This window comes from Delphinus delphis, chromosome 13 (assembly GCF_949987515.2).
Source record: "Delphinus delphis chromosome 13, mDelDel1.2, whole genome shotgun sequence".
NCBI classification, from domain to species: Eukaryota; Metazoa; Chordata; class Mammalia; order Artiodactyla; family Delphinidae; genus Delphinus; species Delphinus delphis.
In genome coordinates this window covers 50,610,574-51,764,006 of record NC_082695.1, presented here as the reverse complement: position 1 = coordinate 51,764,006, position 1,153,433 = coordinate 50,610,574, and the positions used below count along the sequence as shown (strand labels likewise).

Here is a 1,153,433-nt window from a genome sequence, read left to right as displayed (position 1 = left end):
AGCAGTAATCACCTGCCCTATAGGATGCAGTTAACTGTATTTTGAATTAAGCCAGTGCTATTCACTAATTATTCCCTGCGGGTCTCACCTCCTCCGTGGAAGGGGAAACAGCTTCTCCTCTGTCTGTTCCCTCACCTCCACGTGTGTATTTTTGGAGCTAAAACTCAGGACATCTGGTCCAATAAGGAGGATGAGCTCCTAGACGGTAGGAGACATGAAATCAGGGCTGCCCGGGACTACAAGGTGAGCTGGGTTGCTGCCCCGCTGGGCTGGGGACAAACTGGGCACCCAGCCATGGCCAGCAGGGCCCACTGGGGCTGAACGGGAGGCAAGGACATACCTGCCCTTCCTCGGCGGTTCTCCAGGATGTCCTCAGAGCTCCAGGGGGAGCGCGCAACCCAGCATCCCCCCTCTTCACCTGGTTGTCAGTTCCAGCACGTTCCCCCTCGCAGAGGCCCCCCAGCCAAGGCTGCCTGAAAAACTCCACCGGGAGCATGTACAGGACACCTTGGGTCTAATGTAACATTTAATGGCCAAATCTCAGGCCCCTGCATTAATACAGAACGATCTTACTGGTTCTAACCAGAGTCACACTGCTAATGGCTCCAGGGCTGAGCCTGGGCAAGAAGGAGGGGACGAAGGAGGCAGTGGCCACAGACACCTTGCAATGGCCTTGAGAGGTGGAGGTGGGCCATTCCCAGGGCCCGAGGTCTGCCCGTGACCTCTGAGGGCTGGGCCCTGCAACGTTCATCTCTACATCCCGGGAGCCCGAGGCAGAGTCGTGTCCACTTCCGTGGACATCAAGGGGCAGGAAGAACTGTACCCTGGCCGGCCAAGTACTTCCAGGCCCCATCCATACCCCTCTGCCCCTCTCAGGGTAAAACAGAGCAACTCCCCTTTCTGGTGCTCTCTCCAGCCAGACCCCAGCCCAGCTCCAGCTCTGCCTCTGACCAGCTGCTCAACCTTGCACATGTCCCTTTGCTTCTCCGAGCCTCAGTTTTCTCGTCTGTAAAATGAAGGACGGCCCGAAAAGTCCCTGAGGCCCTCTGTAGCTCCAGCATCGGACTGCAGGGCTGCTGGCTCTCAGGTGGAAGCAATTTCCCAGATCACTGAGCCCCACCTGGCCACCATTGTGTGAGGGCCTCCCCTGGGCACCGGCCGTCTGGAAACACCGCCATCCATCTTTGTGAATATCTGGTTAAAACACTCACCTAATCCTTTCAATTTGGGGAGAGAATTGAAGGAAAAACACGCAAGCAGCCTGAAGCCTGAATGCTAACAGATGGGTAAAAAGTATGTATAAATTACACCCGCTGCTGTCAATTCAAGCTCTCCAGATAAAGTGATATGAAAGGTGTTTCATTTATAGGGGAAATTAATTACCAGCTGTATGCCTGGATGGTGTGAAGTAACCACAGCCACACGATGTGTCCCATATATTTTTCCTGGCTGGATTCAATACCTTCCGTGCCAAGGGTGCCCACTCAGCTCCAGACCTGCAGGGGGCACTAGGGTAAACATGACCCTAAACCAACTGTCCGCAAGTTAGGACGCAGCCAGGGGAGCTTCAGACTTGGTGGGCGCACATGGCATTCGGAGGCAGGTGCCTCCCTCCCCTCCACAAGCCATGACCTCATGTCGGTTTCCTCATCCCTCAGGACAGCTTCTTGAGCTGTGTCTATTCTATCTGTGAAGAAATGCCTTCTACTCTGTCAGTGCCCTGAGCACAGGACCACATGGCAGTCCTCTCGTGCCCCATCCCGCCTTGCCAAGCACCCCCAAGGTAGACACTTGCTCCTGTGTCAATGGGCAACACGTCACCTGGAACAACAGTAACATCATTTATTCTGTGACCACCCACCCACTCTGCAGCCCAAGGGCAACACTTGACCTCTCTGGCCTCAGTCTCCACATCTATGAAGTCAGGCTGTCTTAGTCAGCTCAGGCTGCTGTAATAAAATGTCACAGACTGGATGGCTCGAACTAAAGAAACTTACTTCTCATGGTTATAGAGGTTGAGAAGTCCAGGATCAAGGTGCTGGCAGATTCAGGTCCTGGTGAGAGCCCACTTCTGGGCTTGCAGACAGTCACCTTCACAGTTGGCAGAGAAGGACAAAGCTCTGGTCTCTTCCTGTTCTTACAACGGCACTAATCCCATCATAGGGCCCCACCCTCACGACCTCATCTAAACCTAACCACGTACCAAAGGCCCCTCCTCCTAATGCCATCACCTTGGGGGTTAGGGCTTCAATGTATGAATTTGGGGGGACACAAACATTCAGTCCATAACGGAGGTGCTCAGCCGGAAGGCCCACAGCTCCTGTCCCACGGCTGTGGGCTACTCCAGATGTTAAGGGTCTTATATCACTGTACATTCTGTGGAGATCGGGAGGCTGAGAGGATGTCTCTGCAGGAGATGGGAGCAGCAGGACGGGCCTGAATTCCCCTTCACCAGAGGTTGTTTACAGGGGAGGAGGTGGGCCTCGCAGGAAGGGGCTGCCCTCCTAGGCCTTGCCTTGGTCCCCTGGGACATGGGATGGGGCTGGGCGTGGGGAGGCAGAGTGCTGGCAAAGCCAAGGCAGTGTGTACCCCATGCCCCTTGTTTCTGTAGGCCCACACACACAGCCAACCCCACCGAAAGCACCTTCTGGATCATTTGGTGCAGAGGTCCTTATCCCAGAGCCATTTCTGAGGAGGGCAGGCCTAGCTGCTGAGAGACTTCCCAGCTCTCAGACCACAGTCCCCTCTGTGGATGCTCAGAACCGTCTCCAGTGCTCCCGCCCTGCCCCCTCACCCCACCCTGTCCAGATAGCTGGGGAAAGGCCTCCAGCTTGGGAAGTTGCTCCGTGGTTCCTGCTTTCCCCGCCTTCCCCTTCTCGCTTGGGCCGGAGGCCGGCCTGCAGTGCGAGATCCGATGAGTGAACACACAGGACCCCGTGCTCAAAGCTGCCTGTGCGCCCCGGGATCGGATCGGGAGCCGGCCCCCTAGCCCGCCAGCTGCTCACAGGCCCATGGGGTCTTTCCATTCTGATGAGGGGAAGGGGCGAGTGGGAGGATTTCCTTCAGGCACCTCCCCCCAATATTTATCAGAACTATTCAGACAATGAGCTAATATTCTATTCACATTTAAATAATAAATTAATCTGCATGATACTGAGGAGGCCTGAGAGAGACTTAATTATCTGGTGTACTTTAGGGTGGAAATGAACGTTGGGGATCGTGCTGGGAATAGACACAGTTACCAGTGATCACACTGTTGCAGGCGCTGCGATGCCGGCCCCTGGGCTGAGGTAGGGAAGTGCCCCGCTCTGTCTTGCCCCAGAAACTCCCTCCGGCAGAGGGGGAGGGTGCTTCCATTTCTGACCACTCCTCTAGGGAGAGCCAGGGACACGGTTCCTCACATCGCTTGTCTTCATGCTCAGGAAGCAGGCGGCGGCTGGGAGATAGGAACAGAAACTGGAGACCCTTTACAGCCGGAAGTGTTTGCTGAGGAAGTACTGGGGTCAGACGACCCCACCTCTGCGGCTGTGGGACCTCAGGCAGGCTGATTCACTTCTCTGAGTCTCAGTTTCCATCTGTAAAATGAGGCTGCTACCACCTGTTTCCAGAGCAGCTGGAGGGTTAGATGCCACCAGGTGTGCAGCTTTTAGCTCAGCGCCAAGGGCAGGAAGCCGTCAGGAGATGGGGAGGCACAGACGAGAGTCCCAGTGAGCTGTGTAGGGCTAGTGTGTGGTCCCCCCACCTTAACCAAACTTAACGGTAAGCAGGATGGCAGGGTTGACACTTGTGTTCCTCAGCTAAGCAAGCGCGCGCCAGACCTGTGGTTAATTTTTCTCTCCGGCTGGTTCCTGCTGCTCCCTGGGAGTGGAGCTTTTCACACCCTGAGCCAGCCTGCCCTAGAGAGGACTATTTTCAGCCCAGAAGCTACAGCAACAAAGATGTGAAGTCACTCCTGCTGCCTCCAGCTCACCCCGCCTGCCCTCCCCAGCCCCTGGGATGGTGAGGGCAGAGGTGGAGAGACCAGTCTGGGGGTCCCGGAGTGCTGCCCACCTGCCCTCTATCCCCTGCACTCTGCGACCGTCTGGGCCCATTTCCTCACATCCATTAGTTTTCTCCTCCCCTCCCCGAAGGCTTCCTCAAGGCTGGGGCGCGGCTCTGCCCGGGAGACTGGGGGTTCCTCCTGGGTTCTGTCCCTCGGGGAGACGTACTAGGATGGGCTAGTGGGCCAAGGACCAGGGTGTCAATCGAGGCTGAACCAAAGGGAGCAGCTTCCTCTGCTGGGAGTCGCCAGGGAGGTGGGACTTGGTAGGTGTGTGATGAGGTGGGGTAAGGGGGGAGGCTCCTGAGTGATGAATCACTGCAGAGAACCCAGGCGAGTGGGCGTTGCTGAGATCCTGAGCTGGGAAGGGCTTGATCGTTTGTTAAGTTCAAGACCTGTCAGTTGTCTCATTCAGCTCTGCAAGGAACACTGAGGATCGGAGACCTTCCTACCACAAGAGAGAGAAGCTTAGTGGCCAAGGGAGCAGAAATCAGACAAGAGGTGCAGGAGCTGCCGCTGGGTGTGGAGAGGGGAAGGCGTGGCAGCCTCACCAGCCTCACCAGCCTCACCACAACCAGACTAGAACCACCACAGCAGGGCAGTGACATGTCAGGCACGGCACACAAGCCAGAAGCACCCCCTCAAACGCGCACACACACCATCCAGGCCCAGGGAACAAGGCAGTGGGCTGAAACTGGTCAGCCAACCAAGCCCTGGGCCTCCTGCGAGATACGCAATCCCCAGTGGCTTCTAGATGCTCGTGTTGCTGTCTTGGAGAAAGTTCAGCTGGAAAAATCCCCCCTTGTCTCAGCTCAGCTGAAAACAGGTTTTGTTCACAAGCAACCGGTATGCTGAGGATCTAAGTCCTGAAACGTGGGATGTGCTGAGACCCCAAAGGGGGGCCGACGGAAGCCCCGACGGGGGCTGGGGGAGATGGGAACCCTTACAAGAGAGGGTGGGGCCTGCTCTGGACCCTCACCGCACCCCCTAGAGCTTCCCCTCAAGTGGACTTGTCATTCTTCCCACCCGGGGCTCCAGAGGAGATGGTCCAAAGATCTGGACCCGTACTGCCACCATCACCGAGCTGCCATCCTACCAGAAGCAGCAAAGGAAGACACACTCATTCTCCCTGCTCAGGGCTCCAGCCAGGATGTGAATGTGGGGCTGGGGACCGGGCCGGGGTGTTCGAGGGTGGGCTTACCACCTGCCTCCCAAACCAGGCATGGGGACACTTGGGGGGTTGGGTATAGGGACCAGAGTCCCCTCCCCACCCCTCCGCTGGGACAGGCTCTTGGCTGTAGGTGTTCGTTGATTGCTGCCGGGTCTCCTGCCATCAACAGACCAGCCCCTGCACGTCCAGCCTCTCCACTGCTTATTCAACCCCCTGGGGAGGAGAGGCACCAGCAGACCCCCAAGTCCATGCCACGCTCCCCGTACCTTGCTGGCGTAACGAGGCGGCAGACCTCACTCTCAGAGGCAGGAAGGGCAGGGAGAACAATGGCCAAGCCCCCTGTTTGTCAGCTCTGCCCTTGGGGACCGGAGCCACAGGCAGGCACTCCAGTGAAGAGGACGGGTGACACGCCCTGCCCCCCAGGGGAGCCGCAGGAGTGGCTCGGGGCTTCCGGACGATTGGCGGGCTCTGCTGCATGGTCCTTGCAAGTCAAATCCCAGTGGTCACAACAACAGTTAACAGACTGAAAATGCCCAAACCAGCCTTCAGAGCTTTCCATGAGCCCTGCAGCCGGAAGTAGATGCTCGCGCCTCCTCGGAGTAACCCCAGGCCTCGTTGTCTATGCCTGTCATTGGGCAGCTAATCGTGTATGGCCTTGCAACACAGTTTCTCTCTTTATTCCGAACTCTTTATTATTAATTTGCTTTTTATGGTTTATGGTTTATGTTTCATTTCTCTTCTCCCCAAGAAAACTATAAGCTCAGTGAAGTCAGACACCAGGCCTGATTTTTCTGTCTTACCCTTGGCAACGAGGACGCTAAATAACGCCCCCCATGTCGTGAAAGCTGAGATTTCTCTATTTAAAACCTTCCCAACTCTCACAGGCATTTCAAGTCCTGAAGGATCTAGCCAATTTCAAGGACTGGTTTCAACAGAGCAAGCCGTCTTCCGGGGCTCCAGACATGTGCCACCCAGTCAACTTCCATCTGTCCCTTCATCCTCAGAGGGACAAAATCATAAAACCTTAGGGAGAGAATGAAACTTTGAAACTCTGTGGTCTATCCCCATGCCCGCTCTGGGAATCCCCTCCTGGGCCATCTCTCACGCATGGTCACTGGTCTTTGCTTGTACCCACCTTCCAACAGGGACTCCACACTTGGCAGGTCGCCCATTCTGCTGTTGGCTACTGCTTACTAGATGTTCCCAGACAAAGATAGTCATGGCCAAGACATGGCATTTTGAGATTATGTCCAAAAACAATGGCTCTGATGTTACTATTCATTGCCTACTGTGTGCTCTGTGCTCTGCTGGAGACCCTGGGGACAGAGCAAAAGATGTGATCCTGGCCTCGAGCAGCATTCAGTCTAGTTGGGGACCAGACAATAGAAAAAGGATGGCCCCCGCAGGGGAGGAAACACCACCTGCTACACCGTGCTGGCAAGACCAGAGCCCGGGACTGCAGGCAGGCCACCTCTAACGGCCAGGTGGTGTGAAGCAGCTCCTTCCCTAGGCAGCCCCTAGTGTCCTTACCTGCAGAAGGAAGGAGGGGGCCCAGAGATTCTCTCAAGCCCACCCTGGCTCTCGCATTCCTGGGGGCACAGTCACTTCTCCGGGAGACTTCAGCTCGGTAGGCATTGAACCTGGAGGTGGAAGGGCAGCACCCCGCTGGGGCACACTTTACATCACTCCTCACCTCCAACGGCAGTTCATCCAGTTCACTCAGTCCATTCAAGCTCAGAAATACGTGTACGTGGCAATAGCATTCCCGTGTTGTATATCCCATGGATTAGGGCAGGAGCCGGACATTAGAAGGAAACTTGGCAGTACCTGCAAGCTCACTTCTAACCAAGAACAAATCAAAAGAGCATAAAATATAAAGAGTATGAAGGTGCTGAGAGGACACAGTAAGAAAATCATCAGAGGTAGGAGGTCAATCCAAGAAGGCTTCCTGCAAGAAGATGTTGAGGAGGGTGTGAAGCAGTAAGCGGGAGGCGCCGGCTACGGGTGTGGGACAGCAGAGCCAGTCTCTCCACGGGGGCCTCACCGAGGTACCCGGGCATGGATCCTGGGAGTGTCCTCTGGGGCTTCCAGGAGACACCCAGGACCCTGCCTTGAAAGGTACTGCTAACCCTGAAACAGTAAGTGTCGGTGGCCCCTCATTCTCAGTATGACATGGACATGTGGTCTTTGTATGGACACTTTTATCAAACTATGTGAGTGAGAATACGTTGTATTCTCCCCTGCACTTTCCACTCTAAAAATGCTTGTGTGGCATCTTACAACTCATCTCCATTCCTCTGCTGCTGGGATTTGCTTTGCCTGGTCCACACGCAGCCTTCATTGCACTTTGTTTCTTCTTGTTGTTTATATAGTTGGAGGACAGTGCCACCTGCCCTGAGTTCTCTTATTTTTGTTCCCTTCTTTCTCTAATTTAGTCTTTTCAAATAAGGGATAGGCGCGCAAATGCCCTGTTTCCCATCTCCCAGCTCCCTCTCTGGGCCCAAGTGGGATGCAGGGTGGGTGGGGGGCTCCTGGGATGGGGCCCGTCGGGGTGAGCTCTGGAGGCTGAGTCCCCATGCCGTCAGGTGACCCTCACAACAGCCCCCCACTGAGATGAGGTGCACAGATGAGAGGTGGGGTCCACTGCAGTGCTGGCTGTGCCTCAACCAGTGTACTGGGGACACAGCAAGAGTGGACCTAAAGAGATGACCAGGCAAGACCCAAGGCTAAGCCACCTGGTGTCCCAGCCTCCCTGCCCTGGCATAAATGGCAATGGACAGGCATCCTTTGTGCCCCTCAATCCTTGCAATCAGTGGAAAATTAAATGTTCAAGGCAGGGAGACCTATTTCATCCCTTTACAGCTTTTCCCCAGGACGGAAGTCTAGGACTCAGGAGGCCTAATTATGTGAGCACAGACAAGCCTCTTGGGACCTCAGTTTCCTCATCTGTAGACTGTGCATGATGGTGCCTGCCCCAGCAGCCTTGCAGATGTGTTAGGAAGATGAGAGAGTTAATGAGATAGCACTTTGAAAAGTATAAAGTACGATGCTCACCTGCCATGGAAATTTAATACTTTAATCTTAGTACGGTGACTGGTTTATGGAGGTTTCACGTAACTTAAGGGAGAGAGCAGCTGTGTAATGGAAAGGGAAGGGGACACAAAAATCAGAAGGGAACGATAGCCCACCATGAAGAAAAGCGCTAGTCCTTAGCTAGTCCTCAGCATAATGACTTTATAATCAATCAGTTGGCCAGTTCTCATTGGGTGCCCACTGTATGTGAGGGAGTGACTAGATGGTGGGCCGGCCGATGATGAACAAGGAGAGAGCTGTCCCCGGGCAGAGGGGAGTGAAGGGGGCTCCTGGCACACAGCTCACCATGACACCCAACCGGAATGGGGTCTGGAGTCCTTTCCTCCCTTTACTCATCCCCAGACCCAGGTCGGACCCAGTACCCAGGCCTCCAGCAGCTGAGCCCAGGGACGCCTGCCCCAGAACCAGGACTGAGGGGGAAGCTGACAATGGAGGGAGCATGGGGGAGGCGGCCCTGCCCAGAGACACCTGCAGCTAGAGAAAGTTCCCGCCCCTCCCCCTACAGCCCAAGTGAAAGCTGTCAATGCGAGCACCCTACCAAGTTCCCTAGGGTGCCCAAGAGGGGAGCAGCATGGACAGGGCATCCTGGGGGGTGGGGGTCACTGGTGGAGGCCAGGAGGCGATAACTGATATAGAGCCAGGAAAACAGGCCCCCTGACTCCCTGCTCATCACCCCTCCCATCACTCCACCTCCATCTCCGGGATTTGGTCCCCATCTGCCCAGCAGACTCAAGACATAGAAACCGTTTCTGCAGCCTTTTGTTTGCACACTAGGCCTTCAACCTTCGTTATCTGGGATCAGTTTCTTTCTGCACTGGGTTGGGTTTCACGCTTGGCTTTAGGTTCTGTTTAAAGCCCCAGCGGGCTTGAGCTCTTGGGCGCTCTGTGCCGTACACCATCCTCCCCGGCTCCGACCTTCCCCTCCCCAGGTGTGTGCGGGATGGGGGTGGGGACCCACTGCAGTGCTATTACAGTATTTACATTTATATGAGGCACAGACCCCAAGTCTCCCGTCTCTGGATGCTTTTACAACCCTGCGTATACATAATTTATTTTTGTTGCTATTTAATCAGTCTCTGTGTTGAGATGAAAAGTTTCCAAGGGGCCCCAGGTTATTATGCAACTTTCAATTCCAGCAGCATAGACTGAGTGCATGGGGCCCCCAGCCTCACTCAGCTGCAAAGATGGGGGCAGGGGATTGGGCAGGAGGTCGTGCGGTTCCCAGGCTCGAGGTGAGGCTGGGGTGGCTGGGGACAGGGTGCAGAGCCGAAGTCCACCTCCTGCGAGGGTCGGACAGGGGGAGAGAGAGCATTAAGCCACAGCCCCTGGGGCAAGATGCCGCCAGAGGAAGAATCTGAGAAAAGGGCACGATCTTCAGAGGAACGAGCCGGCCTGGACTTTTGGTTTCAGAGTCAGGAGACAGAGGGCCCGGGCAGGGAGGGATGCTGGAGGCTAAGTGGGAAACAGAAACTGCAGGTAGGTGCCTGACTCAGGAGGCAGAGGGAGGGAAGGATGAGGCCAAGTGTGTTGTCGTCAGCAGAGATCAGTCCGAAAAGGAGATGAGGTTGTTCTGTGTTCCTGAAGTAAGCCTTAGAGGACAGCCTCCATGCATGTCCAGAGGGGAGCCCCAGGCTGTCCAAGATCTCCACCTCCGATTATTTGTGGAACGTGGTAGCTTATAAATAAATAACCAAACAAAGGTGCTGTGGTGTGAGCTGAAGTTCTTGCCTCTGCTCTCTAGGGCTGAGGCCCTGGGAAGAGGGCAGTCCTGTGGGGGTGGCACTGCCCGCCTGGAAACTCCAGGACCCTTGACATACTAATGCACACACAGACACACACCAACATACATGTAGACACACAGAGATAGTCAATGACACAGGCACGAATACACACAGATCTGCGCACATAAACGCAGGTATAGACACACACAGACACAAAGGCACACATAAAGAGGCACACACAAATGCACACACACAGACTTATACACACACCTTTCCGCCCTCGGCGGGGAGGGCTGGGGGGTGGGGAGGCTTCTCCCAAGAGAAGGTTGGTTGGAGTGTGGGGAGAGGGAACTGTGAAAAAACGTGCTCTCCTGGAAAAGCATCCTGTCGGGAGTCCTAGGTGTCCGCTGGCAGGGTAGAGAGTGACCTTTCCAGCAGACCCTCTTGTCCCACGTAGCCCCACTGACAGCAGATCTTCTTCCTGGGGGTGCAGAGTTAAAGTCTGTACCAAGCTGAGATTTTAGGGAATTGCATGGTCCTGTTCAGGAAAACCCAAGTAGTGAGTCTTTCCAAAGGCTTATGTGTCCCATCAACTGTACTGTTGGCGAAGCTCTTCTGTCCCAGCTCCTGTGGGGTGACACCCCATAGACATCATCCTTGGAAACACAGCCACCCCCCAGTGGCTACGCTCACAGAATAGAACCTCTCTGCTCAGCTGCTGCCCCGCTACCCCCGACCCTGTGCCTCTGCCCTCACAGTCAAAAGTCTACTTGAGAACGGCCCTGGGGGCCCCTCTCGTTTTACAGATGAGAAGATTGAGACCCAGAGCAGAAATGTGGCATCACCTTCTCTATCCGACCCCTGCCCACCCTTGGCTCATCACCCAAGTGACGACTGGCCAGGTCCAAGCTCCATGTCCAAGCTGTCCTGCTCCTTCCCCTTTCTCTGCGTTCAGGAGGACGCAGTCACTGGCCACAGCTTTTATTTTCTTCTCATCACCCTGATTATTCCCTGTTTAATTAAAATTTGTTTCAGCTAATAGGCCTTAAATTAGTATTTTCAAATATTGACATCTACAGGACCCTCATTCATTATTTTCGAAAGCTCTGGGGCTAATTGCTTTATCACTCTCCAATTAATTACTCATCCACTGGACAGGTAGCCACTGCCCCCAGAACATGGATGGACATAGTCACAGGTAGGTGAGGCCACACACACAACAGATGCATGCAGACATGCGTGAGCACACACACACACACACACACACACACACACACACACACACACACACACACACACACACACTGTGGACACCTTCCCCAGTAGAAGTCAAGCCTGGTTGGTAGAGTGTGTCTGTGCAAAGCTGGGAGACCGCAAGGAAAGCAAAGCGTTGCACGGCAGGTCTTTGGTACCAGGCCAGTCTCTCTTGCTGTCACACTGAGGACGCTGCGGTTCTACAGGTCCCCTCCTCTTTGCGACTGTGTGAGGGACTCAGCTCCCCAGAGGGACCCAGCTGGGGACATCGGCAGATCCATCATGGTCTTACACTGTCCACAGAGCAGATGCCCCAGCAGCCCTGGGAGGAGCTGGGCATTGGCCTGCGGTCCCCCGTCACTCAACTGCTCGGCCCCCTGTGCAGTTTCCCACCTGTGCTACCGAGACCTTTAGAGAAAAACGGTAATGTGTTCTAAATGTCACCCCAGGACGCCCACCTCCTACCCGGGCCAGTGATCCCGCACAGTCGCTTTGGGTGGGACCAGGTGAGACCAGCTTCCAGCTAATGGAAGAAAGAGGCCTCAGCAGAAAAAGGATCTTCCCCAAATCCCCACCAGGATGTGCTCTAGGCTGCTGGGCCTGGGGGCTTCCCTTGGGATGCCCAGCTTCCGTGTCCGTACGTGTCCCTGCCAAGGCTGAGCCCCTGCCCTGCAGAGGGGACAGGACTGGGAGACGGGCACTTGGCTCCATGCGGGCAGGTTTTTTTTTTTTTTTTTTCCTCCTTGTAAACAGTCTGGAGTGATTGGGATTAAAGTCTCTGCAAGTTACTGGTATCGCTTTTCAGAAGAGCCAAGTAATCCATGGGGATTAAAGAAGCAGCCGTGCTCATCTCCCACAAATGAATATCTGTCAGAGGCACTGACCTGTTAAAATAATGAATTTAATGTGTAGCAAACCGCACAGGCGGTGACGCAACATGGCCAGGCAAATTGTTTTCCACATGTCCTAATGACACTTTGAAGGAAACAGGACCCCCATTAGGCTGCCCTGCCCTCAGCCCTCCACACCCTCCAACCCCCTTCCTCACCTCCCCAAGCCCAGCGGTTCTGCGGCTTTTCTGATGGAGGAAGGAGGTTGGTGCCCTAGAAACCATGAAGCCCGGCCTTGCTCAGCGCACTCAGGAAAGGCAATCATCCCTCTCGATTTACTGCAGGTTTGTTATTGTCTCTGTGGGCCGTCGTGGCTTCCTCTACGGGCTCTCCCACAGCTCAGCCCCCACGTGGTCACCAGTAAGGTCTCGTGTGGCCCTGTGCCCCGCCCTAAGGCCCTGTCACAGGACAGTCTGTCTCCCTCCAGACCCTGATCCTGTCCAGCCCTCAACCTGCCACCAAACCCTAGGACAAGAGCTGGGGCTGAAAAGACAGGCCCCTGGGGCCAGCACTGTCCATAAAGGGAAACTGAAGCCCAGAGAGGGGACCTGGCTTCCCCTCGAGTGTCCATGGCAGGCAGAGGACCAATGCCCCCATATTCCACCCCCTACCCAGTTCTCCGTCCAGCCCCACTCTTCTGAGGACACTGAAAATGGCAGTCTGGGCTGCCACCTGCCAGCACACATCACAGCTCTTACGGTGGCAGAATCACGGAGCTAAATCCAGGAGTGGGAGGACGTGGCCACGTAGCCGGGATGAGGGAGTGAGAGCCCGCCTCCCCCTCCCCACAGCCAGGACCCGTGCTTGGGGGCAGATCTAGCTGGGAGCTGAGGTGCCAGTCCTCTGCTGTTGGGGGCAGCCCCTAGCCAGAGTTGGGACCACACTCACCTGAGGGAAGGGGCTGTGTCCTTCTCCTACCCCCGTGGCCGCTGTCTATCACTGCCGACCTGTCTTCTGTCCCTCTAGCCGCTGTCAGCGGTAGAGGAGCCAGCTCTGCCCTTACCAGTGTCCTCTCTGAGTGATGGAGGCCCAGCACCTAACAGAGAACCAACGTATGGACAAAGGTCCCCTCAACAGGCAGCCCTGTTCTGAGCCCTGTGGTGTGCCCATCTTCCACCGTGTCCCCAAGCTGGCGAGGACAGTAGCCCTAGGGCTTTTCCAAACAACTTTAGCTTTTGCAGATGCAGATGGTCTGGCCTGTGTCAGGGGAGCTGGTTCTTGCCCCTAGAGCTCTCCCAGGGAACCCACTCTTTTCCTTCCTGAATCTCCATGAGGTTTCTTCCCCACGGACAACTGTTCGGTGACCGCTCTAATTAGGTAATTATGGACAAGTCGGTGGAAAGGAAATGCACTTTCTTTTTTTCTCCTGTCCTTTCTTTTTTTAAAAGAAATCATGTGATTATGAAGTTTCCAGGTCTCAGGTATTCTCATCTAGGAGGCACTAACAAAGCCAGGGGGCAATTAAATGAAGTTAGGTGGCAAGCTGAGAGGCAAGGCAGGGGGGTTTCTTGAGGTGGCTGCTCTCAGAGACCTCCTTAGTCAGCCTGGCTGAGGTACAGGGAGAGGGTTAGAACCCTGGAAGGGCCTTGTCTTTGCTGCAAAGCCAAGATATTTAGCTGTGTACACAGCTTCCCCATTTTAACCTGAGGGATTCTACCCATGTCACCAGCCCGCGAGGGACAGATGACATGGTCCAATGAACCATCTTTGCAGTCATGGGCAAAGCATGTCTAGGTGCCAGCCCTGGACTTGGCAGGATGGGAAACCCAGATCATTGGAATAAGTTGTCTCTTTCCTCGGGAGTCCCACATTCACGCCTGACAGGTCCCACGACAAGATGGGGCGAGACCAGATGTCCAAAGAGGAGCATAGCCTTTAAGAGACAGGAGTGTCGGGAACGGAGAGCCGGCCGTGTGGACCACAGTGGTCAGAGGACACTCCTGGAGAGGGCGCGGGGGGACCTGCGCAGGGTGGTGGCCAGATGTGGAGGGACAGAGGATGCACTTGGGTCTGAAAGGGCAGAGTGAGGGATGGCACGGAGGGGGTCAAGGTGATAGCAAGTCAAGGAGCGAGAGAGGAGTCTCTGGAGCCCAGGGCCCTGGACTTGAGAGCATGAGTGGGGAGTCTGGACCCCCTCTTCTAGCCAGAGTGGAGGAGGCGTGAGAAGGGGCAGGGACTGGAGACAGCAGGCGCTTGGTGGCGGGGTGGGGGCAGAATATCCTAATCACCTGGCTGGGAAGCTGGAGGGGAGGGCAGATGTGACCCTTCATCCACAGCCTCAGGGGACACAGGCCCCCACTGTGGCCACAGGCATTGCTGCCAAGCCGCTGGGAAGACTTAACTCCAGCCGCAGCAGGACTGCACAAGCCCTTAGTTAGTAACAGCACGGGCAGTGTTGCTTGTACATGCTCACGGACGCTCAGAGTGCCCAAGGCAAGAGCTGCTGGGTTCTGGAGCCAGGCCAGGACCCTCCAAGGTGGGAGACAGGGTCTCGGGTGGAAGGCCGGAGCTCTCTGCCCAGGAGGCATGTTTCCCTCTTCGGCTCCCTCTGGTGCTGACAAGCCCAGCACCCGTTCTGAGTCCTCTCTGCACCTCTTCCTCCTCGGCAGGCTGCTCCTTCTCCGTTCCTTCTAGATGCCCCTCCTCCCCAAAGCCTCCCATGATAGCCCCCTGCCCCGTGGAGCAGCACACCTGTGCACAAGCTGGGTTTTGTCTTAGATCTTGTCACTTTACCCTGTCTAGGCTTTCTAGGGATAAAGCCAAGAGCAGCTCATTCCTGGGGTGAGAGTACCAGCAAATCAGAGCCTTGTAGATGCCACAGTATTAGAGAAGAGGGCTAGACCATCCCAAGTTCATGGAAGAGGAAGTTGTCGCACTAGGCCAGGCCCCATGAGTCCTGGAGGGCTTCCCAGAGGAGAAGACTTAGGAGGGTGAAGGAGGGAGACGCTCAGAGAAGAGGAGGAGGTGGCCTGGCATATGACCAGTCTGGCATCTGGCCAAGGAGCTGCTCCTTGTTTGGGGTAGACCCGGTAGCACGATGAACCCCAGTGAAAGATCCGTGATGGTCTCAGCCATGGCCAGTCTCCCTGAGCCTCCCAAAGCCATTCTGCTGAAGGTTTTGAGTGGAGAGAAGCAGAAAGGAGGACAGGCAGGCTTCCTCCACTTTTTCAGAGGGCTTGGGGGGTGGCTTCAGTAGACCAAGGCCACGACCCTTGCCGGGACTATGGGTACCTCCACTATTTTGATTTCTCACTGCAATGGTTTCACCCCACCTCTCAGCCCTGGGTTTGGGCGGGGACCATAGACTAGTGACCCAAGGACACACGTGCCAACAACAGGGGGAGAGTAGGAAGGCAGGCATCCCGCTGTCTGCCAAGGCTGAATTCAAGGGCGCTGCACTCAGGCCCCACCTCTGCCAACAACGTTTCTTAACCCCACTGCAGACCCACCTCCAGCCCCACCCCCTCCAGGCAGCCTTTCCAGCCCATGTTGGTCCCACCGGGTCTCCCTTCCCTGTGAAAGCCTGTCCCCCCTGGAGTCAGCACCCCACAAGACTTGAGAAATTCCAGTCAAATCTTTAGTGCCATTTATCTCACCAGGAAGACCCTCACAGCCCAATCAGATGTGGAGGAGCCAAGGACAGGGCCCACCCTTGTCTGCTTCCTCTGCCTCCAGCCCACCTTCTAGAACTCTCGGCACTGCATTGGGGCATTACACGGGCTTGTCTTGAGCTGATGAGCAAGCTCATGTGTGCGGGAGGAGTGTCCATTCTAACAGGAAGACCTGCACACTGGGAGCACCAGCTGTTCCTGTATCCTTTCCAGCCTTACTGAGCATCAGAGAACGTGGCTTGGGAAAACGAGACAGAGGGATGGGTACTGTGTGTCCTCTGAAGAGCCCGGGAGAGGTTTGGGGGTGGGCTGTGCTCACTGCAGAAGCTAGGAGGAGCAGGAGCATTTGTGGGTCGTTTCTGCTGGAGAAGTAAAGCAAGGGAGTCTTTTCCATTGAGATAGGCGCAATGGGGGTGGTCTGTGGCCAGGTTCCTTGGCAAAACATGGCAGGGTACGGGCCATGAACGTCACCAGGGCAACCGTAAAAGGCGGCGTCCCCTAGTCACAGGACTCTCCCTCACCCCACCCATATGCAGGAACACACACATACACACTCACACACATTCACATACACACTCACATGCACTCACACACACATTCGCATACACACTCACAGGCTCCCACGCGCAATAATACACATTCAGTCTCATGTTTTGGGGTACAGCTGCTCCCTCCCCCAGGCTTCAGTCTCCTCTCCCGGTTCCCCCACTTATCCCTGACACTTGCAGGAATGACTTTGCCTTTTGAGTGGTGCACTTAATAAAGGCAGGGGTTTGGAGTCAAAGCTACAAGGAGTGTGAGGGAAGGGGGCCCTGGGAGCCAAGAGGCTCCTCCTTTCTCCCTGGTAAATATCCTGTTTGTTTCACTGGAGGCCTGTTGGAGCAGGGAAAACGCACTGTTTTTCTTAATGGGCCACAAGGGTTGCCACTGCACGGCCATCCCAGGGTGAGGCAGGCTGCCATCCCCTCCCGCCCTGCACTTGCAGATGAAAGAAGGGATGCTGAAAGTGCCTAATGAGGCCAGGAGTCTGGTCCCTGCTCAGGCACTAAACCCTTCTGTGATCTTGAGGGAATCACCTGCCCCCTAGACTCAGTCTCTTCTGAGAGAGAGAAGAGACTAACATCTACGTCTACGTCTAATGGACGTAGTAATTTGTTACCAGCAGCATAGTGGCGTCTCTTACAGCAAGAGGGATTTGAGTTCGACACAAAGGGCTGGCTTTTGGAAATGAGAGCTCTTAAGGGCAAGGACCCAGGAATATCCCCTCTCCATGTTTGCTCACACTCTGCTACGTTCGTTCTAAAAAGACACTAATGTGGGTGATGGGAGGGAGGCGTGAGGATTGCCTTCCACGGAGAGAATCAGGCCACACTAATCCACACGGACCGAGGGAGGCTTGAATTCACATCAGATGTTTACAGTGCACGTTTCATAGGCTTCACGTGGCTGTCCCCGGGTTGCTTGACCATCAGTTTGCTCCAGGAGCGCATTTTCTACGCATAGAGCAAAGGTTGACCTCAATCACCCTCACGCCTCAGACGCAGACTCACGCCCGAGTCTCCAGTCCATTTATCACTCAGTGGCAACCACTGAGTCCCCACTGGGCGCTCAGGCCCCCGGACTCTGGAGAAAGGAGCACGTGGCTGCAGCGGCAGGCGGCCAGGTCACTGTCTGGCTGGGGAGACATGACTCACACTCATGACACAAGCGAGAGCAGGGGCGGCCATCCATCAGAGCGGGAGGACTCCAAGAGCCTCCTCCATTGCAGGCAGAGGTGCGTGTGTGCTGACGTGGTTCAAGAAAAGCTTTGCAGGGCCCGGGGTGGCAGCGACGAGGTCCCCTGCATTTAAGAAGGTGGCAGAGACCCCATGGCATCTGCAGCCGGGCCAGCCAGAGCCCAGGAAGGTAGAGAAGGTCCCCGGCTCCCTGGCTCTGGCTACAGCCCCGCCTGTAATACTTCCTCAGAACCTTAGTTTCCACCTCTGCAAACTAGGGGTATGGGGAGATCCTGCCTCCAACCGTGGGCTGGGAGACTCTTGGCAGAATGCGGGCTGGCATGTGCCCTGAGAGGGCTGGGAGGGAGGTGATGGGGTCAGAGGTGGGAGGGTCAGGACTGAAGATCCAGCAGATCCTACAGGAAAGAGCGAGTTGGGGGAGGGGGAAAATTGGCCAAGGAGACTTGGACTGTCCCAGGCTCAAGCCAAGTCCTTACTTAAGCTGGACCAGAGCAGGGCAATCAGACATGGCATCAGGCTCTTACTGGGGAACGCTAGGCCCTACGGCCCCTCACAGGCATCCAGACAGTTGAGGCTCCCAGGGAGACCAGGAGGCAGGGCCCCAGGAGCTGGGAGGAACCTCTGATCTGCTGGGGGCACTGCACTTTTCCTAGTGCTGGCAACGCTCCAGGCCTGCAGCTTGTGCTCCGAAAATTCCCTTCATGAGGTTCAGGAAAACCGTCGCCCTGCCTGTTGGCTGAAGCAATCATACCTCTGGGCAGGCCCAGACCCCAAGCTCAGGGGACAAGCACTGCGCCCTCTTCTCTGCCAGGAGCTGGGCCATCCTGATGGCGCCCACGCCACCCGGACCCCTGCCCCGCTGTGCAGAGCATCCTCACAGGCAGGAGGGGGACACAGCGCCGCCCATGGGGCTCCCGGGGCCTGTCCCACCTCCACACTTGGCTCAGGCAGTTCCCTGCGCTTCCCTCTCTCGCCACCAGCTCAAGTCCCACCTCCTACACACAGCCTTCCCTGAGGATTCCGTCCGCAGGCCCGCAGTCCCATTCTCAGGTGCTTCATTCACTCCTCCTGACGGCCCTGTGAGCTAAGTGCTGTCGTCCCTTTTAGCAGATGGGGAAACTGAGGCACCAAGAAGTGCAGTCGCTGCACCCTCACGGTGAGGCCACACTGCTTCTCACAGCTGCTGCCGGCCATCAGGCACTGGACAAGAATCAGCCCCTGCAGCTCCTTCTGTGCAGAGGGCCAGTTTTCCCCTCACCGCATGGCCGTCTTCTTTCAGGCAAGATCAGGGCTGCGAAGTCCTCCGTCCTCGTCCCCACCCCCAGCCTCACAGCAGGGTTCCAAAAGCTGGTGGATCGATGTGCTGCTGGATTCGGATAGCAGATGGCTCACACGAGCACGAGATGCAGCTGCCAGAAGCCCGGAGTGGCCGTTTTGTGAGTCCTTCACAGAGGACACCCCTCCCACTGACCCTGTGCCACCACAGGGCTCCGTCCCTCCCCCAGATCCTTCTGTGAACTGGCCCTGCCAGAGGTCCGGGGACTTGCGAAGAGAAGCAGACAGACCAGGAACCTAGCAGGACTGTTGCTCTCTTTGTCCTTAAAAAAATCCTATAGGGACCCTCCCAGTGTAGAGTGGACCGTGTTGGCCCCTGGGTCCTATACTGTAGGTACCCGAGAGTTTTCCTGAGGGTTTTATTGTCTCCACTCTGCCAGGGAGAGGGCACTGAGCTGACTTCCTGACCAGCGGTCCAGGCTACACGGCCACGTCCCTCCCATCCTGGCCCTGACCACACGCTGAGGCAGCTCTTTGGGCCTCTCTCCAGTGGGAGCACCAAGGTCTCTCCCTGCCCCCTGCCCCTGGGAAGGATGGGATGGGGGCTCCACCCATCCAGAAATGCTGCGAATCCTCAGGCTTGGCCTCCGCTCTAGCTCCCAGCAGCCCTGAGGCCGGGGCCCTGGTGGGAGGTTTCTCTGGGGTCACAGACCTCAGCCCCAGCCCCTTCTCCCCTGCCTCTTGTCCTGATTCTCAGAGTGCCTGTGGTTCCCCAAGTAGAACACTGCCGAGAGATTAAACCCCTCCCCAGTACATCTTTCTTGAGTTGCAACCGCGAAGATAATTCTGGAATCATTTTAAAGAAATGCAGTTTCATCACTTAAATGTGCAATTCATTTGTAAACCTGTGTAATCAAACACAGAAAAGTAAAACCAATATTGATTAGCGATTAGCCTATACGTTCCATCACATTCATTGAGCCCCTCCTGGGTGTGAGGCCCCGCACTAGGCGTTGAGGAAATAAAGAAGAATAGGGCTCTGCCCGCCCTTGAGGACAGAGGGGACCTGCATCCCAGGTGCTCGCAGCTGGAGCCTGCAGCCTCGTCAAAGGAATCCAGTAGGTCCCTTCCATCCGGCCCCCCTTCCACCCTACTCTGTGCACCAGCTCCATGCCAGACACCAGATTAGCGTGAAAGTCAACTAAGTCTTCCAGAAAGGAATTGTCAAGTGCACCTAACCTTGGCTCAGGTGGACAGTCTGGCTCTCGGGGGACCCACACACTCCCCGACAGTGGGCACCCCGTCGATGATTCGAGAAGCTATGCGCCTTTGGCAAGTTACCAAATCTCTCTGGGCATTAGTTTCTCCTCTAAAAAGAATGTTCAGTGGTCTTCTTCCTGTCTGAGAGATGCTTTGCAGCATTTTTTGATTATCCTCACAGCAACCCTATGAGACAGTCAGGGATATGTTTTTATTCCACGTTAAATTTTGAAAATGAGGAAAACGTAGGTGAGACAAGGGACTCGACTTGGGCCACACAGCGGGGGGACTGGAGCTGAACCCAAACCTTCTGGTTCCTTCTTCATGGCTCTTTCGGTATTGGGTTAGGTGGTCTCTAAAGTCCCTTTCACTCTGAAAATTCTGTGACTCCAAGGGGTTGGGATACAAGCACAGCCCAAGTCTGGAAAAGCTGGAACTACGGTTGGAGGCTCGGAGGGGACAGTGGTTCTGAACAAAGGGAGCAGAGCCACCAAGAGTGACCAGCCAGGACGGCCTAAGTGCTCAGGGTTTAGGACTCCACAAAAAATCAGACCTGCCCGAACTTGACCGAGGTTGAAACCTCCCAGCCACATAGTAATTAGATTTTTCGACGATGTTCCCCCTCTGGTTTATTTATCCAGAGGTAATTACCGCCAGCGGAACTGGGCACTGGAGTTTCTGTCCTTCTCCAACCACATGCTTACTCTTCTGCATCCCCACTGTGTGGAGGGAGACAGATGGAGAGGCCGGGCGGGGACATGACTGGGGTCTTTGGTCAAACTGCTTTGCCTTGAAGGAGGGATGAGTTTCCAGGATGTCCCTAACCGGTGGCACTTCCAAGAGGTCAGACACACCAAGGGTGTGGACAGGTGCCAGCCGTTGAACGGAGGGAACTGAGGGGTTAAGAGGAAGGATTTAGGAACTTGGAGCTCAGTTGGCCCCAAAACATCCTTCAGACCATCCTTCAGATAAACTATCACCCACACGACTCATTATGAGCTGGTGACATTTCTTACCCGCCCCTCTGTGGGTCTGGTCTCTAAGTGGTCTTTGCAGAAAGACTGGGATGCCCAGAGGGTCTGACGGGACAACCAGGTGGGGTTGCCAGGGTCCAGAGATGGCCAAGATTAGGATCAGACTGGGCTCTGGGGTTCCTGTAACCCTGGTACCTGTAACTCTCTCCTCCTAGCTTTATCTCTCTCCTGATTTCCCGGTGGGCTCTGGGGCAGGGCATGCTTCTGAGAGAGGGTTCCAGCTACTGGTCAGACAGGCAAGAAGCACCCTGGGAGGTCACTGTGGGCCCCGCCCTCGGGCTGCCGAAGCGAGTCAGCACCACCTGGCCAATGGCAGGTGTTCACTGGGGCTGTTGTATTTCGCTGGCAGGGCCCTGGGAAGCTGTGGGGAAGGACCCTAAACCTGCGGAAAAGGAGATTGCCCACAGGTCAAGTCAGAGAAGCAGGGAGGAAGAGGGAAAATCTGGGGAAGTCCAGCGCTGTCTTTGGGCTGCTTGTGGGGAAGGGAACAGCTGGAGGTAGCGCCCACTCATCACGAGCCACCCCTGCAGATGGGCTTGTTCACACGTAGACCCGGCTCCCAGCCTCCTCCCCTCGGAGCCCAGGTTCCCTGTCCAGAAAGCTGCAACTGTGCCGGCTCACCAAAGGCTACAGGCAGCCTCACGTGACGGAGGCGGCTTCTTTACTTCCTATTTCTTTCTTTCCATCCTTCCTTCCTTCCTGCCTTTCTTCCTTTCCCCCGTTAATATTTTTCTCTACTCCTCCTTCTTCCATACTTTCTCCTTTCCTTTCCTCTCTCTCGCTCCTGTCTTGCCCTCCCTCCCTCTCCCCCTCTCAGTTCCCCAGGGAGACACTGCCGCCCCTAACATTTCCACCTGCCTTGCTTCCAAGCCTCCCTGATTTCAGAACTGTGCGTTTCTGCCCCTCAACACACGGCAGATGTGTTGCAACAACAGGGGATATGCAGAGTGAGGAAGAGCAGGAGGAAGCCCGCAGCCTGTTAACAAGGCCTGGACACTCGAGAGTCCTATAGCCCCTCCGCTGCCTGAAGGCCCAGCCCTGGGTGTGTGCCTGAGAAGACACACGGGCCTCCCAGGGTGGCCCAGCAGTGTGCCCGAGGATCCCCTGGGTCCTCTTTTAAAAGGCTGGTTCCCAGGCCTCAGCCCCAGACCTCAGGCTCGGTGTGTCCGGGATGGGGTTCCAGGATCTGCTTCCTTAAAGAACAGACCAGGTGATATGAAACAGGTCCCAACCGCCTGGAGGGGTGGGATAGGGAGATTGGGAGGGAGGGACACGCAAGAGGGAAGAGATATGGGAACATATGTACATGTATAACTGATTCACTTTGTTATAAAGCAGAAGCTAACACACCATTGTAAAGCAGTTATACTCCAATAAAGATGTAAAAAAAGAAAGAAAGAAAAAGAAACAGGTCCCAAGATCCTTTGAGGAATCTTGGGCTAAGGAGACAAGACATTCACGTGAAAACTGTGTTTGGTCAAGGGTGGATCCACCTCAAGCGAAGGGCTGAGGAATTCCTGGGATGGCAGCTGGAGAGCCGGCATACCGAGGGTGGGGGTGTGTCCTGGAGGCTGATCCCTTGAGTTGGGCTCTGAAAGTTGGGAGGATTTGCATGGGTTGTCAGAGAAGGGAGGATTACAGAGCAAATTATTTGAGTCAGATACTTCAAATGGCTAGCAATAAATTGGATGGATGGACAGACGGATGGACGGGTGATTAGATGGATGGATGGATGGATGACTGGATGGATGGATGGATGGATGTCCTCAGTTGGCCCCGACAGACCTCTGGGCTCTGCACTGCTCTGTTGTATTGGATGTCTGTGTTTTCAGGCCACAGCTCTGAGGGGCATGACACGCTCCCCCTAACCAGATGTCTCACTTGCCACCACCCTTGGCTGTCCTTCCGCGTTCTAGAAGAGCCGAAACCAAGGAATGAAGGTTAAATCTGGCTGTTTCCCCCTCCCTGCCCCACCCTGGGCCCAACATTCAGAGAAGAGTTAAGTGACAGAGCCTCGTTCTCCTGTATGAATTAATAATTGATTCGGTAACAAATCACTAATATTGCAGTCGTCGTGGTGAATAAGATAATGAATGTGATCTGTCCAGGGAGTGTCGTGTTGTGAGGATTCAGCTGAAATTATTCATAACTGTGATACTCTTCCTCATCTCCAACTGGTGCTAGTTTAGCTCCTCTTTTTAATCTTCCCAACCTGTCACATTCGATGGTGGAAATCGTCAGGCTGCATATACAGCAGAATATTAAGGGGGAGCTACCAAGGCATTATGTCAATTTTCAAGAGGTAATAGAAACAAAGTGCCCACAGACCCTCTCCCACTTCTCTTGAAGTTAAAAAATAAGGCTTTTTAAAAACTTTCTGGATGGGTTCTTTATCCCATCATTGAGAAGGAGACCCCAGGTCCAGAGACTTGGGTTGTGGTCCCTACTTTGTCACACACTTGCTATGTGACTTTGGGCTCGACACTCAACCCTCCTGGACCAAGTTTCCCATCTCTGAAAGAGAGGTGATCGGGCCTCTCTGCTTTTGTCCTAAGGGTAATGAAAGAACTGCACGGTGATGGGAAAGAAAGTGCTCTAGGCCATGGATGGGTAGGTGGGCTGAATTTTCTCCACTGCTGTCCCCTACTTGTTCATGCTCTTCTCTAAACATACCTTCCATGAGCCTACCAGGGAGGGCCCCTCCTTTTCTCCTTCCTTCCCCATCTGACCCATCCAGCCCTCTGGGCTCAGTTCTGCTCCCACCAGCTCCCTCATGAACACTTTCCTGATCCCACCTCTCAAACATGCTCTTTCTTCCTCTGAGCCCTCCCCAGTGCACGCTGGCCCTTTCTTACCCTGCTCTTGCCTACACACCATCACCCCTAGTAGGCTGAAAGAATCTCAGGAGTGGAAGCTGTCTTTTACATCTTTGAATATATCAATAGTAAGAAAGAAAGAAATGTTTGTAGAATGAATCCATTGCTCGGTGGATGGAGAGATGGATGAAAGAATAAGACACTTGAAACTGGCAGCATCCTTCTTTCAGTCAATGAGCAAGTGTTTGCTGAGCCCCTGCCATATGGCTAGTGTTGGTGTTTATCTCTGCTGCATCAGGTTGGAAATCAGAAAAAGTGTCAGTGACCCAACACTGAGTGTTCTTGGAACAGGATAACAGTGATCAGACTGGGTTTGAGAGTAGAAATCATAACACGACAGCTGACAGACCCTAGGTGGGCCTTTTGGAGGCCTTACTGTGGCGGCCCCACCCTACAAAGGAGACCTGGAGTACAGAGGATGCAGACACTTAGCTCAGCTACACAGCTGGTGGTACAGGGCCAGATCCTGGGCCTCCGGACCACCAGACTGTTGGTCTTCCTTCATAGCAGAGGGTGACACAGAGAGGGAGGAGGATGGGTCACTTGGCGAGGACGAATGGGGCTCTGGAAGGCGGCGGGGCTTCAGTGGGAAGGAAGCATTTGTGCCAAGGGGTAGATGCTGATTCTGCCAAGAGATGGAAGGGGTGAAGGGCTCTCTGAGCTCCCTGAGCACGTCCCAGTCAAATCAAACCTTTCGAACACATCCCACAACAGCCTCGCACAGCCTTAACCACAAAGTGAGACACACAGCGCTCCAGAGCAAATGCTGACACACACAGAGATGCTCACCGACACAGGTGAAAACACTACAGACACCCACATAAACAATGCAGAAAGGTACCCCATGAAACACACAAGCCCACACACTTGGGACACGCAGACATGAAGAATCATACGTGCTCATCCAAGCCTTCGTTCTGAGTAAGTTATTAAAAACATAGACATCGCTGGCTCCCAGGGTCAATATGTTGTTTTTAAATTTAAACATGAATTTCCATTTCATTGAGCCTCCAGGGCTAACAAGATGTGCTGTGACAGGAGCAGCTAGCTGGAAAAGGCATGACTGAGGAGCAAGCCAATAATGTGTGTGCACAGCCTGGGCTGGAAGGGGAGGCTCCTTTGCCCAGCCGCCACCTCCTGGGAGGAGCCAGGGGCAGGCAGCGAGCGTCGCTGCTACCACTTAGCACTGAGTTCTGACCTGGTCACACAATCCATGTTTCCAAAGCTAAGAGGTCAGAATGTGATAGAAGCAACATCCATCCATCCATCTTTCCATGCATCCATCCATCCATCCATCCATCCATCTCTTCATAGTCCAGGAAAACCCAGACAGACCTGGTATAAGGGCTGTGGAGGTGATGGTGAGAAGATAAATGCTGTCCTTGGCTCCTGGAAGTTTCCACTCTGATTGGGATAAGATGTGTGACTCAGTGAACTCCAGCCTGGAGACCTTCTGTGTGCTCCAAACCTCCGCTCTGTATTCCAAACAGCAACAGGCACTCCAGTTTATAACCACACCGTTAGCAATCTCCCCCACCAGGTTATAAATTCTGTGCAAGAAAGCATCATAGCTGTCTTGTCCAGCAGTGGACCCTCAGCACCTCACCCACAGTTGGCGCTCAATGAACGCTTCATGAACTTGTATGAGATTGAAGTTCGCCCTTTCTCACCCCCAGCACCTGGCTGGCAGCAGTGTGTATGGTTGATCAGTAGAATAGGAGTGAGTGAGTGGGAAAAAAACCAACACATAGCAAAGAAAGGGGTGCTCAGTGGGCACGACTTGCTCCTTGGACGAGGTAGACCGGGAGGGCAGGCGCCCACATGCCTGGCCACAAGAATGTGGAGAAATGGTGGCCGAGAGGGGCAGCTGTGGGCAGAGCTGGGAGGGAGACACGGTCAGACAGCTGAGCCCACCCCCGAGGGCCATGATCCAGGCACGCAGGGAGCTGTGCCAGCCCCCCAGTCCAGCCCCAGCCTTGTCTTCACCCCAGTCTGGCTGTCCCTCTGGATAAGAGGAGACCCTGAGGAGAGCTCTGCCTCAGTGGCGGCTATTCTCCCGGATTTCAGAGACCTTCAATTTGCTGGACCTGATGGACGCTCTAGGGCTTCACATATCTTACTTCTGACTGCCAATCAATTCCCAAAGATTTTCACTCACCGGAGAGTTTAGCGTGAGAAGGAAAGAGCAGTGACGCCCACAGACAAGTTGCCCCATAGCCTCATCTCCTGGAGAGGGTTTGACCAAAGCTGGCCCTCCAGTCTCCTCCTTCACACACACACACACACACACACACACACACACACACACACACACACACACACACACACACACACACACACACACACACAGAGAGGACCAGGAGCCAGTGGCTAACGCGGAATCAGTTTGGACCAAACTCACACAGTCTCACAGCTGCAGTCACGTGCACACACAGACAAGCACAGATCTCACATTTTGGGACACTCTCTCTCTTCTAGATTTCTGAACTCAGAATAAATCCCAAGACTCTCTCCTTAAAATCTGGGCAATTTGGTTTCTGTCTCTGGGAAAGCAGCCCCTCTCCCTGTCTCTGGATGTTACAGAAGCAGAATTCCAAGAACAAGGGGGTGGCACTCCCTGCAGGTCAGCTCCTGCCAGGCCACGGGGCCAGCCACTGCCCAGACCCTCCCTTCTCCGCTCACGTAAGGAAACATGCTCATTCACTTAGTTTTGCACACCCTGATTCATGCAGTCACACCTACACGCGTGCTCACAAAAGGTGATTGCTAGGCACACAATGGAGCCTTCACGTGCCACAGCCGTCCCTCCCAACACGTCCACAAAACTGTGTGCCCAAACTTTGTATGGGCCTGTGTGCTGAGACAGTGCCCGCCAGCACACACACGTGCAGGGTTGCCCACATGTGTACACGAGCACACCGGTGATGACAGGCCCCATCCTTGGGTCGTCACCCTGAGGTCCCGGCAGCACAGGGAGGGGTGGGCAGGGGGCAGGGCTGCCTACCCTCTCCTTCCTGCAGATCCAGACCTTCAGGCGCCCTGGAATGGAGGCCTGGGCCTCTGGCCCTTTAAACATCCATTTAAAGTCTCATCTCTCAAATAATTCAGCGGAGGTATCAGCCGAAAGGGCACGCTCTCCTTCCCTTGTCTTCAGGAGCTGGAGGGGGAGGGAGACAGGGGAGAGAGGAGATTAATTGGACCTGGAACACGGACCAGGGACTGTGTAAGCCCGGGCTGCCAGGGGAGCAGGGGCGGGGGCATCCACAGCTCACTTCTCTTATCTCCTCCTTCTGTCCTTTACTTGTCACACTCTCCCAAGTATCTCACGTGTGTCTTCACAGGGAGGGGCAGCCTCTGTTCGGTCAACACCTGAAAATCTCCCCGAGGCCGTCTCTGCCTCCGATAGCCTTTCTCATCCCCAGTTCTAACAACCAAAACGACTTTCAGGCCGGACCTAAGCAGCTCACTCTGCCCAGGGGTGTGCGTGGCCCTGACGCACTGTGAGTGAAGGGTGACTTCGTAAAGCAAAGTGTGTCTCGGTTGCCCAGAGGGAGCCAGGGAAGAATGGCAGTTAGGCCTGGGCAGGGTAACGCAAGAAACCATCTGTAAACTGCATCTCCGTCCCTGCGGTGCATCTCCGGTGTTGATCCTGAGTGTCCAGTATGTCTGTCGTCCCCAGCAGACCCTCAGATCCCCCCACTACTCCTGTCACCGGCTGTGAACTGCCCACGTGTTGAGAATCAGAAGGTTGGGAGGGCATCGCTGGCAGACTCGGTCGACCAGCCCCCTCCACATCCGGCCCCTTCCAGATGCAGCCCCCTCCCTAGGCTTTCCGAACCTCGATGGCAGGGTCAGGGTGGGGCCCCCCCACCTTATCAGGATATCCTAGAGTGGGCCGGGGTGTAGGAGGGATGAGCAGGCAGGTTTAGCTCAGCGTAAAGAGCTTGCTTAGGGCAGGGCTGTCCCATAGCACAGGCAGCCTCCCATGCAGGGACCAGCTGCCCCGGCCCGGAAGCAGCTCCGAGGGGGCCGTGATGCCCCCATGACTCCTCCCGACCCCAATGCTCTGCGCTGCCTGCAGGACCCAGTTTGCCGCTCAGTGGGAACCAGTGCATCACACCACCTGCCCCTCGTCAGCCAGCAGCCCAGGTTCTCAGAGGAGGGAGAAGCACCAACTGCATTCTGCGTCGGTCCAGTCATCTCTGAAAGTCCGTGGGAGCGTTTGTTCGCGTGGGAAGTCCCTGGGGACAGCCACACTCCCCAAGAAACGAGATAGGCAGGTCAGGCTCTGGCTTTCTCCTGCATGACCTCAGATATCTGAGGAGAGTCAGCAGGCCGGGCCCACCCCGGCCCCCCTGAGCCTTCACTTACAGTCAGTCAACCCATGTGTCCTGAGCACTGGGTGCAGGGGGTCCCGTGGGGAATCCACAGACTACTCTCGCCTGCTGTCTGGAGGGGCCCCTGCGGTACTAGATTACAGCTACTGCAGCTACCACGCTCTCTTCCTGACCCCCTCAGTTAGTCTCCTGTAGCCAAGAGACCAGAGCTGAGGACGAGGGGCGCAGAGAAGGGGACAGAGACAACCTCACACACCACAGAGCAGGAAGCAATGGGAACTTTGCACCAGGAAGACCACGGGATACCACCAGCAACGTCGGGTTGGGGGAGAGTGTGTGCACCTGAGTTTGGCCCAGGCCTGAATCCAGACTCTTGTACTTATTAGCCGTGGTCTGTGAACAAGTGACCTGGGTGTGGTGAGCCCAGGTCACCTCTGTCGCTTCAGTGGGGGTACTGATTACACCTGCCTGAAGCTTGTGGAGAGGCCTAGCCCTAAACACCTATCACACCCCCTCACGCATTGTTGGGACTCAGTAAAGGGGAGCCCCGGACATTGTGAGCTGGGTCCAGGAGAAAGCAGCCTGGAACCTGGGTCTTCCGAACTCTTCCTGCACAGCTAGAAAGCGGAAGGATCCAATAGCGAGGTGTGATGAGGTCTTCAGATTTACCAAGGCTTCTCCTCTCTTATCCACCTCCCGGGGGGGAAAAAATAGACAAAAAACTTGATTTTTCCATGAAGGACATGTATGTAGTCAGGGTGGATGACAAGCACCTGTGTCGGGGGAGGGGAGCATGTGGAAGAGTAAGATTCTCGTGCCCTGTGTTCCTGGGAATTTGAGCCCTGGGTCCCTTGCACAGCTCTCTCCTGAAAGGTAGGATGTGTCTCGGGGTCTTCCTAAGAGGAAGGCAAGTGGCCTCAAGTAAAAGAAGGAAGCTTCCAGAAGGATGGGTGCCTTACACATAGTTCTTATCATGCATGGGATAACATTTCAATGAACAGTCCTGCTTTCTAGCAAAAATAAGGGAGCCATGTGTCTCCCCAAGTCCCTTGGTCTAAGAGCAGAAGAATCTGGAAAAGAAGAGGAAAGGAGTGAGGTGGGGAGGAGGGAAGGTGGACGGAGCAGGGTCTTTTCCAGATCCCACTTGCTGCCCTCCAGCTGCACCCCTGCCCCTTCCCCTCACCGATGCCTGTGCCGGCCAAGTTTCATACACATTGGGATGTCAGTGTAACCGGGCCTTTTAAAAAAAATCCTTTTCTTTCAAATCAATGTAAAAATATTCTGCGATACAGAGCCAATTTGATTAAAAAGGGAAAAGGTTGCCTGAAATATGCCAAAAAAAAAATTCAGCTAATGGGAATCTCATTCATTATTTAATCTCCTGCTTATCAGAACAGGACCAAAATGGAATCTAATATGGCATATGCACGGTGTTGTCCTGGAGAGCAGACGGAAGGTAGGGAGTAAGACGAGGGAAAGACGGATACAGACTTGCCATTTCACTTAATATATTAAACCAGGCCGCAGGCTCTGAATCAGATTAATAACTGTAGTGGGCCTGAAAATCCCAATAAATGTGTGCATGCGTGTATACATAGATAGACACACGCACACACAGACCTATACCTTTATCTGGGATCCTCTCTTGTGCGTTACACTGTGATTCATATAGTGCCGCGTTACTGGACTTCATTAAATACGAATGAAATACACCTCCTCTGGCAGCGGCCGGCAAGACAGAGAGGCCATGGAAGGGCCGGGTGGCGCTGTGCCCTGCTCACTTACGGTATGCTGGCAAAACCTGCCTTGTTGTAGAGAAGGCCTGGAAGGGCCTGGAGCAGACGCCCTGCAGCGCCCTCCCTGGAGTGATGTTGGGGGCGGGGACAACTGCTGAGTCCCCGTGCGCCCAGTTTTAGGTGTGTGGGGTAGCTTCAGGGTGCCTCTAAGCTCCACAGCAACTCTGAAGACACTATCATCATCCTCGTTGTGCCGGCGAGGAAACTGAGGCACAAAGATGTAAGGAAACTGGCCCTGGTCCAAAGAACAGCGAGTGGCAGATCTGTTGAACCCTAAGATTCGTGTCCTTTGCCCTGAGGGGTGTCCATGTGGGGCCTGACGTCCACTCTGCGTGGACGGATGAACCGGAATGTGGACCAGCGGCAGCTCTCCCAGATGTTCATTTTGTTCAGACTGGTCTTCCTCCCCACCCCCCAGCCATGCGCCCCTCCACTCCCTGGCTCACCGCCTTCCCCCTCCCACCCCACGACACCTTTCCCAGCCTCTCTTCCAGAGGAACACCTTACACCTCCCTTCCCCCACCCGCTCAGCACTGCTGAACACAAGGCCTGGAGGGCCCTGCGCTCACAGGGCCGTATTCCATGTGCAACATCACTGGGTTTTCCTTTTCTTCAACCCTGACGCCCAGTGGAGCATTTGAGGAATATTCTCTCCTTTTAACCTGCTTTGTGGACTGGGTAACAAATGGGTCAGGTGTGTTGGGACAACTTCCCAGCGAACAGCTACCTTCCCCGTCGTCCATCTGTGGATCGTTTGTGATGTAGGTCCTTGGCTCCACCACCAAGGCTCCACCAGGCTCCCCAATGCCCAACATCCCATCCCCCTTCCCTCTCAGCCCCAAAGGGCCCACAGCACATGACGGTCAGCCTAGGCCAGAAGATAGGGACGGATATGGGAGGCAAAGGATTCTTTCTAACAGTAATGGGTGGGTTTTTTAATACTTCTTTTCTATTGAAGTATAGTTGATGTACAATGCTGTGTTAGTTTCAAGTATACAGCAAAGTGATTCAGTTATACATATGTATATAAGGAACGTGTGTTTTTAACGAGCTATATCACATAGGCTGGGTCCCACCGACCAAATCCGGAAGCGGTGTGGAAATACACATGGGATTCCTGGGGTGAGGAGGGACGGGCCTCGTCAGACCTGCTAACTTCTTTCCCTCCTTTAACGCCAACCAGGGACATCTCTCCTTTACTCTCATCTTCTTTGAAATTCAGCTTGAGCTGTAGGAGAGTTTAAAAAAAAAACAACAAAAAAAAACAGAGCAGGGCGCCAAACCACCTACAAAACAACTCAGCAAGGCAGTTTCTCCAGCAAACCTGCCTCTTATATCTCCTGTGACAAAGAGATTTATAGCAATTTTTTATTAAAAGAGAGAGAGAGAGAGAGCTGCAGATAATCAGATCTGAGACGCAGAAACGGGAACGTGGGGGTGTTTTGCGTGTAAGTTATTTTAAAATATATGTTAGGGGCGTGATGGATTCTCCCAGTCCCTGCTGGAGGGGGGCCAGACCAGCCCCCCCAACCCCACTCTTGACTAAAGTGATGGAAATGATGTGTGAAGGGAAGGACAGGAACGGAAGTGGGTCCAGGAAGGCAGGAGCTTGGCTTATACCGCCTCTGCTCTCAGGCTTCACCCCAGCCTCTGCCACAGCCCCGCTCTCTCAGCAGGTAGAGAGAGGGGCTCCTGCTGCTTCCCAGAGGGGAGGACACAGTCTGGGGCTCTGAACCAGGAAGCAATCTTAGGGTGCCCCCCTAGCCAGGGTTACACTCTTAACCTGTTTCATCGATGACGCAAACGATGGTTATAAAGAGAAAGGCTCATTCTGCATTTTGGAACACAGAGATAGGCATCACTGGCCTTACTGGTAAGATATACACCCCTCTCTCCTGGTTCTCAGGGCCTTCTGGGTCTCCTCGCCTTAGGGCAGAGCCCCCACCCTGGGCAGGGTAGAGGCAGGAACTGGTGTGCACGCCGCACGGAAAGGATGGGGGCCTGTCCCAGAGTGGGCAGCTTGGTCCTGAGGCTGTGGACCATTGGGCAGGCCTGTGTGCAGAGATCTGAACCAATGAGAGGGGTGTTAAGGGGGGATCGTCTCCATGGAACATGCCCCCACCTGAGGAAATCTCTGCCCCCGCCACCAGGAGGCACAATCCTGTGGGAACTCCAGACAACACTAAACTGACCAGACATTCAACTCTGAGTGAAAATGACTGGATGGTAAGGTGAAGGAAGTATCTGGAAAACAAGTCCTACGAGGAATAGCTGGAGGAACCAGAGATCTAAAGAAAAGGACCCTGGGGAGGTGTGAAACATGCCTTCAGACACTGGCCCAGTCAGTTAAGAGCAGGGAGCGATCCCCATAGACCAAAGGGCTGGGTGCAGGGGCTGGGGGCCTGGACAAGGAGGGTTTGTTTGGCGGGACAAATGGAAAAAATTTCAGAGGGTAGAGCAGAATGAATAAAAATACGGCAATACTGCTGCAAGAAGAAGCATGGCGTAACGGATAGGCAATGCTTAACCCCCAAATTAAGTGCTAATGGCAGCGTGTCAGCCACCAGGGCAGACTCACAGGGGAAATACTGGAAGGGCAAGGGCTTTCCAGGTACCTCAGATTGCACTGTTAAGGTCTCCTCATTGGCCTTGGCTGCCAGGTACACACCCTCCAACCTAGTTCTCTGAGCCTTCAGAGAACACCTCCAAGTCCTCTGTGAGCCCAGGGACACCTCCAAGTCCTCTGTGAGCCCAGAGTGTGGGGTGAGAGGGCTGGGTGGTAAGCAGGCATAACTCAGGTGTGGGCGGGCCCACGGTTCCTAGGCGTCCAGGTGCGCCCATGCTCCGTTGGGTGAAGCCAGGACCCCCGCTCTCCAAGTTTCCTCCCCTGTCTCCCATCTCAGACCACATCCAGCCTCTTTGTCAGCGAATTAAGAATCTGAAAACAAAAACTTAACTCCAGAAGTGGCCTGCTCAAAGGAAGCCCGGGTGAGTTATTCGGAAAAGGCGGCATCCTCCTCTGCAGGGTGAGGTCCAGAGAGCAGAGAAGTCCCCACAATGTGGCTGGGACCCTCTGCTTCTCCTTGGATAGGGAACTGGCCACGAGCTGGGCAGGAGCATGGCGGGTCCTCATGGTTGCCGCCAGGCGTGTGCCGTGGCCTCTCCGAGCTGAGTTGTCATTGTCTTGTCTATGAAGCACGGTCAGTTTTCACCTGGTGGTGGGGCTGTCGTGGGAGTAATGGAGGTGAGGCACGTGGAGGCCTGGCCAGGCCCTGGGAGGGAAAAAAGGACGAGTAGATGGTGGTCAAGATCCCACTTGGGGGGAAGATGTTGGCTGTGAACCATCCTGGCTTCCTGGACAGATGGCCTCACGGCAGGGGCAAGGCCAGCCATTGGCACTAAAGCCAAGGTGGGGGAGTGGCCTCTGGAAACAAGAAGGGAGAATTGGGGCCAAATCTGGGGGAGTCTCTAGCCAAGACCATCTCAGAAGAGGGGATGGTGGCCTGTTTCTTGAGGACAGTCCCAGCCCAGAAGATCTATGTGCTGCTTTCCCTGCCACGATGTCTGTCTGTCCATCTGTCTCACACACATGACCCATCACACATCATTTGAATGTGTACTTATGGAAACACCGACATGTATCACTCACGCATGTGCCCAGCGCCACCCCTCTGCCAGGCGGGAACACACAAGATAGCATCCATCACCTCCGCCTGCGCTGTCACACCCTGTTACAAGCCCCTCCCCTCAGCCCCACACAGGCAGGGCCAGGCCTCTCCCCGCTGCACCTTCACGCACTTGCACAGCAACACAGGCCATCCCAGCAGCACACGACCCCCGGTCCCGGGGTCACACGATGTCACATGCAAACACTGTGACCCGCTGCTCCACTCCAGTCATTTGTCCCCAGCCCTTCTCATGGGCCTTGCTGAACTGGGGGAGGGGTGTGGAGAGCAGCAGGAAAGGGGGTGGCCTCGCCTTCATGGAGGGTGACTCCTTGAGGTATTTTTAAGCCTTCCCCTCATTTGCTAAATGAGGCTTTCGCTCTAGCTCCCTTAGAAACGGCTGCTCCTTTCATGGCGGGGGGTGGGGAGGCAGTGGCCTGACAGATGCTTAAGAAATTATGGGTGAAATTTGCTGACTCAGGCCTGAATTACTTGCTGTCCCGGGACTGTGTTTAGTCCAATAAGCACTGCTGGCTGGCTCGTCCCTCCTCCCTCACCTTTCTCTTCCTCTTCTGTGCCTCCCCCACTTCTGCCCTTCTCCCCCTCCCTGTCTATCTGCCCTTACTCTGGCTGTCTCAGCCCAAGCATCTTTCTCCACCCGCCTCCTTCCCTTCCTGGGTACCCATCATGTCCCCATCCGCTGGAGCTGGCAAGCCTGCCCAGGAGGGAAAAACGCCACCCCACACCAGCCACAGGAAGGAGGGTGGGGGCCGGCTGTGCGTGGAGGGCAGGGAGGTCAGGACAATGTTGAGGTGAGGGCAGGAGCCGGCCAAGGCGCCACGGGAGGAGGGCACTTGAGTTCGGCCTGAAAGGGACCTTGAACTTGGTAGGTGATGGAAGGGCACAAGGCTGCCCAGACAAGGAGCAGCGTCACCGTCCCCGGGGTGGAATGAACTGGGCATGGAGGATAGGGGTGATTTCTGTGAAGTTGGAAGGAAGACCATTTTGAATTTTAGAAGTTCCCTTTGACTTGAACTTTGATTTATTTCTATACTTATTTGTTGTCTTTCCTCCTCACCTTTTCCCCACCCAGACCCTGGCTCTTCGCCAAAATAAAGAATGACAAAGAGCTTCTACCCTCACTCCATCCCATACCCACACCCCATCTGCCACTTCTGAGCTACAAAGATTGGGAAGGGGGCTCCTGCTGAGGCCACAAGGAGAGGAGGATCCAGTGGCACCTCAGGGCAGGAGGAGTCAGGGAAGGGGCAGCACGCACGACGGCGCCCGAAGGCGGTGGGCCGCCGGAGGTGGGAAGCCAGGCATACATCCCGAGCACTTACAGGGGAAGGAGGGCTTAGAAGCAGGAGCAGGCATCCAGGGGGCCCAAATGCCTCTTCTCCCAGGCTGGCAACCTGAAAGGAGACAGTAATCAAACTTGAACGCACATTAAAATGGTTCAAATCAAACACTTAAAGACTCCTCTTGGCAAACTCCTTGCTCATTCCCACTAAATCATGAGAAGGGACAGGCCCCTCCAGGCAGCCCTGCAAATAAAAAAGGAAGGAGGCCCAGAGACAAGGAGTCCAGATGCCCAGGGACTGAATGAGGGAGTCTGAGGCCCGGAGAGATGCAGGAATTTGTCTCAGGCCACAAGCAAACTGGTGGAATACTCATAGTGAGATTTTAAGGCCAGGGCAGGGCCAGGGAGTGACCTACCTGGACAAGCAGGAAGACCTGGGGTCTGGTTCTGCCTCCTTACAGGTCACTGAAGGCCCTGGCCAAGGCAACTCTGGGCTTGAAGCACAAAGTTCTCGTCTCTTTACTGGGCTGGGTGACAGCCTGCGGCGCCAGGGAGGTGGGAGTCGGCCCCTTGTGGGTGCAGTGGCTGGGAAGGATTCTGGATTCTTTCCTCCTCTATCTCCCCAATCATCTGCAAGCACTTTAAAGGCTGGGGGCTTTCTGGCCCTTGGCTGGTGCCAGGGAACCACCAGACCCATGTCACATGGGATCAGGAGCTGAGCCCAGTGTCTCACTGGCTGGGAGGTCTTGGACAAGCTCGTGAACTTTCCCTGGCCATGTTGTCTGTGGAACTGGCTCATAGGGCTGTTCTGAGGACTAAATGAGTTAATGCCTGGACAGCACCTGACCCGTGATCAGGGCTAGGTCAACGTGAGTTAGTATTAGTTCCTAAGATGGCCCAGGTCACACTGAAAGGTGCTTCTCTGAGGTCTTCCCCAATAAAAGCAAAGCCTGCTCTCACTTCCATGATGATGCTGTGCCCGACGGGAGCTGAGGATGAGGCCTTCGTAGTCGCTTGCTGAGCTGCCAGACACAGCCCCTGCATGGAAGGGTTCAATTTTAAAGGAAAGAATGGCCTGATGGGAGAAGGGAAATGGCCATGCCCATCTTTTCCATTTCCATCACTTTCTTTTCTGATTGGAGAAGACCCACCTGGGCCCACCTGCTGGGCTCCCATGAAGCCCAAGCATCCCAGTGGCTGGTCAAATCCCTAGGCAGGGCCCCTCCCACAGCCTCTGGAACCAGTGGAGTCCAGCAGCAACAGCTGCAGAAGGGTCCCCACCACCAGCCCCTGCCCGGAGCCAGCTCTGTGTCAAGAGTGCCCAGGACCTGCTGGGATCAAGCTGCTTCAACAATGAAACACAAATCAGCCACCCTCGGCCCTGCCGTTTGCCAGATCCTCTGATAAATAATTCAGGCTTCTCCATCTGTGGAAACGTTGGATTTGGCCTAATTTCTCTCATAAACAAAGGACATCATCAGCTCAGAACAGTAAAATTGATACCAGATTTTTTTAAAAATATAGCCCAGGGAACCTCACGCATTTGGGGTCTGGGATCATGGAATCCAGGTTGCCTCTAGGAATCTAGGCAGACAGTGTGGACCAAGAATTCCAAGTCTGGCCTGAGAAATGGGCTGGGCAAGTGGTCCATTGAAGAAGAAGAAGGGGACATACTTAAGACCAATGGGTGCACCCAATGACAAATGAGTCTCCACTACCGAAGTCCACCTGATTTGTTTTTCTGAGTATTGCTGAAAGAATGTGAAAGCAACAAGCGCATTTCTCTGAAGGGTTCTTGGGCATATCAGCAGGTATATCAGCAGAGTTCTCCAGAGAAACAGAACCAATAGGAAATACACACACACACAAACACATACACATATAATCTGTGTTAATATAGATTAAAAGTATATATACATACATAATATATATTAATATAGATTAAAAGATCTATTTCAAGGGATTGGCTCACGCGACTGCGATAAGTCAAGTCCGCGGTGCAGCAGCAGACAGAAGCTCTCAGGTGGGAGCTAGCGCTGCAGTCCTGAGGCAGAATTTCGTCCTCCTCAGGGAAACCTCCGCTTGCTGTTAAGTCCTTTCAACTGGTTGCATGAGGCCCACACAGATAATGGAGAACATGACTTTACTCAAAGTCAATCGATGAGGATGTTACCCACATCTTCAAGATTCCATCACTACACCACCTAGATTAGTGTGTGGGTGGCTAACTGGGTGCCGGAGCCTCGCCCAGCTGACCCATGAATGAACCGCCTCTCCGGGTCTGCTTTGAGGCTGCTCTTCCTTGGTGTCTCCGCCCCCAACCGGCATCAATCAGTGAGGCCCACCTACATGGGTGAGACGCAGCACACCAGGGAAGGAGGGTGTGACTGGGGAGACTAAAGCCAAGAGCCCCGAATCCGTTTGCCTGAGGTCACACGGCTACCTAGATGGGCAGGTGTGTTCAGAGGCCAGGACCGCAGTGTTCTCACTGGCCACCTGGACGAAGTACTTGCTCCTGCCTTCGGTCCTGGACAGGGTTGAGCATCTAGGAAGGCACGGGAAGTGCACGGGCTCCACATGTGTGGCTCTGTTACACACCAACCCTGGGCCAGCAGACAATGACTGGTGGGTCTCGGGTGCCCAGTGTTTCTGTTGTTTGGGGACTTCTTGACCGACAGTCATCCAGCTGTTACTAAAAGCCCCCTCAGCATGCCCATCGTGTTGGCGATCGAGTATTTCTGAATAAAAACGACTGCGAACTATTCTCTTTATGAATCAGCTCGGATGCCGTGTCGTCTGGCACAGCGCCTGGCATAGAACGCGGCCTCATAGATCCTGACCCAAAAGAGGGTCTCCTGGAGTGAAAGGAGGGGCAGGCCTACCACACAGGGGAGCCTTAACGGTTAGTCCTCTCAGCATCCCCCCCGAGGGTATGTGTTCACCCCACTGCACAGTTGAAGAGCACGGGACTGCCTAATGTGGCCCGGCTTATGGTGGCAGCTGGGTGGCTACAAGCACGGTGCTCTGCCCACCAAGCCCACCTCTCCGTGAGTCCCCACACCTTGGAGGCAAAGGCCGGGGACTGCAGGCAGTGTCCATGGTGGAGTTGTTCCTGCCCCTCTCCACCTACCTATCCTTCAGAGGACCCCCGTGGGCCAAGGAGGAGGGGAGATGGAGGCAACTGGCCGCAGCTCTTAGGGAGCCAGCCACCCCGCTCCTGGACCACAGCAAAAAGCCTCCTCCCACGGATCATGGGCCAGCTTCTTTCTCAAGACAGAAGCAGGTCCGCTCCCCACGGCCCCTCACGGTCCAGAGTCAGGCCATGGAGCAGCCCTGTGCGTGGTGCCACGGCCGAGCAGGAAGGATCCCTTCTCCGCAGAAGTCATCGACCGGAATAGAACAGCTCTCCTGGTGGAGATGCAGCAGCCCATCCTCCCAGGACAGGATCTTCACTGTCATCCCTGCGTGCTTTGGCTAACGTTTCCCAGCTCCACTCCCTTCTGACCTCCAAAATCCAGAACTTTAGAGGAGGAAGCAATTTGGCTGGACTATTATTAAAAGGGAAGGGGAGCCTGGCCTCCTGGGCCGTAAAAGCTCTCGCAGCAGCGGGGGCTGGCAGCTCCCGCCCCTCACCTGGCACACTCGTCCTCCCTGACGCGCCTGCCCTTCACACTCTGGATGGGCCCAGGGCCCCTTTACAGCCCTGCTGCCTGGCCCAAGCCTGGGCTGGGAGGGACAGGAGGGAGGACGCAGCCCATAATCAGGACAGAGGGCCAGAAAAGCCCCTGCTTCAAAGAGCAGAGCGACCTTGTGTCGGAACAAAGTACATCCAAGGTTACCGCCCCACCCCAGGGTTGGGGCACAGGATTCCCGGGAGACGCCGGGCTCAGAGACAGACCTGGGTTCTTGCATAGTCATTATTTACTATCAGGCAGTGTCTCCCCACGCTGGGTCCAGTTTCCGGTTCAGCGTGACCTGTGCAGCTCAACAGGAAGTAGCCAGAAGGGGCTCAGAGCCCAGATCCCACCTCCGTGGATTCCCCAGGGCCCCTCAAGGTACAGTGTACAGATCCCAACCAACACCTTCAATCTGCAGGTGAGGAAACGGAAGCCTAAAGAAGGCAGGAGATCCTCCCTGAGCTACCCAGCCAGTCCCACCCCTTCCCAGTTTAGACTGGAAACTCCCAGAGGGTAGGGACCATGCTTTGTCCAGCCCGGCACCAGGCACACCACAGGATCCTGCAAACCTCCTTGGAGGAATGCAGGGTCTGCCAAGACTCCCTGTGCATGGGTGCACCTCAGGCTCCTTGAATGAGGTGAGGGGCTGGGTGTGTCGGCACTGAGGGAGCTCAGAAAGTCAGGGCCACGGCCAGGCGTCCGCATCGCGGAGGGGAGAGCCCCGGGCCCTTTAAGGTTTGGGAGGGGTGAGGGTTTTCAGGAAGCTAGGGGTGATGGGGGCAGTGGGGAGGCCTGTGGGCCAAGCTGCAGTGGGTCAGGGCTCCTGCACTCACCTCCCCACCGGTCCCATGAGCCCCAGCGTCCAGCTGCCAGCGCAGGCGGGCATAGCAATGGCACAGCCAAAATGAAGACATCCAGACACGAGGCTGCACCTTCTGAGACGGAATCCTGGCTCGTGCTACTTTAATTAAGAAAAACAAAAGACATGAACAGGGCAAATGTGCCTGGGAGATGCCGGGGGAGGTGAAAAGGATGGGTTCTTGGCTTCCTCCAGGAGGGCTGTCTGTAAGGAACGCTTGGTGGTTTGGTCGTGCTGTCAGTGACACTGAAGTCACGTTTTACAACCCACAAGGCACAAATCCCCTGTCCGAGACTGACGCCAACCATGGCCTCCAAGGGACCCTCGTTCTGGCTGGCCACCGGCCTCATTCCTGCCGCCTCTCACAAGGGCCACTGCATTCCCTCCATCAGGGTTGGTTAAGCACGCACTAAGCTGAGCCCAGTGCAGGAGTTACAGCAGTGAGCCGTGCAAGCTCCCTGCCCTTCAGATGTGACTCACCCTTGTTTGTGTCTGTCTGTTTCTAGTCCTTTCAAAGCCTCTTCCCATCTACCATCTTCAGGCATATTCTCAACAGTCAAAATTTGCAGGTGGGAAAAGGGCAGCACAGCTACAGGACCAGAATTTGGGCTCCCGTCTTGTAACCACACATTCTTGGAGCCTCGCAGCACATACTGTGTGGCTGCACCCAGGACGCTGCACAAGGGAATCTGAGGCCAGGTGTCAGGGTGTGTGGGGTGGGGGAGAGTGGGGGGAGTAGAGGAGCTTCCAACCTCACGGGAGGCATCCCACGAGTTCACCCACATATACCTCGTGCAGAGGTAGAGGTCATGTGCTCATGGTCTGGATGGAGAGAAAGAACTTGCCCTCACAAACAATACAACAGGGTCCACACCCTGGCCTGGGACTGTGAGCTGGGCTTACCTAGACAGGCAAGAACAGGGAGAGGTAGCAGGTGGAACCGTGGTGAGCAAAGATTCCACGGAAGAGTGAGAGGCAACTGCTGGGGGTCCGTGAGGCGGCACTGCAGCAGGAGAGCAGGATGTGGCGTGGGGCTGGGGGCCTTGGCTCCCAGGCTGGCACCACGGGCTGTGGGGAGCACTGGAGGCAGAGCGCCCTGATGCCTGCTCCTTCCTCCTCTGGTGGGAGCATCGCCACCACGGGCAGGGGTATCGGAACTGGATCTGGTACTGGTGTGTGGTCCTTGGAGTCCTCTCACCCGGCAGGCAGAGCTGGCCCCCGCCAATCACGCAGGCTTGGATTGGCCTTCAGTACCCCCAGCAGCTGAAGGAGTCTTCCGCTCAGGCTGGAGACCTCCAGGTGACAGAGCCACACTTGGAGATGGGACCCTAGTGTTTGCCCCTCCCTGACCCGACCTCCCAGGGGGCTTGATATTCTACAAGGGGAGCCCAGAGAGGAGATCCCAATCCCAAAATGATGAGTTGCTAGTGGGGAAACCACTCGTTTTGTCGACACATCTCCACTGAGCACCTAGCATGCACCAAATGTGGGGCACAGTGACGGGAAGGACGCAGAGAAGCCACCATGGGCGTGCACCCCATCCTCAGCCTGCGGCTCGGCTCTGCTGGGAAGAAGAGTAGACATGCCACAGGGGAGGTGCCCCGGCGAGGGCATACTTAGACAGAGAAATAGTGGGCAACTGTGAGTCTGGGACGCCATTTTCCATTATGGAAGAACGTTCATCTGGACAGATTTGGGGGATTGGAGTTTGAGGATTATCCGGAAGCAGGAGTGGAGGCCCTGGGAGTTGTGGAGGGTGGGGCTCACGTAGGGTCATGCCTTGGGAAGGGCAGGGAGGCTGGGAAGAAGGCTGCAGGAGTCATGCTGGGAGCACCCACTCAGCCACAGGCTAGGAGGTGGCCCCAGTGGCCAGAGCGGGGGCAGGTCAGGAGCTCCCTTGTAGGGAAATGGGCCACACACATTTGGGGCCTGGAGGTGGCAACCCTGCTGGGCCGGCACCTCTGTGGGGGCGCGCTCCAGTCCTCCCATCCCTTAACCCCTCTGCACCCCGACCTCTGTGTGCAGTGGAGTGGAGTGGATCCTGGGAGGACACTGGCATAGCGGTATTAAGACATCTGTGTCTCTAATGAAAAGTTACCCTTTGCCGGCCAGGGGAGAGACACAAATCATTATGAATCAATTTAGCTCCGGCCAGCCGTCTGCCCGAGCCTCACGTGGTGGGAGCCAGACCATCGCAGGGAGGGGCCGCTGCGCTCTCCCTTCCCAGCCCAACCTTGGGGCTAGAGGAGCGGCCAGAGAGGATCCCGGGCCGCCCAAAGGCGGGGACGCTGGACTGAGGGCAGCCTGTCGTCGGGATTCCATCCTACAGCCGGCCTGGGGTGGACGCCTGCGGTGCGTCCGGGTATGCCGGGGTCGCAGGCCAGGTCCAGGGGCCAAGGCGATGGCCTGTGAACCGGAGGAGAACGGCGGACAATTCCGCGCCCCCTCGGGATCCACGCCGCCGCTCCTCAGCTCGCGCCCTCCGCCCCGCCCCTCGCGCCTGATCCCGGGGTGGTGGGCGGCCTTTGCGCAGCGCGCTGGGGCCACGGTCACGGCTGCGTTGGCAGCGAGGCCGGCCGCCTCCGGTCCCGAGCATCTGCCGCGGGCCCCTCCTGCGGGCCCGGGAGCCGATCGCCGCCCAGAGAGCGCGCCAGTTGTCTAGAGCGCCCCGCGGCCTCCGACAAGCTAGCAATTTGTTGTTGTTTGTCGAGTGCTTTTGTCATGCAAATCCCAGAGCCGGCCGCTGGCGCTACTCTCGGAGGAGGTGGGGTGTTTTTGCCTTTTTTTCCCCTTCCCTTGGCCTTTGCCGTCGCAATTGTTAGTGTCGTTCCAAAAATAAAGGAATATCACTTATTTAATTTTCTTTGCACTGAGCGTGTGTGGCTCCCCAGTGTGCAGCTCACCTTCAGAGGATGCCAAGGCTGGGGTGGGGGCTGCTGGTTAGGAGGTGAAGGAATGCGCCTAGAGGGGCACCCCCATCACAGAGACAGACTCAGACAGTGGGCTGGGGCACCGAATCCCAACTCCAAAAACCAGCTCCCCGGCAGGAAACGCCCTACCTCCCCGCCTCCAACCCCCACAGGCTTCTACTATAGTGGCTTGCATCCGTGATGAGGACCTCAGGGAGGGCGGGGCCTCGGGCTGCCAGCAAAGCCCTCCCTCCACGGCCACTGTGCTCCCCCCAGATCCCTGGCAGCCCAAGTCCAGTATTGTCCACACTGACCCGGGCCTGGGTGCCCAAGCACTGGTTCCTGCAGACCCGGGCCACCTCCTCCACATGTAGCTACACAGACCCTTCTGATGGTGAAAGTTTGGCCCCAAGAAGTCATTTTGTGTCAGATTCCCATGTAAGCAGGGAGACAGCTGATTCTCCAAAGGGATTTTTGGTGAATTCTTGGCAAGCCTGATAATCCCTGGAAAGCAAAGAATGTCCCCTTTGTGTAATATTTACATTGTCTAAGCTAAGCTAAGACCAGCTAAACTGGTTACCCCTTGACCAGAAGGTACTGGGAGGGCACCAGGGTCTTCCTGAGGGGATCAGAGCTGTTCCCCAAGCCTCTGTTCTGTTCCCCCAATCCAGGTGTTCATTTAACGCGTAGTGCCTGAATCAGTCAGCTCAGGCTGTGTAACAGACTACCACAGACTAGGCAGCTGAAACAACAGAAAGTTATCTGGAGGCTGAGAAATCCAAGATCAAGATGCTGACAGGGTTGGTTGCCTGATGAGGGCTCTTTTCCTGGGTTGCAGACAGCTGCCTTCTCACTGTGTCCTCACACAGCAGAGAGAGAGAGAGAAGCAAACCCTCTGGTGTCTCTTCTTATAAGGGCACTAATCCCATCATGAAGGCCCCTCCCTCATGACCTCATCTAAACCTAATTACCTCCCAAAGGCCCCACCTCCTAATACCATCACAAAGATTGAGGCAGGTGATGGTCAGAGAGGGAAGGGGCAGTTTGAGCTGGAGTGGCAGGGAAGTCCCCTCTAAAGAGACTTTAGGCTGAGACCTGATGGGGCCCCAACAGGGTCAGTAACACAACAGGCTGCTTCTCTTCTGCCTCTTCCTTCTTCCTCACCTCCTTGGACCCTACCCTTTGCTTCAACGCTCACTTTCTTCAGGAAGTTCTCTCGGATGTACCAAAACAGAGACCCCAGCTCCATCCAACCGCAGAAGATGCAGTGGGGTGTGTGTGTGTGTGTGTTGTGTGTGTGTCTGTGTACGTGTCTATGTGTGTGTGCCTGAACACATCACTGTAACACGAGAGTCTCCAACCCCCAGGCCACAGACTGGTACCGGTCCGAGGCCTGTTAGGAACTGGACTGCACAGCAGGAGGGGAGCAGCCAGTGAGCGAGTGAAGCTTCCTCTGCCACTCCCCACCACTCCCCATCACTCGCATTATTGCCTGAACCATCCCCACACCCACCCACCCACCCACCCCAGCCCCATCCGTGGAAAAATTGTCTTCCACGAAACCGGTCCCTGGTGCCAAAAAGGTTGGCGACTGCTGCTGTAACTGACAAAATGCATCTGAGTTTGTGAATTGCAGAATGGGTTTTTGCACATTCAGGTTCAGTGCTTTGGAGACCAAGAATTCCTGGGAAATGGCCCACTCGGGAGAGTTGCCAGGCCACACTGGGCAACATCTCATCTGCCTGTGAGCACAAAGAAATCTTCCAAGTGCAGGAAATAGCCTGCTGTTTTAAAGAAGGCAGACCCCAGCCTTGCAGTGGGCTCCCCTCTCTTCGCTCAGCTCAGCTGGGTTCTTAGGGGTCAGATTCAACAGGATGTGGGCCAGGCACCCCCTCTATCTCTCACAGGCTGTGCACATAAATAGAGGTTTTCAACAGCACATTGAGTGGTTGCCCTGTATGCAAAGCAGACAGCCCAGTGCAAACCCAGCAGTTAAAATGAGGATGGCTGAGGGTGATGTCCTAAGCACTTTCTTATGCGGCCCGAGCGTGGCTGGGTGGGCAACAGGGATCACGGTCCTGTCACGGTGATGGAGCCCCCACTGGACTCAGCTTCCAGCCTGTTCTCAGGGAGAACCTTTCTTTCTCCTGCTTCCCCCATCACAGCAACGAGCAGATCTGAGCAAGTGTAGCTGAATCATCGTCACAGAAGTAATTCTGGTTGAAGGGGAGCAGAGAGGCCCAGAGCCCCCGGGGTCCCCCGAATTCCGTTCCTGTGACCCAGTTGCAGGCAGCATCACTCACTCCTCCCCGTTCTTAACTCCACACACTAAAAGCCGCCCAGGGACCAGTTGTGCCCTGGATCTGGGTTCTCAGTGTGGGGTAGAGCAAGCAGAATAATGCAGCTGGAAAGGCTCCCCGCAACTGCCTGCATCCTGTCTGCCCGGCTCTGCCTCTCCCTCCCTGCTCCACCTCACCTGAGTCCTGTCCTCCCTCTGCTCCTCCCCTGACACTCAGGAAACCTGCCCTTCTCCAGCCTTTACTGTGTGCCTGGCCCCACGCAGAGCCCAGGGGGCTCCGGAGATAAGGACTCACTTCCAGTGCCAGCGTTGATTGGGCCACAGCTGGGTTCCTCTCCCTGTGCTGGGAGTCAGGGAAGCCGTGGTCTGGTGGGAGAGGCAGACACACCAGCAGATCCCAGCAATGACAGAAACATTCCTGGGCACCCGGACTGGAACACAGGACCACTCGTGCACAGAGATCGGGATGGCACAGGGGACTTGTCCAGTGTGACTTGGAGCCGGAAGACCGCCCTGAGTTCAGAGCAAGCAGGACAGACACTATTTTGGGGCTTCAGAGAGGAGAGAGGGACGCCAGGGAGGATTCCTGCAGGCATGGGCATGGGGGCTGCACCTTAAAGAGGAATGACTTGCCTGAGGATGTGTCCGTATGTCCCAATGGTTAAGGGAAGGTTTGGGGTCCCTGCCCCGCTGCCTCTTTTGGGAAACAGCTGTGAATTAGAGTATAGGGGACTTCTGCCTCTTCCTTAATGCTTTTGTCTCCGGCCACCTCTGGCTATGATTTGGGGCCCCATCCCAAGGTCGTCCATTCCCTGCCCTCTCCTCCTCACGTCCCCTGGCCGGTGGCAGCCCATGAGACCAGACATGACTGAGGCGGGCAGCCAGTGCATTCTGGGCCGCTGCAACAGCTGACAAAGTTACAAGGACGGGGACGTCAGGGAGGACGGGTGGCCCGCTCCCTCCGGCGGCTGCCCCTCTGCTCCATTCCATTAGGATTGATCAGGCTGGGTCAGGGGTCTGCTGGGCCTGCACCGGGCACCTGGAGCTTTCACAGTGACGGATGGCAGTACCGCCACCGCAGCCCCCGCTCCTCCCCCACCCCCACTTCCACCTCCCTCCTCTCCATAAGTCCACGTCCAGGTCCCCCTCAAGTGGCTCTGGTTCTGACTGCTCCTTCCTGCCTTCCCTCCTTCCTTCCTTCCACACTTCTGCCCCATCCCCCACCCCCGGCTGAGCCCGGCTCACCAGCGCCTTTTCCGGCCCCAGCACACTGCAGGAGCCCTCACTCACCCAGCAGCGGGATGGTCCCAGCCAACCAGCCTGACTTAGCCGGGCCCTGTGTGCCCAGCAGAGGAAAAGAGAGAACAACGTCCCCAGCAATGGCCCAGAAAGAGTTGCCCTCCAGGTGGGGTAAGAAGACCCATCTGCACAAAACTGTTAAAAATCAAGCCTAGCCTGGGAGGGCCCAGAGAGGGTGTGCATGCCAGGGCTGGGGGGGCAGCCACCAGTGTTTTCCAGTTGTCTCATTCGTGGGGCTCCAGGGGCCATCGGGGTGTCATGGAATGATGAAGAAAAAAAATCCAGTGGAGAAACTGCCTCACCGCCCGGGGCACCTCCACACACCACACTGCGGGCTCCCGCACAGCCATACCTGTAGACACGTGCCCCCGGCTCACGTGGAGGGGCAGGCAGGGGCACTTTGGAGGAGATCCTGGGCCAGAGTTGCTGGTTCCTCTGCCCTGAGTGGGACAGGGCAGGCTCAGGACACTGAGTCCTGTGCAGAAGCAAAGCTCTATCCCCAGAACACTCCAGGGGCCCACCCCAAGGGATCCAGGGGGCATGAGGGAGGGTGAGCGCCCCAGACCACGTCCCGACAGTGTCCTCTGCAAGACAGCCACGTGAGTCTCTCCAGGCGTGTACGAGTATTGGGGACCAGCGTGGATTCCCTGCACACGGCCTGGGTGACGGATTGGGTATGGGTGGGGCCCAGTGTTTTGCTGGTGTACTTGAGGTGATGTCTGTAAATATGTCTGAGCATGTGTGTGAGGGTGAGGGTCTGTGTGTGAGTGGCTGTGGGTGTGACTGTGGCTGCAGGATGCGGGTTTATGGGAGATGACCGTACTTAGCTGAGTGGGGAGTGGACATCTGCTCTCTGCTTTCTGCCGCCTTCCTCCTCCCCCGGGCACCCAGAGGTCTGGCCATAGTGAGCAAGTCACAGCCCAGCCCCCGTCCTACACACACTTTTAATCAATTTGGTGCTTTCTTGTCAAGAAGACAAGCTAGTTGCTTCCTGAGGATCAGATGGTGATGGATGAAATATAGGGAATAATTAAATTAGCAGTGTAATGGTGGTACAAACCTCAATTAAAAAAATATTTCCATTGTCATAAAGTCTAGCCATAAATTTTAGGAGCCCTGCATTCCTGTGGCCTGCCGTGCTCAGCAGCTAGACGTGCCGCCTGTGATTGTGGGTTCCCAGCAGGGAGCAGGGCTGGGCAGCTTGACAGAGGTTTGAAGCCCGCCCCACCCATACCCTCTTCTCTGTCCCTGTCACATCTGGGCATCTGGCTCCAGCCAGGTGTGTCCCCAGCGCTCACTCGTTGACCCCTCTCTCCCTCCACATTTCTTCTCACTTTATACTGACCATGAGGTATCTGGGAGGCCAGCTCCCACTCTATTTCATGTGCATAGGATCCCAGGCCTTTTCTTGAGGGGCTGACTCTGTCCCAGGTGTGGGGTGGGGGGCTGTGCGGGGAGCAGCAGCAGGAGCCTCAGGAAGTCTATGGAGAGGGAGCCACGTGCCTGTGCACGGCAGGCACCCAGGGAATCCCTGTCCACTGATGAACAGAGGTCACCCTCCCGGGCACTGGGGATGGTTTCCTGGACCAGAGGGGCCAGGATGGAGAGTACTGAGGTGCTCTGGGCAGAGCAGAGCATACAGGGTGGAGGGGTTGGAGAGGGAGAGGGACCCCAGGGGAGGGGGTGAGCCCGCTTGCTTAGGAGGGGCCCTCAGATGTCCTGTTATGCTAATGAATTCCAGCAACAGGCCAGAAAGGATGTAAGTGGGGGAGGGGAGGGGCTCCAGCCACAGGACCAATGGAGAGGGAAACTGCAGGGTCACCTCTGGGACCCAGGCACCGCTGGTACATCTGGGGGAGGGAGAGAAGGAAGAGAGGAGCAGAGGGGAGGAGGATGGGGGTAGAGGAAGCAGAGAGGAAGGAGGAGGAGGGGAAAGCGGAGCGGGAAGAGCCAGAGCAGCAGTCAGAGGCCAGTGGGTGACCCACTCGGTGAGGCGGACACTGTCCCCCACCCCCATCTCTGTACACAGCTTCTGGCACCACTAGGAGCAAGGCTGACAAAGGTGCTAAGGTTAGCCTGGACACCCTCATCCCCACCTTCCTTTTTTAAGAAGCCCCCGTTCCCACCTCAGACCATCCCTCCCCTTTCTAACATCTGCCCCAAAGAAAGTACCAACTAACTCACCGTAACCCCCAGGAGGTGTTGCATTAAGGCAGAGGCAAGGACAGTGAGTAGGGATGAAGAGCATCCTCACAGGATGGGGAAGAGGAGGGTCTGGGGAGAGAGGGCTCTGCTCAGCTGTAGGGTCAGTGCCCCTCCCTGCCCAGGGCTCCCTTTGGGGGGTTGGGGCGTGGCGGGGGCACAGATCTTTTGGGATGAGAGCTGGAAGGAGCAGAGGGCCGGGATGGAAAGCGGAACATGCTGGTAATCTGCTCAGGATACTGCAAAAATGAGGTCTAGCCCACAAGGAGCTGCCAGGGTACAAGAAGAAACGGGGGCTTCGGTCAGCCCTGGACTTTCCACCAGCCACTTGAGGCCAGAAAAGGCCCCAGTCCGGTGTCGTCAGGTTTCTAGCCAGTCTCTAGATTTTCCCAGAGAGGTTCAGCAGGAACAGCTGCATTCAGTCCCGTGGAGCGGAGACCTGGCTCAGACCTAGGTCTGGCACCAGCAAGGCTGCCAGGTCCTGAACCTCCAGAATTGAACGCAAGCATCTGAGTGGCAAGAGGGGACTTGGAGGTTAAGGAAGCAGTTGATTGGCTGTAGTTTTGGGCATCCGGGGCCCAGATCACAGAGGCAGAGGCCAGCCAGAGGCTGGTGGGTGGGGTGGGTTCTGAGGGTCCCTGCCCTGCTGCTGCTCAGTGGGGAGCAGGACCTGGCCCAGACGTGTGAGTTCAGCTTCGCTGAGGGGCTCAGCTAACCCAGACCACCCAGCTGCCAGCAAAGTAAAAATTAGTAGGAGGACAGGAAAGGAGGGCCTCCAGCTTTCTGCTAAAGAGTCTTGGGCACAAATAATGCCCAGTACAAGGGACCAGAGGAACTTGTGTTACTGAACCAAAACTTGGGTCCACTCACTCACATGCAGTAAAGCCAATCTACTGACACTGGGTTGTGGTGAAGGAAAGGGCAGCATTTATTGTAAGGCGCCAAGCAAGGAGGCCAGGTAGCTAGTGCTCAAAACACCTGAACTCCCCGATGGGTTTCGGCAAAGCATTTTTAGAGGCAAGGTGAGGGAGTGGCGTCCCAGGTTATGTGATCAGCTTGTGAGCAATTCTCTGATTGGTTGATGGTGAGATAACAGGGCAGTGTCAAAGGGCTTAGCATTATGAATCCTTAGACTCCAGTAGGTCTGGGGGCTACGTGCTCATCGTCATCAAGTAGTTAATTTCTTCCATTTGGTGGGGGTTTTAGCACCTGTGAAACAGCTCAGGAACTGTGCATCAGATACTATTATCTAGGTGCTCCGGAGTGGAGCTAAAGCAGAAGATGGGGAGAGGAGTACACCTGGGGAGGGCCCCATAGTGTCTTGCTCTGTTAGACTTGGAGTCATCTCTCTCCCTGAGCTGCTAGAATCTGTGCTTTGGGCAAGGGCCAAAGCAATATCTGCATATCCCCAAGTGAGGCCCCAAGGGCTGTGAGCCATGGATGCAGCCCTGAGGACCCCACCTCTCTGATGTCACCAGTTAAACTAAGAGCCGAGAAAGCTCCAGAACCAGATGAGAGGCACGTTTTTCATTTTCTTCTGCTGGTGGTTTCTTCTTCAGGTCACTGCAAGCGAGTGCAAACTTATTCCATCGGAGGCAATAAAACCTTTTTATTGCAAAAAGAATTCACAGAACCCAGCTCTGTACCCACCCTGAGGTGTGAGAGCAGAGTGAGGGGTGAGTGTGTAGTCAAGGGTTTCTTCGTGAAACCCTAGAAGGGAAACAATTTAGGAAAAAAGAAACTATTTAGGACCATAACAGTTAAAGATTATTGAGAAAGGAACTGAATTGTACCTAGGTGGTTTTTCCTATGTAGGCTTGTTTTATAAGGCTTTCCAATCTCCTGTTTAATGGCGCCATGTTCAAGTTAATTTAATTCAATCAAAAGTTCTATTTTGACTTTTTCTAAGGATAATTAGTGGGAAAGCGTGTGTTCTCTCTTGGTTAACGGTGTCGTCATCTGTCTCCAGATCAAGATAGCTCAGTGTCATCCGTGCTGATTCCGCCTCACCCATCCCTTCCTTCTTTGACCATCCAGTCCACCCCCCTTCCCCAGGCTTGCCTCTCTGCGTCTCTGCATCCCCTTCCTCCATCTCTCCCTGCAACCCTGCAGCTCCAGCTTGGCTCCCAACCACGGAAGGCCAGCATGCTTAGCTTACCCACTCTGCCCCAGAACTGCTTCTCTAGACATAAAACAATTACCATTTTCTTGATGCACTCCACGCTGCCCACAGGTAAAGGGAAGGTGTTTAAGGCTCGTGGTGGTCCAGCCCAGGAGCTGCTGAAGCCCCTCAGCTCCTGCTCTTCTTCCGGAAACTCTCTCCCTTCAGTCACATCACTTCACATCCCTCCTGTCATCACCTCTATTTCTTTGCACAGTTTGACTTCTCATTCTTGCCGAGAGCCCATCCCTTCCGATGGACACACACATTCCTGGCAAACTCTTGTTTTCTTCTTACTTGCCTCGCTCTGATGTTAACCTCCTCTGTGAAGACTTCCCCTTCTTTGAGCTGATTATCCCTTTCTCTAAGCTTCTAGAACCCTTGGTTTATTTCAACACACATCACATGATATTGTCATCCTCTGTCCATTTGTCAGTCCCACAGCAGACAGTCTTTTGGGGGTGGAGGTGATTATGCCTGGAACATAGAGGCAGGTAAATTAAAATTGTAGAAAAATAAGAAAGGGAAATACATTAATTCGTGGTCTCCAGAAAAATATGCTCAAAGCATGTACCAAAGGCACATATCACCACCTGGTGGCTATCTTCAGAATTGCAAGTTTAGTTTATTTTGATAAACTAAGTGAAGGAAATCTAAATTTGTGAAGTAACAATAAATATCACTCTTGAGCACTATGAGTTTAGTGTCTGAAAGTAACAGCCTGGCCATTTCACAGGCTTGAACAAAGGTGAAGGGTGTTAACTGACAAAAATGCTTTGGAAAATTGATAAGTGTATGTTGAACCAGGCCACATGTCTGGTCCCTGCCACATACTGTGGAGGAGAAAGCTCCCCATGTAGCTAGAAAAACAAGATTCACACATGAAACGATCAGAGAAACATTCAAAACTGCAGGTGGGTGACACAAGGTGACAGAAAAAATCATTCTGGACAGGACGTCAAGAGGGTTTGATAACACAGGGCAGGGTTTGAAGAATGAATCAAATCAGAACATAGCCAGTCAACAGGAAGATGTTGTAGGTTGGTGGAGTTGGAAGGGAAGGGGCACATCGATTCGGATGGCTACTGGCCTGTCTGATTATCCAAGGATGTGACCAGCTAAGGTAGAGGGGAGGCCACTGCACCCAGCTCCCACTTTTCTCTTGACATCCCATCACTGCCCAAACCACCATTGTTGAACCCATTACAAGTGATCACTATTTTCTTAACATAGAAGTCTGATGAGTCTGACAAATATAACTGTATTTACTGGGACAAATGGAGGGAGGGTTTTGGATGGAGGTTGACCCAGCACATCAGAGATGAATGGCTCTGTACTCATGGGTACAGAATGGGGGATAGGAGTCCACTGAGGAAGGCAGAGAGCGGAGGCCACCTCTCTGGGAATGGAGGATGGGCCATGGTCCAGGAAGGAACAAGTAAATCGGGAGGAGCTCCTTAGCCATTCCTCCACTCACAAGATGCCCATTACTGTGAGTGGGACAACAGTAGCCCTGTCCAGCCTGTGTCCTGTGATGTTCCCCACTTATTTCTCTTACCATCTTCACTCTGCTCTGTCAGCACCAGCATCCTCTCTGGGCTAAGGCTTCTGCAGCCTCCCTTTACTTGCACAAGTCCCAACATGGCCCTGAGGACTTCCAGGCACCAGAAAGGGCAAAAGGCCAGTGTCGCATCCTGCCTTGATCATGGACTGAACTTTCTGAACCGAGGTGCATCCCAGTTCTTCCACTGCAGACCCCTCTTTGTCAGGGCGGGCCACAGGCCCCCTACAGGCCCCCCTCCACCCTGCCCCACCTGCTCCCTTCCTCCCCACTCCCCATTCCCAGCCCCACTGGCTCCCTCTCCAGAGCTGAGGCCGGCCTGAAGACAGATATTAATGTGCAAATTAGCACAACCGACTGGGTCCAGATTGCCACTTAGAATTTGCATATTAATAAATGTTTTTGTGACAGCATTTAGCAGCTCAGGAAGGACAGGGAGTCTCCCCTCTCCCCTCCATAAGCGAGATAAACAGACTTGATAAGGCAAACTTGCCCCCTCCCATCCCCCAACCTGCACAACTTCCTCTCATCAATCCTTCTACCATCCGTCTATCTACCTATCTACCTATCTCTCTCACAGGTTGCTCCCCCCCACCGCCCACCCCCATCCCACCCTCCCAACCCCCCACCCCACCCTCCCGCCCTACGCCCAGCATTGGGCTTCTCAGCCCAGTCTCACAATTAGCTGGAAGAGGCAGGAGACCAGCTCAGAACCCTGGAAGAGCTGTGCAGAGCTGGTGGGGAGCAGTCAACATGGCCGGTGTGTCTGGAAGGTCTACCAGAGAAAGGGGGGCCATCTGGGCCCCCAGACAGGACAGGCGTGGTGTCCTGAGGGAGAATTCATTCTTTCTGGAGATCCTGAGGGTTCTGCCTTCCTGACCAGCAAGGAGAGGGACTCAGGAGGCAGCATGAGCCCTGGCTCTGCGTGGGTCTCAGTCATAACTCACACAAGACCTCTATTTCCTCTTCTGTAGAATAATAGGTTTCTCCCTGACTCCCCACATCACAGGACTATCATGGGAATCAAACGAGATAACGGATGTAGACATGCTTTGAAAAGAAAGGAGGGGTTTACAGATGCCACATGACATTTGGCTTGGGAGGAAGAAATCCTGGGGCTGTATATTACAGACTTCTGTATTATACATGACCCATCTGGAAATTAAGGATTATGTATAATAAAGTTCTCAGCTGGCTGAGGACTGCCACCTTCAAGCATCAAAACTTTTAAACTTTCATTTTAACTACTTGGAGGGTAGTAGTAAAAATGCATTTTAACTCTTTTAATTTAGGAATTAAAACTCATTTTAATTCCTAAAATGCATTCCAGTGCCCTGTTTTCTTATTCAGTATAAAAACATCACCTAAAGTTTTCCTCCTGACTCGAGTTTGTCTTCTGCAGGGTGCTGTTGTCAAAAGTGCTGGAGGGGGTGGGCCGGTCTCTGCAGGCAGTGGCCGCCCATGTGTTCTGGTGGTTCTTGCTTCTGCCAGTGGTGGTGGCTCTGCTCGGCCTCTTGGTCCTTCATTAAATCAGTTGCCCATCAGCTTTAGTGATGGAAACCAGAATCACTAGGCTTCACTCAGTTATCCAGGAGTATGTGTGCCAGGCTCCGTTCTGGCGCAGGAAATAGTAGTGACTCGATCAGGGTGCTCACATTTCTGGGGAGGGGACTGGGGAGCAGCTTGTCAGCATTGTTTGTAAACTAGCAGTTAATAGCCCTAGAGTAGGTTTTCTATGAGCAAAGCACACAAGAGTTTTAATACACGGACCATAAATATTTTACATTTGTCGAATCAATGAAGGGATTAATAAACCTTAGGGGCCTTTATGACCTACTTCCTGCTTCTCTTGTTTTCTGAAGAGTGGAAAGCTTGCTTGCTAGTTGCACTGCAGATGGAAAAGGCATTATACATGCATGAGTGTGCACATGTGATGTGTGTGTTGTGTGCGCGCACGCGTAAATTCACTGGCCTTTGCCCCATTGGAAGGAACAAACAGGACCTCTGGAAGCAGTGAACCTTCTTCTCCCAAGCCCAGGGTACAAGGCAGAGTGGGAGGAGCCCCAGTCTGCAGTTGCCATGCACAAGATGGAGCCTGGTTGGGTTATGGACCGACTGTGGAGGTGGGGAGACCCTGAACCCCCCGGATCCACGTTTCTCGTTTTCTACAAAGGGCTTCTACCAAGAGAGACAGACAAGAAGAGTGGTTCAGTGTTCGAGAGCCAGAGAGCTTGACTGCTGATACCAGCTCTGTGGGCCTGGGCAAGCTGTCTACCCTCTCTGTCTTGGCTTTCGCATCTTTTTTGTGTGTGTGTGGTATGCGGCCTCTCACTGGTGTGGCCTCTCCCCTTGCGGAGCACAGGCTCCAGACATGCAGGCTCACGGGCCCAGCCGCTCCGCGGCATGTGGGATCTTCCCAGACTGGGGCACGAACCCGTGTCCCCTGCATCGGCAGGCGGACTCCCAACCACTGCGCCACCAGGGAAGCCCTGGCTTTCCCATCTTTGAAATGGGATGGTAACAGTCCTCATCTCATCATTATCAGACTGTTCTCCATTAACAGATGCAAAGCACTTTTCAGTGTCAGCATGTAACTAGCTCTAAGTAAATATTTCCAGGTTTTTTTCACTTTAACTTCCTTAGCAGGTCATTTTAAGGACCACAAGATTTAATGTAAAGAGTGTTCTTTCAGCGCTAGTTATCACCCTTGGGCCGCCTCCCAAGCCTGAGGCTCCTACTCTCAGGGCTTAGAGCAGGTAGAGGCCTCCTTTATAAGCCCCTGGGTTGCCTCTTCTCTCCCCATCCTCGCCCCCACTGGGCCCATCAATAAATATTCAGTCAGTGTTGATGAGTGATAAAGAGCTCAGGCTGAGACTGGGACAGGGCAGGAGCTTGCTGTGAATTCTTTAGATGTAAAAAGTGGGTCAACCCGGAGGGAGGGTTTGGGGACAAACAAGAATGTGAGCCTTAATCCAGATGGCAGCTGGGGGTCAGCAACTCAGCCACGAGATATCCTGTGAGCTCAGTTAAGAAAAACTCTAGCATCTGAGTCCTGGCCTGGGAAGTGGGAAGAGATGTGGAGGAATAAATGGTACCACCCCTGTCATCGGCGAGATCCTATTCAAATGGCAGAGGCAGGGCTTTCCTTGACCTCCTGTTAAAGGAGTGCTAGCGTGATGGATGAGTCCGTCCCGACCTAGGGCACCTGCAAGGCTCCCACCTGAGGGAGCCTGCTTGCCTTATGGAGCCCCCATATGGTGTGATAAGAGCCTTCAGCATTCGGAGAGCTTGGAACCTGGAGCTTGGGGGCCTGAGTTGAGCCCAGACAGAGGGTGAGTTGTCCTTTAAAGCTCCCCTTCTCCAGCAGCCTTACCTGATTTTGTGACGTAATCACACAGTAAACTGTCTACAATCTCTACTCCAGTGTGGCCTCCTGAAGACCGGGACTGGACCTTATCCTAGCACCAGTGCAGGGCCCAGCATTAAGTATGCCCTCAATACTGGTTGTTGGATGGACAGATGGATGGGTGCATGGGTGCATAGATGCATGCATTCATGGATGGATGGGTGGATGGATGACAGAGGGATGGTTGGATGGGTGAATGGATGGATAGAGTAGATAGATGGGTGTTGATGGATGAATGATGGATGGATGCATGCATGGGTGCCTAGATGCATGGATGGATGCATGGATAGATGGATGGATGGATGGATGAATGGATGGATGGATGGGTGGGTGGATGGATGACAGAGTGATGGTTGGATGGGTGAATGGATGGATAGAGTAGATAGATGGGTGTTGATGGATGAATGATGGACGGATGCATGCATGGGTGCCTAAATGCATGGATGGATGCATGGATAGATGGATGGATGGGTGGATGGATGGCAGGTGGAGGGGTGCAGGATAGAGTACTTGTAGAATAATGTCAGGAGTAGTAAGGTAGAGAGGTGGATATGGGTGTGGAGTTGGGCAAGGACACTGGGTGATGTCTTGGTGGGAACAGTGGGGAGAGGGAACCTGCATGCAGACCTGAAACCCAAGGCCCAGGAGCAGAGACCTCAGCACCACAAGGGCACTGGGGAAAGCAGACGTTTCCCCAAAGGGACAGATGCAGTGGGGAGTGGGGAGTGGTGTTTGACAGGATGTGGGAGGGAGGGCAGCTGGTCTGAGAAGGAGATAAGGTCAGAGGAGTTTCTCTCTGCACCTCCAAAATCACAACAGTTTTGGGAGGGCCCACTCTGTCACCAGTGACTCACCCTTGGGTTCAGAACAAATACAGGACTGGGCAGAAGGGTGGGGCCCACAGCCCCAAACTGAAAGTAATGTCAAATTCTGGGCTCAGTGGAAAATGTAGACATGAAGTCTGGTCCCGAATCCACGGACATCAGGGACTCATCAACCCTCTGCATGAGTGTCTAGGGGTGAAGGCCCCAGAACAGAATGGCAGGTTAGCCTCCCACTGGGGCTCCTTGAGATCCTGACACTGAGTCCACCCCTGCTTCTCTTCAACATCATGTACCACACACAGGAAACGGGGAGAGGAAGGAGGGAGCATCAGGGGCCATGGGATCTCTCAAGCACTCTCTTGGGAGAAGCCTTTCCAGCTCTGCTCATCCCAGCCCCGGCAGAAAGTCCTCCCCTGAGTCTCAGCTCCATCCCTCTTGGTACACTTGTAAATGAAGAACAAAAGGGAGTCCGTTGGAGGTCCTAAAAGATGGTTCTCAGGATTTCCTAGAATTTGTCTAGGGCGAGGAGACATTGAAGGACTTTTCTGGCCTCAATGGGGCCCCAGATCTTGCCGGCTCATTCAGGAGCAAAGGACTGTACTTTTTTTTTTTTTTTCTCATTGTGATGCCAGACCTGGCCATTATGGAGGTGATTAAATTTAAAGACACTGCTGTAAGCTCCAGCCTACGATAGACAGCCAGCATCATTAACACATAATTGGAAGCTAAGTTTAATGAGGTAAGAGAGGAAAAAATAACCTCCAGTCCGTTTTAGGATGTCCACCGCACCTGCACTTCCGCCGCCCTTCCTCAGCAGCAGCGGTTGACGAAAGTCTGGCCGAGAGGTGTGTCTCCTGGCCAGGACAGGACACCAGGTGATGAAAAGCAGGGTGTCATGATCGGACACAAGGACAGGAAGACCAAGGAGGCTGAGAATGGAGAGCGGGAGGTTAGCTGGGGGAAGGACAGTGGAGGACTTTCTGGAGAAGGAGACACGTCAGCCTTGAAGGGTACAAAAGAACAAGCTTATGCCATGAAATCGGGCGCTCAGGAGGTACTGGCTGCCTGGGGCCGTCTGGCCTTCCCGGACCCCCATGTTGACGTGGGGGCCATGTACCCCCAGCTTCTCCTTCCCTATCAGGCCTGGGCACCCCCCACACTGTGTCCTTGAAGACCTGCTTTCCCAACATCTGTGGGTTTTCATAAGACTCTAAAAAGTAAAAGCAGGGCTGACCCCCGAGCACTATTTCCCTTTAATTTGGGGTTTATAATATATGTGTGTTTATTTCATGGCAATGAATGCTTCCAAGGGACTTGCTTATTGCAAGCGTTGTCTGATTTATTTCCTCTCGATGTTCCAAGAAGGATGTGGTTGTTAATAACAATAATGCTGCCCATCTCACAGCACTCTCTGCTTTTTGGAGCATTTTAAAATCCATTATCCTATTTAATAGAATTGTTGACTCTCAGGGAAATTGTAAAGTCTGGGGGATTTGTCCTCGGCCACTCCTATGGCCTACCAGTGCCCACCTCCCTCCCTGGGCTCCCCGCTCCCCCGTCTAGCTGCCCCACCCCCGCGGAGCCGCTGTGAGGCCAGACCCAACACCCTGTGACCCAAGCAAGGGGCGGCCCAGAATGCCTCCCTCCCCTCTGCCCTTCCTCTATCCCCCACCCCTGCCCAGGGGAATGAGTGTGCCTTCCTGGCTGGGCAGCCTGAGTCCCAGACCAGCCAGGCACCATCTCAGACAGGGGTCCCTCCTCTAACCCCAGAAGCATTTGGCTTGAAGAGCTCAAACCATTTCCCCCTGAGCACACCTGTCTTTTCCTGACAGCCCAGACCCAAGCCTTGGGTTATCATCCCATTTGTGTACATTCGTTTCATTTTCTCCATTTCCTCTCATGGCTATTTTCTCGCTGCCTCCCCCTCATTTCTAAAGCCTCCAGAAATGACCCTTCAGTGGGCATCTGCCCCGCCCGACCCTGCATCCTGCGTTAGCACGTGAGAAGCACCCGAGGAGCTGAAAGCATCCCAGGCCGGGGTCCCACATATAGATTCCAGTTGGGTTCGTCTGGGATGGGTGTTTTTCTTTTCTTTTATTGGAGTTCCTCTGGTAGCTCTCAGTGCAGCTGGGGCGGGGGCCCATGGAGGTAGTCCTTTGAGCTGTGTAGACCTCAGAGCCTCAGAGCAGCTCCTGGAGCTGCCGGAGCCTGTCCTCAGTCGGTCCACCGAGGGACCGTTGGAGGACGGGCACCCATGCCCACCTGGGTCACTAGACACCAGACCTTTGCCCTCCTGCCTGGACCCCTCTGCCTTCCTGCCTCTCAGGAAGCCTCTTGTCCATTCTCCCCCCACCCCCACCTCTAGCCTGGCCCTCCCTACTGCACACCCAGCTGAAAGCCAATACTCAGTATAGAACCCCAGGGGTACCCAAGAGGTAGGGAGGGACCCTCTGCTCTGCTTTCAAATTTCCACATCCACCCCTATAAACTGAACTACAGGTTAGGACCCCAGTTCTCGCCAGGCCAGAGGGAAGCTGGATCCGCCCTCCCCCTGCATCCCCGGAGGTGAGCCAGGCCAGCACTACCACCCGCTTTGTGGTGGCTCCAGGGACCTGACCCACTTTCAACCGAGGCAAGGCTAGACCCCAAGGCTCCTGTTCTCCTGCCCAGAGCCCCAGATTCCCGGGGACGGTGCATCATGGCAGGAGAGAAGTGGAGAGGGGCTCTTCTGCAGCCAGGTCTTCCTCAAGGCCTTCCTGGAATTCTTCAGCACCCAGCCCTCGGAAGCCTTGAAGGCCAGAGGAGGCCTGCGCTTTGGCCAGAGGGATAGGAGAAGGCAGGAGCACACCCGTGCAGGGCAGAGTTGCAGGAGACAGCAAGAGGAGGCATGGGTACAGCGTTTGCAGAGGTGCCCAGGATGGGCTGCAGAGGGGACACAGCTGGAAAGAGGATAACCAGGCCAGGAAGGGGCTTGGAGCACAGCACAGAGGAAGGAGGGCTGAGCTGACTCCATGGGGGTCAGGGAGCCATAGAAGCTCCTGAGAGGTAGGTGGCCCCAAGAGGGGACATGATCTGGAGCAGTGGGAGGCTGCCAGGTCAGGAAAGGGCTGGACGGGGGTTGTCCTTGCAGGAAGGGGTGAGGGCTGATGGGGAGGGGGGAGGCGGAGGCAGCCATGGGTGCACTGCAGAGCCCGCTGGACACTTCAGGGGCCCTCCTCATTAAGAACCCAGCTTCTGCTCCCGGCTAACCTGCCCCCAAGTCTGGGCTTAGTAAAGGAAATTGATTACTTTCCATTGCAATTAACATGTGGTCCTGGGTCACATCCTTAGGATAATTTGTTACAGGAAAAGCAAAGGAACTAGCTCCCAGGTAATAAAGTTCTTGTGGACCCAGTGAAAGAGACCTTCTCCAAACCATGGGGAGGGGCTGGGCTGGGGCAGGCAGAGCTGGTGACCTGGGAGACTCGGAGCGGGTGGGGAGAGGCCATCAGAAGCAGCTGTCTGGGGGTGAAAGCGTACAGGAGCTTGGCTCTGGCCTCAGCTCCAGCCAGGCCATGGGTGGCAGTCGGTATCGGGTGTTGGTAGGAGCCAGGTCTAGCCTCACGCAGACTCGGGTTTACGTCCTGCTCCACCGCCCAGGGAAGCCACTTCCCTCTCTGTGCCTCAGTTTCCTCTACCTCGTGGGGATGTGAAGGATTAAATGAGCACTTTGTACAGACAGGGCAGGCGGTCAGTGACAGCTAGTTCTGGTTGGGCAATTTGTGTGTCCACCCCATGCCACCAGGACAGTTCAGTTTGTGGCGGGCTCCACAGGGTGTGTCCCTCCCTCCTCGCTGAGGGGACCAGCCCTGAGGGGACCCAGCTGCCTGTCCCAGGACCGGGGACCGGACCCTGCAGCTTCAGCCTCCATCACCATGATGCTCCTTCGTTCTTCAACCCCTTCCCTGCCGAGCACTTTCATAAAAACTCCCAAAGTTACGTTTGCAATTCATTTGTTTGCCAGGCGGGCAGATTTATGGCAGTTATCTGTATAAATATTTATACTCTGCGGCAAGGAGGTTTTGGAGGTCACACACACACACACACACAGGTCCTCGGGTACCCCCTCCTTCCTCTCTGGCCAGCTGCAGCTAGTGGATGAGTGACGGCCACCCTGTGCACACACTCGACCTGAAAACACACGTCCAAGGCTGGCCAGGCCCACACCGCAGTCGTGCCCACCTGCACTGCCTCGTCCCGCCAGACTGGCCCTGTGCCACCAGCTCACTCCGTCTCTGTTCCACAGAGGAGGGGCCGCGGCTCGGAGAGACAGGGCTGGACCCAGAGCTCCAGGGCCAGTAAGAAGCAGGGGTGAAGTTTGAGGGCATCGCTGGACAAGGATAACATTTCTCTACTCTGTGCCTTCCCCGCATGGGGGGTTACCCTCTGTAGGAAAAGAAACTAGGCAGGAAGGGACACAATGGCCTTCCTGAGGCTTTTCTATCAGGATTAACTCAAAACAATCCCCCTGAGACTTTGGGGGCACCTGTGTACACCTGAGGGCGAGACCAGGGAGACCCCAGTTCTGCACACTAGCCTGAGGTGGTCAGCACTCAGACCTCGGGGCAGGGAGCCCCATGGTGGCCAGCGAGGGTGGAGATGAGAGAGGAGGCTTCCTGCAGGGGAGGGCTAAGGTGGTCTATTTTATGTTATGTGCTTCACCACAATTTCTTAGTTTTAAAAATAAAATTCTGCCATTGGGGAACTTAAAACAATAACTTAAGAAAAGAAAGAAAGAAAGAAATTTAGTCTTGTTGAGCCTGCAAAAGGCTGGGCTAGGGGCTGGGGGGGAGGGGTGGCAGTGGAGGCCTACAGGGAACTTCTGGGCCGGGCTGTGGCTGGGAGCTGCTGTCTTGGCAGTGGGAACAGTTGTCTCTCTAGCATGTAAATTGCTGTCGATTTGGGTAAAATGCACACTCCCAGTCCATCGCTCACCTCCCACGTTCTCCTCTCGAATTTTTCATTTGACGAGAGCTGATGTATGGTGGCTCATCACTCCCCAGTATTATTGTTCGATTAAAGCAGGCCTTTAACCCGGCAGCTGTATATCATATCCTCCATCAGGGAGCCCACGGGCAGCTTGCCTGAGGCTACAGTGTTGGGCGGGACCTGCCCACTTGGGCCTCTCACGTCCATCAGCAGCCTGGCAGGGGCACTTAGGCCTGGATACCCCCAGCCCTCTGTTCCCAGCTGGCACGATGCCCCACCTGGATGGCCTGCCCAGCTCCTCTCCGGCTCGCTGGTGCCCACCCATTCTCACATTTCAGCCTCCTCCGACTGACACCCGCATCCCTTGGAGGCAGGGAGGTGTTGGGACACAGTGGGCCCTGGGGCTGGGCGGCCTTGGGCACGCTACTGACCCTCTCTGTGCCTCAGTTTCCTCATCTGTCAAATGATGATTCTAAGTGCTGCTCGCACAGGATTGTGGTGAAAATCAAATGAGTAAATACTCAGATCTGCTGATCACCGGTAACTAATCATCACTGTTACTGTAACAACATTCTTTGTTCCAACTAAGTTCCTCCAGGAGCAAGAGGCTCTGCCTCGTGGGTGTTTATTCCCCTCACATGGCTCTTCGGTGTCCAGGCCAGGTCCAGGGCTGTTGCAGTCTCTGGTCAGTGGGTGGGTGGAGCGTATGAGGTACACTGAGGCTCTGCCACCACTTACCAGGTGGGGTCCAATCTGGCCTCAGTCTCTCAGGGCCACCAAGGCATCCCCGCCTATAAAATGGAGTCATCTTTTCCCCTGTCTTCCTGGCTTGCTGTGAGATGTAAGGAGACAGTGACGCACCTTAGACTGTCCAGTAAAGGGAGAGTAAAGTGTGTGTTGTCTGTTGAGTCTCCTTGGTTGAAACCTTCTGATACTCGGGGCTCTTGCTTTCGGCCTCAGCACATCCCTCACCCCAGCCCTCAACAGACCGTCCCGGTCAGTTGCCTAAGCAGGACCCTGCCACAGAGAGAACGCTTCTCTTTCTAAGGATCTACTGTTTATGCTCCAAGCTCCAACTGCACACTGGAAAAGAAAGAAGTAAAAGAAACGCGTGCTTCCAAGGGTCTGAACGGTGTCTGTCCCCAGGCCAGTCCTGTGACCTCTCTGGCCCCAGAGCCTTGTTCTCTCTGAGCCCTTGAATCGGGCGGATGTCTCAGTCACCCTCGATGCCACCCCCAGGGCCTGGCACTGCTTGAGGACTGCCCCAAGCCCTCCCTGGCTCTGTTCTTATTCCTTCCCAGGCCCGTGAGTGGTCACCCTCACTGGGGGTAGCAGAGGGCCTTGACTGCCCCCTCCCAGCTTCCAAGATCCCAGCTCCTGGTAGCAAGACCAGGCCTCTCCTCTCCTGTCCTCTCGACCCAGCAACAAACCAAGAAAACCCGTACTAGGATCCTGGCACTGCTCAAGGAGCTTTTCTGCATGCAGATCATGAGAGGTCTCTAGCTGTTCAGGGTGAGGACTGCACGGGAGAAGGGATCTTTCTATCAGGACAAGCGTGGCCACAGACCTCAAGAAATGGGGATGTTGGATGAGATGTCCACAAAAAGCCCTCCCCAGGAGGGGCCATACGCACCCTCAGAGGCCAGGGTCCCAGGGCTTCTGGTCAGTAATCAGGCCCCAAAGGACCTGCAGAGCACCCCAGGACGTTGGTACAACCAAGGCCTGGTACCATGAACTTTTCGGCTTTACACTGCCTGTTCCTAGCATGGGCAGTAAATGTTTGTTGACTGAATTCTTGGTTAATGATCTCTGAGAAATCATGGCAAGTGGGAAAGATGCCGAGAGGTGGAGCGAGGCGAATGTAAGTCTGATTTCCACCAAAGAGAAGGGTGGTTCCTCAAGCAACAAACCAGTGTGTACATGTCACCCCTCAGAAAGATTCTAGAAGAGGTGGCATCTGATAGCTTAGACGAATATGTGGTGGACCTTGGAGCTACCGAAGACCGCCCAAGAAGCCAGGCCAGACAATTTGTTTCCTTTGCAGACAAGTCAATTTGAGTTGGGGGAGCCTCAGCCAGTTTTCTCATGGGAATCTTGTGGGCAATTGACAAAGTATAGTCTGGAATTGGTTGAAGACCTGTCGCTAGGGCACCGTGACAATTAGGAGGGTAACAACCCAGGGAGAGGTCTCCAAGATCAAGCGGCTGCCTCTGGCCTTGGTCTTGGCCTGACCCGCATTGTCATCAATGACTTGGCTGTAGATGTACCGGTCAGACTGACCACATTTTCAGGTGGCTTAAAACTGAGAGGAAAGGTATTTCCATTAGATGACAGAATAAGAATGCAAAAATATCTCTGCAGATGAAAGTGATGGGTAGAGTCCAACAAAATCGAGTTCAATAGGGAGAAATTCGGGGCCTTTCACTTGGAGCTGACATTCTAACTAAAGACACACGGAAAGGAGCAGGTGCAGCTTCCAGCAGCTTTGGCAGCTCAGTGGGAATCTCCAGTATAACTCGGCTGCCCTGGAACCCGGGTGCCCCCGAGACTGTGTTGAGACAAGTGCAGTGTCTGGAAGGAGGAAGTCGTGGTCCAGCTCTGCTCTGTGCTGTTGAGCCAGGTCTGGGGCCCGGTGAGAGGCTGGTAAACACTGGGTGTGCTCAGAGGCATGAGGCAAGACATGGAAGAATTTACATGCGTGACACATGACATTGTTTAAGGAACCAGCACTGTTAGGCCGAGGGAGGACCAACTGGGAAAAATGGTCATGCAAGGGTAGTTCCACAGAAAAGGCTTGTTTCCTGGGGCTCCAAAGGATGAAATTAGGACCACTTATGGAAACTACTGGTAGTCAGATTTTGGGTAAACACTGAAAGCATGCTGACTTTCTCATTGCTATACAAGGGATGCGTGGCCACTGTGGTGGTGAAGTTACTGTACGTAGATGAACTGGACACTTCAGAGTTGGGGTCATTTAATGAGGACTTATGGTCAGGACACAGAGAGGCCAGATGGCCTCAAAGTGCATCTGGGTTCCGCAGTTCCTCCTGCGTGTGGAGAAATCCCAGATGTATGGCATCTCCACCCTGCCACACACCTTCTAAGTGTAATTGTTCCAATAACGTCCAAGACCAAGGTGGATGGTGCAGGTGGGAAGACTGGAACCCTCCGCCTCTGCTTCAGAGCAGCAGAATGAATCCATTAGCATATAACCCTGGGAAGACAGCCCCACCCGGGACAGAGAGAGACAGCCATCCTCTCCTGCTTCTCCTTGGGCTCAGGAAAGTGGGGTAGCTGGTCCCTCAGAAGGAGGAATGAAAGGGCTGTATGCCCAGAGAAGCTTTCTAGGATGGCAACTTTTGGGCAGGGAGCCGGGAACCTTAGTGGGCCCTCAACTTGTAAGCTTTGGGAGTTAGGGTCTGGGGGTCTCTCTTGTCTGCTCTCTCTCTCCATCCTTGTCTCTCTTGCTTCAGGAAGTAGTACTGTCTGCTTTGGAAGAACACTGACTGGGGATCGGGTGAGGGTCTGAGGAGAGAGATCAAAGGCTTTGCATATTCTCACCCAGAGGCTGGGATGAGGGGAGCTGAAGCTTCCTGCAGTTTGCACAGCCCAAGGCCCCAGGGCACAGAGGAGCTGAGCAAGGGACACAGTGCCCTGGTGCCTTCCCTGGGCAGCGTCTCTCAGAATATGCTGTGGTCTGTGGTGGTTGGGTCCCCAGAGAGTGTAAGGCCATGGCCCAGCCTGGCTGGAGCAGAAGGTATGAACAGGGTTAGAGGAAGCAGTCATTCTGGGAAAGTCACTGGGACCGGACCACAAAGGACCATGAATGCCAAGCTGGAGAATTTAGAGCTAATCCTCTGGCACTGGGGAGCCATAGCATGTCTTTGAGCAGTTGAGTGGTGGAATCAGGCATAGGTGTGGGGCAATAAGGAGCGAAACTCGGGCAGTGATGGTGAGACTAGAGAGGAAGGGGCAATTCCAGCAAGGAGAGGGAGAGGTCAGGATCCTGCCCTGAGACTTCAGAAAACCCAGGGTAAACACACACTCACACTGTCAGAAGGAGGGGTCACCCCTACATCTCTCTACCTCTCACATGGAGTCCCCAGAGCCAATCATAGATTCTTCCAGAGGCCCAGAGAGCCAGTCCTCCAGGAGGTCAGGGTGAGGAAGCATCTGAGGGTAGGCATGGCCCTTGAGCAATGGCTGGACGAGAGTTTGGGTCCCACCAGACCCTGGGACACAGCCCAGCCTCCTGTTGTCCCTCATACCCCACGGTGTCCTGGAGAGAGTTACACGTTCACAGATTTGGGTGCTGGGGACCCAGTGGTGGGGTCTGCAGGCCAGGGCAGAGGCTCAGCTTTGGAAAGGGCCTGGGGGGGCAGGAACTTTCTCATCCCTGTGGCAGCGTCTTTAAACGAGCCTCCCCCCAGCCTGCCCCCTCTCTCCTTAGCGCTGCTCAAACAAGCACCCGGCCCCCAGGAAGCAGACGCCTCTGAGGTTTGCTCGGGCTCCTGTGTGCAGGCCTGTGTGCTGAAGGGACCCGCGTGCCCGCCCACACAGGGGCACTCAGGGGTTCACCCAGGTCCTCGCAGCCCTGCACCTGCTCGCGCACAGATGGTGCTCGCCCACCTGCACCACGCAAGGGCCCAGCAGACAGGCAGGCCTGAGCTCACACGCTGGGGGCGGGGCACAGCGGCTTGCTCCCTCCATGCCAGGGTGGCCCCAAACCCTGGGGTCAGGTTGGAAAAATGACTTTGCTGGCTGAAAGTGACAGAGGCTGGCCACCGACACAGAGAAAGAGGAAGTTTGATGGCAGAAAATTGGATTTGAAATCAAACCAGGCCCCTGGGAGGAGGGCCAGTCCGAGGCCACAGCAGTCAGGACAAGCAGTGGACGGAGAGGCCAGCCAGAAGCCAGGGTGGGGGAGACAGTGCCCTCCGCGCCCCTCCCTGGGGAGCCAGGCCCTGCTGTCTCCCTGTTGGGGGCAAGGATCAAGACCCCAGGGCCAAACAGGCAGAAAGGGCTGAAAGAGACATTTGTGCACCATGAGTACGAGGGCAAAAGATCAAGAGGAGGGAAGCTGACAGGGAGGCAGAGGAGAGATGGGGTCACATGGTGGTTTCACCTGCATTGCACACAGGGGTGTGGGCACAGGGGAAGGTTGTGTTCTCGCCTGACGGATCGATGAATAATGAATGAAATCTATATCCTGAGACATACTGTATCTAGTGTCACTGCACCCAGGTCACAGATGGAGTCTCTGAGACCCAAATGACCCACAGGCTGTGTTAAGTGGGGGCTGGAACCTGGCTCTGAGAACCCCAGGGCCGGCACCCCTCCCACATCACCCAGCCTGTGTCCCTGGGTTTTAAGTGCCCACCCCACTGGCCCACCTCCTCACCAAGGCCACCCTCCCCTGACCCTGCTGGAAGGCTGGCTGGGTCTGGGGGGCTGTCAATGCAGCCAAACAATTAACTGGAATTGCACAAAGGGGCGGGGGAACTCTGGGCGATGCCACAGTTGGCGTAGGGAGAGGTGGATGAACTTTCCCAGTTCGTGGGCGCCACGGAGCTGACAGTAAATATCAGAGGTAATGATATTGACTTTAAGGTATTATGGCTCCAAATGTCACTTGTGCTCTCGTTCTCTTTCTCTCTCTTAAGGAAAAAAAGTCTCCCCGACTTGATTTACATTTTTACTTCCTCTGCTTCCCAGTTCCTAGAGCAGGGAGGATGGAAACAGTCCAGCACTTTGCACCTGGTGGGTACCCAACACCAGAGCTCGTTAGGAGAAAGTGGGATGTGGCTCCCGTGAGCCTTTTGTCCCAAGGGTCTCTTCCGGGACAAGGAAGACATCCCCAGAGCATCCTTTCCCTCCCTTCCAGCCTCGCCCCAGCTCAGGAACCCTTTGCAGCCTCCGAGGCTGGGAGAAGCAAGCTCGGGAGGCTGAAAGGCCCAGCCCCCAACTCTTTGCAGCGGCCTCTCTCCCCTCCCCACGTTTGTCTCCAGTCAGGCCCCATCATTCCCGCCCCTTTGAGTATGTAGCTTCCTTCCTGTCCACCTGCCCCATCCTCTCCATCTCTCAGGTCACACCTCCTCCAGGAAGCCCACCACCACCACTACCTGAGTCCCCTCTTCCTCACTTCCTCCTGCAAACACCCTGTGACAGCGCCTCCTCCAGTGACACTGGCCCCACAGCCTCCCAGGTTTCCTCCCCCAGATCTCATCTCTAAGGCAGCTTAAAGCTTCTGAGAGGCCAGGATCCCAGCTCCTCTATTTCTGGATCCGGCAGAGCTTAGCACTTTCATTTAGTAAATATCTCTTAAATGGGAAACCAGTAAGGAGCCATCCAGAAAAGCTCCACGGGGAATGGGGAGATGAGTGCGAGCAGAAGAAAAGAGGAGAGCAGAGTGAGAGTGGGGCACCAGATCCATCCCAGACAGGGAGGCTCCGGGCGTAGTGGGAAGAGCGGAAGCACGTGAAGTAGGCGGGTCTCGGATTCCAACCCAGGTGTTCTGGGACCCCAAGGACGCTACTTCCTTCTTCAAGCTCAGCCTCCTGGTCTTCCACTGGAAATATTGATGCCTGCTCTACTGGCTCCATCTCCATGGGAGCCGAGCTTCAGGTCCCTCTGAGCCAGGAGTGGACCAAGCAAGGGCCCCAGACAAGAGCGTAGGGAAGATGGGATGGGGCAGACTGCAGCCACCTCCACACGAGCTACCCACCTCTGAGCCTCAGTTCATTGTTTGCAAAGAAGGGATAGGGACCTATCCTGTGAGACTTGGGTGGGGTTTTGAGCTAGCAGGTAGAAGGCAGAAGCAGAGGGCCTGGGACACAGCAAAGCTGACATCTGGGCACGACTTGGGCATCGTTGTGGATGTGCTTAATAACCAGGATAATATAAAGGCTTGGCTAGGGGGTACTCTGCACTATAAGCGGTCTTCTGGGTCCACCCACCGCTGTTCCAGCCAAAGCCGTATTCTGATGAGCACCTCGAGGTCTGGCGTGGGGAGAACAGAGACCATCCCCCTCGGTAGGGTCTTCACAGGACTAAGAACTAGCGAACACTAGCGGTGATAGTTGTCGCCCACCCGAGTCCTCTCCTTCTCAAACATTTCCAGTGACCAAGAGCACATGGCCTTTTCACGATGTTCTATTCCATGGTCAGACAGTTTTAAGGGTTAGAAAGTTCTACTTTAGGCTGAGCTAAAGCCTGCCTCTCTCTAAATTCCGACTGGAAGCCCCTTGTCATGTTCACACAGACGACTGTCAAGAGGGAGCCCTCGTTCCTGATCACGCAGTTGACCACCTGGACGCTCGGTGGGATTTTACTATTGTGCCCGTGAACTGCCATTCTTCGAGTTAACCTGGTGCTCTGCCGTGGACTTAGTTTGCAGTGTGTCCTATCCCCCTGCAGGGAAAGTGAAGGAATCCTCTCTCCTCTGCTTTGCTCAAGACCCCTCCCCAGTCCTTGGCTCCCAACCTCAGTCAGAGGGTGGGGGACATGCTACCCCTTCTGATGAGGGTTTCTGCCCCCGATGGGGTGGGAGAGGGGTGGTCAAGAAGGGTTCTACCCACCCTCTGTGAAGAATTTCACAGAACAAAGGAACCTCCACCGGGCAAGGAGGCTGCTCTGTTTATCCCCTTTCTTCAGTCTCCTCACCCGGAGGGGCCTAGGTTTAAGAGTGGTGTGTGTTCCTAGAGACACAGTGACAGATGGGGGACCAAGTGGAGAAGAACAGAGAATGGGGAGGGTGCTGAGCATGAGGCTAGGGGGCCAGCGAAGTGCCCAGCGGTGGGAGGGGGCATGTTCCCAGAGACAGCTTTAGGGCCCCAAACTCCATTATCTAGAAGCTTCTGTAAGGAACTTGCTTTGAATAACTGAAGATAACCCAGATCACATCCTTCTCCCTATAAGGTGTTGACAGCCGACAGTTCCCGACAGTTCCCGCTTCTCCTAGGTTACTCTCGGGTAACACTTGCGGCCCCTCATAAGTCTTAATTCCAGGCTCTTGTATGCTGAGAGCTCTCGTATGGTAAGATTCTGCCTAAAGTAAGAGTTATAAAGCTCTAAGAGAAAGCCTGAGAAAATCTACAGTGTGAAAAATGTTTGTACTTCTTTTCTTTTTTCATAACCTGTAACTTACTTTCTTTATGTTGATTTTAGATACCTGGGAAAGTGTTTCCTCCTTTCCTATTTCTTGTCTGTGTCCTGGGAGGTGATAAATTTCTGTACATGGAAATACTGCCTGGGTAGGAAGTTCCCTTCCTTTGTCGTGAGGCTCCTAATGGCTTTTTCGAGGCACAAAAGCAATGCTCAGCATCTCCCAGCCTCACCCAGCCCTGCAGCCTCTTCCCACGAGCACGTGCACACACCTCCAAATGCAGGTCCAGGGCCCTCCTTGAAGGTCCCCACCCCCCACCCCGCAGCACCTGTGCCCAGGGGGCATTTCTGCTCCTGTGGCCTCCAGCCAGCGCTGGAGAGGTGGGATTCCACCTTGTGCAGGGTGTGTGCCTAGACGGACAAAAAGAAAGGACACAGTTTCAGAGAGAATCAGAGGAGAAGATGGAGGAAGAAACCAGCGGAGTCTAGGGGGGGACCTACTGTGTGCCAGGCTCTTCATCTCCTGGGGGATGGACCGTGCGCAAATATCACCTGCATCGTCCAGACAGGGAGGCTGCCCAGACCGCTCCTGAGCCCTCAGCCAGTGTGTGCACACGCAGAGAGATCTGTCAGAATGAGACGGGAGGGCCTGGGGAGGCAGGCAAACAGAGAGCCAGGAGGTGATGGACGAGTGATGGAGGGGGAAGGCTGCGGGAGACACAGGATGGGGAGCAAGGTTCAGAGAACTCAGGGAGGGCTGAAGAGGAAAGCAGGGAGATGGGGCCCTCAGATAAATCCAGGGTGAGTTCACTCAGGGCTGTGGCAGCTCCGCGGTCCTCCCTGTGTCCTGGCAGCAGAGTGCCCAGCAGGGCAGTCTGTACCTGCTCCCTGGCCGCACCCCTCCTTGCCCTGCCCCTTCCTGAGAGCCCGGAGTCTGGCCGGCCCCAGGTCCTGGGTGAAGGACCCGTGGAACTGCCAATCCCAGCCCAGGTGGGCAGGGGGGGCTGCCTCTCAGGCCGTCGGCTGCCGTAGGGGAACGGAGCAGCCACAATCCTGACTTGATTAACATTTAAATGCCATTTGGCGTGAGGAGGCAGGAGCAGCAGCAGGGCTGGAACAAACAAACCTCGGAGCTGGGATGCAGGGGGTCGTCTGGCCCGAGGAGCCCGCTCCGCGGACTCTGAAGTGAAGACCTTCTCTGGTCCTGGGGCGTAAGGTGTTGAGGAGGGCCAGAAGGGGTGTGGCCAGGCCTCTGTCCCTCCTCGCAGCCTCCTGGCTCAGCGCTGCCTTAAGGTCTTCGCTCGTTTCGCCAGGACTGAGACACTGCCCATCAGGCCCACCCGAAACGCAGAGTCTTTGCCTTTGCCGTCCTTTGTCAGACCACGAGTCCAGGTGGGAGTCTGACTGCGGGGCTTCTCTGATCCTCTGGCTTCCGCTCCTGCAGCATCACGGCCTGACCTGGCCTTTGTGCCCCCGGACGTCGGGGTGCACGCAGTCCACCCTCTGAAGCTCCCCTTGTCCTCCCCTCACCCGTCCTCCCCGGCAGGTGTCCCAGAGGCGAAGGGAAGGAGTCCTCCCCACTCTCCCCGGGCCCCTCCCCTGCCCTCCCCGGCAGGGGCTGCCACTAGAGCAGCTCTAATGGGCCAGGTTGCTCCCCGGCTGGGCATCTCCGAGGGAAGCCTTAACGTCAAGACACTAGCAAAGTCTTTAAAAGCCACTTAAAATGTCCTTGATGAGCAGGAGTGACCCCTCAGGAAGAAAAAAGGCCGGAACAGAGCGCGGAGCTGAGGGGAGCCACAGGGCAAGCCCGCCTCCCGAACGCCTCCCCCCTCGCCGCAAAGGGGTCTACCTGCGGGTGGGGCCCAGCCACCGCTCCAGGCCACGCCTCCGACTGTAAACTAGGCAGGCTGATTTTGTTAGCCCCCGGGGCTCGATTTGCACATCCAGGAGGAGGGCAGTCCTCGGAAGTCATTAACACAAAAGTCTAAATATCTTCGCTAATGGGCGGCCTGCCTTTCCGGGGTTTGCCAGACCTCAGAGCTCTGCCTGCGTCTCTGGATGAGCCCGAGTCACTGGGGCAGCTGCAATGGGGTGAGGGGGTCGAGTTCCCCGAAACCCCATTTAGCCATTTAAGGTCTGGTGCATCCCTTAACCCAATAGCCCAAGGCGAGTGCCTGCCCTCTGGGTAGATGAGTTTGCTGAGCCAACTCCAGGGCAGGAGTGCAGCACTTCCAAAGATCAACGCTCTTGTGGAAACGCAAACGCTCCTGTACAAACGACAGCCATTGTCCTATACGAACCGCTTCTCAAGCTGAATTTTTCAAGGCCTGGTCTGTGCCCAGCATTGCTGGGGGCTCCGTGAGGGCTGCTAATAATAGCTGGAACTGAGTGAGCCCCTGCGACGCGCCAGCCTGCGTGTGCCCTCACAGAGCCTCACCCCGCCACGAGGAAAGCGGTAACATTCTCACCTGCGATGACCTCACGGAGACCCATGGATTGGAGCTGAGAGTCAACTCCAGCCCATCTGGCTGCAAAGCCCAGGCGGTTCCCACGCCCTCCTGCTTGTGCTCCCCGAGAACTTATCCACAGATCCGGCCAGAACCCAGACATCAAGCCAGCAGGGAACCTTCCCTCCTCCGGAAGTACATCGTGGTCATTAAGAGCACGGGCTGGAGGTGGGCTGTCGCCTCCAGACAGCCTCCACCCTGACCAGCTGCATATCTTCTGGCAAGTGATTTCACCTGTCTGGGCCTCAGTTTCCTCATCTGTCCAATGGGGATGATATCAGTAGTCCCACCCTTGACTGGGGCTTAGTACACAGTAAGATCTCACTCACAGTGTTATTAACAAGAGACCACTTGGGGGTTTCTCCACTTGAAGGGCTCCACAGAAGGAAGTCTGGACTCTGCTCAGTGCAGGCTGGTTATTGTGTAGCTGGTGGCGCTGGTGCTGGGGTGAGGTCCCCGGCCCAGCAGTGATGACATGGTGCCAGCCTGGAGCCCCCAGGTCTCTGGCGTCCCTGAGGCTCCATCCCTGGGTCAGATGGTGAGGGCCTGGGTGGCAGTGGCTGGAGAGTGGAGAGGAGGCACTGGGCAGACCTGAGCGAGTGTAGCAGGCAGCCCCAGCCTCCAAGGCAATGACTGACGGTTGCACTGGGGTCCAGACGGCCCAGGGCTCCTTAGCCCCAGGCTCAGAAACGGCCACTGACCAGCCCTTCCCCAGGCATCGCTGAGAGCCTCCCACATGGGCCAAGGCTCCAGTGTACCTGACCTTTATCTTTCTCCTTGAGGCTCAGCGTGCCTTCACTCACTCACAGGTCTTTATTGAGTTTCTATTATGTGTCAGGCCACAGGCAACAAGTCAGGCGCACTGCGTGCACTCCTGGAGCCTGCGGTCTACCAGGCAACCAGGAGCTGACTGGGCACAGCCTACAAGCACGTGGGTCAGCCCTGGAGGGAGGGCCTGCCCCCCACCTCCGCCCTGCGCCTGTGTGGTCCAGCCAAGATTCACAGCCAGATGTAAAGTACACCTGCGCTCAGGAGAGCACAGACGAGGATAGTTTTGGGGGGCCGGTCTCCCTGCCAGGCTCCCCTTGTCCTGCCTCTGCCCTCGCCAGTCCTGCTCCAGCCACGTAGCCCACACTTTCACCCTCCTCACCTTTTCACTTGCTGTTCCCTCACCTGGATGCCCTCGGACCTCCATCTGCCTGCAGGCCCCAAGCTCAGACCTAAGCTCCTCTGGAAACTTCCTCTGACACCTCCACAACCTCGTCTAAGGGAGGCTGGGCCTGGCACAAAGCCCCATGGGCCCCTTGGGCATTTCAGGCCAAAAAGACGTTGGACCAAAAAAGCACACGGGTGACCCAGAGGGCGTGGCACGAGCTGGACCACCGGCTGGTGGGGAGATCTGGATCAGGGTCAGCAAGACCAAGGTCAGAACGTGGCTTAGCCGGAGGCTGGAGTGGGTTGCCAAAGCTCAAGGCCTCCACGCTTCTTTCCTAGAATGATGCCTTTCAGGACCATGGAGAGGATTCGGGTGGAACAGGCATGATATGCACAGCCATTCCTGGGCCTCAGGGGCCTTCATTGGTGGGGCCCCTCCAGACACTAGGGTTCCCCCGTGTGCCTAGGTCTGGGCTCTGTCTCCTCCACTCCCTTCTCTCTCTGCACCTCTGTCCTTCCCGTGCCTCCTTCCATAGCCATCTCTCTGTTTGAACCTCTCTCTGGGTCCCTGCTCCACAGGACCCCCCCACCCCTTTCTCTTTGCTGCCTCCCTCCCCTTTTGTCACTCTCCTTTCAATTACCATAACGCAGAACAGAAGAATATTTTATTATTTGGTGTCTTTATTAAATCAGGTTTTCTGTTCCCTGTTTCTCATTTGTAAAGTGGATGAGTGCCACACTGCATTTTCCTATTAAAAAGCAAAGACTGAACAACAGAGTGGCCAGGATGGCCCCAAGGTGGTGTTGCCCACAGGTCTGTGCTCCTCGATAGAAAACGAGAAGGTGAGGGTGTTCTCCTGGGCCACGGGGATGCCGCCTGAATCAGAAAATAAGGAGTCTCAGCACACCCGTGGCAACATTTCCAGAGAGGCCCTGGGACCAGGCCCTGCGCTGAGCCGGCCACCTGTAGCTGAAGGAGACAGAGTCGGTGGACTGAGGGGAAGGTCTGAGCAGGCCCTCTCCCCGCGGAGCCCCAGGCCTGGGCTTCGGCTCATCCTGTAAAGCGCCACCATCACAAGCCCCCCGCAGGCCACAGGGTGAGGAGTCAGGGATGCAGAAGCCTAAAGGTTCCTGCAGCCGCCAGTCTCCGAACCTGGCTCAAAACAGCCCAGGCGTTTGCTGAGAGAATAGGTGAATTTTTACCTACTCATGGGCACCAGGATGTTTTCCAGTTTACATTGTGTATAGCCACTCATGGGCCCATGGAAGAAACAGCCTCACGGAGGTGTCTCGAAGCTCCCCCAGATGAGGATGGAACTGTCCGGGTCCCCTGCACCCCCTCCAGCCTGATGCATCCACCCCTCATTCTGCACCCCATTTCCCCCGCGGTGAACTTGGAGCCAAGCTGCATCTGGCAAGGTTAGATTTGTTCTCCCTTACTTGGCGTGACCTTGGTAGACTACTCACCTAGACTCAGTTTGACTATCTATAAATGGGACAATAGTACCACTTCCTCCTACAGCTGTTGGGAGGGGAAGTGAGCGCCTGGTGCCCTGCCTGGAACACAGTAGGTGCTCAGCAAAGTTCAGATCCTACCCTAAGAGTCTAAGTCTTAAAAAAATAAAATTCCAAACCCACACCCCTGGTTCCAATCACCATCCTAAGGAAGGAGCAGGCTCCACCACCCCATGGGGCCATCTGACATCTGCACCTGGAGTCTTAGCATAGTTAAATGCAAGCTCATCACGTCCCCATCCTCCGCGCTCCCCCATCACCCGCCCTCCTGACGTCCTTATTACTGTCAAAGGCATCGCTGCTATCAAGCCTTTGAGTCCCCTTGGGTGGCTCCTGGGCCCCCCTGCTGCTGACCCATCCCAGTGGTCCTTCCCCCCTACCCTATTGCTGCCAGCCAGCTCCAAGCCCTTTCGGTTCTCCCACGTCCACACCCCATCACCTCAGACCCTTCCCCAGCAGCCAACCTCACTGCTCCACCGCTGTCCCCTGGGACTGCTCGATCTGGCCCCCTGGGAGTTTCACTCTATCTGTAAAACCGTATTCCCAATCAAGTTTACCTCTGGCCCCTTAGCCCCTTGAGAAAGGGTCCTTCCTGATGCCTTCTTGTAACCCCCGGCCCTGGCACAGAGTCACACCAACGGCGTTGTTCTGCCCAGCGCAACCTCTGTGCCATAGCCTCTGTCTTTCCCTGCCTTCCCAGCTGCCTGCCCTCGGCTGGCTGAGTCCCGCACGCACTCCCGGGAGTCTCGCCTACCTGAGGGTCCAAGTGGCAGCTTCCATCATCTGAGCCAGTTCCCCACCCTCCCCCACTGCTGATCCAACTCCCGGATTCTGACCTGAATTTGGCTGCTGAGAAGGGCAACCAAGGGTGCACCAGCTCAGGGGCCAGACTCCCTGGGCTCCACACCGGATACCTTTCTGTCCTGCAGAATGGGCAGGAGGTGATGTGGAGGATGGATGGAGTGGTGTGTGTTAGCTCTGAGGGTGGTCCAGGAGCTACATGAACACTCACAACTGGCAGCCGTCACGGTCACTCTGTCTGGTGGCTTTGCTTTGCTGTTCTTGCCCTGGCCCTGGCTCCTGCACTTCCAGCTACCAGGACCCTGGTGTGGAACACAGGATCACAGTTCACAGCTGGACATTTGAGCTAGAAGGGAGGGCTGCTGGCAGCATCCCACGGCACACACCCCTGGTTCAAACTGCGCCATTGGCTGAGCATTTAGAACATTGTTGTATGTCCAGTTTTCACTATCCTGACTTCACCTGCTGGCCACTCCTGTGGCCACCTGGAGCTTCACCTGAACAGTGAAAAGGTCTTCTTGAAAGAGCTTTTCTAGACACCTGCTCAATCTCAGGGTAAAACCAGCCGCTTCATATCACAGGCAACCCATTTCGGCAACCAGGCAGTGAGGACACAGGAGACCCTTTGGAGACCTGGGCAGGAGGTTTGGGGCAGGTGGAGCCACGTGGGGACCTACTGGGCTGGTGGCACAGGCAGGTGGAGAGGGGAGAGGTGCCGTTTCTTGGAGAGGAGGCCGCATGTCCTAATAATCCTTAGGACTTCCCTGGTGGTGCAGTGGGTAAGAATCCACCTGCCAATGCAGGGGACACGGGTTCGAGCCCTGGTCTGGGAAGATCCCACATGCCGCGGAGCAACTAAGCCCGTGCGCCACAACTACTGAGCCTGTGCTCTAGAGCCCGTGAGCCTCAACTACTGAAGCCTGCGCGCCTAGAGCCCGTGCTCCGCAACAAGAGAAGCCACCGCAATGAGAAGCCGGTGCACCGCAAGGAAGAGTAACCTCCGCTTGCTGCAGCTAGAGAAAGCCTGTGTGCAGCAATGAAGACCCAATGCAACCAAAAATAAATAAATAACTTTCTTAAAAAAAAAATCATTAGCAGCGATTCAGCTGTCTGCCACTGGTTTGCAAGATAAATTTCATTAATCAACACGATGCCTTCAGAACTTTTGGGGAGCCGTTTCTTATGCTAATTGGGCCACTTAAAGTAGACTTTCATTGCACCGGGATCTCCGGCTGTCAAGACAGTTACTGGCATGTGCGAGCCCCTCCCTCCCAACCCCCTCTCTCCCCCACCATCACCTTTTCTTGTTTAAGTATAAAATTAATGAGAAGAGCTATGCTAATTACCTGGCCAAAAATAAAACCTTGAAGGAAGAAGGGGGGAAATGGGTAAGGATGTGACCGATAGGAAGACTCAGGTCACCTTGAAGGCCTTAGGGAGGAGCCCTCTGGTTGGGGGCTCCCTGGAGGAGGTGGTACAGGCCTACAGCTTGCCGGGGTAGAATCCTGACCCATCCTCCTACCCCTGGGTAACCTGCAGGACTCAGGTCAGACACAGCATGAACCCTGGGAATGGGGATCCCCAAATCCTAGGGTCTTGGATGAGAAAAGCCCACAATCCCAGAACCAGACATTTCAAATCTTCTAGACTCTGAGATATCAAAGAATATTTGAAAAGCCATCTGATTTCAGCCTGTCTCCCTGAAAAGACCAGCAAAATAACCCACTGATCAAGCAATGCCAAGTCCATTGCCCACCATCTTGGCGGTCTTAGTGCTGTCTCAGAAGGGGGAAGTAGTTATAAGGTTGGGGGTCTGGTTGAAGATTAATCCCTACCTGATTGGGATTGGGGAGGGTTGTCAAAATAAAACCAGAGCCAGACAGTGGTTAAAGCAGTAAAAACAGATTTTATTCAGGGACTGTTGCAGTAGGAGACAAGAGACCTCAGTTGAGAACTGAGCTCAGTTCCAAATACGGTAGGGCAGGGGGTGCGGTTTATAGCCAAGGAGAAGGGTCGGGGGATGGGGGCAGTGGATGGAAAATTCCTAAGGGGAGACATCAGGGTTAAGGGGGATTCCTACTTGACAGGGCTTTTGATGCAGGCAGGCCAGGGCCGTCAGACATCACCTGGAGGGTGCGGGAAGTGAGGAATTCGGTCAGGTACGAGGGTGGGGAATTCTCTCTAAACTGACTTGACAGGATTCTTGCTAAAATTGGGTGATGAGCCTCGTAAGGACAGACACCAAGTGTGCCTAGTGGTCTTAGAGGCGCCTGGCTTAAGTTGAGTCAAGGAGCCAGTCCTTGCCGGCCCATGGTATGACGGCTTGGAACTGCCGCTGGTTTGCAAGATAAATTGCATTAATCAACGTGATGCCTTCCGCCAGGGGAGGGTTTTCAGCAGGTGAGGAGGAGGGAACAGCCACTCACAGGCAGGCGAGCAGGTTTGCCCAGGTGAGTGATGTGTTGTCCCAAGAAAAGGAGCTTGAGGGGTTTACTACCTACAAAAGTGGCTTTTTCAGGAAGTTCCTGGAACAAACCTCAAAGTTACTTGCAACTCTCTCTTCCTGGGTTGAGAAGTTTCTGGAATGGTCACGATTATGTGGACGGCATGGTCCCTGCCCATCCGGCGGTGCAGCTGCAGGCGTTGGTCAGGGTGGGAACACAGTTCTGCCCGTCATGTGCCTGGTCCTGGTTGCTAACGGCCCCCGTCCGCCCAGCCGGACGCTGAATTCTCTCAAGTCTTGCTCTGACTCAATCCCCAGCATGCTCCTCTCCTACATCCCACTACCTAGCCCCACCCCTGACTTCAGGAACTCGTTGGGCCCCTCCTCATGGAGGCCGCGAGAGTGGCCCTACAAACCCAGTCACAGCGACCAAGGCCCCTCCCCTGGCCTTGACACCCAGGGCTGCCTCACCCTGGTCCCTCCTGGCTTCTCCCCACCCACCTCCACCTCCTCTCTTCTCTCTGGGCCACGCCTCCCCTCCCCTTTCCGGCAGCCCCCCCCACCCCCGTGCAGTTTTCTGTCTCTGAGGCTTTGCACCTGCCACCGCTCTGCCCAAATGCCCTTCTCAGCCTGTGCTCCTGGCCAACTCCTGTCTGTCCTCAGGAGTCAGCTGCACCGCCCACCGGAGAGCAGGTCCTCCGTCACCTGCTGCCTCGTGGCCTCGTGCATCTCTGCCTGCATGATTCATGCCCATATGTGCTTGTGGAGCGAATGGGTACATCTTTCTATTGCCTTTTGGATAAAAAAAGGAATTCCTCCTGAGGCCCACTGTAACCCCTCCTGCTCTACTGTGAGCCCCGCGTCCTCTACCCGTTGCCTCCTTCCTCCATAAACCCACCCTGGAAAGGACCCAGTCCCCTCTGCAGCCGCATCTGCATGCTGACAGGCCACCCGGGGCCTCTGTGCCCGGGATCTGGAGGCATCCTAGTTTCTCCACCACCTCCGTCCTGCTCCTGTTAGACCCATCAGGGGAGGGGTGTGTGGGGCAGCGCGGCCAGCACTGTCGGGGGGCAGGGGCTAGGGTTGGGGGTTCATCCGACTGACTGCAGCTTCTCCCCGCCCAGCCCCGCTCCTCTCAGGGACAGTGGCTCTCAGGGCTGTACCACCCGAGAGCCACCCTGGGGGACTGCCCTCCGGCTTCCTGGAGCGGACGGTGGGCCTGTGCCTCACATTAGTATGCGGGATAATAAAGCTTCCTTGAAGAAGAGAAGGAAAGGAAGGAGGGGTGAGAAAAGAATGAACAAGAGGGAGCTGGGGGCCGGTCCTGGGGTCCTGGATCATTCTGGATGCTGAGAGAGTCCACAAAGGAATTCCACCCCAGACTTTCAAAGGCCCGGGTCCCATCCCTTGCGCTGCAGATCCAGGCAGAGGGAAAGGGGGAAGGAGATAGCCTTCGTGATGGGGGGCAGAGGGGGCTATAGAGTGAGATGGGCCTGTTGCACAGGCCCCTGCTGTGCGTGTGGACAGGGCTCCGCATCTGTGGGGAGCAAGTTGGGAGGACACACCCTAGTGGGAGGAATGACGACTCTGGACGATTTGGGGGCCCCACGTGTGTGTGTGTGATCTGACTTTCACGTCGCCCAGGTGAAGGACGTGTGACCCTGTCTAGCAGAGGAAGAAACTGAGGCTGAGAGGGGTTAAATGGTAGCTGATTTCTGTGCTCTTTCTGCAAAGCTGTTCAAAGGAGAGAAAAGGGGATCAAAAGCAAAAGGTAGAGGTAGATGGAGGCAGAGCAGGGAACTGGGGGTCCAGGGCGCTGGGCAACGGGCAGGGATGGGCAGGCCTGGAGGCCAGGCTGGGAAAGAAGCACCCGAGCCGACCTCGGGCACCCCCTCCACACCCATGCCAGGCCCGCAACCTCTCTCCTGGGCACCCCTCAGCCACCTGACTGGCCCCTATTTGAGCGGGGAGAGTTAGAATCAGCCGGGAGGACAAATGGAGCCCTCAGGGAGGGTGGACTGAGCCCTAATCGAGGCTCTGGGACCAACGCTTGCCCTGGCAGGCCAGGCAGCAACAGGTGAGCCCAGGAGGGTCAGACTCTGCTCTCTACCCTTCTCCTCCTCCAGGAAGCCCTCCCCCCTGCTCCCAGGACCCACTGGCTTCTCCACCACCAACCACCACCCCACCCTGGAGTCAGACCCTGTGCACCCTCGCACCCCAAATCCTCATACTTCCTGTTGAGCCTCCTCTCCCAGTGGGGCCAGGAAGGCCTGGCAGGTGTGGGCAGGTGTGGGGCAGGTGTGGGCAGGTGTAGGGCTGGCTCTGATGCCCCCAGAGTGGTGCTCAGGTGGGAATGAGGCAGGGGCTGGGCCGGGAGGAACCTCCAGCAGCGCGTGTGCAGCTGCTCTGTCCTCTGTGGGTGAGGAGAACCTGCCCAGGCGGAGCGGGCAGAGCGATCGTCTCTGGGACACTTTCCAGGATAAAAGCAGATACTCAGGCACAGAGAGGCTGGTGCAGGGCAGGGGAGGCTCCCCAGAACTCCTTATTAGTAAATGAACAATCGGCATCACGGTCCCCTGATTGATGAGCCCCAGCGGTGTGTCAGCATCTCCCACGTGAGGCCACACATAAAGCTTCCCTGTGTGGCCGCTGTCACCAACCCATCTGGCCAGGGAGGTGGAGACTCCTGGCGCACCCCTAGTGCTCTGGGCTCCCGCTTCTCTTCCCAGCGATGCCTCAGAGGCTGCAGGCTTCTCTGCAGGCCCCACCACGGGGCATCCTAGCGAGTCCCCTGAGGTCTCCTCCAAAGGCTCTTGCTGCGGCTGGGAACTGCTTCCTCAGGCAGGAACCACTCCATCAGTAGGTCCTAGAGGCCCATCTCCAGGTCACCTCTCCCCACCAGCCCCCATAGCGCTCCCATCCCCCTTCACCCTCCTCCCTCCTTCCCTCGTCTGCATTCTCCACAGCTCAGGTCAGGCGCCCCACTCCTTCACACGCATCAAGACTCCCCAGGGCTGCTGGAATACGGACTCACTGGGGTGGCATCCCGGGGCCCTGCTGATACCCCAGCCCAGGCTTCCTGAAGCCCCTCAGCCCTGCCTCCCTCCGCCCCACCCCACCTCTCGCTGACCCCAGAGCCTTTGCACAAGCAGCTCCTGTGGCCCCAAGAGTTTTTCCCACCTTCTGCTGTCCCCCATCTCCCTGTGCTCACCCTCAGTGTCACCATGGAGACAGACGCCTTCTCCAACTGCCCTAGCTAAACTGGACCCCCAACACTTTCTTCCGTCCTGCCCGGCAGCCCTTTTACAATCCATCATCATCCGTACACAGTTCTCTTGCATTCTGCCTCCTGCCCTGGGCTGAACGGTCACACAGCAGGTACCCACGGCACGGCGGCCACATGACGATAAAGCAAGTCAATTCCAGGAGGCCAGTTAGGAAGCTGACAGCTCTGTCACACCTGCGACCCACTCTGAGCTCATCTCCCGCCTCCTCCCTAGGGCCCAGAGCCCTGTCTTCCCTGGGCCTCCCCATGGGGGCGCCCTCCTTCTGACACACCTGCTTGGAGCGTGTCTCCTCCCTCGGGGTGTGCATTCAGAAGAGGACTTGTGGAGAAGGAGACTTGTGACTCATTCAGCAGGTGATGCTCAGATGGCGTGATGTCAGGTGCCGGGCAGGCCAGGTGGAGAAGGTGGGCGCTGTTCTGCACAGGAGGGGAACCCCTCCTTCCCCTCCCACACAGAGGAGGTGACTGTGGGACGTCCCTGCCCCACGCCCCAGGGATGGCGTCCACAGTGGGCCAGGAGGACAGGCACAGCAGGCCTCTCCTCAGGAAGGCACCATTTGGAGTAATCAGTTTTTTAATTACTAGTAATTAAATGTGTGTAACCTGCCCAGCTGCCACTCCAGGAACTGGGACAGAACTCCTGGGGGGGCAGCAGGTCCGGCACATGCTGGGAGGAGCAGGACCTGTCTTCAGCCCAGGCGCTGAGGAGGGTGAGTGGGTGAGCGGGAATAACTGCTAACCCCCAGGCACCAGAGAAGTCCCCGGGGTAGGTGGGGTGGGGGCGCAGCTGGAGAGACCTCAGCCTCAGGGCGGGCTTCCTGCGTTTCTGTCTCAGGGTCCCCAGCCTCCTTGGGGCCTCTTTCCATGTTCCCTTCAGCCCGGAGCAGCAGGATGCCTGCCTGAGCCCTGCCCAAAAGGCAGGTGCTTGCAGGGGGTCCCACCCTGCAGTTTCCTCCCTTCCAGCTTCCCAGGAGCCCAGCCACTCCCCAAGGAGTCCTCCGAGTGCTTCCCCAGGCACCACTCCACAGAGCAAAAAGCCCGTCCTTTCCTCTAACCAAAGCACTTGCTTAATTTAAACAGCTGTGAGCATCCTCCGTCTACCCTGTGCAGGCTGCCGCAGCCATCCCTCAGAGGATCCTCACCGCTCCCACCACGTTCAGATTGAGGCTGGCAGTGGCCAGGCCTTCCAGGCCACACCCTCTCGGGCTCCACTCTTTGCTCTGTCCTCGGCCCTCTGGCATCTCTGCCTCACTCTCCCGCTCACTTTCTCAGTCCCACCTCTCTCTCTCTCTCTCTCTCTCTCTCTGTCTCTCTCTCCTTCATCTCTCTCCTGCTCTGCTCCCCGACTTTATCTCCCATTTAGAGTCCTTTGCAGAACAATTAAAATCAGAGAAAGTCAACCAGTTTGCTTTCTTGCTTTCATCCCCCTTTTGGGGGGGGTGGGGGCAGCCCCTGCTGGGATGCAAACCTGGACCAGATCCTTATAGGTGCTCCAACTGCCCGCCGTCCTAGGACTCCAGCCCCGTTGGAGACGAGCTACCCCTGTCTCCCGAGGGGCTCACGCTCCATAGCCCCTCTCCACCTCCTTGCTTCAATCCTCCCCTTCTCACCCCACGTCCTACATCCTCCACACCTGGCCTTGTGCAGACTCTGGACAAACAGGAAGAGGGCTCCAGTGGGTGGAGTGGAATCTGGGGCTACAGGCACTGACAGGATCGGGAAGGGCACCTCCCCTCTCAGAGCCTTCAAAATGGGGGAAGGACCCCTGCGTGCACCCCTCGGGGAAGAAATCCAGGAGGCTGCAAGGCCACTTGCAGGCTGGGCTGCCAGGGCGAGTCCCGCTCTCCAGCCACGTGCCCCTCATCTGTCACACGGGAACAGTGACAGCTCCTGTCTTCAGGTTCACGAGTGGCTGTGCGCCTCTGTAAACCCTTTGCAAAAGTGTGACGCGGGGTCAGCGCATGGAGAGCAAACACATCAGAAACTACAGAAAGTCGTGCGAATGTACATGGCGATGCGGCCCTTGTTAGCTCCAAGGGCAAGAATTTTCATGCCTCACTCCAGAGCCTCTCCTTGTCGCAGCAAGGACCAGTTCTCCCAGAGTCTAACTGTAGTTCCTCCTGCTGCGGCCAAGGAATACTGCCATCTTTCCATACCTGCCTAGAAAGCAGACGGCCCACATTTGGGTCTTCAAAACAGCCCCAGGAGCCACTGTCCTCCACATTACCACTTTTTTCCTCTGCCCTTCAGCACCCCAGGGCTCAGCCACAGCTGAAGTCACTTGTCCTGCGTCCCAGGGGCTGCTTGCAGGGGATCCTCCAACAGTCTGTCCTTGGCACCAGCTTCCTGGGGCCCCATGGGGCAGGCAAGCTGGGGAAATGTGCCCCTTGATGATCTGGCTTTTACCTAGCACTTCCTCTGGGCGCCTGGTCCCGGGCTGGGCACCACCTGCCCTTGCAGGACTCAGCCTCTCTGGGGAGATTCAGGAATGAACTCTCTCGAGCAGGCAGTTGCTAAATAGTGTGGGCCCTACAGACAGTTCTGAGCAGTGGCCGGTTAGAGAAAGAGCAAAATGGGTGGGTGGCAGGGCCAAGGGGTGGATCTGGGGAGATCTAATGAGCTTCCCGGAGAAGGGCCTCTCAGGTAGAAGTCTTTGAAGGATGGGTAGGAGCTGAGGTGGAGGGAGACCATTCTCGGCAAGGGGAACGTTCTCAGTGCGGGTAAAGGAGGGAGGGACAAACCACGGTGAGGGGCAGCCTGGCAGGAGTGAAAGGTGAGGGTCTGGGGAGCGGGAGGCTGGATGGGATCTGCTTAACACACATGCAGCCACCAGCTTGTCACACACATTCCAGGGGAGCCAGAGTTTGCAGGGCATGGAGTGTGGGCTGTGCCCAGGGGGTCATGGCAGGAGGAGGATGCCGTGTGCAGGATAGCCACCCTTTGTACCCGCGCAGGTGCAGCCCTGCAGCCAGGCGGTGCCTTCTTGCCCCCCTGTCACACACACACACACACACACACACACACACACACACACACACACACACACACACACACACACACACACACACACACACACACACACACACACACACACACACGCGCGCGCGCGCGCGCGCGCGCGCGCCCTCCCCACCCCCATGGGCTGAACACAAAGCCCAGCCTGGCCCAAACCCACAGCGCTGAACCTTAGGCTGCACCTGGGCGCCATCTGGTGGCTGTGTGGAATTCTGCACCCTCTGAGGTTTCAGGCTTTTTGGAGCCTTTGGAACGTCACACAGAGAAGTGACATCCCTGGTCCTCACACAAAGAATTATCAATGGCCGTTCGTGACACAATGGCCCCACCCAAATGCACACAGGGCCTCACAATAAAACTCCAGCGGATACATATGGACACAGATACAGTCATTCCCATTCACACTTCTTTTTACTCTTGTCACCAAATAAAATTTTTAGGAGGTAAGGACAGAAAGCACTATTCATAGCCCAGCACAAACATAACGACAGCGAATATCTTCTGTGTGTTTCCACTCAGCCTTGGTCTGTTTTAAGCACATTGTTCATTCTCTCCTGTGGTCATACTGCACACGGTTTCAGTCTCTCACATCTAGCTGTGTCCACATGTTTCCAGGACCTCCTCCTTTGATGTGAGCCCTGGGATGCTTCCGCAGGCAGCCCCTAGCTGGCATGCGTGCTCACACAGACACACACCCTGGGGCCACATGGGAGACAGGACACTTGGTGCCCATCACGTAATCCATCACATGCTACAACCCAAAGGGCTTCCTCTCACTAATAGGAATGGTAAAATGAAACATACTCTCTTGCCTTGGTTTTGATTTTTTTTTTTGAAAAAATAATTTTATTTTTTTTAAACATCTTTATTGGTGTATAATTGCTTTACAATGGTGTGTTAGTTTCTGCTGTATAACAAAGTGAATCAGCTATACATATACATATATCCCCATATCCCCTCCTTCTTGTGTCTCCCTCCCACCCTCCCTATCCCACCCCTCTAGGTGGTCGCAAAGCACCGAGCTGATCTCCCTGTGCTATGTGGCTGCTTCCCACTGGCTATCTGTTTTATATTTGGTAGTGTATGTATGTCCATGCCACTCTCTCACTTCGTCCCAGCTTACCCTTCCCAATCCCACTGTCCTCAAGTCCATTCTCTACGTCAGCATCTTTATTCCTGTCCTGCCCCTGGGTTCTTCAGAACCATTTTTTTTTTTTTTAGATTCCATATGTATGTGTTAGCATATGGTATTTGTTTTTCTCTTTCTGACTTACTTCACTCTGTATGACTGACTCTAGGTTCATCCACCTCACTATAAATAGCTCAATTTTGTTTCTTTTTATGGCTGAGTAATATTCCATATGTGCCACATCCTCTTTATCCATTCATCTGTCGATGGACACTTAGGTTGCTTCCACGTCCTGGCTATTGTAAATAGTGCTCCTTGCTTTGGTTTTGTCCCATGAGACTCACCATGCATCTTTACATGCACTAGCTCAAACGCTAGTTATTACTTTCCCCCCATTATTTCCCAGATGAAGACACTGAGATTCAGAGAGATTAACTCGCTCACGGTTGCAAGATCAGGAGCTGGCAGCAGGGACCCCAGCCTCCCTTCCCTGGACTCTGGCCTGTGCTCCCTGGGGAGGGTGGAGGCCGAGGGACGTTTCCAGTGCAAGCAGGGTGGACAGAGTGCAGCTGCAGAGCGCAGGGGGTGTGGAGGCCAGCTCCTCACTCCTGCTCTGTGCTCCCTTCTGGAGGCCTCCCCACCCTGTGAGGCAGGGACCCTTCCCCACCAAGGCTGCCACAACAGAAAATAGAAGTGGTGACAGTTATTCTGCGAGAGGTGAAGGCTGCCCCTGGAACGACCAGGGCCCAACCCTTGCACTCTCTTAGCTGAAACTACTCAGAGAAGGTTGCTGTCCCTGAGGGCCCCCAGGGCCTGCTGGCAGGGAACAGGAGGACTCGGGAGGAGGTAGAGAGTCTGCCACGTGCTTCTGTGTGTGTGTGTGTGCACGCACACGTGCACACACACTACTATTTTCCCCCGGTCTAAATTCCTGTATGGATGTAAAATGGCCCCAACCCTCTCAGGACAGGATAACCAGGGATGGCTCTAGGCGGCTGGGTAGACGGGGATGAAGGAGGAAAGAAACTGGAGGTGGCACCTAGGATGAGCTGCAATGCTCCTCCATCCTCAGAGACTGGGACACACACACACACACACACACACACACACACACACACACCCCAAGCCCCACAGACAATGCAGCCTACAGATACCCATTTATGGGTAGACCACAAATAAGAAAAGTGTGTGGGGCTTCCCTGGTGGCGCAGTGGTTGAGAATCTGCCTGCTAATGCAGGGGATGCGGGTTCGAGCCCTGGTCTGGGAGGATCCCGCATGCCGCGGAGCAACTAGGCCCGTGAGCCACAGCTACTGAGCCTGTGCGTCTGGAGCCTGTGCTCCGCAACAGGAGAGGCCGCGATAGTGAGAGGCCCACGCATCGCAATGAAGAGTGGCCCCCACTTGCCACAGCTAGAGAAAGCCCTGGCACAGAAACGAAGACCCAACACAGCCAAAAAATAAATAAATAAATACATTAATTAATTTTAAAAAGTGCCTATAAGTGAATAAATCAAACAGAAAAATGTAACACCACTAAAAAAAGAAAAGAAAAGAAAAGAAAAGTGTGTGAATCCTAGCAGGGAGACCCAAATCAGTCAGAGAAGGGTGGGATTAATCAAGGCAGACTTCCTGGAGGAGGAGGATCTTGAGCCTAGTGGCCCCAGGAATCCATTAGAGAGATAAGTACCTGCTATGAAGCAAGCATCGTTAGCAGCTTGGTGTGGATATCTTATTTAATATTCACAGCAATCTTTACGTGTAGAAATTATCATTTCCCTTTTTATGGATGAGGAAACTGAGGCTCAGCAGAGTCAAGTAAGATATTTAAGGTCACACAGCCAGTAAGTGACAGAGCCGCTATGGAAACCTTAGCCTCTCTGGCTCCTGGGAGCAACTTTCTTTCATCATCATATAATCGTAGTGTCAGAAGGAACCGAAGTGGCGGTTGGGCCCAACTGAACATGTGTGCAGACGCAGCCCAGGATCCGCTGGAGTCCTCTCATGGGACAGGTGACAGTCCCCCAGCTGCAAAGTGGCCCAGCCCCTTGTTGGAGTTGGAGATGCTCCACCCACAACCTGACACCCTCCACCCACCACTTTCCAGCCCTTTGGAGACAGTGTGATGCCCCCACCCCTGCCGCTACCACCCTCATGTAAGGTGCTTCCAGACAATGTGGGTCCAAATGGATGTTCTTGTCCCCTGTCTGAGCACCACACAAATTTCCACCTGAATGTCTGCTTCCCATAACACAGACTTCCCTTCCTGTCGACAGTAGTTAGAACCTTGAGCTGGTGCCGTGAGGGGATGCTACCCCTTCTGCTCCTCTGGGACCACCAGGACTACTGATTTCCCAGGAACAGCCCAGCCTGCAAAACGCACAGCCACACCACAGATGGCCATTCACACGCGGATGGCTCAGTTTCCTGCATGTTACAGTCAGATCTGCTGACACGTAGCTTCCTAGCCCACCACATCCCACTGCGACCCCGCCCCAGGGCATCCCAAAGGCTGAGGCTGTTCCCTAGCCACCGAGGTGGTTCTCACCATCATCTCTACTTTGACCAATTATCCTCAAGAAGAGAAATTAGGCATTTCTTGTACGAAGGCAAGAGAGGCAAAGGAGTAGAAGCTTCCATTTGCTCAGGCTTCAGCTTGACATCCATGAAAGTGCGTCTAGTAGAGACAGCAGACTCACGGGTAGAGTGAGGTTGCCGTCATGGGAGGCATCCAAGCCGGGGCTGCATGAGCACTGGAGGATGCCGGGAGATTGCTGTCAGTGGCTCGTGGCTCGTGGGATTAGACACCCGTCATCTTCTGAGTCTATGATTCACTGTTACCGTCATCTCCATCAGCAGGGGCACTTTCTTCAAGAACCAGACATGTTTAGCACGACCGTCTGAGAAAACTCACCAGACCCCCACCCAGGGATCTCAGACAAGTAGGCCATGGTGTAGACAGTGGAGAGGGCACTGAGGTCCACCCTCAGGCCTGTGGGGCTGTGGACAGGAAAGGGCACTCAGCTCAAGAACACTTGTTGAATGAATGAATGAACGGGCAGCCACAAGACCACATCCCTGCCGAATCCTCTTTCAGCTCTGAGACAGGCCCCCAAGTCAGAGAGAACCAGTAGGCTCCCCTGGGACTCCCCACCCTATGGTGCACAGCCCAAAGCCTCGTGAGAAATGCTACAATGCTGCATCCAGGACCCAGTATCTTTGTCACCCTCTTAAGGGACCCCCAGCTCAGTCAGAGCTGAGCCCAGCCTAGCTGGCAGAGGCATAAGCCCCAAAACTCAGAGAGCCGTAAACCAACTTCGCCCTCCAAACAGATGTGGCATTTCTGAGGTCAGAAAGGATGCCCCAGCCTGAGAGTTGACTGGATTTCGCGATCGAGGGCTTTGTAGAAAAATGTGTGCTGACACCCACCTTGCAAGCCCAGATGTCAGCATGAGGGTTAACGTGAGATGCCTTGTACGCGGAAAACAATGGGACCCACAGAATCTCAAGTCACTGGGAATCCCGAGGCTGGGACAGCTGCACCTCGGGAAGCTCAGCGCAGACCTCCCCACAGCCTTCCCTCCCCGCTCCCTCCTGCCAAGTGTAACTGGCCCGAGCATCACCACGTGCCCACACAAAATACATCGAGGAAGAAAACTTCCCAGCCTGTGACTCGACTCACGGGCACTTTTGTGTCCGCATGTCCAGGTGCAAAGACCCTCACAGCCAAGCTCAGGTGAGCTCCCTCCCGAAGCCCAGCAGAAGTCCCCGCTTTCCAATAAAGGCATCCATCTGGGGGACAAACGCCCCCCTCCTCCACACAGAGGGAGTGGCTTGGCTGCAGGGTAAAATGTATCATCATTCTCCTAATATCTCCAAGCTCGACAGTGGCAGCAGCTAAAGAAAATACCAAGGCTTAACTGGGGGCACACGGGACAGCGAGGCAGAAGATAGAAAATATGATTTATGATGGAAATCAATGCAATCATAGTACTCTGTGCTTGTGAAATTGGGCTGTGCCTTCCGTGCCCAGAGGCCCACTTCAGTCCTGCCTCTCAGAAGGTGATGGGGACCCTGGGGACTGGACCAAGGCGGGTGGAGGGGCCCAAATGATTGGGACACTGTCCAGCTCCTTCCCCTGCCTTCTGTGGGGGGAGTAGGGGTGCAGGGCATTGTCTAAAGAAGAAGATGGAAGGAAGCAAATTAACCTATATCAAAGCCAGGTTTGGGGCACACACTTTTGCCCATAGGACTTGTTCTGCTCACAACATATCCTGTGAAGGTAGAGGATTCTATCCTGCATTTTCAAGTCCACGAAACTGGAGCACAGAGAGGTGAAGTGTCTAAGTTAAGGTCACACAGCTAGTCATGGCAGAGCCAGTTGTGCTGTTCCCATATCATCACACAAACAGAAAGGCTGTAGGGGGCTACCCATGCCATGTGGTGTGAGGGGCCCCAAGAAGGCTCCACCTCACCCAGAACGTCCCCTGCCTGTCCCAGCATTCAGAATTCCACCATTAGCAATATCCCTTTGAATTAAGCCATATCCTATTCATATTTATAAAATGCAGTGGTGGTGGTGGTGGTGACGGTGACAATAATAGAGGTGGTGACACTGGTGATGGTGACAGTTGTGACAGCGGTGATGGTGACAGTGATGGTTTTCAGACATGTTTGTCACTAACAAGGGCAGGGGGTCAGGGTAAAATACAGTCAGGCATTGCAGGGGATAAACATTTCTACTTCACAACTTTTCTAGAAGAACCGAACCAAGAATTCTGCACTGTGGCCTGGGAGATCCAGAAATGTGTGGAACAATCTTTCTTCCTGGCAGATCTGGACACGAGCATTCTTCTGTCACTGAGTGAAAAACCCCTTCACTTTGTGACAAGCCATTTGTGCTAAAGATGTGGCGGCGAGGGGCTGGGGGGGGGGCGGTGATGGAAAAACGACATCCAAGGATCCCACACGTCAGTTCCAACCGTCTTGAGGAGTTGGCCTGGGGAGGAGCAGTAACTGAGGTATTGTCCTAAAAGGGGCACTTTGTCCCTAGGTCCTCGGAGAACAAGGCAGGCTTTAAATCACATGGAGGGATGAAGGAATGAGTGAAGGAATGAAGGAACGCTGTCGGGAGCAGCTTCTTTCTGGCTGCACTTGTTGAATTCAGAGGCAGGGAATGAAGCTGGACCCTGATGAAGAGCAGCCTCAGGGGAGCCGGGTCTCTGGGGGAACAGGCTGCCGGAGAGGGGCTTTGCAGGACACAGAGAGTCCAGCCCCAGGGAAGCTCTGAGGCCAGGACATCTTAGGAAGGAGCCTTTCTTAAATCAGGCTCTAATGGTAGGGTGAGTCCCGAAGAGGGGGCGTGGGATTCAAGATGCGGGATGGTGGGTGTCCCCATCTCTCTACCACGTCCTCCTCTCTGGACACTGGGGCCCAGGCCAGCTCTGCATGCACCGTCAGCTCCCCGTCCACCAGACCAGGGGCCACTGCATTCCCCTTCCTAATCAGCACTCTGAGCCCCTGAGACCGAGGCGATGCTGCCGGGTGAGTGCAAAGGGATGCAGGGAGAAGGAAGATATCCGACGGGCGGACAGACACCGCCAGGCCAGAGAGCCAGGGGGAGCAGTGATGCAGCCAGGGCCAGGGAGACACAATAAGATGGAGAGAAATGAAGCGGGACTCCGCCCGAAGCCTGGGGTTGCGGGGCCGGTCCAGAGGGTCAGTCGTGGGGGTCAAAGGGTGACAGCTCTGGCATTTCGAAGGGCACCCGGGGGCCAGCGCCTGCCTTGATGAGTCCTCGGGAGCTCGATAGACTTTCCAAACCTAATTAGTGTTTAATGGTCTGGAGAGACGCCGCATCCGCCGTCACCATCCACACCACGCCGTCCGGCTTCAGATTCTTAATTAACCTTTAAGGAGATGATCCACTGTGGACACCTCGAGAGACCACGTCCATCCCCGTTCGCGCACGCCAGGGCCCACGGCTCTCTGGGCAGAGCGAAGTGCCCCACGCGCGAGTCTGAGGGTGACTCCAGCCCCCCGATTTGAATCAGGTTTTCGAAACTGCTCCGGAGCACTCATCCCACAGAGGGTACCAACTCAGAACCACCGCAAGTCTAGGGGAGGTAGCGCTGTGCACACTTAGGGTAAAGGAAAGAAGAGCCGCAGATATCTGCCGCGGCCGATAGGGGGCGCGCAACCTGGCAGGGAACCTCCCCCCTACCCCCACCCCAGTGAGGCATGTGACGTCGAGGCAGCCCGAGGGGTGGGGGGCCGTCAGACTAACAGGGACCTGTCCCCTTGTGAGGAGGTGGGCTTTAGCCTCTGGGCAGGGAGAGTCCCTGAGGTGTCCCCAGCGGCTCATGGTTCAGAATCATCCTGCTTCCTGCAAGGAATGTGGGACGAGGCAAAAGGAGGGGACAATCCAGTTAGAGGACAATCCAGTTAGAGGCGGTGCCTGGAATAGGGCTGGATTCCAACCTGCGGGTGCAGAAGGTATTGGAGGGTGTGAGCCTGGCCCCTGGGCGGCGGCAGTGATGTTCCTAAAGCCAGGCAACCCAGGGAGGGAAGTCAGGCTTTGGGCTGGAGGTCACGCGTACCTGTGGGACAGCCAAGGGCCAAAGACCGAGAGAATCCAGAATGCAAAGCGAAAGAGGATGGGGATGGTGAGGGGGATATGGGGATCGCCTCCACGGGGCGCAAGTTGAAGAGAAGGGGATGAGCAAAGTCTCCGAGGGGAGAGCAGGGGAGAGGTAAGGGCCCAGCGGCACCTGGGAGAACCCCGCCCCGCCCCCAGCAAGCAGAGGAGGGCACAGTGCAGGCAAGGAGGGGACAGCAGCGTGGAGAGCGAACTCGTGCACTCCAGCACCCCCCACACACACACCTCACCGCCCACACGGCACACACACACACACACACACACACACACACACTGACAACCACACACACACAGCACAGGCACCACACCCTCCCAGTCACCCGCTCCCTCCGCACCCCTGCCTCACACACGCACTCACGTGTCCGCCCCCGCCAAGCCCTTCAGCCCCCACGCACACACGATCACACTCACGCCTAAGCCTGACACACTCGTGGGCAGTGCCCGTGACCCAGAGACCCTGGCGTGTTCCAGGAGGAGGGCCATGATCGATGCTTATTAATGAAGCTGCCCCGGAGATGGCTAATTGATGGCGGTGCGCGGCTGTTGTCTGGAATTTAACCTGATTCATCATTTAGCCTGTTGGAGGCTGGAGAGCTGTGTTAATTAATGCCAGGAAAACAGACTTGGATGAGCTGGCGGTGCAGCCTCATATTAGAAAACCGGGAGCAAGGGGCAGAGGGAGGCGGTGGGGGGAGGGGGAGAGAGAAGGAATGATTAAATCTAAAGCCCAGAGACAAATTCCAAAAAGCCAATGTCGGTGCTGTTTCTAGGATGACTCAGACTTGCGCTTGGCTGGCATCGTCAGGCTATGGTGTGGGATTGAGAGCAATTTCCTTTAGATTTGTCATTTATGTGGTGTGGGCTTTGTTTTTTCCTTTCTCTTGTGTGGGGACTGTCCCTCCAGGCCTGAGACTGAGCCCTAAGAGACAGGGAGGAGGGGCCCCGGGTTGGGGGAGGGCAGTGGGAAAGGCCCCCTTCTGCTCATGGAGGGCGCTGAGCCTGGCAACAGGGTCCAGGGTCCAGGGCAGCCTGGTGGGGCAGGTGGTGGAGGAGGGCTCAGTGCATCTGACTCAGGGGCAGGCTGAAGGGAGACGGGGAGAAGCAGAAGGGAAGGTGGGCTGTGGGACACGTAGACGAGGGTCTCCATCCAGCCCCCCGGGGCCAGGGTGCCCACTCCCCTTCTCGGCTTGTTAGGAGGGTCAGAGTCTAAATGAAGAAGACAGTGGTTCCACTGTGGCCTGGGAAAGGTCACACCCAGCTGGAGAGCACCGCAGCCACCCCCAGGCGCAGAGCCCCACAGCCACGGGCCCTAGGGAGGCGTGAGCTCTCATGGTGGGATGGAAGAAACAGGTTCTCAGGTCCACGTAGCTGAGGGCAGCCTTGGAAGGTGGGCTTGCCTTGCCCTGTGGAGCTCTGGTACCGGAGCTGGTGAGAGGAAAGGGGAGGGGTTTTCGGGCTGGAAACACATCCTCTCTCGTCACTAGAGCTGGCCAGAGTGGAACTGGGACACCCGTGCAGGAGGAGCTCCCACTGTGGTGTGGGAGCAGGTACGGAAGAGCCAGCGCCCGAGACGAGGAAGGTAGTGGGTGGCTAGGCCCTGCCAGGTGCAGGGCTGTGGGGCTGGGTGTTTAGGGGATCGGTTCTGCTGCTGTGCTGAGAGCAGAAGGCACCCGGCGTGGCTGGGGTCCAGGAAGGGTGGGCTTGAACGCCTTTCGACCAGGCCCTTCTGCAGACTGGATGGTGCGCTCCCCCCAGGGAAGGTTTGCTGTGCCATCCTCGTGCCAGGGAACAGGGCACAGCGAGGGCAGAGCCGGGGCAGGTGGAGGAGAGGCTTTGGGGGAACGAGGAGCAGGGAGAGGAAGGGAGGGGAAAGGCCGGAGAGCATAGCTGCTGTTTGTTTCTTGAGCACTTACTAGGCGCCAGGCACTGTGCTAAGAGCATGACCCGAGCTATCACTCCCGCGGGGCTCGCCACACACCCTCTGGGATGTGATCCTAAGAGGTCAAGTAACTGCCCCACCTCACATGCACAAGGAGGTGGCAGAGCTAGGACTGAAATCCAGGCCTCCCAACTAAATCGGGACTCGTTTCATCCAGAATTATCTATCCACTGCTGTTTTTAAAAAAATCACACACCCCCACTCTGAAGAGGGTTAGCGACCCAGCCTGGCCGTGCAGGCTAATGAGCTTCGTTTCCACGGCAGCAGATCTTAATTAGGACCACAAGGGTCCGCCCACCCTTGCCAGGGCAGCTCTGGCACGTTGGTGGGAGCGGATGAGAAGGACATGGGGCTTGGAGACAAAGAGACAGGCTGCCCTTGGCCACGTGGATCTGGGAAGCCCTGACTGCCAGGTAGGGGCTGAGCCCAGCGGCACTATTCCATCTCCAGGATTCCATCTCCTTACCTGCCACAGCCCAGAGAAGCTTCCACCCACGCAGATGGGGCCCAATCCCAGCCCCATGGCAATGGGGGGACGAGGAAAACTAAAAGGCTGACTGGGGATCCCCTCCCTTCTGGAAACAAGCAGAAGAGACCTTTGACTGGCCCAGGGAAGGGGCACCTCCTTTGTTTGTACCCAGTGGGTGAGGGGAAAGCATTCTGTAAACTTAGATGCCAGAGAGCAGAGAGGGTGGAGGTTGGGAGAGGGATGGGAGCGAGAGAGGAGACAGAGAGAAGGGGAGGGGGCCACCCCAGGCAGTCCCACCAATAGGCTCCGTCAGCGCCGCCGCCCGTTGGCTGGACACTGCAGAGCAGAGCATCCTGTTGCATAGCAACTGCCTGGGGCCTTGTTTGTGGGGCTGGACCACGGACGATGTACGGGCTGCAGAGGCCCCCGTGCCCTGCTCCCCTCCCCGCACCGCGGGCGTCTAGCTCCCCACCCCACCTGCCTACAGGCTGGGAGGGGACCAGATGCCAAGATAGTACTGGCCATTCCTGATCTAAATGTTCACCCCCGACCAGGCTCCACTGCCCCAAGCCCTCTTGCTCTTTCTGAATGTGGCCCTAGTGGAATGCTAGGGGACACCACTGCCCACAGCACAGGCTCAGACCCTCCAGGAGCCACATCAGGCCCCCTGCTTCCACCCGACCTGCCTGCACATCACACTCTGAGACTTTCCTCACACTCTGTGACACCCTGCTGGCTCTTCCCTCAACTCACCTACGTCGTCCACGGTTCTGCCTGCCAGCCAACCCCCTCTACATCCTCCCCACCCCGTGAGTCTGCTCACCGGGCTCATCTGGTGTCAGAGAGGATGGAAGGACATAGCCAAGTCGTGTGGTCAGTGCAAGGTCTGGAGTTGCGAAGGACTCGATAACTGTCACCTGTCACGGTCACTCATGCCTCCCTGTCCTCCATCCAGGCACACGGCAGAGGCCATGCAGGTCCACCCACTGTCCTGTCTTGATGGTCATTAAGACAGTCAGGCCTCTGTGCTGCTTCTCAGCTGCCTTCCTTCATCCCCTTGAGGGCCACTTTTGACAGCAGCTGACTGAAGGAATCTAGAGGCCGTGACTGGCAGAGTGACAGGTGTGGCTGGCAGAGTGACAGGTGTGGCTGGGCCTCGCTGGAGGGGGGCGCAAGGGCTTGGGACTCTGCCCTTCAGACCAATGAGAGGAGGTGAGGATGAAGGGGAAGAAGGGGAAGGATGAGGGTGAGATGCCTCTGCGGGTGACCCAGAGGTGACCTCAAGTGTTTTACCAAGGGACCAACAGAGGGCCTCGGCTGGCAGGCACCCCCCTTCCACCGCTTCAGGGGCAGCTCCGAGCTGGACCATCTAAATGAGGAGAGGGGTGAAGAGCTGACAGGGCCTACATGCCTGACCCAACAAGCATCAGATGGCCTCCTGGATGCGGGGAATGGGAGCAGAACCAGATTTATTAAAAATCTTATCTGGAGGGTTTGCATTTCAATGGGCTGTGGATTTGCATATTTTAACAATAACCTCCAGGTTCTTCTGTCTGGTCTGCGCTCACTGGCTGTCTCTCTAAACCATGATCACTGGTTCAGTAAACCCTTCCTAATCCGGAGGTACAACATCACCACTTTGCTGGAGGAGGGAGGGTTAAAGGGCCTTTCTCTCTGGACCAGAAATAGGGCTGTTCAGCGGGTCACCACTTCTGGCCTCTGGACACTCCTGCCGCCAGACCGTGGCTGAGGCAGGAGGGAACGATGCCAGTGACAGGCACAATAGAGGATTCAGTCGTCCGTTTGGTCAGTGAGCATTTATTGAACACCTATGGTGTACCGGGTGCCACGCCCGACTCTGGGTGTGCAGTCGGAACAGGACAGGTGTGGACCTTCCCTCGTACAGAGGAGACAAATATTAAACAAATAAATCCACAACTTGAGAACCATAATGGCTTATCACTGTCCCAAATTGTGGCAAGGCAATGAAGGAAAGAACGGGGAGCTTGAAGAGACCCCTAATTTATTGCAAGGCCAGGGGGCTGCTGAGACCTGAGGGAGGCGTGGGTGGTGGCTGGGCCGAGAAGGGAGCAAGCGCGCTGCACCCACAGCCGGCTCGGGACCTGCCCTCGGGCCCTGGGAGCCGCACCACCAACTGGCCCGGCCAGGGTCACCTCGGAGTCTGGCCCGTGGTGGAGTGGGGGAGTGCCTCTAGCAGAGGCACATGTCACTCTGCAGTCACTGCTGGGGTGTCCTTAAGTCAACACTTTATGATGACAGCAAACGGGATTCCTTGAATCTCTAACCCCACACTGAACAATTTATTAAAGAGGTAATTAAAACGATATATTTACAACAAGCTACAAATGATGTGCGCTGTTTCTGCCAATCCCCTTCGATCCCGTCTCTCTGGGGGACTGGGGGGCCCCTGCAGCAAGGGTTCATCCTTTCCTTCCAAGGTTACTGAGGGCCCACTGTGCACAGCCAGGGGAATCCAGCGGGGCCCAGGATTCAGAATCTGTCCTCCTGGGGCTTTAAACAAGCAATTTCTCCATTAATTAATTTGTTCATTATGAATTGCTAAGTGCCATGAAGACAAAATCCTGGTGGAGGACAGGGTCGCTGTAGAGCCGCCTACCTGTGGTCCCCATGTTCTCATTAGTGAGTTCTCTTCTCTATCTGTATCAGATGGTTGCATCCTCACCACCAGCCTTTTACACCAAAGTCTGGAAATTCTCAGTCTATCCTCCCCAACTTGCCCAAAGTTCACCTTTAAAAGATAAATCTTGGGACTTCCCTGGTGGCGCAATGGTTAACGATCCTCCTGCCAATGCAGGGGACACGGGTTCCATCCCTGGTATGGGAAGATCCCACATGCTGCGGAGCAACTAAGCCTGTGCGCCACAACTACTGAGCCCCCGTGCTGCAACTACTGAAGCCCTAGCGCCTAGAGCCCGTGCTCTGCAACAAGACAAGCCACCGCAACGAGAAGTCCGCGCACCGCAACGAAGAGTAGCCCCTGCTCTCCACAACTAGAGAAAGCCTGCGTGCAGCAACGAAGACCCAACGTGGCCAAAAATAAATAAATAAATTTATTTTTAAAAAAGAATTTTTTTAAAGAGAAATCTTTGAGTACCGTTCTCTGTTTCAGAAGCTTGTGCACAGTTCCACCTGAAAACACCTGATGGTCAAGGATATGTCTGATGCCTGGAGCTGGTGGATAGAGATAAGCTTGCAGGATGATGGGGACCCAGAAGGGCATCGTGGTCAGGGCAAGTTCATGGGCAGGCTCCCTGTGCTGTCACACAGGGCGCCACACTCAGAAGGGTCCCATGCTTAGTGTTTAGTGCTCTGCAGCTGCCACCTTGAAATTCTTAAAATTTTATCTTTGAACTTGTGTTTCATAAGTGAAGTCTGTGGCACGAAGGAGCCCATGTAGGGGGCCTGGGGCCTCTGCTTGTGATCGGTTTTGCCTCCCACCGCCTGCCTGATCTATATACATCCTGGTCCCCACGTGAAATCACCCTGCCTTCTAGGCCAGCCAGCAACGGCCTGGGTGGGGTTTAGGGAAGATCGGGTGGGGCCCACTTTCCCTGTGGTACCCCAGGCTGGCAGCGCTGTGGCATGTCTGTCTGGTCAACAGAGGCATTGTCTTATCAGGGGCGAGCATCTTTCAGCTGACTAATGCATCCCTGGCACAGCACTTACAATACCCTTGAGGATCACCCGCCCACTGTGGGTTAGGTCAGCGGGTACCATGGGCACAAGTGAAGTCTGGCTGTACTTCCCATGGCCCACCCTTGGCTGGATTGTACCAGGTCAGTCTGCAGTCAGTGGAAGAGACAACCCAGCAGTCCTCAGGCCCAGCCTGCCCCCCATGGTGCAGGGCGGGGCTCTGGGTACCTGCGAGGGTCTCCATGCCTGAGGAGACCCTCTCTTTCTTCTTAACCTTCCTGAGTCTGGCTCGCCTTTCTCTCCTCTGGCCAGCTCAAGGCACCCTCCAGGCATGAGTCACAAAAACGAATTGTATAATTTTGGTGGTTCTGCATAGGCGTTAAATGTTCTGATGTTTGCACTTAAAACTGGCATCACACAAAATAAAGATGAATGGTAGAATCCATGCTAATAATTTAAAATTTATATTTTTCTTTACTTAAAACGACATCAAATAGCAGGTAAAAAAATACCATGACAAGTCAAGCAAGAGAGAGACCATGAAAGAAAGGGAAAGCTTTATATTTCAGTGCTTTAATGATGCTTTTTTCCTTGCTTTTTGAACAGGGGGCCCTGCAAATTAGGTCTCTCTTCCCAGAGCAGCAGTGCCACTGAAGATGGGGCACAGATGTCCCAACAGGTCCAGAACACAGGGTCTGCTGCTTCACCATTTCCATGACCGTCATGTGTGCTGGGGTGGGGGGCAGACAGCATAAAAGCTGAGTTCACTGGGGGGGATGAGAACAAACAGCAGGACAGATGAAGAGTAGGGGCCAGGCTCTGAGGAATGTGTGGGCGCACAGAGCTAAGAGCTGCTTCCAGCGCAGGCTGCAGGTTTGAACAGAAGAAGGATCAGCATTACCAGATTACTGCATGGTTTTGGGAGATGCGAGCCCTCCTGGTGAGCAGAAAACGGGGTATCACCAGACACCCACACATCCCAAAGGCAGCCAGAAAGGACCTCGGCTTTGAGGTTTGGACATCCACCCTGGAAGTGCGTCTGGGGGCTCAGCTGCCGGCTGGAGAGCACACGCTAGCCATCTCCATAGGCCACGCCAGTAACCCTGCCACCCCCCGTGTCCTCCCCCTCCCCCTCCCCAGCCCCGTGCAGGGCATTGGTCCAGACCTTCCTGAGGCATTTCTGGGTCACAGACTGGCAAACAACACGGAAGCTGACATTTGCTGGGAGCACCGCACTAGTTTCCTCCCTCATCTCGGTTAATCCCAACACCCAACCTGAATGAACTGTCTCATGATGTCTGTGATGTCACACAAGTACTACTCAAGCGTGAGCATGGGTGCACGTGTGCATACACACACACACACACACACACACACACACACACACACACACACACACTGAGAGAGAGAGAGAGAGAGTGGTATAGGGCCATGTGTGGCTGGGGGGCTGAGAGATAACCAAGGAAGTCTTATTGGAAGGGCAGGAAGTCTTTTGATGAAGAGGAGGGTTTGGATGGCCTTTGACGAGTGACAGGGAACTTCCCAGGCTCTTTCTGAGACAGATCTGGGTCAGCTCACTGGGGCCCGGTGTGAAGCAGGGGGCTTAGGGTCCTGAGAAGACAGGTGGAGGGGGACCCAGCTCCAGGAGGAAGGGCCCCAAGTGATCCTGCGGGCAGCAAGGGCTGTCCCCAGTGAAGCAGGGGCGAGTTCCGGACGTCCCCAGGGCTCACCCTGGCACTGGCTTAGGCAGGTGCCAGGCAGTGAGGGACAGAGGGAGCTCAGCCACCCCCCAAAACCTTCGTGCCAGCCCTTAGGAAGGTGATTGCAGCAGAAGGGAAGCCGAGTGAAGACAGTCCCTCTCTGGTCTGGTGGCAGAACACATGTGGGCACTCAGGGACCAGGGGCCCCCTCCGCAGGCTGGGCCTGCTCTGGTGGGGTTTCATTCCAGCCTCAGGGAGCCCCTCGCAGGGCCGGTGTGAAGAGACACAGACAAGAGAATGGCTCTCACACAGGAACAAGCCCAGGGGCACAGCCCAGTTTGTACCAGGAGGACAAGGAAAGCAGTAACTGGAACCACGAGGGTTAATCAGAGCCAGCTTCCCAGATGCCGAGGGACGGCCCTGCACCCGGGCCCACAGTGGGCAGCAGAGACCCGCGGACCACTGTGGGAGGGAGACGTGGCCCCCGGAGCAGAGATGGGAGGGGGTGTTGGGAGGGGCAGAGGGAGTCAAGAAAGAGCCAGCTGGCCTGTCCATCAATCTGTCTGTCTGCCCACTGGCCACAGGCCTCTCCTTACGCGGGAAGCCACGCTGGACGGACAGGTGAAGCCTTTGGACCAGATCAATCATTGTATTTATTCTAATTGTATCGTAATCGTCCCCAAGGAACCCAGTTCAAATGAGCTTGACATTATTAAAATTTTAATGCCCAGTTTTCATAGCTGAATGAATATTTAAAGGGTATGTCCCAGCTTAAGTTATGATGATGAAGAAATTAATGGAATGTCTTGTTTAATGCATGGGTATGTGTTGATGCAAAAAGTGGCAGAGACGGGGAGAAGAAGGGGAGGTGGGGCCAGGGCAGAGGGGCCTGGGAGGGAAGGAGGCCCTGCCACCCACCACTGGCTGCAGCAGGGAGCAGAGAGGACCCCAGACCTAGGCCAGGACCACTCGCTCCCCCTGAGGGGCCCCCGGGGCTGGAAGCCTGAACACGGTCGATGACAAAGGAAGTTAGTGATGTCCCCAGAGGGCTGACCCCAGAAGCCTGAGGGTGGCTTCAGGGAGCTGTTCCTGACCCAGGGAAGGCGGCCCAGCTCAGGCACCTGGAGGCACAACCGGGGCTGAAGGCCACAGGGGAACACGGGGATGCTGATGACGCAGCCCCGAGGCCCAGGCCCAGGCCCTCCCAGAAGGATAGTACAGTGGCTGAGAGGGACGGGATGGCTGGACAGAGGAGCTGGGACGGGTTAGAGGAAAGGCACCAAGAAATGGGCCCCAGCGCATCCTCGACATTCACCTGCAGGGGATGCCCTGGGGCTCATGTGGCCAAGAGGTCCTGAGGCCACAGTCAAAGTTAGAAGACGGGCAAGGAGATGGCAACTGCCCCTCCCGCCTTCCTACCAGTATCCTCTCTCCCCTGCTTCACAGTTCCTGCCTCACTGCCCATCTCTGCGGCATGGTCTGCCCTCTACTCCCCAGGATGTAAGCATGTCCGGGCGAGGCTAGATGGGGCTGGAGTCTGGAACAGGGAAGAGAAACACGGGCCGAAGGAGGGAGATCTCCCTTCAGGCCCGAGGCATCTGTACAGAGCCTGCTCTACCTATGAAATCTTCCCAGCTGAGCCTGACAGTTTATTTCTGCTGAGAATTAAGAAAGCACGGGATTTCTTTCTCTCCCCATCTATCCTGGCTCCACCCTGACAGCCCGGCAAAGGCTGTACGGACTCTGACCATCCCTAGATAATAATAGGACATGAAATATGACCCCAGGAGCCACAGGTCCATGGGAACCAGGGCAATGCTGCTCCATTGTGGGTGCCCAGGCCATGGCTGAGGGCAGGTGGGAGGCTAGATGAGCCCCTGGGTCCCCACTGCCAGGAGCCCAGTGATGGAGGAGGTCTGGGAGCACCGTCCAGGGCTGGCCTGGTCAGGGAGGGCTTGCTGGGGGCTGGGGGGTGGAACTGAGGGGAATCAGGCCTAAGTCCGTGAGCCTGGGGCACAGCATTCACGAGTGCCCGGGTGTCAAGGACAGCGGGACAGTGGCTGACTGCCTGAGGGTGACATGCCCCAGGCACATGCACAGGCAGATTCCGTTTGCCTTGTTTAATTTACCACGGAAAATGGGTCCCATTATCACAGAAACAGTTCTACCCCAGCCCTCGTCCGTCCGTAGGACTCACCCCCTCTGCTCTCCATAGAGAGTTGCTGTGGGACTCAGAAACGAGGTGCCAGGGGAGGTGTCCTCCCAGGGTCCCTGCCCTTCCTCCCAGCATTGCCTCTGAGCATTCGGGCTCGGCCTGGGCCTGCTCTGGCCCCAGGGATGGAGCCTCCTCTGCGGCCTCCTCCTTCCCTTGTCTCCACAGCAGCAGAGCCCAGCTGAGCCTGGTTCACACTCCTCTGCCTGCCCCTCCTCACGCCCCACTCCTTACTGGGGAAGCCTGAATCAGCTCACCACTCACCCCCTTCCCCACACTCTGTTTTGAACTTTCCTGGACCTTTCCTAAGCCTGTCACGTCTGGTTCCCAGAATCTCCCAAACATGTAGTCTGGTGTTAAGAGTCCTGGGTTCATCTTGATCACCGTTTACCACCTGTGTGACCTCAAGCTAGTTTCTTAACCTCTCTGAAACTCCATTTCCTTGGTTAAAGATGATCTATTTGCACGCATCCTAGGGGAAGTGATGATCATCCAACAATATAATTTTGTAGCAGCTGTTCATGTTCCTGCAGGTGTAGCAGTGCGGTGCCCCCTTTGCAACTCACTTCCCAACTTGACTGCACATTCCATACGGAAAAGGGAGAATTCCTGCAGGACTCTTCCCCCTGGAGTACCAGGAAGGCTTCAGGCCAGAGGCTGGTGGGGGTATGGGAACAGAGCTCACAGGCCGAAGGAACACTTGGGGGAGGAAAGTGTCCGGTCGTGAGGAATGGACTGACGCAAGAGGCGGTGGGGGCCAGATTTGGGGGACCAGGCGGAGGAGGTTGTATTCGATTTGGTGGCCCAATTGCCCCTTGCCAAATGGACATCTTCCCTTGACCCCCTCCTTTCAGAGCAGCTTTGGGGTCAAATGAGGTGAAACATAGGAAGTCCAACCCACCCCGTCATCATAACTTATCACGGTAGCACCGTGCCTGCCCACCCTGGCCGCAGTCTGGATCTGCAACTCCTCCGAGCTTGGCTTTTCATTGGCAAGAGAGAGATAATAACCCATCCGTGGAGCATTATAATAATTACATAAGCAAGAAAGCCATAGAAATATACCCAGGAGAATACAATGGCCAGAACTGGGTCCAGGTCAGCCGTGGGGCCTTTCTGCAGCTTTGGGGGAGACTAGGAGGAAGGGGTGTTCCAGAAAGGAGGGACAGCCTAGGGAAGCGCTGGATGTGGATTCTCCAAAGACACAGAACGGGAACCCGAGAGTACAGCCCTTCTCCCACAGCCAGAGGCAAGCTCAGCCTCCTGGACCCTTCGCTCAAGGACTGGAAAGGAGGTGGTCTATGGGGGAGCCAGAACCCCCGAAATGAAGCTGGGAATTTCCTATGTCCCTCTTCCTTCTCCCTGTTAATTGGAGGTTCCCGTAAACCCACACCTTCCTCCGCGGGCAGAGCGTACATACCAAGTACCTTCATTTCCCTCAACTCCATAAGGGGTGCCGAGTGGGGACCTCCTGGCAAACAATGGCACCCGGACCCCCTCTTAGGGGACCGGCCCCCCCAGAATCCTATCTTACCCTCCGGGCCACCTGTGCTTCCTTTTCCTCTGTTCTGTGCCCTGCCTCCCGCCTCTGTCCTTCCTTGCGTGGCTCTGCCCTTCCCCTGGCCTCATCTTCACCTTGCTGAGTCACGGGCACCCACGCTCCCCCACCCATCGTCTTGACGCAACCAAAGCTCACTTCGAATCCTAGACCAGAAGGAAGCTTGTGACTGGCTAGTCCAGCCTCCATACACAAGGGGAATTGGCAACGGAAAGTCACCTGGTGCAGGACAAAAGCCCAAAAATAGCCCTGGCGGACCCAGGTTCCCAGGCACATCTTGCCACAAGGGGGCCCCGCCTCAGCTTCTCCATCTACAAAATGGGGGCATTGAGTACGTGCGCTGCCTGCCTCTCAAGGTTTGTTTGTGAGAGAAATGCAAATAGAGTAAGGGATAAGAGAGGCACAGGACAAGCAAAAGCACTGGCAAAGACAAAAACACAATTCCATTTGCGTGATTCCTACCATTTTTATTGTGTGAAATATCCTCAGGGCCTGAGAGCCCACCTTATGCCTCCTCCGGCATCCGGAGGATGGAAAACAGGCTGCGGAGCCCCAGATCCTGGAGTTCAGAGCCCCCTAGTGGCCTGAATGAGGCATTGAAACGGATCCTCCAGAGAGGCCGGCGGCTAAAAGGCTGGGGGCGTCAGGCCGTGCCTGGTGTCGTCCTGGCACCCAGACACCACGTGAGACAAGTAGCTGTGCCCACTCCACATACACCCCGAGGGGACAGCCTGGCCGCAGTCAGGAGCCCCAGCCCTGAGCTCTGCTCCAACAAGGAGCTGAGTGGTCCAGAGCCTCAGGCACCCCTGGGACCCCCAGCCAGCGTCTGCAGGATACTGCGGGGATGGGGTGCAACTCACTGCCATGCCCCAAACTGGGCAGGAGTTAGTCTTCGGCCAGAGACCAGCTAGTTTCAGCAAAGCGATCTGTCTCCAGGGTGGGCCAGAGAGGGGACACCTCAGATTCTAGTATCACAGCAAGAGGTACTCAAAGCTGGGAGAGGGATCACTGGAGGTCCCTCTCAGGATTGGAGACCTCCAATCCTGAGAAACCCTCCTGAAATCGGGGGACCCTGGGGACCACGCTGGGGAGGGGAGATGGGTGGGGCTTTAGTGAAGACCCGCTCGTTTGCAGCTGCGCGGGTACGCGGGTGTATGTGTCGGTGGTGTGGTCCGTGCGCTATGTCCCCGTGAACACCTGCGTATCTTCGGGTGCAGACGTGTCTGCTCTAACACTGCCCCCCTGTGCTCTGTTGCAGATGAACCGGCCAATCCAGGTGAAGCCAGCGGACAGCGAGAGCCGAGGAGGTAGTAGCTGCCTGCGCCAGCCCCCTTCACGTGAGGGCCCACTTGTCTCTGCCCCTCCCCCTCCCTCCTTTCCTCCCCTCCCCCCTCCCCTCCCTCGATGCAGCGTTGCAGCAACTCCCTGCCACCTCCCCCTGCCCCCTGGGGACCTCATGGCCCAGGGTTGGAACAGGGCTTTGGAGCCCTGGGTGACGGATGTGGGGACAGAGTAAAGAGGATGGGGGAGAATTGGGGTCTGCCGTATGCTGGGGTTCCTTCCTTCCCATGAGTACACAAGTAGGATGTCCTGGGCACTCCACTGCCCCCTTTAAGACACCCAAAAGGGTAGGCCCACCTCTGTGTCACCAGGGAAATCCCCACTGGGATGGGACTGGACTAGTTGAAAGGGTGCCAGGATGGGAGGGAGGAAATGTGTTTCAGTCCTGCCCTGGGAAGGCTCAGGCCAGAGTGGGTGAATCTGAGGGGGGCTGCCCACTGCGGGGTGGGGCTGCCGAAGTCAAGACCCTGGACCTACATACAGGTGGACAGGCAGATGTCTGGAAGGGGACAGAGCAGGAGGACAGAGCCTCACCCCCAGACTCGGGCCTCTGTGCCCCAAGGGGAGGCTCTGTTCCGTCCACCAGCGGGGCCTCACCCCCGCTCCCCCACTGCACACAGAGGCTCGACCAGGTCAGGCTCTGGCTCCTCTGCCGAGAGGCCACCCTCCAGGCTTCTGGCCCGGGTGTCCGTGCCCACACCATGCCCCTGGGCTCTCCCTGGCTAGGCCTGGACACTCACTCTCATCTCAGCTCAACCGGGCGCTGAGGAACTTCTCTCTCCCTCCCCCTCTCCCCCACTCCCAATTTTCCAGGAAATTAAGAGCAAAAAATAGGCAAAAGCTATTTGCAAATTCAGAGTCAAGGTTCTTGTCCTGAGGAAACTGTAGTGTGGCCACAGGTGGCCTGCCCACCCCTGGGACCTGTGGTCCCTCCGGCACAGGCCTCTGCCCTCTGGGCCCCAACAGGGCCTCCACCCTGGCACAAGGCCTCTATGGCTCTGGGGCCCTCCTGACCCAGGCCTCGAATCCCACCCAACAAACCCAGCTGCCCGAAGGGGCCACGTGCCCCAGGGCACAGGTGCGCCTCCCTGTGGCCCTCTGAGAGCTCCCCATCCCGAGGACCCCGATCATGGGAGCGGGTTGGTTGAAGAGTAAAAATGGTTCAGGTGTGAAGGGCTCATGCTGCAGACCACACCTGGGTCACGCTGCTTGCTCCTGCCCCTCTCCTGGCAGTCCAGTTACTTGGTTTTCTCTGCACACAGAGGCTCCTCAAACACCCAGGGCCAGGCCCCCTGCCCTGGCGGAGAGAGGCGTGCAGTCTGGCCTCACGCAGGTGCCCTCGGTGACACGGGGCAGAGGCAGGGCCTCTCCCAGAGACTGTCTCCAGGAGAAAGGACCAGCAGGACCTGGCCCCCAGGCCACCTGTCAGGCAGTGACTCACCTGCAACACCCTGTCCGTGTGGCAGGGCCAGGAGGCAGCAGAGACCCCTGGCTTTGGTAGGGAGGGAGCTCGGACGGTAAGTGGCACCTGCGGTCCCAGAGGAGGGGTCCCCGAGATGGGGGCAGCCAGAGACCTCGGAGGACGAGGACGTGGCACTTGAGCTGCCTTGAAGGAGGGGATATTCCACACCTGGAGAAGTCGGGGTGGCATGAAGAAGGCCTAGTGTAATCCAGGACGGGAGCAGGGTGTCGGGAAGCCTGCTGCCAGCGAGGCCGCGCTGCGCTCTAATGCAAACCGTTTCTCCCCTCACTGGCCTTGGAGGCAGTAACTCTCCAACTTCAAGTTGCTAACCTCATCTCCTTTCTCCCATATATCTCCTGCGCTGACACTTGCCCCAAACCAGATTAATCAGCTCTTTTATTCTTCCTGCAGTAGAAAGGGGGGAAAAGAGAGCCAAACCTAAACATCTATCTATTAATTGCATATTCAGTATTAAACAAGGAGATGATCCTGAGTAAGCATCATCACCAAGCTATTTGAAAAGAAAAAGAAAGTTTAAAATAATTTAATATCCATTAAATACTTCTTCAGTGGGGGGAGGGGATGGGGGAGAGGTGAACATTAAAAAAGATGAAAGAAATGGGAACAGGAGAAAGGTATGGAAGGCAGGGGTGGGAGTGGAAGGGGCGGGGCAGGAACACGATGGGAAAGGAAGAGCCCAGAAAGGTGAAGGGAAAGGGGCAGAAGGAGGAGGGAGGCCTGGGAGAAAGTGGGTAGAGGGGAAGGTGGCAGGGAGCTGGGAAGACTTGGGGGCACAGCTGGGAGGAGAAAGGAGGGGCAGGAAGAGGAAGTGGCCCCAGAGGGAGAGGTGGGTCTGCACCACCCGGGCTCTCCTCATCCCGGATTAGTTAGGTGCTTGGCTGGAGCTCCCCAGGAAGAGTACAGGACGGCAGCTCTTGTTCTGGTCCTGGGTTCTATTCCCATCTTTGTCCAGAATGAGCTCTGGCCCGGACACTGCTTCTCTGGGCCTCCACCCCCTCACCCAGGGATGGGAGATCTCACTATCCAGGAAAGCTGCTGTTTACAGAGCACCCACTGAGGGCTGGGATTTGATCTGATTTGGCCACAGCACGCAGCCTGTGGGACCTTAGTTCCCCAACCAGGGATTGAACCCAGGCCCTCAGCAGTGAGAGCGCAGAGTCTTAACCACCAGACCGCCGTGGGCCAGGACTTTAAACAAATGCGTTTAATCCATACAAAAACGTTGGGAGGTGGAAGTTATTGGCCCCACTTAAAGGTACAAACCAAGGCACAGAGAGGCTAAGTAACTTGTTTCAGGTCACACAGCTAGGTGGTGGCAGAGCCAGAATTCAAAGCCCTGCCTGTCAGTAACCAGCACCCAGGTGCTCTGCATTCCTGCAAGACTCCTAGGATAGTCTTTCGGACTCAGGGGACAGTGGGAAGGTGCTGCAGGCGTTTGTCATACCTCTAGGGCTATTCTCAAGGTAAATGAGGGGAGAGGAACAGGGTCCCAGGTGAGGGAGGCAGGGCCAGTCTGGACGAGAAGCTCCCAGACGTACCCATAAGACATGAGAGACCAGGACTGCAGGGGTCAGAGAAGAGAGAACCCACTGTGGCCTGGAGCAAGCAGGGAGGGCTTCCTGGAGGAGGTGAAAACTGGACCAAGAGGTGTAGACTTGGCGGGAGACAGTGAGGGCCCAAAGTGAAAATGGAACCCTGAACACAAGGCCAAGGGGTTGCACTTGTCTCCATCAGAAGGAGGAGCCACTGACCCCATGGAGGACCAGGCAAAGAGAGGGCATCACAGCTGTAACATCCCTGGGCAGGAAGAGAGGAGACAGCCCCTGATACCACCACCAAGAGCTAGGGCTCCAGCTAGGTGGGGAAAGAAAACCAAAGGAGAAAGAGCTTCCCCAGGACCCATCCCGCTGCAAGGAGAATCCTGTTAACCCCACAGAACTTGCTGGAGCAAGTTATATATCAACTCAGATTCACCCCCAAATAAGCAAGCCAGTTCATTCACCAGGGGAGTGAGGCAGGCTGGGGACAGAGAGGAACCAGGTAGAGGGCACCCTCCCACCTGCCCTGGCCATCTCAGAGGCAAGGACGCTTTCTTGGGCGTGAACTGTTGTGTCCTTTGCCTCCTAGCAGACAGACACACCCGCCCCAAGAGCTGGTTCACGGTCCCCGTCTGAACTGGGTCTCCACAGCTGCAGGGGCCCTTCAGCCTCTCCGTTTCACTCTCAGCCTCTGGGTGGGTGCCCGCAGTGTGCTGCCCTGTAGCCCTGACACCCTCCCCATCCTCCCTGGTCTCAGTCCAAATGAGTGCTACGGCTGAAGACAGGACAAGCTCCCCCCACCCCGCCGCCCCACCCCACCCCCCGGCCCCAGGCAAGGCTCCTGCAGCCAGAATGCAGGGGATCCTTTCAGGACGTCAGGCTCTGAGCAGCCTGGCTTCAGGCAGCAAACCTGCTTGGGGGCTCCCTGGGCTGAACTGGAGGAGGCGGGGCTGGGGTCCACCACCCCCCCTCAAGGGGCTCAAGGGGGTCAGCAAACAGGTAGGAGCCCTTGAGGAGGGAAGGAGTGGCTGAGACCTGGGCCAGTACAGCAGGTGTAGGCCTAGTCCCACCCCACCTCCGCCAGTCCCAGCCACATAGCAGCAGATGTGAGCTGTGCCACAGGAAGCCACGCCCCTCTGACCCCATCACCAGAAACCACCCCCACCTCTTCCCAGTAGCCAGCTGCAGGTCAGAAGTTTCAGCTAATGCAGGCCTCATCCGGGGCCCAGATGAGGGAGGCACTCACACACCTTTCCCACCAACACGTTGTCCGCTCAGCGCTGACAAAGGCACCCACAGACACACACCCAATTCCACACTCGTGCCTGGTGAAGTGAAACCGAACGTCCCCACCAGGGATCCAGTGACTGGGGGCGGGGCACAGACTGGGGCCACCCGTTTATATCTCATCTACATAAAATGACAGAACAAAGCAGCAAGATGTCAGGCTGAGGCGCTGGAGAAGTTAGAAACCAAGACGGCTTGGCAGGGAGTCCTGGGAAAGAGGGGACTCAGGGTTCAAGGGGCTGCCCCCTCAGAGGGAGCAGGGAGGCACTGGGGAGCCCTTCCGAGGGAACAGGAGCAAGGGTGAAAGCAGCCCTCCCGGGTGGCCGCCACGCTCTCACCCCTCCAGGGACCCAGACTGGAAACCACATGAGCACAGACACACTCCAGCCTCCAGCAACGTGTGAGACGTGTGAGCCCGAGCTCAGGAAGCGGTCGTGCCCACCGTGGGGACCGATGGGGGGCTCCCACGGTCCCTCTCTGGCCCATCAGGCGTGTTTTCCTGAGGGGGCCTTGGTCAGGCCCAGGCTAGGGAGGCAAAGGGGCAGCTGAGACTGAACCTGATATGGGAGCCTGGACGGAGGCCCGATGATCGTGGAAGGAATGGTGTAGGGTGGACACAGCAGGAAGGCTGAGCTCCGCGTTATAAAGTCCTGTGGTTCCTCCACCCAACCCCGCCCCGGGCGGCATGGCCTGGAGGAGGCTCCGGCGATGTCAAGGGGAGTGGCCCTGAGCTGCAGCCATGGACTGTCCCCCCGCCCGCCCCTGCCCGCCCCGACACACGTGCACACACACACACGGAAGCTTCTAGAGGGTGACGGAACCTCTCTTATGTACCCCTCCAAGTCCTGCAGAACCACCTGGGGCTGAAGTCCCCCACCCCCGAGCTTCTACTGCCTCCCCGTCCTCCCTTTGCAGACCTGGGAGCCCATGTCTGCGTCTCTCCACCAGTTCAGTCTCCCCCTCCTGTCTCGGTCTCTCTCTGGCCGGAAGGGCAGGGCAGGAAGGCATGGAGGGCTGGGCGCAGGTGCGACAGTCCGTGAGTCATTCGTTTCCACCGAGGCAGGTGAGGGCCGGTCACTTAGCCAAGTGGCTCCTGCAGCCTCTCGCGGCTCCCTGTCCGTTTAACAGCATCTTCAGGGCGTCCGTCCCCCTCATCACAGCCGGCGCTCTCGTGGCAGCGGAGTCCCGCTGGGCCAGCAAATGAGGTTGGACACGATGCATGTGGACGTGGCTCTGAGGCCCTCCCCGAGGCCACATTCCCCACTATAAAACCGGGGCTGACTCCGTCTTCCCAGCCCCTCCACCATCTGTAGCCCCATCAGTTCCTGTGGCTTTTAAAATCCTATTAAGTTCCTCATTTCTCCTCTAAGCATTATTTTATTTCTAAACAGACCCAGACCATGTGCTGTCGGGAGGCCTTCAAGGGTCTGTTGGGGACCGGCTGAGGGGTGTGGGCCTCACCTTGCGGTCCTGGGGCCCACGAGACCCATGGCCACACTGGTGACCCGCCGATGCCGGGCTTCTCACGTCCAGACTTTTCTAGCTATTTAGTTCCATGCTCTAGGTAGGCAATTTCGTGAGCAGCAGATGAAATGGCCCTGCTTTCCTCAATATACAGAAGTTTCCATTTTCCAATCTTGAGAGGCAATAAATGACTCACTTGACAAAAGCTTCTGGGTGAACAGAAACCCCCCAAGGTTCTTCTAGGAAGCCCCTGTCCTAGGCAGGAGGGGGTACAAGAAACATAAGGCTAAAGGGCGGGGGGGAGGCACAGCACACTGAGGATTCATCTGAAATGATACCATGACAGTAAGAAACAAGGTTTTAAAAAACGGTGTTACTCTAGATGACCCCTGACCCGAGGTGCAGTTCAGGGGGAGGGGAGGGGGAAGGTGTAAGGAAAGGCTTGGAGGACAGGTGTGAACCCCTGCAGAAGGTCCTGGGGGTGGGGTGGACAGAGGCTCTGGCCCCAAGAACAGCCCCATTTCTGCCACAGCCAAGCCACCGTCTGGAAGTCAAGTCCCACAGCAAGAGCGCCCCCCACCTCTGCCCCAGCCTCTCCCCTTTGGGACCTCAGGAGCATCCCCCCGGGGTCCAGCACAACCTGACCTCTACTTTGGGGCTCCTGGTTTGTACCCTGCTGGAGAAACCTCAGAATGAGTGGAGCCAACCCCACCCCAACTAGAGGGTGCGACCTTGGGCTGAGAAGGGGTCCAGTGACTGAGGTCCCAAGCAGCCACCTAAAGGAGAGGGGTCTGCAGCTCAGAGCAGAAAATGCCCCACACTCCCCACCCCCCGATCTATCTGTGTCCCCACAGAAGCTCCTGGAAGCAGGCAGTGTGTGGACCCCCGGAAGTGTGTGTGATAGGGATGTGTTTCCTTTCTACACACACCCCTCCCAGACCCTGCAGACCCCCGTATCCTTAGATCCTCTGTCCTCCGGTTCAACATCGTGCTCCCTTCCTGCAGCTGTGTCTGCGCCCAGGGGCCTGGAGCGAGACGTCAAGGTGAACCTTTGGCTGGGGGAGAGCTAAGTGCCCTGTTGGCCAGGGCACAGCACCCCGTGGCCTGGAGGGGCCCAAGGAACCACTGTGTCCACCTTCCCCTGTGAGTCGGCCTCTCACCCAGCTCCCCCCGCTTCAAAAAGCATCAAGAAGAAGAGCAACCCCAGGGCCTCTCTCAGCCCATCAGAGCTCAGAAACCCTGTTCTGTCAGCCTGCCCTGCCCTATTCCCACTGGAATTCCTCAAGCTGTAGACTGTAATGTTTTCCCTTGAACACCAGCCCCAAAGCCAGTGTCCCAGCAGATCTTCCCTGTACTTGCATCCCTGATGTATTTTGGGCTGATGTTTAAGAAAAAGCAGTACAGTGTTCAGCTTGGGAAATTCATGTCAGACCTAAGACAGCACTTCCCCACTTCCCAGACAGTGGTGGCGCTCAGCCTCGCGCGGGACCCTCTGCTTTCTGGAAGGACTGAGGATTGGACATTTCATCACCAGGCCAAGTGGCCCACCCAGGGCTTGGCTTCTTTGATGGGCAGGAAGTTCTACCACATATCTGACCATAATCTCTCCTACTGTTTAAGCACTTCCAAGTTAGGCTCCCTAGATCATGGTGCAAGGTTCCCCTGCCCTGGGGTTTTATTCTCCATAACCCCTGTTCCTTCTGTCTTAAAAGGATCTTTGTCTCCTTTCTTTCCCAAGCTCCTTTTAAAAAGAAATTTTAAAACTCCAGAAAGGTCCTCTGGTTGACACAACTGAACCCAAATAGCAGCTGCATGAAGACAGGTCTCTGTGGTTGGGGAAGGAGGTGGCTGGTGGGAACGGTCCCTAGAGAGGGGTGGGGCAGGCACACATTATAGATACCTCGGTAACTCCTGCCATAAGTGTGAAATTATAATTAACTGCAAACCTGCCAGGCTTAAAGGGACTTTAGGTTTTCAGCTGGGGGAAAGGGTGTTGATTGATCTGCATTTTGTTTTTAAGGTTCTTTTAATCCATTCGGCAAGTTAAGTTGAGACTCACGGCTCCTCACCAAAATCCCTCTGGCCCCGGCTAATTTAGCAAAGGACTGTTTCAGGGGAAATGGGATATTAATTATTGCAAATGGGCTCCTGGATGATATATAGAAGCTGCCTCATGTGTGCCCAGGGTGAAGGGGCTGATGACAGGAATAGGAATGACAGAGAGAGGGACCCACGGGGCCCTGTCTCCCACTCCGTGCCGCTCCCACGGAGTCCTGTTGCGGGCATTGTGTGGGCAATGCAGGGGAAGATGCCCGCTTCCTCAGGAGACAGGCAGGACCAGCAAGAGGATGTCACAGGCAGTCCTTCCTGGACCAGGCGTTCCTCAGAGAGGCAGCCCTGACGTGGGCAAGATGTATCCAGTGCCCTCCTGGCCCCCAACACACACCCCTTGGAACAGCCTGAGAGCAATATGGGAGCAGTGAGGCTGTGCAGTGGGAGGATGGGATGGGAGGCAGAGAGAGACAGCACGGACCAGAGAGATCAGAAAGGGAAACACCTGGGACTCCCCTGGTGGCGCAGGGGTTAAGAATCCGCCTGCCAATGCAGGCGACACGGGTTCGAGCCCTGGTCCGGGAAGATCCCACATGCCGCGGAGCAACTAAGCCCGTGTGCCACAACTACTGAGCCCGCGTGCCCCAACTACCGAAGCCCATGCGCTTAGAGCCCGTGCTCCGCAACAAGCCAAACCACCACAGTAAGAAGTCCGCGCACTTCAACGAAGAGTAGCCCCCGCTAGCCGCAACTAGAGGAAGCCCTCACCCAGCAACGAAAACCCACCGCAGCCAAAAATAAATAAATAAATTTATTAAAAAAAAAAAAAAAGGGTAACACCTGATTGACCTTCAGAGGGGAGACGATTTGAGGGAGGAAAGGCAGAGTTTTCCAGGTGGGAAAATAACCCGGTCAAGGAAAGCTTGGAGGATCCCAAGAGGCCAGAATCAGGCGTCTACTGTCGGGGGAGGGCAAGATATGGGAACAGTGATTTCCAGAAGGTGCTGTAAATTGACGCCTTTAGGCAAAGGGAAGCCATCTAAGGCTTTGGGGCAGATATAAGTCGTGCTTTGGAAACCGTAGCTTGGGGAGACTCAGCCAGATGGGGGAAGGGAGCCAGAGCAGGGGAGAGAGAAGAGCCAATGCTGGCATCACACCCACATGTCCTGCCCTTCCCACAGTGATGTCTCACCACCTCATGTCACAAAGGGGATGGTGACAGCCCCTTGGAGCTGCCATAGGTGGAATACAGTTGGTGAGCTGTGGAATCTCCCCTGATGACAGCTGCTGCAGTTATTTTATTCTTGGTGTCCAGTCCATGGGAAATGAGAGGTGACGGGGGTGAGGACCTCTGACAAGGTGTGATCAACAAAGTGCAAAGAGAAATCATACTGCCCAGGGCCAGAGCTCTACTGTGCGTATGAATTTACCAGAATGGGGTGGGACAAGGAAGGCTTCCTGGAGGAGGTAATTATTGGAATGACAGGTTTACCAAGAGGTAGGATCTGGGCTGTGTCACAGGCAAAGACATGAAAACAGGGACAAGCAAGGCAAGTATGTGGCATCTTAGACTTTTTAAAAAATAATGTAGAAGAGTTGCTTTGGCTAAAGAAGAGAGAGTCCAGAAGACCAGATGTGATGCATTGTGGGTCTCACTGCTGCTTGCATTCCAGGGTGTGGACACCTATACCCGTGAATGGACAGTGTCTGAATCTGGGGGGGGCCTGTATCTTCTCACCCTTCAGTCCAAGTTCACCAGGCCCAGTCTTCCTGATCAGATGTGCCTGTCTGCTCTCCTTCCCCACCCAGCCCAGGACGATGCACAGGGGAACCAGGCAGGCAATGCCTGCAGCAGCTGCTGCTGCTAAAGCCAAGCCAGGGCTCTGGAAGGAAGATGGCTAGAGCCAGCAGGGCCTCGGTTCTCCCATTAGGTCCTCCAGAGCCTCCAGGAAGAGCCCCTCAAGCCCTGCACCAGCCCCGCAAGGTGGATCGAGCTGCACCCCCATTCTCCTCAGAGGGGAGAGGTGACTTGCCCAAGATCACACAGCCAGTAATCAGCCTTCACGCCTCAACCCTTCTGGGCAGGACCCATGCCTTGCTGCCTTCTCTCAGGTCTGGCTGGGGTGCTGAGACCCAGAGGAAGTTCTCCCAGCGTCAATGCCACCCATCAGAGGCACAAAGGATGAGGCTGGACCACAGCCTTAAGGAGGAGCTCTCCAGCTCCTCACTCCCCTCCCCCATGTCCTTTGGGAATGGGGGTGGGTGTAGGAGGAATCGGGGAGGGTCTGAAGCTGAACTACCCAAGGTGCAAACCCAGTCAGCAGCAGAATGAGCCCTTCTCAGTGTGGAGGCCCTTCTCAGGGAGAAACTCCACGTCTGCCCGGCAGAGGAGAGCCAGCCTGGGCACTCAGGGCTTTGTCTGTCCGGGCCTGATGAGGAGGAAGGCTTTGCAGAGGCTGGAGGTCAGCAGGGACCAGCCAGCACAGATTTTCTTTTTGATCATATCAGAGACAAACCCATGATCCTGACATCACGGATGCCATATCCCAACAGAGTAACAGGCCCTGGTGACTTAGGAGGTTTAAGGCTTGGACGTGAACGGCCAACGGCAAGTGACTCAAAAGTGCAGAGAGATGATCCCCGCCCCTGGAGAGCTGACCATGAAAGTCAGATGCCTGGTCAGGAAGGTGTCTTCAAGTCTTTGCCGAGCTTTGGGCCCTAGGGAAGCTCCCAGTCTGGTGAGGAGATCAGTTTATGGCCTCAAGAGCACCAGATGAGCAGTGGAGACAGCAGGAGGCACGGCCGGCAGAGGAGAGAGCTGTGCAGGCGGAAGCAGTCAGGGAAGGCTTTCTGGAGGAGGCTCCCTACTGGAGGGGATTCAGGCTGAGAAGACAGTGAGACAAGGATGCAGGGTAAGATGAGGAAACCAGCTGGCCCAAGGAGAGGATTCTAAGGAAGGCCCCGCTCAAGAGTTGGATATTTTCTGGAAGATGAGGGGAAGCGGTGATTGGTGGAAGCTGGATATGTGAAGACTGGCCACCTGCACGGCGGGAGTGGACAGGGTGTCAGGGAGACCAGGGAGAGACTCTTCCAGCCTCCAGCTGTGAGGGGAGGGGCAGGGGGCATGGGAATTAAAACCTAAGTTCAAGAGCCCTTTTGTCACCATGAAATACAAGCCCCAAAGCCACCTGTGTCCTAACCACTACCTGCTGCCTTGAGACCTCCAGGTACATGCCCACTTTCAGGCACATGGCCACCCTCGGACAGCCCTCTCTGACCCTTCCCAGCTGCCCAGCTCTACGTGGTCAGAGCCCTCGTCAGGGTCCACCCTGCTGGAATGCTTTCTCCAGCTGTTCCTCGCTGGTCTTTCCAGCTCAGAACCCCTTTCCTTCCCTCTGTCTGAGCCGTGAAGTCAGGCAGTGGTTGCTAGTTTCTCGTCTCTCCGTCGAGACTGTGCCCTCGGTGCGGGCAGGCGTGTCCAGCCCTGCACCAGAGGCCAGTCTCCCACTCATCTCGCTAAACAGCAACTTTCTCTACTATCCCAGCTCTCTGCTGGCCTAAAAGCTGCCCCCTCTTGCATCTCCCCACCCCCAGCCCCTCCAAAGCCAGGCCCACAAGCAGGGGGCAGATGTGGGCAGCGGGGTGGGTGCCGCTGACATTGGCATTCTCCTTGCAGTGCGTCTTAATAATTTAATGGCTATTAGCAGAGCCGCAGTGATGGGGGGCAGGGGGCGCAAAGGGAAGATTTATAGAGAGAATTCACTCCAGATTGGGGTTTTGTCTTCCTCTGTTTTCCTGGCATTTATCATGCATGTTTTAATTTGGATTGGAGAGTTGCTACCATCTGGCCATTATCGCAAAGAAATATTCATTTTCACTGAGTGACACAGGCTCCATTCATCACAGAGCGTGCTGATGGCCCCGTGAGTGTGGGGCTGCGCTTTCTCCTTCATTTGAAATGAACCTTGAGCTATGAGTAGGTCCAGTTCAAGGGGAGCAGAGGCACAGGGCCGGTGACCTCCCAGCCAGGTGGGCAGGGAGCACTTTGGGGGAGGGCGAGGGTGGGAGTGGGGGGAGCCCTCCCTGCCATCAGAGTCCTCCCACCTCCCCTCGCCTCCCCTGGGTGTGTGTGTGGGGTGGGGGGGGCGGGGGCTATTGGCGGCCTCCACAGTCTCCCCCAGGCATCTGACAATCCCCCACTCACCCTCATATCCAGGGCAGCCCTCAGGCCAGACCAGAGAGCTGGCAAAGGGTGGCCCCCTGCTGTGGCATCAGCATCTGCTAAAGGCACTGATGATGTCCTGCCAAGGGCAGAACTGCTTAAGCACTCTCTCCCTACCAGGACGTCGCTCTAGTGGTGTCATCTCAGGCCAGGGCTGTGTGAGGAGCAGAAGGGCCTCCTGGTTCTCCTCGCATCACGCTATGGTGGCACCATCGGGGCTGGGCCTGTGGGGAGAGACGTGTCTGTCTCCAATTGGGACATTTCTGGAGTGTCACCCTCGTACCCACGCGCTGCTCACTGCACAAGCCGTCAGGGGCCAGAAGCCCTCCTGTCAGCAATGGGAACCCAAGCACGACGCTGGACACCCAAGGGGAGGGTGACAGAGCACCCCTTGATTGAGCTGAGTCCCGCTCTAAGCCCACTCGATAAACAGGCATCCAGCTCTGCAAAACGGAGAAAATCATTTTTCATCCATTTTAGATAGTGAGTTTTCAGGGCACACAGAATTTGTTGGGCCCCTTCTGTATTCCCTGCCTGGTGGGGATCAGACTCCCCACCTCACCCTCCCACCCCCAGCGTTTAACACTCCCAGAGGGGAGCCAGCGAGAGTCTGAAACAGCTTCATAGGGGACATGTGTGCTTTGCCAGAAAGGCAAAATCGGGCAGGAGGGCTTTCAACTACAGAAGTTCCGTATCCCCGGGGCCCGCTGACTTTCCTGGTCTCTGTCCTGGAAACTGTGGCCAGACTCTGAGCCTGAGGCCCTGACACCCACCCACCCACCCGCCGCCACTAGGACCCACGTCTGACCAAGACCCAGGGGACGGTGCTGAAGGAATGGGAGCCCAAGGGGAGAACTGTGAGAACTTTGCTGCCTCTTCCCCCATCAGAGAAGAAAGGCGCAGACATCCTACTCCCGCAGTAGCCTGCCTTCACCTGGTCTCTGTTCTGTAAGCACTGAGTGATTGAGCCTTCATTGTGCGCACGCCACACCCATCCAGATGAGCCCAGCCAACGTGATTCTTGGCCACAGGCAGTTTACAGTCTAGCTGGGTCTCAGGTAAAAACAATGAGCCCATTAGGAAACCAGAAAAGACCTCTAATACACGAAGACCTCTAATAACCGCAAGTGAGGGCCATTGGGTACGGTGCAAGAAACCAACAGACCTTATCCCCTCCCCTCTGCCTTGGGCCAGGTCCTTCCTGTGGGTGACTGTTTCCCCGTCTTCCAGTTCTGTGACTTACGTAATACCAGGTAATAACATTGCTCCATTGTATAGATGAGGCAACTGAGGCCCACAGGTTTACTGGCTGGGGTCACCAGCTGGTGGGCGGCGCCTGCATCTTGAAAGGAACCCAGGTCCCTCTGATTCGCAGCACCGCGCCGTGGGTGTGGAAAAACCTAAAACAACTTTTAGTAGGAGGAGGCATTTCAGCTGGATAGGATAGGAGCAGCAACATTATAGGCAGGGAGACCTGCCAGCCTGTCCTTAACCCCTGGTTTTCTATCCTGGCACTTGTTGAGCTAAATTAGCTGTCCTCCGCGGGATCCCTCCTCCCCGCTTCCGGCAGCCTGGGGTGAGGTCCCCACCCCCTAGGAAGGCGGGGACTGTCGCTAATCTGTGAGAAGGGCCCCTCCCCGCGCCCCCCGCCTCCCCAGGAACGCGGCACCGCCCCCTCCTCCCTTGGAACTCATTCCGTGACACCAGCAGCTCTGAAACATCTGTTCCTCTATCCGGGACCCGCAGTTTGAATAAATTACCCCGACTTGGCGGCAGCCTGTTATTAATGGCCTGAGTTTTATAAGATGCTTTAGTTTAATAACACTGTAGCCCAGCGCTGCACTTCTCCCGGATATTTTTATATTTCGCCTCCTCCTGCCTCCCTCCACCCTCCGCCGCCTCCAGAGCTCCGGTCCCAGAGCCACGACCCCATCACCCCCCTCCCCGCGCCCCACTGGCTCCTCCCCAGGAACCCGGGACCACCAGCCCCCACCTCCATGCCACTGTCTCAAGCCTCGGAAGAGGGGACCACCACTTGGCTGGTTGCTCCTCCCCCAAGGGAAAACCACGGGGACGGAGAGGCTGAAGGCAGGGCGATGGGCAGAGAAGATGGCCGAGGCACATTCTGCGCTCCTCACCCCATAGCCAGGGCTCTGCTGCCTTTGGGGACCTGCAGAAATCTGGTGAGCGAACCTGCCTCTCCCCAGTTGGGCTGGCAGTGTCTGCAGCTTGCCAGGGGCCGAGGCCACAGCTTTTATCTTTATTCACTGTCCTTGGCTCTTCATTATTTTGTTGGTTTGTCCATGTGCTCATGCCTCACACACCTCCTACAGGAAGTCCTCCCAGGTTACCGCCCATGGCCCTTCCTGCTCTTCCTACAAGCCCAGACACACCCCTTCTCCACTGCCTTCTCTCTGTCCCCGTCTCTTCTCTCCACAGCCTACCGGCCAGTATTCTTCAAGAACCCTCTGGGGCCTGGCCAACCCTTCTAGAATTAACAATAGGCACTCAAACGTGTGTGTTGCTTCAACAAGCTTGTGCATCTGTGTGGGTGAGGCTTCCTGCAAAGAATGGGTGCAATCACTGAGAGGGAAAAAAGTGGGCCAAGGAGTGGGTGGGTTTGTTCGCTGGGGATATAGGATAGAAAGCGTTGAGGCTTAAATAAGTAGCCAGTGTAGTCATGTCCTCAATCTGTTCCCAAAAATGTAGACCACAGTCACGGTCTAGAAGTGCAGAGATGCAGGCTCCCTGCAGGCCCATCCCCCCAGCTCAGGAAGCCATGGATACACCTCACCATGAGGCTGCAGTGAGTTGGCCCTGGGATAGGTTTGGGAGCCTGCCACCAGGAGGCCCCCTGAGTGAGTGCTTGGAAGTAGAAAGAGAGGCTGTTCCTGGTTGGGGAGGGTGGGATGGGACAGGCAGGACAAAAGGAGGGACAGATCCACCAGTCTCTGTCCCCGTGAGGGTTCTGTGAGCCCCAGAAGCCCAGATGCCGTACTCCAAGGAGGTCTTGGAGGGAGCCCCAGGGCCAAATTTAACTGTGTAGTCCCCTGTTCCTGGGGAGCCGGTGGTGACCCAGCCAGCTCTAAAAGGGTGGGTACTGCACCCCCTTCTATCCCCCCACCCCCGCCCGCGCCCAGTTCCAAGGGCTCCAGCGGAACGGCTCTTCCTGCTTCCCATTTGGTCTCATACTCCTTTGGGACTCTGCCTTTTGCTAAGAGCCCCACCATTATAACATAATTACTGCTGAAAATGACCTTTAAAATATACTTTAAATTCAAAATGTCTTTAAACCCTTCACTGAGCACCATTTTTCAATTTCAACGACTATCTTCGTTTTTTGGGGGGAAGTGAGGGGTGGGGGGTGAAGGAAGGAGTCCTCCGCAAGGATTTCGAGTGTTAACGTCTCCTACAGAGAAGACCGAGCGGGCTCGGCACTGCCTGGCAGGGGCTCAGCGTGGGCAGGAGGAGAGGACAGGCCAGACCCAGACCAGAGCGCTCTGCCCCGCCTGCACTCCCCCACCCTCTGCCCCCAGCCTCCAGCCTAACAGGCTCTCACTCACCCCGGGGCATGTGAATAAGAGCCGGGGACGTGCCCTCCCCCTCCAGCTTTCTTCCTCATCTGTTCTCCTTCCAGAGGCCATCCACATGTGATATTCAGTTCCCTGCCTTCTCAGCACCCTCCAGGGGCCCGCAATTCCTGCAGGATGGCGCCCCTTCCCCACTCTGCACCCGTACAGCTCCATTTCATGCCCCCTTTGCCCTGACCTGGCTGGTAGCCCTGTCCTCACACAGCCTGTGCTCCTGGCTGCTTCTGGCCACTCCATGACAGCACCACGTGGAAGGAGAATGGAGAGGAAGCAAAGCTGGGAGAGGAGGGCCGTTTGCAAGCCCCGCCCCGGCTCTCCCGATGGCTCACACAGGCGGCTCTGGGAGAAGGGTCTCACCGGCTGGACCCACCGCACTCCCCTATACTGCTTCTACACACTGTCCTCCACCCCCGCAGCCCCCAGGAAACTCTGCTGTGCCCCACCCCCAGAATGTCCCCTTGCTTCTGTCCTCGCTAGTCCTGGCCCTTCCTCCCCTGAACCACCTCCAGGAAACCTGGGCTGGGAGTCCTGTGCTACCCGGTGTCTTCTCAGCACCTTCCGATGTGGTCCCCGACTTGCATCCTCCCTCCCGGGTGATCACAGGGCCGTCTGCCTGCTGTTCAGCCCGTCTCCACATCAGAAGGGGGCTCCCATAGGCCACAAGCTTTTCCCTGGCGGCTGGTATGAGTGCTAATGGAGGGCTGCCTGGCATGGTGACAGGCGATAGAGGCGTTGTGAGGCCTCTGGCCCCCTACATGGAGCGGGTACTTTCGGGGCTCAAGTCTTGCAGATACTGACAGAGCTCCACCTTCCCCATTCACTTCCAGCAGCAGGAGAGGGTAGAAGCAGCAGTGAGGGAGGGGACTCTGCTGTGGTGGGAGCGTTATGTGGGTAACTCCACAGATCTTTACCAGGAAGGCGTGGCCAATGGGCATCAGACAGTGTATTCTTAGGACTTTTTCTAAAATGGCCATATTCCCTTAGCATCCAACATGCTCAGCATGAAAGTCGACATATGTTCCGAAGTCCAACCAAAATGATGTGCATACTAGCCAACTCTTTGGATCACCTGAGTTTTTAGATCATCCTTAATTTTGAATTAAGGATGCCTTTGAGGGGGAAACTAGAGCTGCGAAGCTGAGAAGTCATTTCAGCTGCTGCCCCTCCTAGATTGAGCTTTGGGGGTGGGTGGCAGCTCTTTGACCTCCCACAAAGGAGCTCAGTGGATGAGGGAGAGAAGAGAGGTGACTCTCGGAGGTCAGAAGAGGGGCTTATGGGGTGGGTGAAATGGGATGACATCTATGACCTGACTTTGAGCCCAAGTCCAGTTCTTGGAATCCTTGCTGTGCCCGAGAGGGTCTTGAGAAAGGTGGATGGGGGGCAGGCGGGCATGAGACCAGTCTGAAATGATGCTGCTGCTACAGAGAGTAAGAGGCCAGAGGGATGGAGCGAAAAGCAGCGTTGGGGGTGGGACGCCAGCAACCATCCTGGCCAGGCATCTTGGCCTCCAACTCCTCTCACGATGATACCCTACGTACCTCCACCAGATGGGCATTCCTCAAATTAACCTGATACTCTATTCCCAAACTCAAGAATCTACAAAGTTTCCCTATTTCCTATTCCCTTTGAGTGACCTTCAAGAGCACCCCTCAATCATCCCCTCCAATGGGAGCACAGGGTGGGTGTGGCGTTACTTAGGGATAGCCAGCATGAAGAGCTCTATTGCGATTCACCTTGCAGTATGGCCATCCTAAGAGAAGTACGGTGTCCAGAACAGAGGAGGTGATGGCTCTGCTTTAATAACAAGATCACAGGTCCATCTTACAGATGAGGCATCTGTGATTCGGAAGAACTAAATTACTTGCCCAGAGCCACACAAAAATTAAATGGTAACGACTGGATTGGAATCCAGATGTGCGTGACTCCAAAGTCTTGGCTCTCAGCCCCTTGTCTCTTCATTATTTCTCCAAATCCTACCCAGGCACAAAGTCCAGTTCAAAGTCTCCTCACTCCAGAAAACCTTCCCTGCTTGCATCAGCTCTCCCTGACCTCTCCTAGTCTCTGTACAACCTTGATCACGTTGTGTGTATGTGTGTGTTTGTTCATCAATAAGGTCATAAGTTCCTGAAGGTCAGAGAGTAGCCCCAGCCCACACACCCTCCTGCAGGTCCTCCGCAAACCCAGGCCCAGGTGGAGGAAGGTGGAGGAAGGTGGAGGAAGGTGGAGGAAGGTGGAGGAAGGCCCACCCACCTTCCCGCACCAACAGCCCGCCTTTTCCTTTGCCTGCCCCGGCCCAGAGCAGGCAGGAGGTCTGCACAGTGGTGGTGAGGACAGCAGAGCAGGGAGAAGACCGATGGTGGAAGGTTTGCAGGTCAGAGAGACACCCGTGCTCTGTGATGTACAGTGACAAGAGAACGCATTGTTTCCCAGTATCACATTTATAACATCAATTAAATGCCTGCGACTTAAATCATTTTTAATAGAGATGTGGCCACTCAATGAACCATTAGCAGAGTTAGCACTTTCTTGATCTCAGCAGGGTCCGACACAGAGCGATGGTTCAGCCTGGGCTCAGGCTCCCAGTACCTCCCCAGAGGGGCTCCTGGGGCTCATGGAACGGGACGAGGGGCAGCATGGAGCAGGAGAGTCTGCTCTCCTGGGAGGCGCAGGCAGGCAAGGCTGAGCTGGGAGAAACCGTTTGGTTGCCTGAAGCAGCCATGGGTGCAATGAGATGGAGGAAGAACGCCTGTCCTCAGGACTTTCCTGGAACCCTCCGCCCATAAGCTTCACCGTTGGGCCGAGCGAGCACTGCTTTGGGGGCTGTGCGGGAGCGGATGGATGGCTCTGGTCTCTGAGAGTGCTGTGCTGGATACAGCGCTGGGGTACAGGAGCCAGTGCAACAGGCGATCAGTGAACGGCAGCAATGGCAGGGGCATGGTGCCCCTGCCTCTGCCCCCTTGCTGCGTCAGGTCTGGTGGAGGACAGGCAGGGACAAGGAATCAGGCAGAGACAAGAGGATATGAGGACACGCAGGCTGTGCAACCCTGGGGTGGCTTGTCACTCTAGCCGAGGCGCTTTTCCTTCATCCCCTGCCCGCTCGAGCCTCCCTTCCTTTCCATCTCCCTGCCTCCACCTTGGCCTCCACAGCCCATTCTCCACACTGATCCCACCAGAGCCTGTGTCTCTGCTGTGTAACTCTCCAGAGGCTTCTGTTTGTCTCACTCAGGTGGGAGTCCAAGGTCCTTACCTCCCATTGTCCTGCAGTCCTGCAGCCTCCATGACTCCGCCCCCAGCCTCCCTTACTCCCTGGCTCCAGCTCCCTGGCCTCCTGGCCCCTCAAACATCCCTGCTCCAGCCTTTGCAGCACCTCTTCCTTCTCCCCCATGATCGCAGCTTACCCGTCCCTCTCACCCGGGCCTGCCTGACTTGCCAACTGACGTAGCCCAGCTGCCCCAGCTGCCCCAGCTGCCACCTTGTTTTACTTTATTCATGGCACAGACCGCCATCCTGATCTCTTCTCATCCATCGTCCTCCTCTCCCCGCTCAAAGGTGAGCTCTGTGCAGGTAGGGACTCTATTTGTTCCTCTCTGTATCTTGGCACCTTGCCCTGTGCCTGACCCAGAGCAGGGGCCCAGGAATGGTTGTGTGGACGCCCAGGCTAAGAACCACACAGGCGGTGCTGTGAAAGTGCTGGGGTGCGGGACTCCACCTGGGGCGCGGTTAGTGACAGTCTACAGGCAGGGGTTACGTTTACCAGGCCCTGGGCCAGGTGCCAGGGGTCAGAAGTGAAGGGGGAAGGCCCTCCTTCAAGAAACCTAAAGGAGCTCAGAGGGCACCCCCAGGCTCAGGTCTCCCTAGGTGGTGGAAGGGAGCAGGCTCCAGGCTCAGGTCCTGAGACAGCCTGACAGCAGCTGGGGGAAGATGTGCCCCAAGCGAGTCCATTTAGAAGTAAGAAGTGGAGGCAAACCGCACAGGAATCTTGAGGTGGAGGGTCAAAGGCACAGAAGCCCAGGGCTGGAAATGCAACTCACTGGCCTGGCCAGCTTCCAGAAAACTCTGTGCAATCAACCAGAGAAACATATTTGAGAAAACAGAATTGTGAGAGTAACTTTGAAGCCTTGGTTGCCATGGGAACATATCTGTAAATAACTGCAAACATTAAGTGATGCTTGGGAGGGAGTGAGGGAGCTGGAGGCTGCAGCGCTAGCCGCAGGAGCCCTCCAAGTCCGGCGGTGTCTCAGTCCTCAGCCAGGCTGCCACGCCTCTCCTTCCTCCCAGGGTCTCCGTCCTGGATTCTCTTCCCTCCACCCTCTCACTCGCTCCTCCTGTCCCCATGCACCAGACACTCCACGAGGGATGCTTCCAAGTGGTCCCCGAGACTCCCTTTCTGTCCCAGGTCTTCTGCCTGGTCCCTGGTCCCCACACCAGACCCCAGGACCCTTGCTCTCAGGAGATTCCCAGCCTGGAGATGCCCGGGCCCCTGACCATTCCCTCCCCACCCCCTTCATCCATCTCAATTCTAAGGGATGGCACAGGAAAACAGCGTAAATCAAGGAAGTCTTTGCAACAAGTACATTTAAGAGACCCGGACGTTTTGCCTTCAGGTACTCTTGCTGATGAGGAGCCCCCCACTCTTTCTCTTCACTGTGCCTCCTCTGTCTGCCTGGTTGGGCCTCTCCCACCAGCCTCTTTGCCCCATGGGGGAGCCCTCTGTCCTTGGCCTGGCGCTGACCTGGCTGCTCTGCTCCTGCCTAGCGGTTCTTAACCTTTCTGGGTCACAGACTCCTTTGGGAAACTGAGAGAAGATTTTCATTCATCCATTCAATTGTGTGAGAAGTGCTGGGCTGCCCTTCCAGGACTCACGGTTAGGGGAGGGGGCAGACAGTAAGGAGAACCCCAATCAAACGCACGGCTCCTGCGTGTGTCAGCCAGCGCTCAAGGTCGGGACAGGGCCTGGCGTGGCTGCAGAGGGTCGAGTGAGGACACAGAAGGAACGGGTAGAGAGCACAGGGAGATCTAGCAGACCGTTTAAGAGGCTATGGACGTGATTCAGAGTGAAACAGGGAGCACTGCGCAGCTTTGAACAGAGGAGAAACATGCACTGCTTGATCTGACTGCTGCGTGGAGACAGACTGTAGAGGACGAGGTGGAAGCAGGGGACAGTTAGGAGGTCCCTGCAGTGACAAAGGAGAGATGGGCATGGCTCGAACCTGGGTGGTGGGTGTCATGGTGAGAAAAACTACAGTCCTTCTCCCTGGAAGAGGGGGCGTTTGTGCATCCTTGGGCTATTTTATGCACACTCTCAACATGCTAAAGGACCCCAGTTCTCAGCCATAGTCCCCCTAAGGTCTTGTGGCCCTGGGTTCAGAGCCCACGCCCCTGGGCCTCTCACCCTAACTGCACTGGAAATCTCTAATCCTTTGGCCATCTGTGGAGCTAAGGTGAGCCCGGTGTCAGCCAGGCTCCATTCCCAGCTCCCGCAAGAGCCGTTCACCACTGGTGGCAGCGCCCCTGCCCAATACCCAGCAGGCTCCACGGAGCACCTGGAGAGGGCAGGGGATGCCTGGATGGGCCAGACAACATTGATGAATCTCCCAGACTGAGGGAAAGGAGCCAGACACGCATCAGTACATCATGAATAAAGTTCTAGAACAGGCAAAACCCAACTGTGGTAAAAAAAATCAGAATACTGGGTGTCTTTGAGGAGGTCGGGATGCTGCCCGGAAACGGTCATGAGGGAACGTTCTGGGGAGAAAGAAATGTTTTATATCTTGATAGGAGTGTGGGGTACATCAGTATTTGTATATGTCAAAACATATTAAATTATATACTTAAGAAGTATACATTTCACTACTGGTAAATTTTATCTTTAAAAAAAAAAAGGAGACCTAAGAAGGATGGTGTGTCCCAGACAGAACAAGGAGGGGTCAGCTGCCTAAAAGGATGCCCGTCTCTGGGAAAAATGCCCCCTGCCCCCTGCGTCCCACCTCCTGTCAAGTGCTCTGAGGCAGCTGCCGCAGGAGGAACAGGCGATCTGATAAAGGAATCTGTGTTGAAGATTTAGAGGTTGACTACAGGTATAGCGCGATTTTGCACTTGAAAAGGGAAGCCTGAAGACAGCAATGCTTACCCCAAAGAGATGAGCCTAATGGTGGGATTCAAGACCCCTTGGCAGGCAGTGAGTAGGGGTCTCCCAAGTGCCTTCAGCCACATGTCACACCTCGCAGATGATCTGCCCTGTGAACACGATGGGCAAAAAGGAGAGAGACAGAGAGACAGGGAGAGCACTTTATAAGCATTCCTTTCCTTCCAGCTGACTTTCCATCGGCCTCCAGGCCCTGTCTGTCTAGCCTTTGATTTCCCCTGCTCTCCTCTTATCTCCCAGTTGCTGTCGCTATCGCCCTAATTGATTTCTGGTCCAGGTCAGAGCTCTTGCAGTTTGGTTTCAGCCTGTTGTGTTTCTCACCCTGCTCAGATGAGGCCTGTGGGTCCGTGGGAAAAGCCTGGAGGGAGATTTTGCTCCTTGATTTAGCCCTTGGTTGGCAGGGGGGGCGGGGAGGGCCTCTCCAGCTCACTGAGGACTTAGCCCCAGAGCCCACACCCTGCCCAGGCTGAAAGGAGAAAGACTCTTTAAGAAAATGATGCTGGGGACTTCCCTGGTGGTCCAGTGGGTAAGACTCTGTGCTCCCAATGCAGGGGGCCCGGGGTTCGATCCCTGGTCCAGGAACTAGACCCTGCACGAATGCCACAACTGAGTCCACATGTCGCAACTGAAGAGTACGCATGCCGCAAAAAAGACCCGGCGCAGCCAAAAATAAATTAATTAATTTAAAAAAAAAAAGAAAAGGATGCTGGACTGTGGGTGGGACCAGAGCCAGGGGCTGTCCCCTGGGTGGGGCATTGGTGTGGGCTGGAGAAGTCAGGGAGGAATTCCAGGGAGGGGTGTTACACAGGCTTTCAAGATGGGGAAAGACCAAAATCAGCAGGAGGAGGGAGACAGGGCGATACTAGGGTTCCCATGAGTCCCTGTGAGTCAGGACAGGTCCGGAGTTGCCATTGTCCAGGACTAATTATGAATAGTGTCAACTTTTCAACCTAACAAGAGTCCCAGTTTGAGCAATAAATTATATAGTCACCCAATACGTTAAAAACAAACAAACAAACAGGTAACAGAATGACAAAGCTGAGAGGCAGGTATGCCCGTAGGTGTGCCAAGTGGCTGGAATGAGGGGTCCTGTAGGAGGAGAGGAACACGGAAGGAGCAAGCACGGAGGACAGAGGTGGGGCTGGAGGCTTCAGAGCACCTTGCAGGGCCCCTCCCCAAGCCAGTGGGTCTCAGCAATCCTACACGCCTCTTTCCAAGGGAAGACAAAGACCCCGAGACGTGACTGCATTGAGCATAGACCACACAGCTCCAGCTTGTTGGTGACGGCCCAGGGTAGAGCCCGGGTTCCTCTCCCACACTCCAACACTAGCAGGGATCTACCTGGGAAAAGAGTGACAGCTGGGTGTCCCACTTCTGCTTCTGGGGGTGGAGGACGCCCCAGGCCCAACCTGGGATTTCCAGCCGGGGTGTGGGTACAGATCACAACATTCTACCCCTTCCTAAGTGTGCAGCTGTGGGTGAGCCTCTTAATCCCTTTACGTGCCTCCATTTCTTCATCTGTAGAGTAACCGTAACCATAAAAATGTCACTTCTGACGGCTGGTGCATTGTAGGAACTTCAAAAATAGACAATGTCCTTTCCCGGAGCCCCCAGGAGAGCACCCCTGCCCCCAGCTCTGCACGGAGCGTTCTCTTACCCATGCCAATATGTGTATCTTCATCACAACCCTCTGTGGGGTCACTGGCATTGAATTCATGCAGTGCCCCTCATTTGCCCCCAAAGTATAGTCCTTTCAGCTTATTAGCCAGTCCACCCCAAACTGCATTCAAGCTCCTTGAAAAGTTGCAAGTCTGGGCTTAGACATCATACATGCCTCAGACACCAGTGACCACTGGATGATGTCCTTGAGGAAAACAGGAGAAGGAGACTGGACCTTCGCAACCCTCCTCAATCACTGCCTCTAGGACAGAGATTGGAATGGTCCGAGCCAACATCCAGGGCAGACACCTGCTTCCACCTGCTCCCGGGGGAAGAGGAGGCACAGTGTGAGGAAACGCCTCCCCCCACGATGTCAAACCAGAGCCCCAGAGATGGCGAGAGAACTGCCCTTCACCCACATGGCTCAGAAAGATGGACACTGACAGGGCTGGTACGGTGCCTTTGCGGGGTGCCTTCCTGCCTGAGACTCGCCAATTCTATCTGCTTGGAGAACAAACTGTAAACTGTCTAAGAGAAAACGGAGTTTAACTTCTGCATCTCTCCTATCTTCTCCAGCAAAGAGATTGGACTCAGGATGAGAAATGTGGATAAACACTGTAAAAAGAGAATTAACATCCCAACAAGGCAAGGAGATCAAACCTAGCCCTGTAAATTAGATTGAATCTCCAGGCCAGAGCAAACTGTGATCCGTGGCCCTGGGAAAAGAGATGAAACAGGCAGACGGGATCTTGGAGCTGCTGGGGGACGTCTTTGAGGCATCGTAGAGCCTGGAAATAAACAACATTCAAGTTTTCAAAAGGCGCAGAGGCTGGATTCCAAAAACTGGCAGCTTGTCAATCTTGAAGACAACCTTTGGCAACCTTCTAGAATGAATTTGTCAAACTGGGAGAAAGTGATGGTGAGTTAGGAACCACGATGGTTCACCCAGAACGGGCTGGGTTGGGGGCTGGGCGTCTGTCTTAAGTGGGCACTGCTGGGCCTAACCTGGCATCGTGTCACCTAATGGGGGCAAATGACAAAGTTGCCCAGGGTCACTCAGAGCTGGGTGAAGGGAGGGAGGGAGGGAGGTCCCTGGAGACAACCGTGTCTCTCTGTCTTTGTGCCCTTCTGTTGAATGTTTTTATCTAGGACGTGGGGAGGGGCGGAGGGGAAGTCATACAAGCTGAATTTTAAATTACTCATGACTCACAGCTGGTTTGGGGGATGAGCTGCTAGATCATACATTCAAAACCCAAAGACATCTCCCCAGTGAAGGTCTCATTTCCAGATGCAGTGTTGTGTGAGTCGCTGTGCCTCCCCACTGCCTTTGCCACAATAATAGTACCGAGGTTCCAACGGCTTCCTTTCTGAGTTCCGAGAAGCTACACCCCTGTTGGGATGAAGAGTACTGGAAGATTCTGGAAACTGTAAAATTGTGTATTTGGGAGTTCTTTGTCGGTTGGCTGGCTGGTTGATTAGTTTCTATGATCCCTCCCTCCCTGACCCCTACATACTTCACATGGTAATGAGGCAAGAATCTTTTGGGGTCCTTTGAGAATCTGATGGAAGCTATGAACTCTTTCTCCAGGAGAAATACTCACAGATATGAAATGGTGCTGACCAATTCAGGGGGTCCACAGGCCCCCTTTAGCCTGTCAGAGAGCCTCCTAGGAAACCATGGATTTCCAATAACCGGCCCCCACCTCATCTGGCAGGTTCAGCCCCTCAGCCTGACTCTTCCTGGGAGAGGAGGGGCAATGATCATACAATCCCTTGGTGACTGTTGTGAGTTAAATAGTGTCCCTCCAAAATACACGTCCACCTGTAACCTCAGAATGTGACCTTATTCGGAAATAGGGTCTTTGCAGGTGTAATCAAGTGCAGATGAGGTCACACTGGATTAGGGTGGACCCTAGATCCAGTAGGACTGGTGCCCCTAGAAGAAGGAGGAAATTCAAGCACAGAGACACAGAACATACAGAGAGAACACCATGTGATGATGGAGGCAGAGACGGGAGTGATGCCACTGCAAGCTAAGGAAAGCCGAGGATTCCCGGCAAGCACCAGAAGCTGGGAAGAGGCAAGGAAGGATTCTCCCCTAGAGCCTACAGAGAAATCACAGCCCTGCCGACTTCTAGAATCCAGAGCTGTGAAAGAATAGATTTCTGCTGCTTTAGGACACCCAGTTTTGTGTACTCTGTTTTGGCCACCCTAGTGTAACTGAAAGTGGGGGCCGGCTGCTCGCCGCTCCAAAGCCATTAAAGAGGCAAAGTTGGTGGAAAGGAAAGTTTGCTTTATTTTGGATGTTGGCAAACAGCGGGGGTTGGGGGCTGGCGGTGAGGGCCGACTCCTGTCCAAAGGCCGACTCCCCGCCCCTGACTATCAGTGCGCAAGGGCTTTTATAGACAGAGGGAGGGGGGCTACATGCAGAAACAGCACAGTCAGCTCTGACAGTCACCTTGAAACTGGTCATGCGGTGGCCTGACCAGCGTCATCTTGATTGTTTTAAGTACAGTTAATCTTCAGTTCCAGGGACGATTTGTTCCCATTTCCTTGAGGCCAATTCTCGGAATTGTGGCAGCTTATGTCATGGCCACAATCTGGCCATCATGTAGTTAACTTCTTTCACCTGGTGTAAGTTTCAATATCTGCAAAACAGCTCACAGGATATGGCTCAGGATATTAACTACAGCCCATGCAGAGGAACTAAAGGTCCTTGACTATGTTTAATGACTATTATTATTTGGTCTCCTTTGACTGTTTTCCTTTGTTTCTGCATTTTCTCACTTCTCTGATTAAACTTATCCTTTGGCTAAGTTTTTTCCAGAGACAAAAGGCAGGCGAAGGACAGTGTTCGGGGCAGGGTTGTGGGGTTGGGGGGTCGGTCCTGCTCTGTTTCACTAGGAAACTAGTACAATGCCCGAAGGAAGCTGGGGCTGCCCTCACCCACCACACTGCATGGGTTTCTGTTGGTCCAGACTGTCCGTCTGAGCCACTGCCACCAGGTAGGCCCCGGGTTTGCCAAAGAGAAGGTTACAGGCCACTTGAAGAGACGTTAGCAATCCCAGCACATCCATCTTAATAAGTTTTATTATAGCCTGCCAGTTTAGACTAATGACTCATTTATTTCATAACATACCAGCAGTATATTTGTAAAATTTTTTTAAATTAATTGTCTCAAACAAAGGTGAAATTTATAATGTTCAGAAACGGTGCACATTATAAAATTGCCTTGCAGCAGGAGATGAAATTATTACTAATATGGGATCAAATTATTACTGTATTGACTTAGCTACTTTATGACTTTGTAATGGATTTCTTCATTATTTTCTTGTGATTGTGGCATCCATGATTGCATTAAAGTCTGTTAATCTATGCAAATGTCATTAGGCACCACTAATAACCAGGGAACTTTCCTGCATTTCAGGGACTGTGCTAAGTACGTGGCCTGCGTGGGTCACTTTCGGGTGGCAGGGAGCAGCCCAGGCAGGCAGCAGGCAGCTCTCCAGGAAGCCCTCTCCAAGCACAGCCCCGCCCAAGGCAGAATGGGTGGGTGCTTCCAAAGGGCGGTTTGAGGGTCTTAGGAAGGTCTCCTTGCCCAAGCCATCACACATCTTCCCCCTGCAGTCAGAGGGCCTGACTTGTCACCACAAACCTCCATTCCTTTGGATTAAGGCTTTCGAGGGCCTTGTTAAAATGCTTCTGTCCTAGAAAGAAAACCTCATCCTCTCAATGTCCACCATTATTGCTCTGAAAAGGGGAGCACAGGGCCTTACTGTGTTGGGACAAGAGACTGGACAGTTTTTTATGAAGTCAAAAAAGGGGGCTGGATCTAATCATGGGTGCCACCTGAATAGAGCTGGCCAAAAAAGGATGTTCTTGGGGACACCTGTGGACCTAGAGACCTGGGAGGGATGCCCCCAGTGTGGTGGCATAGGGGTGGACAGGGCAGATGAGTAGAGGTAAACACCCTGTGAGCAGTCCTTTATTCAAAGAGATTCTATTTTTTTTTATTTTTTCTTAGAGTATAGTTGCTTTACAACGTTGTGGTCGTTTCTGCTGTACAGCAAGACACATATGTGTATATATACATATATCCACTCTTTTTTAGATTCTTTTCCCATGTAGTCATTACAGAGTATTGAGTAGAGTTCCCTGTGCTTGACAGTAGGTCCATGTTGGTTATCTATTTTATATATAGTAGTGTGTATATGTCAATCCCAATCTCCCAATTGACCCCTCCCCCCCAACCATAAGTTTGTTTTCTACATCTGTGACTCTATTTCTGTTTTGTAAATAAGTTCATTTGTATCCTTTTTTTTAGATCAAAGGGATTCTAAATCCTGGTGGCCCCAGGTCTGCCCACAGCTGCAGGCCTAGTTATCCCATCACCCAGGAGAGGTGGTGAGACCAGAATGACTTCCCCAACCCCAATCACAGAGCTGATCCCAAGGGGTGGGAACCAAATCCAGGCCCCAGCCACTAAACCCAATGTGGGTTCCCATTTTACCTTTGCTGAAGGTAGACCCTGGTCACGCTGGGTGTGGGATAGAAAGAGATGGGTCTGTGGGCCCAGGCTCCCTTCCTAACCTTTAGTGCTCTCGGACTAAATCTCCTCATGAATACGTGGGTTACTGTTATTCACTCCAAGACCGTTTATCAAGCGAGCGTAAGCTAGGCACTCCCAGCAGCGAAAGACAGCAAGCTCCTTTCCTGACATCGACAGAATTAAACACCATCCACTCACGGTTTTATCTGAAAGCTGCTGTGGGGCTCAATCCTTCCAGCTCTTCCGGCTGCATCAAAGGATGAGCTTGAGTTGGAGGCTCAGAGAAGGGCAGACACCCGACCCAGCTGGCAGCTTTGGGGACTCAGGGCTAGAAGCGAGTTTCCTAACTGCAGGTCTGGGGTGCTCCCCGCGTCCACCGCGCTCCCCTTCCTGGGCAACAGCACTGCAGTCTTGCAGGTGAGATGGCGTCGGGCCTAGGATTCACTCGCCGCGCGTTCTGCTCCTTGAGCTCCAGCTGCCCTCCTTGGATCAGCATGCCCAGACTTTTCAAGGTTAAGAGCCATGTTTAACATCAAAAATTCATCAGCACCCCCCCCCCCACAGATATTCTACTTTGAGTATCCGTTGTGTGAGAGAATGCAAAATGGCAATAAGCTACCTTGAAGTCAGCAGTGCTTTTCAATGAATTGCTGCTTCTTAAACCACGACAGCATCTATATGCATTTGAAAAGTAGGCACATCTACCCAGGAGTGGAGTATTTCTGATGCATCAACAGACCAAGCTTGAGTGTCTGGGACCCCAAGGGCAAGTGGCACCACTGCCCTAGGCCATCTGGCTGCTGTGTGCTGGGAGGAGAGGAAGGAGGGCAGGGGCACGGGGCTGGCAGGGATCACTCCCAGCAGCCAGTAAGGGGGCATCTAGGCTGAGTCCTTGTCATCCCTTTCTTCTCCTTCTCCTGTTCCTCTCATCAGCCTCTTCAGCCTCCTCTTTCTCACCTTAAGCCCAGGGTTGGGGGGGGTGGGGGGGCCCTAGCTGGGGCTGCTGTAGCAAATGGGACACTTCCCACTGCCCGTACACACCCGTCCCCGTCGTCCTCACTGCATGTCCTGTTACATTACAGAGCCCCTCCCCTCCCCTCCCACCACGCCCACCCTCTGTGGCCACTCCCCCACACTCAGCACCATCATCGCCCTTCTCCCAGCCACCAGCCACCCCCTCCCCCGACCCCTCTGATCCTTTCCCAGCCCTATCCCTTCATGCTGCCTTCCCTGCATCGAATTTTCCACTCTCAGGCCTAAATGCTTATCTGGTCCCTTTGATCATAGGGGACATTTTTTTTTTTTTTTACATCTTTATTGGAGTATAATTGCTTTACAATGGTGTGTTAGTTTCTGCTTTATAACAAAGTGAATCAGTTATACATATACATCCTAACACATATATATGGAATTTAAGGAAAAAAAATGTCATGAAGAACCTAGGGGTAAGACACGAAAAAAGACACAGACCTACTAGAGAATGGACTTGAGGATATGGGGAGGGGGAAGGGTAAGCTGTGACAAAGCGAGAGAGAGGCATGGACATATATACATAGGGGACATTTTCTAGCAAAATCAGTCCTGTTGAGGTGACATAAGCCACCACATTTCAAACACCTCCCGGAAGAGGGCAATGCTGAATCCAAAGGCATAGAGCCCAAAAGACAGAGTTCCAGGCCCTGGGGCAGACACGTGGGAGTCATTTTCTATCGTGTGCACCAGAGCTGGCAGAGACACCTGGCTCTGGTCCCACCTATGCCACATACTGCCCCAGTGAGCTTGAGCCTGTCCCTCAGCTTCTCTGAGCCTCAGCTGACTGATCTGTCAGGTGGGGTTACGATCATGTTGTATTGCAGAGTGGCAGGGAGAAGTGGACAGAATGCTGGAAGCGCCCAGTCAGCGCCAGCCCTTGCGGAAGAGTCTGGCTGCGGCGGACTTAGGAGGACTGGGGGCGGGGCGGGGGGAGGTGCCCCAGCCAGCGAGCCGGGGTCTTCACCCGCCTCCACTTATGGACATGCCTGCTCCAGGCATAGTGGGCCCACAGCACTGTCACTTCCGGCCACACACGTTCCAGACCTGTTGGTGGGAGGGTAGTGTGGCTTTTCCAAACACAATTCTCCAGCAAACAGGCACTGGAGTTGAGTAAAAGTCTTTGCATTCTCTCCTCTGTGCTCCCATCCCAGGTTTCCTTCCTTATCCCCACCCCTTCCTGCCCATCTCTTCCCAGAAAAGGGAGGCAGACAGCCTGTCCTCAGTGCCTGTGGTCTCAATGGTCATGATGGTCCACCCCCGCAAAGTCTTCATGTTCTGCAATGTAACCCCCCCGCATCAGCCCCATCCTGCTCTGCCTTCCATAGCTAGGCCATTCCAGCCCCAATTTGGAAACACTTTTGCCCAAGGATCAGATCTACTCCTTACATCTCCCAGTAATATATACCTTGCACACAGTTTGTTGACTGACTGCATGACTGACCCAAGGATAATTGAAGGGGTCCAGGGCTGCCCCACAGCTGGCTTTCTGCCTTTCTGCAAACTGAACTTCATGGTCACCAAATACTGCCAACCTGAAGGCCTTGGAGGGCCGCTCTGAGTGACAAGAGCAGGGTCCTCTGTAGTTAGCAGTGCCAGCCACGCACCAATAGTTAATATGCTGCCACCCTTCAAAATAATTTGTTCTCTAGAGGAAACTGACACTCCCCTCACAATCTCATTAGTCATTAGAAATAATGACATCTTGCAAATCGTGCAGCCCTTTCCAGTTCCCAGAGCCACATGCTCTCCTGAGCTCACCAGAGCCTCGCAACCATCTGGTTGGGGGAGGGGGACCTTCTGCGTGGTGGATGAAAGCTCGGGAGCCAGACCACCTGGGTTCAAATCTGGGCCCTGCAGTTTTTAGCTCTGGGACGTCCGGAAAGTTGCCAAACCTCTCTGTGCCTCAGTTTCCTCATCTGTAAAGTGGGGGTGACAGTGGTACCCACCTCATAAAATTAAAGCGCTCGGAGCAGTGCTTGGCTCGTGGCGAGTGCTTCAGATGAGTCAGCCCTCATTGACCTCTCTGAGGGCATGGGTCCCAACGGAGGGAGTGAATGGATGAATCTCTGCATGTACCATATGGGCTGACACCTGCCATCTAACTGCAGGGGCCAGTCCAGCCTATCCGACTCCAAAAACCAACCTGCTCTGTGGGGTTGGAGGGCATGGCCTTGGGCTTTGAGGAACATGCATCTAGAGGGGAGACAGACAGGAAGGGAGGTCCTCCTTAGGTATCGCAGGGGCTCAGGAGGCAAAACATCAAAGAGAAGCTTCAGGTGTCTCCAGGAAACCAGCCCCACTGCAACCTATGTTAACCTCAAACCCATCAGACAAGTGGATGTTCAGGGGCCTGAGCCGAAAGAGAAGTTGCTTTAAGACAGGTCTTGAGCAGAACAGAGTTCCTTGTTTCTGAGAGCAGATACCCCAACAGGTGTGGGTGGCCGTGACTAGTTTTCTCACCTTTTACATTTTGAGCCCGTTATCTGAAGTCCTCAGAAACATCTTGGCCATCCATCCATCCATCTATCCATATTTACCTATCACTATTCACGTACCTCCGATCATAAATCTATCTGCTTTCTGCAATCATTTTTCTCTCACCTGTGTATCTATCATCCAACATTTAATCTGGATATCTAGCATCTATTAATAATGTCTGCCATCCGTCCATCTCTGTGTCTATCTGTAGTCCATTATCAGTCATGAGTTAATACAGTGAGTATTCGTGTACTTAAACGTGGACCATCTAGTTCCAAGGGGACGGGGGTGGGGTCGGGGTGACTCCAGGAGGGCTAGGGTGGCTGGAACAAAGATGGACGGGAAGGAAACTGGAGGGCTGATGAAAGCAGAGCTTGGGACCCTCCTCTCACAGCTAGCCTGGCCTGATGGATGGAGGGGAGAGGGGCATGAGAGAGGAGAGAAGAAGACGAGGGGGAGGGCTGCTAAGCCATTAGAGGGGTGGGCTTCGTGCTAACCTAGATAATCCCCCCTCAGTCTACCCCCCCAGATTAGTACAGTGTCTTTCCAGGACAACCCCGTGAGGGATGGGGGGATGCCCGGGCTCAGGTGTCAGGGCAGAGAAGGTGGGTGCTACCCTCCACCAGCACCAACACACACAGAATCCTGCAGTCTCAAGGGCTGAGCTTCTGCAGGCAGGCCGAGGGCAGAGATGGGGTGCCCAAGGAGAGATGGCCAGGAGCCGCCTGGAAAAGACCCATCCCAGCCCTTCCCGGCCCTGGCTGTGTGTTGGTATCACCTGAGTAGCTTTTGAAACAAACGAAAACCAACAACATAGAGGCCCGGACCAATCCATATCTCAGGGGCTAGCTGGGCACACCTGTATTTTGAAAGCCCCCAGGTGAATTTCATAGCATCCAGGGGTGAGAACCACCATCTTACAAGATCCAGGATTCCTGCTGTTATTCTCAGAAGTGTGTCTTGAGGAGGAAGGAGCAGACTTTGGTGCTCTAGGGGCAGGACTTGTGCTCTGGGCAGGGTTGAGCTCTCCAGGGTGCAAAAGAGGAAATATTCTTCTGGGCTGCCTCCATGGGGGCCAGGGAGACTTCTGCCAGGGTGTTCAGAAAGCATCATCCTCACCTTGGGTCATACTGGAGGAGGCTGGCCAGGTGACCTCTGAAGATTCCATCCCCACCCAGGGCCACCAGAAGTCCTTGTCACAGTTGCAGCCTCTGGTTCAGGTGTGACTCCTGCTGTGTTAGACTAGTCAGTTTGACCCTGAGCTGCGTGCACCTCCCAAGGAGGACAGTGGGCAGGCCATTAGAAGCTGGGGTGTCCCTCTCCTCCCTCGTCCCACAAGAAGCTGAGCCCCACCCTCGGTGTTAAAAATGAGCCATGGGTCAGAGGGGCAGGAGGTTTGCCGGGCACTGCATTCTGTCTCTGGCTGTGGCAGGGGGTGGGGAGGAAGGGGGTGGACCCATGAACACCATTCTCTTTGTGAGGCTGTGGGAAGATCTGCGGCCAAGGTAAGGGTCAGCCCGTGGCTAGGGTTAGAAGTTTGTCTATGGCCGGGTCATCTGCAGGCGGCGGACAACTGTGCAGCTCTACGGCTCAGCTAACAAGAGCCCCCTCCACGGTTAATAGTGTCAAGCACTCCAAGTGGGTACTGTTGCTTCTTCCCCGGTATCTGTGGCTGCCTCAGCTAGATTCTCACCCCGTCAATGAGATGTTCTTAAGGCGTTCCTTGGTCTCTCCTCCTGTTACCCCTGCTGCCTTGTGGACCACCCTGCCCTTACCCACCCCCTGCAGAAACCTCTTCCCTTTGCTGGAATGAAGGCCGGCTTTGTCTGTCTCCTTGAGAGCTGAGGACAAACTGGCCATAATTTATGCTCCCGCATGATATAAAGGAAAAAAATGCCCCATTATGCTATAAATTATCCTGTGATGGGTGAAATGCTGGAGACTGCGCCAGACGCCAGCGGAAACCCCATTAGACAACAGGGTTGGGCTGCAGAAGTCCCCATAGAACTCAGGGCCGTCTGTCGTGCGCCACGCGCCCGGGAAGGATAAGGTAGCAGATCTAATGTATAATCAGTTACCTGGAGAGCCGGCCACGTGCCGCAGCCCCAGTGAAAGGTGACTTCCATTTAGTGCCACCGCGTGCCCCAAGCGCCTTCTGGGAGGCCTGGCGCAGACTCACAGGCACGAGGGTCACGGGCTGAAGGCCAGAGAAGGAGGTCGCGAGGGATGTGGGTATGGCCTCCGGGCCCCTCACCCATGCTGCGCCTCCAGGGCTTAGCTCTTGCCTAACTCAGGGCTCCCACGCCTGCCCATCAACTCGAAAAGCACAAGAGAAGAGGGTGCAGGGACCATTCGTGGCGCCCCGGGGTGATGACAGTCTTCTGGTTCGGCCTCCCCGGTCATGCTGCAAGCCCCCGAGGGCACAGAGCCACACCTCTGCCCTGGGCAGGTACCCGGGGCTGGAGGGGTGTGGACTGTGAGTCCAGGGGATTCTGCCAGCAGGTCCGATTCTCTGTGTGGTGAGGGGAGAGGACTTTGCAGCCTAGATCCCAGGCAGAGGAAGGCCTGGGGACTCATCAGGACAGAGCTTAACATCTTTGGTCACCCAGAAGACTTCAAGCCAGCCGTGCTCTGGGCAGAAGGGCGAGTGAAACTGAGGAGGGGCTGTGAGGCACGTCTGCGGGTCGTCGGGCAGTCAGGAACCACCGGAGCCTGCTCCGTCTGAGCTAAGCAGGGCCCCACCAGGCCCCTCTTCCGGGCTCTGGACAGAAGCCCTGGCCCATGCAGAGCAATGGGGTTATTAGGCCTTTGTCAGCTGTCTGTGCAGACATGGAGGGGTGGAGAGTGAAGAGAGAGAGCAATCTCCAGGTAGCACTGTCTTCCACCAGGAAGGAGGGTGACCCGAGAGCTCAGCTCCATTCAGACCCCCTGGGTCTGAGTCCTGGCTTCCCCAGTGACTGGCTATGTCTTCTTGGGAAAGATAGTTAACTTCTCTGAGCCTCAGTTTCCTCATCTGTACGGTGGAAAGAATAAAATATCCGTTATACTTGCAAAGGGCTTATTTCAGTACGGGCGTCATGGTAAATATTTGATAAATGAGAACCATTCTGATTATTAGTATTGTGGTGGTTATAACCACCTCATGGAGGAGTGGGTGTGGTCAGAGCTGTGGTCTCCCTCGGGCAGGGGCACCACACAGCCCTGGAGAGGGAGCCAGTCTGACCAGAGCTGTCTGGGGGCAGCAGAGGCTCTGTGATGTGGGAGCTCGGTCCACTGGCTCTTGTCATGAAGAAGACACCAGGGTGACATTGAGGGGGGTGGGCCTGGGAGTCCAGTTGGACCACAGGAGAACCCCTGTGTGCTATGACTTAGGAGCCAGTCTGAGCCAAGAGAGGACATGGTAGGCAGTGAGTATGGACGCAGGGTCCGAGTCCCAAGCTAGGCTTCCAGTGGCCAGCGGTGAGGGTGCAGGCTGGGACCCTGAGGGAATTGTTGAGAATATGGTGGGTGGGGAAGAGGAAGGAGGGAGGGGGGGATGTGTCACTGTGACTCCATGTCCCACGTGCCTGTCACACTCCCTGCCTTTGCACATGCCATGCTCCCTGACCTGGGATGCCTGCCCTGTGCCTTTCTACCTGGCAAACCCTGCATGTGCAGCCCCTAGGGCCTGGCTCAAGACTTCTAGACACCCCACACTCCCAGAGCTCATCACGGCAGGCTCTGTGCCTGCAGCATGGCCGCTGCCCACTCATCTCCAGGAGACACTCACTTCCCAGTTTCTGAGGAATCCTGGAGTTCAGTGTCCTGCAGATGCCAAGGACATGATCTTGGAGACAAGAGGAGGAACGGCAGTGCACACGCAGTGCCCTGCCCTGGGGCAGGCCATGCATGGAGTATTCCTGAGACTTCACAAGACCTACGTTTCTGAGCAGAGGGATGGCGGGATCGGGGGAGTCAGAGTGTGGGGTGCCTGTGCAGCCCCTCACAAGGCTTGTGCTCAGCAAGACGGGAGCACCTGCGGGGTCTGAGCAGGAGATAGACAGGATGTGCCTCGGGTTGTAGCTGACTCCTGTGGCTGCCCTGTGGAGAGCAGCCAGCAGGGGCCTGGGTGGATGGCGGGAGACAATGAGGAAGGGACTCTCACGGCCTGGGCCCTACCCCGAAGCATTTAGAAGGCAGAGCTGGCTGAAAGAATGCGAGTGGGGGAGACTGGGTGTGCCCTGCATTCTCCCACCCCGACATCAAACAGAGACCGTCTGGAGGGAGCTGGCCAGATCAAGGCCTGGCACGGCCTGCCCTGGGGGCCGGAGCGGCTGAGGGGCCTCATTTTCATCCCCAGGGGAGCGGGAGCCCCATCTTGGCCCTTCTCACCGCCCCATCCCCAGCAGCCTTTAATCTGGTTTGATGTCTCCTTCAGTCTTCTTCCCAGGCAGGAAGGCTTTAACCTTGGGAGGCGGCTCCCGCCCAGCTGCTCCCCTGGCCCTGGCTCTGGCACAGTATGAGTTGTGGGGACAAAGGGGGGCCTCGCTCGGCTCCTTACTGGCGCACTTCACGTGGAGAGCTCTCCCAGGCCTGGCCCGTCTCAGGAGGGCAGTGACACGGGCACATGGCTGCAGAGGGACCCCAATCCAGGCCCTTAACCTTGTTGTGGATGGCGAGGCTGGAAACTCCCGCACCAGCAGGAGAGCGGGCAGTTGTGGGTCCCCAGGCAGGAGAAGAGGGGGTGCAGACCCCCAGCCCTACCCGCTGCTCCCCTGTTTGAAAGGCAGGTGTGGGACTGCGTGCTGCCCGCCTCAGGGCTGGCCGGGAGGGGGAAGAGGAGGCCTCTGGACTCAGGGTGGGGGGTCAGCGACCTTGAAAGTGGCACAGATTTCAGTTCAGATGACCAGTTTGACACCTTCTTGTCCCTTAGGAGCCAGGGTGCTTGGCGGGTCAGGACACGGAGAATGCATGGAAAGGGCACAGAGGGGTCTCAGTGTAACTTCGGGGGAAACGTCCCTCGTTGTGGATTAATCCAGGCAGACCACGTGGAGGGTGTTGGGGAGCATCTCAGAGGGCCCCCAAATGCTGCCATTTGGTCAGGGGAGGCAAAGGAAAGCCCAGCTTCCAGGCTGACCCCTGGCAGATGACTGTTCAGTGTCCCTGGGGTCCTCTCCACACCCAAGGGGTGGGGTGGGCATCCCCATCCCACCAGCTGCCACTGCTGCGGGTGAGCAGTAGTCCTGGCTGTAACTCGTGCAGAGCTGCATTTATTGAGCATTTGTGCCAGGCTCTGGGCTAAAATCCTCAGGTACCTTAACTAATTTCATCTCCCAGCAGCCCTATGAGGTGGGTGTGATTATTCTCCCCTCTTACAGATGAGGAACTGGAGGCCCAGGGAGGGTATGTGACTTGCCTAAGGGGGCCCAGTCAACCAGGATTTGACAAAGCGCCTCAGTTACTCTCTGCAAGACGCCCCGGCCCCGCCCCTCCTGTCAAGTCTGTGTGCCTTCGATTCAAGGTCCTTCCTCATCTATGGGTGAAGTTAGGGAGAAGGAACAGGTTTTTCCCCCTAAGACTCACTACCTGTGGCCCTTTGGGCATGAAATCACTCCCCAGGGAGAGCAGATGGTCCTGGGATCCAGAAGGCGGTCCGGCAAGTCCTCTGGTCCCACAGTAAAGAGGCCACGAGATGCTGAGGGTCTGGCATGGCCTCTGCCAGCAGCTGAGGGGCAGGTGTATGGGTACCCGGGGCTCTGGGTTCTGGCCCTGCTCTGCCCACTCCCGGGGCCAAAGGCTCAAGAGCAGGAGAGAGTCCTCTGGCTCAGTCACTGGGAGTGTCTGAAAGTTTCTTCTCACTCCCCAAACTGCTGCCCTTGAGCCTCCAGGGCCCTATCAGAGTGTCTCCTACAGGTCTGGCCCTACATACCCCCACCCCCCACCCCCAGCCAGGCCCTCCTGGTCTCCTAGCAACCCCTCTGGCTGCCCCACCAGCCACAGAACTCAAAACCATTTATTCCCCACCCCGGCCCCTGGCCCCCCCGGTTCTCCCCAGCTCAGGTCCCCCCACAAACCCTCCCTCGGCAGCTGGAGGGAAGAGAACAGTAAAAATCTACTGCGGCCATAAAGGCATCAGCCATCTGAACATTCATCCACGGCGCCCCAGCAGTCGTCTATCCTTAAGTGTGAAATATTGTTTAATGCCAATGGCAATGAGCGAATCAAGTTTTGTAAATTAAACCGGAATTTGAGCACTAGCGCCAGGGTGCTGGCATTTGGCAAGTCACGTGGTGCTGCTGCCACCCACCTCCTCCCCCCTCGGGGCCCCACTCATCCTGCACAGCCAGCAGAGTGCTCCCCGCACACACGTCTGGGGGCTCCGAGGTACCACCCTGATATACCCCAAGAGGGGCCTGTCCTCAACTAGCTGTCAGTGTGTTGCTTCTCTGTTTTCTGGGCTCTCCTTTTAAAATGCAAATCCTTCCAGCCAGAGTCCCGTTCTGCCCAGACGTTCCAAGTGAACAAGAGAGGAGTCTGTCTCCCAACTGGAGGGGCTGGAGGAAGCATGAGATTCTGGCAACTAGACTCCTCTGCCTTTTCATCTGCACTTAAATCTTCCCGGAGGTGTCCCCCAATGCTAATAGGTTGGGAAACTGAAACTCAGAATTAGATTGAGGTTCTGGGAGAATGAAGAATACTCCCGAGGTCAGAGGACTGGGAGATGTGTGTGTGTTGGTGGGGGTTACGGCAGGCAAGAGGGAGTTGGGAAAGCAAAGTCCAGCTCCCCCTGAACCCCCAGGCAGGGACCACTTGGGAGCAAGTGAAAAGAACAGCCCTCCCATCTCTTAGCTTTTGCTTAAATCCTGTTGTGGGTCTGGAGCCCCTGACCCTGACGCCAGGCCACCTCCTCCTGGAAGCCTTCAGAGTGTTGCCACTGCCCCCTTCCCCAACTGGCCCCTACAGACCTGCAGTCCAGAGCTATTGCCTGGCTGTCCTCTCTCATGGGGGGCTCCGTGGCAGAGGCTCTGGGGCCAAAGACTGGATTCTCCAGGGATCTGAGAGCCAAGCATCCCCCCCCCCACACACTTGCCCAAAGAGGAAAACCAGAAGGGCCCCCAAGACTCATCTCAGACTCTCTGATCAGCCGAGTCCCAGGCACACAGTCAGTGCTCAGTCAATGCTTGCTGCAGGAGTGACCAGAGGCGGGATGCCAGGGGCTCTGTTCCATTCCCTCCTCAGGTGGTTGTAAACACGTGCACCTGACAGAACTTGGTACTTTTCCCATCCGTTATTTTATTGGCTTCCCCCTCCCACAGCTCCCGGGGAGGGGGAGGAAGATAAACTGTGCCCACTCCCCCCACAGTGAGAGCATGACATCTGGGCACAGAGAGCTGAGTTGCCCGCTCTGGTTCAGGAAGGGCCGGGACTAGTGCCAACCTTCTGGGGTGTCACACCCCTGCCTCCTGGAACCCCAGGTGCTCCCTCACCCCTGCAGACACAGGCACTCATAGCTTAAAAGAGCAGGAAGGCAGCAGCAAGGGGGTCAGGATTAGTAATTCAAGAGACTCCAAGAACCTGGGTTTAGTCCCGGCCCCAGCTGCCCCGACCTCCTCATCTAAAAAAGGTGGGAGCCTTGGTGTTTTCCAGGGTCCAGCCCAGCTCTGCCATTCTGCCGCCTTGTTACTGCTGGGGAGGGCACACCAGCTCTGGGGGCCACTCTGTCGCAGCCCTGTGGGCCTTTGTCTTGTTCTGGAACTTATATATTGTGGACGGCCTCTGTCCCCATCCGGAAGTCAGCTCCAGTGAGCTGACTCACCTCTCTTGTTTCCTGCTGTAGAAGCAGTGCATGGAACAGTGTCTGGCACAGAGAAGTTGCTCAGCAAACAGTTGTTGAATCACTGCGGGAGCATGAGCCCCTTGATCGGCCCCTGGGCCAGGAGGAGCCCATGTGAAAACCCAAGGGCAGAGATTTGGGGTATTTGCCCATCCCCCAGCAGGTCAAAGCTTTCCTGTGCCAGCCACTGGGCTCAGCCCAGGAAGTCAGAAGTTGAGCTTAATGGAGCCGCCTGCCTGCCCCAAGCTGGGCTCCGTCAAGAGGCAGATACTGGGCTGCAGACTGGCCTCCTGCATCTCTGAGGGAGACTGCTCCCATGCGGTCTCAGCGACCTCCCACTCAGGGATGTCTTCAGCCCATTTTCCCCCTGACCCTGAGGTCTGTCCTTCACCTCCCATCAAGGTGGCCTGCGTGTCCCAGTCCCAGCAATACCTGCCTGAACATCTCCTCAGAGGAGCAGCGACAGCCCCACAGCCATAAAACGGGCTCAGGCTGAGGGTTCATGGGGGCCAGTGAGAGCATCATAGCCCCACCATCAGCCAGGGACCCTGCGTCACTCAGGCAGGAGGGCTGGGGGCAGGGACTGCTCAGCGTGTCCCAGGAAATCGGGGTCTGTGTCCATGATGGAGCGGGTGGGAAGTGGCTGGGGAAATGGAGTCATTCTCTGAGACTCTCGCTAGGTTGGCATAAGATCCAAGACACCAGCCAAATGGTGTCACTGGTCATCTGACACAGCTTGGGGACAGAGCCTTGGGAAAGTGGCCGGGGGAAGGAGGGCATGGGGGGTGGGAACACAAGGAGAGATTGTCCATCTCAGCTGAGCAGCTACAGCCTGAGTCCAGTCCAAACTGTCACTTCAAGTGCTCCTCCTCCAGATGTGGATCCTCTGGCCTCTCCCTCCCTGTGACCTCTGTCCCCTCCAGTCAGGGCAGGGAGCTCCATTTCCTCTTCCTCCTGGATAGAGAACCCCAGGTCATGGTCATCGCTGTTGTTGTTACTGCTGGCCAGGCTCTGTCCTGCAGCATCTCCTGGGAGCCTATTGTCCACCACATGAGGAGGGCTGAGTTATTCCCATTTTAGAGACCGAAAAACCTGAGGGGGCGAACAGGTATGCAGCTGGAAGGCAGCAGAGCTGGGGTGTGAGCCAGTGGGCCCGGGCCGAAGGAGGAGATCCACCCTCAGACTGAGTCCTTCCACTCCCTGGTCTGAAAGGCCTTAGAATCACTCACCCAGTACCAAAGCCAACTGGAAATAAAGAGCATCCTAGAAACAAATAAACCTTTGTGTTGGGTGGGGTCGATCCAGATCACCTGGACGAAGTGAGTCTGGAGCCAGGTTTATCTGGTTTCTGGCAGCCTTCCAGACAGGTAAGGCTAGTTGTAGTTTCCCTGGGGAAGTCCGGACAGGCAGGAAGAGCGGGAGCCTGGCCCCCTCCACATTGGGAAAGTCCTCAAACAGGAAGGGCCTAGAACGGAGAACTGAGAATTGGCAGTAAGGGGTGATTTCAGGGAGTGGAAGAAGGAATTAGAAAAAACAAACAAACAAAAAAACTCTGGCAAAAGGGAAGTGGCTGGATAGGAAGGCACGTGGGGATGAATTTTAATGTAATCAGAAAGCTGTCATAATGAAACGAGAGGAATATGTTCAGACGTCAGGAGAGAGGCAGGAGCTGCGGCTCCAGCATCTAAACCAGGCTCGGTGCAGGACCCGCCTTCTCTTCCTTTCCTAGTTCCTTCCTGGGAGGAGATGTTTGACCAGGAGCGTCAGGGATGAGCAGGGGGCAGGTTTTCACTTCTTTGTCTTCCTGGAAATCCCATTTAATTGGAGCCTTTAAAAGGGGCTGGGGGAGGGGGAGCACCTGGCCGACCTGGGGAGCAGAATTTCAAGGCTCTACTGAAGGCTTCCAAACTCGATTCACTTCATGTAAATGCTGCTGTGCTTCTGGGAGTTAAACATAAGCCCTCGGCCCTCTCGCCTCTGTCTCTGCCCTCTCCTTCTGCCTGGCTCTTCTCTCTGCTCTTTTTTTTTTTTTTTTGCGGTACTCGGGCCTCTCACTGCTGTGGCCCCTCCTGCTGCGGAGCACAGGCTCCAGACGCGCAGGCCCAGCATCCACGGCTCACGGTCCCAGCCACTCCGCGGCATCTGGGGTCCTCTCAGACCGGGGCACGAACCCGTATCCCCTGCATTGGCAGGCGGACTCTCAACCACTGCACCACCAGGGAAGCCCTCTCTCTTCTCTTTGTTTCTAGTTCTTTTCCCTCTGTCTCCGCCATTTCCCCTCCCTTTCTGCTTCGAACCCTATCTCCTCCTGTCCCTCCTCAGGAGGAAGTTTCACCCCTTCCACTCCCTCTGTCTTCCTTCCGCTTGCTCTCCCAGTCTCTGCTTCCCCCAGCCCAGAGCTTGGAGTTGGGGATGCCTGGAGATGGGGCAGGGGCGTGCCCAGCCCTGCCAGCGCCTGAGCCGTCAGGCGGAGCGCCCAGGCTAGGGCAGGCTCCGGGCCCAGAGCTTTGGCTGAAGCCCACCCATGTTGGAGGTCCAGGCTGGCGTGCCCTGACGCAACATTGGTCACAGGAACTGACAATGATACCCCGTGGGCATGGAAGGGGCACCTCATCGCTGAGAGCTTGCCCAGTGCTGAGTGCTCCAGGCTGGTGGTACCAGCAGGGCGGTGGTCAGGCCTTCCTGAGGAGGACTCTGCGGTGGCTTGTGAAGCAGGGCAGGGCCTGGAGGTTTCCTCCGCTTCGCTCCAGACCTCTGGTCAGCCCCTCGTCTCTATGTGAACTCTCCTGGCCGTGTGAGTGACGGGGGTGCTCTGGTGCAGGAGGTACCAACCACCCTGAATCCAGGAGGACACGGTCCTGGAGTGCCCTTGCATTCTGTGGAAACTGTGAACACAAGGCCATTTGCAATTTTGGGGTGGGTATTTCTGCAGTCTTGGCTGTGTGTGTCAGTTATTGAAGAGTCAACAAGCATCTAGAGGGTGTCTGCCACCACGGGGACCCTGTTCCAGCAGCTATGGCTGCCTAACAACTTAACCCCAAACGGAGTGGTATAAAACAACCATTTATTCTGCTCATGGATTCTGTGGTCAGGAATTCAGACGGGGCACAGCTTGGACAGAGACAGTTTGGCACAGCTTGGACAGTCGTCTCTGCTGCAGGATGTCTGGGCCTCAGCTGGAAGACTCACAGGCTGGGGCCTGGAATCATCTCAGGACTCATTTGCTCCATGTCTGGTGGCTGATGCTGGCTGTCAGCTGGAGGCCTGGGTTCCTTTCCGTGTGGACTCCTGGTATGAGCTAGTTGGGGTTCTTCACAGCATGGTGGCTGGCTTCCACAGAGCAACCATGCCCAAAAGAGAAAGCTGAGAGTGGAAGCTGATCCTTTTTTATGACCGAGCCTTTGAAAGCAGCTCGTGTCACTTCTGCCATTCTTTATTGGTTAGAGCAGTCACAGCCCCGCCCAGATTCAAGGGGAGGGAACTTAGACCCCACCTCCCTGGGAGGAGTGAAAGTCACACTGCAGTAAGAGCTTGTGGGATGGGAAATCTTTTTGCAGTCACAAGCTACTACAAATCCACACAGCCTAACGGGATCCCTGTCACCCTAAGCACACATCTGAGTGCTGTCAACAAACCATTTGGTACTCAACACAAGCGTTGGGGGGAGGCTACTGAGGGAGCCCAGTCTTCAGAAACAGGCCCTCCAAAGTGCCCAGGGCTGAATTTCGCAGCATGAATAGGAAGGGGCAAGAGGAGGGAGCACCAGATGGAGGTAAGAACATGTGAGGCAGAAAGGAGGTGTGCTCCTGGGACTGGCATAGGGCATTCATTCATTCATTCCGTAGCTCAGTCCTGCAGGCCTACTATGTGCCTGCTACCACTGCTCCAGCAGAGGCCTGGCCTCTTGCCTCAGGGAGCATAGATTGAGGGATGGGGAGCTAGACAGAAACCTACTACTCAGGCAAAGTAGTTAATACTTGTCCTTTGAATTTTGGACCATGGGAAAGGCTGAGACAGAGAATAAAGAAGTGGAAGGAGGGGCTTTGATGAGAAAGCAATATTTAAACTGAGACCTAGCATTAGAGGATTCAACTTTGTGATGTGGAGGACACTCCAGGCAGAGAGAACAGCATATGCAAAGGCCCTGTGGCAGACTTGCCAGTTGTAAATTAATTTTGGTATCTGGGGGTGAAAGTGGCTGAGGAAGATAGTTTGTGTCTAAGAGGAAGGAGGAAGAGAACGTAGGGCTGCCCATACGACCTGTGTGCCGGTGCCTGCCAGTGGCCCTGCCCCTCAGTGTGAGGTCTGCTCTCTAGGCAGGAAGGGGCAGAGTCGCTGCAATCCTGCCCCCTCTTAGACCCAACCCCTCCTACCTCCCCTCCCCCTCTGGCCTTGCCCTCCTCTCCCCGTAACCCCCTCACCCCGCGTCCTTCCTCCCCTTCTAGCGGTGCCCCACCCGCCTCCCTCTCTTTGTTTTCCCTCCCCCTCCTGCTGTGCGCCCCCTTCCCGCCCCCTACCCAGCTCCTACCCTTCCCCTCCGTAACCCTTCCACCTCCGGCCGTGCCCTCCCCCCGGCCCCGACCCCGCGCAGCCGGGCCCCCGGCCCGGGTAAGCATCTCCTAATTTTGTTCCAGAAGATAGAAAACTCTTTGTGGGCATGCTCAACAAGCAGCAGTCTGAGGACGATGTGCGCCGCCTCTTTGAGGCCTTCGGGAACATCGAGGAGTGTACCATTCTGCGCGGGCCAGACGGCAACAGCAAGGGTGCGTGGGGGCGGGGCGGGGAGTGGGTGGGGCGAGCAGGTGGGCGGGGCGGGGCGGGGCCGCGGGTCTCCTGCCCCCCTGACGGCAGAGTCCCGAGCCGTCTGGGGCTGGCCCCGTCGGGCAAGCGGGGTAAGGCTGCTTGGAAGGGGCGAGGCGCTTGGGCCTGCGGGGATGGAAAGGCCGCGATGCAAGTCGCGGGGGACGGGGCCACTTAAGGGTCCTTGGAAGACTCTGGCCGGTCCCGGTCTTTCTCTGCCTCCTTGTGTGGCTCTGAGTTTGTCGGTTCTCTCTCACTCTTTCTGTGTCTCACTCTGCTTTCTTCTGGGAGGCGCCCTCTCCCCTCGGCCCCTCCCGTGCCCCGTCTTTCAGTCCTCCGCTTCTCTGACCTTCCTCTGGGCCCTGGCGCCGTGGCTCAGCCTCTCCCGTCCCCCCAGGGTGCGCCTTTGTGAAGTACTCCTCCCACGCCGAGGCGCAAGCCGCCATCAACGCTCTGCACGGCAGCCAGACCATGCCGGTGAGTGCGGCCGCCCCGGGGGAGTTGGGAGCGGGGAGGGAACGGGGCAATGAGGGACAGAGACATCCCGGCCACCCCACGCATCCGCGGGGCCCCGACAGCCCTCGCGCGCTCGGCCACAGGATGCCAAACGCTTGCGGTGCTCACAGCCTCCCCATGAGACCGCAAGGCACTGCCAATATCCGCACTTCTAAGACAAGGACATTGAGGCCCAGAGATGTTAAGAAAGTGGCCCAAGGTCACCCAGATAGAAAAAGCCTGAGGTGGGGGTGGGGGGTTAAGACTCCAGACCCCTGGACGAAGGGTTCGTGCTTGTCACCGTGCCACCTACCCCGCCCCCATAGCACCCCGTGGAGAGGACTGGGTGGGCCCAGGCCAGGGAGCAGAGGCGGTTAGGGCTGGTGGGCCTCACGCACAGTCCTGGCTGCAGGGAGCCTCATCCAGTCTGGTGGTCAAGTTCGCCGACACCGACAAGGAGCGCACAATGCGGCGAATGCAGCAGATGGCTGGCCAAATGGGCATGTTCAACCCCATGGCCATCCCGTTCGGGGCCTACGGTGCCTACGCACAGGCAGTAAGTGAGGGCACAGCAGGGCGGGGCTGGGGGCCGCAGGTCTTCGCAAATCCTAGGAAGCACTGACTGGAACAGGGAGAGAGGTTCAGTGTCCTGCTGACACCACACCACCCCCGCCACCGATCATGGAAGGGTGTCCTCAGGCCTTCTGGTTACTCCTGGCAGGGGTCCTTCGAGGTGCCCCAAGCCCTCATCCCCTACACCTCCTCTGTAGTCCTCTCAGGCCCCAGCTCAGGCCCCGGCCCATCAACTTCTTTCTTCCACACTGGGGCGGGCTCTGCCAGCATCTCCCCTCAGCTGCCTCTCAGACCTGTAGCCCCACATGGGTGGCACTAAGGTAGGCCAGGGTTCTGCTTCTAAAAATACAAACTCCCCTCACTTGTTCAGCAGGGTCCAAACTTGGCCACTTTCAGCAACCTCCCCCATCCCCACTCAGCTCTGTGAGAACCTTGGGGTGCCTGAGGCTTTATTTGTGATTCTCCTGTAGCTTCTACCCTACAGACTCCAAGTTAGGACCATTTTGAACAGACACCCATTCCAACTTAGTTCTACAGAGGCTCATCCAACACATCTCTAGAGCCTTGGATGTCACATCTCCATGAACGACAGGACTGACTGGTGCCCATGGAGCCAGTCCCCTTCCCCCACCTTCTACAACTTTAGAGTGCCAAGGACCTTACTATTACTTTTGAACACAGTTTTCTCTTGGGGGGCGCGAGGGGGGTGGTCTCTAACAGCCACTGAGAGCTAGGGCAGGTATGGGGAAGGCATCAGGGCTCCCTGGGGGTGGGGGTCGGGAGATGTGTCTGAGCTCCCTGGGGTGCAGGGCCTAGGAGGCTGGTCTCTGGGAGCTGAACCCTTTGGTGGGGAGGGTCGCCCCCCCTGGAAGCGCATGATATTTTTTGCACTCCCTCTGCCCCAGCTGATGCAGCAGCAAGCGGCACTAATGGCGTCAGTCGCACAGGGTGGTTACCTGAACCCCATGGCTGCCTTCGCCGCCGCCCAGATGCAGCAGATGGCGGCCCTCAACATGAATGGCCTGGCGGCCGCACCCATGACCCCAACCTCAGGTAAGTGGGCAGGTACCAACACAGGGCCTGGCCTGGCAGGAAAGCAGCTGGACCCACATCGGTACCTTTTGTTTGGCCAATTTTGGCTACCAATGGACCATCCTGTGTCAAGTGCACATAGCGTCTGGGCCCAATGCAGGCCTTATCCTTGGGCAGTGTGTCTCAAAAGTGTTCTAATTCCTGAGGACCCATGGGAAGATGGGATGTGGACCCCTGATGTCTGTGATATGATTTCAGAGTGGTGAGAATTTCACTCAAATTGTTTAGCCATATCAGGAAGCAATTCATGTTGATCTCTGGTGTAGATATCTGGAAAGAAATTGACATGAACACATCTCCCTTTGAGGTTTGAAAGGGAAAGAGCCCTGCCCATCCTGTGACCCCTGGCCCTAGCACAGAAGGAACCCCATTTATTCATTTCCCTTTAACCCAACCTAGATTCACTGACTTTTTCCAAGACAGCTTCACAAGAAGCAAGAGAGAACTGTAAGAGTTACTAAAGGACAGAGGGGTTGGAAACAGCTCCGCTTACAAAGCATGTTTTTAATTGGATCCTGGCTATTGCCCAGTTCAATGATTCTCAACCAGGGCAATTTTGCCCCTCCCTCCCAAATATCTGGCAATGTCCTGGACATTTTTGGTTGTCACAGCTGAAGGGGGGCGGTGCTACTGTAATCTGGTGGGTAGAGACCAGGGGTGCTGCTAAACATCCTGCGATGCACAGGACAGCTCCCTACAAGGAATGTGTGGCTACAGATGCAGTAGTTTCCAAGTTAAGAATCCCTGTCTAGCCCCAAGGGCTGAGCGCTCATTCACCAAGTTCCCTTCGCTATCTGCACTCAGGCCATAGCAGCAGCCTTCCTGACATCCAGGAGCTATTCCTTTCCCAGCTGAAAGCTATAAAAGACTGTGCCATCTCTAGCCCCAACTTGAACGCCACCCCAAAGCTCTGATCCCCGATCTAGGGACACTCCTGATGGCCTCAGGTCCTTATCCACAGAGACACCCTGCTTCCTACATGAAGAAGAAGGCCTTTCCAGCCTCTGGGGCCTCAGTACAATCACCATGCCATCCACACCTTGGTTTCCATCCACCTGGTGTAGGGAGGGCACAACATATTGTCACCTGACCCCAGCTTTACCCCTGCCACAATGAGCATTACCACTGTCCTAAGAGGAGGAGGCCAGGCTGTCTACTTTCTGTGGGAATAGGGCTGAGTCTGGACTCTGCAAAGGCCTTTCTCCCTCAATGCAAGGGAACACCACAGTTAAGACCTCCTCCACCTGAGTATCAAGACTTACTCATAGGGAGGCAAATCAGCCCCTCAGTGATCCAATTAGGATAGCAGAGAGCAGAGCCATAGCTTAGAAACCCCTCGGTGGCTAGACAAAGACCAGTCCATCCTGACTTAACTGGGGTGAGCACGAATCATTGAAAAAGACTAAAGGAAGACCAAGTGTGGTCAAAGTCAAGGGCACTTAGAGGTCTATGTGCTGCTGGTCCAAGGTCAAGCAGTCAGTGGTAAGAGAAGTCTTTGTGGGGTACGTGAGATTTGGACTCTGACGTATAGATATAGTTGGGGTAAGTAGACTCATTACATATAGGGAGATGATAACCCAAGGCCTGATTCACAGATAGGATTGAGTTGATGTGTGAGGTCCAAGCCCATCCCCAGGTCCTTGGAGCCAGCAGGGTGGAGCTCCATGGGTTGGCCTTCATCACCTTTGTTCTGTTTGCCTCCCTTCTCCACCCATCTTCACCTCTGGAACCAGGTGGCAGCACCCCTCCGGGCATCACTGCACCAGCCGTGCCTAGCATCCCGTCCCCCATTGGGGTGAACGGCTTCACTGGCCTCCCCCCACAGGCCAATGGGCAACCTGCTGCAGAAGCTGTGTTTGCCAATGGCATTCACCCCTACCCAGGTAAGAACATGTGGCAGCCCTTCCTTCCCCATGCAACACACTCCTCATCGATTCTGTCCATGCCCTTGCCGTTATAACAGGGAATGTGTGGCTCCCTGCCCTCTGTTCCTTGGTGGAACCCCAAATGTGATCAGGGAAAGCCAGCCTCCTGCCTTCCTTCAGGGAGCTCCTGATGGAAGAGAAGACAGATCCCTGGGGGTTTGTCAGTCTGATGGGTGAGAAAAAACCCCATTCCTGGGGCTCCCTCAGGAGAAAGGAGAATAGATGAGTTGTCCAGCTCATCTAGAGAGAGGCTAATAGCTGCAAATTACTTGAGAGTGAATTTGACCCAAAAGAAGTGAGGGGATAGAAGCTAAAAGAATAATCATATTTAGTATTAAATAGGAAAAGCCTCTTTGGGGAAGGAAGTGGAGGTATATAGATTGGCAGTCTGACTAGTACATACCAGTTCGGTCCCTTGGTGCAGCCGCGGTCAGAACTTTGGACAGTTCCTGGGTCCTACCTTCATGAATTCTGGCACACAAGAAGATCCAGGAGGCCTGTTCCTGATTAACTTTGTTCCTCTAAAATTTAGCAGTTCTCCTGTGGTAAGAGTGTCCAGTTGACTTTAAGCAGCTCATCTCCCTGGTCTTGAGGACTGGAGCTGGGAAGCTGGGCCCAAAGCCCTAGAGTAGACTGGCAAGAGGCAGTGTAATAGCAACGAGGAGAATGCTGTCCTTGCTGGAGGGCAGGTGATGAGGTCACAGAGTCCCCATAAGTACTAGTAAGTGCCCAGTCTATGAAAGGTGAAAGGGGGGTGGCCCAGAAGGAGGGCAGGACATGGGCCTATCTCCTGGGAGGTCAAAATCCAGTCAGGAACATAACATGCATCAACAGAATAATGAGGCAATAAGGCAGAGTGGACTTTGGTCAAGAGTGAGTGTTCTCTGATTTGAGATGCCTAAGGATTCCAATGAAGGGAGAGTTCTTTCATTCTGTAGGCTGAGGAGGCCCAACAGAGCCTCCTGTGGAGGCGCTCAGATCAAACATTAAGTGCGGATGAGCAAGGAGCACGCTGCTGTGGAGGGGCTGTCCTGGCAGGGGCAGGGTGGGTAAGGAGGTTGGCCCAACTAGGGCAGAGGAGGTCAGCCTTGGGGGGCAGAGTAGTGCTTCCCACTCTGGTCGCCCATCAGAATCTACTGTGTGGCTTCGTAAAACCACAGAAGCCCAGAGATTCTGATTTCACTGGAGTGAGGCCCAGGCATCCATAGAATATAAAAGTTGTACCAGCAGCAGAGTAGAAGCTGAGTGTGCCAGAGAGAAATAGAGGAGAATTTCCTGACTTTGAACTTGGAGTTGTTCATGATCCCATCTCAGTGCTTTTCCCACAACTCACCCCTCACTGCATAGCGAACAGACCAGGGAAGCCTAGAGACTGAAGTGACAGGGCCTGGAGGGGGATCTGGAGTGTTGCTTAATGGTGAAGGCTCCAGGCTGGGAGGGGCTTGGCAAGCTGGAGGTGGGAGAGAGCCCCCCTATCTCAGGTTCTTGGGCTTCTCCTCGCTCAGGCTCATGGGCTGGGAGATACAGTCCCCAGCACATCTGGGTGGTTTCACCACCCCCTCCCTCGCCTGCCCACAAGCCCATCTGGGTCTCTGGATTTTGACAAACCTGGTCCTTCCCCACCCCTACCAGCATCTGTGAGCTATTTCCCTCGTGGAATTTGGAAATGTTTCTCTCCCCCATTTGTAACAATCTGTCACATCCCATAAACAGTCCCCTGCCAGAGCAGGAGGGAGGGATGGAGGGAAGGGAAGGAAAAAAGTAGTACATTAAAAAAATGAATTTCCCATCTTTAAATGCAGAGTTTGGAGCTGCTGTAACGAGCGAGATCCTTCAAAGTGCTCGTTCTTTGGCAGTTACTAATGAGGTCGTTAAGCAGCTAAGTAGAGAGGGGTCTCAGAAAGCCTTTCTCCACGTCCTAGCCCCAGGTAGCATCTCTGCTCTCCCCTTTACTCATCGGGATCATGCTGGAAGCACACAGTGTGGCTTTTACTGCCACAAAACGCCCCTGAAGGGGTGGCTCTCACAAATGGTAGGGACTGGTTATTTCTCGCCCATGTCACGGTGTTTGCTGAGCACTTGCTACGATCCTGGCGCTGTGCTGGGGGAGCTGCCACAGAAGTTGTGCAGGTTATATTCTGCACAGGGCACCGCAACTCTGCCCAGAGGAGAGACATCTTTTTTCTAATTGGCATAAAGGCGTTCTGTGGCTGAGCAGCTGGGTAGCCCAAGAGGACAAGCAAGATGTGGCTCTCCCTCCAGGGAGCTCAGGCTGGTGGAAGAGTCAGGCGGAGGGAGCAGTAGGCCACCTGCCAAACGCCACCACTACTGTTGCCTCACCACTGGGGGCTCCAGTGTCCACCGTGGGGGAAATCAAGGGATAGGGTTTTGTCCTGGGCAACCCCAGGCGGGAAGGAGCCCGCATCCTTACCCATCTTCAGCTCCCCACTCTGGGCAGTGCCCTCCTGGGCCCAGCTCACCTGCTACCATCCACATGATCTCTAAGGACCTCTGCCCCAGGACTTTCCCTTGTCCCTCAGAGACCCAGGAGCTATCGTTCTAGTGTAATGTTACTGAGAGGTTCAGGGAAGAGAGCTCAGAAGGGAAATTTGGGGATTCTTCTTGGTCTGCAGGCCCCAAAGCCTGGCACTGCCGTTTAGCTTCGCTGGCCTGGGTCACCAGGCCGATAAGCCTGGATGGTTTCCTTTCTGCCTCCCTGTGTTCACCAGCTTGCCTCAAATGTACTGAGGCTGGATCTGTCCCCACCCATCTCCCTGGGCCCCCAAGGCCAGCCCACTCCCACTTCAGTCATCACTGCCCTTGATCACCAAAGGCAGTGCCCACCACTGGTCCATGCTGCAGCCAGGCTTCTGCCCACCACATCTGCAGACACAACAAAGGCAACAGAAGTGAACCAAGAAGTCCAGCTTCTCTGGGTTGCTTGCCAAAGTGTCAGCCCAAGGGCCCCCGCGCACTGGGCAGCAGACGTCCCACTCATGAGATCAGGTGTTAGAAGGTCCTTGGTCTTCTTGTTCTTTGGTGTCTGTGGGCACCGTGGGGCAGATCTATTTGTGTGGTCAGTTCTACTAAGGGCAGGCCCAGGAATGAAAGACCTCTGTGCCTCGTGCAAACTCCCTAAGAATTTGGGAGGGGGTCCCTCTGTTTGAGTAGGCATGGGTGGCCCAGGAAGAATGGCAGGATGAGGCCTCCATGCCCTTTCTTTTGCCTAGCTGGGCTCTGCCCCTGAGTCCTGCTAGGGATAAGTGAGGAGGAAACCAGCCTCCTGATAGCCTCTAGCACCCTTGCCCGCTTTCCCACAGCCCTTCTCCAGGGCCAGGTCCCTCAGGTGTCTCCCCACAAGCCCCTCATGGTCAAGCCCTTCTCTGGTGTCTCCTTCCCTGCCCTTCCCAGCCTTCTGCATGAACCACACCTCTCACCCCTGACCCAAGCCAGCGGCAGGCTGCATCCCCCAGCCAGGGGAAACAGCTTTCCACCCTACTAAGGGCCCCAGGCTGAGGAAAGGGGAACCCCCTTTCAGGGTTCCTGCCTCAGATGCCCTGCCCCAGGACAGAGACCACAGTGGCTGGGGAGGCAGTGCAGCTACAGCCTCATCTCCAGGGGTGTGGTGGGAGAGGAGCTGGTTTGGGTAGGCATCGCTGACCTCTGCCCCCTTGGCTCCCCTGCAGCGCAGAGCCCCACCGCCGCGGACCCCCTGCAGCAGGCCTACGCCGGAGTGCAGCAGTATGCAGGTCGTTAGTATCCACGCGTCCCCTCGGTGGTCCCCCGGCTGTATGCACCTCCCCATGCCTGGGCACCAGTGCCCCCTACCCAGCCAGGCCTGGGCCTAGCACTGTGAGGGAGGGGGGAGCAGGGCAGGACTGGCCAGGAGCTGTGGTAGAAGGAGGGAGTGTTATACTGACAGAGACCCCCCCCCAACCCCCGCCAGGCTCCCTCCCCCTCTGCAGGTGCCCCTTGGCCTTCAGGCAGAGCTTACCTAACCCTAACCCAACACGGCAGTGGTGGGTGGTCCGAACGTGCGATGAGTTGGTGAGCCAGGCTAAGCTTTAACCTTGCTGTGAAGTGACTCATCTTTGAGGCCAGATTTCCCTCCTCCGTGGTGCTGCCAGGGCTGGCTTGTCCAGGAGCACCAAGCCTCCCAGCAGCACTGGGGTGAGGCCGGAGCTAGGTGTCACTGGCTCAGAAAGCACTGATGCCTGGGTTTGAGGGAAGGGAAGCAGTTTCCATCCCTGCCCCCCACCAGCCATACACAGGCAACAGGAGTGGGGCCCGAGCAAGGAGGACAGGGAACAAGGGAGGATAGGCAGCCAGAGGTAGAAAAGAGGAGAGGCGAGCAGATGGCCTTGGGTCACTGAATGGGAAGGTGATGAGCTACCGTAGGAAGCCCAAGGCCAGCTGTCAGCCACGCTTCTCTCCCTCCCCCAGGCTCAACAACACACAACACACAACACACACACAGACACACACACACACACACACACACACACACACACACACACACACACCACAGTCATCCCCGCCCAGCCAGTGTCCTGCTGTCTGGCCTGGTCAGGGTCCCTCCTTGCTGTGTTTAGGAGCCAGCAGTGTCTCCCCTGAGGGTGACGGAGCTTCCTGGCACCATGGGGACCTGGATAAAGCGGGCTTCTCACATCTGGAGTCCAGGGGAAGCTCTCTCCTTCACCTGCTGAGCGCCCCTGAGCCCCTTTGGGAGCCAGGCCAGGCGGAGGAGGGGGCTAGCCGCTCCTGTCCCACCTCTGGCCCTTTCCAGTTGAATATAGAAAGCATCAGATTTGTTCAACTTAGCCCTCTGCCCCTGGGGAACCACCCGCTGGCAGGGTCCCAGAGGCCAAGCTCACACCTAGGGGGGCTCCCGTCTCCCACACAGGCGCCATCTGAGCGAGACTGAGGGTATGTGGCCGGAGTCAGTCGTGGCTCAGAGAAGGGGGAACCTTGTGGGTTCCAGGCGGTGTGGGGCGATCCTCTCCAGGGCATTCTGATGTTTTTGATTATCCGTTATTATCCACACGTGGGTTGTCCATTGCAGATTAAACTCGCCTCCCCCATGCACACACCAGCGTGCGCGTGCACACACGTACACACACACACACACCAGCGCACATACACATCTTCTAGTCTTCCCTTTGCCGCTTCTCCTTCATTACTGCTGAAAACTGGCTTTATCTTAAAAATGCATTTTTTCGCTGGTCTGCTTTTACTGCTCAACACTGAAATTTCTCTCTTTCTTCCTGCCTCTCACCCTGTCTCTCTCCGTGTCACTGTCACCGTCTCTTGCTCTTGCCTCTTCTCTTTGGCCCTCCAGCAGCCGCCTACCCTGCTGCCTATGGTCAGATAAGCCAGGCCTTTCCTCAGCCACCTCCAATGATCCCCCAGCAACAGAGAGAAGGTGAGTCTGCCAGTGGGGCTCCTACGCCTCTTCCCCCCTTCTCTCCCCAAAGGGGCCTTTGGCAGGGGTGTTCCGTTGGCAAGGTGACCACATCTGCATTGTGTTGAGGGTGAGAGGAGCTGCGGGACGGTGAGAGGCAGCGCTCTCCAATCCAAGCGCGGAGGTGCACTGTCACGGGCAGCTCTGTAAACCCAGGTGGAGGGTGGTCAGGAAGGTGGGGTCCCGGAGCAGGCAGGGTCCAAGAATCTCCCCTCCCTCGATGGGCAGCATTTGTCCAGTGGCAAGGAAGGGGAGAAATATGAATGGTCGTGGCTGGGGTGGTGGGCGGGAGTGGGGATACCAGTTCATCAGGGACAGAGGTTGTACTTTCCAGGTGAGAAAGAGAGTCAGCTGGAGCTCCCAGGGCAGGACTCCATGGGCAGGTGAGGGGATGGAGTGCCCCAGTGTAGGCCTAGTGAAAGAAGGGGATCCTGGAAAGCCACATCTGGAGGCCCTGGTGTGAACAGGGCAGCAAGGCCAGTGGGCCTCGGGAGGCTGGAACCTCGTAAAGAATCTGGGTCCTCCCATTCCAGAGTCCGGAGCCCCGCAGGAGCTGGATAACAAATCCACGCCCGGGGATGCAGGGATGCTCACAGAGCTCGGTTTCATGGGGTCCTGTCTCTCTACCCCGTGAAAAGGGTCAGCCTGCCAGTGAGGCCACCACACCTGCCCATGTAGCCCACGTGGCCAGAGGGTTCCAGTGGTTTCCATATCCTGGCTCGTAGCCCCTGCGGCAGACTCTCCCAGACCTGTGGGATGCGGGCTAGTCCTGGAAAGGACCCGGGGGTCTGCTGGTCCAAAGCCCTGTGGTCAGACAGGCCCCGAACAGGCCCCAGAGCCTGGATGGTTGAAAGGCTGGTTTTTGAAGCAAACCCTTCTGGGTCTGACTCCCAGCTCAGCCCCTCGTCTCTCAGCCTTGGTGTCCTCACCTGTAAAGTGATGATCATTCCCTAGAGGGGTGTGAGGATCAGACTAGCTCAAGTCTGCCTTCCAGACTCCAGCAGTCACCTGCGGCTTTCTCACCGTGCACACAGCCCTCCCCTCACCAGTTTGTCACCCTCTCCAAAGTTGTATGTGAGGCATTATCTTAGTTCACATGCACCAGGCAGCTCCTGAGACCTGTGTCATCACCTCCCTGGGCCCATGAGGATGAAGCTGCAGGAACCCAGAGGGTGCACGGTGAGGCCCCCTGCTCACTCCTGCAGCCATGCTGCAGCTGCTGCAGCTCCAAGTCACGCCTGGGCCCATTGGTGAAGTGTGGGTGGACGATGGCCCATCAGCCTGCCTCTGCCAGATGGTCCCCTCACTGGGCTGTGGCCCTGGAGCCTGCCCTGCCCCCTCCCTCCTCCCCCCATTGATGCCTTCCAGCACCACATCAGTCAGGTCAGGGCCACAAGCAGTGGGTCCAAGAGTCCAGCATTGCCTGTCCCAGGCCCAGAGCAGAGAGCTGTGCCCAATGGCCCTTACTGCTCTGTCACCCCACTGGCTTCAGGCTGACCTGCCCTCACCTCGTAGTCAGTGCCCTGTATCACTCTGGCCTGTGGCTCAGAGGTCTCTAAACCCTGCTACACACACACACACACACACACACACACACACAGCTGCAGGTCATTGCTGGTCTGACCAACACATATGACAGCCCCTACCACTGGCCTTAAACACAGTCCCCACCATCTGCTTCCTGCCCCACCCCCTACCTCATACTTTGTACCAACCCATGAGTCTAGCTCTGAACTCTTTCACATACCTTCTCTCCATCTCCAAGCAGCTTCAGCTACCCCCACCCCTGTGCCCTGCTCTCTAGAGCTGACCCTGTGTGGCCAGTCCCCACTCCAGCCTCCCATCGGGCGGGAGGATCTCCCACTGTTGTCTCCATCCTCCCTGACCTCGGTGCGCTGTGCGAGCAGGCCATGGGAAGCAGTGAGATGTGAACCTAGATCCCTATAGAAGCGCGCTGCATATAAGGGCGAGCTCATGGTGCTGGAAGTGGGGTCCTCGGGGAAATCTGTGGGGTCCTGAAGGATGAGGACTCCCCTCCAGCATGTAGAGATGGGGAGATGGGCATTTGAGGCTGGGAGAACAGCAGGAGCAAAGGCATGGGTGCTGCAAAGTCTGCGGTGAGCCTGGAAATGGGGTGGAGACAGGCTGACAGTGGGTTGGAGCCAGACCAAAGCCATGTGCAGCATCGCATGAGGCACGAACAAGAAGGCTGTGTTCCTCCAGCCGTGCCAGTAGTTAGCCTCTTTTCACCGTGGTCACCTCCCCTTGTGTCATGCCATTGAAATACCAGGACACACTGGTTGCCGGGCAGGACCCTCCTTCCAGCTCCCTTGTCTTTGAGCTGAGCCTGAAAACAGATGCCTGAAGGCCCTGAGGCTGTCTGACCACAGTTCAGCCAAGGTTCCTGTGCCAGGGGCTGCAGTGTGGTCCAGGGCAGTCACTTTCTGTCTCTGGAGCTTCATTTCACCATTTGTCAGGAGTCTGGTTTGGACCAGATTGATCTCCAAAGTCCTGCAGTTATGCCATCTGGGTGCTCTGTAATCTGGGAATTCGGGTTCCGGGGTAGCCCCAGTAGGACAGTGTGTAGGCTCACTGTGGAGGGGTGAGGGGCAGGGGGCTGGGAGTCCCTGTGGGGCTCAGCCGCACACCATGCTGATGGGACTGAGCCTAGAGGGTCTACGCTCGAAGGCTCCTTGTGTCTTTAAGGAGAACAGAAATAACGTCCACACAAAGCAGCTTGCAGAACTTGAACTTGTAGGGAGGGCCCCAAGTTCAAGGCGGGTGTCAGCGTAGGTTGGAGGGGTGGGGGAAGTCTGGAAGAGTTGAGATGGGAGAGGAAGGGAGGCTCGTGCTGGGGGAGGGGAGTAGGAGGACGGGGGGGGGGGGGGGGGGAAGGCAAATGCCCCTGCCCCTAGAGAGCACCCCCTTCTGGCTGGAGAGAAAGCTTCCCAGACCTACCTGAGAAAGAGCCTCAGACTACAGAATATGGGCTCTGGACTCAGGGAGCCCCAGGAAGGGAGACAGTGTGGGGAGGATCTGGGTGCGACCCTGGAGGAGGTGTGGGTTAGATGAGGCCTTCAAGCTGGTTCCTGCTGCAAGGGGACTCACATCTAGCTGGGGACACATTCACAGAGTGTGAACCAGTGAGAACCTGCCATGGTTGGAGGGGAGGGGGTGGGGGCAGGGCCACCAGAGCTTGTGGAATCCGGCCCTGGGACCCCTGGCAGTGGGTGAAAGAGCTCGCTTGCGCCGGTTCTGAAAGCGCCGTCAGCTGGCAGAGCCAGCAGTCCAGGGAGGGGAAGCCGGAGGCCGGGGATGGGCAGATGGTGCAGGACAGGGACCGGGGCCGAGGAGGTCATTGGTTCAGAGGGAGGCTTTGGTGGTCAGAGGACTCTTAGCTATCAGCTGTGAACCTCAAGGGGGTGCAGATAGATGGAGGAAGTTAGGAGAGCGGGAGGGGAAAGGAGAGGAAGAGAAGGGCAGAGAGATTCCAGAGCTGATGATTTGCTCCAAAACCAGGTGATCTGGCAGCCTCACGCGTCCCAGAGAACCAGGGTGCTGGCTGTGAAAGCCACACAGCAGCCCACATCGGTGCCTTACAGTCTTCACTCTTAAGCTCCTGCCTAGTTTCTACCAGCCTCTGATCAGCACCTCGTTCTTATCCAACTCCTAGCAAGTGCAGCTGTTTCCTCTGCATGTCCTCCATAGGCTGGAAACAAACATTGGAATGTCCACACTTCAGAAGGTTAAGTTATCTGTGGCATGCTCTATTTTAGATGGCAGGAAAAAGACGAAGGAGCTTGGAGAGATTTCCCATTCAGAGTTAAAACTGAGCATTTTGGTCATTTAAAAAGAAACATGTGAATCTTCAGCTATCTGCAAATTTCAGAAATCCAAAGACCTCAGCGGGGTTCAGGGTTTCTGGGGCACTGAGATGAATGATAGGTAGGTAGAGAGAGAGGAGGGCACAGACTATGGAGGCAGACAGCCTGGGTCTGGGTTCATATCCTGGCTCCATTGCCTACTAGCTATGTGACTTGGCAGGTGACTTAACCTCTCTGGCCTCAGTTTTCTCTTCTGTGAAGTGAGAATGACAACAGCCTCAGGGCTGCTGTAAGGATTAAGTGAATTAACATCCACGTGAAGTGTGCAGAGCAGCCTGGGATGTAATTCGTGCTACAGAAGTGGCAGGGCTGTTACTGCTGTAATGAAACGGGAAGACTTGCACCATAAGGCTCGTGGTACCCTGGCTTGTGGGTATCCCATCACGGAGCCTTGCAGTGAAGCCCCTTCTGCTCACCTAGCTTGCTGGAGGAGGTGGGGTCAATCTTGGTTTCCACCTCCAAGATCAGGGCTGACTTTAAGGTTCGGGGTAGCAGAGGGTAGGGCCGTTGGGGACCAGATGGGAAGCAGGGGCTGCTGGCCACGAGGAGGATGGGGATTCCAGGCCCCAGAGTCCTGCCTCTGGGGGCTGAAGCGAGGCTTCCAGAGGCCCCAGCACCACAGGCATGGCTGCCCCCAGGGCAGCTCCCTCTGACGTCCCCTGAGCAGGGTCCCAGCAGGTCTCCCTACCCCTGCCTCTTCTCAGCATCTCCCCTCCATGACTGATCAGGCCTTGGCACGTTCACCCCATTCACTGGTTGACTCCACCCCTGGAGCCCTAGAGTTGCAAGGCACCCTGTTATGGACCCATTTTTCAGAAAAGGTCACTGAGGCGCAGAGAAGTTCCGTGACTTGCCCAAGGGCAGAGCGGAGACCAGAGTTCAGACCCGGGGCTCAGCAGCCCCCCGCTTTCCGTGGCCACTTTTGGATCTTGAATGAGACTCCCCCTCCTAACCTCGCCCCCACCCCTCCCTGCTGCCGCTGCCTAACTCGCTCACCTCTCCTCTGTCTCTCTCTTCCCCCACCCCGCCATCCCTCCTCCCCCGCCCCCCCCTCACCGCAGGGCCCGAGGGCTGTAACCTGTTCATCTACCATCTGCCCCAGGAGTTTGGGGACGCTGAGCTGATGCAGATGTTCCTCCCTTTCGGTAATGTCATCTCCTCGAAAGTGTTTGTGGATCGGGCGACTAACCAAAGTAAATGCTTTGGTGGGTAAAGATAACAAACCAACTTCACCTAGGACAGGGTGGTGCTCGCACCAATTTACCGGTGTCCAACTGCTTTTAACCTGCTCCTTCACATCGGCCCCACCCCCCAAGTGCTCCCTGTGCCCAGCCTCCAGCCTCCACCTCTCACCCCTCTTCTCTCTTCTGTTCTTTTGGCTTCTTGGCTTTCTCTGCCCACCCCCCCACCCCATCCAGCCCCCCTACCCCCTGTCCCAGTCCAAGAGATAGTCTCTCCTCCCAGGCAAAAAGTTCCATTCCCACCGACTGAGAAGGGGAAGGGACCCACCTTGGGCAGGGGTGGAAGGGCAGGGAGCAGAGCCTGGCGACAGCCATTCTCCCAGCGCCCCTCTCCTCTCAAGGCCACAGTGGCCCCGGGGTAAAAGCCAGGCATGATCCTTGGGGTGGGAGGTCCGCCCAGCCGAGGCCCCTACCCCGCCGGCCCCTTGGCCTCCTCTGTCCATCTCTCTGTCCTGCCCCTGACCCCGTTCTCTGTCTACCCTGCTCTTTGCTCCCCTCCTGCCATCCAATGAACCCTCCTCCCCCTACCCACCCCCTCAGGCCACGAGAGCCAAATTGTTGAGGAATCAGGAAGAGGAAACTGGTTCCTGCCCTCAGGAAGCCTCAGGTCTGAGCTTAGATGAAAATCACATCTATTCAACAGCAGTGAAATCAGCGAGGCACCAAGTAATGGAGGAAGGAGAAAGGCAGGTGGATGCAAACAGACAAAAAGGAAGGGGAGGAAATTCCAGGCAGGGGGAATGGAATGGATGAGGGCATGGGGGCTGGGATGAGAAGAGTCAAAGGTCAGTGAATGAGGAAGCAGGAGGCTTTGGGGAGAAAGGAGGGTTCAGGGGAGACCAGCTGTGAGGGTGGGCCTGTGCTGGCGAGGGTTTCAACCATTCAGGTGAAGATGCTTCAGGTGGTGTGATAGGTAGTGGAAGATGGTGGGAGTAACAGGATGAAGTACTTCTGGTAAATTCTCCTGGGCAGGGTGTTAGATAGGAGACGAAGGACTTGGGAGGATCTAGGAGTATGGTTATCATATAAAACACAGGATGCCCGGTTAAATCAGAACTTTGGATAAACAATGGATACATTTTTAGCATACGTATATCCCAAATATTACGTGTAATATGTCCCATGCAATATTGGGGATATACTTATACTAAAAAAGTAATTGATTGTTTATCTGAAATTCCAATTCATCTGGGCATCCTGAGTTTCAGTTTGCTTCCAACCTCCTGGAAACCCACCTCATCCCCCCACCTCTCCTCTCCACTCCTCCTTAGCCCCTCTCCCACCTCTTCTGCCTCCATGGGAGCTTCTTTCTGGGGCCAGACCCACTCATGATTCCCCAAGGATTGAGGAGTCCAGTCCCCAAGGATTGAGGAGTCCAGTCCCCAGAGCTGAGTCAGCCAGGGGCTCAGAATCTCCAGGCTGACCCCCAGATTCTGGGGCTGTGAGGACAGAATAGGATCCTGCTTTGGCCAGGGAACCTGGGTCCCCCCTTGGGTGTGGGGAGGGGGAGAAGGTACAGAAATGCAGAAGCACCAGGAAGCACATGTTAAGGAGATTCCAGTTTGGAGACCAGGAGGGGCTTCCAGGACCAGGAGGGGCTTCAGGGTGGAAAGCATGTTCCCCAAGGCAGTCAAGATCTTTGCACATTGTCCTTTCCCCTCTGGCAGCTGCCACTGAAAATCTGTGGCATATCAGTGGCACAGAGTTGCCCCAGCAGCTCATTTCTCTGGGGGATGGGAAAACAAGGCAAAAGGAAAAGACCAGGTTGCACCCCTCCACTGTTTGACTGGTGTTTCTTCTGACGAATTACATTATGTATGTAAAAACGACAAACTGGAGATCAGCTGCCTTTGCTCTCTAAGTAAGCCTCAGATGTTCCATAAATCAGAAGAAAACTGTGAAGAGCCCAGAACATGCTGGGCCCCGGGGCTGGAGTGCGTTTGACTCCCTGGAGTCAGCCCCGGACTACCCTTGCCATTAGCTCCTTCAAGTCCTCCAGCAAAGGCTTTCGCCCTGCTGCTTCTGGGAGTCCACGCCCACCTACCTCTACTCTGGCTCTTTCCTCTCTTCCTGAACAAACGGCTAGCGCTGAACATCCACTGGCCTTGAAAAAGGACAGGCTCCCGCCAAGCTGCCTGGCCCAGTGGCTCCTCCTTCAGGCTCTTGGGTTCCCTCCCTCGCTCTGGCCGCCGAGCCTGTGCAGCTCTCCCCAGCACGCACTCATGGGCAAGTTTACTCTCTGGGCCTCAGTGTCCTTATTTGTGGAATGGGGATTTCAGCAGTCAGCTCTCAGCAGTGCTGTGAAGGTCATACGAGATGGTGCATGTGAGGGACCTGGCCAGAGCGGACCCTCAGAAGGTGCTAGGGTCCCCTTTATTCCCCAAAGGAAGGGCCATTTTTCTGCACACGTGGTCCTCTGTTTAAGTGAACTCCTTAAAGGCCCCGCGTGCTCTTTATAAGCATAAACAGAATCTTTCAGAGGCCGTCGTGAACATATGTGCAGCACAGATGGTTTCTGCATTGGAAGACGGGCTGGAGGGCCACCAGGAGGGCATCCTACCTGCACAGCCTCCCACGGTCTGGAAGGCAGAAACCTCGGGAGTGGGAGGAATGGGGCAGGGGCTTCTGGGAGAAGGGACACAGCCCTGGAAACCGTGAACATGGGAGATGGTGCCTAGAGCCTTGCTGAGGGGGGGCCAGCAGGGGAGATGCTCCTTGCCCTGACTGCTAGCCAGTTAACAAAACTAGTTCAGGAAGAAAAGTTCCTTGAGCCCGGAATCCTTCCCAACCCCCAGGCTTCCAGAAACTCAACCCGAAGGCTGGGCTTCTTCCCTCCTCCAGGACCCTCTCTCTCCCTTTACACCTCCACCCTAGACAGCATCTCCAGCCGTTTTTATCTTTCTCCCATCTCTTCCCCACTTTGCTCGTATTTGTTCTTTTGTGGGGGGAACTGCCACCCACAGTTCGGCTATCTTGTCCCAGGAGGAAGAGAGGCGTTTAGTTTGCCCACCCTCTTTAATCTGGGGGAGAGCAGTATAACAGATGCACCATTCACGCATTTGAAAACTGCTCTGCTGACAGCTCGATTTAGTCATCAGTCAGAGAAGTTGGTAGGGAAGGGACGGGCCAGGAGGGCATGAGAGGGGGAGGTGGAAAGATGACTCACATTGATTTCCAACTACGGATAATCAGAAATCTCTCCTATGTGTTTTCGCCCATAGATTAATACATAGATGTAGGTTATGTTGCCCTGGGCCCATCTCTGACCAATCTCATCCGAGCTCACATGCTACCACTCTTGGGTACACTCACATGCGTGTACACACACCCCTCCCCCATCTTTGATGGTGCATGGCCTCCAGAGAAAATGCACACAAATGCAGGAAGGAGAAAGAGAAAAGAGGCCGGTGGAGGCAGTGTCTGGGGCGGAGGTAAAAGGGCCACCACACAGGGAGAGTAAGGGAGGGGTCACAGGCAGGCCCAAGGTACCACAGACAATTAACGGAGAAAGCAGCTTTCTACATCAACGGAGTCTGTCCACCTATCCCTTATATATCTAATGGCCGTTTGGAGATGAGCACCCCAAATGAAGTGCATTTGCAGGATTGCCTGGGAACTTCGCCAAGCTTAGTTTCATATATTTTGCAGGATCTAAGCCCATTTTACAGGAGAAAAGGCCTTTAAAGTCAAATAAATTCCAGGAAATACTAGGTTAAACAAAGACATAAAGAAGAGAGAAATTGGGGTGGTAGAGGGATGTTTTTATTTGTTAATGTGCCATGAACTGTCCCAGAGGGGCCTGGTTATAAATTTGCTTGACCACCAAAGGCCCTTTCTCAGGGAGCACCTTTTAGGGCCATTTTTGGGAAATGCTGATGTAGTGTAGTCTATAAGGAGATGCATTCGAAGTTCCAAAAGGTGACTTCTAAATCAGCTTTGGGAACCTAATCCATTCCCACCTGGGAACTGCTTGTTTCAGAAGGTGACTGGGAGCCATGGATGGTTCTATATCCTGTCCTGGGATATTGGGAGGAGTGAACACGTGAAAAGCACTTCTGCAGTCTGTAGTACACGAAGGCGCTTAGCTAACTTTCGCTAATAGGGTCAATTTGTACTATTATTGTTATACCATTAGTAGTGTTACGAGGGATTCACATCAATGGGTGCGTGCTTAGTCCGGGGCAAGAGCCCCTGCTCCCAGGGTGGAGTTTTACTAAATGAAAGGATGGTGCAGACGGCCCCTGGGAGCGAGGTGGCTGGTTAATGTGAGCCGGTGTGGACTGGCCCCGGTGGCGGTGGCCACCCGGAGCCTGGCTGGGGGCAGCCTCGGCAGGGACGGAGCGGGAGGAGGGGCGGCGGGGACCCTGCCTCTGCCCTGCCCCGCGGCCGGGCGGCACTCGCGAGGGGGGCGGCCGGAATCGGCGGCGGCGAAGTTCGCTCCGTGGCGCCTCCCCTCCCTCCCCTCGCACTCCTCTCTCTCCCCAGGCCGGCACCCCGTGCCCTCCCGCTGCCAGGCCCCCTCCTGTCAGGGAGGACAGTGTCCAATAAACTCCTCCACCCGCAGGTGTGTCCGCCCTCTCCCACCGCAGGCAGGGGCTGAGGTGCCGGGGCCGGCGCGGGTGGGGGGCGGGCGCCTCTCCGAGCCCCGCCGCGCCGCGGGCGCCCCGCCTGGGGGAGAGGGCGTGCGGGACAGCGGCGCCGCCCAGAGCCGAGGTGGAGCCGGGGCGGCCCGGCCCGGGGCCGCGCGGGTCGGGGAGCCGGGAGCCTCGGCAGCGCCCGCCGCCGGAGGGTCCGCAAGCACGCGGGCAGTGTGGGGGGGGCACTAGGCCGGGACGGGGGCGGGGGCCCCGAGGGGGAGGAGCCTTGAGCCCCGTCCCCGCCCGGAGGCGCGGCGGGAGCGGGGAGACACCGCCGCCCGCCCCGCCCCGCCCTCGGCCCCACGGACCTTCTCCGCCCCCGCCCCCTCCCGGCCGGGGCGGCCCCGTGGAAACCCAGGCCCTCGTCCCTCGTGTCTCGCCAGGCTTCGTGAGCTTCGACAACCCGGCCAGCGCGCAGACCGCCATCCAGGCCATGAACGGCTTCCAGATCGGCATGAAGAGGCTCAAGGTGCAGCTGAAGCGGCCCAAAGACGCCAATCGCCCGTACTGAGTGCAGGCGGGAGCGTCCCCCGGGGGAGACCAGGACTCGCACAGGTAACCGGGGTCGGCCGGGGCGCGGGGACGGGGGGTTGGGGAGGTTGATACCGGACGGACCCGCCGCCTCCCCTGGCCTCTGTGGGCCGGACGGAGCCTCGCTGTGCCTTGGACCCGCTGCGCCCGGCTCGACCTGCTCCTCGCCCGGTGCCTAGGGGGCAGGCGCAGAGCTGTGGTCACCCCGTCAGAAATGGGTATGACCATCCCCCTGCCGCAGAGCTAAGAGGAGCAGGAGTGAGGGAACCGGTCTGAGAAGGTCTACACCGGCAATTTTGTTTGCCAGAAAACCCTGGGGTGAGCAGATGGCAAGCTCAGGGCTGGGAGAGTTTGGGGGAGGAGTAGGCCCTGTGGGGAGCTGTAGGCCTGTGCTGGGGCCTTCTCCCAGACTCCCTGGCTCTCCCCTTCCCAGCTCTCTTGCCTGAAGGGCTGGTGGCTTTTAGACACTTGACCCCTTCACCCGTTCAATTCCCCGCAGCTCAGTCTGGAGAGGAGGGACAGGACTTTTCAAAGGGAACTTTACCAAAAAACAAAACAGGATGGGACAGAAGGTGAGGAGGGTGATGGTATGGGACTGGGGTCACTTACCCTGCCCTCTTTACAGAGGCCATGATGAGTGGGCAGGTGTCACCTTTCCCTCCTCTGTCTGGGTCCTGCCTTACAGCTGAAGGCACAGTCGGCCACTCCTCTTCCAGGCCACATGCTCCCCTGGGTGAAGCAGCTTCCTGGGGAAGGGGGGAGGGAGGAGATGTGCCTGGCCATCAAAGTCCACCCCCAGCCTGGTTTCTCCCATTGAGGTACGCTCCACCCGTCCCAGCTGGTTCATAGTCCAGGCGAGGCTGCCCAGTCCTCCGCTGCTTCAGCAGTACCGTGTGCCAGGTACTGTTAGGTACTCAGCATGAGTAAGACTAATGAGAATCCTTGTCATTAGCAGGGGAGGCAGACAACAAACAAGGACAGAGGATCAAAGAGTAAATTATATAGTGTGTCAAAATTGTTGGCTACAGTTAAATCAGGTAGTCAGGGTAGGCCTTGTTGAGGAAGTGACATCTGAGCAAAGGTTTGAAGAAGGGGAGGCAGGGAGCCACGCCAGGGTTTGGCTGTTTGCTCGGTCCTCGCGCCCAAGGAACAGGCAGTGCACAGGCTCCAAGGTGTGGGCAATGCGGTGTGTTCAAGGACCAGCAGGAGGCCAGGGTGACTGGAGGAGAGCGAGCACGGGGCGGGGGGGGGGGGGGGGGTGTAGTGGAAAAGGAGATCCCAGAGGTGAGGAGGGCCACCTCGTGTAGGACCTACACGTTGCATGGACTTCGGCCTCTCCTCAGAAATGGGGGGCTCGGGGGGAGCCACTGGAGAGCTCCGCACAGAAGAGTGATGTCATTAACTTGCATTTCAGGAGGCTCGCTGGCTGCCATGTTGATAGATCGTAGGGTCCAAAGCAGAGGCCTAGCGCTGGGACCGCTCAGTCCAGGGTGACAGCAGTCGACGTGGTGTGAGGGAGTTGGTGCCGTTTGTAAGGAATTAGAGGGGATGTGAGAGAAAGAGGCATCAAGGATGACGCTTAGCTTTTGGCCCGAGTAACTGGAAGAGCAGAGTTGTCGTGGTCTGAGACGGAGAGGGATTGGGAGAAAGGTGAGGCACGTGACAGTTACACATCCGAGTGGAGGGTCAGAGTCTGGAGTTTGGGAGGGAGGTCTCCAGCTTCCCAGTCTCCTCTCAAATCCCACCGCTGCCAGCAGGACCCCCTTCATCCACCCAGAAGCAGCCACACTCACCTTCTCTTGAAGAGGGTGCTTGAGCCTCTACTCGCTGCAGAGCTAGAAGAGCAGCGTCCGCCTCTCATGCTTCCTCAGTTCCGGCCCCTGTCCGTCTTTGGTCTGTGTGAAATGCACACGCACATGTTTGTTCAGAGCGTGGGCACTTTCCTGTGCCAGATGCTGGCTCAGTGCCGGGATGCCGAGACGCATGGTCACCGTGCTGCCCGCGTGGAGCTTCCAGCTCTGTGCTCACACCGACACGGTGGCAGCCAGCCAATGGGTACATTTCCATAGGAGGGGAGGGACAGTGCAGTGAAAGCAGCCCTTTCGCGACACGGAGCACTTTTCTTAAACAGGCTTAGCTCTGCCACTAAGGCATGACCTGGGTCAAGGTGCTTTCCCTCTTGGGCTTCCATTTCTTCAGTGATGAAACCCAGGCATTGGAGCCATCAGAGGACTTTTAAGGAGGCGGCATGCTCCAGTGTCATGCCCTGAGATTCTGAGGGGCCCCTGTGGGTGTGTTTTGTGGCTCCCCCCAAAACAGCTTGTCTTAGCCTCCTAGACCTTGATGCAACTAAAACCCCAAGAAAGGAGGGAACATCTAGGTCAGAGAAATTCCCAGATGAAGGGGTGAGGACGGCAGACTTGTGGTTTGGGACAGAAGGTAAGAAGTGGCCCTCAGGGTAGAACCAGTTAGCAGTCATGATTGGGGTGGGGGCTTGAGAGGAGTGGCCAAAAGAGCAGAGTGGTTCTTCCACCAGGGAATACAAAGGCCAGAAAGATGAGAACCACAGACTTTCACACTGCGCTTACCATGCAAGAGACAGTTCTTGTAGGTGACCACTCTAAGACATAACTGTATACTTGTAGCTGCCTATGAGGTAGGTAGTGTTATTATTCCCATTTTATAGATGGAGCACAGACAGATTAAGTCACTTGCTAATCAGCTCCTGAGCTGTAGAGTCATGATATGAAGGGGGAGTGGTTACTTCCAGAGGCTGAGCTCTTAACCCCTTCAAGTAAGGAGATGGATAAACCCCCCTCTGCTATCTTCACCTCACCCCTCCTACCCCAGAGTGTCCTGAATATCAGAGGGGACACATCAGGACCTCTCACTTCTCTGGGGTCAGCCATCTGACTAGCCCCCCACTAGGCAGTCTTCTAAAAAACTGTGAGCTCGCGTAGCTCCTACAGTAAAGTTGACCTTTCAGCTCCATTCACAGGATTTTAACAAATGGTGCATTCAGGTTCCCAACCCAAGACTGTTAGAGGGTGTAACAGAAGGCAGGTGTCATAGGGCCAGGCTCGGGGAGTGCCGTGGGCACTGGCTGCTGCCAGTAAGAGCGGGAGGAAACAGCACGCAAAAGCAGCTTAAAAACTGCATGATTTTACAGGCCAGCAAAGGATGTTTACAGATGATGGGTCCTAGTTGCTCGGAAGGGCGGGGCTCGCCTAAGCAGGGGCTCAGGGGCCATAGTTAGGTGTGACTAGGCACCGGGAGGGTGGTCTCATGGCCGGTGGTGAAGACATAAGGCAAATAGGTGGCCAGGTCAGAACTGGAGTGAGGGGGTTCTGGGGAAGGAGAGGGCCCCTGGCAGGGCAGCCGTGGGGAGGGGGAGCGTGGTTGGGCTTTGGTTCCGTAAAATGAGGCCTGGGTAGGGTGGGGTCTGCGCACCCTGATGGATGGGAGCGTGGGTTCCTAGCTTCATTGCTGCCCCTGCCCCTCATCTTGCGCTAAGATGGGAGTTTCTCCCAGAAATCTTTATGGGGAAACTAAGAGGAAGGAAACAAAGGCAGGGAATTGGGCAGAAACACGAACGTGGCCAGGTCCAGGCAGACACCCAAGTCCCTTGTTCCACCTCTGGGCCCAGGCTGAGGGCGGGCGCACGGGCATCCGGCTCTTTGGAGGGAGAACCGTCTGAGTGGCGTGTCTGACTCCCTGGGAGCCCCGTTTCTTCTGGCCCCGGGCTTTGGTTCTGAGTGTGCTTTTGCACAGCGTCTGCTCTGAGCTTTGCAGGCACGGGTGCTTCGGGTCAGACCTGCCCAGTGCTGGGCTGTGGCTTTGGGCCTGGGCCTTCTCTGGCTAGAGGCCAGCTGTGTTTAGGACCTGGCATCTGAATTGGCTCAGCTCGACCAGGTCATGAGGTGGGGCTTCCCGGTCCTGATTCAAGCTCCCCTACGCCGGTCAGTGACCCTGCTGTCACCTCTAGGGCTGTGCTCGGAGAGGCTCTTCCAGAGGGTGGCCAGGCAGGGGTCACTGTGCAGGCAGAGGTGCCACTGCTCCTTAATGAAGAAAGTGGTCAGCAGTGCGTGGGAAGAACCCCAGGGAGCCTCCTTAGCGGCTGAACGAGTTTGAGTGTTTGTGTGCTGGGGACCAAGTGTGTGTGAGAGGTGAGTGGGTACGAGAAGGTTCCCTAGATGGAGATTTGGGGCGGAGCTGTGTGAAATTCAGGCTCGAATCCCCAGCACTGGGCAGTGCCAGGCACTGAAGGGTGGCCGGAGGAAAGCTGGCAGCCGGCAAAGGAGCACAGTGGAGTGGGGAGGAGTGGGCGTCCCAGGACTGGGTGCAGGTGTCCCTGGGTTGCCGTGGCTGACACCTGAGGGCGCTGCCCTCCGCGCCGTGAGGCTTTCAGGATCTTAGTTCCCCCACCAGGGATTGAACCCGGGCCCTCGGCAGTGAGGGCACAGTCCTAACCACCGGACCGCTGGGGAATTCCCCCTCCTCAGTTCTTAGGCCTCTTCTCCCACCCCAGGGGCCCGCCAGTTGGCTCTCCTGGGTGGTGGGTCTAAGGGCTTGCTTTCCGGAGGGGCTGGAGATGCAGACGGGCCTTGCTGGGCCCTGGTCTTGGTGAGGGAGATCTGCTGTGGGAGGAGCAGGACGGGCAGGCAGGGCAGCAGGGCTCTGCGGAGGAAGAGGGGCGGGGGCTCTTCTGAGAACGCAGAGCTGGAGGCCGGGCTCAGGCTTAAAATAGTCACCTCTCAGCTGTTTTGCATCTTATCCACAGTGACATGTCATGACCTCAGGCTTCCCTTCCACACTCCCTGTAGGAAAACACAAAGCTGAGAGTGGAAGCCGCTGCGTGTAGAAGCCCGGTGCGTCGGAAACCCCTGCAGACTCTGCAAGCCTGGTGCACAGACCCGGGGGCTGCAGGGGAGCAGGGACTGGGAAGTGAGCTCAGGGGTAACCGTGAGGAGGGCGTAGGGCTGGGGGCCCCCAGTGCCCTGGGTGGGGGCAAAGGACCCCCAATGGTGAAGCGTGCTCAAGACAACTCAAAACGGAATAACTGGATGATGCTTGACAGAGAAGGGAGCTCAGCCTCCACCAGTTAGGGCTCCACTAGTGAAGAAGGCAGGTCGGGGCTTGTGAGATGGGTCAGTCTAGAAAGCTGTACGTGGAGGGGTATAGGGTGTGAAGGAATGGAGAAGGGGGAGGTGGAGTGGGGGAGGGCAGCAGAGCACAAGTGACAGCAGCAGAGAGACTGGGGAAACAGGGCCATAGCCCGCCCCTCTCCAGTGGAGTCTCCTGTTTCGTGTGACCAGCACTGCAGGGCACCCTAGTCTTCCACGTGACCATTTCCTGGGTCAGAGCTGCAGAGCCGTCTAAAGGCTTCACGTGCCAGGAAGCAGCCTTGCTTTGGCCACGTGGGCCACCTTGAGAGCAAAACAGAGAGAGTAAGGCGATCATGAAATGAAATCAGTTGTGCCAGGATGTGTCTGTAGAATTCTGAGAACGTTGATGTGATTTACTCTAAATCTCAGAACTACAAGTGTTCATTTTCTGAAGCTTCTGAGGAAAGAGGGTTGAGGCAGAGTGGACGGGGAGAGGCTCACGACCTCATGCAGCGGGTGCTCTTTTAGTGGGGACGCCCTTCTCTGGGGATGGCGGCCACGGCGGGACGGGACAGGGCGGGAGGGCTGAGTTGCTGTCTGCGTGCACTGTACTGGGCAGCAGGGTGTTTTGTGGATGGACCCCACGGATACAGCAGTCGCCTTAATCAGCCTCTGACCCACCCGGCAAATCGGGGCCACCCTGTCAGGCTCCCCCTGCTGGTCCACAGGCTGAAGCCACGGAAGGCTGGGGAGGCGAGGAGAGCTCGGCACTTGGGGGAGAGGGAAAGAATCAAGGGTGGTCAGAGGCAGAGAGCGTGCTCCCTGATCTGCTTGCCGGCCAAGGTGGTTTGAGGGGCTGTTTTAGTTTTTTCTGGCCCCCTCACCAAGCTGCCTACACCCTCCCTCCTCTTCCCAGCGCATGATGGATGCCCGTAGTGGCCCTGTGTGAGGTTCTGCTACTGTTCACGGTGTATCATGTGTCTGCACAAACAACCGTGTGTGCGTGTGCGTGTGCGTGAGTGTGTGTGTGTTGACGTGCCCATGTTGTTTGTCTGCCGGCTTCCTCCATCCTTTGAGTTTTTTTCAGTTCTCTTATGATTTGACTGCTGTTCTCTCATTAGAGCTTTTAGATTGATGCTGTGGTCTGGTGCTGTATAAATATTTTTCCTTTTAATTTTGTTTTAACTTCTTCCTTGCCCTTCTTCACCCTCAACCCGACTCTCCCTGTCCCACCCCCCACACTCCCCGACCCAACCCGCCCCCCCTCCTCCTCCCCCCTTGCCCACACTCTCTTGTCCTCTCTCTCTTTCTCTCTCTCTCTACATATATAAATATATATATAAATCTTTTCTTCTTTTGTCATTCAATCAAATTCCAACAACCCAACCAGGGCCAGTCAAATCCACCACAGTCTCGCGCTGAGCTAGGAATAAAGTTCACGTAATCACATGAGAGTGGAGAAAACAGTCCCCCATCCGTAAGTTCAAATCAACTCAAAGTTCACAGTGTGACATGATGGCGTCATGTAACAAGGCTAAGAATCGGTTGCATGACAATTGCCGTCAAGTTTCGTGGAGGTGCTGTGATTGGAGCGTTTTTCTTGGATGTTGTATCAGTTGATGATTGGCCAGTCATGATCACACGTGCATTTTCTTGACTTTTGTGCTGCCACAATCTTTTTTGCTGTGCTCATTTTCGTTTCGTTCTTGGTGCTTGCAGTGGTTTTACTTTCTGTTGTTTGGTTTTTCTTGTTCAGCGTTTTTTATGCTTCTCTAGATGTCACATAGAGAAAAAAAAACAAAAGAATAAAAAAACAGTAAAAATAAAGATGAATTCCCGAATTATCGGACATGGGATCATTAACTGTGCAAACCATTATTTTTTTTTTCTTAAAAATGAGGAAAACATCTTAAAAGTATCTATGCGTGGTTGATTTACTTGCACTTGAAAATATTGTGATTTTATTTTTTTCTAGAAATTTGGGGGCCTTTTTCAATTGACACTTTCCTAGGTCTGGTCTTTTTCCAGTTAGGCTATTTTAAATCTCACTTCAAAAGGAAAAACAAAAAGAAAAAAACAAAAACAAAATCTCTACAGTAACAGAATGATAAAAAAAAAAAAAAAAAAAAAAATTCTAAACCAAAAACCTAGAGTTCAAAGCCCGGGGCCTCTGAGAGAGAGCCCGGTAGCAATTGTAAGGTTTGTATTGTAGCCACTTCTGCTAAATTAAATGTGGGGAGGGAGGTGGGGGCCTGGGAGTTGGGAGGGCTTTTTGGTCGGTTTGGAAGAAACAGTACTAACAAAAGCAAAATGCACCTTTTTGTTTACAACTGAAAAAGGGTCCTTGACAAGTGTTTTTTAATTTTATTATTATTTTATTTGGTGTTGTAATTGTTTAGATTGCTGTGTACGGTTTGCTGTTTGTTGAATCAACAGTGTGAAAAACCTGCCAGCATGGATTGATATACGCATGACGTTGTCCCCTCAACTGGGGGCTTTGCAGTTCTAACTCTCTTGATGTAACCAGTCACCCCCATGTATAAGTGGAAGCTGCTTGCTAGAATGGAGACGAGTCTCATTTGTTAATTCACAATGATTAAGCATTTTCCTTCTGATTCTAGTCGGATCATGATTTTTTTTCTTTGAAATGCAAAACAAAACACCAAAAAGCCACCATTCAAAACAAAATCAAGAATTGTCTGAGTTAATTTAACTTTGATGATTAAATCCGTTCTAACTTCTTTTAGGTCCTCCCCATCCACTTCCTCGAAGTGCTGAATTTCCTCTAAATTCCCTGGCATGTATGAGAAAAATATTATGTGTGTGTGTGTGTGTATGTGTGTATCTATGCATATACACACACACATATCCATGTATATCCACATATGTGCAGGTGAATATATTCTACACATATATCCAGATATACATATATATACATAGCCTCGCAAATAGTGACCTTGGGAAAGAGGTGGTTGGCTTGGAAACTGGGCAAGAATTCTGCAAAATTCATGTCATGGATCTTGGGGGGGAGTGGGCTGGGCTGCTAGATTTTTGCTATCTTGTTTGCTAGGCTTCTGTATACATATTGTATCTGGGCTAGATCCCTTAGAGATCAGTTTAATGATGAATTCATATCCCACAGTCCCAAATTCTTCCCTTAGATCTAGCCGTCCCCCAATCCAGAACTCTAAAGGAACCCAAATCAAAAACCCTCTCCCAACAACCAAACCTCAGCTACAACCATCACCACTAGACCTCCCAGTGGTTTCTTACTCTGACTAGAAGAGTCGATTTCTTTTTTATGTATCATGATCATGACTAATTCTCATACTGGTCTCTTCCCCCTCTCCCGCTATCCCCCAGAGCTCCCGCCCTAACCCCCGAGGCAGGTTCCTTTTGGTGTTTGGATGCGTTTTGTGTTTCCTCTCTTGGCTTAATCAGCCCTGATTTTCTTCATTTTAGGGCAGGATGCTGAACGGGCTACATTAAAAAACAAACCTCTCTCTATATATATTTATAAATGAGAACTGTTGGATGACACCTTTGACATATCAGCCAATATCAATCAAGCTGAAGACTCCAGACACTCTGTGACTGTCACATTTCTTCAAGGAAAGTATAGCGTCTATGGAGTTCAGAGGGCACGTGTTTGGGGGAAAAATATATGTGACATAAAGAAGAAGAAGATGAAGAAAAATGAGAAAAAAAAAAAGGCAACTTTAAAACAAAATAACTTGAGACAAGGTGGGGAGGCTGCAGGGCTGGGAACCGGGAAGGGCCGCTGCTTCCCGATCCCTGGGGCTTTTCCAGCCCATGGGCGCCTGAGGCAGGCTGGGGCAAGCGGTGTGTCTGGTGGGGCCTGGTCCCCAGGGGGGCGGCTGGGAGGCCGCCACTGATCATCTCTATCTGTCATTCCTTTAGCTATTTAGGGACCAAAGGACCAAACTTTTTATTGCAGATGTGTAGCTCTAGGTCAAATAGAGGGGGAACGGAGGAGAACCTCCTTCCTGCCTCATGGCTGTTCTTGAAACAGCTTAGAGCGATTCTATGAAAAAATGTAATTAAAAAAAAAAAAACACAAAAAAACAAAAAAAAAAGAAAAATAATGCTTCAATGCTTTTAAAACAGCAAGATAATAGTTCTTTGATACTTTGAGAGGCGCTTTGATTACTGTCATTCAAGTCTATGACACTTTCCTATGGTTTTCTGTATTATATGTCTGGATGGAGCTGTTAAGACGAACAAATTGGTGGATATTCGGGGAAAGTAACAAAATATGAAAACTCGTTAACCGTGAAGTGTGAGAAAAGGAGGGGAAAACAAGGGACTGACGAGGCAAGATAATTGTTGTGAAAAGTCTGTAAATGCTTCTAACTCTTCCCCCTCTTAAAATCATAATAGTTGTACAGAATTTTAAAAAGGAGAAGTTTAAAATACCTATATAATAGAAGAAAAATTAGAGGAAAGCAAAAAAAAAAAAAAAAAACCTATAGAAGTTAGCGTTACTGCTAAAATCCCAGATGTTGTAGGACTGTACTTTTGTAGAGTTTAGACTGAGCATCAATCCCTTCTCCCCGCGAGTGCTGTTGGATGCCATTGACCCCGAGGGCCAGGCCGGACCCGCCCACACCTGTGGGCCCCTGGCTGCCCACCTCCGGTGGAGGCCGCGCCTCTGGCAGGAAGGCCCGCCGCCGCCTCCGCCCTCGCCTCGCTTCGCTCCGGGAGCTGCGCGCGCTCGCCCGCTCTCCGCAAGCCCTCGACACCTCTGCTTCACTCGCCTTCCATGCTTGCTCCAGAGACTTTCCGGGCAAGGGAGACCTGGGAACTTTCATCTTAAAACAACTAAACAACACACACACACACAAAAACCTTAAACAAGAGAGAGAAAAAAAAAAAAAAAAACAATCTTTGAAGAATTTCTGAAACTGTTTACAAGGAATTTTGAAAAACAGGGATGTTTAAATGATGCCGGCTCTGTTTTTCTGTAAATAAATTTGCATATTTTGTAGGACTTTTAATTGTAATGATAGAGAAAAAAAAACAAGGAAAACTATTTAATGAAAGCACGATATTTATCTTTGGTAAATGACTTTAGAGCAGTTAAAAAAGACATTGCTTAAAAAAACTCAGAATCAGAAAAAAAACACTGAATTATTTAAGAACACATATATTTTAAAGTATAACATATTTATTATAATTTATTTGCACCGTTGGGAGGACTTGCTTTGGCTTTCCGCCTTGACGCCCTCCTCACTGATGTCCTGTTCATCTGGAGGCTGGGGGGCCCTCGGACCTACCATGTTTTTTTCTTTTTTGCTTTAGAAGAACATCTATCTGGTTCCTCTCAGGCCTTCTGCCTTTCCTTTCTTTCTATTTTGTTGGTTAATTATTATTTTTAAAATTTTCTTTTTCTTGGCTCCTTTTAGGATGTCCAGATGTTGTAAAAAAAAAAAAATGAAAAAAACAAAACAGCTGCAGTTCAGTACAACTGCTCTTTTCACACTCAACTCCCTAAAACTCCTTGTAACCTTCTGTAACTATTGGATGACGCTTTCTCCAGCTTAGCCCTAAATAAAGCACAGTTTAAAAAAAAAAAAAAGCCTTGTCCGTGGTGCTCTGTGGTTCATGGAATCTGGCCAGCCGTGCCTCTGGGGCCTAGGGCTGGCCCACTGGAAGCAGCTTTGGTCCTTCCCTCCGTGGAAGCTGCCTGCTACCTGGACCCTCTAGGAAAATCTCTCGACCGGTGTGTGCCTCTGAAAGTCTCCACTGCAAGCCCATCCCTAGGTTCCTGGGCAGGGATGGCCACAGTGCCCAAATCTAACAAGAAGTCCCCCTTTCCTCTCTGCTAGGGGGAAAAGCAAGCCACCAGACTGGAGCTGGGGTGGGGACGAAGTGCTGCGAGGAGCTGGGGAAGCAGGCAGTGGAGGCAGGGCCCGCAGTAAAGGAAGGTGAGGACACAGCCCCAGACTTGCCAGCCAGCACTTTTGGTCCTGCACTTCCCACTGCATTGACAGTGTGCCTGGGTGGACAAGACCGTGCGTTCTAGATGATCCTCAGAGGCGGAGTTCTGGTGGGAGGAGCTTGGGGTGCCGCCTTCTCTGTATCGTGACACAGAGACAGAGGGAGATGTCCAAACCCTGAATGCCGCAGGAGGTTTGAGAGGAAGGTACTGGGGGGGGGGGGGGTCGGGGGGAGGGTTCCAAAGGAGGAAGAATGTGAAATAGGGCTTGGAGGAGGGGAGGTGGAGAGGAGGGAACAGGTCCTCCTGAGGTGAGAACCCAGACATGCACGCCAGCCTCAAGCCTTCATCAGACTCTGTCCTACGACAGCCCCTGCCCCAGCCTCGCAGCTTGGTCTAGGAATGGGCAGTTTCCACCAAGGGCTTTCACCTTGGAAAACCCTTGTGGTGGGGTGGGGAGAAGACGAGAGTCCTAGGACACCCGGGTGTTTGTCTGTCTGTCTGTGTCCTCCCGTGAGAAAGTGGGGAATGGCTCAGCCCCACCTGTCCTCTCTGCAGGAAGACTGGTGGAGAGCAGCGCGCAGAGCCCCAGCTACAGAGCAGCACCCGGACCCTGCTTCTATCCTCTCCTCCCATCTCGCTTCCCAGGGCCAAGGCCCAATCCCATGTTTCCCACACTAGCCTGTGGAATTGTTAGCCTGGGGAGAAAAGACCTTTATGCATCAGGACCCAGGGCAAGGCTTCAAGTCTTGGCTTCAGACTTGGAGACAGTACCAAGATGAGACCTTCCCTCATAAGTATGTGAAAATAACCCACACTTAAACTGCCAGTTCTGGGGAGCTTGTGAGGGGCTGGACTTCTTGGAGGAATTCACTGCAAGGGGTGGGTGTCACACTGGGGGTTATGCTGCACTGTGAGGAACAGAAAGGTGTTTTCTAAGGAGTTCTCTGGGTTTCGAGCCTCAGACTATTCAAAACCGTGGTTTCTGTTAGACATTTGCCGCCTAAAGGCACCGAGTCTGCCAGAGGACGACAGCCTCAACCATACTGCGTCCTGTCGCTCTCTCAGACCCCAGGGAGCCTCATGGGCCTCCCCAGACCTCCCCTGTGCCTTTGTCACCACTTCCCCACTGTGCTTCTCTCTGGCACAGCCCTCCTGCCACTTCCACCGCTCGGGCTCAGGGGCAGTAGGGGCCCAGGGAGCTGCCCCCAAGGAGCTGGGCTGTGCAGGGGGGTGACCTCTTTTCCTCTGTTCCAGGCACGGTTGACTGAGAGATGAAAACACAAGGCCCAGATGTGAATCCGCCAGTTCTATAAAAGAAACCTTCTATTGAAAACCACGCACCAAGTGACTAATATATGCACAGCGCGTTTAAGAGAGAATGTAATTTATTAGCCTCTGGGGGGAAGCCATAGGTTCCTTGAAAAGTTGCTGAAGACGCTCAGGTCACTTTGCACACGATTACAGGGAGTGCAGGGATCCCGCAGCTCGTCCGTCATCCCCTGGTTAAGAACCCCTGGTTTGCAGTGTTATTTAAGAAAACCCAAGACACAATTCTCATTAATTTCTGCTTATATTCTATGACTTCTGTTTCTCTCCTAGTACAGCCATCCCTTGGAATCTGCAGGGGATTCGTTCCAGGACCCCTGCGGATACCGAAATCTGTAGATGCTCAAAACGGCGCAGTGCAGTCGGGCCTCCGTAACCGTGGGTTCTTCATCCATGGATATGGAGGGCCGGATATGTTCTACCTAAAGTGTTTGATTCCGTCATAGCTCCCCTATTTTTAGTTATTTCTTTTTAATTTTTTAAAATTAAAAAAAATTTTTTTTTTTTTTTAATCTTTTGGCCATGCCGCGTGGCATGTGGGATCTTCGTTCCCTGAGCAGGGATCAAACCCATTCCCCCTGCATTGGAAACGTGGAGTCTTAACCACTGGACCACCAGGGAAGTCCCTCCCCTATTTTTAAAAGACTTTTTATTTATTATTATAAACCTTTTATTTCAAGCATAATGGAAAGTAGAGATACTTGCAAAACAAACCCCTGTGCACACACCACTTAACTTTAACGTACATCAACTCGTGAATTATTTTGAAGTTACCATTTCATTGGTAGATGCCTCAGTTTCCCCTCAACAGTTTCGATGCTGCATTGACGTGTTCAGCCTGGCTCTGGGCTGTCGGGCAGCTGCACCCTTGCTGTGGCAATTGCGGGGCTTTGTGGCCTCTCCCAGCCTCATCCATGGGTGGGCACCGGCGCCTGGTGTGAGGCCAGGCCTCCCTCCAGCCTCTGTTCCGGCAGCACTTTGAAAGGACTTTCAGCTCTTCATCTACCCCTTTGTACTCATATCTTCTCTCTTGCTTTTCTCTTTCTTTCTCTCCTTTTCCCCCTCCTTTCTGTTTGATGTTAATGTGAGAAAAGTGTTTCTGAGCTAGATCCCACCCTCTCCTGAACACAGAGCGCCAGTACAGTGACGCAGAATGTCCCAGAGCTCTCCCACCCACACGAGTGCCTCCAAGTCCAATATCCACCTTCCAAGTTCTAACGCCCCTGGGCTGGGCAAATACGCGTCTCCTCCTGGCACGGGGTCTGCAGGGTCAGTGTTTGAATTACACCTGGTTAAAGCCAAATGGACATTCCTCCCCCGGGTAAGGTGGGTAAGCAACACCTGGGCAGTGAGTTCAGAGGCCCAGCCCCACCCGAGGTGACAGCATCAGACGTGGTTGTGAGTGCCATTTGTCTCTCTCCCAAAATGGAATCCGCCCCCAAACAATTATTAGGCACCCCTGACATCCCACCTTCAACAGACTGTTCACTCCAGGCAGTCAGGTATTCAGTCCATGTTGATTCATTGCCTGCAGGAATGAATGAGTTAAGGAAGGAAGGAAATAAACTGCAGACAACTGAAAGCATGTTCCGAAGAGGTAGGTGTTCAGGAAATGCTTTTAAAGTAATAGCACATTTGGAATAAGTGGATAGCCAACACTCCCTTCCCCTCAGATAACTATTTGCAAGTATAAGTTTTTTACTTTCTGCTTTCCTTTCTCTGCTGCAGAGCTCTCCTTCCCCCATCAGTCTCTGGTCTTCAACTCTCCCAGATGCCCCAGGGCCTGCTTAGTGGACAGCCATCACCCCAGGCCCCTCCTTATCACCCCAACTTCTCTTCCCTCATGCTAGCCTAGCTCCTCATCTCTTCAGGGGCCTCTGCATGTCTCCATCCCTACTTGCACCCTCTGTGGACATCTAACCAGGATTTGCCCAGACCAGGAGGAGGGTTGGAGACTGTGTATCAGAGTGAAAAAGGCATGGGCTTTGACGTCAGGGATGCATATACCTTCTGTGTCACTTTGCAAAATGACCTAACCTCCCTGAGCCTCAATTTTCCTATCTCTAAAAGGGGGATAATAATACACCCCGCCCCCAAGAGTTGTGAGCAGTAAACAGAGACAGACACAGCCAGACCACATCCCAAGGGTCCTCTGAGTTGTAAACTCCTTAATAATGCAGATACTCAGAATGAGAAGGTCAGGCTCTGATCCCTTCTTCCTTCCCTTTCCTTAGTTCCATTCCCCTGACAATTCCCGTCCCAACAGAAACGAGCTTGAACTTGACACCAGACCACTTTCGGTAGTTTTCTCTTGAGTTCAGTCAGCCCGTGACACTCCCAGAGAATGCCTGTCATGCTGGGGTGCACACACCTCTGTCTCTCGCAGCTCACACTCCTTCCCAAGTACCCACACACCTCTGTCTCTCGCAGCTCACACTCCTTCCCAGGTACCCCGATTCGCGGATGCTCCTCTGCCCCTTCCCTTTCCTTTCCCCACACCACTGTGGCTGTCGTTGTCTGCAGCCATCCTGTCCCGGTTCATATGCCCTCAGGCTGCAAATTAGTTTGGTCTTTGCATTTAAAAAGAAGTGCTATCTATTGTGGGGGGGCTTCCCTGGTGGCGCAGTGGTTAAGAAGCCGCCCCAATGCAGGGGACACGGCTTCCATCCCTGGTCCGGGAAGATCCCACATGCTGCGGAGCAACTAAGCCCGTGCGCCACAACTACCGAGCCTGCGCTCTGCAACAAGAGAAGCCACCGCAATGAGAAGCCTGCGCACCGCAAAGAACAGTAGCCCCTGCTCGCCGCAACTAGAGAAAGCCCGCGCGCAGCAACGAAGACCCAACGCAGCGAAAAATAAATAATTTTTTAAAAAAGTGTTATCTATTTTTTGGAATAGGTAACATATTGATATATTTTAAAATTCAAAAAAATGTGAAAAAGCATATAATGAAAAGTCTTCTTCCCACCCCTGAATCCAGCCACCCATTCCTGTCTCCAGAGGCAGCCAGTGTTACCAGCTGCTCTTGTTTATCCTGGTCTTTAGTGTGTAGATGTGTGTGCCTTGGTGTAAGGAACTCAGCTATCACCCTCACTTTCGGGGGGCAGACCCAGAGCCAGGCAGTGCCATGCCCAGGCCTGAAGCTGGCCTGTGGGATTCCCAGGAGATGAGCCCAGGCCTGGGGCTGCTGAGGACCCCCTGGCTGAGTAGAGGAACTGGGGACTGTCCAGTCCACACTAATCAACTGGGTGCTTCCCTCTGAGGCCCGATGGAGCTGTCATTGCCGGGGTGCTTGCCCTGAGCTAGACACTAAGAGCTGCTTAATTATAATCTCATCTAATTCTCTGAGGTTGGTGTTATCATCCCTATTTGACAGATGAGGAAACAGGCTCAGAGAGGTTAAGTCCTGGCCAAGATGACCCAGCATCAGGGTTCCAGCCCAGGTCTGTCTGCAGAGCTCTGCTCTTAATGTCAGCATCTTGTCTCCCTCAGTTGTAAATTCTCTGCACAGTCGCTCCCCTCCAGCCCTTCTCTTGTGTCTCCCATCTCCTTTCCCTCCTTCTCACTTTTTTTCCTCAATAATATCAATTCTACCTTTAGGGAATGGCATCGCCTCTACTGACTTAGGTACCTGTCCTTTTCTTCCCTCCTCTCCTTGATTATCTGGGCTGGTCAGGAGCTCTTAAAGGTGAGGGAGTGCAGGTTACTGAACGTGACCCTCCCCGCCTGTTGGTGAGGACAGAGGGAGCACGTGGAGGGAGACAGAAAAAAGACCCGGTTAAGCTTTTATTATGAACAAGGAGAGGAAATTAAATTGAAATAGATGGAGAATTTGTTAACATTTTATGCAGCTACCTGAAGTTCAAAACCCTTTTGAGCTGTGTCAGCACGATTTTCCCCAGCACGGTAAACTCTGGAAAAAACTACAAGCACATTGTTAAGATCAGTGCAAACTCGTTCTCCATCACTAAAACTCAAGGGGAAATTGTAGCCAATCCTGAATGCCCCACACGCTCCACTAACTGAGGCATGAAGATTCCTCTCGTCTCCAGAATCTCCACGTGAATCATCTTTGCTGTTGCCCTTCTCTCCCCACCTCCTCCTGGGGCCTGGCTCCGGGAGCCGTGGGCATGCGGGTGGCAGGAAATCCAGCGCAGCCAGGTGCTGTCAACCTGCATCCCTTCCGCTCCCTGAAGAGGGGCTTCGGAAGCAAGGCTGCCATGGGGCATTTTCACTCTGCACAGGCAGCTCCTGGGAACTAACACGAGGGCCACCAGACAGACCCACCCCCTGCCCCACTGCACTCCAGCCCTGCTCAGGGCCTGGGATCCCATGCTTAGTTAGGCCTTTTTCTTTGGGTGAGACTTGGGCCTCAATTAGTTCTGCTTTTTTAATGAACATCACCTTGGGATGGGGGTGTACATGTTTCCGCACCTGCTCAACCAAGTGCACATACCAAGTGCCAGCTGGGGGGTGAGGATCCAGGGGTGGGGTGATGACGACATACACACGCAGCTGCCTTCTGGGCACAAGGCCGGGTGTGTCGTGGGTGAGCTCTCTACTCCCGGGAGCCGTCCTGCAGGGTGCTGCCAGATGGCCAATCAGAGGCTTGGGGAAGGTAAGTAACTTGCCCCAAGTCACACTGCAAAATCAGCTGCGCTCGGGCTTCCCCGGTGGCGCAGTGGTTGGGAGTCCGCCTGCCGATGCAGGGGACACGGGCTCGTGCCCCGGTCCGGGAGGATTCCACATGCCGCGGAGCGGCTGGGCCCGTGAGCCATAGCCGCTGAGCCTGCGCTTCCGGAGCCTGTGCTCCGCAACGGGAGAGGCCACAACAGTGAGAGGTCCGCGTACCGCAAAAAAAAAAAAAAAAAAAAAATCAGCTGCGCTCACCCCTCCCGTGGGGTTTTCTGACAGGTAGAAGGCAGCTTCAGGACGATGTGATAAATTGCGCAGGGGCCCCAGGGTAGCCCCGAGGAGGGAAGCCCAGTAGCCCAGGCTGGGGAGGAGGAGACCCTTGGGCCGAGTGTTGGAGGGTGTGCAGGGGTTAAACAGACCCCAAGGGAGGGGGACATGGAGGAGCAAAGGACCCCAGACCTGAAGGAGTGCAAGATGTCTCAGGTAGGTGGGGAATATGCTGGGGAAGACACAGGGCCTTGTCTAAAAAGACTCCATTACTGATTGCCCAGGCAGTGTCCCGGCTACTTCACCGACACCATCCCAGTTAACCCTCCCAAGAAGCCTTGACCCAAAACTAAAAATTGAACTACCATAGGACTCAGCAATCCCATTACTGGGCATATACCCTGAGAAAACCGTAATTCAGAAAGATTCATGTACCACAATATGCATTGCAGCACTATTTACAATAGCCAGGACACGGAAGCAACCTAAGTGTCCATCGACAGATGAATGGATAAAGAAGATGTGGCACATATATACAATGGAATATTACTCAGCCATAACAAGAAATGATATTGAGTTATTTGTGGTGAGGTGGATGGACCTAGAGTCTGTCATACAGAGTGAAGTAAGTCAGAAAGAGAAAAACAAATACCGTATGCTAACACATATACATGGAATCTAAAAAAAAAAAAAAAAAGGTCATGAAGCATCTAGGGGCAGGACGGGAATAAAGACGCAGACCTACTAGAGAATGGACTTGAGGACACGGGAAGGGGGAAGGGCAAGCTGTGACGAAGTGAGAGAGTGGCATGGACGTATATACACTACCAAACGTAAAATAGATAGCTAGTGGGAAGCAGCCGCATAGCAGAGGGAGATCAGTTCGGTACTTCGTGTCCACCTAGTGGGGTGGGATAGGGAGGGTGGGAGGGAGACACAAGAGGGAAGAGATATGGGAACATATGTATATGTATAACTGATTCACTTTGTTATAAAGCAGAAACTAATACACCATTGTAAAGCAATTATGCTCCAATAAAGTTTAAAAAAGAAAAAATAAAGAGAAGCCTTGACCCTGTATTATAGGCGGGCTTAGTGATGTGCTGGAAGTCACATGGTTTGGCAGAGCTGGGGTTTGAGCCCTGGTCCCCGATAGGAGGTTCCACGCTTGTAATCACTGTATTACTTTGGAGGGGGCACAAGTGTAAGAGCTCTTCGCTTGGAAGCCTCTTACTGGCTATATTTCCAAGCCTCAAACAAAGACGCACAGCCTAACTACAGGACAGGACAGTGGAGGCGGGACTGGCCTGGAAGCCTCAGACCCCTGTGCCTCAGTTTCCTCCTCTGCAAAGTGAGGTCTCAAGGATTCGGCACAGCGCCCACGTGCCCAGAGCTCTCTGCTAAGTGCCGGGAGGGAGAAGAGGGAGGGCAGAGGAGGGATGCCCCGAACGCCCTCAGTCAAGCTCTCGAGATGAGAGTCACCTGGATGAGGGAACTGAGCACCTGGGTGAGCAGTGCTTTACCCACCCCGCTGTTCCACTCTCGACTGGCAGATGACACGTGCTACCTTGTCCCGAGTGCAGGGTGACCTGGAGAGGCCTCTGGGCTTGAGGCATCCTCTTTAATCAAGAACCACCTGAGAGCATTTTGTACTTTTAGCACCGAACTCAGTGCCCAGCACAGAGCCGATGCCCGATGACGTTTGCTGAATGGACGAGAAGAGGTGCAGGGTTGGGAGACTGCCTCTCGTGAGCCCCTTCTGAAGCACCCAGCGCCTGCACCCTCTCGGCAAGGCCCCTCTGCCCTACCTTGCCCAAACTCTGACCAGAAATCAGAAGAAAGCCTGGTCTTCTCAGTACCCGGGGAGCTCCCGGGATGACAGGGGTCCTCCTGGGATGAGGGTCCTACCGGGGCCCTCAAAGATGGCTTAGGACACAGATTCTCCTGCTTTCCCAAGTTTCTGACCATTCAAATTCTCCTGCCCTTAGTTCAGGGACCGTCTGCTCCAGGGGGGCTCCAACTCAAACTGAGCACCTATTTTCTGACTTCCTGTTGCCCTCAGAGTGGGGACCACTTCACTGGGCCCTTGTTCACACTGTTCTCCGTTGCTCTGAGTGTGTAGCTCCCTCCTAGCTGAAGGCCCTGAGGATAAGCATTGTCTCCTTTTCCAACCTGTCTCCTAGTGCTGGGATGGTCAAAGAGGGCAGTGGGAACACAGCAGAAGACTACGGACTTAAATGGAATGTGCCCAGTCGTCCTCAATGCATGCTGAAACTCGTGGGTCAAAGGTAGATGAGACATGGTATTTACATAGTCTCAAGTAACCCCCTCCTGACACACACACAAGATTCTTATAAATTACACAGGGAAAGGTAGTGATTTTACAGTGGAGTGACCTGGCAGACATCGCTTTAACCTGGTGATCAAAGTTAATATCACCTGGAATGAAGGAAACAGCCATCATGGGCCTCCTGGTATAATCACTGAGAAGGACACAACATCACCTATTCTTGCTGAAAATGCACAGCTGAATTTGGCCATAAGAAAATAAACAAACCCAAATTGGGGAACATCCTACAAAATAAGTGGTTTGTACTCATCTAAAGAGACATGATGACTAAATACAACTTTTTTTCTTTAAGTTTTTATTTTATATTGGAGTATAGTTGATTAACAATGTGATAGTTTCAGGTGTACAGCAAAGCCACCCATACATATACATGTATCCATTCTCCCCCAGACTCCCCTCCCATCCAAGCTGCCACACGACATTGAGCAGAGTTCCCTGTGCTATGCAGTAGGTCCTTGTTGGTTATCCTTTTTAAATATAGCAGTGTGTACATGTCAATCCCAAACTCCCGGTAACTATCCCTTCCCTTCCCCCTTCCCCCTCGGTAACCATAAGTTCATTCTCTAAGTCTGTGAGTAAGTTTCTGTGTTGTAAATACGTTCATTTGTATCATTTCTTTTTAGATTCCGCATATAAGTGTTATTATACGATATTTCTTTCTCTTTCTGACTTACTTCGCTCAGTATGACAATCTCTAGGTCCATCCATGTTGCTACAAATGGCATTATTTCATTCTTTTTTATGGCTGAGTAATATTCCATTGTATATGTGTACCACATCTTCTTTATTCATTCCTCTGTCAATGGACATTTAGGTTGCTTCCAAGTCTTGGCTATTGTAAACAGTGCTGCAATGAACATTGGGGTGCGGTGCATGTATCCTTTTGAATTATGGTTTTCTCTGGATATATGCCCAGGAGTGGGATTACAGGGTCGTATGGTAGCTCTATGTTTAGTTCTCCATAGTGGCTGTACCAACTTACACTCCCATCAACAGTGTAGGAGGGTTGCCTTCTCTCCACACCCTTTCCAGCATTTATTGTTTGTGGATTTTTTGACGATAGCCATTTTGACGACTAATGCAATTTATGATCGCAGATTCGATCCTGGCTAGATTTTATTTTTCTTTTGTCGAAAAGGATATTTGAGGGAAGGAAATTAAAAAGTTAAAAAGGAAAGTTGGAAAAATTTAAATATGGTCTGTAGATTAGATACTAGTGCTCTATTAATGTTCATTTCCTGATTTCAATCATGGTCCTGTGGGTATGCAAGAGGATGTCCTTGTTTTTAGGAAATACATACTGAATTATTAGGAGAAAGAAGAGTATTATGTCTGCAATTTACTCTCAAATATTTCAGAAGAAAAGTAATAATATGTGTGTTCGTTTATATATGTGTGAGAAAGAGTGAATGATAAAGCAAATGAGTTAAAATGTTAACACCGGGGAATACGGGTGAAGGGTGTACAGGAGTTCTTTGTATTATTTCTAAAACTTTTCTGTAGGTCTGACTTCAAAATTAAATGTCTGAAAAAAAAAATGTGGCCAGTTTGAGCATTAGCTGGGCCAGCCTGGGGACAGTTGTCAGCCGTTTGGACAGGGTGCTCCAGGGACCAGCACCCCTCCCACCCCTTCTTCCCCTGGAAACGTCCCGGGGATCTGAAAGGAGAAGCCCTCCGACATGGACATGAGCAGCTGGTGTCACGGCCTGCCTGATGGGGCCACTGTGGCTCCTGCCTGTAGGTCACTGAGAAAACACTAGCCAGCCCTGGCTCCTGGCGGTGCCTACTCCCACCCTCATCCCCAGGAGCAGCCTGACTAGCAAAACAAGAAAACAACATCATCTTCAGTTCTGAAGGGAGACGGGACAGATTTGAAAATACTAGAGGTGGAGAGTGGAGACGGGTGGAGAGTGGAGACGGGCGGAGAGTGGAGACGGGCGGAGAGGGAAGGGCTGCGAGCCGCTCACAGGCGCCCTTATGGAGGCGGGCGGACCGCAGCCCCAGGGACCCCTCTAGAACAACTCTTGACTCTGTCTGTTCCAGACAGCTCTGAAGGCTGGGGTCTGGAGAGTCAGGGCTGTGGAAGCAGAGGTGGCCAGGACGCTGCATAGGGTATGAGGTGATGAGAGCACAGTCCCGACCCCCAGGCTGAGGGGAGAGATCGAGGTAAACAGTATTCTGAAGTAGGCAGGTGTGCAGTGTGCTGCCCTGCTGGAGACCAAGGAGGGGGGGCTGGGAGCATCAGTGAGGTGGGGACCTGCAGCAGGTAAACAAGACGGTGGGGGGCTGGCCATCCTAGGTTTGCCTGGCTGCCATGGAACCCGCAGTTCTCCGTGCTCCGAAGGGGCCCGCTGCCCCTTGCCAGCCTTCAGATAAATGACAAAAGCACCCGATATGTAGAAAGTGCTTCTCAGTGGTTTACTCAGCAGATGCCTGAGCATCCTTTCGCCGCATCCCCATGTCGTCTGTGGGTCAGCCGTGCACGAGTGTGCTGCCCTACATTTGGCAGGTAGAGGCACTGAGTTTGCACTGGTGAAGGGACTTGCACATGTCACACAGCTACGGTGGCACAGCAAGGACCTGAACCTCAGCCTCTGACGGAGCACTAGGTAAACTGGAAAACTGTTGCTGAGTAACGGAGTCTACACAGTTCTCTTTCCACTGGGCCCTGCTGCTCTCCAAGTTTAAACACTAGGCCTAGCAATGAGCTCATTCATCTTGGGGTCCCTGTCTCCATGCCTTTGACACAGTGTTCCTCTGTCCGGGGCACCTTCCTTCCTTCCTTCCTGCCCTGGCCCAGCAACAATATCTTATCTTCCAGGAAATTCTGATTGAAGTTCCCCTCCTAGGGGCTACTGTTCAGGCCTCTGGGGCTGCGCCGACTTCTGGGCACTTTAATTGCAGCTCGACACAGTTCCTGGGTGCTGCTGGAGGCCAGGAACCACATCACTGGACTTTGTCTTGTACCTAGTGGACAGTTCAAAGACGCTTTAGAGTTTCCTGAAGACCAGTGATTCCTGAACTCTTTGGATTACAGATTCCTTTGAGAATCTGATGAAAACTATGAATCCTCTGGTCCAGCCAAGTGAGGAGGGAAGGTGAGACAGGTAATGAGAGAGGGCTGTACGCAGGGCAGCTCTCTAGCCAGACTAATGCTTTTGGAAGGGATTTCACATCATGGGAAGAGAGAGTTTTCATTTCTAATAGAGCCCCACTCTAACACCGCCCCCTGGACAGGACAGAACAGAAGGCCGCTGGAGTCCCTGGCCGCATTTCTCCGTTCAGAGGCTCAGCTGGCAGATTTCAGGGAGGCGCCCCTAGCCAGGCCCTCTCGGGCTGCGGCCGCACGTGCTGCCCTTCCTGTCGGGTGAGAAGCAAGCAGAGAGGCGGGGAGAAGTTCTGCTTGGGGGTCACGCTCTCAAGTCCCTTCTCAGACTCATTGCTACTCAACTTTCTTTTTTCTCCAACTCAGTAAATCTTCTATTATTCTCCAAGTTGATATAGTAAGCTGTGTCATTTTGAGAAGAAATACACAATGGTATATTAGAGGAATCATGGATCTCCTCATTCATGCTTAGAAAAAATTTATTACAATGTAAGAAAGTCTGAATAGCATGAATTTATTATAATGATTTAACACTCCTGCACTTGAGTTAAAAATGCCCCTCCATAAATAACTTTCCCTGGAAAACAGCAAATTTACACAGTTTACCATTCCTCAGTGTTATATAAATCCAGCAAGCTTAAATCACTTCCAGCCGGTGGGTGAACACCACCCACTGGGGCCGAAGCTCATCCTGTCTCAACCGGCAGCCACAAGAGGCAGGAGAGCAAACTCCCCTTCCTGCAGCCCCTCCTCTCAGCACCAGACAAGCCCACCGCAGAGCTTAAAGTGGCTCAAGTATGGGGAAGAGAGGGACAACGAGGGGGAAAACCAGAGTTTATAACTGCTGCACAGGTGAAGGACAGTGGGCCCTGGGCATCCCCGCAGCCGTCAGGCCGTGGGCCGTGGTCTGCGTGCCGGTGCCAGGGCGGCGCCTGCCAAGGCCGCCAGCCGTCGGCTGCGGAGGAGGGGGCGGGAGAGGCCAGCGCCACACGCTGCCCAGACCTCAGACGGGGCCTGGTCTTCTGGCCAATCACCTCTTCAACTCCTCACAAACGCAGCCCTGCGCTTCCCTCCTGGGCCTCTGGTTCCTCCTGTTCCAAGGAGCCCCTCTCAGAGCCTCCTCTGGCCCCACTGGTCGCCCTGCCTGCCCTACTTTCCTGGACGCTTTGGCCTCGTCATTCTGGCTTTCCTCTGGGCTAGTTTCCAGGGCTAGGTCAGCATGCCAGGCCCCAAACTTGTAAGGTAGGGATATCATCTCCATTTTTGCAAATAATTTTCTAAGTTATTATACCTGAGGCTTAATGGGTATGAGTAACTTGCTTAAATGTACACAGCTCTCAAGTGGTAAGCCTGGGTTGATTCCAAGGTCAATATATGCTGTATTTAGACACTTAACATTCTAATAGGGAGGACAAACGGTGCACGAAACAGTGCAGCACGGTTTGAGGTGGGCTGTCACAGAAGGGCTCTACAGGGTATTGTTGGAGCCCAGAGAAGAGCTGATACTGATGTCTGGGGGAGGGGGGCGGAGAGGAGAACATGGCGGCGATGACACTGGAGCTGGCTCTGGGAAGATTCATCCCAAAGGAAGGGCCTGCAAAAGCCACGCAGGCAGGAAAGAGCGGCGCACCTTCCGGAGACACCAAAGGCTGTGAGGTGCCAGGGAAGCAGAACGAAGGGAGGGCGGTGCAGGGGAGGGGGATGTGGGCCAGGCGCGGGGAGCCTGGGACGTCCCTCTCAGGCGTGTGCTCCTTGCCCGAAAGCACTGCTGAGTCCTTGGATTTTAGCAGGGAAGTTACAAATCTCAGATTTGTTTCGGAAAGAAAAGCCTAGTCAGTGTGGGGACGCAGTGGAGGCGTCCCAAGCCCCACTCTCCCCGAGGCTTCTCAGCACGGTCCTCTCTTCCTCATGAGAGACTTGCAAGCAGCCTGGAATAGTGCCAAGAGTGCTGGACTTTGGAAACACAGCTCTGTTTCATTTCTTCCCTCCCTCCCTCCCTTCCTCCCATGCACCTTACCTATCCATCTGTCTGATAAACAATGAATGAGAGCCTGCAATGTGCCAGGAACCATGCTAAGCTCTGGGGAGTTAGTGATAAATGAGACCGACAACTTAGTCTGACTGTATAGTCTAAAGGAGGAATCAGATATATAGGTAACCCAGCACAGTAAATGTTACTGTGTGCAAAGGGATAAAGGATGCACAAAGGGCTAAAAGAGCTCATAAGACAGGAAACGAACATTACAGTGCCTTTAGGAACTAAGAGAAGTTCATGGTGGTTGGAGGACAGAAGTCAAGAGAAAGAAAGCAGGAAAAAGGGGCTGGAGGTCTCCAGACTGCAGTGGAGCCTGTGCACTGCGCTCGGAAATCCAAGCTCTCTCTTAAAGGCAATGGGAAACTACCTAACATGCTAAGCCGGGGTGTGACATAATGACGACCCTGGTAGTTTTCTGGAGAATGGTAATAACAGGTAACCCATATTGAACGCTGATTTATTCTCTGCTGAGCACTCTTCACACATTAGTTCATTTAACCTTCACAGTAACCCTGTGAGGTAGGTTCTGTTATGGTCTCCATTTAAAGCTAAGAGTGAGGCAGAGCGAGGTGAGGTCACATACTGAAGGATGAATCCAGGCCACCTGACAGGAAGGTCAGTGAAGAGACTGTTGTACTAGAGAAGCGTCAGCAGAGACAGAGAGAGAGCAGTGGGCAGGCTGAGAAGTAGGAGGACTTGGTGCTACTTGGAGGCTGAGGGGAGAACGGAAGGAGTGAGAAATGACCCTCCCAAACCCCCGTTTCTGAGTCTGAATTCCATTCATTTGGAATGGTCTAGCGGATGACCTTGGTTAAGTCTTGGTTAAGTCTTTCATTATTGGTGCCAAAGATATCACCCTCAGATTTTAGGTGTGCATCGATGTAGCCTAGCCTCATTCCATAAAGGATTTGAGGTGGCTCACAAGAAAAACCCCATATAATGAAATGATTTTTTTTTTTTAAGTATGAAAGGAGGCCCCGTCTCATAAGGATTGAATAAGACACACAGGGCCAGCCCAGGGTCTGGTGCCCAGTAAGTGCTTTGTGAGTTTCTGATGTTTTCCTGGCACCCATCGGCCTCTACTCACATGCCTGATGTTCTGTATTTATTCCTCCCTTTCTGGGGCAGGGTCTGGGTTTCCATCCGTCTTTCCTGGCTCATTCTGTTCCTCCCACGTCATCACCCTACAGTGACGTTATTTTTGTTCCCCATCTCTATTTCTTCCTATCCATGGCTTTGTTCTCCCCTTTGTTTGTTGAAAGTAGTCCCTGATTTTTGCATCTCCAAGGAGCCCCTTTGATGATACCCCCATGTACCCCACGTTGGGAAACGATCTGTTTCCTGAAACGCATATATAGATTTATCTGCCCGTTTTTATTAAGCACAGATTAACGTGTTGTGCATATAGATATGCCAACAAATCAGAGGTGACCCCCCCCGCCCCAATAACTGAGGTCATCACAACTTGATAGAGTGATTTCCAGTTGAACATAAAGAAGTAATGTTACAGTTGGCCTGTGCAGCTTTTCTCCACAGACATGCAAGGTTTCCATCAGTCTTTCTAAAATCATGAAAACTGCTCACGGATTACTGGTAACCCCTGTGGCGACCAGGCTGGGAATCAAGGGGAGGCCCCCACCAAGTTGGAAGAGTGCCCTGTAGCCAGCCCGAACTTTCACTTCCATCAACCATTCTGGTCTCGCCTTCCTTTCACAGGCTGATTTCTAAGATAAGCGGTCCTGGACTCACTCTCCCCTAACACCTTGCAAAATGGCTTCACCCAAGCTCAGTTCAGAGCCATAGTGATCAGGTGTTTACTCTTGACTTTCCAGCACTCCTTGGCTGGCCAGCAACCAATGCCCATAGACACTTCTTCTGTGATAGCTTGATGAGATCTAATTCACATACCATACAATGTACCAATTTGAAGGGTACAGTTCAGTGGTCTTTAGTATATTCACAGTTATGCAACCATCACCACAATCAATTTTTAGAACATTGTCATCACCCCAAAGAGAAACCCCATACTCTTTAGCAGTCACTCTCCATTACCCCTATTTACCCCTGCCCTAGGCAACCATTAATAGACTCTCTGTCCCTGTAGATGTGCCTATCTGGACATTTCATATAAATGAAATCATACCATGTGTGGTCTTTTGCGACTGGCTTCTTTCACTTAGCATGATTCATGTTGTAGGACATACTTCATTCCTTTTTATTGCCAAATATTCCACTGTGTCTATATGCTACATTTTGTTTATCCATTAATCAGCTAATAGACATTTGGGTTGTTTCCACCTTTTGGTTATTATGAGTAATGCTGCTATGAATATCCATGCAAAAGTTTTTGTGTGGACATATACTTTTATTTCTCTTGGGTATTCACCTGCGAGTGAAATTGCTGGTCATATGGTAACTTTTTTTTTTTTTTTTTTTTTGCGGTACACGGGCCTCTCACTGTTGTGGCCTCTCCCGTTGCGGAGCACAGGCTCTGGACGCGCAGGCTCAGCGGCCATGGCTCATGGGCCCAGCCGCTCCGCGGCACGTGGGATCTTCCCGGACCGGGGCATGAACCTGTGTCCCCTGGATCGGCAGGCGGACTCTCAACCACTGCGCCACCAGGGAAGCCCCTATGTGGTAACTTTATGTTTAACTTTTTGAGGAAATTACAGACTGTTTTCCAAGGCAGCTGTACCATTTCACATTCCCACCAGCAGGGTATGAGGGTTCATGGACATTTCTTACTTTCCTTTAAGATCTTCCCCTTTGACACTACTGGGGTTTAGCACCTTATCAACCCTCCTGTCTACTGCTTCCGTGAAGGGAGCTCCACTGGAGCAATTTCTGACTTCTTTCCGTATCTCCTGCTCATCGCTCCCTCCTCGATGCTCTATTATTTATCTTTTCAGCCAGTGGCAATCTGACATTTGGTGCACATTCTCAACTGAAGCAAGGCTGATCTAAGCGCTGCATTCGAGGTCTTTCTTTCCAACTCAGTCCCGGGCATGTGACGTGGATCCTAGGTTGTCTGATCTGCAGCCCCTACCTCTCCTTTGGGTGGGTCGTCACAAGGTCCACACTTGGGAGGAGGTATTAGCAAGCCTGATGGTAGCGGTGTATCAACTCTACACCCTTCTATCCAGTCCTGCGGACGAGGGGTGGCAATCTCTCAACACCTCACCTGACCTATGGCAACAGCTTTGTAACGATTGGTGTCTCTGCCTAAAGTGCCACCCGCTTAGGCTGGAGGAAGGCTTGTACAGTAGAAAGAGCACAGCTGTGGAACTGGACAGCTCCAGTCTCCAGGCCACTTACTAGCTCTGCCATTTAGCAGCTGAGGCCCAACACCTAGCCTCTCCAAGATCAGTTTCCTTACCTCTAACAGGGGGATACTGCCACCTATGTTTTGGGGTTGCTGTGTGGATTAAATGAAATAAGGTATCTATGGACCTTGCTCAACACTTAGTAGGCACACAGTAGATGTTTCCTTCCCAACCTTATCCCATCCCCTCTGATAGAGCCTGACACTACTGCAAGGTAGATATTTCTAAACAAGTAATTCCAAAATAGTTTACGGATTTTGTTGCTTGAAGGATGGAACTCCGCTGCCTGACATTTAACATTCTTCACAATTTGGGCCCAGCATATTTCTCTCGGTGTAGGTCGATGCCTTCTCTTCTGGAACCTCACCTACTAGCTGTGATCTCCTCACCTTTCTTTCAAAACACATCTTGATCGTTGTTGCCAATGAACACTCAACTTCTGCACTTTCCCACCCCCCAAGTCCTTCCCCACTCTCCATCCATCTTAGATACTCTAAGCTACTCCAAAGCCTAGGTCAAATCTCCCTCCTTTTACTCCTTCTCCCACAAATCCTAAGTAAACTCAGCCCAGCAATTTGCTCTCTGAAACCATAGTGTTTACAGCTTCCTACCTGTTGCTGGAAGACACACTGTAATGGCTTCTGTTTTATTATTGTTAAAAATTTGAAGTACAAAGCTTTGTCTTCTATCTAGTCTGTAAGTTAACTGAGACATAAATGATAATCATGATAGCTACCATTAGTGGAACACTTTGTATGTGCCAGGTACTATTCCTAGGCCCTTCACACACATTATCTCACTGAATCTCACCCTTACAACCATCCTATGATGTATGCATTATCATCCCAATTTTATAGATTAAGAAATTTAGGTTTAGTGTGGTTCATATATTGCCTAAGATTATTCAGCTAGGAAGCAGTGTAACTGAGATTTGTATAAGGTCTACTGAGTTCCACAGCTTGTGCTGTTAACCTCTTCCTTAGTGGGATCAACAACATCTAACACAATGCTGGGCCCAGGGGAGCCACTCAACTGGCCAACAGCACTGATGAAGACAAGGCTTGGGCTCTGGCAAGTCATGGTCAACGCGGTAGCCCCACTGGCAACATATGATATAGGTCATTCCTACTGGTTTTACTAGCCACCTCCCCTACCAGTTGAAGGTGTGCCTCACCCTAATTTTGGCCACTGTCTTAAGAAGAAGTCTTAACTAGGGCTGTAACAGCCTGTATTATTTAAGAAGACAGTGATGTCCATTATGCCACCTGGAGAGGTTTACCTTTTTCCCAGGGATGTTTCTTGAGACAGCCTTCCCATGGCCTCCGCCTCCACAAACGGAAAGCAGCTCCAGACGGTGGCACCTGAGGGTTACTGACCTAAACCCCCGAGGAATGGACACGCTGCATTTTTGCCCCCTTGGCCCGAGTGGTTTGTGAGAGCTCACTTCTAACAGATGGTGGTAGAATGTTCAGTCCTAGTTGAGATTCTTAAAAATGTTCATCTTGGAACACCAGATCAAGGTAGTGATGCCCTGCAGCGGGGAGGGTAACATCTTGGCAGCCAGACTGGCCACTGACAGGATGAGAGCTCACCTTTCTCTGAACTTTCTTCATCTGTAAAATGAAAGTGATGGATTCCATGGGCTCTAAGGTCCAATCCAGCCACAGAATTCTGTGACTCTGGAAGGTGATGGGATTATGGGCGGGGGGCAGTAAGGAGTGGAGGTAGAAAAGGCCCTGAGCATTTTCTAGGTGCTCACTCAATTCTGAGTGTGAATGTGGTGGAGGTGGATGGGAGGGAGAAAAGCTATGGAGCTGAAGCCTGAGAGGGTAGAAAGTCCCAGTCCTAAATGGAACAATGGAGCCCAAGAGGCTCAGGAACAATCCACTTTGAACAGCAACTCTGAGAAGCTCTGAGGAACTGTGTAGCTGGCTACTCATTTATGAACCTGGCTCTCTGGCTGCCAGGTTACTCTTCCTCTGAGGACCAGGGTGTCACCCTCACCCTACTCATCTCTAGCTTTGTTCCTAGACTGAAGGGTTATCTTATTACAATCGGGGCAACGATTACTTAGCTCATTTTCAGCTTGGGAGCCAGCTGAGTGATTTTGTCCTTGCCACCTCTGTCTCTGAGGGGAGCTGCAAACCTCCTGGCTCAGGGGAAGGTGTCAGGCTGACTGCGGGAGCAGGGGCAGGACAGGGTCTCTGGATGTCTTGGTTGAATCCACAGAACTGGCTGTCTCGGTGATCTCAGAACTGGGCATTTCAGGTACCCAAGCCCTCGCCTATGTTCTCCCAGCACTGAAAGCCAACTAGGCAGCACTATTTTTCCTGTGTCAAAGTGCCGAGACATTTCGTTGCTAAGCAGTTTTGGGGAAAAGCACAAAGAAGGGACTCAGAGGTGTGCAAAGATGGAACCTCCCATTCTAGTGACCACACAACCTAGAGGAGGCTTGGTGTTCGTGTGATGGGAGTGAACCGGACTCAGCCATGTAGGACGTGGCAAACTACTTCCTTTCTTTCAACTGACCATAGGTTCCTGTTGTTTTAACAAATACTGAGAGAAGTAACATTTTGATAACCTGAGGCTCTTCTCTTGCTTTCAAGCTATACTCCACTTATCCGATGGGGGATGTTCAAGGAACAATTCAATATCCAAACCACATGGGGAGGGCTTCCCTGGTGGCGCAGTGGTTGAGAGTCCGCCTGCCGATGCAGAGGACACGGGTTCGTGCCCTGGTCCGGGAAGATCCCACATGCCACAGAGCAGCTGGGCCCGTGAGCTGTGGCCGCTGAGCCTGCGCGTCCAGAGCCTGTGCTCCGCAACGGGAGAGGCCACAACAGTGAGAGGCCCGCGTACCGCAAAAAAAAAAAAAAACACATGGGGAAAACAGCCACTGAAACATTGGCTATGACGTCAGACTTCGTCCAGCTCTGCTCCTTTAGGCCTGTTCCCTCCCCAGAGTTTCTGACCAGCAAATCTCTCATGTGGACAATGGTGCTGAAAACAGCGCCAAGTGGAAGGAACGGCTCTGGGGGAGGAGAGAGTCCCTCCATCCCCATGACATTTGGGGAGCTCTGGACAATTCCCCTCACGGAGGTCAGGTTTGTAAACACAAATGTGCCTCCTGGAAGGGCGGCTGTCAGAGAAAGCGTCTCCTTGACTGACTTTGGTCTTCTAAATCAAGCACTTTGGGCCCTGCTTAAGGAGCTTCCATGGGCGTTTGTCCTGCCCCGTTTTGTAAACACTGATTGGTCTTTCTCTCCCAGAACAGTGGGAAGCAGGGTAGGCGATGTGGTAACACAACCTGCAGCATCGCCAACACGTGTCCCGTCTTGCTTTGGGGAAATGGCTGGAGGCTGGGCAAGCGCATTACAGCCATTCACTGTTGGGAGCGCTTAACAGGGAGGAAAGGCAGATTCCTGTGTGCCAGGCCCTCTCCCTTGGTAGGTTAGTCTTCAATTAGGTCAAGCCTCGAGGCTCCACAAAAGCCTCGAGGCTCTAAAACAACCTTTAATACATATATATAGATCTCAAAGTGAGACACAGATTAAAATGTTAACATATATTGTTCAATTCATAATGAAGATGTTAGACTAGACACAAATTCACATCCTATTGCCCTGACGACCAGAAAATGCCTACAGGATAGAGAAAGGCAACTGGCGGGGGCAGGGAATGTGGCATATGAAAAATAGGTTGATTGATGCTCTGCTGAAAATCCATCTTTGCTCTTCCAAATTGCTCATTCAGGAGAGGCAAAGAAGCAGTTAAACTCCATCTTGTGGCTTGTGACCCCCCAAAGCCTTTACTTTAGGTCCTGTTTATAATTGTTCTAAGGCAAACAAGCTTCTTGAAGAAATCACAATCCTTTTCTTGGTCTTTCTGGCATCCTCTTACTCCAGAGAGCAGTAAGAGCACTGGTGTCCAGAATAGGAAAGTGTGATTATGGATGATCCGAGGGAGCTGGGGGTACTTAAGGTGGTCATGACACGTGGGGCAAGGAAAAGGTAGCTCTGGAAACCTAACTTTAACTGAGAAAATGGTCAAGGGCTCTCCGTTTGTTTTCACCCAGTTTTTGGCCACACCAAAGAAAGCTCTATTTTCCAAAGGCTTCTGGAATGGGATGAAACTGATTCAGTTGCTTTCTTAGGGGTGAACTGTAAGAGGAAATTGTAATCTGCAATAATTTTCGACCCTTCAACTGAATGACTACAACTGGTTTGTCCTGACCTGATATCTACCTCAGATTAAGAATATAGCATGGACATATATACACTAACAAACGTAAGGTAGATAGCTAGTGGGAAGCAGCCACAAAGCACAGGAGGATCAGCTCGGTGCTTTGTGACCGCCTGGAGGGGTGGGATAGGGAGGGTGGGAGGGAGGGAGACGCAAGAGGGAAGAGATATGGGAACATATGTATATGTATAACTGATTCACTTTGTTATAAAGCAGAAACTAACATACCATTGTAAAGCAATTATACCCCAATAAAGATTAAAAAAAAAAAAAGAATATGGTATTGGTAGGCTATATTCTTCTCTCCTCCAAAGAACAAAAAGACCCAAGTGAAGGAAGGTTGGGCAGAGGTGACAGGGCCTCAGTCTGAAGAGACAATGAGATGTGGATTTACCCAGACAAGGAAGTTGCTCCAGAAGGCTCTTGCAGGCTGAAGTAATCTAGTTTTGATAAAGACTTCAGGGAAGCCGTGCAGTCTCACTAAGTGCCGGCTGCCCTGCATGGTCTGACGTTAGCTACCAATAATGACTGACAGGCCAGGGGTTGGTGAAAGGGAGAGAGAAAAAAGCAACCGCTCCACACCAAATAAAGTCATCAAGTGATGCATATCTTCCCCTGGCTTCCAATGACTGGCAAGTGTTAAACTCACTGGCTCTACCAGGCTCATCATACTGCCCACAAGCTTGAGACGCCTCTAGAGCCCACTGTAAGCTGAGGGACCCGTCTCAAGAGCCCTGCCGAACAGGAGAGCAGAGAGTACGTTTCGAGTGTACTTCTTCCACAGGCTTTCTCTGTGAGGCCTAGTGCGAGAAAGGGGGAGACTCTGCGTGGGGTGGTGGAACATTATCTGGCAAGTGGAGGTGGTTCTCTGGGGCCATGAGACAGTGGTCTTGAGCAGAGCATGCGCAAGGCCTGGTCAATCAGGGCCTTGACTCCACATGGGGAGAGAAGGGAGGCCAGGGGAAGTCTGTCAGCCTGTAGCAGCTGATGGGAAGTTCACCAGTAAAACAGACACTTGGGGCAAGAAAAAATACTGAGAGAGTGCTCTTATTTACCCTGGGAAATGGCCGACCATAGGACAAGCATTTCAGGCCAGTGCCTCCCCTAGGGCAGTACTCGCTTGTGCAATCTCATGCTGATTTCTAAGGGTTGGGAGGGCCTCCCTCTTGCTCATTAAGCCCTTTTGGTTATAGGGTGGGCAGCGGCCAGGCTGATGACTGCTGAGACTGACTCACAATTGGCCCTCAGTGTTGCTTGTGGTGGGAGAGGCACCACCAACTCTAACTTCTGAATTAACTGACTGACTTAGAAAGAGGTAGGTGGTAAGAGAACAGGGTGGAGAGGTAAAAGGGTCTATCTTTCTGAAATTGCTTATGTTACAAAGGGGCTACGTTTAAACTAGAGGGATCTCTCAATGGAAAGGTTTTCCTTGTGTACAAAAGAGAGCCAACCTTTTCCAGCAAAATATTGAGAAGGAAACACTCTTGAATGAGGCTGAGTATGCAAAGGCCTCTGCCATGCAGAAAGTGTCCCATGTTAATGTTCTAATCTCTGCTTGGCATAGAAAAGCTACTGTCCTCCACCCCCATCCATCCTTAATGTGTTGTCTACTGATTGGTCTGATCAGAAACACCCTGGGTTGTTAGAATGATTTCTATATTCGACACGTAACAGGATGCTAGTGAGATAGGTCCCTCCCTGTGAAAGGAGAGACACAATTACGTTGCAGTCAAATAATTAAAAATCCTGGATCAGTATATAAAAACACCCACTCATTTCTGACGGAAATTTTGCAGCATGTGCTTCAGTGTCAAATGAAAAAGATATCTTCCAGAATTTGATCCTCCTCCAGGTCTTCAGGGGTCCTGCCTGCCCCGGTCTTGTTCCAGGTTGATTTCAGAGGACTGAGTAGGCAAGTACTGTGATGCCATGACCCAGCTTCTCTGGAGCGATGGGGCCGCGGTTTGGAAGCAGTCTTGGGACTCAGAGATTGAACCAAATCCAGTAGAGATGTCTCATACCTGTTAACACATACAACCCAGACAGAAAATGATCAGATCAGTAAAACATTAAAATCCAAAAAGCCCACAGATGGGCTTCCCAGGGCAAGAATCAGACCACAGATCACATCATACGCAGGAGGGCCTTCTAGGGGAACTTTAGGGAAGTTCAGAGGGGCTCTGCTGTCTGTCTGTCTCTAAGCTCTTCTTTTCTGCTGACTACTAACATTCTTTTCTAACCTGTGAAGACAGACCGTGGGGTGGACAAAGTAATCATGATAACAATAACAGTATTAGTAGCAACATTTATCGCAGGCTTACTAAAGCATCAGGCACTGTTCTCAATGCTTTACATGTATTTCACTTTCATTTAACCGTCTACATAATCCTATGAGGTAGGTCCTGTAGTACTCTGATCCCCATTATATACACGAAGAAAGCAAGGTTCAGAGAAGTAACGTGCCTAGCAAGAAGAAGACACTACACGGCAGGGTCAGGATTTGAACCCAGGTCATTTGCTTCCAGCCCTTGTACACAGGACACTATGCTGCCTCTCAACTTCTTTGCAGCCAGACAGACTTGGCTGAAATCTCTGCTCTACCATGTGCAAGCTCTGTGACTTAGGGAAAGTTATTCAGTCTCTCAGTTCAGTTTGTCATGTGTAAGGGACCAACAGAAATCCTGTTAGGATTAAATTAATGAGTTGGTATAATTAACCTGTGATAAGTACTCAAATGAAATGAACCACCACCAACCACAACAAAGACCGGTTTTCACCCAAAGAAGGTGATGTTGTGTATATGGTGGGACTGGAAGGGAGTCCTCTATTATGAGCTCCTTCAGGAAATCCAAACAATTGATTCCAACAAGTACTGCTCCCACTTAGACCAACTGAAAGCAGCACTCGACAAAAAGTGTCCAGAATTAGTCAACAGAAGATGCATAATCTTCCATCAGGATAACGCAAGACTGCATGTTTCTTTGAAGACCAGGCAAAAACTGCTGCAGCTTGGCTGGGAAGTTCTGATTCATTCATCGTAATGGAAAATATTTCAATTCCCTGGAAGACTGTAAGAGGCACCTGGAACAGTTCTATGCTCAAAAAGATAAAAAGTTTTGGGAAGATGGAATTATGAAGTTGCCTGAAAAATGGCAGAAGGTAATGGAACAGAAGGGTAAATACGTTGTTCAATAAAGTTCTTGGTGAAAATGAAAAATGTGTCTTTTATCTTTACTTAAAAACCAAAGGCAGAGGAGAGGGGGAAGACGGCGGAAGAGTAAGATGCAGAGATCACCTTCCTCCCCACAGATACATCAGAAATACATCTACACGTGGAACAACTCCTACAGAACACCTACTGAATGCTGGCAGAAGACCTCAGACCTCCCAAAAGGCAAGAAACTCCCCACATACCTGGGGAGGGCAAAAGGAAATAGAATAAACAGAGACAAAACAATAGGGATGGGTTCTGCACCAGTGGGAGGGAGCTGTGAAGGAGGAAAGGTTTCCACACATTAGGAAGCCCCTTAGTGGGAAGAGACTGCGGGTGGCAGAGGGAGGAACTTAGGGGCCGCAGAGGAGAGCACAGCAACAGGGGTGCGGAGGGCAAAGCGGGGAGATTCCCGCACAAAGGATCGGTGCCGACCGGCACTCACCAGCCCGAAAGGCTTGTCTGCTCACCCACCAGGGCGGGCGGGGCTGGGAGCTGAAGCTCGAGCTTTGGTCGGAGCGCAGGGAGAGGACTGGGGCTGGCAGCGTGAAGGGGTTAGTGCGCCACGGCTGGCCGGGAGGGAGTCTGGGGAGAAGTCTGGACCTGCCGAAGAGGCAAGAGACTTTTTCTTCCCTCTTTGTTTCCTGGTTAACAGCTGATCTTTCAGCAGAAACTCTGCAAGCCAGAAGGGACTGGCAGGATATTTAAAGGGATGAAGGAGAAAAACCTACAACCAAGATAACTCTACCCAGCAAGGATCTCATTCAGATTTGATGGAGAAATTAAAACCTTTACAGACAAGCAAAAGCTGAGAGAGTTCAGCACCACCAAACCAGCTACAACAAATGCTAAAGGATCTTCTCTAGGCAAGAAACACAAGAGAAGGAAAAGACCTACAATAACAAACCCAAAACAATTAAGAAAATGGGAATAGGAACATACATATTGATAATTACCTTAAATGTAAATGGATTAAATGCTCTCACCAAAAGACACAGACTGGCTGAATGGATACAAAAACAAGACCCATATATATGTTGTCTACAAGAGACCCACTTCAGACCTAGAGACACATACAGACTGAAAGGGAGGGGATGGAAAAAGATATTCCATGCAAATGGAAACCAAAAGAAAGCTGGAGTAGGAATTCTCATATCAGACAAAATAGACTTTAAAATAAAGACTATTAAAAGAGACAAAGAAGGACACTACATAATGATCAAGGGATTGATCCAAGAAGAAGATATAACAATTGTAAACATTTATGCAACCAACATAGGAGCACCTCAATACATAAGGCAAATACTAACAGCCATAAAAGGGGAAATCGACAGTAACACATTCATAGTAGGGGACTTTAACACCCCACTTTCACCCATGGACAGATCATCCAAAATGAAAATAAATAAGGAAACACAAGCTTTAAATGATACATTAAACAAGTTGGACTTAATTGATATTTATAGGACATTCCATCCAAAAACAACAGAATACACATTTTTCTCAAGTGCTTATGGAACATTCTCCAGGATAGATCATATCTTGGGTCACAAATCAAGCCTTGGGAAATTTAAGAAAATTGAAATTGTATCAAGTATCTTTTCCAACCACAACGCTATGAGACTAGATATCAATTACAGGAAAAGATTTGTAAAAAATACAAACACATGGAGGCTAAATAATACACTACTTAATAACGAAGTGATCACTGAAGAAATCGAAGAGGAAATCAAAAAATACCTAGAAACAAATGACAATGGAGACACGATGACCCAAAACCTATGGGATGCAGCAAAAGCAGTTCTAAGAGGGAAGTTTATAGCAATACAATCCTACCTTAAGAAACAGGAAACATCTTGAGTAAACAACCTAACCTTGCACCTAAAGCAATTAGAGGAAGAAGAACAAAAAAACCCCAAAGTTAGCAGAAGGAAGGAAATCATAAAAATCAGATCAGAAATAAATGAAAAAGAAATGAAGGAAATGATAGCAAAGATCAATAAAACTAAAAGCTAGTTCTTTGAGAAGATAAACAAAATTGATAAACCATTAGCCAGACTCATCAAGAAAAAAAGGGAGAGGACTCAAATCAATAGAATTAGAAATGAAAAAGGAGAAGTAACAACTGACCCTGCAGAAATACCAGAGATCATGAGAGATTACTACAAGCAACTCTATGCCAATAAAATGGACAACCTGGAAGAAATGGACAAATTCTTAGAAATGCACAACCTGCCAAGACTGAATCAGGAAGAAATAGAAAATATGAAGAGACCAATCACAAGCACTGCAATTGAAACTGTTTTTAAAAATCTTCCAACAAACAAAAGCCCAGGATCAGATGGCTTCACAGAAGAGCTAACACCCATCCTCAAACTCTTCCAAAATACAGCAGAGGGAGGAACACTCCCAAACTCATTCTATGAGGCCACCACCACCCTGATACCAAGACCAGACAAGGATGTCACAAAGAAAGAAAACTACAGGCCAATATCACTGATGAACATAGATGCAAAAATCCTCAACAAAATACTAGCTAACAGAATCCAACAGCACATTAAAAGGATCATGCACCATGATCAAGTGGGGTTTATTCCAGGAATGCAAGGATTCTTCAATATATGCAAATCAATCAATGTGATACACCATATTAACAAATTGAAGGAGAAAAACCATATGGTCATCTCAATAGATGCAGAGAAAGCTTTCGACAAAATTCAACACCCATTTATGATAAAAACCCTGCAGAAAGTAGGCATAGAGGGAAATTTCCTCAACATAATAAAGGCCATATATGACAAACCCACAGCCAACATCGTCCTCAATGGTGAAAAACTGAAAGCATTTCCACTAAGATCAGGAACAAGACAAGGTTGCCCACTCTCACCACTCTTATTCAACATAGTTTTGGAAGTTTTAGCCACAGCAATCAGAGAAGAAAAGGAAATAAAAGCAATCCAAATCGGAAAAGAAGAAGTAAAGCTGTCACTGTTTGCAGATGACATGATACTACACATAGAGAATCCTAAAGATGCCACCAGAAAACTACTAGAGCTAATCAATGAATTTGGTAAAGTAGCAGGATACAGAATTAATGCACAGAAATCTCTGGCATTCCTATACACTAAGGATGAAAAATCTGAAAGTGAAATCAAGAAAACACTCCCATTTACCATTGCAACAAAAAGAAAAAAATATCTAGGAATAAACCTACCTAACGAGACAAAAGACCTGTATGCAGAAAATTATAAGACACTGATGAAATAAATTAAAGATGATAAAAATAGATGGAGAGATATACCATGTTCTTGGATTGTAAGAATCAACATTGTGAAAACGACTCTACTACCCAAAGCAAGCTACAGATTCAATGCAATCCCTATCAAACTACCACTGGCATTTTTCACAGAAGTAGAACAAAACATTTCACACTTTGTATGGAAACACAAAAGACTCTGAATAGCCAAAGCAAGCTTGAGAATGAAAAATGGAGCTGGAGGAATCAGGCTCCCTGACTTCAGACTATATTACAAAGCTACAATAATCAAGACAGTATGGTACTGGCACAAAAACAGAAAGATAGATCAATGGAACAGGATAGAAAGCCCAGAGATAAACCCATGCACATATGGTCACCTTATGTTTGATAAAGGAGGCAGGAACGTACAGTGGAGAAAGGACAGCCTCTTCAATGAGTGGTGCTGGGAACACTGGAACACATACTTTTACAGGTACATGTAAAAGTATGAGATTAGATCGCTCCCTAACACCATACACAAAAATAAGCTCAAAATGGATTGAAGACCTAAATGTAAGTCCAGAAACTATCAAACTGTTAGAGGAAAACATAGGCAGGACACTCTATGACATAAATCACAGCAAGGTCCTTTTTGACCCACCTCCTAGAGAAATGGAAATAAAAACAAAAATAAACAAATGGGACCTAATGAAACTTCAAAGCTTTTGCACAGCAAAGGAAACCATAAACAAGACCAGAAGACAACACTTAGAATGGGAGAAAATATTTGCAAATGAAGCAACGGACAAAGGATTAATCTCCAAAATTTAGAAGCAGCTCATGCAGCTCAATAACAAAAAAAACAAACAACCCAATCGAAAAATGGGCAGAGGACCGAAATAGACATTTCTCCAAAGAAGATATACAGACTGCCAACAACACATGAAAGAATGCTCAACATCATTAATCATTAGAGAAATGCAAGTCAAAACTACAATGAGATATCATCTCACACCAGTCAGAATGGCCATCATCAAAAAATCTAGAAACAATAAATGCTGCAGAGGGTGTGGAGAAAAGGGAACACTCTTGCACTGCTGGTGGGAATGTGAATTGGTACAGCCACTATGGAGAACAGTATGGAGGTTCCTTAAAAAACTAAAAATAGAATTACCATATGACCCAGCAATCCCACTACTGGGCATATACCCTGAGAAAACCAGAATTCAAAGAGTCATGTACCAAAATGTTCATTGCAGCCCTATTTACAATAGCCAGGAGATGGAAACAACCTAAGTGTCCATCAACAGATGGATGGATAAAGAAGATGTGGCACATATATACAACGGAATATTACTCAGCCATAAAAAGAAACGAAATTGAGCTATTTGTAATGAGGTGGATGGACCTAGAGTCTGTCATACAGAGTGAAGTAAGTCAGAAAGAGAAAGACAAATACCATATGCTAACACATATATATGGAATTTAAGAAAAAACAATGTCATGAAGAACCTAGGGGTAAGACAGGAATAAAGACACAGACCTACTAGAGAACGGACCTGAGGATATGGGGAGGGGGAAGGATAAGCTGTGACAAAGTGAGAGAGTGGCATGGACATATATACACTACCAAACGTAAAATAGATACCTAGTGGGAAGCAGCCGCATAGCACAGGGAGATCAGCTGGGTGCTTTGTTACCACCTAGAGGGGTGGGATAGGGAGGGTGGGAGGGACGGAGACGCAAGAGGGAAGAGATATGGGAACATATGTATATGTATAACTGATTCACTTTGTTATAAAGCAGAAACTAACACACCATTGTAAAGCAATTGTACTCCAATAAAGATGTTAAAAAAAAACAAACAAAAAAAAAACAAAGGCAGTTTTTGGCCAACCCAATAAAATCTGATGGGACAAGGGAGCATGTGCGTGAACAGAGGAGATATGCCAGGCATGTATATGTGGGTTCTGGCCCGCAGCACAGTGTGTATGCCAAACAGTTGGCTGCTTGCTTGGTATGCACATTCATGCCAGAAGCAGCCTGGTGTGGTGCAGGGCCCCAGATTAGTGATGGTGATGGTGGCAGAAGCAGCAGTGGTGGTGGCAGTCGTGGGAGGCTGGCTTGCCTATCTTCCCAGAGCTCATCCCCAAGGCAAAAATATTAGCTCTCTGGCCTGAGCACTGGGATAAGAACTGCTAGTGTTTAGGCAATAAACGTCAATAAATTATTACAAAATAAAAGCATACGCATGGACATTGTAATATAGCATATCAAAGAGATATCAGAAATCTTCAAAGAGTTTAGAATCTCTGGTTTTAAAAACTGCTGCAACATTGCAAAGCAAATATCCACAGGCTGAGAAACAGAAATTAAATATAAAGGTTGTTGCATTTGATGGAAAAGAACATTGTTTTTATATACAGCTTCAAATGAACCAATTAATGAGGAATACAGTTTTAAAATTATTTTTTTCTTTATAATTTAAGATACAGTAATAGAAAGCATAATAGGCATTTTGAATTACCTACAAACCATTAGGTGACTTTCGGTTTCTCATATGACCTCTACAAGTTACAGAAAATGCCAGAGAAAACATTAAAATGTCATTGTACAAATTTAAATTTATACACATACATGAAACTATGTGTATGAATAGTTAAATCTTTTAAAAAAATTGTTCCATAAGAACCATCAGTTCTAGATATACCAAAATATACTATTTATATTTGTATAATATACAAAATATACTATTATATTTTGAAATAATTTATCAGAAATCTCTCCGAATGTCACAGCTTATAAAATATCCTTAACAGTTCCAGTGTCAGTTGCCTCAGCAGAAAGATCTTTCTCAAAATTAAAAATTACCAAAATTTATGTGTGATCTTTCATTTGCCAAGAGCAACTAATCTGCTTTTAAATATATCACTTAAAATAAAGTTGCTAAAAGTATAAACTTTGATGATCTAATAAATGAATTTGAAAAAACAGGAACCAGAAAAATCTTATGATCAACCAAGTTATCACATTAATAAAGTATTACTATTTATTATATTATATAAAATTATAACATCAAAAATATTTTTTTTGCTGTCTGCAGGTTTATATTACTCATGTATCACCTGTTATTTTATAAATTTCTTCTTAAAGGAAAATGCTTTGTAGTTTAGTCCCTTTAACTGCATTTTTCATCCTACCTTTTGAACAAGGGATTTTCATTTTGCACTGGTCTTGTAAGTTATGTAACTGACCCTGCCCTTCAGTCCCAGGCAAGACCCTGAAATGAAACAATTTCAAGGTCCAGTGCATAAGCTGCACTGGATGAAAAGCTAAACATGATGCAGGAGCTTTCCCTTCCCACTCTCTTTTTTCACCTTTGGTGATTTCAGTAGACCTCTCCCGATTACCCTCCTCTTCTCTTACCTTTTAAATGATGGAATGTCCCAGGGCTTAATCTTTAGTTCTCACGTCTTAGGTAATTCCATTCATTCTCATGACTTTTAATAACAGCAATATGTCAATGACTCCTAAATGTACAGCTCTACCATCAGCCTCGCTCTCGAGCTCCAGACTCATACACCCAACTGTTGCCTGATACCTCCACTTGGATGTGCGATAGGTATCTCAAACTATCTAAAACAGAACTATTATTGTTTTTCTCTAAATCCCACGCCTCTCCATCAACGCAGCTGCTCAGGGTTGCCAAAAACCTGCTGGTATGCTTGATCCCTACCTCTGGGCCTGTGCGTGTGTTGAATCTTCTGCTTAGGATGCTCTTCTCTCAGATCTTACTTGCTTTTATCTTTCAACAGTTACAAGAGTAGGGTCATTATTTTGTTTATGTTATTATCTCCAGTGCCAAGAATGGTATCTGACCCAAGGTAGGAGCTAAATATTTGTTGAAAAAATGAATGGTTCTATGGTTCAAGTTTTAGCCCCTTCCTCCATAGGCAGCTTTTTAGATCTTTGGACAGCTAGTCTTTTAAAAAATTACAATATATTTCAAACAGTATGGAAGTATTACTCATCCAATTATTCTTCTTGTTCTTTTATATAAAAGGATAATATACATATGGATTGTATAAACTACTTTTTCACTTAATATATTGGGAATATTTTTTCCATATCAATTTTTTGTAACATTATTTTTAATGATTTCAGATTACTTTGTCTCCTGGAAGCACTCTTAATTTAGTTAACCAATCCACTATTGAAGAGCACTTAGGTTAGGTCCAAGGTCTTTTGAGACTAAATCAGCTATGTCTCTCATTCCTTTTTTCAATCAGTCAATGCCCAAAGGGTATTCTCTACCCCAATTCATCATAAATTAGCAAAGTACTGCTATCCCTATTACGTTCTATAGTTTTACTCTCTTTTTTTCCCAACACTTCCCATCTCCTATTTTAACTGAAACTTGATTTTCCTTCCTGAGGTCAATGTTTCCCTTACATCCTTCTCAGTGAGAATTGTTAATACTCAATATACCTTATATATTTCAGGGCCAAGAGGTAGTATTTGGATCATCACTGCTTCCATTTTTGCTTTTTGATCATTATTTTCCCTGTCTCTCATTAAACTCCCAGTGCTCTAAGGATTCTGTCATCTGCTCTACCACCTTCAACTTCTCTTCATCTGTAACATCTATTTACCCATTCACTCTCAATCACTGATGATAACACTTGATTCAGTCTTCTCCTTCAACTGTTACCATCATCCCTGCTAATGTCAACATTACATGAATGACACTCAACCAACACTCTGACTTAGTTCTTTGACCTCTCAAGTCAAATACTTTCTCAGTAAGTCTTTCTTTTTATATCTAGGAACTTGTGACCAATTAAACAGCATCTCTTCTGAATTCAGTAATTCAAACATCCTACTACTTCCTGATGCCCACATCTTACCCTCAAGCTTGTTTTTTCAACTATTGCCACTATCTCTGCCCATTGGTCTCAACAAACCATTAATTCAAACAATCATTGCTCTAAGAACTGGGAGTGAAGTGGTGAATAAGATAGCTCAGATCTCTGTCCTGTGGGACCATTAATAGCTTACCTTCTTCCCAACCCTTTACTTCTTATTGAACTTGAATTTCATGGTCCAGCATTCCAAACACTCGTTTAACAAAGCTCTTAAAAACATGTCCCTTGTATATTTGTCCCCTCCCCTAAATCTGGCAAAATCATAATACTGCATGAATCCAAATGTCTGCCTTTTCTGTGAATTGTAGTTGGGAAACTTAGTGTAAATAAAACAAAATCAAAGAAACAAGAAAGAAACAAAGAGCAGATCCAATATAGATTCCTAGTCACTAACCTTAAATGGGTGCTAAACATTTTCTTTTTTTTTTGCGGTACGCGGGCCTCTCACTGTTGTGGCCTCTCCCGTTGCAGGGCACAGGCTCCGAACGCGCAGGCTCAGCAGCCATGGCTCACGGGTCCAGCCGCTCCGCGGCATGTGGGATCTTCCCATACCCGGGGCATGAACCCGTGTCCCCTGCATCGGCAGGCAGACTCTCAACCACTGCGCACCAGGGAAGCCTGCTAAACGTTTTCTGACAGAGCTACTGTATTTCTCTAATCAGCTGTTCTGCTCTCTTCATTTCCCCTTCTCGCAATTTATGCTAAACAGATGGCCTTGCTTCCCACATCAGAGAAAGGAGGTCATTAACGAGAAACTGTCGTCACTTTGTCACAAGTCTTTCAGCACCTATCATTTCCTCCTTTTACACTGAAGGAAGTGATCCTTCTCTTAGACAAGGCTAATCACTCCATTTGTGCTTCTTAGGAACCTTTTAGTATTGACTATCCACTCTAGAACCTTCAATCTTTTCCTGTTTACTAGATAACTAAGAGCACTTAAGACATTCTTTCATTTCCATAACCACACCATTTCTCAATTTTTTTCAACCTGGCTTTCATCTTCTGTACTAAAATTGAACTCACCAAATTTCACCAGTGACTTCCATGCTGCTAAATCCAATGGACATTTTGTAGTCCTTGTTTTAATAATGTCTCGCCAGCATTCAATGTGGCTGATTGCTTCTTTATAAACTTTAAACTGTTTTATTGGGGTAAAATATGCATACATAAAAGTACACCTATTTAAAGCATTCAGCTCAGTGATTTTTAGTTTAACAGAGTTGAGCAACTACCATAATTTAATTTGAGAACATTTCATTCCCCGCCTCCCTCCCCCGCCCCGAGAAACTACCCATTAGCAGTCACTCCCTATTACATTCCTTTTTTTGCCAAATAATATGCCACAGTATGAATATACCACATTTTATTTACCTTTCATCACATGATAGACACTGGATTGTTTCTATCTTTTGGCTATTGTGAACAGTGCTGCTATGAACAGTCATGTATGTGTTTTTAGTAAACATATGTTTTCATTTCTCTTGGGTCGATACCTAAGGGTGGGATTGCAAATTCTATGTTTAACCTTTTAAGGAACTGCCAGACTGTTCTCTAAAGTGGATTTGTCACTTCATGTCGGTATTTGGAGGTCTTTTTTCTGGGACTATTAAGCTTCTTCAGAGAAGAATCTTTCAGTATTCTGGGAGGGAGATGTGGTCTACTTCTGGGACAGGGAAGGAGGTCGACTTTTTCCATTTTTATACTTTGAATTCATCCCATTTTCAGTGCTCATCTAATCTTCCAAAGTACATGACATTCCTGTGTCTTCTCTTCTCTGTTGAATTTCTCCAGAGAATTCATCTCCAGTCTTTTGTCTGGGACTAATATTCCATACATGGCACTGTGGCAGGAGTACTGGGTTTTTTGATTCTTGCTTCAAATGTCCACCTCATTTCTAGTTCTACCTCATATCACCACTCTTTACTGTTCATGTTGCTTCCAATTCCCAAACTTTTACAAAGTTCTGTGACATCAATCTCTTTTCATTTGAATACGCTTCTCAGTGCTTTCTATGTGGTAGCTTCCTCTGTCCTGTCTAGTAAGTTACTAACCCTACATTCATTTTCCATTTTCCAAAAATGTATATAAATCTCAGGTATATTGATGACTCTTCTCCCATTTATTCTTGTGGATTTACACCTTTAAAAACATTAATTTACTCTCATCTTACTGGTGTCTCAGGAAATAGAAGAGATAAATACAAGCTCTCAATCATCTTAGCTAGGAAATACATTTGCAGAAAGGTTCCATAAATTTCTAGGTTTATTATTAGAAATTTCTGAGTTTTTTCATTGCTATTACAAATGAGTTTCCCCCTCCCCACTTTATCTTTCAAATAGCTAATGTTGGTATCAAGATTTATAGTAATTGAGTTTTTTGGTTTTTTTTTTTTTGGCCACACCACACAGCATGTGGGATTTTAGCTCCCACGTCCTCTGTGCTGGAAAAGTGGAGTCTTAACCACTGGACCACCAAGGAAGTCCCTACAGTGATTGAGTTTTGTACATTATTGAACTCTCAGTTCTTTATTTTTTCAGTTGATTTTTATGGGTGAACAATTACAAACCTTATAATCATAAGGTTTATGTGTTCTCCCATATTTGTATTATTTTTTCTTATATTATTGTATTGGCTAGAACTTCCAGGGCAATACAAGTTTTATAGCCACCTTTGTATAATTCTGATCTAAACAGAAATTATTCTATTTTATCACTATTAAGTATTTCTCATCTAGATACTCTTTATTATATTAAAAAGTATTTTCTCTTTTGGCTTACTAAAAGCAGGAATGAAAAATTAATTTTACCAAGTAACTTTTAAGTATATACTGAGATGATAATACACTTTTTCTTTTTTGGCATATTGTTAAGAAATATTCTATTTTTGGCTTCCAAAATAGTAGGCATATTTTAATTATTAGAATACATTCTTCCTGGTTATATAGTATTATTCTTTATATTTACTCAGATTTTTATGATTATTTTAGGGTTTAAAACATCTATATTTATAGGAAATATTTGTTCATAATCCTTCTTATGGTTCTTTATATCCCTATATATTAGTCTTACCTCAGTGGGAGAAAAGGAATAGTACCAATTTAAGAAAGAATGAATTTATAAAGAAGGTAGAAGGATAACCAATTACCACACTGGACTAGGTGACCTAAAATAGGTCATCTCAGGAATCCTAAAACAGTTCCTCTCAAAAGTTTCCTACTTTTTAATCGCTAAAGCAAACCTAGACTGGCATTCAGGTTTCTGAAAAATAGAAGATATTGCATATTTTATAAGTGCTTCCCAATCATCTGTCAAACATCACCAATAGGTTAGTTAAGAAAAAAGGGTGGTCTTGAACCTGCCTATGAGGCTGCAGATCTCATAGAAGAACTACTCACATAGATGGAGAGAAAGTCAGATATGTGCAGACACAGAATTGAGGGTAATACTCAGAAAGTTACCTTTCTATTTCTTGTTCTCCATTCAACAGAGGCGCTGTCACAAAAGGACTCTGCTAATCCTAATTTAATATATTTCTTCTTGAAGCGCATATAAGCCACAGAGTGAATACTATGCAAAGTCAGTGCACCTTGGAGGGAGGCTAAAGAATTTACCAGAAAGTCGACGGGTATACGGGAGATCCTCTAATCAAGAACAATTTTAATATAACATATTAAAAGGCACAAATAACAGAGTAAAATCTTTTAGTCATGTTATTATTTTATATTTTTGTATAATATTTACATTTTATCTAAGACTCCGTTTCTTACAGGGAAGAAGAAGGAACCACAATAATTGTAGTATATTGTGTGTAGCCACAATAATTTTGAAGAAAAGAACAAAGCTGGAGGGCTCATATAACATGATTTTAAGACTTACTGTAAAGCTACATTAATCAAGACAATGTGGTATTAGTGAAGAATGGATAGACAGATCAATAGAAAAACAGACAGAATCCAGAAATATACCAACACAAATATGATCAACTGAGGTTTTTACAGATGTACAAAGTAAATTCAGTGGAGAAACGATAACCTTTTCAACAAATAGTGTTAGTGTCTAGTTTCAACAACTAGACATCATATGCAAAAACAAACTTTAGCATAAACCTCATAACTTATACAAAAATTAACTGTACATTCACCAAGACAGAACACATTCTGGGCCACAAAACACATCTTAACAAACAGAAAAAAATAGAAATCATATAAATCATACAATGTCTGCTATTAGACCACAATGGAATTAAATTAGAAATCAATAACAGTTATCTTTATAACTGGAAAATCCAAAAATACATGGAGAATAAACAGCACACTTCTAAATAACAAATGGGTCAAAGAAGAAATCTTAAGATAAACTTAAATATATTTTGAATTAAATAGAAATGAAAACATAATTTATCACAGTTTATGGGATGCAGTGAAAGCAGTGCTTAGAGGGAAATTTATAGCATTGAATGCATACATTAGAAAAAAAGAAAACTAAAATCAATCATCTAAGTGTCCACTTCAGGAAACCAGAAAAAGAAGAACAAATTAAATCCAAAAAGAGGGGATGTATGTATATGTACATCTGATTCACTTTGCTGTACAGCAGAAACTAACACAACATTGTAAAGCAATTATACTCCAATAAAAATTAACAAAAAAACCTAAGGTAAGCAGAAGAGAAGAAATAATAGGAAGTAGAGCAGAAATCAGTGGGACTGAAAACAGGAAATCAACAGAGAAAAATCAATGAAACCAAAAGCTAGTTTTTTGAAAAGATCAATAAAATCGATGTCTTTAGCCAGGCTAATTAAAAGCAAAACAAAGCAAAACAGATGGCACAAATAACTAACATTAGAAATGAAAGTATATCACTACAGATCCTATGGACATTAAAAGGATAATCAAAGAGTTCTATGAATAACTCTATGCTCATAAATGTAATAACCTAGATGAAAAGGAACAATTCCTTAAGACACAATTTGCCAAATCTCACACAAGAAGAAATAGACAATCTGAATAGGGCTTTATCTATTAAATAAATTGAATCAATAATTAATAACCTTCCAAAATAGAAAGCAGAGGCCCACATTGGTTCACTGGTGAACTCTAGCAAACATTTAAGGAAGAAATTATAAGAATTCTCTGCAAACTTTTTCAGAGGACAAAAGAGAGGGAATTCTTCCTAACACATTCTATGAGGCCAGATTACTGTAATACCAAAACCAGACAAAGAGATTACAAGAAAAGAAAACTACAGACCAATATCTTTTATGAGCACAGATGGAAAAATTCTCAACCAAGTGGGATTTATCTCAGTAATGCAAGGCTGATTCAACATTTTAAAAATCCACTAATGTAATCCATCACATCAACAGGTTAAAAAAAACCACATTATCATATCAATAAATGTAGAAAAAGTATTTGACAAATCCAACACCCATTCATGGTAAAAACTCTCAGTAAACTAGGAATACAGGGAACTTCCTCAACTTGATATGAACATCTACAAAAAACCTACAGGTAACATCATACTTAATGTTGAGAAACTTGTAGCTTTCCCACTAAGTTCAGATACAAGGCAAGAATATCCTTTCACCACTCCTTTCCAACATCATACTGGAAATGCTAGCTAATGACTAAGATCAGAAAAGGAAATAAAAGGTATACAGATTGGAAAGGAAGAAATAAAACTGTCTTTGTTCACAGATGACATGATTTTCTATGTAGAGATCCAAAAGGATCAACAAAACCCTCCTGGAACTAATAAGCAATTATAACCAATGTTGCAGTATACAAGGTTGACATACGAAAGTCAACTGCTTTGCTATATAGTAGAAATGAACAGATAGAATTTGAAATAAAATTAGCACCCCCCAATGAAATGCTTAGGTATAAATCTAACAAAATGTATAAGATTTATATGAGGAAAACTACAAAACTCTGATGAACAAAACCAAAGAAGAACTAAATAAATGAATAGGTATTCCACATTCATGGATAGGAAGACAATATTGTTGAGAAATCAGTTCTCCACAAGTTGACCTACAGACTCAACATAATCAATCCCAATCAAAGTCCCAGCATGTTATTTTGTGGATACTGACAAGCTGATTCTAAAGTTAATGTGGAGAGGCAAAAGATCCAGAATAGACAACACAAAAATGAAGGAGGAGAAAAAAGTTGAGGAGTGACTTTACCTGACTTCAAAACTTACTATAAAGCTACAGTAATCAAGACAGTGTGGTACTGGCAAAAAAAAAAATAGACAAATAGATCAACAAAACAGAATAGAGAGCCCACATAAGTATTGATATAATCAATTGATCTCTGAAAAAGGAGCAAAGGCAATGGAGCAAAGATAACCTTTTCAACAAATGCTCAAAGATGGCCTGGAACAACTAGATATCCATATGCAAAAAGATGAATCTGGACACAGACCCTACACTTTCCACAACAATTAACTCAAAATGTAAAATGCAAGACTATAAAACTCCTAGAAGATAAATAGGAGGAAACCTAGAAGACCTTGGGTATAATGATTACTTCATAAATACCACGCCAAAGGCACTATCCATGAAAGAAATAATTGATAAAATGGACTTCATTAAAATTAAAAACTTCTGCTCTGCAAAAGACAATCTCAAGAGAATGAGAAGACAAACCACGGACAGGGAGAAAATATTTGCAAACCCACATCTGATAAAATACTACTAACCAAAACATACAAAGAACACTTACAACTCAACAATAAGAAAACAAATGACCTGATTAAAAAATGGACCAAAGATCTTAACAGACACCTTTCTGAAGAAGATACACAGATGGCAAATAAGCATATGAAAAGATGCCCACATCTACGTCATCAGGAAATGCAAATTAAAACAACAATGAGATACTACTACACACTTATTAGAATGGCCTAAATCTATAACACTGACAACACTAAATACTGGGGAGGATGTGGAGCAGCAGAAACTCTCATTCATTGCTGGTGGAAATGCAAAATGGCACAGCCACTTTAGAACACAATTTGGCAGTTTCTTACCAGACTAAACATATTCTTACCCTATGATCCAGTAATCATGCTCCTTGACATTTACCCCGAAAAGCTGAAAACTTATGTCCACACAAAAACCCGCACGTAGATGTTTATAGCAGCTTTACTCATAATAGCCAAAACTTGGAAGCAGCCAAGATATCCTTTAGAAGGTGAATGGACAAATAATGATGTGAATGAATGTGGGACATAAAGACAATGGAATATTATTCAGCACTAAAAATAAATGAGCTATCAAGTCATGAAAAAACATGGAGGGGCTTTACATGCATATTACTAAGTAGCCAATCTGGAAAGGCTACATACCAAATGATTCCGTCTATATGACATTCTGGAAGAGGCAAAACTACAGAGACAGTAAAAACATCATTGGTTGCCAGGGGTTGGGGAAGTGGGATGAATAGGCAGAGCACAGAGGGGTTTTATGGCAGTGAGAACACTCTGTATGATACTATAATCATGGATACATGTCATTAGAAATTTGCCATAACTCATAGAATGTACAACACCCAGAGTGTACCATAATGTAAACTATGGACTTTAACTGATTATGATAGGTCAATGTAGGTTCATGCATCAGTTGTAACAAATGTACCTCTCAGGTAGGGCTTGTTGATAATGAGGGAAGTTATGCAGGTGTGGGGGCAGGAGATATATGAGAAATTCCTTTATCTTCCTCTTAGTTTTTCTGTGAACCCAAAACTGCTCTAAAAAAATAGTCTTTTTAAAAAGTTAATCTAAATGGATCATAGGTTTAAGTGTGAAACATAAATTGTAAAACTTTTAAAAGAAAATATAGGAAAAACATCTGTGACCTGAAGTTAGTCAAAGAAATTTTAAATACGACATCAAGAGCACAATGTATAAAATAAAAAATTAGATTTTATCAAAATTAAAAACATTTTATCTGTGAAAGATACATTAAGAGAATCAAAAGACAAGTTCTATATTGGAAGAAAATACTTGGAAATCACATATCAAACAAAAGACTTCTATCCAGAATATATAAAGAAGTCTCAAAATGATACTGGATAGAAATTTGGACGGACAGAAAGTGGTGTATACATATGAATAAATTAAATGTATAATAAAAATAGCACAAAAGCTGGGAGGGGGGAAAGTGAGAGTATACTGTTGTATGGGTCTTATACCATACATGAAATGCATGATGTTACTTAAAGGTAGACTGTTGCAATTATATGGAACTATCGTGAATGGCATTGTTGCATTAATTTCAGTTTCCAATTGCTCTTTGTTAGTAAATAGAAGTACTATTGAATTTTGTGTGTTGGCCTTTTATCCTGCAACCCTTAATAAAATCATTTAGTTCTAGGAACCTCTCTGTAGAGTACATGGGATTTTCTATTGGGATACTCTGTAGAGTACATGGGATTGTCTATTTTCTAGACATCATTTCATCTTTGAACAGGGACAGTTTTATTTATCTTTTCCCAATACTTCATCTGAAGTACTTTTAGCGTTTCTTTTAGAGCAGGTCTGCTGTTGATGAATTCTGTTCCCTTCATCTGAGAGCTTCTTCATCTCACCTTTATTCGTCAAAGATCTTTTCAATGGAGACAGAATTCTGAGTTGAGAGGTCTTTTCCCTCAGCATTTTATAACTTCTACTGTCCTTGATTTCTGATGAGAAATATATAGTCATTCGAATTGTTGTTCCCCTGTATGACATATGTCCATTTTCTCTGGCAATTTCCAGTATTCTTTCTATATAGTTTTCACAAGTCTAATTACGATGGGTCTAGGAGAGATTTCTTTGAATTGATCTTGCTTGGGTTTGCTGAGCTTTGTGAATCTTGTGTCTTTTACTGAAACTATTTTCTTCTAATATTTTTGTACTTTATGTTTTTTCTCTTTCTAGTATTCTCACACAATTTGATGAGGCTCTGTTTCTATATCTTTTTCAATCTTTTTTTTTTTCCTGTCTGTTGTCCAGACTAGATAACCTCCAGTGATTTATCCACAAGCTTACTGATTCTTTCCTCTGTCATTTCTATTCTGCTATTAAGCTCATCCAGTGGATTATAAATTTTCAGTTACTTTACTCTTTATTTATTTTTTTTCCAGTACGCAGGCCTCTCACTGTTGTGGCCTCTCCCGTTGCAGAGCACAGACTCCGGATGCGCAGGCTCAGCGGCCATGGCTCACGGGTAAAGCCACTCTGTGGCATGTGGGATCTTCCTGGACCGGGGCATGAACCCGCGTCCCCTGCATCGGCAGGTGGACTCTCAACCACTGTGCCACCAGGGAAGCGCCCAGTTACTTTACTCTTTTAGTTCTAAAATATGCATTTGGCTCTTTATATTTTCTATTTCTATGCTGATATTTTCTATCTTTCCATACGTTTGAAGTCTGTTGACCCTTACTTCATGAAGCATGGTTATAATAGTTGCTTTAAAGTTGTCTGATAAATGCTACATCTGTGTCATCCCAGGTTTGGCATCTATTGATTAAAAGACAATCAAACTCTTGGGAGAGGAGATTTTCAAGGTTCTTCATATGCTGAGTAATTTTAGACGGTATCCTGGACATTTTGAATATTTATGTCACCTAGGTATTGTTTAAATCCTAAGGAGATTGCTGATTTTGTTTTGTTTTGTTCTATTGTAGCAGGCATTAAACTAGGATTGGTTCAGGACACAGTTCCAAATGGTTTTCTTAGTGTTGCTATAATGTCAGTTAAGTTTTCAAAGTATTTGCAGTGTTATTTGGATAAGTCCTATCTGCATCCTACCCAGCAGACAGTGTGGGATCTGGGCAGTGGACAGTACTCTAGTCCAATGCCTGTGATTGGCTGTCCATGGGAGGGGTCAGACATGTTTTTCTGTAAAGGACCGATGTAAAGTAAATATTTTAGGCTTTGTTGCCAAGAAGCAAAATCCATGAGAAGCTTTTCTTACATAACAAGGGAGAAAACAAATTCCACGAAGTTTATATTGGCAAAATTAAAAATAGAATAATTGAGTATACTGGAAAAATCTTTCATTCAGGTCCACTAATGAGAAGACTAGAATTCTTCTTTTTTGGAGGGGGAGGGGAAATAATTTCACTTAATTAGGGTTCAAAGTTAATGTTCCCTATCATCCAAATTGAAAATGTTCATCTGTTAATGCTGATCTGTAATGAGATTTTTAACATTTTAATATACATATAAATATATATGAAATATATGTAATATATTTTATTAAATATGTTATATAATAAATATATAAAACATTAAATAATATTAATATTATATTTAATTATATAAGTATAATATAATTATACTATAGTTATATATAATTATAATATATAATACATAAAAAACGCATAATATATAAAATATAATACATATAATATATAATATTATAATATATAATTATTATAATTATATATAATCATAACAAAATTTGTAATTATAATAAAATTTATTATTAAATTATATACAGTTATAATTTATAATTGTATATAAAGTATAAAATATAAAATATAATACATAACATATAATAATATTATATATAATACTATATAACATATTATATATTATATATATTATAACATTCAAAATTACATATAATATATTATATTATATATTATACACTGCAATACATATATTATTAATATGATGCATATAATGTATTATATACATTATATTTACTATATTATAATATATAATATATTATGTTATATATACATTATATATATTACAGTATATATTAATATAATGTGTATAATATATAGCATTAATATTATTATCAATATATGTTATATAGTATTATATATAAATAATATATTTATATGAAATAACATAATTATTATATATTTATAGTAATATATTTATATATAATATATAAAGAATATATTTATAATATTGTTATATATGATATATATTATTATATTATATTAATATATATTAAAATGTATAATATATATTAGTATATTAATATTATACATTATGTGTTATATTATATAATATATAAACTTGAAAATATATAATATATTGTTATTAGTAATATATAATATAATACACCATATATTAATAATTATATAATACAAATAATCATTATATTATTAATTATACAATAATTAATAATTATCAGCAATATATTAATATATTATACAATTTAAATACTAATATTTACTATAATATATAAAATTATATTTATATGTTATATTTAATATATAATATATATTTAAAATATATGAAATATATTTTAAATATATTTCATATGTGAAAATGCAGACTGGTATTGTCAAATAGTGATATTAATCCACAAGCATATGATTTTAATTTAATATATATAGAATTCTATTAGATTCTTCTCTTAATATTTGCCTTTTAGCATGTCATTACGTTGAAGACTAATCACTCCAATTGATGGTTAGGCAGAATGGCACAGTTAAACGAATTTTGCAATGTAGAAATATCCTTTCTCTGCATTTGCATCCAAGTCACAAAAACGTTCCTAGAAGTGTAGGTTGAGCTCAGAAATCATATCCATGACAGATTTTTATGAGAATGAACGTCTCACTTCTTTAGGTTTTGACAGCATGAGAAGCCATAATTCAAAAAGAGTCATGTACCACAATGTTCATTGCAGCTCTATTTACAATAACCAGGACATGGAAGCAACCTAAGTGTCCATCAACATATGAATGGATAAAGAAGATGTGGCACATATATACAATGGTATATTACTCAGCCATAAAAAAAAACGAAATTGAGTTATTTGTAGTGAGGTGGATAGACCTACAGTCTGTCATACAGAGTGAAGTAAGTCAGAAAGAGAAAAACAAATACCATATGCTAACACATATATATGGAATCTAAAAAAAAAACAAAAAAAAGGTTCTGAAGAACCTAGGTGCAGGACAGGAAAAAGGATGCAGACGTAGAGAATCGACTTGAGGACACTGGGAGGGGGGAGGGTAAGCTGGGACTAAGTGAGAGAGTGGCATGGACATATATACACTACCAAATGTAAAATAGATAGCTAGTGGGAAGCAGCCACATGGCACAGGGAGATCAGCTGGGTGCTTTGTGACCACCTAGAGGGATGGGATAGGGAGGGTGGGAGAGAGATGCAAGAGGGAGGGGATATGGGGATATATGTATACGTATAGCTGATTCACTTTGTTATACAGCAGAAACTAACACAACATTGTAAAGCAATTATACTTTAATAAAGATGTTAAAAAAAACTGTGTAAAAACAACAAGAAAACAACAACTTGATATTACTTGTGATTCACAAAAGGTTAGTTCACTGAAATGACTATCACAGTACAAATTTCTATATAAGCATCTGTTTTGCCTTTTAAGTTTAGGTTGAATTCATTAAGAAACATTGTCAAACCTGCAGCAAAAGCTAATTTTCAAAGTGAATCTCAGTAATAGAAGTCAAAGGGGATTTTTCTCGTTCAGAAAAATTTCAATTTCAGTCCTCAAAAAAATCACAAAACTGGGCTTCCCTGGTGGCGCAGTGTTTGAGAGTCCGCCTGCCGATTCAGGGGACACGGGTTCGTGCCCTGGTCTGGGAAGATCCCACATGCCGCGGAGCGGCTGGGCCCGTGAGCCATGGCCGCTGAGCCTGCGCGTCCGGAGCCTGTGCTCCGCAATGGGAGAGGCCACAACAGTGAGAGGCCCGCGTACCGCAAAAAAACAAAAACAAAAACAAAAAAAACTCATGGAACTGATGATGGTTAAGACCATGAGGACAAATGAAGTTTGCCATTGACACTACTGATTTAATAACCTGTAATAAATTAAAATATGTTCCTCAAAGTAGCTGCTGATGAATAAGGTGATGAATAACAATAAGCTTTAAATACCTTACATTTTTCACAAGCTTTATAAATTGGGTTAATTAAACCTTTGTCTGCTCCATACATAATTTTGCCACCATCAGTTGTAATACTAGAGGATTCCACTTAAGGTTGTACTGAAAATATATTTTCTCAACTTCCTTGAAAATATTCTTGCCTGTAATTTTTCCACATAGACTATTCACAGAAGGTAATTCTTCAGTCACTGGTACAAACTTGGCACTTGGCACTGACTCCAACAGAACCCAATCTGTAATATGAGTCAACTCATTAAGAGTCAAGGAAAACCACCTGAAATCATTTGCCTTGTTTTTAAATTGACTATTGATGCTCCTTCTAATGTTAGCTTTTTAAGCAATTTTAGACACTACAGATATCTACAGCTCTCTCTTTTTGTAGCTCTCTCCTGTTCACTCCTCTGCCCTGCAAACACTAGCCATCTTGGTATCCTCAGACTCCCAGCTCTGCCTCCTCAAGTCAGTGAACTTGCTGGGCTCCACGGAGGTTCCTGATTTGTGGCCTAGAAATGTGATTGTAGAGCTAACCTCATTTATTTCTCCTCTTTCATGGATAACTGTCCTTGACGTACAATATCTGAAAACAGTTGTTTCATGTATTTTGTCTGTTTGTTTTCTTGTTCAGGTGGGGGAATAAATCCAATCCCTGTTACTCTATCTTGGCTGGAAAAGGAAGCACCTTGATAGGACCTAGACTTGAATTTTAAGAGCAAGCTTTAAGAATATGCTCTAAGTCACATCATAGACAAAAGTAAACTCAAAATGGATTAAAGCCTTAATGTTAACACCTGAAACCATAAAACTCCTAGAAGAAAACATAAGCAGTACACTTTTTGACATCATGCTTAGAAATTTTTTTTTAGGCAAGGGAAATAAAAACAGTTAAACATTTTTTTGATATTTTGATTGATTAATATAAATCAATGAATTAAAATTGCTTGTATATTAATTTAAAAAATAAAATCAATTGCAAGATTAAAAAAAGCAAATATAAACAAATGGCACTACATCGAAATAAGAAGCTTTTGTGCAACGAAGGAAACCACCTACAAAAGGAAAAGGCAGTCTCCTTAGTGGGAGAAGATATTGCAAACAATATATCCAATAAAGATTTAATATCCAAAATACACAAAGAGCTCATGTAACTCACCTAATTTATGACAAAGGAGGCAAGAACATACAGTGGAGAAAAGACAGCCTCTTCAATAAGTGGTCCTGGGAAAACCGGACAGCTACATGTAGAAGACTGGAATTAGAATACTCCCTAACACCATACACAAAAATAAACTCAAAATGGATTACAGACCTAAATGTAAGGCCAGACACTATAAAACTCTTACAGGAAAACACAGGAAAAACACTCTTTGACATAAACCACAGCAAGATCTTTTTTGACCCACCTCCTAGAGTAATGAAAATAAAAACAAAAATAAACAAATGGGACCTAATTAAACTTAAAAGCTTTTGCACAGCAAAGGAAACCATAAACCAGACAAAAAGACAACCCTCAGAATGGGAGAAAATATTTGCAAATGAAGCAACGGACAAAGGATTAATCTCCAAAATATACAAGCAGCTCATGCAGCTCAATATTAAAAACAACAAACAACACAATCCAAAAATGGGCAGAAGATCTAAAGAGACATTTCTCCAAAGAAGATACACAGATTGCCAACAAACACACGAAAGGATGCTCAACTTCACTAATCATTAGAGAAATGCAAATCAAAACTACAATGAGGTATCACCTCATGCCAGTCAGAATGACCATCATCAAAAAACCTACAAACAATAAATGCTGGAGAGGGTGTGGAGAAAAGGGAACACTCTTGCACTGTTGGTGGGAATGTAAATTGGTACAGCCACTATGGAGAACAGTATGGAGGTTCCTTAAAAAACTAAAAATAGAACTACCATATGACCCAGCAATCCTACTACTGGGCATATACCCAGAGAAAGCCATAATTCAAAAGGACACGTGTACCCCAATGTTCACTGCAGCACTATTTACAATAGCCAGGACATGGAAACAACCTACATGTCCAACAACAGATGAATGGATAAAGACAATGTGGTACATATATAAAATGGACTATTACTCAGCCATAAAAAGGAACAAAATTGGGTCATTTGTAGAGATGTGGATGGACCTAGAGTCTGTCATACACAGTGAAGTAAGCCAGAAAGAGAAAAACTAATATCATATATTAACGCATATATGTGGAATCTAGAAAAATGGTACAGATGAACTGGTTTGCAGGGCAGGAATAGAGACACAGGCATAGAGAATGGACATGTGGACACAGAGGGGAAGGAGAGGGTGGGACGAATTGGGAGATTAGGATTGACATATATACACTACCATGTGTAAAATAGACAGCTAGCAGGAACATGCTATACAGCACAGGAAGCTCAGCTCGGTGCTGTGATGACCTAGATGGGTGGGAGGGAGGTCCAAGAGGGAGGGGATATAGGTATACATATAGCTGATTCACTTCATTGTACAGCAGAAACTAACACAACATTGTAAAGCAATTATACTCCAATAAAAAAAAATAAAGGAAAAGGCAGCCTCCTTAATGGGAGAATATATCTGCAAACAATATATGCAATAAGGATTTAATATCCAAAATATACAAAGAACTCATATAACTCAACATTGAAAAAAACAAACAACCCAATTAAAAATGGGCAGAGGATATGAATAGACATTTTTCCAAAGAAGACAAGCGGATGGCCAACAGACACGTGAAACTATGCTCAACATCACTAATCATCAGAGAAATGCAAATCAAAACCTCACTGAGATACCACCTTACACCTGTCAGAACGACTATTACCAAAAAGACAACAAATAATAACTGTTGGCAAGGATGTGTAGAATGCTGTTGATGGGATTGTAAATTGGTGCGGCCACTATGGAAAACAGTATGAAGGCCCCTCAAATCATATGATCCAACAATTCCACTCCTGGGTATTTACCCAAAGAAAACAAAAATACTAATTTGAAAAGACATATGCACCTTAGTGTTCACTGCAGCATTATTTACAATAGCCAAGATGTGGAAGTGACCTAAGTGTCCACTAATAGATAAATGCATAAAGAAGATGTGGTATACATATACAATGGGATGTTACTTAGCCATTAAAAAAAATAATAAATTTGCCTCTAGCGACAACATGGATGATTCTAGAGGGTATCATGCTAAGTGAAATAAGTCAGACAGAGAAAGACAAATACTGTATGATCTCACTTATATTTGGAAACCAAAACCAAAACCAAAACAAAGAAAACAAAATGAAAACAGACTCAGAGATACAGAGCACAAATGGGTGGGTGCCTGATGGGAGGAAGATGGGAGGATGGATGAGATAGGTAAAGGGGATTAAGACGTACAAACCTTCAGTTATAAGATAAGCCACGGGGATGTAACATACAGCATGAGGGATATGGTCAATAATATTGCAGTAACTTTGTATGGGGACAAATGGTTATTAGACTCACCATGGTGATCATTTCATAATGCCAAATCACTATGTCCTACACCTGAAACTAACATGATATTATACATCAACTATATTTCAATTAAAAAAAATAATATGCTTTAAGAGGGTATCCTGCTTCCTTATGGTATTTAGGTTTTGCCACTGGAGGTATTTAACTGTGCCTGCGAATGTTAATTATTTTGCTTAAAATAATTACTATTTTACTATTTACTATGATTTTACTATTTCCAAGAGTAACACTTTTGGAAATATACTTAGCATTTGCATTCTAGAGGTGCCAGAACATAATGCAGTTATTTCCCAAAATACCCAGATTAAAGTTACAAGAAAAAAGCTGCATGAGTTCATGTAATGGCAATCCACACTTCCAGTTTCTCAGGGACCAAAAGGATAAGTAAGACATTCACAGGGTGAAACAGATCTCAGAGGCAAATAATCACGTTTTCAAAAATGTATATCAGTGTGATCCAAATCAACATCAAGAATTAACTAACAAGAAGAATCAGGCTAAGGTCTCAGGAAGGAATAGAGAAAACACAGACAGAACTGTATATTGGAACAAATTCTTGATTTCTTCTTCCATCAAAGAGATTAGACAGCTTTCAGGAATCCCTTTGAAAGGTAAGATTTCTAAGAAAAAGTAATTTTAGTTTGAGGGCTCCAATAAAGCCATTGGCATTACAGGAATTTTCACAGTTTTTTTTTTTTAAAGTTGTCACTAAACATAAAAGCAAAATTAAAACTTTTGCTCCCCTACTTCCTTCCCCCAATTTCTCCACCTCCTAGTCAATGACTTTGCTGTGTACTTCATTGAAAAAATATAACCACAGGGAACTAAGGAAACTACATTACTCTTCTGATCACCCAATTACCAACTTCCTTGCATCTGCATCTGTCTTGTTTCTTCCCTCCCTTACAATGGAAGAAGTGGACCATCTCCTAACAAAAGCTGACCCTTCCTTAACTGCTCTGAATCCCATCCCCTGTCACCTTCTTGGGGATCATCATCATTTGATCATCTCTTCTCTCTTCTTCAGTATCAGTTTTTCTCTCTCTACTAAATCATTGCCATCAGCATTACCTGGTACCTTCCAAAATTAAAAACATCCTTAAAGTCCTTCTTGTTTTAGAAAAATCGTAGCTTATAAATGAAGAGGGAATAACAATAGAAAAACTGTCATTTTGCAGCCCCTAATCTAGTTAGCAGTCATCAATGGCTGCTAAATTCCTAAGTGAAAGGTCAATACTGACCTTTATAATAGATGGATCAGGATGACATCATCTAAGCACACTGATACATCTTAACATCATGAAAATAGGACAACCAGTAATTATTTTCTTCCTAATATACTACAACAGGAAGTACACAGCATCACCTATGAAGTATTCTTACTATAGAACAATTAGACTTTAAACTAATCAAACCTCTCCATCTACTTTGTCAATTTGCATGAAATGCAAAGCACAGAGGAAGAGGCTAAATGATATAAGGATGTCATTATCTAAGTCTCAGAATATGTGAAATTCTACAAAACAAATGACTCAGCTACTTCAACAAATAAATGTCATTACAAAAGAAGGGAAACCTGTTATAGATTAAAAGGGATTTAAGAGATCCATCAGCCAAAAGCAGTATGTAGACTTTAATTGAATAGTGATTAAAAAAATCAATGATAGATATGTATGTTTGAAACAAATGGGGAAAAACTGAATATGGAGAGAGTACTAGATGATATTAAAGAACTTTTATTTTGTTGGGGGCGTTTTAGTGGTATTGTGGTTATGTTTTAAAAAATAATTATCTGTTAGAAATACATATTGAAGTATTTACTGGTAAAATGATATGATGCCTCGGATTAAGAGGGAATAGTGAACACTGAAGGTTGCTGAAACTCAGTAAAGCATATGGGTCCATTATATTCTCTCTATTTTTGTGTGCATTTGAAAACTTCCATAGTACAAAATTAAAAAGAAATCCTCCCTTAACTCATATTCCCTTCTGCTTCTTTCTATAACAAGCTTTTTGAAACAGTAGCACGCACTGTCACTTCTTCCTCACCTCTCATTTGGTCAGCAATCACTTCAACTTGGCTTTCTCCTGACCACTTTCTTGAAACCATTCTTCCCAAGGTCACTGAAAAACCTCCATTTTGTCAAATCCAGTGGACATTTCAGTTATAATATTTTGACCTCTTAGATTCATTCTACAGAATTGACCATATCCTCCTCCTTGAAATACTTTCCTCTCTGTTCTTGGTTTCTATGACATTACAAACTCCTGAATTTCTTCTGGCCTTTTGGGCCGCTTCTCAAAATAATTTGCTAGCTCTTTTTCTTCCATCCAACTTAAAAATACTGACATTCCTCAGGGCTTAGGTCAGAGGTCTCTTTTCTGCTTTTCTCCTTTTACTCTTCCTTTTGAGCCAACCTCAGTATTATATAACATCTCCGTGCCAATTCTTGAATTTATTATCTTTAGTCCAAGATCCAAAATCCAATCATTTACATGATTTCTCCACTGGACATCTCAAAGCATCTCGAACTTAACTTTCCCTAAACCAAAGTCTTCATCTTTGCCTCATACCTACCTTCTCCTCATGGCTAAATTTGCTTCCTCCTTTCCCCATTTTCTCATTTCAACAAAAGCTCTTTCATCCACTCCATTACTAAAGCCAAAACCTAAGAATCATCCTCGACACCTCCCTCTCTTTACTGCCCTCTCCCCTGTAAGGTCCTGTTGGTTCTGCTTCCTAAATATATTATGGCTTGATTGTTCTTATTCCATTTCAACCTTTGGGTCCCAGTTCCTATCATCTCCCATCTGTATTACTGCAACAGCCTCAATGGTTTCCCATTTTACTCCTGTTCTCTTCCACAGAGCAACCAGAGTGAACTTTTACAAAGTCACAATGGATCCTGTCAATCCCGTTCAGGGACAGCCCCTTGCACTTAAGTATAAAATAGCTAACAAGGGCAGTGTGATGGGTAAGTTATGTGTCAACTTGGCTAGGATGTGGTACTCAGTTGTTTGGTCAAACAGCAGTGCAGAAAATATTTTTTAGATGTAATTAACAATTACCAGTTGACTTTAAAGCAAATTATCTTTGCTTTAAAGCAAAAGATATCTTTTGCTTATCTTTGTGTGTGTGTTCTTAAGGGCGGCCTTAAGAGCAAGGATTGAGGTTTCCTAATGGAGAAGGAATTCTGTTTTCAGACTGCAGCATAGATATTCTGCAGGAGAAGGAATTGTCTTAAGACTGCAACATAGATATTCTGCCTGAATTTCCAGCCTGCTGACCTGCCTTACGGATTTCAGTGTTAAGACTGTAAACATCAACTCTTACTGAATTTCCTCACAACTCATGAATTCCTTACAATAACACCCTCTATATCTCTCCTAATTGGTTCCATTTCTTGGGAACAAGACCCTGAATGTCCTGTCTCCTGCCTGCTTCTCCTTTCTCATTTCACATATGACTTTCTGCTTCACTCATTACAATCCAGCTACAATGGCCTTCTTTCTATTTCTGGAATGGACAAGTTATTTCCTGCTTTAAGACCTGCATATTTGCTCTTTCATCTGTTAGGAATGTTTTCCCTCTCTCATTCTCTTTCCTTTCTCTCCCTTTTTTTTACTTTTTAATACAGAAGAGTGCATATAGTATTTTATGTATAGTTAAGAATAATAACAAGATAAACACTTGTATATCAACTATCTACCTATTTTTCTCCTGTAAAACTGTAATTCATCCTACTGGATATCAACTGAAATATCACTGCTTCAGAAAAGCCTTCCTTAACTCCACTATCTAAATTAGATTGCCCTAGTTATTTTTTTCTCATAATAATCTTTTTTTTTCTTCCTAGTATTTATCACAATTTGCAATTATTTATTTGTATGTGTTTATTTGTTTAATGTCTGTCTCCCTCATTACACTGGAAACGAGGGCAAGAAACATTGTATTCTTGGGCTTCCCTGGTGGCACAGTGGTTGAGAGTCCGCCTGCCGATGCAGGGGACACGGGTTCGTGCCCCGGTCCGGGAAGATCCCACATGCCGCGGAGCAGCTGGGTCCGTGAGCCATGGCCGCTGAGCCTGCGTGTCCGGAGCCTGTGCTCCGCAAAGGGAGAGGCCACAATAGTGAGAGGCCGCGTACCACAAAAAAAAAAAAAAAAAAAAAAGAAACACTGTATTCTTAATGTAAAGTATACAATAAATAACAAATGAAACTACCTTGTCACAATTGTTTTCTTAATTATAATTGCTCAAGTAATATGAGTATGTTTTCATTATAAAAATTCAAATATATAGAATTATACAGAGAAAAATAAAATTCCCTTCAACATGTTATCTCCTACCAAAATACAAATCCCATTCTGTTTCCCAGAAATCAGTGTAAATAGTTTAGTATATATCCTTCCAAATCTTTTTTATACAATTACATGCTTATATGTGCATACACAAATAAACATACATTGACACACATGTATTGATATTTAAAAACTTACATTGAGCCATGCTTATGTGTTATGATCTATGATCTGCTTTTTCACTTAACAGAATGTTTTGGAGATCATTCCACAATAATGCATATAGATCTACCTAATTCTTGTAAACTACAGCAGTATTATATTTTATGGAGATGCCATCGCTCTAATTTTATTAAAGAATCCCCATAGCTTTTATTATCTTACTCTAGCTATATTTTGTATTTATTCTGTTATCTGAAGAAAAAAAATCAGTATTTGGTCATTAGTGTTGATTTAAGGACAGTTTGCTTAAAAATATTTCCTTTAAAGTATGCTTTTCTTAAACTTCCTTTCTACTACCTTCATATAAGATAATGTCAACATAACTTGCTTTAATGAGCAGAAATAAGATGAAAAGACACAATGAAGGGTTCAGGAAATCTCAGCTAAAATAGTTCTAATTAGGTTTGTTTTACCATGCCATAATCTAGCCAGGTTCATAAAGATCTAGCTAGCATCTATCTTCCTTTCTGAGATAGTGAATTCAGACAGGCATCAGTGATCCGCATGAGATAAGTACTTTTTTCTCACATTCATGCCAACCAGTCCCCACAGTCTATAAGCAAGGTGTGCGGAGCCCAGGCATCATTCTGGTACAGGCACTGGAGAAGTTAAGAGTTCCTCCAGGTTCTCTTCTGCCTTCTTAATGCTGTTAGTTCTATAGTATCAGTTAAACTGAAATTATGTTGGCTGAAAAGTTTAACTCCTATTTCGTGATCTCAACCTCTAGATCTACAAAGTCAATATTATCTGTTGTGTTAGGGCTTTTAAAAGTGAATCCAGTTGATGAAACTGTTACTCTGATAAGTCATTACCACTTAAATAAAGTTGTAGCTAGAGACTTTCAGCAAAGTAGAAAAATTCAATGGGCTAAATTCATGAGTATATATACTTCTAATAGATGACAATTCTATTTTATCTATTTTAAATGGCATGGCTTTTCAGACACCAGTGGGAAACAGGCAATAACAAAGTGAATAAATATGGAAGAATTTGGAAATCTTCATGCCCAAGACTTTTCTATTCAAGGAGAATAATATCTTAGACCTCCTTATAGGGCTGAGCATAATCCTACTATAGCATTTCTGGTAATATCTCCAAATTTATATTCTTTATTAAAACACTTCATTCAAGGTAGTGGTAAGAGATCAGGCTCCAAAGTAAAGATGCTGTATTTGAATCCTGGTTCTACCAATTTCTAACTAAGTGATTTGGAGCAAGTTGCTTAGTTTTTCCAAGCTTCAGTTGCCTCACCTTTAAATTGGGGATAAAGACAATGTTTATCTTTGGAATTATGATAATGTATGTAAAGTGTTTAGCTCTATGCCTGGCATATAATAAGTGCTCAATTAATGAAAACTATTACTATTACTATTTTTTTTGAAGTATTGTTAGGAAGCAGGATATAGGCAGAGAAAGGGAGACTAGCTAGAAAGATTAGAAAAGAACTCTGGATAAATGTGCCATTAAAGCTATCATAACAAACTATTACATGAATGAATGCAGAGTGAAACGACTGAAGACAAATTAAAGGTAGAATCAGCTGAAAGGGTCGTGAAAAGTAATTTGTATGGGAGAGTTTTCTGCATGGGAAAAAATGCCATAGAACCCAAGTTAAAAGATGAAAGAGAAGCTGGGAAAAATGTTTGTAACATGTTACAAAAATAACTACATTTTTTCACATATAAAGAAAATGACTAACATATTAGTGGAAAAATAGATAAAAAATAGAACAATAGTTTGTAGAAAATACAAATGACTCAAATATAAAACTTCACTCATGACAAGAAAAATGTAAATTATAACTAAAAGATACCATTTTCATCTCTCAGATTGGCAAAGAACTAAACTTTTTGATTATACTCTTTAAAGTATAATAAAACAGGCACTTTCAAATATTGCAAGTGGGAACATAAGTTGTACAACCTCTATTAAAGCAATTTAGCAATATCTATCAAAATTTATAATGAATTTATCTTTGACCCACAATTACATTTCTAGGAATTTATCTTACAGATATCCTCACACATTTATAAATGACATGTATAGGAATATTCATTGCAGCATTATAGTCTGCAATCATGAAAGACTGAAAATAACTCAAATATTCATTCACTAGTGGGCTGGCTAAATGCACTGTGGTACATTCATACAATGGGACATCGTATGGATTTTAAAAACTGGGGTAGTTTTACAGTGCACAGATTCATATACATAGTCAATATTGTATATGTATAACTATCCCTGAAAAGACACACAGGAAACTGAGAGAGGTTACATCCAAGGAGGGCGCTTTGGCTGGCTGGGAAACTGGGGTGTGAGAAAGCCTATTTTCACTAAATATCCCTATGAATTTTTATTTCTTGAATATGACAATAATTATAAAAGCAATTTAGTTCAGTTCTCTGTCTCTGAAGGTGAATATTTAACCCAACTGGATTTGAAATTCCTTAATGGGTTCCTCCTGAAATCTGTATAGCCTTTATCTAGGAGAACAATATGAAGATATAAGTTAGAGAAAAGCAGAGACAATGCCTTTTATGGAGATTCCTGAACTAGGAATAAATAAAATAAAATGGTGATGTGGGCCCAGAATCCTTATCTGTAATTGTGAAATCTTTTTTTTTTTTTTAATTTATTTGGCTGCACCGGGTCTTAGTTGTGGCATGTGGGATCTTCACTGTGGCATGCGGGATCTTTAGTTGCAGCATTCAGGATCTTTAGTTGCAGCATGCTGGATCTTTAGTTGTGGCATGCAGGCTCTTAGTTACAGCACGTGGGATCTAGGATCTAGTTCCCTGAGCAGGCATTGAACACAGGCCCCCTGCATTGGGAGCACAGTGTCTTAACCATAGGGAAGTCCCGTGAAATCTTAAGAGTAATGAAAAGTGAAAGTTTTTTTCATAACCTTTTTGGTAGCAATATCTGACCTAACCCAAATCTATTTGGTTGTAAAATCTGACCTGAACTGATATGAGGCTATTTATTTACTGTTTATTACATTTAATGTGAATAATCGTACATCATGTTGTATCCCATATGGTATGTAAACCATGTTAGCTTAAAATTTTGTTAATTCTGAAATACGTTTGGCGCTAAGAATTTTGGATGAAGGACTGTGGACCTGTAGATTTTCTCTCCTGGCTGTCAGTCCTGAGTTAAATCTTCAAACAAAAATATTATCATTACCAGAAAGAGCCTTCTGACAGTTATCCAATCCTCTTCTTCAACAATACCCACCACTCAAGGTTTATGAGATGCCTACTTTTGGCTTTTTGTTCTTACTCTTTGGGAGTTTTGGTTAAAGACTATCACTATGCAAGCAACGTACCTGATCTCAGAGATTCTGATATGGAAAGAAAATTTGGGCAAATCTGATAATTTATGCAACTATAAAAATGAAATTCTTTAAGAAGAATTTATTTTCTTTCTGTCATTGTAGCAAGAGCTACACACAGGTTAAAAAGAAAATTACCACCCCCCTCCCCATGCCTGTACTTTTCAGTATTGGGAAACTTAAGATATCTTAATTATTTTCTAGTGTCTTAATCATTTTGTGAAATCATGAAGTTGGATAATGGTCATTTAATATAAAAATGTTCTATTTTCTGTGGAATTGTAGCTTCTTACTAATTATGAATTAAAGCCTTATATAATATGGCTGGAAGCCAGAATGACAAGTGAAATTTAGAGACCTCAACCTTGGTTATCTTGAGAGAAAAGCACTGTTAGATAGTTTGGAGTCAAAGAATGTTACCTTCTAGGCTCCAGTTGCAAAAGCAGTAAGCTGACTTCCGGAGAACACGATGCAGAAACCAAAACCGAGAGGAGAAATACCTGCTTGTGAACTCTACCAGGCTGAAGTGATGCAGGTTACCCTGTTTATTAGCCTGCAGTTTAGAAAATTCAGGGCACGTATGGATATGCATTTATTCCATTGTATGCTACACATTACTGAAAACACATTCTACAATATAACATAATTCATCCACGCGTTGTTTGAAATTTAAGATTACAAAACTAAATGGTAGTGTTTTGTTTTATGACTGCCTGTACTTTCAAAAAGAAAGACGATATGGGTAGATTGACTTTATAACTTTTATATGCACCTATTAGGGAGAACAACACAACAGAAAAGAAACAACCCCCAGCCCCCCCCCCCCACACAGTTTCCCTATGTGTGTGCCACAGGCTGTTACCTTTAGTTTAGGTAAAACCAGGTGTTCAGGGCTGTGTTAGTGGGGAGAGCATGAGCTGGAGATTAAGGTGTTCTGCTTGTTCTCTGTGCCACAGCTTGAAGCTGGGAGACTTGAACTGATTGGAAGCAAGTTGGAATGGAAGTTCTTTGGAAGGAAGGGACCTCAGATTCTTCCAGTTTAATATAGCAGATTATACCCTTTCATCCTTTGGTCACAAAGAAGGTGATACAGGTTTGGCAGAGGGCAAAGTCATGAAACAACAGAAACTGGAGGACATACAGTTAAAGAGCTCACGCACTTTGTTGATAAGTATAGGTAGCTTCCAGAAGAGTCACTACTTAAATGGTTTTTCAGGATTGTGGACTCAGACTATTTCCCTAATTCTGGACACAGCTGCATAAAGAGGCATGTATTGGTTAACATATGACCCCTAACTAGTCACAGTCTGTGACGGCTTGGATGAAAATTAGAGATGGGGGAACATCTAGCGTTTTGGGGTGACTAAGGGCAACAACAGAACACAGTATGTATCCTGAAAGAGGCAATTGCCCAACTCTCCTACTAAATGGAACACCACTGGTACAGCAGCTGATATGCTGTGAATGCAAGTCGTGTTGGACTGGCGTTACTGTAACCAGGATGTTCTCCTAATGAAGATGCCTGTGACCCAGACCACCATAAGAGATGTGATTAGAGTACACCTAATGTTCTTCCCATATTGCTTTGTTACTGGGGGGTGGTGGTGGGGAGGCAGGTATGGATAAGAAATAATGCAAGAAACTATGTCTGATTTACTGTTCTAACTTCTTTCAATGGGCTTTACTGATGCTAGGAAAATTAGAATGATTCAGTAGAAAGAGAGGAAAGGAAGGGGAGTCAACAGAGGAAAAAACAAAATAGGATGAAAATATTTCAGTTGCTGTAAACACATGGAATGGAAAAAGCAGAAACTGATGGGGAAGAAACCAGAGTTTTGACAGAGCATTAACAAGACTGGGGAAGCCACTGGCTCCAGCAGTAACAAGACCCAGACAGATCAACTATCTATCCCAGTTTGGAAGAATTTAGAAAATTGGATGACAAGGAAAAGCACAATAAATTTGATATTGAAATACAAGAGGTGTCAGTAAGAAAGACTGAAACTGATGAAGACTGATGGGAAGGCCAGGATCTCCTGGCTCATTAGAGCTGGCATGGAGCCAGTATAGTAACTGAACCTGACGTCCATTGTTTGGGTCAAAGTTAATGATAAAATGTAGGGAAGGAAGTAAGAGAATAAATAAATGGTGTATGCTAAGGTGAAATCCAACCTTACTTTGGTGTCTTAAGAGAGGCTAAGAGCAAGACAATAATATTCTTTCTTAGCTCAAACTCCAGATGCCTGGAAGGTAAAGCAATATGGCTTACCAAAGCTGCCTCTGCTTCTGAAAACTTGCAAAACAGCATGGCGACTGGCAAATAGGAATGGTATCCTCCAGCAAACACCTTTGTCTCGCATTACTCCTAACCAGGAAGATTACATTTAATCACTCTTTTTTCCTCTACAAAGAAATTCATTCTCACAGTGTGATTTAACTTTAATACATATTTTTCTCATCTAAAAGGTAGACATGGGAGTCATGTTTAGAATATACCATACGTTTATAGCAGTGATTTATACTTCTGATTAAATTTGTGTATAGATCCAACAAAGAAGAAAAAAGGTGGGCAGTTTTATTGGAAACACAATCACATTGTAGCACCCCTAAGGTAACTTATGAGAGAAACATGTACATTCTCATTCCAACAATCAACCTTGCTAACAGGTCTATCTATGCACTTTTATTTAGCACTGCTAATTCTCGCCTACCTCTTTCTTATTTATTCATGGAATGGTTAACACAAAGAAGAGTTTTTGCTTTTTAAACTTCCAGATATTTCGCAATTTAGAAATAGTCTAAAAAAAGGAGAGGTATATAAGAAGTGAAAGAAAAAAAAAGAATTAGAAGGAAATATACCAAATACTAAACTGTTAACAGTGGGTAGAAGGATTATAGGTGGTTTAAAATATCACTTTTAAAGATATATATTCCACCACAATTGTCCCAAGTAAGCACAGGTGCTTAAGCAATTATTGCCAATTCACTGGTGTCAGTTTCTTTAAAAACAAATTAGCAGAGAGCAACAGCCAGCACTACCCACCACCAGTCCCTCCCATCAGGAAACTTGAAGAGGTCTCTTAGATAGCCTCAAACACCAGAGGGCAGACAGCAGAAGCAAGAAGAACTACAATCCTGCAGCCTGTGGGAAAAAAACCACACTCACGAAAGATAGACAAGATGAAAAGGCAGAGGGCTATGTACCAGATGAAGGAACAAGATAAAACCCCAGAAAAACAATTCAGAATAATGATAGTGAAGATGATCCAGGACCTAGGAAAAAGAATGGAGGCAAAGACTGAGAAGATGCAAGAAATGTTTAACAAAGACCCAGCAGAATTAAAGAACAAACAAGTAGAGATGAACAATAAAATAACTGAAATGGGGCTTCCCTGGTGGCGCAGTGGTTGAGAGTCCGCCTGCCGATGCAGGGGACACGGGTTCATGCCCTGGTCCGGGAGGATTCCACATGCCGCGGAGTGGCTGGGCCCGTGAGCCATGGCCATTGAGCCTGCGCGTCCGGAGCCTGTGCTCCGCAACGTGAGAAGCCACAACAGTGAGAGGCCCGTGTACCCAAAAAAAAAAAAAAAAAAAAAACTGAAATGAAAACTACACTAGAAAGAATCAAAAGCAGAATAACTGAGGCAGAGGAATGGATAAGTGACCTGGAAGACAGAGTGGTGGAATTCACTGCTGTGGAAGAGAATAAAGAAAAAAGAATGAAAAGAAATGAAGACACCCTAAGAGAGCTTTGGGACAACATTAAATGCAACAACATTCGCATTATAGGGGTCCCAGAAGGAGAAGAGAGAGAGAAAGGACCCAAGAAAATATCTGAAGATATTCTAGTCAAAAACTTCTCCAACATGGGAAAGGAAATAACCACCCAAGTTTAGGAAGCGCAGAGAGTCCCATACAGGATAAACCCAAGGAGAAACATGCCAAGACACACAGTAATCAAATAGGCAAAAGTTAAAGACAAAGAAAAATTACTGAAAGCAGCAAGGGAAAAAAGACAAAAAACATACAAGTGGGGATTCCCTGGTGGCGCAGTGGTTGAGAGTCCACCTGCCGATGCAGGGGACACGGGTTCGTGCCCCGGCCCGGGAAGATCCCACATACCGCGGAGCGGCTGGGCCCATGAGCCATAGCCGCTGAGCCTGCAGCACGTCCGGAGCCTGTGCTCCACAACGGGAAAGGCCACAACAGTGAGAGGCCCGCGTACTGCAAAAAAAGGAAAAAAAAGAAAAAAAAATACATAAAAGGGAACTCCCATAAGGTTAACAGCTGATTTCTCAGCAGAAACTCTACAAGCCAGAAGGCAGTGGCATGATATACTTAAAGTAATGAAAGGGAAGAACCTACAACAAAGATTACTCCACCTGGAAAGGATCTCATTCAGCTTTGATGGAGGAATCAAAAGCTTTACAGACAAGCAAAAGCTAAGAGAATTCAGCACCACCAAACCAGCTCTACAACAAATGCTAAAGGAACTTCTCTAAGTGGGAAACACAAGAGAAGAAAAGGACCTACAAAAACAAACCCAAAACAATTAAGAAAATGGTCACAGGAACATACATATCAATTATTACCATAAACGTGAATGGATTAAATGCTCCAACCAAAAGACACAGGCTGCCTGAATGGATACAAAAACAAGACCCACATATATGCTGTCTACAAGAGACCCATTTCAGACCTAGGGACACATACAGACTGAAAGTGCGGGGATGGAAAAAGATATTCCATGCAAATGGAAATCAAAAGAAAGCTAGAGTAGCAATACTCATATCAGAAAAAATAGATGTTAAAATAAAGAATGTTACAAGAGACAAGGAAGGACACTACATAATGATCAAGGGATCAATCCAAGGAGAAGATATAACAATTATAAATATAAATACACCCAACACAGGAGCACCTCAGTACATAAGGCAACTGCTAACAGCTAGAAAAGAGGAAATCAACAGAAACACAATAATAATGGGGGACTTTAACACCTCACTCAATGGACAGATCATCCAGACAGAAAATTAATAAGGAAGCACAAGGTTTAAATGACACAATAGATCAAAGAGATTTAATTGATATTTATAGGACATTCCATCCAAAAACAGCAGATTACACTTTCTTCTCAAGTGTGCACAAAACGTTCTCCAGGATAGATTACATCTTGGGTCACAGATCAAGCCTCAGTAAATATAAGAAAATTAAAATCATATCAAGCATCTTTTCTGACTATAACGCTATGAGATTAGAAGTTAATTACAGGGAAAAAAACATAAATAAAACAAACACATGGAAGCTAAACAATACATTACTAAATAACCAAGAGATCACTGAAGATATCAAAGAAGAAAACAAAAAATACCTAGAGACAAATGACAATGAAAACACGAAATCCAAAACCTATGGGATGCAGCAAAGGCAGTTCTAAGGGCTTCCCTGGTGGTGCAGTGGTTGACAGTCTGCCTGCCGATGCAGGGGACACGGGTTCGTGCCCCGGTCCGGGAGGATCCCACATGCCGCGGAGCGGCTGGGCCCGTGAGCCATGGCCGCTGAGCCTGTGCGTCCGGAGCCTGTGCTCCGCAACGGGAGAGGCCACCACAACAGTGAGAGGCCCGCGTACCGCCAAAAAAAAAAAAAAAAAAAAAGCAGTTCTAAGAGGGAAGTTTATAGCAATACAAGCCTACCTCAAGAAACAAGAAAATCTCAAATAAACAACCTAACCTTACACCTAAAGGAACTAGAGAAAGAAGAACTAACAAAACCCAAATTTAGCAGAAGGAAAGAAATCATAAAGATCAGAGCAGAAATAAATGAAACAGAAACAAAGAAAAAAATAGCAAAGATCAATAAAACTAAAAGCTGGTTCTTTGAGAAGATAAACAAAATTGATAAACCATTAGCCAGACTCATCAAGAAAAAGAGGGAGAGGACTCAAATCAATAAAATTAGAAATGAAAAAGGAGAAGCTACAACAGACACTGCAGAAATACAAAGCATCCTAAGAGACTACTACAAGCAACTCTATGCCAATAAAATGGACAACCTGGAAGATATGGACAAATTCTTACAAAGGTATAACCTTCCAAGGCTGAACCAGGAAGAAATAGAAAATATGAACAGACCAATCACAAGTAATGAAATTGAAACTGTGATGAAAAATCTTCCAAACAAACAAAAGTCCAGGACCAGATGGCTTCACAGGTGAATTCTATCAAACATTTAGAGAAGAGCTAACACCTATCCTTCTGAAACTCTTCCAAAAAATTGCAGAGGAAGGAACACTCCCAAACTCATTCTATGCGGCCACCATCACCCTGATACCAAAACCAGACAAAGATACTACAAAAAAAGAAAATTACAGACCAATATCACTGATGAATATAGATGCAAAAATCCTCAACAAAATACTAGCAAACAGAATCCAAGAACACATTAAAAGGATCATACACCATGATCAAGTGGGATTTATCCCAGGGATACAAGCATTCCTCAATATATGCAAATCAATCAATGTGATACACCATTGAAGAATAAAAACCATATGATCATCTCAATAGATGCAGAAAAAGCTTTTGACAAAATTCACACCCATTTATGACAAAAACTCTCCAAAAAGTGGGCAGAGAGGGAACCTACCTCAGCATAATTAGGCCATATACGACAAACCCACAGCAAACATCATTCTCAATGGTGAAAAACTGAAAGCATGTCCTCTAAGATCAGGAACAAGATAAGGATGTCCACTCTCTCCACTATTATTCAACATAGCTTTGGAAGTCCTAGCCACAACAATCAGAGAAGAAAGAGAAATAAAATGAATACAAATTGGAAACAAAGAAGTAAAACTGTCACTGTTGGCAGATGACATGATACTATAGAGAACCCTAAAGATGCTACCAGAAAACTACTAAAGCTAATCAATGAATTTGGTAAAGCTGCAGGATACAAAATTAATGCACAGAAATTCTTGCATTCCGATACACTAATGATGTAAAATCTGAAAGAGAAATTAAGGAAGCACTCCCATTTACCACTGCAACAAAAGAATAAAATACCTAGGAATAAAACTACCAAGGGAGACAAAAGACCTGTATGCAGAAAACTATAAGACACTGATGAAAGAAATTAAAGATGATAAAACAGATGGAGAGATATACCATGTTCTTGGATTAGAAGAATCAATATTGTGAAAATGACTATACTACCCAAAGCAATCTACAGATTCAATGCAATCCCTATCAAATTGGCAATGGCATTTTTTACGGAACTAGAATAAAAAATCTTAAAATTTGTATGGAGACACAAAAGATCCCAAATAGCCAAAGCAGTCTTGAGGGAGAAAAATGGAGCGGGAGGAAGCAGACTCCCTGACTTCAGACTATAGTACAAAGCTACAGGAATCAAGACAATGTGGTACTGGCACAAAAACAGAAACATAGATCAATGGAACAAGATAGAAAGCCCAGAGTTAAACCCACGCACCTATGGTCAACTAATCTATGACAAAGGAGGCAAGGGTATACAATGGAGAAAAGACAGTCTCTTCAATAAGTTGTGCTGGGAAAACTGGATAGCTACATGTAAAAGGATGAAATTAGAACAACCCTAACACCATACACAAAAATAAACTCAAAATGGATTAGAGACCTAAATGTAAGACTGGACACTATAAAACTCTTAGAGGAAGAACACTCCTTGACATAAATCGCAGCAAGATCTTTTTTGATCCACCTCGTAGAGTAATGGAAATAAAAGCAAAAATTAACAAATGGGACCTAATGAAACTTCAAAATTTTTGCACAGAAAAGGAAACCATAATCAAGACGAAAAGACAACCCTCAGAACGGGAGAAAATATTTGCAAACAAATCAACGCACAAAGGATTAATTTCCTAAATATATAAACAGCACATGCTGCTCAATATTAAAATAACAAACAACCCAATCCAAAACTGGGCAGAAGACCGAAATAGACATTTCTCCAAAGAAGACATACAGATGACCAAGAAGCACATGAAAAAGCTGCTCAACATCACTAATTATTAGAGAAATGCAAATCAAAACTACAATGAGGTATCACCTCACACCAGTTAGAATGGGCATCCTCAGAAAATCTACAAAAAACAAGTGCTGGAGAGGGTGTGGGGAAAAGGAAATGCTCTTGCACTGTTGGTGGCAATGTAAATTGATACAGTCACTATGAAGAACAGTATGGAGGTTCCTTAAAAAAACTAAAAATAGAATTACCATATGATGGAGCAATCCCACTACTGGGCATATACCCAGAGAAAACCATTATTCAAAAAGACACATGTACCCCAATGTTCATGGCAGCACTATTTACAATAGCCAGGTCTTGGAAGCAACCTAAATGCCCATCGACAGATGAATGGATAAAGAAGATGTGGTACATATATACAATGGAATATTACTCAGCCATAAAAAGGAACGAAATTGGGTCATTTGTTGAGACGTGGATGGATCTAGAGACTGTCATACAGAGTGAAGTAAGTCAGAAAGAGAAAAACAAATATTGTATATTAACGCATATATGCGGAACCTAGAAAAATGGTACAGATGAACCAGTTTGCAGGGCAGAAATTGAGACACAGATGTAGAGAACAAACGTATGGACACCAAGGGAGGAAAGCAGCAGGGGGGTGGTGGTGGTGGTGGGATGAATTGGGCGATTGGGATTGACATGTATACACTGATGTGGATAAAACTGATGACTAATAAGAACCTGCTGTATAAAATATAAAATAAAATTCAAAAATTCAAAAAAAATACATTCTGGAGTAAATTTTATCATCTGTGAATTATATCTCAATAAAGCTGCTATTAAAAATCGAAACAAGGGCTTCCCTGGTAGCGCAGTGGTTAAGAATCTGCCTGCCAATGCAGGGGACGCGAGTTTGAGCACTGGTCTGGGAAGATCCCTCATGCTGCAGAGCAACTAAGCCTGTGCACCACAACTACTAAGCCCGCATGCCTAGAGCCCGTGCTCTGCAACAAGAGAAGCCACTGCAATGAGAAGCCCGTTGCACTGCTCCCGCTCGCCACAACTAGAGAAAGCCTGCATGCAGCAACAAAGACCCAATGCAGCCCAAAGTAAATAAATTAAATAAATAAATTTTTAAAAAAATTAAAAAAAACCCCAAAACAAAACAAAAAAAAAACAAATTAGCAAACATATCCTTGAATGGCTCTCCCCTCGCCCCTACCCAACAGCCCTCTAAAAGGTTACAAAAATAAATAAATAAATAAAAAGGATTAGAGTTGGCATGATGAGGGAGTGAGAGTTGGGTGCCTGTGTCATAGCCAATTGATCTCATTCAGTAGTTAAACCTGACTGGACTATAGGCTGCAGGTGGTGGCAAGAAGGTAAATTTGAAAGAGTTCATTGTAGGCCACACAGTATTTCATAATTTTTGTAAAGGCTAAATGAATATATCTCTTAGAAGTTAATGTTAAATAATCTATGATAGTAAGCTACAATTCTAATTCTGTGATATCTTTGATCTTCAACCTCTGATATGGAAAGCTTCAGGAGGTAAGCTTTTTATTTCATCTAAAAAATTCGTTTTAATCAAATATCCAATTTAAATAATAAGTTCCGATTTGTTTCCACCTGGTTTGCTATTAACTTATTCTAGACATTTCCTTATACTGACAGCTTCCTCTACTACAATGTTTCCTTTTCTCTTTCAAATAAATAGTTGTGTGAAGGAGAAATTTTGATTTCTTTGCCAGCAATGACTAGCTAAAAAAAGATCTTGGGGACTTCCCTGGTGGCGCAGTGGTTGAGAGTCCATCTGCCGATGCAGGGGATACGGGTTCGTGCCCTGGTCCGGGAAGATCCCACATGCCGCGGAGCGGCTGGGCCCGTAAGCCATGGCCGTTGAGCCTGTGCGTCCGGAGCCTGTGCTCCGCAACAGGAGAGGCCACAACAGTGAGAGGCCCGTGTACCGCCAAAAAAAAAATGTATAAAGGATGAATTCTCCATGTACGCTAAGAAACACAACTGCCCGCAAGGCTTTTACAAGACAAGCAATTGTATACAAGGTTGGTCTGCTTTCTAAATAACTTGCCATCCTGGTATGAGGCTGGAGCCTTCTCGGCTCTAATGATTGGCTCTGGTTTTCAAGTAGCCCATGTCCTGTGACAGGGAAATCCTGAAGCAGCGTCCCTATTCTAATACAAGTCACAATCCACCTCAGAATCTTCCAGCTTTCCCAAAGGAAGAAACAGCCTCTCATGTATAATAGTAATTACTCTCTCCTTGCTGGCCAAGAGGCTTACATTCCAGACAAGTTGATCATTTTATAGCATTTAAGGACAAGTACAAAGCAACGAGATGATGCGCTTTCAATCTCAGTAATAGTCTTACTTTAGTATGCACCCACGACAGAAAGAAAATCAATGAAATGCTTGGTAAGTAAACAGGTAATGCAATGGCCAATTACTCTTGAGCTTCAAGACCAACTTGGACTCTTTCTTTCATGGATAATGTTAGGATTTGTACAGCAAGTGGCTCATTCATATTCCCTATAAAGATATAGAAGACATATCCCAGAAGTCTTAAGGCTAATGAAAATAATTAGCCTTAATTACACATAAACACATAAATTAATTACACATAAATTATTAGCCTTAATTACATATAAATAAACACATAAATAAAATATTTAACACATAAATAAACACATAAATTAATTACACATAAATAATTAGCCTTAATTACACATAAATAAACACATAAATAAAATATTTATGTGTTTCCCTTTATTATTTACAAATAACTTTCATATGTACCTGTCTCTTAACCTGTCTCTTGTGGTTAAACTCACAAAAGTTTACAGGTAATACAAAATGTTAAAATGAATTTCTCCACAAGAAATAAAGAGAAGGTAGATTGAAAGAAAATAAAGGACTGTCATATCTTTTTGGGGGGGAGCTTATTAATATCAAAAGCAAATAATTTATGGGGAAAATATGAAAAGTGTTAAATATGTTAAAAGTGGTATATATACACATATCAATACATATATTTGAATATATAAACAGTGTACAAAAGTGTCCAACTGAGCTGAAAATGCATTATTAGTCAATGACCATTAACTACTACATTATTCTGTTCTCTTCACTGTAAGTATTCTCATTGATAATGTCTTTGATTTACTCAGTGGCATACTTGGCACTATCATGCACGATCTTGACCATTCTTTTCCTAAGGCAAAGCATGTAGCCTACACTAATATACAGTAACCTTTTTCAATATGACTAATGACCTCAATTTGGACTTCAAGGGGGACTAACTTCTTTCTGTTTTTCTCCTAGTGTCCTTCCTAAAGTAAAATCTAATGTTTTCCAGACACAGTTTCGTTTAAACCTAAAAATGAAAAAACCTTCAGTAAACGCATGTTCACAGAGCATAATCTCAGGAAACGTAAATTATACCTGGCCCCCTGTCAACTGGGAAGGCCAAAGATATCCGAGGAATGGCTCTTCCCTGTGCTATGAATGACGTGGTGCCAAGTTTGCTCATCTACTTAGCATTTCTAAACTACCGGCCAGCGGAAAACCCAGAGATTTCAAAGAGAAGTTTAAACCATGTTATTCTGAAATCAATTACTTAATTTTTTAAAATTAATTAATTGTTATTATTATTTTGGCTGTGTTGGGCCTTTGTTGCTGTGCATGGGCTTCCTCTAGTTGCAGCGAGCAGGGGCTACTCTTCATTGTGGTGTGTGGGCTTCTTATTGCAGTGGCTTCTCTTGTTGCGGAGCACGGGCTCTAACCCGTGTCCCCTGCATTGACAGGTGACTCAACCACTGTGCCACTAGGGAAGTCCATATTTAATTATTTTTGAAAATACTCATCTCTTTATTATTTTCTCCTCAAAATGTGTAAATTACTCTGAAATCGAGAGATAGATGTACATGTTTTCATTTTGATTTCATCTCTAAACAAAGGGTATGGTTCAGACATTGGATGGACAGCTGGAAAACTGAGGTTCCATGTAGTCAAGGGACTCTGCCAAGGCTTTGCTACTGCTAAGCTGTGAGGCAGGATGAATACAGGTCTTTGGACTTTAATTCTCAAGGCCTTTCCTGTAAGCCATGTTGCCTGTCTACATGCAAGGATTTTTAATTTGAGAAAACCAAAACAAAGAACTGGCCATAGGCCTAAGTAGAAGAAGCTCTATGATACGGCTGAACACAAGATAATGGAGTGGTATATATTCTATACTAAGTGAAAACAATTGTGAGATGTTATCTAAGCAATCAAATCCCAATGCGGGGACTTCCCTGGTGGCGCAGTGGTTGAGAATCCGCCTGGTTCAATTAATCTGGTTCAATGAATCCAGGTGAGGCCTAGAAACAGGTACTTTGTCAAAGGTTCCTAAGCGATTTCAATGTGCAGATAGAACCACTGCTCTGAAGGGAATTAAGCTCTTTCAGAATTTTTACAAAGAGCTAATTATGAGAAGAAATCCATTATCAATAACTTTGAATGCAGGGTTATTCAGTTTGCTTCTAAGCCACATTTCTGCACAACACTGTCACTCAGTGCATTTGGCAAGGGGGAGCCTGTGTCATTCACATGTACTGTGCTCCAGGTGCCCCCCAAAATCTTGTTGCCCAGAGCATAGAGAAAGAAGCTAACACTGAGGGCACACTGTGGCCCAGAACCAAGTTAAGGCTTTGGATACCTAGTCACGTTTAATCCTCTGAGCAAATTTGCAAGGCAGTTACTAATACTCTTATTTTCGCATGAGGAATCAGGTTCAGGCATGTTTGCAAGCATGTTTCCATGGTGAATATTAAAAAATACAACCCTATGGCCCACCTCTGAGATGAGTCTAACCCTATTCCTAACCTTTTGTCAGGGAATGCACATAGAGTTTAGAATTACAATAGCAAGGTCCAAATCTGAGCTCTGTTCCTTATTGCCTGTGCGGTCCTAGGAAGTTCTACAATGACAACTACTATTAGCCAGGTACCAAGACTCTGCTAAGTACTTTATATAAACTATGTTGCTTAACCATCATGACCAGACTATGAGGGAGATATTATTACCCCCATTTTATAGATTAAGTGATTTGTTCAAAACCACATAGGCTAGCATTCAAACCTAGGCCTATAAACCTAGGTGTTATAATTATTACCCCTGGGCTCTTAAATGTTCTATTGCCTCTCTGAGCTTTGTTTTCTCATGATTGTGAGGATCACATTAGGTAACATACATAAAAGAATTTTTTTTTTTTTTTTTTGCGGTACGTGGGCCTCTCACTGTTGTGGCCTCTCCCGTTGTGGAGCACAGGCTCCGGATGTGCAGGCTCAGCGGCCATGGCTCACGGGCCCAGCCGCTCCACAGCATGTGGGATCTTCCCAGACCGGGGCACAAACCCGTGTCCCCTGCATCGGCAGGTGGACTTCTAACCACTGCATCACCAGGGAAGCGCCCATAAAAGAATTTTTATAAAAGCATTTAAGTGCCTAGGACAGCAAGTGGCACTCAACAAATGTTTCTTAACATTGAAGTGAAGGGAATTTGCTAATCTTGGACCAAAGGCACAAGTCTAAAACAGCAGTTGACGAGGCCAAAAACTGAAATGATAGCAGGAACTGGCAATACTGAACAGATGTCACTAATTGCAGCATTTTCCAGAATTCAGTGCCCTGGAGAAGACCCACCAGGAAGCATAATCCTCACCTACTGCTGGCTCAACAAAGAAATAACATAATTATGTCTTATGTTCCAAGGGTAACCTTAGATTTTTTGCAACTACTTGGAACTACAGAGCATAAAATTTTGAAATGGGTTTACCTCCTATAAATGTGTGCCCTTTGTTTCTTTTTAAATATTGTTTTTAAAACTACGTAATACATTGTTGTTATAGAATATCTGGAAGATATAGAAAAGTGTGAGCAATAAAATAGCTCTTATAATCCCTTCCCCTAGAATTTAGAGAGATTTCCTGAAGCCAAGGACTAGAACTCTAAGTGGCTAGTAAGCATAAACTGTTGTAATGTACACTTTCCCTACTGTAAGTTCATCCTATGTCAAGAGTGTCTTGACAAGATTCCTCAAACTGAATTCATTTCTTGGAATTATACTGTGTCTTTATTATTTCTACTTAGCCTATTTGTTTCTGTTTTCTTAATTTACACACTCTATAAGCAGTGTTTGCAAGAGGAATGGATGATTATATTAACGGCTTTTAACAGTGGGAATTATTACAGTAACACCCCCAAATCATGGCTTAATTAAAAGGAACATCTTTTCATCAAACACCTAAAAATTTCCATGCATTCAGCTGTTCTTGGTAGTAATGCACCTGCCAGCAGGGAATTTCAATTTATCAACCTAGCTTCAATAAAAATCCTTTTGAATGGCTGGACTTTTCATCCTCCTGATATGGAAGACAGGTGTATTTATAACTTGATATTTTCTTTTACATATTCAACCAATTATTTTCTGAAGTTTTTGGATTATCCCTTTTTATTGTCATCATTTATGTGCAATATATCATTCAATTTTGTTTTTATTTTGTTATTTGCAATATACACAAAATGGAAAAGTTATAGTAAATAGCATTTTGATTGTGTGTAGTGTGTAAACTATTATTCGGAGGGCATATAAAGCTAAAATGATAGTTCTTGGCCTAGAAGCCCACACTTGTGGAAATCATTTTGAAAAAAATCTAAGAAGAAATTCTATCTAATACTTTGAAAATGAATTTTAATAGTCATTAAAAAGAGCTTTACAATGATACGTAATTTGTATAAACATATATTGTGAAAGGACATAGCTGAACTTGCCCAACACAAGATCTGATACATAATAGGCATTCAGTGAATAGTAGCCAGTATTGCCACATATGGTCACCACTCATGTGTTCTATTGTATAGCAGCAATGAGTTCTGCTATTCAAACCTACCACATAAACCCAAGTAGTGCCTGTAAGGCCCTAGTTTGAGGTTTGGGATTTTAATTTAGTTCCTCTTTCTCTACCTTGGAAGGATAGCACATTATGTGCTAGGCACATGAGGGGATCTGGTTAAGTTCTAAAAATATTTGTGTGAATGTACAGGTGAGAAAAAAGTCTGATTTTTTAAAAAAAGGATTTTGTTACAGTTAGGATTCTGGGCACAAGTGCAAGAAAGCGTTGCAATTTGGCTGTTGTGTGTAATAGAAACACAGCACTTCCCCTTCTGTGTAAGACTAAGTTTCTTCCTATCAAGTTATAAAAACAAATTCTAGGGCTTCCCTGGTGGCGCAGTGGTTGAGAGTCCACCTGCCGATGCAGGGGACGCGGGTTCGTGCCCCGGTCCGGGAAGATCCCACATGCCAAGGAGCGGCTGGGCCCGTGAGCCATGGCTGCTGAGTCTGCGCGTCCGGAGCCTGTGCTCCGCAACGGGAGAGGCCACAACAGTGAGAGGCCCGCCTACCGCAAAAAAGAAAGAAAGAAAAAAAAAAAAAAAACAAATTCTAACTCTTAAAGTAAGTTTGTCGGATTCCTACTCTAAATCAGAATTTTATAGGCTTAGTGCCTACACCTAAGAACAAAATTCAAGTTTCACACAGTGTGAGAAAATGAAAAAACAATGAAATTTGGGATGAGAAGAAAGAAAGAAGTAAAAGACATCCAAATAGTTAAGAAGTAAAATTATCTCTTTGAATGACATGGTTTTATATGTAGGAAACCCTAAAGACTCCACACACAAAAAAAACCTGTTAGAACTAATAAATGAATTTGGTGAAGCTGCAGGATACAAAATCAAGATACAAAAATTAGTTGTGTCTCTTTACACCAACAATGATCTATCAGAAAAGGAAATCAAGAAAAAAAATCTCATTTATGATAGCATAAGAAAGAATAAAATACTTGGGAATAAATTTAATCAAGGAGGTGAAAGATTTGTACACTGAAAACTATAAAACATTGAAGAAAAGAATTGAGAAAGACACAAGTAAATGGAAAGATATCCTGTGTTCATGGATTAAAATAATTAAAATTGTTAAAATAACCATACTAGCCAAAGTGATATACAGATTCAATGTAATCTCTAACAAAATTCCAATGAAATTTTTTGTAGAAATAGGAAAAACAACCTTAAAATTCATATGGAACCACAAAAGACTCCGAATAGCCAAAGCAATCTTGAGAAAGAAGAGCAAAGTTGGAGGAATCCCACTTCTTGATTTCAAATTATATTACAAACAGTATGGTACTGGCATAAAAAAAGACACATAGACTCACTGGAGAGAGTCAAGTGCCCAGAAATAAACCCAAGCATAAATGGTCAATTGATTTTCAACAAGGGTGTCAAGATATGCAACGGGGAAAGGATAACCTCTTCAATAAATAGGACAGCATGTGGGAAAACTGAATATCCACATGCAAAAGAATGAAACTGGACCCTCATCTTACACTATACACAAAAATCAACTCAAGGTGGATTAAAGACTGAAATGTAAGATCAGTGACTATAAAACTCCTAGAAGAAGACACAGGGAGAAAGCTCCTGACATTAGCCTTCAAAATGATTTTTTGCGTGTGACACCAAAGGCTCAAGCAACAAAAGCAAAAATAAACCAGTGGGACTACATCAAATAAAAAAGCTTCTGCACCGCAAAGGAAACATTCAACAAAGTGAAATGGCAACCTACAGATTGGGATTCAAATATCTGCAAGCTATACATCTGATAAGGGGTTAATATCCAAAATATATAAGGAACTCTTACAACTCAACAGCAAAAAGCAAAGAGTCTGATAAAAAATGGGCAAAGGACCTGAATAGACATTTTCCCAAAGAAGACATAGAAAAACACTGTCTTCAAGACAGAAGTTTAAGTTTTAGATTGCAGGGTACTTGGATCCTTCCAGCCTGGGTTGGCAGAGTGTGGTCTCAGGTTCCCAATATTCTGAGCCTGGGTCCCTCGATCTCAAACTCAGTGGGCAAGGAGTCTCCACAAGCCACCTTCAAGTCAGCCGTGTGTGAACAGTTGCCTGTGAGCATGACTGTGCACTGGGACTTGCTCTATAGAAAGCTCGGCAAGGTGGAAACTTACAGCAAAAATTTCAGAACACATAAAGCGTATGGTCTGACAGCAAAGGAACAAGGTCTTAAAAAAAAAAGAACAAATTAAGCTATTATTTTTTAAAAGTTCCCCAAATAAGCTATTAAGTCCTTCAAAGCACATACACAAATATTTTCCAACCTCCCTCAACAAAAAAAACAAGCTCTACAAAATCATCCCTCTTGACATAGCTCAAAAAACAAACCAAACAAGTAAAACAAAAAACATCAACTTGGTGTTGTGATAAAAACGAATCTTTCTGAAAAAACCTAGAGTAGTGAGGTGAACAGTGCTTCCTAGAAATAGGCTAACTACAGTTCCAGTTCCAAAAATTCACTAATTGGGCATGATTTGGTGAGATCAGTCTTTCTCTCTTCACATCTCACAGGGAAAAATAAAAAAAGAGGTCAAGAGTACCAGTCTTAACTCTTACGAGTCAGGAAAGAACAGAGAGAAGGAGCCTTAGTAACCTTTTACTTCAGGGGCTGAGCGTGTAAGCCTGCTGCTGCAGGCCTGGTATTTGCCTCTGTCTATCAGTTTGGAAGGAATCATTATTGCGCTGTCATTTGACTGAGAGATAGAAACTCCACCGGTATTTTAAAAAGTGACAAGATATCTGTTTCACTGAACAATCCCAGAAGATAGTCTTCATTTTAATATAAAATGTTCCAGATTTACATACCTGAATAGAAAAAAGACACCAACATAGAAAAAATATACTGCATGCAACAAACAGACTTTTCTCCTTGGTCAAATTTGAAATAAAAGATTTGAAGATCCAAAGCTACCTTAATGCAAATATCTGCCTGTTGCAAGTATACTGTTTGATGAAATTGGCATACATCAAGTACAATTAGAAAGCTTATTTATAATGAAGAAATACATAATTCTGCATCTTAATGGGGATGACAATTACAGCTGATGGCTGTTAATTAACGTTAACTTCTTTTGCTCTGGGTCTCAGAGATTTCTTATAAGGTCTGTATGCCGGCAATGGACACAACTAATTCTGCAAGGTACAAAAGGGGTAATTATCAGCAACATTTGTGCTCATAACAAATTCATTGGTAACTTGCCCAGCTCTGGCTCCACACTGGAGACCTGAGGATCAAGTAGAATTGGTAAACTCTGACTCAGTGTCATGGCAGGAAAGGTATTTGTTCAACTTTCTGAGCAAAGGCTCACCTACCCACCAGGTGTTCAGAATGACAGAGAAAAGCCCCTCCAGTTCTCTCTCCTGGTGGAATGGTCTGTGGGTGTTGCCTGTTCCAGGCAAGCAGAAATGCAAGGCATTGTTTAGTTCAGTGGTGCCACCCTCCTGTACCGAGATGCCCACTGTGCTTACTTTCTTGGACAGCTCAGGGGTGTGTGATCAGTATTGGAGGCCGGAAGTAAGATGGAAAGGGAGAAGCACTGCAGGTCTCAGCACAGAAAACTATTATAAAGCCCTCTTTGCTTGTGCTGTAAATTACATATTTATTTTGTTAGCATGAGATAGATGAATATTTCCACATACAAAGGTGCCCTGCTAAAATCAGGATAAGTGATATTAATGTCCTCTGGTCAGTATTATCGAACCTCGAAAGCAATAAACTTTATGCGTCAATAAATATTACATTTGCAACATAATTAACATTCCTTTACTGTCTCTAGCACTTATTACACATTGTAACCACAAGTCTACAATACATTATTCACATTTGGGGTGTCACCAAGTGATGGATTGCTGTAGGAGAGGCTGTCCTTTAAATAAATCAACAAATAAAAATGCAAATGTTAACATTTTCAGCCACAACTTCTCCCATCTTGAATGCAGAATGAAAATTTCACATTACATTGACACGCAGCAGAGAGAACAATTAACAACGTACACTGTGAATGAGAAAGATGACTTTGCCAAGCTAGGTTTTATCACCTGCACATGGACCCACATGGGACTCTTATAGATGCCAGCACTTTTCAGAGAACAAAGGAAACCTGTCGCCCACTGGCATCTGTCCCATCCCCATCCTTTTCTGCAGGTCTTGAAAATTCTTGGAATTTAGGGTGGACAGGGAAAGTACTTTTATTCTTGTTCTCCTCAGTACTTTCAAAGGTTTCTTGGAATGAAGAACAACAGGCTTTCCTCTTGTGTTAAGAGTTTATACGTAAAAGCAGTCTATAAAAAAATGCCTTTTCTACACTTTGAAATAAAAATAAATCAAATAATCTTGATTCTGAAGTCTGGAAAGCAACCACTGTGCCTTCCTGCTAACTGATTTTCATAGTACTGAATCTTATTCTTTCAACTCTGCACTTTGTATAATAGACCTAAAATAGGCCATCAAGCACTTCTAAGGATAAAATCTGGTGTGCTGCACATTGTTTTGTTTAGCCAAATGCTCATTATTTAAGAAGCTTCTGAGAATCTGTATTTAGCTGAACTGCAGCATTAAGAACTAATAGATAAAGAATCCTTTTTTTAAGGTTTGTAGATATGAGTCTTCACAGCAATTTTAACCTGGGCTTGTAAAACTCTACAAAGTTGATATGGCCATTTCAGAAAATGTGTGCTGAGGATGTACTATAAAACGCTTACTGGGGAAACATTTTATTCTTTTTCATGCTTTCCTCTAAACTGAAGTGCAATCATCAAAAACACATTAGAGTAGTGTTAAAGATCTCATTGAAGATCTTAGTGTCAAAGATAGGAAAATTCATTAAGTTTGAAAATCCAGATTGTCTTTCCTCTTTACCTATAACTCCTCCAAAGAAATCCCTCAAGATGAGCTAGGATGGATCCTGTCTGAGCACAAGCATTCATCCACAATGTTAAGTGGTCCAAGGTGGAAGCCCCATCAACCTTTCAGAGCCACAACTCACTGTAGGTCTTTGGCAAAATGCCATGCATGGTAGCATTAAAAATAAAGGAGTAATGGACAAAGAATGTGGTAAACTAGCTAAATTTTCTTTTGACTGTGGGTGGCTTCCAAAATAGGGACGTTGTCATTGTCAACTATTATAATATTTAAGATCATGGGCTTTGGAGTCTGAAATGCTGGCTCTACCTCTTACTAGCTATGTGACCTTAGGCAAGTCACTCAATCTCTCTGAACCTTAGTTTCCCGATTTTTAAAATGAGTATGATAGTAGTACCACCTCATAGGCTGTGATGAAGATTAAATCAGATAATGCGTACAAAGGGCTGGGCACATAGTAGATGCTTAATAGATGATAGCCATTATTATTATCCTCTGTGTTAAGAGTCATTTCCCAAAAGTTCTTAATTAAGTCTTAAAATCTGTATTTATTTGATAAGATGCTAGGAATTTAAGTGCTCAATCATATGCCCAAGGAAACATAAACCAAGCCCTTTTGGTGTTGATGTTTATATATTCAGCCTTAAATGTATAATATGGGAGTTGGCTTATTAGATATGAGAAATTTTAATAACGTAGTTCTTTTCCTGACTCCAGAAAAGGCTGGTCAAAGTATTAACTCCTCAAATGTCTCTGGTATAAGTAAATGTTGACAGTCACTTAACTGTAGTACAAAACCCACTACAGTTTTTAATATCAATGAATTCAGTTAGTTAAGCTTACAGTCCAAGTGTATAACCATTCCATGATAAGTTGGGAAGGACCTGCTGCTAAACAGATTTTTTGATGAAAGGCAGGATTAGCTTTGTGTTTCTGTGGAAATCCTTGTCAATTGCCATTATCAATTAAGGAAAAGCATGCATAAAGGAAAGGGCTCCATGAGTTCAACCTGGTCATATCTAGATGCTTCCAAATAAGGGCCTCTCTCTTGAGTAGGAGGCATTAACAATTTTCAAGATTTTTCAATACTTATTAAATAACTCAAAAAAAGTTCTTATCTGCAGAATATTAAAACAAAGAATCCCTGAAACTTACCGGGGAGTGTCATGTTGCAATGATGCTGTGGTTGTGATTACAAGCTCCTTTTGGCTTCCTGTTGTCATAGGAGATGTGGACGCATCTTTTCTTACTTCTGCCGTTGTCCCTGCATGAACAATAAAGGAAATAATTTGGGCACTTAATAAAAGGAAAAGTCTATTCTGAGTAATATATTCGTATAGGAATCCCCAAGCTTTAGAAGCAAGCCATTTTCCCCCATGAAATGAAACAATGGCAGATGGAAAACTCGGTGAGTTGTTTCGGTTTTGTAAACATCAGTGATACATAATATCTTGTTTTTAAAAAAGTGCATTTGTGCAATAACAGACTAACTAGAGATTTTGTTTTTAAACCTGATGGCCTATCAAAGTCCTGCTGATTTGGGTTTATTGTAAAAATGCCCAAGGAGGTAGACTGGTTTATTTTGTTCCTTTTAACTATCAATATCATAAGAAAAGTTCTTTCCTCTCTTTGACAAAATTGATAATTCCAGCACTTTGTACTTCTACACCCTCCAAATTAAATTGATCCTAACCCCAGAACTTTCAAGGTAGACATAAATCTTGAATAGTTCTTTTAAAGAACTCAACATGTAAGATGCTAAACAAGTAAGATGCAAAAACAAGTAAGATGTTAAAACAAGTAAGATGCTCAACTAACCATTCTAGGGTTGATTTGGCCTTTGTTCCTTTCTAGCAATAAATGTTTAGTTGATAATTACTTTCTTCTTCTGGAGTGCTCAAGACTAAGATGGCATGGACAGAAAGACCTTTTGTTTGTTTTATAATTATTATTATTTCTAATAATAAGAAATTTATCCTCCTTTTTAAAAAAAAATAACAAAATTGCCAACTTTTTATTCATTAAAAATACAATAAGGCTTTTTCACATATCAAATTCTCATGTTATAGCTGGAAGAGACCTTGGACATCATCTCATCCTGCTTCTTATTTGATAGATGCTTTTTGTAGGATGAGCTTCAGTAATGTTTTATTTTTTAAAAAAATTTTATTGGAGTATAGTTGATTTACAATGTTGTGTTAGTTTCTGCTGTACAGCAAAGTGAATTGGTTATACATATACATATATCGACTCTTTTTTAGATTCTTTTCCCATATAGGTCATTACAGAGTATTGAGAAGAGTTCCCTGTGTTATACAGTAGGTCCTTATTAGTTATCTATTTTATATATAGTAGTGTGTATATGTCAATCCCAATCTCCCAATTTATCTCTCTTCCCTGCCTCCCCACTTTCCCCCTTGTAACCATAAGTTTGTCTTCTACATCTGTGACTCTGTTTCTGTTTTGTAAGTTCATTTGTACCATTTTTTTAGATTCCACATATAAGTGACATCATATGATATTTGTCTTTATCTTTCCGACTTGCTTCACTCAGTATGACAATCTCTGGGTCCATCCATGTTGCTGCAAATGGCATTGTTTCGTTCTTTTCCATGGCTGAGTAATATTCCATTGTATATATGTACCACTTCTTCTTTATCCATTCCTCTGTAAATGGACATTTAGGTTGCTTCCATGTCCTGGCTATTGTAAACAGTGCTGCAATGAACACTGGGGTGCATGTATCCTTTTGAATTATGGTTTTCTCAAGGTATAAGCCCAGTAGTGGGATTGCTGGGTCGTATGGTAGTTCTATTTTTAGGTTTTTAAGGAACCTCCATAGTGTTCTCCACAGTGGCTGTATCAAGTTACATTCCCACCAATAGCACAAGAGGGTTCCCTTTTCTCCACATCCTCTCCAGCATTGGTTATTTGCAGACTTTTTGATGATGGCCATTCTGATTGGTGTGAGGTGAGGTATCATTGTAGTTTTGATTTGCATTTCTCTAATAATTAGCAGTGGTGAGAAGATTTTAATGCGCTTTTTGGCCATCTATATGTCTTCTTTGGAGAAATGTCTATTTAGGTCTTCTGCCCATTTTATGATTGGTTTATTTGTATTTTGATAACGAAGTGCATGAGCAGCTTGTATATTCTGGAGATTAATCCCTGGTCAGTTGCTTCATTTGCAAATGTTTTCTAACATGTTTTGGGTTGTCTTTTCTTTCTGTTGATGGTTTCCTTTGCTGTGCAAAAGTTTTAAGTTTCATCAGGTCCCATTCATTTATTTTTGTTTTTATTTTCATTACTCTAGGAGGTGGATCAAAAAAGATATTGCTGCGATTTATGTCAGAGAGTGTTCTGCCTATGTTTTCCTCTAAGAGTTTTATAGTATCTGGCCTTACATTTAGGTCTTTAATCCATTTTGAGTTTATTTTTGTGTATGGTGTTAGGGAGTGTTCTAATTTCATTCTTTTACATGTAGCTCTCCAGTTTTCCCAGCACCACTTACTGAAGAGACTATCTTTTCTCCATTGTATGTTCTTGCCTCCTTTGTCATAGACTAGGTGACCGAAGGTGCATGGGTTTACCTCTGGACTTTCTACCCTGTTCCATTGATCTGTATTTCTGCTTTTGTGCCAGTACCATACTGTTTTGATTACTGTAGCTTTGTAGTATAGTCTGAATTCAGGGAGCCTGATTCCTCCACCTCTGTTTTTCTTTCTCAAGATTGCTTTAACTATTCAGGGTCTTTTGTGTTTCCACACAAATGTAAAATTTTTTATTCTAATTCTGTGAAAAATGCCATTGGTAATTTGATAGGGATTACATTGAATCTGGAGATTGCTTTGGGTAGTCTAGTCATTTTCACAATATTGATTCTTCCAATCCAAGAACATGGTATATCTCTCCATCTGTTAGTGTCACCTTTAAGTTTTTTTTCATCAGTATCTTATAATTTTCTGAGTACAGGTCTTTTGCCTCTTTAGGTAGGTTTATTCCTAGGTATTTTATTCTTTTGGATGCAATGGTAAATGGGATTGTTTTCTTAATTTCTCTTTCTGATCTTTCATTGTTAGTGTATAGGAATGCAAGAGATTTCTGTGTATTAATTTTGTATCCTGCAATTTTACCAAATTCATTGATGAGTTCTAGTAGTTTTCTGGTGCCATCTTTAGGATTTTCTATGTAAAGTATCATGCCCTCTGCAAACAGTGACAGTTTCACTTCTTCTTTTCCAGTTTGTAGCCCTTTTATTTCTTTTTCTTCTCTGATTGCTGTGGCTAGGACATCCAGAACTATATATCTTCTTCATGGATTGATTCCTTGATCATTATGTAGTGTCCTTCACTGTCATTTCTAATTTAAAATTCTATTTTGTCAGATATGAGTATTGCTACTCCAGCTTTCTTTTCATTTCCATTTGCATGGAATATCTTTTTCTAACCCTTCACTTTCAGTCTATATGTGCCTCTAGGTCTGAAGTGGATCTCTTGTAGACAGCATATATATGGGTCTTGTTTTTGTATCCACTCAGCCAGTTTATGTCTTTTGGTTGGAGCATTTAATCCATTTACATTTAAGGTAATTATTGATATGTATGTTCCTATTGCCATTTTCTTAATTGCTTTGGGTTTGTTTTTGTAGGTCTTTTTTCTTCCCTTCCTCTTTTGTTCTCTTGTGGCTTGATGACCATCTTTAGTGTTGTGTTTGGGTTGCTTTTTCTTTTGTGTGTGTGTTATCTATTGTAGTTTTCTGGTTTGCATTCCCCATGAGCTTTTGAAATAGCAGTCTATATATATACAAGGTTGTTTTAAGTTGCTGGTCTCTTCATTTCAAATGCAATTCCCATTTCCTGCATTTGTACTCTCCTCTGCTCATGGCTGCTGATTTAGATATCATATTTGTGTGTGGATGATTTCCTCCTTTTACTGTATTTTTGCCTCTACCAGTGAGCTTTCCCATTTGTGATTTTCTTATTTCTAGATGTGGCCTCTTTATTTTCCTCCCTGCCTAGAGAAGTTCCTTTAGCATTTGTTGTAAAGCTGGTTTGGTGGTGCTGAATTCTCTTAGCTTTTGCTTCCCTGTAAAGCTTTTGATTTCTCTGTTGAATCTGAATGAGAGCCTTGCTGGGTAGAGTATTCTTGGCTGCAGGTTTTTCCCTTTCATCACTTTAAATATACTGTGCCACTCCCTTCTGGCCTGCAGAGTTCCTGCTGAAAAGTTAGCTGATAACCTTATGGGGATTCCCTTGTATGTTATTTGTTGCTTTTTCCTTGTTGCTTTTACTATTTTTCCTTTGTATTTAATTTTTGACAGTTTGATTAATATAATACAATATAATATTATAATTAATATATAATCTCAGGCCCTTTCTCTTTCTCTTCTTCTTCTGGGACCCCTATAATGTGAATAGTGGTGAGTTTAATGTTGTCCCAGAGGTCTTCATTTCTTTTCATTTGCTTTTCTTTATTCTGTTCTGCAGAAGTGATTTCCACCACTCTGTCTTCCAGCTCACTTATTCGTTCTTCTGCCTCAGATATTCTGCTATTGATTCCTTCTAGTATATTTTTCATTTCAGTTGTTCATCTCTGTTTGTTTGTTCTTTAGATCTTCTATCTCTTTGTTAAACATTTCTTGTATCTTCTCAGTCTGTCTCCATCCTTTTTCCGAGATTTTGGATCATCTTCACTATCATTACTCTGAATTCTTTTTCAGGTAGATTGCCTATCTCCTCTTCATTTAGTTGTTGTTGTAGGTTCTTTATCTTGCTTCTTCGTCTGCAACATATTTCTTTGTCATCTCATTTTGTCTAACTTACTGTGTTTGTAGTCTCCTTTCTGCAGGCTGCAGGACTGTAGTTCCTCTTGCTTCTAGTGTCTGCCCCCTGGTGGGTGAGGTTGGTCCAGGGTCTTGTGCAGGCTTCCTGGTGGGAGGGAATGGTGCTTGCCCTTTTGTGGGTGGAGTTGTGTCTTGTCCCTCTGGTGGGCAAGGCCATGTCGGGAGGTGTGTTTTGGGATGGCTGCAAACTTAGTACGACTTAGTACGACTTGGACAGGCAGCCTGTCTGCTGATGGGTGGGCTGTATTCCTGTCTTGCTGGTTGTTTGGCCTCAGGCATTCCAGCACTGGAACCTGCAGGCTGTTGGGTGGGGCTGGGCCTTGGTGCTGAAATGGGGACCTCTGGTAGAGCTCATGCCAATTAATATTCCCTGGGGCCTCTGATACTAGTGTCCTCACCCCCACGGTGAGCTACATCCAACCCCTGCCTCCCCACAAGACCCTCCAAGACCCCTAGGTAGGTTTAGCCAGGCTCCTGTGGAGGTACTGCTTTGTGCTGGGTCCCAGTGCATTTGAGACCTCGTGTGTGCCCTCCAAGAGTAGAGTCTCCATTTCTCCCAGCCCCGTGGAGCTCCTACACTCAAGCCCCACTGGCCTTCAAGGCTAAATGCTCTGCGGGTTCTTCCTCCCGATCCCAGACCCTTAGACTCTCTTGAAGGGCTATTTTTATATGGGAACATCCCTGTGTAGCCTGCATGGGTTTGAGATATATATATATATATATATATATATATATATATATATATATATTTATTTATTTATTTATTTTCGGTGCAAGGGCTATGTTTAGTATGGATGTCTGCTCCCTCTTTCCTCAGTGTATGCTGGACGTTATCCCCTTGATAGGGGTTTGACTGGTGTTGTGGTGACTAGAGCCTGCCCTGGGTATTGTGTGGGGCCTCCCCTTTGCTCTGTGGTTGTCGGGGTGGGGTCTGCTCCCTAGTTGGAGTAGAGACCCCAGATCTGTTTCTTAGCTGTGTTTCTGATCTGTGATGCGAGGTAGGTGGGATTGGAGCAGTCCCACTGGAAGAGAAGCCACTGAGTATTCCTCCTCTGGAGCTGTTCACCTGTGAGCATGCTATGTTGTGTCACCTTCCACCTGTTGTGTGAGCTCACAAGTTACTCTGTTATTGGCACTATTCTCAGCCCCATCTTAACTGTGGGTATGCTGGCAGTTGGCCCTGGAGTCTCTCAGGCGTTGTTTTTACCAGGCCACCAACATAGATACACTGAAGTCACGTCCCAAGATTGCGGTAATCCTGGATCTGGACCCACTGTGGCGCTATGGGCGCTATGGGGGCAGCTCTAACTCTGACCTGGACTAACCCCTGCATGTACGTGCCCACAAAGTTCACACCTGCTAAAGCCAGACCCACCTCAGTTGCAGGAGCACTTGTTGTCTGTTCAGATGTTCTGCAGGCACTGAGTTTACCAAGCCAGTTGCAGGGTTTTAATCTGTGGTTTGTGCCGGTAAAAGGAGAGATTTCAGCTCTTCTTCCTTAGTCACACAGCCCCTGGGGCTCAGCTTTGGTTTCAGCCCCACCTCTGCATGTGGGCCATCCATAGGCATCTGCTCCCTGCCCAGTCGAGAGTGGGTGGAGGCGGTGACGGGGGTGCACTGGCATGCTTTGGTGGGAGGGGGCAGAGGTGGCGACTGATGGGGACGTGCGAACCCGCTCCAGCAGGAACCCCTCCTACTGCCTCTGGGGGCGGGGGCCGGAGGGCGGGGAGAGAGACTGTCATGGTGACCCTGCCCTTCACATGTCATTTAACAATGGCGCTTCACTTCCATGGTGGTCTGGGCTTCCTCCAGGAGCATTCCCAGTTGTGGAGTTCCTCACTCCCATCCCTTCAGGCTGTCTCCACACAGCCCACAGCAATTCTCTCCCCAGTTCTGCTCTCCAAACCCCACATTCCAGCATCTAGCCCCTGTCCACACCAGCAGACACACAACTCAGGCTGGGGCATGCAGGGCTGTGTCATGGACCATCTGTGTAGGTCTCACTCTGTCCTGCCTGCCACAGACTGGCTGCTGTGCTCTCCTTCAGGCCCCTGACGCTCCCCTTCTGTCTCAGCTGATCTCCCCACTGGCAATGGGGGTTCCCTGGGTGCAGGGACCTCTCCTCTCCTTCAGCTCCTCCCAAAGCCCCCACAGGGTGCAGGTCCCGTCCTGCTTCCTCTTTTCTTTTTTTCCTTTTCTCTTTTCCGTCCCCCCGGTTATGCGGGGATCTTTTCTTATCCTTTTAGGTGTCCGAGGTCTTCTGCTAGTGTTCAGCAGGTGCTCTGTAAAAACTGTTCCATTTGTAGATGTATTCTTGATGCCCCTGTGGGAAGAGGTGAACTCTATGTCCTCCTACTCTGCCATCTTCTCCTTCTCCCCACTGCTTCTTAATATTATTTTCCACATAACACAAAACATTCCTGTCTTTTTCTTGGAAGACTATAAAAATCTCATTCACAATTTTCTTCTGGTTCCTAGGAAACTGTTGCCCAGGCTACTGAAAGAAGTTATTTGGGAAGAGTCACTATTTCTTTGAGAAAAGGGTGAATATTCAAATGACCTGAAATCAGCTTTGGCTCTGGAATACCAGACCAAGAATACCACGTGCTAACTCTGGGAGTGGCACAGTTTAAGTGTGACCAGAGAAAATCAGGTCTGGAGAAGGCAAGAGTCTTATATCTGCAGAGATTAGCATCAAAACAATCACCAAGATCCTTGGTATTCAAAAGTCACACTCAATATTGACTGTTCTCTATCATGTAGAGATATAAAAGACCAGTCATCCAAATGTACAATTCAGACTTATATACAAACCTGTGGGACCTTCAACCTAAACCAGTACTTTCTCATACTGGACACAAACTCCATTAGTTCATACAATGCATTCAGTCAGTAAATGTTTACCAAGTACCTAATGATTCACAGGGGCTGGTGCTAGGATTAATCTCAGGCTTAGTTTATGGAGAGGGGAAGGAAGATGTGAGAGTAAGAAATGAGATACTGTGAACAATCTGGTAAAGAATCATAAATAACTCAAGGCAGTACAAGGTAATAATAACCGCTAACAGATATAGTATGCTTAGTATGTGCCGGGTACTATTCTAAGCCTTTTCCATATACAATGTATTCTCTTAAAAAAAGTAGCTTTATTGAACTATAATTTGAATACCATAAAATTTACGCCTCTTAAGTGTACAGTTTGATAAATAGTAGTAAATTTATACAGCTATGAAAGCATGGCCACAACCCAGTCTTTAATATTTTTGTCATGAATTTACTTATTCACTTTTGTAATTCAGTTTTAGAATATTTCATCACTTCAAAAAGTTCCCTCATGCCCATTTGTAGTCAATCTCTTCTCCCTGTTTGGCCTGCTCCCATTACCCTCCAGCTCTATCTTTATAGTTTTGCCATTTCCAGAAATAGATACTATTTCTTAATATATAATTTACAGATAAGGAAAATAAGCTGTAGGGGACTTAAATGACCTGCCCAAGATCACAAAGCTAGTAAGTGACCAGCAGTCATATCCAGCCAATCTGATCCCAGGGTTTTTACCATTATGCTATACTGCTGTAAAAAATAATAGGAAAAGTCTGAGGAATTAAGAAGTGGGAGAGATCACATCTGGCTGTAGGATTAGGGAAGATCTGATGCAGGAGGTGAACTTTTGAAAGAAAGGAATAAGGAGCATGGAATTAGCAAAAGCATTAAATTAGAAAACCTTAAGGCTAAATAATGTATTCAGGAAATATTTATTAAGCATCACTATGTCCTTTTAGCTTGCTAATCACTTTAAATCACTTTACCTGCATTATCTCATTAATCTTTATAGCAGTCCATAAATTATATTATTGTCCTCAATTTACAGATAAGGAAGTGGAAACTGTGAAAAGGTCAAGCAGCCTGTCCAATATCACATAGGGGCTGGTCAGAACAAGGCTGGGCTTTGAATGCAGTCAAGGTCTATTTGCCTCTGAATTGCAAACTCTTAAACATTGTGTTAGTTGAGCTCTAAAATAAAACAAAGCAGCAACAACAATTAAAAAACCCAAACTGGGACTTCCCTGGCGGTCCAGTGGTTAAGACTCTGTGCTCCCAATGCAGGGGGCATGGGTTCGATCCCTGGTCAGGGAACTAAGATCCTGCGTGCCACATGGTGTGGCCTAAAAAATAAATAAATAAAAATTAAATTAAAAAACAAATAAATGAATAAATTAAAAAAACCCAAACTGATCTTTGGGGAGATTATTCTTGTGGCAGAACTTAGAATAGAGTGGAACAGAGACAATGGAGGCAGGCAAAGCAGTTCACTACGACTACAACTGCTGGGTGGAATCTTGGGTGACAGAAGGGGAAATTAAAATAGGTAATAGGAGGAGAAACAACTGGAAGGGATTTGTGGCTGAGGTGAGAGGGGAGAAGAAATGCCTGGTAGTGAGAAGAAGAGAAATATCTTTTTAGTCACTATCATGGAAAACCTGAACATTAGTCTTTTTTTTTTTTTTTCTGTTTTGATACTTCTGTCAAAAACTTGGTTGAGACAATTGATATTTGATGGGGAAAATTTTAAAAAGAAATTTTAACAGAGCGTGCAGGGACCTCTATGTACTTCAGGAGTACGTAGAATTATGAGGAATCCCTCATAATTGCAGGCACAATAATGTATGTATACATGCTAATTCATTTTTCTGGGTAAAGAGACCATAGTTTTCATTATATTCTGAAAGGAACCCCAAAAAGTTAAGAATGATTGCTCTAAGGCATAGGGCAAGTTTATTCCTTTTTCTTAATTCTATAAGCTCTATTCCTTATTAAGTTTCCAGAAAGCTATATATCAGCTTTTAATTATATTTGTTCCTTCTATAAAATTTGATTTAATATTAGGTATACCAACAATTACGTAGTTAATGCATATTCATAGAATGACATATCTCTCTATATTTATACACACACACACACACACACACACACACACACACAACCACACACACACAAACACAATGTACACATTTTAAAAATAAAAGTGCTGGTAAGACTATCATCCACTAAGCAGATAAATCTCATGTATAAATGCATATGTTTATATATATGTAAATATATGTGAATATATTTATGTAAATAAACACACATATATTTTTGCATACACAGATGGAATTGAACATAATGGATCATGTCCCATTTATATAGAGCTGGTGGTATGTCTGCTCATCCATCAATCGACATCTCATGCTAAGAGAACTTCTTAGAGTTAACATTGAAGAAAACTCTGTTTCTTGACCCTTTGTTTCATTTTGCATTTTTAAAATAGCTGAGCTATATTATAGCATTCAGTTTAGTTTAAAGAATAAATGATAAAGAAAATACCAGGGTGAGCCCTTTCTAGATCAAGAAATAAAATACTGGCAGCATACAACCTGGAAGCATCACCAATACCCATTCCTGATTACAATCTCTTCTCACATCCAAGAGCCAGCCACTATTCTCCTAAGTACTCCCTTTCTATTCTCTATAGTTTTACCACTTATGTGTGCATCCCAAAATGTGATTTAGTTTTGACACTTTTGAACTTTATACAAATAGAAATATACTGTATATATTCTTTTTGAGACTTTTTTTGCTCAGTATTATGTCTGTGAAATTGACCTGTGTTGATGATCTACGTAGCTGCAGTTTGTGTTCTTTGCTATACAGTATTCCACTGTATGCATTTATGACTTTTTATCCACCCTGTGATTGATGGACATTTGGAATATTTCTGGTTTGGGGCTAATGTGAATAATGCTGCTGTGACAGAGGCCGCTAGTTATCCACCAAAACACACTCTTCCCTTCTTCCGGGCTACACAGCTAGATTATATTCCTCAGTCTTCCCTGTAATTATGTATGGTCAGGTGGAAAACTAGTGGGCACTGCGTGGGCCATTTCAGGCCTGTCCTATAAAAACCTTGAAGCCTTTTACGTGCACTCTTCCATACCCTTCCTACTCTTTGTTGACCTGCTATGGCAGGGCCAACAGTTTCTTACACAAACTCTTTTAGAAAACAAAGGAGGAAAAAAAGACTTCCTGACTCATTAAAAAAGAAAACTGGTGAAATACACATTTACCATTTTAATCATTTTAATGTGTACAATTCACTGGCAATAGGTGCATTATAATGAATGTTGTAAAACCATTGCCACGCTCTAGTTCCATAACTTTTTCATCACTCTAAATGGAAACCCTGTACCAATTAAGCAGTCATTCTCCTTTTTCCCCTCCTCCTGAGCCCCTGTGAACCACTAATTTTTTTTGTCTATTCTGGATATTTCATGTAAGTAAAATCATACAACATGATTCCATCAACATGGCCTTTTGTATCTGGCTACTTTCACTTTGCAAAATGTTTTCAAGGTTCATCCACATTGTAGCATATATCAGAAGTTTATTCCTTCTTGTGGTTAAATTATATTCCACTGTATGTATATATTGCATTTTGTTTATACATTCATCTGTTCATGGACATTTCTGTTGTTCCCACCTTTTGGATATTATGAATAGAGTTGTTATGATCATTTCTGTACAAGATTTGCTTGAAAGCATTTTGTCAATTACTTTGGGTATAAACTTATGAGTGGAATTGATGAGTTATATGGTAATACTGTTTAATGTATTGAGGAATCACCAAAGTGTTTTCCACAATAGCTCCATAATTTTAAAGTTCTAGCAGCAATGTATGAGGGTTCTGCTTTCTCTGCATCCTCTCTAACTTATTTTACATTTTAAAAATTATAACAATCGTAGTGGGTGTTAAAGTGGGTATCTTATTTGATTGGATTTCCCTAACAATTAGGGATGTTGAACATCATTTCATGCTTGTTGGCCATTTGTACATCTTCTTCAGAGAAATGTCTTTTAATGTACTTTGCCCAGTTTTTAAATGGGTTGTCTTTTTGTTTTTGAGTTGTAATAGTTCTTTATATATTCTGGATACCAGACCCATGTAAGATACATGATTTTCAAATTTTTAACCCACTCTGTGGACTATCTTTTCATTCTCTTGATAGTGTTCTTTGGCACAAAAATTTTTAATTTTCATGAAATCAAATTAATCTATTTTTTCTTTTGGTTGCTTGTGTTTTTGGTGTCAAATCTAAGAAACCACTGCCTAATCCAAGGTCCCGAAGATCTGTACCTATGTGTTCTCTGAAGAGCTTTATAGTTTTAGCTCTTATACTTAGGTCTTTGATTCACTTTGAGTTAATTTTTATATATGGTATGAGGTATACAAATGAAGGATCCAGCTTCATTTTTTTCACATGTGGATAGCCAGTTGTCCCAGCATCACTTGTTGAAAAGACTATTCCTTCCCTATTGAATTGTCACACCACTCCTGTCAAAAATCAATTGTATCAACTATCTATCTATCTATCTACCTACCTACCTACCTATCTATCCATCTCTAGCTATCTCCTTATATCAGTACCACACTGTTTTGATTACTGTACCTTTGTAGTGAGTTTTGAAGTGACGAAGTTTGAATCCTCCAACTTTGTTCTTCTTTTTGTTTTTGCGATACATGGGCCTCTCACTGTTGTGGCCTCTCCCGTTGCAGAGCACAGACTCCGGATGCACAGGCTCAGCGGCCATGGCTCACAGGCCCAGCTGCTCCATGGCATGTGGGATCTTCCTGGACCGGGCACGAACCCGTGTCCCCTGCATCGGCAGGTGGGCTCCCAACCACTGCGCCACCAGGGAAGCCCTGTTCTTCTTTTTCAAGACTGTGTTAGCTATTGGGAACCCTTGCAATTCTTTATGAGTTTTAGGATCAGCTTTTCCATTTCTGCAAAAAAGTGTTGTTGGGATTTTGATAGGAATAGCACTGAATCTGTAGGCCAACTTGCGGAGTACTGCCATCTTAAGAATAGTAAGTCTTCAAATCCATGACCGTGGGATGTCTTTCCATTTACGTCTTCTTTAATTTGTTGCAGCAATGTTTTGTACTGTTCAGTGTACAAGTCTTGCACTCAGTTAAATTTATTGCTAGGTATTTTATTGTTTTGATGCTGTTATAAATGGAATTGTTTCCCTGTTCTTTTTCATTAGTTCATTACTAGTGTATAGAAATACAATGGATTTTTGTGTTAAATTCTTTGCTGAAACTTTGCTAAATTCATTTATTAGCTCTAAAAGTTTTTGTGCAATTAGCTGTAGTAGTTTTTGGTTTTCTTCTGCATTCTCTAGGATTTTCTATATATAAAATCATGTCATCTGCTAATGCAGTTTAACTTCTTCCTTTCCAACTTGAATATGTTTTATTTCTTTTTCTTGCCTAATTTTTCTGTCTAGAACGTCCAGTAAAATGTAGAATAGAATTGGCAAACGTGGGAATACTTAGCTTGTTCCTGATCTTAGAGGAAAAACTTGCAGTCTTTCACAATTGAAAATGACATTAGCTGTGGGTTTTTCATAGATGCCCTTCATCTAGTTGAAGAAGTCCCTGCTACTCCTATTTTATTATTGTTTCTATCATGGAGTGTTGAATTTTGTCAAATGTTTTTTCTGTGTTAAGATGATCATATTTTTTCTTTTTATTAATATGGTATATTGTATTGATTGATTTTCATATGTTGAAGTAGCTTTGAATTCCTGGGCTAAATCCTATTTGGTCATGATATATAATCCTTTTAATATGTTGCTGCATTCAGTTTGTTATCATTTTGTTGAGGATATTTTCATCTATATTCACAAGGGATTTTGGTCTGTAGTTTTCTTGTGATGTCTTTGGCTCTGGTATCAGACTAATGCTGGCCTCATTTTAATGATTGAGTAAGTGTTCCTTCCTCTTCTATTTTTTGGGAACAGTTTGAAAACAATTTGTGTTAATTCTTCTTTAATATTTGGTAGAATTCACCAGTGAAGCCATCTGGTCCTGGGCTTGCCTTGTTGGGAGTTTTTTGATTACTGATTTAATCTCTTTACTTGTTATAGGTCTATTCAGATGTTCTACTTTTCTTGAGTCAGTTTTGGTAGTTTGTGTATTTTTAGGAATGTTTCCATTTCATCTAGGTTTGTTGCCTTTTGGTTGTCTACTGTTTGTCTCAACTGTTATTTTTTACCCCAGGCGGCAGTGCTCATTTGGCTTTCAGTGTTTTCAAAGAATGTCCTACATGTAACTGCTTCTCTGTCCTGAAAAAGTCCAGAGGTAGGAAAAACAAAGGCAGTCTCCTTGTATCAGTCTTTTGGGAAATCCACAGACAGGTTGAAACAGACAAACACAACTCCTTGAGAACAAGGTCTGCTTCCTCTGGGACCAGGTACTCACACCTGGAACTTGGCTGCCATCTACAAGACTGCTGCCATGCTGTGGAAGGGGGCAGGGCAAGGATAAATTAAAACTTTATTAAGTTCTCCTATCATGTTTCAGTGACCTTTTTTTCCGGTTAAGAATTTGCTTGGTTTCCATAAATCATTCACCATCTTTCAGAGCTCTGATAATGTTGGTTCTGACAGTATGTGCCAGGTTTTTCAGTGTTTCTGGCAAGGGACAAGCCCCTGGAAGTCCCTACTCTGCCATTTTTGCTGACACACTCCTGACTCATTTATGACACTAGTATAACTCTGATACCAAACCTGACAAGGTCATTACAAAAAAAAGGATATTACACACCAATATCTCCCAATCAGTGTAATTCATCAAATTAACAGAATAAGGAAGAAAACACATGATCATCTCAATAGGTGCAGAAAGAAAAGATCTGATGAAATTTAACACTCATTACGACAAAGGCTCTCAGCAAATGAGGATGGAACTTTCTTAACCTGATAAAAGGCATTTACAAAAAGCCTACAGCTAAAATCATACTTAATGGTGAAAGACTGTCTGCCTTCCCTATGACAGTGGGAACAAGGCATGAAGTCCACTTTTACCATTTTATTCTACATTGTAACAGAAGTCCTAGAGAGTACAGTGAAATAAGAAGAAATAAAAGGCATAAAAAGATTGGAAAGAGAGTAACTGTTATGGACTGAATTGTGGTGTCACCCTCCATCCCCCCAGCAATTCATATGCAGTAGTCCTAACCCCCAGTACAGCTCAGAATGGGACTGTATTTGGAGACAGGGCCTTTAAAGAGGTAATTAAGGTCAAATTAAGTCATATGGGTGGCCCCTAATCCAACATGACTCTTTGTCCTTATAAGAAAAGGGAGACACACCAAGAATGCACATTCACAGCAAAAAGGGCAAATGAGGACACACTGAGAAGGCAGCCATCTGCAAACCAAGGAGAGAGGCCTCACGGGGAATGACTGGAAAGGAACGTGAGGAAGTTTTCATGAATAATGGAAATGTACTATTTCTTAATTATGTAGGTATATCCAATTGTCAAGGCTTATTAAACTGTACTATTAAGTCCTGTGCAATTTTATTGTATATAAATTAAACCTCAATTAGAATAAAAGAAAATGAAAAAAAACCCACACTTTTCTTGCCTCTCAAGCAGTGCTGTTTTTAAGACCCCACTCTACTCACTTTGACATTACCAATCAATCAGCATTAGGACTTTGAAGGGACCAGCACATACACTTCTTAAGCCACTAGATCATTGCAGGGACTGAGGTCAAAAGGTCTAATTGATTAGATCCTTGTTGTGGGAAAATGGGGCAAGGACACAAAAAGAAAAATTAATATTTATACAGTCAACCCTTGAACAACGTGAGGGTTAATGCGAGTGTAACTTAGAGTAGGCCCTCCGTATAGGCGGTTCCTCCACATCCGTGGATTCAATCAATCATGGACTGTTTAGAACTGCAGTATTTACTACTGAAAAAGCTCCGCATATCAGTGGACTCGGTAGTTCAACCCTGAGTTGTTCAAGGGTCAACTGTAATATATTAATTCATTAAACAAATACATTACAAAACAAAAACATTAATACCACATGTTAAGCAACATTCAAGGAAATGGGGAAACAAAAGTGAACATAAGGAGTTCTTATATTCTCATGGGAGAAGACACAAAACATACATAATAAGCAGGTAAATTATATAGTATTTTGAGATACTTGTATTGCAGAGGATAGGAAATGTAGAGCCTCTGGTTCAAGTTACTATTCGATATATAGCAACTTCAACTCTGAATTTTAGTCTCTTGCGTTTGAAGTTTTTTTTTGAGTGGGCTGGGCAGGACGATTTAATCTACATGTTTAGGTTTATTCATAGCTCTGTACTATGCTTGTCTGCTGTGTTTTAATGATAAAGGTATCAATTTTTAACAAATCTTTTAGCTCAGACTACTGGGAACCAGAAGTAATATATTGTGGTATCCTTTCTAATGATTAAACATATAATGATAATGCTAATGCTAATAATAAAAGAAACATAAATAAATGTTCCTTAGAGGCAAGATGGAAATGGTTTCTGTACTTTAGATACTCCTACTTGCTTATTTCTTTAATCAGGACTGCAATATTAATCCAACATGGGCTACAAATAACGCTCACATCATTGCAAGCACAGGCTCACGTAGAGGAACAACTAGGAGCTTCAGAGATTATTTCTCACTTCAGGTCATTCCTTCATTTCCAGTAAAAGAAAAATGTGTTTGGGAGTCTCTCAGGGAGTCTCAACCAGTGACAGCTGCTGTATGTTATATAACCTATAAAACCCCGAAAGACAAAATGAAGGGCATGGTCAATACCATCCGGTAAATCCAACTTACTCTAGGTTCAGCCTCTCTCATACCCTCTCAAAGTGTTAAGGGGAGTCAGAGATTGATGTCAGAGAAATAAACAGGAGGTAGCTCTAAATGTAGTATTGGGCTTTTAGTATTGGGTTAGTATTTTCCTAATTAATTCTGGAACATGCATGCTCAGTGGCCTCACAACCTCTGCCAGCCCATCAGCATAACAGGAAAAAATATTCTCCCAGCTTTGAGGGCTCTTATAAAAGAGAGTCAGTGATTGTTCAGGAAGGGGAGGTTCTAGGCAAGCTAGGAGAGAATAAAAATACTGCTGTGTAGGGAGGAAAAAAGAAGAATGAAGATTGGGTATTTTTAGATTTATGCCTTTGGCTTAAAAGTTATTGACGCAAGTTTGGATTTTCCTAAGTAATGTCTCCTTGTTCCACAGAGCTCAATAAAAGCAACTAAGACAGAACATTCCAAGCATCTATGACTGGAAAACAATTTATATTTTAAGCATAATTCTGACAATACTGTACTGTACTGATATTTTTGCAATCACAAGGTTATTTCTTGAGACAAGAATCAGGTCTGTTTTTTTTTTTTTTTACATGTTTAGTATTAATAAAGTCAACAGAATGGTGAGGAGGATAGGAGAGGTAAAGGAGAAAGAGACTGATAATAAAGATTAATGGTCCTTCAGTAAATGTCCTATGTAGTACTTAATGATTAAAGGACAACAAAAGTAACAAAGGATATAAAACAGAATAATAACATATTTTAAAACTTAGACATACTAAAGAGAGGAAAGCAATTAAGGAGATGCTAAACCAAGCACTGTAACTTAGGTAATTGGTGTCAGGTCATTGACTCATGCTAAACAGGGGGTCCAATCCTGCTACAGCACACCTTGGAAAGTTGGTCTCCCACAAAAAATGCCAATGCAATAACTTTGCCCTGTACTGTGATCTGTGTATACCACCAGCTCTGCAACGGGCAGAATGGCTCAAAGGGGCAGTTTTAGCTCCTCAATGATCAGGTATACCATAATTTTGCTAATGGCTCCATATTAGAATAAAAGAAAAGAAAAATACAAGATAGCATTTCTTATTAGTAGAAGAAAAAGTTAATAGTTGCTGTGAATACCTTGAAACAAAACCCTTTTAAAAAGATGAAAAATTTTCCATTTTTCTCACTATAATGCTACAACCCTCCCCACCCCCCAAAAAAAGAGAAGGAAAAAAAAAAAAAAACTAATGAAAAAAAATAAAACCATGAGTGAAAACTGTTCTTGAAAACTGCAGAATTATAAGAGCTTTCTGTTGGTTAAATTGATTGGTATAGTAACATTATAAAATGACTATTAGGACTCATTGTGCACAACAGAAAGTGCTGAAATGTCAGCAGACTACACAGCAAAAAGTAATGGGTTCTGAACCCCTGTTAGTCAAAAATGATATTGTTTCAAATTAGAAATTGATTTTTTTTTTTGGACAAAAGCCCTTTCTAGACTTCTGGCTTCTGTAGCTGGGCCTGGGAGAGATTAACCTCCACCATGGCCAGGGCTGGCCTGATGATACCTTTCTCAAAGTGCCTTTTCAATTGCAGTTTTCTAATGTTGCTGCGGTCTCAACCAATAACACAAGTTATTTGTCCCTTTGCTATCACACTGTATTTTTCTCATTTTGCTATTTTATTTTACTGCTGACACACAATACAAATTTATTGTCAAGTTAATAGAAGACTATGTTGAGCCTTGCAGTGTAACTACCACACCAATTCTGACTGGTTCTCCACTCTCCAAAGTGCAATGACTAAGAATAGAGGGAGCCAAAAGTAAGAGTTTCCCATCTCTGAAGGACTATTAATAGAGAAAGTAGAGAAGATGCCATCTCAGATACTAAGTCTCCTCAATTTCAGTTTTGTTTCTGTTAGCAAAGTCTAAAAAGACAGAAGTTGTTCTAAGTTGTCCTAAAACAACAGAGGTCTGCAGAACTTTTACCCTATGTCAAACAAAAATGTACCTTTGCTTTTGTTTCAAATTGTGGATAGTCTCCCTTCTGAAGCTTGGACTAATTATCATCTCTCAGTTATCTGGGAGAGGACTAAGCGATTTCTAGATTAATCATAATTAAAACCAAAAAACATGACAAAGTTGGCAGCTCATGAGGAAAGGTAGAGAGTAGTATACCTGTAAGATCTCATAAAGCACTGCTCAATTCTCAAATAAATAAATGTGAACGTGGTTAGAGAGATTATGAAAAGTTGGTTGATTACCACTAGCAGTGGGCAGTGCTAGCTAGCCCAGTAAAATAAGAGGTAAACAAGGAGGAAATCAGGGTAAATGGTTGTGAGCAGGAACAAAAGATGTCTGGGAAAGAGGCGTGAGCAGAAGGGGGCTCTGAGACCTTTTGTGCCCTTTGTTTTCTGTACATCATTTCTGACTGATGAAGCTCAGACTTGTTCCATTCTGTCCCAGAGTCCCTCCTTTAACGATTCCAGGAGAGATTTAAGCCAAAAGTCACTCCAGAAACAACTGAGAAATGCAATTAAATTTGACTGCCTCACTCAACCTTTCACATAGTTATTTATAATTGATTTCTTTTAAAATATCTACGATATATAAAATAGGAAGGATTATTGGCACTTCAAAGACTGCTAGGCAATATAGGCTTAAGACGTATGAGATTCTGTTTTAGACGCAATGACCTCTCCTCCACCCTCCTTTTATTTCCAGTTAATCGAGGATTAACTGTAGTTATTAGAGTTTACTTTCCCAGCAAAGACTTATGTTCAGTTTCTTGTCCTCTTTATTTGCTTTAAGCATTATTTTATGTCTATGACCACATTTACTGCTTAATAATTCTTGCAGTTTGCTGTTTGCAAAAAGAGGGACACATCAGACAGTTTCTCATATGAGTGTTCTAAGAGAAATGTTGATGCAATTCACTGATCTAGGTGACGTGCTACCTTTGGCCTTGCAGGCCCATGTCAGTCTGTAACACATTTAACTCTTGTTCAGGGTTATAGGAAATCATCTGGAGCTCATGGCTAGCAGCCATCAGCAACCAACTGCCCCCAAGAGCTTCCTGTTTTGCTACTACAGATGCTGAGCTTACCTCTTTGGGGCTGATATGCATCTTTCTTTTGACCTGTCCACAGGTCATCATCTTCCATATGTGACTGAAACCCAACTGTCTTCTTCTCCTTTCTATTCTCTCCATTATTAGTGAAGTCTTGGTACTTTTTGCTGGATGATGATGTTCCAAGCGTCCAGACATCACATTTTGACTTCAATAAACTGAAAAGAATAAACATTTATGAGCTGTAGGCAGCACAGCAGGGGGTATAGATCACACAAAGGCATATACATTCAGTATGAATTGAAATGCAATTCATGGCAATAGAAACTTTCTTTTTCTTATCTTTTATTGATGTATAATTTAAATAATTTACTGAAGGTCTATTTTGTGTTCTGCCAAAACAATTTTGGAGAAGAAATGGTTTTTATCCTCAAAAAGTTTATATTTGGGGTTGGGGAAATGAGACTCAGACCCTAAAACTGCTAATAAAGCCATAGAGTATGACTAAGAACCAGAGTATCTGTAAAAATAAAAAGTATGCTAAAAGAAGACTTGCATAACTAAAATGTTTCCGAGTACTAAAAATGAATGAGGGATGAAAATATCACCAATTTGCTTCAAAATGTATTTGTGTTTCTCATTTTCAATTGTTATAGTATTTATTATGTACTCAGGGTATGTGAGGAATAGTACTATAGTGCTTGTGGGAGAGTTCGTCTCTGTCCTCACATAATTTCATTATAAAGTCAACAAGGCAGATATGGAGTAAAAGAAATTTTAATGAAAATAAACACATGTGCATATGTGTTTAGTTTAGAACATGTGCATAGTTCTCTCCAATGAACTATGTTCCCACCATTAGCACAATTCCTCTTATAACATTTTATTTTTTAGAGAGAAATGTTATGATGATGTGTATCCCTTACTATTCTACCAGCCCCTTCCTTCTAATTTAAGTTCACCATAGACTCATGATACTTCAGTTTTGTCTTCCCCATGACCATAAACAAGGTGAAAATTAAAATGAAGAAAAATAACTTATTCAAAAACTAACATTCTAAAAACTAGGATATTTAAACTCCCCAGCAGCAGAGGCAATCTCTAGACAAGAATAGGTTGATGGAATATTACTGGATCCATTATGAATGCTAGGTGGCCCTTGACCAGGATTGAAATCACATAAACCCATCAAAGTCACTGGGCTCCTTTTGTGTGGATCAGAATTTTTAGTAATGTTTGCTCACATCATAATTTATTAATAAAAACCAATACATTAAATGGTTTTATGTTCAGAGTGGTGAAAAGAAACAAACTATTAGCTGTATGGCTTTACAGGGGAATAAAGCAGTGTATTAAGTTTATACACTTAAAATTTTTTTTACCAGAACCCAAGGATCACTTTCCCTTGTGGACCTACCAGTGGATGCATATCTTAGCTAATGTAACTTCTACTCATGGGACAGGAAAATACAGAGAATAAAACTGTATTACTGTTAATGAAAGATAAGTTTACCTCAACCCAGAAGTCCCAAACCCTGGCAAATCCAACAACGACATCTCTACTTGTTCTTACAGAAAAGTTAATGTGACCAAGACTACTGGGTTTCCCAAAATCATACATTCTCAGGTCAGCCAAGCTCCCAATACTAGCCAATGTTGATCACTCCCAATACTGAATAGTTCCCTCCATTTTACACAGAAGCTTGTCTGTACCTTTATTCCAAATCCCATCCTGGGAACCTGGGTTCTAATTTCCCTGAAATAAAGATGACTATATAAAAAAATTTCTTCTTTCATTTATTTCCAACTTTACCCATCTACTATTCTTCTATTAACATCTCAGAAGGAAATCACACCTTTTACTCATACTCTTGATACCATTTTGGTCCCTTCCCTCTGTGACTATGGCCTGCCAATCATCTCCTTTTCTTATAACTTACAAACTCCTCCTCTCAAATGAATTCTCTCCTAGGATTACAAATAAGATCAGCCTTTCCATTAAAAATCAAAACCTAAATCTAAATCCCAAAACTATCCCTTAAGTGGAAAAGTATAATAATACTCAGTGTCAGTGAGAGTGCTGGGACAGGAGGATTTTAGTATAGTACTAGGGAAACTGCAAATTGGGATAACTCTTCTGTGAGTGATTTGTCACTACAAAATAAAAGTGCACCTAACCTCCTACAGTTTCACTTTTAAGAAGTTACCCTATAGAATTACATAAACAACAGTGGAATTAGAAAATTTTCTCACACTACATACAAAAATAAATCCAAAATGGATTGAAGACCTAAATGTAAGACTGGAAGCCATAAAACTCCTAGAAGAAAACATGGGCAGAACACTCTTTTGACATAAATCATAGCAATATTTATTTTGGATCTGTTTCTAAAGGCAAAGGAAATAAAAGCAAGAATAAATGAATGGGACCTAATTAAACTTAAAAGCTTTTGCACAGCAAAGGAAACCACTGAAAAAATGAAAAGACAACCCACTGAATGGGAGGAAATATTTGCAAATGACATGACTGATAAGGGGTTAACAATCAAAATATATAAACAGCTCATACAACTTAACATCAAAAAACCCAAACAACCCAATTTAAAAAATGGGCAGAAGATCTGAATAGACATTTTTCCAAAGAAGATATACAGATGGTCAACAGGCACATGAAAAGACACCGCTAATCATCAGAGGAATGCAAGTCAAAACTACGATGAGATATCACCTCATACCTGTCAGAATGGCTATCACCAAAAAGACAACAAACAACAAATGTCGGCAAGGATGTGAAGAAAAGGGAACCCTTGTATACTGCTGGTGGGAATGTAAATTGGAGCAGCCTCCATGAAAAACAATATAGAGACTCCTCAAAAAGCTAAAAATCGAACCAACATATGATCTAGCAATTTCACTCTTGGGTATACATCTGAAGAAAACGAAAACACTAATTTGAAAAGATGCATGCACCCCATTGGTCATAGCAGCATTATTTACAGTAGCCAAGCTATAGAAGCAACCTAAGTGTCCATCAACAGATGAATGGATAAAGAAGATGTGGTATATATATACAACGGAACACTACTCAGTCATAAAAAAAGAATGAAATTTTGCCATTTACAACAACATGGATGTACCTGGAGGGTATTATGTTCACTGAAATAAGTCAGACAGGGAAAGACAAATGCTATATGCTATCACTTATATGTGGAACCTAAAAATTAAAACAAATGAATGCCTATAACAAAATAGAAACAGATTCACAGATAGAGAGAACTAGTGGTTACCTGTGAGGAGAGGGAAGAGGAGAGGGGCAGGATAGGGGCATGGGATTAAGAGGTACAAATTACTATGTATAAAATAAGTAAGCTACAAGTATATATTGTACAACACAGGGAATACAGTCTCTTTTATAATAACTATAAATGGAACATAATCTATAAAACTTCTGAATCACTGTCTCATACACCTGAAACTAATACAGTATTGTAAATAAACTATACCTTAATTTAAAAAAATAAATAGGGACTTCCCTGGTGGTGCAGTGGTTAAGAATCCACCTGCCAATGCAGGGGACATGGGTTTGAACCCTCGTCAGGGAAGATCCCACATGCCATGGAGCAACTAAGCCCATGCTCCACAACTACTGAGCCTGCACTCTAGAGCCCATGAGCCACAACTACTGAAGCCCGGGTGCCTAGAGCCTGTGCTCCGCAACAAGAGAAGCAACCGCAATGAAAAGCCCATGCATTGCAACGAAGAGGATCCCCCACTTGCCACAACTAGAGAAAGCCAGTGTGGAGCAATGAAGACCCAATGCAGCCAAAATAAATAAATAAATAAATACATTAAAAATAAATAAATAAATAAAATCCTACTATCATCATTTATAAAATAAATAAATAAAATAAATGAAAACAGAGAAAAAAAGAATGAGGTAGTTCTCTATACTACTGTGAATAAACTTCATGACATACTATTAAGTAAAAAAAGGGCAATTTGCAATAATAGAATATATAATATGATCTCATTTTTGTAAAAACAAAAATATACAAAAAATATTTTTTAAGTTCTGGATGGATAAATAACAAATCAGAAAAGTAGAACAGAGTTACTGAGGGAACGATTTTTATAATTTAATTTATATACTTCTGAATGTTTAAATTTCTTCCAATAGGCATGCACTTTCGTAATTATAAAACAAAAAATTTCACCATCTCCTTTATGTTACCATCTTCTCTCCTTCCCTTCTTTGCCAAACTTCCAGAAAACAATAATTTTAACAGATATGCCTACTAAAACTATTTTTTAAAGAACAAATCTAGTGGCATATTCTCTTTCAACCATCTTGCTTGTTATAAGACTACTTCAAGGCAACTGACTCCTTCCTTAAAACTTATTTCCCTTGGAGTTCATGACATATATCTTGATTGGTTTTCTAGTTTTAGGAGGCTGCTGCTCATATTCTTTTATTGGGAGCTCTTGTACTTCCCTTCCCCTAAATGCAGACATTCCTGATGATTCTGCCCTTGTCCTTCTTCTCTTCCTCCCTTAGCACTTTCTTAGTGATCCCTGTCACACCACTGTATCTTCAATTATGATTTCTAAATAGATTCATCTAGCCCACAATGTTCTCCAAAACTGCTGACCTCTTCAAGTATCTGTTGAAAAGCTGTGAAGAGATGCCTTGTCCTACCTCCCAAAATCAACTCAGGCCAAAGCAATGAATAATCTTTATCTTGAAACCTGTTCCTTTATCTGTTTCCATTCTCATTTAATGTATCACCATCCTCCCTGCTACTCAGATGAAAAACTTCAGCTGTCTCAAATTCTGCTTTCCTTATTCTTGTTCAATAAATTGCCAAATCAATCATTCATTTATATATTCCTTAGATATTTATTGAGGACATACTCATATGTATGAAGGGGCTGGGGTGGGCAAATAGGGAAAAGAAATATTTACTGAGGACTTGTTATGTGCTAGGTGCTAGGTATACAAACCAGCAAGACCTGGTTCCTGCTCTCCAAGTGATTTTAATGGCGGAGACAGACATGGAAACAGATTTTTTTTAATATGATATGATACAAGTTATGACTCAGGAATATGTGTGGTGTTTAAGGGAGCACAAAGGCAGGGCATCTAACTGTATTTGAATAACTGAAGGGAAATTCCTGAAGCTTTCAAACTAAGTCTTGGTGGATAAGCAGGGGATAAGGAAGGATAGTAGGATGGAAGGCAGAAGAGAATAGTGTTAGCAACTATACTAATTAGTAAAACTTCAGCATATATTTTGGGCAAGTTAAATCATTTGGTATACTGTTAACTGTTATAGCATTGAGTTTGGGGTATTGGGTGGGGATAAGTGTGAGATGAAGCAAGACAGATGGGCTGGGTCAGAACATAAAAGGTTTGGTTTTCCATGTCAAGGGGCTTGAACTTTATTTTGTTGGCAAAGCAAAGTCATTGAAGGGCTCTAAGGAGAAAAATGACATGATACAACTTGAATTTATGAAGAATTGCCCTGGCACAATTTAGAGAATGGATTGGATGAGTGGGAAGGCTGCTGAAATAGCTGTGATGAGAGATGATGAGGGTCTAAATAGAGAAGCAGTGGTAGGAATGGGAAGGAGACAACTTTTAAAATACACTTAGGATTTAAAATTGGCAGAATTTGATACGTGTTTGAATGTGAAAAGTGAGGGACAGGAGTGAGTGAGAATGAGTGGCAGAATTTGGGTGGATAAGCAATATAGAGAAGGTGGTGGTGGGGGGATTAAATGTAGCTTGAGGTGCCTATGAAACATCTGGAAAGATATTTCAAGAGAGCAATTGGATCAATAACCCTGCAGTTTTTTGCTTGTTGGCTGACTGACTTGAGAAAGCATGTGCTTTACTTTCAATTTCATTGGTGAAGGAGGAGGTAAATTCATTCCTGTAGGTGAAAGAAATGGGTATTGAGAAAAGTGATGATTTAGAGAAGGTATTTAGGGAATTCAAGGTAAAAATGACCAAGAACAAAAACAAGACTGTCCTGCAACGTTTAGGGCTATAACAGAATTAGAAATCATAAATTTGTATCTGGGCTCAGGTGCACAGATGTAAAAGCAGAGAAAGCAGCCTGAGAGCTTGATCCAGGGTTAGGATTTTTTGTATAGGGTGCGGCAGACTAGAGGTCAAGGGAAACTTGTACGCTAATAAGGGAATAGTTTAGGTCAACCATTTGGTCCAGAATGTACATGGGGAAGAAAGTGAGACAAAGAGGGGCCCGAAAGACTGGAAAAAAAAAGGGGAGAAATGAAGGATTTAGAGGTCTCTTTAAGATAAAACAAAACAAGAAAAACAAACAAAACACTTGGTATAGTCTATATGAGAAATGAGAACATGAACAGACCCAAGTGAAAGAGGTGAACTATGAAGGGGGTACCAGCTAGCGATTTCTGAGATGGAACCACAGCAGGGGAAAGCAAGCTCCGGATGGGGCCAGGGACAATACGGCTAAAGAAAACGAGTGAACCACGGAAGACAAATCTCTTTAGCTATGGCAACGGAGAGATCAACCACGTGAATACTGGAATCTCACAGAATGGGGTTAGGAGATGTCGGGGAGGAAGTGAGTGAGTGGATGTCAAGTTCCTAGTGAGATCACAATGGAAAACAAAGAAAAGGAAGGATGGACTGTAAGGCCAGATACCCTGAGATTCACATAAACAAGGAGGTTCACTAGAGAGTAAACTAGTTAAAAGTTTGAGATGTTGGAATGAGGAGAACAGGAAATGCTGGCACTACTGTCTCTGTTGTTTGCCAAATGTGACAGAAAGAATGGCCTGGATAGTAGCATTCTCAGAAAAGATGCCAAATTTAGGCAGTGATTCACAGCCTGCTATACATTAAAATTACGTGGGAAAATTTTTAAAAGAGCGATGGGCTGTCCTACCCATTCTTAGAAATGGAATGAATCCATCTGGAGTGAGCTGCATTATGTGCCTCCCTCTCTCACCCTCTCTTGTCCTTTTTTCTTAAAGCTCCACAGGTAATCCCAATGTCCAGTCAGTGCTGAAAATCACTAACTTATGGCCAAGAATGAAAATATTTTTTGTGTGTGAAAAGGCTGAGGATGAAAAGAGTTTATTTTCTATGAAATAGGTGTTTGGTAAGGCACCTTTAGGAAATCCTAGGGGCAGCAGGAAGGAAAGGGGTGTTAGGGAAGGAAAGGTAGACTTTTAAGAGAATGAAAGTACAAGAGAGAAAAATCAATACAAATTACTCAGATTTTGGCATGAGTCACTTAACAAAAAATGAAGGGGAACACGTCCTCGATTTAGAAGACTATAAAATCTAGGATGGGGAAACATGTATTAAATCTTTCCTTCCTTTTTCCAGTGGCCAAATTTGGGCGCTAGTCATGCCATGTCTAAACAATTGCTGTATCATCCAGTTTCTGGCTCAGTCATGGAATCAGCCATTTCTTCAAGGAGATCTAGTATCTTTTAGTTAAAAAAAAAAAAAAAAAAGAGCTAATGGAATTGGATTATCACTCTGCCTAAGTTCTCACAGAGCAAGAGACTATATGCATGTAGGTATGTATATACACATATGTTTATTTATATATCTAGAAATATATTGAAAATCATGAGTTTACACTAATGTCTTCAATTCCAAACCAACAGGGTTCATTTTAGTTTTCTACCTTTCCGTATATGTAACTCCATTCTGTAACAGTGAAAAAACTTGGCTACCGTTTTCCTTAATACAATTACTTACTCATTTTGTATGAAAACCGTATTCCATCACCACTGCCATGATCCCTTCCCCTCCCTCCCTTGTCAGTCACCACCACATCGCTCCAGGTGTTTCTGCCAACACACCTCTGTATAGGCACTCTCCCCACTAAGCTCTGAGTGGGCTACCTCTGCTGTGAGAAAGCCCTCCTATCTCAGGCTCTCAAGACCCCATGCATGGCTGACCTCCACATGGATACCATCCTCATTTTGTTCAACCTCCAACACCCTACACCAATACAATCACCAGGATGAAAGCACTCCCCACCCTGCACAAGCTCTGACATTCAGTGCCAAGCTGCCCTCCTCTGTGGATCAAGCTCCAACCCCATGATCAAATAAATTTGGGGTATGATGTTAGGCTGGGTTCAAGGTTAATTTTTTTCATATCTATATGCAGTATATCCAGCATTATTTATTTAAAAGACTTTCCTTTTTCCACAGAATGCTTCATACCTTTGTCAAAACGCAGTCAAACATATGACTGTGTGGGTTTATTTTTGGACTCTATTCCATTGATAAATAGCTAATATATAGCTATCATATGAAAATAAATTTGATTTTTATACATTGAACTTGAACTCTGTGGTTGTGTTAAATTGACTTAATAATTCTAGCAGTTTTGGGGTAGGTTCCTTAGGATTTTTCTATGTAGACAATCATATTATTTAACAATAAAGACAGTTTTACTTATGTATTTCTAATATTTTTCATGCCCAATCACATCAGCTAGGACTTCTAGTACAATGCTGAATAGAAGTGGTAAGAGTGAACATCCTTACCTTATTCCTAAGTGTTCATCACTAAAGAGATGTATCTTTATCTATATGCTCTATCTGATTTCTAGCTTTATAAGAAGTCATTTTTAAAAAATGAGCATTGGAAGAGTTTTTTGCATCTGTTTGAAAAGGTGTTTTTCTTCCTTACTATGTTAACATGGCAAATCACATTGATTGATCTTCAAATGTTAAGCCAACTCTGCATTCCTGGGATAAACTCTGTTTAGTCAAGCTGGATTATATATATATTTATATATTCCAGGACTTAATTTGCTAATATTTTGTTAAGGAACTTTTTTTGTTTTGCATTTATGTTCATGAGGAAGATTAGTCTGTCATTTCTTTTCTTCTCATGCTTTTACCTGGTTTAGGTATCATAAAAGGAGTTGGGAAAAGTTCTTTCTTCCTCTAGTCCAATGGTTCTCAAGTGGGGTAGAAGAAGAGGATTTTGCCACACAGGGGACATTTAGCAATGTCTGGAGGGTTTTTGATTGTCACAGTTGTGGGGGTTGCTAATGGGTAAAAGAGAGGGATGTTGCTAAACATCCTGCAATGTACGGGACAGACCACCATCACCCCACAACCTCACCCCAAGCTATTATCTAGTCCAAAATGTCAAGAGTACCAAGGCTGAAAAACCCTGCTCTAGTCTTTGAAAGAATTTGTGTAAGATTGATATTTCTTCTTTAGGTGTTTGGTAGAATTCATGAGTGAAGTCTTATGGGGTTGTGACTGTAGTTTTATTCATGGGACATTTCTTAATTAAAAATGAAATTTGTTTAACAGAGGGCTATTCAGATTCTCTAATTTTTTGGTATCAATTTTGGTATATCATCAATTTCAAGGAATTTATATCATTTAAGTTATCAAACGTGCTTACAAAAATTATTCATAATATTCTTTAATTACTTTAAAAATATTGTTAGAATCTATGGTGATAACTTCTTTTTCATTCCTGATACTGATAATTTGTTTTCCTCTCAATAATAGGTTGATCATCTTGAAAAGGCTTATTGATTTTATTTACATTTTCAAAAAGTCAACTTTTAGCTTTACAGATTTTCTCTATTGCCTGTTTTCTTTTTCACTGCAAGACTTAACAAACATTGGCTGCTACAATGATGAAAGCAGAATATAAATACAGAAATAATACAAATTGGGCAATGCTGAGAGAAACTGGAGTTCTGACCCAGAATGGAAGATACTGTTAATGTCCCCTGAGACACTAGAAAGTCCATATCCTGGATAAAGGCTTACTGTAAAGCTCTAACAAAGCCCAAAATCAAGCTATAGCAAAATGCACAGGGACAAAAAAGTTTGGAGATTGATTCTTACCAATTTAGAGGGGCTTGGGAAGCACTTCAGGCTTTCCAGAGAACTGTCCTTACAAAGTATATAACCAAACCTATCCAAGTTCAAGGTGAATAGGAGGTGATTGAATTGCTGAGAAGAGCAAAAATCAACATTCTTTAGAGAATGATAATAAAATCCGCATCTCTAAATGTATCATCCATAATACCCAGAGTACAATATAAATTGTCAGACACAAAAAGAAAAAATATGTGATCCATAGTTAAGAAAAATATCAATTAAAATCAACCAAAAGATGCCCCAAATGTTGGACCTAGCAGATAAAAGACTTTATTTAAACCAGCTGTTATAAATATATTGATGGACATAAAGGAGAACATGGTTTAAATGAATGAAAAGACAGGCAGTCTTAGCAGAAAGAGATAGAAACTCTCTGGCTGGAAATTAAAGTGACCGAAATAAAAATTGGAAAATGGAGATGAGAGGTTAAAGAATAAGTGAAATTAATGGAAGAATCAACAAAAATGACCCAATTTGAAGAACATAGGGAAAAAAAGATTGAAGAAAAATGATGAGTCCCAGAGATTTTAGAGACAATATTAAACTGCCTAACAAACATAACTGAAGTTGCAGAAGAAGAGACTGAGAATGGGGTAGAAAAAATATTTGAAAAAATATATGTCAAAGAAACAATGTCAGAATATTTCCAAATTTGATGAAAAAGTTTGACCCACAGATCACAGTCAAACTGTTGAAAACCAAAGATAAAGACAACCTTGCAAACAACCAGATGAAATGTCAATTACATAAAAAATAATGATTTTAACAGTTAACTTCTCATAAGAACAATGAAAGCTAGAAGATAGAACAATATCCTTAAAGTGCTAAAAGGAAAAAACAAAACAAAACAAACCCAAAGTGTCATCCTAGAATTCTGCATCGCATGAAAATAACCTTCAAATAAAGGAGGGAGAAACAACATTTTCAGATAAACAAAAACAGGGAAAATTTGTTGTTAGCAGACCTGCACTTTTGGGTTGAAAGAAAATGATATTAGATGGAAATCTGGATCTAAGAAATGAAGAGCATCAGAAATAGTACATATGTGAATAAATATAAAACTCTCTATGTTCTTATTCTTCTCTTAATGTCATTAAAAGATATATGAATGTTTAAAGCATGGGATTTATAATGCACTTAGCTGTAATGTATATGACAATAATATCAAAAAGAACGGAGAATATACCTATACAGTATAAAAGTTCTTACAGTCTACATAAAATCACACAATGTTAGTATTATATAATAAGACTTTAATAAGTTAGGAAAGCATATTATAATCCCTACAGAAATCACTAAAGGAAATGCAAAAAGGTATAGCTAATAAAATATTAGAGGAATTTTTAAAAAATTGAAAAAAATTATTATTCTCCCTTTCCCCTCCCAATAAAAGTAGAAAAGGAGAAACAGGAACAAAGAATAGATATGATTAGCAGGAAGGAAAAAAAGAAAAGCAAAATGTTAGACCTAAATCCAATAGTTTCAATAATAAATTAAATCAGACTATACTACAAAGCTCCAGTAATCAAGACAGTACGGTACTGGCACAAAAACAGATATATAGATCAATGGAACAGGATAGAAAGCCCAGAGATAAACCAACGCACATATGGACACCTTATCTTTGATAAAGGATGCAAGAATATACAGTGGAGAAAATACAGCATCTTCAATAAGTGGTGCTGGGAAAACTGGACAGGTACATGTAAAAGTATGAAATTAGAACACTCCCTAATACCATACACAAAAATAAACTCAGAATGGATTAAAGACCTAAATGTAAGGTCAGACACTATCAAACTCTTAGAGGAAAACATAGGCAGAACACTCTATGACATAAATCACAGCAAGATCCTTTTTGACCCACCTCCTAGAGAAATGGAAATAAAAACAAAAATAAACAAATGGGACCTAATGAAACTTCAAAGCTTTTGCACAGCAAAGGAAACCATAAACAAGACCAAAAGACAACCCTCAGAATGGGAGAAAATATTTGCAAATGAAGCAACTGACAAAGGATTAATCTCCAAAATTTACAAGCAGCTCATGCAGCTCAATAACAAAAAAACAAACAACCCAATCCAAAAATGGGCAGAAGACCTAAATAGACATTTCTCCAAAGAAGATATACAGATTGCCAACAAACACATGAAAGAATGCTCAACATCATTAATCATTAGAGAAATGCAAATCAAAACTACAATGAGATATCATCTCACACCAGTCAGAATGGCCATCATCAAAAAATCTAGAAACAATAAATGCTGGAGAGGGTGTGGAGAAAAGGGAACACTCTTGCACTGTTGGTGGAAATGCAAATTGATACAGCCACTATGGAGAACAGTAAGGAGGTTCCTTAAAAAACTAAAAATAGAATTACCATACGACCCAGCAATCCTAATCCCACTACTGGGCATATACCCTGAGAAAACCATAATTCAAAAAGAGTCATGTACCAAAATGTTCATTGCAGCTCTATTTACAATAGCCAGGACGTGGAAGCAACCTAAGTGTCCATCAACAGATGAATGGATAAAGAAGATGTGGCACATATATACAATGGAATATTACTCAGCCATAAAAAGAAATGAAATTGAGTTATTTGTAGAGATGTGGATGGACCTAGAGTCTGTCATACAGAGTGAAGTAAGTCAGAAAAAGAAAAACAAATACCGTATGCTAACACATATATATGGAATCTAAGAAGAAAAAAGAAAAAGGTCATGAAGAACCTAGGGGTAAGATGGGAATAAAGACACAGACCTACTAGAGAATGGACTTGAGGATATGGGGAGGGGGAAGGGTAAGCGTGACAAAGTGACAGAGTGGCATGAACATATATACACTACCAAACGTAAAATAAATAGCTAGTGGGAAGCAGCTGCATGGCACAGGGAGATCAGCTCGGTGGTTTGTGACCACCTAGAGGGGTAGGATAGGGAGGTTGGGAGGGAGGGAGACGCAAGAGGGAAGAGATATGGGAACATATGTATATGTATAACTGGTTCACTTTGTTATAAAGCAGAAACTAACACACCATTGTAAAGCAATTATACTCCAATAAAGATGTTAAAATTAATTAATTAATTAATTAAAGTGAATTAAACACTCAAATCAAATGGAAGGGAGATTGTCAGGCTAGAGAAAAATGCAAATCCCAAGCCATATGTTGTTTACAAGAGTCATACTTTATTTTTATTCTTTTTAACATGTCTATTGGAGTATAATTGCTTTACAGTGTTGCGTTAGTTTCTGTTGTATAACAAAGTGAATCAGCTATATGTATACACATATCCCCACATCCCCTCCCTCTTGCATTTCCCTCCCACCTTCCCTATCCCACCCCTCTAGGTGGTCACAAAGCACCAAACTGATCTCCCTGTGCTATGAAGCTGCTTCCCACAAACTATCTATTTTACATTTGGTAGTGTATATATGTCAACGCTAAGGAGTCATACTTTAAATGTAAAAGAATAAATAGGTTGACATAGAGAATGGAAGGTGATAAGCCAAGCAAACAGTACACATGGAAGGCTAGAGTGATTATATAATGTCAAATAAAGTAGATGTTAAGAAAAGGAGTAGAACCAGAGATAAAAAGATATATTTCATCATGATTAAAATATTTTATCATGATTAAAGGGGCAAATCATGAAACATCCCTAACAGCCCCAAATATATGTATCTAAAATAGTTTCCAAATACACATAGCAAAACTCATAAGGGTAAAGAAGGAAGTAAAGAAATGCACAATCATATTTGGAGATTTTAACATCTCATTATCAATTGATAGGAAAAAAATGAAAAAAATTTAGTAGGCTACATAAGATCTGAACAACACTACTTGTCAATTTGATTTAATTGACATGTACAGAACATTATACTCAATAGCAGAATATGAATATTTAAAAGTGCACATGGAATACTGACCAAGATAAATCATGTTGAGTCATAAAATAAATTTTAATATATTTCAAAAGAATAAACACTTATAGAGTATGTAACCACAATGGAGTTAAATTGAAAATAAAAAACAAGATATCTAGAAAAATCTAAAGTATTTGGAAGTTTTATAACATACTTCTAAGTAACTCATGGGTCAAAAAAAATCACAAGAGAAACTAATAGCATTTTGAAATGAATGATAACGAAAATATAACCTATTAAGATTTGAGGGATACAGAAGGCAAGTGCTTAAATACTTTTACTAGAAAAGAAGAAAAGTTTAAAGTCAATGACATAATGGAACTTCCCTGGTGGTCCAGTGGTTAAGATATCATGCTCCCAATGCAGGCGGCACAGGTTCAATCCCTAGTCGAGGAACTAAGATCCCACATGATGCACAGCATGGCCAAAAAAAAGAAAGTCAATGACATAATATTCCATTTTATGAAGCTAGAAAAATAAGAACACACTAGATATAAAGCAAGTAGAAAGAAGGAAACAATAAAGAGTAGAAATCCATGAAATAGATAACAATAAAAATACAAAAGAAACATAAAAGTCAGCTCTTTGAAAATATTAATAAAATTGATAAACTCCTATCCAAGACAAACTAAGAAAAAGGGAAAATTTATGAATATCAAGAATCAGAGAGGGGATATCATTGTAGATGCTACAGATAGTAAAAGAATATTAAGGCTATCTCATAAACAACTTTATGCCACCCTATTCAATAACTAAGATGAAATGAAATGCACACATTGCTTGGAAAATATAACTGGTTAAAACTGACTCAAGGGCTTCCCTGGTGGCGCAGTGGTTGAGAGTCCGCCTGCCGATGCAGGGGACGTGGGTTCGTGCCCTGGTCCGGGAAGATCCCACATGCCGCGGAGCGGCTGGGCCCGTGAGCCATGGCCGCTGGGCCTGCGTGTCCGGAGCCTGTGCTCCGCAATGGGAGAGGCCACAACGGTGAGAGGCCCGCGTACCGCAAAAAAAAAAAAAAAAAAAAAAAAAAAAAAAAAAAACTGACTCAAGAAGAACAGGAAATATATGAATAGCCTCATATCTATTAAAGAAATTAAATTCATAATCAAAACATCCCCACAAAGAAAACTGATCAGATAGCTTCACTGGTATATTTTATCATATTTAAGGAAGCTATACTACTAATTTTAGACAAGTTTTCAGTAAATAGAAGAGGAGTGACCTCTTCTCAACTCATTTTATGTTACCATGTGATACCAAAACCTGATTAAGCTATTACAATAAAGTAAAATTACAAACTAGTATCGCTCATGAACACAGACATAAAAATCCTCAACAAAATATTAGCATATCAAATCCAGCAATATATAAAAGGTACTACATCATGGCCAAATGAGTATTTTTCCAAAATGTAATGTTGGGTTAACATTAAAAAAAGTAAATCCACGGAAACTGTCACATTAAAAGAATAAAGGTGCAAAACCATATGATTATATCAATAAATGTAGGAAAAGCATTTGACAAAATAAAAACTCAGCAAACTAGGGAACTTATTTCACCATGAAAATTCTGTCATACATTACTAGTCCTACAGTTAATGTGTACTACCCTTCTTGAATGTATTTGGCAATATGTAGGTATCAAGAACTATAAAAACATTCACATAAAAAAAAGGAGGTGGAACTTACTTTAAGCTGATAAAAGGCATCTATCAAAAATTTATATTTAACATTATATTAATTGGTGAATTACTGGATGCCTTTTCCTTGAGAACAAAGCAAGGGTGTCTTCTTTAATCATTTCTCTTTAATATTGTATTGAATGTTCTAGTCAATGCAACAAGTTAAAAATAAGAAACACAAGGCACGAAGCTTGGAAAGGTTTAAAGCTGTTATTATGGCTGTTCATGTGATTATGAACTTGAAAATCCTAAGGACTCTACCAAAAAAACCCCCCAAAACAAAAAAACCAAAACAAACAAACCCCCTGCTAGAATACATGCATTTAGCAAGACTGTAGTATATGATGTAAATATTTAAAAAATCAATATTCTTTCTATATACTACTAATAAATTCAATGAAAAAAGTGCAAGATTGTTACACTAAAAACTACATAATATAACTGAGTTAAATTTTTAAAGATCTAAATAAATTTAGAGATATACCATATTCATGGATTGTAAAACAATATTTTTAGGATGTAAACTCTCCCCAAATCGATCTAATCACAATTCCACTTCCTTAATAGAAATCAAAAACTGAATCTAAAATGTAAAGAAAAGAAGTTGGAATAGCAAAAAGAGTTTTAATAAGAAAATTATTTGGAAGACAATCTAATTTCAAGATTTTTCTATAATGTTAAAGTAATCCAGATTGTGTGACATTGACAGAAGAATGGACATGAAGATGAAGGGAATAGAAATCCATAAATGTGTGTCCATGTGTGTACATATCCAACTGATGTTTGAAAAGGCATCAGGCAATGAACGAAGAAAAAATAGTTTTTTTCAACAAACGGTGCTAGAATAATGGCATATCTGTACAGATAATGAATGAACCTTGAGCCCTATCTCACACCACACAGAGAAATGTATTTGAAATGGATCATAGACTTAAATATAAAGCTATATAACTTCTATAAGAAAATATAGGAAAATATCATTTTAACCTAGATCAATAAAAAGTTTTGCTCTTCAAAAACACCATTAAGGAAATAAAAGAGCGAGCCATGCCCTGGGAGAAAATATTCACAAAACATATACCTGATGAAGGTTTCATATCCAAATATGCAAAGAATTCTATGTGCAATAATTGAGTTGTTTACCCAATTAAAACTGATTAAAGAGAGACTGGTTCAAGATGGCGGAGTAGAAGGACGTGCTCTCACTCCCTCTTGAGAGAGCACAGGAATCACAACTAACTGCTGAACAATCATTGACAGGAAGATACAGGAACTCACCAAAAAAGATACCCTACATCCAAAGACAAAGGAGAAGCCACAGGAAGATGGGAGGAAGGGCGCAATCACAATAATATCAAATCTCATAACTGCTGGGTGGGTGACTCACAAATGGGAGAACACTTATACCACAGAATTCCACCCACTTGAATGAAGGTTCTGAGTCCCATGACAGGCTTCCCAACCTGGGGGTCGGGCAACGAGAGGAGGAATTCCTAGACAATCAAACTTTGAAGGCTAGTGAGATTTGATTGCAGGACTTTGACAGGGCTGGAGGAAACAGAGACTCCATTCTTGGAGAGCACACACAAAGTAGTGTGTGCATTGGAACCCAGGGAAAGAAGCAGTGACCCTATAGAAGACTGAACCACACCAACCTGCTAGTGTTGGAGGGTCTCCAAAAGAGGCAGGGGTGGCTGCATCTCACTGTGAGGACAAGGACACTGGCAGCAGAAGTTCTGGGAAGTATTCCTTGCTGTGAGCCCTCCCAGAGTCTGCCATTAGCACAAACAAAGGGCCTGGGTAGGCTCCAGTTTTGGGTTGACTCAGGCCAAATAACCAACAGGGAGGGAACCCAGCCCAACCCATCATCAGACAAGCAGATTAAAGTTTTACTGAGCTGTGTCCACCAGAGCAACACCCAGCTCTACCTACCACCAGTCCCTCCCATCAGGAAACTTGCACAAGCCTCTTAGATATCCTCATCCACCAGAGGGCAGACAGCAGAAGCAAGAACTACAATCCTGCAGCCTGTGGAACAAAAACCACATTCACAGAAAGATAGACAAGATGAAAAGGCAGAGGGCTACGTACCAGATGAAGGAACAAGATAAAACCCCAGAAAAACAACTAAACAAAGTGGAGATAGGCAACCCTCAAGAAAAAGAATTCAGAATAATGATACTGAAGATGATCCAGGACATCGGAAAAAGAATGGAGGCAAAGATTGAGAAGATGAAAGAAATGTTTAACAAAGACCTAGAAAAATTAAAGAATGAACAAACAGAGATGAACAATACAATAACTTAAATGAAAACTACAATAGAAGGAATCAATAGTAGAACAACTGAGGCAGAAGAACAGATAAGTGACCTGGAAGACAGAATGGTGTAATTCACTGCTGAGGAACAGGATAAAGAAAAAAGAATGAAAAGAAATGAAGACAGACTAAGAGACCGTTGGGACAACATTAAACGCACCAACATTTGCATTATAGGGGTCCCAGAAGGAGAAGAGAGAGAGAAAGTACGCGAAAAAATATTTGAAGAGATTATAGTCGAAAACTTCCCTAACATGGGAAAGGAAATAGCCACCCAAGTCCAGGAAGCGCAGAGAGTCCCATACAGGATAAACCCAAGGAGAAACATGCCGAGACATACAGTAATCAAATTGGCAAAAATTAAAGACAAAGAAAAAGTATTGAAAGCAGCAAGGGAAAAACGACAAATAACATACAAGGGAACTCCCATAAGATCAACAGCTTACTTCTCAGCAGAAACTGTAAAAGCCAGAAGGGAGTGGCATGATATATTTAAAGTGATGAAAGGGAAGAACCTACAACCAAGATTATTCTACCCAGCAAGGATGTAATTCAGATTCGATGGAGAAATCAAAAGCTTTACAGACAAGGAAAAGCAAAGAGAATTCAGCAACACCAAACCAGCTCTACAACAAATGCTAAAGGAACTTGTCTAAGTGGGAAACACAGATAGGTACAGGACCTACAAAAGCAAAACCAAAAACAATTAAGAAAATGGTAATAGAAACATACATATCGATAATTACCTTGAATGTGAATGGATTAAATGCTCCAACGAAAAGACACAGGCTGCCTGAATGGATACAAAAACAAGACCCATATATATGCTGTCTACAAGAGACCCACTTCAGGGCTTCCATGGTGGTGCAGTGGTTGAGAGTCCGCCTGCCGATGCAGGGGACATGGGTTCGTGCCCTGGTCCAGCAGGATCCCACATGCCACGGAGTGGCTGGGCCTGTGAGCCATGGCTGCTGAGCCTGCGTGTCCAGAGCCTGTGCTCTGCAACAGGAGAGGCCACAACAGTGAGAGGCCTATGTTCTGCAAAAAAAAAAAAAAAAAAGAAAAGAGACCCACTTCAGACCTAGGGACACATACAGACTGAAAATGAGGGGATGGAAAAAGATATTCCATGCAAATGGAAATCAAAACAAAGCTGCAGTAGCAATACTCATAGCAGAAAAAATAGACGTTAAAATAAAGAATGTTACATGAGACAAGGAAAGACACTACATAATGATCAAGAGATCAATCCAAGAAAAAGATATAACAATTCTAAATATATATGCACCAAACACAGGAGAACCTCAATACATAAAGCAACTGCTAAGAGCTAGAAAAGAGGAAATCGACAGTAACACAATAATAATGGGGAACTTTAACACCTCACCCAATGGACAGATCATCCAGATAGAAAATTAATAAGGAAACACAAGCTTTAAATGACACAATAGACCAGACAGATTTACTTGATATTTATAGGACATTCCACCCAAAAACAGCAGATTACACTTTCTTCTCACGTGCGCACAAAACATTCTCCAGGATAGGTCACACCTTGGGTCACAGATCAAGCCTCAGTAAATTTAAGAAAATTAAAATCATATCAAACATCTTTTCTGACCATAACACTATGAGATTAGAAACAAATTACAGGGAAAAAACCGTAGAAAACACAAACACATGGAATCTAAACAATACATTACTAAATAACCAAGAGGTCACTGAAGAAATCAAAGAGGAAATAAAAAAATACCTAGAGACAAATGACAATGAAAACAAAACAATCCAAAAACCTATGGGATACAGCAAAAGCAGTTCTAAGAGGAAAATTTATAGTAATACAAGCCTACCTCAAGAAACAAGAAAATATCAAATAAACAACCTAACCTTACACCTAAAGGAACTAGAGAAAGAAGAACAAACAAAACCCAAAGTTAGTAGAAGGAAAGAAATCATAAAGATCAGAGCAGAAATAAATGAAACAGAAACAAAGAAAAAAATAGCAAAGATCAATAAAACTAAAAGCTGGTTCTTTGAGAAGATAAACAAAATTGATAAACCATTAGCCAGACTCATCAAGAAAAAGAGGGAGAGGACTCAAATCAATAAAATTAGAAATGAAAAAGGAGAAGCTACAACAGACACTGTAGAAATACAAAGCATCCTAAGAGACTACTACAAGCAACTCTATGCCAATAAAATGGACAACCTGGAAGATATGGACAAATTCTTACAAAGGTATAACCTTCCAAGGCTGAACCAGGAAGAAATAGAAAATATGAACAGACCAATCACAAGTAATGAAATTGAAACTGTGATTAAAAATCTTCCAACAAACAAAAGTCCAGGACCAGATGGTTTCACAGGTGAATTCTATCAAACATTTAGAGAAGAGCTACCACCCATCCTTCTCACTCTTCCAAAAAATTGCAAAGAAAGGAACACTCCCAAACTCATTCTATGAGGCCACCATCACCCTGATACCAAAACCAGACAAAGATACTGCAAAAAAAGAAAATTACAGACCAATATCACTGATGAATATAGATGCAAAAATCCTCAACAAAATTTAGCAAACAAAATCCAAGAACACATTAAACGGATCATACACCATGATCAAGTGGGATTTATGCCAGAGATGGAAAGATTCTTCAATATATGCAAATCGATCAATGTGATATACCATATTAACAAATTGAAAAAGAAAAACCATATGATCATCTCAATAGATGCATAAAAAGCTTTTGCCACAATTCAACACCCATTTATGATAAAAACCCTCCAGAAAGTGGGCATAGAGTGAAACTACCTCAACATAATAAAGGTCATATATGACAAACCCACAGCAAACATCATTCTCAATGGTGAAAAACTAAAAGCATTTCCTTCAGATCAGGAACAAGACAAGGTATCCAGTCTCACGACTAGTATTCAACATAGTTTTGAAAGCCCTAGCCACAGCAATCAGAGAAGAAAAAGAAATAAAAGGAATACAAATTGGAAAAGAAGAAGTAAAACTCTCCCTGTTTGCAGATGACATGATACTACACATAGAGAATTCTAAAGATGCCACTAGTTTAAGTACAGGTAATCAATAAATTTGGTAAAGTTGGAGGATACAATATTAATGCACAGAAATCTCTTGCATTCCTATACACTAACAATGAAAAATCTGAATGAGAAATTAAGGAAACAATGCCATTTACCATCGCAACACAAAGGATAAAATACCTAGGAATAAACTACCTAGGGAGACAAAAGGCCTGTACTCAGAAAACTATAAGACACTGATGAAAGAAATTGAAGATGATACAAACAGATGGAGAGGTATACCATGTTCTTGGATTGGAAGAATCAATATTGTGAAAATGACTATACTACCGAAGGCAATCTACAGATTCAATGCAATCCCTCTCAAATTACCAATGGCATTTTTTAAAGAACTAGAACAAATATCTTAAAATTTGTATGGAGGCACAAAAGACCCCGAATAGCCAAAGCAGTCTTGAGGGAAAAAAATGGAGCTGGAGGAATCAGACTCCCGGACTTCAGACTATACCACAAAGCTACAGTAATCAAGACAATATGGTAGTGGCAGAAAAACAGAAACACAGATCAATGGAACAGGATAGAATGCCCACAGAGAAACCCACGCACCTATGGTCAACTAAGCTACAAGAAAGGAGGCAAGGATATACAATGGAGAAAAGACAGTCTCTTCAATAAGTGGTGCTGGGAAAACTGGACAGCTACGTGTAAGAGAATGAAATTAGAACACTCCCTAACACCATACACAAAAATAAACTCAAAATGGATTAGAGACCTAAATCTAAGACCAGATACTATAAAAGTCTTAGAGGAAAACATAGGAAGAACACTCTTTGACATAAATCACAGCAAGATCTTTTTTTGATCCATCTCCTAGAGTAATGGAAATAAAAACAAAAATAAACACATGGGACCTAATGAAACTTAAAAGCTTTTGCAAAGCAAAGGAAACTACAAACCAGACAAAAAGACAACCCTCAGGATGGGAGAAAATATTTGCAAACGAATGAACAGACAAAGGATTAATCTTCAAAACATATAAACAGCCCATGCAGCTCAATATTAAAAAAACAAACAACCCAATCCAAAAATGGGCAGAAAACCTAAGTAAACATTTCGCTATAGAAGACTCACCAATGGCCAAGAAGCACATGAAAAGCTGCTCAATATCACTATTAGAGAAATGCAAATCAAAACTACAATGAGGTATCACCTCACACCAGTTAGAATGGGCATCATCAGAAAATCTACAAACAACAAGTGCTGGAGAGGGTTTGGAGAAAGGGAACCCTCTTGCACTGTTGGTGGGAATGTAAATTGATACAGTCACTATGGAGAACAGTACGAAGGTTCCTTAAAAAACTAAAAGTAGAGCTACCATATGACCCAGCAATCCCACTACTGGGCATATACCCAGAGAAAACCATAATTCAAAAAGACACATGCACCCCAATGTTCACTGCCACACTATTTACAATAGCCAGGTCATGGCAGCAACCTAAATGCCCATTGACAGATGAATGGATAAAGAAGATGTGGTGTGTATATATATGTGTGTGTGTGTGTATACACACACACACACACACACACACACACACACAATGGAATACTACTGAGCCATAAAAAGGAATGAAACTGGGTCATTTGTAGACACGTGGATGAATCTAGAGACTGTCATACAGAGTGAAGAAAGTCAGAAAGAGAAAAACAAATATTGTATATTAACGCATATATGTGGAACCTAGAAAAATGGTACAGATAAACTGGTTTGCAGGGCAGAAATTGAGACACAGATGTAGAGAACAAACATATGGGCACCAAGGTGGGGAAGTGGCTGGCAGGGGGTGGTGGTGGTGGTATGAATTGGGAGATTGGGATTGACATATATACACTAATATGTATAAAATGGATAACTAATAAGAACCTGCTGTATAAAAAAATAAAATTAAATTTAAAAATACTGATTAAAAAGTATCTTAATGGATACTTTGCAAAAGAAGATCTATGAGTGGCCAATAACAACATTAAAATATGTTGTTCGTCATTAGTAATCAGAGAACTGTGTGTTAAAGCCACAATAAAGTACCATTTCACATCCACTAAAATGGTTAAAATGAAAAAGTCTGACTATACCAAGCCTTGGCAATGACACGATGCAAATAGAATTCTAATACTTTGGTGGTAAGATTGTAAAGTTATACAACTCTGTATAATAGTTTGGCGATTTCACATATAGTTAAGAATAAAGTTAGAATATGATACAGTGATTCTACTCCTGTCTGGTTACTTAAGAGAAAGAAACCATGTCTACAAAAGATTGGTATACAAATGTTTATAGCAGGTCAGTTTTTCTGTTTTCTGCCCAAATCTGGAAACAATGTAAATGTCCATCAACAAGTGAATTGATAAACTTGTGGTATACTTATACAGTGCACTGCTACTGAGGAATAAAAAAGTAATGGACTAATGAAACATGCAGCAACATGCATAAATTTCCAAAACATATGGTGAGTGAAAGATGCCAGTTACATGCATACTGTATGATTTCATTTATATGAAGATTTAGAATAGGCAAAGGTATCTTAAGTGATAGAAATCAGATCATTAGTTGCCTGGGCCAGGGGTTTGTGAGGGGATTTACTGGTATCCATCTGGGACGATGAATGGATAAAGATGAATGGATAAAGTATCCATTTCCATCTGGGATGATGGATACTTTTTATATTAATTGGAGTGTTAGTTACACAGGTAAAAACACATCAAACTTCTTGTACATTTTATTAAATGTGTATTTCAATAAAGTGGATCAAAAAAATAAAGTTAAAAGAGTAAAAAAAATTTACCGAAGAAACTTTTTGACATGCTGAGAGAAAATCAAAATTAATAGCTATATTTTATTTCCAAACTTACACAGAATCAGGTACTAAGCTGAAGAACCATTCACTGTCCACATACTTTGTACCATTCATTCTCTATGTGAGGCACCATAAAGTCAAAACCTAATTGTCAGATGATCAGTGTTTCTCATCACTTCATACAGTCCAGACAAAATGTGTATAAAATTCATTGAGGGGCTCTAATCTAAAACATCATTTACTGATATGATGAAATTATTAGAAATAATTTTCTGCTATTCTTATCTAGTATCTGTTGGAGCTGTTAAAGTGATAGTAAAATGGTGAAAATCAAGATAGCAGAAGAGGTTAAACTCATGGCATTTAGGACTGCCACACTGTATAAGTCACTCTTAAGGTACTAAGATTTTATTGAATTATATCTCCATATTTTAACATTATAAATTACTAGATGGGAAACTTTGGTAGCCCTGATTTAGGATGGGGAAATAACAAAACATTTTCAGTTCTTCAAGTTCAATAAAATTCTAATAATCCAAAACTCCTTGAACTTTTCTATTTTGTCCAAATCTAATATCGCGATAGTCTGTCTGAACTTGAATAGTAAATTGTAGATGTCATTCAGGACCAACTGAATAACACTTGTATTTGCATTCCTTAAAAAGTAGAAAAACATTAACCTTTTGTTTTATTGAATTAAAATGCCACGGAAATGCTGATGTATTCTTGAGAGACTGGAATACTTTTACAAAGAATAGCTGTCATTTATTAAACACAAAGAACAATTACTTGATAGGATGCCTTCTGACAAAAAGCAGATTGGTATTCTCATCATAGAAAAGGCATTATAAAAAAAAAAATCTAGCCCAGACCTCTGAGATTTGAATAATTTAAAGCTGCATTTGGTGCAATTTGAATTTTTCTTTAGGGAGGCAAAGTTAAATACCTTTAATTTGTTCTAATTATTTCAAATTTGCAAGTTAATTATGGCTGATCATTAAATAACAAAAAGGACTATCGTCTCCATAGAGTTTTACCTCCTACCCTCTGAATTACTTAAGCTAGATTTTAGTATGCATGAATTAACTTTCTAAATAATCACAAGGTTTGACTAAGTGGCTCAGTAAAATGAGCTCTGATCCTCAGAATAGGCATTAATGGACATTAGAAATGCTATTGGGACTCATGTTACTTACATTATAAGTATTTTTAATGGGGCTTTATTTACTAATCTTTATGTACTATTCAAGATAGAACACCAGATAGATACATTATTCTGCTTTACTGGAGGAAAAGTTCAATCTTTGAGACAATAAAAACAAATGTCCATTTAATACCAACTAAATTCATTTTAAAATTATGCAGGCATGTGACGATGGATTTTAACTTGTTTTAGCTGTTCATCTCAATGAATCAATCCAGCAAAAATGGTCTGCTTGGTCTGTAAATGGACTATTATGGATCTACTGATGCGTTAAGTAGCAAAAGGAGGTCCAATAAGCTAGTATTTAATTCCACCTGCTACTTCCAAAGAAAGAATTCATGATTTATTGTGTTGTGAGTTTCTAGTTATCATTTCTCTGCATACTTGGCTACCAACGAATGTGAAGCCAGATGGCACATAACCCTAATGCTAGAACTCTTAAAAGTAATTTTTCTAAATGTCCCAACTAAATCTTTACACTCCCCAGAAATGGACCTGTCAATGAACAAAATATTCTGAGATCAAAGAGTTTAAAGAATAAATCTTCAAAAATGAGATATTCCATATACTGTCAGATCTTTATATTTTCCCACTCCAAATTATTAATACAAATTTTATTTCCATATATCCAATAAATATTATCTGAGAGCCCACTGTGTGTCAGTTCTGTGTTTGGGTATGGGAGTACACAAGGGAATAAGTGACTATACCTTTGAATATTTGCAAGTAAACAAGAAGAGATAGCTAGCTCGACAATGAACATACAATGGCAGGTGTCATGATGGCAGTATAAGCAAAGTGCTACATGGAGCTGAAAAATGTAACAGGAAGCTTGCAAGAAGGGAATAAGGGGTCATGAAGGGGATGAGGTAAGAAAAGTCAGTTAAAAGAAAAGATAACTTTATCAGCGTATAATATAGAAAAGGCACTGGACTGGTCCCTGGTTCCAAAAGTTGTAGCCATCCTAGTAAAGAATTTACTTATGAAAGGATGCCAAATCTCTCAGGTATGCTGGGTAGAATAATGGTGTCCAGAAGACGATAGGTGAGCAGAAAACACCTAACTTAGATGTGTATGGCACAGGAAAGAGAGAGTCTGACCCTAGTTAGCCCCGTGTAATAGTTCAGTATATTAGTTTGGGTCAGACAGAACTGGGTACTCTAGAGCTATTTATAAGTTCTTATAGATGTGGTTTCTTAAGCACGTTACTTAAAGTTACTGAGCCTCATTTCCTCATTTATAAAATGAGATAAATAACAGTGTGTAGGATTGTTGTGAGGATTAAATGAATTAACATATGTAAGATACACAAAAGAGTGCCCAGCACATAAACACCACCTAAATGTTAGCTTCTATTCTTATCATTATTTCTATTACTATTAAATGAAGCAACACTTAAAAGACTTAGAGCAATATCTAGTACTTTGTAGTTGCTTAATAAGTTATTAGAGACTAGCTAAATAAATGGATGGTATAATCGCTCAGAATTATGGAGAAGGAGTAGGTCACTGGGGCAGTGGGAGAGATAACTAGATTAGATTTGAAAACCTTGAATTTGAGGGACCCTAAGTCATTTGGGCTAGATAATATTAATATTATCATGCAGTTATAAGGACAGGTTTGGACCTCAGGAGGGAAAAGCTGAGACCGGAGATAAAGATTCTAGAGTTATCAGCATGGAGATACGATCTAAAGTCATGGGAATGAATTAAATTTCCCACAGAGATATCTATTGAGAAGAGGGAAGAGAATGGAATTGTCACTACTTAAACAGTAGGTAGAGGCAAAGGAAACCATAAAATACTCTGGGGAGAGGGGAAGCAAATGCCAACAGGGAGAGAGACTCTCCAACAGGGAAATAAGCAGAGAAAGAAAGAATAGTATCTAGAAAACAAGTGAATGAAAGGTATATCAGAAAGATTAGCTGTGTTGCTAGCTATTGAGAAGTCAAGTAAGATGAGGATCGAAAAGTAGTAAAAAGATTTAGGAATTAGGAGGATACTTGTGACCATGGGAGCAGGGTTTTAGTTGCATGATACAGTAGAAGAGGAATAAATGGACGATGAGGAAGTGGAAGCGGAGACAATGTAGATTATGTTATCAAGAAGTTTGGAAAAAAGAAAGAGCAGTGCGGGGTTTTTGTTGTTTTTTAAAGAAGGATCTTTGAGCATATAGAAGAAGAACCCAAAGACGTATGAGAAGTATTGATGCAGTGAAATCGTTGAGAAAATGGGAAGGGGATGTGAACGAGGCACTGATGCAGGAGGTATGCGGATTTGAGATACACTGTGGGACCACTAAGCAGTAATGCTGTTGGGCACTTTAAACTATGAACTCTGGAGAGACGTCAGTGTTTCACACAAAGATGGGACCCTCACCATATAACTAGAAACGAGGGCAGACCTCATTTTTAGTGAAGGCACACTTTGTACTTAAAGATGTCACTAGATTGTAATTTGCTCCCTCACCAAAGGGAATGTAGCTGGATTTTCATTAATTATAATATCTTTATTTTAATTCTTCTCAGAAGCAGCAGCAACTGAGGGAGAATCAGGAAAAAGAGAATGGTGATGAAGCTGTGCTAAATAAAACACTACTGTATTCATCACCAAACCACTAATTTAGAGTTCTGTTGCTCTGATCCTAGAAATGCCTTCAGAATTTCTCTATGGCCTTCAATAAGGAAAATAGCTCTTTAAGCTAATTAATGCACATTTTAATGTAGAATGTACACTTTTTAACTTTTTAAAAGTATGTTTTTACATACTTCTACAGTCTTCTTTTGAAGATTGACAGTTGGGAAGATGAAAATGTCAGTTCAATATAAACTAAGAAACACAGGTATAAACAAAGATTGACTACTACACAATCAATTTCCTAAGGGCAGATTCTGTGCCCTCCTCTTCTTTGTAACCCCAGCAATGCCTTCTATGGGGATGCACACAGAGAAGAGGCCCCACATACATCTACTGAAGAAATGGTTATAATTTGGAAGGCATTTGTGGAATGAAAACAACAGAACTCTGAGTTAGTTAACTATTACCTCTTCCTTGCATTGTGGACCATTCATAGTCATTCCTAGATCTATAATCCATATTTTAATTTCATCAAAACGTGCACTTACAAAACTTCAAAAATCTGGTATAAGATGAGATTTGCAAAAATGTAAAGCAATGATACTCTTTTCACTAAATTTTTTTGTTTTGGAAAATATAGTTTTCATAAAAGTATATTATTTATATCAATATGCAATGGGTTTACTATTATTTTTAAATGAATAAATATTTAATTTTTCTGTTTTTATTTCTAATACAGTAATAGATATAATCCACATTAAATAATGTACATAAAAGCTCCTGGGGGAACTCCATAAAGTTTAAGAGTGTAAAGGGGTCCTGATATCAGAATATTTGAGAACTGCTACTCTATGTAGCATGATAAATGATGAGTCCATGGAAATAATTACCAACATGCTCTTTCAGAAGTTGAATTTGGCATCAATATGGAAGATTCTAGAGAATCAATGACAGGAATAAATTTTCCTGCAAAAAGTTTTAACTTAAATAGTATATAGTAAAATTGACTTTGGGGATAAGGTATATTTTCTGTGAATCTTAACACATACATAGATTCTTTAAAGCATCACCACAATGAAGATACAAAATCGTTCCATCACCCTAAAAAACTTCCTCTACTAGTCCTATGTAGTCACATACTCTTCCCATCCCTAACCCAACTCTGGCAACCACTGATATGTTCTCTATCACTATGGCTTTGTCTTTTCCAGAATACCACATAAATAAAATCAAACAGGATTTGGTTTTGTTTTGTTTTTAAGATTGGCTTCTTTCATTCAGCACATCTTTGAGATTCATCTAAGTTTTTGTATATATCAATATTTCATTCCTTTTTATTTCTGAGTAGTATTCCATTGTATGAACTTACCACAGTTTGTTTATCCATTCACCCACTGAATAAACCATTGTGTGGTCTCCAGGTTTGGACTATAGTAAATAAAGTTACTATGAACATTCAACTAACTAAAGGTAGCTCCTAAATTTCAGTCAGAGGATACAGTAGGAAGTCTTCTGGCTCTTACCACTGATAATAGTATGTATAAAAAGGAGCCCTGTTCCTGCATTCTCAACAAAAGTTTTGTGACAAATTTCAAAAATACCATCCAAATTTTCCGAGATCAGACTACATCGTTTACATGAAAGGGAATTCCTATTCTCCATTTATTGCCTTCCAATAAACACCTTGAGAATTTATCACGAGTTCCAATTCCAATTTGCCCTTCCCTTTTGTCCATTTAAGAAACTCACATTAACCTTGCCTGATCAACAATCATCATGAAAATAACCCATTTTCTGGCATTTACAGAATCATGTGTTTTGGGGTCTGACTGCTGAGTAATACCAATTAGCAAGAGGTCAACAGGCTTTCTCATCTCCTTGGACCAAACAGAATGAAGAATCTCCCTCTAGAGCTTTGATTATTATATAAGGGGAAAACCAAACTGGCAATGTGAGACTCAGAATCAAACTTTCTATAAAAATCCTGGGCACATCAGCATGCTACAAGATCTTTTATGTTTTCATACACTCAATATGACCATAAGTATATACACACCATTCTCTACCACAGGGGTCTCAGAACTGGCTCACAGCCACTGACAGCAGGAAGCTTTGGGTAAATGAATAGCAATTTTGAAGTCCCTCCCCACCCCCCCTTTTTTTTTTTGCCAGTGGGTCCTATTCATAGAACCATCACCCACTGAAGTAAATGAGAATGTAAAAATAGAAAGCTGGCAAATAGAAAAGATAGCATTTTAGAGGGGTTTAAAGAAAACACTGAAAAGGACCCATAATTAGAGCAGCCAGCTTTGAGCTATAAAATTGTGGTTTTATTATAGTTTGTATGGGCCATGGCCTGGCACCCATTTGACCCAGAACCCTCCAACAGTATGAAAAGCCCCAGAGTATAAGGATAAAATGAAAGCCTTTAATTACCTCAGTATGACTCATTTAAAGGAAATCAATCATGCTACCTTAATGTTAATAGTTATATATAATTTACACAAAGACAGTCCTTTTTGCATGTTTTTCTCATATAACGTTTCTTGCTATTGGTGTTACTATATAGTTACCAGATGAACCATAGTTTTAAAATTCTGCTAAAATTTAAAATTGATCTCGGTTGAGTTGTGCTGTTTTGCAAAGGCTTCTGTGCAGTATGTTTCATCAAAAACCTTACTGCTAGGTGTCATGCTGAATCTCTTGTTGGCGATAAGTGAGAGGTCAGAACAGGGAGTTGCTAAGTATGAACATAGCATAACCACTTGGCCATGAAAAACAAATCATGACAGCTTATTATGTCTATCAGCTCATTCATTTAGAGATGCAACTTCCTTTTACATTGCTCAAAGGCTGTGCAAGCACAAAATCAACGGATGAGAAGCCATGGTTCAAAAAAGGTTGACTTCAGATAGCACTACTCAGCCACCTTTGGCACATACCTGTTCTGGAAAGAAAAGGCAATTCTGATACAGCTTTGAATCTCTAGTGGTCATAAAAGTATGTAAATACTATTTGCTAAAGATAATGACAATAATAGCATTATAGTAAAATGTTTACTGTTCATCAGTTACATTATAGTAGGACATGTAAGAATTATAAAGTAATTCACGTTACAAGCACAACCTGAGCATAGAAAGGATTTTTCTCTAGTTGGTTCCCAAACTAGACAGCAGAATCTCCTGGGAGCTTTCTGAAAATACAGATTCCTGGGCCCCATCGATGGTTACTGTGATTTAATAGGTTGGGGTTGAATATCCTTAGTTTCCTCCGTTATTTCTCCTGTAACATGGATTTTAGTTCCCATACCTCCATGAAAGGACTAAATAACACCTATCTATAAGATTACCTCTAAACACTGTTTTATCTGCATCCCACAAGTTTTAATATGTTGTGCTTTTACCTTCATTTAGTTTTATATTTTCAATTTTAACTGTGGAGTCAGCTTGCTTTACAAAACAATCTATATTTTCACCAGATATCATATTATAATTTTCCCTGCAGCCCTACAAGCATGGGTGTTATCATTCTTTAATTTTTATCAGTATACAAAATGAGAAGTGACAGTTGACTGCTTTTTCCTTGATGAATAAGAAGCCAATCATGTAAGAATCTAGGAACAGACCATTCCAGGCAGAGGAACCTGCCAGTACAAAGGGACTGGGGTGAAAATAAGCTTAGCATATTTGAGAAACTGAAAGGCCACTGTGGCTGGAATATCCTGAGCAGAGTGACAGCTGTATACAACGAGCTCAGAGAGGTACACAAGGACCACTTCGTGTAGGGCCTTGCAGCGTTTGGATTTGTATTTCAAGTATAATTGGAAGCCATTAGAGGGTTTTCAGCAGAGGACTGACATGATTCTGACATATGCTCTAAGAAGGATGGGTTGTAGGAGTTTCAAGCAGAAATAGGAACATCAGTCAGCAGGCAACTGCAATAATCTGGGTGGAAGTGGAAATGGTGGTAGTGTGGATTAGAGTAGAAAATGGAAATGGAGGGAATTTGACAGAACGTGGATAATTTTAGAAGTAGGGTCAATAGGACTTACTAATGAACCAGATATGGAGGGTGAAGGAAGAAGGGAAATAAAGTCAAGGTGGTTTATGTAGTTTTTGACTTGAGCAACAGGACACAAATCTACTTGAAATGGGTAAGAAGAAAGGTATAAATGTGGGTTTTCCAAACAACTCTTTTGGTCACCTTAGTGGTATTCTGTAGGAGAGAGTGGTAACCATGTATTCAATCTAATTTCTTAGATCATAAATAATTTTATAATTAAGAATCATGTTCAGAATCAATGTCTAGTTCATTGGCATATGATATGCAGAATCCATCGTTTTAAAAATTTTTTTTACTGAACTTTAACCGTCTAGCCTCCTGGTACCTCCAAAGTTTTCCATAAATCTTCAAGGTTACCAATTAACATTTAGCAGCCTTATTTACAGGAACTTTTACTACCCTGAGATGTATATAAACTAAGCTGGAAGAGTTGAGTTTATACATCTATATCCAAGTATGTATGTAAACTCCTCACCTATCTTTTGCTTCAGTTTTCATGTACGAACCATTGTTCTGCTCTTTCTAGACCAAAGATCATTCATCTTGTGAAGAAAAATAGTAATGGGGTAGTGTAATAATAATACATAATAATATTAATAATAATTATTATAAAAAATATAGTAATAGCAACTGGAACACTCTTTGCCTAAATAATAAGGCTGTTCTTGATTTGCCCTTAATCCTTTAAACAAAATCAAATAAGCTACTCCAGTCATTCATGACATGTTTTAAAATCTTAAACGTATTTTGGACTTTAGTATATTTTACAGTATTCTTACTGTTCTTTGAAATCCTCTTAAACCTTACCCTTAGACATATCTTCCTATTTTTGCAGTCATGATCTAAAGAATCCTCTCTTAATTCCTCAATTAATTACATTTGAATGGTTAGAATTATACTTTTGATAGTTTCCCAGCTCTTTCAACTCTTATACTTTTGAATTTCAGATCAGAAGAGCATGCTTCTCTTTTCTCTGCCTTTCTTAAGTTTTGGTTACATAACTAATTATTATGAATTTTTCATTTGTCAGAAGTAGGATGACTATGTCAACTCTACTGGTTGTCTTCATCTCCTTTTAGGATATGAAATGCTAACATGAGGCAGTCAAGACATCTTAGAGTGAAATAAAATTTCCAGGGTCCTTTCTCTTTGATTTTAACCAAATGCTCTCCAGTATAACGACAACAAGTGAGAGTGCCTTTTCTCTTAAATCTGACCTATAGTCATACTTTCACACTTAATGAATAAATAGATTTGAAAAGTCTCAACGGGTTTATTTTTAATAACAGTATAGACAGAGGTTCTAATGATAGCCTACTTTCTTATGAACTATGTCAATTCTATATACCTCCAAATGAATATAAGAGAATCATCAACTAACCTGATGAACTCCATTCTCATAGAAGACAACAGTAGATTTTCTTGATCTGCTAGAACTTAAACATTTTCTTTACTGCTTTTGTGATTTAAAATTGTTGGACATATACCTAGTGGTAACTGAATTTATTCTTTCTCAAATTTCTTTATTTAGTTTACACACTGATAAAATGAGATTTGGATTATGCTTCTACAGGTTCTTTAAGCTCTAAAACTGTAAAATTCCATCTTTATACTCTGGTTTTTATTATTTACTTATAACTTTTCAAGAAGCACAATTTCTCTCTCAAAAAACTAAAAATAGAACTACTGTATGACCCAGCAATTCCACTCCTGAGTATATATCTGAAAGAAACAAAAACACTAACTCAAAAAGATAGATGCATCCAATGTTCATAGCAGCATTATTTACAATTGCCAAGATATGGAAGCAACCTAAGTGTACATCAACAGATGAATGGATAAAGAAGATGTGGTGTGTGTGTGTGTACATATATATATACTCACACATATACACACACACACACACACACACATATATATATATATATATATATATATATATATATATATATACACAATGGAACACTACTCAGCCAATAAAAAAGAATGAAATTTTACCATCTGCAACAACATGGATGGACTTGGAGGGTATTATGCTAAGTGAAATAAGTCAGACAAAGAGAAATACTATATGATATTACTTATATGTAGAATCTAAAAAATACAACAAAATAGTGAATATAACAAAAAAGAAACAGACTCACAGATATATAGAACAAATTAGTGGTTACCAGTAATATATAATACTGTACATCAAGTATACTTCAATAAAAATAATAAATTAAAAAAAAAACCCATAGGAAAGCCAAGGTAAGAAATGCTATCTGACTCACTTAAAAAAAAAAAAAAAGGAGTATAAACATATTGATTGCCTCCAATTCTAAAATATACATTTTAACCTTAAAAAAATGTAAAATTTCTACTGTATAAGTATGGTAGAACAGAGATTGTTTTTCCTCTTTATATGGACATATTTTTCTACTTGCCACCTACCTGATAGTGCTTTTCACGTTAAGAAAGGAGGAAATTTCTAAAATCTACATCCTTGCTTGGAATCTTATATTTCCAGATTCCTTTTATATTAGTTTCTTCATTTTTTTTGTTCTAGAAGCTCATCAAACTTTCTAATGAGGTAGAGTTTAAAATGGTATCCTTTTCTACTTTTGCCTCAAAGACACTTGCTTTCACATAAAACACTTATGATTGAAAGACAAATAGAGCAAAATTTCTACAGTTTATCAGAATAGTAAACAACCTCATGCCTAAAACTTTCACTTTCAAGCAGAACTAGAGCCTTTTCTGGTTCTCTTTATGAGTTCCTGGGCTGGCTCTCTGGATGAAATGCAAGACCTTTTGATTTCTTGAATAAAACCATTCCTTTCTTACACCATCCAGAATTTTTGCCCTTTACTTTACTAACAAAGAACAAAGATTATATAATCCCTTTACCAAGCCACAAGGAATTAGAAATAATTACTCATCTTTCTCATTCTCCATGAGCAGTAAGCTCAAGTTGTGCTTTTTTTTACCCTTCCAGCTCAGCCAAACTAATTTCTGTGTATCATTTTACAAGTAAGCAAATAAGCAAATAAAAACCAAAACACTTTACATTAATATTCTATGGAGGGCATTTTAGTAAGTGTCACTGAGATTCAGTGCATTGAAGTTCTGTTTACAATCCCACCTTTTCTTATTGCTAAAGCAGTGCAGCTACCATTAGATCACACTAAGAAGTCATGGACTAATTAATATACTGTAAAACCAAGATGAATTTTTTTTTTAAAACCTATGCTTTCTGGAGGGTTTTTATCACAAATGGGTGTTGAACTTTGTTGAAAGCTTTTTCTGCATCTATTGAGATGATCATACGGTTTTCCTCCTTCAATTTGTTAATATGGTGTATCACATTGATTTATTTGCGTATATTGAAGAATCCTTGCATTCCTGGGATAAACTCCACTTGATCATCGTGTATGATCCTTTTAATGTGCTGTTGGATTCTGTTTGCTAGTATTTTGTTGAGCATTTTTGCATCCATGTTCATCAGTGATATTGGCCTGTAGTTTTCTTTCTTTGTGACATCTTCATCTGGTTTTGGTATCAGGGTGATGGTGGCCTCATAGAATGAGTTTGGGAGTGTTCCTCCCTCTGCTATATTTTGGAAGAGTTTGAGAAGGATAGGTGTTAAGCTCTTCTCTAAATGTTTGATAGAATTTGCTTGTGAAGCCATCTGGTCCTGGGCTTTTGTTTGTTGGAAGATTTTTAATCACAGTCTCAATTTCAGTGCTTGTGATTGGTCTGTTTATATTTTCTATTTCTTCCTGGTTCAGTCTTGGAAGGTCGTGCTTTTCTAAGATTTGTCCATTGCTTCCAGGTTGTCCATTTTATTGGCATAGAGTTACTTGTAGTAATCTCTCATGATCCTTTGTATTTCTGCAGGGTCAGTTGTTACTTCTCCTTTTTCATTTCTAACTCTATTGAGTCTTCTCCCTTTCTTTGTTGATAAGTCTAATGGTTTATCAATTTTGTTTATCTTCTCAAAGAACCAGCTTTTAGTTTTATTGATCTTTGCTATCATTTCCTTCATTTCTTTTTCATTTATTTCTGATCTGATCTTTATGATTTTTTCCTTCTGCTAACTTTGGGGGTTTTTTGGTTCTTCTTTCTCTAATTGCTTTAGGTGTAAGGTTAGGTTGTTTATTTGAGATGTTTCTTGTTTCTTGAGTTAGGATTGCATTGCTATAAACTTCCCTCTTAGAACTGCTTTTGTTGCATCCCATAGGTTTTGGGTTATCGTGTTTTCATTGTCATTTGTTTCTAGGTATTTTTTGATTTCCTCTTTGATTTCTTCAGTGATCTCTTGGTTATTAAGTAGTGTATTGTTTAGCCTCCATGTGTTTGTATTTTTTACAGATTTTTTCCCTGTACTTGATACCTAGTCTCATAGCATTGTGGTCAGAAAAGATACTTGATACGCTTTCAATTTTCTTAAATTTCCAAGGTTTGATTTGTGACCCAAGATATGATCTACCCTGGAGAATGTTCCATGAGCACTTGAGAAGAAAGTGTATTCTGTTTTATAGGATGGAATGTCCTATAAATATCAATTAAGTCCATCTTGTTTAATGTATCATTAAAAAAAATTTTTTTTAATGTATCATTTAAAGCTTGTGTTTCCTTATTTATTTTCATTTTGGATGATCTGCCCATTGGTGAAAGTGGAAAAAATAATAAATAAATAAATATTGTTACTCATTGGGGGGGAAAAACTGATAAATTTGACATTAAAATAAAAAAAAACCCACTTTCTCTGATTCATTTGCATATTATTATGTCTTTATACTTTCCTGTTTTAAAAAATAAAGTTTTTAGCTTGGAATAATTTTAGATTTCCATGGGAGTTTCAAAGACACACAGATCAATGGAATACAATAGAGAGCCCAGTAATGAACCCACACTTATATAGGCAATTAATCTATGACAAAGGAGGCAAGAACATAGAATGGTGAAAAGACAGCCTATTCAATAAATAATGTTGAGAAAACTGGACAGCTACATGCCGAAGAATCAAACTGGACTACTCTTTCATACCATGCACAAAAATAAATTCGAAATCGATTAAAGACTTAAATGTAAGACCTGAAATAATAAAATTTCTAGAAGAAAACATAAACAGTATGCTCTTTGACATCAGTCTTAGCAATATTTTTTTTCGGATATGTTTCCTCAGGCAAGGGAAACAAAAACAAAAATAAACAAATGGGATTTTATCAAACAAAAGCTTTTGGACAGTAAGGAAACTATCAGTAAAATGAAAAGGCCACCTACTGAATGGGAGAAGATATTTGCAAATGATGTATCTGATGAGTTAATATCCAAAATATACAAAGAACTCATACAACTCAACATAAAAAAAACAACCCAATTAAAAAATGGGCAGAAGACATGAATAGACATTACTGCAAAGAAGACATACAGATGGACAACAGACAAATGAAAAGATGCTCAAAATTACTAATTATCAGGGAAATGCAAATCAAAACCACCGTGAAATATCACCTCAACATGGCTATTAATAAAAGATGCCAAATAACAAGTGTTGGCAAGGATGTGCAGAAAAGGGAACACTCATGTAGTATTGGTGGGAATACAACTGGTGCAGCCACTATGAAAAACAGTATGGAGATTCCTCAGTAAATTGAAAATAGAACTACTATATGATCAAGCAATTACACTCCTGGGTATATATCTGTAGGAAACGAAAACACTATTTGAAGAGATACATGCACCCCTATGTTCATTGCAGGATTATTTACAATAGCCAAGATATGGAAAACCCAAGTGTCCATCAATAGATAACTGAATAAATAAGCTATATATATGATGGAATGTTACATAGCAATTAAAAAGAATGAAATCTTGTCATTTACAACAACATGGATGGACCTAGAGAGTATTGCGCTTAGTGAAATAAGTCAGACACTGAAAGACAAATACTGTATGATTTCACTTATATGTGGAATCTAAAAAACAAAACAAATGAACAAACATAGCAAAAGAGAAATGGAGTTATAGATACAGAGAACAAACAGGTGGTTGTCAAAGGATGGAGGTTGGGGGAAGAAATGGGTGAGGGAGATTAATACGTACAAACTTCCAGTTCCAAAATAAATGAGTCACATGTATGAAATATACAACGTGGGGAATCTAGTTAATAACTATGTATGGTGACATTGTAACTACACTTGTTGTGGTGCTCATTTCGAAATGTATAGCACTACCAAATCATTATGGTGTGTAAGAGGAACTAACAGTGTTGTATGTCTATCATACTTCAAAGTAAACAAAGAAACAAACTCTTAGATCAGATTTGTGGTTCCCAGAGGAGGGAGGTGTGTGTTGGGGGGAACTTGATGAAGGCAGTCAAAAGGTACAAACTTCCAGGTAAGACAAACAAGTACTAGGGATGTAATGTACAATATGATAAATATAATTAACACTGCTTCATACATAACACCATATGTTATACATGAAAGTTGTTAGAGTAAATCCTCAGAGTTCTCATCATAAGAAAAAATTTTTTCTATTTCTTTGAGAGGATGGATGTTCACCAAATTTTTGTGATAACTTCATGATGTATGTACGTCAAATCATTATGATGTACACCTTAAACTTATACAGTGCTGTATGTCAATTATATCTCAATAAAACTGGAAGAAAACAGCAGCAACAACAACAAAGCTATATTAATCAAGATAGTATGTTAATAGTATTAAGAAATTGATCTAATTTAACAGAATACAGTTCGGGGGAACATAAACAAACAAATAAAAGGTTTTTAAAAGTTAACATCTTTTGGTAGTATATATAAGTCCATGCCACTCTCTCACTTCAGCTCCGTTCTTTGTGACCACCTAGACAGGTGGGATAGGGAGGGTGGGAGGGAGATGCAAGAGGGAGGGGATATGGGGATATATGTATATGTATAGCTGATTCACTTTGTTATAAAGCAGAAACTAACACACCATTGTAAAGCAATTATACTCTGATAAAGATGTTAAAAAAATGTTAACATCTTACAATAGTATGGTACATTTGTCGAAACTACGAAAACAACATTGGTGCATAACTATTAACTGCATCCTAGACCATTTGGATTTCACCAGGTTTTACACTTACTGTTGTTGTTCCAGGATATTCCACACTGCATTTAGTCATCATGTCTTCTTAGTTTCCTTTGGCCTGTGATAGTTGCTCAGTCTTTCATGACTTTACTTGACCAGTTTTGGGGGGAAATGGTCAGGTATTTTGTACAATGTTCCTCAAATTGGACTTGTCTTTGTTTCCACCACCATAAGTACAATGCTATTAGTGTTTGGGAAGAAAACTACAGAGGTGAAGTTCGTTCCTTATCACAACATATGAGGGGTTACATGATATCTACATGACTATTCATTGGTGATGTTAGTCTTGATAATTTGATTAAGGTAGTATTCACCATATTTCTCCACTGTAAAGTATGGCTTTCCTCCTTTCCAAATCCTTCTTATTCCTTGGGTGTGAGTCACTAAGTTACACTCAAGCAGAGTGAAGTTCAAGCTCTACATCCCAGAGAGGGAAGTATTTACTTAAATTATTTGGAATTCTTCTGAAGAAAGATCTGTCCCTTTTCTTTCATTTACTTATTCATTGATCATCCATTTATATCAGTATGGTCTCATCTACGGTTATTTTATACTTTGGGTTATAATCTAGTATCACACTATTTGATTTGTTGATCAAATTGTTCCACTTTGGGCCATTGGAGGCTCTTTTAGGTTAGCTCCTCTGTCCCCTTGACATTCCATCATCCTTTTGATTTTTGAGTACTTTCTTTCTTTCTGGCTTCAGGCTCATCTTTTCTTTGTCCCATCCTTCGAATTAGGCATTTTTCTTAGGAGTCTTGGTTTATTTTACTGGAGAATGGTATTTAGAAACCAAGACCTATGTGCTGGGTGTGCTCATTGCTACTCTGTATCACTGCTTCCAGCCAGGACCTCTCAGCACAGGAAATATATATTATGTATACTAACCTATATGTGTATGTGTGTGTATATATATATATATATATGTACACATCCATCTCTGTGTGAACACACACACACACACACACACACACACACACACACACACACATAAAATGAATTATGTCCCCCTAAAATTCATATGTTGAAGCCCTAACCTCCAATGTGATGGTATTGGTATTTGGAGATGGGGGCCTCTGGGGAAGTAATTAGGTTTAGGTTATGAGAATGATGCTCTATGATGGGAGTAGTGCCATCATAAGAGGAGACACCAGAGATCTTGCTCACTCTCTCTCCACCATGTGAGGACACAGTGAAAAGGCAGCCATCTGCAAGCCAAGAAGAGAGCCCTCACCAGAACATGAACATGCTGGTACTCTGATTTCACACTTCCAGCTTCCAGAACTGTGAGAAAATAAATTATTTTTGTTTAAGCCACCCAGTCTTTGGTATTTGGTTATGGCAGCCTGAACAGACCAAGACAATACATAAACATGTATATATACTAATGTCTCCAACTCTAATCTAGTACTACAGTATTCATTCTAGCCTTATGCTTTTGTTTATGTTTAATTTTTCCCTCTATCTTTTTTCAAATTATAGATTGTAGGTATCTAGTATTAGTAGCTGTCAGGGGGCTGGAGATATATCTTACTGGAATAGACATTTACTCTAGATATGGATTTGTCTTCTGTGCCCACATTGCTTATACCAAAATTACCATCCATGGATCTACAGAATGGTTTATTTATCATCATGGTATTTTACACAGCATTGCCTCTGATAAAAGAACTTACTAAAGGGAGGAAAAATATTCATTGTATATCAGTCAAGGTCCAGTGAGGAGAGAGACATTATAGAATTATTTGAACAGGAAATGTTTAACATTAGGAATGATTAATTATAACATGGAATTGAAGTCATGAGTGATTGGCTAGCAAGAGGTACATGGAACTCTGGAGAATATAGAAAGAGTAGATAGAAAGAGCAGTTACCACCCCTAGGTGCTGAGCTAGACTCATGAAGATGAAGCCTTCACTCACAGAGGTTAGATTCATATTTTATTGGAGGGAGCACGGCCAACAGAACTTTCTGGAAATCTGACCTATGATCTTGCTAGAAATCCATCTTCTCGGACAAGGCTTGGCAAACTTTTCTGTAAAGGCCAAATGGTAAATATTGTAGGCTTTGTGGGACATACAGTCTCTGTCACAATTACTCAGTTCCGCAGTTGGAATGCAAAACTTCCCGGTACTGACTAGAGGAATGGCTGTAGCTAGGTTTCAGAAACTTTACAAAAACACCTGGTGGCTCGATTTGGCATGCAGGCCGTAGTCTTTCAATGCCTCCTCTAGAGTGTCTGGGAGTTCTGTTCAAAGGATGATGTCTCACCAGAGGAACTCTGCTACAAAACAGCCTAGAGGGGAGAGGGGAGTATTGGGGAAAGCTGCTGGCTGCTGAGTGCTGCTTGGAGCCTGATGCTCGAGAAGCCCACATTGCTAAGGGAGCTGGGTGCTGAGGAAGCTGTGCGTGATGCAGGAATCACTTATTTGTCCAGTGCTCCCCCCCCAAAAAAGGGCCTTTAGAATTCTATTATAAGTTTTATATTTACAGTATTTTCATTCCTATAATACATTTGTCTCTCATAGCTCATGTTTATTAATAAATTATTAAATATTCCTTCAAAAAAAAAAACTTACTTCACAGCAAGTTAAATAGTACAATATGCCCATGCTTATGGAATTCACTTGTCTTAGCATATCCCCCATTATCCTGAAGCAGCTATCCTGAAGAACAATGAAGTGGCCTTTAATGACTTGCAACAATGCCAGCTTGGAGGCAATACCTTGTGGGGCTGAAGAAAGGTCCTCCAGGATGCTCTAAATATGCTTTAAATCAGTATCCAGTATGTGGCGCTGTTTCTCCCATAGCCGTGATTCACAAGTCCAAGAAAGAAGATGGAAATGGAAGTAGCCCACTCACCACTGACCAGAGTGATCCGTTAGCAAGTTTTTTGCTTTCCTTCCCCATGAACTTAGGGTCTATTGGTCTAGAGGTCTTAGTTCCAAAGGGAGGAATGTTTCTACTAGGAGACACCACAGTGATTCCACTGAACTGGAAGATGACACTGCCACCCAACCACTTTGGGCTCCTCATGCCTCTGAATTATCAGACAAATAAAAGGGTTACTGTACAGGCTAGGGTAACTGATCATAACTACTGAGAGGGAAATGAGCTGCTATTACACAATGGAGATAAGGAGAAATATGTTTGGAATACAGGAGCTCCCTTAGGGTGCCCTGTGATTACAAGTCAATGGGAGGCTATAGAAATCCAATTCAGGCACGACCGTTAATAGTCCACCCCTTCAGGAGTGAAGTTTTGGGTCACCCCACCAGACAAAGAACCACGACTAGCTGAAGTGTTCGCTGACAGCAAAGGGAATATGGAATGGGTAGTGGAACAAAGTAGTTATAAATACCAGCTACAGCCATGTGGTCAGTTGCAGAAATAAGGACTGTAATAGTTGAGTATTTCTTCCTTATTTTGTTATAAATATGTTTGTATACGTATATTAACCAAATATTTTTGTTTTCTCTCCTATCTTATCCCTTTATCACCTAAGATGCGTTAATAATAATTAACTTTACATCACAACATTGAAATGAAAGGATATCAAGGAGAAGAGTGACCATCACCGAAGGACTTCACATCCTCTTCTGGGGAAAGGATGTTCTGAGTTGTATTTGGGATAGTTGTATCACATTATGTGGGAGTACTCCTTTTTTATTATCTCTATTTAGAGATTAAATACAGTTTAAGGAGATGCGTATGGGTGCCAAGTTGACAAGGGGTAGACTGTGATGGTCTTATTTATATGTCAACTTGGCTAGGCTACAGTTCATAAATCAAACACTAAACTAGGTGGTGTTGTGAAGGTATTTTACAGATGTGACTAAAATCCATAAAATCTTAGGTAATCTTGATGGGTGTGATTCAATTTCTTGAGAAGCCTTCAAAGCAGAGTTGAGGCTTCCCTGAAAAAGAAAAAAATCCTCACTGTGGACAGTAGCTTCAGCCCTTACCTGAGATTTCCAGCTTGCCCTTACTGATAGCCTGCCTTATGGACTTCAGACTTGCCTTAGCCAGTTCCTTGCAATACATCTCATAATACATACCTCCTACTGGTTCTGTTTCCCTGGTTGTCCTTGACCTATACAATCCTTCACCATACCACATGATATAATAAAGAAAGATTCTCTTTCCATCAAATAGCTAAGGGTTCAGATTCAAGGTTAAAGGATTAAAGCTTGCACACCCTATTTACCAAAAGAGAAAATGCCAAATAGCAAAAGCAACACAGAAATCAATCCTTTTCACCACTGGAGAAAGAGAAAAACAAATGAGTTGAGTTCAATATAAAATTTTTTTTCTGTAGATTATCAAAAATTAGCACCGTTTCATATGTAATAGCCAGTTCTTCTGAGACAGGCATCCACCTACAGCAAACCACCACAGGATAATCAAGATCATAACCATATCCGCAGACACTTTATGATCAAAAGGTATGCTCAGAAAGTCATTATTTCTTTTCATCTTACCTTCAAATAACCCCCTAGTTACCCGATCTACCCAGAGTTCCTGAATACACACTTCTACAAATAAAAGAATGCCTTGATTTTTAAACTTTTGCATTTATATGTGTTTGTCCTCTGCATATTCAATTGTCCTGAATCCAAAAATCAGTTTTTAAACTATATCCAGGCAGTTAGAAAAGCCACCCGAAGCTACTGTTAATTAAAAATAAAAAAACTTTTACGGCACCTAAAAACTTTACATCCTTTCAGAGAGAACTGTTGGGACTGCTGAAAACAAGAATAAATAAATTGACCTAATAATCACTAGCCTTAATCTTGCTGCCTCCACTCTTTTACAGGCATATAAAAGTCTTATATGCCATGGTGGGGGCTTCCCTGGTGGCACAGTGGTTAAGAATCCAACTGCCAATGCAGGGGACACGGGTTTGATCCGTGGTCCAGGAGGATCCCACATGCTGCGGAGCAACTAAACCAACACGCCACAGTTACTGAAGCCCGTGCGACTAGAGCCTGTGCTCCGCAAAGAGAAGCCACCGCAATGAGAAGCCCATGCACCGCAACGAAGAGTGGCCCCCGCTTGCAGCAACTAGGGAAAGCCCTCTTGCAGCAACGAAGACCCAGCACAGCCAAAAATAAATAAATTAAAAAAAAAAAAAAGGTAGCATGATGGTGTACTAAGGACACAAAGAAAATAAATCAGAATCAGTCTTTTATTTATTCTCTACCTGTGTTTCATTGTTTTCTTAGAACCTTTTTTCCAATTGATTGTGTAAAATTCAATGTATAAAATTTAAAAAAGGACATTTAATGTATCTTTAAAAAAAAAGTCATATGCCAATGTGACGCTTGTGGTAAAATGCTTTTGGCTTCCATTCATTTTGTCTTAGCTCTTACTCCCTCTTCCCTCTGCAAAATATCTTATGTGCAAATACTTCAACTGTACAGATGAAACACAGATTCCTTTCATAGAAAAATATTATGTATTTGTAGAGAGATTCACAGATTCCTTTCACAGAAAATATGTTCACAGATTCCTTTCATAGAAAAATATTATGTATTTGTAGAGAGAAAGAAGGACTCAAGAATGGACATATTTTATCAACTAGGTAATAATATCCAGAAACAGTCCTTTGTATTCTACCAAAGATTTGATATGATAATTAAATCTGCATTTGTAGGCTTCATACTAATCTCTATTTATTGGGGCTTGCAAAAAATGCTAAAAAATAAATGATATTTTTAAACCAACTGACACCTCTAGCACAACTGTTTTTCTCTCTCTCCTGGGAAACAATGTTCACTATCCAAGATGCCACCTCTGTTCCATATTGTGACAAGAACCCATATGTTTCAGATTGGAACAGGACAGGCAGTTACTGTCTAAAAAGAAATCAAATAGCTCTTATTCTAAATAAATCTGGGAATGAGGTTATCAAAGCAAGCTGCACTGAAACTTCCAATTCCCCAATCCCGCTAATATTGTTGGCTGTGAGAAAATTATTTTCACAAAGATTTGTGTAAGTATGTTAAAGCAAAAGGTGGAAAACCACCATGTTATTCATTTGTGTGCAGCTGATAAAGTGTAAATATTTATACAATTTGTTATCCAGCTCCTTGTATTTAACCAGTGGTAGGGGTAATATTCTTCAGATTTTTCTAATTTCTATAGATGATGCTCTCTATCCTCTACCCACATGTACATATAAACCAGAGCCTGGGAAAATGCTATGCAGCAAATAATCTAACACCCTGAAAAATCGATGACTTGCCAGTTCAGAAAATACTTATCCCACAAATTCATTATGTTCTAAGATGACAAATGTGATTTAAATTATCCAGAGCCAAGAACATGTAGATATCACACATGAAGAAACTAATTCTAAGGATATGCTATACAAGGGGCAAAGGTTTGTCTTTTCCTATTTGAGTGCTATCAATCTGCAAAGTAACAAAGCATGTGCAGACAATAGCTTGGCAGAACTCTAAGTAGCCTTATGTTTCAATCTATAGCTATTATTTGAAAACCTGTGTTTGTGCTAAAGGTAGAGAAGGGAGGACACTAGTATGGAATGTAAGAAGGAAGCTTTGCTCTTGAAGGCTATGTAAGGTCATGGTAAGGCACGGATAGAACAGGCACCAGACTGAGGGATGTGCTTCCATCCCCATAGTGCTTAAAATTAAGAAAAAGGAAAACTTGGTTTAATAAATTATATATTTATCACCAGTTTATCTTTTAAAAATGTTTGGTTATATAGTTTTTTAAAACAAAATTGTCATTCACCAGGAAATAGGTCTCATAAATAGAATTTGAATAGTATTTGCTCCTGCTTGTCATATCATTGTATCTGTTATAAATAAAGAATGGGATGCCATCTTGGAGAACTAAGTTTTAAAAAGCAATTCCCAAGTACAGGAAGGGGTAAGAAAAATCTTGAGGAGAAAGACAGAAAGGCTGATGCAGTCTGAAAGCAAGCAAAGCTTTGTACTATCTCTTTTGTTCTTAGCTATCTTTATTTTGAATATTGAAAAATACTAAAAATGGAAGACGATTTTTTAAAGTTTTACTGAGATAAATTTAAACATATACTATAAAATTCACCCATTTAAAGCAATTCTTAGTAAGTTTAGTAGGTGCACTTAGTAAGTGCAACCATCACCACAATCTAACTTTATAACAGTTCCAACACCCCAAAAAGAAACCTCATGCGTTTTGCAGTTCCTCCCCATTCCCACCACCCGCATTAGGCAATCACTAATTTACATTCTTTATTTATAGATTTGACTTTTCTGGACATTTCATATAAATGGAAAGACACAATTTGTGGTCTTTGTGATGACCTTCTTTCAGTTAGCATGTTGTCAAGGTTCAATCCTTGCTGTAGAATGTATTAATATTGTGTTCCTTTTTATTGCCAAATATTACATTGTATGGATATATGACATTTGTTTACCTATTCACCAGCTACTGGACATTTGGCTTGTTTTTACTTTTCGGCTATTCTGAATAATGATGCCATAAGCAGTCACACAGAAGTCTTTGTGTGGATGTATGTTACCTGGGAGTGGAATTGTTGGGTCATATGGTAATTTTAAGTGATGATTTTTATATTTATCAAAAAGGTGAAGGATTTAAAAAGATTAAAATGTGGGTCTAGAAGAAAGTACTGAAGAGGAAAGAGATTTTTATATTATAGCTCCAAAAAAAATTGAGAGAAGATATGAAGATCACAGTCTACTCCCTGAAAATTTCTCTATTATCAAAGCTATGTAATATTCAACTAATAGGACAATTTTTTCTCATTTTACTTTAGTTATGCTTTATGCTGCAATGTCTCTGAGCCCTATTTTATAGTTTTACTGATGATGTCTAATGTGTCTAAGGTAGACAGCAGTGATCCCCACCCACGTTAGTCAGACATGTTGTTAAAGAATTTTGAGAGAGATAAATGTTCTCTTTTTGCATGAGTAATTCTTTAGGCCAAAAGGTTATCTATGAGTTACAAAGAGCAAAGAAATGAAGAGAAGTTAGAAGGTAGGGTAAGATAATCAGAAGGGGAGTTGCTATGCCAAAAATAATTGTAAAATAATATTGCCAAATTGACCACCAAAGTGGCTCTAGCAATTTGCATTCCTACCAGCAGTGTATCAAAGGGCCTGTTTCCCCACAGCCTTGTTAACACTTGATATTATTAAACTTTTCAGTTTTGCCAATTTACTGATTTAAAATCAGTTTAAATTGATCTTAAAATTTTACTTTTGCTGTTTTTAATTTTCATTTTTCCAAAATCAGTTGTGAGAAGATTTTATATATGTACTGGCTATTTGAGGTTTACTTTTCTGAGAGTTGCCTATTTGGGGTAGTTTATCTTATCAGATAAATCAGAAATTCGAGGGAATTTCTACATTATAGATGTAATACTTCTTATTCATTATCTTTTGATGACTTCTTCCTATACTTCTTTTGAGGCTATTCCAAGCATCCTCCTACCAGATGCTATCCTTACTGTCACCATTTTTAGTAGATGATCTCCCTTCTTACTTTACAGAAGATTGGGATCTTTAAAAAAACCCATTCCACAAATATTTTATAAGCACCTACTATATGCTGAAGATACAATCTGCATAACATGTATAAGATATATCAACTGTAACACAGATTGTGATCTATGCACTCATGAAGCTTAAAGTTGGGTGTTGGTGTGCGGGACTTCAGAGTACTGAAACAGGGAGCAATGGGAGACATGCTTTTTACATAGGGTGATCAGGAAAACACCCTCTCAGGAGATGATATTTAAGCTCTCATCTAAATAGGTTCATAGAAGGAAGAACAGGGTTAAGAGTGCTGAAGGCAGCTACACATATGATGCAGCACGCACTAGAAACTGAAAGAAGACCAACGCCAATGGTTGGAACATAGGATGCAAGGAAGAAAGTGCAAAGTCAAGATAGTAGAGCATAAAGGGCCCTAAAGGCCATGGTAGGAAGTTTGAATTTTAAGTAAAATGGGTGTAGGGATGACTACGTGTTTAAGACACAGAGTGGTATGAGATGAGATAAGTAGAAGCCAGATCATGTAGAACACTCTAAGCCAGCCAAGGAGTCCAGATTTTATTCTTTGTGCACTGAGGGCTTTGAAGAGTTTAAGGCAAGAAAGTAGATTGATATTTTTGAATGATTTTTCCAGCTGCTGTGGAAAATGGATTGTAGGGGTGGTAAGAACAGAAATAAGTAAAGTGGACTACTTAGGAAACCTCTGCAGAAGTCCAGGCTTGGACTGTGGTGGGAGGAGTGCATATATTTTGGAGGTAGAATAGAAACAAAAGAATGTGCTTATAGATTGTTTGGAGGGGAGAAGGAAGGAAGGAGAGAAATCAAGAACATTTTTTGACTTGAGCAACTAATATTAATTCTTGAGATGGCGAAGTCTGGGATGGGGTGAATGTGGAGTGGGTGGTGGAAAAAGGCCACAAGATTTGTTTTAGCTTTGTGATCTGTGAGATGTCTATCTGTGAGACAGTCTAGTGGAAGTTGTGTGGACAAGATCTGTGGGTTTAATGCCTTGAGGAAAGGTTAGGCCTGTAGAGATAAATTTGGGAATTATTAGCATATGGATGATATTTAAAGTCAAGGGCCTACATAGGGAGAATGTGTAGAAAGAAGAAAGAAGGTATGGGTCCAGGTACAAGCAGAGAAAGAGAAGCCAGCACAAATAATTGAGAAATTGACAAGTGATTTGAATTGATCCCCCTACCTTTTCTAGGACTACACTCCATTAATTACGGAATTTCTGTAATCTCTTCCTTAACTAGCCACTTCCCCAAGATTATAAAGACGTTTAGGTCATTCCTATTCTTAAAATTATACTCCCTCAACCAAATTTCTTTCCAAAGTACCATTTCTGCCTTTTCTCCTTTGTTTCCATGACACTGCCCCAGGCTGCTTCTTTCTCAACTTTTCACATTGTCACTCTTCTTCTTTCAGATTCCCACATGTAGGCATTTTCTAAGGTTCTGTTTACATTTCTCTATAAACTTTTCCCCAGAAATTAGTATCTTTTCTCACAGGTGCAACATCAATGCAGATGACTCCCAAATTTAAATCTTTAAATTCAGTTTCTTTTAGGAAATTTAGATCCAAATTTCTACTTATATCCTCCCCCACTCCTGCCCTTCCTCCTCCCCCTCCTCCCCCAGGCAAAGATAGCTTTGCTGGAAACCTGTTTAATAATCATGAACTGTTAGAGATGGAAGAAACTCTTAGTAAAATCCAGTTTAACTCTCATTTACAAGGCAAGAAGATTGAGGCACACAGCAATATTTTTAAAGCCACACGGCTAATTATTAGAAAGACTAAAACCTGGAATTCTTGATTCTTATTCCAATGGTCTTTAAATCAACTTAATCTTCTTCATTACAAAATCAGTTCTTTTTTCTTAGTTTTTTATTATTCCAGTCACACAGGTCCATAATCTTTGGCCTGAGAGTAAAACCCTTTCATAATCTAATCTAATTTACTAATGTAATCTTTGGTTTCATTTTCCCTAACTCTTCTGGTCATACTAAAGCATACTTACTGCTGTGCCTCATTGTGTGATTTCCTTCCTTTACTCAGACTGTTTCCATGTCTTCTCCCATCAGAAACACACACACACACACACACACACACATACACACACACACACACACACACACACCTCTCTATATATCCCATAGCCTATCAAAATTCTACCCTATATTTTAGGACTTATCTTAAATATTACCTCTTAGAAAAACCTTTTTCTTAATTTCTTTGTATTTCTTTCATAGCTCTTCTATTCTTTATAGATGATAAATATTTGTATATTTGCCTTACTCTACTGTTAGGGGCTTCTTACATTTCCTACAGTACTTAGCAAGCCAGATTTTTAAAAATAATAGGTGTTTAATAAACTTTTTGTTGAATTGCTCATTATTATATGAAAATACAAAAATGGTCATATTTTTAGAAATCTGCAGATTTACAAAACTAATGTTAGTTTATAAGGGTCATCTTTGCATAGCTGACGAACAAACATCAAGCAAACTAAAAAACAAACCAGAGAACCTATGAGCAATCAGAATTGCTCGTGACTTTTTAAGTCTTTACCATCTTTCATGTGACAGTTACCTTCCAATGGTTTGGCTCAGCTGTGCTCTACTATTTGCTCATATTTGTCATTCAGGCCTCACATATTATTGATTCTCATTCTATAGCATTAATGCAGGAAAGCAGCAATGTGAGCTCCCTTGACTGTGATTCTTCCCACAGATAATAGAAAATAAGTTGCAATTAGATTTTGGTAATTGTATATAATTAACTCAAAATGAGCTGTTAATTATAAAAAATATGTTTTTCACTTCCTCATTATCTCATTTATTTTAGTTCCAAATTCTTAATGCCTCACTTGAGTGATTTAATATTTTAAATACACAGAGCATTTTTAATACTGAGATAATTTAAATTTCCAAATAAAGAAAATTCAGCTTAAAATTAAATTTTATCTAGGGAGTTCTACTGGCAAAATCAAAGAGCCTGCAAGGTAGAAAAAAGGTCATTTCCCATAACAATTCTTGATTACATTTTTTAAAGTCAGCAGACATTTTCATTTAAATAATTCTACAAAGCCTGCTCAAGGCTGTACACTATTCTCCCTGGACTCATCCCTACCTCTTTCTTAGGTTTGGCTATCATTTCCATAGCCAAATGAATCAAGAAGACAAATGAACTCATTGTCTCTACTTCTTTTAATCTCACATTAGATTAAATAATTTAAGGGCTGCTGAGTGACAATTCTTGGCTTCCCAATGACCGTCAGACTTCGGAAACAGTTGCCAGAGTTTCTTCAAACCCTTATACTACATATTAAAATTTTAAAAGATCTATGATCTTATCGAAGACATATTAGGGAAGACATTTTTTGGAAGCAGTGCATAGTCTTACCTTATTTTTGTCATAATTATTTGAATGTAGGACATGCATGCCCAGATGCACTAAAGTTTAAAGCATGTCCATCTCTTAGATTGGAGCACTAGTTTCTAAAGCATTTAGTACATCTACCTGACTAACAGTGATGAAAACTTTCATAAATTGCAAGTGTGAGTATGAATTGCTATAACCTTTTGGAAAAGAAAGTTAGCATGGATTATTATAATTGTAAATTATATAAAATAGCCTAACATAAAAATAGCCTTTGACCTAGCAATTTCATTTTTGGAAATTTATCCTAAAATAATAAAAGTACCAGAACACAAGAATGTAAGTACAGTCATGCTTATTACAGCATTCTGTGCAGTGGTGAAGAACTTGAAACAATATCAATGTCTGACAATAGAAGTGCTGAATAACTTACAGTGTATATTATTTCATGTTTCTATAGAAACCAGGAATGATTATCCATTTATAGGAAATAAGTTAGTATTTGTATTAACTTTGTATTGCCAGTATAACAAACTACCACAAATTTAGTGACTTAAACAACACAAATTTATCATCCTATAGTTCTGTAGGTCAGAAGTCTGACACAGATCTCACTGGGTGAACACTGAGGTGTCGGCGGGTGCTATGTTCCTTTCTGGAGGCTGTAGGGGAGGATCTGTTTTCCTTGCTCATTCAGGCTGTTGGCAGAATTCCGTTCCTTGCAGTCTGAGGACTGAGATTCCCACTTCCTTGCAGGCCAGCAGATGAGAACTGTTCCAAACTTCTAGAAGCTACTTATATCCCTTGGCTGGTCATACATCCTTCCTCCATCTTCAGAGCCAGCAAAGGCAGGTTGAGGCATTCTCTGCTTCATATCTCTCCTCCTCCTTTGTCTTACCTCTCTGACACAGCAAGGGAAGGTTCTTCATTTTTCAGAACTCATGTGATTAGACTGAGCCAATACAGATAACCCAGGATAATCTCCCTCTCTCAAGGTATGTTCCCTTGATCATAACTGCAAAGTCCCTTTAGCCACGTAAGGTAACATATTCAGAAGTTCCAGGGATTAGAACACTGATGTCTCGGAGGGACAATTATTCTGCTTACTACAGTTCTACATCTAAGAACCTGACAAATGACCATTAAAGCACCATTAAGTGGAATAAAAAAAGATTAACAAGCAATGTGTTCAGTTTGATCTCAAATGTATATAGATGTTTATATACATGTAAGCATAAAAAAAGTATAGAAAGATAAACATCAGGGTGCTAACACTAATTCCACCAAAACAGGATAGAGAACAGGATAGTGAATGAAAGATGACTGATCTTTTCTTAATGTGTCTTTGGATGTTTTATTTTTACAAGTGTTTTTCTTTTGAAATTTAGAAAAAGTTTAATTAAAAATAAGGTGAATTATAAGACAAGATGTATAATATAAACATACATCACATGTTCATAAAAAAATAAGACCTAGAAGTTACAACCTAAGATTACCTCTAGATGATATTATGGGTATGCTTTCTTTTGGTTTACCAGCATTTTACATATTTTTCCTACCATAAGCAAGTAAATATATGAAGATATAGGTAAACATGAGTAGCACTAAGAATAAGTAAGAAATTAAGTTAAAAACATATATAATTAAAAAAAAACATATATAATAAAAAGTTCTTACACATCAGCTAAAGACCCATACATAGAAAATGTGGATACAGTCAGGAAATAAAAATTCTACAAAGAAACCAAAAATTCTACAAAAAATTCTACAAAGAAACACAAAAATTTCTATGTATTAATAAATACATAGAAAAACATTCAGCTTAACTGAATACTGAATAATTGCAAATTACAATAAGATTCCATTTTGGTACCTATTAAACTTCCAAATATTGCTTAATTATACAAATCAACATTGGAGAGCCAATTTACATGGTTGATTGAAAACAAACCACTATTCTTTTATGACACCTCTCAAATAATTGTAAAAGGATAAAAAAAGACATAAAACAATGTGGTTTCCGGAAAATAAAGAGGAAAGAACAAACGAGATGTTGCAAAATTTAAAAAGCCTGGAAATAAGACATATAAGTTCAAACTCAATTAACCAACCTGAAAAATCAAAACTGAAATATTGGCTGGCTGAAATGGAGGAGGGTGTTAAGCTGAAACATGCCAGAGAACTCCTGACAGGCTCAGAGATTGAAGGGACCAAGTAGGGCTGCACATGCGAATGAAAGCATGGCTGGCTGGAAGTATGTATAGTAGTAAAAATCCAAGAAACCCTCCTCTATCTCCAGAGCCAGTCAACTATCTCTTTCCATCTTGTGAGATTGGAGGCTTATTTCCCTAGAGTGGTTGAATCAGACTGACTCTGGTCTTAGGGGTCTACAATACAGTTGAGGGCAGAAATACCACAGAGTTAAAAGAGGTATTAAGTAAAACCCTACATATGAGTGATGGGTCTCATTCCTCTTCCTCCACTGAGCTCCCCACATTAGCAGCCAAGCTTATATAATGCTCCCATTCTTTCTTCCCAACCAGACAGAAGGTTTATGCCTACGAAAATTGATCACCTAACAGAAAAGACCCACCAATACTAACAGGCAGGGGAGTCCCAGGGTCCCTACATAGTCACCCCACAGTGAAGTCTATCAGTTGACAAGCCCTGCTCATATATAATGAGAACTTTCAATAGCTTTTCACCATTTTGTTTGCAAATATAAACAGATCATCAGACATCTGTGGAAAAAGGAAACTTGAACTTGGTGAAAATAGACAACAACTGTAAATAAACAGAAACTTTAAAAACTGTTATTAATACCCTCAGAGATAATAAAAAATATTGCAATAAGCATGGTCTCTCATATTTTTTAATTTACAGAGTAAAATGTTCTTAGAAATTATAGCAGTAAAAAATTTAACAGAAGGGTTAAAAAAATAAAGTTCAGGAAGTCTTCTAGAAAGTAGGAAAAAAAGACAGATATGAAAGATAAGAGAAAAAATAAGAAAACAAGAGATTCCAAGAGATTCAACATCTGGCTAATAGCGTAATGAATGAAAAAAGGCCCAACTTATGCACATCAGCAATAATTTTTACAACAATGCAGAGAAAGATAAGATCCTTATAGTGTCCATGGAAAATGGGTCACATAAAAAAGATAACGAACTCCCTCCTGTGAGAGCACCGGAATCACAACTAACTGCTGAACAATCATCAACAGGAAAACACTGGAACTCACCAAAAAAGATATCCCACATCCAAAGACAAAGGAGAAGCCACAATGAGATGGTAGGAGGGGCACAATGACAATAAAAACAAATCCCATAACCACTGGGTGGGTGACTCACAAACTGGAGAACAATTATACCACAGAAGCCCATCCACTGGAGTGAAGGTTCTGAGCCCCACGTCAGGCTTCCCAACCTGGGGCTCCGGCAATGGAAGGGGGAATTCCTAGAGAATCAGACTTTGAAGGCTAGAGGGATTTGATTGCAGGACTTCAAAAGGACTGGGGAAACAGAGACTCCACTCTTGGAGGGCACACACAAAGAAGTGTGCCCATCAGGACCCAGGGAAAGGAGCAGTCATGCCATAGGAGACTGAACCAGACCTACCTGCTAGTGTTGGAGGGTCTCCTACAGAGGCTGGGGGTGGCTCTGGCTCACCGTGAGGACAAGGACACTGGCAGCAGAAGTTCTGGGAATTACTCCTTGGCATGAGCCCTCCTTGAGTCCACCATTAGCCCCACCAAAGAGCCCGAAGCCTGCAGTGCTGGGTCACCTTAGCCCAAACAACCAACAGGGAGGGAACTCAGCCCCACCCATCACCAGACAAGCGGATTAAAGTTTTACTGAGCTCTGCCCACCAGAGAAACAGTAAGCTCTACCCACCACCAGTCCCTCGCATCAGCAAGATTGCACAAGCCTCTTAGATAGCCTCATCCACCACAGGGCAGACAGCAGAAGCAAGAACTACAATCCTGCAACCTGTGGAACGAAAATCACATTCACAGGAAGATAGACAAGATGAAAAGACAGAGGGCTATGTACCAGATGAAAGAACAAGATAAAACCCCAGAAAAACAACTAAATGAAGTGGAGATAGGCAACCGTCTAGAAAATGAATTCAGAATAATGATAGTGAAGATGATCCAGGACCTCGGAAAAGGAATGGAGGAAAAGATCGAGAAGATATAAGAAATGTTTAACAAAGATCTAGAAGACTTAAAGAACAAACATCTAGAAGAATAAAAGAGCAAACAAACACAGATGAACAATACAATAACTGCAATGAAAAATACACTAGAAGGAATTAATAGCAGAATAACTGAGGCAGAAGAACGGATAAGTGACCTGGAAGACAGAATGGTGGAATTCACTGCTACAGAAGAGAGTACAGAAAAAAGAATGGAAAGAAATGAAGACAACTTAAGAGGCCTCTGGGACAACATTAAATGCACCAACATTCGCATTATAGAGGTCCCAAAAGGAGAAGAGAGAGAGAAAGGACCTGAGAAAATATTTGAAGAGGTTATAGTCGAAAACTTCCCTAACATGGGAAAGGAAATAGCCACCCAAGTCCAGAAAACACAGAGAGTCCCGTACAGGATAAACCCAAGGAGAAACACAGCAAGACACACAGTAATCAAACTGAAAAAAAATAAAGACAAAGAAAAATTATTAAAAGCAACAAGGGAAAAACGACAAATAACATAAAAGGGAACTCCCATAAGGTTAATAGCTGATTTTTCAGCAGAAACTCTACAAGCTAGAAGGGAGTGGCACAATATATTTAAAATGATGAAAGGGAATAACCTACAACCAAGATTACTCTACCCAGCAAGGACTCATTCAGATTCAATGGAGAAATCAAGAGCTATACAGACAAGCAAAAGCTAAAAGAATTCAGCACCACCAAACCAGCTTTATGACAAATGCTAAAGGAACTTCTCTAAGTGGGAAACACAAGAGAAGAAAAGGGCCTACAAAAACAAATGAAAAACAATTAAGATAATGGTAATAGGAACATACATATCAATAATTACCTTAAATGTGAATGGATTAAATGCTCCAACCTAAAGACACAGGCTGCCTGAATGGATACAAAAACAAGACCCACATATATGCTGTCTACAAGAGACCCACTTCAGACCTAGGGACACATACAGACTGAAAGTGAGGAGATGGAAAAAGATATTCCATGCAGATGGAAACCAAAAGAAAGCTGGAGTAGCAATACTCATATCAGATAAAATAGACTTTAAAATAATGTTACAAGAGACAAGGAAGGACACTATATAATGATCAAGGCATCAATCCAAGGAGAAGATATAACAATTATAAATACATATGCACCCAACATAGGAGCACCACAATACATAAGGCAAATGCTAACAGCTATAAAAGAGGAAATCGACAGTAGCACAATAACAGTGGGGGACTTTAACACTTCACTTACACCAATGGACAGATCATCCAGACAGAAAATTAATAATAAGGAAATACAAGCTTTAAATGACACAGTAGACCAGAGAGATTTAATTGATATTTATAGGACATTCCATCTGAAAACAGCAGATTACACTTTCTTCTCAAGTGCACACGGAACATTCTCCAGGATAGGTCACATCTTGGGTCACAAATCAAGCCTTGGTAAATTTAAGAAAACTGAAATCATATCAAGCATCCTTTTTGACCACAATACTATGAGATTAGAATAAATTACATGGAAAAAAACATGAAAAACACAAACATATGGAGGCAAAACAATAACCAAGATCACTGAAGTAATCAAAGAGGAAATCAAAAAATACCTAGAGACAAATGACAATGAAAACATGACGATCCAAAACCTATGGGATGCAGTAAAAGTAGTTCTAAGAGGGAAGTTTATAGCAATACAATCCTACCTCAAGAAACAAGAAAAATCTCAAATAAACAATCTAACCTTACACCTAAAGGAACTAGAGAAAGAAGAACAAACAAAACCCAAAGTTAGTAGAAAGAAAGAAATCATAAAGATCAGAGCAGAAATAAATGAAATAGAAACAAAGAAAATAATAGCAAAGATCAATAAAACTAAAAGCTGGTTCTTTGAGAAGATAAACAAAATTGATAGACCTTTAGCCAGACTCATCAAGAAAAAGAGGGAGAGGACTCAAATCAAAAAAATTAGAAATGAAAAAGGAGAAGTTGCAATGGACACCACAGAAATACAAAGCATCCTAAGAGACTACAAGCATCTCTATGCCAACAAAGTCGACAACCTGGAAGAAATGGACAAATTCTCAAGTAACGAAATTGAGACTGTGATTAAAAACCTCCCAACAAACGAAAGTCCAGGACCATATGGCTTCACAGGCGAATTCTACCAAACATTTAGAGAAGAGCTAACATCCATCCTTCTCAAACTCTTCCAAAAAATTGCAGAGGGATGAACACTCCCAAACTCATTCTACGAGGCCACCATCACCCTGATACCAAAACCAGACAAAGATACTACAAAAAAAGAAAACTACAGACCAATATCACTGATGAATACAGATGCAAAAAACCTCAGCAACATACTAGCAAACAGAATCCAACAACACATTAAAAGGATCATACACCATGATCAAGTGGGATTTATGCCAGGGATGCAAAGATTCTTCAATATACGCAAATCAATCAATATGATACACCATATTAACAAACTGAAGAAGAATAACCATATGATCATCTCAATAGATGCAGAAAAGGCTTTGGACACAATTCAACACTGATTTATGATAAAAATTCTCCAGAAAGTGGGCACAGACGGAAACTATCTCAACATAATAAAGGCCATATATGACAAACGCACAGCAAACATCATTCTCAATGGTTAAAACTGAAGGAATTTCCTCTAAGATCAGGAACAAGACAAAGATGTCCACTCTTGCCACTATTACTCAACATAGTTTTGGAAGTCCTGGCCATAGCTATCAGAGAAGAAAACAAATAAAAGGAATAGAAATTGGAAAACAAGAAGTAAAATTGTCACTGTTTGCAGATGACATGATACCATACATAGATAATCCTAAAGAGGCCACCAGAAAACTACTAGAGCTAATCAATGAGTTTGGTAAAGTTGCAAGATACAAAATCTCTTGCATTCCTGTACACTAACAATGAAAGATCAGAAAGAGAAATTAAGGAAACAATCCCATTCACCACTGCAACAAAAAGAATAAAATACCTAGGAATTAACCTAACTAAGAAGGTAAAAGACCTGTACTCAGAAAACTATAAGACACTGATGAAAGAAATCAAAGATAACACAAACAGATGGAGAGATATACCACGTTCTTGGACTGGAAGAATCAATATTGTGAAAATGACTATATTACCCAAAGCAATCTACAGATTCAATGCAATCCCTCTCAAATTACCAATGCCATTTTTTACAGAACTAGAACAAAAAATCTTAAAATTTGTATGGAGACATAAAAGACCCTGAATAGCCAAAGCAATTTTGAGGTAAAAAAAACAGAGCTGGAGGAATCAGACTCCCTAACTTCAGTAATCAAGACAATATGGTACTGGCACAAAAACAGGAATATAGATCAATGGAACAGGATAGAAAGCCCAGAGATAAAACCACACACCTACGGTCAGCTAATCTATGACAAAGGAGGCAAGGATATACAATGGAGAAAAGACAGTCTCTTCAATAAGTGGTGCTGGGAAAACTGGACAGTTACATGTAAAAGAATGAAATTAGAACACTTCCTAACACCATACACAAAAATAAACTGAAAATGGATTAAAGACCTAAGTGTAAGACTGGACACTATAAAACTCTTAGAGGGAAACATAGGAAGAACACTCTGACATAAATCACAGCAAGATCTTTCGTGACCCACCTCCTAGGGTAATGGAAATAAAAACAAAAATAAATGAATGGCACCTAATGAAACTTAAAAGCTTTTTCACAGCAAAGGAAACTATAAACAAGATGAAAAGACAACACTCAGAATGGGAGGAAATATCTGAAAATCAATCAATGGACAAGGGATTAATCTCCAAAATATATAAACAGCTCATGCAGTTCAACATTAAAAAACCAAAAAACTCAGTCAAAAAATGGGCAGGGGCTTCCCTGGTGGCGCAGTGGTTGAGAGTCCGCCTGCCAATGCAGGGGACACGGGTTCGTGCCCTGGTCCGGGAAGATCCCACATGCCGCAGAGCGGCTGGGCCCATGAGCCACGGCCACTGAGCCTGAGCGTCCGGAGCCTGTGCTCCACAATGGGAGAGAGCAAAACAGTGAGAGGCCCGCGTACCGCAAAAAAAAAAAAAAAAAAAAAAAAAGGGCAGAAGACCTAATAGACATTTCTCCAAAGAAGACATACAGATGGCTAAGAGGCACATGAAAAGATGCTCAACATCACTAATTATTAGAGAAATGCAAATCAGAACTACAATTAGGTATCACCTCACACCAGTTAGAATAGGCATCATCAGAAAATCTACAAACAACAAATGCTGGAGAGGGTGTGGAGAAAAGGGAACCCTCTTGCACTGTTGGTAGGAATGTAAATTGATACAGCGACTATGGAGAACAGTATGGAGGTTTCTTAAAATCCTAAAAATAGGATTACCATATGACTCACTACTGGGCATATACCCAGAGAAAATAAGAATTCAAGAAGACACATGCACCCCAGTGTACTTTGCAGCTCTACTTACAATAGCCAGGTCATGGCAGCAACCTAAATGCCCATCGACAGATGAATGGATAAAGAAGATGTGGTACATTTATACAATGAAATATTACTCATCCACAAAAAGGAACGAAATTGGGTTATTTGTAGAGATGTGGATGGACCTAGAGACTGTCATACAGGGTGAAGTAAGTCAGAAAGATAAAAACAAATATCAGATATTAATGCATATATGTGGAATCTAGAAAAATGGTACAGGTTTGCAAGGCAGAAATAGAGACACAGAGGTAGAGAATAAATGTTTGGACACCAAGGGGGGAAAGCCGGGGTGGTGGGGTAGTGGTGGTAGGATGAATTGGGAGATTGGGATCGACATATATATATTAAGAGGGGTAAAATAGATAACTAATAAGAACCTTCTGTATTAAAAAAATAAAATTAAGAAAAAAAGATAATCAAACTGCACCAAACTTCTTAATGCCAACACTAGAAATTAGAAGATAATGGAACACAACCTTCATTCTCTTCTGAGGAAACTTAATTACCAACCAAGAATTCTATATGCAGCTAAACTATACATTAAATGTGAAGATACATGTAAGGCACTTTCCAGGGGCATGAAGTCTCAAAAAATTTGTTGCCTCTGTACTCCTTGTCAGTAAGCTATTGAAGGACATGATTCAGGAAGATATGTATAAACCTAAAAGAGGACATCAAAAGAGGAGGATAGCGAGAAAATTAAAGAAAATTTCCAGGATGATGGATAAGGAAAATTTCAGGATGAAATCTCTAAATAGCAAGCTTAGAGAAAAATCAGACTAGAGCAGAATCATGGAGGGCTCCAAGAGGATATATTTTAAAAAATGAAGAGATATGACAGAATAACTGATATATCTGAATATATTCAGATAATTATACTTTTCTTGGGTGAGTTTGTAAATGGAAAGACACAAGAATTCTGGCCAGAAACTTTGGTGTTTTGTTTACTGCTATATTCCCCCAAAGTCTAGAAAGTGGCTAGCACATGGTGGGAAACTTTATAAATATTTGAGTGAATTAATAAATTAATGAGTGCATGGAAAATTAAACAAGGCTTTTCTAAACTCTGGAAAAACAACTTATTATATAAAAATTAAATTTAATAATTATATAGTAGATGGCTCAGCTGTGTAGAAATTATCTATAGTTTTATTGTAAACAAATTGTGATAGCTATATTGAGCTATATTGAGAAGACAGAAGAAAGGAAATAGCGTGTGTGTGAGTATGTATGTTAGAGAGAGAGAGGAAGGGGAAGAGAGAAGGAGCGAGAAGAAAGAAGGGAGAGAAAAATGAGAAAAGAGGGAGACAGAATGTAGATCATTATCTGTGAGAGCTAAGTCATCTTTCATAGTAGAAAGTCAGTACTTAATGCTACTTAAATCTGATGTTAACAAACATGGATACAAATAGTAGAATAAACAGATTAAAACACATCTAAAACAGTAAAAACTTTTATCTCTAAAGAGTGGAAATTTGGAGTAGGTAGGAGTTGTAGAGGAGGCCACTATTTTTGCATAAACCTTGTTGAACAACTGACTTTTTAAACTATGTACATGCTTGATTTTAATAGTAATAAAATTAAATTAAACTATAGCAAGTCACAAAAAGACAAATACTGGGAACCTACCTCAACATAATAAAGGCCATATATGACAAACACACAGCTAACATCATACTTAACAGTGAAAAGCTGAAGGCATTTCCTCTAAGATCAGGAAAAAGACAAGGATGTCCACTCTTATCACTTTTATTCAACATAGTTTTGGAAGTCCTAGCCACAGCAATCATAGAAGAAAAATAAATAAAATGAACCCAAACTGGCAAAGAAGAAACAAAATGATCACTGTTTGCAGATGACATCATACTATACATAGAAAATCCTGGGGTTTCCCTGGTGGCACAGTGGTTAAGAATCCTCCTGCCAATGCAGGGGACACAGGTTCAAGTCCTGGTCCAGGAAGATCCCACATGTTGTGGAGCAACTAAGCCCATGCGCCACAGCTACTGAGCCTGTGCTCTAGAGCCTGCGAGCCACAACTACTGAGGCTGTGTGCCACAACTACTGAAGCCCGTGCACCTAGAGCCTGTGCTTCAGAACAAGAGAAGCTACCACGATGAGAAGCCCTTGCACTGCAACAAAGAGTAGCCCTGCTTATTGCAACTAGAGAAAGCCTGCGTGCAGCAGCGAAGACCCAATGCAGCCAAAAGTAAAATAAATAAATTTATATGTAAAAAAAAGAAAATACTAAAGTCGTTACCAGAAAACTGCTAGAGCTCATCAATGAATTTGGTAAAGTTGCAGGATACAAAATTAATAAACAGAAATCTGTAGTATTTCTATACATTAACAGTGAAAGATCAGAAAGGGAAATTAATGAAACAATTCCATTTACCATTGCATCAAAAAGGATAAAATACCTAAAAATAAACCTACCTAAGGAAACAAAAGACCTGTATTCTGAAAACTATAAGACACTGATGTAAGAAATCAGAGATGACACAAACAGATGGAAAGATATACCATGTTCTTGGGTTGGAAAACTTAATATCATCACAATGACTATACTACCCAAGGTAATCTAAGATTCAATGCAATCCCTATCAAATTACTAATGGCATTTTTCACAGAACTAGAACAAAAAAATTTTACAATTTGTAGGAAATACAAAAGACTCTGAATAGGCAAAGCAACCTTGAGAAAGAAAAATGGAGATGCAGGAATCAGGCTCCCTGGATTCAGACTAAGCTACAGTAATCAAAACAGTATGGTACTGGCACAAAAACAGAAAAATAGATCAGGATAGAACAGGATAGAAAGCCCAGACATAAACCCATGCACCTATGGTCAGTTAATCTATGACAAAGGATGCAAGAATATACAATGGAGAAAAGACAGTCTCCTCAATAAATGGTGCTGGAGAAACTGGACAGCTACATGTAAGAGAATGAAATTAGAACATTCTCTAACATCATACACAAAAATAAACTCAAAATGGATCAAAGACCTAAATGTAAGGCTGGATACTATAAAACTCTTAGAGGAAAACAGGCAGAATATTCTCTTACATAAATCGCAGCAATATCTTTCTGGATATGTCTCCTAGAGTAATGGAAACAAAACAAAAGTAAACAAACAGGACCTAATTAAACTTAAAAGCCTTTGCATAGCAAAGAAAACCATAAACAAAATGAAAAGACAACCTAAAGAATGGGAGAAAATATTTGCAAACAAAGGACCAACAAGGGATTAATCTCCAAAATATACAAACAGCTCATAAAGCTCAATATCAAAAATACAAACAACCCAATCAAAAAATGGGCAGAAGACCTAAATAGACATTTCTTTAAAGAAGACATATAGATGGCCAAAATGCACATCAAAAGATGTTGAACATCACTAATTATTAGAGAAATGCAAATCAAAACTACAATCAGGTATCACCTCACACCGGTTAGAATGGGCATAATCAGAAAATCTATAAACAACAGATGCTGCAGAGGGTGTGGAGACAAGGGAACTCTCTTGCACTGTTGGTGGGAATGTAAACTGATACAGCCACTATGGAGAACAGTATGGAGGTTCCTTAAAAAACTAAAAATAGTATTACCATATGACCCAGCAATCCCAGTACTGGGCATATACCCTGAGAAAATCGTAATTCAAAAAGACACATGCACCGCAATGTTCACTGCAGCACTATTTACAATAACCAGGTCATGGAAACAACCTAAATGCCCACCAACAGATGAGTGGATAAAGAAGATGTGGTACATATATACAATGGAATATTACTCAGTCATAAAAAAGAACAAAATAATGCCATTTGCAGGAACATGGATGGACCTAGAGACTGTCAGACTGAGCGAAGTAAGTCAGACAGAGAAAGATAAATATCATAGGATATCCGCTTATATGTTGAATCTAAAAAAAAGGGTAAAAATGAACTTATCTACAAAAGAGAAATAGAGTGACAGATGTAGAAAACAAACTTATGGCTAGCAGTGGTTAGGGGTAGGGATAAATTGGGGGACTGGGACTGACATATACAGATTACTATATATAAAATAGATAACTAATAAGGACCTGCTGTATAGCACAGGGAACTCTACTCAATAGTCTGTAATGGCCTATATGGGAAAAGAACTTAAAACAGACTGGATATATATATATATATATATATATATATATATATATATATATATATATATATATGTATAACTGATTCACATTGCTGTACACCTGAAACTAACAAAACACTGTAAATCAACTATACTCCAATAAAAATTAAAAAAAAATATTAACAGAAAAAAAAAAGAAAGAAAAGATACATGTACTCCAATATTCATTGCAGCCCTATTTCCAATAGCCAAGACATGGAAGCAACCTAAATGCCCATCGACAGATGAATGGATAAAGAAAATGTGGGGTGTGTGTGTGTGTGTGTGTGTGTGTGTGTGTGTGTGTGTGTATACACACAGACACATACATATACATATATAATGGAATATTACTTAGCCATAAAAAAGAATAAAATTATTTTTATTTACAGCAATGTGAATGGACCTGGAAATTATCATTCTGAGTGAAGTAAGTCAGACAGAGAAATACAAATGTCCTATGATATCACTTATATGTGGAATCTAAAAAATGATACAAATGAACTTATTTACAAAACAGAAATAGGCTCACAGACATAGAAAACAAACTTATGATTACCAAAGAGGAAAGGTGATAGGGATGGATAAATTAGGAATTTGAGAGTAACATATACACAGTACTATATATAAAACAGATAAACAACAAGGACCTACTGTATAGCACAGGGACTATACTCAATATCTTGTAATAATCTACATGCGAAAAGAATTTGTAAAAGAATATATATATATATATATATATATATATATATATATATATATATATATATGAATCACTTTGCTGTGCACCTGAAACAAACATAACATTGTAAATCAACTATACTTCAATAAAAATAAATTATTTTTATTTATTAAAAAGACAAATACCGTATGATTCCAGTTATATGAGGTATCTAGAATAATCAAAGTGTAGAAACAAAATAAAATGGTGGTTGCTAGGGGATGGAGGTAAGAGAAAATGAAGAGTAGTTATTAATGGGCACAGAGTTTCAGTTTTGTAGGATAAAAGAGTTCTGGAGATTGGTTTCACAACACTGTAAATATGTTTACTATTATTGAATAGTATACTAAAAAATGGTTGAGATGGTAAATTTTATGTTATGTGTATTTTACCACAATTTAAAAAATTAATTATGGCAAAATTGTGCTAAAATAAGAATTCTTGGGTTCTGATAATGGCTGAGTAGCTCCTATAGGATCAAATCTACACATAACAACTATAAACTCTGGGAGGAAAAAAAATAACTTGAATGCACTGAAAAGTGGCCAAAAGGAAGGAGAAACTGTAAGAGGATTAGCACTTAAAAGAAAACAGTGGCACTGGAAGAGTTCCTGACTTTTTTTAATGGCTTTTAGCTGAAAGTAGGCTTAAAGAACCAGAGGATAGAGTCTAGGTTGACCAAAGTAGCTAAAAAGTGAAAAATCTTGGAGTGGAGAGAGAGAAACAGGAAAGTCTCAAATTCTATGCAACAACCCTGCCAGTTTGGGCTGACCCCTGAACTACACATGAACTACACATGAACAGGGCAGACTTAAGCAACCTAATTAAAGTTAAAATAACTCAATAGCGATTATCGCTGCCACTTACTCCAGGGAGATAGAGCTTGGAATCTGAGTTCAGTTAAATTAACTGCCCACTAGCACACAGAAAATTAACATTGTTCAGAGAAATACAGGCATACCTTGAAGACACTGTAGTTTTGGTTCCAGACCACCACAATGAAGTGAATATTGCAACAAAAGGAGTCACACAAATTGTTTGGTTTCCCAGTGCATATAAAAGTTATGTTTACACTATATTGTAGTCTATTAAATGTGCATAAGCATTATGTCTAAAAAAAAACCCCACCTTAATTAAAAAATACTTTATTGCTAAAAGATGCTAACCATCATCTGAGCTTTCAGCAAGTCATAATCTTTTTGCAAAGTAAAATCAAAGATCACTGATCACTATAACAAATATAATAATAATGATAGTAACAACAATAATAATATCAGAAATATTGTAAGGATTAGGAAAATGTAGCACAGAGATACAAAGTGAGCAAATGCTGTTGGAAAAATGGTGCCGATAGACTTGCTCGACACAAGGTTGCCACAAGCCTTCAATTTGTAAAAACCACAATTATTTGTGAAGCATGATAAAGTGAAGCATAATAAAATGAGATATACCTATATAACTGAATTCTAGAGTTACTCACAATGACCAGGAAACAATCCAAAATTACTAAACATACCAAGAAACAGAAGAATGTGACCAACACTCAATAGAAAAGTCAATTAGTGGAAACAAACCCCAAGATGAACCAGGTGTTAGAATTAGCAGACAAGGATTTTAAAGGAAAAAACACACCTGTAACGAATAAAATAGAAAATTTGAACAGAGAAATAGAAATTATAACAAAGATCCAAATGGAAATTCTAAAACCAAAAAAACCAACATCTGAAATTAAAAAAAATCATTGTATGGGCTTAATGGCAGATTAGAAATAACAGAAGAGAGTTGATGAATCTGAGGATAGATCAACAGAAATTATTCAATACGAAGAATAAAGAAAAATAGATTTTAAAAAATTAGCAAAGAGCCAGGGACCTCTGGGACAATAAACTAAAGCTCTAATATACATGTAAACAGAGTTCCAAAAGGAGAGGATAAAGAGAATAGGGAAAAAATATATTTGAAAAAACACTGGCCAAAAATTCTTTATATTTCATGAAAACAGCATTCTCAAACATTGATTTTGGGGTGTAAACTGATTTAACTTTTTATGAAAAGCAATTTGGCAATGTGAATCAAGAATCTTAAAAGGGGGGAGAGGGGGAAGATGGCGGAAGAGTAAGACGCGGAGATTACCTTCCTCCCCACAGATACATCAGAAACACATCTACACGTGGAACAACTCCTACAGAACACGTACTGAATGCTGGCAGAAGACCTCAGACCTCCCAAAAGGCAAGAAAGTCCCCACGTACCTGGGTAGGGCAAAAGAAAAAAGAATAAACAGAGACAAAAGGATAGGGACGGGACCTGCACCAGTGGGAGGGAGCTGTGAAGGAGGAAAGGTTTCCACACACTAGGAAGCCCTTTCGCGGGCGGAGACTGCGGGTGGCGGAGGGGGAAGCTTCGAAGGCACAGAGGAGAGCACAGCAACAGGGGTGAGGAGGGCAAAGCAGAGAGATTCCCGCACAGAGGATCGGTGCCGACCGGCACTCACCAGCCCGAGAAGCTTGTCGGCTCACCCGCTGGGGAGGGCGGGGCTGGGAGCTGAGGCTCAGGCTTCCATCCGCACGCAGGCAGAGGACTGGCGGCGTGAACACAGCCTGAAGGGGTTAGTGCACCACCGCTAGCTGGGAGGGAGTCCGGGGAAAAGTCTGGACCTGCTGAAGAGGCAAGAGACCTTTTCTTCTCCCTTTGTTTCCTGGTGCGCGAGGCGAGGGGATTAAGAGTGCTGCTTAAAGGAGCTCCAGAGACGGGCGCAAGGCGCGGCTAACAGCGCGGACCCCAGAGACAGGCATGAGATGCTAAGGCTGCTGCTGCCGCCACCAAGAAGCCTGTGTGTGAGCACAGGTCACTCTCCACAACTCCCTTCCGGGGAGCCTGTGCAGCCCGCCACTGCCAGGGTCCCGGGATCCAGGGACAAATTCCCCGAGAGAACGCACGGCGCGCCTCAGGCTGGTGCAACGTCACGCAGGCCTCTGCCCCCGCAGGCTCACCCCGCATCCGTACCCCTCCCTCCCCGCAGCCTGAGTGAGCCAGAGTCCCCCAAGCAGCTGCACCTTTAACCCCGTCCTGTCTGAGCGAAGAACAGACGGCCTCCGGCGACCTACATGCAGAGGCAGGGCCAAATCCAAAGCTGAGCCCTGGGAGCTATGCCAACAAAAAAGAGAAAGGGAAATCTCACCCAGCAGCCTCAGGAGCAGCGGATTAAATCTCCACAATCAACTTGATGTACCTGCATCTGTGGAATACCTGAATAGACAATGAATCATGCCAAATTGAGGAGGTGGATTCTGAGAGCAAGATTTATTATTTTTTCCCCTTTTTGTGAGTGTATGCTTCTGTGTGAGATTTTGTCTGTATAGCTTTGCTTTCACCATTTGTCCTAGGGTTCTATCCGTCCGTTTTGGTTTGTTTGTTTTTACTTTTAAAAAATTTTCTTCTTAATAATTATTTTTTATTTTAATAACTTTATTTTATCTTACTTTATTTTATTTTCTTTTATCCTCTTTCTTTCTTTCTCCTTTTTCTCCCTTTTATTCTGAGCAGTGTGGATGAAAGGCTCTTGGTGCTGCAGCTAGGAGTCAGTGCTCTGCCTCTGAGGTGGGAGAGCCAACTTCAGGACACTGGTCCACAAGACACCTCCCAGCTCCACATAATATCAAACGGCGAAAATCTCCCAGAGATTTCCATCTCAACACCAACACCCAGCTTCACTCAATGACCAGCAAACTACAGTGCTGGACACCACATGCCAAACAACTAGCAAGACAGGTACACAACCCCACCCATTAGCAGAGAGGCTGCCTAAAATCATAATAACTTCACAGACACCCCAAAACGCACTACCAGACATGGACCTGCCCACCAGAAAGACAAGATCCAGCCTCATCCACCAAAACATAGGCACTAGTCCCCTCACCAGGAAGCCTACTGAACCCACTGAACCAACCTTAGCCACTGCGGAAGACACCAAAAACAATGGGAACTATGAACCTGAAGCCGGCAAAAAGGAGACCCCAAACACAGTAAGATAAGCAAAATGAGAAGACAGAAAAACACACAGCAGATGAAGGAACAAGATAAAAACCCACCAGACCTAACAAATGAAGAGGAAATAGGCAGTCTACCTGAAAAAGAATTCAGAATAATGATAGTAAAGATGATCCAAAATCTTGGAAATAGAATAGAGAAAATGCAAGAAACATTTAACATGGACCTAGAAGAACTAAAGGTGAAACAAGCAACGACGAACAACACAATAAATGAAATTAGAAGGGATCAATAGCAGAATAACTGAGGCAGAAGAACGGATAAGTGACCTGGAAGATAAAATAGGGGAAATAACTACTGCAGAGCAGAATAAAGAAAAAAGAATGAAAAGAACTGAGGACAGTCTCAGAGACCTCTGGGACAACATTAAACACACCAACATTCAAATTATAGGGGTTCCACATGAAGAAGAGAAAAAGAAAGGGACTGAGAAAATATTTGGAGAGATTATAGAAAACTTCCCTAATATGGAAAAGAAAATAGTTAATCAAGTCCACGAAGCACAGAGAGTCCCATACAGGATAAATCCAAGGAGAAACACGCCAAGACACATATTAAGCAAACGGTACAAAGAAAACATATTAAAAGCAGCAAGGGAAAAACAACAAATAACACACAAGGGAATCCCTATAAGGTTAACAGCTGATCTTTCAGCAGAAACTCTGCAAGTCAGAAGGGACTGGCGGGACATATTTAAAGTGATGAAGGAGAAAAACCTACAACCAAGATTACTCTACCCAGCAAGTATCTCATTTAGATTTGATGGAGAAATTAAAACCTTTACAGACAAGCAAAAGCTGAGAGAGTTCAGCACCACCAAACCAGCTTTACAACAAATGCTAAAGGATCTTCTCTAGGCAAGAAACACAAGAGAAGGAAAAGACCTACAATAACAAACCCAAAACAATTAAGAAAATGGGAATAGGAACATACATATCGATAATTACCTTAAATGTAAATGGATTAAATGCTCTCACCAAAAGACACAGACTGGCTGAATGGATACAAAAACAAGACCCATATATATGCTGTCTACAAGAGACCCACTTCAGACCTAGAGACACATACAGACTGAAAGTGAGGGGATGGAAAAAGATATTCCATGTAAATGGAAACCAAAAGAAAGCTGGAGTAGCAATTCTCATATCAGACAAAATAGACTTTAAAATAAAGACTATTAGAAGAGACAAAGAAGGACACTACATAATGATCAAGGCATCGATCCAAGAAGAAGATATAACAATTGTAAATATTTATGCAACCAACATAGGAGCACCTTAATACATAAGGCAAATACTAACAGCCATAAAAGGGGAAATTGACAGTAACACATTCATAGTAGGGGACTTTAACACCCCATTTTCACCAATGGACAAATCATCCAAAATGAAAATAAATAAGGAAACACAAGCTTTAAATGATACATTAAACAAGATGGACTTAATTGATATTTATAGGACACTCCATCCAAAAACAACAGAATACACATTTTTCTCAAGTACTCATGGAACACTCTCAAGGATACATCGTATCTTGGGTCACAAATCAAGCCTTGGGAAATTTAAGAAAACTGAAACTGTATCAAGTATCTTCTCAGACCACAATGCTATGAGACTAGATATCAATTACAGGAAAAGATCTGTAAAAAATACAAACACATGGAGGCTAAACAATACACTACTTAACAATGAGACGAGCACTGAAGAAATCAAAGAGGAAATCAAAAGATACCTAGAAACAAATGACAATGGAGACACAATGACCCCAAACCTATGGGATGCAGCAAAAGCAGTTCTAAGAGGGAAGTTTATAGCAATACAATCCTACCTTAAGAAACAGGAAACACCTAGAATAAACAACCTAACCTTGCACCTAAAGCAATTAAGAGAAAGAAGAACAAAAAAACTACAAAGTTAGCAGAAGGAAAGAAATCATAAAGATCAGATCAGAAATAAATGAAAAAGCAATGAAGGAAATGATAGCAAAGATCAATAAAACTAAAAGCTGGTTCTTTGAGAAGATAAACAAAACTGATAAACCATTAGCCAGACTCACCAAGAAAAAAAGGGAGAAAAGTCAAATCAATAGAATTAGAAATGAAAAAGGAGAAGTAACAACTGACCCTGCAGAAATACCAAAGATCATGAGAGATTACTACAAGCAACTCTATGCCAATAAAATGGACAACCTGGAAGAAATGGACAAATTCTTAGAAATGCACAACCTGCCAAGACTGAATCAGGAAGAAATAGAAAATATGAACAGAGCAATCACAAGCACTGAAATTGAAACTGTGATTAAAAATCTTCCAACAAACAAAAGCCCAGGATCAGATGGCTTCAAGGCGAATTCTATGAAACACTTATAGAAGAGCTAAGACCTGTCCTTCTCAGACTCTTCCAAAACATAGCAGAGGGAGGAACACTCCCAAACTCATTCTACGAGGCCACCATCACCCGGACACCAAAACCAGACAAGGATGTCACAAAGAAAGAAAACTACAGGGCAAAATCACTGATGAACATAGATGCAAAAATACTCAACAAAATACTAGCAAACAGAATCCAACAGCACATTAAGAGGATCATACACCATGATCAAGTGGGGTTTATTCCAGGAATACAAAGATTCTTCAAAATACGCAAATCAATCAATGTGATACACCATATTAACAAATTGAAGGAGACAAACCATATGGTCATCTCAATAGATGCAGAGAAAGCTTTTGACAAAGTTCAACACCCATGTATGATAAAAACCCTCCAGAAAGTAGGCATAGAGGGAACTTCACTCAACATAATAAAGGCCATATATGACAAACCCACAGCCAACATCCTCCTCAATGGTGAAAAACTGAAAGCATTTCCACTAAGAACAGGAACAAGACAAGGTTGCCCACTCTCACCACTCTTATTCAACATAGTTTTGGAAGTTTTAGCCACAGCAATTGGAGAAGAAAAGGAAATAAAAGAATCCAAATCGGAAAAGAAGAAGTAAAGCTGTCACTGTTTGCAGATGACATGATCCTATACATAGAGAATCCTAAAGATGCTACCAGAAAACTACTAGAGCTAATCAATGAATTTGGTTAAGTGGCAGGATACAAAATCAATGCACAGAAATCTCTGGCATTCCTATATACTAATGATGAAAAATCTGAAAGTGAAATCAAGAAAACACTCCCATTTACCATTGCAACAAAAAGAATAAAATATCTAGGAATAAACCTACGTAAGGAGACAAAAGACTTGTATGCAAAAAATTATAAGACACTGATGAAAGAAATTAAAGATGATACAAATAGATGAAGAGATATACCATGTTCTTGGATGGAAGAATCCACAGTGTGAAAATGACTCTACTACCCAAAGCAATCTACAGATTCAATCCAATCCCTATCAAACTACCACTGGCATTTTTCACAGAACTAGAACAAAACATTTCACAATTTGTATGGAAACACAGAAGACCCCAAATAGCCAAAGCAAGCTTGAGAACGAAAAACGGAGCTGGAGGAATCAGGCTGCCTGACTTCTGACTATACTACAAAGCTACAGTAATCAAGACAGTATGGTATTGGCACAAAAACAGAAATATAAATCAATGGAACAGGATAGAAAGCCCAGAGATAAAGTCACGCACATATGGTCACCTTATCTTTGATAAAGGCGGCAGGAATGTACAGTGGAGAAAGGACAGCCTCTTCAATAAGTGGTGGTGGGAAAACTGGACAGGTACATGTAAAAGTATGAGATTAGAACACTCCCTAACACCTCACACAAAAATAAGTTCAAAATGGATTAAAGCCCTAAATGTAAGGCCAGAAACTATCAAACTCTTAGAGGAAAACATAGGCAGAACACTCTATGACATAAATCACAGCAAGATCCTTTTTGACCCATCTCCTAGAGAAATGGAAATAAAAACAAAAATAAACAAATGGAACCTAGTGAAACTTCAAAGCTTTTGCACAGCAAAGGAAACCATAAACAAGACAAAAAGACAACCCTCAGAATAGGAGAAAGTATTTGCAAATGAAGCAACCGACAAGGGATTAATCTTCAAAATTTACAAGCAGCTCATGCAGCTCAATAACAAAAAAACAAACAACCCAATCCAAAAATGGGCAGAAGACCTAAACAGACATTTCTCCAAAGAAGATACACAGATTGCCAACAAACACATGAAAGAATACTCAACATCATTAATCATTAAAGAAATGCAAATGAAAAGTACAATGAGATATCATCTCACACCGGTCAGAATGGTCATCATCAAAAAATCCATAGACAATAAATGCTGGAGAGGGTGTGGAGAAAAGGGAACACTCTTGTGCTGCTGTGGAAATGTGAATTGGTACAGCCACTATGGAGAACTGTATGGAGGTTCCTTAAAAAACTACAAATAGAACTACCATATGACCCAGCAATCCCACCACTGGGCATATACCCTGAGAAAACCATAATTCAAAAAGAGTCATGTATGAAAATGTTCATTGCAGCTCTATTTACAATAGCCAGGAGATGGAAGCATCCTATGTGTCCATTATTGGATGAATGGATAAAGATGATGTGGCACATATATAAAATGGAATATTACTCAGCCATAAAAAGAAACGAAAATGAGTTTATTGTGGTGAGGTCAATGGACTTAGTGTCTGTCATACAGAATGAAGTAAGTCAGAAAGATAAAGACAAATACCGTATGCTAACACATATATGTGGAATCTAAGAAAAAAAAATGTCATGAAGAACCTAAGGGAAAGACGGGAATAAAGCCACAGATGTACTATAGAATGGACTTGAGGATATGGGGAGGGGGAAGGGTAAGCTGTGACAAAGTGAGACAGTGGCATGGACATATATACGCTACCAAACTTAAAACAGATAGCTAGTGGGAAGCAGCCGCATGGCACAGGGAGATCAGCTCGGTGGTTTTTGACCACCTAGAGGGGTGGGATAGGCAGGGTGGGAGGGAGGGAGATGCAAGAGGGAAGAGATATGGGAACATATGTATATGTATAACTGATTCACTTTTTTATAAAGCAGAAACTAACACACCATTGTAAAGCAATTATACTCCAATAAAGATGTAAAAAAAAAAAAAAAGAATCTTAAAAGGATTTATACATACTTTAAGCTAGTAGTTCTGCATACATTAAAAATGTATGTACAGAAATGTTCCTCAAAGCATAATTTATTGTATAATAGTAAAACCTTATATTATCCAATAACAGGCTTATTGATAAATATTGAGTAATATTCGTCACATGATAGATATTGGTTAAATGAATTAATATCATGTTTTCATAAAAAAGGACATCAGAAACTGGGATACACAAAAAAAAGCAAAAAATAAAATTCTGTATAAGCATAATCCCTATTATGATATAGAAATTATTATTATGAAAGAGAGAGGGGAAAAGGCCTCATAGGATTGTCTCTGAATGGTAGGATTATGAATGATTTTTATTTTCTTCTTTACACTTTTCTATATTTTTCAAAAATTTATAATGTGAATATATTTATTCATATGATCAGAAAACTGGATTCACCAATATGAAGCTATAAATATATACCAACCATATCCTTAATATCTGTGTGCTACGTATTTTGCCTTCACCGACCACCCAAGTTTACCTTGGTCCAGAGCCACTCTCATTCATATCCAGCCTCAGCTCTCGGGGTGTAGTAATGTCTTTATTAGCAACCAGTTCTCTTGACTTAAATACAGCTTGAGTTCTTAACCTGTAAAAATAGATTTAGACATAGAAATAGAACAAACAATACTAAAATTTGTATGGAACCATAAAGGACCCTGAATAGCTAAATCTTGAGAAAGAAGACCAAAGTTGGAAGCATTACATCCTCTGATTTCCAACTATATTACAAAGCTATAGTCAAAACAGTACTGGCATACAATTCAACACTAAAACACCAAATAAACAGGTTAAAAAAATGGGCAGAGGATCTGAATAGACATTTGTTCAAAGAAGACATACAGATGGCCAACAGGGACATGAAAAGATGCTTAACGTCACTTATCATCAGGGAAATGAAAATCAAAACCATAATGAGATATCACCTCACACCTGTCAGAATGGCCATTATCAAGAAGACAGCAAATAACAAGTGTTGACAAGGATGTGAAGAAAAGGGAATCCTCGTGCACTGTTGGTAGGAATGTAAATTGGTGTAGCCGCTATGGAAAACAGTACGGAGATTCCTCAATAAATTAAAAATAGAACTATTATATGATGTAGCAATTCCACTCCTGGGTATTTATCTGAAGAAAACAAAAACGCTAATGATTCAACAGAAAAGATACATGCGTCCCTGTGTTCACTGCAGCATTATTTACAATAGCCAAGATACGGAAGCAACCTTAGTGTCCGTCAACAGATGAATGGATAAAGAAGATGTGGTATATGTATATAATGGAGTATTACACAGCCATACAAAAGGATAAAATCTTGCCATGTGCAACAACATGGATGGGCTTGGAGGGTATTATGCTAAGTGAAATAAGTCAGACAGAGAAAGATAAATACTGTATGATTTCACTTATATGTGGACTCTAAAAAACAAATGAACAAACATAATGAAACAGAAACAGAGTCATAAATATAGAGAACAAATAGGTGGTTGCCAGAGGGGAGAGGGGTCAGGGTAGGTGAGAAATAGGTGAGGGAGATTAAGAGGTACAGTACAAATTTCCAGTTGCAAAATAAATGAGACATGGCTATGAAATGTACAGTATGGGGAATATAGTCAATAATTATGTAATATCTTTCTGTGGTGACACATGACAACTAGACTTATTGTGGTGATCATTTTGAAATGTATAGATATATCAAGTCACTATCTTATGTACCAGGAACTAACATAGTATTGTAGGTCAATTATACTTCAAAAACAAACAAAGAAACAAACTCATAGGAAAAAAAGGTGAGGTTTGTGCTACCAGAGATGATAGGTAGGGAGAAGGGGAATTAGATAAAAGTAGATAAAAGGTACAAACTTCCAATTATAAGCTAAACAAGTACTAGGGATGTAATATACAACATAATAAATATAATTAACACTGCTGTATGTTATATATGAAAGTTGTTAAGAGAGTAAACCCTAATGGTTCTTATCACAAGGAAAAAACATTTTTTTCTATTTAATTTTGTATCTATATAAGATGATAGATATTCACTAAACTTATCTTGGTAGTCATTTCATGATGTATGTAAGTGAAATTATCATGCTGTACACCCTAAACTTATACAGTGCTATATGCCAATTATAGCTTAATAAAACTAGAAGAGGGGCTTCCCTGCTGGCGCAGTGGTTAAGAATCCACCTGCCAATGCAAGGGACATGGGTTCAATCCCTGGGCCGGGAAGATCCCACATGCCACGGAGCAAGTAAGCCCGTGTACCACAACTACTGAGCCTGCGCTCTAGAGCCCGCGAGCCACATCTACTGAGCCCATGTGCCACAACTACTGAAGCCCGCACGCCTAGAGCCTGTGCTCCGCAACAAGAGAAGCCACCGCAATGAGAAGCCTGCGTACCACAACAAAGAGTAGCCCCAGCTCACCGCAACTAGAGAAAGCCCGTGCACAGCAACAAAGACCCAATGCAGCCAAAGATAAATAAATAAATAAATAAATATATTAAAAAAAAAACTGGAAGTAAAAAGAGTAAATCAGAAATAAATAGAAGTGAGAAAAATACTAAATCAAAATACAAAATCAAATGAGTAGACACACCCACACATACAAACTGACATATAAACAGTCACAAAGACCAATAAAACAGAATAGAAAACCCGGAAATAAACCCTTGCATATGTGGTCAACTAATCTTTGATCAGGGCACCAAGAATACACAATTGGGAAAGGATAGTCTCTTCAATAAATGGTTTTGGGAACAATGGACAGCCCCGTGCAAAAGAATGAAATTAGACCAGTATCTTACGTGTTACACGTCACATAAGAATTAACTCAAAATGGGTTAAAGACTAGAATGTAAGACCTAAAACCATGAAACTCCTAGAAGAAAACATAGGTGGTAAGCTCACTGACATAGTCTTGGTGATGATCTTTTGGAGCTGACACAAAATATAAAGGCAACAAAAACCAAAAATAAATAAGTGGGACTACATCAAACTATAAAGCCTCTGCACAGCAAAGGAAACCACCAACAAAATGAAAAGGAGACCTACCAAATGGGAGAAAATATTTGCAAATCATATATCTGATAAAGGGGTAATATCCAAAATATATAAAGAACTTATATAATTCAATAGCAAAAACCCAAACAATCCAATTAAAAAATGAGCAGAGGATGTGAATAGACATTTTCTCAAAGAAGGCATACAGATGGCTAACAGATACATGAAAAGATGCTCAATATCACTAATCATCAGGGAAATGCAAATCAAAACTACAATGAGATGTCACCTCATACCTGTTAGAATGGCTATTATCAAAAAGACAAGAAACAACAATTGTTGGTCAGGATATGGAGAAATGGGAATCCCTATATATTCTTGGTGAGAATGTAAAGTGGTACAGTCATTATGGAAAACAGTATGGAAAATCCTCAAAATTTAAAAATAGAACTACCATATGATCTAGCAATTGGGTATTTATCTTAAGGAAATGAAATTTGTATCTTAAAGAGATGTCTGCATTTCCACGTTCATTGCTGCATTAATCACAATAGCCAAGATATGGAAACAACCTAAGTGTCTATTGACAGAAGAATGGATAAAGAAAATGTGAGATACACACACACACACACACACAAACATACACACAGTGGAATATTATTCAGCCAGAAAAAAGAAGGAAATCCTGCCATTTGCAACAGTATGCATGAACCTAGAGGACATTACGTTCAGTGAACATACCAACATACCAAAATATGTGAGACTAACAGTGCTGAGAGGGATATTTATGGCCCTAAATGCTTCCAGTAAAAAAGAAGAAAAGTATCAAATCAATAATCTAAGCTCCCACCTTAAGACAGAAAAAAAGAACAAGATAAATCCAAAGCAAGCAGAAATAAGGAAATACTAAGAAATGAATCAATTAAATAAATGAGACCCGTATTATCTTGATACCAAAACCAAAGCCAGTATAAAAAAAGAAAACTACAGACCAATATCCCTCATACACATTGATGTAAATATCCTTAACAAAATATTAGTAAATAGAAATTTGTAGTATATAAAAAGTATTATACACTATGACCAAGGAGATTTATTCCAGGGATACAATGCTAGGTCAATATTAAAAAGAACTGTCAATGCAACCCACCATATTGGCAATCTAAAAGAGAAAAATCAAACAATCACGTCAATTAACACATAAAAGGTATCTGACAAAATTCAACAGTCATTATGGAAACTTTATATCATCTACAATAAAAAAAAATCAAACTTCATCAAAATTGAAAACTTTTGCTTTGTGAAAGATCCTTTTTGAGACTGAAAAGACAGGCTACAGACCAGGAGAAAATACTTGCAATCCACCTATCTGACAAAGGACTTATATCCTTTGAATATATAAGGAACTCTCAAAACTCAACAGGAAAACAATTCAAACAATCCGGTTGGAATATGGCAAGAGATATTAAAGGGACAATTTACCCAAAAGGATGGAAGGAGGGCAAACTAGCAAATGAAAAGATATTCAATATCACTAGCCATTAGGAAAATGCAAACTAAGACGACAATGAAATATCACTACACACAGATTAGAACATGTCAAATAAAAACCTGTGACACTATCAAATGCCGGAAAGCAGGTGGAGAAATGATCTTTCATATGTTACTGGTAGAAAAGTATTTTAAACTTAATGTGGTATAAGTTAAGTATGATCTTATCATAAGATTTAGCAATCTTACTCCTAGTTTTCATTTGTAGAAACAAAAACCTTAGGCCACACTAAAACTTGTATTAGAATATATAGCAGCTCTATTTGTAGCAGAAAAAAACTGAAAACAACCAATTGTCCTTTAACAGATAAATGGTTAAACATATCATGGTATATCCATATCGTGGAATAGTACTCAGAAATCAAAAGGTACAATATATGCGACAACCTAGATGGATGTCAAGAACATTATGCTGAATGAGAAAAGCCAATATCAAAATTTCACATACTGTATAATTCCATTTATATAACATTTTCAAAATAACAAAATTATAGACATAGACAACAGATTAGGAGTCTCCAGGGGTTAGGGATGGGGGCACAGAGAGTGACTCTAACAGAAGAGTACAAAGGAAATCTTGGTGGTGCTGAAATAGTCCTGTAGTTTGTTTGTGGTGGTGGTTACACAAATCCACACATGTGATAAAATGACATAGAAATACACATACACACTGTACCAATGTTAATTTACTAGTTTTGATAATATATTACAGTTGTATAAAATGTAGTCATTGGGAGAAGCTGGTTTTTGCAACTTCTATCAATCTAATTATTTCAAAATAAAAAGTTTTTAAAAATCTCTATACATATGCATAAACGTTTACAATTTATATACACAAAACTTGTTCAAAATCTGTGTTTCATAGCTCTTTCATCTAAGCTGGGGTGATCAAGAGAACAATAAAGACTTTATTATCATTATGCAGCACTATTTGAACATACAATCCTGTTCAAATGAACATGATGCCTAGTCTAAAATTACCCATTCTCCCCTGCTAGACTGTGACCTCTTTAAAGACCGCACTTGAAATTTTTTTTACCTATCCCAAGTACCTAGAACCATTCCTCACATAATATAGGCATTCGATAAATGTTTGTTGAATGAAGTTCTCAGGAGAGACTACACATTAACTGGAGTATTAGAGATTGGGGTCATAAAATTGAAGCAACATTTCAGCCTTTGGTTACAATCTTGTTACAAGAGACTTCATTTTCACTTCCTTTAAAAGCCTCCAGGTTTCAACAATGAAGAATAAAACTGATCATGAAGAGAAAGAGGAAGACCACTTTTGCTTCCTAGAAGAGTCAGTGTTACACTGAGGGAAAAATGTCAAGATGGAACTTTCAAAGAAATTAAAATTTAAAAAATATTAGGCAAGATCTGAAAATGAAAGAAAATTAACTCCAAGAAGTAAAAGAAAATAACACTAGTATTAAGTGTGTCTGTATAGGATCTATGTGTCTAAGAATGCGTACAAAGGGGAAATGGTATGTTTGACCAAGGAGGAAATGGCAGGGAAAGACACGCACACACACACACACACACACACACACACACACACACAATTCCCTATGAAAACTTGAAACTTACTTTTTAAAAAAGACATAAATGCCATATTTTCTTGTGTTTAAAATACAATTGTGTCTGATTTATTACTATTTTTAAACTAAGATAACAAACTTTATGACTCTGCATGTAAAACTATGCTGAACACTACATGATATAAAACAGGACTTTAGCTTTTGAAACATTGTTCTCAGGGAAAAATTGTTAGAGGAAGAACAGTTTAAATGTGGGTAAGTGTATAAGAAACTGGTTATTGAACAGGCTATGCTTCATGACCAGAAAAGACTGAATTTAGAAGGTTCCCATCATTTGTTGCATGGAATGATGACAGCTAGCCATGCTTCGGTCTGATTTCACATCCTGAAATCTCATACTTTTACTTAATGGTAATATTCTCTACAATGACATCAAACAGCAAAGGATTTTGTGTAACGGTAATATTTAAAAATACTGTCTTTCGAATCCAGCAAAAATTATACTGGACTGCTGAGAAGTAGATATTCTAAGCTAACATTTTGGAAGACAAGGTAATCTTTCAAGTCTTCCCCAAAAGACAGTGCAATTTACTTGCAAGTCATAGCTGCTGTGCATCTTGAGCAAACCAAAGTCCCGAGGAACTTCTGTTCCTACACATCTGTTATAGTAACACAGCTGTCATTTTATACTGTGTTTTCCAAGCTATAGATACTGCTGAAAGAACAGGTAGGACTCACCAGTTATAGTCCAGTCGAGACTGATGAAGCTGCTCCTGCTTTAGGAGTAGTTTTGTCTCCTGCTGGGCCAGTAGATGCTGAAGGCGTTCCTTTTCAATTTCCAGCTCCATTTTCTGAAGCATGAGTTGCTGCCTTCTATCTTCTGAGAGCTGCTTTTTGACATCAGTTTCACTAGGCTGCAGTGCCCCTTGGCCACGCATCAGAGATGCCCAGGAAAGCCCACAATACCTGCATGATTCCAGATGTGTCTTGGAATATTCAGGGACCATGTTTGTCGGATGGCTCTCACGAACATGATCCGCATTTTCAGAAAGTCTGTGACCACAACACTGACTAGGTGGAGTAGCCTTACGGTGTTGGCATTCCTTCATGTTCAGGTCCTCTGGTGGAACTTCCTCTGTAGGGACTGCATCTACTAGTTTTTTCCCTGGGGATCCATAATTACATGTTCTGGTCTCTGATGGCACCTTGTCCACATCCTCTTTGGGATAATGAAGGGCTGCTTGTTTCAAAGAATTATTCCTAAATTCCACAAGGGATTCTGAAGCTGAGTCCTGATTTGCAGACTTAGGCCTTTGCTTGGTTTGAGTGTGGGTTTGTGGTTTGGCTACACTCAAGTAGGAACCATCCAGTTCCACAGATGAAGACCAGAGAGTGCTTTTCCTATCGGATACCTAAAAGGAATCGCAAGATCACTTGTCAAATAAGAGCACAACAGGAGTTCTTTTGACTTTTCAGAAATCAGTGATATATGTTTACCAAGACAAAGCTGTGTTTTTGTCTTCTTAATTAATAAATGATAGTAGTCACATAGCTAAACAGACATGTGCCATAAAGCTAATCTCATTTTCAAACAATCTACATTTCAGTAAATCCACAAGGATGAGAAAAAGAAAGTGTTGCTGCTCGCTGCTTAAGCAAGATTTCAGGAATTGCAAATAATGAGGGGTATATAGCATCAACTTTGAGAAGAAGAAAAACATTGAATGTTAATGCCTTAAAATGTTTAATTTTGAATACTAAGCCAAGAAATCCATTCAGCCACCTTAAATATCTTTCGATTGGCCATTACATAGCATGAGGTTTGATGTAGAACATTTCACCTTATACTGAACAGGATGTTAGTTACTGCTAGAAATTTGATGAGTTCTTATAAATATCTTTACAGCACACAGACAAGACCAAGCACTTTCCACAAAATATGATTCTAATCAAAAGCAGTTATTTAAATACAAAACATATTTAATTTCAGCTGTAAACGTAAGTTATTTTTCAATTAAGCTGTTCAAGTGATTATAGTCTGATAGAACTCAGGCAGAAAGGAAGAGTTGCAAACTACCTTTGACAGGCCAGTAGAGTGAGCTTTCCCAGCATTTTAGCCTCAACCCTGTTTCATCAAGGAGAGCAAAACTTAGTTTATATCAATGACTCTCAAACTTTAGGATGTATCAGTATCACCTGGAGGGCTTGTTAAATGTGAATTGCTTGGCTTATTCCCCAGAGTTTCCAATTCAGTAACTCTAGAGTAGAGTCAGAGAATCTGCATTTTTAACAAGTTCCAATCTGGAACCACACTTTGAGAACCACTGGTCTGTACCATGGGCCATTGGACTGCCCCTTTGTCCCTCTTTTAAGGACCACTTTGATTACATCGGGCCTACCCATGTAATCCTGGCTAATTTCCTCATCTCAAGATCCTTAACTTAATCACGTCTGTAAAGCCTCTTGTCATACAAAGTCGCTTGTGCCATATAAAATGACATTTACAGGTTCCAGAAATTAGGACATGGACATGTTTGGGAGGCTATTATTCAGTTTGCCCCAACTTCTTTTAAAGTAAGAACTAATTCATAAACAGTTGAGATGGTTATGTATTCCAGAGACATGTACTCTAGAATGAATGAATAATTGAGATCCCTAGCAGAGGGGGAAAAAAAAATCCCACCAATTTACTTTGCAATAGTTGAAAATGATGAACTGATTGGTAAAAAGTGTCACCTAACATATATATAGCAATACAATTTTTCCTCTCCTATGATAAAAGGGGGCTATTACAATGACTCTTTTAAGATTTTGAGTTTCTAAAGCAATGTTAAAGGAGTTCTGTTTAAATTAGAATGAGCCACATCTGGGGAGATGACTTGGGCCTCTTCAAAGAAGCCATGTAATTTTATATGCTGAGCAGATGACACTGAGCAGATGACAAGCTACATAAAAGGAACTAGTCCTAGGGCAAACTTTATGATAAACTACCTCATTAAAAAAATTAACCTTATTTTACACCTAAAGGAAAACTCTAGTCCACATTCATCTCCCCTATTCTGAACTTCTGTAGCACTTATTGTCAACAGAAATATTTAACATTTATCACCTGCTATTTTGTATGATAAACCATCTTTTTATAGATTATACTTTTAAAATGAGAAATAAATTTTAAAAGTCCAGAAACTTAAATCAACTATTTTATATCATCTTAGTTTCTAATCCATGTATCATTAATGTAACAGTAGATATAGCATGTATATATTATTTTATATTCTCATTTTTGTTCCTTAACATTATTTACATATGTGCATTTTTAGGTATTTATATAGCTTACACTTACTTTAATGGTGTTGAGTGTTACATTATTCACAAATGTCAGGTATTTGGAATATTTCTAAAATATTTTGTACTTAGCTTTTATGTTTTTGAGAGGCACTACAACTTAATGATTTCCATGCATGCTTTGCTCAAAGAGAATACTGCTTTGTCAATTACCTGCTGGGTGACTCTGCAACTTGGTAGACCGAGTTCTAAGATGGTCCTCAAGATTCCCATCCTTTTGGTGTCCCCACCCTGTATTATCTCCTCCCCTTAAGTGAGGGTAGAACTTGTGAATATGATCAGATCAATCCTGTGGTTATGTTACCTTATATGGCAAAAAGGACTTTCCAGATGTAACTGAGGCTCCAGCTGACTTTGAATTAATAAAAAGGGAGATTATCTCATGCGGGCCAGACCTAGTCAGGTAAGCCCTTTAACAGAGGGTCTGGTGCCCTCCCCAAGATCAGAGATTCTCCTGCTGGCCTTGAAGAAATAAGCTACTGTGTGGTGGGATGGTGGGAGGGCTTTTTTTTTTTTTTAAGATTTTATTGAAGTAGAGTTGATTTACATGTTGTGTTAATTTCTGCTGTACAGCAAAGCGACTCAGTTACACATATATATTGGGTTGACCAAAAAGTTCGTTCAGTTAGTGAATACATTGTTCAATAAAATTCTTGGTGAAAATGAGTCTTTTATTTTTACTTAAAACCGAACGAACTTTTTGGCCAACCCAATATATTCTTTTTCATATTCATCATGGTTTGTCACAGGATATTGAATATAGTTGCCTGTGCTATACAGTAGGACCTTGTTGTTTATCCATCCTATACATAATAGTTTGCATCTGCTAACCCCAGACCCAGATATAGAGAACAGTCTTGTGGTTGCCAAGGGGCGTGGGGGTGGGGGGAAGGAATGGGAGTTTGGGATTAGCAGAGGCAAACTATTATACATAGGGTGGGATGGCTTATGGAGGGGCTCATGTGGCAATGACCTCTGGAGCAGAAGGCAGTTTCCAGACAACAGTGAGCAAGAAAATGAGGCACCTACCATACATATGCAAGGAAATAAATCCTGCCAACAACCCACTGAATGTAGCCCAGCTGGCATCTTGAGTGCAGCCTTCTAAGACCCTGAGCATAGGACCCAACTAAGCTGTGCCAGACTCCTGAACCACAGACACCGTGAGATAGTAAATGTGTGTTGTTTTAAGCTAAGTTTGTAGTAATTTGTTACACAGCAATAAAAAACTAATATAACATTATTATCCAACTTGCCTGAGCCTCAGGTTCCTCATCAGAAAACCAGGGATTAAAAATAGCAGCTACATCAAAACTGAACGCGGTGGTGAGACAGAAGAGCAGTTATCAAGGGTGCTAATTTATAAGGGTACTAATTTACAAAAAGGAAACACAAACCTTATATTTACCCAACTTCTTTCAAGGAGAACATTGTGGTGTATGTGTGCGGGGGGAGTGGGGTGGGGTGAGATCACCAAGGGGCACATTCAGTTACAACAGATTATCTCTGAACTGTCTTCAAGGAAAATGAGTTCAGTTATCTATCTTCATTTTGCTACAGCGAGGTTTGTAGTTGGGCCAGAGTTGAATTGCTTGAGATAATAGAGAGGTTCTTCATCTTTCTCCTTCATATAAAGGATGTCAGTCTTAACACTAACATCTTGCACTGCCTCTTAAGGTTGCTGTGATGATTAGATGAGATAATTCATATAAAGTGCTTTGGATGGGGCTTAATTTGCCTTTGCGACACACGGAAGTCACAGTGGGCTTAAATGAAACTGATGCATTTTTCTTTCTGGGGCTGCTCCATGCTTTCTATATGATATTTACAAATATAACTTCTCTTAACTAAGGCTTAAACTAACAACAAATCCCAAACTGCTGTCTCTGGTATATGGGTTTGACATGAATTTTTCAGATATATAACACTAACTTAGAAACCATTAGATATTTTTTTAAATGGAGGCATAACTTATACATAATAAAATGCACATACCTTAAGTATACAGCTTGATGAATTTTTATACTTGCATTTACCCAAGTAATCATCACCCAGATCAAGTTATAGAACAATTCCATTACCCCAGAAAGTTCCTTTGTGTCCTTTCTAGCCAATATCACATCCTCACACTCCCAGGAGTAACCATTATTCTGATTCTTATGATCATAGATTAGTTTTGCCTATGTTGGACTTCATATAAATGGAATCATACAGTATGCTACCCTTTTGTACCTGATTTCTTAAGCTCAACATAATTTTTGAGTATCTTCTGTGTTGTTGTGCATATCAATAGTTCATTCTTTTTTACTGCTGCATAGTACTTCATTGTATGAATAAAGCAAAATTTGTTTATCCTTTTATTGGATTAGGTTGTTTCCAGTTTAGGGCTATTATATATGAAGCTGCTATGAATATTCTCATACAAGCCTTTTTTTTAGACATACACATTTGTTTCTCTTGGGCACAGGGTAGGCATATTTGACTTTATTAGAAACGCCAGTAAGCTTTCCAAAGTGGTTATTCTGTTTCACACCCCCATCCGCAAATTAAGAGAGTCCCAGTTGCTTCACATTCACAGCAACACTCCCTAGTGTGTTTCATTTTTAGACAATCTGGTGCCTGTATAGTTAAATAACACTGTGGTTTTGTTTTCCATTTCCCTGATATGTAATGATATTAATGAACATATGCTTGATGGTCATTTGGATATCTTCTTTTATGAAGTTCTTGTTCAAACTAATATATTTAAATAATTCAAAATAATTTTTAAAGGAGTGAAGATGAGAAATGAAAAATGAAGGTCAGGGAAGACAATGTCATGCAAATTGTTTCTGATGAGATAACTTGGCTCTAAATGGTCACCTTCATTGACCACTGAATGCAGAACATGCTCCCAGAACACCCTGTCACTTTGGCTGCTCTCAACTCAGAGTTTACCATATACTGTGCTAAATGTTTTACATATTCAACCTATTATTCTTAACAACAATTCTGTAAGGTAGTTATTATAATTAGCATTTTACAGATGAGAAAATGAAGTTCAAGGAATCAACACAACTTTCCCAAGGTCACATCAATATAGTATGTGAGACATGGGGCTATGCCTCACTCCAAATCCATAATCTTCCATTGCTTCCTGCTGTAGATCTTTTTAAAAAAATTCTTTAATATGAAATACATGAAACATAGAAAAGTACACAAAACAGTTATGAGCAAGGCAATGCCCAATGTAACTACCATCCAAGATACAGAAGACGACCCTTGTCTTCTGTACTCAGAAGACCCTGATGGCCCTGAGCAATCACCACTCTCTACCTCTCTTGCCAAAGGGAATGACTACCTTGACTTTAATGGGAATCACTTCTTTGCTTTAACACTTCTCTGCTTAAATATCCATCCTAGAGTTCAGTTTTACCTGCTTATTTTTAAAGTATAAATGAAATCATATGATATACATTCTTTTGTGTTTAACTTCTTTCACCCAAAGTTATATTTGTGAAGTTCATACATAGTGCTGCATGTGGCTGTATTTTCATAGCTTTATAGCAGGGGTCAGCAAATTTATTCTGTAAAGGGTCTGACAATAAACATTTTAAACTTTGCAGTCCATACAGACTTTGTCATAACTACTCAGTTATGCTTTTGTAGTGTGAAAGCAAGAGATAATACATAAATGAATAACTATTCTAGGAAAACCTTATTTGTAGACACACTGAAATTTAAATTTCATATAATTTTCCTATTTCATGAAATATTCTTTTTTTCCCAACCATCTAAAAAGCTAAAACCATTCTTAGCTCATGAGTTGTACAAAACGATACAGTTAGCTAGATTTAGCATCCCACAGTTTGCCAAGTGAACTTGATAATTACGTTGCGTGCTCTTCCATTTAAAGGAGTCTATGAATATCCTAAGATATGGTCAAAACTCAATAAGCAAACTGAACAATATGACTTGGGATGTGCTATCTATTTACATGTTTTCTGTGTGATGAAAATGAGTTGGACTGAGTGCTTAATTAGAAATAAACATAAAGCATGTAGAAGAATATACCTGGGCAAGTCACACACATTGTATAAATTAAAAAAAAAAAGTTTAGACAGAAAATGATCTATGGAAAACAACAGATAAAAATGTTAAGTTCAAAATGGTAGCATATTAGGATTTGTCTTATATAAAAGGTACCATAACCTTGGCTACATCTTTAGACTCTAGATGTGGCAGAAATGAAGCCATAAAATCTTTGACAGGGTATGCTGTGGGATTTACTGTGCAAAAGAAAGATGAGGAGAAAATGCAGGCAATACTTGGCTTATGACAGAGTAGAAGCATAATATCTCTTAATTTGGGTAGACACAGGCCAATGACTAGATAAAAAAACACCAATGAGAAAAGTATAAGGTTTTAAAAAAAGTGTGAGAGACTTATCTTGGACACAAAGAAGAATTTTCTGATACTGAAAGTTAGTAAATTTCTGAGTTGGAAGGTTTTCAGAATCTTTAAGATACTCTTTTAAAATATGACAGATATTTTTAAAAGACTTCATAGAAAATAAAGGATGTCTATTTTATAAACATTTATGATATGATCTTGTATGCATGCATGGAAGCACACACAGGTGTGTAGGTACATATATGAACATACACATTCCTATGGTAACCTAGGGCTTTCTGGTGTTCTCACATAATAAAAAATAACTGCAGTATTGCTTCGTGAAACACCATCAACAAGTAAACAGTGATGTTTTATAAATTTCTGCAAATCATTTTTGCAGGCCTGGCCAATCTCTGCTATGAGCCGTAAGGAGAGAGCCAAACTAAACTGCAGTAATTATTTCCTGCAACAGGTTGTTATTTATATAATTAGGAAGAGATTACTTACAATGCATTTATGAGTTGTTAACTACAGGATTAGTCAATAGCACCAACAGATCTTATTGGTATTCATTTCTCTAATGGTAAATAATAATTTACGATCCTGGCAAGCACCCTATTAAACAATCCTCATATTCCCATGGACAGCCTTATAAGAATAAAAATCTCAATTTTGTAACTTCAGAATTTCCCCCTATCCTCTTTATTTTATGATGGAGTCAGAAATTCAAGAGCTAGATAAATATTTCTAAACCTAAACTACTGTGTGTGGGGCAGGTCATTGTATTACCCAGAACATTTGGAGTTAATATAAAATAAGGCACAGAATGACAAGCTGCATTTTTAGTCAAGCTTACATGAACCAGTTGTCAAGCTGACAGAAGCTACGTAATGCAACAGCTGCACTGTATGGTTTGCCAAAGTCTCATCCCAAATAAATGTTCATTCTCCCCAGTGCAATTAACTCTCCTATACTGGCAGATTTTGCTAGATCATCAAGGTAGATTACCTTCTAGTGTTCTGAACTAAATACTTACAGGTGTTATATCATCAGTTATAACTTACAAACTTTGGCATTTAGCAAGACATCCAGGCAAATGAATCATCTAATTTATGAATTATTTATAAGAAATTCACAGCATGCTCCTGGCATCATCCATGGCCTTTTCCAGGTCACATGACACCAATTAGAGCTGAATTTTAAATTATTCAATAACCTGAACTCTCTTGTCATTTAACATATAGATATCAACGCAGCAAACAAGTTAAATCTAATGGGCCCTCGAGGTTTAAACTTCTCCACTGCACAATCGCTAAAGCTGTAGGCCATCAACGGAAGTAACAGAATGCAGCAGTCAAACACATTTGCAAGGCTCTAATAACTTTTTCTATTTCCCAGGGACTGTGGCACAATCCAGGATTATTGAATCTAAAAGGCACTGAAGCCAATAATTATGAGATTTAAAAAGTATAGGCACACAAGATTGTACAAAAGACAGAATATTAGCAACAGATACCAAATGCGGTACCAACTCTTAAGATACATACACTATAGGCCTGCCAAAATTTTTAACAGTAATTACCAGACTCAGAAAAGGCTAAACCTCATATTCTTTAATCATTACTACATTTCCTGAAAGCTGGAATGTGTTGATTTGCTATAAAAATGAATACAGAGCACAGAATAATTGACAGTATACTTAAGGTCAAAATACCTTGATTAGAATTCCAGTACAGCTACTTGGGAATTCTATTATTTTGGGCAAGTCATTTTACATCTCTTAGAGGCAATTTAGATGTTAGTAAAATGGTTGGGTTTGATAAGCTCTATAGTTTATGCTATCCTTAAGTGCTGAAAAACCCTGGGATTGGGTTGTTGTACCCCAAGGAAATGAGAGAAAAGAAAAGGATAGATGAGAAATTATACCAATCAGTAAATGTTCACCTATCAACTAACAGACATACTAAAAAATTACTGAATGCCCCTTGGTTCTATTTCCCCTAGCAAATTCTGTGTTTTAACATTACTGCCTTATATGACTCACATGCTCAAGAACTTAAATCAGCATCTTAATTTATCTATCTGGTCACTAAATCTGAGAGAGACACAAATGAAGATTGAGTAAGACAAAAATACAATTGTGAGGAGAGTCCTAAATATTTGATGGGATTTAAATATTTTGATGGGATGGGACAATCATTCACCATAGAAATACATAACAGTAGTACTGATTCAAATCACTTCCACGTATATGATCATAATTGCTAAAAGAAAAAAAAAAGGAGCTTTATACATGGTTTTCTAAATCTACAAGAGGAAACAGATACCCAAGGCTAGCTTTAATTATTTAATGAAGATCAGAAAGAAGCTAAAATAATTTTTATAGAGAAAACGAGACAAAGAAATTAGAAGTGGTGAGGACAATCTTCACAGGTACAAAATGAAAACAAGACATATTGAATAATAAAGCCAAGGGTACTTGGATTCACTTAGGGATGCAGCACAAGAAAATGGTCCAAAAGAGCTAACACCAGTTTTCCCCTGCCACTCCCGTGGCGTTACGTTTGGACAGAGTATCCTGGGGCTCACTGTCCTCTCATATATCCCTCTAGTAACAGCCAGGCTCAAGGATGGAAACAAAAACTGCATGTAGGCAAGATGTTTCAATGCAGTTTTTCTTCTTAAAGGAAGCACACAGGATTAGTTTGTGTCAAATGAAGGAAAGCTTTAACAAAGTATTCTTAATACACCTTCTAGAAAACATAAAGTTAACACTATTTGAATGTGACCAACTGTCCCTGAAGGGGAAATCAGAATGCATTTATGTTGTTGGTGAGGGGAAAAAGTATTTGTGTTATATTTTTGAGACTAGAAAATAAAAATAAACTCTCTTGAAAAAGAGCATTTACAAAATACCAAGAAATATAACCTATAGCCTATTGCAGGAAATAGGAGGAAGGTAAAACCAGGCTCTTTATTATATCAAGATGTCCCAAAGTGAATCACAGCCCTTTTACTAAAGATTAGTGTCTTCCATATTCATTTCTTCCCCATATAAATGGCTGCAGACCGGAAATGTTGAAGAAACCTAATGAGAAGCATTTCTGAATGAACAAAAAACTACCAAACCAAAGAGGTGGCCACCCTTAAAGGGCAAGCTCTCCCTGGGAGCTCAAGATGTTTTAGAATTCTTAGTCCTTTAATTATATAGTACCAAATCCCGACTTTTAAAAATTTAGAACATTTTTTACTAGCTATTTTAGTTTACTGTAAAAAACCAAGAGAAAAGATTTCATTTAGAAACTGATAAAAGATAAAATGAGTGATGCAATTTCCTAGTACTCAAATGCCCTAACTCCTTTTTCTATGCTTTGAAAGTCTACTCTTGTTTTAAGGCTGGCTTAGTACCACTGCCTCCCACTGTAGTTCCCTCACTTCCCAAGCACAGATAAGCTGTGCCTTCCCCAGGAGGCACCCAAGGACAACTCTGTTCAGCCCTTTATTGTCATATTTATTTCATCCTGCTCTATCACAGTTAGCTGTTTTCACATCTTTAACTTTCTTTGTGATGTGTAAGAATGTACATTTCTCCTTGTGGAAATTGTGAAACCTTTGAGGGCAGTGACCTCAAAAGATACCATCACTTTCATTCATTGCTGTATCTCAATAAGAGATAATAGGTGCTCAATAATTTTTTTTTGCATACAGTTTGGCCCCTCTCCAGTACACGTTGTACGGAACTTGAGGAGAGGGGCAATTTCATATTTCAATGACACTGGTCTTTAGAAATAAAAGATACTTAAAGTAATAAATATTTGTGGAATGAACCAGTAAGTAGGAAGCAGGAGCAGCAACAGCTAAATGACCTAATTTGTATCCTAAGGAATTTGATAACTTAGTTTTACTTATTATAAAATATACTGTACTTTTTGCAGGAGCCACTTACTTCTTCTATAAGTACTTTTTTCCAATAAGTCTTTAAAAGTTAATAAAAATTCTATAAATGCAGGAAAAATTCCAACTATATCTCTATATTACACAGGGTCAATAAACATAGGAATCTCAATGCCTTATTTGGTTTGGATCTATGAAACAGTAAATTACAAGAGCACTTTTTGCTTTTCAGATGAGAATCTAAACTTAAAGCACATCATTATATTACTTTCTAAAATGTTCGATGAAATGGTTTTAAAACAAGAAACTATGTTGAAAGACCACAAAATGTGTGCTATATCAACCTAGATTAGGGATAGGCAAACAGACTGGTTGTAAGACACACCTGAGAATTAAAGGCAACTAACTGCCTCAGGATTCCTACTTTGAGTTATTAAAAAAATATGTCATGACATAATTGACTTTCGTATCATAAACAAGGCTGACATATTTTGAGAGAGACAACATTAAGTTCAGAAGGAAGATTTATGAAAATTTTGGACAAGCAGGGCTTTCAAAAATGTAAAGTTAATTGTGTTTTCCCCCAATCCTTTTTCAGTTAAGGGTGTCCTCCAATTTGTAAAAGATACTCCCAAACAAATACAGTATAAAAAAATACTTAAAATAATACATTATTAAGCAATATACATAATAAACAATAATATGTAAATAAGCAAAACTTTTGCAGCTAAAAGTCAAATCTTGCGTATTTGTTTAACAATAGAAGGGAAGAGTATATATAAACGAAATACTATGGATAAACACATTTGGTATTATTATCCTCCTCCTGCTCTATAATTTTACCCAAAGGTATAGGCTGTCACCTTGGGGTGAGGAGGACGGGCATCTGGAAGTGTCCGTGAGATACTGTCCTAGCTGCCGGGAATACAAAGTTTGATGAGAATCCCAACATTCATGGCTCTCAAATTTTGGCTAAGGAGGAAAACATTTTATGTGATAAGAGTGTTATTGCAAAGAGTTGAGGACCATTAGTGATGCGACCTTTACCTTTAGTGGGGGGAGGGGAAGTTGGGGCATTTTCATAATAGAGGGGACATTTAGACTAAATTATGGAAGATTGGAGTTTATTAATGATAAAGGTATATGTGAAGGTGTATAGTGTATGTAGGGTAGGACATTTCAGGCAGTGGGGAGAATATGAGTAGAAAACCAGAGATTATGAAAATAAATATGTATGGTGAACTCTAAGTAGTCCAGGGCATGGTGGACAGGGTGAGGCAGAATGAATGAAGCCAAAATGTCAGAGAGGTGGCAGAGTACAAATGGTGTAACTGCCATGTTAAAGAAGTTTCACTTTAAATTGTTTATGCCTACCTAATACAGAAGATGGCCAATAAGCCATCTGTGGTGGGCAGTTGGAAGCAAACGAAATAACAAAAGGCGAGATAATCTACTCAGTACTTAAAGGAATCGAGACATGAAATATAAATGGGAGATAGTAAAAGACAAAAAAGGAAAGGAAGACCTATCATAGACCAAAACATTAACTAAACAAATTAGTATAATTAAAATTAAAGTGTTTAGATCTACATATTATATTGAGTGATCTTTATAGAGAGTAAGGGGACTCGGTAGAGAGTAGGTGCCTAGCCAAGGCACAAAAAGGAACTATAGCAGGAGGAAGTTACCAATAACCTTTCTACAATTTGTTGATTAAGTACCCTATAGAACTCCATCAGGATCCAGTACCTCCAAATTCTCAAAAGGGTTGGACAGAATACACTGTAGATTAGTTTGTTTTAATCCTCCCTTCATGAATAACTATGAGAACAAAATATATTATATATTTAAAAATCTGTTTGAAGGCATTGAAGTGTTACCAAGGTAGTGAGGACATGAAGGGGTCAAGATCCCAGATCAAAGGTAAACAGGAAGGAAAGAAAAAAAAAAAAAAGACAATTGCTCAGCAAGATAACCCCTCCCCCCCAAAAAAAGGTAAACAAGAAAAGTTAGCTTTACATTAGTTGCCACTCTTCTGTTCAAGACAGAAGGAAGTGCTGGCTGAGAAGCTGAGAAGAGCTTTAAGCAGTGTCACAGGGGTGGAAACAAAATTTAGACTTCAGAGCCTTCCAAGAAAGAGGTCCTGTCAAAACCCCCAGACTCTCAGTTGAGACCCCTAAAAAGCTAGTAATAAGAATGTAATAGAAAAGCCCATACTACAATTGGACTTCAAATCCACTCAGTCTAAAACTGGGTTAAGGTTATTTGAACCATGCTAACTGCCTGCAAGAAGCAGCAGCAAATTCTCTCTGGAGAAAGATAACATCAAACAGAAACTCATATTATATCTAATTTTTCCACAGACAATGTCTAACATTCAATAAAAAATAATGAAGCATGCAAAAAGATAAAAATAACAGACTTACAAGAGAAAAAAAAAGTCAATAGGAATAGAGCCACAAGAGGTTTACATATTGACATTATCAAACATGGACTTTACAATAATTGTGATTTATGTGATTAAGAAATTAAACGATATGATGAAGATATTGCAGAGAACTGGAAACTAGAAAAAATCAAATGAAAATTTTAGGACTGAAAATACAATGAAAAACTTATCAGCAGATGAGATATAACTGAGGAGACAATTAGTAAACTGGAATAAAAGTCCAAAGATAATATCTAGACTAACATGAAGAGATGGACATAAAAGGATGGAGAGATATAAAAGAATGTGTGAAACATGATGAAAAGAGCCTAAAATAAATGTAATTATAATACTAGAAGAAAGGAAAAAGACAGAATGAGGAGGAAGTAATATTTGAAGAGATAATGCAGAGAAGTTTTCAAAACTGTTATCAAGCCACAAATTTAAGAAGTAGCGTGGGGCTTCCCTGGTGGCGCAGTGGTTGAGAGTCCGCCTGCCGATGCAGGGGACACGGGTTCGTGCCCCGGTCCGGGAAGATCCCACATGCCGCAGAGCAGCTAGGCCCGTGAGCCATGGCCGCTGAGCCTGTGCGTCCGGAGCCTGTGCTCCGCAATGGGAGAGGCCAAAATAGTGAGAGGCCCGTGTACCGCAAAAAAAAAAAAAAAAAAAAAAAAAAAAAAGAAGTAGCGTGAATCCAAAGGAGGATAAATACAGAGAAAGCCAAAATCCACCACAGAGCACAGCATAGTAAAATTGGTAAAAATCAAGGACAAATAAAAAATTCTCAAAAGCCAACAGAAAAGCAGGCACTTCACAAACTTCAAGGAGACAATAATAAAACTTACAAATGACTTTTAAAGTTAAAATAATTCTATTACCTAACAAAAATATTCACTAAAAATGAAAGCAACAGATTTTTGCTTCCAGTCCTGAGTAGGTCAGAAATTAACCTCCAAACTGAAACAAGAAAAACTGATCTCAAGAAAAGAAGAAAAACCTATCTCAAGAGTAGGAAACAGGTAGCAGAGATTGTGTTGTCTGAGAGAAAAGAATAAAATTCAGTGAATTCAACAATAGTCTATGTTTTTTGCCTGAAGGGAACTTCTAAATTGCAGCACAGAGGAGGAACACAAATGGAGCCGAGCAATCTCACTGAGTTGAGGAATCAGAGATTAGAGTTGGGGGAAGCAGAAATGGCTAGTATATGAGGGACTAAGTATCCAAGGGAAGGGAGCATAAGGGTCTGCTTCAGTCTCTGGCTGAATACCAATCTGTGCATGTGCAGGATGAAAACTCATGAGGAACTCCAGGGAAAGAACAATTACGGGGAAGCTGCAAAAAGAACAATTCACAAAACTCAAGAGATGGGGAATTCATACCAGTCAGAGTGGAGAGGTCTCAATGAATACAGCAGCATTCAAGACAGATCACAAAAGGGCCACACCTTAGGTGTGTGGCAAAATTAACCCTGGAGTAAAGGCTAAACTAGAATTACTCTAAAACTGCTTAAATAAAGGCCTTGAATTGATCAAACTAATCTTAAAGTAAACTTACTGCTGTCCAGAACAAACCTCAACACTTTGTAGAGGAACAAAACCAAATTCAGCACTGAACAACAGAAAATTCATAATGTATGACATTCAATTACTAGACAAATGAAGAAACAAAAATGTGACCCATAACCAGAAGAAAATCAATCAATAGAGGTTGAAAAATAACAGAAATGATGGAATTATTTTAAAAAGACCTAAAATGAGCTACTACAAATATTTTCAAAGATATCATGGAAAACATGATAAGGAGAGAAATGTAAGAAATATGTTTTTAAACATGGAATTTCTGGGGAAGAGAAATATAACATGTTAAATGAAAATTTCACTTTATGAGATGAACAGTACATTAGATACCTGCAGAAGAAATGATCAGTGATCATGAAGATACAGAATGACAAATTATCCAAAATGAAGCAGAGAGAAAAAAAGATGAGTCAGTGAAAGAGAAAGGGGAGGGGAGGGGAGAAAGAAATAGAATATTGGTAACATTTATAAAATATGAAACAATCTAATGTTTTTATGTATGAATATTTGTGTTTCTATATATATACATGCATATATGTATACATACATGTGTACATACTCACACATACTAAAGTGCCAGAAGAAAACAATGGGGGTACAACAGAAAATATACTTGAAGGGATAAAAGCCTAAAATTTTTCAAATTTGTTAAAGAAGCTCAATAAAGCTTGTGTGGGAAAAATATAAGGAAAACCACATCAATTCACATCCTAATGAAATAACTGAAAACTAGTGATAAGAAAAAAAATCTCAGTAGTAACCACAGAAAAAGGAAACATTACATATAGAATATAAAGAACTATGGCAGACTTCTTACTAGAAATTATGCATGCCAAAAAACAAAGGCATGATATCTTTAAAGAGCTTACAGAACTATCAACCTAGAATTCTATATTCAATGAAAATATCCTTCAGAAATAAAGAAGAAATGATTTTTTTCCCTCAGAAAAACAAAAGCTACGATAATTCACTGACAGCAAATCTGCACTGCATTAAATGTCAAAGAAGTTTTTCACGCACAGGCAAATGACACCAGATAGAAACCTGGACCTGGTAAAAGAAAAATAAAATGTTACAAATAGTAAGTTAGTTACAAATGATCACCAAGCAGATAATATAAAAGGCTTTTCTTTGTCATTAATTGATCTCTTTAAAAGATTGTTTAATGCAGTAATAATAACAATGTATCGATATTTTAAATATATGTAGAAGCAAAATGTTTCACAACAATAGCACCAAGGACAAAAGCATATTGATATAAGGTTCATATATTCTATATAACACGGAATGATAGTATTTGAAAGTAGAATGTAGTAAGTTAAAGGTTAACATTATAAAACTTAGAACCACTAAAAAACAAAACATAGAAGCATAGCTAATACGTCAATAGGAAATCCCAAAACATAATCAATTAACCTAAAAGAAGAGAACAAAAAGAAAAAGTACAGATGGGACAGAGAGAAATTAAAAAGCCACATGGTAGATTGAAATACAAACATATCAATGATTACAACTAATGTAAATGAATTTAATGCCCCAAATCAAAGGACAAGATTCTCAGACTGCATAAAAAAGCAAGACTGAATTATATGCTATCTACAAGAAACTCACACAAAATATAAAGGTGAGGACAGATTAAAAGTAAATTGAATAGAAAAGAATGTACCATTCAAACATTAGTCAAAAAAAGTTGGAATGGTTGTTAATTTCAGACAAAGTAGACATCAAAACAATAAAACTGCCAGGGAAAATGCAGACATTTCATAATGATAAAGGGTTCAGTTCATCAAAGCATCAAAGTAATCCAACTGAGTATGCACCTAACAACAGAGTTTAAAAATATATGAAGGAAAAATGACAGAATGGAAATGAAAAATAGAATAAAAAACAATAAAAGTTAGAGATTTCAACACTCTTCTGTCAGTAAGCAATAGAGGAAGAAGAAAAATCAATAGGGTTATAGAACACAAATGAGACTATCAACCAATTCAATCTAATTAACATTCATTTTAAGTGCACATGAAAAAGCTACCAATATAAACTATATGCTGAGCCATAAAACAAGTGTCAGCAAACCAAAAAGAACTGACATTGAGACAAAGAAATTAAACAAGAAATCAATAACAGAAAGCTATCTGGAAAATCACCAATTATTTTAATATTCAGTAGCACACTTCTAAATATACTATGGGTCAAAGAACTCATAAGGGAAATTAGAAAATATTTTGAACTGAATGAAAATGAACACATAACACATCAAAATTTAGGGGGTGCAGTTAAAACAGTGTATAGAGGGAAATTTATAGCTCTAAACACCTATTTTAGAAAATAAGGAAGATCTCAAATCAATACCGTGTTTCCATATTAAGAAACCAGAAAAAGAAGAATACACTAAACCCCCATAGCAATCAGGACAGAACTAATAAAGATTAGGGCAGAAATGAATGAAGTATAACATGGACAAACAGTGAAACAATGAAAACAAATCCTTTGAAAAGGTAAAACTTTAGACAGATCAAGAGAGAAGACAAACTACAGTATCAGGAATCAAAGACAGACACCACTACACATCCTAGTCATTAAAAAGATAAAGAAATATGCATAACTTTATGCCAATAAATTTGACAACGTAGATAAACAAATTGCTTTAAGGACACAAATTACCAAGACAGATCAAGACATAATAGAACACTTATTAGCTCTAAATCATTTAAACAAATTGAATTTGTAATTAAAAACTTCTCATAAAGATAGCTTCAGGCTCAGATGGCTTCACTGATGAATTCTCTTAAAATTTAAGTAAAAAGTAATACCAGTCTACACAAATTCTTTCATGAGGTAGAGGAAAGAGGAACATTTTATGTGGCTGATTAAAAAAAAAAAAAAAAACCAAAGGCTTTACAAGAAAAGTATAAACCAAAATCCTTTATGAACATGAATGAAAACATTCTTAATAAAATATTACCAAACTAAATATAGCAATATGTAAAAAGAGTAATATAAAATGACCAAATGGGATTTATCACAGAAAAGGTAGATTAGCCTAACAATTGAAATCCACTATAGTGGATTGAATATAGTGGATTGAAATCCAATCAATCCACTATAGTGGATCAATATAGTGGATTGAAATCCAATCAATCCATTATATTGATAGAAAAAAAGATAATTATATGATCACATTGATATAAGCAAAAAAAGCATTTGAGAAAACTCAACAACCATCTAGCAAGTTATAAAAAGAAATTTCCTCAATTAGATAAAGGGTACTTACGCAAAAACCATAGCTACAATTAGACTTAATGATGAAAGAAATAATGTGTGCCATATGAGATTGGGAAAAACCCCAAAATGCCCACTCTCAGCACTTCTCTTTGCATCTCCTCTGTATCGTATTGGAGATCTTAGCCAGTGCAATAAGGAAAATGAATGAATAAGTGAATGAATGAATGAATGGCATAGAGTTCAGAAATTAGAAAATAAAACTGCCATTATGTATAGACAGCATGATCATATATGTAGAAAATCATAAGGAATTCAGAATATCAAAATTACTTATTAATTTTAGCAAGCTTGCAGGGTATAAGGACAATATATACAAATAAGGTATATTTCTATATTAGCAAATAGAAATTGAAACAAAAATAATATTTATAGTAACATCCCAGGCATGAAATCACTTAGAGATAAATTTAACAAAATATATACACTATTATACAGTGAAAATTAAAAAGTACTACTGAGAAAAATTGAAAAAGACCTGAATATATGGAGAGAGAGATTGTGTCCATGGATCAAAAGACTCAATATGGTTAAGATGTCAGCTTTCCCCAAATTGATTTATAGATTCAGTGAAATCCCAGTATATTCTTTTGTAGAAGTTGGCAAGCTTAATCTGAAATCTATATAGAAATTCAATGCAACTAGAATAGCAAAAACAATTTTGAAGACAAAGAATAAAGTTGAAGAATTTACACTGCCTAATTTCAGAATTTCTTATAAAGCTATGTAATAAAGACATTGAGGCACTGGTATTAGGATTAGAGAGATAACTGGAAAAGGGTAATGAGTCCAGAAATGGACTCACATACAGGTGATCAATCGCCTCTTGACAAAGGTACTGTATTAGCTTTCTAATGTTGTGCAACAAATTACCACAAAGTTAGAAGCTTAAAACAACATACATTTATTATCCCACAGCTTTTGTTAACTGGGGTCTCTGCTCAGAATCCTAAAAGGCGGCAATTAAAGTGTTGGCTATGGTCAAATATGAAGCTTGAAGTCGTCTTTCAAACTCACGTAGTTGTTGGCAGAATTCATATCCCTGAAGTTGTGGAATCCATGGAGGCTTGCTTCTTTAAGTCCAGCAGGAGAGCTCTTTACAGAGAGGGCCCTACTCTCTCTTTCAAGGGCTTCTGCTTGATTAAATCAGGTTACCTAGGTTCTCCTTTTTGATTAACTCAAAAGCAACAAATTTGGGACCTTAATTCCATCTGCAAAATTCCTCTACCTTTGTCACCTTCTGTTGGCTAGATGCAAGTTACAAGTTCCACTCCCATTCAAAAGGAAGGAATTGTACAAGGACATGACACATTAGTGGTCACCTTAGTGTGTGTCTGTCACAGGTAGGAAGGTAACTCAATGGGGGAAAAGATAGCGTATTCAACAAATGATCCTGGACAACTGCACAGCCATAAGGAAAAAATAAAACTTCAATCCTTATATCACTCCATATACAAAATTAACTCAAAAGGAGAATATAAAAAAAAGAATGTCCATATGTGTATAATTGAGTCACTTTGCTGTACAGCAGAGATTGGTACAATATTGTAAATCAACTATACTTCAATAAAAAATAAATTTAAAAAATAAAAGGAATTATAGACCTAAATATAAAAACAAAAACTAAAATTTTGAAGAAAACATGAGATAATCTATGCAACTATATAGTAGGCAAAATATGGTTTCCAGATTTAGCAAATAAAAATACAGGACTCCCAGTTTAATTTGAAATTTAGATAAACAACAAATAACTTTTAGCATACATATGTTACATTACATAGGACATACCAATATTTTAAAAAATCCACACATGGGTTATTGGTGGGCTCGGGTAGTTAAATCGGACACAGACTATTCCAGGTGATTTTGAAATCATGACTGAGTCATGAGCTGCAGACTAGTTTTGTACTAAAACCATGGTATAATGTGTGATATTTCAAGAATAGTTTGTCATTTTTACCCCAAAATTGTATTAAAATCTGAGAAAATTTTTTAATTACATGATTTTTACCTATAATAACTGAGTTACTGTAGTAATACTGTTTTAATCCTTTATTTTATTTTTTTTGGAGTACACGGGCCTCTCACTGTTGTGGCTTCTCCTGTTGCAGAGCACAGGCTCCGGACACACAGGCTCAGCGGCCATGGCTCACTGGCCCAGCCGCTCCGCGGCATGTGGGATCTTCCCAGACCAGGACACGATCCCGTGTCCCCTGCATCGGCAGGCGGACTCTCAACCACTGTGCCACCAGGGAAGCCCTAAGCCTTTTTTTAAATAAATTTATTTCATTTATTTATTTTTGGGTGCGTTGGGTTTTCATTGCTGCGTGGGGCTTTCTCTAGTTGTGGAGAGCAGGGGCTACTCTTCCTTGCAGTGTGTGTGCTCCTCATTGCGGTGGCTTCTCTTGTTGCGGAGCACAGGCCCTAGAGCACGTGAGCTTCAGGATTTGTGGCACGCGGGCTCAGTAGTTGTGGCTCGCAGGCTCTAGAGTGCAGGCTCAATAGTTGTGGCACACAGGCTTAGTTGCTCTGCGGCATGTGGGATCTTCCTGGACCAGGGATCGAACCTGTGTCCCCTGCACTGGCAGGCGGATTCTTAACCACTGCACCACCAGGGAAGTCACAATACTGTTTTAATTCTTAATCAATCCTGTTTCTAAATTGTGATTTTATATTATTAAATTAGGGAAGTAATATTTTACTTATTTATTTACAATTTTATTTTATATGTAGTGAAACAAGCTTCACTGGACTTTTTGGTCAAGAAAAGACATCCCTTTTTTTTTAAAAAAAATTGAAGTATAGTTGATTTACAATATTGTGTTAGTTTCAGGTATATAGCAAAGTATGGTCACATATGTATTCTTTTTCAGATTCTTTTCCATTATAAGTTATTACAAGATGATGAATGTAGTTCCCTGTGCGATACAAAAAATCCTTGTTGTTTGTTTTATATAGAGTGGAATGTATCTGTTAAACCTATACTCCTAATTTATCCCTCCCCCCGCCAAGACATCCCTTTTCTGAATACAGAAGTAGTTTCTTACTATAAACCAAATGATGATGATGGAAGTGATTCTAAAGAAATAAAGGCCAAGGGGTCATACTAGCTTTACTTCATGCTAGTTTTACTTAGAAGTGTGATCCCTCATATACTGAGTTCAGTTTTGTGGCCATAAATGACAGTAAAGTGCTAAAACCACAGTGTGTTACCCACCGATATATTCTGGCTAAAGAAGCAATGAAATTATCAAAACTTAAGAAGCATTTACATACATACATAAAGAAATAAGGGATTTTGAAATAAAGAGTACTGATCCAACAGAAGCAGTGTACAATATTCACATATAATCATTACTATTTTGTAGGCTTATAAAGTAGCAATTTGGTTTGCTAAGAACACAAAGACCGTGTACAATTGTTGAAACATTAGTTCAAGACTGTATCAAAGGTCTATGCGTGATGTTGGGTAAATTTGTAGAAAAGAGAGTAGCTCAAGTACTCTTTTCTCATGACACTATAGCTTGATGTGGCTACGCAGGAACTAGCTAGTAATTCAAAAACAACTCCATATAATAAAACTAGCAAAGTGTTTGTCATTGGAAGCTGAAGAATGCAAATATTCCACTAACATGGCAGTTTTTCTAGTACACATGCATTTTAAAAATCATAACGATATGAAGAAAGAATAGCATTTTTTGGCCTCATTGCCAACAAACATAACCAATTTTGAACAGTATAAAACTATGAAGGCTTACATTATCCATAAATGTCGTTTGACAGCACAGCAGCAATAGGAAAATATTCTGGACCATGAACCAAATTATAAATAAACATATTAATTCCTTCATCTAGAATGTTTTACTATTTAAAAAATCAGGTGAATTAAATAGTGTGCTTAGCAACATGTTAAAAATGTGGATTTTATAAAGGCAAATGCATAAAATTTGAGTTTATTCTATTTATTTCTAATACAGACGCCAACCACTAACAAATTACATGCTGAGGCATGATGGCTATAGAAGGGAAAAGTTTTGTTGGGAATTTGGAACAAATCTTAAGTGTTTCTGCAATGTAAGAAACTAATTTGGTCACAATTTTTATAAGATAGGAACTGGAGAGCCAACCTGCCTTATTTGACTGATATTGTTATTTTTTTTAACTGATTTTTAATACTTCTTTGCAAGGTTGAAATCCAACATTGTCTTCAATGGCAGATCAGATTGAAAAGCAAAAATGAATGGCAGTACTTTGGAAGAGCAGCGTCACTATGTATTTTTATGTCATATTCCATAATTTCAATAAAATTCATTTGTGATGATTTTTTTTTTTTTGGCCCCACTGTGTGCCATGTGGGATCTTAGTTCCCTGACCAGGGATCGAACCTAGGCCCCAGCAGTGAAAGCGCAGAGTCCTAACCCCTGGACCACCAGGGAATTCCCTATTTATGATGATCTTGATACTGAACATCTGTGAAAAATTATCATTGAACTCCTCTCAAATTAGATGTTTCAAATTTTATTTTCCATCAAAATAAGATCCATGCATAGAAAATCCATTTCTTTCATTGAAAGAATTTTAAATTTAACTATAATTTTAAAGAATTGTTGAAACTGGTTAGTGATAAAGGGCTAGAGACAAATTTTGAAAACACACCACCGCTTCCTTCATTTTGGACAAAAAGTTAAAAGTTTAGAATGAATAATCAAAGCCTATTGAAACTGCTTTAAAATCTTTTCCATTCCTAGCAATATACTATTGTGATATTTCTCTATGTGAGTGTTAATAAAACAAAACAGAAAGAGTTTAAATATATATGTTATCACCTGTGAGTATCATATCACCTCTCCAAACAAGACTGCACAGGTTATAAATGAAGGAGCAAGCTTGTGTATCACATTAAAAACTTTCAATGTTAACATACATAGTACTACTGATATAGCTGGCGCTCATTCAAAGTGTGTACAGGCACTTATTCTGGGGGAATTGTGATTTCACACATACTTTTTTTTTTTTTTTTTAGTTATGATTGCAAACAAGAAAAAGTTATGTAATAGTCATTCTCTGTATTAATCACCTGTATGCATACTTTCAATGAAGCTTTTTATCATTTTTTCCTATGTTGTGTCTGTTCAGATTATGTTTATTAAAATATAATCTGCCTATTGAAACTTTTAATAAAAATGTTGTCACATTTCATTTTATAGTATTTAATTTTTAATAAATTTTTAAAAAGTTTTAGTCCATGGAGATGGACAAAAATAATCAAACCTGGTTCTTCACCACAGATAATTTAGGAAGCCCTGACCCAAATCATCTAGAACACAGTGAGTCTATTAGAACACTACTTTGAAAAGATGGATTTGTTCCAACATGATTTATATATTAGGGAATAATCTGAAAATAATGCAAACTTCATGTTTGCTCCTGAACAGTTCTTTTTATGAAACACACTATGTGAACACAGAAAACTGCACCCAGCTGAACTGGTCCATGTAGGAATTTACACAATGCACACACCCACACACCTGAAACAACCATCAGTTATCTCAGTTCCTCAGGAATGTAACACTACAAGGTTGTGCTTTGCTATCCTTTTACATTGTGAACTTTTCAATATAAGAAAACAATCTCCTAAATGTCTAAGCATCCTGGTTCAGAAACATCAAGCAGTACATGCAAAAGCCAAGTTTCAAGTATTGAGGAGAAGCTTGATATAATAAAGTATTTGGAAAGAAACATGGGAATGTGCCATTCCCTGAGCAACGAGCATAAAGGAATCCACATTGAGGACCATCAGAGACAATCTGCAAAAAAGTCTATGGCTGATATAACTTCAAGTGCTACAAAGTCATTAAGAACACGGCCTAAAGAAAAAAAACAATGGAAAGACTGGTGAACATTTAGATTGAAGGCCAAACAGCAAAATAACCAAGAACAACCTTTTTCACAAAGAGAAAGCAGTATCAATATACAATGACCTTCAATGTGAATCACCCAAACCTGTAGAAGTGGCTCCTTTTCATGCTAGTTATGGCTGGCTTAATGCTTTCAACTACCACTTTATCTGTCTCACAAAGCTCATAAATCCAGGGACTATTGCTATTTATTTTAAAGAAATTGAAAAGGGATACTTTGCAACTGAATAATGATATGTCTGAGAATTCCTCCTTTCCTCAAAAAAGTAAATGCTAAACAGTTTTAAATAAAGTTAGAAAGCAAAATGCGTGAAATGTTAGTGCATGAATTATGAAGTTAAAGGTCAAAACTACTACCCATTTTGTTTGAGATGTCTTCAAATATGGTACTTGCTTCCTATTTTGAGGGATTCACCTTATACAATCAAGCATATGGAACCAACAAAGGTGCCATTTTGCCTGCCATTGGTAGCTTAATTTTAAAGTTTTTTACATTACTACTAGCTTAGAAAATAGCAACACGAAAAGGCATGGCAGACAGTGAAAGCATTCCCCAACTCACAAACATCCATTGGCAAAGGGTGGAAGCCATATTGACTCAAGGTATTTGAGCACAACCTATCAACAATCATTAACTATTTGCTAATTAAGTTATGTTGACTCAGCACTGTCCCCTATGAAGCTAGATTTAAAAAGAAAACAGGAAAAGGTTGAGCAGAGACATCAGTGGACACACATTGAAGGGAAATATATTCTACAGAATTAACACAGGCAAGTCACAAAACAAACAAACAAAGAAAAGGACAGCAACAAAAATAGCCTTCAATAAGAAGCCAGAGTTGCTACAATATATTACATAAAACGTCCAGTTTTCAATGAAAAAATTACAAGAATTTCAAAGGAATAGGAAAGGGTTACCCATGTTAAGAAAAAAAAAGTCAACTGTCTCTGAAGGGTCCCAAATATTGGACTTACAAAGGTTTCAAAAGAGCTATTATAAATATGTTGAAAGACCTAAAGAAAAACACATTTAAAGAATTAAAGGAAAGCACGATATTGACAACAAATGGAGAATCTCAGCAAAGAGATAGAGGGAAAAAATATATATGAAAGAACCAAATGGAAATACTGGAATTGAAAAGTATAATGAGTAAAATGAAAAATTTAGTAGAGGGGCTCCTCAGCAGATGTGAAATAGCAGAAGAAAGAACAGTAAGCTTAAAAGTAGGTCAACAGAGATTATTTAATCTGAAGAGCAGAAAAAGAAAAAAAGGGATGAAGAATAATTAGTCTCAGAAACCTGTGGGTAACCAAGAATACCTACATAGATGAAATGGAAGTCCCAGAAAGAGAGAAAAGAGAAATGGGGGAGAAAAATATTTGAAAAAAGAAATGACAGTCAAAATATTTTTATTTTGATGAAAAATATTAATCCACAGATCCAGGAAGCTCAACAAGTTCCAAGAAGGATAAACATAAAAGATCCACATTTAGACAAGTTATGGTCAAGCTGTTTAAAGCTAAGCAAAAAGAAAATCTTCAAAGGAGTAAGGGAAATGATTTATTACATATAGGGAACAAGAACACATTACACACACATACACACACACGCGCACGAGCGCGCGCAAAGTAATCAAGGAAGACACAAATAAATGGAAAGATACTGCTAAAAAAAAATATTAACAACTAACAGCTCATCAAAAACAGTTGAACAAAAAGGCAGTGGGATGGTACAAAGTCCTAAAAGAAGTAAACTGTCAACCAAGAATTTTATATCCATCTAAACTATCCTTCAAAATGAAGGCAGAATAAAGATATTTCTATGTTTAAAAACAAAGCAAAGCAAAACAAAAAGACTTAGAGAATAGTTGCTGGTAGACCTGCTCTATAAGAAATGTTAAATGAAATCCTTTAGGCTAAACAGAAATTTATACCAGTTACTTCATTGTACAGACATAAAGGACACCAGAAAAGATAATCTTGTAGGTAAACATAAAAGAATTTGTATATGTGTGAATTCTTAACTGCTTTATAAGACAATTACATAAAAATCACAGTTATAAAACAGTATTATTGGGCTTTTAACATGAAAAGATTATATGTATGACAACAATAGCATAGTAGAGTAGGGAGGAAATGTTATATTGGAGCCAAGCTTATATTTTACTGGAATACTGTTAGAATTCATCTTAAGGAGATTATGGTAAATTAAAATGCATATTGTAATCACAAGAGCAATGATTTAAAAAATAGCCAAGGAATTAAAATGTTACACTACAAAACATTTATTTAACACAAAAGAAGGCAGTGAAGAAGCAGCAGAGGAACAAAACCACATGAGATATAAAGAAAAAAAGGAGCAAAATGCAGGATATAAATCCAACCATATCACAATTACATTAAATGCAAATGGATTAAACTTTCCAAGAAAAAGGCAGGGATTGTCAAACTAGATAAAACAACAAGATCCAAATGTATGCTATCTATAATAGCCACACTTTAGATTCACACATAAATAGCCTGAAAGTAAAAGGATGGAAAAAGATATACCATACACATAGTAACATAAGAGAATTAAAGTAGCTATGCTAATATCTTTAAGTAAAATATATTACTAGCGATGAAGGACATTTCCTATTGATAAAATGATCAATTTATAAGAAAAAAGTGATTATAAACTATTATATGAACCTAACAGCTGAATTCTCAAGGCACATGAGTCAAAACTTGAAAAAAAACTGAGGGAGAAATAAACAATTTAATAATAAGAAATGGGAGACTTCAATACTCCATTTTCAACACAAGGTGGAATAATTAAACAGAAAATCAGCAAAAACATAAAAGAACGATAAGTCAACCAACCTGACCTGACATCTATAGAACATTCTATCTAACAACAATAGAAATCATATGAAACATTCTTTGGGGAAAAATTTTTTTTTGCTACAGCATAAAACAAATCTTAACAAATTTCAAAGGGTTGAAATTATGTGAAATATATTTCCTGTACATAATGAATTTAAATCAGAAACCAACAATAGAAAATAATTTGGGAATTCAAATGTTTAAAAATTAATGCATGTCTAAATAAATCATGGATCTAAGAAGAAGTCAAAAGGTGTTACTTACTACTATGATTATGTTATGTTATATGGCAAAAGAAAGATCATCTGGATGGGTCTAATCTAATCATAGAAGTGCTTTAAAAGGAAAGTTTTCTTCAGCTGGTAGAAGAAGGGGAAGTCAAAGAGATTTGAAAAAACAAGAAGAAATCAACATGCTGTTGTTGGCTTGAAGATGAACAGGGCCAGGTGATTAGAAATGTGGGCAGCCTGTCAAAGTTGAGAGTGGCACCCAGATGACAGTAAGCAAGGAAAAAGGGACCTTAGTCCTACATTGCAAGGACTTGAATTATACCAAAACCTGAATGAATTAGGAAGTGGATTCTTCTTCAGAGTGTCCACAGGAGAGCCCAGGCCAGGGGACCCCTTCATTTCAGCCTTGTGGGACACTCAGCAGAGAACCCCATCAAGATCAACCAGGCTTGTGACCTACAGAACTGTGAAATAATCAGTGAATGTTGTTTTAAAGTGCTAAATTTATTATAATTTGTGATACATAAATAGAAAACTAATAGAACTCATAACTAATAAGGAAACTGAACAAGCAATAAAAAAAATCTTTCCACAAAGGAAAGTTCAGGCCCAGATGGCTTCACTGATTAATTCTCTCAAATATATAAAGAAATAATAACCCCCATTCACAAACTTTCAGGAAGTAGAGGAGGAAACACTTCTCAACACATTCTATGAGGCTAGTATTACGATAATATCAAGCCAAAGATATCTTAAGAAAAACAAGGATCAGTCTCTCTAAGAATGTAGACCTAAATATCATCAACAAAATATTAGTAAACCAAATCTCACATAAGATAAAAGAACTTATACACAATGATCAAGTGAGATTTATTTCAGGAATGTAAGGTTGGCTTAACATCAAAAAAATCAAGTAATACAGTGTATTCATAGAATGAAAAACAAAAACCAAGACCACACAATTATCTAAACAGAAGCAGAAAAAACGTTTGACAAAATTCAACAACCATTCACAATAAAGACTCTCAGCAAACTAGGAAGAGAACTTTCTTAACTTGATAAACAGTATCTATAAAAAAACCTATAGCTATAGGTTTTATTTAAGAGTACTTAATGGAAAAAGATCAAAACCAAAATATGCATGTCCACTGTCATCTCTTCAAGTCAACACTATACTAAAAGTTTTAGTCAGTGCAATAAGGCAAAAAAAAAAAAAGACATTATGGAAAGAAAGGAAAACTTATTTGTAGACGTCATGATCCTTTATGTGGAAAATACTGAGGAATCTACAAACAAAACAGAAAAACTACTAGAATAGTTAGTTCAGCAAGGTCACAAAATACAAGATCCATATACAAACATCAATTTTACCCTTAAACAACACAGGGTTTGAACTGTGTGGTTCCAGTTACACAAGGATTTTTTTTCCATGAGAAAAATAACTCAATTTAAAAATGGGTAAATAAATGGGCAAAAGATATAGTAGGCCTTTAACCAATGAAGACATACAAATGGATAATAACCATATGAAAAGATGCTCATCATTATTAAACATTAGGAAAGCTAAAATGAATAGGCTGGGACTTCCCTGGTGGCACAGTGATTAAGAATCCGCCTGCCAATGCAGGGGGACATGGGTTCGCGCCCTGATCTGGGAAGATCCCACATGCCTCAGAGCCACTAAGCCCGTGCACCACAACTACTAAGCCTGTGCTCTTGAGCCCGTGAGCTACAACTACTGAAGGCTGCGCGCCTAGAGTCCGAGCTCTGCAACAAGAGAAGCCACTGCATTGAAAAGCCCACACACCACAACAAAGAGTAGCCCCTGCTCGCTGTAACTAGGGAAAGCCCGCACGAGCAATGAAGATCCAACACAGACGAAATTAATTAATTAATTAATTTAAAAAAAATAAAGTGAATACCCTGTTAAAACCAAGGAGAGAAAGTACTTCACATCTACTATAATGGTGATAATCAAAAATATAGAAAATGAGGAGTTGGAGAAACTGGAATTCACATATACTGTTGGTGAGAATGTAAAATGATATGGCCATTTGGGAAACAGTTTAGTAATTTCTTCAAAATTTAAGCATAAAATTAACATACTACCCAGCAATTTCTCTCCTAGGTACCTATCCAAGAGAAATGAAAACGTATGTCCACATAAACACTTGTAACACAAATGTGCATGATGACACTATTCATAATAGCCAAAAACTGGAAACATTCCAAATCTCTATTAACTGGTGAACTGTGAAACCAAATGTGGTGTATCGCTAAAATGGAACAATAAAAAGAAGTATTCAGAAATAAAAAGAAGCAAACTACTGATACATGCTCCGACATGGATGAACCTCAAAAAATGATGCTAAGGGAAAGAAACCAAATGTAAATGGCTCTCTATTGTATGACCCTATTTATATGAAATGTCCAGAAAAGGCAAATGCATAGAGACAGAAAGCAGACTAGTGGTTGCCTAGGGCTGAGGGTAGTAATAGGAATGACTGCAACAGGGCATGAGGGATCCTTCAGCAGGCATGGTCCTTAATGGACCAATGCTGGTTGGATGTCATAAAACTGGATTGTGTGATGGTTGTATATTCTATAAATTTATCAGCATCATTCACCTTTAAAATGGGTGAATTTTATAATAAAAAGACAACATTCATTCATTCACTAACATTTACTGAATGCATACCTTGTACTAAATACTGATCTAGGTACTACGGAACCATCAAACATAATGAGCCTGCTGTAATGAAAATCCACATTTTAGTGGAAAGAGACAAATTAGTAAACAAACTAATTACAAGGTCATTTGTCATTTTTTAAGTAGTATAAAGACAATAAAAATCAGGCTTTTTGATGAAGAATAACTGGGGTGAATGACAGAGGCTCAATGAACCCTTTCCACTTCTTTTACTTGCCTCAAGATTTCTTTACAAGGTCCCTTCTGCTATGATAGGCAACATGTCATTAATACAGGAGATCCACACTTTGTCTTGTTTCAGGTGGGCCTTTAGAGCCTATTGGCTGGAAAGTAACTTGATTTGGGAGAGATTTATTACACAATGCCCTAAATACTTAATGACAACATATAATTAGAGAACAATACAATTTGTAGAAAACAGGTGGAAAGAGGTAAAGTTAACTATAATGACAACAAAAAATACAAGTGGGGCAGATGTTGCTTACTTCACTGCTGAGAGGGAGTGAAGATGAATACTCAAATCAAAAATTAATCACTGCACAATTTATAATATATAGTTTCTTTAGGGCCTGAAAATCATTATGATATACTGTATACTGATAACTTTTGGACATATTTTGGCTGAGATCATGATTAGGATGATTATTTAAGCTTGAAACAGTCTAAAGGGCACAAAAACTTAGATTAGTTCTTTAGACTAAGTCTAGAAAGTAGGAGAAGCCCTGCTCACAGACAACTGTCCTAAAATGCTGCTGTGGAGGAGGGAAGGGGTATGGGTAGCAACAACACAAACCTGAATTCTCACAGCACTTTTCATGTAGGATGGAAGGGAGTGAACCCAGGCATTTAAACCAGGCCATTACTCTTGGCAATGATTCCAAATATTGGCTTGGCAAAAAAGTTCGTTCGGGTTTCCCATAACATCTTACAGGAAAACCTGAAAGAACTTTTTGGCCAACCCAATACAAAAAGCAGGTACCTGTGAGCACAGACTGGCCTACTCACAACAGTCTTCATGTTTCTACACGTCTCAACAAGAACTAAACAAGTCAAATTGTATGGAATATCTGTGCATGCCATCATCTGTTCAACACAGCCGATCCATCTAAATGACCTGTATGTAAAGGGCTTCCACCAATAAGTCTCACCTAGGAAGACTGGCACAACTTGGGTAGGCACAGACAGCATCCTCAGTCTATCAGGTTTATTAGCGGAGTCCTAAACACCTAGTAATTTAAATGACACCACAGTTAACGTGATTTTGATTAATCTCTTAGCGAGAAGGACAGGACAATCGGCTTCTTCCCAAGAAGTATTCAAACCTAGAAGTCTTGCTCATTAGTATAATATTAGTCACAGTTATAGTTCCTCTCCCAGTTAATATTTTTCAGGCTGGTGCAATGGGTGTCCAGCATAAAGTGGCTGCTAATCCATAAGGTATTTAATATATTTCTTGGAAATACAAATAAACAACTGTACATGTTTGTTAACTTGGCTATGAAAGACTGCTCAATCAGCCTACTTTAGTCCGCAAGAAAGGCATTTTCCTTAGTTGTCACAATGTTGCCTTCCAACGCTCTCTGGAAATCACTCTGACCAAGTGTGGTTTCTTTCACAGGGCAGCCAAAGTTGCTAGGCAGCACCAAACACACCTGCAATCAAGTGCTTACAAAACAGAGTGAGAATTTTTTTGGCACTATTAAGAAAACAGATACAGTCATTAACATAAGACCTTCCTAATATTCGTAAACCCAAACCTGACACAGAACCTCTCTTCTCCTCGGAAGGCATACTTTGAGGGAAAGGCAGAGGGGAGAAAGCTGAGGCATCGTGGAGAAGTAGAGAGGAACAGAGGGGAGCAGAGAAGAGTAGAGGAGAGAGGAAAGGAAGAGCAACACTGAAAAAACAACACTTTAGTACAGTTCATACAGGTTTTTAAAAACTATTGTAAACTCAAAGGACTCATTTTTGTGTTAAAAATTGCATATTTGATTACCTCACTCCAAACCAAAATTAGTTTAAATCCTTCTATCTACACAGAAAAATCACAGAAAAAGAACATAAAGAATTGGATAGAAGTGATGACAAAGAGACTTGTCAGTTTCCATCTTATAGACTTTTCCTGTTTTCTAGTACTTGTGTGATTAAGCACACTGATCATTTCTTCAGACAGAAAATATTTCTAACCTATCTGTACCAAGAAGATAATTCAGGAAGATGTATTTATAAAACACTGCATGTGATAGGACTCACCAGCAGTTTGATTAACAGAAGACATTTATTTCTATTACACTAGCACAAATATTCTCCAACTTTAGTGTTCATAAGAATCACCTGGAGGGCTTGTTAAAAATGCAGATTTCTGGGTCCCACTGCCAGAGTTTCTAATTCAGTAAGTATGAGTTAGGTCCTGAGGATCTGCATTTTTAGAAAATTTCCCAAGTGATGCTGATGCTGCTGGTCTAGGAGACACATTTTGAGAACCACTGTGCTACCAAATGCCTCCTGACTTGACGAATGTGTTCCATCTGGCTGTGGGAAGTCAGTGTTCAGATATTTTTCATTCCCTTACCTCATACAATGGGCCAAACACAATTTCCTTTCCTGCTCTGGTCTCCTCCTCTATGACTGGTTTATACCTAAACATTTATTATTTATCCTCTTTTTGTGAATATTGGAACAAATAATTCTTTCCCATTAAAGTGGGTACCTTCTGTCCATAAAGTATCTTTTTCTCAAAAGTCTCTGTGTGTTCTATATGTAACTAATAGAAGAAAAGTATATTTGGAGTTCTTTTCACTCCTTTTGCTCTCCCCTTTATTCTTATTTTATATCCATTACTTTTCAGCATCTTTTAGTTCTGCACAGTAGCAGATGAACCTCATTCAGCTCTTCTGTTCAACAATGTTGATTAAATTTTCTACTTCCTACCTTATCTGAATTTGCTTTTATTTTAAGACCAAATCTACTGACAAGAGCACACATAAACCTTTGGGATGCAGAGGATAATTAACCTATCCGTAACTACATTTCATTTCTCTATCCTTTCAGGGTATTAACAGATTTTCACAAAGTACTGCATCATACAGAAGGCACATGGGATATACCTGATAGAGCACCTTTTAGTGGGTGAAGTCACAGTTTATTTCATTTTATTTTTTTAAAGAGAATTCTTTATTTATTTATTTAATTTATTTTATTTTTGGCTGTGTTGAGTCTTTGCTGCTGCACGCGGGCTTTCTCTAGTTGTGGAGAGCGGGGGCTACTCTTGGTTGCAGTGTGCGGGCTTCTCATTGCGTTGGCTTCTCTTGTTGCAGAGCATGGGCTCTAGGCGCATGGGCTTCAGTAGCTGTGGTGTATGGGCTCAGTAGCTGTGGCTCACGGGCTCTAGAGCGCAGGCTCAGTAGTTGTGGCGCATGGGCTTAGTTGCTCTGCGGCATGTGGGATCTTCCCAGACCAGGACACGGATTCGAGTGTCCTGCATTGGCAGGCGGATTCTTAACCACTGCACCACCAGGGAAGTCCCCAAAGTTTATTTTTATTAAGAGTTAAATCTGATTCCTATAAGGAGATGTTAATAAAGCTCAAAGACATGCCCAAAGTAACTGAATCTAGAGCCAAAACCATGAAGTTTGGTTTCCAGCGTGAAGGCCAGATATTTATATTTCTGTAGTTCTTATTTAAATCTCTATTTCTCTTTTATTACTTTGGACCCTCAAAATAAGTATTCTTTACAAGATTCCTATTACACATCAATTTGGGCTTTAATTACAAGTTACAATAAATCTGACAACAATGTATCTTCTCTTCCCTTAAATTTTCTCATTTAAGTATTTTTCTGGTCCATAAGGACCAGAAAAATACTTTACCTTCTTTAAAAGAGCAAATACTTTACCTTCTTTAAAAGAGCAAAAAGCATTCAATACTATATCTCCTATAAGGTTTTGTTACTGTGCCTTTGTTATGCTCACAATACACTTTCTCCCTCTCATAAAGCCTCTTTGTTTTCTTAAGAATACCATTAAATTTGTATGCTAAAATTTAAAAACTACATTTAAAAGATAGTTTCAATGAAAATTTCCATTTTGGGGTATTATAGAGGGGGATACACTTACCTGTCCACTACAAACTAGAAAAAATCTATAAAACAACTGTTTTCAGACATTGGACAGCAGCTAGTAAAGGTATATGATCCCTGGAAGAAGGCAAACAAATGAGCTAAGCCATACAATGGTCCTTCATTTCTGTTTGGACAAACATCCCAGACTACGCTAGAAGGAGGGTAGTCCTAAGCAGAACACAAAAGTCTTGGTGAATTACGGAGACAGAGATCGGAGTTCAGGGAGGCTGAGGTGGCTAGAAGTTACAGAACAGAGTCCCAGAGAAGAGAGAGCTATTCAGAAAAATAGCTGAGTAATCGGCACATAGGCCCGTTTGAGTTTTTGCTGAATGCCAAGACTGCACATGTGTAGAGTTAAACTGCGATAGCCTGGGAAAAGAACAACCAGGGAGTTGGAAGTAAAACAGTTCCCAGAAGTCACACAGAACAGGGAGGTGTACAAGTTTTGACCAGTCAGAATGAGAAAGTCATAGCTGATCCCAGGATACTCAGTCCTATTGAGAACCCAGAAAGAGCTAACTAAATGGTTGTTAGAGAAAAATCTAGCCTACAGACTAGTCCTAATAAAGCCTAAACATAAGCTTCTAAGAAGTCAAGATCTACCAATAACTTAAATGCCTGCTAGTACACTCTACAAAGGAAGACAACAAAATCTAGATACTCATTAGTGTAACATACAAACTAACGAACAGCCCATAAAAAATTACAAGACATACGATGAAATTTGACTAGTCAATCAAGAGGAAAAAACCCAGAAATGACAAATTAGCATATGAGGATTTTAAAAAATCTATTATAAATAAGCCCAACGTAATTAAAGATTTAAAGAAAAACATGAACATAATAATAAGATATAAAAAATAACCAAATGATAGTCAATAGATGAAAAATGACAAATCTAAAATGTTAACTCCATGCAGTAAAAGTTTCAGGAGATTAGATGTTGCTTAAGGAACTTGAAGACACAAAAATAGACACTATCCAAACTGAAACACATAGAGAAAAAAATTAAGATTGGGGAACAAAGCCTTAGTAACTTGTGGAATGATACAAGTGATACGTGTAATTGCAGTGACAGCAGAGGTGAAGATAGAAAAAATATATGAAGAAATGATGATTTAAAATATTAAATTTAATAAAATCTATAAACCCACAGACCCAAGAAGCTCAATGAAACTCAAGCAGAAAAACACAAAGAACACCAAGGGGCACCGTTATCAACTTGATAAAAACTAGTGATAGAAAGTTCTTGAGCAGGAAGATTAAAAAACACACGACATACAAAGAAACAGAATAAGAATGAATCTTATTTAAAAATCTCATTAGAAAAAAACATACCAACCAGAAGAAATTATAGAATATTTTAAAAGTGGTGAATAGAAAACAAAAACTAAGCCAGAACTGTATAAAAATTTCCTTTAAATTGAAAGTGAAATAGATATTTTCACACAAACAAAAGATAGAAGAATTTATTACCAGATAATCTGTATGGCCATAAACAAACAAACAAACATATATCTTCAGGTATAAATAAAATAATACTAAATGGAAACTTGGAAACAAACGAATAAAGACTTCCAGAAAATGGAAATATAAGCAATATCTTTTCATATTTAAAATTTACCTAAAACAAAGATAATGAGCCCAAGCTTTCCCATGGGAGCCGCCAGGTCGAGAGGAGCGTAGTCTTCTCCTCTCACTGCCGTGGCATGTGCTCATCCACTGATATCAGTGTTCTCTTAAAAGGAGGAGTCATCTGGCATAAATGTCACTTTACCTGCTGTGTTCAAGGCTCCTGCTCAACCAGATATTGTGAACTCTGTTCACACCAACTTGCACAAACACAGCAGATAGCCCTATGCTGTCAGTGAATTAGCAGGTCATCAAACCAGTGCTGAGTCTTTGGGTGCTGGCTAGGCTCTGGCTCAAGTTTCCAGGGTTCGAGGCAGTTGGACTGACTGTTCTGGCCAGGGTGCCTTTGGAAATAAGTATCATGGGGGCCACATGTTTGTGCCAACCAGAACCTGGCAACATTGGCACCGCAGAGTGAACACAACACAGAAGCGATATGCCATCTGCTCTGCCCTGGATGCCTCGGCCTTATCAGCACTGGTTATGTCTAAAAGTCATTGTATTGAGGAAATTCCTGAACTTCCTTTGGTGGCTGAAGATAAAGCTGAAGGCTACAAGAAAAACAAGGAGGCTGTTTTGCTTCTTAAGAAATCTAACAGGCCTTCTTAAGGCATGGAATGATTTCAAAAAGGTCTATGGCTCACAGCAAATGACAGCTGGCAAAGGCAAAATGAGAAACTGTGTCATATCCAGGGTAGGGAACCCTGCATCATCTATAATGAGGACAACGGTATCATTGAGGCCTTCAGAAACATCCCTGGAATTACTCTGCTTAGCGTAAGCAAACTGAACATCTTGCAACTTACTCCTGATGAGCAGCACATGGGACATTTCTGCCTTTGGACTGAAAGTACTTTCCACAAGTAAGATGATCTGTATGGCATTTGGCGTGAAGCTGCCTCCTTCAAGAGCAACTACAACCTTCCCATGTGCAAGATACTCAAAACAGACCTTTGCAGAATCTTGAAAAGCCCAGAGATCCAAAGAGCCCTCAGAACACCACACAGATTCATCTGTGAGTCCAGAAGAAGAATCCACTGAAAAACCTGAGAATCACGCTGAAGCTAAACCCATATGCAAAGACCATGCACTGGATGGACATAATTCTTCTCTAGGAGAAGAATCACAAACTCTGGATGGATAAGGCAGCAGCAGCGTTAGCAGCCACATCGAATGAGGAAGGGGTTCCAGGCAAGAAGCCTGTGGGGGAGAAGAAAGGAAAGAAGGCTGCTGGTGTTAAGAAGAAGGCTTTTGTGGGGAAAAAGGCTGCAGTGACCAAAAAACCACCAGCTGAAAAGAAGCCCACAGAAAAGAAACCCACCACAGAAGAAAAGAAGCCTGCTGCATAAACTTTAATTTGTGCATTCCATAAAGGTCAGATCATTTCGGACAGTTAATTCTGAATAAAGACCTGATCAAAGAGGCAAAAAAGAAAAGAAAACAAAAACAAAAAAATGAGCCCCAAGTAGAGATAATGCTAAAACTGTTGACATATATACATTACTATGTATGAAATAGATAGCTAATGAGAACCTACTGTATAGCACAGGAAACTCAGTGCTCTGTGGTGACCTAAATGGGAAAGAATGGGGGACATATGTATATATACAGCTGATTCACTTTGGTGTACAGAAGAAACTAATACAACATTATAAAGCAACTATACTCCAATAAAAATTAATTTAAAAAAAGGCAGGAAAAACTAAAGAAAAACTGAAAAATTGGTGAAAAACAGAAAATAAATTACAAGATGGTAGATTTAAACCCAACCATATTGGATAATTAATCAAGTGTAAAAGATACTAACACTCCAATAAAAAGCCAGGGACGTCAGACAGGATTATAAACCAAAGCCAACTACATGCCAAATCCAACTATGAGAACCCTACTTTAATTATAAAGACAAAGATAGGGAAAACTAGAAGGATGGAAAAGAATATACTCTACAAATTCTAATTATAAGAAAGCTGGAGTGGCTATATTAATATCATACAAGGTATTTCAGAATAAGTAATATTATCAGGGACAAAGAAGCATGTTACAAAATGAAAGAACTTAATGCACCAAGAAGACATTACAATCCTAAATGCAAAGGCATCTGATAACTGAAATTCAAAATATGTGAAGGAAAGATAGAAATAAAAAGAAAAATAAATCCATAATCATATTTGGAGCTTTCAAAGCTCTCAGTTAATGACAGAAAAAACAGACCCCAAATCAGTAAGTATATAGAAGACCTGAACAAATACTATAAAAACATTGACCCTATTGCTATATATTGACTACTCCATCCAATAATTGTAGATTAGGTTACTTTTACATGTGGATGAACTAGTCAGCAAGATAGGTCATATCACAGGATATAAAACAAGTCTCAATAATTTCAACATATTGAAATTGTGGAGACTCCATTTTCTGACACAGAGGAATTAAATTAGAAATAAATGTCAGAAAGTTATCTGAGAAATCTGCAAAAATTTGAAATTAAGAAAAATTTATAAATGATTATAAACCGTTCAAAGAGGAAAACACAAAGGGAATTAGAAAATATTTTGGGGCTTCCCTGGTGGCGCAGTGGTTGAGAGCCCGCCTGCCAATGCAGGGGACACAGGTTCGTGCCCCGGTCCGGGAAGATCCCACATGCCGCGGAGCGGCTAGGCCTATGAGCCATGGCCACTGAGCCTGCGGTCCGCAATGGGAGAGCCCACAACAGTGAGAGGCCCACGTACCGAAAAAAAAAAAGAAAATATTTTGAAAAAAAAAAAAAGCACAACATAAGAAAGTGTGGGATGCAGGTAAAGGAGTTCTCAGAGGGAAATTTATAACATTAGATGTTTATAACTTTAAATGTTTAAATGTGTAAATCTGTAATTTTAAATGAAAAGAATAAAGTCCCAAACCAATGATCTAAATGTCAATCTTGGAAGTTAGAAAAAGAAATGCAAATTAAAACTGAAATAAATAGAAGGAAAAATTAACATAAGGCCAGAAATAAATGATATAGAAAACAAACAATAGAGAAAATCTAATACAAGCTGTTTTGTTAAAAAATCAATAAGATTGATCAAGAAAAAAAGATACAAATCATCAAAATGAAAAAGGGGCACACAGATGCAATGCCACAGACATCATCAGGTTGAAAAAGGAACATTATGAACAACTTCATGCTACTTATATGACAACTTATGAAATGTACAAATCCCTTAAAAGACAGAAATTACCAAAACTGACTGAAGACAAAAGAGAACATCTTAATACCTCCATGTCAATTAAAGAAATTATAATATCACAAAGATAGAAAATAGAAAAAGGAAGAAACAATTTCCAATTCATTTAGTGAAGCCAGAATTACCTTAATACCAAACCAGATAACTACTAGGAAAAAAAAAAAAACCTACAAATAACTTCACAAAACATAGATGATGTTAAAATGTTGGAGAAATAAGAAAAATAAGACAATGCAGAGATAACGAAATGGTCAGTTGCTCCTTGCCAACTGCTGCCACAGTCTCCACACACAATCACTGTCAGCTGTAAACAAATTAAGCCCAGTGGTTCACAGGTGTTCACAGTCATAACACGAAACTGAACCTTCCTTCAGAAATGTAGCATTTAAAAGTTCTGAGGTGGAACTAAGAAAGATAAAAACCAGAATCAAGTGTACTGCTTGCTACCTTATGCTTCACTCCAACGCAGATTTTAAGTAGTCTCCTACTGGTATGAAAAAATATGATAACCATCTGCATTTAAATGTTAGCAGTGGTATTCAAAGAATGTATTAGAACTCGCTTGTTTACTGTTAGAGTCGTACAGCAACATGATCAAATTATTTGCCTGATGGACTATGGAAACTTTATCCTAAGCCAGTAGAATATGTATGATGGCTTAGATTTTCATAATTATTTTTTCATCTTAACATAACTCTCATCTCCCAAAACCACTTCTTAACAATTTAATGAGAATAAAACCACAGTAAGATAATCTCTATTTCTTACATTCAGATTAAAAATATAAAACGACAGAAGTAAAGGAGTAAACTTGGAATTCCAACCAGTCTCCAGATTCCTTAAACTGCCATGTGATGACAATACTGTGTACCAAGCAAAAGCATAAAGTATGTTTTAAGAGATTTTCCACTGGAAAATATACACAATTTAACATTCAAAGGTCTTTAATTTCCCTCGGCATTATCAAATAGCAGCCTTTTCTCAAGGCACTTTGCTATCTAAACAGAAGACAGCAACAGAAACAACCCGCCAGTCCCTGAGCAGTGAAGTTCTCCTAAGACTGCAGTACCACCCTGAGACTTTAGCCACCTTTGAATTTAAAGCCATCATTCTAAAATTTTAATAGGGAGTATAGTGGGTGATAGAGGATTTAAATCGGGGCTCACTCCTAGTAAATTCTCATTATTATATGAATTTTGAAAAATTAAAATTATATCCTCTATCTATACTCCATTAATAAATTTAACCAGAAATTCTACACGATCAGAAGAGAAATTGGCAATTCTTATACTCCTGAGTGTCAACAGCAGCTCTGACCTCAATTTCACTGAAGCACACACCTGGGTGGGTCTCTGCCAGGTCAAGTGCCAACTAAATTCTTCAATTAAAAAAAAAAAAGCGTTTAAGGAACATTTATGCACTAACTGCTGCAAGGTAACTTTCAGGAAACTATCTTAACACCAAAACAAACACAAAGAAATCCTACCAAATAATTTTTAGAAACTGTGAAATGCCATCTCTAGAGTCAGAAGTTGGTAGTTGGTCGTTGTGTTAAGGACATTTTTCCTCCTTAAAAAGAAGTTTCTTATACAATAGGTTTCATTACAGGAATGTATTGATTGAAACTAGTTTCACTACCACTAATGTTCTGCTTAATTTTAAAGATAGCATAATACTGAACAGAATAATGTGTTCTATTAATAACATTTTATTGAAACAGTAGACTGATTTATTGCATGTTTGTCCAAATAAACACCCAGATCATTTGCCATAAATCTTCTTGAGTCTAAACAGAAGGCTGAGATGCAACTTGATAAAAATAAAAAGTTATCATAAAACATAATGAAAAATCCAATCTGAAAATTAAACAGTGCACTGCCCAGCTTCATGCTTTGTTTAGGGTCTGAAGCTTGCAATAAAGATGAAAGAATTGCTCTAGTTTACTTAAAATGGCTATTGTGAGTCTTCATTTGGGAAAAACTATAAAAATAATTAAAATCTGTTAGAGGCAGTCTGGCCATTTAGTTTCTGAGGCAATTCACTCTAAGCGCATTGCTCGTACACTTTAAGATAAAATAGCTTATTTTTTATTTAAAGATACTTTTTAACTTGAACTTTATTTTGTGGGGGTGAGAGAGGGCCAAACTTAACAGGTTTGTGTTCACGAACTAAAATACTTCTCCCCGGAGCTTTAAGTTTGCAGTGAGTCTACTCAGACCCATTCCGGTGGTGTACGTACACACAGGAGTGTGCATGTACACCAGCTATGGCGTAGGTGATATGTGAGAGGATGCCATCAGGGCATTCCTCTGAGAACAGTGATCCACATGCCACTTGGAAGGCAACATTTGCATTTCACAGCCAAGAGATAAGGCTGTGTTCTACTACATATTCTATATAAACTTAGTCCTTTATCTGTAGCTGATCTGCCTCATGTAGAAAGTTGTTAAAGATCTCTTCTATATTATTTACCATTTCGAAAAATTCTTGTTTTCTAAATTTATGTATGGCATTCTCGATATTAGGAAGTCTAACTTGTCCTGTAATCTTTCAAATTAATTTTGAAAAAGAGAAGTTATTTAACTATCTTAAAGAAATAGCAATGTTTGCTACACAAATTTAAAAGTAGGATTATAGAAACTGCAATATATTGACTTCAGTACAGTTAGATGTAAGAGTTCTATATTTAAAGCACCAGAATTTATTAACCATGACTCAACAGTGCAATTATATACTCCAGCTTACAGAATACCCGCCACCTGGGTAAATCCTTCATCTACTGTATAACATATCATAATTCATTAAGCAGTCCCTTATTGATGGAAGCTTAGATATTGTGCTGACCACTGACGCATGGCTTACTCCACCCTCCATTTAATTATAAAATGTGGGAAACTACAAACTCCCTTCTATTAGCCAGAGCTCTGGATGTCAATTAGGTTCTGCTTATTTCACATGATTTTGGGGGTCTTCTTTGTTTGTCTCTGCTGGCAAGGACAATGGTGAAAACATGAGAATTCTCTCCAGCATTAACAAAATAGGGAACATTTTTCAGTTTCTGGGGGTAAGAAGCAGCAGTGTGGCAGCAGCAGAAGCACCAACGGCTTGTTGACCTGGCTTCCTAACCTTTTGGTCTCACTGGTGGGAATCTATTCTGTGGTTTCTTGGATGTCCAGAGACCAGTGCAGCAGCAGTAGATGCTTTGTTCTGGATTCCAGCATAGCTCCAGTGATGGTCTCAGAGCATTATGCCCTGAGTATATAAGTTCTATATTGTTCTCAAGTCACCACCCGAAGTTCAACATAAAATCGCTTCTTAGGCCCTTCCAAAGCTTTTATTCCTAGTATATAAAATTCCTTCTTGTTTAAAATATCTTGAATGGTTTCTGTTTCCCACACTGAACTCTGACTGACAAGTCTGCTATTACTAACAATGAATTCTTTTTTTTTCTGAATTAAGATACAATTTATGTACAATAAGATTCATCCTTAAGTCTATGGTTTTTCAAGTTTTAAGAAATGAGTACAGTCGGGTAAGCACCATAATAATCAAGAAAGTTCCATCATACCAAAAAAACTCCTCATGCTTTGTAATCAGCCCTAAAAATTCTTGATTTGCTTCTGTCTCTGTAGTTTTCCTCTTCAGGAATGTCATATAAATGGACTCACTCTTTGAGTCTCGCTTCTTTCACTTAGCATAATGCATTGGAGATTCAGGTATGTAGTGTGTATGTTAACAGTCTGTTCCTTTTTTTGCTGAGTAGGGCCATGTGGATTGCTTCCAGTTTTTAAGGAATATGAATAAAGCCACTGTAAATACTCACATATAGGTTTTCATGTGAATATAGGTCTTCATTTCACTTGGGTAAAAATCTAGGAGGTAATCCTGGTAAAAAGTGGACCTGAACTAGGGTGGAAGCAGTGAAGGTGGTAAGCAATGGTATTAGTTGTGATGTGTTTAGAATGGGCTGGATTTGGTGATGGATTGGCTCTGGGGGTGAGAGAGAAAGAAAAATGTCAATTATGACTTCAAAGATTTTTCCTGAGAAACAGAAAGAATAGGAATGCCATTTACCGAGCTAGGCAGATGAGAGAGTTACAGGTTTGGAAGGGAAATCAAGAGTTCAATTTTAGTCACACTGATTTTGAGATGTTAGTGGACAGACCCAGTATATGTTTACTGTTAGCTTCATTAGATTGAAACCCTTTAGGGTACAATCTGTATCTTTTACTGATATACAATTTCCCACAATAGTAAGGGAATGGATTAGAAGGTTTGGGGGTGTTTTTCACCCCTAGAATTCTGCAGTGAGAATCAGGCTGTCACAGGTATAAATTTACAAGTGCACTAAGTTTCTTGTATTCCACAAATGGCTACTTAAAGGGTCCCTATAATTTAGGTAAATATGGCATCGCTCTGCGACAGCTTCAAACCAGCATTTTTAAAGCAAAGAAATACCATTTTCTGGAGAACATGAGGCAATTTCATGGTTAGGGAATTTTTTATGTTGAATTTTCCATTTTTTGTTTCCATCAATTATTGCTATACCTCTATCCTATTTTTGGTCAGAACAAACAACTTTAGTTCCTTAGATCTTAGTGTGGCATGATTTCAAATGACAGCATCATTTTAACTGAATTCCAAGGCTAGACATGGTGTTTTAGCTTTGATGTTGCCCCCATAATCAGAAAGGGATCCCCCAAAGCTCAACCAACATTACCTCTTATCCTTCCATAGTATATACAATGCTTAACCTCCATCACTTTCCCTTTAGTGGATCTGCAACCCCAGGCAATGGAGACTCAAGTAGTTAAGTCCCTATGTGATCCAAGCTAACCACAGATCTAGTGGAAGCTGAGGAGACCAAATTCTGGCACTAGAACGAAATATGTTATAGTAACAACAGAAAAGTTCTTCATTAAAAAAGCCCACAGAATGGTACAACTCCCTTCAAGATAATCTTTAGAAAAAGATACTTTCTTCAAATGCCTCTTTGCCCAGATAAACATGATAAGCTCTTCCTTATTCTTTTCAATACCTAAGACCTCTTCATTACTATTTATATTTTAGCTGCCCTAATCTTTATGACTAACAACTTCTAAATAAACACTCTACCAGTTAGTAAATGAGTAAGGAAAGAGAAATCCATTAGCTTAAATAAATTAGGTGTTTTCTTTTTCTTGTAATGAAGCCTCTGGAAGAACACAGTCTGCAGCGGTTACAGCAGTGTCACAATGTCATCAGGACTTCAGTTCCTTCTATATTTTTGTTCAGACATGGACTTGCCACCTTCTACTCACAAAATGGCTATTTAATCTGCAACATCAGGTCAGCATTCCATAGAGCAAAGCTTCTCAATCTGGCCTCTTGACATTTGGACAAGATGATTCTTTGTGGTGGGAGACTGTCCTGTACGCTGTAGGATGTTTAGCAATACCCACGGCCTCTACCTGCTAGATGCTGCTAGCAACTGTCAGCTGTAAAAACCAAAGATGTCTCCAGACATTGCCAAATTTCTCCTGGGGGTCAAAATCATCCCTGGTTGAGAACTGCTGCCATAGGGGAAAAAGAGACCGGACAAAGGATGAAAAGAGGCATAAAATCGAGTGTAGCAGACAGTGGAGCCTGCTACACTCCCACCCCACCCCCACCCCCGGGCCCTCTAAGGGAGTTTCTTAGAAACCCCATGGCACAAATTCTACTTACATCTCACTGGCCAGACCTGTATCCCAGTGCCACCCCATCTGCAAAAGAGGCTGGGTAATGCGGGTTTTATCCTGCGACACTGTTACTCTCAATAAGACTGGCATTCATTTAAGAAGGAATAAGGGAAGAATAGATAATAGGTAGGCAACTAGCATTCTCTGTGACAGAAAATGTTTCAGTACTTTATTTGCAAGACAATTTTGTGCAAACTGACATTCTTGAGCATATCCTTGCAAAGTCTCCCAAGATTTTAAAAAGGAAGTTTACCTTGATTTGTGTCTTATATAAAAGACTCACTCTTTTTTGGCAGAGGCTGCCTTCTCCCTTAAGAATTGGTTATTCTTTCCAGCTTTTTGTACGTAATCTTTTTCTTCCTTCTGGACATAAGTTAGGTTTTAAGGCTTTGTTCATTTTTTTCCCCAATCTTTCTTTTTTCTTTCTGTTTTAAAAGTTGAAAAATATCTATTGATCTATCTTTAAGTTTACTGACTTTTTTTTTTCTGTCACTCCACTATGTTGATGAGCCCACCCAGTGAATTTTTTATTTCGGATACTGTATTTTTTTGGTTCCAAAATTTCCATTTGGTTGTTTTTAATAGTTTCTATTTCTCTACTGAGAAATTAATTTAAAGTGTTTACATTTATGCCACGGAGAATTGCTATAAAAGCTTCTTCAAAGTCTTTCCCTGATAATTTCAAAATCTGGGTGACCCTGGGGTTGGCATCTCTCTTTTCCTTTGAGAATTGTTTATAATTTCCTGGTTTTTTTGTAGGCAGCATAATTTTGAATCATACCCTGGACATTTTAATGTTATGCTGTATTGGCTGTCAGTCCTTTGATCTTTTATAATCTGCTAGAGGATTTGTTTGTCTGTTTTAACAGGCAATCAGGTCAGTTAGGTTCAGACCACAAGTTCTTCCTCACCTCCTCTGAGGAGTGGTTCTAATTGAAGGCCAGTTCTCAAAGACTGTGGTATGCTGTTGTGGGTTGTCTGACACATGCACAAACTAGTACTTGTGCTGGTTATACACAAAATGAGGGGACACCCTCCCCAGCTCTCTTTTTTTCTAAGATGTCCTCCTTAGTCTTCATCACAGATGCCCCTTTCTGGGTTATCTGGCAGGAAAGACAGGGTTTCTCTTGTAGCACTTCTACTATAGCTGCAGCCTTGCAACTGGGTCTGTCTTAGGAGCAAAGCTGGGAAAGGTAGAAAAAACATAAAGATCCCTCCCTCATACTATTAAATGCAGGACCCATTTTCTTGATTTCTCTGGATAGAAAAATGAGGTTTCTATCAGAGTTTTAATTGCCAGAGCCACTGTTGCCCAGCTCCATAACTGGGGGCAAAACCACGGGAAAAAAGAAACAAAACAAAATAAAACACTAGGAAACGCACCCCAAACTAGTTGCCCCTCCAGGTTTAATTTCCCAGCACCAACTGTCTGCTTTTGATTATTTATGTAGTTGCTTTTATATTTTGTCCAGAGTTTTTAGTTCTAATCAGCAGGAAAGGTAGGCTATAGGGGGCTTACCTCAACGAGGCAGGAGTATAAACTTTCTAAAATGTCTTTTATGAGTCACAGAAGTATAAGCTTCTATGAAAGTCACAGGAACTAGCTGCACAAATCACAAAACCTTAGTAAGTTAATAACAAAAAATAAAGAGCAATTAAATACATTCATTCTTAAATCAAAAGTGTTAAAATAAAACAATAATCAGGATGAAAAAGGAATTTTTCATAGCCAAGTGTCTGAACTAATAAAGTCAGACTGTCAGTGGGTCAATCTGGTTATGGAGAAAGAGACCAAAATACTTTTATTATTCTTCCTTTTAAAGCAACTTTTTGGGAGAAGGAGTGAGGGGAGAAGGGGACAAGCCTAATAAGAAGCAAGACATTTAATATTGCAAAGTCAAAGCATCATCCAGGAACCCTAGAGTGGCTTCCTCCTATATGAATGTCTTACAGTGTCACAGACATAACAGGAAAGCAAAGCCAGTGTGTATGTCCAGGTTAGACACAGGCAGTACTCAAACAGATCGAAATGTCTAACTCTAGACATAGGAGTTTTCTCCTAAAACATTGCCAAGATAATGCATGCTATCTTCAGCCTCTTGGTATAGTTAAGGATGGATGAAATATATATTATAGTCTCTCTTGGAATTAGAAACAACATTAAAGAGTACAGCAAAATAAAGAGGGTACTTCAGAGAAAATTCTTGAGCTTTTCTCAATCTGCAAATGTTAATGCCAGAACTCTAATATAAAAACACCTCCCCTTTCTCCTGCTCCCCCACTATTTAATTACTTTTTCTTGGTAAGGGTTGGTATACTAACTAGAAACCTTAAGCTGTGGCAAGACATTTATTGCTTCATGTTATCTTCTCATAGCTTTAAAGAAAAAAGAACCCAAATATTTATTTACTTTCTGTTTTTAAAGTTTAGAGCCCTTTTAACAGACACAGCAATCAATGAGAACAAATATAAACATTCTCATCTACTCCAATAACAACCAAACAACTGTCTTAGAATCCTGGTCCACATCACTATAGCCGTAACTAATTGACCTTCAGCAAGTTACTTACTCTCCCTGACCTCCATAGAAGAGGATAATGATGGTGCTTACCTCATAAGGTTAAGGGACGAGAATTAAATATGTCAATATATATAAAGAGTATAAAACAGCATCTAGTAGAGACTATGTGCTATATAACTATCGGCTATCATTGTTGCTGTTATTAAAATAGTATGAGTCTAACAAGGTGGAAAAGTGGGAAAAGAATGGATTTTAGAGTCATTTGATAATGTGCCCAATACTCACTGTGTAACCTTGGGCAAATTACTTAACCTTAGAAAAGTTATTTCATCCTTTGTAAAAAGGAGTAAATAATAACTACTTATGGCAGTTTGAGGATTAATAAAAGACACTGTTTATAAAATAAATTGCACACAGAAGCAATCAATAAATAATAGTAATTATTATTATCACCATCACCCAGCTTCTCCCCAAACAATAAGGAATTCTTCTGCCCTCTGTAGAAATCACACATTTTACTTTGAGTTCTTCAAAAGAAACCAGAAAGATGCAACTTTTCTTGCATTGAAAACCACTAGAACTTTCCTTCATTCCAAAAAAGGAGAAGTAGGAGAAAGGTGTATTTAACTAAAGTTTTTGCCAAATCCAATCCTCTGACAAAAGAATGATTCTCTTGTTAGAGGTCTAGGTCAGAACATATGAACAAAGCAGTTTCATCATTATGCACTTCTCATTTTAAGAGCAGTCACTTCATGTTGTTGCTTTACTAATGCATCAGTGATTATTCTGGTATGGAATGGTTTTTTAGTTGACACTTGTAAAAATAAAACTGGACCTTAGATTAAACTTGGTGGATTGAATAGTAGAGGAATGGCAGGAAAGGAATATAAAAAGGTATAGACATACTGAGAAAAAAACTGGAAAAGATACCAACCAAATTTTGGATGTTAGAAAGCAGGTGGATGAATCAGTAACTGATTTAGCATGAACAAAGCAGAAACCTCACTCAGAAGCAGGCTGACTGGTAGTAGCTCAGGAATAGGAAACACTGGGTATTACCAAAAATGAGAGAAGAAGTGAGGCTGAAAAGAGAAGGACTGATAGAAAATCTCTTCAAGGAGACACTAAGTTTTAGGAGGAGAGTTTTTAAGAGTTCACTCAACAGAAACCCACTGAGAGCTTTCCTATACAACATCTTAAAGCACATCAGGGACAGGCATAGAAAAATAACAGTATGAACTTACTCCACTCATGAATGTCTGTCAAATGAATGAATGTATCCATGTATTGTCATGAGTTGAATTCTATAATTCAAATTAAGTAGGTTTATTTCTTATTAAACTACTATATGGTATAAACTTTCTTGATATGGAAAGTTTATAAATGGACTCATAAGCTATATAACTAACACCCCTAAGTCTATTATTGTCCCACTAACTGATTTGACGTTGATATTGCTGTTTCCCACAACTGTCTTAATTATCCCATCATGGAGTTATAGCTTCAGCTTTCCTTTTTTAATCTATTTTCTATATTATTTGGAAAGTAATCAATAAACACAGAACTAGAAATACCAACATTTAAAGGAGGAAATAAAATGAAAAATAAAAACATCTCCGTTCCCTACTACCAATCTCACTCCTCAGAGGTAAACTTTCTTCTCTATTTCTGACTTTAGTTATTCAGTGTTACCTCCAAAACTTTAAATTATATGTTTAGACCTCTATTTCTTCTGTAATTACAGTTACAGATTTGTTAAGGAAAATCCAGTATTTTCCTCCCTATGAAAGATATACAATTTAGCTCATTTACACTACATCCTTTAAAGTTTTTCTTAGCCGTGTTTTTATCTTTAGTTCTTCTGTACATTACCTTTCTAACGTTGAATAATAATTATAATCTCTACTTGATCCACTACTTTAGATTGTATCTCTGTAAAATGAGAAAGTCAGTATCCATACTTTCTTCCACCTCCATGCATCCCCTTCCCTATCTAATTCTAAGGACCAATGAATAAATGGAAAGAACAAATATGAATGAGGAGTCAGGGAAACTGTTAATTTTTTTAAGTTCTAGAAATCACTATTAACTGTTTACACAAGGAGCTACCTCAAGTGAGGGCAAAGCAAAGCCTGCCATTCCCACTGTCAGTATCTACTATTAATGTTATGAGTTACTTTTTTCTCTCAACAAGCACCTCTGATTTCTCAGTATCTACCATTTAAATTTTTTTTTATTCTTTGAGCACACATTTCCACTTTAGGGAATAGAACTTGCAAACGCATTCAAAATTATGTGTACAAGGATATTCACTGCAGTATATTTTGTAATAGAAAATTACAAATAACCCAGACATGTATCAATAAGGGATTGAATAAATAAATTGATATATCCGCACACTAAAATGCTGAATGAACATTAAAAAGGATGCCGTTAATATATACATGTAATCCCCTGGAAAGTACAGGATACATATTATTAAGTAAGAAAATAAAGTTGTAAAAATTATATGTATAGTATTAACCTACTATCCTAAAAATTAAAGTATTAGATCTGCATAGAAAAAAAAACTGGAGTAATATACAAAGTTAACTAGTTACTGCTGAGGAAGGAGAATACAGAGGACTTGGAATTAATACACCGTACATTTTTGAATTGCATGAATATTCTAAGGCCAGAATATATTCGCTTAACAATAACAAAGAAACAATAAACAACCTTAAAATACAATATACTAACAATAAACTATCTTTAAACATTTTCTGTTTTTCCCGGCTCATGTTCACAATGACTAAATACTAATCTCCCCAGCTATTTCTGGAGTTCTTGGGACAGAACCTCTCTCCTAAATGATTTAAAGAAACCAAAGGGGGCTTCCCTGGTGGCGCAGTGGTTGAGGGTCCGCCTGCCGATGCAGGGGACGCGAGTTCGTGCCCCAGTCCGGGAAGATCCCACGTGCCGCGGAGCGGCTGGGCCCGTGAGCCATGGCTGCTGAGCCTGCGCGTCCGGAGCCTGTGCCCCACAATGGGAGAGGCCACAACAGTGAGAGGCCCGCATACCACAAAAAAACGAAAACCAAAAACCAAAGGGCCATGCTGGAATGAAAAGAAAAGCAGAAAAATATTTAAAAAAATTTTGGGTGGGGCTTCTGTTAGTTCTTGTAGATTTACCCATGTTCTCTCCTTGAGAACCTATCCAAGAGCAAATGCTAGTCTAGATGGACCACAGATCTAAGCTTAGGCAGTAATTCTCAGGAACTCAAATAACAGTTGAACATAGTAATCCATTTTATAAAGCACAATTTTTCCTTGTGCTTTAAACCAAATGAATACTGGTGGCTACAAAAATTTTATTCCTAGAAGATTAAAAAAAAAAACCCTTTATTCATCAATCTCAATTTTATTCTCAAAGTGCTCAATTCTGATGAATTCAGTTCCTCAGGACCAACAGAAATGAAAACCAGGTGTGATAATCCCTAAATTGACATAGTAATTCTGACTGAATGTCATAAGTACAAAAGGTGAATAACTAAACATAAGGTCATTCCCAAACACATGATATTTTTGGTTTCCACCAGAACCTACTACACAATCACAATAAAATCAATTATAACAATAAATGATGATACCAACTGGAAAGCTAACTGTTATATATTACTTACTGCATGCAAGGTACAGTTCTACTTGCATTTATTAACTTTTCAATCCTGAAAGATAATCTATGAGCTATATTCATTACATTTTCCCCATCTTTCAGATGAAGGAATTGAGGCTTACTGATGTTAAATAACTTGCCAAGGTGGTAGAGTTTAATATATAGAAACCCAAGCATTCTGGATCCAAAGTTCATACTCTTAACTAGCATTCAGAAAGAATCCTTGAGGAATGAGCAGAAAAATATCTTGTCCACCAAATAGCAAGCCCTAGAGCAAGACTATAATTATAAGTAAACATCCCCAAATATGGCTTAAGGAAGTAGAACGCTGTAGCTTATCCAATGGTCACTCAAAATCTTTCACACCCACACAATATTTAAAGGCCATGAACTATATTCTAGGGTACAGCCAAATGCCTAACATTTCTAACTCATGGTGATGGTTGTCTATTTATTGATCAGGAGGGAAGTAATTTATTGCAGAGTAAACAATGAAGTGTGCACAATACCTAGCTATATCATGTTAACAGTCATGGTAAAAAAGAATTGAAACATGGAAATTTCAGGTTTTATAGCTACTTCTTCAATCTATATTCACTTATATAAAGATGTCACAGTCCAGGCCTAGTCCTCTGTTCTCTGGGGGCCCCCGCCAGGCCATGTGGGCCCTAGGGGTGCAGGAGGGAGGTGGGGGGCAAAGAGGAATGGTGGGCAGGGAGGGGCTCTCCAGGATCAGAGGATCAGGAGAGGTGTGGAGGGCCTCCAGAAAGTGGGCAGAGACAGAATATACCTCAACATAATAAAGCCCATGTAAGACAAACCTACAACTAACACCATATTCAACAGTGAAAAGCTGAAAGCATTTCCTCTAAGACCAGGAACAAGACAAGGATGCCCACTCTCGCCCCTCTTATTCAACATAATTTTGGAAGTCCTAGTCATGGCAATCAAGGAAGAAAAAGAAAGAAAAGGAATACAAATTGGAAAAGAAGAAAACTGTCACTGTTTGCAGATGACATGATACTATATATAGAAAATCCTAAAGATGCCACAGAAAACTATTAGAACTACTAATCAATGAATTGGTAAGGTTGCAGGATACAAAATTAATGCACTGAAATCTCTTGCATTCCTATACACTGACAATGAATAATCAGAATGAGATATTAAGGAAACAATCCCACTTACCATTGCAACAAAAAGAATAAAATACCTAGGAATAAACCTACCAAAGGAGGCAAAAGGCTTGTACTCAGAAAACTATAAAACACTGATGAAAGAAATCAAAGATGACATAAACAAATGGAGAAATATACCATGTTCTCGGATTGGAAGAATCAATATTGTGAAAATGACTATACTACCCAGAGCAATCTACAGATTCAATGCAATCTCCATCAAATTACCAATGGCATTCCTCACAGACTTAGAACAAAAAATTTTACAATTTGTATGGAAACACAAAAGACGCTGAATTGCCAAAGCAATACTGAAAGACAAAAACGGAGTTGGAGGAATCAGGCTCCCTGACTTCAAACTATACTACAAAGCTACATTAATCAAGACAGTATGGTATGGCACAAAAACAAACATAGATGATTGGTACAGGATAGAAAGCCCAGAGATAAACCCACGCACATATGTTGACCTAATTTATGAAAAGGAGGCAAGAACATACAATAGAGAAAAGACAGCCTCTTCAATAAGTGGTGCTAGGAAAACTGTACAGCTACATGTAAAAGAATGAAAATTAGAACACCACCTAACACCATACGCAAAAATAAACTCAAAATGGATTAAAGACCTAAATGTAAGACTGGACACTGTAAAACTCTTAGAGGAAAACACAGGAAAAACACTCTTTGACATAAACCAGAGCAAGATCTTTTTTGACCCACCTCCTAGGGTAATGAAAATAAAAACAAAAATAAACAAATGGGACCTAATTAAACTTAAAAGCTTTTGCACAGCAAAGGAAACCATAAACAAGATGAAAAGACAACCCTCAGAATGGGAGAAAATATTTGCAAATGAAGCAACGGACAAGGATTAATCTACAAAATATACAAACAGCTCATGGAGCTAAATATCAAAAAAACAAACAACCCAATTAAAACATGGGCAGAAGACCTAAATAGACATTCCACCAAAGAAGACATACAGATACCCAAGAGGCACATGAAAAGCTGCTCAACATCAATAATTATTAGAGAAATGCAAATCAAACTACAATGAGATATCATCTCACAGTGGTCAGATGGCCATCATCAAAAAATCTAGAAACAATAAATGCTGGAGAGGGTATGGAGAAAAGGGAACACTCTTGCACCACTGGTGGGAATGTAAATTGATACAGCCACTATGGAGAACAGTATGGAGGTTCCATAAAAAACTAAAAATAGAACTACCATATGAACCAGCAATCCCACTACTGGGCATACACCCTGAGAAAACCATAATTCAAAAAGAGACATGCACCACAACGTTCATTGCAGCTCTATTTACAATAGCCAGGATATGGAAGCAACCTAAGTGTCCATCAACAGATGAATGGATAAAGAAGATGTGGCACATATATACAATGGAATATTACTCAGCCATAAAAAGAAACGAACTTGAGCTATTTGTAACGAGGTGGATAGACCTAGAGTCTGTCATACAGAGTGAAGTCAGAAAGAGAAAGACAAATACCATATGCTAACACATATATATGGAATTCAAGAAAAAAAATGTCATGAAGAACCTAGGGGTAAGACAGGAATAAAGACACAGACCTACTAGAGAATGGGCCTGAGGATATGGGGAGGGGGAAGGGTAAGCTGTGACAAAGCAAGAGAAAGGCATGGACATATATGCACTACCAAACGTAAGGTAGATAGCTAGTGGGAAGCAGCCGCAAAGCACAGGGAGATCAGCTCGGTGCTTTGTGACCGCCTGGAGGGGTGGGATAGAGAGGGTGGGAGGGAGGGAGACGCAAGAAGGAAGAGATATGGGAACATATGTATATGTATAACTGATTCACTTTGTTGTAAAGCAGAAACTAACACACCATTGTAAAGCAATTATACTCCAATAAAGATGTTAAAAATAAATAAATAAATAAATAATAATTAAAAAAAAACTGCAATGAGGTATCACCTCACACTGGTCAGAATGACCATCATCAAAAAATCTACAAACAATAAATGCTGGAGAGGGTGTGGGGAAAAGGGAACCCTCTTGCACTGTTGGTGGGAATGTAAATTGATACAGCCACTATGGAGAACAGTGTGGAGGTTCCTTAAAAAATTAAAAATAGAACTACCATATGACCCAGCAATCCCACTACTGGGCATATACCCTGAGAAAACCATAATTCAAGAGGACACATGTACCCCAATTCATTGCAGCACTATTTACAATAGCCAGGACATGGAAACAACCTAAATGGCCAACGACAGATGAATGGACAAAGAAGATGTGGTAAATATATACAATGGTATATTACTCAGTCAAAAAAAAGGAACGAAATGGGGTCGTTTGTAGAGATGTGGATGGACCTAGAGTCTGTCATACAGACTGGCATACAGTGACGTAAGCCAGAAAGAGAAAAACAAATATCGTATATTAACACTTATTTGTGGAATCTAGAAAAACGGTACAGATGAACCTATTTGCAGGGCAGGAATAGAGACTCAGACATACAGAATGGACATGTGGACACAGTGGGGAAGGGGAGGGTGCGACGAACTGGGAGATTAGGTTTGACATATATACACTACGATGTGTAAAATAGATAGCTAATGGGAACCTGCTGTATAGCACAGGGAGCTCAGCTCACTGCTCTGTGACGATCTAGATGGGTGTGATGGTGGGGGAATGGGAGGGAGGTCCAAGAGGGAGGGGTTATAGATATACATATAGCTGATTCACTTCATTGTACAGCAGAAACTAACACAACATTGTAAAGCAATTATACTCCAATAAAAAATTAAAAAATTAAAAAATTTTAAAAAAAGATGTCACAGTTAAAGACATTTAAAACTCAAATTATCTGGAGAAAAGATTCATATAAAATTTATTTTTAGAAACTGATATTCAGCCTTTTGCTATCGGAGTTGATTGCTCTTATATGTAAACTTCATTTTAGTTTTTGCACATTTGAAAATACAAAGACTGACATTTAAAGCCTGTGTAATGTGTCATTAAAAAGAAATTCAAATGGGAACATTTCTACTTTGTCAGGAATATATAGTTTGTTAGGATAGTGGCTATACTAACTGCTTACAAGTTTGAGTACTAAATATATCATGAACTGTTAAGTATATTACAAGGGAAAAGATAAAGCTGAAACAGGGCTAGAGAATTTGTTCTGATCCCAATGAGGCCAGGCAACTAGAATGTTAAAGGAAGACCATGCAGTTTTCCAAAAAGCTGCTTTATAGAGGTATAATTGACATGTAATAACCTCCACATATCTAAATTGTACAAACTAATAAGTTTTGGTATATGTACATACCCAGGAACCATCATCATAATCAAGATAATGAACATATCCATCACCTCCAGAAGTCTCCTTGTGTCCCTTTTTTTTAAAATTAATTTTTATTTCATATTGGAGTACCATTTATTTACAATTGTGTTAGCTTCAGGTGTATACCAAAGTGATTCATCTATACCATATACATATATCCATTCTTTTTCAGATTCTTTTCCCATATAGGTTATTACAGAATATTGAGTAGAGTTCCCTGTGCTGTACAGTAGGTTCCTGTTTCCTGTGTCCCTTTGTAATCCTTTCCACTTACTCCCCTACCCCTGCATCTGCCCAACCAGACAAGCACTAATCTACTTCCTGCCATTAGAGATTATTTTGATTTTCCTAGTGTTTTATATTAATGGGATTATAGTATGTAATCTTTTAAGTCTGGATTCTCTAACTTAGCTTAATTATTTTGACATCTATCCTTGTTGTGTGTATCAGTAGTTTCCTCTCATTGCCAAGTAGTATTCCATTATATAAGTATACCATAATTTATCAATGCACCTGCTAATGACATCTAGGATGTTTCAAGTTTGGGGCTATAAAAAATAAAGCTGTGAAAATTAGTGAGTGGATATATGCTTTTACTTCTTCTGGATTAATAACTAGTAAAATGGATGGAGCACATAGTAAGTGTATGTTTGGCACTTTCTTAAATAAACTTTTGTAAGTTGTACAATTTTACATTCCTATCAGCAGTGCATGAGAGTTACAGTTCCTCCACATCTTTGTTTGACAGGGCTTTTAACATTTTGACCAATAGCCAAATGTTGAATAGAACATTTTGACCAATAGCAAGCTTTTAACATTTTGACCTATAGCAAGCTTTTAACATTTTGACCAATAGCCAAATGTTGAATAGGTGTGTAGTGGTATGTTATTATGATTTTTATGTTCATTTCCCTAATTACTAATGATATTGAGCATCTTTTTAAGGTGCTTATTTGCCATCTGTACATCTTCTTTCATGAGGTATCTGTCCAAATATTTTTCCCATTGTTTTAATTCAGTAGTTTGTTTCCTTGTTACTGTGTTTTATGAGTTCTTTATGTATTCTGGATGAATTTTTATCAAACATACTTTTTAAAATATTTATTTCTTTAGGTTGCTCCAGGTCTTAGTTGTGGCATGTGGGATCTTAGTTGCGGCATGCAGGATCTTAGTTGTGGCATGCGGACTTTTTTTTATAAAAATTGATATACTTTATTTTTTAGAGAAGTTTAAGTTCACAGAAAATTGAGCAGAGTACAGAGTTACCATATACCTCCTTTCTCCCAACCTCAGTTTCTACTGTTACTAACATCTTACATTACTATGGTGCATTTGTTACCGTAGCTGAACTAATGTTAATACATTGTTAATAATTAAACTGCATAGTTTACGTTATGGTTCACTCTGTTATACTGAAAGTTCTATGGTTTTGACAAATATATAATGACAGTTATCCACCATCACAGCATCATAAAGAATAGTTCACCGTGGTAAAAATCACCTCTGCTACCTATTAATTCCTTCCCTGAACTCCTAACAAAGAGTGATCTCTTTACTAGTAATCTTTTTACTATCTGTAAGTTTTATCTTTTCCAGAATGTCATATAGGCAGGATTATATACTATGTAGCATTTACTGACTGACTTCTTTCACTAAGCAATATGCTTTTTTTGTTCCTCCATGCCTTTTGTGTCTTGAGAGCTTGTTTCTTTTTATTGCCTATTAACATGCTCTGGATGCACCACAATTTACTTATCCATTCACCCTCTGAAGAACATCTTAGTTAATTTTAAGTTTTGCAAATTCTGAGTAAAACATTTACGAACATTTATGTGAGCGTTTTTGTGTGGACATGTTTTCAGCTCATTTGAGTAAATACTTTGGAGCATGATTGCTGGATCATATGGTTAAGAGTATATTTCATTTTTTTAAAAACTACCAAGCTGTCTTCCAAGGTGGCTGTGCCGTTTTGCATTCCCACCACCAATGAATAAGAGTTCCTATAGCTTCACCCTCACCAGTATTTGGTGCTGCCAATGTTTGCAGATGTTCTTTAGCAAATTGAGAAAGTTACCCTCTATTACTAGTTTGCTAATGTTTTTATAATACAGCGATGTTGCATTTTGTCAAATGCTTTTTCTACATCAATTGATATAATCATGATTTTTATTCTGCATCCTGTTGACAGGATGCATTACATTGATTTATGTTTGAACATTGAACCAACCTTGCCTACTTGAAATAAATGCCACTTGGCCATGATGTACAATTTTTTATTCATTGTTGTATTTGATTCACTAATATTTTCTTGAATATTTTTGCATATGTTTATGAAATATTGGTCTGTATTTTTCTTTTCTTATAAAGTTGTTGCTTGGTTTTAGTATTAGAGTAGTGCCGGCCTCATAGAATGAGTTGGAAATTGTCATTCATCACTGCTGGGAGAGTAACACATCTATGATTCTATGGAGTGAAGGCAATGGGAGTCCCATATTTGGTAAATCTTCTGGATTCTGTCCTAGGTGCTTACTCTCTTGGCTGATTTGAATCTGTATCCTTTCCTTGTAATAAAACATGTAATAAAATTATAACCATGCTTTTTAACAGCTTTCAGTTATTTTTGTAGTCTTTCCAGTGAACTGTCAAACCTGAGAATGATTTGGGGAATCCACTGAACTTGCAATTGGTGTCAGAAGTGAGGGCAATCTTGGAGACTGTTCTCTCTAACTGCAGTGGGCCTAAACTCTATACACCTTCTTTTTTCATGTAAAAGCTTTTTTTAAAAAATAAACATACATATATTTAAGGTGTAAAGCATGATTATTTTATATGTGTAGTTTAATGACTGACACAGTCAAGCTAATTTTCATATCTCCTCACACAGCTACCATTTGTGTGTGTGTGTGTGTGTGTGTGTGTGTGTGTGTGTGTGTGTGATGAGACAACCTGAAATCTACTCTCATAGCAAATTTCTGGTATTCAACACAGAATTATTAACCACAGTCATCGTGCTGTACATTAGCTCTCTAGACATTCATCTTACATAACTGCAACTTTGTGCCCTTTGTCCAGCATCTCCCTGTTTCCCTACCTCCCCGCCCATGATAACAACTGCTCTACTCTCTGCTTCTATGTATTTGACTTTTAAAAATTGCACATGTAAGTAGGATCATCTTTTTGTTTATGCCTACCTTATTTCACTTATTCTTTTTATTTCTCTTTTGGCTAAACAAACATTTATTTCTCAAAGTTCTTGTCAATATCTGTAAGTCTGCTTCTACTTGTTTTATTCACTACTTCACTGTATATTTTAGATTCCACATATAAGTGATATTATACAGTATTTGTCTTACTCTGTTTGACTTATTTCACTTAGCATAATGCCCTCCAAGTCAATGCATGTTGCTGCAAATGGTAAAGTTTCATTCTTTTTTATGGCTGAGTAATATTCTATTACTTACAGTTGGGTGCATGTATCTTTTTGAATTAGTGTTTTTGTTTATTTGGGTATATACCAAGGAACGGAGTCGCCAGGTCATATAGCAGTTCTATTTTTAGATTTTTGAGAGACCTTCATATATTCCACAGTGGCTGCACCAATTTACATTCCCACCAACAGTGTAGGAGGGTTCCCTTTTCTCCACATCCTCACCAACGTTCGTTATTTGTGTTCTTTTTGATTATAGGTATTCTGACAGGTGTGAGATGATATAGAGACTACTACAAACAAGTACATGCCAACAAAATGAACAATGTAGAAGAAATGGACAAACTCCCAGAGAGGCACAATCTCCCAGAGTGAACCAAGAAGAAACAGAATATATGAACAGACCAATCACCAGTAATGAAATTAAATCAGTAATTTAAAAACTCCCAACAACCAGAGGTCCAGTAACAGACGGCCCCTCAGGCAAAATCCACCAAGCACTCTGAGAAGAGCCAACACCCACCCGTCAAACTACTCCAAAAATTTCAGAGGAAGGAACACTTCCGAACTCATCCCACGAGGCCAGCATTGCCCCAGTTATCCAAATCTTGTATTTGTCAAAAAGTTCTTTTTATGAATCTTCTTGAAGATCTTTATTTTACAAGAGCATCAGAGTAAAACAATAATTGTTCTCATCACCCGCTTGGGCATTAGCACAAGGTGGGAATCAGCTGCATTCTTTATTTATCCCTCTGATTTTTCTGGAACCTTTCCTTTAAGGAGAAATCACTGGGTTCTGCGGAAACTGTGAGTGGTGACCATCAGGTAAATCTGAGACCAGACCAAGTTCAACCAAAGTTGTCATACTTACTTCCCTTGTAGGATTCCACATGGTATTAAGAGGCACTGTGGGAAGAGCATATTAGTAACTGCCATGTCTTGGGTCCTGTGGATTACCTCTGCCCGGGGAGAAATTCCAGTGGCAGGTATGGGTGACACATGCTCTTCCTTAGCAGATAGCAGCCTGGGAACTCGTCTGACACTTTGACCTCCACATGGAAAAATCTTTTCTTTTTGTGAATAAAGGTGGCCTTGGAGGTCCAGATTTCAGGGAACTGGCCCACAGTCCCCAGGAGGGTCGCGGCTTCAGCCGGTGGGGCCTCTCCAGAGCCGGCAGTGTCGTGAGGCCGCCCTGCCCTGGGGCTGCAGGGCAGCCGGCATGCGGACTTCTTAGTTGTGGCATGTGGACTCTTAGTTGTGGCATGCGGACTTTTTAGTTTCGGCACGCATGCGGGATCTAGTTCGCTGACCAGGGATCAAACCCCGGCACCCTGCATTGGGAGCAGAGTCTTATCCACTGGACCACCAGGGAAGTCCCTATCAAATATTTGTATTCCAGATGTTTTCTCTCAACCTGTGGCTTGTCTTTTCATTCTTTTTAACAGGGTCTTTTGAAAAACAGAAGTTTTACATTTTGATGAAGTCCAATCTCAATTGGTTCTTTTATGGATTGAGCTTCTGGTGTTGCAGCTAATAAATTTATAACTGATTGCAAAGATTTTCTCCTGTTTTTTTTTGTGGAGGGAGTTTTGGTTTTTTTTTTTTGCAGTACGTGGGCCTCTCACTGTTGTGGCCTCTCCCGTTGCGGAGCACAGGCTCCGGACATGCAGGCTCAGCGGCCATGGCTCACAGGCCTAGCCGCTCCGCAGCACATGGGATCTTCCCGGACCGGGGCACGAACCCGTGTCCCCTGCATTGGCAGGTGGACTCTCAACCACTGCGCCACCAGGGAAGCCCGGGGGTGGGGGAGTTTTATAGTTTTAGGTTTTCATTGTTAAAAAGGAGACAACCGGCTCAAAATGAAGTCACTTGTCCAAAACCCAGGTCACCAAACTGAGACTTAACACCTAACTTTTACAGTTTCAATCTTTCCCAGGAGAGGACTCTTAATCAGTCAATCCAAAATTACCTATGAGGGGACTTCCCTGGTGGCACGGTGGTTAAGAATCCACCAATGCAGGGGACACGGGTTCGAGTCCTAGTCTGGGAAGATCCCACATGCTGCAGAGCAACTAAGCCTGTGAGCCACAACTACTGAGCCTGAGAGCCACAACTACTGAAGCCCGTGCACCTAGAGACTGTGATCCGCAACAAGAGAAGCCACCACAACGAGAAGCCTGAGTGCTGCAATGAAGAGTAGCCCCCGCTCACCGCAACTAGAGAAAGCCTGCATGCAGCAGTGAAGACTGAATGCAGCCAAAATGAATAAATAAATAAAATAAATTTATAAAAAAAATTATCTGTGAGGTAATGCACCTGATAGATCCCTGCCCTCCCCCAAAGGATGGTGACCTCACCTGAAACAATGCACTCTTTACTAGTAACTTTCTTGTCCTGCTCCCTTCTGCCTATTAAGAGTCTTCCATGTTGTATAGCTCCTCAGAGCTCCTTTCTATTTACTAGAAGGGATGCTGCCCAATTCATGAATTGTTGAATAAAGCCAATAAGATTCTTAAAATTTACTTGGTTGAATTTTGTTTTTTAACAACATTTAGGTCTATGATCCATAAGACATGATTTAATGGGAATACTCTACCTAATGCCCCAAGAATTATAAATTTTATCCCTCTGGTTGATAGGAAGTTACTACTCCCAGTTGTTATTTTACTAATATGAATTCTAAAATGAAATGGTCACTTCCTCTGAAAAGTTCCTATCACTTGTTCCTCACCAATTAGGTTTTCCTTGTTAGTTGGAATTAACTCAAAATAAGAGTACTTCTCACTACCTCCTTCCCTTCATCTAGACCAGTCAAACATCATTACATATTCCAAACTGACAACAGTGAGTGTTCTAGCATGTACCCAATATTATACATTTAGAGCCCCTATTGCTATCTTATTTCTATGCCAAACTTTACTGTTTTTTTAGGGCAGCATCATCTACTTCCTATTCTGTGGACTCCCACAATTATATCACTTCCATATTTCTTTTCTATTGTCTTTACCCAAATGCTCTTAACTATGATTCCACCTGAAGAATAGAAAGGTTTCGTTATTCTTAAATTCTTAAATCACTTGGAAGTATGACTTGACATTGATTTAGACTTGATTTAAAGGCCCAATTTATATTTCTCAGTCTGCTCATATACTGGCTACAGTTTATATCCATGATAGACACAAGGGCGTCTCTAAGATGCTGCAGTTCAATTCTAAGGTTTCTAAGTCTCAAGAAGCATATCGATAGGCATTCATGCAATACTAGCCTGGAGCTTTAGGGGAGAAAGAAATCTGTGGTTAAAGGCTCAGATGCAACTTTGAGACCATACTCTTGAAGAAATGAGCAAAGCAAATCCAAAAAGAAAAAAAAAAACAGTGGCAAGGATCAAGAGGAAAGAAGATTAGGTGCTCTAGCCTACAAGAAATTGAAATGGCTCCATTCGGCAAAAGTAGGTGTGTAGTACACCACATTTCCATTAATCTCTAAGTGATCTAATGATCAACAAAAAGCCAGTAAAGAGACTAAGAAAAGTTAAAAACAGATTAAAAATTCCAAGTTTGAATGGTGACCGACGCATACCCAGATGCAGAAGAGAGTTAACGTAGCAGGCTTGAGACTGCTCTCCTTAGAAGAGCCTACTTACAAGGCTGGCCCTTGGATGGCATTTGGGAAATTGGATTTGGGGAATATGCCCACCATGTCCTAAGTGTTAAGAGTATTTTATTGTGCCTAAATTGTTTATACAAGCAATATGGTTTATACTGAATAAAACTGGTACATGCTAGACAGAAGATGCCAGTATGACCAGCTTCCAATGAAGACCTTGGGCACTGAGTCTCTAATGAGCTTCCCTGGTAGAGAGCACTTCACATGTTTCATAATTAGATGCTGGAGGAATTAAGAGTGTAATATAAGTTAGCAGGTCCCCTGAGAAAGAGAACCAGGAATGGCTTTCTTGACATAAGAGAAGCCATTTTGGCCTAATTCATTTTGTTATCTAAGCCCAGCCATAATGCCTGCCCTTGAACAGGTCTCAGTAATTAATGATCGTAAGGGAACAAAGGAATGCAGGAACAGAGAAAGGGCAGCCAAACAATAGTGCAGTGATGAAGCAGAGTCCCAGTTCCTCCTCAAGGGATATACATAATATATCTTTGAGTTCTGCAGGAACAAAGGTCCCCACCCAGGTGGAGGATGGAATGATGAAGTGGACCTTCCTGACTTCAATCCACTAAAGCTTGAACTCTGTCGACCTCTGCTCCAATTCTCCTGTGCTCAAGCTCTTCATGAATATGCATGTACCCTCAGCTTAAAGCTTGCCCAATTTTGCTGTTCAGTGAGACACTGCTTTGGTCAAGATCTCTGGTGTTCTCCTTCCTTGCTGCAAGCAATAATAAACCCTTCCTTCTCTTGATCTTTGGCTTGATTGCGTCTACTGGCTCAACACCCACCAAGAGGTGAACCCAGTTTTCGGGTAACAAGTGAATCTGGTGTGACTCCACTTCGACAAAATTCTTATAAGGCTGTACATGATTTTCTCCAGACTTCACCCCATGTACCTTTTCCCTTTGTTGATTCTGCTTTGTATCCTTTCACTGTAATAAATCTTAGCCGTGAATATGACTATATGTAGAGTCTAGTAGGCCCTCCTACCAAATCACCAAATCACCTAGTGGGGGTGGTCATGGGAACCCTGATACACTCAGTTTCTGAGTTTAATAGATTAATATGGTCCCTTGCTTTAAAAATAAAAAAGAGTGATATGAAGGTGGCACATAGTTCCAGCTGGGTGTGAGTGCTGTGAGAACTCAGGCAAATGCTGAGAGCAGAGGTGCCAAGCAAGAATCATTTATGTAGCAGAGTGAGGGTAGATGGAAAAACAGCAGTCACTCAGCCTGCCAAGCAGGTGGCTTTCATCAAACACTTACTTCATGCCCAAGGCAGAGCAAAATGTTTAAGCCTACACATCTTTTGAGAACTTTGAACACTGTGCAAAGATTTAAGCCACACAGAGCAATAGATTACAAATCAACAAAGCATTAAACTTAAAAAATTAATACTTTGACTCAGTCTGGAAGGAGAAATGAAGCTACCAACATGTTTAGCTAACCACCTAGAACAGTATTACCTCCCAATGCCAATGTAAGGCCTTACTGATACACAGTGAAAGACAGGAACAATGGACTGAGAGGTTCAGTGCTTAAATAGTGCTGTATTTGGGAAGACACATAGGTTACCATTTATGTTCATACCTCCTTCTAGCCTATTCTCTCAACATGTTGCCTCTATAAGTAGTATATTTATATCTGACTGATTAAAAAGCATGCCTATCACTGTTTAGAAAGCTATTAAAGTAACCAGGAAGATACCATACTCTAGAGAGTATTTATCAGAGCTTTCTGTTAATCAGTACATTGGTTGAAATGAAATAAATTTACTTAGCAATACAGAAATCATTCATACAGTATGGGAGATTACGATCATATAACAACACCAGTGAAACACTGAACTCCAAATCTTAAACTAATCTGACTGCTCCAGTCTCAGAGATTTCCTCCTGCTCAATATTCTTCAGATTTAGCATCACAAAAGTTAGAGCAGGGAAACAACCTTACGTAACATCAGGTCTGTTCACATTTGATAAAACAGACTTAATATAACCCTCCTGTGGCATTTAGAATAGAATATCTTGCATTGTTTTCTTGTCCATCAGACTATCCATCTTTCCTTCTCTTCTTTCCTCCTTTTCCTCCCTATGTATCATCTGTTAAGTCTCTTTAATCAGAGTAAGTCATTAAAAGGGAAGTCTTGCATCTACTTTGGGTTTTTGGTGGCAAATGCTGTAAACTGTAAAATGAAGACTTGCAATAATTATACTTAATTTTGACATTGAAATTTTCATTGGGTTTGATTCACCATTGTTCAACAGTAAATTTTTCTACTCGTATAAAGGTATAACATATGCAATAACATATCAGAGAATCTTTCTGAAAAGGATGGATCTTACTTAAGCTAACAAGCCCAGCAGTATTGATCTCTTTAAATAATCAGCTTATTGATTATGGGAACTTATAAACTTCTCGTATCCAGGCATTAATCACCACTCCCGAACTGCACTATTTAAAATGGCAGTCACTAGCCATGTGTGCCTACTGAAACTACACTAATTAAAATGAAAAGTCCAGTCTCATTACCCATATTTCAAGTGCTCGATAGTCACACTGATGATGTGTTACCATGTTGGACAGTGCACACTAAGAACAGTTCCATCAGCACAGAACTGATGGGACAGTTTTATGGGACAGAACTGCTCTAGGAGTTGTTCTACTTCTTCTATTAATAGGGAACTTGGATTTACAACAGATTTCTCAGTCTCTCTGTCTGCTTTACTTATATTCCATGATGTGCCTAATCCAGAGGCTTTCTATCATGAAAAACAGTAAGCATATATGTATCCTTACATAAAAAAATCATAGTTATAGAAATAAACAGAGTATTTAAAGTAGCCATGTCATAGAACTTTAAAACTATTATTTCTCTAAAAGATACAGGATTGGCCAGTGATTCTGCGATGGACAAATGCTTTAATTGGTCTTAAACATTTTTTTTAATTGGAAAAGTTATTTAGAAACTATCATTTGGTTGAAGGTGGTCAAAAAGGACAAACTTTCAGTTACGAGATAAGTTCTGAAGATATAATGTACAACATAATATGGTTAACGAGACCATACTGTATATTCAAAAGTTGCTAAGAGAGTAGGTGCTAAATTTTCTCATCGCAAGAAAAAAAAATGTAACTACGTGAGATGATGGATGCTAACTAAGCTTACTGTGGTAATCACTTTGTAATATATACATATATCAAATCATTATGATGTACATCTTAAATTTATATTATTTTTATGTCTTTATATCTCAATAAAACTGGAAAAAAAGAAAGAGAAAAAAGGGAAACAATATCAAACAACAAAAAAGTGTAAAAATAAGGTATATTAACACTCATATGCCCTTTTCCCAGATTTACATACTGTTTACGTTATACCCCATTTTATCATTTGCACAGATATTTGCACACATACATATGTAATATTTTTCTGAAGTATTTGAGAGTAACTTACATATATCATGACCATTTATCCCTAAATACTTCACTGAGCATTGCTTATGAACAGGAATTTTCTTACATATATAACTACAGTACAGTTATCAATTTCATAAACTTTATCTCACCTATCATCCACATTATGATTTTATCAGTTGACCTAATAATATTTTTTATATTATATTCCTCCCAACGTGGTTAGACACTGCATTTAGTTTTCATATCTCTTAATTCTCTTTTAATCTGAAATATTGCCATAGCCTTTGTCTTTTATGACATTTCCATTTTTGAAGTATACAATTCTTTTCCTCCTTTATTTAGAAGAAAGTTTGTCAATTTGTGTTTGATGTTTCCTTGAGATTTAGATTCAGGTTGTGTACTCTCACTGGGAACACTGAATAGGTGATGTGTTCTCAGAGTTTAACACCTGCAGACATGATCTCTCCATGCTGTATAATTACTGTTTTCTTTTTCTTCCTTACAATTAATAAACAGTCTTAGAGGAAACACTTAAAGACCGTGAAAATATCCTGCTTCTCCTCCTCATTTCTCCCTAGATTTAGCAGCCACTGACGACTCTTGCTTGATTCAACCTTTTCTATGATGGTTTCAAAATAATGATTTTCCTACTTTAGCACTCCTTCCACATTTACTAGCTGACCTTGCAAAATTTTACTGTAAATAACAACCCTACTTCCTCCCCAGCCACCCACACATATATGTATATATGTATCTGCCTGTCTGTTTGTCTATCTATCTATCTATGTCTCTATCACTGATATACACTCATGAATGTCTATTTTCTCCCCAAAGTATATAATTAATTCATTACTGTTCTTAATTATTTAGTTTATTTAAGTAAGTTCTTATTAAGTAAGATAGTTCCTGTATTTGGTGATATTATTTAAAAATGAAGCAATGACTGGGTTATTAACACAATGCCAAACTGGCTGGAAATGTCAGGCCTGATGCCTGACCAGAAGAAAGTCGGGGAGGAGGAGAGGAAGGTAAGAGAAATGGAGAAGGCTGGATGGTGTGGAAGTGTTCCCACATGGACATCAGACTCATGAAAGAAGGGTAACTAGAATTAAAGCAGCCACAGGCTTTCCAACTATACCTGTTAGTCGCAAATGGAAATGTCCTATTTTACATTTTGAAAATTGGCTTCCCTTTAAGGGAAAACATATGGTTAATGATTTAAGCTTCTGTGCAAGAAAATTCCTGAGAAATTGTGATGCACAAAAAAATGGGGCTAAAATAAATGTAAAAGAATGACAACAGTGGCAGCACTAGTTGAACATGAATAGAATCAGGACTACAATTAAATATAAAAATATGGTTATAGCTACTCTTGTAATTCAGCATCTCCACAATTAGTTTTTTCCCCACTAGGACTAAAAAGTATGCAGTGCTGTCTTGCATCCTCCCCTCCACTATCCAATTCAATCAGTGCTCAGAGATCCTAAAGAAATGTGATTTTTTCCAGTGGTTAATTTGGAGCTGTAGCAAAGGGCAGACTTGTCATTAAATAACTACCCTTGAATAAAAGAAATCTCAGGAAATAAAAGAATGAGAAGACAACTGTTTCTGCATGTGAAAATTTAGAAATAAGTTTTCCAGCTAGGTATGTTCAAGATGACAATCGTAACAATTGATTTTCAGTTTTAGAGTATGGTGTGCTTTAAAGACAGAAAAAGTAGAACTGGAGTGACAATCCCACTGGTGGGAAGACAGGAAAACAGGGCTGCAGCCAGCAAGGAAAGCTTACTAGGCAATCTTCTGAGAGTTTGTGAGGTACATATGTCACTCAATAGAGACAACTTTCATACAACAACTTGACTCATAGGAGAGTTCATTGATGGTAAAAAGAGAAAAAGAGGGAGAAAAAGGTTGAGCAAGGGGCAGGAAAAGTGAAGGAGAACTGAAGGATAAAAAATAATAGAAAGTTAGAATGAAAAGGGCTAAGGTCTTTCTTCTTTCCTTCTACTTTCTCATTTTCTATCTGAGAAAATGGAAGATGAGAGAAATTAAATGACTAAACCAAGTTCACACAACTGAATAGTAAGAAGAGCAAAAATTAGAGCTCCAAACTCATTTTCAACCAAGCAGCTGAGGCAGAACAGAAAGAGCACTGACCTTCAGATTACAGAGTCTGGGTTTGAATCTTTACTACCACTGGCTCATTCTATGGGCCTAGGCAAAGTCATGGCATTTCATGAACACTTTGAAGAAACTCATTGGCAGTCTAAGAAAAGTGAGTTAACAGAGATTTCTGTGAGTGGAGACTAGGGTAGCATTAGCAGCTAGCTGTTAAGTCAATGTTAAGAGGTCCCCAACACTGAACTCTGAAATGTAAGTAGTGAGACCTATAGAAACCAGGGAGAACCTATTACCTCAGTGTACACAAGAGATAAAATTCCAAATAGTACTGAGGATATTTTAAACAGGGTGAATTTGGAAAAAATACATTTGCATTTTCTTCTCTGTTCTCTCTGCCTTTGAAACCCAACAACAAAGTTCTAGAAGTAGTAAAGGGCTAGACTCTTAGTTTCTCTTCCTAATATTGAGTTTTGAGAGTTCTTCATATATTTTGGATACAATTTATTTTTGAAATTTTGAATTTTATTTTTTTTACAGCAGGTTCTTATTAGTTATCTATTTTACACATATTAGTGCATAATGGGATACAATTTTATCAGATGTGTGATTTAAAAATATTTTCCTAGAGTCTGTGATTTGAATTTTCATCCTCACCACAGTACCTTTAGAAGACTAGTTCTTAATTTTGATGAAGTGCAATTTATCAATTTTTCTTTTATAAATCATGCTTGTGGTGTTGATTCTAAGACATTTTCCCTTAACCCAAAGTAAAAAGGTTTATTTTTTTTCTTTTGGTTGGTTTTTTTTTTTAATGTTTTCTTCTAGAAGTTTCATAGCTTTAGGTTTCACATTTAAGTTTAGGTATAATATATTATATATAAGTCTATATATAATATATATATTATATATATATATATAATATATATAATTAGACCTTAGACCTATATAATTAGACCTATATATAATATATATAAAGTCTAACTCTGGATGCTGTATTCTGATGCATTGATCTGTTTATCTTTACCATATTGTCTTAATTACTGTAATTTAAAAATAAGTCTTATTTGACTCTTTGGATTTTAAAATGAATTTCCAATTCAGCTGTCTATTTCTACAAAAAAAGCATGCTGGAATTTCAGCTGGTATCAGTTGAATCGTTAGGTCAATTTTGGGAGAATTGACATATTAACAATATTGGTTTTCTGATCCACAAACACAGTATATCTTTCCAATATGGGGTGTTAATCTTTTGCAGAGCAGCTATCAGAGTACGAGTCACATTTATCCCTAAGTATTTCATATATTCTGATGCTATTATAAAATGGTATTTTAAAAATTTAACCATTTAAAATGTTTTTAAGTTTTAACATCCTACTTTGTTGTTAACATGTAGATATACAATTGATTTTTTAAACTTTTTGGGGTAAATACACATATGATTTTCCATCTTAACCATTTTTAAGGGTACAGTTCAGTGGTATTAAATACATTCATAATGTTGCATAACCAACACCACCATCCATCTTCATAGCTGTTTTCACCTTGTAAAACAGAAACTCTGTATGAATTAAACAACAGCCTCCCATTCCCACCCTACAGCCCCTGGCAACAACAATTCTACTTTTTGTCTCTATGATTTTGACTACTCTCAGTACCTCATATATGTGTTATACAATTGGTTTCTATAAATTGATCTTGTACTTTGCAACCGTCCTAAACTCATAACTTCTATTGGCTTTTTTTGTAATTACCTGCAAAGTCTGTTTGTACACTTATGGTTTATGGTTTACATTTTGATCATGTCACCTTCAAATAAAGATAGTTGTAGTTCTTTTACAATCTGTATGTCTTTTTCATGACTTACTGCACTGGCTAGACCCTCCAATACAATGGTGAATAGAAGAAGTGAAAGAAAATAACCCTGCCTTATTCCTAATCTGTCACCATTAAAAGTATTATGCTAACCACATGTTTTTCTGAGATGTACTTAATCAGGATAAAGACATTCTCTTCTATTCTTACTTTTTGAAGCTTTTATCATGAATGGAAGTGGGTTTTCTCAAATATCTTTTTTGCATCTACTGAGATGAGCATATGTTTTTTCATTTTTAGACTGCTAATATGGTAAATTACACTGACTGATTTTCAAATGTCAAATCAACTTCACATTCCTGAGGTAAACACTTAGTCATAATGTATTATTAGTTATATTTTTTGAATGAAATTGCTAAAACTGTGTTGTATTTTTGCATCTATTATAACTGAGAAATATTGGTTTGTAGTGTTCTTTCCTTGTAATCCTCTTGTCTGTTTTTTAATCATAGTGTTGGCCTCATATAAGGAGTTGAGAAGAATTACCTCTTGAATTTTCTGGAAAATGTGTGTAGAATTAATACTATTTCTTTTTTTTTTTTTGCGGTACGCGGGCCTCTCACTGTTGTGGTCTCTCCCGTTGCGGAGCACAGGCTCCGGATGCACAGGCTCAGAGGCCGTGGCTCACGGGCCCAGCTGCTCCGCGGCATGTGGGATCCTCCCAGACCGGGGCACGAACCTGTGTCCCCTGCAACGGCAGGCGGACTCTCAACCACTGCGCCACCAGGGAAGCCCAATACTATTTCTTAAATAAATAATAATGTTTGGCAGAATTCACCAGTGAAGCGATCTGAGCCTAATGTTTTCTTTGTGGGAAGGCTTTTAGCTACAAGTTCAGTGACTATTATAGGGCTATCCAGTTATCTATTTCTTCTTAAGTAAGCTTTGGTAGTTTGTGTCGTTCAAGGAATTTATAAGTTGTTAAATTTATCAACACAAAGTTGCTCATTATACATCCTTATTTTCCTTTCAATATCTGTAGAAACTGTAGTAATGTGACATATCTCATTCTTCCTGCTGGTAATTAGCATCCTCTCTTTTCTCTTTTAAATATTTATTTATTTATTTTTGGTTGCGTTGGGTCTTAGTTGCAGCACGTGGGATCTTTCGTTGCGGCACACGGGCTCTTCACTGTGGCATGCAGGCTTCTCTCTAGTTGTGGCACGTGGGCTCCAGGGCGCGCAGGCTCAGTAGTTGCAGCACACGGGCTCCGGAGCATGTGGGCTCTGTAGTTGTGGCACGTGGGCTCTAGAGCACATGGGCTCTGTAGTTGTGGCATGTGGGCTCCTAGTTGTGGCGCATGGGCTCAGTAGTTGTGGTGCGTGGGCTTAGTTGCCCCACAGCATGTGGGATCTTGGTTCCCCGACGGGATTGAACCCGCATCCCCTGCATTGGAAGGCATATTCTCAACCACTGGATCACCAGGGAAGTCCCACTTCTCTCTTTTTTTCTTGAGCAGTTTGCCTAGAGGTTTATCAACTTCACTGATCTTCTCAAAAAACCAGGTTTTGATTTCACTTTTTTTTAGTTTTCTATTTCATTGATTTCTGCTCTAATCTTTATCATTTCTTATCTTCTGCTTACTTTGAACTTAACTTTCTTATTGTAGTTTCTTAAGGCAGAAGCTGAGGTCATTTACTTGAGACCTTTCTTTTCTGATATAGATGGTTAGGCCTATATGCTTCTAAGTACGGCTTTATCTGTATTCCACAAATTTTGATGTGTTTTCATTTGCATTCAGTTCAATATACTATCTAATTCCCTTTGATTTTTTCTATGACCCATGGGTTATCCACACTTTTGTTATTTGCTTCCAAATATTTGGTGATTTCACAGATAACTTTCTGTTATAGATTTCTAAATTAATCCTACTGTGGCCAGAGAAGTACTTTGTATAACTTGAATTATTTTAAACATATTGTGACTTGTTTTATGGTACACAATATAAATTATCTTATTAAATGCTCTGTGTACACTTGAAAGAATTGTATTAGATTATTGTTGGGCAGAGTTTTAAATGTCACCTTAAATTGGCTGATGTAATTCTACTTTTTTACATCCTTACTAAATTTTCTGATGAATTGTTCTGTCAACTGTTGAAAGAAGGATATTAAAATATCTGACTAAAATTGTCAATGTGTCTATTTCTCCTTGTAGTTCTATCATCTTTTGCTTTACATATTTTGAAGCTCTGTTATTAAGTGCATAAACATTTAGCATTATTATATTCTCTTGATGAACTGAACACTTTATCATTATGAAGTGGTCTTCTTTTTCTGCAAATATTCTTTGCTATGAAATATACATTGTCTAATATTAACACAGCTACTCCAGTTTTCTTTTTATTAATGTTAGCATGGTATATCTTTTTTTTCCCCATCCTTTTAATATTGTTTTTTGTTTCCTAGGTGTCCTTTCTGTTCTTTGTTCCCTTTTCTCTCTTCTTTGGCCTTCTTTAGGATTATTTCTCATGATTCTAATTGATCTACTTTGTTGACTTATTAGCTATAATGTTTGTCTTATTATTTTGGGGATAGATTTAGAGTTGCTAGCATATATCTTTAACTTATCAATCTACCTTCAGGAGATATTATGCCACTTCAGACATCATGTAAGAAACCTTACAACAGTATAACTTATTTATCCTCACCCAGTCTTTGTACTACTGTTATACATTTCGCTTCTACATACCTTATATATTCCACATTATATTATTTTTTTTAAATGTGTAAACTGTCTTTTACACTTAAACAGACATAAATAATATGAAGAATATTATTTTATATTTATGTTTAGTGCCTTTCTTCTTACTGGCTTTTCTTTCTTCACACAGCCATCTTGTATCTCTGCTCTGCTTTTTATATTGTTCTCAAAAGGCTCATTCATGTATGCCCTGCCCAATTATTTATCATAAAGCACTTGTCATTATCTGAAATTTCAAAAATTTAATTTCTTTTAATTTTTGAGATTATAAGGTTCATGAGGGCAGGATCTGTACCCACATAACTCAGAACAATGAGCACATAGTAGGTGCTCTATAAACATTTGCCAAATAATTCCATCTTTACCTATTTGTTCCACTTATCTTTCTTCCATATTAGAAAATTAATCTTTACACACTGACATGAACATTAAAATCTCAAATCAGATAATGAGCATTATAACTGTAATGACAGAATTAATCAAATAATGTACCAAGGCTCAAAATCACATTCATTTGAAGAAAAGCAACAAACAGGCTAGCAAAGGTTCAAAAACAGTTAATAATTAAGGGAAGAAATAATTTAATGTTCATTGAATAATGAAGACAATAAAAATCAGGTGGCAAAAGTATCTGAAATTTAATTTAGCTAACAGGCACTTGAAGGAAGATAAGTTATAAGAAGGTTTGACTCCATAAACAGAAGCACAGTCAAATATTACATTTTTGTGTTTACCTGCACGGTGCCTGTCAAATTGCTTTGTCAGTAATGCCTGATATATGAATTTCAATATTCCCATACAAAATGGGGGGAAGAGTATTTAGGACTTCTTCCAGTTTAGAGAGGCTCGGATCAACAGCTTAGCTTTGAAAGAGTCCAGATGGATACCAGGCGATGTCAATATAATACTGAAGAGTGGGCTAGATCTCACACTCTGATTTCTTATCTCAGCATGCTGATGTTAACTCTGCAAAATCAAGTACTACTAATGTGGCTGCTTATATACCACAACAGAACTGGTTCCACATCAAGCCTTTCTGTTGCATGAGTAAACATTCATTCATACTTTGGCTGAGACAATCTATCTATTTATTTTTAATTGTGGTCAAAACCACAAACATAAAAGTTACCATCTTAACCATTTCTGGTCTGCAGTACAGTAGTGTTAACCATATACATTGCTGCATAACAGAACTCTAAATTTTTCATCCTGCAAAAGTAAAACTGTCTATTCATTGAAAAGTAACTCCCCTTTTCCCCCTTCCCCAGCCTCTGTCATCCACCATTCTACTTTCTGTTTCTAAGAATTTCACTATTTTAGAAACCTCATATAAGTAGAATCATTGAGGCAATCTGTTGAGTACTAGATTCCCTTTCCTATCCCATGATGCTCTATGACAGATGGCGCAGTCTTAGAGCCAAAGCTCATTTGAAATAAATGAACAACATAACTAGCTTTCTGTGATCTAGGGTTGAGAATCAATATCAAATAAATAGTCAAATATAAGGACAAACATTCTTGACTCCAAAAAGAACGATCATGAATCTAAATTTGTCCTACACAATTTAACCACTGTATCCCAGTCATACCTAATGTAGAGAACATACAAAGTTTAATATTATTAGTATCATATTATCAGTTTAAACACCTTTCAGATTTCATTTTGAATCTATAAATTACTAGTATAAAACATATTTCTTCAAGTCAATAACCAGGTATCAATGTCTAGACTGCATTTTTCAATAGATTTTATGGTTTGAAAAAATATTTGTGGAATATGCAAGTATATATAAAACTGTGCACCCAGTACCAATTTGATTTGAAACAATTAACATTAAGACAATAGTAAATACATGTCTAAAATGTTGATTTGGTTTTCAGCTATTATGATACTTGTAGTATGTCACCAAATAATTATTTATTATTATTAAATTTAGCCTGATTCGAAGATCTGGAGTAGGTACGCATGACTTTCATTGGAGTTTACAGAGGCTTATCCCTTCTCTCACACTGGTAGCAACTGGTCTATAATAATTGGTATAAGTGTCCAAATAAATAATAAAAAGGAGATGATAAATAACTGGTAAAACATACAGCAAAGTAAAATATTTAAAACCTAGTAAGAATAATTCATTCTGCAGACTGGTCAGCTACCACGACAACATCTTCAACATAAAATTCCCATACAGTTGACCTCTGAACATGGATTTGAACTGCGCGAGTCCACTTCTATGTGGATTTTTTCAATAAATATATTGGAAAAATTTTTTGAGATTTGTGACAATTTGAAAAAACTCACAGAGGAACCACATAGACTAGAAATATTAAAAAAAAAATTAAGGAAAAGGCATGTCATGAATGCATAAAATATATGTAGACGCTAGTCTATTTTATCATTTACTACCATGAAATATACATAAATCTATCACAAAATGTGAAAATTTATCAAAATTTACACGAACATACTGTACATGGCACCACTCACAGTTGAGGGAAATGTAAACAACAATAAAGGTTTAGTTTTAAATCATAACTGCATAAATGAACTATACATGCTGTAGTACTGTAATAACTTCTCAGCCACCTCCTGATGCTACTGCGATGAGCTTGTGTTGCAAGTATGAGTATCCGCTTAAAACATCATGTGACACTCATCATCTCTGCATGAATAGGTTGCCTCTCCAGTAAACTGTGTAACTCAGTAAAAAAGTGATCTCTTGTGGTTCTCGTGTATTTTTCATCGTGTTTAGTGCAATACCATAAACCTTGAATAAAACCATGGGACCCATACAAAGTACCACTAACAATGCTGGAAGTGGTCCCCAGAGGCAGAGAAAAGTCATGACACTACCAGAAAAAGTTGAATTGCTTAATATGTACTGTAGATTGAGGTCTGCAGCTGTGGCTGCCTACCATTTCAAGATAAAGGAATCCAGCATAAGGACCACTGTAAAAAAAAGAAAAGGAAATTCGTGAAGCTGTTGCTACAGCTACTCCAGCAGACACAAAAACCTAACAGTTTTGCGAAATATCTTTTTATCTCATACTGAAAATGCAGCGTTTATGTGGGTGCAGGATTGTTATAAGAAAGGCATACCAATAGACTCTAACATGACTTTTTTAAAAAGTGAAGTCATTATATGACAACTTAAAACAAAAGGAAGATAAAAGGTCTAAAGCTGGAGAATTTAATGACAGCAAAGGATTTTTTTTTTTTTTTTTTCGGTACGCGGGCCTCTCAGTGTTGTGGCTAGGTGGGGGTGTGAAGGGTTTTAAGACAAAGATCCTGGAAAAATTCAAGAGATAACAGACAACACACCAGAGGAATTAACAGAAGACAATTGGATGAAGATGAGTGCTTCTGAACCAGTGCCAGATGATGAGGAAGAAGACATAGAAGAAACAGTGCCAGAAAACAAATTGCATTAGACAGTCTGGCAGAAGGGTTCAAATTACTCAAGACTGCTTTTAAGTTATTTTATGACATGGACCACTCTGTGATACAGGCACTGAAACTAATGCAAACAGCAGAAGAAGGACTAGTACCATATAGAAACATTTTTAGAGAAATGAAAAAGCAAAAAGGTCAGACAGAAATTAGGATGTATTTCCATAAAGTTACACTGAGTGTGCCTGCCTCCCCTTCTACCTCCTCCATCTCCCTCACTTCTGCCACCTGAGACAGCAAGACCAACCCCTCCTCTCCCTCCTCCTCCTCAGCCTACTCAACATGAAGACAAGGATGAAGACATTTATGATGATCCACTTCCACTTAATGAATAGTAAATAATCATCTGAGTTAATAAACAAACTAATCTGTTGGATATGTGTGTGTGTTCCTGTGAAAATCAAATAAATGTACAGTAAGAACTGTGTGAGACCTTTTTGTGTCACCATCATAATCACCTAAGTTTTCATGATATAGAACATCATGTGCAAGACTTGTATTGAAGTGGATAGCCTTTCCTTACATAGGCATAAGGTGAGTGATATTTAATATAAAATTAATAATGTTTTAGTTTTCTTACTGTCTTATAACTTTGCTTTCAAAGAATTACATTACCATACAGTATGCCTCTCTCATACTTCGAGTAACTGTGTATCAGTCTATCATCACGGGTAAGTGTTTTTTTAAAAAAAGTAACAATGTTTCCAATACTATATTATGAATATGACTATAATACTGTATGCCATAAAAATTTTATTTGACAATGATTCATTCATTAGTGTATAGGCTAGGCTACCTTGAAGCAATTGTTATCGATTATACTAGGCTACCATAAACAATTGTATTGTTGTTTCTTCATTACCAATGGATAAGTCGTTATACCTGTAAATAAAGATGAATTTCTTTTTCATTTTGATTCCAGTGCTAGTGTTATATGTATAACATCTACAGGGTTTTGTATCATATAAGACAATGTTTATATAGGTACTGAGAGACAGCCAATTCATCTTGTAAACAGATGACATAAACTTATGGTATTGATAAATACAGTACAGTACTGTAAACGTATTTTCTCTTATGATATTTTTAAATAATATTTTCTTTTTTATAGCTTACTTTGTTATAAGAATAGGGTATATAATAAATATACAAAATATGTGCTATTCAACTGTTTATGTTATCAGTAAGGGTCAACAGTGGGCTATTATCAGCAGTTAAGTTCAGGGGGAGTCAAAAGTTATATGCAGATTTTCAACTGTGTGTGGGTTTAGCACTGTTTCTAACCAAACAAACTTGGGACCAGGATATAGAGAGTAGGCTATGGCCAGAGCTACAGTGGGTCTGCCCTGGTTTAAACTCTGTTCCAGCCTAACAAGGAAAAATTGGCTGGTTTGGGGTCTCTGCCTTTGCCTTTAAGTCCTGATGTAACTTTCTTCCCCCAAGGTTGCTAATTAAAGAATAATAATTAAAAAAAAATCCAATCCCCACATTGTTCAAGGGTCAACCGTATTCAGATATCAGAGAAATCAAGTATTTAGAAAACAGGAAATAAAGATGTAAAATTCCATAAAACAAAGTAGAATCTAACTAGAGAAATATGTCCTAAGAACTAATTTCCAAATACTCAAATACCACTAAGGCATACAATTTACTTAACTTTGCCTCCTGTGGCAGGCAGGCAGCTTCTCAGATGGCCCCAATGATCACAGCCTGTCTCCTGGTACTGGTGCCCTTGTGTGTGAACATCTGCCCCGGCATGTAGGCAGGACCTGTGACTTGCTTCAAATACAGCAAAGGTGATGAAATGTCATTCCCACAATTAGGTTATACAAAACAGCAACTTCTAGTTGCTAGTAGACTTGCTAGTAGACTCTAGTGCCTTCTTGACTCACCTGTTTTGATGAAATAAACAGCCACACTGGAGAGGTCTATATGACAAGGAACTGAGGTTGGCCTCCAGCAAAGAGCCAGGTAGGAATTGAGGCCTGCAGTGCAAAAGCCCACAAGGAACTGATTCTTTCCAACTACATGTAAGAGTGGAAGTGGATCCTCCCCCAGGCTGTTAACACCTTTGTTGTAGCCTGTGGAAGACCCCAAAGCACAGGAACTAGCCAAGACTTGACTGGATTTCTGACCCACAGAAACTGTGTGTTAGGTGTGTTTTAAGCTGCTACTTTTGTAGTAATTTGTAACAGAGAATAGAAAACTAATACACCATCTTTAAAGTAGAGATATCTCAGAGTCTTATGACATAAATTAAATGACTTATTGAAGATGTCGGAGTAGAAGGACATGCTCTCACTCCCTCTTTAGAGAACACCAGAATCAAAACTAACTGCTGAACAATCATCGACAGGAAGACACTGGAACTCACCAAAAAAGATACCCCACATGTAAAGACAAACGAGAAGCTGCAATGAGATGGTAGGAGGGGCGCCATCACAATAAAATCAAATCCCGTAACTGCTGGGTGGGTGATGCACAAACTGGAGAACACTTATACCACAGAAGTCCACCCACGGAGTGAAGGTTCTGAGGCACACGTCAGGCTTCCCACCTGGGGGCCTGGCAACGGGAGGAGGAATTCCTAGAGAATCAGACTTTGAAGTCTAGCAGGATTTGATTGCAGGACTTTGGCAGGACTCAGGGAAACAGAGACTCCACTCTTGGAGCATACACACAAAGTAGTGTGCGTGTCGGGACACAGGGAAAGGAGCAGTGACCCCATAGGAGACTGAACTAGACCTACCTGCTAGTGTTGGAGGGTCTCCTGCAGAAGTGGGGGGCAGCTGTGGCTTACCCAGGGACAAGGACACTGGCAGCAGAAGTTCTGGGAAGTATTCCTTGGTGTGAGCCCTCCCAGAGTCCACCAGAGGGCAGACAACAGAAGCAAGAAGAACTACAATCCTGCAGCCTGTGGAACAAAAACCACATTCACAGAAAGATAGACAAGATGAAAAGGCAGAGAGCTATGTACCAGATGAAGGAACAAGATAAAACCCCAGAAAAAAACTAAATGAAATGGAGATAGGCAATCTTCCAAAAAAAGAATTCAGAATAATGATAGGGAAGATGATCCAGGACCTCGGAAAAGCAATGGAGGCAAAGATTGAGAAGATGCAAGAAATGTTTAACAAAGATCTAGAAGAATTAAAGAACAAACGAACAGAGAGGAACAATACAATAACTGAAATGAAAACTACACTAGAAGGAATCAATAGCAAAATAACTGAGACAGAAGAACGGATAAGTGACCTGGAAGAAAGACGAGTGGAATTCACTGCCGTGGAACAGAATAAAGAGAAAAGAATGAAAGGAAATGAAGACAGACTAAGAGACCTCTGGGACAACATTAAATGCAACAACATTCGCATTATAGGGGTCCCAGAAGGAGAAGAGAGAGAGAAAGGACCCGAGAAAATATTTGAAGAGATGATAGTCTAAAACTTCCCTAACATGGGAAAAGAAATAGCCACTGAAGCCCAGGAAGCACAGAGAGTCCCATACAGGATAAACAAAAGGAGAAACATACTGAGACACATAGTAATCAAACTGGCAAAAATTAAAGACAAAGAAAAATTATTGAAAGCAGCAAAGGGAAAAATGACAAATAACATACAAGGGAACTCCAATAAGGTTAACAGCTTATTTATCCTGAGAAAGTCTACAAGCCAGAAGGGAGTGGCATGAAATATTTAAAGTGATGAAAGGGAAGAACTTACAACCAAATTACTCTACCCAGCAAGGAACTCATTCAGATTCGATGGAGAAATCAAAAGCTTTACAGACAAGCAGAAGCTAAGAGAATTCAGCACCACCAAACCAGCTCTACAATAAATGCTAAAGGAACTTTTCTAAGTGGGAAACACAAGAGAAGAAAAGGACCTACAAAAACAAACCCCCCAAAATTAAGAAAATGGTCATAGGAAAATACATATCCATAATTACCTTAAACGTGAATAGAGTAAATGCTCCAACCAAAAGACACAGGCTTTCTGAATGGACACAAAAACAAGACCCATAAATATGCTGTCTAAAAGAGACCCACTTCAGACCTAGGGACACATGCAGACTGAAAGTGAGGGGATGGAAAAAGATATTCCATGAAAATGAAAATCAAAAGAAAGCTGGAGTAGCAATACTCATATCAGATAAAATAGACTTTAAAATAAAGAATGTTACAAGAGACAAGGAAGGATACTATGTAATGATCAAGGGATCAATCCAAGAAGAAGATATAACAATTATAAATATATATGCACCCAATATAGGAGCACCTCAATACATAAGGCAACTGCTAACAGCTAAAGATGAAATGGAGAGTAACACAATAATAGTGGGGGACTTTAACACCTCACTTACACCAATGGACAGATCATCCAAACAGAAAATTAATAAGGAAACACAAGCTTAAAATGATACAACAGACCACATAGATTTAATTGATATTTATAGGACATACCATCTAAACCCAGCAGATTACACTTTCTTCTCAAGTGCGAATGGAACATTCTCCAGGACAGATCACATCCTGGGTCACAAATGAAGCTTTAGTAAATTTAAGAAAATTGAAATCATATCAAGCATCTTTTCTGACCACAATGCTATGAGATTAGAAATCAATTACAGGGAAAAAAACGTAAAAAACACAAACACACGGAGGCTAAACAATATGTTACTAAATAAGCAAGAGATCACTGAAGAAATCAAAGAGGAAATCAAAATATACCTAGAGACACATGACAATGAAAACACGATGATCCAAAACCTATGGGATGCAGCAAAAGCAGTTCTAAGAGGGAAGTTTATAGTTATATAAGCCTACCTCAAGACAGAAGAAAAATCTCAAATAAACAATCTAACGCTACACCTAAAGGAACAAGAGAAAGAACAAACAAAACCCAAAGTGAGCTGAAGGAATGAAATCATAAAGATCAGAGCAGAAATAAATCAAATAGAAATAAAGGAAACAATAGCAAAGATCAATAATACTAAAAGCTGGTTCCTGAAGAAGATAAACAAAATTGATAACCATTAGCCAGACTCATCAAGAAAAAGTGGGAGAGGACTTCAATAAAATTAGAAATGAAAAAGGAGAACCTACAACAGGTACTACAGAAATACAAAACATCCTAAGAGAGTACTACCAGCAACTCTGTGCCAATAAAATGGACAACCTGGAAGAAATGGACAAATCCTTAGAAAGGTATAACCTTCCAAGACTGAACAAGGAAGAAACAGAATATATGAACAGACCAATCGCAAGTAATGACTGAAACTGTGATTAAAAATCTTCCAACAAACAAGTCCAGGACCAGATGGCTTCACAGGTGAACTCTATCAAACATTTAGAGAAGAGCTAACACCCATCCTTCTCAAACTCTTCCAAAAAATTGTGGAGGAAGGAACACTCCCAAACTTATTCTATGAGGCCACCATCACCCTGATACCAAAACAAGACAAAGATAGTACAAAAAAAGAAAACTACAGACCAATATCACTGATGAATATAGACGCAAAAATCCTCAACAAACTACTTGCAAACAGAATCCAACAACACATTAGAAGGATCATACACCATGACCAAGTGGGATTTATCCCAGAGATGCAAGGATTCTTCAATAAGTGCAAATCAATCAATGTGATACACCATATTAACAAATTGAAGAATAAAAACCATATGATCATCTCAATAGATGCAGAAAAAGCTTTTGACAAAATTCAACACCGATTTATGATAAAAACCCTCTAGTGAGTGGGCACAGAGGGAACTTACCTCAACATAATAAAGGCCATATATGACAAACCCACAGCAAACATCATTCTCAATGGTGAAAAACTGAAAGCATTTCCTCTAAGATCAGGAACAAGAAAAGGATGTCCACTCTCACCACTATTATTCAACATAGTTTTGGAAGTCCTAGTCATGGCAATCAGAGAAGAAAAAGAAATAAAAGGAAAACAATTTGGAAAAGAAGAAGTAAAACTGTCACTGCTTGCAGATGACATGATACTACATATAGAGAATCCTAAAGGTGCCACCAGAAAACTACTAGAGCTAATCAGTTTTGCTAAAGTTGCAGGATACAAAATTAACGCACAGAAATCTCTTGCAATCCTATACACTAATGATGAAAAATCTGAAAGATAAATTAAGGAAACACTCTCATGTACCACTGCAACAAAAAGAATAAAATACCTAGGAATAAACCAACCTAGGGAAACACGAGACCTGTATGCAGAAAACTGTAAGACACTGATAAAAGAAATTAAAGATGATAACAACAGGTGGAGAGATATACCATGTCCTTGGATTGGAAGAATCAATACTGTGACAATGACTATACTACCCAAAGCAATCTACAGATTCAATGCAATCCCTCTCAAATTACCAATGGCATTTTTTACAGAACTAGAACAAAATATCTTAAAATTTGTATGGAGACTCAGAAGACCCCAAATAGCCAAAGCAGTCTTGAGGGAAAAAAACGGAGCTGGAGGAATCATACTCCCCGACCTCAGAGTATACTACAAAGCTACAGTAATCAAGACAATATGGTACTGGCACAGAAACAGAAATATAGATCAATGGAACAGGATAGAAAGCCCAGAGATAAACCCATGCACATACGGTCAACTAATCTATGACAAAGGAGGCAAGGATATACAATGGAGAAAAAACAGTCTCTTCAATAAGTGACTCTGGGAAAACAGGACAGCTACATGTAAAAGCATGTAATTAGAACATTCCCTAACACCATACACAAAAATAAACTCAAAATGGATTAGAGACCTAAATGTAAGACCGGACACTATAAAACTCTTAGAGGAAGACATAGGAAAAACACTCTTGGACATAAATCACAGCAAGATATTTTTTGATCCATCTCTTACAGCAATGGAAATAAAAAGAAAAATAAACAGATGGGACCTAATGAAACTTAAAAGGTTTTGCACAGCAAAGGAAACCCTAAGGATGAAAAGACAACCCTCAGAATGGAAGAAAATATTTGCAAATGAATCATCAGACAAAGGATTAATCTCCAAAATATATAAACAGCTCATGCAGCTCAATATTAATAAAACAAACAACTCAATCAAAAAATGGGCAGAATGCAGTGGTTGAGAGTCTGCCTGCCGATGCAGGGGACACGGGTTTGTGCCCTGGTCCGGGAAGATCCCGCACGCCGCGGAGCGGCTGGGCCCGTGAGCCATGGCTGCTGAGCCTGCGCGTCCGGAACCTGTGCTCCGCAACGGGAGAGGCCACAACAGTGAGAGGCCCGCGTACAGCAAAAAGAAAAAAAAATGGGCAGAAGACCTAAGTAGACATTTCTCCATAGAATACATACAGATGGCCAAGAAGCACATGAAAAGCCGCTCAACATCACTAATTATTAGGGAAATGCAAATCAAAACTACAATGAGGTATCACCTCACCCCAGTTAGAATGGGCATCGTCAGAAAATCTACAAACAACAAATGCTGGAGAAGGTGTGGAGAAAAGGGAACCCTCTTGCACTGTTGGTGGGAATGTAAATTGATACAGCCACTATGGAGAAAAGTATGGAGGTTCCTTAAAACACTAAAAATAGAATTACCATATGACCCAGCAATCCCACTACTGGGCATATTCCCAGAGAAAACCATAATTCAAAAAGACACATGCACCCCAATGTTCACTGCAGCACTATTTACAATAGCCAGGTCATGGAAGCAAACTAAATGCCCATCGACAGATGAATGGATAAAGAAGATGTGGTACATATATACAATGGAATGTTACTCAGCCATAAAAAGGAATGAAATTGGGTCATTTGTAGAGACATGGATGTATCTAGAGACTGTCGTACAGAGTGAAGTAAGTCAGAAAGAGAAAAACAAATATTGTATATTAACGCATATATGTGGAACCTAGAAAATGGTATAGATGAACCGGTTTGAAGAGCAGAAATTGAGCCACAGATGTAGAGAACAAACGTATGGACAGCAAGAGGGGAAAGCGGTGGGGGGTGGGGGTGGGGATGTGCTGAATTGGGAGATTGGGATCGACATGTATACACTGATGTGTATAAAATGGATGACTAATAAGAAAATAAATAAACATTGAAAAAATGACATTAAATAAGTAAAACTAAATTGCCTAAAATACAGATATTAGATGGTTAGTTCTACTCATTTTCTAGTTAATTAACTTGTGGCATTCCAACCAACAGCTGGAAGAATATAGTTTGTTTAGAATATAAAACAAATTTTGGTAGCAAACAACTTTATAGTAACTTAAACCCTGTACTTTATTTTCATTGTATTTTTAAAATTAATAGACTTTTTTTTTTTTTTTTCCTGGTACGTGGGCCTCTCACTGTTGTGGCCTCTCCCGTTGCAGAGCACAGGCTCCGGACGCGCAGGCTCATAGGCCCAGCTGCTCCGCGGCATGTGGGATCTTCCCGGACTGGGGCACGAACCCGTGTCCCCTGCATCAGCAGGCGGACTCTCAACCACTGCGCCACGAGGGAAGCCCCAAAATTAATAGACTTTTTAAGAGCAGTTTTAGATTTAAAAATTGAGCAGATAGTTCCCATATAATCCCTCTCTCCCCCTCATGGTTTCCCTGATTTTTAACATCTTCCATTAGCATAGTGCATTTGTTACAATTGATTAACCAGTATTGATGCGTTATTATTAGTCCATAAAATCCATAGTTTAATTAGGGCTCACTCTTTGTGTCTTGTGTTATACAGTTCTATGTATTTTGACAAATGTTCTAGCTATTCATCCCTCATTCCCTCTCCCTGACTGCAGGCAACTACGGATCATTTTACTGTCTGCATAGTTTTGTCTTTACCCTACACTTTGGGTTGTGATCTCCTCCAGTAATATAGCTTACTCTTTCCACCAGATAATATACAATGAGTCAGAGCCAGTAAATGTGACTCAGTATTCATGCTTCTCATGTTCCCTATTAGAGTTACTCTCATGTTCTTTACTAGAGTTATCCTCATTTACATTTCAGCTAATTCTTCTGCATTTTGATAAAGCATTACCTTCTTTGGTCAGTCTCTCTCTCTCTCTCTCCCTCCCTCTCTCTCTCTCTCTCTCTCTCTCTCTCTCTCTCTCTCGGAGAGAGAGCCTTAACTATTTTCTTACAATAAATTGTTTAAATTGTCACATTTTAAGTTTAATTTCTGGGTAAAGGACATTACAGTAGCAGACAAGCCAAAATTCTATGCACTGGGCTTAAGAATATATTCGATTGGGGCTTCCCTGGTGGGGCAGTGGTTGAGAGTCCGCCTGCCGATGCAGGGGACGCAGGTTCATGCCCCAGTCCGGGAAGATCCCACATGCCGTGGAGCGGCTGGGCCCGTGAGCCATGGCCGCTGAGCCTGCGCGTCCGGAGCCTGTGCTCCGCAACGGGAGAGGCCACAACAGTGAGAGGCCCGCATACCGCAAAGTAATAATAATAAATAAATAAATTTAAAAAAAAGAATATATTTGAGTGGTGGTGGAGGGAGACACAGAACTGCCTTTCTAACTGTTTGTTTAGCCCAATCCTCACAGTTCACAGTGACACAGAAATTCAATAAGCATAATCATCTTAGGATTCAGAATTCATATGGCACAGTATGCTATACGCATACAACAGAGCCTTGCCTGCACCCAAGACCTTCATTATCATTATGATTCATGCCACTGGATCACATTTTAAATAAATCTATGTCAAAATGAATCCTACAAACACTTTTAATATTAATTCCTATTAAACTGAGAATCTTTGCAACATAACTGATATAATACCAGATTTATTAGGTTCACCCATCTGTGAAGAGTAGCATTTCCTTGGCTATTAAAAGTATATATTTTATTGACTAGGATTGCTTATTGACTTAAGGGTACAGCTGTTAAAGTGATCTGGCAATCGATCCTACAAGCACACTGAATTTATCAGCAAGATACCCAGACATTCGGAAATGGTCTTAATATTACGGCTCCAAAAAGCAAAGCTTCAGGCACTATTCTAGGATCTCCTGAAATTTGTAGTTACTTGAATACCAGATCATTCACTGGTCTTTTTTTTCTTATTAAGGATTTCATGTACCATAAAAGTAATACTCTATTCTTTTTTTTTTTTTTTTGTAGTTAAATAAGTTGGATTTATTATTTGCTGCAGCGAGGGGAAACACACACCTTGGGGAAACATGGATGTGTTAGGAAGATCCTACTATATAGGATTTGGGCTTTGACTGAGTAATTTGAGGGAAGCAGGTGGGAGTTTGCTCTAGATTGGATGCTGTCAGAAAACAGGGATGATTCTATGAGTGGATATTTCAATAAGTTTTATCTTTAGGGAAGGGAGACTCAAAAGAGGATAAGCTATAATTGGTAGAGAAGTAGCAGTCACTCATTTTGGCCAAAAGAGGGGATGTATGGTAACTTGTGGGCTGCACAGTGACCTTGGTTTTGTCTGTATTTAGATATAATTATGAAGCGGCCTTGTTTTGTCTTATTTTATCATGGTCTCAGAGTAACCTTGCATGGGGTTAGTGTTCTGTGAGATTGTTTCTGTTCAGTAGGGGAATAACATGGCCCACAGTGAGTGCTAGGCCAGTTTTCAAGTGTCACATACCGCCCCCCTCCTCTTTTTTTCCTTTCTCACAAGTTCCAGGTGATGCTGATACTACTGGTCAGAGACCACCAGCCTTTGAGAACCACTCTCTGAGAGGGTAAAGAGACCTGAGACCTATGTTTGGAACAGGTACATAATAAAGTAATACTGTATTCTTCTTAATTAAAGGCAGTACTTCTGGTTACTATTAGTTACATAAGACTAAATGAAATACGGCGATCAATGTTCAAGTTCAGGTGGTCACTGTAATATGCATAAAAAACACTGTACCTAAAGAAGAACAAAAACTGGTACTGAGAAAAATCAATATATGAAGTTAGGCTTCAAAAAGGGTGTCTTCAATGTTGGAATAATGTTGAAGTTAATTTTTGTGCATGGTGCAAAGGGTCTAAATTTATCTTTTCTGCATGTGTCCAATTGTCCTATCAATGCTTGTTGAAAAGATTATTTTTTCCGCATTAGCACCTTTGTTGAAGATCAGTTGACCATAATTGCTAGAGTTTATTTCTGAATTCACAATTCTGTTCCACTGGCCTAAATGTCCATCATTATGGCAGTACTACATTCTTGGAAACTGTAAGTATTAGTTTTCTATTTCTGTATAACAAATTACCACAAACATAGCAATTTACAATAACACAAATTTATTACCCCACAGTTCTGTAGGTCAGAAGTTCAGGCAGGCTTGGCTAGGTTCTCTGCTTAGTTTCTCACAAGACTGAAATCAAGCTATCAGCTAGGCCAGGTTCTAATTGGAAATACCTGAGGAAGAACCTGCTTCCAAGCTCAGGCTGGTGACAGAATATAGTTCCTTGTGGCGGCAAGACTTAAATCACTCTTTTCTTGCTACTGGTCAGAGACAGCTCTCAGCTCCTAACCCCTTCCATCTTCAAAGCCTGCAATGGTATGTTGAATACCATTCTTATGCTTTCAATCTCTCTTTCTCTTTTGCTCCCAGCTGGGGAAAACTCTCTGCTTTTATCATGTAATTAGTTTAGGCCCATCTAAATATTATCTCCTTTTTATTATATAACATAACATATTATGGGAGTAAAACCATTTCGGCAGGGGTCAAAAGTCATAAAAGTAAGGTTAAAATTCTATCTACTATACTGTACCTTTAGAGTAAACATTAAAATTAGAAAGAGTGATCTTATACTTTACTGTTCTTCCTCAAATTTTTTGGCTATTAGTATTACTCTGCATTTCCATATAAACTTTAGGATCATCTTATCAATTTCTGTAAAAATGAAATTATCAAAATTTGCTGGAAATCTGATGGAGATTGCAACAAACCTATAGACTAATTTGGGGAAAATTGCCATTTTAATAACATTGAGTCTTGCAACCCATGAACATGGAATAATATCTTAGATCTTTATTTCTCTCAGCAATGTTTTGTTATTTTAAGTGTTTTTATTGCACTGCTTTTATTAAATATATCCATTTTTGAATTGTTCACTGGAAGTAAATAGAAATAACATTGACTTGCATACTGATCTTGTATCCTACAACTTGGTGAACTTATTTATTAGTTCTATCATGTTTTTGTGTGTGTGTGTGTTTGTGGATTTCTTAAGATTTTCTACATATAGGACCATGCTGTCAATGAATAAAGACAGTCTTATTCTAGTAATATAGACAAAATTTTCTCCAACAGTTCTGCCTTCTGTCCTCCTCCCTTTGTGCAAGTACACATACACACACACACACACACACAACGTCTTTATATCTTAGAAGCTCAACAATACAGTTTTATAATTATTGTTTTATTCAGGTGTCTTTTAAGTTTTCTATTTAAGAAAAGAGAGATATGCAATTACTTTTACCAGTGCTCTATTTCTTTATGTGAATTTGAGTTGCTGGCTTATGTCATTTTCTTTCATCTGAGCAGACTTCTATTAGTATTTATTGTAAAGCAGATAAGCTAGCAATGAATTCTCTCAGTCTTTATTTATTTAGGAATGTCTTTATGTCACTTTCATTTTTGAAGGATAGTTTTATTTGATTGCCAGTTTTTTTTTCCTTCAGCTCTTTGAATATGCCATCCCACTGCCTCGTTCCTCCACTGTTTCTGATGAGAAGTCAGCTGTTAATCATATCTTTGTTCTATGTACAAATCTTTTATTCCACAAGGAGTTTAGTAGTACATTTGAGTCAGACATATAACATATCCAAAGGGCATAACATTTTTGATTTGGCTTCTTTGTCAGTTAGAAGTGTGGTGACACTTCTGGACTGCCAAGCAAATCTGGGCTTCTTATAACAGACTCAAAGATAGCTTAGTATAGATAGAATTAAAATAAATATTGCACAGTAAATACACATTAAAATGCATAAGTAGGTTAGACAGAATTAAAATGGTAAGGAGCTCTATTAGCACATGCCTACATGAGGCAGTTAAAAAATGTTTAACCAAAAGAATACATGAAAATAATCACAGAATAGGAAATAGTCCCAAGACACTGTGGCCCTAAGCACTACAAAAACTCTTTTAACAAACTATAGAGACAATAGTAATGGAAACCACCCAGAAACAATTAAACATGCACTCAGCAATGATTTACCTATTATAATTCAGATTCTGTCCAGTCCATGACCTAGACCTAAATAAAGACAGAACAAGTAATCATAGGAAAAATGGAAATGTTTCTATAAAAGGCCTTTTACTAGATCAGAACAGCATGGATTCATTAATATCCATTGCCCATGGCTGAAAAGAAATGATGATTTTATCCATTTTAGAGAAAAGGGGGAAATCTCAAGATGAATCCAAATCTACCTTTTTATATCTACTTGGCAAAAACATGGAAGAGTTAAGAAAAACATTAAGGCAATCTTGCATAGAGACATTTTCAAACTGCAGTGGGAAAAGCTACTCAAAGTGCTGCCTAGGCTTTCTCTTAATATAAAGAATACTGTGGAAATACCATACCTCTCCTGAAATGATACAGCCTATCAAATAAAATTAAAATAGAAGTTATAAGCATCAGAGTTTAAGGTGACATTATTTAAGTTCAGATTCACACACACACAAAATAGTAACACTCAACTGTGACAAGAAGAGCTATATTCTAAAATGTACTCTGGTTAAAACTATGGTTACTAGATACTCCCATGTCCAAGAACAAGGTTATACTGTGGGTAAGTATTGTTTCTTAAGATAAGGAAATGGAGTAACAGACACACATCAGTGAGGTATCTCAGTCTAAATAGAACAAGTGAAAAATCTTTCTAGATTCCACAATGAAGAACTTGTAATGCTGAACAAATTACAAGATGAATGGAGAATGCATTCATCTTTGAGGCAAAGCAAGAAAGAGGATGGGGGGAAAAGCAAGGAAAAAATTCGCTCTGTAAATGGAGCAACTTCTTTTCAACCAAATGGCAGAAGTAAAAAGAAAACCATAAGCTAGCACATTCTTCTGAAGAACTGCAAATTTAATAAAATTATAAACAAAACCTATAATGAGCAAGTTGAGCCACATGGCAACCAACACAATGAAGAAACAAAAGAAGCCTCTTAAAGTCAAATGAATGCCTCATGAAAAATGAACTACTGCATCTCTATCACAAAATCTGAAGGTGAGTTTAAAAAAACCTTATTTCTTTTAGCTTTTTATCTATTTATCTATCTATTTATTTATTTATTAAACATCTTTATTGGAGTATAATTGCTTTACAATGGTGTGTTAGTTTCTGCTTTATAACAAAGTGAATCAGTTATACACATACATATGTTCCCATATCTCTTCCCTCTTGTGTCTCCCTTCCTCCAACCCTCACTATCCCATCCCTCTAGGTGGTCACAAAGCACCGAGCTGATCTCCCTGTGCTAAGCGGCTGCTTCCCACTAGCTATCTATTTTACGTTTGGTAGTGTATATATGTCCATGCCTCTCTCTCACTTTGTCACAGCTTACCCTCCCCCACCCCATATCCTCAAGTCCATTCTCCAGTAGGTCTGTCTTTATTCCCATCTTGCCCCTAGGTTCTTCATGACTTTTTTTTTTTTCCTTAGATTCCATATATATGTGTTAGCATATGGTATTTCCTTTTCTCTTTCTGACTTACTTCACTCTGTATGACAGACTCTAGGTCCATCCACCTCACTACAAATAACTCAATTTCGTTTCTTTTCATGGCTGAGTAATATTCCATTGTATATATGTGCCACATCTTCTTTATCCATTCATCTGCTGATGGACACTTAGGCTGCTTCCATGTCCTGGCTATTGTAAATAGAGCTACAATGAACATTTTGGTGCATGACTCTTTTTGAATTCTGGTTTTCTCAGGGTATATGCCCAGCAGTGGGATTGCTGGGTGGTATGGTAGTTCTATTTTTAGTTTTTTAAGGAACCTCCAGACTGTTCTCCGTAGTGGCTGTATCAATTTACATTCCCACCAGCAGTGCAAGAGTGTTCCCTTTTCTCCACACCCTCTCCAGCATTTATTGTTTCTAGATTTCTTGATGATGGCCATTCTGACTGGTGTGAGATGATATCTCACTGTAGTTTTGATTTGCATTTCTCTAATGATTAATGATGTTGAGTATTCTTTCATGTGTTTGTTGGCAATCTGTATATCTTCTTTGGAGAAATGTCTATTTAGGTCTTCTGCCCATTTTTGGATTGGGTTGTTTGTTTTTTGGATATTGAACTACATGAGCTGTTTGTGAATTTTGGAGATTAATCCTTTGTCAGTTGCTTCATTTGCAAATATTTTCTCCCATTCTGAGGGTTGTCTTTTGGTCTTGTTTATGGTTTCCTTTGCTGTGCAAAAGTTTTGAAGTTTCATTAGGTCTCATTGTTTATTTTTGTTTTTATTTCCATTTCTCTAGGAGGTGGGTCAGAAAGGATCTTGCTGTGATTTATGTCATAGAGTGTTCTGCCTATGAAAAAACCTTATTTTGAGAACAAATAAAATTTTATGTTTACCTGACATTTTGGCTACTCACAGGAAAATCAAATAGTTTCCCACAATCTCTAGTGTATTTGTGCTCTGGCATTCAAAAAACTGGATTTCAGATTAAGATCCAAAAGAGGGTTGGTCATAGAAACAAGGGCTTGTAAAGCAAATTTTCAATATTTTTTAGCTATCTCAAAGTTTTCTTGTCTTTCTCGCTTCAAGAAAATATGGAGTCAGACTGTTTAGGTTCATATCTTGATTTCCTAAATTGCTACCTGGATGACAAGGCAAGTCTCTTTTTCTGCCTGGGATTCCTCCTCTGTAAAATGGGGATAATAACTTCATTGGGCTACTGAGGGACTAAACGATTTAATGTGTGTTAAGAGCTTAGAACAGTACCTGGAGCACACAGTATTTACCATATTAAATTTTGTTAAATAAAAATTAAAACTTTATTAGGCCAACCTATATTAGGTTCTGAGTATAAAGAAACCAACAGGATGCTGTTTTTAAGAAAGCTTGGTGAGAGAGGTGGATGAACAAACAATGATTACAAAAGAACAAGAACAGTGCTATGATACAGATGAGTAGTCTATTTGTGAGCACATAAAGAGGACCTCTAACTTTACCACATCCTCATCCAGAGTGTTCACAATGATGCCCTTCCTGACAGGAAGTAGATTTGTCCACCAAATCCACCCAATTCCCATGAGGGTGAGTGAGAAGGTGCTTACCTTTGCTTAGCTAAGAAAAGCCTGTCACAAAGAACAAATCAGATAACAAAGGAAACGGGTGGCAATCTCCACTTGGTATTCAACAAGAAACTTATTTTTCCTCTCTAGGTTCAAATAGCAGAGTCTACAAGTGCTCTCAATTTCATTTTCATTGTATGTACAATATAATCTAAAGTCTGACCACCGGGCACTTCCTGAAAACATGGTTTTAAAATTTTCTCATGATTAAGTCAAAATGAAAATTCAAAAGTATCTCCTTTTTTTTTTTTTTTTTGCGGTACGCGGGCCTCTCACTGATGCGGCCTCTCCCGTTGCGCAGCACAGGCTCCGGACGCGCAGGCTCAGCGGCCATGGCTCACGGGCCCAGCCGCTCCGCGGCATGTGGCATCTTCCTGGACCGGGGCACGAACCCGTGTGCCCTGCATCGGCAGGCAGACTCTCAACCACTGTGCCACCAGGGAAGCCCCCCAAAGTATCTCCTTTTGAGAGTATACTTTCTCCATACCTGTGACCAACAGTTTCTTCCTAGTATTTGTAATTTTTTTAGTTTTGCTCCTCAGGGTTGAGGTTAAGAGAGGCAGTGTTAACTATGATTGGTCTCTAGGGAAACCTCTAAGAATCACTCTTTTAAACATAAAACACTACCCTTTAGAAAGTTTTATTTTCCCCTCATTTCAGCAGTAGATAGAAAAAGGGCTAGGCCTCCTTATCTAGATGTCTTTAAACTCCCTAATGACTATTTCTTGACTCTCAGTCTATATCCTTAACTACTGGCAATTGAAAAGTCCCTCAGCCTCTCCTTCACTACCCTTGGCCAACGTTTTTGTGCCCTTTAACATCTGTCATAGAGACAGAGGGCGTGGCAATGTAAAGACTAAGGTCAGAAATCTGATCGTCATGTTATAATTTTCTCTAACCTGACCATGAGAGCATTAGGAAAGTGCCACCTTAAAAACTGCCTGCCCTTTTCAAAGTGGCAAAACAAATCCAGATAAAAGTATTAGCTTCCACCTTCCTCTGCCTCATTTTATAGCACAGGTTTTCAGAAAACAGAACAAAAGAAAGTATTTCCAGTTAGAATACAAATTAACCATTCATACTGTGGTTCTTTCTTATAAATATTGTGACTTCAAAAAAAAAAAGGGAGGGTACGTTAAAAGTCTAAGCTATGCCACATTCCAGCAAAATTATTATTCTTTCTTTTCTTTTTACTTTTCCATATGTCCAAACTTGAGGTTTAAAAATGGATCTTCTTAGCCGAAACTCTTAACCCATCTGAGACAGGTGCCTCTAGGTTGAACAGAACAGTGTTCTTTAGAAGGTTACAGAAAACCATTCAAGACCTGCTACTATTCAAAGGGAGAGGATAACCCTTTAGTTAGTACATTATCCATGTTTTAATAATAATATGAATGACTCTGACACTCTATATAGTTTTTTCTACAACATTTTAATACGAAAGCTATCCTCATCCATTTAAATTCATTTGGATATGAAAAAGACAACCAATGTCACTTGCTAGAGGGCAAGAAGTAAGTCTTCAGAACTTGTTTCACATCACAACTGGCAGGGTTCTGAACTTTCATTTAATTATATAATATATACTATTTGATGATATGTATATAAATGTTAATATGCAAACACTCTCATATATACTTATGTGATTAATACATATATACAAACACAAAATCATGCTAAATGTTCCAGTTTTCTCCAGTTAAAGCTTTTACAATTTGCCAAGACACTTTCATTACTCTAAAACTCTAAACATGAGTTAGAAGAGGCTTATGAGTAAAAAAAAAAAGAGCCCACCTGATCTTCATTAAGTAACAAGAGCAGTGGGTTTTCTTTATCACTCCTGCTGTGCTTTCATACAACCAGGAGCTTCCCTCCTGACCCAGAGCCTGCTTCAAGTAATCATTCCTGACCTCTGGGCCCCAGGAACAGAAGAGGAAAGGGAAACAGGGAAGTAAATGAAGCCAACTCAATCACGTGCTGTAACTGTAGGTCTAAAGACAATGTTGTATACAGTGAGACAAAGTAAAAGGCAGATAACTCTTCTGACATCTTGCTGATCCATTAAAGACAAGAAAAGGTAAGAAAAAAGATGCTTACCTGTTGTTCCTGAATTTTAGCAGCACCAAGTTCTGAGAGAGACACAGTGAGCTTCTCCTGCTGTTCTGATAGATATTTCTGATAGAGGCTTAGAAGTTCTTGGCATTCTTTATACTGTAGCTGAAGAGGTGAGATTGCAAATTAAGGGAAAAAGCTAATAAATGGATTTAAACTGCATATATTGGTATTGTTTTTCAGATTTCAACAAACAAAATAGAGACAGAAATGTAACCATACTTGGTGAGAGTGCAGGTAAGCTATAGTCTTCAGATGAACACAGCATATGTGCCCCCCTCAAAATCATGAAACAATAATTCACAGGGAGTAACAATGTTTATCCTATTAAAATTTTTCTTTCTCAAGTCTTTAAATTTGATAAAAACAAACATATGCACAAGAATGAAGGTGGACCCCCATCTCACACCATATATAAAAGTACCTGAAAATGGATCACTGACCTAAATTTAATAGCTAAAACTATAAACTTTATAAAAGCAAATCTTTGTGACCTTGGATTAGGCAATGGTCACCTAAAAGCACAGCAATGAAGAACAAATAAATAAACTGGATTTCAAATTTTAAAACTTTGTGCTTCAAAGGACACTATTAAGAAATTGAAAAGACAACCTCCAGAATGAGAGAAAATATTTGCAAATCATACAAATGATAAGGTCTGGTATCCATATATATGTAAAGATGTTATATGACTCAACAATAAAAACTATTACCTAATTAAAAATGGGCAAAGGACTTGAATAGACATTTCCCAAAATAAAATATACAAATGGCCAAGCAGCACAAGAAAAGATGCTTTACATTGTTAGCCATTAGCTACTAGGAAATGCAAATCAAAATCACAGTGAGATACCACTTTGCATTTACTAGGATGGCTATAATCAAAAAGACTGACAATAACAAGCACTGGCAAGAATATGGTGAAATTAGAACCCTCCCACATAGCTGATGGGAATGTAAAATGCTGCTGCTTTGGAAAATAATTTTGCAGTGCCTCAAAAAGTTAGACACAGAGTTACCATATGACCCACAATTCTACTCCAATGCCCCAAGATAATTGAAAATATAGTTTCACATTAAAAACTTATACATGCATATTCAGAGCAACATTATCCATAACAGTGAAAAAGTGAAAACAATCCAAATGTCTATCAAGTGACAAATGGATAAACAAAATGTGGTATACCTATAAAATGGAATATTATTCAGCCATAAAAAGAAACAAAGTATCCCTACATTCTACTATATGAGTAAAACTTGAATATATTATATGCTAAAGAAGCCACACACAAAAGGCTACAAATTCTATGTATGTTGTTGTTTAAAATACCTCTTCCAATGAGCCAGGGAAAAGAATACTTAGTTCTAAGTATACCAGATCACAAGTAAGAGTTACATTCATCCATGTTCACTTTCTGTCCTCCTCTCCAATTTTCTGAAGTACCCATTATGTGAGAAAAGCTAAATGGGGAAAAAAAGAGAAATGTCCAGAACAGGCAAATCCATATAGAGAGAAAGTATATTAGTGGTTGCCAAAGATGGAGAAGGGACACAGGGAGCACTTGCTGATGGGTATGCGTTTTCTGGGGGAGGCAATGAACATGATCTGGAAGTAGAAGGCTGTCTTTGCACACCTTTAGGAATATACTCAAAACCGTTGAATTCTATACTGCTAAAGGGTGATTTTTATTGTATGTGAATTATATCTCAATAAAGCTGTTACTAAAAAATTCAGGGTAGAAGTGATGATACTGTTCTGGTCAAAGTAATTACTGCCTAATTTACATAGGAGGTTCTAACTATATTAAACATAACAGGAGCCCGCCCCTGGTGGGGGAGTTGGACGGGAGGAGTGGGGGAGAGGAGAAACGAATAACTGAAGTCTCTCCAGTTTACAGCTTTAAATTTATTTATTTTGACGTGGATCTACTCGGCGCCAACTTGTTGGTGCTTCTCCCGCTCACCCCGGGCCAGGGCGTGTATTGACTTCAGTGTTGGCCTCGTGTTGTTGGTATTCACTATCCGATCCAGACAGGGAAGTGGTCAGTGTGTTTGTTGGGTGGGGTGGGAGGGTTGAGGGTGGAGAGGTACAAGTGGAAAAAGATGTACTGAAGGCCTGGAAATTTTCGCAGCAGGAAGTCAGGAGATTGACTCAGTCTTGCAGCGAGGCTCGGAGCAGACCAAGGTCGCAGGTAGAGGTCACACATGTTGAACCATGGGAGAAAGGAAGCAGGAAAACAGCTGGCCAAACAGGGATGTGCAGAGGGGTTCAAGGTGTTGGGACAGGAGGAATTGTTTCTACAGCTTTTTGCCTGTTATACAAATTATTTACTCTGAAGTTAACTCGCAAGCAAGTGATGGGTCTTATAACACACACAGACTCTCCATATATTAGAGCCCTTGGATTTATGTATATAAGGTACACACAGCCCCCTACAGATCTATGGGATTGGTTTGAATCCTTCCTTCATGATGAAGAGGACCTAGATGTGAAGGCTGGTGGAGGCTGCGTAATGACCATTGGAGAAATGCTACGGTCTTTTCTCACAAAACTGGAGTGGTTTTCCACTTTGTTTCCAAGAATTCCAGTTCCAGTTCAGAAGAATATCGATCAACAGATTAAAACCCGACCAAGAAAAATCAAGAACGATGGAAAGGAAAGCGCTGAGGAAATAGACAGACATGTTGAACGCAGGCGTTCAAGGTCTCCAAGGAGATCACTGAGTCCACGGAGGTCCCCAAGAAGATCCAGAAGTAGAAGCCATCATCGGGAGGGCCAAGGGTCTTCTAGTTTTGACCGAGAATTAGAAAGAGAGAAAGAACGCCAGCGACTAGAGCGTGAAGCCAAAGAAAGGGAAAAAGAAAGGCGAAGATCCCGAAGTATTGATCGGGGGCTAGAACGCAGGCATAGCAGGAGTAGGGAAAGACATAGAAGCCGTATTCGAAGTCGTGATAGGAAAGGGGATAGAAGGGACAGGGATCGGGAAAGAGAGAAAGAAAATGAGAGAGGTAGAAGACGAGATCGTGACTATGATAAGGAAAGAGGTAATGACTGAGAAAAGGAGAGGTCAAGAGAACGGTCCAAGGAACGGAGAAGTAGGGGTGAGGTAGAAGAAAAGAAATATAAAGAAGACAAAGATGATAGGCGGCATAGAGATGACAAAAAAGATTCCAAGAAAGAGAAAAAAAACATAGTAGAAGTAGAAGCAGAGAAAGAAAACATAGAAGTAGGAGTAGAAGTAGAAATGCAGGGAAACAAAGTAGAAGTAGGAGCAAAGAGATATCAAGTAAACATAAAAATGAAAGTAAACATAACAGGATTATGATTAGATTTTTGTCCTATTTGTTTGGTTTTGCATAATGTCAATTTAGTCAATATTTCATTAATAAAAGCATCATCAGGAAATTTTCTGCCCATATACCTCCCTACATGTTTTACAGTCTAGTATGAAGAACATAGCAACCTAACTTGGGGTACCCTCTCTCACAGCTCCTCAAACTTGCAAAGTGCTCAGGAAGAAGATACTAAACTGCACAGATCGGGTGTCTGGAAGACAGGGAGTTCTATCCAAGGGAGAGTTCTCTGTTCCTTATTTCTCACTGTGGTAATTTCTTCCCAAGGCTCATTCTTCTCTCAGATCATTTCTGAATCTCCCTGACACCTAATTATATATGCTGTTGTATAAAAATTACTGTCCAATAAGATTATTCTGTATAAATACTTTTATAACAGGTCATCATGATTAAGGGTGGGAATAGTATTTCTTAAATGTCAAAAATGGTGACTGGCTTCAGTGTTCTTCTTAACATTTTCATAACCATATCATTGCTTCTGGGCAGATTCCTATTCTAATAACTTTTGCCAATCCTGACTGAATAAATAACCAATTGCTTCATTATTCTCATTGTTAACCTTTAACAAAAACCAGAGATGGCTTGTAGAAGAGGAGCTGGTTCATAATGAAAGGATAGGTTACTAAGCTAAACAATACATTAAGTAGAAGAGCATGTTTAATACTCAGCATCTTAAAAACAACCACAACAATACAATGAACAGTGGTCTAGATAAGCTAATATGTTTTCAAAGCCATCTATATCAGACCAGGTTGGTTTTACATCTCCATGCTTTTCCTCAGCAAGTTCAAAAAGACAGGAATGATTTGTGGCGGTCCCAAGAGCCTCTGCCAGCTATGATGTATATAAAAAGAATTTTTTATTCTAGCTGTTACCATAGGCAATAATGTCTGTAATAGGTGAACATATTAGCCTGGACACAGAATATGAATTTGTCTCGAAAAAGCCAGCACAATTATACAGTCTAAGAGTTAAATGTCAGCATTTGAAGACAAATTATAGGCAAATTCATTTAAACACATGCTATGTGGCAGAATATAAAAACAAGCAGTCCTATCTTTATCAATTTTTTATATCTGTATTGATTCACCAGATTTTGAAATGCCCTCCCCTTTCCTGTAAAATCCAAAATATATGTACATGCAAAACAGTAATTTTCCTTCCTCCTTAGCACAATGAGACTTCAACCCTCCATCTGGAGAGAGAGATTTATGTTAGGAAAATGTACGTAAAATGCCTTCTTAACTGATTTGGGGGAGGGAGTACAGTGAGAAAGAAGACATATTTAACTCAAGCCTGGCCAACTGACAGAAAAGAATGCAACAGATGAAGGAAATTGAACCTAAGGGAAGGTGTGCACCAACCATGATGTGAACCTAGCATACTGCTGGTCTGCCCAACGACCATCAAGAACTGAGAGAAACTGCAGTCATCACAGCCTCATCAAAGAAAGCAAGCTTCGTAAGATAACAGAAATAAATATAAATTAATATTGAGCAACATCACATCAAAACCTAAACATATCAAATTAATTAGCTGAAATGGATGTTGGAAATGGTCATTTTGCAAAGCTTAAAGCCTTAACTCCAAAATGCATTATATAGAAAAATAAAACTAAAGATTGAAGCAGAATGAATAGGGAGATGAAAGAATAAAAACTGTGTGAGAAAAATCAGGGGTGGAAGTAGAAGGACCAGAAGACAGAATATACTAGTAGTATGCTGTCCAAGTGATTGTCTTAAACTGGAAGAATTCCTCTGGTGGAGCAGAGACTACTCCCATCACCCCATCTCACCCTTGCCTCAGGTATTTAGGATACTTGAATCTGGTAGTTTACTACATAAATCCTGATCTAATACAGAATGAAATGAAGAAAGGTCTCCATGAGAGGAGAAAAGGAAGAATAATCAATTTTTTTAAAACAACTCCATTTTGGGAACCGACTCCTCAGAAAAATGGCTGATTCCCATTCTGGGGTAGGGAAAGTACAAAATGAGCTTGAAATTCTTGTTATTTTAATGTAAGAAAGTGTTTAAAGACGAATAGATGAGGGCTTATCAAAAGGAATAGCAGCAACCCTGAAGGGGACTCAGCCAAATTTGGGACAATCTGAGCATCAAAAGGAATGACTCTAATTAATAGCAATTTAAATAAATAAAAATCTACCAGTTCAGAGTGATACTTCAAAAGAAGGGAAGAGTGAAAGTGGAAAAAATTGAAGTTCTTCTTTATAGAAAAATGCTAATTATTTAGAAGGAATGGTCAAATTTTAAAAATCACCACTTTGCAATCCCCAATGTAATAACTAATTCAGGTGAGGATCATTAATTGATATTAAAACCAGTACGTAAAAGGTTAATAAATAACATATTCATAAGGTGTCAAGATTAGTTATTTATAGCAAAGAAGAAAATGTACCTTTAAATGGTAAAATCTGGTAGTCATCACCTAAACAAAGTAAATTAATGTAGGATTACTAATAGTGAAAAAACCAGACATTATGTACCTCTTAATGTCTGAAGCAGGCAACATCACCTAAGAAATATTCTTGCCAAGAATGTTTTACCTGAATCAAACCAAATCTGTAAATCTAACTCCCACTGCACAGGAATTAAAAGAAATAAAGGAACAAGTTATATTATACCACAAGGAAACAATCAGACAAATCCATAATGTGGGAGATTTTGCAAAGCACTTGACCTGAACTCTTCAAAAAGTAAAGTCATGGGGGAAAAAAGTGGGTAGGCCTATTTTAGATTAAGAAAGCAAAGACACAACCAAATGTAAGCCATGAATCAGACTGAATCCTGGCTCAGGAAGAGAAACAGCTATAAAAGACATTCTTGGGACAACTAGGGGAATTGGAATAGGGACTCAATACCAGTTGATATTATAGAATTACTGCTTATTTTCTTAGGTATCATAATGGGGCTTATAAAGATTCTTATGAATGTGAAGTACTTAGGGGTGACATATGACACCAGCCACTTTAAAGTAGTAAAAAAAATAAGCAAAATAAATTTTATATATGTAAGTAAATAAATTTATTTACTTATATAAATTTATAATATAAATTAAACATAAATATGTATATAGATTTGTATATATATATACATATATATGAGGAGGCAAAGCGAATAGAGCAAAATGTCAACAACTGTGGAATCTAGGTAGCAGGTATATGGTGGTTCATTGCATTATTCTGTCAACTTTTCTATATATTTGGAAACTGTCAAAATAAAAAATTGTAAAAATACTTTTTTTTGTTTTTGTTTGTGTTTTTTGTGTTTTCTTCTTCCTACTATTATTCAGTCACTTCTTGTCTTCCTACTCCCACCATAAGTTATCATGAAAGAAGCAGAAACCTAAACATCAGGTCAGACTCATAAGAGCTCTACAACTCCATTTATCTGTGGTCATTAAGTCAGGTGACTAACTCTCAGTATGGTCTAATGATACACTAACTGGAACCTGTCATTTGAGCGAAGAATAGGCACATCCATGGCAGCAAAAGGCCATATAAAAAAGGCCCATTAAGGTTTCTTCCAGTTATTTAACAAAGGTACTAAGGTAGAATGAGTAAAAGCACAGACTTAGGTGTCATCCAACACTCTTGGCTCAAATCTTAATTCTGGTACTTAGTAATGATATAACTTTGACAAGAAACTTCTCTGACACCCTCACCTGGGAATAATAATACCTACCTCGCTTCACAGGGCAACTATGAATATGAATGAGCTAATAAAAGAAAAGAATTTAGTATAGGGCAGAGCACAAGCATATATTCAATAGACTTTTTACATCAAGGGAACAAGAGATAACAAGTGCTGGTGAGGATGTGGCGAAAAGGGAACCCTTGAAAACCACTGATGGGAATGTAAATTGGGGAAGCCTCTATGAAAAACAGTATAGAGGTTCCCCCCAAAATTAAAAATATGATCCAGCAATTCCACTTCTGGGTATATACCCGAAGGAAATGAAATCACCATCTTGAAGAGATATGTACACCCTCATGTTCATTGCAGCATTATTTGCAACCGCCAGGACATGTAAACAACCTAAGTGTCTGTCAACAGATGAATGGATTAAAATGTTATACACAAACACACACACACATATACATGTATACGATGCAATATTATTCAGTATTAAAAAAGAAGGAAGTCTTTCCATTTGTAACAACATGGATAAAAACTTGAGGGCATTATGCTAAGGGAAATAAATCAGACAGGGAAAGAAAAATACTGCATAATCTCACTTATATGTAGAATCTAAAGAAACTGAACTCATAGAACGGAGAGGAGACTGGTGGTTGCCAATGGCTCAGGAGGGTGGGGGAAATGGGTGAGCGTGGTCAAAGTATACAAACGTACAGTTTTAGGATGAATAAACTCTACGGAATGTAATGTACAACATGGTGACTACAATTAACAACACTGTATTGTATACTTGAAAGTTGCTAAGAAAATACATCTTAAATGTTCTCAACACACACACACATGTAATAGGTGTGTTAACTAATCTTATTGTGGTAATCATTTCACAATATATACATATTACACCTTAAACTTACATAATGTTATATGCCGAATACATCTAAATAAAGCTGAGATAAAAAAGACATCAAAGAGTTTAGAGAAAGATTTAAATAAATAAGGATAACATGTTCTGGGAGAGACATTTAAACAAAGGGTACAATGAACTTTTTTAAATGGGGGTAAGTAGTCACTTTGACAACACTGAGAGGAAGTCAGAAAATGTTTCAGAGAAGATGTGACCCTAGAAATGAATTCTGGAAGAGGAGTTTACAGATGCACTGGGTAGGAAGGGAAGGGAGTACCCTTGGCTGAAAGGTCATCAGGGGCAAAGGCATGGAGAAATGAAACAGATTTGCACATTAAGGGAACTGCAAATAGGACAGGATGGATGGTCAACTGGTGGTGAGTAGGGAGAATGAGTGAAGAGGCTGCAGAGACAAACAGGGGCCAGATCTTGAATGTTACACTAAGTTGTTTGGATTTTATTTCTATATAACCCATTGATGTCTTACAACCTATTTGTATGCTGTAAAGATACCTTTGGTCAGAATGTGAAGGGTGGAGTGGAGAGCTTGAAGAGAGAATGAAAGCAACCAATTAGAAAATGGCTATAACAGTCTAAAGCTAGAGATGAGAGGGGTCTGAATTGAAGTAATAACGGTAGGAATTAGGAGGTGACTGAGTTGAAGAGGGAAATTTAAGACAATGTCAAGTTATAAATTGGGTAGCAAGATGTATGACCAGTTGTATGATGCACAGTTCCATTTACCAAGACAGGGAATGAAGAACAAAGAAGAGGTATGGGGGAAGGGGTGCAGCTTTAGACACACTGAGCTGGAGATGCTTGGGGAGCATTTAGTTGAGATGGCCAGTTGGGACATTTGAATCCCTAGGCCTGGAATTCAAAGAAGAGGTCTCATTAGAAACAGATTTGGGAGTTAATCACTTTGTAAGTGGTGGCTGAAGACACAAAAGTGTTTAACATTGTCTAGGAAAGTATTCAGTTTTGTTTTTTTGTTCATTCTTTCATTCATTCAACAAATAAGCACCGTTAGGCCAGGAATATTTGTCTGTTTTGTCTACTGCTGAATTCCTTAGCTTACATAATAGGAGCTCAATAAACACTGAATAATATTTACTGAGTACATTAACACCAGAGACTGTGCCAGGTGCTAGACATACAATGATGAACAAGACCAACACTGTCTCCTGCAGGGAGCTTACCTCCAGCAAGGAAGGCAGGTAATCAAGCACATACTTAAGATAACAAATGATGAAAGCAATAGCAAGAACACTGATGTAGTTCTATGCAAGCACTTCCTAAGGGGACCCAGATGATGGAGGAGCCAGGGAAAGCCTCTTGGAGAAAAAAATGTTCAAACTGAGAGAAGAGAAGAGGGCCAATGTAACAACATGTAAAGGGCAGGCAGAGAGGAGGAATCAATAGAAAGATGTAGTCAACTGTGCCCAGTGGTGCAGAGGCCACACTAGTTAAAAGATGACATTGAGGAGGCTACAGTGACCCTTGCCAGAACACAAGTTTGTTCACCATTTCCCCCACTGTTTGGCTAGATCCTGTTTTCCCATCAGAGAGAAGCTCCTGAACAGAAAGAGCTATTTTATTCAGGGTCCCTCAAGGTAAAGACAGCTGACCATGTGCCTCCCACTCTCACGCAGTCCATTAGTCATGAGGCTCTCAGGGGATCTAGAACTCAAAGAGCTTCACTAGGGCAGGTCCTCCTTTTACTCTGAACACCTACATACTACTTAATATATAAAGACAGCACATACTCAATATTCTGCTTCAAATGTTTTGCCTACCCCCAGTCCTACGCAATTCCTACTTATCCTTTCAAATTTAGCTGTATGTCAGCTCTTCCTCCTAACTTTGACCTCCATGCAGAATTAAGCACTTCATTATAGTAAACAGCATAGATAAAATTATTTGATTATGTTACTATCACCTGAAGTGGCCTGTGAGTTCCTGAAATCATAGTATATTAACCTTGATCTCTCTCTATCACAGCAGGCACTTTAGAAATGAGAAATGAATAAAGGAATAAAACTAAAGGAGCACCTACTGAATTTCATGTGAGGTTTGGATTTGGAATCAAAGCAAACCAAAGATAGGCTATGTGGTCTTTAGCCAAGAAGACACCTAAAAATACCAATTCATTAAAAATTTTAAATTGTTCTAACCTCACAGATTTTCCTCTCTTGAAGCAAATAAAGTTTCTGATCATGTTATATTTCTTACTGCACAATCATCTCCTTTTTTCCCTTTTCAACAAAAGAACATATTTTCTGAGATAAACAGTGAGGTCCAAATTATATATCTAGTTTGGCACTCAATGACAATATGTGCAATTGAAAACAGATTACTGGTAAAAGAAAAACTGATACCAAGATGAACTGACTAGCAGAGCTAGACAAGAATTTCATATGAATGTTTATACTCTTTTATTAAGTTGTGATCTGTACGGGGGTACAAACCACTGATACAAGTCTGAAATTATCCATTTAATTAAAAGAGGAATTTATGGGAAATTTCCGGACAACAGTAACCTGTTGGGAAGGGAAACAAATCTCCAAATCAAACAGGGGAAAACTCAATGCTCTGGACACTTACAAAGGGAAGAAGAGGTAAATGCCTCACCCATCTTCTTCTGGACTCTACTCATTCTGTTTGAATAATAGCAACAAAACAAGAAGCCATGGAAAGATACCTAATTAGAATATATAACTAGCTGTATAAGAGTTTTCTAAGCCTTACGGTCTTTACCTTGTTTCTTGCAGAGTCACAGAACAACATGGGGCAGAAACAGACTTGGAACTAAGATGCTTTACATCATGTATTTCGCTCAGATCATTGAAGCCTGAGGTTTTCCAGGAAACCAGCTATACAATGGAGACACAATATTTATTTCTCCAACTTTAAAGGCAAGGACCCTTATTTAAAGTTCATATGCAGATATCTTAAAAAGCAGGCTATCAATGTACCAGGTTGATTAGAATTTTGAATTCTTTATACTAGTTTCCTTTCCACATAACACTCTAAGGATATACATTTTTTCAAGCATTCATAGTAGATGTTAAAGACAAGGTTACAAAAACATTTCTAATGAAAGTCATGCATTTTATCTTGCTTCTAACCTGCCTAAAAATGTATCTTTTGCGTAAGGATCCCTGTTTCAGCTAGACCTGAAGTATTTTCTCCATTTGGAAGGCTGCTTTAAATCAATACAACCTTTTTTTTTTTAACATCTTTATTGGAATATAATGCTTTATATTGCTTTACAATATAAATATTGTATATAATGCTTTACAATGGTGTGTTAGTTTCTGATGCATAACAAAGTGAATCAGATATGCATATACATATATCCCCATATCTCCTTCCCCTTGCGTCTCCCTCCCACCCTCCCTATAGCACTCCTCTAGGTGGAGACAAAGCACCGAGCTGATCTCCCTGTGCTATGGGGCTGCTTCCCACTAGCTATCTATTTTACATTTGGTAGTGTATGTATGTCTATGCCACTCTCTCACTTAGTCCCAGCTTACCCTTCCCCCTCCCTGTGTCCTCAAGTCCATGATCTACGTCTACATCTTTATTTTTGTCCTGCCCCTAGGTTCTTCAGAACCATTTTGTCTTTTTTTTTAGATTCCATATATATGTGTTAGCATACGGTACTTGTTTTTCTCTTTCTGACTTACTTCACTCTGTATGACAGAGTCTAGGTCCATCCACCTCACTACAAATAACTCAATTTCGTTTCTTTTTATGGCTGAGTAATATTCCATTGTATACATGTGCCACATCTTCTTTATCCATTCATCTGTTGATAGACACTTAGGTTGCTTCCATGTCCTGGCTATTGTAAATAGAGCTGTAATGAACATCATGATACATGACTCTTTTTGAATTATGTTTTTTCTCAGGGTATATGCCCAGTAGTGAGATTACTGGGTCATATGGTAGTTCTATTTTTAGTTTTTTAAGGGACCTCCATACTGTTCTCCATAGTGGCTGTATCAACTTACATTCCCACCAAGAGTGCAAAAGGGTTCCCTTTTCTCCACACCCTCTCCAGCATTTATTGTTTCTAGATTTTTTTGATGACGGCCATTCTGACCAGTGTCAGGTGATACCTCATTGTAGTTTTGATTTGCGTTTCTCTAATGATTAGTGATGTTGAACATCCTTTCATTTGTTTGTTGGCCATCTGTATGTCTTCTTTGGAGAAATGTCTATTTACGTCTTCTGCCCATTTTTGGATTGGGTTGTTTGTTTTTTGGATATTGAGCTGCACGAGCTGCTTGTACATTTTGGAGATTAATCCTTTGTCAGCTGCTTCATTTGCAAATATTTTCTCCCATTCTGAGGGCTGTCTTTTCGTCTTCTTTATGGTTTTGTTTGCTGTGCAAAAGCTTTTAAGTTTCATTAGGTCCCATTTGTTTATTTTTGTTTTTATTTCCATTTCTCTAGGACGTGGGTCAAAAAGGATCTTGCTGTGATTTATGTCATAGAGTGTTCTACCTATGTTTCCGTCTAAGAGTTTTATAGTGCCTGGCCTTCCATTTAGCTCTTTAATCCATTTTGAGTTTATTTTATTGTATGGTGTTAGGAGGTTTTCTAATTTCATTCTTTTACATGTAGCTGTGCAGTTTTCCCAGCACCACTTATTGAAGAGGGTGTCTTTTCTCCATTGTATATTCTTCCCTCCTTTATCAAAGATAAGGTAACCATATGTGTGTGGGTTTATCTCTGGGCTTTCATCCTGTTCCATTGATCTGTATTTCTGTTTTTGTGCCAGTACCATACTGTCTGGATTACTGTAGCTTTGTAGTATAGTCTGAAGTCAGGGAGCCTGATTCCTCCATCTCTGTTTCTCTTTCTCGAGACTGCTTTGGCTATTCAGGGTCTTTGGTGTTTCCATACAAATTGTGAAATTTTTTGTTCAAGTTCTGTGACAAATGCCAGTGGTAGTTTGATAGAGATTGCATTGAATCTGTAGATTGCTTTGGGTAGTAGAGTCATTTTCACAATGTTGATTATTCCAATCCAAGAACATGGTATATCTCTCCATCTGCTGGTATCACCTTTAATTTCTTTCATCACTGTCTTATAGTTTTCTGCATACAGGCCTTTTGTCTCCTTTGGTAGGTTATTCCTAGGTATTTTATTCTTTTTGTTGCAATGGTAAATGGGAATGTTTCCTTAATTTCTCCTTCAGATTTTTCATCATTAGTGTATAGGAATGCAAGAGATTTCTGTGCATTAATTTTGTATCCTGCAAATTTACCAAATTCATTGATTAGCTTTAGTAGTTTTCTGGTAGCGTTTTTAGGATTCTCTGTGTATAGTATCATGTCATCTACAAACAGTGAGAGCTTTACTTCTTCTTTTTCGATTTGGATTCCTTTTATTTCTTTTTCTTCTATGATTTCTGTGGCTAAAATTTCCAAGATTATGTTGAATAATAGTGGTGAGAGGGGGAAACTGTGTCTTTTTCCTGATCTTAGTGGAAATGGTTGCAGTTTTTCACCATTGAGAATGATGTTGGCTGTGGGCTTGTCATATATGGCCTTTATTATGTTGAGGTAAGTTCCCTCTATGTCTACTTTCTGGAGGGTTTTTATCATAAATCGGTGTTGAATTTTGTCAAAAGCTTTTTCTGCATCTATTGAGATGATCATATAGTCTTTATTCTTCAATTTGTTAATATGGTGTATCACACTGACTGATTTGCGTATATTGAAGAATCCTTGCATTCCTGGGATACACACCACTTGATCATGGTGTGTTTTCCTTTTAATGTGCTGTTGGATTCTATTTGCTAGTATTTTGTTGAGGATTTTTGCATCTATGTTCATCAGTGATATTGGCCTGTAGTTTTCTTTTTTTGTGATGTCTTTGTCTGGTTTTGGTATCAGGGTGATAGTGGCCTTGTAGAATGAGTTTGGGAGTGTTCATCCCTCTGCTATATTTTGGAAGAGTTTGAGAAGGATAGGTGTTAGCTCTTCTCTAAATATTTGATAGAATTTGCCTGTGAAGCCATCTGGTCCTGGGCTTTTGTTTGTTGGAAGATTTTTAATCAGAGTTTCAAGTTCAGTGCTTGTGATTGGTCTGTTTATATTTCTATTTCTTCCTGGTTCAGTCTCGGAAGGTTGTGCTTTTCTAAGAATTTGTCCATTTCTTCCAGGTTGTCCATTTTATTGGCATATGGTTGCTTGTAATAATCTTTCATGATCCTTTGTATTGCTGCAGTGTCAGTTGTTACTTCTCCTTTTTCATTTCTAATTCTATTGATTTGAGTCTTCTCCCTTTTTTTCTTGATGAGTCTGGCTAATGGTTAATACAACCTTTTTTGAGTTACAGAAGCTAGCCTAGAATTGTAGAAGAAAAGGCTGTTATCACACCCCTCCCCTCGTCAGAAGCTACTTTATAAGGCAAACTGCAGTAACAACGATTAACAGTTGAAAATTTCAAATTTCAATAGGGGTAAATTCCTGACAACACAGACCACTGAAAATGGTCTGCACACTAAGCTCTCTAGACTGTGAAAGGCCAATAAGTGAAGTTATGTGTATAATGCTTTGTGAAGCAGGGCTAAACATACCAAGCCAGGGCCTACTATCTCCAGCCATGAGGAACAGGGTAAAAGCACCTTAGAAAGAAGTCATCTCATTCTGCTCCCTACCTTCAAGAAGAAGAGTCTTGTTCTTGTCATTAAATTAAAACCCTTCATCAACTATCAATATCAATATATACAACACCTCTCTCTCTTCATACACTTCTATTTGTGTACTTGAAGTATTTATGCTGCTGTGTAAGATCATCCATTTCTGAGTGGAAATGTAAAATGAGTGTAAGAGGTCCCTTAATCTTCTCTTTTCCAAACTAAATAATCCAGGGGCATTACGCTTCCCTCATATAGTTCATCTTCCAGCCCTTATCAGTTTTGTGCTTGTCATCTCTTCCTTCTTCAGTTCCTCATTAGAGTTCTTTTATAAGAGTCAGACCACCATCGCCTACTGAACAATTAAATGTTTATCACCAGGAATAGGTACCTGCATTAGAATATCTGAATACGGCTCAGTATAACCTCTACTTGGGAGTGGGGTACTTCTAAGTGCTTTAAATAAATTATATTTAACCCTCATCAAAAGAAAAAAACATAAAGTACTATTATTACTCTCACTTTACAAATAAATTTGCAGCACAAATAAATTTGCAGCACAGAATGGCTAAACACTTATGCAAGGTTAGTTACTCTGCCAGTGAGCTGGGATTTGGAGTATAGTATACACAGGTATCACCTGTGAATCTCGTTAGAAAGCAGACACTGATTCAGTAGATCTGAGGTAGGGCCTAAGGTTCTACATTTCTAACAAGCTTCTGAGGGATGCTGATTGCTGGTCCAGGGACCACACTTTCAGTGTGCATATCACCTCCCAGAACCCTCCCTACTCCATATCAGTGGAAGGAGGCCCATCCTCCTCCCTTACGTTGAAGTGTAATACATTATTGGACTCTGTTGCTTCCTCCCTTTAATCTATCCTTACAAATGATGATGCTTTTTCTCTTTTTTGGTCAACTGTTTTGTTTTGGAAAGAAGCATACAGAAATACATTTCTATTGTGGCTGACTACTGAAGTCATAACAATTAGCAAGTATTAACTGTAAGGCTTGACAATCTATATTGGGGAAGAGTCCACAGGAAAAAACAAACAACCACATTTTGTCTCTTCTACTTTCAAATAGATATCCAACCCCTACCTTGCCCAAGCACACTTTTAAGCCTAACTTTATAGTATAACTTCTGAATTCAGTTTAACATTGCAGACCATTAGCCTTGGGGAATAGCACTCTCACCAAAGTTGCATGCACTTTTTAGTGCAGTATGAAAATATGACCAATATAATAATTCTAAGTAAAAAATCAAACAATTTCCATAAAATAGTATTCATAACTAGAGTAAAAAAGGAGAGTTCTTATAGAATGGAATCACATCTAACATTTTAAGGTTAAATTGGAAGAAGCAGCAGGAATATCTCATTTCTTCCCTCTTTGAAAATGACTAGGGCTACTGCTCACAAATGTAAATTACTGCACAGAGAAAAATTAAGTAACATCTATGTGCAGGTTTATTATCTAAACCCAGCAAATGCTGCAAAAACCGAAGGTAATAAAGCATTTTATGAACAACTTCACTTCACTGGTTCCTAACCTAATTGAGCTTACGTGAACTGTTTAACAGAATGATATTTAAAAACCTGTTAAAGAACCAGATTATTTACTTGACCCTCCACTCAAGAAAAGTTATAGAGAAACAGCCCAAAATATTCAAGGAGAAAAGTTTTACAGTGTCATTAAAATCAAGAAGTTAGGTTTTTGACTTACTATTTTTTAACAATATTGACTATGAAATAAATTAATCCAAGAGGCCACATTTAAAAGAACAATCCCTGAGACCTGTGTTTTTATCCACATATGCTTAACAGAGAATTGAAATCTACCATAAAATTCAAAAGTAATGAACTGAATAGCCAATGATTTATATTCTATTTTTTGACTAGTTTAAGAAATTCTACTAGGAGGCAGAAACTTTATATATTTAGTTTCTGTCTAGTAGTGATATTTTTTTTTGAAAAATCAATTTTAGCTAAATCAATTCACCCATGTCTGCACTGGGAGGGAAAATATCATCTTATGGACTAAGGTAAAGTGTCTAAATACAATAGGATATGTTCAGAAAATTGAGTCAATTTAAGTAGCCAGAAAAAAAATTTTAAAGAAAAAAGTAAAATAAGTATAATGGGATTTCTGGTTCCAGAGAAGATGGCGTAAACATAATTTTCCCTATCTCTTTCACTAATGGTAGTTAAAAGTCCTGGTCATGATATACAATATAAACATAAGAAGACTCTAAAAGATGGAGAGGCGGTAGAATGGCTAGGAGTCTCAGAATCTGGTGAACAACACAGAGGAGAGCTGCCTAGTTTTGTTTTTAACCTCATATATCCAGGACTGAGTGCTGGAGAAAACAACAACCCAGAAATGGCAATGGACACAGACAAAAAGAAAAATCCAAGAGAGGCCTGCTTTCACCAGCCAAAAGAAAAAATGGGGGGGGGGGGGAACCTAGCAAAATGTAAACCTTTTAGACAAGAACTGCCTTAATCGAGCCAAACACCACAGAAAAGATTGCGACACTACCCCACCTCCATCAGCAAAGGCTCAGTGAGGAACTTAGACTTCTAGGTGTCCCTCTATTCCCCCACCCCTCTCTGCTGGGGTGGTATCAGAGAAGACTGAATGGGGAAGACTGATGGTAATGACTCCCTCCCCTACCTCTTTCACCCTCATGATTATCAGCAGAGGTCTCTTAGTTTGGACTTCCACTCCCATCTACCTTTAATGAGGTATCCTTCCCTACTGGGGTGGTGTCAGAGGAAGCTGAGTGGAAAGCCAAGAATTTCATGACATATCAGCAGTAACAGTGGAGGCCATTTGGGAAGCCCCTGTCCAAGCCAGGTGGTGTCAGCAGAGGTCTAGTACAGCACTGAACTTCTATTCCCCACCCAGCAGTAATTAAGTGCCCACCTCACCCTGGGTGTCAAAAGAGGCTGAGTAGGGACCCTGGACTTCCACCTTCACCTAAATGTAATGAGGTGGAGCCTCCTCTTTCCCCACTAGTGTGATGTCAGAAAAAGTCTGCTAAAAGAGATGATTTAAATAAGACCATAACATAACACTCAAAATGTCTAGAATACAATTAAAAATCACTTGTCATACCAAGAACCAGGATAAACTTGAATTAGAAAAGACAATCAACAGATGCCAATACTGAAATGACACAGTTGTTGGAATTATCTGACAAGAATTTTAAAGGCGCCATCATGAAATGCTTCAATAAGCAATTACAAACACGCTTAAAACAAATGAAAAAAGTCTCAGCAAAGAAATAGAAAATATAAAGAACAATCAAATGGAAATGTTAGAAATGAAAAAATAATAACCAAAATAAAAAGCTTACTGGATGGGCTCAACAACAGAATGGAGGGTACATAGGAAAGAATTAGTGAAGTTGAAGATAGAACAATACACCTTTTCCAATTTGAATATCAGAGAGAAAACAAACAGACAAAGAAAATAAACAGAGCCTCAGGAACCTGAGGGACTATAATAAAAGATCCAGCGTTCCAGTCACTGGAGTCCCAGAAAGAGAGCAGAAAGAGGGTGCAGCTGGAAAAATATACAAAGAACCAACACCTGAAAATTCCCCAAATTTGGCAAGAACCATAAACCCACAGTCCAGAAGTCAAGCGAGGGACTTCCCTGGTGGCGCAGTGGTTAAGAACCCATCTCCCAATGCAGGGGACATGGGTTTGATCCCTGGTCCAGGAAGATCCCACACACCATGGAGCAACTAAGCTTGTGCACCACAACTACTGAGCCCGTGCTCTAAAGCCTGAGAGCCACAACTTCTAAACCCACATGCCACAGCTACTGAAGCCTGCGTGCTCTAGGGCCCCTGTGCCACAACTACTGCACGTGCATGCTGCAACTACGAAAGCCTGCACCCCTAGAGCCCATGCTCTGCAACTAGAGAAGCCACCACAATGAGAAGCCTGTGCACTGCAATGAAGAGTAGCCCTTGCTCGCCACAACTAGAGAAAGCCCGTGTGCAGCAATGAACACCCAATGTGGACAAAAAAAAGAAGTCAAGCAAACCCCAAACAGAATAAACCCCAAAAAATCCACGCCAAGAAATATTATAATCAAACTTCTGGAAACTAAAGACAAAGAAAACCTTGAAAGCTAAAGAGAAGCAACACCTCATTTAAAGAAGGAAAAAATTGAATTATAGGACTTCCCTGCTGGTACAGTGGTTAAGAATCTGCCTGCCAATGCAGGGGACACGGGTTCGAGCCCTGGTCCAGGAGGATCCTACATGCCGTGAAGCAACTAAGCCCGTGCTCCACAACTACTGAGCCTGTGCTCTAGAGCCCGTGAGCCACAACTACTGAAGCCTGTGCGCCTAGAGCCCGTGCTCCACAACAAGAGAAGCCACCGCAATGAGAAGCCTGTGCACCGCAACGAAGAGTAGCCCCCGCTCGCTGCAACTAGAGAAAGCCCGCACGAAGCAAAGAGGACCCAACCCAGCCAAAAATAAATGAATTAATTAATTAACTTAAAAAAATTTTTTTTAAATGAATGACAGTGGATTTTCATCATAAAACATGAAGGGCAGAGGAAGTAACACATTCTTCAAGTGCTGAAAGAAAAGAACTATTGACCCCAGAATTCTATATCCAACAAAAATATCCTTCAGAAATGCAGGAGAAATCAATAAATTCTTAGATGAAAGACAGCTAAGAGAATTTATATCTATTCTAAAAGAGTAGATAAAGATTCTCTAAATAGGAAGGAAATGATGAAGGAATTTTGGAACATCAAGAAGGAAGAATGGAAAGAATACAAATATGGATAAACAGACTTTCCTTTCCCTCTTAAATTTTCTGAATTATGTTTGACAGCTGAAACATAACATTGTCTGATGTGAATTTAAAAAGACTTATAATGGAATGGTAATGCTTTAAGCAACTGTGTCTGGAAGCAAAAAACTTACTCATTTTTAAGTACCTCGTATTTCACTGAAAAGGCAGATGGCCAACATGACCTTATTAAATATCCCCAACTTCCATCTCAACACATCATTCCCTCAGGTCTTGGCATTCAATAAATGTTGAAAGAACGAGTGAATGAATGAATGCTTTCTAAGACAAACTTCTCCATCTGTATTTCTGACTTCACCTTCTTCTATATCATTCAGACACTGTCCTATAAATTATACTATCTTTCTCATGGTCTCAACAGATTTTGGCTCCTTCCCATAAGTCTTCAACTAAGTGCATCTTAAGAAACTCCCTCCTCAAATAAACCTCCTCCTTGAACAGCCAACATCTCTCTCTCCTCCCCATTACCAAAACTCTAAAAAATTAATCCATATTCATTATCTCTATTTCTCATGTCCAATTTAATTTTGGCCCAAAACAATGTTTCCCTGTCTTCTCAGTTTATTTATACTGTATTCTTGACAAATAGCCTCTAATCTATTAATTTATAAATATAACACCCTGATTTTATCTTCCTTGCTGGCCACTTTTTCCCCTCTTCAAAGGATCTCCTCTTCTGGTTTCTGAGCTACTGGCCCATTCTACTTTTTCCTTACTGATTTCTCCTTTTTAAATCTCTTTCACTGACTTTCCCTTACTTATCCTTAAATGCAGATATTCCCTAAGATAATGTCCTAGAACTTATTCAGTACCTTTTCCCGTGACCCTATATAATACCATAGCTTCAAATTCAATATATATGCTGGTGATCCCCAAATTTCTGTTTTTTAGCTATTCAAGAGAAGTGACTATGCTTCTATAGCAGTCCCATGTTACAAACATGATTATTATCCAGTAGAGTACATGCACATACTTGGCACTATGTTTTATAAAATATAGGTAAGATATTTGCTAAACTTCTAATTTCTGAAATCATTTTCAGTATTTTCAAATCATAATGTTGAGTTTTCATATTTAAATAACCAAAGTTAGTGCTCCAAAAAAGTTTTCACATCCTACTATCATTTAGAGCATCATCATTATATTGTTGAAGGATGTCACTTTATTATAAAGTGCTAATACATACCAGTTTCATTTGAAGGAAACATGAAGTTTACTTTACTAGAGAATAATATGGCACAATCAGTTCCTGACTTGATTACCCTTTGAAATGAATCCAAAATGACATATGCTATAATACAAGTGAATTAAGTTAGGGTACCATATACAACAAAAAAGAAATCACACTGAATAAAATTAAGGACTATGTTATCCATCAATATAAAATTTTTTTCTTTTTCTCCAACTGGTGTCAATAAGATTACAGTAATATTCAGGTTTCTAACCCCCAAAATTAATTGTTTTCTAATTTCATCTATACCACTTGTGCAACAATTGTTTTAAAATGACTTAAAAGCAATGAAAAATGCTAAATAACTCCCCACTCTGATAAAATCACTGATATGACTTATTTATACTAATGGAATAAAGATCACAAGCACTACATTACTTCACTGAATTTAACATTTTCAATGATCAAGCAGTTTGTGTGTATCTTCTCCCCAGTTCCGGTAATGGCCCTGAATATACAGACCACGTAAAAATGATAGGCTGTGTTTTAAGATACAGAGATCACCATATGGGTATCAACAGGTATTAATGCTATGCAAGCCAAGAAAATATGTAAGGAAGACTTAATAACAAACGAAATTGTGTACTTAAATAAATACTACAAACAAAATTTGCCTTTACTCAAGGCAAATCCATTGTTTTATAATAGAGATGTATTCCAAGTTGGATACCTGTGGAATTTCACACGAGTGTTAGGTACTGATTTTCTGACACTCCCTTTGAATACACAAGTCCCAAACAACCAAGGTAGGCACTCTGAACATCTTTTCCCTGGCATGTTCCTTCAATTAAAAAAAGGGTTGTATGTATAGATGCCAATGGGCCATGATGCTTTTAACCAGCAAGCACTCTAAGTAGCACTGTACCAAATCCTGTTAGCGCTCAGGGAAGTAAATTTGCTTTGGCATCATTTCTAGGGATGCCTCCTGGAATAAAATTTGGGAATGTTCTGTCTCTAGGAAATGGTGGAGGATTTTTAAATTTACATATTTTTCAATCTAATTGCCAGCAAAATCTCCCTTTTAGTAAGCAGTAAGAATTATGATAATGCAGCTGAAAACAACACTCCCCAGAATACAGACATAACCTCTCAGCTGTGTGCTTCACTTTCTACCATACACAAGAGATCCGTTAAAAATGAAATGCTAGCTCCACTGGGTGGCACATGACTAAGACATAAGAAGGGTTACTCCTACTACTAAAAATTATTCTGCCTTTTGTTTCCTCATGAAAAAAATATTTAGATTACCAAATTAAAACAAATAAAAGTAACACTGCATAATTTAGCTGTCGTTTTCTACCAAATTGCTTATAACTGTAACCATAAAATGATAATAATCTACCATATGTGCAGCTGCAAAACTAAGAAAAGCACTGGTCAGTGCTGCTGAGAAGTGTGAACCTACTACTCTCCCTGGTGCCTGTGCAACTGAATTGCAATAAAATCAAAGTTTCATTTTTCCAAGTAGGAAATTTTATATACTGTCAGTTCTGCCATAAGGCTTGTTTTGAAAATACAAATTTGTTTCAGTGCATTTGATGTATCTGAAAATAATCTGAGCAGAATGTGACTCTCAACTCATAAGAAATGCTAGGTGCAGGCAGAAAATGGCAGCCAGCTGACTCAAGCCCAGTAGGAATACACAAAAACACACCCACACACCTCACACCTCAAACATCTACCAGCTAAGGTAGTTCACCCTGTGTTATGGCCACACACACACACACACCTAGTGTTAAAACTTTCTATACAATCTCAGTAACTCTTCTTCTACCACTTTACAATAACTCACAAACTGCAACCCTTTTCAGTATCCATTTCCATCAGCATACTTCAGGTATTTTCAAGGTAAAGCACCATGTTTATTGCAGTATTTATGCGTTTCTTAATTAATATTTGTAAAACTGTGCTATCATTTTTATTAGTTTCCTTTAAAAAAGTGTTGCAATGATGAAGTTTTGAGTGTTGTGCCCCTAAACACATTTTTGCCATAAGTGGGGTTTTGGGGGCATGATTTTGCAGTGTGATTTTTAGGAACATGTATGTCTCCTTTTAGCAGAACTAATTGTATAATAAATAGTAAAATGTATGCCTCTACTATATTTGTGTATAGGACAAGAGTAAATATAAATAATTATTTAAATTTTGTAACTTAAAAAATGTGTTTTATGTGTTTATTTTCATGAGAGTATTACTGACTTTTTCTATCTCCTTTTAGAAAATCTCTTTTCTCAGTTATAGACCTTTATAAGAATTCAGGAAGGAAAAAGTTTTACATATATACATAATACAAAATTTATTATGTGTGTGTGTGTACACACACACACACACTGCCACTTTTCCCATTCAAGCTATTAATCATACCAAATAATTTGTGCTCCTGCTATGACTTGACAACCAAATTCTTTCCAGAAGTCTGAGGTGAGAAAAGGTCCAAATGACTCAGAAAACAGACAGGATGATTCCTTGTTTTGTGTTCGTATGTCACTTAAAACCAGAATTAACCAAAAAGTTGCATAAGAAAGTAAGCAATCCATTAAGGAGAGAGACTGGGGTTCAAGGCAACACAAACAGCCCAAAGAGCTGTTCTCACCAATGATAAATGCAGTTTCTTATAATAGGTTTTCCATTTTTCTGAAAAAATACCCGCATTGTATTCAGATAAAAGGGAAGTCACCATAACCTTTAGGAATTCATAAGCCTTCACTTAGTTAAATACTCTTGCTTACATCCAATGCTTCTCAATCACAGCAAGGTTTGTCAACTGCATACCTTCCTTATCAGAGTATATACTTCAACATTAGCAGTTTGTCTACATCGGGTTTAACCTTTTCACATTATCAACCTACTGTAAATAAAGAAAAACTTACTGTCAGGCAGGAAAGTCTAAGTGTGGGGCATGGAGCATCGGTATCACCTGGGAGCTTTTAAGCAATGCAAAATGCTGGGCCTCTCTCCAGATATGGCTTAGTCTGCATTTTATCAAGCTGCATAGGTGACTGATGTACACATTAAAGTCTGAGAAGCACAGGTCTAAACTACTGTATGACAAACTCCCAGGCTCCATTTCTGCCTGTTTTGCACTTCTATGAAGTTAAGAAAAACAGATTTCCTGACACCAAAGTATAAGTCTTTTACAGTGAATTAACTGGAACGCTAATTTACAAAAAATATGCTGCCATTTTGTTAGTCTTTCTAACCTTGTTAGAACACAATCTGTTTGGATCACAATGGATAAGAATGGAGAGTATGGCCACAAAAGATATGTGAGATAAAACTGATTAAATATGACTAAATATTAATTCCTAAAAAGGCAGAATTTTATATATAAGTATATATAAAACATTTTTTTTCATTTATACATGCAAAACAGTAGACATGTGTGCAATAAAAACCCTAGCAACTCATGCTTATGTCATATGCCTAGGACATATTTCATTAATTAGACAAACATTTAAAAAACTACAGAGTTAATGTTTCTTCCCCAATTGTATATAAAAGCACTAAATTGAGTGACCTGGTTACAATGAATTAAAACCTACAGAAGAAATGGTTTAATAATGGTACCTTTATACAATTCAATGTGATAGGACAATTTATCACAGATTTTTACTGAAAACCAGTATACAGCTCATTAATACATGCATATTGCCATATAATTTTAAGTGCTAAGCACCCAGAAATTCTCTGGTAAAATGTCCCCTGTTATCTCAGTCTACCTCCTTTGACCTCTAAATAGGCACACACACGGTATACATTTGACACAGACTAGCCTGGCTGCTTCATTAGGACAAAGGGCTGCAAAGTGCTGAGGGATACAGCCTCCACTTTCCATATTTTTGTGTGTGTGTGTGTGTGTGTGTGTACGCTTTTATTTTTTAATTGAAATGTATTTGACATATCACACTGTAAATTTAAGGTGTACAAAAAACGTTAATTTGATAATTTATATATACTGCACCAATATGATTGCATTACAGCGAGAATTAGCACCTCTATCATGTCACATAATTATCATTTCTTTTTTGTGGTGAGAATATTTAAGACCTATTCTCTTGGCAAGGTAATAATTATAATGCAATATTGTTATCTATATTCACCATACTGTGCATTAGAGTTCCAGGACTTGTTTATCTCCTAATCGCAAGTTTTCCTCTCTCCTTGATCTGTTTCTTACAAGTCCATGACAAAACCAAACCAAACTAAAACCAAAATCCCAACTACGCAAATATATGGTTCCAGATAACATGATGAATCAGATGGTCATATGCTATCTGGGATGGCAAAGATGGCATTATCTGGGCAGCTATTCACGAGCAGGGGAGATGCCCTTTTCCTTAAAATATAAACTGAAAGGCTTATACCAAAGGAGCTCCAAATTTGCTATTTTTAGTAAGTGACTTCAGGTCTGGGTAAGTGGGGAAAGGGAAAAGGGAATAGGAGAATAGAATAAAGGAAAATGCAGCAAGGAAGAAAATATGTATGCTCAGGCAAACAGACTAACCAGTAAAGGTCAAAAACAAACAAAAGTGCAAAAAATAAAACAAAAAAATTTCTTCCTAATTCACTGGGAGAATTATAATGTCTTGCTTTTCTCGGAAAGATAAGGGTACAAATTCTTGAACTGATATGTTGGAATTCCAGATATAAGTAGTATTAAAAATCAGATTCAGCAAGAGAAGAAAGACAAAATAAAACTATGCTAGCTAATAAAAGCACAACAATAGAGATTAAGACAAAAAAGGGAGACCTGTTTGGATCTAGAGATTTCATTTAGGATGGATGCTTTCCACCCAAACATTGGCAAACTTTTTTTAAAGGTCCAGATAGTATTTCATGTTTTGCGGGCCATACTGTATCCCACAAATGAACAACTCTGTGATTGCAGTGTAAACATAGGTAATACAGAACCAAGTAAGCATGGCTGTGTTCCAAAAAAGCTTAATTTACAAAAGTAGGCAGTAGCTTGGATTTGACCTGTAGGCTGTAGTTTGCAAGTACTGCTATAGCCTAGCTTAGAACTAGAAAAACTATGGCTGCAACTTTCCTGGGGTTTTATGAGAAACAGAAATGATGAGTGAGAGTCACTTGGCCTCCAGCAGGAAGTGGTCTCTAAGATCTCTGTCACTGATTTTGAGAGTGATTAGCCCTTTGAAAACTAACTTGGGCTAGTATTTATATAGTTATTACAGACCTTGTTCTATCATATTGCAGTGACATATACTTTTCCTTTCCCTAAGCTTCCTTCTTGTTATTTTCATAATAATAAAAAAACAATTTTCCACTGGAAGTGCTAGCCAGAGCAATTAGGCAAGAAAAAGAAATACAGTTGGCTGTCCATATCCACAGGTTCTGTATCTGAGAATAGAGGGTCAACTGTACAACTGTACAACACCCATCTTGAGGCAGACTCAAGATGCCTATTAAAAATATGCTCCTGGGCTTCCCTGGTGGTGCAGTGGTTGAGAGTCCCCCTGCCGATGCAGGGGACACAGGTTCGTGCCCCAGTCCGGGAAGATCCCGCATGCCGTGGAGCAGCTAGGCCCGTGAGCCATGGCTGCTGAGCCTGTGCGTCTGGAGCCTGTGCTCCACAACAGGAGAGGCCACAACAGTGAGAGGCCCGCATACCGCAAAAAAAAAAAAAAAAAAAAAAAAAAAAAAAAAAAGCTCCTATCCTTTCATTTCAGCACTGCTACTACTATTTTAAAACGTACTACTATTAGCCTCAAAGTTAGAAAAGGCAGTTCTATATGTGATGTATTTCTTCTTAGAGCTCTTTAACTCATATATAAAAGATATATCATGATTATAAGGGAGGTCCACTCTGCTTAGAATGTAGAAAGTCTCAAGAGGTTACTCCCACACTAATGATGAGAAAGAGCCAGAGAATCTGTAGACCTTTTTTGCACCCATCAGAGTTCATGTCACAAGAACTGAACTCCAAAAGTGACAAGCCTCTCCAAGGAGAGACAGGACACAGAACTCAGAGGAAGAAGTGGTCATCATAAAAGGCAGATAAGAAAAAACAGCTGAAAAATTATAAAATTTTAATAAAGGCTGAGTGTGGTCTAATATGACAGCTTACACATTCCTGGGAGCATCAGACATAGAAGACATAGGAGAGTATGCATTCCCTCACCAGATTTTTCTCACAGGCCCCTACCAGGGGCTTATAGGACATATAATGAAGCAAGAGACCTAAGAGAATTCCCATCAGTGATGCCTATGTACAAAACTCTGCCTACTTCTTGGATCATTCTCTTATAGAAAGCAAAAGCTAGAAGTTTCTATGAGGTCAGGAAACACTGCTGCCCTACCTATACCCAGAGAGACCAGGAACACTAGGAAAATCCTGCCAGTACTCCAGAACCCACAATAAGCACAAGGTAGCAGAAGCCCTGCACTAGAGAAATTTCAAGTCTGGTGCACTGAGGATAACTACAGTAATAATAAGACACGAATCCAACTGAACAATTGACTAGAATGACTCAAAGCACATACTAACTGCCTGCCTGATAGAGGAGAGAGGTGCCTTTTCTGAGCATAAATACTATTGACCTCAATCTCTGCTGTTCTTTAGCACACAATATCAGGTATTAAATAATAAATAAAGAATTCCTTGGATGGCTTTATCAGCAGACTTGATACAGCACAGGAAACAGTCAACTTGAAAGTAAGGCAGCAGAAATTAGCCAAAATGAAACACAAAGAAGATAAAAAGAACAGAGCATCCCAGATCTGTGGTACCATCGCAAACATGTAATACCAGAATCCCAGAAAGAGAAAAGAGAGAGAAGGGGATGGAAGGAATGTCTGAAGAGATAATGAATGGTCAAGAACTTTACAAAATTAATGAAACACAACAAACCAGAGACAAAAGAAGCTCAAGGAACTCCAAGCAGGATAAACACACACACATCCCTCCCTAGACATATCATGGTCAAATTGCCGAAAACCAAAGCCAAACACAAAATTTTGAAGACAGCAGGAAAAAAGCATTTTAAAGTATTTTAAAAAGCATATCACAATAGCAACCATATTCCACATTTGTGACTTGATAGTTAAAAATAATAAAACAGGAATATCTAACACTTACTGAGTACTTATTACATGTCAGAAACTAAGTGTCACAAAACCCCTATGAGGTACATTTAATATCTTATTTTACAGATGAAGAAACTGAGATACCAAGAGGTTAAATAAATTGCTGAGGGGCTTCCCTGGTGGCGCAGTGGTTGAGAGTCCGCCTGCCGATGCAGGGGACACAGGTTCGTGCCCCTGCCCGGGAAGATCCCACATTGAGCCCGTGAGCCATGGCAGCTGAGCCTGCGCGTCTGGAGCCTGTGCTCCGCAACGGGAGAGGCCACAACAGTGAGAGGCCTGCGTACCGCAAAAAAAAGGAAAAAAATTGCTGAGGATCACAGTTAGAATCTGTGGAATCAGGGTTCAAGTCCCAGCAGTCTAGCACCAGGGTCCATGCTCTTAATCAGTATATCATTCTGTTTTGGTCAAGATCTTTATCTCCACCCCATTAGGGTACCATTAACAACAATAATTAATACACCATGACTACCACCACCATCCACATTTTGCCCTGTCGGTGCTCCTAAAAGAGAAAGCAACACTGATGTATGGAAGAACAGAAAGTTCTTCTATCACTACTGCGGTTGGCAGTGAATGTTAGTATAGTTTACACAGCTCCTTCTAAATTAGGTAAATACTTCTGGGCAACAAGAAATCTGGACTTTAAATGTACCGCATGAATATATTTTGGTGCTGAATTGCACCTACTTGTCCTTACAATGGCACTCCCATTTGAAACCACTTTTCTCCTTTAGAGGGCAGTGAACATAATATCAAGGAAAAAGTTATTACTATTTCTAAATTGTCTCTGCTCACAGCAGGCAGTCTTCAGGCAGCAATTTTGTCATAGCATTATGATTAATTTATTTTCAATAGGCTTTATTTTAGAATAATTTTAGATTTATAGAAAAGTTGAAAAGACACTCTCCTCCAATTTTCCCTATTGTTAATATCTTATATCACTGTAGTGTATTTGTCACACCTAAGAATCCAACACTGTTACATTACTATTAACTAAACTCCAGAGTTTATTCAGATTTCACTAATTTTTCCATTAATGTCCTTTTTCTATTCCACAGTCCTATTCAGGGTACATTGAGTTTATCATGTCTCCTCAGTTTCCTGTAGTCTGTGACAGTTTCTCAGTCTTTCCTTGTTTTCCATGACCTTGATAATTTTGAGAAATACTGGCCAATCTCCAATCTGAGTCTGTCTAATGTTTTTCTCATGGCTGGAGTGGGGTTATGGATTTTGGGAAAGAATGCCACAGAGGCGAAATGCCATTCTCATCCCATCACAGCAGGGGTATCTGAGAGCCACAAGATTTTGGTGATGTTAACCTTCATTACCTGGTTAAAGTAGTGTTTGCTGGGCTTCTCCATTGTGAAGTTATTATTTTTCCTTTCATTCTCTATTCTTTGAATGCAAGTAAGTGAGACTATCTCAGGAGCAGAGGATGGAAATTAAGCTCCACCTTTTGAAAGGGGGAGTATCTACATTTATTACTTGAAATTCTTCTATAAGAAAGAGTTGTCTCTCCTCCCCCATTTGACTAATTTATATTTAAGCTATTGTTTAACATGGGTAAAATGATCATATAAAGTACATGTTTTTAGCTGAGATTTCACTCTCTTAAAGCCAACGAACAAGCCCCTAGCCCACTTTTCAGCCCAACTGAAAAGAAACAAATTTAAAGTGTCACAGTTGAGTAAACAATTTTGCCCAGCATCTGTATAACCTTAGGAAAGAAGCAAAGTTCATTCAGGGTATGCTTTGAATGGAGGAATATGGAACAGGACTTGGTATTCTCATCACTGAGCAACCAAAGTCTGTCTCCATTCCTCCCTCCTTCCCTCTCTCTCCCTTCTCCCCCTTTGGAGTAGAGGTGTTCCTCTTTCCTAATAATAACACAAAGATGCCTCGTGCTGGCATCTGCTAGATGCTGCTAGAATTTATATCTCTAGAGGCCAAACAAGGCATGATAACCAGATATATTAAAATAAGAATTTCAATTATTCTTGGTTAGACTATAAATAATTTCTCAGATAATCTATCCTTCATCCCATCAGTTAGACCCCAGGAAACAGAACTCCTTGAGCAAGGAGCTCACCTCACGGTAAAATGAATGTGAAACTGCTTAGAAAACTGCATACCCAGAAGACCTACACTCAAAAGCTACAAGAGCTGAGGGTTTCAGACAACAACAACTAAAACAGTAATAAGAAAAAAATAAGGGTTCAGAGAACTTTTAAAAGAAGAAGAAATCAAAGGGGAGAAGAGAGAGAAGAAGAAAAACTAGATGAAATCAATATAACCCTCGAAACTAAATCATTGGTAAGAAATACATAAGAGTCAATTTTTTTTTTCAAGCAGGCTAAATTGTAACTAATGTAACTAGCATGAACATATCTAAGGAAGAGTGACCTGTTTGCACAGTACAAAAAAGGCTTCAAACTTGTTTAGTGTATTCTAGATCTGCCCAGGAAGAAGGCATTCAGCCAAATGGTCCGCTAATCACAAATATTCTATTTCTCTTCCTCACTCAGTCCAGCCTTACTCTTTTGTCTCATAACTTCACTGTTCATACGATTCTAATTGGTCCTCCAGAATCTCTAATATTCTACCAAGATATGTCTTGGTGTCTTCTGGCTTTACCTAAAATCCTCCCTCCCATCTTCTTAACCTTCAATTAAACATAGATTTCACCTAAAAGTAATCACAATTCTGTAAACTTAAAAAATAAACTTTAGAGTTTACAAAATACTTTTTCTCTTATTCCCTCACTTGATCTTTATAATAATAAAAACACCATGGTATATTATCATCTTACAAATAAAGCAAGGGTAACTTACATGGTTGAAGTTACCCATATCAGTTCTGTTACTCCCAATGACCCTTTACAAATTCACCTGAAGTGAAGACCGGAATTCACTTGGTAGTTCAGCGTACTGTAATTCCTAAAGGTCCCTAGTGACTTGTTCAACGAATCCAATATATACTTTATGGTTCTCCTTATATGACTTATCTGTACAAGTAACTCTCTTGAAATGCTATTTTCCTTCAGCTCCTTCTGACCCAACTTTTTATTAACACTATTCCCTTGTCTCTATTCCTTCTCATTCTCATTCTAAGGCCCTATCCCTTTACACCTAATAAATGTTAGGGTCTGTCTTTGGCTTTTATCTCTCTTCATGTTGTATGTTCTTCCTGGGCAATCTCACCCAAACTCTAAGCTTCAAAAGACAATTATATTCTGACTCCCAGAAGTACATATCTAGTCCCAAATTTTATTCTCAACTCCAGACTCTTATCTGAATTAGACTGGGCCTATCTTCTAAGTTAATGTGGCCAAAATTAAAGTCATAACCTTTATCTCTTTTTAAAACCTGCTTTTCCCCATATATGTCCTATCCCATCTCCCTACATGCCTAACCCAGAAATCAGAGCCACCCAGATTCTGTTAGCTCCACAATCATCACACCTACTCTACCTCTAAACAGCTGTCAAGTCTGTCTCCCCCTTTCTATCCTCATCATCTCTGATTTAGCTCAGATTTTAGCATCTCTCCCACCTGGACTACTGCTCTACTACACAGTAAACTTCTGAACACTAATTTCACCCTTTCAATCGATCTTTTGTCTTGCTGCCTAAAAGATTCTTTTACAACACCAATCAGATCAATTCACCAGGCCCTACCTTCAATTATCAAAAGTAAACACCAAACCTCTCCCCTACCCCAAGCTGATAAGGGTAAGCCCAAATACCCTGGCCATTCAAGATCCTCAGTGATTTGGACTAAGCTTACCTTTCCAGCATCATTTCCCTCCACCTTGCCTTTGCAACTTCAACCTCACCATTGCAACCTGTACTTTCAGTAAATCAAACTCCTGAAATTTCCTAAACACATTATGACAGTGCTGTCCAACAGAACTTTCTGTGATGATGTAAATGTTCTATATCCATTCTATACAGTACCAGTCACATGTGGGCATTTGGGAACTTAAAATACGTTGTGGTGACTAAGGTACCGAGTTTTTTATTTTATTCAATTATAATTAATTTAAATTTAAATTGTCACATGTAGCTAGTGGCTTCCATATTAAAGAGGGCAGCTCTATGCTCTCTATAACGCTATATCTTGGGATGCCCAGAATGTTCCTTTCTTTACCCCTTACTTGCAGGCATGGTCATTTTCTATTCACCTTTCAAGCCTCAACTCAATGACTATTTTATTCAAAGTCTTCTTTGCCCCATCAACTCCCACAATCCCTTATGCCAAAAAAAAGTACCATTTATCATATTGTGTATATTGTGGTCATTCTTTCAAGAATTATTTACTCAGGATCTGTTACGTGTTAAATGCTGTGCAAGACACTGATGTCACAAAGAATAAGTAAACATTTTGTAATAAGAAATTCATTGTTCACTAGGACAAACAACTGCAAGCTGATTAAGAGGTGCTTTACTGGAATTATCTGCCAATACTGTTCTCTGAATAATGCCATGCTTATTTACATCTTGATGCTTTTTCACATGCTTTTCCTTTTGTGTGACATTCCCTCCTTTGCCTTCTCTATTTGATAAATTCCTTTGTGCTTTAAGATTCAGATCAAGAGTCAATTCCTCTGGGAAGTCTTCCTTAATCCCTAGCCTCTCCTCTGCTCTCTGAAATCTCACCCTGCAAATATCTCTATCATAGACTTAGCACAATGCATTACAAATATCTTGTTTGTTTCCCCCATACAACATGTCAGACAGTGCCTAGTACATAGCTGGCACTCAAAAACTGTTTGTAAAATATATGTCTACATACTAAATAAGATATTATCAATTAATATTATTCTTACTTTCACTTCTGCCAATAATATATATATACACAACTCTGACTTTTCACCTGAGCCTTATAGGCAAATTTCCATTTACTACTTTGGTAAATGGACATATTCCGAAAGACCTACACACTAGTCAAACTGAACACATCCAAAATTTATTTAACTTATCCCAAACTACCTGAGCCTTCTCCTGGGTCCCTGTCTCTTCAGGGGACCAATACCTACAGGGAAAAAAAAGGATTTTAAGCATTTTGAAACCAAGTACAATATATGTTAAACATGGTTCACCTTTACTCAAAACACTACAATCACCTAACACTATTTTAATCTTGCACCACCTCTCCTCTTAAATCAAACTAAACAACTTAAGGATCACAAAATGGCCATTTTATAATTTTGGTTATATATGCTCAGAAGAGTTTTAAATCAAAATGACATTAATATCTTCCAGAGAGTTTCACAGAGCAAAACCAAAATTACTCAAAAGAATATATATTACTTTTATTCTTTATCCCATTATCCACAATTCCTATTTAAATATGAAATTAAATAAAATAAATGATAATAAAACAGCAGGGGAAAAAAAACCACAGGAAAAGAAGTGTCCCACCAAGAAAAATAAAAATGTATTTGTTGCGCTTAAGTATTAAAGTTCCATACATATGTGAAAGTAAAGAATCATAAATCAATTTAAAATGATGATTTGGAGTTCTAATTCCAACTACCAGCCTTGCTTCTAATCTTAACTGGAAAAGTATAAAATCTTCACATTTAAGTATGAGTGTAAATTTTTCATAAATACCCTAGAACAGGTTGAAGAAATTCTATTTCTAGTTGGCACAGACACTTATAAGAAAGGGATGTTGAATTCTGTCATATTTTTTTCTCCATCTATTGAGATAATCATATAGGTTTTTCTTTTGGTTTTGGTTAATATGGTGAATTACACTGATTGATTTTTGAATGTTAAACCAGTCTTTCATTCTAGAAAAATTTGGTTATGATATATTATGGATTTTCTATATTGTTGGATTTGATTTGCATATATTCTATTGAGAATTATTGCACCTATAATAATAAGGAATGCTGGGGACTTCTCTGGTGGTGCAGTGGTTAAGAATCCACCTGCCAATGCAGGGGACACAGGCTCGAGTCCTGGTCCGGGAGGATCCCACATGCTACGGAGAAACCAAGCCTGTGCGTCACAACTACTGAGCCTGCGCTCTAGAGCCCGCGAGCCACAACTACTGAGCCCGTGTACCACAACTACTGAAGCCAGTGCACCTAGAGCCTGTGCTCTGCAACAAGAGAAGCCACCACAATGAGAAGCCCACGCACCACAATGGAGACCCAATGCAGCCATAAACAAACAAACAAGCAAGGGATATTCGTTTGCAATATTACTATTTCTTGTAGTATCTTTGTCAGGTTCTCCTATCAGGAAACTGTAGGTAATGAGTTGGGAATTTTCAGAACTATATTCAGAAAAAGTTTGTGTAGGACTATCTGCAAGGCTTGATTTGCTCAAATCTTGCACATTTCCAGAAGTGCCTGATTTTGTGACTGGCTCTTGGCTGACTCTTGGGAACTGAACTCTTAGAATGCTCTAAAAAAATTGTTTTGTACGTTTGGAGTCTTGAATGGCACTGTACCAGTATGTCAATTTGTCTAGATAGTTTATGCAAACAATGTGGTTTATAGTGAATACCTGGCTTTCAGTAACTACAGTGGTCACACAGGCACTGCGTGACTGATCTCCAGTAAAAACCCTAGATTATTAGGATCAAGCAAGATTCCCTGGTAGACAGCACTTATACATATCACTTTTGCTTTGTATCCTTTTGCTTTTTTAAAAAAAATGTCCCTATGAGTATGATGACTTCTGGGTCCTAGGGATCCTTGCAGCAAATTGCTAACCTTAGAGGTGATCTTCGGGACACCCAATAATACAGTGTGATACTGGGGACCACTGAAAGACACTGGTAGTATTTTCTCCTTAAACACTTGGCATCAGAGCTTGTGAAGCCATCAGAGCTTGATATTTTCTTTATAGGAAATTATTTTCCTCCCTTAATTAACAGACTTTATCTTTTAGAGCAATTTTAAGTTTATAGAAAAACTGAGCAGAAAGTACAGAGAGCTCTTATACAGTGCCCCCCACCCCCAGTTTCCCCTAGTATTAACACATTGTATTAGTGTGGTACATTTGTTACATTTGATGAACAAATCTTGATTATTTCTAACTAAGCTTAATAGTTTACATCAGGGTTCACTCTTTATGTTGTACAGCTCTATGGGATTTAACAAATGAATAATGTCATGTATCCACCATTACCGTATGATACAGAATAGCTTCACGGCCTTAAAAAATCCCCTGTGCTCCACCTATTCATCCTTCCCTCCTTCCCGACCCTGGGTCCCTGGCAACTACTAATCTTTTTACTGTCTCTGTACCTTTGTCCTTGCCAGAACTCATATATTTACAATCATTCAGTATGTAGCCTTTTCAGATTGACTTCTATCACTGAACAACATGTATTTAAAGTTCCTCCATGTCTTTTTGAGGCCTGAAAGCTCATTTCTTTTAACAATGAATAATATTCCACTGTATAAATACACCACAATTTGTTTATCCATTCGCCTATTGAAGAACATCTTGGTTGCTTTTTTTTTTTTTTTTTTTTTTTTTTTTGTGGTATGCGGGCCTCTCACTGCTGTGGCCTCTCCCGTTGCGGAGCACAGGCTCCGGACCAGCGGCCATGGCTCATGGGCCCAGCCACTCCACGGCATGTGGGATCTTCCCGGACCGGGGCACGAACCCGTGTCCCCTGCATCGGCAGGCGGACTCTCAACCACTGTGCCACCAGGGAAGCCCTTGGTTGCTTTTTAAGCATTAGCAATTATGAATAAAGCTGCTATAAACATCTCTGTGCAGGTTTTTGTATGGATGTAAGAGTTCAATTCGTTTGAATAGCAAGGAGCATGATTGTTGAACCACATTTTAAGACTATGTTTAGCTTTGTAAGAAACTGCCAAACTGTCTCCCAAAGTGGCTGTACCATTTTGCACTGCCATCACCAATGAGTGAGAGTTCCTGTTGCTCCACATCCTCATCAGCGTTTGGTGTTGGCAGTGTTTTAGATTTTATCCATTCTAATAGGTGTGTAGTAGTATCTCATTGTTGCATAAACTTGCAATTACTAATGACATATAAAATTGAGCATCTTTCCATATGCTTATTTGCCAAGAGTATGTCTTCTTTGGCGAGGTGTCTGTTCGTATCTGTTGCCGATATTTAAAACTGAGTTATTAGTTTTCTTACTGTTAAGTTTTAAGAGTTCTTGATATAGTCTGGGTATAAGTCTTTTATCAGATAATGTGTTTGCAAAGATTTTCTCCCAGTCTATGGCCTGTCTTTTCATTCTCTTAACAGTGTTTTTCACAGAGAAGTTTTAAATTTTAATAAAGTCCCACTTGTTAATTTTCCTTTCGTGAACTGTGCTTTTGGTGTTATATCTTAAAACTTATCACCCAACCCAAGGTTACATAGATTTTCTCCCATCTTCTAGAAGTTTTGTTGTTTTGCATTTTATATTTAGGTCTATGATCCATTTTCAGTTAATTTTTATGAAAGATATAAACTCTGTGTCTAGATTCATTTCTTTGCATATGGTTGTCCAGTAGGTTTCAGCACCATTTGTTGAAAAGACTGTCTTTTCTCCATTGAACTGTTTGTGCTCCTTTGTCAAAGATCAGCTCACTATATTTGTGTGGGTCTATTTCTAGGCTTTCTATTTAGTTTCATTGATCTATTTGTCTATTGCCAATACCACACTCTTTTCATTACCATAATTTTATAGTAAGTCTTGAAGTTGGGTAGCATCAGTCTTCTGACTTCATTCTTCTTCAAAAATGTGTTTGCTATTCTGGGTCTTTTACCTTTTTGTATAAACCTTAGAATCAGTTTGTAAATATCTACAAAATAACCTGCTGGGGTTTTGATTGAGATTGCATTGAATCTATAGATCAAGCTGGGAAGAACTGACATCTTCCAAATGTTGTCTTCAATATCTGAACACAGAATCTCTCAAGTTATTTAGTTCTCCTTTGCTTTTGCTCATCAGAGTTTTGAAGTTTTCCTCATTTAGATCTTGTATATACTTTGTTAGACTTATACCTAGGAATGTATTTCTTTCTCTTTCTCTCTGGCTGTGAATGTAAATGATGTTATATCTTTAATTTCAAATTCAATTGCTCATTGCTGGTATATACGAAAGCAATTGACTTTTGCATATTAACCTTGTATCCTGCAACCTTGCTACAATTGCTTATTAGGTTCCAGGAGTTTGGGACTAGATTCTTTAGAATTTTCTACAGAGACAATCATGTCACCTGTGAACAAAGGCAGCTTTTTATTTCTTCCTTCCCAATATGTATACCCTTTCTTTTCTTGTCTTATTGAACTAGTAAGACTTTTAGTAGGACATTCTGTAAGAGTTTTAAACTACAAGTTCATTTTTAAAAATAGATATAGAGCTTGGTAGAAGTCACCTGTGAAGCCATCTGTTCCTGGACTTTTGTTTGTTGGGAATTTTTTAATCATGGATTCAATTTCAGTACTTATAATTGGTTTGTTCATATTTTCTATTTCTTCCCGGTTCAGTCTTGGGAGATTGTACCTTTCTAAGAATTTGTCCATTTCTTTTAGGTTGTCCATTTTATAGCATTTAGTTGCTTTTTATTTATGGCATATAGTTGCTTGTAGTAGTCTCTTGTGTTCCTTTGTATTTCTGTGGTGTCAGTTGCAACTTCTCCTTTTTCATTTCTAATTTTATTGATTTGGACCCTCTCCCTTTTTTTCTTGATGAGTCTGGCAAAAGGTTTATCAATTTTGTTTATCTTTTCAAAGAACCAGCTTTTAGTTTCATTGATCTTTTCTACTGTTTTCTCTATTTCATTTATCTCTGCTCTGATCTTTATGACTTCTTTCCTTCTACTAGCTTTGGGTTTTGTTTGTTCTTCTTTCTCTAGCTGCTTTAAGTATAAGGTTAGGTTGTGTATTTGAGATGTTTCTTGTAAGCTGTCAAATTTATATGCATAAAGTTGTTCACAGTAATCCCTTATTCTTTTAATAACTGTAGAACGTAGAAATGAGACCTATCTCATTCCTGATCTGGCAATTTGTCTCCTCTTTTTCTGCCTGATCACCAGTGTGACTAATGTTTTATCAAATTTATTATCTTCTCAAAGAAACATGTTGGCTTCACTAATTTTTCTCTATTGTTTTTCTGTTTTCTGTTTCATTGATTTCCTTCCTGGTCTTTATTATATTATTTCCCCTGCAAAGTCCTGATTTTATTTTTTTTTTATTTTTCTACTTTCTTAAGGTGAAAGCTGAAGGTACTGACTGGAGACTTTTCTTCTTTTCTAACATAGGTGTTCAGTGCTAAAAATTTCCCTCTAAGTACTGCTTTAACTGCATCCAAGTAATTTTAATATGCTATGTTTTGATTTTTGTTAAGTTAAAAATACTTTCCACAATTATACTCCAATAAAGATGTTAAAAAAAAAAAAACTTTCCATTTGAATTTCTTCTCTGGCTCATGGATATTTAGAAATGAAAAGCAAGAAAAAGGGGAAAAAAACCTCAGTCATAAATGTCTTCATTACTTTTTGACATAGAGGAAGCACCATCTCTTCTAAAAAACAAGGTTAAGAATTATATTCCAAGGGTTGATATAGTTTCTTTCACTATAACAAGTTCTATATCTAAATGTTATACATACACTTTAAACCAAGAGATATCAAAGGCATTTGTGCTAAGTACCACTTAAATAGTAAAAGATTTGTAATAGGGGACAAATGAATGAAGCAGGTAATACTGCAGACTGAAAGAAAGAGATCAAAGAAGAGTGCAAAAATATCAGATGAGTTTATTCGATGGGCTGCAGGGGAGGGGGATGACAAAAGGATATTCTTTTTTTGGGGGGTGCTACGCAGTCCTCTCACTGTTGTGGCCTCTCCCGTTGCGGAGCACAGGCTCCGGACACGCAGGCTCAGCGGCCATGGCTCACGGGCCCAGCCGCTCTGCGGCATGTGGGATCTTCCCGGACCAGGGCAAGAACCCGTGTCCCCTACATTGGCAAGTGGATTCTCAACCACTGCACCACCAGGGAAGCCCCAAAAGGATATTCTTTCAAACTAATTTACATATATGAGAATAAAAATGGGAGTAAGATAAATGTCCAGCAATCGATCTATAAATATATTAACATATATATTGCAATACTATGCAAATAATAAGAGTAGAATTACGATAGCAAACCAAAAGGCAACAAGATTCCTCTCAGGGAAGTGTGTAAAATGTTCCCTAAATAATCTCTATTATGAGAAACACATTTCCAACCTAAGTGACTTAAAGGATGAAACCTGAGTATAGTCATATGCTCATTAACCCAACACTTGTGTTCTCTATAAAATATGAAACAGTCTACCTTTTTTAGACTTCTATTGAGCTAAAAAGTTTTTCCCTTTTACAAAGGCATGCATAAAAGGAAGAAATATTACCTCAACAAGTCCAAATGTAAACATTTTTAGATGTAAACAACTCAGAAGGGCATTCACAGGCCAGCCTACTAAATTTGAACTAATGAAAAAGCAGCCTATTAAGTTTTAACAGAGAACCACATTTAACCCCTGTGGCAAAATACCAAGAAACTTCTCAATACCTGAATCAGAAGGATAACATGTAACATGATGGATTCTTCATGACTGATTTTCCAGGATGATGCAGACCCCAAATATAAAATCTTAAATTACTGAAAAATAGCTCACCAACTCCACCCTTCACTTAAAGAGGCAACCAAATTGCCAACTGAAAACTGGGGTTAGGAGAGGTAGGCAAACATGTTTGGACTAAATCAAAGTATGGTACCATACAGAAGATGAAAGGAAGAGAAAGCAGACCCTGCCTACTCAAGGATTCTATGATCAGGAGGTAAGTGTAGACAATTAACATTCAAAACACAGCAAACAAAGACAATGGCATCAATGCCTGAAAAAAACCTAAGAATGGTGTTAAATGCTATCCCTATCCTGCTGAGATCTATGTAATCTTCTAAAATATAAAATAAAATGAAATGCTATGACTTGACTCAATAATACAGGTTGTCTCTATTAAAAAGTATTCAAAAATTTCCAAACCACATCTGAAATAAACTAAGTGTAAGTACTTTGATAAAAACGTGAATAAGGGAAAATGAGCACTAGGAGTGGGTTCCTAGAATAAAAATGCAACCATAACGAGGCAGCTTGTCAAAATCCAATAATTTATATGAATCTTGGAAGATTCTGATAGTGAAAAGAATGGACCAGACAAGTCATACTAAACTTGTAAGCTGGATATCTGTTAAATTTAAGACCTTAGATGACCTGAGGTAAAAATATATCTAGTATTTCATTCAACCTGAACTACGAAAAAACTCTCTGGTTATCATGACCATAAAAACTGTCTTTTCAGGGACTTCCCTGGTGGCGCAGTGGTTAAGAATCCATCTGCCAGTGTAGAGGACACAGGTTCGAGCCCTGGTCCGGGAAGATCTCACATGCCGCAGAGCAACTAAGCCTGTGCACCACAACTACTGAGCCTGCACTCTAGAGCCTGCGAGCCACAACTACTGAGCCTGTGTGCCACAACTACTGAAGCCCACGCACCTAGAGCCCATGCTCTGCAACAAGAGAAGCCACTTCAATGAGAAGCCTGTGCACCACAACGAAGAGTAGCCCCCAACTGCTGCAACTAGAGAAGAGCCTGTACACAGCAACGAAGACCCAACGCAGCCAAAAATAACAAACAAACAAACAAACAAAACCTGTGTTTTCAGGAGCTTCTGCTTCTACCCATGAAGGAAGGGTTGGGACAAAAATTGCCCTCCTGTCATGAGTAATTAGAAAAGAGGACAAAATATATGAAATAACTGTGTTCAGATGATGGTCAATGGACAGAGCAGGATTACAGTGCCAGGGAAAAGATTTTAAGTTAGGTAAGCCCTATACTTACCTAAGCCTTCTGCTTAAAGGAAGTTGCCAGGCCACAGCACAGTGAGAGGAAATCCCTATTGAACACGGCAGGCTTGCTGAGTTAAGTAAGAGACTGACATACAGGGAGGCCATGGATGCTAGTATTCACATGGTTAGTACCAGGGAAGAAGAAGCTGCACAGAGAGAGTGTTCTGGAGAGCTGCAGAGGGATGCAACCTTTGGCTGAGTACTAATCTGCATACTGATGAAGTGAAACACCATGAAGTCAGTGAAAGAACCACTGGGAAAGCAGAAGGCTGGACAATCCCAGAGATCACACAGGGGTGAAAACAGGCAGCATTCCCATCAGCCAGAGTAGAGAAACTATGTAATACAAAAGGTATTTGATAGGCTCCTCAGAGAGGTCACACCTTAATAATGGTGACTTAACCCTAGAATAAAGGTTGACATAAATATACTCTAATAAAACTTAAAAGCAAGATTTGAAAGATGTAAACTATTTCCAATAACTTATTTTAGTGTCTGAACAAAGACCAAAACTTTTTACGATCTACAAAAACTGAAACAAATTAAGGTTCACAAGGTAGAGCGTAAATGTTATTCTACTTTTGCAAGGTTCCTTTAACAAGAAGTAGTACAATATTAACTCTATGTAGATTTTGATAATTTAATGTTCATACTGTAATCCCTAGAACAACTTAAACAATAATGTAAAGTGGTAAAGCTAAAATTCCAATAGAGAAATCAATACAATATACTGAATATTCAACTAACTCAAAATAAGGCAAGAAAGCTGCCTCAGAGACAAAACACAAATATAACAAAGGGTAAGCCAACAGCACAATGGAAGACCTAAATTCAACCATACCAGTAACTAAATAAATATAATAGACTAAGTACTCATGATTAAATACAGAGATTGTCAGACTGGATAAAAAAATACCCAACTATATGCTATATATAAGAGAGGCACTGGAAATAAAAGTAACAGATATTATAGATTGTAAGTATGAAGAATGAATAAGATATATTATGGAAACAGTAAGCTTAAGAGAGTTGTGACCATATCAATGTCAAATAAAATAGATTTCAAGAGAAGAAGTATTACCACAGATATAGAAGAAAATTTCATAATAATAAAAGGATAAATCCATCATGCACATATCACTGCTTCAAATGATACCATCAAGCACCTTGATCCAACTGACAATTAAACTGAAAACACTGTAACAACAACTGTAAAATATATATTCTTAACAAATGCACATAGAATGTTCTTCAAAATATACTACATACTGGGCTGTAATACAGGCATACCTCAGAGATACTGGGGGTTTGGTTCCAGACCACTGCAATAAAACAAACATTGTAATAAAGCAAGTCCAACAAACTTTTTAGTTTCCCAGTGCATTTGAAAGTTATATTAACATTATACTGTAGCTTATTAAGTGTGCAATAGCATTATGTCTAAAATAACAAAGTATATACCTTAATTAAAAAATACTTTATTGCTAAAAAATGCTAACCATCATCTGAGCCTTCAAGAAGTCATAACAATAACATCAAAGATCACAGGTCACCATAACAAATATAACAATAATAAAAAAAGTTTGAAATATTGTGAGAACTATCAAATGTGACACAGAGACATTAAGTGAGCAAATGATGTTGGAAAAATGGCACTGATAGATTTGCTCGACGTAAGTTTGCCACAAAACTTCAATTTGTAAAAAATGCAATATTTTTGAAGCGCAAAAAAGCAAAGTACAATAAAATGAGGTATGCCTGTACAAGTCTCATTACATTTAAAAGGGTAAAATTATACAGAGTATGTTCTATAAGCATAAAGGAATTAAATCAGAAATCAATACAATACACTTCTAAATAACTCACATGTCAAAAAAATATTTTTTTTAATTCAAGAGTATTTCAAACTGAATGATAATGCAAGTACAGTATTTCATAATTTGTGGAATGCAGCTAAATCAGAGCTTAGATGGGTATCTATGTATTTAAATGCTTATGTTAAAAATGAATGAAGGCTTAAAAACAACGATCTCAGTTTCTATCTTCAGATGCTAGAAAACGATTAGCAAATTAAGTCCAAAGTCAGTGGAAGGAAAGAATAAATATAAGAACAGAAATCAAGAAAATAGAAAACAGACATGAAAGGAAATTAAGAATGCCAAACACTGGCTTTCTGAATATTAATAAAATTGGTAAGACCTTTGCAAAACTAACAGAAACAAAGGAAAAACACTAATTACCAATATAAGGAATAAGAGAAGAGGTGTCACTATAGATGTTACATAAATCAAAAGGAAAATAAGGAGAATCCCACTTCCCGTAACAGTGAGGTAGTTTGATTTGAACCAACCCTCCTAGAGATAACAAATTAAAGCTCTAAAATTAGAACACTCCCTGACACCATACACAAAAATAAACTCAAAATAGATTAAAGACCTAAATGTAAGACTGGACACTATAAAACTCTTAGAGAAAAACATAGGAAGAACATTCTTTGACATAAATCACAGCAAGATCTTTTTTAACCCACCTCCTAGACTAATAGAAATAAAAACAAAAATAAACAAATGGGACCTAATGAAACTTAAAAGCTTTTGCACAGCAAAGGAAACTATAAACAAGATGAAAAGACAACCTTCAGAATGGGAGAAAATATTTACAAACGAATCAATGGACAAAGGATTAATCTCCAAAATATATAAACAGCTCATGCAGCTCAATATTAAAAAAAAAATACAACCCAATCTAAAATGGGCAGAAGACCTAAATAGACATTTCTCCAAAGAAGACATTAGTGATGGCCAAGAGGCCATCACTAATTATTAGAGAAATGCAAATCAAAACTACCATGAGGTGTCACCTCACACCAGTTAGAATGGGCATCATCAGAAAATCTATAAACAACTGCTGGAGAGGGTGTGGAGAAAAGGGAACCCTCTTGCACTGTTGGTGGCAATGTAAACTGATACAGCCACTATGGAGAATAGTACAGAGGTTCCTTAAAAAACTAAAAATAGAATTACCATATGACCCAGTAATCCCACTACTGGGCATATACCCAGAGAAAACCATAACTCAAAAAAACACATGCACCCCAATGTTCATTGCAGCACTATTTACAATAGCCAGGTCATGGAAGCAACCTAAATGCCCATAGACAGACGAATGGATAAAGATGTGGTGTATATATATACAATGGAATATTACTCAGCCATAAAAAGGAACGAAATTGGGTCATCTGTAGAGGCGTGGATGGACCTAGAGACTGTCAGAGTGAAGTAAGTCAGAAAGAGAAAAACAAATATCGTATATTAACGCATATATGTGGAATCTAGAAAAATGGTACAGATGAACTGGTTTGCAAGGCAGAAATAGAGACACAGATGTACAGAACAAATGTATAGACACCAAGGGGGGAAGTGGGGGGTTGTGTTTGTGGTGGGATGAATTGGGAGATTGACATATATACACTAATATGTATAAAATACATAAGTAATAAGAACTTGCTGTATTAAAAAAATAAAATTCAAAAAGAAATAAAGCTCTAGACATCAAGATTCTAGATATTAAAAAACAAAAAAAAACAAAAACACTATCTCAAGGCACTAGAGGTTAACCAGAAGCAGAAAAAATGGAAGGGGAAATGACAATCGGAAGAAGGGTGCACTGCGTGAGCTTCCTGTTCTTAGGAAAAATAGCTTAGGAAAAAGCTTCTTAGGAAGCTTTTTACCAGAGTGCAAGTCCCAGTAGATGTTCAGCAGAATTGATAGATTTTAGAGAAATCATCTTATCTGTTATTAAATTAGAGAACAGAATTAAGGATGATTATGGCAGCTTGAAACTGAGGAGGAATATTCCAGGAAGGAGAAAGGAAGTGCACAAATCCTATGTATTAAACTCTGTTTAAATCTCTGGGCTGACACCTGAACTACACATACAGTCTCCAAGCAGCCCAGCTAGGACTAAACGAACTGAGCAAGGATTTCAGCTACTGCCCAATGTTGGAGAGTTTAGAGTCCTAATTCAGGCAAAACAAAACAAAACAAAATTCAAAACTCTTTAGAGTAATATGATAGAATACTAACTGTCTACAATGTATCATTCATAATATGGAGGAGATAATCCAAAATTATAAGAAAATGTGACCCACAAAGGCAATCAATGCAGATCTTACCCTAAAATGACCAAGACATTAGAGTTATCTGACATGGACTTAAAGTAGCTATTATAACTATGTTCATAATTAATAAACAGATGAGGAAATCTGCACAGAGGAAGAGAAAATGCAAAAATTACAAAACAGATGTTTTAGAACTGAAAACTTCAATATTTGAAATGAAAATTTCACTAAATGGGCTTTAAAAAACAAATTGGAGATGTCAGAAGATTGAGTCAGTGAGCTTCAAGACATATCAATATCTATCATCTAATCTAAAAAGCAGAAAATAAAAAGATCTTAAAAATAAACAGAGATTCATTGGACTTTGACACAGTAATAGAGGGACACATACATGTAAACTGAAGTCCCAGGATTAAAAAAAAGTGAAAGAAAAAGTTAGAAAAATTTTTTGAAAACCTAATGGTTGAAAATTTCCCCAATAATTGAAAAATATAAATGTGTATGTTCAAGAACCTCAGTGAACCCCATATAGGAAGGAAAATCACACCTAGACATAGCACAGTCAAACTATCTGAAAAAAAGAGAAAGGAAAAGAAAACATTACATACACGTGAAAAATGACATCAATCATAACTTACTTCTTATGAGAAACAATGTAAGTCAGAAGAAAATAGAATAACATCTTTAAAGAACTGAAAAAAATGAATAACGTATTATGAACTACTTATGCCAAGAAATGCAGTAACATAAAGAAAAAGGAAACTCCTTAAAAACACAACTGACAAAAACTAAAACAAGATGAATTAGAAAATATAAATAGTTTTTAACATATCAAAGAAATTTAAAATTTTTTATTAATTTTAACAAAGACAACTTCAGGCTAGAAAGCTTCACTGGTGAATTCTATCAATGATGTAAAGAATAAACACAACCAATCTTACACAAACTTTTTGGGGAAATAGATGAAGGAACTTTCCCTACCCACTGTACTGACTTCCATAACAATAAAACCAAAACCTGAAAAAGATATTATAAGAAAAGAAAACTATAGAACAATATACTTCATATGTTAGAATAAAAATTCTAGATAACTTTAATCTGGTGATATATGCACAAGACTCTCCATCATGATCAGGTAAGGATTATTCCAGGAATACATTTCAAATTAATATTTGAAAAATCAATCAATGAAATCCACCATATTAACTGAATAAAAGACAAAGACTATATGATAGAATCAAATAAATGCAAAATAAGCCTTCAAGGTAGTTTAATCCATTCACAATAAAAATATTCAGAAAACTAGAAGTTATTCAACCTGATAAGAAATCTATGAAAAGCTTACAGCTAACATCATAGTATATATTATGAAAGACGGAATGTTCTCACTAGTATCAGGAAGAAAGCAAGAATGTCTGCTCTATTCAACACTGTACTGAATGTCCTGCCAGGAAAATAAACTATGAGGAAAATTAAAGGCATACAGATTGGTAAGGAAGAAATGCTTCCATCTGTAAACGATTTAGGTAGAACACGCCAAGAAATCAACAAGTAAACCTGTTAATTTCATTTAATCAGTTGAGGAAGGTCTCAGTATACAAAATCAATGGACAGACATTACTTACGTTGTTCTTTGCTAGCAGCAAACTGGAAAACAAAATTAAAAAAAAAAATCTTTCACATATAACAGTATCAAAAACCCAAGTACTTAGGAATACATTTGACAAAAGGTATGCAATACCTTCACACCGAGAACTTTAAAACATTGCTGAGAAAAACTAAAGAATAACTACATAAATGGAGAGATGTAACAATTTTAGAGATTGGAAGACACAATATTAAGATGTCAATTTTCTGCAGATTAATTTATGGATTCAAGTCTCCTAATCATAATCCCTGCAAAGTTTTTTCTTTTTTTAAATAGAAAACAACACGTTGATTCTGCAATTTATATAGAAATGCAAAGACCTAAATAGCCAAAACAACCTTGGCAAAGAACTAAATGGAGGATTTGCATTACCTGGTTTAGACATTTACTATAAAGCTACAGTACTCAGCACAGTATTGTACTGGCATAAAAATAAAAAATACATCATATGGAGTCCAGAAATAAACATTTATCATCAACAAAGATGACATAGCAACAATGTGATAGATATTTGCATGTTGATTTTGTATCCTGTAACATTTTAAACTCATTTAATAACTGTAGTTTTTTTAAAGACTCTGTGAGATTTTTATGAAAGTAATCAAAGTATTAGAGCTTAACGCTAATACCTAATCCTCTCTTCCACCACTATGTCCAGGATTTTTTGCTGTCTCGTCAAAAGGTCTTCCTTTATGGATCACATGCTTATGTGCTTTGGCACACAAAGAAAGAGACCGACTCAACTGAGCAGTCTTTGTTTCTTACATTTCTTTACTACATCTGTATTATACTCTAAAGATATTATGGTAGGAAAATGAAATGCTCAAGTGATTTCACAAGATCACCCTAAGAATTTATCATGAGACAACCTTCCTGTATTTTTTCAGCTAAAATTTATACTACCTGGATGGTATAAGATGACATTCCAGATTATACAGAACACCCAAAAGGGACCTGGAAAAAACCCCAAATCTACTTTGGAAAAACCTAACATTATCACAAACAAATCTCAAAGAATTCCCCAAAATAAAATTGCAAAGCAAATAAGTAATTCACAGCCCCAAATTCAGTAACTACACAGCAATAAACACCATGAGTGAGAATCAGCAAAACAACAGACAGCAGATATACACCTACAAAGGCTTCACAAGGCTTCACATTTTGAAATTATTTCTCAAGGAATGTAAAATAAAACATATTTAATAAGCCTAATAAAAAAAATGAAAATATAAACAGAATAGAGAAAACGATTAAGAATACCCAGAAAGACTTGAGGACCTAATAACACTTTTTAGCTACGAAAATATAATGACTGAAATTTAGAATTTCAATGAATGCATTTAACACAGTAGCTTCGACAGAAATAAAAAGAGAAATAGGTTTTAAGAGAGATCTGAAAAAGTTAGCTAGAATGCTGCATAGAAAAACAAAGAAATAATATGAAGAGAGATGAAAGTATAAGAAGGATGGAATGAAGTGATCTAAAATATATCTACTCAGTTTCCTGAAGGCAAAGAATGAAATAAATGAGCAACAGTAATATATAAATAATTAACTAAAAATTTTTCGCTAGCAATGAAAAAAAATCTACAGATTTAAGATAACAAATGAATCCTAAGTAGAATAAACAGAAGGAAATTCATACCTAGAGTCATCACAAAGACGCCACAGAACAAAACAGATAAAGAAAGGAGAACTGAGAATTATGCAAACAGACAGCTCTATAAGAACAAAAATAGAAGCCATAAGACAGTGGAGTGTTATCTTCAATGAGCTGACAAAATGTAACTGTCAACCTAGCATTTTAAAAATGAAGGTAAAATAAGAACATTTTTAGACAAAAGTGTAAATGAACACCAGGAAATCCTCACAAAAAGAAATGCTAAACAACATACTTGAAACAGAAAGTAAGTGATGCCAGGTAGAAGGTCTCAGATGGAAGAAATAATTTATGGGAATGTTTTTTAAGCTATAACTCAAAAAGCTTTTAAAAAACCCTATAACTCAAATTATGTAACAATGACAACATATAACTCGAGAGCAGTTAAGAGAATTAATGTGTTCTATTGAAGAAGGAAAATGATTAACTTTAAACTTTGATAAGTCAAATATATATGTGAAAATCTGTGGAGGAACCAGTAATAAATAGATACTTAAAAACAAAGTGCAGAACTTTCTTTTTTCATGAAAAATATTTATAAGTGCACACAATTTAGTATAAATATTTATAATTAATAAAGAATTTCATAATAAGGGCAAAAACATCTCCTAATAGTGTGAATTAGGGAACATTAATTTCTTTGGTTAGTAGGGGAGAGACTTAGCTTGACAGAGAATAAACAGTGTTGTAGCACAGAAAACAGACAACATGAATAAATAAAAGGAAAGAAAATGGGTGAACTAACGAGAAGACCTGTTTTAGGATAAAATGGCTACGCAACATGGGAGTCAACTAATGCAAAGACAAATTGCCAGACGGAGCATAAATAAAAATAAGCCAATGAAGTATTTGAAACTGTGTAAAACTGACTTTTATGCTCTTAAATGTACTAAATGACTATTTGTATATAATGGAAAGATTACGATCTGTAGCTGTCAATATAGAAGAGACTGCCACTTAAACATTAATCTTTGTAGTAACATTGGAAATTAGAGGAAACTCTACTTAAACATTATTTTTTTGAGGCATGCAAAATAAAAAATATATATACAGATATAATTATAACCAATTAGACCACCTTAATTCAATACAATACATAAAATACGTTACCTTTTAAATTTTTCATCTCAAAGCCAACTGCTTCTTTAGTATAAAAGTGTCTCTGGCAGGGGGACCTTCAAGATGGCAGAGTAGTAAGATGTGGAGATCACCTTCCTCCCCACAAATACATCAGAAATACATCTACATATGGAACAGCTCCTAGAGAACACCAACTGAACACTGGCAGAAGACCTCAGATTTCCCAAAAGGCAAGAAACTCCCCCACGTACCTGGGTAGGGCAAAAGAAAAAAGAAAAAACAGAGATAAAAGAATAGGGACAGGGCTTCCCTGGTGGCGCAGTGGTTGAGAGTCCGCCTGACGATGCAGGGGACACGGGTTCGTGCCCTGGTCTGGGAAGATCCCACATGCTGCGGAGTGGCTGGGCCCATGAGCCATGGCCACTGATCCTGCACATCCAGAGCCTGTGCTCCGCAACGGGAGAGGCCACAGCAGTGAGAGGCCTGCGTACTGCAAAAAACAAAAAAACCCAAAGAATAGGGATGGGACCTGCACCTCAGGGAGGGAGCCGTGAATGAGCAAGAGTTTCCACACATGAGGAAGCCCCTTCACTGGCAGAGACGGTGGGTGGGTGGGGGGGAAGCTTTGGAGCCACAGAGCAGAGTGCAGCAACAGGGGTGCAGAGGGCAAAGCAGAGAGATGACTGCACAAAGGATCGGTGCCGACCAACACTCATCATCCTGAGACACTTGTCTGTTCACCCGCCAGGATGGGTGGGGGCTGGGAGCCTGAAGGGGGCTAGTGCACCACAGCTAGGTGGGAGGGGGTCCGGGAAAAACTCTGGAACTGCTTAAAAGGCAAGAGACCACTGTTTTGGGGTGCATGAGAGGGAATTCCTTCCCAGTCTGCCCACAGAAGGCAGAGCACCACCTACGAGCTCCAGAAATGGGCACAAGATGTGGCTGTCAGCTCGGACACTGGAGACAGGCATGAAGCTCTAATGCTGCCACTGCAGCCACCAAGAATCCTGTGTGCAAGCACGTCACTATCCCCACACCCCCGGGAGCCTGCGCAGCCCACCACTGCCAGGGTCCCATGATCTAGGGACAACCTCCCCAGGAGAACACACGGTGCGTCTCAGGCTGTTGAAACATCATGCCGGCCTCTGGCGTCACAGGCTCGACCACATTCCAATTATAACTACAGTAGCCCTCCCTCCCCCCATCCCCCCACATGAGTGAGCCAGAGCCCCCTAATCAGCCGCTGCTTTAACCCTGTCCTCTCTGGGCAGGAACAGATGCCCTCAGGTGACCTACACGCAGAGGCGGGGCCAAACGCAAATCTGAACCACAAGAGCTGTGCGAACAAAGAAGAGAAAGGGAAATTTCTCCCAGCAGCCTCGGGAGCAGCAGATTAAATCCCCACAATCAACTTGAGGTACCTGCAACTGTGGAATACATAAATAGACAACAAATCATCCCAGAATTGAGGAGGTAGACTTTGGGAGCAATGGTAGACTCATGGATAGCTGTCTGTGACTGACTTGTTTCTGATTTTTATATTAGTATAGCATTTAGGGCTTTTTATCACTGGTGGATTTGCTTATTCGTTTAGTTGCTCTCTTCTATTTTTTTTTAATTATTATTACTTTTAAATTTTTTTATTTTAGTAATTTTTAAACATTTTTTTATTTTAATAATAAAAACTATTTATTTTTTTTTCTTTCTTTTTTTTCCCCCTTTCATCTGAGCTGTGTGGCTGACAGGGTCTTGGTGCTCCAGCCTGCTGTCAGGCCTGAGCCTCTGAGGTGGAAGAGCAGAGTTCAGGACATTGGACCACCAGAGACCTCCCGGCCCCATGTAATATCAGTTGGCGAGAGCTCTCCCAGAGATCTCCATCTCAATGCTAAGACCTAGCACAACCCAACAGCCAGCAATCTTCAGTGCTGGACACCCCCTGCCAAACAACTTGCAAGACAGGAACACGACCCCACGAATTAGCAGAGAGGCTACCTAAAATCATAATAAGGTTACAGACACCCCAAAACACACCACCAGACGTGGCCCTGCACACCAGAAAGAAAGATCCAGTCCCACCCACCAGAATACAGGCACCAGTCCCCTCCACCAGGAAGCCTACACCACCAGTGAACCAACCCACTGGGGGCAGACACCAAAAACAACGGGAAGTATGAACCTGCAGCCTGCAAAAATGAGACCCCAAACACAGTAAGTTAAGCAAAATGGGAAGACAGAGAAATATGCAGCAGATGAAGAAGAAAGGTAAAAACCCACCAGACCAAACAAATGAAGAGGAAATAGGCAGTCCACCTGAAAAATAATTCAGAGTGGGCCTCCCTGGTGGTGAGGTGGTTAAGAATCTGCCTGCCAACACAGGGGACACAGGTTAGAGCCCTGGCCCGGGAAGATCCCACATGCTATGGAAAAACAAAGCCAGTGAACCACTAACACTGAGCCTGAGCTCTACAGCCCGCAAGCCACAACTATTGAGCCCACGTGCCACAACTACTGAAGCCTGCGTGCCTAGAGCCCATGCTCTGCAATAAGAGAAGTCACAAAAATGAGAAGCCCGCACACCGCAACAAAGAGTAGACCCCACTCACCACAACTAGAGAAAGCCCGCACACAGCAACAAAGACCCAACAAAGCCAAAAATAAATAAATAAACAAATTTATTATAAAAAAATAAAGAATTCAGAGTAATGATAGAAAAGATGATCCAAAAATCGGAAACAGAATGGAGAAAATATAACACACGTTTAACAAGGACCTAGAAGAACTAAAGAGCAAACAAACAATGATGAACACAATAAATCAAATTAAAAATTATCAGAAAGGAATCAATAGCAGAATAACTCAGGGAGAAGAATGGATAAGTGACCTGGAAGATACAATAGTGGAAATAACTACCACAGAGCAGAATTAAGAAAAAAGAATGAAAATAATTGAGGACAGTCTCAGAGACTTCGGCGACAACATTAAATGCACCAACATTCAAATTATAGGGGTCCCAGAAGAAGAACGGGAAAAGAAAGAATCTGAGAAAATATTTGAAGAAATTACAGTTGAAAACTTCCCTAACATGGGAAAGGAAATAGCCAATCAACTCCAGAAAGCACAGAGTCCCATACAGGATAAATCCAAGGAGAAACACGCTAAGACACATATTAATCAAACTATCAAAAATTAAACACAAAGAAAAACTATTAAAAGCAGCAAAGGAAAACCAACAAATAACATACAGGGAGTCCCCATAAGGTTAACAGCTGATCTTTAAGCAGAAACTCTGCAAGCCAGAAGGGAATGGCAGGGCATATTTAAAGTGACGAAAGGGAAAAACCTACAAACAAGATTACTCTACCCAGCAAGGATCTCATTCAGATTCGATGGAGAAATTTAAACCTTTACAGACAAGCAAAAGTTAACAGAATTCAACACCACTAAACCAGCTTAAAACAAATGTTAAAGGAACTTCTCTAGGCACAAACAACAAGAGAAGGAAGTCACCCACAATAACAAACCCAAAACAACTTAAGAAAATGGTAATAGGAACATACATATTGATTATTACCTTAAATGTAAATGGATTAAATGCTCCAACCAAAACACATAGACTGGCTGAATGGATACAAAAACAAGACCTGTATATATGCTGTCTACAACAGACCTGCTTCAGACCTAAGGACACATACACACTGAAAGTGAAGGGATGGAAAAAGATATTCCATGCAAATGGAAATCAAAAGAAAGCTGGAGTAGCAATTCTTGTATCAGACAAAATAGACTTTAAAATAAACATTATTACAAGAGACAAAGAAGGACACTACATAACGATCAAGGAATCAATCCAAGAAGAAGATATAACAACTGTAAATATTTATGCACCCAACACAGGAGGACCTCAATATATAAGGCAAATGCTAACAGCCATAAAAGAGGAAATCGACAGTTAAAACAATCATAGTAAGTGATTTCAACATCCCACTTTCACCAATGGACAGCTCATCCAAAATGAAAATAAATAAGGAAACAGAAGCTTTAAATGACATAATAAACAAGATGGACTTAATTGATATTTATAGGACATTCCATCCAAAAACAACAGAATACACTTTCTTCTCAGGTGCGCATGGAATATTCTCCAGGAGAGATCATATCTTGGGTCACAAATCAAGCTTTGGTAAATTTAAGAAAACTGAAATAGTACCAAGTATCTTTTCTGACCACAACACTATGAGACTAGATATCAATTACAAGAAAAATACAGTAAAAATACAAACACACAGGGGCTAAGCATACACTACTAAATAACCAAGAGACCACTGAAGAAATCAAAGAGGAAATCAAAAAATACCTAGAAACAAATGACAATGAAAACACGATGACCCAAAACCTATGGGATGCAGCAAAATCAGTTCTAAGAGGAAAGTCTATAGCAATACAATCCTACCTCAAGAAACAAGAAAAATCTCAAATAAAGAACCTAACCTTAAACCTAAAGCAATTAGAGAAAGAAGAACAAAAATCCCCCAAAGTTAGCAGAAGGAAAGAAATAATAAAGATCAGATCAGAAATAAATGAAAAAGAAATAAAAGAAACAACAGCAAAGATCAATAAAACTAAAAGTCGGTTCTTTCAGAAGATAAACAAAATTGATAAACATTTAGCCAACATCATCAAGAAGAAAAGGGAGAAGACTCAAATAGAAATGAAAAAGGAGGAGTAACAACTGACACTGCAGAAATACAAAGGATCATGAGAGATTATTACAAGCAAGTATAGGCCAATAAAATGGACAACCTGGAAGAAACGGACAAATTCCTAGAAAAGCACAACCTTTTGAGACTGAACCAGGAAGAAATAGAAAATATAAATAGACCAATAACAAGCACTGAAATTGAAACTGTGATTAAAAATATTCCAACAAACAAAAGCCCAGGACCAGATTGTCTCACAGGTGAATTCTACTGAACATTTAGAGAAGACATAACACCTATCCTCCTCAACTCTTCCAAAATATAGCAGAGGGAGGAACACTCCCAAACTCATTCTGCGAGGCCATCACCCTGATACCAAAACCAGACAAAGATGTTACAAAAAAGAAAACTACAGACCAATATTGCTGATAAACATAGATGCAAAAATCCTCAACAAAATACTAGCAAACAGAATCCAACAGCACATTGAAAGGATCATACACCATGATCAAGTGGGCTTTATCCCAGGAATGCAACGATTCTTCAATATAAGCAAATCAATCAATGTGATAAACTGTATTAACAAATTGAAGGATAATAACCATATGATAATTTCAATAGATGCAGGAAAATCTTTTGACAAAATTCAACACCCATTTATGATAAAAACTGTCCAGAAAGTAGGCATAGAGGGAACCTATTTCAACATGATAAAGGCCATATATGACAAACCAACAGCCAACATTGTTCTCAATGGTGAAAAACTGAAACCATTTTCTCTAAAATCAGGAACAAGACAAGGATGCCCACTCTCACCATTATTATTCACCATAATTTTGAAAGTTTTAGCCACAGCAATCAGAGAAAAAAAAGAAATAAAAGGAATCCAAATTGGAAAAGAAGAAGTAAAGCTGTCATTATTTGCAGATGACATGATACTATACATAGAGAATCCTAAAGATGCTACCAGAAAACTACTAGACCTAATCAATGAATTTGGTAAAGTAGCAGGATACAAAATTTATGCACAGAAAACTGTTGCATTTCTATACACTAATGATGAAATATCTGAAAGAGAAATTAAGGAAACACTCCCATTTACCATTGCAACAAAAAGAATAAAATACCTAGGAATAAACCTACCTAAGGAGACAAAAGACCTGTATGCAGAAAACGGTACGACACTGATGAAAGAAATTAAAGATGATACAAACAGATGGAGAGATATACCATATTCTTGGACTGAAAGAATCTACATTATGAAAATGACTATACTACACAAAGCAATCTGCAGATTCAATGCAATCCCTATCAAACTACCAATGGCATTTTTCATAGAACTAGAACAAAAAATTTCACAATTTGCATGGAAACACAAAGAACCCCAAATAGCCAAAGCAATCTTGAGAAAGAAAAACGGAGCTGGAGGAATCAGGCTCCCTGACTTCAGACTATACTACAAAGCTACAGTAATCAAGACAGCATGGTAGTGGCGCAGAAACGGAAATATAGATCAATGGAACAGGATACAAAGCCCAGAGATAAACCCACACACATATGGTCACCTTATCTTTGATAAAGGAGGCAAGAATATACAATGGAGAAAAGACGGTCTCTTCAATAAGTAGTGCTGGGAAAACTGGACAGGTACATGTAAAAGAATGAAATTAGAACACTCCCTAACATCATACACAAAAATAAACTAAAAATGGATTAAAGACCTAAATGTAAGGCCAGACACCATCAAACTCTTAGAGGAAAAGATAGGCAGAACACCCTACGACATAAATCACAGCAAGATCCTTTTTGACCCACCTCCTAGAGAAATGGAAATAAAAACAAAAATCAACAAATGGGACGTAATAAAATTTAAAAGCTTTTGCACAGCAAAGGAAACCATAACAAGACTAAAAGACAACCCTCAGAATGGGAGAAAATATTTGCAAATGAAGCAACTGACAAAAGATTAATCTCCAAAGTATACAAGCAGCTCATGCAGCTCAGTATCAAAAAGCAAACAGCCTAATCCAAAAACGGGCAGAAGATCTAAATAGACATTTCTTCGAAGAAGATATACAGATGGCCAACAAACACATGAAAGGATGTTCAACATCACTAATCATTAGAGAAATGCAAATCAAAACTACAATGAGGTATCACCTCACAATGGTCAGAATGGCCATCAACAAAACATCTACAAACAATAAATGCTGGAGAGGGTGTGGAGAAAAGGGAACCCTCTTGCACTGTTGGTGGGAATGTAAATTGATACAGCCACTATGGAGAACAGTATGGAGGTCCCATAAAATAATAAAAGTAGAACTACCATATGATCCAGCAATCCACTACTGGGCATATACCCTGAGAAACCACAATTCAAAAAGAGTCATGTACCACAATGTTCACTGCAGCACTATTTACAATAGCCCGGACATGGAAGCAACCTAAGTGTCCATCGACAGATGAATGGATAAAGAAGATGTAGCACATATATACAATGAAATATTGCTCAGCCATAAAAGGAAACAAAATTGAGTTATTTGTAGTGAGGTGGATGGACCTAGAGTCTGTCATACAGAGTGAAGTAAGTCAGAAAGAGAAAAACAAATACCATATGCTTACACATATTATGGAATCTAAAAAAAAAAAGAAAATGGTTCTGATGAACCTAGGGGCAGGACGGGAATAAAAATGCAGACGTAGAGATTGGACTTGAGGATACGGGGATGGGGAAGGGAACCTGGGACAAAGTTAGAGAGTAGGACTGACATACACACACACTATCAAATGTCAAATAGACAGCTAGGGGGAAGTAGCTGCATTGCACAGGGAGATCGGCTCAGTGCTTTGTGACCACCTAGAGGGGTGGGATAGGGAGGGCGGCAGGGAGATCCAAGAGGTAGGGGATATGGGGATATATGTATACATATAGCTGATTCACTTTGTTATACAGCAGAAACTAACACACCATTGTAAAGCAATTATACCCCAATAAAGATGTTAAAAAAAAAATAGGCCACAGATATTATCAGACACCTCACCAAAGAACATAGGTGACAAATTAGCATATCAAGACATGATTAAAATCTAATGTCAGGCTTCCCTGGTGGCACAGTGGTTGAGAGTCCGCCTGCCGATGCAGGGGACACGGGTTCGTGCCCCGGTCTGGGAAGATCCCACATGCCGCGCAGCGGCTGGGCCCATGAGCCATGGCCACGGAGCCTGTGCTCGGCAACGGGAGAGGCCACAGCAGTGAGAGGCCCGCGTACCGCAAAAAAAAAAAAAAATCTAATGTCATTAAGGAAAGGCAATGAGCTACCACGGCATACCTATTAGAATGGCTAAAGTCCAAAAACACTGAAAATAACGGTAGTTGGTGAGAATGCAGAGCAAGAGTAACTCTAATTCACTGCTGGTCGTAATGTAAAATGTTGCAGCCATTTTGGGAGAGAATTTGGCAGTATCTTACAAATCTAAACATATTTTTACCATTCAATCCAGCAATCATTTTCCTAGATATTTACCTAATTGTTTTGAAAACTTATGTCCACACAAAACTTGTCTGTAAATGTTTATAATAGCTTTATTCATAATCACTAAAAAACAGAAGCAACCTAGATATCCTTTAATAAATGAGGAGATTAACTAACTGTGGTACATCCATACGATGTAGTACTATTAAGTGATAAAAAGTAATGAAGTATTAGGCCCTGCATAAACATCAATAAGTACTTACCAGCAATGATGAGATGTTATTCAATAATTTGCAGATATGGGAGTCAGTGAATGAGCTGTGCTTAGAGGCAAAAAGGAAGGTGGTCAGTAAGACAAAGGGCAACGACGGCTCATTGGTAGAAATGACTGTGTAATGATAGCAGAGCAACATTTTTAACGAACTTAAGGGAAAAAACTTTAAAAATGAAGGAAAAACAAAGACTTTTTCATATATTCAAAAACAAAGAATTCATACCAACACTAATTGTTAATGGAAGTCTGTCAGGCAGAAGGAAGTCGTAACAGAAATATGGACTACATGAAGAGCACTGGCAGTAGTTATAAGGGTAAATATATGTTGTCTTATTATTTAAACCTCCTTAAAGATAACCGATTTCTAACACAAAAAATAAGGTATGGGTATAAAATTAAAATGTATCTTGACAACTGTACAAAGATCAGGGAGTGAGAAATGGTATTACACTATTGTAAGGTAGTTAAAATGGTATAATCCATCATTGGAAGGTTGACTGTTAATAGTTAGGTGAATATATACACCTTAGAGCAACCAATACCAAAAAGAACAAAGTGATAACTAATAAGCCAACAAAGGAGATAAAAATTTTTAATATTCAATTAATCCAAAGGCAGAAAAAAAAGGAAAAGAGGAACAAAGATCAAATAAGACAAATTGCAAAATGATAAACTCAAAACCAACATATCAAGAATCATAAAATGTAAAATGGTCTAAATACCCTAATTAAAAGGTATAGATGTCAGATTGGATTAAAAAGCAAGACTCACCTATGTCCTGGCTACAAGAAATGTGCTTTAAATATAAAGACACAATTAGGTTAAAACATAACGGATACAAAAAATATACCATGATAACACTAATCAAAAGAAGCTGGAGTAGCTCAAGAAATATTAGTCAATGTAGATTTCAGAGCAAAGAATATTACCAGGAATAAAGAAGGTCATTTCATAATGATAATGAGGTCAATTCATCAGGAAGAAATAATCTCTAACTTCTGTGCAACTAAAAGCAGATCTTCCAAATACATGAAGCAAAAACTGAAAGAACTTCAAGGAGAAATAGATAAATCTACAATTATACTCAGAGATTTCAATTCCTCTTTCACAGTAATTGATAAAACAAGTAGATGAAAAATCAATAGGCATAGAGAAGCTTTACAGCACACATCTGACACTTGTAGAATAACCCACCTAACAGCAGCAGAATACAAGTTAATACAATACACTCCTCTCATATACACATCCCTTCATTATCCAAAGATATTAATTGGAAAGTGAGAACTGAGAAAAGAGAGCAAAAGCTTTTATTTATCCACTGCTCATATCTCTTACACTAAACATTCCTTATTGAAAGAAATTAGTACAAATACTACTATACAGGGGTCTTGTTAAAATGCAGATTCTGAAAAAATAAAATCTGGCATGAGGTCTAAGACTCTGCATTTTTTTTTTAAGATTTTTTTTTTTTTTGATGTGGGCCATTTTTAAAGTCTTCACAGAATTTGTTACAATATTGCTTCTGTTTTGGTTTTTTGGCTCCGAGGCATGTGGGATCTTAGCTCCCCAACCAGGGATCAAACCTGCACCCCCTGCACTGGAAGGCAAAATCTTAACCACTGGACCACCAGGGAAGTCCCAGATTCTGCATTTCTAACAAGCTTCCAGGTATTGCTGGGGATGCTGACATTACAAGTCCATGGAGTATGCTTGGAGTTGCAAGGGACTAGAATATGAGAGGAAAGTGAATAAAGCAAGCCAGGATCACTTTAGCATTGCCTGCTTCTAGGAAGTTTTCTGAGTGATTCTAATGTGGTTAGTCATATGAATTATTTCATTTAACCTTCAAAACAACTCCTCGAAATAAATACTATTATGATCCTCACTTTTCAGAGAAGGAACCTGAAGTTTAAAGAGTTATTTACACACATCACAGAGCCATCTAACCACCTGGCTTAGTAAAGCACAGGTGTTCTGTGCAATATATGAGCTCTATGGAAATTTTTTTTCCCAACATTTCCCTTAAAATCACATCAATTTCAGATTTCTCTTTCTTTTGGGTCCTCCCCCACCCTCCTCACTTGAAAGACCTAAGCATAACCACAAAACTGAGCAGAGAACTTTCACAAATACCATTATACAATTGAACTGGCAAGTATTACTGTAAATATATACCATTAAACATATTTTGGCTGGCTTTTCTGTTGTGCTTAAAACAGATGTTTAATATTTTACCTTAAATAATATAATTAATTCATACAAAATTAAAGGTAAGAGAGCTAAAAAATTCTTTCATTGTAATGTCAAGTTATATAAACCTATATACAAGTAGCTACTCAAGTGATGATTAAATGATGAACTAGGAAAACATGAATACACCACACTGATGATTTCAATAAAGCAATATTCTGCATTATTCCAAAATATCCCATAACGTACATGTATTGTTTTTGAAATCAGGAAAAAGAGGTTAAACGTTTTTAATTAAGTAAGGCATTAATTTTCAAGTATTCCAAAGCTCCCCCATGTCCTCAAATACTAGCACTAATCATATAGCTGAGGAACGATTAACAGATATATATTTGTAAATATCTCAGGCTAGACAATTTTAAGAGTAATTACTGTCATACCCAGAAATGACAAAATAAATAAAATATACGAACTGAAAAATCAAATACCCTAAATTAAAGTTTCCTTAAACAGGTGTAACACAGTGGATGCTGAAGAGTCCCTGCAGTTTTGCACAACATGTGGCACTCAGGCATCTCACAGTGCTTGATGTTTATTTCAAAGCACTTGCACCTCTCTATAAGGGTGGTGGTAATTATGTTCCCCCAGCCATAAAAGAGAAAATAAGTATAACCAAACAGGTAATGTCCTCCTACTGGCTGGCACATTATGGAAAATACCTGACTTGGTCTCAAATTTTTAACTTTATAAGAAACCTACAAAGAGACTGTCGTAAAACAAAATTTAGAATTCTTTTATCCTCTCAAGTCAGGGCTTGGAAACCAGTCACATAGCACTTAAAACACACCTCCTTTGCCACCTTGAAGGTAGTAACGTTCTACAGCAACAGAGACATTCAGGGGCAAGTTGTCAAAATTAACTATCATGACACTTTAAAACTGAATAGGCGGATGAAATTTTCATTTCATCATTAAATCTCTTTCCAGAAAAGAGAGAAATGTGCACAGGGAGGAAAAAGATAAATGGTATTTTTTGGTGACAGGGAATGTATTTCTTTAGTTTTGTGAAAAACTGCACCCCACCAAAAAGAGTTTCGTTGATAAAGAATGCAATCACAAATAGTTTTATAAATAACTGAAAATATCGCCTTGCTTATAATAAGGCTAGATTTTAAGAACTTTCTAAAATTTTTCACATACAATGTCTACCTGGCAACTATGAAGGCTACATTTTCCCTAGGCAGAAGGGCATGACCAATGTTTTCAATACCATAGTTCAGAGGATTCCATTGTTGTGAGAAGTACTAATCTCAGAGAAAATTCATTAAAAAGTTGGGGTAAAACTGAATAGCTATGAAACTCCACCTCCATAGTAGTTTCTTCACAGCCCTATCATCCTTCTTCCCTGGAAATTTCCCCAAATTTCAGTTGCCTCCTGACCTGTTTAAGCCAAATAACATTTCTATGCAAATAATCCTTTTATGCTACATCAGTTTTATGTTCTATCAGTTCTAAAATATTTTTAGCAAGTAATTTGGGGCAAGAGCTCTTGAAGATTTTTCTTTAGCCTATCTTGCCAGAATGCCAACCTTGCATTTTGAACTTTGCAGAGTCAGCTCTGGCACTGCAGGTCCACTAAGAGTCAACAATAAAATGCCACCTTGAGCTGTAAGAACACAAGAAAAGAAAGGGCTGGAAAAAAAAAAAAAAGTGGTAATCCCCAAAAAGACCTGAATTAACTCCCAAAACAATTCTTTAATTGGTTGCTCCTGTTTAAACTTTTCCAACCAGCTGTTCAATTGACAGCATTCACAAAAGCATCCACAACGTTGGAGAAATAAAAGCTGATAGTACACATAGATGTCCAAAAGGCACTGAGTTTTTTCAGAAAATCTGTCCTTTCATATTAGTTCTGCTACCTCACTGACATGCTCGTGGCATCCCATCCTGCACCCCTCCCCCACCAAGTGACTTTTTTACATTGAGCATTTTCTAAGTGCATACAAAAAGCTTAGATGCCCAAGATCATTAACATAACAGCTTCCACCATGAGCTATTACAATCTAGGTTCTGAAACTAAAGGAACAAAAATACAGGGAATACTTTCAAAACTAACGCTGTGGCCTGATATATGCAAAGGCACTGAAAAGCGTGCATCTCAAGATCAACATTTCAGAAGCAGAATTCTAAATATTCATAAGCAACAAGATCTTTACTAAGACTCATATCGCCTCATTCAAGACAACAAAACTAACCTTAGTCAGGTAAATAGCTATTCATAATGAAGTATTTTGAAGAGAAAACCAGATTATAAAAGTTTTATTTCATAAACCTATTTATATGGAGACAGACTCTATATCTAAAAGTGCAGATTTAAAAAATTTCCTTTGCCATTGGGGGGATGGAAAAGCATCCCTGATTTGTATATTAAAGCACAAGCATCTGTCCTACTGATGATATTCTAGGGAAGCACATTAGCATAAAATTTAACGATGTCAAATAAGTGGATGTGAAATAAGGACTGCGTAAAGACACTATTTCCAAGGCTGACAGAAACATCACTGTTTAGAAATGCAAATGAAACCATTATGTTCAATAATTATATGAAAATATGAACAGTTCAGCATGTTTTCCAGCCCTGATGGCAGTTAATGGGATGTACGCTTATGTAAATAACTACTATTAAAGCTAATGCTGAAAAAAACTAATAAATTCATACTAAAGCAACTGATTTAGTATGCTTTTAAAACCCAGCAGTGCTCACTTATTAGAAAAGAGTGCATTATTATGTTTAGAACTCATTACTGCTACAAGTCACTGCAGCTCCATCAATTACCATGCATTAATGAAAATGGGACACATACAAAAAAAAAAAAATATCGCCTCTCAGCAGTTTTCTTTAATGACAAAATCTAGGGGTATTACCATCATGGGGCCTTGTAGGGAACTTATCCATACTATAATCTTTATTACTAAAACAGTACTCCCAATTCTATTGCCCTCGGGTATTTTGATCATAAGAAGGGCTAACCTTCATGTAAAAATATCAATATTTTACAAGATTGACCATTTAACATAAATAAGAAAGTTTTAATATTTGAACTGCACTTAAAAAAATTTATTAACATATATGTGGCACATGGTTCTTTATTTTTTATGGAGGCTAAGAAGTGAAAATACACATTGGTAATCATACCAGTATAGAGGATAGACAGTTTCATTCGAAGATGCTGCCTGATAAAACAGATAAATCCCACTCAGTTCTACATTTATGTCTCAGTGAATTCCATAGAACTAATTCTACAGAATTAGTTGGATTGGATATTTAAGAACAAACCTAAAGTTTCCTTCTTGGCCGTAAGATGGACTTTCTTGAAATATATTAAATATTTAGTGCAAGAAATTAAGAAGCTGGAAAATCCCTGTTGTTTAAAATTCAAATTTGGCTAACACCTAATAGCAAGGAAATGCTGACAGAGCAGGAATGCAAATATAGAAATGCCTTTGCCCTCACTCTACTTGTGTCAACTTTCACAATTTATTCTGTTTCTTTAACATGTGTAATTAAGCTGATCCTTCAGTCTTTTCTAGCATCCAGGAAAAGAGAAAACACTTCAGCACCTACCAAATGTGAAAAATATTTGCTAAATCTCAGACACAGTCTTGTTATATATAATGAGTATATGTTTATTTGAAATTATAACCAGCACATCAGCCCAAGCATTTGCAGTTTTAGTTCTCATAAGTTTATTCACCTCCCAAGAAGCTTTTACTACAATTTGTATATATATCACCATGTGGCGATAAAGTGCTATGATCATTCAGTTCCAGCAGTAAAGTACAAGTTCTCTCTTCAGAGTCTGATCAAGCAACTCATGTATGTTTAAAATTCGTTCATGTAACAAGTATTTTTTGAATACATACAGAGTACCAGGTACTATGCTAGACTCTCAATGTACAGTAGTGCACAAGACAGAAATGATGTCCCATGAGGGAAATAGAGAATAAATAAATATGTAATCAAATGTCAAGTACTATGAATAATCAATGTTCATTGACAACTTAAGAATGAAAAAAAAAACTTTTAGAAAACTAGATATAAAATAGAAATTCCTCAGTATGATAAATGGCACCCATCAAAATACCATACAGCTAAATCAATCTTAAGGATGAAATATGTATTTCCCACTAACATGTGGAACAAGACAAGGATGTTCTCACTCATCATTTCTGTTCAGTACCTAACTGGAGGTACTGCAATAAGGCAAGAAAAAGAAATAAAAGGCAGACAGAGTAGACAAAAAGAACTAATTGCTTTCATTTGCAGATGACATAATTGGTTGACTATAAAACCCGAAGAAACCTGTAAAACAACTATTACAATTAACAAGTGAGAATTTAGCAAGGTCAGAAGATATAAAATCAATATATAGAAATTGACTATATTTCTAAATCCAACACTGAAAATTAAAATTAAAACTAAATTGAGAACAAACTTTTCAAAATTAACAGACTCCTTCCTGCTGATTAGAATGTGCACACGATGGCTGAAGCTTAGAATGCCAAGATAAAAAAAGTTGTGGCTCCCCAAAAATCTAGAGTCATCATATCTACCTCAAATTGCCAAAACTCAGATGTCTTTTACATGAAAACTAAATAAACATATATCCTGTTTCGATTACTGTTAACTTTGGCATTTCTTGTTATATACAAGGAAGCTTAATCTTGACACAGATTCACAAAATATCCTTAAGTAGGTTCCATCTAATCCTAGTCTTTTCAGCTTTGTTTCTATATTACTTTCCTTGTGATCTCTTCTACACCTTGTCAGAACAGCATGAGATTCCTTAGCAATTCCTACCTGATTTCTCTTAACAAAAAACTTCCTTAAAACAGCTTTAAAAATTTTAAAGCACGCTCACTCATATAATCAAAAAACATTTTGCTTCAAAAACTATATTGTCTCTTCAAAAACTAGAAACCTAGACACCCTTTGGGCAACAGAAATCTGAATGAGAACTCTAAAGGCAAACAACAACAACAGCAACAAAAACTTCAAATAGAAGACAGCATCTGAAATAAAAGATAACTTTTGAAAGATTTATAATACAAAGTGATTTCAGAAACATGGCAGGATGAAAAACTACTTTTGTCTCCCCACTTTAATCTACAACCAGTAATACAACCACAACTCATCAAAGGTGCCTCTGCCTGACACAACAGGATGCCGAAGAATTCCACACATCTGTACGTCTAAAGGTGAGTAGGCTGAAACACACAGAGAAGGCAGAACCAAGGGAACAGCAGAGATGGTGCTTGCAATCCTGGCCCTCTGACCATGGCAGCAGAGCCCACAGCTACAGAGAACCTAGTAGCAGCAGGGAAGGCGGTGCACACAACTCCGGCCACCAAACGGCACCAGTGACCATGACTGCAGGTAACCTGGGCAGCAGCAGCAGTGGGGCCTGGGACCCTACCTCTCCAATGCTGAGGTGCCCATGACCCCAGCCTCTGCCCCACCATCCACAGTGGTGGAACCCACAAACCTTACAAACACAAACACGGTGGAGGTGCCTGTGCAATCCCAGTTCCCCCACCAATGCACCACTCAGCCCACGGTGTAGCCTGTGTCTCAGGGGATCCCAGACAGAAGGAAAGAGCCCACCATCCTGATGGATGACAGTGGCTCTGGAAGAAGCAAGGCAGCAACAACCCAGGTGGCACAAGAAGCAATAATGGAGGCAAGAAGCCACACCTCTTACAGAGATGGTAGAGGTTGGAAAGTGCCACTCTCAAATATAGAGGCAGTGCAGGTAAGAGAAGCCAAAAACTTGTGTGATAGTGCCACCTACCAGAAAACAAAAGAAAGGAAACTAACTCTTAACCTGTCATTTAACTTCAAATGAGCAGGCAGAGGAACAATTCAAGCAACATGAAGAACCACGGTAACACCATACCACAAAAAGAAAATGACAATTCTGCAGAAACTAAACTTCAAGTCATGGAATATTGCAATCTAACTGATAGAGAATTCAAAATAGTTGTCATGAAAAAACTCAACAAGATACTAGAAAACTCAGAAAGGCAGTTTAATGAGCTCAGGAATACAATTAATTAACAAGTGGAATACTTTACCAAAGAGACTGAAACTCTAAAAAAGAATTAAACAAGAATCAATCAAATTCTTAAGCTGAACAACACAATAAACAACATTAAGAATGCATTAGAAAGCACTGGAAATAGAGCAGACTATATGAAAGAGAGTTAGTGAGCTGGAAGATGAAATATAGAAATGATACAAGTGGAAAAGGAAAGAAAAATAAGATGTAAAAAAGAATATAAGGAAATCCTATGAGAGTTGTTCATCTCTCTTAGAAAGAGCAACATTAGGATAATGGGTATCCCAGAAGGAGAAGAAAGGGAGAAGGGAGCAGAGTTTATTTAAAGAAATTATAGCTGAGAACCTCCCAGACTTGGGAAAGAAACTGGATATACAAGTCCATGAAGCTAAGAGAACATTTAATTACCTCAATGCAAAAAGACCTTCTACCAGAAATATAAAAAATTGTCAGAAGTCAATAACAAAGAATTTTCAAGGCAGCCAGGGTAAAAAGGATGATAACCTACAAAGAAACCCCTATTAGGCTATCAGCAGATTTCTTAGCAGAAACCCTACAGGCCAGGAGGGAGTAAAATGACACTCTCAAAATACTGAAAGATAAAACCTGTCACCCAAGAACACTCTATTCAGCAAAATTATCATTCAGATATGAAGGAGAAATAAAGACTCTCCCAGACAAACAAAAGCTGAGGGAGGTCATCAACACTCGACCTGTCTTACAAGAGATGTTGACAGGAGCATTTCTACCAGAAACAAAATGGAAAAAATATACAAAACTTTGAGCAGGTGATAAATAGACAAAACTGGAAAACTGCATCTATCAGAATAGATTTTAAACACTTTATTATAGTATAAAAGTTAAAGGGGAAAAAAAGAAAGTAAAAGAATAACTATAGCTATCTCCATTTGGTAACAAACCCACAACATAAAAAGGGATAATTTAAGACAACAAAAATGTAAAAGGTGAAGAGGAAAAGAATGGAACATAAATCCATTGCATTTCTATATGCCAATAATGAGCTAGCAGAGAGAGAAATTAAGAAAACAATCCCATTTATAATTGCAACAAATACAATAAAATACCTAGGAATAAATTTAACCAAGAAGTGAAAGACTTGTACACTGAAAACTATACGACATTATTGAAAGAAACTGAAGAAGACACATATAAATGGAAAGATATTCCATGCTCCTAGCTTGGAAGAATTAACATTGTCAAATGTCCTCATTACCTAAAGCAATCTACAGATTCAATGTAATCCCTATCAAATAACAAGTGTTAGAGAGGATGTGGAGAAAAGGGAACCTTCATAAACTGTCAGTGGTAATGTAAATTGGTGTAAATACTATGGAAGACAGTATGGAGATTCCTCAAAAAAAAATTAAGACTAGAACTACCATATGATTCACTAGTCCACTCCTGGGTATTTATCCAAAGAATATGAAAACACTAATCCAAAAAGATATCTGCACCCCCATGTTCATTTCAGCATTATTTACAATAGCCAAGATATGGAAACAACCTAAGTACCCATGAACAGATGAATAAAGATGATATATATATATATATATATATATATATATATATATATATATATATAGTAATACTACTCAGCCATAAAAAAGATGAAATCTTGCCATCTGCAATAACATCAATGGACCCTGAGGGTATTATGCTAAGTGAAATAAGTCAGACAGAGAAAGGAAAATACCATGGGATGTTGCTTATATGTGGAACATAAAAAACTAATAAACAAAGAATAAAATAAATGAACAAACCAAACCAAACAAAAACAGACATGTAGATACAGAGAACAGAGTAGTGGTTACATGGGGGTAGGGGGAAGGGCAAAATGGGTAAAGGGGATCAACTGTACGGTGATGAATGGAAAATAAATTTTTGGTGATGAGCACATTGTAGGGTATACAGAAGTAGAAATATAATATTTTACAGATGAAATATAATGTTATAAATCAACATTAATAAAAAACAAAATAAAATATATGATAACTTGAAAAAGAATTATAATAGCATTTGCTTTGGTACAAAAAGAGGCCTATTTAAATTCACAGCATGCTTGAAATGATAACATTTTAAATGTGTGAGGGAATATAATAAAGAATAAAAATCAAATGATTTATCAAATATATCTTCACATCCATTTGTATGTTGTAAACTTTTTCAGGGAGAGAAAATATTTTTGTAGACTTCAAATTTTTATAGAACTTTTACAATTTTGATCACCTTTTGTGGTAAACAGTTCAGATATTATTAACATGTTAAATACGATAAAATTCAGACTTGCAGAGGTTAGTTTATCCAAGGTCATATAGCTAGTTTAAAGGTAAAATGAAGTCAAGATTTCAAGTTTATGATTTTCGTGTTCTTTCCAAAATACTACAGTGTTTTTATTATGTCACATATTGAGATAAGCCATATTTGAGACACCCAATTGCTAATTAACTAAAAGTTTACAAAAGAATTGTTCATATAGATTTTTTACTTAATAAAGATAAAAAAGCTGCCTTAGCAGCATAAAGCACTTCTCTGCCATCTCAAATTACTGTATAATACTATATGAAGAATATGCTTATAAAGGCTGTGATATCTCTAAATGATTACACTATCACACTAAAACCTCCTCTCACTCCCTTTGCCTCTAGACTGTTAAACTAGTCCTTGTGCTTTTAGCCTGGCACACGGATGCCTTGGGGTTATTATGTGAGATAGAGGTAGCTATCTGGCGACTTTTCCCTGCACTCAGCTAATAACTATTCTCTTCTATCACCATATCCTAGGCTCTCTTCTCAATTGTCAAACTTTCTCTAGTACAAATTTCTCATTAGGGTAATTTCTATGATTTCTAACCTTCTTTTGTATTGCTTTCATCTTTCTTTTTCTCTCCTTTGCCTGTTGCCATTTTTCCTGTGTTTATCAGCCTTTGTGTAGATAAAGGTCTTTTAAAGGTATGGCCAAAAAATAAGACACACACATTATAACTACTATTAGGAAAACTGACCAACTGGAACACCAACTGGAAGATAAACAAGTATCATCTTTAGATATTTAAGTTTTCTAGGTCATATTTATTTAGAAATTCAAGGAATGTGTAAGACTTTTGTTAGGAAGGTTCTTTCTCCATTTTTCACCAGCCTGAGCATTCAGGAAAAGAGTTGAACAGCCTGCGATTTCTGTATTAACAAAAGATAATGAAATTGGGAGAAGGTGACAATCCTTACCATCTTATCTATAGGGAGATCCATTTCAGATATTCAGTTAATTTTTGTCATTACATGACTATACCATAATCAGATTTACTACATCTGAAAATTTAGAGTTGGAAATGTAAAATCTTGGGTATAAGTATAAAAATAAAAAAGGAAATGCTATTGTATAAGTCTATAACTGAGGTGAGAATATTACCATCTGAATCATTTAACTATTCAAAAGTGAAGGCCATACTGAGGTTAAGAACACTTAAGACAAATTTGCTACTGGTCAATAATAAAGTCATTCATCATATTCTTCAAATCTAAAGCAATTACAAGCTGTGGTATGGCAAATGGATTTAGCTGAAGAGATTACGTCAGAACAGCCCTTTAAAGAAGATCAGTTAATGTAAAAGGCTAAATGAAATAATGAACTCTCCTCAACAATAATTATTATGGAATTGATTTATCAAAAGCCTACTTCTTCATGCAAGAACTGTTGAAACTTCCCAAAGTAATTTTAAATTATGCTAAACAGATTAACTACCGTTTATCCAGTGCAGAACTATTACTAAAAACAAATTTAGTTAAACAGAAATGTAGAAAATAAATATTTTTGAATTTCAGTCTGCTTAGCTTATTTACATGTGGGCATCAAAGTGAATACTTTAGCTACTAGGGTAGGGCTATTTTAGAAGCCCCAATCCACATCTATTTGAATTCCAGTATCACTTACTATAAAGCAACACAGAAATTGCTCTCTGGGGGTGCTCAGGCTCCACATCTAGAGCCTTCAGCAAGTCAAAGAAATCAAAACACTGTCAAAACCAAACCTGCAAAGTAAAGCTATTTGTTTTATTATAAAATGGTACACCACAGATATTAAAACGATCTCAAACAATAAGGCAGAAAAATCCTTAAAAGCAAATCTCATTAAAAAATACAAAATAATATCTTAAAAATTAGTGTTCAAAGTTCAATAATACCCAACCAGGAGACTAAAAATAAAGGAAAACTATCAGAGAATGATATCTGAAACCACACTAATTATTTAGAAATTTAGAAACATTACCCTTCTACAGATACACTGAAAGGCTTTTTCAACATATACACAGAATAAAAATACCAAAGAACTAAGTACACATTAAATACTGTCTAAATCTGCTCAGGCTGACAAAATACCACAGACTGGGTGGCTTAAAACAGAAATTTATTTTCTCATGGTTCTAGAGGCTGGAAAGTCCAATCAAGGTCTCAAAGGATTTGGTTTCTGGTAAGAGCTCTCTTCCTGGCTTTCAGATGGCTACTGTGTCCTCACATGTGGGGGATGCAGAGAAGGGAGGGAGAGAGAGAGATCTCTCTTTCTTTTCTTATAAGGCCATAGTCCTATTGGATTAGGAACTCATCCACATGACCTCATTTAACCTTAATCACCTCCTAAAAACCCTTCTCCAGATCGTTACATCGGGGGAGGGAAAGAGGTGTTAGGGGTTCAACACACGAATTTTGGAGGGACACAATTCAGTCCATAGCAAACACTAAAATAGCAAACACATACATACGTAAACAAATGAACCTTGCTAAGCCCAGAATAGAGGGCAAAGTGGTTGAAAAGCACAATCTTATATCTTAATACTCCAAAACATCTAAGTTTAACAGTTAGATATATTTATCACGATTTCTTTAAGACTTGTTTCATTTTCACAGAAGAAAAACTAAAAATCAGAAAAGGTACTATGAGATGGAAAGCAGATCTTAATCATTTCCTAGAACATTTGTTTCAACATACAAATATACTCAACATTCTTTTCCAGCCTTAAAACAAAACAAAAAACATTTCTTCAAATATAGATACCCTTTGGCTAGATAATATCTCCTTTTCTTCACAGCCTTCACTTTCTCTACTACTCAAGTCTAAAGCAACTAAACTGGCTTATTCTCCTAAAATGAAATTGACATGGTCTTGCGTTCAATGACTGTGTAAAGTCACAAAGGTATAAATTAACTGATCCAAGACTGACGTAAATTTTCTTATTCAAAACCCAGTACTACTGAAAGAGCACTACAGTTGCCCAAGGAAGCACAAGATGCACAAGTTAGGGCAGTTGGTATAGGTATGAATGCTTGAAGAGTTCTAAGAGTTAAATACTGTTAAAAAAATTTCAGAAAAATGTCCTGAAGTCTCAAAGAAAACTAGCGAAAGGAACAATGACAAATAGAAATAAACTGTAATAAGTATGAAAAACTAATGAATTTTTCCTACCTAGTATGTAGGTACCACACAAGGGAGTCATAAAAATGAAGGTCACATGTGTTACGTGATATCAGTAACGGAGGGCTTGAACGTCAAAATTAAGAACACGCATTTGATATTTTAGGTCATAAGAAGCCAAAGCAAGTTATTAAAAAGACAAGTGATGCGATAAAAATAGTCCTCAAGAAGGATTAATCTGGCAACAGTGATGAAATGAAGTCAAAGGCGGCTGTAGATAATGGAGATGGGCAAAAGGATACTACACAGGAATGCAGTGAAGTGTCAGTGAAAACAGCAAAAGACAATGGGTTCACAACTTCTTTACCCATATATACAATGGTATATTACTCAGCCATAAGAAAAGAACAAAATAATGCCATTTGCAGCAATATGGATGAACCTACAGATTCTCATGCTGAGTGAAGTAAGTCAGACAGAGAGAGACAAATATCATATGATATCACATGTGAAATCTAAGAAAAAGGCTACAAATGAACTTATCTACAGAACAGAAACAGAGTGATAGATGTGAAAAATAAACTTATGGTTACTGGGGAGTAAGCAGGGGGAGGGTAAAATTGGAAGATTGGGATTGACACATATAAAATACACTACTATATATAAAATACATAACTAATAAGGACCTACTGTATAGCACAGGGAACTCTACTCAATACTCTGTAATGGCCTATATGGGAAAAGAAGCTAAAAAAGAGTGGATATATGAATATGTCCAACAGATTCACTTTGTTGTATACCTGAAACTAACACAACATTGTAAATCAATTATACCCCAATAAAAATTAAAACAAAAAAGACAATGGGTTCAGAATAACATTTCAAAGGGAAAAATGATAAAGACTTGGTGACTGAATAGAAAAGCCAAAATACAAGTGAATCTCAGGAACATTCTACATACCCGGATTTCTGGATAATTAGGTTACACTCTATTAAGTAATGTTCCCCCCTCCCATTTTTTTTAACCAACTTTGGATAAAAAGCACTGTAAAATCTAATTTTTTGATAAAATTGTGCTTTAACTATAAAGCAGGTTAGAAAAGTAAGGCTTATTGATATTTGTATCAGTCACTGCTGCAGAAATAATTTGGTGTAAAGACAGTTGGTGTCAAAAGATTTCACTCTTAACTCTGCAATGGGCTGTTTCAGTTACCTCTCCAGTCCTATATCTTTATCTGTAAAATAAGGATATGAGTATCTGCCTCACCTAACTTAATCAGGTTATTGTGAAGATTAAAAAGTATAAGTGAAAGTACTCTGTAAATAGAAAACCAACACACAAATGTAAGATGTCTTACTAACAGAAGTACTAGAAGTACCAAGAAAAGAGAATGGGATAAAAACAATTTAGCATTATTTTGATGCCTTAGAATAATCATTACAAGTGTTAAGTACATCATTTAATATATGATGGCCTTGAGATATACCTAGGTGGGGAGAAGCTCTAAACTGCTGTGCATTTTCAGTTTTTATGTCATTTTTAATAGTTTTAATAGCTGACTCTCCTGTCAGCTTCAATATTCTCACTGTAGCTCCTTTCCCTACTTCTAATTTTCTACTTCTAATCTACAATGGACTTACAAACTAGATACCAGATAATGAGTTTATTATTATACATGTGACAGCCTCAGGAATTTTCATATAAGCAAAGTCCATATACAGGGGACCAGAGCAGGTGAGGAGTACTTCTTTTTATTCTTATTCTTGGATGAGTTCCAGAAAAGTAAAGTGTAAATATAACTCACTACCACAGAGTAACTCAAACGCTAAAGGCTTATTGAAATGAAGTTGTATATAGATAAAATTTTAATATATTTTTTTACTTTCTGCAAGCATCTATCATTAATTTCTCCCTTCAGTTAGCATTAATATCTAAGTATTTTTAAGAGAACAACATAATCTTTAAGAACAGCTTAAAGGGACTTCCCTGGTGGCGCAGTGGTTGGGAGTTTGCCTGCCAATGCAGGGGACGCGGGTTCAAGCCCTGGTCTGGGAAGGTCCCACATGCCACAGAGCAACTAAGTCTGTGCACCACAACTACTGAAGCCTGCGTTCTAGAGTCTGTGCTCCGCAACAAGAGAAGCCACCACAACGAGAAGCCTGTGCACCGCAACAAAGAGTAGCCCCCGCTCACCGCAACTAGAGAAAGCCTGCACGCAGCAACGAAGACCCAACACAACCAAAAATAAATTAATTAATTTAAAAAAAAGAACAGCTTAGGCAACAATAATACTAGTAATAACTAGTTCTTTCCTTAAGCATGCTTACTTCTTTGTAATACAAATGTAAAGGGTTATTTAATCTGTTATCATGATTTATAATGACATTACAGGACAATATACAATAATAATGGTCCAAAACCTGCTTAAGTTATACAGCATCACACAGCAAATAAAATGGCCCCCAAAAGCACAACTTCTACAGTACTAGAGATAGTTATTAGATTAGTAAAACAATATTGTCTAGCACTTGTTGAATAGAATAAACTGACTATCCAAGTGCACAGAATATATCCTACCACCATAAAATTCAATTTGTAAACATAAAAAAACAAAAACTCAATATTTATTCAAAACCAAAAGGCTGATAAGGTGTTGGGCAACATACTTTGCTATATTCATATACCACATTGCCAGACACCACAATACCCTCTCCTCTGCCTATAGGCTTCTTCACTAAGTTTAGATTTTTAAGTCTCCCCAAACTATTTCCAGGACTGGAGAATCTCCTGCCTTTTCTTATGAAGTATCAGAAAGATTAATTAGAAAGGGAAAACGTACCCTTTCTTTTGAAATTCATTTCCTTTCTCATGAAACTTATTTCTATTTACTATCTTTTCCCACCCTGCCTACCCACCCAAGACCACTGCATCCAGATCTATGATAGAGCTTCCTACAGTATGGTTCCTATTCTTGGTAAAAGTCTATCAGATCGTGGTAGTTCAGCTCATGTAGCAGAGATGTATATAGTTAAATGGAAAGCTTTGAATACCTCTGAAGTATTATTGCTATTTGCACAAATGATTTCTTTTCACATAATTAGATAAAATTCTTGTGAATTTTCTCTAGTCTAATTTCAGTACAGACATACTGAGACCTTTGGCTCATTCTAAAACATTCCTCAAAAAGGTTAAGGTTGGTTCCTTTAAAATTCTTTCTTCAATGGGCTTGAGAATCTAAGCTCTAAGTACCTCTAAACCTTTTCAATTTACTAAGTCTCAATCAGAGAGACAATGGAAACAGACCAGAAGGAGAAAAAACCAAACATTTCTGTCAGTCTGGTTTATGGGAGAGGAAAGTAAGACCTGGTTTGTTCTCAATGAGCACCTAACTGGTATATATGATGCAGAAAGGTTTCCTCTTTCATAGAAATAGAAGATAAAGCAGAGAACAGATCAATTTCACTCTCGTACTGGGCCTCTAAGCAGCCTAAGCACCTGCTTAACCTAATGAAAACCATCAAAACCCCACTGAAGAAAGGCACAGAAGTGAGAAACAGAGAAGCTAGTCAACTCATCCCTCATCCATATTAATAGTAGTAATAACGAGAATTGCTATCTTCTTTTCAGTGTCCCAAAGTATGAAACACTGCTAGATTCTTTACACACACAACGCAAAGAGTCTGCCAAATTTCAACAAGCCTGCAAAAAAGGCATTATTAGCTATCCATATATTATAGATGAAAAAAGAGACTTAGAAAAGTTCAGTAGCATTCCCAAGGTCAGACAGCTAGGCAGTGCTGAAACAATTTTGACTCTAAAGCCCATTGTGCTTTCTTCTCTGTCACTTCCCTTGCTCTGTCAGTTAAAACAGTGAAATCAGAAAATATCAAACTTTACTTTCCTTCTGTAAGCTTTTGATACCATCCTGACCTGACACCTATGTTCTGGAAATACAATCAGCTCAAACATTAATCAACTTTTGTAATGGCTGCATCCTCTGTGTCTTATACTATTACATGCTAACATCTTTTAGAATTATTCCTATTGGACATATTTCTCTCTACATTTCAGATTTATCTCTCCATTCATACTCATTTAGCTAGGCAAAAATCAACTAGGTTCATCAGACTGCTTGACTTTGTAAATGGCATATTCACTTACATAGTTAATTTCTCAAGAAATAAGCTTTCTTTGTTCAAAGACTGAAAACTACCAAGGATTTTTATGTTTTAGTAATAAATTCTCTATTTCATGTAAGAACAAATCCTTCAAAAGCCTGATCCAAATGCAAATATGTAAAATATCTTTACTCTTTTCTACTAAGGGACTGGACTGGTCTGGGTCCGTATAGTTGATCAATAAATCCTATTAGAACTTTTAAAACAAAAAACCCATAAATGAGGATAGCACACCTTTAAAATGCCAAAAATCAGAATCCATATAGTTCCTCACACAGAAACAGGCTTTAAAATAATTTGAAATGATCTGATTTCATGCATGAGTCTGAATCATTCATGTACGAGAGGTTAATGTATCTGTAGTTAAAACTGTATTGTTTTAAGTCATATCCTTGTTTTATGTTTCTAAGTTTTACAGAGTTTTATGTACTGTAAAATCATCTATATTATCCTTTGACAAGTTTATACTGGTAAAGGGGATTTGTACTTGAGCAATCTACTTGGAATAAAAACCATGGATGTCACTGTTTTTTAATCATACCTTTCATTCTCTTTTCTTTGACAAATTCTACAAATACCACTTATCTTTAGGTGATTCAAAAAATCTTAAACCAATTATACTAACTAAACCATTTTAATTTTTGAACATGGTCTAATATTTACTCCAATCTTCACTCACAATAATAATAATAAATGCTCAAATCAAATCCTTTTATACCAAATGCAAAATTGGTCTAACTACAACACATGTCTAAGTCTTTGACTTCTTTACATGCCTTTTCCTTTACTTTAATCTTATAAGGTAGATGGGGGCGAGCAAACTTTTCTGCTGAGGGCCAGATATAAATATTTCGGGCTATGTAGGCCACAGGGTCTTTGTTGCAACTGCACCACTTGCAGCTGTAGCGCAGGAACAGCCACAGAAGATACATAAATGAATGTGTGTGGCTGCACTTATCTGACACCCTGATAGATCTGGCCCACGGCAGTAGTTTGCTGACCTATGTGCTAAGAAAACAGGAAAAACTGTGTCACTACAATCACCTGGGGGTATCTTAATATTCATCCTGATAGAAGAAACTATTCTGCCCATAACCATGCTGAGTTTAGACTGCTTCGACACTAAATACAATTAATCTTGATCCAGAAGAGTGCTAAATGTAATAGTCCACCAAAGTTAAATTCTGCTTTACCAGACAGCCACACATTTTTGTGTGTGTTTTGTGTGTTAGGTCGCACCCTAACTGTGGCCAGGATTTCTAAATTGTCTGCTACCTCCTCCTTCTCTCACTTTATTTCTCCAACTCACCCCAATTCCACTTAACATAATATTTATTTATTTATTTATTTATCTTGTTCCGGGGAGATCAAGGTATCACCACCTCCTCTGTATTTAAAAAGTGATTTCAGGGACTTCCCTGGCGGTCCAGTGGTTAAGACTCCGTGCTCCCAATGCAGGGGGCATGGGTTCGATTCCTGTTTGGGGAACTAAGATCCCACATGCTGCATGGAGCAGCCAGAAAAATAAAAATTAAAAAATTTTTTTTAAAAAAGTGACTTCAATTTCCCCTACTTCTGCTACCAGAGTTGGAGGCTGACTTCATTTCCAATCCCCTTCCCTGCTGCCTCCCACTGTCTAAATTGGATAAGCTAAACGCTCACTTCCTCAGCCTCCCTTGCAGATTAGCATGCCCATGTGATAAAGTTCAGGACAATAAATATCTCATGAAAGACTGCTGTGCGGCAGCGTCGAGGGAAATGCCCTGAGAAAGATTTTATGTATTTTGAAAAAGGACAGGGAGTCACAACTACCAGAACATCTTCCTTCTCCTTTCTTTCTGCCTTAATGCAAATGTAATACCTGGAATTGGAGTAACCATCTTGAAACCTGGAATCCTGCAACCATTAGAAGAAGCTAAGAGAACTGTACGGACCCAGCACTGAAAACTTTAAGCCACTGAACCAATGCCAGAGGCCACTTACCTCCAGAATTGTTATGTGCAAAGAAATAGACCCTGTAAAGTGAACTTCTGTTACAAATAAAAGCATTCCTAGTCCACCTTTTCTGAAAGTGCTAGGGTCCTGAGTCACTATTCCTTTTGCAAAGTGAAAGACTAACACTGGCTGAGCACAGACGTGAATTCTGACTAAACAGTGCTATTTTAACCAAGAGAGAAAAGTAGCAAGAAGAAAATCACAGAGGTGGGGGCGTAGGCTGAGAGTTGACAACCCAGCGCAATAAAGTCAAAGAAAGCAAAGAAAAGAGAAAGCCCAAGATGATTATTCAAATGCTAAAGAAATATAGAAAAAAAAATTGAAAAAGTACTCCTTTCAAACTGTGGGGCCCATAAAACTAAAAAATGTTCTACTCCACAAATCAAATCGGAGAATTCTGATTCTATTAATTTGCAATCATGCACTCCCACTGTTTGAAAAATACAAGTTCAGAACTCAATTTTTATAGTTATTTTTTGTGCTTTTTTTTTCCAGTGAATTAATTTATCTTTATGCTTCTATTTCCCTAGTTTTCACAAAGGTATAGTTACTGTCAATACATGATCATTTTTGACACTCAAAGAATCTTCAAAAAAATTATTAAAATCAAGTAAATGGGGGACTTCCCTGGTGGTCCAGTGGTTAAGATTTTACCTTCCAATGCAGGGGGTGCGGGTTCAATCCCTGGTCGGGGAGCTAAGATCCCACATGCCTTGGGGCCAAAAAACCAAAACATAAAACAGAAGCAATATTGTAACAAATTCAATAAAGACTTAAAAAATGGTCAACATCAAAAAAAAAAAATCTAAAAAAAAAAATCAAGTAAATGATGCTACTGACAATAAGGACAATCGTTCCTTTAAGCATTCACATACTCCTTTAGCTGGCAGATCCTAACTTTAGGGACAGTCACTTCTCTTTTATACCAATGTCACTGCAAAAAAACACCCAAAGATAAGTATCTACCCAGTCAAAACAAACTTCAGAAATATGCTTATTTCAACTCACATATCCCTTAAAGTACAATTCTTAAGTTAAAACACCATTTTTAATTTTACTTTCTTACAAATAATGAAATTATACATATTTACACTCACACACACATAACCCTCTCTCTAATTCTAAACCCAATAGTTTTCTCTTCCATGAGAATAGTTTGGTAGTATTATGTTGCAGTATAAACATTTATCAATTACAACATCTATAAGTTACAACGGATTTTTTTTATTTTTATGATTTCAGAATAGAATTCCTTAGGCTGTCAAAGCTTTAGCTAGAAAGAATACCAAAGACAAAGAGGGTTCAGGCTCAATTACAGTAGTAGAACGGAATTTAATAAAGTTCCAACACTACATTTTAACGCCCAAATTTCTTATTGTCTCTTTGAATTGACAAATGTGTGCTCCACAGTATAACAGCAGCAGTGGAACAGCTGGACGACTGTATCAAGCACAAAGGAAGCAACAACACATGCTGTTAAGTGTCGTTCTGATTGCCTAAAAATGGCAGCCCATGCAGATTTACTCTCTGTTATAAATTAAAACAATTATTTCTCTGGAGTTTACATTTTCTTCATGAAAGAGTCAAACTTTCTGCACGTTAAAAAAGAGTACTTTCAAAAAGGATATCTTCCCTTTCTTTTATGATCAGTTCATTCTGTTCTTCCAACTGCCTGATCTTCTTCTCAAATGATTCCTGCTCAGCTTTGAGTCTTTCTTCTGTTACTTCCTTTTCCTCACTTACTCTGAAAGAAATACAAGAGAAAAGAAAATGCCCATGAGAATAAAATAAAATATGTGCCTACAGCTGTGGTTTATCAAAACTAGATTTATTCCAGAGGTATGCTGGTTTCTTCAGGGATAATTTATGTTTTTTGAATTTTTTAAAATTAACCTTTCACAAGGCAATATTCCACACCTTTGTAATAAAATATGCATGTGGTTTTTACATCAAGAACTTTTGCAATAATCAGAACTGTCTTAAATATGGAAAGTCCTATACTTCATGGGTTCCCAATTATGATCCAAGACTGAAAAATATCGAATTTTTAAAACAAAGGTTTCACCTCTTCATTATCAAATAAGGCACAATTTATTTTGATTTAGATCTTTTTCATACTTCTATTTAAACCCTGTCAATAAAATAAACAACATATATACTACGTAAATATTGCATTAAACATACATAGGTGATTTTACTTTTTCCTGGTACTAATACCCTGCAATCTTCAGTAGCATATAAATAACTGGACTGGAATTTTTAAATGGCATTAAGATAAAAAAAGGTTTGCACATTTATTCTTAGTTCAAAAAGGGGTTATAAAGTAAAAAACACTGACCAAAAATATATATCTTTAATGCTTAACTCTGAAAGGTATTCCAACTCAATCCTATCAAAAATGGGTGGTTTCTGATAAGAGCACAGAGGGGGGAAAAAAAACTAAACATTAAAACTTACCTTAAAATGACAACCCTAATTTTCATGTTACTCTGTGAACAGAGATGCTAGCTCTGAATTTCTGTCACTGGTGATTAATTCTCCAAAGAGAGTACAACACATTTTATTCTATAAGATCACACAGGGATATGTGTTAGTGAAATCCACAGGGAAGCCAAATCTTTTCTTTGAGCATCTAAATTTATTTCCTCCCACACCTGTACTCCACCAGAACAATTTCTGAATAACATGAACTCCACAGCCTTTCCTTTGTTGCTAGCTTTCTGGTGGAGATATTAAGATCAATGAAATAACAGAATGAAAATTAGAATTTTGAATGTTCAAGAGTTGACTGCATCTTGTCTTTGAATTAATTTGTGTGAAAGTGCAGGGCATATAGTAATTTTCAAAAAATAGCTTTATTTTTTCTTGCTTATCATGACATTCCAATCATTTTCCCGACTCCTATTATTTACATTTAGCATACTACTAGGCTCATGTATGGGACTCAGGACCTTCTTTCTACGAGCATAATCTCTAATACTGATACAATTACAAGGAATCCACACAACTAAACAAGGAACAAATATACACATACGTAGAGGATTTATAATCTGGTCTCAGGTTAGCCTGCTCCCTTGTTGCCATCTCTTTATAATGCCTTCGCTATTCTTGTCATTATCCTCAACCACATTTATACTAACATCTTTCACAGTAATTCCCCACTGCCTCTTAAGTTTTTTCTAAAATTGTCAAACATTTGAACCATTAATTCATTCTATCATCCAAATCACTCCTCTTCAATCTGTCAACTGGCTTCTGAAACACCTTTGCTAGGAAACTGTTCCAGATCAAGTACACCCCCAAACTGTAAATCAGAAAACCACATACATATGGTGACTGTGGCAAAGCATGCTTATTTCTCTGGGCATCATTACTCCCACTCATAAACAAAAAAGGCTAGACAATTTTAAAAATTCCTTCCAGCTTAAGTTCTATAATTTCCTTTACTATACTATAAACATACTGGAACTATATATATGTCCTTTACAAATATGGAGAGCATTTGTAAAGAAATAAGAAAGAAGTTAACAAACATCTGGTCAGGGTACAAGGCATACAATACTGTAATCTATGCAAAAGCTACAGCCATAGGATGAAAGAGGCAGTGGAAGAGGATGACAAGAGAAATATTAAAAAGTGTAATGATGCAAAATTTCGCATGAGGTTAACGTAAAACAAAAGAAGTGATGAATCTGTAGGATTATGCATAAAAGAAAGATGAAATAGGTAATGCTATATACTGTAAGGAGAGAATAAACACTGTCAAGGTGAGAAAATATGTGGCAAGATCTCTCCCTGTTTAGATTGGTCAAATCTTACAGATGAGACTGAAGAGGAAAATCCATAAGCAGATAAGAGAAGATTTATTTTCATTTACTTATTAAAAAATATTAACTGAATGCCTACTATAGGAAAAAATAATCACAGTAAGTTTATCCAGTTATGGGATATCCGAAAGGAACCTCACAATGGCCCCTGTCATTTCAATTCCATTCATAAAAGCCAAATAAATATGAGGAATGACCCAAAGATTTGTTTGTTCAAGAAAGCAAGGCTTCCAAGGTCATAAAAACAGTAACAACAAAGTACACTGCCACATTTACCTAACATTAAAGTAAATGAAGAAAGTATGTCTAGAGACTGCCAGGTCAGAACATATACCCCAGCATTTACTTACTCCCTTTGTCAAACCTGAAGAAAATCCATGAAAACTCTAGGGATCACTGACGGCAAAAAATGTTTGTACATATATTCAATAATGCCAGTGGCTATGATGAGCTTCTCCCAAAACGTAAAGTGCTCTATCCAGAAGAACCACTCTTTCCTAAATTTAGTTTCTAGAGATATTTGAAAATTTTGTTGCTACACTATTTAAACAGGGCTTTTTTTTAAAAAAAAAAAGAAAATCTTTTCTGTTACGCTGCTATGATTAGACTACCCGTTAGCAATTATTATGCTCTGGAAGGCTATAAACTTAACAAGCTGTGTTAAGCACAAAAGGCAACACTTCTATAGGCCTATCTAAAGATATGCATGGCTTCTCTGTGGTCTATTAGCATAGTTAATAGGAGCAAGTGTATTAATACAGCCTTTAAATGCAAAGGACTTGCCAATAAAACAAACTCGAGATTTTATATCCACTCTGAAATATGTCTTCCTGTTTAATTTATGTTCAATAATATTTCCCATGAGGTGTATGTACGAGAAATTATCTGGTATCATGATCTACATTTTTTATCAAAGCATTCTCAGACCACAAAGTAACATAAAAATACCTAATCCTCTATCTCATTTAGAGTACAGCAATAAGCTAGTTAACAAAATGAGAATGTAAACACAAAAAAGGGAAATATTTGACTAATAGGATAGAAAAGTTGAAAACTCTGGTCAAGAGGATATTCCCAGTGTTGATTTGTTAATTATTTACAAGGAGGACAATAGTCTGTTCATAAAGAAATAATCATTTCAGCATTTATTTAACATCTCAGAGTACTTCTCAATTATGTCCACAAACTATACTCTTATCTAACAAGGAATGATAATTCATACACTTAGAGTTGGGTGGTTCAGCTGAAAACCATGGCAAAAAACCTGAGTTTCCTTGAAGGCTTATGTTTTAGCTTAAACATCCCTGCACATTCTGTATTTTTCTCCATAAAACAATCTTTTCTGTTTTAATATAAAAAGTTTCCCCATACCCATCTATTCTAAACTTTTTAGTAAAACTAATGTTCTAGGAAGAGATTTATTTTATGGCTTTACATATCCCCAATGTTCTTCTAGGTACTCCAGAAATGTCTTTCTACTGTGAAAGACAAGGTCAAGGCAACGAAGCTTCTATCCCAAAGAGAATTAGTTAGAGCTCACCAATGGTCAACCAGATAAATTTCTTTCCCTGATTGACATCTCACATTTGGAAGCAGAGAATGCTGGTAGCATTCTATAAATTCTCAATATTAACTTAGTGGATAAGATTTAGAGAGATTAGATGTCCTAGATTTCACAGGACATCTAGCAGACAGAAAGGGATATACTGTTTTTAAGCAAATGTAAATGCATGGTGAAAAAGAAGAGCTTTCATCATTAAAAAAATATATTTATACAAATATATATATATATGGCAGTGAAATCATCTTAATGCCCTCTTTACAAATTCTAACATTTAACTGTAATTTAAAATGTACTGTCTAAAGGAACAAAGGTGCTTTAAGAAACGAGAAACACAGCAATCTATGTCAAAAGAGCTCTAAGAACTACAAAACAACAGCAAATGAATGTAGATGCAAAAATCCTCAACAAAATACCAGCAAGCACAATCCAGGAACATTTAAAAAAAAAAAAGGATTATACATCATGCCTAACTGGAATTTAACCCAGGAATGAAAAGTTGGTTTAATAATCAAACATCAATTAATGTAATATACCATATCAATAAAATAAAGGACAAAAACCACATGATCATCTAAATAGATGCAGAAAAGGGTTTGAAAAAAATCCAACAATGATTCATGATTAAAAAAAAAAAAACCTCAGTAAATAGGAAGAAAAGGAAACTTTCTCAACCTGAAAAAGGCCATCTACGAAAAACCCACATCTAATACCATATTTAATGGTGAAAGACTAAGTGCTTTCCCCCTGTGATCACAAACAAGTCAAGGATGTCTGCTCTCGCCACTGCAAGTCAACTCTGTATTAGAGATTATAGTCAGGGCAATTAGGTAGGGAAAAGAAATAAAAGATCTAGATTCTAAAGAAAGAAGTCAAACCATCTCTATTTTACGTGACACAATTTTGTACACAGAAAATCTAAAAAATCCACTTAAAAACTATTACAACTAATAAAGGAGTTCAGCAAGGTTACAGGATAAAAGATTAATATACAAAAGTCAACTATATGTTTATACAATGATAGTGAACAACCCCCAAAAGAAATTAAGGAACCAATTCCATGTACGTCTGCATCAAGAAAAATAAAATACAAAGGAATAAATTCAACAGAAGAAGCAAGACCTGTACACTGAAAACTATGAAAACATTGTCAAAAGAAATTAAACACCTGTATTAATGGAAAGACATTCCATGTTCATGACTGGAAGACTTAACATTGTTAAGATGGCAGTACTCCCCACATTGATCTTCAGATTCAACTCAATCTCTATTAAAATCTCAGCAGGTTTATTTGCAGAAATTAACAAATTGATCCAATCCTAAAACTCATATGGAAATGAAAGGGACTCAGATAACCTAAAATATTCCTGAAAAAGGAGAAAAAGATGGGGATCTCACCCTTGCCAATTTTAAAACCCACTACAAAACTACAATAATCAAGAGTGTGGTACTGGCATAAAAACAGACATATAGATGAATTAAACATAAATAAACACTCATTTTTATAATAAACTGATTTTTCAACCAGGGTAACAAGAAAATCAAAGGGAAAGAACAGTCTTTTCAACATGCAGTGCAGGGAGAACTTGCTATCCACATGCAAAAGAATAAAGTTGGGCCCCTATAACTCACAGCATTTACAAAAATTAACTCTAAATGAATTAAAGACCAAGATGTGAGAGCTAAAACTATAAACTCTTGGAAGAAAATATTGGCATAAATCTTCACAACCTTGAATTAGGCAATGGTTTCTTAGATATGACACCAAAAACACAAGCAACAACAACAAAAATAAATTGGACTTCATCAAAACTTAAAAACATTTGTGCTTCAAACGACACCATCAAGAAAGTGAAAAACAATGCACAGAATGGGATCAATTTTTGCAAATAATATATCTGATAAAGGACTTGTAAATGGAATATATAAAGAACACTGAGAACTCGACAATAAGAAGACAACCTGGACTTCCCTGGTGGCACAGTGGTTAAGAATCCACCTGCCAACGCAGGGGACACAGGTTCGAACCCTGGTCCAGGAAGACCCCACATGCCGCGGAGCAACTAAGCCCTGTTGCCACAACTACTGAGCCTGCACTCTAGAGCCCACGTGCCACAACTACTGAGCCTGGGTGTCACAACTACTGAAGCCCGCATGCCTAGAACCTGTGCTCCGCAACAAGAGAAGCCACTGCAATAAGAAGCCTGTGCACCACAACGAAGCGTAGCCCCCACTCGCTGCAACTAGAGAAAGCCTGAACACAGCAACGAAGACTCAATGCAGCCAATAAATAAATAAATATTAAATAAAAAAGACAACCCAATTTAAAAGGATCTGAATAGATATTTCTTCAAAGAAGATACACAAATAGACAAAAAGTACATGGAAATATGTTCAGCATCATTAGCCATTATGTAAAAGGACAGATAAGAACCTTCACAGATTTCTGGTGGAAACATAAAACGGTGCAGCCTCTCTGGAAAACAGTCTGGCAGTTCCTCAAAAAGTTAAACAGAGTTACTAGTTGACCCAGCATTCCTAGACATGTACCCAAGAGAAATGAAAATGTATGTCCACACAAAAACTTACACACAGGGCTTCCCTGGTGGCGCAGTGGTTGAGAGTCCACCTGCTGATGCAGAGGACACGGGTTCGTGCCCCGGTCTGGGAAGATCCCACATGCCGCGGAGCGGCTGGGCCCGTGAGCCATGGCCATTGAGCCTGCGCATCCAGAGCCTGTGCTCCGCAACGGGAGAGGCCACAACAGTGAGAGGCCCGCGTATCGCAAAAAAAAAAAACCTTACACATATATGTTCACAGCAGCATTATCCATAATAATAAAAAGTATAAATAACCCAAATGCCATCAATAAATGAATAGATAAGTTAAATGTGGTACTGCCTATAAAATTTAATATTATTTGGCAATAAACAGAAATGAGATACTAATACATGCTACCACAGAAATAAACCTTGAAGTTATCATGCTAAGTTAAAGAAACTAGTTTAAAAAGACTACATATTATATAATTCTATGTATATGAAATATCCAAAATAGGCAAATTCATTGAGACAAAACTAAAGAGTGGTTGTCTAGGGCCAGGAAGGTTGGTGAGAAGTGAGGAGTGACTGCTAATGGGTACAGGATTTCATTCTGATGTAATGAGAATGTTCTAAAATTGATTGTGGTGATGACTGCACAACTCTGTGAATACACTTTAAAAAAACTGAAAAATAAATCAAAGGAATCCAAATTGGGAAGAAAGAAGTAAAACTGTCACTGTTTGCAGATGATATGATACTATACATAGAAAATCCTAAAGATGCCACCAAAAAACTACTAGAACTCATCAATGAGCTCGGTAAAGTTGCAAGATACAAAATTAATATTCAGAAATATGTCACATTTCTATACACAAACAACGAACTATCAGAAAGAGAAAATAAGGAAAAAATCCCATTTACAACTGCATCAAAAAGAATAAAAAACCTAGGAATGAACCAACCTAAAGAGGTAAAAGACCTGTACTCAGAAAACCATGAGACACTGATGAAAGAAACTGAGGACAACACAAACAGATGGAAAGATATGCTGTGTTCGTGTAATGGAAGAATTAATATTGCTAAAATGACCGTATTACCCAAGGTAATTTACAGATTCAATGCAATCCCTATCAAAATACAAAGGACATTTTCACAGAACTAGAACAAATAATTTTTAAAAATTGTATGGAAACACAAAAGACCCCGAATAGCCAAAACAATCTTGAAAAAGAAGAACAGAACTGGAGAAATCACACTGCCTTACTTCAGACTATACTACATAGCTGCACTAATCAAAACAGTATGGTGCTGGCATAAAAAAAGACATTTAGATCAAAGGAACAGAATAAAGAGTCCAGAAATAAACCCATACACTTATGGTCAGTTAATCTACAACAAAGGAAGCAAGAATATACAATGGAGAAAAAACAGTCTCTTCAGTAAATGGTGCTCGGAAAACTGGACAACTACATGTAAAAGAATGAAATTAGAACATTCTCTAACACCATACACAAAAATAAACTCAAAGTGGATTAAAGACCTAAATGTAACACCAGAAACCATAAAACTCCTAGAAGAAAATACAGGCAGAACACTCTTTGACATAAATCGTAACAATATTTATGGATCTATCCCCTAAAGCAGAAGAAACAAAAGCAAAAATAAACAAACGGGACCTAATTAAACTTAAAAGCTTTTGCACAGCAAAGGAAACCATCTACAAAACGAAAAGACAACCTACCGAATGGGAGAAAATATTTGCAAATGATATGACTGATAAGGGGTTAATATTCAAAATGTATAAACAGCTTATACTCAACATCAAAAAAGCAAACAACCTGATTAAAAAATGGGCAGAAGATCTGAATAGACATTTTTCCAAAGAAGACATACAGATGGCTTACAGGCACATGAAAAGATGCTCAACATTGTTAATCATCAGGGAAATGCAAGTTAAAACCACAATAAGATATTACCTCACACCTGTCAGCATGGCTACCATCAAAAAGAACACAAGTAACATGTACCTCTGAAACTTATACAATATTGTACATCAACTATACCTAAAATAAGAAGTCTGAGATGAAAGGTGGAATGCATGATTTCCCCTAAAATTAATATAATAGTTAAGACATCAAAAATGGAAATGACAAAAATGAATCTGAATACAGGAAGAAAGATCAGGTATAGAGAAAACTGATAAAAAAAAACATGTTGCTTTAAAAGAATAAAACACATTTTCCAAGGAACAAAGCATAAGAGGCAGCATGATATGTAATACTTAAAGCTGTGAGATGTCTGACAATTTAAATTCATGTTTAAATTTGAACCCCCCAAAAGTTAACATTCTAATATTCACTGGTTATTTCTTTCAGTTCAAGTATATACTCATTTTATGAAGCAGCCATAATAATTTTCTTTTTTTTTTTTTTTTCGGTACACGGGCCTCTCACTGTTGTGGTCTCTCCCGTTGCGGAGCACAGGCTCTGGACGCGCAGGCCCAGCAGCCATGGCTCACGGGCCCAGCCACTCCGCAGCATGTGGGATCTTCCCAGACCAGGGCACGAACCCGTGTCCCCTGCATCGCCAAGCGGACTCTCAACCACTGTGCCACCAGGGAAGCCCCATAATAATCTTAATACCAAAATCTAACAAGGACTTATGGAAAACAAAAATTATAGTCCAATCTATCTAATAAATATAGCGGAAAAAATCCTAAAAAACAATTAGCAAAGCAAATCCAGTGTTACAAAAAGAAAATATATCCAAGTTCAGTTTAGCCCAGGAAGGCAAGATTTATTTAAGAGTTGAAAATTAACTGATGTAATTCACCATATTAATAGAATAAAGGAGAAATCTTACATAATCATCTCTAAATGCAGAAAAGGCATTTGTCAAACTTCACCTTATTCATAAAAACTCTTCTACAATCTAGGAACTGAAGGAACTTCTTCAATCTAATAAAGAACATCCATGAAAAACCTCCAGTATCGTATCTATGAGGATGAAAAAAGAGCACTTTGTCCCTTTCCTTGTACTTTAGGAATAAGGCAAGAGTGTCAACTATTACTACCTCTATTCAATAATGATTGGAGGTCCTAGCCAGTGCAATAATGCAAGAAAATAAAATAAAATGCATACAGATTGGAAAGAAGTAAAATTTTATGTGCCAATGATATGACTGTTATGTAAACAATGTTAAGGAATCAGAGAACATATAGCAGAACAAGTAAATTTAGGAAAATCACAATGTTATTGCGGTAGCCAGCCTCTAAAATGGGTCCTGGTGATCCTTGTCTCTTGCTATTCATGTCCTTCTTTAATTCCCTCCCCTTGAGTATGGACTGACCTAGTGATTATCAAAGTTAACTGAATGTAACTTCTGAAACTAGATTACCAAAATATAGTGACTTCTGTCTTGATTGTTCTTGCTTACTCTGATGGGAGCCAGTTGCCAAGTTGTAATCTACCATATGGAAAGGCCCTTGAAACAAGAAACTAAGGGAGGCCTCTAGCCAATAGTCAGCAAGGAACTGAGAAACTCAGTCTCAGGAAGACATAATTGGAAATTGTAGGAAGGAGAAGTAATACATGTGATGGTAGAAAGTTTACCAACATCCTTAGAAATGTGGAAAGGAGGAAATGTGCCTAATGAACTGGGTAACTAATCTAAGGAGATTTCCAAGTAAAGTGTTGAAAGTGCTGCCTGGTTTCTTCCTGGTGTTTACAGTAAATTGGGAGAAGAGAGAGATAAGTTGAAGGAAAGACTATTAAACCAAAATGAGGCAGGATTTTCATAGTTTCAAAAATTCTCAGCCTCTCCAGATAGCAAAACTGCTAAAATTAAGAAATGTCTTCTGAGTAGATTTCAAAACCAGGACACTGCCAGGAAAAACAAGCTCTGGAGATAAAGACTAGGTAATAACTTCTTTTGAAGACCTCAGAAACATCAAAGTTGATGCCTCAATAGAGTCAAACGAAAAGCACTTTAAAGACATTAAGGTTGGGTCTCACAAATTCTCTCAAACAATGGGGCCTCTGGGAAGCTTACTAGTATTTTAAATGGCTAAAATTTTGTGATAATGTTAGGCAGCCATAGATAACTAATACAGATTTTAACATTAATCAGTCACTTTAAACTCCTCATCAGATCATTCCACCTGCATCTGCTGCTTTATCTCTTTCCAACATGTTGTTTCCTCTTGCCTTTTCATATACTCATAGTTTTATTAATATCTGGATATCTTGGGTAGGACAGTAGTAACTGAGGCAAATAATTTCTATGCTTGGTAATGAGCAGACTTTTCCTTTGGCCAGGTGTTTAGGGTAGAGGTTGTATTTATCTAATCACATGTTAGGCAGGTTTAAGGTTTACTGTTGCTACGGTTACCCTCAGTACACCACAGGCTTCAAATTCCTCTAGGCACAATCACCCCCTCAAGTGGACCAGATGTTTTCTTCAATGTCTGCTCCACCCTTAGCTTTCAGTTTTCCCCTCTAGAGGGTCTGTCTCTTGTGAGGTTCTCATTAGTATTCAACTGCTACTTTTTTTTTTTTTTTTTTGCGGTACGCGGGCCTCTCACTGTGTGGCCTCTCCCGTTGCGGAGCACAGGCTCCGGATGCGCAGGCTCAACGGCCATGGCTCACGGGCCCAGCCGCTCCGCGGCATGTGGGATCTTCCCGGAACGGGGCACGAACCCGTGTCCCCTGCATCGGCAGGCGGACTCTCAACCACTGCGCCACCAGGGAAGCCCTCAACTGCTACTTTTATTAGACACTTATTAGTCTAGGGATGGGGGTCTGGATTGGAGTGGTATTCTCTATTATTCTAATTAGGCTTGTGCTAATCAGACTGTATGCCTGAGTCTTACAAGTGCTCCTGTCTCTCCTCCATAGTTCTGTGATCAGCATGTAACCCTGCCCTCCCACCAAGTTATTTTCTGCTTACCCCCAACTTCAGTGTTGGTTTTTTTTGATCTTTTTTCTTTATTTTTTTTATACAGCAGGTTCTTATTAGTTATCTATTTTATACATATTAGTGTATATATGTCAATCCCAATCTCCCAGTTTATCCCACCTCCACCACCCGCTTCAGTGGTTTTTACCAGTGCCATATAGGCTACATTTTACAGAATCCCTCTTCCTAAACTTACGGTTTTTGTTACATAGCAAAGATACAGAAGGATCCATGAAATATTTTGCGCACTTTCCATAACAACTGTTGTTCCTCCTCCCAGGCCTGTACCAGGAGGGATGCTTTATCAGGACTCTCATCAAGTGGGGCCTATGGAGAAAAAGTTTGCAAGAGAGTTCAAGCTGCCCCTATACTTGCTGCCCTAGGGGGCTCCCTATTCTTACCTGCCCACATCTGGCCTCTACCAATTTGTTGCCTATTGTAGCTGAAATGTTCTTACCCATTTCCAGAGGTGTCTGCCCCATGTAAGCTAGTGCTCACACCTCATCTTTCCCTGTAGGCACAGGTCTCTCCTGAGATTTTGAGTTAACTGGTTGAACTGAGCGTTCTGTTTCAAGAAATGTCCAGAGCTTGCAGTTTGTTCCACATTTTTTTTTTTTTTTTTTTTTTTTTGCGGTACGCGGGCCTCTCACTGCTGTGGCCTCTCCCGTTGCGGAGCACAGTCTCCGGACACGCAGGCTCAGCGGCCATGGCTCACGGGCCCAGCCGCTCCGCGGCATGTGGGATCTTCCCAGATCGGGGCACAACCCATGTCCCCTGCATCGGCAGGCAGACTCTCAACCACTGCGCCACCAGGGAAGCCCTCCACTTTATTTTTAAGTGTAAGGTTGGGAGCAACATTCTTTACAGTCATGTAGACTTAGCTACATAATTATTTATACATATTTATATATTAGGTTTTGCTCCTGTTAAATTAAACAAGGAGGCCATTAGACTGAGGTGCTTCTCGTACCTTAGCAGCCTACTTAAGCAAACCAAAACCTATGCCTATAATGTGCCAAGATTAAGAAGTCAAAACCCAGGACTTACCTGGTGGCGCAGTGGCTAAGACTCTGTGCTCCCAATGCAGGGGGCGTGAGTTCGATCCCTAATCAGGGAACTAGATCCCACATGCTGCAACTAAAAGATCCTGCATGCCACAAGTAAAAGATCCTGCATGCTGCAACTAAGACCCAACATAGCCAAATAAATAAATATTTTTTAAAAAAAGAAATAAAAACCCAAGAACAACCTGTCACAAACAGCCACCTAGGTTTTCCCAAATAAGGCAACTGCTTAAGCTACAGCCAATCAAATACTTTCCTTGCTTTGCTTCTGAGCTTGCTTTATAATAAAGTCTCTCCCCTCACTCTTGTGCGTAGAGGGCTCCCAACGACTTCCGGTTCAAGGCTGCCCTATTTGATTTTTGCTCAAATAAAGTCTTAAAAATGTGATATGCCTCAATTTATTTTTGAAAACTCTTATTTTCCTCCCAATTTTCAAAGCTGGAACAATTTTAGCAACAAAATAACTATAACATTAGATTATAACCCATAGAACTATGATATTTATTAATGTTAAAAGATAACCTGAGGCATTATTACATTACCCACAGGAGCTAGGAAAGAGATTTTTACAGAGAAGGGGTGGAAGCCAAGCAAGGAGAGTATTTTCCTGGCTACAGTGTAAGCAACTGCCTTATTTAGGAAAGCCTAGGTGGCTGTTTGTTATGGGTTGTCCTTCGGTTTTGATTTCTTAACCTTGAGGCATTAAAGGTATAGGTTTCGGTTTGCTTATTTAGGCTGCTAAAGCATTAAAACCTCCTCAGGCTAATGACCTCCTTATTTAATTAATTTAATATTACTTTAAAAGGAGAAAAATAGCTTCACAGTGAAAAAACCTGGCAGAAGCTACCTTAATCATGCGATCAAGGTTAATATCATCAGTAAAAAGACATATTAATTTCAGGTAGCCCCTGCTATGACATACTGGAAAGGCACATCACTTCTGTGGTATTCTTGCCAAAAATGCATAATCTGAATCTAATCAAGAGAAAACACTAGACAAATCCATATTGAGAGACATTGCACAAAATATGTGATTAGTGCCAAGGTTATGAAAGACCAAAGAATTATCACAGATTAGAGAAAACTAAGGAGATGTGACAACTAAATATGATGCAAGATACTGAACTGGCAATTGGATTAGAAAAATGTTATCAGTGACATGACATTGGTGAAATGTGAATAAAATCTATAGTTTAGCTGACACTACTACATTACTGTTAATTTCTTAGTTTAGATAACTGTACTATGATAATGCAAAATGTTAACAGTATGGAAAACTGAGTAGAGAATATATGGAAATTCTATCTTCATAACTTTTCTGTAAGTCTAAAATTATTTCAAAATAAAAAGGTTAAAAAGAAACAAACTCAACCTAAACATAAACAGAGTGTGTATGGGAAGTAGGGAGAGTGTCAAAGAGGGATTTTACTTTATTGCAGTTTTTTTTTTAATAAGATGATAATTTTAATATTTGTGTAATTACATTAAAATTAGGAGGAAAGGTATACCATAAAGTGAATAAAGATGCAATTTCTGGCTCTGTAAGAGTGAATATAAAATATCACTCAATATTATCCAATTCCCTTTGTTGTGTCCTAATCAATTAATTTAAAAACTACTAGAGACACCTTCAAGATGGCAGAGGGGTAAGACATGGAGATCACCTTCCTCCCCACAAATACATCAGAAAATACATCTACCTGTAGAACAACTCCTACAGAACACCTACTGAATGATGGCAGAAGACCTCAGACTTCCCAAAAGGCAAGAAACTCCCCATGTACCTGGGTAGGGCAAAAGAAAACAGAAAAAAACAGAGACAAAAGAATAGGGACAGGACCTGCACCTCTGGACGGGAGCTGTGAAGGAGGAAACGTTTCCACGCACTAGGAAGACCCTTCACTGGCGGAGACAGGGGGTGGCGGTGCGGCGGGAGCTTCGGAGCCATGGAGGAGAGTGCAGCAACAGGGGTGCAGAGGGCAAAGTAGAGAGATTTCCACACAGAGGATCAGTGCCAACCAGCACTCACCAGCTTGAGAGGCTTGTCTACTCACCTGCCTGGGTAGGTGGGGGCTGGGAGCTGAGGCTTGGGCTTCGGAGGTCAGACCCCAGGAAGAGGACTGGGGTTGGCTGCGTGAACACAGCCTGAAGGGGGCTAGTGCACCACAGCTAGCCAGGAGGGAGTCTGGGAAAAAGTCTGGAGCTGCCGAAGAGGCAAAAGACCATTGTATCAGGGTGTGCGAGGAGAGGGGATTCAGAGCACTGCCTAAAGGAGCTCCACAGGCGGGGCGCTAGCCGCGGCTATCAGCGCAGATAGTAGAGACAGGCATGAAACGCTAAGGCTGCCAGCAAGAAGCCTGTGTGCAAGCATGGGTCACTAACCACACCTCCCCTCCTGGGAGCCTGTACAGCTCACCACTGCCAGGGTCCCATGATCCAGGGACAACTTGCCTGGGAGAACGCACGGTGAACCACAGGCTGTTGCAATGTCACTCCGGCCTCTGCCACCTCAGGCTCGCCCCGAGTTCTATGCCTCCCTCTCCCGAGCCCGAGTGAGCCAGAGCCCCCTAAACAGCTGCTCATTTAACCCCGCCCTGTCTGGGTGGGAACAGATGCCCTCAGGTGACCTACATGCAGAGGCGGGGCCAAATCCAAAGCTGAGCCCCTGGAGCTGTGAGAACAAAGAAGAGAAAGGGAAATCTCTCCCAGCAGCCTCAGGAGCAGCAGATTAAATCTCCACAATGAACTTGATGGATCCTGCATCTGTGGAATAACTAAACAGACAACAAATCATCCCAAAATTGAGGTGGGGGACTATCAGAGCAACAGTAGACTTGGGGTTTGCTGTATGCGAATGACTGGTTTCTGGTTTTATGTTTATCTTAGTTTAGTATTTAGAGCTTATTATTATTGGTAGACTTCTTTATTGATTTGGCTGCACTCTTCCTTTTTTGTTTTTTTTCTTTTACATATTTTTTTTTTCCTTTTCTCTTTTTGTGTGTATGTGTATGCTGCTTTGTGTGATTTTGTGTGTATAGCTTTGCTTTTACCATTTGTCCTGGGTTCTGTCCATTTTTCTTTTTTTAAATATAGTTTTTAGTGCTTGTTATAATTGGTGGATTTGTTTCTTGGTGTGCTTTCTCTCCTTTTTTCCTTCTATCCTTTTTCTTTTTTTCTTATTACTTTTTAATTATTTTATTTTATTTTTAATAATTTTCTTAATTTTTTATTTTAATAACTTTATTTCACTTATATTTTTTCTTTCTTTCTTTCTTTTCTTCTGAGCCATGTGGCTGACAAGGTCTTGGTGCTCTGGCTAGCTGTCAGGACTATGCCTCTGAAGTGGGAGAGCCAAGATCAGGACACTGGTCCACCAGAGACCTCCCAGCTCCACATAATATCAAATGGTGAAAGCTCTCCCAGAGATCTCCATCTCAACGTTAAAACCCAGCTCCACTCAACAACCAGTGAGCTACAGCGCAGGACACCCTATGCCAAACAACTAGCAAGACAGGAACACAACTCCACCTATTAGCAGAGAGGCTGCCTAAATTCATAATACGGTCACAGACACCCCAAAAATTACCAGTGGACATGGGCCTGACCACCAGAAAGACAAGATCCAGCCTCATCCACCAAACATAGGCAATAGTACCCTACACCAGGAAGCCTACACAACCCACTGAACCTCAGCCACTGGGGGCAGACACCAAAAACAGTGGGAACTATGAACCAGCAGCCTGTGAAAAGGAGACCTGAAACACAGTAAGTTAAGCAAAATGAGAAAACAGAGAAAACCACAGCAGATGAAGGAGCAAGGTAAAAACCCACCAGACTAAACAAATGAAGAGGAAATAGGCAGTCTACCTGAAAAAGAATTCAGAATAATGATAGTAAAGATGATCCAAAATCTTGTAAAAAGAATGGAGAAAATACAAGACATATTTAAGGACCTAGAAGAACTAAACAGAAAAGAAACAATGATGAACAAAACAATAAATGAAATTAAAAACTCTCTAGAAAAAATCAGTGCAGAATAACTAGGAGAAGAACAGATAAGTGACATGGAAGATAAAATAGTGGAAATAACTACCACAGAGCAGAATAAAGAAAAAAGAATGAAAAGAAATGAGGACAGTATTAGAAACCTCTGGGACAACATTAAACGCACCAACATTCGAATGATAGGGGTCCAAGAAGAAGAGCAAAAGAAAGGGACTGAGAAAATATTTGAAGAGATGATAGTTGAAAACTACCCTAATACGGGAAAGGAAATAGTAAATCAACTCCAGGAAGCGGAGAGAGGCCCATACAGGAAAAATCCAAGGAGAAACACGCCAACACATATTAATCAAACTATCAAAAATTAAATAATTGAATATTATTAAATAATTATAAATAATAATAATAATTAAATAATTGGTAATTGATATTTATAGGACATTCCATCCCAAAACAACAAAATAAACTTTCTTCTCAGGTGCTCATGAAACATCTTCTAGGAAAGATCATATCTTGGGTCACAAATCAAGCCTTGGTAAATTTAAGAAAATTGAAATCATATCAAGTGTCTTTTCTGACCACAATGTTATGACACTAGATATCAATTACAGGAAAACATCTCTAAAACATACAAACACACAAAGGCTAAACAATACACTCCTTAATAACCAAGAGATCACTGAAGAAATCAAAGTGGAAATCAAAAAATACCTAGAAACAAATGACAATGAAAACACGACGATCAAAAACCTTTGGGATGCAGCAAAAGCAGTTCTAAGAGGGAGGTTTATAGCAATACAATCCTACCTCAAACAAGAAGAAACATCTCAAATAAACAACCTAAACTTATACCTAAAGCAATTAGAGAAAGAAGAACAAAAACCCCCAAAGTTAGCAAAAATAAAGAAATCATAAAGATCAGATAAGGAATAAATTAAAAAAATGAAGGAAACCATAGCAAATATCAATAAAACTAAAAGCTGCTACTTTGAGCAGATAAACAAAATTGAAAACCATTAGCCAGATTCACCAAGAAAAAAAGGGAGAAGACTCAAATCAATAGAATTAAAAATGAAAAAGGAGAACTAACAACTGACACTGCAGAAATACAAAGGATCATGAGAGATTACTACAAGCAACTATATGCCAATAAAATGGACAACCTGGAAGAAATGGACAAATTCTTAGAAAAGCAAACCTTCCGAGATGGAAACAGAAAGAAATAGAAAGTATTAACAGAGCAATCACAAGCACTTAACTTGAAACTCTGATTAAAAATTTTCCAACAAACAAAAGCCCAGGACCAGATGGCTTCACAGGCGAATTCTATCAAATATTTAGAGAAGAGATAACACCTATCCTTCTCAAACTCTTCCTAAATATTCAGAGGAAGGAACACTCCCAAACTAATTCTATGAGGCCACCATCACCCTGATACCAAAACCAGACAAAGATGTCACAAAAAAAGAAAACTACAGGCTAATATCACTGATGAACATAGATGCAAAAATCCTCAATAAAATACTAGCAAACAGAATCCAACAGGACATTAAAAGGATCATATACCATGATCAAGTGGTGTTTACCCCAGGAATGCAAGGATTCTTCAAATATGCAAATCAATCAATGTGATATACCATATTAACAAACTGAAGAATAAAAATCATATGCTCATTTCGATACAGAAAAAGCTTTTGACAAAATTCAACACGCATTTATGATAAAAACCCTCCAGAAAGTAGGCACAGAAGGAACTTACCTCAACATAATAAAGGCCATATGACAAACCCACAGCCAACATCATTCTCAATGGTGAAAAACTGAAACCGTTTCCACTAAGATCAGGAACAAGACAAGGTTACTCACTCACACCACTATTATTCAACATAGTGTTGGAAGTTTTAGCCACATCAATCAAAGAAGAAAAAGAAATAAAAGGAATCCAAATCATAAAAGAAGAAGTAAAGCTCTCACTGTTTGCAGAAGACATGACACTATACATAGAGAAGCCTAAAGTCTCTACCAGTAAACTCCCAGAACTAATCAATGAATTTGGTAAAGTAGCAGGACACAAAATTAATGCACAGAAATCTCTTGCATTCCTATACACTAATGATGAAAAATCTGAAAGTGAAATTAACAAAACACACCCATTTACAATTGCAGCAAAAATAAAATATCTATGAATAAACCTACCTAAGGAGACAAAAGACGTGTATGCAGAAAATTATAAGACACTGATGAAAGAAATTAAAGATGATACAAATATATGGAGAGATATACCATGTTCTTGGATTGGAAGAACCAACATTATGAAAATGACTCTACTACCCAAAGCAATCTACAGATTCAATGCAATCCCTATCAAACTAACAATGGCATTTTTCACAGAACTAGAACAAAAATTTCACAATTTATACAGAAACACAAAAGATCCTGAATAGACAAAGCAATCTTGAGAAAGAATGCTTGAGGAATCAGGATGCCGGACTTCAGACTATCGTACAAAGCTACAGTAATCAAGACACTATTGTACTGGCACAAAAACAGAAATATAGATCAACGGAAATGGATAGAAAGCCCAGAGATAAACCCATGATCATATGGTCACCTTATGTTTGATAAAGGAGACAGGAATATACAATGGAGAAAAGACAGTCTCTTCAATAAATGGTGCTGGGAAAACTGGACAGCTACATGTAAAAGAATGAACTTAGCACACTCCCTAACATCGTACACAAAAATAAACTCAAAATGGATTAAAGACCTAAATGTAAGGCCAGACACTAAAACACTTAGAGGAAAAAAAAAGGGAGAACACTCTTTGACATAAATCACGGAAAGATCCTTTTTGACCCACCTCCTAGAGAAATGGAAATAAAAACAAAAATCAACAAATGGGACCTAATGAAACTTAAAAGCTTTTGCACAGCAAAAGAAACCATAAACAACATGAAAATACAGCCCTCAGAATGGGAGAAAATATTTGCAAACGAAGCAACTGACAAAGGATTAATCTCCAAAATATATAAGCAGCTCATGCAGCTCAATATCAAAAAGACAAACCACCCAATCAATAAATGGACAGAAGACCTAAATAGACATTTCTCCAAAGAAGATATACAGATGGCCAACAAACACATTAAAGGATGCTCAACGTCACTAATCATTAGAGAAATGAAAATCAAAACTACAATGAGGTATCACCTCACACCCGTCAGAATGGCCATCATCAAAAAATCTACAAACAGGGCTTCCCTGGTGACACAGTGGTTGGGAGTCCGCCTGCCAATGCAGGGGACACGGGTTCGTGCCCCGGTCCAGGAGGATCCCACATGCCGCGGGGCGGCTAGGCCCGTGAGCCATGGCCGCTGAGCCTGCGCGTCCAGAGTCTGTGATCCGCAACTGGAGAGGCCACAGCGGTGAGAGGCCCACGTACTGCAAAAAATAAATTAATTAAAAATAAATTAAAAAAATTTTTTTTTTTAATCTACAAACAGTAAATGTTGGAGAGGGTGTGGAGAAAAGCAAACCCTCTGGCACTGTTAGTGTGAATGTAAATTGATACAGCCACTATGGACAACATTATGGAGGTTACTTAAAAAACTAAAAACAGAACTACGATACGACCCACCAATCCCACTACTGGGCATACACCCTGAGGAAACAATAATTGAGAAACAGTCATGTCCCACAATGTTCACTGCAGCTCTATGTACAATAGCCAGGACATGGAAGCAACCTAACTGTCCATCGACAGATGAATGGATACAGAAAATGTGGCACATATATACAATGGAATATAACTCAGCCATAAAAAGAAATGAAATTGAGTTATTTGTAGTTAGGTGGAAGGACCTCAAGTCTGTCTATTCAGAGTGAAGTAAGTCAGAAAGAGAAAAACAAATACTGTATGCTAACATATATATGGAATTATATTAAAAAAAAAGGTTCTCAAGAACCTAGGGGCAGGACAGGAATAAACACGCAGATGTAGAAGCAAGAAGAACTACAATCCTGCAGCCTGTGGAACAAAAACCACATTCATAGAAAGACAGACAAGATGAAAAGGCAGAGGGCTATGTACCAGATAAAGGAACAAGATATAAGCCCAGAAAAACAACTAATGAAGTGGAGATAGGCAAGCTTCCAGAAAAAGAATAGGAGATAGGCAAGCTTCCAGAATAATGATAGTGAAGATGATCCAGGACCTCGGGAAAAAAATGGAGGCAAAGATCGAGAAAATGCAAGAATTATTTAACAAAGACCTATAAGAATTAAAGAACAAACAAACAGAGATGAACAATACAGTAACTGAAATGAAAACTACACTAGAAGGAATCAATAGCAGAATAACTGAGGCAGAAGAACGGATAAGTGACCTGGAAGACAGAATGGTGGAATTCACTGCTGCGGAACAGAATAAAGAAAAAAAGAATGAAAAGAAATGAAGAAAGCCTAAGGGACTTCTGGGACAACATTAAACGCAACAACATTCACATTATAGGGGTCCCAGAAGAAGAAGAGAGAGAGTAAGGACCAGAGAAAATATTTGCAGAGATTACAGTCGGAAACTTCCCTAACATGGTAAAGGAAATAGCCACCCAAGTCCAGGAAGTTCAGCGAGTCCCATACAGGATAAACTCAAGGAGAAACACACAGAGACACATAGTAATCAAATTGGCAAAAATTAAAGACAAAGAAAAATTACTGAAAGCAGCACGGGAAATACGACAAATAACATACAAGGGAATACCCATAAGGTTAACAGCTGATTTCTCAGCAGAAACTCTACAAGCCAGAAGGGAGTGGCATGATATACTTAAAGTGATGAAAGGGAAGAACCTATAACCAAGATTACTCTACCTGGCAAGGATCTCATTCAGATTCGATTGAGAAATCAGAAGCTTTACAAACAAGAAAAGTGAAGAGAATATGGCACCACCAAACCAGCTCTACAATAAATGCTAAAGGAACTTGTTTAAGTGGGTAACACAAGAGTAGAAAAGGACCCACAAAAGCAAAGAGCAAACAATTAAGAAAATGGTCACAGGAACATACATATCGATAATTACCTTAAAAGTGAATGGATTAAATGCTCCAACCAAAAGACACAGGCTGCCTGAATGGATACAGAAACAGTAACCTATGCTGTGTAAAAGAGACCTACTTCAGACCTAGGGACACATACAGGCTGAAAGTCAGGGGATGGAAAAAGATATTCAATGCAAATGGAAATCAAAAGAAACTTGGAGTAGCAATATTCATATCAGATAAAACAGACTTTAAAATAAAGAATGTTACAAGAGACAAGGAAGGACACTACATAATGATCAAGGGATTAATCCAAAAAGAAGATATAACAATTATAAATACATATGCACCCAACATAGGAGCACCTCAATACATAAGGCAACTGCTAACAGCTAGACAAGATGAAATCGAGAGTAACACAATATTAGTGGGGGACTTTAACACCTCACTTACACCAATGGACAGATCATCCAAACAGAAAATTAATAAGGAAACACAAGCTTTAGAGGACACAAAAGACCAGATAGATTTAATTGATATTTATAGGACATTCCATCCAAAACCAGCAGATTACACTTTCTACTCAAGTGTGAATGGAACATTCTCCTGGATAGATCACATCTTGGGTCACAAATCAAGCCTCAGTAAATTTAAGAAAACTGAAATCATATCAAGCATCTTCTCTGACCACAACGCTATGAGATTAGAAATCAATTACAGGGAAAAAAACGTAAAAAACACAAACACATGGAGGCTAAACAATACGTTACTAAATAAGCAAGAGATCACTGAAGAAATCAAAGAGGAAATCAAAATATACCTAGAGACACATGACAATGCAAACACGATGATCCAAAACCTATGGGATGCAGCAAAAGCAGTTCTAAGAGGGAAGTTTATAGTTATATAAGCCTACCTCAAGACAGAAGAAAAATCTCAAATAAACAATCTAACGCTACACCTAAAGGAACTAGAGAAAGAAGAACAAACAAAACCCAAAGTGAGCTGAAGGAATGAAATCATAAAGATCAGAGCAGAAATAAATCAAATAGAAATAAAGGAAACAATAACAAAGATCAATAAAACTAAAAGCTGGTTACCTGAGAAGATAAACAAAATAGATAACCATTAGCCAGACTCATCAAGAAAAAGCGGGAGAGGACTCCAATAAAATTAGAAATGAAAAAGGAGAAGCTACAACGGACACTACAGAAATACAAAGCATCCTAAGAGACTACTACAAGCAACTCTATGCCAATAAAATGGACAACCTGGAAGAAATGGACAAATCCTTAGAAAGGTATAACCTTCCAAGACTGAACAAGGATGAAATAGAAAATATGAACAGACCAATCACAAGTAATGATTGAAACTGTGATTAAAAATCTTCCAACAAACAAGTCCACGAACAGATGGCTTTACAGGTGAATTCTATCAAACATGTAGAGGAGAGCTAACACCCATCATTCTCAAACTCTTCCAAAAAATTGTGGAGGAAAGAACACTCCCAAACTCATTCTATGAGGCCACCATCACCCTGATACCAAAACCAGACAAAGATAGTACAAAAAAAGAAAACTACAGACCAATATAACTGATGAATATAGATGCAAAAATCTTCAACAAAATACTAGCAAACAGAATCCGACAACAAGTTAAAAGGATCATACACCATGATCAAGTGGGATTTATCCCAGAGATGCAAGGATTCTTCAATATACGCAAATCAATCAATGTGATACACCATATTAACAAACTGAAGCACAAACACCATATGATCATCTCAATAGATGCAGAAAAAGCTTTTGACAAATATCAACACCCATTTATCATAAAAAACCCTCTAGTAAGTGGGCACAGAGGGAACCTACTTCAACATAATAAAGGTCATATATGACAAACCCACAGCAAACATCATTCTCAATGGTGAAAAACTGAAAGCATTTACTCTAAGATCAGGAACAAGACAAGGATGTCCACTCTCAGCACTCTTATTCAACATAGTTTTGGAAGTTCTAGCCACTGTAATGAGAAGAAAAAGAAATAAAAGGAATCCAAATTGGTAAAGAAGAAGTAAAACTGTCACTGTTTCCCGATGACATGATACTATACATAGAGAATCCTAAAGATGCCACCAGAAAACTATTAGAGCTAATCAATGAATTTGGTAAAGTTGCAGGACACAAACTTAATGCACAGAAATCTCTTGCATTCCTATACACTAATGATGAAATATCTGAAAGAGAAATTAAGGAAACACTCCCACTGACCATTGCAACAAAAAGAATGAAATACCTAGGAATAAACCTACCGGAGAGACAAAAGACCTGTATGCAGAAAACTATAAGACACTGATGAAAGAAATCAAAGATGATACCAACAGATGGAGAGATACACCATGTTCTTGGATTGGAAGAAGCAATATTGTGAAAATGACTACACTACCCAAAGCAATCTATAGATTCAATGCAAGCCCTATCCAATTACCAATGCCATATTTTACGGAACTAGAACAAAAATCTCAAAATTCGTATGGAGACACAAAGACCCCAAATAGCCAAAGCAGTCTTGAGGGAAAAAAACGGAGCTGGAGGAATCAGACTCCCTGACTTCAGACTATACTACAAAGGTACAGTAATCAAGACAATATGGTATTGGCACAAAAACAGAAACACAGATCAATGGAACAAGATAGAAAGCCCAGAGATAAACCCATGCACCTACGGTCAACTAATCTATGACAAAGGAGGCAAGGATATACAATGGAGAAAAGACAGTCTCTTCAATAAGTGGTGCTGGGAAAACTGGACAGCTACATGTAAAAGAACGAAATTAGAACACTCCCTAACACCATACACAAAAATAAACTCAAAATGGATTAGACACCTAAATGTAAGATCGGACACTATAAAACTCTCAGAGGAAAACATAGGAAGAACACTCTATGACATAAATCACAGCAAGATCTTTTTTGATCCACCTCCTAGAGTAATGGAAATAAAAACAAAAATAAACAAATGGGACCTAATGAAACTTCAAAGCTTTTGCACAGCAAAGGAAACCATAAACAAGACGAAAAACAGCCCTCAGAATGGGAGAAAATATTTGCAAATAAATCAACGGACAAAGGATTAATCTCTAAAATGTACTGTCAGCTCATGCAGCTCAATATTAAAAAAACAAACAACCCAGCCCCAAAATGGGTAGAAGACCTAAATAGACATTTGTCCAAAGAAGACAAAAAGATGGCCAAGAAGCACATGAAAAGCTGTTCAACATCACTAATTATTAGAGAAATGCAAATCAAAACAACAATGAGGTATCACCTCACACCAGTTAGAATGGGCGTCATCAGATAATCTACAAACAACAAATGCTGGAGAGGGTGTGGAGAAAAGGGAACCCTCTTGCACTGTTGATGGCAATGTAAATTGATTCAGCCACTCTGGAGAACAGTATGGAGGTTCCTTAAAAAATTAAAAATAGAATTACCATATGATCCAGTAATCCCACTACTGGGCATGTTCCCAGAGAAAACCATAATTCAGAAAGACACATGCACCCCAATGTTCATTGCAGCACTATTTACAATAGCCAGACCATGGAAGTAACCTAAATGCCCATCAACAGACAAATGGATAAAGAAGATGTGGTACATATAAACAATGGAATATTACTCAGCCATACAAAGGAACAAAATTGGTTCATTTGTAGAGACGTGGATGGATCTAGAGACTGTCATACAGAGTGAAGTAAGTCAGAAGGAGAAAAAGAAATATCACGTATTATCGCATATATGTGCAACCTAGAAAAATGGTACAGATGAACCAGTTTGCGGGGCAGAAACTGAGACATAGATGTAGAGAACAAACCTATGGACACCAAGGGGGGGGAGCGCCAGAGTGGTGGTGGTGGTAGTGTGATGAATTGGGCGATTGGGACTGACATGTATACACTGATGTGTATAAAACTGATGACTAATAAGGACCTGCTGTATAAAAAAATAAATAATATTAAATTTAAAAAAAAAGACACTGATGTAGGGAATAGACTTGAGGACACGGGGAGGGGAAAGGGTAAGTTGGGACGAAGTGAGAGAGTGGCATGGACATATATACACTAGCAAATGTAAAACAGATAGCTAGTGAGAAGCAGCCACATAGCACAGGAAGATCATCTCGGTGCTTTGTGACCACCTTGAGAGGTGCAATAGGGAGGGTGGGAAGGAGATGCAAGAGGGAGGAGATATGAGGATACATGTATATGTATAGCTGATTCACTTTGTTATACAGCAGAAACTAACACACCATTGTAAAGCAATAATACTCCAATAAAGATGCTAAAAAAATAAAAACTACTAGAAAATATTCAGCATAATATATGACAAGAATTGATTACCTCTTCCACAAATGCTTTGAAAAAGTAGATCATCATGTAGCAAATACTCAATAATTGTTTTTCAATAAAAACTGGGTAATTAATATGGTTAGAATAAACACTTCCAGTTATAAAGTACTAACCTAATACTCAAATCTCAAATGCCATAATTCAAGCTATAGTTCCAATTTTGAGACACCAATTTAATAAAATAGTTGTATAAGAATTTCTGGTAATCTATGCTCTTCACTCTTCCCTTAGTTCAATGTTTTCCTTTCGCCTGTTGATTTCAGATGTAAGAAATCTGAATCCATTAAAACAGGCATATAAAAAAAAGAGAATAATCAGCATATATAAAGACTCTTGGTAAAAAAATAAAAACTGCCTGAGAAAAGAATGAAAAGCTACTGCATATACTTACATATCACATGTACCTACAATTGTGGCCTTTTAACTTTTCATAACCAAACTGTGGCCCAAGCATAATTCTGAGTAGGTCAAGCAGGCATAATTCTGCATAGATCCAGCAGGGTCAGAGGAGCCTGTCCACATTCAGATGGCACTGTGCATGCTTTCAGAGGCCATGCAGAAGGGAGGAAACAAATGCTATAGAAAAATTAACCTCTTTTAGGAAGAAGTATCCGGCCAGAACCAAGAGAAAGATTGTACGCTAGTCACTCAAAAACTGTTCTTTCAATTCTAGAGCTCAGAATCGACAATCTGAGAATGCATTTTGGCATATTAACTGTTCTACAGCATGAAGATACACTAGAGTTCAGAGAATGCCTTTTTAACTAAAGCAATTTAAAAATTCCTTATCTTTTCTTGAAATTTACTATATAATCCATAATAAATTCTATTTATACCCCACCCCAAGTCCATAAAGGCTTCAAATGGGAAGAAAAAAAACGGAGTCACTGAAAAATTAAAGTCTAACCTTCTTATTGTACTGCAACGTACATTTAATTATGACCCAAAATTATGATTGGTTTCAAAAAATAAAAGACAGGAATAAATATAAAATAATGATGGCCTACTCATTTTACAATGGGAACCTAATGGTGCTACACTTTCTATTTTTCTTCTGAGAAATGTTAAGTAGAAATAGCAAACTGTCCTCTAGGAAAAATCAGAGTATCTGAGCCTAGAAAAGAACCCTGTCCTCAAATGAGTTAGCACACAGGTATTCACTAGGGAACCATGCACTATGTGACAGTGTGGGCTCAGAACATGAAATAGTGGAGGTTTTCTAAGGCTTCTTAGAATATGGCTCATATACATCAAAAACTGCAATTGTAGCCAAGATTATTTTAAAACTTTTTTTTCCCTTTAAAGAATGAGCTATAGTAAGGTTTGTGCATTAGTCTATGGTACCCCTGCCCATCTTAAAAAGTCGCAGTAAAAAAATGCAAATGTGTAAATAAAGAACTGTCACCATCTTTCAGCACAAGCTACAATATTTTGCAGAGCCATTCATTTTTCAAGTCCTCATAAATTAACTACTTTTCCCATCCATGCAAACAATTCATTAATTTTACTGTAAAAGACTTTCTGAGGTCACTTAATTCAGCAATCTTGAACAAAAAGAATTTTCTCTAACCTAATACCTCTTAAAAAGATTAATCAATATTCCACTTATCCTTCTGCAAATGTAAATCAATGCTGGACACCTCAGGGAAACCCTTTCATTTACTTGAAACTCATATATCAAGCCATGTCTTATACTCTCTTTTATAAACTAAATAATATATAATATTCCTAATTTATCTTTGTGGTATGTGTTATCCATTAGCCTGTAAATTTTGATTTGTATTTGTATTCTATTATTTTATTAGTGTAGTTAACACAAGTGAAAAAGTTCTCTGAGCATATACAGATTATTAAGGAGGCATCTACGGATTAAAAACTCACACCAAGTGTTTTTATCTATTTGTTTTCTTGCCAAATAGCATAATATTGTTTGCTCATGTTCAGGTTAAATTTAACTAGGAACCATGCATTTTTTTTCTTTCACTCACTGGGCCTAACCAGTAAGCCTCTCTCTAAAATGAATTTTTTTTTTTTTTTTTTTTACGGTAAGCGGGCCTCTCACTGCTGGGGCCTCTCCCGTTGCAGAGCACAGGCTCCGGACACGCAGGCTCAGCGGCCATGGCTCACGGGCCTAGCCGCTCCGCAGCATGTGGGATCTTCCTGGACCGGGACACGAACCCGTGTCCCCTGCATCGGCGGGCGGATTCTCAACCACTGCGCCACCAGGGAAGCCCCTAAAATGAATTTCTAATTTATTTTTATCCTAGGCACTTAATAACCTGTACTTGTCACTACTGTCTTCTATCCTGCTTGAATGAAACCATTTTCCAAGCTCTTATACCAATTCTGAATTTTATTTATATTTTCTATTAACATTTACTTTCATTTAGAAACAGCAATAAATCTTATAGGCATCTTTTTTATTCTTTCATACATAACACCGATAAAGATACTGACTAAAAAGGACCTCACAGCTAGATTCTCAATGGATCCCCCCAAGATATACGTAAGCCAGTCTTAGAATTTGGATATATTTGGTTTTCCCTCTTATACTGATAAAGTCAAGGCCATGTTTTTATTAAAAAGGCTATGCTTTGGTAAGAATGCTTTTCATCTCAAAGGCAACATTAAAAAAAAGATACAGTTATCACTTTGCCTTTATATTGCATGTCACTCTGTAATTGCAAATACGCTGTTTGTTTTGTATGTTGTACTGAGAGTTACTGAATACTACAGAATTCTGAAAATAAGCTTGTTAATGGTCAACACTGGGTGCTAAGCACTCAGTGACTTCTCTCCTAAAACAATGTTAGTAGATCTGCACAGTAGCTGAAATTCTTAAGCATACTATACTTGAATATGACATAGGAATACGTAAGATTTCCTAAATCTTCCAACACTTTCCCCATTTGGTTTGACCTTTATCACAACCGAAACAACCTCCATTCTTTATGCCTAATTTTTACTGAAAAAACATGAATTGAAAACAACTTTCAAAACTTTAGCCTCCTAATAACCCTCTATTAATACATTTTCATTATTCTCTATTTATTCAAAAGTATATTAGTTTTAAAAAAGCAATAGGGCTTCCCTGGTGGCGCAGTGGTTGAGAGTCCGCCTGCTGATGCAGGGGACATGGGTTCGTGCCCCGGTCCGGGAAGATCCCATATGATGCGAAGCGGCTGGGCCCGTGAGCCATGGCTGCTGAGCCTGCACGTCCAGAGCCTGTGCTCCACAACTGGAGAGGCCACAACAGTGAGAGGCCCGCGTACCGCAAAAAAAAAAAAAAAGCAATGTACCAGGCAAGGTAGGCAGAACACAAAAGAATCAGAGTTTTTGTCTTATTTTATATGACATGAGTTGGAAAGCAAAGTATATAAATATAAAAAAATGTGTTTCTTCAAGAATAAGAAAATACATCTAAATGTCCTTTACGCAAAGAGAAAACTTTTTTCTCTTCTAAACTGAACATTGAGTTTTCATTTCCTATTTCTCTTCTTCATTTTCGACTTTCCTTTTTCTTCCTAAACAATTAAGTCCTAAAACCATGACACAGGGCAGAGTCAGAATCAGAGTGACATCAAGAGGTGCACAGAAGGTCTGCCCAGTGGGATGTCACTGGCCAAGCTAGTTGAGGGCATCAACAAGTGAGGGTAATCGAGCACGGGCAGCAGAGCCTCAACGAGATGAGAAGAGCATCCATGTGGAGGGGCAGCCCAGCATGGGTGTCAGAGCCTAAGTATTTGAGGTAGTTATCCTTGCAAGAGGATGGGAGTGATCCAGCATCGAGATTTAGAGTCCCAGTATGGTGAAGAGGGGTCTATGCAGGGGTTGGGAGTGGGTGCTGGTGTAGAGTAGTCTACAAAAAGTAAAGAGAGCATCCACACAGTGTTAACCTGAAGCAGGTTATCACAGCCCAAGGAGGATGAAAAGGACACACACTCAGAGGGCAGCCCAGTGAGTAGTATCAGAGCCCAGGCAGAGTGAGAAGGGTCAATCTCAAGACGGGGCAAGCTGGTGAAATGTCAGAGCCAAGATGAAGAAGGAAGGCATCCACACAAGGGAGAGGACCAGCATGTGGAGGTCAGAGCCAGAGAAAGGTAAGGAGGACATAACTGCAAAGGGGTGGCTTGGTGTAGGGTGTCAAAGCCTAATCAGAGGAAAGAGGAGAGGACATCCAAGGAGTGGAGACATCTCAACATGAAGAGTCAGAACCAGAGTGCAGTGAAGAGGACATTCAGGCAGAGTATGGCCTGGGTTGGTGTGCTGGAATGTAAGCAGAGAGAAAGGGCATCCTTGAGGGAAACTGGTGGACGGTAATGGGGAGTTCAGCCTCCAGCAGGATGAGGTGGCTTCTGTGCAGGAGAGGGAGTAGAGGCAGAGATGGAGGATTAGTTACATACAGGATGATCAAACAAAAAAAGGAAATATATTAAAGATAATATAAACCAGGTTTTTCAATGTAAACTGGGAGAATTACAATTATAAACATTTTCTTCAAGCACTCATGAACACTCATCAAGATCAACCATATCTTGGGCCATGAGACAAACCTCAAAAAAATTTTGCAATTGTTCTCTTAGCATAAGAGAACCAAACTAGAAATCGATAACAGAAAGACAAGGGGAAAACCTCCAAATGCTTGGAAATTATACAGTGCAGTTCTAAATAATCCATGGGTCAAAGAGGAAGTCTCAAAGGAAATATTTTTTAAAAATACATAGAAGTGAATGAAATGAAAATACAAAAAATCAAAACATGTGAGATGCACTGAAAGTAGTAATGAGAGGGACTAAATAGTTATATCAGAAAAAGAATAGTCTCAAGTTCCTATTTTAATAAACTAGAAAAATAACAAAATAAATATAAAATAAGAAGAAGGAATAAAATAACAAACATAAGAGCAAAAATCAATGAAATTGAAAACAGGAAAAATAGAGAAAAAAATCAATGAAAGAAAAAGCTGGTTCTTTGAAAAAAAATCTCTAAAACTGACAAGCCTAGCAACACTGACAAAAATAAGAGTGAAGATACAAATAATATCACAAATGAAGCACTATAGACCCTGAAGTCATTAAAAAGATAATAAGAGAATACTATGAACAACTTTATGGTGACATAAATTAGAAGAAATGGAACAATTCTCAAAAGTCACAAACTCCCAAAACTCAACCAAGACAAAATAGACAACTTAAATAATCTTATAATCATTAAACTAATTGAAACTGTAATTAAAAAGCTCTTCAGAAAGAAATATCTAGGCCCAGATGGTTTCACTGGAGAATTCTATTAAATATTTAAAGAAGAACTAACACCAATTTTATACAATTTCTTCCAGAAAATAGAAAAGGAGAGAATACTTCCTAACTCACTTTATAAGGATGGTACTAAAAGCAGACTAAGGCAATAAAAAAAGAGAAAACTACCATCTAATACCTCTCACAAACTTTGATGTAAAAATTCCAAACAGGGAATCCCTGGCAGTCCAGTGGTTAGGACTCACCGCTTTCACTGCTGGGGCCGAGATTTGATCCCTGGTTGGGGAACTAAGATCCCGCAAGATGCGTGGCGTGGCCAAAAAAATAAATAAATAAAAAAGTAAAATAAAAAAATTAAAATTCTAAACAAAATACTATAAAAGCAAGTCCCGCAATGTAGAAAAACAATTATAACAAGTGAGATTTATTACAGGTATGTAAGGCATGTCCAACATTTAAAAATCAATTAAGATAACCCACCAAATAAATAGCTAAAGAAAACTCTTATGATATAGAGGCAGAAAAATGTATTTTACAAAACCTTGCATGGAATCATAACAAAAACTCAGCATAGAGAGAAAGTTCCTCAACTTTAAAAAGAGTATCTACAAAAAATCTACAGCTAACATCATACTTGATGATAGATTGAATGCTTTCCACATAAAATCAAGAACATAGTAAACATATCCTCTCTCAACACTCCTATTCACATAGCACTGGGAGTCTTAGCCAGGACCATAAGAAATAAAAAGCATACACATTCAAAAGAGAGTAATAAAACCGTCCCTATCTACAAATGACATAATTGTCATTGCCCCAAAGAATCAACAGTAAAACCTCTAGAACTAGTGAGTTCAGCAATGCTCCAGGAATCAAGATAAACACGGAAATTTCAATCACATTTCAAACAGCAAACAAACATGAAACGACAAACGTGAAAACCAAAATTTAAAACACAATACATTTATAATTGCTCCAAAGAAAATTAAATACTTAAACATAACTGTGAGAAAACACATACAGGATTTATATCCTGAAAATTATAAAATGCTGATGAAAGAAATCAAATAGCTAAATAAATGGAGAGTCTTGCCATATTCATAGATTGGAAGACTCAACAGAGTAAACATGTCAATTTTTCCCAAAACTGATCTATAGTTTTAATGTAATAGCTATTAAAATACCAGCAAAGTTTTTTTAATAGACATTGACAATCTTCTAAAGTTATCATGGAAAGGCACAGGACTAGAAGAGCTACAATAATTTTGAAAAAGAATAAAATGGGAGGAATCATTCTATCCAATATTAAGGCTTACTATATAGCTACAGCAATTAAGACAGTTGGCAGAAGGATAGAGACATAGATCAATGGATTAGAAAAGAGAACTGAGAAAGAGACATATGCAAATATGTCCAACTGATGAGAAAGAGACATATGCAAATATGCCCAACTGATTTCTGACAAAAGTATAAAAAAGATTTCAACAAATGGCGCTGGAGCAATTGGACACAGTAGGCAAAAAAAAAGGAAGCTCAACCTAAACCTCACACCTTATACAAAAATTATTGCAAAATGGATCATGCACTTAATACAAAACATAAAACTATAAAACTTTCAGAAAAAAACAGGAGAAAATCTTCAGGTACTAAGGCTAGGCAAAGAGTTCTTAGACTTGACAATAAAATCATGGTCTGTAAAAGGAAAAAACTGATAAACTAGACCTAGTTAAAATTAAAAACATTTGCTCTATGAAAGACCCTACGAAAGGGATGAAAAGACAACCTACAGACTATGAAGAAGTATTTGCAAACTACATATCCAACAAAGGCTCTCTATATAGGACATATGAAGAACTCTCAAAATTCATCAATAAAAAAACCCAAATATTACATAGGAAATGGGCAAAAAGGATGAACAGACATTTCTCTGAAGAAGATGGCAAATAAGCACATGAAGCAATGTCCAACATCAATATCCATTAGAAAAATGCAAATTAAAACCACAATTAGGTCTTCCCTGATGGCGCAGTGGTTGGGGGTCCGCCTGCCGATGCAGGGGACGTGGGTTCGTGCCCCAGTCCGGGAGGATCCCACATGCCGTGGAGCGGCTGGGCCCGTGGGCCATGGCCGCTGGGCCTGCGCGCCCGGAGCCTGTGCTCCGCAACGGGAAAGGCCACAGTGGTGAGAGGCCCGCGTACCTCAAAAAAAAAAAAAAACGCAATTAGATAACACTAAATACCTATCCAAATGACTACAATACAAAATAATTATAACAAACGTTGGCAAGAATGCAGAGGATGTAGATCTCTCTTGCATTGTTGGTGGGAATGTAAAATGGTAAACCCTCCTTGAAAATAGTTCAGCAGTTTCTGACAAAACTATATATGCATTTATGACACAATATTCCAAGGAAATGAAAATGTTACGCTCACACAAAAATCTATACATTGAATATTCACAGCCGTTTCATTTCTAACAGTCTGAAGCTGAAAACAATCCTTTAACAGGTGAATGGTTAAAGAAAATGTAGTACACCCATAGCATGGAATACTATTCAGCAATAAAAGGAACAAACTATTGATACATTCAACAACTTGGATGGATCTAAAAAGTACTATGTTGAGTGGGAAAGAAAGCTAATATCAAAAGGTTACATACCGTATGATTCCATTTATATACCATTCTTGAAATGACAAAATTATAGAGATGGAGAGTGGATCAGTGGTTGCTAGGGATTAGGGAAGGAGAAAGCAGTACAAAGGAAAATAGCTATGTTTATAAAAGGACAGCATGAGTGACTCTTGTAACAAAACTGTTTTGTATCTTGACTGTGGTGATGGTACACAAATCTACATATGTGATAAAACTGCACAGAACTAAATATACACACAAATAAGTACATGTGAAATCTATACAAGGTTGATGAATTCTATCAGTATCAATTTTCTGGTTGTGATATTGCACTACAGTTAATCAAAATGCTACCATTGGTGAAAACTGGGTAAAGGCGACATGGACTATCTCTCTGTATTATTTCTTACCACTGCAGATGAATCTATAATTACCTCAAAACAAAGTGTTCTTTTTTTAAAATGTACCACTGTGCTACTCCATTTTTATTTCTGTGAGTCCTGGATTAGAATAAAATAAAATGTCCATGAGTCTGGTAATGATAAAAACAAATGGGACAAATGGATTTCCACATGCAAAAGAACTAAGTTGAACCACTACCTCTTACCATACACAAAAATTAAACCAAAATGAACCAAAGACCTGAATAAAGAGCTAAAATCATAAAACTCATAGAAGAAAACATAGGGTTAAATCTTCATGATCTTTGATATGGCAGTAGTTTCTTAGATAGGTCACCAAAAGCACAATCAACAGGAGAAAAATTAGAAAATTTAGACTTCATCAATAGTAAAATCTTTTATGCTTCAAAGGACACAATCAAGAAAGTGAAAAAACAACTTACATAATGAGAGGTTATTTGTAAATCATGTATCTTTTAGTGGTCTAAAATCTAGAATATGAAAAAAAAATCTAGAATATGTAAAACTATTACAACAACAACAACAAGACAAACAACCCAATTAAAAAATGGGCAAAGGACTTGAATAGACACTTCTCCAAAGAAGACTTACAAATGTTGACATCATTAGCCACTAGGAAAATGACAATCAAAACCACAAGCAGATACCACTTCATACTTACTAGGATGGCTATTATCAAAAAAATGAAATACAACAGGTGTTGGTGAGGATATGGAAACACTGGAATCCTTGTACACTGTTAGGGGGAATATAAAGTGGTTCAGCTGCTGTGGAAACGATTGGTAGCTCCCCAAAAAGTTCAACATAGAACAACCTAAGGCCTAGTAATTCCACTCCTGGGTATATAGCCAAAATAACTGAAACAGGTGTTCAAACAAAAACTTGCACATGAATATTCATAGCGCACTACTCGCAACAGTCAAAAGGGAGAAACCCAAATGTCTATAAACGAATGAATGGAGAAACAAAATGTGATGTATCCACACAATGGGGTATTTTTCAGCCGACCTTGAAAACATGCTAAGTGAAAGAAATCAGACACAAGAGGCCACATATTGTATGATTCCAGTTAAATGAAATATCGAGAGTTAGCAAATCAATACAGACAGAAAACTGATTAGCTATTGTCAGGCGCTAGGTGGAAAGGGAGAATGGGCAGCAACTGCTTAATGGGTACAGTTTCCTTTGGAGTGAAAATGTTCTGGAACTTAAAAGTGATGGTTATGCAAAACTGTTAGTGTACTGAATGTCACGACAGGTCAATTGTACGTTATATGTATTTTACCACATTATGGTAAAAAACACAATGATTTGACATATATATGAGGTTCTAGAATAGTAAAACTTGCAGACAGAGAAAGTAGAATGGTGACTGCCAGGGGCTGGCAAAGGGAGGAATGGGGAGCTTTAATGGGCACACAGAGTTTTAGTTTTTCAAGATGAAAAGGGTTCTGGAGACTGGTTGAACAACAACGTGAATACATTTAATACTACTGAACTGTAGACTTAAAAATTGGTTAAGATGGTAAAATTTATGTTATGTGTATTTTACCATAATTAAAACATAAAGTTAAAAAATATATAATGACATTTCATGAAAACTACAAGCATTTCTCATGTTACAAAAATCTCTAATAAAATATTAGCAAATCAAACTCAGTAGTAGATGAAGAACAAAACCAAAAACCACCATGACCAAATGAGGCTTAGGCCAGGAAGGCAAGGTAAATTAAGCATTCAAAAATCAATCAACATATTTTACCAGAGTATAACAGAGAAAAAAAACCATATTATCAGCACAGTAAATGAAGAAAAATCATTTGACAAAATTCTACTCCTATTTATGACTAAAAAAAAAAAAAAACCTCACCAAACTAGGGACAAAAATAAATATCCTCAACCTGATAAAGAACATCTACAAAAAACCTATAGCTTACATTGTGCTTAATAGTTAAAGATTTAAGATAACAAAAAGAAGGCAAAGATGTCCACCCTCGTCACTTTCATTCAACACTGTCCTGCAGGTTCTAGCCAATGCCAAAGGGCAAGAAAAAGAAAAAAAGAATCTATAGATTGTCAAGAAAAAATAAAACTGTTTTTATCTGTAGATGACATAATCTTGTATGTGGAAAATCCAAAGTACTCTGGCAAAAAAAACCTACTATAACAAGTGAATTTTAAGAAGTTGATGGATACCAAGTCAATGTTAAAAAATCAATTCTGTTTTTTTTCAAATTAGAAATAAAATTTAAAATTCAGTGTACAGTGTAATATAAAATTAAAATTACACCATTTATAATAGTATCAAAAAACATAAAATACTTAAGGATAAATACAACAAAATATGAGCATATTTTACACACTGTACCCCTGAAAACTACAAATCCTGCAGAAAAAAATGCAAGAAAATCTAAAAAAATAATGGAGAGATATGACATATTCATAGATTGGAAGACTCAGTGCATGTTAATTTTCCTCACTTTGATCTGTAAATTCAATATACCCCAAACAAAATTCCAGGAGGCAATGTTCTTTTAGGAATTAATAAGCTGACTCTAAAATTTAGTGGAATGCAAAGGACCTCAAAGAGCCAAAACAATTTTCAAAAAGAACAAAAAATCATTAGGATTTACCTGATTTCAAGACTTACTATAAAATGACAGTAATCAAGTTACTGTGGTATTGGCATCAGGGCAACATATAGGTCAGTGGAATGAAATAAAGTGCCCAGAAATAGGCTATGCATATATGGTCAACTGATTTTTGACAAGGAGGCGGAGGTTAATTCTGCAGAAAAGATATAGTCTTTTCTAACATAGGAAAAAATCTTTGCTACTGTGGGATGGGCAAGATTTCTTAGATGGAATACTAAAAAAATCAACCATAAAAGAAAAAACTGATGAAGTGAACTTCATCAAAAGAAAAAAAAATTGCTTTTCAAAAGAAAATATTAAGAGCATTAAAAGCAAGCTGCAGGTTGGGAGGAAAAAACAAATATTTGAAAATTTACATCCAGAATATATAAAGAACTCTAATACTTCAATGTCAAGAAGGAAGCGGGTGAGTGAAAAAAAAAAAAAAAAACAACAGGCAAAAGATTTGAACAGACACTTAACAAAAGACTGGCCAATCATCACATTAATCATTGGGGAAACACAAATTCATTCCACAAGGAGATATCACTATACTCATGAGAATGGTCAAAATGCAAAGAAATGATAATACCAAGAGTTATTGAATATGCAGAATGATGGAACTCTCGTTAAGTTCCTAGCGGGAGTGTGAAATAGCACAACTACATTGGGAAACAGTTTGGCAGTTTTTTATAAAGTTAAATATACACTTAACATATAACTGAGTAATTCCACTCCTAAGTATTTACAGAAGAAAAATAAAACATCATAGCCACACAAAGACTTGTACATGAATGTTAAAGTAACACCATTCATAAAAGGCAAATACTGGAACAACCCAAATGTCCATTAATAGATGAATAGATAAACAAATTAAGGTACAGGCATACAATGGAATACTACTCAATGATAAAAAATGCATTACTCCTATACAAAACAAGTTTTTAAAAGTCTCAAAAACACTATGCTCCGAAATAAATCAGATACTAAAGGACAAATATTATATGATTCTACTTATATAAGGTATCTAGAATAGCCAAATTCATGAAGCACATAGAACAGTGGTTACCAGGGAGTAGGCAGTGGGGAGAGTGAGGAGTTATTTAATGGGGACAGAGTTTCAGCGATGAAAAAGTTCTGGGAATGGATGGCAGAAACGGTCACACAGCAACACGAATGTACTTAATATCACTGAACTGTACACTTAAAAACAGTTAAGATGGTAAATTTTATGTTATGTATATTTTACCACACACCAAAAATCATTTTGCTGAGGGAAAAAAGCCAGACAGAAAAAAGTACATACTGTTGGGCCATTTATACTGGTGTGTCAGATATAAAACTAAGCAGTAATAATAGAAATCACATTAATGGCTGCCTGGGATGGAGGATAGAGGAGGGGACTGACTGTAAAAGTTCTCAATGTAACTTTCTGGAGTAATCTTACATTTGTCAAAACTCAGTGAAATATATAATTAAAACGGGTACATATTATCGTATATAAATTGCACTTCCATATAGTATATTTTAAAATAAATGAATAAGTTTGAGGAGGGAATGAAATGCAACAGAGTAGAAAACAGTATTATAGATATTACAGACTCTTTTCTAGGAATGAGGTTATGTTGTAGTACAAAGAAGGTAGTAGCTAGAGGGAAATATCTGGTCAAAGGAGTATATACTTTATTTCTCAAGCTGAAAGAGAAATGACTGTATTTAATGCCAACAGGAAACCAGTTATTTGAAATCAGGTTGAAAATTCAGAGGTAAAAGAACATGAAGGCTAGAAATGTTTTGTTGCCAGTGTTTGAGGTACATGGAATTCTCTCTACTTTCCCACTAGCACAAAACTGTCTTGAAAAAAAAACAGTTTGGCAAGTATGAGTAGAAAAACATAGACTGAAATATCCAGCAGAGGAAACTTAGCAAATTCAAGGAATCAAGAATACATTATTCCCATATACCTGTATGTTAATAGTTAATATAGTAATAACGGGTTTTTAGCAGTCAAATTTGTACTAATATTAACCTTGTACTAACACAATGACCTTCTACCGAGAATTGAGCACTTTGCTAGAAAGCAGCAGTTTACTGAAACCAAAACAATATACTCTAAGATGTCAAGTACTCTCTAAGCCTGGTAGCTGAAAATGTATCAGTCAGGACAATAATGGCAATTCAGGACCAGTATATATGAAGTCAAACTAACTGTAATTGCTTTAAGGACATCCACATCCATCTTCGTGGTAAAAAGCCTTGTGAGATGATCATAAATTAAATGTTTAACAATTAAATATTTTCCCAATACAAAAAACACTACTTGAGATCATGAAAACTCTACTTCAGGGAACAGAACAGTCAAAGAATTCTAGTGAAAGAGGTTACTGCTTATCTCAGGTGGCATATCACATTCAGACTAAGGCATGTACTTTGAAATCTCAGACCTTGTAACCTAAGCCCCCAAAACATCACTGCTTTTTGTCATCTTTTATACCTGTGATTCTATGATTTAATAAGGTAATTTTTAACTTCGGTCTTTCTAGAAAAGCCTCTACAAACATTCTTTTAAGGTCTCAAAATGAAACACTTCATGTAGTTATCTTTGTAAATAGACAAAGAAGAAAAAGACCTACTATTTCCAAACATGCAATTCAATGATAAAAATAAATATAATTTTATCAGTTTTTAGGTATGGTCTTCCCCTAAACTTAACTTTTATAATTTATATTAACACATTCCTCTATAAGCATCTTCATTTATTATTTAAGACCCCAAAACTTGACATGTATATTAACAAAAAATTATACAAAGTAAATATTCTTCATATACATCATTAATAAACTGGAATAGTTTATTCCAGCTAAGAACAGCTAAGAACTCTCATTCTCAAAATTTAAAATCCCTTACTTGAAAGTATCAGAAGTTAGCAAAATGACAACTAGTATTCTTGTGAAAGATGACAATAAAATGAATGTTCTTTTCTGTTTCAGATACTAAAGCAAAACCAAAGTGCTATGCCTCTGATTACAATATCAACCTACATCAATAGCAGAGCTAAGTTTCAAAATGTTCCCTCTTGATAAATGACTGCTGCAGATATTTCCATGAAACAATTTGGGGAAATTAAACCAGAAAACATAAATGGAGAGTGTTTCTTTTCCATTTTACGTTTTCTTCTACTTTTCTTTTTGGCACCACAGGATACCTTTTATTCTAAAAGTCACTGCTCCCATAAGATCAATGACACAATGACACAATGACATGAGAACATATTTGTAATTTTCTATTTTCAAAAAAAACCACACTCTCATAGAGTAATGCATTTCATATAAGGTTTTGTCTCACCTGGCCAGTTCTTTAATTAAGTTTGCAATGCGTCTTTTGTCTTCAAGACATAAATCCTTCAATGATGCACTCTTTATTCCTCCCCTGCAGAAATTCTTAAAAAAAAAAAAAAATCCTTCTGATCAACTTTCACAAAAAACAATTTTTAAGACTTTTTGAGAAATTTCTTAAAATAAGCACAGGAGATGAAATTTCTTGGATCTCTTTTATCTGGTAAACTAGAACACTATTTACCCATTTCATTTAAACCTACTGTGAACTCAACACAGGCTAAGGAACTATCTGTCCACCAGGGGAAATCTGAAATTTACACAGAAAGAACTCTTAGGCGGAAATGTGCCTGCTTAAGTGTTAGGGAGTATTAAGGAAACAACTTTCCCTTGATGAATGTCACAGAAACAAACACCTAATGGAAGATACTGAGAATCTTTCCTACACCATAGCCGCACGGCTGCTTAAAGATGTACTAAGGCTGGCAGCAGAAGCACCAGTTCTAAGCTCTCAATATATCCAAAGGTTCATTCCAAAGGGTTCTAGACCAAAGAGTAATAGTAATAATAGATAACATTATACCTAGTATTATTAGGAATATTCTAAGTATTTTATACTTATCCATTTAATTTTCACAATGTTATTAGGTAGGTATTATTCCTATTCTACGAGGAGGTTACATATCTTGCCTAGGAATATAGCAGTTAGGTAGCAAAATCAAGACTCAAGCATTGATTCCAGAGTCTATGTTCTTACCCACTGTACTATCCTATCTCTTATGCTATAAAAAGTTCTCCTAGTTATTGAACATCAAAGGGGGGCTTTAAAGACATGAAACCTAGGGATTCACAAGGGAACTGGAGGCAACATGTAAAAGGAACATGTTAAAAAAAAAAAAAGAATCCTTGGCATTTGCGTAACCATGAAGTAGGTTAGTCCAATTACTTCAGGTGGCCAAGAATAATCCAAGACCCCTAAAATGAATCCTGGAATTACTGCTACCCAAATATGGAAAAGACGGGAGAAAAAGGAAATGAGAAAGAGGATATGGTAAAAAAAAAAAAAAAAAAAAAATTAAATGGGTTTGGCTTTAGATATTAGATATGGTCAATTTAAGATGCCAGGAGGATATTCATGTGGAAATGTTTAGTCAGGAAGTTAGAAATGTGGGTCTGGTTCTCAAGTCAGAGTTTTAAAGATCTAAAACTCAGCCATATGTTATTATTGATAATGTTTAGATTTTTATTATTTTCTTTACACTTTTCTATGTTGTAAAATTTTCCTTAAAGTTAAGAAAAAAATATTAGTTTTTAAAAATCATCTCCTAACCGAAGAAAATACACTAAAATTGGTTTTTGAAAAGACAAGAGGAGAATCAGAAGCATACGACACTGTGGGAGAAAAAAGTTTCAAGAAGAATGTGGGGTTAATGGTGCTAATGATCAAAAAAGTTAAACAGAATATAAAAAGAAGTCACTGGATTTGGCAATGTGAAAAATTGCTGAAAACCCTTTAAAAGAAATTTCAGTAAACAAAAAAGAGAAACGCTTGCACACAGGCAAGAACTTCAGCAGCATTGTGTTTAGGCAAAAACCTGAAAACACAAATGTTTGTCAACCAGAGTTAAACTGTGGTATATTTATACAATGGAATTCTGTAGCTACTGGTTGTTACGCTGTTGACATTCATCTTCAAACCCATCCCCCACGCTCTGTTTTGCGATGCTGAGGCTGAGACTCTGGAAACTTCATTTCTTCTTTGCCACAACGTTCTGTTAAACTCTGCCAACAGGAAGAACCAGAGGCTCTTAGAGGAAGAAAGGACACATTCCTTTCTCTTTGCTTCCTGTTTCTATCAGTGCCACCCCTGTCAGAGATCTTTACCCTGGCAAGAACAGCTGATTCCAGTTGGTAATTCTTCTAGCCCTCATAGAACCAGCCTTTATCATATCTGCTTGGGGATAGCAATACCAGTCAGGCTGGTTTCCCATCATCGAAGGTCAAAGTTCCAGCTCTAAGTGGCTCCCCCTCCAAGCTTCTAGGTTTTAATAGTTCCAACTTGTTCTGTTTTCCCAGCCCTAAAGATGGTGGTTGTTTCTGGCAGTTACTACCTACACGATAACCTAGTGTGCCCCTTTTGCTTTTCAGTTCTCCAGCACCAATTTAACAAGTCTTTATATTAAATACTCTCAGTTAAAATAACTGACTAAACCCTGACTGAAATATCAGTGAAAGGAAATGAAATGTAACCATATGCAACATAAATAAATCTCAGGAATATAATGTTGAACAAAAAAGCAAATCACACAATACGAGATCATTTATATAAAGTTTGAAATATATATAAAACTAAACATTGTTTAAAAAATAAATACATGTTTAGACCATATAGGACAGGGGTTGGTAAACTATGACTTCAAGCCAAATCTGGCCCAAAGCTTGTTTTTGTAAAAAAGGTTTATTAAAACACAGCCATGGGGGACTTCCCTGGTGGCACAGTGGTTAAGAATCTGCCTGCCAATGTAGGGGACGTGGGTTCACGCCCTGGTCCAGGAAGATCCCACAAGCCATGGAGCAACTAAGCCCATGCACCACAACTACTGAGCCTGCGCTCTAGAGCCCATGAGCCACAACTACTGAGCCCACGTGCCACAACTACTGAAGCCTGCGTACCTAGAGCCCGTGCTCCACAACAAGAGAAGCCACCGCAATGAGAAGCTTGCGCACCACAACAAAGAGTAGCCCCCACTTGCCGCAACTAGAGAAAGCCCATGTGCAGCAACAAAGAGCCAACAGAGCCAAAAATAAATACATTAATTAATTAAAAACAAAACAAAACACAGCCATGCACATTCTTTTATACATTGACATACATAAGGCTTTTTCCACACTATAGTGGCAGACTTAGATAATTAAGACAGAAACCATGTGTCTCACAGAGGCTAAATATTTTCCATCTGGCCCTTTACAGAAAAAATTTGTCAACCCCTAATATAGAAAAACAAAAGAATGACAAACACAAAATTCAGGATAGAGATTACCAAAAAAGATGCTATGCTATAATAAGGGAAGGATACATCTCTACAGACAGACACTACCTCAGACTGCAAGGAAGTCTGAGACCCTTCCTAGTCAATCTTTCTTTCTTTCTCCTCTCACAGTTGCCAGACTTGTGGTGAAATTTTAAGTCTCTCCTTGAATTACAATAGCATCATGGTAATTCAATGGGGAAAAGAATGGTCCTCTTAATAAATGATACTGGACCAACAGACTATCAGTATGGAAAAGTGAACTTGCTATAAAGTTTGTTGCATTTTTAAATCTCTTTAGAAGACAGTTGAAATAAAAGGAATCGAAACTGAAAAGGGGTATGTAAAACTATCTCTATTCACAGATGGCATGATCTTATATATAGAAAATTGTAAGGAATTTACCAAAAAACTATTAGATTAGAACTAATAAATGAATTTAGAAAGGTAGCAGGATAAAAAATCAACTGTGTTTCTGGACACTAGCAGTGAAAAATCCAAAAATGAAATCAAGAAGACAACTCCGTTAATAGTAGTACCAAAAAGTATAAAACACAATACTTGAAAATAAATTTAACAAAAGGAGTATAAGGCATGTACACTGAAAACTATAAAACATCACTGAAAGAAATTAAAGAAGACCTAAATAAATAGAAAGACATTTTACACACCATATTCAAGGACTGGAAGACTTAATAGTATTAAGTTGAGAGTACTCTCCAAATCGATCTAAAAACTCAACACAACATAGGGCTGGGGGAGTAGGAAATACAAACTGTGGGGTGTAAGACAGGCTCAAGGATGTATTGTACAACACGAGGAATACAGCCAGTATTTTGTAATAACTGTAAATGGAAAGTAACCTTTAAAAATTGAATTAAAAAATTTTAAAAATTAAGAAAAAAAGATTCCCAATCTCCTAATTTATGAGATTAACATATACACAGTACTATATATATATATATATATATATATATATATATATATATATATAAAAAACAGATAACCATCAAGGACCTACTGTATAGCACAGGGAACTAGACTCAATATTTTGTAATAACCTATAAGGGAAAAGAATCTGAAAAGAAAAAATATATATACACATATATAATATATAGGTATATATACAATATATACATAAAAAACTGAATCACTGTACTATACACCTGAAACTAACGTAACATTGTAAATCAACTATACTTGAATTAAAAACTTTAAAAAATTTTTTTTAAAAGATTCAACACAGGGCTTCCCTGGTGGCGCAGTGGTTGAGAATCTGCCTGCTAATACAGGGGACACGGGTTCGAGCCCTGGTCTGGGAAGATCCCACATGCCGCGGAGCAACTAGGCCTGTGAGCCACAACTACTGAGCCTGCGCGTCTGGAGCCTGTGCTCCGCAACAAGAGAGGCCACGACAGTGAGAGGCCTGCGCACCACGATGAACAGTGACCCTCGCTTGCCACAACTAGAGAAAGCCCTCGCACAGAAACGAAGACCCAACAAAGACAAAAATAAAAATAAATAAATTAAAAGAAGGTTCAACATTAAAAAAAAAAAAGATTCAACACAATTGCTACTGAAATCCAAGTTGACTTTTGTGCGGAAATTGACAAGTTGATTCTATAATTCTTATGGAAATGCAAAAGACCCAGAGTAGCCAGAACAACCTTGAAAAGGAAGAACAAACTTGGAGTATTTACACTTCCTGATTCCAGGACTTACTGCAAAGCTACAGTATACTAAAGCAGTGTGGTACTGCGATCAAAATAGAAATATACATCAATGGAATAGAACTGAGATTACAGAAACAAACACATTTATGATTAACAGATTTTCAACAAGGGTGGCAAGACAATCAAAGGAGAAAGAATGGTCTTTGCAACAAATGACGCTGGGACAACTGGAAATCCACATGCAAAAGAATGAAGTTGGGTCACTACCCATAGCATGTACAGAAATTACATCAAAATGGATCAAAGCCTAAATGTAATATCTAAAATTATAGAACTCCTAGATATTGGTATAAATCTTTGAGACCTTGGTTTAGTCAATGATTTCTTAGATATGACAGCAAATAAATAATTAAATAAATAAAAGGAAAACACTGATAAGCTGGACTTCATCGAAATTTAAAACTTTCAAGCTCCAAAGGACACCAATAAGAAAGTGAAAAGAGGATTTCACTTGTGGCACAGTGGTTAAGAATCTGCCTGCCAATGCAGGGGACACGGATTCGAGCCCTGGTCTGGGAAGATCCCACATGCCGCAGAGCAACAAAGTCCATGTGCCACAACTACTGAGCCTGCGCTCTAGAGCCAGCAAGCCACGACTACTGAAGCCACCTTGCCTAGAGCCTGTGCTTCGTCCACAACAAGAGTAGCCCGCACAACACAACGAAGAGTAAGCCCCCATTTACCACAACTAGAGAAAGCCCACGCACAGCAGTGAAGACCCAATGCAGCCAAAAATAAAAATAAATAAATAAATAAATTTTATTTAAAAAAATAAAGAAAGTGAAAAGACAATTCACAAAATTGGAGAAAATATCTGCAAATCATATATATGACAAGGAACTTGGAGATGGAATCTATAAAGAACTCTTACAACTCATCAATAAGAAGACAACCCAATTGAAAAAGATCTGGATAGACATTTCTCTAAAGAACACATACAAATGGCCAAGAAGCACATAAAGAGATGATCATTATTGGCCGTTAGGAAAATACAAATCAAAACCACAATGAGATACCACTTCACACTCACTACGACAATTATAAATAAAAAAGATGGATATAAAGTGTTGGTGAGAATGTGGAGAATCTGGAATCCTCATACATTGCTGGTGGAACGTAAAATGGTATCGCTACTTTGGTAGTTCATCAAAAGGTTAAACAGAGAATTACTATATGACCCAGAAATTCTACTTCTAGGTGTATACACAAGAAAATTGAAAACATACATCCACACAAAAACTTGTACATGAATGCTGACAGCAATATTATTGATAATAGCCAAAAACTGTAACAACCCAAATGTCCTTCAACTGGTGGTTAAACAAAATATGTATTGAGCCATAAAAGGAAATGAAGTAAAGATACATGATACAACATAGATGAAACTTGAAATCACTATACTTAATGAAAAAAGCCAGTCACAAAAGGCCACATGTTACATTATTCCAGTTATATGAAATGTCCAGAACAGACAAATACAGAGACTAAAAGCAGATTAGTGGTTGCCAAGAGCTGATATGAATGGGGAATAGTTTCTGTTCACTATAAAATACACAAACTATTATATGAAAAAATACTTTCAATTTTTGATAAGAACTTGCAAATTCAACTATTCACATCCTAGTGTGAAGTGTACACACTGGGGATATAAGTAACATAGGCAGGCTTTTTGAGCTAATCACAGTTAAATCCTGTAGATAACTAAACGTAAAACAGTTGACCCTTAAACAACATGGGTTTGAACTGCACAAGTCTACTTACAAGCAGATTTTTTTTCAATAAATATATTGCAAAACTTTTTGGAGATTTACAACAATTTGAATAAGCTTGCAGACGAACCACAGAGCCTAAGAAATATTTTTTAAAAATTAAGAAAAAAGGTGTGGCATGAATGCGTAAAGTGTATGTAAATATACATATAACATTCAAAATATGTGTTAATTGACTATTTATGTTATCAGTAAGGCTTTCATTCAACAGTAGGCTATTAGTAAAGTTTTGGGGAGCCAAGAGGTATACGCAAATATTCAACTGCCCGGAGTTCAACACCCCTAACACCTGTGTTGATCAAGGGTCAACTGTAATTAGTAACAAACTAGACATTGAAAATTTCAATATCTGAACATAAACCAGGGACTGAAAAATATTTTTTATATAGAATTCGATAGCAAATGATTTTGGCTTTGTGAGCATTCATCTTTACAGCGCCTCTGCCATTGTAATACGAAAGTGGCAATAACATAACACTAAAAGACTGAGAGTGGCTGTGTTCCAGTAACACTTTACTCACAAAACAGGAAGAAGCAGATTTGGCCTACAGGTCATAGATTGCCAAACCCTGAGTTAAACTCTGGTTGGGGAGACAAAATATAACAAAAAGTAAAGTGAAATAAACCAATCAGATAGAGCATATACCAAAGGAATGTACAGACACTATTAAAGAGGCGAAGAAAGACAAAGGAGAAATCAATGACTGAGCTATAGAAATAAAGTCTTTATGATATTATTTGCCAAACGAAGGAAATAATAACAATAATAATACAGGCTAATTTTGTTTTAATAAAGCATTTTCTTATATACAAAGGTTTATCCACCATCAACTAACAAATTCACATGAACAAAAGTCACGAAGGACACCTAATAAAAGAAAAAAATTGTCAATTTGATTTACTAACTCCACACAGATCAGGATTTAAGTCTTTGGAGACATACTAAGACAATAAATGTTTCTTAACTAAGGCTTAAAGCAAGCCTGGACATTTTGGAACAAAATGAGTAACACACATTTTATATTCATACTAAGCAAAGCATCCTAGAATCCTCTGTATCTTTAAAAATGCTTGTAGATCATCTAATGTTCTTTCAAGGGCTCCTCTACCCTTATCTATCAGTTATTGGTCAGCATAAAAAAATGACTTACTGGTTAGCATTTATAAAGACTGGAGAATAAGGAAAAAAAAAAAAACAGAAAAAGAAAAAAAGAAATTACTGACCTGTTCATCTACTGAATCCCCTGCACCTTTTAAAGACTCCATGGAGACTGAAGTAGCAGTCACCCTGGAAGTCTTAAGTTTAACATCAGCTTTTGGATTCACCATCTTGTGTCTTGATCTGATATTTCCTCCTGTAGAAATTCCTAAGGATTTCCATCAAACAAGATTTCAAAATTATATCTTTTCATTCTCTTAAACCCTGCCCCCATCAACCTCTTCCTTGATATCCTCTACTTATGGCACTTGATGGGGAAATCTCTTACTTTATAAACTTCATTTTAAGGCTCTGTTACTAAATAATGAATCATGAAAAGATGATGTTTTGCATGCAAAGATTCAACTGAAGTATTTTTAAATGGGGATGTGAACATCCGTAAGTCACATTAAAACCAATAAACTACAACATACCATACATACCTTAACTTATTGAAAATTAAAAATCTGATTCTTCACACAATTAGGATGCCTCCAGTGGTTCAGTTTTACTACTCATCTCTTAACAACCAGTAAGTAAGCTTTAAAGTCTATTACATAAACACTATATAAAGAAGTTTTCACATTTTTTTGAAATATAAAATTTAAACTATTATTTGTAATATGACAAGAAAAGAATCTCTTGCTCTTTAACACATGAATGAAGTATTCTGTAAATTCATCAAAAGCTGACTTGCCCAGCCAGCCCCTAAAATAAGGCAGTATTTCAAACCTTAGTGGGGTCATACCAAACATTAAAAAAAAAAAAAAAAAAAAATTAGGTTCTGATGAACTGTTCTGCATCTACTTATACCTGCAAAGTTATCCTAATGTTTTTATTTTCTCCTAACTCTTAAGAAGCAAAGGAAGTTTACCAAATTAATGCATAAAATCATACCTGGAACATACACTACTGACTGTTCTTCATCAGAAACTATGCAGGAAGACATAAAGGAAAATACTAGAAAAGATTATCCAACATCCAAACATTGCTGTTCTGTATTTCTGTTATAATTTGTAATTTGTTTTGACCTGGGAGTTTATAACTAGCTTTTAAAAACAAAACTAGAAAGCACCATAATTAAAATAAATGTAGCAAAATTAATAATCTTTTAAAGTTAATCTTTATACATTCACAACTATCTGCTTTGTAAAAATTTTGGAAGGCCTTGTTCCATAAAAGTTTTATCCATGCTTATTCCCAAGTGAGATACACTACAAATTAGTTTCCTTTCATTTTCTTTCCTTTCGTAAACAAGGAGTTAAATACTCCATTTTGCTCATCATCGGTGAATGACAAGTTATTTTAGGCATGAATTCGTAATTTCAAAGGGAGCTTTAGCTTTTAATTTTAAAGTAAGCTTTAGCATTGACATATATACAGTACCAAATGTAAAATGGATAGCTAGCGGGAAGCTGCTGCATAGCACAGGGAGATCAGCTCTGATGCTTTGTGAGGACCTGGAGGGGTGGGATAGGGAGGATGGGAAGAGGCTCAAGAGGGAGGGGATATGGGGATATATGTATACTTATAGCTGATTCACTTTGTTGTACAACAGAAACTAACACAACATTGTAAAGCAATTATACTCCAAAAAAGATATATTAAAAAAAAAAGAATCTGTAATTTCAAAGTGAGCTTCAGCTTTGAAGAACAAACACTGTTTGGGGGCAAGTCAATCATGCCAACACAAAAAACATTTTTTATTCTTCTGCAGTATATTCATGAAATGCCTCAAGAAGCCCTACTATTTAACAAGTTGAAGAAATTTAAGACAAAAAGGACTATTCTGAATTTCAAAAGGAGAAATTCAGAAAGGCTAGAACACTGCTATAGAAAGGGAACCAATATAATAAGAAAGTTTACTTTCCAGAAATAAAATTTTATTCAGAACTATATCTAAATCCAGGTATGTCCACCATTTGATAACCTTCTATTACACTTCCAGGAAGTAAGTGTCTAAACAATTTTTTTCAAATGATCTAGAAAATACTAAAGTTTTGTTACTTTATAAAACACTTTCTTTTCCAAAATTTGTAGACAAACCAATTATTAACTATTTCCTCCTGGGAAAAGGCTGGAATAAAACAGTGGATTAATAACATGTTAAAAAATCAATATATTTCAGTTCAGAATCAATTCTAGTAATGGAATCTTTTCAAGGAATGCTGATTGGAAATGCCTAGAATCCCTATGGAACACAAAGATGGTGCTTACTGTCTGAACTGCCAGGTGGTTTCTAACAGCTCTCTGCAGCACTATCACAGCTTCAAGCTTTTGGCTGATAGGGCCTCTAAAAACTTTAAATTCCCTTACACATCAGGGATGGCGCTTAGAAAATCTTAGGAGGCACATAAGACAAGTAAACAAGCAAAAACTTAGACCCCACAAGTCCAAGGAAATTGACTGCAACTAACACTGGAGCAGAGAGAGAATTTCTAAATTCACTGACATACAATCCAAAAAAAAATCCTTACAAAATGAAATTGTGCACGCTCTTTAACAGCAGATTCATTTTTTACATCCCTTGGGACTGCACACACTGCAGGTGCTCAATAAATGTTTAATCATTTGCTGTTGGAAATATACACATGGGAGAAAGTACCCAGCGGAAAAATGTCAAGATGACCCAGGACATGTTCCATACGGCAGTGTCTTCAACTAGAGTATAAAGTAGTGATGAATTTGCAGAACATTCTCCATCTCCAAGGATGACGTATGGAAAGACTGACATAACAGAGTCCTGGAAAACATACTACACTTCTCTGGATCATTCACAAAGGAGCCTGCTCAACAGCTGGAAGAGACCAGCCACTAAGGACCCCACTCAGCTGCACCTTGATTTGGAAGCTCATCAGGTATTTTACACTTTCTCCTCTCTTCTCAAACCAGATGCCACTTCCCCCATCCTTACTCTAAGCTAATAACTTTGCTTCCTACTTCTTTAAGAAAAACCAACTGTAGAAGCCTTCCACAAGCTTCTGTTTGCAGATCACATGATACTACATATAGAAAACCCTAACGACTCCACCAAAAAACTGTTAGAACGAATAAATAAATTCAGTTTGTTTATAAACAAAAGTTGTAGGATACAAAATCAATATATAAAAATCTGTTGCATTTCTATACAAGAATAACCAACTATCAGAAAGACAAATTAGGAAAATAATCCAATTTACAAATGCATCAAAAAAGAATAAAATATCTAGGAATAAACTTAACCAAGGAGGTGAAAGACCTATCCGCTGAAAACTATAAGACATTGATAAAAGAAAATGAAGAAAACACAAATACATATTCCATGCTCATGAATTGAAAGAATATTGTTAAAATGTCCATAAAGCAATCTACAGATTCAATGCAATCTCTATCAAAATTCCAATGCCATTTTTCACAGAAATAGAACAAACAATCCTAAAATTTGTATGGAACCACAAAAGACCCCAATTAGACAAAGCAATTTTGAGAAAGAAGAATAAAGCTGGAGGTATCACACTTCCTGGTTTCAAAATATTACAAAGCTATAGTTATCAAAACAGTACAGCACTAGCATAAAAACAGACACAAAAGACCCCCATGATAGCTACACTTTTCCTGCTTTATTTTTCTCCATGGCACCTGTAATCACTGGACATATAATATTATTTTACTTATTCATGAACTCATCTCATTTCACTAAAATGTAAGCAGCAAGCGGGTGAAGATTTGCATCGTTTTGTTCAATGTTGTATCACCTAAGGTCAAAGCATGCCTGGCTCATGGTAAACCATCTATGAACGAATGAAATTGATATTTATTTAATCCTATGAGGCACTGTCCAACAACTCAGTGTTATCCTTCTCTTTTTGTCCTATTCAGAATATGCACACAAAACCCACTAGCTACATCCATGCCAAATTTCTTTTCAAGTATAAAAACGCTAAATAAACAGACCTTAACAAAAGTTTTTATAAATAAGACAGAAATATTTGAAATTGCCTCCATCCAACCTATCCTTTCTAATCATTTGTAATCTATCTTCAGCTCTTTATCTTAAGAACCCAAATATTTACCTTCTTCAAATACAAAGATTCCCAACAAATATATATATTTTATGGCAAAGTCAAAGAGACACAATATATACGAAATGTATATTGGACCTCTTATTGGGTTCTATGTGCCACCTTAGTTCTACTTGGTTCATTTGGAAGTGCCTCAATAAGACAAGTACAGCAAATTATAAAGAGTCTTTAATGCCCAAGTTTCCGGAATTAAAGTAGTAATGAGAAACCCAAGGCAGAAGTGGTAGACAGAAATAAGTATACCTACCCTAACCAGGATCTCAAGAAAATAAACTTAGTACTTCCCACTCCACCCTAACCTTATGAGTTTGAATCACTTACCAACAACGTGCGTATTATTATTACTAACCACAACTATTTTCCTGACTAGTGTATTATTTTAACATCAACGTAAAGTCTCTATTTTTAAATAAAAACTCAATGGCAGAGATTATAGCTACTGCAATGTTTTGACCAGGTCCTTTACAGTTCTAACTAACATCAAGTTCATAATATTGTTAATGATAATACACTTGAGTGCACTTCAGCAAATTTAGATACTGAAGAAACACTAACTTCTTTTGATATTACCAGGAGCTATAATGAAGGAGGAAAGCAGTTTATGGCCGAAGGGGCATATTCTACTTGCAGATTTAAGCCATAAATGACAACATGGCATACTCATTGTTTACACATTGGGTATAAAGACATACCTTGTGCAAAACAGCACCGCTGAATCATATTGTGCAGGAGATACATAACTCATAAGAACAACAGTATGAAAAAGGTGATATTCAGTCACAGATGATCTGTCCTCAGATGACAGAAACATCCAGGACTAGGAAATCGCTCAATCATATTTCTCTAATTGCTTAGGTGAAACACTGAAAATCTTTCAATAGTGTGAAAATAATACCAGATTATAGGTGCATAATTTTTGGTCTTTTTCTATTGAAAGTTCTAATTATAAATGCTTTGGGGTGGTCTGGGAAGTCATCATTGTGACAAGAAAAGAGATCAAGATCAAAAGACACGTGACTAAATCAAATGATTGATAATTATTGTTATGCTTTTTAGCAAAGATTCAGTAACAAATTTATATTTGACATTGCTTTTATGTCCTATAGAGATTAAAATGAAAATATCTGAGTCTGGATATTAATTGGTCATTACGTGGAATAGGAAGGGTGATAGTGGTAACCTTGCAATTCCTTTCAAGCATCTGAATTTCTACAGAATGTAATCATCACCATTTTCCCCATATAATTTCAACTCCCCACTTTGAATGGGAAGATTAGTATTTTACATAAATGTTTAGAGTAAGGGAGAGTGTAAGAGAAAAGGAAGGCTATGTGACTTCTATATGAAATAGGGAGTAATATGACTGCACGAATAACTGAGAGTACAGGGTTGCTAAGACCAGGAGCATAGATTTAGTTTACATACCTATTAACTTAATCAGACCCACTGCAACAGACTGTCTCCCCTCCCCACGCCCCACACACATTCTATATCACAACAATATTCTTACATATTCTGTATCAGCACAATAGCATTGGTTATACAGAAAGTTAAGGAATAATAACCAAAGCCACATGGATGGTTATGAAAATGATTACACTAAAGAAGCACATTATAAGCTAATAATCTTCAAATATCTCTATCACAAAATTCTAACAATGCAGAGGTAATGTTTCATGAGAAAGTATGACTCATCCCAATTTCCTAACTTCCTAATTCAGCCCACTTGTTCCCAGTGTACATATTCTACTGATAGGTAAAGAAAAAAATATTTTATTTGCACAGTGCATCAGTGTGCTTTTATCCACCGTGTACACGATTTCACTTGATTCCCACCGACCTATCACACACAAGTGTAATTATGTTTAGAAAGTGCATAACACTAAACACGGAGCAACAAGAAATGCAAAAATATCCCACTCTCCACGGCATGACACTTTAATCCTAGTAATTCAACAAGGGTAACTGATAATACAACTTTCTAAGTTTTACTGAGAGCTAAGCAGAATGTGCAAAGAAAGATTCTGCCAAAGTTAAGAGCAATGCTTCCAACAATGCCATCACCAATCCTAGTAAACAGACAAAAAGACTTGCCTCTGCGGGCACCCAATACACTGAATGCCTTCCTTTCAGGTAACACTCCTCTAACATGAAACAAATTATCAGAACCAAAGATCAGCCTAGAACAGTCTACCTAACACAGGGAAAGAACCAGTTTTGTCAGACATCTCATCATAGATACTAATCTGGGAATACTACCGCAAGGATAAAAGCGCCACAGCTTCTCTACCATAAAACAACCCAAGAACTTCAGTCCTGCTAGTGGGACCCGCAATCTACATGCAAATCAACACCACTTCCAGGCCCTAAAATCTGCATCGCGTCCTATTCCATAATCATCATCACCAGATCATGTCCGTGTGAAACCAAGTCCACACTTCTCCAAAGATCTCAGTATGAAAATAAATCACCACTGACAGGCCTTCTAAGTCCGACAAGGTCCTGACTTACTCTTAACAACGCAGACTGAGGACACTCCTAAACCAAGACAAAAAGCTCTTGGACCACCCAACACCATGCACTCCTCCACAAGCTCACTCCGAAGAGACTAGGCCGGCCGGAGGTCATCCCGGGCAGAGGGACCCTTGCAGCCCCAGGAGAGGCCAAGACTCTAGGCCATCTTTCCAGAGCTCACCGCCAAGGAGGGCTGGGAAACATCTGTGCCGAGTCCCCACGCCTGAACTCCAGCCTGGAGACAGTGCAGGCTCTCTGACACCTAATACCCAAGCACGAGCATAGCCCAGCACCCGGACGGCGGCCGGACGGGACGGCCCCGCCACCGGGGTCCGCGGCAAGCTTCTTCCCTGCACTCCGCGTCCCTCGCGACCGTTCGCCGCACCGGGTAAAGCGCCGGCGCCCCCTGGCAGGCGGGCAAAGGATACAGTCGCGGCTCCAGAACGCCGCCGCGCCGAGTCGGGAGGGGCCCTCCACGTCCGCCATCTTGAAACAACCGCCACTCGGGGCGTCCCGCCGAGGCCGTCCAACCCCGGCCTCCAGGCCCGGTCCCGATTGGCCGCACTGCGCAGAGGCCCGCCCCCGCTTACGCAGCCGGCCCGGGCGGGGCGGGAGGGTCCGGGCGGTGGAGTCGCCGTGTCCCGGCGGCGTGGTGTGGAGCCCCCGCCGGGGCGGCGGGAACGAGCGCCTCGTAGAACTGCTACTCCCAGAGCAGCCCGGGCCCCCCATCTCCGCCCAGCCGCGCTCTCAGGCTCCGAGCACTACAACTCCCGGCATGCCGTGAACTTGACGGCCGCGCCTCCCGGGCGGAGTCCGGCCCTCCCGGCCGCCCGGCTCCCCCGCCCTGTCCCAGCCGCTCCTCAGACTGCGCGCGGAGCTGGGATGCAAGCCATGGAGGAGACACCGCCCCCGTTGCTGGGCAGCAACAAGCCGCACCTGGAGAAGCTGACCTTGGGGGTCACCCGCATCCTAGGTGAGTGGGACGGGGGGGCCGTGGGGGCCACTGCGGGACGAGGGGTGTGCCGTGGAAGCACGGAGGGAAGGCAAGAGCCGGACCCTGTAGGCCAGTGGGCATCGCGGCTGTAACTTCCGTTGTTAAGGGGGAAATTGGGGAATGGGGTGCTTGACTAGGCCGGGGAAGGGTTTGCGGGGAGTGTGGATACAGAGATGTGAAGCTCGAAGGTCGCCCCACCCGAAGTCCCACAACAGGGCCCAAGAAGGTCGGGCATAGATGTTCAAAGGGGAGGCAGCAGGCACCTGACAGTTGGGGGGTTGGCTGTCCCGAGAGGCCTTCTTGGCCTCTGGTAGCAGAGAGAGCTGGGGGAATGTTGCAGCCAACCTCCCAGGGTACCAATTCCCATGCGCCTCCCCGTACATGGTACCTGAAGTGGTCCAGAGGAATCAAGGCTGGCACCATTGAATGAATGGGTGGTTTTCCTTTACTAACCTTTAATAAGCACTAACCTTTACTTAGTACCCACCGCTATGTTACATGCTGGGGCAACAATAAAATAAAATGAAATGAAACACAAACACAGTTCAGTAATCTGTTATCGCTCAGAAGTAGCACACAGGAGGAGGTGATTGACCTTACCTGGAGAGTTAAGAAATACGTCCCACGGGAGATGATGCTAAATTTTGAAAGACAAATGGGAGTTAGCCAGATAACTAAGGAGGAAGGCAATCTAAGCAGGTCGGAACAGTATGCTTCAGTGCCTTCCCATCGCATTCATAATAGAATCCAAATTCTGTACCATGGCCCACAAGTCTGCTATAATTTGCCCTCATCTGTCTTTCTGACGTTATTTTCACTCTGGCTTTGCCGCAGTAGCCTCCTTGTACCATTAGCACACTAAGCTTATTCCCACTTAAAGGCTTTTGCGATTTACTAGACCTTGCATCTGGAATTCTCTTCCTGTCAATGTCTGTCTCCGACTTCATTCAGATCTCTGATTGAATATCATGAGCTCAGAGAAACCTTTCCTGAATATAGTCTTAATAACACCCTTCCCTATTACTCTGTTCCCTTAACCCACTTTTTTTTTTTATCCTCACGGCTTTGTCACTACTTGAAATTATATATTTTACTTGAAATTATATATTTATTTGGTTGGTTTTTTTGTCTGTCTTTTTTTCTGTAGTAGAGGTCCATGAGAATAGGAACTTTGTATTGCTCTTCCCTGTATTCCCCAGTGCCTAAGACAGTAAATGAGGCATGAAACATCCTGATGTGTTTGGGAGAAGTGATAGATTTTAGAAATGAAATTATAGAGTAGGGCTAGGAGAGGTCTAATCATCAAGATCACCCATATCCTATCTCCTCATTCTTATCCAAACTTCTGCCCTGTTGCTTCTTGTACTCCTGGGCTTAGGCAGGTCTTGCTATTCCACAGGCATGCTTCATTAGTATCTTTATAAGTCTAGGAAGTTTTCTCTAAATAAGAAGTTATTTTCTTTTGATAAATGTTTAATCCAATCAAGCCAACTAAATTTCCCTTAAGCTGTCAGCTCGATTTAAAGACCTAAATAATTAAGTGACTGTAAACATTTTAAATTTCATTTATGCATTTAATATATTCTATCTATTAAGCATTTCACATGTCTGGCAAACTGGTAATAGCTACAAGTCAAAAACTACGTGAGGAATTAACTGGCTCTGTTAAACTTTTAGGAAATCTAGCCTCCTGTAAACAGTCTATTTATAAACTTAATCAAAACCTAATAATTTCAAGTTAAAAAGCACAAGTCGAAAATCATTTGCAGACATACCTCAGAAATATTGGGGGTTTGGTTCCAGACCACTGCAATAAAGTGGATATCCTAATAAAGTGAGCCACACAAATTTTTGGTTTCCCAGTCCATATAAAAGTTATGATTACACTATACTGTAGTCTATTAAGTGTGCAATTGCATTGTGTCTAAAATAAATGTATATACCTTAAAAAAACTTTATTGCTAAAAAATGCTAAATATCATCTGACAATGCAGGGTTGCCACAAACCTTCAATTTGTAAAAAACACAATACCTGAGAAAAACAATTTTACTGCACAAAAAAGTGCAGTAAAATGAGTATGCCTGTATATTATTTTTTCACATTTGTTTTTTGTTTGAAAAGATAATATATTAAGGGGATTTTTTTTAAAACAAGGCAGCTGAAGTCAGTGGTGGGTGTATGGTAAACAACCTCCCTAAAAGATATGAAATGACTCCACAATTGCATTTTTATCCAAAACCAAACTCTCAGCATTGCTTAAAGACAGAGAATACCATCTGTTCAGAATGGCCGAATAAAAAGAGAAAAAGCAACAAATCACAGGGCCAGACCCTAATTGTTCCTGCCACACTCCCTCACTACTAGAAGGCTCTGTGACAAGCAGACAGACCCATGAAGAGGCTAGTTGGAGCAATCAACAGAAACTAGAAACTAGCATCACTAACCTAGAAATCTTTTTAAACAGCACAATAATGCAAAATGAAGGAGAGAAAAGTAAAACCCATAGAGAACTAATGCTAAAATCAGGAAATAAAATGTCCAACAGACAGCTGAGGAAAACTCTTAACCAAAAACCAACTGTGAAGCAGAAGAAAATGGTAAGTCTAAACTCCAGACAAAATTAAAATACATGAACAAGTATAGAAAATTCAATGAAAGAAAGTGTGAACCAAGGATATAATATCTAGCCAAACTGTCTTTAAAATAAAAGAACTTAGGGAATTCTATACCCATGAACCCTTCCTGAGGAATCTACTGGAGGATAGATTTCATCAAATCAGATATAGCTTGGGAAACCTTCAGCAAAAAAACTGATGCTGAGCATCATTTTCATACAGACACATACACGTGAACATACATAAATACATACACATAAGACTAAAGCAAAGGTGGGAGGAGAGTGGAAGAATGATGTACCAGTTGTTATCTATTATGACAAATTAAAAGGGCATTTGAAAGGGTATAAGTACAATGTAACTGTTGGGCAGATTTCTTAGATGACCTCCAATGCCACCTACCTGTGTATAATACTTTACTCTTGAAAATGGGCAGGACCTGTGAAGATGATGAATGTCATTCTATGGCTTAGGTTACATTATATGACAAAGGCAGAGATTTTTTGGTGTATGTAATTGAAGTACCTAATCAGTTGACTTTGACTTAAAAGGGACATTATCCTAGGTAGGCCTGACCTAATCAGGTGAGCATTCTAAAAGAGGGTATAGAAGTCAGACAGATTTCCTCCTGGCTTTGAAAAAGTAAGCTGCCATGTTATGAGAGATCCTAGGAGAGGACCAATAGCAAGGAACTGCTAGTGGCTTCTAGGAGCTGAGAGCAGCCTCCTAGCTCATTGTCATCAAGAGAACAGGATCCTCAGTCCTACCACTGCTAAGTGTGGTAATTTGTTATGCAGCATAGAAAACTAGTACATATTTTATTACCTGGAAGTGGGTGCTTCTGTAACATATACCTAAATGGAAGTGTCTTTGGAACTGGGAAGTGGCTGGAGGCTGGAGGAACTTTCAGGAACTTGATAGAGAAAGTCAAAATCACCATGAAAAGACTGTAATAGAAATCTGGACTATAACAATATGGAGAATACTGCTGGTGAGGACTCAGAAGGAAATAGCATAATGGCAGAAATAAATCCTACCTTATTAGTAGTTACATTTAATGTAAATAAACTAGACACTCCCATGAGAAGGCAGAAATTGACATAAGATTTTAGAAAAACAAAAACATGATTCAAATATACCCAGTCTACAAGAGACACATTTTGTATTTAAAGACACAAATAGTTAAAAGTGAAAAGATGGGGGAAAAATATACCATGCAACTAGAACCCAAAGTAGAGCTTGAGTGGCTATACTAATATCAGGCAAAATAATCTTTAAAACAAAGTTCATTATTAGAAACAAAGGAGGAGGGCTTCCCTGGTGGCGCAGTGGTTGAGAGTCCGCCTGCTGATGCAGGGGACACGGGTTCGTGCCCCGGTCCGGGAAGATCCCACATGCCGCGGAGCGGCTGGGCCCGTGAGCCATGGCCGCTGAGCCCGTGCGTCCGGAGCCTGTGCTCCGCAACGGGAGAGGCCACAACAGTGAGAGGCCCGCGTACAGCAAAAAAAAAAAAAGAAACAAAGGAGGACAGTTCATAATGATAATAGGTGTCAATGCTCAGAAAGGCAAAACATTTATAATCTATGTGTACCTACAAAGGCCCAAAATACATGAAGCAAAAACTGACAGACTTGAAAGGAGAAGTAGACAATTCAACAATAATAGTTTGATACTTAAATGCCCTACTTATAACAATGGATAAAACACCTAAGCAGGAAGTCAACAAGGAAATAGTAAACTTAAGCAACACTGTAAATCGACTATACCTAACAGACATCCATAGAACACTTTACCCTAAAAGAGTAGAATAAAAATTCTTCTCAAGTATACATGGAGTAACCTCAAGAATAAACCATATGTTTGACAAGCTGAAATAAATTTTAAAGGATTGATGTCATACAAAGTGTTCTCTGATGATAGAACACATCCAAACTGTGGGATAGAGTGAAAACATAAAAACAAATCAGACTTCCTCAATCTGATAAAGGGCATCTATGAAAAATCCATGGCTAACATTATACTCAATGGTGAAAAACTGTATGATTTACCATTAAAATCAGGAAAAAGGCAAATATTCATGGGATCCCCAGCACCACACCAGGTTTGACAGTTCACTAGGAGGATTACAGGACAGACAGTCATGTGATTTATTACAGCAGAAACAAAGGGAAAGGTGCATGTGGGGAAATCAAGGAAACCAGATGTAAGTTTTCTCTCAGTGAAATCACATGGGACACAATTGTTCCAGCAACGTGTGACAACACATCTGAAATGTTGTCTACTAGGGAAGCTTATTTGAGCCCAGAAGTCCAGACCTGTTATTGGAAATCCATCATTCAGACATCCTCTACCTAGTATGTACCAAATTTGAGACTCCCAGCGGAAAGCTTGTGTTCAGCATAAACCATATTGTAACAACAGGTAGGTACAATGAGCCATTCTTTTTTTTTTTAAATAAAGTGAGCCATTCTTACCAGGCAATGGTGGGAACCCTCCTGAAATCCAAATTCCCAGATGCCAGCCAAGAACCAACCTTACAAGCAGGCCTTTCTAAATATTGCAGTCTCAGGCATGCTGTGTTCACTCTTTTTTGCACATAAGAACTCTCCTCTTACAACTTCTATTCAGCATTTTACTGGAGATTCTAGTCAGAACAATTAGACAAGAAAATGAAATAAAGACATACAATTTGGAAAGAAAGAAGTAAAGAGCTATTTGCAGGTAACATGCTCTTGTATATTAAAAAAGTCCTAAGAAATCCACCAAAAAAAGGGGAAAAAACCCTACACATTAGCAATGAACAATCCAAAAATAAAATTACAGAAACAATTCAATTTACAATTGGGTCAAAACAGTAAAATACTTAGTAAAAAGTTAAATTAACAGAAGTAAGGAGTGAACGAGCACATTAACAGAAGTGCATGACTTGTACACTGGAAACTACAACACGATATATAAAGAAGGAGAACCTAAGTAAATTGGAAGACATCTCATGTTTATGGTTTGGAAGTCTTAATACTGTTAGAATCCCATACTCCCCAAATTGATCTAAATCTACAATCCCTATGAAAATGTCAGCTGCCTCTTTTGCAGAAATTGACAAATAACCCAGTCCTAAAATTAATGTGGAAATGAAGGACACCCAGAATAGCCAAAACAATCTTGGAAAAGAGGAACAAAAATTAGAGGACTTAAACTTCACTATTTGAAAATTTACTACACTTGGGATAATGAAAATGTTCTGCAGATGAATAGTGGTAATAGTTGCACAACAATGTGAGTGTACTTAACTGTACACTTCAAAATAGTTAATATGGCAAATTTTATGTATATTTTACTATGATAAAAAAATTTACTCCAAAGCTACAATAGCCTTTACTGTGGCACTGCCATAAAGATAGAAATATAGATCAATGGAATAGGATTGAGACTCCAAAACTAAACTAACACATTTATGGTCCACTGATTTTCAACAAGGATGGCTGTACAACTCAGTGGGGGGAAAACAATCTTTTCAACAAATTGTTTTGTGACAACTAGATAGCCACATGCAAAAGAATGAAGTTGGACTCCTACCTCAATTCAAATACAAAAATTAACTCAAAATGGATCTTAGATATAAATGTAAGTGCTAAAACATAGACCTTGGATTCATTTTTAATGACTTTGGATTAGGCAATAGATTCTTAGATCTGATGCCAAAAGTACAAGAAACAAACAAACAAAATAGATAAATTGGACTTCATCAAAATTAAAGATGTTTGTGCTTTTAAGGATACCATCAAGAAAGTGAAAAGACATCCACAGAAAAGGAGACTTTTTGCAGATCACATATACAATGAGGGACTTATGGGTGGAATCTATGAAGCTCAACAAAAAAAGTCAAATAACCCAATTTAAAAGGATCTGAATAGATAAACATTTGTCCAAAGAAGACATACAAAGGCCAATAAGCATGTGTAAAGATGGTCATCATTGATCATTAGGGAAATTCAAATCAAAACCACGGTGAAATACCACTTCACACCCACTAGGATGCCCATAATCAGAAAGACTGACCTAAGTGTTGGTAAGGAAGTGGAGAAACTGGAACACACACATACACCACAGGTGGGAATGTAAAATGGCACTCTCACTTTGGAAAACAGTTTGTCACTTCCTCAAAAAGTTAAACATAGTTACCATATGACCTAGCAGTTCCACTTCTGGTTATATACCCAAGAGAAATGAAAACATTTACATGCAAAAATATGTACACAAATGTTCTTAGAAGCATTATTTGTAATAAAGTAGAAACAGTCCAAATGTCCATCAACTGATGAATGGGTCTAAAAAATGTGATATATCTATACAATAGAAAATGTTGGCAATAGTAAGGAGTAAAGTACTGATACATGCTACAATATGGATGAACCTTGAAAACTAAATGAAAGAAGAGTTATGAAGCCCATGTGTTGTGTGATTTCATTTATATGATCTATAGTGGGCAAATCTATAGAGACTTAAAGTGAATTAGTGATTGCCAGAGGATGCTGGAAATGGGAAAGGGTACAAGGTTACTTTTTCAGGAAAGGACACATAACTCTGTGAATATACTAAGAACCACTGAATTATATACTTTAAAAGGGTGAAATTTATGGTATGTGAGTTATATCTCAATAAGGCTTTTTTTTTAAATAAAAAGGAATCCTAAAAACAGCCCTCCAAGATTTCCTGCACCAGGACTGTGAAACTGATGAGATATAACACCTGTGATTTGTTGTGTTAAATGGCAAAAGGGAGATTATCCAGGTGAGCCTAATCTAATCACATGAGCCCTTTACAACATGCTGTTAACAGAAGGGGGAGTCAAAGAGATTTGAAACATGAAATATTTGTTATGCTGTTGCTGCCTTGAAGGTGGATGGGAACACATGGGAAAGACTACAGCTGAGAGTGGCCCCAGGTGACAGCAAGCAAGGAATGGAGACTTCATTGCTACAACCACAAGGAGTTGAATTCTGCCAGTAACAGGAATGGAAGATGACCTGGAGCACCAGATGAAAACAGAACAGCTGACACCTGAGCAGTCAGTGCACCTGGCTTATGGACTTCAGCCTCAGCAGAGAATCCAGTCATGCTGTGCCAGACTTCTGAGCTACAGAACTGTGACCTAGGTGTTGTTTAAAGCTGCTAATTTGTGGCAATTTATCATGCATCAGTAGAAAATGATACATTCCCCCAAATATTTTAAAGAGAGGAACGAATGATACCCATCTCGAAAAGAAATATGTGTAATATAATACGTATAATTATAAAATATTAAGATAAAGCTGAGACCAGACATATCCCTCACAGCAACAAATATGAATGGGCTTAAGTCACCTAGTAATAGAAAAAGATTTTAAATCTAGCTTACAAAACCCAACTTTTTGCCGTTTCCCAAAACTAAAACAACTAAAGCAAACTAATTCAGAAATGTTAAAAATGAAGAGATGGATACATGTTTTGGGGTCCCACAACTGTCCACAAGTTCAGTGATTCACTAGAAGGACTTACAGGATGCAGACAGGACTCCCAGCTATAGTTTATTATATCAGTCAGCTGGTGCCTGGGAATCTGACCTTTGACATATCAGGTGGCATCTAGAGGAAGCATGTATAGGCTTCTGCAGTTTTCCCTGCTGCGAGTGGTCGCATAGAATACACTCCTTCCTTAAGCAGTGAAGTGCTGCAATATGTTTGCAGTGTTTCTGCCCAGAGAAGCTTGCCTAAGACTCAAATTCCAGAGATTTTACTGGGGCCTGGTCAGGTAGGCAAAACAACCAGCCACAGCTATAGTTACCAACCCTTTGAGTTAGGCCCCAACAAGGGTCCTTCTGCCCAGTATCCTTAGAGCCAATAGAACGAGACCGAGTTTGGTTCAGAAGCACAGGAAAGTTTTATTCTTTGGTCAAAGAATGGAAAGGTGCCAGCTCACACTCTAGAGTCCAGCTCTCCCTCACAGGCTGTGGGTGGGGCTGCTTTGTAGGGTTCTAGTCAGTGGGGAGGGAAGCGGGTAGAGTTCTCACATAGCAGCACAGCTGTGCTGTTTGCGCTCCAGATCGCAGTGCCAGGCGTAGCCTCTCTGCCCACGGCCCACTGAGGCCATTTTGAGTTGAGGTGTTACACACAGAGCTGCACACAGTCCATTGAGGTGTCTGCACAGCCATTTTGCACCAGGAGCTCTGGTCTGAGGTGCTGGGTGCGAGGCCTCTGCACACAGTACACTATGAACAAGTGAAACAAGATGAAGCACAAAGGAAAAAGAAAAAGGTTAGACTTTATTACCCAGATTCTATTTTTTATTTCCTGGGAATTGTTAATTCTGGCTTTGCGGGTGACAAACCCCTCCTCTGGTTTTTGTCCTGCTCCATTCTTGAGGGGCGCTGAGGGGTGCAGGTCTGTCTTCTGTAACTACTTCCTGCTGATTTCAGGCATTGTCATCACCCTGGGTGGAGGAGTGGAAGTCGCCAGCTGCCTTTAGATCTGTGTGGTTGTACCTAGGCCTTGGCCCTGAGCAACCACCATTTGTCTAATCTTTTGGGAACAAAGGACTTCAGACAATTTAAGATACATGGCCTAAGAGAACAGTGGTTACATGTCAAATGACAAGAGAATAATGGTGATATGTCAAATTTTTCCTAAAAATGAAAATATCTCGGTCTTTGGCCTGTGGGCAAGTCTGCCCTGATGTCAAGGCTCAGTGCCAGGGCTGCGTCTCCCTGGTCATGCTTTTGTTGTTTTGCAGGAGAAAAGCTTAGGGTCTTAGAGAGGATCACACGAGTAGTCAGGGGCGCCATTGCCCCATGTTGTGTCTCTGCAGGTTGGGGCTCGGGGGTCTCTTCCCTTGAGTGCAGAGTCCCCATGGAGTGACCCCTGCAACTTCAGGGCAGAGTGGGTGGTTAGGCTCACCAAGTGGGTTCTGTCCCACTTAGCCGTGAGCTGATCTTGCAGCTGCTGGGTTTTGAGATTTTTAGGTTCACCCAGGCCCCTGGCCAGAAGGGGTGGAGGGCCAGGTCAGTGGGTGTGGGCAGCACCTGGTCACCATCTTCTGTGACAGCTTTCATTATTTCTCCTACCTGGAGGGCATGCTTGAGTTGTTCCATTTCAAGGGGGCTAAGGTGTCCCTTCTCTTGGACTTGGGGAATGGGTCTACCATACATGAGTTCAAATGGACTTAACTTTGATTACCCCTTGGGGTAACCACATGCAGAGCAGGGCTATCGAAAGCAACTTAATCCAGTGTTCTTGAGTTTCCTAACATAGCTTGGCTCAGGCTGATTGGACCTTGAGTTTCAGGGTATGATTGGATCTCTGTCCTTGATGATTGGGGTCTCCAGACTGAGTGCAAGGTCCGTTTTATGCCCAGGGCACTCATTACCTCCTTCGTCACTTGAGACACAAATGCTGTACCATTATTGCTTTGCAGGGATCTTGGGAGCCCAAACCTGGCGATTATATCTTTTAGTAATGCCTTAGCCACTTCAGCTGCCATTTCAGTTCTAGCAGGGAATGCTTCTATCCACTCAGAAATTGTGTCTACTAGCACCAAGAGATACCTGAAATTGCCCAGTACTCTTGGCATGACGGTGAAATTAATCTGCCAGTCTTCTCCAGGATATGTCCCTCTGGTCTGAATGGGCCTGATCTGGGGGCCTCTGGAGGGTCTGGTTTGGGGGGTTGTTCATTGTGCAGATGGGGCATGTCTCATCTATCCGACTGATTATACTTTTCATGCCAGGAATTACCATGAGCTTAACTAACCAATTATATAGGGCTTCCTTCCTGTAGTGAGTCTTTTGATGAGCCTCTCTGATGGCTTGACAAGCTATAGTTTGGGAAAAGAAGCATTGACCATGTTCATTAGCTAGCCACCCATGGCCTCCTAGGTCTCTGTTGAAGCCCAATTTTCAGTCTTTGTCTAATTTTGTAGATTTTGTACAGTCTTTGTGTAGATTGGGGAATAATTGGATGGATCTGGCCTTTGAGGTATGAGGGGTAGTTGACAAGTTACAGTTTCTAGGACCACCCTTTTGGCAGTTGCATCCGCTTTGTTTCCCTTTATTACCTCTGTATTCCCTTTTCGTGAGACCTACAGTGAATCACTGCCACCTTTTTTGGAAGCTGTACTCCTCCTACGAGCTTCAATATGCTTAAGCCACGTTTCACCTGTTTCTTCCCTGCAGTAAGCATACCTTGTTCCTTCCAGATAGCCCTGGCTGTGGGTAGGATGGCATACACATACCTGGGAATCTGTGTAAACATTTAAGATTTTCCCTGTCCCGTGCTCTAGGGCTCAGGTGAGGGCTATCAACTCCACCTTTTGGGCGGAAGTCCCGGTGGGGGGATGGGGGTGGGTAGCTTCTCACTTCTATGACTTGGGTGTGGGAGGTTACTGCATGTCCCACCAGCCTTTTCTCCTCTCCCATAAAACTACTCCTGTCTGTGAGCCATTCCTCTTTGGCATTTGGGAGAGGCTCACTTCCTAGGTCGGGGCAACTGGAATAGACTGTGTCTGTGGTTTCTATATGATCATGCTCCAGGGGCCCTGTTTCTGTGGGTAGCAGGGTGGCAGGATTTAGTGTGTGACAGGTTTTTGTGGTAGCCAATGGGTTGTCTAAAGGCATAGCCTGAACTTGAATCAACCTTCCAGGGGATAACTATTCTGTTCCCTTAGAACTTCCTAAAACCTGAACCTGGTGTGGAGTCAAGCTGAAATGTCAGGTGCAGCTGCTTTGCACTAGGAACTCTGTTCTGAGGTGCCAGTACAAGGCCTCTGCACGCAGTACCCTATTAAGGAAGTGAAACTAGACCAAGGCGAAAGGAAATAAAAAAGATTAGACTTTACCTTATTTTCCAGATTCTATGTTTATTTCCTGGGAGTTGTCAATGAGCTTTGCCCATGACACTATGGAAATTTTAGACTCCCAAAAGGATAGCAAATGTTTATTGGTTTAACCAAAGATGGGCAAAACAGCCTTATCAATGTAGAACACGTGCAAAGGCCAGATTACGAGGCACCAGCTACAGGTGAACCCTACAAGCTGGTCCTTCTAAAGATATTAACCTCAGGTTGGCTATGTGCAGTCCACCCTACTCCACCCCCAGCCCTCCAGATGCCTCACCTTCAAGCCCTGGCTTCATGTATTCTTCTTACCCAATTCTTTGATTTGTGTAATAAACTGTTAACTTGTTCTCTTTGAATAATCTTATGTAGTCTTAAGTTTTATTTTCTGACTCTAAAGGCCTTCAGTGTCATATCTTGGATTCCAAAACCTCTCACACTTTTTGTCTGGTTCCGTGGCCACAATTTTTAAATCATATAAATGACCACTTCCTCTGACCTGCACACATTCACTTGTCCTGAAAGTGAATCTACAGATGCAAACTGTCTGTGTCTATCAGGGTTCTTAGTGGCAGACCATAGAATACATAGCTAGTTTAAGGCTAGAAGTACACTCTAGCTAGTTAAGGCAGAAGGGGCCTGATTAAGGGGCATTAGCCCATAAAATCATTGGAAGATTAAGCGGAACAGATTCTAAGCTGAGAACCAAACTGAAAAGGGGATGCTAAGTGGGGCGTACCTGCAGCTAGTGTGGTTAGGAAGCTGCAGAATTGAGAAATTGCTGCTGCTTCTGCCACACGACAACTCTCAACCCCATGAGATCAAAACACCTTTGCAACTATGACTGTGAAAAGAGCCAGTCTCCCCATTTGCCCCTCTACCTCACCTGCTCATTCCCTCCTTCCAGGTTTTATGGGAGTGGTTTTCCCTGCAGAAAGCTTGGCCTCCAGTGGGTGCCTAGCTGCAGTGGAATCTGGGAAATGTAGTCTTTAGCCAGCCAGTCTCTAAAATACAGGAAAGCACACTGGAAGGAGCAGGAGTAGGTGTTAATTAAGCCAATCCGCAGGAATGGCCATGTCATCCTTCAAGGCCCATATCAACTGTGCATAGTTTGTGACAGCAGGTCCTCATGGAGTACCTCAGGGATTATTGACTCAGCGACTGTTTTCTACTAGGCAGTCTGTTCCAGTTATTTATTCCTGGGTAACAAACCACCCCAAAACAGTGGTTTGAAACAACAGTTTACTGTCTCTCCCAGTCCTGTGGGTTGACTAGGCCCAGGTGGGACTATTCTCATTTCGAGTCTCTCAGGTGTATGCAATGAGATAGCAGATGGGGCTGGAATTATCTGATGGCTCAACTAGGCTGGAAGTCCAAGATGGCTTCTGCACTCACATGTCCGGCCCCTCCGTGCTCCTCAGCATGGCCTCTCTGTCCAGAAGAGTAGCTTGGATTTAGTATGTGATGGCCCAGAGCAAAAAGAGGAAACGGGAACCTGCCAGTCCTCTTGAAGTCCAAAACTTGCATGGTGTCTCTTCGCCATATTTTGTTGGTCAGGGCAGTCACAGGCTAACCCCTGTTAACGTCTCTTCACAGAGGCAGAGAAATAGACTTCACCTTTCATTGGAGAACTGGTGTGGGCAGGGAGTGAAGGAAGGAAGTGATAGCACCCAACTTTGGAGTAGGCTACCACAGAGAGTTTTCATCTGTGGCATGTCATAGTTACCTAGAGCAGACTGTGCTGTGTCTGAAGACCTGACCATCATATCTTCATTCAGTATTTCATTTCATACTCTGCCATACAGATTATTCCAGCCAGGCAGCTCACAAATGCTTGTCATTGGTCACAAAGGCAGGAGAGTAGGGATGGCTATATCTAGTCAGATACTACTTCTCATGTGGCATATTAATAAACCAAACACAACTTGTTATTGCTATTGCTTTCTAAACATCCTCATGATGTTTTTGGTTATCTGTAGTATTATGATTTATAATAAACATATATTTAGACTTCATCCCTGTTTCAGGCAGAGTTCCTAAAACCCCTCGAATTTCCTAAGTGGTAGGAGAGAAGAATGTGTCTTTTGTTATGTTAATTAGGTGACTTGGAAAGTTCTTGGGTAACCTAAAGATGGGGCTGGTTCCCAAGGGAACCAACCAGGATTAGAGGGTTGGAACTTTCACTCCCCCACCTGATTTCCAGGGAGGGGAGAGAGGCTGGAGGTTGAGTCATTTGCCAACGGACCAGTTATTTAATCAAGTGTGCCTATGTAATGAAGCCTCCGTAAAAAACCAAAAGGAGAGGGTGCAGAGAGCTTCCAGACTGGTTAGCCAGACACTTCCTCATGCCACTGTGCCAGGCCCCAAACTCAACGAGGACAGAAGCCCCTTTGTTCAGGACCTTGCCCTATGTATCTTATCTCCCTGTTGATCTGTAATATCCTTTATAATAAACCAGCAACCTGGTGGGTAAAGGGGTTTCCTGACTTCTCTAGCAAACTTATCAAACCCAAGGAGGGGATCACAGGAACCCCTGATTTATAGCCAGTCTGTCAGAAGCACAGGTAACACCCTGGACCTGCAATTAGCATCTGAAGTAAGGGCAGGTTTGTGGGACTGAGCTCTTAACCTGTGGGATCTGATGCCTTCTCCTGGTAGATAGCGTCAGGATTGTGTTGAATTGTAGGACACCCAGCTGGTGGTGAGGGGAAACCTTCCCTTCATGTTGGAATTAGCTACTAAGGCAACATGGTAGCAAAAGCATTAGGCTTGGTATCTGAGGCTGTGGTCAGAGATTTAGTTCTGTGAGATTATTTAGTATCGCTGAGCCTGTTTCCTTATCTTTAAAATAAAGTCACGATGCCTGCTTCACACAATTGTTGAAAGAGTAAATGAGATAACTTATACCAGTTCCCAGAAGTAGAGCATTATACAAATGGAATTTATTGTTCGTCCCTCTCTTCCTCATCCCCAGCACCTCCTCCTTACCAGTGCTGAAGTATTGAGTGGCGGGGTCTCTGTAGCAGGTACTTCCTAAGCAACTTGTTATATGAAAGTTCTTAAAGTCAGTATGTTGACCAGTTGTCCTATCCTGGAGGTGTTCAAAGGTTGAAAGTGAAATGTTCTCATCTGAAGTGTATCACAGCAGTTCTGTCTGAGCCTGTAGCCCCTCCACGTAGGTCTGTTATAAACTGAAGAAGGGTGTGTTGTGTCTGTCTCAGCTTATTGATAGTGATGCTGTTGGCTAGAAATACCTGAGGCACTCACCTAGGTCTGTACTACTTGGATGAGCTCTACAGACATTTCCCTGACTGGAGCTGATGTTGTGGCTGGACCAGCCATTGTGGTTTTTATTATGATTGAAGATACACCTCAGCAACAACTGTCAGGGAACTTTGAAAAAAAAATTTTTATTACGCACGGGTCCTGGAGGATACATGGTATGCCCAGGGCCACACAGCCAGGTAGCTGGGAGTGAGCAAGCAGAGCTGGGTCTTTGTCTTTATTAGGGTCCAAGGACTTGGTGTCTAGGGTTTTGTGGGTTCACTCTTTATTGGTGAATTTAAAACATAAGAGCAAGAATTAGGGCATGAGAAGGGAAAAGGTGGGTGACCACTCAAGTGATCAGTTACCCAGGGCTTTCTGAAAGGGGAACTCCATGGGTGGGGGTGGCCTGGTTCCTTACCTAGTTACTTAGTTAGTAGCTGTGTCATACAGCTACTGTGGCAATTTGTTTATTCAAGATGGATGTATTTGAAATGGATGCCTCGGCAAAACTTAATGTCAGGCGCTTACATTAGCTGTGTGTCCTCTTGCAACCCTAGACACTAGATTACCCTGTGAGTATAGTCAGATGACATCCCTATGTGACCAGGTGGTTTGTTGGCAAGGAATTCTATATTCTGTCCCACTGCAGGTGGAGCGGTAGGTTGCTAAGACTGATTAAAGCTAGACTCTGCATTTGCGTAGGATTACTGCTTTAAAGGGCTGTGCCGAGGGGCATGTAGTGACTTCTGCACATCCTCTTCATTTCTCAGCTAGACCCATACTTGGAGTCAGAGGCTTGGCTTTGTGGCTTTACCTCTCAGGCTCAGTGTCCTTGCTGTAAAATTGAATAATGACATTTATTAGTCACTATCTTGGCTTTCGTGGAACAGTGCCAAATAGGACCACCCTTGAAGGGCCAAGACAGTGTCTTCCATCCTAACCAATCATGGGGATAGCCAGGACTCACCCCAGGTCAAATGGCTTGAAGCTCACAGTGGTTTTGTACCACAGTACCATGCTTCCGAACATATTAGGAAGAACACTGAACAGAAGGCAGAAAAAAAATTGTGTATGTGGTACTTTTTGCTTTTCCAAAGCACCTTCATTTCTGTTTCCTCTGCTTCGCTTATCAAGGAAAGTATTATTGTAATTCTTGTCTTACTAAATGCAAAGGGGAGTGAGCACTCATGTAAGGTTACACAACTAGTGAATGCATAAAGCAAGACTAGGATAGGTGCAGTCCAGAATTCTAAGCTGGTATATTGGACTATTGCTGCATCCCAAGATTTGAGCCTTCTGAAAACTTAAGGGAAACTTTATGATGGATAGAAAGGATACTGGCATAATTATTACCAGGAAGACTACATGGTCTTAGGTTATGGGACCAAGTGCCTTTGAGGGACCAATTGCTTTTATCACAGGGGTAATAAGTGCTCCTCAGAGGGATCTGGTATTCCTAGAGCAGTCTTCAAGAGCTAGTCAACCTCTAGTGTAGAAACACGTGAGAATGGACCAACTGAAACTCTACAGACTCTCTCTTTCCTCTTTCAGAATCATCCCCAGGTGTGACAGAGGTGACCATCATAGAAAAGGCGCCTGCTGAACGTCATATGATTTCTTCATGGGAACAAGTAAGTGTTGCCCTATTGAATCCTCACCTCCCAACAAAGGGAGGTCAACTCAAATGCCCCTGAGAAGGAAAGATTGGACAGGAAACCTATTCTTATCTCAGGCCACAGCCACCTTCAAGGTAGAGTTCACCTTCCTCTCTGTTCCTGTTCAGGTTGTTTAACACTCCCTTCCATTCCATGCCATCTCCCCAACACAGAGCAGCTCCTCTGAGCCTGTCGTATGGAGGCAATGGAACGTTTGAAGTTGTATATACAACAAAGCTGAAATCCAGCAAGGAAAGGAAGAATTAAATATTAATAAGTGTGCGGGGCAGAACGTTGTTAAATGTTGCAGAGAAGTATCAATACTAACCAGATTAATAGCGAATGCTTTCCAACCCTCCTCTGAACTTCCATTCATTCATTTATTCAATAAACGTTTTAGGCCCCTAAAATGGGCCAGGTATTGTGCTTGATGTTGAGTCCTGGAGAGTCAGTGATAATCAGAAAAGAGCAGTGTCTTACCTCTTGATCTTACTGTCTAAGGCATAGTATAAGTCATTCCAAATATAATTACAAAGGAGATCAAGTTCTGTGAAAGAGAGGTAAAGGGAGCATTGTCAGGAGGCCTGACCTAGTCTGGAGGTTGAGAAACGTTTTTCCCAAAGAAGTTATGAGAAGTTGTTAACCAGATAGGTGAGATCTGGGAATAAGGGGCTTTTAGCCTGTGTGAAGGCTTCAAGATAGGAAGGATTACATTTTTCGAGAGCATAAGGAAGGTCCATGTGGCTAAAGCACAAGAGAGCAAGGGAGAGAGGTTGACAAGGACCAGGACATGCAGGGCTTCGTAGATCATCAGGATTTCGTTCTTTATCTTGGGAGAAAAGGGGAGCCCCTGAAATGTTTTAAGTAGAGAAGTCAGATTTCTGCCCATGAATGGAAAGTGGTCCATGGACTCCTTGAAATATGTGTTAATTTATGAAGTATGTACATTTTTCTGTGGAAAGATCTTTAGATTCTGAAAGGGGCTTGTAACCCCATAAACCTTAAGAACATGTTTTTGTATGATTTTTTTTTTTTTTTACATTCAAACTAGAGGCAATATACTATGTGCCGTTTTGTCATTTAAGCAATGGAGAGCAGAAGTTTTGGTCTGAAACTCACCCGCCCCACTTCCTCACCCGAGGGTTAACTGAAGAGCACATTTCCACAGGAGCAAGCTAGGCAGGGCCCCTCTGACTCGTGCCTGCTCCCAGAAGTACCTGTACCAGAGGAGCAGGAGGGCCCCAAGGAGCTGGTAAGTCCCTTCTCTAGGGGACTGACCCTTGAGAACTGTGTCCTTGGAGACGGCCCAGCCAGAGCACAGCCATCATGTGGTAAACCTGCTGTCTACAGATGCATCTATATAGCCAGATAATATTTTTTCCTTCCAAGAAGAGGCCCACTGCCTCTGCCCTGGGAAACCCACTGAGATAAGATAATGGTAAGGCTAGAGGCACTGATGTGAGGAAAACAGCCTAGAGTAGGAGTCTTGTGCCAGCTCAGGCCCTTGGCTAAATATCATAACTTCTCTGTGTCCCCCGTTCATCATCCATAAAATAAATGGTTTGACATTAGTGTTATTTTTTTTTTAATTTTATTGAAGTATAGTTGATTTACAATGTTGTGTTAATTTCTGCTGTACAGCAAAGTGACTCAGTTATACATATATATTCTTTTTCATATTCTTTTCCATTATGGTTTATAACAGGATATTGAGTATGGTTCCCTGTGCTGTACAGTAGGACCTTGTTGTTTATCCATCCTAGATACACTAGTTTGCATCTGCTAATCCCAAACTCCCAGTCCTTCTCTCCCACCTTGCCTCCCCACTTGGCAATCTGTTCTCTATGTCTGTGAGGCTGTTTCTGTTTCATAGATACGTTCATTTGTGTCGTATTTTAGATTCCACATATAAGTGATACCATATGGTATTTGTCTTTCTTTTTCTGACTGATATGATAATCTCTAGGTCCATCCACATTGCTGCAAATGGCATTATTTCATTATTTGTGGCCAAGTAATATTCCATTGTGTGTATGTATGTGTGTGTGTGTGTCTCTCTCTCTCTATATATATATACATATAGACACACATACACACCACATCTTCTTTATCCATTCATCTGTCAATGGACATTTAGGTTGTTTCCATGCCTTGGCTATTGTAAATAGTGCTGCTATAAACATAGGGGTGCATGTATTTTTTGAATTATATTTTTGTGTGCGTATATGCCCAGGAGTGGGATTGCTGGATCATATGGCAACTCAATTTTTAATTTTTTGAGGAATCTCCATACTGTTTTCCATAATGGCTGCACCAATTTACATTCCCACCAGCAGTGTAAGAGGGTTCTCTTTTCTCCACCCCATCTCCAACATTTATTATTTGTAGACTTTTTTTTTTAATTTTTGGCTGCACTGGGTCTTTGTCGCTGCGCGCTGGCTTTCTCTAGTTGCGGTGAGTGAGGGCTACACTTCATTGTGGTGCGCAGGCTTCTCATTGCGGTGGTTTGTCTTGTTGTGCAGCACGGGCTCTAGGCGCGTGGGCTTCAGTAGTTGTGGCACGCAGGCTCAGTAGTTGTGGCTCACGGGCTCTAGAGCACAGGCTCAGTAGTTGTGGCGCACGGGCTTAGTTGCTCCGCGGCATGTGGGATCTTCCCAGAACAGGGCTTGAACCCCTGTCCCCTGCCTTGGCAGGCGGATTCTTAAGCACTGTGCCACCAGGGAAGCCCTGGAGACTTTTTGATAATGGCCATTCTGACCAGTGTGAGGTGGTACCTCATTGTAGTTTTGATTTGCATTTCTCTAATAATTAGTGATGTTGAGCAGCTTTTCATGTGCCTCTTGGCCATCTGTAGGTCTTCTTTGGAGAAATGTCGATTTAGGTGTTCTAGCCGTTTTTCGATTGGGTTGTTTGTTTTTTTGTTATTGAGTTGTATGAGCTGTTTGTATATTTTGGAAATAAAGGCCTGTCAGTCACATCATTTACAAATATTTTCTCCCAGTCCGTAGGTTGCCTTTTCATTCTGTTTATGGTTTCCTTTGCTGTGCAAAAGCTTGTAATTTTGATTAGGTTCCATTTATTTATTTTTGCTTTTATTTCTATTGTTTTGGGAGACTGACCTAAGAAAACATTGGTGCGATTTATGTCAGAGAATGTTTTGCCTATATTCTCTTCTAGGAGTTTTGTGGTGTCATGTCTTATATTATTAAGTCTTTAAGCCATTTTGAGTTTATTTTTATGTATGGTATGAGGGTATGTTCTAAAATCATTGATTTACATGTGGCTGGCTGTCCCACTTTTCCAACACCACTTGCTGAAGAGACTGTCTTTACCCCATTATATATTCTTGCCTCTTTTGTTGAAGATTGTCTGTAGGTGTGTGGGTTTATCTCTGGGCTCTCTATTCTGTTCCATTGATCCATATGTCTGTTTTTGTGCCAGTCCTATGCTGTTTTGATTGCTATAGCTTTGTAGTATTGTCTGAAGTCTGGGAGGGTTATGCCTCCTGCTTTGTTCTTTTTCCTTAGGATTGCTTTGGCAATTATGGGTCTTTTATGGTTCCATATAAATTTTAGGATGATTTGTTCCAGTTCTGTGAAAAATGTCATGGGTAATTTGATGGGGATCACATTGAATCTGTAGATTGCTTTGGGTGGTATGGCCATTTTAACAATATTAATTCTTCTAATCCAAGAGCATGGGATATCTTTCCATTTCTTTGAATCATCTTCAGTTTCCTTTACTAGTGTTTTGTAGTTCTCAGCATATAAGTTTTTCACCTCCTTGGTGAGGTTTATTCCTATTTTTTTTTCTTGGATGTAATTTTAAAAGGGACTGTTTACATTCCCTTTCTGATATTTCATTGTTAGTGTAAAGAAATGCAACTGATTCCTGTATGTTAATCTTGTATCCTGCTACCTTGCTGAATTTGTTTATCCGTTCCAGTAGTTTTTATGTGGAGTCTTTAGTCTTTAGTTTTCTATATATAGTATCGCGTCATCTGCATATAATGACACTTTTACCTCTTCCCTACCAATTTGAATACCTTTTATTTCTTTTTCTTCTCTGATTGCTGTGGCTAGGACTTCCAATACTATGTTGAAGAGAAGTGGTGAGAGTGAGCATTCTTGTCTTCTTCCAGAATTTAGCAGGAAAGCTTTCGACTTTTCACCATTGAGTATTATATCGGCTGTGGGTTTGTCGTAAATAGCTTTTACAGTAAGTCCCCTACATATGAACAAGTTCCATTCCAAGAGTGAGTTTGTAAGTCCAATTTGTTCATAAGTTCAACAAAGTTAGCCTAGGTACCCAACTAACACAATCAGCTATATGGTACTGTACTATAATAGGTTTATAATACTTTTCACACAAATAATACATACATAAAAAACAAACAAACACAAAAAATAAAGAAAACACTTTTAATCTTACAGTACCTTGAAAAGTAAAGTAGTACAGTACAACAGCTGGCATACGGGGCTGGCATCAAGTGAACAGGCAAGAAGAGTTACTGACTGGAGGAGGAAGAGGAGGTGGGAGATGTTAGAGCTGAAGGATCATCAGCAATAGGAGACGAGGGCAAGCTGCAATTTCACTCATACCTGATGTTGATGGTACAGGTTCTGGCTTTTTGCTGGATTCAATTCTATCCACCTTCTTGAAAAAATGATCCAGTGATGTCTGGATAGTACCTCTTTTTTTCTCGTCATAGATGGCCCAGTAGCACTGGATTGCATTCTGAATGGCTCCTGCAGCCTTTGTGTACCATCCTATGTTCGGGTCCTGTGCCTCAAAAACTAGGAGTGCCTCCTCAAATAGAATAATTTATGTGATTGGACATGCAAATGCATGTTTGCATCTTTGAAAGTTCGCAACTTGAAGGTTCGTATGTCGGGGACTTACTGTATTATGTTGAAATATGTTCTCTCTGTACCCACTTTTGTAAGAGCTTTTATCCTAAATGGATGTTGAATTTTATCAAATGCTTTTTCTTCATCTATTGAGATGATCATGTGGTTTTTGTCTTTTGTTATGTGGTGTATCATGTGATTCAACACACGCAAATCACATTGATTGATTTGTGTTTGCTGGAACCATCCTTGCGACCCTGGGATGAATCCAACTTGGTTGTGGTGTATGATCTTTTTTATGTGTTGTTGGATTGGGTTTGCTAATATTTTGTTGATAATTTTTGCATCTATATTCATCAAAGATATTGGCCCGTAATTTTCTCTTTTTGTAGTGTCTTTGTCTGGTTTTGATATCAGGGTCATGGTGACTTCCTAGAATGTCTTCAGGATTGTTCCTGCCTCTTCAGTCTTTTGGAAGAGTTTGAGAAGGATCAGTATAAGTTCTTCCTTGTATGTTTGGTAGAATTTGCCTGTGAAGCCATCTAGCCCTGGACTTTTGTAGGGAGGTTTTTTTTTTTTTTTAATTACAGATTCTGTTTCACTTCTAATCATCAGTCTGTTCAAGTTATCTGTTTCTTCTTGATTCAGTTTTGGTGGGCTGTGTGTTTCTAGACAGTTGTCCGTTTCTTCTAAGTTGTCGAATTTGTTGATGTATAATTGTTCATATAATTGATATATTAATTGTTCGCTTATAGTTTTTTGTATTTCTGAGGTATCAGTTGTGATTTCTCCTCTTTCATTTCTTATTTTGTTTATTTGAGTCTTCTCTCTTTTCTTCTTGGTGAGCCTGGCCAGAGATTTGTCAATTCTGTTTGCCCTTTCGGAGAACCAGCTCTTGGATTTTATTGATTTTTTTTTCTATTGTTTTTTAATCTCTATTTATTTCCTCTCTGAACTTTATTAGCTCCTTCCTTCTGCTGACTTTAGGTTTTGTTTTGTTCCTCTTTTTCTAATTCTTTTAGATGTTGGGTTAGGTTGTTTATTTGAGACTTTTCTTCTTTCTTAAAGGCCTGTGTTGCTATGAAATTCACTCTAAGAACTGCTTTTGCTGCATCCCATAGATTTTGTATAGTTGTGTTTTCATTGTCATTTGCCTCAAGGTATTTTTTAATTTCTTCTTTAAATTAATCATTGACCCATTGGTTTTTAAATAGCATGTTGTTTAGTCTCCATGTAATTGTTTTTTTTGTCATTTCTTTTTCTGTATTGATTTCTAGTTTCATGCTGTTGTGGTCAGAAAAGATGCTTGAAATAGTTTTTATACTCTTAAATTTGTTGAGGCTTGTTTTGTGTCCTACTGTGTGGTCAATCCTAGAGAATGTTCCATGTGCACTTGAAAAGAATGTGTATTCTGCTTTTTTTGGATGTAATGTCCTGAAAAAATCAATTAAGTCTAACTATGCTATTGTATCATTTAAGATGTCTGTTGCCTTGCTGATTTTCTGTCTCAAAGATCTTTCCATTGATGTGAGTGTATTCCTATCAATTTCTCGCTTTATGTCTGTTAGTAATTTTTTATGTATTTGGGTGCTCCTATATTGGGTGTATATATGTTGATGAGTATAATATCCTCTCCTTGTATTGATCCTTTTATAATTATATATTGTCCTTCTTTATCTTTCCTTATAGCCTTTGTTCTAAAGTCTATTTTGTCTGATTTGAGTAGTGCAACCCCGCTTTCTTGTCATTTCTGTTTGCATGAAATATCTTTTTCCACCCCCTCACTTCAATTTTTGTGTGTCCTTTTCCCTAAAGTGGGTCTCTTGTAGGCAGAATAATATAGGCTCTTGTTTTTTTAATCCAATATACCACTCTGTGTCTTTTGACTGGAGCATTTAGTCCATTGACATTTAAGGTAATTATTGATAGATACGTATTTATTGCCATTTTAAACTTTATTTTCCCGTTGCTTTTATATTTCTTCTTTGTCCCTTTCTTTTTGTTTTTCCTTTTTTGTGTGTTTTCATGAATTTCTTTTGTATTATACTCATGTTCTCTCTTTTTTTTGTTTTTTTTTAATCCATTGCATGTTTTTGCTTTGTGATTACCCTGTTTTCAAGTATGTTAACCACTTCCTATATCTACTTGCCTTATTTTTTTAAATCTATTTTAATTAATTATTTATTCATTTATTTTGGCTGCATTGGGTCTTCGTTGCTTCACACGGGCTTTCTCTAGTTGCGGCGGGGCGGGTACTCTTCATTGAGGTGTGCAGGCTTCTCACTGCGGTAGTTTCTTTTGTCGTGGAGCACGGGCTCTAGGCACGCGGGCTCAGTAGTTGTGGCTCACAGGCTCAGTAGTTGTGGCTCACGGGCTCTAGAGCTCAGGCTCAGTAGTTGTAGCAGGCGAGCTTAGTTGCTCTATGGTATGTGGGATCTTCCCAGACCAGGGATCAAAACCGTGTCCCCTGCATTGGCAGGCGAATTCTTAACCACTGCACCACCAAGGAAGTCCCTCTACCTGCCTTAGACTGGTAGTCATATAGGCTCAAACACATTCTAGGAAAAAAAAATCTACATTTTATTACTCTTCTCCCCCACATTTTATGATTTTGATCCTCTTTTACATCTTCATTTTCATTCTTTTGCTGTTCATTGTGGTTATCATCACTTTCACAGAAGTTTTTTGATTTTTTGTTTTAATCAGTGTACTGGGTTATTTAAGTGATTTACTCTTTCCTGTAGATTCTTACTTCTTTTCTATTTAGAGAACTTTCAATATTTCGTTTAGGGTAGGTTTAGCATTGCCGTATTCTTTTACTTTTGCTTGTCTTTATCTCTCCTTGTATTCTAAATGATAATTTGGCTGGGTATAGCATCCTAGGTTGCAGTTTTTTCCTATTCAGGACTTTGAATATATCTTGCCACTCCCTTCTGGACTGCAATCTTTCTGTAGAGAAATCAGCTGATAGCCTTATGGGGGTTCCCTTGCAATTAACTTTTTGTTTTCCTCTTGCTGCCTTTAGAATCCTATCTTTTTTTTTTTTTTTTTTTGCGGTACGTGGGCCTCTCACTGTTGTGGCCTCTCCCGTTGCAGAGCACAGGCTCCGGACATGCAGGCTTAGCAGCCATGGCTCATGGGCCCAGCCACTCCGCGGCATGTGGGATCTTCCCAGACCGGGGCACAAACCCATGTCCCCTGCATCGGCAGGCAGGCTCTCAACCACTGCGCCACCAGGGAAGCCCTCTATCTTTAACTTTTGTCATTTTTATTATAATATGTCTGGGTGTAGGTCTGTTTGCATTTACCTTGTGTGGGACCGTCTGTGCTTCCTTTACCTGGATATCTGTTTCCTTCTTTAGGCTTGGGAAGTTTTCAGCCATAATTCTTCAAATACATTTTCAATCCCCTTTTCTCTTTCTTCTCCTCTGGGATCCCTATTATTTGTAGATTGACATGCTTTATATTATCCCATAGGTGTCTTATATTGCTTTCATTTTTTTTCATTTAGTTTTCTGTCTGCTGTTCTAATTGGGTGATTTCCGTTATTCTATCTTCCAAATCACTTATTCATTCTTCCACATTATTCATTCTGCTATTCATTACCTTTATCTCAGCTTTCATCTCGGCGAGTGAATTTTCTAATTTTTCTTGGCTCCTCCTTATAGTTTCTACAGTAGTTCCTTTTCATAGTAATCTGCATTTCTATCAATAGTCCTTCTTAATTCCTTCAGTATTTTTATTATCTCCTTTTTGAACTCTATTAGACTGAAGAGGTCTGTTTCATTGTTTGTTCTTTCAGGGGAATTCTCTTGATCTTTTAATTGGGAGTGGTTCTTCTGCTTCATTTTACTTATATTTCTCTTGCTCTATGAGTTTAGGAGACACAATTATCTACTGTGGTCTTGGAGGGCTACTTTTATGTGGGAGTATCCCTGTATAGCCTGTGTGGGCATAATATTTTTTGGTGCGAGGGCTCTTCTTAGTGTGGATGTCTACCGCCTCTTTCCTCAGTATGTGCTGGCCATTATCCCCTTGATAGGAGGAGTGACTGGTGTTACGGTGACCAGAGCCTGCACTGGATATTGAGTGGGGCCTCCTCTTTGCTCTGTGGTTGTCACTGCCCTGTCAGGGGCCGGGTCTGTTCCCTAGTCGTTGGAGTAGAAGCCCCCAGATCCATTTATGAGCTGCAGTGTGAGATAGATGGGATTGGAGCCCTCCCACTGGGAGAGGAGCCACTAAGTATTCCTCTGCCAGAGCTGTTCGCCAGTGAGTGTGCTTTGTTGTATCACCTGTCACCTGTTGTGCGGGCTCACAAAGTACACTGCTGTTGGCACTGCCTTTGGCCCGTCTCAACCTTGGGAATGCCGTCTCAACCCTGGGAATCCCGTCTCAACCTTGGTGTCCCTCAGACATTGTTTTCACAAGGCCACCAGTGCAGATCCACCAAAGTCAGGTCCCAGGACCTCATTAGTCACACATTTGGACCCGCTGTGGGAGCTATGGAGGCAGCTCAGACCCTGGCCCAGCCCAGCACCCCCATGCGCGTGCCCACAAAGCCCACAGCTGCTAAGCCAGAGCCATCCCAGCTGTAGGCACACCTGCTGTCTACTCAGATGTCCTGCAGGCACTAAATTTACAAAGCCAGTGGTGGAGGTGTAAATCTGTGGCTCGCACAACCTCAGGGTGAGATTTCAACCCTACTTCCTAAGGTGCGTGGCCCCTGGGGCTCAGCTATTGTTTCAGCCCCACCTCTGTGAGTGGGCAGCCCGCTGGCATATGCTCCCAGTGCCCCCGCGGCAGCAGCTGGGGCATGCTCTCACAGAGCCCGCGGAGGCGGGGCCAGCACATGGAGAAGGTGGCTTTAATGGCAGCCCCGCCCCTTCCTTCATGCACCACTTAACAGCGACGCTTCACTTCTGTGGCAGGCCCAGGCTTTTTCCGCGAACACCCCTGTTCCAGCTATGCCACACTCCACCTCCTTCAGGCTGTCTCCGCGCAGCCAACAACAGTCCTTTCCCCGGGTCTGTTCTCTAAACCCTGAGTTCCAGCACCCAGCCCCACCCATACCAGCAGACGTGTCCCATGCTGGGGCATACAGGGCAGTGGCGCGGACTGTCTGTGCGAGTCTCTCTCTGTTCTGCCTGCTACAAGCTGGTTGTTGCATTCTCCTGTGAGCCTCTGAAGCTCCCCTTCTGTCCCAGCTGATCTCCCCACTGGTGAAGTGGCTTCCCAGCGTGCAGGAACCTTTCCTCTTTATCCGCTCTCCCCGCCGCCCCCCGGCACAGGTCCCATCCTGCTTCCTTTTGTCTTGTCTTTTTTTTCTTTCTTTCGTTCTACCCGGTTACATGGGGATCTTTCATGTCCTTTAAGGGGTTTGAGGTCTTCTGTTAGTGTTCAGTAGGTGTTCTGTGAGAATTGTTCCATTTGTAGATGCATTTTTGATGTATTTGTGGGAGGAGGTGAGTTCCACATCCTACTCTGCCATCTTGATTGGAGCCCTTGACATTAGTGTTATTGAAGGATTCATCCACTTCTAATATTTCGTGATTCTTTGCTGCAAATGCAGAAGAAAAGGTTGAAACTAAAACCTAAATGACTGTATACCTGCTGCAGTCTCCTAAGGTTAGAGAAAAAAAATGCACAACCTCTTTTTATTTTAATAAAAGGCAGTTTCAAACTGCCTGGTTTTGTGCCCTTACATGATTCATGTTCACTGTGCCTGCTACCTGCCTTTTGTAATGATGGTAGTTAGTAAGACGTAATGTCTACACAAAGCTTTTCATCACTATGAAAGCATCTGCCTCTTAATCCACACAGCATCCTGGGGTCAGGAGCGTTCTGTTATTAAACATTTCAGTGACATTTCATAGTTGCAGAGTGCTGTACAATTCTTGATTGGTTAGACTTTTCAATCCCCAGATAAAAATTCAATTTACTGGCGGTGAAACTATGGCCCAAGAGACCAAACAATTTGGCAGAATATCCCCTCTCTTTTTAGCCTCACTTTTTCTACAGTCTGCAGAGAAGAGAGTGGGTTCTGAACGTTCTTGCAAACGTGTCCCTCACATGCCCCTGCTATGAATTTATTCTAAGCACCCCTGGTGGGAGAGAGCAGCCTACAGCATCCTTTCACTATGGAACCCCTCACATTGTGCTCTCACTCTGCCCCAGTAGCTCTTCTGTGACGGGTAAGCCCCCTCTCTCCAGTGCCTCACTTCCTCCCTCTGCACCGACAACTGCCCTAGAGGGTCTTCCCCATCTCTTTAAAATTAAAAACAAAAACAAAACTTTCAACCTTACGTCTCCCTCTGGCTGCTTGGCCATTTGTTGCTTTGCACAGCCAAGCATGTAGGAAAATGGTCTAAATCAGGGGTCAGCAAATGATTTCTTTAAAGGACCACATAGTAAATATTTTTGGCTCTGTGGGCTGTACAGTCTGTATCTCAACTACTCATCGGCCATTGTAGCACCAAAAGCAACCATGGATAGTACTAAAATGCATGGGTGTGACAGGGCTCCGATTAAACATTATTTACAAAACCAGGTGGCAGGGCAGAGACCCCTGGTGTAAATTACTGCCCCCTTCCTTCACTTCCCAATCACTTCACCCTTTTGCATACTCTGTTTTTCCGCCACCATTCCGTGGACACCGCTGTGTCAAAAATCACCAGGGGCCTCTTCATTGTTAAAGCCATCTTCTCGCTTGACATCTTTCCTGCATTTCTTGCTGTTAACCACCCTCCTATACCTAGCTATCTCCTCCCTTGGATTCTGTAGCTCCACCCTCCCTGATTCTTGCCCTGCCTTCTGACTGTTCCTTCCTAGTTATCTCTGCCTCTACAGATCCACAACACTCCTCTGTTACACATTTGTCTCTGGATCAAGTAGGAATATGTTTGGCTCAAAGAGGTATAATATTAAACTAAGGATAGCTTAAACAAATGGTAGTTAACTTTTCTTACATAGCAAGATCTGAGGTAAGCAGTTGTAAATTGTTCATTGGCCCTGACAGTGTTCAGCCATTATCTCTGTAATTCTTTTGGTCTTTTCCTTTATGGTGGCCAAACGACCACTAAGGCCCCACCTGTCACCTCCAAGCTCAAGGCAGGGAAAAGGTAAGGGATGTTGCCAGCTATACCTGTCACGTTTTAATCAGGAAGTGATAGTTTCCTAGAAACCCCGTCATTGGACTTGGGTTTACATTTTAATGTCCAGCACTAGTTACAGAGGAGGTTCTGAAGACAAGCATTCAACCAGGCACATTACCGTCTCAAACAAAATGAGTGTTCTGTCAAGGAGGAAGTAGAGGAAGATGGATTTGAATACACAACCCATGTGTCTGCCACAGTTTTCTCTGCACCTTGCCTCATTCCTTTCTGTTTCTAGTGCCCAACACAGTATTTATTCCACAACAGACACGAATAAATGTTGAATGAATGAGTGAATTAGGTAAAACACAAAGAGGGGAAAGAGTGTGGAACTTACCCAAGGTCACCCAGCTTCTTTTCCATAAACAGTTCTTAGTTGAGTCCCGAGAGTGAGGCCGCCACAGCCACCATCTCTGGAGCAAGGCGGCCGCGGGTGCAAAGGCTTCCCCCACCAATGTCCCCGTCTGTAAGATCCTAAGGACTAGTTACGCCTGGGGGCATTGCTGTTCGGAAGATTGTCTTGGCTGATATCTGCCTTATACAGAGTTTCACCAAGACATGTGGTGCCCCAGACAGGCCAGCATTTATATTCTTTTTTATCATGCATTTTTAGAGGGAGACTGATGGTTGTGTGGAGAAAGGATTTAGGGAAGAGTATGCTGCCTCTCCTCTGCGTCTTAGGCAACTCAGCTCTGTCCCCAAAGTGTTATACCTGCCCCACCAAGACCAAAGGTTCGTTAACCAGGCCTTCCCCCTCTCCTTAGGAAAGAGTTTGAGAATATACTTGAGACTTCTCCTGAGGATCTCACCCCATCCCTCCACAGCCCATTCGGGTTTTCCTCCATTGCATGGGACATCCTCCCTGAGAAAAGTTTCAGTAGATGCAGGTGTCCTCACTCTCTCACGTTTCCAGTTAGATTTTAGTGCTCCTCATTGATGGGCATTCTGGGCAACCCTTCCTCTGCTGTTGTTGCAAATGGACTCATGGAGAGCCTGTCCACTGTGGATAAGCACCTACAGAAACATTAATTTCCATGCTCTGGCCCCTGGCCTCTTTGCCAACCTGATCCTGCATCTCCCCACCAGCCCACTTCCCTGGTGAAGTGGCCTCTGAAAGTGAGGGAACAGTGAGCCACAGGATTCTCAGAAGTACAGCAGGTGAGCAGGAGGCTGTGGACGGCCCTTACCCCTTCCCTCAAGGCTCAGGCAGTGCCCAGGAAGGCTCTCTGGGAATCCAGCTGACGACTCCTAAAACGTCAGAGTGGCTCTACGGTCCAGCTGATGAAGCAGTAACACAGCTTGTGGTGGACTCTTCCTAGCATAGCTTAAGGAAACTATTGCAGATAGCCTCCTCAGGAGGAGGGGAAAAAATCAAAAGTTGGGAGTTATGTGACAGAATCATCACTGGGGTGCAGGGAGATTGCAATACCATGTTGATGCCACTGTTATTTCAAACACTGGTCAGCAGTGTTCCTCTCCCTTCTTGACTTTCTCCCAAATCCTCTCTCTAATCCTTACACCCCGACTTCCATTTGCTTTCTTCCAGTCTTCTTCCTTCCCCTTCTTTTTCATCCCCTCAAAATAGAGACTGAGCCTGAATCTGGCAAGAGAAGCCCTCTGAAGCGGGCAGATTACTCTCCACAGAAGAGCAGTCTTTTCCCACACTGTGCAGGAGAGAAATTAAAACAGCAGCAACTCTGAGTTACTGGCCAGGGTGTAGGAGCACCTAAAAGTGGTGCCCTGAAAGCCTCACTCAGAAGGAAGCCCCACCGTGCAGGCTGCCCACCATGCAGGCTACAGCAAGGAGGCAGCACAGCTGGGCCACGGTGATTTATATGAAAATGACAATGCAGGTTTAATGTTTTTTTATTAACTTGGTTTACTTGACATTTTGCATGTTTATGTTATTATTTGAATTGTATTAAATATTTTATTTTACTGTTTTTTCTATTTTTATGAATTTCAAATATTTTTTAAATACCAGTATAAAGTATTACCAAAATTTCTTTCTTGAGTGAAATCAATACTGTAATAAATGTTATAGTCACTATTATTGAAACTCTCCAGCCTAACTTAAAGGTGAACAATGGCTACCAGCCCATCTCGGCTGGGATCTCATGGAATCTGGGTTAAGAAAGACTTACAGACAGTAGTTTCCTTGTCTCTACCACTAGATGGCACTAGTGACCAAAATCTCACATTGGATGCTGGCCTTTGGGGATGACAGAGGGAGCAAGAACTTTGTCAGAACACTGACAACTATAGGCTTCCTGTGCTAGGGTCCCAGGGATGGGAGAAAGGCATTCTGTGTACATACTTTTTCTCTCGGAAAGCACAGAGAATGTATCATACTTGGAAGCATTAGGAGAAAGCCCTAAACTGCAAATAACTTAATGAGCAGGAAAATAAATGTTTAGCCCAAGGAGTAAGAGAGTTCTTTGTGTTACTCATCTCTGAAATTGAGAACTAGATGGTGAAGAGAGAAAAAACAAAAGAAGATCAGAATGCATATTTTAGTTCTTAGATCAAGAAAATGCAAAACCTGTTTCATTAAAATGACAACTATTTTATATTTGACAATATAAAAACATTGCTTACAATTACCTGCAAGCTTGAAGCTTGCTTCTCACATATAGTTCTTGAAGATGCTATTCCCTAAAACAATAATAATTACCCTGATTACCTAATCTCTCTTCCTCCCAGGCTTCCACCTCCTCCCACCTCCAGTGTTTTGTAGACTCAATCTTAGAGATTATTCTTGAACCTGGATTCACAGAGTTTGACACTCAGGGTCACTCAGCTAGTGGCAGAAATGGGAAATAAATTCAGATCGTACTGCTACACTCAACTTCCTCACACATTGGGTACCTGGAATTGACTGACAGTATGACCTAAAGCAAACTTGATATAAGCAATGTTCAGTAGCACATCTCAAAAAGGTCCAATAATCAAAAAGTTTGGAAATTGCCCCTCTACCTGTATAAACATAAGACATGATAAGAAGTCAGAAAAGTAATTGGAGAGCTCATCCTTCTGTACTCAGTGGTTTGATTGGCTAGAGAAGACTGGCCAGACATGTGCACAGATGTGAGTTACTTAGAATTTAATGCGTGCTCCTAGTACCTCCTAAAAGGAATCAAAGCTGTTCCTTTGTTCTTTCCACACCAGTTTGGATGATTTGTTGTTCGTATGAAATATTTTTTTATATCCTATTGTGCTTCTTTACTTTCTAAGAACTTTCAGAACTGTTAGGTTCATTGCATTAAATGCTCTAGAAGTATTTACTTTTTACCTTTAAGATGTTCTCATTGAGCCAATAATTTGTTTCAGGAAATAATTTATGAGCATGGGTCTGAAATTTACAGAAGTGATTGCTTTGCTCCAGCATCATCAAAATTTTGTGTAGGATCTCCTCTCACACCACGTTTCCCTAGGTCTCCTCCTCTTCTTCCCTTGATCCCCTTTCTCCAGCTAACTCTTCAGAGAGGCATTACCACAGCAGAACACACACCTACTCTGCCTTATCAGGTGAGGCAAAAAAGAGGTCAAACTGGTGGCTCTGCTCTGTCTCTCTAATAGCATTTTTTTTGTTGTTTAATTTTTATTGCAATATAATTGACATATAACATTTTATTAGTTTTATGTCTACAAAATAATGATTTGATATATATGTGTGTGTACATATATATATACACACACACACATATATGTTGTGAAATGACAGGTGTAATTAACACCCATCTCAAGAGTTAACAGACTTTTTTCTTGTGATGAATAACTTTAAAGATTTACTCTCTTAGCAACATTGAAATATACAGTACAGTATTGTAAACTGTCATCACCTTGTTGTACATCACATCCCCAAGACTAGTTTATCTTATAACTGCAAGTGTGTACCTTTTGACCACCTTCACTCATTTCGCTCACCTGCACCCCCCCACCTCTGGCAACCACCAATCTAGTCTCTGTAGTTATGAGTTCAGTTTTCTTTTAGATGCCACATATTAGTGAGGTTATATAGTATTTGTCTTTCTCTGACTTACTTCACTTAGCATAATGCCCTCAAGGTTCATACATGTTGCCACAAATGGCAGGATTTCCTTTTTTATGGATGAATAATATTCTTTTGTGTGTGTGTGTGTGTGTATACACACACACACCCCATATTTTATCCATTCATCCATCGATGGACACTTAGCTTGTTTCCACATCTAGGCTACTGTAAATAATGCTGCAGTGAACATAGTGGTGCAGATATCTTTTCAAGATAGTGATTTTATTTCCTTCATATAAATACCTAGGAGTGGAATTGCTGGATCATATAGTAGTTATATTTTTAATTTTTCAGGAACCTCCATACCGTTTTCCATAGTGGCTGCACGAATTTACATTCCACTAGCGAATGCACCCTTTTCTCCACATCCTCACCAACACTTGTTAATTTGTTGTCTCTTTTGATAATAGCCCTTCTAACAGGTGTGCAGTGATATCTCACTGTGGTTTTGATTTGTATTTCCCTGATGATTAATGATGTTGAGCATCTTTTCATTTACCAATTTCATCTACCAATTTCATACAATTGGCCATTTGTATGACTTCTTTGGAAAAATCTGTCCATTTTTTAATCAGCTTGTTTCATTTTTTCCTATTGTTGTATGAGTTCTTTATATATTTTGGATATTAACCTCTTATCAGCGAATTTTCACAATCAGTGAAAATTGTGAATATTTTCTCCTGTTATCTAGGTTCTCTTTTCATTTTGTTGATGGTTTACTTTGCTATGCAGAAGGTTTTTAGTTTGATATAGTCCCACTTGTTTACTTTTGCTTTTGTTGCCTTTGTTTTTGGTGTCAAATCCAAAACATTATTGTCAAGACCAATGTCAAGGAGCTTGTACCTATGTTTTCTTCTAGAAATTTTATGATTTCAAGTCTAACATTCAAGTCTTAACTCGATTTTGAGTTGATTTTTGTATATGGTGTAAGATAGTGGTCCAGTTTCATTCTTTGGCATGTGGTTGTCCAGTTTTCCCAACACCATTTATTGAAGAGACTGTTCTTTCCCCATTGTGTATTTTTGACTCCTTTGTCATAAATTAATTGACCATGTATGTGTGGGTTTATTTCTGGGTCTCTGTTCTGTTCTGTTGATCTGTGTGTCTGTTTTTATGCCAATATACTGTTTTGATTACTCTCCCTTCCTAGTCCAGTTTGAAATCAAGGAGAGTGATTCCCCCAGCTTTGTTCTTCTTTCTCAAGATTGTTTTGGCTATTTGAGGTCTTTTGTGGTTCCCTACAAATTTTATGATTGTTCTATTTCTGAGAAAAATGCCATTGGAAGTTTGATAGGGATTGTATTGAATCTGTAGTTTGCTTTGGGGAGTATGGACATACAATATTAATTCTTCCAAAACATGAACATGGAATATCTTTCCATTTATTTGTATTTTCTTCATTTTTTCCCCATCAATATCTTATAGTTTTCACCTCCTTGGTGAAACTTATTCCTAGGTATTTTATTCTTTTTGATGCAATTGTAAATGGGATCATTTTCTTAATTTCTCTTTCTGATAGTTGGTTATTCTTAGAAAAGCAATAGTTTTTTTTTTTTTTTTTTTTTTTTTTTTTACGTTACGCGGGCCTCTCACTGTTGTGGCCTCTCCCATTGCGGAGCACAGGCTCCGGACGCGCGGGCTCAGCGGCCATGGCTCACGGGCCCAGCCGCTCCGCGTCATGTGGGATCCTCCCGGACCGGGGCACGAACCCGTGTCCCCTTCATCGGCAGGTGGACTCTCAACCACTGCGCCACCAGGGAAGCCCCAGCAATAGGTTTTTTTATATTGATTTTGTATCCTGCAACTTTACTGAATTCGTTTATTAGTTCTAAAAGTTTTTTGACGGAGTCTTTAGGATTTTCTCTATGTAATACCATGTCATCTGCAAATAGTGATCATTTTACTTCTTTTCTAAGTTCGATGCCTTTTATTTCTCTTTATTGCCTAATTGCTCTGCTTAGGACTTCCAATACTGTGTTGAATAAAATTAGCAAGAGTGGGCATCCTTATCTTCCTCATCTTTGAGGAACCACTTTCAGCTTTTAACCCTTCAATATGATGTTACCCATGGGCTAATTATATGGCCTTTATCATGTTGAGTTATGTTCCCTCTATACCTACTTGTTGAGAGGTTTTTTTAATCATGAATGGATTTTGAATTTTGTGAAATGCTTTTTCTGCATGTATTGAGATGATCATATGGTTTTTATCCTTCATTTTGTTATGATTTATTGCAGATGTTGAACCATCCATTCATCCCTGGAATAACTTCCACATGGTATATGATCCTTTTAATGTGTTGTTGAATTCAGTTTGGTAATATTTTGTTGAGAATTTTTGTATCTATGTTCATCAAGGATATTAGCCTGTAATTTTCTTATCTTGGAGTGTCCTTGTCTGATTATACCAGGGTAATGCTGGCCTCATAAAAGGAGTTTGGGAGAGTTCCTTTTTTCTGTGTTTTGGACTAGGTTGAAAAGGTGTTTAGTGTTATTTCTTCTTTAGTATTTGGTAGAATTCACCAGGGAAGCTATCTGTTTCTATAATTTTGTTTTTTGGGAGGTTTTGATAACTGATTCAATCTCCTTACTAGTAATTGGTCTGTTCAGATTTTCTATTTCTTCATGATTCAGCCATGACAGGTTGTATATTCCTTGGAATTCATGTATTTCTTCTAGGTTGTCCAATTTTTTGGTGTATCATATTCATCATAATCTCACAATCCTTTGTCTTTCTGTGGTATCAGTTGTAATGTCTCCTCTTTGATGTCTAATTTTTTTCAGTTCTTTTTTTCTTGGTGAGTCTTGCTAAAGGTTTCTCTGTTTATATATTTTTTTAAATATCAGCTCTTAGTTTCATTGATCTTTTCTATTATCTTTTTAGCCTCTATTTCATTTATCTCTGCTCTGATCTTTGTTATTGCCCTCCTTGTACTAATTTTGGTCCTAGTTCTTTTTTCTCTGTTCCTTGAAGTGTAAAGTTAGGTTGTTTACTTGAGAACTTGCCTATTTCCTGATACAGGCACTTATTGCTATGAATTCCCCTCCAGAACTGCTTTTGCAGCATTCTGTAAGTTTTGGTATATTGTATTTCTATTTTTTATTTGTCTCAAGATATTTTTTCATTTCTCTTTTGAGTTCTTCTTTGACCCATTGGTTGTTCAGTAGCATGTTGTTTACTCTCCACATATTTGTGAATTTTCTTGTTTCCTTACTATAACTGATTCTAGTTTCATACCATTTTGCACAGAAAAGATGCTTGATATGATTTCAGTTTTCATAATTTTGTTAATAGTTATTTTGTGGCCTAACATATGATCTATTCTGGAGAATATTCCATGTATACCTGAGCAGAGTGTGTATTCTGCTGATTTTCGGTGGAGTGTTCTGTAAATGTCTGTTAAGTCCATCTGGTCTAACATGTCACTTAAGTCCATTGCTCCATTGTATTGCTGTCTTTTTCTCCCTTTACGTCTACTAATATTTGTTTTATATATTTAGGTGCATCTGTGTTGGATACATAAATATTTATAAATATTATATCATCTTGTTGGATTAACCCCTTTATCATTATATAATGCCCTTCTTTGTCTCTTGTTAGAGTCTTGTCTTAAAGTCTATTTTGTCTTGTATAACTTTCCCAGCTTTCTTTGGTTCCATTTACATGGAATATCTTTCCATCCCTTCACTTTTAGTCTATGTGTTATTACATCTGAAGTGAATCTCTTGTAGACAACATAGTTTGGCCTTAGATAAGTCCTTTCTTATCCATTCAGTCACTCTTTGTTTTTTGATTGGAAAATTTAGTTCATTTACATTTAAAGTTATTGTTGATAGGTATGGACTTACTGCCATTTTATTCATTGATTTCTAGCTATTTTGTAATTCTTCTATTTCTTTCTTCTTCTCTTGCTTCCTTTGTGATTTGATGATTTTTGGTAATGCTGTGCTTAGACTCCTTTTTCTTTATCTTTTCTGTGTCTGTTATGGGTTTTTGCTCTGTGATCACCATGAGGATTATATTTAAATGTAACAGTCTATTTTAAGCTGATAACAGCTTGTTTGAATGCATTTTAAAGCTTTACATTTTTACTCTTCCCACCACACATTTTAAAAGGTGTCACAATTTACATTTTTTTATCTTGTGTATCCATTAACAAATTATGGTAGTTATAGTTTTTTTTTACTACTAAAATATAGTGTATTTTACTATAGTTACTTTACTCTGTCTTTTAATCTTCATGCTATATCTATAAGTGATTGACCCACCACCATGACAACATTAGATTATTCTGAATTTAACTATACATTTACTTTTGCCAGTGAGATTTATATTTTCATATTTTTTCCTGTTACCAATTAGCACCCTTTTGTTTCACCTTAAGGAACTCCCTTTAACATTTGTTGTAAGGCTGGTCTAGTGGCGATGAGCTCCTTCAACTTTTGCTTATCTGGAAAATTTTATTTCTCCTTAAATTCTGAAGGACAGCTTTTCCAGGTAGAGTATTCCTGGTTGGCAGGTTGTTTTTTTTTCTTTCAGCACATTGATTATATTGTGCCACCCTCTTCTGGCCTGCCAAGTTTCTACCTAAAAATTTGCTGATAGTCTTATGGGGGTTCCCTTGTACATAACAAGTTGTTTTTCTCTTGCTCCTTTTAAGATTTTCTCCTTTAACTTTTGACAATTTAATTATAATGTCTCTTTGGATTCTTCTTTTTTGGAACTCTGGGATTCCTGGATTTATTTCCAGGTAGTCTGTTTCTTTTCCCAGGTTAGGGAAGTTTTCATCCATTATTTCTTCAAATAAGCTTTCTGCCCCTTTCTCTCTCTCTTCTTCTGACACCCCTATAAATGTGAATATTGATCTGCTTGATGTTGTCCCATAAGTCCTTTAAACTCTATTCACTCTTTCTTATTCTTTTTTCTTTTAGCTGGTCTGATTGAATGAATTCCAATACACTGCTTCTAGTTCCCTGATTCTTTCACGTCATCTAGTCTTCTGTTGAACCCCTTTATTGAATTTTTCAGCTCAGTTATTGTATCCTTCACCTCTGTGGTTTCTGTTTAGTACTTTCTTATATTTTCTTTTTGTTGAAATTCTCACTTTGTTCATGTATTGTTTCCCTGACCTCTGTGAGCATCTTTATGACATTATTTGAGCTCTTTATCAGGTAAAAATTATTTATCTTAATTTCATTAAGGTCTTTTCCTGGGGTTTTATCTAATTCTTTCACTTGGAATATATTCCTCTCTTTCTTCATTTTTTTGACTCTCTATGTTGGTTTCTATGCATTAGATACAATAGCCAGTCTTGAAGGAGTGGCCTCATGTAAGAGATGAACCTTATTATTCAACCCTTCCGTGGCTCTTGGTTGTCTCTCAAACCTTTGTCAATGTCCAGCCTACTTTGTTCTTAGTGGCTCCCAGTAGTTGTGGGTATACCAAGACCTGTCAGTGTCCCAAAGAGAAGGATCTCAGCACCTAGATGCAGGCTGATTGGAAGCTGGACACTCAGGCAGCAACTTTTAAAGTATGCCCGTATACCTCTTTCAGGGGAAGACTGAGAGATGGGCATTCTGTCTGCTCCCTCTGCACTGAGCCCTAGGGGGATAGCAAGTTAAGAACTATTTCTTTGTTTGCTACCATGCAGTTGAGCCCATGAACACAAGCCGTGCTGCTCACCAGAGCCAGATATCAAGGGATGTGTCCTCTGAGCAGCAGCCACAAAAGCTGGAGCACCAGCTGTTTGCACAACCTCCATTCATAGAAACACTGGTGACCCAGGGCAGGGCAAAGGGAGAGCGCAGAGATGGCACCCACTGGCCTCCCCAGTCTCTGGAGAGGATTGCAGTTGGCCCCTAGATGTTGTTAAATTATAAGCCTGACCCTCAGGCTGCAGTTAAGATCTATAAATAGGCCTCTTTCACTTACATACTGGGCATTTCAGTCTGCTGCCTCTGCCCTGTGCCCTGGTGGCATAGCTTAAGATCTGCTACTCTGTTTATTAGAGTCCTGTGGGACCCAGGAACATAAGCCTTGTTGGCCAGCAGAGCCAGGCAATCAAGAGGTATGTCCCCTGGGCAGTAACTGCAAAAGCTGGGGTGCCAGACGTGTGTATAAGCTCCTTTCCAGGAGATACCTGCTAGTGAGGCAGAAGGAGAGCATGAAGATGGTATGGTGCCCACTAGCCTCCCTGGTCTTTGGAGAGGATTACAGTTGGCATCTAGATGTGTACTAAATTAAAAGCCTGCCCCCTCAGGCCAAAGCTTTTAAGATAAGCAAATAGGCTTCTTTAATGAAAAGACTGGGCATTTTAGTCTGCTGCCTCTGTACTGGGCCCTGGGGGTATGTCCATGGTAAGTCCATGAGAGCCCATTAAGAACTATCTCTTAGTTCACTACAGCCTTATGGGTCTCTTGGACCCAAACCCCACTGGCTTTCAGAGCTAGATGTTATGGAAGCCCATCTCTCAGGTGGAAGTCTTAAAAGTTGGGGTGCTAGATGTAGGGTCCAAGCCCTTTGCTCCTCAGGGAGAATCCAGGAGTTGTGAGTTCCCTCCTCGTTGCGTGTCGCCCTGCCGGGAGTGGGTTTTATAGCAAGGTTGTGATCAGCCTCTCATACCCATTTCAGTGTGTCTTCTTGTTCACTCGATGCGTAGGAGTCGCTCAGCTAGTTTCTGGATTTCTTTCAGAGGGATTGTTGTTCAATTTGTAGCTGTAGATTCAGTGTGTCAGTGAAACGAGGTGAGTGGAGGAGGCTGCTTTGTTGCCGTCTCAAACCAGAACTCTCCAATAGAGTTTTATAGGTAATTATTCAGAGTTTTTCTATTTTGGGGATCTGAAACACAGTAAATAGCATCCCCAGATGCTTTGAGGCATAGCCCTACGCCCTCCTTCCCAGCCCTGACCTAACAGTCTGCTTCTTTGTGGTTCTAGAAAAATAACTGTGTGCTGCCTGAGGATCTGAAAAACTTTTACCTGATGACCAATGGCTTCCACATGACATGGAATGTGAAGCTGGATGGTGAGTCAGCCTCCTTGCTGTAGAGGAACATTTCCCTGGCTGAGAGGTTAGATGAGACAACTCTGAGGGCCTTTACAACTTATGAGTCTGAATCTGGACAGTTTTTGTGGGTTCTTCTCAAGTGCAATGTCCAGAAGCTGTGATTATCTCCCAAAGCTAACACATGCCATCATTGCTTCACCCACTGCCTCCCCAGCCCCCGTGCCAGGGTCTACCCAGTACTTAACTGGAAGCTCAATTTAGAGGCTTCTTGTTGGCATGAGGTGGAGGGAAAGATTAGTCACTACACAAAAATCCTGAGCCACCTCGAACTTAAAGCCTCTGAGGATTCCACCTTGGAGCAGTCTCCTCAGGATGAGCTGCAGTGACAGCCTCTGGTGGTCATAAGAGGGGGGGCTCCTTCCTTCATTCCCAGCATGGTGGAGACCTCAGGGCTCCGAGGTCTGGACCTCTGACCCTCAGACCAGAGCCTTTCCTTCTCTGCCTCACATCTCCTCAGCCTGAGTCATCAACCGCCTTAGTTGACAGGCTATCATCCTTGGTATTAAATACATCCAGGATAAACATTTCTATCGTGAATGTGGGAAATCGCACCTTGGTACATGTCAGAGATTCAGGTACTATGCAGGCATGAAAGTCAGTGCTGCGCATTCAGGTGAAGACTCTAGTAACATTCCACAGACTAGGAAATCCAGATCTAGCCCCTGGAGTCCAGCTCATTCCTGACACAGACTGCCCTGTCCTCAAGAGGACTTTATTATCTCCAAACTGCAGCCACATCCCCAGATCTACTTTGGTCCTTGGGAATCAGCCTATACCTCTCCTTGCTGCCACTAAGAGTGCAGTCACTTCTGTGACACAGCAAATCTGCAGAACTGACTCCTCCCCTTCATTGCTGCTACCTCCTAGGTTCCCTTGTTTTGGTGACTCCCCAAACCTTCCTGTTTTTCTCGCAGCTGACCAGGGGCATATTTCATAGCTTACTACTAAGCATTTAACATGAACTTTTAGCTTAGAATCATTTCCTCCGATGGTCTAGAAACCATTGTTGCCACCAATATCGGAAACCCTCATGGCCATGGCCTTTGGAGTCTGGAGCAACAGAGAGAGTGGACAGAGGCTAGAGTGACTGTCACGTTTTCCCTTGCCCACATCACGGAGACAGACTAGCCCCTTCAGAAGCCTGCATCAGAAAAGAAACATTTCATGAAGGTTTTATGAATGAGTCCCTATTCATTATTAATACTTTTTTTAATGTAATCCTCCCAACCCATCTTCTTATCCTTATCCGCATTGCTGTACCCATTCTTTACTGGATGGCTAAAATCATTATCAGAAAAGCCAGCAAAGGCAGCTTCCAATGTTTACCTCCTTAGTGGTCTTCTCTTGGACATTCCATGGTCTGTACACCAGCTGTTTTATTGCCTTAAGTTATTCCAGTTTTTTAGCAGTCATATGTCCAAGTCTTTGTGTGCCATCCCATGTCCAGCACCCTATATTATAAGGATTCTGTATGATAGATAAGGAAAATACATAGTCTGCCTATTTCTTGTTTATACCTGAATTACAGAAGACTGAACCAAGCAAGAAGCCTTTCAAGACAGTTTGCTCTGTTGAGTAAGAAAAAATGATAAGTAGAGGGGGAGATAGTTTCCATAGTGAAAGCTTATGACAAGAAGGGTAGAAGCAGTCAGTTATATAATCAAAGCTGTTACTCCTTTGGAAAGTATAACCCTTCATTCAAGGGATGGCGGGAGCAAAAACATTTTTTAAGTCCTTTGCTCTTCAAACTAGGGCCCCTACCCTAGAATTCCCAGTTCTTTTTGAGAATCCCCTTTTAAAATTTCCTTTGGTGCTCCACCCTAACACATGCAGTGGGGACTCTTCACTCATGGCCCCAGCTGTTTGCTTTTTTTTTTTTTTTTTTTTTGCATAAAAGGCTGGTGCTTTGGAGCATGTAGTGCATTGATTCTCTCCTTTCCACTTTCCATTCAATTCCTCAACCCTGGGATCAAATAATAGCTGGGCTTACGTTAGTCAAGCAGAAGCCCTTCTGATGACCATGGTAACTAGCTTATTACTCCATGTAATTCTTTTTGTTAACATTCCCATAGAACATACCATTCCATTGGGCAGCATGGCAATTAACAGCATCTCAAAACTGACTCAACTCAACCAGTCTTCCCTGTACTCACTTCCTAACGCACCAACTCTTGCAGACCTGGAGGACGATACACAAGAAGGTAACTGGAGGGACTTCTGCTTTGAGTTAGAAGTCAGCCTGCTTGTTTCCATTTTATAATGTTGAAAATAATAGGAAGAAATTGTGGCATTGTTACATGTTCCCCTAAACCCAACCCTTCCCATTTATGGCTTCTCTGAACCATGGGAGTAAGGTTAAAAAAAAAAACAAAAAAAAACAGCCTGTATCAAAAAAGGAAATTTTCATGAAGAAAATGCCAGGGTTGGGATCTTTGTTTCCAGCACCCACTTCAGTCCCTGGCACATAGTAGGCAGTTAATGAATACCTGGTAAGTGAATGAATGTTACAGATTAAACTTCACTCCACATTTCAATATTGAGAGGTTTCAGGGACCGTGGCAGTCTAAATGCAGCTCCCTTCCTCCCTTCAGGCTCTTTGCCACTTCTGATTGAAATGGCTTATAATTCAAATGGCTGCTAAAGCTATGATCAACTATGTATAAGTGAGGACTTCAGTCAGAACTGTGTTTGGCTGCGTATAACAGACCCCCATTACAATGTTTAAATAGTTTATTTTTCTCATAATAAGAAATCTGGAACTAGGCTGGTGTAGCTGCTTGAGAAACTCAATGATAAAGTCTCCCTCTGGATTCCTGGCGCAACAGCCTTTGTGTTTGTTTGGTTTTCATCCTCATGTTTGAAGAATGTGGGCTCTACCTCCAAGCTTCAAGTCTATGTTCCAGGCAGGAAAAAGAAGAGTAAAGGGCAAAATAACTGTCTCTTGGCAGAATAGTTTCCTTTTTGTCAGAAAACTAATAGTTTTTCCAGAAGCCCCTCCCAATAACCATTCGCCAGAATAGAGTCAAAAAGGTTACCCATAGTGCAAGTGAATTTGAGGAGATAAGTATTTTTAGCTGTGTAGTATTGCCTCATCAAACAGAACTGGAGTTTTAAAAAGGGAGAATGAATATTCAGTAGGCAACTAGTGTCTCCAATACTAATGCCTTGGAGTGCATTGAAATTCTGACAGAGAGAACTGATGCAAGGCTTTCTCTTTCAACTGGACAAGCAGCTGCACAATAGGAGGAGGAGTCCAAGAGCTGAGCCTGGAAAGTGTTGGGCCCTGGGAAGAGTTTATCACTTAGAAATGTGTGGAATCCTCAAGGGTGGGAAAAAGGTCACATTTGCTTCATATGTGTATACTGGGGCTCTCTAACCCCTAAAAGGCAAAGGAGTTGTTAAATAAGTAGAATGGGTATACCCTGCTTTTGAAGCTGGTAGATAAAGGTAGACTAGATGATAGGATTTCAAGGGACCTCAGCAAAGGACAGGTAGGGGTAGAGACCACACTGTCCTACATACTGATGGGGATAAAAACCACGTGGGCTTCTGGCACCTTCTGAGTTCATGCTTTTTAGGATAGTCCAACAATTAGACCTAAGTTTCATTAACTTAAGTAGAAAAATGCTGACTTTTCTCAGGGGACTCAGCAGTTAGAAAGAGGACAATCAGGAAGCAATATCAGAATACACAACCAGAGAAGTAACACTGCTAGAGGACACAGATGAAAACCTAAATAAAAACAAGAACACTTAAGGGCATTTAAGACAGCACAAAGACTTCCTATAGAAAAAAAGTAAAAATTCTTGATTAAACAACTGACTAGATGAATTGAAGACAAGTATAAATATTGAGACCTGAGTTAGTAGCCTGAAAAAGCAAGTGCAAGAAATATCTAAAAGGACAGATAAATAAATTTTAAAAGGAGAAATGAGTGAAAAGGTGGAGGGTGAGAGAAATAGAAAATACATCCAGGTGACCTTCCATTGGAATTATAGATGCTCAAAAAGAGAAAAAAAGCTGGAAAGGGAATAATAAATAAACAGTAATAAACAAAAACTTTTATTCAATCTGCAGATTGAAAGGGCTCTCCTAGACTCAAATTGAATTCAGGAGAAAACAGACACCTAGGCATTACATGATGCAGAAAAAAATCACAAGCTTCTAGGCAAAAATAACAAATTACTTGTGAAGAGAGAATAATCAGACTGACATCAGACTTCTCACCTGCAACAGTGGAAACTAGAAGGCAGTAAAAAACATAAACAGGTTACTGAGAGAAAAAGTGAAAATCAAGAGTCCTATATATACAGATGAAACATACCTCTCAGGTTATTAGAAGAATATTAAAGGATGTGTAAAACTTTAAGAACATAAATACTCCAACCAAAAGACAGATGAAACGGAATGGAGATCTCAAGATGCAGATATATAAAGAGGAAAGGAAACAAGAGATTAGTGAACCTCCTATGAAAGAGAAAGACTTAATTAAATCTTAATATCCAGAAATGTATACAACTTTTACATAAGAACTCTTGGAAAAAAGGGGACATAGTGCATAGAATATGTTTAAACATATACCCTCAGCTAAACCTAACAGAAAGGAGAGAGGCAAGGTATAAGAGCTTTATGCGTTAAATTGTGTCCCTTCCCCCTGGAAATATTCATATATTGAAGTCCTAACCTCACTCCCTCAGACTGTGACCTTATTTGGAAATAGGGACATTATAGAAGTAAGTAGGTAAGGGGAGGTCATACTGGAGTTGGGTGGAGCCCTAATCCAGTATGACTGACAACCTTTTAAAAGGGGAAATTTGCAGATACAGATATAAAAGAAAGCCATGTGAAGATGAAGACAGAGATGGGGTGGTACTTCTACATACCAAGGAAAGCTAAAAGTTGCAAGCAAACCACCAGGAGCTAGGGGAGAGGCATAGAATGGATTCTTCTCCACAGCCCTCAAAAGGAACCAACCTTGACCTTGGATCTGTGGCCTCCAGAAGCGTGAGATAACAAATTTCTGCTATTCAAGCCATTCAGTTTGTGGTACTTTGCTACAGTAGCCCTAGCAACTAATACAAGGAATGTTCCAGAGAGTCCTTTTAAAAGAAAATGTAGGACAAAGAGGAAAGGAAGTAGAAAGTGGAAGCCCTCATCCTACTCTAGGAAAGAAATAGTATGCCTTGTTGGGGGAAACAGAGTGTCTTGGTGTATTGGTTTTCTATTCATGTATAACAGATTACCAAAAATTTAATGGCTTGAAACACTACAAATTTATTATCTAACAGTTTTCATGAGTCAAAAATTCAGCTACAGATTAGTAGAGTCTTCTGCTTAGGATCTTATCAGACTAGAAACAAGGTGTCAGCTGGTGCTGTGATCTCATCTGAGGCATAGGGGCCTCTTCCAAGCTCACCGGGGGTTGACCTTATTCAGTTTCTTGCAGTTGTGGGACTAAGTCCTTGTTTTCTTGTTGCCTGTTGGCCAGGGCTCACTCTTGGCTCGTTTAGGCTGCTCTCAGATTCTAGCCACAAGACCCTTTCACAATATGGCCACTTGCTTCTCAGCCAGCAGGAATATTTCTCTCCAGTCTGCTACAACAGAGTCTCATAATGTTACCTAATCAAGGGAATGACTACTCCATCATATTATAGGTCCTGACCACACTCAGGGGAGGAGGTTGTACAGGTGTGTATACACACAAGCATGAATCTTGGAGGCCATCTTAGAATTCTGCATACCACATTTGGTTAGAGAAACAATGGCATATTGTTTTCAAGTAAGGGTAGAATCATATGGATCCAGTCATGCAAATACATAAAAAAAGGAAGATAGGGCTTCCCTGGTGGCGCAGTGGTTGAGGGTCCGCCTGCCGATGCAGGGACGCGGGTTCGTGCCCTGGTCCGGGAGGATCCCACATGCCGTGGAGCGGCTGGGCCCATGAGCCATGGCCGCTGAGCCTGTGTGTCCGGAGCCTGTGCTCCACAACGGCAGAGGCCACAGCAGTGAGAGGCCCGTGTACAGCAAAAAAAAAAAGGAAGATAACCATTAAAGGAATAAAAAATTACTTTAGAATCTCTAACCTAATAAAGGAATGTTGAATCACATGAGTAAAAATAAGAAAAAGGGAAAAGAAACATTATAAAATAAGCAACAAAACATTAAGAGGAATAAAATAAAACAGATAAATCATTATGTTAAGTGTGCTGGGATTGAATTTCCCTTTTGAAAAGCAGAAACTATCAGATTGATATAAAAAGCAAAGCTCATCTATATGTTATTTTCAGAAGCATACTTAAACTGATGAAGAGGCCTCCTGGTAATGGCAGATAGGTAATTCAGAGCAGTCTTCCTGCTGAAGACAACTGAAAAGTCAGGGAACATATAAAAATCATCAAATAAGAGCTAATAAGATGATGAGATAGCACCAGATCAACATCCAGAAGAAGACAGAAATCCAGGGAAGAGGCTCAATGTTTAGGGTTGCTTTTGCCTAGGATACGTTGTCATTTTCAAAAGAGGCAATGAGGCTACTCAAAAGCTGAGAATTTGACCCATATGTGAGACTAGAAGAATAAAATGGAGTCTAGAACCTACAAAAGATGGCACCCATAAAAACTACCCTACCCTTTTGGTTAGCACCATGAGGAGCTATATACTGTAGGAGATAGAATGAACCAGAAATAACCACTCTTCACATGGACCGAAGCCCAAGTATAAGTCACCTGTGCATCCCAGAAAATGTTAAATCCCAAAATTGGACTAATTTGATTCCAGATTACTAATCTCCCCAGGGGCCTGGCAGAAAAAAACAGCAATTCACGCCAGAGAAATGAACTAAAATTGACTGTTTATGGTTGCACAGCTCTAAATATACTAAAAACCATTAAATTGTACACTTTAAGTGAATGGTATGGTAGGTGAATTATATCTCAGTATAAAACTCATATAAAAAAAAAATTCTTCCCTAGAGGAAGAAAACATTATCCTAGACCTCATTGTTTTTATAAATAATTTTTCAAAAATAATCCTACTTAAAAAGAACCAGGCACATGAAGAAACACAACACCATGAACAAGAACCAGCACAAATAACAGGTAACAGAAAGATATCCACTGTTATTCCTGAGGGTGAAATTATTAGGCACAGACTGTAGGACAGTGTGCTAATGTGCACATGGAGATAAAACCAAACTAAAAATTCAGTGAAGAACTAATAACAGTGACATTGTAGATTTGACCTTATGATTCTGGCCATATGGCATACTACCTTTTACCAGATCAGGACTTGTGCAGATAATACTCTAAACTCTGGGGAAACTTTTAAAATAATTACCTAAAAGGACTGGAGAGTAACCAAAAATAAGCAGAAACGGGAGTGGCATCTACAAATGGCACAAGGGAACCACACTGAATGATTTTCCTATTTTTATAACTTTTCACCTGAGGGCAGACCCCAGTCAGCATCAGTCAAGGCTGCTAAAACTTGGTGGGAGCCTACAGTCTGGACTTTTTATTTCATCCAAGATGGAATAGTAGAGGCCAGATTTATCTTCCCACCTGGAACAACAAAAAAAACCAAAAACAGACAAAATATATAAAACAATGGATGTTGTCAAGATACTGACCACCAGACAGGGAAGAATGTTGAGCTCTGAATGATGGGAAGCAAGTGAGGTGAACCCTAGCTTATTATCTGAAAGTTTCCAGTCGACAGCATAGAGAAGGGAACCCAAGGAGAACCTGTTGTACCTGTTGAGAAGACATAACTAAGAGCCCAGCTGGATGAAGACAGGTAGAGTTCACAGGACTGAGTAACAGAGAGGAATGAGCTGCATAGAGAGAGAACTGCAGAGATCTGCAGAGTGTCCTCAAGTATTCAGGAAAGAACTGATGAGCACACACGTGTGAAGATACTACCCAAGGCCAGGGACAAAACCACCCAAGAAGATTAGAGGGAAAAATGCCTGGTACTCACACTGAAGCAGGAATAGTGTCCGTTTCTACCGTCCAGGTTGAAACACCTCATGGCTTACACAGAATTAGGTAGAGTACTCAGAAGGGTCCTGCCTCAGTAATGGGGAAAAAATTAGCCCTAGGTTAAATGCTGCCTTGGGTTCTGCCTGTCAAATACTAAGCACAAGACCTGAAAGTATCTGTTTTCAAGTAATTTAACTGTGTCACAGAACAAAGTTCAACAATATTTATAGAAATATAAAAATAGCAAGCACTCAACAATGCAAAATTAACCATTTCTGGCATCCAATCAAAGATTACCAGGTATGCAAAAAAGCAGGAAAAAAATGACCATAATGAGGAGAAAAATTAATTGAAACCAATCCAGAATTGAGATACAGTTTAGAATTAGCAGATACAGACTTTAAAACAGTCATTACTATATTCTATATGTCCAAAAACTTAGTACAGACATGGAAGATAGGAAAAAACAAATCCAAACTTAACTTTTAGAGATGAAACTAGTTTCTGAGATGAAAAATACACTGGATGGGACTAACAATAGTTTAGATATTGCCAAAGAAAAGACTGGAGAACTTAAAGACATAACAATAGACAGTCCAAAATAACACAGAAAGAAAATAAAAAATTATTTTAATCAAAATAGCATCAGTGAACTGAGGGACAACAAATGGTATAATGTATGTATAATTGGAGTCCCTGAAAAGTGGGGGTGGACCAGGAAATACTATTTGAAGAAATAGTGGCTCAAAACTGTACCAGTTACTTGGAAACTTAAACCATATCTAAGAAGCTTAACAAGCCAGGAACAAGAAACATGAAGAAACAATACTAGGAAACATAATCAAATTGCTTAAAATCAGGGATAAAGAGAAAATCTTAAAAGCAGTCAGTGGAAAAAGACAATTCCATACAAAGGAGCAAAGATAAGGATAATAGCATATTTCTCATTGGAAACAATTCAATCAAGATAAAATACTCAGGGAAGGGGGAGGGATAAATGGGGAGATTGGGATTGACATATACATACTACTATATATCAAATAGATAACTAATAAGGACCTACTGTATAGCACAGGAAACTCTACTCAATACTCTGTAATAACCTATATAGGAAAAGAATCTAAAAAAGAGTGGATATATGTATAACTGATTCACTTTGCTGTACACCTGAAACTAACACAACATTGTAAATCAACTATCCTCCAATAAAAAGAAAGAAAGAAACAATCAGAGGAAAATCTTGCTGTTAGACCAGAATAAAAAATAAATACATTAAAAATTTAAAAATAAAATATTCTTTAAGCAAATTCATTTGATTAAAAAAAAGTTAAAATACTCAAAGGAAAAAATTGTCAACCTAGAATTCTATACCCCATGAAAATATCTTTCAAAAACAAAGGCCTTTTCAAAAAGCAGTCTGGCAATGTCCATTCTATAATACTTCAGGGTGTCTAGCCGTATAACAAAAGCACCAGAACAAAGGGACAGGTACAGAGATGATTACTGTAGCATTTGTAGCAGAATAATATTGGCCCCCTATCAATAGGTGGCTCACAGGATAAATTAGGGTGCATCCGCTCCCACAAACTGTCAGGCAGCCATTAAAAAGAATGCATTAGAGTTACATCCCTTAGAGGGCTTTCCACATTGTATTATTGTATAGAAAGTAAGATTCAGGTAACATGTGTGGTATCCCATTTTTATATAGTAAACGATCTCACAAAATTTAAATGTATACCTATATGTCTGCCTAGGACCATATGAGATGAATATGAAGGTATAACTGCCAGGGGAGGGTAAAACCATGTTAAAGAAACAAAAAAAAAAAAACACAAAAAGTCTTCTTATTTAGAAATGTAAATATTTATGCATTTATGTAAAATTATATGTATGGGTATATGTGTAAATCAAAAATATTATTTTTATATACTCTGTTTTATCCAATCTCTCCTAGGTTTGTTAAACACTTTCTACCCTAGTCACTAATGCTAATCATTATTGCATAATTGCTGTAATGAAAGAAGCAGGAGAGAAGGTTTCTGATGGTTGCATTTCTAAGAATTTATCTTTTTTCTGTTACATCATGGTATTTCGTTTCTAGGTAGGTATTTCTAACAGAGCCAGACTTAGCATTAATTATAATGTTATAATTATAATAGAAATAAACATAACATGCCACGAATATACATTTTAGACAGAGGAAAAAGGATTCTAATCAAAAGATCATGAAGTGCTATAAACGAGGGGAAACCATGTATCTGGGGAAAAAGAAAAAAGTTGTTCAGATTACTCTGACTTATGTAGTCCCACTCCCAGGAAGTTCAGTTTGCTGTCCTCATGCCCCCTTCCCCAGATTCCATGACACTCTGTTGGTGGTAGGGGAGCCCAGACAGAGGCTTAGACCATGAATAAGACCCAGGACATTTAGAGTATAGAATACATTTGGTCCACATTTGAAAATAATAGTTAAGAATATGTTTGAGATAAGGCTTTTTTTCCCTCTGTTTTTTTCATCCAAGCAAAGCTGGATGAATAAGTATGTTTGAGCTGAGTGTGTTTGAACATTACCATTAACTTCTGGGTTTGCAGCTAGTGAGAACCAGCCAGAGAAGCCTCACTTTGATTCTCGCAGTGTAATATTTGAGCTGGATCCTTGCAACGGAAATGGGAAGGTTTGCCTTGTCTACAAAAGAGGGAAACCAGGTAAGAATCATGGCAGGCATGGTCCTGTAGCTTGGGAATGGCCTTGGCTGACCTTGCTCTCCAGCCATCACACAAAAGGCATGCTCTTCCCTGACCTCCTGAGGTGCTGCTGGGTCTCTTGTAGATGCCAAGACCCAGAAAACCCCTTTGGTCCTCTCTGAGCATCCCCCTCCAGGCCAATTACTAGAGTCTTTTTAAGCTATTGTCATTTGTGTCACTTGTGAGTTACTGCAAAATAATAAGATTAGGATAATAAGTGAATAAATGCTAAAAGAAATAGTCATTCTGTTTATAACTCCTCCAGCAGGCTCATGCATTAGAAAAGCATCCAGGAAAAACATTGTCTTTTACACGTATTTATGTAGGCCAATTAACAGCAATAAAAATCTGAATTACTAGACCTCAAACTAAGATCCCAGATGGGAAATCAAGAGAAGGCGGCTCTGGCTTCTTGAGCAGTGGGCACCACCTGGCCCTCTAACAGCAGTTCAGTCCCTAGGAACTACAGAGTTGGACAATGTCCAGCCCTCTTCAAGTAGCTTTCTGCCTGCAAAGGGTGAGAAGACACACCAGGGTTTACCTCTGGGGGAAAGGAGAGATCATCTCCAGCTGGAGGAGTCTTTGTGAAGTAGCCTTTGAGCCGCATCTTTTTTTTTAAAAAAAAATATTTATTTATTTATCTATTTGGTTGCACCGGGTCTTAGTTGCAGCATGTGGGGCCACAACTAAAGAGCTCGTGTGCCACAACTAAGGAGCCAGTGAGCCGCAACTAATGAGCTGCATCTTGAAGTATAGGTCTGAATGAGATATGGGGGGTGTGGGGTGTGGGGCAAAAGGGGGCATCCAAGCAAAGGGATATGGGTAAAAGCTATGCCATGAGAGAATGCACCTGATTTGGGGGGAATGACAATTCCAGTTCATTGGCCACGTGGTTCATCTTGTGGATGAGGAGGAGATGACACCAGAAGCCCTGTGATTCCCTTTCATGTGGAGTTTTGAAAGCCAGGTGAAGGGGTTTGGATGTTACGTGGAAGTAGGTGGGGAGTCAAGGTTATTTAGCAGAAGTATGGCAGGATTCAAATGAAAATGTGACCACAAGCAGAAATGGAAGTGGAAGGTACTGGAGGATGGAGGCCACCTAGGGAGATGTTACAGCCATTAGACAGGAGATGAAATAGGAGAGGCCTAGGAGATGAACTAGGAGTACTAAGAATGGACGGTCAGAAGCAAGCGTGAGGCAGGAGCTGGTACAATAGTGCCTGCTTCAGCTCAACCAGCACATCACACAGCCGCACAGGCAGGAGTCCCAGGAGAGGAAGCTGGTCTGGGCTCCTCCATGGTGGTTTCTCACAGCACTTCTAATTCCTGACAGACCTCCTGAGAAAGCCAGAACTGTTCAGACAGAGTGCCTCTCCATCAGGAAGGCTGAGACCACAGTATGTACCTATTGGGGGAGGGGGAGTGTTGAGTCCGCACAAGAAAGGAGTGCTGCTTAGATAGCCTGAATGCACAGATGGCCAAAGCCCAGCAGATAGATCAGTCGACTGACTGATCAAGAATTTGTAAAAGAATATAAAGAAGCCAGTAACAGTGGTCACTGGAGAACAGAACTGGGAGGTTGAAGGGAAAAAAGGGAACTTTTACTTATAGTTTACATTCCTTCTACTATTGAAATTTGTTTTAACCATGAGTAGATGTTGACTTTGTAGATAAAAGGAAAAAAGTGTTAAGCCATCCCTTCCTTTATATCCTTTGTCTGCTATTTCAGCATTAGCACAAGACACTGAGATCTGGTTCCTGGACAGAGCATTATACTGGCATTTTCTCACAGATACCTTTACTGCCTATTATCGCCTGCTTATCACCCACCTGGGCCTGCCCCAGTGGCAGTATGCTTTCACCAGCTATGGCATTAGCCCACAGGCCAAGGTAAGGGGGGACCACCTGTCATCTCAAACTGTAGAATGTATCAGAATCTTCTGAGGAAATGCTTAAATTGCAGATTCCCAGCTTCCTCATCTGATGCAGGAGATCTGGGGTTGAGCCCAGGAGCGTGTATTTTCAATAAGCAAGGCAGGTGCTTCCAATTTAGGTGGACAACCTCACTTTATACTAATCTAGTTAAATGGTTCCCAAACTTGGCTGAGCCTCAGAATCACCTGGGGAGTTTTTAACTTCTAATGAAAAGGGGTTGGTGGTGGGGGGAGATTAGGTTTGACCATTCATTTTGGATAGGCAGTACATGCATACAGGAACAGTGAAAAATCAGTCTGTTATTCACTGGCCAGCTTCCCCATCCACTTCCCCACAGGGAGCCACTGTTAGTTTCTCTTGTGCCCTCACTGAGATACTTTATTGGATAGAAAGCATGCATGCATGCATACAGTTTTTGGTTCCTTTTCTCTAAATCACAAGTGCGATATACTATTCACATTGTTCTGCACCTTCTTTGCACTTAACTCCATGTTGGAGCTCATTCCCTATCAATATATAGAGAGAGCTGTCTTTTTCAATGATACAGAGTATTTCAAAGTATGGATGTGCCTCATTTCTATTATAGATCCAGACACCATTTTAAACATACAGATGTCAGGTAATGCTGATACACTGCCTGGTTTGAGAACACCAGGTGTGTCTAGAAGAACTTTTGACTGGGTGGCAAAAAATGAGGGACTCGATGAATGTATTCATCAAGTGGACCTCACTTTCCTCAAATGTCACATGACAGTGACATACATCCAGGCAACACAGTGGGTGGTTGTGATCAATGAAAATAAATGTAGATGCCCTTTGCCCTCAGCTGCCCAGAAAGCCTGTAGGGAAGAGAGCAGGCAACTTCCCTCAGTAGAGGCCTGCTCTGGCCTCTGTCTGCTCCTTCCCTGTGGGAAGGATGCTACCAAGTCCACCTGATGGGCAGTGGCTGGTTTGGAGGCAGAACAATTAGGACACTGTACCCTGATGATTTGGGACCTAGCATACCAGGCTCAGTGCATACTAGGTTAGAAGGAAGCACATTTACTCAGATTCTTAGTCCTCATGTTTAAAGGTTATGAGACCCCATAAAGCAATGTGTGTCTTCCCTTTTACCTAAAGGAAGTGCTAATAGATTTTAGAGGCAGTTTTTCCTGAAGTCTTTTACTCTGCCTCATCTCCCCAGCTCTCTATCCCTGTATCTCCCCTGAAGAGCATAAACACATACTCCTCTCCTTTGAATTGTGACCCTCTCTCCTAATTCTGCCTTACAGCAATGGTTCAACATGTATAAACCCATCACCTACAACACAAACCTACTCACGGAAGAGACCGACTCCTTTGTGAACAAGCTGGATCCCAGCAAAGTGTTCAAGAGCAAGAACAAGACCTTAATCCCCAAAAAGAAAGGGTCTGTTCAGCCTGCATGTGGCCAGAAAGGGCCTGCAGGTCCTCCTTCCACCTCTAAATCCTCCTCTGGCTCTGGAAACCCTGTCCGAAAATGAGCACCCCACCTCCAGCTCCCTGCCAGCCCCACAGCGATGATTTCCATGCACAGATGCCCCAGGCGTGGCCCAAGCCTCAGATTCTGTGTGTGGAACCATAGTCCCCTCCCCGTCTGAGTGACAAAATCCTAGGCCTTTTTTACTGCCATTGGCTTGAGCCAGGACTTGGAAAAGCATACTCAGGTCTCCCCAAGAATCCTTCCCTCATACCCCTTACAGCAGGTTGTACCACCTACTGATTCTGGAAGCTGTGGAGAATGTAAGGTGCTGTGTAAGTGACTAAGTAGATCTGTTAAGAGCTTTCTTCTCTTTCTACTCCAACCCCTTACCCCTCAACAGTAATTAGAGAAGTCCCCCATAGAAACCACTGGTTTTGACCTATGAAGCATTACAACTATGCTGCTCAATTGGTAGCCACTTTTTAAAGCAGCTAAATTTAAGCCATGTTAAAAATTCAGTTCCTCAGTTATATTAGCCACAATGGGAGTATTCATGTGGCTAGTGGATTCTGTATTAGCACAGAGATGATCAAACATTTCTATCAATCATCACAGAAAGTTCTATTGGGCAGCACTGCATTAGAATACTTCTGCATTACCCTTCCTCAGATCAGTTAATTTTTGTTAGAGAATATTAATACCTTAATTTGATGGGTTATAATGATGTTCCATGAAAAACCTTGAATATACATTTTTATGTTCTTTATAGCCTTCACCACAAAGATCTTGCGTTGCTCATTTTCAGTTTCCTATAGTTTCTCATCTTCATCGGTTTCCTATAAAGCTTCTTGTTTCCAGTTTTGTGATGTGATATTTGCACATTTGCCAAAATTATCATCTTTCTCACTTGTTTTTAAAAGAAGAGGTGATTCTGCTGTACCATTAAAACCAAAACAAAATAAAATCTCCCAAGCATTGCTTTGCCAGGACTCTTCATGCAGAGTTTTGATGAGATCAGTCACTGTTGACAAGAGCCTCCACCTGCTCTACCTACTCACAATTGCTTAACAATTCACTGGGTAGCAGAAAAGAATAGAGAGGAACCAAGCTGTCAAGGATAATAATAGCTGAGGTTTAGTCTTCCAGAAGCATTTTTCTGCCAAAACTCATCAAAGAGAACCAGCAGTGCCAGATAAGAGATTCCAGCATTTGGCTGCTTCCCCAAGTCAGGGTTAGAAGGGGATTGAGAAGTTGTGTCATCTTCCACTGTGGCAGGTGTCCTTCCTCTAGAGATCATGGAGCCCCTGAATTATTTCTTAAGTCCTGGTCCAGCTCTGGATTTCATAAATGAAGCAGCAGAGGAGCCACGAAACAGTGGCGGCCTTCAAATCAGTGACAATCAGGTGGAATCCCCAAAGGGCTGTAGACAGAAGGGGGTTCCAACAAGGAAAGATTTGAGACCTGCCTCAGGAGGAGCAGAGCACTCAAGAGCGGGAATGGCTACCCAATATATAGGACCCAGTGCAGAATGAAAATGTGGGGCCTTTTCTCCAAAACTCAGATAAACTACCATTAAAAGTACTGGACTTCCTTGGTGGCGCATGAGAGTTCACCTGCTGATGCAGGGGACACGGGTCTGGGAAGATCCCACATGCCGCAGAGTGGCTGGGCCCATGAGCCATGGCCGCTGAGCCTGCACATCCGGAGCCTGTGCTCCGCAATGGGAGAGGCCACAACGAGAGGCCCGCGTATGGCAAAAAAAAAAAAAAGTACTAATACGGAGTAGCAATTCTAATATTAGACAAAATAGACTTTAAAATAAAGACTATTACAAGAGACAAAGCCACTACATAATGATCAAGGGATAAATCCAAGAAGAAGATATAACAATTGTAAATATTTATGCACCCAATATAGGAGCACCTCAATACATAAGGAAACTGCTAACAGCCATAAAAGGGGAAATCGATATTAACACAATAACAGTAGGGGACTTTAACACCCCACTTTCACCAATGGACAGATAATCCAAAATGAAAATATAAATAAGGAAACACAAGCTTTAAATGACACATTAAACAAGATGGACTTAATTGGTATATATAGGACATTGCATCCAAAATCAACTGAATACACTTTCTTCTCAAGTTCTTGTGGAACATTCTCCAGGATAGATATCTTGGGTCACAAACAAAACCTTGGTAAATTTAAGAAAATTGAAATCATATCAAGTATCTTTCCTGACCACAACGCTATGAGACTAGATATCAATTATAGAAAAAAATCTGTAAAAAATAAAAATACATGGAGGCTAAAAAATACACCACTAAATAACCAAGAGATCACTGAAGCAATCAAAGAGAAAATCAAAAAATACCGAGAAACAAATGACAATGAAAACACAATGACCCAAAACCTATGGAATGCAGCAAAAGCAGTTCTAAGAGGGAATTTTAGAGCAATACAATCCTACCTCAAGAAACAAGAAAAATCTCAACCTAACCTTACACTTAAAGCAGTTAGAGAAAGAAGAACAAGAAACCCCCAAAGTTAACAGAAGGAAAGAAATCATAAAGATCAGATCAGAAATAAATGAAAAAGAAATGAAGGAAATGATAGCAAAGATCAATAAAACTAAAAGCTGGTTCTTTGAGAAGATAAACAAAATTGATAAACCATTAGCCAGACTCATCAAGAAAAAAAGGGAGAAGACTCAAATCAATAGAATTAGAAATGAAAAGGAGAAGTAACAACTGACACTGCAGAAATACAAAGGATCATAAGAGATTACTACAAGCAACCATATGCCAATAAAATGGACAACCGGGAAGAAATGGACAAATTCTTAGAAAAGCACAACCTTCCAAGACTGAACCAGGAAGAAATAGAAAATATAAAGAGACCGGTCACAAGCACTGAAACTGGAACTGTGATTAAAAATCTTCCAGCAAACAAAAGCCCAGTACCAGATGGCTTCACAGGCGAATTCTATCAAACATTTAGAGAGGAGCTAACACCTATCCTTTTCAAACTCTTCCAAAATATAGCAGAGGGAGGAACACTCCCAAACTCATTCTATGAGGCTACCATCACCCTGGTACCAAAACCAGACAAAGATGTCACAACGAAAGAAAACTACAGGCCAATATCACTGATGAACGTAGATGCAAAAATCCTCAACAAAATAAAGGAAACAGAATCCAACAGCACATTAAAAGGATCATACGCCATGATCAAATGCAGTTTATCACAGAAATGCAAGGATTCTTCAGTATACACAAATTAATCAATGTGATAAACCGTATTAACAAATTGAAGGAGAAAAACCATCATCTCAATAGATGCAGAAAAAGTTTTTGACAAAATTCAACACCCATTTATGATAAAAAAAAAAAAAAAAAACAACCCTCCAGAAAGTAGGCATAGAGGGAACTTACCTCAACATAATAAAGGTCATATATGACAAACCCAAAGAACATTGTTCTCAATGGTGAAAAACTGAAACCATTTCCTCTAAGATCAGGAACAAGACAAAGGTGCCCACACTCACAACTATTATTCAACATAGTCTTGGAAGTTTTAGCCACAGCAATCAGAGAAGAAAAATAAATAAAAGGACTCCAACTCGGAAAAGAAGAAGTAAAGCTGTCACTGTTTGCAGACGACATGATACAAAACATAGAGAATCCTAAAGATACTACCAGAAAACTACTAGAGCTAATCAATAAATTTGGTAAAGTTGCAGGACACAAAATTAATGCACAGAAATCCCTTGCATTCCTATACACTAATGATGAAAAATCTGAAAGAGAATTTAAGGAAACATTCCCATTTACCATTGCAACAAAAAGAAAATGCCTAGAAATAAACCTACCTAAGGAGACAAAAGACCTGTATGCAGAAAACTATTAGGACGCTGATGAAAGAAAGATGATACAAACAGATGGAGAGATATACCATGTTCTTGGATTGGAAGAATCAACATTGTGAAAATGACTAGACTACCCAAAGCAATCTACAGATTTGATGCAATCCCTATCAAACTACCAATGGCATTTTTCACATTTTCAGAACTAGAACAAAAAGTTGCACAATTTGTATGGAAAAACAAAAGAGCCCGAATAGCCAAAGCAATCTTGAGAAAGAAAAACGGAGCTGGAGGAATCAGGCTCCCAGATGTCACACTGTATTACAAAGCTACAGTAATCAAGACAGTATGGTACTGGCCCCAAAACAGAAATATAGATCAATGGAACAGGATAGAAGCCCAGAGATAAACCCATGCACATATGGTCACCTTATCTTTGATAAAGGAGGCAAGAATATACAATGGAGGAAAGACAGCCTCTTCAATAAGTGATACTGGGAAAACTGGACAGCTACATGTAAAAGAATGAAGTTAGAACACTCCCTAACACCATACACAAAAATAAACTCAAAATGGATTAAAGACCTAAATGTAAGGCAAGACACTATAAAAGTCTTAGAGGAAAACATAGCAGAACACTCTATGACATAAATCAACCGTAAGATCCTTTTTGACCCACCTCCTAGAGAAATGGAAATAAAAACAAAAATAAACAAATGGGACCTAATGAAACTTCAAAGCTTTTGCACAGCAAAGGAAACCATAAACAAGACGAAAAGACAGCACTCAGAATGGGAGAAAATATTTGCAAATGAAGGAACTGACAAAAGGATTAATCTCCAAAATATACAAGCAGCTCATGCAGCTCAATATCCAAAAAGCAAACAACCCAATCCAAAAATGGGCAGAAGACTTAAATTGACATTTCTCCAAAGAAGATATACTGATTACATTAAAGGATGCTTAACATCACTAATCATTAGAGAAATGCAAATCAAAACTACAATGAGGTATCACCTCTCACCAGTCAGAATGGCCATCATCAAAAAAATCTAGAAACAGTAAATGCTGGAGAGGGTGTGGAGAAAAGGGAACCCTCTTGCACTGTTGGTGGGAATGTAAATGGATACAGCCACTATGGAGAACAGTATGGAGGTTCCTTAAAAACAAAATAGAACTACCATACAACCCACCAGTCCCACTACTGGGCATATACCCTGAGAAAACCATAATTCAAAAAGAGTCATGTACCACAGTGTTCATTGCAGCTCTGTTTACAATAGCCAGGACATAGAAGCAACCTACGTGTCCATCATCGGATGAATGGATAAAGAGGATGTGGCACATATATACAATGGAATATTACTCAGCCATAAAAAGAAATGAAATTGAGTTATTTGTAGTGAAGTGGATGGACCTAGAGACTGTCGTACAGAGTGAAGTAAGTCAGAAAGAGAAAAACAAATACCGTATGCTAACATATATATGGGATCTAAAAAAAAAAAAAAAAAAAAAGGTTCTGAAGAACCTAGGGGCAGGACAGGAATAAAGACGCAGACGTAGAGCATGGACTTGAGGACACAGGGAGGGGGAAGGGTAAGCTGGGACGAAGTGAGAGAGTGGCATGGACATATATACACTACCAAATGTAAAAGAGATAGCTAGTGGGAAGCAGCTGCGTAGCACAGGGAGATCAGCTCGGTGCTTTGTGACCATCTAGAGGGGTAGGATAGGGAGGGTGGGAGGGAGATGCAAGAGGGAGGAGATATGGGGATATGGGGATATATGTATATGTATAGCTGATTCACTTTGTTATACAGCAGAAACTAACACACCATTGTAAAGCAATTATAGTCCAATAAAGATGTTAAAAAAAAAGTACTAATTTGTTTTACCTTTCTTCTGTGGTCTCTCTCACAACTTGTTACAGTGTTTTATCTGTTTGCTACTTGATGCTGTTCTAGGAAAAATTAGAACTTTAAATTATTAGTGTTAATTTTATCATTGCTCTTTCTATTGTGCTATTCCAGTTTTTAGTGCAGCTATAGAGCATTTAACTCATGTACAGCATCACCAAAAATTACACAATTATTACTTTATACCTTTTGTATGCATATATGTTTCATTCTTATCAGAACAGTGGAAACAACACGCAAAAGTAGCTCAACTGATATTTCACTTCCTGATATGTACACATTCTATCAACACTCTGAACTTACTGATGACTAAGGAAGGACTGAAAGAGAAATTTTGAGCTGCCCTATGTTTTCCTTCTGTGTCATCATTTCAGCGTAAGTGGCTGGCTAATACAGGAAAGTAACATGAGTAAAAAAGGGAATGTTTGGGTGCCATGGTCATTCATGCTTCCTAGAATGCCATTACCTTCTTTTTGCATTCAAATCAAGTCTGGTTCAAATAGAAAGTATGACCTTTTGGGGCCCTTGTGTCCCCATTTTCTCAGTTGTAGACATAACATGCTTGCCTTGTACTTAACTCTGAACCTCCCTGGACTCTCATGTATGGTGGGCCCACTAGAATTCTGTGCTCACGAGAATCACGATGGCTGTAAATGAAAGAGGTGGTAAGGAACAGTGGACACACATATTGCACATATCTCCTCTGCTCACGTGTATGCTTGTCTCATCACGCTTGACTTACAAAACACAAGTTCAAAGATAAAACTAAGAATTTCAAGGCAGTAACAGGAGAGCATTAAAGCAAGTGTGAGGCCTTCTGAGTGTGGAGCTCTGTGTGACTTCACAGGTCACATGCCCTTGAAGCTGGCCCTGGTGAAGGGGGAAGGGAGCATTCCTGGCAAAAGGCTTCAGACAATGCATAGGTTGAGTGGGTTACATGGGGAAAAAGCTCACAAGGATACTAATGTTTTGAAACTAAAGCAATTAAAGTGGCAATAGGCGCTACTATAAATCAACTGCCCAGGAAAAAGACTCTATGCTGGAATTACAGAAAGAGAATAAATGGCAGGATGCTTCACGATGCCTTGACGTAGGTAAGACTGCGTGAAGTGCCACATCATCATGCTGCTTGCGTCCTACAGCAGGGAAGTACCCAAGCCAAGGATAGGCATGACAAGGGGCAGCCTGCATAGGATAATCCACAGAATATGGGTTATTCCTGTGCTCCCCAAAGGTGGGCATGCATCAGTGTCACTGGAATTGTGTGTAGAAAATAAGATGCATAGATCCCACTCCAGACCTACTAAATCAAAATTGCAAGGAAAGATTCCAAGCATCAGGGCTTTTAATCAACCACAATGACGACAGTAATGTTCACTGACTCTGAAACTTTCTACTTAATGGGCCTGGGTGGTTTTGCTTTCATTGCAGGAGAAGAACTCAAAATGTTTTTAATCTAGTGAAGCATATACAATGACTGGAACAGAAGAACCAAGGGACCTTTTAGTTTCTGTATGAAATACATCCATTTTTAAAACTTTATATTATGGAGAATTTTAAACATTTACAAAGATAGAATAGTATAATGAATCCTCATGTATCCATCACCCAGTTTCAACAATTATCAGCTTATGACCAATCATATTTATCTATACCCCTGTTCTTTATCCCTTTAATTTTAATTTTTAAATAATTCCATTTTAACTTACCTGTTGATTTAAGTTATACTTCTGTGCATTATATTTTAGCAGTTGCTCTAGAGATTACAATATGTATTCTTAACTTTTTTTCTGTTCAGTACAGTAGCCATTTATATATACATAGGGTCCCTGGTAGCCATATTTGTGTAGTATAACTCTGCCTCCTTGACTACAGTTGACTGACACTGGGAGAGTACCAATCCAAATTGGAATCTTGTGATTAATTTCCTTTGGCTTAAGCCAACGCAGACTGGATTCTGCTTTTCCCACCAAGCATTCTCTGATTAACACATCAGCCTTCATTATGGAGTTACTGTGAAGATTAAATACACAGGTAAGAACTCAAAGTTTAGTCCCTTCTTCCTTTGTAACGCGACTGTAACCTTTCTTTCTAGCCGTTAACTTTCTACATGAGCCATCTGGCTCTGCCTACTGATCCTCTCACTTTGCTTCCTAAACACCAGTGGGGTTCTCCTTCTGTGACTTTATACCTATAATTTCCTACCTGCCAGTGCTAGCCAGTTGTGCCACGACTTCCTTCCAAGGTCCAGCTCCAGTCTACCTCCACCTCAAAGCTTCTGAGAAGCTGAGCTCACAAGGAGAGCCCACTCTAGGGGGGAGCACTTCATGCCTGTACCACTCAGTTAACTTTTAATCATCTTGCCTTGTTTCCTCTGGGTCCTCAGTGGTAGTTGAGATGGGGGCCTTAATTTACCAGTGCAAGCTGTGCTGCTTATTGTGAAACCACATGAAATATTAGATTAAACTTAATTCATAATTTTGTGCTAAATCAGGAGCTGCCACATAATTAAATCCAGGATAGACCAATAGAACGGACTACCAAATAATGAGAAGAAAAGTTGTGAAAATGCTGTTAGTTTAAATGTTCATTTAAATCCTCAAAATGCAACCAGTGCTTTATTTTAGAGGCAACGCAGCTCAGAGACCACCTCTCTCAGGAGACCCTGTTATGTGATATGTTGCTGCTATGCCAATGTTTTGGCATCCAAACAGTCTCTCCCAGACTGCCTCTTGCCACTCACTGGCTGTGACTCAGAAATCTTTTATCAGACAATGTCCCTCTGTTTGTGGTTTCAGAAGTGGGATGTTTGTGGGCACACATCCTTACGTTTCGTATAGCACCCAACACCCAGGCCTTGCCCAATACCCACCTTGGTAGAGGCAGCACTTCAAATAAACGCAGCCATCTAACTGGATGTTTGCCAATATCCAACCAATTCGTCTCACGTGGACAAACTCATATTGAGAGAAGGCCTCCCAGATGATAAGGGTGAAATGCAGTAGTGAGGACCATGGTGAAAGCAATACAAGAACGAAGTGATGCTTTGTAAAGCTTTATTACAGGGTGGATTTAGCTGTTGGAGACGTGTTCTTGGCCACGGCGTATATCACTGGGTCACGCGTACAGCCTTGATGTGGACTCTGCTGAGGAGAGTGCGCATCCTCTAGGTGGGGTATGTAGGGAGAGAAGAGTGCGTATCTGATGGCAGTGAACATCAATCACAGAATTCTCCACTGAGGACAAGAACTCCCAAGGCTCAGGGCACAATGTAGGCAGGCAATGGACATAGCTTCTTAGACACTGTACTTAAGTTCTTGATAGAACAGCAGTCCAGAGCAATTCTATACACAATTTCACATAAAAACTTCCTTTTTGTAAAATGAATAAACAGCAACAAAGTACATAAAAGGATGTGATCTCTCAGACCTGTGATATCCAGTACTGTACAGTAGTGACTAACCACAGGTAGCCATTAAACGTAAATAAAATTCTGCTCGTCTCTCTAGTCCCACTTCAAGTGTTGCGTAATCATGTATGTCTAGTGGCTTCCATATTGGAATAGGGCACATATAGAACATTTCCAGCATCACAGTTCTGTTGGGCAGCCCTGTCTTAGACCACGCATGGCTTGTTTTTACATAACAAATCTCAGAATAACTGCTGCAAAGCCTTTTCATAACATGCTATATTCAACAAAGAACAGGGACATTTACTCGATTTAATATACTTTTGTAAGATACAGCATCCTTTCATCCTTTGTTTTTACAACCCCTGGCTCACATGGAAGGCCAGGGATGAGTCAGCATGCCACTGCATACCTTGGAAAAGGGCCCATTTCTCTGGCTGCAGAGTGGCCGGTGTGGGTTCTGGGCTTTGCCCCACATTGTAGCCAAAGGCCCGGGAGCAGCTCAGCCTCTAGGGCTCTGCACGGTCTCCAGCATGGAAAGCTGAGGTAAATGAAGGTGCAAATTTTCTACATCTTAAAGCAGTTCATCTCCTCTGCCCTCCCAGGAAGCAGGTGGGCCTGACTGAGAACACACTCCCAAGTTCAGAAGTAATCGCTCAAGAAGTCACATTTCTCAAATCACTTTCTCTTCCTCTACAGATCAGTTAACCTTTTTCTTTTTTCACAGCATGAAGAGTGGTAAAGAATACCTCGGAGAGCAACCAGAGCAGGGACACAAACAGCCCTCAGAATAGTTCAAGACCAACAGAGACACCTCGTCCCTCAAGCAAAAGCTGCACAGTGAGGGACAATCTGCTAAGGGCAAGATTAAACCTCTGGGAAAACAGCTTACCTTTACCAAGGCTCCAGTTCCCAACTTTATACCTTTAAACTGTTTTTTCTTTAAATGAGGTCATCCCTTGGGAGAGACGGAGATACAGATTGCACTTGAGGATCTCTGTTTAAATCTCTGGTGGTTCCTGAGGCACACCTGCTCCCATAGGTGGCTCTAGACCATGGCCACACAGGTTCTAGACAGAGTGTTGGGATTCTAGAATATAGGCTTGTTGATTGAACAACTTAATAAGAAAAACTATTTTCCTTTAAACATGAGATTCTAAAACAGACTGCTGTGACCTTAATTACCATCCTCACAAATCACGTTTTTGGCCATTTAAAAAAATGGGAAATCACCTTCAATATTATAATATCAAGAATAGGAAAAATTCAATCAAGCACAAGACAAATTTAAAAATTAGTCTTACAACATTCTTCTATAAACACAAGCTTATAAAGCTTAATTTAACCCAAAGGTGAACTTCCATTTACAGATGTTGATTTAGGGAGTTGTTTAAACTTCTGTAACCTTTACAAATTTCAGGACAAGTTCTTCTTCCATAGATAGACAAGTTGTTTTTTTATACCACCTACTGACGGGCTTCTAGATCAGAGCCCATTTTCCACTGAGACTGCATATCTGAGGATGGTTTACACTGGGAATGGACTCCTTTATTCCCTTGTCACTTCCAATCTTAGGCCTAATGTTCTGAGCCAAGAAGCGCTCTGATGTTGGTTGAATTCCTCTAATTCTGTAGCCAGGTCTACCACCAGCTGCTGTGTGCTGAGCTCCAGTCAAAATGACCTAAATCAGCATACCATCAAGGACACCATTTTTTTCTGAGGCTGGATAGAACAGCTACAAAAGCTTGCCCAGGCATCCATCTCTTTCTGTATAGCAACATTTTAGATTCTTATTTGAAACTTGGGGTTTACAAAAATATAATTTTTCCATTGGGTACTCAATTCAAATGTTTTTTGGAAGGGGTGACTGCTTCTGTCTCCTAGCCCACTGCCGTGCCCAGAAGTGTCTGGCTGTCACCCTGTGGAACCCCCCTCCCAGAAAGCAGCACAGGGTTAAAAAGCATTTCTAGGCAGAGTCTCTCTGAAGGAAAATGAGACTTCTGGTCTGTTTTCTGAAAGAGCAATAGCCAAGGCCTCTGCTTAGCTAGGCCAACTGAATAGTCCAAGTACTGCAGTGACCTATCGCAGTCCAAGAAAGCCTGCCGCTCACAGAGGAACAGAAGGTGTCCTACTTACCTCGTGGTGGATTTAATGCCATACCTTTAATGTGCTGCGCCAATCCTCTGTGGAATATCTTTATTTTCTTCCAGTTTTATTTAGATATAATTGACATATAGCCCTGTGTATGTTTAAAGTATACAGCCTAATGATTTGACTTACATACATCATGAAATGATTACACAGTAAGTTTAGTGAACATCCATCCTCTCATATAGATGCAAAATTAAAGAAACAGAAAAAAAGTATTTTTTTCTTGTGATAAGAATTCGTAGGATTTACTCTCTTAACAACTTCATATATAATATATAGCAGTGTTAATTATATTTATCATGTACGTTACATCCCTAGGACTTATTTACCTTATCTGGAAGCTTGTACCTTTTGACTGCCTTCATCCAATTCCTCCTCCCCCCACCTGCTGCCTCTGGTAACCACAAATCTGATCTCTTTTTCTAAGAGTTTGTTTTGAAGTATAATTGGCCTATAACACCATGTTAGTTTTTTCCTAGTGTACAACACAGTGATTCAATATTTCTATACATTTCAAAATGATCACAAGTCTAGTTACCATCTGTCACCATACAAAAATATTATGTAATTATTGACTATATTCCCCACACTGTATATTTCATACCTGTGACTCATTTATTTTATAACTGGAAGTTTGTACCTCTTAATTTCCCTCACCTATCTCTCTCCTTCCCCCAACTCCTTCCCCTCTGGCAAACACCTGTTTGTTCTCTGTATCTATGAGTCTGTTTCTGTTTTGTTTGTTCATTTGTTTTCATGTATAGATTTCACATTAAAGTAAAATCATATGGTATTTGTCATTCTGTCTAACTTATTTCACTTAGCATAATACCCTCTAGGTCCATCCATGTTGTCACAATTGGCAAGATTTCATTCTTTTTTTATGGCTGAGTAACATTCTATTGTGTGTGTGTGTGTGAATATATATATATATATATATATATATATATATATATACCACATCTTTATTCATTCATCTATTGATGGGAACTTAGGTTGCTTCTATATTTTTAGCTATCGTAAGTAATGCTGCAATAAACATAGGGGTGCATATATCTTTTCTAATTAGTGTTTTTGTTTTCTTCAGATAAATACCCAGAAGTGGAGTTGCTAGATCATATGGTAGTTCTACTTCTAATTTTTTGAGGACCCTATATACTGTTTTCCATAGTGGCTACATCAATTTACATTCCCAGCAACAAGGTTTCCCTTTTCTCCACATTCTCCCCAATACTTATTTGTTGTCTTTTTTAGGGTATATCTTTTTTTTTTTTTTTTTTTTTGCGGTATGCGGCCCTCTCACTGTCGTGGCCTCTCCCGTTGCGGAGCACAGGCTCCGGACGACGCGCAGGCTCAGCGGTCATGGCTCACAGGCCCAGCCTCTCTGCGGCATGTGGGATCTTCCCAGACCGGGACACTAACCCGTGTCCCCTGCATCGGCAGGAGGACTCTCAACCACTGCGCCACCAGGGAAGCCCCTGTTGTCTTTTTTTTAATAGTTATCCTGACAGGTATGAGATGATATCTCATTGTAGTTTTGATTTGCACTTGTCTGATGATTAGTGATGTTGAGCATCTTTTCAGGTGCCTATTGACCATTTGTATGTCTTCTTTGGAAAAATGTCTATTCAGGTCCTCTGCCCATTTTTTTAAACTGTTATTTATTTATTTTTGGCCATGCCATGCAGCTTGTGGGATCTTAGCTCCCCAACCAGGGATCGAACCTGCACCCCCTGCATTGGAAGCATGGAGTCCTAGCCACTGGACAACCATGGAGGTCCCCTCTGCCCATTTTTTAATCAGGTTTTTTTTCTTTTTTTTATGTTGAGCTGCAGGAGCTCTTTGGATATTTTGGATATTAACCACTTATCAGGTATATTGTTTGCAAATGTCTTCCCACACTCAGTAGGTGGTCTTTTCATTTTGTTCATAGTTTCTCTCCCTGTGCAAAAGCTTTTTAGTTTGATGTAGTCCCATTTGTTTATTCTGTTTCCCTTGCCTGAGCACAAAAAAAAAAAAAAAAAAAAAGTCAAAGACCATACTGCCTGTTTTCTTCTAGAAGTTTTATGGTTTCAGGTCTTACATTTAAATCTTTAATCCATTTTGAATTTATTTTTGTGCATGGTGTGAGAGTAGTCCAGGTTGATTATTTTGCATGTAGCTGTCCAATTTTCCCAACACTATTAATTTAAAATGCTATATTTTCCCCATTGTATATTCATGCCTCCTTTGTTGTAGATTAATTATGACAATGTAAGTGTGGCATTTCTGGGCTCTCTTTTCTGTTCCATTGATCTATGTGTCTGTTTTTGTGCCAGTACCATACTGTTTTGATGACTGTAGCTTTGCAGTATAGTTTGAAATCAGGGCGTGTGATACTTCCAACTTTGTTCTTCTTTCTCATGATTGTTTTAGCTATTCAGTGTCTTTTGTGTTTCCATACAAATTTTAGAATTATTTGTTTTACTGCTGTGAAAAATGCCATTGGTATTTTGATAGGGATTGCAATGAATCTGTAGATTGCCGTGAGTAGTATAGTTGTTTTAACAGTATTCTTCCAATCCATAAGCATGGTATATCTTTGTGCACCCTCCCCTCCATCCCCAAATCCCTCAGTGTTATTTTTTAAATAGAAAGTAAAAACCTTAAGACTCCAAAGAAACCAAAACCCAGGCATCTTTAAAGTATTTGCCTTTCTTTACCAGCAGTTTTGTAATTTCAACCCAGATTAAGAAATAGACACAAGAATATATATGGTGGTGACCAGCACAATTAGCAACAGCATCTCACAAGTGTGAAGTATCATTCACTTTAATGCTTCTCAAAAGTCTTTTAGAGAAATTTAACCTCTTGAATTAAAAACACTAATAGAGGCAGCCAGAATGAGTGGCGACAAGGAGAGAGGAAGTGAGCAATAGAAAAAAATCCTTCAGATTCACTAAAAACTACTAAACCAATTCCCAATAAAAAGAGACACGCTTTACCTAGCTGTAACCAAGAAATTAGTTGACCGAGCTTACTCCCTCTAAGAATTTTTTAAGCCCTAAAATAAAATTAACATTAGATTTATTCAGTCACTTCCTTCCAAATGTGACCTTTTATTCTAAAGCAGTAACTCTCAGCAGAACACCAGGGGCCCCCGGAAGGGCATCAAAGTATTTGTTCACTAAATGGTGAAAAAAAAAATGCGTCTTCCTTCTGCTTGCCCATCACAATCCCCAGTGATACAGATATTCCACGTTAATATTCAGTGCCAAGGCTCTCATAAACTACTAAACCACATGCAGAATATTATACGTTATTTAGAACCATAAGGAAATAAACATTGATACTCTATGCACCCTTTTCAATAAAGTGATTAAATAAACTCAATTGTCTGGAATATACAGACCTAACTCTTGTAGGTTCCACACTGGGGGGCTCACATGCATCATGTATTATTTGACAAATGCCCGCTTGAAAGAGCTCCCTGTCTCCCTGATAGTGGAAATGCAGAAGATGGGGGGGGGGGACAGTCACAGAAGCCTGTGGGGTGAATATATTATCTTCAGCTCTTTAGACTATAGGACTGCATCCTGTCTCTAAATCACATTTGCCCAGATTCAGGAATGCACGGTCACAGAGGTTTTGAAAGTGAGGCACAGGGGACTTCCCTGGTGGCATGGTGGTTAAGAATCTGCCTGCCAATGCAGGGCACACAGGTTCGAGCCCTGGTCCGGGAAGATCCCACATGCCACGGAGCAACTAAGCCCATGTGCCACAACTACTGAGCCTGCGCTCTAGAGCCCACGAGCCACAACTACTGAGCCTGAGTGCCACAACTACTGAAGTCCGCATGCCTAGAGCCCGTGCTCCACAACAAGAGAAGCCACCACAATAAGAAACCCGCGCACCGCAACGAATAGCAGCCCCCACTCGCTGCAACTAGAGAAAGCCCGCGTGCAGCAACGAAGACCCAACGCAGCCAAAAAATTAATTAATTAATTAATTTTTTAAAAGGCACAGATAGAATTGGTGACCTGATGATATTTTGGCACCGCCCCCATTGAATACCTGCTGCAATTGTTGACCCTTCCCTATTTTCAGAGGCAGAGTTTCTTCACAGGGAGCCATGTGACCCTGGGCTGAGGGTCTCTGTGGAGGGCTTGGCCACCACCTGGGCATCAAGCCCCTCAGCGTGGCTCTGCGGTTGCTGAGAGCTCCTCACTGCGCCTTGCCCTCTGGACACCTGAGCTGCTGATGACCTACACTTGAGTGCCAAGGACAACACTTCTGAAGTTCTCTGCAGGCAAAGCTTTAAATTTTCATTTTGTTTTGGTGACTTGGTAAATTTTTTTGAGAAAATGAATTTTTACATAACAAGCAAGTGAATGAGTTGCAGAACAGTTCAGATTTTTAAAATGCTACTCTAATTTTTGTTTCTACATCACGAAGGAGCAAAAACAAAGCACACGGGTAAGGCAATACACGTGAGGTTATTGCTAACTTGTACTGCCACGAAGATTGATGCCTAATTAATCTGGAGTTACAAAGAGCACATGTCAGTGCTTCTCACTCAATTAACAACAAAAAAAAAGGAAACCCAAAGGGCCTGGAGGCCATTCTGAGCCACGGTCCTTCTGATGAACCCGAGAAAAGGTTTTGCTAATTCAGAAGGGGGCTAGCCTATGGAGCCGTTTAAAGTCCTGCACCAGGAGAATGAAAATTTCCAGTTATGGCATTAAACTCTATTTATTTAGTATTTGAAACATGGTGTACATTTCTGAATTTGTATAAACATTTAGTACATCTAAAATCCACAACTGGTAGACAACCTGTGTTTTCTTTTGTGTACAATTTCGGAGTTTACATCTGGATATTCTGGTGTTATGGAGAGACCCAGTCTGTGAACCTAATCAAACTGCCTCATGACCATAGTAACTGTGACAGAAGTGATTTGCTCCTTAAAAGGGCTGTTCCTTGCACAGAAAAGGTGTCACGCTTTGGAACTACTAAGCCAGGTGTCAAGGAAACAAGAGAAACACAGCTGACATGATGAAGAAAGTCTGTGAAGGGGACTCCAAGATCCATGTCAGTGCACAGCGGGCTACGCAAGTCACTCGGTGACACCTAGGCATGGGCACCCCTTTCAGAACCTTTGGGTGTCAGAGTCTCCTCACCTCCCACCGGAGGGGTTCCTTCCAGCAGGAGCTTGCACTCTGCACGGGCACACACCTTAGGGCACCAGGGGGTCACAGCTGCAGCTCTGAGGTGCCCACCAGGCCCAGGGCTCTGGCTTCTTCCGGAGTCAGGCCGCTCTTCAGGGTCCTCCGCACTGCAGCGGCGCCGGCAGACCAGAGGCGAAGGGACAAGAAGAGAAGGCGGTGTTAGCAACCAGGCACGTGGCAGTCAGGCCACAGGCCTCCTTCCCCCGAAGGACTCCCAGAGGAGTCACAGCGCTCACGGACACTTGGTCCCGTCCTACTCCTGCTGAAGTGCCCTGGCTGGCTGGCCACCAGGGCAGGGAAAATCTAGGGGCTGCCAGGGACTGACCTGAAGATGACACAGGCACTGACCTGGAAAGTCAGGCAGATAGGGGACCTCGTAAGAGGAGGGGGTGGGGAGGAGAGGCCCACCCTCATGAGGTGTCTGAGAAATGGTGCAAACTACAAAATGCAGGTGGCATGTTGAGAGCTCAGCCTTTCTCAGCATAAGGAGCGTATCAGAGCTGGAAAAGGAATTACTGAGCATAGGAAAATGCAAATTCCAGTGATGCAAATTAGGTAAAATAATCCCGCAAATCTGCAGGGACATACCTCTGTAGAGGCCCCGCAGCAAAGCATTAACGGAACTCGGCGCAAGGGGTAGCTGTCAGGATGAGCTCTCCACGAGCATCAGGGTCTTAGTCTCAACTCATCAAAGGGCCTCTACAGAGAATAACCAGTGACTCCTCGTAGACTGGATGCCAAGGAGCAAACTGCCAAACTTCTGAGTGGATTTGGGGGATGTTCTCTGTGAAACACACAAGGCTCAAGGAGGACCAGTGACCTCCCCGCCCTGAGGTTTACAACTGGCAGCTGGAGGCACACTCATATTTAACTGACTTAGAATTGGCTTATGTTTAGCCTGACATTATGGGTTTTCCATTGTTTAGTGTTGATCAATTTCGATGTCAAAATAAAGGCTGAATAAGGCTGCACGATGAGGCAGCTGCCCCTTCCAAGACTGGTCCTTTTATTTGAAAGGTTCCTAATTACATTTTCCTTAGTTGATAAATTGTATTTGGCCTACTCTGTATGGAAGTCATACAGAGTTTTGGGTATTCTATTTTCAGAAGAGATGTGTTACAGATCTACCATCTACCATAAATCCTCAGTCAGCTGGAGTCCCTGAGATCCTCAGGGAAGGCCCTTGACCAGAATGTGGAGAAAGTAAAGCTCACCCTTAGTGTTTTCCCACCTTCCTTGCCAGACCTAATTCCCCATGCCCCCTCTATGACAAGAGGGCCTGTGTCCTCCAAGGCCTCCCCAGAGGTGAGGGTCCCACCTCGTGTGTCTGCAGCAACGCCCAAATCGACGCCTCCCCTGGGCAAAAGCCCACGTAGCCCACGGACAAAGAATCGGAAAGAGCTAGGCCTCTGGTAGAATAAACAGCGGCTAATATCTACTAATAAATACTTTCTTCTCTCCCAGGAGTCAGCACTCTGATTGGGAGCCAACACCCAATCCATCCGTCTGTCAGTCAACAAATACTTCATGGAGAACCTATTGTGCGCTTAGCACTTTAACTCAAAGAATGGACACACTTAGGGAAGATTCACAGACATTAAGCATGGGTTTATAGATGCACAAAGCTCTGTGGTGAGGGGTACCCTCAGATCATGCCACCGCACGCTGCTGTATTTTCAAGCCCAGCTCAGGGCCCTAGAGCCACCCGTCCGCAGCTGCTCCTACACTGGCTAACCCTCCCGCAACCCCGGACCCCTTGGGCTCCAGACTGAGTATTTAACTCATCCAGACAAAATGTTTGGCTCCAGAGCCTTGGCTGGAGGCAGACTGCATTTAACTGAGTAATGGAATTCGTTCTATGGGGCGGCAATAAAAATACTAGTTTGTAATACCCTTTATGTTCTTTAAACACTCCTTCAAGTGTTTGTTAAAGAAAGATAATAACTTTAATGGCAGAAAACAAGATGAAATATTTCTCATCCTTGACAAGGACTGCTGAGACCTCTTATCCAAGATCCAAAATTCTGCCTGAATAAGTCCATGCTGCACTAGGAGGGCATCTTACGTTTCCTTAGCAGCAGGAGGTGGCACGGGCTAGGAACCACACCTTTGTGCCTTGAGGTATACACACGTGGCCAAATGACCACAGAAGACTCCACGAACTGATGGCATTGAAAGATGCCTCTTACAGTTCTGTTCACATGTCTGCTTTAGCCCTAGAACTATAGGGTTCATTTCATGTAAATACTTGAGTGAGGACCCTGGCACCTTACGGAACAGGCAATAACCTGCTAATAGATATGGGCATCGGGCCAGCCTGTCTGGGACCAGCTCAGAGAACAGAACAAAGGTTAATGGTGCTGCACCAGCCTTGCTGCCCTCAGCCTCACGGTCTACTCGCAGCTTTGATGCACGAGACCCCTAAGGACCCTCCTGCCCACCCCAGCCTGGGCTTTCCTCTGCTGTGGGGAAAAGCCAGTATAAGTGAAGGTCCCTTTGCTTGCCAGATGTGTCCCTGAAAGGCAGGTATTCATAGAAAAATCGGCCCCGTTTATGGAGCCCTACTTTCTGTGGGCCTTCACGACAATTCAGATAAATTCTCCCAGAAATACATTAACCCTGAAAAGGACCTTAAGAATTTGAACCCTTCCCTTGTTAAAGACTCTTGAAAGAAGGTATGAAATGAAGGTAATCAGTTGAAATCAGTTTTGTACCCTGATTCCAGTCCTGCATGCAAAGGGCCTGTTACGGTGTCTGTCCATCTACCTGCTCGTCAGTTAACTCATTCATTCAATAGACGTTACATGAGCCTCCACCTTGAGCCAAGTGTCCCACCAAGGAGGCCGGGAGCTGACAGGAACACGGAGTGAGGGGAAGGGCGCAGGGCAGCAGACCCTGTCCGCACAGGAGTTGGCTCTCACGCAGAAAGTTTCCAGAAAGCAAAAAAGGGCTGAGGACATATGAGAATGAGAGGACCAACACGCAGGAGCTGGCAGGATATGGAACATGCACAACAGGAACAAGCCTTCCATCAGATAGGGAATTCTCAACTAGCACTTCTCAAATGCTGGCAGGCGGGGGGCAGGGGGGAGGGGTGCAGGGGGGAGGGCTGGCTGACGTCTGATAAGATAACGTCCGGGCCCCTCTCCACTGCTCCCCCTTCCCGCTTCCCACTTGAATGCCCTGGCTGCAGCAGAGCTGCTCGCCAGCCTGTCACATGTGACAGCCTCCCCGCCCCGCAGCTGCTTAACAGAGAACAGGCCCTGGAAATGTTTATCCCTGTCTGCCTCGCGCTCCTTCCATAGATGGCATGGGGCACTTTGCCGGCACCAGCAGCCACTCGATGCCCCAGGCGCTTGGGACGGCTCTCACGATGTCAGCAGCGGGGTCTGACACAGAGGTGCCTCTGCTGTCAACACGCAGCACAGGGGGGTCTGGGGCTCACGGAAGAATCATAAGTTCGTTTTCTCTTACTTTCCCCCCTCCCTTGAATTGAAAAAAAAATGTTTTGATCCTACAAAGTGCTCCCAGGCAACTCTTTGCTGATGTGCATCTGAGAATAATGGCAGTGGTGGCTGCCATTTCCTGAGCACTACCATGGATTCTCTCACCCCGTATCTGTGGAAACCCTATGAGATGGGGACTGTGCTCATCTCCCCAAGGAACGAGCAGCAGCGGCATAGAGAGATCGAGTCTCTGGCCCCTACGTACACAGTAAGGGGAAGAGAAGGATTGGGGCCAGGACGTTTGAATCAGAGCCCACCCTGGAAACAACTGTGCCCTGACGCGCCTGGCAGCACATGTTCTGACAGTCTTTCATGTTGATGGCAAATGGACCGAGTTTTACTTCCATGTGACGGAAACCCACATGTGTGCTCTTTCACCTTTGGATCACTGACAGGGTTTTTTTTTTTTTTTTCATTTTTTGCACATAATGTCAAGCAATTTGGAAATAAGTTGTGTGTGTGTGTTTTGTTTTGTTTTGTTTTGTAATCCCGAAGATCCTAAAAATTGTTCTATCGAGTATACTAAGAGCACTGTGTCTAGGATGACAGGGGTTCATATCAGAACTTGAAGATGTTTGCTTCTTGGGATTGGGAGGTAACTGGCCCCACTGGTATTCAAATGCTGCTTGTCGATTTGTGCAGCCCTTGTTCCTGGAGGGACCTGTTTGCGACTGGAGAAAAACGGCAGGCCCAGTCCTGCCTCTTTGGACATAAATACTGGGAATCGTTTTAAGGTGTATCATTCTTAGTGATTCGATGTTAGATATTCTATGGGATTTTCATGGGTTTGGGTTTTTTTGTTTTTTTGGTCAACGTCAATTATTTAACCATTTGGGTTATTTTTCTTACTTCCACCCTCCGTCATAAAATCCCATCCATTAAAAGAAGAGGTTTCCCAAATTGACAGCATTCTACAAACTAACTCACTGACTGGTACTTTTCAAAAGTGTCAAGGTCATGAAATGTCCTCCACAGATCAGAGGAGACTAAGGAGACAGGACGACAATGCAACGTGGGACCCTGGGTAGGATCGTGGAACAGAAAGAGGGCATTAGGGGGAAAATGCTGAAACCTGAGTCAAGCCTGCAGCTGAGTTAATTTTCTGATGCATTGTCCGACCGTGTGCAGGGTGTTAACATGACGGGAAGCTGGGTGAAGGATGTAAGGCAACGCTCTGTGCTATTTTTGTGACGTTTTTGTTAAGTCTAAAATTCTTTCAAAATCAAAAGCTAAGAAAATAAAACGTGGAATAATAATGACAAGAAGCCAAGGTTCCCAGACCTGGTTGATTTAAACTCGACTTCTTAGACTCAGCCTGAGCACAAAGACCCAAGGTCCCTGGGAGAGGCCCCGACAGTGCATTCTAACCTCCCCAGGAGATTCAGATCCCTGACTTAGAACACTGCCATCTGAGTGAGATGCGGGGAAAGGGGGCCGCTCATGAAGGCAACGGCCTTTGTGGTGATAGGGCTGAAGCCTCCGAATTCTGCCTAACCCGGAACTAAGTTCACTCATGCTGAGATGGCTCTCGGCAATATTATGGTATCAGGCGCTTTCTACAGCCACTGGTCCGGCCACGGTCTTGGCTGCGCAGTGCCCCTACCCCACTTCCCTCCTACACCTGTGGCTACGTTCACACCCAGTGCTCCTCAATAATCTCTTTGGTTCCTAGGTAAGCACTGAACAGAAAGCAATCAGTTGGAATGCAAAAGCAGACTGCTTCTTATGAGTCACGTTGTTGGGGAGGACAGGGAGAGGATGGAATCTGGCCTGGGTGGAAAGAAATGAAACAGTTCTCTCCATTGCTTTCTGAGCTCAGAGTTCTCAGCATTATTGCAAGTCCTGGGCAGGACAGAACTGCCTTCCCCCTTTCCAGATGAAGTCTAGCTGTTTAGTGCTTACTGGGATGTCACAACAATACTAGACACATACATTGCTAACAATCCAGGCTTCCGTGCACAGGGGCAAGCCATTGCACCAGTGTCCTGGGGGTAAAAAGAGAGGGGAAGATGGGTCTGGTCTACATTTACAGCAGGCCAAGTGAGGTGGACAATGGTGGACGAGGAGCCAGGAGGGTGACGGGAGCAAAGTGATAAGGGGGCAGGTGTGGTTTCTGTGCACAGGCTCATGGGTGACTTCCCTGGCAGCTCCTAAACGCTTGCAGGCAGCTTCACATTCCTACCATGTTTGGGACCCTTGGACAGAAGTGTGAAGGGAAGGAGGGTGCTGAGAACCCGTCATAGGTGCCCCGCTTAACCCTCAAAACCATCCCGGGAGGCTGGCATGACCGCCTTCACTGTATCAAAGAAGACTGAGGCTCAGTGAGGCCAAGCCATTTATACGGGAACAGTCTCCTCGGCTGTATGACTGTACAAATTCCCAAGCATGGAACTGGATTCCATCTGAACTTGGCAGCAAAGGCAATGAACTACTGTAACCCCCTGCCAGTAAGGTGCTTGGCACTTTCCAAAGCACCCTTCCTAGAACCCTCTACTTTGCTCTTACGCAGGAAAGGCAAATTCTCAGGTTCCTCTTGTTTACTGATCCTCCCTCCTCCTCTTGAACTTCCACTCTGGGGAAAAAGGGTGCCTGGCATACAGACAGACACAGTGGAGGACACACAGCCAGCCTCCTTTTTCAAAGTGCTAGTTCCCAATTTGGAAGGGAGATTTGTCCGAAAATACAACAACCAGAGAGCCATTCAGGGCAGTGAGACCCTTCCAAGCTCTTCCGGCACCACCTGTCTAACCCCAAAGCTTCTACCTAAGCTTCTTTCCACATCAGAGTCCTGGCTACCAGCCTGACCCTGCTCTAGAGCAGGGGGCTGCTTCCACCCCCTTGGGCTTGGGTACAAGGCCCGTACACCCTTGTTTAGGACCTGTCTCCAGGTGACTTGGAGTCTGTTCTGATAGCACCTGCTCTGATCTGGCCTCATTTCTCTCACCTGTCCACAGACTCAAACCCCTTCACAGTCCCTTTCCTGTGCCCATCCAGCCCGGCCTCCAAGACCTTCCCAATGCAGACCCAGGCTGCAAATGCCTTCCTTACTTCCCCATCTTCCTTTTCTAGTGACAAGGGCTTGACACCCACCATAGGTTTAAAGTCAGCCCCAGTGAATCTTAGAGCCGCTGTCAGCTCCATCCCCTCTGGTCACTGTAGTCCCGAAGCCTTACGTTGTTCCTCTAAAATGCAGTGACTCTCCACCTGGGTTTAGGGAAAAGATTTTGATTCTCTCTTGGACTTATTCTATTTATCCTCCTGTCATGTGTCCTGTACACAAGGGTGGCTGCCCTTAGCTGTCTTTAGAGGAGGAATCAGTCCAGCTTTAATGAGCTCGAAGAATAATGAGGCACTGAGTAAATAGTAATGATGTTGAGAAGACAAAAACTTGATTGAGAAACTTTGGTCCTTTCCACTAACATCTTATTTTACTGTATTCTAAGAGCATCCGTTTTAAAGTCTCTGGCCCATTCCATTGTCCCTATAAAAGAATATAAAATTTTTAAGTAGGGAAGAACTATGTAAATAACATGCAGGGAAATTTTTCTTAATGGGATTAGTGGGAAAATTCCTGAACATTTTCAAATACCACTTTGGAAAATTAGAGACAACTAAACTAAGCTGAGTGCTGATCAGTTCCAGGGATCAAGCTAATATTTTGTGAGGCATATCTCCCATTTTCCCTAAAACAGATTCAATATTTTTTTTTTTCAGATTCGTTCGTTCTCCTTCTCCACGGAATCCTACTTAACAGATAGCATGGCAACACCCTCAATATTCTGTAAAATAAGATTTTAGTTATATCGAATCAACGTGAATATGTCACATGCCTTTCAAGAGGACTGTCGAAGCCTCATAAGAGATGGGGTGAGATGAGCGCCTGAAGTCAAGTCAGAGTTCAGTGTTCCTTTCCTAGCAGCCCCTAGAATCAGGCTTCTGGCCCTTCCCATTGAGAAACTGTTCTTATGTCGCTAAGACACTGTTAGATTATTTGTAGGTCACATCGAAGTGATTGCATTTTTAAAGAAATATAGCCCTGAGCCCAAAACTGCATGGTCACGTCACAGGTGGGGCCCAGACTCCCCTTGAAGAGAAACTCAACAGGAGAGGGGGCATTCAGCCTCTCTAGCAGGAAAGAGAAAAAGGCCAACTATGAGTCCCTAATCCCTGCTCTGCTCTGTGATAGTCCAGGGTAATGGCTCCATGCAGACAGCCAGCTGGGCAGGGACCCTCTTCCGAAGTTGGGTCCCACAGAAAAGAACACAAGGGGTCCTTTTCTTCCCCAGGCCCCAGGCCCGTCCTGCAGAATCACAGTGGGAAGGAGATCTCAGATGCCCGTCAGCTTCAGGGTTTTCTAGGGAAGACCAACATCCGGGAGGCCTAAGAGAACAAGTAGCCCCGGGACAAAGGACTTGCCCCAGTATGATGAAAAAAGAAACCCAAATAAGAAGAAAACAAAGAGCTTGGAGAACGCTCTCCTTGGCCATCTCCACCAGCCGACTCGAGAGCCGTGGCCAGAATCTGGGGAAGCATATGAGGCGTGTTGTGTTGACATTTCAAAGGCTAGAAATCAACTGGACAATTCGCAACATTTTACTTAATGAGACCCTGATGGCACCAGCTGGGAAAACAACAGAAGGGGCAGAGCCTGGGAACCTGCGAGTCCATTACGGTGCCCTCGGTGCGTCCCAACTGGCTGCATATTTCAGGCTTTAAGCAGGACATTTGGTGGATGTAGGCCTAGCCACCAGCATCAAACACGAAAGCAGATGTTTTAAGCATCTCAGAGGATTCTTGAGGGGCTTGCAGGTCATACATTTCTAGGTTATGAGCTGGATTCTGTTTGGTTTCTTACAATAGCTGGACTATTATTGTCTTTAGCCAAATGAGGTATAGCCCAAATATGCTGGTTATTCGTTTATCCACTTGCCACATGGCCACCATTACACAATCAAATCAAACGCAGCATCGTTTCAGGGTGAGGCCCCAGCCCAACACTTCACATCGATTTTGCAAACTGTTTTTTTCTCATTCCTTTAACTTCTTAATGAAAAGCTAGAGTTTACATCCCTTTATATTAGAAATCAAAGTAACTTCCCCCATCTTACATTTCTGTGGATGGTGCCATTACTAATTAATTAAACCTGCTACAGATAAACATTTACATACATGCAGTGCTGTATTTGTTGTAGTAACTGCATCACAGGACAAAATGTGTTGGGCTAAATAAAAAGAATATAGGGCTGTTTTGCATAAGATTGGAATGGAAACGATACCACAGGAAATTATTTTATGTCAACCACAAAAACAGGCAAAATTTCTCTCTGGCCAGCTTGAAGAGGAAAACTCATTATGACTGTGTTATTGTTCCCAGTGACATTCTGTGTCTCTCTAAGAATCTGGTTCTCTCCAGACCAGAGGGCAGGGCCAACACTCTTTGCCAACACAGACATGTAACCTATAGGAGGAGTACATACCCTGGGCCAGGCCCCTCTCAGGCAATCTCCTTTTCTGAGGTCCCTGACCCAACCCTGCCCACCTTCTGGAGGGCACTCCCTGACCTGGCATCCTTTCTCAACTCCTCTCCCGTGGTCTGATTCCCCACATGCTTTTCCCAGCTCCTCCCAGTGGAGACTCTTGCACTAAGGTTGCCCACTGTAGGAAGGCCAGGCGTTAACTGGTGCAAAACTTCTGCCATTTGGTTACTGGTTTATTGAAGTAAATAAGAGGAGGGCAATAAAGGGCAAATGCTGAAGATAATCTACTTAAGGCACCTGAAAAAGCCTCTCATAAGTTTCATTTAAAAAACTATTTAAGAAAGAGATTTCTGTTCACGAAAAAGAGCAAGAGAAAAACAGGCAAATGGTATGGACAAGCCATACACAAAAGAAGAGATGCAAATCACGAGAGGCTCGACCTTCCTAGTACACTAGCAGGGAAAAGTAAGCTAAAACCATAAGGAATACTATTTCACACGCTTCAGACAGGCAAAAAGCCAAGTGCTTTGCTGGCCTGGCCTGGAGCATGCAGTGTGGAGAGAGTGTGGGTCAGCCTCACCCCTTTGGAGATGAGTTTGCTCCCCAAGATGTGCACACCTGGGGATCCTGCAGTTCCAGTCCTGGCCTCATACCCCGTTGACCCCCTCCATGTTATCGTGCATGGGGTCCCCTGGGGATCTTGTTAAATGCAGATTCTGAATCAGTTGCCCTGGAGAGGTCTCCATGAATATGCATTTCTAACCAGCCTCCAAGAGGTGCCCATACTGTCTGAGGAACAACTTTAAATAGCAAGTCCCTAGCCAAGTTCTTACATGGGAGCACCAAGAGAATGGCAAAGAATTCACAGCAGCACCAGGAAATAGTGAAATGTCGGAAAAAATAAATGTAAAGGTCTTAGATATTGATGTTGGAGCCCACAAACATATTTCTGAAGATGTAAAAAGCCAGTGCCCCTGAATGACAGTTTTCCATTCAAGAAACAGAGGGAATGCGGCAGGGGGCGCACAGAGTGGAACAAGAGTCCTTCTCCTAAGGCCACTAATCACCCAAGGGGCCTGGGCAGGGCCCAACCGCAGAGGTTCTCAGGTGGTCAGCTTGGGTACAGCCCAGACATCTGGAATTTTTAAAGCTCTGCAGAAAGTTCTAATGTGCAGCCATGGTTGAGAGCCACAGTTCAAGAAGTTACTCAGGGGCTTCCCTGGTGGCACAGTGGTTGAGAATCTGCCTGCTAATGCAGGGGACACGGGTTCGAGCCTCGGTCTGGGAAGATCCCACATGCCGCGGAGCAACTAGGCCCGTGAGCCACAACTACTGAGCCTGCGCGTCTGGAGCCTGTGCTCCGCAACAAGAGAGGCCGCGATAGTGAGAGGCCTGCGCACCGCGATGAAGAGCGGCCCCCGCTTGCCACAACTAGAGAAAGCCCTCGCACGGAAACGAAGACGCAACACAGCAAAAATTAAAGTCTTTAAAAAAAAAAAAAAGTTACTCAAAGTGTGTACCAGCAGGATGGACCTCATCTAGGAGTGTGGTGAAAACAGACTCTCAGCCACCCATCTCACTGAATGAGAATCACATCCCCCAGTCCCAGCCCCCAAGTTCTGTGGTTTGAGAAACTCTGCTTCTCCCTGGTGGAAGTGTCAAGTGATACTTTCTTTTCTGGGGAAAAATTCCTGTCAGAATCTAAAGCCAATGATATGAAAGGAGCAGGGTCCGAGAGTCTGCAGCAATTTGGTTTAGTGTTCTTTACCCTGGAAACAAGCATGTCAACGGGTCAAACAGAACCAAGGCGTCCAAAATATGCAGCCCAAAACTCAGTCACCTCTTGTACGAATCTCAAAGGTGGCAGCGCCTGGGGGGCTCTGAGTATGAGTTCTTACTGAACTCCTGCCTCCTGACAGCCACTCTCCCTCCTTTCATTTTTGGGAGCCAGGAAATGAGGAGGCAGCCAGATTTCCTCTTTACAAAACATCATAAATCCCTGTCCTAGGGATTGACCTTCAGTGACCAGCACCAGGCCAAAGCTTGGGGGCTGAGGTCTCTTCTGAAATGCACTAGGGCCACGGCCATGAAGGCAGATGTCAAAGGTTCAGAGAACCCTGCTTCTCTACAGTGAGCCATCCCTGTGAGAGTCAGCATGGTGCCCACAGAGGCAACTCCACACCCGTCATTCGGCGGATAGGGGCAGGTAACAGGCTGAGACTACAAGGGCGAATAAGTCGCTTTGAATCCTCTGTTTGGTAGGAACAAAACACAACTGGTGAACCTAGGCTAACATGAACTATTTTAAGCATCCTAAGGACCAAAAATCGCTTGCTACCCCTGGTTTCACCTTCAGCATGTTCATGAGCAGCAGTGAACCCCTGGGGGAACAGTCTCCAGCCCAGAAAGTAGCCCCTGATGCTGGGTGAGGGGCAATAATATGGCCTCAGCAAAGCATCCAGGGCAGTACTTGGCAACGGGTCCCACTGTGCCCACCCCTGCACATCAGAGTCATCTAAGGGCCTTTCACACCTTCCTGGGGACAAAGTGTGAATTGGGGGAGGCCTGACCAGAAATAGCAAATACACTGGACAGGTGGCTGCAGCATCCCTCCTCCCTAGTGGCCAATGCCGACTGTCCAGCACGAACTCTTTTGCCGATGGGCACAGGTGGGCCCTCGGGGCACCACTGACAACTCACCGGAGCCCACCCCTGAGTCCCTGCCCTTCCTGGGTCATACAGAACTGGAGGGCTGGTCCCTGCAGGCAGAGTCCCACATCCCAACTCCAAGGCACTTACGAGACTTCCGGTTGGCCCGGGAGCGCTTCCTCTCCCGCGGCACCACTCGCTGACTGGGCACTTGGGTGGCTGACTTGACGATGCGGTCCATGATCTCATCAGCTGCATCATCCGTGACATTAGGCGAGTCATCCATTCCCATGGTCCACGAACTAGTGGATCCTGAAGAATTAAACAACCAGAGAGCACGAGGTACTCAGAGAGAAGGAAAACACAGCACTGCTCCTGAAGCAGCCAAGCTCATCAGCCACAGAGCACAGCAGAGGCCAGAGCCAGGGTTGAGCCTCCTGATGGATCTAAGGGTGTTCCCCCGTCCCCACTGCAGGGGCACCACAGTGACCTGTGACCATCACCCTCCAGATTCTGACCTCCCATGAGTCCATACCTGGGGCCCTTACGTCATACTACCCTGTCACACAGCTGTGTTGTCATCTCTCACTGTCGTGGATGTGCCTCCACCTGCCAGGTCCTGTGGTCGTGGAAGGGCAGACTTCCCACGCCGTGTGCCGCTATGTACATCACAGATACCCAGTAGAGTGCTTCCAGAAATGTCCAGAGACATTTGTTAAGTCAGCTCCCCATCTGTGGTTGTATGTGCCTAGTGAATGTCAATTAGCCCTAATTTCTCATTCAGTTAAATAAAAATCAATGGATTTTGTAACATATAGCTTATCTTTGGATTAACTAGCCTTTAAAAATAATAACAGGATTGCCCTCTTCTACCAGGAAAAGGGAGTTAACACAACATTTTCTTTGGTACATTCATCTGCTCCCTGACCAGAAAAAAATATGTTTATAAATAGCTGTATGTTAAGACAGTCCAAGTCTGGCATAAAAGCATCTGCCCTTAGACCAGCAAGAAGAAAATACCACAAAAACATGGGTTCCCGAGTCATATGAAACACTTAGAAATGAATGCTATTTTAATTCATCAAAAACTGTGCCTTCGTGACTGATCAACTTCCTTGTGAAATCTCTTCTCTAAGATGGGAAATAGGCTTCTGTAAGAAGAAAGATGTACAGTGTGCTCAAAATTGTGAATTTCCTCAACCTATACTTCTCTTTGTAATAGACATACAACTTTAAAATCCTGCAGGTGAGTGTTCTCAGACTTTTATGTTTATGGAACACAGGTACCTGAACTTGTCCAAGGTCCAGCTAAAGCTGAAGAACAGTCAGCTTTTCTCAAACCACAGGTGAAAAAATGTTAGTAAATATATATCTTAAATTTTGAATTCTATATTTCTATACTAATTTTTCAAAACTTTCGGTGTTTGGATATTGATAGAAGTAGTTGGGAATAGTTGATTACAGTTCAGTAGACGGCACATTTTATAGACATGTGTTTGTGGTTGAAAGTTCACTGCAAATATGTAATATGCTATAATTTAGTCATAATTTCTGCTAGTAAAGTTCACATGACTGAATTAAATAAACACGTTGCAAAAGGAGTACCAGGATTCCAGTGTTGGACCACCTGCACTATTTGAGACCTGTGGCCACAGGACAACAATGCTTTCTGATGACGACGTTTTTGTTGTGGTCATTTATAAAAATCGTTTTGCGTTACGAGCGGGAGCAGGCCTACAACACTGGGATATACAAAGTCAGGACATTTTACTTTTTCTGCTTGTGCCCAAGGGAGTTTGATCTACTTGCTTCCATCAGAAGACTAGCTTTTTCAGCATCATAAAACCCTTTAAAAATATGTTCTTCTCAGAAACGAATATTTGAAATTGCTGAATTTTTCTGCATTCTCAGGCTGGTCCAGGTGTTCAAGTTGGAGGCAAGAGGCCTCATAGTGGCACAGCTCTCAGGCTGGGGCTCTGCAGAGCCTCTGAACCACGGCCCTCCTCATAGCAGAGCCATCAATACAGCAATTGCTTTTTGCCCAGCAATTTCCTGTTTTCCCTTTTACCTACTGATTTATGATTCTGTGCCTCATTTTGAAATGCCGAGCTACCCTTCCCAAAACACACAAAGCTCAATCAAGTGTCTTTGCTCATAATATAATATAATTTGCTCCTGATGAGCCAGAAATGAAGGCATCATCTGATCTTTCCATGAGAATTACCTATACTTTCATCTTATACATTCCTGGGAATCTGCTTTCACTGTGATGGGTCAGGAGATGCTTACAAGGAACATCTTGCCATTTGTCCAGGACTGTCAGACTCAGTTTTGTGATGCCATCATTTTCTCATGACCTCATTCTTGGTTCTGCTTTCTTATCCCCTCTCCCCTTGGTTACTGTTGTCACTACCCGATTACCATTTATGCCCATTCTTCTTGGTCGTGTATATGCTTCTCTTTCTGGAACCTCTGCACTCACATACAGCCACAGGAGAACACTGCCCATAACTTACAGACTCCAAGGGGCCATTTAAAGATGCCATTCCACTTTCTTCTGACTTCCATAGCTTCTGTCAACAGTGAGTCATCATTCTTACTGTTGCTCCTTAGAAAGTACATTCTTTTCTCTCTGGCTGTTTTAAAGATTTTATTTATATCTTTGGTTTTTGGCAGTTTGCCCATGGTATGCCTAGATGTGGTTTTCTTTGCGTTTACTCTCCTTGGATTTGTTACGTGTTTTAAATATGTGGGTTGATATCTATCATGAGCCTTTGGGAAATTCTCAGCCATTGTTTCTTTAATTTTTCTTCTTACCCATCTTTTCTTTCTGGTACTCCAGTTACAGACACATTAGACCATTTGACTGTGTCCCACATATCTCTTACATTTTGTTCCATTTTTTCTATTTTTTCTCACCATGCTTCAGTTTGTACATTTTCTATTAACACGTGTTGTTTGAATTCACTAATCTCTTTTACTGGGACCAGTCTGCTGTTAAACCCATGATATCAGTTAATCATGTCAGATCTTTCTTTTTTTCAGTTCTAGAATTTCCATTTGATTCTTTTTTATAAATTTCAACCTTTTTATCAATTTGTCTCTATTTTCCTTTATTTTTGTTAACACTTACAAATGGTTAAATTTGACTGCAAATTTCAACATCTGGATCACCTGTGGATCTGCTGCTCTACTTTTCTTCTTGTCAGCCATGTTTTCATGTTCTCTTGGCTCATAATTTTGACTACGCACTGGACTTTGTGTAGAAAAGAATGCAGAGACTGAAGTCGGTGTCATTTTTCTCCAGTCTTTACCCTTTCCTGTTAAGCAGACACAGTGAAGGACTGAGCAGGGTTGGGGCCAGACAGCAGTTTTCATTGAGTATCAGTCCACCCCTGTCTTTAAATATTCTGTCTTTAACTATCTGTATGCATTTGTTGAAGGCGCTTACTCTAGATTGTCTTTGTTTCCTCAGAACTTCAAGACTGTAGGAGATTTCCTGCAGCCTTTCTGGCCCAGCCTCCCCCTCCCCATGCTGCCCCAGCACTTAGCAAATGTCTCATGGAGAAAAATGTCTGCATTTGAAGCTCCTCTAGCTCCAACCTCTCACGCCAGCTCACATGACCACTAGAAGTCCTGCTGGCTTCTCTTTACTGTTAAAGTCACTCTGCGCATGGCAAGTCCAATTCTCAGCCTGTGCCCAGACTTGGCAAATGCTCTTAGAGAGGTGCTCTCAGCTCACCTAGAATTCTAGTTTGTCTAGTCCTCTTCCCTTTCACAGTTCCCTGATGGATTTTGAGAGAAAGCTTTTGTTATTTTATTAAAGTTTCTGGTTATGGCAGCAGGAGTGGTGGCTTGTTCCTCCCTACGACATGCCACCTGGAAGCAGAAGTCTCTGCATGTGCAGAGAAACTGAATAGCTTTCCTTTCTAATCCCTTTCATCAATTAGTGAAAAGGAACCCATATTGTACAAACCTAGCAATATCTTTTTCTCTTTGTCCTTTCCAGTCAGGAAGGATTTTCTATTTTCTCTTTTAAAATTAGCAGAGCATGTTACGTTCCATTACAGATACTGGACTCCATCTCCCAAGGTGGCTTTCATTGCACTACCCTTGCATCCACGAAGGTACAGTGGCTCAAGACTCCTGATGGCTGGGGTCACTGTGGCGCAGGTACTAATGCTGCCCTTGATCTCCTGGTGTCCACGGTTAGCCTAGCAGACAAAGCCTGCAAGAGCTGCTGAGGCACAGACAGACTCATGCATGGGATGTCCTAGGCCTTTTGGGAGACCAGTGATTCCCATCCCCATACCCCCCAACACTGCAAAGCTGCTTTATTTTATTTTTATCCTTGTTTTACACTTTGTCTAGACTGACAGTCACTACTGCTCAGCATTTAATGCTATAATTTTCTTCAACTTCTGACCTTCCCCACTTTCTTCTCTCCTCTTATATTCTCTCCTCTTATATTCTCTCCTCTTATATTCTGCCTTATTTACACACTCTTTCTTTCCTGTCCCTTCTTGGTTTTTCTGAGAAATGGAGGCGTTTTATAGACAGCACTGGCCAAGAAGAGGGCACCTTTCTTTCCACATAGAAAACCAGACGATCAGAATGTCCCACACGAAGTGCTCAGGACTGTGGCTTGTCACAGCTGTGTCTGTCTGATGTTGGTCACCAAAAGTCTGCCTTTGTGTTGCCAAATCGTAATTTATTTTCTTTCCCTAATTCCACATCCAAAACTACCTACAAGTCAGAGGGTTTGGAAAGACCAAATCCCAGAGAACCTAACCTGTGATTCTTTGATGTAATAATAATACCTGCATGTATTTGGGGTATAGTCTGGGAATCAAGACTGTAGTAGGAGGGATGACTTTTCTACGTATCATCTGTGTCTCAGGCAGGATAACACTGGGGAAGGGTGGGTGGAGGCGGCCCTTTTTCCGGCATAGTCTAAGCTGTATATCACAGAGTAAAAGCCCTGTTAAAGGTCCAACGTTGAGAAGAGGAGAAGGAACTAGATTCAGTGACACTGCACTCATGTGAAATAAGAAAAACATTTGGTCATTTATAAAATAGCCTGAAGTGCAGCTCCAATTGGGAATCCCGTGTAAACCTTACGGATCTAGAACTCAGCCTGGAAGCCCCTTCAACCCTCCTCCTCTAGAGCAGCTTGTGGCCCTTGGTTCACAAGAAGCTACAAGAAACCATATGCACCACGTGACTCCCTTCCTGCCAAAGAACACCTGGAACTGCCTTTGTTTTTTCTTTTATGTTAAAGTTGTTATTCCTATCATCATTTTTTAATACTTAACATAGTTGACAACAGCAAAATTAAAATTAAAAAAAAAAAAAAGGGCAGTCAGCAAAGCTAGATAGAAGTCACTGTTGGGTCTTCTCAGGAGTTTCTCCAGATCACAGCCCTCTAGATCTTGGCTGCCTTTCTAACATCTCGTGAGCCTGGATGTTCGCTGGAGCCTAGCAAGGGCCTGATGGGCGCCGCACACACTCATTCGTTACTGAGGTTCTGTGACGTGTAAGGTAACCCATGATCCAGTTCACCCGGACTGCACAGTTTTATTTATTTTCCCACTGTAATTACTACTTGAACCCCTTTTACACACTAAAACATTCCAATGTGGGCAATAAATACATGGTTTCTTCTAGCTTGTGTGCTAAGCAAACACCAAGAGGACAAAGCTGGTCCTCCAGGAGTTCATCCTCTTTAGTTATAAAGTTTTTAAGTTCCTGAGACCTAAACTGGGGTCTCAGGAGTACGTGGCAAGGCAGAGAACGCGGAGGAGGTGGATTCTGGAGGTGAAGAGGGGACAGGCAGAGGAGAGGGGACGGGATGAGCAACGGCAGGGGCTCAGGCAGACACAGGGTGTGCAGAGTAGGGCACTGCCCACAATGTGGGGCTGAGTGAAAGCCAAGTGTGGGAGCCAGGAGGGGACCAGACCCCAGGGAACCTCAAACAACAGCATGAATCGAGTGGGCTGGATCCTGCAGGCAGCGAGGAAACTTAGGAAGGTTCATGTGGCATCAGACTAGACCAGGGAAATACGGGTAAACATTCTCAGATGCAAAGTGCATCTCAATTCTTAATTAAAACAAAAAGTCCCTTCCAGGTTATGAAACAAACCTGGAAACTCTTATCTGTCTTTACCATCTTGAAGTTTTAGTTTCCTCTCTGCCTCCAAGGATTTCAGAAGCAAAAAGGGATAGCGTTTTAATCCAAGGGTCATCAAACTTTTTCTGTACCCCGCCTGAGAGTAAAAACATTAGTCTCTATGGTCCCTGTAGTCTCCGTCGCAACCCCTCAACTCTGCCACCGCAGTGCAAAAGCACCTAGACAACACACACACAAGGAAGGGTGGCTGCGTTCCAAGAAGACCTTATTTACAAGAATAAATGGCTGGCTCAGTTTGGCCTGGGGGCTTTAACCCATGAGGATTCGTTCACAATGCTAATTCCTCTTGTTCGAATTAAGTTGTGCTTTTGGGAAGGGCTGCTTGTTTTTGAGATGAAGCTACTGAAGGTGGGTCACAAAGGTGTGAGTGAAGGAAAGTATGATGACGTCAGCACGGAGAACCCTGGGGAGTGGATGGCCCTGAGCAGCCACTTCCTGGGCACAGTGATCTGTACCCTGTGGCGGGGACAGACACCATGGGGTGGCCACCCTGGGAGAGGGCATTACCTCGGCTTGCTCGGCTGCGTGTGCGGACGCCCAGCACGGGGGTGACATCCTCCAAGGCAGGGGACGAGGTTTTCAGCACAGCCTTCATGTTCTCATGCTCGGCAGCATCCTCGGCATAGCTCAGGCCTTGGGGCTGGCTCGGGGGCGCCGGGGAACCGCTGGAGAACTTGCCAGACTGCAAGAGCAAGGGGGGTTAGGGCGTGAGGTGACTAAAAGCCAACTCGAGCTTAGAAAACCTTTAGTTGAGGAAAGCCTTCTCTTCTCTGTCTTTTGTTTACGTGCATTCTGCAAACAAGTTAGTGATGGGCAGTCAATGAGGGGTCAATGAACTAATGACAAAGCATCTGCATATCCAGGAAGTTCTCTTATCAGAAAGAGAAGCTTGGCCCCAGAAGGACCACACCCATCCCTCCAGGTAGTGGGTCTCCCAGCTCACTGCAGATCCCCTCAGCGGGAGCCAGCAAGGGGCAAAAGACTTCAACTCTGGGAAAAATTCAGAAACCAAATCTGTTTCTAACACCACAGCCTTGATAGGAGCATTGAAATATGCTTGTTTATCAAATATAGTGAGGTTTATTTTTTAAAACGTAGTGCCAGAAAGCAGTTAGGAGTTTCTCATATATCGCTTAAGATGGTACAAGTTGAAAAGTGGGATTCAGTTACAGAATCATACAGTGTTAGGAGTTGGGAAGGATTTTTCCAGAACTAGTCCCACCTCACTTTACAGAGAAGGAAACTGAGGCCATCCAAGATTAAATGACTTGCCAAAGGCCCCAAAAGGCTTTGATTCAGGGCCCAGATCAGAACATGGCACAGAAATTCATGCTGAAACTGAGTTTGGCAACACTCACTACTTCTCCTTGTGTCAAAAATTTAGTTGTTTTCACAAGCATTACACTCACATGATGATATTCTCTAATTCTAGCTGAACAAAGACAGCATATATGTTTTACAAGAGGTATGCTAGAATATCAGGCCATATGCACACAATGCCAAACATCTGGATGAAAAATAAAAAGTCGGTTAGAATAACGTTTGCAAAGAGCAGCTCCACAGACTTCTCGCTCCCTCTTTGTATCCAGTGTATGAGCCCTGGTGCTAGAGCCTGGGACACATCCGTGACTTGTACCATCTGCACAGCTCCTTCCTCATCCTTCAGGGCTGAGCAGCCCTGCCTTGGTCTCTGGTTCTGGCATCTGCACCAGGGTCAGGGGGAGGAGCTGCTGCCCATCCCACCCCTCTGTCCATTTGTCCATCAGTAGGAAGAGATCTGCTGACCCTGCCACTTTTGACAGGGCCTGGAACTCAGGGACAGCTTGGAAAATGCAGTTACCCTTCAGTCAGTCCCTGGCACACACATCATGATAAGAACCCGTGTAAGGGGGTTAGTGATCACATGGAAACCCAGCAGAAAACAGTCATGCAAGGTTTAAAGCACTGAACGGGGCTGACACTTCATGCTGCTTATGTCAGGTTAGATTATACGGCACGCTTGAGAAGGTCACACGTGGCATTCTTTGTGTTTATAAACATCCTACCTCAACTTCATCCTCTTCATCAGTCTACTCGAGAGGAAAGGACAGGACAGGACAGGATGGGAAAGACAGAGGGGATTCTTAGAAGGCACAGAAGTCAGCAAAGATGAGATCATCTGACTGTCACATCAAATTCCAAATAAAGAATTCAGCCACCACAACCAGGGTGCACCCAGTTGATTTGGGAGCTGCTGAGCCCTGCCTGCGAAGCCCTCCTGTCTGGACATTCTCTCCGAGAGCCCCAAGACCGGTCCTGACCAAAGTCAGGAGGGACTTGGAGCTCCAGGCCCGTCTCCTGAGGCTGCCTAGGAGGATGATAACCGGCTTACCTGGTCCCCTGACCATTACAGACCTCACTCTGTGCCCTGCCGCTCGGCTGGCCATGCTCCGTGAAACCACCACCTGCCAGCAATCAGGACCTCAGTTTGTTTACCAGCTTCCCTCTGCCTGTTTCCATCCATCAGCTGTCGCCCCCACCTCTCATCCCAAGTGCTGGACCTCTCCCTTCCCAGGCTGCTGGGTCTGGGTCCCCGTGAATCCTTCTACAGACAGGCCAGACAGGACAAGTGGGACAACTGCCGGGCAGAACAGGTCCTATTACACTTTCCACAGAAACATGAAATTCAGTTCTTTTTAAAATCTTACCTGTCCTTCATGGAGGCTGTCTGAACTGACACGCCATTCTTTTAATTATCACCAGACAAACTGCTTTACGTAACTAAATACAATATCCCTTTTCCAAAAATAAATTGAGGGTGAAAGTCATGTCAATTTCTTAATTTTAAATCAAACACACCCTCAATTGAACTTGTGCTTCCACTGAGGTTACAAGCCAGGCCAGCAAATCAGGCACAGGCTTTTGAGAACTGACTAAACTTTTGGGAGCTGAAATGACAAAATGCTTCCAGTTCTGCACTGCCTCTAGGCAAATGGCCTTGTGACAAGAGATGACTTTTTTTTTTAAGCTTAGAGCATTTTTTTTTTTGAATTTTTGAATTTTATTTATTTTTTTATACAGAAGGTTCATATTAGTTATCCGTTTTATACATCTTAGTGTATACATATCAATCCCAATCTCCCAATTCATCCCACCACCACCACCACCCCCGCCACTTTCCCCCTTTGGTGTCCATACGTTTATTCTCTACATCTGTGTCTCTATTTCTGCCCCTCAAACCAGTTCATCTGTACCATTTTTCTAGGTTCCATATATATGCATTAATATACGATATTTGTTTTTCTCTTTCTAACTTACTTCACTCTGTTTGACAGTCTCTAGATCCATCCACGTCTCTACAAATGACCCAATTTTGTTCCTTTTTATGGCCGAGTAATATTCCATTGTGTATATGTACCACATCTTTTTTTTTCTTATTTTTTATATTATTTTTCTTTAATGGAGTATAATTGCTTTACAATGGTGTGTTAGTTTCTGCTTTATAACAAAATGAATCAGCTATACATATACATATATCCCCATATCTCTTCCCTCCTGCATCTCCCTCCCTCCACGCTCGCTATCCCACCCCTCTAGGTGGTCACAAAGCACCGAGCTGATCTCCCTGTGCTACGTGGCTGCTACCCACTAGCTATCGGTTTTATATTTGGTGGTGTATACATGTCCATGCCACTCTCTCACTTTGTCCCAGCTTACCCTTTCCCCTCCCCATATCCTCAAGTCCATTCTCTAGTAGGTCTGCATCTTGATTCCCATCCTGCCTCTAGGTCCTTCATGACCTTTTCTTTTTCTTTTTTTTAGATTCTGTATATATGTGTTAGCATACGGTGTTTGTTTTTCTCTTTCTGACTTACTTCACACTGTATGACAGACTCTAGGTCCATCCAGCTCACTACAAACTCCTCAATATCATTTCTTTTTATAGCTGAGTAATATTCCATTGTATATATGTGCCACATCTTCTTTATCCATTCATCTGTCGATGGACACTTAGGTTGCTTCCATGCCCTAGCTATTGTAAATAGAGCTGCATGAACATTGTGGTACATGACTCTTCTTGAATTATGGTTTTCTCAGGGTACCTGCCCAGTAGTAGGATTGGTGGGTCATATGGTAGTTCTATTTTTAGTTTTTTAAGGAACCTCCATATTGTTCTCCATAGTGGTTGTATCAATTTACATTCCCACCAACAGGGCAAGAGGGTTCCCACTTCTCCACACCCTCTACAGCATTTGTTGTTTGTACATTTTCTGAGATGCCCATTCTAACTCGTGTGAGGTGATACCTCATTGTAGTTTTCATTTGCATTTCTCTAATAGTGATGTTGAGCAGGTTTTCAGGTGCTTCTTGGCCATCTGTATCTCTTCTTTGGAGAAATGTCTATTTAGGTCTTCTGCCCACTTTATGATTGGGTTGGTTTTTTAATATTGAGCTGCATGAGCTCTTTATATATTTTGGAGATAAATTCTTTGTCCGTTGATATGTTTGCAAATATTTTCTCCCATTCTGAGAGTTTTCTTTTCGTCTTTATTTATTTATTTTTTTGCGGTACACGGGCCTCTCCCTGTTTGGCCTCTCCTGTTGCAGAGCACAGGCTCCGGACACACAGGCTCAGTGGCCATGGCTCATGGGCCCAGCTGCTCCACAGCATGTGGGATCTTCCCGGACCGGGGCACGAACCTGTGTCCCCTGCATTGGCAGGCGGACTCTCAACCACTGCGCCACCAGGGAAGCCCTTTTGTCTTGTTTGTACTTTCCTTTGCTTTACAAAAGCTTTGAAGTTTCATTAGGTCCCATTTGTTTATTTTTGTTTTTATTTCCATTACTCTAGGAGGTGGATCAAAAAAGATCTTGCTGTGATTTATGTCAAAGAGTGTTCTGCCTATGTTTTCCTCTAAGAGTTTTATAGTGTCCAGTCTTACATTTAGGTCTCTAATCCATTTTGAGTTTATTTTTGTGTATGGTGTTAGGGAGTGTTCTAATTTCATTCTTTTACATGTAGCTGTCCAGTTTTCCCAGCACCGCTTGTTGAAGAGACTGTCTTTTCTCCATTGTATATCCCTGCCTTCTTTGTCATAGATTAGTTGAGCATAGGTGGGTGGGTTTATCTCTGGGCTTTCTATCCTGTTCCATTGAGCTATATTTCTGTTTTTGTGCCAGTACCATATTGTCTTTATTACTGTAGCTTTGTAGTATAGTCTGAAGTCAGGGAGTCTGATTCCTCCAGCTCCATTTTTTCCCTCAAGACTGCTTTGGATCTTCAGGGTCTTTTGTGTCTCCATACAAATTTTAAGATTTTTTTGTTCTAGTTCTGTAAAAAATGCCATTGGTAATTTGATAGGGAACGCATTGAATATCTAGATTGCTTTGGGTAGTATAGTCATTTTCACAATATTGATTCTTCCAATCCAAGAACATGGTATATCTCTCCATCTGTTGGTATCATCTTTAATTTCTTTCATCAGTGTCTTATAGTTTTCTGCATACAGGTCTTTTGTCTCCCTAGGTAGGTTTATTCCAAGGTATTTTATTCTCTTTGTTGCAGTGGTAAGTAGGACTGTTTCCTTAATTTCTCTTTCAGATTTTTCATCATTAGTGTATAGGAATGCAAGAGATTTCTGTGCATTAATTTTGTATCCTGCAACACTACCAAATTCATTGATTAGCTCTAGTAGCTTTCTGGTGGCATCTTTAGGATTCTCTATGTGTAGTATCATGTCATCTGCAAACAGTGACAGTTCTACTTCTTTTCCAATTTGTATTCCTTTTATTTATTTTTCTTCTCTGATTGCTGTGGCTAGGACTTCCAAAACTATGTTAAATAATAGTGCTGAGGGTGGACACCCTTGTCTTATTCCTGATCTTAGAGGAAATGCTTTCAGTTTTTCAGCATTGAGAATGATCTTTGCTGCGGGTTTGTCATGTATGGCCTTTATTATGTTGAAGTAGGTTCCCTCTATGCCTACTTTCTGGAGAGTTTTTATGATAAATGGGTGTTGATGTTTGTCAAAAGCTTTTTCTGCATCTATTGAGATGAGCATATGGTTTTTATTCTTCAATTTGTTAATATGGTGCATCACATTGATTGATTTGCGTATACTGAAGAATTCTTGCATCCCTGGGATAAATCCTACTTGATCATGGTGTATGAGCCTTTTAATGTGTTCTTGGATTCTGTTTGCTAGTATTTTGTTGAGGATATCTGCACCTATATTCATCAGTGATATTGGTCTATAATTTTGGACTTTTGTAGTACCTTTGTCTGGTTTTGGTATCAGGGTGATGGTGGCCTCACAGAATGAATTTTGGAGTGTTCCTTCGTCTGCAATATTTTGGAAGAGTTTGAGAAGGATGGGTGTTAGCTCTTCTCTAAATGTTTGATAGAATTCACCTGTGAAGCCATCTTGTTCTGGATGTTTGTTTGTTGGAAGATTTTTAATCACAGTTTCAATTTCATTACTTGTGATTGGTCTGTTCATACATTCTATTTCTTCCTTGTTCAGTCTTGGAAGGTTATACCTTTCTAAGAATTTGTCCATTTCTTCCAGGTTGTCCATTTTATTGGCATAGAGTTGCTGTAGTAGTCTCTTAGGATGCTTTGTATATCTATGGTGTCTCTTGTAACTTCTCCTTTTGCATTTCTAATTTAATTGATTTGAGTCCTCTACCTCTTTTCTTGATGAGTCTGGCTAACGGTTTATCAATTTTGTTAATCTTCTCAAAGCACCAGCTTTTAGTTTTATTGATCTTTGTTACTGTTTTCTTTGTTTCTATTTCATTTATTTCCACTCTGATCTTTATTATTTCTTTCCTTCTACTAACTTTGGGTGTTGTTTTTTCTTCTTTCTCTAGTTCCATTAGGTGTAAGGTTAGATTGTTTATTTGAGATTTTTCTTTTTTCTTGAGGTAGGCTTATATTGCTGTAAACTTCCCTCTTAGAACTGTTTTTGCTGCATCCCATAGGTTTTGGATCACCGTGTTTTCATTGTCATTTGTCTCTAGGTATTTTTTGATTTCCTCTTTGATTTCTTCAGTGATCTCTTGGTTATTTAGTAACGTATTGTTTAGCCTCCATGTGTTTGTGTTTTTACGTCTTTTTCCCGGTAGTTGATTTCTGATCTCATAGCGTTGTGGTCAGAAAAGATGCTTGATATGATTTCAATTTTCTTAAATTTACCAAGGCTTGATCTGTGACCCAAGATGTTATCTATCCTGGAGAATGTTCCATGTGCACTTGAAAAGAAAGTGTAATCTGCTGTTTTTGGATGGAATATCCTATAAATATCAATTAAATCTATCTGGTCTATTGTGTCCTCTAAAGCTTGTGTTTACTTATGAATTTTCTGTTTGGATGCTATGTCCATTGCTGTAAGTGAGGTCTTAAAGTCCCCCACTATTATTGTGTTACTGTCAATTTCCTCTTTTCTAGCTGTTAGCAGTTGCCTTATGTATCGAGGTGCTCCTATGTTGGGTGCATATATATTTATAACTGTTATATCTCCTTCTTGGATTGATCCCTTGATCATTATGTAGTGTCCTTGTCTCTGGTAACATTCTTTATTTTAAAGTCTATTTTATCTGCTATGAGTATTGCTACCTTAGCTTTCTTTTGATTTCCGTTTGCATGGAATATCTTTTTCCATCCCCTCACTTTCATTCTGCATGTGTCCCTAGGTCTGAAGTGGGTCTCTTGTAGACAGCATATATATGGGTCTTGCTTTTGTATCCATTCAGCGAGCCTGTGTCTTTTGATTGGAGCATTTAATCCATTCATATTTAAGGTAATATCGAAATGTATGTTCCTATTACCATTTTCTTAATTGTTATGGGTTTGTTTTTGTAAGTCCTTTTCTTCTCTTGTGTTTCCCACTTAGAGGAATTCCTTTAGCATTTGTTGTAGAGCTGGTTTGGTGGTGCTGAATTCTCTTAGCTTTTGCTTGTGTGTAGAGCTTTTGATTTCTCTGTCAAATCTCAATGAGATCCTTGCTGGGTAGAGCAATCTCAGTTGTACGTTCTTCCCTTTCATCACTTTAAGGATATCATGCCACTCCCTTCTGGCTTGTAGAGTTTCTGCTGAGAAATCAGCAGTTAACCTTATGGGAGTTCTCTTGTATGTTATTTGTCGTTTTTCCCTTGTTGCTTTCAGTAAGTTTTCTTCGTCTTTAATTTTTGTCAATTTGATTACTATGTGTTTCAGCATGTTTCTCCTTGGGCTTATCCTGCCTGGGACTCTCTGTGCTTCCTGGACTTGGGTGGCTATTTCCTTTCTCATGTTAGGGAAGCTTTCGACTATAATCTCCTCAAATATTTTCTTGGGTCCTTTCTCTCTTTCTTCTCCTTCTGGGACCCCTATAATGTGAATGTTGTTGCATTTAATGTTTTCCCAGTGGTCTCTTAGGCTTTCTTCATTTCTTTTGTTTCTTTTTTCTTTATTCTGTTCTGCAGCAGTGAATTCCACCATTCTGTCTTCCAGGTCACTTATCCGTTCTTCTGCCTCAGTTATTCTGCTATTGATTCCTTCTAGTGTAGTTTTCATTTTAGTTATTGTATTGTTCGTCTCTGTTTGTTTGTTCTTTAATTCTTCTAGGTCTCTGTTAAACATTTCTTACACATTCTCAACCTTTGCCTCCATTCTTTTTCCGAGATCCTGGATCATCTTCACTATCATTATTCTGAATTTTTTATTTTTGGAAGGTTGCCTATCTTCACTTCATTTAGTTGCTTTTCTGGAGTTTTATCTTGTTCCTTGATCTGATGCATAGCCCTCTGTCTTTTCATCTTGTTTATCTTTCTGTGAGTGTGGTTTTTGTTCCACAGGCTGCAGGATTGTAGTTCTTCTTGCTTCTGCTGTCTGCCCTCTGGTGGATGAGGTTATCTAAGAGGCTTGTGCAAGTTTCCTGATGGGAGGGAATGGTGGTGGGTAGAGCTGGGCGTTGCTCTGATGGGCAGAGCTCAGTAAAACTTTAGTCCACTTGACTGCTCATGGGTGGGGCTGGGTTCCCTCGTGTTGGTTGTTTGGCCTGCAGCCACCCAACACTGGAGCCTACCAGGGCTCTATGGTGGGGCTAATGTTGGACTCCAGGAGGGCTCACGCCAAGGAGTATTTCCCAGAACATTTGCTGCCAGTGTCCTTGTCCTCACGGTGAGCCACAGCCATCCCCCACCTCTTCAGGAGACGCTGCAACACTAGCAGGTAGGTCTGGTTCAGTCTCCTATGGGGTCACTGCTCTTTCCCCTTGGTCCCGATGTGCACACTACTTTGTGTGTGCCCTCCAAGAGTGGAGTCTCTGTTTCCCCCAGTCCTGTCCAAGTCCTGCCATCAAATCCCTCTAGCTTTCAAAGTCTGATTCTCTAGGAATTCCTCCTCCCGTTGACAGACCCCCAGATTGGGAAGACTGACCAGGGGCCCAGAACCTTCACTCCAGTGGACTTCTGTGGTATAAGTTTCTCCCGTTTGTGGGTCACCCACCAAGCAGTTATGCGCTTTGATTTTATTGTGATTGCGCTCCTCCTACCATCTCATTGTGGCTTCTCCTTTGTCTTTGGATGTGGGGTATATTTTCTTGTGCGTTCCAGTGTCTTCCTGTCAATGATTATTCAGCAGTTAGTTGTGATTCTGGTGCTCTCACAAGAGGGAGTGAGCACACGTCCTTCTACTCCACCATCTTCAACCTTAGAGCTTCTTTATTTCACCAGCTGGCTGGCATTTTGTTGGCAATTAGCACACATGCAAGGTGCTGCACATACAAATCTCTAGCCCTCTTGATATCCCCCAGTCACTGGCATTTCATTTTCATAGAAAAGGAAGCTGGGGTTGGGAGAGATTAAGTCTCACCCAGGATGACCACGGTCCTTGGCTGGGCTGTGGGAATCCTTGGATGGATAGCCTGCATTCTCACCACTCATCTGGGGTGTGATGACGGCAGAAAAGGCCACACTTACCTTGTGCTGCCTTGTCTGTGTCACCATTTTGCCTGGAACTAGTTTGGGCCACAAGGAACAAGGAATGACTTAGTTTCTCACTGAACCTTACATGGCAGGACTCCTGGATTGTAAGAAAGGAAGCCTTCTGCATATTCAGAAACAGAGAAAGAAGAGGAAAGACAGGCACACAAAAGCAGATGTGGGGCTACGAATGCAGGGTCTTCAGATTTTACCCAGACTTCTCTGTGTCTTATAAAATAATGTTTTTTCTAAAGTCATCTCTGTTTAATTGCAACCACTTCCACCATCATTATTCAGCATCTATATTAAAAATGACTTACTACAGTTTTCTCTAAAAATCACTTCCAGCTCTAATGCTCAGGGGCTCCGTGATTCTCTATTAAGTGGTTTTGTTTTCAGTGGTCTAAGTTGTGCATATATGTTGTTTTCTACCCAGATCATGACATCTTTGGGGTACAAGCTTGTCTGTTATTGCACTCACATCTTCCTAGGTGCCCTGTGCCACTTTCTGGGCACACGATAGGTGCCTAATTGAGAGTTGGAAAAACTTGAAGCTAAGTACTTTGCTTCGGGTGACAGTGTCCTAATTTTCCAGCAGATGGCAATCTCTCTACATGAATGGTGCCACTTGGACCACTAAAAACAGGGACTACCTTGAGGATGAACCCTAAAAAAGCCTGCACTGTCCAGACTTTAATGAGAATTTAAGTATTTTTGAATCCAGTTCTAGAAACATTTACCCCTGTTTATAAATAGTAATACTGAATATTTTCAGAGAAGGACAGAACTTAAAAATTAGTGGGATCTGTAAAAAATCTCAAGAATTTGGCAAGAAATTCTGGTGTGTTTTCATAACTATAAGCATATGCATATTGGTCTTGTATTTTTCACCCTCCAGTATGTTTCATTTCCACAAACATAAGCACTTCCCTTTTAAAACTTTTAAAAATAATACTTTGGAATGAAATGTGGGCTATAGTTTGCCCAAATGGATTCAGTTTGCTTCCTTAGTTGCTGTCCTCCAGGAAGCTGAAGATCCGATTGAACCCAGATTTCAGGAGAGGAGAGAGAAGACTCAGCTGATGGCACTGGCCTTCAGAACAGTCTGTAGAGAGGGTCCCTTCTGCAGAAAAGTGATCTGAGCGCTCCCTAAGGGTCCAGAAAATTCCAAGGAAACAAGGGATCAAGGGTGGGGTGAATGGTGAGGGGATTAGTCCCTGGTTCTCCTTAGAAATGCCTTAAAATGGTAACAAAATTGTAATGCATCCAAGAAAGTTACACCCTCAGGAACGTGGATAGTAACCATATGTCTTCTGTTTCTCCTACAGTGTGAACACCCGTCTGGCACATAAGGCAGCCTCAGTGAGTTCTTAAGTGATTTTATTCCTCCCGGAAGAAATCTGCCTGACTTGGGTTCGGCAGAGGTTTGCAACCCCAGGATGATGCCACTCCCTATGGCTTACTCCTTTGCCTATCCAGTCCCTGGATCACTGAGAGGCAATATGACGCTCAGATATATATAAAGATGGGCTAAACTTCATAAAGGCTCGTTAGAGAGGCATCTGCACTGTGTGTCTTTGTCTGTCTCTGGCATCCGTATGCATTGCTTTGCCTTCCACTTACAAAGCATCTCCCATCTGATGTTTTCCCACTGCACCCGTGGTGTGGGTGGGCTCAGGGCTGAAGTAGAAGAGATGGGGGAAGAGCCCAGGAGCAGGGGAGGCATGCAAGTGTGCAGGGCCCCCCCAAGGGGCTACTGGGAACTCCTGCTGAATGAATTCACTGTCCTCTGGGCTCTCCTTCCACCCTGATACCCTCAAACTCAAGGGACTGCCAAGAGCCCATCAGATTATGTCTTTGAGCAACCACATCAATTATTTCTCCATTCGGATGCCTAGAATGGGTGGTCCATGTGTCAGCTGATTGGTTACATAGTATCATTGTGATTATTAAAATCCTGAATCAATTCCCAAATCAGTACATTTGTCTTCCTATTATAAGTGCCGTTATCTTTTGTATTTTATTTTTTATTTTTTGCTGTACACGGGCCTCTTGTATTTTTTCTTCTCCTCTTCCATTCTATCCACATTGCAAAGGTTGAAAATGGAATCAAGCATTTAAAGTCATCAGCATCATACAACACACCGAGTTAATTAATTGTGTGGTGGGTTAAAGTTCCTCCACCAGCCACGCATCCTTAATTTATATCTTAGTTCTATGTTTTTGTTTCCTTTTTTTGGCCGTGCTGTGCGGCATGCAGGATCTTAGTTCCCTGACCAAGTATTGAACCCACGCTCCCTGCACTGGAAGCGTGGAGTCTTAACCACTGGACCGCTAGGGAAGCCCCTGTAGAGAGGTTTATGGTTGATCAGACTTTCAGAAGAAATGAAATAAAGAAACTGGTTTCATGAAACTTACATCAGTGATCATCTTCCCTCGGGTCTTATTTCTCTCTCTGTGGTTGGCCCGTTTCTGTTTCTGCTGCAAAACTCTTTCCCTGGTGGTGCGATACTCCAGTGCAAACTCACTGATGATCCTACAGAACTTGTTTATGTTCACTTCCCGAATCGCATAAGGTGGGTGACCCATAAAGAGCAGAAAGGAGTGGAACCTGCAGTGAAGAAACAACGGTGGCAAGGGCTTGAGGTTTAAGGAACAAAAATCAGCTGCCTGCAAACTTTCAGTAAAAAATCAATCAGCCAAAGACACTGCTCTTCATTCTTGGGGCTCTGAGGTTGAAGAATGAAAATGCAACCAGAAATCAAGTTCAACTCACTTTCTCACTGACAAAGGTGGTGGGATTTCAGGAGATTAATTACCTTTTCTTCGTGCTTATCTGTGTTTTAATGTCTTTTAAAACTGGGGTGTAAAACTTTTTTTTTTATAAATTTATTTATTTATTTATTTTTGGCTACAATGGGTCTTCATTACTGCACACAGGCTTTCTCTAGTTGTAGTGAGTGCAGGCTACTCTTCATTGCAGTGTGCGGGCTTCTCCTTGCAGTGGCTTCTCTTGTTGCGAAGCACAGGCTCTAGGTGCATGGGCTTCAGTATTTGTGACTCGCGGGCTCTAGAGCACAGGCTCAGTAGTTGCGGCGCACGGGCTTAGTTGCTCTGTGACATGTGGGATCTTTCCGGACCAGGGCTCGAACCCATGTCCCCTGCATTGGCAGGCGTTTTCTTAACCACTGCGCCACCAGGAAAGTCCCAAAACTGGTGTGTAACACTTTTACAAGAAAAATGATAAAGTACTATTTTAAGAAAAATATTGCATAGTTTCTAGATCATCTGAAAACTGAATAAGGGATAAAGAAATGTTGCTTAGCAATTTTTTGGGAACCCACTTTAATGAATACGTGGAATTGACATGAACATATTTTGAATAACATGTTAATTCGTGACTTATAAAAAGATGCTTAAAGTAAATATTTTGAAATATTTTCTTGCAATATTATATGCAATCTTAATTTAATTAGGACACAACAAACAAGCAGCCCTAAATCAATTTATTTCAGCTATTTAGTATATAAATTAAAAATTACTGGATTCTATCTACTTAAAACTTTTGGAAAAGAAATTAAATGAACAAAGAAGTTCCCAATTTTTAGGTATTAAGGAAATGAGAAAGAAGATAGTAGGAGACAGAGGATAATTTTTATGTTGAATAAACAGTATTATATAACTGACACCATTAATTGTATAAAAAAACTTTTCTGATCACTCTTATTTGTAGGGGTTTGGTTTATTTTTCAAGTGAAGGACAGTGGCTTATTCTTTTTGTGAAAAATACTAAAGGAAAGCATATGACATGCATTTAAAGGGGGATAAAAAATGCTGTTTAAAACCAAAAATGCTAGCTAAAACTATAAAACTCAGAAGAAAACATAAAGTATAACTTTTCATGAGTTTGGATTAGAAAATGATTTCTTAGATATGATACCAAAAGCATAAGCACCCAAAGAAAAAAAATAAACTGGACTTCATCAAAATCAAAAACTTTTGTGCTTCAAAGGATACTCTCAAGATTGAAAAGACAACCCAAAGAATGGGAGAAAATATTTGCAAATCACGTCTGATAAGGGGTTTGTATCCAGAATATATACATAAATCTTACTACTCAACACTAAAAAGACAAATAAAAATGGACAAAAGATTTGAACAGACCTTTCCAAAAAGATTATTGGCAAACAGCTAATAAGTAAATGAAAAGATGCTCAACACCATTAGTCATTAGGGGAATGCAAATCAAAACCACATTCAGACACCACTTCACAATCACTACAATGGCTGTAGTAAAAAAGACAGACAATAACAAGTGTTGATGAGGAAGTAGAGAAATTGAAACCCTCACACAGTACTGGTGGGAACACAAAATGGTTCAGCTGTGGTTGAAAAGACACAGTTCTAAAGAGTTAAACACAGAGTTAACCTATGACCTAGCAAGTTCATTCCTATACATTTACTCAAAAGAAATGAAACTATGGGTCCACACAAAACCTACACAAATTCCATGGCAGCATCATTCACAATAGCCAAAAAGTGGAAACGACCCAAATGTCCATCAACAGATGAATAAACAATATGTGGTGTATCCACACAAAACTGGCCCCGCTACCTCTCTGACCTCATTGCCTAGGACGCCAGACACACAGGACTCCTGGTGATTCCTTGAACAAGCCCACCTCAGGGCCTCAGGCCCCCAGTGTGGTGTGTAGGGGACCCTCGGGGGACACAGCTGAGCTGAGAGCCTGCAGGGACTCTAAGGAGGGGCGGGGTGGCCACTCCACTGGGAGGACCACAGGCCCTAACAAGGCATCCAGTGCTAGCTCTTCCCTACGCCCAGAACATTCTTGCCACAGACAGCTGCCTGGATGGCTCTCTTACCCCACAAGTCTCTGCCCAAATATCACCTCCTCAGAGAAGCCTCCCCTAACTGCCCTGCATAAAACAGCATGTCCTTATCACTCCCTATCCCATTTACACTCTTAATTTTTCTTCCTGGCTCTTATTACTGCCTGATATTATATACTGGAGATATGGCATGATATTATATATATTAGGATAGGATAGTGTAATATACACATGCATTGCCACTTATCACTACTCAAGATCTGTGTGTAAGAGGAATCAAGGCAGGATCAATCAGCCCACAGCTGGGTCCTCTTTTATACATAAGTACTACTCAAGATTCCTTATCCTCTGCTTTCCAGAACATTGTTTTTATCTAGAGGGGATCCAATCTTAACATATAAGTTGGAGATATGATTCAAGTACAGTAAGTCCCCTACACACAAACCTTCAAGTTGCTTTCAAAGATGCGAACATGCGTGCCAGCCCCTGTATGCAGGCTGTTGTACTGTACTATTGTACTTTTCAAGGTACTGTACTGTAGGATTAAGAGTGTTTTCTTTGTTTTTGTGTTTGTTTTTTATGTATGTATTATTTGTGTGAAAAGTATTATAAGCCTATTACGGTACAGTACTATATAGCCGATTGTGTTAGTTGGGTACCGAGGCTAACGTTGTTGGACTTAACGAACAAACTGGACTTAGGAATGCACACTCGGAACGGAACTCATTTGTGTGTAGGGGACTTACTGTATATATTTTGTAAACAGGGGAGTAATAAGCAGCAAGTAAAATTCACACCTGAAAAAAGATTCAGATGTACCTTTGAAAGGAAAGAAACTGTGGCATTCCTTCAGAAGAATAAAGTGGGTATGCCTTTAAGGGAGTAAAACATTTCTGGGATTTTTGTTAGTTGAGTTTGTAACTTTAATAACACATGACAAGAAGGTCTTACGGTTATGGAGGGGCTGGTTCCCCTCATCAGTGTCGTGAGGCACGAGCCAAACATCTGTGATATGTTCCACCTTCCGCCCTTTTCCTCATGTGTGCCACTGAGTAGGGTGTCTGGCCCGGAGGGGTGGATTTGGGGGCACCGGGGGGAAGCCAGTGTGGGTGTTCGCTTGTTTTCCACCTGTCTCTCCCCGAGGAATGCCAGGTCCTTGCTGTAGTTCTCCGTGCCTCTCAGGAAGGCATTTCTCCCCACTCTCACCTGGTCCCCTCTGCAGTGCCTGCCACGGTGTAACTGCAGCCCAGTGACTCCATGGGAATTGGCAAGTCAGTTTGTACATCCAGAGTGGGACTGGCTCTCACTGCAGCAACGCAAAAGGGCAGGTTACTCTGCAGGTTTGGACATCCAGAACAAGATGTTCTTAGCCAGGCAACAGTTTGAAAGTCAGGTTTTGCCTAAAGAGAATTGTCTAAGTTCTTTTTTCTGCTCCTTTATTAAGAGGGGTCACTAGAGTCACTAAGCGGGGGTGGGGGGGCGTCAGACAGGAAAGGGAGCTGGAAGCACCTGCCCCCGTTAGCTCCATGACAGAGGGGAGCAAAGAAGGTGGGCGGCCAGATGGGTGTCCAATAATGAGCATCAGGGATCCAGGTCACACAAGAGCAACCAGCATCTGGGCAACCAGGTTACCAGGGAGAAAAGGACAATCAGAGCAAACACCATATGCATAACATACATATTCGCACATGCCATATATATACACACACACATACACATACACACACAGACACACACACACACACACACACACACACACACACACACACTAGCTTAAGGAACAGATATATCACCAAGCTGAGTCTTAAACTGTCTGGGATAAGATGGTTACTGTGACCAGGCATAATAACTTTACAAGACTTTCATAAAACTGCTCCAGTTTCCTGCCATTACAAATGGAAACTGTTTGTTTATTTGAGTAGTTTTAAGTTGGAAATTGCTTGTATCATACAAAGCCTGGAGGGCCAAAGCAGCTTACACTCTCTGTCTCCCCTTTTTAGCCATGTTAAAAGCAGGGTGTACTTTGCTTGTAGTAAGAAATTTGACAAAATCTCTGATAAGATCCTCCTACCCCGAAGGCAGCTGTGAGGTCCAGATGAAGTACAGGGAGGGGGATTTACAGTTGAACAACTAAATTCCAAAAGTACTGAGTAATGGTTAGTTGTCAACCTGGAGGGAAGATTCTGTTCCTTATTCCTATCCAGTCTAACATTTAAAGACTACCCTCACCACCCCCCGCCCAGAAAAGTCTGGATCAAGACCCAGGAGGTGTGATCACCCAAAGAGCACGTGACACAAGCTGAGAGAGGGCTCACAGGCAGACAAGAGAATGAGGTGTTTTAAAAGTTCTGTATGGGTTCAAGAAAGGTGAAGGAAGGAAGGAAAGACAGAGTACGGGGCAGGGGGGAAGAGACAAAAGTAATAAAAAATGTGAAATGTACAGGGATAAATGAAAATACCATACATTTGTTTAAAAATAATAATAAAGTACTCAAGCACAAGAGTGGGAGTGGGCTTGAAGAGCAGTTCTCTGGGGAACGCCTGTGGTTTAGATGACCCCAAGGGAGGGCTCCCTTAACAGAATTGCAAGGAGGCCTGTTTCAGAGGGTCTGTTATCAGAGCACCTGCTCCAGGGAAACCGCAGCCTGTAGGCCTGAACATTTGCTCACCAAGGCGCAAGGCCCAGCACACAGCACGCAGACCCAGACACCAGGGTGAGGGACCGGCAACCATGTTCTGTGACAAGACAAAGGGGAAGAAAGTGGGGGATGCCTAGTAGGAAATGGCTTGACCTGGGGAGTTGGAAGACCTAGTCCTGGTGCTGCCACCACTTACAAGGGAGACGGCCCCGGACAGCCATGGAGCTGTCCCAGACCCCAGCCAGCCTCCTTGTAGTCAGGCAAGGCCTGACACATCACTGCTGTGTCTCCCAGGGTCCTCATGGATCCTGGGACTTGAAGGAAGGCTGATCCAGAGGATGGGACCCATGGTGGGACCCAGGCTGTCTCTAGGAGGGCTGCAGCACGGAGCAGCCATCCGAGAATCGGTGAGAGAAAGGTCTCAGAAGGCAGGCTGTGCTTGATATGAGGAAGGAACCTTCCTAACAAGTCAAGCTGCCTTCCAAGGATGTGTACTTTCTGCAGGCAGAACTGTTCAGGCAGATGCAAAGATGCAGGGGCCAACTTGCCAGAGATCTTACAGATGCAATTCCTGATCGAGTAGGATTTGTGGATGACAGCATCTGTGAGATTCCTTCCCATCTCAAGATTCAACGGCATCATATTATTGGTGTGTGTGTGTGTGTGTGTGTGTGTGTTTGAGAAAAATTAAGCGCTCATGAAACAAAAAAGTCCATAAAAGGTGCACTTACTATGTACCAAGAATTTACAGGACGATGTTAGTAAATTTAACCTTCAGATCTTGGTTTGCAGAATATCTTCAACATGCCGTTTTACTGATGTTTGCATAAGCTCCTCAATCCACTCACCTGTTAATTATTCTTCTATGGACAATCTTTAAAATTATAATTCTCTCTGCACAGTCTTTTAGGAACTCTGACATTCGTTGTTTTAAAACTGGTTTCATTTCATGTTTTGCAATTGCCTTGAGGTGATCCCATGAAGCTTTGCATCGTCTCTCCATCTGACATAAATTATCCTGAAGTTGATCAAAGTCAACCTGAAAATCGGAGAGAGAACATTACCAAATGCAATGAAATAACCGGACATCAACCTGACCCAGGAAACGGAACTGCCTCTGGGAAGAAACAAACATCAAAACCCAATTTACATCTTGAAATACAAACATATTTATGGCCTAAAAATTATCCACATGTCTTGACATCAAATTATTTAGTGATAAAACTTCTCCAAATGAACTCAATGCAGTGTCACCTTTTTTTTTTTTTTTTGCCGTATTTGGAAAGAAATCTTAAGAAAGTCTTTGGGAACTGTAAATTAAAACAGGATATCAAGGAATCTAGTACAAGATGAACTGAGCAGATATCTCATAAAATTTTTCAGAGCTCTCTTTTTCTTTAGATATTTCACTTGAGGTTGGAGGAATGCACCATAGTCCTACACGGATGGCCTTGATATGCTGGGGCCAGTTAAGGGGCAGCCAGAGCTTCCCTTCACCATGATCATTTTTACATTGTGGGACAAATTACTTTATTTATCCATTCATTCTCTCATTCAAACAACACTCAGGGAAAAACTAGTGCATGCCGGTCCCCCTCCCAGGTATGAAGAAGACAAAGATCAATGCGGAAAGAGACCAACATGCTGTTCCCAAGGAGGCTCATAGTACAGACAGGTGGTCACCGAGCTCTGAGCATGTACAGAACCCACCAGGCCTCTGTGTCTGGGTGAGTATCGGGGTGTGTGGTCCATCCCATCTGCCAGCAGATGCAAACCACGTGTACAAAGAACGGATGTGACAGAACATTCACTTTGCTCTTCAGGGAAGTGGGACCAATTTGGATTGACTAAAGTGGACTGAGATGAAGCTTTCTAAAAGAATGCTTTGATAGAATTTCTAGACTAAAAATTATGGGAATCAGAGAGTTAGCCGTGAAATAATACACTTGAGGGTATTTAATGGAGGGAGATGTGAGATAGGGGAAAGAAACTGAAAAGACTAGGAGGGGAGGAAGAAATAGCTAAATTGGTGAGCTGAAGGGAGGGGACTGAGGTGGATGGAGAGTGAGAGATGGTGGGAAAGGGTGAGAGCCTGGCAAACAAAGGTCAGGAGGAGAAAGAGAAGGTGGGGAGAGGTAAGCCGCCATCGCTTAGATGCTGTGACTGTGGTCACCAGAGCAAGGCTTGGAGGCGAGTGCCCAAGGGGACTGGCTGGAGTGACCTCAGACCTCCAGCTCCGCCCTGAGAAAGACAATGGAGGAGGCCAAGTCAACAAAAGTTGAATCCGTGAGAAGATCTGTCACCAAACAGGATGAAGGTACGCTGAGCATAGGAGATGCCCAAGGGGCCAGGCAAGACTTCACACGTCCTGGATTTCTTGGGTGCTATGGTGCCAAAACCAGAAGGCAAGTTGAGGCAGAGGCTGGGGATTCAGGTAAGCGGCGAGCACTGTGGAACTTTGAGAAAAATAATTTGCCTGAAAACAAAGGAATTCTGGATCCAGATTAGAAAAGCTCCATTTTCCTATGATACGATGGAGCTGAGAAAAAATCTGGCATCTACCTGAAAGAAAACGGAATGCAGGTTTCGAAAAGAAGGACTGAATATTTCAAAGAATAAGTCTAGAAAGGGTTCCAGATGGTCTGGGATTGACACATAATATCTAAGAGGTCTAGGAGATTTGATGCCAATTGTAACAGGTCTAATCATAGCTTCGCCACCTGTCCTCATTTGCATCTAGCAGCAACCTTGATCCGCAATGTCTGTAATAACTTTAATAAGCGTAGTAACTTCAGTTCAGCTCAGAATGTACTGAGCAGCTTGGTACAGTCTAACCAGGTGACGCCTGTCCAGCACTGCAGTGGACACAGGCGGTCGGGCAGAAACCACGTTAGAGATGGTTTTCAGGGAAGAGAATCCACTGTGAGCCTTTAAAGGTAGTGGCAGAAAAAAGTGACCTCACTGCCAATGGAAACCAGGTGGAGAGCCTTTGACCGGAAGGTGTTTGAGGGTAGAGCTTAAGGTAGCACCTTTTGAGGAGACCTAGAAGGCTGCCTCAGCTGGCTGTCTCCTGGGGCTGACGAAACCACCATGATCTGAGTCTTCACAGTTACTTCATGGCCTCAGATTCTGTAACTGGCCCCACTTCACGGGGGAGAAACTGTTGCACAGAAAGGTTAAGGAACTTGTGAGAGGCCACACAGCGGGTTAGTGGTAGAGCTGGGATTTGAACCCACATCTCTCTGGCTCCAGAGTCTAAGTTCTCAACCGTCATGCCTTAAGCCTAGGTTTGTCCCTAAAAAATTCCACCCCAGGGAGAGAGCTGGTCTGGCCTTCTGTTGTGAGAAGGAAGTCCTCACCAGGAAGCCCTCTCCTGAGGACTGCTCCACATGGGCCACCTTCCGTGTGTAGGAGGACACGGAACCGTGCTGTGAGGTAGTCAAGTCTTATCAAGTTAGTCTGGGGTGGAGCGGGCCAACTCAGGGACGAGAGCCAGGGCTGCAGAAGGGATGGGGCAGGGAAAACACACAGTATGAGTAGCCTGGTGCTTTAACAGCAAATTCTTTGACACTCAGTCCTTCAGAATGTAAAGCCTAAAATCCTTCCCCTTGAATGTGAGCCAGCTTTAGTGACCTGGTTCTAACGAATAGAATGTAAAAGCTAGGTCATAAATGGGGAAGAGCTTCTGCCCGGAGCTCCTGTGTGCTCTGTCTCAGACCACATATTTGGGGAAAGACCATCTGCGAAGTCATGAGGACATTCAAGGAGCCCTGGGAGAGCCCGACCTGGGAAGGAACTGAGTCCTCTCTCTAAGAACTAACAGATGAGAGAGCCACCATGGGAAAAACTTCCCAGCCCCAGTCGAGCCTTCGATGACTGCAGCCTCAGCTGACATGTTGACTGAAACCCCAGGAGAGAACCTGAGACAGAACCACTCATGAAATAATGTTTCCTATTGCCAAAATTCATATGTTGAAGTCCCAACTCCCAGTACCTCAGAATGTGTCCTCATCGGGAAATAGGGTCATTATAGATGTAATTAAGTTAGGATGAGGTTGCAATGGAGTAGGGTGGATCCCGATCCAATATGACTGGTATCCTTATAAGAAGGGGAAATCTGGACATAGACACACAAGGAGAACACCATGTGAAGATGAAGGCAGAGATGGGGGTTATTTCCAGCAAACCACCAGAAGCCAGGAGAGAGACATGGCACAGATTTCTCTCTCAAGAGAAACTGACCTGGCCAACATCTTGATCTCAGACTCCTGGCCTCCATAACTGGGGAACAAATTATTTCTGTTTTTCTAAGCTACCTAGTTCGTGATACTTTGTTACAACAACCCTAGGAAACTAATACATTATCCTGAGCCACTAGCTTCTGGAGTGATTTGTCACACAGCTGTAGATAACTAATACATGCGGGTAAAAATGTAAGGAAGAAGAGCCTGCACGGTCACCTGCCTCCACTCCTGGAGCCGGGGGTCAAGTCAGTGATCACACTTCACTGTCGCTCTCTGAAAGCTAACGTGACCTGTCAGCACTCTGCACAAGCCTGTGAGTCCCCCCCCGCCGCCGCTGCCCCTCTAGGAGCAGCCAGAGCTATGCCCACCTCCACTCATTTCCACCAGCCCCTGGTGGGACAGTTTTCTTCCAGATGCCAAAGTAACCTGCTCTTCGTGGGTTGCAGTGAGGACACCCAAAGTGACACACCAGGGGACGGAATGAAGGCAGCTGGGGCTGGGGGTCCTTGAAGCTGATTTTGTACCTGTCTACACATAAGAGCCCCTCAAAGCCCCCCAGAACTTTGGGAGTAAAGGCTAAGAAGTGGTGGTAGATGCCCTCTTGGCGTCCTGTTGTAAGTCACATGGACCTGGGTCAACAGTCATCCTTCGTAATTGCCGAGGTTAATGGGGAGAAGCTGCCTGCAGGTCTGGCTTGTGTTGCCAGTCTTTAGGCAAGGAAAGGCCTGATACTGAGGGGGCCCAGGGCAGTCACTGGGGGCCAGCCTGGTGTCAGGGCCCCTAGGCCAGGGCGACTTTCATCAAAAGCAGGCTCCACCCAGCAGAAGGCCCTGGAAAGAACAAAGGACTACTGATTTGTAAAAAGGGAACTGATTCGTTCTGGAAACAGGACCAAATGAAGGGGATCCAGAAGCCCTGTCTCAAGAATTATAGGCAGACTCTATCTCAAGAATTATTACTAATAAAGTGTCTTCTGAGAAGGTGCTCATGGGGCACCTAGAAGACCCCCGTTGGGACACTCAGAAGGGCTTTTGGAACACTGAAGTAATATTTCTAAAGACTTCAGAACAGTGCCTGGCACAGAGTACATACAGAGAGAGCGCCTGTGAAACAGAAAAGTCTGTCCACTCTCAGAGCTGCAGGATCGCTGGCCTTGCCTGTTTCTGCCTCAAGGCAGGGCCACCGTCAGGCTGGCTCAGGGCGCCCAGCTCAGTGGATCTGGCAGCTGCTGGCCTGAGACAGGTGAAGGAGGGTCCCAGGCCCCCGGTCCCCACAAGCCAGCTCTGTGGGAGAAGGCAGAGAGAGGGAAAGCTCCCTGAAGGGGAACCTAGCAAAGCCCTTGCCCCACTCTGCCCACCACAGTCTCTCCTATGTTCATCGCTAGATTCCAATGTGTCTCAGAGCTAAACGTTGTTCTGCTTTCAGCTCCCCAGCCAGGTTGTATTTCTGGGAGTTTCTTCCACACTGACCTGGCCCTACTGAAGCCCATCCCTGTGAGTTCCCTGTTGCTTCCAAGACCCTCACATCTCCCAGTTCTGTTGTGTTTGGGATCCCTCTGGGGTTGTTTGGCCCCAGGGATGCTCCTGCAGCGGGGCAGCTGGCTATCCAGCTCTTACAACTAAGCCATAAGCTCATGAAGATTTTAACTCTGCACTCAGTTTAAGAGTTTGCAGCTGAGGGGCAATGCTCTACGCTGATTATAGCCCTATAAAACTGTTCCCTCGGTGTAAGATCATAGGCAGGGCCAATCTGTAGGGGTCAGCGGGCCAGGCGTGCCCTCAGTTTCCTGGCTCCGCACCTCACTGCAGGGTCCTATGGAAGTTTGAGGAGGAGGCCAATTGCATCTTGTGCACATTTTTGCCCACCTAAAACCAGCTGGGTGATTTCACTGCTCTGGAGAAGCCAGCCTGGTGAGTAACGCAGCTGAACAGGGGACGCCAGGGTTAGGACTGACTGGGATGGCAGGCTTGCTTCACATACCTCAGCAGGAAAGAATCTGACAGAGAACCAGAGATGGGAAAATGATCTCAAAAGTCCATTAGACATGGCACGAGACGAGTTTTATTCACAAACTCTAGAGCAGGGGGTGCAAGCATTACTTGGGCGTTTTAGTTAACAGAGCCTGTGCTCCGCAGAGATGACTGATGCAGAGCCAGCCTCTGGGGACAGGCTCGCCCGCTCTTCCGAGCCCCGGACATACCTTGGCTGACCTGGTGACGGCCCCAATCTCTGAGTACAGATCAGAGCTGTCCGGGAAGTTTTCCACCACCATGGTGCACACGTGGTGGAGAAGGGACTGCTTGTGCACGGTGTCTTTGACTTCTGGAACCTTCTCGAGGTAGCTTAACTCAAACGCTTTGGCCTGTTTGGGGAACATTCAATAAAAGACAGGAAGAACAAGTTTCACGCAGGTTCTCAGAAAGGTCCAAATGGTTTCAGAATCAATGCTGTCTTGAAGGAGCCCAATATTCAGTTCCTCTGTGAGCGAAGCATCTCAGGCCACACGCTCCATCATCCTTAGCTGATTCCACACGGACCAGCCACCCTGAGAGCAAAATGAGCCTCCAGCCCTTTCCCACCACACCCATCATCCACGGACTATCCCAGGGCTCTGCTCCTAAATCAGGGTGCCGGGATGGGGCGAAGGGGGCGGGGTCTCTGCCATGTAGGTATCTACAACTTCCCTAATCCCTTCCCTGCTGCTTTTCTACTTCCTGGCCGAAGAGAGACCATTAAAACAAACAAAAAGAAGTTTGTTTATAATGTGTATGAGTACAAATATTTAAGTGATAAGCTCAGGGGAAAAAAGGGAAAAAGAAAAAAACAGGGTAGAAGAAAATAGCTCCAAAGTCAATTTTGGGAGGAGCCAAGCTTCACAAGGAATAAAGTGCTTATTTTTCTAAGTTTTCTTATTTATAGCAAGATACAGGCTTGAATAAATAGGCCCTGATATTTTAAGGACAAAACTTCTAGATTTTCACCAAAAAACACAAAAACTGTTTGTTCAATTGTGCTTTGGAGGACCAGAGGTACGACCTCCACTGGCAAGTGAAGGGCAGGGATTTTGTGAAGAAAGCGATGGGAAAGACTTACATTAGTTCCATTTAGAAAGTTCCCAATGGCTAAGAGAGTAGACAGGATAAAGCCCAAGGTTTTATTGTTCTCCAACTGGTCTATTCCTTCCTTCAGGTCCAAAAGTGGTTCTGCCACTTCCTTTCAATTAAAAAAAAGTTAGAAGAAGGTGATAGAGAGCGTAAATTTTGGTTTTACTTTGTTCTTTTTAATTTTTGTACAAGGTCATTACCAGTGGAATTCTCCCAGTATAAGGCAATCCCATGTGATGGGCACATGCTCCCAGGTATGGAAAAGAGCAGAAGGGCAGCAGGAGAAAGTCTAGCCCCAAAGTCTCCTCAGTGCAGACCAACTGGGTACCTGTGGCTCACAGGAGCTTGGTTGGGTGACATCTGCTCTGTCATCCCCTGTTCCTGCCCATCTCCCAAGTTCAAGCAGGACCCTCAGGTTATACTCTCCTCCCATTCTCTCTTCTGACCATGGTTGATGTCTATGAAACTCTTCACCTGCAGGTTCCTTCAGCATCGGAACCAGTCTTCCTCTTTGCCTTTCTCCTCCCAGGCAGGTGACACTGGAAACTGTGGCCTCATTGTCCCTGGACCCAGGTCTCCTAACCTCCCCTCTAGGCACTCTGTGGCTGGCCACCTCTTGGCCTGGGTTACTTTCTAGAAGGTCATCATCCTCATTACGCCAACTTTCTTCAAAACTCCCACTCTCTCAGGTGTCTAGCCTGCCCTGTGGCCTCATGGCCTCAGTCTCCCCTTCCCTCTGTCTGGTCGTTCTGTAACCACCCCCCACCTCAGCGTCCTCACTGAGGCTCTCCCCACGCATGGACCCCAAAGCCAGAAGCTTCAGCTGCATTCTCTTCAGCCTTGCTTCTGCTAGGCAGGCCCTCCCAGCCCCTGGCCAAGGCTGACTCGATGACCTGTTTTCTCCCTGAAGTTACCTCACTTTTCTCCAGAAAATCATCTGAACATGCTGACTAGTTCTGCAACCACGTCACCCTAGCAGTTCTAGGCTTCTTCAGCCCTGCCTGATTCTCGAATAGAGTCAAATATAGCAGTTTCCTCCTGAAGCAGCCTTAGCCCACTGCTACCTGCCTGGCCCTCAGAAAGGACCGTGCTCCCTCCCTTGCGGAAAGAGGAAGACCACACATCTTCTCCACTTCCTCTGGGCACTTACTCTCAGTCAAGCTCACCTCCAGCTCACCATCCCTCCCTCCCTTGTCCTCTCCATGGTTCCTTCTTCTCAGCCTGCAAAAAAGACTCACCTCTCGCCCATCCGGAGAGGACACCTGCTTCTTCTACTTTCTACTCGGGATGAGTGTTCCCATGCCTTCACTTTCCTTCTACTCTCCTCTCAACCTCTTGAAATCTGTTCATCTCAGATTTTCTACTGTGATACTCTCTCAAAGGGACCCAGTGACCTGCTGGTTGCCACAGTCAATGGCAGTGAGGTGACCATCATCAGCTAGAAGGATTGCAAGTCACTTCCCATATTGTGTCTTTCTGTACTGTCTAAATTTTCTACAATGAGCATATAGAGTCAGAAAAACATTTGATAGTTTTTTTGTTTTTTTTAAACAGTCAAGTATCTGAGGCTGGTGCCAGACAGACACTTTAGAATCAGCCCTCACTGGTAGGCTGCACATCACTCGGTGTAGACACGACCCCATCACGATCAAACCTGCACCCTTCAAACCCTGTCTCAGGAATGATACTTCACTATGTTCACCGTTAAAAAAATGAACATTCTCAACTCTGGGGACATAGGACTGGCTGCCTCTCTTCCTAAGTGCTTACCTTTTCTGTAGTTTCATAATCCATTTTGAACGCCCAGAGGTGGAGCCGAGCTGAGAGCTCGCTGATGGAGCACAGTGTAAGGAGGAACTGCTCTGCACTGCCCAGGGGCACCTCAGGGTTGGCCAGCTGCGCTTCCTGGATTTTCTGCTTCTCTTCTTCAGTGGGAATCATGGTTAGAATTTTCTGGAAAGATGGAATGATACAGTATATTCTTAGTGATGGACCCCTCGATGTTTCCAAATTCATATGGTAACTTCCCAACCAGGTAGTAGAGATGTTCTGCTGTCAGTGCTCTTATCATATACAGCTGCTATATACCAAATAAACTTTAGAGTGTAAAAGCCCTACGTAGCATCTAAATTTACATTCATTTGTTTTAACATTCTTTCTCTTTCTTTAAATCTCCAGTTCCATAAGCAACTTGCCCTAAATTTCCTGGTCTTGTACATGAAGGACATTCTAGGCAAGAAAGGGATGGGGGCGTGAGAGAAAGGTGAAAGAATAAGATAGAAGATTAGAGAACAGCTCCCTGTTCCCTAAGAAATAGAGTAAAATGTGTGAAGCATATAATCTTCTCACAGATTAATTTAAGAGCTTACAAAAATAAATCATTTACCAAGAGCTCAGACTAACTTTTGTACATGGGCCATATTATAACTTTCATTGTTTTAAATATTTCAAGTATATTTCAAATTTTATATAGAAATGAAAACATCTTAACATCAGGCTCAGCTCAAGTCTGACTGAGGAAAAAATGATGGTGGTACTTATAAAGAGCAATACTTACCTACTAATGGAAAGAGTATCACTTTCTGCTTTTATTTGTTTCTGGTAAAAGTCAATTGCGCAAGGCAGAGGGAGCAAACAGGCATCAGAAGGACTCTTATAATTTCAAATTCCTTAGTGATTACATTTTAAAAGAAGGTAAAAATTCCCATCACGTGACATTTAACATACAACATTACGAAAGAGGAGGTGTCATTATTTTTCTCTCATTTATCAAATGAGAGTATCAAAGCAAAGAAATATACATTGTGCCATACTTTTCGGTAACTTACGTTAATTCATTAATTCTAAGTGGCTTTGGTTACTGCTCTACAATAGCAACCATCTGGATAAAGTGTGGGAAGGAGTTCCGGTTCTGGGGGAGATAGATAGAGTAAGCAATACTCTGTCTGTCCCACTAAATGCAACTATACACCCTGGACAGCAGGCATGGAGCAGGTACTTGAAGACTTTTAAAAAAAGAAATAGTGGTAGGTGGATTGAGGAAGAAGACCAGAACTGAAAGTTCAACTGAACTGGTAATGAGTTTACCATTTTTCCTCTGGTATTCCCTAGCCTGGGCTCAGGTAGCCCAAAAATCTGGAAGAGGGTATCGGGTGCAGACAGAGAGAACGCCAGGGGAGCCCTCTAGTTCTGACTCGAGGTGTGGGAAAGGGCCTCCTAGCGGTGGCAGCAAGGTTGGCAGGTCCTAAAACTCAGATGAAGTGAACATTCCTCTCCAGTCAGTGGAGCTGTGTTCCCAAGAGATGGGGCAAACCCCTTATGCTTTTCTTTTCTATCTTCTCTCTGCTTGGCCCCAGACATGGGCACAGTCATAGCAAGTGCATGGTAAAGTGAGGTAACTAAAGACCTAGCTTTCACTGGAGGACTAAAAAGGAAGGCCCCAGAAAACCAGAAAGCAGTGGGGAGGTCATGAAACATGAAGAGCCTGCAAAGCAAGGGCACAAAGCTGTTTAAGAACTTCTGAGCTTCTCCTTGAGCTGTTCATGTATGAATCTGACCTTCAAAAGCACATTAAAGACTTTGAGACCTGAACTGCTCTTTGAAAACTTTGAAAACTGAGCTGACGCTGGAACAACAGTCCACAGGTGGGTCAGAATCTGTGGCTTGAACTCCAACAAGTGATGGAACAATTCTTAATTCTTTTTATGAAACCAGAATGACCATGATACAAAAACCAGACAAAGTTAATCTAGTCGAGAAAAGAAAACTACATGCCAATACCCTGATGAATCAGATGCAAAAATCCTTAACAAAATATTTTAAAGTATATAAATAAATGCCAATATATTAAGATATATAAATCTATTGCTATATTTCATATAGCAATATATTTTAAAATAGCCACAAGGTTGGTTCAATATGAAAAAAAATTAATCAATGCAATTAATCTACCTGATTAACAGTGTGAACAAGAAAATTCACACAGTCATTTCAATTGACTCAAAAAAGTTTTGATAAAATTCAATTTCCATTCATGACAAAAAAATCTCAGCAACCCAGTAATAGAAGGCATTTCCCCCACCTGATAAGATACATTTATTAAAAAAAAAACCTACAGCTCATTTCATACTTAATGGTGACAGAGAGAATGCTTTCCTTGTAAGAATGGGAACAAGACAGGGCGTCCACTCTCACCATTCCTATTTAACATTGTGTGGAAATCCTAGCCAGGTATATAAAATTTTAAAAATACATACAGATTGGAAAGGAAAAGATAAAACTCTTCCTATCACAGATGGTATAATTGTCTACATAGGAAATTTTGAGGCATCTACAAAAAACTTATGAAACAATGAGTTAAACAATGTTGCATAATATAAGGTCAATATACAAAAAAATCCATTTTATTTCTATATATTACTAAGGAGCAATTACAAACTGAAATTTTTAAAAAATGCTGTTTACAATGAAATACTTAGGTATGAATTTAACAAAGCATGTGTAGGATCTGCATTTGGAAAGTAGAAAATGCTGATGAAAGCAATCTAACCGTCTAAAGACGATCTAAGTGAAGAGAGAAGGAACAGTGTTCACAGACGGAAGGACTCAACATAGTCAAGATGTTAGTCTTCCCAAAATTGATGTATAAATTTAACTCAATTCCAATCAAAATACCGTGATTTTTTTGTGGATATAGACAAGCTGATTCTAAAAATTATATGGCAAGGCAGAGGACCAAAACAGTCAAACCAAAATAATTTTGAAAAAGAATACCCTTGGAGGAGTCATACCACTTGACTTTAAGATCTACAATAAAGCTGCGGTATTAAGACAGTGTGGCATGGGCTGAATGATAGATACAGTGGGACAAAACGGGGCACCCGGAAATAGACTACACAAATATGGCCCAGTGATTCTGACAAAGGTATGAAGGCAGTTCAGTGGACAAATGGTAGTGTTTTCAACAAATGGTGTTGGATGGACCAACTGGAATCCATATGTAAAAAGTGAACCTCAACTTAAACCTTCCACCTTCTACATAAGTTAACACAAAGGGGATCATAGATCTACAAGTAAGAAGCAACACTACAAAACTTTTAGAAGGAAACACAGGAGAAAATTTTTGTGACACAGGTTATGCAGTGAACCCCTAGACATGATACAAAAAAAGAATAGGTTGATAAATTAAACTTCATCCAAATTAAACGTTTTTTCTCTGTGAAAGACACTGTTAAGAGAATGAAGAGACAAGTTACAGTTCCTCAAAAGATTAAACATAGAGTTATCACATGACCCAGCAATTCCATTTGTATTTACCCTAGAAAAATTAAAACAGTATTCACACAAAAACTTGTACATGAGTATTTGTAGTAGCTTTATTCATAACTGCTGTGAACTGGACCAAGCTAAATATTCTTCAACGGGTGGATATTTATATCTACAAACAGCCAGTGGTACATCCCTACAACGCGATGATACTCAGCAATAAAAAGGGACCAACTGTAGATACAAACTGCGACTTGGATGAATCTCAGAGGCATCGATCATGCTGAGTGAAAGAAGCCAATCTCAAAAGGTTACTCGCTGTATGATTCCTTGTGTATGACATTCTCGGAAAGACAAAACCATAGTGATGAGAATCAATCAGTCATTAACAGGGGCTAGGGGTGGGTTAAGGGTGTGACTAGAAAGGGACAGCACAAGAGCTTTTTGGGGAGATGGGACTGCTTTGAATTTTTGACTACAGTGGTCATTGCATGAATTTATATATGTTTTAAAACTCAATAGACCTGGACCCCCTCCAAAAGTCAACTTTACTCTATATTAATTAAAAAAAAAAGTCAAAATAAAAGACTGGACACTTGACACCAGAATCAGCAAATATGCAGATATCTACATGATTGTGCCTTAGGATGTATCTGGGTGGGGTAGTAGTTGTCCTAGGCTTCTGAAAGTGTTATCAGGGAGGGCTGTCTCAGGAGTTTATCAGAAGCCAGTGATGACAAACTGTATTGAAGACCTGTTTTGGGCTGTGGTCAGAGTGAGGTCACAGGTGGTGAGCCCTAGATACCTCTTCTTCCAACATCCTCTTCATCACGACCCCAAACACAGATTATGTGGGTGGAATGGAGCACTGGGGAGACGTTCAGTGACGATCCTCCTTGTTCTCCCACAGGCTGATGCTACTGATTCCACCTGTCCACACAGATGGCATTTAAAAAGGACCAAAACAATCCAAGCAGATGTCACTTCTTCCAAAACACCCAGCATTTGAACTCAACTGGTTTTCAAAAGAAAAACTTAAGTAAGAATTTGTATTTTAATTTTCTTAATGCTCAAATTGTTTTAAGCATGTACAAGAATTCCGAAATATAAAGTTGTCAACGCTTTTCCCCCTTCCTCAGAAGGCATTTTCCTGGGATGATTTTTGTTTGCTTTTTTCCTTTGGGAAAGTAATCAAACACTCTTTTGTTTTTCCTTTCTCTAATTTAAACCATTTGTTCACTACTGAAGATTTATGAGGTTACCATCTGCCAGTTTATTTTACTTATTTTTTACACATCACTGACAATAAAAATAGCCGTAAGACGGGGACAGGAGGTCAACGCTACCTCCTATGAGGTGATGGTCCCTTTTTTCCATGAGCAGATGACAAGGGAATGAGCATACCTTTAATTTGCTCTTTACCATGTCAGTAGATTTACTGATGTTTCTGTGATGACCATTTGGTTTCACAAGGAGAAAAACATCAAACAGGCCCATGACATAATAATCTCAGTGTTTTTTTGCTTTCTTCCAGACAGTGTTTCTCCAGCACTGCTTTAACTATGCTTGCTTTTGTATCTGAAAATCATATTTCAGATGAAAATTCATAAGTCTGACTTATTTTTTACAGAACCAAATGCTTTGGGGTTTGGCCATCTCATTCACTTGCAGATGAGACCATACTAAGTAATTATCAAGTCTTGTGAGTTCTTTTTTTTTTTTACCATCCTTATTGTAGTATAATTGTTTTACAATAGTGTGTTAGTTTCTGCTTTATAACAAATTGAATCAGCTATACACATACGTGTATCCCCATATCTCCTGAGTTCTGAACAGAACCCTGGCTACGACTCTGGATGAGAACCTAACAGCAGAAAGTTGGAGCCTTTATGCAGGGCTTGGATGCAACTTGCAGTCTCATGAGACAATGGCATTCTCTTCATGCACTTCATCTCAGGGAGGGGCTTTTTTTTTTTTTTAGTTAACTCCTCAAGTTTATTTCTTGATAGTATCTTCTTTCGTTCTTATGATTACTCAAGTGAGGCATGTAAGGCAGAAATTATGCACCAAATTTACAGATGAAGATGCAGTGCCTGAAGCTAGGCTGGATAACCAAGGTAGCGCTGGAGAACCACCCAGGGGCTCCTCTTACTTTCTAGCACCACCTCCATGCTCATGGCGATTCCACAAACTACCAGTGTGGGACATTCTCATTCCTGGCACTGTGGACCCACTGATGGGCTCCTGCACTCAGGCTCATCTGCGCGTGTCCAGCGCTCACTCAGGGACCCGTGGACGGGGTTCCCAACACAAACTGCTTGAGAAGATACTGTAGCTTTGTACAGGTGGCCAAAGGGAAATTCTGTTTCTAGGATGCTGACTGGCCTGGCAGCCAAGCAGGGCCAAGTTAAATGTCGTTTGGGGCCATTCAATTGTGTTACCCTCTGAGTAAACACAGACTCTAAAAATGAGAAAAGCAAGGAGAAAAATGAAAACCCTTCCTACTTCCATCTGTGATACCTCAGCGATGTTTTACTTGGGAAAATACCATTAATAATACTTACAGGTGCCCCCAAACCATATTCTAAAGTTTAATACTCTTATGAAAAACGACTTCCTTAATGAAGTTACTTGCTCCCATGGGTTTTCATGATGAACCAGATACAAAACATGGGGGTGACAAACAGGATGTCAGTGAATACATCCTAATCACGTCCAGGTACACAGAGGTTTCGTTTCGAATGACCCCATTAAGCCGTGGTGCCACGCTACAGGGCCTGCATCCAAGAAGCAGACGGCTTGGCAAAAGGCCATTTGGGCATAAGCTGGAAATCATATTAGTGGAGATCTGTAAGGACGCAACTTACATCTCTTCTCAGTCCTGACTTAACCCTTGAACAACAAGCCTAGACAATAAGCTTTGGGGGAGTAGCTCTGCACTTGGATGAAGACCATCTCTACCCCTTGGGCCCCTGGGATCAGTGGCCAGAGACAGCAGGTAACAGCTGGGAGGGCCTGGGTTCTGTCTTCCCCACAAGGACTGGTTTCTTCTGGATTCTCAGCTACAGCTGACAAGAGTTGAAAATATACACAGTCTCTGGATTTGCCCAGGCAGCTTCAGATGAGGGGTTCTCAATCAGGGTGATTCTGTCCCCAGGGTATATTGATGAAGTCTAAGAGGCATTTTTGGTTGTCACCCCTGGATGGGTGCCACCGGCATCTTGTGGGCAGAGGCCAGGGATCCTGAACACCCTACGTTGCACAGGGCAGCTCCCACAATAAAGAACTGTCCAGCCCAGAATGGCAATAGTGCCAGCTGATAAACCTTGCTTTCAAAAATGTGGTAAAAATGTGTAACTCCATGTCTTGTGACTATATATGAGTTTAGCGAGCACTCATGACACAACAAGCTCTCAGGAAGGGTTAGGCAGTGATTTCCATGGCTGTGTCCTCTCACTGTACCTCATTTCATATGCCAGCTACTCCCAGAGGAAAACCATAGGCAGCGCTGTGATGCGGACTGCGTTGCCTCATGCATCTTCTCACTCCCCTTCCAGATTCCCTCTTATTCTTTTCGGTGGGTGAGCCCAGGCCCAGACAGCCCACCCGGGCTGGCCGCCGCCAGAGCTGGCCTGTGGATTGCACTTCCGGCTCAGGCTCTAGAAATCACATTTCAGCTCGACCTCTTACTGGCTTGTGAGCTTGGACACAGACAAACGTTGGAACTCATCCTCTTCATCTTTAAGATGAAGAACATAATAGTATGCACCTCGTAAGGGTCTGATGAGCGTCTGTGTGAAGCACCTACCTGATGTCTGGCCCACAGGAGGAAACCTAGGAAAGTCAAGTTTAGTGCTGTGCTGCTCCCATATCCGTCGTCATTATTGTACCTATCATCATTCCTTCCTGGATTGAAAAAACCAGTCAGAAAAGGAAAAAATAATTTGATTCATTCTAAAATCTAATTAACTTATTGTATCTGAAACTCTCCCCACCCAGGGAGACTGACATTTCAGGAAAGAAAAAAGGCAAAACCAAAGGCATCCACCTCTCCTGATGGACTTTCAAGTTCTCATGGCAATAAGGGGAAATATTTTTAAAAGGGGAAGTTGTCATTTTTTCCTTCAATCAAGCTGGCCCTGGCTGCATTTAGAGGCTATGTACGAATCTGAAGCTTTTACAGTCTTTAAAAGATCCTGTGAAGTAAATAGGATGGCCAGAATGTGCGTTAGGGCCTCCTACTCATCTGTCCTATGTGAGAGACACTTTGCACTTGGTTCGTCCCGCTTGGCAGCTCCCACCTGCCCAATGCCCTTCTCTCTTGCTGCTCTGTGCGTCCCAGGGTGGAGGTGCCTCATACTGAGGCTGGGCCTGCTCCCTTCTTTCTCACTGTCTGGCAGCTGCCTCAGTGTCCCTCTCTGTATTTGCCTACTGTCACCTGCTCTCTCCTTTTTACACCCTCCCCGGTGTGCCACATGCCCTCACTCCCTGGCTCTGCTGACCTGCTGTGCTGCATGGCCTGACTCCAGGGCTCGGGCTCCACCTCCTCTCCAGCCAGAGAGAAGTACCACTTCCCTCATCGTACCTGCTCCTGGCACAGGCTGTGTGTGTGTTTCTCAGGGCAGAGTTGCTTAGGCCTCGTACTGGTTTCCTAGGTTTGCCATAACAAAGCATCACAAATTCAGGGGTTCCAAACAAAGGAAATGTATTCTCTCACCGTTTGAGAGACTAGAAGTCTAATATCAAGGTGTCGGCAGGGCCATGCTCTTTCTGAAGACTCGAGGGGAGGATCTTTCCTTGCCTTGTCCTCGCTTCTGGTAGTTGCCGGCAGTCCTTCATGCTCCGTGGCTTGTAAACGCTTCCCTCCAATTTCTGCCTCCATCATCACACGGTGCTCTGTTCTGTGTGTCTTCCTGTGTATCCTCTGTGTTCCCATGGCATTCCCCTCTCTGTGTCTATGTCCAAACTTCTCTCTTCTTAGAAGGATATCAGCCAGTGGAGTAGGACCCACCCTAATCCAGGATGACTTTATCTTAACTTGATCATGTCTGCAAAGACCCTATTTCCAAATAAGGTCACATTCTGGGGTTCTGGGTAGGCATGGATTTTGAAGTTTGTACTCAATCCAGTACAAACCTCTGGAACACGGCTTTTCCTGTGGAGGTCTGTGCTTTCCAAAGCACAAAGTCACGGCTGTCCTCCTGGGTTCAGGCGTCACTTTGCCCCATGGGCCCCATTGCCCCCTACCACACTCAGGGCTGGAGACGCGTAGGGCACAGCCCCCCAGGCCCTCCTCACTTTCAACTCTCCCGCCAAAGCCCGCTCTCCCTCCCTGCAGCCAGCCTTCATTGGCTTCCTTCACTCTGGAGGCTTTCAAATAAGACTGGGTATGAAGGAATCTCAGATATGGAGAGCCTTTAAAGGAACCCAGGGCTCTTTGCCAGTAGAAGGATGGGGTGGGTGTCACCCAACGTCACGAAGCAGTGTCTTCAGATCCCCACTCTGACCCAGTGAGCCCCCAGGCCATCCACCCATCTGTAGGAATCTGTGGGCTGAGCCACTGGTTTCACTCACTCTTTCTCTGTTATAAGAACAGGAGATTTAACTTCCTACAGACAGGCACCAGCCCACAGCGAAGGGTGAGCAGGGCCTGGTGGAAGGGCACTGGGCCCTGGCAGAGCAGGGGAGCTGTGGCGCCAGCTGGGCCGCCTGCCAGCCATGTAGTCACAGCCAAGGCACCCAATCTCTCTCCACTTGTGCCACTCAGATGAACAAATGCTGCAGACTCAGTTGGCTTGGGTTTTCCAGCTGATCAAATGAAACCCATCTCTATACACCCCGAAGGGTGCCAAGAGAGAAACAAATCCGCTAACACGGAGTGAGCACGTATGGAAAACCCTACTTTTGAGACTGTTCATTAAACGTATTTGGTTTGAAATGATGTGAAAGAAGGCATCCCAGCCCCACCCCCGTGGCGGTTGTCAAATTCTTCCACATCGAGGCAGGTGGAATGTGGTCAGAAGGAAGTTAGTAAATGAACCAGAGAGTGAGGATCTCTGAATTTCCTAGGCAAAGTGGGGCTTCTTTTCCCCCAGAAGTTAAAAAACAAGATGTGAGAATTATTAACATTATTCAGAATCTGGCTGAGACAGAAAAATGGCAAGCCACCCTGTGGAGAAAGTCACATTGGACACAGTAATGTTTACATATGCAACGTATTACAGAACACAAATAACGCTCCACAGAGCTCCCCTTACCTCAATCCCTTCTTTGTTTAAGGCATATTCATCAAAATTCAAAATGGCTATCTTAATCGTTCTTGGAGGGGGCAGTACCGTCAGACCGATATTAATAGCATTGCTCCTCTTGGAATCCAGGACGATGATCTCCTGCTTTTTTCCATCTGCAGCAGTTTTCTTGTGATAAAATAAGGAGAATCCAAGATTAATGCATCATCTTTGGTCCTCTATTAAAAGCAAACTCACAACTTACTTAGACATGAAAACAAATGCCCTCAGTTTAGCTCAGGGAAGGACTGGCTACCTCTCAGCACAGCAGAGATCAGGGATTAGTTCCAAGAGGCCGCCAAGAGCAGGGCAGCAATGGAACTTCGCGAGTCAGACACGTTACAAAATAAAATTGATTTGCCTTCAATTGGGAAAAATGTGATATTTTGCAAGGAAAAAAAAAACTGTTTTTTTTCCATAGAAGCAGTGGAAACAAAACTCAAACCTCTCAGAGTTCCCTTCCTGCAGGCTGCAAGGTGTCGGAATGTGCCTTGCTTGGCCCTGGAGCGTGTGGTGTGTGCCCAGAGATGGAGAAAGCTGGTCTGCGCATCGAGGAGACGGGAGCCAGAGGGGAATCCGGCATCGCTGGCTGGTCAGCCCTTCTGCATCTCAGGAGCTCCTCTCATCATTCCAACATCCTCCGCCCCGACACCTGAGCACTTCCGCCTCTCCTGCTACACACAGCCATCTGGGCAGCTGCCCAGTGGGTGGGAGAAGAGGAGTGAGGGATAAACTGGCAAAGAGGCCGAAGAGGGGGACCAAGTCCCCACAGAGCCCTGATGTATGTGGCCTCCCTGCTGGCCTGGCATCCTCGGGGCAGTCCCTGCGGCCAGCCCCGGGCTGGCACACGGCCAGAAGCCAGGAAGGTGTGAGGTGCTGAGCCAATGCTCATCTCTGCCCAGAGCTGTGACAAGGCCCCCAGCCTTCCCCTTCAGCTCTCGGGAAGTCAAGGGCGGGTGGCAACTGGGACAGGTGGAGGGGGGTCGGCCAGCAAGCTCCCTGTGCTGCACAGCTTCCCTTGAGGCCACAGGGCTGGGAGGATGATGATTTTGATTCATGAAACAAGCCTGGGGTGACGAGGATGGGTAAGACCCGTCCAGCACAGTGATGGGGTGTGCTCACCGTGTGAGGGACCCAGCTGTGGGGTAACTAACTCACCTGGTGGTGGAGGGGGTTAGGGTCTGGAGAAGCTGCCACCTGAGCTGGACCCTCAAGACTGTCTAGGACTAGCCTGGGGCTGGGAGAGAATATAAGGAGAGAAGTGCCTTTGTCTAGTTCCAGGGAACTGCCAGGGATGAAGCTGGAGGTTTGGAGGCCATATGGGGGAGCTCCATGAATCAGCTGCTCAGAAGCCCCCTGCAGGCAGGTCCCAGCTGAGCAGCTGACAGCTGAGGCCTCAGCCCCTCCTCTGAGGAAGGGAACCAGGCTGGGCCTGGGAGCAGCTGAGCCGCCCAGGGAAGCTGGTCGCTGTAGCACAGGAGGTTGGGAGCTGGCAAGGAAAGACGGCTGCGGCCCCTTAAGTCCTACTGAGCCCTTCCAAACTCAATTGCTAACATTCTATTTTAGGTCCTTAAATATGCATTTGGGAATAAATTACAATTTCTTCATGAAGAAAATAACCGAAAGCATCCCAGCTGTTTGGCCGCCTGGAAGCCGGGAGGAACAATTCCTGTGGGTGTGCTCGTCGGCTTGGAACCGTGAGCTCCCAGGGAAACGCGGCATAAATGCACCCTCACTCTGTAGGGCAAGCTTGTCTTCTATATATTTAAGCAAATAAGCTTATCAGGAGCCCCTGAAATTTAGCTGAAATCTACTTTAAAATATTATTTTGTGTACAGAAGGCTAAGAAGGAATGAGAAAAGGTTTGACAAAACGCTGATTACAGGCAACGAAGACAGATGTGATGACTTGCGATGCCCACGTTAGGGTGCGGGGTGTCCACCCCTCCAGGTGCTACAGGGAGCCTGTCCAACATCCATTCCCTCTTCTCTGCTCACCAACAGGGACTTGATTTTTTTCAGGCTGGTAATAGGTCAGTGAAATCAGCCACCTCCCTGGACCCTTGGCAGGTAAGGCTGGCAGTTTGGGTTTTTGTTTTCCTGATTGAAAAGAGATAGACCCAGTGAGCCATGCCTTTTGCCTTTCCTCCTTCTTCCTGCCTAGAATGTGGATGTGAGGCTCAGAGAGACAGCAGTGAGACATCTCACGAGCATAAGGAATGAAGCCACATGGACGGCAGCATGGAAGATGGAAGAAGCCTGGGACCTGGCACTGGAGAGGCAACTACCCACAGCCAGGCTCCAGCGCAGGAAGCATTTATGGGAAGGCAGGGGTTCCCTGGGAATCGTTAGCCCTTAGCCCCCCATCTATAGAGTCTCCGTCATTCTAGGAGCCTGCAGAGATGACTGAGCAGGTCCAGCCCAACTGCAGCCTTTGTGCAAATGAGAAAAAGATGCCCACCTCTAGGGAGACACAGCCCCATGGCAAACAGCTTGAGAGGGAAGCACCGCTCAGATTTCAGCCCTCCCCCCTCAGCCAGCGTCCACGTGCAGCAAGCAACCCACACAGACTCAGGGGTGGCTCTGAGCCTGAGATGTCCTTGCCCCCACTCTCAGTAGAACTCAGTTCACACCAACGGACACACCCACACCCACACCCCCATAAGTCGGGAAGAAGCAAGCTGCTGGGCATCCTGAGATAACGGGGAAGCTATCTTCACAAACGACGCTACATGTTTTCAGAGCACTTCCCACCACTTCGCAAAGGAAGGAATAAGAATTAAAGTCATATCTGAAATTGAATTGTTAAATCTCTGGATTTTAGCCAAGAGGTATTTTAAATGCTCTTCTTCATAATTAAAACAGACTCCACTGGATGCTACTGACCCCTCAAGTGCCTTGGCGGCTGTCCTGCCCGACACGAGGGGTGGGTCATGCGGGCTCATCCAACTCTCTCCTCCCCTCCCACAATGAACTGGAGCAGCACCTGAAAGAACAAGCCAAAGTTCTCCGTGCCGGGAGGCATGCGTCCTGTCTAGGGATTAGCCATCATCAGTTCTGATCCATTTCAATCCTCTTTCAGGGTCAAAGCCCAGACCAGCAAGAGTGACCTTCACTACGTCCTTCACCTGGTCCTGTGTCTGAGTCACCGTCGCCCATCCTCTTCCACAAATCCTCTCGTGCCCCGTCCTTCATTCCTGCCACCTGCACTCTGAGCCTGACCCCTGGTGCCAGCCTCCCAGGGCAGCCCACCACGGACCTCCTGCTTCCAGCCTCTTCTCACCCCCAGCCCAGTCATCCTACTCTTGCTAAGAGTCTTTCTCAGGCACTCATCTCCTTATTGCACTTCTTTGATCAGACAGTCTGTGACTGTCCATTGTTTGAAATGAGAAAAATAGGAAATTGGTCAATGATAGAAAGAGGAGATAAAGCAGATAAGACACAGTGTTCCCTGTAACGGAGGTTAGGAAATGTTAAATGACCCTCTAAAGGCATCTGGAAAGGAAGGGCTAAGATGTGATGGGACAAAGGTGGAACAGGGTTGGAAGGATGACAGGAGGTGATACTTCTGGGCAGGAGATGAGAAAGTTGTTTTGCATTTTACTTGAGCCCGGACACACCCCAGAAAACAACACACAAACAAGGAAACAAAACGCCCAAACCTCCTGAAATATCAGTACAGGGCCTACTTGAAGGAACTGACAACACTTTCTTGAGAGAAAAAGAAAAAGATGTGCATAAATGAGAAACATCATGTTCCTGGATAGGAAGCCTCAGTGTTGTAAGGATGTTCATTATCTCTCATCATGGAATTTATATATAAATAATATATGTATTTAAAATGATTCTAATCAAATTCCAACAAGATTTTTTTGGAATTAAAAAATATTCTAGAGTTACTATGAAAGAATATATGTGTAAAAAATCCATAAGTAGAAATATATATAATATCTACCCAATTAGCTCTAAAAAGGTATTATAAAACGGATATAATTCATGTGTAGCACTGGCATTAAACAGCTACAATGATAGAACAGAATAGAATGAAAGTACAGAGAAAGCTCTCATACAGCGATCCAGGGCATTCCAACAAGAGCGCAAGATCAGTGAGTCACAATCCATCATGAAAGCCCAATTCTAATACGGAACCAAAGAAAGTAACTTTAAGTCAAAAGACTCAACATGGTAGGTTAACATCATGACAGACTGGATTGACTGACATCTTCCTTCTTTAAAAAAAAAAAGCCAGCAGAAAGCAAGAACACAGGCTGTGTGGGAATGGCCAAGAGTCATCATGGTTGGAGGATGCCACACCCCATGAGACCCCTCTGCTGATTGGCTGTTATCAGCGACGGTCCATGACAGCAAACCCTGAGCAGGAAAAGAGGCTGAGAAGCAATCTCAGTCCTTCAACTGCCTCTTGCTGGTTGGCAGGGTATCTTCCCACATTTATTTACTTTTTGCCTTTCTTTGATATAGATCTCATTTCCTGAGTACCTGTTAGGCTCCTACACCTTGAATGGGGACATTTTTCATGGAGACCAACAAAAATGTGGGGGGCCACGATGCCACCGGCAGCAATGGTCGGTCCTGGGACAACAGGAAATAAGCATTTCTGCCTCAATTCTTTGATAAAAGTCAGCCAAACCTCTGCCCTCAGTTCTCAAGAATTCACAGGGCAGAAAGGATGCTGAGGGAGGCTCCTGTGGGTGGGGCTTCAGGCACAGGATGCTGGACTAGGGAGCTGCTGGAAGTGAAAATGGGAACAACTGTCTCTGGGGCAAGAGAGTTGCCCCAGCAACAGAGTGGAAGTGAGCAGAGTTGGGGGAACCAGGGTGGGGATGTCTTTGAACGTGAAATTTCCCCACGTACATCCAGAAGTTCTCAAGGTAAAAGAGGAACTTACTTCTTGAAGGGGCAGGAGGCACTCTAGGAAGAGGCCAGGCTCTGATTTGCTTCCAGAAAGCCTAGTGAAGCTGAACTTCTGAGCTGAACGAGGCAGCAACACCCAGAACCTCCTTCAAAACAACAACTATCAGGGAGCCTCCAACCTGCCAACAGTTGCCCTTCCAGAAATACAGTCTCTGGAGAAATGCTTCTGGTTTGCATGGAATGGAGGGCTTCTGTTTGTTTTTGACTTGGCCAAGAAGATTGCAGGGAGTGGGGAGAGGGTGTAACAGCCAAAAGGGTGAGAGACTGAGGTTACCCTCTATAGCAAGAGATGCTGTCAGGGCCAGCAGAGACCTCTTAGAGAGAAGGGCCAGGAAGGAAGTCACCAAGGCAGTTCAGCTCCTTTCTCCCAAGCTGTCCAAGAGGGCTGAGGGTCCAGTTCCAGGAGGCAGAAGTGAGCTCCTCCAGGAGGAAGCTTCAAACAGGCGGTGCCCATGACCACAAGACTTACAGAATTTCTAAGAAGCAAAGAAGAGGTACTCAATTTAAGCAGTGAGTGCTAACTGCCAAGGCTTAGGGGTAAGGGCTGTGACTTTCCTCTGCAGCCCTAGATTCACCTGGTGGTCAGCTCCCTGGGTGGGGGCCGTCTCTCTAGAACCAACCAGCTCCAAGAGGTTGGGCCCTGCAAACTCAGCCACTCCAAGGGGCAGAAAGTCACATACGACAGGAATATTTTTTAGAACGGTTAAACCACCTATTCAGGTCTTCTCAGGGGGACTCCGGGGCAATGCCAATCCTGATACAGAGATGGATGACCACAGGCCTCGCAGGGAGGAGACATGCAAGTCAGGTTTTTGGATAGAACAAAGTATTGCCTCCAAGAACAAGTCTTTTAGAATCTGCAAGTAAAGAGACAAACTTGATTCTGAATGGTTATGGGGTGGGTGACCGCCATGTAAGAGTGACCACAACCTGACAGCATTCAATATCCTGAGGACGAGACCATTACTTCCCCTCGTAATCATTCAGTTTTGGAAAAGAGAAGGGTGAATATTCAGGCAGCAGTTAGGAAAAAGCGGAAAGGAAAACTTTAACGCTAAATAGTAGTCATTAAGCTTAGAGGCTAATTTAAAATCTCACATCGGAATCTCAGGAAAGTCACGTTGAGACAAAGGCTAAGAAAATCAATAGCATAAAAAAAGACTGACCTGTTAACACAGCACAAAAGCACATTCTCCCCTGTTGCACTGGGTCTACCGAACAACCCTGGGAGGTCAGGCACACAGGATCACGCCTGGTTTCTTTCTTTTTTTCCCCCCATAATCAAAACCAGGCTCAGAGAGGTTGACCGACTTGCTCAAGGTCACACAGTTAGAGGTAGAGTCCAGACCAAATGAAATTTAAAGTTTCAGTAGCAAAGCATACAGATCATTAAGGAGAAAGAGAGAATCTTTTTTTTAAAAAATGACAAGATTTAAAAATCCCCAAGGGAAGAGCACGAGGAAGTGTTCAGAGCATGAGCTTGAAAGTAGCCGAAACAAAACGTCATCCAGGGATGACACGAACAGATTCAGGAGCCCTGAAGGGTAACTGCAAATATGCAGAGCATCAAGTCACCAGGGGGGTCAGCTGGGGTCTGACCCATTCACAGCCTGGAGACCTTGCCAAGTCACTGAATCTCTCTGTGTCTCCTGTCCTCTCTGGGACCCAATCTCACAGGGTTTGTTGTGAGGATGAAAGGAGACAATGGATATAAATCAGTGAGAACAAGGCTTGGCCCCTGGTAAGCACAACAGAAGTGTCTGCTGGGACTATTAGAAGAGTATTGCTGGTATTGATACATGTAAAGTATTCAGGACAATACCTGGAAAATAGTGCTTTCTAAGAATTAGCTCTTAGCTTTTTTCACTACCAATGACTCCTTTTTTTTTTTTTTATCATTTTAACCTAATAACATTGTATTTTAAAAATATATGGTTTACCAAAGTGTATTTTTCATAACTAATGCATCTACCACGCTTACTGATCAAAGGCACCTACATAAACAGGAGCGTCAGATCAGACCGGTGTCCCCACCCTGAATAGTGATAGTTGCAGGAGACAGTGCAGGGACTTGATACTCAGTTTAGCCTGCAGAGCTGCTTCCCGGGGACATGGACAACTTGCCTGGGGCTTCCTGAATGAATGAAAAGAGCTTACGGATGCTCATTAGAGTCTGTGCAGACTCCCAGGCACATGGACAGTGCCTGGTGTGGGAAGTAGATCTAGTAAATGAGCCGTGGCACACCATGATAAAGACGGCCAAGGTCCAGAGAAGGGCCACCGTGAAGGCACAAAATTCCACGTGGGAGGAGAGGACAACGTGAGCAGAGTAGGGAGGGGAGCACGGGCAAAGACTGTGGAGGCTCACAGTCTGGGCAGGTGGATAGGGCTTGCCTTCCAAAGTTTTCTGAAATGTTGACACGGAGAGTCACCCCTTTGAATTTTTAAAGAGTAATTTTACTAGACACAAAGGATGCAGTTTTTAAAAAGTAGTTATTCAGCACACAGAACTTGTCATCACAGAGGGTGCTGTGACTGAAAACAGAAACTGGGCTAAGGACATGATTTATTAAGAGAACTCAGAGTCTTGGAGAATACCGCTAAGTTTGAGAGCATTTCCATGAAAGGCGACTGACCTCTCAAAACGCTTGTCAGCATCACTGTCACAGACCCTGGGGCTGGCTCAGCAAGGCATGAGCTCTAGAAATGGTAAATCATTCCTCCTCGTTCCCCGCTAACTGCCAAGAGTGATGTTACAGGATATTTTCGAAACTGTCCATTGAGAAAGTGACAGTGACAGTGATGCCACAATACAGATGTCATAAAGATGTGACTGCTATGGAATTTCCCTAAGTCCTGTAACGAGGGAGAAGGCCATATACATGGGAAAGCATTAAGGCAAAAGACAACAACAACATCGAAAAGCCAAAGATACCCCACATCCAAAAGCCAAAGAAACCTAAATAAAAGCTGAAAAACCTTTAGTTAGGAATAGGGTTTCTGAGGACCTGGCCCGAACAGGCTTGCTTATTGGTAAGTTTAGGAAAAAAATGTTAACTTCCCATATTTGTTCTTAGAGTCTTTTACAGCAGAGGCCAACGGAAAAAAAAATACATTTCCAATGTTAATGTAGTTTATCTAGTACCCTAACCAGCAGACTTTTGAGAGGGGAAGCGAGTACTCTTAATAATTATGCTGGGACCTCCACACACACCAGGATCATCTTGGATACACTAGGGTGTGTGATCACCCCAGATAAGCTCCAAAGTTGGGTTTGGAATTTCCAGGGAGAATTCAGGTTTTCTGAGGGTGCTGTTCAATAAAATAACATACTTCCTTATGATCTGAACTTGAATATAAGGTAGGAAGATTTTCCTCTCTTCTCAGGAGAATAAAATGGAGGTGGACGTGAGGGGCCAGTGAAGGAGTCAATGTGGAAAGTGATGGTGGGAACAATGCCCCCCTCAATGGTGCCTCATTTTTCACCTTAAATCAATGGTTCACAACTTTGGCTAGGACCCTGGGGAGATTTTCAAAATAACCCAGGTCAGGGCTTACCTCAGACCAATAAATCATCATCTCTGAATTTTCTTAAAGAGTCACTGCTAATAGTTTCTGATATATTTCGAAACTTCAAGGTAAATAAAGTTGAACAAATTTCTCCAAATCCATTCCGGAGCCCCCTCCCCTTAATAAAGCAATGAACCCAGGTGAGTAAGACAGCAATGAGTCCCCAAAGGGGAAAACAGGACCCTTCTTCCTTCTGTGTGCCTCTTCCACTCCATACCTTTTGTGGTCTCTCTGGATCTGAGAGTATAAAAGCTGCCCTTTGGGGGCAAGAGGGAATTGGCTGTCCTGAATTAGGCACAGGGGTAGAAGGCCACTTCCTGAGGCTCCTCAGACTGATGTCAAGTCCATGGAGGGTACCTCCCCACCCCCAGGGGCTTTCTGCCCTGACATCCTACCCTGGGGTCATTTTAACCACCTCTTATGCCATTCTCCACATCTTAGACTGGCAGAAGAGACACAACATGATGAAATTTAGTGCAGGATTTCTGTCTCTTTCCTCAAAATATAATTAAAATCATCTTACTAAAAAGCTATATAGAGAGATTGGTTCAGGATGGTGGAGTAGAAGGACATGCTCTCACTCCCTCTTGTGAGAATACCAGAATCACAACTAACTGCTGAACAATCATCGACAGGAAGACACTGGAACACACAAAAAAAGACATCCAAAGACAAAGGAGAAGCCACAATGAGATGGTAGGAGGAGCACAATCACAATAAAATCAAATCCCATAACTGCTGGGTGGGTGACTCACAAACTGGAGGACACTTATACCACAGAAGTCCACCCACTGGAGTGAAGGTTCTGAGCCCCATGTCAGGCTTCCCAACCTGGGGGTCTGGCAAGGGGAGAGGAATTCCTAGAGAATCAAACTTTGAAGGCCAGCGGGATTTGACTGCAGGACTTCAACAGGACTGGGGGAAACAGAGACTCCACTCTTGGAGGGCACACACAAAGTAGTGTGTGCACTGGGACCCAGGGGAAGGAGCAGTGACCTCATAGGAGACTGAACCAGACCTACTTGCTAGTGTTGCAGGGTCTCCTGCAGAGCGGGGGTGGCTGTGGCTCACTGTGAGGACAAGAACACTGGCAGCAGAAGTTCTGGGAAGTACTCCTTGGTGTGAGCCCTCCCAGAGGCCGCCATTAGCCCCACCAAAGAGCCCAGGTAGGCTCCAGTGTTGGGTCACCTCAGACCAAACAACCAACAGGGAGGGAAGGCAGCCCCACCCATGATCAGACAAGTGGATTAAAGTTTTACTGAGCTCTGCCCACCAGAGCAACACCCAACTCTACCCACCACCAGTCCCTCCCATCAGGAAACTTGCACAAGCCTCTTAGCCTCATCCACCAGAGGGCAGACAGCAGAAGCAAGAAGAACTACAATCCTGCAGCCTGTGGAACAAAAACCACATTCACAGAAAGATAGACAAGATGAAAAGGCAGAGGGCTATGTACCAGATGAAGGAACAAGATAAAACCTCAGAGAAATAAATGAAGTGGAGATAGGCAACGTTCCAGAAAACAATTCAGAATAATGATAGTGAAGATGATCCAGGACCTCGGAAAAAAAATGGAGGCAAAGATCGAGACGATGTAAGAAACGTTTAACAAAGACCTAGAAGAATTAAAGAACAAACACCTAGAAGAATTAAAGAACAAACAAACAGAGATGAACAATACAATAACTGAAATGAAAAATACACTAGAAGGAATCAATAGCAGAATAACTGAGGCAGAAGAACGGATAAGTGTCAGAAGACAGAAGACAGAATGGTGGAATTCACTGCCATGGAACAGAATAAAGTAAAAAGAATGAAAAGATATGAAGAGAGTCTCAGAGACCTCTGGGACAACATTAAATGCAAAAACATTCGCATTATAGGGGTTCCAGGAAGAGAAGAGAGAGAGAAAGGAGCTGAGAAAATATTTGAGAAGATTATAGTCGAAAACTTCCCTAACATGGGAAAGAAAATAGCCACCCAAGCCCAGGAAGCACTGAGAGTCCGATAGAGGATAAACCCAAGGAGAAACACACTGAGACACATAGTAATCAAATTGGCAAAAATTAAAGACAAAGAAAAATTACTGAAAGCAGCAAGGGAAAAACGACAAATAACATACAAGAGAACTCCCATAAGGTTAACAGCTGATTTCTCAGCAGAAACTCTACAAGCCAGAAGGGAGTGGCATGACGTATTTAAAGTGATGAAAGGGAAGGACCTACTACCAAGATTACTCTACACGGCAAGGATCTCATTCACATTCGATGGAGAAATCAAAAGCTTTACAGACAAGCAAAAGTGAAGAGAATTCAGCACCACCAAACCAGCTCTACACCAAATGCTAAAGGAACTTCTCTAAGTGGGAAACACAAGAGAAGAAAAGGACTTACAAAAACAAACCCATAACAATTGAGAAAATGATAATAGGAACATACATATTGGTAATTACCTTAAACGTGAATAGATTAAATGCTCTAACCAAAAGACACAGGCTCGCTGAATGGATACAAAAACAAGACCCGTATATGTGCTGTCTACAAGAGACCCACTTCAGACCTAGGGACACATACAGACTGAAAGTGAGGGGATGGAAAAAGATATTCCATGCAAATGGAAATCAAAAGAAAGCTGGAGTAGCAATACTCATAGCAGATAAAAATAGACTTTAAAATAAAGAATGTTACCAGGGACAAGGAAGGACACTACATAATGATCAAGGGATCAATCCAAGAAGAATATATAACAATTATAAATATATATGCACCCAACATAGGAGCACCTCAATACATAAGGCAACTTCTAACAGCTATAAAAGAGGAAATTGACAGCAACACAATAATAGTGGGGGACTTTAAGGCCTCACTTACACCAATGGACAGATCATCCAAACAGAAAATTAATAAGGAAACACAAGTTTTAAGTGACAAAATAGACCAGAGATATTTAATTGATATTTATAGGATATTCCATCCAAAAACAGCAGATTACACTTTCTTTTCAAGTGCACATGGAACATTCTCCAGGAGAGATCACATTTGGGTCACAAATCAAGCCTCAGTAAATTTAAGAAAATTAAAATCATATCAAGCATCTTTTCTGTCCACAACGCTATAAGACTAGAAATGAATTACAGGGAAAAAAACATAAAAAACACAAACACATGGAGGTTAAACCATACGTTACTAAATAACAGAGATTTCTGAAGAAATCAAAGAGAAAATAAAAAAATACCTAGAGACAAATGACAATGAAAACACGATGACCCAATACCTATGGGATGCAACAAAAGCAGTTCTAAGAGGGAAGTTTATAGCTATACAAGCCTACCTCGAGAAAGAAGAAAAATCTCAAATAAACAATCTAACCTTACGCCTAATGGAACTAGAGAAAGAAGAACAAACAAAATCTAAAGTTAGTAGAAGGAAAGAAATCATAAAGATCAGAGAAGAAACAAATGAAATAGAAACAAAGAAAACAATAGCAAAGATCAATAAAACTAAAAGCTGGTGCTTTGAGAAGATAAAATTGATAAACCATTAGCCAGACTCATCAAGAAAAAGAGGGAGAGGATTCAAATCAATAAAATTAGAAATGAAAAAGCAGAAGGTACAACAGACACCGCAGAAATACAAAGCATCCTAAGAGACTACTACAAGCAACTCTATGCCAATAAAATGGACAACCTGGAAGAAATGGACAAATCCTTAGAAAGGTATAACCTTCCAAGTTTAAACCAGGAAGAAATAGAAAATATGAACAGACCAATCACAAGTAATGAAATTGAAATTGTGATTAAAAATCTTCCAACAAACAAAAGCCCAGGACCAGAGGGCTTCACAGATGAATTCTAAGAAACATTTAGAGAAGACCTAACACCCATCCTTCTCAAACTCCTCCAAAATATTGCAGAGGAAGGAACACTCCAAAACTCATTCTATGAGGCCACCATCACCCTGATACCAAAACCAGACAAAGATACTACAAAAAAAGAAAATTACAGACCAATATCACTCATGAATATAGATGCAAAAATCCTCAACAAAATACTAGCAAACAGAATCCAACAACACATTAAATGGATCATACACCATGATCAAGTGGGATTTATCCCAGGGATGCAAGGATTCTTCAGTATACGCAAATCAATCAATGTGATACACCATATTAATAAATTGAAGAATAAAAACCATATGATCATCTCAATAGATTCAGAAAAAGCTTTTGACAAAATTCAAAACCCATTTATGATAAAACTCTCCAGAAAGTGGGCACAGAGGGAAACTACCTCAACATAATAAAGGCCATATACAACAAACCCACAGCCAAGATCATTCTCAATGCTGAAAAACTGAAAGCATTTCCTCTAAGATCAGGAACAAAACAAGGATGTTGACTCTCGCCACTATTATTCAACATAGTTTTGGAAGTCCTAGCCATGGTAATCAGAGAAGAAAAATAAATAAAAGGAATACAAATTGGAAGAGAAGAAGTAGAACTGTCACTGTTTGCAGATGACATGACACTATACATAGAGAGTCTTTAAGATGCCACCAAAAAACTACTAGAGCTAATCAATGAATTTGGGCAAGTTGCAGGATACAAAATTAATGCACAGAAATCTCTTGCATTCCTATACACTAATGATGAAAAATCTGAAAGAGAAATTAAGGAAACACTCCCATTTACCACTGCAAGAAAAAGAATAAAATACCTAGGAATAAACCTACCTCAGGAGACAAAAGACCTGTATGCAGAACACCATAAGACACTGATGAATGAAATTAAAGATGATACAAACAGATGAAGAGATATACCATGTTCTTGGATTGGAAGAATCAATATTGTGAAAATGATTATACTACCCAAAGCAATCTACAGAGTCAGTGCAATCACTATCAAATTACCAATGGCATTTTTTTACAGAACTATAACAAAAAATCTTAAAATTTGTATGGAGACACAAAAGACCCCAAGTAGCCAAAGCAGTCCTGAGGGAAAAAACAGAGCTGGAGGAATCAGACTCCCTGACTTCAGACTATACTACAAATCTACAGTAATCAAGACAGTATGGTACTGGCACAAAAACAGAAACATAGATCAATGGAACAGGATAGAAAGCCCAGAGATAAACCCACCCACCTATGCTCAACTAATCTATGACAAAGGAGGCAAGGATATACAACGGAGAAAAGGCAGTCTCTTCAATAAGTGGTGCTGGGAAAACTGGACAGCTACATGTAAAAGAATGAAATTAGAACACTTCCTAACACCATACACAAAAATAAACTCAAAATGGATTAGAGACCTAAATGTAAGACTGGACACTATAAAACTCTTAGAGGAAAACATAGGCAGAACACTCTTTGACATAAATCACAGCAAGATCTTTTTTGATCCACCTCCTAGAGTAATGGAAATAGAAACAAATATAAACAAATGGGACCTAATGAAACTTCAAAGCTTTTGCACAGCAAAGGAAACTACAAACAAGACAAAAAGACCACCTTCAGAATGGGAGAAAATATTTGCAAACAAATCAATGGACAAAGGATTAATCTCCAAAATATATAAACAGCTCATGCAGCTCAATATTAAAAAAACCAACCCAATCAAAAAGTAGGCAGAAGACCTAAATAGACATTTCTCCAAGGAAGACATACAGATGGCCAAGAAGCACATGAAAAGCTGCTCAACATCACTAACTATTAGAGAAATGCAAATCAAAACTACAATGAGGTATCACCTTACACCAGTTAGAAAATCTACAAACAACAAATGCTGGAGAGCGTGTGGAGAAAAGAGAACCCTCTTGCACTGTTGGTGGGAATGTAAATTGATACAGCCACTAAGGAGAACAGTATGAATGTTCCTTAAAAAACTAAAAATAGAATTATCATATGACCCAGCAATCCCACTACTGGGCATATACCCAGAGAAAACCATAATTCAAAAAGACACATGCACCCTAATATTCATTGCAGCACTATTTACAATAGTCAGGTCATGGAAGCAACCTAAATGCCCATTGACAGACGAACAGATAAAGAAGATGTGGTACATATATACAATGGAATATTACTCAGCCATAAAAAGGAACAAAATCGGGTCATTTGTAGAGCCGTGGATGGATCTAGAGACTGTCATACAGAGTGAAGTAAGTCAGAAAGACAAAAACAAGTATCTTATATTAATGCATATATGTGGAACCTAGAAAAATAGTACAAATGAACTGGTTTGCAGGGCAGAAATTGAGACACAGATGTAGAGGACAAATGTACGGACACCAAGGGGGTAAAGGGGGTGGTGGTGGTGGTTGTGGGATGAATTGGGAGTTGGGATTGACATATATACACTAATGTGTATAAAAGGGATAACTAATAAGAATCTGCTATATAAAAAAAATAAATAAAATTCAAACAAAAAGCTATATATATATTATACCTATATATATATATCTCCTGCTGTGAGATAAAAGTAGATCCAGTTCCAGAAACTACTTGGAAAGGAAATCAAAAAGCACACCTTTCCGTCCTTATCATTTCCATTAAGTGGTCACCCAGCCTTGCATCTGGCACATGGATCTTTAGAGGTAACTCGGTTGGTCATAACGATGCCCTGTATCTCTAGTCTGGTGTAAGTTTTCTGATGGAAACTACAACTGATTCCCTTTGCTCTGTGCTGCCTTGTGAAGTCTATTTTATTTTTGATGCACTCTATCGCGTTTAATGAAAAACTTCTCATGAGCCAGAATTCGGAAGTGGCTGTTTACAGCTGAGTTTTATGAAAATCACAGTCAAGGATTAGAAACAGAAGTAAAATTGGTTGTACCTGTATGGGTAACATACACATAACAGGTTCAATGCTCCAGTTTGTATTCTCACCTTTTGTAACATTTATCAATTACCCCCTACTCACATTTCCTAGCCTCCCAAGATGGTCTCCTGGGTCTCACTGTAGAACATTCTGGAATCAGTTTGGTAAATTTTTCAATATATTACTTTTCCTCTTATGCTCTCACTTTATAAAAGCTAGGCGAACATTTGTCCTTAAGCTGGGAAATAAAGGATTTTAAGAGGTTGCCACCTACTTCAAGCACGACTGGAACTTTGGGCTACTGAGAGGGCAGCAACCAGGCTCTTATCACCGACCACAGTGGGATCAAGAGGAGGCGGGGGAGGTGAACCCATTTTCTGTATTCTCAAGGAAGCTTTTAACTTTGCCATTTCCTTTGTAAAAATGAAGTCAGAAGTGCCTTCACTGCCAAACTGTTACTCTTTTATTCTTCCCACCCTGAGTCAAGAGCCAGCCTCCCCGTCAGCAACCTCCAAGGCTGAGGAGCAACCAGGGAAAGCCCAGAGGGTGCAGGCAGCCACGCAGGACGATGGAGACGGGCCAACCAGATCAGCGTGTTGGAGCGTGAAGGGAGTGAGGGCACATCCTAGGTAACTCCCGGCCACCACGTCTGCTGTTTCAACCCCGCCAGGCCAGTTTTCTCCCAGATGCCAGGTCTGACAGTAAGAATTGAAGGGGGCATGAGGGTGGCTCATCACCACACGTGACCAGTCCTGGGAAGTCAGGACACAGAGACACCAAGAGCAGGTGCCCAACATCACTTCTCTTAGTGTCATTTTCTAGAGAGGACAAGAGGGGGTCTACTTCCAGTTGGAGGAGAGGACTGGTGGCACGATTTTCTGTATTGGATCCTAGCAGTTTGATTTGTAAACAGGAGAAAACTTTAATCTTGACTTGGGGGTGGGGTGGGGTAGGGCTGGAAATGGTTTAGATTCACATCCTTGCTGGGACTGGGCAGAAATCATTGCAAGGGTAAAAGCCAACTCAGGAAGAGCAGCAGGTAGATCCAGACCCCCAGGCACAGGTTTTAACAGGAAGTTGACTGCTTACAGCTCCCGCCCTAGCCTTTCAGCATCACACAGTGGTGACAGGAGCTAACTCCATCACTCGGTCCTCGTCTGAAGGATACTCCTGTCCTGAGGATGCTGCACATACTTTTTGATTCAAACTCAGTGCCCGATTGGCAGGTCAGGGAGCCCAACTCAGGCATCTTTATACTCACCCAATACGATGCTAAGTGAAGCAACCCATGGAGCTGGAATTAATTCACGATAATAAGTTCTTACATGTTTAAACTATACTTTACAAAGCATTTTCTCTTACCCTTAGTTCCTGAGAAGATAGTCTTAAACCTGTTTTAAAATTGTAATATACCCAGAATCACAAGAGTTTTTTTTTTAAAAAACCAGTTCTTTAAGATATGTAAAGGAGACCCTATTAATGCAGTGAATTATAAGAAATAAAATCTGTGACAGCATCATGCAGCCTCTTCCTCAGTGTTCATTAGCCATGACTTTACCTTTGATGTCCAGTAACTTCATGTACAAGCTTTCCATTTATAAAAGTGGATAGAATATCTGTTAAAAATATCACAGCAGCAATGCCTACAGGGTTCTCAAACATCTATGAAAAATAAGAAATCTAGATACATGTGTAATGTTTACAGGATGCTAACTATATGGTTATTTGGAAATATCTAGATAGTTGCAGCATGCTGACTCAGCCAGGGGATTATCTGAAGAAATGCCACGTGGATTGCCTTTGTGAAAGCACTGTGTGGTTACAGCTGAGGTTCAAACTACTACTATCAACCATAAACAACAAAGGTTACGTGTGAATAAACACATCCCCGGGACGAAGTCGGTATGTTTGATTAATTAGCAAGTCTACTTTCCTCTAGAGAATGTCAACATCTGCTGTCGGGCCATACTAACATTCCCTGGGTAACCCTTTTGTTTCTTCCTCAAGGTTACTGGGTTCTGTGAAAGCTATTTCGCCTGTTGGTGTTAGTAAGCTGCTGTCCATGTTTGCAATGAAGTGTCCCTTACACATTTAGCTCACACCTAGCATGTGGCACTGAGAGTACTGTATTAAAGGTTAGATTTTTATACCAACTCCCTTTTTTAGCAAATAGCAAGAGCAACATGAAGGGCATTTTATATAGAACAAATCTCTCCATTCCACCCAACAGCTGAAAGTAACTGCAAATCAAGAGGCATGCTGGATGCTAGCGGTACCTTGGAGACAGCCAGTTCCTTCGATTTAGACTCAAACAGGTGCTCCAGCTTGGAAGTGTCCACCTTAATAGGTTCCAGTTTCGACCACAGGAATTCTCTGCAGCGGCCGTTCTTCTTACACGGCCACTCAAAAGGCCGCACTTCATTCCAGAACAGACGGATGGTCTTCTTTTTCTTGGTGAATGCTGGCTGACCCCTGGGTACCTGGGGCCACCCTAAGCCCTGAGGAGGAGCACTGAATACTGGAGGAGGAGCCAATAAATTACCGGGGACTGGAGGGGGAGGCACGCCGTCCAGCAGGGGTGGAGGGGGAGGGGGCGGCAAACCGAGAAAGGTGGGCGGGGGTGGGGGAGGCAGCCCCGGGGCCTCCCTGTGACCCAGGTCCACGTCCAGGACGTCAATGTCGTCCTCCTCTCCCAGGTCAGTGAAATCCATGTCTTGGATTCTGAGCTCCCGCGGATTGGCCATGAGCTGGTCCCAGATGTAGTCAGATTCCGTCTTGGGCTGTGCCGACACCTTCTCCGTGACCTTGTCATTGGGCTCGGCATCAGGGGAGACGGACCCTCTCCCTAGGTCCCCGCTGTTGAATTTCTCAGCAAAGGCTTTCACGCTGCCCCGATTGTCCAGACAGCCAACGTCCACCCTCCTGACGCTCTCATCCTGGGCCAGAGAGTTGGCCTGCAAGGTGGATATCCGGCTGGCCAGGCTGGCTACGGCCTCCGCCCCCTGCGCAGTCCTCGTGGTCTCGCCCTCCCCCTTCTCATCATCCGTGGGCTTTCTGTTATGGGCATACAGCATGTCCAGCATGAACCGTTTGCTGGTAAGGATGTCGCCACACTGCTCATTTACACCGGCATCCTGAACACCCGCAGACCACAAACCTGAAAAGTTCACAGGAAAACAAAAAATGAGAACGTGGCATGGGCCTCAGTACTATGAGAAAAGCAGCTGGGCAACATGTGGGCATTGCACACAGAGGGATTCGGGAAGGCACAGAAATAAAGCAATTGGAGAGGAAGGTGGTCATGCCTGACAAGATGCTCTTGATCAGAAAGAGATGCTACATCAAAGAGCCAATGACCCACTCTAGGACCCAAGACTCTTGTAGGTATGACACCGCTTGTGGCTCTGGCCTAGGCTCATGGGAAAAATTTTCCGCACCTTTGCTGCCCACCCATGACAGCTGGTCAGGACCCACCCAGGATAACTAAGGGGCTTCTGCCCTAACTACACACAGGGAGGCAAGGAAATGCTCCCTCACCCGTGGCAGATGTTGGAAAGGCTGTAGAGTTATCCCCCTTTCTCCCCCTACTCCACCTCTGCACCAGGGCAGCCAAAGTGTCTGGAGAAATGCACAGACCATGCCATTGGTCACACTTTAAGTTCATGGCCACCAGTCTTCAGGTGATGCTGCCTGGAGGTCCCATCCATGACCTCTCCTAGATGACTTTTCACACACCTCCACTCTCCTCTAGCATCCCCCACCCATCTCATCCTCTGCAAGCATGGCCTTGTTTCCTGTTTCAAAAACTTAATAGACAAAGTCAGAGATCTTCCAGGGCCTCCATTCTGCCTCCACCCACCCACCTGCACCTGAACCCTGACCATGGCCTCTGTCCTGTGACACTGACAAACCGTCCTCTTAGCAGGGGTCAACCGCTCCACTCGTGCATTCGGAAGCCACTCCAGCAATTCTCCATCCTGCATCTCCCATGCTCCCCCTACTAGGCCTTCCTACTGGCATATAAACATGGTATAATTTTACCCATGAAACAAAAACAGAAAACCTCACTTGATTCCACTTATGCCTCCACCTATAATCCAAATTTTCTTTCTTTTAAAGGAAAGCTGCTTATAAGAGTTGTTTTGCTATCTCCAATTTCTTTCTTTATTCTCTCTTGAAGCCAGTCTAGTGAAGTTTTTGCTCCCTTTCAAAGATGCTCCTTTCCGGGTGACCGATGACCTTGCTGTTGCACTAGACGCAGCTGTCGCTCCCTCATCCTTGACTTATGTCCTTCACTTGGCCTCCCAGACATTGCACTCACTTGCTTTGCCTCCTTCTTTTTGGCTGCTCCTTCTCAGTCTCCTGGGTTGGTTCCTCCTTGTCTTTAAGTGTCCCTGGACCTCTTCTCTCCATCTACTCTCACTGTCTTAGTCACCATCTCATTCAGTCTCAGGGCTTGAAATACCACCTTCTGCCCTCACTCCCATCCACTCACTGAAACTGCTTCTCCTGCAGTCATTTCCTACCTCAGACATGGCTACTTCACCCATCTTGCTGCCAATTCCAAAAGCCTCAGAGTCATCCTTGACTTTTATCCTGTTCTTTCACCCCACACAGCAGGGCATCCTGTTAGCTAAATCTTCATGTTACATCCGGAATCCAGCCACTTTTCTCGTCACCACTCCTGCCATGACCCCGGTCCGATCCAGCATGGTTTCTTGCCGACGGTATTGCAGGGGAGCCCCTAGCTGGTCTCGGCTTCCACTCTTGTCCCTCTGCAGTCAGTTCTCAACACCACAGCCACGTGATGTGTTACAATGTCCGATCGTATCTCTCTGCTTAAAGTCTTCTAATAGTGCCACATTTCACTGAGACAAAAAGTCAATGACCTGTCAATGTTCCCAAGCCATGTGTGATGCCACCTTAATTTTCTTTCCTCTCCTACCACCACCTCTACCACTGCCACCACCCCAGATATACACACGTGAACCTCTTCAGCTACAGCAGCTTCCTGACATTCCTAGAACTCACCAGGCGTGAGGTGATCCAGCCTCAGGATCTTTGCCCCTCCTGGGACAAACCCAGGTAATCACACAATTTGCTTCTCAACTTCCTTTAGGTCTTTGCTCAAATAGTATCTTCCCAGTAAAATCTTCCCCGATCACCTTATTTAAAATTGTGCAAACCTCCCTCCCCCCCCAGTTTCATCCTTTCCTGCTTTATTTTCTGCCCAAGCACTTCTTACTGTCTAGTCTTCCACACGTTTCCCTTTTTGATTTTACTGTTGCCTCTGCCCCATCACTGGAATGGTTATCATTACTTGTTAAGCTGTGCTCCTCCTTGAAATGTAAACGCTACAACAGCAGGGATCTGGGTTTGTTTTCTTCCCTGTTGTATCCCCAGCACCTAGGATGAATGAATGAATGAATGGTCACCAATGTTATCCCTCTGAATTTGCTTCCTAAGGGCCAGCAGGGCTGTGCAGTGGGCATTTCAGGATGTGAGTTCCATCAGATATCTAGGGCCTGTGTGGATACTTGTTTGGGGAGGGGGCAGAAGACCTAGGCCGTGGACATGAGCATCAGGAGTCTTCTTTCTACCAAAGAAGAGCCAGATCAAACGGGCTGGGTGGGGGGACACTGGTCTCTCCCACATAGCTGGGCCTTCATCTTGAGGAGGTATTTACTGGGGAAGCACAGAGGCCCCCTGGTGCTCCATTTTTTCCTGTGTAGCTTTGTCCTCTATGTTCTCCTCGACAGTGGCCTAAGCTCACCAAGCGACCAACACCAGAACAAGGAGCTCTTAAGCCCTCTTGTAGGTTGGTTTCACAAACAAAATACACTTAGGCGATAACCACCATCAAAGAGAGAAGAGGTGGCATTTGAGGACACGACGGAAAAACTTCTACAGCTGGTCAGACAGTCCTGTAAATAGGGAGACTGCTTTGATGCCAGGAAGCTGTGGCAGATAAAGTGGCTGAGTCTCTCTGAACAGACTGCCTCACTCTCTCCATTTATTGGGAAATGTTGGCAGTTACTTATTTTGGCAACAGGGGAAAGAGCATAATCAGGTAACATTCTGAATGCTGGTTTTCTCGTTTACATTCTTCATTCATTTAGGTCTTTTTAAAATCATTATGTAGGGTGCTTCTTTGTCCCTAGTAATTTCCTCTGCTCTGAAGTCTACTTTATCTGATATTAATATAACCACTCCAGCTTTTCTTTGATTAATGTTGGCATGATATCTTTTCCCAACTTTTAACTTTCCATCTGCCCATGTCATTACGTTTGAAATGAGTGTTGTATATGATAGCATGTAGCTGGGTTGTATTTTTATACACTCAGCAAATCTCTGTCTTTTAATTGATATGTTAGGGCTTAAGTCTGCTGTTTTATTTGTTGTGTTTGATCTCTTTGTTTCAGTGTCTGTTTCTCCTTTCTCGTCTTGGGTGGATTACTTGAACATTTTTTAGAATTTCAACATGATTCATTTAGAGTGTTTCTGAGTACATGGCTTCATGTAATTTTCTTAGTGGTTGCTCTAGGTATTACAATATATACACTAACTTATTTAGTCTATTGGTATTTACTACTTTGAAGTGTAGAAACCTTACTTCCATTTCGATCCCATTACCCTCCCACTTTTAAAAATACAATTGTCTTAAGTACTTCCTCTACATGTACTGAACACCATATATCAAATGTAATTTTTGCTTCCACTATCAAATATGATTTAAGAAGCTCACGAGTAAAAAGAGAGCATTTTTTAATTTACCCCTATTTTTATCCATTCTGTTGTTCTTTTCTTTCTGGAGTCCCAAGCCTTCTTCTGTCATCATTTCCTTTCTGTTTGGAGAACTTCCTTTAGCCATTCTTCAAGGGTAGGTCTGCTAGTGTCAAATTCTCCTAGTTTTTCTTTAACTGAGAATGTCTTTACTTTCCCTGCATAGTTAAAGGCTACTTTTACTGTATATGTAATTCATGGTTGATAGTTCTAGTCTTTTAGCACTTGATAGATGCTGTGCCCCTTCCTGCTGGCCTCCATGTTTCAGATGAGAAACCTGCTATCCTTTGAATTGCTGTTCCTCTAGAGGTACCACGTTATTTCTTTCTTTCCAAAAACTATTTTTTTGGTTTTTAGTTTTCAGAGGTTTGCCATTTGTCTTGGTGCAGATTTCTTTGGATTTATCCTTGTTAGGATTTGCTCAGCTTCTTAAATCTGTAGATTTATACCTTTTGCCAAACTTGGGAAATTTTCAGCCATTATTTCCTCAAATATCTTTCCACACTGCACTCTCTCTCCTCTTATTCTCAGACTCGGATGAAATGAATGTTAGTTTTATTGACATAATCCCATGGGTCCCTGAGGCTCTGTTCATTTTTTCTAGTCTATTTTTTTCTCTGTTATTCAGATTTGGTAATTTCTACTGATCTGTTTTCAAGAACACTGATTATTTTCTTTGTTGTCTCCAATCAACAATAAAGCATGTCAAAAATTTTATTTCAGTTACTGTATTTTCCAGTTCTATAATTTCCCTTGGGTTCTTTTTTAATAACTCCTATTTCTTTGTTAAGATTTTTTTTCATGTATTTCCTGAGTCCTGAGTGTTTGTAACTGTCCACTGAAGCATTATTATGATGACTGCTTTAAAATTTTTGACAGATAATTCCAGCATCTGATTCATCTCAGTGTTGGCACCTGTGGATGGTCTTTTCCCATTCAAGATGTGACTGCCCTACTTCTTGATATGATGAGTGATTTTCGATTGTATCCTGGATATTTTCGGTATCATCTGACAGACTCTGGATAATATTTAATCTTCTCTTTTAGCAGGTAGTCACCCTTTTGGGGTGTAGCATACAGGGCTTGGTGCAGGTAGATGTTCAGCTCCCTGCTGGGTCCCACTGTCACCACCCAGGAAGAGGGCTGACTCACACTCCCTCACTGCAGATGGGTAGGTTGGAGGTTCAGCGCCCCCTTGACCCCACCAGCATCTTCCCAGTGGAGGTGAAGCACTAACTCACGTTGGCTCATTGCCTCCAAGTGAGGTGAAGGCTCAGCTTCCCACCAGTCCCCACTGATTCTGGCTTGGGGAGAACAGAGTGCAGACTAGTACCACCTCCAGCCACATCATTCTACCTTGTTTATACCAGATGGCGATGGAAGCTCAGCTCTCTGCTGTGCTCCCATCAGCATCAGGGACAAGGATGGTGGTGGTGGGGACAGAGAATGCTATTAGTCCCCTCTCCACTCCTCATTAAGTCTAGCTCCTTCTGGGTGAGGGTGAAGGCTCAGATCCCCACAGGACCCCATAGACACTACGCTGTTGGAGGAATTGGGACCCACTTGCTTCTCCCCTTCAGGGGACAGACTGAGCTCCCCATTAGGCCAACACCACCCCAGCAGGGGAACTGGAGCACTACCTGCTTCTACCGGGCAGGGGATAGAAGACTGGCTCCCTTCTGAGTCCCGCTGACACCACAGAGTTGAGGAGGGGAAGGAACGGCAGAATTGTCACTCCTATCTCTATGGGGGTGCTGTATAGAAAGCCACTTCCTCTTCAGTCTCACTGAAACCACTGGGTTAGGGGGAGAGGTGGGACAGTGGCAAATTTTCCATTAGACCTTATTTAGGATAGAGCACTTATTAACAGCAGAAAAGATTTTCTGTTCTGTTAGGCAACGCCTTTTCCGATCCTTTGGCTAAGGGAATCGGCTTTCCTTGAAGCTGCACTGCCATGTCGTTCAAGTCTAAAGCCTCCTAGGCAGTCTGCTTCATTCTTTCCAACTTTCAGAGTCCTCCTATGATTGGCTGTTCTGTTACATCCAGGGTGTTGGTATTTTAGTTGTAAAATGGAGGACCTGGGAGCAACGGGGGCGTCTCCATCTTAGCCAGATTCATTCATTTATTCATCAGTGGTTTTATGAGCCCCTACTATGTTCTGGGCACCCAGCCAGGAAGTAAGAACTCACAATGAATAAGATAGACAACCCCATCCTCACAAAGCTTACATTCAAATAGAGACAAAGGACAGTTATACAAGTAACTACAACAAAGTGTGATGAATGCTACAGTAAAGCCTCTTACTCTAATGCCAGGGAGTGGAACACATGAAAACAAAGAAAAATAAAAACACACATCTGCAATAAGTTGGGTCTCTTTCAAGCCCTACAAATTCATTCTCAAGTAATAAGTACAACTGTGAGAAATAAGACTGGGAATCACTTTGATTGCCTTTGTGATTTAATTGAGAAAATTCTGAAAAGCAAAAGCTACGGTGAGAGAGCTTCTCTGTCTCCACAGCGGCTGATGTGCCCATGAGCAGCGGGAATTTTTAGGAACCAATAAGCTACAACAAATAAACATGGTCACATCTCTTAACAGCACCAGACTGAAGCAGAAAAGTCACTGCAAAGCTCCAATTCCTGGACACCACCAGCTTTTGGGAGAAAGTCAATGGTTCTTCACTGGGAGCAGAGTCTCCATTTTTGGAAAGTTGTCCTTATTTGGAAGGATATTGGGCAATCTGATCCACGAAAGCTCTGTTCCCTGGCTTATTTTTATTAATCCAACTTGTTTATATGTTTTAGGCCTGCTAAACCTAGTTATGATGAATAATACTTCAAGCTACTCGTAATAGAATAAAACACATTTAAGGCCAAATGATCAAGCAGACTTACCCGACACCCTGTACTGTGACCATAATTACGTTAAATGTGAATAACGACAAGTAGAATTTGAGAGTGTAACTGTAATCTGACTTTGAAAGAAATTTAGTATCAATATACGTAATCCTTTTAGCACATACATCTTCAACCAGACACAAGATTTTCAATGCAATAATTCCTAAGACATAAAGTATTTTAAGTCCTCCTTTTTCACTATATAATGGTGACCAGTGATATATAGAATAAAATCGAATAATATAACTGTGAAAACTCAAATATTAACTATTTAGGCTAAGCCATTGATTGACAGGTCTCCTAGGAGACATTATGGCTTCATTCATTCATTCAATCTTTGTTCACTCATCCAGGCTTCAGGGACAATGTATTCTTAATCTGTGAACTAACATATCATGCCTGGGTTGTGCCACTCATTGGCAGGCCCTTGCAGCTGCCCTTTGGGCCTAAGATGTAAGTTCCTTGAGTCTGTGTCACTGTGTAGCCTTAATGAAGCCTGGCCCATAAGACATGCCTTCACTGGTGAGGAGAGTCAGTTGAAAGAGGTGGCTTCCTGCCACCCTGAGAGTGTACGGATCATGGGTAGGAAAACCAACTCCATGGTGTCACATATGAATCATAATTCAAATGATTATTTGAATCGTTTACAATTTCTAGAACCCTCTGTGGCACCCTCCCCAAGTCCCTAGTGAGGACTAACATTCCATTTGATCCCTAAACATAAAGTCACCATTAAACGGGAGAAACTGAACGAATATTGGGGATAACACCAAAAAGGTATGATTCCATAAGAAAAAGCACGTACTTAGTATCGAAGAAAAGAGTGGTCCTGAGCATATTGCGGAAAATTACCTAAAGGACATACATTCCAGCTGAGCACATCAAATTGATCTCTGCATGCTGTGAACTGGCAGGTTTTCAAAGTACTCATATGATTCATTTCACCAAATCTGCTCTGGTCTGCAATGTTCAGTCATAGTGGCTTAACACACTTCCTTGCAAACACTCTTTCAAGGGAGTAGACAACAACATGACATGTCTCTAAATTTAAATCAGAAAAAAGCCACACTTACTACTCACAATTAAACAGTTAGAAGGAAATGAGGAATTTCTCTTCTGGGGTTTGTTCCTCAGGAAAAGTCCCTTGTTGCCCTCATTATCAGGCCCTTTTCCCAGCTGTAGAAGTGATGGTGCAGCCTTGTGGCAGAGGGTCAGGGCCCTTCTGCAGGGCAGGAAGCTGCTGGCTGGCTGAGTGGGGCCACACCCCGCTCCAGACACTGGGGGACAGTCTGGGGAGTGAGCTGGGCCAGCCGGTCAGCTCAGAGGCCAGCAAACCAGGTCCCCTGCCCCGGCATTCCCTGGGATGTGTTCACGGGGAAAGGGGGCCTCCTTACCGGTCCCCCTGTCCCGAGAGAGCTTGTCCTCCTTGTCCTCCCTCTCCAACGTGCTGCTGGAGGACGAGACGCTGGAGGCCGAGCAGTTGTCCCGCTCGTTCACTGCCTCATTCTGTTGCTCCTTCTCGCTCAGGGAGGCTCGCTCTTCAGCCTCTGGCTCCAGGGCCCGCTCCACCTCGCTCTCTGCTCCCACGTGGGCAGGGGCTAGTTCCCGGCTGGCCTCATCGGCCACCCGTCCCGCCTCTGCCTCTGCCTCTGCTTCTGCCTCTGGTTCGGGCTCAGGATCCCCGGTGCTCGCTGAGGGAGATAACAGTGGAGATTATGAGCAGGACAGGAATTTCTAGGAAGCGTCGAGTGAGGGTGAGATTGAACATGAGGCTGATTTCTTCCTGCTGTCTGAGGCAGGCAGAATTCTAAACTGGCCCCTGAGATTCCCGTCCCCTGGTTATTCAGTCAAACACAGACTGAGGCACTGCAAGGAAGGGGCCGTGCAGCTGGTGTTCACGTCTCAAGTCTCTTGACCTTAAGATACGGAGCTTATCCAGGTAGGCCTGATCTAACCTGGTGAGCCTTTTAAAAACAGAGTGTTTTCTGGTTAGCATCAGAAAAGAATGTCAGAGATTAGAAGCACAAGAAATATTTGATGAAGTACTTCCCTGGTGGCGTAGTGGTTAAGAATCTGCCTGCCGATGCAGGGGACACGGGTTCGATCCCTGGTCTGGGAAGATGCCACATGCCGCAGAGCAACTAAGCCCGTGCACCACAACTACTGACCCTGTGCTCTAGAGCCCACGAGCCACAACTGCTGAGCCCGTGTGCCACAACTACTAAAGCCCGTGTACCTAGAGCCCACGCTCCACAACAAGAGAAGCCACCGCAATGAGAAGCACGCTCATTGCAACAAAGAGTAGCCCCCAACCTGCCGCAACTAGAGAAAGCCTGTGCACAGCAACGAAGACCCAATGCGGCCAAAGATAACTAAAATAAATAAATTTATTTTTTAAAAAAGTATTTGACACATCAGCGCTGGTTTTAAAGATGGAGGGGGCCGTGTGATGAGGAATGTGGTGGCCTCTAGAAGCTGAGAATGACTCCTGGCCGACAGCCAGCGAGGAGCAGGGACCTCGGTCCTGCAAGCACAAGAAACTGAATTCTGCCAACGACCCGAATGAACCTGGAGGTGGACTCTTGCCAGGGCCTCCCGATAAGAGCCCAGCCAGCCACAACCTTGACTGTGGCCTTGTGATACCCCCGGCTGAGAACCCAGTTAGCCATGCTGGGCTTCTGACCTATGGAAACTGTGAGATAATATAAATGGGTGCTGTTTTGAACAGCTATGTTTGTGGTAACTTGTTACACAGCAATAGCAAACTAATACATGATCCTTTTGCCTCTTCAGGGAAAGAGGAGAAAAGTCCATGGTGAATCAAGCTGATAAGCAAAGAGCAGCCTGATGTTCTATCAGTGGCTAAACCAGTGAGGTCCATCACCCTTTGCTTGAATTACGTTTGCTCGTAACGTGAAGTTATTCCATACACTTGAAAGTGACTTAGAAGAAGCACTCACGGGCACAGAACTCTGTAAACCTGTCGGGGCTGGAGATTTGCTGCTCAGTCTCCGTGGGTGTCCCCTAGGAAGCAGGGAAATGGCACAGTCTGCCGTAGGCATGTTTTTGCTGAGCAACCCTCTCAGATGTGAGCTGTGAATGGGTAGCAAAATGATTGGGAATTTAAAAAAAAAAATGTCATCTGTGAAGGCCAGAGGAGGACGAGTCACTCCTGAGGGTCTGACCCTCATGGCTTAGCAGAGCCACATTGCTGGAATCCTGGCAGTGCCACCAAGAGCATGTGCTCCAGCCCTACGTACACACTGCTCGAAGCAATAGAGATTCAGGCAGGATTGGTGCATGTAAGGGGCCTGCCCTGACCCTATAAGAACAGGCGGATCAGAGGGCTCTCTCTCTCTGTGGAGATATCCTGCCAGCTCAGGTGAGCAGGGATGGCTGGCAATGGGGTGCCCAGAGCAGGTCTCCCAGCAGGCCAGGCCTCACTGGGCAGGGGGCCCACCTGCCCTCAGCGTCCCTGCAAGAAGTCATTCTGCCAGGACTCACTGGGTCCAGAACCCCCGCCCCTCACCTGCTCTCAGGCTGCCTTCCTCAGAGAATGAGTATGGAATTGTGGGGCGAGAGAGGGAGGCAGTGCAGAGAATGAAATGCCAGCCTCTCCTTATATCCTGGGTAACTTCCAACCTCCACACGGAAGAAATCCTCCTCCGTGGGAACTGCACCAGTGCCCTTCAGGTAGGAACTGGGTGTAGAGGACAGAGGGACTTCTGCCCGCCCGGGCTTGATGACACATTATACGTCTTCTGCTGGGGACTCCAGCCTAGTACATGCACCTGCTTCCTGGGGAGAATGGGGGAAATGAGGACAGGGTGGCAAAGGCCCTCTGCTGTCTGCTGGGTGTCCTTGCTGGGTGTCCCCAAGAGGGATGGTTTTGGAACTGGTGATAAGAGAGCAAAGTTTCCAGGCTGAGATGCACCGGCTGGCAGTAGCAGGAGGAAATTGAAGGGCACACGACTGTGAACCCGTGTGCTCAAGATGGGTGTGTCAGGCATTCATCCTTCCTTCCTTCTTTCCTTCCTTCATTTATTTATTTAGGCAGCGTTGGGTCTTCGTTGCCGCGCATGGGCTTCCTCTAGTTGCGGTGAGCAGGGGCTACTCTTCGTTCTGGTGCCCGGGCTTCTCAATGCGGTGGCTTCTCTTGTTTTGGAGCTCAGGCTCTAGGCGTGTGGCCTTCAGTAGTTGTGGCACACGGGCTCAGTAGTCGTGGCACACGGGCTTAGTTGCTCCGCGGCACGTGGGATCTTCCCGGACCAGGGCTCAAACCCGTGTCCCCTGCATTGGCAGGCAGATTCTTAACCACTGCGCCACCAGGGGAGTCCCAGGCATTCCTCCTTAAAAGCAAAAACCAGGCTGGGTACAGGGAAAGAGGGAAAAAACCTTTGAGAAAAATTCCCTTTGGTGCTGAAGGACTTTTTATGGTATTTCTTTTTCATTTGATAATAGAGCATTTAGCAAAGAGAAACAGAGCCCCATCGTTTTACTAGCACGGCAAAAGCATAGTTTTAGCAACAGCAGTGTCATCGTTTGGTTGACAGAAAGCATATGTTCTTGCACACATTTACTTCAGAATAGCCACATCAAAACGAGAATGTGTTTCCAACAGCCTAGCATGTGGCGTGCATTGAAGTTTTAATTGGTGAGCATATGGCAAAACTGGCAAGGGTGCCTCTGTGGGGCTTTACCACTGACGGGGAGATGGGTGCAGTTGGTTGCCATCAGCCTGAGTCTACTCATCATCCCCAGGAGACTGGCAGACAAAGCAGGAAGGATCCACGATTTGATGGCTGTTTTGACTCCAGCCTACATGCATGTTTCCTTCCACTTCAGCAGTGACTCTGGCCCCTGATCAGCCGGCAGTTGCAGGAACAAGTGAGGCAATGGACATGCAAGCTCTAGAAAGCCACACATTCTTGGGAATTAATAGTGTAATTTCATCCCCCTACGTTCCAGCCTTACTTCCTGGAGTCAGACATTTAAATGTGCTCTAGAGCCGCTGGGGTAGTTTCTCTCTTTCATCACTGCTGCGGAGGAAATCATCTCCAAAACTACCTCTTGACCAGAATGCAGGCTCAGTGTCCGCAAGGCCTCACTGCACTTCTGCAGGGTGTGAAGCTGTTCTAATGATGAACAAATTAAATAAAATTCACACACAGTCAAGTCGAGCCAAGCCACCAAAGATGGAGCATGGAGCTGAGAGAGCAAACACGTGTGGCTGCCCATTCTTGACACCCTCTGCACTCAATACACCAGGCGACGCATGTGTCAAGGGCACAACACACACCCCTGCTTTCAGAGGGCTCACCGCTTGGCTAGTGACACGGGACATAAAATCCTATCAATGGGGGTCACGGTGGTGTGCGGCCAGGCACCCAAGTGAGGGTCCTGGGTACCAAGCGGCAGGGAGTCCCTGGAAAGGACCCACGGCTGAGCCCTCCTCGAGCTGTATTAATCAAACACAGGACTGACAAGGCACAAGTTCTCTGGGGACCAAGACTCTGCCTTCCTCTCACGTCCAAGGGCCCCCAGTGTGGTCTTGGGGCCAGCATCTTCTCACAAAGTTCTCATGGACACAGGAAACACTGTGAGACTACACACTGAATTCCCGAACGTTTCTGCCCGCCTTCCTATTCTCTTTCATCAGGACCTCGGTCACCAGCAGTCCCGTCCACATACTCACAACCATTCCTTCAGAGTCACTGCCCTGAGCCACACCAGCTGCCCTCTCAGCAGACCTGGTTTGAAAAAGTATCATCTACCCTTGCCGAGTCCCCTGGAAATACGAGGGACCGTGAAAGTCTGCAGGAAAAGTCCTCAAGGGAGCTAAGATATTTGTCAATACCAAGGGATGAAAATTGCTCACAACTTCTCACTGATACCCAACAACAGTACCAGTGGTGAGAGGCACATGGACACACAAGACAGACCCAGGTCTTGTTGCTATGGAGGTTACAGGGATGCTAAGAGATCCTACATGTCACCCGTGGCCTCAGCACGGCAAAGGTGGGCAAACCCTAACACCAACGGACACAGGGAAATCCCAGCCCCTCAGCTCCCACCAGACACAATAAAAAACATTTATAAACATGATGGATATTCTAAGAGCAAATTCATGTTGCCCTGAGAAGGTCTGGCAAGGGTTTTTGCAAAGCCTAGGACGGGTCATGAGTCTCTGTGCCAAAAGGACATTTAAGCAGAGTCTCCAAGGATGAAAAGGAGTTTAAGAGGGAAAACTGGACACAAATGTTCTGGGCAGAAGGAAAGAGCACATGCAGCCGGGAGCACAGGGTGGGCAGGAGGAATGAAAGCTGTCCGGCGGCAGTGGCTGGGGCAACGGGCCTCATAAGGTGAGTTAAGGACCTGGGGCTTTACACGGAGGGCAGTCATGGCTGCTTCACGGAGAGACAGGCCACATTTCACTTTGTCTGAGAGGACCCCTGACGACACCCAAATCACAGGCAAACCACACTTCTGGCTGGGACAGCTGAGGTGGGCCTGTAGCTTCAGAGGAGGCTCTTAGTCAGTGTTGGGTGAGCATTCGGGAAGCAAACCCCACAAAGAGACTGAGGAGGAAGAGGTGAATGCCAGTCAGGGGGGCTCAAGAGAAGAAGAAGATGAATAAATGGCATCAGTGGAAGAACACATGGGCAAGTGACAGAGATTCTGGACAGTGGGAAGAAGTTTTCCATCCCAGGATCCCCTGGAGGAAGCAGTGTGTTTGCATTCGAGGAGAGCAGGGGTGCTGCTGGCCTGTGGCCCCCTTTGGGGCGCTGTTCCTGAGCCCTGCGCACCAACTCTCTACTAAACCCTCAGACCCCTCTGTGGGGAGGGGTCTCTGTGGGGAGGGGTCTCTTACCGCCCTCAGAAAGCTGAGGCTGGGAGGGAACAGCGAAGGCCCAGGCCCAGGTGCCCAACAGCCCTTCTCCCCACGGTGGGTGCGAGCTTGGAAGTGAAATGAGGACATGGCAAGAAATGCCTGGCAACATAGAAGGCGTCCAAAACTGGGATCTGTCTTGCTGGACCACAGCCTGAGAGAGCAGACTGATGGGATCTTGGCATTGAGAGAACATACTTAGCAAAGGCCAGAAAAATGTATTTGGCCAGAACCTGCACTGACCTGATTCAGAGAACTTTAAACTAAATTTTAAGGTTGGAGGTGGGGGAGTATAGGGAGGAGAAAAAAAACCCAACAAAACAAAATTAAACTGTATAAAAGGATATGGTAAGGGATAACTCATGGAATGTGGAAGATATAACAGGAAGGAAGAGGTCCACGGTACATTCAGAAGGAAGTAACAAGGAACCTGGCTGCTGCCAGCCTGTGGGGAAGGACCCATAACCTGAACACGGCCACTAAAGGGAATTCTTTAACCAAAGGAAATAGACATTACAGGAGAGAGAGGCTGGGGAGCCAGGGTAGGAGCCCATCAACGTGAGAACCACAGTGAAAGAGGAAAAACCTAAGTGTGTTTGTTGAGAGTAAAAAAGGGTGCCCCGTCTGATGACTGGGACGTCCCTCATGCAGATCACAACACTGGGGTGAGAAGAGGAAAGAGCAGGCCTTGAGGACTTCAGCTCATCCCCTGTTCCAAGTCAGCCGGGGCAGACATTGACTCAGACTAGCTAGTTCAGCACCAACTTCTCATCTGATCCGCAAAATCTTACTCGACATCAGGCCCCGTTTGGCCTTAAGTGAAGTAAAAATAAATGCTACCGTCTATAGAATGCCTTCAACACACTGGTGCCGTCCTAGGAACTATAGACACGTCACCCTATTTGATTCTCATGCCAACAATATGAAGATTAATGTTCCCATGTGAGAAATGAGGAATGATGTTCGGAGAGGTTAAGTAACTTGTCCAGGGCTACACAGCATACTGAACACTCTCGGCCTGCTCTTCTAGACCCATTCTTTGTGCTGCTTTGTGCCCTGGGAGGCTGGTCTCTGCAGAGTTTGCGTTCCCTCTCACTTTCAGACAGGTCGGCCCCGGGAGGTACCTGCAAAGCTAGGAGGAAGGAGAGGCTGGCGTATTTATGGGGGGCCACTTTGGCAGAAGGTGCCAGGCCAGCTTTTCTGTCCCCAGGGCTCCCTCCCAAGGCTACAGCTCTTACCAAGTCCTAGCTGTTCACTAAGTTTTTCCAGGCCTGGAGGCAGAAACAGTGTTGGCGGTTTCCCACTGCTGCTAGTCTCTGGGTGCTTCCCTGCCCTCTGATGGTCCCGCGACCCTCTCCGCACCTCTGCAAACCGTCCCTTCACTGCCTGCCTGCGGGCACCCTCTGAGCATGCGTCGTCTACTTCCAACAGAACCTTGCTGATGAGCAGAGCTGGGATTTGAACTTGGATTGGCCTGATAGAAAAGCCTGGGCTGTTAATCATGATGTTACACTGTGCGGTGGGTGACTTAAGCCGCAAAGGACAAGTATATAATCATTCCTGAAAGAACAAAACAACACAAAACAAAAAGTGGGCACAAATGTTCCAGCTCTGCTTTCATCAATGTCCCTGACAGCTGAGTCCAGAGTGTCCAACTGGAATCTCCTGTCATGCAATTTTTCTTTGAAGAGATAAATTGCTGGTAGAAAGATCTGAACTTAATAAGTCTTTGGGTGGCTTCAATTGATTTCAGTCTGTGATGGTGTCTCGATGACTTTGCCAGGACTTGGCTTTCTGGCAGGTCTTATGAAACTGAGGGCTGGGCCAGCCAGTTCTATAATAGTTGCTCCAAACTGTGTAGATTCCAGGGACCTCCCCCGTTCAGAGCTAATAACTAACACCATCGACTTTAAACTTGTGGTTTAATCATATAAATGTGAAAAAGGTCCCATGAGATGAAGCTCACAACTTTGAAAATTCTTTAGATTTTGCTTTTGGTGTTGGGCCAATTCTTGCAAAGCTGTTCACTCAGATTCACTCTAGAGCAGGATTTCTCAGACTCAGTACTTTGGATATTTGGGGTCAGATAAGTCTTTGTTGTGGGTGGCACTGTATCCTATTATCCTGTGCATTATGGGATATTTAGCAGCACTCCTCGCTTCCACCCACTGGAGGCCAATACCACTTCCTCCCCAGTTGTGACAACGAAAAATGTCTTCAGATGCTACCAAATGTCCGCTGGGAGCAAAAAATCACTCCTGGTTGAGAATCATTGCTCTACAGGAATAGTTTCATTAGGATGGGCACAAATTCAGCCTACTTCAGCTTTCCCAAAAGACACTACCTGCAAAATACTGATTCATGGGTCTAATGAATTTGTATGCCTTTAAAATTAAGCCCAGCTTTGTCCTCAAAATTAGAGCTAGATCTTCCAAACAGGTTCGGGCCTAAGCCACCTCTTAAGATGAAAACCATATATGGTCAAGATTACCTTCAAAAGTCCTTTTGGAAGATGCCACCTTGTAGGATCCCACACCCACCCTCAGAGTTCTGACAATCCAGGTTTTCACTGAGTTTCAGTGCAACGGTGTAAGAAGTCCTGGGCTTATAGTCACGGGCCATGTTATCTCCAAATACAGGTTCTTAAACTCTTAAATCACACTGGGTGCAGCAAGTTGTTCAAATGACAAGAGGCACATGAGAGTCAGGAATGGCTCAAGAACAAAACAGATCCATGGCCCTCATGTTGTGTTCACCTGGGGACACACACCTGAGTTGTATGTTAAGCAGGATTACAAGCACTATTTAAATTGCAATTTTCACTCCCCCCTTTTGGCCTTCAGATTATGCTCCTGATTAAATTCACTTGGTTAAACATGTATATGATATAACTCTACTGTAATATCATACAGGACAAAAAAAGAAGAAGCCAGTTTCAGGTGCAATTACTGTAATATTGATTAATATATAGATTCTATTTCACACTAGAAACAGAAAATGAAAAGCAATTTAAGATGACCATATCATTTACTGCTCTGCTGTTACCTTGAACTCAAACCATATCACCCCAAACATCAACCCACAGTTATAAAGACCTCCTTTGAGCTTATTTAAATTCTTCTTCTAAAGTCAGATAGATAGGCCTTGTCTTGGTTCAGTGTCAAACAAGGATAGACTCCAATATGCGTTCATCCTTCCATTCCCAGTAGGGCTGGAGAAGCTCCTGGGTTAATGACATGCCCATTTCCTTACAAGAGCAAATAGAAAGACAAGCCCTTCCTCAAGGACGAAGACACTGTCTAATTCCAAACCGGCAATGCATTTCAACAGCACCCCAGCTCCTGTCAAGTCCCAGACAGAAACAGCAGTGACATCAAAACCCAAACTGCTATTGTGGAAGAGATACACTAGCATTAAAATGGATGGTCCTGAATAATAACAGCTAGCAAAAAAGTGATCAAACTTGAGGGTTTTTGCTAATTCAGGCTTACCAGGATGTAGCTACTCTTAATGAGATGTTCTAATGTGATTAGTAGCAACACTCATTCATCCTATAAATACTTACTGAGACTTCCCAGGCGTCAGGCCTTGTGCTAGGCACAAGGAAGTCAGATGTGAAAAAATATCTCCCTAAAATATTTTTCAGGCTAAAGTGGCCTCTTAGGTAATATCCAAGAGACATTATAAGATCAAAACAATTAATATCTAAAGAAAATGTTAGCTCTTCCTGCCAGTAGAGTCTGGCCAAGCCTAAGCAGAGCCAGCTGGCCTGCAATTGGTGTATGACTAGAAATCCCACTTTTAAATTCTCATCCCTAAAAGTTGACCCTTCCTCACTTACATCTAGTCACTAATGGATGTGGCTTTCCACTTAGCCAGTAATTCAGTTTATTTGCACTTGTTAGCAAATTTATTCACAAAGAAATGGAGAAAAGTTCACTTAAAATAAGGAGTATTTTTAAAGGTAGTTGAAGGAATACCTTAATTGTCAATTTGTCAAGAGTCATCCTCTGAATTTTCTCCCTCTTTTAGAGTTAGATCCTGAGAAAGAAATGGTCTACGTACATTATGTTGACTTTCTGCCCGAGTTCTCTGTCTACATTAGGCCACCAACACTTCTTCAGTCTTTACAGAGGGGCCTATATAGTCAAAGATGTGCCCTCCGTCATGGTCCATGCGATAAATTTCTGCATACAGGGGAAACAGCTATCTCTGTAGATTAATGTACTTGCTTACCTTTTTTCATTTATTAGCTCATAAAACATTTCCTGAAGGCTTATTCTGCCTCAAGCACTGGAAGATAACAAAGGTGAGTACAGGCACTAGCCCTCCTCTGAGAAGCACACAAAGGAGAGAGGACCACTTGTTGTGTATACAGTGAAATAAGTCCTATATCCCAGGCATGCACAAGATGTAAGGAAAACACAAGAGAGGGCTCAAAGAGGCTTTAGAGAAGATGCTTCAACTAGATGGATAAAAGTCCAGTGGGCACCCCATGGGTGAAGGCACTCAAGTACAGAAGCATGCCTGAGAGAATAGAGCACTTTTCCATGACTGAGGGTGGTTTGGTCCTGATGGACAGTAACATGTACAGGTGGTTATGGTGGTAAGAGACTGGCTGTAGGACTGGATAACCAAGAGTCTTGAGTGCCATGCAAGATCTTACCTTCACATTGTAGATGATGGAGAGCCACTAGAGGATTTTAAAAACAAGATACAGACATGATTCTTTTTTTTGGCTGGGCTGTAAGAAGAACCTGGAAGAGGTGAGATATAGTAGAAGCTACTGAAATGGTCCAGATGACATATGGTTAAGATTGGGACTAAGGCATTGACAATGGGGAGGCATGGGAGGGGGCTGATTTGAGAGAAAGGAGCACATAAACATTTGATGATTGACTTGATGTAGGGGTGAGCATTGAGGGGGGAGGCAAAGTTACATGTCTGCTTCCAATTTAAATAACTAGGCCAGGAGAGATGGTCTTAACCAGATGAGGACTAGGAGGTATGAGAAGGTTAGGGGTTTTATGGGTGAGAGATGAGTGACATCTCCCATCGAAAAGCCCCCGAATGGCACTTGGTAAGTCTGAAGTGTCTAAGGAGCATTCAGATGGCGATGCCTAAGGAGACTGGATACATGTGTCCTGAGCTCAAGAAGGCCACGGCTGGAGATGCAGACCTGGCGGTTTTCAGCACTTGGTAGGTAGTTAAAAATTCACAGATGGGGATGTGGAGGTGCAGCCAGAGGGTGTGGCATGAAGATAGGGGGTTGCTGGGGAAGGAATATTGGAAAAATCTGACACTTAGGGGGCAGCCAGAAGAAGAGTCAGTAAGAAGACTGAAACAAGATGCTGAGAAAGGTTGAGACAAAATGATGAGAAAACAATGATGACAGAAGTAGAAGACATGAAAGCCCGATAACATGTTGAGTCCTGAGATTATCTAGAAGATACACAAGGATACAGAGCTGCTGGATCTAGAAAGTCAACAAAAAGCTACTGGAACTTCCCAAAGTACCTGGTGGAGGCAGCTTCTTCAGAAGACATTACAGCTTTGGAAAGCTCTGAAGATTCACTGAACCCAGGAATTCTCTTGAAAAAGCACACTTTTAAGGACTGGAAAACCAATGTTTGATTATCTTGCCACACTGCCGGCGTTGTATCATTCTGTACAAATGCTTTATGGGAGTGGGTGGGGGAAAGACAGGGGTGTGGGGGAGGCAGAGGTGCTGGGGGGAAAAGAGGAGTGGTGGACATGGCGGAGTACAGTTTGAGCACAGATAAAGATGCTAGAAGAAACCTGAGAGTTATTCTTCTTTGCTATTTCCGAGCTCTCAGTCACTGACTCTGGAAATGTGAAGTACCACACTGACTTAAGAATGTTCACTGTCCCTACCTGTGGAGGGCCTTCTGACTATACCTGGAAGCATTTACCCAAGGCTTTTACCTGGGATGAAAGGCACTGATGTCCTTGCAGATTCCCCGGTAGCACCTCCAGATGCAGACAGTGCCTGCTCCAGACTGGGCTTTACTGCTCCTGATGCTCTTTCTTTTTGTCAAATAAGAACAAACAAGGTAATGGCTGTTTAAAACTTGAATTTTTTGTTTACATTAAACAGATCTTAGGATGAAAATCTGATTGTAAAAGTTGGTTGAAAACCATTATAACCCAAAACTTGGAAATAATTCTCCACGGGTCTATCATGTTTCTGGGGTCTTACAAGTTGATGCATTGAAAGCCTTTGTTCTGGACTATCTAAGGATGTGTGCATAGCAAATAGCCTTGAAAGACAGAGAAAGAGTCTCCCTCTGGAGCTAGCTACTGCCTGGTTTATTGCACACTGTGATCAAGATCATGTTTCCCTCTGGGACAAAGGGAAGACACGCTTACTGCCCAATATAAGATTTGAGGTCCTTAAACTCAGGGTTCCATTCAGTGTGTGTGCAGGTATCACTTGGGCTTATTCACATCACCTGGTGGAAACTGGGGCTTGGAGAAATGGCAAAATGCTGGTATTTTGGCTACTACTATTGCTATGAGTAATAAAGTCCTTTGTTTCTGACCCAGGAGTTTCGTGTCTTCTGCCAACATCCATGAGACAAAAGCAGGCTAATTTACTAGCTTATAAGTAGGGTAAAGTCTCGGATCTTTCACAGATTTTGATGCCTATTTGCCATCTATGAAATTATCATGCTGATCATATAATATCCTTCTTTAAAAACTTTCCCAATAAGAAGAACTACAGTCCTGCGGCCTGTGGAACAAAAACCACATTCACAGAAAGACAGACAAGATGTAAAGGCATAGGGCTATGTACCAGATGAAGGAACAAGATAAAACCCCAGAAAAACAACTAAATGAAGTGGAGATAGGCACCCTTCCAGAAAAACAATTCAGAATAATGATAGTGAAGATGATCCAGGACCTCGGAAAAACAATGGAGGCAAAGATCAAGAAGATGCAAGAAATGGTTAACAAAGACCTAGAAATATTAAAGAACAAACAAACAGAGATGAACAATACAGTAAGTGAAATGAAAACTACACTAGAAGGAATCAATAGCAGAACAACTGAGGCAGAAGAACAGATAAGTGACCTGGAAGACAGAATGGTGGAATTCACTGCTGCGGAACAGAATAAAGAAAAAGGAATGAACAGAAATGAAGAAAGTCTAAGGGACTTCTGGGACAACATTAAACGCAACAACATTCGCATTATAGGGGTCCCAGAAGGAGAAGAGAGAGAGAAAGGACCAGAGAAAATATTTACAGAGATTATAGTTGAAAACTTCCCTAACAGGAGAAAGGAAATAGCCACCCAAGTCCAGGAAGCGAAACGAGTCCCATACAGGATAAACCCAAGGAGAAACACACCAAGACACATAGTAATCAAATTGGCAAAAATTAAAGACGAAGAAAACTTACTGAAAGCAGCAAGGGAAAAATGACAAATAACATACAAGAGAACTCCCAGAAGGTTAACAGCTGATTTCTCAGCAGAACCTCTACAAGCCAGAAGGGAGTGGCATGATATACTTAAAGTGATGAAAGGGAAGAACCTAAAACCAAGATTACTCTATCCGGCAAGGATCTCATTCACATTCGACGGAGAAATCAAAAGCTTTACAGACAAGCAAAAGCGAAGAGAATTCAGCACCACCAAACCAGCTCCACAACAAATGCTAAAGGAAATTCTCTAAGTGGGAAACACAAGAGAAGGAAAAGACATACACAGAAAGTGGGCTCAAGAATGCAGGATAGAAGGGAGATTCGGAAGATGGTGGAAGAGTAAGACGCGATCACCTTCCTCCCCACAGATACATCAGAAATACATCTACACGTGGAACAACCCTAAAGAACACCTACTGAACGCTGGCAGAAGACCTCAGACCTCCCAAAAGGCAAGAAACTCCCCATGTACCTGGGTAGGGCAAAAGAAAAAAGAAAAAACAGAGACAAAAGAATAGGGACGGGACCTGCAGCAGTGGGAGGGAGCCGTGAAGGAGGAAAGGTTTCCACACACTAGGAGCCTCTTCGCGGGAGGAGACTGCGGGTGGCGGAGGGGGGAAGCTTCGGAGCCGTGGAGGAGAACACAGCAACAGGGGTGCAGAGGGCAAAGTGGAGAGATTCCCGCACAGAGGATCAGTGCCGACCGGCACTCACCAGCCCAAGAGGCTTGTCTGCTCACCCGCCGGGGTGGGCGGGGCTGGGAGCTGAGGCTCGGGCTTCAGTGGGAGCGCGGGGAGAGGACTGGGGTTGGCAGCATGAACACAGCCTGAAGGGGGTTAGTGCACCACGGCTAGCCAGGAGGGAGTCCAGGGAAAAGTCTGGACCTGCTGAAGAGGCAACAGACTTTTTCTTCCCTCTTTGTTTCCTGGTGCGCGAGGACGAGGGATTAAGGGCGCTGCTTAAAGGAGCTCCAGAGATGGGTGCAAGCCCCAGCTAAAAGCGCGGACCCCAGAGAAAGGCATAAGATGCTAAGGCTGCTGCTGCCGCCACCAAGAAGCCTGTGTGTGACCACAGGTCACTATCCACACCTCCCTTCCAGGGAGCCTGTGCAGCCCGCCACTGCCAGGGTCCCGGGATCCAGGGACAACTTCCCTGGGAGAATGCGCGGCGCGCCTCAGGCTGGTGCAACGTCCTGCTGGCCTCTGCCGCCGCAGGCTCGCCCCTCATCGTGCCCCTCCCTCCCCCCCGGCCTGAGTGAGCCAGAGCCCCCGAAGCAGCTGCTCCTTTAACCCCGTCCTGTCTGAGCGAAGAACAGACACCCTCTGGCAACCTACACAGAGAGGCGGGGCCAAATCCAAAGCTGAGCCCTGGGAGCTGTGAGAACAAAGAAGAGAAAGGGAAATCTCTCCCAGCAGCCTCAGAAGCAGCGGATTAAATCTCTACAATCAACTTGATGTATCCTGCATCTGTGGAATACATGAATAGACAACAAAAAATCTGAAATTGAGGAGGTGGACTTTGAGAGCAAGATTTTTATTTTTTTTCCCTTTTCCTCTTTTTGTGAGTGTGTATGTGTATGCTCCTGTGTGAGATTTTGTCTGTATACTTTTGCTTTCACCATTTGTCCTAGGGTTCTATCCGTCCGTTTGTTTGTTTTTACTTTTTAAAAATTTTTTTCTTAATAATTATTTTTTATTTTAATAACTTTATTTTATCTTACTTTCTTTTATTTTATTTTATCCTCCTTCTTACTTTCTACATTTTCTCCCTTTTATTTATTTATTTATTTATTTCTCCCTTTTATTCTGAGCCATGTGGATGAAAGGCTCTTGGTGCTGCAGCCAGGAGTCAGTGCTGTGCCTCTGAGGTGGGAGAGGACAACTTCAGGACACTGGTCCACAAGAGACCTCCCAGCTCCACGTAATATCAAACGGCGGAAATCTCCCAGAGATCTCCATCTCAACACCAACACCCAGCTTCACTCAACGACCAGCAAACTACAGTGCTGGACACCCTATGCCAAACAACTAGCAAGACAGGAACACAGCCCCATCCATTAGCAGAGAGGCTGCCTAAAATCATAATAAGGCCACAGACACCCCAAAACACACCACCAGACGTGGACCTGCCCACCAGAAAGACAAGATCCAACCTCATCCACCAGAACACAGGCACTAGTCCCCTCCACCAGGAAGCCTACACAACCCACAAGCCACTGGGGACAGACACCAAAAACCATGGGAACTACAAACCTGCAGCGTGCAAAAAGGAGACCTCAAACACAGTAAGATAAGCAAAATGAGAAGACAGAAAGACACACAGCAGATGAAGGAGCAAGATAAAAACCCACCAGACCTAAAAAATGAAGAGGAAATAGGCAGTCTACCTGAAAAAGAATTCAGAATAATGATAGTAAAGATGATCCAAAATCTTGGAAACAGAATAGACAAAATGCAAGAAACATTTAACAAGGGCCTAGAAGAAAAGGGAAAAAAAAGGATCCAAACTGGAAAAGAAGAAGTAAAGCTGTCACTGTTTGCAGATGACATGATACTGTACATAGAGAATCCTAAAGATGCTACCAGAAAACTACTAGAGTTAACCAATGAATTTGGTAAAGTAGCAGGATACAAAACTAATACACAGAAATCTCTGGCATTCCTACCACTAATGATGAAAAATCTGAAAGTGAAATCAAGGAAACACTCACATTTACTAATGCAACAAAAAGAATAAAATATCTAGGAATAAATCTACCTAAGGAGACAAAAGACCTGTATGCAGAAAATTATAAGACACCGATGAAAGAAATTAAAGACGATACAAATAGATGGAGAGATACGCCATGTTCTTGGATTAGAAGAATCAACATTGTGAAAATGACTCTACTACACAAAGCAATCTACAGATTCAATGCAATCCCTATCAAACTACCACTGGCATTTTTCACAGAACTAGAACAAAAAATTTCTCAATTTGTATGGAAACATAAAAGACCCCAAATAGCCAAAGCAATCTTGAGAATGAAAAACGGAGCTGGAGGAATCAGACTCCCTGACTTCAGACTATACTACAAAGCTACAGTAATCAAGACACTATGGTACTGGCACAAAAACAGAAAGATAGATCAATGGAACAGGATAGAAAGCCCAAAGATAAACCCACACACATATGGTCACCTTATCGTTGATAAATGAGGCAGGAATGTACAATGGAGAAAGGACAGCCTCTTCAATAAGTGGTGTTGGCGCAGTGGTTGAGAGTCCACCTGCCCATACAGGAGACATGGGTTCATGCCTCAGTTTGGGAAGATCCCACATGTCACAGAGCGGCTGGACCCGTGAGCCATGGCCACTGAGCCTGCGCATCCAGAGCCTGTGCTCCCCAACGGGAGAGGCCACAACAGTGAGAGGCCCGCGTACTGCAAAAAAAAAAAAAAAGTGGTGCTGGGAAAACTGGACAGGTACATGTAAAAGTATGAGATTAGAACACTCCCTAACACTATACACAAAACTAAGCTCAGAATGGATTAAAGACCTGAATGTAAGGCTATAAACTATCAAACTCTTAGAGGAAAACATAGGCAGAACACTCTATTACATAAATCACAGCAAGATCCTTTTTGACCCACCTCCTAGAGAAATGGAAGTAAAAACAAAAATAAACAAATGGGACCTAATGAAACTTCAAAGCTTTTGCACAGCCAAGGAAACCATAAACAAGACCAAAAGACAATCCTCAGAATGGGAGAAAATATTTGCAAATGAAGCAACTGACCAAGGATTAATCTCCAAAATTTACAAGCAGCTCATGCAGCTCAATAACAAAAAAACAAACAACCTAATCCAAAAATGGGCAGACGACCTAAATGGACATTTCTCCAAAGAAGATATACAGATTGCCAACAAACACATGAAAGAATGCTCAACATCATTAATCATTAGAGAAATGCAAATCAAAACTACAATGAGATATCATCTCATACCAGTCAGAATGGCCATAATCAAAAAATCTAGAAACAATAAATGCTGGAGAGGGTGTGGAGAAAAGGGAACACTCTTGCACTGCTGGTGGGAATGTGAATTGGTACAGCCACTATGGAGAACTATGGAGAACACTATGGAGGTTCCTTAAAAAACTAAAAATAGAACTACCATATGACCCAGCAATCCCACTACTGGGCGTATACCGTGAGAAATCCATAATTCAAAAAGAGTCATGTACCAAAATGTTGACTGCAGCTCTATTTACAATAGCCAGGAGATGGAAACAACCTAAGTGTCCATCATTGGATGAATGGATAAAGAAGATGTGGCACATATATACAATGGAATATTACTCAGCCATAAAAAGAAACGAAATTAAGTTATTTGTAGTGAGGTGGATGGACCTAGAGTCTGTCATACAGAGTGAAGTAAGTCAGAAAGAGAAAAACAAATACCGTATGCTAACACATACATATGCAATCTAAGAAAGAAAATGTCATGAAGAACCTAGGGGTAAGACAGGAATAAAGACACAGACCTACTAGAGAATGGACTTAAGAATATGGGGAGGGGGAAGGGTAAGCTGTGACAAAGTGAGAGAGTGGCATGGACATATATACACTACCAAATGTAAAATAGATAGCCAGTGGGAAGCAGCCGCATAGCACAGGGAGATCAGCTCAGTGCTTTGTGACCATGTAGAGGGGTGGGACAGGGAGGGTGGGAGGGAGGGAGATGCAAGAGAGAAGAGATATGGGAACATATGTATATGTATAACTGATTCACTTTGTTATAAAGCAGAAACTAACACACCATTGTAAAGCAATTATACTCCAATAAAGACGTTTAAAAAAAAGATAAGGACCTACAAAAACAAATGCAAAATAATTAAGAAAATGGTCACAGGAACATACATATAAATAATTACCTTAAACGTGAATAGATTAAATGCTCTAACCAAAAGACACAGGCTCACTAAATGGATACATAAACAAGACCCATATATATGCTGTCTACAAGAGACCCAATTCACACCTAGGGACACATACAGACTGTAAGTGAGGGGATGGAAAAAGATATTCCATGCAAATGGAAATCAAAAGAAAGCTGGAGTAGCAATACTCATAGCAGATAAAATAGACATTAAAATAAAGAATGTTACAAGAGACAAAGAAGGACACTACATAATGATCAAGGGATCAATCCAAGAAGAAGATATAACAATTATGAATATATATGCACCCAAAATAGTAGCACCTCAATACATAAGGCAACTGCTAACAGCTATAAAAGAGGAAATTGACGGTAACACAATAATAGTGGGAGACTTTAACACCTCACTTACCCCAATGGACAGATCATCCAAAATAAAACTAAATAAGGAAACAGAAGCTTTAAATGACACAGTAGACCAGATAGATTTAATTGATATTTATAGGATATTCCATCCAAAAACTGCAGATTATACTTTCTTCTCACGTGCACATGGAACATTCTCCAGGATAGGTCACATCTTGGGTCACAAATCAAGCCTCAGTAAATTTAAGAAAATTAATATCCTATCAAGCATCTTTTATGCCCACAATGCTATGAGATTAGAAATAAATTAAAGGGAAAAAAATGTAAAAAACACAAACACATGGAGGTTAAACACTACATGACTAAATAACCAAGAGATCACTGAAGAAATCAAAGAGGAAATCAAAAAACACCTAGAGACAATGAAAACATGACAATCCAAAACCTACGTGATGCAGCAAAAGCAGTTCTAAGAGGGTAGTTTATAGCTATATAAGCCTACCTCAAGAAACAAGAAAAATCCCAAATAAACAATCTAACCTTATACCTAAAGGAACTAGAGAAAGAACAAACAAAACCCAAAGCAGCAGAAGGAAAGAAATCACAAAGATCAGAGCAGAAATAAATGAAATAGAAACAAAGAAAACAATAGCAAAGATCAATAAAACTAAAAGCTGGTTCTTTGAGAAGATAAACAAAATTGATAAACTATTAGCAAGACATCAAGAAAAAGAGGGAGGGCTTCCCTGGTGGCGCAGTGGTTGAGAGTCCGCCTGCCGATGCAGGGGACACGCGTTCATGCCCCGGTCCGGGAAGATCCCACATGCCACGGAGCGGCTAGTCCCGTGAGCCATGGCCGCTGAGCCTGCACGTCCGGAGTCTGTGCTCCACAACCGGAGAGGCCACAAGAGTGACAGGCCCACATACCGCAAAAAAAAAAAAAAAGCAGAGGACTCAAATCAATAAAATTAGAAATGAAAAAAGAGGAGTTATAACAGACACCACAGAAATACAAAGTATTCTAAGAGACTACTACCAGCAACCCTATGCCAATAAAATGGACAACCTGGAAGAAATGGACAAATTCTTAGAAAGGTATAACCTTCCAAGACTGAACCAGAAAGAAATAGAAAATATGAACAGACCAATCACAAGTAATGAAATTGAAACTGTTATTAAAAATCTTACAACAAACAAAAGTCGAGGACCAGATGGCTTCACAGGTGAATTCTATCAAACATTTAGAGAAGAGCTAATACCCATCCTTCTCAAACTCTTCCAAAAAGTTGCGGAGGAAGGAACACTCCCAAACTCATTCTATGAGGCCACCATCACCCTGATACCAAAACCAGACAAAGATACTACAAAAAAAGAAAATTACAGACCAATATACTCATGAATATAGATGCAAAAATCCTCAACAAAATACTAGCAAACAGAATCCAACAACACATTAAAAGGATCATACACCATGATCAAGTGGGATTTATCTCAGGGATGCAAGGATTCTTCAATATATGCAAATCAATCAATGTGATACACCATACTAACAAATTAAAGAAGAAAAACCATATGATCACCTTAATAGATGCAGAAAAATTTTGACGAATTTCAACACCCATTTATGATAATAACTCTCCATATAGTGGGCATAGAAGGAACCCTACCTCAACATAATAAAGGCCAAACCCACGGCAAACATCATTCTCAATGCTGAAAAACTGAAAGCATTTCCTCTAAGATCAGGAACAAGACAAGGATGTCCACTCTCACCACTATTATTCAACATAGTTTTGGAAGTCCTAGCCACAGCAATCAGAGAAGAAAAAGAAATAAAGGGAATACAAATTGGAAAAGAAGAAAGAAAACTGTCACTGTTTGCAGATGACATGACACTATACATAGAGAGTCTTTAAGATGCCACCAGAAAACTACTAGAGCTAATCAATGAATCTGGTAAAGCTGCAGGATACAAAATTAACGCATAGAAATCTCTTGCATTCCTATACACTAGTGATGAAAAATCTGAAAGAGAAATTAAGGAAACACTTCCATTTATCATTGCAACAAAATGAATAAAATACCTAGGAATAAACCTTCCAAGGAGACAAAAGACCTGTATGCAGAAAACTATAAGACATGGATGAAAGAAATTAAAGATGATACCAACAGATGGAGACATATACCATGTTCTTGGATTGGAAGAATCAATATTGTGACAATGACTCTACTACCCAAAGCAATCTACAGATTCAATGCAATCCCTATCAAATTTCCAATGGCATTTTTTTACAGAACTAGAACCAGAAATCTTAAAATTTGTATGGAGACACAAAAGACCCTGAAGAGCCAAAGCAGTCTTGAGAGAAAAAAACGGAGCTAGAGGAATCAGACTCCCTAACTTCAGACTATATGACAAAGCTACAATAATCAAGACAGTATGGTACTGGCATAAAAACAGAAACATACATCAATGGAACAAGATAGAAAGTCCAGAGGTAAACCCACGCACCTTTGGTCAACTAATCGATGACAAAGGAGTCGAGGATATACAATGGAGAAAAGACAGTCTCTTCAATAAGTAGTGCTGGGAAAACTGGACAGCTACATGTAAAAGAATGAAATTAGAACACTCCCTAACACCATACACAAAAATAAACTCAAAATGGATTAGAGACCTAAATGTAAGACCGGACACTATACAACTCTTAGAGGAAAAACACAGGCAGAACACTCTTCGACATAAATCACAGCAAGATCTTTTTTGATCCACTTCCTAGAACAATGGAAATAAAAAAACAAACAAACAAAAAAACAAATGGGACCTAATGAAACTTTAAAGCTTTTGCACAGCAAAGGAAACCATAAACAAGATGAAAAGACAATTCTTAGAATAGGAGAAAATATTTGCAAATGAATCAATGGACAAAGGATTAATCTTCAAAATATATAAACAGCTCATGAAGCTCAATATTAAAAAGACAAAAAACCCAATCCAAAAATGGGCAGAAGACCTACATAGACATTTCTCCAAAGAAGACATACAGATGGCCAAGAAGCACATGAAAAGCTGCTCAACGTCACTAAGTATTAAAGAAACGCAAATCAAAACTACAGTGAGGTGTCACCTCACACTGGTTAGAATGGGCTTCATCAGAAAATCTACAAACAACAAATGCTGGAGAGGGTGTGGAGAAAAGGGAACCCTCTTGCACTATTGGTGGGAATGTAAACTGATACTGCCACTATGGAGAACAGTATGGAGGTTCCTTAAAAAACTAAAAATAGAATTACCATATGACCCAGCAATCCCACTACTGGGCATATATCCAGAGAAAACCACAATTCAAAAAGACACATGCAACCCAGTGTTCGTTGCAGGACTATTTACAATACCCAGGTCATGGAAGCAACCCTAATGCCCAACGACAGATGAATGGATAAAGAAGATGTGGTACATATATAAAATGGAATATTACTCAGCCTTAAAAAGGAACAAAATTGGGTCATTTGTTGAGACGTGGATGGATATAGAGACTGTCATACAGAGTGAAGTAAGTCAGAAAGAGAAAAACAAATATCGTATATTAACGCATATATGTGGAACCTAGAAAAATGGTACAGATGAACTAGTCTGCAGGGCAGAAATTGAGACACAGATGTAGAGAACAAATGTATGGACACCAAGGGGGGGGAAAGCGGCGGGGGTTGGAGGTGGTGGTGTGATGAATTGGGCGATTGGGATTGACATGTATACACTGATGTGTATAAAATTGATGACTAATAAGACCCTGCTGTATTAAAAAAATATAAAATAAAATTAAAAAAAAAACTTGCCCAACGCCATTCTGTTCCGTATCTTTACTTAGGTATACTTCAGGTAAGATTTATACTTTGCTTTAAAAAAACTCAAGACTATTTAATGTTTTAAAATTTGGTACAAGAGAACACACTGTAGGCAACTGTCGTTCTCTATAGCAGGAAAAAAGGGAAAGTTTTTGCCTTTTTCCATTTCTTAGAGACAGAGAAATGGCAAGCAGAAAAACCCAGTGATTCGTGAAGGCTCTCAAAAAAGTTCCACAGCAGGTTTTGCAGGCAGGGCCTTGGCCTTGGGTTGAGTTCCTAAGAGAATCTGTCTCACTGACCAAATGGCATTAAGTAGCAGCAGTCAGGTGAGTTATGGGGAGCTGGGGCGGCCCTGAGTCATAGAACCACAAGGAATCTAGTTTCCTGCCAATTCATGAAATACTAGACTGGAGGTGTCCAAAAGCTTTATGCAAGGGGACCAGCACGCATTAGGCTGATGATTGACAATATTCCATCGCTACCGTGCCCTTTGGAAATAGGATGCTAGACGTTTCCGATTTCTGCCATGTGGACTGGGTAACCTAGGAGAGTGTCTCTATACCTGAAGGAAACTGAAAACATGTTACACGATGAAGGTGACAAGGATGCTCAGTCAATGACTGGTAACAATGACAACAGCCGTGATGATAAATGAAAATGATGAAAAATGATTATTCATTTAAATAAACTGATAACTATATGTCTGTATTTTATTTCCAGGTGTGAAGATCAGGAAGCTAGAGGAACTATCATATTTTCCAGTACTTTAAACGTTTGGATCTATGAGAGAAAATATTAGTATACCATGTCCGTAATATCTGTAAGTGCCTCCTGCTGAGTGCTGGTGAAGAGGCCATGGCCATATAAGCCATATTTTATATCTTCAGGGCCAAACAATGAGATATTTGGAAATATCTAGGAATTGATTACAGGTAGAAAAAAAAATCACTGTCGAACATATTTATCCTTGACATAAAATTAATAGAGTATGGTAAAAATTTTAAATGCATCTCTAACATTATTTCTGTGTGCAAAATAGAGAGTACTGAGCTAAAAGTAAGAAAAATAATCTAGCCATGATGTATGCTTTCATGGCTGTATCAGTGAGTGAAAGCACGTCATAAACTCTTGGCAGCAGCTTTCTTTTACTGGGAAATGGTCATTTCTCTCCATTTGGCCTCAAGAGGGACTCAGGTATGCAAGCCAGGGAACCTGGAAAGAACACAGTTCTAGCTTCCACAGAAGGCAGTTCAACCTTGGAACACCCTGCAGGGACCATCTTCAACCTGGTTTTGAGATGACTGGTTTTCTCCACTTTGTTTCCACAATATAGGTTACCTAGATCTGACACCCACTGGCACGATAGGTTACCTTGCTGTATTGACATCACTGTGGGTCCAGAGATTATCATTATCTTTAATCCTCAGAAAAACCTCCTCAAGAGTCACATCGAAGAACTCTAGCCCAATAAGAACACCGTGCCTTTTTCTCTAACTAGTGAGAATAACTTGTTTCCAGAGTCATCTATAAGTTTCTTAAAATAATAGGAAGTAAACTTATTATAGAAATTCTGATGGATACCACCAGGCTCAGTGAAAATAAGGAAAGGGTAATTAAAGCAATGGATGAAGAGTGAGGCCCTTCCATATTTACCTAAAATGGGGGCTAACTGTCTCGGTTAATTAGAGCACAGTGAAAATGAGAAGACATGTATATGTTTGTTCATCACTTGGGCCTGATAGTTTCACACAAAGGAAAAATATTCAGACCCTCACCACCAAGCTTAGGCACCAGTGGGACAAACGCCTGCTGTGAACCACAAGAGGGCCAGGTGAAAAATAATTCAAGCACACGCTGACTTGATGGTGGGAGCAGTGGCATAATTTACACAAATGTTACAGCTGGGAAGGTTCTGGGCTGAAAGATCTCGCTAGATGGCACATAACGCTACAGGTATTTGACCATTAGCCCTCCCCTCTTTGTAAATATATTTTGTAAGAGAAAAGGTAAAGAAAGCTTTAATGTTTCCATATCTTCTGCTATCAAAAGTTCTCCAGAATCCAAGTAAGCACTCACCAAGTGACCTTTAACCCTGAGGTATATCTAATTCAGGAACAAATACCTGCTTTCCCTTTTTTTTTTTTTTTTAACAGATGTAATTCTGAAATGTAGATCACAATTTTTACAGACACTGGGGAGAGGGTCAGCAAGGGGATGGCGTGGCATTCAGGGGAGCACCACCACGAATGTCACGGCACCGTGATGCCCTGATAAACGGCTTGGTTGGAAGTCAAAGCAGTGGTTTTACTCTCAGCATGGCATCAACAAGATCTGAAGCACATCTTCCATCTATTTGAGCCTCAGTAAAACACGGATAATAGCATTTCCCCTACTTACTGAGATGCACCACAAGGTATTAAATAGCAGCATTTGGAAGGAAGGCACTGAGCACTACAAAAATGTGAGATGAATTATTAGCATACGAGTCCACAAGGATAAAGAGTGAAAAAGCGAGTCAACCCCCGGCACGTTTGGACCACGTGCCAGGTGTTTGGTGCAGGACAAACATCTGGATGTGTGATTATATTTTGTATTCTTCCTTCAGCTGTTAGAATATTCTAAATATTAGGGATCAGCAAAAAATTACTTTGAGCTTTGAAAATGGGACCTGGTGAAAAGTTTAGACTATTAATTGGGAGCTGGCAGAATGCTTTCAAGAATGATAACAGACCAGGCTGAGAAAAACCTTTCTGTCATATATACAGAAAGGCTTCTGTCGTAAGGGCAAAGGCTCCAAATCAGGAGGAAGCTTCAGCAGTTCTCTTTGCCAGCATCCTCTTATAGCATTTCTTCTTCTACCCTTAGAATTTCCAGTTGTATAATTCAGTTATGTATTAGGACAAGGTGTTAGAACACTTTGCGGGTTCCAACTGATTTGGATGATAATGAGTTAACATACAATGGGCAGCACTTCTAGATTCTACAAGAGTCACTGCTTCCCCCCTCCCCCCAAGGAAAAAGCAAACGTCAATGCTACTTTATTAATTTTTAATTATGTCTAAATTGAAGCCCAGTATTCCTTTTCCTGATGCAGATACCACTTATGGTGTGATTTCAGTCAAAACATTTTCTTAGTCTCTATTAATCCCTTCTCTGTAAAGGAAAATGACATTTGCTATTTATCTCTCTGAAAGCATACTGAAATAACTTTATTTTCCCCAAATGCATATTATGTATACACAAAATAAGTATTTTCTACGTTCTTACTGAAGTTTAAAATATTGTCTTTTTAATGGGATAGGATGGCCTCAAGTTTGACTATAACTGTACAAAATGCTCGAGGAACTGTCTTTTTGCCACAAACATCAAGCAGATTAAAAATCTTGAGGACAAACAATATTTACAGATACTGACAATTCCTTCTCAGCTTGGGGCCATTCTGTACTTCACAGTTTGGACAAAACCATTCTGTAAACTGCTGCAGATACAACTCTTAGAGTTAAAAGTCCCAAGATTAAGTCCTGAGCCACAGCTTTGCAGGGGAATATTTTTTATATTGCCTCTGGAAATACCACAATTTAGATAGAGCAGTGATATCAGACAAAGTTGAAAAGCACACTGCTGTTACAGAGTAGTCTGTTTTCCTGATTCTCAGAGCCTTAATATTTTAAGACTGACATTACTCATTATGACTGAGCCATCTGCCCGCGACAATCTTCCATGGCTCAGGGACCAGGAGTGACTGGATGTGATGGGAAGCTGGGGTGCAACCAGCCTGCTCAAGCAGATTGAGCCCTGAGGCTCAGCGAGCCAGCAAAGAATTGGACAGACAAGATTATTCCATTACATCCAGTTCTGCTGAGGTCATGGAGTCCTGCCTTGTTTAAATTAGACTTTACGCCATATTTAGTCAACCCTCATAGAGTTAAAAGTTTAGTGTCTCTGTTGTCTTCAGTTGGCCAAGTCTACATCAGGCTGCAAGCCATAACACTCAATTAAACCAAACAGTTCTGGCTGCAGAGCTAGTCAACACGCAGTGTTAGGTGCCTGTAGCCGAGAACCATCCTCCCTGATAATGTGAAAGAAAACGGACCCACAATTCACAGAGCCATCAGGAAAACTGCTGATGCTCTAAGGCTGCAGTGTACAGTATCATCGTTTTTCTCCAGATAAGCTAAGACAAGAGGGACTTTCTCCAGGGAGAGCCTGTCTGACTGCACACAGGCATCTACACCCGCCCCACACCATGTGCCAATCATCTTTACTATAGTCTATTTTTTTCTTCTTCGATATTTAACTTCTATTTTCACGAGGTCCACGTTTCTTTGCTCACTTTGATTAATTTTATCCTCCATCAGTTTAACTTAAACCAGACCAATAATTCTTACGGGAGAAACATTTAAGAGGGGTCACTTTATCGGGCAGATCCAATAGATACGTAACATGCAAATTACAGAGTAATAAATTAATCCTAACTTATTACCCTGTGAATTAGGATTGAATGGCAAAGTAAGTCTTATTTTTGGCATTCTCCCTTTTCAGTGATCACACACTGCAATCTTCACAATAAATAATTTTGCTTTAGTAAGTGGCTCTGCAGACCCCTGGTTATTAGGGACAGCTCAGGTCACAGTCACCCCCGAAGCCTCCCATCAGTTGCCTCTCAGTATGAGTTTGCATGTAGGAATGGTTACTGCTGCCCAGAAGAAGCCTGTCTGATGTTAATTAACTCATCAGTTCCCCTCTACTCTCCCTGCACTCACCTTGGGGATGCTGAGCTGTTCCTGGGGAGGAAGATGATACCGTGAGAGCCTCTTGCGAGTCTAGAGATGAAGGGCAATGGCTCAGGCGGGTGGGTGAGGCAGGGGCTGCCGGTGAGGTCAGGTCCAAGGAGAGGTCAGCTCTGCCCCGGCTCACACTTCGGCTTCTCAGTTCCTTCTCATGCGCCTCAGCTGCCAACTGCTCCAAGTATTTGTATCTGAAAGTTAAATTCCAAAGGGTTTCCGTAAAAAGAAAGAGGAGCCCGTGGCTGATGCTTGTTTATGGATGAAACACCTGCAGAGTGAGCTGGTTTCCTGATGCACAGAGTACAGCGCAGGGCTGGCTGGAGGGCCCGTCTGCCAAAAACACCCAGCAAAGCCAAGATGCTAATGATTAAAAATCCTGCATCATTCATAACCAAACAAACAGGGGGAAGTGGCAACATCACAGTCTCCAGACACTAGATCCCTGCTGCAGAATCCTATTTTGCTCTTTTAGGAAACATTTGTACCAGCAAGCAAAACAGCATTAATGACCATCAAAAAGCCCCAGCAGTGACAGCTGAAAACCACACTCCCTCAGAGCTCGCAGCTGTGAAATGCGAGGGTGCCTTGGTGCGGCAGAGAGGAACAATGCCCCAAAATACCAAAAGGTTGTTGGACGAAGCCCTCTCTGGATTTCTGAACCTGCTTCAATGCTAACAGCAATGTGGCTGGAATTCACTTTGTTCTCTCGGTGTCGACCATGGAAAGTTTTTTATATTCTAAAATATTTCTGAGTAGGACTCAGACATCCAATAGCTTGGACCTGACGTCACATATAGTTTATTCATCAAAGTCAGTTTAAAAGAACAAAGATACATCTGTTTTGCATTTCAGGCAGGCAGAACCCAGTAACTGTTTATTAAGACCAGCTACCAATCATCTTCCTCATAGTGTGCTTTATAGATCAGACCAAAATAACTTTGAAATATGTGCCTCTTCCAGATGTCTGCTAATTTTACCCACCATTATTTGTTCAGGAATAAATTTATGAACTCAGCTGTAGCAGGTTTCTGACTATCGTACCCTCCATGAAACTTTGAGACAGCTTATTCCAGACCCTCCCTCACATCCATCCAGGTTCACTGCTTCAGTTTCTTCCAATGGGCAGGCCCCCACCCCCAGACACTGCACACCGCACTTTTACTTCAGCCTGATAAGAAAGGCAGAGCGCACAAGTAAAACCTTTCAGAAGGATGCATTTAAAAAGCACGTGTTTCTTCGTCCATCCTTCGGGGGGCGTGGCCCCCCACATCTGTAGTCATCACCCCTTCTCTCTGCCAGTCCCAAGGCAGTCAGTCTGCCCTTCAGGACAGGCTTGCACACGCGTCTCCCTCCGGGAGGCCTGCCTTGACCACCACAGCTGGAAGTGATCCTGGCCTTGCCTCTGAACTCATGTCGGATATGTAGTCCATTCAACTCAGATGGCATTTTACATTTACTGCCCGGCATATGTAGTCGTCTTTTCACGCGTGCAGGTCTGTTTTCAACAAACAGATAATAGGATTTTTGAGACCAGGAAGGTTACCATCCTTTGCCCTTTCCTTCGGCACTGTGCATTCGTTGGCCGACGGGAAGCAGGCGACGTGTGCATTGAGGGACCTGCCAAGCAGTAGCCTACCTGTACGTCTCCCTGCAGCCCAGGGCACCAGGGGGCAGAGCCAGCTGACTGCACTTTCCTGGGGAGTGAGTGTACTTTCATGGTGAATCTCTGATAAAAGACGTGGGACGGATCTGCATTTACAAACGTCTGCGTCACCCTTACCGGGTGAAGCTAGACCCAGAAAGAAAGCTTTAGAAACTCTGGACTTTCCTTGCCAACAATGTCACCTCTCGAACAGCGCGAGAGGGGCCAAAAGGAAGATATTTCTGAACTTGAATCAGACCAGCAAGGAAAAACCACCTGGCTGTGGAAGTGACAGGAAACGTGGAAGAAAGTGTTCTTGAGGGCAAGAGTCAGAGCCCATATTTTAAAAAGTCTGGGGGCAAACGGAAGGCCAGGAATGCTACGAGCCCAGGAGGAGTTCCTGAGCACAGGTGTGCCCACATGGAGTCCAAGCCGTCTGCGACAGGATGGGGGACAGGAAGGAACAAAGTGCAAACCAAGGGGCCTGCACATGTCCAGGAGATCGGAATCCTGGAGGAGGGAAACAGTGCCCTAACAAAATCAGAAGGGTCCAGGGAGAGAGGTAAGAAAGCCTCACACAAAAGACTTCAGGCCAGGAGGACAACCGATCACTAACCTCCATTCAGCTGGCCTGGCCCTGGACCTGGCCTCTCCATTCCCCTCCCTGTGGGCAGCCAAGCTAGCAGGTATGTACTGGCAGCCAAAGGGTTCACCCCATTTTCCGGGGGACCCCAGGGGTGGCTCATCCAGGTTCTGGGTGGACATGACTCGAAGACTACTCCTGTGCACCCCTCGGCTCACAGATGTCATCCCTGAGGATCCTTTAGACAGGGGGAGAGTCAGGGGTTGAAGCTGAATCATTCCGAGGATGTTTACATGGTAAACAAAAATGGCAGGGGAAGGGGCACGGGGCCTTACTAAATGGGTAGAAATTTTCAGTTCTACAGATAAAGAGTTCTGGAGGCTGGTTGCACAAATACGTGAATGTATTTAACACTACTGAATTATACACTTAAAAATGGTTAAAATAACAAATTTTATGTTATGTGTATTTTTCCACAATTAAAAACTTTAAAAAATGGAAGGGGTGGGGAGGCCCAGGTGTCAAGAACCACTAAATCTTTCAGTGTTCCCCCGAGATGGGCCAGAGTGGGGAGGGTAAACGGGCGTGCACGGGGAAAGCCAGGCTACCCGGCATGGAGAGCTATCTCCCACAGAACCTGGGGAGGAAGCTGGACCTATATCCCGACCTTCCCTTAGACAGTGACTCTAAGTGGTACTTGATCTAGGAGCCCGCCAGCCCATCTGATGACTGTCACATCTCTGGCTGCCTAGCAACACCACCCCCAACCCACAGACTCTGATGTAGCCTCCCAGGTACAAAGCACTGGGTTTTCTATCCACAGACCACAGCCCCGCAAAAAAGACTTTTTCACCTTTGCTACCCTTGTTGAAACAGTCTCATTGTCCTGCCTGTCCATGTCTTTGTCTTTTCGTTATTTATTAAATGTTCTGTTGCGTGCCTGTCATGTGCTAAAAACTGCAGTAGGCACTAGAGATTTAATAATACATAAGAAAAACCCCACCTTCTTGGCACTCATAGTTCAGGCGGAGGTACAGAAACAAACTTTGGTATGAGCTCAATACCCAACAGGGTTGCAGGTGGCAGGGCTGGTACTGCCATCAAGGGCACATACGATCATCTCTTTTCGCAGGGTCCAATAGAAACCCTGCTTGACTTTCAACTATACCGACTTACTAATGACTCTTCCTGCCACCCAACTACTCGGAAATTCTACCTTACATTAAATCAAAACCTGGCTCCCTCTAAGTTCTACTGTGTCCACAGACCGTGCTCAGAACCCTCTCTTACTGCTTCATGATCACTTTCAGGCATAATTTCCCAAATCCTTGCCCAGTCCCAACTTCCTCCCTTGCACTCTGTCCTCAGAACCTGTTTCCCATAAGGTACCTCCTCTCCATGTCCCGCTGTCTCCCTCAGACTACTCTCCACCCTGACCCCCACCCCACTCCAATAGTTCCCAGCCTGCATCTCATTCCTTACCACATCTAAAAAAGGATTATTCATGAATGTCAAGTCAATCAATATCAGAGAGATCCTCTCTTATAATACTTTAAAAAAATTAGAAATGAACCTAACAGAAACTTACTCTGGGTTTGCACCATTACCAATAAAACACTGCCTGAAATTATGGAATGAGATGACATGGATTGAAATTTTAAAATTACAAAATTCATTACCCCTCAAAATAGCAAAATGACATTTATCTTGTTACACTCGATGATATGAACCTCAAAAACCCTCTGCTGTGCCTCTTGCTGTCTTTTTGAGTCTTTGCATTAGGGGACAGAGTCATGGGACCAAACAAATATGAAGAGTTATAGAGTCCTCTTCCATGTCTCTTTCCACCTCTGATCTCCATTAGTTTCCCCATCCATTTCCAAATTCCATTACACTTGGAAATCTTATCTTTTCCTGGCTTAACAGGAATTCCCAACTGCTTTCCAACAAGGGATGAAAGTATATCTCCCTCACTTCCATCTTTACCAGGTAATTCAAGCACCCAACTAACCAGGAAAAGTGGCTGGTCCAAATCAAAGGAAAATGCTTGGCTGCTTCCCCAAACCTCTGGGGGAACAGGGGTGGGCTGTAAGGAAGGAGTCCCCCGTGGAGCCATGAAGAGCCCACTCCTGCACCAGCTAAGAACGCCCAGGCAGATGGGTGGTGTGGGGCTGAGGTCGGAGAGCAGAACAACAAGGGAGAGAAGAGGAGTGGAAGACTCCTCTGCATAAATTTTCCAGGTATAAGTGATGCTCCACTTTGGGGGAAAGAGCAGTAAATAATACTCGGAAAGAGGTAGTAGCCCTAAGTGATTTGGGAAAAATTTGAGGTCAGTCTGAATCAATTCAGACCTTGACACAGCACCTGGTCATCTCTCCAGGAGCTTTGAGGACTTGCCTGTGCAGACATAACATGACATTCAAGTTGTCCAAAAGTTCAAAAAAGTGCAGAATCTGGTGGGGAATCTAAAAAATAAAATTTGATTTCTTAAACCTGGGTATATACGTCATGTCCCCCAATGTCAAAAACAGGTACTAATTAGACACAAAAAAGTCTCTTTGTTTCTTTGCCAGCAACTTTCACTCTAAACTTGCTGTGGCCACAACTGATTACCAGGATGGCAACAATCTAACAGAATGCCGGAATTAAAGCAATGCCATGGTTTTGTTTATGAGGCTGACGTAAGCATCTAATTTTTAAATTGAACACAGGCAGTATCCACTCTTCCCTGCCTCAGACTGTCCTGATCTATTTAGCTGATGGTGTCTAAAAAAAATTAGCACAATTCCACTTTTTATTGGCATAATTCAGAGACTGTTAGGTTCCTGACTGGCTCTGGCATGAACTCAGCCTTTCAGCTCTCCATGCAGTAACCCCATCTGGTGGTGGAGGGAATAACTGCAGGCTGTACAGTGCTAGGGGGTAAACTTGCCTTTTGCTGGTCTACTTCCAAAAACAATTTCCTGTGCTTATCTAAGTTTACCAGACACTGAATACATTAACTTGGCATGGTTTAATGGGATTCAAAGTATGTTGCTATTGAAATGAACATTGAAATGGTTTACAGCTTAAATATTTTAAAGCTGTTGGTTCTTTTGCTCATTTATCCGATACATCCTTCTTAAGTGCCTGCTATGTGCAAGCCCTGTGGCGGGCACTGGGACACCAAGGAAAATCAGGTATGGTTCCTGCCATCCAGGAACTGAGTGCGGTTCAGTAGGAAGACAGGCAAATGATCAGGCATCTCCATGGAGAGGCTCAGGAGGGTGTGGCACCCCAGTCAGTGCATGGCATAGTGTGTGTGCTCAAATATTTGTTGAAGAAATGCTGAACAAGTGACTTGGAAACACACAGGAGGGACACCTAACCCAGGCTCAGCAGTGGTGGGGCAAAGCATTTAAAATATATACCATATGCCAATATGCCAAATGAATATGCTTATTTGGTGAACAGTTTTGGAGGAACAGACACATATCTCACACCATGAGGGCACTAAATAATAAATCTGTACTTTCTTGGAAAATTGAGATAACCAGGACACTCTATTCTGCAAAATGCCAGGTACCCAAGGTCTTAGGTGTCTTAGGTGAAGCTGTTATATTTTAATTAACACAGTCTCCTCTGCATGCCTGGTTGAGTGCAAAGTCACGTGCCATTTGGTTACAATGGGAAAGAAACAAATACAAATACAAACCTTTCTTCTCTTGCTTGTCTTTGCTCTTCTCTTTTGTCTAAATATTCTCGGCTAATGGAAATATGCAGAAGAAATGAAATGGGAAAGGAAAAGAACAGAATTAGATGCTCATAAAATTGCCAAGAAATCATTAACAGAGTATATAATGAAAGCCCACTATCGTATCAGAAATGGAAAGTGGTTGTCATTGAATTTTTAAAAAATAAATATAAAGGCTATACTTTAAAAGTACTAAATATAATGAGTTTTCGATAAGATCATAGGGATGAAAACATGGGACTACTGGATTCACTCAGAGACTTTGCTAATTACTCTTCAGAAAGAAGACTAAGTATACGAGGGGAGGGGAGATAAAAACACTTTTAAAAGTTAAAACAATTCATAAATAAAATATGGCAATGACAAGCAAGCAACAGCTTTCAGAAGTGATTAACACATAATCAAGCTCTGGTAACTCCCCAACATTCATCTCAAGAATTAAATCTGAGTGGGCCCAAGTGTCTTGGCCATTTTGTGTTGCACTCTACAGTTTGCACGTTCCTTCCAGGGCCCAGGATTCTTTCTCCGCATCCCTCACATTCTCGGTTTCTAAGCAGGGATCACTGGAAGCTCTTGCTTTGTGCATTCCCTCTTGTCTTTATCCACAAGATGTCCAAATTTGTCTAATTTTAATGTTTGTTTTTCTGTTCCTACTGGAGAGGTTCCAACTTGAATCTAAGTTTAAGACTGTGTGGTCAGTCACTTCTCAGTTAACCATTTGTTTTCCTGGAGAATTCTGACATCACAGTTTTCTACCTCACAAGGTAGCTTAAGTACTCCACCCCTCTGTGCACTGATAACTGGATATAAAGGGGCACTAAGTCAGAGCAACTAAAGCAGGTTAGGAGAGGGAGAAAAAGCAACAAAGACACAAATTTGTTATCATTTATAAACATCCATTCTCATCACTTACCACACTAGAAATAATATTTCCCATAACCCAGGAAACTTAAGATCATATTCGACAAAAATAACAACAGATAAGAATGCTTTGCAAAGAAAAAAGCACAAGGATCATGAGTAACTTAAATCAATGAAGTGGCTGATAAAGGATCAGCCATTTGGGTAATCCCAGGGACTACTCTATAAAGCTTTTCCTATTTCCTTCTTTGAATTTCTTTTCATTCACATCCTCAGATTTTCAGAATGGAACTGAAGTCATCATAATAAATAGTTCTCTGCAGTCTTTACTGACGATCAGCATTCCTTTCTGGACAAGGATTATTTTGCCAGGGTCTCTCTATGCTCTTAAATGACGAGTGAGATCCTTTTATGACCAAGAGGAAATAGTGAATAGCTATGAACGTGATCTCTGAAGACAGGTTGCCCGGGTCTAATTCTCACTCTGCCAACATGTGTGCTGAATATATATTACAATGCACTCTTGTCCTATTCTTCTGGGACTTCAAAGATATAAAGACTAGATGTATTGTTTCACAGGTCCATGAGGCACTGTTCATTTTTTTCAATATTTTGTTTTGTCTTTCAGATTGGAGAATTTCTGTTGTTTTAACATCAAATTCACTGACTCTTTCTTCTCTCATTTCTATTCTGCTGTTGAAACCATTCAATGAATTTTTTATTTTGGTTATTGTATTTTTCAGTTCTACAAGTATTTCCATTTGGTTCTTCTTTATATCTTCTATTTCTCTGCAGAGACTTTTCATTTGTTTCCAGAGTATTTGTCTTTATATCTTAGAACATGTTTATAATAACTGCTTTAAAGTCTTTGTCTGATAATGACAATATCTATGTCCGTTTGTGGTTAGCACATTTTGATTCTCTTTTCCTTTAAGAGTTTTCCTGTTTTTCTATGACAAGTTGTTTTGGATTGCATTCTGTACATTTTAGGTATTTTGTAATGAGACTCTGGACATTATTTAAATTCTATGAAGAATCTTGATTGTTTTCTTTTAGCAGGCAATCAACTAAGTCAAGCTCAGCCGGCAAGTTCTGACTGCCTTCTGATATCGGTTCCAATGTTAGCTCAGTGTTCAAATATTTTTAGTGCTATTCACATCAGGCCCTTATATGCACCACCCAGTGGCCAGTCTGGGACCTGAGTGTGTTCCACTCAGTACTTAGTTCTTAAAGCCTGTGGTATGCTGTTTAGGTCCTGAGCCACATGTGCACAAAACTAGAGAGGATCTCAGGATTGGTCTCTTGATGTCTCTCCTCTTTGTGGCTTTCCCATCATTTTCTGGATTCCCTGGGTCTCCCTTCCTGGTCCTCTAGCCAGAAAGCTTGGGCTTTATTTTCCCTGCTCTGCTGCAGACTTTCAGTAATTCTATCTGCATATAGGGCAATGAAGCAGGATGACACAGAGGAAAAAAAGTGCTCTTGCAGTCATGCTCTTCTGATCACAGGAAGGGTTCCCTCCCTCAGAGTTTTAGGCACCTGCCTGGACACTGCTGCCATCACTGTGCTTCTGTAACAATATAGCTTGGAGGCTGGGGTAGGAGAGAAGAAAAAAATAAGAAAAAACAGGAGACTTCTCAACTCTCTGACCCTCAGGAATTCCTTTTGCAGCTCCCCGGTCCAGAAAAAGAGGGCTTCTTTTACAGCTCTTTCAGTTCACACTTGGTATGTGATTCTGAGTTTTGGAGTGCTGTTGAGTACATGCCATGTGATACTGGAGGGAAAAAATGGTAAACTCTCACTGGTTTGGTGGAGCTTTGAATGCTAGTCTCCATCGCCAATTCACCTGCTCCCTTTCACAGTTCAGAGTTCTCAGAGCTCCATGCTTTAAATCTGTCCATGATTTATGGTTGCACTGAATGATGTGGTAGAAGAGACAGGAGGGAGTGTGCTGATTCCATCTTTCCCAGAACTGGTACCCTGTTTTAAGAGGTTTTCAATCAAAATCTTTAGATGTGTCAGCTAATCTCTGAATTTTCCATGTGTTTCAGTCAGATTCTCTGCTGCTATTTGGTGGTGAAATATGTGAATCTCTCAGAAGGCACTGAATCAGGAAGCATTTAACCTGTTCCAGTGGTTTTACAAATCGGCCTTTCCAAAAGTGACAACTTCCAGAGCTACCTCATGAGAAATGGTGCATACAGGTCTGGTCTTTCCATATATCATTTGGTAGAAATCTGACAGCTCAAGGTATATACCACACAATTATGGTATGAGAAGGATGTTGGTTTACTTCACGCAGCCCATTAGCCCCATCTTACAAAAGTCGGGATTAATGTTTCACCCACAGACTTGGGATACTTCTTTTCATATAGTAGTGAGTTACGGTCAAGGCAAGCTCACAACTCTGCTCATGTTTTGGTCATTTCTACAATTATACGTACTCTTCCTGGCTGCTGGAAAAAAAAAACATTATTGAACTTGTAAATCCTCATTGACAATGCTTTACATTCTTTGTAGATTTCACTGGGAGTAATCGATCGGAATACTTTTCCCAAAAAAGTGAACTGAGGAAAAAGGAAGTGGAGATGGGAGAGAAATAAAAAAAAGAAAGAGTGTGGAAGCTATGGGAGAGGTGAATGGGAAGATGAAGGAGGGGGAAGGAAGGAGATGGGGAAGGCAAGAGGGAAGTAGGGGAAAGATAAAGGGGACAAAAGAATAGTAGAAGGTATGAAATGTGTAAGGAAAGTGTCTGGCGTTTTATAAAGCACTGCCCAGCTTGAACCCAGGCAAAGGGAGTGTTAGAAGGTTGACCGGGAAGATGGGGGCAACGGGGACAGCTGATCTGGCTGAAGGAGAAAAGGAGTGACGCTGGACTCAGCGGGGCAGACAGGCCAAGACATGGAAGCTGGAGTGGGCCACACCAAAGAACACATCCTTGGAGCTGGACAGAGACCAAAGCGATCAGGGGGACAATGGGCTGGGAGTAATCAGCACAATGCCTCTTTCTCCCCCATAGAAGGAAAAATTATTGCTTAAAAAATATGAAATATTGCTACAGGGAGTAAGAAACAAACCAGAAAGTGGGAAAAGCATCTTCTTTTAGGCGTCCAATAAAATAAGTATTAACCATATGCAATGGTGAAGGCATGTGATTTAATTTTCAGCTCATTCTTTAAAAAATCTTAAAATCTGTCTTACCTGAATTTGTTTCTTTCCTCCCGTTCTATTCTCTGCAACCTTTCTTCTCTCTCCTGTCGCCGCCTCTCTCTCTCTGCCGCCAAGGACTCTTGGTGCTGCCTAAAGGATGACGTGAGAAGACCACTCAGTGATGACCTAAAGATACAATGAGTTAATGTTTGATTGGCTTGTCCAGTGATTAAAAGTACTAATGCAGGAATCAGTGAGTCCTTGGTTAGAACTGAGGGTCTGCTAGTACCTAGGTAATACATGGGGAAAATTAATGAGTGTCTCAGGTCTTCTGTTTCAAGATCTTCATCTGTAAATGGAGGTAAATAACCTGCTTCATGTGCTCAGAGGACAGAAATGTGATAATGCATATAAAATACTAAGCAACATGCTTGGCATACAAGCAGTCATCAATAATCAGTGCTATTATTATCAATAAGTATTCTAGGAATATACTTAAAATATATATACATTATTCTCTACACACACACACACATTTTAAAACTGGTCTATGATAAGACTTTGATGAGCTGGAATCAACATTCAATCTAAAACTTTTCTATTTTACATGTACTAAAAATATTTTGCTATACACCAGTTTCTCAATATACCTCCAAAAATAGTTATGTCATCTTAAAACAAGATGTTGGGATGACAGATAAGGAGAAAAAGACAGCAATGGTCTGAAATCTGAATGCAATTAAGGAAGTTTCATTCCATGTCAAGAAGCATCCATGAACATGCAGCTTATTCAGGGGACGGCACTTGACTCTGGTAATACCACACAAACAATCTGGACCGTTCACTGAAGATGCTGTGTCGGGGAAGGTCAGCTGTGTGACGGCCTCAGTGAAGAATCACAGGAAATGTTAAGTCAGGAGAATGGGTAGAAGGCAAAATTAGATAACTACATGGAAAATAAAGAAGAGGGTTAGCTGGTAAGAAGAGTCTGTTGGACCCCTGGGGAATAATAAACATAATCTGTTACAGACAATTGGCCCTTCATTTATTGAGGGGGAAAAAAAAACTTCTAAACTAGACACAAATATTTCTAATATATAGCTTGGGTAATAGCCTACTTGAATTTGATGAAAATATACCTGTCTGGTGGGGAACACAAGGTCCTCCCAGGAGAAAGATGTGACTCTTGCATCACATACATTCTGCCGTAAGTCACACAGCTGCTCTCCCTAGAAAAGGTGAGTCACCTCTGGATATCAATCAGAAGTGGGAGGAGAAGTAGAGGGAAGAAACCACTATCCCCAGTAGCTACAGGGAGGGAGTAACCAAATCCTATGTAAGCAGCTTTTGGCAGGAAAGAGCTCTCTGCAGGAGAGAGCTCCTTTTGTCTTGTCACTTTAGCAAAGCTATATTGTAACTAACCTTAAACCAGGAGCCCCCATGCCCTACTCATCTCCGGCCCAAGCATACGTTTTAAACCTTTTGATCACACAATACCTTGCTTAACCTGTTGGTTCTTTCCTTAGATCAAAGAAGTAAAAATGAAGAATAAGTAAGTAACAGATGACTAAATCTTTTCCCCAGCTTCCCTGTCAGTAATCCTATGAACAAACTGTTAAAACAAGATAGCATCTAAAGAAAGATTACAAGGAGTTGACAAGCCTGCATGCAATGGGAGATGGCAATGAAGCTGACCCCCTATCTCAATGATTGAGATTACTCCCCCTTTTTCCCTTTAAAAATGTTCATGGCTGAGCAAAAGCTTCAGAGTTGGTTTTGAGACATGAGTCCACCTCCTCCCCAGGATGCCGGTTTTCTGATTAAAGCAACCTTTCTGTTTCTACCAGCACTTGAATCTTTTCTTTTTATTTTTAATTTAATTTTACTTTTTAAAATTAAGTTTTATTGGAGTATAGCTGCTTTACAATGCTGTGTTAGTTTCGCTGTACAGCAAAGTGAATCAGCTATACGTATACACATATCTCCTCTTTTTTGGATTTCCTTCTCAGTTAGGTCACCACAGAGCAATGAGTAGAGTTCCCTGTGCTACACAGCAGGTTCTTATTAATTACCTATTTTATACATAGTAATGTACATATATCAATCCCAATCTCCCGATTCATCCCCCTTCCCCCTTCCCCCTCCCCCCACCCGGGGGGGACATCTGTTCTCTACATTTGTGTCTCTGTTTCTGCTTTGCAAGTAAGTTCATCTGTATCATTTTTCTAGATTCTACATATAAGCGGTATTGTACGATATTTATTTTTCTCTTTCTGACTTACTTCACTCTATATGTCAGGCTCTAGGTCCATCCACATTTCTGCAAATTGCACAATTTCGTTCCTTTTTATGGCTGAGTACTATTGCATTGTATATATGTACCACATCTTCTTTATCCACTCTTCTATTGATGGACATTTAGGTTGTTTCCATGTCCTGGCTATTGTAAATAGTGCTGCAATGAACATTGGGGTACATGTATCTTTTTGAATTATGGTTTTCTCCAGGTATATGCCCAGGAGTGGGATTGTTGGGTCACATGGTAGTTCTATTTTTAGGTTTTTAAGGAACCTCCATACTGTTCTCCATAGTGGCTGTATCAATTTACATTCCCACCAACAGTGGAAGAGGGTTCCCTTTTCTCCACACCCTCTCCAGCATTTATTGTTTCTAGATTTTTTGATGATGGCCATTCTGACTGGTGTGAGGTGATACCTCATTGTAGTTGTGATCTGCATTTCTCTAATGATTAGTGATGTTGAGCATCTTTTCATGTGTTTGTTGGCCATCTGTATCTCTTCTTTGGAGAAATGTCTATTTAGGTCTTCCACCCATTTTTTTGATTGGGTTGTTTGTTTTTTGATATTGAGCTGCATGAGCTGTTTGTATATTTTGGAAATTAATCCCTTGTCAGTTGCTTCATTTGCAAATATTTTCTCCCATTCTGAGGGTTGTCTTTTCATCTTGTTTATGGTTTCCTTTGCTAAAGCACTTGAATCTTGAGTATTGACTTTTGAGCAGAGAGCAGCCAGACCTAAGTTCAGTAACACCTATATTCTGGGCTCACTAGGCAGCTACTATAGCACCTTGGACCTGTAGGCATAGATAGAATTTTATTTATCTTTCATATAAACAAAGTCCAGACTAGCTTGTGTAATTTCTATCTTATTTAAGATACTGTTACCTATTTATTTTTCTGTTATATACAGCCAAATCTAATCCACGATCAGAGTGGAGGGGTTTCTTATGCCACTCACACAGTGATTGAGAGAAATTGTTATGAATGTAACAGACTTGTTTAACTTGATTAATAGGTTTAACCTAGCAGATGACCATATATAACCTGGTGCCCCAAATTAAAGAAAATGCAATCTTCTCAAATACACAGGAACTATTCAAAAACTGATGGTCAATTCTGTGACAAAGTTCAAGCGTGAATGAATACCAAGAATTGGTTTTCATGTGGGCTACCTTCCTAATCACAAAGCAGTTGAGTTAAAAATAAATAATAAGAAGATACATCTGAAAAATCCATATAATTGGAAAAATTTAAAACCTTTCTAGTTAACTCAGGTCAAAGAAGAAAATTAGAAAACATTCAAAGAGTATCATAATGAAAAGACTATATATCAAAACTTTTAGGATGCTTCTAAAGCGTAATGAGTGAGCAACTCAACAATTTGAAAAGCAAGAATGTAATAAATTCATTACTCTTAGGAATAGAAGAGAGCTTTCTAAACCTGACAATGGGTATTCAGTAAAAAAAAAAAAAATTTAACTATGGTAAGCGTCATTCTTAATGCTGAAACATTAAGAGCAGTTTAACATTAGAAGTGATACAAGGATACCCCCAGAATTGCCTGTATTTGAAGTTATTCTTAGCCAGTACACTAAGTAAAACAAATAAAAGCATAAGGAAGGGAAAGAAATACGTCATTATTTGCAGATAATATCAGCTTTTTAGAGAATCAAAAAAAACCCTACAAGTTATTAGAATTAATAAGAGTCTAGCAAGGTTCTCAATATAAAACGTACAAATAGCAATTGTATTTTCATATATCAGCAACAATTTACCAAGTTAACCACAAGGTAACTATGAATTACTTAATTATATGAAAGACATTTATAAAACTTTATTAAAAGACCCAAATGAATGATAATTATATCACATTCACACATAGAAAGATTCAATACAGTCAAGATGCCAATGCCAATTCTTTTTCAACTTATACAATTCTAATACAATTCCAAATCAATTTTATTCAACATTCCAAAAGGATTTTCCATGGAACGTTACAAGGTGGCTCCAAAATTTTTATGGAGGAACTGAGATCCAGGAATAACCAAGACAATTTTGAATAAGAACAAAGTGGATCACTGGCCCCACTGTATATCAAGCCCATTCTAAAACCACAATGATTAAATGTGAATGTGGTCTTGGTGCAAGAACAGAAACATGGAATGACACAGGCTCATACACATACGGAATCTTGATTCATGATAGATGTGTCATTACTTATCAGCAGGAAGGAAATGAACTATTTAACAAATGGTGCTGAGACAACTATTAGCTACATAAGACAAAATACAGTTAGCCCTTCCTCATAGCAGACACAAAAATAAATTCTAGGAAGTTTAAGTGAAAACGTAATAAGCAAAACTTTACAACTTCTAGATATTAGGATAAGAATTTTTTTCGACAAGAAACCCAAAAGGGAAATCAAAAAGGGAAAATTTAATACATATGCATATGTTAAAATTTAAAATTTGTATACATTGAAAGACTAAGGATAAAGAAAAGCCACAGCCTGGGAGAAGCTAACTATAACACATACAAACCACAAAGTATTAGTAAACTCAATACAAAGAGAACCCCTCTAAATCAGTATGAAAAAGACAAACTACCCAGGGGAAAAATGGGCAATGGAAAAATGAGCAAAAGATAATGGGCACTTCACTGAAGAAGAAAATTAAATCGCCAATAAATATATGAATGCTACTCATCTTCACCAGAAATCAGGGAAAGGAAATGTAAGCTAAACTCATAGTGAGATATTGTTTCACACCTCTCAGGTTGAAGATCGACAAAAATTAGTGCCTGATGACACTAAGCACAGAACGAGACAACAAGAACTCCTATATATTGCTTCTGGGAGTCTAAGTTGATAAAATCATTTTGGAGAAACTTAATACATTTGAAGATGTGCATATCCTGCAACCCAGCAATTCCACTTCCAGGTTTATACTAGAGTAACCTTTGCATGTATAAGGATGACAGACATGTACAAGAATACAAAATATTACGCCGTTTTGTACTGTTAATAGCTAATAATTAGAAACAGCATAAATATCTACAAATGGAATACTCTATACTTGAGCAAATGAATGAAATACAGTGATACGGACTAACTTGGATGATTCTCAAAAGCACAATATATTGATAGTGACAAGTAGTTTGAAGAACATGAACAGCATGCTATCATTTTTATGAAGTTTAAATACATGCAGAGCAAAACCACACACTATTTAGGGATACATGATATTTAGAAAAATATAAAAACATATATGGAAATGGTAAACACCAAATTCAGGGTAGTGGTCATCTCCAGAGAAGAAGAAAAGAGATGAAGTCTTCAATTTTATATATAATGTTCTTTATTACTCTATAATTTCTGTAATTATCTACAATTTTCTGTAAGCCTGGAATACATTTTTAAAATTCATTCCACTTCTCTTTAATAATCAAAAGTCCTTGGGTAGACAAATAGCTCACAGTTAATATAAAGTATCTTTGAAGCCCCAAGCTAGCTGAACATTAAAAGTTATGTCCAATTACAAAATTTAAAAACAAAACAAAAAATAAGGTACCCTACATAGGACAATTATTTTAGGCGAATCTGATTCTAGCTCGGCTCCCAGCCTGCCCTGTGTGGTGGTCTTCGTAAGGATCAGCAGCTTCATCTCTTGAGTTCTCTTTTCAGAGTGAGGAGAGAGAAGCTCTTGGGTGAGGAGCCAAATAAGGACCTTGCCATTTCCCCTTATGCTTCTGACTTTAAATTTGTTCTTCTAATTATATCAGCTTGTTTCAAGAAAACTTCATGCATGGTAACTTAATAATGGGTCATTAGTGGCTATGCTAATGAGGTCACAGTGAAGCTTCTCTATATCATTCATTAACATCATTTCCTTGTTTCAAATGAGAATATTGCAGCTTGTTTAAAATCAGAACAGTATTAGAACTCGAGAAGGTAAAAAGTGTTCAATCTTATCTAGTGGATGCTGTCATTCCTTCCTGGGTGCCTCTAAGGAAAGGGAATGCAGATGATCCCCTGTCCACTGAGACGCTGCAAAGGCAGACCTCGTGTTGGCTCTGAGGCCAGTGTATACCAGTGAACACACAGGCAGGCAGTGTTGACAACACGTGGAGGCTCTTTCCTTTCAGAACTGAGATGTGAGCTGCTAATGCAAAGCAATGAAGACTGGTTCCTCTTTTCCTAAAATGCAGCAAATGCCTTCTACAATTCAAGATCCATTCTTTTGGGTGCCCTAACACAGATTCCTATAGCAGGAAAGGGCAATTAAAGGGCCTCACAAACATACAATCTACTTTGGTCATACTGGGAACAAAGAGTTATACATATAATATTAATAACTTAAATTCCCCTCGATCTCCCTCTACCTAGATAAGCCAAACATGTAAGAGTATAAACCCTGGCCTTATAAATCCTATTTCTGGAAATAAGCTTACCTATAATACCAATGCTGGAATGCATTCAAACCATACAAAGGGAATATCCCAAATCATTGCTAGAAAAAATTAAAAGAAAATACCCAAACACCAAAATTCAAGGTAGTATGGTGAATTTTTCTCTTTATAAAGGCATCTTTAGCAGATTTTTATCTTTCATATTCAATCTTTCAGGAAAATGGCCAGGCTGGGGACAAGCTAAGGTGTAAAGGAATAAGCACAAGGCTTTGGATTGAGAAAACCTGAGTATGGCCAGTCATTTTTACCTCTCTGAGCCTCACTTTACCTGCTTGTAAAATGGCGATAACAATACTCCCAACTCATGAAGTACTACTGGTTTACATGAGAGTGTGCCCATGAGTTTGCTTAGGACAGCATCTGGGCCACAGTAGACACTGAACACACATCACTTTATGTTGGGAGTCTAAACTCTACAGATGCAGGGGAGTTCCAGCCTGAGGTTCCCAGCCTCAGGGGCCAGAGTGGGATGTGGGTTTGATCTGAACCTTCCCATCATGGCTACAAGCTGGGTCCATCATCAGGACTGCGTGCCACCCGGAATGCACCTGGAAAGTTGAAGTCATCTAAGTTACACCCAAGGCAGCTGCAACCAAATGAAGCCACATAAGAATGCGGGTGGCCAGAGGCCAGAGAGATTTTGCAAGGGAGTGGATGATATACTCTGAGTGAGAGGAACTGCAGTATTTAATCTTGGCCGTAAAAGTCTCCAGGAACTGCCCCAGAAATCCCATCTGGTTCAAGCCTCCCTTGCTGGGACGTCTGGAACAGGAACTCGATTGCACTGAAATATGGTTGATAATAATAGTTAACATTTATGGAGACAATACACTGTGCCAATTATTTTACACAAAATGGCTCTTTTAATCCCTACCACTTCTTGTACTAAGTTCTATTATTATCTCCTTTATAGATGAGGAAATTGAGGCACAGCAAAGTTAAATTTAGGATGTAGCAGAGCTGAGCTTTTAAACAGGCCTGTCAGGCCAGAGCCCCCATATTGACCTATATTCCTTCTGTCCCCACACCACGGGTACTTAGTAAAGTACCATCCCTGTAGTACTTGCCACAGTACATGTCTCAGCTTAAATATTTGCTTTTTTTCATTTCTTTCCTAAAAATGACCACTACCCTAAATTTGGCCTTCATCGTTTCCATATATGTTATTATATTTCCTCTTGCAGTCTAAGTTTCTGGGTCAGATCCTATTTTCTCATTCATCTCTGCATCCTGGCACTTAGAAGAGCTGCATGACTAGTCACCCAATGAATCAATTAGATACTGAATAATGAGGATGTATTAAGTCACAGTAATCTGTATATGTTAGTCTGCATGTGTCTACATCCCCAGCCCATTCTCTAAGGGAAGATACATGATGAAGACCTGCTGAGATCATGATTTTTGCATAGGACCCTGTGCCCCTGGCAACAGCTAAGTGAATACAGAGTGGGTTCCTGCCCCAAAGGTAGGTCATCCAGAGGCAAGCTGTCTAGCGGTGTGTGAGGCTTCTGGTGTAGAAGGACGAGCTAATCATAGTCGTGCATCCAGGACTTTAAACTGGAAAGCAGGGAGAGATTATGTAGCTGGGAGAAGCAGAAGCCAAAGGGTCAGGGGGCATCAGTTAAAGTTGTAAGAAGTAAACTATTGGACTTTATAAACATAGCTCTGGTCCTGCCTAAAGCTAAAAACATGAGGCCTGCAAGGATCAAACTTTTATTTTATTTTATTTTATTTTGGCCACATCGTATGGCATGTGGGATCCTAGTTCCCCAACCAGGGATCGAACCCTCACCCCCTGCATCGGAAGCATGGATTCTTAACCACTGGACCACCAGGGAAGTCCAAGGATCAAACTTTCTGAATGAATCACATCGTAGAACAAAGCTCAAGAATATTTATAGGAATCCAAAAAAAAAGATAATTTACAAGGTGTGGCATCCATTAAGAAATGACCAGGCAGGCAAACAAGGAAGAAAATACAACCCATAAAGAAGAAATAAAATCTATCAATTGAAAACAATCCAGAAACGACATAGATGATAGAACTAGGTGACCAGAACATTAAAAGTTATTATGACTACAGTCCATAGATTCAAGAAGTTAAAGAAACTATGAACATGTTAAGACATGAAAGGTATAAAAAAGAGTCCAGTTCAGATGATCTGAATAGACATTTTTCCAAAGAAGGCATAAAGATGGCCAAGAGGCACATGAAAAGATGTTCAATGTCACTAATTATCAGTGGGATATCAGCTCACACCTGTCAGAATGGCTATTATCAAAAGGACAAGAAATAACAAGTGTTGGCAAGGATGTGGAGAAAAGGGAACCCTTGTTCACTGTTGGTAGGAATATAAATTGGTGCAGCCATTATGGAAAACAGTATGGAGGTTCCTCAAAAAATTAAAAACAGAACTACCATATGACCCCAAAATTCCACTGCTGGGTATGTGTCCAAAGGAAACAAAAACACTAATTTGAAAAGATATATGAATCCCTATATTCATTGCATCATTATTTACAATAGTCAAGATGTGGAAACCTAAATGTCCACTGGTGGATGAATGGATAAAGAAGATGTGGGAAAAAAAAAAAAAAAAAAAAAGAAAGAAGATGTGGTATATATACACAATGGAATATTATTCAGGCATAAAAAAGAATAAAATCTTGACATTGGTGATAACACAGAAGGACCTTGTGAAATAAGTCAGACAGAGGAAGACAAATATCACATAATTTCATTCATATGTGGAATCTTAAAAAGCATTTTGAACTAAGTGAAAATAAGAACACAACATGTTAAAAATATGTGGGATGCAGCTAAAGCAATACATAGAGGAAAATTTACAACACTAAATGCCTATATTAGAAAAGGCAATAAGTCTCAAATCAATGGCATCATCTTCCAACTTAGAAAAATAAGAGCAAATTTAACCCAAAGTAAGTAGAAAAAAAGGATATATAGAGAGTAGAAATCAATGAAACATAAAACAAAAATATTAGACAATTAAGTGAAACCAAAAACTGATTCTTTAAAATCAATAAAATTGATAAACCTCTAGCCAGACTGATCAGGAAAATAGAGAGAAGACAAAAATTGTGAACTTTAGGATTGAAAGAGATACTAAAAGAATAATAAGGGAATATTTTGAACAATTTTATGCCAATAAATTTGACAACTTAGATGAAATGGAAAAATTCCTTGAAAGACAAAAACTCCTAACAGTCACTCAAGAAGAAATACATGACCTGATGTGGATTGATAGCAGATAAACATCTATTAAAGATATTGAATTTGTAGTTTAAAACTTTCCTATGAAGAAAACTCTACTCCCAGAGAGCCTCCCTGGTGAATTCTAAGAAATATTTAAGGAATAAATAACACTAATGCTATGCAAACTCTTCTAGAAAGTTGAAGAGGAAGGAAAGATATTTCATCTCATTTTATGAGGCCTACATTATTCTGGTATGCAACCATTTTGGAAGGTAGCTTAACAATTACTTACAAAGCTAAACATGCACCTACCATATGACTGAGCCATTTCATTTCTAGGTAGTTATCCAAAAGAAATGAAATCAAATTTCCATACAAAGACTTGTACACAACTATTCATAGCCAAAACTGGAAGCAACCCAAATGTCCATCAACAGGTAAACAGATAAATTGTAGTATATTCATACAACTGAGTACTACTCAGTAATAGAAAGGCATTTACTATTGAAACATGCAACAAAATAGAGGAGTCGCAAAACAATTACACTAATTGAAAGAAGTCAACCCCTCTCTAAGAGTACTTACTGCACGATTACATTTACATGAAATTCTTTTTTTTTTTTTTTTGCGGTACGCGGGCCTCTCAGTGCTGTGGCCTCTCCCGTTGTGGAGCACAGGCTCCGGACGCGCAGGCTCAGCGGCCATGGCTCACGGGCCCAGCCGCTCCGTGGCATGTGGGATCTTCCCGGACCGGGGCACGAACCCGCGTCCCCCGTATCGGCAGGCGGACTCCCAACCACTGCGCCACCAGGGAAGCCCACATGAAATTCTTATAAATGCAAACCAATCGATAATGACAGAAGGCAGACCCATGGTTGCTTGGGGATAGGGAGGGGCAGCCATAATCACAAAAGGGCATGAAAAAAATGCTTAAGAGTAATGAACTTGTGCATTATCTCAATTGTGGTAATAGTTTCACTGGCAAAACATATGTCAAAACCTAGGTGCAGGGCTTCCCTGGTGGCGCAGTGGTTGAGAGTCCGCCTGCCAATGCAGGGGACGCGGGTTCGTGCCCCGGTCCGGGAAGATCCCACATGCCACGGAGCGGCTGGGCCCGTGAGCCATGGCGGCTGAGCCTGCGCGTCCGGAGCCTGTGCTCCGCAACGGGGAGAGGCCACAGCTGTGAGAGGCCCGCGTACCTCAAAACAAACAAACAAACAAAAAAAAAAAACTTACGTGCAGTTTTTTGTATGTCAAGTATACTGCAAAAGCTGTTTAAAAATAAATGCTCTTTTGGTAAGTTTGAGTTAAGTAAAATCTTATTTGTGAAAGAAGCAAATCTTCAACATTCCTTATTTTAAAAAATTATAATCTCTGGTTAAATATTAACAAAACCCAAACTAAGTTCACAAATTGATATTTGAAAGTATCACTTAATTCACAAGTAGGTAATTTAATATGAAGACTCAGAGGTCAATAATAATAATAAAATGGTAATTCAATGATGCAGAATGGCTGTCTTTACAACCTGGCTATGAAACTGGGGTGACCCAATCTAATGATCACAGGACAAGAGGTAACTCTGGGTTGTGCCCGGTTATAAAAGGCACTTTGCTTGCCTTGAAACAAGAAAATGGCAGAACCTTTTTCACACCTTCAGGGTCACATCCCAGCTTTCAGGATGAAATGAGCAAGCCCCAGAGGCAGCCTCAAGAAACAGGCAACTTTCCTTCATCGTCACTGCTACAATCCTGGAGACAGCTGTCATCAAAGATGGGGATGTGGATTTAAAGGTTCCTTCTGCTCTCCTTCTCCAGCCTGTCACACACCATTTTGGTGCAGGTCTGAGCTTCCCGGCCACAGGAGGAAACAGCAGGGCTCCCAGAGCTGCAGTAGAGACTGGTCCCATGGGCTATCTCATGGACTGTGCTGGCTCATGCCTGAAGCATGAAGCCCTCCTCCATGCCTGGCTGGCATCATGCTTCAGCCTGTCCACCTGCCCCTTCTGCAGGCCCTGAGCCCAAGCATACAGCAGTTCTTGCCAGTTCCCTCTTACTTCCCACACTACTGTCCAAGACCAAGTGAGTCCTCCAGCCAGAAGGAGGTCAGGCCTCTCCTGTCACAGGTCCACCTCGATTAGGCTTTATAATTAACTCATTCTCCTGACAGCTTCCAAAAGCACTGATTGCCACCAGCCCCTCCTATGTCCTGCAGTTTCTGGGCCTTGCTGGCTCGAACTGAAGCCCATCTTTCCAGTCGTCCCCCTTCCTCTCCACTCCAGGCCAACTTACCCCTCCCCTGCATGCCCGCCTCTCCTCTGAACACCAAATGTCTTCCAAACACAATCTCCCAACTCTTCCAGATCTTCAGGATCATGACTTGAAGAAAGATGTGGAATCACTCTATTTTCTTATCTCCCTCTTTACCTCCCTTCCCCACCCTCGCCCTCCCACCAGGCAAACCTAGGGACAAAGTGCAATTTGCCTTATATTGGTGACTCAGTTTCCCAGACCTCTTACTGGAGGTGCCAATCATGAGGATGGAGGACCGGTGCTAGGCTCCCCACACTGACGGCCTGTCTTTCTCCAGTTCTTCTATGACGGTTCATTTTCTTCACAATACTGTCTGCTGATGCTTTGCTTACCTTCTGTTTCTGCCACTAGAGTGTAAGCTCAATGAAGTCAGGGACAGGGTCTGATTCAATCAATGTTGGATTCCCAGGCCAGCACTCATGGCACACTGTGAGCACCTGATAAACACTCACTGAATGAAATGGATGAGTATGTAATGTGTGTGTGCATGTGTGTGTGCATGTGTGTGTGCATGTGTGCACGTTCACAGCACCTAACAGTCAGGTTTCCAGTTGTCACTGGCTACCATGGTTTTGCACTAGCATTGTACAAAGACTAGAGAGTGAAAAAGGGTAGGAAGGGGTGTGTGTTTCTATCTCTATCTATCTAGATATCTATCTATATTTCTATCTATATATGTGTGTTTACACACACACTTTCCAAAATCAACCCAGAAACCCAGTCTCTTCCACTATAATAGTAAAGCTTACTCACTCGTGGCCTGGCTTTGTGGGAAGGAGCAAGGAAATGGGACCAGGGACCCAGAAACATTTTCTGAAGGAGAAATCTTCCCCATCCTTCCTACCCATTTTCTCTCTGTGATCTTCTTACAATGCCAGTGCAAAACCACTGTAGCCAACGACAACTGGAAACCTGGCCGTCGGGGGCTGTCCCACTGGGAGAGGTGCCCAAGCAGGGATGATGGCGCAGGGCTAGGGCTCAGTTTATAGCACAAACAACTGTAAGTGTCTCCAGGTCTGTCGTGTAGCTGTTCTATCTGCACTATTTTGATGAATGATATTTGCACTTCCTTGTTACAGAGCTCACCTACCTCTCTTACACACACACAATGTTCTCACTTCCAAACAAAATTACAGTATATACCTCTTAAGGTTGCTATAGATACCCTTTAAGTAAACAAGGGTGAGAGAATTGTCTAATTTAAAAAAATCTATTCCTGGGAATTTCCTGGCAGTCCAGTGGTTAGGGCCTGGAGCTTTCACTGCCAAGGGCCCAGGTTTGATCCCTGATCGGGAAACTAAGATCTTGCAAGCTGCACAGTGCAGCCAGAAAAATAAAATTAAAAATTAAAAAATCTATTCTAACCCCACTTTCCAAAGGAAGGAAACAGGATTAGAAGAGATTAAAACTGCTTATACATTTGTTCACCTGGTTATTTGACAAAGAGGTAGGGGGCAGGGCAGTGAGGAATAGGGAATCTCATGCTGGAGAGATGTAGAGAGGAGACGCCCAATAGCAAAGCAGCCAAAAGGCTGACAAAAAGGAACATAGAACGAGCAGAAAGTGCTTCCCTGCAAAAGCAAACACTTTTATCTTTACAATTCACATGTATGTGGATTCTCCAGTCCTGCTTGTCTTAAGGATTCCTGAATCTTTAAAAAAAATGGCCAGTCCAGAAATGTGAACCATCTTTATCCCATGGCTTTGTGGAACCCAGGTTCACTACCCTCAGACCACTGTACGTTTGTGACCCTTATTTTAGAAACAGAAGGATAAACACATAATGATTCAAAGGGCTGAGAGCTTAAATTGAGGTATATGAGCCCATAAGAATGTCACAATTCATTCTGCCTGAGGAAGTCAGAGGAGTTTTACAGACAGATGTCACCTACTTGGATCCTGGAGGATGAGAAGGAATTGACTGAATGAAGAGAGGAGGAGGCTGGTCAGAGGACAGAGCAAATATGAAGGAAGGGGCCTCAGGAGAGCCTGGTAGCACTTGTGTGCAGTTGCAGTACAGTGAGGATGGGGACGCTGATGGCTGATGAAGCTGCAAGGTGCATGCAGGACCCAAACGCGAGAGATCCTAGCGATGAGGTTAATCAGGTTAGGTTCACAGATAGGCAGTGGGAGGCAAGGTTTCTAAGCAGGAAATGTCAGATCCATATTTCAGAAAGGATGGGAGACATACATCACTGCACTACATAGTCCAGGCATGACACAGATCTCGGACTAAGTCTACGCTAGTAGGAACGGTGAGAAGAAGTCGGATCTAAAACCCACGTGGGCTACCGCAGAGCCCAGGTCCCCTAATGCCCACAGTCACTGTATGAAGCTGCCATCAGGGAGCCAGACACTACTGTAAACTCATTCCGTCAGTGGACCAGCACGTCTCCTCTTGTGCACTCTGGATGTAACACAATGGATTAATCAGGACCACGTTGGGCCTTCCAGGAACTCATTGCTTGTAACAAGATTGCTATCAGGAACTAGCAGCAGGCGAGTAGGAAATTTACTTGGTGCAGAGCACCAGGAGCACACAGCTACACAGCCTCTTGGTTTGAACCGTAGGGAATCTGTCCCTGTTGGTATCTTTTTCCTTCTGTTGGCCATTGTGGGTTCTATGCCATTAACTGTGATCACAAAGAAAGGCAATGCCTTTTATCCCACTTTACATGCTAATCAGGATTGTCTCTGATATTTTTTAAAATCTACTTTGAGCAATTTAAATTAAAAATAAATTAGTTATCCATTTTATACATATTAGTGTATATATGTCAATCCCAATCTAATAAGAACCTGCTGTATAAAAAAATAAATTAAATAAAATTCAAAAATTCAAAAAAATAAATTAAAAATAAAAATTTAACTAGAGCCCATTGGACAATGGAGCTCTCAACTCTACTGACACAATGTTTGAAAAAGTACTGTGTAGACCAAGAGATGGAACACAGCCAGCAAGTGCTTGGGATCCAGAAAAATACATGGATCATATATTTGGAAAAAGCAGTGATTTGAAAACCAGACAAGTAGAACCTCAAGGCATACGTAGATACTAGCAAAGGCCAGAAATAATAAAAGCCAAAGCAGACTAGAACAGAAAGACACAAGCACCCAGACACCCATACAGAGCAGTCCACATGGAGGAGAAAATCAGGATGAGGGAGACACAGGTAGCAGCAAATTATACTCGGGGCAATGGTCATTGGGCCTGCAAGCAGCTAAGAACTACAAGAGTGAAAGTAACTGAAGATAGGCAGGAAATGCATGGAAACGGAGACTTTCATTCAGAGGGAGGAATTATGGTATCAGTGGTAGGGACGGGTGTCCTAGGGGGTCACAGGAAGTGAGGGGGCCTTGAGCTCAGTACAGCAGGCTCCCACTCTCCTCGTCCTAGCTGCTTGGTCCCAGCTTCCCCAGATGTTCCCATTCTCTTTATCGCAGCACAGTCAACCACCATACAAAACCCCACAACAGCATATGACAAAAATAACGGACTATTTCAAGGTAGCACATGATACAGTCATATTCCAAAAACTGGGAGGAAGGGGGGCTCCTGACGGCCTCAAACAGTTGATCCATCCGAGAAGGTGGGCACCAGAGGAGATGGGAAATGCTCCTATGGGAACAGCTTGCACAGACACATGAACGAGCCCATATTCCTGTTGGTATATGACAAATCGATAGGGAAGTGATGGATTGTTCACTAAATGGTACTCAAACAAGTGAAAAAATGTAACTTGGATCTCTGCCTCATACCATATGCCAAAATAACTTCCAGATAGAGAAAATATTTCCATGTGAGAACTGTAGCTATAGAAATAATAGAGGAAACCATGGGAGAAAAGGCTGTCCTCATAAGGAACACTAAACCCAGAAGATAGAAAAGATTAATAAACTTGATTCCAAAATTTAAACCGTTCTGCGTGGTAAAAACACCATAAACGTTGTAAAAAGATCAACGACTGAGGAAAATAATTGGTTCACCTATTGCAGTTTATAAAGAACCTGTATACCTCAATAAGGAAAAGAACAGTGATCGTGAACCAAAAATTCACAGAAAAGGAAAGGTACCCGGACATATGAAATCATGCTCAATCACATTCATAGTAAGAAATGCAAATTTAAATGTTAATGACACACAACTCTTCACTACTGGGGGAAAATGGTTGACTAGTTGAACACCACCTCTTTGGCAGAGGTGTGGGGAAAAAAAGCTCTCTCACACACCTGTGGTTGAGAACCAAAACTGGTACAATCTTCACGAAGAGCAACTTGGCAAAAATCGATCAAAATTTTAGAAATACAAAAACTTGACTTACTGAATCTATTTCTGGGCTTTTATCCTAGAGATAATCACACATGTGCAAAATGACACATGGACAAAAAGACACATGGATAAAGATTACACTGCAGTATCGTTTGTAATAGCAAAAGATTAGGGCCCATCATTACAGGACTAGGTATGTGAAGAAGCGCCCAGAGAACAAAGTATTAAAAAGAATGCAAAAGCTACAAGGATTGCTGTGGAAAAAGAACCTAGATATGTTTTTAAGTGAAAAAGCCAGATGCAGAGTAGTTTGTGTAGTGTGTTACTATTTGTGTAAAGCTATATTAAACACATATATGCTGATATTAACGTAAAACATCTCTGGAAGTACACATAAGAAATTGCTACGAGTGGTTGCTTCTGGGTAGGAGGAAGCTTCACTTGCACTGTGCACCCCTTCACACCTTTCAAATGTTATACCGTGTATACAGTACATGCTAAGCCCATATAAACAGTAATACAACAGAATGAAAGTTGCAACCTTTATTCATCCCTTATTATCCATTTATTCCCAAAGGAAGTGTCACCACTAATATCTGGGCTTATAGTCTTCCAGGAAGTCAGAAAAACTCTGCTGGGACGACTATACAAGGCAGACAATTCCCAAACTTCTAAGGACTCCTGACATTAGTCTGTAAAACAGGCAGGTGATTGCCATTTACAGTAGACAACAGCGCTATTGTAAGGGGGAAAGAGAGCAGAGTCAATGCTTACGGCACATACTGCCAGGTCTACAGGGAAGTCCTCCCTGGCCTCCTAAAATCTCCAAGGTGTACCCACTGAGCTCTCAGCATCTTCACCTGCTCATCCCCCCCACTCCAGGGGGGCCTCATTCCCAGAGCACTTACTTCCTAGCCCCAGCACAAAGACTGACCCGCGTCAAAGCACCTTCAACACCCCCCCCCCGCCCCGCACTAGATTTACCATTCCCCCAAACTCCCTCCGTAACTGCTGTCACATCACCAGACAAGCCTCCAGCTGCCACTTCTGAAAAGGCCACCAGATGGGGATGGCGCCGCAGGGATGGAGAGAGGATGAGCTCTGACCAGAGCCGCAGTGACTGTGCTGTGATTATTGTTTGCTCGTTTGTTTCATTTGAATGTTTGAACGTGAATGGTTCAAATAGTCTTGTAATTTTGTTTTCTTTTAAAAAGAAAATATTTAGAACATTTCCACTCAAAAATCACATTTTCAAAATTGAAGCATTTTAAAAGTCTGCTTTCATTAGACAGTTGCATCTTGTATCCCTGAGGGCTTTTGCAAATAGTTCCGGTTTTCTTATTTTGTTTTGTTTGGGCACAACTCAAGTTGCAATTTCACGAAAATCAATGCTACACTCTCTGTTTCGAGAAGAGCCCTATAAGTGAAGCTGTACTAGGAGATGTGGAGATGGATTCGTTTTAATACCCCTGCCTTGATTTAATTTATATATTGTTTCTTCAGTTCTTCCTTTCTAGGTTGATTTATCATTCCGAGTTTTACTAACATCCAACACACTCATATGCTTGGGAAAAAGATGGAAAACTCCAAACTCACAGTGATGCCCAGCTGTAGTCCCAAATCGGGCTGACTTGCCTGAAGGAGTGTTTTAGTTGGCCTGATTTTCCTAGGACTTCAGAGAAGTAAGACTTGCTTCCAAATCAAGGGAAAGGATTTCTAGAACTGCCCGGTACTGCATGGGGCCCTGTCATGCTGTTTATTAGTCAGGAGTGTTCTGACAGAACATGTGGGTTCTCGTTGCAAATTTGCAAGTGTTCATAATAGCTCAATGTCTTTCCTAAGAGTTTTCTTTTCAGTTTCAATAATTATGGGTATTATAAAACACCTCAATGATAAATCTTACAAACTCTACTGAAGTATATACCTCGGTAAAAACAATCATGTATCTTAATAAGGCAGAAAATATTTGTAAATGTAAAAATGGATTATGGATGACGTCCAAAGAATCCTGTTATTAAATAGGAAAAAGAAAAAAATAAACTATGAAAATATACATTATCATAAATACAACTGACATAATATGCTTGGGTGGTAGTATACAAATATGATTTGGAGTTGGGGCCCCTTTGATTTTTCTTTTCTTTAATAGTCACAAAACATAAGCTAGCAAGGTAAGAGTAAGAAGTGATGATGCAGCCCGGCCTGGTGGCTTCCTGGCCTTAATGAAATGGCACATCTGATGTTTCAAATGATCCATCACATGGTTTTTCAAAGTCGCAGATGGTGATAGTTGAAAAAATCATGCAAATGGAAAGGAAGTAGGGAACTCTTTGAAGCTTTCCTTGCTAGTGGATACAGTGGATGTAATGAATTTCCTATGGTGGAAGTGCACAGTAAGAGAGAACAGGACGGGCCCCTGCTGTCCCCAGTGACTGGGTCTCAGCATGCAGGCTCCCTCTAAGGAATCTTAACCCAGTGCCTTCTTCAAGCCGAGGACCACTGAGTTCTCACCTCCCCAGCTCCTGGTGCATCTCCCTGGGTGTCAGACAGACCCCTCAGGCCTTGCGTGCCCCAAGATGAACATCTCCATCCTCGATTTGCTTCTCTTCCAGTATCTTCTACCTCAGTTCCTCGTTTCTAACACCCACAGGCTCCCGCAAGCCTGAACCCTCACTTTGCTTCCCCTGCTCCCACCCTCCCGGCAGCAGCCAACCCGCTGATCCTCTCAAGCCCCAAGGCCTCTGCCCTTCTTGGTCATGGTCACCTCTCTCAGACTCAGAGGCAGCTTCTGGCGGTCCCTGTCTCTGCAGCCTCGCCCCACTGGCTCCTTCTGCACTGTTGACAAATTAGAGAGCATCACCAGCTGCTTCAAAACTCTAAAGCCCCAGGGCCTTAGGATGAAGACCAGCCTCCCCCCAGGGCACTCTATCCTCTCTGCAAACCAGCCCCTTCCTTCCTCATTTAATCCCCCAGCAACCCCAGGGGACACTCCGCCAGCCCCCAGCAGGGAAAGAGACACAGACAGCAGTCCTTCAGGGGCCTGCACTCCTGGAACAGCCCAGATTGGACCTGGGTTTCCAGTAGGCTGAGGCTGGGACTTCCGTTAGGACCTGGGAACAATGTCCCCCAAAGGCCAGGGCTTGGGAAACCTGCAGACCTTCTATCCTTGTAACTTCTCAACTTCAGGGACCTCCAAACTGTTTTCCAACCAATGAGTGGATAATTCACCTGGATACTTCAACTCTGCCACAGCCCAGTCCCAGATACCATGGGGGACACAGCAATGAATGGAGCCTGGTTCCCTGCTCCCAAGGAGCTGGCAGCCAAGCACGTGCGAGGTATGTGATGTGATATCAGTCCGACTCTCATATGCCTCACTTCAGCCCCAAATCTCACATCTAATAGGACAAGGGTTCTCTTTACTGGTGACCTCTCTGGGAGCACAGGCAACCTCAGCTGATCCCCAGAAGAGGTGCCCTAGGGTAAAGGGCAGAGAGTGTCTTCAGGGTAATCAACTTGTTACCTTATTACCAAGACCAAACTGAGCCTAAATATGGCCAGCCCAGCACCACACTGGACTGTGGAGCCTGGGATTTTGACACCATGGGGTTTATGCACCATCTTAGAAGTTACAGGTGATGTGTGGCCAGGTAAACCCCATTGGACAGCCCTTCCTCCTGGGGCTCTGTATCCCAACCAAACCCCCAACCACCAGCAGCGCTCAGCAAAACACACTTCAGAATGCACAGGAGACGATTGGAATTTGGAATACAGATAGAATTTGTTTTAAATTCGGGATTTGAGGCAAATGACTTCTGTGAATTGCTCGTCTCAATATCTGATCAATCACGAGCTGCTGGAAGTTATATCTCATCATCATACATTGTCGCTTCCCGCTGGACCCACACGGTGGGGTTCACACAAGGCTTTCATGTGTACTTTTTCATCTGCTCATCAAAACCAGCCTCTAAGGTAAGGGTTGGCATAAGGGGCATCTACCCTCAGGGATTAAATAACTTCCCACTGAGTGAGCTGGAACCCTAGCCTGTGTTCTCTAACTCAGCACTCTTGCCATATAAGGGTACCTGTTTTTAATTGTTCTAAGATTACAGGTCTTCCCTTTCCCTTGTAAACACATCCTGTGCAATCATTCACTTCTAGGAGTAATAATCAGTTCATTTCTGGTGGTCTAATTAGTACTCTTGCCAAGTTACATTCCTTCCATGGACCCATACAATTTGTTTCTCTTCTGGTAGGTCCTGGTTTAATAACACAACACCTTAACAGGCCCATTACCTCCTGATTTACATAAAATGAATCATTCAGAGATGAAAACTGATGTGTATAAGACAAATCGCATGGTTTACACAAAATCTAGAACAGTTTTTAAGAGGTGAATAGAAACATTCACATTTAAATATTTTAGAACAAACTGGTATACCTATCTATAGTATGTAGGGAGATGAGACAGTATTACTGATAAAATATCACCTTTAATAAAATAGTTACTTAGTACACAGTGCGAAAGAGACAGAAAAGATTCTTACCTTTGGGCTATATTCTGTAAAGGGAAATATTTCAGATTATTCTTTTCATTTACACTTTTCCTTTGGGCCCTCTTAATCAAACTGACTCCCTTCACTTGAGGACAGGGAAGTCATCACCATGCTTCTTCTAAAACCCACCTTTCCAGCCCGGGCTCCTGTTGAGGTGAAAGAGGTGACGTGAGGGTGATGGGCACATTGGATCCAGACGAAGGCCTCGAGGAGTGATGAGAGTTGTTGCCAAAGTTGCTGTATCTGGAGAGTGCAGAGGTTTAAGTTGTGGGGCAGGAAGGGACAGAAAAATGAGTACCAGTCAATAAATGAATAACACGTGGCAAACTATGCTAATTTTTGCAAGAAAAACAGGTCTGGAAATGCTAGCACTGTTAGTGATTACCCTAACTTGAAGAAACTAGTAACTTCTTTGTTTTATTTCTCATCAGAAAAATTTCCCAAAGTCGAAAACTGTTAGGCAGCAGGGTTTATGACAAAGGGTTTAAATAAAACCCTCATATTTCCTTTCTTTTTAAGTGTACATTAAAACTAGTTGCTAACATAAATCAAGAATCCAAATTACTTTCAATTGAATCTGAAGATTTTCTTGCCTCTCGTGGTGGCGCAATTAGCATTAATTGCATCAAAGGCCTGCAGAAAATACCAGATGATTAGCTAAAGAAACATCGGATTAAAAATTCTCCTTTAGGTGTTTCTGAATCAATTTCATCCATTAAATGCTATAATCTCATCACATGCCCAAGGATCAAGGAGAAACTGTCCCCAGACCTTCTAGGCTGGCCTGCTGCTTAGAGGTGCACGTATTCAATGTTTTCATCCAATATTTCCCTAGAACCAAAACTATAGCCACTAGGTTTAAATGAGCTTTTATCATTTCCCAGTCATCTCTAACAAGTTTCAGGATTTGTAAAATTCTAGAGTTTTCTTTGTTTTTCAGAATAGCTGTTCTTTAGCTATCTATTTGTATTTAGCTATCATGATCAGAGCTTTGCCTCACAACCTCCTCAGCTACAGGGTAGGGCCGACTCCTTCTTCTAAACTGGTGAGGACACAGTACTGGAGTGTGTGGGACCCCAAGGGTCACTATGATATAAGTGCACAAAACCCTTCCCCCATGCAGTGAATCCAATATAAACTCCCACCAACTAACCTAGAATTGCTAATTCTAGGAAGCAATTTGACCTCAAAATGTGGATACCCCTTGACCAAGTAGGTCTACTTTTGAGGCGTTAACATAACTTTATGGTTATTTATATACTAAAATATCACACAGGAAGATACTCACTGGAGCCTCATTGAGATCATGGCAAAAAACCAGAAACTACCCAACCAGGTAACAATGTGAGAATGGCTAAGAAAGTATGATGTAACATTCGTCAATGGAAGATTACACAACCATTAAAATGATTGCCAATTTATAAGTGATAACATGGCAAATGTTTATAATGTACGTGTACGTGAGAATGTGTGTGTGTATAAATATACACACACACATACTGCATGTAACATCAAGATGTAATATTACACATTGAGTTTGATCACAATTGTAAAAAATATTCTTAGAGGTTAAAAACCACGTGTAGAAAAATGTAAAAAAACAGGCCATCTTTTTTTTTTTGGTGGTACGCGGGCCTCTCACTGTTGTGGCCTCTCCCATTGCGGAGCACAGGCTCCGGATGCGCAGGCTCAGCAGCCATGGCTCACAGGCCCAGCCGCCCCACGAAATGTGGGATCTTCCCAGACCGGGGCACGAACCCGTGTCCCCTGCATCGGCAGGCGGACTCTCAACCACTGCGCCACCAGCGATGCCCAGGCCATCTATTTTTAAAACTGGAATACGGAGATGAAATTTCAGTTTTCCTTAATAAATTACATTATTATAATGGGAAATAAAATACTTACATTATCCCAAATCTATCCTGTGTTGCTAAGTCTGGTGTGTTGGCTGTTGCTCTTCTAATTTGCTTATTTGGTATCATGTGTCAGCCTCTGCTAAGTACCAAGCACTCTGGCAGGCAGATGGGGACTCACAATACTCCCCCACCATCCTCCCCTGTTAACATACCACCTTCGTGGGACTTGGTTTCTGGACACTCATCTTCTCATCTCTTAAAGTCCCAACACTCTACCTGTCCAACGGGTTGTTTACTGCTTCTCCAAGTGAGTATTGGTTTGATTTTTTTGAGAGGGCCCCCAATTATACAAATATTGAATCACTACGCTGTACACCTGAAGCCAATATAACATTATGTCAATTATACCTAAATAAAAAAATTAAAAGAGAGGGCCCCCAAAACCACAGGCCACAGAGAAGACAGAAAAGCAAAGGATGAGAATATACAAAAGAAAGGAAGCAGCAGAGAGGGGAGCACAAGCTCAGCAGGGAAGAGAGCGAGAGAAGCAGGAGGCAGTGGGCCCCACTTGGGAGGGAAGGACGCTGCCCAGGACCTCCAAGTCCTCAGAGACAGGCCCTGGGCTCCAGCGTCAGCCCTGCATCACCCAGCTGCCTGGACACTAAGCTTGTTATTCTATGCAAACATCTAAAACCATCCCCTTCTCAACCAAAAGTGGGCATCCCAGAGAATGTTTTAACAGGATTACTTTACTAAAATTATGTTTCGATGATGTTATGGAAATAAAACAAGCATAGTGTCGTTCTCCCTCTTTTGGTTTTTCTACTGGTTGAGCAATTAATTGAACGACCTCGTGGTCTAATTTTGCTTCTGAATTTCAGCCAAACTCACTGGATCATACAATTCACTACAAGGCGTTTTTTGGTTTTGTTTGTTTGTTTGTTTGTTTAACATCTTTACTGGAGTATAATTGCTTTACAATGGTGTGTTAGTGTTTGTATTTTTAAAAAATTCTTTTTAATGACTAACTGGTTGGTCTCTATTATAACCCATTCAATTTCAGTCAACCACTGAGCAGTCAAATCTGTGGCCATACAGACCTCTGAAAACCACAGTGAGTGAACATCAGAAAATTAATTGGTATGAACGATATTTATACAATATTCAAATTCCTGTCAAATAATTTAAAAAATTGTAAACTTTTCTCAGTGAAATCCAAGCCAATCTTCATTCACAAACATGCAGATGCTTTTCTCAATTTATGTGTATATTCGTTTTGTCCATTTCCATGTTTCTATTGCTCTCATCCCCCAGGACTGTCAGTGGTACTGAAGCCTGGGGACCAAGTGGGAGGGACCTGGGTCCCAGGAAAGCCCCGTCAGAAGCTGTGAGACCATCACCATCCTGGGCTAACACCACCCTGCTGGGGAAGATGAGGTTGCCAAGATATTTTTTCTTTCGGTCAAATGTGCAGCTCCTAACTTGTACACGGATACTCTTCTTGGGGAACATGAGAGCTATGTTGGATGCATTTCATGAAAACTGTGTGAAAGATCACAATAACTGAGAATTTTAGACCTAAAAGAGACTGGTAGAGGACTTGTAGTTTGGAGGTGTTCAAACTGGAGGCCACGTACTCCTGATGGTATACAAAGCCATTCTGGTAGACACCACTCCCCACTTACCCAACCTCTCTGTGCCTCAGTTTCCTCACTGTATATAAGGGCTAGAAATAGAACCTACCTCTTCAGGGTTAAGTGATACTTTAAAATACAGGGCTTGGCTCTCAATAAATGTTAGCAATTATTATTGTTACTCTTAATATGGGAGTGGCCATCAGTCAATACTGACTTTTATTATTGACTTTGGACAACTGATTGTTTAAAATATGCAAACCCTCTGTTCCCCATTCCCCGCTCTGCAGAGAGGTCCTGATCCAGGCATCGGTGAAGGGCAGGCACACAGGCAAGCTGACAAGCACCTGCTGAAAATTCCCTGTGCCCTTCTGATCTGCACACCTCCCTCCCTCTGCCTCATCTCCGGTTTGCATAAGAATCATTGAGGTGTCCATACTTAAATAATGTAATTATACTAATGCCTGTGAAGTGATTCAAACTGCAATTGTTTGCCATCTCATGAGAAGCTATGAGCAATGTCTGAAAGAAACTTACATACATTAGAATAAAAACAGAAAGCTATAGAAAAGGGAGAGGAGATAAAGAAAAGACACCCACCTATTGGAAGAGAAAGACCGGAAGTTGTAAGGCTCGGAGGCAGAATACGTGCTCGGATGGAGAGAATCAGAGGAACTGTTAAACGAAGGAAAACCCCACTCAAAACGCTGCCTGGAAAGCTGACAAAGCACCTGGCTGCCTTCCGCAGATCAAAAGAGAGCCCGTGCTAGAGAGATGGGCTTGAGATGTGTAGATTTTGACAGACTGTGCAAATTTTTATAAACCTTAAATTCAAAAATCCATCTTTAGTAATTACATTATAACACAAGAGCTCCTCAATTCAAGCAGCGGGAATTTTCTCTTCTGCCTTTTGCCTACATACTGGTAATTAGTGAGCGCCCAGGGAGCTCACACCACAACTGCCCTCTGCTCTGACTGGAATCTCCGCAAACGCAGCGAACGAAAGACAAGCCCGAGGATGCAGCTAAGGCGCTGCGTCACCGTCCCCGGGTTAGCCTCGCACAGGCCATCACGTGGGCCGGATCTACCTGCTTTCCTGCTGGGATTCGGCTTCCTTTTCCTTGGTGGACAAGGGCGAGTCCTCAAAGTCATAGGAGAAGAGGTGGAAGGGGCTGTGAAGCACATAGGGCAGCTTTTCTACGGTTGGTGACGCCTGCGGGGGGCCGGGTGCGGCGCGGAAGGGCTGAGAAGCCGGGGAGGGCGTGGAGGGCGCCCGCAGGGCAGGCCCTGAGGACCCTCTGCGCAAGGGGGTCCCCGCCGCACTGCCGGCCGGGAGCTGCTTTCCTGGGGAGGAGGCACTGGAGGCCGCGGGGAGGGCTGGACTCTCGCGAGCAGCATCCTTTCCGGCGGGGACCTGCTCTGAGGCAGGGCTGGCCTCAACCCTGGGTCAGCACGGAGGAGAGGAGGAGAGGAGGAGGGGGAAGGAAGGGGAGAAAAAGAGATTTGGGAGAGAGGGAGCAAAAGTTAGGAAAGAGAAAAAGACACGTCAAAGCTCACTACTGTTAGGGACGCTCACTTAAGAGTCCAGCTGTGTTTCTCGACCTGCAGCATAAAAGCCAGAAGCCCTGGTTTTCCCAATAATCCTGGCGCCCTGGGCTTGCCTATCTGGGGGGTAAGACCCATCTGGCCTCTGACCATACAAGGGCCTTGATGAGGGGATTTAGTGGAACCTCAAAGGCTCTTCTGCACCTGCCCCTCAATCCCCAAGTTTCTCCCCACTGGTTGTGTCGGCACCGGAATTTCCACAATTTGAACTTCATTTCTTTGTCTTGATCAAACAGGGGATCTGCCCTCCTCCTGAAACACCCAAACTTGAGGATGAGGTATCCCACAAGCCCCATACTTACAGTCACTGCTTTCAGATCCTTTCTGGAAAGCAAGTGTGGAGAAGGAGAAAAGATGCCAGCAAGAAAGGCAAAGAGCTGGAAATGAGGGGCGGGCAGAGTGAAGACACATTTTGCCTGGTTCACACTTTCCCCAGGGCCTCCTCTACCACTAAGCCCTAGATGTCTAGACTCCTGCAGGCATGCCTCATTCTGCCACAGATACAGTTATGAAGACTTTCCATCTTCAGGGGACTGGATTTAGACCACTTAGACATTTTGAAGCCTACCTTTGTAACAGCAGAATCTACATTAAACTCTGCAGTTTTCAAAACCATAGTCCTTTCCCCAGAGAACTTGACTCCCAGCCATGCCCACTTGGGAAAGGGATGTGAGCTGTTTTGTTTCCTACCTCAAATCCAGAGCTCCGTCTGTATATAAGGGCAGGGACATACAGGTTTCCCTGGCTCAAGGGGAGGATGGGATGAGACCACACTGCAGTGCCCAGGGCAGGCCTGGCAAAGGTGGTACACACACACAGGGGGCACACGTGGTGGGCACACATGGAGTGCAAACACACGGAAGCAGCCAGCAGGAAGGGGAAGCAGTGGAAGACACCAAGCCCACAGAAGTAAGCAGAATCTTTCCCACCTTTAAGTCTAGTAGGTTGACATCAGGGAAGAAATAACATCCAGATCAATGTTAATGAACACAGGGTTTGTTTAAGGTCAAACCCTGGTGTTTAATATGCACACCTTTGCTTCCTAAAACCAAAAAGTCTAACTGTATCATCTCTGATGAAGACACCCTCCAGAATCAGTCATATAGTCACAGACACTGCAGAGGACAGGATAAACCACCATCTACCGCTAATAACAATCCCATGTAAAGACAGCACGAGTCAGTAGGGACGCCTTTGGAGGCTGCTCTTTCCAGCCAGGTTCCTCCATCTGCTCTGTAGGTACTGCTGAACTGTTTGAGTCCCTGAGGGTGAAAAGTTTGTGGGTGGGACATACCATGCACATTGAAGCACGTGTGGAGCCACACCGATGTATTTATTGAGGGTCCACAAAATTTTCTGTGACTCATTTTTGACCTTAAGGTGGGACTGTCAATTGAACCTCCTCCCTTCCCAGAGCATCCCTAACTAAAGGCACTACCCCCAGGCATGGCACTCGGCATGGGTGGGGGCCCTTGGTTAATGCCGACCTTTCTCCCCATCTCATTCTGGAATATGTACCTCACTCTCTGTCACTAGGTCATTCCTTTCCTCTCTCTACATCCAGCTGGCTTCTTCCCAGACATTTCCAAAGGGCGGAAGCAATCAGTTCAGAGAGGATTCCATGACCCCGGGAGGGGTGGGCATCTCAGCACGTCAAATGAACCTGTCTGAGAACTTTTACTTGCACCGGTGGCCCCAAGAATGAGGCCACAGCAGCAAAGAATCACATTAACTTTGAACTTGGTAAGAGAAAGATTTTACCCTAATTCATCCAAGGTCCTTTTGACTTTGCTTATTTGTGGAAAAACTAACAGCAACAGTATCAGTTGGCAGCGTAATCAATCAAGTGAAGGAACCCTTCAGTTCTAGAATTATTTTTGAATATCAGAAAATGAACTTACCCATGATCAATTTTTATTTTTCATACAGACATCATTTGGGGAAAATACCACAAAATTTACACGTATCTGCAAGGTGCCTGTGTCTGTTCACACTGCCCGAAGACAGAAAGGATGCACCTTGGAGAGGTGAGTGGAGGACAGAAAACTCCCCCAAAGGGCTGTAGAGCTATGGTAGTTATTCTAGGCATGCAAATAAATGCTGGGAATTTTTTCTATGCTACATGGGGTGAAAAGTGTTCCTGTCCATTTGGATAAAAATCAAAATGCATTATCCCTCCAGCAGTCATCCACACATTATAGATAACATTGTACTGGTAAAATTAGTAGGAAGAAGGGGACGCGTGGAATTATTCTTCCTACAGTGCAGACAGGGTTAAAGTTTTCTGAGCAGAGAGGAACATCCCGTTAGTTACTGTCAATCTGACTGAGCCGAAGCACTCAATGAGGGAGGGGACAGTGGGGAGAAAAGCTCCTGGGTGTGTCTCCCATAAAGCAAGGTTAGGCAAAGCAGCGTCTGCGTAAAAAATACGGCTCTCTAGGGAAAACGTGCTGTTATTTCTATAAAACTAGTCACTCTGTGGCTCCGTGTAAACGTTTGCCGGTGGGAGCTAGTGAGGAAGGGAGGAGGCTACTGCAGGGCGGCTGCAAACTATCCGTTAGGAAGGAGACTCCAGGCTTGTGGTGGGAGCCGGGGAGTGTGCAGCCCTCGGTACCTGTCCGTGCCCGGACAGGGGGCATCATCATCTTTCTCTTCCTCTGAATTGGGCTCCGTGACTGGCTGCTCCTCTTCCTCCTCCTCCTCGACCCTGAGGCAAGGCCAGGAAAAGAGAAATGCACATAGAGACAAGATGGGAAAGCAAGATGAGCGTTACAGACAAACAGGAAGATGAAGCAGAAAAACTCCAGCTGGCTGAAATGAAAAGAGCACACTTAGAGGAGGCAGTTGTGAGATGGGGAAACCTAAGTGTGGGCTGGAGATGCGATAACCCAGCACAAGCCAAATTTCTTTGTCAAGTTGGCTGGATGCTACTGCCTGCAACCCCCGACCCCACTCCTCCCATCCCCCTACCACACATGATTCACAACAGCTTCTGGCCTTGGGCAGGCCTCCCAGGTGGTTCTCCTTCTGCATACAGAGTCATGCAGTGGCTGTTCTCAGGGCTGCCCAGCGCCTGCAGCGAGAAGTCCTCATGTCTTCACTGCATTCCTTCCTGCACCACCCTCTACAGTGGACAGATGGTTTTTGCATGTCACTCCCTCATTCTCAGTCAATGTGTTTGGGGGTGAGGGGCTGATTCCCCCCCCACTTCAAGGGTTAACACATGGTCCAGGTGGAGTCAATCTGGGCCACCCCTGGGATTTCTCCTGGTGCCTTCAGGGATGAGAAGGTACAAGGACACCCTAAGTCTAGTGGAGGAAGGCTGCCTGTGAGTGACCCCGGCCCAAGAACAGCAGAGTTGGAGAGAGAGGGACGGACATGGAGAGAGAGGAAAGCAGTCTCCATGACAGTTTTAACACTTGCATCCAGTACTTCTGAAGCTTCACCCTGGCCTTTCACTAACAGAAGATAATAACTTTTCATTTTTGCTTAAGGTAGTTTAACTTGGGTTTTGCCCTTGCAGCTAAACAAATACAGACTTTGATAACTGAATCATTACCCTCCTTTGGCCTCTAAATCCTATCAACACGTGACTTATGTGATGCAAGTGTTCCATGTGGAACACTTACCCAAGCTTCTCAATCCCTTGCCAAAGGGATTAAAACTCCTGAACTCCAATGACCTTCATCTTTGTTCACTTCAGGCCCTCACAGGCTGGACCTCACCATCACACCTAAGTAGCCCACCTTGGAAACCTTACATCCAAACTTCTACCCCCCGACCACAAGCCCCCATTCCCCCAAATCTCTCATTCCTCTCCTCCCACCGTAACTCTTCTGCAATCTCAGTGTCCTCCTCTACTTCCTAAATGTCCACCAGCTCCTTCTTGCCTTCAATCCTTATGAATCGACCGTTTCCCACTGTAGGCATCATTCTGCCAAAATCTGTAACTCTTTTGCCCCCCTCTCCTTCAGTTGGTTTTTCTTTTTACTGAAATATAAAATACATACAGAAGAGTACACGAATCCCTGAGGTTTCGCAGAACAGAGGCATCTACATAATGAGCATTCCTTTAATGCTCCCTTTGAACTGCTTCCCTCCCCTACTGGAAACAGCACAGGTCAGCTTTGCCTGATTTCCTTCTCCATCTAAAAGGAATCATACTGTATCCAGCTCCTTTTGTTCAATATTACACTTGTGAGATTCATCTATATTGTTATAAGTACTTGAAGATCATTCTTTCTCATTGCTGTATAGTATTCTCTTACACGAATATACTATAATTTAGTTATCCATTCTACTGTTGATGATAATCAGGTACCTTTCAGTTTGGGGTCATTTTGAATAGGGCTGTTATAGATATTGGAGTACATGTGTTTTAGTGTTTTGGGTCATGAGATATGCTTAAATTCATCTTTATTAGAAACTGTCAAACAATTTTTTTAAATGAATGAATGAATTTACATTCCCATAGACAGTATATGAGCATTCTGGTTCTTCCACACCCTTGCCAAGATTTTATATTTTTGTCTATTTCATTTGCTATCTAATCTGTGTGTGATGATGTCTCATTGTGGTTTTACTTTGCTCTCCCCGATGACTAATGAAGATGGGCACATTATCATACTTTTAATGTCTATTTAGATATCCTCTTTTTGAAGTGTGTAAGTACTTTGCCTTTAAAAAAGAAAGAAAAGGCTCGGACTTCCCTGGTGGCGCAGTGGTTAAGAATCCGCCTGCCAATGCAGGGGACACAGATTCAGTCCCTGGTCCAGGAAGATCCCACGTGCCGCGGACCAACTAAACCCATGCACCACAACTACTGAGCCTGTGCTCTAGAGCCCGCGAGCCACAACTACTGAAGCCCAAGTGCCTAGAGCCTGTGCCCCGCAACAAGAGAAGCTACCACAATGAGAAGCCTGAGCATCACAGCAAGGAGTAGCGCCCACTCGCCACAACTAGAGAAAGCCCACGCGCAGCAACGAAGACTCAATGCAGCCATAAATAAATAAACTAAAAAAAAAAAGGCTTTTTATTTGTAGAAATTCTTTACATAATTTGGACACAAGTAATTTGTCATATTCTAGTGTTGCAAATATGTTTTCCCTGTGGGTTGCCTTTGCATTCACTTCATGGTATCTCTTAATAAACATACGTTCTTAAGCTTAATGGGGCCCTATTTATCTTTTTTCTTTGATGGTTAGTGTCTTTTTTGTCCTGTTTTTTTTTTTTTGATTACACCAAGGTCTTAAAGGCATTCTCTTATGTGACCCTCTAAAAGCTTTATTATATAACCTTTCACATTTAAATTTGCAGTCCATCCATAATTTATTTTGTGTATCATATGAGATAGGGGTAAGATACATTTTTTCCCCACGTGGACATACAATTGGCCCAGAACCATTTAGTAAAAAGGCCATATTTGCCCCATGTTAGTATCATCTTTATCACAAATCAAGTATATGTCTGTGGGTTTCTGGACTTTTTCTCATCATTAGTCAATTTTTCTATCCTTGCGTGAATACTCTGCATGAATCTTTGCATGAATATTATCTTAATTATTACAGTTTTATGATAGACCTTGACATTGCAAAGTAAGTCCTTTGCCCTTTATACTTTCATAGAATTTTTGAATCAGCTTGTCAATTTTCACCAAAATCTAGATGGACTACTAGTTGGGATTTTATTGAATTTATACACAAATTAGAACTGACAATTTTACATATTGAGTCTTCCAACCCATGGCTGTGGTATATCCTTTATTTAGATTTAATCTTATTCCAATATTCTTTCATTTCTTTTAAAGCTTTAAATTTTCAGTAGAGGTCTTATATATTTTCTGTTAAATTTATTTCTAAATATAAATTTTAATGCTATTGTACATGTCATCAATTTCCAATTTAATTTTCTATTTATTTGATGATATATAGAAATAAAATTGATTTTGGGGGTAAATTTACCTTGTATCCAACAACTTTTCCAAATTTATTAATTGTAATACTTTTTATATAGACTCCTTTAGATTTCCTATATAGACAGTCATATCGTCTGTAAGTAACGACGGTTGTATTTATTTTGCTCCAATTCTTATGCCTATCTTTTTCTTGCCTTATTACACTGGCTGGGAACTGCAATATTACACTGAACTGAAGTGATGACAGTAAGCATCTTTTCATTGTCCCAAATATCAAGAGGAAATATGAGCTTTGCCACAGATTTTTTATTCTTTATCAGATCAAAGAAGTTTCCTTGTTTGCTAAGAGTTTTTACCATATATGAGTACTGAATTCTATCAAATGCTTTCTTTCCATTTATCAAGATAATCATATGATTTTCCCCTTTATTTTTGTAAATGCAATGAATTACAAAACTGCTTTTAAAAGCTTAAACGAACCTCGCATACCAGCAATAAACCCCACCTTGTTATACCATGTTACCCTTTTTATAAACACCTGGGTTCTATTTGTTAATATTAAGAATTTTTTAAATTGAAGTATAGTTGATTATAATATTATTAACAATTTTTTACATATACTGGAAAGAGATTGATCTATAATTCCTATTTCTTAAAATGTGCTGATCAGTTTATGGAATAAAGGTTATGCAAGCCTCATAAAGAGGTAGGGCAGAGAGGGTGACAGCTGTGGAGCTAAAGAAAAAGAGATGGATCCGAAAAAAATTAAAACAGATTTAGCTGAATTTGGTGACTGGTTAGATGTGGCAGGAAAGGAAGAAAGAAGTATTGGTACAACCCCATGGTTATATACCCCATACCTGGATTGAGGGGTGCTTCTGTCAGAAACAAGGAAGCCAGTGGAACAGTGAAGACAGCATTCCTCCTGTAATGCCACAAGCCACAAACGAGCACACCTCATCTGTCCTTCCGAGCCTGGTACAGCTCACCCTCACACAGCACAGTCCTTTTTGTTGGCAGTCCTTTTCTGCTCTAACAGCAGTCAAGTTAAAAACTGTACCCTCAACCTTCAGCCTGAGGCTACCTTCCCTCATCTTGATCAGGAATTTGCAAATGTTATTACTTCTGGTCTGCCCAGAACCCACAGATCTCTACCCTGCCAACCAATGGGTCTCTCCTCTTTAACTCAAAACAGGGAGCCCCATCCTCCAAAATGACTTGACTTCATTTGTTCTCCCAGGTGGTAAAGTCATTTAGAAGCAAAGTCTGCTGGAGTTGGAGAGGCTCGGAGCCAACTGCCTGGGTTGTACTCCAGCTCCATAATTTACCAGCTGTGTGACCTTGGGCCCCACTTTCCTCATCCCAATTTAGGATATCAACAGTACCTACCTTCTAGGAGGACTGGGTTAATATGTAAAGCACTTTGAAAAGGAGCAGTATACAGTGAGCAAATCAATTTGTTTTAGCTATTAGCTCTCAACATCATCATCACCATCATCGTCACTGGCTTTGGAGCCTTCTTAGGAAATCTCTACCATCCCCCACTAATGGATACTCAAGAACTCAATAATCAAGAACTCAACAATCAATCATCAACTCAATCAATTACTCAATAATCAAGAACTCTGCTTGATTCACTAAGGAAGAGGACATAGTACTGGGCAAAGCATTCCCAATCACTGGCAGATAGTAACACTTTCCCCTTTGTAACTTCCACCTGTGTAAGCTGTGTATTTCTGATCCTCCTCTCTTGCATGTAGCTGTCCTACAGATGTGTGAAGACAGTGATTCTGATCAACATCCCAACCTGTTTCCTCTTTGGGCTCAACATCTCTGACCCTGCAATAAATCTTCTGATGACTTGTGTATATCATAGCTTTGCTATCTTGAGTGGCAGAGCAGGACCAAGGGCAGGCAGCACAATGACTCACTCAGGGAATCCACTTCCAGGAAGTCCCACGGTCAAAGCACTGGCCTTGCCCTACAACTCAAATGCATGAAGAAGGAAATACCCTCTCGTAGGGCACGGGACTTTCTATGCTTGATTTTATTTGGTTTCATCCTAGTAGAATTAGTCAAATGGAATGATATTTTATGCTGCCAATATTTAAGACTGAAGAATTAGTTCAGACAATTTTGCTTTTTCCCTAGCTGAACTGTCTCTTAAAGTATAACTTAATTTTGTTTATACTTGTTCTAAGGCATTCTGGGTCTTTGGTCTCTGGCTTTCAAATACCTCTAGGGGTATTCTGCTTGTTTGTAATTGATAGGGAGTTACTCTAGGGCACAGGCCTGTTCTGAACCCATCAGGTAGTCTCCTTTTAACCACAAACAGTCCCAGACTGGAGGCCACCCTCTTCACGTTGGAAAAGCAACAGGCCCACCGCCTGACCAATTCTGCAGGGCACAGTTTCCTTCAAAGTCAAATTAACTTTCTCAAATTCGGGTCTCAGGCTGACGTCACGTATCTTAGGCTTCAAAAAACAAGAAGGAAAATGGATGTTGCTGAGATGTTCTAAAAGTACAATAGAAACATTTAAAACAGTATTAAAGTATATTCTAGGACCAAAGCAATCAGGATGAGGAAGAGTTAAGCAACATATTTGGAGCAGACATTTCAAGACATCTAATAGACATAAACTCAAATCAGGAATATGAAAAAAATATATTTTAAAAATCAGTAGAAACACAACTATAAAAGTGAGCAAAATATACAACCACGGCCAATACATTTATATGAAATGATATTTTAAAACCGAAGTTTAAATATAAATCAGTCAGAGTTTTTAATAGAACTCAATTGGAACTACAATGAGATACCATTTTTTATCTGCTTGGCAAAATTAAGACGTCTGAAGATAATACTAAGCACTGAAGAGCATTTAGACCAACTGGCTCTCATATACTGCTGATAGGAGTGTGCATTAGCATAATGACGCTGGCAAAATAATTGGCACTATCTCACAAAGTTAAGCATTCATATCATGAATATGACTGACATCACCTAGAAGTGGCATTGCTGTAGCCTGGGGCAGTGGTTCTGAACCAGGTGACTCTGCCCGCTAACGGACATCTGTCAATGTCGGGAGACATCTAGTCTTAGATGCTGCATCCTACAATGCACGAGGCAGCCCTCCACAACAACATTTGCACCGAATACTTTTGGTCCAAAACGTCAACAGTGCCGAGGTTGAGAAACCCTCTCTAGGGGTGCCGAAGTATGTGCACCGGGATATGAGTCTGAGAATATTCTCAGCAGCACTGTCTGTAATTACCAAAAAATGGAAACAACCCAAATGCTCACCAGTGGGAAAAAGGATAACTAGATTGTGGTATATTCCAATCAGAGAAAATGGAAGACCTTCAGCATCACATGACAATACGGATGAACACTGGAAGCATGATGTGGAGTGAAGACAAGTGCAAAGAGAAACTACAATATTCTAATATTTTTCATAAAGTTCAAAGAGGCAAAATTGTATAATATACTATTGTTTTATTTATATATATATATATATATATATATATATATCTGATAATACTAAAAACAAATAACAACAAACCCATAAGACAACACTAAACGATATTTAAGAGTGCTGGTTACCCAGGTTCAGAGATGTGAAAGTTGGAAGCTCATAGTAAGTTAAGGGTAATGCTCTGGGTTTCTAGCTAGACCGTAGTCTCATGGATGTTCTTTATATTAATATTTATATAACATTAATAATTAATATTAATAATACTAATCATGTTTATAATATTTATATTTATAGAAAATAAATAAACTAGGAGAGGGCCACACATGGACCAATGATGTCAGTGTATCATGAACTAAGGATTATGATTAATTCAATTCTGAAAAATTAGAATTTTTTAAATAGATTTTATTTTTTAGAGCAGTTTTGGTTTCACAGCAAAATTGAGCACAAGGTACAGAGATTTCCCATAATAAGTAACAATACAAACATTTTTTAAAAGTGAAGAAGTGTAACCATGGGGCAAGGGCTCTCCATTTACCCAACAATTATTTATTGAGCATTTATTATGTGCAAGATGCAGGGGTACAGTGGTTAGTAGAGGTTCTCACCCTTAATGTTTACAGGTCTGTAGGGGAGAAAGACATTAATCTAATTGTACCAGGAAGTACTCAAGTGAGAAAAATGTCCACAGTGCTCTTGGGGCAAAACTCAGAAGGCCAAGCAGGAATTGACCAGAGGACAAGATGGGACTTTACACATGACACTCTCCTGCTCCAACACGTACACACTAACCTTAGGATTAAGTCCAACTTGCTCAGCTAACACCCCCATCATCTCGCTAACTTCATCTCCCTCTCTCCCTTCAGCAACTCCCCCACCCTAGTCTTAATCAGCCTATTGAGCTGTCCACCCAACACCAAGGGCATTTCAGCTTGGGGTCCTCAAAGGAGCCATTCTCCCTGCCTGGAGTTACTCCTTCTGCTCTGTTTCTCTAGTGGACCCAGCCGCCAGGGACGTCCAGTAAGTACTCGTTGCCTGTTGCAGACCTGTGGTCCAGTGGACCTCGCATGGTGCTCAGCATGGAGATACTCGCTATGGATGGTCAACAGACAGAGTGGCAAGAACTGGAAAAATGACCTTGGAGGTCTCCCCACGTTGCAGATAAGAAAGACGAGGTCCAGAGAAGGCAAGATCACACAACCTGCCAGTAAGAACTGGCGACGTCATGAACCTGAAGCAGAATCTAAACTGGTTTCACTGCTCCACCGTCACTGCACATTTCCTTCTATGCAACAGCACCCTGGATGGCGCTTCTCAGTCCTCCCTACACAGGGCATAGACAAGAACATCTGCACAGCCCACCAGAGTAACGGACAGGAGACCCACCCAGTGCCCCAGTCACCCCAGACCTGCCTGGCTGCCCTGGGGGGGGGGGGGTGAAATCAGTGTCTTGACACAGGTGTGACCCATTTGTGGCAACTAGGTAGTATGTTCTGTATTAAGGTTTAGATAAGATGCAGGCATTTTAAATGCCCCATTTAGTTCTGTAAAATGCATACGGCATACTATAATTAGATGAAAAAAATATGTCATAGAAATAGTGTGTTACTGTGAATGTAATTATGCCACTAAATTGTACAATTAAAAATGGTTAAAACGTTAAACTTTGTTATGTATATTTTACCACAATAAAAAATTTTTAAAATTTACAATTTAAACAAACAAACAGATAAACAGAAGAAATAGTGTTAAATTTCTGTCAGACAAAATGCCCCCTTGGGCTCCATCTGTATCCCTCAGATGGAGCAAACACTGCATCCCTCTGTGAGAGAGTACACTTCAACTGGAGTTTGAACTTAGCCTCCTGGTGACTCATACTTTCTGCTCACTTCAAGGCTGTTTCTAGGTTACCAAGGCCCCAAGAAGAGATTTGAAAATTTCCAATTAGTTATCTTAATCAGTTAAGACGTATATCTGACCAACTGAAGCAGTGATTTCATTCAAAAATAGTTTTGTTATCCACATAAAAAAAAAAAAAGAAGCTTCCCTCAAAAGATTTTTGCCAGCTACTAAGAGAGTGAAAAGACGTTTAAGAGAGCCCAGCTGTTGCTCTGACGTTTCCATGGTGAGAACCCAAAGTTAGACAGGAAAGTATTTATTGTCCCTGTAACACTCAGAGTTTAGAAGGAGCATATTTACTGGCCATGGATACTAAATATACCCAGGAACTGGACAACTGGCCAGAACCTTAATGCACGAGCCATTATTTTGCTATTTTGTTTTAGAATAAAATACTAATGGATCCAGCACATTATTTCTGCGGAAAACATGGAGCAGTTTAATATAATGGAATTCCAGTCTGCATAGCCTAAAACCAATAGGAAGAAAAACACAATTAGTAGCCTGGTTGCAGGTTTATTTAGGAGTAAAACAAATCAATCCAGGGATAACTGTGGACTATGAGGTGTCTCACTACTTTCTTTTGTGGGTACTTTGATTTTATGTTTAAAAAAGACTTTATTCCAAGCCAGAGATACTACCGAATTGCCTTAAGTGTCTATTAGAGGCCTGACAGAGCAGAAGAGAAACTAAGATGAAGGTAGACTGGAATTCTCTGTGACCTTTTGGAAACAGCAGGGACGCCAAGCACAGACCCAGGCTGAGTTTTCAAGATGGCGGCCTCCAGAGGTGAAAGCAGCACTGCCTGCGTCTGGCTTGGCTCCATCCTGAGACCCGGAGGCTCTCTTATGTCACCCATAAAATACAGTGGAACAGCAGAACAGGAGCCTTCATCTCTGGTAGTCTATGATAGCTGACGAAGTGAAATTGTGTGGACATCAGACAAGTTCTCTCATCTCCAGAAGCTGTACAACTATTAGTCAAATAGCGTGCTGTCCAGCCAAGCTCACTTTTAAACGTTTCGAATAACAGAATTCCTTACACACATTCTGTTTCATGTTTTCACAAACAGGAAGGCAATGATACTAAAGAATGAAAGACTCTAAGTTAGAAAGAGACATGACGTGTGTGTCTTTAAGAGGCAGATATCAAATGTAACCACCAAGAGGAAGCCAACCCCATTTCAGAGTTTTGTGTGTAGGTCCATCTTTCAAACTCATGACTCAGTTTGATTCTAGAACTCGAGTTGCCTTTTCACATGCTTTGGACTTGGACACACCACCATCAGTCATCCTTCAGGACTCAGCCCAAATGCCTGAGGAGGCTTTTTGGACCCCCCCACCCACCGTGCCCCATCCCACTATCCTCTTTTCTAAAAAAATCTTTTAAATTAATATTTAATTATAAGAATTCATACTCCCTTTGAAAAAGTATAATATTACTGATAAAAATTAAGTCCCCTTTGACCAGAGGTAACCACGGTTATAAATTCGGTGGGTAAATTTCCAGATTGAAAAAGAACGTTTTAACATATATTATTCTACAGTCCTTTGAATACAGCAATTGATGTGGCAAGTATGTTGGTACTTCTGGTGTGATGCATTTCTTATAATTGCTGGTTGCATCCCATCGTGTGGCTATGCTATGTTTTCCTTATCTAGCCACTCCCCAAGTTGCTGTTACAAGTGACGCTGTAATGACAACACCTGCACATGCCCTTGTGAGCTGCACGTTACTGTCAAGTGCATATCCTTACATCCCTGCTACCTGCACACAGCCCTGTTTGCAGCCTTCAAAAGCCCTCTTCCAAAGCTACACACATTTACTTGCTACAATATTTATGTGCACACTGTCTTATGAGGCTGGAAGAGTCATAAGGGTCATGCTAACCACTATCCTCAGAACCGAAAATCTGGCATGTACAGGAAAATACAAGCTGGTGAATAATGAAGGAATGAACGAATATCATTTTGTTCTCCTTTGGCTCATAAGCTACTATTCCTGGCTCAACAAAATCAGGGCAGTAATCATAACATCAAAGTTCAGAAAATGTCAGGACTGACTAAGAAGTCTATCCCTGTATACTTACTGTGAAATAATATACTCAGTGCTGGGGTTTCTCCTATAGAGAATTGGTGGCTTGCTCGTTTACTTGTGGGCGTGAACTATTATGGATGTGGACTCAAGTCCCAGCCACGTTTTAACAACCGCAAAGTCACTTCTTCTTTTTCTTTTTTTAAAATAAATTTATTTTATTTATTTTTGGCTGTGTTGCTCTTCATTGTTGCACGTGGGCTTTCTCTAGTTGTGGCGAGCTGGGGGCTGCTCTTCGTTGCGGTGCGCGGGCTTCTCATTGGGTGGCTTCTCTTGTTGCGAAGCACGGGTTCTAGGTGTGTGGGCTTCAGTAGTTGTGGTGCGCGGGCTCAGTAGTTGTGGCTCGCGGGTTCTAAGAGCGCAGGCTCAGTAGTTGTGGTGCACGGGCTTAGCTGCTCTGCGGCATGTGGGATCTTCCCAGGGCTCGAACCCGTGTCCCCTGCATTGGCAGGTGGGTTCTTAACCGCTGCACCACCAAGGAAGTCCCAAAGCACTTCTCTGCTTCATGATTTTTTCCCCTTTTCACAATCAAAATCATTTACTCTTCTAACTCAATTTTGCAAAGCTTGTTATAAGTGAAAAAAATATAGATAAAGAAAGAAAAATATCTTCCTAAGTCCAGTAAGTATTTGCTTCACTTCGGAAGGCCTGCCACTGGCACGAAGCCCTGATACCCTCCACCCGCTCGCCCTGTTCTGTCCCAAGACCTCTAGGAGACCAAGGCCTGCACTCAGCAGGTCCCGACTGGCCACTTCTTCATGGGGGCTCATCTCCAGTCAATGTTTAAACTCATGTTTATAAAACCAGAACTGCATGACTGGGAAAAAGAAAAAAAAACAAACCTCAGGAATTAAAATAATTTCTCTGGAGGCAAACGTGATTACTGTAATGGAGTATTCCTGAAGTGTGATATAATTGTCTCTGATTCCTCACTGAGTTACTGTGTCTTTGGGCAGCACGCTTTATCAGGACGTTCAAATGGCACTTAGGCTGCAGATACCCGTCCCAAATGTGCCCAGGCTTCCCTGCTCTGCAGGCCACTCTCCCAGGGCAAGGGGTAGGCTTCCCTCTATCTGGCTTGGCTCTGCCTCCTGTTTCTCTCCAGGGAAATCAGACTCTCACTGGGCTGGGGGGGTGGGGGTGAGGCTGCAGTCACTCATTTATTCTAGTTATTTAACCAACTCTCTGACGGGTGCTCTCACGCAAAGCACTTTACAGGGTTCACCCCTTAACTCCTCGCAGGAACTGCTGAGGTGGTACTATTACTACCCCATTCACAGCTGAGGAGCTGAGGCACAGAGAGGTTAAGGAGCTTGCCCAGAGTCACAGAGCTAGAAGCCGGGATCTGAACCCAGGTAGTCCAACCTTAGCATCTAAGCTCCTGACCATGATGCTCTGCTACCTCCACTATGATCATTTCTTTGTGGCTGGAAATAAATGACTCTTCTCTTTAAGGACTGGAAGAAGCTGTGAATCTTTCTTTCTTTCATATTCTTTTCATGTATTCAAGTGTATAGGGAGTCTACCAGTTCTCATCCCTTGCCCCTCTCACCGAGGCCCCATTCCACCATGAGGAGAATCAATGATGCCTTGATATAGACAAACTTGGACCACGACTATAGCCCATGTTAACCCTCATCAGTCTCTGAGACATCAACATTACCTCCCTTAGAAATCAATGTTTTTTTCTACAAAGATATGATGCTTCCGTGATCACTGTCAGCTCGCTGAACACATGTGTGAGACAAGAATGACATTAGGCCAGGTCTCTCTTTCTTTGGGTCTCTCCTCGTCAATTTCCAAAGCCTATTCCAAAGGGGTCCCTTGCAAAATGCTTCACCAGCATCACAGTGGTCCACTATAAACACCTTTTTTACCATGTCAGATTTGACCTCCTCAGCCTACATTTTCAGGGTTTTATTTCCCTGCTAATTCAACCTTCATCACTGAACAGTTACTACCAGGCTCCCTCCACAGACTCTTGTAAAAGAGACAATCTCATTCTTCCTTCCATGATTGGATTTAATCGACTCAGTTTAGTAATCATTAGAAAGCCCCTGCTCCATCTCCAAAGGGATCCTGGAATTGCCAGGGATATAAAGAGAGAGATGCTTGCTCTCCAGAAGGACCACCCACACCCATACCTGCATGAACCGCCAACAAAATCAGCTCTACCAGGAAGGGCTGTGAACAGGCAGGACATGGATGGGAAGACATGTATTACAGAAAATGGAGAGTTTGCAAGGTCAAGGGCAAGCAGGCTTGACACTGAAAGAAAATACCCAAAGCAAGTCAAAGATGTAACTAGAAACAAAAACCTTTCCTTCTCTTTGAAGCGTGTTCACCACTCCCACAGTAAAGGGCTGTCTCTTCCTGCAACATCACACCAAGTAAGGCCCTCTAGCTTGAGAAGCATTCCCACTTGAAGACAACCAATATCAAGGTTCATTGACTTGGGAAGTGAGTGAACTTCTCAGTTTCAGAATTTCATGACAATTCTACACTTTATCCATTCACTTCTCTACTCACTTGGTTTGTCTTCCCTGGGTTATGGCATCTAAGCCCAAGCTTAGAGTTCCAGAGGCGCCTATCCAACTGCCTATGGGACGTTCTACCTGTGACCCAGATATCTCAAACTGAAAATGCCCACAGCTTACTCAGTGGCCTGAGAGCCATCCCACGACCATAAGTTAGTGGTTGCCTAGGGATCACCCCGGACTCCTTCCTCTTTCTCACCATACAGTCCAGTCACCATCCCACAAATGATGTCCATCCTGTATCTCATCACCTTCTCCTGTTGCCATTCTCCCTGCCACTGCCTGTCGGGCCTTTCCACCTCTCTCCAGACTGTGGCCCAGGCCCCACCAGGCTCCCTGTTTGCTGTCTGCTCTCCTCCCATGCGCTCTCTGTGCTGTTCCCACAGGGGTCTTGCTGAAATACCACCCCGATCTCACTTCTTCACTTAAAATTCATCAGTAGCCCTGTTCAGTTTTAAAGTTTTGCCATTTTCTTCAGAATCTAGAAAAACCCCCCAAATTCAATTCAGCAAAGTCCAAACCCCCAAAGAAATCTGCAATCTGATCACAGTGAATCTTCTGAGAAACCAGAAGTCCTATGCCAGAAATCAGGAGCTTTTGCAAAGTGACCTCTTCCTCATACCTTTTGCTCTGTCCTTTCTTGGAGCAGGTGCTCTCAGTTCCAAGTTCACAGCCCTCTGCCCAGCCCCCCACCCCCCAGCCATCTCCCCTCCTATCCTGCCTTTGCTGTTCAATACTCAGGACACCACGAAGGGCTTCGGGACATTAACTGGTAAATCTGAATCACTGGCTGTATTCTAATCATACCTACCTGAGGAGGTCACATCCCTTGCTGGTGAATCCCACTGGTCATGAACCATCACCGTCAGATCAATCTTCCCAAGTAGCTACTTGCCGCTCACGGTACCAGTGGTCGTTAATCTAGTTGTGGGAAATCCTCTAGCATGGTTATGCCAGTGCACAGAATCTTCTCGCCAGTTCACGTTCGTATTTATTTAACGATTACCTTCTTTAATAGCACAAAATCCGGGAAAGCTCCAGGGCATGGAGTGACTGCAACACACTGAGCTAAGCCCACATTTGCGCTGCCTCTCGTGACTCCCCTGCCACTCTATTAAAACGGCATCAGCGCCCTGAGTTTACAGCGGAGGAGACCGAGGCCAAGCCTGGGGAGGACGTGGGAACTGCAGCTGGAAAGGCCACACCTGTGCCCTCAACAACCTGTGGCTGCTCCTGTTCTGCACTTGGCCAAACCTTCCCCAGGAGCCAGGACTGAGGTCACCTGGGTCGTAACTTCTGTAGGTTAACACCAATGATACAACCCCTACTGTAATAGAGAAGAACAAACCTGACTCCGTATTGGATCTAGTCCTTTAGCTCTAACCTCTGTGCCCTGTTGCCTGTGCTTAGTCTTGCTGGTTCTGTGCCTTTATAAAAGAATGTTGTCTATAGCCTGAAATATACATGGTAGCCCATTCTCAAAGCTCTGCCTCCCAGGCTTGACCTTTAAAGGTATAACACTTGTCACACACATAGACATAAAAAGTTGCAGAACAGAGAATGATGTTTGTCTTGTTGGAGGTTTCCAGCAACATCGTGACCAGACCTACATGGACAGCTGCAAGAACAAAAGATTATCACATCCCCTCTGTCTGGCCGGCTCCAAGAAGTTTGCAGCAACCAGTCATACTCCGTCCCCTTTTAGTATAAAAGAAGTCTGAATTCTAATTCAGGTAACATGGCTCTTTGTGACACCAGTCCACCATCGTCTGGGTCTGCTGGCTTTCCGAATAAAGTCACTGTTCCTTGTCCCAACACTTGGTCTCTCAATCTATTGGGCTGTTGTGGTGAGCTTGGACTCCATAACACTACTATTTATATAACAGGTTTTTTGCTTGCAAATCGATTGTTCACTGCCAACTACTTCCAAGAAAGACAGAACTAGGGCTACTCTGCTATTTCTGCTGCAGATCCTGCAGCTAAAGGAGGGGTGGAATCCGTAAGCCCTGGCAATGAAGCCCTGTGGACAAGGCATGACACAGACCAGAGGGCAAGGCACGGCCCCGGAACTAAGCATCCAAATATGCCTCCTTCCTGACAAAATGCAGGAAAATGGCCTCCCCAACCCTGCAGAGTTTCAGAGTTAGGCTCTCCCATCTGCCCACTGGTTCCTGGGGCTGGCAGAAAGGTGCCAATACCCTTTCCTACTCCTGCAGGAAAATAGAAAGCCACACCCTCTCCAACTGCCTCCCTCCAGCTCCCACCCTGGAGGCTCAGCCCCAAGGCTTGTCTCTCTTCTGCCCACCACCCACTGGGCCACTAACCGGTGCACATCAGGTACGATCCCCCAAAACGTGAGGACAGCTTAGCCTCCGATAATTGATAGTTAACTGTGGCTTCCTCTCAACCATGAACTTTTCTTCTCTATACCTTCTTTCCTGCTCCCATCACCAAGATTACGGCTGGTTAGTTATGATTAACTGGGAAGGCTGTTCCGGTGTTGCAGTTATTGCTCTGAACATTTTCAGAACTCGTTAGGAACTGTCTTCAGTGCCAATTTATGAGAAAAACAAGCAAACCAGTATGATTATTTCAGGATCAAAATCTAACAGTGATTATAAACAACACAGCTCTTGGGATGACCAAGTTCCAATAAACATTTGCTCTGAATGATTTTTTGCTTTCTCAACAAATTCTCAACTAATTCATCCTCAAAAGAGAAAAACTTGTTACTACAGAACACATTCTATAGATTCAGAGACTAGTTCCAGGGATGTTTAGCTCTGAGTGCAGGCTCTGGACTAGGACTGTATGGTCTGGGTTCAAACCCAGCTGTGCCACTTACCACCTGTGAGATCTTGTGCAAGTTCTTTAACCTCCCTGTGCCTCAGTTTCCTCATCTGTAAAATGGGGAGAATACTACCACCTGCTTCATGGAATTTACAACATATGTCAAATTGCTTAGCACCATAGTCAGCACAAAGTAAGTGCTCCACAAATGTGGTTCCTGCTATCACCTCTGCCGCTACTACTCACCTCCTAGAGAGTGAAGGAAAAATAGAGAGCATTCTCCCAGGACAACACAGAGAGGCCGCAGTTAGAAAGAGGACACACTTCCCTGAGTGAGCATGACGCCTAAAAGCCACACAGGAAAAGACTAACAGATTGGACACTATAACAATATGTTTTATGCATATATCAAGAGATGCCATAAAGTAATTTAAAGACAGTTAAAATATAGGGAGAAAATGTTTGTGACATAGTTGTTCAAAAGTTAATACCTATAATGTATTAAAAATACTACATTCTACTTTTGTATCTGAAAATTTCCACATTAAAAACAGAATGGCTGTACACCAATTAAAATGCTTAAACCTTTCAGGAGACAAATGAGCCAAGGATATAAACAGACAATACTCAGAAAAGGAAATGTCCACAGCCAATGAAGCAGCTGCAGATGAATAACCTCTGTAGTAATAGAAAAATGCAAATTAAAATGCTGAAGCACTCCATTTTACTTTTCAGCATTATAAAACTTCTGAAAATTTCTTAACATCCAATGCTGGTGATGGTGTGGGAAAATGGCCAATCACATGCTTATGGTAGAACAGCCAGTTGATACGGCCTTTTAGAGAGCAATATGGTTGACACCAATATGTAATACAATATTATAAAATGTAAGTGTCCCATGATCTAGGGGATTTCACTTCTAAGAATCTCTCCTGAAAGAATGTTAATGTATGTGCACAAACGTGTGTGTGTGTGTGTGCATGTGTGTGCGTTCATTACAGAAAGTTTGGTATTAGGAAAAAAACTGGAATCAAGCCATAGCAAAATGAATGAAGGCACTACGGTATGATGGTATATCCTTACAATGGAACACTAAGTAATAATTTTTAATGTATTGTAGTAATTTTTTAAATGTACTGACAAAAAACTAGAACTAATAATATAGAAGAATGGCAACATGCATTTGATAATTGCTTACTAATTGCCAAGTACCCAGTATATCTGTTTTATTTCTACAGAATCATAGGGGGAAAAACAGGGTAGTTTAATAAAATGGTGAAGGGCAGAGACTCCGGATCCAGACCACCTGAACTCTAAAACCAACTCCACATAGATTAGCTGTGGGACTCTGGACAAGTTACTTCAATGTTCTGTGCCTCAGTTTTTCCTCCTGTCACGTAGAGATAATAACAGTACGTATACCTCATAGGGTAACAGTGAAAAGCGTAGTACACTAAAGTTCTTAGCATAATGCCTGGCAGATACTTAAGCGCTCAGTACATTATTTGAAAACATAAAAGAGCTGCTCTTTATTCTGTTCTCACTCTGTGCCAGGGGCCATGTCTAAATGGGTACAGGGCTAGTAGTGGCAGAGCCAGGCACCTCCATTCTACGTCCTGTACAGCAGTGATTCCAAATTCCACGCTGGTGAGAATGTGTGCAGACTGAGTTTCTGCTGCTGGTGTCCACAGTCTGTCCCCACACCACACCCTGCCAGGCTCCTCGCTGCAGCATGGGTGGGCTAGCTACCCCCCGTCAGTACCCGTGGCCTGTAGCCCACATGGGCATGGTCCCTCCTGGTCTCCCCTTCTCCAGGACCAAGGGGGCCAGGCCACAACCTCTCTGTGCTGCTGGAGGGTCAGGCATGTCTGTAGGTCAAGCTACTGCATCCAGTCCTTCCCAACTGCAAGCTCCAGGCCTGGCCACAACCCTTGACTCCTGGTCAGTCTGTCTACTTCCTGATCACTTTCAATGTATTAGAATGAGTAGTTTTGTACAACAAATATTAAGTCTTTTTTCCTTATTTTTACCCCTAATCTAACCTCCATGGATGAAATCGCAATTCTTGAATTTAACTTTTTCACTTCTGGACCCTCAGCTGATGATACCATCAGTCGAGAGGAGGGCATCCACCTCTCCTCCTCGAGCTGAGTTCTCAACTCCACCCAAACACCTGTGAACACTGCGTGGACAGAGGTGGCTCTAGTGAGCCTGTCCCCTGTGTTCCTCTTCCTCCAACCAGGTTCCAGAGCCCGGCTGCAAAAGACCACACCTTCTGTCATATCATCATTTTTCTGTCTTGCCATTTTGTTGTATGCTGGTGTCACATTCCACTACGTCAGTATTTCTGGAATGTGACAGGTGTGAAGCTGATTACAATTGGTTACGCTGGGCACTTCAGCTACTGAGAAAATCATGAGATTTAGTCAAACTTCTGGTTCTCAAAGAGGGCTTAGCATATTCCCTGAGAATGTGAAGTAGAAAACTTTGCTAAATGGAGTTAAAACCCAACCAGAACAAAACAAAAAAGGGACTCTACTGTACTATCTATACAGTAGCCCCCAAATTGAAGAATTATATTCTCTGGAAAAAAAAGTCAGTTTTGACCCACGCACATGAGCATTTAAGATAGGTCCACAAAGTTCAAGAAAGCTACCCTGCTTCCAACAGTCGAAAGACTCCCTGCCTCAGCAACGTCCCAAGGAGGTGAAAACCACAACCAATTACGTGCCTTCCCCTAAGGCAGGGTTGACATTTTAGAACAGATAATTCTTCATTGCGGGAGGCTGTCCTTGCACTGTAGAATGTTTAGCAGCGTCCCTAGACTCACCCACCGATGCCAACTGCACTCCCCACCCCAGCTATGATAACCCAAAAAGTGCCAAGGCATTGCTCAGTGTCCCCTAGGGACAAAATCACTTCCGGTTGAAGACCACTGCCTTTCGGGGCCACTGAGACTGGTCCCAGCCTGCCTCTACATCCCTGAGCAGCACATCCTTTTCTGGGCTCATTGCCACACGCCCTCCCCCGCACTGGCTCTGTATGTCCCCCTAGTCTGACTCTTCTCCACCCTCTCCAACCCCCTCAGCCTCCCACTGGGAACGCATGAGCAGCCATCAGCAAACAGCCTCCACACCTTCATGGAATATTCCTTGCTCTAACCCTGGACTTAAGGATGCTGTTCCCTAACAGACTTCGCATATGGCGTGACGGGTTCTTCTCTCTTACCCACATACTCCTCTTTGCCAACTCCAAACCACTTCCCCTGCAACTTCCCTCAAGAAACGCAGCCCCTTAGAATATGGGTTGGCAAGCCTGTGGGCCCAATGTGGCCCACCACCTGCTTTGGTACAGTCTGTCAGCTAAGAATGATTTTCACATTTTTTTTAATGGTTGGGGGAAAAATATCTAAAGAATATTTCATGACATGTAAAACTCAAATCTCAGTGTCCATAAATAAAGTCTCAGTGGAAGGCAGCCACACTCATTCTCTAGCCTGTTTTCTATGGCTGCAAAAGCAGCCACAGTTGCAACAAAGACTGTCTTGGCTGCAAAGCTTAACATATTTATTACCTGGCCCTTGACAGAGAATATTTCCAACCCTTGACTTTGAGGAATGTGGGAGTCGTCTGTACCATCTACTTCCCAGCTGTTGTCACCATCCACTACCCGCCAGGTCACTCTTCCGTGTGTGTTAAAATATACACATGACTGAAAGCTGGATGGCACAACTGCTGACATGAACGACTAAATGAAGTTCAGAATTACCTCTACGGGTTAGAATGTTGTGTGGAACTCAACAGGATGAAATTAAACTTTATATATTATATTAAGTCCCATGCCAAGTTCATTGTCAGAAAGATGGATATACAGAGCAGGAAGAAGACCCAGTGTGTGTTGACAGAGGTAAGAACCAGGATGAATAGGGAAACATTATAGGGAAATTCTATCCATATAGTGAAAGGCTAAGCACCAACAGAGCTACCACATCATAGAGCAAATTTAGACCAGGTGACTTTACTAACAAGCCAGGAAGTCCAAGGATAGAATGGGGTGCCTCAGGGAGGAGAATGTCTGAGGCTGAGTACACGGAAAGGGCTTCTGGTCTGGGCTTGACAACCCTGAAGACGTTTTAGTCCTGGTCTGGGCTTGACAACCCTGAAGACGTTTTAGTCCTAACAGTATATACTCTTACAATTTAAAGCAGAGACACTGGCTCTTTTGATGATTAGATGCTAAAAATAACTTTCTTGGTAAAACAATGAAAGCACCAACATTTTTCTTCCAATCAGATCTGTAAATTTAATTGCAAAGGTGAAACTCACTATGGCACACACAGTCACAAGAGGTACTTTTAGGTGGCGGATGACCAATAAACTCACACCTTATTTGGTAAATGCTCACTGTGGACTTCTATTTCTTCAGAAGAGCAATGTGAGTTTTGAGGCTTACTCGTCCTTATTAAAGCACACAGCCTAGCCGGCCTAAGTCTGTAAGAAGACTGGGGGATTTTCTCCTGTTCGACCCTCCTTGATTTTTATATTAACCTGAATAAAAATACACATCCATGGTATGCAAACAAATTCCCTGTCTACAAAGTCAGAAGTACAAATCTCACTCAATGACTATGTTTAGGAACGGTAGGGTGGCAAGTGGTTCTATACGATTCGGACATTGAGCGGCAAAGGCCAAAGACTCAGGTTGAACCCAGGGCTTAGCTCCCTAGTCCTGAGATTCGTCACAAGGCACCAAGCCCCTGACTGTTTTCTCATCTGTAATGTGAGGGTAATGATACTTGTCCTGCCTGGATCCTACAGAGGACCATCATGAGAATCCAATTCAAGTGACAGAGAAGAACCACCTGAGTGGAGAGCGCCAGATACAGTTTAGGACAACATGAATCTCTAACCTGTAACATAGCTCTACCTTCTTTTCAGAAGTACTGGCATTAGTTGGGACACAGAGTAATACAATTCAGCCTAAAATTCTTCATATGTGACGTAGGCAGGCACGTTGCTACAAGTTAGCGGTAAGCAGGGCCGGAACGTTCGCATAGATGAAGAGTAATCTAGGTCAGGCATGCGTCTGTGTCTTTCAAGGTCTACGGGGAATAGAGCACAATGAACTTCTCGATTCTAAGGTAATGTTTTGAGGCACAGATGCGGAGCAGGTGACTAAGCTATGCATGCAGGGATTGCTTCCCAATTTGCTTATCGTCACACTTTCCCTCTATCCTACTCCCACTTCTGCCAAAATTACGGTGTCATCTTGGGGCCACAGGGCAAAATCCCTCCGTCAGCCTTCATGGATGAAGCCACTTCATAATCATCAATCTGAAAACCTTTACCTTTCTTGGTAAGCTGGAAAGTGTAGTTTTCTTAAACAAATGCTATGAAATTTACATTAAAGTAATAATTTCATTAAAATGAAAAATCAGTCCTATTTGAAAACACCGAGGCAGGAACATTCAGAGGAGCATCTGTGGCCTCCCGTTCCAGATCCCACCAAGCCCAGAGGCTCAAAACTGTGCCCAGGAAGGTCCACTCCACTGCTGTTACCTTTGCCAACATATCACAAGGTGTGGTCACCTGAACTAACAACACAGGGACCTTTGAAAAGTGTAAAAACAAGAAACAGAACAGAAACAAACATGACACAAGTCAGACAGAGCAAAAGAACACCAAATGCTGCTAACAAGGCCTCCTTACTCCTACCTTCAGCCTCTTTGGTGGTTTTAAACCGATTTTTCAGCCCACTGTGTACACTTTCCTTAACTCTCTCCACATTAATTTCTCAAGCTATTAGCCAGAGGCAGCACTACAGAGAGTTTCCAGGGCCCTCTGAGCACTGCCTGAGTTTCTTGAAGATCTTAGATGACAAAGTACAATGTTCATAGTAGAGGTTCTCATTCCTCAGTCCGTTCAGAAGTTTTGGTCTTCTTTTCACTAAAATAGAGATTGCTATACACAGACTCTTAGAGACAGAAAAACCTGTAGATGGAGGGCTAGGTGATGGAGAAGGGTGTCAACATGGACCATGCCTTGCACATCACTCACAGACCGATGTCCTCCTTCTCCTTCTGTAATAGGGGGCACCCAAAGGCCTGGACCGGTTCATGTTCCAGTGATCCCATGAGTACCAGATTGCTCAAGTCACTTCTTGGTAGTGGTGGGGATGGGGTGGGTGTCCCCTTAGGGATAGAGCGGAAGGGACATATGTGGATAGTGACAGACCTCACTATCTTAAGGTCACACCACTTATTCTGAGTTATATTCTTCTACACCAAGCAGCCTCCTGACCTACATTTGGCTCCCAGGTGGATCTCCATGATGGGGGGAAAATGCTTCAGTCAAGTGATGTGAGCAGGGTTTCCGCCAGCAGCAGGAAGAGGTGCACTGGCAACCAGTGTATCTGTCAGCCTCAGTGGAGCTGGCTGGCATGGACTGGTCCACAGAGTCCCACCATCCTAGTGAACCGAGAGCATCCACTTGGGAAGATATAACTGGACCCAGGCCCCAGAGCAGCATGGCCATCCTTCTGCTGCACCTCTGTTTATGGAACCACTTCTGAGCTCCTATAGATTTTGTCAAATTTTATATTTTGGACATACATAATTTCTCATGGGATTGTCAGTCTATTTCCTTTTATGTCCTTGTCTTCGTTCTTACCTTCTCCCTGCCCAGATGGGAGGTTCACAGGAATGGAGATCATACCTTTTCTATTTATATGTCTTCACAGTTTCAAACAGTCCTGGCCTATAACAGACACTTAATAAAAAAGTATGCTGCATGACTGACTGAATGAATGATGGCATCAGTATTTACTGAAGTTATATGAAAGCACATATCTGTTCTATGTAACTCAACCTCAACCATGTATTATCATGAGTACCTCAGACTCTATCGATCTCGCATTCGTGTGGTGGCATACCATTTATTTCTAGGCCAAAGTGTTGTGTTTTGGATTCTTTTCTAGTTGATAAAGCACAGCATTTCTACACAGATATTAACTGAGATGCTAAATAATACGAAAACACAAGTGGGTGAAGATGAGTTCACGGCGTTAGTAAGACCAAGTCTACGCATGTCACCAGGGCCACCTCGCCCCTGGGAAGTTCCGGGGGAATTAGGGGTGATGGTTTAATGGTAGAGAAGAGGCAGGGAGCAGGAGAGGCGGGGATGGTCAAGGGCACCGGTGGGGTTGTGTCCTCCCTCCCTCTTTCCGGCATCCTTGCGCCCCTCTCCGCGTCTGGGTTAATACTTACTTTTCACGGAGATCTCGCACTTGACTGGCCTTGAAGTCGGGAACCGACGGGGAGCAGGGGCTGGACGGAGGCGACAGAGGACTCTTGATGTTCTGCACCGAGTGCCTGCGGCTCCGCCTGCGGTCAAGGCCCTGGTGCTCGCTGCCCGTGCCGGAACACACACTGGCCCTCCTCCGGTCCCGGCACCCGCTGGGGGGTGGTTCAGCCGTCTCGTCGCCATCCTCGAGCCTGAGTGCCACCTGGAAAAGCAGAGAGCGCCCAGCGCGAGCTCAGACCTGACAGCCTTTCACAGTCGCACCCCAATGAGCACTCTACGCCGTCTCTTCCCATCCTGTGGCTGCGGCTTCTCCACAAGGTCATCACAACCACACGCACCCTAAAGCGCCACCTGCAAACCAAAAGATGCTCGCCACTGTGTGATTTTCCCAAACGGATACAAAAAGGTCAACTGATGTCACGAGAAGACCTGAGAAATATTTTGTAATTAGATGGGCTCTTCACTCTGCGGCCCAGCACTGCCCTTTCCGAGGTCCTCTCTCGTGCGCGCCCCCCGCCCCGCCCCGCCCCCACCGCCTTTGCTCTTCCCTGGTCCAGGAGGCGGAGTCTCTCCTGACGCCCAGCGGCAGCCGGAAGCCCCGGAGCTCCTGACAGTTTCGGAGCTCGCCTTCCCAGCTAGGCTGTTCAGAAGAGCACAGCAAGGAGAAAGGAGGGAGCCGCAAACTAGGTGAGCTGAATGGCCTCACCTGCAGGTCTTTTGAGAGGCCTGACTTTAGATCCCCGCGCACCGCGGCTCTCAGGGAACCCTCTGCAGCCTGGTCTCAGGAGTCCGCTTGTACTTGCGGTCGCAAAAATATAGACCAGAAATACACTGGACCTCTGGAATTCCGTTTTTTTAAAAAGTTTCCTCTTAAAAGCACTTACACTAGGAGCCCTGCTCCTAGTTGGGTGGTACCCTGTCCAAAGGCCCAGCTCGGCCCTCTCCTAATCTGCTCTATCCTGGACCCTACTCCACGGCTCTCTCAGCTCACATTAACACCCACCATCTCTATGCATACGCTCCTCTCTATTGGAGCTCACTCTTCTCAACCATGGGTTACACCTATCTGTATCTCCAGCTTCTTTAATTATTTTTATACCTACCTTCTCAAAAACTACACGGACAGACGAGCACAAGTTATCGTTGACTAGACCTCTGTGTGGCTGCCTGTGCCACTAGTGGACCAAGGGTGACCTGCAGCAAACTGCTTGCCTGAGAGCCTCTCTCTGGGCAAATGAGGCTAAGAGGATTGCATTTTCAGGTTTTTGGTAAGAAAACTTATCTAACATATATAAAGCAGCTAGGGTAGGGCTTTCCCTGTGGCTAATACTCAATTAACATGACCATTCTTCCCCAACATAGGCCCTCGGATGAAGGGGCCTAGGATGCCCACAAATTCCTCCATCACACAGAACTGGCAGGTCAGGCCACCTCGCACACCAGGTGGGCCAGGCCAAAGCAAGTCCAGCAGTCTCTCTGATTTGGCACCCAAGGACCCACATGGTCCCCCGACCCCAACGGTGCATATTTTCCAGCCTTGTGTGTGCTCTTGGTTACATTTCACAACATGGTCCTGACAAGTGAGAAAATGGAGAAGTAATATAAAGACCCAGATGGCTAACCATGCTACTTGGCTTTGACATCACTCACCTGTCTACATAAAACCTGGCTACTGCAAAATCAGTGGTCTCCTCTGTCCAAAGCATTGATGCCAACTGTGTTCACATAGCAAGGCGAGCCTGGCTTAGTCAGGGTCAGACTGGCCACTCTCATCCTGTTCACGAGGATGGACACCTGAGATGCACGGCCTGTTTCTCAGGAGTGCAGCCTCCCTTGATCTGCTCCATCTCCAGTTTCCTCCAGTTCTAGCTTTTGGGTGAGACTGATTTAGTGAAAACTCTTCTATCTACATGCCAGATACGTACTATAACAAACTCCCAGATAGATGAAGACAATTTAATAATATTTTGACTATTCTGTTCCCTTAGAATTTACAAATCAGACATAATTTGGGGAGGTTTGAGGTAAGAATTGATAAGAGTTCAGAAAAAGCTCTATTGTTACAAAATCTCACTGGAAAGTCTGTTTCCTGGGGGAGGGGAGTGCAGCGCAGGGGGGTCTGTGGTATAACTGCAACAACTAAGAAAGAAGTTATGTATTTGGTTAACCACTTTTATCATCTCAACTTTAGCACTTTAAACGGCATTCTCTGGGGAAAGTTTGAGAATGATTATACACCTAACCAAGGAGAGTATTTTAAAATATTACTAGCCAATTATTTTTTCTTCATTTTTAGATGTACAAATTCTAGACCATTTGAACTTATTCTGACCTGAAGTATTGATTCTGCTTCTAATTAAGCACACATTTGGAATGATAAGATTAGGGGATAAAGTACAGTTCAGATATTTCTAATTCCTTGCCTAACCTCAGAGATGCAAGGATCAAATAGCATTCCACTCACAGTGCCTTTCAGAGAAGTACACGGAGTGTGCAGAAAGTGAAATCTACTTTAACTGCCTTTTGTCAAGGAAGATGGAGACAATCAGAAAGTTTACATGAAAAGTTTTGAAAGATTATCAAAATGACACCATAAAAGGGAATTCAATGAGGGCTGTCTATAGTTCAGATCCTCAACAAAACATCCATCCCCTTAAACAAAGAAAAGGGTGCATGGGGGCGGAGGGTAAATGGGGCTCAGAATCCCAGGAGATCCAATGGCAGTCTCGAGCTTGGCAGTCAGGAATGCTGTAACACGAAATTTGGGGCTGGTCTTCACTCCTGGTTTTGCTTGTACAAGAAGAATTTTAGAATCACCAGTGTCCACTGATGATAGGAAGAGAGACGCACTTTCTTCAGATACTAGGGAGCACTATGGATTAGAGTCAAGTCCACTAAGGGCTGGAAAACACCTGGAGAGAACAGCACTTATCAAGAGACTTATTCAGAATCTGTGGTGCCAGATCTAATTAACTACAAGTTCAGTGTCCTCCATGGGACCCAAGGTGAGATCAACCATGTCCTGAACAATCTCTAATCTCACCCAAATGATGGAGTGTTTTGATGGCTGGACCCGTCGTCAGATACCTTCCGACACTTTTAGTCAAATGTAGAACATGGGCTTCCCTGGTGGCGCAGTGGTTGAGAGTCCGCCTGCCGATGCAGGGGACACGGGTTCGTGCCCCGGTCCGGGAGGATCCCACATGCCGCGGAGCGACTGGGCCCATGAGCCATGGCCGCTGAGCCTGTGCGTCCGGAGCCTGTGCTCCAAAACGGGAGGCCACAGCAGTGAGAGGCCCGCGTACCGCAAAAAAAAAAAAAAAAAAAAGTAGAACACTGTCTGTAAAACCAGGATGTGGAGCAAGCAGGTTCCTCCTCCAGCACTGATTGCTTGCACATCCCACCCCATCTTATCAAGAAAGCAGTGAGGAGCGGACTAAGGTGGCATCTGTGACAACTTCCACCAGTCTCTGAGGCCACTGAATGATCTAAACATTCTTTTTAAATTTTTGTGGAAATTTTCAAACATATACAAAGACTTTTGTGCTCATCACCTATGACAGTTCAACAACTATCGACCCTGGCCAATCTTGCCTCATTTACTCCCTGCCACCAACCCCACAGCCAGATTTTTTTTTTTTTTTTTTGCGGTATGCTGGCCTCTCACTGTTGTGGCCTCTCCTGTTGCGGAGCACAGGCTCCGGACGCGCAGGCTCAGCGGCCATGGCTCACGGGCCCAGCCCCTCCACGGCATGTGGGATCCTCCCAGGCCGGGGCACGAACCCGTGTCCCCTGCATCGGCAGGAGGACTGTCAACCACTGCACCACTAGGGAAGCCCAGCCAGATTTTTTGGAGATAAATCCCAGATCATATAATTTCGCCCATTAATATTTCAGTATATATCCCTAGAAGATAAGGTTTTCTAAAACCCATAACCACATACCACTGTCCTGCTTAAAATAATTTCTTAGTATCATCAAACATTGAACAATCTGACCATTCTTAATGGAGGTCAAAATCTACTAACATTTCTTTGAGTTTACGTTGTGATACTAACACTAACCTCCATGACAGGCAGCCATCTTTACACAGCAGATGTTATCATTTTCCAAATTGCTATCCCACATTTTCTTTTTAATTCATACCTATACATCTTGATTCAGCTTTTAGGTGAAGTGGATGCCAGTGCTAGTACCATTTCAAAAAGAAACTATGCTGATGACAGGTTGTGGCAGATGATTATAGCACTAGGTTCCCAGGGAATCATGCCTCTCTGTTTCCTTATCCTTGTGTAGCCGTCTCCTACAATGAGTCAACAATTTTCCATGTGACTTGCTTTGGCCAATGGAACATCAGAAGTCATAGATACCTCAAAAGTGTTTGCACTTTGAGACTTGTCCTTCTGAAATGCTGCTACATGTGAAGAAGTTCGGGCTAGTCCGCTGAAGACATATGGCCCAGCCAACAGCAGCACCAAATGCCAAACCAGGTGAATGAGACCATCTTAGACCATTCAGCCCCAGTCAAGCCATCAGATAACTGTAGCTCCCTGAGAATCTTTCAGGTGAACCAGGCCCAAATCTCTGACCCACAGAATCACGAGCAATAATTGCTGTTTTAAGACCACTCTTTTTGGCATATTTGTTATACAGCAAGAGCTAACTGATACACATTTTAAAAATCACCTATGATAAAGGAAGAATTTTAAGAGATTGGATCTATAAGTTATTTATTCCTGACAGTAACAGTCAGCCCCTCACCCCCAAAGTCTTCATCCCTAAGATGCCTTTGCCATTACTAGGACCACATTTTCAGAATCAAAAGCTAGAACACAATCTGACAAAAGACTTTTTATTTTGATTCGTGAATTTATGTATTTGAAAAATCATTCAAAGCTATAAAAATTCAAATGAATTTAATTAAACATGGATTAAATCACCTTTCTAAAATGGAATTAAATTACATGGAATTGGGCATTCCCCAGAAAGTCCAGGACATATGGTCACCAGACATCCTCCACTATTAAGAAGAATTCTAGAAACCCAAGCAAGGTCTCTACAATGGCTTGAAAACATTCATAGTCTATTGTGAGGAAAATATTGGCACTGCTTATAGGCCTCCTTGCTGCCCTTGCATATAATGAACTTAGTTGTCCTGTGGCTCTAAATATTTTTAAAACTGCCTTAATTTTCAGAAAGGAATAAAAATCCTGACTCTACCTGGTACCCCAAGCATTCAGTAATCACCTTGAGTGATTACTCAAAGCATCTCCCCTTTAAGGTAGCTGATTTCTGATTAAATCATGCCCTTCCTTCAACCCAGCATCTGTTAATAAAATGTGTGATATTTAAAAGAGACCTTCATTCAAGTGCTCACTGAACTTCTACTCTGGGCAGGTGCGCTGCTGGGCGAAGGGGTTAGAGAGGAATGAGACAGATGACAAAGGCAAACAGATAGACAAGTGCGACCTGAGGACTGTTCAGTCTGAGGTGTGGACACAGGCAAGTGCTCCTTCCTGGGTTATAAACAAAGTGCAGGCGACAAGTAGCAGGAACTCCTTTTACCTTGTCAGGGAGGCCTTGCGGACGAGGGGATATCTGAGATGACTCCTACAGGAGGAGGAGGAGTTTGCCAACCTGAGAATGGGAAGGAAGAGCACTCCAGGCAAAGCAAGGAGAATGGATAAAGGGAAGCTCCCTGATGACCTGCCTTTCACGTTCAAGAAACAGAAGAAGTTGAGTGTGGCTGAAACTTCAGAGACATCTTAGGAATGACCCGAGACAGGCCACAGAAGCACGCAGGCCACAGACGGTGTTAGCTCTCGTACCAACTCAAAGAGTTTGGGTTTCATCCCACGGGCTGTGAAAAAGGTTTTAAGGTTTTTCATTCATTCTTCGCTCCTGTTTATTTTCTTCAATAGAGGAATGGCGTAGTCAGATCTGACTTCCAGGAGGATCCCTTGTTTTCAGTTGCAGGGAGTTAGGAAGAGGGAATAAGCAGAGAAGCCTCCAGGGGATGCCACTTTGCAGGTGCCAACCTCTCCAGGCCCTGCCCGTCATCACACCTCCTTTCAACCCTTCACATCTGCCAAACCTGAGCTCCTCCACTACTCTCCCCTCTGTCACTGTCCTTCTTTAGGCCACCACCTCAGATGGGCCTTCCTCCCCCTGCCTCAGTGTCTCACCTCTACCTCATCCTGTCTCTTTTCTTCATAGACACGCCAGCAATCTTGGATCCTCAGCTTACTCACATACTTTGATCACTGTCTGCACCCCATGAGAATGTGTATCCCCTCAGGACACTGGCCTTGTCTGTCTAGTTTGCTGCTGTGTCCTGGGGCCTAGAATAATGCCTGACACATAGTACGTGCTCAGTAAAGTTCTATTGAATGAATGGATTCATAGAGGAACAAAAGAATGAGAAGATATTGCAATAATCCAGGCAAGCAATGACGAGGGCCTGAGCTAGGGGAATGGAGAAGAAATCACAGTCTTCAGCAATCAGACTGCCGAGCATGGGGACAGAGGAGAGAGGAGGGAGTCCAGGACAGCTCCGGGTTTGTAACTTGGGAGACTCTGATCTTTGTAGAGATGGAGAAATGAACAGATTGTGCAGGATTTTTGTTTTTGTCATGGAAGAAAAATAAAAGGTTTCATTAGGGCTGGATACATGTCACGTGCAGCCTCCAGGTGGCTGTGACTGACATAATCTGAGCTCCTCTGGCATGTTCCATGTCTCTTCTTGTGCCATCACTTTTAGCTGCTGGGGGAACCAGCCACCTGCTTGTCTTAGACCACAGAATGAAAGTTGCTTGGGGCAGGGACAGATCTTCTAGCTCTGTATTTTCAGCCCCAGCAGAGTATGTGATATACCCTCAATGAATGAATGAACGTAATACAAAAAGACAAGCAGGCAGAGGGTCGGGCAGCCAGGAGTCTTGGCAGGAAGCTCAGGGTCAAGGTATCAGCCACCAGCCTCCAAAGCTGCTGAATTCACTGGGTGAATCATAGTGCAGGCTGCATGTACTGAGAGAGGAGGAGGTCTGATAAGGAAACCCCAACACTGAAAGGGAAGAGACAGAGAAGAAAGATCCACGGGAGGACATCGAGGAGGAACAATCAGAGAGGTACCCTGGAGACATCCATAGACATAGTCGCCGGGAGTGCATTCTACAGGAGCAACATACAAAAGTGGTTTCATGACCACCAGCATCATCTTTTTATGATGCTAGCATAATAGTGATGCCCAAGCTACTAGGGACGGCATACAGAAAAGGAAGAAAGGAAGAGGGGGGAGGCTGAGAGGGAGGCCAGTCTTACTTACGACTATTCGCGTAAAAATCCTAAATAAATTAGTATCCAACAGAATTCCAACAGCACACTTTACAAAAGAACACATCATGACCAAGTGGGTTACAGTCCAGGAATGCGAGGATGGTTAAAGGATAAAAGGAAATAAAGTAAATAAACAACTTAAAAATCTAAAAAAAAGAACAACAAAGTAAACTGAAAGAAAATTAAAGAAGGAAATTATAGAGATAAAAACGTTTTGGGTTACAAAACAGAAGAGCACTGAAAATCATACATAAGTCAAAATTAACAACAACGACAAAACAGACAAACCACTAGTTAACCCAGAGGAAAAAAAGGGATAAATTGCAAACACAAAAATTAACAAAGGAAAATAACTTCTGAACAAGAGGAAATTAAAAACGTTCCTAAGAGACTATTTATATATCTCTTTAGTAATCAGTTTAAAAATCCAGATAAAGTGGATAATTTCCTAGGAAAGTATGATTCAGAAAAACTGATCTACATAAAGATAGGAAGTTTAAATAGACCAATACCCATAGAAAAAACATAGTTACCAAAGATCTCTTGCCTCCAACACACACACACACAAACACACACACTCCTCCTCTGCCCCATCATCATCATCACAGGTCCACCCAATTTCCCAAGGGAATTCTATCAAATAATCAAAGACCAGAGACAAGGGCAGAGAGAAAGAAGAAAAACTTCTAAATATTTTTACAAAGCGAGTATAGAACTGACATGTAAACATAAAGAGTATTGGGCACACGCGCGCACACACACGCAGAAAAGAATGGTCATGGTAGCATTGTCATGGCAACAAAACTGTAACCAGCCGACATCCATCAAGAGAAGAGCAGATAAATAAATTGGGATATATTCATCAGCAGTGAAAGTGAACAAACTACAACTTCACATAACAACATGGGTAGGTCTCAAAAACAATAAGCAAAAAGAGAAACTGTAGGAGGACACCAAAGGTATGGTTCCATTTATAAAAAGACAAAATTAATATGTTGTTTAGGGATACAGACTGGGAGGAAGGAGTTAAAACAGCTGGGCTGTGATCCCTCCACTCCTTTTGTAGTAGTGATGCTTCTGCGGAAAGAAAGAAGACAATGACCCCATCTAATCTTTTGTAAATATGCTAATAACTAGACTATCTAACAAACAGCCTGATATTTGCTAAAATGAGAGTTCTTGTTTCTGGAATGCCCTTAATTAGCAGGGTAGGATTGGCTAAGGATCACCTACACTAAATAAACACAGAATTCATGGATTTATACGCCATGACTCTCTGGACTATGTAGTAGAGAGCCTTCATAGTTATGAAGCAAATTACTCACTGGGCGAGGTGACGCATGAACCACACTTGGAGACCTCATCTATTGTTCTGGGTCAGAAAGCACATGTCTGATATACGAATAAAAGACCTGGGAGTCACAGGTCTCTGCACCTCTGCATTCTGGAAATTATTAGCCTAGATAGATTAGTATAGCTCTGCTATAGGTAGCAAGATCTCAGATCTGTCAACTCTTATTTGATAATCTGATCCTTTGTGTTAGCTCACAGAATAAGTTATTTTCAGACAAAATTATTTAAAAAAAAAAAGAGAGAACAGTGCTGGAAATTAGTTGGATGACACCAGGAAGGACCATCAAGGACACTTCCGAGTTACTGGTAATATTCTGCTTCTTAAATACAGGAGTGCATGAGGGCTCTCCAAAGAAACAGAGCAAATAGGATATACATGGAGATTTAGTGTAAGGAGTTGGCTGACATGACTATGGCAGCTGAGAAGTACCAAGATCTGTGGTCCAAATGCCTGCGAACCAAGGGAGCCAATGGTGTTAGTTCTAGCCAGAGGTCAAAGGTAAGAAGCAAACTATGTCCAGCTCATTACCATTAGCAGAGAGTGAATTCTCTCTTGCTCAGCCTTTTGTTCTATTCAGGCCTTCAGTAGATTGAATGAGGCCCACCCACATGGAGGAGGGCAATCTTCACTACTCAGTCTACCAATGTGAATGTTAATTTCATCCAGAAATACCTACACAGACACAGAATAATGTTTGATCAAATATCTGGGCACCCCGTGGCCCAGTCAGGCTGACACATAAAGTTAACTATCACAATGGGTGTTTGTTTTGCTGTTCTTTTTTTTTTTTTTTTTTTTTTGCAGTACACGGGCCTCTCACTGCTGTGGCCTCTCCCGTTGCGGAGCACAGGCTCCGGACGCGCAGGCTCAGCGGCCATGGCCCACGGGCCCAGCCACTCCGCAGCATGTGGGATCTTCCCAGACCGGGGCACGAACCCGCGTCCCCTGCATCAGCAGGCGGACTCTCAACCACTGCACCACCAGGGAAGCCCTGTTTTGCTGTTCTTTGAGTGAAACATATAATCTACATTTGTGAATGATATGTTCTTAATGTTAAAATATTAAGCAAATGGGACTTCCCTGGTGGCGCAGCGGTTGGGGGTCCACCTGCCGATGCAGGGGACACGGGTTTGTGCCCTGGTCCGGGAGGATCCCACATGCCGCGGAGCGGCTGGGCCCGTGGGCTGTGGCCGCTGGGCCTGAGTGTCCGGAGCCTGTGCTCCGCAACGGAAGAGGCCACAGCAGTGAGAGGCCCGCGTACCGCAAAAAAAAAAAAAAATATTAAGCAAATGCCATTTGACAAAAGGAAGACTGTGAACACAGGACATCTTTTAAAACGTTTGGCATGAATGGAAAGAGGAAGATGGGGAGGTAGCTTGAGAGTCAGGTAGACTGGAGAGGAAGTATGCCCTGAAACCAGAAGTAGTCTTCTGGGGGAGGTAACCAGGCTACTTTTCAAAATGCTCTCCCAGTTGGTTCACTAGTAGGAAATTCACCTGCATTATGCTATCTTCTGATATACACTGACCACACAGAATCCAAAGCTATGATAATATAAGCCCCTGGTTGAGCAGAGTCTCAGAGACTGGAGCTCTGATCAGGGGGAAGGGGGTAAAGAAAGGGAGGTATATGTACTGGGAAACGTCCTTCTACCTTGATGTGAGCCAACTGTCTTTAGTCCCTTCCTTCTCCATCTTTAGTATTCTTACTTAATTCCTACTTTATCCTGTCTCTTAGGAGCCATGAGAACATACTCCTCCACCACCCACTGATAATAAAACATGAAAGTGTGAGCAGATTACTGGGTAAGTGAGGCTTCATTAGAGGAGAAGATGCCCAGAGCAGGGGCAAAAGAGCTGGCCAGCTGTGGGAAGCTTTATGCTCTGACAGCAGATCTCTCTGGCTCAGTTTCCACTGATTTTTCCTAAGATCATACAAAGATAATTCTGTTCTGTTCCTCAGCTTGTCACTTATTATGACAGTAACTTTAAGGAAGTAATGAGTTACATGTCAGTTTCTCCACTTCTACCCAGTGAAGATCACAATGGAGCCATTCAGCTGGGAAATATCCCTCCTAGGACTCTAGCTGTGCACACAAATTTATGAATAAAGCTGTTCATTATAACAGCATTTATCATTTTCAAAAACTTGGAAGCAATCTAAATCTGAGAAAACGGGGACTGGTTATATGTATTAAGGTTCTTGCAGACAGACAGGCTATTATGTTCCTAATAAAATGAAATTCTTGAAGACGATTCAATGACAAAAGTAAATGGTTCCAAAATATTTACTAATAAAGATTCAGTACACAACACTGTATACACACTATTATCTCCAGAGTTAATAGTCTATGCATTTACAAAAGACTAGAAAAACAGACCAAAATGTTAACCATGGTTAGTAATAAAATCATGGGCGGTTTCTTTCTCTTACACTTTTTGGTATTTTCCAAATAGTCTTCAATGCGTACATACTTTTAGCAAATTAAAAAAACCCACCATGACAAGGTGAGAGAGAAAGCAGAAGAAAGTGAAAAGTTTAGTATCTTTAATAGCACTTTTTCCCCGCATTTTCATTTTGCACTGGACCCTACAAATTATATAGAGCCCTGCCGAAAGTTCCACCCCTATCCGAGGATAAGAAACACGATCTATGTGCCTCCTTCCCCACCACCCCTCATTCGGAATGAATGTTCTTTAAAATAAAATAGCAATTAATCAATCTGGGCCCACCCTTGGAGTTTCTGACTCAGCAGGTCTGGGGCGGAGCCTGAGAGCCTGCGTTTTGGCAGTTCCAAGGTGTTGCAGATGCTGCCACATCACACTCAGAGCCACTGGTCTAGAGTATGTCTCCCTCAGCCTTTGACGTTTGTCCAGGCTGTATGAGGCCCTACAAAAGGCATACACATATCCTGTTACCTCATAGATGTTCAACTGCTCCACTAAGTCCAGGTCAGTCCCTTTCTTGGTCAAGTGCCGCTGGGACACAGCTGCAATGCCCAGCTCCTCCAGGCAGTCCACCACATCGTAGAAGGTGTCTTGGTCTGGCAATCCTGACAAGGTCTGGATGCAGAAAGAACAGGACACAGACATGTCTTAGGGGACGGTCACAAGGCTCTCAGGGCATTTTTTGCATGGTAGCCAGTGGCCACGAGTATAACAATGTGGGGCAAAGCAAACAGATGCTAAGTTCATTTGAGAAAAAGCTTCTCCAGTGTGGTAAGCAGAATGAACCCCAGGATCCCGCCCCCTGGGATACAGGTGCTATACAATTCCCTCCCCTTGAGGGTAGGGAGGACACTCCCATGATCATGATCAGGTGACATTATATGGCAAAGGTGAAAGCATTCTACAGACGTCATTAAGGTCCCAAATCAGTTGATTCTGAGTTAATCAAAGGGGAGAGTAGCCGGGTGGTCCTGACCTAATCACGTGAGCCATTTAAAAGTGGGTTTAGGCCTTTTCTGAGCACAGAGACTAGAAGAGAGATTGTCCTGTTGTCCCAGAAGCAGCAGCAAACCGCCATGAGTCCCACAGCTGCAAGGAAGTGAGCTCTGCTCACAACCACAGAAGCTTGGAAGGGGGCCCCAAGCTTCAGACAAGACACCAGCCCTGGGTGACACCCTGACTGCCGCCCTGTGAGACTCTTGTGAGCAGAGGACCCAGCGAGGTGGTGCCTGGACCCTGCCCCACAGAAACTGTGAGGTGATAAGCCTGGGATGTTTCAAGCTGCTCAATTTGTGGTAATGTGTTCCACGGCAATTGAAAACTAACATACCCAGTGATCAGAAAAACTCCCGTTAAGATTGATCTACCAACAGCTGGAGTGATGACAACTGAATGACTCCCTTTTCTTTCAGTTCGGCAGGCCTTCCCCTTGGTCTAAGACATTTAGGAAAACATGAGAAATTTCAAAGCGGCAACCAAGAGACAAAAAGATAACCCAAGAAAGGAAAAGCTGACTTCTCTGTGAGTTCTGCTTCTCTTAAAAGAAGGATGATAGCTCAGATCAGGCCTCTGCTTAGAACCGGAAGGACCCTTGAGGTGATTTACTCAAAGTCCCTTATCTTATAAACGAGGGAGATGAAATCAGGGGAGGGAAGGATTCGCCTGAGGTAACAGGAAGTTACTAAATAATAACTAATAAAACCCTGCGCTCAGACCTGCTATTCCGGTCTCCTTTCCTCACACACCTGTGCCATCTACACAAACTACTCTGGCCTGAAATTTCAAGGTCTCGACTCCCTATTTATTTCATTATTATTGCATTTCAAAAATACTCTAAACATGGTGACTTGCCTTTCAAGAAAAAAGACCAGTACTTTCTTAAGGATCATCTCACAGCACCAACTTCTTTTAACACTTCTATTTTGGGGCTATTAATATTGGAAAGAATGTCTCTACTCATAACCCAAATAACGGCTGTTTCCCTTCTATGCTGAACAAACAGGATACAACTCACTGCTGTTGAGACCAGACACTGAAGAAAAAGAACTGGGATGCGACAGCTTAATCCATCAGGGGCCCCAGCAAGGAAACAGAACAGGAGGCTGTGAACCAGTCAGCAGCTGTAATAAATAAACAGGTGCTCACACCTAAGTGGCCAAGTGTGGAAGCACACATAGGGGTCTGCAGATGCCGGGCAAGGCAGTCACTGCTGCGTTAGCAGATAGCAGTCCACTGAGTTAACTTAAAAAGTACACACCTGTCCAAAGAACCCTCTTATCAGAACAAGTCCACCTTTTGGTTTTAGTGAAAACTCCAGAACTTGTTAAAAGATGAGGAGAGGGAAATGGTGATACAAACGCCAGGGCAGGGCTAATGATTGGAGGTGCCCTGACTGACCGCTGACCTGCCAATCACAGGTGAGTAGACATTCAGGGCTAGATTCAAAACTTTCTACACCGCAGTGTGGGGTTGGGGGTGGGGGGTAGGATGGGCACAGAGAGGGGCCTCTGGCAGTCTCCTCACCTCCCTGTTCCCCTCCTTTCTTCTTCCCTTTTTTCCCTGCTGAGAGTCAACTGAGGTTCCTTCTCTCAGAAGTTTCCAGGAGGTTAAATTCCTGGACCTAGTCCCCATTGCCTTAGCAAGCCCAACCATGATGGGTTGGTGGGGAGATTTCTATTAAATAATTAGGTCTGTAGAACCAAACAGATCAGAGAGCCCTCGCTTAATAAGAGGCCCAGATCTGAGGGTATTGACTGAGAGGACATCTGTTATTTCCACGGTGAAAATGTGGGCTTGAGCCACACCCACGTCCCGCCACCTCTCATGGGTGGCTGCAGGGGAGCTGGTCTTCCACCACGATCAAAGACAGCTTCTCTAATCCATGGCCATACCACCCTGAATGCACTTGATCTTGTCAAAGACAGCTTCGTTCTCCGCCTGCACGGGGAGGGGACTGTGCAGCCCAGAAACACACTCACCTCTTTTCAGCAGATTCTCTGACATGTTCAGCAAATACTGCCTGCCACACTCCCACCCCTCCTGGGCCCTGTCCTCCCATTTCTACCCTGACAATCACTGCTAAGGTGCCTATTTCTGGCAAAGGAGGCAGCTACTCCAGAAAAGTCTGTGAGGAAATGTCATTGACGCCTTCACTCTCAGACGACACTCAGGACCCCCTTCCTGGTTTCTCTCAGACCTTGTCTTGCCAGGGTTTGTGACAAGTAAATCTTTACAGCCTCTCTCAGAGGGAGAAATCTCTGTCCTAAAGGACATTTTATTTTCCAGTCCCTGGGTTTTCACTGATCCCATCAAATCTTTCTCGTGGGGTAAAACCAGTATGGTGAAAGCCTGTACACAAGTGTTCATAGCAGCAGCATCTGTGAAAGCCAAAAGCTGTGAGCACCCAAATCTCCTTCAGTGGATGAAGAGATAAAAATTGGAGGCATATTTATATTATACAATGGCACACTATACAGCAGCAGAAAGGAGCAAACCATTAATACGCGTAGTAACATAGATGAATCGCTAAGGCGCTGTGCTGAGTGAGAGAAGCCAGCCTCGAAGGGTCACATCCTGTATGATTCCCATTTTTTAAATAATAGAACTATAATGACAGAGAATAAATCAGTGGTGGCCAGGGGCATGAACAGGTGATCAGGACGTCATTATAAAAGGATAGCATGAGCGAGATTTGAGGGGAGATGGAGCCGTTCTGTATGCTAATTGTGAAGGTTATCCATAACTATATATGTGTTAAAACTTACACAGCTAAATACCAAGAGAAAAAAGTCAATTTTACTATATGGTAATTAAAAAAAACAATATAATCGAATCTAAAAACAAATGCTCAGTGTGAATCCCATCAGGTAACTCACCCGCTGGCTCCGCTAGAGCAGCTTCCCTCCCCAGGGCTCCCTGGGCTCGCCTTTCCTGAACGCTCCAAGCCAGCCCCATGGTAATGGCTCTTGTAACTCATCCCCCGCCCCCAACCTGCTTCATCTGATTCTACAAGGTGGTCAATATCTGAGCCCCCAAAGTGGGGAATCCCACCTAGGAGATTGCAGCTGGATCAGGACAGGGCACCATGCAATTTCAGCTTGCACGGTGAGAAACGGTTCGTTTCTGACGCTCCCTCAGATCTTCTGAAGACATGGTTTGGGGGTGTGGGGAGAGTTCAGGGGGGCGTTAGTCTGGATCCTGGAACCCCTCATTAATCTCCCTGTTTAACAAGGGGAGCAGACTTCAGTTTCAGAACCATGAGCAGGCTAGAATTTCATACCCTTGTTTTGTCATAAAAATGTTAATGTTTTGAATTCCATGTTATTAGGCCAGCTTCCATCTTGCTGAAAGAAAAGTTAGAAAAGCAGTATAATTTCCCACATTTCAGAGTCTGAATTTTTTCCAGACCCATATTAGCATTTCAATGTGTTATGATGTTTGGGATCTCAGAAGATGTTACTCACTGGAACGATAAACGTGACTAAAATTCAACAAAAGAAAACAAACTCAGTGTGGGTGCCAGCGGCCTGCTGACCTTTTTGAGGAAAGGATGACACTTAGAATCATGTCCTCAGGACCTTCCTGGACTTCCCCTGGCCCAGAACAAAAGATGAGATGGAACTGCCAGAAGAGAAAGAATAAGTGAGGAATTCCTGGACGTTAGATGCCTTATGGTGCCAAGGAGAGTGTGACACGTGCTGGGTCCTTGCCAGTGATTGGCAGCAGGATGCCCACGCCATGCGGCTGCTGCTGGGATCGTTACACAGCCAAGCATGGCCTCTACCACTAATGTGGAGAGCATTACAATGAAAACACTGTGCAAGAGTGAAAATGCCATTTTTGCTGAATTTAATGTTTTCCGAAACAATGGCATTGACTGAAAACGACAGGAAATAGGTGACCTTCATCTTCAAAAACCAACAGAAAATTGCTTTCAAATTGCATGGTAAAATCAACTCACAAAGAGCTTTGAAAATAAAAACCGAATTCTTAGGATTATCTTCCAGAAAAGTGATGCCCATTCCCCACCAGGACTGTAGGAAATTTCCTGTGACCTCATCAACAAACGGCATTTCATTAAAAAGCAATCACTGCCCACGTGACCCGGAGAAAATGGCTTGTTGTTTTACTATATATTTCTTTTAATCTTAGTAGGGTTAATGTCATTCATTTTTCAACTGAGTTCTTAATATATTTAGGATAGTATCATTTTCTGCCCAGTTTTTTGCAAACAATTTCCCAGTTTGTCACTTGCCTTTAGTTTTTGTTTTGGATTTCATTTTAAAATAAGATGTTTTATAGTTTATAGTTTTATACAGTGAAATATTTAAGTCCTTTGTTTTGGAATCTTTTTGGCTGGTTTTACTATTTTATTATTCGGCAACTAGAGACCAGTTAATGTTCACCTCTAGTTTTTCCTCAGTTTTCTACAGTTTGATATGTTACACTGAACTCTTCAATCTACCTGAAATTTATTTTGGTATACAGTCAAAGTATGTTTTTGTTTATTTCCATTTATCAAAACCTCTCCCAGTCATGAATAAAGCTGACCGGCCCTATGGATTTCAATCACAGGGTGAGTCATCCTGTGCACTGAGGTCTGTCTCACAGCCCCTCTGCTCCAGCCATCTGCTGAGGAAAGAGTCAAGACCACATTGTTTTAATCCTTAGAGTCTGCACAACATTTTAATATCTAGTAGAATTACTCTTCATAATTATGTTGCTTTCTACTAATTTGTCCCCAGTCATCAGGGGAAATGTTTCTCCAGTTACATTTCACGAAGAGATTCTGGGTCCTTTCTGAAGAACTAATGATCACTGCAGTTGGTCCTCAGGCTTGCACCCGGCAGCCTGGGGCACAAAAAGGGAGGATCTTGGGGTGGCTGATGTAGCGTCTGGGGTCCAGGGAAGAGAAACAACCCCACCCTCCCTCAATTATTAATGAGGAAGGGGTCCAAGCACCGGGATGAAGGAGCTCCAGTCCTGACAGTGGGCTGTCCCAGGTCAGCATGGGACCCACGGTCAGAGCACCTCTCAGGACGGACACAAGCTGGTGACCAGGGAGGACGTAATGGGAGGAAAGGGAGCACAAGGGTGAGGTCACCATCACAGGGGGAGGACTGGACCCGCCCTCAGGAATCCATACCTCGCCCCCAGCAGTCAGAAGTCAGTAAGACGTGGAACAGAGTGCTTGCTTTTCTGTCTGATTGTGAATGATTTCCTTAGAGTAAAACTTGCTAATCTATATTCTTAAGGGAAAATGTTTTCAAGGGGACATCTTGATAGGGCGAGTAGCCATAAAATTCTCGCTACCCTCTTTCCGGTTTCATTGGAAAGAACCAAAGCACAGAAAGCATGCAGACTCTCAGGCCTTCACAGGTATGAGCACCAGCACACATTGCACACATGCCACACGTGGGTGTAAAGGGTTTTCTCTTGCAAAGAGGCATGCTGAAGGGTGTTCCCGCCATGGGGGTGCACACGATGTGGTTCTTCTTCAGAGGGCAAATTTTAGATTTTCACATGTACTAGTTCCCTAGGGCTGCCATAACAAAGTACCACAAACTGAGAGGCTTAAAACAACAGAAATTAGGTATGGAACTTGGTAAACTGTAAGCTGAAGACCAATCACATTTGCTACACAGGCTGCCTGAACACTGTGACCATCTCTCCAGATGGATCCCTCCGTGCTTCTGGAGGCAAGGATGGCCAGGCTAAGCTGTGGGACCTCAACGAAGGCAAGCACCGTCACACGCTAGATGGTGGGAACCTCATCAATGCCCTGTGCTTCCGTCCCAAATGCTACTGGCTCTGTGCTGCCGCTGGCTCAGCATCAAGATCTGGGACTCGGAGGGCAAAATTATCGTAGATGAATTGGAGCAAGAAGTTATCAGGACCAGCAGCAAGGCAGAACCACCCCCCAGTGGACCTCTCTGGCCTGGTCTGCTGATGGTCAGACTGTTAGCTGGCTACAAGGACCACTTGGTGTGAGTGTGGCAGGTGACCCTCGGCACCCACTAGAAACATGGCAGAGCTTTAAAAATAAAAAACTGGTTTTTTGAAGAAGAAAAACACCCAGAAATTTATTCTCTCCCAGGTGGAGAGACTAGAAGTCTGACGTCAAGGTGTCGGCAGGGCCGCGCTCTCTCCGATGGCTCTAGGGTAGGATCCGTCCTTGCTTCATCCGGGATTGGCTGCTGACAACGCTTAGCATCCTTTGGCGGTCCTCAGCTTATAGATGTATCACTCCAATCTCTGCCCCTGCTTTCACTGGCTGTCTTCCTCATGTATGTGTGTCTAACTTGTCTTCCCTCTATGTGTATCTCTTTTCCTCTTCTTATAAGGACACCAATCCTATTGGATTAGAGCCCACCCTAATGACCTCATCTTAACCTGATTACATCTGCAAAGATCCTATTTCCTAATAAGATCACATTCACAGGTAAGGGGTTAGGACTTCAGGAACACATCTACAGGAACACATCTTTTGGCGTGGGGGGACACAGTTCAACCGGTAACGAACATCAACCGACCTTGTTCACTAAAGTCATTGCATAAACCAGCAACTCCGTGTCGACCCCATCCTTTTCCTCCAGGATTTCCATGATATTTGACCAAGGTTTGACTCCTAGAATAAAGCAAAAATCATTAGAAACAGCAAGTCAACACTCCTTGTCCAATTCACATCACAGTTTATCCAGAGACTTATCACCCAATGATGGCAGTGCCTTTCAGTCACCAAATTTCAAAGCATGACACAATTCTTAGGATGGACTTGAATATGTTTCCAATTAGGTGACGATATACCATGTCATCCTTGTCTACTTGAAAACGTATACTCTTCAGTGTCAGGATGCCTATCAGTTTGTTTGAAAAGTTCCCTTTATACTAAATAGGTGATTTTTTAAAAACCCATTCATATGCAGCTTTTTTTAGACCATGCATTTTACTCTCCAAGTGTGGAAATTCTTTGTAAGTACTCTCTGTATGTCCATCTCCTGCAAGGAAAGGGGACACAGGAGAGCTTTACAGTCACTCTAGCAATGGACTTCAAACAATAACTGTGAAACGTCCATCTAGCAAACATTTCAAGAACAGAAGTATATTATCTGTATTCAATCAAGGCACAAATAACTATTTAAGCATCAACCAGGTACCAAGGAACTGGGTCTCTGGGAGTCTGTCATCAAGAGGTTATAATCAAATGGAACAGTTAGGCATAAGTACAGGAACACACCTCAGCACAGGGTAAAAGCACTTAGAAGGCAAAGCGCTTAGCCAAGCCTGTCACTCAGCAAGGGAGGTCTGTCTCTTGCAGTGCGATGGTCGAGGAAGGTTTGGTGCAAGAGGTGACTCCTCAGTGGAGCTCCTGGGGGAGGCTCCTGGAGGCTGTCCCGTGGCTCCAGGGAGGGCAGGGAAACCCTCCACGTTCAGGATCGCCAAGCCAAGGCCAAGGCCACAAAGGGTACACGACATCCTGATGTGATTTCCTACGCTGGAGATAAACATCTGCAGTGAAGTGTTGCCTTGCCCTTGGCGTGGCAGTGTGGAACGTGCAGCTCTTTCCTGCTTTCTCTATAAAGATCTCAAAGGGACATGGCTTATTTTTGCTGAAAAAGTAAAGTCTGAAATAACCTAAAACCAGCGGGTTCCAAATGCTGATTCATGGATGGATTATGTCAGAGCTGATTTCCTGGCCTTGAGAACAAAAGCTCCCCAAGGGCAGTGATGTGTCCTGTCTTATCTCTGTGCCCTTGGCAGAGTGCCCGGCACATAGTAGGTGCTCAAGAAAATGTCTGACTAGTGACTGGAGACCCCTGAGAGGGCATGGGTGGGTTAAACTGGGGCAGTTTTAAAAGAGCCAGAGGGTTAAATGCACACAGTAAGAAAAGAAGAGAAGACAGGAGAATTTTAAAAGGAATAGGCACCTACTATACAATATGAAAGACACAGATGTAGTTTGATGTACAGGTCTGTTGGTGCTCCCAGCCAGGGAACAAAAAGCCTTTTCCTTTGGACTAGCTGTCCAGTTGTTCCAAACTATGAACCTATGGACTAAGCTTCTGTGACCCTTTGTTACTGTGAACACAAAAGCATGATCCTTTGCCTGCTAACTGTTGAAAATTCTTGAAATTCTTGAAAATTATCTTCTTGCTGATCTTTATCATCAAACTATTTTGAAGTCCACACCTGTTCTCCAAAGCCCAGCAAAGTAACTGCTTCCGCCCTCAAGACAATCAGTGTGGTCAGTAGGTCATGGGTCTCACTGTCCAGGAATCGGTCAAGCATTCCAAGTGCCTTTGCTCATGTTTATAACAAGGACAACTTCCGTCATTCACACTCACACCCGACCTCAGTACAAAACACGGAAACACGAGTTCTACTGGGTTCCCCACATATGCGTAAAGAAAAGCCTATGCAAGAGGGAGAGCATCAGTGCGAAGGATTCCTAGTGGGGCTCGGGGGTCCAGAACTGCTTCCTGGTTCCTTACTTTGGGGTCACACATGTCAAACAGGGCCTGGGGAAGGAAAAGCCGAGAAGCAACCACAGGCATCCCAGAGAGAGGGATGTACCTGGACTATCTCCTCTCTTCCTCTCTCTCTCATGCAGACACACATATCTGTGCACTAGTTTATCCATTATAATGAAAACACTCAAACACCGTGTTTCAAACACTTAAAAACTGTGTTCTTCAGCTGTAATATCTGACTCCCTTCTTACCATTTAAGGATTTCAAGACTGGAAATTTGCATGTATTCATACACTGTTGGGATAAATGTTCACTGTCCTTTGACTGTTTGGGGACCAGAAAATAGAAACTTTTTAGAAGAATGAAGGGGAAGGGGAAGAAACCTTCTAGTTCAACACAAATAGCCCTGGCAGGGCTCCAGCTGGCCTGTATCAAGCACCAGCAGTCGTAACTGTCCCAAGAGCTGCCACCTGTCAGAACTAAATGGTCCAGTTCACCCCCATCACCATCACCTTTGTTGCTCCATTTGGGGTTTACGTGTGTGTATGTGTAGGTAGGGGATGGTCCTGTATTAGAATCATAAACCACACGATCTTCCCCCTTCACATAACAGAGAACGAAACCGAGCCCCAAAGTAGTGGAATGAACAGAGGCTAGAGAGACGCGTCTAACCTGGAGGGATCAGATCCACCCTAGAGGCTCACTGTGAGGTGTCATGGAGGTAGAGCACTTTGTCAATTCTCCTGAGCCCTGATGGAGAACGTCAGGAGACAGTAATTTCCTTCATCATTATCATCCGTCTCCCTCCAACTCCACCTCCCCTTCCTCCACCCCAAACACTGCAGTGAGTGTAGGTTCCATGACAGCCTGGCTTTTCTCTGATGTTTGCAAGCACATGGTTGGCACTTATAAATTCGTCAAACAAATGAGTTTTATACGAAGAACGCTTAGAACAGCGTCTGTTGCGTGGCAGGCACTCGAACAGCAGTAGCCGCCACTGCAGTGGTGGTGGGTGGAGGACACCCACACGGACCCATAGGCCTTCCACACAGGCTCCCAGGCCAGAGTCCTCCTCCCACCAAACCGCAGCACTCCTCCCTCAACCCAGAATAAACCGCTCAGCACTTCTCCCTCTTACTCTCCCCCCGAGTCTCTGTATTAAACCCAAAAGAAAAGAGTAAGCTATTTTGCACGATGCCTTGTACACAAGTTGGTCTAACGCTCAAATACAAGGTCCCAGCGGCATGTTCCAAGCCTTTCAGCGTGATCAATGAACACTTAACAGGTATGCTTCTGCTCTAAGCAGCAATGGAAACAGAGCTTGAGTTCTGCCCACTCTAATCTCCACCATGCTCTGTGCATTCTTCACAGAGCAACGTATCCTTGAGCAGAAGTCAGAGACGGGATCGCTTGAAAAGACGGCTGGATTCTTTTTCCCCTGTCAATCATGTGTTAGACACATGTTTAAAAATTATGTCATATCTCATCACCTCACATTCAAATGAAAAATGGAACTTCTTCAAAAGCAGTGCTGAACCAAATTAGCAGGACTCAAGATTTATGACTGAAATTTCAAAATAAGTTACCCAGTCTGTGGGTAACAAAATAAGTGCCGCCCCCCGTGTCTGAGAGGCAAACTCATACAGTCAGAGGGAGGGGTACCCCGCCCAGGGGAGCAGAGGGTTCTCGACCAGTTTCCTGTTGACCACCACAGCAAAGATCCCCAAGAAAGGAAGTCTCTGATGATAGCAAAATGACAAGGCAAGGCCCTCCCGTGGGCTTCCATGAGTGTTTACTGCCTTTCTCTCTTCCTGTCTGGCCCCATCCACTAGGAAGGGAAACTGACTTGAAGATGCAGGCAAAACAGTTGCCCCTGGGACTTCCCTGGCGGTCCGGTGGTAAAGAATCCGCCTTCCAATGCAGGGGAGGCGGGTTAGATCCCTGGGCAGGGAGCTAAGATCCCACATGTCGCAGGGCAACTAAGCCCGCTCGCCACAACTACTGAGCTTGCGCGCCTCAACTAGAGAGACCGCGTGCCGCAAACTACAGAGCCCACATGCTCTGGAACCCGTGCACTACAGCTACAGAGCCCACACACTCTGGAGCCTGTGCGCCATAACTAGAGAGAGAAAAAAAACCTGCATGCCACCATTAGAGAGAAGCCCGCGTGCCGCAACGAAAGTTCCCTCATGCCTCAACGAAGATCCCGCATGCCACAACCAAGACCCCATGCAGCCAAAAATAAATAAATAAATAATAAATCTTAAAAAAAAAAAAAGAGTCTGCCCCTGCAGTATGTGCAGACAGGTGTGACACTGAGCCATGCCCTAGAGATTAACTCCAATCCACCATTTCATTCTAGCCCCTGAACCAAAGGGGCAATTGCCGGGATCAAATGGGGCCCGTTTAATTTTCATTAATTCACGCATATTTATTAGTCTCTATGAAACACCTAGGTCCCTCAGCTTTTATTGCTGCTTCCTAACTGGCCCACTCTTAGCCTAACAGCAAATTGTCCATCCATGCTCACAAATGAACATTTCTGGTTAACCCACGTGTGGGATGTGCGATGTTTATAAAGCAACCAGAGGAATCTGTTCTCAGACAACTTCATCTGCCGTAGGCGGTAGTAATTTTTGAGGTCTTTTAGCTCGTTTGTTGATTTTCTTTGCTGATTCTTTAAACTTAACAGTTTTCATCATCCAAAAGAATTCCTTTCTACTAAAAAAAGTCTATAATATGCCCATTCTCCACCCTATCTCCCCCAAAATGAGTCTAAAGCCACCTTGAGGAGTCAAATTTATGGCTTATTTATAAACTTGTGTGGAAATGGACATACTCGGCTGGCCCTCAGTCACCTCTGGCACGTCTGTCTACTTGCTGGTCCAGCTGAGAGGGGACTGGAGAGCGAGAGCAGCTTCTAAGCTTGCCAGGTGGAAACACACCTGCTAGTCATGCTGCTTCCTGCAGAAGAGCATGACATATTTAAGATTTTTTTTCTTTTTTTTTTTTTTTTGCGGTACGCGGGCCTCTCACCACCGCGGCCCCTCCCGCCATGGAGCACAGGCTCCAGACGCACAGGCCCAGCGGCCATGGCTCACGGGCCCAGCCGCTCCGCGGAATGTGGGATCTTCCCGGACCGGGACACGAACCCGCGTCCACCGCATCGGCAGGCAGACCCCCAACCACTGCGCCACAAGGGAAGCCCGAGCATGACATATTTAGATGTCCAATTCCAGCACAGGGTTCAGGAACAATTTTACTAGTAGTAAAAGAGGATGATGTTATATGTATATGTTAGAAAATCATGGCCGAGACCACACATGCCATAGAGAAACATGGGAATGAACCACACGTGATAAGCTCTGGATGAGTTTTTCCATTAGTGTTGTTCCTTTCTGTTCTCAGCCACTAGTGCTCAGTAGCAGACAGGTGACAGCACTTGCCAGAAGCTTAAGAAATTTTACAGGCAAAAATCGTGACGTTGAAGAAACAACCCCTTGGCTGTTTTGATTTTATATTTTTACAAATTGGGGAAAGATGGCCATTGTTTTGTCTTGGGGGAGAGAGTAGAGCTGACAGCCTCTGACTGGGCCTGCAGGTAGAGTCTTGGGGGTAGGGTGCCCTCGGGATCACTCCTCTACGTCCACAACATGCCCTCCATGAAATGTGCAGTCCAAGGAAGGAAGGTCACAAGAAGGTTGTCCCCTCTAACATGGCGCCCATGACAAGGGCCCATGGGTTACCTGAAATTTAGGACAGGAAAATGAAGAGTCCGCTAATTGTCCTAAAGCAACCCCCAGAGTTGGAGGATGGAGTATGAATCTTCCAAGGACAGATGAAAGGACTGGCCTCACTCTCTCCACAAATACCCACCTTGGCCTTAGGCCTCATTGACTGGCCCTGGGAAAGCCCGGCCTGGCTTCTGAGCCATTGACAGCCTTCATTAGGATTCTCAGGGAGTGCCATTGATCTGCTCCTGAGGCCATGAGGGTCTTCATGCTTGTGCTTCAGATGGCAACAGGCTGTGGCAGAAAGAAACCTGCCCCTGTCTGGGATCCACTTTCCAGACTCACAGCCCCCGACCACACACTAGGGACTGCCTCTGTGATACACCTACACACAGGCCTGGAGTCCCTTCCAGCCTGCAATCCACCGAGCTGGGGACTGAGGTCTGCCTGCGTGTTTGTGGGGAAAGTGCGGGAGCCCAGCTCACGGTCCTGGATGGCTTTCATTAACTTATATTCAAACTTTCAAAGCAACTAGTGAGCTGCTTTCTTTCATCTTTGGATTCAGCGCTGGATGTGGCTCTCTGAGCAATGCTAAGTCAGAGACACAAGTGGTTTGAATCAAAGAGGACTATTTAGGCCTCTCGTTCCTTTTTGACGGTTGTCCCTCGGCTGACTTGTTCATAAACGTGTGTGTGCACATGCAGACACACACACACACACACACACACATACACAAAACCATACACCAACATGTTAACAACAACTCTCTCTGGTGAGATTAGAGGTGATTTTTTACGGTCTCCTTTACATTGTTTTTTCCAAATTTTCTACAGAGTGTTACTGTTATAAAAAGAAAAAAAATAATGTTATCAAGTTTTTGTTCTTGTTAGAGTCTTTGTGGGAATGATAATATTAATAAAAATGTCCTACTGAGGAACAAAACCAAAATATTTTTAAAAGAACAAAACAAAACAAAACACCCCATTTTAGCTTCAGGCTTCACAGTATTATAGGAGCCACGGCCTGCTTTACAGTAAATCGAATCCAAAGCTCATTCGTCATCAAGTGTGTACAGCAGGCCTGCCTGCTGTGGGCCAGCCAGGTGCTGGGACACCAAGAAGAGACAGACACCCTGCCCTTGAGCAGGGCACACATTCATGGGAGATGGGCAGTGACAAGAGCACAGCGGAGAATAGGGACGCGTGAGGGCTTTGAGAGCGTACGCCCATCTGATCCAAGATAGGGAGGGTGTGCTGCAAGCCGGGTAGGAGGCGGAGGTGACGGGTGGACAGGGGCTAGATAGCGAAGCGTCAGGTCCTAATCCTGTGGGCACCGGGAAGCCACTGGCGGGTTTTAGATGGAAAACGATGTGGCCAAATTTGTGCTTCAGAAGAATCCTCCAATAGCAGAGGGGAGGGTGGGCATGCCAGGGAAGGGAGAACATTCAAGGAAGCAAGGGATGCCAGGTGAGATGGTGAGGGTGTGGGATGTCGGGAAGCGAGAACATTCAAGGAACATCTAGGGGTCAGAGCCAACCAAGCAGGTGTGAGGGGAAGAGAGGAAGGAGTCAGAGTGATCCCAACAGGATGGGAAAAGAGGATAAGGAACTGGTTCTGTGTGTTCAGTCGTGGAGGCTGAAGACAGCATAAAGATAAGCTGGGTTAGCTTTATGGGTTAGCCCAGCAGTGCTTTTCTTTCACTGTTCCCTCCCTAACCTAATCTTTGTACACTTAACTATCCTAAAATATACATTTCCTGCGGTGGGAAGTCCACACAAAGGGAATTCTGTTCATTCTTAATTCTGTTTTGAACACGTAAAAAGTGGAAGCCTTCTTTCATTAGGCGCTTCTACTTCGATGACGTAGTGGGCAGGGACCACTCACCCCTTTTTGTGTCGACAGCAGAGACGGCCTGAATCAGAAGAGGTGCATTGGACTCCGAGTACTCCACAAACACCAGCAGCAGCTTCAGGGCCGTCTTCACCACCAGGCGGAACTGCAGAGAAAAGATACAACCATCGTGTAGCTGCAGACATGGCGGGGATGCCTGAAAGCTTCGTCCTAACAGCAGCTGGCACCCAGCCCCTCTTCTCAGCAATTACACAGATTCCTTCACTGGACGCCTCAGAAGGCAGGCGTTAGTATAGTCTCCATTGCACAGGTTAGGAAACTTGAGGGCACAGAGGCCCCTGCCCAAGATTGCACAGCTAGAAATAGAACCAGAATTTGAACACAAGGCCTTTGGCCCCAGAGCTCACACCAATGGTCTCTCAACAGACGAGGTAACAGCTGCTGGGTTGGTTACTTCATTTTATCCAGACTAGATCATTCTGAAGTAGAACAATCGATTCTCATTTTTCTGGCGAGGAAGCAGGCACAGCAGGTTAAATGACTTGTCCAGGGTCACAATAGGTCACCTGAACCAAGTCCTGCACTTAAAACTGCAGAGAGGTCTGCCTGGGGCCTCACCCCACAGTCCTGGGCCCAGAGCACTGCACGCACGAGGAGCCCCACGGAGCCCAGGGCCCCTCCTTCACGCGGGCCGAGGGTCACCCACCCAGAGAAATTCCCCAACCTCCCAGCTGATGCTACCGCAGATCCCTAACTCAGCTCAGCAGCTGGGGGACTGTGGCAGCCTGGGGGCTCCAGCTCAGCTCCCTGCCCGCTCCTGCAGGTGCTGCAGCTGCTACCTCCACCTAGTCTCCTTTCCTGCACCCCACTTCCTTCCAAGAACCTCCTTCTCAGGGAACTCACACACCAAGTTCCTCCTGGAAATGGGTTCAAATCTTGCTTCTGAGAAACAGCAAACCTGCCTTGGGACTGCTCCTCCCACCCGCAGCAGGTGGTTGGGCAGTGCCCCGCCCCCCACCGGCAGAAAGCACTTTCTAGGGGACAGGGGCTGATCTGCATCGTGTCTGAAGGGCCTGGAACTACACCTGGCACAGAATGGGCTCAGCCATGTTTGCTCGCTGAATGAATGGATCAGGTAAGGACCAGCCAATCAGCCCACGTCCCCTCGCCCCACCCCCGTGGCCATGGAGAATCGGCTCCAGGCTCTCCACTCACTCTGCAGCGCAGAAAGGCCCAGAGCCCCCGTAGGCATCAGCTCACATCGAATTATTAGGGGCACGTGTACGCAGTAGGGGAGAACTGGAGCCCTGCACACGCCGCGGGAAACAGCGTGAAACCACCACCCACCCACAGTCATTTCTCCAAATACATGCACCTCCCTCTACCCCTTGCCCCTTCTCCTCTGTCCTACTTCCCTAGTAAACCAGCTGGCTTTTCCTACATTCCACATCTCTCTCCAGCCAGTGCCCTGGTTCCCAGCTCCAAGTTATAGGAAAACATTTCAAAAGAGTTGTCACCCTCCCTGGCGCCCCTTCCTCACTTCCCATGGACTCCTCAATCCAATGTGACAGGGCTTCTACCTCCACCGCGCAGATCACATTACTCTTGTCAAGGCTGCTGATGACCTCCGCGTTGGTCAGTGCTTACTCTTCTGTGCTCACTTTGGCTCAACCCTCAGCAGCACGTGACACGATCAACGGCTCCCTCCAGAAACAATTTCCTCTCGCCATGGCTGACCACAGTCTCCTACCTGGGTGGCTCCTCCTCCAGGAGGAGCTCAACCTCCAGGTGTGGGAAGGCCTCAGGGCTCACTACTCCCCCGGTCCCTTGCCGTGCGCTCTCTCTAGGTGAGCTGATCCAGGCTCTTGGTTTTAAGTCCCATCTATGACTCAGTGCTCTCCAGGCCTGGCCCCCGACATCGCCACTCAAATGCTTACAGGCCCTCAAATTCAATATGGCCCAAAGAGGACTCCTGATTGGCACGCATGCTCATTCCATCCCACAGACCACTGCCAGCATGTTCCTTCCACAGCCCCCACCTCAGGACAAGGCCCCGCCACCACTGAGTGCAAGTGGGAGTCACCCTGCCCTTCCCCACCCAATCCTACGATGACGCCATCGTCCAGGGCTGTCAGCGGCTGTCCTTGCCCTGACTCCCTCCACATCTCCATCTCCCTGTCCACCATGAGAGCCTCCTAAGTACTTCTGGGCTTGTCACCATGAAGTCCATTCTCCACGTTGCAGCCCGAGTGACCTGGGCACTCTCAACCCTCTATTCGCTCTGCGTCACATTCAGGGTGGAATCCACCCCTGTGGGCTTTACGTCTCTGCCAAGCTCTCTGACCTCATCTCCTGTCACTCTCCCTCTGCCCAGGGAGCTTCCATTAGCCACCTTTCTTTAGTCATGCGACCGTGCGCTTTTCACACACTGAAGCTTGTGCATGACTCAGTCTTCTCATTGGCTATTCCTTAACCAGTCACCACAGGACTGGCCTTTCCTTATCCTCCAGGTCTGAGAAATTTCCCCTCATGGGAAGTGGCTTCCTGACTACTTCATCTAAAGGAGCCCCCTGGTCACTCACATCACCCTGTTCTATTTTCTTCACATCCTTTGTCATGAACTGAAATCGCTACATACAAGTTTGTTCACCTGATGTTCCTCTGTTGCCCCCAACTAGAGCAGAAGCTACCTGGTGGCGGAGATATTACTTTATTTGACACACAGGAAACAGCGTCTGCCCCGAGGAACTACTGGGTCAGTATTACACACGAAGGGCAGGCCGGCGCGCCCTTTTCACCGAGGTTTGCTCTGCACACCCAACCACTAATGTATGTGTACCCAGCCTTGTATCCCCGACTCCACGCCCCGACAACTTCACGGAGGACAACCAGCGTATTGGGCTTCTGTCCTCACGGCGACATCCTTATCGCAGTGGCACCTGAGTTCCTGTGAGGGCTTTGAGCTCTTTAGAAGTTTTCAACTTCATAACCTGAGTCCCACATTCTCTGCTCTCCCTGACTGAGAACAGACTAAATTCCAGAGTATTTTTCTCAGCAGCTACAAGGTTGGGGGCAGGAGGGGAAGGCATGGCATGATGAACTGTGCTATCTTTGTACGTTGAGAGCTGAAAAAAATTTCTTCAAGTAAATAAAACAACCCAGCAAGCCCAGGCTTGGCGCCCTCCTCAGTGGGTACACTATTATTATGTGGTTTAAGCCTCCTCAGTGCCTTCGTGGGAAAGAACCTGGCTGCTGCCCAGCCCACTCCCCCATCAGCTGGTCTCAGCAGGACCCCCTTCTGGGCATCTCTGTGGTCACGGGGCCTTGGCCGGCATGGTCCCAGGGACCCACTCTCCCATATGAGGCTCTCTAAGTAAGAAACCACTGACTGTTTTCTCAGGGAGCCTTCTTTCTCTATTAGTCTCAACATGTCTATTCATGTCATCTTCTTTGCAATAAAGGCTCTGTTTAGAGATCTTTTGGCACTGTTATTTTATTTTTTTTAAATCCCTAAACTCTTCTGATTCATGATTTTAGGTTTCTACAAATTTGGCTTCTACTGAGTCTAAGTGGACATTTATTTATGTTTGGAAGACTTACTATGTGAAAGTAATCACAAACATATTAGACAGTTAAACTACTTTAGAAAAAGAGCATCAGCACGTTAATTTTATGGAAATGAATGGTACTAATTGCAAGCATGTCCCAGCTAACCATCAAAATACATCCAGCAGGACTCCTCCTGATAAATACCTCACTAACATTACTGCACAGACTTGAAAGTAATAAAAGTACCTGACTTCAAAAGATTTCTACATCAAACCCTTATTTTTCCAGAAATCACTTAATTTGATGCCCTCCAGAACCTGGAAAGCTATCAAAACCCTCCAAAACCTTGGAATAGCCACAGTGGAGGCCACACAGCCATTCCTCCAAGTCCAAACACGCTGCTCATCTCAAAGCTCTTAAAAATCCACACCTGGTGCCACAGCACTTATCCTAAGACACATGCTAACAGGAGCGGCCACTGAGCTTCCCGACCTGCTGAGAAGAGGCAAACCAGAGGCCAGTGATGGGTAAGGAGAGGCAGGCCCACTGTGGCGGCAGGAGCAAGGACCGCAAATGAGGGGGCGGGAACAAGCGGCTCGGATGCCAGCACACACTCCACCGCGTGGCTCAGACACTGAAGACTTCTCAAAGGGCAGTGACACTCCAAGGACATTTCATCTCTGCCTGGTGCTCCTTCATGTTCTAATGAGGGGTTTCATTGCAATGACTCACAGGCTCAAACACCGGCCTATCCATCTAGCACTGAGGGAAAATCAGTAAGAATAGATTCTCATTCCGGTGGAGCATCAATCGCTTGGGAAGACAAAGCAACTGGTCACAAAACAGTTAAACACGGCAACATGGAGTCAGCCTCAGAAGCAGTGGCTCTAAGACCAACCAGATGCTGGGGTGGTAGATTCCCCACATCCAGAGGTTCTGAGTGGCCCTTGCTAAGGCTATTGCAGAAGGAATTCAGAACCCGGATGGGGGTGAACTGGCTGAGCCCATTTAAAGTTCCTCTGAATCCCAAGAGGCTCTGCTTCTTCTTTCAATGTCTTGAGTGCCTTCCAGATGCCCAGCACCAGCGAGGTTCCCTGAGGGAGTCAGGAAGCTGTAGCCCTGCCTTTAAGGAGATGGTCATCCTGCTGTGGAGAGAGGACTCAGAACACCTCCATACCACACAACTGAGAGCATTACCGTGTTAAGGGCCCTCCGAGCCAGGCTGCTGAGAACAGACAGCGCTTCCCAGAGCAGGGCCCTTGCAGTGGGGAGAAGAGACAGCTGGACAGGCTCAGGGCTGATCCAGCCGCCTTTCGGGGCCTCCATGGTGCAGAAGAGCCGTGTGACAACCTGTGGGTTCCTGCTAACACAAATAAGCCCTCTTTTTTAGGGTTGGAGGAAACACACTGGGGGTCGAGATTCAGCCTTTGGGCTACACATTACCTACTTTTTATATACAGTCGACCCTTGAATAACCCTTTGAATTGCGCAGGTCCACTTATATGCAGATTTTTTTCAAAAGTAAGTACTACAGTATTACATGATCCATGGCTGGTTGAATCCACAGGTGCAGAACAATGGATACAGAGGAACCACAAATACGGAGAGCTGACTAATTCATACATGGATTTTTGACTCCTAGGAGGGTCTGTGTCCCTAACCTCTGTGTAATTTAAAGGTCAACTATAATTACATTCTAGGAAAAACTAGTACTGTAGTCTATTTTAGCGCTGTCCATTATAATAAATTATGCTTTATATTGCTTTAAAACATGCAACTAAATCACAGTATATGACAGGAATCTGAGACAACCCCTTTGCACAAGGACAGGCACATGCAGGCAGCACTGAACTGTGCTTCTCACAAGTATGAGCCTTACTCTTGGCTGCAGCTGTCATTCTCGCTCTCTGCTCCTACACAGCGTAAAATAGGGGCCATGAGGCTTCAGAGGAACAAGGATGCCTGATGACCCAGGGATGCAGCACTTGTCAGGTCAAGCCTCAGTCAGGGACCGAGCTTCCATGAACAACTGCACGAACAACTCGGGACTCCCGCGTCACCTCCGTGTCGGGAGGCAGGGACTGAGAGTAGGAGGATGGTGTCCACACGGTGCTTGGCTGGATTTTGTTTTTGTTTTTTTTTAATTTTCCGAGTCAACCCACAGGGAGGGCGTGGAGTCAGCCTGTACAGAACCCGGGTGTCTAGGTTTTGGATAAAATGTAACCACTAGATGTATGGAAAAGAAATAAAAGGCAGCTTCTCAATAATTCTGCACTTAAAAGCAAGCCAGAACTCCCTTCATGTTTTATTGTACTTAGAGAAAACCAACAACTACACTTAGCAGGTCAAATATGCTGTTTATTAGGTAGAAATAAATATTCCCCGAAATCTCCAAATTCCTACTCCTCTTCTAAAATTCAGCAACCATAAAAAGAAAACAATTTCCAAACCTCAGGATTTAAATTACAAAGGGGGTTAGAAAGACATGCTTCATTCTATTTTCATTTTCCACTAAAAAAGGATAAATATGTTATAGAAGGGGATGCTGGTTATTAAAACTGAATTAGAAATTGTAAGGTTAACTGGATCCACAAAGCTTTGCCACTTTGTTTACAAGCTTACCAGAACTAAGAATATACTAAATATTTTAACAACAACAAAAAATTCAAGTGACTTAAGATACGTATCTTTAAGAACTTCTCTTAAACATATACTTAAGCTCAGAATTCCTAAGCGAAAAGCTCAGAATGTGCCCGGAACCTTTTGTAACTGGTTATCAAACAGATACCTTGGACTCCAAATCTTTCCCCTTCTGTGATGTTGTCTGCAAAATGAGGTGGATCTTATCAGAAATAAAGTATGGGCCCAAATATATTCCCTGAGTCCAGAATTCTGAGCTGTGGCTTTCAGGTTTCTTGAGGGAGGGGTGAACACACTAAGGTTGGCACCTCTGCCAGGACAGGAAGTCACCTGCCTCAAACCCTGATGGCCGACCTGTTTATGACCCAGTGCAATGTGCAGAAAGGGAACCAACTTGGTGATTAACGGAGTAGCCAAGTGTGAGGCTGGTAACCCCTTAAGTTTTTACTAGTCAGTGGTAGGAAATCTTACAGAATGTAAAATACAGAAGACTGTTCAAAAATAATTCAAATAAATGTCAAAATAGTAAATAATGCTACAAATGAACATGTTCTATTGAGATAAAATTCTGGGGTTTAGCTGGAGGTTTCTTAAAGAATAATGACTAAAAGTGGACAAGACCAGAAAGCATTCACTGTGCTAACTTTCCCTTAGGAGACTCAGTGTAACTATGAAGAGTTAGTTGGTAACAGGTAACATAAATCCACTGTTGTTAACTAAGCACTACCGGAAACCCTGCACTGAAATACTGCCTGAAGGAACACCTTGATAGTATCTGATGAAGGGGGGAATCAACCAGGGTGGGGACTTTTCCCATGAGTGATATCTCCACCTTCAGATGCAAAATCTCCTGGTCTAGGAGGCTATGTGACTTGTCACGCAGCTAATTTCTGGAGGAAGTCAAAGAAAAACCAGGCCTATCTGATTCTTTCTACCATACTATAGGGAACCCCATCTTTCCCTCTGGTGCAAAAACATAAGCATTGGGGAAATGTGACATATATCCTTCTCCAAGGAATAATCAATGTTAAAGAACTTTCTTATATAAATAGCTAGCTCTGGAAACATGACAGTGGACAACAAGCAAACCTCAGGAATGGCGAATGTGCTACTGGCAAGAATTCGGCCGTCAGCTCACATCTCCTTGGATGGGTGGAGAAGGTGGGCAGGTGAGTGCTGGCAGGTGGAGAGAGGCTGCGGGGATGTGGGTGAGCGGTGCTGGCAAAGGCAGACCTGAGCTTGTAGGGCTATTCCCAGGGCGGCTCCAGGAAGCCTATGCTTCTCCCAGTCCTCCTGTCCACCCAACTCTCTAAGAACATCTCTTCCTAAGGAACGGCACATCGGCTACCGTGGGGTTTTTACATCACCCCAGATGTCTTCCATATTAGAACCACCCATTCTTACTCTCTCCAGCAGCTAGAACACAGCTGCTAGTCCTTGGCCACATGTCCTAAAAGGGCAGAAGAGTCAAAATCCCACCCCTGCTCCTGTGTCTCCCATTTACGTTCACAGGGGAACTTGTCTGTGTAAAATAGTAAGCTGCCGTTCTGGTTTATCGATAAGCCTCTGGAGAGCTGTGGTTCCTTCCACATATCGGCTCCCTGAAGTAGATCATCTCAGAGTGGATTGAAGAAGCTGCTGTTCCAGCTTTGTGGCTGGAGACTCATCCTGGACCACGGGGTCCCCTCAACCTGCTGGCTCGTTTAAGGTCTGGCTTGAACCTCTGGCCTCTCCCTCTTCCCAAACAATGACTAGTAAAACTTCCTTTTTTTTCCCTTCCACTGAGATTATCTGCATATGGGGGCATCCAAGAGATCAAATCAGTGAGAATTAGTTTTCTGGGTGTATGGAGCCAAATAACCAGCAAAAGAGCAATAGTTATAAAGGGGAGGCTGGCTCTTTGCACCCATAATATCTCTGATACACATATTACTTGAACCTGCCATTACAACTTGTGGAATTTAAAAAATCTTACCTAATGAAATATTGATAAACATGGAAAAAAACTGAAATACAACCTCATCCACTAAACGTGTTTTCATGAAGACACAAAGAAGCTCTATAGTGCATAATTAGAAACAATTTGATTTTACAAAATGAGAAAAATCAAATAAATTATAGTACACTTGTATGATTAAATATTACATAGACATGTTTTGAAATGCCATAAAAATACAGGAAAATGCTTATAATATATTTAGAGTTAACTACGTAAGAACATTTCAAAGAAAAAGAGTAGAAAGAAATGTACAAAGTTAACAATCTTTATATCTATATAGTAGCATTTCAGGTGATTTTTACTTTTTTTTTTTGTATTTCTAAAGTCTTATACAAAGAGAATATATTACTCTTATTATCATAAAAAAATCAGTAAAAGTTTTTAAAGGTTATTTTTTAATATCAAGATTTCATATTACACCAATAAACTTTAGCTATTTTTTCTTCAATCTGTTATCATTAACTGCATCATGAAATTAGTTTTAATCCAATTTTCTATTAATAAAATACATATTAATTCAAGTAATTTGGAAAGATTAAATATAAAAATCTGATAGAATTCATTGCCTGAGTAGCTCTCATGGTATTTTATTTATCGTGTTTTTAAATATACAAAATTGAACCTCTGGCTCCTACTCAGAAAGCTACAAAGAGTGTTGCTCCAAACCTAACAAGAAAAAAGGCCAAATAATCATTAAAATCAACTTTTCTTGAATCCACTAGAGAGATGGGATTTCAGGGCAACCAAATAGCATGAAAGCTAAAAAGGAACAGTTTTCCTTCCACCAAGAAAAGGTGGGACACAGCAATGGCCCATATAAGTAGAGCAGAGTAGGAAGACGGAGCCACCATACTGAGAAGCAAGTCAAACTCAGATCATAGTTGCAGCAAATGGCCAAGGATAGACTATCATGAGAGTATGGTACCCCTGGGAGCTACAGACACAGAGGGATTCAGCATCCACTCACAGCCGCTGTCCAATGACCTCCACGGCACCACGAGGAAGATCAGGCAGGGACGGAGACCTAAGAAAGTCTCCCCGTGGTGCAGGCTGGGGGATGCACAAGCAGATAACGAGAACGACAGCAGCCACCCCACAGGAGGAGGGGAGCAGCTACCACACCACCTGGACAGGCAGGAAACTACACCCGAGCCTTCTCCTCTATGAGACAAAAGCCGTAAGCCGCAGGGAAGGACAGCAAATCTTGTTGCCCCTGACGCACAGGGGGCGTAGGAGAAGGGAGAAGAATAAGACTCTGTGCTGCTGCGGCAGGAGCAGGAAACCATCCTCAGCACAGAAATTTAGAGGTCCCCTACTACCGAAGGAGGTACAGGATCACTGAGGTAGTCCCCCCCCGCACCCCGCCACCAAGACCCAGGCACACTGACCCTTCTGAAGACCAACGTCGAAAACAAAGATGATGGAGAAAGCCCGGTCCAGGAAGTGTCACTGGTGCTTATCGCTAGCAGAGGGACAGGAGCATGGAGAGAGACCCCCTCTGAGGTTCAGACGCATAAAAAAGGTCTAAAGCTGACAGTGAAAAAGGGAACTTTGAGAAAAACCCTTTGGCAAACCAGTCCTCACCTCAAGCACAAGATAATACCTTAAGGAACTTGAAAACTGGTGGTGCAGGAACATACCAGAGCAACAGCAAAACCCAAACCCTGCTCCCCTCGAGAGCAGACTGACAACCTCTCAAATAGCCTAGCGTTAGAGACTTGCCCATTTATAGGCATAAATACTACCTACCGCAGTCTATACTGTCCTATACATGATACCAAGCTTTCAACCAAAAATTACAAGACGTACAAAAAAGCAGGAAAGCTCCAACTCCCCACCCCTGCTATCAAGAAATGAAGCCATCAACCGAACCAGACTTAGACTTGACTCAATACTGGAACTATAAAATTCACAATGATTAAGATGTTAAAAGCTAGTGGAAAAGGTACACAACTTGCATAAGCAGATGATATATTTCAGCAGAGAGAAACTAGAAGAAAGACTCAAATGGAAATGCTGGAAATAAGCATTAAAGGAGATGAAGAATGTGTTCAGAAGTTCATCAGGAAGACTCAACACAGAGGAGGAGCACAGAATCAGTTTCCTTCATGATAAGTCAGTAGAAACTGCCCAAATGAAACATAGAAGACAAAAGAGTGAATAGAAGTTTTACCCATGCAAGACATATTTTGGACGAATGTGTCATGAGCACTTAGAAAAGAGAGGGAAACAGCCGGGACCAGCAGTTTCCAGGTGAACAGGTCCTGGCAAGCTGAGTGCATCTCTTTTTTTTTTTTTAAACAGGAGGTGGTAGACAAGTGAAAAAGAGTTTTTAACTCACAACACTGAGCACTTAGGTGCAGGTACAATGCTCAGTGTTTTACATATTCTTCATTATTATTATCCTCATTTTATAGATTATTATCTCCATTTTATAGAAAAAAATAATAATCTACCCAAAGGATCACACAGGTTGTCTGACCCTAAAGCTCTTACCCTTACCACCAGTTTACCTTGTAAACTCAATGAAGAAATGAGGCTGGATGATCATAGAGTTAGATGCCTTCCCACTAATTGCACTAAAATGGCCCCAGTGCCCTAACTGATCAGTGCTGACCTGCAGGCTGCACTGCCTTACACATTCCTTGCCTCTGTCGACATTTTGGTCAATGACACAGAAACTCTGCTTATTCAATTTACGTTAAATAAAAGTAAGATTAAGAGTTAATGTGATGAATGGGCAAAGTTCAAAAGTATATTGAGGCTGAAACTCTGGCCTGAAATCAATGGGAAAAAATGCAAAGTTCTGCACTTAGGTGTAAAACGATCACAGAGATGCAGAATGGAAGAAACTGGCAAACATGGATGAGTGGGGAAAAAAAAAACAAACCTGGGAGGTATAGTGAACTACCAGTTTGATTTGGGCCAGCACCCAGGGCTGCTGCTGAAATCAGAGGTAAGATTTGTGGAAGAGTGACATCGTATCCCAGGAGCCTACCATATTACTATTCTTTGTACTGGGTAGACAGAAAAATTAGTAACCCATATGATGAGGATTTGCAAACTACATCCCCAAGGACTATCTGTGGAAACCACCGAGTTCAGTTTGGACAGGGTGGCATGATAACTGCCTTTAAAAACTCAAAGAGCATCATGGGGAAGTGAGTGTGTGTTGTTCAAGAAAGCAGTGCACAGCGTTTGGTTAATTACAGAGACGCCAAGGTGGGTCCCAATAAGGAAGGCTTTCCCTCAATTCCAGTGTCTATTAATGGCTATTGGGGGGAAATGGCACTCTCTCTGCCGGAGTATCAGGAATGTGGCTGGTGAATGTCAGGAACACCTTGAACAAGACTTTGCCATCTCTTCAAGGCTAGGATCCTATTTTATATTATGTAACTCAAAAAGCACTTCAGTGAATCTTCAGATAATTCTGCTGAGTGAAAAAAAAGCCAGCTCCAAAAGGTTACATGCTGTGCACACTACCATTTATATAACACTCTTGAAATCACAAAAGTGTAGAAATGAAGAACAGATGAATGGTTGCCAGGGATGTAGGTGGGGGTGGGAATAGGAGGGAAGTGATATTAGGGCTCCTGCTGGTAATGGATATATTCTGTCTTTTGACTGTACCAAAATATCAATCTCCTGATTTGAGATATTGTAGTACAGTATTACACGATGTTACGTTTGGAGAAAACTGGGTGAAGATTACACAGGATCTCTATGTATTATTTCTAACAATTATATGTGAATCTACAATTATCAATTATCTCAAAATAAAAAGTTTAACCAAAAAAAAAAATTAAAAAGCGCTTCAGATCTCACCCACATGTAGGTCATCTCAGTGGATCACACTGGCAGTGACATGCCAATGACCATGACCAAAGGGCTCACGGAAGGTCCTCTCCTCCACAACGAGGCAGCACTTCCCGGAGCACCTGGCACCCTGGACACACCTGCTTAGCTCTCCTGGGAGACACTGCCTTCATCTCACAACCAGTATGCCAAAGCTTTCCTGCTAATGAACCCCAATATCCAACTTTTCTACTCCTGCCAGAGGCAATGATGTATTTCTAGCTGCCCAGATTCAAAACTATGACCCTAGCTTTGATTCTTGATTTTGTTTTTCTACATGCAGGAACCCAATCCTAGGAAGCTATTCCTCAAAATGTCTCCAAATTTTCATCGTTCCGTTTCTGCTGTAATTCTTAGCCAGGCCTCACCACCTCAGAGATTTGATACTGTGCTAGCCCCCCAGCTTCCCATCCCTGTCAATTTCTCCCCAACCCACCCACCTCCAACCTACACACTGCACCGTTACTTCTCATCATTCTACCATCCTAACGAAACTTTGAGCAGTGTTCCCAGTGTGTGTGGGGGGGGGGGTGGGGGAGTAGGGAGAAGAGGGAGCATGGCTCTCTGAGGTGTGTAAGAGAGAGAGAGAGAGAGAGAGAGTGTGTGTGTGTGTGTGTGTGTGTGTGAAAGGGGGCTGTGGCCAGAGCTCCCCTAGACTCAGGTTTAGCAACTAGGCTACATGGGAGTCGGGACACAGGGCCATCCCCACACAGTACAGAGAAAGTCTGGAGATCTGTGACCAGCAACCTCGGGCACAGCTGGAAGAATGAGCTTCAGTGGGGCAGACAGAAAAATGCAGAAATAGCAACACAGAATGGGCGGATTTCATGATGACATCAGGAGGTCATGAAACCCACAAGGAGGTGGACAACCCCTGCGGCCTCCCCCATGGCCAGAAGGGGATCCATACGGATACAGAGAGGCAGACTCTGTGTGAGGATGACGAAAGGCTATGCTGTACAAGCTGAATCACCTTACCCCAACTCATGAGACTTCCAGATACACTAAAAGAAAAAGTCCATACTGTGTGGAAAGCCATGGGTTGAGCATCTGCTTCTTACCTCTGACTGGGAAGTTTAAAGATGGATTTTTGTAAATAGAATGAAACATGTTACTGAAAACACTTTTTCTTTCTTTTAAAAAGTAATTATTTAGCTGCAAATGTAACATTTTCTCCTCTGTCTGTAAGACTCAAATATCTGCAAATATTGCATAATGGCCCTCTGGCAGACTCACATCTTGTTGCCTTTCATGGAAGGAAAATGAAGAATTATGAAAATAGAATGACAAGGTTTCTCTAACCCAGGATTCCATTATCAACTCTGTGCCTGTTTAAGGTGAAAACAACAGGACCTCATGGTTTCTGTTCTTTAGGTTCCGAGAAATCTTCATCAAAAGAAAACCCTAGGACCCCTGGCTTTCCTGATTTCTTAATTTAATTTGAACCAGGAAAACCACTGTGGCTGTACTGACCAATCTGAAGGTTGAAGGAGGGGCCTGAGGCTTCCTTCTCAAAACCTAAGGGTTTCATGCTGGTGCATCCAATCGTCTTTGCAGATTCCTCACTGTCCAGTCATGGGGGCGAGGGGGAGTGTTGAGACCACCATACTGGTTTTGTAAAGACAAGTGATCTCATTAGAACTGCACTGAAGATAAACGCGGTGGCTGCTACCACTGCTGACTTTCAGCCACTAGCCTGGAACCGAGCACCCCTTGCAGGGTCAGGCGTGGACACGGGCTGCGAGCATCACCCACGGTCCCCTTTCTAACAACGCCATAAGCTCCAAGGCTTAGGCTGACCTTTGACTCTATTTTCTTTTCCTCAGGGTGACTGGCCTGGTATTGAACACAAGAGCTGGAGACTATTGTGGACCTTCCTTCTGGAAAATGAACGATGGAGAAAGAAACCAGCACTGATCTGATGCTGATGCCCCAGGTGGCTGGGGAGGAGGCTGGGGAGACAGAGGCCCTGAGGAGAGATGCCCAAGGTCCCAAACACTGTGTGTGCTACACAGGGAAAGAGGTGGGGGAAGCATAATTCCTACAAACTCATTCTTAAGGACTTTTAATTTTGTGATTTCTCCATGGTATTTAGAAGTCAGTAAGGGTGTCCCTGTGCATTCCTTTTCCTTGCACAATGATTCCAAAGAAAAACTGACAGGATGCTGTTGCAACACTGAAGGCTCTGAGCCTTCCTCCCATCTACTGAGCGGACAGAGGCACTTCTGTTAGGCCCACTTCCTTTTTCTCATCTCCTCTTTTTCTTCCTAGCCCATGGTCTCTCCTCTCACCCTTTCCCCTCTCTCTCTTCTCTTCTTCCTGCCTTTGCCATCCTCTCTCCCCTCCCACTCCCACCACCGGGACCTTGCCCTCCCTCTACTCCCTTCCTGGTGATGAGCTAAAAGGTTGTCACTTTTCCTATCACAAGCACAGCTGCTAGGTTTTATTCCCTTTTGGAAATAGGGCTGCTTGTTGGCGTTTTATGATGACCATAATAAAGTCAGTTTTTATTGCAAACTCTCCCATCTCCCTAGCTTTTGGGGTCCTCGAGGCCATGCAGAGAGCACAGGGGAGGAAGCAGCTTCCAAATGAACATGAAGGTTAGGGAAGGCTCCCAGCAGAAGGACAGAAAAATCAGAAAATGCTGAAACAGGATATGAGATACACATCATCCCTCAGCCTGGCTAAATCAGCCTATTAGGCCTAGAATTCCACTCAGCTTGCAAGGTCACCTACAGTAGTTTGTAAATAGAGCCATATCCATTTTCCATAGAAAACAGAGCCAAATTTTTAAAAAGAAGAACAGATTTTCAGTCTCCTAAGAGAAACCATGGCTGTTTCTATTATAAAATGGGACTGGGGGGATTCTATCATCAATAATACTGGGAAAAGGAAACTTGAGAGGAAGATGTAACCAAGGACCTGGGACCCAGTGGGTATTGCACACCGAAGCCATCCAGAGGGGAAAGGCCCTCCCACCCACACAAGGGCACCATCACCAAGTCTGGAAGGAAGATACAGCCTCAACTAGATCTATTCTTGTCATAAAGTCAAATCAAGGCTGAGTGCTCCTGACATACAGCAGGGTCCTCAGGAAGCAGGTACTTTGAGAAGCGAGGCCAAGGAATGTGACTCATTGCTTAAGAGCATGGCACTGGTGCCTGCCAGCGTTGGCAGGCTCGCCCAACTGGGGGTGGCAGTGAACATAGGGATGGGAAGCCTGGGATGACCACAGGTTCTGCAGGGACCCCTGGGAAGCTATGTTGATTCTGTGACCGAAGTCAGGCTGAAATTCCCCACCCAGGCCCTCGATGCCCTCCCTGCCTGACCCCGTTGCCTCCTCTAGTCACCGTGGGCTCTGCTATGGTGCCTCACCCCACAAGCTGACCATACTTCAGCCTGGCTTCAGTAGCATCTGCTCAGGACAGGATCCCTTCTTACTTCCTCCAAATCCACGCCACCCCGCCCCCAGCCAGGTACCTCCCAGTCCCACCTGAATCCAGAGAAGACCACACCAGAGCCTCACTCAACTTCCAGCACCCCTTAGGTACCAGAGTGGATCTTCCTCCTTAAGGCAGCACCCCCAGAGTGTGGGCACTCACAGCCGAGGCACGGCCAGCCAGACGTAGGCCAAGATCCGTGGGGGAAATTAGATAGATTCTCATAACCAAGCACTATTTCCTCAACTACAAAATGGGGATGGCATTATTTACCTTAGAGCGGTCTTATGTGGATTAAAGGTGATAATGCTTGAAAAGCACCTACTATGGTGCCTGGTGCCTAGGTAAATTGTTAATAAATGTTGGTCACTTTTATAATTGATGGCAGAGTTGAAAGGTAATCTCAAATTCATTCATCTATATATAGGAATATGCATATACATATGTATAACATATAAGTATGTACTTAAGTAACTGAAAGTATTAAACATGAAATACAGTGTGTAATATTAATACTCTATCCATGGCATAATGTTTTAATTAAACATTAAAAACCAGAGGTGCCAAAAGCATTTGATTAAGCCTTAAAAGGAAAAAATAAAAATACATTAAAAATTCGTAAGCTCTTTGCAATTTGAGTGAGTTTTTTTTTTTAATCTATAAAACAGTAGTCCTTATTTGTACTGTGACAGGGCAGGAACAAAGCTGAACAGGACTTCTTTCTGCAAAACCATCTCAGAGAGGGTAACAGGGTAAAAAGACAGGTGTATAATATGCAAACTGAATAAAATGTTCAATCATAACCTCCTCTTACCTTTGACCCAATGAGCGTGTACAGCCACTGAATGGTTTCATTGTGGTTTATTACTCCATTCATCCCATCCACATACAACATAATCTGGCCCAAAGCTACAGAAGAGAAGAGAAAAAGAAGCAAGGAGACGTTATGGTTTATATGTAAATATAAGCTCCAATGATCATAATGTCAAGTGAGATTTTCACACTTTAAGTACGCTGTATGTTAAGAACCAAATCTGCAGAGAATCCCTGAGCTCTGAAATTAGCGCAATCTCATTGCAGAAAGTGTTGATCACTCCAGAAGAAATAAGGGTTATCCTGGTGTCTGGAAGATGCAATTAAGGCACCAAAGCCAGTGATTGTTGTTTCTCTGTGCCTTGATGTATAAATGCATGTTTTTACGTTTCTATATCTGTATGTAGTCTCAGACGAGGCAGAGATATCCATGAGATGGCGTCTGGGTCATGGCCTCCCGCTGGGGCCAAGAGGGTGCATGAAGTTTCTAAAAACAACTTGTCTGGTGCCCCAGCCTATGGTCAGGCAGGTCCCTGACACTATGGAACCATTTTGCGCCAATACAATTTGAACCCTTAAGATAAGGAATAAATATGTATTTAAATATTATTTGTAATCCTTTTAAAGACTTTCAGGTTTTAAAATGTCAGAAATCATGAAAACAGAGGGTAGGGGTGGGAAGGGGGAACGGGGAGGTTAGTGTTTAATGGGGACAGAGTTTCAGCTTAGGAAGGTGAAAAATTCTGGAGATGGTGAGAGTTGAAAAACAATGTGAATGTACTTAGTGCCACTGAGTACATTTAAATATGGTTAAAATAGTATGTTTTATATTATGTGACTTTTACTGCAATAAAAAAATTTAAAAAAAGAAATCATAAAAAAATTGTTGATACCAAGTCCTAAATTCTTAGTTAAGAAAAATATAGTCACCACAGATTGTTATTATTCACCAAAAAAACCCAAAACAAAACAAAACCAAATAAAACAAGCCACATTATTACTTTTAAAAATATATATATTAACTCTATTTTTTCAGTTCCCTTGGTATCAAAATAATTTGGATTCTAGAATACGAACAAACAGAAGTTACATACTCTTAAGTAAATAGGCTTCCTTGAATCAGGTCTGACCTCCTATCTTACTGCAGCCATAATTAATTGGAATGGCATTGGCATTTTTAGGTAACACTTTTTTTTCTGGTAATATTAGGATATCTTATTTTAGAAAACTGACAACAAGAGGTGTAAAATGAAAATAAATCATAATCTCATAGTTTAAAGAATTATTCTTAACATGTTGATATGTTTTCTGACATTCTTTCTTTTATGCTTTACACACACACATACGCACAACTTTATACGTAGGTCGTGGGAACAGTCCAGATAAAATGGCGATGATTGAAAAGAGCAAAGCACAAAATAGTGAGTGTACACTAATTCCAAGCATACAAATACATGTGTTATGTTAGAAAACTCACTATTATACTATCCAACAAAAGATCAAATGACAAAACCACAGCACCATTCTGAGAAAAAGTATGCTCCTAAATATGTAAAAACTCAAATTTTTTTTTGAATTTATTTTATTTATTTATTTTTTAACATCTTTATTGGAGTATAACTGCTTTACAATGGTGTGTTAGTTTCTGCTGTGTAACAAAGTGAATCAGCTATACATAAACATATATCTCCATATCTCCTCTCTCTTGCGTCTCCCTCCCACCCTCCCTATCCCACCCCTCTAGGTGGACACAAAGCACAGAGCTGATCTCCCTGTGCTACGTGGCTGCTTCCCACTAGCTATCCATTTTACATTTGGTTGTGTATATATGTCCATGCCACTCTCTCACTTTGTCCCAGCTTACCCTTCCCCCTTCCCGTGTCCTCAAGTCCATTCTCTATGTCTGCATCTTTATTCCTGTCCTGGCCTTAGGTTCTTCAGAACCTTTTTTTTTTTTTTTTTAGATTCCATATATTTGTGTTAGCATAAGGTACTTGTCTCTCTCTTTCTGACTTACTTCACTCTGTATGACAGTCTCTAGGTCCATCCACCTCACTACAAATAGCTCAATTTCATTTCTTTTTATGGCTGAGTGATAGTCCATTGTATGTATGTGCCACATCTTCTTTATCCATTCATCTGTCGATGGACACTTAGGTTGTTTCCATGTCCTGGCTATTGTAAATAGAGCTGCAATGAACATTGTGGTGCATGACCCTTTTTGAATTATGGTTTTCTCAGGGTATATGCCCAGCAGTAGGATTACTGAGTCATATGGTAGTTCTATTTTTAGTTTTTAAGGAACCTCCATACTGTTCTCCATAGTGGCTGTATCAATTTACATTCCCACCAACAGTGGAAGACGGTTCCCTTTTCTCCACACCCTCTCTAGCATTTATTGTTTGTAGATTTTTTGATGATGGCCATTCTGACTGGTGTGAGGTGATACCTCATTATAGATTTGATTTGCATTTCTCTAATGATTAATGATGTTGAGCATCCTTTCATGTGTTTGTTGGCCATCTGCATTATCTTCTTTGGAGAACTGTCTGTTTAGATCTTCTTCCCATTTTTGGATTTGGTTGCTTTTTTGACATTGAGCTGTATGAGCTGACTGTATATTTTGGAGATTAATCCTTTGTCCGTTGATTCATTTGCAAATATTTTCTCCCATTCTGAGGGTTGTCTTTTTGTCTTGTTTATGGTTTCCTTTGCGGTGCAAAGCTTTTAAGTTTCATTAGGTCCCATTTGTTTATTTTTGGTTTCATTTCCATTTCTCTAGGAGGTGGGTCAAAAAGGAGCTTGCTGTGATATATGTCATAGAGTGTTCTGCCTATGTTTTCCTCTAAGAGTTTTATATTGTCTGGCCTTACATTTAGGTCTTTAATCCATTCTGAATTTATTTTTGTGTATGGTATTAGAGAGTGTTCTCATTTCATTCTTTTACATGTAGCTGTCCAGTTTTCCCAGCACCACTTATTGAAGAGGCTGTCTTTTCTCCACTGTATATTCTTGCCTCCTTTATCAAAGATAAGGTGACCATATGTGCGTGGGTTTATCTCTGTGCTTTCTATCCTGTTCCATTGATCTATATTTCTATTTTTGTGCCAGTACCATACTATCTTGATTACTGTAGCTCTGTAGTATAGTCTGAAGTCAGGGAGCCTGATACCTCCAGCTCTGTTTTTCTTTCTTAAGATTGCTTTCGCTATTCGGGGTCTTTTGTGTTTCCATACTATTTGTGAAATTTTTTGCTCTAGTTCTGTGAAAAATGCCATTGGTAGTTTGATAGGGATTGCATGGAATCTGTAGATTGCTTTGGGTAGTATAGTCATTTTCACAACGTTGATTCTTCCCATCCAAGAACATGGTATATGTCTCCATCTGTTGGTATCATCTTTAATTTCTTTCATCAGTGTCTTATAGTTTTCTGCATACAGGTCTTTTGTCTCCTTAGGTAGGTTTATTCCTAGGTATTTTATTCTTTTTGTTGCAATGGTAAATGGGAGTGTTTCCTTAATTTCTCTTTCAGATTTTTCATCATTAGTGTATAGAAATGCAAGAGATTTCTGTGCATTAATTTTATTTCCTGCTACTTTAGCAGATAATTTGATTAGCTCTAGTAGTTTTTTGGTAGCATCTTTGAGATTCTCTATGTATAATATCAAGTCATCTGCAAACAGTGACAGTTTTACTTCCTCTTTTCTGGTTTGGATTCCTTTTATTTCTTTTTCTTCTCTGATTACTGTGGCTACAATTTCCAAAACTATGTTGAATAATAGTGGTGAGAGTGGGCAGCCTTGTCTTGTTCCTGACCTTAGTGGAAATGGTTTCAGTTTTTCACCACTGAGAATGATGTTGGCTGTGGGTTTATCATATATTTTATTATGTTGGGGTAAGTTCCCTCTATGCCTACTTTCTGGAGAGTTTTTTATCATAAATGGGTGTTGAATTTTGTCAAAAGTTTTTTCTGCATCTGTTGAGATGATCATATGGTTTTTCTCCTTCAATTTGTTAATATGGTTTATCACATTGATTGATTTGCGTATATTGAAGAATCGTTGCATTCCTGGAATAAACCCCACTTGATCATGGTGTATGATCCTTTTAATGTGCTGTTGGATTCTATTTGCTAGTATTTTGTTGAGGATTTTTGCTTCTATGTTCATCAGTGATATTGGTCTATAGTTTTCTTTTTTTTGTGACATCTTTATCTGGTTTTGGTATCAGGGTGATGGTGGCCTCGTAGAATGAGTTTGGGAGTGTTCCTCCCTCTGCTATATTTTAGAAGTAAAAACTCAAAATTTTAAACACTTAATTGAACATATCCTTGACACAATAAACTGTACATTTTTGAAAATAACAGTTTCATATTCTATTTAGTGGTGAAACACTGGAGATACTCCTATTAAAATCAGAAAAAATTTTAAAATGATGCCCATTAATCTCATGATTATTTAGTACCATGCTACAGACTTTCAAGCAAATTTAACAAGACATGAAAAACAATTAAAGGTAGGATGTTTAGAAATGAATACATAATACTGTCATTATTGCAAGAAATATTATAGACCCAATAAAAAACTCATCTACAGAATTTATAATGAAGAGATCACAATTATAACCACTTTCTCATCTTAATGAGAAATAAATATGTAACATACAAAGGAAATTAAAGTTTGATATAAAAATATAATACTAGATAAATGATATGACAGCGTATATGATAAAGGCTTAAATGATTTATTGTATAAACAATTCATACAAGTTGATAAGAAAATACTAAATGCCAATAGAAAAAAACTAAAAGCATTTCATAAGAGAGATGACAAGCTGGTTTACAATAACAAAGTTGTTCATTCTTACTATAATAAAAATGCAAATTAAAACAATAATGAGGTAGAATTTTCACTTAAATCATGAAAGATATTTTTTAAAGAAATGATTAGGTTATCAATTGCTGGAGAGGTTAAACCAGTAACTTCATACATTCCTGGTGGTGGGGCAAGTTGGTACAAGTCCTATAATAAGGCTATTTAATGCTATAGTTGTTTTAAAAATAGTTACCATTTAGTGTCTACCATGTCCCAAGGTCCGAGGGTGGGACTTTTTACGTGTTATTAATACAACAGCCCTGCTGTGAGGCAGGTATTATAACTCCCGTCTGACAGAGGGAAAAACTGAAGCTCTGAAAAGTAAAGGAATGTGCCCCCAAATCCCATCACTACCAAGTGGCGGAGTCCACCTCCAGCCACGGCAGGCGGGCTCCTCCATGTCTGTACTCAGAGCCTGGAAGTCCTCTCTAGGCTCTTCCCAAGCCAATGTGATTTTGGGAATCTATCCTAAGGAAATAACCCTAAATTAAAGGGGGAAAAAAAAGGATGAAGCAAAGATACTCACTGGAGTGTCATCTATAACATCAAACTATCAACTGAAATCTAAATATGTATCAGACCTAGAACTCAAAATACACAGCAATTTATCAAAGCTATGTCCTAACCTGTGAACCGTTTCTGATAAAATAATTAAAAAGTGGAAACTTATAACGATTATGTAATTCAGTAAAACACTAAAATCTCAAGCACAGAAGGAAAGGGAAACCCATGATATATTAAGCACTATGATTGGTTATATGTTCTTTGGATGTATTTTTTTCTACTTTTCCCTGATTTTCATTATGAGCATCTATTAATTTTATAATTGGGAAGTAAAGAAATATACAAAAAGGAACGAAATAAGACTGTATAATGTAAAGTGTTAGGTGCTTCTCTTGGTTTTTAGAATTTTTTTACTAGCCCATCCCTCTTGGCATACCCCTCCCTCCTTCAGAAAGATACAGCACCCACTTCATGAAAGAGTTCTGAGAATTCAGCACATTCTGCCCACTTTTCCCTTTCCCTTTTTCTTTCCTCCTCTCCCTTCCAAAACAAACTTGCAAATCGCCAGGGAAGAGGACTTTGTACCACAGTCCTTTTCCCATTCAAGTTCCACTGCTGAGGAAGCAAATCCAAGGCAGATTTAGCATCTTCTAAATCAGCAAAATGGCACAGGGAAGTCAATGTAGACTGTTCAGCCTCTGGAAGGTACATTCCTTGGGGAGACCTTCCCCCCAAGGCTGAAAAGCCAGGAATGAAAGTCTCCTCCCTAACTGCTCAGGGCCTCTGGTACTGCAGAAAGCCCAGCAAGCCAGGGCACCACTACAAAAAGGGAGTCAAAGTAAGAATTTCTATAAGTTTTCGCTCTATGATGTTTCCCTTCAAGATTCTATTAACTGCCCACTTTGGAGGAAGAAAGTCACCAGAAAGTCCATGTCTAATGGAATTCAACTTTCTGATCATACTGATTTGTCATAACATTGTGACAATCAAGAGCTTTCAGGCTAGATCTTTTGCACCCTAGCCCTAAAGCTAAAGCACTCCATCCTGCAAAACCCACTGCAGACACAAGATGGCACTAAATAGATTTAAGTGGGTTAATGTCTCACTAAGCTTCCACAGCAAAATACCACCAATGTAAATGAGGGCCTGTGAATAAAACTTGCCCAGGAAAAAAATAAAAAAAGAGAGAGAGTGGCATGGACATATATACACTACCAAACGTAAAACAGATAGCTAGTGGGAAGCAGCAGCATAGCACAGGGAGATCAGCTCGGTGCTTTGTGACCACCTAGAGGGTTGGGATAGGGAGGGTGGGAGGGAGGGAGATGCAAGAGGGAAGAGATATGGGAACATATGTATATGTATAACTGATTCACTTTGTTATAAAGCAGAAACTAACACACCATTGTAAAGCAATTATACTCCAATAGAGATGTAAAAAAAAAAAAAGTAGATGGCCTGGGTCACAGGAACCACGAAAATTAGTGATTTCCATTTCTAAGAAGGATGAGGAGGTTGAGAATGTCAGAACACGGTGGTGGGTAACAATAGCACAGGTCTAAAAAGAGATCAGGGCCTTGGTTTTTATGCTGCTCATGGAATTTACTCGAGGCATTTTTATTAATTTTCTGTGCTTCAGTTGCCTCATCTCAAAAATAAGATAGTAAGACTGTACTACCTGCTTTTCAGGGGTGTTATAGGGACTGAGTTAGAGCAATGCCTGACTCAGAGTAGGTGCTCAATGAACATTAGTCATATCAAGTACGTCACTGAAGTCACATCAGTTATCTACTGGACAGAAGCACGCAATGAAAGACTCTCCAAGACACACAGTGGGGGAGAGCCCTCTGCCCAACTCAGTCACAATGATTTTTTCTAAAAATTTTTTGTTTTACTTTTTATATTTAGATATATGCTCCATCTTGAGATATTTTTTGTATAAATTGTGAGGTTTAGATTGGTATTCTTTTTTTTTTCACATAGATGTCCAATGGATCTAATACCATTGTTTGAAGAGACAATCCTATCTTTATTTGCTTTTGCAAATTTGCCAAAAATCAATTGGCTATGTTTGCATGGGTCTATTTCCGGATTCTCTATTCTGTTCCACTGATCTATCCGTCTATCCTTTGGCCAACACCACAGTATCTTGATTACTGTAGCTTCATAAGAAGTCTTAAAATCAGGTAGTATGACTCCTACAATTTCATTCTTCCTTTTAAAAATTGTTTTGGCTATTCTTGTCCTTTGGCCTTTTCACATAAATTTTAGAAGCAGTTTTTCTAAATCTGCAAAAAATCTTTCAGGAAGTATTATGGGAAATGCATTAAATCTACAGATAAATTTTGGGAGAATGACATCTTTACTACATTCAGTCTTATAACCCATGATCCTATTATGTCATCATTTAGATCTGCTCTATTTTCATGAGTGTTTTGTAGTTTTTAACTAAAGATTCTGTATATGGCTTTCTGCTAAATTTATAAGTATTTCATATTTTTTGGAGCTACTGGAAGTATTTTTAAAACTTCTCCATTCCCAACTATTTATTATTAGTTTATAGAAATAAAAATATTTTTTTTGTTTTGACTTTGTATTCTGTAACTTTATTAAACTTATTAATTCTAGGGGTTTGGGGGTTATGTTTTTGTAGATTCTCTGAGGTTTTCTACATAACCAGTAATGTTGTCTGTGACCTAGAACAATTTTATTTCTTCCTTCCCAACCTATATCCCCCACCCCCACCCCACCCTTTATTCCTCTTTGCCGTATTGCACTGGTTAAGTATTTCAATAGGGGTGGTAGGAATGGACAACTTTGCCTTTTTTCAGTATTAGGGGGAAAGCATGTAAGTCTTTCAGCATTGATTATGATGTTAGCTATAGGTTTTTGCACATTGCCCTTTATCAAGGTGAAGACGATCCCCCCCCAATGTCTAGTTTGTTAAGAAGTCTTTTTAAATCATAAATGGATGCTGAATTTCGTCAAATGTCTTTTCTATATCAATTGATATTATCAAGTGGTTTTTCTTCAGACTGATAATGTGGTGAGTTACACAAAGTGAATTTCAAATACTGAACCAGCCTTGCATTCCCTCTTGGCCATGGTGAATTATTCTTTTTATAGATTGCTGAATTTGATTTGTTGATATTTTGCTGAGGATTTTAGCATCTTTGTCCATGAGACATATTGGTCTATAGTATCCTGTCTCCGTCTTGTTTCATATCACGGTAATGCTGGTCCTATAAAATGAGTAGGGAAGCATTCCCTCCTCTGATGTTTTCTGGAAAAGATTACATAAAATTGGTTTTATTTTGTCTTTAAATGTTTGTCAGAATTACCAGGAAACCATCTGAGCCTGGAGATTCCTTTTTCAGAAGATTGTTAACTACAAATCAAATTTCTTTAATAGTCATAGTTAATAACATTTATAGTAATAAGGCTAGTCAGGTTATCTATTTCATCTTGGGTGAATTTTGGTAATCTGTGGTTTTTAAGGAACTGGCCCATTTCATCTAATTATCAATTTTATATACCTAGAGTTGTTCATAGTATTCTTTTATTACTCATTTAACGTCTGTGGAGTCTGTCATGATAGCCCATCATTACAGATGTTGGCAATTAGTGTCTTCTCTTTTTCTTTGTCATTGTTGCTTATTATCTTCCTTTTCAAAGAATGAGATTTTGTTTCATTGATATCGACTCCGTTATTTCTCTGTTTTCAATTTCATTAGTTTTTACCCTTATCTTTATCATTTCTTTCCTTCTACTTGATTGAGTTTGTTTTTCCTTTTTTATTCTAGTTTCTTAAGGCAGGTGTTTATATTATGGATTATTTTCTTAGAAACATGTAATACTATAAATTTCTCTCCATGCATTGCTTCACCTGCATCCCACAGATTTTTATTTGTTTTTCATTTTAATTTAGTTCAAAATATTTTCTAACTTCCATTTGAGAATTCCTCTTCAACATATGGATTATTTAAAAGCATGTTGTTTAATTTCCAAGCATTTGGAGATATTCCTGTTACCCTTCCGTAATTGATTTATAGTTTAACTCCATTATGGTCAGAAAATATAACATATGATTTCAATTCTCTTAAATTTGTTATTTTTATGACCCAGGGTATTACCTATCTTGGTGAATGTTTTATATGTACTTGAAAAGAATATGTGTTCTGCTATAGTTAGGTAGAGTACTCTAAAAATGTCAGTTAGAACTAGTTGTTGATGGTGCTGTTAGTTCCACTATAGCTTTGCTGATTTTCAGTCTACCAGTTCTATTGATTACTAAAAAAGGAATGTTGAAGTCTTCAACTACAACAGAAGATTTTCCATTTCTTATTTCAATTCTCTCAGTTTTTGCTTCATGTATTTTGAAGCTCTATAGGTTTTCCATTTCTGGATGAATCAACTCTTTTATCATTATAATGTCCTTCTTTATCCCTTCCTATTTTCTTTACTTTGGCCTCTGCTTTCTCTAATGTTAATATGGCCTTCTTTTGATTAGTGTTTGTATGATATATATTTCTGTATCCTTTTGCTTTTAAACTAACTATAGCATTATAATTAAGGTGGGTTTCTTATAGGCAGCATTTAGTTGGGTCTTGTTTTTTGTATCCATTCTGATAATCTCTGTCTTTTAATCACTGTGATCAGGCCAGTTACATTTAATATAATTATTGGTACATTTGAATTTAGGTCCATCATTTCCTTTCTGCTACTGAGCCCATCTAGTAAGATTTTTATTTTGACTGATGTATTTTTCATTTCTAAATTTTTCATTTGGCTCTTCTTTATATCTTCTGTTTCTTTTCTGAGACTTTCTATCTTTCCATTCACTTCAATAGTGTTCATCCTTACTTCTTTTTTTTTATAATAGCTGCTTTAAAGCATTTGACAAATTCAGTCAATGTCACCCTGGCCCTGGGGTCTACTGATTTCTCTTTTCCTATGCAAGTTGAAATCTTCCTAGTTTATTGTATGTCAACTAATTTTGGCTTATATCCTGGACATTTTGAAAATTATAACTCTGGATTTTGTTTAAATATTAGAGAAAATGTTGACATTTTTGTTTAAGCAGGGAATTTAACCTGTTCCCTTTAAGCCACAAGTTCTGACCTGCCTTTTATGGGCTGTGGTTCCAATACCAGTTCAATTTTCAAAGTCCTTTGTTGTGCCATTTGGATTGGCCCTGCATGTCTACCACCCAGTGGCTAGTCTGGAACCTGGGCAGCGGTCTACCTTGTTGTTCAGTTCTCAAAGTCTTTGGTATACTGATTAGCATCAGATTCATGCGTGTAGTTTGTGGTGAGCTCAGGGGCTCATAAAAAACTTTGAAGGTCACTTTCCTGAGCTCCTCTTTTTCCATTATCTCCCTGATACTTGCTTTTAGGTTCCCTGGGGCTCCCTTTCTCGGTCTTTCAACCAGAGAGCTGGGCCATTATTTATCCTGCTCTGCCACTGACTTTTTGTGACTGTGTTCACATCTGGGGCCAGGCAGTGGGAAAACAGAGAGGGAAAAATACAAACGGAATTCACCCCAACCCCCTTGTGACTACAACTCCTCTCAATCAAAGCAAAAGTTTATGCCTCCTTCCCTCAGAGTTTTAGGTGCCTGCAGGTTCCTGCTGTTCTCACATTATTATCACAGCTGTTCTTACCATGGGATTACCTGGGGGCAGGGGTTCAAGATAACAGAGAAAAGACTAAGAAACACCGGGGTACTTTTGCACTCTTGAGTGTTTGGAGTCCCTTTTCCTCCTACTCAAGCCAGAAATAGAAGGCCTCTTCTGGAACTCTCTCTGAATACATTGATGGCCACTTTTGGGTTTGGGGCTGATTTGAGTCCAGACCAGGAAATACTAGAAGAAAAATGTTAAAAGCACCATCACAATGCTATCGTCCAATTCTAGTCTTCTTCTCCAATCTGTCCACTACCGTTTACTCTTCAAAGTCCTCAAATAGTTGCTTCACATATTTTTTTCCCAGGTTTATAGTCACATTCAATAGGAGAGATAGTTCCAGTGTGCTTACGCCCTCTCAGGCAGAACTCCTCCCTCTCTGCTTTTAGAATAAGAACTCTAGCAGCAACATGGAAGGTGGCCTGGAGTGAAGTCCTGTGTCTGGGTCTGCTCAGAACTTTGCCTCAACAGTCTAACCACATGGTTTTCAATCCTTTTTCTCTTTTTCATTTCTCCTCTTCTCCCTTCCTCCTTCCTTTTTATTTTCCTTCTTATTTTCCTTTCTTTTTTGAAGCTGGAAATCTTTTAGTCCAAGGATCTTCTAAAAGGAACAATAACATACGCCACAGATAACTCCCAGATGCTTTGCTGGAAGCAGGACTGGTGGGTTTTAAGTGCTTCCCCCTTAACACTTGACACTCCTCACCCTGCCTACTGCAGTGAGTCCCAATGGGGCCTGTTAAAAGCATCCAATCACCCAGGCTACACACTGGAGCTCACTGCACACTTGCATTTTCAAACACCACAAGTGGGTTAGGAAATCAATTTAGTGAGTCTAGACCAGCAATTTATTTTTTCAGGAAACAAAACAGAATAGAAAATAGAGTGCATTTCATTTTAGGTAAGGGCTGTTTCTATTTTTGTTCTATTTTATATAAATACGAAAACTTTTCCTATAGATCTCAGCCACAGAAGTTTGGAATCTATCATTCCAAACTCCTTTCCTTCCCTTATCCTTTGCCTCCAGTGAGTCATCTAATTCCCTCCATTTTCCTCTGAAACAGGCCTCAAATTCACCTTTTCTTCCCTCCATCACTGCCTCAGGTCCAGCTTCCATTGTCTCTCTCGGATTATAGCAACTGCTGACCCAGCCTGATTCCCACTCTTTTTCTAATCCATGAAAGATGTCACCACTGAATTTTCTAAAACATTAACCATATCAGCTGAAGCTGGAAGACCTCCTAGCTCCCTCCCATCCCCAGCCTCCCACCCACCTTTCAGCTTCCTGTCCACCCCATCTGGGCTCCTGTGTCTCTGAACCTTCTGCTTCCATTAAGGGCTTCCTAAGACTGTCAATCTTGATTTAGTTACATGTGCCTTGCTTTTAAAGAGAAGTTCTTACATATAAAATATATATTCATTCTACAAACCAGAGCTAGATGTAATTTTTTTAAAAAAGAAGTTCTTACTCATCGGAGACGACCACCCCAAGAAAACAATCCCATGTAGGTTATCTGCCTGCTTGTTCATGTCCTTTCCTTTGGCCAAAGATGCCAAAAATGCCATGGAAGAAATTGAAAGGTAATTCCTTCCTGGCAGAGTCATCTGACTTTTTAAACAAAGAGCTCTTAAACACTGCTGCCCTGAGTAGTCTTTTAATAAACACCTCATCCATTCTTTCCTTTCACTCGATATTACAGTGAAATTACAGGTCACATGTACTCTGTAAATGGGCTCGGAGATTCCAGAGCTGCATTACCTTCTTAAGGGAATTACACAGTTTAGGCTGAAGTGTTTTTAATGCAATGTTGTTGGGTTTTTTAAAAAGCACTGAAATAACTATAGGCATATCATACATTTGACTATAAACTAGCCCTTTTCTTATGTCCTGGACAAGGCTTTCACTTGCAAACTAAGTATCCACTTGCATATCTGACCGTAGAGTTCCACCATGAAACAAAAGATTTCCCCCACTGAAGTCTGAGTATTTCAATTTACCTTTGTACATCACCTCCCCACTATATATATATATATATATATATATATATATATATATATATATATATATATATATATATGCATCTTACGGTAACTTTTAATTTTGATACAATTTCAAAATTACAAAAAAGTTGCAGAAATAGTGCAAGGAACTCTTGTTTACCCATATACATTTTACCCAGATCCATTAATTGTTTATATCGTGTACCATTTACTTTATCATTCTCTCTTCCTGAACTTTTAAAAATATTTTTTAAATAAAAATTGTGTATATTTAAGGTATACGTCATGATGATGTGATACACACATACACAGTGAAATGATTACTTAGTCAAGCTAATTAACATATCAGCTCCTCACAGAGTCACAGTTTGTGTGCGTGATGTCTACTCTCTTAGCAAATTTCGCTAATTCAATCCAGTATTGTTAACTATAGTCATCGTGCCTGGACATTAGATCTCTAGACTTATTCAACTGTATTTTCCCACTCTTGACTTGGCTTTCTTTTGACAAAAGCAATAGGAAGAAAAGCCTATTCTACACCCATTCCATTAGATCAGAGATTTTTACCATCTGAAAATGTGACTGCAAATAATGCCTACTTATTTCAACCAAAAGTGCAGAAAAACTAGACTGGATGTATGAAAAATTAAAGAAAAATTACCTTACCCACAAGGGCAGTTTTTTGCTACAAACCGTTACCAGTGGTCACTAGGGTTGGTTTGGGTTTGGGGGGGGGGGTTGGTTTTGCTTTTTTGTTTTGTTTTGGAGGACGGTGACCTGCGACTTGCCCATTGGGAGTGAAGACGGATTTTGCTGTGTTGCTGGATACATTCACTACCCCGTGGAGGCCATGGAAGCACAAGATCATCAACACTACTTTCTTTTTTTTTTTTTAACATCTTTATTGGAGTATAATTGCTGTACAATGGTGTGTTAGTTTCTGCTTTATAACAAAGTGAATCAGTTATACATATACATATGTTCCCATATCTCTTTCCTCTTGCATCTCCCTCCCTCCCACCCTCCCTATCCCACCCCTCTAGGTGGTCACAAACCACCTAGCTGATCTCCCTGTGCTATGCGGCTGCTTCCCACTAGCTATCTATTGTACAAAATTGAGTTATTTGTAGTGAGGTGCATGGACCTAGAGTCTGTCATACAGAGTGAAGTAAGTGAGAAAGAGAAAAAAAATACCGTATGCTAACACATATATATGGAATCTAAGAGAAAAAAAAAAAAAGGTCATAAAGTACCTAGGGGTAAGACGGGAATAAAGACAGTACTTTCTTAAAGCAGAACACAGCAGGGGCTCTGACAATCTGGGGTGCGAGTTCTTGAATCAAAGTTATCTCCCGAGAGGGAAAAAACCATGACTATCACTAAAACCTTATCTCCTGGGATGAGCTAATTCATCTTAAAAACGGATTTCAACTTATTTTAATCAGACCATTAAAAGTTACTCTTCTTAACTCTGAAATGGATTTGCCAATTCCCAATTTCCACTATGCACTAAAGCCCGCAGTAAATATTGAAAAGTGATTGATAAGGTTGACATTTTTGGAACTAAGTGGAGACCTTGGAGTCTGCCTTATTAATATTCTCTTCCACTTAACCGCCCTAAATAACAAGCCCAGGCCCAGTTTTACCCAAGGGCAACTGTCAAAGAAATAGTCTTTCAACACTGACTACTGCATGAAAATTAAGGGGAAAAAGCTGCCAATTCTAGACTGGAGACAAGAATTTAATCAGCACAAAGAGCTCCAACAAGGTGTCAAAGTTTGGAGTCCCCTGCTGACATTCAGCAGTTTTTGCAATGCAAATTTTCAAAACCATTCTTGGAATAATTACTAACCTCTCTCTACCCCTGAAAAAGGTCTCTAAGATAAATTTTAAAATAAATCAGGCTTAAGGGCCTCTCTTCACATTTGCAAGCCTAAACAGTAGCTCTCAGAGGAGGGAGGATCCTCCACCCAGGGCCCTTAAAACAGGATCTTTTGTGTGGTTCTTTCTGATGGACCTTCCCACCAGGACATTAGGTAGCCAAGCTCTCTGCATCCTCATCTCCCATCTAATGCCACACATAGGACGGATAAGTTTCTACACCATTCCTTCACCTTCCCACCGGCATCAAAGTTTATATTTCAGATTTCCACACTAAAGGTTTAAAACTAAGCCTTCATGAGCCACCAGTACAGGAGTAGCCTTATTACTGCTGGGCCTTTGTAGCCTCAATTACATCTATGCTCAATCTCTCTCATTCCACTTTCTCCCATTTTTTAGATAAGGAGGAACAAAAGGAATGAAGAAAGGTTTAATAGATTAGCAGGTTTTGAGCTTCTAAAAAATTTGGCAGACTCCTAATTTCTCCATGAAAAGAAAAACAGTCATTTTAATCATCTGTTCTGTAATGATCTCCAGGACTTACATCCAATGAAATACCAGTGGAAGCACACAGCCTTCCCAAGGCACCTCAGAGCCAGAGATGAAATGAACCAGAAACGGACTCCACAGGCTCAGCAGTGACTGGACCGTCCTGCTCACCTCATGGACTCAATCTAATCCTGCTTTTCCCATAAGGACCTGGGGTGGCATCATGAGTCAGTAACAAGGGCTCCCTTCACAGTGACCCTAGGGGAAGCAGCTCCTCCCCTAACCTAGGGAGGGGACACACAGGAGGCATACACATGGGGCATCGCCTCCTGAATGGCTTTCCTGGATAAGCCTTTGTGACAGAGGCAAAAGGGATGAAGCTTGGAGAGAGCAATTAAGTCCAAGCGGGGTGGGATAGAGCTCATAAAATACCCAAATTCAGAGAAGGGTGGGGTTGGTATGAGCCTGAGTAAGTAGAGGAGGTTTCACGGGCAAGGACAACAGAGCCATACCTTAAAAGCTGGCGCATACTTAGCTTCGAGAAGACAGATGAGCTCCCAGGGCACGAGAAAAGGTACATCAATGGTTCTGCTGATTTCTGCTTTCAGGACAGCACAGCATCAAGGAAAACTCACAGGACTTGGACCCAGGGAGAAGCTGGCTTTCATGTTGCCTCCACCATTTCCTAATTCTAAAAAAGTGCAAGATATGTAGCTTCCTGGGCCTCAGTTTACACATCTGTAAAATGGAAGATGCATCCAACTTGGATTCCATGTTGTCAGCATGAAATGAGATTACATATTAGCACACACGGCTGATGGTCAGCCAGTTCTTGTTGATGATGTTATGCTACTTAATCTCTCTAGACCTCAACTCCATCATCTGAGAGATATAGGGTTTATCCTGAAAACCTCCAAAGCCCCCCAGCTCCAAAGTTCTGTATTTCCATAACATTATTCTAAAGCGCTTCATGAGGATGTAATATGAAGTGTCTGGCACTAGGCGGCGCTCTTCTAATAGATGTTTATACCTGCAGTCCTGGAATCCCAGATGGGACTTCATAAAAAAATTCACTTTGGGGCACTAATTAAAGCAATCAGAGTATTTTTCAGTATATTAATTCTGTATTTCTCTCTATTTAGGATTTCAACATATTTAGAATTTTAACTTCCTAAAATAACCTACCTTACTCAACTTCCTAGCTTCCTCAAATTCTAGCAACTGCTAGTGAATCCGCATCTAGACAGGATTTGCTGCTGGCCCCCCTGCAGGGTGCTGTCTCTTTCCAGGGTGTCCCGCTGCCCCCTGAAAAGGGCCTGAGTCCTGCGATTACCTTGGCTGCCAGCATCCAAGGTACTGACCCTACTCGGGGTTCTCAGGGGAAAAAAATCATTGCCTGGGAAGCCTTAAACCACACCTCCCACCCCTCTTCAGCCCCACCTCCAGCACCTGATTTAATTGGTTGTGGGCGTGATCCTGGCCTCCCTGGTTGTCAGAGTTCCACAGGTGATTCTCCTGCACAGCCAGAGACGGGAACCACTGGTCATTGCTAAACCAAACCACAACCTAAGGGTTGCGCCTGGTTAGGTAGGGCTCTCTCCTAGCTTACTATCAGCACCTGCTTCTAATCAAACTCAAAGGCAAACAGAGGGAAAACCAATTTCCCACATCCTGACGACCAGTTTCCGTGCTCTATCACTGGGGCAGTGATGTGGCTAGGGACCAGGTAGGTGGCGCTGGTCCCCACCAGCCCAGCCTGCTTCCCTCAAAACTCCAAATTGCTGGAAATGGCTTCCGGGCCTCCCCATGTTTGCCAAGCTTTACACGGGTGCCTGTTTGACACAGGTTCAAATTTTCACTTTTAAACATTATTTTAAAATCAGAGCATCATGGAATACAAGAAAATAATGTTTTTAAATATGACGGGGCTTCCCTGGTGGCACAGTGGTTGAGAGTCCACCTGCCAATGCAGGGGACGCGGGTTCGTGCCCCAGTCCAGGAGGATCCCACATGCCACGGAGTGGCTGGGCCCGTGAACCATGGCCGCTGAGCCTGCGCGTCCGGAGCCTGTGCTCCGCAACGGGAGAGGCCACAGCAGTGAGAGGCCCGCGTGCCGCAAAAAAAAATAATTATATATATATATATATATATATATATATATATATATATATATATATGACAATCCCTTCGTTTCTTCTCAGAGGACTGTTACTTGATTGTGAACCTCCACAGTGGGATTTCAAAGACTTTTTTAAACTGTGGATCCTGTGTAGTAGTCACTTGCCTACAACTTACTTAAACCTGAATTCTTTAGAAGTATTACACGCTTGCCAAATGTATTTTATGATAATATTTTATCTGTATTTTGTAATCTAGAACAAAACCAAAATATGCATAGTAGTCAAAGAATGAGAAACCTTCCTATTGTGACTCATTCACACCTATTAGCTATAAGTTGGTGATGTTCAAAGAAAAGGAGAGAAAAAAATAATAAGCTTCCTTTAATAAGAGAAAAATAAATAATAAATCTCTCCGTTGGTTGTGCATGTCTATCTGCATCCAAAAAACTGAAATATGCGTGAATACATTTAACATATAGACACATTTAAAAATCATATCAGATATATGCTCCAACATGAGTGAACCTTGAAAAAAAATCATACTGAGTGTAATTAGTCAGACACAAAAGGACACATATTGGATGACTGCATTTCCATGAAATATCTAGAATAGGCAAATTCATAGAGACAAGAAAAGGGGGTGGGGGAGGACAGAGTGGGGAGTTACTGTTTAACGGGTACAGAGATTTTCTTTGAGATGACGAAAAAGTTTTGGAAGTAGTGGTAATATCAGTACAACCTTGTGAAGGTAATTAATGTCACTGAATTGTACAATTAAAGAGTTAAAATGGGAAATTATACGTTGTATATATTTTACTACAATAAAATAAGTAAAAATAAAATCATATCAACACACTACTTGACTAAAAACCAATGGCCTAATGTCCACAGCAAGAAATCCCAAAAGCAACTAAGACGATGTCTCCAGGGCCAAGTGTGTTCTCTAACAGCACTGGGCAGTTCCCTGAGCACAAACAGGTCTAAGACCAGTGCAGCCTCTGCAGAGCTGACGAGGCCACAAGGCCATGTGTCCGTGAACTTCACCATCACCCATCCCATCTCTGTAGCCAACACATTAGACTCACATTTATGTAATAGCTATTTCCTGGCAGCTGTAATCACATGTTCATCAGAGCTGACTGTTTTGCCATATGCTAATAGTCATTAGGGGCTGTCACTGGCAAGTACTTTGTTTTCATTTCTATAAGTATATGAGCATTTCACGTGTCACCAGCTACTGAAACTGAATAAACACTTTAGACCATGCATTCTCAAAAGGGGCAAGAACCAAGAAAATTGGTTCTTGGGGGCAAAAATACCTTAGATATATATTCCAATGGTTTATGGTCCTCTACAGGGACATGGTACATAACAGATATAGAGTATGTCTGTGGCATTAAAATTTCATTGGGGTGGAATGACGGTAGTTAAGGAAAAGATGTATAAAAAGGCTCGGGGAGGGCAGCAATCATTTTTAAAAACTGACAAACACTGCTTTATATTCAATGATTAACGATTTTCCTTAAACCAAAAAGAAGCAAACCAACCGCTCTTTACAATTGAAAAAAAAGAAAAGAAAAAAAAGAACTGTGCAAAGTGTTAATTGCAGGCCTCCCTCTAGTCTTAGCAGCACATTGGGCAGTGATCTGTGAGGGGTACCGCCCTCCATTCGGCCCAGACTCTCTTGGCTTTTCCCAGGACTGCCACATGCATTCATTCATGCCAGCAGCCAACCACGAGCATCTGCTAAGCAGCAGGCACCCTGCTAGGCCCGTTTGGGTGGACCCACCTCGTCCAGATGGACAGAGCCCCGCAGCTGTCAGGAATGGAGAATGCTTGGACCCCTCGCCCCACATAAGCCTTGGAAAAAGAGAAGCGGGGGTAGTCCAGGGAAGTGGTCGCAAGCCCGGGCCCTGAAGCCAAGAAACCTGGGTCTGAGACCAGGTGGCACTGCCTCTTACCAAATGAGCAACTTTGTGTAAGCGGTTTGACCTCTGGTGCTTCAAATTCCTCCTCCGAAAAAAAGAGGTCGTGATGTTTCTTAGGGGGACGCAGTGAGGACCGAGTGAGAGATGACAGTACACGTTTGGCTCTTACAAGCTCGAGTGACTACTGCTAATGCCTTCCCAAGTGAAATAACAGGACGATTAGAAAGTATACAGCTACCTGCCATGATTCCCACGAGCAGATTCTGTGTACAACACCCTCACCACTCCCGCTGGGGCCCTGCAGCTACCTCTTGGGGCGAGCTCTGGCTTCAAGGTCAGCTCACAAGAGAACAGGCTCTAGCAGGCGACATGCAAAGTCCAGCCCGAAGTGGCAGGGGCAGACTGAAGCAGCAGCAGGCTGGGTTTCTAAGTCAGTGAAGAACTTCGGCAATGTTTATCCCCCTTCACACCAGTTCATCTAGCCAAGATGAGACACACTCACTCCAGGTGCCCAAGGACACACTGAAACGTGTCACTTCCCACAAGCTCAGACTCACAAGCAGGTGAAGAAGTCTGCTGCATGTGAGGTATGAGTTCAGGAGCCCCAGAAGGAACAGGCCTTTGCAAAGTATGCCTCGCCCCAGCTTGCTGAAACTTTCTTTTTCAGTAGATACATGCTTCCTTTCCACAAAGAACAGTAAGGTTCAAGCATCCATCCCCTAGGAGGTTAATAGAATTCATGCTATGGGACAGAAGTTATTAGCACCAGAGCCCTCACTCCCTCAAGCCCCTTCCCAGACCTTGGGAGGGGCCCTAGCAATGTGTTCTGATGGCCCTATATTTTCACGTAACTTGCAAAAGGAAGGTACACAATCACTTAAGACCATGGTCCCTACCCGTGTCGGTTCCCTCTATCACACTTTCTCACATGGCAGATGGTAGAATTCTCATGAGCATTTGGAGGTTCTAGCTCAGGGGAGTGAAGCAGGGGGTTGGCGGGATGCATTTACATGGTTTACCATGTCTTCGGTGTACATTTAGCTTTTTGTTAGTTGTCCTGATGAAGGAGTAATTCCATGTAATTCCATTACCCAATGTGGTAGCTCAGCGGATTGTGTGACCTGAGAGGCAGACCAAGAGCTCAGACTGCAATATGAATGTGATCTAAGCGTGAGGTACCTCAAGTATGTGATTGGAGGAAGACCAGCACTTCAGATGGAAAGAGCTGGAAGCTTGTCTGTGGTATATACTTCCAATTCCCACAGCTCCTATATGAAAGAAAACTAATAGAAGTTCCCCCCCCATTTGCAAAAATCCTAGACATTTCCAAGAGATTACCATAAATGACCTGTGAAGATGAAAGAAACAGTCTAAAGCAAGAGTTGGCAAACTATGGTCCAACAAATTACAGCCCATTGGCCAAATCTGGTCCACTGCCTGTTTTTATAAAGTTTTGTTGAGATACAGCCATACCCATTCATTTACATATTGTGCAGGGCTGCTTTTGCACATAAAGACGGAGTTGATTAATTGCTACAGAGACCATGTGGCTCCCAAGCCCTAAAACATTTATTAGCTGATCCTTTACAGAAAAAGTTTCCTGATCCCCACTCTAAACTATCAATAATATAAAACAAATTTCAATCAGTCACACCAGGACAAAGACTGAGTTATCTTCCTGCTTTTTCTATAGTAAATGCAACAAAATCACTGCAGTATTAAGAGAACAGAAAGCATTCAGTCAAAAAATGCAGGAAAAACTGTATCCTAGAGGCATGTTAGTGTAATGAGTAATAAAAATATTAAGATTTTTGTGGGGGGGGTTTGAGATGTCTATGGTATCTGTCGGCCTTTAATAATCTGTAATTTGTTGTGATTCATCTTCTCATTCTAAAATATTCACTTTTATACCCCAAGTCATATAAGCTTCAGGCCAGACAAACACTGCATATGCTCCTACTACTGTATAAAGAAGTGACACCTGACCATTTCTGTGGCCCTCAGTCACCCCCATACAGAGCTGTCCTTGACGTTTTGGGGTGTGGGGTGGAGGTCAGGGACTGCTAGGAAGGAAGAGGCCTATAGAGGAAGCAAGTTGGACACAGGAGCTCAGAATAAGACAGTGATGAAGACCAAAACACACACGTCTTCGGGGAGCACCAACCTTACACAGGGAGGAAAAATCACTGTGCGGATCGGTTTAAAACATGAGTGTGTTCCGTCCAAGCAAAGTGCTAAAGAGGTACAGAGGAGGTGGGGGTATTGGTAGGGACTGCAGCTGGATGGTATGTAATTAGTAAATAATAATCGCACGCAAGTTGCAATCTATTAGCAATGAGGAAAGAATAGTCAGCTAGTCTTACTTTAAAAGCTTCCTTGAGGGGTGGGGGGGTGGGGATCGATGCCACAGCAGATGCTGCTGCTTATGTTTCCCTCCTTGCTCTCTCTGCTGAGTCAAGAGAGTCAGAGGAGAGGGACAGGCTCTGGGAGGAGAAACAATGCCACTGGGTCATCAGCTGGTAGGTGGTCTTGTATTACTGAGGTGATCAGAGGCGGAGGGCTTTGAAATCTGGCTGTTCTACATCATCCTGCCCTGAAAAGCTGAACCAGCCCCAGAAGAATCCACCTCCCTGACACCATCAAGGAACATTAGGAAGTGATGGCTGGCTGTGGTCCAAAGAGAAGGTCAGCAGAGAGAAGACAGTACTTTACAACAGGTGAAGATGAGGGAGAGGGCTGGAGACAGGTGATGCTTCCTGTCCCGTGAAAACATTGGTGGCACAGGACAGGTTGCCAGAGGAGCCAGGGTTGAAGGCTGAGCTGAGCACAGGGGTCTGGATGAGAACGTGGGCACAGACTGGAGGCGCTGAAGCTCACAGGGAGGCCACTGAGGTGACTTCCGCCAAAGGTGGGCTAACAGGACAATCCCAGGAGTCTCTCACAGAGTGGTTTATGCATAAGGAATCATTTATCAATGGTGCCAAAATCAATACTGAAATTCTTAAGGGACTCCCCTGATTCTAGATAACTAAGGCATAGCAATATGGATTAACCAGGAAGGTTCCAGATTGTCATTTAAATTTCAGTACATCTGATTAACAATGCAATTTATGGTGCTTTTCTTTTAGAATCAAATTAACATGTTTTTAATATATACCGGGAGATATAAAGCAATCCTTCTTCTGGAGAAAGGTAAAACGAGAAAGGTTATGAAACCTAGCTCCATCAAACGTAATTATCAACCTCACAAGCCTATGACTTCTGTCACACCAACATGCTCTAGCCTAGAGATATTCTCATATACGTGCACAAGGACATGCATGCAAGAATTTTTATAACGTCGGTGTTTGTTGCATTGAATAACTGAAGCAACTTAAATGTCCATCATCAGGAGATGGCTCATGAAACTGTGAGTATCCACACACAAATATGCCACGCTATGATGCAAATAAATACACAAGTATGAGTCTTAATCTTGTTAAAGCACAGAACACATGTAATACATTTATAAAAAGTTTGCAAACATACACACAGGACTGTAAAAGGATTAGAGATTAATAGGGGCAGTAGTTGGGACAGTGGTCACCTCTGGAGGGAGAAGAAAGACGTAACTGCCAGGTGCTATGCAAGGCAGCTTCAACAACACTGTTAATTTTGATTTCTTAAGGTTAATAGTTTGTCCACAGGTATCTTATTTTTCTTTATACCTCTTTTTATACTTTAAATATTTTGTAATAAATTTAGAAGAATAATTCTCAAATTAATTCCAAATTGACGGATTCTAATACAATGATGAATTGATTCTTTAAGGTAGAAGAAAAATACTCAATTCAATCTCCCTAAAATGCTGTCATTTGGTGTATTCTCTTTGAGGCTTTATCCATATGAATGTTTTATGAGGTTGTAATGATGACATTAATGTGCTATATTAATTACCATATCATTAATAAAGTTAATATTAAATATTAAGCATTTTTAACATTGAAAATCTTTGAAACTATCATTTAAAATAACCCCTAATATTTCAGTGCATAGATATGCTGTAATTTTAACCACTCTCCTATTCTTAGATTTCTTCTAACTTCCCATTACAAATAATGCTGTACAGACTATTTTTGTGTGCATAATATCTTCTTCCTTTTTAGAGCTACTTAAGTTATGTGCCCAGAGATAGGATTTTAGGTCAAAATCTCTGATCATTTTTTTGTGAATCATTATACATTATCAACACATTTTAATATTAATAGCTGCAAAACTTCTGCTTTTGGCCAAGTTTAAGGAAAATGCATCACATTTCCCCTTCTGCTTAAGACATACAAAACCCTGCCTTACTGCTAAATCTCAGGCCATGACACAGGGAAAAGGATCCTAGGCAGAGCTAGGGAGTCATCAGATGCCCTGAGTTGGGAGACCTGGGAGAGCAAGGTAGGTAGAGTTCACAGGGCCGAACACGAGTGTGTGGCCCAGAGAAAAGTACCTGGAAACCTACAGAGGGTCCCTTTGAGTATTCAGCAGAGTACTCAGTGCATGCAAGCACCTGAGGCCAGGGAAAGAACCACCCAAATGGTTAGGGGGAAAAATACCCAGTGCTCATACTGGGCTACTCCCACCGGCCAGACTAGAATTTCATAATTCATGGGACGTATTGCTCAGAAGGATCTTGTCTTAGTCGTGGTGAATAATTAGCTCTACACTAAATGCTTCTCTGATACCACCTAACTAATCTTAAAAGCAAAACCGAAAGTATCAAACTGTTTCCAAATAACTTAACTGTGTCCCAGAACAAACATCACAAATTTTATAGGAATACAAAAATATCAGCATGCAATCAGGTAAAATTCAGCCTGGAATTCAATTTAAAAAATTACTAGGCATGCAAAGAAGCAGGAAGCTATGTTCTGAGTTTGGAGAAAATAATTCAAAACTGAAACAGAACTAACACAGATAGTAGGATTATCAGACAAGGACATTAAAATGAGTATTATAACAGTATTCCATGTAATCAAAAAGTTAAGTATGGACATGAAACTATTAAAGAGTAAATTGAACTTCTAGATGAGAACCACAATTTCCAAGATGAAAATTACATCAGATGTGATTAATGGCAGATTAAACAAGGAAGAAGGAAAGATTGGTGAAACTGACATGGCAATAGAAACTATCCAAAATTAAACACAGAGAAAAAAGACCAAAATGCTTCCTACAAAAATCAAACTTTTCCTATAAAGACAAAAATAAGCTAAAAGTGAAAGGATGGGAAAAAGAAGATAAACCATGTTAATGCTAATCCAAAGAAAGCTGGAGTGACTATATATCAGACAAGATAGGTCTATGATAGATAAATGAATATTGCCAGGGATGAAGAATGTCATTTCAAAACAATAAAGGGTCAATTTATCAAGTGGAAATAACAATCCTAAATGTTTATGCACATAACACAAAGCTTCAAAGTATCTGAAGCAAAAATTGACAGAAGTGAAAGAAGAAACAGAAAAATCCATCATTATAGTTGGAAACTCCAACACTACTCTCACAGTGTTCTATAGAATAAGTACAAGAAAATCAGTAAGAACATAGATGACTGAAACAAAACTATCCATCAACTTGACTTAATTGACATTTATAGAATATTCTACCCAAACAACAGTAGAATACACGTTCTACTCAGTCCCAAGGACAACTGGATTCTAGCCTATACAAATAGTCTCAATAAATTTAAAGGGATTCACATCATACAAAGCATGTTCTTTGACCACACCAGAATTAACCAATAACAGAAAGATCTCTGGAAAATTCCCAAATATTTATATAATAAATAACATACTTTAAAGTAACTCAAGGGCTAAAGAAGTCAAAAGGGAAATTAGAAAGTATTCTAAAATGCATGAAATGAAAACTCAACATATCAAAATGTATGGAATGTTGCTAAACAGCAGTACTTAGAGGGAAACTTACAGCACTAAAAGTCTGTATTATAAAGAAGAAAGGTCTTGAATCAAGGACCTCAGCTTCCACCTTTAGCAACTAGAAAAAGAAGAGCTAGTTAAGCCCACAGTAGGCAGGAGACAGGTATAATAAAGATCAGGGGAGAAATCAATGAAATGAAAAAGGAAAACAATAAAGGAACCAATCTGATTTTTTGAAAAGGTCAATAAAATTGATATATCAGGCTAATCAGAAAGTGAGAGAAAGAGAGGACACAAATTACAATACCAGAAAGGAAACAGATGACAACACTACTGACTCTGCAGATATTAAAATGATGATAATAATCTATTATGGACAACTTTATGCCAAAAAAAATTGACAGCTTAAATGAAAATGGACAAATTCCCTTAAAAACATAAACTAACAAAACCTCACTCAAGAACAAATAGATAACTTGAATGGTCCAACGTCTATTAAAGAAATAGAACTTGTTAAATTTTTTCCAGAAAGGGATCTCCAGGCCCAGATGGATATATTGGTGAATTCTATCAAACATTTAAGGAAGAAAAATGCCAATTCTACACAAACTCTTTCAGAAAACTGAAGAGGAGCAAATTTTCTCAATTTACCCAATGAAACCAGCATTATCATGGTAACAAAACCAAACAAAGACATCAGAGGAAAAGAAAACGATAGACCAATATCTCTCATGAACATAGCTCTCATGAATAATAATTTTAAAATTTTAGCAAACCAAATCCAACAATTTATTTGTAAAAATACATCATAACCAAGTAGAGTTTATCCCAGTTTGTTTAACAATTTAAAAAATGGATCAATGTAACCCACCATATCAACAACAAAAGAGATGATCACCACAGATGGAGAAAAATCATTTAACAAAATCTAATGTGCTTTTCGGCTATAAACTCTCAGCAAACAAGGAACAGAAGGGAACTCCCTCAACCTGATAAAGGATATCTATAAAAAACCTATAGATAACATCATACTTAATAGTGAAAGACTTTTCTCTTGAGACGGGGAGCAAGATAAGAATGTCCACTCTTATATCTTCCATTCAACATTATTCGAGGGAATTCCCTGGCGGTCCAGTGTACAGGACTCTGCGCTTTCACTGCCAAGGGCATGGGTTCAATCCCTGGTCGGGGAACTAAGATCCCACAAGGCACATGGCATGGCCGAAAACAAAAAAACAAACAAAAAACATTATTCAACCTTATAGTAAGTGCAATAAGAAAAAAATTAATAAGTAATTTAGATTGGAAAGGAAAAAGTTAAATTGTCATTATTCACAAACAACATGATCATCTAGGTGGAAACTGCTATGGGATTCACAGAAAAGCTAGTAGAACAAATAAATGACTTTAACTAGGTTGCAGAATACTAGATCAATACACAAAATTCAGTTGTATGTCTATGTAGTACCAAGGAAAAATTAGAAATTGAAATTTTAAAAATACATCAAAAATATGCAATGCCTAGGCATAAACATCATAAAAATATGTAATGCCTACATACTGAAAACTACAAAACATTGCTGAAAGATATTAATATCCTAAATAAAGAGATACACCATGCTCATGGATTAGAAGACTAAATATTTTGAAGATGTCAATTCACCCAAAATTGATCTAAAGATTCATGCATTTCTAATCAAAATCTAAGCAGGATTTTTTTTTTCTGGAAATTGACAGACCAAATCTAGAATTCATATGGAAATGTAAAGGGTCTAATACAGTTTCTTTGAAAGAGAAGAACAAAATTGGAACACTTACACTACCTGACTTCAAGACTTACTATAAAACTACAATAATCAAGAGAGTGTGGTATTGGCGTCTAGATAAATACTGTATTGTATATTTGAAAGTTCTAAAAGAGTATATCTTAAAAGTTATCATAAGAAAAAAATCTTGTAACTATGTATGGTCATAGGTATTAACCAGACTTATTGTGGTGATCATTTTGCAACATATACAAATATCAAATAATTATGCTGTACACCTGAAACTAATATAATGTTATATGCCAATTATACCTCAATTTAAAAACCTAAAAATTAGACAAATAATCAAGGGAAGAGAATAGAAAGTCCAGAAATAGACCCACATATATATGGACAACTGGTTTTTAACAAAGGTTCAGAGATAATTCCATACAGAAAACATAGTTGCTATTTTTTTCCCAACAAATTGTGCTAGAACAGGTGTTTATACATAGGAGGAAAAAAAAGAACCTTGTTCCACACCATGTGCGAAGATTAACTCAAAACAGACCTTAGGTATAAATTTAAAATCTGAAACTATAAACCTAGAAGGAAACATGGGAGTAAATTTTTGTGACCTTGAGTTAGGTAAAGATTTCTTAGATATGACACTAAATGTACATTCCATGAAAGAAAAACACCTGATAAATCAGACTTCTTTGAAATTAAAAATGTCTCCTCTTTCAAAGACACCATTAAGAAAATGAAAAGACAAGTCACATTCTAGGGGAAATATCTGCAAATAACATATCCAATTAAGGACTTGTTTTTGTGTGTGTGTGTGTGTGTGTGGTATGCGGGCCTCTCACTGTTGTGGCCTCTCCCGCTGCGGAGCACAGGCTCCGGACGCGCAGGCTCAGCGGCCATGGCTCACGGGCCCAGCCGCTCCACGGCATGTGGGATCTTCCCGGACCGGGTCACGAACCCGTGTCCCCTGCATCGGCAGGCGGACTCTCAACCACTGTGCCACCAGGGAAGCCCCAACATGGGTGAATTTCAAAATAATTATGCTGCATCAAAGAAGCCAGACAATAAAAGAATGCATACTATATGATTCAATTTATATAAAAATCTGAGAAAATACAAACTAATCTATGGTGACAGAAAGTAGAACAGTGGTTGACTGGGGAAGGGATGGGTGGAGTTGTGGATGAGAAGAACTATAAAGGGGCACAAGGAAACTTTTTGGGGTGGTGGATACCTTCATTATCTTGATTGTGGTGGTGGTTTCATCTGTGTATACATATGTCAAAATGTATCAAATTGCACACTTTAAGCGTGTACAGATTATTGTATATCAATTTGACCTCAAGAGTGGTTTTGAAATATCAGTGGTTGAACCTAATGAAATAGAAAAAGGAATATTCTATAAAACTGAAAGAACACAACTGCATAACAAATACACTCATCTCAGTGAATGAACAAACTTTAGTTTTAACTCATCAAACCCAATTTCATTCTTCTGCTTTAATCCTTTTTTTGTGTGTGCTTTAAAGCCTAAGTTCAAAACTACCTACTTCATGAAGGAACTGGCTACCAGGTGCCCTCACGCCAGGCTCACGCTGGGGGCTGACAAGTCACCACAGGAAGAAAGGTCACAGAATGTATAAAGCTATCAGCAGGTGACCAGTTCCCACAAACGTTACTTCCTTTTCTGCATTTCTCTATGGTTTCACCATCCTGTGCTCTTTCTCCCACCTTTTTTGTCTTATTGTATCTGTGGAGATAACTGTTCAAGGTCTTTGTCCTGGTTTTTAAAATTAGATGGTTGAGGGCTTCCCTGGTGGAGCAGTGGTTGAGAGTCCGCCTGCCGATGCAGGGGACACGGGTTCGTGCCCCGGTCTGGGAAGATCCCACATGCCGTGGAGCGGCTGGGGCCATGAGCCATAGCTGCTGAGCCTGAGCATACGGAGCCTGTGCTCCGCAATGGGAGAGGCCACAACAGTGAGGCCCGCGTACCGCAAAAAAAAAAACAAAAAACAAACACACTTCATCTTTCAAGAGAAGAAACTGGTCTCGTAATGACCATTCCAGTCTGCCCCCTCCCTTCCTGTTGCTGGAGACAGAACACAGGGAACTTCCCAGCGTTGCTTATGAATGCCACTGTCCCTGAAGAAAACGACAGACCAACATCTGAAAAATCACCAGGCTCCTAGGACCGCCATTCCCTGTTGATACCCCAAGGCTGAAAGTCGCCAACCACCACACACCAAGTTGCTTTAAGGCTGCCCAGGCGTCAAGTTTTCAATGAAATATCAAAACTCAGAAGCATAAGCAACAGGAGCTGGTACAAAGAAACAGAACACTGTTGAGTAATACACAACGTGGAATAAAAACAGCCCAAATTCCACTAAGACCCTTAGCAGTAAGTATATCCTGGGGGCAGGGGGGCGTGCAGTAAGCAAACCTGATTTATAGCAACACTGAAAGCAGCGTATTACCAGAAACATCTAGAGATGAAGCGTGGTGGGATGACAGCCTAAGGAAATGCAGCCTGAGAGGGATTTCTTCTTCCTGTACACCTACAAAAAAGGGATTCTAGCACATTTAGCCCCAGCACTTCTTATCTCTCCAGGAAGAAAAACCTGATGTCACACACACACACACACACACACACACACACACACACACACACACAGAGAGACACACAGATATCACACTGGCTGTGTTCCAAAAGGCAAGCCTACAGTACACACAAAGGGTCCTTCCAGGAAACAGGAGCCCAAGGAAGACCTCAGCACCTCCTCACAAGCAGTCACCTCTGTACCCTGCTTTGCTAACAGTTGTAGGGGCATAAAACTGGTTTTAAACAGCATTTTTTTATACCAATGTAGCAGATTTTTTTTTTAAAAAAAGACAGAGACATGTAAAATTTTTACCTATTTCCACAGGTTAAAGAAGCAACAATTCAGTAGTTCCTTTCAACCACTACTTGAAAGAGTGACAAACAGTAGCACCGCCCATATTCTCTACCTTCTACGTAAATTCTGCTAAATCATGCACAATTTCTTTCTCTTCTTTCAACAGTGTCTTCACAAAGATAAAACACAGTCCACGCCAAGGAAAAGGCACCTTTGCCACACACATCAAAAACAAACATACACACGTACACACGCATACACATGCACAGAGATGCAGACACTGTTTCCCAAACTTAAAAACATGTCATGATAAACATCTCTGAGCTAATATGCTATCAGTAGCATGACTGGTTGCTGAGGATTCAGGAAACATCGCCCTACATAAAACAGAATCTGCCCACCTCACATCCGCCACCCTCCATGGCCAAGTCTCGCTTTCTCTCTCTTCACTCCTATCATTATTACATATACCCTTTACATGCTCCTGTCTACTGCCTCGGCCAGAATGGAAAGTTCCATGAGGCAGGGCTGTATCTGTCTTGTTCACCACTGTATGCCCTGGTCCTGGCTCACTGGTCACAAAATGAGTTTTTGTTGACCAAAGCAGGGCAGAGAGGGGTGAAGAGAGGCGGAGCATGGATAAACATTAAATTCTGAAACCTCAAGTAAGAGTTGACACTTCTAACGCCAATATCGTGCTAGCATCTACAACACTGAGATAACCTACAAGCATTGCTTCCTTGAATCCTCGTGACAACACAGGCAGATAATATTATCATCCTAATTTTATTTTATTTTTTGGTCATGCCGCACGGCTTGCAGGATCTTAGTTCCCTGACCAGGGATCACGGAGTCCTAACCACTGGACCTCCAGGGAATTCCCTAACATCCTAATTTTCGAGATGAGAAAACTAGATTGAGAAAGTTTAAGTTATTTGCCCAACGCTTTAAGAAATCCCAACTTTTGAAGATAGGCTGTATTTGGTTTAATTTTTAAAGTTAAAATCAGCTGCATATTTTCTCTCTTTAGAGCTTTATAGATAGCTGGAAAAGTACCCATCACTCTGTTCAAAGAAAATGCCTGGGGAAGACATCGCGGGAGGAAGTTCAGTAGGAAAGGGGGGGAGCGGCACTTGGCTTTCAAGCCCTGACTTGTCCACCGACACTCACCTGGCTTTAGGTTTCCTCTGATGCGTATTTGCTGCACCACAACCCTGGTTGGTTTTTCTTGGCTCTTTTCAGTCTCTGGCCAACTTCTCAGCTCGCCAAAGCCTTTGCAAGTCCAGAGGCGCTGGGGTAGCCGGATGCCGTGACCATGACCGGCACTGCAGCATCGGCAGCCAGCCTCCGAGTGACTCAGGTGCGGAGGCACCTGACGGCGAGAGCTGACTCAAGACAGAACCTGATTCATCAGGCTTAGAGGATGCCTGGGCTTTGGCCCCAGCTCATAAAGCACTTACCCACAGACTGGATGCAATTAGATGGGGAACAAACAAAGAGAAGTAAAAAGGGAAGTCAGCACGTGATGAGCACGTGGTGTATGATCTTCCTCATGAACAAGCCCTGAGTGGGCCCAGTGAAGCACTGCGATGGGGAGCGTGTCGGGGCGCTGGTCAGGGAGACCGTGCCAGCTTCCAGCACGGATTCCACAGCCCACCTCTCTCACCTTATGCAAGAGTCTGGTCAGGTGCCTCTTCAAGTGTAACACCCGGCCTGCTCTGATAGTCAAAGACTGCATTACAGAAATTGATAGGGATCTACCTCTCGAGGGAGCAGCCAGAGAACTTCTCATTCACGTGACATATTTAATGAACATCTACTATGCGCCAGAAGACTAAAAAAAGACATTAAAACTATTTTGTGTTTGGCATGAAGATTTGGCTAAGCTATATTCAAACCCCTCCTCCTGTCCTGGACAATTCAATTCCTCTGGGATTGTAGCCATAGAGCGACCGGCCCCCATCACAGAGATAAATGAAAGAGATTAGAAGCATGATCTTTTTCCATAAACACGTTTATTTTAAGAAGTAGAACTGTTTAAGCGCTGGCAATATTACCAAATACTAATTCAAAGTGGACAGAGAGCAAGCGCTGGGGAGAATAAGCATGTTGTGACATTTTGGTGCCTCTCCCCACAGCACTCAGGTGGACCTCACCTTAATGCCAACACGCCAGGCCTGTTCCTTTACTTCCACCAGAGTCCCTGGTGGGCAGCAGGGCTCCTAGGTCTTCAGAACCTTAGCCCAGTTGGCTTCAAAAGCTTTTCAGCATCTGCAAACTTCAAAAATGTTCTCCTTGGCTCACCCTGGGCAGAATGATTAGACTTTCTTCTTGGTTCAATGGGCTGCTATTCCCCTGAGTGCCCTGAACTTTCCTCTCTGGATACAAGCAGGAAGGGTGCCTATGTAATGGTGCCTGGTCCAACCAGGCTCTCAAGGAAAATGCCATGCAGTTAAATTTGTGATTACAGATTTCTCTGCTGGTGGATGTCTCCAAAGGCGGAGTGTTTAGTCAGTGTTCTCCGAGAAACAGAACCAGTGGAAGATAAATATATATAAAGTATATATATAAAGACACATACGCACACACATATATATTGTATATATATATACACACACACACACAAGTATGTATGTATATATGTATACTTATGTACAGAGATTCATTTTAAGCAATTGGCTCACTGAAGCTGGCAAATCCAGAATCTACAGGGTGGGCTGGCAGCCTGGAGATCCAAGAAGAGCCGATGTAACAGTTCAGATCCAAAGCCCGTCTACTGCAGCTCCTCCTGCTTGAGGGAGGCAAGTCTTTTGTTCTATCCAGACCTTCAACTGCTCGGATGAGGCCCAGCCACAAAATCATCATGGCAAGCAGTCTGCTTTACTCAACGTCCACTCACATGAATGTGAATCTCATCCAAAATCCCTCACAGAAACATCCAGAATGGTATTGGACCACATATCTGGGCAGTGTAGCCCTGCCAGGTTAATACATTAAAATCACCAGCACGGGGAGCAAATCCCCCTCCTCACTTTTTTTGTGCTTCCAGATGTACTAAATGTTGTTAAAATACAGTAACATGTCTCTTGGCAATACAGGTGCCCCCGGTAACTTTGAGGCTTCAGAAACCATTTTTGACAATTTACAAATTCACCCCTTTTACAAAGGAAGTCACACAAATATCAAGTTTAAAAATTTGTTTTCTAAATAGGTCAAATTTGGGGGAGAAAAAATATCAAACTTTTGAAACTGGAAAAAAGTGTTTTCAGACAGAGTGGATTTTTTTCCAATATAATTCCTTTTCATCAAGTTGATTCTGGGAAAAAGATGAAAATTCAAGGTGCACCGTGTATATTTGTCAGGCGGAAGGATAAAGTCCAAAGCCAAGAATACAGAATACACAGTGTAACTAGAGTGGCCTCTCCTTTAACATCTTTGTTTTTAGTTTCAGAAAATATTAGTTGAAATGGTTGCCCATTATTTTTCTTAGAATTTACCAAAAACTGATGCTAATTTTTTAATCCTTACATATAAAAGTAAATTGAAGAGACTTGAGTCTATAAAAAAGATAAAGGCACCTCCAACCCTATCCCCCCTTGAGATCCATGAGATGAAAAGTGCATTAACTGTGGAAATCATAATGTGTTGTACTTTCTGTTTGGGCTCCAGTTCTGATCTAATTTTCACAAGGCATCTGTCATCAGAAAAATACAAGGATGGTACTAACTCTACAAAGAGCTGTGAGGAAACCCATTAAAATCATCCTCATTAAAAGAGCTCTATCCTTGATATGTCAGCCTTTTAATTCCACTGTTATAAACTGGGATCCAAGTTCCCATTTGTTAAACAGCTTTGATGGGGAGCTAGTGAGTACTGGACTGGCAAGGGGTAGTTCCCGGGAACCTTAGATGCTGGCATGTATCTTCTACCTCCCACTCAAGCTAGTATACGAGCAAAGGGTACTTTATAAGCATCGAGTATCATTATCTGAAGATCTCTAAGTACATAAAAGAGAGGGCATTAATTTCTCAGAATTCTCAAGGGGGATGACCTAGAGATTTAGCTCAGCTCAATTTGAGGTTCAATTCCAATTCTGTCCCACAAAGACACACATTAGATTAAATGCCAACTTTAAAAAGATTTTAGGGAACTATGGATCCGGACTCTCAACGATGTAACAACTTTCCTGTAATCCTAATGTCCCAGAGCTAGTTCTACATTTTACATTTTACCTGCTTAACTTCCCACTCTATTTTTTTTTAGTTTTATTTTTTTTTTACTTTAATTTAATTAATTCATTTCTGGCTGCGTTGGGCCTTCATTGATGCGTGTGGGCTTTCTCTAATTGCGGCGAGAGGGGGCTACTCTTCGTTGTGGTGCGCGGGCTTCTCGTTGCGGTGGCTTCTCTTGTTGCGGAGCACCGGCTCTAGGTGTGTAAGCTTCAGTAGTTGTGGTGCGTGGGCTCAGTAGTTGTGGCTTGTAGGCTCAGTAGTTGTGGCTCACGGGCTCTAGAGCGCAGGCTCAGTAGTTGTGGCGCATGGGCTTAGTTGCTCCACGGCATGTGGGATCTTCCTGGACCAGGGCTCGAACCTGTGTCCCCTGCATTGGCAGGCAGATTCTTAACCACTGTGCCACCAGGGAAGCCCCACTCTATTTGGAATGAGTAAACACACATATACCTCTATGTCTTGCTTCAGATTTCTGGCTGCTAAAACTGAAAACAAAAAGTAAACTTATATCAACGTTTCTTTTCAGAATCTTCGTTTGAAAAGTGACATTAATAGGAAAAGAAACAAAACAGAACCAAATACTTCCTGTTGGTGAGGGCAAGCCAGCCTAGAGAAGAGGGTTAGGGGAAAGAGAGGCCAAGTGAATGGGAATGGGGTTAAGTGTCCTCTGCCCCACCGACCAGGGCCTGGAAGCAGGGATGCCACACCGAGTGACCACAGCGCTGATATTAGGATGGGCTACTTCCAGTTCTTCCCCTAGAAACTGCTTCCTAGGCAACCAGCCATTCCTGTTCCCCCTTTTGTGAGAACTCTCCCTCCTCTTTCTACACTCTTCCATCCCACCCTCTCCCCCACGCCTGTGTAAATCATTGGATTATCACTCAGTAAACAGAACTTGGTCAGACAAGAATGGCCTGGATACAGCAGCAACTGTCAATTATGTTACTTCAAACGCATTAACTTCATGTAATCAGCAAATCCCCAACGTCTCTAAGTTGCATTTGGCACCCTTCTGCCCAAGCCCACCTTCCAACTGTCTATTAAAGTTTTAGCTCGGGTGACCCCAAATTCCGGTCGTGAGGGTACCTGACATGGCTATGAATGATTTCTGTTTGTAGGGTTCTTTGTTCTATCAATTACCTGCACTTTTAGCCACCACAGTTCTGAGAGTCATTCCAAGAAGAGGAAAGTTTGATGGAAACTATACTGCATGCAAATGAGTATAAATGAAGTGAGTAATTAGATAGCGCTGCCTTGGCATTCAACCTCACCCCCATAACTAGAACCTGGCCCAATCAGACATCCTTGATTATGCAGAATGTCCTCCTTTCTTAAAGGTCCTACAGACCTGCCTAACGTTTCACGGCAACTCCACTCCACGCCTGCAGTTCTGTGTGTGTCATCGAGGAATCTGCTCTGATCTGTGGAGAGCATGCTCGTTGGAGCAACATAATGAAAGGGATTATTATTTAAATGCAGGTTACATGAAGCCAGAGGCAGCAGAGGACCTTCTGCAGGGCCTCTCTTAATGCTTGAGTCCAAGGCTTCACAGGGATGTGTGGACCTGCAGCCCCATCACCACAATCAAACTAGGCCTCTCCCCGAGATGCTCATGTTCTGATTCCTCTGAATGCTCTCCATTCTGGGGGGGCTTTGACGAGCACATCACCCTCAAATCTTACTCAAACCCAGAGCCATTCCTACTCTGGAACTAGTATTCTAATGGGACCAAAAATAATCCCAGAAAATTATGCTTTGGTTTTAATTTTCTCAAAATAGTGAAGATTGATAAGTGGTCCATTTGAAGGTTTTGTCATCCCTCATTCCATTCACCCAGCAATGGGGTTTCTTTAACCACAACTTGACCAGCGGCTTTCGTGTGCTGTCGAAAGGTGCCAGGCAGTCCCCATTTCTGCCACTGCAGTCACCACCTTGACGGCATCCCCGGTGGATGTCCACTGAGTCTCAGCTCAGCACTCCAAGCTGGTTTGAGCAGCTGGAGAGCAGCAGCCCGTTCACCTCCCTGGACAGTGACTGGTTTCCTTACACACTGAGGCCCAATCTCACCCCGGATACCTTCCATCCACTGGCCCTGGTTTTGGCCTCAGGGCCTAGACACAGCATAATTTGAACTACTCAAATAATTAAAGTCACAGCCTGCCCTCCCTGGCAAATCTTACCCAGGTTCCCTCAACTACCTCATGTCCTGAACTCCAGCCAGGCCAGCCCAGTCTAAAGTGCAGAATGCACGCAAGCTGTGTCGAATCGGCATAGACAACGTGAAGACATGATGTCCCTTCATCAGATACAACAAATCCATTAACACAGCCCATGCTAACTGTGGATGATTTTTGCTGGGGACAACGGAAGTGGTTTTATAGTAGCTGAGTGACAGATGATGCCCTGATCTTTTCTCAACTTTTTATTTGAAATAAAAATACACAGGCAAATACACAGGTAGTGCAGAGAGGTCCCAGGCACTCTTCACCAGTTTCCCCCAACGGTAACAGCCTACACAGCTATAGTACAATATCGAAACCAAGAACTTCACCCCGGTATTAGGTGTGTGGATGGCTCCATATCGTTTTATCACACGTGCAGATTTGTGTAACCACCACCATAGTCAAGATCAAGGGCTACTCTGTCACTACAAAGATCTCCCACGTGCTACCCCTTTATAGCCACACTCACACCATCCCCCCACCCCGCCAACCCACTACCACCATCTCTAAGTCCGGCAACCCATATTTCTCATTTCTATAGTAGCGCTGTTTCAAGAATATTACATAAACGGAATCAGACAGTATGTGACCTTTGGGGACTGGCTTTTTCCAATCAGCATAATGCCCTGCAGATCCATCCAGGTTGTGTGGGCCAGTGGTCATTATGTTTTTATTGCTGAGTGGTATTCCATGGTAGGACATATCAGTTTGTTTAACCTTTCACCCACTGAGAGGGACAACTGCTCCATTTAACCGAAGGTGTCAAATTTGTGTGTGTAAAGCTGTTTGTGGTGTTCCCTTATTATCCACTTGATGTCTGCAGAGTCTGTCAGGATATCTATCCCCTCTTTCATTCGTGATATTAGTAACTTGTCTCTTCTCTCCTTCTTTCATCATTCCTGCTAGAGATTTATCAATTTTATGGATCTTTTCAAATAACCAACTTTTTGTTTTACTGATTTTCTCTACTGTCATTCTATTCTCAAGTTCACTGATTTCTGTTCTTGATTACTTTCTTCCTTCTGCTTATTTTGGGTTTGTTTTGTTCTTTCTCAACTTTCTGGAAGTAGAAACTGAGATGATTCATTTGAGGCTGTTCTTATTTTCTAATGCAAACATTTCGTTCTATAAATTTCCCTCTCAACGGTGCTTTAACGGTATCATACAAGTTTTGATATGTTGTTTTTCATTTTCATTCGATTCAGTATTTTTTTTTAATTTCCAATGAGACTTTCCCTTCAATTCATGGATTATCTAGAAGGGTACCATTAGTTTCCAGGGGCCTGGAGATTTTCCTGTTATCTGTCGTTGATTTCTAGTTTAATTCCATTGTGATTTGAGAACACATGCTGTATGGTATCAGTCCTTTTAAATGTATTAGTATATGGTCCGTCTCGGTATATTCCATGGGCCTTTGGTTCATCTTGGTATATATTCCATGGGCCTTTGAAATGATTACGTATTTCGCTCTTACTGGTTGGACTGTTCTGTAAATGTTTGATGGTGCCATTAAAGTGTTCTATATCCTTGCTGATTTTGTCTAACTCTGTTCTATCAATTGTTGAGAGAGGGGTATTGAAGTCTCAAGCTATAACCATGGGTTTGTCTATTTCTCCCTTCAGTTTTATCAGATTTTGCCTCATATATATATATATATATATATATTTTTTTTTTTTTTTTGGCTGCATTGGGTCTTCGTTGCTGCACGCAGGCTTTCTCTAGTTGCAGCGAGTGGGGGCTACTCTTCACTGTGGTGCGCGGGCTTCTCATCAAGGTGGCCTCCCTCGCTGCGGAGCATGGGCTCCAGGCACGTGGACCTCAGCAGTTGTGGCTCACGGGCTCTAGAGTGCAGTCTCAGTAGTTGTGGTGCACAGGCTCTTAGTTGTTCCACGGCACGTGGGATCCTCCCAGACCAGGGCTTGAACCCATGTCCCTTGCATTGGCAAGCGGATTCTTAACCACTGCGCCACCAGGGAAGCCCTGCCTCACGTCCTTTACAGCTCCATTGTTTTGTGCATACACATTTAAGCTGCTATGCCTTCTGGGTAGACTGATCTTTTCATCATTATGTAATGTCCTTCTCCATCTCTGATAATTGTCTTTGCCTTGTTTCAACTGAGCAGTAGTAAAAGTCCTGACTGTCTACCTGGCCTGCTCTGGCACCATCTCAGCAAGGAGGAGGAAGGGCACCTCATTGCCCCCAGGGAGAGGTGGTTGTCCAGACTCCCCACGCAGTCTCCACTGACTCCCTGGGCGAGGAGAGGGGGTAGGGAGACTCCTTCTGTCAGAAAGGGATGATCGTCCCAGCTCCCCATCTGAGAACAGCACAGACAAAGGTCAGGAGGAAACCAGAGGGGGTAGTGGAGGAACCAAGAGAAGCAGCCTGACGAGATGGTGACAAATGGGGAGGCCAAGAAAGTTGGAGGGCTTGGGGTCTTCCGCCCACAGCGAGTGTGAATGATGGGGCATCTCCAAGGACCTCCCAGGCCACAGCCCGCACCCTGACGTGCAAATGTGATGTTGTGGGAGGGGGTGATGTGTCTGCAGTGTAGACCGGCCAGTGTGACTGCCCTACACGTGAGCTGCAGCCTGGAGGCTTGAGGTGATGCAGCAGGCAGTGCAGGCAGAGGCCTTGGCTTCAAAACAAGACAGGGAGAGGAGGGGAAGGGGCCTCCACTTAGGGGAAACCAAGGCCAAGTCAAATTTTCCTCAAGTTAGAATGTTCTAATCAGCTCTACTCTGATCCAGTAACTTTACCTTTCTCTACTTTTGTTTTTCTTTCCTTTTTTTCTTGTTATTTCTAGAAAAGCTTCCATTTGAAAAATAACAGTATTTTAGCTGAACTGAGGGGGGAAAGGGAATATCTCCTGAGCATTTGTATTGGGGCCAGAATTGCCAGCCGAGTTAGTGGGTCCCGACTGGCTGTGATGGCGTCTCCTTGCGGCAAAAGCAGACAGGAGCGTGGGAACACGGCCTCCCCCCACCTCCTCCCTGCTCTGATCCTCACCAGGATGCTACTCAGGCCCCCTCTGCTCCGGCAGGGAGTCTGTGCTCAGGGCAGCCTCTCAGGCAGGTGGCCTGGATGGGGAAAACACACGTGGAGCCACCTGTGCACATAGTAGGACGAGCTCAGTGAGTGATCCCTGTGCACAGCAGACTATAAAAGGCCTAAGTGGGCGCACAGGGACAATGACTGTCTCCAATCCATGTTTGTTAATGACAGGAAGTCACCAAGACTTATTTGTAAAACTACACAAACACACAAAGCAATGGTTTAAAATCGAAGTGTCACAAAGTTCACGTTCAGAGGCCATTACATTTCGATAAAATTGTATTTTGTAAGACCAGACAGACAGTTATCTTGGCCCCATTCGTGGGGAGGGAGGACAAATTTTCTAAGCAAATCATTTGTGTAAACCAGGGGTCGGCAAACCACAGCCCACGGGCCAAACCTCGTTCACCACTTGTTTTTGTACAGCTAAGAAGTGTTTTTTACACATAAACACTGGTGGTCAATTTGACAATAGGCAACACTAATTTTGAGTCTCAGTTAAGTGAAATGTTATTTCTCCCCACCAAAATTCCATTTGTATCATTAGTAAACCTGAGTTATATAAATACGGTACTCGATTACTATTACTTTTTTTTTTTTTTTTGCGGTACGCGGGCCTCTCACTGTTGTGGCCTTTCCCGCTGCGGAGCACAGGCTCCAGACGCGCCGGCTCAGCGGCCATGGCTCACGGGCCCAGCCGCCGCGCGGCATGTGGGATCTTCCCGGACCGGGGCACAAACCCGTGTCCCCTGCATCGGCAGGCGGACTCTCAACCACTGCGCCACCAGGGAAGCCCCTATTATTACATTTTGAACTTAATAAAAAGTCTGTGCAAATTCGCTTTCTCTCTTATCACAGAAGTAACTACTCACTATCCTCGGCTTGCCTCGTGGTCCAAAATGCCTAAAATATTTACTTTCTGGCCCTTTACAGAAAACGTTTGTTAACCTCTGGCATAAATTAATAATATAAATAAAATGGCCAAAAACTTTCTCTCTGAAATGGTGTTAAAGCTGCCAAAGAAAACATGTGTTTACATAATTACCTATTCATTGAAGCCCAAGGAAGCACCACCCAATTTACCTCTGTAACTCGAAGACTTAAAAGCGACGGGCACGTTTACCTTAATCTGTCCTCTAACTCAGACTTTTTCTCTGTAAGGGCCTTCTGTTTGCGGGGAAAGGAAAGGAACATGGGACCTGATTCAAGGGATTCCTGATAAATGTGTGCCTCAGTGACCCAGCTTTTTACTTTTCATGAACTTCAAGGGTTCAGAGCTCAGGTTAACCCTTTACTTCTCCTGTAAGCAACTAGGAAGGGACCGTGGTGGGCAGAGGGGCGAACGCGGGGAGGGACAGGCAGCAGGGAGAGGGAGAGTGGGCTGCCTGCCCCAGGCAAGCAGGGTGAGCACCCCTAAGCAGGGACCCATTCTGGACCTTCCAATCTAGGATGAAGCCATCGGTCTAGGGCACGTAATTTTCGCTCCTGGCTTGTGCAAATTGCACTTTTAATTTAAGCAACTGACCAACATATTGAGTCTTGCATATTAGCTCACAGCCCAAAGTCACAGGCAACACTGTTTTGGTATGCTAAATTTGTTTGTTTGTTTGTAACACTGATACTTTATAATCTGAAAAAGTGGGCTTCCTACAGTAGCAGTGGGGTGGAGTTTGAAGGAACAAATGGGACAAGAAACACAAGAAGAAAAACATGATAAAGACATTAAAGTGGCCCAGCAGGGTCTCTGTACCTTGTTCTGCTCCCCACGGTGAGGGTCAACTTTCACAGATGGTCCTGAGTATTTTGAGTGGCCCTCCAAGGACAGTAAATTTATATTGTCATGTAAAAGCTAGACCTGGGCTTTACAAGTGAGCACCAGGGAAACAAGCCCTCTCCTGTGCTAGGGGCTGTCTTGGGAGCCACTGGTTCAGGACAGTTTTGCAAAACAGGGGAAAGGTCAAACGAAGAGGCTAGACTCAGCTTCCCCACATCTTTTGAAAGTACTAATCAACAGTAATAACCCAGGGCAACTAGACAGGCAGGTGCTGGACCTATGAGCCACACTAATCAAATTCCACCTCGGACAGTCACCCTGGTGGGGAACGGCCCCTCCCAGGACCAGCTGCAGGAGCATCCTTCCTCCATATCGCCCGTGCTGTGCACCCACCCTCCCCAGACACAGCTGGCCGTGAGCGGCCGCCCTCCTTCCTCACCACTGGAGAAACAGTGCAGCGCTAAGGAGGGCCAGGCAGGAAGACCACACCCTGACTCAGCTGTGGATCTATCTTCTCCTAGCCCCGGAGAAGAGGAGGCTGCAGGACTGTGACCCTTGTCTCTGGACATCTGAAGGGCTGTCACTGGGATGGGGATTAGAGTTGCTGTGTGTCCAGGGCCAAGAGCAGGATGTTACAATGGTGCAGACTTCAGAAAGGAAGGACTTTTATTAGTCAGAAGTGTCCAAAACGGGGATAGTCCCCACTCCAGGGGTGGGAAGTCTCCTTTCACTGGAGGTAGGAGGCCCACTAGCCGTGAATGAGTAATCAGTCCAGATGCCCCCGTAATCCTGGCATTCTCAGATTCTTCACACTAATGGGGAAAGTATTTCTCAACATATGGGTATTTTAGATCTCAGATCACACTATTCAGTTTTCCCCTTTCCCACTCCTGTCCTACACACACACACACACACACACACACACACACACACACACACACACACACACACACACACACCCCTCAGGGAGACTCGGCTCAGGTTTTCACAATTTGTCTGCAACCCTGGAGGGCAGGCCAGGCTGTACCATGGTTTCCTCAATAGCTAAGACACTAAGCCATCTCCCAGGAGACCTTCACAAGGTGGTCAGCCACCATGAGGTGGTCAGAACTACCCACCCATCACCTTGTGAAGCTCACCTGGAGACCACCAATAAGGCCCTCAGACCTTTACAGGAGCCACTGGGCGTGGACCAGCAGCTTGCACCCCTGAACTCCTCCTCCACAGAGCACAGCTAACCGCCCACTCAGAAGACAGCATTCTGCACGGGGCCGACCCAGCAGCCTGCCCCGAAGACAGCAGATGCTCAGTCAATCTCGAGGAGGCAGGCTGGCCTGTAGGATCCAGCCCGAGCCCCATCCTCCACCCCGGCCCTTCTTCCAGAAGTGCCAGGAGTAGAGCGAGCGTCTCTACAGCCCTTACTATGTGCTGGGAGGAGTCAGCTTTTCCTCAGTCTTTCCCTATTCCTCTGGCACTGGGAGCACGAGGGCATAAGACTAAACACCCATGGCTCCCGGGCAGCTCCAGACAGCTACAGTGACATGGTGTCGGGGGGACCACTCCCAGGAGGGCAGCTTTGGGGAATGTGCACAGTGTCTCCACGCTCGAGCCAGGGTCCAGGCTCTTAAAATGAAGAAGTGGGTGGGAGACGTCCATAATGGGGCAAGGACCACGACTGCTCCAGAACCCCATCTTGGATCCACAGGCACGGACCTAGATCCTGAAGGACATACCGGGCAGCAGGCACAACACTGTGCAGAGGACACGTGGGTCAGCTTCACGCAGAGTGGGCAGGGGGAGTCCTTACAAAGACCCCAGCACCAAGGGGAGCCCAGGTGGACAGGGCGCCAAGCAGGCATCGTAATGGAGACCCAGTACGGACGGCCTTGAACGACAGGATGAAACACCGCATTTCATCTCATCTAACAACAGCTTCTGACCTTTAAATGTTTTAACAACCAAACCTCTCCCCAAAGAACTCTATGCGTAACCCTGAAAATAAAATGGACCAAGTGAAGGCTTGGAGGTGCTTCCTCTGCTTCCGGGTGGGGTGGGGCCCCCTGGGGTCTCAAAGGGAGCCCAGGGTTTGTGGAATAACACGTGGAAACTCCTGGCTCCTCGTACAAATGGAAGTAGGGGAGGCTCTGAAGAGGTTCTCGGGAAAGTTTTGGGTTCCAGTCTCCCACTAAGAGCGGAGCAGGTGAGACTCTCAGAAGTGTTTCTGACAGGGAGGGAGAACCACAAGTCTCCCACCCGCTACTGAGCTGAGATCAAGCCCAGCGCAACAGCTCCTTCCACCAGCCACGAATCCCCAGAATTGCCTCGGCTGGTCAATCCCGCACTAGAGCTCGTAGAAGCCACTTCAGTGTCTCCCCTTCCTGCCTTCTCTCTTCCAGGGAGGCTGGGACCAGAGAGGGCGGGTGGGGGAAGAGGGGAACGAGGGTCCTGGAGTTTCCCAAACGTGCAGACCAAGACTAAAGACTTTCCGAAGCGTGGCAATCACTGCTCTGTGCGCACGGGATGCCTGCTGAACAAGAGCCATTCCGAACCTTAGCATACTTCAAGCATTAAATTTACAGAGCTCTCTGATGTCCCAAATTATAGTTATGGAGAATACACGTTGATCTGGGGCACGGGAGGAACTCAGCGTTTTCCTTCAATGATGCATAAAAGAAGCATGGTAGGGGGATTTCCCCAGAGGCGGAGAACAGAAGCAGGCAGGCAGCGAGGTCAAGGGTTGGTGTGAGAGCAGAGGGGAAGGGGCAGAGACAGACCTACATCAGCAAGAACGTGCGAGACGTGGGGAAAGGAGAAAGGGAATGCAGGGGAGCCAGGCAGGGCAGGGGACCCCAGGGCACACACGGGAAAACCCAGGAGGAGCCAGGAGCCATGGGCAGCAACTCTGAGTTGGGGCATCTGACTGAACGGATGGTAGGCCGTAGACAGCTGAGGGTGGGAGAGGAGCTGGATGAAGAGCCAGCCCCGAGATTCTCATTTTGGAGACATTTTCCTGACTTACATCAGCTTATAACCTGTTCCTCTAAGTTTTGTTGCATCAACAGGACATTCAAGGCACAATTTTGTTTTGTTTTGTTATTTGGGGTTTTTTTTTCAGTTATATAATATATATTTTCAGATTATTTTCTACTGTAGAGTATTATAAGACACTGAATATAATTCCCTGTGCTATACAGTAAATCCTTGTTACTTATCTATTTTACATGTAGTAGTTTATATCTGTTAATCCCATACTCCAAATTTATCCCTACCCGCCTCCCTCTCCCCTTTGGTAACCATAAGCTTGTTTTCTATCTGTGAGTCTGTTTCTGTTTTGTATATAGATTCATTTGTATTATTTTTTAGATTCCACATGTGATATCATATTTGTCCTTCTCTTACTTCATTCAGTGTAATATTCTCTAGGTCCTTCCATGTTACTGCAAATGGAATTATTTCATTCTTTTTTATGGCTGAGTAATATTCCATTGTGTGTGTACATATCACATCTTCTTAAGCCAATCATCTGTTGATGGGCACTTGGGCTGTTTCCATGTCTTGGCTATTGTAAATAGTGCTGCTATGGACATTGGAATGCATGTATCTTTTTGAAACAGTTTTTGTTCTTTCTGGATACATACCCAGGAGTGAAATTCTTGGATCATATGATAGTTCTATTTTTAGGTTTTTTAGGGAAACTCCATACTGTTTTCCATAATGGCTGAACCAATTTACATTCCCACCAATAGTGTACAAGGGTTCCCTTTTCTCCACACCCTCATTAGCATTTATCACTTGTAGACTTTTTGAATTATAGCCGTTCTGATCAGTGTGAGGTGATACCTCACTGTGGTTTTGATTTGCATTTCTCTAATATTTAGTGATGTTAAGGATCTTTTCACGTGCCTACTGGCCATGTGGATGTCTTCTTTGGAGAAATGTCTGTTTATGTCTTCTGCCCATTTTTTGATTGGGTTGTTTTCTTGTTATTGAGTTGTATGAGTTGTTTGTATATTTTAGATATTAACCCCTTGTCAGTCACCTCATTTGCAAATATTTTCTCCCATTAAGTAGGCTGTCTTTTCATTTTGTTGTTGATTTCCTTTGCTGTACAAAAGCTTTCAAGATTAATTAGGTCACATTTGTTTATTTTTGCTTTTATTTCCATTGGTCTAGAAGATTAGTCCAAAAAAATATTGCTGCAATTATGTCAAAAAGTGTTCTGCCTATGTTTTCCTCTAGGAGTTTTAGAGTATATTGTCTTACATTTAGGTCTTTAATCCATTTTGAGTTTTTGTATATGAAGTTAGAGAATGTTCTAATTTTATTCTTTTATATGTAGTCTGTCCAGTTTTCCCAGCAACATTTTGTTTGTTTGTTTGTTTTTGTTTTTCTGCGGTACGCGGGCCTCTCACTGTTGTGGCCTCTCCCGTTGCAGAGCACAGGCTCCGGACGCACAGGCTCAGCGGCCATGGCTCACGGGCCCAGCTGCTCCACGGCATGTGGGATCTTCCTGGACCAGGGCACGAACCCGCATCCCCTGCATCGGCAGGCGTACTCTCAACCACTGCGCCACCAGGGAAGCCCCTGAAGAGGCTCCTTTTAAACCAAGAAGTTCATGTAACCGGAGGTGCTACAAATATGTCCTGGAGACATCCTGTCCCTCCCAATGACACAAGAAGTGCTTTTCAGAGACCAAAAAGGGGTTAGGGGCTAGCTGGTGAGAATACAGGAAGAGGGAACGGTCTGAACAGCCAGAGTGGCTGTGAGCACTGAAACAAGTCACAGCTGAAAGGAAAAACAAAGGGACAGACTGTGACAGCAAGGTCACCAAAGAGAAAAACATCACCAAGGGGAAGGAGTGAGGGGTGACTGTGTGCGCCGGGCCACACACTTATCTGAGGTCAGGCCATAGACATGGAAGGTGCAAGGGAGGCACAGAGGGAGACAGAGGCTCTTGGTGCCCGTCCTCATCGGGGCTGTCATTAGTGTTTTGGAAAGCACCCTGGTCTGGGACATCCACAGCTCCGAGGCCATGGCCAAGTCACCTCCACCCTCCAGACCTCATTTTCTCTATGGTGCAATGAGAAGGGCCAACTAGGCAGCTTCTAAGGCACCTTCTGGTTCTAATATCCCTCGTCTAGGCAGGCTGGCCACTGGATGGAACACTGAACTAGGCAGCACGGTGACAGGGGAAAGGTCCTGGGGGCCAGTGGAAAGTGGCCAAGGAAAAGTCTCTTCTAGACCAAAGACTCCAGTACGAGGCTCACCAGCCACTGCAGTCACATGGTCACTCACCACCGGGGTCTTGGGAAGAACAAGACTCAATACAGAAGCCAAGAAGGGGCTTCCCTGGTGGCGCAGTGGTTGAGAGTCCGCCTGCCGATGCAGGGGACACAGGTTCGTGCCCCGGTCTGGGAGAATCCCACATGCCCGTGGGGCAGCTGGGCCCATGAGCCATGGCCGCTGAGCCTGCACGTCTGGAGCCTGTGCTCCACAACGGGAGAGGCCATAACAGTGAGAGGCCCGCGTACCGCAAAAAAAAAAAAAAAAAAAAAATATATATATATATATATATATATATATATATATATATATATATATATATATAGTAAAAGCCAAGAAGCAAGGACGTGGATGCAGGACGCCTGGGTTCAGTCACAGCAGTTCACACAGCATGTTGCAGAATAACGTGAACACCCCTCGACCTAGCAATCCCACTCCTCTACTTACACCCTACAGGAACTCACACCCATGCACAAGGAAACAGAACGAGAACGTGCATGCTAGCCTTGATCACAATTCCAGAAAACGGGACACCACTTAAATGTGGACCAATCGGACAGCTGATAAATAGTGGCAATACATTCACCCCGTGGAAAACCACCCAGCGGTGAAACAGACCAGGGGCACATTCGCAGCTTGTAAGTGTCTCACATAGTTATGCTCACTCACCTTCCAAGCACTCACAGCACGAGACTCTGTGCCGAGGCTGGTCTAGGCATGGGGGACACTTGATTGAACAAAATGGATGAAGTCCCTGCCCTAGTGGGTGGACAGAGAAAAGAAAGCACCACCCAGTAATACAGGTTGTGCAACAGACTACGTGGTGTCCTGCAGAGAAGCATGAGGGAAGGAAGAGCAGGTGCTATTTTATGCAGTGGCCAGGTAAGGCCACATCACGTACTGGTGATGTTTCTTATCTTAAGCTGGGTGGTGGATGCACACAGGTTCCTTTCTGTTACTCCTTATGCCTTTATCTGTTGGATATATTTCAAAATAATCTTAATTACAATTAAGACTGATAAGGGAAGTAATTAACAGATGAGTATATATTCTTCTACCTTAAACTTAAAGATATCCCATCCTCCTGACCCCGGCCATCTGTCCTCTCCCCCCACCTCTCCCTTCCTGCCTTTGGTGGTGCGAGCACAGACATGGCAGGCCACCGTTCCTGCCTTCCACCCCCAGAGAACCAAACCTCCCACACCCAGGGAGGCTAGTGTCTCTCAAGAAGGAGAGGCTCTCAAGGTCGAAAGCGATGCTCCCAGAATCCAGCCAAACCTCATAGCGCCTGCCAGTACCCAGCCCAGCAAGAAACCTCGTCAGAGACCTGACTTCCAATGTCGGACAACAGACTTTCACTCCAAATTACACGGCTTTTCAGGCTTTAGACTGCCTCAGTCTTCTTACATCTTTTAAATACATGGGATATGAAAGTACTCCCCCCAAACCCTATGTCTCATTAGTCCTTAATATTGAAAAGAAAGATCAGAAAGAAAGATACATTTATTCAGTGAAGGCCCTCTCCCCCGGAAAATATAAAGTGGCTGAAGTAGACCGCTCCCAAATCTTAACCATGAACAAACTGGAAAAAGGCATGGCCACTGCCTCACTGTCTCATAGCGGTCAGCTGAACAGGAAAAGAACAGACAAAATCACACGTCAAATTTTATCAGTCTGATAAGGAATTTGAATTTAAACCCATCTGTCCTTGAATGCTGCTGCATTTCCAGAACCACCACAGGAACTTCCAATCACCAAGATATTCAGAAGCAACATCAGAGCTGGCCTGAATATCACCGACAGCCACACCCACTTATAAAACTCCAAGTAAGAAAGCTGCCTCCAGACCCCCTCTTTATAGCAAATGATGGTGATGTTTGCTTGGGGTCAGAATCCCCTCTGGAAAGTCTGAGGAGCTAATTGTGATGGACGGCGTTCTGTCCAGCTGACACCAGCCCATTAAGTAGGGTAGTGAGGGTGTACGAAGCGAGGTGAATGGTGATTCGGCACAGCACACTGGCAACGCAAGCCGAGGTGGAAATAGGTGAGGTCATGTGTACCAGTCCAGGTTTCTAAAGGGACAGAAGCTATGCAATGAAGTCCATTTTTTCAGCACCCAAAACCTTCAAGCCATAGTCCGACAAATCAGCCGTGTTCGCTTTCAAGAAGTCCAGCTAACAAAGAAAGCCAGCGGCATTCAGCTGAGCCTCGCATGTAGTCCAGGCTCCACATACACTGAGCAAATGCAATCACTCACTACACCATTCTGCAATTGCCCTTTGCTTCTCTCAGCTGTGCCCTTTGCACAGGAAGAAGGGAAGTACGCGACAAAAAGGCCGACTTCGTTCTTGAGAAACACAGGGCTCTAGATCGGGAATGCAGAGCACTCTTTTCCCAGCAAAGCCTTCCAAATGCCCAAGACGGGGCTCATTTTCTCAGGTTCCCATCGTCTAACATGGCAGCCTGAATGCGACAAGCCAGGAACACCGAGGTTCCACCTAACTGCCCACGTGTGCGTGGACATGGCTTTGGCAATAATCACGTTCATCTCTTTTGGGTCTTTCCCTCTGCTTTTCTAGCTTTTGATTCTAAGACTTCTCTGCCTTATCCATGTTGCACGGATTTGTTCTCTCCCTGAGACCCTCTGGACAACAGTCACTCGTTGAGTCCTTTATTGAAAAGCGTTGCAAGCACCACGCTCTTTTTGAGCTGCCTGCTCAGAGTGGAACATGGAGGATCCAGGTGCAAATAAGAGTGTTTGGTCCATAAGAAGGACCCCACCTAGTCGGGGAGAAGGACAAGGGGACAAATGGTTACAAATATTCTGTGAGGTGGGAAGACCACATCCCAAGAGGGCTTTAGGGAGGGTCCCCCAAGAAGGCATCACGGGAAGGGTGTCAGTGGAAAGGTGTCACAAAGGGTAAAGAGAAATCCTGCAGTAAGACGAGGAGGAGGAGAAGAAGGGTCAGCGTGCACGAAAAGGTCAAGTACCCAGTAGATGCAGACACTTGCACGCAGCTCAACCTCACGTACCTCCCAACACAGAGCCAGAGTGGAGGCCATCTTACCCCCTTACCCCTTGTCAAGATCAATATTCATCTTCTCACTTCCACGGCCGTAAGCCACGCAAGTGAATGGGTCCCATGGCTGGAACATAGACTGTGGCCCAAAGGTGCTCATAATGGTGGCTTTCAAGAGACAGCACTGCACTCAGATGACAGAAGACCCAGAAGCTGACAGAGCCAGCAGGCTTGGGAAGCTCTTGTATGCCCACAATCCTTGCCGTCAGCAGCATAGGGAGAGAAAGCCCCAAACCACTGCCCCCTGCTGTGTCCTGTGACCAAGAAGCCTTCAAAGGCAAAGGGCAAAGAAGCACTAGCCATTGTTCAAGAAGTCCATCAAGTTACAAGACAGGCAGCACTGCTATCATCTCTCAAGGTTTGGCAGGTGAGAGGAATGCTCACAGGTACTTGCTGTACATTCTAAAGAAATCCCTTTTCATGAGAAATTAGACTTATTTCTCAATGCATGACTAGTCAGAAAACCTAATTTAGACCAGATGATTCAGATGACAATACGCCTCTGCCTTTTGACTTAAAGAGTCCAACAGCAACCACCCTGCTCAACGCTGACTGGGCACAGCTCCCCGGGGGAACAGCTGGAACGGTCTTACACGGGATCACGCTCCCAGGAGCCCTCTGCAGGTACCGAAGAGCATCAGCCATTGTTCCCACCCTCGGTGCCAAGGCGTCCAGATGAAGCCTCCACGGAATATCTGCTTATCCAAGCAGGTGGGGAACGAAGCGTGCTTCTTAGTAGGCCTGGAAGGTTCCTACTATCACAACTGTAATTTACAAAAAGGTCAGCCATTCTTGGTTCCAAGCACCATTCACATTAGAACTTCAACTGATATCAGAGGGATTTTGTAATCCACATGGAATTTAGAAACAAACCCTAACATTACATATTTCCTTTATTTTCAAGCCTGATAATGCCTAGAAACCTTAGTGCTGTGTTTTGCCTGCAAGAGAATGAATAATTGATTCAAGTACCACATTTCATGTTTTATGAAATTCCCATGAAACATGATACATTAAGCTGATTCTTTTTTTTAAAAAAAGCTGAATTTTGAAAAGCAAACATCTTGAATGACTGAGCAAAGAATAACTGAAAAACAGTTTTCTGTGTCTTTGAAATGGATTCTATAGGACTGAAGTACTTAAAATTTATCAACCACCTTTGGAAACATAATGCTGATGCAAGCAAAGTTGAGAGAAAAAACAGGATTTCAGGATTTTCATCCAAAATCCAACTTAATACAGTGTTTTTGTGTATATCCATCCTTACTTGATGGCTCCTATCCTCAGAGCACTGCCAAGTTCCTTGCGGTGAGGGGCCTCAGCTGGAGCCCTCCCCACCCCACCACTGCTGCTCTCTGCACAGGGCACGTGCCGGATGCGTGAACGTGTGAAGGAGCGAACGGTGTGGATGTGGAAGAAGATGAGCAAAAACCACTTCTGAAGACTTGCCCCGGAGCCCCTGTGCCCGGTCAACCATCTCTAATTCATGGGCAAGATGACCCATGTGATTGCTTTTACCAACTTCCCTTTTCTTCCTAAAACTCAGCCCAGGGACTTCCCTGGTGGCCCAGTGGCTAAGACTTCACATTCCCAATGCAGGGGGCCCGGGTTCGATCCTTGGTCAGGGAACTAAGATCCCGCACGCCGCAACGAAGATCCTGCGTGCCGCAACGAAGACCAGGTGCATCAGGTACCACAACGTTCACTGCAGCACTATTTCAATAGCCAGGACACGGAAGCAACCTAAGTGTCCATTGACAGATGAATGGATAAAGAAGATGTGGCACATGTATACAATGGAATATTAGCCATAAACAGAAACGAAACTGAGTTATTTGTAGTGAGGTGGATGGACCTAGAGTCTGGCATACAGAGTGATGTAAGTCAGAAAGAAAAACAAACACTGTATGCTAACATACATATACATGGACTCTAAAAAAAAAAAAAAAATGGTTCTGAAGAACCTAGGAGCAGGACAGGAATAAAGATGCAGACATAGAGAATGGACTTGAGGACACGCAGAGGGGGAAGGGTAAACTGGGACAAGTGAGAGAGTAGCACTGACATATATACACTACCAAATGTAAAACCGATAGCTAGTGGGAAGCAGCTGCATAGCACAGGGAGATCAGCTCGGTGCTTTGTGTCCACCTAGAGGGTTGGGACAGGGAGGGTAGGAGGGAGGGAGACGCAAGAGGGAGGGGATATGGGGATATATGTATATATATAGCTGATTCACTTTGTTATACAGCAGAAACTAACACATCATTGTAAAGCAATTATACTCCAATAAAGATGTTAAAGAAAAAACACTCATGTTTTTTTTTAACATGTAAAGATGTTAAAAATAATAATAATAAAAGACATGATGCAGCCAAATAAATAACTATTAAAAAAAAGAAAAATAATACTCAGCCCAATCTTTTTCAGACCTCCATGTCCTCTCCTGATGCTGGCATACTGGAAACACTGAACTTTCTCCTGGATCACCCTCTCCTTTAGTTGCCCATTGGTGTGCAGCACAGAGCCCTTTAACTGCACGGGCCTGGACTCCACCAGTAGTTGAGAGGTCCCAGGAGCAGCCAGCACCCTAGCGAGGGGTCTGAGGAAAGCGTGAGAGACGATGACTCCAGCAGCCGCAGGGCACCGTGGGGGGCTCAGCTGGAATGGGCGGCGGTCATGTGGTTGCCCGTAAGGCCCAAGAAGAAAATACAAAGTCCTTGTCCTCATGAAGCCTTCCCCTAATGGCTCCCCAAGACGTCGGCCTCTTGTGAGGTCACACGGTATTTTGTACCAATTTTAGCCCATCCAGATGGCTTTGTATGGCGATCGTTTGTATGTAACTGTATTCGCTTCCTTTTGCTATATAACAGCTTACCACACGCTTAGCAGCCTAAAACGACACATATTTATTATCTCACAATTTCCATGGGGCGGGAGTCCGGACACAGCTTAACTGGGTCCTCTGCTCAGGGTGTCTCAAGGCTGCAGTCAAGGTGTCATCTGGGGCTGTGGTCCCATCTGAGGCTTGGGCTTGCCTTCCAAGCTTATGTGGTTGCTGGCGGCATTAGTCTCCTTGCAGCTGTAGAACTCACGGCAACTTGCTTGTTCAAGGTCAACAGAATGAGCTTCCTTTTAACGGGTTCAAATTCAACTGATTTGGGACCTTAATTACACCTGTAAAACCCTTTCGCCTTTACCACATAATGCAACCTAATCACGGTTTGTGATGTTCACACATCCATCATAATCACAGGTCTTGTCCACACTCAAGGGGAGAGGATTATACAGGGCACAGACCGGGGGAAGGAATCTTTTGGGCCATCTTAGAACTCTGCCTTGACCACTGTATGCCCGTCATTTTCCCAACTAAATTTAAGCTCACTCTCCTTAGCACCTTATTCTTGGACTTAACAGCACAACCTGTAATTATTTAGTTCGTATCGTTCTCTGCTTCTCTATACTCAGGCCCCAAAGTGACTGACTCAGGTAAGGTAATCAGGTCACACTCACTGACGAATGAATGAACCAGCCCAACCCCATTTACTGAGGCCTCCAGCCAGAGACAAATTAGAGCCACAAACTAACCAAAAGCAACGAAATATAAAATTAGGAGGGGGTCAATCTTCTTGCAACCCTCCAGTTAAGACCTGGTGCAAAGGACAGGAAGAGCATCTGGAACGAAGGGTGTGGGGCAGCTAGGCGCACACAGGGAGAGAAACTATTTGGACGAGGGTGGTGGTATGGAGTGATGCCAGGGAAGTCAAGAAGGCAGCCAAGGAGGTGGCCCTGTCGTGGGCCTGTCCTCATAGCTCCCAACCCACTTCTCCAGCCCGGCCATGTTTAAGTAGTGAGTCCAACCCATGATGTTTCTGTGAGTCCTCTGAGCTCCCAGGCCTCAGGCTCTGGAGAAACAGCAAGGCCACCACTGTCCCCTGTGCTCCTGACCTCACCATGTACAGATGAATTCCTGGGTAGAAACCAACACTCCCCCTGCTAATCCTTCAAACTCTTGCAGATAAATTGGAATGCTGGCCCCGAAATGACTAAGGGCAGTTTATCTATCTATTCAATGACTTGGCTGGAATCTATGCCATGTAACCAGACGGTCTTCTTTGAAATTTTCTGGAAAAGGACAACATAGGCTTGGTGGTGGCCTAGGGAATCCTATAACAACTGCTACAGAACATGCAAAAGAGGGAGAGTCAAATGGCTCTGCTTCCATCCCTTCTGCTTTTTATGTTTTACTTAGAATCACAGAAATCTCAGAGCTGGAAGGGATCGATGAGGTCACCCAGTAGCACCCTACCCAACCCCAGCAGCCCTAACAGGTCATCAACCTAGGCTCTGGTGGAACATTTCCGATGCAAAGCAGTGTGTTCTGTGGTGGGAAAACTAATCGTCCCACACACCTGTCTGAAATCAAGTCAACAAACATTCCGAAAATGCCTAGTGTCCCCCAGAATAAGCAAATGCCATATTTGGTATCCTGCTCTCACTCCCCACGTCTCAAGCCGTTGACAGACATCACTAATCAGTCATGGCACTCTTTCTGCTGATGCTGGATGTGGCTTCAGAATCCTCAGCAGAATGCCCCAGAAAGTCACCACTGATCAGTTTACACTGGCAAGAGAAATCAACTCATCTTCCAACTCTCTTCTTGGAGCTCGTCTTCAGTCAAAAACCACTTTCCTGTAACTCCTACTCATTGCTCCTAATCTGCCTTTAAAAGCAACAATTTTGTCCCTTCCTCCAAAAACAACCCTTACTTATCTAACTACATCTAAACTTATTCCCTACTTAAACCCTTGCAGGATCAAGGCCAGCTCCAAGGACAGGGTCACCTGGGAGAGAAAGGAGTCTAGCTCTAATTCTGGGACGGTCAGGTGCCCTCATAGTGTGTCAGGAAACCCTAGAGCCAAGAAGGCACCAGGGGCAGAGATGAGTGTGTGCAGCGTGGGCCACGGAGCACTGTTCTGCCTGCGGGAACTGACTCCAGAAATGAGTCAGGCCAGCTTAGCACAGGAGTGGCTTTGGCAGAGCCTGGCTTTCAGGAGCTGGGGAAAGAAGAGGCAGGGGAAAGGAAGCAAGGGATAACGCGGTTGATGTAACAAGGGTACCAAAAACCAACTCAGAGGAAAACCCTCCAAATCACACTTCATCATTTAGCATATGACTGCTGTCCCCCCATTTCACATCTTCTGCACACTTACCCACAATCACTCAGAATACAAGACAGAGCTCTGTGTCATGTCTCTGGAGACTCTCCTTTCTCTCTCTCTCTCTTTCTTTCTCTCTCTCTCTTTTCTTTCTTTCTTTCTCTCTCTTTTCTTTCTTTCTTTCTTTCTTTCTTTCTTTCTTCCTTCCTTCCTTCCTTTCTTTCTTCATCAAATAGAGCTCTGTGTCATGTCTCTGGGGACTCTGCTTTCTCTCTCTCTCTCTCTTCTTTCTCTCTCTCTCTCTCTCTCTCTTCCTTTCTTTCTTCATCAAATAGACAGAGCTCTGTGTCATGTCTCTGGGGACTCCCTTTTCTCTCTCTCTCTCTCTCTTTCTTTCTCTCTTTCTCTCTCTCTCTCTCCTTCTTTCTTTCTTCATCAAATAGACAGAGCTCTGTGTCATGTCTCTGGGGACTCCTCTCTCTCTCTCTCTCTCTCTCTCTCTCTCTCTCTTTCTCTCTTTCTCTCTTTCTCCCTTCCCTTCCTTCCTTCCTTCCTCCCTCCCTCCCTCCCTCCCTCCCTCCTTCCTTTCTTTCTTTCTTTCTTTCTTTCTTTCTTTCTTTCTTTCTTTCTTTCTTTCTTCCTTCCTTCCTTTCTTTCTTTCTCTTTTCATCAAATATCTGTCAAAGATCTACATGACACCAAAGAGCAGGCTGGAGCTGGGGCCACAAAGTCTGTGAGTTCCTGACACCAAGGAACTCATAACATATCTATTTTGGTGGCAGGTACATAATTCCTTGAGAACCAAAACCAGTTATAAAGTATAACCCATTTTTGTGTGTATTTTATCTCAGGAAATCATGACAAATTTAAAATCAAGATATACACTGAATCTGAAAAAGAATATATATACACACATATATATAACTGAATCACTTTGCTGTACTCCTGAAACCAATACATTGTAAATTAACTATACTTAAATAAAGAAAATGGTAAAAATATCAAGATATTCACTATACTGATGACTGAACTAGTAAGCTTATCAAAAAGAAAAATTCAATAATTTGGCATTTTTTTCTAAGTACCAAAAACAAATCAACGTGTGCTGTAGTGCTTCCAAAACAAGAAGATCTGGTGAGCTAAAGCTTCAGATTAGCAAGTCCAGGCTCTGTCGAGTTCTTAGTACAAACCAGCAGCTTCCTCAAGCATTGTGAGTTCTCTTCCCTGCAGACATTCTATCATTCATCTACTCTCTCCTTCAGCTGCTTTTCACTGAGCTCCTAAAATGTGCCTGGCATCAAGGATGGGAACTGACACGAAAGCAGCCAAGTATGGTGCAGGGAATTAGCCTAGGGTCTCTGGCCTATAGTCTATACTCAACAAATATTTATTGTCAGTGAGGTGAGTGTCACGATCAGGGTATACACAATTGTAAAGCAATTATAGTCCAATAAAGATGTTAAAAAAAAAAAAAGATCAGGGTATGCAGAGAGCGCCAAGATACCAGAGGGGCAATGGAAGGTCTCCTGCAGAATACTGTATCCGAGCCTCATCCTACGGACAAGCAGGAAGCAAGGGATAAAGCGTGAACCAGGTGAGGAGGGGTGAGGCTGAGGCCAGGCAGAGAGCTGAACAGGTACACAAGGGTAGGACCAAGGTGGGCGCTACCCACGTGGGAGGGCCAGGACTTCATCTGAGGATGAGAGGAGCCACTAGCCGTGTACGCCAAGGACCAAGGAGAGAAGCTGGGCACTGTAGAAGGTCAACCGGGCAACAGGGGGCAAAATGGACCATGGAACGCAGGGTTGAAAGCAGAGAGACTAGTTAGGGGGCTAGGAGAGCAGATAAGGAAGGAAAAGAAATGATGGTCTGACCTCAGACTCTAAAACTGGGAATGAAAAGAGATGCAAGGACTTGAAAGCGGGTGAAGGGTAGAAGAGCCCAAATTTGATAGTTGATGATTACAGAGAGTGAGTGAGAGAGAGGGGTCTGGGAGGCCCCCAGTAGTACCCGAATATGATGGATGACTGTGCTCTTCATCCATATGCTGGATAGAGCCATGGGGTGCTGGCCGGGGGGTGAAGCTGTCGGGTTGGGGTTTGGACATGGTGCGCTGGGGACACCCAGGACGCGCCAGCTCCACAGATCTGAAGTGCTGCAGAGTGACCTGGGCTTGGGGACCTTGTGCACATCACTGGCTGGGGAAGTCACAGTGCCCAGAGAAAGAGCAGGAAACAACAATTGTGATTCAAGGTACACCTCGTCAGCAGTTCCTCTGGAAAAGTCCACTGAACAAGGAGAGAAGAATGGAGTGCAGAGGCACATCTTCGGTGTAAATAAAGTGGAAAAATTCCTGATGAACACAGAGCAACGAGATTCAGTCGCGGAAAATTCCACACGTAGGAATGGCCAAATAACACTGCTTTTCTTTTTTCCTTCTCATCTCATAATAAAGAAGAAGATGGGGGCTGCTAATGGAGAGGAAAATTCTGGAGAAATCTCTTTGGCTGAGACTATGACAGGGTGAAGTGCTCGAATGCACGACTGAACAAAATAGCAAGGGCTTTTAGGGGGTTTTTGGCGAGTGGGTTGGGTTTTTTTTTTTTACCTTGGTCTGCAAACTTGCCTGAATTTCCGGAGGGCTATGACTCTACATAGAACGCGAAGTGAATTTTAAAGAAGCATCTTAGCAATCCAGGAACAAGTCAAACTTAAATTATGATAATAATATTAAGTTAAACCATTCAGCTTTTCCATTTCTACGGTAAAAAAAAAAATGGTCATGGACTTCCCTGATGGTCCAGTGGTTGAGAATCCGCCTGCCAATGACACGGGTTCGAGCCCTGGTCCAGAAAGATCCCACAAGCCGCAGAGCAATGAAGCCCGCGCGCCTAGAGCCCGTGCTCCGCAACAAGAGAAGCCACCGCCATGAGAAGCCCGCGCACCGCAACGAAGAGTAGCCCCGACTGGCCACAACTAGAGAAAGCCCGCACATAGCAACGAAGACCCAACGTAACCAAAAATAAATTAAAAACAAATTTTTTTTTAAATGGTCACATATCAGCAATTTCACATGATTTGGCGTAATGATGCTCCAGGTTGGGGATAATGTTGACCAGGTAGACCTAGCCGTGTATCGCTTCACAAAGACTATCCTGTGAAGTGCTTCTGTTACTACTTAACAGAATTGAGCAGAATTAATCACTGATTTTTACTTCAGAAAAATTAAAACTTGAAAGAAAAGCCTCATTCGTTCTAAGGTAAACTTACCAAAATAAGTGTCATCTAATTATAGGGGAAAAATACCTTGCAAGGGAGTGAAGAGGAAAGCCAAAATCATGTTTAAAGCTGGAAGTACTCATCTAGAGTTAGATGTTAAAGGCAGATACACTGCTTGCTGTCCAATGTGGTGAGGGGCTCAGGGACATGCATGTTGCCTGCCTCACCTGTGCTCTAACCCAGCACCTGCCTCTCTCACCTGAGAACCCAGAGGAAAAACAAAGGGCACTTTGTCCCATCGAAGTTCAGGACCCGGCTCTGACCTTCCCTCGCTCCCTCACCCACCTGACCCCACGTTCCTGCACGCAGTGCTGAAGACTGAGGGCCTGGCAGGACCCAGAGCATAAGCAATGATGATTCTGATGAGTTTGCACTTCCAGAAAAGTAGCAGCACAGGCAGAAGCCTCCAAACCCCTTCTTACCAACCTACCCAAATGACCAATGAGAAGCACAAGTGAAGAAGAGATTCCACGAGCCCTGAGGCTGGGGTGACAACCACACACCACGGCCTTTGAGGAGTCCGTCCAGACACACCAGAGACTGCAGCTGGCCGTGGGGAATGGTGTGTCCAGCACCAGCTCCCTCTCCTGGGAGAAAGTCCTGGAGAAAAGCTGGGCAAGTCCACAGTATCCGATGGTCATGTGGGCCACGGGAAAGACATAAAGTACCCCAGCATGAGTCCATTTTTGGCCCCTGTGCCTGAACAGGCTGGGAGAGGAAAGACATAAGTGCAGCTCTAGACTCTTCTCTGACCCTGACACAGGGTGAGGACGGCAAGGGTGGCAAGAGGGGCCACAGATGGGACACTCAGAGCACTCGGGGTGACCCTTCTGTCACCACACACCACCAGCAGCGGCAGGAGTGACTCAGCCTCCCTCCCCAAGCAGGGCGGTCTGTGGCTTTCCTGCCCTGACCAAACCCCTCACAGCAGGTGTGTGGCTGGTTCAACCTGGAGGCCATGTCCCCAACAGCGTGCCAGTCTGTGAGCAGAAAGGTCAGGCCGAGGTGAGATACACCAGGGCACAGAGAACATTAGACACCAAACGCAGAGGTCTCAAAAACTACAGCGGAGAAGAAAAACAAATACACAAACAAACTGCGGAGACCACGTCCCACGGCTATGAGTGGCCCAGCTTCTCCAGCCATTCCCAGCCCACGTGCCACAGCTGGTGAATGCCCGGAACTGACAGACCAAGTCTCCAGCAGGCGTGCTACTCATCCAAGTCCCCAAAGGAAGAATTTCGCCATGCAAACACAGAGGAAGAGGAAGCTAACTCTCCCTCAGGGAAAAGGACCTCACCCATGAGCCTGACTGACTTAACCAAGCGGTTGCCACAACTGAGGAACCCAGGCCCCAAGACACAGAGTGTCCCCTGACTGAAACAAAACGGGAGGGCAAGAGAGACCTTTCTTAGATGACATTCCCAAACCAAGTTTACAAAAGAAACAGGAAAAAGACCCAAGAGAATCCTTTCATCCTTTCATGTGGTAAATACCAGACCTAATTCAAAAATGAATAAGAAAAACAAAATACAAACACACCTGGGGGGATATGCATAAAATTCTGTAACAAACAAGAAGGAAATGGACATCGCACACACGAGTTAGATGGAGAACTTGCAAAGGATTTGTCCCGGGCCATGAAAGAGCATGGCCGCAACAGTTTTGAATTTTTAAATAAGGATGTCAATTCTTCCCAAATTAATGGACAAAATTAACACAATGACAACTAAAATTTACAAGCCACTTTATAAAAATGACTATAAAATTGGTCCGTAGGAATAAGTGCACCCTAATGACCAGGAATGACAAAGATTACCAAGAAATGATCACCCCCGGCCTGGGGTAGATAAGCAGAAATGGAGGTCACTGGTGGAAACATAAACTCACACATCCCTAGAGGGCAATTATTCAAGCAAAAGCAACACAAAAATGTACAAACCTTTGAACCCAACAACTCTAAGCAACAGATATTTACTTCTCACAGTTCTGGAGGCTGAATGTCCAAGCTCAAACTGTCCACAGAGCTGGTTTCTCCTGAGGCCTCTCTCCTTGACTTGTAGATGGCCGTCTTCTCCCCCTGGACAGATCTGTGTCTCAATCTCTTCTTCTTATAAGGATACCAGTCATATTGGATCAGGGCCCAATGATCTCATTTTAACCTAATTACCTCTTTAAAGGCTCTATCTTCAAATGCAGTCATGTTCTGAGGTATTGGGGGGTCCGATGTCAACATATGAATTTGAGGGGTGCATAATTCAGCCCATTACAGGTACTGCATTAATATCATTGATTATTATTGATAACAACTGTCATACCTACAATTCAGTCTTTTACTTAGACCTTTCTATGAGCTCTTTAAGCTTCACAACACTCCTATAAAGAAGGTATTATCTCCCTTTTACAGGTGAGGGAGCAGCGGTTTAAAGAAGTTACAGAATTGTGCCAAGGTCTAGGAGCCATCACAAAGCCAGCTGCCAAGGTCCACTGCTCCCTTCCAGGAGACGAGGTTGCAACATATGTACAGGACACTTCATTTCTGTAAAAGGCATGTGCAAAGCAAGTATGTACATGGGTGGGTAGAATATGGTCTTCGTTTTGTGGGATTATGGGTGATTTTCATGTTTTTCCTTTTTATGCTGTTTTTCAGACAACTGTGTGCTCACAAATTATACAATAAAAAGTTATAAAAGCTATTTCTGTTTTAAGAAAAATATCTACATCACTCAGTTTTTACAAAGTTTTCTTGTCAGCCATGTCCATCTTTGGCCACCTTTACGTCACTGGCCTTGATGCTCTGACACTCTCATCTCTGCAGGTTCAATTTGGCCCAATGGGTTGCTAATTTGTGCCAGCCAACATGACTCCTCACTGAAAACGGCCCCTGTCACATTGACTGACCAAGAGGAGAAACATCAAGTGAAGGAAGATTCTGCCCTTGACACTGGTCTCAACTTCCCCCTCCCCGGGGGGCTGGGGACAAACACTACTAGGACACTTGGGCTGCCGTGCCATCCACACAACTGGCCACGTGGCCACCATGATTGATTCCTGAAGTCTTGACCCGGCAAGAGGTAAGAAAGAGGAAGTTCCCTCCGAGACAGTCCGGTGCACCTCAGGACTAGGGTAAGGGGGTGGAGGAGAGTCAGGCCAGGCTGGAGGGTAGAAAACACAGTATCCAAGAGATGCTTGATTCAGGAAGTAAGCAGCTCTCCCCCTCCTGTGCTCATCTCCTCACCTTGGTGCCAGTTTGGGCCCCTCCCTCCCCTCCCCATCTATAGTCTGAACCCACCCTCTGCTCTCCTCTTTTGCTCTGAAATGTCAAAAGATAAACTTTTAAGTTTTCCTGGGATGGAGGATGTTAGTTTAATCATCATTTGATTACCATCTGATCACTTTGTATCACTGCCTAGTTTCTGGTGCTGTAGATGCCAACAAAAGCTATCTGACCACAAGCCCTGATCCTCATTAACAGACCCCCTAATACACAAGGCATTTCCCCCCTATAAGTTTAAGTGATATTTGGCAAGGCGCTGAAATTCTCTGGTTCCGGTTTTTCCAAGGAGACCTGAAGTCTGGATTTTTTTATGTCAAATCTCCCAATTTTTAAATGTTGACAACCATTAAAACGTTTTTAAAAACCACAGAAGCAAACAAAATATCTGCAGTTTTCTCCTAAAATGCAAGGGTTGAGCTAAAGGAGCTCTAAGATCTTATCCAGCTCTGATGATGACTAAGGTGCTTTAGGATTAATGGGTACTTTGCTTTAGGTGAAATAATCAAATCTAATTTTTCCATGTAAAACTAGCCCTTAAGAGGCAGCTTCCCTGGAGGTACAGCCAGAAAAGGCAACTGGTCTCACTGATCCTACTTATCTCTTTCTCTTTTCTTCCCCAAAGCAGATCACCTATATGCAATTTCTAAACACGTAAGACGTTTTCGATACAGCATATAGTGGTTCAGAGGCAGCACCTCCCAGGGAGCTTCTCCGGGGCAGAGCTGCATCCTGGTTTTATCGGCTCATTCCCAGGGACTGACAGGGCCCATCGTGAAGGCTCAGCATGTGTGCGGAAAGTTTAAGTTCCCAGGAATATAGCTCTCAAGGTCCTACTTCAATAAGAATAATTGTGAGATATAAAATTCCACTATCGATATATATTAAATACTGGTGATCACACACACACAAACCCTTGAGAGCATTAGCTATAGCCATCCAAAAATAATGTCGGATAAATATTATTTCTACATGTGGTGCATTTAAGACCTCTTCCCAGCAGCCGGCTCACATTTTTGGAGAGCGCTAGGCTACACCATAACTCAAAACCTATCTTTACCTCTCAGCAGATACATCCTCAACACAGAGCAACAGATTCCTGGGCCTTAAAAAAAACAGCTGACAGAGGGCTGAGTGCAAAAATAAAGATAATTTAAACGAGTCCTAAAAGCAGATGTGGAAAGGACTGGGTCCTCCAAATGCTCTTGTTTCCTTTGCATCCGGGGGCCTCACACATGGTCACATAGAAACTGAGGAAACTTCATGAAGGGCATGCTCCTCCACAGCACTGTGACAACTGGCCCACCTTACGGCTTGTAAGAGAGTTTTTCAACGCGGTCTGGACCCAGTTTTGAGGCTCTGCTTAGAAGTCAGTCAGTCCCCTTCTCCAGCAGCCCAAGCCCACTCTCCCAACCCGCAGGCATGTGGGCTTCTCACACGCCAGAGCCCCGGGGCCCACTGACATAATGCAAACTGGCCAATCCTAAACCTGCTCACCCCGCCTTGTGTGGAAACCACAACAGAGGTGCCTGCCCTCGCCCTCCACTCTGCTTCCCCCGAGTGGCCCAGAGCGGGCATGATGTTTTCTCCCCGGGGAACGGTGAGTTACAAAACTAAAAACCTCCTCCCAGTTTCTCTCTCTTGATCTGCAACAGGCCTCACCATCCTTCACCCAAGGTAATTTGGTTAAAATGAGGTGGGACAAAGAGGCAATTCAAAGGTTGTCCTTGATTGTAAATGTCTGGTGGCTGCCGGCAGCTGATCACAACCTGAAAAAGCCTACGTGCCTTCAAGGTCAGGAAGGGGTAACTCAACATGTGGGCTGGGGAAAAAACCGATAGTTTCCTTGTATCAAAACACAAAGGTCACAGCCTAAGAAATCTGTCCTTTACATCCCTCAGAAGTACACTTTCCTGGCACGGGCTTCAGTCAGATACGTCCAGATGTGCTGACGTGTGTGCACACAATGCCCTGGTTACCCCGAGTCTTCTGAGACTCAGCGGAAGTGGGGTGGGCGTGCAAAGGCCCCTCGGCTGCATGGAAAGCAGGACATCTTGTAATAACCTGAAAGGGAGGGAGTACCCGCTCGTTTCCCAGGTAACAGATGGTAGCCGTCTGGCCTCCATTAAATAGACATCACTGGAAAATCAAAATCAGAAGGCAAGGCCTTGGTGGTGGCAATGGAAGCTCAGAGGCTAGGAAGGGTCTTACCTCGGTGGCATTTTCTTCAGGGACAGAGAAGCAGCAGGTGGCTGGCAGGGTTCTCCCTTGGCTGTGCTTGGGAGTTCTGATTCTCAAGCATTCGTTAACTGCTTTCGGTGCCTTTCCAGGGCAGATCAGAACACCGCAGATTAATAAACCACTGCACACACTGGGGCGGAGAGCCTAGCTGAAGCATCTGTGTCAACACCATCTTTCATTACCGCCAAGTACCACTGACACAACTCACCATTTGGGACCTTGCAGAACCATTGGGTTTACCCTGCCCCTATACGATGATGCACTCAGTGGCAGGGAGGCCCTCTCTCCCTCCAGCCAGACCACCACGGGGCTGCTTACTGGAAGGCTTTCTCCGCTGGGCTGAGTTTTTCCTTCCCAAGTCCCTCTATGTGGCACGCACGAGTAACCTGCAGGCACAAAGGCAGGCCTTTCTCTCTTGCCACGTCCCCTTGGAGTCCAGGAAGCCAAACACCCACTGTGCCAGCCTCCCTAGCAGCTACAGGCGGCCATGCAACCCAGTTCTAATCCATGGGAGGTCTGCAGGGGGCTCCTGATGAGAATTTTGCTTTCCTGATAAGGCGGGGCTGACCACCGCTGGCAGAGCCACCCTCCTCGCCACAGACTTGAATGCAGATGAACCAAGATGCTCACACTGATGATGGCTCTATAAAAACGCACATATAGGGCTTCCCTGGTGGCGCAGTGGTTGGGAGTCCGCCTGCCGCTGCAGGGGACGCGGGTTCGTGCCCCGATATGGGAGGATCCCACGTGCCACGGAGCGGCTGGGCCCGTGGGCCATGGCCGCTGGGTCTGCGCGTCCAGAGCCTGTGCTCTGTGGCAGGAAAGGCCACGGTGGTGAGAGGCCCGCATACTGCAAAAAAAAAAAAAAAAAAACGCACATATACACTCCTAGGTAAGGGTCAGAAGAATAAAGATAAACATGTAGATGGTTATTAGTTCCATACAGGTGTGTGTAGGTCTGTGCATTCCTACCAGCACCCACTGGGGAAGACTTTTTTTTTTTAAGTTAAAATGATGCATACTTTAAACCCCGCAAAAAATACGCTGTGAATTTGGACCCATTATTCAGAATTAGGCCATTTTAGGTGTATTTCTTTCCATGTGGTTCAACTTATAAGCATCCATGGAAAATAAAATAGAGGAATTGCTCCCACCCTTATTCCTGTGCCGTCCCCTCTTCCAGGTGTTGGGCCAGTGTGGATGGAAATGGAAGGATGAGAATCAAGGCTTATATGCATTTCTTCAGACACAGAAGGACAGCTGTATTCGGAGGCAACACAGCAGGACAAAGTTTATGGTTAATTTGGTACACGTGCCATGAAAGTTTCCATATAAATGTTTTAATCATACTGAGACTAGAAATCATAAAATTCATCCACAAAGCATCTCTGCTGACAGCTTATAATGAGGACCTACCACACACCCAGGGAAAGATGGAAGGTAGACAAAAGGAGGTGCCTCCCCAGCCTCACAAACACCGTGGAGCTGAGAAACTGAGGCTGAGGGACCCTCTCTCACACACACACTTGGCATTTATCAAAATGAACAGAAACAATTAACACTGACTTAAAAATACGTCCCCCCCCAATTTTTTTAATGAGCCGTCAGTTTTCCCTTTTGCTTTTGCCCTTGTTGCAGTGGCTCTCCAGGAGCAGAGAAAATGGGGAAGGATTCAGAGAGTTCGAGGTGCTGGGTCACAACTCAGAACGTAAGGAACCTTCTCAGGGTAAAACACAACAGGACACTGCAGGAGACTGTTTCGTTTTGCCTGCCTCATTCAACTCTAACCAAGGACATTTGATATTAAATCACACGTTTCGTGTATTTTTCCTTCATCCAAGGGAAAGAAAAGGAGGTATTTCTTTTTCCTTATATGAACACGGAGTTGTAGAGTTACAGGCATAGATGCAGAAGGGGGAACAGAACCTTGATCAGTCATGATGTGCCCCAGTGCCTGGCCACGGTCCTTGCTCGACTTCACCCTAGAGGAAGTGATTTTTTAGGCAAACACTCAACCTCTTTGAGACTCAGATTTTTCAACTGCAAAATGAAGATAATATTGAACTATATTAAATTTTTCATTTGGTAAGTCAAAACTGTTGATAACAGCTATGTCATATGGTCCAACCTAATAATTCCTGCCCTGCCTATTCACAGATTTTACGGAATCAAATAAAATTATTTATAGGAAGGTGCACAAAAATACTCGAACTCTGAAAAGAGCATTAACTTTATGAACTGGAACGGTAATCAGTGCTTCAAACACCACACACGCACCACTTTGTAAAAAATGAAATTACGGAGGTAGCTTTCAGCATCCTTCTTTAAAATGCAAATTCTGGGCCCACCCCAGACCTACCAAGTCAGAAACAGGAGGACCTGGTGAGGAATGTGCGCTTCCTACAGGAACTCCCAGTGATAAGCCAAGTCGGTGACCATATTTTTCCCAGGAAATAACTGGCCTCTTCGGTTTTGAGGGGCTTTCTGTTCAAATGCAGGCCTTACCCAAGCCCATTTGGTGTGCACCTTTCCTCACCAAATAAAGGAGATTATAAAGAACCTAGTGTGCAGAATATTCTTTTCTTAATAACTGGGAAGAGGGCTTCCCTGGTGGCGCAGTGGTTGAGAGTCCGCCTGCCGATGCAGGGGACACGGGTTCGTGTCCCGGTCCGGGAAGATCCCACATGCTGCGGAGCGGCTGGGCCCGTGAGCCATGGCCGCTGAGCCTGCATGTCCGGATCCGTGCTCCGCAACGGGAGAGGCCACAACAGTGAGAGGTCCGCGTACCACAAAAAAAATAAAAATAAAAAAATTTAAAAAAATAACTGGGAAGAGACTACAAGTAAAGTCAGTAAAATGAACTCAGTCACTGATTAGTTACGAGGAATCGATAAAACCTGAAGGGGTCTTCTTTTGCTACAGGATGTCTTCATCTCCTTACTCCGTAACCAAATCTTTCAAAAAGTTCTCAGTATCGAAGTTCCTGGAGGTGATCCCAGACCCTCCTTGCAGCAGGGGCTGGGCCGCCCCATGCCCGGCGTCACTTACCCCTCAGAATGTAGTTCTGATAGTTCTGATCTGCCTCAGCTCCCACCTTGATCAAACACGTCAGACCTTCAGCCACTACAAATTCATGCACCAAATCCTTGTCATCCTGGCAGGAAACAGGGAAAGAGAGAGAGAGAGAGAGAAAAAAAAAAGACTTCAAATACTGTCCCGGTCCATCCTCCATCCAGGCTGTTCTGTGAAAACTATGTACAAGCCTTTGACGCCAGACCGCGACCTCTGAAGATTGTTCTGCTCTATTCAAATGAGGCATCTTAACTGTTGCCAGAGGAATTTTACAGCCAGTCTTCACATCGTTGTTTGCCAAAGACCAATTATTGCCTTCTGGGCAATCTAATAAAGATAAGGCAAATGAATCCCCCGACTGTCAGGAATACTTAGAGTGATCTGTTTTTCATTCTTTAGAAATCACCAGGCTCCGTATCCCCACAGGTCCCAAGGGACCAGCCACATGAAGCCTGCTGGGTTTCAACACAGGAAACACTGGGCTGCAGCACAGACCATCGTGTAAAGGATTCAAAGCGACTCGTGTGTTTCAAAAGACGGTCCCTAAAGACGGTTACGAGCGTCTTGCAAATGGTATCTGAGAAAGTAGGGGAGCAGTTTCTCCACCTCCCAAGTCGTGCAGCTTGCAGGACAAGCAAGGAGGCAGAGCACAGAACCGGCCGTGTGTCTGGACCAGCAGCTACACTGTCGCTCAGAAGAGCCACGGCGGTCAGCCTGATGACCGGATCACAGAAGGCAAGACCTGGAAGGAACCGCAGGAGTCATCTAATCTGGTGGTTCTCCAAGAGAGGTCTCCAGACCCACAAGCACCTAAGCATCACCTGGAAACTTGTTAGAAGTGCAAAATACCCAGCCCCACCCTGACTTACTGGATAGGAAACTCCACTGTGGAGCCCGGCAACCTGTGCTTAAAAAGCCCTGCAGGGGATTCAGAGGTGCTCAGATCCTTCTCACCTCTGACTCCCTCACATCAGGATCATCTGCAGAACTTAAAAAAGGGACAGGAAGCAGGTCCCTGCCCAGATGGGTTTAATCCGAATTTCTGGGGTGGGGCCCAGGCTCTGCTATTAAATTCCCAAGGAAATCCTAAAGGGCAGCCAGTTCAAGAACCACTGATCTAATCCTACCTTCCCTTTACAGATGAAGATGCACGAGGGGCAAAACTTTGGCCAAGATGACCTAACTATGGTCCAGCCAGCCCCCAAATCCAGTCCTTTGCCTGGAGTACCAAGTTCCATGGAGCTCTATAAGAGGGATTTTTCCACTACTGTTTCAGGAGATTTCCTCAATTGGACACTGCCTTGTCTCAAACACAGCTAGGATACATTCATCTTCAATTATAACAACAGAGCAAAAATAAAAAACCTCAGTGATGTAAACAGTAGAAAGCTTAATGGAATAATGGAAGGTTATTACTATAGGAATGGTCAGCAACCATGGTTTACCTCCAAGAAAGAAAAAATAATTTAGACAAACTGGTATAATTCTCCCATCTCCACATTGAAATCAGCCCCTCATTTTAATTTTATGGCATTTTCCAATTATATGGAAGGAGGATGTGAGGTAACGGGGAGGTGGGGAGAGGGAAGCAGGGGGCAGGCCAGGCGAATGCTCCCTTTGAACCAAGAACACACTCAACATTCAGAGGGCACTGGGGGGAGGGGGGAGCACTGCTGTGCCCCGAAGGTAATGAAAGACAGCTGTGTTAACTCAGACTTTAAGATAATCATGGCGTTGGAAGCAAGAGAAAATGGGACAGTATCATGAGTTTTTGGAAAATTACTTTACACTCATATGTATAAAGGAAATAAAAATAATTCTCCCTCCATCCATATTCTTTTCCACCAGCATATGTGAAAAGTGAACATTTAGATGAGCTCATGTCTAGTCAGAAAGTTTTTCCAAGCATGTAACAAATGTTTATTACTTTAAAACTAGATTCACACATGACTTCATGGTAAAAAAGTGAGAACAAGCTCTCAAGAAACCACTCAAGCTAATCACTAATATTAATATAGCAGAGAGCTGACTGTCTGGAAAAGGCACTTGGAAAAAAACACTGGACAGTGTTTATAAAAATAATTCAGAACCCTAACTAATATTTATGCACATATGTAGATAAAGTATTTAGAAAATAAAAGTGTACGAATGATTAATGTAGAAAATATCTTCCAAATTGGCAACGCAGAAGATTTTGAACACACATCTTGAAGTACACAGGCATTAATAAATGATTTTTAAAACACTGGTTTCTAACTAGAGTGAAGTCAACATGTTAACACTAACTGATATGAGATTATCCTTGAATTTCAGAATTCTCTATAATAGCCATATTTTAACCTGTGATCATTTTTTTAGAATGCCTATTAGTCAAGGAATATTCAACTCAATCCAAATGACCAATGGTTCTGTTTTTACATCCTTACACTCTAGTTCCAAAAAGAACCTCCACATCCAGAAAACATAAGACATGATGGAGGTGCAGACCGGTGAGTGTGGGAGAAGGTGATCTAAGCCCCAGACAGCCTGCAGCCTGTGGAATCCACCCAATACCCAAAGCAACCCTGCCCTGTGTGTTAGAGCTGTTTTGTGCACAGGCCTGTGGTCTTCCAAACAGATTAAACTTTTGGTAGCAAATGGCTTCTTCCTTGCCTACATAATGCCAACGAAGGCTGCTCAAGAATATTTGTTTGCTGAATAAGTGGTGGAAACAGCATCCCTGAGAATTCAGAGAGACAACACAACAGAACAAGCATGGTGAGAGGATGTGAAACAAGCCCGACATGTGTTTATCTTTTAACTTTGTCACCATGGAAAACTTGAAACATATACAAAAGAAGACAGAATAATTTAGTGAACCCCAGGTGCCAATCAACTCATATCAATCCTGCTCCATCTATCACCCTACCCTGTCTGCTGCCATATTAATTTGAAGCAAATCCCAGACATCATATCATTTAACCCATAAATATTCCAATATGTACCTCCAAAGGACAGAAAGTCTTTTCAAAATTATGTACTCATAATAAAAAATTAATACTTTCTTAATATTATCAAATGTCCAGTCGGTGACCAATTCCAACTGTCTCGAAAATAGTGTTTTAAATTTTGTAGTAGGATCCAAATAGGAGTCACATGTGGCAATTAGCTGATATAACTTTTAAATGTCTTTTAATTCATCTCTTTTTTTCCCTTCAAATTTGTGTGTTGGAGAAACTAGATCATTTGTCCTACAGAGTAGTCTATATTCTGGATTTTGCTGATTACATGCCTGCTGTGTGGTTTAACATGTGCCTCTGTCCTAGATCATTTGTAAATTGGTTACTGCATAGAAAGGCAGGATCCGATCCAGAGTTGATTTTGTTGGCTTGACCACATCCTCAACGGCAGTGCAAGTTTCCATGAGAAGGCATGTAATATCTGATTGTATCTCACTTCCATCACGTCAGCAGATCCTGATGCTTGATACCTAGATCCATTACTTCATTCAGGGTTGCAAAATTCTGACATTCTCATTGATACTCTCATTATATCACTCCTTCTTACTTGCTAGCTAGAATATTTTTGAAAGCGAAACTTCCTCTCAACTGAACTTTTGATTATCCTAAAGTTCATTCAGGAAAAAGTTAAGCTAAATGTCTGATTCTAAAATTTTACCCATTTTTCAAAATAACGTGCTGGTTCACCACCATCTTCCTTCCACTGGTGACCAATTCATTGTCATTCTTTAGTATTATTATGAACTCATCAATGCAGATTAACCTGATGTGTTTTAATCCACTGTAATTATCATCCTATTGATGCTTAATTGTCCATCTTCAGCCAGCCAGTGGGAGACCCTTCAACGTGCTCCCGAGTCCCTTTGGCAATAATCCTAGTAGCATTTGATAGCTACCTTGCTATCTGCATAATAATATGTTCCAGGTTTATTTTACTATTTATTTTATTCTGGTTTCCTACGCCAGACTTGGAGTCAGCTATTTCTCCAAGGAGCTCTGGTCCCTTTCTGTATTTTAAAACGGCAATCTCGGTGCCGGTGGTGCTTTTTGCTCATGGGTTCGCCATTGCTTCTAGTCCTCTTCAATAAACTTAGTGCTAGAAATATGCTTTGTTGCAAGTTTGTTAAGATAATAAACACCCTGGGTTCATTCCGATACTTCCAATTAAATTCAGGAATCCAGAGTTTTTTAACCTAACCCTTCTATCTTTCTAGCCACTTTCTTCCACACACCAAGAATCCAAATCCTTAAGAACTCTAAGAATGACAAAATTAGAACACACACACACACACAATTATCAGAAGAGCAATACCAACACTACCCCCAGCAATATGATTATTATAAACAGTTGATTTTCGTGTGTGTGTGGTTCTCTTTCTTCTTAGAGTATATCCTACCCAGGGTACAAAAACTGCAGTGTTTTAAAGCCACTCGGAACGACTCTTCTCTGTGTGGTTCTGCCACCAGCTCAATGAGGTGAACACAGGTTTCAAAAGAAGTCAAAGCTGAACAACGGGGCTTCCCTGGTGGCGCAGTGGTTGAGAGTCCGCCTGCCGATGCAGGGGACACGGGTTCGTGCCCCGGTCCGGGAAGATCCCACATGCCACGGAGCGGCTGGGCCCGTGAGCCATGGCCGCTGAGCCTGCGCGTCCGGAGCCTGTGCTCCGCAACGGGAGAGGCCACAACAGTGAGAGGCCTGCGTACAGAAGAAAAAAAAAAAAAAAAAAAAAAAAATGCTGAACAACAGAAGCAGCAGGCAGGCTGAGGGGCTGCACGAGCTGGTGTGAGGAGTGGCAGGAGTGTGGTCCTCCGTTGGCACGGTGAGAGCCCAGCCCAAGTGCAGTCAGGGATCTGAGTTCGAGAGGAGGAGGTTAATGGAGGGTGAAGAAGTTCTGTTTTGTTCAGCTAAGAAGCAGGGAGACACAGATGGATACGTGGGAAGTGAAGCTTTGGGGCAAGTAATTAGCGAAGCATTTACTTAATTAGAGCCAGGAAAGACTGAAGACAGACACCTGTGAGAGGAGTATTCCGTTCGCCCAATTCATTCATCTATTGCTTCAGTGGCACTGGCCACAGCGTGAGGCCCCAAAGACCCAGTGATGGAATTCAGGGAGCTCACAGATGACCAGACTCAGGCACGCACCATGTGGTATCTTAAATTCCATTCCAGAGATGAGCACAGAGAACTTTATAGAGGAGAACCCTTGACTTCAGTGAGGGCTCATCTGGAGGATCTCCCTGGCAGGAGGAGACACCAGATGGGAGACAGAGACATGGGGAGTGGATGTGGGGCAACAACGCATCCTGAGATAGAAGCAACAGGTCCAGGGGCAAAGGTGCAGAGGAGACTTGCCCCCAGAACACAATCACAGGGGAGACAGCTGCAGCCAAGGACAGGGAGGTGGGCCACAGAGGCCAGGTCCAGAAGGGCCTCAACGTTACACTGAGAGATTCAGACGTAACTCAGATGGCTACACGGAACCAGCATGAGAAGGACTTGGTCAGCCCCTCTGGTGGGAAGCTAGAGGACAGACCAAGCAGCAGGTGGTGCCCATGACATCTGTTACAATTTTTCCAGAAGAAACGGCCTGAATCAAGGCCAACCCCAAACCCCAAGGCACTTCTGAGACATGCGGCATGAGGCAGCAGTGGTGACTCAGGGTCACGCCTGTAGCTGTGGGAAGATGAGAAATGAGGACTCATCTCCAGAAACACTGTCACTGAGAAGGGCTCTGCTCTGGGAAAAAGATGAGGGCATGCTTGGTTGAACAAGTTTAAAAATGGGACAAGAATGTGCAGGTGGGATGGACTGTTGGCCTGCCTTTCTGCCAATCCCCCTCAGACAGGAAGGCACCCATGAAGGGGACAGCCACTCGGCTAGAACTACCACAGACGGAAAATCCTTTAAGTGTGTGAAGGAGACGGGAACTGAAGAGATGTGGACCGCACCCTAGAGTCTAAAATCATGCCAGAAAGTACGATGAACCTACGGAGACACAAGCTCCATCTTCTCCACGAAGCCTCATCCTGCTTCTGCTGACCCTGCCCTGATTGGCACAGCGGCCTCACCCTCCTCCCCTGACTCTGTGTCCCTCTTCCCTGTGGGTGACAGCTTGGAGTTTGCCTACACTCCTGTCCTAGCCCTCATCGCTAAGCTTGTGACTTGCCCAGGGGAGAAGCAGAGGGAAGGTTTAGGAGAGAAGGATAAGCCAGAACCCGACAAAGATGCTTGCACACGTGCACAAGGGGGCTTGTCCCTAATGGCACGGTTTGTAACAGCAGAACCCTGGAAACGAACCCAACTGTCTGCCAATAGAAGATGAATAAGGCAAATTTGTGCTTCCTCCGTACAATGGTTACTCACTCAGTTAACTCGGTCACGCCCACACCTATCCCGCTCTCACTAAGTAAGCCGCAGCGTGATACACACAGCATGATAACACGCATATACAGTTCATAGAAAAGAATATCACATATTGTTGGTGAATATGCACCATTAGTATGGAAACGTGCATTTGCATGATAAACACTACATGTGACATTCAGTAGAGAGGGGACCCGGGGTGGAGTAGGAAGACAGTGGTTGATATTGAGCAGAACACAAGACTTCAGTTACATCCGTAGTAGGAATTTTTTTTTTAATCTGAAGTAAATAGGGAAACATATTGTGATTTGATAACTTTTTTTACTTATTATGCTTGAAATATTTGGTATGGTAAAAATACTCAACTGACATTTTGACAGAATTTACATTGTACTCTAAAGAGACTTTTCTTTTTGTAATCAGTAAAAGGTATAAACTTGTCTGCATCTAATTCCACAAGCAATGCAAAAACAGAACCTGAGAGTACTTTTTTCTTTTTTTTACCTGAAATATCTGCTTCAGGGAGAAAAGGGCCCTTCTTAAATCTCGTCCACCGGAGTTGTACAGTTTTTCTGAAATAAAGAATACAACATATACAATTAATTGAACTGACTCGACAGATGGCAAAAACACAGAGAGGATATGAACAACTAATGAATTTCCACTGGAAAGGTGAGTAAAACAAATTCATTTCATGCAGGATATCGACCTTACCCCCAGGGGTGCAAAGGACAGTCCAGCTGTTGCAGGACGCAGGAAGAGGAGATTGCAAGTTGTGGGAAAGATGCCCTGATCTGCACCCTCAGTCCTCAACTCCCTCTCTCCAGAGCTCTATTTCCAGCTGTTTACAGACTACTATACTTGGTAGCCAACTATATCTGGAAAGTTAACACAGCCAAAACAGAACCTCCTTCCTTGCCTCACAGCCCCCGCACCACCATGCTTTCTGCAGTTGGGCTCAGAAAGCTTCAAGTTGCCTCTTTTTCCCTGTGATCCAATGATCCAAGAGCAGCAGAGTGGCTCTAAGGACTGACTAGCTCCCTTGGTGACGGCCCACTTCCAGCAGGAACCCAGCCTTAGCTCTGCCTGCACCCAGGCTCTCACTCATGTGAGACGGGTTCAAGGATGGGTCCTGGCCCAGAGCAAGGCAGATGGAGAAGCCCCTGTCAGTACCCTGGGGCTCGACACCGAGACCAACTTCTACAGGACCCACCCTCCAGAGGTCATAGTGAGGCAGGAGAGGCAAATGAGTAAGGCACAACTCCCCACTGGTCAGTGGGGTGGCACTGCGATGCCCTGAAGGAGTGTCCCATTCTTCTGGTGTATGCATACTCCCAGGAGCGTGGATTCCACTCAGCTTCGCAGAACCCAAGCTTGGCCCTGACCCAGGTGGCTCAAGTGCCTGGGGTTGGGTTCCTAACACTATGCCAGACCGCCCCAAGGTAAATCATCCAGCACATATCTACTGAGCGCCTGCCAGGCACTGAGGGTACAGCAGTAAAGAGTGAACTTACAGCATAGACTAAGCAATCAGAGCCTGCAGTTCAAACCTGTGTCACCACCCACAGCTATGTGATCTTGAGCAAAGTATTTCATCTCTCTCGGCCTTGGACTCCTTATCCGTAAAATGGGAACAGACAATAATAGATTTAGAGGAAAATGGTTTTGCATTCAATCAAGCACTGATATGATGGAGTAGAATGCAAAATATTGAGAATAATAGAGTTCAAAGCAATGTCACATGCATGGCCAGCAACCCTGGGCTTCAATGACAGCCTATGAGGGGGGGGACTTGGGGGGGGTAATGGACAGAGCCGCATTCTCCTCTTGTGTGAGTGGCATGGACTTGAGTGGAAGGGCGTGGAACACTCAGATCTAAATGACTTAGCAGAAGTCTGGTTGTGAGAAGGACATGCCTGCTTTGCACTATGGCTCGAGAAGAGAACAGGCTCCCATCTGAGAGGCACTTAAAATGACAGAGTGGCGAGGCTCAGCATGTGAATGGCAGTAGTTTCCTCGAAGGCCTCCCCGCGGACATCCTGCCCGCTTCCCTCTTCCCATCTACCCTCCAGACCAAGGCCAGAAAGACTGGGTGGAGATGACCACCTGACGACATCACTGTCCCCATTTAAACCCTTCAGTGGCTGCCCGCTGCACTGAGCAGGAAATCCAAAATCCTTTAAGGAGCCTGTCAAGCCCTTGGTCACGCAGCCCTGGCGCCCCTCCCTCTCTGTGCTGCAGACACCCTGGTCTCTCGCTCCTGAGGCGGTGAGGCTCCTCCAGGCTCAAACCTATACACACAGCTTAAGGGGCAGAGGCAGGATTCTGTGGGGTTGGAGTCTGGGGGGTGGGGTCTGACCCCAAGGCCTCCTAGCTGTCTGCCCACCATGGAATCTCCCACCTGTAAATACAACATGCAATCCACAGTCACTTGTTAATTATGAAGCGTTTCGATTAAGAGAGAACCCCTCACCTTCCTGAACAGAAGGAGCTGGGAAGACTCCAAAGGAATCCACCGTCCCCAAACTGAACGTCTAATTCATCATAGACCCTAAACATTGAGGCCCAATGACTCACGAGCTGACCGGTAAAGTATATGCGTGGCCTCAAAGGACATGAGTAATAAATGGAGTGGACTGCATCACCCCGCAGTAGAACCCAGGTCCCTGGAGAGATCACTTCTTCCTCCAGTTTCTACAGCGAATGTCTCAGAATTCTCAAATGCCAGAGGAACAGACTTTGTTTTTAGCCAGTACCACTTCTAATAAGAATAAAGCTCTCAGACGCCAAGCATGGGGCTACGTATACCCTGAAGGACAAGGGCACATTTAGCTTATCCAGGAAGAGCATCAGTAGAGAGTCAATTCCAGGTACTTCTTTATAAGGTAATAAAGCTTGCATTACTTTCTTGCTTATATACCACCAGACGACAGGCAGAAATATGTCTTACAGAGATTCACAATATCCCAGTTAGAGTCTCCTTTAGTTATCAGCGATCTGTCACGGCTTCCAATTCATGCGAATGAGAATTACGGTTTGTTGTGCTCTGACTGCTAAGGTTTTACTACTTGGTGCTATAATCAAAATAATCATTTTTAAACAAGGATTAAGCATTCTTTTATTGAAGTAGAGTTGATCTACAATGTTATGCTAGTTTCTGGTGTACAGCAAAATGATACAGTTATACACATATATTTTTTCATATGCTTCTCCATTATGGTTTATTACAGGACATTGAATATAGTTCCCTGTACTATACGATAGGACCTTGTTGTTTATTATATATATATATATATATATATATATATATACACACACACATACATATAGCAGTTTGCAACTGCTAGTCTCAAACTCCCAGTCCAACCCTCCCCCGCCACCCCTCTCCCTTGGCAACCACAAGTCTGTTCTCTGCATCTGTGAATCTGTTTTGTAGGTAAGTTCATCTGTGTCATATTTTAGATTCCACATATAAGTGATATCATATGGTATTTGTCTTTCTCTTTCTGACTTACTTTGCTTAGTATGATAATCTCTAGGTCCATCCATGTTGCTGCAAAGGCATTTTTTCACTCTTTTTTAGGACTTAGTAATATTTCATTGTATATATGTACCACAGCTTCTTTATCCATTCATCTGTGGATGGACACTTAGGTTGCTTCCATGTATTGGTTATTGCAAACAGTGCTGCTATGAACACAGGGGTGCATGTATCTTTTTGAATTATAGTTTTGTCTGGATATACGCCCAGGAGTGGGATTGCTGGATCATATGGCAACTCTATTTTTAGTTTTTTGAGGAACCTCCATACGGTTCTCCATAGTGACTGCACCAATTTACATTCCCACCAACAGTGTAGGAGGGTTCAAACAGGGATTAAGTATTAATAGAAAAAAATTCAGCTGAGAATGACAACTTTTGGTTGAGGATTTTTACATCGATATTCATGAGGAACGTTAATCTGTAGTTTTTGTTTCTTGTAATGTTGTTGACATTGAGGCAATGCTGACCTCATGAGTTGAGAGTACTCCCTCCTCCTCTACTTTAAGAAAAAGTTTGTGTAAACTTGGTATTACTTATTCCTTAAATGTTTGGCAGATTTCTCCAGTGAAGCTACCTGAGTCCTCTTTAATAAAAGTTTTTAAACTATGGATTCAATTAACATAGGGCTATTCTAATTATATATTTCTTCTTGAATGAGCTTTGATAATTTGTATCTTTCAAGAAATTTCTCGAACTTCCCTGGTGGTGCAGTGGTTAAGAATCTGCCTGCCAATGCAGGGGATATGGGTTTGATCCCTGGTCCAGGAAGATCCCACATGCCATGGAGCAACTAAGCCCATGCACCACAACTACTGAGCCTGAGCTCTAGAGTCCGCGAGCCACAACTACTGGGCCCGTGTGCCACAACTACTGAAGCCCACACTCCTAGAGCCTGTGCTCCGCAATAAGAGATGCCACCGCAATGAGAAGCCCGCGCACCACAATGAAGAGTAGCCTCTGCTCGCCGCAACCAGAAAAAGCCCACACGCAGCAATGAAGACACAACGAAGCCAAAAACAAATAAATAAATAAATAAATTTATTTTTTAAAAAAGAAATTTATCCATTTCATCTCAATTGTTAAATGTATGGACATAAAGTTGTTCACAATAGTCCCTTATCCTTTTATTGACTATAGCAACCTCCTCTCTTTTAACCTTGATATTGGTAATCTGTCTTTTCTCCATTATGCTTGGTCAGTCAGGTTAAAGATGTATAAATTTTATTGATCTTTTCAAAGAATCAGCCTTTGATTTCATTCCTTTTTTCATTGCTTTTCTGATTTCTATTTCATTGATTGCATTTGGCTTAATTTGCTCTTTTTTTCTAGTTTCTGACGGTAAAAACTTAACAACTAATGTGAGACCTTTCTTCTTATCAAATATAAGAGTTTGATGCTAAAAATTTCTCTCTAAGCACTACTTCAGCTGCATTCTACAAATTTACATATATTGTTTTTATTTTCATCCAATTCAAAATTGAATGAATCTTGAACATTTCTTTCATTTCAAAAGGGAATAACTTAATCCTGTGGGGTTTTTGTTGTTGTTAACCTCTGGTTTATTTAGAAGTATACTGCTTAGCTTCCAGATATTTGAGGATTTTTCAAATATCTTTCTGTTACCAATTTCTAGTTTAATTTCTTTATGGTGAGAACATAGACTTTGTATGATATCAATTATTTTAAACTTATTAAGGTTTACTTTATGGCCCAGAACATGGTTTATCTTGATGACTGCCTCATGTACACATGAAAAGAATATGTATTCTGCTGTTATTGGCTGAACCATCCTGTAAAAATTCACTAGGGTCCAGTTGAATGATAGAGCTGTTCAGGTCTTCTTCTCTTACCAAGTTTCTGTTTATCTGTTCTATATTTTACTATGAGAGCAGTATTGAAATCTCTATTATACTGAATTTGTCTATTCCTTCCTTCAGCTTTATGAGTTTTTGCTTTAGGTCCTTTGAAAGTCAGTTGTTAGGTACACTCACAATTAGGATGGCTATGGCTTTTAGGTTAAGTGACCTTTTATCATTTGTAACGTCTCTCTTCATCCCTGGCAATATTCCTTTTTAAAGTCTACTTTTCTAATACTTATACAGTTAGTCAGTGTTTGGTTAGTGTTTGCATGGTGTATCTTTTTACATCCTTCTATTTCTAACCTGTCTATATAGAGTTTCATGTAGGTACAGTTGCAACTTATTTTCATCCGATCTATCTTTTAATTGGTATGCATTCTCTGTATTTTTAACCTCTAGGACATCACAAATGACTCCTCTGTGGCACTAGAACAGAAGACCTCAGGGAGGCCTCACCCTTTGATGAGAAACATCCTTGTACAAATGCCAAAGATATCTTTGAGTGGTGCCAAAAGTCTCTCCCCCTCCGTTTTTTGCCAAGTGTCTTAATTAAAACAAACAACAATTTCTATTCAAGGAGTAAGTACTTTTCATCCCAATTGTCTTTAATTTTTTTAATTAATTTTACATTTTATTTAAATAATCGTATATTTCAAACAAAGCGGAATTAAAAAATAGTACGGTTTCCAAATAATTCTTTCTTTAAAGTGAGAAAATTATCACTACCACTTCAGAGAGCAAGTTATGAATTTTAATGTAGTTTTGTTTTTTTTAATATCAAAGCTCAACAGATCACCTAACCTATATAAGAATATTACATATTTTGGCTGAAATGTCCTTTAAAATACTTCATTTTTTAATTCCATAAGCTATAAAGCACTAGGTGAGGTCTAAATCAGAAATCCTTCCATCTGGCATCTGTTAAAATAGTAGCTTTTTTTTTAACCTTTCATAAAAGTGATTGACAGCAAAATTTCATTTTTATGGCCATAGATACCCTCTCCCAAAGTACTGCAAACCTTTCCATTTTCTGTGCGATAAACATTTTAATAAATGTCATGAGTTGGTCCCCATATTATATGAGAACAATACTGGAATTGTCACCATTTCGGTTGAAATTTAAATGACCAAATACTCACTCAAAGAAATATTACTCTAGAGTACTGATTTTTTTTGGAAAAGGCAACTGATACTACCTCTCTAAAATGAACCAACATCGTGGTATAAAATGAAATCACAATGCTTAATTAAAATTCAAGTGCTTCCCTAGTGGTGCAGTGGTTGAGAGTTCACCTGCCGATGCAGGGGACACGGGTTCGTGCCCCGGTCCGGGAAGATCCCACATGCCGCGGAGCAGCTGGGCCCCGCAACGGGAGAGGCCACAACAGTGAGAGGCCCGCGTACCGCAAAAAAAAAAAAAACCTCAACATTACCATCTATCTTAAAAACATAGGGTACCCAAAAGCCTCCATGCCCTACCTGACTTGTTCTGTTGATACTTGATATACGTCTTTGGAGACACCACTGTTTACCTAGAGGTTAGGAAGGATTGGGGATCAAGGATGTTTGTAAATGACATATAATTTGTCATTTTATGAGAGGTACCATTCCTGCTGGTAGAAGAGCAGCCAGCAGGTGTTTTACCAGGTCAGATACCACACCCAAACCAAAGACTGCTGACAGTCCTTCAATAAGAGGAGCCTACACAGGCCAAAGGAGAGGTACTACTTCCCACAGCCCAAGTCCTGGCTTCCTTGCTGCTGGGCTAGCCATGCTGCGGGTGGTGTGGTCTGGAGCTTTAACTGCTGGGGGACCCTCTGAGTTCAAGGAATTGGGTGTTCCATTTACATCTCATCCAGGCCTCACCATACAGAAAGTCAGACTCACCATGGCTGTGCTGGCTTCCTCTTCATCTTAGACTAGAGTGTGAAGGGCTCACTTAGGAACAGAGGATGGCCTGCCAGCTTCCCAAGGGTGTGCTTGATGTCTCTCCTGGATGCATGTCCAACAGAACATCAATCACACCTTTAGAAGTAGTCTGTCTATTCGGGTGTGATTCTCAGTCCTGGGTTACATAGCGAATCCAAGGCTTCCTCAGTGAGTAGGATTGATAACCTTGGTGCACCCTTGGTCTGCCACCAGTGTCGGCAGGCTCTCCTCTCTCTACGTGGGGCTCGCACGTAGAGTGTGTCTCTGAGTCTGTGTATATAGGTGCAGATGCACCCTTGGCTTCAGCCCGTGGATGGTGGAGTAGAGCTTGGAGTTCCTCTGATCCTCCTACTATACCCAATACACTGTGTGAACTGTCCTCATGGGTCCCAAGTCCCAAGGGAGGGAATTCTATGTGTGCACATTGCCTGAAAATCAGGCAATTCAAAAGAAAAAAAGACCTCAACTGCTGAACACAGGGAGGGACGTGGAGCCCAGCCTAAGTCAGCAAGAGGGCAGCTCCAGAGGCTCCGCCTATATGTGAACTTCACACTTCTCCCAGGAGCTCAGAGGTGCTCCCTTCTCCTTGAACACCTCAGTCGTGAATGCATGCTGACGAGGTGCAGCCCCTCCCGGGGGGTGGGAGGGGCATGTAAGGAAAAAGATGGTTCTTGCCACCAAGACCTGTCTTGAGAGTCCCAGGTCGGAGCATCAGGGAAAAAGGTGCCTGGAGGACTAAGTAGTGAAATGTGGAATGCTTCTTGGCAAACATCAAAAGAGCACAGCCAAACTCAAAGCAGAAGCTTCATATGTAAAATGTAAGGCTGGGATCAGATTGGATTCTCAAAGGTTTGCCATTCTCCCGAAGCTTTGACACTGCCAGGTCGGAAGTGTGCAAAGAAGTCCCCTCCCACCAGCACAGCCCGGGGTGGCCTGTAGCTCAGGAGAGCTCAGGCTGCAGAAGGTCCCATGGAAGAGGCAGTGCTGGTCCCAGCAGCTGGGGAGAAGCTGTAGGTGGGGGCAATTAAACATTCATTATTTTTAGGTCAAGCACACAGAGTGTGCTTGGCCAGTAAATGAATGTGCACATTCATTCTCCCCACCTTTCCAGGCTGAATCTGCCTGGCGTGCAGGCATTCGCCTTTGAGTAAAGGGCAGTTGGGAGCCTACAGGTGGTGGGAAAGGAGGTGTAATCAGAACATTGTTTAATTCTCTATAAGCCCTCCCATCTTTTCTCTCCACAGTTCTTGCCATTTAAAATGAAATATGTTCCTTTAAGAGATGTAATTAGTGTATTACATGCTAAACTAGCTTATAATAACAAGGGGTTGAGGGCAAATTAAATAAAGGCCATCAGAGACCATTCCTGCTCTGTCTTTGGGAAGGAAACCTGCATGGCTCGAAAATCTCAGTGCTGAAAAGCACAACCACAGAGGTCCCACGCTTCCTGCTCAACCAAGAGCACAATGAAGAAAACCTCAGTGTGAGGGGAAAGACCAGAACATGAGAAGGCACCAGTGAAAAAAACAGAACCAACTTACATGGGTGGAAGAATGTGGAGGGGAAGAACCAAAGGCATCTGTGGGTGTGTCTGGGGAAGTGGGCTAGTGAAAGATGCATCTAGAATATCATGCTTTCAGGTCCATAGAAGTCACTGACTTTAATAATTACAGCACACCCTTTTCTCACCAAGAGGCAAACTCAGTAACCAAGCACTCCATGGGGAACTGGGACCAAGACACGGGGATCCCTCTTCTGCGCGAGGAGACAATAACTTTCCTCCTACCCTTGGGCTACTACAAAAGACATCACACGTAGAGATTTATTCATCAGCTAAATGCCATGCCTACATTTAAAAATCTGTTCGCCCCAGCTACAGAGGATGCAACCAGCATGGTTTTTCAGACACAGCGATGAGAAATGAGCTCCTGCTTTGCCTGGATGTAGCTGTGACATTTGCTCTTCAGACTCCCCACTTAGAACTGGTAAAATGTGACAAAAGACAACCTGAAGGTGGGTGGCCAAGCTTGGCTTATGCTTCTCTCCCCAGCCAGGAGCCCACAGCCCAAGTTACTGTCAACACTGAGTGAGTCAGAAGAATTCAACTCTGGAAATTCTTCCCATGAATTCTAATGTGCCACACGATACACTGATGACTGGGAAGTATAACGCATTTCAACCTGAAACTGTTACTCAGTATAACAAGTTGATATTTTAAAGAAAAAAAAAAGTGGCACAGTAGAAACTATTTTTCAGTGAAAAAAACTGCTGGGTCAGATTTTGGAAGCCATTTTTTCCAGTGATTGGAGTCACACTCTTTGAAAATCATACACAAGTCACAAAAAGATGTTCAGACACACAAAATGTTAATAGTTTCAGAGAGTATGGGTACCCAGAAGCTCCCTATGGGCCTTCAGGAGATTCTATGGACCAAGAGGTAAGAATCCTTGATCTAATCCAACATCGTCATTTCACAGGAGGAGGAACCAAGGCCAGAGAAGCGACATCATCGCTGGCCCCAGCCCTGGGACTACAGGCTCTCAGAAGTGGAGGAGAGTAATGGAAAATGCCTAGCAGAAATGGAAATGGCCTTATGTTCTCTTTGTACAGTAGAAATAAACAATTGGGCCACTGACATTTGCTCACATCCTAACCATGACACTCCTGTCACCACGTAAATTCAGAAGAAAACACTCACATAAAAGCAACGGCTTCTGTTCTGGGGGACCGACCGTGACAAGTGCCACTGGTGATGATGGTGAATCAGGATGCATGATGCCCCAGTTACCCGAGGGGCAGCCTCCTCAGCCTGAGGGTGGAGAGGCTAAATGTGAATGATGAGAAGGTCCCAAGACCCGATGAGGCAACACTGCTTAAGACGACCTCCTTTAATTCCAAATTCCCTTAGAGTGCAATCGCCCTCTACATATGTGTAACATCATCCTTCTAACAATCCTTTCCTGATTATCTACTAAGCAGGGAGCATGCCAAGCCCTCAGGTGACAGACGGAAATGAAGACACCCTCAGGCATAAAGAGTTGATGGCCAGCTGGGGAGGACAGACATGTCCTCAGATGATGCCACTGTCACGTGAGAAGGACATGATGACACTGAGGGGCTGCAGAGGAAGGAGCGGAAATCCCTGTGAAGCTGGGGCTGGAGACGGAGCTTCAGACGTGGTGACATGGAACAGACTTCGGGGGCTTGAGTGAAAATCCACCAGTGTGAGAAGTGCTGTGCGGAAGGCGAATGTGAGGAAGAGAAGAGTAGTTGTGCAGCCCGCACGGCTGCGAAGTGCGTTCAGAGTGGACCACACTTCAGTGGGGCCAGGACACGGGCAGGTCGCGCAGGGAGAGCATCAGGCTGACGATACCCGGAGGGTTCACGCGGGCGGGGCCCGAGCTGCTGTGCCCTGGAGTTTCAGCTCCATGTCTCTCAGGCAGGAAGGAACCCAAGGAGACGGGGTTGTACAGACTTCACTGCCAGTCCGGTGAGTGAAGGCAGATAAACTGAAGGGAGTTAGGAGCAGGAAACCAGTTAAGAGGCCTCTGGAATCATGCCAGCAAGATGCGATAGGTCGGGATAGAGAACAGCGGGGATGGAGAGGAGGGGTCGACTTGAGAGAGCTTTAGGGATACAGCTGACTGCGGGATCAAGCAGGTGGAAGACTCCCAGATTTCAGGCTTGGCCCACTGGGCTGGTGGCGGCGGGGTTTGGGGGGACACTCCCTGAGAGATGGGACACTGGAGGAGCTTGGGCATTCACTGTCAGCAAGCAGCGCCCCTGCCTTGAAATGGACCCCGAGACAGCCGAATGCCATCCTTGACTCTTTCAGAGACGATCTGGGGTCAGGAGAAGCCTCACTCTCCGGCCTTCATGCTCCGACAGGGAACAGGGCTTCCCTGCTTCCTCCATCTCTCCCCTCCCTGTGTGCCAGGTCACCTCCTCCTGGAGACTTGAATGAATGAATGAATCCTGGCATTCACCCATATTGTCACACTTGTCACGCGGGCTGGAATGAGTTCTGATGATGGTGGTGGTTTTTAACCCTACAAATCGGCCATTGTCCTTAATTTTTCACAATCAGTGTTTGTTTAAATATTCCCAACATGTAATGATTCTTTTGCAATTCTACCCCTTCACTGAACTGGGAGCACCTTGATGTCAGGGCCCATGAATAACTTACCTCTATACCCCCAGGATCTAATATCTCAATAAATGATTGATTAATGAAATGACCAAGTTGACTCTGGGGGCTGGAGAAAGAACCTAGGAGGAACACTCACCATCCACGTTCCTAATACCCCCAACATCTGGCCTGGTTATGACTTTATAGGTTCACCCAACCTAAGAACATGCTAGAGTCTTGCTTTCTGTGAATGAGCCCAGCCCCCAAAGACACAGCCCCACTCTGCCATGACCCTGTGGCCACAGGGCCTAAGAAGACATGAAAAGCATATTCACAATCATAATTGCCAAAACTTGGAAGCAACCTTAGGGTCCTTCAGTTGGTGACCGGCTAACAAAATGTGGTACATCAGGCAATGGAATACTATTCACTGATAAAAAGAAATGAGCTATCAAGCCACAAAAAGACGTGGCAGATCCTTAAATGCATGTTACTAAGTGAATGAAGCCAAACTGAAAGGCTGCGTGCTGTTTGATTCCTGCAATATGACAGTCTGGAAAGGCAAAACCATGGCAACAGTAAAAAGATCAGTGGTTGCTAGGGACTCAGAGGGAAAGAGAAATGAATGAATAGGTAGAGCATGGGGGAGGTTTAGGGCAGTGAAACTATTCTACGTGACACAATAATGGTGGCTACATGTCATTACATATTTTTGTCCATACCTATAGAATGTACAACACAAAGAATGAACCTTAATGTAAACTACAAACTTTAGTTAATAAAAATGCATCAATTGCTGTTGTGTTGCTGAAACTAACATACAACATTGTTAATCAACTATACTCCAACACAAAATTTAAAAAATTTTTAAATGCAGCAATATTATTCATCCGTTATAACAATGTACCACATTCATGTAAGATATTGATAATGGGGGAAATTGGGGGAGGCTGGAGGGGCATATGGGAACTCTCTGTACTTCTTGCTCAATTTTTTCTGTAAAACTATAACTGCTCCATCCAAAAATAGTGTCTATTAAAAGAAATCGTAACCAAAGGCGAGCCTACAGGAAGTGAAAGGCCACAAGCTTGGAGGTTGTGAAGGGCACTGCTTTTTCCCAACCACTCTGTGCACGTGTGGCCACAGGCCTGAAACTCGACATATTCTGCCACAAAGCATTACTGGTCTTTCCACTCACACTTACGTGGATCTCCCCGCTCCAGAACTAACTCGCAGCCATGCCAGTTTCCCTCCGGGCCCTGGCAGCAGCTGGCAAGGGGCCGGGGCTCAGAATACGTGGCTAATGGACAGATGTACGTGTTGTACTGCTTAAGGCCAGGGATCTGTTGACCTTCGATCCCTAAAAGAGGGTCCACAGAGGAGATTCAGGCACATCTGTGCATACATTTTTAGCCCAGGTTTGTAGCCTTCCCTGACTTCTGAAGGGCAGGGCACAGAGAACTTTTAGGACCCTAGACATCCCAGGATGCTTCTTTGTAGCTCTCAACAGGCTTTCCCCTTCCTTCAAACAATCACTGGCCACTTATTGTGCTCCAAGGGCCGTGCCAGGCAGGGGAATAAGAGAGACGCACAAGGCACGCCCCGGCTTCATGAAGCTTGCAGTCAGCGGAGATGACGTGTCAATAGCAGACAGCAGGGACACAGGCGCTGTGCTAGAGAGGAACACGAGAGGCCCCCCCTGCAAGTGGCGAGCAGCGTCCAAGGAGCCGTGGACCAAAAAGCTGCACCAGACTTGAAATTATGCAATTACGTGCATGGTTGCTGGCCTGTCATCACCACCCTGCCGAGCCCCACCCAGCTCCCTGTTCTTTCTGCCTGTGACCTTGGGAACCACCCTTCTCATCTTCACTGAGGAAGGCAGCCCGGGCAGAGCCATGGACCTCTGGTTCTGAATCCCATCGTAGTGAAACCGCGTGGGACCCTATGGGACTCCTGGCCATGGAAGCCTTTCTGTCCCCCATTTCTTGTTTGTAGGGAATAGACTCCAGCCTCCAGGATGTTCCCTGAGTTCCAAAGGGCAGATTCGAAGAGTTGCTAATCAGAGAAGGGAGGGGATGCAGAGAAAAGGGAGGCACAGACAAGAAACAATAGTGCAGCCTTAGGGCAGGGTCCTGATTCCGCCTCAAGGGATACACATAACAATATCTTTGAGCTCTTCACAGAACTAGAACCCCCCAACAAATGGAAGTGTTAGCATTCTTCATTCCAGAGAAGACCACCTGAGGCCAGATTAAAGGAACCAGAGAAGCTCTTTAGGAGGAGACCGCCTCAGGCCAGATTAAAGGAGTGCAGGCACACACCCTAACCTTATCAGCAACCCCAGCCTTGAACCATTGCTATAAAACTCCTCACCAAATCCTTCTGGGTCGCGGACACAGTTTTTCAGGGGCACGAGCCCGCTGTGTCCCCCTTTGCCTGGCAAAGCGATAAAGCTATTCTTTTCTACTTCATCCAAAACTCTGTCTCCAAGATTTGATTCGGCACCGGTGCACAGAGGCTGAGTTTTTGGCAAGAGTAGGAAATGATTTTTCCCTCTGAACTTAGGGCACCAGCTAGCTTTGGGCCCCAGCGAAGCACGCAAGGATACTTCCGTCTGCTCCCGTCTCTGCTTTAACAAAAGTGTCTCTTCTCAGAGGCAAAAAGGCCGGGGTCAGCTAGTGCAGGTCACTTAATGAATTGGAATTCTGTTTAAAACACGCCTTCATTTTTCCCCAGGATCAAAGAATGGTAGCTAGAGAAGGGTCCTCAGAGACCATCCCGCTCTTCGATCACTTGCCCAGCCGCAGGACCCTGTGCAGGGGCCCAGGGGGCCTGCACATTGACACCACCCGCTGAAAAGGCTGCTGACCCAGGGTAATCCGATCATCAGCATCTGAAAGCAGCAGAAACACCCTGGTGTGAAAAACAGGTGATGGAGACCTTTCACTTCAGAGCTCCTCCCCTCCCTCCATCTACATGCCTGTCTCTCTCTCCTGCCATGGCTTGGCCCCTGCCCTCCTGCCTTTCCCCTCTCCTTCTCTCCTTCGACATTTCCTTCTTCCTTTGCTCTCTTCTCAAATTAGGAACCTGGAGAACCTCAAAACAGTTAATTTATAGGCTTTTATCATTCCCTTTATTTTAGAATTAAGTTGAAACGTTTAGATGGATGTGTTTTGTTTGTGTTTTTTCCCAAAATGACAATATATTTCTCTTCCTAGCTCCAACAACCACAGAGAAACTGCACTGCCAAGTGTTTTTGCTTGAATGTGGGGTGTTTTGCCCCCGAAATGGCCACAGCACAGCAGCAGTCACTGACTGCAGCTCGGCACTTCTCACCCCCCACTGGCAGGGCACAAAGGGAAGAGAGGTTTCCCGATCAAACAAGCCCATTTTCTCTCTGTGCTTCTGGAAGTATCCAGAGTCCTTGGCGGTGTCCACAGGAGACCATTCCTCTCTATCGGGTATGAGGCCCAACTTGGCTTTATTCTCAGGGGGAAAAAATTTAGGAGAAGAGAACCATCCCAGCACAGTGGCCCAAAACCACATACCACAACCCCAAGCAGCCCCAGAGGACACACATCCAATCTACTCAGCCTCTTACCCAGGCACCGACTGCAGCCAGGACTGTCCCAGTCTTGGTCTCAGTGAAGCACCCTGTTATTCCCAGGCTCAGCTCACAGAACCTACCAGCAGTGTCCCCTGACCTCCTCTCGTGCCCACTGTCGGGGGCACAGTGCCCACTTCCCCTGCCCTCTCCTGCACTCCCAGCTGGCGAGGCCCTCTCCAGGCTGCACCGTGCACTGCTCTGGTTTGCACATGGCTTCCGCACCACTCTACTGCCATCCAGACTACTAAATCGATGTTTGCCTTTCGGAAGACATTCCTCTCTGTGCCTGGTTTTCTTATCAGTAAAACAGGATTAAAAAACACACATTCCAACATGCTAAAGCAATGTGATAAAGAACACAATAACGTTGGCAAAGCACCTGGCACAATTCAGCGCTCAGTAAAGATTACTTTTCCTTCTCTCGCCAGCCCCAAAGGCTTCAATGATATTTCTAAAACATACCCAAGACCCTCCACAGAGTGACTTAGTCAGTCCTTTCACTCTGGGCTGCCAAGGCACCTCCTGTCATCTGTCAGGTCCTTCTTACTGTGCCGAGAAGGTCGCCTGAGCTCAGATGACCCAGGCTGGGCCCCAGGGGTGCCTCTCCAAGGCACCGTCACTCCTGCAAAGAGATGGTCTCTTCCTTCCTGGGGTTGATGGCTTTTGACAGGAAAAATGTTCACCAATCCCTGCCCTAAACACTCTGAAAAAGAGAAGTGAATGTCTAATCCTTGGAGAGAAGATAAGGATCATTAGCTGGGGTCAAAAGGGAACAGTCTGGCATCAATCATGTCACCAAACAGAGACGGCAAAACTCAGTGGTTCACCTGACCCACCCCATGGGGCCAGGCTCTTCCTTTAAAGGTTCTTCAAGATGGAAACAGCCATTAATCTACGGCGAGCATCACAGAACGCAAACCGAACTGCAGCAGAGGAAAGGGTTTTTAAAACAACTGTTTTGAATAGAGTTTATTCACTGACCAAGGGGGAGGGGGGACCACAGTCAAAGAATGTCGTGTTGCATTTTTACAATTAAGTGCAGCAAACCTTAAGTATTGGTTATGTCATGGAGCAAACGCACGTCTGAACTGAATGTTTCTACACATCAAAAGGACAAGCTGCCTCCCAATCCTCCCTGACCTCCTGACACTCCGTCTGGGTTTATTTCTAGGCCGTGCCAAGGTCCTGTGCCCAGGACGGCTGAGCCGAGGGTGCCTGACATCTGCAGCAAGTAGTCGTAGTGAAAACTCGAAACGAGCCAAGCGTGACTGCTCGTCCCCTTGGTGGTAACGCCTAGGCGCGTCCAACGTACTGGAGAACCTAGTTAGGAAACAACGTGGATGCAGCTGCCGGCAGACTCCATCACAGAGAAGAGGGCCAGAACAACTAGGGCTGGGCGGCTCAGCGGAATCGGTATTTCTAGACCTGATACTTAATCAGTAGGCATTTTCTAATTAAATCAGCTAGCGGCCTAGGTGTAACTTCTCCCACGGAATAAAGGACCTGTACAGTGACCCATACAGAGAGGGGGGCTGGTGACTCTGAGCCACTCACAGGGAGTCACTTCGGCGGGTGGGGGGAGGGCACTGCGTCCGAGCCTCAAAGATGAACACTACACAGTGCTCCCGTGAGGAACCTGGAGTCTAACGGGAGAGAGAGACCCACGGGTAGATGCGTTCAGTCCAGGTAAACTCTGGGAAGATCAGTCAGTTAGTTATTCAGGTGGGTAAAGGCAGGCACAGCTTTCCAGGCTGAGGGGCCAGGTGTGAGAGACCCCAGGAAGTGACAGAGCCTGGTGTTACTGGGGAAGCTTTGCAGTCCTGTGATGCCAAGGGGAGGAGCCATGAATGGGCAGCACCGTTCCGTCTCTCTGGGTTAGACACAGGCTGAGTCCTGAACCAATCACCATCACGCTCGCGGCAGGCTGGCTGAGCAAGGGTTTTCTGGTATTCACTCAACCAACACTATGTCACTATGTATGTCCCAGGCTCACTCAGTGTGCACGGTGACCTGCCACGGTGGTGCTGTGAGTCAGCCCGTGAAAGTGCTCCAGCTGCGCTCTCCCCCCGACCCATAGCTCCTCAGCCTGTGAGGCCCGCTTCCTGGATCAGGCTGACACTGACCCTGACCTCCTTGCCCCTCCAGGGCCTCGGCCTCCGGGGGAACAGCTCCAAGCAGGGGCCCACCTGATTCACCTGGTATCATTCAAAGGGAGGGCACTGGGGAGCCCTGGATCTTCAAGGAGCAGCGGAGAGGAGACTACGGTCGGGCGCTCACCCTCAGTGACTCCACCACCCATTCACACTGGGCTCTGAGCCAAGGCAGCCTTTAAAGGAAAGAGTCACGACCACAGGCCACTGAAGGGAAAGGCAAGCACGAGGGCATGCCCTCCCAACACCACAATGCAGTCGTCAAGTCCCCGTGACTCAGGGCAGGCCTAACACGGGTTGGATTATTTCAGGCAGGGAAAGTGAGTCAACTTCTGACTGTACATGACAATAGTCAGGGCGTGGGAGTGGGAAAGGGAAGGGGGGCTGAAAGTACCTTTGCAAGAGGTGGCAGTCTCTGGCTCCTGGCAATCTACCACCCGCCCGGCCCTAATGTCCAGGCTCCACACACACTCACCCCTAGACGCAGATGGCGGCCCCCTTCCCTTCCCAAGGGCAGCCAGTATTTCCAGGAGTAAAAAATGGGATAATGGCGTACGAGGCTCAGCCACACCCTCTGTCTGAACCGTTATCCGGGTGGCAATGCCAGGTGCAAGGCTGGGAGGGTGGGTGGCGACAGAACCAGGAATGGGAAGCAGGCAGGGCTGGCTTTCTTCGGTGCCCTCTCTGCGGTCTCCCTTGGGCTCTGCCCCGACTCCACACAGACCAGAGCCACAGGCATGGAAAATGTCCTCAGTAATCTTTGTGGTCGGACAGCAGGGCCCCAGACTTCACCACACCCCCTGATGGGCTGGAGCTCTTTCCTCAGGAAAGAGACATGAATACCCGTCATTATACCACACTTAGAGGCTCCCTGAAACACTGACTGCAGATAAAGGTGCCATTAGAACAAAACCAATCGCCCACACTGTTGCTTTGCCTTGCAAGGAAGCAGGGGTTTGTTTCATTTCTCTCCTAGTCTGAAAATTATGAGGCCTGTTTTTTCATATTCTCATTGGGACCTAAGACAATTTTAGCCTCATTCCACCCGTTTATACCTGTATTTAGAGGATATAGAAGCCAAGTCAGCCTTAAGTCGGGGAAGCACTTTTAGCATCTCCATGAGTCAAGTCAGAATTTAAAAAGCAACCCTTCCCTGTCCAGGCCCATACATGGCATGTGAGGGACACAGAGTGGGCCATGCCCCGTGCCTACCTTCAGTTGCAGAGTGAATCATCAGAAACTCGGGCTGCACATTTTCTGAGGCATATGTTGAAGGAATGAGACAAGTGAAGAGAAAAAAGTTTCAAGGAATCAGCAACAAAAGGGAAGCGATGAGAGGCGCGGTTGCCTGTAGGAGAGCAGCCTTCCTGATGGAGAACTAGCCACAGGTGGGGTTGTCACGTGATGTGAGGTGATTTATTTTAAAACAGACCAGCTGACGCTTGGTACCCTTAATCTTCTCACGCTTGAATGTGCATAGAAATCACCTGGGGAGCTTGCAAAGTGCAGACATGGATTCAGTCCATCTGGGGTAGGCCTGAAATTCTGCGTTTCGACCAAACTCCCAGGGCCCAGGACCACACTGGGAGAAGCACCGACCTTGGGGGGCAGGTTAACACCTGAATTGCTAGGGGAGTCCCCACCCCTACCACCAGGGATGACCAGTTACAATCTGAAGGGGTCCACACCGAGGGTGGCTACCACAGGGGGTCTAATCCTGCTAGACCTGCTCCTCAAAGCACAGTAACCAGCATCACAGATGATACAATACTTCAGTGGTGAAGTGTACGGTATTCAAGATATGTCACTGACTAGGAAAGGCACCCGTGGATAACCTCTGAGCCAGCCCTTCATCGGAAGATGGGAGTAACATAGAATGCACCTGCTCCTGTGAAAATACTTGGGGAGGTATTTTACGTGCATGAATTATGACCTTTTCCACCTGGGAATGAAACAAGAAGGGCCAGTGGAGAATGGACTCCTATGACACATTCGTGCTTCTCACATTCAACAAATAAACCACAGCAAAACACACAAAAAATGACAGGGTAGGAAGAGGAGAGGGCAGGTGTGATGTGACTGCCGCCTCTCCTCAACCCCTCGGCTCAGAGACACTGACTGGCTGTGTCAAGTGGGGCGGCGAGCTGAGCTGGGTCACAGCCGGCAGTGCCCACCCAAAACCACCCCTGCCCCTGCAGCAACCGCACTGCCCTGCTGGCTTATCCTGGGTTCGGGACACACTAAAAACCCTGGGTCATTTTCAGTGACTGGCCTTCCAACCAGAGGACACACCACCCGGCAAAATCCCAAATTCTTCCAGTCCCCCCTCCCAAAGCAGGACATTCCGGTGGCTCTGGACGGGGAGCCTGAGGGGCCGCATGTGAAGGAGGCCCCACCTCTCCTCCTGGTGTTCTGAGTTCATGAGCGCATCTGGTTGTCCCAGAGAAGAGCTCATCGTGGCCCGTGGCTATCATTTTGACCTCAGATGAGCCATGCATTCTATGCCTGGTAGGTATTCAACAATGTTCTGTATTTCTAAAGTGCTCATCTTGGACTAGTCAATTCAGTTCAAGTCAACAAACATTTACTGGACTCTTTGGGGTGTGAAGAAAGACAGAAAGGAACTAGGTTGGCTCTTAGGGAGTTGATAACCTAGTGTGGAAACAATTACACAAAGTAGAATACAGCACAAACTGAAAATCTTAGGTGACAGCCTCAGAGGTCACAGCAGAGGGACCATGGGGTCTGCATCAGATGCTCGGGCTAGAACCCTGAAGCCAGGCTTCCTGTTTCTCTCTCCTATACCCCTGATCTCATTTGGCAAGGAATTCCACATCCAACCTTTCTTACCACTGACCTGCTGCACCTCTGGCCTAAAGCAGTTCATCCCTCACCTGGGTCGTGCGGTGGCCTCCTACCTGCTCACCCCGCTTCCCCCTCACATGCCTCCCATCTCATGAAATCATCCCCTTCTGGGTGAGATCTCCCCCGGCTCCCTATTTTTAAATCTCCGACATGCACTCAGATACACACATTTCAGAACCACATGCCTGTTTTTCTTCTCACAGCCTCGATCATTGTCACTCTCTATATTTATGTATTTACCTTGTCTACCGTCTGTCTCTCCCCACCCCACTGCGATGGAAGGTCCACAGGAGCAGGGATTTTTGTCTGCTTTACGCATTACGGTAGCCCAGGACCTTAAACAGTAACTGGCACATAACAGGTACACAGTACATTTCTGTGAAGTGAATGAAAGTCGGTTCCCTCCCTCCCTCCTTTTCCTCTTATCCTATGAATAGAGTGTTTGAACTCCTTTTCCACCCCATTCTTTTTCATAATTTCCAAGAGCTAGGAATAACTTTCAGGATCTTTAAGACAGATTAAGTGTCACACACACCCACCCACCTTCTGCCTAATTCCTTAAGACTCCAACCCAGGTCTGGGCATAAAATAGTCACAGGCTTGCTTCACATCCTTGTTTGGAATTAAGGAAACATGAATTAATTTGTTCTCACTTTCAGCTAAATTAATGGCAGAAGTCGCAGATCCAGAAACACTGCCTCTGATTTGGTAGCATAAGGACTTTTTCCTTAGTGGATAGGAGGGGAAGGAACGCCGTTTAAAAACGCCAGCCATCAGATAAAAATACCTTTGTCTTTGGTGATTTATATAATAATTGTGTTCAACCTATTTTCAAAACTCCCATGTCTAATTGACTTTGGAAGCAATAATAACCTGATAAAAGTCAAATTTTTATCATTTACATTTTATGTTTATTTTGAGGTGAGATGCTAATTCAAAATACCAAGACAAAAATATGTTTGGTATCTGTCCATGGTACCAGTAGAATGCAAATGCCCCTGTTTTCGGAAACATGTAAAAAGCTCTGTGTTGCAACCAACTTGGGTGGGAAGGGGCAAAAGAAAAAAGAGAGGGAAGAGAGGAGGGTGGTAAACTCTGCCTCCCAAAAAAAGCGGAGTTTTCCGCTTTTTTCCCAGCCTCCTTTACAACAATTTAAGGAAATTTCACAATCTCAATAGAAGGCCACATGTTAATACTCCCTTTCTTTTCATTGTCTCCTCCCAAGCCCTGTAGTCCTAGAGAGAGTGTTGGCTCACTTGAAGAGCTTGGTCCAAAGGAAGGCCTTTCAAGAGCAGATTAGAGCTGACTGCAGAAATTCCTGAGGCAATTTACTAAGAAAAGAGATGCAGAGCACAAACACGGAAAGCAACAATGATTTCCCCCCACTGCCCTCTTCCTTCAATCCTGTTGCTTTTCTCCTTCAGTGAAAGAAAAAAGCTGAAGGAAATTAAGGTTTATTTCCAACACCAGCTGAATAACACTTTAAAAGCTTTGAAAAAAAAAAGGAATTATGCTCTTCAAAAGCAAAAGGACTACCAATGCCTTCAGCCCAGTACACCACAAGAAAACTATAGCTAGAAATGACTTGAGTTTCCAGAGAAGTCTGAACGCTCTCCTAGGGCCACAAGGGAGGAAGGGTTCAATACAGGAGAGAAAAACTGCTGGGACCTCAACTTAGAGAAAGAAGCAGACTAGGTAAATGGGGGCAATTCACGGCACTCACTGCGATGATCCTTAAATGAGATCATTACTAATGTCTACTTAACGCATATGAAATGCAAGTCATTCACTCATATTGAAGTTGGTCTGTTCTACTGAACCTGGTTGCTACCAAGATAAAAATTAAGGACCAAATGCTGCTTGCCTGCTACGATTTATTTGTACACAACATCTGGTCACAAAATGATTAATGTCACTCTCCCACTTTTCTAGAGTCTGAAAACTCTAGAGGGTGAAACTGAAAAACTCCAGAATAAATAAGCAGGAAAGGCCTCTGAATTACTGAAATATTTGTCAACAGTGATAATGTCTTTGGAGCCATAGGCAACAGCCTCATGCTGTATGTTCCTTGAGCAGAAGGACCGGGTTTAAGTTTGCATCCACTGTCCTGAGTGGACATGTGGGACTCGAGGGACATTGTTCCAGCTAATGATTAAGAACTCTCCAGACAATAGGGGCTTCTTAGACAATGGGTGAATTTCCAGGATGTCCGGCCCCCTTCCGAGAAGGAGGGAGATAACAAAATGTAAAAAAGGTGTCTGTCAAAGACCAATCAGGCAGCTGGGGACAAGTTCCCTCTCTGGTCCGAGCCTAAGCCGGGACCAATCAGCAGGAGAACACAACCAAATCTATAATTTACATACGGAGAAGTGGGAAACTATAAAACTGACATATTCGCGCCCAAAAGGGTTCCTTCTTCGACCTCCTGCGTGAGGACCAAGGAACCCCGGTGCACCGGCCTTCAATAAACCTCTTGCGTTTTGCATCGGCTTCCGACTCTTGTTTCCTGGGCGAGTCGAAACTCCTAGGGGACCGCGAAGGTCTAACAGACATTTCAGCTCCCCGCCAGTTTTCCACTACGGAAACCCTTTTATGGACATTGGATAATGAACATCTATCTCCATGCGTGTGTGCAAATATTTCTCTACAGAATTAAATCAAATTTTGTCCGTGGCTCTCATGTGCTGGGTGACCTGATGTTTGAACACAGCAAGTGAGAAGCAGTACATAAAGTGAGGTATGGTTTGGGAAGCTAGGGGTATCTGGAGCAGCACGGGGGAAGAAAAGGCACCTGGCCACTGGACCTTGGCACTGCCCAAGGCTCAGAGGAAAACCATCTTCCATGGGGCCATCAAGGTGCCACCACATGGAAGCCGGCCAATTTGCAGAATGTCCACTTGCCTAAACCCAACTTGCAGAATATACTTGTTTCTCTTCATTATTTATGAAATTTTAGCAATTTGGTTAGATGTGATGGTTCTAACAGCTAATTCTGCCTACTTCTGGATGACTGGTTTTAGGAATGGTTAATTTGTTTCTGACCCAACCCCCTGCAGGTACAGCTGGGAAGAGCTGTGGGGAGAGTCGGGGGAAGGAAGTGGAGGCATGGACACTGCCTAACTGGGCAGCAGTCGACGGAGGGGGAGGCAGGAGTGGAAAGTGGGGGGGTAGTGCATTTTATATTTATGCATCCAGTCCTTTGATTACAGGCATTCCCTCCTGATTTAAACTTTCTACAAATAAAGAAATATCTAATATATCCATTCAACACAGTAAAAAAAAGTTCTTAGGAATATATGTCTAAGAAAAGTGAATATTCATTTTCATCAAATACATTCCAAAAATTATATATTTTGAAAATGAACTTTTATGATGTGACCAACTGAATATTCCTTAAAATGCTGCTATCGGGACAAATGAAAGCAGACTTAAATGTGAGAAATTTTCAGAAACTACAAACTTTATGACAGTACCAACACAAGTGGGTACAAACTTAACAAATATTGAGGAAACAAGTATATCTGGAAAACTATTCTCTAGACAAAAAGGACCCAAAAGAACCTGAACTTCATTATAATGACAAAGAAAGGGTCAAACTGTGAGTAGGTTTAGTATTCCTTATTTAACCAACAAAGGCATAAACAAGGAAGTGTATAGTACCTGTTAGACTTACACCAAAATCAGATAAACGTCTTTAAAATTTTGCTATTTAAGGGATAATCTTTAGTTTTCTTGAAGATTATATTATGTATACAGCTCACTCCCATCTTTGTAAAACAGAGATCACCCACTATATCTGTAACATGTGCAAACAACGGAACACAATGAAGATACACAGGAATGGCCACCAAGGAGGGGGTGGGTGGTGCACAGGACATGAAAAGATACAAAAGATGCTGGCATCATTATTTGAGCTTCATTGACTATCTGAAGTTGATAAAAGTCCACTAAACCTGATCTTTATACATGCAATATAAGCTATAATTAGAATTCTCCCTTTGATATGCCTACTGGAGAAGAAAAAAAAATACAGAATAGGGCTTCCCTGGTGGCGCAGTGGTTGAGAGTCCGCCTGCCGATGCAGGGGACACGGGTTCGTGCCCCGGTCTGGGAAGATCCCACATGCCGTGGAGCGGCTGGGCCCGTGAGCCATGGCCGCTGAGTCTGCGCGTCCGGAGCCTGCGCTCCGCAACGGGAGAGGCCACAGCAGTGAGAGGCCCGCGTACAGCAAAAAAAAAAAAAAAATTATATATATATATATATATATATATATATACAGAATAAAAGCTCAAGTCCTAGTCCAGAAGATCAAAGGAGCAAAGTACCAATAGTTTGAAGGAGTGGAGGGGTTGGGGGAGGAGCGAGAGTTAAGGGTGGGAGGTTATCAGGAGTATCACAGCCAGGACTAATGGATGATATTAAGAAGAAGAGAAGATAAATGTTACAGAAAGCCACCGAGCAGCTTTAGGTGGAGAAGAGAGACACAACCCAATGTGTCTCAGAGAGATCGTTCTGACTACATTCACTGCGAAAAACCATTTGGATGGATCCAAGGGACTTGATAAATATTTGTTGAGTGGACAAAGGAAGGAAGGAAATCTGTTAAGAAGACACTCCATCCATTGAAAAATGAGGTAACAGTGGCCTGGATTAAGGTAGTTTGCCAACATTACAGGTGACAGGTGGACCCAGAAAAGTCACATTAAAAACCTTTATATCTTTCATTAACACACCAGCCTTACAGGCGACCAATTACTACTCACCTTCCAGAACCTTCTGCTCAACAACCCTTGCCCACTCACTGCCACCGGAACAGATTCTGCATCCTCCTACATCATCCCGGGGTCTCCCTCCTCCCTTTCCAGAGCCTCTGCCCTTCTTTCGTTTGTCAAAATCCTGCCCGTGTGTCAAGATCCATGCAGTGAGTTTGCTGGACCAGAGCATCCCTGCAGTCTGTTCAGCTCTGGCATCCCATGGGTCTTTGTCTTCCTGGACCGTTACAGTCCAGGGACTCTCCTGTCTCTGCCCTCACTTCCTGCCACGTGAGCCCATCGTCTCTAAGTGTGCTGCCGACTCTCCACACGTGTGTGCCTTTCCACTGGACTGTGAACGTGTCGGGGCCCCCAGGGACTAGGACAGACGTTTGCACCTCCCACAATACCTAGCTCAGTACCTAGTACATTCCTGGTATGCAACACACACACAGGACTGGGAACCAACACACATTTTGACTACTTTCATGTCACAAGATCGAAATCACTTCATCTCTTAGATCCCAGTCACCTCCTCAGTAAATAAAGTTAAATGCTCTCTTTGGCCATTTGTGGCCCTAAGATTCAGTGAAAAGTGATTAATATTCAAAGCCAATCTAATCTCCTTTACAATCCATTTCACCAAGTTATTCCCACTTTGAAAACTATCATTAGCTCCATTTCCTGCCTCAAAGCAAATGTCTCCTGACGAAGATTCTCGCCTTACTGAACTCTAAGCCAGGCTCCTCTGAGCCCTCTTCCTGGCCAGGCCTTAACCTTGGCCTATACAGACTTGAACAAACACTAACATAGTTTCTAACAGCTCAAGGCCACATCCCTAGGATGACTCATACCCCACTTAAAGTGCCGACCTGAGAAAACTCAAGGCTGCCAAAGAATTTACTGTTTGTTCCAGCCAACACCTGAAGATAGGGCCCCCCCCTCCGTCTCCAGCCTCTGTGGGAGGGCAGGAACCTAAGCTGAATAAGCGCCAGTTTGTTTTTGTTTTTCGGTTTTGTTTTGTTTTGTTTTCTTGGCCACCCTGCACAGTTTGCAGGATCTAAGTTCCCCGACCAGGGATTGAACCCCGGGCCCTCGGCAGTGAAAGTGTCAAGTCCTAACCACTGGACCACCAGGGAATTCCCCAATAAGTACCAGTTTGAAAACCCAGATGGATTTCACATGGACCAACCTCCCTTCTCACTTTTTGTAATGTTTCACCTCCCTCACTCGACAGAGACTGGCTCAGCCCCTCCCTAGCCCCTTACTCTCCTTAAACAGCCCAGTCACCTCCCTACAAATCAAAGTTGGGTTCAGGGCTTCCCTGGAGGCGCAGTGGTTGAGAGTCCGCCTGCCAATGCAGGGGACACGGGTTTGTGCCCCGGTCGGGGAGGATCCCACATGCCGCGGAGCGGCTGGGCCCGTGAGCCATGGCCGCTGAGCCTGCGCGTCCGGAGCCTGTGCTCCGCAATGGGAGAGGCCACAACAGTGAGAGGCCCGCATACCACAAAAAAAAAAAAAAAAAAAAAAAAGTTGGGTTCAGTTCACGCTGGCCTCTTCTCCCTACTACAACAGTGTATTACTGATTAAATCTGCCCTTGCCACTTTAACCAGTGTCTGGCTTTGTGTATCTTTGACATTCCGTCCAGCCTTAGGAACCCATCCCTTGTGGGGCTACTCCCCCCTCGCCACCCACCCTCCTTCTCCACCTCAACAGAAAGGACGGATCTGACCTCCCTCATGCACACCCCACGCTCCACCCTCCTTCCTCCCCTTCTTCTCGAGCCCATTTTTCTCCTGTCACCAGACTCTACAGACCTGCTGTGAAATCCATCCTCATCCACAGCTCCGCTACTGCTCTTTCTCCCCTTTGAAGTCTCACCTCACATCACTTTGTATCACCCAATTCACCACTGAATTCCGACCCTGCATGGCGGTTGTGCTGTGCGCCATTCTTGCTTTCCCAACTAACGACGAGTATTTTTCTGACAAAACCCTCATCCTGTGCTTCGTCCATATTCTGGCAGCTCCAAGAACATTCCTTGGTAAAGAACGTGTTCAACAAGCCCTTTGGTTTAACTGAACCTCCATCCCCCCACGTTGAACTGTCTGCATCCAGTTTGGATCTTTACACTTAGGAACAGTCGGTTTTGGAAGGAAAAAAGGTCAAGAGATTGTTTTTCTTTGATGTATAATTCAATTTGCTTCCAGATTCCTAATTTTTTCCACAACTTGCTTTGAAGTGGCTAAAAGATGTGAAATGACTGCCTTTGATCGTGGGGATTCAGTGACTCAAACTGGCTTAAGATCTGACTTAAACATAAAAGTGCCAAGTATTCTGCAGCCCTTTCCTAGCTACAGGGGGCAAAAGACAGAGACCCTGCCCGAAGCAACATCTCGAAGAGTGATGCTTTCATCTGAAGATGGCTTACAGAAGAGGGCACGGAAGGAATAAAACACTATTGTACCATCCTTAAGAATCTGCTGCTTCTGGGCATCTCTGCCATTACTCTAGGCAGGTGGACCAGAATCTGAGGCCACATCCCCTTCCCACACACCCCTAGATCTCAGAGCTGTGGGAAAGGGGTCCACTCTGGGGAGCCTACCCTGGCCTCCCAGCTCACTCCTTCACACCCCATCAATGGCTTGTTCTTCACCGTATCCCGTCTGGCTGTCAGCGGTTCATGAAACATCCAGGCTTCACTACCTCCTCAGTTCAGAGGCTCAGTCAGGAGAAAAGCCATACAACCTTGATCTGGACACCCAGGGAATTTAGATATCACCACTTTATAACTAGACCACTTATTCTGGTCCAAAAGTCCTTATGAGTCCTTTTTTCACCTAAAGGTCATCAACCCATAAAAACAAACACAATAGTAAAGGAAAACTTGATGTCTTTCCTGTAATGAGGAATTTTTCAGAGGGAAAAAGAAAAAGCATATAGCACATCTGTATTTTTAATCAAGAATAAGAGCCTTCCAATTATTCAAATAAATATGGCAAGTAATAAAACATGATTATTTCAATATTATGACAACCAGGGCCAAGCAAAGGGGGGATTCAATGTAAACAGAAGAGAATTGGGGACAGAGAAAGTGTGAGGGGCACCAGGAGAGAAAGCAAAAGCCCCCACCAATCTCACCTCCCACGGGGTCAAGGTCCCTCAATCCAGCCCTTACAAAGGCGATCCCTGCCTAGGATCCCTCCCTAGGATCCCTCCTTGGATGACTCCAGCTTCACGGGCTCCGCTCGCCCCGGAACCAAGCCCAGTTTACCATGAGGGGAGCTACAGAATGACCCCCGCCCCCTCATTCACACGGCCATGCTCTCCTCTCTCTCAGTCTTGCTGTGCTGCCTGCCATTTGCCCTGTGTGGAGTAACAGGCTCCGCCCACAGTCCCGAACCCTGTGACCAACAGCGACATCTGTGGACAAGAGACGGAGATTCCTTCCGGCCCATCTGATGGCATCACCTTTCCCACCCCTGGCAGAGGTGAGCATGGCTTTCAGGCCCTCATCAGCCTGTGCAGACACTCCTTACAGCAGGACCCAGGGGAACCGGCGCTGTCGAAGTCAGCAAACCCATGTAAGTCTGGGAGGTCAGGCACCATGGCCGGGGTACCTCAGCATCCTCCGGCACTCAGCACTGTGACAAGTAACACGGTTCAATAAACGACTGATGGGTTGATGGATGGACCAGATGAGTGAATGAAAGAACAAACTTCGTAAACTACAAATCACTGTATTAGTGAAATGCTTTTAAAAATAAATTTCTCTAGACCAATCTTTGGATCATGCTTTTCCTAACATACTTAGTGAACTGGAAGTTCTGACAATCACATTTTTTAACTCATAGGTTTTAGATAATGTTATCTAGGCCACAATTATTTTTTAACGTGTTTATTTTCTCTGAGTATAAAAGTAATACATTCCCACTGGGGGAAAATGCTATTATTATGCATAAAAAATTTAAAAACACTATAATTACATATCTGTATATGAAGTAAAAGCCTCCTATAATCCCACCCCTATAGATTTTGGTATATCGTCTTCCAGACTTGTTAAACTAATAGATTGACATCATATATACATTTAAACTAAGCAGTGTTTTTACTGGTTACTGCACCTAATTATGTTAGGGCAAGTTTCTCAGAAATCATGTTGTCAGTCTTTATTTCAACGGCAGGTTCTTCCCATTAGAATTCTCAATTCCCTTTGTGTTTCTTCACCCCTCTATGAGATTTCTACTTCTTGAGATGACTATTTAAAACATCCTCACGGCAGTCAATGAAGAGTAGCAGCCACAGCCTTCCTCACGCCATGGCTGGGCCTCTGCATGGACCACAGGGTGGCTGAGAATGCCAGCCGGCCGAGCTGCCAGGGCCCCGCGGGCACCATCCTTGCACATGACTTAGCCCAGGGGCAGCACCAAGCTGCTAAAGGCTCCAAGGACAGGTGAGCACCCGAGTCCATCAAAAATGGGGTCACAGCCACACATGGGCCAAGAGAGATGAACCACCTGGGGGCCAAGGGTGGCGTGAGGGAAACAGTGCCATGAAAGGCACAATCTCCGACCTACACTGCAAGTAAAAACCCTTTATAGATTAAATAAGTGAATAACAAAATAGTCCCAAGGCTTTCTGTTCTCCAAGTACAAGGCATAAACCTTGGTTTTTTGGCTTGTTTTATTGAGATATACTTTACTTTATAGATCATAAAATTCATGTTTTTAAACTGTACAATTAAATGATTTTTAGTATATTTTTCAAAGTTGGGCACTCATCCCACTCTCTAATTACATTTTCATCACACCAAAAAGAACCCCCATACCCATTAGTAACCCCTCCCCACTCGCCCTTCCCCCCCAGCCGTAAGCAACCACTAATCTACTTTTTATCTTATGGACTTACCTATCCTGGAAAATTCATATCAACAGAATCATACAATATGTGGCCTTTCAATGTTTGGCTTCTTTCACTTAACCTAATGTTTTCAATGTTATAGTGTGTACCAGTATATCCCTACTTCTTATGGCTGAATAATATTCCTGTGTATGGATGGATATACCACATTTGTTTATCCATTCATCAGTTGATGGAGGTGTGAGTTGTTTCCACCTTCGGCTCTTGTGAATAGTGCTGTTATGAACATCTGTGTATAACTTTTTGTGTGGGCATACGTTTTTAATTCTCCTGGTTGTAACCTAGGGGTAGAACTGCTGGGTCACATGGTAACTCCATGCTCACATAACCCTGTTTTTTGTTTGTTTGTTTTTTGCGGTACGCGGGCCTCTCACTGTTGTGGCCTCTCCCGTTGCGGAGCACAGGCTCTGGACGCGCAGGCTCAGCGGCCATGGCTCACGGGCCCAGCCGCTCCACAGCATGTGGGATCTTCCCAGACCGGGGCATGAACCCGTGTCCCCTGCATCAGCAGGCGGACTCTCAACCACTGCGCCACCAGGGAAGCCCGCATAACCCTGGTTTTTGATGAATGAGTTTTCTCCAGCAAATCTCTGTAGTCCCCTCCTTACCAACACACACAGTTTTCATGATCGGTGGCCACAGCACATAAGACCCTGACATTTCACAGAATGCAGAGGATGTGAAATGCCCAGAAGACCTTGACCCCTGGAACATTCCAGAACTAACCCTATCCTCCTTAGAGCCTCAGGATATTCAACCTCCTCAAAAGACCCTGAAGACAGAGCTGAGCCCCAAACCAGCCAAGAACGGCCTGCAGCTCCAAGCAGCTTAGGCCTCAGCTTGAAGGGAAACTGGCCACACTTTCAGAAGTCCAGGGCCCCAACCTGCCAGAGGCCTCAGGGGTCTACTCTGGGCTAGGAGAGGGCTCAGGCCGAGTCAGAGTTAGAGGTCACTGAGCCAACCTAGGTAGACCTCAGCCGGCTCAGGGTCCTTCCCTGGCATTCCCAGGGCTCCCCTCCATCCCTAACCCCATTCTCTGACCCACTCTCCTCAGGCACCTGCCTTCTTGGGTTTTAGCCCTTCTGAGTCCTCCTCGCTTTCCAGGGAGTGTCCGGCTGTCAGCTGCCAGCTGCAGGGAAACAGCTCCAGCACTCAGTTTGCAGGCTGCCTCCTACTCTAAAGGCTCAGCATCCTAATTACAAGGGCACGGCCCAAACGATGGATGGGACAGGACGAGAATCCTCTTTAAGAGAATTTGCCGAAACCCGTGGAAGTAATATCGATGTCTCAATCCTAATTCCCTTCCTCTCAGTCCACACCCCCATCACTCTCGTGCCTCGTGGGTGCACCCCTCCTGTAGGAACTGAACTAACTTATGAGACAAAACAAAGGAAAACCATGTTCCTGCAGACATGGTGGAGTCAGTGAAACAGACAAACAGGTCTATCTCCTGGAGTACAGTCATTCTTGTTTTACAAGATCAACCCAAAATCAAGAGGCCTCTATAGGGATCTCTAAGTCCCTTCCAAGGTCTTTTAACTGTGTTATGTTGCATAAATATTAGAAAAAAATGTGGTTTCCTCAACTCCATCTTTAACTGCTAGGGTCAATGGAAGAAGAAAGTCAGAAGTAAAGAAACCAAATATTAAATAGAGAACTTGGATGTCCCTGCCACGTGACCATAACATACGGGTAGGACGTGGGATCTACAACACTGGGATCAGATTTGTTTCCCAAAATGGGCTCCAAGTTATGATGGTCAATTTTATGTGTCAGTTTGGGCCGAGGGATGCCCAGATAACTGGTAAAACATTATTTCTGGGTGTGTCTGTGAGGGTGTTTCTGGAAGAGATTAGCATTTGAATTGGCAGAAGGAGTAAAGATCACCCTCACCAACTCAGGTGGTATCAGCCAATCCACAGGCCTCAGGATAGGACAAAATGGAAATGGAGCAAATCTGCTCTTTCTATGCTTAAGCTGGAACATCCATCTTCTCCTGCCCTCAGATATCAGCACTCCTGATTCTTGGACCTTCAGACTCAGAATGAACCACATCCCCAGCTTTCATGGCTCTTCAGTTTGCGGACGGCAGACAGTGGGACTTCTTGGCCTCCATTATTGTATGAGCCAATTCCTATAACAAATCTCAGTTTCTATACGGGTATCCCATTGGTTTTGTTTCTCTAGAGAACCCTGACTAATACACAAGTGTTATTAATATCTGAGGATGCTTCTCAAAATATGTGTTCTGGAATAAAGAGCTCTCTTTCCCAAGGTATTCTCAGCCATTGATACATTCCAGGGGAATGGAAATTTTGCAGAGGGAGGTTAGACACCACTGGCCTAGGAGGGATTAGCAACACACTCTGAAAATGATGAAGAGTGATGCTAAAATATCTTCCTATTAGTTTTATCTATTCCACTGACTCAATGCAGAAAGGGTATTGGTTTCGCCATGTCTCACTTTGAGTCAGTGAGGAAGTTATTAAGTATTTTATAGAACATCAATGCATTCAGAAAATGTCTGGACGTAATATGGAAGAGAAAAAAATACCCCTAGACTAGAAATTAGGAAATCACGGCTCTAGCCCTTGCTGTATGACTCAGAAGTGCTTCTCAAACTTTAATGAGCTTACCTACTATTCAGGAATCGTGTGGAAACGCAGGTTCTGATTTAGCAGTTCTGGGTGGGATCTGAGATTCTGCATTTCTAACAAGCTCCCAGAAGAAGCTGGTGCTGCTGGTCCAAGGACCACACTTTGAGTAGCCAAGGTTAGAGGACCTCATTGCATTTCACTGGGCTGGTGTCCTGCCTTCAAATGAAGGAAGCTCAGTTGGATTTGAAATCAAATCTCTAAGGACTCTGCTTGCTGTAAAATCCTACTTTTCTTTGGAGCGGATTCAACGTATTAGTGACAGTCACATGCAGATAGCAGGGTTGTTAAGAAACAAGTTCAAATTCTAGCTCCTTCTGCCTATACAATGGTCACAGCAGTGTTGTTTAGAATAGCCAAAAGGTGGATATAATGCAAAATGTCCACCAACTGCTCAATGGGTCAATGAAATGTGGTAGACACATGCAAGGGAATATTATTCAGCCATAAAAAATAATGAGGTACTGAGACACAGATCAAACTCAAAAACATCATACTAAGTGAACGCGGCCAGTCACGAAAGACCGAATACTATGGGATTCTCTTGCATGAATTGCCCAGAAGAGGCAAATGCATAGAGACAGAAAGCGGATTAGTGGTCACCTAGGGCCAACCAGGGGAAGATAGAATGAGGACCGACTGCTAACCAGAATGAGGTTTCCTTCTGGGATGACGGAAATGTTCTGGAATTAGATACTGGTAATCGTTGTACAACTTTGTGGATATACCCAAACTCGTTGAATGGTACACTTTAAAAGGGTGCATTCTATGGTGTATCAATTATATCTCAATAAAGCTATTTTTAAACGTTCTGGTTCGTTCACTTCCTAAATATGTGACCTTGGACAAGTTAAATAGTTTTTTCTCATCCATGAAACAGGGATGATGTAAGAGTAACTCCCCCCTACCTCAGCGGGTTAGTCAGAAACACTACCAGACACTAATTTGGGCTTCAAAGTTCATACGTTGCACCTCTAATGGGAATCACATAGGCCACATAATTTATATGTTTAAGACTGTAACAAAATACGCACTATAGAGAAATGGGATTTGCACTTAACACTCTCTTCATTTTCATTCGAGACTTCCTTTTTTCCCGCCCCAAGCCACATCATTACCTGAGTTTGACGATTTTATCCTCTCAAATAACACTTGCTGAGGTCCTGAGAACCCTGGTACTAAAATGATTGGAAACAGCATTGTTTCTCCACCTGGTTCGGATTCTTTCACAGCTATTGTGTTACTGCCCACAAAAGCTATGAAAACCATTATTCGTATCATCTAGTTTATGTAAAACTCCCTGGGACAGAAAAAAAAATTGCACTTTGGAAGCTAAGCCCTTAAAACAAATAACCTTTCCAGGTGCTGCAAAGAAAATATCCCTTACACTGTGGATGGACAGACAAGCAATTGTGAGAGTAGCAGAAAACCAGCGACCTTTAAACTGGGGCATTTTCCCAAGAGGAGGTTTTCTTTTACTGTCTTTGCCCTGGTGATTCTAATTTCCTACAGCAAAACCTCAAGAAGAACTTTTCAAAGTCAGCAATCGGGAAGAAAGGAGCCTTTACTTGGAGAAGTGTTGAACAGACCATCGTTCAGATCCTAACTGCACGGACTACTCTTTGTTTGAACGAGGCCAGGGCGCAGGAGGAGACCGGGAGCTACCAGTGCAGGGCAGCTGAGGACAACCGCTCGCCACGCACACAGGGTGACCAAGGGAAGTAGAAGGGGTGGCTTCTATCCATAACAACCTTGTAGCCTTTGGGGAGAAGGTGCAACCACAGGAAACCCCGAGAGGGTGCATCGTGAAGCCGGACACAAGCCAGCTGGGGTCAGGTGGGAGCAAGCACTGGGGCTCGGGTGTGAGACTGCGGGTTCCCAGGAGGCAGCCAGGCTTTCACAGCTCCTGACAGCACCCACACGGCACGGGCTGGTGTTCCTCTACCTCCTGGGGCAGGACAGAGGAACAGGGGTAGCGTCCTCACCTTTTCAAGTCCATCCACTCAAAAAAGCACACATCCTCTGCCCTTCCTTCTATGGCAGAAATGCATTAACACTGTTGACTGGGATGTTGCAGTATCTGAGCCACAAGGGAACGCCAGAGCCAGGACTGAAAGCCCTCGGTCCCCGCTCAGAGAGCGGAAGTAGGTTGCCATGCCAGACACCATGGCCTCTCTATGGGAAGGTGTCACCAGTCCAGGGGAGAAGCTGCCAGCTACTCACCACTCACAAAACGCTTACCACCTGACAGCTCTTCACCTGGGACTTCACTTCCAACCCCATGACCTTGGCCTTTTCATCCCTATTGCCAGTGAGGACATCAGTTTCCAGGGGCTTCAACACTCTGCCTGACATCCCAGAGCAGAGCAGGAATCTGGCTAACTTTGTTGCATTTCATCCAGGTTCGGGGTGCTGCGCGGCGCAGGTCGGGGGAGAGGCGCTTCTCTCACTGCGCTCACCAGGAGACATGCGAAGTCAGGGAACGTCTCCAGGGTCTATACAGATCATCGAGCACTACCCCAGTTACAAGTCTCATCAGTTTTAAATATATCAATGATATGTAATTATAGAACCACACAGGTTTTAGAAAGCACAGGACGGGAGAAGTACATACCCTGCCACCCCCTCCCCTACTTACCTGCCAAATCCGTGCCTCAGAAACCTCTCCGTAAAGCTCTCCTGTCCTACAAGACAACGGTCACAACTTGAATGACGAGATCCTTTGCCATCTCTGAGCTAATCCAGCTCCTCCGTGTTACGCCTGAGGAAGCTGAGGCTGCAGAGACTATGGAACTTCATTCACATCACTAACATTTATTGAGCATCTACTGTGTGTTGGGCGCCTGTTAAGCACTGAGGAAAGAGTGGTGGGCCCAAATGGGTGCAGTTCCTGCTCAGTGGCAGAACAGAAACCCCATCCAGGGGTCTTCCGACTCTAAAAGCATATGCCAACTGCTGCCCGTGTTCATATCTGTTCTTTGTTCATCGTGTTCTGCATTGGACCTTTTCGGGGTCTAGAGGGACAAAGCAACACAGAGGAGGCCGCACCTTCTCCTACCGTCTGGAACTCCTGCCAGCTCTCCACTCCAGAATTTCCTCATGAACCAATTTCCTAAAGTTTGAGGTCAGTCTCTTGACAAAGTAGAGGGACTCGTTTTCCAAAGACTCCTTCCCACACATACGCGTTCCATAATTACACTGATCAGGACACCAGCGGAACTGTGCGTGAAAATGGCTTGATCTGTGGAAATGACAATGCTTATCCTAGCTTAGCCACAGAGCCCTGGACCTTCCCCACAGAGCCACTGCCACCCCCTGAACCTCCAACACCTTCCCTCAGGGCCTGCTAGAGCCCGCAGTCTGTATCACTCGAATGCCCTTAGAAGCTGGTGGGAGCACCAACTGGTTTCACATTATGATCCAACCCCATGCGACAAGGCCTCACGACCCCTTGTGAAGCCTGACGTTCCTGCCAAGTTATTTTGGGGCCGCATCAGCTGCCTGTCGGGTGGATGATCACTGAGAAGGCAGGGTTTGATTTCTTGGAGCTTTTGAAGCAGTTTGAGCTTTTTGTCTTAAACACGCCTCTTGGCGCTCCCGCTGCTGAAGGACAAGGGGGTGGACACCTTGAGGGGAGCCTGGCCGACCTGCAGGGCATGGTGCCAGGGAGGATCAAATGCTCCAGAGCCACTGCCGACCCCCAATCGTAGCACCCGGGGAGGGATGGGGGAGAGCTGTCCACACCTCGGTCAGCCAGTCTGGCCATCAAGACACAGGGATCTCTGACTGTGACGCCCCTTAATCTGCACCCGAATCCACAGGACCTAACTCTGGGGGAAACGTCTCAAGTTTCACAAAGACAAGTAAGCAGTTACCCAGCCCTGCGAGGGTCAGTACTCACTGTGTGCAGCCCTGTACTGGGGTGGGGGACAGGGGCATATGTAAAGCAGAAAATTTCACCCCAATTCTCAGGAAGTGTCCTAGTGGTCACCATTCTAAGAGGAAAGACCCCCAAGTACAACAACGTCCAGAGGTGGGAACAGCTGCAGCCCCACGTGGCTCAGCTCCCTGCCTGACATCGCCCGAAAGCAGCAGCATCATTTGTTTGTTTACTGTCTGTCTTCTCTCCTTCCCCAAGTGCCCGGAAGGCACAGGCCTTCTCTGTTGTATTTCCCATTACACCCCCAGTGATAATGCCCAGACCTGCAGCCTAGAAGGGGCCCGGGCTCATCTGTGGGATGAGTAACGCCCGCACCCTGGCCAGCCCCACCTCGGGGTGCCCTGCGCTCCCCGTGTGGAGCAGAGGTCACAACCACAGGAGGGCCTGGCCTGGTGGTGGCAGGAGCCAGAGGGCTAGGGTGGGACTAAGCTCCGCCACCAGCTTTGAAGTGGTCCCTTCCTACCTCTGAGCCACAGATTTCTCCCACAGAAAGTACCGGGATGGAGGTTGGCGGGGAGACTGTAAAACCGCTACAACCCAGCTGGCTCCCAAATGCACGACTGCTCATGGCCAGCTCGCCCTTCCTCTGCACTGACTCGCACCCTCAAGGCACACCCGGCGGGCCTCTGGGCAGCTCTGTCGCCCACGGCTGTCAGGGCGCCCTGTTAACACCATGCTCCCACAGCCACCTCCAGAGCCCCAGCTGTGCATTCCTGTGTCGCAGCCCCTATCTTATCACCCTGTTCTTTCCCCACCACCTCCGCCTTCCCTGTCCCCAGCTGATGTCCCTGACCATCTGGGCCCTTATCTCCACTATTCTTAGCACCACATTCACCCCTAGAGCCCTGTCCTCCTTGCTCCTGGGCCTCCCTGCTGCTTTACCCAGACGAGGGTGGAGACGCCACCGCACGTGCAGCTCCAGTACTGCAGGGTCTTTAAGGTGGAAGGCACGGCAGAGACAATCCGGCCAGACCGGGGCCCTGCAGGGGATGAGCGCAGCTACTCCCGAGTCAGCACTCGCAGGCCGGTGTTTGCTGCTTCTCCTTCTGTTGCTCCTCCCACACCCGGAAACTTCACCCAGGAGCATCTGTCTTCATGCCAGTGTAGAGGGGGAGTGGGGAGGGGGGGTATGCGGGAGCCCAGGGGCCACCCTGACTGTCCAGCTGAGGAGAGGGTCAGGGCCTCCTCTCTGCCTTCAAACTGTGCAAATCTGTCGAGGTTTCTTGCCATTTGGATTTGTTTTAACTAGTGCCTCCATTTCCACCAGGTCTGCAGTGCAGCCACCTGTGCTACCAACGATGCCTGGTGTCATCTGCCCACCTGCCCGAAGCAGGAAAGCACCCATGTCTGGTGAGGGTTGAAAGTTAACAGGGCGGGGAGGCTGTTCATTCGGCAACACGAAGGCCAGCACAGCGCACTTCTAGGATGCAAGCCAGCGTAACAAGTGCTTTACACGTGCTCTGGGTCCTGTGAGGAGGGTTTTCTCAGTTTTATAAACGAACAAACTGAGAATAGGAAAGTCAGGGGACCCCTCCCAGCTATACGCTGACATTCCAGAGCTGAGAAGGAATCTGGGTAACTTTGTGGCCTTTCATCCCCGGGGAGCAAGGTGCTTCTTTCGCTGCACTGGCCAGGCAACATGCCAAGTCAGCGAACGGAAAAAGCCTCTGCCCTTGGCCCCTCGCTCCCTCCCAGATGCACCGTAGGGTCCGGGCTAGACCAGCTCACGCCGCTGAACGGGAAGGGAGAGGGACCGCAGGCTGGAGAGCCCCAGGGGGCAGCCACAGGGTGGACTACTGCCTCCTCGCCTGCACGGGGGTTCTGCTCTCAGGGATACAGGGTACACGGGAAAGGGCATTTCTAGCTGTAAATGTTTCTTGTTTTCTGTGGGGTTTTTTTTAACATCGTTATTGGAGTATAATTGCTTTACAATGGTGTGTTAGTTTCTGCTGTATAACAAAGTGAATCAGCTATAAGTATACATATATCCCCATATCTCCTCCCTCTTGCATCTCCCTATCCCACCCTCCCTATCCCACCCCTCTAGGTGGTCACAAAGCACCGAGATGATCTCCCTGTGCTATGTGGCTGCTTCCCACTAGCTATCTGTTTTACGTTTGGTAGTGTATATACGTCCATGTCACTCTCTCACTTCGTCCCAGCTTACCCTTCCCCCTCCCCGTGTCCTCAAGTCCATTCTCTAGTAGGTCTACATCTTTATTCCTGTCCTGCCCCTGGGTTCTTCAGAACCATTTTTTTTTTTTTTTTTTTTTTTTTAGATTTCATATACACGTGTTATCTAGCTTTAAATGTTGACGACATTCTTCACACAAAGACCTTCCAACCCCTCCAGGAGAAGAACCATTCTGCAGAGTGTTGGCAGGATTGCTCAGTCACCAGAGGAGCAAGACAAAAAGCATGGAGGATACGTCTGTCCCCTAAGACAAAAGGCGAAGTTGGGAGGCGCCCAGGAGAGGATGGGAAACGGCACTCTTCTCTTCTTCCTAGTCCCTCCCCTGGAATGCAATGTCTTCTCCACCTTCTTTAAGGAGCTGGACTTGCTGGTCAGCAGGAGGGGATGGGGTCTGGGAACACCAGGTGGACAATCCCAGACAAGGGCTCATCCAAGCTTAGGGGCAAATTCACTCATTTACAGTGATCCGTGTCCCTGCGGGGTGGCCTGAGGGTCTCCCTCTCCCTGGGAGAACAGGTGCTGAAGTAATTCAGCCAGGGGCAGGGCAGCTCTCTGTGGGAGAGGTGAAGAGTCTTCGTTTTCTCAGCAATGCCATCATTATGCAAGATTTGTACGTAATGTGAGATGGGGAGAAGGCAGGCACAATGGACATACAAGAGCGTGAGAGAGCCAGACTGTCTACAAGCAACTGACAAGTATTATGTACTTTGAGGGCCTGCTCTAATTTTATGCTTTAGAATTGAGGTCAGAGCCAATCTCAGTCTGAGCAGGTAAAATGTACCAGTGCATGGAAAAGAGAAGGAGGAAAATCTAAGTTTAATGTGTTATAGAAGGATTTAGATTAGAAAAGGAAAAAAAAAAACCTCTTTCTCCCACTATCCTCATGGCAGGTACTACTTAAATGAACTCACCAAGCCCAGACACAACCTCAGAATCATTCTTAACACAGCATTTTTGGAGTCCAGTATCAATCAATAGGTGTTGCCCTTAAAATAAAACCTACTTAGGGATCCTTGGTTTAAATCAATGTGTGGATGGTCAAACTCTAACAGAAATTTGATGAACCTAGAAATATTAGGAGGACATCAGCCGAACCTTCTCCCACTGTATCCCTGGATGACACTGTCAGTGTTGGGATAATGAGTGAGAAGGACCTCCACAAAAGCTGGAGGGTGGTGCCACACTTCCTGTGCTAACTCTTGGTTCCCATCCCAATGCTCTGCAGAAGCAAGACCAGGCCACAGTCTCACCCACAGTCAGCCTAGGCCTCTGGTTATCCTAGGTCACTTCTGGACCCCCAGTTTCAGGAAGGTGGCCACCAATATCACTGCATGAGATCCTCTAAAGTTCTGAAATCCACGTCTATCTATTTTTGCCTACAAGTGTCACACCATTTTTTATTATGTATTTCTGCTTTACTTTTATTTTAAAAGTTTTAAACATTCCATGATAGTTTACCTCTGTGTGTGTGTGTGTGTGTGTGTGTGTGTGTGTATGAGAGAGAGGAAGGCAGATGCACATGCAGATGCTGAAGGGCAGCTATCCTGTGTATGTTCAGGACCTATGGTACCAAAGAAAGAAAGAGGGAGGGGAAGAGAGAGACAAAGAAGAGGGCTGAGGGTCTTTGTTCTTGCTTCCACTGAAGCCAAACCACTACCACCTACTCCTCGGGGCCTCCCTCCCCCTCTATGCCTCATCCCGGGCCTCCTCCCCCGACAACCAGGGACCCATCCACATCTCCCTCCCTGACTCTACATCTCTGGAATTCTCTTTCTCCACTTGCACACAGATCCTTTCCACTTCTGCAAGTTATCTCACTGGCAGTCTCCAAAGGAAAAGAAACGCAATGTCTCTTAGCTGTGAGTTGAGGAATTTTTATCTTCCTGACCCAAGTTTCCCCGACTGGGCCTGACTCACTCTGCAGGAGCCAGTCCACCCCCAGCCTGAGCCTCCTGGGTGCGGGGGCCCAGGCTGCACTGCAGTATCACACACACAGCATGTGCTGAGCCCGCACAAGGACCCAGATGTCGGCCTGGCTGCACATCTCAAACAGCAGCTAGCAGGCTGCTGCCATTCAGAGCCTTTCCTGGAAGAATTTTAAGGGCAGCAAAATGTCCTCGGGAACCATTCGAATGTTATTAATGAAAGGAATGTTTATGGCTCTGTAACTGACTTGTCCTTTACTAATCCTCTCCCCAGATATCTTTTATCAGAGAGGCACACAGTTCATTTCTGCGACACGTCAATATCGACACACTCATCTGAAACCTTAAGTACAGTGGCATGTTTCCCAAGAGAATTATCAACCTGGCCACAGATATGGTCCCCGTCGAATGCCAGCTACTGAAAACAGAAGGCTCTTCTGATTAAACACAATTAGAGACATTGCCTTCTCCTATTTAATCTCATTGCAAACACTACCTGCTCTACCACTGTGAGAACATTTCCATCAATGTTATGGATTTCCTTTTAGCTTAAGAACCTATTTTTCTGAGTCAATTTTATGTCTCTGAGTATTTTTACAGTAAATGGAGACCCAAATAAAGAAAAAACTTCTTTTAAAGACCATAATTGTATTGTTAATCTATCCATCTATGAAGCACTTTTAAGAAATTACTGGATTTTAATTTCCCCAACTTCCAGTGTCTCCTAAGCCTGAACACACCAAGAAAGCACTGAGAACATTTATATTTTCTGCAGATAAATTGACACTTAGAGTAAATACTTGTCACAGACTGTAAGGCTATCAGAAAGGAATTCCTAGGTATTCAGTTCTGACCGTACAGGGATCATGGACACCGAAGACAGTTGTCTACCTAATTTGGATTTTGCTGAAATGGTTTAACTCTGGAGATAAAAATTAGTTAATCTCTGGAGATAAATATTCCCATTAACAAAGCTGTCAATCTTAAAAAAAAAAAACCTGCAAATCAGAGTTGCAATGGGTTGCTGTATAATGGACACATATTTGTCGCTGTCTTTAAACTACTAGGAACATTCTAGGGTCAACAACAGATAATCTGAAGTAATCTGATATAAATTACTTTTGGCCATGTAATACAGCAAAGACCAGAGAACTAAAGGAAGGCAGCTGGAAGGAAATCTTCCTGCTTGCACCCAAACTGCTCCACCAAAGCCACAAGAAAGTTCATCTCCTTTTTCTATAGCATCTGACCAGTGAGCACTGGGCACATGGGCCAGGGTATAGGAATAGTTAAGGCAGCCTAGCACTTTCCACTGGAAGAAAAAATAATGATAAAGTAATTTTAATAAAAACAGGTTTGTCTAAACTCATCTAAAAATTACTACAACTGCTTTCACTTTTGCACGTCATTCTACAGTGGTGCGTAAGTTCTTAGATCTAAAAGGGATCTTCAAGATCTTTTAGGGCATCTTGATTTGATTGAAAAAACATTGAAAAGCTCAAGCTTGGAAGGGACTGGCTCAGGTTCCCCGTAATTTGTGACAGATCCATGACTGAGGCAGAGGTCTTCCAACTCCCAAGGCAGCACTCTTTCCACTACATCCCCCTTTCCTTGCTGGAATCCTGCTGTTTCTTACACAACAGACAGGCAGAACCCCAAGTCTGCAAGGCAAACTACCTAGGTCCCAAGAACTTATTGGTAAGTTAGTTACTTGAAATTAAAAAGAAATTTCCCTATGAAAGCAGTGTTGCCTGTGTTGGATGAGTTCCCAGGCTAGTCCACAAAAGCGAATTTAGAAGCTATGAGAAGCAGAAGCAAGTAATCCTCGAGCCTTCTGAGATACCTTAAGTGCTCAAATACCTCTAATTGAGGTTCCGGTGTCAAGCAAGCATTGACTCACAAGCCAGTCACTGTCAAACCGTGAAGGCAAAGTAGGTAAAGACAAAGGCTTTGAAATGAGACCAGCCTGAGTTCAAGTTCAGGTTCACCCAACCTTAGCAGAGAGATATAGCCTTTATTTCCTCAGTAAGAATCTAATGGAAAAAGAGGAGAATGGGATGCGGAAATCCTCTTACTCTTCATGCATGTGCCTGCCACACTGGTGGGTTAGAAATCCAAATAGCCCTTCTCCCTCCAGGAACAAGCAAAGAGCAAGGATGGTGAAAAGATTATGGGCCCCAGAGGAAGGAGAGAAGTCTTCCTCGGAAGCAACGAATGGTGTCAGTGGAAAAGGACATGGGCAGCTGGCCCCAGAGCTTGGGACAGAAGCAGAGGACCATGTGAGGACTTGGAGAAAGACACCTCCCAAGCCTGCCCTCCTTTACTCTACAGGGAGGCCCCTGCCACCAGCCCTTCTGTCCCTCCCTCTCAATCCCCAGCCTGTGCACCTCCCAAAGGTCTCAGCCCCATCTTCACTTCCAATGACTCTCCTCTGCTGTGACCGAGGGGGCCCCAACTGCACCTCAGCCTCCGGGGAGACTTGACTCTCCCTGGTTAGCAGGAGAGGGGGTGAGCAAGGGCGAGTAGGGAATTTAACAATCGTCCTCTCCACGACAGGCACTGGACAGGCACCTCTTCATTCACTTCCCACAACAACCCTGACACAGGTCTTCACGTCCTGATCCGACCAGTTAGACACTGATGGTCAGAGAGGTTTAGTGACTTGCCCAAGATTACACGGCAAGCAAAGGGGAATGAAGCTTAAATCTACAACTGTGTGGCCATATGGGACATGTGACACTGCCCCCAGCTGGCCCTCTGAACGCTCGTTCCCATGCACCTCTGCACACAACTTAGGGGCTACTGCTCTGACCATCCACCTTGTGTGTTGCACAGGCCACTGGGCCTATTCAGGAAACGGCTCACGGCAAGGCCTGCCGGGAAAACGACCTCCAGGCTAGCATATAACACAATGCTTATATTAATGTCTCCCATGTGCATAATGATGTGTGGTTTACAAAACCCCTGCTCAAAAGTAGTACTGGATTATAATCCAACATATAAAATAAATCTCTGCAAGTCTATACTGATATAAATAAAAGACCAAATAAATCAAGGGGAAGAGTAGACAAATAAATGGAGCGTACCTCCCCACCCCCTGAGTTGGGGCTACATGTAGTGACTTTCTTCTGAAGAGGCCAGTTTGAAAAGGGGAGAAAGAGTAACCTCACAGTGGAGAAACCTGACAAACACTACCTCAGCCAGGTGATCAGAGATACACGTAGCTATAATAACGCAGTCCAAAAACAGGTCAAGTTCCATAGAGACTGATTTTTTTTTTTTAAGGTTAGAAAGTACTAAAATATTTTTGAAGATTACGGGGAAAAAAAGGAGGCGAGAAGGACCCATGAAAACCAGTTTGACCAAGCCATCCATATGGTTCAATGGAGCCATTTGGGGATTTCATGGGGAGGAAGTTTGATTCTCCACCAAACCAGGACAAAGGAATGTGTTTTGTTAAAAGGCTTGAGGACTGTCCCACCTCCCCTCACAGCAGCAAAAGATCAACAGGTCAATGGAGGCAGGAAGGAGGCCCTCAGCAGAGGCGAGCACTAGTTTAACTCAGAGACACCCCAGCCTTGATTCTGCTGTTCCGTCTTCTCTGCAGCAACACCTGGTGTGCGGATGTCATCATAAAGGTGACGAGGGGTGGGTAGGTGGGTGACTGGAAGCTGCATGCCACCAAAAAATACATTTTTAAAACTGTTCAGTCCTCTTTTATTTCGGTCCTCACGGAATTATAAAGGAGCAATGGGGTGCAACAGCCACCCAAGAGGCAACCACAAGGGCCCCCAAGACCACCCTCCGCACCTCCGTGGCTAAACCTAATTACTACATCTGCATGTCCATCTTTCTTTCTCATTCCACCAACCAAAGAGTCATTCCTGTGAGTCTGTAAATTCCCTTTGAACCTCCAAATACCCCCAGAGAGAATTCTGTGATTTGCTCACGCACGCCACATGCGCAATTGCTCTAATCCCCTCCTGCAGACGGAGCGCCCTTTGACACAGTGTGTGGGAAGAGGTGGATCACAGGAGGTGGAGGCGGCCATCCACTCCTCTAGTTTCTCCCTTCCTCTTTTTTAGGATTTTCAAGTGTTCTCCTCCTTCTTGGGGACTCCAGAACTTAGCCTTTAGTAAGCTCAGGACTTTCTATGTTAGCTGAATATTAAGTTAAGATGTTAATGAAATAACTCATGATAGACTGTGAGGCTGTAATTTGTCTCCTCAGACCTTTGCTTACTACGTGGCCTATGATTAAGCAGAAACAAAATTATTTTATTATTTCCAGGCTGTGATGTCCTCAGCTAAGTTAACTGTACTAGGCTCTGGAGATCTTTCTGAAAGAAATCGAGAAAAAGCAGGAACTAGCACTATTCACAGTAGCCAAGACATGGAAACAACCTAAATGTCCATCAACAGATGAATGGATAAAGAAGATGTGGTATATACATACAATGGAATATTACTCAGCCATAAAAAAGAATGAAATAATGCCATCTGCAGCAACATGGATGCAACTAGAGATAATCATACTAAGTGAAATAAGTCAGAAAGAGAAAGACAAATACCATATGATATCACTTATATGTGGAATCTAAAATATAACATAGAGAACGGACTTGTGGTTGCCAAGGGGGTGGCATAGGGGAGGGATGGACTGGGAATTTGCAGTTAGTAGATGCAAGCTATTACATATAGAATGGATGGACAAAAAGAGTCCTACTGTATAGCACAGGGAACTATATTCAATATCCTGGGATAAACCATAATGGAAAAGACTATAAAAAAGGATGCATATATATGTATAACTGAGTCATTTTGCTGTACAGCAGAAATTAACACAACATTGTAAATCACCTATACTTCAATTAAAAAAAATTTACTCAGAAATCTCCCCCTGGGACTTCACTGGTGGCACAGTGGTTAAGAATCCGCCTGCCAATGCAGGAGACACGGGTTGAATCCCTGGTCAGGGAAGATCCCACATGCCGCGGAGCAACTAAGCCTGTGTACTGCAACTAGTGAAGCCCGTGCACTCTAGGGCCTGCATGCCACAACTACTGAGCCCGTGTGCCACAACTACTGAAGCCCGCGCACCTACAGCCCACGCTCCACAATAAGAGAAGCCACTGCAATGAGAAGCCCGCACACCGCCATGAAGAGTAGGCCCCAATCGCCGCAACTAGGGAAAGCCCACGTGCAGCAACGAAGACCCAACGCTGCCAAGAATAAATAAAATTTAAAATAAAAAAAGAAGTCTCCCCTGCCCTGCCAAAATAAAAAGGCAGGAACTGATTCAGAGAAAAAACAGTTCAAAGCAAACACACCACTTTCCACCTGCTGCAGTAGCTGTTGTGGTTTTCTTTATTCTCATCCTATCATACAAGACTGTCAACCTCTATGGAATCAGTTTCAGCTCTACCAACTTTACCAATAAAGGCAAATTACAAAAGCTGTCTTTTTCTTTTTGAATACTCTGCCTTTTTACTGCTGGATTCAGACACCATTAGTATTTGAATTTAAGCCAAAATTCTTGCAAAAACCAGATGTTCTATACAGAAGCTTATGCTTACTACAGAGCTTTCTACCACATGTGAAGATGCTCTTCCCGGTGGACAATCCACAATGCTGAGGGCTACAACTTTCACCAGGAGGTCCACATGATGACCCATCCCAGGAGGACCCAGACCAAGATGAGTAACTGCCACAGCTGTGCCCAGCATGACACTGCATTCATTAAAAAAAAAAAAAGGAAGTCCAACATGAAATGAATCCTCAGTGGATTTTTAAGTCCATAGTGAAATCTCTTGAACAGGCATCAACACACAGCCAAACACCCTCAAGGTTTTCTCCACCTGTCTCTCCACCCAAGTCACATGCATCCTGGCAGCTGTTCCCTTAAAACCTCTCTCCTCCCGAAACATTCTGACCCCTCGTCTCACATCCCACTTCCCCACAGGCTGGATATAACCTGTAGCTCCACGCCCCGTCTAACCTCTCTCCTAGAGGTTTTCTCGTTCTTCTCTTTTCTGTGCCATAAAAGCAAAAGTGCAGGTGCTAAAAAGGGAAACACGAGAGCCTTTAAAAGAAGATCCCCTCACGGGAGAAGACTTCCACACCGTCGTCTTCCTTCTCACACTCATATTCCTGGGCACTAAATAGCTGTGACAAGTCACCCCATGACACAGGGAGGGTGGTGCTCACAGTTTCGTGGCCCTGCTTCCCGTGGACGGGCAAGAGCCGGGCTGTATACAAAGCCCAGGCTTCAAGCAGGCCTCTCTCAGGAAGCGTCGTGCAGCCCAGAGAGCTCGACGCAGGAAGGCGGTAGAAGTGGGTCACTCTCTGACCCCATCACGGACATTGTCACCCTTGGGGGGCCATATGCTGGAAACCCCTCCCTATCCCTTCCAGCCACCCCGAAGGGACACTGAGAGCCTCGATAGGCTGGACAGCTCTAGGCTGGATGATGGCCACAGCTTTCCTGTTCCATCCTTACCTGTGACCTAAGAACGCACATTTGTTTTTACAAGAAATGACCATCTCTTTTCAAAATACCTTCTAATGCGTTCCAATCAACTACCCTTTCTCCCCTCTCTCAAGAAAGAAAACCATCCGGATAGCCAACCTACGACCTCCTGATCTGGTGCAGCTGATGAAGTCTGCACCTGAACCCCGGTTCTCAGGGCAGCCTTCCACATGTATCGGAAAACTAAATACTTCCAGTCACTGTCAGAAGTTGACGCATCACAGACCATCAAAGGTTACACAGAGATGGAAAATCATGCATAGCTAAAGGATCTGTCTGAGGCCCACAGTTAATGCTAACTGCACGAGGAGCCCAGGAGCCAGACTCACCTGTCACTGTTCACTGCTCCGGACAAAAGAAGTTCAACAGGACAGAGCCCCATTAACTCCACGGGGGGCCTGGAAAACAGTGGAAAAGTACAGGCCCTGGGGGGTGGCACATCCAAATGCCACTGCATAGCCGGGATGCACGAGGACTTGGCAGTATTTACATGCAGAGCTTCTGCACTGGGGCGCAGCACCCAGGAGCCACTCATGCCTGGCAGGTGGCTCCAGCTGTTAACACACCCCATGCAGAGAGACTGGGAGGGGAGGGGAGGGCAGGACCAAACCACAGATGGAAAGGGATGAGTCTGCTCCTCTCCTTAAGGCCGCAGCCCCATCTGTTTCTACATTTGCCCCAAATGGGAGCAGAAGCCAGGATCAAAGTGTGCGCAGTATTCACTGAAATGTTCACTCCGATACCTGCCGACGCATCTCAGAGCCTGAGGAAGGCGGAACTCATAGCATGGTTTACGTTTTTATTCTTTTTAATTCCTTGGCTCTTTCTGTATTAAATACATTTTCCTGTGATCCCTAGACAATTGTTATAAAAGACTGAAGTTTAACAAATATTGCCAGCACCTGTCCAAATGAAAAACAAATCTCTCTTAATAAAATTTTACTTATAAGTTTTCCCCTAAAAGAATTATGATAGATACATTATCACTATAGAGATATAATAAAGCAAAACAAAAGACCTACAGTGAAACCCTGAGGATTCTTCCCCCTTCTCATTCTCCCCACTCCACCCCAAGATACCTCCCTAACAATTTCTGTTCTCAAATCCCAGTGATCCTTGACAGCAGGCTCTTCCTAGGGTCAAGGCTGATAAGGCTGGATGTAAACTAGCACCTTGGGTGGGCTCCATGCCTGAAGCAAGGACAGAAGACTGTGGCAGAAACTCTGCAGGGTGGAAGGTTCTGGAACAGTCACTTCAAGGCTTATACTGGGGAATCAATAAGAAACTGAAGTGACCTCCAGCTAAACCCAGCAGCTTGAACACATGCAGTCTCGTTTCAGAAATATTCCTGACACACCTGTGATGCTGTCATTTCCTCTCCAGTTTTCTTTGTTCTTGTGGATTTAGGCCTTTGTTCCACAAAACGTGGATCTCACATTAGAGGGTTTGAAGATCAAACAGAGATAAACGGGCATGTGCTCTGACTCTGCAGACTAGAGGAAGCCGAAGCCTAAGTGGGGCAGTAAGAAGTGGGTCAGTTCACAAATGTTCTTACTACAAAAATTTAAAAAATTAATTAGTAAACATTAGGATGCAGGAATAGCCACCTCTGGTTTTCTTTTGACTTTTCAAATTCTTTGGGCTTCTCTTCTTGACTCACACGGACAACCGACAACAAACGGTAAATGATTCCAAGCCTGACAGGCCTGCTGTGCAGGTGGACTCTTCCTTAATTCTTCAAGGAAAACTACTGTTAGACGCTGCAGCTCTGAAAGGGGACACAAGCACTGAGAAGGCTCGTGAGATGCCTTTACGGTTAAAGTCTTAATGTTCTCAGCATTTGTGGCACAAGAAATGCCAGCAGGCCTCTCCTGATTCTCGTAAGTCCTGATGACACCGAAGCTGCAATGACAGTTCACAAGGTGGCCCGTCACTCAACGGGGCAAGTGGGATCCACGCTCCCAGCCTGGCTCAAAGGAACTCGCAGGCAAGGGAGGCTGCTGACTGGGGAGCGGCTGAGGACACGCTTACAGGGGCAAACCTGGGAGAACACATCAAGGGCAGGAAAGTAAGGATCTGGGAGAGCAGGGTGGTTTGAGACTGAAAGGGAGCTGACACCAAGGCCAGAGGTGGGCCGAGCAACTGTGGCGGCCTGAGAATGCAGATTTCAATCTGTCCCAGGCTCATTCATTCTGTACACGTGACATCTCTGACAAACAGGTCCTACACGAGGATGGGACAGAACAGTTAGCGGTAACTGTGCGCACTCTGGCTCTCCTCCCGCCCCCTAGACCCCCACTCCCACAGAAAATCTGCACTTTGCCTTGAGGAGGACTCGGCTCCTGCCGGGTGGCTTTCAGATTATTGGTGTGCAGCCTCCAGGACATGGGGGGGAAAGGAGGGAGGCAGAAGTCTAAGGAATGACCACACTGGCTAAAGTGATCTACTTTCTGCAGTACTAACAGGTGGAAGGGAAAGATGGAGATGGAGACAACATGGTTGACAGTGGGGAGGAAGGACAAGATTTTTGGCTTCTCCATCCAGGCAGTTTTGAGTTCTGATGAATATGGAGAGGAGAGAAAAGGGGACTTATAATCACTTTGAAGAAAGTCATGAACCAATTTTAGCGCTGCTGAAATGACTTTCAGCTGCCAGATCCTCTCTTTACCATGGTCCCACTCCAAGACAGGACCTGCTGAGTGCTGGCTTCCTGAGGGGACACACAGCACTGGTTCACCAGCTCTGTGATCTGTGGCCCTGGCTGCATATTTTAACACTATGCATAAACTAGTTTCCTCTTTCCTGTACCCATCACATTTCAGCTCATGATGACCACTACAGAACCAAGAGATATGCATTAGATTAATTTGGGAAGTCATAACAAGGTTATACGTACTTTGTTTCTCAAGTGATTTGGGTATTTTTCCCCCTCTGGGAATCACGAAAGAAATGAAAGTGGTTTGCTAAGAAAATTCATAATGTAAATGTGGGTATGTTTAGCTTGTAAAAGGGAACTAAATGGAAAGACTATTGTAGTAGGAGCAAGTAAATGAATGAAAGTGATAAGTTATTCTTCTGTTAAGACCCCAGAGACTGGAGCCAGGTGCAGCTTTTCTGGGGTCACTGCCCACTAAGTGGTTATTTCACGTGCCCAAGGTTAATTAAATTTTTAAAAAAAATAAATGTGTATTTTCTAAACATTCTCTAAAACAGTGAATTTTCTTTAAAAAAAAAAAAAAAAAAAAGAATTATTGGGCTTCCCTGGTGGCGCAGTGGTTGAGAGTCCGCCTGCCAATGCAGGGGACACAGGTTCGTGCCCCAGTCTGGGAGGATCCCACATGCCGCGGAGCGGCTGGGCCCGTGAGCCATGGCCACTGAGCCTGCGCGTCCGGAGCCTGTGCTCCGCAACGGGAGAGGCCACAACAGTGAGAGGCCCGCGTACCGCAAAAAAAAAAAAAAAAAAAAAAACAAGAATTATGAATGATATTAGTCCAAACCCTCCCCTATTTTAACCACTTCACCTCAAAACACCATACATGATCTTAGCTGAGACCCGTGAAGTCCTCAGTCTTCTCAATCCCTCCAGGAAGCCCCACTGGTTGCCTTCCCTCTCACATTAATTCACTCCTAGATTTATCACTGGCTGCTCACCAAATGTAGATTTTTTTCTCCTTTATCAAACTATAATAAAAACTGACTCCAAAAATTCCCCCAAACCAGAATATGGTCATTGTCATCATGATTATCACCATACAAAATCTTTAGTGTTTATTTACCTACCCTGGGCACCTATTCAATAATGAATCAATAATTAAATTGGACTTAGAAAGCAATTTTTCCCTAATTTGTTCTTTAAGCTACATGTATCAAGAAAAAGTTACTGAACAAACTATTATGTATATTAGAACACAAGGAAAGAAATGTCATTTTAAAATTCCAAGAATTCTAGCCAAGCATAAAATGTTAAAAGTTTTTTTAGGTTTCACATTTTGTTGCTATTTTAGAATGCATTTAATTATCTCCTATAGTAAAATTCTGTGGAACAAGCTGGGGAGGAAGGGAGTAAAAAAGTGAGAAAAACAGTTAACACAGTAACGGAAGTTCTGGGGTTGAACAGACTTGGGTTCCAATCCTACTTTCTGGCTCTGAGACAGGAGGCAGGTGCCTTAAGCTCTCAGAGTCTCCTCCCGATAACATCAGCCATAACCTGTAACATCAGGATAACAAGGGCATATGCAGTATAAATGTAAAGTGAACATGTAAACAAAATAAAGAATTAAATAGTACTAAAAAGTATTCAAGCTATATACTTAATATTTTGTGCCTTCCCTGTATGCTTTATCTTAATAAACACAATAAATATTTAAAATATATATACGTACCATTTCCTTTCAATTATCTAGCAGTCAAGCCCAGTAATAGAACTGCCTTTAAACACAGGAAATGTGGGCAGTTTCCAAGTGATTTGAGGGTCAGCATGTCCCTGCAATGCAACCTGAAATTCTACCATTAGGGATTAATTGCTTTGATTAAAACACTGTACTCTTCAAGAATATTTTAAATGCAAATACCCCCATGAGGCCTCAGAGGAAGGGAGTTCTTCCCATCACTCCCAGAAAAGAGAGCACTGAGAAATGCTTGTCCTGAAAGGTCAAGCTGGCGTGGGAAAGTCAGGAGAGGAGAGGGAGCCCTGGGTTGAGTACAGGAGAACAGACAAAGACTGCATGTTTGGTCACAGAGAGTGCAAGCAGGTAAGTGGGGATAAGACCCCAGAGGGGTCAGGAGCACAGCAAGGAAAGGCACCCAAATTTCCCAACTGCAAGACCAGCTATGGGTGGCCCTCAGGGACAGCCAGAGGTCACTCTGTCATGTACCCCATCCTGAGTTATCCCACACTCTGCCTGGAGCATGACTGGGCCTAGCATGAGCGGGGGGAGGGACAGTGATTTAGGCCCTATCCCCGACCTGGGCCTGGGTGGGCAGAAGGCTGTCTAAGAAAACACTTCCTTGCATAGGGAGAGGCAGGGAAGCCAGGTCAGCCTGGCCCCAATGAGCCACGTGGGAAAAGGTAAGGTTCACCACCTTCAGGCCTCCACACGAGCCAGCCCAGGCAGACGCATGTTCACAAGGAAAGAGATGCTGGCAGGGCTCGCCAGGGCTCTGCAGAAGATGGCTTGATTACGATAAAAATGGGTCTTCGTTATTAGAGTGTATATGTGGCTCTGAAACAAATTAAAAATTCAGTCCAAAGTTCTAATCAAATTATTGTTACATACCTGTTGTTTTGCACTATATGAGATGGCTCCTACCCCATCTTTTATGCACCAACACAGGAAATCAGGAGGGGACCCTGTCTACTTTCTTCAACATTTGAGCAATTTCAGAGAAATTCTTTTTGTCACATATATTTCACACTTGCTCTTTTAATTCAAAATAATAATAATAATTATTATTATTATTTTATTATCATTATTTCTTATTATTTTAAGAAGCCTGGAGTGAAATGAAAACATTCTTCACGGCACCACCTAACACAGCCACTATCCTCCTTTTGCTGTATTTCCTTTCAGTTTTTACACATTTCTCTCTTCTTTATTATTTTTGAAAAAGAAATACATTCACATCGTATAAAAGTCAAAAGGCACAAAACCTCTCCCCTCTCCTGTCCCCCCGGCTGCCTGATTCCCCTCCTCAAAGGCAGCCAGAGGAGCAAGTTTCTTGTTCAGATATGCATTTAATGTGTTTCTAAATCAAGTCTGAAACTTGCTTTTATCTACCTTAACAACCCTGTTCCAGGTTGCTATGCAAAAAATGATGTTAATAACTGCGTGATTTTCCATGGTCGATAATGTTCTTACACTTAACCTGTTGTAACTAAACATAAAGGTTGCTCTCAGGTTTTCATTATAAATAATGGTGCAGTAGCCATCAGGGGACACTGGCTGGCTTTTGCCATATTGTGGACTTTTTCCTGAGGCTGGAGCTGTCCATCCCCCTCTCCATCTCCACCAATCATTTTGATAGTCGCACTGAAGGTAAAGAGAAGCACGTGGTCCACTCCACATGAAGCTCTGGAGTCCATAGTCCACACCAGCCCTGCCACCCTACTGGCTCATGTGGAAAAAACTAAACCTATCAAATTGGGCGGCGTCACGCTGACAACGCCCGGACACTGCATCACACACGACGGCCAAATCAAACACCGTGTCCCCAGACCGCCAAGCACAAAGGCATGTGTATGACAGCATCTTGAGAGATCCTCTGGACTGCTCCAACATGTGCTCATACCCCGGGATCCGCAGTGACACGGGTTAATCCACGGAGTTAACATGCCCCATCCTGAGCGTCATTCTTACCCAAAGGTTTGGGAGATGAAGTATTATTACATTTATATTAATCCTGATCCTTGGAAAGGGGAAGGCACAGTCTAAATGAGTTTCTAAAATAAAGCTCAGATAACAAGAAAAGATCTCAACAGCATTTTCCCAGAGGCAGGCAGTTTAGGCGCTGCTCCCAGGCCACCCTGAACTTGTGGTGTGAGGAGTGCTGCCCTAAGTGTAAACCACTTACTCTGACCTCCAGGTCCTTAAGACACTGAGGGCTTTGATAGAAATTCACCTCAAATCCAAAAGCGAAGGAGCTGCCATGGGTGCTGTGTGCAAGGCCTTTTAAGTGATCAGGCAGGAACAGGGCAAGGACCCAGGGGCTTTCTGCCACGCTCTCCATCTCCCCAGCAAGGGAAGGACCAGGCAGGCTTTCTTCACGCCTCCACCGCGTAAGCCGTTCCCTTACTCATTTGGATAAGCTTTTATTGAGGAAGTCTTAAGGCCAGGTACACAGTAGATTAACAGAGGAATAAAACAGTTCACCTTTCAATAATTACTGCTGTGGAGGGAGACAGATACATTAACAACTATTAAGCACCAGTTTACACCAAGGACGGGGGAGCAACAGGAATGTGAATCGAGTTTGTGTATGAACTGGCCACGGCACACAGGCAGCTTTCCTTTAGGACCGACCTTGGACAGGATGTGAATTCATAACCTCCCCAACCGGGGCGCCTCCCTCAATTCTCTCTACTTACTTGCAGATCTCTACTGACTTACAAAGCCTTTCCGTTCAAAAGGGTTCAATCTGGGACGTGTGGATTAAAGTGAGGCGAAACTTGCCAATGAGGAATTATCCCCTGACCTCCCCGGGGGAGCGGTCTCCAATGCTGATGAGACAGCGTGCTGGAAAAAGGAAAATGCCCACAGAGGTTGATGCTGCTGAGTAGGAGAAATCAATACGTAGGTTTAAAACTGTTAAAAGACAGCCTGACTCTGTTGCTGGCTTCTAGTGTTGCTGGTGATTCCAGGCTGTTGCTAATAATGACCCATCATTCTGAAAACCCCCAGGGCCCTTCTGCACTGCAGGAAACCTAGGTCCCCAGAATTCTGGATCCCCAAGTGCCAGTCTTGGGTGACAACATCACATTTTTTTTAAATTAATTTATTTCTTATTTATTTATTTTTGGCTGCATTGGGTCTTCGTTGCTGCGCGCGGGCTTTCTCTAGTTGCGGCGAGCAGGGGCTACTCTTCGTTGCAGTGCGTGGGTCTCTCACTGCGGTGGCCTCTCTCTCTGCGGAGCACAGGCTCTAGGCACACGGGTCTCAGCAGTTGTGGCATGCGGGCTCAGCAGTTGTGGCTCACAGGCTCTAGAGCGCAGGCTCAGTAGTTGTGGTGCACGGGCTTTGTTGCTCTGCAGCATGTGGGATCTTCCCGGACCAGGGATCGAACCCGTGTCCCCCACATTGGCAGGCGGACCCCCAGCCACTGCACCACCAGGGAAGTCCAACATCACATTTTGAAGTCTGGTTTTCAAACACTTTGCTTACCCCACATGGATCAGTCCTGGATTTACAGCAGAATTAACTGTTGACGATTCTTCAGCAATTCTAAACCCTTTAAAATATCTGTTGTCCTAGCAATGTGTTCCAGTCCTTGAAGCCTCACCCAGTACGGGAGCCAGGGCATCAGTTCATCAGCAGAAGCCTGGAGGAAGGCTTCACTGCTTTGAATGCAACAAAAAGCACCAGAGAACCCTGGAAGAGGGTCGAGAACTCTTCATTAATTGACTTAGAAGAAATGTGTGACTTCATTTTCAACCTGACTTGTATTAAGATCCAGGAGACTACAATCATGATTGCTGTGGCTAACTGGATCAAACCTCAGTGGTACTGTCTGGAAACGCCCATTATTCCTGGAACCCACCAGCAGGGCATCCTCAACCAGAAAGAGGAAACCCGAGATGAGGCAGAGGCCCAAACCTTCATAATCACACCCTTAGCCAGGCTGTCAAATACTGAAGTAAAACAAAGCTTATTTTTATAGAGATTTTAAACACAGTCCCACCGTCAGTCAGTGAAATGATTTAGAATCCCTCTTCTTACTGCAAATAAATTGGACAGGATTGGGAAGTGGAGAGGGGAAGTAACGTTCACTGTGTGACACTCCATTGATGATTTATTTACTCTTCAGACCAACCATATCAACCCTACCAGATGCCATGAAATGCACTTTCCATTCATTAGTATTTATTATTCTAATTTTCCAGGGAAGTTAAATAAAATGCCTACTTAGGAGTCATACCACTAAAACTCAAGGCAGGATTCAGATCCAACAGTCTTTAACCCACCTCCCACCCCCGCCCCATGCTCTTTCCCTAAAATAAAGGTCATTTCATTCACCACCATAAACAGCAGCCCATATGTCCCCCAGGTAGCCTGGAAAAGCATGGGTTATCTAAATCCCAAGCTGGCCTCTACTCTTTCCACTGTACTGTCTTGTTGCCCTAGAAGACAGGATGAGGGAACAGGGCAATGGGTCAAGCTCCCTACCCTCCAAGGGAAACACTTGTGCCCATCTCTACAATGGGTAAATGCCATCTCAGCTGCCACCTTTGACAAATACAGTTTGTTAAGCCTGTTCTATTCAAATTATCCTACCACAATCTTTCGAGGGGAATTTGGCAACATCCCAACTGTAGAGGTACTTTATCTTTTTGTTTTTTTAATTGTTTATTTATTATTTATGGCTGCGTTGGGTCTTCACTGCTGCTAACGGGCTTTCTCTTGTTGCAGCAAGCGGGGGCTACTCTTTTGTTGCGGTACATGGGCTTCTCATTGCAGTGGCTTCTCTGGTTGTGGAGCAGGGGCTCTAGGTGTGCGGGCTTCAGTAGTTGTGGCGCACAGGCTTAGTTGCTCCGTGCCATGTGGGATCTTCCCAGACCAGGGATCGAACCCGTGTCCCCTACACTGGCAGGCGGATTCTCAACCACTGCATCACCAGGTAAGTCCCAAGGCACTTGACCTTTTGACTTATCTTTTATTTCTAGGGATTTACCCTGACAATACACCTCCCACAACGTGAAAATACACATGCACGAGGCTATTTATTGCAGCATTGTTCATAATTGCAACACACTGAAAACAAGCCAAATGCCTACACATCAGAGCACTGTTGAATAAACTATGGTACATTCACACAATGGAATACAACCCAGCTGCAAAAAAGGATTGAGGAAGATCTCTAGGAACTGATATGAAGTGACTTGCAGGACATTCTGTTAAGCAAAAACCGCAAAGTGCAAAAGAGTATCTATAGCGTACTACCTTTCACGTAAGAAAGAGGAGATAAAATATTCATGTACTTTCTCATTTGTGCAACGAGAAATACAGTACGGAAACAAGAAACTAAGGAGATCGGTTATCTACAGGGGGTGGGTGGGAACCAGGTGGAAAGAAGAGGGAAATGGGAAATTGAGAGGAGGTTAAGGAGGAAGTAACACTTTTCTGAGCAAGACTTTTTGAATGGTTTTGATTTTTAAAATCTTGCTTACGTCTCTGACATATTCAAAAATAAAAAACTAAAATCAACCAGGATATGACCGGAACCCAAAATGGAGTATAAGAAGAAACAAATGAATCTAACTGTACTACAAATAAATAATATAACAACACTGAAGGGGGTGGGGAAAGAAAGGGAGTAACTTTGGAAAATAGTTACTTTCTTGACTAGATACTAGAGTATAAATCTTTAGCTTTACAGTAAGTTTTTTCCACAGCCGCATGGGTTAACAATTTGGAAACTAATGTACTTTATTCTGTATTCATTCTAAGGTTGAGTAAATAAGTAAACATATTGTGACTAAAAGGAGCCAGGTGTCTCTCTGGTGCAGAATAGAGTTACAAATAATAAAAGAGGGGAAGACTAAAATAAGCCCCGTGCAGGTAGTTTCGAATCAGTCATATCAGTAGAAATTCAAAGATTTTTGATAGACAGATACACAGATACATAGTCAGATAGAGGGAAGTGTGTGTGTATATATACTTTTTCTACCTCTGTGCTCTGAGAAGGTATAAAGCTCATGACACCCCAGTGTGAATGAGTACGTCTAGCCTCTAAGATCTTGGTTTCTAAGCACCATTCTCCGCTAAAGGAAACAGAGCTCCTTAGAGAAATGACTGCTTCCAGGACTGGGCAGGGAAAGTACAAAACGAGCATAAACATCTTTTGATACCATAAATGAAAAAGTCCAAAAAAATATGATGTGGGACTATCTAAAGAACACAGCAATCAACTTGAAAGGTCTCCTAATGGTCAAATCTGGAACAATTTGAGCAACAAAATAAATGATGATAGTAATGGAATAAAACAAATATCCCTGAGTCCATACTGATATTAACAAGTAAATGAATAAATAAATACAGAAGGGAAGCTGTTTCTTACAGTAGAATTCCAATGCACAAATGCATATGGGATGACAGAAACAGAAAATTACCATTTGGCAAACATCATAGTAATGATCATCACAGGCAAGAATTATCAAGGGATTTCAAAGTATGATGAGAAGCAGGATATTTATGTAATCTCAAAGCACTTCCTGACAAGATGTTTACTAATTGCAAAGGGGGAAACAGTAACTTTTTAGTGGAGAAAGCTTACAGACAGCACCCTACCCAAGTGACCAAAGTTACCATCAGTAGCAATGAAACCTATCAGTATCACGCACCTCCTCACATGATTAACTGAGACAGACACAACCTTTCTGTGGTATTTTTTCAAAAATGCATAACTTAAACTCAGTCATGAGGAATCATCAAACAAACCCATTTTGAGGGACAGTCTACAAAATAACTGGCCAGTGCTCTTCATTCGTGTCAACGTTGTGAAAGAAAGAGACTGAGGAATGGCCACAAACCAGAAGATACCAAGGAGACGTGACAACTAAAATGAAATGTGTGATCCTGAATTGGATGCCAAATTAGATGCTGGAATTGTAAAAAGGGCAACAGTGGGACAAATGACACAATTTGAACAGGGCATCTTAGAAGAGTTAATAGTATCATAGCAATATTAATTTCCTGGTTTTTATGTCTGTACTATGGTTTGTCAGACGATAGTATCTGGGGAAGCTGGGTGAAGCACAGACACAAGGTCTGTGTAGCTATGTATTATTTTTGTAATTTGGGGAGTGGGGAGGAGGTCTGCAATTATTTCAGATAAAAAGTTAAAATATAAAAGTAAATGTAAAACACAAAAATTTCCATCAAATTCTCGTTTCTTGGGAAGTTGCCTTTTTCCTATGCAACCACATAAGGTGAGACAAGGAAACAGACTGAATGAAATATAAGCAGATTCGTGTACGAAGCCCACGTGCCAATGTAAGAAAGTCACGTGACCAAAAAAAGAAATCCAGTAGAGGAAATCCATGTATAAAGAGCTGAGGAATAGAATTCACTACTTTTGAGCTATATGTGGAAATATATTTGTGTGTATGATAAACATCATGTCACGAATACACCTTCAAAGAAAAGAAAAGAAAAAATAAACTGTTGGCCTCCGCAGACTACTTTCTGCTTGAAAAATGCCCCATACTCAGAGGACTGTTTGAACCACAATCATGCAAACATATTACATGAAACAGCACAAAGAGGAAGGGAGCTGGGGGTGGGGGTAGGGAATGGGATCAGGGAGGGGACGTTTCAAGAACACACGAGACGTCCAGTGTCTGGAAGTTTCTGAGTATTCCAGTTGCTGGCAACAACATTTTTAAATTGTGAAAAATAATGACATTAACACACCATGACTCACAGAGGAAACACTCTGTAATCAGTAATTTATTATTCTATTCCTCAGCTTTACTCACTGACTTTCACGAACTGAAGTGAAAAATCCTCACTTAGCGGAACCTGACTTGGCCTTTCTGATGGGAGGGGAGGGGACACTTTATTTCCCAACATGCAATGTGTCGCTGTTAGTTAATCAAGGTCCCTTCTAGAGCTACCACACAAATTCAGTGAGTCCACAACTCTATGAGTAGGTACATTTTGTTCCACAGGCAGGCACTGCATCTAAAATGTGTTGGAGAGAGGCCGCTTGACTTTGCTGTCTATAACTAAGGCACATAAAGTCAACTGCACAGCCCAGCTGTTAGAGCGATCCTTCCCCTGTAATGTATGGTTCTCCAATGTAACATCTCTACAATGACCTTAGAAATCAAAATAAAAGAGCCACCACCAAACTCAAAGCCTAGAAGGATACTGCCAGCCAGGGTTCCACCCACTACATCAGCTGTCAGACATCCAGCCTGCAGCATAGCTGTCAGACACGTGTTGAAGCCTTCTGGATCCCAATTCAGGCCTCCCTGTCTCCAGGTGGACTTTCTTTAGACCCCAGCCTCAGTCTGGTCCTCTTCCTCTATGTCTCCAAAGAACCCTGTGCTTCCACACTTGCTAGCACTTCAAACAATGAAGTATAATTGGCCATTTTCCTTCTCTCTCTCCCAGCGGGATTTGACCCTGAAGGCAGGGTCCACGCACACCCTTCGGTACATCCCCAGCATCTGACACAATGCTTGGCCCATACAGGCACCTGACGCATGCTGGCAGGCAGGTGGCACCTGTGTAAGGCACGCCTGTTGTGCATGCAGTCCAGCCACGCAGCACGTGGTTATTCATGTAACTTACTTCACGGACCCCTGCATGCCAGCAGTGTTCTAGCTGGTGAGAACACTGGGATGACAGAGATGGAGGAGGGGCCAGCCTCTGGAATTGAGAATCTAGTGGAGGAGACTGACTTTAAACACACAGCCATGCAAATAATTATGTAATTACAATTGGGAGAAACACAGTAAAAAAGCAAAAGTATAGCAGGGCTATAAGATCATGTAACTAGATAACCTGACCACATGAGGTATGAATTTTAAAAGGTTACCCAAGGCAACAATGGAGGTTGGGGAGGATGGGGGCAGGGGAGAGGGGAATAAACTCAGCAGACAGTCACAACTCCACTATTTAGAATTCGAGGAAAAAACCTGGAGATGAGCCAACTGCCAGCCTCAAGCGAATGGCTACACATGGCCTTACCCAGGCAACCGGAGGGTATGTAACTACTGAGCCATTTAAAAATGACAAGTATGTGAACTATGTTGATATGCGGGAAGATATTAATAGAGTTTATTATGGATTGGATTTTTTTCAACCATAAAGGTGCTTAGGTTCATTAACAAAAATTTTGGAACTCAGCCTCAGCCAATCCTGTCAAGATAATCTCTACACTCTGGGGGCTGGCAGCACTGGTGGCCCTCAAGGTCTTGGGGCAGAATAGAAGCACCAGGAGGGCTGGGGAGGTCCTCCAGTGGAGCCGTCATTTTCCAGATGCAGACTCAGAGTCAGCTGGTCAGAGCGCCCACCTGGGAGAGTGCTTCACTCCCCTTCCATCCCACGTGCGGCACTTTCAAGGGGCTCCTCAAATAAGGAAGGGAGGCTGGAGATCAGGCGAGTAACCACATCCTGCATCGGGAAGAAAAGGCTTTCTCCCAGGCGGATGTGGAAAGGCTTCCTGAAATACCCTGGAGCCTGCTCTTACTACAGAAAATGACAGCTGGCCAGTCCTCACAGCAAGTGGCTAGCTGAACCTGAATGGCCCCTACATTTTTTTAAAGGTAAGGGGTTCAATCCTTAGCTATTGAAAGCATAGAGTCTGGACGAGCAACATCAGCATCACCCGGGAGCTTGTGTTTTTGTTTTGTTTTTAAAATTTATTTATTTATTTATTTATTTATTCATGGCTGTGTTGGGTCTTCGTTGATGCTCACGGGCTTTCTCTACTTGTGGCGAGCAGGGGCTTCTCACTGCAGTGGCTTCTCTTGTTGTGGAGCACGGGCTCTAGGCGTGCAGGCTTCAGTAGTTGTGGCATGCGGGCTCAGTAGTTGTGGCGCGTGGGCTTAGTTGCTCTGCAGCATGTGGGACCTTCCCGGACCAGGGATCGAGCCCGCGTCCCCTGCATTGGCAGGCAGATTCTTAACCACTGAGCCACCAGGGAAGTCCCACCTGGGAGCTTGTTAGAAACACAGAACCTTGGTCCCACCCAGACCTACTGAAACATCATCTGCACTTTTTCTCTATTTTTTATTTATTTATTATTTTATTGGCTTACAGCTGCTTTACAATATTGTGTTAGTTTATACTGTATGGCAAAGTGAATCAGCTATACGCATACATATATCCCCTCTTTTTTGGATTTCCTTCTCATTTAGGTCACCACAGAGCACTGAGTAGAGTTCCCTGTGCTATACAGTAGGTTCTCAGTAGTTATCTACTTTATACATAGTATCAGTAGTGTACATATGTCAATCCCAATCTCCCAATTCATCCCACCGCCCCCCTTGGTATCCATACGCTTGTTCTCTACATCTGTGTCTCTATTTGTGCTTTATAAATAAGATCGTCTATACCAATTTTTTCAGATTCCACATATATGTGTTAATATACGATATTTGTTTTCTCTTTCTGACTTACTTCACTCTGTATGACAGTCTCTAGATCCATCCATGTCTCTACAAATGACCCAATTTTGTTCCTTTTTATGGCTCAGTAATATTCCATTGTATATATGTACCACATCTTCTTTATCCATTCGTCTGTCAGTGGGCATTTAGGTTGCTTCCATGTCCTGGCTATCGCAAACAGTGCTGCAATAAACACTGGGGTGCATTCTGGGTATATGCCTGGTGGTGGGATTGCTGGGCCATATGGTAGTTCTATTTTTAGTTTTTTTTGTTTTTTTTTTTGCGGTAGGTGGGCCTCTCACTGCTATGGCCACTCCCGTTGCAGAGCACAGGCTCCGGACGCGCAAGCTCACCAGCCATGGCTCACGGGCCCAGCCACTCTGCGGCATGTGGGATCCTCCCGGACCGGGGCACGAACCCGTGTCCCCTGCATCGGCAGGCGGACTCTCAACCACTGCGCCACCAGGGAAGCCCTATTTTTAGTTTTTTAAGGACTCTCCTTACCATCCTCCACAGTGGCTGTATCAATTTACATTCCCACCAACAATGCATGAGTGTTCCCTTTTCTCCACACCCTCTCCAGCAATCGTTTGTAGATTTTTTGATGATGGCCATTTTTACTGGTGTGAGGTGATACCTCATTGTAGTTTTGATTTGCATTTCTGTAATAATTAGTGATGTTGAGCAGCTTTTCATGTGTTTCTTGGCCATCTGTATGTCTTCTTTGGAGAAATGTCTATTTAGGTCTTCTGCCCGTTTTTGGATTGGGTTGTTTGTTTTTTTGATATTGAGCTGCATGATCTGTTTGTATATTTTGGAGATGAATCCTTTGTCTGTTGCTTCATTTGCAAATATTTTCTCTCATTCTGAGGGTTGTCTTTTCATCTTGTTTATGGTTTCCTTTGCTGTGCAAAAGCTTTTAAGTTTCATCAGGTCCCATTTGTTTATTTCTGTTTTTATTCTCATTACTTTAGGAAGTGGGTCAAAAAAGATCTTGCTGCAATTTATGTCAAAGAGTGTTCTGCCCATGTTTTCCTCTAAGAGTTTTATAAGTGTCTGGCCTTACATTTAGGGCTTTAATCCATTTTGAGTTTATTTTTGAGTATGGTGTTAGGGAGTGTTCTAATTTCATTCTTTTACATGTAGCTGTGAAAGAATGAAATTAGGACAGTTTTCAATAAGTGGTGCAGTTTTCGCAGCACCACTTACTGAAGAGGGTGTCTTTGCTCCATTGTATAATCTGGCCTCCTTTGTCATAGATTAGGTGACCATGGGTGCATGGGTTTATCTGTGGGCTCTCTATCCTGTTCCATTGATCTGTATTTCTGTTTTTGTGCCAGTAGCATACTGTCTTGATTACTGTAGTTTTGTAGTAGAGTCTGAAGTCAGGGAGACTGATTCCTCCAGCTCCATTTTTGTTTCTCAAATTGCTTTTGCTATTCAAGGTCTTTTGTGTTTCCATACACATTGTAAAATTTTTTGTTCTAGTTCTGTGAAAACTTCCATTCGTAATTTGATAGGGATTGCACTGAATCTGTAGATTGCTTTGGGTAGTGTAGTCATTTTCACAATACTGATTCTTCCAATCCAAGAACATGGTATATCTCTCCTTCTGTTTGTGTCATCTTTGATTTCTTTCAAGAGTATCTGATAGTTTTCTGCCTATGGGTCTTCTGCCTCCTTAGGTAGATTTATTCCTAGGTATTTTATTCTTTTTGTTGCAATAGGAAATGGAATTGTTTCCTTAATTTCTCTTTCTGATCTTTCGTTGTTAGTGTATAGGAATGCAAGAGATTTCTGTGTATTAATTTTATATCCTGCGACTTTACTAAAGATCCCCAGAATAGTCACATGCACGTTAAGGTCTGAGAAGCACTGATTCAGTCCTAGAGTACAGGAGGATTCATTTACTCATTCCTCAAACATTCACTGACTTCTCTGCTAAATCCTGGGCAGATCCAAAGATCTGACTAGGCACCCACAAGGTCCAGCAGGAGAGAGAGCCAGGTGAGTGGGTGATGCAGCTGCCCTTCTGCAGCCCCAGGGAGAGGAAATCCATGGCTGAACCACTTAAGATCTTTTGAGAAAGAAGCCAGAGAGTCCAAGGCTGGAGATGGATCAATAAAAATCTTTAGAAAACTTATACATTAAATACAATGAAAGAGCACCCTTGATAAAAAACCATCAAGGGCCTTTTACACAACTTCCATCAGTAAGGTGCTGTACTGTTGCTTTACACTTTGCATCCTCTGCTGGCTAGAAACTTTCACATTCTCTCTTGCCCACAGTTTCTGTGAGATGCTAGTAGATTAACTTTGTTGTGTTACAGATACTGATCCTGAACAGCCTGCATCAGCACTGACTGTGTTCAGCATGACTTGGAGTTCAAGGTGAACAGAGTCGTCCAAGGTGAGCCCAGACACATTCAGGCCAGGCTGCAAAGGCTCCGGGCCTCACCCCGAGCCCACAGAGAGGTCAGATCAGGATCAGAACTGGGTTTTTAAGAGAAAACTCAGATCCCCGAGTCGGGGAGAAGCTGGAGGAGAGAGCCTGGAGGCAAGAATGCGGAGTGGATGAGAGTGAGGGCCTGAGCCAAGGCAGGGACAGGACGGAGTTTAGAGCGTGAGGCTGGAAGGTTTCAGGCAGTGGATGCCAGGCAAGGTCTCTAAGCCCAGGTGAGTGGGCAGCGGGAGGGAGCTGGCCGGGCCTCATGGTTGGGGGTGAATGGTGAATACGCTGAGTCTGAGGGGCTGCGTGACATCCCATGAACTGACAGAGGTGCAGGTCAGAGAGGAGGAGCTGGGGTTTGTGCAGAAAGGCTACTGAAGCCACAGCTGGAGGAGAGCGGACAGAGTGAGACCAGAGGAAAGAGCCAAAGGGAGGTGTCATACCAGGAGCTAGAAAAGGACTCGGAGATGCTGCCAGAAAGAGGGAGAAAGCAGGGTAGCCTGTTGTCAGCGGAGCCAGTGAGAGAGGACAATTTAAAAATCACAGATGGCAGATAGCCTCCAGTGCTTGGGAGAAGGGGAGGACCAAAGATAAAAGGTCCTTGCAAATGCAAGGACCAAATCACTGGTGACCTGGAAACACATCCCCTGGCTGATGGCAACAGTGAGGAAATGCAGACAGAGGGCTGGGAGGCTGGCATGTCCTCAGAGCTGAGGCGACAGCAGTTGCTGACAACACCTGCCATGCTGGTCTGCTTGATAAACCTAAGATAAATAATATTTCCGGATAACGCCTTCTACTGTCAAATTTTCTTTGTGGAGCTACTTAAGGTCTTCACCAAGGGTCCCCACAGCCCTGTGGTGGAAACTGCTTGTAACAGGCCCTCCAAGCCACCTCTGCAGAGGTGGGAGGCGGAGGGCAGCCCAGGGGAGATGCCACCGAAAATAAATGCTCCCAAGGAGAAACCAGACATTAACTTCAGTGCTTCTCAAACTACCCAGGTTGAAGGAGTAGTTTGTCAGGTTGCAATTTCCAATCCATTGTTGACCAATGCCTTGGTAAATTACAACAAAAATGAACGACTAGTAAAGGACATAAAACAGGACATACAAATACATGCCAAATACTTTATCATTACACTCAATACACAAAATTCTCTCTTAATATAATCTAAAAAGCGTAACTCAGAAAAAGAGAAGAGTTACACAATATAGCATATAAAAGAAAGCATACAGGCAATTAATATAGAAAGTTACAATCACTCTCACAACTTTGTTGTAGCGCAAACAAAAAGTTGCAAGTTAAATTGATTTGCCACACTAAAACCTAATACACACACTGAATAAAAGCTATGTGTTATCTGTATTCAAAGTCTTTAAATGGGAAAAACTACTCTAGTATTTGCTTGTTAACTTATCTATTCTAGGACAGATCTACCAAGCTACTCTCAGGGAATAATGTATAGCTAAGTTGTTTCTCTATTTTGTTTTAATAACACTCATCATAGAAACCAGTCTTGCAGAGGTATGTTGATGGAAATGGGGGAAGAGATTTCAGCATACTTTTGACAAGCTCAGAACATTAATTTTTAACTTTTATCCAAAATGAAAGCAAATGATGCTGTATTTTCAAAATGCATCTTCAGTCCTTCAGTAGTTGCCAATTCCCCAACCTATCCTGTGCAGTTACTGTTAAAATTAAATTATCTTTCGATGAAATAAGTAGAAATGAGATCCATAAATTTCCCAAGCTTGGCTTCTTCTTGATAGAAAATAAAATTCAAAATGCTCTATAAAATCATAAAGTATTCAGTAATAATGTTTTCTAGGCGTTCAATGTGAAGATCATTACCCCCTTCACTGATAGCTGTAGCTAAACCATGGAACGTAACATAGTAATCTGCAAACTCCGTTCTTCCAAACTTCTAACTTTTGTTTTTGTCCTTTGATTTTATCTGCCATTTAAAAATATGTTGCATTCCTTTGTTGCATGGAAGTTTTAATACCTAAGAGGTCAAACAACTAAGCAAGTCTGGCTAACTCATATCTTTAAAGAATTGAGAACAAGCTGGTTTCCTGTCTTCAAGAAATACGACAGCTTATTTTACAGTTCATTTTCCATAGACAACCACGATACCTCAGGATGCAATAACAGTTTGTAATAATTAGCATCCGTATTATCCCATATAAGGGAGGATAATCTTTAATGCCTTTGCCTTTATATAATTTACAATTTTTACATCATCACTAAGCACACTGTTTAGTTCAGATGACATCTTTCTGAACCACAACTTCTTTAATGGAGGAAGGAGTGGAGTGGTTTACACTGATGCAAGCTCCTTAATATTCTAATATTAATATTCTTAATATTCTAGAATATTCTCCCGTGCTGTCAGAACACACTCCCTTAAGCCAAACTCAAATTTCAAACTAAACTTGTTGACAGTGTAATTTTTCACAGTTTTATATAGTAGTTCAGAGTTAGTTGTGTTTATCAGCAATGAAGCTAAAAAGAATTCTTCCTATATCAACATCATATTCAAATTACACATTTACTAGAAGTGCCAATTAGTAAATCTGTGCATTCTTGAAACTATAATGAAAAATTCTCTACTACTTGTTCTGTGCCTTGGCTTTCTATATCAATAGCCAGTTTCTGAATACATCATTAGAAAGTGGTACATGAGCCATCTTCTTGGCCATAGATTTACTGAACATTTCCACATCAGCATTTTTGATGCAGTCCTTCACCACTGTCTGGATAAATGTATATTGTCTTTTTATTCCTAGTAAATCAAATTGTTATTTAATAAGAAGGCGACAGAATACTCATGTTGATATATGAAACAGTGAACACTTGCATCTGTCAGCTCTTTTTTGTTGTTGTTGTTGTTGTTTTTCTTTTGCGGTACGCAGGCCTCTCACTGTTGTGGCCTCTCCCGCTGCGGAGCACAGGCTCCGGACGCGCAGGCTCAGCGGCCATGGTTCACGGGCCCAGCCGCTCCGCGGCATGTGGGATGTTCCCGGATCGGGGCACGAACCCGTGTCCCCTGCATCGGCAGGCGGACTCTCAACCACTGCACCACCAGGGAAGCCCCTGTCAGCTCTTTTAATTGAATACTTTCTTTCAAAGAATTCTTTTTGTTTTTCACTGTATTTCTTTAGTTTATCTGTAAATGCTTTTTAAGAATTGATGGTCTTATCTCTTCATCAGCCAGTACTTCCTCAGAAAATAGCACACTGTGTTTAGCAGTTTATTTGGCTACTTATGGTTGCAAAACTGAACTGAATGTATGAAGGTTCATACAGTTAACTTAAACTAATATCAAATCTTTTGCTTTGAAGTGACTTCCATTGTCACCTTTTAGTTTACTACTACCGTGCATTGAGAAAAGGAGTCTTTTCTTGACAAAAAGAAAAAATATCCAGTGACATTTGCTTTGCCAGTATTAAATTAAGGTTAAGAATAATTAATATACATTTACTGACAAATAACATTTAGCTAATAATATTAAGCTATAAAGAAACTGAACACGTGAAGAACTCATAACTCAAAAAAGACAAACAATCCAATAAAAAAGAATGGGCAAAGGCTTTGGACAGATACTTCACAAAGAAGATATTTGGATGGCCAATAAGCATATAAAATGATGTTCAACACAATTTGTCATCAGAGAAAAACAAATCAAATCCCAAATGAGATACAATGACAAGCCTATTAGAACGGCTAATACTTAAAAGACTGGAATACCAAGTGTTGGCAAGGATATGGAGTCACTGGAACTCTCATGCACTGCTGGTATTAATGTAAAATAGCATAATCATTTTGGAAAAAACTCTGTCAGTTTTCCATTAAGTTAAACGTACACTTACCATATTACTCATCAATTCCACTTCTAGATATTTACACAAGAAAAATGAAAAATATATAAAGCTTGTACATGTATGTTTCCAGCAGCTCTATTCATAATGACCAATATTGGAAACAACCCAAGTGTCAATCAATATTTGACATTGATAAATAGATAAACTGTGGTACGTCCATACAATGGATTAGTCATCAGCAATAAAATCTAATATACTATCAATAACACACAACAACATGAATGGATCTTAAAATCATTATGGTGAATAAAAGAAGCCAGACAAAAAAAGTACATAGTGAATAAGTAAGTCCATTTCTGTGAAGCTCTAGAAAAGACAAACTCAATCCATAGTGACAAAAAGCACATCAGTGATTACCAGTGGCTTTAAGGTAAAGGGTGAAAAGGGGACAAAGCATAGAATGACTGAGAAGGGGCATAAGAAAGCTTTTTAGGAACATAGCCATGTTCTATACCTTGATGGTGCTAGTGGTCATTACATGGATGTATACATTTGTCAAAACTTATCAAATTGTCACTTAAATGGGTGCATTTTTCTGAAATGTAAGGTATAACTCAATAAAGTTGATTAAAAACAAAATCACACCTTACAACATAGTTCTAAAACACATAACTGACACACCACCTATGCCATACGTAACTTACCGCGTGAGTCCAACAACACCCAACGTGTTCTATACTCCGGTCAACACGGTTTGTCTACTGATCACTTGCGTGGATACTCTAACAATGTTAAATTATTATAAATGTTTCTAAATGCTTACTCTTAGGTCCTGTATTTAACTCACCGTGAACTGATAACAAACAAACAGTTCACAAACGAGCCGTAAGCTATAGATGACACTTTGAGTGGCCTTGTGCTAAATCACATGCCTAGAATATTCTAGATTCAGTAAAATTCCAACCTACTTTAAGGCTGAGCAAATTTCCTAACCTCTTCATTTATGCTAAAAGTAGTATTGAAGCTCATTCCCATACAGGGAGTTTGGTGAAATTCATAATAAAGTACTAATGACTGAACTTGAGGAGGAAAGGAATGTAAGGAAAAACTGTTACAAATCCTGTGCAATTCTTTGAGCCTTAAGTGAATAAATGTTTAGAGGAGTGTAATGGACAGAATTCTGAGATGGCGCCAAGATTCCCTTTCCTGGTACACAAAGTCTGTATAATCCCCTTCCCTTGAATGTGGGTGAGACCAGTGAATATGATAGGCTATCACTGCCATGATTAGATACACTATATGACAAAGATGGCAGAATTTTGCAGATATTATTAAAGTCCCATATCAGTTTGAGTTCATCAAAGGGGAGACTTCCTAGGGAGGCCTGACCTAATCAGGCGAGCCTTTTAATAAAGGGTCTAGAGGTAAGAGGTAAGTAGCTGCAGAGGAGCTTTTCTATTGACCTTGAATTAGCAACTGCCATGCTGAAGAGAGGACCACGTGAAAGGGAAGGGCAGGCAGCCTGTAGAAGCTGAGGACCTCAGTCCTACAGCCTCAAGGACTTAAATCCTGACAACAACCAGTGAGCTTAGAAGAAGAACCTAAGACTCAGATAAGAACACAGCCCCGCTGACACTTTTATTTCAGCCTAGTGAGACCCTGAGCAGAGGACCCATGTAAGCAAAGCTGGGATCTATGTAAACTGTGGAAAAATAAGTTGTTGATTTAAGTGTTAAAAATAAGTCGTTAAAAATAAGTGTTGTGTTAAGGCCTAAGTCTGTGATGATTTACTGTGCAGTGATAGAAAACTAATAAAGGCAGAATCCAAAAATAGAGTTTATCTGTACATACAGCCAACTTTTGACAAGGTTCCACCCCAATGACATGCAAGTATATGGAGATATTGTTCTGAAAGGAAAGCAGATGTGACCTGGAAAAATTTTTCTAAATAGATAGAAGAGCCCCTTTGGAGGGAGGCTACATGGAAACAGGGTGAGAGGAGTCTCTGGAACAGACCAGATGTGGTTTCAAATTCAGCCTCTACTCCTTATTGACCCTATGACCTGTGGGAAATAACGTAATTTTTCTACACCTCATTTTTAGCATCTGAAAGACAGAAAAGTTAAACACCTACTAAATCAGTTAAGTTTCTGCGACTGCAAGCAAGAAAGTAACTGGCTTAAAAAAGAAAGAAAGAAAGAAAAATGCATTAATAGTATAAGAGCAGCTCTCAGAATCCAAAGAAAAGCTAATGGATGGGCCTTGGGAAGGGCTGGAAGCAGAACAGCCCTAGGGATGTGGGTAACAAATTATAAACAGTCTTTTCAGGGGCCGCTGCTGTTGCACTGAATCAGCTCCATCCTTGCGTCGCTCCCCTCAAGATCAGGATTCCAAGGAGGGAGATGCCCAGCGGGGACCCAGAGCCAGGGAAGTCTGGTGTAACTTGATTCACAGGCAAGCCTCCACCAGGACCACCCCACAACAGCACGCCCTGGGGGGAGGGTGGTCCCCCAAAGGAGAAGCAAGTGCTGCTACCAGAGAAGGTGGGAAAAGAACTTGACAGGTGGAAACAGCAGACAGCCCCCACACCTCCTCATGGAATGGAATGCATGAAAACAAGACTTTACACATGGCAAGTGCTCAAAATAGCAGCAATGACTAGTCTCACCCAATTTGTCAATGTCTCATAAAATATATTTGGAAACACAATCCAACTACACATTAAAGCTATAAGCTGCTAGACAATACTTGCATTAGCTTCTATAATTTGCAGGTTATCTTTTGGGCCCTGGTTTCTGTGTTCTTCCAAAATTCCCAATATATATTCTAAATGAAATATGCAGCGCTGTACAATTTCAGTAGATTTATTTCATCCATCTTCCAATACACAAGTTTTTCTTCAATTTTATTAATCCAGTGATTAACTTGTCCACTGAGTATTTAAATTAATTTCTTTGGTTTTGATTTAAGTCTGCCTTTTCTTTTTTCATAACATCTTTTTATTCTTATGCTTTAAATACGTTCTTTCATGTTTCCAATAGTTTCAAACATACTTATTTAATATTCTCCATCCAGCAGTCTCTTATATAACTTTATAGCAGTCTAACTCCACTGCTGGCCATGTGTACTAAGCTTCGGGTGTGGTAGATGGTTCCCCCAGGGGGTCTTTAATTTCGGATTGTGAGCCCATCTTCAGAAACACTTGATATGTGGGAATTCTGTGCAGCCTGAGTATAGTGTGTCCCTCAAGAAAAGCATCACCACCTTGGGACCCCTCTTATGCTAATTAATCAGAGTGAGGATTCTTACACAAGTAATAGCATTCAAACCCCAAACCCAAGTAAGAGTACACCTGAGATTATAAATCCCACCACACCCAGCCCCAAGCCAGAGGGGGTAAACTTCCTGCTAATCTCCCCAGTCTGGTGGGCGTATTTTCTGTGGCCTATTCTTTCACCAAGAATATGGTCCTGAGCAGCCTGGCTTTAAACAGAAATCCCCACCCTCCTCGGACCTAAGGTCTCATCATCTACCTCCGCAGCCCCCTAAGTGCCCTGTGGTCACCAAGACTGGCCCACTTTCCCAAGGATGCTCTAGCATCAGCTCACACAGTTCTCACTCATGAAAAGGTTTTTGGACACTGGATTTCCTATGATTTCTTGGCATCTCTGCCATGCATTTAAAACATCGATGTTTTACAGCCAGCAGTACCAAGTGCTCTATAAGAGCAGGGTTTTCAAGATATTTCATCTACCATACTTCCAGGAACAGAAGTCCCAGGGTATACAGTCACTAAGTATGAGATATCCTAAACCAAGTATTTTTTTCCCTTACACTAGCTATGCAAGAAAAATAAATTCCCTTTAGTCTAGCCTCTCACCCATAAAAGATGTGACCTACTAGCTGCTGGAACAAGTCAAATGAACACACTTTTAAAAGATGCTGAAAATGCAGATAATTAGAAGAAGAAACAACACCAATCTCGCTACTATTAGACATCTATAGTTTGTTTACAGTATTTATTATTAGAATTCATTCTTATAAATAAAGCTCTATGTCTATGTTTTGTATTTCATAAGACTTCCTAAGGACTGATTCCTAGAAATTAAATTACTGGGACAAAGAGAATAAATCTGTAAAGGTCTTTCCTAATAATAACAAAAGTAATAGCTAAATACATGTTGCTTAACTGCTTTCCTAAAGGACTGTACTTCCAAAGCAAGAGCAGTTTAAGAACATCCACTTCACAGTGTCCTATTAAGTTTGGGTTATATGAGTGATTTCATTCAAGAGTCAATGTGTAAGCGTAAGACATTAAGGCGTTTGAACAATTAACGGGAACAAAAAACAGAAAGATAAGGCTTTAATCTAAACTGCAAAGGCAGAGAATCATAGTACCAAAAAGAAAAGCCATTCCCTCCAAAAAATACAGTCTGAACATATGATAAAGAACACTGAGCAAAGGTCAAGACACAGCCGTTATTAAGTAGGAGTTAAGCATTTGCTTTTCAAAAGCAACAAGAAGGTGCCATTTACTGCCCTCTGCGGTTGACCACGACCCACGAGTGAAAGTACCGTCTTGGTCGGTCCCACCTGTCTGCCTCCCTCCCTTCCACGTGTGACCCCGACTTGCCCAGAAAAGGACCAGTAGGGCAGGGCACACAGCACACACTCAAAGGTCTCCCGAGATGACAACTTCCCAGGCTGTAATCAGAGGACTAATTCCAGGGACCCACCGTTCCTTCCCTCATCTACAGAAGATGAAGCTGGAGGAGGCAGCCCTACCCCCTTTTCTAGGAAAAGACGTTTAACATAAATCTTAAACTGGTGATTTTGTTTTCAACCTCCCCATCCACTGAAGTTAAGGAAACAGAAAGATACAGCACACCGATTTCAAAACAGCAACCACCAAAATTGACAGTCCAATTTAAAATTTAAAAAATAGAGAAAGAAAAGAAAGTCTTTAAACTAGCAACCAGCTGGCGCTCTGTAGACTCTTTGTAGAGTGGATTTTAAATTACAAATTAGAGTAAAACAACAGGAGCGAAAATAAAGAGTAATCAGGGTCACTTTCTGAAGAAAATCTCCAGGACAACCATGGTCCTGACGGGCTTCGGCTGCCCATGCCAGCTGTAATTGCTCTGAAAATCACAGCTCCCCGAGAGGCAGAGCTTTCTTGGTAAAACAAAGCTATGATTACTGGAAAGCAGAAATGCTCAAAAAGAATCACCAAAGGAAAAAAATATTTTTTTCAATCTTCAGATTTGCCATATGGAGTCAACCTCTAATGACTAAAGGCAAAATGCATTCTGGGGACACGTTCCCCATGCCACACATTTCCTAGGCACTCCCTGCAGTCACCACATGTTTTTCCAATAACACGTTTATTTTATTATCACAGTTACATTCAACAAAACTCACTCTCTGCAAAACGGTCCTCGTTTCTCTTGCTTCTCTGGAAACTTCCTTGAGCCTTCCCACTTAAAGGACAGTCCTATCACAGTTTCCTTTTATAGTATTACACAATCCAAATTATAATGATAAACTCATCTCTAAACCATATGTTAGTGACTCTGAAATTAAAACAAAATGTAGATTGCCCAGTACTGCAGAATCTAAGATTTGGAAGGGACCTCAGAGGGCACCAAATTCTACTCTCCACCCACTAAAGACGCACCCTAACTCAGCCTTTAGGCTTGTTCAAACCTGAGCCCGGTCTGTCCACCAGTAACCTCTACCCACAGAGGTAGTGCTACCCCAGGGAGCCCCCCAGAACAGGCCCGCTCCTTCTCTAAGACAGTCATGAAAATTAGGAAGAGGCTCTTCACAACCCGGCCAGGTTTCTATACCAGGCCTCCCTAAGCCCTCTGGCTGCCCCCAAATTCTCCTGCGTGCTGTTCAGGACACCCTTCACAGAGTCATGGGCCCTCCTAAGATACTGCTCACAGAGTATTGCAGCCAAAGCCTTTATATCCCTTTGAAAGAATGTAAAGTTTTACAGGCCATCTCATCCATACAGCTTTATTTTCTGTAAATGTAGTCGAGTAAAACATACAGGTCATCTTTTATAAAAATGTTGTTTTTCCAGTATCTTTCTATACTCGTGTAATAAAATTTTACCCAAGAGGTAGGACATTTATTTCAATTATGTTTCCTCATTTTAGTTGGTTTCAACCTATTAACATCTCAACTTCGTCATATAACATTAGGTATTCCTATCAGCCTTCTATCACTTTCAATTGTTTTGAGGAAGTCCTCCCAGATATAGGACGCTGATCTTTTTTTTTTTAGGTGAAGACATGACAGCATTATGACATCCAGTGAGTCTGCCTGTCCCTTTCTGATGACTCAAAGCAAAAATAAAAACAAAAAACATCAACCAGATTGTTTTTAAATAAATGGTGAGTTCATCTTACTAACATCTAGCCCACAAGGATATTATGAGAATCCCTATCGAGTGTATTCCTAAAGTAAGATCCACCAGCCCAACGTCACCTCCATTCACTCTTAGCTAACCCATGACATTGGTTCCTTGTAATTTTGCAGTCATTTAGAAATTCTAACAATATGCTTATCAACTTGCCCCACATCTTCACTTCTGATTTAATAAAAAAATAAAGCTACTGATTATCAACCAGGTACTGTGTGGAATAGACTTCACTAGAGATTACTGTCAAGCTTGTGATTAAAATAAACTTGCTTATTTTCCATTTTTAAAAACTGGCTTATTTGCCCAACCCTACTCTTCTGGCAAATGGAGATCACGCACAATGAAATAACGCGTAATTTAGATCAACACCAACGAGCTGTCAAAGTGCCGTATCTTTGTTCTCTTTCAAATCAAGATCCTTCAATAGTAAAAAGGGACGAAAGCTTCTCCTGTGTCCTAAGGTCTTTCACCTTCACACCCAGAATCTCAAGGTCTCTGGACCCTGAGGTTTAGGGCCTACACAAGGCAACAGCACCCATTGGCATCAGCGAGCTCTTTGGTAGCTCTGAGGTCTGGTCAGGCTCTGCTCCATCATGAGAACAAGCCCCAGAGGAAGACACACAGGTCTGCCAGCAGGTCAGCTCTTCAGATGGCTGCTTCTCTACTTTTCTTGCTGCTAAGCAACAAGGTTCCTCTCCAGTGCTGGCAATGGCATGCTACCTTCTGGATGCTCCAGGGAACAGGGGAGGCCTCTCCCCTAAGAAGCCCCTCATTTCTTCCTGCAGCTCCGCCCTCAATTCTATTGTGCATGCCCCACTTCTTGCCCTGCATGGCGTTTGTCTCCTGTCAGAGCCTCAGACTCCTTTTCACGTTGACTCCTGATTATTTCTCCAATCCTAAGAATTCCTTAATCTGTGTTAACAGGCAAAAAGCAGAGAGACATTCTTGAAAGCCATTCTCCTTCCCCATAGCAAAGGAAGGAGCTTCATCTGTAACAGATGTAACTGATGCTGCTTTCAAAGCACAAAGGCAATAAATATGGAGGCCCCTCTGCAGTATTTCAGTTGCTTGTAAGAAGTGCATCCTGTGTGGCTCCTGCTGGGACCTGCCGTACAAAACTGGGTATTTTCTTCACCCATTTTGGCTGGGGCTCTGAATCTCATTAGGTATACAGCTATCTAGTTCTTCAGCTCCTATTTCCTCCTGAAGTTTGCTAATTTTTTCAGATGGGTAGCAATTAGTACTGCGCAAGGTGTCACTCCCACCCACCTCCTCTAAACAGACACAACAGGTGCACACAACACCCTGAAAAACCTACGCCTCACAGCACTGCTTCTCACAGCAGAATAAGTTACCTACATGACACTCCAGCCACTGCTGGCCATGCTACTTCGTCAGAGTTCCTGGTGGCAGGGGCTTCTGGGAAAAACCATCTCTAATTTCTAATTGGACCTCAAAACCCTTCATGAGGTGACACTTCCTAGGCCAAACCTTCATGCAGCAGCATGGCATGTCTCTCTCTTTATTCCAAGCAACGTTGGCACTTGGCCCCTTAATTCATTTAACATTCTCATCTCAACTGACTCCTCCTGAAACATATTTTAAATTTCACTAGACAAGCTCGGGATGCCTACTCAGACCACACCATCTTTTGATGATGTAGTCTCACTACCTTGCTTGAAAATGTTGACACCTGGTGACCCCATCAATCTGGCCACAGTTGACAGGACCAGGGAAGAACACCTGACCTAAGGGAACCAGTCATGTTCCTCCTCCTAAAAATTGATTCTGAAAGTGAGAAAGTGTGAAAATTTCTTATTGAAAGCCAGAAAGTGTAGTATGGTTCCTTGAGTGGCCATTCTGATGCCATGTTCAAAGAGCAAACAGGTCCAGTCGACAGAGAAAACTAGGGTGGGGCACTGGCCCCAGGAGAAGGAGGGACAAGAGACCATCTGACAAGACAGGCAGACAGACCTGTTGGCCGAGGATGTCCCATTGCCATACCCTCTCCCATGATGCCCTGCTCCTTCTGCCCTTCTGTTCCATGAGACACCCCTGCACCCTCACAGCAAACCCCCTCTACGGAAGCAGCCCTGAGTGGGGCTCTGTTCCCCACAAGTGTGAGCCAAGAACGGAAGAAGGGCATTTTCAACTTGCCAAGACAAAGAAAGAGAGGGATGGATTCAACAAAAATTTCCTTCATGCTTACTCCACAGACATGCTTACCACTTTACACATGCTGAGGGGTGGGGGGAAAGGATACATGTGACCCCTGCCCCCTAAATATTTATCATCTGGTTGGGCAATCAACAGTAACCCAAGACAGAATTAATGAAAAATAAAGTCATGACATATACCCTAGAAATGAATTTCAGAATAACTGACAACCACAGCTATGGACGCTCCCTGAAGAGGCTTGTCGAGAGGGTCCAGAGCAGGTGAGCGGGCAGTTGCTCCCAGGTTGAGAGTTCATCTGGGACCAAGAAGGATGACTAGGTTTTGGAGAGGCAGGAAAGCCAATGTGCAAAATTGAACACTTCCTAATTGTGATCCACTGGAAGATACATATCTGTAACATCTCCTGTTCAACACCTATTTTGCCTCCTAATATCCGAAAACGATTACTTTTCAGAAACAATGAAAAAAGCAGTAATTACATTCATTGTGGATAAACAATTCATCCAGTGACTGTGGCTGCAAAACTTTCTAATTTAGAATAACTTATTAACCATGTATCGTATTTTTATGGGATAATTCAAACATTTTACACATTCATTCATCCATCCATCCACCTACCTATTGCACAGACACTTGACTGAGTGTACCAGACTCTGGGCCAGGCACCAGGAGCGTGAATGTGGAGAAAGGATAGCCTCAATCCATGACAATCCTTGAACTATGTGGACAGTCTGCCAGTGGTTGCGAACCAGCGTACTGAATGCATGAGAGTAAGATCGGCAAAGATCTGGGTAACAGAAAACGAGACAACTAAATTTTGCCTGAGGGATTTTGAGAAGTCTTCCCCAAGGTAATAAGACTGAACTAGATTTTGCAAGAAAGAAAGGGGTGGTGCCCTTGGGAAGAGAGAAGAGCATTAACTGCATTATTATATGAAAACACAAGGGGTATTCAGCATTGGAGAGAGAAGCGCTTGTGTGAGTTGCCTGTGGAGGTGGCAGGAGACTGACCACAACAGCAGACATGCCAAGAATCATACTCCGCAGACAACAGGAACCAGGAAGGATTCTTTTTTGGTGGAACAGAGACAGGATCAGATCTGGTTTTGAGGAGAATCCCTCTGCTGGCCATGTGATCGTCCTTGTCTCACAGTTATATTTTAAATCATGTAAATTGTGGCAACTTGGTAATTGGTTTTTTTTTCTAAGTAGAAGATCTCCATGATTCTAAGTACACATGTATTTTTATTAAGCTTTGTAGGAACTTAAATATCTCGGTCTCAAATCTCCTCCCACATTTTTTCTAGAAGCACACCTCAGCGTGTGCCTTATTTATAATGGGAAAAGCAAAGACTGTGAAGACAGATCTGATTTCAGATCCTAACTGTGCTACTTCCTCGCTGTGTATCCTCATTCTAAAAATAATTGCCACATTGGTTGGTGGCTGAGGACTAAACAAAGCCACTTACTGACTGTGACTTTGTGCACATTCTTTTAGTTTTATGGAAAAGGAAGGTAATATGAGAACCAACCTCAGGGGTACTGTAAAGGTTAAATGAGACAGAAGGAGTAAAAGCACTTACCACAAAGCCCAGATCCAAAATCATTAGTTACCAGTACAATGTATAAAAAGCTTTTGGTCCAGCCCTTAGAATGAAGTTAAGAATTGAATAAATTCTGAAGGAAGGTAGTTCCTTCCTTCACGCAGTGTCTGTGCTTTCTGCTTCTTTGGGTGTGTGGTCTCCTTTCGATGTAGAAGGCACCTTCCAAAGCGCCTAGTCGATGGCTCAGAAGCCCACTACATGAAGCAGTCTAGCACCTGCTCCACCGCAATTCCTCATGCTCTCCTCACCTGGTACCAACCGCACTGTTCTTTCTTACTTACATCTCCATCACCCCCTCCTGAAGGGCAGGCCACAAGTTTTCTTAACTGGAATCACCAGAACCTAGGGTAATGCTCTCAATGCACGGAAGCATGGGCTTTGGCTCCAAAACCTGAGGTCCGCCACTCACCAGCTGCACAACTGTCACGAAGTTCCCCTCTCTGGGCCTTAGTTTCTTCATGTGAAAGTTGAGAGTAATAGCTCCTACCCTATAGGGTTGTTGTCAGAATGAAATGAAATAATACACATACACTGCTTCCCATGATTGCATCACAAAGTTCCATGTATATGGATAAGTGTGTACACACATATACGTCTATATCTATAGTTCTAGCTAAGAGTTTTACATGCATACTCAATCCATGCCTTCATTTACTGAGCACTAACCATATACATATTTTAAACATACATGACAGGTGCTGAAGCAACGATGCACTGACTCTGAAATTTCAGTTAAAAAAAAAAAACCTTGGGTCCTTCCTAACAACTGATCGAAAATATCTTTCTGGATTAAAAAAAAAAGTTCCTTTAACATTTATTAAATTATTTTGGAGTCAAACACCATCATTAGGATCTCTTCTTTTTCACTATTTTTACTAAATGAACATAACCCTTTTGTAGGTCTGACCACTTTGGCTATTATCCTGATTGTTCTTACTTTAATTGACTTTGAACACATTATTAGAATGTTTCTTCTCGAATCTAAATTTTAAAAAGCTCTGTGACCTTTACCCCAAATTTCCATCCCTGCCTCCCTTGATAAGCTCTGTCAGCCAAAGAGCCAGATGTGTTCGCCAAACTCAAATGCAATACTCTATCCCTTAACTTTAATAATCTCTTTTTTAACAGAACCATTCATTTGCTATTTGCAGTAAAAAAAAATCTGGTGATTCATTCATTCAACAAATATTTGTTGAGCCCCTGCTCTGTGCCAGACACTGAGAAGATGTTGGGGATGCAAGAGTGAGCAAATGATCAGAAGGCCCTGCCCCCCATGAACTGATATGGGGGGGAGGTGCAGGGAGACACAAGACAATAGACAACAAACACAATAAGGTCGCCGTACTCATGCTGTCAGTTCTGCTGTAACACCACATAGGCGTTCCTGAAAATCACCATGCTATGCAAAGATCACTTACCAAAAACCAAAGGGCATAAGGGGGGAAAAAGACAGGAACCTAATAAACGCTATAGCACAATTTTATACATGCTGAATGGCTAAGAAATACATAAGCGCTACAATCACTGTGGCATTTTACTGAGGGAAAAAATCTGAAGGGTACTGGTGTAAGTGGTTACCAGAGGGGCTGCAGCTCGGGAGTCGTTGTGGGGTGTCAAGGAAGATGATCAGAAATCAGAGGAAAGCTGTAACCACATGTAGGCAGAGTGTGCCTCAGACAACAAGACATGAACTGAGACAGCTGGGAGGTGTCTGAGGCGTGTGCGTGTGTGCATTTTGTGTATTCCCACGTGGCTTGGCTCAGCTCAGTGCAGTTTTCTGAGCTTATCTAGTGCTTTTGCAAAGAAAATTTCACATAAGCAAATTTGAAACTCATGTTATACTCAAATTGTTCCCTAATATGTCAATCATGTTAGAACAAATGTATGTTTTAAAAACAAATGTTATACAGAACTGAGTGTATAACATAAAGAGATAATTGCTGTGAAAAACTACAGCAGGATAAGGGAAACTCAGAGTGGGGATTTTGTTTAAATTTTTGCTGTATTATTCAATACCACTATATTCATTCTATACCAGCTGTTCATAAAAAACGCATGTGCACTGCATTTATCCGTGAGCCTGTGATCATTCTGGGACGACTTCTACCTTCAGAAGCACATGCTTTTGTCACACGGCCTCAGACACTGTGCCCACCGCCTAAAGCCCTTCTATGGGGTCTCGAAGAACTTTCTACTATTATTCACTATTATAAAGCAATATGATTCAATGCATTGAAAAGACAGCAGAGTATTTCCAAATCAGCCCCTCTGTGTGATTAGTGACCCCGAATACATTCTTTGCATCCATCATCATTCTAATTCTCACTGTGTGTTCAGGGACTCTCATCAGATTCACCCTGGCAAAATGCAGTTAGGCTGCCTTTTCTTTACACTTTCCCAGTGGTCAAAAATGTGGTGAGATGATTTCAGCTGTTCCACATACTTTGAGAACTTCACCCAAATTGAACTCAGCCCATTTCCAACCTCCTTTCCCATGCCTGCTCATTCCTTGTTTCTAACCCAATCTAATCTCTAACAAATTCCAAAACTGGAATCACAGCTTTAAATCATAAATATTGCAAATTTTCTATCATCAATGTGAATTGCTCTTACTACTAGAAAAAAAATTTCATTACTTACATTTTAAAATTCATAGCAGAATGGGGATTTGGACACCATGCTTCAGGAGGTGGGGAAGCGGGCAGAGGGAGGGGCCTGGGGGGCAGATGCACTGTAAACCCCCATGAGGCTGGGAATGGCAGGGAAGCTGGGGCAGTGGGAGACCCAGGAAGGCTCCCTGGGCTGATTTACCAAGCCACCAACCCCAGCTTGGTGGTTTCGTGTCTCATGTTAAAATGATGTCAATGTTCATTCTTCTCTGTTCAGTGTTAAAAATACTAAAAGATGTAAGCTGATTGCTCATCTCCCTGATACATCCTTCCTACATGTCTGATAAAGACAGCTTCCATCAGTGTTTAATTTAATCAGATCTAATTCACCAAGGGCTTACTCAGGGACTCTTATGTTTTCTAATTTGAATTGGATCCTCTTTGTTTCTCAAAAGGCTTTTTCAGCCAGGGCTGCTGCTGGGGGATTAAAGCAAGGCACCCCTCTGGGCAGCCTGGAGGGCGACCTGGATCCCAGGCCGATCACACGCCATTGGGCAGGAACTACAAGCACTGCTGTCGGGCGGCGGGGGGCTGTCTTACACGAAACCAGGACTCAGCGGGTCCCCTGCACTCTTGGGAAGCACTGCTGTCACACTTCTGATGGTGCTTTCAAACCCGCACATAGAATATGCTTTTTGCATCGTTATTTGATGCATGAAGACATATTCCAACACATTTGAATTGACCAACCTCAAAACCTCAGATCGTTGGTGGGAAATGAGAACAAGTCCTGTGGAAGGCAACTGGGCAAAATCTATCAAAATTATAAGCGCACAGACCATCTGACCCAGCAATCCCACCTCCTGGAATTTATCCTACAGATAAGCTTGTGCATGTGCAAAATGGCACACATACAGTTATTTACTGCAGCATTGCTTCTTATGGCCAAGAAGAGGCAACAAACCAAGGAGATGGATTAAATAAAGGTTTCTACATACATGTGATGGAATATTATGCATCTGTCAAAAAAGAAATAGGCAGCTCTTTATTTACTAGCATGATAAGACCCTCAAAAATTACTAAGTGAAAAAAAAGTGCATATGACATGTTACCTTTATTATTTTGAAAAGGGGGATAAATTATGTATTCTTCATTCATGCATTAAAAACACAGGGAATTAATAACACTGATTGGTGAGCTTTGGGAGTGGGAGTAGAGAACATGGCTGGGGTACGAGGGCAGGATATTTTATTATACATCGTTCTATACTTTTCAAAGGTGCAGCCATGTGGCTGTGCCACCTTTTCCCCAAAAGTTAAATTTAGAGTTTAACTAAAGAACTTTTAAAAATTAAAATAAAAATCACACACCTTGTTGAAATGCCACCCCACTCCAAAACTGACAGTTGTACACTGATCTAGGAGTGAGGCTTGGGGTGTCCTGGGATCCATGAGAGCCCTGCTCTTCTCTTCCTGGCTCTACCCTGGCCCACAGTCTCCCCACCGATTCCTATACTGACCCCTTCAGAGTTCTCCTTCTTCAGGTAGCACACTCCCTCCTCCTGTTACCCGCTCCCTCTGTGCTTATCCGCACAGGTGCTGCCCCCCAGAAACCAGCATGGCCCGGCTGTCCCCTAGAACTGGCACGTGGCCCCAAACCACCATCAACACTCACAGCCGTGGCCAGATATCAATGTTGCATGTCACTACTGTCTTCTTGTTGACTACTGATTCTGGAAAATTATTCCAGAAAATCCGCTAGTGACTCCCACTGGACTCAGACCCACACTCGTGTGCTCCACGGTACATATCACCTTTATTGCTCTGAAACATTTTCTCAAGGGAGAAAACATTGAAGCCAGTCACCACTCCACTTCTGTGCTCCATTCTAACATTTAACCCATACAAAAAATTCATTATATACAATCTCAGTCTTGTTTTAGACTTTAAGATCCTTACAGCGTTAGCTCCATAAACTCTTGGTTCGACTGAAGTTAAGTTTTCAGGGCCAATTAACTTTATCAAAATGAGAAAGGTCTCACAACAGGAGCTATCCAACTTCCTCACCATGTACTGTTGAATAAGTATTGATATTTGAAAATTTGAAGGCATCTCTCTTTTGTTACCTAAGCATAAAAGTTAGATTTAGTTTAATTGTGTGCATTTCCTCACACACGAATGTCACTTGGCAAATCAACCTAATCTATATTTTCATTTAAAAAAATTGTTCTAGTTTTTGAAACATGCTCAGGAATACTTTATTAGCTTATTATCAGAATACATTTTGATAATAAGCTATTAAACCTTAGTGAAAACTAAGACAGTTGAAAGGCCTGCATGCCGGTTCCAGGAGAACCTGTGACGGTGACACTCCTGATGGCCACTCCTGGGCCTGGGCTGACCCGTGGCTGAGTCATGGCCATATTTAACCTCTCCATTTGTCTTTTGGGTAAGAAAGGGATGGGGGTGAAAGAGACACGTGATAAACATCAAAACTCGAGCACTACTGGAGTCATCAGCTGAAGTGAAAGGCTGGTAAGACATGTCCCCACTTACTATTTATACCACGCCAACTACATACTGTCCTGAACTGCCACCAGACCTCAGACCCCGACGGTCATAAAGCTGCTGGAATGGGAAAAGAATTTATCAAGCATCTCAGCTAATCACAGATAAGCTAAAGGACACTAGCCAAATACTAGGGCTCCTGCCTGACCCGTTCCCAGAAGCTGGCTCTTACTTTAGGCCAACACTGCGTTTAAAAAACCCTCAGTGTGAGGGGGAGAAATATTTAACACCAAATTCTGTGGTTATCTAAAGTCTTGTTGATAAAACCAGCTGTCCCGCACTCACGAGGGTCAGCCACAGGTAAAACTCTCTCTGAGCTTCTTTGTTTAACAGATCCGTTCCCAGGCCCACCTCAGATCCCTCAGGGCCACCCTCCCGGGGCGGCACACACAGGCACCAGCCACCACCACGTGTGGGCAGAGAGGCACTTACAAGAGTGCAGTCACGCTGGAGGGGGCAACACTGCCCAGGTGGCCAGCGGGAGATGCGATCCCAGGTGGGCGCACGACATTCCCTGAGTGTTTGCAGCTGGTCCATGATTCACAGGCCATAAGGCTCCGTCTGCATGACACCTGACTGTACTTGACAGCCACAGACACCCCCAAATTGCGGCCCGTCTGCTTTCAAGTATGCACCGTCAATTAATTCAGCTCTGACGTGAGCCTGGCACCGCCGTGGCAGACCAAGGGGGTGCGGACGGATCAGTATAAACCCACGACAACTGTAAGGAATGTCCAGGGCCACATCCTCCCTTCCCAGCCTCTGCAGGACCGGCCTCAGGAAGAGCTGAGCCCCGGAAGAGACAGAAGAGTGAACCAAGTGTAACTTAACACGAGAGTCTGTTGGGAGCCGTCTGACCCCTCCGAAAGTCATGTAGGCCAACGTCTTCTTCAAGAAAAGGGGCAAACCCTTTCTGAGTCCTATTTTTAGACCTTCCCAGAAGCCTGTGCTCCAGAGCAAACACTCCCCGAGCAGGCGAATTCTGTGAGTCGAGCATCTGCTCTTCTTGATGTGGAAAGGAAGGCAAGACAGAATGCGCCTTCCTCCCCTCGGCTGTGTTCCTCCCTGGCCACCCAGGACAACGCTGGCCCAAGGAAGCCCTCCCGACTCTGACGTCCATCAAACGCACCAACTGGCTATTTACAGCCGCCCCGTTCACCCGTTACTCAGGCACTTAAAAGAGCATGACTCCTAATCCCGGGGGCAGCACAGATGCTGCTTTGCCTTTAGCCTGTGCTCTTACAGGAAACCTAAACATTAAAAATAACAAGCTGCTACAGGGTAACTACGGAGTATCAGCATTCTTTCCTTCCATGGTTTATGTCAACTCAGGAAAACATGTGTGAAGCATCTGCCTTCTTATTTAAACAGAAAGCAAGAGCTCAGATTGCCGGACTGTGGTATTTTATGCACAAACCCAACAGCTAAATTGGGAGCCGCATCCATGGGAGGGGCACACTTGACTCGGGCCACCACAGCTGCCCTGGCCACCAACTGCCCAGGAGGCCTCCACTTGAACCGAAGGGGAGACAGTCAGCAACAGAGCACAGCCAAATACACAAAGGAAAGAGTAAGACTTCCTGGTGACTGCACAGCCAGACAGCCAGAGTCCAAAGTCCTGTTGACTACGGAGAAGACAGCAAAGGATAATTATTTTAAAATTCCTTTGACTGCATCCAGTGCTGTTTCACAACATTTTCCTTGAATTTGATACTGGTAAGAATTTAATATGTGTATGGCCAGACCTATTTTAAAATGAATAAACCGTAATTTTAACATTAGAAGTTCTTCCTCCAGCTCTATACTTTTTCTCCCATTCTCCTCCCTCTGACACTGAGGATTACTTCCCAGACCGCTGTTTCAGGCCTCTTTATCAAAATGAAATTCCCATTTAGCAAGAGTGTGTGGATTCTGACTAAAGGGTCTGACTTGTGTCACACTGTAAGAGCCAGGCAGCAGAAGTAAACATGTCACATGCCTTTCCTGCACACCTTTTTCGTCATAAACGTAAACTTTCCTATCAATTCAGGTCCGCGGTAATATTCCCAAGCCCCAAAGTGTCTAGTTCTTGAGGACAAAGCGTCCGAACTCACATGGAATAAGTTTTTTTTTTTTTTGCAGTACACGGGCCTCTCACTGTTGTGGCCTCTCCCGTTGCAGAGCACAGGCTCCGGACGCGCAGGCTCAGCGGCCATGGCTCACGGGCCCAGCCACTCCGCGGCATGTGGGATCTTCCCGGACCGGGGCACGAACCCGTGTCCCCTGCATCGGCAGGCAGACTCTCAACCACTGCGCCATCAGGGAAGCCCCCTGGAATATCTTGAAATTGCTTTTACAAAAGCAACATGGATGCTTTCTAAAAAACTGCAGCAGAGGATAAAGCACTTTATTCAATCCTTCTACCCCAAAAGTCTTTACTTGGACTTAGACAAACATTCTGAATCCTAATCTCTGTGCAATTCCTCTTCAGAATACATGAAAATGTGGAGCCGTTGTGAACATCTAAACTCTTGAGAGAGCCACCACCACGCTGAGCCTAATCAGAAATGGGTACATTTGTCTAGATGGATTGAAGGTGCAGCATTTTCAAATACCAAATGACCACCCGCCTCCAAAGTGTCACTGAGGTGAAAACTAAGGAGTCTCATTTTTGGTGGGAAAACCAAAGAAAATGATCGCATCTTACAATTCATATGATTATATGTGTCAATATGCCCAATGCTTTTCCTTTTTCGTTAAAAGTAACATTTTTCAGCCTAAATTTCATCAATTTGGTGGTGATTGTTATTTTTTTTAAAAAAAGCTCTGCAAACAGAAAAATTTTCCGGGACAGTTAATAGTAGTTGATTGGATTCATGTCCAGGAAATGGAAAGTTGGTAAAAGAAGTTAAGGCCAACATTATAATCTTCTCTAAGGCAGTTCATTTGCTGAGTGACTTTATATTTTTCCAAATATCTGGGGAGGGAATGTCACTGGAAGTTTCATATTTGTCTTCTTCGACAATATATCTGTCCTCTCTCGACAATCCCTTGCTGGCTCAGAAATATACACAACAGCAATAAAAGACAAAGCATGTGGCTATGGAAAGCGGTTTCTAAGGTACATAATCTCAAGAAACAAAGGCATGTGTATATATATTCTGGCTCCTCCAGTACCTCTCACCCAAGGGGGGAGGAACTGAAATAGAATTAAAGAAGTAGACCTCTCCGTTTTGAACTGCTTCTTGACAGAGATGACAAACCCGGGCAGCACAGGAGACAGGAGGTGGAGTGGCCACTGCAGGCAGAGGGAAGGGCAGGGGGAGTGGAGAGAGGACCCTGGCCGGCAAGAGGATGAGCCTGTACTGTACACCAGTCTGAAGGTAAGGCTGAGGGGTTCACCTAGAAAGGCTTTAAGCAGCAGAATGTCCTGGTCAGGGCTGCATTTCAGGGAGATCACCCTGCAAAGTGTGTGAAGGGCTGGCAGAGAATCCCACTGGAGGAGAGGGACCCCAGGGAGAGTGCCACAACCATCCTCCATGCCATACCTCCGTACCACCAAATTATGGTGGTATGGAGTGGAGAGAGAGGGCTCATGGGAACAACTTCACAAATCAAAATTATATATTCTTTTTTTTTTTTTTTTTTTGGCCACGCTACACAGCATGCAGGATCTTAGTTCCCTGACCAGGAATTGAACTCGTGCCCCCTGCGATGGAAGCACAGAGTCTTAACCACTGGACTACCAGGGAAGTCCCCAAAATTATGTATTCTTAATAAGTAGAAATTAAAGATTAAACAAAATAAGCGCCATTGACCAAACAGTTGTGCAAGGATTAATGAGTAAATTACGGCTCACTCAGTCACCTGTGTCAGGTGAACAAAGATGTAGATGAAAATGCCCAGGACAGGGGTCAAGGACTCGTCACGCTTCCTAAGTGACATCCAACCCACCTTTTCATGTTTCAGAGTAATGACAGATGGTATCAACCTATATATATGACACTCAGACATTTATGTGTTTGAGATCTGTTTGAAAAGCAAATTTATTTAATTTATTTCCAAGTAAAACAGTAGAGAAGCAAAGAGATCACTTGATGATCGTTTGTTTGGATCAAACTTCAAAGAGACCAGATCCCTTTCTCTTTCTCTCTGTGGGGATGCTGTGACACGGAAAGGAGAAAGACCAGCCTTATTACGCAGTCTTGGAAAAACTTGTTAGTGAGACAAGAGCATCCGTCTGAAATTAAGAATATACAACTGAATGTGCCCCAGAGCTTAGTATTTCTTGTAGGACTGAAAAAGCATGCTGATCATTTTAATCCTGTTGGAAATGACTTACAATGTTACTGGAGCTTATGCTAAATATAGATATACTGCAGCCTGGTAAACTTGTAAAACATCAACCAATTAAATATTTATTGCCTGGATAAAACAGTTGGAATGAAATGAAGCCTAAAAGGAACCACGTGTCCTCAGGGACAGACTGAATCATAAGTTTTAATGATGTATGAATAAATCCCAGCACACCAAGAAGATTGTTAAAGGTCAACATTTCTTCTTAATCTTTTCTTCCCCTTTCGCTTGCTGAATCAGTTCTCATCCTACACTGCACTTCTTGACGCTGTGCCTGTGTATCAGAGGATCCTCAGTGCTCCCTTCTGATTTGACTTCGCTGATTTGTTGAGAACGAAGAAATGAGGTCATAAAGCTGACAGAAATACAACTGACCCTGGAACCTCACAGGTTTGAACTGGGAAGGTCCACTTATATGTAGATTTTTGTCTACAGTAAACCCTACAGCACTACACGATTCACCGTTGGTTGAATCCACTGATGCAGAACCACCTTGGAAACGGAGGAACTGGGGGCCGACTATAAATGACACTCAGATTTCCGACTAAGCAGAGGACTGGTGCCCCTAATCCCCACGTTGTTCGAGGGTCAACTGTAGAGGCAAAATAAGAATAAACAAGTGCCACGTGAGAGCCTTTCCTCTGTGAACATGAATTAGCACTACACACAGAATTTCAACAGCTGACTTTTATTCTCCGATTGCCCTGGTCGTCAGGACCTGTCCCCACCTCCGCCTGTGCTCACATGAGACACGCCGCACTCAGCAGAGGCCCCGCATCTCCCTGAGACACCGTAAAGATCTCCCAGCCAGGAGGCCCAGAAATGGAGACCCTCAACATCCCTCCCCTGCAGTCCCTGCTCCCCGGGCCTGCAACTCCCCTCTCCTGACGGCCAGGTCCCTTGGCTACTCAGGCTTCTGTGTCTTGCCCGGGGCAGCAGCCTGGGAGTAGGCTCCCTGCCCCACCCCGACCAGAGCATGGGGCAGGTCTGCATTGCCCGGAAGTCAGGCAACCCCCCAACACGGTCCTCCAAGCCCGGTGCTGCCACCACCAGCCAAGTGCTCTCCTGAAAGCTTCAACTTGACCTCTGGGAGCTTCCTTCTTCCCATGCTAAACCCACCTCTCTGGTGGAGTGTGCGAGTTAAAGAGAATGCTCGAGAACACCCCACCCAAGCCCAGCACATAGAATGTGCTCAATAAACGTTAGGGGTAGGCAGGGCGGCTACTGTCACCCTCGTTGTCATCATCACAGGCAGCCAGCTGGGGCCCCTGGATCATCCCCCCACAGCCCAGCATGTGGCTGGCACCAGTGACTGACTGGGGATGAGCTGACGTGGGTGGACAAGTGTTTGGTGGCTTCAGGTGAGGAGGGGCTCCCCTCGCGCTTTCCCGGTGTGGCTCGTCAGTACTGCTTCCACCTTTGGCTCTGAAACTCACTCAGCTAAATATAATAATATTTAGAAATGCGTGGTCCCGCCCTTACAAAATGCCCTTTGCACACTCCAGAAGACAGAGGAGAGTAATAGAAAGAGATGGGCGTCTTGAGATCAGAAGGATTTGGTTTTCAGTCTCCATTAGTGACACAACTTTTATGTCAGTTTCTCAATGGAAAGCACTTTCTTTGTCTTCAAACAGGAATGGCTCTCTCACTTAGGCCACCGTGTGCAGCCGCTGAGATTGTGGACCTCCGTGCAGCTACTCCTGTGCACGACCTACGAAAACTCCTCAACAACTCAGTCACCCTCCTCCCATCTCCTGTTTGTCTCTCCCAGCAGCTACGTGCAAAGTGAAGCAGGCCTCCTGGTTTTGCTCCACTAAAAATCTATAAAACCTGAAGCACTCTTTTGAAACTTTGAACTCTTCTATAAACTTTGCTTCTCAGACCAGTTTAAAATAATTTTTTAAAACTAAATCTTAAAATGATAAGCAAATTCATAGAGACAGAAAAGAAGATTCCAGGTGAAGGGGAGAATGGGAAGGCATTGCTTAATGGTTACAGAGTCTCTGTTTGGAAAGATGAAAATGTTTTGGAAGTAGCAGTGGTGGCTGCCCAAAATTTTGAAGGTAACTACTGCTTCTGAATTGTACACTTCAAATGGTTAAAATGGTACATTTTATGTTATATGTATTTTACCTCAGTAAAAAATTTTAATTATATGTAGGATGTGGTGAGCTCTGGAGAAGGGAGCATCTATCTTGGCCATGGATAAAATATATAAATCCAGCTGCCTAACGTTATGGGTGTGGCTCTGCTTGACAGATGAAGGGCTGGTGTTGGACTTGCTCCAAAAGCAACTCACCATCCCCAAGGAAAGCAGCCCTGGTCATCCCAGAGCCAAGCATAAGGGCTCGAGGCTCTGGTCAGCAGGCCTGGCCTCAGAACACAGCCCACAGAACACCTGGGGCCACGTTCTGAGGTTCCCAGTTAGAATGTGTCACACTTTCTACTGGTTTTGTCAGGGGAGACATTAAAGAACCTTCTAGAGGGACCACCATCTCACAGGGTCTCCGAGCATGTGCTCCAGCGGTGGATCTGAACATGTGTGGTACTGGGAAATCAGCACCCTTCCCTCTGGGTGGGTAGGATATCGCAGGCCACTCATCCCCAAGACACCTTTTCCTAAGGCCTCCTTCTCCAAACACAACTTGACAACAACGTTTGACTTATGTTAGAAAACATGAGAAGAGTCAGCCTTTTTGACAAGTTTCTGATGAATACTGCTGAAAACTAGGGTGTCTAAGTTATGTGACTGTGTTTCTAGGAGAAGTGCAGGTCTCTGGCTCCGGCCCTGCCTGTTGCTGGCTCGTCCATCGTGCATCTCACTGAACAAGGTTCACCACGTGCCCAGGGTAGGCAGTGGCCCGGCCAGGCTCCAGTAACACCTCACCAGCGACATGTCTGTGACATGCATTCCATGATGATGTGCCACCAGAACGATGAGAAAATGCTCATATCACACTTTCTTTTTTATATATTAGCTTTCTATGATCTTTTCACAGACTTCTGAACTTCACCAATATAGTTTAACCCTAATGTTATACAACAGTGATTTTTTTCTAATCAAAACAAAAAAATCCAAAATGATTGGGGCGAAAGGTATTCTGATTTTCATAAAACAATTCTAAGTGCAAATTCTTCTCTCTACCTTAAGTCTTGCTTTAGGGGGAATAAGTTCACCTGGGTAACTTCTCCAGAATCACACTGACTTTCACACGGGGAAAATGTCATGATAACCTAAGACATATTGATAGCTTTCCCAGCTGCTTAAGAATAAGTCTGATTTTACTCCTTGTCACCTGTCAATCACCCTGAGTTTAAATTATGTGCATTTAAGCAACACTTTTGTTTTTGTGTTAAGAATGATATCACCCTTTCCCCTTAGAGTTAGCCGTATTTCTATAAATTCGAGTTTAATTTTAAATACTAGAACTAAAGTAGTTTTTCATTTCTTGGTAAGTAGCTTTATCTCACATTGCTCTTCAATGTATATGTGAACATACACACGAAAGCCCTTGCCCTTGTACAGCCCTTGGTTCCTTTCTCCTTTTAAAAACTAACAACTGGGGCTTCCCTGGTGGCACAGTGGTTAAGAGTCCGCCTGCCAATGCAGGGGACACGGGTTTGATCCCTGGTCCGGGGAGATGCCACATGCCGTGGAGCAGCTGAGCCCGTGTGCCACGACTACTGAGCCTGCGCTCCCCAACGAGAGAAGCCAGTGCAGTGAGAAGCCCACTCGCCACAACTAGAGAGGGCCCACTCGCAGCAACGAAGACCCCACGCAGTCAAAAATAAAATAAATAAATTTAAAAAAAAAAAACCAGAAAAAAAAACCTAACAACTGCAGCATTCTACTGGACCACTCAGGCCAGGTTATGAAGATAAAGCCCTTGCCCTTGTACAAATTCCCTTATCACAGTTGTTCTAAAAGTACTAAAGAAAGGCCACTGGGTTGGAATAGCTTTTCTGCCCCTCCCCCACCATCCCCCTTAGGCAGTGGCTCTAAGCACTATTAACAATACCCCCTTGCCACACATGTAAGGTAGGGGTGGCGGGACTGTCCTGATTATAATTAGGCAGGCACAGAAGACACTTTATACAAAGGACTCAAATCCTACTCCACAGCTCCAGTGATCCATTGGTCACCCTGCAGATGGCTCACCAGGGAAGTCTCTATTTTAGGAGTGTGTGGATGGGGGTGAGAGAGGAGAGGACAAGGGAGCAGCCACTGCCTGGAGCAGGGGCTACTCAAAGGGAGAAAGTCAGCAGGCAGGCCAAATTTCCAGGCCCAAAACGGTGGCCATGTTTTTAGGATCAGAGGGAGGAGAGTGTCAAATAGCATTGGAATAAGAGCGCTCTCACTTTGAGAAGAGGAACCAAAATCTTGGTTCCTTTCTCCTTTTAAAAACTAACAACTGCAGCATTCTACTGGGCCACTCAGGCCAGATTATGAAGATAAATCCACTCGGTTTTATGCTCCGAACATTTTAACTGTAGGCACTCTATATCATACTATAAAAAGCAAAAACAAAAAAAGCAAATAAATATAGGAACCAAACAGGGAATAAGATGAAAAACCACTGAAGAATAAGAACAAGAAGGCAAGATCTTGGTGTGTTTTAAGAACTAGAATTCAGTGATTAAATATCATTTAGGTTAGTTTCAAATATACAGAGATATGAAATCAATTGATTCCTCACTCAGGATCACATAACAATAAGTAAATGTTGCACTTTGATGAATTACATTATTTTAATAACTTCCTTTATAACAGATCCCAAATTATCAAAAGCACTTAAGATAGAGAAGTGAAATTTAAAATATATTTATTAATTCATCAAAACATATGAGGACATGGTGCTGTAACTGCATATCAACAAACAAAAAATTAGGCTGAACCCCTACCTCACACCATATACAAAGACTAACTCAAAAATGGATCAAAGACCTAAATACGAGAGGTAGAATGATAAAACTGGTAGAGGAAAACCTAGGTGTAAACCTTCATGAGTTTGGGTTAGGCAATGATACCTTACATATGACACCAAAATCACAAGGAAAAAAAAAAAACAGGTAAATTGGACTTCATCAAAATTTGAAATGTGGTACTTAAATGGTCATCAAGAAAGTGAAAAGGCAACACAGAGAGGGAAATATGTGCAAATCATAACCAATAAGGAACTTATATCCAGGATATATAAAGAACTCTTAAAACACAAGAGTAAAAAAGCCAAATAACCCAATTTTTAAAATGGCTATGGATTTGAAAACCTTTTCTTCAAAAACAATAATGTCTAATAGGCACATGAAGAGATGTTCAACATTATTACCCACAAGGGAAATACAAATCAAAATCACAATGAGGTATCACTGACACCACTAAAATGGCTATAATCAGAGACAGACAATAACAAATGTTAACAAGAATGTGGAAAAACTGAAACCCTCATACATTGCTGGTGGGAATGTAAAATGGTGCAGCTACTTCGGAAAACAGTCTGGCAGTTTCTTAAAATGTTAAACATGGACTTACCATATGATCTAGCAATTCCAGTCTAGATATACCCATGAGAAATGAAAACACATGTCCACACAAAAACCTGTACATGAATGTTCATAGAAGCATTATTCACAAGAGCCAAAAAGTGGAAACAGCTCAAATGTACATCAGCTGGTGAATGGACAAACAAAATGTAGTATATCTATACAACGGAAAATTAGTCAACCACAAAAAGGAACAAAGTGCTGAATAAACCTTGAAAGCATTATGCTAAGTGAAAAGGCCAGATACAAAGGCCACATATTGTATGATTCTATTTATAATGAAGTCGCTAGAATAGGCAAATCCACCGAGACAGAAAGTAGATGATTGGTTGCCAGGGCTGGGGAGGTTGAGGGGAAATGGAGGGGGACTATTAATGGGTGTGAAGTCTCTTTCGGTGATGAAATGTCATAAAATTGTGGTAATGGTTGCACAATCTGTCACTGTACTAAAAACTACTGAGACAGAGTGAATTGTATAGTATGTGGGTTATAGCTCATAAGCCCCTTTTTTAAAAAAGAATATAAGAGGTCATACTTCTGGTAGGTTCACAGCACCATGGCCAGTGTGTAGGGGGTGCAGCCCCGGGTAACGTCCCTTCCCTCTGATGGTGACTTTTCTCTTGAGCATTGTTGCTCTGCCTGCTTTCTCCAACAGCAAAGAGTTGAACTGACAGAGGCCTTCTGGGAAGACAGGGCATTTCATTTTGAAGTCTGGGTAAGAATGGGATGATCCACCTTCCAAGCAGTGAGTGGTGCCTCTTCCTCAAGCTGCCACCACAGCTGCTGGAGCAGCCCCAGCTGGCCATACCAGCAGAGCTCTGGGACAAATACCAGAGTTTTGGCTTTTTCCAGCGGCCAAAAGTCTATGTTTAACAGTCAATGCTGGAGACTGAATACAAACTATGTCATCTTTAATCAATCACTCAATCAACATTTATTGAGCACCTACTGCATACCGAGCCCTGAAATAGACACAGTGCTTAGCATTGAGAGCACAAAGGTGAAAGACAAGTTCAAGGAGCACTGAGCCCAGTATAAGAGAAAGCAAGTCCAGAATAACACATGAGGGTAGCTGGGACGCACATGTGGGGCACCCAGACCAGACCGATGAAATGAAGAAGGTCTGCTGGATGAGCAAGCACTGAGTTGAACAGTAAAAGACAACTGCAGCTAACCACCGAGGAAGGAGGGGAGCAGACGTGATGCCAATGGCACAGATGGAGAGTCTGTAATCTGTGTTGTCAGCACTCCTCCTGCCTGTCTGGCATATCAAGCCTGCATCCTTCAGACTTCATTCCTCCACGCCTTAGAAAGCAGGGGCTAAAGGAGATGAGCTTACCCCTCAGCCACACTCGAGGAGAGGTTACTCCGTCACTGAAGCTCTGACCTGGCTGCGCAGCTAGAGGCAGTAAGCAGAGTCCCAGGAGCCCCTCCCAGCAACAACAATGATGGGTCAACTTACCTGCATTGTGACCACTTGTCTCAGTCATGTCTTGTACCTTTTTTACTTAGATAGCGATTAGTGAGTCCCTTTAACAGAGCCTGCCCTTTCCAAAGACATGATCCACCACACACTGTGGGCTTGGCTCCCGGGCTCTGGGAGGCCTCTGCCTTCCTCATGATGGACAACCCCCAGCCCTGCCCAGATCACTATATCTCTACCCTTGGCTCCTTCCTGACAACTCCTTGGCTGTGTTGGTGCCCATCCCTGGCTATCCAGCCCTCACTCCAGGTAAACACTGGCACTATATCCTGGGTGAGCCAACTCGTGTTGGTCTTGAGCTCCATTCCCTGGTGATGCCGCCACCTCTGTCTGCCAAGAAGTCTCTGGAAGGTAACTTCCCACTCGGTGCCAACAGAGCTCCCTCGGTGCCAACAGAGCTCCAAATCCAGCCCTTTATGCCTTTCACTCCTCTTTCTCAGCAACTCTCAGCTGCCCTGTAACACCTATCAGCCCTGCCCATACCACTCCCACCTAGAAGCATTAGGCTCTTACCTTCTCAAACAACCCTCTTTGGGCATGCAGGTCCACCCACTGGTGCACGTCCTGCCCCGCACATCCTGCCAACGGAGACTGAGTTTCACCAGGCTGACGTGGACATTATTCTTAGTGATCAAGACCATCTTTAAGATTCCACATTTACATGTCCCAATTTTTGTACACCATTCAGCTTTCTCTTTTCCTCTACAGCTGACCATAATAATAAACAAGTAAATTCCCTGTTATTGATTTTTTTTTAATTTTTACTTATTTATTTATTTTGGCTGGGCTGGGTCTTCACTGTGGCGTGCGGGCTTCTCTAGTTGCGGCATGCAGGCTCTAGATCGCAGGCTCAGTAGTTGCGGCGCGCGGGCTTAGCTGCAGTACGTGGGTTCTTAGTTCCCCGACCAGGGATGGAACCCAGGTCCCCTGCATGGGGAGTGCGGAGTCTTAACCACTGGACCTCCAGGGAAGACTCCCTGTTATTGATTTTAAAGGTTAGTAAATGGACAGGGCAGAGAATCACCCTGGAGAAGGGGTCATCGAGTGCAGCTCCAAGGGCTCTACAAAAGGCAGTCCTCAGGGCCACAGGGGCCCCTCTCCACAGGAATACCACCAGTCAAGGCCTCAAGCTGCACACCCTCCTCCAGTCCCAACATCATCTGCCTTACGTCTTCGTTCCCTAATAAGATATCTAGAGACAGCACCGTGCTGCTTAAAAAAATACTGACCTACGTGAAGTCAGACAGAGAAAGACAAATATCATGTGATATCACGTAAATGTGGAATCTACAAAAATGACGCAAATGAACTTATTTACAAAACAAAAATAGACTCATAGACATAGAAATCAAAGGGGAAGGGAGTAAATTTATACCAAGGGCATAAATGAGGAGTTTGGGATTAACAGATACACACTCTGTACTATATATAAAATAGATAAACAAGGGCTGACTTACAGAGCACAGGGAACTATACTCAATATCTTATAATAACCTATAATGGAAAAGAATCTGAAAAAGAATATATTGGGTTGGCCAAAAGGTTCGTTCGGGTTTTTCCACAACTTATGGGAAAACCCAAACGAACTTTTTAGCCAGCCCTATACATAAAGATAACTGAATCACTTTGCTGTACACCTGACACTAACACAACATTGTAAATCAACTATACTTCAATAAAAAAATATATATTTGACAATCACTGATCATATACCAGCCTCCACTCGGCATGCAACAACCCTACAAGATAAGTACTATTATCACCAGCTCACAGATGAGGACGCTGAAGGACAGAAGGGAAGTAGGATGTTCAAGCTCCCAGCCAAAAAGTGGCAGAGCGAGGTTTCAAATCCAGCCCATTTGACTGCAGAGTCCACGCTCTGAATCCTATTCTTCATTGGATGTGAATTAACGTAGGGAGTCTGCAAAGCTCAAAGCAGAATTTAGTGAAGCAGCCTAACTCATGGCAAGAACATGCCTTTGGAGTCCAACAGACCTCGATTCAAATTCCTGCTCTCCCACTTAAACCTGTGTCTTTGGCAGTCCATGAATCTCTTTAAGCCTCACTTTTTTTGTCTGTAAAATGAGGATGATAACACCTATTTTGCAAGCCTGATAGACTTGAATTAAACTGAAATAATGAGCGTGAGGCTCCTAACACAGTGCAGATGTGTGACTAAAGCATCGTTATCGCTCATGAGCTCAGACAACAGGGAGAACAGTAGTGGGGAAATGCAAAATTAGGGAGGATCAATGACTGGTAGAGATTTGGAGCAAAAGGAGAATCTGTAAAGCAGTAATTCTTAATTTGGCTACACACTGGAATCACCCAGAAAGCCTTACAAAAGCAGGCCTGCCCTACATCTGCTTTTTCGACAGCCTCCACGGGTGACTCTGGACCACGCTCCTGCACAACCGGGAAAGGGGAACAAGGACAGTCCTGAGAGGAGGAAGATGAGGCATGGGTAGAGAGGGGGAGGAAAACCAGAGGACAGCAGACCAATATCCTTATTGCTGTGTGATGCAGTCAGACCAGGCATTTACACCCATATCAATGCCCCTTGAGGCCCCACGATGGGCAAAGCCCTGGACTCATATGTGACCTCATCCCTCAGCAGGACAGAAGCACGTGTGTTTAGTAAATGTTTACAGGTGAGTGAGTGGTGGGTAGATGCGTGGATGATGTGACAAACCCATATGAGAACCTGCGGGTGGTCTGAGCACACCCAGTGAGGGCTCCAGGGGGACCACCATTAACATACAGCCTCCTGCCAACAGCCCTTCCTTTTTATGAACCCACGAAAGTGATTTATAGACTATTCGGACTTTTGAGCTCCCAGCCAGAGTACGCATCATGAACTCCAAAATTCCTTAATATCACTCCAAACATAAGACCACCCAGTCCCAGTGGGCAGCCGATCTCGGGTCAAAGGTAATCAGATCAAACTCATTCATTCCACGGTGAGAATGACTGAGAGACTAGACAGGGCAGCCTTTCAAAAAGAAGAGTTCGCTAATCTGAATGTACCTCCTCTCAATGTCACACATAAGAGGTATCTGTATCCTTCTCTTACCTCCCACCCACTCTGAAGCCTATGCCCGAGGGTCCCGACACAGACACGCTGCTCTCATCCTCACACGTGTCCAAGACTGTGTTTTCAGGCACATGTAGAAACCCTCTGAAAGGAAAACTCTTACAAAGGTGTAACGTGTAGCTCTCAAAAAAATGGGAATAATAAACGAGGCAGGAGGACTGGTGGGTTTGTGAGCTGTCCCACTAAGAGAGCCTAAAACCACATCTCTGCAGAAGGCCACCTGTCAGCAAGTCCATCTACAGTGGTGACGCCCACTAGACGCCATGTACAGAGGACGTGCGACCCTGCACCAGCCCATAAGCGTTCCGTGGAAGGCAGCATTCCTTTCCCACTGCCTCTACGTGTGTTTGCAGGTGCCATCTTGCTTTAAAATCCAGACAAGAGGCCACAATATGAACTTAGAGCAGGTCAAAGTCCATCAAAGTCCCCACTTCTGAAATGAATTTGCCATCTGGCCATTATCAAGAACCTACTGTGCTTAGTTAGCAATGCTGGGCACAGACCCCTGCACAGCTGATCCAACTTCTGGAACCCACAGGCAAATCTGACACACCATGTTTTAAATAGCCTCGCTTCATTTAACCAACAAAGAGGGAAAATAATTATTATGCAATTCCCAGCATCCATGAACCTTACAGCCACAAACAGGAGTTATTCCTCCATGTGGACAAGAAGCACATCTGTTCCGTATTTTGACATGTTCACAGTCGTATAAAAATGTCCTCACAGGGCTTCCCTGGTGGTGCAGTGGTTGAGAGTCCGCCTGCCGATGCAGGGGACACGGGTTCGTGCCCCGGTCCGGGAAGATCCCACGTGACGCGGAGCGGCTGGGCCCGTGAGCCATGGCCGCTGAGCCTGCGTGTCCAGAGCCTGTGCTCCGCAACGGGAGAGGCCAGAGGCCACAACAGTGAGAGGTCCGCGTACCGCAAAAAAAAAAAAAAAAAAAAAAAGTCCTCACAGCTGGCTCCTTGGGAACCTTACGAAGATGTAATCTGTGCTCATCCTGAGTTCTATAAATATTGGTCATGGGCTTTATTCCTCTTTGGTTTTTGACTGTCCTATTTTCACCTTCATTTTATATATTCAAAAAATAATTAAGATGTCACACATCCAAATAATGTAGGCAAAACAATTAAAACTTTAAAATTTAAATTGCATCCTGGGAGCCCTGCATTTCATGCTTATCAGTTTTGCTCCTAGCATCACATCCCACCACCACCACCACCACCAAAGCAAGCAGAGAGGGCAAGAGAGAGGAACGTCTCCAGAGCTGTAAAAATATGTTTTGGTCTTTGAACTAAATTCCTCTGCAAATTAAAACATTTTTCCTTAAAATATAATCAGACAAAATGGTGGAATTTGAGCCTCCAGATCATTTCCATTTAACAACCCAGTGCTGTGGGTACTGTTCGGCCCATTTCACAGATGCACAAATGAAGGGCTGGAGAAACAGCTACTAAATGGGAGCATCAGGAACTAAACCCTAAACTTCCAACCCCATGTCCATTTCTTGATCTGAGCTGATATGTTATAAATAATAAACAGCAATGACTTCACAAAAGCAAGAAAATGAAAAAGTATCAATGCGTTATCATTCAATAGTGCATTGATTTCACATCACAGTATTAATATATAAGTGATTTTATAATTCTAGTGATTGGTAACTGGAAGGACCAAAGAAATTCTACACAAAAGCTAGAAGCACTCACAGCCACGCTAGAAGAACAGCAAGGATGGCGCCCTCAGGTCTGGGAATGGAAGGGACAGCACTGTGAACACGTTAAGGACTCAGCTCGTCCTGTGGTCATGCCATCGGCACTCTGCTAGCTACTGTGATGGGTGCATGAGAATCCCAGGAGCTGACGACTTAGGCCTTGGTATCACTTAGAAACTTGGCAGAGATGCTGGATCTCAGGCCCCACCCCAGGCCCACCAAATCTATGTCCCGGGGTGATGCACAAGCACACTGAAGGCTGAGAAACTGCCCCTCACGCATTTGGGACCTGGGGGTGTAGGGCCACATTATACACAACCCTCGTCCTTTTGACGTGTCAGCTGCCTTGCCAAGTCCTTCATGCTTCTATCTCATTTAATCCCCCCATCCACACTATAAGGTGGGCACTATGATCCCTGATTTACAGATGAGGAAGTGGAGACCTGGAGAGGTTAAGTGAGGTCACAGAGCAGCAAGAGGTCAGGGCCATGAACCAACGTCAGCCCCAGAGCCTGCTGCCTCCACTCCAGGAGGTACGTCACCAACACTCCCAGCAGACAACCCCTTAGCACCTGCCTGACTTGGGGCTGGCTCTCCAGAGGGCTCAGCAGGATACAGGACAGCTCAGGAGGTGAGGGAGGCCTGTGCTGGGGTCCAGTACTGCCCAAACTTTCAAGAGGCAGCCTGGAGGTTGGGGGCCTTAAGTTCCTTAACGCAGGGAAGCTCAGTTTCTGCCTCTGTATGGAGGGGATAATGAAACCTCCCTCTAATGAGGCAGAAATGTGATCCCATAAGTCAAGCACTTAGTGCAGGTGGAACACAGGGCAAGGGTTCGGCTGCAGTTACCCTGAGGGCACTGAGAATCACCTGGGGAAGCTTTTAAGGGACACCGAAGCCCAGACTGAGCCCCAAGAAGTCAGACCGCACTGGCCTGCAGTGGGGTCCAGGCACCAGTTCTTTCTGGAAATTGCTCGGGTATCCCAATCCAGTGACTATTCCTACCTTAAATTGAAGTGTCTGACAGACAGACACTGGGAAAACTCTGGAACAATTTACAAAGTGACTTATTTTAATGAAGTCTGTAATTATTTTGCTAATATCTTATTATGATTTATTATTTTTATGTTTTTTACTAAACGCTCCAGTGTTTTTTATAACTAAGTGTGAAAATTCTGGGGTGTATCTTTTATTATAAAGATGAATAGTAAGGCCCCTGAATGATAATTCCCACTCTGAGAGCATGAATTTGTAAAAATGCCCTGGCACACACGAGGGCTTCTAATGTTCCAATCTCAGTAGGCAGCACAAAAGGAGGATGTGTCACTCATCTTGTAGATGACCTGAGATGTCTTTTTTTAAGGTGGGAAGAGAATCAGGGGGTTTCGTGAATGAATCAGGATTCTTCTTCCTACACCGACACACTCGTGGGTACGTGTCACCTTAGTGATGTCCTACTCTATTCTGCCAGTCTTGTTCCAAAAGGTGGGTTGCAGAGAGGCTGCGGAGGACAGAATACAACCCTGGCCAGCCCCCGGAGGAAACAGGAGGAGGGCAGTCCCAGAGATGGCTCCCAGCACCCTCCACCTGCCCAGGGCTTTCCACTGGGCCAAGGCCTGCTCCAGCTCTGGCCTTGGAGGGCATCACCCAGCAGTTCATGAGGAACTCAGGAGCCTGCACCCTGCACCACCACAGCCCCTTCCCAACAAAACTGTCCTCACAGATTTTCACTTCACTGTCATGACTTAGCAAAGTCTAACCAAGGAGAACTTTCCTACTGCCTTGCCAGCTGGAGTTTCTGACTTGCGTCACTGTTGGCCACAGCTTCAGGCCAGGCCAACATGCCTCTCAGCAGATGTGAAACAAAAGATGCTGCCATGTGTAAACGGTGGGTTTTCTGCAGCTGATGAAAACTCACTGTGGTTCCAGTTTAGATACTCCGAAAAGTGGAATATATTTGGTAAGGCCTTAAAATTCAGAGAGTTATGAAATTCCACTCTGCACAAAGCCATTTCCCCTTCAGACATGAAAGAGTTTCATAATGTCACCTCAAAGGAGAAGCAGTGAATGTCAGGGAAAGAGGATGGAACAAAGTTACGGAAAGGTGGACTCTAGTCTAGGCCTTGCTGGTTGCTAGCTGTGTGACCCTGGACAAGTCACCCTTCCTCTCTGGGGTACTTTCATATATATATATATATATATATATATATATATATATATATACATATATATATATATGGAGATACTGACCAAGATACTATCTGGATATTGATCAAGAGGAGCACTCAGGTTCTTTGCAGTCATCAAAGTTTATGGATCTTTACTCAGAAAGGCCTCTTGGCCGCCATGATGAAAGGAAGAGCAAGAGATGACTGGCCTTCTTCACCCCTGGAGCTCTGTCAGGTTTTCTGCTTTGAAAAACTAAAAGGCAAAGCCCTGCCAACTCGGTTCTTTTCTCCTACCCTGTGCCTGCCCCAGAGGCCCCTGCTCCCTGTCATCTTCTCCTCTTCTCAGAGCTAAAATGAACAATCATAACTTCAAAGGCACCATGTAAAAGATTCCCGCCTAAAGAAACCAATAGACTTTTTGTAATGAATGTTAAAAGAATATATCCAAGAGAACTGAAAACATATGCATGTTCACCTAAACACCTGTACATGAATGTTCATAGCAGCATTAGTCCTAATAACCACAAAGGTGGAAACAACTCATATGTCCATCAACTGAGGGATAGGTAAGCAAAATGTCTAGAGCCATACAACGGAAGAGTGTTCAACCACAAAAAGAAATCAAGCACTGACCCATGCTATAGCGTGGATGAAGCTTGAAAACAGTGTGCTAAGTGGAAGGAACCAGACACAAAAGGCCACATATCATATGATTCCATTTATATGAAATTTCCAGAAGAGGCAAATCCTAGAGACAACAAGTAGGTTAGTGGTTGCCAAGGACCCAGAGAGGGGAATGGAGAGTAACTGCTGTTGGGTATTTAGGGAGTTGATAAAAATGTTCTGGAATTAGATAGTGGTGACGGTTGCACAATCCTGTGAATATACTGAAAAAACAGGGAGAATACTAAATGCTTTTTACAGGAGGGGGTAGTTTTATGGTATGTGTATTATCTCTCAATAAACTTGTCAAACATTGAGCGTATGTACCTAGCTATGTGGGATGCTTGTGTAAAAATCTTCACAAGTCTGCTGGTAGCATCACTGAGGGAAACCTGCCCTGTCCCACAGCCTCCAGTCCCTATGAGACAGGCTGATCACACTGGGCTCCCCGAGACAACGCCATCAAATACCTGAGTCATGTAGCTAATGAACCTCCCCCCTCACACCCATCTGCACCCCAGCTCCCAGCCAGCAGACCTGTGAGGGGAGAGAAGCCGGCCACATCTCCGTGAGCATCCTCTCCTGGGTGACTAACATATTTCTACACGTAAATCAATGAACTGGCCAAATGGGCGTTCAGGTTTGTTTAGCCAACTATGGCCAACCCGTGGTGCATCCCAGGTGAGGTTTCCTGCACAGATGCCTCATCCATAAAAGCTGAGGCCAGGTAAAGCTCCACGCTCACAGGTTTCCAGTACTTTTACTTCCTTAATTGCATCTGATCCTCACAAAAGCCCAGAGAGCATGGGATGTTGTTGTGTCCATTTTATAGACTATGAAACCGGCAATCAGAGAGATGCAATGACCCAACCAAAGTCACACACTAGTAGGAAGCAGTGCCCAGGGCAAGAACACCCAGCTCCTGGCCCCACGCTCTCTTGAAGACACCTGCCTGCCCCCCCTTCCCACGTTCTCGGCGGTTGAGAAAAACCGCGCAACGCGTCATCTGAAACGTCCTGTCTCCATAGCTAGTACTCAGTGGCTCACCTGTGGAATGAAGAGTCACCCAGCTGTCCCCCCAGAGCAAGAGGCCAGCCAAACTGCCACCTTCACATCTGAGACACAGAGACGGAAGCTTGTGGCCCTGACAGTTCCCTCTGGCTTTCCTCCCTAAACCGTCTTCACAATCCCTGTTCTTTTCTGACCATCTGATTCTGGGCTCTGTCCTCTCCTCCTCTGTCCATGAAGAAAAAAGAAGGACTCCATCTCAAAAGAGATGGCTGTAGGCACCCACTTCCTGGGCACATCTGGTGAATCCTCTGCCGCCCAGCCACCCTCACTGTCCCAGGGCCGGTGCTGTTCTCATCTCTGTGGACGAACTGGGTGAGAAGAGCACTTCCCCATGCCTGTCGATTCCCCAGGCTGCAGGCCCACCGCCTCAGTCTCACAGAGGCCTCCCTCTCAAATCAACCAGACCGACACTTCTCCGACTTGAATGCGCTCACCATTCACCCAGAGATCTGGGTGGGGCCTGAGATGCTGCATTCTAACCACGTGACACTGATGCTGCCGGCCTGGAGGCCACACTTTGAGTAGCAAGGTCCTGGGGTCTCCACTAAAGAATTGGGGCTGGGGGAGACAGAAAGCAACCAACCAGATTTAAAAGAAAACTGTCCCTCCCATTTAGAAGGGAAGTGGGCAGGAACAGAGTTTCTATCTCTTCTTTGTATGATTCCACTTCTGTGAGGAACCTAAGAGTCATCAAATTCATAGAGACAGAAAGGATATATAACTGATTCACTTTGTTATAAAGCAGAAACTAACACACCATTGTAAAGCAATTATACTCCAATAAAGATGTTAAAAAAATAAATAAAATAAAAATTAGTCTTCTATACAAAAAAAAAAAAAAAAGAAAGGATAATGATGGTTGCCAGGGACTGGGGTGAGGGGAGGGAGAATGGGGAGTTATTGTTTCATTTGTACGCAGTTTCAGATTTACAAGATGAGAATCGTTCTAAGGATGGATGGTGGTGATAGGTGCACAACAATGTGAATGTATTTAATACCACTGAACTGTATACACTTAAAAATGGTCAAGATGGTAAATTTTATGTGAGTGTATTTTACCACAATTTTTTTAAAAAGCAGTGATTAAAGGGAGAAACAGTCAATAACTTGCTTGCAAACATGTGCGACTTGAAACCAGCTTGCAAACAAGCATGGCTTGAAGTGGAGGGAGGTATTTCAAAATACTGAAATTCTGAACAAGCGAAGGGAAAGATCAGGAAAGACAGGGCACAAGGGAAAATGACAAAACAGCAGAAACAATGGAGAAACTGAGAGCCAAGATGATGTATTCTTTTATTAGAGGTAAGTTGTCTACTTAAGAAAAAAAACGCCAAATTTTCTCTTGAAGATTCTGGGTATTTCTGACCAAAGGGCTTCGTGTTGCCACTGAAGGGCCTGAATAAAGGCCCCCTGCTCAAATGTTAACAGGACCTTAGTTACAGCGCAGCTTTAGCTGGGAGAAAATCAGATATGAGTAATGACAGTATTCAGAGCTTAGCATCTCTCCCAATTGAGCAGATCTTTTATTTTTAACCTTTTGGAAAGCAGCAAATAATTTTGAAACGAGCAATGACAAGATCTGCTTCAAAAATAAAATACGAAACCAAAAAATGTCTCCTATGAGTCTGAAGATTTTACTAACAGGCAATTAACTTTAGCCTCAGTGATTTCACTTTACTTTCTTTTTGCAAAAGGCATATGGCCCCGCAGCACAACTACAAGGAAGTAACAGTTTCATTACAGGAGGTGAACACACAACTCCATGAAGTGCAGAGGAGGCTTCTTTCAGCCCACGTGGCATCACCTGGACCACATGGAAATCTGACTCCAAAACAAAGACCCGTTTAACACATAAAGAATATCCTAGGATTTCTCCATTTAACGATAATGAAAGTAAGGATTCAAAAATACAATGGTGGAAATTCATATCAAAACCACCACGAGATATCACCTCGCACCCACTGGAGTTACTGCTATCAAACCAAAATAAAAAATAACAATTGTTGGTGAGGATCTAGAGAAATTGGAACCTCATGCACTGTTGGTGAGAATGTAGAATGGTGCAGCCACAATGGAAAATAATATGGTGTTTCCTCAAGAAGTTAAAAATAGAAGTACCATATGATCCAGTGACAACACTTCTGAATATATAACCAAAACAACCGAAAGCAGGATCTCAAAGACATATGTGTTCACCGTTCACAGTAGCATTATTCACAACAGCCAACACACACATGATAGCAATGAGAAGGTGAGTCTGTTTATTAACCAAGTCACCAGAGACCATGTTGGCTCGTCACACTTCGTACAACAGTGAGCCCGATACAACTTTTCCCAACTCAACATCAGACTTGGATTCTGTCAAATTCTTTGACTCTAGTACGTCAGCGAACTTCAAAAACTCCCATGAGGACATCCCAGCTTCAGTATGAAAATGGAAAAGTCATCCCTCACTTCTCCCCATGGTACTTATGTTTTAAAGGCTATATGGATGTTTACCAGTCTAAATAGACAAAGTTAGGAAGCCAAGGAGCCCTTTAAATCCACAGTCATCACAGCTTGGATATTCTCAGGGGTCAACATTATTACCACATTTAAAAGACAGTGAACTCTAAAAGGCACCTGGAACAGTTCTTTACTCAAAAAGATAAAAAAGTTTTGGGAAGATGGAATTATGAAAATTTGTTTTAAAAATGGAATTAAAAAAAAAAAAAAAGACAGTGACTCAGGAAGTACGGCCAGAAAGGCAGAAAGAGGAGCCGTCTCTCCCCTCCCACCACAGCTGCCAAGAGATGAAAGATCTGCACTGACTGACAGTCCATCAGCGCCCTGAGATTTGTGTAAAAAGTTCAATTCATACCACTGAATTGTTTTAATTTGCAAAACAGCATAAATTTAATCCGAAAAATATGTGAGGATTAAAATCGCATTCAAAATGTCCTTTTAACTTCTGACATGTTTATTCACTTTCTGTAAGTTTGTGTTCAAGCAAATAGAAGGAAAACTCTATTTGTTTCTGAGTTGCCTACCCCACCATTCACGCTCCCATTCTTTCTCAGGAAAAGAGCCCCAGTTTTACTTAGGGTGGCCCTGCAACCAGCTAAAAGAATTCATTTCCATGACTCTTTAGCAGCTATTGTAGCTACAGAACTAAATTCAGGGCAATCCAATGTAAGCAGAAACTTCCAGAAAGTCTCCTCAGACTCCCTCCTCTCTGCTGCCTAGAATACAGAAGTGATGACTGGCGCTCAAGCAGGCATTCTGGACAGGAGGGGATGTGCTAAGAATGACACAGCAACAAGAGACAGGGAACCACATCCCTGATGACCTTGGAACTACCGTACTAGCCCTGGAATGCAACCCCCAGTCTTCTTTTACACAATAGGAAAGGATCTACTATCTTTAAACCATTCACTATTGTTTTGGGGGGTTGGTTATACAACGTAAAACTGAATTTTAAGTAACAATTTGAAGGAAAATTTTTAAAAAAATCACCAGTGGAGAGAGGATTCCATGAAGATGGAGGTAGTAGCAGAGGCATACTTTTTGAATCTTCCAAAATCCCACATAAAAATAGAGAAACTAATGAGCTATGGATATATAGGTTCTCTCTGTATGACTCCTTATAACTGCATGCGAATCTGTAGTTAACTCAAAATATTTTTAATTTCTAAATACTATCTTAAAATAAAAATCAACCAGATAACAAAACAAAAACCTCATAAACAGCATTTACAATAAAATGACAAATGTCAAGTACAACTAGGTGAGAAAAAATTGCACAAACACTAAAACATAGGTGGATGAGGACAAACCACCAACTGCGTGGTATTGTCATCTGCTCGGCAGAAAATGGAGAGACGTGAGGTCAGAAGAACCCAAAATAGCTAACAGGTATTCACTGGAAAGTATGGCAGGCTGATTTGAGAATAGCAGCTGAAACTGAGAGGGGTATTGACCAATCCAACCCAAGGCAAGTCATGAGCCCACTGCTGGACTCAGAGACTGGAGCAGTGTAGTCCCTATGGACATTTAAAATTGGTCCCCAGGGCATCCTTCCAGGATAGGAGTGACTGCTGGGAGTGGAATCAAAATTGAGCAAGATAGGAACAATAATACAAAGGAAGGTGATGGTCCAATTAAAAATGAGAGATAGAAACAGAGCCCAGAAATCTCAGAATGTAACCAGCCATTTCTCTGAACACTATATTAAAATAGACGAGGAAGCTCTGTGAAGTTAGAAAACACATCTGAAACAAACCTCCTTCTAAAAGTTCAGGAAAACTAATTTCACATAAAAATGAGCAACATAAATGTATAAAGGTCAAATTGCATGCAGAGTTATTATAGGGAAAAAGTGAATAAGGAGCTGAATAACATCTTTATAGACAATGAAAGTGTGCCAGAAAGACATATCTAAAGAACAAATCAAATTTGTAACCTACTTTTTAAAAAATGTGATAAAAGATGTAGAGAAATGATATAAGATAAGAAAGAACAATATAAATCAGAATTAGGAAAACTTAGAAATGAAATTATAGAACTCAGATACTTGAAAGAAAAGAAAATCACTAATCTTCAGATACGGCTATTAAACTAGAAGAAACACAAGAGCAAATAAATACAACAGCTAATCCTTTAAGATATGTGGAAAGTTAAATGGAGATTTTTTTAATTCAAAAAGAAAAGAAGAAAATGATTCAAAAGAAAGTAAATGACTAAAGGTAGGCAAAGAAGCTCTAACACACAGAGAATAGGAGTCCCTGAAGAAGACAAGCAAAACAAGGGAACACAACTAATATTGAAAACTATAATACAAGAAAACTTTCCTAAAATTAAAGAAGTATATGTATTTGAAAATACATATTGAAAGAACACACAATGTACCTGAGAATACTGGCCCAGAATGACCTACCCCAAGACACAGTCTAATTGTTGAACTTTACAGAAGAAAGAAAAAAAATCCTTTGGGAGTCTAAGCAAAAAAAGTGACATGTAAGGGAAAGAAAAGTGGATCGTCACCAGACTTTTCAAAAGTAACACCTTATATAGAAGGAAATGGAGTAACAAGGAAAGAAAATGTGAGCCGAGGACATTATATACAGCAAAAAATTTAAGTATAAATGTACCAATAAACTGTTAACAACGTGCAAAACCCCAAAGCTTTTTCTAAAGAATCTACTAGAATGAGGGTCCTCAAATTTTTTTCTCCAACTCCTTACACTCTTCAAATTACGGAGGCGCCCAAGGAGCTTCGTTTATGTGGGTGATAGCCACATAATTTACCTTTTAGAAATTAAAACAGAAAATTTTTAATGTTTTATTAATTAGTCAAAAATAACAAACCCACTAAATTCTAACATAAATAACATTTTAGGAAAAATAACTGTCTTCCTAAATAAAAATAATTTAGAGAAGAGTAGCATTGTTTTCATCTTTGTAAATCTCTTTACTATCTCTCCTAATACAAAACAGCCTGACTCACCTGTCTCTTAATGCATTCAATCTGTTATGATATCACAAATCACATAGTTTCTAGATAACTCCACTCTGCACCCGTGAGAGACAGAGAGTGGTGGAAAAAGGGGGAAATAACATTTTGGAATTATCATGAAAACAGTTTTGACCTCAAGGACTCCCTAACTGGAGAATGAGCTGCAGACATACAAAATGACACAAAATGAATATAAGGATTGATGGTGAACTTTAAACATGAAGGTACCTGTAGAGTAAACGAGGGCTAAAATGAAGAGAGGAGCTAAACATTCTGACACTTTAGATACTGATATAAAAAATGAAGAGAACAAATGCAAAAAGAAAATCTTAAGTCTTCTCAGTAATTATACTGCTGAGTCTTGTTATTCTGATACTTCTGCAAGTGTGACATAAAGTAAATGGGTAAAAATGGGCTATTCTATCCATTCCTGTTTTTGAGTGTAGCATCAGAGGCAACCCTACACTCATAACCCAACTCTTCCATCTCATGTGCCTCCAGTACCTTCTATCTAAGCAAGGTAACTTGTCCTTATTCTAGTCTGAACATGCCCAGAACTGAATACACAGACCATTTCTCCAAATCAGCTGCTCTTCCCAGTTCCTATGTTTCTTTTAGGGTTAGTTGTCCTCCCACCGTGCGGGGCTGGAAACTGCTGGATTTCCCCTGATTGGCTTTCTCTCCAGGTCAGCAAAAATACTCATAAAGAACATTGTCTGAACTGCCTCCAGACAGCCATTCAAAGTTTATGGGTCCTCTCACTCAACAATTCACTATCAGTGCATGGATTGGGGAGGGGCCAGTTAAATAAATCACTGTATCACCAGTCGAGCACTACATGTGCATCTGTAGGTGTGCTCATACTTGCTCACTCACACGTAGACCATCCCTGGAAAGATATACAAGAAATTGATGACACTGACAAGCTAAGCCAGGGTGACCAGGCAGGGTTGGGAGGGGACTGTTCACTCTTTGTGCCTTTTAATTTTCAAATTGTTTTATTACCTATTCAAAAGGATAAAATTACAGTTTCATTGCTAAATCAAGCCAATTTATTAAATGCGAATGACCCTGTACAGATAAAGACTTAGTTGATAATTCTAGGGAAACTCAGTTTATAAATACAAACCAATTAAAAGACAGAACCAGCTTTTAGTAGCTGGAAAAAAACAAAGTACGTGGATTCCTCTTCATCAAAACCCCAAGCCAGCCATCTGCCCAGACAGGCAGTAATTCTCGCCTGATAAAAATCCCCTGCCATATCCCATGCTGGAGACGGATGGACAATTGGTCACATCTATTCACTCTTCCTCTTGCTTCTCTGAGCCCTGCTTGGGTCTCTTCAAACCAAAGTGTGAGCTTGGTTCTCTGCAGAATTCAGCCTACACGAACGTCACCGAAACACATCCGTGCACCAGTATATCCCCTACAGCTCTTAGGGACCCTGGAAGAAACCAGAACCCAGACCTGCCATGCTCCATGGGCACCAGCTGAGCCTCAGAAAGGGTTTGGTAAAAACAGAAATGATATCATTCAGGCATCAATGAGGCAGGATTTTAAAAGGGGCCTCCATTTTTCCAAGGAGGCTCAATATAAGAAATACCCATTTTAATAAAATTTGGGTGGGTTTTTAAAACCTATAGCTACAAACATATTCTGTGCCTTTGTATGATGATCTAAATAAATCAGAGCCAAAATATTGGTTTCTTCCTCCAAACTATCTCAAAGGGATACCCCAAACAAAGAAAAACATCTGGGTTCTAAGGCAGTGGTCTCCCTTTACAACTAAACCACCAGGAGGTTTAATGACCAGCTGCAGTACCTAACTCATCCCAGATGCCTGGGACCATCTATTTCTTTGTTCCTTATAATCTTTCATGATCCATATTTATTTGATATACTGTTTTGTGTCGTTTTAATACTATATACCACTTCCAATCATTTTGGGAATCAGGAAAATGTCCAACAATATTCACTTAATCACGGGGTCAGGGCCAACCACGGCTTCCGCCAATCACACTTCACACACAATTATAACCCAGAGCCCCTCTCCACCACCAAGCCCCCCTCCAGTGCTTTGGTAGTGGGGGAAGCTGGTCAGCGACACCAGCCTCCTCTCCTCCACCCTGACCTCTTGGCTCTTCCCCAATTCATCCTATGTACCATTTCCAGAATATTCTTCCCCAAATCCTATTCCCATCATATTACTCCCCAGCTCAAAATCTGATTTCAGTGATTCTCTTATTTTCTACTTAGTAAGGTAAAAATCTCATTGTCTCTTTGTAAAGACTGTCTATGCAAAGACTTTATTAATAATCTTTATCTGGGCAGCACAATATTTAAATTGCTATTATCGTGTTTGAAACTAACAATGAACCCATGAAGCAGGTGGCATCCTCCCTAGTCGACAGCTCAGAAAACCCAGGTATTGGGCTTCCCTGGTGGTGCAGTGGTTAAGAGTCCGCCTGCCGGTGCAGGAGACGCGGCTTCGAGCCCTAGTCCGGGAGGATCCCACATGCCGCGGAGCAACTCAGTCCGTGGGCCACGGCTGCTGAGCCTGCGCTCTAGAGCCCGCGAGCCACTACTACTGGAGCCTGAGTGCCTGGAGCCCGTGCTCCGCAACAAGGGAAGCCACCGCAATGAGAAGCCCACGTACCTCAACGAGGAACGTACCTCAACGAGGAGCGGCCCTCGCTCACCGCAAGTAGAGAAAGCCCCTGCACAGCAATGAAGACCCAACGCAGCCAAAAATAAATAAATTAATTAAAAAAATAAAAGAAAACCCAGGTATTTCATACCCACCCCACCCCCACCCACGTTGTTTCCTGCCCTGGTCTTCTGTCCAGGTAGGTAGGGTTCTCTCTCCTCCTGCTCTCGCCCAACTGCGCGTCTTTTCTCCAGGAGCTCCCTCAGCCCCTCCATGTTACCTGCTTAAACCCTTCCAGGCGTTGACCAAGCCACTCACCTCCCAAGACCAATTTCTTGACTAATTGGACCATAGGACCAATCTCCTATGACCAATTTCTCTGTAGACCCCAGGCCTGTGAATCCAGATAGATTAGCTCTCTGCCCTCACGTGGGATCCCATCAGAACCCAGTTAGGAGCGAGGAGTAGGCCCAGTTAGTACAATTTAAGAGGAAGCCTTCTGGCCCCATCACAACACCCATTTTCTGAAACTTCTTAGAAAGCAAGGGTCATCTTCACTCACCTTTGCATTCTCTGGGTCTAACACAGTACCAGGCACACAACGTGGGCTCCTGACTTACTAGCTTCCTGAAGGAACGAGTCACCAGTTGTCCTGGTGCGGATCAGTCTATCAGACTCCTCTCAACACCAGTTGCGGTGGGCATGACCTAGGCTCCTGAGCACGGCGGTGGCTCTCCTGGGGGCACCTCCTGAGCCGTGGTTCTCAACTGGAGCCAGTTCTGCTCCCCAAGGGACATTTGGCAATGTCTGCAGTCATTTTTCGCTGTCACAGCTAGGGGGGTTGCTACTGGCGTCTAGTGGGTAAAGGCCAGAGATACCAGTAAACATCCTATCACGCACAGGATGACCCATAACAAATAAGTATCTGGCTCAAAATGTCAACGCTACCGAGGCGGAAAAATCCTGCTATAGAGGGAACAAAACATTGACAGAGGAAGTGCCCAAAAGACCTAGGCCCTCCAGAAGAATTAATGGAAACATCACATTAGTCGCCAGATGCAGATCCATCGTAAATGCTTTCAACATGACATTTTGCATGATTTAAAATTAAGCAGCACAGGCTTCTGCCCCGCAGCCATCCCAGAAGCATGTGGTGGGCACGGCAGACACTCCGGAATGACCACATCACAAAGTACAAGAGCTGGCTGCCGCATCTCTGCCTACTAATTTTAATCTCTCTTTCTCAAAGGTCATGAATATTTTCGGACCTCTTAGCACATGCATATTGTGGGCAGACTTGATCTCTGCTGCTTCCAGTTGACAAAGCACTTCATTTGCCAGCACCCCGAGCTGAGTTTACAGGCTTAACTCTGTCCCTGTCACTCTCCAAGGGACTTTTTTTAGTCCATTATCCTAATTGGCAAATGATACGTAAGTGCCAGAAAGCTATGTGTCCGTAATTATATTTATAATGAAAGCTTAATCTCCAAAAGAAACAGTAATTCATTAAAACCTCCCTTCCCATCTGCCGTTACAGGAGCCAAAAGAGAAAGAATCGGCTTCAAAGTGAGGTACAAATTAGCTGCCGTAGCATGAAACGCAGACAAAGCCAGACAAAGAGAAGCAAGAGATGCATCCTGCCTGGTCACTGCATCTTATCAGCACTTCAGGGAAACTCCAGAGGGATTCGGGAAGAAAAGGCAGATGACTCCATGGCCTGATATTGCAGCTGGACTCTCACCATGATCCCAAACTCCACTCCCTTATTATTCATACGGCTAGATGAAGACCACCGTGTGCCTTGCGGCCATGCATTGTGCTGGGGAAGCTGATCACAGCTGCCCCGTCATGCTTACAAAGCGCCAACTGTGTGCCAGATGGGGTTCTAAACCCCTGCTGTGGAACAACTCACCTAACCGCCAACAACCCTAGGACGGTCTCATTTTAACAGGTGAGAAAAGGGGCAGGGAGAAGTCGCTTGTCCAAGGTCACACAGCCTTTCAGTGGTGGAGCCAGGGTGTGAACCAGGTGAACTAGGGCAAGTCCAGCATCCCCGCAGCAGGACAACCAGCACTCACCACAGGCCAGGGGCCATGACAGTATTCACGTGCCCCATCTCACCTGTCAAGGACACGGAGGGCCAAGCGTCATCTTCCCTGTGGCGGGACACGTGAGCAGAGCCTGAAAGTCTGAGTAGGAATCAACAAAGGCAGACGCAGACCTGGAGTGGTGGGCCACAAGGCCTGCCTGGGAAGCCCCGCGGCCAGTCCTCCTGCGGAGCCCAGACCCCCAACCCACCTGTCAGGTAGGTGCACACAGTGACGACCGCCCCCCTACAAGACAGTCACCTGAGGCCTGGGGAGTTGAAATGACCTGCCCAAGGTCACACTGCTGAGTGGTGGAACCAGGCCTCAACCTGGGCACGTGTGCTACAAAGCTCTTGCTCTCAGAACTTCCGAAGACCCAGGACAGGCCACCCCGGGGCACTCCCCTGTGGCTGAGGCCCTGAACTTGCCTGAACTCCAATTCCCTGAGTTCGCCACTGTCCACAGCACCTCCTTTAGAACCTTCTGTTGTAAGGAAGCTTCCTGGGAAAGGCTGCCCTGACCTGGTTGAGGGAACCACGTGGACTACAGGATAATGCCCAGGTACCCACGAGCACTCCGTCAGGTGCAGGGATTCTAGCCCTTGTGTAGGATGAGGCCCAATCTTTGGCCAAATGGCTTCTCTTCACCTGTCCATGATTCTTCCCCCTTAAAAGTGGGTACACTCTGCCCTCATGCACCCAGTGCCTCTATGGTCCTCAAAACCTACTCCACAGAAAGGCCCTGAACCTCAGCACACTGCAGGCCTACACCTGGTGACAGTGAAGCACCCCTCCCGGAAGTGCTGGTGGCATCATCGTGTGAAACCAGGCCTTAGGCTCACGGAAAGATGCTCCAACATCAGAAACGGAGCCCTGACTGATCACTACAAGTTCCGGGCTCTCTGCCCTCAAATTCCTAAGTTCCCACTGCACAGGCAAAAATTCGTTACAGGTGAACATTCACGAACCTTCGTTCATGCCCAAGAGGAAAGAAAGCTAAGGCAGTGCCATTCCCTGTCCACAGAAGTGGACTCTTGATCTGTCCACGTTGGTTTCATTCATGAATGACACATGATTGGTCCATGTGGTCCAGTGGTTATTTCCCCCCAAATCTGGCAATCTCTCCATAAATTCTATTACACAATTACACCAGGTACCAGGGTTTATTAGTTTACTAACTTCCTTCTTCCCCCTCAGAATGCTCTGAGTGGAGAGTCATGCCAGACATCACAGAACCACTGTCACCAGTGAACGTGTGTCCTCTGCTACATCAGTCACTCACAAAGGGACTTTTCTCAAGCAAATATGCTGCAAATCTCAAAACCATGTCTTGTTCATACCTTGATACACCAAGCTGCAGAGGCCAGAGTGTGATGGGCTAAACTGCTTTTTTACATTATTCAGACAAGTGTTAACTGAAAATATCAAGGGTATATAGGATGTGCTCCCAGAAAATCAAAACAGGCAGGACTCGGCACAGCGGCCACGGTGCACACAGAGCAGGACCCCAGCCCTGGAACAGGCGCCATCTCCTCCTGTACAGCAGCGAGCGCCAGGAGGGCATCTGGCTGCATGCCCCCGACAGAGTCACATTTTATTTTAGACTCACTCCCTCCCTTTAACCTCAAATGCTTTAGCCTTAAAAAGAACAAAACTCAGGGCATCTCCAGTTTTAATTTAGCCTGGCACAGACATCCTGCTCCGAGCCGCGATCCCTGCAGAGGAAAGAAAGGCAGGAGCAGCTGCCTGTCATCCCCGCTCTGGACACATCACCCCTTTCTTCCATGTACACAGCTCATCTCTCCAAGCTGCTTGACAATGCAGCTCCATGCCTTCAGGAGAAGGGCTAGAGCTAAAAGTACTCACATCCCCAACTCCTGAGCCCCGTCTGCAGAGACCTTCTCTGTGGGGCTAACGGGGTCCAGGGATAACACTGTGGACCTTCCCCCCTGAATTCAGAAGCATGTGGGAAAAGAGGCACACCAGGCAGACTAATGGAGCCAGAAGACCACTGACACAGCTCAGGAGAGAGCTGGCCTTGCACCTGGGGCCAGAGGGCTTCCTAGCAGCTCAGGGAATGACCACCGGCCCACCACAGGGGCAGGCTGCTCGCTCGTGGCAGAGCAAAGACCTTGAGGGTCCTCAAAACAGGACACACGAAGAAGAGGGAGAGCCTGGGCCTTACCCGCTCACTGCTTTCTCCCATACCCACCCATCTCTCCTGGGGCAGGAGTGAAGGGGTCCAGGGGAGGCCACAGTGTCCTCTTGGGGAGCTGAGTAGAATTCCCTGCTCTCTCTAGAAGTAGGAAGAGTGGGACATAAGGCTTCCCTGAGATGTACTCACATCAGAGGAAAATGAAAATACATGCCACAGCATCCTAGGGGCTATGTGTATAGGGAGCACCTTTTTAGCATTCAATCCTCTAGGAAAGGACAATACGGAACTAGGTAAGTTCACTTGGAAATACGGAGGTGATTTCTTCAATTCTTGGGTGTGGGAGTGTTGCCCTCCTAAGGAATAAGGAAGGAAAAAAAAAAATGCACCTTGCAGGATCAGGTAGGAATTGAGGACTGCCTGCCCCAATCTGACATGCTGTGCCTTTCATGGAGCTGAGCTACAGACTCAAAAACATACTGTGTCCATTTTCTGTTTCTATCTGGGAGACAACGGACCAAGGAAGGCATGTGGGGACTCCAGAAGTTTTATTTGGTTTTCTCTGCTTAGGTTGGGCCTCACGTCTAGTTGAAGAATCACTGAAAAGTCGGAAAGACATGTCATGTTACAGAATCAGGAGCAGAGAAATGAAGAGTATAATTAAAACTTTATGAGCAAATATCCTTGGAGAAAAACACAACAAAAAGACAAAATATTTAAGAGAAAGCCCAATGTAACCAAACTATTAAAAAGACCCCCCAAAATACTTTTTAAATGTATACAGAGAATTTTCCCATATTTAAATGAACCATGTCCCCAAGTTCAGGTGGGAAAATTGAGGCTCAGCGTAGTTCTATGATTGGCTTCTAGAAACCCCAAAATCCTTCCTCCTCCGAGTTCCCTTTACTCCTCTGCCCCCAGAGAGAGGAAGATCCTCCACCCCTGCCCTTAAGGGTCACAGAGCATCACTGGGAAACAGGACACGGACAGATCACACACCTGGAGAAGCAAGAGGTGAACGGTGAATATACTGTGCTGAAAGCACTGGGGAGAGAAGGTACGTGGGCTGGAGCCCTTCGAATGGGGGATGGGAGACGGACATGGGATGAAGCTCAGGTATCCAGTGGACACAGCACACATCTCAACAATAGATCTAGCACTCAGGGAAGAGCTGGAAACTTCAAGCACACAGCTTGCAGTTAGAATCAAGAGTAGAGGGAACTGCTCCCAGACTTCAGACAATACTATTAAGGTACAGTAATCAAAACAGCATACGGTATCGGCACAAAAACAGACATATGGATCAATGCAACAGATTAGAGAGCCCAGAAATAAACCCACATATCTACGGCCAATTAATCTATGACAAAGAAGGCAAGAATATACAATGGAGAAAAGACAGTCTCTTCAAGCAAGTGATGTTGGGAAAGCTGGACAGCTGCATGTAAATCAATGAAGTTAGAACACTCCCTCACACCATATACAAAAATAAACTCAAAATGGCTTACAGACTTAAATATAAGACATGACACCATTAAACTCCTAGAAGAGAACATAGCCAAAACATTCTCTAACCTAAATCGTACCAATGTTTCCTTAGGTCAGTCTTCCAAGGCAATAGAAATAAAAGCAAAAATAAACAAATGGGATCTAACCAAACTTATAAGCTTTTGCACAGCTTATAAAGGAAACCATAAACAAAATGAAAAGACAACCTACAGACTGGGAGACAATATTTGCAAACAATGCAACAAATAAGGCCTTAATTTCCATAATATACAAACAGCTCATACAGCTCAATAACAAAAAGACAAACAACCCTGTCAAAAACTGGGCAGAAAACCTAAATAGACAATGCTCCAAAGAAGACATACAGATGGCCAATAGGCACATGAAAAGATGCTCAAAATCGCTAAGTGTTAGAGAAATGCAAATCAAAACTACCATGAGGTATCACCTCACACCAATCAGAACGGCCATCACCAAAAAGTCTACAAATGATAAATGCTGGAGAGGTTGTAGAGAAAAGGGAACCCTGCTAACGCTGTTGGTGGGAACGTAAATTGGTGCAGCCACTATGGAGAACAGTATGGAGGTTCCTTAAAAAACTAAAAATAGAACTACCATATGAACCAGCAATCCCACTCCTGGGCATATATCCAGAAAAGATGAAAACTCTAACTCAAAAAGATACATGTACCCCAATGTTCACAGCAGCACTATTTACAACAGCCAAGACATGGAAGCAACCTAAATGTCCTAAATATATATATATATATATATATATATATATATATATATACATACACACACACACACACACACACATACACACAATGGAATATTAGTCATAAAAAAGAAAACAATAATGCCATTTGTAGCAACATGGATGAGCCTAGAGATTATCACACTAAGTAAAGTAAGTCAAACAGAGAACGATAAATATCATATATCACTTATATGTGGAATCTAAAACTGATACAAATGAACTTATTTACAAAACAGAAACAGACCCACAGACATAGAAAACAAACTTATGGTTACCAAAGGGGAAAGGTGGGAGGGATAAATTAGGTGTTTGAGATGAGCAGATATAAACTATTCTATAATATAAAATAGATAAACAACAAGGTCCTACTGTATAGCACAGGGAACTATATTCAATATCTTGTAATAAACTATAATGGAAAAGAATCTGAAAAAGAATATATATATAGATACAAAAACACACACGTGTATATATATGTGTGTGTGTATATGTCTGTGTGTATATATATATATATATATATATATATATATAGCTGAATCACTTTGCTGTACACCAGAAACTCACACATGTAAATCAACTATACTTCAATTAAAACAAATTTTTTTTGAAGTAGAGGGAATTGGTTCATATTTGTACTGCATTTACTATGTACCTATTTATTTCCTTTATAGCACTTCACACAGTGGTGGCCCCCAGGAAGCATTTCATAAATGTTGATGAGTTATTTTCTAAGTCAGATGGAAAGCTGAATATTTCTCACATTACAGTAATATAAATGACAGTGATATTTTAAATCCCACCCCTAAGTTACTGTTTAATCTTGACAGTAGCAGCAACAAAGCTCCTGTTCATGGAAATCCTGCAGGGCAGCTGGATGCCGGGTTCTTGAGCTAAGACGGCCTCCAGGCTCATCAGTCCTTTCAGCAGCTCCGAAGGGAAACGCAAGGGTCTCCATTTATGAAGAAGTCAGTGGCATGTCCCGGGCCTGGCCCCCTGACGATGCTGGTACTGGAATCAGAATCCTGTCTCCCAGGGTTCCACCCTTACCTGCCAGCTCCCCTCAACCAGAACACCCCTGAAGAGGGACCAACACCCTCAGCTACAGTCTGGGCCCCCAGACCTCAGCAGGACCTCTCCAGGACACCTGCTTTTTTATTTATTTTTTATTTCTTATTTTGTCTTCTAAGCCATTTGTTTAAGAAAAATGAAGACATGCCAAAGGAGGATTATATAAAATAAAAACTGATATGTTTTAAATATTTAATCTTGGAGTCTAGGCAGGTGACATTTCAAGTCCTTCCCACAAGGCCCGACTGCCCTGCCCATGAGTGAGAACCCCACATTCCCTAAGCCCCCCAAGCAGGATGCCACAGCCTGGAGCCCCCTAAGAGTCCTGACAAAGGCCAGGCCTCAAGTCAGACTCTGGAAAGGACTGAACCCCAAACCTTGGAGGAGAGTCGAGGGGAGGCAGGGCTGCAACTAGAACCCCAAGGCCAAGTTGCCCCTGACTCCCCCATCCAGATACCTGCAGTGGGCACATACCAGTACTCTGCCCTCAAGAAGCCTGGCCTGAGTTGTTTCAGGCATTCTGGGAGGCCATCTCAACAGACACACTTCTCTTCAAGACTTCACTATCTTCTATCCAAAAAAAAAAATCTACAGCACAGGGCTTCCCTGGTGGCGCAGTGGTTGAGAGTCCGCCTGCCGATGCAGGGGACACGGGTTCGTGCCCCGATCTGGGAAGATCCCACATGCCGCGGAGCGGCTGGGCCCGTGAGCCATGGCCGCTGAGCCGCGCATCCGGAGCCTGTGCTCCGCAACGGGAGAGGCCACAACAGTGAGAGGCCCGTGTACCGCGAAAAAAAAAAAATCTACAGCACAAATTACATCAGTGATTCACCCAGCCTTGGCAATCCCTAGCCAGGCAGCTTTGTGAGCTCCTCTGTAGAGTCCCTAATGAGCTGGTAATTGTTTTTCTGGCTTTCTGATGAAGTGCAAAGCACTTCGTGGCACTCTGCACTGCTTCCTGGTGGCCTCAGAGTCCTCGGAGCCAACGCCTGGTGAAGGGGACAAAGGCCACCCATATCACCCTCACCAACCCAATCACCCACTCCCCACACCCAGGCGCCCTGAGCCACCAGCTCACTGCAGGGAAATTAGGGGCGGGAGAGGCCAGCACATGACATCATGGGACAGCTGTTTAAAGAAACCTAGGCCAAACAAGTCATTTTTTAAAATCCCCAGGATACTGAGTCAGTTGACAATATCACTGTTATATGTGTACTGAAAGTTTACCATCACTAATATAGTTGTTAACAAACATACTGATTGTATTTTTAGATACAATTGGAACAGCTCATCTCTGAGCATTTTGTAAATGTCAACTCATATAGAATTTTTTTTACTACTTTTATGGTGCTTAGAGCATAATTTTTCAACCCTAAAATTATGATACAATGTAACTAGCACTAGGCATTATGTTATGGTGTTTTTATTTCTTTTCATACATTTGACTGTCTGATTTCTGAGAAGCTTTATCCTCTATTTCAGCAGTCCCTTCTGGAGAACACGATCTGGGAACACAAAGAATGGGGGAGAAAAGCTGCCTTCACTAACACAAAACCCACTTCATTTCAATGAAGAAGAGAGTTTTTCAGTAAACATGCTATTTGATGTCTGCCAAAACTGAAGCATTCAAAAATGTATCAAAACCGGGATAATTAAAGAGAAGAGAAGCACAAAAATGACCCCAATGTCACTAGCTACATTAAGACTCAGAGTGGCCCTTCATTTCTCGGGTTGGCCAACTCCATTGTGTAATATCAAAGAGAATGTTAATGGAAATTTACTGGCCTATAGTTTCAAATCTGCCAATCAGAAAAGGGCAGCGGGTAAAACATACTTTGAATACATTAGTTCGGTATTAGTTGCGTTTCATATTTAAGAGTTCTACAATTCATTGTTGCATTTTAACATTTAATACAACCCTGGGATCCAGTTCTGGATAAGGAACACAGGGTCATTCAAGAATTGGAGAGAAGACATGCATTTCATACAAGTCAGTTCTGTCTGAGAATAAATCAGACACCCTAAAGGTAATTTCCTTTAAGAACCACTGGATAATTACATTTCAATGGTGCTCTAACAAGCTGTAAAGCAACAAAACACAAACTTTGTGAAAATGACGATGATATTCACCACCATTTACCCCAGGTAGCATGTGTCGGGCACCATGCTTGGGCCTGTACACACACTATCTCCATAAATATTTACATCACTGCCAGGGGGCAGGCACCAGGACCCCCTTGTCCTCTCTGTCACAAATAAGCAGATAGACCTCAGAGGGTTGAGTAACTTACTCATAGACACACAGAGGCAGGGCTGGCATTCAAACCCCAATTTGTCTGATTCTAAAGCACATACCCGTTCTCTGAGCCCACAAATCAATACACGATATAAGCTTTGTTTTTAAAAACTGGATCCAGCACCAATGAAATATTTAATCCTCACGATGATGCTTTAAGGAGATACTATCATTCCCTCTTGATAAATGAGGACATGGAGGCTCAGAGAGGTGAGGTTACTTGCTGAAGGTCACACAGCTCCTCAGAGGCAGGTCTGACTCTAGAGCCTGTGTTCTCTCGAAGGGCTCAGCAGAGGCCTGGAGCACGGTGAGCATCCGATCTAGACCAGCTAGCGCGAGGGAAGGCCCTGGAGTCAGGAAGACCCGGTGAGTATCTCAGCTCTGTCATATACTCCCCTCAGCACCCTGGCCAAGCAATCAGACCACGAGTGCCTCAGTCTCCTCCTATGTTAAATGGGAACAGTAATCCCCCTCAGAGGTTGTTGTGAGGATTAAAGGAGATAATATCTACAGAGCACTTCACTCAGTGTCTGGTGGGAAGGGAATGCAGTGGAAATTGCCCTTTCTGCTTTTATAAAAGAAAAACTTGGTAAAAAGTAACAAAACTGTACTGTTCCATTCAACAGTGGACAGATGTGGATTAGAATCCAGCTCTGCTGTCCAGCCCTCTGTCGCTGGGCAAGCTACCAAACGTCTTTGAATCTCATTTTCTTCTTCTGTAAAGTAAGGATAACGAATGTGTCAGGACGATAAATGACATAACCTATGTCAAGCACCCTGCACAAAGCAGGTGCTCAATAGTGGCAGCTGACAGGGCCTGGGGGTGACTCAGATGCAGCACAATGCCCCCCAAAACGCCCCAGGCGAAGCCAGCGTTTGTCCTCCTTCCCTGGACAACGGCGCCGTGGCAGGGCGCGATTCATAATGACACTGAATCTGCTTTGTGATTCATAATGACACTGAATCTGCTTTCAGACAAAATCTTCAGACTTAAATCCCTGTGCTCTTTCCATCCATCCATCCATCCATCCCTAGGTGACATCTAGGGCACACACCTCACTCACCCAGGAAGGAGACTGCCAAAGAACAGGGGACAGTCGGGCTAGAAGGGCTCTCAAAAGTCGTCATATGCCGCCTGCACGGGTCACCCGCCAGGCCTTGGCTACACCCACTCTGAACAATCGGAACCAGCATGCCCACTGAGGCACACTCGACCACTGGTCACGGGAACATCCACGATCACCCTTCATGACGCTTCACCGTCTCCTTCATTTGTTCTTCAATGGTCTGTCATCAGCTTGTTACATTTGGGGCCAGGAGCATCCCACCTCATTCCTTAAAAGAAGTGATGCAGGCTCTGTTCCCCAGAGGAGTCTTATATCAGGTCATTAGCCCAAATCACCACCATCTTACCTCCAACCACAGGACCCAGACTTAAAGGTCACAGCTCCACGGGGGGCCCAGACCACCCAGGGTAGAGGGAGCGAGTGGCCCCTCAGGCCCCACTCACATCACTCTGCCTAGCACCCAGGCCACGAGCAACCACGGACTGTGTCTCTCCAGCTTCACACAAGACCTCACAGAACTGACAGTCCTCCTGGAAATACTCTTTAAATGACATTCTACCCACTTTCACAGCTTTGTTACTTTCTATTTGCTTTCACATTCTATTTACTGCCTTTTATGCTTCTTTCTGAGAAAATACCAAAGAAATTCATTTCTGAAGCAAACGAATTAAACTTAAATACACGTCAGTTCTGCAGTCTTCTCAGTGGCTCTTTTGGGTTCCTGGACCCAATTCCAACGTGTGTGTGTGTGTGTGTGTGTGTGTGCGTGTGCGTGTGTGTATGCGTGTGTATGCGTGTGTGTATGCGTGTGTATGCGTGTGTGTTCCCCACACCAGCAAGCAATCCTCAGCCCACCCGCTGGGTGTCCTACAATTCACCTCAACGCTGACACTATCTACCTGGGCTCAGTCGTTGTCCTACAAGTGGTCCCACAAGACTGCCCCCACCCCACTTCAGAGGCCAATCCCAGGTCCAGGTTGTCACCCATGCTTCTGATCAACCAGCAATAGATCAGAGGTTCCAATGAACCACTCCTTGGGTTTGATTAATTTGCTAGAGCAGCTCATAGAACTTAGAGAAACATTTTACTCACTAGGTCACCAGTTCATTAGAGAAGGATGTAACTCAGGAACAGCCACATGGAAAAGATGCACAGGGCAAAGGAAAGAGAAAGGGCAAGGATCTTCCATGCCCTCTTCTCGCCTGCCACTCTCCCTGAATCTCCATGGGTTCACCAACCCAGAAGTTCTCTGAACCCCATCCTTTTGGGGTTTTTAATGGAGGCTTCATTATATGGTCATGACTGATTAGATCATTGCCCACTGGTGATTCATTCAACCTCTAGCCCCTCTTATCTCCCCAAAGGTCAGGAGGTAAATCGGAAAGTTCCAACCCTCTAATCACATGGTTGGCTCCACTGGCAACCAGCCCCCATCCCTAGATGGGGGTCCAAAAGTCACCTTGTTAATATAACAAAAAACATCTTTGTGGCTCTCATCACTTAGGAAATCCCAAGTGCTTTAGGAGCTCTGTGCCAGAAACAGGATGAAGACCAAATACACATTTCTTAATACAAACCACAATATCACAAGAGGCTTTATTTACTCAACAAATAATTTGAGGTCAGCTTCTGTAGGCTGGACACAAAACAGTCCACCTTCAATACTCAAGAGGTAACCTCTACCCGACACAGAATCCCTACCTCATAGATCTTCCCAGATGAGAACCAGATCTCCAAACCAGGAACAGGAAGACTCATGGCTTCCAGCCCAGAGCCCTTCTGTTCCTTTTGGGCAGCTCCTAAAGCCAGAGGCAACCATTTCCAGGAACTTCCCAACACGAAGCCCAAAACGAGAGGCCATGTGTCCAGTGGGTCAGGATGTAGCCTGGAAGGGACCCAGAAGCTCCAACTCCATCTCCAGGAGTCGGCAGCCCAGCTCAGAAGAAGGGATTTTAACTGCATTACTAAACGTGGTCAGCTCTTGAAGGGTGAAATCCATTTCTCTGGGCTGTTTGCTTTTCCCTAAGACAATCTGTGAAGCACACAGGAACTCGACTGCAAGACCGTCCTTTGAAGCCTGAGGAAACTTCACTTAGGGAAAATGTTACCTTAGATGTTTCGGCAGCCTTTCTCAGACTTTTCAAACCAGAAAGTTGCATTGGTATCTGCAATCACATATCTAGAAAAGGGCTAAAGACTATACAAAATGGCCTAAAAAGAGAAGCAGCAGGCCAGGGCAAAGACCACCAGTCAGGGAATTGAGAGCGTCAAGCCTTACTCCCTGCACCTCCCAAGCACGTGGCCTTGAGAAAATGCCTACCTGTCTCAGCCCCTCCCGAGGCTCAGGAGGGCTAGTGAGGGTCCGTGAAACGTGGGTGAGAAAGGAAAAACTGCAACGGTGTCATTCAGTGAACGTGGTTCCCATGACCTTTTTTAAATGGCTGAGATAAACAATCTACAGTTTAGGGTTAGGGTTAGTTCTTCTCAAACTAATCATCTCTGTAGCATTTTACAACTTTTGAAATACTGTAGCTGCATTATCTAATTTTAAGATTGTTATTAAGTGGACCATTGAATCTAAAGTGGAGGCTTTCTAAAAGACTAGGAAATGACTGAAGTGTTAAATGCACACCTAGCACTATACTTCGTCCCACAAAGATTCCCCTACATCCTTGTAAAGTACACCCCCTTCCTGCCCACACCATCACAGTGCAGTTACTAGGATACAGATACATCATATCACCTCTGGGTATAATTAACAACAGAATTTGTTCTTTTCAGTGATGCTAACAAGATTTCAGTTATACTAACCTTAATTTTCTCCTTTGCCATTTCGTCGCTATGACTCTATTATGTGAACTGGAGACCAACAGCACTTTAACAAATTCTCCAACACCTTTTTTTCTCCTTTGAATTAAATCTTCAACTGGCTGCATGTTTTGCTGAACTACTAATGCTTTCCATGTGTTTTTTTCCAAGTTAAAATATTTCCCATTAGGTATTTCTAACACAACAGAAATTGGTAAAATGCCCAAAGAATCCGCCTCCCCAAAAATCTGTTTTCTCCAAGTCTCTCGGAAAGACCTGAAAAGTACATGAGTGTACACCCAATCCCTGGAGAATCTCCATGTAGCAGGACACTTGCAAGCCATCCATCTTACTTTTCAGCTCCCAAGCCCTCTGGATATCAATGTCTCTAGTAATGAGACAAAGCATTTGTTTCCTGACATACACTTTTATTGATCCATGGTAAGAACAAGTCTGTCTCTTCACGGGGATCGGCACAAGCGCAGGGAGCCAGGCACAAGAGTTTGCATTGCACGCCACATGCGGGGCAGACCTGTGAGTGGAAAGTATTATAGGAAAGACACTCTTTTTTAAATAATTAATTAATTAATTAATTTTGGGCTGTGTTGGGTCTTCATTGCTGCACGCGGGCTTCCTCTAGTTGCGGCGAGCGGGGGCTATTCTTCCTTGTGATGTGTGAGCTTCTCATCGCGGTGGTTTCTCTTGTTGCAGAGCATGGGCTCTAGGCACGTGGGTTTCAGAAGCTGTGGCACGTGGGCTCAGTAGTTGTGGCTCGTGGGCTCTAGAGCGCAGGTTCAGTAGTTGCGGCTCACCGGCTTAGTTGCTCCGCAGCATTTGGGATCTTCCCAGACCAGGGATCGAACCGTGTCCCCTGCATTGGTAGGCAGATTCTTAACCACTGTACCACCAGGGAAGTCCCAGGACACTCTTGAAGAAATCGAAAGCACGGTGGCTTCTTTACCAGGGGTTGTTTTCTAGACAGAACTAAGGTGAACTTTGGAGTCTAACTGCCAGCACATGGTTTAAACTTGTCTTGTAACATCTGCTACAGGTGTCTCCACCAATACGACTACATTCTCCAGTGTCAATTTTTTTGTTGGCTAGAATTTCACTAGGACAATGCAAAGCAAACACAATGATAATGGTTCCAAGGCAACATTCAAATTCTATCATTCAACATCTAGAGATCCTTAGAGAGGAGAGGTAACAAAGTCCTATAGGGGCAATGAATAAATCATTTAAATAAGGTAAAATTCTTGGGTCAGGGGTGGAGAGCACAAACACGAAATAAACCTGCCAAAAGGGACCCTGATACACCAGCTTTTCTTGCCTGTGCAACTCACATTTGCTCGTGTGCATATTCCCTTTCTTGATGCCTCTTAATTTCCATAGCTGACCTGAGTTTCCAGCTGTACCTGGAAGGTTCTCGTGCTCTCTCATAGTTTGTGTCTCCTTTTCTTTATTCACCCCCATATTTATGTCTACCTGCATGTCTGCAGATGGTAGAGCCATTCTTTAAATTCATTCTCTAGCTGTTTTTAAATTTCTGGCAACAAATCCTTCCTGATCTATCTATCTACTCTATAGCATTTGTGACAGATATGTTGTTTGACAAGCTGGTGGTATGTTTCACATCCTTCCCATATCCTTTCTTCTGTTTTTGTCGGGGAGGGGGCACATCTGTCAATCACCGTTTGACTGTAAGGCACCTTAGAGGAGCCACCCTACACACAGAGTGGGGAGAGGCTGACAAGCTGACCTCCCCCAGCCCAGACCCAACGGCCTTCTAGACACATGGACATCCTGTGGGGTCTGTCATCTGGGAGCTGAGACAGATTAATAGGAAGCAGATGATAAGAAGTGTTTAATCTGATTAATCCAGAGAGCTTGTTTTTACCTAGAGTGCAGAACTCTGGGCAAAAATGGGTCACAGACTTGCTGGGGTATAAAAGGGAGGAGGTTTTAAAAAACAATACAGGCACCAGTCTCCTTCTGCAAAGGGAGACTCAGGATTTCAAACCCAGGCCCGTCTTGTGCCAAGACCACCGCCAGCCACTCAGGGCTCCGCAGAAAGACAGCAGGAACGGGAGTGGGCTCCAGGGTTTATGGAGAATCACTGGATCCCTACAGCAAAGGACAGAAAACAGGAATGTGACCCACTGCACCTAAACCCACTAGCGAAGAGTTTGGTCAGGACACGGTGAGTTTGGCCACTGTGACATCCACAAACAGGGCAGGAGGGAACCCCACCCCTAACCCAAGGCTGCAGAGGCAGGACAAGAACAGAACCGGCCTCCTGTGGGATGCGGGACACAGTCGGCAAGAAGCCCAGGTCCAAGACCTAGAGTCAGAGGAAGACGGGCAGGGGGCCCAAGAGGGGAAGGAATGACTCTAGAGGTGTCTCCTGCTCAGAGAACAGACTGTTCTACTCTGTTCCTGCAGATACCCAGTGGGCAGTGGGGGCCCTGCCACCTCGGGCAACAGGGCGCCAGCAGCACCTGTGCGGGCCTCCACCCCAGCACCCAGACGGGCTGGTCACCCAAGCTAATGCGTGTCACTGCACAGGCCACGGTGCCTCTGCATCCACGGTGCCAGGGGCTCCTCTTCTTCATTAGCTAATACAGAAGCACCACCCGGGTGCTACTAGGCCCAAGAGCGTCCGAAAGGCATTCTGATGTTAGCAGAAGGCCTAGTTTTCATGGGAGCCCCAAAGAGTCCACATCAAGAAGCAGTAAGGACCACATGGGAATCCAGGTGACACTCAGCAACCCGCCTGAGGGGTGAGGGTAACATGGGAAAAGGTAGCTGGAGGGGAGCCTCCCTGCAGGGCCTGGAGGGCCCAGCTCACACTGAACAGAGAGGGAAAGACAGTGAGTCAGAAAGCTCGGCAAGGTGGAGAGGACGGAGGAGCCCTGCTCGTATTCACAGGCATAAGAAGCAAGGCAGAACCTGAGAAAGGGACTGGAAACAAGGTGGGTTGATGGCAGGGCTCAGGGATCACGGCTCCATTCCCCACCCTCTGCACGCAGAAGCCCAGGGCCCTTTACACCATAGCGAGAGGGGGTTCAGACACTGGACAGAAACTGTACCTCACCAGGAGCCCCTGAGCTGCTGTCTGCACCACACACACTCACACACTACCTCCATCATCGCCAGTGAAAGCCGGCACTGAGACAGGGTCCTTCCCCATTAGACGCCACATAGCCTCAGGATCCTTCTCAACACTGTGCCCAGGGAGCCACCTTCTCTACATTGGCTGGCACATGAGCTGAATCCCCACAGTCACTCTTGTACTAGAAGGTTCTTGAAGAAATGCTCCACTGTTTGTCATTCGGCTCCTTGCAGTGACAGAGTAGTGCAAAGCACACAGCTGCATGACTTTGCCTGCGAGAGGAAAATGCTTTGCAAATGATATACTGATGCCTCGCTCTGTTGATGTTTCTGTTGCTGGAAAATGACTACATTTCTGATCAGTGGATGAAGCAGTCTTCTCCTACGTGGTTTTCTTGGCTTAAAAAATATCTTTATCCCTGTGATTTGACCTTTAATGAGAGATGAGACTCATCTCGTGGAGAGCTTAATCCCTTCGGCCACCTTGCCAGCTTCTGCCGAGCTCACCTCTATCTTACGGGCAGACCTCATCATCTCAGAGGTTTGGGGGAAATGCCTCTAAAAAGTCTAAAGACGCTTTGCACTGGGCTGTTCTTCCTGACTACGAGCACCAATGACACTTGGGAATCTTCAGCCAATTTTTTATCCTTTTGTTTAACTCAATGCTGGATGCTTAAAGGTGCCAGGGCTTCCCTGGTGGCGCAGTGGTTGAGAGTACGCCTGCCGATGCAGGGGACGCGGGTTCGTGCCCCAGTCCGGGAAGATCCCACATGCCGCGGAGCGGCTGGGCCCGTGAGCCATGGCCGCTGGGCCTGCGCGTCCGGAGACTGTGCTCCGCAACGGGGGAGGCCACAGCAGTGAGAGGCCCGCGTACTGCAGAAAAATTTTAAAAAAAAGTGCCAGCATTATGAGTCCCAGAGGATCAATCAACAGCGTTCATTTTCTTGATGAGAAGACAGGGTTTGCTTCAGACAACTGAAGCACAGAGGTTTTAAGCCGAACAAAATGCCTTTGAAGTCAGCTGGTAGAAAACACTCAGATATTAACTTTAGGATTCTAATGACTTCAAACCTTATTTTTTTTTTTAATTCTCAATTCCATTCCTTACTCCACAATTCTTCCACTCCTTTTCTCTTCATTATGAGACTTAGTCATCAGAGCCAGTTGGCCCTCTGAACATTTTTCTGGTGTCTGGCAACAGGATCACTTGCTAGGACCAAAAAATTTATTTTCTCTAGCTAACCTCATTAAATGCAGACTTCACATACCGGTCATAGATTTTTTTATTTATATCTGTTAAGTTCATGCCCACAATATGACCATTGTTTTTTTGAGGGGCTGAAGCTAGATTAAGAAGGCAAGGTATGCACTGTTTGCTACCTTATGTTACATCAAGTGGTCATACTAGAGACTTCCCTGGTGACGCAGTGGTGAAGAATCCGCCTGCCAATGCAGGGGACACGGGTTCGATCCCTGGTCCGGGAAGATTCCACATGCTGCGGAGCAACTAAGCCCATGTGCCACAACTACTGAGCCTGCGCTCTAGAGGCCGCAAACCACAACTACTGAGCCCGTATGCCACAACTACTGAAGCCTGTGCGCCCTAGAGCCCAGGTGCCGCAACCACTGAGCCCGAGTGCTGCAACTACTGAAGTCCGCGTACCTAGAGCCCGTGCTCCACAACAAGAGAAGCCACCGCAATGAGAAGCCTGCGCACCGCAACAAAGAGTAGCCCCCACTCGCTGCAACTAGAGAAAGCCCGCGTGCAGCAACAAAGACCCAACACAGCCAACAAATTTTTTAAAAAAGAAAAAAAATCAGGTTTAAAAAAAAAAGTAGTCATACTAAAAATGTGCAAAGTAATACAGTGGAGAGGAGCACAGAGGTACAAAAAGCTTGAGGCCTCTCTCGGTACCAAAATCTCATTCCAGCTTCCTACTATCAGCAAAGACCTGTCTCGGCTGCTTGCGGGGACCATCAAAGCAGTGCCCCGTGGCCTTCATTTCTCATGAGGTTTGCCTGGTTGCTCACCACGAAGGCTCCACTCCACTCTCATCCCAATGGGTACAGAGGTCCAAAGGTAACACTGGAGAATTCCAAAGGCATGTCTCCTCCAATTCATCCACACGCTGTCCTGGATTCTAAACATTCTATACTTAATTAAAACAGGGACAAAGGAGAAGAGAATATAGGGTGAAGAAGACATTATTTTGGAGAAATTTACTTGACAGCATTTTAAGCCCATGAGCCTAAGGTGATCCTGGATCCTTCCGGTCCAATCGTGCAGTGGGAAGGTAGGTCTTTGGGGGAGCTGCGTATAGTGCTAGGCCTAAGACAGCAGTCACTGTCCCATGCCTATAATCACTCAATCATTTCTTAGATGGTGAGGAGGGGAAATACCTTGAAAGGAAACAAGGACCCAACTAACTGATGTGAAAAAGGTTTTCTCCCCTTGTCATGCTTTCCTTTGCCATTTCAACTGAAGATTGTTCCCGGTTTGGTTTTTTTTTTTTTAATCCCAAAGAAATCTCATCTAATATTGCCATTTGGAACGGGAAAGAATATGTCACAATGGGGGCTGGTACATCACACATACGATGCATACATTCCTTTGTCTACACATAAACCAAAGGATAATATTTAATGCTATTATAATAAATCTATTCCAGATCTTGCCAATAACAGGAAGTGGAAGGGGAAAGAGGGTTTTTTAATACAAAGGAAGAACTTTGCCTTCTTGGGCATTGATGTTAATTCACACAGTCAAATCCTCTCATCCAAAACACTCAGGCCTGAACTAATTAATGGTGAAAACTGATTAAAGCAGAAATCTTTTAAAAATGACACATACACACCTGAAGACTTTAACTTGCAGCCATGGTGACTGACCGTCCTGTTTCTCTGGGATGAGACACAGTTGGTTGCCAGGCACACAGCACAGGAGATGCACCCTCACATCATTTGGGGCATGACCTTTCTTTGAATAAAGGTCTAATGGGACTCCCCGTGGACCTTCCTTCATGAAGCACTCACATAATCCCAATCTCAGTGTCTTAGAACTTACAAAGACTAGAATCCTTCTGGATTTTTACAACATTCCCCCACCTTCTGTAGTTATCACAACCCACTCATGTTGACAGAAATGCTTTTGTAGTAACTAATTTTGAATCTTTTCCAATATACTCACAGCAGTGACTTTGTATACCTGTACTTAATCAGTTTATAAAACGTTCACATCCCATTTCATTAAATTACATAATTCCAATAGTAAGTGCACCTGGCATAAGCAGGTTTGAGAACAAACACGCTGATCCCGTCAGCACCCAGTTTAACCCTTCAAATAGGAAGACCTGGGCGTCCTGAGAGACAGTGGGCTGGACTGGCTGCTGGGGCTCAGGTGCCATGGAGATGAGATGTGTGTTTACATGCATGACATGGGACCATAGAACAATACACCAGTTAATGCGGTGAGTCAATAATGTGGAAGCTGGTTAGAAAAACCCTGTACTTCAAACATTTTAAGTGTATACTGCCAAAGAATGAATTCTGTTAAAAGGTAGTGAGCTCATTAGGATTTTGATCTAGCCAGTTTGAGCGTAAATCTGCTTTCCACAGCCTTACTGTTCCTGGGAAATACCAATTCATACCCATGTCCCAAATCTCAGCTGGTTGTCAGCTATATTTCAACCAATATTCAGTATTGGTTGTATTCAGCACATGGTATGTGCCTGGATTCGTCCCAGATCCAGGATGAGGGTCAGAAGGGAATTCATCCAAAGTCATAGGTCACAGGCTTTTTCTTCAGGCAGACATGATTTATACACATAAAATAATTTGAAAAATATAAAGCAAGTAATAAAGAAAGCATATTTTGGTACATATTTTAAGGTCACTCAGTGCTACAGGCAGTTGAGGAGCAGGGTCAGTAATGAAGGTCCTACAGATCTCGTTTTGTCTCCAACGAGATCACGAACCCTCCTGACGCCCTGACCCTCCAGCCCCTGAGGTTTACGTGTCGGCTACACAATTACTCGCCAACCACAGAGTAAGACAAACACTCCCTCGGGACACCTGCAGCCTCACCCACTTCACACCAAATGAAGTAAAATTACACAGCTTCCCCTCCACATCCAGCTGTTCCCTCATCCCATCCCTGGGTCTCCAACAGGAAAGCAGGGAGAAAGAAGAGGAACCAGAGACGATTCCCTCCACTCCACCCATGCATGCCACACTCCAGGTGTAGACTGGGCCTCGACAGGATGATTGACGCTCTGCTAATTGCAGGCCTGAATTAAGACCACAACATGTATTAAATAAACACAAAATGACTCAGATATGGAAAACTTCTATGCATAAAATGAAATTTAGTTCCTTTCTTTTTCCTTTTTATATTACATACTTGCCTCAACTTGGCCCAATGCCAGGAGGACACCTTCCCATGGAGACTGTCTACTTAGCATAAATTACCACTTTTGTTACCATTCAGCCCACGTGTATAATGGGGAAAGCAATGGGTCCCGGAAAATCAGTGGCTGCAGGAATGGGCGTCAGTGGGGTTTCCCGAGTGACCGCAGGCAAGCCATCTGAACCACAAATACGTCCGCTCAACACCGTATTGCTCTGCATCCACGTGTGCCCTGTCCTGCACTGACCTGAGGCTTCCCTTCAATCTCCTGAGACCACAGCCTGGAGCTTCAGGCCCCACTGCCCCACAGGGAGCTGCAGAGAGCCACCAGAAGGCACGTAAAGGTCACTTCAGATTGGGATTGACATGTATACACTGATGTGTATAAAATGGGTGACTCATAAGAACCTGCTGTATAAAAAAATAAATTTAAAAAAAAAAAGGTCACTTCAACTGGCTGGAGGCACAGCCTCCAGGAAGAAGCCCATCTCTCCCAGCATTGCCAAAAAAGAACCTCATCACCGATGTGTCTGTCTTACCTCGAGCTCTGTTCACAAACCAAACAGCAAAGGCAGCCAGAATGAGACAGGGTTTCCAAACCTTGCCAGAAACAGCTTCCCTCAAATCTCTAACAATATATGACAGGGGCTAACCCCAGCATAGATAGCAAAATGGTGACTATTGCATTTCATTCCCGTAAGTGGCATTAATCATCACGTTTAATCACTGAGGGCAGATGACAAGCATCCCCTCCGGCAGATGTCACTCACCGATGCAGGCGTGGACCCTCACGGACAGCTGTGTCCTTAGGATGATGCTGTGCTTCTTGCCCCGCCTAACGGAGACAGGAGACAAAACATACATGGGCATCAGAGGAGTCAACAAGGTGACCCTACCTGCTGTCAATCAACTTGACGGTTCGCTTCGGACACCCACACCTGGTAGAGGCTCTCGATAAGCAGGAACCTACACAGAACAACAATGTATCCTGAAATGCTGTGACGTCACAGGGCTTTACGGGAAATAAAACAATGAAGTCTGACTCTGTTGGACTGGCACACACATTTCACTGCCAAACCCGGTCCACTCCACAGAGTTCCGTGTACTCGTGCCTGACCATGTTGGGAAATTTTTAAAATCTGTGCCCATGAAGTGAAATCCCTGGAATGTAACAGCACAAATCTGCTTGATCATTCCCATGGCTATTTTTACATGTTTTTGCATATCGGGAAAGGACACACATAGTGGGGTAATCAGAAAGAGCTGTTTTGCTGTGTATCAATTCAAGACATGGCTTTTCCCTGAAGACAGGAGTCAGCAAAGGGGGCGTGTAGGCTATTTGTCAGCAGAATGTCAAGGTACACCACACCTTGTCTCATCTTTGCTTCCTTTCACTTCATTTCTTATAAAGGAAGGAAAAGGATGGCCCCCTCCCCAGTTCTCCTCCCATGAGGGCTCAGCCCGCTTTCACAGAGAAGGACCGAAGCCCAGAGCAGATGAGAGAAGATAAATGGGGAGAACATGAGTCCTGGCTACCTAGGGTAGCAAAGGCTTTGAGGTTGGAAGAAAGGGGGAAGCCAGTGGACAAAGGTAAAATGGAGCCAGGAACCAGCACAGGAGCGGGTAACCAGCTCAGTGGCTGAGTTCCCTCCCCATCAGGGCTTCATGTATACCAGTCTCGCAGTATTTTCCCGCTTCCTGGTTTTGTGGTTGTGCTGGAGCAGAAGAGGACAGAAATCTCACCAGGGCACACTTAATATTGTGATATGAAGTCACAGGAATTATATTATAGTACTGAAACAATCATATTTTTTATTCTTGAGACCAAATAAGGGGAAAGTATGGTTTAAAAAATTTTTTTTTGATTCTTTTAAAGGAGAAAAGAAAACCACTTGCATGGTCCTACAAAAACATGCAGCAGCCTGCAACCCGGCAGCTCCTCGTGGGCAGAGAATCTGCATTCACAGTGCCTTCAAATGCAGCCAAGACCCTCCTTTTTAGTTAAACTATATGCAAGGTACTAGCCTCGAGTTTACACAAATACACAACACTCGACCCATCTTCAGAAGACAAGTTTGAGATTCCTATAAACACAGACTTCTTCAAAACTTTCTTCCTCACACAGAAAAAATCTTTTTCTCTCTTGACAGTCCTTTACAGGTGAGCTTTCCCATTTGGTATTTTTCTTGTTTCTAGTTGTGGCCTCCTCTTTTCTGTCTAGAGAAGTTCCTTTAGCATTTGTTGTAAAGCTGGTTTGGTGGCCCTGAATTCTTTTAGCTTTTGCTTGTCTGTAATGCTTTTGACTTCTCCATCAAACCTGAATGAGAACCCTGCTGGGTAGAGTATTCTTAGTTGTAGGTTTTTCCCTCTCATCACTTTAAATACATTGTGCCACTCCCTTCTGGCCTGCAGAGTTTCTGCTGAAAAGTAAGCTGATAACCTTATGGGGATTCCCTTGTGTGTTATTTGTTGCTTTTCCCTTGTTGCTTTCAACATTTTCTCCTTACCTTTAATTTGTGTCAATTTGATTATTATGTGTCTCAGCATGTTCCTCCTTGGGTTAATCCTGTATGGGAATCTCTGTGCCTCCAGGAGTTGGGTTACTGTTTCCTTTCTCATGTTAGGGAAGTTTTCAGCTATTATCTCTTCAAATATTTTCTCAGGCCCTTTGTCTCTCTCTTCTCCTTCTGGGACCCCTATAATGTGAATGTTGGTGCATTTGATGTTGTCCCAGAGGTCTCTTAAACTGTCCTCATTTCTTTTCATTCTTTATTCTGTTCTGTGGCAGTGACTTCCACCACTCTGTCTTCCAGCTCAATGATTCGTTCTTCTGCCTCATTTATTCTTTTTTTGGGGGGGGTCTCATTTATTCTGCTATTGATTCCTTCTAGTGTACTTTTCATTTCAGTTATTGTATTCTTCAACTCTATTTGGTTGTTCTTTATATTTTCTGACTCTTTGTTAAAATCTTCTTGTAACTTCTCGCTCTGTGCATCCGTTCTCTTCCCGAGTTCTTGGATCATCTTTACGATCATTACTCTGAACTCTTTCTCAGGTACATTGCCTATCTCCACTTCACTTAGTTGTTCTTCTGGGGTTTTATCTTGTTCCTTCATCTGGAACATATTCCTTTGCCATCTCATTTCGATTAAATTTCTCTAGACAGTCCTGATGTTGACATTCCTTCAATTCTTGTGATCATACTAGGAAGAAAGTTCCCATTAGTGCACTGAACTGAGCTGCTGAACAGCCTTTTGTGTGAATTCCCAGGAAAGGTATTCTGGGGTGGGGGCAGCAGCCACCAGGCTTGCAGCCTCACCCAGTGCTGAGCCAGGGGCTCAGCTGGGAGCAGAAACCAGTGAACCCCTGATGACGGCCAGACCCTAACTATTAGAAACAGCAAACCCAAAGTTCTTTAATCTGGAAGATTTTTTTGTAACTCATGTTATCAGCAGTTATGAATCAAAAATAAATACCAAATGGACAGTAGACAAAATACATGCTTTAGATGCCCAGAGGGGAAGAAGCACGAGATGGCAGGAGAAAATATTTCAGAATTCCTCAAGTTCTAGAGAAGTTCACAAGGGCCCATTGATAGCCCCACTTTTATCTTCAAACAACTGCAAAGGTGCATTTTGAGGAAGTGCTTCAGATTTCCCACAGAATTCTCCAGTCCCACAAGGACTGCAGACTGACCAGTCCCACAAGGACTGGTCACAAGGGATCCAGGCACCTGCATAAGAATTAGGACAGTGTTTCTGAGGAAGCCATCAGCACACCACTCTGGAGGTATCATCTTTTCTGCATTTTTCAATGTTTGTACATTGAGAAACCAGGCAATCAGACTGATTAAGTTAAACCCTAATAGAATTTAGGAGAGCATAGAACAAAAAAGGCCTATTTTTAAGTAGTTTTATCACTTATAATTCCTCTGCTTCAATATATTCACCTCCTTCCCTGCCTGCCCCTGTACACAAAATCCTACAATGAAAGAAACCTGAGTGGAATTGGGGACCAAAGGCTGTGGAAGTCCCTCAACAGGGAATGAGGGTCCAAAGCCCAGGAGTCCCTGGCAAAGGAGGGGGCCTTCCAAAGCAGAGACCAGGGAGTGGTGGGTGCAGCCAGGTCCACAGAAGTTGTCCTTCATCTCCCCCTGCAATCCCTACTTTCTCTCCTCTTTGACGCAGGTACCACTGTTGTGCCCACTTTGCAGATGCGGGAAGCAAAGCTTGTAGTAATGACGTAACCTGCATAAAGTCACATAGCTAATGGAAACAGACCAGGGCTGAAAGCAGAGTGTCTGACTCCACCGTCACCCACACCATCCTGCCTTTTGCTGTGTAAGTGCCTCGCTATATCACCTTCTCCAGCACTTTCTAAGCATAAAAAGTGTCCCAGGTTTTTTAAAGAACTGATTTGACCTCAATACTAAAATCTAACAAAAAAGGACACAAAAAATTAAGATGAAAATATCTAAGAAAATATTAGCAAATTCTTATTCTAAGAATTACAAGATGTCCATGTTTTATTTATCTATATCAAATATCAACGTATAGACGACACCCATCGTAAGGTCCTTTAAATTTGATAGCTTCCCTCCCTCCACCACAATATTTTATAATTGGGTAATGCTGATTGTTATGTATTTCTTCTATATATGCCATCTTGCTGCTAATATGGATTCTAAAAATCGTTTGGCTTATTCTCTTGGCTTCTTTCAGGGAAATAATCGTTTCATACGTCTTAAAATAATCACTTTATCCCCACTTTTCTAGTAAATATGCCCTTGTCTTCTGTTTCCTGGCTAAAACTTTCAGAGGAAAATTAAATAATCATGGATATACTTTCCCCTGCCCCCAGTGGGATACTATGTCAGTCTGGGTTCAGAAAATAATAATCATAATAGTTGTTAACATTTATGGAATGCTTATCGTGTGCCAGATGAGGTTCTAAGTACTTTCTACAGATTTAGTCTTCAGAAAACTCCTAGGAAGTAGGTAATATTATTGACATTTTTAAAGTAAGGAAGTTGAGGCCCAGAAGAGTTATGCGACGTAGCTGAAGTCACACAGAAAGTGACAGAGCTCGGACCCAACCCAGGCAGTCTGACCCCAGAGCCTGTACGCCTAGCACCTCCCTGAAGCTGCCTCCCAGATGGGTGTTCCTTCATCCATTCCCTCATTCCACACATGTTCACTGGTGACTAGTGCGTGCTGGACTCTATGTTCGATCCACAAAGGATCGTCTGCCTCAAGACAGCAATGCAGAAATCCTGCCTGCTAGCCTGCCGGGCAGATTTTGGACTGAAGACTGCAACATCAATTCTCACCTGAATTTCCAGCCTGCTGGCCCACTCTACAGATTTCAGACTTGCCAGCCCCCCAAATGGTGTGAGCCAGTTACTGGAAGTAAGTCTCTCTAGACAGCCTAGCTGGATTAGATAGATTAAACTAGATTAGACTAGATGGATAAGACATATCTTATTGGTTGTATTTCTCTGAAGAACCCTAATACAAACATTGATTATTTGCCTTCATGGAGCGTCCATGTTCTAAAACTGAAACCAGTGGGAGGCTGTCAGTGTGTGTTCACCATAAGCACTTTAATGGTCCTTTTCTCCCCGATATTGGCTTGCTGTATCAGCAGCCTCTCCTTCCAAGTCGGCCTGTTTGCAGCAGAGTGAAATGGGGGTGCATCAGTTACTAGAATCTGGTGACCCAGAGGCAAAGGCAGTTTAGTTTGACCTAAAGCTCCCCACGGAGATTCAGATCCCATTCCTATCAGCACAGCCACTGCCAGAAAAGTAGCACAGGCCTCAGAGACTAGCCACAGCCAACCGGCTGCCCATACCCAAGGTCAATGCTACCCAAGTGATGAGAGGACTAAAATAGATGCTCAGTTCAAGGAGACTCCAGCCGAGGCACACATGCCAGGGACTTGATGGCACTATCGCTGAAGGAACTTCCTGCAACTTCCCGGTTTCTCAGAACACCTGAGCTTCTCCTGCAATAATGTCTATGGCCTTGGGAAAAAGATCTGGTGTAACCAAGTACCACAGAACCAAGTCTGTTGGTTCTGAACCCATGTGTTTCAGTCCTGTCCCTGTCTCTCAAGAAAATATTTTTATAAAAATAACATACAAAGTCTTCGTAATGTAAGAACAAGTGCTTACATTATTTTATTGAGTGGCATGGAGCCAAAGGCTTGAAGACTTTTTCTTGCAATCAACAGCAGAATCGATGCCCCCAAATATTTCTCCACTCAAATTAGAACTAAACTATGATTTCAGTCAACAGTAGAAAACATACATTGGACAATGCAGCAGAAGCAGAGATTAGGGCCCCCCAGCAGCTGCCCCAGGATAAGCTTCCTCTTGGTCAGCTTCTGAAACTGTGAGACTCAGCCCATGCTCTGCCTGAGGAATGAAGAGGATTTGGACCAGTCATCAGCTAGTAAAAGGAGAGTACTAGTGAAGATTAATTTGCTCAGAAGCTCGAAGTCCAAGAGAGCTGGTTGCCACTACATTCGCCTCCAGATGCATTCTGGTCTCCCTTAGGAGATAGTAGTGGTGAAAAGCTAAACTCTGAAGCCAGCTATGTGATCCTGGACAAGTTACTTAGCCTCTGTGAGCCTCAGCTTCCTTGTCTGCAACATAGGATAATATTGTGCTTGTGGTGTCATATCTAAGAAACGAAGACTTACTCCTGTTTTCTTCTAAGAGTGTTACAGTTTTAGCTTTTCCCCCTCAGGTCTCTCCTAGTGGGAATGAAGCCTCTGTTCAACCCATTCACAACTCGCAGCTCCTACGCAATCCTGCTGTCTCTCCTCCTCAGCCCCACATTCTCCCCTTGACCTATCTCCACCTGCCTCCACCCCACTACTCTTCTGCTTCCTCTCTCCCCAAGGACACCACAAATCTCCTCCTTACTACACCCCTGGCCTTGCCTGGGTACTGTCACAACTTGATTTCTCCATGGCATAGTGTTCTTAACTGCCCCTTCTTTGAAATTTTCTCCTTGCTGAGGCAGACATTGCCAGTTACCCACCGATATGCATTTCCCCCTTCTGTCTTATAAAGAGAAGCTGATTTTGTTTGGGGTGACAGTGTACCCACCTAAAACTATATTTTCCAGTCTCCCTGGCTACTAAGAGTGGCCACATGACACAGTTCTCTCCAGTGAACTGCAGATGGAAATTGCTGGTGGAGGTTCTGGAAAAACTCTCTAAAGGGGGCAGACCCAGCTGGCACCAACATCTGTTCTTCACTCTTCCCATCTAAGGCAGGGACCTCATACCCTTAGTAATAAAGGTAGAGGGTTGGCTGGACACAAGCCCAAAATTCATGGTATAATCATGGACCTAAGTTCTGGACAATGGCATGTGACTGAAAGCTATGTGCACACAGAAGGGACATTCACCCCCTATGTCCACTTCCTTCTTCCTGGCAGCTGGGGTGCAGATGAGAAGGGAAAAGGTAAAGCCATCACTCTGGACACAGAGATGGGATTCTCATTTTCAGGACGGTACGGCTGCTCTACCAGTCCAAGGAAAGTTGTCTATATTTCGACTCTTACACAACAAAGAAATTTTTACCTTTATATTTAAACTCCACAATTTGGAATCTATCGGTTACATCAGAGAAAACTATACCCTAACCAACACATGACTTCCTGCCCTGCTGAGATGCTGGAGGGAGAGCAGCCATACTGTAACTATGATGAAGCATGAGAGATGAAAGCTACGTCATCAGGCTGGCGGAGTAGAAAGGTAAAAGGAGGCTGGGTTCCTAAGAGCATCTTGTAATCAACATATTGTCTTCAAAACAGCCTAATTATCTACCTCTTTTTTTAAACAGACTTCATTTTTTCAGAGAAGTTTTAGGTTTTCAACTCCCTTCCTCCAAGGGGTCACCTCCAGTCTCGCTGGTCCTTGATGTTTCTCACCTGAGTGCCAGGCCAATCTTTCTCACCTGGCCACCTTGCACCTTGAGCGTGGCTTGACATAACCTCAGAATAACATGTATAAACCTCTTCTCCCCCTCCCCAAACTGCCCCCCGTAACCTCACTACTTCTCTAAGTAGTCCACCGTCCACACACTATCCACCTAATGGCATGTGTCCATTTTATCCTCCTGTTTCTCTCTGCTCAACTAGTATCACATCTCCAGATTCCCCCAATGGTCCAGGCCCCAGTCCACCCGCCTTCCTCAGCCACCAGGTTCAGACCCATTAGGTCACTCCCTTCCCCCATCACAGTGGGCCACACCGACTGCAGCCTCCCTGTTCAAGGTTCTGTCCCCTCACCCCGCCCTCCCTGTTACTGGAGGAGTTCTGTGAGGGCTCCTTCTTTGCAGGCCAGTCCTCTTCTGACTCCTACCCACACCATAGAGCCAAGCGCCCACGTGGGCTCCACCACTCCTACTTGACTCCATCTTTGTCCTGTCATACAATCTGGCATTTGAAGGAACTTAGAGCCATGCCAGTTCCACTGTCCACTCAGCACGGAAGCTCATCTGTCTTGTCCGGGCATTCCTAAGCGGCTTTCCCCCAGGGTATTTGAAGGCACTGGCCTAGCACTGACCCGGAGCAGGTGTGCAGGGGCCTCTGGGCTGCTCTGCTAAGCTCAGCACTGAACCACCCCGCTGCCCCACAGGGCACCTTTTGTCTGAAAAGGGCCAGTTCTCTCATCCACCATGACCGGAGCAGGGCTTGGTGGTCGGCAGAGTTAGCCTTGCACTGAGAAGACGGGAGACGCTTAATCCTTCGATGATTTGCCAAAAGAGCCTCAGACAACAACACACCTGCGCTCTCAGCTGCAGATCATCACTTACGAGGAAAAGTGGGGGGAGACCCTTCCCTGCGTCCCATCCACACCCTAACCAGAATCTCTCTTTTGTCCAGGTTTTTTGTTTGTTGTTCAGTTTGGTTCTCTGAGTTCAGCTGGCTTTTAGATTTAGGTTTAAAATGTATTTTAGGTGATTTCCCATTCTACCAGGTCCAGATGCAGAGGAAACCGGACAGAGATGTGACTGGATGAGGTTAACTATTGTATCAGACAGTAAGAAGGGAAAACGACTTCTTACTCCTTCAAACTTGACATCTGGAATGTAGAGAACTCTTTTGAGAATCTGATGAAAGGCTCTGAAACCCCTCTCCACCCCAAAGCCCTGCATATCCACAAACTGCAGAAATCTCAGGGGTTCTTGCCCCCCGACACACACACATGGATCCTCGGCGCTCATGAGCTGCAGGCTGAGAAGTTAGGTGTCTAAGAATCAAACCAGAGCTCTCCCCAAACCCTTTCGTCCCTCCAAGCACATCCACTGCAAGGCTGGCGGGGTCGGCGCCCACCTGCCCCTGCGAATGGGCTTCCTCACAGCCCTTCCCACGTCCAGGCTTCACATCCTTCATCTCTGAGCCACAAGCCTCCCACTGTGGCTCCACCCACCCCACTCCACAGGTTTTCATCTGACTTTCCCCACCTCTACCTAACGCAGTGGGGACAGGAATGGGGGTGGCGGGGTGAGGAAGATCAGAGATAAGCACTGTCTCAGCGCTGACCCTCTAGCGCAGGCCCGAGGGGAGTCAAGCCGAGGAAAAGGTGAGCGCCCTGAGGTACTCCAGGTCAGGAGCACCTGGGGATGCGTACACCCCGTCCAACAACCACACTGGTCCTCACAGCATCCCTGAAGGCCCGTGCTTCTCAGGCCCACTCTGAGCTCTACCACACCTCAACCTGCTGTCCTTGCTACCTTTGCAAAGCCCCACTCTGTCACCTTCAGAGCTAACCTCTAACCCCACTTCTCTGTGACAGTTCCCTGTGCTCCGGTTTCCTTTCAGAGGCAGTGAGGGTGGGACTAAGCAGAAAGGTCGGGGGTGGGGGGTTGGGGAGGTAGAATCTGGCCCAGCTCTGCCCTGTGGGTAAGTCTCCAACCTTGGTTTTCTCAACTAAAGCAATGAGATCTCCCAGTGATGGACCTGCATAGACCCCATCCCAGGTCTAAAATCTGGTGATTCCCATTTCAGTGTATCATCTCAAATTCTGACCGTAATTATAGCAAGGGCTACTAGTTTGGGGTTTGTATTACATGCTGGGAACCAGCTTAATGTTTTAGACGCATTTTACCTATTTACATTGAGATAAAATCATCACATTTTACCTTGCAACAACCCAAGGAGGCAGTATTATGATTACATTACCCCACTTACAAGGAAACTGAGGTTTGGAGAGGTGAAGTAACATCCCCATGGCCACACAGCCGTAAGACTAACTGCAAAGCCCATGTCCCTAACCACCGTGCAGCACTGCTCTCTGCTACGCTCTGCTTGGGCAACAGAGACCCTGGTGGGATCCCTGCTCATACAAGGAGGGAAGTGGGCTTGGTTAATATTGTCCTCATTTTATAAATAAATTTTATAAACTCCCATCAGAGGTAAAGTGGCTTGCCCAATGTCCCACGACGGCAGGGTCGGGAATAATAACCCAGGGGCTTTGGCTTCCGCTGTACCCTGCTGTGCCTGCTAACTTCGCTGGCTTTGGAAGGCAATAAACAGACCTGGCCCTACTCTGCTAGCATAATAATTGCTTTGTCCTTCTACTTTTGAAGGTCTTTCTCCTCTTCTCCAACTAGCTATAGTCTGAGTGATCCTTCTAAACAAGGGGTAAGTTAAATTTTAGTCCGGCATAAAAGAGCAGCATATTGGACAAGAACAAAGAAACCAACTCCTCCACAAGGAAAACGGACTCAGAACACACTGTACCAACACCACCACCATCTCCATACAGCCTGCCACCCGTCTTCATGAGATGGCCACAACATGAGCAGGTATTTTCCTATAATTTACACCAAAACATCAAGAGAAAGAATGGTTTCATTTGCCCTTTTCATTCCTCGACAGGGCAATTCTTAACTAGGAAGAAATTATAATTTAACTCCCATTCGAGGGAGACATGAGTTCTCAAGCACACAGACTTCGCCAAGTGCCACGCTTCTAGGAGAGGACCTAGGAGGGACACTCAGTGCAAGTGGCACTGCAGATGTGCCCAGACACCTGCCACCTGTGCAGGAAATCTCCATCGGCAGGCTGCTTCCAGCCAGCTCCCAGTAACTTGCCATGGGCCACCAGTGCCCAGTGCTGGTAAATGACCTGGGGATCGCTAGGGTGACCCGGCAATGCCGGACAGCACCATCCTGGCGTGTCTTCTGCAACCCAGGCCAGGGACGGGGGATCTCCCCACCAGAGATCAGTAGAGGTAGATTCTTCACATTCTTCCAGACACAGAAGAATATCACGCTGAGTACGTGCCAGAGGACAAAGGGTGGGTCCCACAAATGAAGACTATTTCAAAGTCTGGGGTGAGTTTGGGACACAGCAGTCAAATGTGCGGCTACCCGACATCGTTTGGGTCACCTTCCCCTGTTTGCAGTTTCCCACATCGTGAGTCCTGCCTTCTCATCTTGCCATAATTCGTTTCCCCAGCACCCCGTGCTGGTGGAAATGTGGTGCAGAAATGTGATCAAGGCTGCATCTGTCAGATGAACCCATGGCTGGCCAGGTGATAGTTCACAAGGGAACAAAGTGAGAAGGAATGCCCCAGGATCCACTCCAGGTAGCTTGCAGCGGGCTCCCTGGCTCTTCAGGAACGGCCGCAAAGGGACTTCCAGCATCTGGACACTGGAGTTGACAGTGCGAGCTGTAGCGTCAGGGCCAGGTGACGGAGCAACCCTGCGGTGGGTGCTACTGCAGCTAGAGCCAGTGTGTCAGCCTGGAACTGAGGATGTCCTTGCAGGAACCAACCGTATGTCCCCACCGGTACGTATGTACATCTTCAGGAGAACCTGAAATGCCATTTCCCAGAAGCTCCTGGGACGGAGGAGGATCACAGACTTGGGAACCAGTCACACCTGTGTTCAAACGTGGCTCCGCCATCTACCGGCTCTGCCTCCCTGGACGTGTGATTTAACTCCTGGCCCTCGGTAGTTTCAAATGAAAAATGGAGACGATAAAATCCAATTCCATGTTTGTGATATTAACAGAATGAACTATTAAACAAACATACTGTGAAATAAGGTGCCTAACACAGTGGGTGGCATAGCAGGTGCTCCATAAAGCTTTATTTTCTTCCACTCTTAACTCTTGATACTGTTATCTAATATATTAACACTTTTTTCCTAAGCTGCCATCTCCAAACCAGTCAAGTTTTGTTAAGAAAGAAAAAATATCAAACAGGTCATGGTCTTCAAGCACAACACCACTAGAGACATTTTTCAAATCGGCAGTGATCTACTCATAACACTCCTGGGATCTGTTTGACCAATGAGACATGAAGTCATCCCATTAGACTGTCATCCAGCCTGAATGCTGACATGTTAAATAAAAGGATGTCATTATCAAGTACTTTGTAAAAACTACAGCAATGGATTTCCTCAAATCTATCAGTCTTATAATGTCAATTTTTTAAATGATGATGAGTAGAATCTGACGTGACTTAATAATGATACGCTTCACGTGTGTACAGCCTATGGCAGTTTCCAGGGTCTTCTGTGGCCCTTGGAACCACTCAGGAGACAGGAGGGGCATCCTCAGAGAACCTGCCTGGTTCCTACCAAGGACCCTGGTCTTGGTGCTCAAGTTCATGCCATTCAGGAATACATTCTGGGACCCTGCCATTCACCTGGCCACCAGTGCTCACTAAGTGCCTATAACATGCTGAGAAAACACTAGGCTGGATATTCAGACAGGCCCAGTTCTGACCTAGCAGAGTTTCAGTAGCAGAAAAGAGGGACAATTAAGGGAGAAAAGACCGTAAGTTGTGATGGATGTTAAAGCAGGGGAAACTCAGGAAGTCATCGGTACACACTGGTGTTAGGTAGGAAACAAACACTAAGAAGCTTCCCATTTTGCCTCCTTTTTTTGAGCCATTCATGAAAAATCAGCAGTCTCAGATAATATTCATGTGACTGTAATATATTTTTAAGTCAGGCAAGGTAGCTTCAAAACAAATTTTGGGGAGGTCCTTGGACACCGATGAAGATGGCTGGGCATTATTTGGAAAGGAACGGGGAGCCTCTGAAGGTGTCTAAGGAGGAAGGCGATAAAATCAGAGATAAACTTGGCTCTGGATGAATGAGGAATAGAAAGGGAGGTGGGGGGCCCCCATCCAAACAGTATTTCAATAATCTAGTAAATATATAACAGTATCTTACAAATATTAATGTCTTGGTTTGGGCAAATTTGCCATGGTTATGTAATATGTTAACACTACGGGAAGCTGGGTAAAGTGTATTTGGGAAATATCAGTGCTTTATTTTCAACTCTTCTGGAAGTTAAAAATCATCTCAACGTGAAAAGTTTAAAAAATCTGGAAAAGGATAAAACAATTACTAGAAAAAATCATCTAATAAATAGGGGAATGGCTAAGTGTATGACAATATTCCTACCGTGGTTTTGCTTTCTGTACACATCTCTGATTTTTTATGTGGACTGCCTTATTCAGACTCACAGCAATCAGAAATATTAAGCAATCCTATATGTAAGCTAAAAGTAACTTGATGTTAATTAACATAATTAAGAATTATTTTCTCCACAGTGGTGAATTCAAAAGATGATACAGTATAAAATGATCTGCAGAGGCATCTGTCAAGAAAACTTAATATCCAGTAATTGATCGTTAAAAACAATATATAAAACAGCTGTCAATCCACTAAAATTTGGAAAGTACTAATTTAAGTATATTTGGTTTAAAAAAAAAAACAGACTATTAAATACCATGTGCTTAATTAAACTACACCAGAAATTTTCCTACTCCTGAGTAGCTTCATCAAGAAGAGCTACTCCAATTCAAAAGGGTCTGCAGTTACTACTGGTGAATCACTTGCATCTCCCTTCTTTCTGTGTGACTGTGAGTGAAGACAAGGTCAAAGCTATGGTGGTTTCTCCAAGATATTTTAAGGCCTCAGTGACCCCCCATTTCGTGGAAAGTTGGGACCAGCTGGGAGGGACAGTTGTCGCTCTTACCCAGTGTCATCCTGGAAGCCTTCTAACTCGTCCCGTTGCTCGGCCAGGGTGGCCTCCAAGTCCAGGTAGGTGCCGTTGTGGGAGAGCTGCAGCGTGCAGTCATCTAGCTGCAAGAGAAAGAGTCTGTTATGCCCAGCCTGCTCCTGGGATGGGGATCTGTACAGGGAAATCACATCAGGTTGCCCTCATGTGTTTTTTAAAATCCAGCATTATTCTGAAATTTGGATCCTAACTGGAAGAAGTAGCATGTTCGTACAAATAGATTGGCAGCAAACCGCAAAACAGGTAGACAGAAATGGCACCTACTAAGGGAGTGATATTGACAGGGCGCCCAATACGTGGACAGGGGAGAGAAGTACCAGGCACTGGGCTAACGCCACTTTCCACTCTGAGGGGCCCAGGGGAAGCCATGGATTTGGGGAGTGGAAACCAAGATGCCGATGGGACCACTGATTGAGAGACACAGAGCTTAAAAGGCAAATCTGGTGGAGAAAACATGCTGTTTCCTTTGACTCAGCGAGAAGCCTACTTATTCAGAGTCTTTGGTCATACCTGGGCCATTATAATTAATAGTCGCTCAATAAACATTTTTACAATTGAACAAAAGGAAACATTATCCATCTGAATGACAATATATCCAAATTACAACACACCAAAGAGGACCTTAGGTCTCTTTGTTACTAGCCTCATTTTTCGAAAACTTATTTAACAAATCTTATATATTGTTAATTACATCCCATTCATAATTCTAAGCACTTTACATATGTTACGTCATTTGATTCTCACACAAACTCTTCACTTCTTTTGGTATCCCCATTTTACAATGAGGAAACTGAGGCACAGAGAGAGACTAAGTTACCTGCCCAATGTCACATCTGATAAATGGTGGAGCTGGGATTTGGATATAGGTGATTTCAGTCCAGGTCATGCTCTTGACCACTATGCTCTGCATCTTCTCTATGGCCAGAGACCTTCTAAGGACTTGAAAATATGCTTTCAAAACACAGCTTATGTCATCTGAGTGTTCTGGTGTGGCCCAGGTAACTCCACGTATTTACCAACCCCATTCCCTTTTCCCCCTGGGAACAGAGATCACATATCCCAGGCCTGTAGTTGGGCTACTACCATGTAACTGAGTGCTGACCACTGGAATATCAGTGAAAGGAAAGAAAGGTCCCAACCAGCCTGGCCATAACACCCCTGCAGAACCATCCACCTTTCTTCTCGTGTCTGTGGCTAGATGCAGAGGAGCCAGAGAAGACTCCCAAGTCTGGAAACCGACAGACCCTGGAGAGAAACAGCTCAGGTTCCTGAATCACTGCATGGAAGAGAGCATTCTGCTGCCTAGCCTCCACTGACCCATCCTGGACAGTGACAAGAGCAAGACGTGAGCCTTTGTGGCATTATATGACATTTAGAAAAACCAATACACTTAAAACTACAGGAAAGTAATTTTATCAAAGATTAACATTACAAGGAAATCCAAGTGTCTAACTTCATGCTTCGTTTCTCAGGCTGTAAGGACAGCTCTGATTATTCATCCACTTGGGTGAGTTAAGGCTCTTATTCCAAAATGCCAGGAGATTGAGGAAAAGTGGAGGCAAATACGTGGCCGCTTCAAAACATCTAGGTAAAGGCCTGATAATCCTCCTGGTGTAAGTGAGATTTCAAACAAGGAATTAGTCTCCTTTGATAGAAAAGCTTTGCTTATTATCCTCAACAAGAGAAACGCAGACTGTCAACTTGTCCAGAATCAGCATCTATAACAAGCTGCTAATTCTTGCAGAAACCCCGCAGTTCCGTGTTTCTGGTTATCCTCAACAGAATGAAAGGAATTTGTTCTTTATTATTTGTAAGAAATAGTTAAATCACTTGAAGGGGTTAATCCTATTTGATTCACTTGTTTTATTTCTCTAATAACAAACTATTAAAGGCGTGCTGGTGAGGGTCAGCATTCCTGACTGGCATTTTACAGATGGATCATCCCATCTGAGAAAGCAGAGACCAAACTGGCCAAACTCACCGTGCTGTGGTACGAGAGGTGTGCCCAGGGTTTGGGGGCAACACACAGGGGAGCTGGCTTCCCTGCCTGCGGAAGCAGCAGACAGGAAGGATTTCCTGCAGAAGGCGTCTCCTGGGCTAAGGGTCTCCTGCGGGCTGAAATCAGACTTTTATCATTGCTAGGTGGAAAATTCCACTGGAAACGGAACCCGTTACCATGTACACTGGACCATGTGTAAGTAGAGCTGTAATCACTGCAGCTCATCCTTGCTTTTAACTCCTATTGACATTTTCAACTAATAAAGCTTATGTGGTCCGTTCTGTTGATAGTATCAACACTTCTGCTCATTTTTAATCCCACATATAATCAACAGACTAGCAGATGGGGATAACAAAAGCCCTTTAAGCCATAACAATTTCTTTTGTCTCCATCCCTGGAAATGTTTGAGTCCAAAGAAAGTCCAAAGAAAGAAGCTTTTGGATAAAAAGTTTCTGCTTCCCCACTAGGGGGTCGAAGGCATTCTGAGGCTGTGGTCCACACTCAGGCCAGACAGAGAGGACCGAGTCCAAGAGGAAGTACTGCTGTGGTGTAGAGAGGCAGGATGTGCATGTGTATGTGGTATATATATTCCACCATGGCCCGTTTCAAGCTACCACCGCGAAGTCACTGAGCGTGGAGCTAAAAAAAGTTACACAGCAGCTCACCAGCATATAGTATTTTTATCATACAGATCCAGGAGATGTAAGTAACCTCCCAAGCATAGGTAGCAGAAAAATGTAATGAAACAATTAGGCAGTGACATGTTTTGAGTATTTTTTTTTTATTGAAGTACAGCTGATTTACAATGTTGTGTTAGCTTCAGGTGTAGAGCAAAGTGATTCAGTTATACATATATATGTACATATATTTGAATACTTTTTACCTTTGTTTCTTTTTTTATAACTGTTTATTTTTATAAATATCTGTTTTTTGGGTTTTTTATTTTTAATTGTTTATTTTTATAAATATCTGGGGTTTTTTTAACATCTTTATTGGAGTATAATTGCTTTACAATGGTGTGTTAGTTTCTGCTGCATAACAAAGTGAATCAGCTATACATATACATATACCTCCTTTACCTTTGTTTCTAATGTAACTTTTATTCGTTATACATTTATGCAGGATAATTTAACTTTTAATAATGGCTATATTGAACAAAATTCCTGAGATTTATTGATCAGCCCTTTCGAGCCACCCAGGCCAGCCCCAGCACACGCTGCTTCTGGCCCTCCTGGGTCATGAACTTGAGGCGCCTCAAGGGGAGACTAGCAGGGAGCAGATGGAAGCCTGAGCGACCCTGTCCCGGGCTTTCAGCCCCCACCACCCCCCAGCCCTACGCTCTTCTCCTCAGTTGGGGCAGAGGTGGATCACTGGGGCCAGCAGATACAGCCCCATCCTTACTGGAAGCCGTGTTTATTTTCCACATCATCTCCACCCATAGCTTCTGATTTGATCCCCAGCCGCTGGGGCGAATATCTGGTTTGCCTCACTGCTCACCCTGGCGCGCCAAGCATCTGCCTCCACATGCCACCGGCGGCCCCAAATCACAGCAGGAAGCCCTACCGTGTCCCCAGCCTGCTGACCACAGAATCCCAAAACCTTAGCAGAACTGCCTGTTCTCATCATCCCTCTCCTCACAGCCAGGGCATCATTAACTATGCCACTTCCATAGTTCAATTTTAACAAAATTATATGTCAGGCCCGGGCTGGGCACCAAGGAACACATAGACGCTTCCTTCCCTCAAAGATCATTTTGTCAAGAAAGTATGACACACCAATAGAACACAGGAGCATAAAAAGTCATTTAAGCCAACCGTCCAAATGTGTGAAAGTTCATCCTCAGTTATATTCCTTCTGCTATAATTAGCAGCCACAGCCTCCGGAGACCCAAGCATCCTCTATAAAACGGCCCCATCCCCCTGCCAGGAGAAAGGCTCCCTTGACTTCCTAAGCCAGGTGTCACAACCCTACCTCCCTAATTAACAGTTGGGCAATTTGTACAAGTCCTTCAACTAAAAGAGGGACGATGACTCTGTGCCTTTTAACCCCTCAGGAGGTGTGGGGGGATCCTCAAGTATGCCTATAGGAAGGGGGCAAGGTCAGACACTGACCCCCTTAGCGAGCCGGGGCATGTGGGCACGAAGGGGTCCCAGCAACACAGGCAGCCCGTAAAGACACCAAACAAACAAACACACACTGCCCGCTCCGTTCCACAACATGAGCCCTGCCGTCATTACACCCCAGACACACACGATTAATATTTAAACCATCACATGAGCCAAAGAGTAGGAATACAGGGCTCTTTGGCTGGACTGACACACAAAGAGTGAAATCCCCTCAGCACTTTGGGGTTCGGCTTTAGGTATCATTGTTAGAAACAAATTGATAGGTACACGCCAAGTGCAGTCTTCAGTCTTGTCAGGGACAACTAAGTAACAGTTATGAAAGAACGCAACAACAATGGGAACAGGCAGCGAGTGGCGGTTCATTCCAATCTGTTTATTAGAAAGGTTTGGACAGAACTGTCCAGACTCTGCCTACAGAGTGAAGGACTCAGACACCTCCCTGCCAGACCAGTTCCTGACGGGAACCTCAATTCCTACTGACACGGAGGCAACCTGATCCCCTCCCTGGGCCTTTCATGTCAAATGTCTTGCCGAATGACTTAAGGGCCCTGGAATTTCCTGACTCCAGTGATTTTCGTGTCAACCCTCATACCCTGGGAGCACGTCCCCTGCACTCCTTTCTTGGCCCTGGGTTCGGTGGCCAGGACACTGCCAGGCACTTCAGGACATAAGACAAAGCCAGAAGTCCTGCGGAAGATAACATGGCAGGACGATCACAGGAGAGCGGTTAGGGTAGGTGAGGGGCAGTGAGAGTGGTGTGGCTGGAGGACCAGGTTGCAGGCTCTGAACCTGTAGCCAGGAATCGGGGTGGGGGCGGGGGGGGGACAGGGTGCTGGGGAGGAGGTCAGTCACAGAGCCACATGAGGGACCCTTCCAAATACTTTGATATTTTGTGCCACTCCTCCGGGTCAAAACAAACCATTAAACGGGCCCTCGATCTCTGGGGACATGGAAAGAGCCCTCCGCTCCTGGCAGACAGCCTGGACAAGGTCACTCGTTTTCCTGACAGTTCCTACAAAGACAGTGCGTTCAAAAGGAAATGGCAGACTCACCATCCTGGGGAGGAACAATATCTGAAACAAGGCTGATGTCACGCCTCAACTTATACATGCTTTTCTTTCCTTAATCCGGTGAAGTGGCGTGTTTCTGGGTGGTTTAATGATTATCTGGGTTTGGCAGCAGGTCTAGAATAATCCTTAGTCTAGGCAATAAAGTTCTGTGGAACTCTGAAATAGATTTGCACGGAACTGTCCCATAAATATACATGAGGTCTATCCGTTAAGCTCATTTTGGTAAGAGTTCAGAAGTGGGAAAATATATGCTGATTTTTAAAAGAAAAAACCTAAAATAAATGCCATTTGCTTATGTCATTTCATGGGTTCCTCCCATCCCTCCATCCACATCCCTTGCATGTAATTTTTGCAGCTCCCTCCATCAAGAGGTGGATTCTTTCTCTGTTCCTGGAATCTGGGCCGGCCTGTGTCTAGCTCTGGCCAACATGGTAGCAAATGTGACACAGCAGAGACTTGAGAGGCACTTCCTCACTAGGGCCGGGCTCTCCTGTTGCTCTTGGAACTCTGTCACCACACGAAGAAGCCTGGGTTAGCCAGCCTCCAGGGTACCTGGTCGCTCCCGCTGCCCCTGCCAACAGCCTGCCAACTGCCACCCGCTGAGCGAGGCCACTCTGGGTCACCAAGCCTCCAGATGAGCCACCAGCTGATGACAGACACAGGAGGGAGCCAGCAGTTATGAGCCAAACTGGCCCAAAGCAGAACTGCCCAGCAGACCCACAGATTTGTGGGCCACTTTTCATGGCTGTTGCTTGAAGTCAATCTCCACTTCCCCTGAGCCTGCCTCCTCCACCCACAGCAGACAGGCGGCCCCCCAGGGGTTGCAATTTCACACTCGAAGTGCTCCGTACCTGGATCAGCGGTGGGTGAGAGGCTCACCCACCAAGGTGCCGCTGAACACACTATGACACTGCCAGCTCGGGGCAGGAATGCCAGCACCATGCCCAGCCCTCAGACGCCACAGAGCATACATGCCTGGCTCTGCCCCGGCCAGAGCCCAAGCCCCACCAGGGACAGAGGCCAGCAGCAGTTGCTGGGTAGAAAAGCCTGGAGCCCCAGGGAGCTGGGGAGCAGCCAGCGGCAAAGCCCTCCCGTGGACGCAAGGAGGCAGCAGCAGGTGAAACCCCGCATGAGTTGTGGCTCTAAGCCCTCAGAGCATGTTCCATTGTCCCATCATACAAAATGCACATTCAAAGGTTAAAAAGTATGAAGACTTTCAAAACAGCACCTGCAAGTGCAGGGCCCGCACTGGCCCCGCTCCTGGCTCGGAAGTGAAGCCCTGCTGTGGGCCCCATCTTGCTCCAGGGCCGGGTTCACTGTGGGCACTCTGAGTGCCCCCAATCCAGGCTCATCCCACTCGCAGAGCAGCACACAGGCCATGAGCGCGTCAGACGGTCCGTTCTAAGAGAGCTACACCATATCCTCCTCCAGTCGTGCTCTGGTCGCCAGGCAGTCATGTAGCTTATGGCTTCCCTCAACTTGGTGGTTCCTTCTAAAGGCAGCAGGACTACAGACTGGACTTAGCTGACAAGCAAAATGAGTCAGGAAAGAGAGCTTTCCAAAAAGCAGGGCCGCATGTCCCTTTCATAATTCTTAATAAAACCTTCATAAAACCCTGGCTCAGCCATTCAAGCTTTTGTGGGCTTCGGTTGCCCCATATCCCATAAGTGCCACTGCCAAGGGACAAGGTGGAGGGCACACACGCCATTTCCTAAGACGGGCAGTGAGGACATGGTGCTCATTTCGTCATCCTTCAAACTATACACACCATCCACATTCACCCCCTTCACATGTACTAACACACTTCACAATAAAAAGTGAACAGTTTCTTACAAAGGTGTGATTTTACATACTTTAAAAATAAAAGTAACACTTGGTCAGTTTTCTTTCGAAAAAGACCAAATGAAACTGACTCACATGATATCAGAAGAAATCGGTCCTGTTGGCTAATCTCAACAAATCATATTTAAACTTCTAAATCTCTCGGGGCCCATTGAGCCTCTTCGGAACAACGAATATATCATGGTACTTAATAAATGTTTTAGGGTCAAGGTCAAGGATATTTTTGAAGATCTAGCATATATGGGTTATGAAAAAATATGAATGTATTTACTTCGAAAGCGGTTGGATTTTACTTCCTCAGGAACCTTTTACAAGTTATGTTGTTTATGGCCAGCAACCTCAGGGAGAGAAGTAATGTCCTGAAATTGACTTAGGCAGTTTCCAAATCAAGCCCCACACTTCTATTTAAGTCAACAAAATTGCACAGCTCACCAACCAAAGGCAAAGACCTCTGCCAAATTCTGCAAGAAAGACAAAAGGCAAGTTTCCTCCCATTAAGAGCTTAAGCTGAGTGGGTGTGATAATCTGGGAGATATTTGGATTATTTTAAAGGGCCTTTCTATCATTAAATAAATAACCAAAAATGCATTAACTTTCTCTCTTGAAAAGGCTGAACTATATTTACTTGCGTTTACACGTACCTTTTTCCATTTCCTGTTTCTTTTCAGTCAAGTTGAAAAACAGTGTCAGCACCAAGTTTCAGTGTTATCCTTAATCTATTATCATTCACTCATTCAGATGAATAATGCTTTCCTGTCCACCTTCTCTGTGCCAGGCACTGTGCTATGTCCTAGCATGACAGACCAGGCTTCAGGGCTGTGGATAGGACCAACCACCAAACAGGGAAATAAGGGCAAGGAGTTAGTCACCTTTCCTATTTCTGTTCTTATTTTCACTGGGGAAGGAGTGCAGGGATCAGGGAGCTGAAGTATGATGGATATAAAAGCCCTGACACAGAAGGAGTATGAGTAGTTGAGATACAAAACGAAGGCAGGCCAAGGGCTCCGGAGAGGGAGTCTTCCTGGCCACAGCAGATTTTAGACTTGATTCTAAGGCAACGAGAAGTCGTGAAATTGGTTGTAAACAGATGCATGCAGGATCAGCTTTGCAGTATGATGACGGAAGGGGGAAGACAAATGAAGAGGCCACTGCAAGAATGGGGGGGGGGGCGATTTGAAGGTGTCTTGGACAATAGTGGAAGCAGTGGAAATGGAGAGAAAAGAAGAGAGAGGGGTAATATAGGGAAAGAGGGGAAGGGAAGAAGGAAAAGTCAGAACGACTTGGTGATTGATAAGATGTGGAGGCATCCTTGCTTGAGAGTGTCTTGCTTCAGCAAATTAATAAATGGTGCTACCATTTACCAACATGGGAAACATAGAAAAAGTTGTTGGCGGCAGGGAGATAGGATAAAATTGGGATTTTTGTTTTTAAGATGTTATGTCTATAACAAGTGGAGGTGTTGAATAGAGAAATAGAGTTGTGGGTTTGGGCATGAATAAAAACATGGTGGTTGAAGTCCCACAAGTGCACTGGAGAACCTAAAGACAGCAGCTAACTTTTTGTGGCTTGAGGATCTGCAGTGGTGCCCCCTTTTTCATTCCTAAGAGTGGAAATTCGTGCTTTCCCTTTTTTTTCTCTAATAGAGGTCCTTTATTCACTGATCAGTCTTTTCAAAGAACCAACTTTCTTTTTTAACATCTTTATAGGAGTATAATTGCTTTACAATGGTGTCTTAGTTTCTGCTTTATAACAAAGTGAATCAGTTATACATATACATATGTTCCCATAACTCCTCCCTCTTGCATCTCCCTCCCTCCTACCCTCCCTAACCCACCCATCCAGGTGGTCACAAAGCACCGAGCTGATCTCCCTGTGCTATGCGGCTGCTTCCCACTAGCTATCTAGTTTACGTTTGGTAGTGTATATATGTCCATGCCACTCTCTCGCTTTGTCACAGCTTACCCTTCCCCCTCCCCATATCCTCAAGTCCATTCTCTAGTAGGTCTGTGTCTTTATTCCCATCTTACCCATAGGTTCTTCATAACATATTTTTTTCTTAAATTCCATATATATGTGTTAGCATACGGTATTTGTCTTTCTCTTTCTGACTTACTTCACCCTGTATGACAGACTCTAGGCCCATCCATCTCACTACAAATAACTCAATTTCGTTTCTTTTTATGGCTGAGTAATATTCCATTGTATATATGTGCCACATCTTCTTTATCCATTCATCTGATGATGGACACTTAGGTTGTTTCCATCTCCTGGCTATTGTAAATAGAGCTGCAATGAACATTTTGGTACATGACTCTTTTTGAATTATGGTTTTCTCAGGGTATATGCCCAATAGTGGGATTGCTGGGTCATATGGTAGTTCTATTTGTAGTTTTTTAAGGAACCTCCATACTGTTCTACATAGTGGCTGTACCAATTCACATTCCCACCAGCAGTGCAAGAGTGTTCCCTTTTCTCCACACCCTCTCCAGCATTTATTGTTTCTAGATTTTTTGATTATGGCCATTCTGACTGGTATGAGATGATATCTCATTGTAGTTTTGATTTGCATTTCTCTAATGATTAATGATGTTGAGCATTCTTTCATGTGTTTGTTGGCAGTCTGTATATCTTCTTTGGAGAAATGTCCATTTAGGTCGTCTGCCCATTTTTGGATTGGGTTGTTTGTTTTTTTGTTATTGAGCTGCATGAGCTGCTTGTAAATTTTGGAGATTAATCCTTTGTCAGTTGCTTCATTTGCAAATATTTTCTCCCATTCTGAGGATTGTCTTTTGGTCTTGTTTATGGTTTCCTTTGCTGTGCAAAAGCTTTGAAGTTTCATTAGGTCCCATTTGTTTATTTTTGTTTTTATTTCCATTTCTCTAGGAGGTGGGTCAAAAAGGATCTTGCTGTGATTTATGTCATAGAGTGTTCTGCCTATGTTTTCCTCTAAGAGTTTGATAGTTTCTGGCCTTACATTTGGTCTTTAATCCATTTTGAGCTTATTTTTGTGTATGGTGTTAGGGAGTGCTCTAATCTCATACTTTTACATGTACCTGTCCAGTTTTCCCAGCACCACTTATTGAAGAGGCTGTCCTTTCTCCACTGTACATTCCTGCCTCCTTTATCAAAGATAAGGTGACCATATGTGCGTGGGTTTATCTCTGGGCTTTCTATCCTGTTCCATTGATCTATCTTTCTGTTTTTGTGCCACTACCATACTGTCTTGATTCTGTAGCTTTGTAGTATAGTCTGAAGTCAGGGAGCCTGATTCCTCCAGCTCTGTTTTTCGTTCTCAAGATTGCTTTTGGCTATTCGGGGTCTTTTGTGTTTCCATACAAATTGTGAAATTTTTTGTTCTACTTCTGTGAAAAATGCCAGTGGTAGTTTGATAGGGATTGCACTGAATCTGTAGATTGCTTTGGGTAGTAGAGTCATTTTCACAATGTTGATTCTTCCAATCCAAGAACATGGTATATCTCTCCATCTATTTGTATCATCTTTAATTTCTTTCATCAGTGTCTTATAATTTTCTGCATATAGGTCTTTTGTCTCCCTAGGTAGGTTTATTAAGTTTGCTTTCTATCTCATTAGTTTCTGTTATCTTTGCTATTTCCTTCCTTCCACATTCTTTGTGTTTAGTATACTGGTTTCTTCTACTGTATAAAATCATAAGGTTTTCAGTCTTTCTTCCTTTCAGTCATGTGCATTTAAGACTATAATTTTCCTCTAAGTAAGGTTTACCTACAGACCACAAGATCTGATATGTCATATTTTTATTATCTTCAGTCCAAAATATTTTCTAAATTCCACTGGGATTTCTTCTTTGACCCATGGGTTATTTAGAAGTGTATTACATAATTTCCAAATATTTAGGAATTTTCTAGCATCTTTTTTAATGTTGATTTCTAGCTTAATTTCACTATGGCCAGAAAATATACTCTGTAAGATTTCAATTCTTTAAAATTTCTTTTTGTAATTTTCTTGAAGTATAGTTGATTTACAGTGTTGTGTTTACTTTCTGCTGTATAGCAAAGTGACTCAGCTATACACACACACATATATATATATATATATATATATATATATATATACACTTCTCATAGTCTTTTCCATTTTGGTTTATCACAGGATACTGAATACAGTTCCCTGCACTATACAGTAGGAACCTGAAATTTCTTGAAACTTATTTTATGGCCCAGTAAATGCCAAGGAAGTGTACTCAACAGCTGCAGTGTTTGTTAAGTGAGATTCTCAAATCTCCTCTATCTGTATTGCTCTTAATCTGCTTATTCTATAGAGAAGTATATTAATCTCCCACTACAACTGTACATTTTTCTATTTTTCCTTTTAATTCTGTCAATATTTGATTGACTGATTGATTTATACTTCTTACTGAAAATATAATTTCCTAGTCTTTTAGCACCACAGGATTTCTTCTTATCTCTAGTAATGTTTCTTGCCTTAAAGATTATGTCATCTGTTACTAGTATGACCACACCACTGGGTTAGAGCTGCATGGCTTATCTTCTTCCAGTTTTTTACTTATAATATCTGGTACCCATATATTTAAGATGTATCTCTTGTAATTAGAATATAGTTTTTTTATCCAATCTTGACAATCTTAGTTTTTTAATAAAAGTATTTAATGAAGTCTGTTAACTCTAAAGTGATTGCTATTGTTTGGGTTCAAATCTACATGTTCAATATTTGACCTACATTTGACCTCCATTCTAATTTCCTTTTTTCTCCTTTCTTGGCATCTTTTGGTTTAATCTGCTATTCTTTATTATTCCATATTTCCTTTCTATTTCTTTATGTTATTCTATTTATTCCTAGTACATATTCTTTTATTAATTCTTTCAGTAATTCACCCTTGAGATAATCACATGGCTTCCTGACTCAACAGAACCTACTACAAATGAATGTTATCACTTCCCAGAAAAGGTAAGGGCAATAGACCACTTTAATATGGCCTATACCTTTTGACATATTGAGAAGTATATTCTGGACCCTATGACATAGTATTGTTTTGGCAGTCAATATTCATTTAAATTTACACACATATTTACTTTGGTCTCTGTACTTCATTCCTTCCTATGTTTCTGCGCTTCTGTGATAATTTCCTTCTGCCTGAAGAACTGTCTTTAGTATTTCTTTAGCGAGAGTGCATTGGCAACAAATTTTCTCAGTTCCTATTTTCTAGAAACATGTTTGTTTCACGTCCTTTTTTTTTTGTAACAGCTTTTTTGAGATATAATTCACACACCATATAATTCACCCATTTAGAGTGTACAATTCCCTAGCTTATATATTCAGAGTTGCCCATCCATCACCACAATAAATTTTAGAACGTTTCCACCACCCCAAAAAGAAACCATGTACCCATTGGTAGTAACTCCTCATTCCCACAAACACACCCCCTCTATACCTAGAAAGCACTAATCTATTTTCTGTCTCTATAGATTTGCCTATTCAAAACATTTTATGTAAATGGAATCACACAATAGTCTTTTGTGACTAGCTTATTTCAATTAGTATAAAGTTGTCAAGGTTCTTCCATACTATAGCATTTATCAGTACTTCATTCCCTTTATTGCTAAATAATATTCCATTACATGGATATACCACATTCGATTTATCCATTTATCAGCTGAGGGACATTGGGTTGTTTCCACTTTTGGGCTATTATGAAGAATACTACTATGAACATTTGTGTACAAGTTTTAACATAGACATATATTTTCATTTCTCTTGGGTATGTACCTAGGCGAAGAACTGCTGGGTCACATGACCTCTATATTTAGTATTTTAAGAAACTGCCAGGCTGTTTTCCAAAGAGGCTACACCATTTTACATTCCCACCAGCAATGCATGAGGGTTCCAATTTATCCAAAACTTCACCAGTGCTTGTTTCTTTGTTTTTTATTATAGCCATCTTAATAAATTTGAGTTGGTATTTCATGGTTTCAATTTGCATTTACCTGATGGCTAATGATTGTGAGCATCTCTTCATATATTTATTGGTCATTTCTGTATCTTCTGTGGAGAAAATGCTACATAAATTCTGTGTCCATTTTTAAATTGGGTGATTTGTCATTTTGTTGTTGAGTTGTAAGAATCCCTTACATATTGCAGATACAAGTCCTTTATTGGTTATATGACTTGCAAAAATATTCTCCCAAGCTATGAGCTGTCTTTTCACTTTCTCAGTGGTGTCCTTTGAAGCACAAAAGCTTTTAATTTTGATGAAGTACAATTTATCTATTTTTCCCTTTGTTGTTTGTGCTTTCGGTATCATATCCCCTTTACTTTAAAGGATATTTTTGAAGGATACAGAATTCTAAATTAGCAGTTATTTGCTTGGAGTACAGGCATACCTTGGAGACATTGCAGGTTAGGTTCCAGACCACTACAATAAAGTGAATATTGCAATAAAGTAAGTCACATGAATTTTTTGGTTTCTCAGTGCATGTAAAACTTATGTTTATACTATACTGTAGTCTAAGTGTGCAATAGTATTACGTCTGAAAAAAAATGTACACACCTTATTTAGAAAATACTTTATTGCTAAAAAAATACTCACCATCATGGGACAATGCAAGGTTGTCACAAACCTTCAATTTGTAAAAAAAAAAAAACACAGTATCGGGACTTCCCCAGTGGTCCAGTGGTAAAGAATCCCCCTTCCAATGCAGGGGACGCAGGTTCGATCCCTGGTTGGGGAACTAAGATCCCACATGCCACAGGGCAACTAAGCCCACGCGCCACAACTACTGAGCTCGTGCACCTCAACAAGAAAGCCCACGTGCTGCAAACTACAGAGCCCACGTGCCCTGGAGCCTGCGTGCCACAACTAGAGAGAGAAAACCCACACGCCACAGCTGGAGAGAAGCCTGCATGCCGCAACTAGAGAGAAACCCAAGCAGACCGTGCCGTAAGGAAAAGATCCCTCATGCCTCAGCAAAGCTCCCGTGTGCCACAACTAAGACCCAACACAGCCAAGAAAAATGAGGAAAATAAATAAATATTTTAAAAAAACCAACAACACAGTATCTGTGAAGCACAATAAGATGAAGTGCAAAAAAATGATGTATGCCTATACACACGAACTGTAACTCCGCTGTCTTCTAGCCTACATCATTTCAGTTGGAACATCAGCTGCCAGTATTACTGTTGCTCTTTTGAAGATAATCTATTTTTCTCAGGCTTCATTTAATATTTTGTCTTTAATTTCCATCAGTTTTACTATGAAATGCTTATGTGTGGTTTACCTGTATTTATCCTGCCTGGGGTTTATAGCACTTCTTGAACTTGTGGCTGATGTCATTTGTTAATTTTAGAAAATCTTGGCCATTATCTCTTCAAATATTGCTTCTGCCCATTCTCCTTTTTCTCCCATTCTAGGGCTCCAATACATATGTTTTAGACCATGACCCATATGCCTATCATGCTCTTTTCTGCATTCTCCATTTTTTTGCTCTCCATATATCTTAATATCTTCTACTGACCTACATTCCACATCATTAATTTTCTCTTCCTCTGTGTCTAATCTTCAGAGTGAACCCACCTACTCCATTCTTAATTTTTTGTATTTTTCATTTCTACATTTCCATTTGCTTCTTTAATTATATATATATATATATATATATATATCCATCCCTGTTTTGTTTTGTTTAAATTCTCCATCTTTCCTCTTTCGTTGAATGTATTTCTCATAACAGTTTTAGAGATTATATCTGGTAACTCTAGTATCTGGATCACCTATAGATATTTCTATGGTTTCCCCCAATCCTTGGTCATGTCTCTGGATATACCAGGCACATTTTATTGAATACAATCACTGTTTACAAGAAAAATTTTCAAGGCTCTGGGTAATAGCTTCCTTGCAGAGAGGATTTTCCTTTAGCTTCTGACAAACTGTAGATCACCTTAATCCAATTAATGACTGAGCTCACTCAAAACTAGGTTTCAGTCTTTGTATGCCTGGCCTGTTTTCAGTTAACACTGACTTCTAGGGTGTAACCTTTAGGGGGTCCTAACTGAATGCACGGAGTGTTTATTGGGATCCATGTATCTTGGTGAGCTCTGATCTCTGTTTCTTTTCTCCCCAGCACTATGAAACTGAGAGTAGCTTCGCTTAACTTCTCAGCCTCCTCACAGTCACTTTCTGCTTACCTTCATAGTCTCTGCACCTGCCATTGATGAACTGGTATACGCACCAAGGTGAAAAGAACTAAGAATGTCAGACTCATTGAGTATGACCTCCGTAAGTCTCCCTCCACTCTGGGATCTTGGCTTCCCAAGTCCTGGCTGCCTGGGAACTCTCTAGTGCCTTCAAAGACGTGTTTCTTGTCCTTTGTCTACCTTATCTGGGTGTTCTGGGTAGAAGTATTGGTCTGCTACAAGCTAGTGCATTATAGCCAGAAGTGTAACCAAGCAGGACCCTATGGGGCCTTCCTGGGACTGACCTGTTCCACATATCCTCTGCTGTGTCTCCTCTCTGAAGTACCCAGATAATAGTATCTCATGCATATTTCCTGAGTTTTTCAGATGCTAAAAACCACCACCAAATGGAAGAAATTAACTACTTGATGATCATGAACACATACTCCCAGACCTTCTGGCACCTAAGGATTGATAATGTTCACTCCCGTTATCTCAGCATCACAGAGAATTGTGCACGAGCTGATCACATATCCTGTGACGACCTCCCTCACCTTGCCTTTAAAAATGCTTTACTGAAACCCTTCAGGAACTTCAAGGTTTAGGGGGCATGAGCCAGCCATTCTCCTTGCTTGGCCCTGCAATAAACATTTCTCTGCTCCAAACCCCCGACATTTCAGTTTGTTTGGCCTCACCGTGCGTCAGGCACACAAGCTTCCTATCGGTAAAAGAAGCAGAAGCCCAAACATCTACTTAATAGTTTAAAACATTTACTATTCACTTGACATGAATTAACATTAATTATTTAATCCTCACACAAGGTATAAGGAAGGTACTACTATTATTCTCATCTTCTAATCAATGTAAAACTGTGGGGGCTTCCCTGGTGGCGCAGTGGTTGAGAGTCCGCCTGCCGATGCAGGGGACACGGGTTCGTGCCCCGATCCGGGAAGATCCCACATGCCGCGGAGCGGCTGGGCCCGTGAGCCATGGCCGCTGAGCCTGCGCGTCCGGAGCCTGTGCTCCGCAACGGGAGAGGCCACAACAGTGAGAGGCCCGAGTACCGCAAAAAAAAAACAAAAAAAAACTGTGGAGCACAAACTCACAGAAAACTGTAATTGACCAAACAACTTGCCCAAGATGACCACAATTAGTAGCAACTCAACCCAGACAGCCTGGCTCCTGAAACTGTACTGTTAGCTACAAAAGTATATCTAATAAGGGGGGAAAGGCACAGAAGTAAGCCCTCTGCAATTCAAACATTTAGAGATTGCATCAGAGAAAAGGAGACTGAAGAGGATCAGCCAGAGGGACCAGAGGAAAACCAGGAGAAGGCTGTCTTATAAGCCAAGGGAGGAGAGTATTTTAAGGAGAACATGGTAAACTGAGACTGTTACAATTATCATTTGAAAATAACCAGGCCTAGTGTTATCAGCTGCTCATCCCTTCACACAATAAAAATTAAAACCTTTGCAGAGACACTGGCATATCCAGTCCTCACATCCCATCCTTCTGCAAATGGTCACAGATCACACGCTGTGTCCCCAGTGTATTGTGCTCACCTGCCTGCCAAGGTGAGGTTGGGCAAAAGCACTCCTGAGAGCTAAACCACAGAAGCAAATTCATTCACTGAAAAGGGAACACTTCACAATTAGAGAAACCATGCAAATGTGACAGCGCTCACTGATGCTCTGTAAAGTCTTCAAAACTTCTACCTAAAATTTACAAGGGAATTTATATTATTGCCTCATACTTCAAAAATCTCCATTATTCACAGTCACTGAAAGAGAAAGACTGCAATGGGAAATGTAAAGAAAGTTGTCAACATGTGAAGACTTTGTATATTATGACAAGAACGAAGAGTCAGTGAAATGGGGAGAAAGAGAAGATCTAGGGGAAGGAGCGCCTTACTTCACTCCCATGAGCCACTAATAAAATAGATCCACTAAGAATAGGACTTATGCATAGGGCCACCTATGCCCACTATATAATTTGCAAGACCCAATGCAAACTGCAGGGCCCCATGTTCAATTCCTCTCTCAGCAGTCTCTCTTTCGACCTATAGAGGTGGCATTTTAATCTGCGATTTATTACTGCCCTTCCTTGAGCTCAGGGATACTCACTGGGCTTGTGTAGACCCTCAGCGGTGCCCACAACCCACCTGCACAACTCAGCACGTGGGCACGTGCCCACCTGCACCAGGCCCCTGCTGGGGCACAGTCCAGCGGAAGTCACCGGGCGGGGTGGGCAGATGGCGCAGCCCGCATCAGAGACCAGGTGCTGGGGAGGCAGAGGCAGGCAAAACCGCACGTGAGCAGAGGCCTCAAGCCCCCCAGCGCATGCTCCCTCGTCCCATCAGACTTTGCTTAAAAGACACAAAATCAATAGTAAAATTAAGAATTTCAAAACTGTGACCGTAGAGCATGAAACCCCAAGTGCAGGGCTCTGTGCAGACAACAGTGTCACACACCCGTGAAACCAGTCCTGGGGTCACCACTTACCACTGCCCCCGGGGTTCTAGGTTGTGAGCTAGAACCGGCTAGTTGACCACCTGCTCCTCTGATCTACCCCCATCCCTGTGTGGTGGGGCCTTAGAACATAACTGGGAATCACAAGCCCTACTGCCCAGTGCCTCTGCCGTCCCTAGAACAACGGTCCTTAAACTTCTGTGTGCACACTAACCTCCTGGGGGACAGTGTGTAAGGGAGCTTCCGAGGTCACGCCCCAATATTCTAATTCTGAGGGTCCGGGTGGGCAGGGCTCAGGACACTCCTCATTTCCCACCATCCCCAGGTGATCTGATGCTGGGGCCTGGGGCTCCACTCCGAGAACAGGTGCCAAAGACACCTAACTTGAGCTCCCCTGGGGGAAGGCAGAAGTCTCAGATTAGGTTGAGCACCAAGAACAGAAACTGCAAGGGGGTTGGGGGGTGGGGGGTGGTACCGATCTCTCCGGAACTTTTCCCTCTTCACCCAGTCCCCAGTCCCGCTCTGCCATATTTGTGTGCAGTGTTTTTCACGCTGAAAAAGTATGTCTCGGGATCCAAGTGTGTGGGTATTAACCCAGTGCCCCAGGGAAGGTCCACTGACTAATATCCTAGGAAAACACACAAACGGGCCAAGAATCCAGCTCCATCCGGCATGTGTGACATGAACACCCAGGAAGAGAAGCCACACCTCAGGGAAGTCCAGCTGGCCGTGACTGTGGACTTCTAGGAAGAGATTTCAAGAACACTAGAGGTGAGCTGCCCACTAGCCAGGAAAACCAGAACGCCCGAGTCACTCCAGGGCGTCCCCAGAGATCGGCCTTGGGGGGAAAAAATATCAGCCTCAGAGACAAAAGGCTGGGTCTCCAGGCCTGCGGCTGCCACCAAAGCAGCAGTGGAACGTGGGGCCAGCCAGTTACGGCATCTGTCGAGGGAGACCGGGGACACCAGAGTGCAACCTGCAACTTGCTGCTGCGCTCATTTCGGCCCACGTGGCCGTTTAAAGTATACATGTTTAGTTGCCAACGGTTAAAAGAGATTTACGTGAAATTCAGGTTTCCAGCATCTCTTAAAGAATGGGAGGATCTGGAAACCCGGGGCCATCCCTTCCAGGCCCAGGGAGGCCGGGCTGAAGCAGCACCCTCCCTTTATTTGGGGCAGTGCCATCCCAGTCCCCCGGGCCACCTGCCCACCTGGCTCATGTCCATTACTCATCTGGACAACCCTGGCTCAGGTGACTCCAAAGTCCTTTACCCTCAAACACTGTAGGATTAAATGTCCAGTTTCTTCATTTAGTTTCAACCATACATAACACCCATGTTCTTCTCAATAACCAGAGGATTTCAAATATCAGCAGCGTGAAATCAGCAGGGTGTTTTACTCTACTTCATTCCCTTAGTCATTCATTAACTAGATGACCAGACAACTCTAGTTTAGTGATCAGCTGGAACCCCTCAACCAAACACTCCACTCTTCAGTAGCTCACTGAGGTCTGTGCCGTCTTTAAGATCCTCAGCAACCCAGGTACCCAAGTCAGCATCCACTGCCCCACTGTTTGCTCCTTCCTGTCACCAGAGCAAACAGAAAACCCCATCAAGATGCCTGAAGCCCCGGTAAGGGGGGCCTTGCGCAGCGGCGATGCCTCGCCACACCTGGCATGACGAAGAGTAGGGCTGGTGAGAGCTGTAATTAAAGACTGGTGCCTGTACGCTTTGCCACAATTTTTTAAATCCAATTTTAAAATCCGCAAGCATCCATGTTTTTCTACATTACAACTTGTCCATTTTTAATTGAAAAAAAAAAAAAAACCCACTGTCCTGAGCAGTAGACCACACATGTCCTGGACAGATCCCTCCTGGGGCTCCCAGGCACTGATAGACAACCACAGGCAGGGGACGGCAAAAATGGAAAACTTCCATTTGTGAGGCCATATGCTCCAGTAAATTGTCCCTGAAAAACCTCCATATTGTCATCTTTAATTAGCGTTCGATAAATGTTTGAAGAGAAAAAAGTCATCAGCTCCTCTGAAGTTATTCACATTATACAGCAGCAGAAGCAGAGCTAACACTATAACCATGTCTGAAATATTTCGGGATCCCGTTCATTATGCAGGATACACATTTCTGGAACGAAAAATCAAAATTATCAGCACACGACTCAAGTATGTTCTGAGCTCATTTGAAAGTCTCAGACCTTCAATATATAAAAATAACTTTGAATCTAAGATGGTTGATGATCAAGTTTTGGAATCAATGAAAATTTTAAACATAGCACATTTTCTGGTAGTGAAAATCCCATGTGAAATTTTGAATTTATAGACTACTGCCTGTGAGATTCAAATCAGTCTTCAGTCATCTTTGGGGATCCAGAAAAACTTTACAGCTAAAAAGCATACTCCAATGTTGGCTTTTTAAAAAGTCAAAATCAGAATTTTCTTCAGGTCCCAGAAGCGGTTGCAGCGGCTTCAGCCAGAAGCCATGGCACGTCTGTGACAGGCCCTGGCTCGGGTCCCTTTCTGGTTGGGCACTCAAGGTAAAAGGATGCAGGTGTTTCTGGAAAACAGTTCATCCCTGCCACTTGCACAGAGGTGCACACGTGAACCCGACTGCCTCCTTGTTTTTGTAATTCACCTAAACGTGGAGCTGCTCGTGGCCACCACACGGTTTGGTTAGGCAGAGAGTAACCGTTCCCAGGTGCTTAAGAGGAACACTCTGGCCAGGCTGACACTGCAGCACCAGATGTGTCTGGTATATGAACACGTCCTCCGTCCTGTAAGCTTGCCACCAACCCGCATTCTATTCTTGCAGCAAGAGGCCCAGACCATCGTCACGTGCACAGGCACACCTGCTTCTCACACACCTTCATGCACCCTCACGGAGGGTAGTGGCCAATGGGTGGGAGCCATTCGTGCTTCAGGCGCCCTGTGCTGACCCTTCAGAGCCGCCGCTCCCTAGCAACAGAGGACTGCAAGGGGCACCCACATTTCTGCCCACCTGGAGGCTGGGAACAGTGACGTGTGCAGCGACATCCCCGTGGAGCAAGCTGGGCACCCCACACACACCCCGAGACAGGAGAGGGTTGGAGCAAAAGTGACAAAGGGCTCAGAGCTGAGAAATGCTGGAATCCTTGACACGAAGACTCCAAGTTCAGAGCTTTTTCTGCTGGGTGACTCCCATGAGCCCAGAAGGGGTCCTGGAGACTCACAGCTGCTCCCAAGGCCAAGGAGGGTAGGGACAGGCCTCAGGCACAGCTACTGAAAGACAGGGGCACACGGCCAGGCATGCTGGGCTGAATGTGCTGAAGGTGACACTGGAATGCTTCAGAAAGCCTCTCCCCAGCTGTCGGGCCCCTTACAGGATTGATTAAATTAGCCCGGAAGCTCTGAGCCAGAGTGGCAGGCAGGACGATTCCTTCTCTCTCCCCATTCACACTGGAGAATTCTAGTTAAACATACAGTCGCCTTATCAGTTTTAGTTGTCAGGGCAAGTCAGAAAGTGGGTTTCCTGGTACAGAGCATCCCGACCATGACTGAGAGCGGCCTGCAGAGCTTCTCTGTCCCTCAGGAAAGCCAGCCATGGAGGTTTCAGACTGAGACATTCCGGTCACTGCGCCGGGACTTAACAGCCATAAACGCTCAGCCAAAAACTGCCTTGATCTACCTCTTTAATAGGCTGAGGACTCCAACTTCTAGAAAGGGGACAGTACCTTTATAGTGGTAGAGAATTCTTAAATTCCCTCTTTTATGTTTTTTAAGAGGTATTGAACACCTGGTTTATGCAAGACATGGTGTTAGCTGTTGTTGAAAGCGTGATTCCTGTCTCTGAAACAGGTCATCTGATTATAGTTCCTCCTAGAACAAAGGTGGGACGTTAATACTGACCCCTGAAAGTCTACTCATGTGAGTGTCAATTTCTGGGCTTTTCATATTTCCCTTTTTTTTCCTTGATGGATAAGTATTATTAAAATGTAATCAGTAAAAAAAAAAAAAATTATTTCTTTTAGTACACTCAGGGTGGTCTGATCCGTGCTTCCTAGCCTTTAAAGTGGATAGGAATCACCTGCAGATCTTGCGAAATGCAGACTCTGACTCAGTCAGTGGGGCAGAGCTGGTATTCTGCATTTCTAAGGAGAGCCCGGTGACGCTGGTGTTGCCAGGAGGGGCCGGTGGGCAGTGAATGGGGGTGGAGGAGGGAGGGCGAGCACACACCTGTTGCAAGACGGGGAGTCAGGCAAGGCCTCCTGAATAAAGTGACACCTGACTCTGGCCAGGAATATGGACGTGATTTCAAAAGGCCCTTGTGAAGAATGGAGGGATGGGTAGGGACAAAGTCTCAGAAGCCAACAAGAAAGAAAAGAAGAGAAAGTACTTGCTTGACTTGTGATGCACTAAGGCGTCCAGTCTGACTGCTGGGTAGGGTAGCAGTTCCCAAACATGAGCATGTAACAGTCATCTGGGGGCTTCTTCCAATACAGAACGCAGGCCGCACTCCCAAAGTTCCAGGATCAACGGCAGGGCGGGATTTGCACGTCTAACAAATCCCCAGGTGATACTGAAGCTGCTGCCCAGGGACCACACTCTGAGAACTGCTAGGATGAGGTTTGTCAAACAAAGACAAAAGATGCTCCACCCCTTTGGGATTGACATGTATATACTGATGTGTATAAAATTGATGACTAATAAGAACCTGCTGTATAAAAAAATTAATTAAATTAAATTAAAAAATTAAAAAAAAAAAGATGCTCCACCCCAACCCCCCAGACATTCCAGGGAGGACAAGTGGATTGCCCAAAAGAGGCGGACTGTTCACATCTGGGAATGACCATGACAGCTCACGTTAGAGCCTGCCAAGGCAAAAATGGCTATAAACCCCAAAGGGCAATATCGTACATTCCTCTGGATTGGCTTTAATCCATCCCATCCAATTAAGTGGGGACTACATGGAATCCTTTGTCTGTAAATGAACTCCTGGAGAAGAATTCAGGTTGACAAATGACCACCCCTACACATCAGCGGGTCAAGTGTTCCAAGACCACATCAGTCAGTGGCAGCGGTCTTGGCCCTACAGCCATCCTCTCCAAGACTGATTTCCTCAGTCCCTCCTTCAGCAAGTAAAAATAGGACCCTGAAGAAGTCTAGAAAAGTCAGATCTCACAGGTGGAGACAGTGAGCTTCTGGAGCTGAGTCTGAGATAAACCCGGGGGCACCGGCAACTCCACTGACATCTGGGAACCAAGGGCTGGTCCGTGCAGGGTGAGTCAGGCAGAGGCTGCCACCGGCCAGGGACAGAGTGGGGGGCAGATGCACAAAGGGGACGACAAACCTGTGCCCTCAAGATGCTCCCAGGCAACAGCTGAGTGAGACGCACAAGCAAGTAAATGGAGGAGAGCGTGAGCCCAGGGGGCAGAGATTGATTCAAACCAAAGGGTCCTCTCCTTGGCTGCACCTTCAAGCCACATGGCAGAGCTGGCGGTGCTGTTAAAGTGTCACAATGCCAGAGGCCCACCTCAGGTCAACGAAGTCAGAATCTCCAGGAGCTGGGGCCCAGGCAGAGGGATACTGAAGGCCTAGGCCCTTCCAAACCTAAATCTGGCCCCTTAGCCCACAGGCCAAGAGCTGGATCCAGCCCTCGTGGTGACAGGCACAGAACATGCCATCGTGCCTGACCTGCACCAATAAAGAAACATTCCTTCCAGGAACTGCCTGAGCTGTGATGGGAATGGTGGTCCAGGACTGCAGAGACACACATCCTTCAAGTGTTTTGCCCCTCCAGTTGGCTTGAAGACAGAGGGGGAGAGGAAGACGCCCTCTGTGAGCTGTCAGAGATGCCACTGCCCCAACCACAAGGTCAAGTTAAAGTCCTAAACCACACACTCCAGCAGGTAGGAGCACTGGCCTGAAGCAGCTCGGTTCCTGACACACACACACATATCCTTTCACCCCGAGCTCTGCCGCAGCCCTGTGAGACAGAGTCATAATCGTCCCCTACCGCTGCCCCAGCTGCCAGAGGAGAAGCTGCAGTCTTATAACCAGAGCCAGCCCCTGTGTGAGCCAGTCTTGAGGAGGAAGTGGGGGAGCCCAGAAGAAGGGGTACCCTACATCCTCACAGATGTCTTGGGGCCACGGGTGCTGCAGGAAAGGGGACCCAAGGAAGCCAGTTATCAATGTGTTTCCCTCTTAGCTCCAGATTCACCCTTCAATACATGCTGTGCAATAATGGAAGGACTTCCTTCAAGCATTTCTCCGTTACAGCAGCACAGTGTTAAGCTTTCTCAGCAGAAGGTGCTGGAGGGACGCTGCAGGAGGAAGGAGCTGCAGGGAGAGAGAGTTGATGGTAAGGGGATGAGGACAGCCAGTGAGCCTCTGCCCAGCCCCCTAGCCAAAACGTGCTGTCTCCCAGCATCCTCACAGCCCCTGCACAGCCCTCCCAGTACAGACCTCGGGCCCTCCAGGCTTCCTGCCCACACTAGCATCCTCATTCCCTCTGCTCACTCGTTGCCTCCCCCCAGTCTCATCTCCTGTGGTCCTCCTGACAATATGGCCTTCCAGACAGACACCTGTGCTCCAGCCTCCTGCACTGAGTGCCCCCTCCCACTGCACACCCACACCAGTACCACAGCAGCTCGCCCACCCTGCCTGAACCCTGGAGGCTTGCTTCCTGTTTGCCCAGTGACTGAAGACCAGTGAAACCAGCAAACTTGTCTGCCCTCCAGCATGCTCAACTACACCTCCTCCAACAAGGTGTGAACCCCTTCCCAATCTGTCCTTCCTCAGATGCTCTCCCTCAGCCCTGGGGTACCACAGAGAGTTTTCATTTATCTTATAGTTACTCTTTCATCATAGTTTAGTAAATCCTTGTATTCAACTTCCCCTGTTTAAATCACTGTGTGGTTTCTACCTCCTAACTGGATCCAGACCACTACAACAGGAGAACTGTCCCTGACACATACCCCACAGAAGCTACACAGTAATAGAGGGCATCACCCAGGCCAGCAAACCTTGCATCATTCATCTGCTGACATCGGTGTACTCAGAGGAACAAGGGACCCCCTAGAGACAGCCTAACTTCTAGTGTAGTTTGTGACAATCAGTCCTGTTTCTTTGTCAATTGAGTACCTACGGAAGCCAATAAGAGTGGCTCAGACCCTCTTCTTGAAAATGCTTAAATTATCCACCAATTCAAAAGTTTTTTGTATGCTTACTGACAAAGGGTATTTCGCAGCCTATTTCTATCAAACACCAGAAGGGAAAGTCATTTGTACCTTATTGTTTATAATTTTTCACCCTTTTACAAAAGAAAACAGGAAATAATTGGATATACACCTCTTTGGAGGAAATCAGAAGCAGCAGAGTCTTACAAAGAAATTAGTACTCAAACTTTGTGATCTGGATGTAACAGGTATTAAAAGGGCAGGGAAACAGCTCAGGAGGGAGCAGAGAATATCTCCTCTCGAGGGCAGGGGGAACGTCAGGCCAGCTCCAGAGTCTTCCCAGCAGACAATCATTTTTCAGTGACTAGCCTGCCTCCCCATATGAAGCCAGCTCACACAAGCACTGGAGGCAACAGCCAGCTTTTCACAGGTTGGATCCCTACTGGACAAACTGCCCCCCAACGTGGTGGACCACAAGCCCCAATCGACCACTGGTCACCACCTTCAGCCTGCCCTCACCAGCAAGGACCTTATCCAACTCAGGCAAAGCCCATCCTCAGAGGTTCTCTTCAAGTTCCAAGAGGAGGAAGTTGATTGTAGGAAGCAAGAGTAATAAGGAAGTCTGTTCTGTAATTGTCAGCATCATGGCTTAGCTGGTTTTCCTCCAGCAACGCATAATAATAAATCCTTACATTTATAGAGCATCTTACAGCGCTCCAAATACTTTCACAAACGTCATTCCTTTTGGTGAAGGAAATCTCCTGCTACTTGAGATATTTTTTTTCTCTCAAATGCTTTGTTTTCACCTGGTCAGAAGCTTCTGTGTAATTCACTCCATGATGTAAAACACAGACCACAACATTAAGGGTCACCTCCACAGCACGAGGAGAAAACCTACGACTTTTTAAAAGCTAATACATTTGGTTACTTTGCACTTCACCTGGTTAATTTCAAGCCAGATCTAACTTGGTGGGTGCCCACTGAATGATTCCCCCCCACAGGTAGATGGAGAGCGCCAGCACTCCTACACTCAGGGCAGCTCTGTCAAGTTCAGAAACACCCTCAGGACCAGAAGCAAAGGCAGCCCCATGAACTCCTGGTAGACATGACTAATCAATCATCACATTCATTGTCCTGAGACCTGACCTCAAAATTGCACCCCAGGCAGGCATTATCAGTTGACGTCACTTGGCAGAAGCAAGAGAAAGCTATTTGCCCTTCCTCAGTCTCAGGTGGCTGGGGGCAGGCCCAGCAGCGCCCTGGGCTCCCTGTTTAAATTACTCCCTGGGATTCCCTCTCCTATTGGGACGTGGCTCGTGGGTCCCTGCAGGCATCCCAAGACATCTGTAGCCTTCCTGGGAACCTGCTCACCTTTGGACAAGACCACAGTGCCAGCTGGCCTCACCCCTTCTTCAGGTCCATTCCCATCCTTCACAGCTAAAACTCAACTCATCCACTCTCTCTTTCTACGTCTCCCTAATATGGAAACATCTCCAACACCTTCTTCATTATCACGAGGGAATATTTTTTAGAGATGTCAGGCCTCACACACAACGATTTACATCTCTCTAGAATCTTTTTATGTCTTCAGCACAACGGCTATATATTTATGAAATAATGATGGGCGAGGGAGTGTTGTACTTCCTGGTGGGAAGAAACATGGAGACTGAGGACAGCTGAGGACAGCAGCAGACTTCACTTTGCTTTGCCCACAGGCAGACTGTGGGCCAACAGTGTGGGAGGACAGAAGAGAGGCTAGCACCCACACACTCTCTTGCAAGCTGCACACACACACACCAAAGGTTTCAGAGCGGAGGGACATGGCTGGTGTTGAGCTCCAGGAATCCTTGTAGTTCCATAGACCAGCAGTTCCCCAACCATTTTGGCACCAGGGGCCGGTTTCATGGAAGACAATTTTTCCATGGACCAGGGTGGGCAGAGCGGGGAAGATGCGGTGGTGATTTCAGGATGATTCAAGCACGCTACATTTATTGTGCACTTTATTTCTATTATTATTACATTGTAATACATAATGAAAGAATTATACAACTCACCATAATGCTGACAGGAGGTGGAGCTCAGGTGGTAATGCGAGCGACGGGGAGCAGCTGTAAATAGAGATGGAGCTTTGCTCGCTCACCCACCGCTCACCTCCTGCTGTGCGGCCTGGTTCCTAACAGGCCAGGGACTGGTAGCGGTCTGTGGCCCAAGGGTTGGGGACCCCTGCCGTAGGTAACAGACTAGGAAGGAAGCTATCAAGGTGCTTTTAGGTAAGAGTCTTGAGGTGTGAAATTGGCAAGGGCCAGGGATGAAGCAGGCGGGGGCGATGGCCTCCAGCTTAGCCCACCGTTTCTCTGCACTCACACCCTAGGCAATTCCAGCTCACTCCTGGCTTTGATGACCACCCATCCCTTGCTGACTCCCTTCTGTAGAGCCCCGACTTAAACTCCAAACTTACAAATGCATTGCCTACTTGAAATCTGCACTTGGGTATGAACTGACAGCCCCAACTTAACACATCCAAACTGATCTCCTCACCTTCCCCATAAACCTGCTCCCACAGTCCTTCCATCTCAGCAAAGGGCAGCTCTGACTTTCCACCTGCTCTGGCCAAAACCTCAAGTCAGCCTCGACCCCTCTGTACCTCCCACATCCTACTCAATCTGCTGGGAAAGCATTAGCTCTGACCTCAGAATATATTTAGAATTATGGGCTTCTCCCACCATCCTCCTCCTAAATGGCTCCCAGCACCCACCTCTTCTCACCCTATAGACTCTCTCCACCCAGCAGTTCCAAGGGATCCTCTGTTCCACGAGTTGGATCATGACACTCTGCTGCTCAAATGCCCCCCTGCAAGGGCCACTCATTATAAAGCCCTGCTGTGACCTACAAGGCCCTACGTGAACTGCCCCTTATCTGTCTGCCTCTCTCCCACCACTCTTTCCCTCATTCACTGCACACCAGCTACTCTGGATTCCCGGTTGTTTCTCAGGCATGCCAAGCGCACTGCTGCTTCAGGGCCTTTGCACTTGCTGTTCTCTCTGTCGGGAACACTCCCCCCAAGACAGCCACGTAGTTTACGCCTCCCTTCCGGTAGGCCTCTGTTCCAGTGTCACCTTTTCAGAGTCCTTCCTTCACTGTTCCATACAAAACAGTAGCCCTGTCACTCTCTAGCCCCTTGCCTTCTTCTTCTACCCTTCACCACCTGACATACACTTGTCTGTCTTCCCCACCAGATTGTCAGTTCCATGAGGTCAGGAACTTTGTAGAATGTGGGACTTTGACAACTGAGCAGATAGAGTAGAAGCTTCCAAGAAGACAGACAGAGAAGCTGGAGCACCCAAGGATGTGAGGGTTTGAAGAGAACAGAAGGGAGCATGGAATAAAGCAGGGGTCAGCAAACAACAGCCTGCAGGCCAAATCCAGCCCATCACCTGTGTCCGAAAATAAAGCTTTATCCAAACATAGACATACCCATTTGTTTAAATATTGCCCATGGTGTGAGCTGCAGCAGAAGAATTAAGTAGTTGCAACACAGACTGTATGGCCTCAAAAGCATAAAATACTATCCGGTTCTTTATAGAAAACACTTGTCAACCTCTTGCTCAAAGCAGTGTTTTTCAAACTATAAACTCATAGACAACCCTTCTAAGAAAACGTCTACAAACCTTCCAGGAGGCCCAGACCCCAACTGAGAAATAGTTTCAGAGAGACTATGGTGGTGGTGGTGGCGGTGGTGGTGGTGGTGGTGGTGAAGGAAGAAGACAGACTTGGATTCGGTCCCCAGCACTGCCACTCAGCAGCTGTGTGAGCTTACATAAATCACTTAACTTCTCTGAAGCTCTTCTTTCTTATCAATAAAATAAGAACTACTACCAACCATCTTGCAGAACTATTGTGAGGAGTGGAGATTCTGAAGATAAAGCATCTAGCCGTGGCTAGCACACGGTACACGACTAATCATTTTTTGAGAATTTACCATATTCCAAGCACAGTCTAGATGCTACACATGTACCAACATCTAATCCTCACAAAACTCTAACTGGGCTGTGCCAACACCCAGTGGATTTTACTTATCTTTCACAAATACAATTTTTTAAAAACTTTTTGTAAATAAAGGTGATGAAGTCCATGGTTTCAGCATTGTTGTGGGAAAAGTCTGACTGGGGAACCAGGGAAAGACCTGAGCTGCCCTGGGGAGCAGTGTGGATCCCAGGGACACTCGGAACCTCTGTCCGTCTCCTCAGCTGCTTCCCAGATTAGCAGGAAAATCTCCCAATTCAAAGAAACCTCGTGACACACTTTGCAGAGATACCACACAAAGCAACAGATTTTGTGCCTATTTTTGGCTGGTCCAGATAACGGGTCGTTGCAGACTCTTGAATCACTGGATTAAAATGCCAGACTCAGCACAGAGAAACGGTGGGGTGTGGTGAAGACAACTCCGCTAGGCACCTGCTCCTGCTAAGTCTGTGTCCTAAACCACTGACGTTCTTTTGACTTTTTTACAAACCAAATAAGCTCAGTATTATTTTCTCAAGAAGTAGAGCAATTTAAACTACAATTATTAGTGTGAAATCTGTGGAGAAAATTCTACACCATTGAAACACACTGTCTGTTAAATCAGAGAAAAGAAGTTTCAACTCCCACTTGATATATGAGAAGCAGCACTAATTAAGACTGAGAGCAAATTCTTTTATGATCACTTTTTTTAGGAGTAAATAAGACGTTTTAATTTATTTGGTTAGACTGAAAACAAGCAAAATTTAAAGGGAAACCCTGATTTGGAGGTCAACCTGATTATGGTACTGGCATGCATATTTGAATCTTTCTGTTCCCAGAAACTCAAGTGTTTCTCATTTCTTTGCTTGACTTTTCTCGATACCAAGATAGGAACAGGCTGGAAACCTTAGTGCTTACAAAAGGCATTTTTTTATTTTTTTATTTTTTTTTTGCAGTACGCGGGCCTCTCACTGCTGTGGCCTCTCCCGTTGAGGAGCACAGGCTCCGGACACACAGGCTCAGCGGCCATGGCTCACGGGCCCAGCCGCTCCGCGGCATGTGGGATCTTCCCAGACCGGGGCACGAACCCGTGTCCCCTGCATCGGCAGGTGGACTCTCAACCACTGCACCACCAGGGAAGCCCCAAAAGGCATTTTTTTATTTCAACGTGACCACCATGCTCACAAAAGATGGACATGGCTGGGCTGCCACATGGTCCCAGCCAACACTACTCCGCAGATATATATCCACAGGGAAGAGGCAACTGCCCCAGCTTGCAGGAATCAGAGCCGATAAACCAAATTAAGTTTTATTTCCCTGTCTTAGTCAACTCGGGCTGCTATAACAAAACACTGTAGACTACATGACTTTAACAACAGAAATTCACTTCTCACAGAGGCTAGGAAGTCCAAGATTAATGATCTAGGAGATTCAGTTCTTGGTGAGGATCCTCGTCCTGAATTGGGGGAGGGGGACAAAAACATTCAGCCCATAACATTCCCTGAATAAAATGTTTAACATCTTTTCATTCAGCTTCTGAAAATGGAATTCTTGCCTTCTCAAAGCGGTCCTCTCTACTGCCCACTGGGTCGAAGTTCCACCACATTCTGAAGTCTTAGCATTTGTGTCTCATCTACAAAATACTAATTTACATCTGTCCTTTTTCAAAATAAATGTCCTTCTGTCTTTTTCATCTGTGGGTGTGGGCTCCCTAGCAAGAATTCTGACTCTCTGCAGCAGAGTAAGAGAAGAGGAGGGGGCGGGAGTGGGGAGAGAGGAGGAGAAGAGAGAGGAACCAGCATCTCTGGTTTCCTGCCTCCTGCACACTGCACTCCACACACTGCCAGCATCATCTATTATGGATAAAGCGGAGACGATGGAGCCCTAGTGTCTCCAAGGAAGACAAAGGGCCACAGAAATGGATACTTCACTACTTCCTGGTCCTCGGGCTCCACAGGGACCACAATGCTGAAGCACTCACTATGCTCAGGAATGAGCATAAGTCTGGAACTTTATCATCTCCTCCCTCTTTTCCAGATAGCCAGTCCTCAAATGGCAAAAGCCAAGAGATTCTATACCAGCCTCTTCCATCGTCTGTGTCTTTTTAAGCAAGTTTTTAAAAATTATTATTTAAGTTTCACATTTAGAAAAGGATACAAATCAATGAATTTTCACAGTGAACACACCCATGTAACCAACACTCGGATAAAAAAAATAGAACATTACTGGTACCCCAGGAGCCCAACCAGCCACTGAAACCTCCTTATCACCAAAGGTAACTGCTTTCTTAACTTATAAAATCATGAACTAGTTTCCCTGTACTTGAACTGGATATAAATTACAGTAGGTAATCTCCTGTGTCTTCTTTTACTTCTCTCACTCAACTATATATCTGTGAGATTCAACCATGTTGTTACATGGATATAACAGTACATCTTCTGTGCTGTTTAGTATTCTGTTGTAGGAGTACAATTATCCATTCCACTGTTGATAAACTTTGCATTATTTCAGTTCTGTTTTGCTACCACAGAGATTGCTACTGTGGACATTCAGATATATAGCTAGCTAGCTAGCTAGCTAGCTATAGATATATACACACATACATATATATACATATGCATGTGTATATATCTGTATATCTTTGGGGACATGTATGTATACATATCTGTTGGGCCTCTATTTAGGAGTGAAATTGCTGGGTCCTGGAGCATGCAGGTATACGGCTTTGTAACTATAAAAGAGTACTGAAGAGTGAGTATGTGAGTGTTCCTTTGATTCCACATCTTTGCCAACTATTAGTATTATCATGCTTTTAAAGTTTAACCATTTTGGTAGGTGTGCAGTAGCAACTTGGTTTTAATTTGCATTTCGCTGATGAACAAAGTCTATGGGCCATTTGGATATCACCTTGAGGTGCCTGTTTAAGACTTCTGCCCATTCTTCTGTTAGATTGTGTCTTTTCTTATTTATTTAGTGGAAGTAGAAGCTCTTTATAAATTTTGAATGTGAGTCCTTTGTTGAATACATACATATACACAGATAGAGAGCACAAAATTATCTCCTCCCATTTTGTGACTTTCCCTTTCATGTGTATTGATGTCTTTTGATGAACAAGATCTTAACTTTAATGTACTCCAAATTATCACATTTATTCCTTTATGGCTGGTGCCTTTTTATCTTGTCTAAAAATCTTTGCCTACCCAAAGTTGTGAATATATTTTTCTTTGTTATTTTCTAAGGGCTTTACTGTTATACCTTTCACCATTAGATCTGTGATCCAACTGGAATTGAATTTTGAATATAGTGCAAGGTAAGGGTCAACATTCATTTGCTTCCATGTGGATATCCAACTGACCTAGCACTGTTTACTCAAAGAACAAACTCTTCCCACTACACTGCAGCATTATCTCTGTCATCACCAATGAGTGTGTGGCTATGTTTGTGGACTCTATGCTGTTCCAACACTCTAGTTATCTATCCCTGAACCAATACCACAATGTTTTACTTACTGTAACTTTAAAAGAAGTCTTGATCTCTGGTAGTGTAATTGCTCCAACTTGGCTCTTTTCAAGACTATCTTGGCCATTTGGGGCCTTTTGCATTTCCATACACATTTTAGAACACATTGGTCAATTTCTACCAAAAGAAATCTCCTGGGATTTTTACCTGGGATTATATACATCAACTTGGGACAAATGACATCTTTACAATATTGAAGGTTCCAATTTATGAACATTTTATCTCTCTCCATTTAATTCAGTTTTTTTAAATATCCACCATATCTAAGTAGAGGTCTTGAATACCTTTGGTCAAATGTATTCCTAGATACCTGATGATTTGACTCCTGTCATTTTTATTTTCTAACTTTTGTCACTGGGATACAGAATAAAGTTTGATTCTTGCATACTGACTTTGTATCCAGTGACTTTGCTAAATTCATTTGTTAATTCTAATTGTTTAACTATAGATCATTTTGAATAATCTCTGTATTTAATCATGATGTCTACAAATGACAATTTCATTTTCTTTCAAATCCTTAGACTTTTTATTTCTTTTCCTTGCCTTGTTGTACCTGTAAGGACTTCCTGCGACATGTAGAAAAGAAGTGATTATAGCTGACCTCCTTGTCTCAATTTCAGGACTTTCAAAATTTTACAATGAAATATGATATTTGCTCTATTTTTTAAAAGAATATCTGCCGTTCACTGAGATCCAAGTTTTCTAAGATTGTTTTTTTATCACAAATGGGTACACACTTTAGCAAATGCTTTTTCTGTATTGTGAACATACGATTTTTCTCTTTCAGCCTGTTAGTATATTGGATAACACTGAATTTTGAATATTAAACCAAATTTTCATTCCTGGAATGAATCCAACTTGGTGCTCTGTCCTATCCTTTGAATAAATTGTTGAACTTATTTTGCCAATATTTTGTTTAGATTTATATCTTCACTTATGAAAGAGATTGACCTAGGCAGTTTTCCTTTCTTGTAATGTCCTTGTCAGGTTTGGGGTTCAAGGTTATGCTAGGCTCATAAAATGAGCTGCAGAATGTTCAACTCTTCTTCTATTCTCTAGAGGACTTGGTATAAGATTGGTGCTATTTCTTCCCTAAATATTTGGCAAATTCACTAGTAAAGACATGTGAGCCTGAGATTTCTTTATAGGAAGGGTTTTATTTACGAATTCAATTTCTTTAAGACCCAAATATGCTAAATTTTGGTAAATGTGCCATGTGAACTTGTAAAGAATGTGTATTCCACAACTGTTGGGTGTAGTGGTCTGTATATGTCAGTTAGGATATGGTTATTAGTATTCAAATCTTCTGTAGCCGTACAGACTTTCTGTCCACTTCTGCTATTAGTTACTAAAAAAGTATGCTAAAAACCCACTTTCATTATAAATTTATCTCTCCTTACAATTGTCAAAATTTGTTTTATATATTCTGTTAGATGCAAACAAATTTAGGGTTTCTGGTGTCTCCCTGACGAATTGTCCCTCTTTGTATCTAGCAGTGTTTTCTGTCTTAAGGTCTACTTTGTCTCATTTGCAATATCACCTTATTTTCTTGGTATATCTTTTTTTTTTTAAGTTATTATTTATTTATTTTTGGCTGCGTTGGGTCTTTGTCGCTGTGCACAGGCTTTCTCTAGTTGCGGTGAGCGAGGGCTACTCTTCATTGTGGTGCACGGGCTTCTCATTGCGGTGGCTTCTCTTGTTGCAGAGTACAGGCTCTAGGGCACGGGCTCAGTAGTTGTGACTCACGGGCTCTACAGCACAGGCTCAGCAGTTGTGGTGCATGGACTCAGTAGCTCTGTGACATTTGGGATCTTCCCAGACCAGGGCTCGAACCCATGTCCCCTACCTTGGCAGGCAGATTCTTAACCACTGTGTCACCAGGGAAGTCCTTGGTATATCTTTTTTTGCATTCATTTACTATCAGTCTTCCTGTGTTTCTATATTTAGGAAATATTTGTAAGCAGCATTTAATTGGATTTTGCAGGGGTTTTTTAAATTAAATTTCACAGTTTCAGAGTTTTAATTGGAATATTTAGCCCATTTTCATTTAATGTAGTTACTGATAGATTTGGATTTAAATCTACATTCTATTTGTTTTCTATTTGTTCTACATGTTCAATGTTCCTTTTTCTCTCAATTACCTCAATTTTCACCTTCTTCTGGATTAATCATGTATTTTAAAATATTCCCTTCTCTATTAGGTTGTTAATTATATATTCTTTTACTACTATTTTAAGGGTTATCACGTAAACAACATCCTTGACTTACAATTGACTAGCACTTTTCTATTCTCCAGAAAATAAAAGGGCTTCAATCCTATTTACCTCTCTTATTCTTTTGTACTGTTCCTTGTTGTATATTTCAATCTTACATGTACTTTAATCCCATGAGACATTTGTAGAATCAGTAGTTCATTTAGATTTACTCATATATTTACCTTATCCATTGATCTTCATTCTCTTCTACGTTTCCATGCTTCTATCTGTGAGCTTATGCCTCTTTCTGAGGAACTCCTGTTAGCATTTTTGGGGTGTGTCTGCTGACAATAAATTCAGTCTTTACTTGTCTGGAAATGATTTTATTTCATCTTTACCTCTGAGGAAAATCTAGATATAAAATTCTACTTTGGCATTATTTTTCTTCAACAGTTTAAAGATATATTTCATTGTCTTCTGGATTTCATCATTTCAGTTGAGGAGTCAGTCGTTAGTCCTGTTCTTTCCTTGAAGGTAATATGTCTTTTTTCTCAGGCTGCTTTTAAATTTCCTTTTTGTCTTTGGTTTTCAGAAGTATTACTGACACATCTCTGTTTTTCTTTATCCTGCTTGGTATTTATAGTACTTCTTTAGTCTATGGCTTGGTGTATTTCAGTGGTTTTGGAAAATTCTCTGAATCTCTTGGAATATTGCTTCTTCCATTATTTTTCTGGAATTCCAATGGCAGGTGTATTAGACCTTTCCATTATGTATCGTATATCTTTGGTGACTATTTCCTTTAGTTTTCATCTTTTTTTCTCTCCCTGTTTTAGGCAGGATATTTCTACTCACCTATCTTCTAGATCACTAAATCTCTCTTCAGCTCTATCTAAGTCACTGTTAAATCCACCTACTTACACTTAATATCACTGATTCTATTTCAGTTCTAGAATTTCTATTTGATTTTTTATATATATAAATAGAGTCCAGTTCTCTTAAAACTCTCCATCTTGTCATTTCCGTTCTTGAACCTATTAATCACTGATATTAAAGTCTATCAGATAATTACAGTATCTGTATCACCTGTGGGCCTGTTCTGCGTGTCTTTTTCATCTCTTGATCCTGCCGCTTCATATGCCTGGCATTTCTTTAACTGAATGATGGATGTTTTATATATATATTTAAAACTATAAAGGATCTAGATGTTGTTACATGATTTTCTGATTTTCTTTAGTTTGTGGCAGGCAACTAGATCAGGAAGAGATTATCTTAATCCAGTCAGGGGTTGAGCTGATTCAAGGCTTCGTCTCATTCTTTATAAACTTGGTCTATTCTGGTCAGCTAATTTGAGATTGGGTTTCAGTCTTTATAAAGTTGACCTGTTTTTAGTAAGCAAGTTCTTCTAGAATACAGTCTTTCAGGGCTCTTAAATGAAGTAAGAGGGTATTTATAAGCATGAGGTATTTCCAGGATCTCTCCATCTTTGTAAGCCCTTACCTGTCATTTTTATCTCCTCAGCATCATAAGACTATTTGTAGTTCTACTCAGCCTTTCAACTTCTCAGCCTGTGCTGCTTAAGAATCAACTTTTTTTTTTTTTTTTTTTTTGGCTAGGGGACCTTAGAGACCAGCCAGTAACACATGAGGAATTAAATTTGAAATGGAACTGATCTTTACAGATTTCATCTTCAGTCACTTTCTAAAATACACACCAGAAGCCTATAACCAGGATGGAAAGATCATCCAAAAAAATAAAAAAAATAATACTATAAATCTGAAGGAAAGAAAATAAATGGCTGAGAAAGTGTTGGAGGAGGCAGTGGCAATCACTTTGGGGGATTCAAAGATGATTGAGAGCAGGATTCTATCCAATGAGCATCCCTCCTCTCCCGAGGCAGAAGAAATTCAAAAACATTATCATAATCTAAAGGGTAAGGAAAACCTGAAAAAGTGGAGACTGGGAAGGCAAGCAGGAGGATGGTTACTTCTGGCCAGACTCAGCAGAGCAGACTCCATGGAGGCCACAGCACCTGTTAGAGCCAGACCCTGAAAGATAGGAAGGTTTTGGGGTAGCTGATCACTGGTATGGGGGGTAGAGTGTGGCTCAGTCAGAGAACAACTCAGGAGGGAGGTGCAGATGCCTGAAACCAAGTTATTTCCTGCATCCCCAAACCTACCTTCACTAATGTATACAGTTTGGAAAATACACTAGGACACAAAGTCCCAAAATGATCTTCCCTCTATTTACTGCCAGGGACCTCTGCTTATGGAGTAATATAGTTATTGAAAGAGGCAGCCTGCATAGGGGCAAGAAACAGCTTGTGATCCGTGTGTCAGGGAATAGTAGGACAAAGACAGGCTGAATTCAGGTTGTGGTGAGCCATGAATATCAAATTAAGAACATCAAATTACTTTGGCTTTCGGCCACAGGATCCAAAGCAAAACTGTTCTAACCAAACCATCTTTCTTCTCTCAACTCAGCTCAACACAGTTCTCTCTGGGCACCATTCACCCAGGCCACAAAAGATGGGGAGCTGGCAGGAGCAGGCAAAGCAGATGGTAAGGAAAATTTAGAACACAAAGTCCTGCAATGGGGTGCACCAGCAAATTCTTCCACATAACACTATGGTAAAGAAGACACTTTAAAAAACTGCACTGGATGGGATTGTCTGTGAGGCAAGATTGCAGATAATGAGAGACATCAACTAGCATGTTTTATTACTCATAAAATGCAGCCCTTGCTGGCTTGGGGGTCACAGCCCAGGCATATCAGAATGCCTCTACCCACCCCTTCTAGCACCCCCAGAGTTTCACTGTGACCAGGCAAAGTGAAACTTTTGATCCCCGTAACAGAGGACCTGCATCCAGGTTCCCAGCACTGAGGCACCTGGATGGTCCCCTTCTGCCCTCCACCCCAGCCCCAGGTCCTCTCGGTGGAGTATTCTGAGGGTGCTAAAACTACTTCTCCCCAAATATGTTCACCCCTCAATCATCACAGTAGCACACAAGATCCTAATTGCCAGTTTAACTGTTTTTCTAGATTATAAGTAATTGGCAGATATGAACTATCTAATACCTCCCTGGATATTTAGTCCATACCTGACACTCACAATACATTGGCTTCATTTTTCAATTTGCTTGAAAGCCTTGGAACTTGACCCCAGATCTGCTGATCATGAGGACTCACTATGGATGGACCAAATCCTGGTTACAAAGGCCAAAACTTGGGCCCGGCATCCCAGGCCCTTCATAAACTGGCCTCTACTCATCTCACACTCCCCGCTCTCCAAGCCTCTAACCCACTCTCCCCTTCCCCATGCACCTAAAGCCACCTCTGCTCTCCAGACTTGACTAAATCCTACCTCCTTCTTGAGGTCACCCCGGACGACATCAGTCTGACTCCCACTGGGGAAGGGACCCAGTCAGGGAATCCCAACCCTGTGATGATACAAGAAAGACAAGCAGCCTCAGAACAGCTCCCTTTCTCTGAGTGGGCCAAGCGCTGTGCTAAATGCTTTCCAGGTGCAATTCCATTTAAGGCTTGCAACCACCCTCTAAGGAAGGTATTATTGTTCCCATGTTGTAGATGCACAAATTGAAGCACAGAGAGATGGGAAGCATGTCTGTGGGATACAAGGCCTGTGCTTTAGACCATTATGCTGGACTAAACAGAAGGCCAAAGGCGCACTCACAAGGGGCACCTACATGGCCTCGAGGGCAGTGGGGGGGTGGGGGCGGTGGCAGGTGGCAGCACCCAGCAGCCACATCTGACACTTAACAGGCAGCAATAAGTGTTCGTGGAATGAATGAGGGAGTTTGTGCCAGAGCCGTCTGTTTAAGAAGATGAGGATGACCCAGCCAGAAGAAGGGGAAGGGGGCGGGATACCGAGGGAACCCAAAGCAAGGGCAGGCAAGCATGAAGAAGCGAGGAAGGTGAGGAACTAAGGCAGTCGGACTACCGAAGCATAAAACATGAGATGGAAAATGGAAAGGGACAAGACTGGACAGAGGGGACCCTGCCAGGTCACTGGACGCAGCACCCAGGCCTCCAGGTGTTGGTGATGAGCCGTAACAAAAGGGGGTGGCCAGCTGGACCCCGCAGTTCCAACTCTACGTGCCCAACACCAAACCTCCCAACTGCCTCGTGAAACTTGCCCTTCCTTTCAGCTCCACAGGCTCCAGGGCCGCCCCAGCTTCCTCTGGTGCCTCTGCTCCCGTCTTGCCCCTGCATCCATCCCCCACCCAGCTGCAAGGGGGCCAACCTGGGGTTCAGCAGTGAAGAAAACAGACACAGTATCTGCCCTCCTGGAGATTCCCCAAGGATGTCCCCCTTCCCGTCATCCTCTCAAGAGGAAGCAGTGTGTCCCCTTGACCATTCTCCTGGCCCAGTACACCCTGGGACTGTACTGGAAGGTGGGCAGTTTCCGGTCACCCGCTGCTCTTTCATTTTCAAGGGTGGAGCCACCCAGCTCCACCATCCCTTTTCATACCTGACCTCGAGGCCCTGGCACCCTCCGCCCCAATTTCTGCCACCCTCTTGGAAGGCCCTGCCCCTCCCCCCGACCTCAACAGCCTAGCACCCGGTTCCTCAGCAAGAAAGAAGTGGAGGAGACACACACATACTGGGTCCTGGTTACCAACCACACAAACTCACTCACTTCCTGGGCTCCCAGCTGGCCCCCGAAGAGGTGCTGGCTACTCCCCACCTTCTCACTCCTTGCGCCTGGCCCAGGGACTGACCGTAACTGTTTGATTTAAACTGAGGGGAAAGCAACGGTTCTATGTACTCCAGAAGTGCAATACTTATTGATGAAGATCAGCAGTAGTTCCATTCTCAGAAAGCCCTGAGCCAGGAGAGAAAAGACAAATGACTTCAGCCTCATCATCCAGCAGCTGTGGAGGCTGAGCTGAGAAGACCTGGTCCCTCCGTCCTCTCGGGCCTCGCCAGCCACCCCACACACCCCCAAGGGAGGGGAGCGCCCATTCCTGTTCACCTGAAAGCCTTCCCACAGTCCACACGTAGGAGCACCGGGCTCAGCGAAACCCACAGTAGCAGGGGTGGGTTCCAGCCTCATCCTGCAGAGATGACGGAGTCTCACCACTCCCCGCTGGACACCTGGAGAGCCACACACCCAGTGTCACCAAAAGGAACAATGACACTTGCTGGAAACGCTTCTGTGTTTTTAGGAAGAATACCTGTGGGTAAGAGGGCCTGCTGGATCTCCCTGCGAAGCGATGCCGAAAACACGTAAGGAAACCTAGAGAAGAGCTGGCAGGGAGGAACGCTGGGGTGAGGCCCACGTTTCTTATTTTACAGACCTGCACCGATCACCTTCTAACACCTGGTTAACTTGCTATTCTGCTTTTTTTATTATCTCTCCCTGCATCTCTCCCACTAGTATAGAAACTCCGAGAAGATTAGGATTCATGCCTGTCTTGTCCACTGTCGTTTCTCCGTTGTTTAAAACGGAGCCTGGCACATTTTTTGTTCAAGAAAAATGTGGTGACTGAAGGGATACATGAGTAACATGGTGATGACTGGGGTTCACGAGCACTGTGCTGTGAGGACATCACGAGGCTCCTCAACACGCCGCCAGTTAGCATCGATCCCAGGAGAAGCAGTAGCCTCGCCTAAAACTGTGCGTGAAGCCCGCGCCCTAAAAAGGCTGGTGCTGCAGCAGGCGGGGCGCAGGTGGGCAGTGCAGTTTGCCGTCGGGGTTCAGCCCTCAATCCACTGATTGGAAAGTGATTGGAAATTATTAAAACACTAATGACACCTAAGGCCCTTCCATCAACAATGACTGATCCACGTGACCCAAATACACTGTGGAATATGCACAAACAGCTCCATAAGGTCAAAGAGCGGAGCCTCTCCTGCATCAGACGGATTTTTAGCCCCAGTGACCCTGGCAGTAGAATCAGAGCAATCCCATTGTTGCCCGAGAACAACTTAAATGCGGCAGAGCCCAACCTTCTCCCACCCGCTCGAGAAGACAGAAGCAGAGCAGGGTCCGGGTGTGCGGTGGGCAAAACCTCTCCTCGACCCTCACCGATTCCCCCTGCTTTGGCAAACTCTAGTCAGCAGAAAAACACTGCCCAGAATAATGAAATTTAAACTGTTTAGACTTCGCAGAATTGGGTACATTGATTTAATGGAGCTGGCATGTTCCGCTTCAGGGACCGGGCAGGCCTAGGGGCTTTGAAATGAAATGAAAGCAACGGCTCTCCAAGAAAGGGTTAGGGGAGAAAAGAAGCTTACAGACCCCAGAGCCCGAGACACAAAGAACCTCCCCTCCCTTCCCGCTCCTCGGCCCAGAGGATTAGCTCTCATCTCACTCCTGTCTCACCAGCATCAGGCATGTACAGCCACAGCAGGCAGGGAGCTACCACTTCCTGGCCTGGCAGGTCACAGCCGCTGGGGGCAGCTCACCAAGGAGAAGACAGGGGACACACACGCCAAATCAGGACACCAAAATCATGCTTCCAAAAATCACAGTGATGACAGAAGTGACAGGGACTTTGCCTGGCTGAGCACTGCTGGTGTTCGCAGAGAGAGCGCAGAGCAGGGGGGCCTCCCCACCGGCAGGCGCAGGGCAGGAACTAATGAGGTGCACGTGTGAGCACCCGCAGGTTTTGGGTTTTCATCTCAGTGCCCCACCTCCGCACTGCTGCCATGAGGCCGGGCCTCTAACCGAAAGGCTGTTCACAAACTCTACTGTTACGAGCAAAGTTCAGAATCTCGGGATGTGCCAGAGGCCCCCGGGTCCACCTTAAGCCCTACATCCCCTCCGAAGAAGCCCCCCACTTTCATCTGTAAGGGAACCCGGTGAAAGTTTCTGCACGCTGGGTGAATGAGGGAACCAAGAGGCTCGGGGTTAGGAAGATGCGTTAGAGGGGAAAGACTTGGGTCATGAGAGGCGGAATCTGGAATACAAAGCTCTTGGGTATCCAAGGAAGTGGGCAGAGACCAGGAAAAGCCCGGGAAGGAGGGGGAGAGAGAGGGGGGCTGACTTCTCAGGGACGCAGCTAAGAGGCACTGTCCCAAACATCCTGGCACAACTAAAGGGCAAATGGAACTCACCTAAATAAAGGCCAATCACAATTGCCTGCATAAGCACAGTCCCCAACTTACACCAGGGTGGCCTTCACAAGTCCACTATGGCTTGGCTGTCTGGAGCTCTGAACGCATTTTCCATAGGAATGAAGTGATACCTATGGTTAGGATATCAGGCCAGCTTGTCACCATCATGGCCTGTGAGTTCTGGGCAACATGGCCCATGCTTTATTCTTCCTTGATTTCCAAGTGCACCACAGAGAACCTGACAAAGGACAACTCACATCCGTGCAGGGTGAGTGAAGGACTCCTGCACAGGTCAGGCACGATTTCATATTGAACTTCCTTTTCTCAAAGGATGAACATGGTGACATCTTCAATTTCTAAAGGTACTTGGAGAATTGCACAGAACTCCCCTCTTTAGGTCCTTGACCTAATTTACGTACTCTAATACCCTCAGGACAGTAGGTATTCCCAGGTAACCCTGCAGAATGGAAAGGGAGCTGAAAGGGGGGCTCTGTGTATTTCAGGCAGGCCCCCAGGCAGGGAGTTTCATCCAGCCAAGCACAAATGGGATGAGTAGGAAGCCCAGATGAAGGATGTGGTCCTCCACTGAGAGCCACCTTGAGGCCTTGGCAACCTTCTGGACATGGAGCTTTCCCTTAGTAAAGAGGTCAAAGATATTCGGGAACTGGACTTTTTATATTATAGCCTCAGAACTTAAATATGTCACTCTTCCCATTGTTCCTGCCGCCTCCCTCACTTCAGATCTGGTCTCTGACTTGGCAGAAGAAGAGAACCACATCCTTAGCCCTCTGTGCCCCTCGATTTCTGCTTACTTCATCCCTATGCTCCACCATCCAAGTGCAGTTTTCATATGCTAACATTCTCCAAGGCTGCTCTTCGTTTATTTACGGTATTTTGCCAACTGGTAGAACTTCTGGTGATTTGTGCTGCAGGGGTCATCGTCCCTTTGTAAAGCTGCCGGATGAGAGTGTGGAGCAAGTGCTGGGTGACATCAGGGCGATGAGGCTGAGGGGGGACACCGGGATTCCTCCACAACACAGCCTCGAAGGCTCGAGAATAAAGAACAGTCAAATAACTACAAACAATGACTTTTCAATTAAGGGTCCTTTCTGCGGGCAGTGTTTTCAAAAGTAATTATACTCTGAAGTCCAAAGACTCAAATAACAAATTCTTCTGACAAAGGGTAATTTGCCCGATAAGTAAAAACCTCCTGACAGTCCTGCTAAGGAGAGGGGCAGGTAATCCTCTGCCAAAAAGCCTTCCCACTTCTAGGAATTTATTCTAGCAAAATGAAAACTTACGTTCCATAAAATCTCTACACAAATGTATAGAGCAGGAAAGGGGGTGTGGCGTGGCAGCGAAGAGATCAGCCTCCAGGCCAAACGTCTACAGCCGCTTTGTATGTAAGCACTGAAAACTGGAAACAACACGAATGCCCTTCAACAAGTGAATGGGTAAACAGAATGGCACATCCATTCAATGGATACCACTCCTCATTAAAAAGGAATGAATCAGGGATGCACCCTTAGGTGGATCTCAGGGGCATTACGCAGAGCGAAAGAAGCAAGTCTCTAAAGGTTACATACTAAGTGGTTCTATTTATATGGATGGCATTCTGGGAAAAAGCAAAGCTATAGGGAGAGAGAACAGATTCGTGGTTGCCAGGGATGGGGGTGAGGGGATGACTAACTACAAAGGGGAAGCCCTAGAGAATTCTTCTGGTTGCTGGAATTGTTCTGTATCCTGGGGTAGTTACAAGAATCTAGGCATGTAGTGGTACATAATCTACAAAAATATCGAATCACAATATTGTACTCCTGAAGCTATTATAATAAGTCAATTATACTTCAATTTTTTAAAAGCCTAAACATATGTTAAAACTCAAAGGATTGAACACCAAAAAACAAAAGTGAATTTTACTGTATATAGATTTATTTTTTATTAACTTTTTTTTTTGGCTGTACCGCGTGGCATGGGGGACCTTAGTTCCCTGACCAGGGATCAAACCCGTACCTGCTGCACGGAGTCTTAACCACTGGACCACCAGGCAAGTCCCTAGATGTCTTTTTTAAAAGTTCACAAATTCTTTGACACTCTTCCCAGGAAACAATGGTGTCTAATTCCCCTGCCCTTGAATGTGGGCCAGGCTTGGCGACTCCCTTCTAAGGAGTACAATACAAGGAGAGCGATGGTTTAAAAAAGCGATACGACATCCCCCGGCCCTGGCCCTCACTCTTTGGAGACCTGAGCAGCCACATAAGAGGTCTAGCTACCCGGAAGCCACCACGCTAGAGAGTCCTGATGTGAGACCACAGAGACATAGAGAGAGATGCCCAAGGAGCTCCCAGCCCGGACACCAGACTTGTGACTGAAGAGCTCCTGAGTCCATCATCTGGCTGCAAACTCAAGAGAGACTGAGCCAGAACTGCTCAGAGCTGCTCCCAAATTCCTGGCCCAAGGAACTGTGAGTGATAATAAAAATGTTTTAAGCAACTAGGCTTTAGAGCGACTTGTTCACAGCCATGGATAACTAATATAGGCACATTTTTTGAGCAACTGCCATGTGACAGACACCTTCTCATATATTATCTTGTCTATTTTTCATTCATTTCATCATTTACCAAGCACTTTCTACATGCTAAGGGCTATCTATGGAATAGGGAGAGAAGTGCTGGAATCAGACTGTGAGGGCTGAGAGATGGGGTCAAAGCCAGGGGGTGATTCTTGGTTTGGGCAGCTGGCTGGATGGTGAAGTTCCACACTGAGGCAGGACGGGTCTGTGGGAAGATAACACGATGCCTTCCATCTAGACACAGTGCACCTTCAACATCTGCGGGATCCCCAGGAGGAGCTGTCCAGGGGGCAGCTGGGTAGTTGGCCTCAGGACCAGAGAGAGCGCTGGGCCCCTGATGCCAACCAGGGGGTCGTCGGAAAGCCCTGGAAGCCGCCCAGGAAAGGAGCTCCACTGCAAGAAGAAGGCCTGGTCCTGGAACAGAGCCAACATGCAAAGAGCAGGAGGGAGCAGAAAGTTAGAGGAACAGAGGGAAGGTGGATCTCTCACCATCAAACTTAGAACAGCGAGCATTCCTCGGAGGAGATGACCAGAAACGGCAAGTGTTGCTAAGAGATTAAATAAGACAAAGACTGGAAGGTGTCCACGCCGTGAATGACAAGTGCCTCAGTGAGAGCAGTATCGCTGCGATGGGAGGGAGGGTGCCGGATAGAGCAGGAGGGAAAGTGAGGCAGACGGTAGGGCTCAGACAAGGTCTAAGACTCAGGTTGCTCAGAGGGGTGAACGTGGAAGAAAGATAGATGCAGGGAGGAGGGGATTTCTGGATAAAGGAGGCATTAGCCTATCTGAAGGCTAAACGAGGGATCCCAGAGGGAAGCAGTGGTTGAAGGTCCAGCGGAAAGGGGCCTGGCTGGTCCAGGAGAGGGGACACAGCTCCCGTTAGGAAGGAGGGCGGGCACATGGGGGCAGATGGACAGGCGGGTGGGGACAGGAGCTGCGTCTGAAGGTTCTGCTTTGTCTCTGCAGTGGCGGGCAAGGCAGGGAGAGGGAGGCCAGGGAAACAGGAGCACGGCCTGCCGGTGCCCATCGGGCAGCGGGACTGGAGGCCACGAAAGCCAAGTGATGCCAACATGCAAGAGTAGGATCCTTTTTTTTTTTTTTTGCGGTACGCGGGCCTCTCACTGCTGTGGCCTCTCCCGCTGCGGAGCACAGGCTCCGGACGCGCAGGCTCAGCAGCCATGGCTCACGGGCCCAGTCGCTCCGCGGCATGTGGGATCTTCCCGGACCGGGGCACGAACCCGTGTCCCCTGCATCGGCAGGCGGACTCTCAACCACTGCGCCACCAGGGAAGCCCAAGAGTAGGATCCTTTTTTTCGTTTTGTCCATGACAGCCCCATAAGGGAGATGCTGTGTTCAAAGATTTGAGGAGAGGGCGTGCGGAGCGCGCGGGCTGGGCCGGAGCTGGGGCCCACCCCATTTCACCCACCCTTGGTTTCACTCATTTTGGTTCCTGTGTTGGCCCTAACAGAGTCTGACACTGAGCAGACACCCCATGAAAGAGAGGAAGGAGGGAGAAAGGGTCACATCTTAAACCCTCATGGGCTAACACCTCAGCCCACCAGGAATCAGCAGCAAGTGGGGCCCTGGGCTTCGGGACAGCCTGCGCCCTGGGCCCAGGCCAGGCCCCTCCCGGGCGGCTTGTTTCTGATGCTTTTCCTCCTCCCACGCATCGGTCATAGATGGCTTTGCAGTTACTGCCTGTCCATCCCTCTCCTCTCTTCTTTGCCCTGGTTTTCCTTCCCTCAATTTTTCTCTGTAATCATTTTCTTCCCAAATTTGTTATTTATCTCCTTTTCCCTTCCTTCTCCTTTGTTTCCACTACATGGAATGGAAGTAACTTCTGAAACAGTTTTGCGCTCACTGTTTGTACCAGCCCAGCCCCGTGGCCCACAGCTGTAGGTCACCACCTTCCGGCCAGCCACTCTCACTCGCCCAGAGCCGTCGTACCTGATCCCAACGCCCATCCCATCTGCTTCTCACCTGCATGGAACACCCTTCCCCTTTCCTTTCAACCACTCACACCCCACCCACTCTCTCCAGGAGGCTTTCTGGACTGTGCAGTCCACGTGGATTTCTTCCACTTCTGACATGGCTATAGCCCAGGCTGCTTGCATCACACTTAGACGTGAGTCATATGCTGCCTTCAGAGGTTACTTCACTTTTTGTTATGTTTCTGACTTATTTCCCCAACCAATCATGACAATAAAAGGGTTAATGATCATGTCCTGGGATCAGTGGCATTGATAGAAATAAACCTTCCCATTTAGCCAAGCCTGCTCCCTTGTAAAAAATAATCACCAGGTGGTTACATGTGACGTCTATGAACTCAGCTGAAATTTCCCCGATTGTGCTCGTCTATCAATACAAACTTCCCTGGGTGCCAGCATATGTTCCTCACACTTACCTCTGACAGACTGAGGCGGGGAGTCCTTGTGGGAGACTGTTGGGCCTGAGGTCAGAAGATGTGTACCTGAGTTCTAGCCCCGCCACCTTTGTGCGTCAGTCCTGAAAGCAACATCATTTTCGTTTTCTGAACTTGGAGACAGGGCCTAAATGCCCCATCTCCCTCTACTGCAGGGTTGTGTGAGGATCAGCCAGGCGAACCTATGTCCCAGTGCCTTGTGAACTGCACAGACACGCCGGGGCTCTGTTCCTGGCGTATTCGGTGATGAATCACCGTCCACAAAAATGCACCCAGTTCTGGGAACAAAAAACCGCTCATATCCTTGACTATTGTTCTGGACAGGATGCCCAACAGCTCTCTTTTCCCTGCCCCCAGACAGACACATGGAACTGCTGAACTTGAATGCAGGACCCCGGGAAGACTGGACAGCCTCTTCCACCTCCGGGCACTGGTCATTCAGACACTCGCCACTCGGGACCTACCAAGTCCTACAGAAGCCAGAGGGCTGGTGATGTACGGAAGCTGGGATCAGGAGCCAGCCCGAGCACTCCTGTGGCCTGCAGCTAGGATCTGATACAGCAAAGGGGTAACAGATCCCCCTTAGGTGAGTGCCATCACCTGAAATAAAATCTCCCCAGAGCCTCCAAGGTTGGCAAAGGGCTGAATCTCCCCAGTGGAGAGAAGGGCGGTTGCACTCCGCGGGTAGCACTCCAGTCTCCCAGATCCACCCCCTGCTCAGAATTTCCCACTGCTCACAGCTGCTGTGGCCACCTGTGCCCCCCGCGCAAGCTCACAACTCTCTTCACCACATAACTGCCACGCTCAGCCTGGGCAGGAACGGTAAAGGAGGCCTGCAGAAGGCTCAGGTACAGCCAGGAAAGTGGGAGGAGGCAGCGCTTCCCCATCTTGCACTGCAGCCCTCAAGCCTGGCCCCATGGAGCAGACCTCATGGCCCCCACCCAGGAGGGCCCCAGGCTCGTGCCCGCCCCTCCAAACGCAACAGGAAATGACCCTGACGGATGGCGGGCCTTCTTCTGCCAACCTGAGGATTCCTGTCCGAGGACCTAGCCTGGGCCTAGTGCGGAAGAGGCCAGAATACAAGGATTTGAGACTCTGAAAAGCTGGTTAGGCCCCACTCACCCGCCGTTTGTGAGGGAAATTATAACATGCAAATCATGTTTATGGATTAGGAATCTGACAAAGGTTTGAGGATATCTTCTATTCTTTTTTTTTTTAACATCTTTATTGGAGTATAATTGCTTTACCATGCTGTGTTAGTTTCTGCTGTATAACAAAGTGGATCAGCTATACATATACATATATCCCCATATCTCCTCCCTCTTGTGTCTCCCTCCCTCCCACCCTCCCTACCCCACAAAGCACCGAGCTGATCTCCCTGTGCTATGCGACTGCTTCCCACTAGCTATCGATTTTACCTTTGGTAGTGTTGCGATCATCATGTATATAAATATATACTGCACTTTTTTCACTTAACCTTCTTTCAGATAGTCAAAAACTATTTATTAGGGCTTACTGTGTATCAGGCACTGTTCTAGGAACTCTGAACTGAACGGTGAGTTGAAATGCACTTCCTGCTACTGAGGGTTTACAGCTGGTGGGAAGATGGTGACATGGGATGAAATAAGAACCAGAGTGTCACAAGTGGGAGGGGGCTAGGAGCACAGCCTGCACAGACCAAGGGGGAGGGCTGGCAAAGCCCAGCAGAGGTGAGCCTCAGACATGGTCTCACCCCAGGCTGGAGGATGGAGGGGCAGTCCAGGGAGAGGTAAGACATTAAACTACCATCCAGGGCAGCCTCTTAGTGAAACTGCAAGCATTTTAGCACAGCCAGGGCTCGGGAGGGGCAGGTGGGGGGAAGGACAGTCGGGGCAATGTGGGAGTGGCAGACAAGAGGCCAGGTCCCAGAGAGCCCTGGGTGTCCTTATGATGAGTTGTGATTCTACCCTGTCAGTAATGGGGAAGCACCAGAGTAAAGGAGGAGGAGGCAGGGAAAGTAGGTTGGGGGATGGATCACTTTCATCTGGAGCCGGGAGTCCAAATGAGAGCCCGGATGACTCGGCAATGGAAGGGTGGGGACTGGATGGGTGCACAGGAACCAAGGCTGACAAGACGTTCTCATGGTGTTTCCAACGAATGAGATGCAGAAGGGGCGTGGTGAGCAGGTCTGGGAGAAAGAAGTTACTGGTCTCATCTTTAACATTTCTTACCTACATGTCCGCATGTACAATTTCATGACTCATGCAGGGTGTTATGAATTGAATGTGTCTCCCCAAAATTCATATGTTGAGGCCCTACCCCTCCATATGATGGTATTAGGAGGTGGGGCCTTTGAGCGGTCACTAGGTTTAAATGATGTCATGAGGGTAGGACCTCCATGACAGGATTAGTGCCCTGATAAGAAATATAAGAGACACCAGAGCTTCCTCTCTGCCATGTGAGGTCACAGCAAGGAGGCGGCCATCTGCAAGCCAGAAAGAAGGGCTTCACCAAGAACCAAATCTGCCAGCACCTCACCCTTGGACATCCCAGCCTCCAGAACTGTGAGAAATAAACGTCTGTCGTTGAAGCCCCCCCATTCTATGGTATTTTGTTACGGCAGCCTGAGCTGACTAAGGTATGAGTTATTTTAATAGCTAGCCAATATTCTAACCATAATAAAACATAATGACTTAATATCTCCCTTGTTGTTGGACATTTTTTAGCTTTTCATTATAAAACAATCCTCAAATATCTTTATACATATAGTACTTTCATCATTTTTATGTATCTCTTCAAATAATTCCTGTAAGTAGGGTCACTGGGTCAAAAACAATCATTTTTATGACTTGTGTATATTGCCAAGTCTCTAGAAAGAGGCAGGGTCATCGACTACACTACCCACAGGATATGAGTGCCCCTGTTTTCTCAAAGCATTAACAACTAATGAGATGTATCTTTGTCTTACTAATATCATATTGTTATACTGAACATTGAATACGTGCATTCATGAAATGTAATCGATCTAACTTTAAAGTACAGTCATGATTTTGTCCCTCAAAACAGGGAGAGGCAATGGGATACATACACATAATTTATTCAAGGTTTTCACAATCTTCTCTGAGTACCACCGGGTTATCTTCCCAGAATTCAAATGTCACTCTCTGCTATGACACCAGCTGTACCTGCAAGAAGGAGGTAGGACTGGAGCTGGGCTTCCCATCCTGGCCCAGGTCTTCAACAGTCCTATATGGACTTAGGGACCATCTTCCCAACCATCGCCAATGCTTAAAATGGGGGAAACTGCTCCCATCTAAGATGAATTCTTTACCCTTCTACTCAGCAACTAAACATCTAATAATTCATCTTAAGGAAGCAATCAAAGCATAAAGATTATTTTTTCTGCAAGTATATATATAAAACAGCATTATCTGCATTTTTTTTACTGGCAACTGACTAAACATCCAATGGTTCATTCATTCATATATTCATTTAATGAAGATTTATTAAGGACCAACCACAGATAGGAAGGGTGGGAGGGAGGGAGACGCAAGAGGGAAGAGATACGGCGATATATGTATATGTATAGCTGATTCACTTAGTTATAAAGCAGAAACTAACACACCATTGTAAAGCAATTATACTCCAATAAAGATGTTAAAAAAAAAAAAAAAGGACCAAGCACAGGAGAAATAAACATTGAAGAAGACAGAGCCCTTTCCCTCACAGAGCACGGGAGCAATGCTTACATCTGGGCCATAGTACATGCACAGGCTGGATCACCATGTTGTCATTAAAGATGATACACTCCAAGAATATTTAATGACTTGGGAAAGTATTCAGATATTTATATTTTTATCAAACATTTAAAACATTATAAATGTTTGAAAACATTATATATTTTAATTCTGGTAAGACGCAAAAGTGTTAAGAGTGGTTCCCTCTGGGTAATAAGGAAATGATTTCTATTTCTTCAGTGTGCTTTTCTGTAGTCTCAAAATTTATACACATGTTCATTCTGTGATGGGAACAGATGCTTTGTCTGTTTTATAAGGGTAGACTCCTTGCTTCCTGGCCTGTCTCTCATTGAACCTAGCTTTGTTAGCCGTGATCTCTCCCCAGCAATGTCTCCCTGATTCCACACGAACAGTTTAAGTTCACAGTAAAACGGAACTGCAAGTGTGAAGATGCCTTAGGGTACCAGACCATATACATATCAAGATACATACACTGATTTGAGTAATAAAAACAATCCAGATGACTCAGCTTTAACACGAAAAGAAAGCAGCTTTTTACTTCTGCCACCACAGGGAAAAGTATACAGACTTTCTGCAACTCCCTCCAGGCACTATCTGCAGGTCCCAGGTCCCAGGTCACTCTACTTACCAAACCCTGAGGTCACGGTTCTTCTGCCTTATCCATCCTATTTCCATCCTCTTGGGCTCAGTCAGCCAGTTGATGGTCCAGACCCACTTCCATCCCCATCTGTGGGGATATGAGGATTCACCTTTCCAGGTGAAAATCAGGGACAAATAAAGAATAAAGTCTAGCAAATAAAGTTCAAAAATGGATAAACGCCATACTTGAAAGGAGGGGACCAACTGCTCTCTATCATACATGAAGAAGCAGCTAGAATGTGTTTGACCAGAGGCTTTACAGAAGGGACTTCTGCATGGAGACAGCTGGGGTAAGGAGACCGCTCTTTTTTCCCTCCAACTCTAAAGTGTGTGATAATTCACTCGTTCAACACCTATTTACTGTATACGCATGATGTACCAAGCACTGTTCCAGGCTCTAGGGCTACACCAGTAAACCAAGCAAGCAACCCTCATGGAGCAGCAGGCCAGCCACTCAAGGGCTTCGGAGTAACCCTGAATGGCAGGGGGCCTGAGTGAGGTTTTAGAGCAGAGGAGTGACATGCTCTCTCTTTCCTCTTTAGCCAATCACACAGGCCTGATTCCTGAGCTGTTCCCTCACATTAAAACCCACTGAATGGGGGCTTCCCTGGTGGCGCAGCGGTTGAGAGTCCGCCTGCCGATGCAGGTTCGCGCTCCGGTCCGGGAAGATCCCACATGCCGTGGAGCGGCTGGGCCCGTGAGCCATGGCCACTGAGCCTGGGCGTCCGGAGCCTGCACTCCGCAAAGGGAGAGGCCACAGCGGTGAGTGGCCCGTGTACCGCAAAAAAAAAAAAAAAAAAAAAAAAAAAAACCACTGAATGGACCCTATCTCTAACCTTTTACTTTTTTCCTATTAATGGCCATGTTCCAAGGCAAGGAGGGAACCTTCACCCTGCCCCGTCAAGACTTGCTGTAAACTACAGTGAGACAGTGAGAGAGGTGTTAGACCAAGAACACACTGCTAGATAGGGGAGCAGGGAGGCCAGAAACACCCCCTCGAGGCTGTGGATGCAACGGAAGTCGGGGAGGCAGTGGAGACTGTGCTCCGAGTGACTCAATACCCAGTCTTCAGTCGGCTGCTTCCCCGGAGGTCCAGCACCTGCACCCCCCAGCTGCCTGCAGCCTCCGTGATGAAATCAGAGGACCAGACGGCAGTGCCCTCACAATGGTCATAAGGGTTAAAAGCTAGGTTCCCAGGCTGTAGCACAATTAATAGTAAATTTTGTTTTCATTTAATAAAACTACAGATATGGGGGCGGGGGGAAGCACTGCTTAAACCAGCTGTCTCCACCCCAGTACCACCGCTCACTCATGCTTTTCATGAATTGTGAGGGATGTTACCATCAACTCTGGATTAATCAATTATAACCAGGGGAGGGTTGGAGAAGGTGACCTCAAATCACAGATAAAACAAAACTCCCCCTAAAGTGGTATTGGTATAAACTTCTTTAGTCAAAATTGTGGCCAGTTTTAGGCAACCGGGTGAATGGCTGCAATGCTGTGTGTGACCCTAGTTGAGCCAGAAGGACCTCCTTCTCATGTCCTCTCTGAGGACCCACTGCTCTGTCTCCAGCCTGCTCTAAACACGTCAGCATCTGGCCACTCAGGAGTGTTTGCCCATCAGCATTTTCTATGAACCCCAAGCCACTCTTGGGATCTGATAAACCAGTTAGAAGATGCATCAGTTAGTTACCTTCTATTCTGAGAACTTCACAATAATCTTTGGCTTGTCCTGTGCACTCTGGTTAAGACCCTGGCATTTCATTCCCTGTGGTAATACCAGCGTATGAAGAGTCCAAGTAGCCTAATCAATAACAAAAAAGTCTTCTTCTGGGTTTTCCTCTTTCCAAGAATGCTAAAAATATTTGATGAGGTGACCCACAAACTAATTTTTCTGTGTCATTCTTGCCAAACCTAGGAGTATTAGTCTGTATTGAATTGCAAGTTCTTTAACATTTTCCCTTTTCTCAACATCTTCAACAATTTTGAGATTTCTTTTTTTCTAACATTAAGTTCTAAACATTTTCCCTTGGAGTCCAACTTTTTAATTTCTAGGCTCCAAATCTAAGTGGGGAAGAGAAGGTATGTTTCCAAGTTGTATATAGATACAGTGCAGATTCTGTTTGTCACTACGTGGGTCTAAAAATAGACAAACTTCTGGTTGTATAGATAATTTTGCTGATGTGCGGTAACTTTATTTTCTGAATGAGCTAAAATCAAAAGTTGCCCGTGATGCTGAGTGCCAAGGTATACAATCAACTTACATTTTCATATGCATTACAACATCACTGCATTCTGAGATCCTCTCTCGAGGCATACTGAAGATGGAGGCCAAGCTGACTCGCTAGGAATGGGGCACGACCCCGGCGTGGCCAAGAAAGCATGTCACAGCCTCCAGGAGCCACTGGGAAACTGAGCACTTTTATATTGATATCGTTAATTATAGCCTTAGCAACTTCTCAGTTTAGTGATAAAAATTTAGATGCATGTGCTCCATGTATAATATCTCTACCCTAACACTTTTTACTAAACTAACAGTTTATGTAACTGATGCCTGCTGAGTTCATCATTGGAATTGACTGAGCCGAGAAAGATACTCTGAACATGAAAAGACTGATGTCCTACGTTTGTTTTTCAAAAATCCTAAGAAGAACACGACTGTCAGGGTGGGAAGGAAGGTATCAGTGGAGGCACTACAAAAAATTTACTGATTGGCCATCTCAGCCACAGCAAACACACTAAGGACACACGGTGACACTTAATGAAAGGACGCTGATCCCAAAGGGAACATCAGAACTCATAACCTAATTTTTTAGCTCTTTTATTTAAAAAAAAAAAAAGTTCAACATATGCAAAAGTACAGAAAATAGTATAATGACTCCCCCACAGACCTATAATCCAGCTTTAACTCAAATTCTATCTTGTTGCCTCTATACACTCACCCACCTATTTACTTGCCCCTCATCCAAGATAATTTTGAAGCAAATTCTAGACATTATATAACTTCATCTGTAAATATTTCAGTATTTATCTCTGAAAGATAGACTTTTCCTTAAACATAACACAGTAGTATTATCACACTTTAATAATTTTAATGTTAAATATCTTTATTAATTTTGTTTTAATTTTTTATTTTTTTATTAATTTAACTTCAACAATTTTTAATATCAAAAAGTCACTATTCAGGTTTCCCCAATGGTCTCAAATATTTGTTTACAATTTTTTTTTTTGGCCGCACAGCTTATGGGGATCCCTGACCAGGGATTGAACCCACCCCCTTGGCAGTGAAAGTGTGGAGTCCTAACCACTTGACCACCAGGGAATTCCCTACAATGTGTTTGTTTGAATCAATGTCCAGTTAGAGCCACACATTGCAATTGGTTGATATATCTCTTAAATCTCTTTTAATCTAAGGTTTCCTTCCATCTCCATCTTTTTTTCCTTTACAATGTATTTGTTGGTAAAACTATAATTTCCCACAATCTGTATTTTGCTGATTACATCCCTGTGGTGAGGCTTAACATTCACTATAACTTAATTTCCCCCATTCTTTCTTACTTAGTTCAGAACAAGGCACAGAAACACATCCCAATAAAATAGCTAAAACAACAAAACAAAAAGCAGTCTGCTTGTCTCTGGAAAGGACCAGATGCTGACAAACCCAAGACTGAAAATGCCCCACAGACACGGAACCAGCTACATGGATTAGAAAGCCAGGTTTAAATCGGGGACATTCCTGAGCTGGCCACAGTAAACAGGGCCATCACCTGCAGGTGACACAGTGTGGAGGTTGCAGGAGTGGTGACTGTTTTCTGTCTGAGGACAGAAAGGTTTCCAAGGTTCAAAAGTTTCATCTTCAGAGAGAAATAAACCATGGAGGGGAAAGGAGGCTGGGGGAGGGGTGCTCCTGAGTTGGCCTTAGCATGTTAATCAGTTTTAAATCTGCCACCACTAAAAACTAACATTTCAGAGTCCAGAGGAGGGCAAAGGCAGTCCTGTTGTTTTCCAGAGGGAAGCAGGTTGGACTCTGAGGACAAGAGGCACAGACTCCCAGAGCTTCTACACTGGAAGGACAACCAGAGCACAACCATTTAAGTCACAAACTGTGACAGGCAGCAGCGTGAAAAGGCAATGCAGTCAGCCCCCTCCCCCCACCCCTCCCCCTGCACAGAAAGCATGTGCTCTGCTGGTTTTCTAATAACGGGACACAGTTGGCTACAAACCCTGGAGGAAAAAAAGACTTGACCTTAAATCCCAGCTCCTCCACTTAAAAGCAGTGTGACCTTAGATAACCTGCCTAACCTCCCTGTGCCTCAGTTTCCCCATCTGTTAACTGGAGATACCATTGTCTGTCTGCTAGAACTCTCGTGAGGGTCAGTGAAGTTATTCGCCGAGGCCCACAGTACAGTGCCCAGCACAAGCTCATTATATGTTAGCCCTTTGCCCCCAAAGATTTCTACCAGGCCACCCCAACCCAAACCCTTGCAGGGAGCCAGGACAGCACCTGCTGGATGTCTAGCTGCGTTACCGATGCGGTCTGTGGCCATGCATGAAGCAAAGCCAACTGACCCATAAAGGGTTCAATCCCATGATCCTGATCTCAATAGCACGGCTCCAACCAACTGAGCTAATTACGGTACAGTCGGATTCGACTCAGCTTGCACGGAGACACTCTTAGCTGTTCATACAACATTCTTAAACAGTTTTGTCCTAAGATGCTATGTGACACAACACACTTGCCAACTTTACTAATGACCTCATCTTTAAAAAATCTTAATGTAATGTAGCAAACAGATGTGTCCCTTAAGAGGATTAAGGTGGAAATTCATTAGAGCAATAATACCAGTGGATTTGTGTTCTAAAACTAACACCCATCAATCAACTTAGTGCACACTCCATCTTAGCACTGCTCAGCTTCCAGGAGAACCCTGGAGAACTGGACAGCCCAGGTCTTTACCCTCGAGGAAGTTATCTGTGAACAGGGGAGACGGAGAGAACCCTCCTAGCCCTGTACTGAGTCTGACCTAAATGACCTCTAATCCATGCTGCTCAGACTGCAGGAATCACCAAGGCATCTCGGGGAAATGCACATTCTGCTTCAGCAGGTCTGGGGAGGCCTGAGAGTGCATTTCTAAGAGCCCAGGTGATGCCCAGCCCACACTGAGAGGACCAAGGTTCTAATCCTCACAGCAACTGGCTATCTGACAGGTGGGATAGCTGAGGCAGCAAGGGAACCACAAAGACAAAGGTAGTGAGAAAGGAATGAACAGGGCACAGTCAAGGCTAATCCAATGAGAGCATGGAACTCTGAAACGTGGGCAGGCTGCCTGGAAGGAAAAAACTCAAGACACAAAAGTAGTAGAGTCATTAAGGACTCAGACCTGGTGCCAAATGCCAGCTCTGGAATGTCCCACTCACATGGCCCACCGACTTTTTTATGCTTTGGGCTCTTCTGCTGTGAGATGCAACAGTACCAGCGCCCGACCCACGGGGTGGCCGCGGGCTTGGCAAGATGATGCGTGTCTGGGACGGTGCTTGGCTCGGGCACGTGGCCAGGACCTGGGAACTGTTATTACTCTACTCTCTGGTCCGCAGCAGCCACGGAAACATTCCCTGAATTAAATTACTAGGTCATAATTGCTGTTTTGACACGCAAGCTAGTTACCAGTTTTTTGGTACCACCACAATTCCAGTTTTGCCTATCAAAAAGAAGCAAGAATCCTTACAGCCTTCACTTTTGGTGTCAAACAATCCAAAGACATCTAAGCTTTGAAAGGTCTAGGATTCTATTAATTCTACTGCACAGTTTTTTCTAAATTATAAGTCCTGTAATTACAATTATTTTTCTTCTTAAGACACTGAACCAGAAATAAACACCTGTTTATGCAGCATTTGAAAACAAAAGGCCTCACATAGTCCAGATAAAACATATAACCACCAAAATAAACATCTCCCTCAGTGAGAATACGGTACCTGTTCTGACCTTTCTGTTATCAGACTAATCATTTATTTAATTATTCTCTTAGAAATACTATAAAAGGCTGGGGTGGTTTTTTATTTTTCCGTCTAGCAGCTTGGGGAAAAACATGATAAAGCATTATAAGCACATGTTGTTTTCGTCCAAGACAATGGTTTAAATGAACAACTAACTTCAAATGGAGTCAGCAAACATGAGATAAATGTATACATATTTCATTAGGTTAGGAAAAGATGCATAGACTCAAGTTTGGGCTGGAAAGGACCTAAGAGGTTAACCAGTTCAAAGGTTCCCAGCACAGGAGAATCTCTTGGGGAGCTTTACAGATTAAGACCCTCTGCAGGGGCCTTTTAGGGGGCTTGTTACACAGGTGTGTTCACTTAGTGACGATTCATCCAGCCGCTCACTTAGGCCCTGCACGCTTTGCTGTGTGTGCCGTCTCCTTCAAGCAGAAGTCTACACCCCCAGGCAGGACGGCTGAGGATGCTGAAGTGTCTGCATGTTTCACAATCACGCTTCTCCCCTCTCACCACCCAGAACGCCCCATGCCCCAGGAACTCCTCCTCTTGCCAGGCTGGGCTCCATGGGACATGGAAACCGTACCCATGGCAGGGGCTTGCCCATTCCCTCACTGTTAGCTAATTCACAGCAGGGTTCGTAACTATTTGTTCCCACCTCTGACTGTGAACCCTACCAGGCTGGAATTCTGTCTCAAGGCTCTTACTCATGCTTGTAACACCTGCCCCAGGTCAAAAAGTACCTGGCCTAGGAAGCTGATTCAGGAAACTCCTCAAGTTAATGGAATGGAAGCCCGAGGAGATGCGGCTTCTGCCCACAGCCAAACAGCTGGTCCAGGGAGCAGAACAGCAGTGGAGTCTCAAGCCGCACAGACAAGGTTTGAATCTCAGCTCCCCACTCGTAACAGAGAAACTAGGTTATTTAATTGCTCTCTGCCTCAGTTTCCTCATCTGTAAAATAGGTATAGTAAAAGTCTGCACTTCACAGACGTCTGTAATATTAAATGAGATCCTGCACTGACATCCCTAATAGAGTACAAACCTACATACCAAGTGCTCAAAACTCATTGGCTCTTTCTATCGCAGATGCATCATCCAATCCAGCAGATTCCCTGCTGGAAATTAACTAGCATTTTACAATATAAATGTGCACCTAGGCACATAAACGCCCTGAATTCTCCTTTACAGAACGCTGCTAACAGAACTAGCCAATCGGTCGGCTCTAGATGTGAAAAACAATGCCAAACATCTGACTATATTGCAAGGGTCTGCAGGCAAAAGACTCAGACTGAGCATGGCTGGGCCCCCCGCAGGACAAGGAGTCAAGGGTCTCTGTGGGACGTATTTGGGTTCCCTTTATTCTACAAGGGCCATCTCAGAAAGTCCTGTGAGCCAGGGCAACTGCTGTGCTGTGGCTTCTAGGGGGTCGGGGGCAGTGGAGGGGGTGGTGTAATGCTGGAGCATCAGGATCTCCTATGAGACCAGGAACACTGGATCAAGGCTATGGGGCTATTCCATGGAAACATAAAAATGTACTTCAGGTTCCAGCTTGAAAGGTCAGCCGGTGTACATAGGGCTTGAAATCCAAGGAAAGTACTTCAAGGTCACAGGACCACAATTATGAGTCTTCTGTGGTTTCAACAAAAGATCACTGTAATCAGAGACCATAATGAATGAAATAACCATGATGCTGAGGAAGCCCTTCGAAAACTCTTAACTGAACCCACTGGTTGAGAAGAACCAAATAACTGACAAAAGTGATTCTGATAAGCTGAGTCCACAATAAAAACATCATTCTCCCAATCCAACCTTTTATGGCCAGAGAGGTTCCCAGGAGCAGTGACTGTATCCATCCTGCACCAGCACAGAGAAAAGGAGATAGAACTGCCCCATTCCTCATTCCTGAAGACAGGTTACTCATTAAGAAGTGGCGTTTGGGGGTGGGGGGTGGGAGAAGCAGTGATATAATAGACACCACTGCCAATGTTCACCAGTACCCACACCAACCTCCCTATTTCCAAGGCAGGTGAACAGCATACAGAAGTCTAAAAAAAATTTTAAATCGATTTTGTTCTTTTTGGCATCAAGGGTTATCTCTTCCAAATATTTATCAGTGTTGATCCTCAAGGAATAAATCATCTACAAGCTCTGATATGAACCCTAAGCCAACAAAAAAATGTACGGGGGAAGTAATTCTTCAAGGTGCAGTCACTAAGTGGGAGGAAGGGCTCTCCTGGGTAACTAAATGCTTGGCTTTCAACGCCCAGCTCTTCGCAGCACACACTTTGCAAGATGCCTGCCCTGAAAAGGGTTAAAAAAAAAACTATCGGGTGGACTGAGAAGCCATTCTTCCCAGGGGACACTCATTTGGGGCTCTGTGCGCGCGCCGCCCCTCCGCGCCCCCGCCCCTCCTCCCACAGCCACTGCTCCTCCAAGGTCCCCCAGGCCACCTGCTTCTTCTAAGGAAAAGGGGCTGCTCCGAGCACTATCGTAGCGCGCGGGCGGCGCCCTCCGCGGTGCCCCGCAGGGGAGGAAGGAGAGGTGTCCCCGGGAAGCGTGCTTTGTCGCGAGGGTCGCGCGGCCGCCCGCAGCGGCCCCAGAGGCCTGAGAGGTTTCGTCCCGCGCGTCGCTCGGGTCTCCTCTGCGAAGGACCAGAGCCCCCCGGGGCCCGGGTTCTTTCCGCGCGCCGCTCGGCGCCCGCCCGGGTGCGGGGACCGACTGCCGGCGTCCGAGCCCCACCCCGCCCACCCGGCCGAGCGAACGGCGCGGCGTGGGGAACCTTCTCCATCCCGCCTCCGACCGGCGCCGCACCTGTTCTGCCCAGTCCGCCGCCCCCCCGCCCCCGCTCCGGGCCGGAACGCGGGGCTGTCCTCCTCGCTGGCCTAGGAGAACCCGAGCCAGCCGGCGGGCGCCCGGACCCCTCTGCCTAACGGAGAGGGGGGAGGTCTGCCCTTGGGCGCTTGTCTCTCGGCTGCGCCCAGCCCAGCTTGCCCGTGGCGACCCTACCCCGGCGCGCCCCGCAGCAGGGACTGCGTCCCGGGGGCCCAGCCCTCCAGCGCCGGGCCGTACCTTGTGTGGCGCCCGCAGCAGCCGGTGGACCCCGGCCAGCTGGGTACCGAGCGCGAGGTCCTCGCGGAACGTGAACAGCGGCGGCCGGCTGGGCTCGGGGAAGTTGGTGCTGTTGAAAGGGTCCGTATCGTCCAAGAACTGCACCCGGCAAGCCAGCGTGGCCATGATGCATCCCTGCCCCGGGGGGGCGCGGGCCCCGGGATCTGCGGGGCCGCGGACCGGGACGCCGGGGTCACCGCGAGCTGTGGAGGCCGCGGCCGCAGCTCGCTGGCTCGCGGGCTCACAGGCTCCGGCCGCGGGGGGCGGGGCGGGGGCGGGGCCGGCGGGCCCCCTCCTTCCTCTCGCTCTCCGGCTCCTCCCCTCCGGCGTCCCCCTTGTGCCCGCCCGGCTGCCGCCGAGACCCACGCGACCCGCCGCGTGGAACAGGAAAGGGAGGATGGCTCGTGCAGTATCCGCTGCCCTGCGCCAAGTCCGCTGGCGGCGGCGGCGGGGCGGAGAACCCCCCGACCCCCGGCGGGCAGACCCCAGCAGCGCGGACACCGCCTGGGCCACCGGCTGCACGTGCGCCCCGAGACCGAGGGAGCCCCGGCCGAGCTGCACCCCTCGGGGCTCGGGGAACCGGGGTATGGGGGCGGGGCGGGGGCATAGCCGTCCCCTGGCTGCTTATCCATCTGGGAGAGGGCTTAACTCTTTCCAGATGAAGGCGGCGGCGGCCGGGCTCCCGCTGCCTGGACTCGGAAAACCCCAGCTGGGCTCCAGGAGGCGAGGAAGCCGGCCCCCGGCAAGCAAGCGGGGTGGTGGCAGGCACCTGGAGCCCTGGCGAGGGTTCCGGGGGAGGTTTCCCTTGGGGAGAAGGAAACTACAAAGGAGGAGGGTGAACCGGCGAACCCTGGTAGCTGTTCTTAAGAGACAAGCCCGGGGGCGCCAGGCGGGAGGCCTGGGGAGCTGCGAGGCTCCGCTTCGACACCCCAGCGCCAGGCCTGACGCCCTGGTTGACCCTCGGCATGACTGCGGCCTCTTAGCCAGTTAGGTCTTCGAAAGCCCTAAACGGAGCTAGTGGGGCCGCGGGGGGCGCTTCCGGCGAGGTCACCGAATTGCACGGAGCCGGCAGAGAGCTAGGGACCCGCTGGCAACCGAGGGACTTGCAGGGAAGGTTTGCAGCCTGCCCGCCTTGGCCTGCCTGAGCCTCGAGACTCCTGGCTGCTCAAGGGTGACCCCCTTCGTTTCCAATAAGAACTCCCGGTTTTCTCCATTACCAGGCTGTGGCCAAGGTCGCGGTTCTCCCTGTATCTTAAGTAGGTCTTATGGAATATACCCAATCGCTCTCACATCCGCGTCTTCACAAGGCGGCTCAAGAACATGTCTCTCTCCTTTTCTTCTGGCTTCAAGGCAAGAAACACTCATCCCATACTTAGCCTCTTCACCCGCACCTTTAACCTTTTCTCTCTATGGAACCTCCCAGTCACTCGTGAGGCTTATGCCTGTTCTTAAAATAACAATGATCCATGACACCTGCTCATTCCAGCAGAACTTCTAGTTCTCCTTGCATTTGCTAATCAACTCTCTGCATGAGTCCTTTAGACAGGCCAGTACACCAACTTCACCATCAGCTCTTGGCCAGAACACTAAACCTGAAAATCCCATTCCTTTGACCCCCACTTCCTACCCTCCCATTTTCACCACCACGTTCGCCCCTCCTCAGTGAGGGAGCCCTCCAGTCTTTCTGGCCACCCCATTTCTCATCTCTGTCCCAACATGAATGCCACCCCATCAGCTCAGAGGCCTCCTTAATGTACCACTTTCCCGGCCTCACCTGTCAGTCCCTAGGTTGCTCCCTCCCCATCCGCCAAGTGCCTGCTGGCAATAGTCACTCTCAATGACCTATACACCCCAGGTTCCTCAGCACTGCTCAGTGTGGCCTCCCACTCCTCTCAGGCTGCCACACACTTCTGCCACTTTCCTCTACCTACAGATTATTCAGTAAAGAAAATCATGTCTCCAGTGTGAAGTCCTCCCCTTCCAGCACTCCCTCCTCTCCATCTTCCATCTCCAGCCTACACCTCCTCCATCTCAGAAGATGACCAAAGCCCTGATTTTCCTCTTGCTCAAGGCTCTACCTCCATCTGGACACTGAGTCCCTCTCTTCCCAGTTGCTCTGTCACTGATCTAGCCTCCTTCTTCCTTCCTTCCTGGGCTCCTTCCCCTGAGAATCAGGACTGGCTTCCTGGCATGAAACTTGGGCAGTCACATAGATCCCCGCACTTAGAAGAGCCCCACACTGGTTTCACACTCTGCTGTTGCTGTCTTAAAATTCTTAATGATTTAGGGCTTCCCTGGTGGCGCAGTGGTTGAGAGTCCACCTGCCGATGCAGGGGACACAGGTTCGTGCCCTGGTCCGGGAGGATCCCACATGCCGCGGAGCGGCTGGGCCCGTGAGCCATGGCCGCTGAGCCTGTGCATCTGGAGCCTGTGCTCCGCAGCGGGAGAGGCCACAACAGTGAGAGGCCCGCGTACCGCAAAAAAAAAAAAAAATTCTTAATGATTTAACAAGAGGACCCGAATTTTCATTGTGCATTGGGATCCACAAGTCATGTAGCTGGTCCTGATGAGAATAAATACTCAAGTGTTTTCCATCTTAAAAGCTACATCTTTATGAAGCTTGCCTCTCAGTAGCTTATCTCTTCTTCACTTCCTGACCAGCTTCTGAACGAAAGAGCTATATTCATTTCTCAGCATCCTCACCACCTCTTTGCTGGTGAGGATGACCATCTCACCACCTGGCGGGCAGCCCTCCCTGCTGTTCTGAGATCATCAATGCCATCCTAATTGCCTTGTCTGGGGAACACCTCAGCTCTGCTACCCACCTTCTCGGCAGCATCTGTCACTCTGGACCACTCCTTTCCCAAACTCTCTTCCTCTCAGCTTCATTAGTTCTACCCACTCTGGGTTACCTTCTCCCTCTTTGGCAGCTTCTCAGTCCCTCTGGGCTCTGTTCTCCTCTTAAGAATAGAGCATCACAGCTACCGTTACTGTTAATACATCTCTCTGCTCCCACTAAACTGAAAGCTCCTCTAGGGCAGGGACCATGTGGTATTCAACCCTAAACCACCACCACCCCCCGCCCAGTGCCTGGCAGAGTGCCTAGCACAGAAAAGGACACAATAAATGTCTGATGAATGAGTGAACATCAGAGTCAGCTTGCGTCCTGGATCTTGCTGTTGGTCACTATGACCTGTCACTGAATCAGCTTTTGAAATATTTCTCAACTCTCCCCCTGTCTAGCCCTCACTTCCCATGCTAGACTTCTAATGAGCCTCTCTTCCCCAGTCTTGCAACCTACATTTGATCTTCTACTGGTTTCCCCAGAACCAGTGATCATTCTTAAATGTGCATTAGATGTGTCATATCTTAGGGTAAAATCCTTACATGCCAAACCCCTTCGCATCACCCACAAGACCATCTAAGATCTGCCCCACTCTTAGGCTCCAGGCTCACCTCTGGTCAGTCCCCACTTCACATCCTGGCCACGTTGAACTTGTTACCCTTTCCTAGACATGCTGAGATTTTTCATGGTGAGCTTCTCAACCTGAAATGCTTTTATTGATGCCTATCTAGTTGGCCAGCTGAATCCATTTATCCTCCAATGCACATTTCTAAGATCAGCTCTTCTAGAGAGCCATCTCCAGCTTCACCCCAGACAAGAACGGTCTCTCTTTCCTCTGTGGTCTCAGATTACTTTCTACATGTCTCTATGGTAGCTCTTTTCATGTTGCACTGAAAATACTTGCTTACCCATATGCCTACTCTACCAAACCATAAGACTTTTAGGATTGGAATTTGTCTTACTCAATTTTAGTTTTAAAACTTCAAATAGCGACTGGCACCTAAAACGAAACCTTTTAAAAATTTAATCATATAGGTCATCCTCAATTCTTTTGAGGATTTCTGCCCTGACAACTCCCTTGAAACTGCTCCTAGCAATAAATTTTTCCTCTGATTAACAGCCAATTTTTTTCTCAACGTATTTTTTGAAATCATTCTGTTTTAGTAATGTAATGCTTTCTCTTAGTTTAAAAGGTTAAGAGTAATAAAAAGTTATAACAAAAACTATCAGCCCCTGTTTCACAATCGCCACCCACATCCCACCCCGCTTCCCAGAGGCACTCACTTCTAAATAATAAGGACACTGCTCTACTTTGATCAAGGAATTTTAGAGAATACACTGACTTTCTTACCTGCTAAAATTACAGACCACTTCCCCATGGTTATGTTACTCTTGTTCACTTTTACGTCAAGTAGTGCACATGATTACATGGCCTTTCTAGTACAACTTTTTGGTTTTTTCTGAAGTTAATATTTGCCTCAATTTTTTTTTCAGTTGCTTATTTTTTTCTTGAGCAGCTGGTTAGATTTCATATCCTGCAACAGCTCTGAAAACTCCTCTTTTAATAATGTCAGATAATTTCTCAATGCTATATTTTCCCCCTCAGACATCCCTCCCAGAAGCATTCCTCTGGCAGTCCTCCATCCTCCTGCTCTGATTTGGAATGCGGCTCTCTCAGCCCTATCCTACTTGAAATTTCCTTGTCATCTCTCTTGTGTGGGAACCCCTGGTTCCCAGGTCACATGTCATATTGTTTTTTGGTTTACTCTCTCAATTTTTGTCAATACATAGCCCAGTAGCTTCCTGAGAAAACATACGTTTTTGAGAAATTTTATGTCTGAAAGTATTTTTATTCTCTATCCTCACTCTTGCCTTGGTGTGGTTGTTTTGTTAGCAAAGATGGCCACATCCCTTCCCATCCCTTTTCCCCCCACCATTTTGCAATATGACTTTGCCACTTTTCCCATCAAAAGGCAGGGTCTATTTC

At 43.5% G+C, this 1,153,433-nt stretch overlaps 4 protein-coding genes and 2 pseudogenes across 54 annotated transcripts in view; 4 read left to right on the top strand and 2 right to left on the bottom strand.

Annotated features, from left to right (window-relative positions):
* CELF4 (CUGBP Elav-like family member 4) overlaps nucleotides 1-177,384 on the top strand; it is a 296,327-nt gene extending 118,943 nt beyond the window's left edge. Inside the window, exons 3-14 of one of the 50 annotated variants that reach the window (XM_060028974.2) lie at nucleotides 104,648-104,696; nucleotides 148,680-148,805; nucleotides 149,240-149,319; nucleotides 149,750-149,893; nucleotides 150,816-150,963; nucleotides 152,736-152,885; nucleotides 156,614-156,679; nucleotides 158,269-158,349; nucleotides 163,334-163,417; nucleotides 167,999-168,077; nucleotides 168,534-168,705; nucleotides 177,249-177,384. In XM_060028974.2, coding sequence (XP_059884957.1) covers nucleotides 104,648-104,696; nucleotides 148,680-148,805; nucleotides 149,240-149,319; nucleotides 149,750-149,893; nucleotides 150,816-150,963; nucleotides 152,736-152,885; nucleotides 156,614-156,679; nucleotides 158,269-158,349; nucleotides 163,334-163,417; nucleotides 167,999-168,077; nucleotides 168,534-168,705; nucleotides 177,249-177,275 — 1,206 coding nt within the window. In that variant the 3' untranslated portion in view covers nucleotides 177,276-177,384. Of the gene's footprint in view, nucleotides 1-104,647; nucleotides 104,727-148,676; nucleotides 148,806-149,239; nucleotides 149,320-149,749; nucleotides 149,894-150,815; nucleotides 150,964-152,735; nucleotides 152,886-156,613; nucleotides 156,680-158,265; nucleotides 158,350-163,333; nucleotides 163,478-167,998; nucleotides 168,078-168,533; nucleotides 168,706-175,176; nucleotides 175,265-177,248 lie in introns of those variants that run through there. The other 49 variants (XM_060028970.2, XM_060028973.2, XM_060028972.2 and 46 more) reach the window with 49 other exon arrangements.
* A 22,826-nt stretch (nucleotides 177,385-200,210) lies between these two features.
* On the bottom strand, nucleotides 200,211-585,870 carry KIAA1328 (KIAA1328 ortholog). Its single transcript, XM_060028920.1, has 11 exons — nucleotides 585,577-585,870; nucleotides 579,471-579,506; nucleotides 578,600-578,742; nucleotides 570,855-570,949; nucleotides 530,799-530,914; nucleotides 451,670-451,797; nucleotides 357,366-358,039; nucleotides 351,013-351,120; nucleotides 277,122-277,303; nucleotides 257,656-257,764; nucleotides 200,211-203,053 (listed from the first exon to the last, which is right to left on the bottom strand). Exons 1-11 carry the CDS (start codon nucleotides 585,632-585,634, stop codon nucleotides 202,843-202,845), a joined length of 1,860 nt encoding a protein of 619 aa, XP_059884903.1. The 5' UTR covers nucleotides 585,635-585,870; the 3' UTR covers nucleotides 200,211-202,842.
* On the top strand, nucleotides 387,057-394,351 carry LOC132436383 (large ribosomal subunit protein uL4 pseudogene; annotated as a pseudogene).
* Nucleotides 453,836-455,045, top strand: LOC132436382 (pre-mRNA-splicing factor 38B pseudogene; annotated as a pseudogene).
* Nucleotides 585,783-651,878, top strand: TPGS2 (tubulin polyglutamylase complex subunit 2). 2 transcript variants are annotated; one of them, XM_060028921.1, is made up of 7 exons: nucleotides 585,783-586,121; nucleotides 602,442-602,521; nucleotides 625,536-625,623; nucleotides 627,738-627,866; nucleotides 636,234-636,347; nucleotides 638,116-638,276; nucleotides 639,593-645,354. In XM_060028921.1, exons 1-7 carry the CDS (start codon nucleotides 586,031-586,033, stop codon nucleotides 639,821-639,823), a joined length of 894 nt encoding a protein of 297 aa, XP_059884904.1. In that variant the 5' UTR covers nucleotides 585,783-586,030; the 3' UTR covers nucleotides 639,824-645,354. The 2 variants fall into 2 exon arrangements, with proteins under 2 accessions (XP_059884904.1, XP_059884905.1); XM_060028922.1 differs by lacking the exons at nucleotides 636,234-636,347; nucleotides 638,116-638,276; nucleotides 639,593-645,354 and adding an exon at nucleotides 649,683-651,878.
* Nucleotides 651,879-655,558: 3,680 nt separating this feature from the next.
* On the bottom strand, nucleotides 655,559-1,148,772 carry FHOD3 (formin homology 2 domain containing 3). Its single transcript, XM_060029530.1, has 25 exons — nucleotides 1,148,563-1,148,772; nucleotides 1,088,458-1,088,564; nucleotides 1,075,210-1,075,274; nucleotides 941,984-942,051; nucleotides 935,093-935,198; nucleotides 868,400-868,494; nucleotides 852,136-852,247; nucleotides 844,584-844,678; nucleotides 837,523-837,666; nucleotides 825,879-826,117; nucleotides 794,939-795,052; nucleotides 773,743-773,877; nucleotides 763,702-763,916; nucleotides 736,865-737,161; nucleotides 728,064-728,944; nucleotides 710,441-710,599; nucleotides 700,689-700,871; nucleotides 698,908-699,027; nucleotides 698,015-698,176; nucleotides 692,419-692,609; nucleotides 686,499-686,691; nucleotides 676,181-676,204; nucleotides 674,643-674,817; nucleotides 668,096-668,257; nucleotides 655,559-656,420 (listed from the first exon to the last, which is right to left on the bottom strand). Exons 1-25 carry the CDS (start codon nucleotides 1,148,725-1,148,727, stop codon nucleotides 656,338-656,340), a joined length of 4,290 nt encoding a protein of 1,429 aa, XP_059885513.1. The 5' UTR covers nucleotides 1,148,728-1,148,772; the 3' UTR covers nucleotides 655,559-656,337.
* Nucleotides 1,148,773-1,153,433: the final 4,661 nt, after the last annotated feature.

Excerpts from the sequence above, each read along its gene's own strand:
- KIAA1328 (XM_060028920.1), bottom strand. The coding sequence starts at position 585,634 with ATGGCGGACGTGGAGGGCCCCTCCCGACTCGGCGCGGCGGCGTTCTGG. Across the intron at positions 570,950-578,599 it reads GGGATTCAGTAGATGAACAG|AATTTCTGCAGGGGAGGAAT; the intron begins GTCAGTAATTTC and ends TTTTTTTTTAAG. Across the intron at positions 257,765-277,121 it reads TGCATATCAGCCCCAAAGAG|GGACAACGGCAGAAGTAAGA; the intron begins GTAAGCTCAGCA and ends TTGTTCATGCAG.
- TPGS2 (XM_060028921.1), top strand. The coding sequence starts at position 586,031 with ATGCAAGCCATGGAGGAGACACCGCCCCCGTTGCTGGGCAGCAACAAG. Across the intron at positions 586,122-602,441 it reads GGGGGTCACCCGCATCCTAG|AATCATCCCCAGGTGTGACA; the intron begins GTGAGTGGGACG and ends TTCCTCTTTCAG. Across the intron at positions 638,277-639,592 it reads GCATTAGCCCACAGGCCAAG|CAATGGTTCAACATGTATAA; the intron begins GTAAGGGGGGAC and ends TCTGCCTTACAG.
- FHOD3 (XM_060029530.1), bottom strand. The coding sequence starts at position 1,148,727 with ATGGCCACGCTGGCTTGCCGGGTGCAGTTCTTGGACGATACGGACCCT. Across the intron at positions 737,162-763,701 it reads AACAGCTCAGCATCCCCAAG|CGAGCACCGGGGATCCTGAG; the intron begins GTGAGTGCAGGG and ends TATCTCCCTCAG. Across the intron at positions 668,258-674,642 it reads ACGCAGCCGAGCAAGCCGAG|GATCCACTAGTTCGTGGACC; the intron begins GTAATGCCCTCT and ends TTAATTCTTCAG.